A 1,153,433-nucleotide genomic window follows, 5' to 3' on the forward strand; every position below is an offset into this window, starting at 1 on the left:
AATAGCCAAAAGCTATCTGAATCTGGGGAAGGAAACAGAAATCCAGAACTGGGAGCCAGAGAGCCCCAACAAAATAAACCCAGTGAGGTCCACACAAACGCACATTGGAATTAAAATGGCAAAAAGTAGTGATACGGAGAATTTTAAAAGCAACAATAGAAAAGAAAAAGGGGAGTGCCCTGATGGTTCAGTCAGGCATCTGACACTTGATTTCAGCTCAGGTCATGATCTCAGTGGTTCATGCAATCAAGCCCCACATCAGGCTCTGTGCTGACAGCGAAGAGCCTGCCTGAGGTTCTCTCCACCCCTCCCCTTTCCCCACTCATGCATTTCCTCTTTCAAATAAATAAACTTTTAAGAAGAAAAGTAAAATAGTTACATACAAGGGAAACCCCAGAAGGCAATCAGCTGAGTTTTTAGCAGAAACTTTGCAGGCAGAAGGGAGTGGCATGATATATTCAGTGCTGAAAGAAAAAAACCTGCAAACAAGCATACTTTATCAAGCAAGGCTAATATTTAGAATAGAAGGAGAGCTAAATAGTTTTCCAAACAAAAGTTAAAGGAATTCATCACCATTAAACAAGCCTTACAAGACATATTACAGGGTACTCTGTTAATGGAAAGGAAAGACCATAAGCAGAAGTAAGGAAAGTAGGAAGCACAAAAGCAGTAAAATTAAATATATCTATATAAAAAATCAGTCAAGGGGTTCACAACATAAAAGGATGTAAAGTATGACACCATACACCTAAAATGTGGTATGGGGTAGGGAAGTAAAAGTTTAGTTCAAACTAGAGCGACCATCAACTTAATATAGACTGCTATATGCATAAGATGTTATATATAAACCTAATGGCAACCACAAATCAAAAATCAGTAATAGATTTGTAAAAAATAAAGAGAAAGGAATCCAAGTATATCACTAAAGAAATCCAGAAAACTGTGAGAGAAGAGAGCAAAAGAATAAAGGAACAGACAAGAACTACATAAAACAAGTAACAAAACTGCAGTAAGTGCATACCTACCCATAATTACTTTGGATGTAAATGGACTAAACACTCCAATCAAAAGACATAGGGTGACAGGATGGATGGATGGATGGATGGAAGGAAGGAAGGAAGGAAGGAGGGAAGGAAGGAAGAAGGAAAGAAAAGAAAGGAAGGAAGGAAGGAAGGAAGGAAGGAAGGAAGGAAGAAAGAAAGAAAGAAAAAAAAAAAGACAGAAAGAAAAGAAAAGAAAAAACAAAAGAATAAGACCCACCAGTATGCTGCTTATAAGAGACTCATTTCAGACCTAAAGACACATGCAGATTGAAAGTGAAGGGACGGAAATGCATTTATCATGCAAACGAAAGTGAAAAGAAAGCCAGGGTAGCAATACTTCTATCAGACAAAATAGACTTTAAAACAAAGACTGTAGTAAAAGACAAATAGGGACACTATATAATCATAAAGGGAACAATCCAACAAGAAGATAAAACAATTGTAAATACTTATGCACCCAACATGGAGTGCCCAAATATATAAAGCAGTTAATAACAGATGTAAAATGAGTAATCAATAGTAATACAAAATAATAGGGCATAACATCCAACTTAAATCATTCAAACAGAAAATCAATAAGGAAACAGTGGCTTTGAATGACACATGGGACCAGATGGATTCAACAGACATATTCAGAACATACCATCCTAAAACAATACACATTCTTTTCACATGCACATGGAACATTCTCCGGAATAGATGACATGTTAGGCCACAAAACAAGTCTCAACAAATTCAAAAAGACTGCAGTCACACCATGCATCTTTTCCAACTATAATTCTGTGAAACTAGAAATTAACCACAAGAAAGAACACAAATACATGGAACTTGAATAATATATTACTAAGCAATTAATGGGTCAACCAAGAAATTAAAGTGGAAATCCCAAAACACATGGGGACAAATGAAAATGGAAACACAATGGTCCAAAAGTCTTTGAGATGTAGCAAAAGTGGTTCTAAGAAGGATATATATAGCAATACAGTCCTGCCCCAAGAATTAGAAAAAAAAGCTCAACCTAACCTTACACTTAAAAGAGCTAGAAATAAAAAAGAAAGAAATAGAATCCAAAATCAGTAGAAGGAAAGAAATAATAAAGATTAGAGCAGAAATAATTGATATAGAAACTAAAAATAGAGACCAGATCAATGAAACCAAAAGATAGTTCTTTGAAAAGACCAACAAAATTAATAAACCTTGAGCCAGACTCATGAAAATGAAGAGAAAAGGGACTCAAACAAAATCAGAAATGAAAGAGGAGAAATAACAACTGACACCACAGAAATACAAAGAATTATAAGAGTATTATGAAAAATTATATGCCAACAAATTGGACAACCTAGAAGTGGATATATTCCTATCAAAATACAACCTACCAAAATTGAAGCAGGAAGAAATATAAAATTTGAATGGACCAATTACCAGCAGTGAAATTTAATTAGTAATTAAAAAAACAACAACAACAGCAACAGCAACAACAGTCCAGAACTGGATGGTTTCACAGGTGAATTCTACCAAACGTTTTAAAAAAATAATACCTATTTTTCTCAAAACTTTTCTAAACAATAGAAGGGAATGAAAGCCTCCAAATTCATTCTATGAGGACAACATTACCCTGGTATCAAAACCAGATAAAGACACTACCAAAAAAGAACTATAGGCCACTGTCTGTGATGAACACAGATGCAAAAATTCTCAACAAAATATTAGCAAACTGAATGAGTCCAACAACACCTTAAAAAAGTATTCACCACGATCAAGTTGAATTCATTTCTGGGATGAAACAGTGATTCAATTTTTGCAAATTAATCAACATGTTATATATCACATCAGTAAAATAAATGATAAACCATATAACCATACTAACATTATGATTTTAAAAAAGTGAAAAAAACTGAAAGCTTTTCCCCTAAGATCAGGAATGAGACAAGGATGTCCACTCTCACCACTTGTATTCAACAAAGTATTGGAAGTCCTAGCTACAGCCATCAGTCAACAAAAAGAAATAAAAGGGATCCAACTTGGTATGGAAGAAGTAAAACATTAACTATTTGTAAATGCCATGAAACTACATTTAGAAAATCTAAAGATTCCACCAAAAAAACTACTAGAACTGATAGATGAATTCAATAAGGTCAAAGGATATAAAATCAATACACAGAAATCCATTGTATTTCTATACACTAATAAGGAAGTAGCAGAAAGAAAAATAAGAAGTCAATCTCATTTACAATGGCACCACAAATAATAAGATACTAAGGAATAAACTTAACCAAAGGGGTGAAAGACGGGTACTTTGAAAACTGTAACATTGATGAAAGAAATTGAAGAGGACACAAATAAATGGAAAGATATTCCATCGTTGTGGATTGGAAGAACAAATGTTGTTAAAATGTCCATTCTACCCAAAGCAATATACAAATTTAATGCAATATATAACAAAATATCAGCAGCATTTTTCACAGAACTAGAACAAATAATCCGAAAATTTGTATGGAACCACAAAAGACCCCAAGTGGCCAAAGAAATCTTGGGGGAAAAGAACAAAACTGGAGGTATCACAATTCCAGACTTCAAGCTATATTACAAAGCTATAGCTATCAAAACGGTATGGTACTGGCACAAAAATAGACATATAGATCAATGGAACAGAGTAGAGAGCCCACAAATAAATCCATAATTATATGATCAAATAGTCTTTAACAAAAGAAGCAAGGATATGCAAAAGGGAAAAGACAGTCTATTTAATAAACAACTCTGGGAACCGTGGACAGCTACATATGAAAGGATGAAACTGGACCACTTTCTTCCATCATAGAAAAAATAAATGCAAAATGGATTAAAGACCTAAATGTAAGACCTGAGACCATAAAACTCTTAACAACAACAACAACAACAACAACAACATATAGCTAGTAAACACTTGCACCTTGGCCCAGTAATAGTTTTCTGGACTTGTGTCCTCAGGCAATGTAGATTAAAAACATAACCTAAATATGAGATCTGAAACCATAAAAATCCTAGAAGAGAGCACAGGTAGTAATTTATTTGACATCAGCAGTCACATTTTTCTAGATGTGTCTTTTAAAGCAAGAAAACAAAAGCAAAAATAAGTTGTTGGGACTATATCAAAATCAAAAGCTTCTATACAAGGAAACAATCAATGAAACAAAAAGACAACTTACTGAATGAGAGAAGATATTTGCAAATAGTATATCCAATAAGGAGTTAGTATCCAAAATATATAAATAACTTCTGCAACTCAATACCAAAAACCCCCAAATTATGCAATTAAAAATGAAAAGACATGAACAGACATTTCTCCCAAGAAGACACATACAAATGGCCAACAGATATATGAAAAGACCCTTACCATCACTCATCATCAGGGAAATGCAAATCAAACCACAATGAGATATCACCTCACACCTGTCAGAATGGCTAAAGTAAAAAACCCAAGAAACCACAAGTGTTGATGATGATGTGGAGTAAAAGGAACCCTCACACACTGTTGGTACGAATGCAAACTGGTGTAGCCACTATGGAAAACAATATGGAGGTTTCTAAAAAAAATAAAGATAGAATTATTTTATGACCCAATAATCCCACTACTGGGTATTTACCCAAAGACTACAAAAACACTAATTTGAAAAGATATATGTACCCCCTATGTTTATAGCAGCATTTTTTACAATAGCCAAGATATGGAAGCAGCCCAAATGTCCATTGATAGATGAATGGATAAAGAAGTGGTATATATACAACGGAATATTACTCAGCAATAAAAAAGAATGGAATCTTGTCATTTGCAAGACAATGGACTCTAGAATGGACCTAGAGTATAATGCTAAATGAAATAAACCAGTCAGAGAAAGACAATACCAGATGATTACACTCATATGCAAGATTTAAGAAACAAAACAAACCAGGGGGAAAAAAGACAAACAGAAAAACAGGTTCTTAAATATATGGAACAAACTTATGGTTACCAGAGAGGAGGTGGGTGGAAGGATGAATGAAATATGTGAAGGGGATTGAGCATACACTTATTGTGATGAGCACTGACTGATGTATAGGAACGCGAACACACACACACACACACACACACACACACACACACACAAATGATAAAGGGCCTAGAGAAAGAAGGGTAGGAGAGATGGAGACATGGTAAAAACAGGAAACACCCCTCCCCCACTGGCCCTGATGTGGGCCTGCAGTAGGAAGGGATATTACTGAGGGGCTCTTATGCAGACTCACCTGTCCTGGGGCACAGCAAAACAAAAACCAAACCAAAACAACAACAAACAGTGGTTTAGGGACCAGGGGATGATGATGGAGTAGGAGACCCCTGACTTCACCTGCTCCCATGGACATACTGAGGCAACAGCTACATATAACACAAGTCACAGTGAAAACAACATGAAGACTAGCATGGAAAAATCTTCCACAGCTAAAGATATAAAGAAGAAGCCACATCAGAAGGGTCAGAGGAGCAGAGAGGGTGGCTGAGAACCAAACCCCGGCACAGCAGCCCACAAGCATGAGGGATATTGCAGGCACATAGGTCCTCCCTGAGGGACAAGGGGAATCAAGCCCCACATTAGGCCGCCTCAGCCATGGGAACCTGCACTGGGCAGACAAAACCCCATGACATCTGGCTTTAAAAATCAGTGGGGCTTAACCCTGGGAGATACAGAGAGCTGTAGGAAACTGAGACTCTGCTCTTAAAATGCCAGGGTACTATTTCATTCATTCTAAGACCCAGAACAGAGGAAGCAGTTTGAAAATCATCTGGGTTATACATGAGGGAGATCTGTTGACTAATTTTATGGCAGGTGCTGAAAGAGCAAAAATTAGGAGATTTCTCTGGGAAGGGAAGTGCTGGTGGGTGCCATTGTTTTGTGCCCTCCTTCAGCCTAGTGAGCACTACTCAATCTGCCTTACAGATCCTCTCCAAGGAAGCGCCTGCCCTGTTACACCTGGTGGGCAGCCTCAGATGGGAGTGGCGTCACCCCAGAGCAAATACCACTTGCCACATCTGTCAGGCAGCCCCTGCTGGGTTGGCAAGTCTCCAAAGTAACTCCAGCCCTTGGGAGAGGGGGAGCCAGCCTCACCCAGCAACACACCGGCATCAGCTACAGCTAGACCTCTCAGCTGTAGCTGGGACAGCTGCACTGGGAACTAACCCCTCTGACCCACCAGCAAGCCCAAAGCACCTACAGCCAGGGATCTCAGCCAGCTACACTGGGGGCCAGCACGACCAACCACTACACCCAAGGAGGTTGTGGCCACTCATTGCAGCAGCAGAGTTGAAGGCCATCCCTCCCCACCAGCATACCCCCAGCAGCTACAGATTTGTCTCCCAGCTGACCACATTGGGTTGCAAGCTCCACCCTCTAGTATCCCTTCAGTAGTCACAGCTGGTCATCAGACAGCTGGGCTGAGGGCCAGCGCTTCCCACCAATGCACTGCAGCATACATGTCCCAGTTGCAACAAAAGGGCCCATGCGGCCCACACAGGAGGCACCCTGAGGCCATCTGGTTCTGATGATCAGGAAGAATTATGCTACTGGGTCCCACAGGACCCCTTCTTCATTAGACTATTGCTTTCAAGACCAAGAAAAGTAGCTTATCTACCTAATACATAGAAACAAATACAGAGAACCTGACAGAATGAAAAGACAGGGGCATATGTTCTAAATGAAAGAACAAGATAGAATCTGAGAAAAAATTAAGTGAAACAGCTATAAGCAATCACCTTAAAAGAGTTCAAAGTAATGGTCAGTAAGATTCTCATGAGACTTGAGAGAATAATGGATGAATTCAGTGAGAACTTCAAGAAAAGAGAAAATATAAAAAAGAACCAATCAGAGCTGAAACAAAACACACTAGAAATGAAGTGAAATGAAAAATACACTAGAGGGAATCAGCAGCAGCCTAGAGGATACAGAAGAAAAGAATCAGGGTCTTGGAGAAGAGGGTAGTGGAAAGCAACCAAGCTAAACAGCAAAAGGAAGAAAGAATTTAAAAAATAAGGATAGATTAAGGGATGACTAGAACATCAAGTGTACAAACATTCTCATTATTGGGGTTCCAGAAAGAGAAGAGAGAGAAAGGGGCAGAAAACTTATTTGAAGAAATAATGCCTGAAAGCTTCCCTAAGTTGGACAAGAAAATAGATATCCAGAACAAGGAATCAGAGAGAGCCCCAAATGAGATAACCCTAAGGAGGTCCACACCAAGATACGTAATAAAGTGTCAAAAATGAATGATAAGGAGAGAATCTTGAAAAGCAAATAGTTACATACAAGGTAAGCCCTATAAAGCTATCAGCTGATTTTTGAACAGAAACTTTGCAGGCCAGAAGAGAGCAGCATGATATAATCAAAGTGCTGAAAGGAAAAAACCCACAACAAAGAGTCCTGTACCCCGCAAGATTATCACTCAGAATTGAAAGAGAGATAAAGAGTTTCCCATACAGAGAGGACTGGCAGAAGATGGCGGCGTAGGAGGACGCTGGGCTCACCGCGCATCCTGCTGATCACTTAGATTCCACCTACACCTGCCTAAATAACCCAGAAAACCACCAGAAGACTAGCAGAACGGAGTCTCCAGAGCCAAGCACAGACGAGATGCCCACGGAAGAGGGTAGGAAGGGCGGCGAGGCGGTGCGCGCTGCACAGACTGGCGGGAGGGAGCCGGGCGGAGGGGCAGAGCCCCCGGGTCTGGCTTGCAAAAGCAGAGGGGCCGGGGGGCGACTGGGTGGCGCAGTCGGTTAAGCTTCCGACTTCAGCCAGGTCACGATCTCGCGGTCCGTGAGTTCGAGCCCCGTGTCGGGCTCTGGGCTGATGGCTCGGAGCCTGGAGCCTGTTTCCGATTCTGTGTCTCCCTCTCTCTCTGCCCCTCCCCCGTTCATGCTCTGTCTCTCTCTGTCCCAAAAATAAATAAAAAACGTTGAAAAAAAAATTAAAAAAAAAAAAAAAAAAAAAAGCAGAGGGGCCGGACAGAGTGTGTTCTGACAGCAAGCGGGACTTAGCATCTGGGAGGTCATAAGTTAACAGCTCTGCTCAGAAAGCGGGAAGGCTGGAGGACAAAGGGAGGGAGAGTTGCTGAGCCCCGGGACGACAGAGCTCAGCTTGGCGGGGAACAAAGGTGCTAGCCAGCGCCATCTCCCTCGCCCATCCCCCAGCCAAAATCCCAAAGGGAACCAGTTCCTGCCAGGGAACTTGGCTTGCACCGCGCAAACACCCAATGCTGTGCTTCTGCGGATCCATCCCTCCAGCGGGTCTGACTCCCTCCTGCTGCCACAGGGCCCCTCCTGAAGTAGATCACCTAAGGAGAAGCGAGCTAAGCCTGCCCCTCCTGCCCCCGTGCACCTTGCCTACCCACCCCAGCTAATACGCCAGATCCCCAGCACCACAAGCCTGGCAGTGTGCAAGTAGCCCAGACGGGCCACGTCACCCCACAGTGAATCCTGCCCCTAGGAGAGGGGAAGAGAAGGCACACACCAGTCTGACTGTGGCCCCAGCGGTGGGCTGGGGGCAGACATCAGGTATGACTGAAGCCCCGCCCACCAACTCCAGTTATACACCACAGCACAGGGGAAGTGCCCTGCAGGTCTGCACCACTCCAGGGACTATCCAAAATGACGAAACGGAAGAATTCCCCTCAAAAGAATCTCCAGGAAATAACAGCTAATGAACTGATCAAAACGGATTTAAATAATATAACAGAAAGTGAATTTAGAATAATAGTCATAAAATTAATCGCTGGGCTTGAAAACAGTGTAGAGGACAGCAGAGAATCTATTGCTACAGAGGTCAAGGGACTAAGGAATAGTCAGGAGGAGCTGAAAAACGCTTTAAACGAGATGGAAAATAAAATGGAAATGGCCACAGCTCGGATTGAAGAGGCAGAGGAGAGAATAGGTGAACTAGAAGATAAAATTATGGAAAAAGACAAAGCTGAGAAAAAGAGAGATAAAAAAAATCCAGGAGTATGAGGGGAAAATTAGAGAACTAAGTGATACACTAAAAAGAAATAATATACGCGTAATTGGTATCCCAGAGGAGGAAGAGAGAGGGAAAGGTGCTGAAGGGGTACTTGAAGAAATGATAGCTGAGAACTTCCCTGAACTGGGGAAGGAAAAAGGCATTGAAATCCAAGAGGCACAGAGAACTCCCTTCAGACGTAACTTGAATCGATCTTCTGCACAACATATCATAGTGAAACTGGCAAAATACAAGGATAAAGAGAAAATTCTGAAAGCAGCAAGGGATAAACGTGCCCTAACATATAAAGGGAGACCTATAAGACTCGTGACTGATCTCTCTTTTGAAACTTGGCAGGCCAGAAAGGATTGGCAGGAGATCTTCAATGTGTTGAAGAGAAAAAAATATGCAGCTGAGAATCCTTTATCCAGCAAGTCTGTCATTTAGAATAGAAGGAGAGATAAAGGTCTTCCCAAACAAACAAAAACTGAAGGAATTCATCACCAGTAAACCAGCCCTACAAGAGATCCTAAGGGGGATCCTGTGAGACAAAGTACCAGAGGCATCGCTACAAGTGTGAAACATACAGACATCACAATGACTCTAAACCCATATCTTTCTATAATAACACTGAATGTCAATGGACTAAATGCGCCAACCAAAAGACATAGGGAATCAGAATGGATAAAAAAAACAAGACCCATCTATTTGCTATCTACAAGAGACTCATTTTAGACCTGAGGACACCTTTAGATTGAGAGTGAGGGGATGGAGAACTATTTATCATGCTACTGGAAGCCAAAAGAAAGCTGGAGTAGCCATACTTATATCAGACAAACTAGACTTTAAATTAAAGGCTGTAACAAGAGATGAAGAAGGGCATTATATAATAATTACAGGGTCTATCCATCAGGAAGAGCTAACAATTATAAATGTCTATGCGCCGAATACCGGAGCCCCCAGATATATAAAACAGTTACTCATAAACATAAGCAACCTTATTGATAAGAATGTGGTAATTGCAGGGGACTTTAACACTCCACTTACAGAATTGGATAGATCATCTAGACACAAGGTCAATAAAGAAACAAGGGCCCTGAATGACACATTGGATCAGATGGACTTGACAGATATATTTAGAACTCTGAATCCCAAAGCAACAGAATATACTTTCTTCTCGAGTGCACATGGAACATTCTCCAAGATAGATCATATACTGGGTCACAAAACAGCCCTTCATAAGTATATAAGAATTGAAATTACACCATGCATACTTTCAGACCACAATGCTATGAAGCTTGAAATCAACCACAGGAAAAAGTCTAGAAAACCTCCAAAAGCATGGAGGTTAAAGAACACCCTACTAAAGAATGAGTGGGTCACCAGGCAATTAGAAAAGAAATTAAAAAATATATGGAAACAAACAAAAATGAAAATACAACAATCCAAACGCTTTGGGATGCAGCGAAGGCAGTCCTGAGAGGAAAATACATTGCAATCCAGGCCTATCTCAAGAAACAAGAAAAGTCCCAAATACAAAATCTGACAGCACACCTAAAGGAAATAGAAGCAGAACAGCAAAGGCAGCCTAAACCCAGCAGAAGAAGAGAAATAATAAAGATCAGAGCAGAAATAAACAATATAGAATCTAAAAAAACTGTAGAGCAGATCAACGAAACCAAGAGTTGGTTTTTTGAAAAAATAAACAAAATTGACAAACCTGTAGCCAGGCTTCTCAAAAAGAAAAGGGAGATGACCCAAATAGATAAAATCATGCATGAAAATGGAATTATTACAACCAATCCCTCAGAGATACAAGCAATTATCAGGGAATACTATGAAAAATTATATGCCAACAAATTGGACAACCTGGAAGAAATGGACAAATTCCTAAACACCCACACTCTTCCAAAACTCAATCAGGAGGAAATAGAAAGCTTGAACAGACCCATAGCCAGTGAAGAAATTGAATCGGTTATCAAAAATCTCCCAACAAATAAGAGTCCAGGACCAGATGGCTTCCCAGGGGAGTTCTATCAGACGTTTAAAGCAGAGATAATACCTATCCTTCTCAAGCTATTCCAAAAAATAGAAAGGGAAGGAAAACTTCCAGACTCATTCTATGAAGCCAGTATTACTTTGATTCCTAAACCAGACAGAGACCCAGTACAAAAAGGGAACTACAGGCCAATATCCCTGATGAATATGGATGCAAAAATTCTCAATAAGATACTAGCAAATTGAATTAAACAGCATATAAAAAGAATTATTCACCATGATCAAGTGGGATTCATTCCTGGGATGCAGGGCTGGTTCAACATTCGCAAATCGATCAACGTGATACATCACATTAATAAAAGAAAAGAGAAGAACCATATGATCCTGTCAATCGATGCAGAAAAGGCCTTTGACAAAATCCAGCACCCTTTCTTAATAAAAACCCTTGAGAAAGTCGGGATAGAAGGAACATACTTAAAGATCATAAAAGCCATTTATGAAAAGCCCACAGCTAACATCATCCTCAATGGGGAAAAACTGAGAGCTTTTTCCCTGAGATCAGGAACACGACACGGATGCCCACTCTCACCGCTGTTGTTTAACATAGTGTTGGAAGTGCTAGCATCAGCAATCAGACAACAAAAGGAAATCAAAGGCATCAAAATTGGCAAAGATGAAGTCAAGCTTTCACTTTTTGCAGATTCCATGATATTATACATGGAAAATCCGATAGACTCCACCAAAAGTCTGCTAGAACTGACACATGAATTCAGCAAAGTTGCAGGATACAAAATCAATGTACAGAAATCAATTGCATTCTTATACACTAACAATGAAGCAACAGAAAGACAAATAAATAAACTGATCTCATTCACAATTGCACCAAGAAGCATAAAATACCTAGGAATAAATCTAACCAAAGATGTAAAAGATGTATGCTGAAAATTATAGAAAGCTTATGAAGGTAATTGAAGAAGATATAAAGAAATGGAAAGACATTCCCTGCTCATGGATTGGAAGAATAAATATTGTCAAAATGTCAATACTACCCAAAGCTATCTACACATTCAATGCAATCCCAATCAAAATTGCACCAGCATTCCTCTCGAAACTAGAACAAGCAATCCTAAAATTCATATGGAACCACAAAAGGCCCCGAATAGCCAAAGTAATTTTGAAGAAGAAGACCAAAGCAGGAGGCATCACAATCCCAGACTTTAGCCTCTACTACAAAGCTGTCATCATCAAGACAGCATGGTATAGGCACAAAAACAGACACATAGACCAATGGAATAGAATAGAAACCCCAGAACTAGACCCACAAACGTATGGGCAACTAATCTTTGACAAAGCAGGAAAGAACGTCCAATGGAAAAAAGACAGTCTCTTTAACAAATGGTGCTGGGAGAACTGGACAGCAACATGCAGAAGGTTGAAACTAGACCACTTTCTCACACCATTCACAAAAATAAACTCAAAATGGATAAAGGACCTGAATGTGAGACAGGAAACCATCAATACCCTAGAGGAGAAAGCAAGAAAAGACCTCTCTGACCTCAGCCGTAGCAATCTCTTACTCGACACATCCCCAAAGGCAAGGGAATTAAAAGCAAAAATGAATTATTGGGACCTTATGAAGATAAAAAGCTTCTGCACAGCAAAGGAAAAACCAACAAAACTAAAAGGCAACCAACGGAATGGGAAAAGATATTTGCAAATGACATATCAGACGAAGGGCTAGTATCCAAAATCTATAAAGAGCTCACCAAACTCCACACCCGAAAAACAAATAACCCAGTGAAGAAATGGTCAGAAAACATGAATAGACACTTATCTAAAGAAGACATCCGGATGGCCAACAGGCACATGAAAAGATGCTCAACGTCGCTCCTTATCAGGGAAATACAAATCAAAACCACACTCAGATATCACCTCATGCCAGTCAGAGTGGCCAAAATGAACAAATTGGGAGACTATAGATGCTGGCGAGGATGTGGAGAAACGGGAACCCTCTTGCACTGTTGGTGGGAATGCAAATTGGTGCAGCCACTCTGGAAAACAGTGTGGAGGTTCCTCAGAAAATTAAAAATAGACCTACCCTATGACCCAGCAATAGCACTGCTAGGAATTTACCCAAGGGATACAGGAGTACTGATGCATAGGGGCACTTGTACCCCAATGTTTATAGCAGCACTCTCAACAATAGCCAAATTATGGAAAGAGCCTAAATGTCCAACAACTGATGAATGGATAAAGAAATTGTGGTTTATATACACAATGGAGTACTACATGGCAATGAGAAAGAATGAAATATGGCCCTTTGTAGCAACATGGATGGAACTGGAGAGTGTGATGCTAAATGAAATAAGCCATACAGAGAAAGTGAGATACCATATGGTTTCACTCTTATGTGGATCCTGAGAAACTTAACAGAAACCCATGGGGGATTGGAGGAAAAAAAAAAGAGGTTAGAGTGGAAGAGAGCCAAAGCATAAGAGACTCTTAAAAACTGAGAACAAACTGGGGGTTGGTGGGGGTGGGAGTGAGGGGAGGGTGGGTGATGGGTATTGAGGAGGGCACCTTTTGGGATAAGCACTGGTGTTGTATGGAAACCAATTTGACAATAAATTTCATATATTGAAAAAATTAAAATAAAATAAAATAAATAAAAAGTTTCCCATACAAACAAAGCAAAAGGAGTTCATCAGCATGAGCCCAGCTTCATAAAAATTTTTAAAGTCACTTATTTAAGCAGAAAATGAAAGGCCATAACTAGAAGTAAAAAATTATGAAAGGAAAATATTTCAGTTCTAAAAGCAAACACCATAAAGGTAGAAGGTCAATCATTTACAAAGCTGGTATGAAAGTTAAAAGATAAAAGCAGTAAAATCAATTAAATCTAAAAAATTAATTAAGGGATGCACCAAATGAAAACATGTAAAATAGGACATCATATACATTAAATGTGGAAAGGGAGGAGTAAAAATGTAAAGCTTTTAGAATGCATTTGAATTTAAGTAACCATCAACTTAATATAGACTGCTATGCACTCATAATGTTACATAGGAACCTCCGGTAACCACAAAACAAAATCTATACTAGATACAGACAAAAGAGGGAAAGAATTGAAGTATAACACTAAAGAATGTCGCTAATCACAAGGGCAGAAAGCAAGAGAAGCAGAAAGAAAAAGAGCTACAAAACAATCAGAAAACAAGTAACAAAATGACAATAAGTACTATACTTATCAATAGTTACTTTAAATGTAAGTAGCTTAAATGTTTCAATCAAAAGACATAGAGTGACCAAATGAATAAAAAGTGCCATTTTCATGCTATTTATAAGAGACTGACTTCAGACCTAAAGGCACATACAGACTCAAAGTGAAGGGATGGAAAAAAAAAACCCATATTTTATGGAAATGGAAGCAAAAAAATTAAAAAAGCTGGATAGCAATATTTTTATCAGACAAAATAGACTTTAATTTTTTTAACGTTTATTTATTTTTGAGAGAGACAGTGTGAGCAGGGGAGAGGCAGACAGAAAGGGAGACACAGAATCTGAAGTGGGCTCCAGGCTCTGAGCTGTCAGCAGAGAGCCTGATGCAGGGCTCAAACTCACCAACCGTGAGATCAAGACCTGAGCCAAAGTCGGATGCTTAACTGACTGAGCCACCCAAGCACCCCAGACAAAATAGACTTTAAAATAAATACTGTAATGAGAGATAAAGAAGGACATTACATGATGATAAAGGGATCAATCCCACAAAAGGATATAACAATTGTAATATTTATGCGCCCAACATGGAAGGACTTAATAATATAAAGCAAATAGTAACAGACATAAAGGGAGGAACTGACAGTAATGCAATAATAGTAAGGAATTTTAACATACCACTTACATCAACGGATAGATCATCCAGACATAAAATCAATGAGGAAACAGTGGCTTTAAATGATGCATTAGACCACCTAGACTTAGCAAATGTATGTTGAACATTCCACCCCAAACAGCAGAATACACATTCTTTTCAAATGCACATGGAACATTCTCCACAACAGATCACATTAGGCCAAAAAGCGAGTCTCAGTAAATTTAAGAAGACTGAAATCACATCAAGCATCTTTTCTGATCATACTGGTATAAAACTAGAAATCAATTATATGAAGGAAACTAGAAAAAACAAATACAAAGAGGCTAAACAACTTGCTATCAAATACAGTGGATCAACAAAGAAAACAAAGAGGAAATCAAAAAATACCTCAAAACAAATACAAATGGAAACACAACAGGTCAAAATCTTTCAGATGCAACAAAAACAGTTCTATAAGAGAAGTTTATAACAATACATGCTGCCCTCAAAAACAAGGATACTCAAACAACCTAACATTACACCTAAAAGAATTAGAAAGAAACAAAGAATAAAGCCCAAAGGTAATAGGAGATAGACATAATAAAGATCAGAATGGAAATAGAGACTATAAAAACAATAGAAACGATCAATGAAACCAAGATCTCGTCGTGTCAAAATAAACAAAACTGATAAACCTTTGGCCAGACTCATCAAGATAAAAAGAAAAAGGGGCGCCTGGGTGGCGCAGTCGGTTAAGCGTCCGACTTCAGCCAGGTCACGATCTCGCGGTCCGTGAGTTCGAGCCCCGCGTCAGGCTCTGGGCCGATGGCTCGGAGCCTGGAGCCTGTTTCCGATTCTGTGTCTCCCTCTCTCTCTGCCCCTCCCCCGTTCATGCTCTGTCTCTCTCTGTCCCAAAATAAATAAAAAACGTTGAAAAAAAAAAAAAAAATTTTAAGATAAAAAGAAAAAGCACTCAAAATCAGAAATGTAAGGGGAGAAGTTACAACTGACACCACAAAAGAGCAAAGGATTATAAGACTACTAAGAAAAATTATATGCCAATCAACTTATCAGAAGTGGATAAATTCCTAGAAACATACACTCTTTCAAACTGAATCAGGAATAGAGAACTTGAACAGACTGATTATTAGTAACAACAATGAATCATTAATCAAACAACTCCCAGGATGCCTGGGTAGCTCAGTCAGTTAAGCATAGGACTCTTGATCTCAGTTCAGGTCTTTGATCTCAGGGTTGTGAATGCAGTGCATATTGGGCTCTCCACTAGGTGTGAAGCCTACTTAAAAACAATGGACAAACAAACTCCCAGCAAACAAAAGTCCAGGACCAGATGACTTCACATGTGCATTCAACCAAATATATAAAGAAGAGTTAATGCCTATATTTCTCAAGCTACTCCAAAACATAGATGAGGAAGAAAAGCTTCCAGATTAATTCTATGAGGCCACAATTACCCAAATACTAAAATCACAAAGGACATTATAAAGAAAGAAAATTACAGGTTAATATCTTTGATGAACACTATTAAATGTAAAAATCCTGAAAAAAATATTAGCAAACAAAATTCAACATTATTTTAAAAGGATCATCCACCATGATCAGGTGTGATTTATTCCAGGGATTCAAGGGTGGGCCAATAACCATAAAATCAATCAACATAATATACCACATTAACAAAATGAAAGGTAAGTATCACATGGTCATCTAAAGAGATGCAGAAAAGGCATTTGACAAACTACAACGTCAATTCATGAAACTGTCAACGAAGTGGGTTTAGAGGAAATATATCACAACATAAGAAAGGCCATACATGGGGCACCTGGGTGGCTTACTTGGTTAAGTGTCCAACTTCAGCTCAGGGCATGATCTCACAGTTGGTGAGTTCAAGCCCCACGTCAGGCTCTGTGCTGACAGCTTGGAGCATGGAGCGTGCTTCGGATTCTGTGTCTCCCTCTCTCTCTGACACTCCCCTGCTCGTGCTCTCTCTTTAAATATGAATAAACATTTAAAAATTAAAAAAAAAGAAAGGCCACATATGACACACAACATCATACCCAATGATAAAAAACTGAAAGCGTTTTCTCTCAAATCAGGAGTAAACAAGGATGTCCACTCTTGCTACTTTTATTAAACATAAATACTGGAAGTCCTACCCACAAAAATCAAACAAGTAAAAGAAAAACCATCTACACTGGTAAGAAAAAAGTAAAACTTCATTATTTCCAAATGAAATTATACTATATGTAGAAAACCCTAAAGACTCCACCAAAACTTTGTAAGAACCAATAACGATATTGAGGATAAATTGCAGGACACAAAATCAATATACAGAAACCGGTTATATTTCTAATAACAAACTAGAAAAAGAGAAATTAAGAATATCTCATTTATAATTTCATCAAAAATAATATCTAGGATGAAATTTAACTAGGAAGATGAAAGAACTGTCCTCTGAAAGCTATAAGACACTCATGAAAGAAACTGAAGATGACACAAATGGAAAGATATACTATGCTCATGGATTGGAACAGTTAATATTGTTAATGTCTATACTACACAAAGCAATCTACAGATTCAATGCAATCTCTCTCAGAACACCAGTTTCACAACACTAGAACAAATTGTCATAAAGTTTGCATAGAACCACAAAGGGCCCCAAACAGTCAAAGAAATCTTAATAAAGCAGGAGGTATCACAATCCCAAATATCAAACTACAGTACGAAGTTACAGTAATCAAAATAGCATGGTACTGGCACAAAAATAGACATTTAGATCAATAGAACAGGATACAGAACCCAGAAACAAACCCACACTTATGATCAATCAATTTACAATAAAGGACAGAAGAATATACAATGTGGAACAAACAGTCACTTCAACAAATAGTGCTGGGAAAACTGGTTAAGCTACATGCAAAAGTATAAAACTGGACCACTTACCCTATACACAAAAATAAGCTCTAAATGGATTAAAGAACTAAATGTAAGACCCAAGACCATAAAACTCCTTTAAAAAACAGCCAGTAAAGTCTTGGATCTTCCCTCAGCAATAGTTTTCCAGATCTGTCTCCTCAGGCAAATGTAACAAAAGCAAAACAAAGAAACAGACTACTACAAACTACTGAGACTACCTGAAACCAAAAAGCTTTTTTATACAGTGAAGGTAACCATCAACAAAACACAAAGTCAACCTACAAAATCAAAGAAAATATTTGCAAATGATATAACCAGTAAGCGGTTAATATCCAGAAAATATAAACAATGGCTAGGACTCAGCACCAATAAAACAAACACTCCAGTTAAAAGATGGATAGGGGCACCTGGGTGGCTCAGTCGGTTGAGTATCTGACTCTTGATTTAGGCTCAGGTCATGATCCCAGGGTCATGGATTAAGCCCCACATCAGGCTCTGCACTAAGTGTGGAGACTGCTTAAGAGTCTCTCTCTCTCCTTCTGCCCCTCTCCCCTGCCTGTGTGCTCTGTCTCTAAAATAAAAAATAAATTAACGCATAAAAAATGGACAGAACTGAATAGACATTTTTCTAAGAAGACAGATGGCTAACATATGAAAAGGTGCTCATCATCACTAATCCATCAGTTAAATGCCAAGTGAAAAGCACAATGAAATATCACTTCACAGCAGTCAGAATGGTTAGTATCAAAAAAACAAAAAAAAATAATAAGTGTTGGCATTAATATGGACAAAAGATGACTCTTGTACATTGTTGGTGGTAATGTAAATTGGTGCAATTGATATGAAAAACAGTATGGAGCTTCTTCAACAAATTAAAAATAGAAATACCAAATGACCAACTATAAATACCACATCTTGGTATTTACCCGAAGGAAAGAAAAACACTAATTCAAAAGGATATATGCAGCCTATGTTTATTACAGGATTATTTCCAATAGCCAATATTTCAAATCAACCTAAGTGTTCATCAATAGGTGAATGGATAAAGAAGATGTGATACACATACACAGGAATATTACTCAGCCATAAAAAACAATAAAATCTTGCTATCTGCAACAACATGGATGGACCTAGAGAGTATCATGTTAAATGAAATAAGTCAGACTAAGAAAGACAAATGCCATATGATTTCAGTTATATGTGGAATCTAAAAAATAAACCAAACTAGAAACAGTTTCATAAATGCAAGAAGAACCTGGTGGTTGCCAGATGGGAGGGTAGTGGGAGGATAGGAGAAAAAGGTGAATGAAGTAAGATGTACAAACTTCCAGTTATAAAATAAATAAGTCACAGAGATGAAAAGTATAAAATAATGTAATAAACAATATTTTAATAACTTTCTATGGTGAACAGATGGTAACTACACTTATGTAAGTGAGCATTTTGTGTGTAGAGTTGTTAAATTACTGTGTTGTACACCTGAAACTGATATTGTATTTCAACTTTACTTCAATAAAGTAAAATAAGCCAGTCTATTTGAAGCAAATAAACTTGTAACATTTTTACATCTTTAAGTTCTCCATGATTTTTTCTAAAGAGATTAATTGGAGTGGGGGCACCTGGAGTGGTTCAGTTGGTTAAACGTCTGACTCTTGATTTCAGCTCAGATCATGATCTCATGGTTTGTGAGATTGAATCGTACATCATACTCTGTAATGACAGCATGGATCCTGCTTAGGATTCTCTCTCCCTGCTCTCTCTCTGCACCTCCCCTGCTCTCTCTCTTAAAAGAAGTAAATAAACATTAAAAAAGGGATTAGTTGGTTAGTTTCAAAGAATAACAGGGAATTAACTATTTGTTTTCAAAACTAGAAAATAAAGGGAAAGAATCATGCATTTATTATGCATTTCTTACATGAACTATACTACTGGATAGCCTACAGTAGAGGAGGGAAGGGTCTCTTTATAAACCTATTCCAATGAGTAAAAGAAAAAAACTGCAACTTCTAATGAATTGATGGATCTAGGACATGTGTATCAATGACTGCTCACATCTCAAAAAGAGAGACAAGAGATAGTATATTTCCTGGTGAGAAAACATAAAGCTGCCTTCAGTTTTGCCAAAGAGATCAAATGTGAGTTTGATCAAACCTTTGAATGTAGCTGCCAATTTCAGGAAATATCAAGGACACAAAAATACATCAAGTCACACCAAGAATATGAAACCAGAAAAACCCAGTCTGCCTGAAACTTTGTATGTCACTTGGCCTGAATTCTTCAACAGATAAGTTATCAGCAAATGAAAGGGATAGAAGAGGAGCCTATAAATTAAGAGGCATTTAAAAGAAATAATAAAGTTTTTTTAAATAGGCAAAGCTAAAATATAATGTTTAGGTAAGCATATTGGGACAATATTACTTTAAAAATATATTTAAAATAAAACCTAGTGGTTTGAAGGGCAACAGGACTGTTAGTGAAGAAAATCCATTAACCCTATGGCGTCCACCAAATGGGTGGGGGAACTTCTGGAACTCTCTCTAGGGTCAGAGGTGCCAGTGAGCACTTTTTTTTTTTTTTTCATTCCCCCTCTATCTTGATAGTACAGATGGGAGCAGAATCCAAGCACTTTAGCTGTCCTGCTAGGGCCACTTCAGTAAATCCCAGGCCCCTAACCCATACCAGCTCCATCCATCCCACCAAGGCTGGCCCAGAATGGTGCACTCTGGTATTCCCCTGGCCTGCACCCAACCCACCCATCCTGCCACATCTACTCCAACTCCAGGTGTCCTACCAGAGCAGTCCCAGGACAATGTACACAGGGACAACTTCAGCCCATGCCTGCTCCAGTGCCAGCACCAGCTATCCTGCCAGGACAACCCTGGTGTGGCATAGCGTGACCCTCACCAGACCCAGCTTTCCAGCCATGGTGGACAAGGTATGGCACACTCTGGACCTCTGCACCTGCTCTAGCCACCCTGCCAATGTGGCACCTGATGAAGTGCACCTTGGGACCCCTGGCCTATGCCCACTCATGCTACCGCCATCCCGTCATGTACACTCTGCCCCCAGTTGTCCCATCAAGGTGATTCTAGTGTAATGCACACCAACACCACCTGGCCCACACACGCTCCAGCCACAGCTGTCCTGACAAGTTGCCCCTGACAAAACAAGCCCAAGGAACTCCATGAGCTATACTGCTGTAACTCCAGTTGGCCTACCAAAGCTGACAGTCACATGCAGTCTACACAGAGAACATGACTCCCCAAGGCCACTCCTTCAAGATTGGGGGAGGTAGCTGTTTTACCTAATTTATAGAAAAAACACATAGAAAGTCAAACAAAATGAGTAGACAGCAGAGTGTATCCCAAGAGAAAGAAACAGATAAAATGCTAGAAAACATTTAAAAAACCTAAAGGAGATAAGTAATTTACCTGATAAAGCATTCAAAGTAAGAATCATAAAAATGCTTATCAAACTCAGGAGAAGAATGGAGGAGTACAGTGAGAACTTCAACAAAGAGAAAGAATAAGAAAGAACCAATGAAAGAGCGTAAATTCATGCAGCCAGTGTGGAAAACATTATGCACATTTCTTTAAAAATTAAGCATAGGAATGCCATATGATCCAGTCATTCCACAACTGGGTATTTACCCCAAAGGAATGAAAACACTAATTCAAAAAGATATATGCATTCCTATGTTTATTGCAGCATTATTTGCAATCGCCAAGAAATGCAAGCAAACCCACATGTTCATTGATAGATGAATGGATAAAGATGTGGTATATACACAATGAAATATTACTCAGCCATAAAAAAGAATTAGATCTTGCCATGTGCAAGAATATGGATGGACCTAGAGGGTATTATGCTAAGTTAAATAAGTCAGAGAAAGACAAATATGATTCCACTTATACATGGAATCTAAAAAAACAAACAAAAAATAGAAACAGACTCATAAATACAGAGAACAAATTTATGGCTGCCAGAGGGTTGGGGGATTGGGGAGGTTAGACAAAATGGATAAAAAGCAGTGGGAGGTGTAGGCTTCCAGGTACAGAGTGAGTAAGTCATGAGGATGAAAGGTACAGCAATAGTCAGTGGTATTGTAATAGTGTTATATGGTGGCAGAGGTAGCTACAGTTGTAAGCATAAGATATAGACTTGTTAAATTACTGTGTTGTACACCTAAAACATGTAACGTTGGGTGCCAATTACACTTTAATAAAAAAATAAAGAACCAGTCATAGCTGAAGAATACAATAACTAAAATGAAAAATGTACTACAGAGAATAAATGGCAGATTAGATGATAGAGAACAGATGGATGAGCCAAAAGACAAAATAGTAAAAATCACCCAATCACAGAGGCAAAATGAAAAAATAATTTTAAAATGAGGATAACTTAAAGGAATCTCTGAGAAAACATCAAATATACAAACATTCATATTATAGAGGTATAAAAAGAAGACAAAAGAGAAAATGGCAAAAAAAACTTATTTGAAGAAATACTGTCTGAAAACATCCTTTACCTGTGAAGGAAACAGACATCCAGGTCCAGGAAATACAGAGAGCCCCAAACAAGAGAAACCCCAAAATATCCATACCAAGACATATGATAAATAAAAATGGCAAAAATTAGAGAGAGACTCTTAAAAAGGCATCAGGACACAAAGAATCACATCCAAGAGAATCCCCATAAGACTGTCAGCTGATTTTTCATATGACACTTTGTAAGCCAGGAGTAAGTGGCAGGATATATTTAAATCACTGTACAGAAAAACTCAACCAAGAATACCCAGCAAAGTTTTCATTCAGGATTGAAGAAGTGATAGTTTCCCAAACAAGCAAAAACTGAAAGAGTTCATCACACTAAATGGCATTACAAAAAATGTTAAAGGGTCTTCTTTAAGAAAAAGGAAAAGGTATCACTAGAAATAAGAAAATATATGAAAAACTATCTCTGGTAAAGATAAACATATAATAAAGGCAGTGGGTCAATCACTTAAAAAAGCTAGTATGAAGGTTAAAAGGCAACAATAGTAAAATCAACAGTCACTACAATGAGTAGTTAAGGGAAATCTAAAATAAAAAGATGTGAAATATGATGTCAAAAACAAAAAGGTTTTCTCTGTGTATAGGTCAATGTGTATGCACCTCACAGTAAACACAAAACAAAAACATACAATAAATGTGCAAAAATGAAGAGAAAGAACCTAAACATAGCACTAAAGAAAATGGTCAAGTTTCAAGGGAAGAGACCAAAAGAACAAGAAAAGAATGGAGAAAAACTCTAAAAAACTATAGAATTAACAAAATGGCAATAAGTAAATGCCTATTAAAACTACCATAAATGTAAATGGCCTAATAACTCCAAAAGACATAGGGTGGCTAAATGGATGAAAAATAAGACATGTATATTTTGCCTATGAGAGATTCAATGTAGATCTAAAGACACATATAACCTGAAAATGAAGGGAAAGAAAAAAATATTTCGCAGACATAGAAACAAAAATAGAGCTGGAGTAGCAATACTCATATCAGACAAAATAGATTTTAAACAAAGATGGTAACAAGAGACAAAGAAGGACATTACATAATGATAAACAGATCAATCCAACAAAAAGGTATAACAATTGTAATATTTAGGCACCCAACATAGAAGCACTTAAGTATATAAAGCAAATATTAATAGATATAAAGGGGGGAACTGACAGGAATACAATAATTGTAGGGGATTTTAACACACCACCTACATCAATGGACAGATCATCCAGTGAGAAAGTAAGGAAACATTGACCTTAAATGACACATTAGAACACATTGATATAATAGGTATTTACAGAATATTTCATCAAAAACTGCACAAAACACATTATTTCCAGAGGCACATGGAACATTCCCCAGGATGGATCATATGTTAGTCTACCAAACAAATTTCTATAAATTCAAGAAGATTGAAATCAGTGCTCACTCTGGCAGCACATACACAAAGAAGAATGAAATCATATCAAGTATCTCCTCCAACCAAACAATATAAAACTAGAAATCAATTTTTTAAAAATTGGGAAAAACACAAACATTTGGAAACTACACAACATGTTACTACCCAACCAATAAGTCAATGAAGAAATCAAATGAAAATTTTATTTTTTATTTATTATTTTTTAAGTTTATTTACTTATTTTGAGAGAGAGAGAGAGAGCACAAGCAAGAGAGGGGCAGAGAGAGAAGGAAGGAGAGAATCCCAAGTAGTCTCTGCACCATCAGTGTGGAGCCTGATGTGGGGCTCGAACTCACGGACTGTGAGATCATGACCTGAGCCAAAACTAAGAGCCAAATGCTTAACCGATGGAGTCACCCAGGCATCCCTATTTTTTTCACTTTTAAGATTTAGTTAGTTAGTTGGTTTCAGGAGTAGAATTTAGTGATTCTTCATGTACATATAACACCCAGTGCTCATCAAACCAGTGCCCTCCTTACTACCCATCACCCATTTAGCCCATGACCCCCCCCACCACCACCTCTCCTCAACCCTCAGTTTGTTCTCTATCATTAAGAGTCTCTTATGGTCTGCTTTCCTCTTTTTTTCCCTTCCTATATGTTCATCTGCTTTGTTTCCTAAAATCCACACACAAGTGAACTCATATGTTGTCTTTCTCTGACTGACTTATTTCATTTAGCATTATATACTCTAGTTCCATCCATGTCATCGCAAATGGCAAGATTCCATTATTTTTAATGGCTGAGTAGTATTCTTTTGTGTATATACACCATATCTTCTTTATCTATTCATTGGTCAATGGACACTTGGGCTCTTTCCATAGTTTGGCTATTTGATAATGCTACTATAAACATCGGGTGTGTTTGTCTCTTCAAATCTGTATTTTTGTATCATTTGAGTAAATACGTAGTAGTGCAATTGTTGGGTCATAGGGTAATTCTATTTTTAACTTTTTGAGGAATTTCTATACTGTTTTCCAGAGTGTCAACATCAGTTTGCATTCCCACCAATATTTAAGTAGTTTCCCATTTCGCACTTGAGTGGCTCAGTCGGTTAAATATCTGACTCAGTGTCAGCTCAGGTCATGATCTCATGGTTCATGGGATTGAGCCCTGTGTCCTGGCTCTGTGCTGGCAGAGTGGAGCCTGCTTGGGATTCTCTCTCACTCTCTCTCTACTTCCCATCCTTGTACTCACTCTCTGTCAAAATGAATAAATATTTAAAACACGAAAATTAAAGAGGGTTCCCCTTTCTCTGCATCCTCTCCAACATCTGTGGTTTCCTGAGTTGTTTTTTCAGTCATTCTGATAGGCGTGAGGTGATATCTTATCATGGTTTTAATTTTGTATTTTCCTGATGAGTAATGTTGAGCATCTTTTCGTATATGTCTTCTGTTCCTTTCTTAACTGGATTATTTGTTTTTTGGGTATTCAGTTTGATAAGTTCTTTATAGATTTTGGATACTAACACTTTATCAGATATGCCATTTACTAATAGCCTCTTCCATCCTATAGGCTGCTTTTTGTTTTGTTGACTGTTTCCCTTGCTGTGCAGAAGCTTTTTATCTTAAGTCCCAATAGTCCATGTTTACTTTTGTTTCCCTTGTTTCCAGTGACGTGCCTAGTAAGAAGTTGATTTGGCCAACGCCAAAGAAGTTGTTGCCTGTGTTCTCCTCTAGGATTTTCATGATTTCTTGTCTCACATAGGTCTTTCATCCATTTTGAATTTATTTTGAGGTATGGTGTAAGAAAGTGGTCCAGTTTCATTCTTCTGCATGTTGCTGTCCAGTTTTCCCAACACCATTTGTTGAAGACACTGTCCTTTTTTCCTTTGGATATTATCTCCTGCTTTGTCAAAGATTAGTTGACCACATAGTTGTGGATCTATTTCTGGGTTTACTATTCTGTTCCACTGATCTATGTGTCTGTTTTTGTACCAGTACCATATTGTCTAAATAACAATAGCTTTGTAATATAATTTGAAATCTGGAATCGTGATGGCTCCAGCTTTGCTTTTCTTTTTCAGGATTGCTTTGGCTATTCAGGATCATTTGTGGTTACATGCAAATTTTAGGATTGTTTGTTCTAGCTCTGTGAAAAATGCTGGTGGTATTTTTATAGAGATTATTTTTTTTAAATTTTTTTTAACGTTTATTTATTTTTGAGACAGGGAGAGACAGAGCATGAACGGGGGAGGGTCAGAGAGAGAGGGAGACACAGAATCTGAAACAGGCTCCAGGCTCTGAGCTGTCAGCACAGAGACCGACGCGGGGCTCAAACTCACGGACTGTGAGATCATGACCTGAGCCGAAGTCAGATGCTTAACTGACTGAGCCACCCAGGCGCCCCTATAGAGATTACTTTAAATGTGTAGATTGCTTTGGGTAGTATAGACATTTTAACAATGTTCTTCCAAACCTTGAGCATGCAATTTTTTCCCATTTCTTTGTTCCCTCTTCAAATTTCTTTCATAAGTATTCTATAGTTTTCAGAGTATAGATCTTTTACCCTTTTGGTTAGGTGTATTCTTAGGTATCTTATTGTTTTTGGTGCAATTGTAAGTGGGATTGATTCCTTCTTTCTATGCTGTTTTATTATTGGTGTATAGAAATGCAACTGATTTCTGTACACTGATTTTATATCCTGCAACTTTGCTGAATTTGTGTATTAGTTCTAGCAATTTTTTTGGTGGAGTTTTGGGTTTTCTGCATAGGGTATCATGTTGTCTGCAAATAGTGAAAATTTGACTTCTTCCTTGCTGGTTTGGATGCCTTTTATTTCTTTTTATTATCTGATTGCTGAGGATAAGACTTCCTGTACTATGTTAAATTGTAATGATGAGAGTGGATATCACTGTCTTCTTCCTGACCATAAAGGAAAAGCTCTGTTTTTTCCCATTGAGGATTATATTAGCTGTGGGTCTTTAATATATGGCTTTTATGATGTTGAGGTATTCTCCATCTATACCTACTTTGTTGAGGGTTTTTATCAAGAAAGGATGCTGTATTTTGTCAAAAGCTTTTCTGCATCTATTGAGAGGATCATATGGTTCCTATTCTTTCTTTTATTAATGTGGTATATCACATTGGTTGATTTGTGAGTATTGAACCATCCCTAAATCCCACTTGATTGTGATGAATAATTTTTTTAATGTACTGTTAAATTCGATTTGTTAGTATCTTGTTGAGAATTTTTGCATCCATGTTCAGGAATATTAACCTGTAATTCTCCTTTTTAGTGGAGTCTCTGTCTGGTTTTGGAATCAAGGTAATGATGGCCTTGTAGAATGAGTTTGGAAGTTTTCCTTCCATTTCTATTTTTTGGAACAGTTTGAGAAGAATAGGTATTAACTCTTCTTTATTTTTTATTTTTATTTTTTTAGTATGAAATTTATTGTCAAATTGATTTCCATACAACACGCAGTGCCCATCCCAACAGGTGCCCTCCTCACTGCCCATCATCCACCCTCCCCTCCTCCCACCCCCCATCAACCCTCAGTTTATTCTCAGTTTTTAAGAGTCTCTTATGGTTTGCCTCTCTCACTAACTTCTTTTTTTCCCTCCCCTCCCCCATGGTCTTCTGTTAAGTTTCTCAGGATCCACATAAGAGTGAAAACATATGGCATCTGTCTTTCTCTGTATGACTTATTTCACTTAGCATAACATTCTCCAGTTCCATCCACGTTGCAACAAAAGGCCGTATTTCATTCTTTTCCATTGCCAACTAGTATTCCATTGTGTATATAAACCACAATTTCTTTATCCATTCATCAGTTGATGGACATTTAGGCGCTTCCCATGATTTGGCTATTGTTGAAAGTGCTGCTATAAACATTGGGGTACGAGTGCCCCTATCCATCAGCACTCCTGTATCCCTGGGGTAAACTTCTAGCAGTGCTCTTGCTGGGTCATAGGGTATCAATTTTTAATTTTTTGAGAAACTCCACACTGTTTTCCAGAGTGGCCGCACTAGTTTGCATTCCCACCAACAGTGCAAGAGGATTCCTGTTTCTCCACATCCTCGCCAGCATCTATGGTCTCCTGATTTGTTCATTTTAGCCACTCTGACTGGCATGAGGTGGTATCTCAGTGTGGTTTTGATTTGTATTTCCCTGATGAGAAGTGATGTTGAGCATATTTTCATGTGCCTGTTGTCCACCTGGATGTCTTCTTTAGAGAAGTGTCTATTCATGTTTTCTGCTCATTTCTTCACTGGATTATTTGTTTTTCGGGTGTGGAGTTTGGATTGGAAGAATAAATATTGTTAAAATGTCAATACTACCCAAAGCTATCTACACATTCAATGCAATCCCAATCAAAATTGCACAAGCATTCTTCTTGAAGCTGGAACAAGCAATCCTAAAATTTGTATGGAACCACAAAAGACCCTGAATAACTAAAGTAATATTGAAGAAGAAGACCAAAGCGGGAGGCATCACAATCCCAGACTTTAGCTTCTACTACAAAGCTGTACTCATTAAGACAGCATGGTATTGGCACAAAAACAGACACATAGACAAATGGAATAGAATAGAGACTCCAGAATTGGAGCCACAAAAGTATGGCCAACTAATCTTTGACAAAGCAGAAAAATATCTGATGGAAAAAAGACAGTCTCTTTAACAAATGGTGCTGCAAGAATGGGACAGCAACATGCAGAAGAGTAAAACTAGACCACTTTCTTACACCATTCACAAAAATAAACTGAAAGTTGATAAAGGACCTGAATGTGAGACAGGAAACCATCAAAACCCTAGAGGAGAAAGCAGGAAAAAAACTCTCTGACCTCATCCGCAGCAATTTCTTACTTGACACATCTCCAAAGGCAAGGGAATTAAAAGCAAAAAAATGAAATATTGGGACCTTATGAAGATAAAAAGCTTCTGCACTGCAAAGGAAACAATCAACAAAACTAAAAGGCAACCAACGGAATGGGAAAACATATTTGCAAATGACATATTGGACAAAGGGCTAGTATCCCAAATCTGTATTAACTCTTCTTTAAACATCTGGTAGAATTTCCCTGGCAAGGTATCTGGTCCTGGACTTTTGTTTGTTCAGAGATTTCTGATTACTGATTAACTTTCTTTGGTTATGGGTCTGTTCACATTTTCTATTTCTTCTTGTTTCAGTTTTGATAGTTTGTATGTTTCTAGGAATTTGTCCATTTCATCCAGATTGCCCAGTAGATTGGCATATAATTTTTCTTAATATTCTTTTATAATTTTATTTCCGTGGTATTAGTTGTGATCTCTCCCTCACTCATGATTTATTTGGGTCCTTCATTTTTTTCTTCTTGATAAGTCTGGCTAGAGGCTTATCAATTTTATTAATTCTTTCAAGGAAATAGTTCCTGATTTTATTGATCTGTTCTACTGTTTTTGTTTCCATATCATTTATTTCTGCTCTTTATTATTTCCCTTCTTTTACTGGCTTTAGGCTTTATTTGTTGTTTATTTTCTAGCTCCTTAAGGCATAAGGTTAGGTTGTTATATTTGAGACTTTTCTTGCTTCTTGAGGTATATCTGTATTGAAATATACTTCCCTCCTAGACTGCCTTTGCTTCATCCCAAAAGTTTTGGATTGTTGTGTTTTCATTTCCATTTGCTTCCATGTATTTTTTAAAAAATTTATCATCTAATTTTCTGGTTAACCCATTCATTATTTATTTGGTAGGATGTTCTTTAAACTCCACATATTTGTGGTCTTTCCAAATTTTTTCTTATGGTTGACTTCAAATTTTATAGCATTGCAGCCTGAAAATATGCATGGCATGATCTCAAATTTTTTGTACTTGTTGAGGACAGATTTGTAGCCTAGTATGTGATCCCTTCTGGAGAATGTTCCATGTGCACTCAAAAAGAATTTGTACTCTGCTGCTTTGGAATGAAATGTTCTGAATATATCTGTTAAGTCTATCTGGGCCAGTGTGTCATTCAAAGCCATTGTTTCTTTTTTTTTTTTTTTTTAAATTTTTTTTTCAACGTTTTTTATTTATTTTTTTTTGGGACAGAGAAAGACAGAGCATGAGCGGGGGAGGGTCAGAGAGAGGGAGACACAGAATCAGAAACAGGCTCCGAGCCATCAGCCCAGAGCCCGACGCGGGGCTCGAACTCACAGACCGCAAGATCGTGACCTGGCTGAAGTCGGACGCTTAACCGACTGCGCCACCCAGGCGCCCCAAAGCCATTGTTTCATTGTTGGTTTTCTGCTTAGATGATCTGTCCATTCCTGTAAGTGGGCTGTAAAGTCTACTACTATTATTGTATTATCATCAATGAGTTTCTTTATGTTTATTATTAATTGATTTATATATTTGGGAAATTACAAGTTGGGGGCATAACTATTTACAATTGTAAGATATTCTTTTTGGATAGACCTCCTTTATTATGATATAGTGCCCTTTTTCATCTCTTGTTACAGTGTTTGGATTAAAATCTAGTTTTTCTGATATAATGATGGTTACTCTGGCTTTTGTTTGATGTCCATTAGCATGATAGATGGTTCTCCATCTCCTTACTGTCAATCTGCAGGGGTCTTTAAGTCTAAAATGAGTCTCTTCTAGGCATACAGATGGGTCTTGCTTTTTTTTTTTTATCCATTCTGATACCCTTTATCTTATGACTGCAGCATTTAGTCCACTTACATTCAGAGTGATTATTGAAAGGTATGAATTTAGTGCCATTGTGTTACCTGTAAGGTTGGTGTTTCTGGTGATGCTCTCTGTTCCTTTCTAGCCTTTATTGCTTTCATTTGTTTTTTCATTCCTCAAAGAGTCCTCTTTAATATATATTACAGGGCTGGTTTAGTGGCCATGAACTCCTTTACTTTTTGTTTATCTGGGAAATTTTTTTCTCTCTACTCCTATTCTGAATGACAGTTTTGTGGGATAAAGTATTCTTGGCTGCCAATTTTTCCCATCTAGCACATTTTCCCTTGCTGCTTTCAGGAATCTTTCCTTGTCTGTGTATTTTGTGAATTTCACTATGATAGGTCTTGGTGATGGCTGGCTGTTGTTGAATTTAATGGGAGTTCTCTGTGCTTCTTGGATATTGATATCTGTTTCCCTCCCCAGATTAACAAAGTTTTCAGCTATAATTGGCTCAAATAAGCCTTCTGCTCCTTTCTCTTTCTCCTCTTCTTCTGTCACTCCTATGACACGAATGTTTTTTTTTTTTAATTTTTTTTTTCAACGTTTTTTATTTATTTTTGGGACAGAGAGAGACAGAGCATGAACGGGGGAGGGGCAGAGAGAGAGGGAGACACAGAATCGGAAACAGGCTCCAGGCTCCGAGCCATCAGCCCAGAGCCTGACGCGGGGCTCGAACTCACGGACCGCGAGATCGTGACCTGGCTGAAGTCGGACGCTCAACCGACTGCGCCACCCAGGCGCCCCTAATGTTTTATGCTTTAAGGAGTTGCTGAGGCCCCTAAGTCTACATTTGTGATCCAATACCTTTCTTTCCCTCTTTTTGTCTAGTGTCATTTTTTCCATAATTCTATCTTCTGTATCAGTGATTCATTTCTCTGCTTCATCCATACTAATTGTCATTGCATCCATTCAATTTTGCATCTCAGTTATAGCATTTTTTTATTTTGATCTGACTAATTTTTAGTTCTTTTACCTGCAATAAAGGATTCTTTAGTGTCTTCTATGCTTTTCTCAAGCCCAGCTAGTATCCTCTTGATTATTGTTTTAAATTCTGGTTCAGACATCTTATTTGTATCTATATTGATTATATCCCTGACTTCTTCCCATTCTTTCTTTGCTGTGAATTCCCCCATCTTGTCATTTTGTCTGGATCACAGTTTTAAATTTTTTTTTTCAACATTTTTTATTTTATTTTTGGGACAGAGAGAGACAGAGCATGAACGGGGGAGGGGCAGAGAGAGAGAGGGAGACACAGAATCAGAAACAGGCTCCAGGCTCCGAGCCATCAGCCCAGAGCCTGACGCGGGGCTCAAACTCACGGACCGCGAGATCGTGACCTGGCTGAAGTCGGACGCTTAACCGACTGCGCCACCCAGGCGCCCCTGGATCACAGTTTTTTTTTTGTGTGTGTGTGTGTGTGTGTGTTTGTGTGATTGTTAGGAAATCCTGTTGTATTCCTGCTCCTAATAGCTGTATTAAGAAAAAGCCCAGAAAAAAAAAAAAAAAGGAAGTTAGATCTGTTTTAGTCTGCTTGCTAAAATATTCTAGATCCCAGAAAGAAAAAGAAAAGAAAAGAAAGCTAGATCCTATTTCACCTAGAGCTGAAGTTTTGCAGCACTCTATAAATGATCAGTAGTCTTGGTGTGAGAAAGAGGTTTGTGCACTATTGGAGATGTACCTGTAGAATGCAAAGTGAACAGAGTTTGGTGCAAGCATCTTCAACTTCCACTGGGTGTCACTGTGTTGCTCACTGAAATCATCAGTGCTGAAGGATTGGGCTTGGCCCAGCTCTCCTCCCCAGAGTGGGGAGTTTGCACCTGCCACTCTTCAGGAAGTCCTCACAGAACAAACAATCACCATCTTGTGTCCCTGGCTTCTGCCAGATCCCTGCCTTCACCCTCCTTGCATTTGAGCTGTCTGCCTGCCATGCACAGGACAGTACTCCTATATTTTATCTCAGGCATGTAGCTAGGTTTAAAATCTCCAAATGCCAAATTTTAGTACCCACATAGATACAGACCGGTGCTGATCCTCTGGGGCAGGGTCTCCCTACACTATTGCCATTTGCCAGTCTGTCCCAGAAAAGCAGTCTCAGGACCCCACAGTGGTTAAAAGTCTATAGTAAAGTGCAGCACAAAGCCATTGCCAAGTTTTGCTGCCCTGAATCGGTGTCTTTGTTCCAATGCTAGGGAACAGGGATGTACCTTGGTGACACCAATTCTTTTTGTCCCTAGGGAGGCCATGCCACCACTCCCAAATGCACTCCAAGAAGGGGAACTGTTTCTCCCTGTGTGACCCAGGGGCTCCTCAGGCCATGCTGCCCACTCCTGGGTCTTCTAAAGAGAAAATTTAAAAAATTTCTTGAGACAAGTGAAAACACATAAAGAAGATGTATTATACATATATGCAGTGGAACATTATTCAGCCATAAAAAAGAATGAAATCTTGCCATTTGCAACAACATGTATAGAGCTAGAGAGCATAATGCTAATGGAAATAAGCCAGTCAGAGAAAGACAAATATGTTATGATCTCAGTCATATGTAGAATTTAAGAAACAAAACATGAGAAAAGGGGGAAAAATGAGGCAAGCCAAGAAATATACTCTTAGCTATAGAGAACAAAATGATGGTTACCAGGGGGTAGGTGGGCTAGGGGATGGCTAAAATAGGGGATGGGAATTAAAGAGTACACATATCATGATGAAATGTTAACCAAATAAAATTTAAAAAGGGAAAAAACTAGCACTGGCATTACTTATAATCAATGCAAATATTTTGATAAAAAATATGAAGCCCAATTTTAATCAATGTGGAATATATTTAGAAGTTCCTTAGTAGAGAAATATTAATGGAATTGATGGAATGATGAGGAGATATTCATGGCACAATTTCAAAGAAAGTTCTTGAGAATTAAATGAGATAATATATACACATATTTTAACACATAATAAATGTAATTTATGAAAAATATAAATATATTTGGCATTTTATAAGTTTACTGGAGCCCCCCCCCAAAACATATATTTGTTATTTTTCAAAAAAGAAAATGAAAACACAATTTCCCCAAATCTATGGGACAGAGGAAAAGCAATCCTAAGCGAGAAATTTATAGTGATACAGGACTAATTAAATAATGAAGAAAAATACCAAGTAAAAGAAAAATCCAACTTTACACTTAAGGAACTAGAAAAATAGAACAAAGCCCAAAGTTAATAGAAAGAAGGAAATAGTAAAGATCAGATTGGAAATAAATACAATAGAGACTAAAACAACAATAAAAAAGACCACTGAAACTAGGAACTGATTCTTAGAAAAGATAAAAAAAAATTGAAAAACCCTTTGTCAGACTCTTAAAAAAGAGCAAGAGCCCAAATAAATAAAAGTAGAAATGAAAGAGCAGATACAACTGATACCACAGAAATACCAAGAATCATAAAAGATTATCGAGAAGAATAGCATGCTAGCAAATTGGATCATCCAGAAGAAATGGATGGCTTCAAAAGTGAATTTCTAACAAACATTTAGAGTTAGTACCTATCCTCAAATTACAATTGACCCATGAATAATGTGAGGGTTGAGGGCGCCAAGCCCCTGACCAGCAAAAAAAATTTGTATATAACTTGTGACACTCTAAGAACTTAACCACTAATAGTCTACTATTGACTGGAAGCCTTATTGATAAAATAAACAGTCAAAATGTGTTTTATATGTTATATGAATTATATACCATATTCCTACAACAACACTAGAAAAAGGAGAATATCAAAATCTTAAGAGAAAATACATTTACTGTACAGTAGACTAGAAGGAAGCATCACACATACCCTTATCCCCACATGGTTAGGAAGGCTGGATCCTGGAGTGACACCCACTCCTTATTTCTCTAACCCAGGAATGAAGGAAATCTTTTTGCAAGCAAAGTCTAGGAGAAGGGCAGAGAATAGAGGAAGGCAGAGTACCTTTGCCCATCTCTCTAGGTAGGTCACTTACTCCACCTGACCCCCTTTGTGTGGTTCTAACACAGTTTCTGCTTGTGGAAATACTGGCAAGGAGGGAGTTGCCAGTTCCCCAGGGTATTAGCTCTCTGTTTCAAGGAACTTTCAGCACCAGTGACAGCAGCCCTTCCCTGGTCAGCTCTGTGTCTCAGGCTCCTTCCTTGTGCTATCTTAACCCCAACGTTCTCCTGGACCCCTTACCTTGGAGGCAAGCAGCTTATCATTTGTGGTCCTTGACCAACTTCAGCCAGTGACTGAGCTTGACACTTTGACTAGAATCCCACCTCAGAGCCAGTTGTTTTGCCTCTCTCAGTTCAAGACCTCAATTAACCAAGCTTTGCACAGGTGATACAAATGCCAACAGCAGGTGAGAAACCTCCCATTTCAATCTTCCCCACATCTTTCTTCCACCTCTTCCTTTCATGTCTAGTTACTTGACAACTTCTATCTTTTCAATCACAATATAAAATATGTATTAACAACAAAAATCCATATATAAGTGGATCCATGCAGTTTAAACCCATGTTGTTAAAGGGCCAACTGTTTTCCAAAAACTGAAGAGGAAGGAATGTTTCCAAACTCATTTTTACAATGTGAACATTATACAGATACCAAACCCAGACAAGGAGACATCACAAAAAATGAAAATTACAGGCCATATCTCTGATGAACATAAAGGCAAAAATCTTTAACAAAATATTAGCAAACCATATTCAACTATACATTAAAAGGATCATTATCAACTGTGATTTATTCCACAGATGCAAGGATAGCTTGACATTACCAAATAAATCAACAAGACTCACCACATTAACAAGATACAGGTTAAAAACTTGATCATCTCAAGTCATGCCCAGTTTGGGACTTTTATTCAAGTATTTCAAGTCCCAGCCAGAGCAATTAAACAACAAAAGGAAATAAAAGTCATCCAAATTGGAAAGGAAGAAGTAAACCCTTTACTATTGGCAGATGACAGGATACTATACATAGAAAACCCTAAAGACTCCACTAAAACTATTAGAATAAATGAATTCTGTACAGTTGCAAGATACAAAATTAAAAGAAATCAGTTGCCTTTCTATACACTAATAATGAGCTATCAGACAGAAATTAAGAAAACAATTCCATTTATACTTATATCAAAAAGAATAAAATATGTAAGAATAAATTTTATCAAGGAAGAAAAGATTTGTACTCTGAAATCTATAAGACAGTGATGAAAGAAATTGTAGACAAAATAAATAAATGAAAAGATGTTATATTTCATGGATTGTAAGAATTAATATTGTTAAAAAGTCCATATTACCAAAAGCAATCTACAGATTCAATGCAATCTCTATCAAAATACCAATGGTGTTTTTATTTTTATTTTTTTACAAAACAAGAACAAATAATCCTCAGATTTGTATGGAGCAATGAATGTCTGAATAGCCATAGGAATCTTGAGAAAGAGGAAAAGGGCTGGAGGTGTCATCACCCTGATTTCAAAACTGTATTACAAAAGCTATAGTAATCAAAACAGTATGGTATTGGCACAGAAACAGTCACATAGATTAATGGAATAGAATAGAGAAACTGGAAATACTCATACTGATATGGTCAATTAATCTGTAACAAAGGAGGCAAGAAAGTACAATGATGAAAACACAATCTCTTCAATAAATGGTGCTGGGAAAACTGAACAGTTATCTGCCAAAGAATAGAACTGGACCATTATCTTACACCATATACAAAATAAATTCAAAATGAATTAAAGACTCTGAATGTATGACTGAAACTATTAAATTCTTAGAAGAAAACAGGCAGTAAGCCATTTGTCCTCAGTCTTAGTATTTTTTTGAACCAGTCTCCTCAGGCAAGGGCAATAAAAGTTAAACAAATGAACTACACCAAGGTAAAAAGCTTTTGCACAGCAAAGGAGAAACCATCAACAAAACAAAAATTCAACCTACTGAATGGGAGATAATATTTGCAAATCATATACCCGATAAGGGGTAATATCCAAAATACATAAAGAATGGATATAACTCAATAGCTAAAAATTAAACAACCTGATTTAAAAAATGGGAAGAAGATTTAAACGGACATTTTCCCAAATATGGGAAAGGTCAACATATGGAAGGTCAATAGGCACATGAAAAGATGCTCAACATCACTAACCATCAGGAAAATCAAATCAAAGCCACAATGAGGTATCACCTCACACCTATGAGAATGACTAGTACCAAAACAACAAAAATACCAAGTGTTGGTGAGATTGTGAGAGAAAGGGAAGGTTTACACATTGTTGGTGTGAATATAAATTCGTGCAGCCAGTATGGAAAACAGTATGGAGGTTGGGGGTGGGCAAAATAGGTGAAGGTGATTAAGAGGTACGAACTTCCATTTATAATAGAAATAAGTTATGAGGATGTAATATACAGCATAGGCAATATAGTTAACAACATTGTAACATTCCAACTTTGTATGATGACAATAATTAGACTTACTGTGGGGATTTTATAATGTATAAAAATATCTAATTACTATGATATACAGCTGAAACTGATGAGATATTGTATGTCAATTGTACTTTAATTAAAAAAATAAATTTGCAAATCAATCCATCTACCCAGCACTCTTAATTCCCCTTATTCTGCTCCTTTTCTCTTTTCCCAAAGTAGGTATCACCTTCTAACACTCTTTAAAATGTACTTTATGTCTGGTATATAGTCTCTCATTCTGCTCCCCAAGGTTACAGATCTATTGTTTACTGATGTATTTAAACTCCCAGAATAGTGATCAAAATATTTTAGTATCTCAGCAAATACCAATTAAAGAATAAATGAATTCTTACGGAAAATCATGTAAAAAGCTATGAAACAACAGGAATAGTTCAGAGAAATCTGACCAAGAGAGCACCCTTCTGAAACTTTATCTATCTTCATTATTCAGCCTGACATGTCACCAATATTATGAATTTGACTTAAGTGATCTCATCTTTTAAAGTGAAAATACTATAGTAATGTGCTTAGAACTCAGTTACTGTTGCATTATTGTGAATTGATTTCGGTTCATCACTCTCTTTCAGTCTCTAATGGAGAACATCTTCCTGATGAGAACAAAAAGAGCAGAGAAAACTAGGACATTTTGGAACACAGACCACACTAGGTAGTGTGGAAATCCTGGCTTAGAGCCAGAGTGAGGTGGCTTAAGGCACCTTAATATGGCTCAGCCTGGAGAGATGAGAATGGTAATGCCACATTTACATATCAATGCTTAGTTCTATGATGATCTTTTCAAAATCCCTACAAAAAAAAAAATCTTGTTTAGATCACTGACTGCCTCCATTAAACTGATTACATCTGTTGGCCAAGTATAACCTAATTCCCAAAATGCGCCCAGCAGGAACTTGTTTAAAGGAGTAAATGGGAACAGGGATGGTCTTTTGGTTTCCTAGATCTCGCAATGCGACTTTTGCCAGGAAACTGAAAATGCTTATCAGATTTGCTTCATCTAGAAAGAATGGTTCTGTTTCCCTTGTAGGTCTCTATAGGCTGGTCCATCTGATGAACTATCCAGATTTACTGCCCAACATTGTGGCGCTTCCACAATTTATTTGGCCTCCATGAATAATGCCAGTATTACAGCAAACACAAACATCATTTTATGGCTATTTTATGATTGTTAGATTGTTGATGGTCAGGCTGTTTTCAGAGTCAACCCATCATCCCATAGTGTCCAGAGATTTCAGACCCATTCAAAGACCTGAACCAAACAACTTTGGGATAATGATGAAAGACTGTGTGGGGTTGGCATGAGCAGTGGTGCATTGAAGAGAGCTCATGCTTAAACATTTTTGGCCATTAAAGTTATTCATAATCTAGAGGGCTGCAGAAGCTTAATGAAGTCATTTTCCTCTCATTCTTCCTGAAAACCAAGTGACTTATTTATAGCATGATTTCAGACATTTGAGAAAACAAGGAAAAGAGAATACAATGAGAAACCTACGGACTCACAGGTCTTGTGTCCCTGTGAGCCAAATGGAGGGATGTTTTGACAGAAAAACTGGAAACTCCACAAAAGTACTCTTCTGACTTGAAAGTCTTCTACAATAATAATAGCTACTATTTACTGAACGCTCATTTCTTGCAAAGCACTATACACACAAGATTGCATTTAATCTTCATAATAGCTCCTAGAGATGTTATCTTTGTTATACAGATGAAAAAAACCAAGGTCCAGCTCACTGCATATCTACCCAGGTGGCCAAAATGAGGAGGGAGCAGAACCAGGGCCCCAAACAGCAGCTGAGCTAACACCCATGTTCTTCTTTACTTCACTATTTTGTCTTTGTCCAGAATGATGAAGGGGTATCCAGGTCTCTTGGCCCTGTTTTTAGAGAGAATGTCTCAAGAGATTTGTTTTATACCAGAAATTTTCCCTATTAGAGCTCGGTGCCACGTTTTAGAATGAGAAGTCCCTTCATCCTTGTCTTCTCACCAATCTCTAGGATTAAGAGTGGTGGGACTCAGCTTCTTCCTCCCACCTGGGTTGCCAGCTGCCCACAGAAAGCACACATTTTCTGGTGCTGAGTGCCATAAGCTACAAATGGTGAGGCCTGTGGATAAGATCTGGGGAGCAACATCACCAAGATGGTGACATGGACATTCCTGATGTTGCTCCCTGTCAACAAGAAGAACAACTAAGAACTATTTATGAACGAGACACCACCAAAAGGACCCTAGACCATGGGGGTGAGGCTATAGCACCTCTCTGTACCACAGAGACCAAGAGAGACTGAATTAGAAAGAATTAGAGAGGTGGCTACACAATGATGGCAGTGCTCATGCAGAGATGTTTTCCCTGAGCCTCTGGCTCCTCCAATGGGAAAGAGACAACTAGCACCCAGGAAGGCAGCCAACATCTCCCGACCCATAGCACTGTGAGTTACTATGTAGGAGCCCCTAGTCTGGTCTTGCCTCATGAGGGTTGCAGGGACTCAACCAGAATCTGGGGATCTGACTGTGACAAAGGAAAGGGACTTACAAAAACCAGTAGATGAATCTTGGGCACTGCAGTTACTAATTCTTAAGCCAACTAGTAATCCCAACCAGTAGCTTGCTTATTTGCAGAACCAAGTCAGTGGTGCATTCTGACGAGGGAACTCCATAAGGTGTAGATCTGCCTTTTTAAGGTCCTTAAATGAGGAGTTTTCCTGGTTCCAGAGCCCAGTTTGCCCATGCCAGACCAGGAGCTGAGTCATAGCTCCACCCACTGGGGAGAGTTATCCAGGCCCCATATGGCCAGAGAGGCTGGAGAGATCACCAGAAAGCTGTGTAGCCCCACATTGCTTGAGTCAAGAGGTGAGCAGGCAGAGCTGATCACTCCTAGAGTCAAGCCAGTACTGGGCATGGAGAGTTACCCTGGTGCACCCAGGCAGGGGAATAAATTCATAGCCTCAAATGAGCCTCTCCTGACAAGAAATCCTATCTGGGAAAAATTGGGACAGACCTGATATGGTCCCTCATCATCCTGCACAGACAAGGGAACTGAGACATAACCCCACCTGCTATGGAGTGTCTCCTGGTACCATGTGACCATAAAGACTGGAAAAAATACCTGGAAACTGTATAAGCCAGCAACATGCAAGCAGAGAGAGAGGCAGGCATAACTGATAATCTGCAGAGCAAAGCTCATGGCCTTGTTTGGCCAGAACACTTAACCCATAGTCAGCTTAAGTTAGAACAATGATCAAAGAGCTTTACTTATTTTAGAGCTGCTTCTCCCTCTGCTCTGACAGAGAAATTAATACCTGGCTCCATTCATTGCTGAATACAGCTTTCAGTCTGCCTGACTAGTGAACATAACCAGAGCATTTGGGAAGCTGTGTAGGACGTCTAACAGCCCTGATTACGGTGCACTTGAGCAGAGACACAGCTTGTGACTTTTCCCTACTGAAGAACAAAACTGGTGGCCTCACCTGACCAGAAAATTCAGTGCACATTCTTGCCCAATTCAGGTCCCTAAACAATAAGCCATGCAGGCTTTGGGTCCCATCAAGAGCAGGGAAGTGAATTCATGACCCCATCTATTACTAACTATAGAACTTGTTCCTGACTATCTAGTAAGCCTGACAAGTCACATAGAGGTGACTCAACAGAAATTTTCCAGGCCAGAAGAGAATGGGATGACATATTCATAGAAAGAAAAATTGTCAACTCAAAATTGCCTACTTGGTGAAACTGTACTTCGGAAATAAAGTAGGGGTAAAGGCTCTTTTGAGAAAACAAAATTTTCAAAAAAGTTTTTTTGAGACAAACAAAAATAAAAACACAACATATCAGGGGTGCCTGGGTGGCTCAGTCAGTTAAGCATCCGACTTCAGCTCAGGTCATGATCTCATGGTTCGTGGGTTCAAGCCCTGCATCAGGCTCTGTGCTGACAGCTTAGAGCCTGGAGCCTGCTTCAGATTCTGTGTCACCCTCTCTGTCTGCCCCTCCCCCACTTGCACTCTGTCTCCCTCTGTCTCAAAAATAAATAAACATTAAAAAAATTTAAAAAAACACACAAAAAAACACAACATATCAAATCTTATGGGATGCAGCAAAAGCAGTTCTAAAAAAATTCATAGCAATAAAGGCCTGCATTAAGAAGAAGGATCCTAAATAAACAACCTACCTCTCTACCTTAAGGAACTAGAAAAAGAACTAAGCCCAAAGTTAGCAGAAGAAAGGAAAAAAATAAAGACTAGAGTAGAAATAAATGAAATAATAGAAATATAATAAAGATTAACCAAACTAATATCTGGTTCCTTGGAAAGATAAACAAAATTGATAAACACTTAGATTAACCATGGAAAAAAGAGAGAAACCAAATCAATAACATTTATAAATGAATAATGAAGGAAACAACAGAAACCAGAGGGATAAAGATCATAAGAGGTTACTATGAACAACTCTCTGCCAACAAATTGGACAACTTAGTAGAAGTGGAAAAATTCTTGGAAAAATATAATGTATCAGGATTGAAACAAGAATAATTAGAAAATTTGAAGACATCAATTACTATTAAGGAGATTGAATCAATAATCAAAAAATCTCCTAACAAAGAAAAGCCCAGGACTAGATAGTTTCACTGGTGAATTTTCCCAAACATTAATGAAAAATTAACACCAACCCTTTTCAAACTCTTTCAAAAAATCTTAGAGAAGAGAACAGTCCTCAATTCATTTCACAAAGCTAGCATTGTCCTGATACCAAATCCAGATAAAGATACTATTAGAAAAGAAAATTACAGGGGCGCCTGGGTGGCGCAGTCGGTTAAGCGTCCGACTTCAGCCAGGTCACGATCTCGCGGTCCGTGGGTTCGAGCCCCGCGTCCGGCTCTGGGCTGATGGCTCGGAGCCTGGAGCCTGTTTCCGATTCTGTGTCTCCCTCTCTCTCTGCCCCTCCCCCGCCTCCCCCGTTCATGCTCTGTCTCTCTCTGTCCCAAAAATAAATAAAAAACATTAAAAAAAATAAAAAAAAAAAATTTAAGAAAAGAAAATTACAGGCCAATATCCTTGATGAATATAGATGCAAAAATTCTCAACAAACTACTAGAAAACTGAATTAGGCAGCATATTCAAAGGATTATTTAGTGTGATTAAGTGGGATTTCTCCCTGGATGTAAGAATGGTTCAACATATGTAGATTGTTCAATGTGATACATCATATTAATGGAATGAAAGAATTATATGATCATCTCCATAGATGCAGGAAAAACATTTGACAAAATTCAACATCTGTTCATGATAAAACACTTAACAAATTAGGCATAGAAGGAACATATCTCAACATAATAAAGGCCACATATGACAAGCCCATATCTAACGTCACACTCATTGGTGATAGTTTGAAAGGGTTTCCACTAAGATCAGGAACAAGGAAAGGGCGACCTCTGTCACCACTCCTATTCAACATAGTATTGTAAGTCCTAGCTTGAACATTAGGGAAAGAAAAAAAAGCATTAAAATTGAAAAGGAAGCAGTAAAATTGTTTCTATTTGCAGATGACATGATTTTATATGTAGAAAATCCTAAAGACTCAACCAAAAAACTGTTAGAACTTATCAACAAATTCAGTCATGTTGCAGGATACAAAATTAACATACAAAAATCAGCAGTGTTTCTATAACAGTAAGTTTTCTGAAAAAGAAATAAAGCAATCAATTTAATTTACAATAGCATCAAAACAGTAAAATATGGTTAAACCTTGGATTGTGAGTAACTTGTTCTGTGATTGTTCCACCAGATGAGCAAACATTTCTAATAAATTTTAACTTGATAAGTGACCAATGTCTTGCAATACAAGTAATACATGACACCAAATGTCACATAATCACAACTGAGCCAATGGTTCTTGAAATTCGCTTTGATATACAAATCCTTTGGATTACAAGCATGTTTCTGGAAGGAATTATGCTGCTATGCTGCTGGCAAACCAAGGTTTTAACTGTACGTAGGAATAATTTTAATCATGGAGGTGAAAGATCTCTACTCTGAAAACCACAAGATACCGGTGAAAGAAACTGAAGATGATACAAATAAGTGGAAAAGTATCTTGGGTTTGCAGTTTGGAAGAGTATTATTAAAATATCAACACTACTCAAAACCATATATAGATTCAACACAATGCCTATCAAAATTTAAATGGCATATTTTTTTATAGAAATTGAAAAAAATACACTTTAGTTTGGATGACATTTTAGGAAAATATTCCAAATAGCTAAACAAATTCTGAGAGATAAGAACAAAGTAAGAGGCATCACAATTACAGTTTCAAGTTATACTATAAAGCTATAGGAATTAAAGTATAGGAATTAAAGCAGACATCTAATAGGTCAACTAATATATGACAAAGGAGCCAAGGATATTCAATGGAGAAAACAATTTCTTTCATAAATGGTGCTGGAAAAAATGGATATTCACATGTAAAATCATGAAACTTGATTTTTATCTTACCACTCACAAAAACTGTCTACAACTGAATTAAAAACTTAAATGTAAGACCTCAAATGATGACATTCCTAGAAGGAAACAAAGGAAAAAAGTTCCTGGACATGGGTCTTTGTAACAATTTTTTGCAAATCGCACAGAAAGCTCAACCAGAAAAAAAGTAAATAATAAAATGGAATAATAAAAAATAATCAAACTAAAAAGCTCTGCATAGCAAAAGAAATGATCAACAAAGTGAAAAGACAACATACAGAACGGGAGAACATATTTGCAAGCCATATATCTGATAAAAGGTTAATATCCAAAATATGTAACTGACTCATATAACTAAATAGTGAAAAAAAAAGGCAAAGGGAAGGTGGATAAAAGTGGCAGAGTAGAAGGATCCTTAGCTCCTTAGGTCACCTCCTTGTATGAACACACCAAGGCTGTAATTACATACAGAGCAACTCTGAGAACAACGTAAAGACTAGAAGAATAGCTCTTCTGCAGCTAAAGATATAAAGAGTCACATTGAGAAGAATAAGAGGGGTACAGATTCAGTCTTCAGGACTCAGACTACCAGTACAGTAACCCATAAATGGGAGGAATATCACAGGTGTGAAGGTCCTCTCTGAGGAGTGATGATTTCAAGCCCCACAAAAGGCACACCTGCCCTGGTGTGTATCTACACCAGGAAGTTAAACCCCCTTAACATATGGTTTTGAAATTAATAGGCCTAACTCCAGTCTGGGGACCTACACCAGAAAAAGAAAACCCATAACATCTGGCTTTGACAATCAGTAGGGCTTAACTGCAGGAGAGCTGAAGGGCTATAGGAAACAGAGACCTCACCCTTGAGGAGCCTTTCCACAAGTTCACTCCTTCTGAGATCCAGCACAGAGACATCAGTTTGGAAAGCATCCAGCCAATACATGAAAGAGATCTATTAAGTAATTGAAAAGAATGTGTCAGAGAGGCAGGGATCTGTAGGAAATTTCTCTGGGAATGGAAATTCTGATGGGTGTCATTTTTTTACACTTCTTTTACTTGGTGGCCCAGCACTGGAAGGCACCATTACTAACACCCTCCATATACCTTACTAGCACCACTTGCCCATCCCTGGCATTTGCCTGTGGATTCTTCTAGTCCAACACATCTCCCCCAGCAGGCACCCCTTCAAAGCAGCTCCCACCCTCCTGTACTGGGCAGATGGCCTTGGCGTGGATTAAGTCCCTACCAAAGAGGCTCCTGCCTCAGGGGTATGCCAGCCCTGCCCACCAGCACACCTTCAATAGCCATAGCCAGCCACACTGATGGCTCACCTTGCCTACCAGTATACCTGCAAGAGAGCCAGCTGGGCCTCTCAGCCAGCTGCAGCAGGGGCTAGCTTCACCCATCAGTGTGCCCATAAGAATCACGGCCAGAACTCACAGCTAGCTGGGCTGGGGGCTGCTCCACCCACCAACATACTTGCAGCAGTCATGGCCCAGCCACACCCAGAAGGTGCACACAGTTCACACCTAGGACATCCCTGGAGTGCCTGGTTCTTGTGACCAGGGGAGATTGTGCTTCTGCATCACAGGACACAATCTATATAAGCCCACTCCTTCAAGATTGGGAGATGTAGCTGGTATACCTAATATATTGAAACATAGAGATTAAGACACAATGAAAAGGGGAAGGAATATATTCCAAATGAAAGAACAAGACAAAACCTCAGAAAAATAACTAAATGAAGTAGGGATAAGCAATCTACCTTATAAAGAGTTCAAAGTAATTCTCATAAAGATGCTCACTGAACTCAAGAGAAGAATGGATAAACATAGTAAGAACTTCAACAAACAAGTAGAAAATATGAAAAAGAACCAATCAGAGCATAAGAATACAATAACTGAAATGAAAAATACTCTAAAAAGAATCAACATCGGATTAACGAATGCAGAAAAATGGGTCAGCAAACTGGAAGATAGGTTAGTGAAAATCACCCAAGTTGAAAAGAAAAAAGAAAAATTTAAAAATGAAGGTAGTTTCAGGGACCTTTAGCACAAAATAAAGCATATAAATATTAGTAATAAAAGGGTCCCAGAAGGAGAAAAGAGAAAGGAACACAAAACATATTTGAAGAAATAATAGCTGGAAACATCTCTAACCTGGGGAAGGAAACAGACATCCAGGTCCAGGAAGTACAGAGAGCTACAAACAAGATGAACCCAATGAGGTTCACACCAAGAGAAATAATAATGAAAATCTCAAAAATAGGGGTGCTTGGGTGGCTCAGTCGGTTAGGCGTCCAACTCTTGGTTTTGTCTTATGGCATGATCTCATGGTTTGTGAGATTGAACCCTGCATCAGGCTTTATGCTGACAGCTTGGAGCCTGCTTCAGATTTTCTCTCTCTCTCTCTTTCTCTTTCTCTTTCTCCTACCCCCGCACCCCAATCACATTTTCTCTCAAAATAAATAAACTTTAAAAATAAATAAACTTTAAAAATAAAATAAAATGTCAAAGATAAAGACAGAATTGTAAAAGCAGCAAAAGAGAAGCAAATAATTACATACAAGGAAACACCCATAAGAGTATCAAATGATTCTTCAGCAGAAACTTTGCAGGCCAGAAGGGTGTGGCATGATACATTCAAAGTGCTGAAAGGAATAACATAAAACCCAGAAAACTATACCTGGAAAAGTTATCATTCAGAATTGAAGGAGAGATATTTTCCAGACAAATAGATGTTAAAGGAGTTCATCACCACTAAGCTGGCCTCACAAGAAGTGTTAAAAGAATTTCTTTAAGCAGGAAAAAAAGGCCATAATGAAAAGAAAATTATGAAAGAAAAAATTTCACTGGTAAAAAGCAAAGTTATAGTAAAGGTAGTTGATCAACCACTTACAAGGCTAGTATAAAGGTTAGATGACAAAAGTAGTAAAATCAGCTATATGTAAAATAATTAATTCAAAGACACACAAAATAAAGAGATATAAAATATGATGTCAAAACATAAAATGTGGGGTGGCATTCTAAAATAGTGTTTTAGAATGCATTTGCATTTCATAATTGACATAAAACAGACTGCTATATATGTAGGATATTATAAATGGACTTCATGGTTACTACAAACCAAACACTTATAATATATACACAAAACAATAAAGAGGAAAGAATTCACACATACATAGCACCAAAGGAAGCCATCATTTCACAAGGGAAGAGATCAAGAGAAGCAAGAAGGAACAGAGAAGAACTACAAAACAACCAGAAAACAATGAACAAAATGGCAATAAGTATATATCCATATATATACTCAATAATTATTTTAATTAATAATTAATTTAAATGTACGTGGACTAGACATATTTGCTGCCTACAAGAGACTCACTTTAGATTTAAAGACACATACAGACTGAAAGCAAAGGGATGGAAAAAGATATTTTATGCAAATGCAAACTAAAAAAGCTGGGGTAGTAACATTAGAGAAAATACATTTTAAAACAAAGATTGTAACAAGAGACAAAGAAGGATGATGAAGGGATCAATCCAACAAGAGGATGTAACAATTGTAAATATCTATGCAAGCAACATAAGAGTAGCTAAATACATAAAGCAAATATTAACAGACATAAAGGGAGAAATTTATAGTAATAGTAGGGAACTATAATACTTTATTTATATCAATGCATAGATCATCTATAATAGAAAGCCAATAAGAAACAGTGACCTTAAATAACACATTAGATCAGGTGGTCTTTAAGATACACACAGAACATTTTATTGGAAAATAGCATAATGCCCATTCTTTTCAAGTGCACATGGAACATTCTCAGGTCAGCTCAGATGTTAGGCCATAAAACATGTTTTAATTAACTTAAGAAGACTGAAATCCTGTCAACTATCTTTTATGACCCCACCCATATGAAAGTAGAAGTCAATTATAAGAAAAAAAAAACTGGAAAAAAACCACAAACATGTGGAAACCAAACAGCATGCTATTAAACAACCAATAGTCAATGAAGAGATCAAAGAGTGAATTAAAAATATACCTTGAGACAAATGAAAATGGAAAGCAACTTTTTGAGAATCTATAGGATGCAGCAAAAGCAGTTCTAAGAGGAAAGTTTATAGTGATACAGGCCACTTCAAGAAATAAGAACAATCTCGAACAATCTAAACTCACACCTAAAGGAACGAAAGAAATAAGAACAAGCGAAGTCCAAAGTTAGTACCGGGAAGGAAATAATAAAAATCAGAGCAGAAATAAATGAAATAAAGACTAAAACAACAATGGAAAAGATCAATGAAATAAGAAGCTGGTTTTCTGAAAAGAGAAACAAATTTGATAAGCTTTTAGCTAGATTCACGAGAGAGAGAGAGAGAGAGAGAGAGGTTGGGGGAGAGAGCTCAAATAAAATCAGAAACTAAACAGGAGAAATTACAACCAACAAAAATACAAAATGTTATGAGACCATATTGTTGTATGGCAACAAATTGGACAACCTAGAAGAAACGGAGAAATTCCTAAAAACATACCATTTTCCAAGACTGAATCATAAATAAATAGAATATTTGAGCAGACATTTCCAGTAATGGATTTGAGTCGATAATAAAAAAATTCTCAATAAACAAAAGTCCAGGGCCAGATGGCCTCAAAGGTGAATTGTACCAAACATTTAAAGAAGGATTAATACCTAACCTTTCCAAACCATTCCAAAAAATTGAAAAGGAAACAATGCTTCCAAATTCTAAGAGGTCAGCATAATCCTGATACAAAAACCAGACAAAGACACTACAAAAAAGAGGGAAAATTACAGGCCAATATTCTTGATGAATGTAGATGCAAAAATCCTCAATAAAATATTAGCAAACCAAATTCAACAATACATTAAAAAAATTATACCCCATGATCAAGTGGGATTTACTCCAGGGATGTCAGGATGGTTAAATATCCACAAATCAATCAACATGATACACATTAACAAAATAAAGGATATAAATCATATAAACATCTCAGCAGATGCACAGAAAGCATTTGACAGGATTCAGCACCCACTTATGATAAAAACTCAGCAAAGTGGGAATAAAGGGAATATACCTCAACATAATAAAGGCCATATATGAAAAACCCACAGATAGCATCATACTCAATAATGAAAAGCTATAATTTTATCCTCTAAGATCTGAAATAAGATAAGGATGCCCAGTCTTGCCACTTTTATTCAACATAGTACTGGAGGTTTGAGCCACAGCAATTAGATACAAAAAAAGAAGAAAAAAAAAATAAAAAAATAAAAAAGTCATTCAAACTGGTAAGGAGAAGTAAAACTGTCACTATTTGCACATGACATGATTCTATATATAGAAAATCCTGAAGCTCCCACCGAAAAAACTTTCACAACTAAAAAAATGAATTCAGTAAAGTTGCAGGATGCAAAGTTAATACACAGAAATCTGTTGCATTTCTATAAACTAATAACATACTAGCAGAAAGAGAAGTTAAGAAAAACAATTCTATTTACAACTACATCAAAAAGAATAAAATACTTAGGAATAAATTTAGCTGAAAGGTAAAAGTCCTGTACTCTGCAAAGTATAAAAGAGTGGTGAAATAAATTGAAGACAACACAAATAAATGGAAATATATATTATGTTCTTGAATTGGAAGAATTAATACTAAGATGTCCAGACTACTCAAAGCAATGTACAGATTCAATGCAAACTCTATCAAAATACCAAAGGCATTTTACACAGAACTAGAACAAATAATCCTAAAAATTGTATGGAGCTTCAAAAGACTCTGAATAGCTAAAGCAATCTTGAGAAAGAAGAAAAAAGCTGGAGGTATCACAACTCCATATTTCAAAGTATACTACAAAACTATAATAATCAACACAGTATGGTACTGGCACAAAAATAGACACGTGTATCAAAGGAACAGAATAGAGAGCCAGAAAGTAACCCACACTTATATGGTCAATTAATCCAGGACATAAGAGGCACAAATATAAATGGGAAAAAGACAGTCTCTTCAATAAATGGTTTTAGGATAACTGGATAGCTACATGCAAAAGAATGAAACTAGGTCACTTTCTTATGACATACATAAAAATAAACTCAAGATAAATTAAAGACCTAAATGTGAGACCTGGAACCAGAAGATTCCTAGACGAAAACATGGACAATACACGTTTGAACATTAGGAATATTTTTTTAGATCTATCTCCTCAGGTAACAGAGGCAAAAATAAACAACTGGGACTACATCAAACTAAAAAGCTTTGCAAGCAAAGGCAGCCATCAAGAAAACAAAAAGGCAATATATGATGGGAGATCATATGGGAGAAGATTTTTAAAATGATATATCCAGTAAGGGGTTAATATCCAAAAAATATAAACAACTCATACACCTTAATACCACAGGAAAAAAAATCCATCCAAATAATCTGATTAAAAAATAGGTAGAGGGCCTGAATAAACATTTTTCCAAAGAAGACATACAGATGGCCAACAAACACGATAAGATGCTCATTATCACTAATTAGCAGGGAAATGCAAATCAAAACCAAAATGAGATTATTACCTAACACCTATTTAAATGCCTAGTACAAAAAAGACAAAAAATATGTACTAGTGAACATGTGGAAAAAGGGAAGCCTTGTGCACTGTTGGGAATGTAAACTGGTGCAGCCACTGTGGAAAACAGTATAGAGGTTCCTTGAAAAATTAAAAATAGAAATACTCTATGATCCAGTAATTCTATGCGTATTTTTCTGGAAAAAAAATGAAAACAGTAATTTGCAAACGTATATGCACCACTATATTAATTGTAGCTTTATTTATAATAGCCAAGATATGAAAGCCACTGTCCATCAATAGATAAATGGATAAGAAAGATGTGGTGTGTATATACACAATGGAATAGGCCTCAGCCACAGTAAAGAATAAAATTTTACCCTTTGCAACAATGTGGATGGACCTAGATGGTATCATGCTAAGTGAAATAAGCCAGACGGGGAAAAACAAATATCTTATGATTTTGCTTATATGTACAATCTAAAAAACAAAACAAATGAACAAACAAAATGGATACAGACTCATAAATACAGAGAAAAATATGGTAGTTGCCAAGTGGGAGGGTGGGGGATGGGATGTACAAACTAGACAAAGGGGATTAAGAGGTACAAACTTCCAGTTATAAAATACACAAGTAGGGGCGCCTGGGTGGCGCAGTCGGTTAAGCGTCCGACTTCAGCCAGGTCACGATCTCGCGGTCCGTGAGTTCGAGCCCCGCGTCAGGCTCTGGGCTGATGGCTTGGAGCCTGGAGCCTGCTTCCGATTCTGTGTCTCCCTCTCTCTCTGCCCCTCCCCCGTTCATGCTCTGTCTCTCTGTCCCAAAAAAAAAAAAAAAAAAAAAAAACGTTGAAAAAAAAAAAAAAAGAAAGAAAAAAAAAATAAAATACACAAGTAACAGGGATTCTAAAGTACAGCATAGGGAATGTGTTCAACAACATCGTAATAACGTTGTATGGCGACAGATGGTAACTAGACTTATCTTGGTGATCATTACAGATATAGATATAGATATAGATATATAGATATAGATATAGATAGATATAACATATTATATATATAAACAATATATATATGACATAATATATAAACAATATATATGGCATAATATACATATATATTATGTTATATATAAACAATATATATATATAAACAATTCATTATGCTGTACACCTAAACTAAAATTATGTCAACTGTACTTCAGTTATTATCTAAGTGAAATAAATCAGTTGGAGAAAGACAAATACCATAGGATTTCACTTATATGTGGAATTTAAGAAACAAAACAAACATGGGGGATAAAAGAGAGGAAAACCAAGAACACCCTCTTAACTATAGAGAACACACTGATGGTTACCTGAGGGGGTGGTTGGGGGGTTGGGTGAAATAGGTGATGGGAAGTGGTGCCTGGGTGGCCCAGTTGGTTAAGTGTCCAGCTTCAGCTCAAGTTACGATCTCCCAGTTTATGAGCTCAAGCCCTGCATCAGTCTCTCTGTTGTCACTGCAAGGCCTGCTTTGGATCCTCTGTCTCCCTCTCCTTCTGCTCCCCCCAGTCCCACTGTTCTCTCCCTCTCTCAAAACTAAATAAACATTAAAAAAAAAAGGTGATGGAGATTAAGGAGTACACTTGTCATGATGAGCACTGGGTGTTATATGTAAGTATTGAATCACTGAATTCTATACCTGAAACTAATATTAATATTACACTGTATTAACTAACTGGAATTTAAAACTTAAAAAATTATTACTATAAATAAAAATAATAAAATAAATGTTTAAGGTGGACAAAATACCTAAAAAGACACTTTTCTAAAGAAGATGTATGAATGGCCACCAGGTACGTGGAAAAGTATTTAACTTCACTAGTCATTTGGGAAACACAAATCAAAACGACAACGAACCATCACCTCACACCTGTTAGAATGTCCCTCATCAAAAGACAAGAGAAAACAAGGGGAGCTTGGGTGTTCAGTCGGGTTAAGCTTCCGACTCTTGGTTTCCACTCAGGTCATGATCTCATGATTTTTAAGATCTGTGCTGACAGCACAGAACCTGCTTGGGATTCTCTCTCTGCCCCTCCCCCCTTATGCTCTCTTTCTCTCTCTCAAAATAAGTGAACAAACTTAAAAAAAAAAGACAAGAGATAACAAATGCTTGTGTGGAGGCATAAAAAGTGTACTTTTGTACACTGTTGGTGGAAATGTAAATTGGTGTAGCCCTTGTGAAAAACAGGTTCCTCAAAAAATTAAAAATAGAACTACCATATTATCCAGAAATTCTATTTCTGAAAATATATCCATAGGAAAGGAAAACATTAACTTGAGAAAATATCTACAACTGTATCTTCATAGCAGCATTATTTATGATAGCCAAAAGAGGGAAAAAACCTAAGTGTCCATCAGTGGATGAATCAAGAAGTTGTAGTGTATATATACAATGGAACATTAGCCATAATAAAGGAGGAAATCCTACCAGTTACAACAACATGGATGGAACTTGAAGGCATTATGCTAAGTCAAATAATTCAGACAGAGAAAGACAAGTACCATATGATCCCAGTATGTGTGGGATATAAAAAACAAAAAATAACCAAAGCCCCCAAGAACCAAACTCCTAGAAAAATACTAGGTTGGTTATTACCAGAGGCAAAGGGGTGGGAGGAAGGAGAACTGGAAGAAGGGGGTCAAAAGCTACAATCTTCTGGTTATAAGATAAATAAGTACCAGGGATGTAATGTACAACATGATGACTATAGCTGACGTTGTTGTAGGATATACAAGAAAGTTAAGACAGTAGATCCTAAGGGTTCTCATCACAAAGAGAAATTTTCTGTTCCTCTCTTTTTATTGCATCTATATGAGATGATACCAACAAAAACACTGCTGCTATCATTGTACAACATATGTAAGTCATTATGCTGTACAACTAGAACTTGTTGTAGGTCATTTTTCAATAAAACTGGGGCAAAGTTGAATGAATAAACAAAGTGTGTGATTGGTGGGGGACAAAGTGGTTCATATTAAAAATATTGAATTCACTGGGGTATATATCCTACTAACATAGAAGAGTAAGAAGAGGATGATTTTATTTTATTTTATTTTATTTTATTTTATTTTATTTTATTTTATTTTATTTTAGAGAGCGAGCACGCAAGCAGGGAAGAAGGGCAGAGGGACAGAGAGAGAAAATGTTAAGCAGACTCCACACGCAGCACTGAGCCCAACACGGGGCTCCATCCCATGACCCTGGGATCATGAAGTGAGCAAAAATCAAGAATCAGACGCTCAACTGACTGAGCCACCAGGTGCCCCACCCCCTTTTTAAAATAAAAATGTTTACTCTTCATCTATGATACACTATTCATGATCAGAAAGTTTCATCCAGCCTCCACATCAAGAAATTAATTTTTTTATAATGTTTACTTTGAAAGAGAGAGCACAAGCAGGGGAGGAGCAGAGAGAGAGGGAGACACAGAATCAGAAGCAGGCTCCCGGTTCCAAGCTGTCATCACAGAGCCTGACACGGAGGCTCAAACTCATAAACCATGAGATCATGATCTGAGCCGAAGTCAGACACTTAACCGACTGAGCCAAACAGGCACCCCTAGAAATCAATTCTTTTGTGTATTCCTAGAACTGCCTTTCTACTCTCATTTAGCAAATCTCCCTCACCATTCATCTCTGTGAGCTTTAAGGAAGAAAAGGCAAAGCATATGAGGCAAGGTCTCAGTTTGCTTCCTTCACAAAATGAACCAAATGTTTTGTCTTGTGAAGCAAGAACCCAATGAGTTGTCATTAGTTGGTAGCACTGATATGGGGATTAGGCGACTTCACATGGTCTCTAAGTGTTTTCAAAATGGGTTAATGTGAATGAACATTACATTTCTCTGTTACCAAATGCCTTCGGGGATGTGAAAATGAATAGTTTGGGTAAAAATTGGGAAAATATCTAAGATAAATGCTTCTCTTTGATTGAACAGGGACAGGATGTAAGAGCCCTAATGTGCTATAATTTGGAAGGGCTTCTGGAGAGGAGCCAGTTCCTTAAAAATTAAGTGTACGCTCAGCTTTTATGGTAAACTTTATAAGTACTTATGCCATTGGGTATCACAGAAGGAAAGTTGAATTACAAAGCCTATAAAACAACACATAAGCAAAAGAAAAAATAAAGAAGAAAAGTTTTCTCTTTATTTTTTTCTTGACCCATAAAATGCCCTAGGTCCATCTGAATGTTTCTTGAAGAATTTCTTTACTCCATATACTTCTCTTGGTACTACTTACATGGTATAAGCTGCTACACGATGCTTTTTTTACCACTAAAAACAAGTCATAAAAAACAATCTATAATGAAAACCACAAAAGCCCACAACCCAGAAATAAAGCATATATATTTCCAAGTATATTAATTTTTCTGATAAGTGAACACATAAATAGCACATTTTGAAACTCCATCAAATGCTCAAACTAACCACAGGATAGTGAAATGTTGTTCTTTAGTGAGGACATTAAACATTTTGTCTCTGACAATCCAATGGGGAACTTCATTCATTCCTATCTTATTCCTGCAATAGTAGCTTGGAACTAGATCTATGTATAACCTCGTCAATATATGTATATATTTTTTTGCTTATATTACAAAGTGTAGTCACTATTTTTACAATAACACCAAAGTGAGTGCCAGGAATCCTTGATGCTTAAAAGGAAATGAATATATAGAACACTAGGAAATATAGAATACCTAGCCAACTATGTTCTCCATTTAACTAAAATGAACGTAAAAGGTCAGGATTTTCAGTTTTGATTAAAAGAGTAGGAAAAGAGAAAACTCTAGACTGGACATACTCCACTGTTAACCAGCTTATCTGTTCAAGGTATCTTTCTGGAATTCCACATAAATGGAACTGAAGGTAGACATTGGCTTTCTCGCCCACAATCATAACTACCAACACAGAACTGGAGCGAACCTTGGATAGGATATAGATTCTCTGCATAGTCAGCAATCAAGTTTTCCCAAGCAAACTATGGGCTAAACTATACAAGTTTGTACCTAAGAAATATTGGTGAATAAAAGAAGCAATGGACAAACATACGATAGACTAATCTCTGTAAAGTATGGATTTTCTCATAGCGCTCGAAGATAATGGACAGGTCATAATACTCTGAAAGCTTAGACTCAGAAGATTCTGACTGATGTAATAAATTTGAGAAATTCTCTGTTCCAGTCATGTATGTTCACATCGGAAGAGGGCTGGATCCAGGGAGATGAAGCTTATTGCCTCCATCCCACATAGGTTGGGACCGACAGACCCAACCCTAGACTCAAATTTTAACTTTACCCCCAGGCTCATGCTCCTCCTCTGTGCCATGCTGCCTGCTCTTTACTGTGGCAGTCTTAACTATGTTATTCCTCCCATCCTATTGCAATGACTTGCTGGCTTTTTGTAAATGCTTACTTATTTGCATTAGTAAAGGGAATACCTCAATTATACAGTGTGTAACTGTACATCCTGTTAGCAGTGAGTCTTTCGGAGTCACTTGAACATTAGTACCTCATTAGTTTACATTTAACCTGCTATTTTTTTGTAGCTGACCACATGGTAAATTTTTCCTTCTTTTTCCAGCTTAGTGAGGTATAGGTGGCAAATAAAAATTGTATATATTTAAGGTGTGCAGCTTCATGTTTTGATGTACACAGTGAAATAATCAACACGGTAAACATTTTTATGGTGGCTTATAATTTCACAAAGTTCAACACCAAGGGAAATACTTTGTTAATGAGTATTATTGATTCCAAAATGATAGTGCTAAAGTAGCAAAAGAAGGAAACATTTTACTAGGCACATTTTAATATGGAAAAAGCGTTGATCTTTTTTTTCACTTGGAAGCTCAATTATGCCTGTTTAGCATATCATGTTTATAGTTAGGCAGTAGTTAATATGTTAGCATGTGTCAGCCATTATATTTCTGACAGAGAATTAAACACATATAAATGACACTTTAAAAAATGTTTATTTATTTTTGAAAGAGAGAGAGAGATACAGAGTGTGAGCAGGGGAGGGGAAGAAAGTGGGGGAGACAGAATCCAAAGCAGACTCCAGGACCTGAGCTGTCAGCACAGGGCCTGATGCAGGGCTCAAACTCACAAACCTTGAGATCATGACCTGAGCCAAAATTGGACACTCAACTGACTGAGCCATCCAGGTGCCCATATAAATGACACTTTAGGGAAGCTTTTATTTTATTTTATTTAAAAAAAAATTTTTTTAAATGTTTATTTATTTTTGAGACAGAGAGAGACAGAGCATGAATGGGGGAGGGTCACAGAGAGAGGGAGACACAGAATCTGAAACAGGCTCCAGGCTCCAAGCTGTCAGCACAGAGCCCGGCACGGGGCTTGAACCCACGGACCGTGAGATCATGACCTGAGCTGAAGTCGGACGCTTAACCGACCAAGCCACCCAGGCGCCCCTAGGGAAGCTTTTAAATCCTGCATTTATACTTATGTTAGGATCAAGAGAAAAGGCAAAGTGATGGACCTAAATATAAATACGCATGACTGGTAATGGAGTGATGTTCAGCTGCCTTTTTGGTATCAATGAAGCCAGTTGAACACATGTAGATATTATACACATTTTTTTTTTTTTTTAACATGGAAGCTATCTTTTTCCTCCAATGCATTCTGTTACCTATGGTCATTTTCATTAGTTGAGTGAGTAGGTTTCTTAAGCTGCTTTACCTTCAGTATTAGTTTGGTAGGAGTGTATAAACCACAAACTGATAGTTTAAGCAACATAAATACATTTCCTCACAGTTCTGGAGGCTGGAAGTCGTAGATGAAGGGGTCATCAATGTTGGTTCCTTTTGAGGACTGACGGGCAGATATAATATATATATATATAATTATATATTATATTATATTATATTATATTATATTAACTATTAATCTATATATCTATTAATTATATCTATTAATATTTATCATATTTGAAATTAAAAGTTTAAAAATAAATATTTAAGGGGCACCTGGGTGGCTCAGTAGGTTAAGAGTCCAACTTTGGCTCAGGTCATGATCTCGCAGTTCGTGGGTTTGAGCCCCATGTGGGGCCCTGTGCTGGAGCCTGGACCCTGCTTCAGATTCTGTGTCTCCTTCCCTCTCCACCCCTCCCCTGCTCATGCTCTATCTCTCTCTCTCTCTCTCAAAAATAAATAAACATTTAAAACAATTTAAAAACTAAAACTAAAAATAAGTATTTAAAAACAATGAATCCATTACATGTTACTATAAATAACATTTTTAGTGAAAGATGTTTAAAAACGTCTGTGAAAAATATTGCATTGCTTCACATCTTTGTAAATCTTTCTAAAGTTTGACAATAGAAGACAGCTAGATTCTCATGTCTGCTTTTGCATTTAATTTGTTGTGATAGTACATGTCATGTAACCTGTGGAATACCTCACTATATCCTCATGAGAAAATGAAAATGAAAAAGGCAAAAAAGCCTTAGGATTCTCATAAAAATAACTTTGATCTTGTAAAATCTTGAAAGTGTGTCAGAGACTCCTTCAGAGGCCCTGGACTAGACACTGAGACCCATTGCTGAGGACAAAATGGAAGACTGGGGTCCCAATGTGACCACATGGAACAAAGCCCTCTAACCCCATACACCCTAGACCACCTACCAATATACACCTTTGTGCAAGTGATAAATCTTCTACCTTAAGCCACTGTGCTTCGATCTCTGTGTAAGCAATCAAGCCAACATGCTAACTAAGACAATCATTTGAGAGGCATGTTGTTTTCCTTAAAACAGAGTTAGGAAGAAAGCGAGATTTCTTGTACCAAGTGTGAACTAAATGTGGGAAACAAATTGTAGACTTAGGAAATCTTCGCTTTCAAGATAAATGGGAGGAAGTGCGTCTCCTTATGGAGCTTACAGAGACTTCCAGGATTTCTGGGACTGTTTTACTTTGACCCACTTGGCTCAGTTATGACACTTGCTGGAGCCAGCAGGCAAATAAGCCAATGGAAGTTTTGTGGTAGGAAATTGGTCAGAGCAATATTCAGGGAGGTCAGTCTGAGGGCCCTAGGGCAAGTGGACTGGAAAGGAGATAGCCTAGCAAGAGGAGAGCCAGGCAGTCTATGGAAGGCTACCATAAGATTTGAGGATAATTAATGAACGGTCTGGATTAAGTCCACGGAGGAGGGTAGGAGGAACAGAGTACATTAAAAATATTAATTTCTGAATCTCTGTTACCTACACTGTAATAGTTACAAAGAACCATGGAACAGAGCACAACCCAACTGCCCATAGACTATTCCTTACATGGCTTGTTTTCAGCCTTGTCTGGACCATGCAGGAACATTAAGGGTCCTTTTAAGTCTTTTCCAAGACTGCCTAAAGCTAGACCTAGTATTTCTTTCTCCAGAGCCTGACCCCCTGCCTCAACCCATCTCCCCATGTTGAGCAACTCTAAAACAGAGGGCACATTTGGCCACATTGCACCTGTTGGCAGAGGATAAAGAGTGGCTCCCTTCAGGCTGTCTGCATTATAATTCCACCAAAAGATTCTGCCTCACAGTCCTGGGAAGGGAACAAGGGGGTCACCACCCTGGGTGGTGGTCCTTACCTGTATCCAGGATATCCTTGATGGTTCTTGGAACTTATCCTAGCTACCTTCTTCCTGAAAGCTGGAATGAAATACAAGAAAGATCGTGTGCCCAGCGATAGGAAGAATAACGATAGCTAACATACATAGTTTATAAATGTGCCAGGTATGCATTTATGTGTTTTAGATACATTAAGTTGTTTAATTCTTATAACAATTTAAGACAGGTACTAATATCATTCCCACATTACCGATGAAGAAACGGAGACACAGAATGTTAAATAGCTTGCCAAGGTCATATGTGTAATAACTGGAGAAACTTGCAGTTAAGCCAGGTCCTGTCTCCAAAAGCCTGCACCCTTAATCCGTATGTTGGTTTGCAACCGGCAGCCCCCTCGGGAGCTTCCTGGGTATAATGTGGAATGAGTCCCCATGTGCAGAGTGCAGGGAGCAGCCGAAGAAAGGCAGGTCACTTCAGGTTGGTAGGTGGCAGTTTTGATAAGCAAAGGAAACTTACATGAATGGATCCCCACACTCGCCTGCTAAATCTCAGAAGTTTTTAAAGAGGCCTTGACTGGCTTCATCACGTATACTGTGCAGGTGTTTTCAATACCATATCACTATCTTTAAGGTATGTCCTGGGAGCAGCCTCTGGGAACAGGAAAGGCAAGCAGAGTGCACAAGCACAAGTACAGGGGAGGGGGTGAAGCACTTTTAGCTCACAGGTCAACTGGTGGTCATTTCTTTTGATGAGCTTCCTCAACACCATAGCATTCTACCACCTCTAATACCGTGGTAAGGGTTCAAGCCTGAGTTGTGGAAAACAGCTGTTTCCAAGAGTAGGAGCAAAAGAGAAGGCTTGATATTATGTATCTATTCACAGTACCTGATACCCAAACAGAACTGGAGAAAAAATCAGTTTGATTCTTTCTGTGCCTTTATACCACACGCCTAAATTCATCAGGGTCCCATGTGCCAAGGGCAGAATGGAATGAAAAAACAAGTCTAAAGTGATGAGTCTGGAGTGCTGGACTATTGTTTTGAATCCACTCAGGAGCTTTTATTTATAACCTGCTGAAGAGCAGGGAGAAGTGTCCCCAGTTCTAGGTTGCTACTGGGCTTCTAATTATACATCATTTAAAGAAAAATCTGTCAGCAGGGCAGTATCTTGGTGCATTCACAGTCTTACCTGTGTTCTGAGAGGAAGCTGGCAAGATCCTCAACTCTCTCTTCGAGAGGGAGCTGATGGCCAGGGGAGTAGATTCTCCATGTTTAATCAGTAGATAGAGGAGAATTCGGCACAGCTGGTCAAGGGCCATCCATGTGTTTTCCTTTCAGAATGATTATGAGTTCCTATTTGCTGCATCCAAGCTTATGCCCTTGGCAACCAGGCCAATTTTGTACTTATTTTGAAAATATCAACTCAAATCTTACCAACTACACGATATCTTTTTCTCCTGCCATATGCAGAATCCCCTTCCTAGGGTTTTCATAGCACCTTGACCATAGCTTATGTACTAAACTGCATTGTAATTGGTTGTTTATATACTTGTTCTTCTATCAGATTATGAGCCTAAGACAAGGACTGTGCCTTACCCGTCTGTGGGCCTCTGCACTGAGTAGAGTGGCCTGACACACAGTAGGTCCTATGGTTGATGAGGAAAAACAAAAAGAGTGGCAACTGAGAATGAGAGGCAGATATTGGTGTTAACACCTTTGTAGTATAAGATGTTCTGAGAATAATGCTCCTATCCGCCCCCCCCCCCCCCCCCCGCAGATCTCCTTTCTGGGCTTGCTTCTGTATGTGACATTGTACAATAACCAAAGAGTTGTGAAAATGCAAATAGCATTGGGAAAATAATTAATTCTTCATCAGCCTATAGCTATCAGTATAGGATGGAATAAGTTTGAAAAGGTGAGTTTAGGAGTGGCTATTTGGTTAGGTGTCTGACTCTTAATTTTGGCTCATGGTCTCATGGTCATGCAATAGAGCTCTGTGTCAGGCTTCACGCTGAGTGTGGAGCCCGCTTAAGATTCTCTCTCTCCCCTCCCCTCCCCTGCTCGCTCACACGTGCTCTCTCTCTCTCTCTCAAAATAAATACACATTAAAACATAAAATAGAAAGGTGAATTTCATGGAAGAAAGAGACTGGGAAAGATCAGGATATGATGGTACCTATAATGGGTCATCCTAGACAGAAGGGAAAAAACCAGAGACATTGAGTGTCTCGGCTGGTAAGAGAAGGGGATGGGAGGATTTCAGAAACATTTCCTTACATCATAATTATCTCTAGAACTAGCCTAGAAGGAAAAATATGATTATTCTGCATATCCCCTTGATATATTTTGGAATCATGGTGCTTATTTCAGTATCAAGTTTATGTGTAGCTATCAGAGTTATATCAACTAGTCTAATTCTCTTGGCAATGTGGGACTCAATGAGCCAAACTGTTGAAGTATATAATTCAGTGATTTCAAGGCCAAAGCAAATGCTGCATATTTAGTGTTATTTTTTTTTTCCTGAATAAACTAATCAATCCACTGGATGAATCCATAGTTCCTTTTCACAGCCAAATCCCACATAACGTGATAATGATTTTCCAGCTCCCAGTGGTAGTTTAATCTGGAATTGGTTGTACTTTATGATTTGGGGGCTTATTAAGCATTTTAAGAGACCTCCACAACTGTATTAGCCCTGGAAAACAAACCACACTGAGCTGCTGTGAACTGTGGATGTGAGACTCATTTCTACAGGGATCCTAGTCTTCCCGCTCCTAACCGCCAACTCCCTTCCACCGTCATTTGCCTCTCCCCCCACCCCCTCCCCTGCTGCCTACCTTCAGGGTCATTTACTCTTCCAAAGCCACCTGCTCCTCCTTGCCTTTGAGTTCCCAGGTGCCAGCTCTCTAAGATTTGACCTTGGGAACTGCCAACACAGAGCTGGGATGGCTTTTCCCATCTGCAGCAAAAGCCATTTCAAAAAGCAGAGAGAGAGCTGGGCTTCTCATATTTTCCTTGCTGGATGTGTTTGTGGCTGCAAAAACCAATTACTGAAGCTCAGCTGTAAGAAATGAAATGTATTTAGTCACAGGTAAAGTTCATGAACACGTTATTAGCTGCAGAATGTGTGTGGTGGCATCTTTTACAAATGAATGCATATCCCAGATCCCGCTCCTTTTACAAATAAGCCATCTCCAGAGCAATATTGATGGCAAAAACAGAAGCAAGTCTAATGGCCTGGCAGCCTCAAAGCTGCTCAGAATAACGAGCTATGGCACATAGCACTTCATCTTCATCAGATTTTTCCCTCTGCTTGTTTAAAACATCTGAAATGCCCATATTCCCTTGGGATCAAAGAAGCTTGCAAGACCCTCAGGACAAACTCTTCTCTCCACACTTTTTGGGTTAACATTTGAAGCTGAGCTCCAGGAGAAATTGTTGCATAGAGAGAACTCAGAAGGCAGATGAAGGCACATATGGACGGCATTTTGGCTCTACCAGCACCATTTCTGAGAATGACTATGTCCTCCCTTCCAATTGGCCAAAAACCATTTGGGAAACAAAGAACCGACCAACAGATTTAGTCAGCTTGTTCTCACTACATACAAACTTTGGTGCAAATGAATCTTTAATTGAGAGAGCAATTTGCTTTTGATGATTTGTGTTTCTATAGAGACGTTAAACCTGGAAGACCACCCAGTATCAAATGTTATTCTAGGTGAAATGGAAAAGCTTTCTAAAACCACAGATCTGAAAGGACCTTGAAGAGGCCTGGAGAAGTCCGACTTGCTAGGCTGTTGGCTTATTGTTCAAACCATTAGATGAAAGGTATTTGTGTGGTTCACTTAGGTCTTTGATCCATGGCCTCTGCTGTACTTGGTTTTCCTTGGTTTCCCTCCCTACAGGGGGCAAGCTGACTTACCAGGCTAGGTGCTGGTTCCCACTGCCAGCTCTCTTATAACACCGCTGGGCAGCACCAGGTTAATCCTATATTATTTCTTAACTGCTTTTTTTAAACTCTCTTTTGTTCTTTACTTTCCATTTGGAGCCACGAAGGGGTAAAAAAAGAGTCTGAAGGAGATCTAAACTTGAAGAAGACAGAATTTGTTATGAAACCTTGCAAATGCTTGAGGAGACCTCTGTCCCGCTGAGCTCTTCTCACTTTCCACCAATGACCTGCTTTCTTTACTGGGAGGAAAGAAGTCCTCAGGTGTCTGTTTTCTTGATACTTTCTGGTTTCTTCAAAATTCCATCTTTATATGAATCCTCTTCTCTTTTTTTATGATCTCAGAGGGTGTCTGTTTTCCCAAGCTGATTAGCCAGCCTGAATTCATAAACCCATGCTCTCCTCTTCTTAGTGACTTTGCTCTTTTACATTTCCTCTTCCCTCAGCACCCTCCATTTCAACTTCTGCCTTGGCTCCCTTTTTCAGTTGCCTGCAGATATGCACACACCTGTGCCTGGAAGATTTCCTAAGCTATTCTGCTAATTTACTTTTGCTTTTCCCTACCAAGACCCTTGGCCAAATACCACCCAGTGTCTACCTCCAGTAATAGTAACACTAATAACAAGAAATTATAAATAACATCTGAGTGTCTACTCTGTGCCTACCCGGTGTTGAGCAATTTACATACACTTTTAGTCTCACAAAAATCCAATGAGGTAGCTATTATTATGATAATTATATCCATTTTAAAGATGGAGAAATGGAGGAAGAAAAGAGTTTATTTAGCAACTTTCACAAGATCACATAGTAAACCTGTGCCAGAGATAGCATTGAAATCCAGGGTGTCTGGTCTCAGCGCCCACAGTTTACAGCACTGTCTCATACTGTGTTTCTCTCTTTTCTGCAGTCAGCCCTCCCAGAATTCTGAACCCAGATGCAGGAAGTGTGTAGCCTCAAAAGATCTGAGTCCACTGACATTATCCATTTCTCATACTCATCTCCCTTTCCGAAGTATAGGATAGAGTTGATCTTTGGTACCCCTCTTCCTTCTCATCACTACCTCACCTTTGGCTCCAAAGCACCGTACGATTGTGGTTCTTGTCCATTCTCTCTGATCTTTCTTTCTGTCTTCTTTGCTAGCTCCATTTTCTTCTCTTAATAAATATGAGCACGGCCCAAGTTTCAGTCATTGAGACATGGATAGATGATCTCGCACCTCATGCCTTCAATTGTATCATCTGCCAACGATCTTAGTTTTCTAGTTCCAGCCCCATTGTCCCTGACTCTAGGCTTGGATTTCCCACTGCACAGTGAACTTTTCCACTAGATTACCTCACCTTCACTTCAAATTCAGTATGAGTTAATGCACATGAAATCATATTTTCCCCAGATTGCTAGAACGTTGTTCTCCTCTGTCCTTCATCTCTGCTTTAGTTCAGTGGTACTATTTAGTTGTCCAGTAACCTAGTTAAAGCATGGATGTCAATCTTGAAGCCTCCCTCATTGTCACCATTCAACATTATCTAACTAGAACTAGATTTTTCCAGTTCTTTCATGATTTTCACAACCTTCTTCCCTATTCCGTTCTCTCCACCCCCAGCACTGTAGTAGATGCCCTTATTAGCTAATGCTTGGCCTACAGCTTAAGTCAGTCTCTGACCTTCTTGCCACTTTTGCTGACCCCAATCTATATGGCTGGCTGCCAAAATGTCATCAGTCTAAAACATTACTTCCATCACGATATTACCCTGCTCATAAATCTGAAGGAGCTTCCTATGAGCAAAATCCAAACTCATTATCCTGGCATTTAATGCCCTCTCTAATCGGACCACAATTTATCTTTCTAGCTCTTTGTCCTCTATTCCAGGTGGGCTCTTGCCTACATCCAAACATTTTCAGCCCAATCTTGAGTCCATACTGTTGCTCTACCTTCTTGGGATGACATCCCCATTCTTCTCCACAGACTGCTTACCTTTCAGGATCTAGCTTCAGTTCTCACTTCTTCAATCAATATCTTATGACCACATCCACTAGAAATGATCTCCTTTGTCTGAATTCTATAGTAATGATCATCTACGCAGGCAATTTAGCACTTAGCATTTCCTGCCTATATTTTCATTTGATATGTATCCCCCCCCCAACTATATATATGTGTAAACACATTGAGCGGCTGTTAGAGTCTGAGCACTATACTAGGTGTTCTAAAGTCACCATATTTTAACAATAATCTTGAGAGGTATTTTATCTGTATTTTATAGGTCAGGCAATTGAACGTCTGAGAGGTTAATTGGCTAAAGATGCTGCTAACATGAACCCAAACGGAGATATTACCCAGGGAATGTGACTCTAGGGCGTATTCTTTTTCAGTTGTACCACATCATGTCCTTTCAACTGCCTTGAAGGCAACGATCCAATTTTATATCTCCCAGTCCACCCCATGGCATCCAGCACAACTCTGGAACATAGTGTTCTAAATGTTGCTATTGGAAAGATGTATTGCCAAAAAATAGCAATTTTGTAATATGAAAAGACATGAATAAAATTTGAAGGCAAATTATAAAATGGAGATTTTTATTGTCATACTAAAAATAAGAATTGCTATCAATTATATAGGGAGAAAACCTTAATTTTTTAAAATTTAAAGTTTACTTGGTTATTTATCAATCCATTTATATAAGTGGCTAAAAACATTAAAATTCAAAAATTTCAAAAGAGCCCTGTCTGGGTTGGGTTCTGTGGGAAAACAGACTCTTTTTCTTTTTAAAGTTTACCCATTTATTTTGAGATAGAAAAGCGGAAGGGCAGAGAGAAAGGGAGAGAGAATCCCAAGCAGACTTTGAACTTGTCAGCACAGAGACCAATGTGGGGCTCAAACCCACAAACCTTGAGATCATTATCTCAATCGAAACCAAAAATCAGATGTTCAACCAACTAAGCCACCCAGGCACCCCAGGAAACAGACTCTTAAATGGAGATTTAAGAAAGCAAGTTTATTGGGGAGAGCCCTGGTTGGCTGCATCAGTGGGAGAATGAAGGAAACCAGGTTGGGCAGAGGGAAAGCAGAATGCTGATGCAGATAACAGTGTTATCAGCTAATAGCAGATCAGCTCAGCTGAAAACACAATCCCGTGACCCATGAAGAGTCTTGGAGCTGAGATCTTGCTTTAGATTTGTCCTTCCTTGAGGTAAGGGGGTCAGTGTTTATAATTCCCTCTCCTCATCAGTTTCATTAACACAGGATGTCCTGGCCAGCTGAGGGCAATTTCCAGAGAGGGACTCAACTGAGAACCAGACATTTCTGGCAGATGCGGACATGAGAACCTTTGACACAAAGAGGAATGTGGTAGCACCTCACAGCATCCACTACAGATCTATAATGATATGTATAAAGATATTCCCATGTTTGCCAGGCATCAAGTTGCCTCCTACGGAGGTAACAAATGTTAATCACTTGCTTTTGTATCTTTCCAGAGATCTTTCATAATATTGAAGCAAACACAAATAGATATTATTTTCCTCCTTTTCACACAATTGGTAGCATACTATACATGTTGTTCTGCTTTTGCTCCTTTCACTTAAAATACCTTGGTTTTAAAAAAAAATACGTTGGTTTTCATTCATGCCATTTTTTAAAGGAAATTGCTGCTTCTTTTTTTTTTTTTAAGGCAGCATTTCATGTGGATGCATACTGATTTATTTAATCCATTCCCTATTGGTAAATACCTAGACTTGTTTCCAATCGCTTGTTATTACAAACACTGCTGTAATGAATAACCTTGTATTTGCCTCTCTCCATTCACATATGAGTATATACACACAATAAATTCCTAGAGGTAAGATTGCTAGTTCACAAGATTTGTAAACCTACAAGAGTGATGCATCTGGCCAAATTGTCTTCCATGGAGTGTAGCAATGTATGAGAATGCCTATTTCCTCACACCCTCATCAAAACAATGAATTATCAAATTCTTTAACCTTTGCATATTTGATAGGCAAAACAGTGGCATATAACCATAATTTAAGTTTGCATTTATTTAATTTTACAGCATTTATATGGCTCTTAGTATGTGCCAGACATTGTTATAGCATTTTATAAATATCAACATATTTAATACTCAAACTTCCCTAAGAGGTAGGTTCTTCTGTTGTACCCAATTTATTTATATGAAAACTGAGGCACATTGAAGTTAAATAACTTGTACAGGGTCATACCCATATTAGAGGTGGAACCCATATTAGAAATTTTGGCTCTAGAGTGCTTCTTTTATTACGAGTGAGGTTGAGCATCTTTTCATATGTTTAATTTAGATTTTTTCTGTAAATTCTCTCTTCATATCCTTTTTGTATATTTATTTTTAATTTTTTTAAATATTTATTTTTGAGAGAGAGAGAGAGAAACAAAGTGCAATTGGGGGAGGAGCAGAGAGAGAGGGAGCCACAGAATCCGAAGCAGGCTCCAGGCTCTGAGCTGTCAGCATAGAGCCTGACGTGGGGCTCAAACTCACAACAGCAAGATCATGACCTGAGCCAAAGTCAGCAACTTAACCGACTGAGCCATCCAGGCACCCCCTTGCTGTGTCTTTTAAAGTGGGGTTGAGTAAATAAATTATTCATCCCCAAATATGTAATAGCACAAAAACACTACAATCAGATCAAATAAAAATAGTTAATGGCTTAACACAATGTTTAAAATGCAAAGATATTTTTTGTGCTGTGTAAAATGTATTCTGATAAAGCCAGTTATCAAATAGATTGTGTAGCTTGATCCCCAAATCTACATACTTTTCCATATCTTTGTACCTTTATATCCATATAATAAAGCTATATAAACACTGGAAGATGTGTATAAAATATTAAAAGTTGCTACATATCCCTACATAGTAGTATGGTAGAGGGTTTTAATTTTCTTCTTGGTACTTTTCTATACATTTTTTAAGTTTTAACATTTACACATATTATTTTTGTAATCTCTAAAAAATGAGATTTTTTTTTTCTAAAAATGAAATAGAAAAAAAAAGCCGATTGACTATTTGGCACCAAAATCCTGGCAACAGTTAACAATAGGCCTCCTTATCACCTGTCATATTCATCCTGCATTCTGGCGGAGTTCTAGAAAGTATATAGTTTTCCTTGAGTAGAGTCCTCCAAACTTGGGCACCAGAAGGAACTCAATCCCTGTCCTCAATCTCTCCTGGGGACTTCCACCTGATTGTCTGGAACAGGGTGGAGGGTGTTCCTTTTCTAGGAGACCCATTTTCCCTCAGGCCCAGTGCTTATAGTTTCATTTTACCCAGGAGGTTTCTGCAGCTCCTCATTCCCAAGAATTCCCAGAATAGTTCCCAGAAGAACAAGATGTTCTTTTTCTTTCTTTCATTCCCTCACTAGTCTTTGTTTACTTGCGAGACAGGAACATTTTTTTGACTAAAAACCTGTCAATTTTGCTTTTCAACTCCTTCAATGGGTAATTTAACTGTCTCATTAGTTTTTTTATGCTTGAATTTTAAGAGAATTTCATGGAGTTTTTGTTGTCCTTTTACCAGTTGATGTGGAGACACAAGCTATCATTATAAAGCCTCTTAAGAAATTAAAACCATTTCTCTGAAACAATCTCTATAAAGAACTCCCAAGATTTGTGTTTTACATCTCAGGCAGGACCTTCTCTTTGATTAAATGCTTTATTTGTCAGCTTCTGAGGCTGAAATGAAGTTTGCTGGTGCTTTGGTTCTATTTCTAATTCCAATGGCATGAAAGCACTTGCAGTGTGTACTTTTTGTTTTTTGGTTTGATTTTTGCTTCTGTTTTGTGTTATTTTTATTATTGTTTCTACAGATGTGGCTATTTCCATAAAGGTTGGGCATAACCACCCAAGGAAAAGAATGGTCTACAAAAGAAACTAGACACAACAAAATGCAATCCCTCAAACCATTAATTTCAACTTCTCTCAGCATAATTTGGGGTTGAGGCGATATTCAGAGTAAAAACCTATAATTTTGTTCTAAGTGTAGTATACTCCTTCCTCCTGTTAAGCTTCTGTGTCCAATTCCCCAGCGAGTTCTTAGAGCAAGTGCTGTATTGATTAGGTTTTTATATCAAGTCTACTACTAGACTGAGATAAAACTGACCTAGCTGATAAAACCAAATACTTCCTTCTTTTTGTTTCAGAAACAGGGTCAATCCTAGGAGAAAAATTATCAAATGCATAGATTGTTACTCTCTCGTCTCTTATTTTGGTCCTCTCTTGGGGTCCCTGGCAATACACTCCAAGCATCGTGTTGCCTTGGAAGACCCCTAAACCAAACACTGCTGACAGGCTGCATTTTGTCTGGCAGATATATTTTGTGAGGCCTGTATGCAGTTAATAATTGGTAAATGTCATATCAAGACTCAAGTACCAGAATCTCTTGGAAGAATGAAAATTTTGGCCTATAGAACATAGAATCCTGCAGAAAAACAGGTTACCCCTTCTCTTTTTAAAAAGTTTTTGGGGCACCTGAGTGGCTTAGTCGGTTAAGCATCTGACTTCAGCTCAGGTCATGATCTCACAGTCCGTGATTTCAAGCCCCACGTCAGGCTCTGTGGCTGACAGCTCAGAGCCTGGAGCCTGCTTCGGATTCTGTGTCTCCCACTCTCTCTGCCCCTCCCCCACTCACATTCTGTCTCTCTCTCTTTGAAAAAAATAAACATTATAAAAAATTTAAAAAATTTTTATTTTTGATAAAATTGTATTTAGTGTATACAATGTGATATTTTGATACATGTATACATTGTGAAATGATTACCACATGGAGTTAATTAACATATCTATCATCTCCCATAGTCACCTTTTGTGTGTGTGGTGAGAACACTTGAAATCTACTGTCTTAGAAAATTTCAAGTATACATTATTATTAACTATAGACACTGTGCTGCACATTAGGTCTCCAGAACATATTCATCTTCTAAATGAAAGCTTGTACAGGATGGTACTGGCACAAGAACAGACACTCAGATCAATGGAACAGAATAGAAAACCCAGAAATGGACCCACAAATGTATGGCCAACTAATCTTTGACAAAGTAGGAAAGAATATCCAATGGAATAAAGACAGTCTCTTCAGCAAATGGTGCTGGGAAAACTGGACAGCAACATGCATAAAAACGAACTTGGACCACTTTCTTACACCGTACATAAAAATAAACTCTAAATGGATGAAAGACCTAAATGTAAGACAGGAAGCCATCAAAATCCTAGGGGAGAAAGAGGCATAAAACCTCTTTGACCTCAGCTGCAGCAACTTCTTTTTTTTTTAATTTTTTTTTCAACGTTTTTTATTATTTATTTTTGGGACAGAGAGAGACAGAGCATGAATGGGGGAGGGGCAGAGAGAGAGGGAGACACAGAATCGGAAACAGGCTCCAGGCTCCGAGCCATCAGCCCAGAGCCTGACGCGGGGCTCGAACTCACGGACCGCGAGATCGTGACCTGGCTGAAGTCGGACGCTTAACCGACTGCGCCACCCAGGTGCCCCTCAGCTGCAGCAACTTCTTACTCAACATGTCTCCAGAGGTAAGGGAAACAAAAGCAAAAATGAACTTTTGGGACCTCATCAAAATAAAAAGCTTCTGCACAGTGAAGCAAACAATCAGCAAAACTAAAAGGAAACCGATGATATGGGAAAGATATTTGCAAATGACATATCAGATACAGGGTTAGTATCCAAAAGTTATAAAGAACTTCTCAAACTCAACACCCAAAAAACGAATAATCCAGTGAAGAAATGGGCAAAAGACATGAATAGACACTTCTCCAAAGAAGACATCCATCCAAGTACTAACCAGGCCCGACCCTGCTTAGCTTCCGAGATCAGACGAGATCGGGCGCGTTCAGGGTGGTATGGCCGTAGACTCCAAAGAAGACATCCAGATGGCTAACAGACACATGAAAAAATGCTCAACATCACTCATCATCAGGGAAATACAAATCAAAAGCACAATGAGATACCACCTCACACCTGTCAGAATGGCTCACATTAACAACTCAGGCAGCAACAGATGTTGGCGAGGATGTGGAGAAAGAGAATCTCTTTTGCACTGCTGGTGGAAATGCAAACTGGTGCAGCCACTCTGGAAAACAGTATGGAGGTTCCTCAAAAAATTAAAAATAGAACTACTCTACAACCCAGCAATTGCACTACTAGGTATTTTCCCAAGGGATACAGGTGTGCTGTTTTGAAGGGACACATGCACCCCAGTGTTTATAGCAGCACTATCAACAATAGCCAAAGTATGGAAAGAGCCCAAATGTCCATCGATGGATTAATGGATAAAGAAGATGTGGTATATATACACAATGGAGTATTACTCAGTAATCAAAAAGATGAAATCTTGCCATTTGTAACTATGTGGATGGAAGTGGAGGGTGTTATGCTAAGCGAAATTAGTCAGAGAAAGACAAAAATCATATGATTTCACTCATATGAGTACTTTAAGATACAACTCAGATGAACATATGGGAAGGGAAGCAAAATAATATAGAAACAGGGAGGGGGACAAAACATAACAGACTCTTAAATATAGAGAACAGAGGGTTGCTGGAGGGGGTGGGGGTGGGGGATGGGCTAAATGGGTAAGGGGCACTAAGGAATCTACTCCTGAAATCATTGTTGCACTATATGCTAACTTGAATGTAAATTAAACAATAAATTAAAAAAAAAGAAAAACAGCAAAAATTGTTTAAAAAAAATAAATGAAAGCTTGTACTTTTTGATCAATATCACCAGTTTTCCTATTCTGCCTCTGTTACTAGGAGTTCAACTTTTTTTTTTTTTTTAAAGATTAAGACCATGTCATGTCTGCCTTTCTGTGTCTGGCTTATTTCACTTAGAACCTGTCCTCTATGTTCATCTACATTGTTGCAAATGAGACAATTTCCTTCTTTTTTTTAGGCTGAATAAGGGTCTATTGTATATTTTCTTCATTCATTTGTTGAGGGACTCTTAGGTTGTTTCCATATCTTGGTTTTGGTTTCTGGGAATAGTGCTGCAATGAATATGGGAGTGCAGATATCTCTTCAAGATCATAATTTCATTTCCCCCAGATATATACCCGGAAGTGGGATTGTTCAATCATACCGTAGTTCAATTTTTAATTTTTTAAAGTTTTCAAAAACTTCAGTGATGTTTTCCATAATGGCTGTATCAGTTTACATTTCCACCAAAAGTGCACAAGTGTTCCCTTTTCTCCACATCTTTTCAGGTTCTGGATAATAGCTATCCTAAAAGGTGTGATCTGAAACATCACTGTGGTTTTTATATGTATTTCGCTCATGATTGGTGATGTTAAGCGAATTTTTATAAACTGGTTGACCATTTATAAGTCCTCGAGTAAAATGTATATTCAAGTCCTTTGTTTATTTTTTAATCTGGTATTTGCTTTTGTGCTATCAAGTTGTATAAGTTACGTATTTTGGATTTTAACCCTTGTCAGATATATGATGTGCAAATCTTTTCTCCCATTCCATAGGCTTCCTTTTCATCTGTTCATTGTTTCCTTTGCTGAGCACTTTTTAGTTTGATATAGTCCCATTTACTTGTTTTTGCTATTGTGGCTTGTGCTTTTGGTATCAATTCCAAAAAATCATTGCAAGGCTAATGTTAAGGAATTTTCCCCCTGTTTTTTTTTTATGAGAATTATGGCTTCAGGAGTTATATTTAAGTCTTTAATCCATTTTGAGTTGATTTTTGTGCATGGTGTAACATAGTGGTCCAATTTCATTCTTTTGCGTGTAACTGTCCAGTTTCCCAACTGGACATTTATTGAAGACATTATCCTTTCCTCGTTATATATTCTTGGTGCCTTTGTTGAAAATTAGTTGACCATGTATGCTTATTTCTAGGCTCTTTGTTTGGTTCTGTTGATCTGTGTGTCTGCTTTTACGTCAGTCCTGTATTGTTTTGATTACTAGAGCTTTGTAATGTAGTTTGAAATCAGGAAGTGTAATGACTTCAGCTTTGTTCTTCTTTTCCAAGATTGCTTTAGGAATTTGGGGTCTTTTGTGGTTCCATATGGATTTTAGGATTGTTTATTTCTGTGGAAAATGCAACTGTATATAGTTCACTTTGAGTAGCATGGACATTTCAACAATATTAGTTCTTCTAACCCATAAACATGGGTTCTCTTTCCATTTGGTTGTGTCATCTTCAGTTTCTTTACATTTTAAATGTACAGATCTTCCCACCACCTTGGTTAAATTTATTCTTAAGTATTTTATTCTTTTTGATGCTATTGTATATAGGATTGTTTTTTTAAGGTATTTCACTGCTAATGTATAGAGTATAACTGATTTTTTATGTTGATTTTCTATCTTGCAACTTTATGGAATTCATTTATTAACAGTTTTGTTTATTTACTATTTATGAATAACAAATGTTACATTTATTAACATGTTTTAGCAGGGTTTTTTTGGTAGAATCTTTAGAGGATGCTATATATAAGTTCATATCATCTGCAAAGGGACAGTTTTACATATTCCTTTTTGATTAGAAAAACTTTTATTTCTTTATCTTGCCTAACTGCTATGACTAGGACTTTTAGTACAATGTTGAATAGGAGAGGGTACCCTTGTTTTGTTCCTGATGTTGAAAGAACACCTTTTAGCATTTCACCATTGACTAAGGTGTTAGTTGTTGGCTTGTCATAATGGTCATAATTATTTGAAGTCTTTTCTACTATACCCACTTAGTTGAGAATTTTTATGAGGAAAGGATGTTGTATTTTGCTAAATGCTTTTACTGCCTCTATTGAGATAATCATATGAATTTTATCTTTTATTCTATTGAGGTAGCATATCATATTTACGGATTTGCATATGTTGAACCATCTTTGCATCTCAAGGATAAATCCCACTCCATCATGGTATAGGGTCCTTTTTAATGTGCAGTTGAATTCAGTTTGCTGGTATTTTGCTGAGGATTTTTGCCTATATGTTCATCAGGGATATTGGCCTATAATTTTTTTCCTTGCAGTATCCTTCTCTGGCTTTGGTATCAGGGTAATGCTGGCTTTGTAAAATGAGTTTGGAAGTGTTCCCTCCTCTTAGATTTTTTTGGAGGAGTTTGAAAAGGATTGGTATTAATTTTTCCTTAGATGTTTGATAGAATTCCCCATGAAGTCATCTGGCCTGAACTTTTCTTTGCTGGGAGATTTTTGATTATTGATTCAATCTTTTTACATTGGTTTACAGTCAAAATATGTATTTCTTCATGATTCAGTGCTGGTAGCTTGTATGTTACTAGGAATTCATCCGTTTCTTTTAGGTTATCCAATATGTTGGTGTTTAATTTTTCATAGTAGTGATTCCTGATCCTTAGTATTTCTGTGCTATCAGTTGTAGTGTCACCTATTTTATTTCTGATATGAATCTGCTCTCCTTTTGTCATAGTCTTCATACTTAGTCTAGATAAAGGTTTATCATTTTTGTATCTTTTCAAAACCCAACTCTTTTACTGATATTTTACTATTGTCTTTCTAATCTCTATTTCATTTATTTCTGATTTTTGTTATTTCCTTCCTTCTACTAGCTTTTGGGCTTAGATTGTTCTTATTTTTCTAGTTCCTTAAGTTAGGTTGTTAATTTGAGATCTTTCTTTTTTCTTAATGTGAGCATTCATCACTATAAACTTCCCTTCTAGAACTGCTTTTGCTGTATCTTTTAAGTTTTGGTATGCTGTGTTTCCACATTTGTTTATCTCCAGATATTTTTAAATACCCCCTCTGATATCTTCTTTGACCCATTTGTTGTCCAGAAATGTATTGTTCAATCACCACATATTTGTGAATTTTCCATGTTTCTTCCCATTATTGATTTCTGATTTCATACCATTGTGGTGGGAAAAGATATGTGATATGATTTCAATTAATCTGCTTAAATTTATCATTATGATTATTTCTATAAGTTTATTTATTTATTTTGAGAGAGAGAGAGAGAGGTAGAGAGAGAAAGTGTGTGTGCTTGAGCAGAGGAGGGGCAGAGAGGGAAAGAGAGAGAGAGAGAGGGAGGGAGAGAGAATCCCAAGCAGAGCTCTATTGGGGAACTGTGAGATCATGACCTGAGTTGAAATCGAGGGTCAGATGCTTAACTCACTGAGCCACCATGCCCCAGTCTGCTTAAATTTGTAAGACTTGCTTTGCGGCCTAACATAAATGTTCCACGTACACTTGAAAAAAACATATATTCTGCTGCTGGTCTACAGGTATGTGCTGAGAAATCTGCTAATAGTCTTATGGGGGATTCTCTTTTATGTGATGAGCTTCTTTTGCTGCTTTCACATTCTCTCTTTGATTTTTGACAGTGTCATTATAATGTATCTCAGTGAGGTCTTCTTTGGGTTTCACCTGCTTGGAGACCTTTGTGCTTGATGTACCTGGCTGATGACATCTTTCCCTTGACTTGGGAAGTTCTTAGCCATTATTTTTTTTAAGCAAGCTATCTGCCCCATTCTCTCTCTCTTCTCCTTATGGGACTTCTATAATATGAACACTGTTTTGCTTGATTGTGTCCTATAAGTCATATAGGCTTTCTTCATTCCTTTTCATTGTTTTTCTGTTTTTCTCCTCTGACTGGATAATCTCAATCTCAAAGGACTGTTTTTGAGCTCATGGATTCTTTCTTCTGCTTGACTGGGTTTCCTACTGAAGCTCTCAGTTGCGTTAAGTTCACTCATTGTATTCTTCAGCTCCAAAATTTCTGTTTGGTTATTTTTTATGTTTTCTATCGACTTGTTGAACTTCTCATTTGTTCTTGTATTGTTTTCCTGAATTTGTTAAATTATTTATCCATGTTCTCTTGTAGCTCTCTGAGCTTCTTTAGAATAATGTTTGAATTCTTTGCTGGGTAGTTCGTGGATCTCCATTTTTTGTGGTTACTGGAAGTTGACTGTTTTCCTTTGGTGGTGTCATATTTTTCTGATTCTTCGTCATCTCTGTAGCCTTGCATAGAAGGGGGCACATTTGAAGAAGCAGTCACCTCTTCTAGATTTTATAATTCATTTTCATAAGGAAATATCTTCATTTGTGGGTAGGGGCATGCTGGAGCATGCTGTGGCCTCAGGTCTACTGGTGTGGGGCACCAAGTGTGGGGGCCTGTGGTTGGTCTGGATCTGGGGGGACATGGTGAACTGTTGGCTCAGGCAGTGGGGATCCATGATATCAATGACTGCAACCCTTGTTGGCAAGAGCTGCAGGGATACAAGAGCTCTTGGAGTTCCCAGTAGCACCTCCAGGCTTCATGGGAACCAGGGCAAGTAGTGGTGGTGGTCAGGGCTGGAGGCGTGCATATAATCAATTGTGGGAGCTGGCTGCAGGTGCTTGTGTGGTGGCAGGGTGGCACCAGGCACATGCATAGTGGCAAGGACAGTGGCTGGGGCTGATGCCAAGTGCAGATGCAGCAGGGCTCTAGGCTTTTGTTGTCTACTGATGAGGCTGCCAGACGAACCACAGGTGCAGGCATGGTGGTGGGGACCGATGACGGGAGTTGGGGCTAATGCATTACAGATGAAAGGCTTCAGAGTTTAGCTGCAGGCACCTGTGACCGTACAGGCTGGTGACAGGAGTCTGGGATGGCTCTGGGCAGCAGAGCAGGTGCACCATCCTAAACTGGCACTGTGCACACACACAGCCGCGGGAACTGTGGAGAGCTGTGGGTGGGGTGGCCATTGTTGGATCACAGGCATTGTCTGTCCAGCCTGGGGTTGGCTGGGGCAACTCTGGTCAGGGTGGAGAGCAAGGAGGAACTCAGGCAGCTGGAGTTTGCGAACACAAAAAGCGATGGGGCCTCCAGCAAGGGGTCTGCAGCAGCTGTGTCGGCCATTGGTTTCCTCTGTGGCAGTAGGTGCTGGGATCCTCTGCAGAGCAGTCTGCTGGGCTCTGTGATGGGGTCCTCAGTGATGAGAGCTGTAAGAGTCCACAGCATCCATGAGCGCTGTTGAGAATCTTGGTGGTGAAGGCTGCTGGGGTCCTCTGCAAAGCAGGCCACTGGGAACTGTGGTCGTTCCTACCAAGTGGTCAACATGGGTAGCCCATGCCCTTATTTGCTCCTAGCCATTTCGAGACGTCTCAGCTATGCCAATCTCTGGGTGGGGTAAGACTGAGGTGGGTCCTTTCTTGCAGTGTTTCAAATGCTGGGGAAGTGGTTGCTCACCCTACTTTTCTTTTTCTAGTGAGAGAAGTTCCCTCTCAGCTGAGCTATGTCAGCCTAGAGGATGGGCAGGTGTAGGCAAAATGAGATCATTTTTACCCCTTTTATGTGGTTACTCTCATTTGTTTTTTCCTCCACAGTGTTGTTGAAGCTCCTTAAGCGGACCCCTGAACTTCCCCAGAGCTATTTTCGTTTGTGGATAGCTAATTGTTGTTCCTTGTTGGGGGAACCAAGGTGGGGTCTCCTACTCCACCGTGTTGGTGATGTCACTAGAAGCTTTTCTCTTTAGGCAGAGCTCTCTGTTTTGCTACAGTCACCACTCCTTATCATTTTATACCTGTTCCCTCTATAGCACTCACTTATGCAACTTTCATTATTTCTCTTGTCATTTGAGTCTGTTTCCCTCCGTAAAGCAAAAAAAAAAAACAAACAACACACACACACACACACACACACCTCAAAAGAGCAAAAAACTGATGAAGACTTAACTTTAAGGTGTGGTTCTAAAAATTTAGCACATATCAAAATCCTCTAGAGAGTATGTTAAAGCACTGATGGCTGGGCTCAACCCCCATTTTGTAGGTCTAGGGCAGTGTCTGACAATTTACATTCCAATAAATTCTTAGATGATGCAGATACTGCTATTCTAGAGACCACACTTTGGGAACCACTGCTGTAAAGCATTACTTCTTGGTGCACCTGGGTGGCTCAGTCAGTTACGCGTCCAGCTTCGGCTCCAGTCATGATCTCATAGTTTGTGGGTTCGAGCCCCACACTGGGCTCTGCACTGACAGCTCAGAGCCTGTAGCCTGCTTTGGATTCTGTATCTCCCTCTCTCTCTGCCCCTCGCCCACTTGTGTGTTCTCTCTCTCTCTAAAATAAACAAACATAAAAATAAAGTATTACTTCTCTGAGGGTATCTATATTTTCATTCATTCATTTGTATATTCAATATTTATTACAAAGTACTTTATTCTATATTGACGATTCATCAGTGATCAAATATATATGGTCCTTATTTTGATACTCAGGCAAAATTTACAATTTTGTTCATTTGGGAGCACCTGGGTGGCTCAGTCAGAGTCAAGCTCACTCTTGATTTTGGCCCAGGTTATGTTACCAGAGTCGTGGGATTGTGCCCAGCATCAGGCTCCACACTGATAACACAGGGCCTGCTTGAGATTCTCTCTCTCTCTCTCTCTCTCTCTCTCCCTCTCTGCCCCACCCCTGCTCATTCTCTTTCTCTAAAATAAAAAAAATACTCATTTTGTACATAGATATATAATTACAGCTGTGAAGAGTATTCAGAATGGCTTCCTTAAGGAATGACATGAAGCGAATCTATAAAGGGAAAGTAGGACTTGGCCAGATGGGTTAAAGAGGAGAGAGGAGCTTTCTAGGTCATAGGAAGAGCACATGTGAAGCCAGGCAAAGCTGCCTCCCAGACCTAAATGAGGAGCCTCTGATGGGAGTTTCAGAGACTGTGGGAAATACTTCAGGTTGGGGCACTTCCCAGTCATCATTCCAAGGAACCAGGTGCCTATTCTGATGACTTCTGGGGCTGACTGTTTGCGAAACTGCAGAGTACAGAGCCAGGAGAGAGGGAGCCGTCAGCACTGGCAGTCTCACCCATCAGTTCTAATGAAGTGGGCTGCATGAAGGAGCAGTGGCAAAAGTTCTTTCGAAATCCTGTTCTGGGGGAAATCCCAGTGGCATGTTGGCAACTCATCCCAATTTCTCTCTACTCCAGTTTCTGGGCCTTGGAGCATTGCTAGGAAAAATGTAAAAAAAAAAAGATGCCAACTGCAAGATCAGATCATTAAAATTTCAGGCTCAGTTCACCTGGGCCTCTGCTCTGGCTCATCAGTCCTTTTCTTCTTCAGTGCATAAGCGGTCCATGATGCAGTCGTCCCTCAAACGTCCAGGTCTCATCCATGCCCTCTCACCTGTGGCTACTCACCTCTCATGTTATCTGGGGAATCCTCCTTCTGTGCCATCTGAAAGCATTTATTTTAATCTCTTTGGCTTATCACTCTTTCTCCCTATCCTCAGATGTCTAAATGTAAAAGCATTTGTTTTTGTTTGCCTTCTGTCTTTCCTTTTCTCTTTTTGCCAAAATCTATGAACAAGGATGCCTTCTATTAAAAATTTTTTTTTCTCGGGCACCTGGGTGGCTCAGTTCATTAAGCATCCCATTTGCGCTTAGGTCACGACCTAATAGTTTGTGGGTGCGAGCCCCGCGTCGGGCTCTGTGCTGACAGCTCAGAGCCTGGAGCCTGCTTCAGATTCTGTGTCTCCCTCTCTCTGCCTCTCCCCTGATCGCACTCTGTCTCTCTCTCTCAAAAATAAACATTTAAAAAATATTTTTCTATATTTCTTCTCAAGTGTCATCTACCTTTTTTTTTTCTATTTATACACATAAAATTCATTTGCAAATAGTAATATCTAATTCAGCTCTCCAAGCCTCTGCTTTTACTTTTTTCTTTGAGAAAGTGGAATGTTTTTGATGTTGGCAACCACTGTTGTCTCTTTTTAAGGCTGAATTGCTTTCTGCCTCTTCATTATTCTTTATGGATTGTCTTACATATTCATTTTCTAACATAGCAGTACTATAGAATGCTCCTTGAGGTTGCCTTTAGTTCTGAAATATTATGATTACAAGGAATTTGCTTCTCTTCCATATGAATTTTAATTGAATTCCCAGCTTTTAATAAATTAATTTTGGTTATTTTCATAGCATCATAAAAAAAAGAACATGCCTTTCACTTACATTTTATGACTTGTCTCCTACCTTGCAAATTAATTGCATCAATGCTACTAGCCAACTTCTTTTTATGTGATTTTATTCTGGCTTCTTAAAGTGGATATCTAAAAATATGCCCTTTCCTAAAAGTGTATCTTACACACTGATTTTAAGTATTTAACTTTGTTGGTTACTTTTGTTCCCATTTTTCTCAAGGTGGTGGAATCATTATACTATCTTTCTTACATGCAGAAAGCATAGCAGAGCTTCAAAAAACTTTCTTCTTACATATCTTTTGGGTTGTGCATGCATCTTGAAAATCCAATCTGTGTCCTTTCCAACTCATACCTTGCATTATCTTTCCAATACAGATCTCTTGGATCTTCCAGTATCTGATGGATAATCCAAAACTTTACCCAGCATCAAGCCCCCTAGGCTCTGCTTTTCCTAACATACCATTTGCAGGAGATGCAAATCTGTCTCTAGTTTACTTCCAATAAACTTTTCTGTCTCTCTTGTCAAATATGACATTTACCATTTTCTTTTTTATGGTCTGATAGCATTGGCAATTTTGAGTTTCCTTACCTTGTTTGTACTGTTTTTCCAATTGAGCCTATTTTTATTTATTTGGTTAAGTTTTCCTTTGGCCTCACTCACTTCTTTTAACTCCTTGGGTTCCAGACTCTCCTGATGAGGGTGCTATGTTATTCCTTTCTCCTGTATTTGAATTTCTTCTATAGTCTGCCTTATTATTTTCATTTTCTTTGATATCTTTCTCAATGCTCTTGCCTTTTCTTCTCCCCCTGTCCAATGATTCAAATGGAGAGGTGTCATTATGCTGTAATAACTTCTAATGCATTCACATAATTTTAAATTCTATTACTTATAATCTTTATGTTGAACATGTTTTAATTCATATTTCTTGAATTGTCAAAAACACACAAAAAACATAAAGATCTTTGACATTTGTCTATATAGGCTAAGGAATTCAGCAAATTTTAATTTCCCCTCATCTTTTCTTAAAAATTTTCTTAAAAATACATTCTAGTGTTACATTATCTGAACTTTCATTCAGATTATTTTCAAGTCACTAGTAATTTAGTACTGTGTCTTGATTTTTAAAATATGCAGTTATGTAGACATATTAAGACAATTATCTTATTTAATCCTTTGTTTAAACACTTTCCATGTTAGCTGTCCAGATTTTTCCAATCCTGAGTTCAATATTTTTATTCATCTCTAGATCAACTCAAGTAAACCTTTAATTTTATTGGAGAAGTCCAGTCAAAATATCTAGACATCTCTTATTGTTGACTTCTTGTAAGAAAGAGGACTTAAATATGAATGGATTTTTGAGGATAAAATTTTTTACTTTGAAAACTCTGCTAAGTGGAAAGAGTACAGATGTTCATCAATGTGGGATTAGTTAACTCTATAGTGGTCATCAATATAACAAAATATTATGACATTTTAAAAAAAATAAACAAAAAGCTCTCCATACAGAATATGAAAAGATCTCTAAGATTCATCCATCCACGGATGAATGGATAAACAAAATGTGGTATATACATATAATAGAATATTATTCAGCCTTAAAAGAAGGAAATTCTGACACATACTACAGCATGGATGAACCTTGAGGATGGTATGCTAAATGAAATAAGCCAGTCACAAAGAAACAATACTATGTGATTCTATTTATATGAGGTATCTAGAATAGTCAAATTCATAGAAACAGAAAGTAGAATGGTAGTTGCCTGGAACTAGAGGAAGGGGAAAGGAGGGGTTGTTGTTCAATGGGTACAGAGTTTTAATTTTGCAAGATGAAAATTTCTGGAGATTGGTGGCACGATAATGCAAATGTATGTAACCCTACTAAACTGTATACTTAGAAATTGACTAAGACAGTAAATGTTATATATATTTTTTTACCACAAGAAAAAATATGGTACAGAATATGAAAACTTTGAGGTTAAAAAATGAGTTAAAAATTTAGATGTATTTGTAATTGCTTGAATATGCACAAACAATATATAGTATACACAGGGATATGTCAATAGTAGTTGTAAGTGGATAGGTTTGGAACAGACAGATGTGACAAGCAGCATTAGGAAGGATATTTTAACTACATATTTTAAAAAATACTCTATTCTTCAACCATGAGAATGTATCACTGATTCATTAAAAACAAAACAAACCAAAACAGTAAGTAGACGATGTTGGCATTTATGGCCCCAAATCAATCTCCCACTTCCTAGTAGGAGAGCCTGTGTATCTAATGGGGAAAGAAGGCCCCTCTTGGAGGCCCCATTCTCAGTGTTCAAAATGTTTCTTTTACTGATAAAACTTGTTTCCTGGCTGTGGTGGGCAGAGTAACAGCTCTCTCAAAGATGTCCTCATCCGAATATCTGGAACCTGTGAATATGTTACTTTACATGGCAAGGGGGAAATTAAGGTTACTAATCAGTTGAGTTTCAGATAGGGAGGCCATTCTGGGTTATCTGGTGGGCTCAATATCATCACAAGGGCTCCTAAAAGGGGAGTTAGGAGAGGAAGTCAGAGTGATGTGATGTGAAAAAGACTCTATGTACTTTTGCTGGGTTTGAAGAAGGAGGAAGGAGGCAATAATCCAAGGATGCAGGGGGCCTCTAGAAGCTGGAACAGGCAAGGAGACAAATTCTTCTTTAGAATTTGCAGAAGAAATGCAGACTTTCCAACACCTTGATTTTAGCCCAACAAGACCTGGGTAGAACTTTTGACCTAAGGAAGTGTGAAGTAATCAATTTGTATTGTTTTACCTGCTAAGTTTGTGGTCATTTGTTACAGCACTAGTAGGATATCATGATTATGGAGTGGGCTGAGGAAGTGCTTGGGAACAAAATAATCAAACTCGAATAGTGTCTTTAAAAATCTAAGTGTTTCTGGGACACCTGGGTGCCTCAGTAGGTTGGACATCTGACTTTGGCTCAGGTCATGATCTTATGGTTCGTGAGTTCAAGCCCCGTGTCAGGCTCTGTGCTGACAGCTCAGAGCCTGGAGCCTGCTTCAGATTCTGTGCCTCCTCTCTCTGTTCCTCCCCCACCCATGCTCTCTCTCTCTCTCTCTCTCTCTCTCGAAATAAATAAAGATTAAAAAAAATTAAGAAAATCTAAGTGTTTCCTCATTTTCTGAATTAAATTTGGGTAAAGATGAAAAAGAAAAAAGTAAATCTTCATGGATATTGGCACGTCACCATCTAGTCTTTAATATTGGAGAGGATTAAAATCGGTGATTCTTACTTCGAAAGAAATCACTCTTACTTTGAAAGAATTTGAAAGTAACATATTTTTCTATTTTCCTAATTGTGGGACTCCTTTTTTCCTTCAACCATGAAATTTAAAAAAAACCCTATCATTACTCATCAGAAAATAGAAAATACAAAGGAACAAGAGCCACTCTTGAAATTAAATACAAATGAAGACATGCCTATGTAGGGACCACCCCCCCACCCACTGCAAATTTAGCTATTTTGGAGTTCTTCCTTGGTGTCTAGCACAAAGCTTTAAATCCAAAAACCACCATATCAAGTAGGAATAATTCGTATCCCCATTTTACAGGTGATAATCCCAAGATTAAAATAGTTGAATATTTTTTTTTCAAGTGGATCACTTTAAGTCTATGCCTGTTGACTCAAGAGCCCCCATTCTTAACCACCAAGGTTCCCTGTTCTCATGTCCTGCTTCAGTTCCTCCTGGCTCTTCTTCAGGAGCACTGTCCTTCATGTGTTGCTTCTGTATTGCCTGGCTGCTCCCTATGAAAGATTTCTTATCCATAGACTTCATGTTATCTTCTTCCCTCACATTTTGTCTTTCAAATCATTGATCCCTATTTTTCTGATATCACCTCTGCTCTTTACTACTTTCATTGTAGATTTTAATATGCTACTATACTTTTAGTGTCCTGGTGTGTGTGTGTGTGTGTGTGTGTGTGTGTGTGTTTTATATGTTTTAAGGCTGATCATTTCAAATAATTCTATATTTGAACTTATTTTCTCTATCATCTCTTGATTCATAGAAACACATAGGAAAACAAAAAGTACAGGCACACCTTGGTCATAGTGCAGATTAGTTCCAGACCACCCCAATAAAGTAAATATTGCAGTAAAGCAAGTCAAATAAAATTTTTGGCCTCCCAGTGCATATAAAAGTTATGTTTACACTTTACTGTAAGCTATTTTCCTTTCATGATTTCTCTGTAGCAGATGATGCTGTTTGATAGTATTTTACCCACTGTAGAACTTCTTTAAAAATTAGAGTCAGTGTTCTCAAATGCTGACCCTGCTTTATCAACTAAGTTTATGTAATATTCTGAGTCCTTTGTTGTAATTTCAACAGTCTTCACAGCATCTTCACCAGGAATAGTTTCCATGTCAAGAAATCACTTTCTTTGCTCCTTCCTTTGAAGTAACTCCTCATCTGTTCAAGTTTTATCATGAGATTGCAGCAATTCAGTCCATCCTCAGATTCCACTTTTAGTTCTAGTTCTTTTGCTATTTCCACCACATCTGCAGCTACTTCCTCCACTGAAGCCTTGAACCCCTCAAAGTTATCCATAGGGGTTGGAATCAACTTCTTCCAACTTTTTATCAATGTTGATATTTTGACCGTTTCTTGTGAATCATTCATCTTCTTAATGGTGAAGTTTTCCAGAAGGTTTTCAATTTACTTTGCCCAGATCCATCAGAGGAATCACCAGATAATCCAACTATATATGGCAGCTATAGCCTTATGAAATCTATTTCTTGAATAATAAAACTTGAATGTTGAGCTAATTACTTGATCCTTGGGCTGCAGAATGGATATTGTGTTAACAGGCATAAAAACCACATTAATCTCATTATCTCCATCAGAGTTCTTGGGTGACGAAGTATATTGTCAATGTGCAATAACGTTTTGAAAGGAATCTTCTTTTCTGAGCAGTAGTTCTCAATAGTAGGCTTAAAATATTCAGTAAACCATGCTGTAAAGAGATGTGCTGTCATCTAGGCTTTGTTGTGCCATTTATAGTACACAGGCAGAGTAGATTTAGCATAATTCTGAAGAGCCCTAGGATTTTCCAACTGGTAAGTGAGCATTGGCTTCAACTTAAAGTAACTAGCTGCATTAGCCCCTAACAAGAGAGTCAGCCTGTCTTTTGAAGATTTGAAACCAGGCCTTGGGGTGTCTGGGTGGCTCAGTCAGTTAAGCATCTGACTCTTTGCTTCAGCTCAGGTTATGATCTCATGGTTCATGGGTTTGAGCCCTGAGTTAGGCTCTGTGCTGGCAGGGTGGAGCCTGCTAGGGATTCTCTCTCTCTCCCTATCTTTCTGACCCTCTCCCCACTTATACTATCTTTCTCTCTCTCTCTCAAAACAAACAAACAAACAAACAAACAAACAAACAAACAAACTTAAAAATCAAAAAAAGAAACAAGGCCTTGACTTCTCTTCTTTAGTTATGACAGTCCTAGAAGCATCTTCTTCCAATAAAAGTCTGTTTAATACTTAAACGTCATAAAAGCCACTTATGAAAAGCCCACAGCTAATATCATCCTCAATGGGGAAAAACTGAGAGCTTTCCTCCTGAGATCAGGAACACGACAGGGATGTCCACTCTCACTGCTGTTGTTTCACATAGTGTTGGAAGTGCTAGCATCAGCAATCAGACAACAAAAGGAAATCAAAGGCATCAAAATTGGCAAAGATGAAGTTAAGCTTTCACTTTTTGCAGATTCCATGATGTTATACATGGAAAATCCGATAGACTCCACCTAAAGTCTGCTAGAACTGATACATGAATTCAGCAAAGTGGCAGGATACAAAATCAATGTACAGAAATCAGTTGCATTCTTATACACTAACAATGAAGCAACAGAAAGACAAATAAAGAAACTGATCCCATTCACAATTGCACCAAGAAGCATAAAATACCTAGGAATAAACCTAACCAAGGATGTAAAAGATCTGTAGGCTGAAAACTATAGAAAGTTTATGAAGGAAATTGAAGAAGATACAAAGAAATGGAAAAGCATTCAGTGCTCCTGGATTGGAAGAATAAATATTGTTAAAATGTCAATACTACCCAAAGCAATCTACACATTCAATGCAATCCCAATCAAAATTGCACCAGCATTCTTCTCGAAGCTAGAACAAGCAATCCTAAAATTTGTATGGAACCACAAAAGACCCCGAATAGCCAAAGTAATATTGAAGAAGAAGACCAAAGCAGGAGGCATCACAATCCCAGACTTTAGCCTCTACTACAAAGCTGTAATCATCAAGACAGCATGGTATTGGCACAAAAACAGACACATAGACCAATGAAGTAGAATAGAGACTCCAGAATTGGATCCACAAAAGTATGGCCAACTAATCTTTGACAAAGCAGGAAAGAATATCCAATGGAAAAAAGACAGTCTCTTCAACAAATGGTGCTGGGAGAGCTGGACAGCAACATGCAGAACAATGAAAGTAGACCACTTTCCTACACCATTCACAAAAATAAACTGAAAATGGATAAAGGACCTGAATGTGAGACAGGAAACCATCAAAACCCTAGAGGAGAAAGCAGGAAAAAACCTCTCTGACCTCATCTGCAGCAGTTTCTTACTTGACACATCTCCAAAGACAAGGGAATTAAAAGCAAAAATGCACTATTGGGGCCTCATCAAGATAAAAAGCTTCTGCACTGCACAGGAAACAATCAACAAAACTAAAAGGCAACCAACAGAATGGGAAAAGATGTTTGCAAATGACATATCGGACAAAGGGCTAGTATCCAAAATCTATAAAGAACTCACCAAACTCCACACCCGAAAAACAAATAATCCTGGGAAGAAATGGGCAGAAAACATGAATAGACACTTTTCTAAAGAAGTCATCCAGATGGCCAACAGGCACATGAAAAGATGCTCAACATCACTCCTCATCAGGGAAATACAAATCAAAACCACACTCAGATACCACCTCATGCCAGTCAGAGTGGCTAAAATTAACAAATCAGGAGACTATAGATGCTGGAGAGGATGTGGAGAAATGGAAACCCTCTTGCACTGTTGGTGGGAATGCAAACTGGTGCAGCTGCTCTGGAAAAGTGTGGAGGTTCCTCACAAAATTAAAAATAGATCTATCCTATGACCCAGAAATAGCACTGTTAGGAATTTACCCCAGGGATACAGGAGTGCTGATGCCTAGGGGCACTTGTACCCCAATGTTTATAGCAGCACTTTCAACAATTGCCAAATTATGGGGTGTGCCCAAATGTCCATCAACTGATGAACGGATAAAGAAATTGTGGTTAATATACACAATGGAATACTACGTGGCAATGAAAAAGAATGAAATATGGCCTTTTGTAGCAACGTGGATGGAACTGGAGGGTGTTATACTAAGTGAAATAAGTCATACAGAGAAAGACAGATACCGTATGTTTTCATTCTTATGTGGATCCTGAGAAACTTAACAGAAGACCAAGGGGGGAGGGGAAGCAAAAAAAAAGAGGTTAGAGAGGGAGAGAGCCAAAGCATAAGAGACTCTTAAAAACAGAATAAACTGAGGGTTGATGGGGGGGTAGGAGGGAGGGGAGGGTGGGTGATGGGCATTGAGGAGGGCACCTGTTGGGATGAGCACTGGTGTTGTATGGAAACCAATTTGAAAACACATTTCATATGAAAAAAAGAAAATCTGTTGTTTAGTGTAGCCAACTTCATTAATGATCGAGCTAGATTCCAGATAACTTGCTGCAGTTTCTGTATCTGCACTTGCTGCATCATCTTGCACCTTTATGTCATGGAGATGGCTTCTTTCCTTAAACCTTTTGAAGTGAGCTCTGCTAGACCTCTGCTGGACCTCTGCTTCCAACTTTTTTTCTGCAGCTTCCTTACTTCTCTCAGGCTTCAGAGAATTGAAGAAAATTAGGGCCTTGTTCTGGATTAGGCTTTGGCTTAAGAGAATGTGGTGGCTGATTTGATCTTCTATCCAGACCGCTAAATCTTTCTCCACATCAGCAGTAAGGCTGCTTTACTTTCTTATCGTTCATGTGTTCACTGGAACAGCACTTTTAATTTCCTTCAAGAACTTTTCCTTTTCATTCACAACTTGGTATGAGAGGCTTAGCTTTGGGCCTGTGACTGCTTTCAACATGCCTTCCTCACTAAGCTTAATCATTTCTAGCTTTTGATTTAAAGTGAGAGACTGGACACGTCCTTTCACTTGAACGCTTAGAGGTCATTGTAGGGTCATTGATTGGCCTAATTTCAACATTGTTGTGTCTCAGGGAATAGGGAGACCTGAGGAGAGGGGAATGCCCAGTGGCATTCAGAACACACAAAATATTTATCAATTAAGTTCACGGGTTTTTTTTTTTTTAATTTTTTTTAACGTTTATTTATTTTTGAGACAGAGAGAGACAGAGCATGAACGGGGGAGGGGCAGAGAGAGAGGGAGACACAGAATCGGAAGCAGGCTCCAGGCTCTGAGCCATCAGCCCAGAGCCCGACACGGGTCTCAAACTCACGGACCGTGAGATCGTGACCTGAGGTGAAGTCGGACGCTTAACCGACTGAGCCACCCAGGCGCCCTAGTTCACGGTCTTTTAAGGGTGTGGTTTGCGGTGCCTCCAAACCAATATGGTAGTAACATCACTGATCGCAGATCACCGTAGCAAATATAATAATAATGAAAAAGTTTGAAAAATTGTGAGAATTGCCAAAATGTGACACAGAGACATGAACTAAGCAAATGCTGTTGGAAAAGTGTCGCCAACAGGGTTGACTTGATCTATACAGGGTTGCCACAAACCTTCAATTTGTAAAAAAAAATAAAAATAAAAAAAAGCAATATCTGCAAAGCACAATAAAGCAAGGTATTTCCACAAGTGCTTTCTAATTTTTTTTGTTTTCTATGAAGTATTTCCCTTCCCCCCTTCCAATCCATGGCACCTTTTCACTTCTCTTGGGCTTTACATTCCCCAGAAGATAGCTCTATACGTACAATATGTTAGGAACTAATGGTTCCCTTACCTTCCACATGGAGCTTGCCGGGGCTGTCCAGGGCTGATTCTGACAAATGTGATCTAATGCAGCTCTCTTGAATGAAGGAAAGATTGTCTCCTGCTTCCTGTTCTTCGGATTCAGTGGAAAGCAATTCATTCTTTCATATTAGAAGATGTCTGCACATTTACTTTTGAATTTTCTCTGAAATTTCAAGCAGAAGCATGAGAAATACAATCCCCAGAGTGCATTACTCCTTGAAGCTTCCTGTTTATATGCCTTCCTGAAGCCTGATTGCATATGACAATGTCATCTACCTCCTGTCTGCTCTTACCATTTTCTCCTTGCACTAGAGGGTAGCTCTCGGTATATGGGAACAGAGGGATCACTGAGGTTCCTATGAATGTGCACATGTGTGTGTGCATGCTTTACTCTCTGGCTTAGGATTCACATCTTTGAGGTAAGGATCTATCCAGGACGAGAGGGGTGGGGAGGCGTCTCTCTCACTCCATCTTCTCTCCTGCCCCGTTCTCCTCATGGACACGCTGTTCTGTCTCACATGGTGCAGCATTTGCTTGGCACTGCTGTTTGTAACCACATGACCCCTTCTAGGCTTTGTCCAGTAGAAATTCCTCCCAGAGTGTTGGATGGTTGGTATTTATTTCTGATTTTCAGTGCTGCCACAACTCACTGTAACCTTTTGCTGTTACTACAGTGGGAAATAAGAGAAGGGCGAATTGGTACCACCATCACACCCCAGGAGTCAGCACCGTGAAGGTGTCTTTGCTGTATACATGCTTCTTGCTTCTGTCCTCAGCTGGAGCCCTCATCTCTGTGTACCACGCCTCCATCCATAGCTACTTGCTCTATTTTCCTTTACCTTCCTCTTCTTTACTTCTCTCCATTTGTCTTTGAACCTCACCTAAGCTATGTGCACTAACCAGTGCCGGGGACTTTGTGTGTTCAGTTAGGCAAACGTGTTCTGTCATTGCTGTCATCTTTCATTGCGAGCCTTTGAAACTGGCACTGGTTGCCTATCTCCCGTGTGGGGCCTTGAGCACTTTGCTTATATATAATCCCCTTTTATCCCAAAGGCTGCACAAGATGTTCTTCCCGGGAGGCTCTGCTGGGCCCTTTTCTCCATCCTAACATGTTTTTCCTGACTGTAGGTTATACTCAGATGATTTATTGAGCCTCATCTGTAATATGTCTTTGATTCCCTCACACTCACTGAGAATCGTCTGTGTCCCTAAATGAAAAGCACTTGGCAGGCAGTTAACCTTATCTTCCTTTGCCCCAGTTCTATTTCACGCTTGTATCAATGAAACCAACTCCTAAACTGTCTGTTACTCTTACTGACACCATGCCTATGTCACAATCTCTTCTTAACAAGTCATAGAACTATTGATCTTTAGGGTTGAAAAGGGTCTTAAAAGTAATTCAGTTATATATGATGACATGAGGACACAAAGTTATGATGCGAAACTATATATACAATGTGGCCTTCATGCATGTGTACGTATGTGTGCTGAATGTGTGTTCTGGGAAGGTATATATCACAATGTGAACAGGGGTGTCTCTGGGTAGCAGGATTACCGTTGCTTTTTATCTTTCTTACACTTACTTACAATTTTCAAATTTTTTTTAATAAGCAATACCAGATTATAGGAAACACTGGAGAATCACCTTAAAAATTCTGAGGGAAAAAATTTCAGATTCAAATTCTGTATCAGTGCAATTAATTATCAGTAGCCATCTAGAATAACAACATGTTAGAAATGAAAGTACTAAAAATTTAGCTTCAATTTGTCCTTTCCGGGAAGCTCAGTGGAATAAGCCAATGGAGTGGAAGACACGGATGCAAGAAACAAAACACCCAAACAAAAAAAAAAAAAAAAAAAAAGAGGAAAAGAAGAAAAAGTTTGAAAAAGTTCTTAGGATAGCAGACATACAGTCAGTCCTGGGAAGTAATCCCCTTAGGAAGGAACAGAGGCTGAGAGGGAGAGCTGATTTTTCCCTTTGGGAGAAATAAAGAAGAAATTAGCTCTGACATGTCCCTACATGTCAGTTATAAAGGATAGTGTTATTCACACATTCATTCCTTCAACACCTATTTATTAAGCACCTATTATGTGCCATTGCTATGCTTAAGTGTGGGGGACACAATAGTGAACACCCAAATCCTGTTTTTATGTAGCATAAGAAGAAAATGGCTATTATCTCCTTTAATTTCCCCCACAGCCCCATATATAAATGAACTCGTCACCCCATGTTATAAATAAGGAAGTAAAGTTCAGAGGGTTTGCATAATGTACGTGCTCAAGGCTGCCAATTAGCAAGTGCCAGAGCTAGGATTCAGTTATGGACTTGAAGCCTGTGCTTTCTTTGTTCCACTCTAAGTAAAAGCTTTTTCTTTAGGGGGAAAAAAATCTTTGCCAAGAAATTTGCTTCCTTAGAATTGTATACTTAGCAAAAATGGTGAGGAAAATAATTCTGAAGACTCTCCTGGCTGGCCATCTTGCGGACGATGTGTCTGGGCAAATCTGCACCTGATCGTCTGTGACAATCCGCTCCTGTACAGATGGACGCACAGCAGATGATGCTGCAGCCTGAATTAGTGCTGTGCTTCCCAAAATGTCTGCTCAGCATAACTGCAAATTGAAAATAAACTTGTAAACCATTGTCAGTGATGTAGCTCAAAGACTTTATGTGCTGAAGTGTCTTTAAAGCTGTTTTTCATTATAGTCTGCCCTTTTTCAATGGGCAGAATTCGTTTTCTCCCCTTTAACTGTGCTCAGTGAGGGGAAAACAGATCTTGAAAGCAAGACGTAGGTCTGATTTCCTGGTGCCGGATGTGAAATGCATCCTATTCTTGAAAGCTGGGATCATTTCTTTCTCTCCCCTCCCTACCCCCTCAAGGCTTCTCCCACAGCCTGTCATTCTCAGGCAAGCTACTCCAAGGTACTCAGACTCTGTATTCAGCCAGGAGATAGCTGCTGGGTGTAGACAGGAGAGTCCACGGTCACTGTGATGTGAGGTTTGGTATAAATTCCTAAGACAACCTCAGCTTTGGATGATACAGTGGTTTTAAGGGTTTGACTCTGAAACTGGGAATGCCTGGGTTCTAATCCTAGCACATCTCTAACTAGCTCTGTGAACTTTGATAAGCTACATAATGCCTCTATGCTTTGGCTTTCTGTGAAGTAGCAATATTATTGGTAGCCCCTTCTTTGTAGGATTTTGATGGGAACTAAGTGAGGGGATCTATGTAAAGCACTATAATAATGCCTGGCAAAAGGTGTGAGTGATTTGGGGTTTTAAGAAACGATTTCCTAGGGGCGCCTGGGTGGCGCAGTCGGTTGAGCGTCCGACTTCAGCTAGGTCACGATCTCGCGGTCTGTGAGTTCGAGCCCCGCGTCAGGCTCTGGGCTGATGGCTCGGAGCCTGGAGCCTGTTTCCGATTCTGTGTCTCCCTCTCTCTCTGCCCCTCCCCCATTCATGCTCTGTCTCTCTCTGTCCCAGAAATAAATAAAAAAAAAAAAAAAAAAGAAACGATTTCCTCACCAATGATTTCTTTTCACCATGCTTTCTTATCCCTAAAATAGCTTGCCCCAGGATTTCGAACATATGACTCCCTCCTAAACGCCAGTATGATCTGTTTACATGTAATTGGTTCTGGATTCAAAAAGCTATCTGTTTTCATTTCCAGTCTGTTCTCCCTGGTCAGATACTGTGTCCTGCCAGGGAGCAAGAATTCCTGTCCCCTCAAAGGTCTTCTAGCTGGACTGAGAATCAAATTGACATGAGACAGATTAACAGAGGAAAATCAAACTTAATAGCTTATGTACACGGAATCCACCCAGACATGGGATTTTCAAAGATGGGCAAAATGAGGTATATGTGTCATCCTGAACCAAGGAAGCAGGGACAGGGGGTTGGGACTTTGGAGGAAAGGAATGCATTTCCCGGGGCAACAAGGAGAGCAGATGTGTGGTAATCAGACTGTTGCCCTGGCATGCAGATGGGTCACTCAGATACAATTTATTTCTGCTAATCACCCTTATTCTGGGAAGGGCCCCCAATTTAGATTCTGCTCCATAGGTAAGGGAGGGGCAAAGGTTTCTCTTGAACTTTTAGGATCTTGATTGCCTTTGGCTCTGAATAGTCTTCATGCCAAAGGGGCACATCTTGGGGCAGCCTGCCCTGGCCCCTCATAGTCCCTTCAGGAAAAGTAGTTAGTTCAGATGCCTCACCTCTGATAGATTTCCTCTCCCTGCTAGTGTTAAATCCTTAGACCCAGATGCTTCTACACCATCTGAGGGTGAGCACCTTTCTTGGCCCACCACTGCTCTTCCTCCAGCACTTCACGGCACCTGCTAACTTGCAAGATCCGTGTCAAGGATTCTGGCAAGAATTGGTAACTTTTGCAAAATTTAACATCATTAAAAGGTTTGTAATGGCCAAACCAGATTTCAAAAAGGACAATACTTCCTCTTAAACCCAGAAAATGTAACTAGTGTCTGATATTACATGCAAAAACTCTTCCATATGCAGTTATTACCCCTTACCAAACCTCCTCCATGCTCTTCCTGGGCAAGCTCAAGTCCCTTGCGGTTCACTAACCAGCAATTAATTCAGAGACAAACCTGTGTCCAGCCTGCTATGAACCTCCAAAGACTCTGAAAACCAAAACCAACAAAACCTGTAAGGGAAAAGAAAGCCTACCCTTTCCTTACAGCTAGGAGCTCCTCCAGGATCTATCCTAGGTCTGTCTCTATTTCTCTCCATTTCTCTTTCGTCTCCTCTCCGCCCCTCACTGTACACACTCTGCATTGGTAGATATCTGGGAGGGGGTGGCCTCCACTCTCTCCTTATCTCTCTCCAAGGCACAGAACACTCATCTGATGACTGGCCCCCCCTTCAAAAGTAGGCACATCATTGCATGTTGAAAGGTCAGTTTATGGCTGTGCCTCTTTTCATTCATTTCTTCCTTTCTCCTGGCTTGAATACTACCGAATGATTCTCCATCATTCATGAGAAGAGGCCCTGCCACCTTGCTCGGTCTCTGCTCTCTGCGCAGCTGCCCTGATTGGCTACTCTGGGGTCTGCTGCTTCCAAGTGGACCTGGCTACCATCTGCTGTTCTCATGATTTTGCCTGCACTTCCCTTTCTCTTCACCGTGGTTAGTATGACCAGGACCCCGTGCCCACTTTGCAGACGGTAGAGACTTAGTCCTTATTCTTTGTCTCTCAGCTTCTCTCTTGCCTTTTTCTCTTTCTCACACCTAGTTGCTGGACTATGGCAGCTGCTATAGTTGGGCCTTGTCTGCTGAAGCAACAGGACTCAGGAACCAATGTCCTTTTAGAAAAATTGTTCCTTTTCTCTTTTCTTTCTTTCCTTCGTTTGATTGTCAACTCTACTTTTTACCACTGTCTCTTTCTCTCTCCATCTGGATCTGATGGATGTTTTTCAGTTGTATTTTCCATGAAGCAAATTGAAATTTATTAGCTTAGAAGAAGGTTGTAGCAGACTACTTTCATTTTTACTTCCTCAGACCCACTCATTCACCTCCTGGAGACAGTTACCCAGTTTAATTCTGGGAAGCTACCCTTTTCCCCAACCTCCATTCATGTCCTTTGGGTTGAGCCCCCATGCCCAGGAGCATGTGGCTCGGGTCTGAGTAGTCAAAGCATTCTTTTGTCCTGGCCACAGTGCTTGTTTCAGGGATCAGAAACTAATAATACTTTTCTTGGGACTGTTAGGAAATGTTCTTTTCCACTGGACTTGAGATGAGAGTACGTGACGTTGGAAACTTCTGGCAGCGATCTTCAATCACAAGGGGACAGGCTTCCTGAGAATGGAGACAACATGCAGGGATATGTTAAGCCATGGGTGGCATGATACCTGGAGACTGAGCTGTAGGACAAAGCATCCCTGAAGCCAGCTCCACCCTTGAATTTTTCATTCAAACCCAGTAAATTCTATTTTGTTAAATCCGTTTGAATGAGATCGTCTCTCACTTAAAATGGGAAGATGACAACTAAAGAGAGGGGGTTCAGTTCCAGACTCTCCCCTTCAGTTTGCCAGATTTGGGGCCCATCCCCAATTCATCATAAAATGAAGTGATTTCTTCAGCTATTATTCTTTGCACTTTTATCTTCCCCAGGATACCATTCAAAAGGCAGGTTTGGAGTGTTCTTGGATTTCCTAGTGGCATTATCTTATTCATCCCAGTTTGATAATTCTTAGATCCATATCCTCAGACCAGACGTTTTGCCCTTATATTTAAGTCAATGATCCATTTTACTTTTTCTATACAGTGTGAGGTAACAGTCTAAAATCATTTTGGGGGTGGCTGGGTGGCTTGGTTAAGCATCCAACTCTTAATTTTGGCTTGGGTCATGATCTTGTGGTTCATGAGTTCGAGCCCCACATTGGGCTCTGTGCTAACATTGAGGACCCTGTCTCCTTCTCTCTCTGCCCCTGCCCCCATTTGCACTCTCCCTTTTTCTCTCTCAAAAATAAATAAAATAAACATTAAAAAAAATAAAAAATCATTTTGTCACATGAGATTACCCTATTGTTGCAGATCATTGTTAAAAAGGCGTTTTTCCCCTACTGACTTGGCACCATTGTTGAACATCTATGGACCATAAGTGAAAGGATTTTTGAACCCTCAATTCCATTGATACATATTTCTATCCTTACACTAGTGCCACACCATCTTGACTTGTTTTGTAGTAGTTTTGGAATTGGGTAATGTAAGTTCTCCAGGCTTTTCCTTCAAAATTGTCTTGGCTATTCTGGGTTCTTTGCATTTCCATACAAATCTAGGATCAGGTTGTCAGATGAAAAAAAAAAAGCCTACTGAGATTTGGAATAATGAATTTTCTAATCCATGTACATGAAATGTCTTTCCATTATTCAGATTGTCTCTTTATCTGACTAATTCATTGTAGTTCTCAGGGTATAGAACTTGCACTTCTTTTGTTAAAATTATTCCTAAGTATTTCATTCTTTTTGATGCTACTGTAAATGAATTGTTTCCTAAATTCCGTTTCTGAGTTGTTCTAATCTTATGTCTTCTAAGCTCATTAAGAGAAGAAAAAATATTTATACAGGCCGCTAGTGGTTTTTATTTCTTTCTGTAGAATCTCTTTAACATCTGGTATCATTTCCTGTCATCCAGAAGGACTTTAGTATTCTTATAAAGCAAGACTGCTAACAACATACCTCGGTCTTTGTTTATCTAGGCATGTTTTTATTTTGTTTTCATTTTTGAAGGATAGTTTTGCTGGACATAGATTTATTCACTGAATTTTTAAAAAAAAAATTTGAATGTCATTGTACTACTTTCTGGTCTCCACTGTCTCAGATGAGAAGTCAGCCATTAATAACACACTGTTGTTCCAAGACCTCCGTGTTAAAGTTCTGGGTCATCTTGGGTCACACTATTCTCCCCAACTAGAACGGCAACTTCAGGCTAGCACAGCTACTGGCTGCCTTGGCAGAGCTGTTGCTGACCAATACTGATACCCTAACAGCATAAGGAAACCTGGGTTTCACTTTCTACTCCAAATCAAGCCAACCCCCTCCAGCAGTGAAGCTCTTCCTTTTCATGGCTAGCCTCACTGTGGCAAAAGTACCTCATTGACTGAGCTGGGGTGGGGGGAGGTGAGGAATGAATGGGAACCACCCCAGGCAGGGAAGAATCCCTATGCTCTTATATAAAGTTCTAGCAGCTTTTTAATAAATAAACATTCCTCAATTTGTTGTTTCTCTTTAGTCCACTTCCAGAGCCATGAAATGAATGTTTATGAACATTTGAGACAGTTTTTAAAGATTATTTATATTCAGGGAGAGAGAGAGAGAGAGAGAGAGAGAGAGAGAGAGAGAGAGATGGCATGTGAGTAGGGGAGAGGCAGAGAGAGAGGGAATCCCAAGCAGGGCTCCACATTGCCTGTGCAAAGCCTGATGTGGGGCTCGAACCCATGAACTGTGAAATCATGACCTGAGCTGAAATCACTCAGGAGCTGTGTCCAACACTTAACCGAGCCACCCAGGTGCCCCTTGAGCCAGTTTTATAGTTGTCTTTTAGGAAAGAGGATTTGCCAAACTCTTCACTTTACCACAGGCAGTTGTTGGGTGATTTGAACTGCTTTAATAATATCCACTTGTAAATATATTCACATCTTTTATTTTCTTTGACCATTTTTGAATCAATAGGAAATACCTGTTGGTCAAAGTCATTTTGTTGTGATTTTACAAGAGCTTTAAAATTTGGTACTCTTGGGGTGCCTACGTTGTTGGTTGAACATTGATTCTTGATTTTGGCTCAGGTCATGATCCTGGGGGTGTGGGATCAAGCCTCTCATTGGGCTCTGCACTGAGTATGGAGGCTGCTTAAGATTCTCTTTCTCTCTCTCTCTCTCTCTCTCCCTCTGCCTCTCTCCCTATTCTCTGTCTCTAAATTAAAAAACTAAAAAAGAATAAAAAATAAATAAAAGTTTGGTAATTCTCTGTAATCCACTTACCATGACACTCACCACGCTAAATAGAAAATTGCCCAATTAATGATCTTTAGCCATCACCAAACTGTAAGGTTCATTCTGGTAGGGACTGTATCTCTTTTGTTCATCAGCTATATTCCTAGGACATAGCACAATCTGATGTATTACAAGGTATTTAGACTTATTTTTAAATATTTGGTAATCAAATGAGTAAGTTTCCCCTACCCTTTTCTTTATCTCATGTAGGTGAGGTGGTGCTGCAGGAATAGGGAATGTTCCTGGAAGGAACATTCCAGGAAATGTAGGAAGCATTTTAAATAGAATTCTGTAGCTAAGTAATTACTCACTGGGGTCTTTGTTTAGGAAAGCAATGCTCTGCCCTCAAAATGAGTGATCATTTAGCTTATTAATATTTTATTTGGTGAACCCTACACTTGTTTTTGAAGGCACGTAGCAGGTTTTTATGGTTTTAGGAAGAAAATGTAATAGGATGGGAAAATTAGGACTTGGAATTTTGATTTGCTGCTGTCAATAACTGGTTGAATGTCATTCTCTTTGGTCCTCCATTTTTGCATTTAAATGTGAAAGTTGGACTATACTTTATTCATTTCCAAACATGGTTGAGCAGAGAGAATCACCCATTAAGATTGTCCCAATGTTACAAATTCCAGGATTGAGGGTGTGGTACCCTGTATCTTTAAAAGCTCCAATAGTGATGTTTTTGGGTTTTTTTGTGGTTTCTTTTGTTGTTGTTTGTTTGTTTTGTAGTTAGCTAGACTGGCAAATGGATGGCATTTGAGAACCACTGGACTAGATGAACTCAAAGGTTGCTTTCAGTTCAAAAACTTATTTTCTTCCATTCCTCTCAGCAAAAATGAAAGTCTCTTTGGAGTACGTACCCAGGGTCACCCAAAGCCTCTGTAGGGAGGGTAAGTCTTTGAAGATGTAGTTTATTCAGTCAGCAAAAGACAAGACAGGTTCTGGCTTGTTTTGGGGTAGTCATGCAAAACTTTGGTTGCATGTGAAATGGGAATTTTATAAAGGAAACTTACATCTTGTTGGCTGACTGACAGTTGATATAGGTAGAGAACTAACTGCTAATTATCTAATAAATGAGGCTGGAAGTGTATTTTGATCATTTTTTTCTTTCTGAACCTGCAAGTGAGTGAGTGTCTGCTACTGTCTCTTTCATTTCTCAGCCTTTAGGAAAGCAGCCCTTCCCAGCATGAGCTTATTTAAAATAAATTGAATAAGGCTTTGCATGTAAAGAGGGTGTGTTGGGCACTGTGAGCAAGTCTCTTCTTAACCTTTTCCACAGTCTGTTTTCCTGGAAATAATATTAAATAAACTTTGAGGAAAGTGTGACGGATAGCTGCCTAGACTAGTAAATGTTTTTGCTCAAACACAGGCATTTGATTCCTTTTTGTCTGTGAGATATAAAGATCTACCTAGGTCCCTAAGAGGAAAGTTAAGATCAATGTGATGGTTCTGAAATGTTAGTGCTCTCTGTGTTGCTAGAAGAGAATGCTCCCTTTAGATGCCAAAACCCAGTATTTGCAGAATTAGACTTTCAGCAGGCCAGCCTAAGTGTGTGTGGAATGACTGCTCCCACAGCACCAGCGATGCATTCTGTTCTCCAAGTAGAACCACAGGCTGTATTTCCCTGTCTATGGGTCCTAGTGAACTTGGTGCTCTTTCTGACAGGTAACAATTCTATTTTGGAATCGGAAAATAATAAATAATTTTAACGTGCAATTTCCAACCCCGTGATTTTGTCTTCTTGGAACAATGAACCACTTTGACAGAAATTTCTGGTAGTTTAGTAGACAGTTTGATTAAATTATAATATGTACCCTAGAAGAAATGTAATCTATCTAGTAAAAGTAGTGTATACAAAGAGTGGAACAACATATAAAATGTTTACAGCTTTAAGTAATAGAGACAAGATCGAAGATAGTATGGAAAATATTGATACTATGAAAAAATAGAAACAGGATAATTAGTTGAAGAGAATGTATAGAATAAATAATAACTGCATTAGAATAGTGGGATTTTTTTTTCTTTTTCATACTTTCAGTAAGGTGGTTTACAACAATGAGAGTATAACAACGGTTAATTAAAAATGAAAGCTAATTGAATGAAGATCATCTACTGGTCTGAGCACCTCTTCCTCTCTGACTTCCATTTCCCTACACAGTCCTTCAATCAAAAGGTAACAAAGGGAGGGAACAAGTGCTCCTGTATCAGAAAAAAGAGTTAGGGGGTTGAGTTGATTGCAAGCTTACTATGGGTCTGGCTGTCCCAAGCTCTGGTGATTTAGAGGTGATGAACCCACCAAGCACATTTAGACTATTAAGTATGAGAACATCTATATTACAAAGGATATTGACCAATTATATTGGCAAGGAGGAACTCTGACAAATGAATGCTGAAAACATTGATTCGCTTGCTCCATCATTCTTGTACTTAAGTGGTCATCTGTACCTATCCCAATCTCCACTGCCACTACATTGAATACCCTGTTATCACTATCTACTCTGCTTCAGAACCTTCAGTTATTCCTTATATTCTACAGCAGCCACTTTCTAATACCATCTTCAGCCAAATGAACTTTCGAGGCATTTTTATCTCTTCTGTCTTTGCTTATGCAATCCTGTCTATCTGGTGTGTCTGCCCTTTTCCCTGATTAGCTTTTACTTGTCTTACTTTATTCAGCTTATATGTCACCTGTTCTATAGCATTTACTACAAATTCTCCATAGAGTGATGTGCTTTCTCAAAGACTCTTTCAACATATTCATTTCATACCTGTTACATAAGTAATCACATTATATCATTAGGATTTACTTCCAATGTTTGTTTCCTTTGTACTCACACACTCAACTCATCTGAGAGAGGAGTCCTGCCTTATAAATTGTGGTATACCCCCACTTAATGATTTTTGACACAATAAATGCAATAAATATTTGCTGAGTGAAAAAACAACCATTTATCAGTTACTATGTGAATGAGTGACTGAATCAATGAACTCTCAACAATCATTTTCCAGAATAGTAGAATAGGAACCTCTGAAAATCTGCTCCTCCATGAAAGCAATGAGGTCATTGGAAAAAACTGTCAACTGTCAAAGTAAACTTTTTTAAAAAAATAATAAACTTTTTCAAAGCTCTGTAAATGAACTAAAGGCTTGCAAACAATCTGAGAGTTTATTTAAGAAATAGGACTGGATCTTTAAAGCAACAGTGAAATTTGTGGGGTTTTCATTTGCCAATTCCATCCACCTCTTCCTAGCTCTGCAGTTGTCTTGAAAAATAACATGTTTGCAGTTATGGTAGCTATGGAAACCAGCAGCTTAACAAGCCACCGGAAGAGGCATACTGGGTTTGGAATACTCCCCAAATATCCCATTACCAAGGAATTGTTACTATTTGACCTGACAGCTCACTGAAGAACTCCATTATCAGGGCTTGCTTTTATTGAACCTGATGCAGATTTCACTCTCTGAAAACAACCCTACCCAAAGAGTGTTTGTCAGATAAAACCAGTGGAAACTACTTAACATTACTGCTGCCTGAGGTAAAGTTACCAGTTGGGACTAACAAGAAACTGACCAAATTCTTAAGAGAAACCCTGTAGATTGAGATGTCCATAGCAGGCTTTGAAAAGTTCTGGCATATTCCTGAAGGTCTAAAAGGCCATGCACATACCAGATTATGGTGCCCAGAAATGACCTAAGAAGGCCTGATGGTCATAACTCTGGCTAGCTTGGAAGCTCTGTGCAAGCAGGAAGTGAAGGCTAAGGTGGAGTTGTACAGTGCTTGCCAGAGCTTTGAAAGCATGTCTCTCCCACTTCACACACAGAGCTCCTCTGCAAAGACTGGAAAACATATTGGTTCAAGGCATTTAAGGACATCTCAGTCCAATAACTAGCTGGCCACTAACCTTACTGATTAGAGACTTCAGTGGCCATACATGCTAAAGAATATAAACTATATAAATTTAGTCCATGAAATTCAGTAAACAAAGAAATAGTTTAACAACCACCACAACAAAGAGCAGTAACAATAGACCCTGGGGAGGGGACAAAAGTCGAATATCTAGAATTGGCCAATTGTATTATTTAAAATGTCCAGTTTCAACATAAAAAGAATATGCAAAGAAACAGGAAAGCATTTCCCATTTAGAAGAACAAAACAGTCAATTGAAACTGTTCCCAAGGATGCCATGTTGAACTTACTAGATAAAGACTTTAAACTAGCTATTATAAATACATTTAAAAAACTGAAAGACACTATATCTAAAAAAATAAACAAAAATATGAGTACAGGGCACCTGGGTGGCTCAGTTGGTTGGTTAAGTGCCTTGATTTAGGCTCAAGTCATGATCTTGTGGTTCATGAGACTGAGCCCCATGTCAGCCTCTGTGCTGACAACACAGAGCCTGCTTGGATTCTCTCTCTCTCTTTCTCTCTCTGCCCCTTCCCTACTCACACACTCTCTCTCTCAAAATAAATAAACATTTAAAAAATATATGGTAACAATGCTTCACCACATAGAGTATCAATAAAGAGAGAAATTATGAATAAGAACCAAATAGAAATTATTTAAGAGTACCTGAAATGTTTTCCAGGATAGGCTGTACACTTGGCTATAAAATAACAAATTACAATAAATTTAAAATAAATGAAATAATTCAAAACATTTATATTCAAAAATATATAAAGATGATTCAAAATAATACAAAACAATTCAGTTTAACTGGAAACCAATAGAAAGATACTGAAAATCTTCAAATATTTGAAAATAAAGTAATATTCTTTTAAATAATACAAAGCCAAAGAAAAATCACAAGCGATATTAAGAATATTTTGAAAAGAAAACAAAATCAAAACATATCAAAATGTGTGGGATATATCTAATTTAGTGATTTAAGAGAAATATATAACCCAAAGAAGCCTATATTAGAAAATAAGGAAGGTCAGGTGCCTGGGTGCCTCAGTGGGTTAAGCGTCGAACTTCGGGTCAGGTCATGATCTCACGGCATGTGAGTTTGAGCCCTGCTCAGGTCATGATCTTGCAATTCGTGGGTTCGAGCCCTGCACTGGGCTCTGTGCTAACAGCTCAGAGCCTAGAGCCTGCTTCGGATTCTGTGTCTCCCTCTCTCTCTGCCCCTCCCCCACTCACACGCTGTCTCTCTCTCTCAAAAATAAATAAAACATTAAAAAAATTTAAAAAAGGAAAAGAGGGTCTAAAATTAATAATCTGACTTCACAAAACCCCCCAAAACTTTAAAGAATGACAAAACAAAGCAAATAAAACTAAACAGTAAACAGAAGGATAGAAATAATACAGACCAGGGTGGAAACCAATGAAATAGGGAAATAAAAGCAATAAGGAAAAAATCAATGAAGCCAAACTTGGTTCCTTGTAAAGACCAATAAAATTGATGAGCTTTTATCTAGACTGAGAAAAACGAAAGAGAGGACACAAATTACCAAAATCAAGAATCAAAGAAGGGATACCACTACCAAAACAAAACAAAATTAAAAAGGATTATAGGAAAGAATATGAAAAATTTGTGCCAGAGTGGTATATCCATACAATAGAATACTTATTTAACCACAAAAGAATGTGCTACAACATGGGGGAACCTGGAAAACATCCTGCAAAATGAAAGAAGCCAAACACTAAAGACCACATACTTCATAACTGTATTTATGTGAAATGTCCATAATAGGTAAACCCACAGAAAAAGAAAATGGATTAGTGGTTTCCAGGGGCTGAAGGGAGAAGAATGGGAAGTGATTACTGATGGATATAGGGTCTCTTTCTGGAGTGATGCAATGTTCTGAAATTAAAGCAAATATTTTTCTAAATTTTTATTTTAGAGAGAGAGAGAGAGAGAGAGAATCCCAAACAGGCTCCACCATGCTCAGTGCAGAGCCCAATGTGGGGGGTTGATCCCATGACCTTGGAATCATGACCTGAGCTGAAATCAAGAGTTGGATGCTCAACCTACTGAGCCACCCAGATGCACCTGAAATATTCTGAAATTAGATAATGATCAACCTACAACTATGTGAATATGCTAAACGCCCTGAATTGTATACTTTAAAAGAACCAACTTTATTGTATGTGAATTATTTGTTAATAAGGAAAAAATTTACATGGTTAGAACAGAAAACTAATGGAGAAAATGAAATTCCCATACCCACACCCCACCAAAAAAAAAAAAATCCAGGGTTTTAATATGCTTCTCTCCAGTTCATTTTCTACAGAGTATTTCATATGGTTTAAACTGAGCTCAAGCCATGGTATTGCCCTCCTTAAAACTCTTTGAAGTTTTTCTAAGTGTGGTATGTGGCCAATTTGGGATTCTTAGGAACATAAGATTCCTAAAAAGATTTATTGCTAAAAATACAAATATTACTCTCTTTGCTAGAATAAAAATTCTCCTCTTTCAGTTCTTATACATGGTAAAATCTAAGAATTGCTGAGTTTGATTTCAATCTAAAAATCAGTAGTTTGTCTTATAGGGACTTGTAGGACTTGGTTCTCCTTCCCATTCCAGCATTATCTCTAATTCCACCTCCAGCTCACCATGTTCTATCCACATCATCTATCTTTCATTTTCTTGTATAGTTCATAGACAATTTATAAGCAAATGGGCATGGCTGTGTTCTAATTAAATTTTATTTATAAAAACAAGTGGTGGGCCATACTTTGCTGACGCCTGCTCTAATGAATAAAGATCTGATACTTCAAAAACGGGATAAAATATCTGATACTTTAAAAATGGTATAAAATTAATATCTGATACTTCAAAAACAGGGTATAAAATTAATAATTTTCTGAAAAGTGGCTGAAATCTCAGTCTTAAATATATCATTAGTTTGAAATTTGCCTCCTTTATTTTTTTTATTTATTTTTTTTTTAATTTTTTTTTTTCAACGTTTATTTATTTATTTTTGGGACAGAGAGAGACAGAGCATGAACGGGGGAGGGACAGAGAGAGAGGGAGACACAGAATCGGAAACAGGCTCCAGGCTCCGAGCCATCAGCCCAGAGCCTGACGCGGGGCTCGAACTCACGGACCGCGAGATGGTGACCTGGCTGAAGTCGGACGCTTAACCGACTGCGCCACCCAGGCGCCCCAAAATTTGCCTCCTTTAGAACATAAGCTTTGGAAGAGTAAAGATTGAGTTTATTTTGTTCAGTAGTATATTCCCAGCTCCTAGCATGGTGCTCAGTATATATTTGTTGAATTAATGAATGAGATAAAGAACACATACTATCAAAACTATTGTAGGAACTGGCTATAGAACTGTGAACAAGAGAAAACCAGGAAGTGTAATGGCAAAGGTTTTTTGTCTGATTTGTTTATTGCTATTTTCCCAGTGGTCAGAATGGTACATGGTACATAATAGGTGCTCAGTCAACATTTGTTAAATAAATGCATAACTGATTGAGTAAATGAATAAAGGTGGATGCAACCCCTGCCCTCATGGAATTCTTTTTGGGTGGGAGATAGAGATAGGTCAACGGGTAATTACCATGTATGATCATCAGGTTTAAAAAGACAGAAAGCAAATAGAATATAGCTCAGAGTTGGTAGAGAGGAGTGTCAGGGAAGGCTTCCAGCATAATGGGCTTCTGAACTGAGGATGAAAGATTAGGAGCAATTATCCAGGTGAATAGGTGGGAAAATGACAGAAGGAAGAGGGAGGAAGAGAGGTTCAAGCAGAAAGGATAACGAGAAAAGCCTAGAGGCAAGTGAGGGAATGTATGGAGTGTGGCCAGAGCACAGAATGGTGAGAGATAATGCTTGAGAGGAAAACAGGATCTGGTAAACCTTTGTAAAAAGGCATTTGGCCTTCATTCTGCAGCCATGGGGAGCCTTTGGATTGGGAGAAACTAACATGATCAGATCTGTGTTAGAAAGATTACATGTCATAGGATGAAGTTTATGGGAAAAAGAAAGGATGAAGGATCAGAATGATAATTATTTTCTAATACTTAAAGGAAGTCTAATGGCCTGTCCAGGAAGGGCATGGGTGGCCTTAGGAATGCATGAGCTCCCTGTATCTGGAGTTAAGTAAAGCAAAGGTGGATGAGCATCATCGGAACTGAAATTGGTTGAAGTAGGGCATAAAAGTCTCTTCTGACAACTTAGGTTTCATAATTTATGACTTTTCTCCTTAAAGGATGAAATCAATTAAGAGGAAAACTAAAATAAGGGAAAAATTAACTTTATTTTGAGTACTATTTGGGACGTTGGCATTTTCCTCAAGATAACAAAATTTTGTTAATTTAGTTATCTAGTAAGTGCTTACTAAGCCCCTTCTTTGTCTATTTTTGATGCTGAACATACAACGTGGACAAAGCAGTCTGCCTTCATGGAGACTATAAAGGGAGACATAGATCGGAATCAAATAAGGCTGGTTCCCAGATTTCTAATTTGAACAACTAGGGCTAATAAGTCCAATTACTGAGATGGGAAAATTGGAAATGGAGCAGATTTTGGGAGAAGATAAATAATGTCTGCAAAATCTAAGGTTGGTAATCATTGTTTTGATCCATTCTAAAGGAGCTCATCTGCTCTTAAAACATGAAGGGCAATAACCCAGAAAATCTTCCTCTTATACCAATGGAATGATATTAGGGAATATTTGTGACTTCAGCATTCTATTTGGTGAAACTCTTATTTAGAGAGACTGTATAGTATTATCAAATGCATTTCTGAAGGATTTTGTATTTTAGAAACCTTACAACTCTCATACCATGATTGCCCCTACCTGCATGCTTTGAGTTAAGAAAGGGTGATAAACAATATCAATGTGTAGCATTTGACGGGAGTCTTGAAGTTTGCGTAAAATGGAGGTGTGATATGGGGAGATCACACCAGACCATGGAGTAGATACCTTGATACAGAAGACTAAACAAGCCCTTGTTGAATGTTTCTGTGAAGTTTAATAAAGTTAAGTGAGAGATGCCTTCATCCTAGTTGGGCAATTGCTGAATAGTCTGGAGATTTTAAACCATGTCCAGTTGCCCATGCATAGCTGTGAACACAGATCGAACATGGCTGCTGACTCAGGATAGGGGGCAGGTTTGCTTGCTCAAAGCTCTTTAGCAAATTCTATTGCCCATTGTAAAATCTGCTTCTCTTAATTTCATAGAAATATATTTTAATATTACATTTTTAAAGCTATTTAGAGTTTTGTATCATCTTCCATTTGTTTGAAGGAAAGAAAGTATCAGCCCATAATGTAAATGAAACTTACTGGTTCTTAGTTGGGGTGGGGCTCAAACACAATTTACATTGCAGGGAGAATGGATTTAGTATTTGAGATACTCAAATATATAGACTACATATGCATTACTATGTTTCTTTTCTGGTTAGCAGACACTAATCAACCATGTTCTAATCCATTAAGTTTATTCATGAAAGAATAAAAATGCTGAGTCCATGGACCAGGTTATAAACAATGCTGGCTTAGTGATCATGGGATCACAAGTTCTTCCATAGTGAACTAGCTCCCACTAAAGCATCCAGGGATTAGGAATTCTAAGAAGCATTTTCTGATTTTGAATAACAAGGAAGCTTGAGCTTTGAAAATAATATTGGGCAATCCACTCCTAAAATGTATAAACACTTGGTACTAACATTGTGCCTGATTCCTGGTTAGCCTTCAAGAAAAATATATTGAGTTAATGGTTGAATGAATGAATATGCCTCCATGGACTTACACTGACATTCTATCATCTATTTAAGAGGAATAAAGCAAAATGATAGCTTACTCCACTGAAATTGATTTTATAGTTTATCAAAAACCTAATGTGAATGTTTTAATTTTGATTTTAAAGTTAGCTTTAAAGCTAAGGTTGCCTTAGGTCATACCTGCCTTCTAATATAGAGAAGAGTATCCAATGATCTCTTTCTCTGCTGAAAATATTAGGGATTTCACTTATTACTTAATCCATGTCTATGGAAATCCAAGCAAATCCAGTCTCTGGGATTCAGTTATAGCACATGTGCAAAATTTAAAGCAAAAGAATGTAGCATTTCTAGTATGGGCATGAGAACGAACTAAGAATAATTATAAAGCAAAAGTAAGTGAAGGAAAACAAACAAGCAAAAAATCAAGCTGATATACAAGAAAATGCGAATTGACAATCACCACCTTAGAGAAAACCTTGACTGACAACTGCCTCTTGGGGACTCCCCTTGTTTTAAACTTCTCTACCTAGAAAAAATTGGATGGAGAGTGGCTTGAAATCCATGACACTTAGATACTTTTCACAATGGCAAAAGCAAAGTAACATTGATCAACATAATCTGAAAACAGGTGACCTTTTCTTCATCTTCACGTCACCCTGAATTAGTACTTTCTGTTCTCTTACTTCCCGTCCTTCTGGCCCTTTGCTCACTGTCTCTTTCAAACATTCTCATTGTCCCTATTGCTGATACTTTTCCTTTGTTACTTGAGTCATTTTCTCCTCTCTCCATTTGCCTTGAAAATAAAAAATGGATGCACAAAACTTTATGAAGTGTGCTTTGTGTTCTTGGTGAAAAATATTTATTTTACTTGTGGCTACATATGATCTAGGTTACTTCTTTTATTTGATGTTTATTTTTGAGAGAGAGCAAGCAGGGGACAGGCAGAGAGAGATGGAGACTGAATGCGAAGCAGGCTCCTCGCTGTCAGGCCAAAGCCCAACACTGGGTTTTTAGGAGTTTTTATGAGTTTTAAACTGAAGACTGCACTAGAGATTTAAACCTCACCTTAATCCTTAATGAATGCTAGTATCTCTAGACTCTAGCCTGAATACTAGGGTCTTGATACAAGAGCATTGTCATTGCCTGAGAGCTTATCAGGAAATCGGAACTTTGGTTGTACACTGAACTACTAATCTGCATTTTAACAAGATTCCCAGGTAATTACTAGGCACATTACAACGTGAGAAGCATTGCTGTAGAGTGTATGTGTCCCTCATGCTGTTTTTCCTGCTCCAGGCTCCTGCTTTGCTCCCACAGCCATGCTGCTTATAGCTTGGATTGCCCGTAGGACTGAGGAGCATATTGTTATAAATGGCATGCTTTCCAAGTTAATTCAGATACTTCTGTCGATAAAGTTTGAAGAGAACCTGTGGTTGTGAAGTTATCTTTTCCTAAAGGAAATGTGGACTAGCAAATGTTGAAGAAACCAATAGAAAGGGAGCACAGGCAGATGCAGAAATAGAGCTCATCTGAGTGTGGTTTGAGACAAGTGTGGAGACAAATCCCCAAGTGCAGAGAGGGCTTGCCTTTTTAATGAGCTACCAAGTGATGGATGCCTCTCCAGAGGATCCTTTGCTTCCAAGAGGGAAAAAGTATAATTGAACTTATAGATTGTTCTTTCTACTTTACAGAAATGTGTGTGTGTGTGTGTGTGAGCTCTGAAGGATAGAAGCTTTGTTAAAAGTTCCTACTGAGCTGGGCTAGACTCTGAGTGAGTGGGGTTATAGATTTTTGACTCGCACCTTCTTATTAATATTCATTAGATTTGGATATTCTCAAATCAATGTGGTTTGTTTTTAAGTTACAGAAGCTTTTACCTGTCCTTTCACATTGTTTAAGATTTTTTTGGTCTTCTCTTCCTCTCCAGGCTTTTCCTTTTCTTTGTACTAAATTGTCATAATGGGTTATCTGAAGAACTTTCATATGCATTAGACATTATGCATGGTGACTACTGAATAAAATGCAAACCTCGTGTAAAATAGAAGTTTGGAACTTACTTGGCAGGTAAGTGAGTGCCAGGGGCTGGAGAAGGGGGCTGACTACAAAAGGGCAAGAGAATTTGGGAGGTGATGGAACTGCTCCATATCTGGCTGGTGGTGGTGGTTATCCAAATGTATCATTTGTCAAAACTCATAGAACTGTACACTTAAAAGGGGTGAATATCAAAGTGTGTAAATTATGACTCCAAGAAAGTGGTGGGTGGGGTGTTTTAATCTGAAAACAAATGAAAATAATTACACGGACTTCATTGGAGTGGGGCTAGGGGTGGGACTTGGGGTGCATGTTCTTACCTTCAGAGGCAGCATGCTGCACTGGTTACAGACACAGCCTTTACGGCCAGAGGGCCTGAGCTCACTCTGTAAGTTACACAATTGTCTGTTGCCTCAGTTTCTTAATCTGTCACTTGAGATAACAGTAACACTACCTCAGTGGGGTTACTGTTAGGACTTAAGAAGCCAGAGGGATGGGCACTGAAAATTTAAGGCTTTGCAATGGGAGAGAGTCTGGTGTTTTCTTTTCCCTCACCTCATGCTTGGTGAGGTCATCCTTGTCTCTACTGAAAAATAGTCTTCATCACAAAAGCCCCACAAGTAACACTGCCCAGCCTGCCGTATCAGGCAGCCACTGCTGAGTAAACGCTCTGGAATAAACCTCAGAGAGAGAATAAATCACCTTTCACGCCATCCTCCCCCCAGGTGAGGACTGAGGTCATTGCAAGAGGCATAACAAATAGTCGACATAATGTACCAAACTAATAGATTCTATAAGGAAAACTAAATGGAAAATTTTTCTTGAGTGCTGGGCACCTCTGGCTGAAGAGACAGTGGAGCCAGTGTTATTATAGATGTAGTTGAATCAATAATACTTTTTCATTCATTTCTTTTTCATTTCACAAAAATGCCTATTTTAACCAGCAAAGAAGTAAGGAGATATTATCAAGGGCAATTTTTCATGCTCACATGGATTATATTCTGGGACACATCGTTCTTCTAAATAGTCCCATTTTTTTTTTCCTCTCAGAAATGTATTCAGTTCTCTTCCAGCAGTGTGAATTTATCTGGAAAGCTTTGACAATCAATTAAGTAAATGAGAAAATAGAATGCTTGTAATTATGATAATCAAGCTATATGAAACCCACCCTCTTAGGTCTAATACCCACACATCTTTAAGCAATATATTAATTAAGCTTTGGATAATTGTTACAATTAGAATCAAGTTTTTATAATTTTTAAAAATCACCCAGAGATAAAAAGGAAATATTTAAAAAATATATGCAGCTGTCGGTTTTTAATGTAATTCATCCTCATGACTACATTGTCATTTCCCCGGCTGCATAGAAACAATTCCAGTATGCTTTATCGATGTGACTTTTCATTTACAATTGGAGGAAATGTGCATGTAACACCTTGGTCAGATGTCTTCTTGTTTCTGTAAGTCAGAGGTTGGCAAACTCTTCCTGTAAAGGACCAAGTATTTTAAGCTTGCCGGCTAAGAGGCAAAATCCAAGATATCTGTGAACTTGCTTAAGAAACAGATCTGGGGCGCCTGGGTGGCTCGGTGGGTTAAGCATCCGACTTCGGCTCAGGTCATGATCTCGTGGTCCGTGAGTTCGAGCCCCACGTCGGGCTCTGTGCTGATGGCTCAGAGCCTGGAGCCTGTTTCAGATTCTGTGTCTCCCTCTCTCTGACCCTCCCCCGTTCATGCTCTGTCTCTCTCTGTCTCAAAAATAAAATTAGAAAAACGTTAAAAAAAAATTAAAAAAAAAAAGAAACAGATCGCCACAGTTTCTGTACTAATGAAATTAAAATATAATAAAATAATAATTAAGTACATTTTTGGCAACACACATCTACTAATGAAAAGAGTAGAATTCTTACCCTTGGGAAACCATGTTGCTTAGTTTGGGGTGCAATGTGAGTATCTCCCCTCATCAAGTCTTTGCCAATATTCATCCTGAAACCACTCTCAGAGCCTTGGCAGCAGTCTGGCTGTGGTTCACACAGGGTAGTCGGCCAGCCCCTGAGCAGCGTTCTCAACGTTAATGGGCCTGAGAATGGCCTAACCGGCTTGTTAATATAGATTGCCGAGTCACACCCCCAGGTTTCTGGTAAGTTCCAAGAATTTGCATTTCTAACAAAGTCCACTTGGTACTGATGCTCCTGGTTAAGACCAGGCTTTTACAATATTGCTCTTGATGTTGCTCCTTTAAAAAAAGTCACGCCGAATACAAATCTATATGTTTTACGTTGTATTTTAGCTCACCTGATGGACTTAACTTTTTGAACTCTTGAGGTGCAGCAGCAGTAAATCCAGTTAAATTTCCATTAGAAAGTAAAGACCTATTTAAGTGAATTCAGGATTGATAATAAGAGGAACTTTTGTCTCTTAAATAGCTATTAGTCTCTTGTTTCCAAAGTCAGGCATCAGCAATCAGCATCTACTTGTCTGCCGTTAAGAATGCCTGAATAGCATTTTTCCAGTATGAGCAAACTTTTAAAATAGTATGCAATATTCCAAAAGATATATGTGGGTGACACATAAGAATGACAGTTTTATTTTGATTTAGTAGGTCCTAATTCACCAAGCATGTTATCAATATACTGCTCTCTGAATTATAATTTGTTGACATGTTCAACCTGTCAGAATTTAAAAGAGACTTTCCTGAGGCCTCCAAGGGTCAAGGGAGATCCCAGTTTCCTAAATCCTCGGGCAGCCCATAATCTCCGGACCAAACCGTCTCTAAGTTGGCTGCATTAGGCTCTTGGGATGAGCTCTGAATGATTTGAACTATTACCTATATTGAGGTCGCGGAGAAGGTTAATGATAAACAACAGGGCATCAGCTAATTTTAATGATCGCATCTCGCCAAAGAGGTTTTTTCCAGAAAAGAAGCACAGTGGAAAATATGTTCTCCTTCTGTTTATTTGTCCCAATGGTTTAAAAAAATCAGCTTTACGGAACCATAATCTTCCTCATGACAGATGGGCTTATACATTGGCATCGTGCTTTCAATCTACAGTTTACATTTCAAGAGGAAGTTGAAGAAACTGAATGTAAAGACATCTATTTTTCAGTGTTATAACATTGATACAAAAAATAGTATTCTGATTAGCAGCTTGATTGGCAACCCATGTAACCCTAAATAGTACTACAAACCTGGAGAGTGCACTTTTACAGACAAGTACGTTTGGCGAAATAGTATGTACAATTTTGACAAATAAATACATAAATAAACAATCATTCATATATAACGATATACCTAAATGTCAATTATCATCAACAAGCGTTTCTAGTAAATTACTTCTTTCATTCACAAGTTACTTTGTTGCTTATAAAAACTATCCTCACCTTTACAGAAGAAATGACAGAATCAATTCCCCCACTAAACCCACATATTAGGAAAGGTAGAAAATGAATCCCAGAAGCTTTATGTAAATGTTCCATTGTCTTTTGATAGAAGAGGTTTGACTGAAAAACTCCTTCCTCAGCTTCTCTGTAAAGAGTTTGTTTCCCCCATATCATCACACAAAGGGGTTTTGTTCTTCTGATTTTAATCCAAATCGAAAACGATGTTCATTTTTTTGATTCCGGTTATTTAAAAATACAATATTATATATCGAAACTGGCATTTGGTTCAATAGAAGAAGACCCAAAGCCACGCAAACTAACCAGCAAAGATAAAACTTTTTTTTCCAAAAATAAACTTAAAAAGGAAAAGAATACAGACATTAATTATTGATACCTTTTGTTATCCAATGCATAATGAACACAACAGGTAGGGGGACAGTCAGAAGGTTTTTATAAAAATTCTCTGAACGACTCCTGGTACAACATTGAAACATTATTTTATGTAAGAGAAATGATAATACATTAAAAAATGGCTTAAATAATTGAAACCATAATTTGGCCGGCACCATAAAATTAAGAAAAGTAGAAAATTAGAGCTTTTTCATGATCACTTGACTTAAACTTTTTTTTTTTTTTTGAACATTCAAAAAATGAAGGGCAATCATGCTTTCAGCTATTGAAACACTGGACAAATGGCTTTGCCTCACCGAGCTCCATGCAGAAGAAAATGTACATAACAAGCAGATTCTAGCTATACATACAGGGGAGAAGGGAAAAAATGCCTTTAAAATATATACATATGGTCTTTGATGAATATTTACATGTTTGTCACATGGGCACTACCTAGCATAAAAAAGTTAGGAAATAGTTCTTTAAGACATATGATTCTCTGATTTTTGCTCCTTTTAAAGATTAGGGCTCTATTTATAGTGGATACACACACACACACACACACACACACACACACACACACAGAGAAAACAATTCATAGATGTACGATGTTCGTAATGTGCAATTCCTTGACGCGAAGGTGGCTTGACTGAGCATAAGGTAAATGCAAAATGGTAGTATAAGACAGAGGCTTGATTCAGCTATGTGACTGAAACGCAAACCAAGCACAAAGTCATGAGACTTTTCCAATGACTGGAACTCACAGCAGTTGAGGGGTGAGGGTTAGAGAGGGGCTCACCTTGTGCTGATCCATCTCTCCCCAGTCTACCTAATGCTGTTTTCCAATCAAACTCGGCAGTCCAGCTGTTTGATGAAGATGTATTGAAGGACAGGAAGGCCTGTCTCATATTGCATTCTTTGGGGCTGGGGATAAAAGATCCAGTGTTTTCAAGAAATAGGCCATGACTTCCATTTGTTCATTGTGTTTACTTGTTTGCTATCAACTTCTAGGGGGGGCTTCCAAAGGTCAGGTTAAAAGAAAAGTTATATTCTTTCAGTTGCAGGGCTTTCTTTGAATGAAAACAAACAAACAAAAAGAAGTTTTCTAATGAATAGATGATGTGCAATGTGGGAGTTTGCTGAGTGCCTGTTCTTCTGATAGAGGGGGGCTAGCTTTACCGGTCACTCTTCAAAGTTCTTATTGAGAATTCAGATCACTGTTTCCTGAGATCCAAGTTGATGGGATAGAATACATTTTGCAAAGCATGTGATTCATTTATTGTAATACACTTCCAGCCAGAGGCTCCTCCCTGAAGAAACACAGCTGCCTTCACCTGCAGCACCCTGGGAAATCAAGGCAATGCACTGAAGTAAAAACTTGTTCATCGAAACCAGAAGAAATGGTAGAGAAATTGAAGCTTCTCCAAACACCTAAGATATCCAGGGAAAAGTCAAAAAATCTTAGAAGAACCAGATGCACAAACAGTTCATATTCGATCTTTCTTTTGGCAGATTTTACATTTAAGCTGATGTTACTACTACTGATTACAATGACCATCATTGTAATGAATTATTTTAGCATTTGGCATAACGCATGACACATTGCATTAGCACCTTGTAAACTAAGGATCTCAAGATTCTTAGCAAATGCAATTTGCTCTCACAGCACCTGTGAGGTAGGTGTTTTTTTCATCCATTTTATACATGAGCATACTGAAGCACAGCAAGGTTAAGACGCCTGCTCACATGACCCAACAAAGATGATGGTATCAACAGGAACTGATTCCAAGCTTCTCCACCCTTCCTTCCCGTGAACCTCAATCACAGAGCTTGGAGCTCCCAGAATGCCTCCCAACAGCATTGCTGCTGGAGGTGCTTGGATGTTTCAGATGTTAGAGTATTCCATCTATCACCTACAGAGCTAAATCATCCAATAACATTGGTACCCATTAAAAGATTCTCTCACATGCTTTGCAAATGTGTGGGCGTGGCATCTATACTATTGCTAAGTTTGCTTATGTTAATTTTAATGCATACATAAATTTGTATTTTCTCCATGTAATTTATTGTTTTTCTGCCCTCCTTCCAACTTATTTCTACACATGTGCCTGCCTCTGTCAGAAATTGTAAAATGCATTTAGCAACACTGTATGGAGGCAGGCAGGTAAGATTACATTTGGCAAAATCTCCTTGGAGGCACCAGGTAATGTTTGTTCTGAAAGGGAAAAAAAAAAAAAACCCCAAAAAAACCAAAAAAAACCCTCTTGTTTATTTTGTTAAGTAGCATTTTATATACATTCCACCCAATGACCAGGTTTAATCCTTGGATGAGCAGGCAGAGTTGTCTTCCAAACATACAGGATATTTGATTTTCAAGTTTAGATTTCCATTTATTTAACTGCAGCCTTCCTGCCAGGCCTAAGTTCATTTCTTGCTGGAACGGCAAACACTGTACATGTCCCATGGCAATATATGTAAAAATTCAATATAACAGCACACACAATGTTAATAATCACATCGAGCGTGTCTTCCTGACTGTGTATTATTTCTGAATTATTTCTGAAAAAGCGCTATTTACTTATTCATTTTTGCAGAGCTGATATGAAGACATTACAGTGAGTTTCAGTTTCCCAGAACCAGATTTTTATCTCAGATGCACAGTATGTAAATCCTAGCAGTTTTCAGGAAGTTGCTTTTTCAGATAAATGCAATGCCTTAGGACCTGAGAATGAAATCTGGCCCTTCAAACTCGTGTATTGTTTCTATGACCAGAGCCTGACATTTGTAAATTGGTAATCGAAGAAAGAAAGTAGGAGTGGGAAGAAAACCCTTTTTACAAAACCCCTTCGCCAGTTCATTTCCCTTGGTGACACCTGTTAAATACCAACACCCTAGGCCCCATTTCTTAAAAAAGAAAAGAAATGTATTTACATTGGTAAAAATCCTAACATCTGAGATGTTTCTTGCTTGACATGTCATTCCAGATTCTGTGCATTTCTTCCGGAGAGATCTGATGCACGGTGATAACTCGGCGATACCTACACAAACTATAGGCCATTTTCCAGTGATTGAAGCCACTGTTCTGGAAAGGATGTATGCCCAGTTTTCGAAGACACAGTCCCACATATACATCTTCAAGGTGAAGCAGCCTTGTGTGGAGTGAAGTCTTATAAATGAGTTCAGCCACATCAGCTGAAAAGATATAGCCAGTCCCCGAACAGAACGGTGGGTAGTTACTGTCAGGGTACAAATCCCTGGGCATATACCACTTACTGCGGACATCCCGGATTGGTCCTCCATTGATGACATAGCCAGTAAAATACCTTCTCCTTGGCTTGGTGGAGGGTTTTAGTAGTTTATAAATAAGGTTGTCCATGTTTACAAAAATGTCACTGTCTGTTTTCATGACATACTTGGCTTTTGAACAAAAAGTGGCCACCCATCTCATTCCCATTAATGTCTTAAGGGTAAGGTTATGGTAGGAGTCAATAAAGTCCTCCACAATAATGTCGTGGAAGATTTGGCTCTCTTGCTCCACCATCTGATTCAGAACAGGATCAGCATTCTTGCCCAGGAGGAAGAGAGTGGCTATCTTGATCCCTTTGAAGTTGTTCTCATCCCCCCACGTCTCTCGGATTGCCTGGCGGGCATCGAATTCTTTGTGGGTGGTGCTGATGAGGATAACAAGGAAAGGAATGTTCTTTTCACATTTGTTGGGTTCATTTATAAGAAATTCAAAAGAATGTGGGTTTATAGGTCGAGTTCTTATGTTGCCAAAGGTGAAGTTTTTCCTGGCGACTGTTAGGTGGCTGAATGGCTTGGAGCCAGTGTAGGAAGAAGTGGGACGAGTTATACTCAGATACCAGAGGGCACTGGCCCAGCACACGACTGTCAAAACATATAGACAGGACACCTTTGAAGCCATTGTCTTGAGAGCACGTCTATTCCAAATATTGAAGAATATGCCTTCTTGGCATTAGTTTCTTTTCATCTTGCAAAGGCAGCATATTACTAATAAATCTTAAAGTTCGATAGAGAAGCGTGAGTGCGGGATTGTCCATGGGTCTTCGTGACAGTCTGGCATCTCTGCATTCCCTCTACTTTCTTCCAAACTTGTTGGAAGGTTCCATCCCTCCCAAGTCTTCCTCTTAACTCTGCAAAATCAATAAAACACAGTTTTCATTAAGGTTTATTCAGTTACTTTACATCCCCACATAAACAGAATAAAGGTGTTAGAATTACCCATGGTGACTAAAATAAAAAACATAATCATTCATTTCCACCACTACTGAAAACTCCCCAACACAACCAGCCTCCTTTTTCTCCCCTTGATAGAAATTATTTATGTATATTTATACCCAATTAATAAATATTAGATTATAAACTCTAGAAGAATATGAAGTAAACTGAACATTAGTAATTAAAACGAGTTTTCCCTCGTCACAAGAGGACTTCTTTGCTGTTAAATACCTTTGTACACTAAAGGCTTCTTTCAAGCAGGAGAGTCTCACATAGGGCCTTGTATCTCTTTTCCATGTTTCCAAGTCTGAGCTTTCATTCACTTAATTCTGATGAAATAATCAGTTCTCAACATCTCTTTGCTTTCTGTAGCCCTGTGTTTGAAAATGTGCCCATCACCACTGGAAAATCTCTGCTAAAATGGTCTCTCTAGGCTCTGACTCACAAGTAATTCTTTACTTTTCCTCACTTTTCCCTAACTTTGGCTTTCACAAATGATAGTCCCTTATTATCAGTTTTCTAGGAGGCATCCTATGAAGAAGAGCCTTTTCTTCAGGCATGGACACCATCACCCAAGTGTCCTTTCAGACAGCTGGCAGCATGCATTTTGTAGTTGATCTAAATGGTATCACTTTTTGTGGTTTTCAACAATTCACCCTGATGTTCCCTTGATGAAATTACGTTGGCCCCTTTCAATTCTTTTTCTGTGGTTACACTTGTCAGTAAACATAGCAGGAGTATAATGAGAGACACAATTGAGCTTAGGGCCACAAATCCAATGAAGATGGACACAACACTTTAATTGGTGTTCAAATTAAAAAGTTGTCCTTCAGAATGCTACTCCTTTCTAGAACCCGAGTTGCTATCACACCAGGAAAACAATATATGCCAGGCTACAAAGTCTATTCATGTTAATAAAAACTGTCTCTTCCTTCCCAGTTAGAGCAAAACATGGTAGCCCTGGAAGACGGAGATAGCAGATAATGGATATCAATTTCAACAAAGTCTGCTTTGAAGAAAACTATGCACTTAAACATACAGACTGTGTTGAAAGGACTCAACTGTGATTATAGATGGAAAATCATGCTTCCACGCACAATATTCATAATGCAATGAAAAGAAGTGATGGGCAATAGCAGAGATAATACGCATCATCTTGCCAAAGCCAAGGGCTGACTGTGAATATATGATCCATATGAGACCAGCAATAACTCAGTGTGGTTACCATTCTAACTAAATGAATATTAGAATGGCGTCAAGCAGCATGACTCCAGGCATAATCACACCTTCGTCCAACCCGTAATAAGTACTCTCTAAATATAAGCTCCAGTATTCTTGGCTCCTGAAGGAAATGTCCACTCTAAGGTGCACCAGAGCTGATGAAAGGGATGTGATGTGCAGCAAGCTTTGATACTTTAAACAGTAAGCAAAAAGAAGGAAGAGAAACCAGCAGTAGAGTATAGAGAAGGGTTTCTCAACTTGGAATATACAGACATGGACTCCATTTGAATGCCAAAGGGATATGAGTGAGTCTCAAGATGGTAATCACAACCAAACTTTCTCCCTCATTATTCCAGGGCTTAGTATCCGATTCTTACAAGCCTACCGTGATCATCATACAGCCCTTGTCACTTTCCATACTTTCCTACTAAAGTGTGAGTCACCTATCACTAAGCTGGTATACCAAATATAGTCACTGGAAGAAGTTCCTCTCAAGTTCTTTTCTCGAGCCACTAATCACATGGGTGCATGTAAAGCATTGGGAAAACAGAAATAGAACCCATACTCCTCCTCAAGGAACTCATATTCCAGGAGGAAAGACTTCATGTAAATGATTAAAACAGAGGGATAAAGGGGCACCTGGGTGGCTCAGTCTGTTGAGTATCTGACTCTTGATTTTGGCTCAGGCCATGATCCCACGGTCATGGGATTGAGCCCTGCATCTGGCTCTGGGCTAAGGCTGTTTACGATTCTCTCTCTCTCAAAATAAATAAATAAACTTAAATAATAAAACAAAACAAAACAAAACAAAATAAAATAAAATACATGTAGTACACCAGGCATCAGGCTACGTGCTGTGCACTCCAAGGCCTGTATTGTATGGAGCTTAATTCCTTATGATGTTACAAGAGAGTTATTGCCTCCATTTTACAGTTGAGAGAATGGAAACTCAGAGATATTAAGTAGCTTACTCAAGATCACACAGCTAGTGAATGAATAATTGAGTAGTCATCTCGAGCTTCGAAAGGCCTGTTAGGACAACAGGCAAAATCTTGCACAGGAAAATGCAGGGTGGCAGGGAGCATCTCATGCTGCTATTCTTCCAGCAATCTGCACATTTATTTTCTTAGATGTATGTCCGCAGCTGGAATTTTTGCCTAGTTCATTCTGGTTTGCTACACACTGCATGACACCGATTCTATGAAGATTCTCGATCACCAAAAACTGATGTCTTGCAAAGAGTACATTAAGGCTGGGGGCAGGGAGAGAGAGTGGCTACTGTGGAAGAGGCTCAGACACACTTTGCTTTCCCCTTTCTCTGATGTCCTCAAACACACACATGTGCTCATACTCACACACTGCAAGAATTGCTCTTACTACTGACTTTTTTTCAGACACGAGAACAAAAGTAAGCGCAGCATTAGTTACATCTTGGTCACCAGTAAATGCAAATTATCACCAATAAAAACGGGATTGGAAATGGGCAAAAGAACCAGCCTAGGATCTGAAGAGCAGCCAAGGATAACGTGCACCTACAGCAAGGGGTGTTAAAAAACATCTTTTTTGCTTACAAGAAAACACATGTCTCCGGTGGCCAAACGAACACAAAAATATACCTCTGGAACAGATAGCAATATAAGGAAAGGTAAGAGAGAGTAGTAGCATGCTGCATTTAACTCTAAAGCATGATTTTATGCATGTTGATTGAAGTAGTTAGTGATGGGCCAGATGTCCACGTTTTACCCCTTGAGCAATCCTAACTTGCTGTGAGGCTTTCTGGGCCTCGGTAGCCTTAAGCTAAAATAAGGACAAAAATAAAATCTACATTATTTCCAAACACATTATACGTGTTAACGATCATCACCAATCCTTTGAGTTTCTGAGGGAAATGTTGTTACACAGGGAGATAGTATTATGACATAAAGAACAGGTTCTAGTGGTGAGGAGAGGATTATGTCAGTTTATCAGTTCATGATTTGGGGTCCAGGTCACACACGTCAATCGATTCTTCTCAACACAGGATTGCGATCAGTTTTTTGGTTTAGCAAATGCACTGTACAGATTTTCACTAGAGAATTCTGTTCTCTTCCTGGAAAACACGAAGGCAAAAGTCCACTAAAAAGCAAAGAAAACGTCAGCTGAAAAGTTCTAGAGAAAGGAGCTGAATGTCACAAAGAGGAATCCTCTGGGGGGTTCTTTTAGTTTCATGAGATTTAAAAAAGTCCTGTTTAACAGACGCGTTAATGTATTAAAATACAAAGTTGCATATAGAACATTTGTCATTCCTTTTAGCATTCCTACCACAACCACAGACACTGATGACACATTAACTTGTCATCCATTAAATACAAATCCCTCCAAATAACCTTCCTCTAGAACTCTTGAAAGATTTCTTCCCCAGGAGCCATCCTGTATCGCAGATTACCTCATTCACAAGACCCTTCAGGAGCTACCCACCTTCACCTTTCAGGAAGTTAATGGAGCAGAATTTTCAATTTAAGGAGCTCATGATTCTCCTAGAAATCACATTGGATAGTCTGTTATTTTGAGTAGTGTATTTTTAAAAAAGCCCCTAAGTTGCCAAAATTATTCTCTTGTATGGCCGGAAGTAAGTCCTGCAGCAAGTGGGCAGAATTTCTTGGGTGAATTGTGCATAATTTGGGTGTCAAGTTCGGTCACTCTCCATCATATTCAGACAGGTAGGAGTCAGCACTGATTCCCTACGCCCTGACTGTCACTGAAGGGGCATGCAGTCATTCCAGCTTCCCTGCACCCACGGGCAAGGCTGTCCAGGCCCCATCAACTCTCTGGTGTCTCAAGGAATATAATATCTCCATGTTCTGATTTCCCTTTGATTTTCAAGTCTACTTCATTTGTCCATGAGAAACGTGCGAAACACCTAATGCCAGGTGCGAAACACCTGATGCCTGCAGAGATGACAGGAACTGCTCTCCACTCTGGTAAGACAGATGGGGGCTTACTTTCTAGGAAACGGTGGCATACAATAAACGCATGATAAACGAATACAAAAATAGTTTCAGGTAGTGGCAACTGATGTAAATAAGTCAGGCAATGGGATAGAGACTGAGCAGAGGTGAGAGGGGAGCTACTTTAGATGAATCGGTCACTCTCTGAAGGGTGACATTTGAGCTGAGAATAGAAAGTCTTGTGCTCTTCAGTCTAGTCATTGAGTCTTTTACTAACTTTTCGGCTCTTTGCTTGGCTCTTTGGGATTAATGTTTCATTAGGAAACACTTTCTTTTTGGTTTTTGAAATCTGCTCTTCTCTTGTCTTTTGGATCTTCTTGGCTTCATGTTTCCCATTTGTGGCTTTTGCTCACTCTTGCAAATGCCCTCAGCTTCTAGAGATGGAGGTTATTGGTATTAGCAGGCTATATGTATTAGTTTGCTAAGGTGGCCATAACAAAGTACCAGAAGCTGGGTAAATTTATTGTTTCACAATTCTGAAGGCTATAAGTCTGAGAAGATATTGGCAGAGTTGTTCTTTGTGAGAGCTGTGAGGGAGAATCTGTTCCACGCTTTTCTCCTAACTTCTGGTGATTTGCTGGCAATTCTCTGGCACTCCTTGTTTATAGATGAATCACCTAGATCTCTGCCTTCATCTTTACACAGCATTTTCCCTTCTCTGTGTCCCAATTTACCCCTCAACCCCTTTTTAGGAGACCCGTCATATTAGATTAGGGCCCACACTAATGACCTCATTTTAATTTCATTACCTCTATAAAGACCCTATTTCCCAACAAGGTCACATTCTGAAGTATTGGGGGTTAGGAATTCACCATGTCTTTTTAGCGGGGAGGGACACAATTCCATCCACATCTACTTTCCTGGATGGCAACAAAATGAAATACTTTGCTCCCTAAGATTTCATTTCTTCACATTTTATGCTCTTGATTCGAGCAGGGAAATTATTGGGTTTTGGTAAACTAACTTTTAAAGGGTAAAAAAATGTGTAATTAGCATTCAAAGTAGAATGGAACATCAACATGCAAGGGGACACAAAGTTTGGCTTATTTTTAGATTAAAAAAAGCTAGTTCATTTATTTTGTAAGACCACATGAGGAATATGGCACAGATTTAAAAACAGTCCTGTGCTTCTGCCTTTTTTTCTTTCCCTTGAGGTATCCCCCACCTCCCCTGCAAAAAAAAAAATAAAATAAAATAAAAATTAACCCATAATTAGTTGGGAAAGTGAAGTCAGGGCTGTGACACCTTTCCCAAAAGGTTGGGGTCAAACAATTCTTGAGAAACTGACTTGTTTTCTGGAGAATAAGGACGATTCTCCTGTGTCACCTCCAACTACCAGCATTCCTATTATTCAGAAATGATTTTGAATATTCAGAGACCATATGGCACTACAAAAGTGGTTTTAACATTAAAATCCATGAAGTCATTTTAAAACATGGTACAAAAGATAAACCTGTTGAAAACAAATCAACCCAATTTTAACCAGTTAAAAGGGAGGGATAAAAGGAAGACAAAAATTCTAAAAAAAAAAAAAAAGATAACGAAAAGAGAAGGCAGGGAGAGAAAGGGCCAACCACTTGTGTTTATGAAAAGCTCCTGAAATGGATGAAAAGTTGGTGGTACCACACATCACCATCCTGGGGAGGGTAAAAGAGATTCTGCCTGAAAAATGTTTTGATCTCAAATGACTTTCCTCAGAGCTGGTGTATGAGCGAAATCAAAGAATCTTCATTCTATGGGGAAATCCAGGAACTCAGACCGCAACAGAACTAATTGATAAACGAGCCCCAAAGGCCAGAGATTCTACTCAGCTGCATTAATTTGGCGAATGGTTATCTTGATGCCCAACTCCCTCCCTTCCTCTCGCTCTTGTAATTATGCTCTAAATAAGCACAGGAGAGGAAGAAATAAAGCACTATTAACACTAGATAATGGTCCTTGAAGGAAGAATTTCATAAACCATTATGTTATACAGCTTGCTAACTTATTATCTCTCCAAATCACAGAGGGCTAGCTCTCTCTCCTAGCCTCTCTTTGAAGTCAGCCTCCTTGGCTGTGAAAGGCACTATACACACAGAAGTCGAAATCCCTGAATGCTCATAGAGGTAAACGGTCTGACTCCTCTGCCTCAGAAAGACAAAAAGCTAATTTGTTCCTTTAAAAAAATTTAATTATGAATCCTTTCAGAGACCCCATAATTGAACTCATCCAACAGAACGTTTGCAACAAGCAAGTGGCAGAAAGCAAAGAAAGGTAATATTCATCATGATTTGGCAGCTGAAATCCCTTCCCTCCCAAATCTGGAAGAGATTATTCGAACCTTTCTCCTTTCAGTTCACTATACCTTGAAATTTGTTGAAAAGGTCCTTATAAATCCTCGCACTCAGAAGAATGGGGCCAACTTGAAAGAGGAGTGGTCAGGATGAGGATGTTCATGTGTGGGCTTAGGGTTCTTGCTATTCTGAAAGCTACACTCTATTTCCTTGCAGAAAAAAGTGCACTTCAAATTAGAGAAGATTATAGCTTTCTTCGAATCAATGTGTTGCCCTAGTTCTAGAATTCAGAGAATTTTTAAACATCGCTACAATCCTCTCAGGGAAAAATGAAAATGAGGATGTCTCATTATTTTAAATAAATGCTTGGCTTCCTTTGCAGTGATGGATATGGTGCCTTGACTGCCTTATATGAGACACATTTTTAAAGATGGGCAGAGCCATCACTTATTTAATCATAGGAGCCTGGGAGCCTGGCAGTATGGATGGGCCTTGGGTAGGGCTTCTCCACTGGGAAAGAAACGCCATGATGTTTTATTACAGAGGTGGAAGAGGATGAGAGGAAAGACATCCTACTCATATAAACAGCAGCTGGGAGAATTTAAAAATGATGAGCTATGCGACACCAAAAAGAGTATTCATTTGCCCCATTATTTTAGGTAGGGGAAGCTGATATAAATGGATATTATTAGAAACCAGAAAGATGTTAGTGTATTGCTATCTAAAATTTACAAAGTCTAAGGAGATATTTCCTAGTCCATCACAGAGAGGTAATATTTTGGGTCATATTTCAGAGAATGACATTAGTACCATGAGGGAACTGATAACATCATACAGAAAAGACCTTGCAATTTTTATTTTCCGTTTGTTTCCTTTTTCTAACTCAAATGCCCCTTTACACAATATCAATTTATCAGAACACATAACAGGCAAAAATAATTTTTTTATTTTTTTTAATGTTTATTTATTTTTGAGAGAGAGAGAGAGAGAGAGAGAGACCGAGAGCAAGTGGAGGAGGGGCACAGACAGAGGGAGACACAGAATCCGAAGCAGGCTCCAGGCTCTGAGCTGTCAGCACAGAGCCCAACGCAGGGCTCAAACCCACAGACTGAGAGATCGTGACCTGAAAGCAGAAGTTGGATGCTTACAACTGACTGCGCCACCCAGGCGCTCCTAAGCAAAAATAATTTTGTGTAGCTGCTGTCAATAGAAATTATTTTGTAGGCAATCTTATGGCACTGGAAGATCTGGATTCAACTTCCAGATTTTTAGTAATCAGCTCTGGACTCTGTGCATCTCTCTACCTTTGTTTCCCCACCAATGAAATGAGAATAATGACATCCGGACATACTTTGCAAGGTCACTGTATGGATCAAATAAGATACTGGATTTGAAAATACTTTGTAAGCTAAATACTGCTACCAGAATGAAGAGTATTATCATTATTAATATAAACATGATAAACAAAAGACAAATCTTGAGGGTATCACCTATAAAATGTTTAATGAGCAATAATCAGTCAACTCATCTTGACTGGTGCAAAAGCAGTTTTCTTATTTGGCTGATACTCAAAAGGGGTGGGGGGAAAGCTCGGCAGTTGACTGTTCTCACAAGAAGTTTCAATTTCTTTTTTTTTTTTTTTTAAATTTTTTTTTCAACATTTTTTATTTATTTTTGGGACAGAGAGAGACAGAGCATGAACGGGGGAGGGGCAGAGAGAGAGGGAGACACAGAATCGGAAACAGGCTCCAGGCTCTGAGCCATCAGCCCAGAGCCTGACGCGGGGCTCGAACTCACGGACCGCGAGATCGTGACCTGGCTGAAGTCGGACGCTTAACCGACTGCGCCACCCAGGCGCCCCAAGAAGTTTCAATTTCATTTTATAATGTGAATATTAAGAGGTCCTATACTTCTGTGAAAAAAGGATACACAAGTTAGAGGAAATATTATGATTATTATTAGCACTAATGTGATAAAGAACTAGATTTTTTTTCAAATACAACTTTAGAATATCAAAAATCTACCAGATTTAAATAGCCCTCTGAGTAGCATGTACATAGTCATAATTAACATTCTATGTCCACTTGGACAGGCTCAAATGGCTATACCATGAGTATTTTAGAGATATTCAAGACAAAGCCAATTCACGATTTACCAGTTTTTCTTCACAGGCTTGTCAAGGTCGTAACAGAACTTATCCACAATGTAATATTACAAAGCATGTGATCATTTCATCACTCAACTTAAGGGACTTGGCAATTTTCAGCATCAGAGTTAGCTTTATGAATTGCTCTGGAGATGTACCCAAAGGAAAGCCTGGGTGACAATGAGTCCTGTTTGGCAGAGTAGCTTTTTAACCAAACCATTTTGTTTCTGAAATCTGTGATTCTGTGTATACTTTCTCAAGTTGGTACCTCCTGGCCAGTGAGGTGACAAATGCTGCCCTGGATTTCACCAATATCCTCAGTCACCTGTGTTGGTTCTTCACAGTCCTTACCTCCGCCAATCCCCAGTGTTGCTCCCCACAAGCTATTTACCAAACACTTGCTCAGCTTCCCCTCACCAGACACTATTTTGTGTTAGAGATTTCCCTTTCTACACATTCCCCTCTTTTCATAACTCCCTTTTTGCTAATGATTCTTATTTCCCCAATGGTTAGAGACCCAGCCTGCCAGTTTTCATCCTACTGGCACCTTGAACTCTTTACCACAATCCACCTTGCATAGCTCTTGAATCTGTTTGCAGCTACACTGGACTCTTCTCACTTGGATTCCATGGGCAGGGCTCAAGACATTAACCGCCGCCCCCCCCCCCCCCCCAAGGCCTCTGAGGTTCAACTCTCATTCTTGTGTCAGTTTACCATTCTCTCTTCCCCACTGCATCAGCTCTCCACAATCATTTGCAATCTTTATTCCTACTCCTGAGCCTTTAAATTTTGTGGGGCAAGATCTCATCGTCAAAGCGACTGAGACAATTTGGCCTCCTGGAGAAAGCACAGGATTGACAGTCAACAGAAGAAACCTCAAGTTGTAGTTTTGCCATAAAATTCTTGGGAAACATTTTCCTCCTTAAAAATTTCTCTTAGTTTCAAAATTGCATTAATTTTCACTGATCAGGAATTCCACACCAGTCCATGATTTCTCAACCCACTTGAAAGGCTCTTCACTGCACTATTTGGCATTTTCAGTCCTTCCATTACCATTGACTCTTTGTCTTTAGAAGGGCTTAGAAAAATGACGAGAATAACAATAACAAAACCTCTTGACCCTGGCATCACTTTCAATTATTGTCATATTTTTCTCTTTCATTTCATATCCAGAGCCCCCAAATAAGTGCTCTCTCACGCTTTTATGCATGAAAACTCTTTAAATCGTCACCCATTTAAAGTCTTGCAATCTATCTGCATGGTGCATAACGTCATTCTGAGTAAAGCCATAAGACCTTCCCTGACAGCTTAGTCACTCTGTTCTTCCAACTCTTGCCTAGGATTCCTCCTTCCTGCACTCTTATGCTTCTCTGCTCACATTTCTGGTGGTCTTTGTACTTTCCTCTTTCCCCCTCCTTTGCCTGCTCTACCCATTTTCCACACCATACTCAGCCCCACTTCCAGTCTCATTAGCATAGGGAACTCCCTCAGCAGTCAGCTCTCTAGCAGAGTTCACCGGAAACGTCGGTCAGAGACCAATGAACTTTATACATCCCTTTCCATTTTCATTGCGGTTCTCTCTCTCAGACCGGGTATAAATGTAAGATGATGCCAAAGTGGAGAGACATTTGCCTTCCTTCTGCTTTCTGCTTTTTCTTTTCCCTGTAGAAAATAGATTTCAGAGCATGTGTTTGAGTCCAATTTCTTTTTAAGCTAGGAAGTCTATATCGTAGACAAACTTAACAGGCATTGAGGACAAGTTTTGCTAATGACAACAAAAGGTAAAAAATGATTTTGTGCTTTTTGTACATGCTCTACACATGTGAGAGCTTTACTCTTCTTTATATTTGAGATGTCAGGCTGTTTCTGAAACTGTTAAAATGTTGTAAAGTCCATTCAAAGCATGTTTTTACTTGGTCCATTAGAGAGGAGTTTCCATGAAATTCTGAGACTATTTTTTTTTTGTTTAAAGACTGCATTTTAACAGTCATTTTTTTCCAGTAAGGCCTAGACAGATGGTACAGGTGACTTTTCTAAGAGATATCAAGCTATTTGCTTCCCCTTTCCTTTATTATGTTATTTGAAAACCATCAGACAGTTTGAGTTCTATAAAGGTAGAATTTAGGAAAGGTCTCTAAGTATAATTGGAAACAGGTCAGTTGTGGAAGGAAGTAGACATTTTGTTGTTGTTGTTAAAACACATGAAGCCATACAAATGTAAAACTATCAGAAATTAGAGGAAGAAAATCTCATTTGTCATTATTCTCTATCATAGCTCTTCAGTGAAAAGTGTAACCACTCCCTCATCTACAGCCTATAGAACAAGGACATGGAAGGGGCCTTCAGGAGGCTCTTGGGGAAAACGATTGACTTTTAAGGTGTGGGGCTGAGGGAAGAGGAAATAAATTAATATTCTGGATTGCCTAAAATAAAGTGTAACCATTTTTATGACTGGGTAGATTACCATAGGACTTCATTTTTCAAATTTGCTCAATTAAGATTATGACATTAATTATTTTAAAATAATATTTTAAATAATAGTTTGTATTTAATCAATACTATTTGCTAGGACTATATAAAATGCCTTACAAATAACTATTTGTACATATAATTGAGAGGACACACCATTGCTTCTCTGCCTCTACTCATAATATTCTCTATAACTTACATATAATCCTCTAATTATAATAACAATTATAATTGTTAGTAAGCATCCTTGTTCCTGTTTTACAAAACAGGAAACTGAGGCCCAAAGAGTAAGCAACTTGCTCCAGTGTCACAATTACTGAGTGATTAAACGTGGATGTGAACACGATCTCTTAAACTGGAATGTGTGGGTCTCTACACCATATCCTACATTTCACTTTTTAAAAAAAATTTTTTTTTTAACATTTATTTATTTTTGAGACAGAGAGAGAGCATGAACAGGGGAGGGTCAGAGAAAGAGGGAGACACAGAATCTGAAACAGGCTCCAGGCTCTGAGCTGTCATCACAGAGCCTGACGTGGGGCTCGAACCCACAGACCGTGAGATCATGACCTGAGCCGAAGTCGGACGCTTAACCGACTGAGCCACCCAGGCGCCCCTACATTTCACTTTTTACATGTAGTCAGATTAAAAATGTTTGTTTTCCCTATTTCCTTTAGTTATCCAGGGAATAATGTGAAGGTAGGGAAAATGAACTCACAGCTGCTGTGCCTCTCACCACCACTCAAGGCTCTTTCTGGCCCTGAGACCACTGGTTGCACAATGTAAATGCTGTCATTATTTTTAAAAATTTTTTTAATGTTTATTTATTTTTGAGAGAGAGAGAGAGAGCGTGAGCAGGGGAGGGGCAGATTGAGAGGGAGACACAGAATCCAAAGCAGGCTCCGGGCTCCAAACTGTCAGCACAGAGCCCGATGCGGAGCTCAAACTCACAGACCGTGAGATCATGACCGAAGTCAGACACCCAACCGATTGTGCCACCCAGGCACCCCCATTATTTTTAAATGAGAGCTTGAGAAAGGATAAAGGATTCATCTCCCTTCACAATATTAAGATATCTAGAAAATCAAACCAATAATGATGCTTAGAGCCCATGCAATTCTGGGTCAAAAGGAAACAGTTGCTCTTACGAGATATTTTAATAAAGCTTTGAACTACTACAGATGAACTACTCATCTCTACCATAATGACGCAATCATTTTATCTTGGGAAGAATGTAAGACTTGGCTCTGCCACTTACTAGCGACATGACTGTAGTCAAGTAAATTCTCCATTTATGGCAGATTTGGTAGTTTAGCTATTCTAATCTATTTCTATTCCAATTCCCCTTTAGCTTTTCTTCCAGGAAGTAGGCCAGTTGTAAAAGAAGCTGAAGTCCAAAAACTAAATTTCCCAGGTCCCTTTACAACTTGGATAAAGGCATATGACCTAGTTTCCACCAATCAGATGCCTCTGGGCAAGACATAGATGCAGGGGTCAGCAACACAATATGGCAGGTGCCTTCTGGTGATTTGGATTGACTGGAGAGTACATGAAGTGACAAAGGTGTCTATTCTCAAACTGCTGTGATAGAATTTCCATCCTCCAAATGTGACATCATAGGTGTGAGTAGAGGCAGTGGAAGCAATGATGTGCCTCCTAAAACAACTCTAAAAATTGTCAAGCACTGTTTGGGCTGTGCTGTTCATGGTCATGCTGTTCTGGCTGGTGAGTAACCTGACATGGGTCTTGTCCCCCCAGAGATTCCATGAACTACCTAATGCCCTTTGAAAAGTTCCTTTCTCTTTTACCTGTAAACTGGCTTCTGCTTTTTAAACTAAGGACCCCAAACCACATACCATTTTCTCTACTCTTTAAGTATAGAATGAAATGATGACATCTCACATTTGTCAGAATGGCTAAATTTAACAACTCAGGAATCAACAGATGTTGGTGAGGATGCAGAGAAAGGGGAACCCTTTTGCACTATTAGTGGGAATGCAAACTGGAGCAGCCACTTTGGAAAACAGTACAAAGGTTCCTCAAAAAATTAAAAATAGAATTACCCCTATGATTTAGCAATTATACTACTAGGTATTTATCCAAAGGACACAAAAATGCTGATTTGAAGGGGCACATGCTCCCCAATGATTACAACATTGCTATTGACAATAGCCAGATTATGGAAAGAGTTCAAATGTCCCTCAACTGATGAATGGATAAAGAAGATGTGGTATATAGGTGTATGTATGTGTATGTGTATGTATATACACATATATTTATATATACATATGTGTGTGTATATATATATATATATATATATATATATATATATATATATTTGGAATACTACTCCGTGATCAAGAAAAAAAAAAAAAAGAAATCTTTCCATTTGCAACAATGTGGATGGAACTAGAGTGTATTATGCTAAGTGAAATAAATTATTCAGAGAAAGACAAATACATGATTTCACTCATATGTGGAATTTAAGAAACACAACAGATGAACATAGGGCAAGGGAAGGAAAAGTAAGATAAAAACAGAGGGAGGCAAACCATAACAGACTCTTAAATGCTGAGAACAAACTGAGTGTTGCTGGAGGGGAGCTGGGTGCGGGATGGGCTAAATGGGTGATGGGCGTTAAGAAGGACACTTGTTGGAATGAGCACTGGGTGTTCTATGTAAGTGATGAATCACAGGGTTCTACTCCTGAAGCCAGTACTACACTGTATGTTAACTAACTTGAATTTAAATTTTAAAAGATGGAACGATGATAATCTAATTTTCAGGCTGGTTGTGAGGTACATGCATTGTAAGCTTTAAAATGGCATATAAATTTGCTATTTAAATTGCTGGATATTTAAGCATTGCTTGAGAGAGCTACCCACCACTATAAAATGAATGAATCCCTGCTATACTTATCTAGAAAAATGCTGTGTAGCATTGTCCATGTAAGGAGCCGCCTTTGAATTGCGGATCATATTTGAAAACCCTATTTTCTCTCTCCATGCTGTCTAAAAATGTATGGATGTGTGTTTTGGCTGGATGTCACATGGCCCTCTTGTGACCTTGCTTAGGGCAAGATGCCCTGGATGACAACTGCTTATCTCTTTCAGGAAACTCTGTGCACCTTTCTTCTAGGTGAATTCACTGAAAACCATGGAGTCTTCATTTAAAAATAGGCCACCATAAATACACTCTCAAAAATTACTGAAAATTCATTCATTTGGTTCTTTTTTTTGTGATGTGTTAATTTTACCTATATAATTACACATGGCACCATACATGTGTCTATTACTAAGTCTGAAGACGTGCTGATAACTCATTACTCTCTGTTCTTTTTTTAATTTGGGAGGATTACTGAAATGCTTTTGTTTGCATTTACTCATTCATTATATTTGACAATCCCCTGAGAAACGTTTACAAATGTTGGGGCGCCTGGGTGGCTCAGTCAGTTGAGCATCTGACTCTGGTTTTGGCTCAGGTCACGATCTCATGATTTCCTGGGTTTGAGCCCCGAGCCCGTGTTGGGCTCTGTGCTGGCAGCACACATCTTGCTTGGCCTCTCTCTCCCTCTCTCTCTGCCCCTTCCCCACTTGTGCTGTCTCTGTCTCTCTCTAAATAAATAAATAAATAAACTTAAAAAATGGAATAAGCCATAAATTTAAAAACATTTATAAATGTTATTAAATATTCATATTAAAATGCAAATTCACTACCTTTAAGAAGCTTTTGTTATATTAACCATAATCCATGTGGTAAGAAATAAGAAATAATTAGAGTTATGGTACTCTAACTGAAAATAGTTCATCCTTGATTTAGATGATTGGTTTACATTCATGGAAGACACAAATTTTGACTTGGATCTCAAATTTTAAAAATGAATAGAGAAATCTCAATAGGTGAAAACTTGGTTGTGGGGAAGAGACATTCAATGTTAAGAGAAAAGCATTTGCAAAGAAACAAAAGTGTTAAATTGATTTATTTGAGAATAGGGGGCCATCTGGGATGGTAGAGTGTTGGATTCATGATAGAATATAGTTGAAACTGAGTATGCAAAGGGAGTCATTGTTCATGAATTTATTTTTTTCTCCACCATACTTTCACCATTTCTTCATTTTCAATACAGTTCCATAATTTACCACTGATTGCATTTTGGGTTGATTGTTTCTTTATGTCATATGGAAAGACCCCTTAATCACTAGGCTGGTTTCCTCATTGCTTTTAACCATGTCCATTTGATAAACTGTCACCTCTATAAGGACAAAGATTTTCTCTGGCTGTATCACTACTTTTATTACTCTTATTATTACTTCTATCTTTATCACTGTACCTAAGTGTAATAGCATGGTGCAAGAAATACTGTAGCTGATGACTAAATAACTGTGGAGTAAATGGCTTCCAGATAAATAGCCATCAACAGTTATCTGTCATACAATAGTAGCCTTGTTGAGGGCTCTTGAGAGCTGAGATATCATACATAAGTGGACTGTATTCCAGAGCAAGCATTTGTGTGTTGTGCTAGAAAGATACACCAGAAGGTGTTTCGTAGTCTGAATATATGATATCTTCTCCCAAGCCTGGACCTTTTCACTATGCCATTCAAGGCAAATTTCTGCCTCTGATTTAATTCCTGAACTCATGATTTTGTTGTAATTGATTCTAGATTAAAAGTAACTTTTCTAGATAAAAGATAACATTTCTGGAAATGACAATAAACACACACACACACACACACACACACAGCCCAGCATTAATAAAAAAGAAATTCAGGAAACATAATATAGAATCTGAACTTTTTCTGGGGTGAATATTTTTCAAAATTTTTCACAAGTTGTCAACTGTCAAATCCTTGAATTATTCTTTCCTGAATGTCTTTCTGAACCATTTTTTAAAAATAAATTATCTGGCTTGCTGTTGTGGTGGGTCATTTGTGATTACATCCATCTTGTCCAGTTACAGCAGTAACATGTGTAAATTGGATCTCTAAGGAGTGATAACGTGATGCAAATAGTGCTTTTCACCTTGGGTTACCATAGCCACAGTCATTATTCGCAATAGCTACTGTACTGTGTTCTTCTGTGAAATCCCCTAACAAGACGCTCACCTCATGTCACTTCCAAGATACTGATAAGAGTATAAACATTGAAAAGTTTGGAGACAGCATAACTTCACTGCTAAAAATGCCCTTCCAGGAAATTATCTTCAGAGCTATTATTATGTTGGCTTTAGCATGCTTGGAAACTCTGTATAGTGGCCATATGTTGCCAGATTCAAGAGGAAAATATGTATTTTGGGTAATAGGAATGGGGGCAAAGTATAACCTCTAATATCTGAAAAGTTTTCAAGGCATGAAGTGAGTAACAATAATGAGCTCCTTGGTTCCTGGGCATCTGTCAGTCCCAGAAGACTAATAGAGAAGTGCCAATGCTTCTGTGTCCCTGGGGAGCTCTAGGGCATGGCTCCTGGGGCAATTGTCAGAAATCAAGATTATTATTTATCTTGCACTTGGAGCAGAGAGCTAAGCAAATAAGTAAATGCCCAATATGAGTAATGTATCTATGTGGTCTGAAAGAAGAAGTTTTTCAGTGTCGCCTCATCACCAGACTTCATCCCAATATCCTTATTACTTGGGATGTGAGATGCTAATGGGAAGAAAACACTGGATTAAATGAAGTTTTCAAGTTAATTTACAGCAGGACTGCTCAGAGCCCTTAATATGATGTATTCTTTTGAGGATCTCAAGACCGACATAAAATAGCTCACTGAATTTTGCTTTTACTAGAAGCTTCTTGGCAACACAGTTTGAGATGGACAGTTATTGGACAGTTAAGATGCTCCGTGACCTCCCTTTTGGGACTGTAAATGACTCTCATCACATTATTGTTACTGTATTTTTTGTTTCTTAAAAAAGGGATTTAAAGAAAGTCAGATTGGTCACAGCCTTCTGGTTACTTTATGGGGTGAACATAATCCTATTAGAGTATCTATTTAAAAAAATTATTATAAGCCTAGTACCTTATAACTCCTAATTTTCTAAACTTTTCTCTTTCTAACTGCATTTTATGGCTATATTGCTTTTGAGAAAGCTTTTGTTTTAGTAGTACTAATAAGATACAAAACAAAGATACGTACACAGGACAGAAAATTAAGACGATCAAAATAAACAAAAGGAAGAAAATAAAAATCACACATAATCCTATCAAGCAGATACAGGGACTGTTGACAAGCAGATACAGATCTTTTCTCTATTTGCATTTTATATTTTTTATTTATAAATAAATCATGTTATATGGACATTTTCATGTTGTTTTTTCCTTCTTAGCATCATCAACACCTTTGCCTGCCATTACCAATATTCTCATGACACTTTGTTTTCAATTACTACCATATTTTATTTATGTAATCATCCCTCCACTATTGCTTACTTAGTCTAACAGACTTCCTGCATTTCCTGAGTTTATTCTGTTAGCATCCTCAGAGACTCCAGGGATGTGAATATTAGAACAGATGACAGTGTTCTTGGTTCTGTAAGCCTTGTCCTAGAAACTTCATGTCTCAATTGCAGTGTCAGAGAACAAAGGCACCAACAGTGATCTGCTGCCTGGAGTCCCTGAAATCATACTCATGGTGCTGCTGACAGTCATAACTTCCCAACCTGGCTCATTAATCTGCAACTACAACTTACTCCCAGGCCACTAATATTTCAGAGGAACAATACAAGCAATCGAAACCTGTAATTTATGGGTCAAATCCACAGAACAGTCCTAAGTCAACCCTTCTGCTCTTGAGATGAGAACAGTATGGCATCTGAGAGCCTTTATGATGCCAGTATGAGACAGGTCCATTTTTTGTTTGAAATCTTCCAGATTATTTATCCTGCAGCTCATTCTGTAATCAACGCCCATATAACTCACATAGTACACAGTATCGTCAGCACAGTAGGGACAGTTATTAAGAGGGTGAAATCAGCAAATCCTGGTAGTCTGTTTGATGAGCCAACTCTGATGATGATTTGAGCTGACTGTCACGTATCGAGGATACCTATCTGGGCACTCGCCACAGAAGTTCTTCCAGGTCAGGTATGATGAGAGCTAGCCTGGTGGGCTGGATCTCCCTGGTCAAGTGGAGCTCTACTCCAGGAATACTATCTTATGAGGATGAGATCTCAGTTTCTTTCATCCTTGTTTCCCTTACTGTGAAGCGCCTTGAAGTAACACTTCATATAAAGGAAGTCAAGTTGGACTAGACATACCATGGGCTATCTCTATGTGTCAAATAATCACGAAAATTTGCAGCTACAAACTTTAGTGTTTTAATTGCCAAGAGTCTGGATTTCATCAGTAATTTTGAAAAAGCATTTGTTAAGGGACTTGTACCAGCGGGCAGTATTGTGAGGTGTTAAAAACGATAAAACTGCCATTTGCTAACTGTATCACTGTTCTGCACGCATTTCCTCAGAAGACAGGAACTGTGCCTACTTCAGATTCATGAAAATGAAATGAAATAAATATCAGGAAAGCACTCAATATCAGTCTGGGCACATATTCGTGCTCAGTAAATACTATTTTTAATTTTAATATTTGAAGAAAATCAGAAATGTATTTAAATATTTTAATGCATGTTATTATGAATTAGGATGCTATTATTAATGGTCTCTCTTATGTGCAGGCACTGTGTTAGCTCCCGGGGGTAGAAGGTTGACCATCATACTGTCCTCTAAGGAGCTGAAGTCCAGTATTGTCACCTGGAGTTTATTTACTTATTTACTTATTTATTTAAAAATTTTTAATGTTTATTTACTTTTGAGAGAGAGAGCGAGAGAGAGAGACAGAGTGTGAGTGGGGGAGGGGCAGAGAGAGAGGGAGACACAGAATCCGAAGCAGGTTCCAGGCTCCAAGCTGTCAGCACAGAGCCCGACGAGGAGTTCGACCTCACAAACTGTGAGAGCCAAAGTCGGGTGGTCAACCGACTGAGTCACCCAGGCGCCCCTGGAGTTTATTTTAATATAGCGTTGTAAGTGATGAAATAAATGGCATAAAGTGTGTATGAGATGTTGTGAAGCTGCACTGCTCAGTGTAGACAGATGTAGGGAATATTTGCTGGAGTCATGGTACAGGCAATGCAGTGTTACTTGCTGGGTATCAGCATGGGCTACGGAAATGTCATTGGTGCTCTCCTCCAAGGCTTTCCACTCGGGCTTAAATCTAAAGAAGTGGAGAGAACCCAAGTAAGTGTTTTTGTTTCAACCATTGGTTTTGATTGCCCTACAGAAGGTGTGATACAACAAGCCCCTAGTATTCCGTATACAAAGTAACTTTTGTAATAATACATACCTTTTTTAGATTAGTTCAAAGAATAAATTTTAATTCATTTTTTTTTCAGTTTTGTTAATATTTACGCCAAACCACATTCTATTCAAGTATTCAAAAACCTGGACCAAGTCAAAAGTTTCTGGTATTTAAGCAAAAATAAGCCAAAAAAAAAAAATCCAAGAGGCAATTATATTGAAAAAGAAACATACTACAGTAGTGAAAATTACTTAAATACATTAGCCTTCTATCCTTATTTCCCGTGGTTTACCATATTTTTTCTTCTCCCTGAGATATTCTCGTGGCAGCAAATAGAGAATCTCAAAATCTGTACTTACGGTAACCATTTGCGTTTTTTGTACTTTTGTCTGGGGCATTTTACTTTCTTAATTAGGAACATGGCTTGAGTGGCTGTGGGCTAAAAAACAGCCTGGTACTGCTTCTCATCCCCTGTTAGGGAAAGGGGGAGGCTGGAACAGGCCTTTGATGTCATTAGATGGCTGATACATTTCATTTGTACATTTTGCAGAAGGTGCTTGGGTAAGTGTGGCAATGCCACAGTGGTCACGCTTGCTATTTGGGGAACATGAAAGAGTATCCCTACAATCTTGGTATCTTTGAGGAATCTGCCAAACTGGAGGTTTAATGCCACTGTTTTGTTCCTCTCCTAAAGGCATAGAAAGGCACCTTCTCAAATTTTTAGTCTCCCTTCAGACATGAATGTGGCTCAATGTGGCTCAATGTGGCTCACAATGATCAAACGTCAGATGTGAATGAACCACAAAGCCAGCCTTCTTTCTGGCAGGTGAAGACCTGGGGTGTACGTATATTGTGTTCTAGCACTGGATGGAGGAGATTGCTCTGGATTAGCTTTTAAAGAAATTTTAAAAATATCTTTTTTTTTTTTTTAACAGCAATGTATTGGGAGAGAGGGTAACTATATTTGTGGTGAGCGTAGCATAATATATCAACTTGTTGAATCACTGTGTTGTATACCTGAAACTAATGTAACATTGTGGAGAAGCTTTTTAAATTTTTTTAAATGTTTATTTATTATTGAGACAGAGAGAGACAGAGTGCCGGCAGGGAGGTGGGTGTGTAGAGAGAGAGGGGGGACACAGAATTGAAAGCAGGCTCCAGGCTCCGAGCTGTCAGCACAGAGCCTGACACGAGGCTCAAACTCATGGACTTTGAGATCATGACCTTGAGGCAAAGTTGGTCGTTTAATGACTGAGCCACCCAGGCGCCGCTATGGAGTAGCTCTTAAAAAAAGTCTTTTCGAGGAGGCTCTAAGTATTACACAGGTACGTCTAACAAGTTGTCATTCTCAGTGAAGTGCACGGCAGCATGTAAGGCAGCAGAAGTTTCTTAGCTTGCCTAAAAAGGATTTCAATGCGTCTATAAACATGATTAGTTTAGAAGCCTCAGCACAACGTCTTACAAGGAGAAAGTCTGTAGAGTGATTAACCATTTGTGACCAAAGTAAAAGAACCAGGAGAATCTAAAGCTAGAATTTTGGTCTTTGATTCTATTAAGAGACTTGTTATCTTCTGGAGAAGAACCCACACTGTGCTTTCAAGGACAGACAAGCCAGGCTAGGTAAAGCTGGTCTTTCTCCAACTTCCCACAAAAGATGTGCACTAAGAAGACTATTATTCAGATGGGGCTGACTTTTTTACAAAGAAAAATCCAGGCTTTGTTTGGGTGCCATCCATGTTTTTACTTCAAGCTTAACTCTTCTATGGTTGACATAAATGTTGACAGAGAACACAGTTACATGCACTAAGCCTTCATGCAAAGATACAAAATGGAGGCTCCTTTTAGTCTGAGTGGATATAAAGATCCTATGACCCATGAGAATGCCATTGCTCTGACCTGATTCTCTTTTATTTTTGAATTCTGACCTGTGTTAGAGGGTGCTTTTGAAATGGACACTGGCACACCATATTTTGTCCAGTAAAGTTCTCTTTTTTGATAATAACCTACTCTACCATAGAATTCAACCCTTCATTGATATAGAAGTCCAACACTGCGCTTGCTTTTGTTAAGAACTCTGATTTCATCCTTACAGTCTAAATTTCAATATTAGAAGTGGTCTTAAGAGATAATTTAAGGCAATAATCTACCCCAGGGATAAATCAGAGCATTTTAGATATAGATATTTCTTAGGAGCTCTAGGAAGAGAATTTTTAGAATTTCCGTTGGGAATCTGTACTAGGATCTGATCATATTCACTTAAAGATGTCATTTTTCATGTATGGGCTAACTACGCCTGTAATTTCAGCAGCTATTTTCCAGTTTTACCCTGGGACTTGGTGGGAAATGGTCAGTTCAGTTCTCTTTTACGGTACTTAAGTGAGGATCGATCAGAAACTTACAGCTTTCATTTCCCTGGATTAAGACATGTCCATTTTAATGGTGGCACAAAAAAGTTTCTAGCCCACATAGTTATTATTCCATTCTTCCGGGGTCACTTTTCAATGAGCAACTCAGGAAATAGCTACGTTTGGCTATGGTTTTCACCTGGCCCATTGGTGCTGAAACACTGTCAAGATCTTTCTGATTTTGTTTAAAGAATTGAATTTCCCTGAGATCCTCACTGTATGATCTGCAAGGACCATTGGTGCCTCTATCTTTGTTTTTGTTAAATTAATTTTCTAGTCTGGGAGTTTTGAGCTCATAACCTCTGCAAGGAGACACCGCCATCTGCCACGTAGCTCAGCCTCTGAGCTGTGGGGCTTAGAGGAAGCTGTATTTCAAGGACAAGGAAGCCAAGGAGGGGAATTTATTTTCGCTTTTCACAGACAACAGTGGGAGTGATTCTAAACTCTGGTAGGAGACTGCGTTAGGTGCCAAACTGCTACTGTCATCTGCATAATGTGTAATCTAAGGTGTTGATTCATCTTAGATAGACAGGCACATTTAGTGAGGGGAGGCGAAATTACACATTGCCCCTCTGCCTGCCCCTTAAGAAACCAATCACATCCTTGTCTCCATCAACTCTACAGAGGCAGGGACCTTTCTGCTCCACTGAACTTGCTTCTTGTCTCTACTTAGCAAATTGACTGATGGCACTGGCTCTTCCCCTGCTGCTGCCTCTGACGCTGCTAAGTGCGGCTGCTCCCCCCACCCCTGCAAAGGAAAGAGACCATATAAATGTGACTGGCTGCGTTGGGGTGCAGTTTTTACTTTCTTTTTGTAAAATTGCATGCCATCCCTAAATAAGACTTACCCTTTGAAGACTGGAGGAACATAGTTTGGAAAGTAGCGTGCTATTAAATTCGAACCATTTGATGTTAATATAATTGCAGAGTAACTGATTTTAGTGTGCAATTTGTTGAAGGTAGCTGTTTGGCATAGAATTTAGGTTTTAGAGACTGGACATACAACTGCATGTTTAGGAAAGGCATCGAATGCCTTTGTTTTAACAAATGGAGCCTCTCATTTTAATAAAATTCCTAACATTAAATATTTAGTGTAACTTCTATTTTTAAATACACAGCGATCAGAAGGGAGACTCCCACAACTGACTTTTTGCAACATTGTCTTAACTTTGTCTCCTTTCCCATTGTACAGTAATGGTGTTGCTTAGTACATTCTCTGGGGGGACCGAGGGTAGGAGGTTTCTACATCCATCCTACTATAAACTTTTTATAAGTATTTATATGAACATTTGTTATAAACATCTTTTTTTTGTTTGTTCTCCACAACTTTATTGTATTTAAAAACATTTTTTTAGTATGAAATTTATTGTCAAATTGGTTTCCATACAACACCCAGTGCTCATCCCAACAGGTGCCCTCCTCAATGCCCATCACCCACTTTCCCCTCCTCCCACAACCCTATCAACCCTGTTTATTCTCAGTATTTAAGAGTCTCTTATGGTTATAAACATCTTATAAACATTTTATCTGATTCTCAAATAATCATCCTCCTTTTTAGCAATGAAGAAACTGAGGCCCAGACTATTTGAGATTTTCCCATTCTTTTTGGTCGAACCACATGAAATTGCCACTATGTAGCTTAAAAATGGTTGAACATCTGCAGCTTCATATGGCTCAACCCAACAGCTGTTCAAGAGAGCCAGGATTCAAACTCAAGTCAGCCAGGGTCAAAGTCAGCCTTCCCTCCATTATGCTGTGATGCTGCCTTATTTATTTATATTCTGTATTATTCCAAGAATATAGCCTTGTATGCATTACCTACTTACTCTATGTGTTAATAAAATATCTATTGATTGGCTTTTTAAAAATGGATTTTAAGGAAGTACCATAGAGCTATGTTTTGTAACCGGTTAGTAAAGTATTAGATATCAGTTTTTACTGCTATAAATGTGGGTAGTAGTAAAGGACTAGAAGATACTATGTCTTGAATCATTAATTCCTCTACTCTCTGCATATGGTACAAGTTTCCCAACTTCCAAACAGCATCCAAAGAGTGATGGGCTTCTCTTGGAACAGGTGAAATCCTGCATGTCTGGTCTCTCTTCTTCCTGTGTTTTCTCCTGCCAGCAAGGCTTAGCAATGTCACAGCTCTTAAGAAATGACTAAAAAAGCAATTAGATGATTTCCCTTCAAAATACCTCTCCCCTTTCTTTCTCACTCTATTACCATCTTCTTCCACACTTTAATGTCTTTCCCTCCAACACTTTCTCTCTTCTAGAGATAATATTCTAATTTTTTTGGCCACAGGTGTTTAGCTCAAATCCTTATACTGACCATTATAAGAACATGGCTGCACATTTTGGAAGAACCCAGGTGGTTTTCATACTGAGTATGTCCAAAAGATATGAATTTTGATTGCAAATCAATGACTGCACGATTTATAGTGTAATTACATAGTAATTACTCAATTTGCTTGTGAACACTGACTCCCCTCCGTGGGTTTTAAACAGATGTCACAGCAGATGCACTTCATTTAAAGGAGAATTTCTATTAACTGCCGCAGTGGTTGGGCTTATCATTGTCAGTGGTACTGAATTAAATCGGTAAGAAAGGGCACTGTTGAAAACTATTAGGGAATATGACTCAGACGGGAGAGGGACAGACAATGTTACACACGGGAGGGCTCCCAGTCTTTGAAGGGGATTGATGAACACTTGGCTTTGGGGTTATATGACAGTTATTGATAGTAATAACTGAGTTTTGTACCAAACTTTCTAGTGTGCAAATTTATTTCTCCTCATGTTTTCTCATGTGATTATCACTGGAGTCCAGGATTGAGGTATGAGTATCCTGAGGCTCAGAGGTCACCCAGATTCTTACCGGGGTGCGTGTGTGGGGGGGAGCCCAAACCAGTGCCCAGGCTGCTCTGCTCCCAAACCCACTTCTGTTTTCATCACACCATGCTGCCTCTTCAAGCAAAGAGTCAGTGCAGTCAACAAATCAATTAGACGGTTCCTGTGTTTTTAATCAAACTGACTGACCTTTTGATTTGCTAATTTAAAATCAAAGCAATTGAATCCCTTGTTTGCAAAAAATACAGACTAAGAAGCGCTTGTTTAGTTTTCCATCAAACTCTCGGTTTTGGTGGTGTGTATTTTCAAACAGCTACAGTTTGAAATCAACTTTTTGTGCAACACGGGAGACTGCCAGACATGCACCAGCTTGTTCAACTAAATCTATACAAAACCAGGATAATCACCACTAGTAGCATCCTCTTTAAATGTGTAGAACAATGTGCCCGTATTGATATTGACAGTTTAAAATTATGGGCAAGTTTGAAATCAAAGAATGTACAAACTCCTCAGTTGAAATCTTGATAGCATTTCACTGAAGCCTGGGAATAACTTGCATATATATATTGGGGAGAGAGAGAGAGAGAACAAGCAGGGCAGGGGCAGAGAGAGAGGGAGACAAGAGACAGAATCCCAAGCAGGCTCCACACTATCAGCACAGAGCCCGATGTGGGGCTCGAACCTGCAAACAGCAAGATCATGACCTGAGCCAAATTCAGGAGTCAGATGCTTAACCCACTGAGCTGTCCAGGCACCCTGCATATATTTTTTATTTTCCTTTCTGACCAACACATACATACATACATACATACATACATACATACATACATACACACACTTATTTATTAAAGTGACTTGATCCCTACTCCACTCCATTCCAGCTTCATCCAAATCTGGACAGTGGTATGTCTGGCCAACAGCCTGCTCACTACTGAGCCCTGCTCCCTGCTCTGTGAACAAAGGTCCAGCCTTAGTCAGGCTTGTCATTCAGGAGGCTGCTCTTGGGGCAAGAACTCCAGAGTACTTCCTTTTGCTTAGTCCTTGAGGGCATTTCCCTGGGGCAGGGCTTCCAGTGGTGATTGGTTAGAACAACAGAGAGAAATGATCTGGTTGTCTGTCAACAGGACTCCCACACAAATGTAGAGCTTGGCTGGAAAATCTGTTTTTTCACTTTCTTCCTGGTTCTCCTTCATAAAAAAAAAAAAAATCTTCAACGCTGTCTAGAGATTTCTTTTCCTTTTCCTTCCCTTTTGCCAGACTCTGCTATAGCCTGGGGCACTTTCACCTGCCTTTCCCATTTTGTCACCTGAAGGATCTGGCTGCCCAGCTGTGCTCTCTCCTTGTTCATTTCTCCATTCTCCTGCTTGGACTCTGTACCTCCCTTGGGAACACATACCCTCCTACAGCTTCTCTTTCCACCATTTCTGGTCTTCTCCTCTCACCTTCCTCCCACAACTCTGAGGACTGTCCTCCTAGACCTGCTCTTGGCTGGCAAGTCAGTGAGTCAAAGAGTCTCTGCTGGGAGAGCAGTGGCCCTGAGGCTGGTGGAGAAGGAAGCGGAGGGGGAGGAAAGGCAGCACATGAAACTTGAGGAGAATGGGGAAAGGGGAAGTCAGAAGCCCCTGCAGCCTGAAAATAAAACTAATAAGTGGGGTAAGACTTGGCTTTTCTGTTCTGCTCCAACTTAAAAAAAAAATTTTTTTAATGTTTATTTTTGAGAGAGAGAGAGCGAGCGAGCATGAGCAGGCAAGGGGCAGAGAGAGGGGAAGACACAGAATCCAAAGTAGGCTCCAGGCTCCGAGCTGTCAGCACAGAGCCTGACGCAGGGCTTGAACCCACAAACTGCAAGATCATGACCTGAGCTGAAGTTGGACGCTCAACCGACTGAGCCACCCAGGTGCCCCTGTTCTGCTCCAACTTTAATATAACACTTTGTATATCTATTACATTAGAAATCTAATATTTATATATATAAATAAATCTATACAATATTAGAAATATTTTAACTAATCAATCTAATATTAGAAATAATTTCTGCAAAATGTCTGAGATAGTGAAATATAAACACTCCATAAAAGTTGGTCATTACATGATTATTTTTTAAGACTTAACATGACTCAAATAAATGAATTGGGTTCAAACCATGGAGCAAAATCTAATTTCGATAAAAGCAGCACTGTGTCCTTGGTAAAAAAATTCTCTGTTATAATATACAGATTGTGGCAGTCAGTTGTGAGGGATGTCACAGGAAATTTATAATAATAGTCACCAAGTGCTGAAGTTTGTGTATGATTTTGGAGACAGGAGAGTGTAAACGAAGAGACTTAGATTCAACTTCTAGATGTGTATTAGTCTTGAAACATTCTGTAATCTCTATAGACCTCTCTTTCTTAGCCTGCAAAATGAAGATGCTACAGAAGCAATCGTTCACGGTTGCTCTTGGCTCAAATGGGATCATATACACAAAACTCATGGCACTGTGCTTAGCACACAGTAAACACTCAATAAAGGCTGTCCACTACTGGGTTTCAATTTAAAAAGGTAGAGCAGATTTGGGGCATCTGGGTGACTCCGTTAGTTGAGCATCTGGCTCTTGATTTTGGCTCAGGTCATGATCTCACCGTGAGTTATATGATCGCTGCCTATCATCTTTCTGGCTATTTCAAATGCCCATAGGTCCTTTTTCAACAGGGTTACATTAATTAATTTACATTGAAGTTCATCGTATCTTAGACTTATTTCACTAGGGCATGAGGGATATTTTATACTATTAGAAAACATATGAAAAGCCCTTTGTGGGATCTCAGGTAGATTTTATTAGGGAAGAAGGATTTGTTGACCCTTTCATATTATAGGGTATTTTCCAAATGCCTTATAACTATATGGTTTATGGTAATTCATTTGACCAACATCTATTGAGTACCCACTACTTTCCTGCTCTAGCCTAGATGTCAGGGAGCCAAAGCATTAGATCTGTCACAGTCTGGTGAGAAAGCATGGCGCCTTACCCACAGCTGAATAAATATTTGCCCAGGCAACTGGAAAATAAGTCCTTACTTAATCATACTTGCTGTTAGAGACCTAAGAACAAGCCAGCCTAGGAGGAAAGGTGGGGGAGCCACTACTCTGAGTTGCCACAGGTTTGCTGCCTGGAGAAGTCTTTACCGTGCTTAAAGATCTTTCTGTGCTGTCTCTCCAGGGCTCAGTAAAATTCACTGAGAATACCTGCCACAAAGCCCCAGGAGAGAGCACTATGATGTGGCCAACCTTCCTCTTGTTCTCTCTTTTCAACCTATGAATTGTGTAATATTCTGGTTTCCATTCTGGTCTGTTCAGTGACAGAGCCACAGGTCAGGAAGGACTTTGGTTATAGCACATCCAAGGCCATAAATAAACACAGCATTAGAAAAGCAAACTCTTGGACGCCAGCCATACAATGAAGGGAAACTGCCATATCTGTGGCCAGAGAGAGGGCAGGGTGAGTATCATTTGCAGAGCTCCCTGCTCCTCAGCCCTCCACTGCCCAAAGCCAGAGCTGCTTAGCATCATCTTGTTCATTCTGTTTCACCCGGGTGCCAGTCTAGGCTGGTCCAGTCCCCTGTAAGCACCTAAGGTTACAAGGCAAGTAAACAATGAGTTAGCATTCTAACTCAGGCCATCTGACTCTGGGGTTCACACTGTAAACCACAGTATAGGTCACATTCCCAGCACCTAGAAACAGTACTATTTCTGGTTTTCCTTTTATGTCTCTGTGATGGTTAATTTTATGGGTCAACTTGGCTGGGCCACAGTGTCCAGATATGTGGTCAAACATTATGCTGGATGTTCCTGTGAGGGTGTTTTAGATGAGATTTATATTTAAGCCAGGACTTTTGAGTAAAGCAGAGTTCTGTCCATAATGTGGTGGGGGTGGTGTGGGGTAGGGCTCCTCCAATTAGATGACAGTCTAAATAGAACAAAAGGTGGATCTTCCCCGAGGAAGAAGGAATTCTCCAGCAGACTGCTTTCAGACTTCATCTGCAATGCCTGCTATTCCTGGTTTTCCAGCAGAATGCCTTGGGACTCCAACTGTCATTCTTATCTGAGTCTCCATCCTGCTGGCCTCCCCTATCAGATTTCACACTCCCCAAGCCACCACAATCCTTAAAGTATAACTAGACACACACACACACACACACACACACACACACACACACACTCACACACACACTCCACTGGTTCTGTTTGTCTTGAGAACCCTGACTGACTAGTATAGTCTTCTTTGCTTATAAATTCCTTAAGCTAGGTTCTAGACCCTCTTTTCCTCTCAGGTCTAAGTTTTGCCTATTCTCTAAGCAAATTTTTCCTGCCCATGGTCTCAGGTATTATCCATATGCCAATAACTCTTGAATTTATACTCTAGCTCAGATGTGTCTATGGAACTCCAGACCCATATATCCAACTGTGTACATGGCATGTGTTCTTGGATCTCTGGGGAGCATCTGAATGTAGTGTGTACAAAGGTAAATTTGTGATCTTGCAACCCTGATCCTCTTCTAGGGTTCCTTATCTGTGTGAAATGTACCCACAACCCTGTGAAAGACCAGGAGCCATTCTTAACAGCACTCTCTCCCTTATCTCTGCACTTAATTGATCACCATGTCCTTCCCATGTCACTTTAGAAACTTCTTATATCTTTACTTCACTCTATCCCCACTACCACCACCTGACCTATCTGTGAGGATTTCTTGCTTTGGCTCGTACAGTAACTTTCCCAGTGGCCTGCATGCTCCTTTCTGTTGCCCTCCAATCATTTTTTCTTCATAGCCACAATGACCCTTCTAAAATCAAAGCTGATCATGTCATTCTGTGCCATGACGTGTTTGAAACCATTCAGTGACTTTCTACGGCACTTTAGGAAGAGGGTAAATTCTTAGCGTGACTACAAGATGGTTCCCGAGGCTCTGCATGATCTCATTCTGCAGTGTTTCTTCATTGCTCTCTGTATTCCAACTACTCTTACTTTTTTTTCAAGTCTTCCTCACATCACTGGTCCTATGCACATACTGTTTTCATTTTTAAAAAGGTGCAACATTATTCCTAACCTCTCAACTCTCATATCAGGAGTCACTTTGAAAGACAAGTTTTTTTTTTTTTTCTTAACGTTTATTCATTTTTGAGAGACAGCAAGAGACAGAGTGCAAGAGGGGAGGGGCAGAGAGAGGGAGACACAGAATTTGAAGCAGGCTCCAGGCTCTGAGCTGTCAGCACAGAGCCTGATGCAGGGCTTGAACCCACAGACCACGAGATCATGACCTGAGCTGAAGTCAGCCGCTTAACCTACTGAACCACGCAGGCGCCCCAGCCTTCCCTCATTCTTACCCAGATTTTTTTGTTGTACAATCTTATTTACCCCAACTAACACAAATAATAATAGCTGAGATTTATTGAGTGTTTACCAAGTTCAGGTGTCAAGCACAATGCTAAATATTTCACATTAATCATATTTAAATATTATATAAGTAAAAAATACAACAAAATCTGAGCAGTATGTAATATTACTCTTTTTCACAGATAAGAAGCCTGAGAACCTGGGTGGGAAGCAGAGTAAAGACTTAGTGGATATTTGGCTCTCCCACTGGACTGTGTACGGAGTGAGGTGAGGCCATATAAAATGTGTTTAATACCTACTTGTTGATCGAAATAATAATGGATATTTGAATGAATAATGAACTAGGATATATTTTAATATGGGAACTGAGTATCCCTTTAATTCTCCACTCTAGTCATCTATGAGATTATTTACAAAATTCTGGATAGTTGCTTATAAATGACAAAATGGTATCTCCGGTGTTAGAGATGTTTTAGAGTATCTTCCACTCTTCATTTTGATGATTATCTGCTCCATTTCCACATGAGGCAGCTATTCAGTTTAATTCTGCTCACAGTGAAGGGTTGTTTTTTTGTCCCAGTCCTTCTAGGGCTTATCAAATAGAGGGGGGTCACACACACCTAGCCTCATTCTTCCAAACATGAGCACACTGTGTTAGGTAAGCCCACATAGCTGCTATAATGAATAAACCCTAAATTTCCAAGTTTAGTACAACATATAGTTATTTTTTATTTGTGTCACAACCTAATAGGGGTGTTCCCACTTGGCCAGACAGCTTTCCACCTGGTTATTTAGGAGCCCAGGTTCCTTCCATCCCTGAAGGCCTCAGAGTTCCTCCTCTCACTCCAACAGCATCAGGGGAGAGTACGCATGGAGAAGGCACATGTACTTCCTACAAATCCTGGCCCCCAAATGAAGCATGTCATTTACACTCACACTCCATTGTGAGAAAGTCGTCATGTGGACATTCCCAGTTCTAAGAAAGGCAAGGAAATACTGTCTAGTTAGATGCCCAAGAAGAAAAGAGATAAAACATATTTGAGTGAGTCACCAACCATTTTTGCCCTAGCTCCCAACCCTATAAAACAGAGCAGAGACAGGCTTTAAGATTAGTACAAAGTACCCTGGAAGATGGTAAGATGGAGCTTTATTTGAATGGTGGATATCTTAAAGACCAGTGGAGGAGGGGATTTTGAGTCTTGAAGGAAAGGTAGGTCCTTGATAGAAAGAGATGCTAACAGGTATAACTGAGACCATGCCAAAAATGCTGTCAGAAGCCAGGATGGAGTAAGTGTATGAGAAAAATGTATGCCTGGGCCTTGGTCTATGTGTATATATCTCAGAATGATGTAGAAATTATTTTAATGATATCTTTTTCCTGGTTTTCCTGAACTCCTTCTATAAGTAATTAAAGAACAAACAGAATTACCCCCTCCACCGTATCTTATCCCTAATGTGAAGATATGAAATAATTAGAGGGTGTGCTGTGTAAGAACTTTAATGCCATCGAAAACTTCTATTTTTAAGACTGTGCTAATTATACGGGATGAGGCTGAACAAAAGGAAGATTTACAATTAGCAGAGCACAGTTTATTACAACCATCTCTGTTTAGAGGCTCTTCTGAACCTATATATGTAATAAATGAAGACTGATCTAGTGTTTACCTTCTAGAGGACAACTCTGGAGATCATAGAAATGCAAGGCTGGGCTACTTTGGATATGATAGTGGTGATGGTATAGGAAGACTTTTACACTCTAGTCTAAGTGGTAGAGAGGAAAGACAAGGGTTTTTAGAGGGGGAAGACCTCTGTTCCTTCCTTGGTCTGCCACTCATTGGCTGGGTGATCCTAACCTTTCTGGGCTATTTCTTCCACTGTATGGGGATAATACTACATATGAAAGCACTTAACACTGAGCCTGGACTACATTAAGGACCCAGTTTTTTTTTTAGATCCATTTCCCTTCCTTTCTTCTACTTTTCTTTTTCTTAAGCAGGATTTCATTCACCTCAATAAAAAATCCTTAAGACTTTAAGAACTGTACAAGAATGACTGTAATATCAGCTGGATGTATTTCCTCTAAATCTACCAAACTTCAATAAAGGCAGTTATAATATCTGTGGCTCTATCTGAGCAGTGTCAAGGATAAAGAAATACCTTAGTTGTCAAATCCAGGAGGGCTGACTCAGCTCTTCTTTTCTTCCAAAAAAGATAAACTGCATCTCATGCAATTTGCTTTTTGCTAGGGGGTTTTTGTTTTGTTTTCAAACAAGATCTTCAGTGCAAAAGACAATCTCTCATACATATACATAAAAGGAGCCATGATGAGTCCCATGAAAGTTTGGGCTTTTCCCTAGATTCTGTTGCCAGAATATTAGAAATTGATATGAAAAGCTGAAAGCTTAAAAATTGCACAGTATTACATATTATTCAATTGTGAAATGCTGTGGGCTTTCCATCCCAAGCCTCAGCTCAGCTATGAATGGCCTGTATACTTAAATGCATCTTCCTATTGACTGAAAGGATAGAGGCCCTCACTCCTGAGAAGGCATTAGGATTGCATTATCATATCAATAGCCCACATGCAAAGTTCTTGATAAAAACGATGATAATCCAGAGGCAAGAGATAAAATATGAGAGTTTGATTTGTGTAAACAAATCAAAAGCATTTAGAGTCAGCTACTTAATCTATCTCTAAGCATTGCCAGGAATATAAATATCAGAACAGCCTCAGAGTCAGAATAGGCAAGAGTTGAGAGAGTAGAAGGAACTCTAAAGATTATTTGCTACTTTTTTCTGATTTACTATAATCCACCCATATTGACCGCCTTTCAAGTCTGTGAACCAGCCAAGCTCAGAGCCTCTTGTCTTAAAGCCTCTACAAATTGTCTTTCTGCCTCTTCAGATATGTCTCTTGTAATAGTCTGGATTGTCTCTGTTAAGCTACATTAACAAAAAGCCTCCATATCTCAGTGGCTTAAGACAATAAAAGTTTGTTTGCTCATGCTGTAGGCTGTTCATCTCCAGTGTGGGTTGGCTGGGGGACTCTGTTCTTTGGTGTCACACAAGTTCCAGGTGAAGGGACCAACCACATCTTGGACCATATGCCCTGTCAGAATGCCATAGGGAAAGGGAGCTAGAGCAACATCAATTAGATGCTCCAGCACGGAAGAGACACATATCGTTTTAATGCATAATTGATTGGCCAGATCAAATCCCATGGCCCCACGGAATCTTGGGGAGAGCAAAGCGATGCAATCCTATCACAAACCTGCAAAGGGGAGGGACAGGGAACCGCTCTCCTGCCTCACACCTGCCCTGACTACCTGTATGAAGCAAGGTCGAGCTCTTCACTGTCTTAGCACCCCTTTCATTTTTCCAGAGTGCTCATCACGATTTGTAATTGCATTGTTTACTTATTTCCTGCTTTCACTTTAATCTTTTTTTTCCCCCACTGAATTATAAGATCCCTACAAGGAAGAACTACAACAGCAGGCTAATCCTATGAAACAGTTCCCCCAAACGGTCAATCTGCCTAATATATTTAAGTCCTGAATATATTTGTCTTCAGTTTGGAGAATCCTTATGGTGTCACAGTCATGTCCCTCAGTCTATGTCCTTTTTGGCTATGTGCTGATGCCTCTCCATTCCTCCTTATTAGAGGATCCTCTCCCCTAAATACCAGCAGGGCTAAGGCAAAGACAAACTGGGCATTCCTTCAAATGTTGGTTTGGAGCAAACTGGAAAACTATCAATTAAAACCTCACAGAAATCTCCAAAGATGGTAAAAACCAACATACCCAGTGCAAATTGCTGTAAACTTTGTAAATAATGAAAAGAAAGGAATTTGGCAAACCAGCATTTTGTCGAATTTGCCTTAGGCAAACAGATTTGCAGGGAACTAGCTCAAGGCTCCCCACCCCTACAGTGGTACCTCACTGTCAAACTGAGCCTGGTGTTTAGAAATCTGAAATAACATCACTTCTTGGCCTTATGGCTAAGATCAAGTATAGTAGTGTGAAATAACAGCCCATTTCATGGGCAAGGAAACTGTAGTTTGGAGAGATGAAGTTAGTGGCTCAAATCACAGAGGCGATAGTGGAAGAAATAAAAGTATGATTCAAGTCTCCTGGTGCCAATGGGGGCTTCTTTTCCTGAGTCATACTCCAGGAAGGCTGCAATCATTTCAATAAACTTAGCATGCTATTTAGGGCAAAAAGTTAGTGTATAAAGGAATATTCTGAGTATTTGTTGTGCGTTTTATCATTTTAAATAAAAAATATTTTAACAATCTATGTGTTCTTATAGATACTTTTTATAACTATTCTATCATTTTGTATAGAAAAAGACTATTATTTTCAAGTGAAATAAGAAATAATTGAAGCGCAATTGCCTGTGGGACAAGGTTATTTCAGCAAAGAAGTTTCAAGAATCAATTAACTATCGCCTTAGAGAGATGGATTTTTAAATAGGCATTGTCTCAGGTCACCTGAGGGATATATTTAGCTCCCGGATGTCTCATCCTAAAAGAGGCCATCACTAAAATCAGTCAAAGGTTTCGTAGGTGCTTGTAAATATGAATTTTTTAAAAAGGCCACTCTCTGTTTGGCTTTCATTTTTTTCTCCCCTATCATTCAGGAACAAGGGTTATTTTATGGCTTATGGCAAGGGTATTTTATATGTTATAGCAGGTAAACAGTAGTGAAAGGAAAAAAGGAAATGTCTCGCTTTCCTCATTAGTCCTTAGATGTTGATTTCTGATTTTATAGAATTGCTGTTAATTTCCCCAGTGACGGGCTGCATAACCAAACAGCGCCTTCTTCTCTTACCTGTTGGGCCAAAGCTTGCCGTGTACTTTTTCTCTTACTATAGGTGCAGGGCACAAAGCATGGTCTCAGCTTGTCTGATGAGGACAGTGGCTTGTGCCAGGAGAAGCTGCTGCTTATTAGCAAGCTGCAGGATCCTATGCAGATAACAAAAAGAGAGAAAATGTTAGGGACAATGGAGATTAATTCACCTCTGAGAAGTCAAAAAAAAAAAGACTTGTATTTAGGTTACAAGTACAATAGACAAGATGGCATGAAAGCACTGAATACAGGTTGATCAAATGAAAAAAAATAATGAATAAATGAACAAATGAAGGTCGGTACTGGTCCTAGGTTTGCAAACCCATATGCCTACAAGACCAGGTAAGCAGCATGAATGAGGGGCAGACAGGTGTGAGACAATAGGGAATGGTGGGCTGTGGACAGCACATGTCCCATCTTAAAGGGGGAGCCAGCACTCGCATCTAGCCGATGGTTTTCACTGATGGCATAAGGAAAACCACAGCTTCAGATTTTCAAAGGAAGACAGAAATAAGGATTTTCATGTGAAATCTCTTGTTTTATATTTCATAAATATAAATTAAACAAAACTTTGTGCAGGTCAAACGAGGTTAAAGCCAAAGCCTACCGGAGGGTCAGGGTTCGCTCATGGGTGGCCAGTTTTTACCTAAGATCGAATGCAACATCTTCAGTTTCCAAATGGAGAGAAAGTGAACGGTTCAGGGGGCAGAAGCTTCTTGGGCAAGGGCTCAGCTAGTGAGTGGCAGAACTGGGGCTTCTTATCACGAGTATCTTCCCTTTTACCTACAACCTTTCACTTCCACTTGGGACCACTCTGAGGTTGGCTGAATCTGATCAGATCTGTTTAAATGAAACATTGGAGGCTGCCTTCAGTTGATCTGAGCCTTGGGTCTCAAGATGCATTTATATAAAATCATAATAAGAGGCATAATTTTCTCTCCATTTATATTACGGAATGAGTTCTGGGTAAAGCTGGATGACTAAAATACGATGGTCCCTCATAGGAAATAAAACTCTGATTGCAGGTATTTGTTTGGGATGGTGTTTAAGCAGTGTGGCCAGATAGGAAGAATGGCAGTGCTGGAGTTATGGGCAGAGGCCTGAGGGGGCCGCAATGAATCCACTTGCCGGTTCCAGTTTCTGCTAACAGGTTGCTCTGTTTATACAAGAGGCAGTGCTATGTGATGGCTAAGTGTATGGGATGGGTTGAAATACTGACTCAGCTGCTCACTGGGACTTAAATTCTCTTAAATAGTGATAATGGTACCTGGATCATAGATTATACTGAGGTTTAAATGAATCGATACGCAGAAAATGCCTAGAATGGTATTAGCACTTAGTACATGTATGCTAGTATTTGTAAATGCATACGTGGTAGGGTCCTCTCCCTAAGGAGAGAAAAAGGAAAACAAAACAAAAACAAAACAAAACAAAACAAAGAAACCCTCAAGGCAACCTGGCTATATGCTATTACGTGACAACATCCATCACGACCTTGTAACATGAGACCACTTAACCTTGTAACATGAGACCACTTAACCAGACTACATGTTTGTGTGTTACCATATATGGCAGACAAAGAAATAGACAAGGTATAAAAAAAAAAACTATGCCACGTGGGGTTTGGGGCTCAGTTCTTCGGGTATGAACCCAATTGAGCAGTGCTGGCATGAATAAAGTCGCTTCTTGGAAAGACAAGCCTTGGTGTCACTACTCTCTGTGCGAAAATCCTGCTACAGTGCCAACATTTATTGAATGCCTAATATACCCTAACTTACTTACATTTATTATTTGTAAGCATCACCACATTCCTCTTCATTTTATATTATTACCTTTACTTTAATAATGAGATAACCATGACCTTGAGAGATGGTCTCTGGTCTAATATCACCCTGGCAGGTAGTAGAACCAGGTTTGAAACTAGGTCTACACAGCTTGGGTATTTTGTATAACCCACCTCTCCAGTGTTCAACTGAAGACTCTATTTAGATCTTTAAAGGGAGGTAAAGCCAACTTTGGTCAAACGCCAAATAATTACCAAGTCAAACACCAAAGCAAAGGAGTCCTAAAGCAAACAATTGAAAGCACTGCAATGCTTGATAATCTTCTGCCTTATATAAAAATGTACTGTTCTAGAATGCGAGTGCACCACATGACTGAGATTAAGACAGGAGAGTATGTGGCCAGTTTTTAATGTGTGCAAAGCCTCATGCTTATCTTTTAAAATGCTATGGTTCTTAATAGATTAATAATAATAAATCAGGGGGTGCCTGGCTGGCTCTGTCAGTAGAGCATGTGACTCTTGATCTTGGGATCATGAGTTCAAGCCCTACATTGTGGGTAGAGATTACATAAAGAAAATAAAAATAAATAAAATCTAAAAAAACTGTGATAAATCAAATTCCATGGAGGTAGCTTTTAGGAATTGAAACACATATTGTATATTAACATTGGGAAGATAACAACTGGATGATTTTATTTTAACATATTAAAGAAATTCCTCATTTTCACAAAATGAATATTTTCTATACAAAAAAGAATGGAATAAAACATAAACATTTGTTAAGGTCTATGAAGCATTCATATGAAGCATCTTATATAAAACATATTGAATGAAGAAAAGCAAGGAGTAAAGGAAACAAGCAATTATGGACTGCTAACATGAGCTGGATCCTATGCCAGATAACTTTGTATACAATTTAGCATCTACTGAATGAAAAATAACCAAACCAGGGCCAAAATCTGTGTGGAAAATGTATGTATGGCCAACTCAATTTTCCACAGGCAGATATTTCCATTTAAACATCTTAAATCTTACTTGGACATAACTCCTTGCCTTGACCACCCATTCTGTTTTGTTTTGTTTTTTTGACACGTACACAAAATATAACTATAATTAACTTTAGCCAAGCAAGGACAGGGAGGGATGGCGTCCTTCTAACCAAAGTATTAAATTATCATCAGTGCCAGGAAAATATAAACTAGGAAACATATAGATGCAAGTTTTCTCTACTTTAGGATGAACTTAATATATCCTAAGAGATAATATCTATTTTCAGCAATAATATAGAAAGCAGGAATGTACTGCACAAGACAGGATGAAAAATATAAGCCACTTTCTACCATCTGATTTCGAAAGTATAATTTTAGTATTCAAGTTTGAGGCATAGCAACCTTACAGAATAAAAAAGGCATCCACATCCAAATGTTGGTTTTGGAATACAAAACAGTATTTCAAAGTCAAATAGAAATTAATTTGTTCATTATATACTCTTTTGGATAATTGCCATTATTGCTATTTCTCCTTGGGCAGATAATTGAAAATTGGCTATATAAATTGTTGTGTTTTTCTGGGGAAATAGCCTAGACTCAAAATTTGTCACCCACATCTTAATCTAAGTTACAATTTTACCAGGATTAAAAATTATAGCTACTCCAGTGCATTATTCTATTACATCTCATTAACATCTTCCCTTCTTTTTAGCTTCATGTGACAGAAAAGAATTCCACCAGGGCCATATTTGAGGAATCACATTCATTTTGTGTGTCTCCACATGAGAGTTAGCTATGAAGTATTTTAGTGAAGAATAGGACAAATAAGATAGTAATAATATTTGGACATGAGATTTTTTTCTCCCCAGTTCTGCTTCAGCCTTCTTTGCAGCAACAAAGGGATTTGCACTCTGAATCTCTAATGTCAACATCTGGCCACATTTGATTCTGGTTTGTGTGTGGTCTGTCTGCAACCAAGGACTTGAATAAAGGCTGACAGAACAAAACAGAAAGTGCTGCTGAGTTGCCTATTTATTAACTTACCAAAGTAAGTTTTGTGATTCATTAGGAAATCAGGTGAAGGTAATACCTGACCTAATTAGTTAACAAATTTAGAAGACAGAACAGGGTTTTCACTTTGTAAGTTTCAATGATCATGAATGTAATTTTCCTTTTCTCTTCTCACAGCCTGAGTTCCTGGGAAACAGACTTTGAGACTCTGAGATATCCACGCAGCAAGTTTATTGGGGCATGTTCTTGGGAGTGACACCCAGGCCATGATGAGAGGAGAAGGAAGAAAGGGAGGGATAGGTTGAGCTGTGATGCAGTCACAAGGAGGCCTTAATGGACCCCAAGGCAGTGCTGGAGCAGGGATACACCTGTAGAGGTCAGTGTGTGCCACAGCCAGCTTGTATTGCTGTAACTTCTGCGGCTAGGTCTTCCGTATTCTACACAGGGTATTATTCTAATCCCAGGATTTCTAGCCCTGCTATGTTGTCAGGGATCTTTATTGTTGCCTTTTTGAAAGAGGCAACTGAGCTCTCTTGGAAACAGAATCAGCCCTATGCGATAAGACTCGGTGATATGACTGCCAAAGCCTAAGTGACAGAGTTATCAAAAGTAAGTACTGACGATGATCGGACAACATCCTGGAAAAAAATACTTAGAAAAAAATAAGCCAACTGAAATGATTTTGTTTCAAAGTACTTCCATTTCCTTGAATGTAAACATGGTCATTCATACCAATAAAGTAGAATGGTAATAATTGCAGCATGTCTTTGTTTAATGAAGTCATTAAATATTTATGGAGGCAGTTCAGGATGTATACTATAAGGAGGGAGAAGATTTTTAAGTGTATTAACCAAGCCACACAAAGAATTTCTGTTAAAATAATTCCGGTTTTTTAAAAAAGTTAATTCCTAGGAAAGATGAATTAAGCCAACTTCCATGTGCAAATACCAACATCTTTAGGAAACTCAGAGAGGTGGTGTTGAGAGACTTCACCGTTGGCTGGGGCAGCAGAAACTTTCAGGGGGACCATTCTGCACAAAGCTGCACATCTATCAAGGTTCTTTTTTCTTCTGAGTCCTTTACGCCTTAGAGAAAGGCACTAGAGAGACCCAAGATTTGACAAGCGGTGACAGATTGTACATAAACTTTTCTCAGCTTTGCTCTTTAACGTGCTACGCTAAATCTTGGCACGGCAGCAATTGTCAAACTCCACTTGGGCATCCAACTTAGAGAAAAACAGTAGACTTCACGTGGAGAAGAAGTTCTCCCAATTTTAGCACATGAGGCTAGAATTATGAAACTCAGTAAGAAAAGTGTGGATGATTCCAGAATTCAGTGATTAAAAAGTGACTGATATTGACTACATCTATTCCATTGTCTATCATGTTTCTGTAACAGGCATCAAAGCAGAGAGAAAGTGAGGTTTCCAAAAAATGTTCTTCCATGACATAAAATCACTGGGCACAAACTCCATCTGACGTGTCACAGCTTAGCCCAGAGCCTTGTACCTGGCAGGAACTCAGTCTCTCTCCACATTTAGATCTGAGATGAACTGATGAAATATAGCCATGGCCACATGTGGATTCTAGAATCAGCTTCTTAATTCCTCTCCTGTAATATCCACTGCTTCATTCAACAAAACTATGTTGAATATCTTCTATTATTAAGGTGTTCTACTAGGAGCTAGAAATATACAGAAGAACTCATATCCTTCCTGAGAAAGATACAATTCAGATAACAAAGTATAGTAATGGAAATACTGAAGTACAAAGGAGAGACACTGAACTGAGTGTGGCTGTGTGTGCACACACATGCACAGCACTTGGGGTGTAATCAAATGCATTTTTCTCTTGAATGAGGTGTTCAGAACACTGAAAAAAATTATTTGTTTTTATCTGAGAGATTGAGCATGTGAGTGGGGGAGAGGGGGAGAGGGGCAGAGGGAGGGAGACTGAGAGAGAGAGAGAGAGAGCGAGAGAGAGCGAGAGATTGAGGATCTTAAGCAGGCTCCACACTCAGCATAGAGCCCATTGCGGGGCTTGATCCTACAACCCTGGGATCATGACCTGAGTGGAAATGGAGTCCGACACTCAACTGACTGAGCCACCCAGGTGCCCCAGAGTACTAAAAATTAAGACCAATAGCTCTCCCTGTTCTGACTGAAAAATACAAATGCAATTAATGTTTCTGCCAATAAAACTGGAGATATTGTGAGGATAAAGGAGTTTAGCATGGAGCCCCAGATCATACAGCCTGTTTTTCCTGATTTTAAGTTGAAATACATGTGAGCTAGTCTTTCAACAGTTAAACGATATTTTTATTTTCCTTTTAAGAGCAATTCACATACTAGGTCCTGGTGATTTAAAGAAGAATGAAGAAAATCCAAGTTGTTTTCAAAGTCTTATTAAGTAAGAAATTCCAGGGGCACCTGGGTGGCTCAGTCGGTTAGGCATCCGATTTTGGCTCAGGCCAAGATCTTGCGGTTTGTGAATTTGAGCCCTGCATCGGGCTCTGTGCTGACAGCTCAGAGCCTGGAGCCTGCTTCGGATTCTGTGTCTTCCTCTTTCTCTGCCCCTCCTGTGCTCATGCTCTGTCTTTCTCTGTCTCTTAATAATAAACAAACGTTAAAAAAATTTAAGCAAGAAATTCCTATGAGCCTTTTAAAAGTTTGATATAATTTCATGACATTTTTCAGGAATAAAAATGTCCTAATTTATGTTCACTTATAAAAGTTTAGTCTGTATAAATGAGTTGCTTCACAAATGATTTTGGTACAACGTGAATTTACGCTGATAACAAGCAAACACAGAACAATGGAATCGATCATTATTTGTGTTTGGCTGTCCAACTTTGTAGCTACAGCTTTATCTCTGCCTTTATAGCTGCTGAAGTTGGTTCTGAAAATTAAGACCATTCCAAAGCATATGTGGAAAGAAATTCTGCAAAGCTTGCATATTGACTGAGTCAACTATTGCCTTGCTGGATTTCTCAGTTCGTGCTCCACATATCTTGAAAATACTGTTATTGTAAATCATGCCATGTGAGCTCGTGGAATTTGAACATGACTGCTGATTTTGAACATGACCTATTTGAACATGACTGTCTGCAGCCAGTTAGTTCCAGTGAGGATTCAGTGTGACCCATCTGTGGGCAGTTGCTTTCATTTTTTTTTTTTTCTATAGGCATTTTATTCTAAATCAGTCTTTTTAGGAATGGATATGGCATCTGTCACTAGAGATAATGGGTGAGAGAATAGGCCAGTGTTCGTACAAATACATCACCACCATTAAAAAAACAGCAAAACCAACAGTCTGAAATACATGCCCTATAGACAATTGGAGCAGCAGCGGCACCTCTTAATTCAAAGGGCAGCATCTTGAAATCTGGAAAGTGATCCTCCTTCTGACTTAAGAGGTTCCCCACCATACCCAAGCGCATTTGGTTCAGATGCCAACAACCATATTGACCAGTCAGAGGCATGATGGAGAACCTGCGGGAGCTTCTGCAGAGGGTGGGAGGTGGGGGAGGTGGGGACTTACAGAGAGGTCACCTTTGTCCTTAATGGCAATTTCTGTATTTCAAGGTCAGTGAGACTTGCCAGAATTGTGGCATGGTAAGCAATTGGTCCAGTTTGGGAGCAGTGCATCTTTTCTTCAAAAACATAAAGCACTTCTCTTACCCTAGGTTTGATGGGTACTTAGATGCACAAAGAAGAGGTACTCTGTTACTTCCAAATGGGGCATGCTTTCCTCAGTAGACCCTCCAAAGGAATGGGGAGTTAAAAAGCTGCTGTCAAAGTGTTTTCCACCCCGTGGCTAACTTACCCAGAAATCAGTTGAGAAATGTCCGGAACAGCTGGAACTCATGTTAGAAAACACAAGTCTTTGGGGTGCCTGCATGGCTCAGTCAGTTAAACACCTGACTCTTGATTTTGGCTCAGGTTATGATCTCATGGTTTGTGGGTTGGGGCCCTGCATCAGGTTCTGTGCTGGAAGTGCTGAGCCTCTGGGGATTCTCTCTCTCTCTCTCTCTCTCTTTCTCTCTGCTCCTCCTCCCTCTCAAAAATAAACAAACATTTAAAGAAAAAAAAAAAAACACAAGTCCTTTTATTTGGAAAACAAAGAAAGGTGAAGCTTATAGACTGAGTTCACAGGAAGACTAAATTTGAATATCAGACACTTAAGAAATGGGTTCATAACAGAAAGCTTACAATTTTGACTACAATTACACTACATGAATGCACTTTTATATCTTTATGCTGGTACTTTAATGCTATTTTTTTTTTCAAGTTTTGAGATCCAGAATGCCCTGCTCACTAAAGGTCCTGGAAACCACCTACACCTCACGCCCTCGACAGCAACATCACCTGGGCTGCTTACCATTCTTTGTTGCCTTAAACTTCTCTGATGTTTAGGCAGCCCACTCAGTCACTGAGAATAGGGTGGGCGAGCTACACCCTCATCACGTTTTCTTCTTGTGTTACTATTTTTGCCTGATTTCTTTTCAGGAGGAAGCTGTTGTACGCTTTAACTGGACAGATATGAGGAAAAGAAGCTCTTTTTCTCCCAAGATAACAATCAATGACCTTGGGCAATATGTGCAAAGCTCTCTGGAATTCTATTTAAAAAGTATCTGATAAACTGCCTTTGGGTCCATGTGTTGTTTTCTTTGTGTGGGGCAGGAAGTGGGACCTACTAAGCTTAGCCAGCTTAGCTGGATGTTACTTAAACTGTAGGCAGTGAACAAAGATGTGCTCTATAGTGCACGGATAGCTGGAATGATCAATTTTACAGTTGAAAGTTACATTAAACCTGATTCTGCCTATATTCATTAAACTTAGTGCAATAGTGGCCTCAAAGATATGGTACCTGATGCAGTCCATCTGTTGCTTCCCATCAAAACCTTCTTGGTCTGGCTCCTAAAAAACCAATCAGTTCCTTTTTTTATTTCAATGAAAAATAAAAAAGAAATTTTGAGAAAAGTCACAAATCAGGGCAACTGTGTGTGTACTCCTTGTAATATATTTCCCCTGGAAAGAAATGGTGATAAATACAAAAGGGCCTGAGAAATACACCTCTATTAAAGTAAAATACAACTCTTTCACTGGCTAAACGCATACCTAGAACTGCCCACTGCTCCACAGGATCGTGACACATTTGATGGAGTGAGGGTGTAAATGGGTCACTCAGAATGTCCTTTTTTTTTTTTTTTTTTTTTTAAAGGTATTCCTTGGGGGAGTTGTGGATAAATGGACTGAATGTTCTTTCATTTCTGAAGCCTCTGTGCAGGAAGTGAAAGAAGCGAACTACGCAGAGCAAAACCACCTGCTAAAGGTCAAAGAGATGGGCAAACTGTGGAAAGCCCCCGCGTGGAGGAGGCCCTGCCAGAGGCACAAGCAACTGCCCATCTTCTTCTCTTCCTTCCCTGGAAGATGCTGTACCTGAAATCATGTAGAATCAAACAATGCGTGTTCCAAAATCAATAGAGCTAAGTAGACTGTGAAATCTCTAGGATGATAAAACACCATACATGCCCACTCTATACCACCACCACAGCAACAGTTTTTATTTTTGTAAAGCAATTATCAACTTATGTATAAATGATTACAGTATTTGAGATCCAAGATCCGTGGAAAATCTGATGTTGCAATCAAAACGTAATTGAGCTATTTTGGAATAGAAAGCCTATTTGCTCTTCAAAACACATAAATATCTAAAAATTAAATGATGACCCATTTAGAACAGTGTTGCAATCTTTTAAGGGTTTACTTTAAATGAACTTCCCTGCTTGATGGAAAGTTTTTATAGTCTGATGCTGTTATTTCTCAACTGGGGCCGTGTGACTGTGTGTCTGTGTGGGGGGGGGCAGGGGTGGGCAGGGCAGGGGGGGTAGGTGGATGTGGTCAGCAGTGATGAATTAATTTCCCCATGTGATCTGATCCGAAAATCCATCTGCACACCAATCATTATTTGGAGCCTAAATAAATTTCATCTTGTACATGTAGGTATATCATTTTTTTCAAATGTGTATATATGCCTATGTGATAAGAAAAATGTGAATTCATTTTAAAGTGTTGTCAACTTCATTGCAGATTTCTGTTATAACTATTTTTCAATCCATGGATTATAAAAACATAGCAATTACCTATGGGAAACCACAGCACTTTAAATGTTAAGAAGGAGTTCTTCTTCCTGTATTAGATGCACTGCAGTAATGAATTTCAAGAGTTGCTAAAAAAATAGTTATAATAGGGACTTGCTAGAGATCTATAATGGGGATATGATAGATATAATTGAATTTTCAACTATGAATGAGTCCCATTAGAAGAATCATTAAACCATTTGGTTATATTAAGTTTAAATGTTTAGGCCTAACCCCAAAATAAAACAAGAAAACAATTAAAGCCATTACCTCTGGGGATACCAGTGGGATGATGGGAGCGGCCACTAATTTCTATTCTCTCTACCTCTCTATTGCTTATATTATTTACAAATAATATGAATTCAAATATTACTTTATGTTTTAAAAAATGATTAAAATAAAAACAACCACACAGTGATCTCATGTGATGAGATCAACAGTCTCTTTCGAGGCCAATGAGGTACTGGCTTCTGGGTGCCTCTCACATATCCATTCTTTTCCAGTAGGCTTGCCTTAGAAGGTGGAGCATTATTTCTCATTCTGTGTAACTTTGGAGGCTTCTCCCAATGTGACAATCATGTCCATCACATGTTAAAGCCCTAGGCTGGGCACCGGGCTGTACACTTTACATGAAGTCAGAGCTCACAGGGAGGACTATAGTGCAAGCTGTTATGTCCACATGTCCAAGTGTCTGGAGGCTATGGGACTACAGCAAACTCCCATCCAACTGTATCTTGTGGCACAACTGCCTATGGGTGCAGAGAGAAAAATGATTCTTGACTCCTGACACCAAACATGTGGGGACACCCCTGGAGCATTTATGAAATCCCACTTTGTCCTATACCAGGAGGACACTAGAGCTGATCCATACTGTGTTCTCACGATAACTCAATGAGAGCTGGCATTTGGTGTTAGGGATGCACAAGGGTCATGTGATATTTAATGCATTTATACTCAAAAAGCTGTAGCAAATTCCATGCAACGCTTGCTAATATGGTAAATTACTCTAAAATACTTTAAATTCTGTCCAAAAAAGTGCTGTCAAAATGAATTACCCCAGGTTAAGTATTGTCATGTTGTATTATGGCATGACATTCAGGTAGCTCATTGTAGCAAACAAAAACATTTATATCCTTTAGGGAGATGTCATGGAAAGCAGATGCACTGTTATTCTTTTCTAAGGGATGTAGTCCAATTTTAGTAATGCATATGTGAAGTGGATAAAACAAAACAAATATAAGACTCCAGGTTTTTTTTTTGTGTGTAAACTAGACCTTTAAATTTGAAGTATAGTTTGAGGGAAGTGAATTATTTAAATCTAAGGTTCACATTCTCTTTTCTGTTGCTCATGTCCCCAATGATTTTTCTTATTCATTTAAAGGGAGGACAAATAAGATGGGGTAATTTTTCTAATCGATGGCTTTTTAAATTTAGGACCAATATACACCAATTGGCTTTGTTTTCACTATTGCCCTTAAGGACTTAATCAGAGCCTCATGTCCTGAGCTTTGCAGTAGAGTGTTGAAAGTATGTGTGTGTGTGTGTGTGTGTGTGTGTGTGTGTGTGTAGACAGAGAGAGAGTTTTTATACTCTACTCTTCCATTCTTTCTATCATAAATCATATACATTATAAATATACATGATTAGATACAGAATAAGATTATTACATATATCATGATATATATATGATTATATAATCTAACCAAGAGCATGCATTGCCAAGGAGCCCATGCATCAACGCATTATTCATATGTTTGGCTATTTCACCTTTCACCCTTTGAATTTCTGCCATGTAGAAATGACTCATCATGAATATATTCAGCAAGTGGCTCTTTTGGAAGAGTTTTTCATGTATGGTTTTTTTTTTTATTTTTTTTTTTAATTTTTATTTTTTTTTCAACGTTTTTAATTTATTTTTGGGACAGAGAGAGACAGAGCATGAACGGGGGAGGGGCAGAGAGAGAGGGAGACACAGAATCGGAAACAGGCTCCAGGCTCCGAGCCATCAGCCCAGAGCCCGACGCGGGGCTCGAACTCACGGACCGCGAGATCGTGACCTGGCTGAAGTCGGACGCTTAACCGACTGCGCCACCCAGGCGCCCCCATGTATGGTTTTTAAATTCAGGTCCAGAGCATGTCTCCTTTCTGTGAATGCTTTCTCTAGACTCCAAACACGCAAGCTAAGTGGGTTGAGGGCTCCTAGATTAGGACATAAAAGCCGTCGGCCTAATTCTTCCTGGTCTGTGAGGACTCATCAGGGACAGGTCTCATTCACACAAATGCCCATCCCCAGACACAAAGACAAGGATCAATAGATTCCTTTGGTTCCTCACTGAAAGCCTCCCTTTTTTGAGGGAGGGAAAGATGAATTTAAATAGGGTTGAAGCCAAGTGGTTTACAGAAGGCTTCTCAATATTAAGGAATAATTCTAAAGTTTCAAAGATTTATGGTTAGGTAGGGAAGCTGAGTTGCAGATAATACTTTTAGTGTATTTACCACTTTCATTTTAGTTTGGGACTTATATTTGCCTATTTTTATGTTTCATGATTGTGCTTGGTCGAGAAAGTTTAGGGGGAGGGTTTGAATAGGGTGGGTGATGGTGGGTTGTAGGGGAGGACGGTACAGGTGGCAGTTTTCCCTTCCTAAATATTGGATTTAAAGGTTAAAAAAACAAAGACTCCAGAGGTTGTTTAACCATGGGATTCCAAATTTTAGAAGGCACCACATAAGAATGCTCACTGCTGACTGACTATCCTGGGAGCTGTGTGTATGTCCCATATTTTTCCTCCTGGGATCCCTGTCTCAATGATTTTATGTATATGAAATAAAGAGAAAACATTTAGTTGGACTGAAATAGAGCAAATAATGAAATGCTATCGTTCCCTCAGCATGATATTTTTATATTCATTCAACAAATGTCTAATGAGAATATATATATATATATATATACATGTCAGGCACTAATCTAGGTGCCTGGAAATACATCAGTGCATATAACTGATAGAAATCCCTCCTCTGGTGAAGCTTATGTTTTAGGGGGAGAATCTATGTATTATACCATGTGTGTATGTATGTGTGTGTGTGTGTGTGTGTGTGTATATATATATATACATATATATATTCATCATATATATATATATAATTCATCATATATATACAACATATATAATTCATCAATAGAATTAACTTATTCATTTATTGAAATCAGAAATTTTATTAAGACTAAGAACCTTTGTCTGTGGGTCTTGTACACATCTTATATTTCATAAAGTAATTAGATTGCCCTTTAACATTTGCTTTAAACTTTCCCCCTCATTTCTTAATAAGATTACATTGTACCACAGCTTGACAAGAGCAAGCACCAGGCATAAGGAATAAAACCACAAAGAACCATTTAGAGTGTTCTAGAAAGCATGACTTCTCAAAACTAAAATCAGCCTTAATGATTTGGTTTGAAACACTTTTTCAAACTCTCTCTTTGCATTTGATGGACAATCATTTTTAGCAAAAGTTAGTGAAGTAAAAAAAAATCTTAATACGTTACATTTATGTTTTTGGTTTCTGAAAATGATGGTTTGTTTCTAAGAGTTGATTTTGATACACTTCTTCAACATTGAGACAAATGCTTGGATGTAGGCTTCTTTTAATCTGATACTGACCATTCACAGATGAAATGACTAGAGTCAAAAGGCTGTATCAACCAGCATATTTAGGACATGGTATCTATGGCAACATAAATTAAAGTGCATTCATTGAAATCACAGGATTAGAAAGCACTGTGAAAAACTTACTCAGGAATACCACTGAATAGATGGAAACTTATTTGGCATTCAAAAATATTTATTGAAGCCCTACTATGGATCAGATATTGTACTATATATTGGAATGACTAAGTCATGGGTCATATTCTCAAGAAGCCAACAGCTAACAACGAAGTCAGAATTATAGACAATCCAAGTATAACTCAGTGTTATAATGATGGCATATTTAAGGTGATATGAAAACCTGCCAAAACTGTTCTCCAATTCATGGCCTCTCAAAAAGGTTCCTGCAATCTTCCTCATCCACTTACCTCACTAGAGAAAAACCTTTATTTTTACTAATTACTGCTTACTGTCTAGTGCAATCCACCATGTTCATTTTTGTTTTACACTGCTTTCAGATATCTAACTAGTATTTCCTTAGTGAAACCTTTGTTATATGTTACTTAAAAAAAATTTTTTTTTAAATGTTTATTTATTATTTTGAGAGAGAGACAGAACATGAACAGGGAAAGGGCATAGATAGAGGGAGACACAGAATCAGAAGCAGGCTCCAGGCTCCAAGCTGTCAGCACAGAGCCCGACACGGGGCTCGAACTCACGAACTGTGAGATCATGACCTGAGCCGAAGTCCAACGCTCAACCGACTGAGCCACCCAGGCGCATGTCCATGTTATGTGTTATTTTTTAAAGATATTTATTTATTTTTGTGAGAGTGCGTGCATGCCGTGCAGGCACGTGTGAGGGAGGGGCAGAGAGAGGGACACAGAGCATCAGAGGCGGTCCCTGTGCTGTCAGTGCAGGGCCTGAGGTGAGGCTCGAACTCACAAACTGTGAGATTATGACCTGAGCCACAGTTGGATGCTTAACCGACTGAGCCACCCAGGCACCCAACCTTTCATATGTTTTAAAATCAAAAAAATTATTATACCAAATTAAGATTTTAATTGTTGAATTTACTTGCAAACTATCTCTTTCCGACAAAGATTTCAGGGGCATAAAGCAGAAGATATAACTGTAAGGCAAATAAAAAAGAAATGGAAAAATTGACCTAAGTTATAAACAATCAGATAAATTAACCATAAGAGTTATTGTTACTAATAGTTGGAGGTCTCTTTTAGATTTGTCTTTGAGCTTCCTGGCAGCCAATGCAAAAATGAGAAATGTGACAAGTTGGTTACATAGTTTTTTAAAATATGAACGTAATAAACATGCCAGTTTATCAGGGGAGATAATGTTATTTTTGACATTAAAGTCTTTTACATGGAGAGGGGAGACTAAATATATAATGGCCACTATCCAAATGTTTAAACGTATTTCATATGACCAGTTAAAATCAAGTGCAATAAAAACAAAGGACAAATATTAAAGCACAATTCAGTGAAGGTAGTTCTAGATCGAAGCAGGTCATTATGATATGAACACATGACCCAGGATATGAATACATAGATAGATCAGTTACTCAACATTTTCCCTCAAATCACTCTTTCATCTGGCATTAGAAATATCTGCATAGCTGACAATTCAAGGTTAATTCTCTGGGGAAAAACAAACACACAAACACATTGGAGAGCTAGTTTTCTTTAATGCTAACTGATGGTGGATGGATTGTCTCTAAGCTTTGAAATTTCTATCAACTAGTGGTAGGACCGTTTGCTGTTAAAGATGAGAAAACAAAGCAGCATGGATCTCTGCTTGTTCAGAATGTGCGGAAGGCCCCATCCTAGCACAGAAACAAATGAAAGGAATCAGGAGTCTCCTTAGATACAGCATTGGATTGATTCTAAGTCTTGAATAAATATCCCAAATATTACCATAGGATAGAGAAGAAAGGGTTTTACGGAGGAGTTATTTTTAAGACAGATATAAAAGAACGAACTATTTTTGTTAATTCAGGCAAATAAAAGGGCAATTCTGCCAAAAAAAAGCAACGATGACTCTAACCAGGACAAGAGAAAGCAACACACATGCAAAAGTGAGTCGTTCTGAGGCGTTTTTTTCCCCTAATTAAAATTTCAAAGGGAGCACTGGTGTCATAATAGTCTCAGAATATTCTTCCCTGTAGCTTTCCACTCTAGAGCAATGTATCAAATTGTTTCTACCTTTCCTTATAATTTTGGATTCCAAGAATTTTTTAAATTAAACTTTTTATTCTGAGATCATTAAAGACAACATGCAGTCGTAACTTGTAATTGTTTTTTAATTCTCTTTATTATGTATCTGCTATGTAGGTTCTTGGGGAAAATACAAATCATAGTTTGCCAATAGAATTTTAATCTAAATAATCAAAAAGCCAAAGGCAAGCTGAGTTTAATAGTAGAAATCGACCGGGCTGTCCCAGTGCTGAGGCTGCCTGGGGACCGGGTTACCTCTCCCACTTCACCCATGTATTGGTCCTTGTTCAGGAGCCGTTGTCTGCAATCAGAAAGCAAGCGGGTACTTGAGGCTCTGAGATTTATTTTACATCAATCCAAATATAATTTCAAAGGTGGGAAAGGGAAGCCATTTCTTTCTTATCTTGATATCGGTAATTGGAGACCCGTGTGACTGTGTTGACCTTCCGTCCTCCATGGAGGCAGTGAGATGAAAGAAGGTGAGGAAGAGCCTAGTCTTTGATCATTTTGACTTTGTGGAATTGGGTGACCAGGATGAAAGTCAACAGTTTATCACATTAACGCATTCCAACTTAAACTTTTTAAAAGGGGGAAATAAAAAGGATTTGTTCAATAAACAGCTTGTTGGAAAAATAGCGACAATGAAGTTGACCTTCCTGTTACCGCAAAGGGGCTTTCCTAAGTGTCTTATGGATAAATTTCAAGGTTGAGGAAAATAACCAATACACGGCAAAGCTTTCTGTTTGTTTTTTTGTTTTTGTTTTTGTTTTTTTTTGTCTGGTGGATCATCTAAAGAAGGGCCAAAATCCAAAGCTATCAATTAAACTGGATGCCTGATAGATGAGGGAATTTTCACCATATAGTTTGTTTATTAAATGCTCTGGTTACTGTTATGCAAAACACAACAAAGGAGCTGGCGTTCCTACTACGGTTTTTTGCACAATGGCAAATCGACAGAAAGAATTTTATTCTTTTACATTATGAACTAAGGCAACGTGTTCCAGAGAGTGTGTTTCTTTATTAAAAACATCAAATTCAACCAGACTTATTTGAATAAGACATATATTCATTAGGCTCACTGTAAGGTTTTAGTTTATTCAGTGATAATAAAGCTGAAAAATAATTGAGTCAGACTAGTGTTAATCACTGAAGAACACATTTTTGTTTCAAACATTAGAAATATTTCTAAGCAATAAGAGACGGATCTCCAGAATGTGAGAAGGACTCAGAAGACTGGGGCTTTAAGCTGCAAAAAGTGCATAATATGCCTGTTGAGTCTCCTTCCTACTAAAACAGCTGGTGGTGGAGAATCTTCAAAATGTCACCTTTTTGGAAAATCCTGTTTGAAAAATGGGCTGGTTTTGAAGCAAAACAGTTTCAGGTTAGGAAGAGAGTGTGTTTGAAAGGAAAGGAGTCCGGGAGACTTATATAGAGATACATCTATATAGCCTGTGAAATCCTAACATTTGAAAGTAACATGAGTGAATATCCATTATTTGAATGTTTGTCTAGAATGTTTGTCTAGAATGTCTTTGAATGTGTGTCTAGAACTAGATACCATGCAGATCAAACATCAGGTTGGGGGATGAATTTTTCATTTCTAAAAATAAAAATGATGCAATACATCTACTTTATCCTCTGAGTCTGCAAAACATTGATCACTTTGGTTATTTATATTTGGGAAATTCTACTCACCACCTTACTTTTTTACAGTTTGTCTTTCGCCCACTAGACTGGAAGAAGCCAAACTAATCATTTTCCCTGTAGCAGACAAGGTTCGTTCCTACCTGGTCCTCATTGTTTTCTGCCTCTTCCTTAGAAACAGGATTTTGCTCTGGTCTGTACCCTTCCCGTGCTCCAGGAAGGGCAGACACCAGCCTGAGCTGAGTCATACTGACTTAAGCTACTTCATGGTGGCCTTGTTTCCTCTGTCCGTGGTTAAGTTAGGCAGGGGCATTTGCCTCAGTTCTGGTCATGAGACTTGAGAGATCTGCTGAGGGATTCTGGGGATGGCTTCCTTCACTCTGAGAGAGAGAGAGAGAGAGAGGCACTCAGTGCACAAGCTCCCTTTTTACGCCGTCACACGTTGGTATGGCCACAGGTGGTGCCTGCACGTATGAGCTAGCACTATATTGTGACCTTGAGCAAAAGGGACAGTGGAAAGATGGAAGGAAAGGGAACCTGAATTCTGATGGACTTGGTTAATCGACCAATCCTGGGCTTACCTGACTTACACAATTGTGGTTATTGGAGACAATAAATCCCCTGAAAGCACTTTAATTGATACATTTGTATCAGCTACATAAGTGAGTAGCCAGCTTCATTTCTTTCTCTTCCTCATCTTCCACTTCTGTCTATCTATCTATCTATCTATCTATCTATCTATCTATCTATCTATCTATCTATCATCTATCTATTTAAATTCTGTCCTCCTGTCTTGTTTTTGCTCCTGAATGTCTTTTTTGTGGGCTCTTAACAACAATTTCTAATTGACTTCATGTCTGCAGCCTTGGTCTCTGGACACATCCAGCAGACTGTAATCACCCTGCCCTTTCTAGAAGGGAAACTAAGTCACATTATTCTTCCACTTAACTTCTTTAATGTGTCTCACTGTTGGGAATGGTGACTATAAGTCTGTGTTTTCATATTTACAAGGTATTCTATATTCTGATTCTTGCCAAATTTTCTACCCTGAAATACTCCTTTTTAGGAGTATTCAACTGGTAGTAGTGTTCAACTGGCTCCTACTCCTCCTTCAAGACCTAGCTGAAAAGCACGAAGTCCCCTCTTCTGCTGGCCCTCTGGTCAATTGATCACTCCATCTCTGTGCCACCTCAGTATCCTGTAGGTGATTTTACTGATGCTTATCTTACAATCTTCTGTGTATTTGTCTGTAATCTGTCTTCTTCAATAAAACACAAACTCCTTGAAGCCAGGGGGTATGCCTTAGTTTTCTGAGTTTCTAATGCTCAATACAGGGATTTGTACATAGTAGGTATTTAATAAGTGTATTGTGATTGATTCTAGAAGGAGGTCTATGGTGCAAAGGTGGGAAATTCTAACTCAGCAGAGCTCAAATTTCAGTATAAGAAATGTATAGAGTGTCTCTGCGTCTTTTGTCGGTACCTTGGGCTAATAATGCCTATGTAATGATATGGTGTTGATCAATACTACAACCCATAAAAAAGATTAGAGTAAATTATTCTTGTTTTTCTCCTTCTTCTTCTTCTTCTTCTTCTTCTTCTTCTTCTTCTTCTTCTTCTTCTTCTTCCTCTTTGGTTTGTATTTGTTTTGGAAAATCATTCAGGAGGTAATGATAAATGGCTTCTCAGAAGTCATAAATTGCTAACTAATGATCAAAGCATGAATTGTTCAATAGTTCAATCCATAAAGAAGTAGTTACTGCTTGTCTATTGCATGCCAAGGTTTTAAAAATACCTTTTCTTTCTAGCAGCAGCTCAAATGACTGTCAATCTTTATGAATTCTTTTGAGAAATACATAAAATAAATACAAAATCTAATTCCAAAGGTCAAAAATGTAATTTTTATCCTCATTTACAAGAAGAAAATATAATTTTGGTTAAGGGTGTATCACTATGTTCATAAAAACATGGCAGCCTTGATCCCTGCTCACTTTATGTGGGGATATTTTACGGCTTTCTCTGTAATTTACAAAATGGATTCCTAGGCACATGTGTTCTGCATTAGAGTCCTGATCAAATGATTATATTGACTGCAAAGTCAAGTGGGGGAAATAAAATTCTATGGCCAAAATTCCTTCATGTTCATCCTTCAGAGACTGTCTGAGTAAACCCAAGCAAGCAGAAGGCAGTATATCAAAGCCAGATTTTGGATTTACAAGACTGCTCTGAATTTGGTATCTAATTGTGACTTGGAAAGCTGCTCAGACTTTTGGAGTCCAGTTTTCTTTCATATCTAAAAATGATCATAAAAATCACCTACATCAGGAATTTATTTCAGTGAGATAAAAAATGAGATAATGGCTCATGTGACACAACCAGAGAGGATGAACTATTGTTTAAGGCATGGTCTCCAGAGCAAGGCTGCCTGGATATGAATCCTACTACTATACACTCGCTGTGTGCCCTCTGTTGAATTCCTTACCCTCTCTGTGCTTTCATTTTCCTGCATGTAAGTGGGGATGATAATAATGCCTACCTAAAGGGTTGTCATAAGGATTAAATGTGCTAATGTTTGTAAAACACTTAGAGCACTGCCTGGCACCTAGGAAGTGCTAAGTAAGTGTTTGATAGATAAACAGTAATTTGTATTCATCTCCTGACACAGTTCCGGCAAATAAAAACCTAAAGTGGAGATCTCTGCATTTATGCCACGTCCACGTAAAAGGGCAACTCAAAGAAAATAATGTAATAATGTAACTAGGAGGAAAGGGAGGCACCTTGTTTAAGAACGTAATTAGGTCAATACCAATGGTAATTTCAAAGCTTTGGCTGGGTATTTTTGTAGTTAAGGGAACAGCCATTAAAGGTAAAAAAAAAAAATCACTATTTTATATCCTGATAGAACAACAATTGGCATGATTAGACAGGAAAGGAGGAAAAGAGGAAGGAGATAACCAGGATTTGCACAAGAACACGGACACAGACCCCATTCTGGGAGAGAGCTGGAGTCTTTCAGGCAGAGAAATGTTCAATTTCAAAGCCCTGCCTCTTGAGTCTGTGCTTGGGGAGTGTGTGGTTATATGGATCTGGGCTGTGCCAGGAATAGATACCATAGAACCAGAAAGTTTTCATTTGATTTAGTTGGTAGACCCTACTCCTCAGTTTTAGCATTCAGGTAATTTTTCTGACCTTCCAAATTCAGTTTATTCACTGAGAAAATAGGGACTTTGTTGCATTAATTATTGATAGAGCTATCAGTTTTAGTACCTGCTAGTATGTATATTTCTTGACTTAAACCTCATAGCAGCCCTGCATGATAGGTGCTGTTATATCCATGTGACAGACAAGGACATGGGGGTCAGATCACTCACTGATGGTAACAGTTAGAATGGGGCAGCCCCAGATTTCACTCCATGCTCATTCCAAAGTCTGTACTTTTTTCAATATTTCTTTTCTTTTTTTTTCACTATTTCTGATTGCATGTCCATGGCTGAATTTAGATAGTATGGGTATGACAGTCCTCTAGCTGGCCCAAATATGGACTGCCCAGGCCATAATTATGGCCTACGGTTACTTTATTTTAATCAAAATGTAAAACCTGATTCTCAGCCTTACGTGTACATTTGAATCATGCAGGGAGCTTAAAAGAAAAAAAAAAGGCATGTCTGAGACTAATCCTGAACCAATGAAATCAGTATCTCTGGGCCTGGAAATGGGCTCACATGTGCATTGTGCCCGGGCTTTTCAGGTATTTCTAATTGTAGCCCCGGCTGAGAACCACTCATTTACACAAAGAGATAAGTACGTGTCTAGGTTGTAGGTGAGAATCATGATCTTTAAGAAAGTAGAAAGGAGGTTTGAGAAAAAAATACTAGTAAATACTTCTATAGAATCAATAGGGAAGTTACAAAACAGTGCATCCTTGATATTTCAGTTATAAATATTCCATGTTCCTAAATGCCAGTCCATGCTAGTATGTGTGATAAAGGAACGAAGATACATTTATTGTATTTATTAGTGCCTGCCACTTAACTTACTTTAAGTTATCATTTAATTTACTAAAATACTTATAACATGGAGAGAAGTCCAAAAACAGAAGGAAGATTTTTCTGGCAACAATCTGAGGTCATATTATTAAATAAGCCCCCAAAGAGGTTAGTAAGAATGTGGCCAACACAGAAAATGAGTACATTAATTACCCAAACACCACTCCTTTTAAAGAGAATCAAATAGTGCTGTGGAGCTTAATTACCCTTTCCCCATTTATTACCATTTCATTTGATCCTTATAACATTCCCAGAAGGATGTGATGCTATTACTCCTGTGTGACAGGTGAGAATCCTGAGATTCTGTGTATGAACAACTCACCCAAAGTGGAACTAAAACCCAGGTTTCCTGGCTGCAAATTGTCCTCTTTCTACTACTTCCCACTAATGGGAATGATCTGGATTCAACGAATCCTTCATGATGTCAAAGCCGATCCAAATTCACAGAGTGAGAGGCAGACCTGCCATTTGCATCTGTGTTGATTTAATAGCTATAGTGATTCAGAAAAGCTGACTAGTGAGAATGATTGGAAATGAGCAGTGGAAATTGCTTTCAATGTAGCACCCATGAATCAATGGTTCTTGCTGATTTGAACAGTTGGAAAAAGTTTACTGATACGAAGTCGGAAAAGCAGTTGTAGAAAAGCCCTAAGGGTGAACAGAGCTTTGTCAATGTTCACAGAAGGCTTTTGACTTCTCATTTGACTTCATGAACAGTGAGCTGAGTGAAAAAGAATACCGCTCCCTAAAGCAGAACACCTCAGCAAGAAGGAATCTGGGGTTTGGCCACTGAGTTGATAAGGAAATCCTTACATAAATAATTGTGGATCCAAGCACTCCTGTTTAATGCTCAGCAAAGCATGACATTCAAGGATTTAATGTATTTTGTTCCAATTAGCTACTTGATTTACTCCAGCAATAGAAAATAAGATATTTCTAATAATATGACTTAGACCAGTGCATTACAGTGTCAGTCGCTAAAAATTATACTGTTTACTTAGAATTCAGAATTCACGTGTATCCTTAACTGCAACACAAACTGAGTGGACTGGCATGTGAACTCTTTCTAGAAAACCTAAGATGGGTCTTGTCCAAGGGGTTGCTGTATCACTGTCACCTGAAATCTGAAAACAAGGACGGAGGAGAAAAAAGGCTGCCCCTGGGACGATAACCCGGTACGTGAAGCTCTTTTTGTGATCTGCTTCTTAGTCGATTCTCTATTTCAGTCTGTGCATCTGGCTGTTCTCTCTCCGTGCTCTGCTCCTATGATTCTGACCATCTTCTCACAGGTTCCTCACTTGTGCTTCCACATCAGATCTGGCCTTCTGAGTCTGAATCCCCCATGTCTGGTTCTCAGTTATGGTATTCTTGACCTTGACTTGTATCTCCATTCAAATGGGGACCATTATTGAAAGCAAAGTTAGCACTTACTTTTAGGTAAGGACAATCACATATTGTTTAAGTGCACTGGCTTCTCTATGGCCACTTGATCTTGTGGTAGAAGTCAAAAGTACACACCAAATGAATGGGCAGACTAATATATACAGACGGTTTCAATGCTTTTTGAACTAGAGTAATACATGCCATATTTAAATACTGCATTTTAAGACATGTTTACTGTTTTGTGTTTAAGAAAAAAGCCAGCTGTGAGTCGCCTGGGTGGCTCAGTCGGTTAAGCGTCCGACTTCAGCTCAGGTCACGATCTCGCGGTCCGTGAGTTAGAGCCCCGCGTCGGGCTCTAGGCTGATGGCTCAGAGGCTGGAGACTGCTTCCGATTCTGTGTCTCCCTCTCTCTCTGCCCCTCCCCCGTTCATGCTCTGTCTCTCTCTGTCCCAAAAATAAATAAAAAAAGTTAAAAAAAATTAAAAAAAAAAGAAAAAAGCCAGCTTTAAAATACCATAACAATACAAAGTCCTCATTCCCTCTAGAGCACTAACTATATATAGGAGTGGTCTCTTCTGTTTTTATCATTGTTCAGATGTAGTTTTCGTTGTGTCATAATAATTTCGTCGTACTGTGCTTGGAATAGGGTGTGCTCTCCTTTAAATATAACGTTGTTTTACATACACTTTCTAAATATTTATATAGTGCAGATATTCATCATTTTTACTGCTACAGACTTTATCACCGTATTAAAGTTTAAAGTTTGTTTAATCACTCCCTAATTGTGGAGCATTTGTGGTGTTTCCAGTGATGTGCTATAACAAGGTAGTTGTAAACAACTTTGCAAAAGTAGGCCTAAAAGCTATTTTCTTTAGATAATTCCCCAGTATGAGGATACCAGCTCAAAGGGCATGATCATTTTATTTGGCTCTTGCAGTGCCAGAATGTGCTCTAAAAATAACGTACTAATTAACAGCGGCACTGCCAATGTAAGAAGGCATCGCTATCCCTTTTTATCTCTATGAATGTTTATATTGTCATGAAAACAGCGACACGGCCTCAGACTCTCCAAAAACAATAGGTGTGAACAACATTTTTTTGCAGTCAAGTGTGCGCACGGGACTCCTCAGAGGCACACACGTCTCCTTGTCGTTGGCCACTCATCTGCAGGCCCAGTAGCAGGGCCGCTGCGTGTGCTGAACGTTCGGTTTCGTGCCCTTAGCACCTTTTACCTGGCCTGCCGGAAGTCAGTGCTCTGCAGACAGCTTAGGGAACAGGAGCAGGGAGCAAGGGTTTGGAGTTTGAGAAGGAACTGGGCTAGGTAAAGTATGGGAATTCTCCCCAGACTCCCAGCTTCAAATGCCTCATGCCATGTACGTCATACTCATTTGTAACTACCACTGCCAGTTCCTTCCCAGATCCAGCCTCCTACTGCTGCCGCTGCAACTGTCATGCATATTTCTGCTTTAGGCAGTCTTAAGCCTCGGCTACGGCCAGAGGTTACTGGCCTGGAAAAACTGCTTTTAAATCTAATGATATGGGTGTTGTCCTTAAGACAAAGGAAGTTAATGACCACAGCAACTTTGCGGAATTCCACTTCACCTGACTGTAGGATTTGGCATTTGAAATCAAGATTAGCTAGAAGGGCACGTTGTCTCTTTGCCCTCTGTTCCTTCCTTCCCCAGATCCCTGGGGAGCCACGTGGACAGGAGGATCAAAGTTTCTTTCCCCTCTCCTCCAACCTATGCTAAGTAGTCACCTAGCTCTTCCTTATTATTTGCTTTAAAAGGCAGCAGCCCTGTCGGATAAGGGAAAAAAAAAAAAAAAAAAAGATCCCAACGAGCTTCACGATAAGAAAATGTGTGGAGAATGACTACACTTTTTTTTTTTTTTTTCTTGCAGATCTAGAAAAATAACTCCTACTCTGCCGGTAGAAGCATCACATAGTGACTCAGAGTCAGGTGTTAGGTGGAGGTGGGATGGGAATATAATGGCTCTTGCAGCTCACTTGGGCTCAAGGACATAATAATTGCATGGACTCTCAGCTCTACCATCCTCTTCCTCACCATCAGCACTTGTAGTTGACACAGAGATAAACAAGCAGATGTCCCCTGGCGGGCCACAAACATGGGCATTTTTTTTTCCTTCACATACTCCTGCAGAATTCGATAATTAAACCTCACTGAAAGGGGCATTGCATTTTTTGTACCCTCTTTCTTCTTTCGGATCACTTTTCCTTTTTTCGAGCTTTAGTTGTTTGGTATGAGATTGAGGGCCTAACAGAAGGCAGAAGTGGTAAGCTTAAAATTCTCAACCTTATTCCCCCACGAGGGCAGAACTGCAGCAGAAAGCCGGCTTTCTTGCTCTCTGCCAACCCACCCATAAACTAAACATCCCACCAGACTCTGCCTGTACATATGAGAAAATCCTCCAGTAGTCATATGCATCATACAGTCAGCAGCTGCATCTAGTATTTAACCTAAAATGTTTACTTCTTTCATATATTATTACTCTCTCTTTATTTTTACTATTAAGATAATTTCATGGCAATATTAACATAGCTTTCAAAGGGACTTTGATAGTAAATATAATTTTACTCATTCACTCAATTTTTAGGCAATTCCAGAATTTCAAAAATGATATTTAGATTTTTTTAATGTTTATTTATTTTTGAGACAGAGACAGACAGAGCATGAACAGGGGAGGGCCAGAGAGAGAGGGAGACACAGAATCTGAAACAGGCTCCAGGCTCTGAGCTGTCAGCACAGAGCCCGACGCAGGGCTCGAACTCACCGACTGTGAGATCATGACCTGAGCTGAAGTCGGACACTTAACTGACTGAACCACCCAGGTGCCCCTCAAAAATTATATTTAGAAAAAAAATACTTGCATACATTTCTACTGAGAATCTTAAAGTGCAAGCTCTATAAAATAATGTTCTTTCTAGGAGTTGAGAAGAATACGGAATAATCGAGATAATACACTACATTCATTTGGATGAACAGATCCCTTCATTGTGTTGTTGTATTTAAAAGTCTAGAGTTGATCATGTTTATTTATTTTTTTAAGAGTCGCATGCTCCACCCACTGAGCCAGCCAGGTGTCCCTAGAGTTGATCATGTTTAAAAGGATATTTGTAAGGTGAGATTCATATTACCAAAACAGGTTAACTATTTGGCTAGAATATCCAGTTGTGCCCCATCTTATCAGACAGATAAGATGCCACTTATCTTATCAGACTTATAAGATGCCACTTCTTGATGGGTACTTAGGAGATGCCATGTATTGCCTCTCCCAGAATCTTGTTGCTGGGTTTCAGACTTTCCCATCTCTATCCTTCCAGGCCCTTTTCAATGAGCCCAGCACACGCCCCCCAGACATGTGCAGTGATGTGAAATAACATCACGAGGGACACTTCATTCCTCTTCAGAGTTTCCCTTGGCCACCTTCATTGGTTTGCTCTGCTGTTGCTCTCTTAATGTCTCAGCTTCTCACTCAAGCCTGGAATCTGGGTTCATAGTCTCCACCCAAGCCCTGTATCATGTGGAAATAAACTAACACTGGGGTTTGAGCTGAAATCCTTTTGATTTTTCAGATGCTTTGTATCTTCCTCTTCCTCTTTGGTTCTTGAAGCTTTGTACACAGACATAATTTCCAGGGGAGTGATTGTGTGTCTTGGTAAATGGAACGTTGTACTCATTTGGGAAGACTGACTTCAAATAGGAACAGGAGACAAATCCCTAGCTTTGGGAAAGAGCTCGTAAAGAAACCAGGTTTGGTCCCTTTCAGTATATTCTGTTCATGACTATACAGTGATACCTCCTACATTCTCTCAGGCTGCTCGTCAGGTACAGTAACACCTGCAGAGCTGAAATCAACGTGGAGTCCTTCACTGAAACTTCAGCACGGACCACTTCTCTGACTTCAAATGGCATTTTGGTAGTGTCAGGAAACAATTCTGGGAGACAACTGTGCTTCCAAAATATAGCAATCTAGTCAATAAGTAGGGCTCTGTCAACAAAGTGTGCATCTGTGAGAGTATGTCAAAATGGACTAACAAAAAGATGTAAAAGAGTCCCTAGAAGCTTTAGGAGCAGAGTACTGGGTTGTTGGAACTGAATGCCTATTTGAAAGTGCTTGTCAACGGACAGCTGTGTAGATGTCATCATAATAGCTGCCTTCTCTTTGTTAGTGAGTTCTTAAATTTTAGTGGACCTTGCAGAATGCAAAATGACTTTCTTAGAGCATGATTACTATAGTTAATTGTTGAAGGCAGCACTCTTAACCTTTTCTATGCCAATATATACACCAAAAGTAATATTAGAGCAGCGCACTGGGGACAATGGTCAAAGCTGATCATTTGTGGAGATGACTGGACCAGGGATTCTGGACACTTTGAGCTCCATGAGCCACACTTAGGGCTCAGAATTCAGCATGTCAGCACACCAGCTTGAAGACTCTAATCTAAAACATTGTGTGCAATGCAATATGGTCCATAAGTATTTGTCATTCAAGATTCTGTTAGTCACAGAAAATCTGTGTTTGCAGAAACTGCTTTGAAATCTTGATTCACCGTCTTGGGGCACTGTCTTGAATATGGTGGAGGTATAACACAGCAAAGATAAAAAATAAACTCTTGTATTATGTTTTCTTGAATCTCTTTGAAACTTGCCTGAGATTTTTGATCCGTGCAGTGAGATAGACCTTGGTAGTTAGCAGTCAAATAATTTTCCTAACATTCACATTTTGATATAAATTTTTAAATGTTGAATTTTTTAGGACATGTGATATTTAGTGGAAGGGACTACATATGTGGTAAATCTTTTAATAGTTTCCCACAATTCTCTGAACAGATGGATAGCACTCTATCATTCAGTGATTACTCTGAAATTAATAACAGTTATGGGTTTGAGTGGTACTCTGAGAACAATACAATATGTGATGCTTCAGTTCTTACTGTTCTTTTTGATCGTTGTTTTCACAAACAGACATTCAGATTGGGCCCTGTCTCCTAAGCACTGAGCCACAGAACCCCTGTACGCATGAAATTACCAGTGTCTACAAATTAGCGAGAGGCAATAATAGCCCCTCAGAACATGCAAACCAAGAAGTTTATATTTCAACAGTCATTCTCAGTGTAGTAGCTATGATCAATAAATACCAATCAGTGAAAAGAATCCTTATTGATCAGGGATAACTGCATCAGAAAAACAGGAAATGACTGTGGATGTATTTTAAGCAAGTCAGAGACTTTCTACAATAGAAAGAAAATGCACCTATCATAGCAGGTATCTTAGAGAAATCTGTTGGTCTTTATATGTTTACCAGCCTGAAACAGTTCCAACTCTCTTCCTGATTAGAGTCTGCCATTCCCTTCTCATCATGCAGATCATTGAATTCAGATTATTTGCACACAGCAAGCAATTCCAAGTGGCTCCAAATGCCTTTCTTCTGCTATGTGTCTTGTTTTAAAAGCTTGAAAAAAATGTGTAGATGGAAACTGACGTTGGTGGTGAGAGAGAGGGAAAGAGAGAGACAGGGAGGGAAGAAGAGAGAGAGAGAGACAGAGAGAGAGAGAGATAGGAAAAGAGAATGAATGACCTGGACATGCTATCCAAATGCTTCACTTATGTCTGATATGAATGGATGAAAAAAGAGAATGAATGAAAAAGGCATTTCTGCTTGGTAAACCCCTCATAATGCTTGCAATCACCTGAAAGTTCAGAAAAGTAAATGTCAGAACTGGGATGTGGACAGGGGTCTTCCAATTCTAGGGTCAGGGCTTTTCCTCTAATCAATGTTAATTTCCATGGAGGGATGGTTGGGGGAAAGTGGTGTGGAATGTTCCCCACAAAACACTCCCTCCTCACGTGTTTCACATCTCACAATCCCTCACCATTCACATCTATGTTCACATCACAGAACTGACATAAATGCTCAAAGATGGAATAGAGAATATCTGGGTCTGGAGGTGCCAAGAGTCAGCACACAGGTTAGAAGAATCTCCGTGAAGGTTGAAGATCTTTCTAGATACCTGTAATTGCGTGTGTGTGTGTGTGTGTGTGTGTGTGCGCGCGTGTGCACAGTTACATAATTATCTATTTCTCTAGTTAATTTTCTGATAATCTTTTTGTATTCTGGTTTCTTTCCTTTTGACTACAGACTCCTGATGGGTAAGGGCTATGCTGATGGTATCTCTTGGGTCTTTTGACAGAACAAAAAGACTAGATTAGGCTACTTTCAGAGCCCTGTATGTACAAAAACACATTTCCTATTATTGCCTGATCTACATAAAGAGGTTGCTGGTCATGCAGAGTAATCAGTTGTGTAGGAATTGGTAATACACGCAATATTATTTCTTCATATATTTGGATATGGAGGCACCTGTTTAAGTTTCATAAGATTCCCATGAATACCATTTAATTAAAAAACCCCAGTGTTGCACAATCTTATTTGCAGTATAGATAGCAAGAAACTTGGGAAATCTTCAAAATATGCTATTTAAAAATTCCTTTTGTTATAACATTGCTTTTATAAGAGTTAAAAATCATGCACTGGAAGAGAAGTACTTCCTAAAAATTATAAAATTATAAAATAATTATAATTCCTAAAAATTAATAGTGTATCTCACTGTCTTCCTTTGAATTTGGTTATCTTCCTACTTTTGTATTTTGATAATCTTCTATTCCATGCCACTCATTTATATAAAGCTGGGGTTTCCTGAGATAATTAAAAATAATTATTTACTGATTGCTCAAGTTTACTATAGAAAATCCAGAAATTATAGGAAAGTGAAGAAAAGAAAAGAGTATCATCTATAGTTCAGGGATAACCACCATTACTGTTTTGAGCGGTTTGCCTTAGAGTCTGATTCCCATAAGCATAAGCACATACAGTTTTTGTTTCTCTTCCTGTTTCTTTCTCCGTCTGTGTGTATAATATGTGTGTGTCTGTATAGTTTCAAAACTACATTGGAGTTACACTTTTTACAATTTATGTTTTTTATATAACATGATATCATAAGCATTCCATAATTTTTGTAAACACATCTTATACTATATAAAGATATGCCATCATTTATATGTATTATAATTTAATTTCATAATGTGAACATTTAACTAGCCTAAAATTTTTGTTTCAAATAACAGTATAAATAATTTCCTTATTCATGAATCTTTGCACCTGTAGTTATCTTCCTTGTTATTTGGTTCTAGAACAGAGAGTATTGGGTAAAAAGGCAGAAAGACTTTTTAAAGAAGGTTAAATTACTATAAGTTGCACATGGGAATGATTATCTGAAGTAAACTCATCAGCATTAAACATTATCATTTAAAAATTATTGCTTCTGCTCTGAGAGGCAAATGATAATATCCTACCACTACTTTAATTTGCATTCCTTTGATTGTTAGTGAGTTTGATTTTTAATAGGTTTATTAATGTAATTAAGAAAACCCAGTTCATTAGCTTAAGTTTTAAGAATAAACACAGGGAAACTACAGAAGCCAATATTCAAAGGATTGTGTTTTCCACAGGTTCATATAGAAAGATAAAGGTCTTTGAATGACAACAGAAAGGGAAAATGGTTCTTCAATCTTACATGTTTTCAGTAATATTCTCATTTTGATATGGACTAGAGGTGCCTCCCCAGGTAAAATTATAAGAAACGGTGGGGACTTTGGCTCCTTAATCCATATTTATTCTAATGCTGACTAACAGTAAATCCTCAAATGATGATTATTACAGACTTGGAACATCCTGGGTCACATAGTTGATTTATGGCAACGCAGCATTATTGAAACAAATAGAAATTACCTTCTCAGTGACTGCATCATCATCTATTTAACAGCCATATGATGATTCATCAAACAAACAAGTAAACATTAGGTTATAAAAAGGCCCTGTAAGTTTGGGCATAAATAGTAGTCTTCCAAATACTTTGAAAAAGTGGGACGCCATTTCAATTGGAATGAAACATGGATCTTTACATTGAGCACTCAGAACAGCCAGCTATCAGTTTAACCTTTCAATTAACTCATTAGCAATACATCCAGGCTTGGAGCTGGGCCTCTTCTAGGTCAGAAGGATAAGTATCCTCCAGATTAGGAGATGGGCAGGAATGAATGACCACTTGGTTGATTATGGCTGCCCCCACATTGTTTTACTTAGGAGCCAGCTGGCAAGTATGTAAAATAGAGATGAGAAATCAGAAAACGTGTGACTGAATGTGGCTCCTACTGTCTTTGGAATTCTGTCCAGAAAAACAAGTACAGTACTTGAGCAGCCTATGTGTAGTAAGAAATCTGCCAAAAGAGCCTAGAATTATGTGCTCATTGACTTTGTAACATTAGCTTGGGGAAGGTAAGGTAGAATTTATGGGTCTGACCACTACCATACAGGCAATGTCTTGCTCTACTACAGTTCATTTCTTTCTCCATTTTTTACTTATCATTAGGCCTATTGGAGGCCCCAAACCTAACATGTCTGCTGCTTGTGACTTCTATTATTTTATGCATATTTTATGAGGTTCTTTGTAGAGGTGATCTAGTTTATTGAAAACCATTTATAAGTGCCAGTCATGGAGACATATCCATGAGCTATAAATTTAATATCATGAAAATGAATAGGAAATTCAAAGCAAAGGAATAGCAAAGGAAACTTGATGCTTGATGCTAACGCTTCCCTTAAAAAAAAATATATATATATATACACATACATATATCTAATATGTATATTTGTGTTTATAACTTTGAATATAACATGTACAGTGTCAAAAGTTGCTTCTAAATTATCTAGTTCTAAGATTCAGGGTAAGTTCTAAGATTCTAGTTCTAAGATTCAAAAATATTGCTTTAAGAGCTAAAATGTGTCAACAGATTAATCAATTGATCCATCCTAAAAACATTGGAGTTCATGTTTGCTGATAGACCCATTCATTCATTCATCAGCACAACAAAAATTTCTGATCCTCTTCTCAAAGTAATTCATTATACCATGGTGAATAAGATATTTTTCTTTCTCCCGGAAACACATAGAAATTTTTGATGTAAGTTATTTAGAAGCTTCAGATCTTCCCTGCCTAAGGAGTTATGGGAATGTTTTCTTTTGGCTGGGGAAATTCTGCATTTAGGAAATTAGGAAACATTTGGACAGCTCTATTAAATGATAATTACCTCTTGACAGGTATCCATAAAGTTTAATCAGCAACACTTTAGATGAGCCTGAGAAGAGTAACATACTTGGTATATTATGCATTTGACAGTGCTAAAATGTTTAGGAGATTAATAAGGAAACATAAAACTAGAGTGACCTTTAATCTTGTAATTGGGAACTGAAATACATATGTACCTAATCAAAAGGCCCTCTGCTGCATATCTAGAAGTTAGGAACATTACGGATTCACTGGGTGTCCAAAATACAGACTGCATGTTTTAGAGAGCACTTCTGTAAGTTGTAAGCAATGGAGATAAGGTGACAATGCTTAGCAGTTAAAAACAGGGCTTTCCAGTTTTATAGACTTGGGTTCAAATTCTGAGTCAGTCATTTATTAGTAGTGTGACCTGGCAGTGGATATTTAACCTAAACTTGCAATTTCTTTGTTTATAAAATCAGGAGAATAATAACACCCTCTTCATGGGGTTGTTACAAGAATTAAATTAGATAATATACAGAAAGCCTCAATGACACTGCCTGGCATGGAGCATATGCTTAATAATAATGGCAATATTGTTAGAAAAAATAGATAACCATGATTTTCTTTTCAGGTCACTTCTCAAAATAACCAATTTAAGAGCACTTCAATAGACTGTACTAGACTATGCTTCTAAACTAAGAAATTTGGGGGTTTACTTTGTAGCTTGTCAATGAAGCAACATGATTATGCAGTTGTCCAACTACTGTCTGGGACTAGGAACTCTTTTTGGTTCCCTCAGTCAGTTATTAATGAGCAAGTTCAAATAGAAATACCCTTTTACTTCAATAAAAATTTAAGATTAATAAAATGTAGCATAACTTTACATTTAGTAAGTTATTGATAATGATCTGATAAGCAAAACATGAACAGAACCATTTTTCCTCCAGCTTGCATTTAATTATTAATTAGCATATCGATTGCCAGGTTCTGATTCAGACTGCCTTGCCAAATTCTAATAGGTGTGAGAGGGGTTCCCCATGCAGACTACACTCTAGAATTATCCCTGTGCATCCTCCCCAGTCTAGCCCCTTTTCATTCCCTCTACTGTGTACAGGAGAACGGCAGTTTTAAGGAGAGAACCTGTTGAAACAGCCATGTTTGAAATCATTTCAGTCATCTTTGCTAACAATTCATGCACACATGAAAGAATATATTCAAACGGCAGATATGGAAGACATTGATTCACAGCATGAACCACCTGACTCTTTACAGAGTTCCCAATGTATGTCAGACTCCGTGAAGACACTTTCACATGATGTCACACTTCATCCCCACAAAAAAATCTTAGACTGCATTATTAGCCCATATTTTAAAGCCAGGAAACCCTGCCTGAAGAACCTAAGTAAAATGCCTGCCCAAAGTCGTGGAGCCAGCATGATGTGGAGCTGTAATGTGAACACAGAACTGATGGTGAAGCCTGTCCTTCCCGTGCTACACTACACTGAAGTAATCACTTCTCTGAGAGGATTGGTCAGTTCTTACTATGTATTTATTGAACACCCAGCTGCCGGCAAGGATAGGCTAGGGCAAGGCACAGTGCTGTCACTGTGAGATGTAGAGTGACTTCAAGGAGCAGACACTTTCTCTGATATCTTAAATCTTCCAGCCATTTAAATACTCAGAATTCATAGAATACTCAGTGACCTCATTAAGAGGGGGCACTGATGTAAAAAAGCTATAAAGCTTTTGGAGGAAAACGTAAGAGGGAATTTTTGTGACCTTGGGTTTGGCAAGAATTTCTTAGTAGTACCAGTAGCATGATTCATGAAGGAAAAAGGTGATAAATTGGACTTTATCAATATATGAATTTTGCCCTGAGAAAGACACTGCTAAAGGAATGAAAAGACCCACCACACACCAGGAGAAACTATCTGCAAACCACACATCTGAGGAATGACTAATATCAAGAATATCTAAAGAACTCTCAAAATGCAACACAATTCAATTAAAAAGTGAACAAAAGATTTGAATGGACGCTTTGCCAAACAGGATATACAAATGGCAGCTAAGTACACAAAAGAATACTCAATCTCACTAGTTTTTTTTTTTTTTTTTTTTTTTTTGAGAGAGAGAGACAGAGCATGAATGGGGGAGGGGCAGAGAGAGAGGGAGACACAGAATCGGAAGCAGGCTCCAGGCTCTGAGCCATCAGCCCAGAGCCCGACGTGGGGCTCGAACTCACGGACCGCGAGATCGTGACCTGAGCTGAAGTCGGACGCTTAACCGACTGAGACACCCAGGCGCCCCATCAATCTCACTAGTCTTTAAGAAAACGAAAATTAAACCCATAGTGAGCTATCACTATATACCTATTAGAATGGCTAAAAGAAACACTAAACAAAGCAAACAAATGAAACAAGCACAGAGGAGGATGTAGACCAACTGGAACTTTCCTGCATTGTTGGTGGGGACGTCAAATGGTAGAACCATAGTTTGGCTGTTTCTTACAAAGTTAAATATACACTTAGCATACGACCCAGAAATTCTACTTCTAGATATTTCAGATGAAATAAAAACCCATGTTCACAAAACACGCCAAATGTATTGCTAATATTTGCCCAAATCTGACAACAACCCCATGTCCTTCAGCTAAGGAATAGATAAACAAACCGTGGCACATTCCTATAATGAAATATTACTCAGCAATAAAAAAATAAATAATTGATAAATGTAGGCACATATATCAATATATATCATCTATAATGCATTTGGATGAATCTCAAATGCAATGTGCTAGGCAAAAGAAGACAGGCTCAAAATGCTGTGTACTGTATGGTTCCATTCATATAATATTCTGGCAATGACAAAATTATAGAGACAGAATAGCTCTATTCTCTGTTAAGGATGGGGGGAGAGTTTAACTAAAAAGGGGTAGCATAATGTTTTTTTTTTGATGAGTAGGATAATGGAACTATTTTACATCTTAATTGTGGTGGTTATATAACTTCATATTTGTCAAAACTGATAAAAATACAAACCAGAAAGTGAATCTTATTGTACATAAAATTTTTAAATATGGAAAATGAAAGTTCAAAATATCAAAAAAAAAGAAGGCACTGGGATTTAGTAATTCAGTAAAAGACGCTATTCTTGTCCCTACCTAGCTGTGGAGGAGAGTGGAAAGCACGGGGAAGGGCTAGGACTTGGCTGCAATCTTATTTCTTGCAGCAAACCACATCCTGTATGTTCCAGAATTTGTGCAGGCTAAAGTTACTGCTACAAAGTCTCAGAGTTCAGAGGCTTGTCTGTCATTGCTGGGACTGGGCTAGGATCCCCAGACAGGCTGAACTGCCTGCCCATGGGCCCCAGGTACCCCCAGGAATCCAACTAATTCAGTGCAATTTCAAATACATTTTTTTTCTACTGCCACCTAGCTCTGTAAAGGTGGGTTTAAGAGAAAATATTCTTGTATTACTTAATCCTATAAAAGTGAGAAAAGTAGGCAATCCTGGAAATACATTACCTGTCTACAATGACTAGGATCCCGTTAAGCAATAATTTCCTAAATGCAATAGCAAAGGTAACAAGATTCTAATTCACAATTTAGATATCAGTAAAAGCAAATAGGATCTGAAGGCACCTTGACTATTGTTAGGATCTTCCCACGATTGCTACCAAGCGCAGTCAAACCTTGTGATTTCCAAATGTCTGTCTTGTACTCCAGGCAACATCAAGTACATTTTAAAGTGGGGAAATTTTAGGTGTCAGGCTGAGTTGCTGGTGACAACACCAAGAACAGATGCATTTTTGTGAACTTGTCAGAGGCAAATATCTACTTTACACGCTAGGAATAACCTTTGTTTTTTCAACTGTCGAGAATCTAATATTTTAATTTATGTTCTGATATCTTTGAGAATAATTGTGTTCCTGTCATCAAAATAATTGCCTCCACTCCAAGTGGTATTTGTAACTGCATCATTTTTCCATATTGAGAAATCGGGAGTGCACATGCCACACAAGTGAACAGACTTTTGTTGGAAGGCGATAGCACAATACTAAGTGGGGACGTCTTGTTGCCCACCATTTTTCAGATCATGATGACTTTTAGTTTTTAAGGAGAAAAAAAAAAGGATTCCAGGGAAATGCAAATAAACCCAGTCCTGCTATTCAGAGTAGAGAAAGATTTTGGTTGTAGGGAAGCATGAAGTGAATATATGACTACAGTGTTTAGAAGTTGTTTCATAGGGGTGCCTAGGTGGCTCAGTCTGTTAAGTGTCTGACTTGGGCTCAGGTCATGATCTCATGGCTCCTGAGTTTGACACGAGCCCCACGTTGGGTTCTGTGCTGACAGCTTAGAGCCTGGAGCCTGCTCCGATTCTGTGTCACCATCTCTCTCTGCTCTCCCCCTCCCCCTGTGCTCTGCATCATTTAAATGTTTATTTATTTTTGAGAGAGAGGGGGAGAGAGAGGCAGAGAGAGAGGGAGACACTGAATTGAAAAGGCTCCTGGCTCTGAGCAATCAGCACAGCACCCGATGTGGGGCTCGGACTCACCAACCATGAGATCATGACCTGAGGTGAAGTCAGATGCTTAATTGACTGAGCCACCCATGCATTCCCCAAAAATAACCATTTTTAAAAAATTAAAAAAAGGAGTTTCTTCATATATTTACAGATGCCTTCCTAGTTAGAGTTGTAAAGATTTATTAACTTTTTGCATATAATTCTCCTTTATAGAAGATACTTTATAATGACCTTTACTTAATTACAGCTAAGGTTAACTAAATTGCTTGCTTTTCTTTTTCCTTCAACCTCGCAAGTTAACAAATATATGTGATTTTGCTACATGACTGAGCTTTCTATAGAAAGTTTTATTTCCAAGCTTTATCTCATTTCCTAGGAGTAATGCTACGAGACTCATGTCCTGTTGGTGCACCCACATCACTGAATTTTAAATGATTTCCTTGCCAATCGCAAATCCCTTCTTTGACACTGGTTCCAACTTTGATTCCCCATTGATGGGTTTGTCAAACCTATTCAAGTGTACCCTTGCTTCTTTGGATACAAATCAAGTAGGTAGAAAGATCTTTAGAGCATTATTAACCTAAGGGAGCTAAACCACTTTGTATCCAGCGTGTGTGTGTGTGTGTGTGTGTGTGTGTGTGTGTGTGTGTGTATGTGTGGGGGGGGCGTGGTTATTTAAAATACAGTGGAATGTTTAGGAGAATCCTACTCAATATGCCCCTCTTCACTCCATTGCACCTTACTGGGCAAAGGGGGCTGGAAAATGAGCTGGCAGACTGGTAACAGAAGTCAGCTTTTACTTGGTCACAAAGGTATTATTCATTTCTCATGTAACATGTTAATAAATGGCAACAGAGTCTGAATGCTCCTGGAAGATCCTTAGCCAGATTATGAGAAAGGTATCAAGGAGGTATAAACTTATAATGGTGCTACAAGATTTCAATAAACAACACATGTTAGTCTACAGTCAGTGTCCACGATTTATCGGTTCTGTCTTGACAGTGAAGAAAAGGCATCTTCTAAACTATATTATCTGAGTTTAAACTTATGGTTTAAGGCATTTTTAACTGTCTTTACTGTCTGGTCAAATTTGGTATCCTGTTACATTGTCATGAAAATGTATTTGCTCCTTATACAAATGGTATGTTTTTTATTTGATACAACAGAGGCAAGCCAAATAAGAAAAGAATAACATTCATTTGGCTAATAGGCAAATTCTAGTTATCAATCCATTTGTTTAGAAATAACACCTATTCTGAATTACCTTGGATCAAGAACAAGAGATTTATTGATCGTTTCTATTTTCCCACTAGGAACATGTCTTATGTTCCAACCAACCTTGACAGAGCTTATACCTAAGGGCTCTCCCACTTCCTTTTGAACTCACAAATTTGCCATACCTCCAAGCAGAACAAGAGGAGAGAAGATTCTCATTAAACTTTCTACCTGGGCTTCCGTTTCTCCTCAGTGTAACTGTTCTTTCACAAACACACACAAACAATGCTCAGCCGCTTAATAATTCCGTAATAAATCATGAATCATGAGGCAATCTAATTGCAGACAGGAATCTCCCTCACTGTGCTGGGTCTCCAGGCTGCATTTCTAGGTAAGCCACTTCACACAGTCACAATGCTTAAAGGGTGATATAAAACCAAATCTGATGACCTTGTAAGTGGGTAGGATCCCTGTTCCTTTCAAAATGCTCATGAGAAGTGTTTTCTGAAATGGGTCAAGGTTCTTGCCTCCACATTATCTGGTGATGGTTCACTAAAAGGCAGGGAGTGTCAGCAATACCCAGAGAGACCATACAGCTATATCATCAGCTTGCTTTATCTGGCCTTTGTAAAGCATGGACTATCAAGGTTTCTGTGATTCACCCTCAAACAGTCAGTCTATCAGCATAGACCAAGATCCAGGGTAGAAAACCATTACTCATTTTACTTATTTTCATGTTCTCATGCTCTAATAAATCTGGGGCTGAAGGAAAGCAATATGAGGAGTCTTTCCTCATTTGCATTCATTATTTGCTCTGTTATGTTTTGGGCCCTTTAGGTAATTTGGAATAAATCAGGAAATAATTATTTTTCTTTTTTTTTTTTTATCAGAAAGTATGTTTATCTAGGAATAGAATTATAAAACTCATTAAACTCTCAAAATGTGTTCACTTTACATATTTATAAAAGTGTATTCCAGATGCATAAACAAAAATGAATGTTTTTTTTCTGTATTTATGCCAACCTAAATTAGACCTTTATAAAACAATAACAAGGTAGGACTCCATTGGGGACTCACCCAGTCATGTCTTTGGGCTTCAATATGCATCTGCAGTAACCTTTGCCTGAGTATGCACCTCTTCCTCAGCTGTGCAGACTACTACCTTATATGCTTATATTATTAATAACTCTACTTACTGAAAAGTATGGACTAGGCCATATAATTGACAGGGAAAAGTGAGATGCCAACTTTGAAGGACTGTAATCTATTTAGGGTTAATTTTTTGAATGTGACGATGGGAGCTAATGCAGGTACCCTAGTGAGGATTATTTGGAATTCACTGACTTGAGTAGAGCAGAGCTTTGTAAAGGAAAGGGACACTTATGTTTAATGTAGGTTACAGTACAATTTGGAGCTCTTAAACCTAAAAAAAGAGAATGTTTTCATTGCAACAAATCTTGCTGTTGAAAACTGAGGTAATTTTATGTATAAGTGCAGGGTATCTCTTCCCACAACACTTAAAAATTGAGACCTTAATATGCCAGACCTTTTAAGCATAGAGTGATTTCATTTCCCAAAATATCTTCTATGCTTTCATGTAAATTACTCTTTTTTTAAGGAGGGGAGGAAGGGGCAGAGAGAGAGGGGGAGAGAGAGAATCCCAAGCAGGCTCTGCACTGTGAGTGCAGAGCCCAATGCAGGGCTCAAACTCACAAAATGTGAGATCATGACCTGAGCCAAGATCAAGAGTCCGACGCTTAACCAACTGAACCACCCAGACACCACATGTAAATTACTCTTGACTGAGTTTTATCCCCAACTATTGATCCTGTTTGAGAGCTCATTAGCACTAGGATTCTTTGTCTTTGAGGATATGTTTGCAGCTCATGTTTTCCTTTATTCTTTTGAAGACTATTTAGTACTTTCTTTAAGGTCTAGAGGCGACTCTAGTGCTCAAAAGTCTTTTATTTTTGAACACAAATATACTAGCTTCTATTTTCACACCTGAATAGATTACTAGAGGTCTCAAAATGACCCTGTTGGACATGGAGCAGGTTATTAAGAAGGAAAAACAGACCATAATTTGTTTCCTCTTTTGTCTCCACAGAATCCTGACCAGTGTAGGCTTGTTTTAAAATACGCAGCTGTTTGTTATACACATTCAAATGTGTTTATTTACCTTTTTACTGATGACTTTATTAAACCAAAGTTGTTCCTTTATTCTCTTCTAATCTCCATTTAAAATTTGTTTTTAATGTTTATTATTTTTGAGAGAGAGAGAGACAGAGAGAGAGACAGAGCAAGCAAGGAAGGGGCAGAGAGAGAGTGAAACACAGAATTGGAAGTAGGCTCCAGGCTCCGAGCTGTCAGGACAGAGCCAAAAGCAGGGCTCAAAGTCGCAGACGGTGAGATCATGACCTGAGCTGAAGTCAGCTGCCCAACCAACTGAGCCACCCAGGCACCCCTTCTAATCCCTATTTTAAAAAAGCCAACTAAATATTGAAAGAAAACATTAGTTTCCCCGATGTTTACTCTCATGAATATTTTCAGCATTTATTTTATATTTCAAGGCAGAATCTGCACAGTTATCCACTGATAGCATTTTCAGAATACCTAGTATCATTCTATATACAACCTAGGTACTTGACAAGTGTTCATTGTTTTAAATTGTTGTAACCATAAATGCAGCTTAATTCTTGTGAAACCTAGAGGTCACTTACAGAATCAGTATGACTACGAAGAAAAAATGCATTTTATTAACAGATGTAATTTTACTCTATGGCTAATGAGTTTCAGGTTAATTCACCCTCTGGGCAAGAGTGATAGCAATTGTTTTAAAATCACAACTTGAACAGAGTTCTTTCTGTGCTCTAAAGCAAGCATTTTTGGCAAAAGATTAGTTTTTACAGAAGAAAGAATTTTGCCTTTGGGATCGTATTGGTTTTCTCACTATTTCAACCTTAAGTTAGCTAAATTGAGCCACTTCTGAAATCCATCACATAAAACGTTCAACCTTAATTTTTCTCTAGCCTCTCAGGGAAAATTTGGTGGAGTTCTTTCTTTACAAAGGAGCCTGGACACATCCCAAACTCTAAGTGTGAAGGGGTGTCAGCTCAATCAGCACATAAATAAATAATTAAGCAAGAAGTAGCTGTCTTCTTAAATTTTACCTTTTCACTTCATTAGGTTATTTTGGGTCCAGACTTCCTTTGTGTTCACAAAATATTTTCTTTCTTCAAAAATGTCTTAAAACTTCCTCACGCACTTGGTTTACCTGAATGGCAGGAGTAGTGGTCTACTCCAGAGGAAAAAGGCCCCGTTTTCATTTTTTGTGTGTGTGTGTGAAATTTCTGGTTATTTTCTCAGCATTGTTATGGGGGATGGGCACGTTTCCTCTGAAAAGAGGATTGCAACTGCAAAGGAACCAGAGTAGAGGAGAAACTAGTTCAGTTCTCTTTTGAAATGCCACATTCTTGGTCTAGCAATCTGTATTTCATGCACTGGTAAGTACTGGTACGGTTTTAATAGATTCACATGAAAATATTTTTAAGTTTTTAATTTTCATTTGGATTAAGTATCAAGTGATGTGTCATTGTGCTAAGAACCAGAGAGAAGAAAATGAATCCATTTTGAATCCAAACAAAGAAGTTGAAAACTACTGGGTGGTGGTTATGAGGGCGTTCACTTTTTAATTACTTGTTTTACAGTACATATATATTTTATGTACTTTATGTTACTTTTTTTTTCTTTTTACTAGAAAAGGGAAAAAGAGAAGTAGGAATCTGATCATTTCCTTTTCAGATTTGGGCTTCCTCACTCCCTCAAAGTTCAAATTGATTCAGTTAACACTAATTGTGTGCCTACTATGTGTCCCAGGTGTTGTGACGGGGAGTCCTCAATGAACAAGAGGTAGATTGTTCAGAATGTGGATATTTAAGACATGAGAGTCTATAATATTTGACTTTGTTCTTAAATATGTGTAGATTGAATATCTTGGTTGAATGTACTCATAGGAGTAAGAGATTTTTTAACCTATGGAGATTTTAGGGGTGGGAGAGATTCAATTTCTTATCTCTGTTTCCAGATGTTGAACTCTGCTTTGGAACGACTAAACCTCTGAACAAAAACCCAGAAGGATGCTTATGAAATAGCAAGGGTTTCGCTTGCCCTGGCCAGTTACACATCTATGAAGGACTGATTCACTGCCCTGAGTTAACAAATAAGAGCTCTTTTAAACAATCTCTGTTCTTCTCACACTTCTGCTTCAGCTTATATATCTAGTAGATAAATAGGGAAAAAAGCCTTGCTTTAGAGTAGTGCCAAAACAACACCCCAGGAATGAATAAAATAAAAATAAAGACATATATAAAGAAGAGGAAATGCTTTGAAGGCACTGACTTGAAGTGCATTCTTCCAGGAATACCTGTCTAACCTGTGATTGTATTTCTAACTTTTATAAGTGTATTCTTTTTTTTTTTTTTTTGTATGTCATTTCCCAGAGGAGGGAACATGACGATGACAGTGGCAATGTTCTGGGGGAAATGGTGCTTTGTATTAATCCAGCATCATCATCTGAAAATCTATCTTTTGCTGTAGAAGAAAAAAACATTACTAAAATTCAAAGTTGAATTTTGTTTTCATTCCTGAAAACAGGTTCCACTATCACTAGGTGACCACTATTTCACACTATTTTGTATTACTTTTTAATCTGGAGAAGTTATCCAGAATCTTGGAACACTGCTGCCAAGAAATGCCCTCATGAGGAGATATTGTTCACAACGAGTTAGAGGTCAAATAGCCACACATAATATTGAATTATAAACCCCCCTACTGAGCTCCAAGTTCAAATATGCTGTATCCCAAACCCTGTCTCAAGTTCATGCAATAGTAAAAATATTAACACCGTAACATGAATGCCAAGACATGGGTGGCATCCTTATCCTCTTTTTCTTCTCTTTGCAGAACATTCAGTTATTATCACATATTTCTTAAGCATCCTGATGCACCAATGATAAGAAATTAGAGTCATACTTATTAGGCTGCCTAAGCAACTACTGGGGAAGCCAGAGGAATGCAAGGGTCAACTGCTATTCTTTAGAGGGGCCTATGTCTTAATACATTCAAAAGGTAAAATTAATCTGGTAATAAAAGATAATTTCCTTACATCTGAGAGGAATAGGATAACAACTAAAAAGAAGTTTAGCATTTCATTTTATCTCAGACCAAAAAGGGTGACTGTGAGGTTGTGGTCTGATTTTCAGCAGGTTGTGGTATGATTTTTGGCAGGTTGTGGTCTGATTTTTAGCAGGTCCTTTTTGTCATTTTAATGCATGACACGGTCCTTGATTATGTACTTGCTCAGCATGTTACAGGTAGTAGGTTGGCCTGATTATTACTGAGGACAATAGCTGCTGTGATATCCAGCTTTCTTCATTCATCAGAACAATTCACTCTCCCTTACCATGGTCCCTACACTCTCAGTGATTCGCAGAAGTGTCACTGTCATTGTAATTCCAGGCACGTTAATATTATAAATTGCGGCCTCCAGTCAAAACTTAGTTCCTTTTATTTAGTATGAAATGGGGTCTCTTACTTTAATCAGAAACTTAAACAAGTATAAATTTTCCCCCTCTGGTCTAAAACAATCCCATAGCAGAAACAAATTTTTGTGGTTATTATATGTGTTTAACTTTTCATGTGAAGTAAACTAAGCATGGCTGTATCCTTAAATGAACTCTCAAGTCCCTCTCTAATGACCTTCCTGGCTGTTAATTAATCTTTCAAACTAATACCGTGGGTTGAGACTCCAATGATGATAGAAAGACTTCGAGTGCTGTCATGTATTTTTCATACTTTGCTTTTCCCAGGAGTAAACTTAAGTAAACAAACCCTCAAAATGGTGTCTCAGCTACAATAGCATCCTTATAGGCCTAGATGAACATAAAATCAATGCCAATCTATAGAAATTCTATGCTTTCCCATTACAACAGGATATGTGTTTTGCAAGATAACAGAGTAGCTTATTACAGACATGGTGGCAATTGTCTCTTAGCACATGGGCCTGCCTCAGTCTTCCCCTACATGGTTGTCTTTGGCTTCCTTTCAGGATGGACCAAAAAGTGCAGCGGCTCAGGCCAGCACAGCAGGCCAAAGCTGTCACTGTGTTCTTGGGTTGTGGCCATGGCCCTGCCAACTTGCTCCAAACAACTAGTGCTCAATAGGAGCTTCCTGGCCTCCACTTCCTCCTTTTTTGCTTTCTATGGTACTTTATGGATTCTTTCATTTTAATATGTAGGTTGCATTAGAAAATATATGGCTATTCTTCAGTAAGGTCTCTCATGTATGCCAGGCTCTACGCTAAGTGATTTATGTATCATAATATCATGCAAGCAAAGAATTACTATACCTGCATTCCAGTTCTCCACAGAGCACTAGGCTGTGTGGCTACCGAGCTCATTTCTAGGGCATCTTTACTTCCCGGTATATTCTCAGTACAAAGCTGTACTTTAAAACAAGGAAACCGAAGCCTAGGGAAGTTAAGGTTACCCAGCTAGCAAAAACACCCCAAAACCAAAAACCAACCAAACAAAAAAACCCAAAGTATAATTTAAGCTTGTATCTAAAGCTCATGCTCTTATGCTTTCAACAATAGCCAAAGTATGCAAAGAGCTCAAATGTCCATCAACTGATGAATGGATAAAGAAGATGTGGTTTATATATACAATTGAATACTACTTGGCAAGGAGAAAGAATGAAATCCTGCCATTTGCAACAACATGGATGGAACTGGAGGGTATTATGCTAAGTGAAATAAGTCAGTCAGAGAAAGACAGATATCATGTATTTTCACTCATATGTGGAACTCGAGAAACCTCACAGAAGAACATGGGGGAAGGGAAGCGAAAAAAAACAGTTTCAAACAGAGAGGGAGGCAAACCATAAGAGACTCTTAAATACAGAGAACAAACTTAAGGTTGATGGGGGGTTTGGGGGAGGGGGAAAATGGGTGATGGGCATTGAGGAGGGCACTTGTTGGGATGAGCACTGGGTGTTGTATGTAAGTGATGAATCATGGGAATCTACTCCCAAAATTAAGAGAACACTGTATACACTGTATGTTAGCTAACTTGACAATAAATTGTATTTTAAAATAATTAAAAAAAATAAAGCTCATGCTCTTAGCCATTGTCATATGCTGCTGCTCTTAGTGGCTTCCATTCTGTCTTTTGCTACTAGTCTGTGTGCACCTTGAGAATGGGGGCAGGGTTTTAGTCAATCATTCTCTCCTTTGTGTTTGGCACAATGTTGGAATTTAGTGGTTATATTCATGCTTGTGCTCATCTTTTCAAAGAATCTATTATTTGTTATGCCTAAAGCAAAAGCTCAGTCCCCCAGAGCCAGTTGGTCATCTAGAAAACATTTTTGGAGAGCTTATTCATCTTTGCTGGAGAAAAGGTGCAACAAAGTTGAGGACCCATCATACCTAAAGCTTCTCTCTCTATAGAGTATCCACAAGTACACTGTGCTCAGGTGGACATGTTTTTTTGCAGGTAACAAATCTCTTTGGGCCACAGCTGACTAAGTTGGGGATCTGAATGTGGCCATCTCTGGACTGTGACCTATGAGAAAAATCAGTGTGAAAGCCTGTATAATAATTAAATGAATCAAATCCACTCCTTGAGAATTTGAATGTGAGACACACAGAGAAGGCACTAATACTGAGTTATACGTTAGAAAAATGCACCAAAGAGGTCAGGAGACAACAGATGAGGGCGTTGAAGTTTGGGTAGAGGGAAGAGGCAGGAGTGGAGGCAGCCAAGTCAGTGAGAAGGATGGGGTCTCTGTGTGACCCACCAGAGTTGTTGGAGTGTCCCCAGTGAAGACCAGGAAGCACTAGGTTGCAGACTGTTCAGCTTGCCTCCTGGGCTTCCGACCTTCCATTGTACCCCCATCACTGTCTCATAGCCTACTGCTGAGGCAGGGGTGGGGGGGTGGGGGGGACTAAAAAATGGTGAAAACACATGATCTCAATCTTTAAGGAGCTATGATCTAATGAGGCAGATGCAGATGTTCATAGGTGATTATAATCTAAGGCTAAATATGCTTGGATGGACTGGACTATATACCAAAGGGCTCTCTAAAAGGACCTCCTGGGACATTGTTACATGTTCTGATTACAGGCCTGTATGACAGAGCTGGGGATGGAGGGAAAGGAGAGAAAGGAAAGGATGGGACCTGGAAAGACTAAAAAAGCAAAAACCTGTTATAATTCTGTTCCCATTTGAATTTACATATTTCAGTAATTGCCTGCAGTGCTAAAAGAGAACCTACCCTTTTTATTAATACCATGTTTAATAAAAAACTATCTCTTAGTATATTTTGGGTGAGTTCAGTGCTCATCAGAGTTAGGGACAAATAGCAAATGAGCTATAGCACTGCACAATGAGGAGGGGCACTGTGCCAATGTCTTCAATCCTGGGCTGGGGAATTTGCTCCTCTTTCATCTGAATTATGAGCTGGCTTTATAATGTGCACTCTGGATGTCCCAACACTGGACCTGGCCCACATTTACAAAGTAAATAGGAAATCAAATCAAATCAACCACAGGCTGCGCTTTGGATATACAAGGCCTGGATAAGAAGGGGTCCTTCTCTCCTTTTCAGACTGTGGTCAGTCCAGTCCTAAAATTTTGAGGGAGAAGGCCATGACCTTCCAGAAACTTAACTGGTCATTCTTTTCCAGCCCATGACCAAGATACCTATACAATCGAGGTCACTGAAAGATAGCTTTGAGAAACAGTATATCTCGTCCCTCTACACTTCTAGGTCATAAGGGTTGTAGAGTTGGCCTATAGAGTAGTGATTCTATCTGGATAGGTAGACTAGGATGCTATTATACATAACCCATTATTACCCTGAACTAAATGGTCATGAAAGCAAATTATGTCCCTCAAGCTAATAACAGCTTACACTTTGTGAATGCTCATGGAGTGCCAGGCCCCTTGAAGACAGGTCTTCTTCTTTACCATTTCCACTGCGGTAGAGGGTGATAATAACTATTATTAGTCCCACATTACAGATGAGGAGAGGGATACTTGAGAAAATAGGTAACTTGTCCCAAACAATATGGCTGACAAGTGGCCAAGTGATGGGATTTTAACCCACTTATTTGGACCTGAGAGGTTGCTCTATTTTTGGTTTGAGACACTGCTTCCCAGCATTAGAAAGAGCACCTTACTCTCTTACAAAGAGAATGGAGTGAAACCAAAAAGTGTTTGCCTTCTGTAGTAAGTGCCAGGAAATATGCTGGTTCTTCTGGCTGATTTTGACTCAGGCCCTAAGATCCTCTTGGATATCTACATCATGTCTTTCTCTTTACACCTCTGGAATTCTCCTGCAGTGATTATGTTTTGTCATCTCTTCAGAGGTTCTCTGATTGGAACTCATCAACAGAGAGCAGTGATGTGAAATGATTTCTTCTGCCTCCCAAAGCTTAGCCATGCACTAGTTTAGTCCATAAGCAAAGCAATGCATATTTCAAATTCCATTCCCGGAGTAGCCACAGTCTGCAGTTTTATCCTGCTGAGCCAAATTAATTAGAGATGAATATCATAATAGAACAGCATTGATCGTAGCATATCACTAAGAAGTGTTGGTCTGTGTTAATTAACGTGATTTGCCATCAGCACTCAGTATATTTATATACAATCAGCATGGGTATTTGTCCACATAAACCAATACATTTTTCAGTAGTGGCAGAACTTACCTTAGAAATGGTCCATATGCTCAAATGCTTGTTCGCTTTACCTCTCCCTGACTCCTGCTTATCACACACATTGGTGGCCTAATTGCTCCTATATGACTGCTTCAAAACATAATGTGTAACCTTTGGAAAATCTGAATACTTGGAAGTGGAGAAATAAAAATTGTTGATATAAGTGTGAGAGGCATCTTGGGCGGCAGGCTAAGAGAAAATTTCTAGGCAAGTCCAGCCTGCCTATAATCTCCCTTTCTCCTTCAAAATCTGAATATTTCTCTTATGTTCAGGTAGGTCTAACACTATGCTACACTGTTTGCCAATTTGACAATTATAAGGCAAATGTTTCCTGGGAAGCTAGAGGGTTATAGGTCATTTATCTACTTAATCAAATTTGTTCAAATTTCTTTCTATTACATTTAGTGCAGAAATATTTATTTTAGGAAAGTGAGTTTTAGGTATAAATTTTGTAGCCCAGGGTCATTCTTGAATGCAGAAAAGAGATAAAATTCTTCGTCTCTTCCTCCTCTTCCAGAGAGCTTCATGGGGGCAGCCTCCCTCTGTGACTTAGCTGGGTAATTTAATCCATACCCAGCTTTAGCTATGCCATGGACTAAACAGCCTTCTGTGAACTGGCTTGAGCAGTTAAGCACTGCATTTAACATGGTTTTTAGAGGAAACTATACATTGAATGTTGAACATCTAAGTTACAAACCAACCACTGGAACAGAATCTATTTGAAATTGGGGACGGTCTGTGCCTGCCCCCAGGGCATATCTTGCCCCTCCACCCAGCAACACACTCATCAGACATGGACTATTCGAGTGTGGAAATGTACATCAAACCAGAAGGCTTATATGAAGCGCATGACTCCGTACACAAAGCCAAAACATCTGGATGAACTGTAGACTACGCTATCCAGATGTTTTAAAATAATTAGTAGGGCAGGCAATACATTTGTGTGATTGACATTTTTACCTTAAAAATTTTTTTTCTTATTGAGCAGCCCCAGTCTTTGTAAATGCAGTGTCACTCACTAAAATGTGCCTTTATTCTTGAGAAGCAGGGAGTGTTGAACTCAGTGGGGGCATTAAAGACTATGGGGGATTAGCTCCGGGTTGTCTTGTAAGATATGGACTTTGTGTGGATCAGGAAAAGGGGAGCAAGGTGAGCAGCCCGGCTATATATATTCCTTTTTATCCTTTCCCTCCGTTTTGGCACTCTACTCTGGATCGGCGGCTTGATCTCAGCTCTGATTTCAGCTATTTTAAGCCTCTTAACGTTCAGTCTTCTTTCTTATATGTGTCCTATGAAATCTGATTCAAAAGCAGGATGTACTCTTTACAGTTTTCCTCAAAATACGATCAAGGCCACAAGTATAGGAATGCATTGGATATTTAGTGTGAATGCTGATTCATGGGCCTTTTTGGCTCCTCTGACTCAGAGTCTCTGGAGACTATGTACTGATGTCTTTTAAATAAACTCTCTAGGTGACTCTGGTGCAGACTTATGAAAACTGCTGCCTTGTTCTGACTATTGTGTTCATGAAACTTTCACTCTTCAGTTTTATTAATCTATAGAATCTAGAAATCAAAGTGATATAGGCAAAGTTATAAATCTAAGTATCAGAGTTCTTCTAAAAATGTAATGTAAGCAATTTAGGAACTTGATAACATTTCATCATAGATACTTGCTCTAGAATCTATTCTTAAACGTGTTGGGCATTTTTCAATCTGAAAACTGATTTCCATAGAAGATCAATAGGGGAATATTTACACTGCCAATATGGTAACCATTTATTATTTGATTTTTACAAAATCCTTGCCTCTAAGCCATTGGCATTCAAAACAAATCATTCCTTCATTAGCCATAATGATACTTTATCGCCTTTGTTCTGAAGTATTCATTTTATTTCCATTATCCCTATTGTATGAAGCAGGCACAAAACTAGCAAACCCCAGTTTATCACAGTGCAAATTGAACAGAGAGACTAAATAAATGCAATCTGATGGGTTTCCCCCTCAGATTAGCAACCAGGAGAGTTCATCTTCTCTAAGAGCCCCCGAATTAGTCTTTGGGGAAGCAGTGTGAGTGAAGAAATGTCGAGAATATAGAGCTACAACTCTTCCAAAATCATCGATAAGCTAGTATATTGCTATTAAGCTAATTACCAGGTGAGTTGTTTGGCCTAAAGACAAACCGCCTGAGAAGTGAATTTTTTTCCACATTTTCATGGGAAGGACAGAAGGAGATTGTGGTAACACAGTGCATTTTAGAACCTTTGCAGGATGCTGGCTCAGTGGCACTCCTAGAAGTGAAAAAAGCTCCATGAAGGTGTTTTTAGTGTCTGAACTCAACTCTCTGCACGAAAAATGGAAGGAGGTTAAACAAGTGGCTTACGGACAAGGAATGTCAAAGTTGGACCCAGGTTTTACTTCTCAGCAGGGTGTAAGGTTGGGTTTCACCTGCTGGTCGATGATTCCCCTAGCCTAGCATGGTTTTAGACCAAGAGCCTGCACGCACTGAGGGACCTGGGACTTGCCAAGCAGTTTCTGTAGAGGCGCATGGCTTTGGGTATTCCTCTAGTCTGGACAAGTGTGAATGATCTTTGCTTTTACCTTAGGTTTCCTATTTTTTTCTCTTTACTTACAATGAGTGCCACTCACACTCCTGTTTCAAACTTGGGTGTCTAGTTGGATTTTGGCTCTCAGTTTCCAAGAAATAGCCCCTCTTTCCAACGCTCTACATGCAGTAGGACCTTCATCAACACTGATGGGCTGCCTGGCATATGATTATTTTCCAGAATTAGCCTTTTATGTATAGGTAGGTACATATTCTAACTTGGATCCAGACCCTACTTTTCACATGTAGATTCTGGGAGTCGAGGGTGCTGAATACAATGGGCACTGCCTGCATTTTAGCTGTCTCATCTCTCCTGGCTCACTGAGGAAGCATCTCAGTTCTGTTTATCTCAAATTCAGCAACTCTCCTGTCAAACAGTGGCTCCCCAATGAGGTTACCAAAAAGCCATGTGACTAAAGTGTCAGTCCTAGTGTTTCCAATTATTGTAAGGTGCTGAACTGAATCTTTTTTTTCTTTTTAAAGTTTTGTTCAAGAGATGTTAATTTCTTAGAACTCAAATGCACTTTCCTCTCAGGCAAATTTTTCTGGAGAAGCACTAACTGAGAAACTAAAGGGTGGCTATTATTCTCCATTGATGACAAAGCCTGCAGTTTATTAAAGAACAAACAGTGTATCTCTTTTTGGAAATAAGCCTACACAAATGGTATACAAAGTCATATGGGTCTCCCCATGACTATAAAAGCAATATGCTTTACATTTACACAGCCTTTACACGATTAATATCAAGCATTCTTCTTTACTTTCATTTGTAAGTACATTGAAATTCTTAGTATAAAAAGTAGAAATGTTTTATGAATGTTTAAAGATACACATAAAGGTTAAAAGTACTGCTCTCTTTATTTTTAAAAAATTCTACAATAAAATAACTCAACTTGAAAGGTCTACCGAACATAATACCTATTATGCTGTTCATTGTTTCCACTTCTCATCTTGAAAATACTCCCATTTTCAAGTAAAATTCTCACTGCATCTTTTAAAATCTTTTACAATGTAAAAGTTCTTTATGTGCAAAAAAAAAAAAAAAAGGTAGACGATATGACTTTCAGTAGCTAAGACTCTCATGGAAGAATGCAGTGTTAGGCCTTAGTGTCTGATTTTCCTGTGGAGGTATAAAGTAGACTTCATAAAGAAAGAATCCATTTCTGGGCCTTGTAGCTTTTGTCCAATGCGGGCATAATGCCTCTGGCCCTATGTCAGCAGCCACCAATTCTTGGGTCTTGACAATACCCTTCCTAAGCCTCTGCAGTGCTCTCTGCAGCCATCTACCTGATTTGTAGATCAGAAACTTGGTCACACACTCCTGTGGTGCCTTAATTAAATCTTACAATACCCCAGGAATTAGGTTGCCTGAGAAAAACTTGGGTGTCTAAGTTAGCTACTGAATCATACAAGTTTCCGTTTCCCTGAATGTCTCATCAATCATTCCTTGCTTTTTCCCTTACCTTTACCTCCACTGGCTGCCCCAACAGGTCTATCCCCACAACACAGATACCTTTTATCAGTGCAAAGTGGTGTCTACCAGACAGTCCAATATCCTTACTGGGACTGACTCTCTTCTAGTCTACTATCTACTAGCCTGGAGTACCATTATATTGATGACTCCTACTTCCTTAAGCTCTTGGATGGATTTTTATTTGGAATGGAAACATTGGCAAGAACTTCTCCCCAGCCCAGCTTCCCTCCTCTACTCCCATTTCAGCGTACCCCACCCCACGTTATTTTTATCTGGGAAAACATACTGGGTGGGTTTCACTGTCTGGTGTCTCTACCAGGTCTCAGATGGTCCTCTTTTGCCTTCTATTGAAGCACTTGTTGCCTCAGGCCCTGAAGGCCTTAAGTAAGGGTTTGCTGGTATTAGGACATATTTTAAATAACTTCTTAGTATCCACATGAACTCTAATAATTTGTATGGACAAGCAAAGCAAATTTATGTGGTTACTCAGATCCTCAAGGGGCTGGTACCTTATACTAAGGGTTAGCAAATTATGGCACACAGGCCAAATCTAATCCTGTTCCTTGTTTTTGTAAATACAGCTTTATTTGAACACAACCGTGATCATTGTTTATTAATTTACCTGTTTTCCTGCCATAATAGCAGAATTGAGTAGTTGTGACAGAGACTGTATAGCTCAAAAGCCAAAATATTTACTATCTGACCCTTTATAAAAATGTTTGCCAACCTCCACCTTATGCACATCCATTACTTCATCTCTCTGCTTGGATCCTAAATCGAGTTCTTCCAGTTACTCAGGTACCAACTTGGTTGAATTCCAAATTATTTTCACCAAAAGGGATAAAATCTCTTTTCAAATCAGTGGCATCCAACTAAAGACATTAGTATCTGTAGGGGGTAAAATTCCCCTGCAAAGCTAAGCTCAAAGGCTTCTAGAAGAAATTACTTAAAAAATGCAGCCTAGAGAGTAGCAAACTTGAGATAAATTATTAACAATTATTGCAGTCCAGTAGGAATTCAGAAATACTGGTGCTCTCTTTGCAGTTCATTTACTCTGACCACACCCTGCTGCTGGAGGAATTCAACCTCACTGTTTTGGAGAAAGAATTAGCATTGATTTTTCTACCGTTAAATAAAATATTACAAAGGCATGCTTATAAATGATTACATCACCAAGGCTTGCAAATAGACAAGATAAACATTTTTTTTTCTTAAGCTCATTTGCTAAATTGAACCTGAGAGAAAGAAAGCAAAATTTCTCATGTAAATCAAATGACATTTCGTTTCACAAAGTAGTCTTTCTACAAGGTTACACATAGGACTACTAAAATTTAAAATGGCTGAAGGAAAGGGTTTTACATTCTGTTGTGCCAAGTTTTATTTTTTTCTCTGCACTGATTAAAATAAAGGAGTTATCATGTCAGTGGGAAGAGCCCGTTACATTGCTTTTATCAAATGCAAGGAGGTATAAATACAAACTGTAAAGTAGAAGAGAAAAGATCATGACTCATTGTCTGACAGCAAAGCTATTAAACACAATCAAAGACTCAGAGTGAACTCACGTTACCTTTCAACACATTGCTAAAAAATCCTTTTTGCTATAAAACTAGCATAAAGTATCACAATCCTGCCACTGCTGTTGGAGAAACTTGGTTTCAGGCATTTAAAACAACTTCAAGACTGCGAAGGAAGAGGAGTTACTTACCATGGGATAAGTCACACTGCATTTAGTCTGGACACAAGGCCCGTCAAATCATAATCAATAAGTGATTAAAAGTTGATCTCTCAGGGCATTATATAAATTTCAGGACACTTATTGGTAATTAAAATAGTTTGTTGACTGAAGGCAGATTCACATATGTTAACGACAAAGTCAATGTTGCCTCTTACAAAACACAAGGACAATGATTTATTCTCAGGAAGTCCATTGGACTATGAGGTAAGGTACATGGTTCTATATTGAGAAGTGAAAATCCTGCCCATGGTGTAGGATTCCTGGACCTTGAATGAAAGGAACAGATGGGCAGGTGGATGTGACGTGTAGGTCCAAGAGAAGAGATGACAATCCACAAGAGCCCTAAGCGTTACCTGAAAAAGCCTACTTATTTTCTGCTTATCAGTCCTTTAAAGACATGTGTTCTCAAAATCCACTTGTTATAATTCATCAGTCTATGAAAACTGTTGTGAACCAAAGGACTTTTAGGAGTTCTGAGGGAAGCTTAATCATGACTATTTAAAAGCTGAAGCTAGGCTTCTAAGGCCAGCTGCTGGCAAGCCTTACGAAAATACATGTAATTTAGCTTGTCTGGCCTACCAGTGTTTTATTTATGCCCTCTGGACTCCAGGTTCTAGAGCACCAATTTCCACTTGACTCTCCATGTACACTCAGAATGGAGCCTGGAACACAATAGTTACTTAATAAATGCACATGGTCTAGGTGACCACAAGAATAATTCTCATCACCTTTTATTAAGCAATGTGAAAACACAAAGATAGAGATAGTGACTTGTCCAAGGAAGACTGGTTTTGGTTGCCAATATCCACTCAACTTCTGGCCCAATAAATTTGACCTCAAGCTTTCCTCCCATATCCTCCATAAAAGTAAGTCACAGACACTAACATTTATTGTAGGGTCCAAAGTGACTAAGTTATTATAGAATTCAGGCTTTACACCCTAATATCAATACCTGCCTCTGGCTCCTTTTAATTTGTTGTTCATTAAGTTTCTCCTTCTGAAATTCCGGATCATTTACTTCCACATACTGGTTCACTTTGAACCTTCCCTTAGCTATGGTACCTTCTGCTACTTTAGCTCAAAAGTCCCTGCTCTAGCATCTAGCACTTTGGCACTTCCTGACTGACCCCCAACCCTAATCTACTATGACAAGGAGAGAACCTGACCAGAAGGAATAATCTGGGGAAAAACTTCGACAGATATTTTAATTTCTGTTTCCTTCCTTGAAGCCTAGTGGATCTTTGAGAATTTTTAGCAAAGGTAGGTAGAGAGAACTCTTTTCTCAATGATAAATATCCAAAATTTTCTAGGTAACTCTCATCTTAATGGGTAACTGATGGCTTTTCTTGGGAAATCTGCATGAAAGGAATTGTCACCCCCAACTGCCAGTCTTTACAGCAATAGCTGAACAGGTTATTTATCACTAAAGGGTTTAGGATTATGTAACACTCTCCATATACCACACTGTGCTTCATCTGTACTTCCCAAAGAGCTCACATCACTGCTTACCTTGTGTTATATTTATTATTTTATTTCTTTCTTGCAGTACTTTGGTAGCTAACTGAGGACAGCTCTTTTGATTTTCTTACTCATTGTATTTCCCAGAACATCAGCAATGAACCTTGTACAGAAAGGACACTAGAAATGCCTACTTAACGTAAGACAAGAAAACAGAAGCATATGCAAACTTACCCAATTCTAGTTTGGTGAAATGAATAATTAACCATTGTATTGAAATGAGCTTCTTCAGAATGGCCAAAATGAACAAATCAGGAGACTATAGATGCTGGTGAGGATGTGGAGAAACGGGAACCCTCTTGCACTGTTGGTGGGAATGCAAATTGGTGCAGCCACTCTGGAAAACAGTGTGGAGGTTCCTCAAAAAATTAAAAATAGACTTACCCTATGACCCAGCAATAGCACTGCTAGGAATTTACCCAAGGGATACAGGAGTACTGATGAATAGGGGCACTTGTACCCCAATGTTTATAGCAGCACTCTCAACAATAGCCAAATTATGGAAAGAGCCGAAATGTCCATCAACTGACGAATGGATAAAGAAATTGTGGTTTATATACACAATGGAGTATGACAGGGGAATGAGAAAGAATGAAATATGGCCCTTTGTCGCAACATGGATGGAACTGGAGAGTGTGATGCTAAGTGAAATAAGCCATACAGAGAAAGACAGATACCATATGTGTTCACTCTTATGTGGATCCTGAGAAACTTAACAGAAACCCATGGGGGAGGGGAGGAAAAAAAAAAAGAGGTTAGAGTGGAAGAGAGCCAAAGCATAAGAGACTCTTAAAAACTGTGAACAAACTGAGGGTTGATGGGGGGTGGGAGGGAGGGGAGGGTGGGTGATGGGTATTGAAGAGGGCACCTTTTGGGATGAGCACTGGGTGTCGTATGGAAACCAATTTGACAATAAACTTCATATATTGAAAAAATAAAAAAAAAAGAAATGAGCTTCTTGATCAGTTTTTGTACCTAGTTTTAATAGTCATTATCAGACTTACATATGTATTCTAAACTCTTGTATAAGCAACAAATACATCTACTTCCCCTACATCTACCCACACTCCTTCATGCTTTTGATCACCTACAATTTAATTTCTGTTGATGCTTCCTACTTTCCACTATACTTGCCTAATGTGATGTTAAATGAAATTATGCAGGAAACTATGTCTCCTGCTTTAAGTTCATGTGAATATTTTTTTCTTAATTAAAAAAAATTATACTTGTTAAAAAGGAGGGGCAAAGCGGAAATTAGTTGAGTTTCTCTTAAGCCTCTTCAGCCTCTAGTTGTTTCTCTGCCTGCAATGGTCCTTCTACTGCTCTTTGGACATTCTATGACCCCATTCAGTCCCAAATCTCAAACTGAATCTCTCTAGTTCTCCTTACAAAATATGTTCTTAGTCTAGTTCTGCTGGAAAGATTCCAATATATGAATTAGTCATATGATGTTAATGAATGATAGCAGCTTAAGGCATTTCCTGGCCAGAGGGATTTGCATTTTGATAAGGGGCAATGCTCTAACCCAAAGGATAAAATTGCTAATGGTAGAACTTAAGTCTTCAGAGATGGCATCAAGGGGTCAGGAAGCCTTCCAACCGTATCATATTGGCTGCCAGCTTTAACAGTGCAGAGGACTTCCACTTTCACAATGCAGTAGCCCTTTATCACCATGAATAATCAAGAAATTATATTCTATGTAAGTCCCAAATGCTGACAATGGCAAATGCAGAACTCATTAAAAAGGGAAAAATGTCAACACAGTGGCTCCAAATAAGTTTTGGACTCGGTGGGAGGAAGAAGGGCAAGAAAGAAAGCAGGAAGGGAGAGAGAAAGGCAGGAAAGGAGAAAGACTGTCAAGATAGGGAATGATAGAAGTATTTCTTTAATCTGAATGTTACTGCAATATATTATAAGGGATCTAGAATGAGTGTATTTTTAACCCATTTCTGAAATCAAAATGTATGTATTAATCCAATTTTTTATGAAATAAAAAGGACTGATTTATAATCTGTGGGGAGGGGAATTCTTAAGAGACACAAGAGATTTAATGACCATTAAATGCAATATGTTAAAATTTAAAAACTAATGCAATATGTTAAAATTTAAAAACTAATTTCATAATTATAGCTCTGTATCTTAAGTTAGTGTATAAGAAGAACACTAATCTTGACAAACAGGTGTCTCAAGGCTATTTACCAAATTGTTATTAATTGAAGTGAATAACCAATTTGTCCTTGCTAAGAATGGTGAAAAAGGAGTCCTGTAGTCGTATATTTTTTAAGAAACTCAGTAAGAAATGCATTTGCTCAATAGCAGGAGAATTCAGCTGTATTTGTGGAACACATGACTTTTTGATCTTTTTGGAAAAAAAAATCACACACTCACAGAACATGGTGTTGGCCTTTCATTAGGTCATGCATACCCTCTTACAGATGTGTGTAAAAGTCAGGAGAGGGCTTGAGAGATGAACCCACAAGAAATAAATCAACAAAGGGAGTTTCCAAATGCATTACTGCACTGACTCTTAAGTTTCTTAACTAAACTTTGAAACTTTATAAAGATATCATTTTATTTCTTTTAAAAATAAAAATGAATGAAACAAGTGATAAGAGTTAAAATTTCTTCTAAAGTAAAAAATTCAGTTAATTGTACAGATTGAGTTTTAAAGAAATTCTAAAGCAAACAGAATAATAAGAATAATGGTTATTAATTTAAGTTACTTAGAAAAAACTGATCTGTCTCTTGAATCTTTGAAATGACTCTACCACTCCTTAAACTATCCTTTGCTTCTCTATTTCCATTCATAACCAATTTATGAGATTCAGCAGATTCAATGCAGATGAAGACTTAGATCTGATATAATTATGTACATGCAAGAAGATGAAGATTATTAGAGAGAATATAAGAGACATGGAGAATAATATCAGAATACTAATCACATATACATATATATATGTAGTCCAGTTAGAGAGACCAGAGATAATGGAGGTGATACAATAATTAAATTCAATATTTGGTTGAAAAATTTTCTGAACTGATGGAAAACATGGCTGCACACATAAAGGAAGCACACAATATGCCAACAAAATAAATTTTTATAAATATACACCTAGACAGAACCAGTGAAACTGAATATTAAAGATAAAGAGAAGATCTTTAACATAGCCAGAAGGAAAAGACAGAACAACTTTAAAGGCTAAAAATTTGACAGTGAGATTCTCAACAATATTAGAACCTGTAAGCCAATAGAATAAAATCTTCAAAGTGCTGAGAAAAATAATTTTCAATATAAATATAAAAACTACCTTTTAAGAATGAGGATAAAATAGGTGCATTTTCATTGAAAAAACAAACAAACAACAAAATAGAGTTTCTAATAATAGGTGATTATGAAGAGAATACTGAAGTTTTATACTTCTTAGAAGATGGCAAGTGATCTCAAAGAGAGAAATGCAAGGAGCAATGGTGAGAAGAAACTGTTTGATAAGCAGATATATCTAAATAAACATTGTTTCTATAAATAACCATAATCATCATTAATGTAGGGAATAAGAGAGAAAAGATAAACCATAAGGTGAAAGTTAGGAGAGAGACTAAGCAATAATCAACATTAAATATTTCAAGATCCTCATATAGTTTTAGGACAGGGTTAATATACTAATTAACATTAGAGTTTATTAAGTATGCATGGTAAAATTTTTAAGACAACCACTAAGATACTGTAAATAAAATAACTTCCAAACCAGTAGATGGAAAACAATGTAATAATAAAAACATATTCTCTGAGAATCCAAAATATAAGGGCTCAAAAGGGGGGGGGGGGAAGAGGCAGAGGAAAAGTGTCGAGAAAAATGATAAAAAGAAAAAGTTAAAGCATATTAGTAACTACAATACATGTAAATGATCTAAGATTGCTAATTAAAAATAAAAATTATTATATTAAATATGAAAACAAAACCAGCTTTGCTCTATGTATAAGAGGCATGTCTATTAAAAAACAGAAAATTTGAAAATAAACAGAGAAGTCATACCAGGTAAATATTAACCAAGAAAAGGCTGGAGAGTATAAAATATTCTTAAAGATAAAAAGTCATCGGAAATAGGAAGGGTTGTTAATTAATGATAAAAAGGGTCAGTGCACTACAGAGCTATCATAACAGTCATAAACTTGTATGTGTCTAATAAGATAACACACACATACACAAAGAAAAACTAGAACTACGGTTCTAGTTAGGGCAAGTTAGTGCTACAGTATTAGAACTACAAACAGAGGGGCACCTCTGTGGCTCAGTCGGTTAAGCATCCAACTTTGGTTCAGGTCATGATCTCCCGGTTGGTGAGTTCGTGAGTTTGTAAGTTTGTGAGTTTGAGCCCTGCATTGGGCTCCATGCTGACAGCTCGGAGCCTGGAGCCTGCTTTAGATTCTGTGTCTCCCTTTCTGTCTGCTCATCCCCCACTCACACTATCTCTCTCTATTACTCTCTCTCTCTCTCTCAAAAATAAACATCAATAAAAAAATTAAAAAAACTACAGAGAAATCTCTCATTGTAACAAAAGGTTTCAATGCAATCTTTTAAATTATTAATAGATAAAGCAGATAAGTATAATGGATTATAAAAGATTTGAACAATACAAATTACAAGCTTGATTTATTTATTTAAAAATTTATGTTTTTAAAGTTTTAAAATTCTAGTTAGTTAACATACAGTGTAATATTAGTTCCAGCTGTACAATGTAGTAATTCAGCACCTTCATACAACACTTGGTGACAAGACTGATTTATTGACCCCTGTATACAACTAGTGATATTTAATTTTTATCAAGAAATGTGGGGTATTAAAAAAAATTTGCACACTAAGCCGTTAGGCAAGTCTCAATGTTGAAAAGTCAATATACATAAACCATTTTTTTGTAAATACAGTTTAAAAAAATTAGAAGACAATATAGTCAAAAGATTAATAAAAATCTCCATGTAGTTGAAAATTAAACACACACACATATATGTGAATAACTCATAAATCAAGACATTTTAAATTAAAATTAAAATATTTAAAAGGAATAATAATGTTATATGGAAATAGTACTCAATAAAACTTTGCAATCTTATATAGTATGTCTAAGCCATTAAATTAAGAAGTTATGAAAAGAGAATAAGTTCTAAGAAAGCAGAATAACAAAGATAACAAAGGTGGGTTTTAAAAAAGTAAGCAAAAGTAAGAAACATTAAAATAGATGGTTAACAAAGTCAAAGTTTGTTTCTTTGAAAAACCATTAAAATAGACAAACCGGTGGCCAGATTGATTAAGAGAAAAAGAGAGAAGATGCAAATATATTCAGAGAAATTATGGCAATAATATGTAAATGTAGACAAAATTGACAGGAAACACATTTTTATCAAAACTGATTTAAAACTGAAAATTGCCAGGGAAATCTTGAAAAAGACAAAACTGGAGGTATCACTATATCAGACTTCAAGTTACTTTACAAAGCTGTGGTAATCAAAACAGTATGGCACTGGCACAAAAATAGACACACAGATTAATGGAACAGAATAGAAAACCTATAAATCAATCCACAACTATATGGTCAATTAATCTTTGACAAAGCAGGCAAGAATATGCAATGGGAAAAGGATAGTCTCTTCAACAAATGGTGTTGGGAAAACTGGACCACTACATGCAAAAGAATGAAACTGGACCCGTTTTTTACACCATATACAAACATTAATTCAAAATGGTTTGAGGACCTAAATGTGAACCCTGAAAGCATACAAATCCCACAAGAAAGCACAGGCAGTAACCTCTTTGACATCAGGGGTAATAACTTTGTTCTAGCTATGTCTCCTGAGGCAAGGGAAACAAAAACAAAAATAAGCTATTGGGACTACATCAAAATAAAAACCCAGCAAAAGAAACAACCAACAAAACTAAAAGACAACCTCCTGAATGGGAGAAAATACTTGCAAATGACATTTCTGATAAGGAATTAGTATCCAAAATATGTAAAAAATTTATACAACTCAATACCCAAAAAACAAATAATCCAATTAAGAATGGGCAGAAGACATGAACAGACATTTCTCCAAAGAAGACATACAGATGGCTAACAGACACATGAAAAGATCTCATTATCACTTACCGTCGGGGAAATGGATACCAAAACTACAATGAGATATCATCCCACACCTCTGAGAATGGCTAAAATAAAAAATACAAGAAAGGATGTGGAGAAAGAGGCACCCTCATGCATTGTTGGTGGGAATGCAAATTGGTGCAGCCACTGTGTAAAACAGTATTGAGGTTCCTCAAAAAGTTAAAAATAGAACTATCCTATGATCCAGCAATCACACTACTGGGTATTTCTTCCCAAAATACAAAAACACTAATTCAAAGGGACATATGCACCCCTATGTCTATAGCAGCATTACTTACAATAGTCAAACCATGGAAGTAGCCCAAGTATCCACTGATAGATGAGTGGATAAAGAAGGCGTGGTATATTTCGACAATGGAATATTATTCAGCCATAAAAAAGAATGAAATCTTTCCAATTGCAATGACATGGATGGAGCTACAGAGTATAATGCTAAATGAAATAAGCCAGAGAAAGACAAATACCATATGATTTAACTCACATGTAGAATTTGATTCCACTCATATGTAGAATTTAGAAAACAAAACAAATAAGCAAAGGGAAACAAAAAGAGAGAGAAAGAGGGAAAAAAAGCAAGAAACAGACTCTTACCTATAGAAAACAAACTCATGGTTATCAGAGGAGAGGTTGGTTGGAGGAGGAAGAGTTAAACTGGTGATGGGGATTAATGGGTACACTTCTCATGATGAGCACTGAGTAATGTGTAGAATTTGTTGAATCATATTGTACATCTAAAACTAATATAACGCTGTCTGTTAACTACACTGGAATTTTTTAAAAGTGCTTGTTTTGGCTCTTGGAAACAGAAATCTTAAGTTAAAACTGCATAAAAATCAAGGCTATTCCATCAACAAAACAGAAACACAACCTACTGAATGGTAGAAGATATCTGTAAATGATATATATGATAAAGGGTTAATATCCTAAATATATAAAAACATATACAACTCAACACCAAAAACCCCAAATAATCCCATTAAAAATGAGCAGAGAGCTTAAATAGACATTTATCAAAAGAAGTCATACTGATGGCAAACAGACACGTAGAAGATCTCAACACAGTCATCAAGGAGATGCAATACAAAACCACAATGAAATACTACCTCACTCCTATCAGAATGGCTAGAATCTAAAAGACAAGAAATCACAAGTGTTGGCAAGGATGTGGAGAAGAAAGAACCCTCATGCACTATTGCTGGCAATGTGAAACAGAACAGCCTCTGTGGAAAACAGTATAGAGGTTCCTTAAAAAATTAAAAATATTAAAAAAATTAATAATTAAACCATATAATCCAGTAATTCCACTATTGGGTATTTACTGAAAGAAAACAAAAAACGCTAATTTGAAAAGATATGTGCACCCCTATGTTTACTGCGGCATTATTTGCAATAGCCAAATTATGGAAGCAACCCAAGGTTTCACTAACAGATGAATGGATAAGATGTATTACTCACACGTGCACACACACACACATACACACACACACACACACACACAGGAATACTACTTAGCAATAACAAAAGGATGAGATCCTGCCATATGTGACAACATGAATGGACTTAGAGGGTTTATGCTAGGTGCAATAAGTCAAATACCATGTGATTTCATTTATATGGGGAATCTAACAAGCAAAACAAACAAAAGCCAGAAGCTGACCCATAAATTCAGAGAATAAACTGAGGGGTTTGGTTGCCAGAGGGGTAGGGGGTGGGAGGATTGACAAAATGGATGAAGGGGAGTGGAAGATACAAGCTTCCAGTTATGGAATGAACAACTCATGGGAACAAAAGGCACAGCATAGGGCATATAGTCAGTGCTAATGTAACTGCATTGTACAGTGACAGATGGCAGCTATACTTGTGGTGAGCATTGTATAACAAACAGACTTGTTAAGTCACCATGTTGTACCTCTGAGACTAATGTAACACTGTGTGCCAACTATTCTTTAATAAAAAATAAGTAAAATATAGAAAACTAAAAATGTTCTATAACTATAAAAACATTTCAACTGAAAACTGGACAAGAGAACAGGCATGTCTTAAAAGAGACATAATCATATACAAATATGTTGAAAATACTCAAGGGGTGCCTGGGTGGCTCACTCAGTTGAGTGTCTGACTTCGGCTCAGGTCATGATCTTGCGTTCATAGGTTTGAGCCCCGTGTTGGGCTTTGTGCTGACAGCTCAGAGTCTTGAGCCTGCTTCTGATTTCGTGTCTCCCTCTCTCTCTGTCCCTCCTCCCCTGTTTGTGTGCTCTCTCTCAAAAAATAAAATAAAACGTTAAAAAAATCTTTTAAAAATGCTCAATTTCATTTGTAATCAGGGAAATACAAACTAATACTAAAATGCTAGACATTTTGTTGTTTCCTTGTTTTGCAGAAAAAAGCTTGACTCTCCTGAATGCTACTGCTGCTGATGTGGTTCATACTGGCTAGTGTTTAAATTATTTTAACTGCTTTAGAAAAATATTGGCACTATTTTTTTTTTGTTTTTCTTTAATTTTTTTAACGTTTATTTTTTTAATTTATTTTACATACAATACTTTTATTTTAGGCATGCAAGAAAAGCGATTTCAGAATCTACTAATTTAAAGCAAGCAGCTGTATACAAATAACAAAAGAAGCAACATCTTGTTACAGCTCAGCACACAGCATCCAAAGCAAACAGGCATGAAACAATGCATATTCGGCATTAAAACCAGATGAATAACATATTGCAGGGTTGGGGGAGGGGCAGAGGACAAAAATGGAAATGAAAGACCAGTGTTTCCCAATGCTTTCAAGGTATAATGCTAAGTTTCTCATTTGATAGCCCATCCAGGTGCTTCAAATGTCATGCAGTACAGCGAGAATGGAAAGAACTGGTCTGCATACCTGCCTAATGGACACTTTCATAGGTCGTCTTTCGGTGGTAAACCTGTTTGAGCATCTTTTGAATTGGTTTATTTTTGAAAGACACAAACAGAGCTTGAGTGGGGGACGGGTAGAGAGAGAGAGGGTGACACAGAATCAGAAGCAGGCTCCAGGCTCCTAGCTGTCAGCACAGAACCCGACATGGGATTCAAACCCACGAACCATGAGATCATGACCTGAGCCAGAGTCGGACTCTTAACTGACCAAGCCATCCATGTGCCCCGTATTGGCACTATTTTGTAAAATTAAACCTCATTAACCTAACTTTCAGCAATTCCCTTCCTAGATATCCCTGACAAACTCTTGCTTTCATGCATCAGAAGTCATTGCCTGTAGTAACAAAAAAATTGGAATGTTCATTAGCAGAAGTATGGATAAATAAATGTGATACCTTCACACTTGTATATTAGACATTGATGGAAATGACTGAACTGTAGCTATAATGACAACTGTACAGTGATCCATTTAAAAAATATTCATAGAAAAAGCAAGTAATAAAGATTACTTGTAATATGTAACTTTTATAAAGCTAAAAACCAAGGGAACCAAGCAGTATATTGTTTAGGGATATAAACATGCTAAATATTTTTTTCTTTTTAAATGGTGAAGAGTGATAAAAAAATTCACTATAGTAGAGAATTCTGAGCAGGAAATGAAGGGCAGGTTAGAGGTAAAGCAAAGTACTTATGCAATGGTATTAGGATTATTTTAATTATTTAATTTGGATGGTAGTTTTATAGATATTAGTCATATTATTATTCATAACTTATATATTTAAAATATTTTTGAATGTTCAAATATTATATAATATAAAATCAAAACAGATTATAGCATTTCTATGGTCACACTTTTGGTTTCTTAATATTTACTAACGTTCCAAGTAATCAGCACGATGTTCTAGATGCAACTTCTGTTCACAAATTTAGGTCATCTTTCTGCAATGTTAGAACATATTTCTTTCTGTTCTAACCACATATCCTGCCACATATATTGCTGCTTTACTTTCCTTTAATAAATATATAGTTTCATATTCCTGTATCTTTTCTTAAACTGCTTCCTCGGCTTTCAATGCCTTCACTTTGTCCCCTGCTTGTACAAATCTTTCTCATCCGTCAGGATCTAGCTCCTCCTCATCTCCCCGTGAGGACTGACTTACCCACTTACCCAGTGTCACTTCTCCCACTCCATATTACCTATACCCACGTTGCAGTATAATCTGCATCCATCAAGTGGGAAATAGCCAAGCTGTAATGGTAAAGTAACTGTCACACTACCATGGAAAAAGACTACACTTAAAGCAATCTTGGAGCAAACATTCATCAGAAAGTGAGAGTACAAAGCACCGATAGAATACAAGGACAAGGACAGATTACAGCCAGAATGGGAGATGCACAGAACAGCATCAGGATTAAACTACTTTAGCAGGAACTTCTAGAATCATTCAGAGTCATTATAGTTTGTTCTCATAGCCACACCTGGCTGAGAGACATCATCAGTTTGTCAGTAAGTACAAACTGGAAGTATTTATCAGCTCTCCACTTCATAGCATTCATATATTGTGACATGTAATTTTCTTAAAATGCCATTATGTACCTTCATATAGTTTCAGTACGTTCCTGAGTTGCCTTCATACAGTAGTGAATTAAACACTCCCTGTTGCCAACATTATTATAGTTAGATAGCTTGACTCTATTACTGCAATCAAGAATTTGGTTCCCATCCATCTAAGAGCAGCATTCTTTAGAAACCTTATTTCTATAAGGGTGATTCATCAGTAGTCATTTAACCATGGCATACAAGGTTTGGGGGCCTGAAGACAGTGGGAGTGGTCCCCCTGGCAGAGAGGGCCTGCACTGACATTATTTGGAATCGAATAATGTATAATCTTACTTGTCCACATCTGTGATGGACCACTCTTACTGTGTCACCACCTCACCTTGGTATTTACTTTCTGTTTCTACTACCAGATTGTAACTTCTTTGAGGGTATGAAAGGGATGTTAGTTACCTTTGGATCACAAAACCTAACATTTAGTAGATTCTTAGATGTTTGTTGAAGAAAGGAATTTCATTCGTTAGGACGTATTTGGTGACAAGTACCCAAATACCCATTTACACTGATATTAACAATGAAGCAGATACAGTGACTCACAAGACAAACTTGGTTCAGTGACTCAACAATGTTGAGGTCAAACATGTTGAGGTCAATGTTGGGTCAAACACCCACTTTCTTTTTGCCTCTCCACCCTACCTTCTGGGGTGTCAGATCACCCCTACAGATACAAACTGGCTGCAAACAATTGCAGAGGCTACAGAAGTCCCTCCAGAAGTATCCTCACAAGAACAAGGAACCTTCTTTTCTCAGTCTTGTTCTCCATTCTCATTTTTCTGGCCTGGTCATAGGCTTAGTCTGGAATCAATGACTTCTAGAGCCAGGGGAGAAGAGAGATTCTCCCACAGACAGGAAAGAATATTCAATTAGTTTCCAGGTAAAGGGGGAAATGAAAATTGTGAGGCCATCACAGGGTCTGCGAAAAGAATACAATTGGTTGTACAGTGGGCTCTGAAGGTAGGTTTTGACTTGGAAAAGGGCTTATGATATTGGGTGAAACCTAAAAAAGGTCAAATATATATGAACCATTTCTAGAAAAATTTTTATTATTTATATGTTTGGCCATTTTTATTGCTAATGTTTTATTTATTACAGTATTTGCCTAAAGATGATCTTATCTGTATTGTGTTATTATCATTCAGAGAAGTAACCAGGAGATATTTCTACTCTGCAGTCTTTTAAAAAATTTTAATTAATTAATTTTAATTTATTTTTTATATTTACATCCAAGTTAGCTAGCATGCATATAGTGCAACAACGATGTCAGGAGTAGATTTCTTAATGCCCCTTACCCAATTAGCCCATCCCCCCTCCCACAAACCCTCCAGTAACCCTCTGTTTGTTCTCCATGTTTAAGAGTCTCTTATGTTTTGCTCCCTCCCTGTTTTTGCACTGTTTTTTAAAAATTTTTTTCAATGTTTATTTATTTTTTTTGAGAGAGAGAGAGAGACAGTGAGAGTGGGGGAGGGGCAGAGAGAGAGGGAGACACAGAATCTGAAGCAGGCTCCAGGCTCTCAGCTGCCAGCACAGAGCCCTGAGTGGGGCTTGAACTCAAGATCTGTGAGATCATGACCTGAGTTGAAGTTGGATACTTAATGGACTGAGCCACCCAGGTGCTCCTACTTTGCACTGTTTTTATTCCAATTTACTATATGGGCTATTCCTGCAATAAATTTGAAAAGTGTCTAAAAACATAATAAAGTTCAGGTGCCTGGGTGGCTCAATTAGTTAAGTGGCCAACACTTGGTTTTGGCTCAGATCATGATCTCAGGGTTCATGAGTTCATGTCTCACATCAGGCCCTGCACTGACAGTGCAGAGCCTGCTTAGAATTCTCTCTCTCCCTCTCAGCCTCTTCTCTCTCTCTCTCTCTCTCTCTCTCTCTCTCTTAAAATAAATAAATAAAAGTTAAAAAAAACATAAAGTTATTTATTATCATGCTTTAATAATACTGTATTACTTGCCACATTTGACTGTTTAAAAGTAAGTCCACAAAAGTTTTATTCAGTATTGTTTTGCATCCAAGTCAAGAATGACAAACAGGCCAAAGATATTTCACTATATGGTATTTTCACTGGTGTTCAAGAGCAGCATGTACTAACATTGTTGCAAAGAAATAGGCCAAAGAACCTTGAAAATTCTGTATTTATATATTAAAATATATGCTTCACTTTGTGGCATGAAATTAGAGAGACTGGATATACTATCCATCTTTACTGGTGTAAAAAGTGGACTTGTCAGAGAAGCTATTAAATGTGATCCATTTATCCTAATTTGAGAACTACCAAAAATATTGCTTTATAAGTTTCCCCAATAGAATTGCTTTTAATGTAGTGTGGATTATAATAAAAGAAGCTGTCTCGCCATTCATTCATCCCTTTATTTCACAAATATTTAATGAACTCTTACCTTGGGCTTATCTTTGGAATGAGAGGGAGCTTATAGTCTATTGACATGGAGGTAATAAACACATAATTATATGCTGTTAGAGGAGAAAATTACTATGGAGAAAATAAGGTAGGCTAGAGTCAGAAAAAAGGGAGAAAACGCTAAATACCAAGAAAATACGTGGTTGAAGAGAAAGTAGTTTTCTTACATTTTTCTAAACATGAAACACAAACCCATTTGAACCACAGTCTTTCCAACTGCAGCTTTCAGAAGAGTCCTTAGCTCACCTCACTGTGTTCCCTCATGTTTTCCTTCTTTGGACCAAGAAAGCTACCATATCTTATGGATAGCTCTCTGACTTTCTATTTTAAAGGATTAAATTTTCCATCACTACAAGCTCTCTTGTAAGTTATATCAGAGCTATATGTGATTCATAAATTTAGAAATTACAATTGCTTAGAAGAAAAATTAAAACAACAATTTAATTTAAAAATCTCTCCATTTGGTAGAGTACAATTTAGAATGATAGCTAATTTATCCTTCAACACACTTCCCCAATTGTTACAGCTTAGGCGGCAGAAATCAATCCAACCAAGGGCAAGAAAGGCAAGAGGAATGGAATCTGGACCGGAATTAGCCATTATGAAACTGAAAATTAGGGCAGGCTGAGCTTAGGGAGACATAATATTTCACATCTAATCATAAAGGAATGACTGCTTACAATATCGTCTTAAGAATTATACATCTATTATTTTTTTTTAATTTTTCATGTTTATTCATTTTTGAGCGAAAGAGAGAGAGTGTGTGAGTCAGGGTGGGGCAGAGAGGGAGACACAGAACTTGAAGCAGGCTCCAGGCTTTGTGCTGTCAGCAGAGAGCCCGACACAGGGTTCCAACCCACGAACCATGAGCCAAAGTCGGACATTTAACCGACTGAGCCACCCAGGCACACCAAGAGTTATACATTTCAATCCAAGAGCTTTCAGGGGAAACCTGGAAAGGTTTCAGGTTTAGAAGATATCAAGGATACAAGGAGTTCAAAGGCAATTGTTTCTTGATTTCAAATATAGGCTAGAGTTGGTCCCACAATGGAAAGTACACAAACAACAAGCCAATCAGAAGGGTGATTTTAACTTTTTTCTAAAACTTCTAGCTATTCTGAAAGGCTGAGAATCTGAAGGTATTATTTAAAATGTCTCTTCAGAGGTTTGAATTGTAACCCTGTCTGGAGAGGGATTCCAAACTAATTTTTTGTTTGTGTATCCATGCGTGTGTTTCACACAGAAGATATTAGGGGTCTTTGAGGTTGAAAGAAGAAAAAATATAAAAAGAACATCACTGTAGTGACTTCTTTAGGAAAATATCATTTGAGAAAAGCTAGAGATGAAACTGATCCCAGCTTCAGGATATTTGCTGAATGGCTTCTATCATTCTCATTGCGTTCATCATTAGGACTGATTTTGGAGGGGGCTTTTTAAAAAAAGTAATCTCTATACCCAACGTGGGGTCCTAACTCACCATCCTGAGATTAAGAGTCACTTGCTCCACTGACTGAGCCAGTCAGGCACCCCAAGACTGATTTTACTGATTTTTAAAAGTGAATTTGATCTTCTCAATTAATTTGAAATTTTCACTCATTAAACCACATCCATTTTAGTTGCATTTAATCAAAGAAGATTCCCTAGTATTTAGGAATGTTGCCTCTCTAACTTGTTGATACTATTTATATTCCCTAAAACTTGAAAGGAGTTTTGTTCTTTTCAAAGTATTTTCTTATGAGTTATCTCATTAGTTCTTGCATAGATTTTTTTTTATTGTGGCAAAAAAGCAAATACCATAAAATTTACCATTTTGCCATTTTTAAATGAACAGTTTAGCGGTGTTAAGTATATTCATATTGTTGTGCAATAGATCTCTAGAATTTTTCATCTTGTAAAACTGAAAGTCTCTGCCCATTGAATAACAACTCTCCCTTTCCTCCAACCCCCAGCCTCTGGCAACCACCATTCTGCTTTCTGTTTCTAAGAAACAGATGCCACATATGAATGGAATCATGTAATATTTGTTTTTTTGTCACTGGCTTATTTCACTTAGCATAATGACCTCAAGTTTCATCCATGTTGTGGATATGACAAGATTTCATTCTTTAAAAAACAAAAATGGAAAAATATTCCACTGTATATGTACCATGTTTTGTTTATCCATTCATCTGCCAGTGGACATTTAGATTGCTTTCACCTCTTAGCTATTGTGAATAATTGCATAGATTTTCTTACAGCCCTACCTATGTCATTTTATAACTCAGGTACAGGAGTTGAGAGCTGATGCTACTATCATTTTAGATTCTTGTCTCTATTCTTCTCTTTCTACTGGAGGCTACTTGTGATGAACAAAGGAAACATGGGATCTCAGGCTCAGAAAACTTAGCACATTGTTTAAGGGTTTGTAATCATGTGTTAATGTGTTAATTCATGATCCTCTAGCCTGGGAAAGGCATCCAGTTGAATCACCCTATATTTACATTTCCTTTCCAAAAGTCCTGCCAAGTGTTTTTCTAATCTATGCTAGAAATCACAAAGATTGGTTGAATCTGAGGCATAACTACCACCATTAGATTGCTCTAGTAGAAAATTCTTCCTCAGGCTAGACTGACATGCAGTTTCCATTGGTTCTACTCTGCTCTGGAGTGAATGTCTTTGTCCCCCACCAAATTTATATGTTGAAACACTATGAGATGGCATTAGCAAGTGGGGTTACTGGGAGGCAATTAGATCATTAGGATGAATGCCCATGATGAAACTAGTGTTCTTATAAGAAGAGTAAGAGAACCAGCCCTTTGTTCACTGTCTTGTGAGGATGTGAGGAGATGGCCAGCAGCAAACCATGAAGTGTGACCTCCCCAAAATACCAGTTATGCTGGTGCCTTGATCTTGGACTTCCCAGCCCCCAGAACCATGGGAAATAAATGTTTGTTCTTAAACCATCTAGTCTATGATATCTTGTTATAGCGGCCTGAAATGATTAAAATATACACCTTGGATTCATGAGTAATATATCATAGGGTCACAGGATGTTAAGGAACCTTGGAAATGTCTCTTCTGGGCCCCTCCATTCACAGACTCATTTCACTTCCTTAAGGGCAGGTCTTCAAATATCTGAACACAAGACCATATTAAGTCTTCTATTCTCCTGGGTAAGAATTTTTGGCTCCTAGGATCTTTTTTCAACTGAAATGGTCATGGGCCCTTTGTCCTTCAAGTTGCTCTTTTCTGAGCACCAATTGATCTGTATTTCTTTAAAACTTTAAGACCTAGAACTGAAAAATCACAGCCCTTCAATGCTGACAATGATCTATTAATCTACACATTTGAACATGATCATCTGACTAGTATGAATCCAACAAACACTGATAAGAGCTCAGGCTCTGTAGTCAGAAAACTTGAGTTTGAACCTGAGCTCTTTCTAGTTATGTGACCCAGGCAAATTAATCTCATTAAGCCATTGTTTTGTCTTTCATTTAGTAGAGATAACATAGTATCGACTCACATAACAGAATGCAAGTACTTAGCACAGTGCTTGGCACACAGTAAATATTCAATTAACATAAGTTCCTGTAAATCCATACTTTCCACCTATTCAAAATTGACACTGTGAGAGACAATGAGATCTAAAGAGTTAAAGGGGGAAACAATGACTGGAATAATATTTTTTAAAATCTGCATTGCTTAGGATAGTTATCAAAGGAAAGAGTAAGCATCATGAATTGTTTTAATCCTGTACAAGGGATTTATTAGAATGAGTTAATTGGTTTCATTCAGTTTGGAGCCATAACATCTGGAATTTATTCTAGCTGAGTGCACATACCCCTTTGAACTTATTAATCCAGTTCATCGGCAATCTGCTAATTCTGCATGAGCAACAGAATTAACTGGATGTGCTGACCCTGCAATTTTAAGACTAGTCCTACCTTGAACCCCCAGTTGCATTCTGACAAGGGAGTTCTACCTGTACTGCAGTGATGACAAAATGTTGAAGAGCACTCTCTAGACATGCTGAGTTATCTTTTGACATAACCCTTTCAGTACTTGGGCTCTATTGGCATGCTATCCACATTTTAACTTAAAAGAATTTTTATTTTTCTTGAATATGGCACTAAAATATATTTTTGAAGTTGAATTTCCATTTCAAATGTTTCAAGAGACATGGTTATACAGTGAAAAGCATGCAGATTTGGAGTTAGCAATGAGAGATCTGAAGTCAGTTGGTGATGGTTCAAATCCTGGAGCTTTTACCCACTAGCTCTGTGACTTGAACAAATTATTTCACCTATGCTATCCTTTTGGCTTTCATCAGTAAAATGGAAGTAGTAATATTACCTACTTCAGAGAGTTGCTGTAAATGAAATAACGTATATGAAATGCTTATACAGTACAAGGTCTGGCTCAATAAATGTTCCTTCTTGTTCTTCTTCATCGTCATCATAATCTGGATTCATAGGTCACATTACCATTTGCTAGGTGACCATTGGCAAGTTACTTAACTATCTGGCAGCTCCATTTTCTTACCTTTTTTAAAAGGTATAGCTTTAAGGAAGTACTTTATGATGTAAGTACTCATGGGATAATTATAAGGTTAAATAAGGTAATATATCTAAAGCACTTGGGATAGAGTAGAGGCTCAGTGAATCATCATGCATTATTTCCTTCCCTTTCTGTTCCCAACCCTTTCTTCATTCTTCACTAATATATATCTATATCTACATCTATTTGTATTTGTGGTAATGTATGTAGGAGAGATGTATTTGTTTTCTTGCTTTTGCATAACTTGCTTTAAGCCAGTGAAAATGTTTCTCAAATATTATGCTACATATTACCAAATATAAGCAGTCTCTGCTAAGATGGTGAGGATAGAAATAGGTAGAAATTCACACTCTCATCGCTCTTGCTCTGTGGATGGCCCATTGAGATGTTTAGCTGCTCTTGGGGCAAGAGGTCTCTAGACAGTCTATTGGAATTTCATCTGCCAAATGCTGGAGTTAGCAGAGACCAAGGAAATATATTAAAAAGGCATGGCTCCCAGAATTTATTGGCAAGTCCAAGGTAATAAAAAAAGCAAAATTTTATATAACCAGGGGCTTTTCATACTATCATTTTTCACCTTTGCCACATCCTCTCTAGCTGACCTAAGCTGTTTCTTAGTAAGGTTTTAGAAATCAGAAGGGGGATTTAATGCCTTGCTTGAGCACGCTTTCACTTGGCTCAGGCTGATTTATATTGAAGATTGTATTCTTTTCTCCAGAGATGGTTGGAATATTGTTGGAGTGATTGTTTAAAAATATAAAAGCCATGTGCAAACTCAGTTACTCGAAGAAAGAATGAGAAGATGATGGAGGCAGAAGAAGAAAGGGAAGAGAAATGAAATATTGAACATATTGAAAATGAGAAGGGGTAGAAAAGTGGCAATTATTAATGAGGTATTTGAAAATGGTTGAAAATCAAGCAAAGAAAGATAGAAAAACACATGAAATGAAATAGTTGGAAGAACTGAATATGCAAACACAACATGCTAAAAAGAAGTCAACTGGCTTTGAATACTTCTTTCTGTCCCCTCTTTATGTTGTCTGCTTGATTTAATAGAAAAGGGTCCAGGAATTATATTTGAGGAACTGGACTGTCAAAGAGATGAAAATTTTAAAAGAAGGCCTTTCGTAATTCATTCTCAGTTCTCGAAGATCCATGGTTTCGTACTTTTTAAAGAGTGACCATTGTGGCTGTTGGGACCGTCTGTACAACTTTCGTGCCCTCAGGAACAAATGGCTCATGATGCTGGTCTCCAGGCCAAGGACTCACATTGTGCATGGGACGCTCACTGATATAATTCACTTTTTGATGATGTCTGAATAATCTCTGAAAGTTTTCAACACATTCAGGCCATGCTGACAGCACCTGAAAAGTTACTATTGCCTTAGAGCAATAATGGCCTGGAAATTAACTTGGTGTTACAGTAGCATCCACAAGCAAAGAAACTTGTAACCTGGTAGGAAATAAGATCAAAGACCACTGCTACTTTGTTTTCTTTATATCCTGGCTTGGGTAACTAAGGACTGGATCAACATATGTTTACTTCTTCAGTGACTGGCTCTAGAAAGTACCACTGGGGAGTTTATTCTACAGACCATTCCCTGGACTCGTGTTTCTGAATCCTTGTAGCAAAATAATTTTTATAGACCCATACATATGACTCTCAGATTTCAGAAAACCAATGTGTTAAATGTTCTGCCTGTGCAAAGGGGGAGTGACATGTTGCTTAAAGAATTGAGCAGTCTGGTTCTTCTGTCTGACTCACTCTATCTTAAACTTATACTGCCTGCTTTTTACTTTCCTGGCCTTGCAAACTGAGTAATATTCATCAGGTTAAACCAAGAAAAGGCAAAATTCCTGGTGCTTTCAGGTGAATTTAGTCCAAGAACATCACCATGTCAATGGTCTCTGCCTAGTGCACTGGGGGAATGCAGGGGATTACAAGGTCTCATGGATCCTATCAATCACTGCAGAAGCTCTCCTCAAGACCATCAGAGACATGATGAAGCATCCCCATCAGCCATGTTTTTGGAAACCTGAGTCAAAGATTAATGGCTCTGAGGACTTAAGTTTAATAGAAGAATACTATTCCTGAGTTTTCATACTGACTCTATCAGCAACCAGATTTGCATTCTTGGCAAGTCATTTGAAATCTCTCTGAGACTCTGCTGCTAGTCTGCAAAATGGAGATAATATATCTTATAGGAATGTTGTGACAATCAAATTGTATTTGATTGAAATGGCTTTGGAAACTTGGGAACTATTTAAACAAATGAGGCACCAAGAGGTAGGTCACCATAATGGCTAAGAGCATACTGGAGCCAAACCGCCTGGATGAGAAACACCCAGATTGTCATTCATTTAACTGAATGTGTAGGTGCCCAGTGGCTCCCCTCAGTGCCCTTCTCCAGAGATCCTGCTGATATGAAAATCAGGTTCTCCTCCCACCGCCACCCAACAACTCTCCTAAAACTGTCCTCACAGGCTCACAGGTAAACCTCTGTATGATTAGATCCAGCAGACTCTTTTCAGTACAGCCCTGCCACTTACTGGTTGTGTGACCTCCCTTTGCTTTATTCTCTTTGGGTATAAAACAGAAATAAAAATAGTTTCCAATATTGGTAAGTACATGCCATTATACATTCCTCCAAACCCACAGAATACACAGCACCAAGAACGAACCCTAACGTAAACTATGGATTTAGGATTTTTCATTTAGGTGTCAATGCATGTTCATCCATTGCAACAAATGTGCTCACTCTGGTGGAGAATGTTGATAGTGGGGGCGGCTGTGCGTGTGTGAGGATAGAGTTTATGGGACATCTCTGTATTTTCTGCTCACTTCTGTTGTGAATCTAAAACTGCTTTAAGAAGAAAAGTCTGTGAAATGAAATGAATCATAACAGAATCATAACAGAATGTATTTCATAAGGCATTATGAGGACATAAGAAGGTAGCATATCTTAGGAGCCTGACCATCCCCAACACATAGTAAACACTCAAAAAGTGTTTGCGGCTGCGACAGCAGTTTCCATGAAACTCCCAGTGACTATTCTTCATTCCCTCTTTTCCTTTCATTTCATTATCTCCAACGTAGGGCCGTGATAGATTATTGTTATGTCAACAGACTACCAACACTACACGAATAAGAGTAATATCTTACATTTAAGAACATTTTGTTTAGTTCACACAAAAGAACTAATTCAACTGGTTCATTCATCTCCCTTTTATGTCTCTTTCCCCTACTCTGTTCAATTATGGGTTTCTCACCAAACCGACCCTTGTTTCAGTCCTATGAAGAAACCCTGGAACTTTCACTGGAGGCAGCCGTTCTGTTGAAGTTACAGCGACATCACCATCAGAGTCAGCAGTTTCCACCCCACTAGCTTATTTGCAGGTGAAGTTAAATCCTTGCCAATAGTAGATCTTACTGAATGTTGGCTTCACTGCTGTGGAAAAGCCTCACCAGGACTTAATTCTGGCCATCTGCTCAAAATTTAAAACTGTAATTGTCTCCAGGGAGCGCTGTGACTCCAAATAGGTTCAACTTCTAATTACTTCAGTACTACTCACAACTTTTACTGTTTTTTTTTTTTAATGCAGTGCCCCAAAATGAGAAGATTTGACAGAAAGTTTCACCATAACATTTTATAATATCAATAAAGCTCATACACATGTCCAATTTACAATTTTATGCCTCTTAATGTATTCTACTCTTTGCTATGTTGGCTGGGTGGGCTGAGTTTACAGAAATATTCAGATTATAAAATGTCTCTTCTAATTAAAGGCATTTTGCATTTGTTTTATCACAATGGCATCAGGTTTGACATCGAGCTTAGAGTTTTGTTCTTGGACACATTCATATAGAACAGTATTACATAAGTCACAATACTGTGTAGAAAACACTGCCCTTCCAAGTGGAAGTTTGCCAAGTAACTTCTGTGGGTGGATGAATGGGAAAACAGTATCTTGGGAAAAGACACTTGACAGTCCGGGCAAAGGGGCCTGGAAACAAATCCACTTACGTGTAGAGACCTATCAAGCACTGCTGTTCTGACTGTGAGGCATCAGTCCATGATCCAGTCCATAAGCAGAAAAGAAAGTGGAACAGAACGAAAGAGGAGACATTGAGATGGAAGGCCTTTGATTTAAAATCATGCTGTGGAAATGGGAGATGTCTATAGTGAAACAGACTGGCTTCCCTCATTCACAGGAGAGGGTGTCCTCAAACAGCCCTAGAAAAAAGGCAAATAAATTCTGGCATTTTGAAGGAGAAATCAGCAGGAGACAGAGCAGTAGTAATGTCGCAAAGCAGAAGGTGCTGGATTTACAACCTCACTTGGAACAACAATAGCAATACCAGGTGAAAAGTGAGGGATCCTGACTCCATGTGCTGAGAGAACTGTTCCCGTGCAGGAGAGAAGGGAATGGACGTTGGTGATCTTGGGGGTGCAGAAGTAATGGAGGTTCTGAAAACTGCATGTGTGGAGAAATAAGAGTCTGGCACACGTAGTTGGCGTTCTATATATACTTCAGAAATAATGAGTACTGGGTGTTGTATGGAAGTGTTGACTCACTAAATTGTACACCAGAAACTAACATTACACTGTATGTCAACTAACTGGAGTTTAAATAAAAACTTACAAAAAGAAATGAAAGAATAAATGAAACTGTGTATAGCATCAGTAGAAAAATACGAGCTAGCAATTATTGACTATTAAGTAGGTTCCTGTTTTTGTCAGCTTGTTTAATAATTTTACAGATAGAAAAACTGAGCTTCAGAGAGATTAAATACTTGCTCAGTTTAAGGAAGCTCGTCACTGGTGCAACTAAAATTCTAACCTAAGGTTGATTACAGAACCAGGCATTTTAATCCCTATGCTTTAGTGATTAAGAATGTGCTCAAAGGAACCATTTTTCCTGGGTTCAAGTCCCCACCTCACCACTCATTAGCTTGAGTGACTTACATAATCTCTTACAACTATTTCCTCATCTACAAAATGGGGATGATACTGATTACGATGGACTGTTTGTATACCTCCCTCCCCAAAATCATATGTTGAAGCCTTAATCCCCAATATGATGGTATTTGGAGCGAAGCCTCTGGGATATAATTAGTTTTAGATGAGGTCATTGGGGTAGAGTCCCAATGATAGGATTGGCATCCTTACAAGAAGAGGAAAGGACCTCTCCCTCTCCGCCATGTGAAAATACAGCTAGAAGACAGTTATCTGCGTGGGAAGAGGGCCCTCACCAGGAACCCACTCATACTGGCAGACTGATCTCAGACTTTCAGCCTCCAGAACGTGAGAAAGAAATTGTTTAAGTCACCCAGTCAATACTATTCTGTTACAGCAGTCAGAACTAAGATCCTAGTACTTTCTTTGTTATTTGTTAATTAATTGACACAGTTTTTGGAAAGTCCTGAGTATAGAGTATGGTGCATTGTATGTATTCAATAAACGTTAGCTATTAATACCTTTAGAGGCACCAGCTCCTGCTTCTGTATGTATTGCTTTTATATTAACAAGTACAAAATGACACAGTTTGACCAAAAGCTACAGTAGGAACATCTTTCTGGACACTGAGATTTATTCTCCTACCTGTTAAATAATAATACTTATATTTGCTATCCATAATATCTAGTGTGAAAACACATGGGAAGGCACTAGGGAGGCAGCACTGTGTGATATAGAAAGCATGATGTTTGGAGCCAGAAGACCAGCTTCAATCATCACTCTGTGAGTAGTTGTGTAGCCTTTGACAAATCAGTTATATCTTCAAGCCTCAATCTCTGCCTTGGTAAAAGAGTTCCAAACAATACCTCCTTCCCAGGAGATTATGGGTTTGAAAGTATTTTGTAAACTGTAAAGCACTGTACAAATATTAATTATTATGTTAACACAGGGTGAAGGTTTGAAAAAAGCAAGAAAACAACACATGACTGATGAAGTTTGAAGAGCTTTCTAATTTAGGAACTGCTGCATATACTATTAAGAACCGAGACACACTGTACTAAATTTAGTTTAAAACAAAGAAAAAATGAAATGTGATTCAGTCTTGAAAAAAGGTAACTTGGTATGCATGAAGAAAGGACTCTGAAAGAAATTCAGAGAAACCTAGAGAGCAGTATTGTGGCTGAGTGACCCAGTGGTTGTAGGAAGTCAGAAAATGGATTTGAACTTTTACAATGTCATGCAGCATTTAAAAGGGCAGTTCTATTTCAGGCTTTTATCAAGAGACAATGGGCTCCTTTCTTCCTTTTGAAGCCAGGACAGTGCTGGCCGAACACCCTTCTGGGCACTGCAGGTCATCTCTAAGGCCAGGATGCCTCATCCAACACACACACACACACACACACACACACACACACACACACACACCTTGAGTTTCTGTCTGTGAAGGAGGAGTGAACCTAACTGGAGGAGGAAAACCTTCGGAGGGTTTAGCCACCACCCACAACTCTGCATGTCAGTGGAATGTCCTTCAGCTCTTTTTGTGGTTTTCCCAAAGGGATTTTGTCCACTTTGCCTCTCTACATGATTCTTTTGGATGTGTTTAAACTTGACCTGAGTGTAAGTGTACAGAAAACAGGTAGGAAAGGACACTGAGAACACACTGGAAAGGATAGAGGGATGTGGTAATAGATAAAAATGAATCATAACATTTGGTAAGGCAATATGTTGAAGAATTAATCCAGACTTCATTTATTAAAGATTTTTTTAAAAAAGCCTTAAATGAGGGGTGCCTGGGTGGCGCAGTCGGTTAAGCGTCCGACTTCAGCCAGGTCACGATCTCGCGGTCTGTGAGTTCGAGCCCCGCGTCAGGCTCTGGGCTGATGGCTCGGAGCTTGGAGCCTGTTTCCAATTCTGTGTGTCTCCCTCTCTCTCTGCCCCTTCCCCGTTCATGCTCTGTCTCTCTCTGTCCCAAAAATAAAAAATAAAAACCGTTGAAAAAAAAAATTAAAAAAAAAAATAAAAAAGCCTTAAATGATAGGGGGAGAGGGAGAAATATACGGATTCTACAATTTTTACTCTCAGCAGAAGTTTCCATGGCTGGCCCCAGTGAGGTGTCTCTGTATACAATTCCAGGCTGTCGCTTTCCTCTATACTTAGGAATACAATGACTGAGCCAGTGCCTTCCATCTGTCCACGACTCTTCCCTAACATCATTCTTATGTTCACTATTTCCACCTGTCATTTTACAACAGAGAAATGGTAGTGGTAACTATGTTAGAGTTTGCATGAGATGAATCCTTTGGGTATATTAAGAAGTAGGCAACATCTGCCTTCCGCCATCCTTCATCATTTTTGTTAGTACCTGTCACCACCTGTCCTTTCAACAAGGTTATTGCCTAGTGATTCTTAGGTGGCCCTCTGAGCGGGCACAAATGACTTTCACTGACACTCACTCATGGTCCAGGCCTTCCCCTTTAATCTCTCCTCTCCCACTGTCACCACTGCCATGTCCCCTTCCTTGGGTCTTTCTAGTATGTTAAAACTAATGTGATAGATACATAGATAGATAGATAGATAGATAGATAGATAGATAGATAGATGTTAATGACCAATAATGACTTAAAGGACTACCTAATGAACTTATTCAAACAAAGAATACACTGGAAAGTTAAAATAAGGGTGAAGAAGAAAATAAATAAGAAATTGAAAAAAATGGTATTTTCTTAAAAAAAAATTTTTTTTAATGTTTATTTATATTTGAGGGAAAGAGACAGAGCTTGAGTGGGGAAGGAGCAGAGAAAAAGGGAGACACTGAATCCAAAGCAGGCTCCAGGTTCCAAGCTGTTAGCACTGAGCCTGACATGGGGCTTGAACTCATAAATCACAAGATCATGACCTGAGCTGAAGTCAGACGCTCAACTGACTGAGCCACCCAGGCGCCCCCAAATTGTCTTTTCGTTTGCATATTAAACAAGATATCTTCTTAATTCCCATTAAGATACTACTTTCTAGAATAAATGTTAAATATCTGAACTCCATTTCAGTACCAGGATATCTACTGCAAATCCCTATTAGAAAAACATCAGAAACAAACTAAATGTTTAATAAGAAGGGCTGATTGATACATTCATTCAATAAAATAATATGTAGCCATTGAAAATGATATTGTAAAAGAATATTTAATTATATGGAAATACCATGTCACCTTAAGTCTAAGCTATACATAGTTTGCTTTTTAAAATTCCTTAAATTGGGAAGTATCTCACAACCAATCTTGAAACAATCACTAAGCAGATGAGTGAGTTGTGACTTAAGATATTGCCTTCATGTGCACATGTGGCTATTTATAAAGATAAAGACTTCTGTTTATCCATATGTTGCCTCAGTTGAGTTATTTGTAATGGTAGGACCATCTATGTTGAATTTTAACTTAAGTTTGTACTTCTGATTGTCATTTTAACTGTCATTTTAATTGTCTTAAAATACATTTTGATACAGCTTTGACATGAAAAATATTGTGTATGCAAAAGATTGTGTCTGTCACATGCCAGACAATGCAATTAACACACTAGAAATAGCCAAATCTCTAGGAATAGATTACAGGATTTTAAAAGCCAGGAGATGCTAGTGTGACTGATTCATACATCATGAACGACTCTCACCCAGGCAACAACATATCAAAAGCTTCTGGCTGATGTTCAAGAGAAGCTGTTTAAGTTTCATCCATTTTTAATACAATTAAGCAAAAAACCCAAAACTGAATCTATCACTTCCCCCACACCCTCCCCCCAAATGCCTATGAGGCTTTTCCGGTCCTTTGATTTGCCTCATGATTTTGAAATCAACCCCAAAGATGGAAAGATGTCAAAATAAAGATCCTATGTTATGAGAAGTGACATGTTCCTAGGAAGCAATGCATAACTGTTTGTGGCCTATATGGCAAGCAAAAACTTATGACGATAAATGGTGTAGACTGCAATTTCATTTTTCCCTTTGGAGTGGTAATGTCTATAACTGTTATCCTATGCCTGTCCCACCACTTTATTTTAGAAGTAGATAACTTTTCTTTTTCTAGTTTCACAGGTCTACAGATGGAAAGAAAATTTGTCTCATGATGGAACATACCCAGACTTACAGATACTTGATTTATATGATGAGATTTAGGACTTACAAGCTAATAATATTTAGGTGAGAATTTTGGCTTCAGTTGATACTGTAATGGGTTAAGATTTGGAAGGATGATGGGATAGGATGTATTCTACATATGGGATGGATGTGAATCTTTGGGAACCAGAGGATGTATTTTGGTAGGCTAAAAAAATGCTACTCCTCCCCAAAGGTATATTTTCTTTCTAATCCCCAGAACCTGTAAATATTATCTTATATGGCAAACAATGTGATTAAATTAAGGAGAGTAGACATTTAGCCTGGATGATCTGAGTGTGCCCTAAATCTAATCACAAGTATGCTTATGAAAAAAGAGGTAGAGGTATGGCCATCAGATCTTTGACAAAGCAGGAAACAGTATCCGGGGAAAAAAGTCTCTTCAGCAAAAGGTGCTGGAAAAGTTGGACAGCGACATGCAGAAGAATGAAACTGGACCATTTTCTCACACCATATACAAAATAAATTCAAAATGGATGAAAGGCCTAAATGTGAGATAGGAAACCATCAAAATCCTAGAGGAGAAAACAGGCAACAACATCTTTGACCTTGGCTGCAGCAACTTCTAATTCAACATGTCTCTGGAGGCAAGGGAAACAAAAGCAAAAATGATCTATTGGGACCTCACCAAGATAAAAGCTTCTGCACAGCAAAGAAAACAATCAAAAAAACTAAAAGGCAACCAATGCAATGGGAGAAGACATTTGCAAATGACATATCAGATAAAATGTTAGTATCCAAAATCTATAAAGAACTTAACAGACTCAATACCCAAAAAACAAATAATCCAGTTAAGAAGTGAGAAGACATGAACAGACACTTTTCTAAAGAAGATATCCAGATGGCCAACAGACACATGAAGAGACGCTCAACATCATCAGAGAAATACAAATCAAAACCACAATCAGATACCACCTCACACCTGTCAGAATGGCTAAAATTAACAACTCAGGAAACAACAGATGTTGGCAAGGATGCAGAGAAAGGGGAACACTTTTGCACAGCTGGTGGGAATGCAATCTGGTGCACCCACTCTGGTAAACAGTATGGAGGTTCCTTAAAAAGTTAAAAACAGAACTACTCTACAACCCAGCAATTGTACCACTAGGTATTTACCCAAAGGATACAAAAATACTAATTTGAAGGGGCACATGCACCCCAATGTTTATAGCAGTGCTCTCAACAATAGCCAAATTATGAAAAGATCCTAAATGTCCATCAACTGATGAGTGGATAAAGAAGAGGTGGTGTGTACACACACACACACACACACACACACACACACACACACTGGAATATCACTCAGCCATCAAAGAGAATGTCATCTTACCATTTGCAACAACGTGAATGGAACTAAAGTGTATTATGCTAAGTGAAATAAGTCAGAGAAAGACAAATACAATATGATTGCACTCATATGTTGAATTTTAGAAACAAAATGGATGAACATAGGGGAAGGGAAGAAAAAATAAGATGAAAAACAGAGAGGGAGGCAAACCACAAGAGACTCTTATATACAGAGAACAAACCAAGAGTTCCTGGAGGGGAGCTGGGTGGGGGGATGGGCAAAACGGGTGATAGGCATTAAGGAGGACACTTGTTGGGATGAAAACTGGGTGTTATATGTAAGAGATGAATCACTCGATTCTACTCCTGAAATCAACAGTACACTGTATGTTGAATTGAATTTAACTTGAATTGAAATTAATTAAATAAATTAAAAAAAAAGAAAGAGGTAGAGGGAATTTTGAGCTAGGCACACACTCTTACAGTGGAGAAGGCATTATGAAGATGGATGCAGAAACCAAAGTGATGTAGCCAAATCCAAGGATCAACTGCAGCCACAAGCTAGAAGAATCAAGGAACAGTTTCAGCCTAGAACCTCAGGAGAAAGTGCAGTCTTGCCAAAAACCTTGAGTTTAGACTTCTGGCCTCCAGATCTGAGAGGTAATAAGTTTCTGTTGTTTTAACTATCAATCTGCAGCAATTTGTTTCAGCAGCCCCAGAAAACTAATGCAGAAGACAGGGACATATAATAGTATGGTATGGCGTGATGAGGACTGATAAAGTAGAAGAAAAGGTTAAAAATACAGTGTAGTGTACTGCTATTTTAACTTAAAAGTAGCAGATATAAATAGATGAATAAAAAATAAAGAGATATCTAGAAGATAGTATGTCTTAGTCTGTTTGGGCTACCATAACAAACTACTATAGAATGGGTGGCTTTTTTTCCTCACAGTTCTGGAAAGTCTGAAATCTGGGTGACAGCATGATTGGGTTGTGGTGAGAGCTCTCTTCCTGGCTTGCAGCCTTCTTACCATGTCCTCACATAGTGAATACAAAGAGAGAGAGAGAGAGAGAGAGAGAGAGAGTTCTGACCTTTCTTCCTCTTCTTACAAAAACACCTATCCCATTAGGAAGGCGTTACTATCATGACCTCATTTAAACATAATTACCTCCGAAAGGCCCCACCTCCTAATACCATCACATTGGGAATTAGTGCTTCATCATATGAATTTTGGGGAAACACAAACATTTAGTCCATGACACCATATATAGCATGGTATTTCTGGAAACTGAGAGTTTAGGTGATATTTAATCATATGCTTTTATATGTATTTAATGGGATACAAATATTTAACCAATTGTTGATATGAAAAGCATTCTTCCCCTTGAATTGATCATGTGACCCATTTAGGGTAGGAAATATAATACTCTTCAGCAAAGAACATGGGTAATTCTCTTAGTTTACAGTGAATAAAGAAGAAAATATTTAATTGTCTTTAGGAAAGGGAAACATTTTTTTCCATTGTCAGTGATGATAACTCTGGTTTTAACAGATTTTCAAATACTTTAAAAGAGTCCAAAAATAAATAATGATAAGAGTATGGGACTTTGATGGAAGGGATTAAAGGGATGGAAATATGAATAGACGGGGGGCTAAGGAAGAGGGGTAAAGGGAGAGGGAGCCTGGCAAGTGGTATGATAATGGCCATTGCCAGGGCACAACACTGAACCCAGTGTGCTAAAAGTGTGGCCAGTGCTTATAAAGGGGCACTATTTTAGGATCCCAGGGGCATTTTGGTTCAGGTATAGATACCAGGCTATATGATAATTGGGTAGGTACTTTACCACAGGAGTGGGAGCCATGTCTGGCAGATGCCAAAAGTTCCAACTCCTCCAACCATCCAGCAACCTTAGGACACCCTCAGGTATTTGAAGAGTAAAGAAGCCTTTTGGGTACTGGCGTGGTGAAGACAACCACTGACTGTTGTACTTAACAGTGAAAATAAAGTCCTCAACCTGGGATAGAGGATGCTTCTTTTCACATTTTTTTATAGTGGAAATACTTTTAAAAATAGAAAAACAGCACAAAAAAGAAAATAAAAGCCTTATAAAATGAAGTAAAAGAAGATTTATATATCTATCGAAACCGTTTGTTGAATATTTAAAAAAAAGAAGGAGGAAAACTCTTCAGTGGTGTCATATCATGGGTTAAAAAAACTGGCTGACTGGTTAAGTGAGCGCTTGGCCCAGAGTTAGTTCTCTGAGCCCTAGGACTGTGGAATCAGAAGAAGCTGAAGATTAAGTGAAACTAAAAAATGAACTCTAAAAGTGTGAACAAAAGCTGATGGAGATAATCACATCTAGCTCCCAAAGGATAAAGCTTAAATCCGTCACTCACAAAACTTTCCTTCATGGGGCTCTGTGGTGTTAATGGTATCTCTTTCTAAGCTCAAAGAAAGTATAGATGCCTTGTGCTGGTCAATGAGCTTCTGGCCTGGAACAAAACACTCCGATTTAATTGCCTGTTACCTGGTAGAGAGGAAGGGATTAGATGTTTATGATGACATAGCTTTGTACCTTCACTCAATCAGTTGGTTTGTAAAGAGCATAAATTTCCCCTATCCTTAGTCAAGGGTGAATGAGCATGTGACCTAGAAATGATAAAGTACCTAAATCAAAGAGATATTAAAGGCCAGATGCCAAATGTTGCTTACATATAAATAAAAATGAATTTAAGGATGCCTGAGGTTCTTTTAGACTCCTTCTGCAAGGCAGAATGCTCTGAGTGCAGAATCAGATAGTCCTAAGGTTCAAACTACCTCTACTAAATACTGTTTGTGCCAAACTGCATACGGTAGTAACTTCTCTGAGTCTTTGTTCTCTTGACTGTAAATTGGGGGATAATGATATCTATCTCATGGGGATGTTGTGAATGTTAATTAGACAAAGTATCTATGAAGTATTTAATCCAGTGCCTTATGTAAATCCAGTTACTCTTGTTCTTTGATGCTATATCACCAATGTGAGTGTTGTCACTTTGCAAGTCTCTAAGGGTGAGATGCTTCTGGGCAAGGGAGGTTTTCCTGTCATCCTTAAATCATTCTTACTGCTTACTCTTAAGGTGAGTCTTGGCCATTGCTCTGTCTCAGGCAGGGCAACATGCCTGGATCAATGGAGGCTGAGCTAGTAGCAGAGGCAAGTGGGCAGATCCCGACAAACATAAGGCTATCAAAAAGAGGGAGATGAACATGTAGGGTGTAACACTGACAATAAATAATCATAGCAAGTCTCACAAAGAAGCTTAGCGTTCCAAAAATACTTGGAAGCAGGGCAGAACTAAGCTGGCAAAGCAGGCTGAAATATAATGCCCTGAGATGAGCACTGTGGATAGCTCCAAGGGAAGCCATTTCTTCTTGCTTGAAAAGGAGGCAACTCAGGATTATTCAAACCATTTTTATGAAGAAGCCAAAATCTCTCTGCCTTAAAAACCAAGGTCTATTAAGGCATTTTTGATCCCCAACACCAGAGGAAAGTTTTATCCATTTGATATTTCTAAATATAGGTCAGCAATAGCATAATGTCTGGATAGAACTGTTCAGAACTGGTTCTCCCTGTAGAGGAAAGAAGATATGACATGATGCAAATTGGTTTGACTTAGGGTTGCTCCTCATTCTCAGAGATCCTGAATTAATTCATGGTTCTTTCAGGAAGGTCTGTGCTTCCTTTAACACTAATACCAGGTTGGAGTTTAGGGTTAGTGGTGGGACAAGTGTAGAATATTTCAACTCTGTGAGGTCACGAGTGTGTAAAGGGCTCCCAGGTGTATAGTTCTAGGGCAATTATTTATTCCTGCCCATTAGACAGTCTAGCCATACTACTGTTCAGAGGCCATAAAGGGGTGAATATAAATTCCACTCTTTTTGTGTACCCTTGGGAAAGTTATTTGGTCCTTCTTCGTGTCTGTTTTCTTATCTGAAAGATGAAGAAATTGAACTATAATATCTTAGGGGAAGATAAGTTCCTTATAAAAGATAAAATAATTTGCAGTATTTGGTTTAAAATTATTAGTTCAGAGAATCCAGAGACATAAAATATATCCAGGAGGAAAGAGAAAATAGCTGTAAAAGTATGTAGAATTGAGACTCAGCCAAGCACTCTGTGGCCACAAAAAATGAAGGGGATAAAAAAACCATAAGTGTTTGGTTTTAAAATACCATTGTGTCTTAGAACTGGAACAAGGGTGGATTCGCTTCTTAGACTTCCAGGAATTGGTAGAAATACAGGCTTTGCTTAATGGTTTTGAATTGACAGCTGTCTTCCAAGTTTCAAGGCCCATCGATAACACAATGTAGGGCTTTATAATGTCCGAAGTGTCTAAAGGGCAGTGGACCAGAATACAGGAGAGAGCTGCAGGCTAAAATGACCGTTTTGAGACATACAGGCTTTGCATTATAGGAATCCCTCTAATAAAGCAATGTTTTTCTAATGGGCTTTTATGTTTTCTTGGAAAAAGGAGTCTCATTGTCATTTCTGAATTATGAAACTGGGGCTCCTCGGTTGTCATGTTCTTCAAGTACTGGGCAGAATAAAGCCTTGTATTTTCTGGAACTGCAATTCTCCAAGTGTTGTTCTTGGTCTCCTGTATGTCTCTGCTACCACTTTCAGAGAATATAATATCCTCCCCTTTCCAACTACATATCCCCATGAGGCCTGTTTTCTTCTTACACTTCAACCAGAATAATGGATCACAACAGACAGACTGCAAAGCAGATATGAGAACCCAGACAGTAATGAGATTTGCAAGAAATGCAAAAACAGTCCTATTCTTCTTAATAATTTGTTTTGAAAAATGTAGTTATTGTCTTTAAAAAAGATTCTATTTATTTTTAATACATAATGACTTCATTGCACCTTAAAATTCATTAAACAAAAATGTAAATCTCCCAGTTTTAATTTCAAATATGGCAAATACTGATAAATATAACCCATATAATAGAAAGTTCTTTGGGAGTCTTCAGTAATTCTTATGAATGTAAAGAGATCAGAATATTTATTTGCCAATTGTGGTTGCAAAGGTATCAGAATTCAAGTTCTTCTGAATAGTCTCTTAAAAATAGGGTAATAGCAAAAACTTGGTTTCTGAGTTTATATGAGATGTTAAGTTGTCTGGGAAATATAGAGGCTGCCCTCAGGGTATTTAGATTATTTACTCAGGTTGACTGTGGCCTGACACATGTGAAGTCACCCCTTCATGGCTTTGAGTCTCTCCACTTTGGACTGGCTTTCAGCGTGACAGATAATACTAATTGGCATGACCTTAGTCACTTACATTTCAGCCTTTAGAATAATCCAGTGATGAAAGAAAGTGTCCTGCAACTAGGCATAATTGAACTGATTGAAGAAAATCTTAGGATAAATGCAAGGAAAATCTCTCTATTGATGTTGGTGAGAAATGATTCCATTTTAAAACATTCTCTCTTGGTAACTGGTTGAAGTTTCATCACTTAGATAATATCAGATGCAAAATATCTCTCAGTATTTTACTGGAGTGGAGTTTAGAGAAAAGAGCAAACAATTTACCTTTTGGATCAAAAAGATTTATGACTGTGGGTGAACCTCAGTAAACTAGGCTAATGAAAATAAAGTCCAAAAAAATACATGAAAATAAATTTAGAATGAAAATACTTTCAAATAAAAAATTAAAAGATGAGATTTTAATGTTTTGAAATATATGTGATATTTCTGGCTAATAACAGAATGAAATTTTAAAAAATACCTATAGTATTGAACCTACTTTAAAGAAAGCAAAACTATTGTTTTGTGGTTTTGAACCGGTCATTTAGTCTCTTAATTTTTTTACATCTACTGAATAAGGAGAATGCATCAATGATCACTAGCTGTAACATTCATTTATAAGTAGGCCATAAACCGAGTAGGTTTCCTAAGCATATTTTTGCTCTCTCAGGTAGTAAAACATGTCATCTGCTGTTTTATAATTTTTTCTGTTTACCCTATACACTATTTTTACTATAAAGTTCAAAGACAAAATTCAACACAACCTTAGATCAATTATGACAAAACAGTGAATGTTGACATAAGTTCAATGACGTTTTATAAACCTCAAGACCTTCATAGAAAATTATGGTATTTCAGGCAAGAGTAGAATTTTCACCCTTAAAGAATTTAGGTATCTCAATAAGATAACTTTGGATTCACTTGATTATTGAGTATTGTTTTTCCTTTACATGTTTTGCCAGATGGTGGTAGTGGGGTAGAGAGAGAGGTGAAGGGAAATAATAATCCTTGGGCCAGTTCATTGCTTATTTCTTTGGTTCATTGATATTTGTGTCACTTGATTTCGGACTTTCAGTTTTCACCACTTCTAAGTTTTATCCAATTTTAAACAGCTTTTTCCTAAAGTTTATGATCCCAAGGCAGTGGAATAAAAATCTTATCAAAGACCATGCTAATTCAAAGTCATCAGTTTATAGCTTGTCTGCCATGCTACTGCATTGTAAGAAACCAATTATTATGTAAAATTCTGGCTTCAGTGGCTTTAAGAATATGCAGAAGTCATGAACTCTGCGTGATTACAAAAAACTTGAATCTTCATTAAAGAACATAGAAAGTTAATTAAAAGCTAATTAAAAGGAATGAGGATTTTTAAATATCTGATATCCTCTACTTATTCAATACATCTAGAAAGTTGGAAACTGTTGTCAATGTCAGGTAAAAGACACTAAAGTCTTTCTCTTGGGGTAATTTCAGCCTCTTTACTTTGAGAAGGGTCCAGTGTTTTTGTTATGTAATCTACTCATGTATCAAAAGGAAGAAGGAATATTCAATCTTTAATGTATAGCAAAGATTCACAGCATTTGTGCCGGGAATTCTCTAATACAAGTGGAATTTATATTTACATTATGGTACATTATACTGTAGCCTATGTCAAAGCCTATAGTTATTATACAAAGATTCTGAGTAAACAAGTCCTGGAACTACAATTAACATTTGAGAAGAGCAATTAGTTGGCTCCTTTATCCTTTTTACACAATACTGATTTCTTTTCTAACAAAAGTACCAAAGAAAGAATACCCCAGCAAAACATTCATGAAGACAATCAAAATGAATAAAAAATACAGAATTTATCATCAGAGAAAGATTGGTGGCACATAAGCCTACCCACAAAGAGGTCAGAAATTGAAAAGAAAATAATAAGACTAATATGGCAAATGCCAGTCCCTGCCTGCTCTTTATACTACAGGGCTGGATTTCTTTTTTTTTTTTTTTTTTTTTTTTTTAAATTTTTTTTTTTTTTTTCAACGTTTATTTATTTTTGGGACAGAGAGAGACAGAGCATGAACGGGGGAGGGACAGAGAGAGAGGGAGACACAGAATCGGAAGCAGGCTCCAGGCTCTGAGCCATCAGCCCAGAGCCTGACGCGGGGCTCGAACTCACAGACCGTGAGATCGTGACCTGGCTGAAGTCGGACGCTTAACCGACTGCGCCACCCAGGCGCCCCAGGGCTGGATTTCATCTGTTTACAGGACCAGCCCTGCCCAGATTTAGAGCCATCAATGCTTGACGGCTAATGTGTATGTGGAGCCCTGGGCAGCTAGGAGTCTTGGGATGTGTCAACCTCAGCTGGATCCCTGAGAATGTACCTTGACTTCCTGTTCTGTCCTGGTTAGGACCTTTCCTGTTTTGAAACCTTGCCTTGAGCTCTGGCACTCTGAAGAACTTTTATTTAATTTTCTCCTCCCTTCTCCATTTTAAGGTCTGATTTTTGTCCTACCAATTCCTAGTTGCTGCCTTGATAATTTTTCCAATAGGCTGCTCATCCAGAAAACACATACTGTTCTACTTCTTTTAAGCTATATCTGTTCTCTGACAGGGAAAATCTTCTAATTTTTTTGCTGCTATTCCTGCTCCTGTCCTTGTCTGTCAACAAAAGTAATTTCTATAATGGAGAATGACCAAAGGCAGTTCAGACCATGTGATAGACAAACTCTCCCCTTTGTGCATTGCTTTAGCTGCTCACAAATTGTTTGCCTATTCCCTGCGTTAACTACATGCAGACCTGCTAAATTCTTTCCTGTTGTCCTTAGTTCCTCTTCAACTAGGAGCTATGATCAGATACCAAAACTTTCTGGTTGCATTAAATAAATTGTCTGTAACTGTGTATTTGCTCTAGCACATAAACTAAATTGTCTGTAACAGAGTGTATTTTCAATGATGAATAACACCTGCACGGCATTTCTAGTTGAAATGAGAGAGAGAGGAGGAGAGGAAGAGAGGGAGAGAAGGAAAGAGAGAGAGGATGCCCAACAATAAAGACAGCAAAATACAAATAGAAAGTTAATCCTACAGGATAGGATGGCTTATGTCAAGTCCTCAATACATCCTCCAAGTGGATGATGCACCCCTTGCTCCTCTTCTCTAGGTAACTTTTAGAAAAATATATTTATTCTCAGTGCATAAAGGACAGGAATCTGCCAGTCAGGACGCCCCATGTAATATATTCAGTCAAGAATTAATCAAGCCAAAAGTGCAAGAATGGTAATAAGGAGGGTAAATGTGCAGCAGAAGATTTCTCTAGGAGAAAATTTAAATAATGTCACTCTAATGCATCATTTCCAAAAAACCAAACTCTGATTTCAACTGCATTTCATATACTTACTGGATAAGTGAACAAGAAAGCAAATTAGTGAATGGATGGGGTAAAAGCCAAGAATTCCCGGAAATTCCATGTCTTATCCCTGGTATTCCTTCTTGGTGACTATGTAACTGTTTGGCAGCTTTTTTTTTTTTCTGAACTCCCTAACTGGGATCCACTTCATGGATGCCTAGCAAGTTGAATGATCCTAATACTTTAATGCAAGAGGTATCTATTGACTGTCTATTGGTGATTGAGTTTGGTACCATTTATAGTAATCTGAATAGAAATTAAGAACAATTTCCAGTGTCCAGACATTTGGAATAATGTAGATGGAGCATTCAGATAGTTAAATGCTTACTTCCTATCCAGATATTTTAGTTGGTATGTCCATAACATACTTTTTACCACCAAAGTCCAAGTAAGTGAGTAAATTAATAAAATAGCCAATATAAAACCACAAAAATAAACAAGAACAAACAAAAAAACCCCAATTTTACTACAAAAACCAATTTCTAAATAGCAAATGTTGAGATAAAATGAGTACCATTTTTATCAAAATGATCTTTCCTGCTATATCCCCAGAGTTGCATTACCAAGAAAACCTATTTTAAAAACTCACATTTTAACCACAATATAAGATGGAAAGGGAAATAGGGAGCTAGAATTATAGACACGGAATAACGTTGTTTTTAATGCACAAGTTTCAATAATGCAGTTGTATTGATGGTTATATCGTTGGGCAGATGAAGCACAGAAGTAAAGCTCACTTTGCTCAAGAGCAGTGGGCTGCTTCTTCCCAATCACTAAGGAAACCAAGCCAGAGTTCTTACACTTTCTTATCATCTTTATCACCCATTGCTCTGATAAAAAAAAAAAAAAGCTTCTCAAACAAAGCAGTGTCAAGTGAATAACAAAATTCTTCTGTAGGTAAGAGGTCTAGGATTCTGCTATAACAGATGACAATCACAGAAATGAATCCTATTTTCTCTAGATTTGATAAGTGTATGGTAAATTATATTACATAAACTTGAATGCAAAAAAAGTACCTGTGATCATTTAATGTTTATTGTTACTGTTACGGCACATTAATAACAAATTCACTGAATCTGTCTGTACATCAAACATATTATTTGATAAAATTAATAACCAAAGTAGCAACACTTATTTATATATCATTTAAAAACATCTCAAAACCAACACATGCGCGCGCGCGCACACACACACACACACACACACACACACACGAGAAGAAAACATAAAGAATGACTAAAATCAAGTTAAATTATAGTCTGGTAGCCTGGGATAATTTTCAAACTCTGTCTGAGTAGGAGGGCTTTGGTAGTCATATTGATTACCTGACCTTGATTGCTGTAACTAATGCTACTATTTTTAAAGTTCTTTTGTGTATTGATAATTAATAGGCTACTGGGATGACACTGCATTCCACACGTTATATAATTTAGTTTATACTGTCAACTGGAAGCTAGAATTCTTGTTTACTTATCCTCCATTTAAATTTCAGTGATTGCAAAAACGAACACTGACATTCTAAAACATTTGTTAAGAATACATTCACCATATGCAGAAAGACATGAACATATTTTTATTACACCTTTGTCCTGGAGACCAAAGAACATATTTAATTGCTTCATGAGTCATGAGGAAGAAGAGAGGAAACTGTGGATTTATTACTTTTTTGTTGTCACTGATGAACAGCTGTGAATAAATCTTATTTAAGAACTGTTAATTCACATCTGACATAACTCTTGCAAGAAAAGAATACTTAAGTCTTGTTCAGGAAATTGTTTTCCTGTCCCTGACCTCTATGATTTGGTCACAGCTTGATGTATAGTTTTGTTTCCTGCACTCCTCCCTTGTGTACTCTATAATCCAAACAAATACATGTACCTTGCATTTATTATGTGTCCCTTTACCTGGGCTTTCTGTTGAAAAGACCTCCCCACAATTGGGCAAACTCATTTAAAAACAATAATAGATCATACAAAAAGGAGGAAATATAATTATTACTTAACACAGTAATTGAAGAATGGAAATGAAAGGATAAATAAAATACCATTTTTACCTATTACATTTCAGAGAGACAGATGGTTAGATGTACCTATGTTGGTGAAGTTGAGGTGAATCCGAAACCCTCTTATATGGCAGAGAAATAATTATTTTACCTTTGCAAAAGTAACTTGATATAATAAGAGCTATACAAAATTTTCAGAAGCAAAGATCTGAAAATCCCACTTTTATAAATTTATCCTAAGAAACCAAAAGAGGAGAAAAAAAATCTTACCTGTAAAGATGTCTACTTCCAATGTCATTTTTGATATTGAAAAGAACTTGAATGTCAAATAATAGTGTAAATATTAATTAAATAATGGTAAAGCTACCTGATAGAATATTATGTTGCAACCCCAAAGTGATAATTATGAGGGTGGTTATGGCAACAAAGGAAAAAAATCTTTGATAATTTAAAAAGTTTTAAAAAAGTATACATACAATATGGATATTTATATATAAAATATGTACACATGGGCAACATCTTGAGAGACATATAACTCATAATAGTATTAGGATGATGGAATTATGTGTGTCTTCAAATGTATTTTTCAAACACTGTAACATTCTCATGTCATTTTATGATAATAATTAGAATTCATTTTTAACCTCTTCCAAGAACACTTTCATAACACCTTATTTACATCTTATTTTTGGAATATATATATGTTCTTGCATTATAATGATCAGTTTGTAACTTATAATAAGTTAATAAGCTGCTAGAGTTTGGTCCTAGGGTTTGTAAATGGACATTGAGTATCATTAATAGTAAGTATTGTGACAAAAACTTGTGTATGTATTTACTCATTTGTATATTCTGCCTAGAAGGGGTAATAACTGCTATGTGTACACCTGCAAAATGCGTGAGTCCTCCTCCAATGACTAATTATTACCCAATATTTTCATATGGACATGCTCTATTCAAAATGGTCACTAATTTCACCTCTTGATGTGGTATTTTTTTCCCCTATAAACAGCAAAGAAATTATTCATTGCAGTTTTTTAAAACAAATATGACTTTGAACACAGTATTTTCCTAAATCTCTGCTACTAGAGATGGGGTGACTACCAACAGGAAGCAACACTTTTTCCTAGAGTTTGAAATGGAGACAACACTACTCCTCAACTCATGGAATCCTCATGGCTCAAAGAAATGCATATTCAGTATGATCTCAATGAATAGGCTCTGAAAAACAAAAGGGAAAGGGCCTTGTTTCAAGTCCAAGTTTTCCCAAGTAAGCACAGAGTTATCCAATTTGCTAGAGACTTAGTCTAACATGGCTAGCAAATTTGTTTTAAGGCATCTTTAAATTAAAAAGAATTATAAACAATGACTAAGTGCTCAGGTATGTAAGGCTGATTCAACATTGGAAAATCAATGGCTGTCATTCATATCAAGAGTCAAAGAAAGAAAAATCATATGATCATACCAATAGATTTTATATATTGGGTAAAATCCAACACCCATTCATAATAAAAACTCAGGAAATTACTGAGGGAAACTTCTTCAGCTTGATAAAGAATATCAAAATATCTACAGCTAACATCTTGGTTAATGGTGAGAAACTTGAAGGTTTTTCTCTAAGATCAGGTGCAAAACAAAGATACCCCTCTCATCACTCCTTTTCAACATCGTACTGGAAGTTATAGCTAATGCAGGAAGACAAAAAGAAAAGAGTATATATATCTGAAAGGAAGAAATAAAATTGTCTTTTTTTTCCTGCAGATGACATGATTATCTATAAAGAAAATCTGAAAAAAATTGACAAAAAAACACCCTAGAACTAATAAGTGATTATAACAAAGTTGCAGGATGTGAGGTTACTCTACAAAATCAATTGTTTCTTAAACACCAACAATGAACAAGTGGAATTTGAAACTAAAAACACTATACTATGTACATTGGCACCAGAAAAATGAAATTCTTATGTATAAATATAACAAAATATGTACAATATCTATATGAGGAAACTATAATACTTTGATGAACAAAATCTAAGAACTAAATAAATGAAGAGATATTCCATGTTCGTGGATAGAAACACAAAATTGCAAGATATCAGTTCTTCCCTATTTGATCTGTACATGCTGTGCAATCTCAATAAAAATCCCAGCAACTTATTCTGGTGGTATCAATAAAGTGATTCTAAAGTTTATATGGAAAGGCAAAAGACCCAGAAGAAACAATGCAATATTGAAGGGAATAACACAATTGGAGGCCTGACACTTCCCAACTTCAAGACTTACTATAAAGCGACAGTGATCAAAACAGTGTGATATTAGCAGATGAATAGACAAATGGATCATGGAACATAATAGAGAGCCCCCAAATAGACCCACATATATATAGTCAACTGATTTTTGAGAAAAATCACAGGTGCTCACAGACACACTGCCTACAAGTCCCTATGTGATATTATTGTAAAGACAGAGGGGAACTAAGGAGGGCTTCACACAGGGTCACCACAATCTGGTCTACACTCAGAAGATTTCTGCCATTTTGGGATGAGTGGAAGTAAGGAGAACAGCTGGGAGGCCACTGTCTTAGCCCAGGTGACAGATGATGTTTTTGCTTCGGGAGGCTGATCTCCGAGGAGTTGGGAAAAGAGTGGATGGATTTGCCATGTGTTTTAAAGACAGATTCATTGGGGCTTGCTGGTTTATTTGATGGGATGAGGGGTAAAAGGAAGAGACGATTCAAGGATGATCTTGTTAAACAGACTTAAAAAAATCAGCAAAAGTACCCCTAACTTTCCCAAACTAATGGGAAACAGGAGGCTGGACTTGAAGAACTTCCAGTGAAGTGATATTTGGATTGCAATAGGTATATGCATTTCTATGAGACATTAATGCCCCACAAAGTTGGTCTGTGGTCTGCTGAGGACCCACAGATAAAGCTCTGAGCAGTACAGCCAATTCTGAAAGGCAGCTGGGGAGAGCTCCTACTGGAAACTCCGCTGTGGTTCTCCACCCTGGGGGAGCTTGGCTGCATAAGCCAAAGTCAGGCTGCTTCCAGTCTAAAATGTCTGTGCTGTAAAACCCTGCTGGGTCTATTCCCGGGATTTTGGATGTAGAAGCCATACGCAATAAGTAAGTTACGGTAATAAAGATACTTGGGCTGTTTTTTATTGTTTCATTCCTACACTTAATTCTAGATTCAAAAAAAAATTGCTTGTTTTGGTTTAGTATTTATAGTCCTTCTGAAGTGATAGCATGTATAGTTCTTTTTGCTTGAATATTCTGTCTACCCTTTGCCCCGAGACAAAACTATACCTTTTTTCTTTTTCTAACATTTATTTTATTTATTTTTTTTTAATTTTTTTTTCAATGTTTTTAATTTATTTTTGGGACAGAGAGACACAGAGCATGAACGGGGGAGGGGCAGAGAGAGAGGGAGACACAGAATTGGAAACAGGCTCCAGGCTCCGAGCTGTCAGCACAGAGCCCGATGCGGGGCTCGAACTCACAGACGCGAGATCGTGACCTGGCTGAAGTCGGCCGCTTAACCGACTGCGCCACCCAGGCGCCCCTCTAACATTTATTTTTGAGAGACAGAGAGAGACAGAGCAGGAGCAGGGGAGGGGCAGAGAGAGAAGGAGACACAGAATCCAAGGCAGGCTCCAGGCTCTGAGCTGTCAGCACAGAGTCTGATGTGGGGCTTGACCTGAGATCATGACCTGAGCCGAAGCTGGACGCTTAACCGACTGAGCCACCCAGGTGCCCAAAACTTTCTTTAGAGGTACATAAGCCCTAGTTGGAATGCTTCCCTTTATTCTAATAAGCTTTTTTTTTTCTTGTAGGATCAACTCCCCTGCGTGGAAAATACATTAATATTACCTATACCTATGGTATTCTGATTTAAGGGCTGAAATAAATTCACTCTGTTTTTCCCCCTAACATCTATTTGTCATTACTGAGCATGTGGTATGGGTCACATACTGCATTGTGGTAAGTGATTTTCACATATGATCTTATTTAATCCTCACAACAAGAAGTGGCTGGTGTGTTTATCCCATTTTGCAAATGAGTTAATTGAACCTTGGCATGTGGTAGAACACGGATTTCAGGCCAGTTCTGCCAGACTCCTTGGCCCAGGCTCTTCCTCAGCAAGAAAGGCTCTCCCAGCTGTTCCCAGTCGCCTCCTGCTGTGCACCCATCGCCCTGCCTTTTCTGCTACCTGCTGCTGGGGTCTTTCTGAATTTTTCAAATCATTCGTAACTCTCCCCCACTCAAATTTTCTATCAAAGCTATCTCTCCTCAAACAAATATTAACACAATTTTAGCGTACACAAAACACCAGTGACTTCTTGAGCCCTCTGGCACCATTTAGAAGAGGGTTTACGCTCCACCTGTGGCCTTTGTGAAAGGTTTGTTTCCCCAGCCACCTGTCCTTCCCTCTCTTTCTCACCTTATCCAAAATTCAGCAGAAGTCCACAGGGCACAGAGCTCAGAATGTATTATCTGGTTATTAGTTTTTAATTTTCCTTGGAAAGTCTGAAGTGCTCCTGCAGACGCTGGGTTACATCTGGCTGTTCTCCTTCCTGCCTTTGGCACCACACTGCTCTGGGCTGAGGCCAGCTCCTGGCAAGAACTCCTCCTTTTGTTTTTCAAGCACACATTACCAAGTACTTTGCCCTGTTGGTTAGCAGGCTCCTTGGCTGGCTTGCTTTGTCTGCTTTTTGGTCTCTGGGTCACAGCAGGGCATGAGGGGGTCAGAGCAAAAGAACCAGAAAAACATTTATCTTGAGATCCACAGGTCCCTGAATGCACAAGCTTTCCTAAATAGCAGTGTTACATAAATATTTCCTTTATGTTCACATACCTGAATGTAGGAGAAAATATATTTTAAAGCAAAACAGACAGGAAGCTTTGCTGCCTTCTAAGGGGGTAGAGGGAAGTACAGGTGTCCCCTGCTGTTCACAAGTCTGCGTTACACCACTTTGCTTTTAGGAAAGACTTCCATTAGTACCTGTTTTTGCGAACTGAAAGAAATCCAAAGAGGATTGTTGCTTTTTTTTTTTTTTAAGATGAAAAGCGAAAGCCTCGGTCAGCATTTGTTTTGCAGTGAGTGGTTACAGAGTCCGCGTGCACCCTGAGCAGCGAGTGGCTCCGCCAAGCTCCTTCTTTGGGAACCACACTCAGCATCCTAGCATCAAGCCACTCTAGCTCTGAATTGTGTCTGTGAGCACCTGTGATTTTTCTCAATTTATTCTGTGCATCTGTTAGCAAGATGTGTTCTAAGGTATGAGATAAGCCTAAGAGAGGTTATTTTTTGGGTCTGGGAATGCTCATATTTTTTCCCCTATAAATTAATGAAGATTGCTTCTTTATACTGTTTGGGTTCATATCAAGGTGTTCATGGGAACACTATTTTTGGACAGCAGGGGAAACCTGTATTGTTTTCATTACTCTGGAAAGAAACCTCTCTCTCTTTCCTTTCCTCTCACAGACATTTACGAGCGAAGGAGAAATGAGAAATGGGGCACATCAGTGAACTTTGTGTGTATAATAGAGGACTAAAGATGAGCTTGGGGTTGGAGGCTGGAGGGAGTTGCCTCGTTCTGCATGAAGCAATGAGATGATTATATATTTTGTTTTGCTTTGGAAGAGAGAGCCAGGCCATGTGGGGAGGAAGATCTAGGTTGGAGGAGCTGACATTTGAAGAGAATGTGTAAAGGGTAACTTGTAATTTCTCTTGTGATGTTCTCCCCTTCTATCTCCTCACACTTTTAGTATAATCTTACTGTGGGCTTCATTTTGTATCATGTTTGGTTTGATTTGCTTTGCTCTTTTGTGACAATCCAGGAAAGGAGGGCTGCTATATGTAAGTGAGATAGAGTACAGAGCAGGGGCACTATGTGTGGGGTGGTGAGAAAATTCACAAACTTGACAAATGTAGGAGACATGGGAATATAAAAAGAGAGGTGACTACGAACAATGTAAGCCATCGTCTCCTCCACCAGAATTCCTGGCATGATTGGAAAGAATGTGAAGCCCTGACTAAACATGATGTTTGAACCAACTGCACTTAGATCTCAACAGATGGGGTGCCTCAGCTGATACCTAGAGGCCATGAACCAATGAAACTGTTACTTTAAATGTATAATGCAGATTTCATTGATTCTTGTCCATATTTGTGATGGCCCTCCTGAAGATGCCTATATCCCAATACCTGGAACCTGTAGATATGTCAGGTAAGATGGCCAAGGAGATTTAAGGCTGCAGGTGCAATTAAGTTTGCTAATGAGCTTGCCTTAAAATAGGGAGATTATCCTGGATTCTCTGGGTGGACCCAATGTAATCACAAGGGTCCTTAAATATGGAGGAGGGAAGCAGAAGTAAGTGTCAAGGTGATGCTGAGAAGGAATCCACACCCTTTCTGGTTTTCAAAATGGCAAAAGGGAGGCATGAGCCAAGGAATGTGGGAAGCCTCTAGAAGATGGAAAAGCTGGGAAATGGATTATCCCCTGGAGCTTCCATAAAGCAACTCAGCCCTACCAACATTCTGATTTTAGCCTAGTGAGACTTGGATTGGATTTCTAACCTACCAAAAGGTGAGATAAATTTGTTGTTTTCAGCCACTAAGTTTGTTATGGTAGCAAAAGTATACCTATTTCAGTTATCTATTGCCACATAATAAACCCCCTGAATGTAGTAACTTAAACAACAATAATCATTTATTTTGCTTGTGAATCTGCAATTTGGCCAGGGTTCCATAGGGCAGTTTGTCTCACTTGGGTATCCCATCAAGTTGGTACCTCTTTTGAGGGGTGGAGAGTCTACTTTTGAAGATGGCTCACTCCCATGGCTGAATAAGTATTAGCTGTTAGCTGGCAGTTCACTCAGAGCTCAGCTGGGGCTGAGGGCTTAGGAACTCATTCCCTTCCCACATGTGTTGCCACACAAGCTGTTTGGGCTTCCTCAGAGTGTGATGCAAGATCAAGCATTCCAAGGAAACAAGGAAGAAGAACAAGGCAGAAGTGCATGACATTTTTCATGATTTAGCTTGGGAAGTGACATAATTTCTCTTCTGCCATACTCTATTTGCCTGATGTGACTCAAGGGGAAAGGACACAGATTCACCTTGTGTCATGGTGTGGCAAGATTCTAGTAGTGGATGTGAGATGGGAAGACATTAGGGAAGCCATCTCTGAGAGACACAATCTGCAGCACTCAATGCGAGATCTCAGCCTTGTGTGCACTAGCTCCCAAGATTATTTCTGGAAGATTGCAGCATGTTTCCCATGTATGTTTAAAAATAAGATTTGTATTTACTATCCGATATATGCAGTTTTATTCTCCTTCTCTTGCTTCCAACCCTTGTTTCTCAGCAGGGCTATGCCTTCTGGATAACGGATGGTTTTTTTGGTATTCCCACTGTGCTATCACTCTTGAGGAGCCATATGCATATGTTAGGCTGTAACAAAAGAGGAATGTCAGCTTTTGGTCTCTCTGACTTTGGTGTTCCAAATGAAACACTATTCTTTTTTTTTTTTTTTTTTAAACAGCTTACTTGTTTTAAAAGTTTATTTATTTATTTTGAGACAGACAGAGACAGCACAAGTGGGGTAAGGGCAGAGAAAGAGAGAAGGAGACAGAGAATCCCAAGCTGACAACATGGAGCCTGCTGTGGGGCTCTAACTCAGGAAACCCTGACATCATGACCTGAGTTGAAACCAAGAGTCAGACACTTAACCAACTAAGCCACCCAGGTGCCCCTGGATCACTAGTCTTAACATAAAGCTCCTCAGTCCCTTATGCAAATGCAATGTAGCAAGACAAGACCCAATTAAACTCAGAAGTAGTGTTAAGCTTGTACTCACAGTAACAGAATTCAGATTTAAATAGCCTTTGGAAACTTGCATTACTCAAGGTACATGATCCTATATAGTCTTAGCTGATTGGCGATTACAAAGATTAAAGTCTCTTCTGCCTTCTTTACCTCAATATCCTTATTTATGTCTTTCCTATCTGGAAGCCTAAGTTTGATTGAGTTATAGATAAAATAGGTAAAATGACAGCTGTTACAATTTCTATCCTCTGCTTTTTTATGTTAAATATATGGACATCCCACTTTTTATAATTGCCCCCTTCTTTTGGGCCTTTTCCTTTTTCAAACAAGGGCTTACAAAATTTTTGCCTCAATCCCAAATGATTTCAGCCCCCATGACTGTAAGAGATGACTAATGAAAGGGTCCTCTAACCTGTAGTTAGTGCCGTCTAATAGATATTTTGCGATGATGAAAGGACTCTATATGTGAGCTATCTGAAATGGTAGCCACTAGCCACATGTGGCTATTAGGTATTTGAAATGTGACTAATGTGACTGAGCAATTGAATTTTTCATTTAATTTTATTTCATTTAAAGGTAAATAGGTATATGCGGTACTATATTGGATAGTATGACTAAACGATGGCATCCTAGTGAGAATTCCAGGTCCTCTGTTTCGGAAAGCTCCCTCAAGGCTAAGGTAGGAAGGTTGAAGAAATCAGAGCCCCAGTAAGATTTAGGAGCATGTAAGCCTTTTTATATATTGTTATAATTCTAGCTGTGCCACTGAGGAGTTCAACTAGACTCTGGTTTTATCCCTGAGTGGTTTTATTTTATAAGATTAGCTTCATTCACCAAAGACACAACAATGCCAATTATCTTGTGGCCATGCATATCATGGCTGCTTTTACTAGAAAGAACATCCCGATTCTTCTTGCAGAGCTCCCCAAATATTGCTCTAACATTGGCAAAGTCTGCCTCAGGCCAACATCACCTTTCTCCCAATTCTTCCACTATCATAAATAGCTCAGCAGAGTCCAAAAGAAGAGTTCCTCAGGGCTTAAAGCTGAGACAAATTTTTATTTTGGGTCAATTATAACTACCAACAAATCAGCTACTGCAACCATAATGCTGTGTTACAAATCATTTTAAAAAACGCAGTGGCTCGCAACACAAACAGGTTGTCTGGGTTCAGCTGATCTAGGCTAAGGATAGCTGTGTTTGCCAGCAGGCTATAGGATAGTTCAGGTCTATTCTAGGTATTTCAGGACATTGTTTCTCATAGAGAGAAAGCTCAGCCTTGCAAACACATTGCAAATTTTTGCTCAGATTATATAGGCTAACATCCCGTTGGACAAAACAAGTCACACAGCCAAGACAAGAGTCAAAAATAGATTCTCTCTCTCTCTCTTTCTCTCCCCCCCCCTCCCCCCGACACATACACTTTTCTGGTAACAAAAATCAATGCTAACAATGATAACAAAATCAATGCTTTTAAAAAGCCCTTTTTATACCCAGAAAGGCAATGCTTTGACTCTTCTCTTTTTTAATTCCATCTTTGGGAAAGTTCTTTTAAATCACATTTTTTTTTATGGCAGATATATCAGCAAATTTAGTTATCTGGAAACTAGTTTCCTAATTGTGCCTTCAATAACTTATTTGATAGTCTAAATGAGGTGTGATAGAGGAATTAGTCTCAGTGCATCCATTTTGTTACCTTTTCTCTTTTTCTTAAAGCCTTTGGTGTTCATTTATTTAAAAGCAAACCCACTAATTTAGCATCCAATCTCTCTAGAGCTATCCCACATGGAGCTCAATGGCATCCAAGATAATTTCAGCTTAGTCTAAACTGTTCAAAATTTTTAGAAAACAAATCTTCAGTATTAATGACATATTATTACTTTTAAAAAGTAGGTTAGAGAAAAAGATAGAATGATATTATTTATATAAATAAATATTTGTGTTTACATGTGCTTAGAAGAGATCAGGAAGGCTAAGTTACCTCTGGGGAGAGGTGGCAATGTCTCATTTTCATCTCATGCTTTGGATACTATTGTGTTATTATTCAGCAAGCAAGTAGTATTTTTATGACAAATAGTGGTTAAAAATAAAAACCATATCATTATACTTCAAATATTTTGACAGGCTGTCATAGTTGGCAGGATAGAAAGAAGCTTCATATATTTACTATCTAAAAGTTTCTAATTTTGAGTTACCTTTTCAGAGAAGGAGACAAGGAGAGGTGGGTGCTTTTGAGGGGTCAGTTAAATTCGGTCAGGGTTCAGTAGGCAATTGCATTTTGTGTTGCTCTAGTTCCATTTTTTTCTTCAGTGTTTGATTTCTAAATATCTCATGCTCTAAAATGATCTGTCCTTGCAACCATTTTTACGCATTCCAGATTGAGCTCAGCTTCCCTTTAAAGAGAAAGCACTTAGAGAAAAAGTGACCAAGAGTTTCTGTTTTCTTAGGAAAGCTCTGTGGTCTCTGTAGCATCATTTTGTGTCATCTTAAAATGAATTGTAGCCAGGCAACAAACGTCATCTATCCTAACAGCAAAAGCTTCCTTTTGCATTGTTCAAGCATTCCTGTTTTTACCTTAAAATAATTTCCATCCTTCAGTAGCAGCTCTCTAGCAGAATAAATGACAAAAACACAAATTTCCCAGGACAAGGCTCCTCCTGGGGCACTTTAACATGTGTCAACATTTCATAAATCAAATTCATGACCATTCATGGAAGTTGGTCCCCCTACTCTGGCCATTTCTGGGTATCTAATGGTGAGGACAGAGGTCCGGCAGTTAGAGCAAACTGATTTTTGAGTTTGAAACCTGGCTGTTTCCATTACTATGTTGTATAACCTCTGGCAAGTCACAATTGCTTTACTATGCTTCTTTTGTAGATCTTCCTTATGTCATTACAGAATATATATGTGATTGAGTAAAAAGGGGCAAAGAATCCCTTGCTTTTGACACAAAAATCCCTTTAAAACTGGAATTAGAAGACAATAAATCATGTAACATTGTTTCAATTTTATTATAATGTACTTCAGGGAATGAATTTGATTTTCTAAAATATTTCAACAGGAATAGCATCATTTTTCACTTTCCAGGGTTCTAGCTATATTGAATTACACATCATCACATAATGTTACCGAACTTTATTTTCATATTATATATTATCCCTCTGAAATCAATATCTGGAACATTTAATTCCTGTAAATGGGAATCTGCTTATTAAAAATGCATAGAATGTAAAACAAACTGATGACTATTTCATCTATATTGTGCAATACCTTCCTCTGCCCTTCAACATATATGCACATTATTTTAATCACACTCTCCTAGAAATTGAAGATGGAAGAATATTGCCTCATTGAGTAGAACATTTCTCAGAAAAAATAATAAAATGCAAAGACAATATACAATATTTGGTGGATAAAGGCATGAAACTGACTTAAGCTCCACAAGTGAAATATTTTCTCTTCTGCCCATAGTTGCTGGTGAGTGACCAAGAAAGATTTTGGGCTTTTGGTATGTTGGGGCAGTAAGTGGACTAAGAGTTCCTCAGGAAGCCATCAAGGGGGAGCTTCTGGGAAAAAGAGGACTGTATCACAAAGAGATTCTTTTTTTAAATTGTTAAAAATGTTTTTATTTTATTTTAATTTATTTATTTTTATTTATTTTGTGGGGGGAGGGGCAGAGAGAGAGAGGGAGACACAGAATCTGAAGCAGGCTCGTCTCTGACCTGTCAGCACAGAGCCCAACGCAGGGCTCAAACTCACCAATGGTGAGATCATGACCTGAGGTGAAGTGGGATGTTCAATTGACTGAGCCTTTCAGGCACTCTAAAACATTTTTATTTATTTTGAGAGAAAGAAAGTGAGGGGGTGCAAGAGAGTGTGTGAGTCAGGGAGGGGCAAAGAGAGGGAGAGAGAGAATCCCAAGCAGGTTCTGCACTGTCATTGCAGAGCCCCATGCGGGGCTTGAACTCATAAACCATGAGATCATGACCTAAGCTGAAATCAAGAGTTGGACACTTAACCAACAGAGCCACCCAGGTGTCTCTTGCACAGGGATTCTTAAAAGCCACTGCTATGGAGTTTAGTTCAAAGAATCACGGGTCCTAATATTTTGAATGTATATTATTTATTCTGCAAAGGACTCCAAAAGTTCTCACTTCCTTTAGAACTCAGTCGTAACTCAGGCTGGTAGCTGACACACCAAATTTTAGCGGACATAATTAAAATGGATGAGAAATTATCACAGGTGTTAGGTCTAAATGCAATGCAACCAAAGCACCAACGCTGTCCATAAAGGACTCGAAAGAGGCTTGATATGGTGTGTTGATGCCTGCCAAATAGCATCTGTCCTCACAATGCCTGGCTGAAGAACTTGATGTCAAATTAAAAGTGTAGCTGAATTTTAGTCAAAGAAACAGATAGCCTTGTATACTGCATGTTATTTGTAATTATCAAAACCCACAGATTTATATTCTAATTAATTTTTGATCCTGAACATCTGCTTTGGCAAGAAACCGAGGAACATAAGTCTTAAGATCTTAAAACTCTTTTCAATTTAACAACCCTTGGGGAAAAAAAATCAAGTTCATGACATAATTTATTTTTATTGTTATGAAACCCAGCGTTCATTTCTCTTAGAAAGGAAACTATAGAAAGCTGCTAATTTTCTTAAGGAAGGTGTTGCTGGCTTTGGCTACTATATGTATCAGTGCTTTGTCTCTGTTCATATGCTGCTGCAATGGAAACCTTCAATTAGTAACTCAACCACACTGGGCTCCTTCTCACTCACCTTCTGTCTCTGGTAGCCACACCTCTCATCCTCCCACGAGCAAGGGTGAGGTATTAGTGCTTTAGCATTGCTACCTCCATGCCCCCTCACCCCCAGATACTTCTGAATTTCCATCTAGCTCCAGTCTTGTGAGAATTCATTACACTAGTGGGACCTTGCCAACTGGTATGACGCTTGCTCACTCCTCTCCCTAATGGCGGTACTCTGTGTTGTTTGTTTTGTTTTTTGCCATCTATAAAATAAAGACAACAACAGTGCTTATCTCATAAGGTTTCCAGGAATATTAAGTTCATATAAGTGCAAGGCACAGACCATGGTACATGGTAAACACTCAGGAAGTTATTACAATTATGAAGGTGGGCGTTAGCATTTGATTCTGAGAAAGAACCATCTGTTGGGTCAGAGTGCTACAGGGTGTTCTGCATTTACAGCTGCTTTTCTGAATTCTTTTTACTACTTCAGTCATTGTACCTTCTAAAATTTATAATCTTCTCAAAAAAGGATTATGTCAAAATGAGCAGTTAGACAACAAACAATGAGTGAGGTTAATTGTCTTACATGACATGTGGAATAAAAAAAGTTTTCAGTGTGTATTTACCAATCAAGAATGTTCTCACTGGAAAACAAACAGATAAACATAACCTATGTGACTACAAATGTCACACTTTCTTGCAGATATTTTATTCTGCAAATAAAGGGGTTCCTCTTTATTTCTATCCCTACCCATGGGTGAACCCCTGGTATATCAGTGCTAACCTAGGCCAGGCTTGGTTTCTGATCTACCTGAAGACCACTGTCCTTTGGGACTCTGGTGAGAATCCAACATGCTTTTTGAACCCATGAGTTAGGACAGGGAACAAGTGTATCATTAATTTATTCCCTGTGTTTCTCTTTGAAAAGATACATTTTTATGACCTAAATAAATTCTAGAAACTTATCCATTAAGAATTAGATGTTAAATCTTAAGAAAATACATATTTTTTCCCAAGCACATCAGTTCCCAAAGTTGTTATTTCAAAAAGAGATCATATCTTTTACATGGGTGACAATAAAGACATACTTTTCCTTTTCAATGAAGAGGAGTTATTTTTTTCTAGGTTACTTCTGTAGTGATGCCAAACTAGGAAAAAAAAAAAAACTAAATGATCAAAACAACTGACCTTTCCCCTAGTAATGTTTATGTTGACCAATGTAAGATTTGATAAAATAGATAGCAATAAGTCTATATTAAACTCTAATAAATGTTTAAAATACATTGGCTCACAATCTTGCCTAGGTTAAGTGTACTGAATGTTCCTTAATATTTTATTGGTTATCAAGATGCTATAGTGACTAAAAGTAACTTTTTGTGAAATTCAATCTTACTTTTAAAGATTTAGACATAGAAATCTTAAATATGCTCTTGTGAGGGTATATTTGAGAAATGTCCTTAATTTTTGCAAAAGTTCCCTATTCAACTTTTTTAGTCATTTACACTCCACCTAAAAGCAGAGTGGATCATATTCTGGTTAATTGTGGTTTTAGTTAACAGAATTTTTAAAAATTAGGAATAAAAACAACAACAACCAAATACCTATGTTGTGCTCTCCCTGGCAGCAACTTTAGTAAGGCAGTATTATATAAACGATGCTTACAGATTTATCCTTATACATGTATGATTCTGTTAAGCAGTCATTTTTTAAAAATTGTGTGAGAAACAAAATAAAATAAATTATTATCTTAATACTATTATAAACATAGTGAATGTTTATATGTAAGAGAGAAAAAATCCAAATCTTTGCAAATTCACAATAACTTTATGGTATGTTTTTTCCCCCATACCTGAAAATGTTAGGGATCCCCTTCAGTTCTTGGTGATTCTTTTTTTTTTAATTTTTTTTAACGTTTATTTATTTTTGAGACAGAGAGAGACAGAGCATGAATGGGGAGGGTCAGAGAGAGAGGGAGACACAGAATCCGAAGTAGGCTCCAGGCTCCCAGCTGTCAGCACAGGGGCCCTATGCGGGGCTCGAACTCACGGACCGCGAGATCGTGACCTGAGCCGAAGTCGGCGCTCAACCGACTGAGCCACCCAGGCTCCCTTCTTGGTGATTCTTTAAATACACAAAGAAATTGTGGTTTATATATACAATGGAATACTACTTGGCAATGAGAAAGAATGAAATATGGCCTTTTGTTGCAACGTGGATGGAACTGGAGAGTGTGGTGCTAAGTGAAATAAGTCATACAGAGAAAGACAGATACCATGTTTTCACTCTTATGTGGATCCTGAGAAACTCAACAGAATACCATGGGGGAGGGGAAGGGAAAAAAAAATTTAGAGAGGGAGGGAGCCAAACCATAAGAGACTCTTAAAAACTGAGAATAAACTGAGGGTTGATGGGGGGTGGGAGGGAGGGGAAAGTGGGTGATGGGCATTGAGGAAGCACCTGTTGGGGTGAGCACTGGGTGTTGTATGGAAACCAATTTGACAATAAATTTCATATTAAAAAATTAGTTTAAAGTTATGAAGAATAATTTTTTTAAGATTTCTTTACTCTCCATTTTCATTCTGAAAATTAAAAAAATGGATTTCCCTTTGGGGTTGGAAATTCCACAAACAATATCCTCGGAAGACTTATTGTATATTCAAAGATAAGTGGAGAGGGAAATACAAATCAAAACCACACTCAGATATCACCTCACGCCAGTCAGAGTGGCCAAAATGAACAAATCAGGAGACTATAGATGCTGGAGAGGATGTGGAGAAACGGGAACCCTCTTGCACTGTTGGTGGGAATGCAAACTGGTGCAGCCACTCTGGAAAACAGTGTGGAGGTTCCTCAGAAAATTAAAAATAGACCTACCCTATGACCCAGCAATAGCACTGCTAGGAATTTATCCAAGGGATACAGGAATACTGATGCATAGGGGCACTTGTACCCCAATGTTTATAGCAGCACTCTCAACAATAGCCAAATTATGGAAAGAGCCTAAATGTCCATCAACTGATGAATGGATAAAGAAATTGTGGTTTATATACACAATGGAATACTACGTGGCAATGAGAAAGAATGAAATGTGGCCTTTTGTAGCAACGTGGATGGAACTGGAGAGTGTGATGCTAAGTGAAATAAGCCATACAGAGAAAGACAGATACCATATGGTTTCACTCTTATGTGGATCCTGAGAAACTTAACAGAAACCCATGGGGGAGGGGAAGGAAAAAAAAAAAAGGAGGTTAGAGTGGGAGAGAGCCAAAGCATAAGAGACTGTTAAAAACTGAGAACAAACTGAGGGTTGATGGGGGTTGGGAGGGAGGGGAGGGTGGGTGATGGGTATTGAGGAGGGCACCTTTTGGGATGAGCACTGGGTGTTGTATGGAAACCAATTTGACAGTAAATTTCATATATTAAAATAAATAAATAAATAAATAAATAAATAAATAAATAAATAAAAAATAATTTAAAAAAACAAACAAAGATAACTGGAGAAAAATATAACCATAATGAATAAACTCAAACTCCAACATCAGACCATGTTAGGGGCCTACAGGGTCAAAACTGCAAATGCTAAACCTCCAAAGGCCAAAAGATTTATTAAACAACAGTATTTTCTTTGTTTTGTTAGTTACTTTATTGAGAATAACCATTCTTTGACATTTACATTTCAACAAAGTTTTCTTGGAGGGGTTTACCCTTGAATAAACTTGTCAAAGTCCTACCCTTCATACAACTTTCAGAAGCACTAAAATAATAGCCGTTTTACATTTTACTTATCTTTCTTTCTTAATCAGGAATGACGACTTGGTCCAGAGGAAAAAGCCCAGCAGACTGGGAGGCGGTGAACTCAGTGGTTTAGTTCCTGCCTTGGCCTGGATTGAGTCCCTTGACTTTGAAATGCTGAAGTAATTTCTAAAATGAAGTTCTTACAGGGACATAATCTCTAATGCCCCATTTTTAAAAATATCTTTTTTTAATCTAAATCCATTTACACACTAATGGATTGCAGAATAGGAAGCAGATGACCTTAAAATAAATGCTTTAAAAATCACTTTCTATTTTTTTCTCACTGACTTTATTTTTCAGAGCATTTGTGAACCTGAAAGCGTTGCTTAATGAACCATAAATAAAATTCAAACCACAAAATTTTGAGTTGCTTATAAACAAAATATCCACAACGACCAAGATGTTTCAAAATACTTTCCTTATTTTCATAAAAACTACCAATTTACAGAACCATATGCTAAGTAATGTAACTAAATCCCTATAAAACTGTGAAGCTTTCTAAGACCAGCCCAGGAACCACAGAAGAGGAATAAACATGATCTTTTAGAAAAAAAAATCAATTATTAAGTACAATCATGACAATATCCAGAAAGGAAATATATTTTGTTTTTAAAAATTTTTTGTAATGTTTATTTTTGAGAGAAAGAGAGACAGAGCACAAGTGGGGAAGGAGCATAGAGGGAGGGAGACATAGAATCTGAAGCAGGCTCCAGGCTCTGAGCTAACAGCATAGAACCCAACGTGGGGGTTAAACTCACTAGCCGTGAGATCATGACCTGAGCTGAAGTCAGACACTTAACCAACTGAGCTGTCCAGGTGCCCCAGAAATATATTTTCAATGCTACACAATTTAAACATTTCAAGGCTTTTCCACAGAAGACAAAGTAAGGCTGATGGTACAACCTGGTTCTGAAGTACATGTATTAATACAGATAGGTGAAATACCGAATTAAAGTGGCCAAGTGGTGTCTTCCTAATGACCACCAAGCTAACTTCTAATTGGAGTGTGTGTGTGTGTGTGTGTGTGTGTGTGTGTGTGTGTGTGTTTGCAGGGGAGGGAGTTGTTTGTTTTTCAGTGCCAATCTAATCAATGCCTTGACTTATCTCCTTCTTGAACCAGGCTCTCCCAGGAAACATGTCGGGCACCTACCTCTGATACTCTTTTTACTTTCTAAACAAGTACCTACCTCTATTATAACATCTCTAAATTCCTTGGTGACAGGAATTACATCTCAATTTTAATGACAAATAGAACCAACTTGACAATAAATTATATTATATTAAAAAAACATGACAGGGGCGCCTGGGTGGCTCAGTCGGTTAAGCGGCCGACTTCGGCTCAGGTCACGATCTCGCGGTCCGTGAGTTCGAGCCCCGCGTCGGGCTCTGTGCTGACAGCTCAGAGCCTGGAGCCTGTTTCAGATTCTGTGTCTCCCTCTCTCTCTGCCCCTCCCCTGTTCATGCTCTGTCTCTCTCTGTCTCAAAAATAAATAAACGTTAAAAAAAATTTTTTTTTTAAATAAAAAAACATGACAAATAGAACCTTTGTTAACCAGACAAGGAGATCAAATAGGACTCAGTGAGAAACCCACTGTAAGGAATAGCCAATTTGTTGTGTTATTCAGAAAAATCTGTCAGGGGACTCAGTGCATTTCTCAAATAAGAAACCAGGGACAGTGGGTTGCCTCACTGAGCAGGACCACAAATGTGATTGCATGCAGCCATCACATTTAAGTGCACACAACCATCCTAGCCCAGTGTGGAGCTCTGGTGTTAGGGTGGAACAGTTAGTTGGTCCTTCACAATTGCATTCAAGGCACAGTTTGCTTCCCTCAGCTGACTGATTCTTTGTTTACTCATTTCTATGAATCCTTTGATCATGAATATGATGACTATATGTAAACTTTGAAAATGGGCATGTAATTGTCAACTAATTTCATAATATGCTCATTTCCATTCAATATGTTCAATTTGATTTCATCCAGGGCAATTTTTAGAATCTCTCCCATCTGAGTCACTCAATTAAGGCAATATCTATTATGAAAGCAATGCATGGAACACCACCAGCAGCACCAATTGCTCAATATTATGAAGCCCTTACTGTATTCAACATGCACCATACAAAGTAATTTATGTGCATTATCTCATCTAATCTTTGTAATAACCCCATGTATTAGGAGTCACTATACCTGATTTTGTAGATTACAAAACAGAGGCCCAGAGATCTTAAGTAATTCCCCACAGTTAACTCAGATTAAGTAATCATTGTTGTGAAGATTTCTCATCTCTTGATCAAAGAGATGGACAAGTCTTCCTGAAAAGTGTTAATGGCAATAAAAGCCTGCTATACAACATTGTTTTTACTTATGTTCCCATTTATTTCATGGTTTCGTGGTTTCTCAGCATTAAATGAAAACCTATAACGTGGATGATATTCTTGTCTCTTGATCCTAGGTTATTCAACATTGACCTTGATTGTGAAATAGTTTGACTATTTTATTATGTGTGGGATCGGGCAATGTGGGGAACATCTATAGAACAAAAATATCACCTGGTTTCTGTTCATAGTTGAAAAGACAAACACATAGGAAACAGTGGACAATCTGTTTGATAGCACGGAACTGATCGCTCTATGTGTGAATCCTAATGTAAGGCTGAGGCACTTGGCAAGTTTTAATAAAGGAAGTAGTGCAACATAATCACCATAGTAACCATCATATATTGAGCACCTACTGCATGTCAGATGCTATGATAGGTGGGTTTTTTTTTCATAATTGAAGTCTTTTCATTTTATGTACAGTGAGTTAGCATTAAGGTAGGTATCTTGGATATCTGCCGTTAATGTAGGGAACTTGGATGCCCCATTCAAGGAGGCTTACTTAATCCATCTTAATGGAGCCTATGTTCTTGGTGCACTGATGGAAACACTGGCGGTACAAATTGAGGCTATATTTCTGGATCAGTCCATGCCAGTTTGAGTTGGCCTGGCAAGAAGGAGAGCCTGGCCAAATTTACTCCGATGGCTCCAGTAGAATTGCTGGTGACTCATCTTACTTTCAGGGATGCAATGAGGCAAAAAGTGTGATAGGTATTTTATATGCACAGTCTTCTCACCAGCCTTGACAGGTATATACCATTTTTCACATTAACCAGTGAGACTAAGAAAGTTTAAATCATTTGCCTAAGGTAATACAACTAGTGAGACGCAGGGCTGGGATTTGAATGTTGCTCTGTCCCACTCCATAATATGTTAGGTTTTTGAAATATGTAAACAAAAGTGTGGCAAAGATAACTTTTTATTCCCGGTGTCCATTTTCTCCTTCTTTAGGAATAGAGAGAAACTTCAAATTGTAGTTGAGCACATGGATACCAGTTAAATTCTACTTTCCATCATCTCTTTGCAATAAAATGTGGCCATGTGCCTGTAGTTTAGTCAGTGGGACATGAGCTAAGGGATGTGTGTAATTTCTTAAAAGAATAACTACACAACCTTCATTTCCCCTGCATCCCTTCCCTCAGCTGGAATGTGGATGGGATGGTGGGAGCTAGGGAAGCCATCTCAAGTCCTGAGATGAAAACTGCATGTGGAGAATGGGGGGAGGAAGAGAGGTTCCCAGCACCACTGGCCTTGCAATATCAGCCCTGGAATCATTATGTTTTGTCTTATGTAAGAAAGAAGTGGCTTTTGGGGCACCTGGGTGGCTCAGTCGGTTGAGTGTCTGACTTCTGCTCAGGTTGTGATCTTCCAGTTTGTGGGTTTGAGTCCTGCATCAAGCTCTGTGAGGACAGCTCAGAGCCTGGAGCCTGCTTTGGATTCTGTGTCTCCCTCTCTCTCTGCCCCTCCCCTGCTTGTGCTCTGTCTCTGTCTCTCTCAAAAATAAACATTAAAATAATTTTAAAAAAGAAATAGCTTTTTAAAAAAATAGCTTGTTTAAATCACTTGTCATCTCATATTTAATACTATAGGGACCTCTATCTGAAAGAGTTCATCAAGTGGGGCAATCAAGAATAAGAGGCAAAGCAGTGATAAACATAAGGATGTTGGAAAAAAAAAATTAAAGCCAAGAGTGCACTGATAAACAGAAAAAGATATTCTTTGATGCATAAGGGGTCAGGTTATGAAAGGATTTCCTTGGTGGGGCTAAGGATGTACATTTGAGTACACAAGAGCAATTGAAAGACTTTTGAGCAGGGGCTTGTATATTTATTAACCCACCAACTCCCATGCAAATACATGTTGATTATCAATTCTGTGTGATATAACAAAAACTTTTCCTCAAAGATTAACCCATGGTTAAAGATAACCAATAATTAATAATTTGGGGAATAACTAGTAACAGATAGCCAGGAAACAGGAATGAAAGTTAGGAGATTATTTAATAATCTAGATACAAATTCTATCTACTTGGGGGGGGGGTACCGATATACACATTAGAAGCTTTCACCACAGAGTGAATTCAATTCAAGAATAAGAAAGAAGATGACATATTATTGGAGTGTAAAAACGACTCTGACTTGGATAATAAGAAAACATTCTAGAAGAAACAATGCCTAATTTGATACCTACAGAATGAGCAGGAGCAAATCAGCTGAGGAGAGAAGAGTTATATGGAAAAGGATTAAAAAAATTTTTTTAACGTTTATTTATTGTTGAGAGACAGAGAGAGATAGAGAATGAGCAGGGGAGGAACAGACAGACAGGGAGACAAAGAATCCAAAGCAGGCTCCAGGCTCTGAGCTGTCAGCTCAGAGCCCATGCGGGGCTCGATCCCATGAACCATGGGGTCATGACCTGAGCCGAAGTCAGTTACTTAACCAGCTGAGCCACCCAGGCGCCCCTGGAAGAGGATGTTTTGAGTGGAGGTCATGTGAGACATCTTGGCTCATTCTGAGATCAAAAGCAAGTCAGTAGAGTCAGAATATAGAAAGTGTTGGATGACACTTGAAGAGCTTTCAGATGAAGTTCTGTGAATAGAGAAATTTAGGAAGAGAGAAGGAGAAAACTAAGGTCCAATTCTTCAGCAATAAAAGTACTGGTTAGCAAGACAGAGAGGAATAGATGAATGTGGCTGTATTCGTTTGTTTTTTTGCCATTCTTCTCATTAAAAGGTACAGCCTGTGGCCCCTTACCTTGAATCTGATGACTTGCTTTTACCAATAGAATGTGGTGGAAATGTCACTGGACAATTTTCAGACCTAGACCTTGGAAGGTCTTATTGCTTCCATTTTTGTCATCTCAGAGGCCTACTCCACCAAGCCTGATACCCTGATGGAAAGAAAGGCTCAGCCAACCTTAACTAGTTCCAGTCATCACAGATAAGATAACCAGTTCCAGACATCACATCCAGAGATGTGAATGAGGCTGATTTGGATGTTCCAGTCTCAGCTGAGTTCCTGGTAAACACAGCTGTATAACATATCCTAGCCAACATCACATGGAAAAAAAAATCATCTAGTTAGACCAGATAACTGATAGCATTGTGAGAAAGAATTGCTATGTTGTTTTAAGCCTCTGTGTTGGTTTGTTATATAGCAGTAGCTAACTGATACAGTGGAAGAAACTAAAATCTAGGAGGTGAAGAGGTAAATCAGAATCATGTAGTCTTGTGGAAGCAGAGGAAAAAGACTATTTCAACTAGGGTACAATCTATAGTGTCGAATGTGGGAAAGAATCAGACAGCAACTCACATTAAGAAATTATAGGCATTATCTGTAATGCCAATGACAAAGTGAAATATCTAAACTTGTCATTACTGTAGTCAGTTAATAAAAGGGCACTTTCTTTTTTTGGCCTACTGAATTTACCATCACTTTGAAAATTCCTTTCTCCCAAATTATAGTACCGTTTTCAAAAAGGAACACAGATAGAGCATCCTATAGCATACAGTCTTTTTCTTTATTTGCCACTCTTCATAAAGCTGGATGAAGCTTAAAGTTCTATTGATTTCCTTATCTGTTCAAGGCTGCTCAGGTTCACTCATAGCCTTCCACGAGGGTCTTAAACAAGAAATAAGCCCAACGGTCTGTGCCTTTTAAGTATCAGGTTTCTGCTTCCTATACTTACAGACCATCATGCTCATTAGCATCTGGTGCAACATCTACTAATACCTCTTTGTTTGTTTGTTTCCATCTCCCACTGATTTCAAGTTGGTATTCAACTGTGAGTCTGGTACTTAAAAAAAAAGCCCCTTGAAACTACTGAGATTAGATAAGCATTTACCCATCCTCTCTACAGGGTTTTGCACCAGGACCTTGGGCACTCTTGTGTTGTGAATCTCATTTGGCTTACCAAGATCTTAATGCGCCCACTGAGAGCCCCAGACAATTCAATCACAAGTTCAGCAACCCCTTACGCTGCTTTTGCTTCCTTAAGGGCTATAATTTCCCTTATCATGCTGTCAGTCTGCAGTATTGCAGACTTCCTTCCTTTTCTTGGCTCATCAAACTGGTTGGAAATTGGCCTGAATTGCATATGTAAGGAAACTGGAAGAAGAGCCCGTATCATCGGTTTTCTCTTTGATTACCCATGGGCTATGATGTCTTTACTGAGTTCAGATAGCAGAGCCCAATTATCTAAAAAACTAAGATACTATTTTCTTTTAGTATCATTTATTTATAGCTATGTTATCAACTAGATGACACTTGGCATTTGATTTTTATGATTTGAGGTAATTTTAAAACTCTTGAACAGTTCTATTATTTTTAAGTTTTTACTAATCAGAAATGTATCCAATCCCATTAAAGTGAAAATATCTGTTTAAGTGCAAAGACATAAAATTTAAACTACAGGGCACTTATAAAGCTTGTACCAACTGCGTTAATAATAAGCACACTTTGGTTCTCAAATCGTCTCATTGGGAAGAAAAAAGAGGGAATTGTGCTGAGTCCTAAAATTTTTAAAAATGAGTATGCATGCTCTTTTTATTATAAAGTAATACATACTTATACATACTACCATTATGAAAATTATGCCATATGGATATGATGCAAGGTGGACTCTAAGTTTGTGGTTTAGTAAGTTACTCCAGAGACCATGGAACAGAAAAGGTCACGGACCAAAATAAGATGCTCGAGTCACTTAGACCATTAAGTCATTTTAAATACTTAGCAAGAAGAGAGAGGCAAGAGATGTGAGAGGAAAAGGGAAAGTAGAGTAGGAATCTTCTGCCTGAATTCTGGATTATGTAATGATATAAATACCATCTTTCTCCTGCTGATGCTGATGTGGTTATGAGGAGCACAGGTGATGTTTGAGCAAAAGGGCTTGGCAGATGGAAGGTGCCTACACCAACACACACATTTTATAACAGAGGCCAGTACACCTGGCCATAGTTAAAGGTTGCCAATTAACCTGATGAGCAGTAACAGGCTTTGTCAGAATGTATGTCATCCGAAGGTGGACGACTTAATACACCTGAATGTTGAGCGCCCCATCTAACTCATGTACATTTACCATATGATGCATATTAGATACTTAGTACACACATGCTTTACTTACTTGATCCATAGCCAGCTTGTCTCATACGTAACTAACATCTACATCCATGGAACACGCCTATTCTGCAAGCTACTTGCTTATTCCTTCTCTTTACCTAACACGGTTTATGAATTTTGCCTATGCCTTATAAGACACTAAGTTATTCATTATGCTTAACATATCCATCCCATTTTCTTGTCTTCCAAAGCAGATTTAAATATTCTCAAGTACAGGAAACACATATCACTCATTTATTCAGCAAATGTATATTGAAAATGTACTATATTCTAGGCAAAATTCAAGTGGTGGTGATACAGCAGAGAACAAAGACACAAAACCTTCTAATAAATTTTGAGTGGTTAAAACTTTTTATTCACAGTGATGCATGATATAATTTAAAATTTAAAATTTTTCTTGTAATGATCTTTATTTTGTTTGTATTAATTTTTACTAAATGTGGAAAAATACAAGTAAGCCTATAATTATATTTTGAGCACATTTGAAAACATAGTGATTACACACTTAAAAGAAAATGTAACTTTTCAAAATAACCTGTAGGCAATATAGGAAAATGTAACACTTGCGGAAGGATGTTTAGCTGTGATTAGAAAAAAAAAAGAAAAAAAGAAAAGAAAAAGTCCTCATCCCACATGGGAGGGATTAAATGGGCCATTCAAAGCCAGTTTAGATTCAATACACTTTGGAACAGAAGGGATAAGGATACAAATATAAAGGTAAGATCTGATTAGCTCTGAAGAAGAAACAAAATGAAACAGCAACATTATCTTAAACCACTGTGAGGGCTTTAAGATTTTAGAATTTCGCTGCAACTACTTTAAAAGACACTACCACAGAAGGCTATGTATTTGGGAGTTTAAATGTCAATTTTCTACATTCAGGTGTTCTGGTATTTTGTGCTATTTTAAAGAACTGAAATACTTATATTTTTGTTGGTATTGTTATTGTTATTTCAGATCTTTTTAAAAAATCTGAAATTTGAATCCTTTCTATCTTACATTTCAACCAGTTTAAAAAATTTTCATATAAACAAGGTGCATCTGCTTAGAAAGCATTCTTCCATATGTAAATAATTTCCAAAAGAAAGAGAACAATGAAAATTGACAGAGCAAAGCTTCAACTGCACAAACAATTCCTACTTTAGTTCAAAGACTTTCTGAAAAGTAGAATACCCATCTGTAAGTGATAAAACTAAAAGAAGATAAATTGGTAATATATTCTTTGAAACACAAATTTAAACTTTCACTCAATAAAAACATTTCAGCTCTTGCAAATAACAAAAAGTTGTTTTAAAAAGTCTTCAAAGGTATTAAATAATGCACAAATTGTTTGAAAACTAAAGAGTCAAAGGAACATATCTGGAGTTGGTTTATAATTATGTCCTCATTTTCCCCAAAACCAAGGCTCCAAAAAAACTTTTTTTGTAAGAGCTAAAAAATATGCACAAAGAATACATAAAAAATACACTCAAAACCCTGCAATGACATCATTAATACCCTTTGTCTTTTTAAGGATTTTACCTTTTGAAAAATAAATATTATTTTACTTTCTTTTTAAAAATTATTGGTTGAATTTATTTCATTTTTACACTGGGAATAGTTTGTTATTTCTGTTCATTTTATTGTAATTACTCTTGCTTAGTAATTATTTTCACTGGAATGTTAAGGTATGGCTATCAGTCATATTTTATAGTTCATTTTTTGATGTTTTATAATATTTATACATTTTCATATTTTAAGTGTATTAAATACTTACTTTTACAGTTTTTAATTCTAAACACTTTTATTTATTTTTATTTATTTATTTATTTTAGAGAGAAAGAGAACAAGCAGGGGAGAGGGGCAGAGAGAGAGAGAGAGAGAGAGAGAGAGAGAGAGAGAGAGAGAGAGAGAGAATCTCAAGCAGGCTCAGCTCAGCATGGAGCCCAACACAGGGCTCAATCCCACAACCCTAGGATCATGACATGAGCTGAAATCAAGAGTTGGACGTTCAACTACCTGAGCCACCCAGGCACCCCCTAAACACTTTTAAATGCAGTTTTGTCATTTTTCTCTTGTATTGCATCATTGTGTATGTATTGCTCAAATCATAGTTAACAGTCTTGATATTTCCAAATCTCCAAATTTGAGGTTGATACTAATACACAAACAGATAAATGTAGCTTTTAGGATGTTTGTATGAGAAGATAATCAAGAAATTTAAGTGTTCTAAAGTTTTAATTTTCATTGGCTTATTCCTAAACTCATCTTTCCCCACAGCTGTTCAGCAACCTTATGCTTCCAATTGTTGAGAACAAAAATCATGGCATTGTCCTTGAAGTTCCTTCCCTCTTGCTATACAATCATCAGTAGCAAATCCTGTCGAATGCACCTTCAAAACATTTTCAGAAACAGAGCACTTTATCATCTTCTCTGCAGATGCCCTGGTCTAAGGTCTCCATCATCTCATTCTGGATTACTCTGGCATCCCTATAGCATCCAGGATGATCCTCCTAAATTTCAGGTCCAAACACATCACTCCTTTGAGCCAGACTTTCCTAGAGCTCCCCATACCTTTTCGAGTCCAGATGTCCTTACAAAATTAGTCCTCACTCCTTTCTGAACACTCAAGAGGGACGGGGAAGTCTACTGCATTTATTCATGTTTTTGTTTATGATGTTCTTTCTTCCTGATGCTTCCAAACTCCTCCTTTTATCATTCCTTTTCTGTTTAGAGAACTTCCTATAACCATTCTGTTAAGGCAGGTCTGTTGTTGACAGGTTTTCTGTTTTGCCTCATCTGAGAATGTCTTGATTTCCCCTTCCTTCCTGAAGGATATTTTTGCTGGATATAGGATTCTGGGTTGATCTTTTCTTTCAGTACTTTAAAAATGCTGTACCACTTACTTCTGGCCTCCATGTTTTCTGATAAGTCCACTGTTACTCAAATTGCTTCCCCCCTATAAATAAAGTGTTTCTCTCTGGCTTTTAAATTGTTTTTTTTTTTTTTTTTGGTCTTTATTTAAGAAAAAAATTTTTAATGTTTATTTATTTTTGAGATAGAGACAGAGCATGAACGGGGGAGGGTCAGAGAGAAAAGGAGACACAGAATCTGAAACAGGCTCCAGGCTCTGAGCTGTCAGCACAGAGCCCGACGTGGCGCTTGAACTCACAAACCGTGAGATCATGACCTGAGCAGAAGTCGGAAGCTTACCTGACTGAGCCACCCAGGCGCCCCTGGTCTTTATTTTTGAAAAGTTCGACTATGATGTTTTTTGGTATAGATTTCTTTAAGCTTATATTATTTGGGATTTGGTCAACTTCTTAAATCTATACATTTATGGTATTTTTATTTGTTTTTTGTCAAATTTGGGAAATTTCTGGCCATTGTTTCTCCTAATACTTTTCCAGTACTGCCTCTTTCTCTTCTCCTTCTGGGACTCTGAAGATATGGGCATTAGATCTTTTGTATTAGTCCTATAGGTCCCTGAGGCTTTGTTCATTTTTATATTTTTAGTCCTCTTCCTCTATTCAGAATGAGTAATTACTATTATTCCATTTTTTGGCTTATTGATTTTTTTCTCCTCTGTCCCTCTGTTCTATTGCTAAGTCCATCTACTGAGGTTTTCTAATTTCAGTTATTTTACTTTTTAGTTCTAAAATAAACAATTTTCCATTTGGTTCTTCTTTATATTTTCTAATTCCTTGCTGAGACTATTTTTTTCCATTATTTTTAAGTGTGTTCATAATTGCTTATTGAAGCATTTTTGCAATGGCTGTGTTAAAACCTCTGGCAGCAAATTCTAACATTGTCAAATCTGTTTTGACATCTATTGATTGTCTTTTTAAATTCTGTTTGATATCTCCTGGTCCGACAATGGCCCTTAGCTAGAGGTGCTTTTATTATGTCTTTTTTTCCATATAAGGGAATGGAAGCTCAGATGGGCCCCAGAACATAGCATTCAAAATGGGGCTGGGAGCTGAAACCAGAATCCAACTATGTATGATCCCAAAGCCAGGCTCTCAAGCTCTCAAATTACAGACAAATATGTGTAGTGTGATTGTATTTTTATAAGAAAAAAATGTACAGCTAGATATGGATTTCTAGCATAGAAAATAAAACTTAAGAATAGATTTCAAAATCTTAGCTGGTATTTTTAATGAACATAATATATAGATGATTTCCCTTTTTGTTTTTCTGTGTTTTAAATTATCTGCAACAATCTCAGCTTAATCACCTATCCATTTTATGATTTTGAAAAGCTCTGAATATCTTGCATATTTGTTGAAACTAATTGAAAGTTGTGTTTTTGATGTTTTGTTTCTCATATGAATAGTCACAAATTATGTGCTCTAAAAAAAGTCAATTAAATGTTAAAAAATATATAATTACTCTTTACTTTTAAACTCTTATTTGCAGGAAGTAGATTTAACACAGTTTTGTTAAGGGAGAAATTTTGTTTTCTGTTTATTTTCCTCATATTCTTTAATGTCCATTTCATCTATAGTCAAAGTAATTTAGAACTTAAATCAGATTATCTTCAAACCAGCATTTTTTTGGTAGTGAAAATAATTAAATATATTCCATGGTCCCCCCATTCCCTCACCCTCTTCTTTCCTCTTCTACAGTCAGTATTTAAAGTAGCAACAGAAACCTTTGGAATGATAATATATTTTTTTCTAATAGACTTGAATGACATGGTATATTTTCACATCGTGTTGCCATGACTACCAAACCCTTCAGCTCATCTTCATTTAAATATGTTCACTGTTAAATTAGACATGTAGCTTAAGCAATTTAGGATGTTCCACAATTTTTGTTTAAAACATTGGTTATATGCTAAGTCTCAAGTTCACTCTTTCAGTGAGAATAATGCTAGCATGTTGCTGGCTATAGAACATCTATTCTGCTTCACAATTCTTCCAAAGGCTGTTACAAAGAAAAAGCCAACACTTGTCTAGAAGAGATTTTCAAGTTTCAAATTCAAAGGAATTTGCACTCAGGTACAGAGCAAAATTTATGAATGTTGTGAAATAAGTCAGAAAAGCGTTTCCTAAATTCTAACATGTCTGGGTTGACATTGAGACTTCTTAAGCATACCCACAAGCCCACAGCAGAATACTGAAAAACCTTCAAATGACAACAAAGGTCTCTTCTTGGCTGATTTAGAAATGTCTGTCTAGATACAGACCCCTTTAGTCCCTCTCTCTGTGTGAAGGTGTGATTGTTGCACATTGCAGGGAATTCACACGGACTTGCTATTCAGGGGTGAACTTTGCAGAGAAAGAAGCAGTGGCCATAAAAGAATAGTCAGCATCCAAAAGTTTAAACTTGGCCACCTCTTTTCAAGCCTTGCATACTAGAGAATGAAGATATGAATTTAGTCTGTATGTGTTTGTGTGTGTGTGTACGTGTTTGTGTGTGTGTGTGTGCAGGCATGTCAGGGTAAGCATAATTTTGCACACACTAGACTGCTTAAATCCTGTTTTTTAAAACCTGACTAGCTTTGAGGAAGACTTTAATGTTATTCAAATACAAATCTTTCCAATCGAAAACAAAACCAAAATATTTGTTCTACTTAAAAAAGATTTTTTTTAATGTTTGTTCATTTTTGAGAGACACAGAGAGACAGAATGTGAGCAGGGGAGGGGCAGAGAGAGACAGATACAGAATCTGAAGCAGGCTCCAGGTTTTGAGCTGTCAACACAGAGCCTGATGCGGGGCTGGAACCCACGAATCGTGAGATTCTGACCTGAGCCGAAGCTGGATGGTCAACCGACTGAGCCACCCAGGTGCCCATGTTTTTTTACTTTTTTTTTTTCCAAAATCTTTAAATAAGTAACAATATAACAAAGAGAAATAAATTGGTTTGATCCTGATACTCTTAGACTTCATCTTTAAAATGATACTTCTTTAAATTTTACAGATTTAAAGTGCAACAAATATCTCAATTCTTCTAATGTCTACTCAGAAATTCACATAAATTACTAAGAACTACTAAATTTTCTAAGATCATATTTCATTTTCTACTAAAAATCTATTAAGATGAGCTTTTGCCTAGGTGAAACTATAAGATCAAATTCTAAACTATAAAACTATAATGCTCAATAAATAACTGTGGATAAATGTATTGGAAAGGATGACAGTCAGTATATTTTTATTAGTAAACCTAATTCTCCATAAAGTATTAAGGTTTTTATTAAAATGAGCTGTTCATAAATCCTAATGCACTGTCTAATCTTCCTACCTGCAGTGTCTCTCAAAATGGAATACTAAAAATAATTAACAAGTCAAAACAGGGAAGGAATTCTAATAATCCTTCATTTTGAATTCCAGGATCACTGACTGACAGTCACTACTTATTGCAAATGACCCCTGGTCTTATTTTGGTTTTCAGTAAATCAAACCAATAATAAATAAATTAAAAGTGACCTTTTCATTTAAGTGAAGCAGGTGGAGTAAAATATTTAACAGGTTTAAGGAAGCAAACAAAAGTGTGTGAACTTAGTTGGTTTAAATTTCCCTGAGACAGTCCTTATCTACTTAGCCCTTTCTTCTGAGGAGAAAAATTAGCTTAAAGAGTAGGGTTACTGACATGTGACTACATTGCTTTAGAATTTTCCAATGGTGTTCCACTGCCCAAAGAATAAAACCCAAATTCTTTCCCTTGGCCCCCACCTCTCCCTCTGATTCATATTCTTCCTCTTGTGCATCATTTTCTATGTTCTAACCTCAGCAGCCTATTTCCATTCCTTAAATATATCAAGTTCATTCCTGCCTCAGGGCCTTTGCATCTGCTTAGGATAGTAATCCTCGTTATCTTCATAGCTCTCAAACCAAATGATACCTTTTAGGTCTTTCCTAAGCTTCACTGTTAAAAGTAGCCCTCTCCGATGCCTTGAAAATTATTTTAATAATTTATTTATTTACCTATGTGTTTGTTTTCTGTCTAACTAGAATAATGGATAAACTTATTTTAGAACCATGCCTAGAACCACATCTGACACATATTATGTGCTCAATAATATATACAGACTGAATGATCCTCAGGTTATTTCAAAGGTAGGTTCTGTGACAGTGTAATTTTATCTAAGAACTAACATTTGCATAATCATTTTGCAACTTACCAAAATTTCCATGTACAATATCTGATTATATTCTTAGACCTTTATAAAATCTGAAGAAATTAAGGTAAGATGATATTGTTCTTTCTACAGTTTAGAAACTGTATGAGCCACATCGTGACTCCTATCCGGATTTAAGTGGTATGGTTGATGTTGATATCATGTACTTCACTGTCACTTTTCCATTCTTCATGAGCCCCAGGTGGCTGGGATTAAATGATGGGACAGCAACACATGTAACGCATATGGCCATGTGGACTGTGAACCAACCTACCCACATTTGGCATCAGTGCTACCTGATCTGACCACCAAGCTGTTGCTATCACCAGTAGGCACAAAGTCACCATTTCTTCCTTCCAATATTAATTCTGCTTAGAATAAAGGAAAATAAACGCTATGTGCTTAAAGCCATTGGATCTTCATTAGTGTTACAAAACTGGGTCATGGAAACTTCTATCCCTAGGAGAACAATCTAGCATTATAATCAGAGGAATAAGTATTTTGCCTGAAATATGAAGATATTTTTTTGGATTCCTGGAATCTTTGGGCTAGAAATTAACTTTTATAGGTGACAAAAATAAGGAATGGAGAGGAAAAAGTGATCTGTAAAAGATCACTTAGCTACTTAGTGGTTGAGCCAGGACTGAGTCCAGATTGCTGCCCTTCCAGTCTATACGATTTATGCCTTTTTTGAAATTATATCAGACACTGGGTAATTTTGCAGGGCTTGAAAGTATGGGAACAAGGAGAACAAGATAAAAATGTAAGTAATCTGTAGGCTGTGATGATACCCAGTGATTTTTATTGAACAAATACACACATACCATTGATTTACTGGACAAATGTTTATTCCATGCCTATTTTATTGTAGGTTCTATTCTAGACACTAGGGATATAATGGAGAACATGATAGCATTTCTCTCTTCAAGAGCTCATGGTCAAATGGGGAGACTAACCAATACTAAATGTGTAATTTTGACACACAGTGTTAGGTGCTATGATAAACACCAGCATTTGGGAACAGAGAGATGTGGCAACTAACCCAGATGGTGACCAGCTGGGAAGAGCTCCTGATGCATACTTTTCCCAGACTAAGATCTAAAGGATGAGAAAGAAATGTTTGTGTGAAGAGGGAAAATGTTTCAGGTAGAGAGGAACATGCATGTCAAAGTGCATGCCTTAATGTATCTTCTCATCCATGATGACCAGAACACAAAAAACAAAATAGCATTTATTCTTATTTTTTTGTGAAAAACGGTACTTCAATACCTGATTGCCTCATATGTGTTTTTATTTGGACTATCACCTTATAAAAGATTCATCACCCTGGCAAAGTGGGTTATAGTGAGATCCCATCGGCTGAAAGTGCAGAGGGGCAGGTCTTTATGAACTTTGAAGAAGGCCAGGTTCACATTTATCTAGATCACTTATACCTTCCTCAGAAAATCTTTGGTGTAATTTTAAAGTCTTTGGTGTGATTTAAAATAAACATATTAAGGTGGCACTTACTTATTCTTCGGCCAACTGCCTTGAAGCATTTAGGCTCTAGGTCTTTGTAAATTAATAACCCAGAAAATTAAAAGCAGGTGAATTGTTTTTCTTTTTTTTTTTTTTTAACGTTTTATTTATTTTTGAGACAGAGAGAGACAGAGCATGAACAGGGGAGGGTCAGAGAGAGGGGGAGACACAGAATCTGAAACAGGCTCCAGGCTCTGAGCTGTCAGCACAGAGCCCGACGCGGGGCTCGAACTCACGGACCGTGAGATCGTGACCTGAGCTGAAGTTGGATGCTTAACCGACAAGCCACCCAGGCGCCCCAACGAATTGTTTTTCTAAAAATCTACATGTTTAGAACTATCTTCACAATAATTATAGAAGTCATAAATTAGAATTTCCTTCTCTAAGGATAATCAGAAATAGATGTTAATCAAAACAAAAGCTGAATACTCTTTCTTTCAATCTTTGTCCAATTTATGCACTCATTTCAGGTATCTGCCAAAATGTCACATGTTTCTAGTTTTACCGAATCAAGCAGAATGATTTTGAGTATGCATTTGCTTCTTTCCTTCATTGAAAAGTAACTATGGAGAGCCATCCATTTCCTAAGTACTCTTCTAGGTACTAGGAACACAGTCACATTCCTATCCGCAAGGAATTTACAGAAAGAGGGAGAGACTGGAGGGAGTGTAGAAATAGAGGAGCTGCCAGTAAGAACAGCAGGAAAGAGGGTGTCTGTGCCATAGTGGGCTGGATCCTGTACACTCTGCAACCCAGAACTATGGAATCAGAATCTTGGGAGGTTTGGCCTTGACAATTTACATTAACAACAATAACAACAACAACAACAACAATGACAACAACAACAACAACTCTTCAAGTTATTCCCAAACACATTCAAGTTTGAGAACCTTTGCTTTGGCAATGTGAGGTCACTGAAGAGTTTTAAGCAAACAAGTAGGGTGAGGGGTTAAGTGTTTTAGGAGGAGTACGTTGGTATCTGTATGGGGAGGGAGGCAGGGTATTTTAATTTTGCAATGCGAACTGGACCATTTTGATAATATGGCATCAAATATGGGAGGAAGTGTGGGGTTATGCACAGAGATGAAATAACATTTAGGACTTGGATGAAGAATTAGTTTCACATGTTACTTAATCATTAGTTGAAAGTTAGTATTTTTATTTATTTTGTCTTTTTGTGAAAGCATATTTCCATTTGATCCAAATGCCTTAGTTAAAATATCAGGTAACAAAGGTGACAATGATTTGGAGCTAGGCAAGCACAGAAACAGGGAGGGTGCAATAATCTAAGCAAGAGATAAAGAAGATGAAAAATGGTGCTAGGAACAGGGTGTCATAGAACAACAGCAGAAGAATTAAAGGACTTGGCTCCCAATTGGATGGAAAAGACAAGAAGCAAATAGCTGTGACCTAAAAAAAATCATTATTTTGTAATTATTGGATAAGGAACTGAGTCGATATGATTTACCTTAATGAGATCGCTTTATGGAAGTGCTTCAGTGGAAAGCAGGCCAAAGAAAGCACAGCTTAGCTTTATCCTTCACTGTTCTGAAAACAGCCGCCCTGATGACAGGGTTTGTGCATCATCATCTTGGATTTAAGCTTTGCTATTCTGCTTTGGGCTTTTGCACACTGTGCTGCAATGCTGTGCCTGTGCGCCCGCCTCTCGCATCGCACTATAAGTGCCTCAGTAGCAGGGTCCATGCTCTTCTACTGCTACAGTGACCTGCACCCTGGAGACCCTCCATACTTGGTTTTAAAATATACAAACTGATGAACTGTGGCACTGATTGTAAGTAGCATTTTCTGCCTTAGAATAACTTCCAGAGAACCCTTAGCGCATGCCTCTACTCTTCAACAAGCCCACACTGTCCTCTGGCGGTATTCCCATCCTGGAAAATCCAAATGAAAGGTGTTCCAGGAAGTCACACAGAGAGTTAGGGTTCTACATACCTATCAGGGAATAGCTTGAGTCTGAGAACTCCTGCGTGAACTGTAGCAGATGGCTTTCCAGATGTTTTTCCTGGTTAACAGCTGTCATCAGTTTGACTTTGGAGAAATGACCGGGGCTTTTCCATGGCTGTTCAGATTAAATTCTACAAAACTTTTATATAAAAGAGTGAAAGTACTGCTACTTGTAAAGATCACACTTAGTTGCTTAATAGAATTTTTTTTTAAAAACTGGAATTTTTAAAGCTTTGGATTTGCTTTCAAGACTTTAGTTGCTAACATTCTCCAATTCAAGACAATTCTAGAAGGGTAGAGGCGAGTGGGAGATGATTCAGTCCAGGCCCTACATTATAAATGAGGAAACGCAGACCTACCCAAGCTGGGTGACATGTGTAAAGTCTGTGGCTCACTTGTGCAGAGGTTTAAAATCCAGTACTTGTGGGAGTTTTCTTAATGTACAAGAATTCTGCCTTAGGTTTATTTTGATTAAGTGCTTATTTTACTCTCCCACTTATACCTATTGTCCTTTTTTTCTTAAATTCCTTCTATTTCTTTGGTGCCCATCTCTCTTTCCTCCATGATTTGTGATTAATAAAGTTCAGTCGAATGGAGTGACCCTAATATAAGACAGCAAATATTATTACTGGTTATTTGATGAACACCAAGTCCATATCTATGTAAATCAATTATGTTTATGGTAGATAATGAAATTGAGAAAGAAAATTCTATGGTCTAATGAAAATGTCTATTTAGTGGGTCTGATCATGAGTTAGTGAAAAGTTTACCTGTTAATATATTGGGGCACCTGGGTAGCTCAGCTGGTTAAGCATCCAGCTCTTGACTTTAGCTCAGGTCATGATCTCATGGTCATAAGATTGAGCCCCATGTCACACCGAGTGTAGAACCTGCTTGGGATTCTCTCCCTCTCTCTGTCCTTCCCCACTGGTTTTCTCTCTCTCTGTCTCTCAAAGTAAATAAACATTAAAAAAATAAATGTTAATGGTATCATGCTAAGCCTTTCACATATATCCTTGTATTTTTTTATTTTAATTTTTTTTCAATATATGAAATTTATTGTCAAATTGGTTTCCATACAACACCCAGTGCTCATCCCAAAAGGTGCCCTCAATACCTATCACCCACCCTCCCCTACCTCCCACCCCCCATCAACCCTCAGTTTGTTCTCAGTTTTTAACAGTCTCTTATGCTTTGGCTCTCTCCCACTCTAACCTCTTTTTTTTTTCCTTCCCATCCCCCATGGGTTTCTGTTAAGTTTCTCAGGATCCACATAAGAGTGAAACCATATGGTATCTGTCTTTTCTCTGTATGACTTATTTCACTTAGCATAACACTCTCCAGTTCCATCCACGTTGCTACAAAGGCCACATTTCATTCTTTCTCATTGCCACGTAGTACTCCATTGTGTATATAAACCACAATTTTTATCCATTCATCAGTTGATGGACATTTAGGCTCTTTCCATAATTTGGCTATTGTTGAGAGTGCTGCTATAAACATTGGGGTACAAGTGCCCCTATGCATCAGTACTCCTATATCCCTTGGATAAATTCCTAGCAGTGCTATTGCTGTGTCATAGGGTAGGTCTATTTTTAATTTTCTTAGGAACTTCCACACTGTTTTCCAGAGTGGCTGCACCAGTTTGCATTCCCACCAACAGTGCAAGAGGGTTCCCGTTTCTCCACATCCTCTCCAGCATCTATAGTCTCCTGATTTGTTCATTTTGGCCACCCTGACTGGCGTGAGGTGATATCTGAGTGTGGTTTTGATTTGTATTTCCCTGATGAGGAGCGACATTGAGCCTGTTGGCCAATCCAGATGTCTTCTCTAGAGAAGTGTCTATTCATGTTTCCTGCCCATTTCTTCACTGGGTTATTTGTTTTTCGGGTGTGGAGTTTGGTGAGCTCTTTATAGATTTTGGATACTAGCCCTTTGTCCGATATGTAATTTGCAAATATCTTTTCCCATTCCGTTGGTTGCCTTTTAGTTTTGTTGGTTGTTTCCTTTGCTGTGCAGAAGCTTTTTATCTTCATAAGGTCCCAGTAGTTCATTTTTGCTTTTAATTCCCTTGCCTTTGGGGATGTGTCAAGTAAGAAATTGCTACGGCTGAGGTCAGAGAGGTCTTTTCCTGCTTTCTCCTCTAGGGTTTTGACGGTTTCCTGTCTCACATTCAGGTCCTTTATCCATTTTGAGTTTATTTTTGTGAATGGTGTGAGAAAGTGGTCTAGTTTCAATCTTCTGCATGTTGCTGTCCAGTTCTCCCAGCACCATTTGTTAAAGAGACTGTCTTTTTTCCATTGGATGTTCTTTCCTGCTTTGTCAAAGATTAGTTGCCCATACGTTTGTGGGTCTAGTTCTGGGGTTTCTATTCTATTCCATTGGTCTATGTGTCTGTTTTTGTGCCTATACCATGCTGTCTTGATGATTACAGCTTTGTAGTAGAGGCTCAAGTCTGGGATTGTGATGCCTCCTGCTTTGGTCTTCTTCTTCAAAATTACTTTGGCTATTCGGGGCCTTTTGTGGTTCCATATGAATTTTAGGATTGCTTGTTCTAGTGTCAAGAACAATGCTGGTGCAATTTTGATTGGCATTGCATTGAATGTGTAGAGAGCTTTGGGTAGTATTGACATTTTGACAATATTTATTCTTCCAATGCATGAGCAGGGAATGTCTTTCTATTTCTTTGTATCTTCTTCAATTACCTTCATAAGCTTTGTATAGTTTTCGGCATACAGATCTTTTACATCTTTGGTTAGATTTATCCCTGGGTATTTTATGCTTCTTGGCACAATTGTGAATGGGATCAGTTTCTTTGTCTTTCTGCTGCTTCATTATTAGTGTATAAAAATGCAACTGATTTCTGTACATTGATTTTGTATCCTGCAACTTTGTTAAATTCATGTATCAGTTCTAGCAGACTTCTGGTGGAGTCTATCGGATTCTCCATTTATAATATCATGTCATCTTCAAAAAGTGAAAGCTTGACTTCATCTTTGCCAATTTTGATGCCTTTGATTTCGTTTTGTTGTCTGATTGCTGATGCCAGAACTTCCAACACTATGGTCAACAACAGCGGTGAGAGTGGGCATCCCTGTCGTGTTCCTGATCTCAGGGAAAAAGCTCTCAGTTTTTCCCCATTGAGGATGATGTTAGCTGTAGGCTTTTCATAAATGGCTTTGATGATCTTTAAGTATGTTCCTTCTATCCCGACTTTCTCAAGGGTTTTTATTAAGAAAGTTGCTGAATTTTGTCAAAGGCCTTTTCTGCATCGATTGACAGGATCATATGGTCCTTACTTTTCTTTTATTAATGTGATGCATCACGTTGATTGATTTGCGAATGTTGAACCAGCCCTGCATCCCAGGAATGAATCCCACTTGATCATGGTGAATAATTCTTTTTATATGCTGTTGAATTCGATTTGCTAGTATCTTATTGAGAATTTTTGCATCCATATTCATCAGGGATATTGGCCTGTAGTTCTCTTTTTTTACTGGGTCTCTGTCTGGTTTAGGAATCAAAGTAATACTGGCTTCATAGAATGAGTCTGGAAGTTTTCCTTCCCTTTCTATTTCTTGGAATAGCTTGAGAAGGATAGGTATTATCTCTGCTTTAAACGTCTGGTAGAACTCCCCTGGGAAGCCATCTGGTCCTGGACTCTTATTTGTTGGGAGATTTTTGATGACTGATTCAATTTCTTCGTTGGTATGGGTCTGTTCAAGCTTTCTATTTCCTCCTCATTGAGTTTTGGAAGAATGTGGGTGTTTAGGAATTTGTCCATTTCTTCCAGGTTGTCCAGTTTGTTGGCATATAATTTTTCATAGTATTCCCTGATAATTGCTTGTATCTCTGAGGGATTGGTTCTAATAATCCCCTTTTCATTCATGATTTTATCTATTTGGGTCATCTCCCTTTTCTTTTTGAGAAGCCTGGCTAGAGGTTTGCCAATTTTGTTTATTTTTTCGAAAAACCAACTCTTGGTTTCGTTGATCTGCTCTACAGTTTTTTTTAGATTCTATATTGCTTATTTCTTCTCTGCTCTTTATTATTTCTCTTCTGCTGGGTTTAGGCTGTCTTTGATGTTCTGCTTCTATTTCCTTTAGGTGTGCTGTCAGATTTTATATCTGGGATTTTTCTTGTTTCTTGAGATAGGCCTGGGTTGCAATGTATTTTCCTCTCAGGACCGCCTTCGCTGCATCCCAAAGCGTTTGGATTGTTGTATTTTCATTTTCGTTTGTTTCCATATATTTTTAAATTTCTTCTCTAATTGCCTGGTGACCCACTCATTCTTTAGTAGGGTGTTCTTTAACCTCCATGCTTTTGGAGGTTTTCCAGACTTTTTCCTGTGGCTGATTTCAAGCTTCATAACATTGTGGTCTGAAAGTATGCATGGTATGATTTCAATTCTTGTATACTTATGAAGGGCTGTTTTGTGACCAAGTATGTGATCTATCTTGGAGCATGTTCCATGTGCACTCAAGACGAAAGTATATTCTGTTGCTTTGGGATGCAGAGTTCTAAATATATCTGTCAAGTCCATCTGATCCAATGTATCATTCAGGGCCCTTGTTTCTTTATTGACCGTGTGTCTAGATGATCTATCCATTTCTGTAAGTGGAGTGTTAAAGTCCCCTGCAATGACCACATTCTTATCAATAAGGTTGCTTATGTTTGTGAGTAATTGTTTTATATATTTGGGGGCCCCTGTATTCAGCACATAGACATTTATAATTGTTAGCTCTTCCTGATGGATAGACCCTGTGATTATTATATAATGCCCTCCTTCATCTCCTGTTACAGCCTTTAATTTCAAGTCTAGTTTGTCTGATATAAGTATGGCTACTCCAGCTTTCTTTTGACTTCCAGTAGCATGATAAATAGTTCTCCATCCCCTCACTCTCAATCTGAAGGTGTCGTTAGGTCTAAAATGAGTCTCTTGTAGACAGCAAATAGATGGATCTTGTTTTTTTATCCATTCTGATACCCTATGTCTTTTGGTTGGCACATTTAGTCCATTGACATTCAGTGTTATTATAGAAAGATATGGTTTTAGAGTCATTGTGATGTCTGTAGGTTTCATGCTTGTAGCAATGTCTCTGGTACTTTGTCTCACAGGATCCCCCTTAGGATCTCTTATAGGGCTGGTTTAGTGGTGACGAATTCCTTCAGTTTTTGTTTGTTTGGGAAGACCTTTGTCTCTCCTTCTATTCTAAATGACAGACTTGCTGGATAAAGGATTCTCGGCTGCATATTTTTTCTCTTCATCACATTGAATATCTCCTGCCATTCCTTTCTGGCCTGCCAAGTTTCAGAAGAGAGATCGGTCACAACTCTTATAGGTCTCCCTTTATATGTTAGAGCACATTTAACCCTAGCTGCTTTCAGAATTTTTTCTTTATCCTTGTATTTTGCCAGTTTCACTATGATATGTCGTGCAGAAGATCGATTCAAGTTACGTCTGAAGGGAGTTCTCTGTGCCTCTTGGATTTCAATACCTTTTTCCTTCCCCAGATCAGGGAAGTTCTCAGCTATTATGTCTTCAAGTACACCTTCAGCACCTTTCCCTCCCTCTTCCTCCTCTGGAATACCAATTATGCGTATATTATTTCTCTTTAGTGCATCACTTAGTTCTCTAATTTTCCCCTCATACTCCTGGATTTTTTTATCTCTCTTTTTCTCAGCTTCTTCTTTTTCCATAATTTTATCTTCTAGTTCACCTATTCTCTCCTCTGCCTCTTCAATCCGAGCCGTAGTTGTCTCCATTTTATTTTGCAGCTCGTTGATAGCCTTTTTTAGCTCCTCCTGGCTGTTCCTTAGTCCCTTGATCTCTGTAGCAAGAGATTCTCTGCTGTCCTTTATACTGTTTTCAAGCCCAGCGATTAATTTTGTGACTATTATTCTAAATTCACTTTCTGTTATATTGTTTAAATAATTTTTGATCAGTTCATTAGCTGTTGTTATTACCTGTATGTTTTTCTGAGGGGAATTCTTCCATTTCGTCATTTTGGATAGTCCCTGGAGTGGTGCGGGACTGTGGGGTATTTCCCCTGTGCTGTCTTGAATAACTTGCCTTAGTGGGTGGGGCCGCAGTCAGACCTGATGTCTGTTCCCAGCCCACCGCTGGGGCCACAGTCAGACTGGTGTGTGCCTTCTCTTCCCCTCTCCTAAGGGCGGGATTCACTGTGGGGTGGCGTGGCCCATCTGGGCTACTTGCACACTGCCAGGCTTGTGGTGCTGGGGATCTGGCGTATTAGCTGGGGCAGATCGGCAAGGTGCACAGGGGTGGGAAGGGCAGGCTCAGCTTGCTTTTCCCTCGGAGATCTCCTTTGGGAGGGGCCCTGTGACACCGGGAGGGAGTCAGACCCGCTGGAGGGATGGATCCGCAGAAGCACGGTTTGCGCGGTGCAAGCAAGTTCCCTGGCAGGAACTGGTTCCCTTTGGGATTTTGGCTGGGGGATGGGTGAGGGAGATGGCGCTGGCGAGCGCCTTTGTTCCCCGCCAAACTGACCTCTATAGTCCGGGGCTCAACAACTCTCCTTCCCGTTGTCCTCCAGCCCTCCTGTTCTCCGAGCAGAGCTGTTAGCTTATAAACTTCCAGGTGTCAAGTCCCGCTTGCTGTCGGAACACACTCCGTCCGGCCCCTCGCTTTTGCAAGCCAGACTTGGGGGCTCTGCTTGGCTGGCAGGCCGCCTTTCTGCCCCGGCTCCCTCCTGCCAGTCCGTGGAGCGCGCACCGCCTCGCCGCCCTTCCTACCCTCTTCCGTGGGCCTCTCATCTACACTTGCCTCCGGAGAATCTGTTCTGCTAGTCTTCTTGCAATTTTCTGGGTTATTTAGGCAGGTGTGGGTGGAATCTAAGTGATCCTTAGGACGAGGTGAGCTCAGTGTCCTCCTATGCCGCCATCTTCCCAGAAGCCTATATTCCTTGTGTTTAGTCTTTACAGTGAACATATGAGATAAGTAAGATCATCTTCACTACACACCTTAATAAACTAATGCTCAGAAATATTAAATAACTTGCTGAGCTCGCACTCCTACAAAGTCACCGAGCTTGGCTGATAACCTGGAACCACATCCCCTTTATGGAAACTCCTGTGAAGCCCCTGAACTGGCATGTGAGTCTTCTCTTAGGGGATGAACAACATTCATGGAGAGTGAGAAGTTTGTGAGGAGATTCACAATGGAAATGGTTTCACAGACTGCGTCATTAAAACAAAGACAGGGAAAACTCATTTGACTCAAACCCTCGGCTTTATCCAGCAGTAAATGCCAGTGTAAAACATATTTTTGGGATGATGGGAACACCCTGCATTTGGTGGCTGCAATTTCACTCCTTGAAAGCAAAACATTATGGTTGGAGTTAAGGTCACCATGTGGCCTTCTCCCGAGCTGTGCGCTTGCCACGGCATGGTCATATCCACCTCTTCTCCTCATTTGTATTCCATTCCCTACCCAATCTCATTTCTGGTTATACAGGGCTCTCTCCTTAAGTCATAGCCTTTGTTGTCATGTTTTATGCCTTCAGGTTTAACAACAACAGCAACAACCTCGCAATTATACATTTTAAAATTAATTATCTAGCCTTAGAATTTTTTAGATGACTGAATACATTCATAGAAAAAAAAAGCACTTTGTTTCTACATTAGATCAGATTTCTGAAAATACGTGAAACTTTGTATTGTATTTCATTTAACTTTGTATATTTTATTTTAATGGAAGTATTATGAGAAACACCTCTCAATGCTTTCAGTTCATAGAAAGAAGTAGCTGTGCACCAATACTCAGGGAAGATATGAGAAATGTCTCCAAGTCTGCATTCACGCTCTGCCCCTGACATTTTTGATGGCCTCAATTCAGACAAATCCTTTAACCTCTTGATATGTCTATTTCACTCACTAAAAATCATATGAATCATAAATAACTAGTTCTTTCAGAATCTGTGAACTTAGACAATATTGGAAAAATATTTAAACTACATAAAAACATGTAAGATAAAAATGGAGGGAATAGGCTCTTAATTCCCCACCCTCCTTAAAAAAAAATCCTCATCCAGTGACCTGAATGCTTTGGAAACCTGGTTATTTAGAAATTAAATCATTAGAAAGGTAGCCTTCCCATGTGCTGCCATGCATCATGCAAACCACGAGCAGGTTTGGATGTGTGCTTATGAATGCGTGCAAGGCACTATCACCGCTAAAACCCCACCTTCACCCCACCTGCCTCTCTCTCTCTCACTGTGTTTTGAAATCTTTTTTCTGAATATTATCACAAAACATCTGAACAGACCAACTTGTGAATAACTTTTTGTTTATCAGCTTCCTTAACTGAAGAAACAGAAATACAGTCTTCCTGAAGTTTTTACAATATGGCAACTCTAAATCACTGATGCTTATTTATAAATCTGTTCCCTGCACCAAAAAAGGCTTAGCTTTTTATATATTTTTCATTCAGAAAATATTTATGTAAAATTAATCCTTCATTAAAAGTATGTATTTGTAATGAATTACCAGAGTGAGAAAAGAAAGCAATTAACATTTAGAAAATGCCAGGTCCAAGGTTTCACCAAAGAACAGTGGGGAAAAAGAAAAGGGTAATTTAGACATTGATGTGGTTTATTAAGTAGAAAGAACTCATATGTTCATGAATTAGCAAGACCAATCTCAGATAATACATTCTATCAATAAAAGGAAACTAAAAAATAAATATATATTGCTTGCCACAAGGTAAGTGACAAAGGATACTCCGTCGAATAGAAAGTTGAGATACTTACATTTAAAAAGCAGCCTCTCCCCCAAGATAAATATGGAAGTTAAAAACAACTAACATTTACTGAGCATATTACTGAGCCACTCACTGAGTTAAGCATTTTCAAGATGTTGAGCTAGGGACAACTATAATCCAGTTTTACAGGTGAGAGATGATGGGTAACTTTGTTCAGTGTCCTCTAGCTAGTAAACGGCAGAACCAGAGGCTGCCAGATCCTGAGACCCATGGCTGTAACTACAGGAAGCTCTGAAATCTCAAGATCTGGAAAACTCTTAAAGAATTCTACCAAGGCTGAATTAAGATGTGTTGGGAAGAAGGAATGTAATTGCCTCAGTAGGTAGGTAGAAGAATAAGTATAAAAAAAGGTTGAAATGTTTGAAATTACACACAATTGATAAAAAATTTAAAAATGAGTGTTTGGAAAAATAGAAATATAATCATTTCTATGAATATATATCTCTATAAATATATTTTAATGAACTCCTATGAGTAAAAGTGTTCAAAAGGTACAAACTTGCACTTACAAAATAAATAAGCCATGGGGATATACAGCATGGTGTCTGTAGTTAACATGGCTATGTTGTATATTTGAAATCTGTTGAGAGAGTAGATCTTAAAAGTTCTCATCACAAGAAGAAAATTATAACTAAGTGTGGTTGTGGTGATGGATGTTAACCAGGCTTATTGTCATGATCACTTCACAATACATACATATATTGAATCATTACATTGTACACCTGAAACTAATACAATGTCATATGTCAATTATATCTCAATAAAAATAAATTTAAAAAAAGATATAGACAGCCCCTCCCCCAAAAGAAACATATTAATTCCTTATTTTAGGATAGGATAAAACCCATTTATTTTATTTTTTATTTTAGAGAGAGAGAGAGAGGGAGAGCTCGAGTAGGGGAGAGGGGCAGAGGAGAGAAAGAATTTTAACCACAGAGCCCAACATGGGGCTGGATTCCACAACCCTGGGATTGTGACCTGAGCTGAAATCAAGAGTCAGATGCTTAACTGGCAGAGCCACCCAGGGACCCCCAGAAAAAACCTATTTAATATAGCAACACAAAAGCTACATAGTAACTGAAACATACCTCTATTTAATAAAGATGTTTAATGTATTAACATAAAGTTTGTGGGGCACCTGGGTGGCTCAGTCGGTTAAGTGCCTGACTTCAGCAGAGGTCATGATCTCACCGTTCGTGAGTTCGAGCCCCACGTCAGGCTCTGTGCTGACAGCTCAGAACCTGGAGCCTGCTTGGGATTCTGTATCTCTCTCTCTCTCTCTCTGCTCTTCCCCTGCTCACATCCTGTGTGTCTCTCAAAAATAAATAAAGGTTAAAAAAAATTAAAAAAAACCCCATAAAGTTTGCTCAACAAACAATTATTAATCTGTTTACTGAATTACTTTTCAACATTTTCAATTTCTATTACCATTTGAGCTGCATGCTGCTGCACTGTGAGCTAACATTGTTAGTTTTTCTTTGAATGTTTATTGATTTTGGAGAGTGTGCATGTGGGGGGAGGGGCATAGAGAGAGAGGGGATAGAGAGAATCCCAAGCAGGCTCCACACTGTTAGCACAGAGCCTGACTTGGGGATTGATCTCACGAGTTGTGAGATCATGACCTGACCCGAAATCAAGAGTCAGATGCTTCTGAGCCATCCTGGTGCCCCTAACACTGTTAGTTTTATCATTTATATGAAAGTGGGGAAAAAGAGAAATTGTTCTAGGAAGCGCAATAAATATTTCATGAATTTTTGAGCTAAAGTCTCTCACAGGGAGAGTAAATTCATTTTGATTCTTTCAACAGTATATTTTGAGGTTTATTGAGTGTGCGGTACAAGAGGATGAGTAAGATGTGACTGACGGTTCAGGGAGTTCCCAGTGTAGAACAAGACATCAAATGTAAGAAAAATAAATAAAAAGGTGTGATAATCCGATCAAGCTAACTCCCTAAATTCAGATTGTGGTGCCTCTGCTTCCTAGTCACAAACAACCTTGGGAAAGTTGTTTAGTTTTTTTTTTTTTTGGGGGGGGCTCAGTTTCTTCATATGTAAAATGGGACTCTATTAATACCAGTATGATCAGGTGATAATGAAGGAGACTTGTGTTAAAACAGAAGAGGGGTTAGAAAAGCCCCTGGTATATGACAAGCAATCAGTCGATGGCAGCTGCCATTATTAAACACGTGATGGGTGGCGGAACAGAGTGGGGTGGGAACACAAAGGAAGAAGAATTGATTAGCTTTCTGTGTGATGGAAATATCTCAGGGAGATGAGAGCCGATAGGACATGGGTGGGCATCTACCTGGCTGACTGACAACAAGAGGTGTCTAGGGGAAGAGGAGCAGTGAAAACAAAGAAAGGTACAAAGGCGGGAGGCATCTGGAGGTATTTAGTGAACTGCCCCTCACAGAGTATCATTAGATGCTTTCGTGTGAGGGTGTCCATAGTAAGGGAGGTCTTTGGGGTCACGCTAACTGCCACGAATTCTGTGGGTCGGTGCCTTCCAGGGTTCCCAAAGCCCTATGATGGCAGGTTCTGTGGGACTGCCTCAGACACTACTAAGGAGAGGCTGGGATGGCCACAGTGCCTGGCCCCTCCCCAGTTCTAAACCAGAGCAGAACTGCTTTTATCTCTTTCACACATTGTGTTTCCATGTAAGATTTTTTATTTGAAGAAAAGGATCTGCTCCATAAAAATTACTTGAATTAAAAATTTTTTAAAATGCTTACTTATTTTTGAGAGAGAGAGAAAAAGAGAGAGAGAGTGTGGGCAAGGGAGGGGTAGAGAGGGAGACACAGAATCTGAAGCAGACTCCAGGCTCTGAGCTGTCAGCACAGAGCCCGACGTGGGGCTCGAACACCTGAGATCATGACCTGAGCCAAGGTCAGATGCCTAACCAAGGTCAGAGCCACCCAGGTGTCCCAGAAACTATTTGAATTAAAAAAAAAACCCTCAAATTTCTGATTAAGGGAGAAATATGTTGAGATTTGAATTTTGGAATAACTTTGGGAATACTTATTTAGTTATTTAGCAAAGACTATATAGCACTTAATATGTAACCAGAAACTCTTCTCAATATTTTACAGATATTAATTGATGGAGATTGGGGAGGAGGATGTGAAAAATATAAGACAAGGGCTTCTCCAACAACTCAGCACCTTTAGCACTGAGAGCCCTCATGTATTCACTTAAAAAAAAATTATCAGTACTTTTTGCTTCTTTCGAACTTTACATTTTTTTTCTTCACATAGTTGTGAGAACAAACTTTTAAAGAATTTGGGGCTAAAATTTTTTTTACTACTTTGCACGTTGGACTTATTAGGAATTATTCTGATAGACAGGAACTCAGAATAGGCATAATTTAGGCTTTCCCAGGATTGGGGCGGGGCAGAAGTGGTAATGATCACATGCCCTGCTGAGAACTAGGCATAGCTCTCAACAGCATCGGTACCACTCCTCGGAGGGTGTTTTGAGTATCTCTGCAGATGGTTTTGGTTGCCACAAAAACAGAGAGGGTGCTGCTGGTATTTAGTGGGCAGAGGCCAGGGATGCTAGGTACCCTCCAATGTACAGAGTAGTTCCCCATCCTACATGGCTTTCCTACATGCATGAAGGTAAAACACCTGGGTATAAGTACAGAAGCCTGCAACCTAACACTTTTACACAAGGTGGAACACATAGCATTTTTGGCATGGTTTTCATATATACTGAATTTATCAGGAATGGTACTAGCGTGTGTATGGAGGAAAGACTGTATTTTGTTCAGGTTTTTTATTTGCCGGGAGTTGTTCACTGTTTTGGAAAATAACATCACAAGGCAGTAACACTGCTCTTGGCATTTGAGTTTCCAATACACTCACCTGTATCAGTTAGCCTTTGTAGCTGTCACACTCACCATGAGTCTATGGTGAGTCTACCTCGGGAAAGATGCAAGTGTTTGATTACTTCATTATGTCACCTACTGACGTTGTGCTTCAGGGCATTTATATATTTTTCCTTTATGTCTAGGGCATTGTATTTGTTTCTTTGAGATAGTCTGTGCAGGGAGGTTATATTGAAATTTCTTTGAGGCAAATAAAGATGTCTCGTAAAATATTTGCTATAAAAACGGAGCTTGGAGTATGACAGGGTTGAGAGTCAATGTGTCAAAATAGCACAAAAGCAGTTTCCAACCATTCAGTTTCTCGTATACTACAGTGGATGGGGAATCAATTTCATTTCTTGATTTGACTTTAACTTTTCCAAGCGGAGGCCATTTTTATTCACACGCTGTGGAAAATGGAGGATGATAAAGCACTCCAAAAGCAAGACGACTTTTGTGTGCATGCCACACAAGGGTCCAGTCATTAGTGGTGCTGGGGGTGGTTCATCTGGCAGGCCCACATCACGGTCCTGGGAAAGATGCTTGAGGTTGTTGTATGTCTGTGATTTGGGAAAATATACTTCCAGCATCAGGTGCCAGGCTAGCTGCTTGTCTTGACATGCAGTCAAAAGTAATTCAGGAGGTGATTCTAACTCTGCCTTTTTTGTACTGGAGACGAGTGGTTCTTAATAATTTGTTAATATAGGGGCCCCTGGGTGGCTCAGTCGGTTTTCATCTGACTTCCGCTCAGGTCATGATCTCACAGTCCATGAATTCAAGCCCCATGTTGGGCTCTGTACCGACAGCTCATAGTCTGGAGCCTTCTTCAGATTCTGTGTCTCCCTCTCTCTCTGCCCCTCCCCCACTTACCCTCTGTCTCTCTCTCAAAAATGAATAAACATTAACAAAAATTTTTTCATCTATTTTGTATACATATAACAAAAATGCAACTATTCATTCTGTGTCAAATTTCCTAGCATGTAAAAATAATCAAAATACAAATTCTTTGAAAAAATTATCATTTCTTAAAAAAAAAAGACAAATTTTGATTTCCTTCTCTGGTCTTTCATCTCTTTGGCCTAATATTTTCATCAAATTGTGCCAGTTTATCAATAATGCATTTGTCAGCATATGATTTACATCTGTCCAAAGCAAGATGTTGTAGACTTTTTTGAGTTAACCTGGGTCTATATACTTTTGAACAAACTCAACTCAGCATGGACTATTTGGTTACTTCATGGACTTGTTTTTATTTGACAAGAGCTTCTCTAGCGGTTGCATCAAAATATTTTTCAGTCCAGATGCCTCAAGCTCACTAACTGATCATTTTATGTTACAAGTACATTTCTAAGTATTAATCTTTTGTTTCCATAAAATAAGTTGGAATACATATTAAAATGTTTTCCAAGGAAATGAGGAAAAGATATATATCTGTAATGGGATAGGAAGCAGAGGGAGGGAAAGATAGAAACCATGCTTTCTAATCACTAAACCTTCCATTCACAAACTAAGATAAATTCTTGTTTTATAACTCTACTGGGTATTTCTGAACAGCCTGTTGGCAGGGACCATCTTAACAACAAGTAAAAATATTTGATTCACAGTTCTAGAGGCCCTGAATATGACTGTCAATTTCCTTCCTCTTTTAATACTATTATTAGTTGTATCTAATATATACTAAATTCTGGTAATTGGTGGTTCATGTAGATCCTGAGGCCACTTACATTGCTATTTACTGCAGTTGTGCCTTTAATTAAAACAATAATTTCCATGAATAGATAGAACAGCAAAGCTTAATTCAGGACTAGTTAATGTCTAACTTCCAATTTACTTGTTAGGATTAATCGTGCATGGCAAATGTGACAATAACCAGTCATTAGTTTTTAATTTTTGCTCAGCAGTGTGATAAGGGGGACATATTTTCTGGTTATTCAGAGGTCCTTAGAAATAGTTCATATCAAAAAGCTTTCTTAGATAACTAACTAGATCATAATATCTAATTATTCTAAATATCTAACTAGATAATTCTGAAGTAGATAATTCTCGTGACTCTTAAGGATTCTAATTGGACAATTTCGTATCTTGAAAAACATATTTGTTAGACCCCTTTATGGGCTCTTAATATAAGGATTTTTATCTTGATTTTATAAATATATATTTTGAAAATATTCACCATGAGCAAGATAGTGTACAAGGTGCCAGTCTTGTTCAACAGTATCCCTAGTGCTGGGCTTATTGGGAATAATGGGAATGAAATCTGATGAATAGCAGTTACTCTTTCTAAGGATTACACAATCTGCTAAGTATCACCCCAGTCTCCTATAAGAATTAGTAACAGTTTCTCTTATTTCAGAACCTAATTATTTTCTGTCTAGAATAACACTTTTTCTATCTTTCAATTTTCTTTATATCCCACCTTAACAAATACAGCGCCTTAGTTTACCATTTATGGCTCACAGTGAGATAACCCAAAGCCTGCTTTTTCATTCATTTTCCTCTTCCCTTCTCATGCTCTAAGCCATCACCCAGTCTGTGAAGCATTTTCTGAGGTCTTGTATTACAAAGGGATCTTGTTCCCCTTGATGCTCCAGATATTCTCCCATGCTTCTTTACAGGAATCACCACATTTGATCTAGTTTTCTAATTGTTTATGTATGTGTATTTCCCAACTCTAACTGTTACGTTTCGGAGGGCTGGGCTTCTTTTATTGTGTACCTTTATTAAACCAGATACCTACACACACACACACACACACACACACACACACACACACACACACAGAGGTAGCCCATTCTCAATAGTACCCATTTGTCTTTGACAACACTTTCTGAGAAATTTTAGGTTAAAAATTTTCAGATGTATTATTTAGTTTGGAATATTTTCATAAAATATCAACAATGCCAACATGTTTTTTAAACTATCATATCTTCAGAAAGCTTTAGGATTTATACTTTAGAGTTTGAAATGCAAAAATGTGAGGACATGCCAAAGAAAACATGACATTTATATAGGCATGATTAAATTAGTAGACATCACTGGTCTCTTATGTACCAACAGCTTCCAAAATTCCACCGCGAAATTCAGTCACATTCACTTAATGACATTTACGTCATGTGTTCTGATTGGTTAGTACCTACAGCTTTCCGGTTGTTAAGTATTTTGAATACAGCCACATATATATCAATTCTTGCTTTAGTGTCAAGTCACAGGGTCTCTTTTCCCACTACAATGGTTGAGTGTATTATTGGGCAATACAGAGAAGCTATGACCCAGTTTTCTCTATAGGGTTAACTGAGTTAAAGCAGCTTATAGTGACTCCAACACCAAGGTATTTCCTGAAAAAAAACCCTCTCAGTTGAATAATTAGGAAGAGCACTGAAGAGAATGTGCTCATAGAGAAGTTGAACATTGTGTAGTTCTGAGAAAATGAAAGTTGTAGGAATGTATTTGTTTTGGGGCCATTACCTATGTAACTGTCATTCTTTTAAGAAGGTGGTTCTGAAATGTGTATAATTTCCTTTCAAATACTGTATAAAAATGAAAATAACATTTAATAAGACAGAAGCCCCTCCTTTGAAAAGAAATGTTACATTTATACCATTTTTACAATGGAATAGAAATGTACTTACAGTTGTCATAAACCTTCTCCTCTAAATTTGCATTCATCTTTACATGGAGAGTTTTCAATACAAAAACATTCAGGGATATTTTTTAGGTAGGCTCCACGCCCAATGTGAGGCTTGAACATACAACCCTGAAATCAAGAGTCATAGGCTCCACCAACTGAGCCAGCCAGGTGCCTCAAACATTTAGAGAATTTTAAAAACATAATTTTTTGACATTATCTCAAATAGTTTTTGAAATATTTGTTTCCTTCACATAATAAACAACATATGGCCTTTACTTTTGAAGACAATGAGGATATATATAGTTTTGTTCTAAAGTCATTATTTGGAAAAAATCTTTAATACTTAAGAAATTGTAGAGAAATTTGGAATACAATGCGATAGTACATTTTGTGCCAACTTGACTAAACAACAGCATGTCCAGAGATTTGATCAAACATTATTCTGGTGTCTCTGTGAGGGTATTTTTGAATGAGAATAGCACTTTAATCTTTAGACTGGGTAAAGAAGATTGCCTCCCTAATGTGGGTGGCCCTCATCCAGTCAGTTGAAGACCTGAATAGAATAAAAAAGGCCAACCCTCCCTCAAGTAAGAGGGAACGCCTTCTGACCCATGGTTTGAGCTTGGACACTGATTTTTTCCTGCTTTTGGATTTGAACTGAAACATTGACTCTTCTTGGGGTGCAATCCTGCTGGCTTTCTATCTGGAACTTAAACCATCAGCTCTCCTGGGCTTCGCTTTTGCTGACTGCAGATCTTGGGACTTCTTAGCTTCCATAATTGCATAAGCCAATTCCTTAAAATAAACTTCTTTATAAACATAAATATATTCACTATATATGTATGTGAAATCCTGTTGGTAGTGTTTCTCTAGAGAACCTTGACTAATGGACACTATATAAATTAGAATTTGGAACCACTGACAGAAAGTCCCTTGAGTCACTATCTAACTTATGTTTAAAAAAATCATTTGATTATATATACCCTACATATATCATTCCTAAATGAAATAGATTAGTTATCTTCTCCTAGTGTGTTTTCCAATAAATAAAATATTTATAGCAATAAATGTTAGATCCATCCCTTTTTCCTCAACCGGATTCAATTCAAATGATAATCATCTAATCATCGGCATTTCTCCACAGAAATATGATGACTTAAAAAACATTTAATACATTTCATATTTCAAAATGAGAAATTCTTTGAATTATAAATTATTCCTCTCCATGGCTGATTGCTATCTTTTAGGGTAATAAGGATTAAAAACAGACCACATCAAATGTAATTTGAAACTCCATTCTTCAAAAACACTGAGTATCAAGAAATCTTGAAACTTCTTGGTTTTTGCATTCATATTTTGAAAATCATTTTGATTTTCATATCTATTATTTATTTTTATAATACAGATTTCAGAATCATACATATATATCAACTGCCTTTATTAGGCTTTTGTGATATAATAGGAGATCATGTAGTAAAAAATCTTTGTCTTCACTGAATTTTGATTTTTTTTCTTGGGAGGAGTGGAGAATACAAACCAAAACAAAAAGTACTTAATATATTAGAAAAACACATGTTATGGGGAAAAAATAAAGGGAAGGAGGAGAAGGAGAAGGGCAGTGGGATGGGGAAGGTCATGACATATCAAGTTTAAATAGTCTGAAGAAACCTCCCTGAAAAGGTGATATTAAAACAGACTTAACGGAAATGAGGAAGTGATACATATCTATATATAATAAAGATATTTACACGTATATATATTTCCTTAGAAAAGCACTGCCGGCACTAGAGCTGATGATTTCAGAAAACTGAGAAGGCCAATGTAACTGGAGTGGAGCGACCAAGGTGGAGAGGAAGAGATGAAACCAGAGAGATGGGACCTTGCAGACCATTCAAAAGTCTTTAGCTTTTACTCCTAAGTAAGATGAGGAGCCACTGCAGTGCTTTGCACAAAGTATTTACATGATCTCCATGATGGTTAATAGGATCACTATGTTACAGGGGAGAGAATAAACTTTAAGGGGCAAGATGGAAGCAAGGAGACTAGGAAATGGACTATTGCAACATTTCATGTGAGAGAGGATGCCATTCCATGTTGGTTCCATGTGAGCATTGATTGCTTGCAGATGATGACATACTTGGCTTTTCACACTATAGCAGTAGGACCAGGACTCTCTCTGGCAAATTCTTAGAGAATTTTTTCTGTATATGCAAAATGAATGCAGTTTTTGTTTTGATATATTTTTGAAAACTAATCACGGCTCTGATAGCGAAGTACTTAATTACTAAAGAATACTAAGAATAAGGCCATTTATATACAAAAAAATGTACTTCTGGGGAAGTACTTGGGTGACAAATACTTTCATGTGGATGGGAGCAAAGCACTGATGGGGTAGGAGTAGTGTTATTATAATAACATTTTTAGTTGAATTATACTATAATTTGTTATTTTCTTTATGTCTTTTCTTTTTAAACTTACAATTTTTATGCCTTTTAAAAATATATAGGATCAGAAGAGTGTACAATGAATAACACTGACCCTGTGTGCTTTTGGCTGTTTCCTCACACATCTGAAAGTTTTAGTTTTTCCCTCACAGAAATTGTGTGACAGGGAGAGAAGCAAATGCCATCATCCTCCCTGTCTTCAAACCCACCCCCAACACTAAATTATCTCGCAGTGTAGCTTCATGTTGCAATATTGAGTCCCTAAGCTGAAAGCATCGGTTTTACTGATTATATAATAACTTCTGGCTAATCAATTCATCCTTTGGTTTTATATTTAATCATCATAATTACATGGGTGAGAACTAGTTCTGGAAATATCTGACCTTATCCTTCCAAGGCATCTCTAGCTGAAAAAAGAGCACTTTAGAACAATGGTTCTCAAGTGGGTCAATTTTATGTCCCAGGGAACCTTTGGAATGTCGGGAGACATTTTTGATTGTTACTTTTGTACAGAAGGTACTTGTAGCACCTCGTGGCTAAGAATTCTGCCAAACATCCTACATACAGATCACTGGACAGCTCTTGTCGACATAGTCCCAAATGTCAGTAGTAGTTAGACTGAAAAACCCTGCTGGAGTACAACAGCTTAGAAGCACTTGAATGGGGTGGATGGCATTCCAAGCAGACAGAACTTTTCGTTGGTTTGAAGAAATCAGACTGTACAGATTGGCCCTCCTGGGGCTAGAGGGAGTTAACGCACCACCAAAACAGTCTTTTCCATAGAGTAACTCAAGCAGCAGTTTGGCACTTGCCATAGTGTATTATAGAGATTGCTTTGGGGTTTAATGAAACACAAAGAGCTATAAAAGCATCTCCAATAAAATACTAGTGAGATTTCACACATTGGAATTGAGGGATAAGAGGGTGATGGCATGGCTTCCCAGATTTAAAGGAATATTTTCCCACTTATTCAATTAATTTCTTTTGTAGCCTAATGGTGATGGTAGATGTCCATCCTGCATTGAGGATTTAAGCTCCATTGCCTGATGAAGAAAATCCAGAGATTTATAGCTTATCTTTCTTTTCCCTCCTGTTGATCAAACATACATCTGAAGACTACAAATTGCATTAACAAAGACAAACTATCAGGAACAATTCTTCATAGGCTATTTATCAAATCTGTAAATGTGATGGAGCAATCCAGGAAATTCTCCCTCATTACGTTATTTCATCAACTGTCAGCTGCACATATTTTCACTTTTTAACCTTTCTGAAACAAGGTTTACTTTACAATGCAAGGCGTTGTGCAGTCACTGTCAGCCAGGTAGCAGTTATGCTTCAGTTATGTAAAAATCTTCTGATAAGATAATGTCACCATCAGTGTATCCCTTATTCAATAAAATAAGGGTGGATTCCTAGAAGTCTACTAACAGAGGCGTAGCCAACACCTTCTGGCCACAGGGAAACTCACATGCATAATAAAAAGAGGATCCAGACTCTCACAAATTGTATTTTGAAAGATTCTTCATACCTATTAATTCACACAGTTCCTTCATAAATTATTCTAGAAAGAGCATGCAAGCAATTAGAATATGGGAAGTACTCAGGCCTCTGAGACCCAAAAAGCCAGATCACAATAACAGAATCTTTTCTCAAGATACCTTTGGAATTGTAGAGAACAGCAAGCTTGTTCCTTCTACTGAATCTCACTTGAATGTATCTGAACTTTATTAACATTGTTCCCTGACCTACTGGACTGTTTCTGGTTCTTTAAAACACAGGCCAGGTACACTTGGACACTCCATGGTACCCGCCATTATTCCCATTTCCATACAGTAGAGAACCATACAAGTAAGAGATAAAACAGAACAGCTAGAGACAGTTTCCTGCAATAACTTCCAAGGTTTGCACCTTTGTTATGACTTAGGGACAGCTATAAGAAGAGCTCTAAATGCTCAAGTGACAAAATCCACCTTTCACACATGCTGCATAAACTTCAGATTTCTCTGCTGAAGAGCATTGCTATGTTTATGAAATGTCACTTAGCTTACAAATAGGAGGACCTCCTATTTGCAGATGGGCCAATGTTATGGAGGGCAATTGAATGCCAAAGACTTTTTCCAAAAAATAACTTTGTTGGGAAAGACCAGACTCAGAGCAAGACAAACAGACTTCCTGAAACTGGGATAAAAATTGGAATTGGGTGCCACTCACTTCTGGAATTGAGGAACCATCACTGCTACTCATCATTCATAAGCAAGAGCAGCTGAGACTTTGGTTCCAGGGTAGGACTGAGTTCTTTTCTCCACTGAAGAAAGAAGAGAGGAGATTATCTCTCTCTGAAATGCCCAAAGACTAAACTATCAGTGAAATGGTAGGGATATCAGCTCATTAGTGTCTCCCTGTAAAAGAGCAATCCACAGAAGCAATCCACATCAGACTACAGAAATATTTTCCAACTGGAGTGGTTAAAATGCTCTCTTCAGAAATGGTCCTCTGCCTTTACCATAGGCTGGGAACAGAGCAAAAAGACAGAACTCAGCACAAGTGCATTTTTCAGGATTTGTATCGCTGCCCTACAGTCCACTGAAAACATTATTTTGCTTTACATTTTCCTCGCATCTGTATAATTATGCAAATGTCCAAGGAACCAAGGTCTTCTAGATAGTGTTGAAGAAATAATAAGTAAAATAAGTATTTTACAATTGGTACAAGAAAATTTCTAATATGCAAAGTGTCAATTTTTAGTTTCCCTTATGGTTTATTCTGATAAAATTTCAATACCTTTAATCTAATATGACTTCAATATTGAAGTTTTTGTCTGATTAGTCACTTGCCCAAAGCCTTCTCTGTCTACTTATACATATTAAACTACCCTGTAGTACTTGCATTGCAACTTTGAGCCAAAGAAAAACAGAACAACTGTTGACAGTGGCCAAAAATTAAAATATTAAAAAAGTAAATTCCAAACCAAAAAACATTTGGAACTAGTCTAGGATGCTTTTCTAATTAAAGTTCTTACACCATTTCCACAATTTCAACTATTTAAATATACCTCTTGTCCTCATCTCAGATTTGGTTCTTTTGTTCTTCTAAATCACAATCAATTTCTAAATCATAGAATTACAGATTTTTCAAAATGAAACTTAGTGAGCAATTGAATAGTGATAAAAAATAAAATAAGAAAAATGACAAGTGATTCCTATATCTATAAGTCTGGGAGGAAATTTGGAAAACTAATTTAAAAAGTGAATTAGAATATTTTGCTCCTTAGTAGCACTTTTATAATATCAAATATTCATAGAGTTGGATGGACTTTCAGGATCATCTAGTTCAAACTCTGGCCAGACACAGGAATCTACACAGCAGCAATTGAGGTTTTATTTAAGTGCCTCAAATCTTCTCTCTACTACTCTGTAGATGACTTTGCTTCATACTTCATAGAGATAAATGGATACCAGGCAGAAATGCCTTGTCTAATTTTTTTTAAAGCTTATTTATTTATTTTGAGAGAGAGAGAGAGAGAGGGAGAGAGCGCGTGCATGAGTCGGGGAAGGGCCAGGAGAGAGGAAAGAATCCCAAGCAGGCTCTGTGCTGTCAGTGCAAGCCCGATGCAGGGTTCAATCTCACAAACTGTGGGATTGGGACTTGAGCTGAATGAACTCAAGAGTCTGTTTAACTGACTGAGCTACCCAGGAGCTCCAGGAATGCCTTATCTTCTTAAGATGGAGTAGATCAGTCTATTCATACACTTTGACAGTGATATGTTGGCAAATGTTTAACAAACATTAGTCCGTGAAAAATAAAAGCCTTTATTTGTATTATATGCTGATTACCATGGTGTAAATATTAATGTCAGGTCCTATTTACACAAGTGAATCAAGTTTGTGTGCTGGTAGGGGAAACACAGTGTATGCATGGATCATGAAAATACTTTAACTGATTACTTGAGGGAATCATATCAGTTTGAATTAATAAAATACATGCTCACTTATTCTACACTCATATAAAGTATACCACATTAACTTAAATTGCTGTCTATTGGTAAATGTCTTGACCACTAATGTTAAGGAAGGGTTCAAAAATCTTGATATCTTTCCTTGGTTATGAGTCTTGGTAAGTGAATTATAAAACATTTGTCCATATTTCATGTATATTTTCACACTCTAGACAAAATCTAACTGATAAAATTTTTACATGAATGCTACGTAGATGGGCTTTCTTAAACATTTTGGCAAAAGATGACAACATAACTCATAAAGTTGATCCCTGCTCCTTTGTGGCTGTGAACACACACTGGCTTGCATCTTTCAGCATTAATATTGTACCTCACAGGCTGCTGTGCAGGCTTCCCACCCTAGTCTACCCTTCACATTTTAGTGACCCTTAAGATTTCTTCCTTGGGCTCTCTCCTTTTTTCTCTCTGCACACTCTCCCCTGTTGATCTCAGTCAGTCCTGATGTTTCAAGGATCAAAAGTTGACAGTTCTCCCAGATTACTCTCCAGCCCAAAGGCCTCTCTTGAGCTTTAAAATTTGCAAACTCAATTGTCCATTAGACATCTCTATTTGAATAACTAAACTAGGTACCAAACTGAACAATTTTCCTCCAGGTCTGCATAAGCATACCTCTATCTGCCAATGTTGTCTATCTCCATCCAGCTGAAAAATAATTTTCCCCTATGAGAGACCTTTATCATACTCATTCTGAGTTGCCTCTTATCCTTCCCCTCATGAGAGGGTGCGCTCCATCCTCTTCACTGTGGCATCCCCAGCACCCAGCACTGTACTTTACAAATACATTTTCTCCATTAGTATTCGTTAAAACCTATTTTTCTCTAAGGTACTAGGGAAAAGATCTATGGATTTTTTAGGCTTCCAGCCCTGTCTAAAATCCAGACACTACATTTCTTAGATAAGTGCCAAAATTGAGTATTTATTAAGTGAGTGTGGTCAAATTCTGTATAGATTATACACTATAATCAGTTTTCCCATTGCTGCACCAATAATAAGCTTTAGGACGGCTAATCCAGTATAAGTCACAACTTTCAAATATGCCAGTTCAATGCCTGAATGCCTTGTCATTATTCTCATTTTTGATGCCTTTTTCTTTCCAATTACATGCTTGAAGCACAACACACTGAAGTACAATTCTTCTTCCTTAATATCATAGTGGTTTAAATTTAGATTCTTTAGAATTTTAAGGGAAATGCATATAGAAAAGGATTGAAAAAGCTGTTAATACTTCACAAGAAAATTCAACTCTGCTAAGTGCAATTCTAAAAGAAAAAAAGTCAGACCCTGAAAATTTCTCTATTCAACAATGAGCTTTATACTTATATTCGTAGTGGTTACTTTGCTTGCTTTTGCTCTTTGTCTAAGGTCTCCATGGACCCACTGTGTGATTAGACCTAAGTGATGAGCTACAGGCAAAACCTTTGAACAACTGACTTCTCAAGTTCAAACTGGGCTCCACTATAACCTGGAGAGGACACCATTTGAATGGGGAAATTATGGGCAGGAGGAAGAGTATTAAGTGGTTTGCCAGTCTGAAGATCTCTACTGTTTTAGAAAATCTAACATTCTTCCCTCACATAAGTCTAGAAGGTGTCTATGGGATGGGAATAGAGGGCGACGGCAGGGTTATTTAAGTCTGCTAGACTGTCATTGTAACATCTAAACATACAGTGAAACTCGCAGTCTGTGTTAGCGAGGGCCAGGAGCTGCAGAGTTGCTGTTCCTATGTAGGGAATCTTTCTGAAGTGAGTAATGAACTTACATGAATGAAAATGTTAATGGTATGTGAGCGTGGATATTTATACATTCAGACATTTTTATTACTTTGCTGACATTTGATCAGATATTTAGAAGTCTTTGGAGTGACTAACTCACAAACCTACATTGTCAATTTTCACAAGTACTAGACAATATAAAGTCAGTCTTAATAACAGCTTTGACAGGATTTAATAAAGCACACAAAGAAAACTTGTAATTTGCACACACTAATTTACACATATGTATAACTGAGAAATGATTTTGGAAGATGTTAGCCTCCCATCTGTACCACACAGAGAAAAAAATGGGAAAAAAATGACTTACCAACTGTCAATAAACAATTTTAAATGCATTTTCATGTTCTCATCCCAAAATAAAATTTTCAGTGCCTAAAATATATTTTCTGAGCTCCCTTGCTAAGGTGGTATTTTGTTTCCATGTGATTCTATAATTTCTATACCTGTGTCACAATATGTTGATTTCCAGGACCTAAATTATTATTTTTTAAGACTGCATAATCAGATTTAGTCAGTGTAGTTTGTGGCTGAGAAACAAGAGAGTAATTGGCCATTTGGTCAAATGTATGGATAGTTCTTCAGTTTTACTTTTCTTCTGAATTTTTGAAAGTTCAACTTCTTGCATTGAGATCGTAATTTCTACTCTTCTGAGAATCTCTCTCTCTCTCTCTCTCTATATATATATATATATATATATACACATATATATACATATATATGTATAGATATAGATAGATAGATATATCTAAGCAGATATATCTATATAGCTATATCTATCTATCTATCTATCTATCTATCTATCTATCTATCTACCTACCTATATCTAGTGGACTTAGAGAACCCTGCTGTCATCCTTTATTCCCATTACATAGACACATTCTAGATTTATGTGAGGGGAGAATGTTAGATTTTATATATAATACATATGTGTAAGCAAGACCTGAGCTGAGATCAAGAGTCAGACATTTAACCCACTGAGCTACCCAGGCACCTCTCTCCTGAGTTATTTATGAAATCATGATGCACACCAGCCTGCCTTATGCTTGAATGTTGAGATTTCTAGATTACAGAGTTAAGTAGTCTTTGTTAACTTTCTTGCTTGTTTTAAGCTCTAACATATAGTCAATCATTTGGTAGCATTCAAATGTCTCATTGAGTATGGTACAAGTTTTTTAGGATTAAGTAGTTTGAATAAGATATTAATGTAAATCTCTGGGTAAGAAGTATAGTTCCAGATTAATATGACAGGATACTGTTTCTAAGAATATGAATCAATTTCCTTTGCCAATATTTGTTCATGGAATTTGCTATTCTACTATGGAGGCCTTTTTATCTTCCCCAGACAAGTAGAGGCACTAATTACTAATTTAGTGGGGAGTTACTTGGGGTTGAAGGAATATGAAAGGTATCATTACAGGACCTGAGAGTACAAAAATAACACAGTCATAAGTTAAAAAAGAAAAACAAGTTGGTCTAGGTAGATGAGAGATGATGTAAACTTGCAGAATAAATTTTTAGCTCCCTCTTCTAACTCATTCCTGGACTGGAAGAGGTGGGAAGTAGAAAGACTAAAAAAGATTTCATAGGTCAGACCTCACAGTTCAGCCTGAACAGCCAGCAGCAGGCTGTCAACAGAGCAGAAGCTGGTAATAAGGAGCTGTATGGTTTGTTCTTCCAGTTCTATTTGATGAGGTTAATACAGCCAGTATTGTTATTGAGTATTTCTTAAATGCCACCTAGCCTACATTAGTTATGAGTATCGATCCATTTACTCCTCACAAGAATCCTATAATAAGTACAATTATTATTAATTCTACTTTATGAAAAGGGAAACAGAGGCACAAAAGGTGAAATGTCTAGGATCACACAACCAGTAAGTGCTGAGGCCAGGATGTCAACCTGCCAGAGACCATATTCCTCACCACCACTTACTACCCATCCAAGTAACCAACCTGTGTATCACCTGTTTATTGTCCAGCAGGAGTGCAACCCAAGAACTTGCCCATGAACTCTACAGACAGATGACCAAGTCTTAAGTTGTATCTACTGTGTGTAGATAGCTCTATTTCAGTGGCTGGGGAAAATCACTCATAATCCTCCAAGAATGCATGGCAGGGACCCTGGATAGCTAGAAGGGGTGACGAATGGGTAGGGACGGACTAGATGGAACCAACTGATGAACTCCCACGAGGGCAATGGCAGTAGTGGCACACATAACTTTTGGCTACTCAAATAGTTTTGATACTTTCATTTGGGTAGTTTCAAGGAGACTCAAGCATATTGAACACTGCATGCAAGCTTTGCTCAGCTACTGCGGACACCTATTAGAAGAGGCTGAGCCTGTCAATCTCCTGTGAATCACCTGGTAGAGCATGTGAGACACTGGGGAGGGAAGCTGAGCCCACTGACTTCTAAAGCCTTTGTTTTTCAGAAGCTTGATAATTCTGTAATTCCAGAGAGATATTGCTGCTCTTTCTGTAGTTTCTATCTTTTAATGTTGGCAACTCAAACAGGTTCTGGGATGCTGGAGTAAAGCTACTTATTAAAAAATAATTAACAGTGAGATCACCATGAGCGAGGATGGGTTTTAACAAAAGAGCTCATGGAATTTTCAGAGTATTAAAATTGCTATATGTGAGCCTGAAAACTAAAATCAGCAACAATGAATAGGAAATGAGGCACAATGGTTAATGTCCACATCGGCCACAGTTGACTGTCTGCTGTTTTGAATCCTAATATTTTTTAGACTTATTTGTATTCAATACTTTTCAGGACATAAATACACACATAGTCACACAGATGAAATGACTGCATTTTATTTTTGAAGCGTAGCAGAGGAGTCTTCTTCATATACGTCTACTATTGTTAACATTTAATATATATGAACATTTAAAAAAGTCCCATTTGTAGGTATTCCCTTCAATACCTAGAGAAGGCATGCTCCACAAATCCTTAGCATGTGCAGATACCCAGCTATTAATGAAGGTGAGGTGGTTTCCCATTTTCTACACACAGACACATATACATGCACATTGAGAAATACTCATGTTCGTACACAGTTAAATCCATAAAGTACTGCATTTTTCTTATGATTTGACTTTTCAAGTAAAAAAAAAAATGTATGAGAATGTGGCATAAAGTGATGAAAGAGAAACATCAATAGTATTAAATTGTATTGAGTGCCCACCATGTGTACAAGGTATGACAGTCACTGGGGACAAAGATGAATGAGATGTGGGTCTGATTCCAAAGAGCTTCTGGTATGGAGGGGACAGAGGTAGGAGAAGTGAAGGAGACAGGTAAATATAAGTAGTGTGTGATATGGGCATCATCAGGTGTACCACATTTAGGCACAAATAAGACATGTCAAAGGCCTCTGTAAGGCAGGCATCCACATATGACATATGATATGAGACTCTTAACAGCAAAAGACCTGTTGGAACTTTAAGAGGAGTATCAAGGGATTCATTTGTGATGAGTGAATACATGCTTCAAAATAAAAGTAGTGGCCATATAGTGAATGCCTACTTTATATTCATTTTCTCTAATTCTCACAATCTTGGAAGGTTGTTTTACAGGTGAAATAATCTAAGCTTCAGGGAGTTTCAGTGACTTACACAATGTCACAGCAGGAGAGTGGCAGAGCTGGGATTCAATGCTAGGTCTCGCCACAATTTCACACCAATAAAGCAAGAATGAACTTGTTCAGCCTTGGCTCTGCTGATGTTCTTTTCTGTAGCCAGGGACACTCTTTTCCCAGGGTGTCTGTTCTGAGATTGGCTGCTTCCTCATTTCTGTACTTTGAGTTGTTGGTACATTATCTCACACTTGGCTGTGGAGATTGTGTTGGGTAAAGACTGCATCAATGGCTTCCCGGTTTTGCTTCCCCCCAATATGCTCAGCAAAGTGTTGGCTTCCTACTTTCCTTGTTAACCCCTGGTGTGGCTCTTGTTGGTTTGGTTGATCCTGCAGCCTTCAGTCTATTGTAAGCATTCAGCACTCTCTGCTGGATCAGTGATGTGGGGCGTGCTGGGGCAAAGGGAAGAGATTTATTCTAGTCCCTTTGGCAAGAAGAATTGCTTCTTTGTTGAGGTTAGAGTTGCAAACAGATGCCCCTTTGTACAGTGTCATGATACTTCCTGGGTAACACCATTAAATGTTTCCTGGGCAGCAGAAGCTCTGGGGTCATTGCTGAATTACCATTTAACTTCCACTGGTATGTGAGCCTCCAACTGTTTTGTTCAACTGCACTACTGAACTCTGCACGTGATAAAAGTAGGATTCTCATGAACTGGATCTTTGACAAAAGGAATCATGCCCTGAATCTTTGACAAGACAAACCTGTTTTGTTCAAACTATGTACTAGATGTCCCACATAATATATGCATCACACATAGTAGGTGTTCAATAAATGCTCATTGAGTAACGAACTTGGAGAAGCAGCTGGTGTTTTCTGTGTGTGTTGTGTGTGTGTGTGTGTGTGTGTGTGTGTGTGTTTCTGCAGTGTTCCTTTTCTCCCTGGAGAAGCATAATTATGTTAACTACCCACACTAAAAGATAATTCAGGTGATCAGATAATATGAGGTAATAGTTACATAGAGAAAGCAATAAATATATAGGTTAGATCAGAAGACATTTTGGGGTGTGGGTAATACTATCCTGACTAAATGCTACATCAGAGTGGCTAATAATCACAAATAAAGTGGCTATTTTATCCTTTCTTTTCTCTTACACACACACGCACACACACAATCTGTTTTCTGCTCTTCTAGTAATATGTTTGAATATGCATAGAAAGCTGATACACAATTTCTAGGAGAAGCAAAATGACAAGAGGACCAGAACAATTGTACTATGAGTTCCCTAAGCAAAAGGATAAAATATTAAGAGTATTCTTTTTAGAATCTCTGGACAACTTACCTTTATAAAAAATAGATCTAGAAAGGCTTTGAGAGGTCAAACCTAACAGCTGTTTGTTTTCCTTAGGAATTGTTTCAAAACATAGGAACGTATAATGAAGGGCAATTTATTGTATGGAAGGGAGAGATATTTTCTTGCCTCATTTAGTTTTGGTAAAGAAGCTGGCTTAACTCTAGTTAATGTGTTTCCATTTAGATTTACTTTCAAAAGGGGAACATCTTTCCTCTGGCCTTCAGCTTTATTTAACCTCTGGAGATGGAAGGAAAAATTAAATGTGATTAAGGAAAGTAAGAGATCCAAGAAACACAGAAACTACCAAATTGGCTTAAGGAGAAATAGAAAATCTGAACAGACCTATAACAAATAAAGAGATTGAATCAGTAATAAAAAATCTCCCAAGAAAAAAAGCCCAGGATCAGATGCCTTCCTGGTGAATACCAGATGAATGTAAAATTAGTGTGGCTTAAAGATGAGGGAGAATATTTCATATGGTAAAGGGGCTTATATTGTATCCTAAGGAATGGGTAGGCATTGGTCACAGATGAGATGAGTAGAGTCATTACTTGCAAGTAAGGAACAGAATGAAATGGACACAGCAGGAAGGATAGAGATAGTGACAACTTTGTTCAGTGTAATAGTTTATGTTGTACAGGAAATTGATAATGGATATGTAGGTTAGGGCCAAACAAATGAAGTTCTTAAATGGTGATGTGAAGAGTTTGGACATTATCCTAGATGGGATCAATTAGAAGATTGTGGGCAAGGCTATGATATTACAAAAGGAGATTTTTAGAAGATACATTTAATTGCATTCATGATGAATTAAAAACATGGCAGAACATAATAGATGACTGGTTAGGAGGTTCTGATGGTGATTCAGGCAAGATTATCATAGGAAAAGGATGATTACACTGAGATTGAAAGAAAACAATTATATGGACATGAAACTTATGGCCAATAACTTATAAAAGGTGAATTAGAGTTGAAAAACTATTAGATGATTCCAAGGTTTATAAGATGAAAAACTAGAAGGACAGTGGAAACACTATCAAAAATGGAGTGACTAGGGCAAAAAACCAGATTTGGGGCATGAACAATGAATGCAACTGGACATTCAGAGTTTGAGATCCTAGGAGCATATCAGGGTGGAAATTTCCTATAAGGCAAATATCCAGGACAGGATCTAGAGAGAAAATCCAGGTTAGGGGATATAGATTTGAAAATCATTGCTTGACCACTTCTAGTAGTCTCCCAAAGGGTTTCAGAGAGCTCTAGATAAGTGACGTAAATAGTACTTTAAATCATTATTTAATGGGGGATCTCTTCACCTTTCCTCTTGCATTTGTGTATTCCAGCCAGAATGAAGAAACAGAGATGTGCTATGAGATACAGAGGAGTGCTCCCATAGAGTACCACCCCACAAGTAAGTTGCTTCTTCTGAATGATTCTCCTCCTGGGCTCCCCTTCTTTCCTGTTCATGCCCAACTCAGCTCAGTTCTGAGGATTTGATGGGGGTGGGGGGAGTCTTCTGTGTAAGATTGTGCTTGGTGCTATAAGAAACATGAGTCATGTAGGAAATATAAACTCAAATGTATACAGTCTAGTTGAATTTTCAGGAAAATTTATGTGTAAATACGTTTGTGGTCTCTGCTTGCCCCATTATTCAAGCTGTGTGGGGTGCCTTCATGTAGAACATTGCCACTTCCTCTCTGAGATGTATGTCGAGTGCAGTTGAGAAGGTCCATGTCCAATTGTAAGCTGGCTTATCTGGCAGGGGCCTTGAGGAAAATATATTCTATTAAAGGTAGTTTCCTAGTATAAAATGTGAGATAAGGGTACTAAGTGTCAAAAGCAAACACAGTAAGACCAACTAAACTAAGACACATGAGCTTCACACTTAGGCTTTCAAAGAGGAGATCTCTAGAAAATTTCTCAAGACCCAATGGCACAACAATGCCTAATGAGTGAATCAAGAGAAGACAAAAATCAATTTTTTATATTAAGCTCCTACCAATTTTGAAAAAAAGCCCATACAAATCTGTTAATAAAGTTCACCACCTTTCACAATTCACTGTCAGAAAAGTGTTACGTTCAGCTAACAAATGATCACTGACCAGCCTAAAACTATTCCTTTCTTTCCTCGCCATTTTATTTTTCTTCTCACAAGGCTGAGTGGGTCCTCAGTCACCCTCAGTTAATGAATGGCCACAAGAACTCTGCCAATTCAGATTTGTTTGCTGAATGAATTTTTACAAGTATCTGATTTTCCACTGCTGTGGCTGTGAGTTTAATTGGATCATGTGTTGGTGGATCAGGATGAATTGGGAAGTAAAGCAAAAACAAAAACAGAAAACAGGGACTCACAAAAAGGTAGCTTCAGCTGGGTCAGCAGCTATACTGGAGGGATCAGACAAAGTGAAAGGGAGGTGGTCAGAGGCTAGGATGGGAGATGGGGATGGGGTGGGGAATGGCATAATAGTAAAATAGTGCCCTCTTGCTCCCCATACCCAGGGAAGAGCTCCTTTCTGAGTAGGAAGACATAGATTCAGGAAAAGGTAGGAGATACCTCATGTCCTGCCCATGAGAGACGAAAGAGTCTAAAGCAAGGACGCCCTTTATTTCTTTACCCAACCTGCCTGGTCCACTTAAAACTACTTGCAGGCCTGTGGTGACTCTTGTTGAGGATATGGTCGCTTCTCACAATTTATCCTTGGGAAATTTAATTCACTGTACCAAACTATTTCCTTTCATCAAGCCTCAGGTGCATTTCTGTAATAGGAAGGAGTCAAAAGAGATAATCTCTAAGCTTTCTTCCAACTTTAACATTCCATGGCTTTGGAGAAGGTACAGAAAACTATTTGCTAAGAAGGGAATTCAGGCAGATGTAATTTACCCACAAGTCATTTCTGCATTTTCATTTATAGTTTTTGAAGCCAATCTCCTGAGGGTAAATCACACAGATATTTCACAACTGCTACAAGCCCCCAATTATAATTTTTTTACTGGTAGTGGCCGAGAGTTTAGAACAAGTACAAACACTTCTAAAACCACTGAAGCATTATGAAACTTGTTGACATCTTAGTTCTCAGTGTAGCAGTGCCTGTTATTGCTGATAATGTCCACAGCTTTCCCCTTCTGAGCTCATAATTTGATAGTTAAATACTATATCTTGTCTTCATCATCCTGCTTCTCCAAAAGCTGTGACTTTTTAGAGAAGAATGTATGCAAAACATTGCCAAGAATTTTAAACATTATGTTTCATTATAGTAATTTCTTTCTTCCTTACTTCCTCCCTCCCTCCCTCTCTCCCTCTTTCCTCCTTTCTTCCTCTCTCTTCCTCTCTTTCTCCCTCCCCGTCCTCCCATCCCTTCCCCTTCCCTTCCCTTTCCTTCTTTCAGTATTCCTAGAAAAGATCTGGAAGAGCCATGAAAAATCAATCAGGGTGATGAGCATTCAGTGGTCATTCCTGCAGGCAGCCTTTCCTAAACAGCAATGGATGGCTGAGTCCAATTCAAGTCAGCCCCTTAAACCTTACCTGCTTTGATAGGAGTTTTGGTTAACGATAACAAGAGGAAGGGATTAGAGTGGAAGATAAAGAAAGCTGTTGGCCTAGTGCTCTCTGTAATTCTGTACTCAGAATAAATGAGAAACATATTGGAAAATATTCTGAAAGTGAAGTTTCAAAATTTCTACAGTAAATATTCACTTGCAATTGAGCATTTTGGGCGAACATGGCTATGAGTCTGAATGGTGCGAAAGCTTAGATAATAAAGTCAATATGGTAAATTCTAGAAAGAAGGTTCCTGTGTGGAAGTGCAAGAGAAAATTTATTAGGAATATATTAGAAGAAAAGCCAGAAAAATGTTTTTTAAGATCAGCTCAATAGGTGATCCTGAATGATATATCTTTTAGTTACTTGGGGTACAGGATCTTCAGAAAATGATATAAGTCAAATCAATGGTGGTGCTCCTTTTAAGGCTTCTAGAAAATAGTACCCCTTTTATTTAACCAGATAATAAGAGTTTTATTGTTTATTTTCTACCAATAATAACTTATTTTCTCATCTAAACATCTCAATTGAACTCCTTCATACACATTCTTACTTTAGATCTGACTTTCTGACTTTTGACCATTCACTCCAAAATTGGCGTTCCAACGGCTGCCTACTTCTGCCAGTATCAAAACACAAAATCAACATGTTTACACATTACAACATGAATCACAAAATAATTATGTGATTCAAGAGGCTGTAGTGTCACTCAACCTCATTTGTTACACCAAATCTGGAGAACACCTGAGTTAAGTGGCCCAGGGGAGTGTCCTCAGATGGGGGGAATAAGAGAGAAAATGGTAGCCATTTTTACATTGTTTTGCATGGTATTTATTGATCCAGGAAACAAACACAAAATTCTGAATATAATGACTTGGAAACAAAAAACAATACAAAATAATTATTGCTAACAGTTCTAAACACCATCTTCAGAACTGTGAACCTTGGATTCTAGTGGTTATTTTGTGCTTTTTCATCTTGCTTTACACTTCAGTTTTAGGTTGTATTGTGCTCCTCTCTTCTTCCCACACAGATAAACCCACCCAAATTACAGTCATTGACAGTTGTGTATACATGAAAGGAGATGAAGGTAATGACAAGACAATTCAAAAAAACTGCTTCAGTCTTCCAGTTCACTTTGCAAAAGGACTATACCCATAGATAACTTCTATCATAACACAGACCAGTCTGCACAGGGCACCTGAAGTTGTCAGGGTATATAAATATATTGCCAGTTACTCACACCGTATACACTTGTAAATAGACAAAGTTCAATTCAGATGAACCTCATGAAAGGAGAATGTGTTATATTAGGAAGAGTTAGGTACCTGTGGGGGATATCTTCCATTTAGCACAATGACTGTGGGGAATAGGGTTATGGCATGTTTGTGTAAGATATGAGTAATTTGGCATCATTGCCTTTTTTCTTCCTTTCTCTTTTTCTGTCATCAGTTGCCTATGTCAGCATTCCAAACTCAGGTTTCAGTATGATCACTCCAATTCTCCATAGGCAACTTTAATTTCACACTTTTTCTTTTCTTGCCTCCACTACTTTACAAGAGAAGTCATGCCAGCGTACCTCCCTGGCCAGGAATGACAATAGATGAGCAATGTTATAAACCATGGGTATCATAGATTTTGACCTAATCCCAATTGTATTGCATACCACTTACAAATGTGATTGGTGACAGCAGAAATAAAGAGGTAATTCACTAATAACATTTGAGTCATCAACAAACAGTAAAGGATAAGCTTTGCATTTCTCATTCTTGATGTAGATAAATAATTTCCCCTTAAATCTCAAAGATAGATTTGATGTACTTTGGTTTTATATTTTGTTTGTAAATGAGAATTTTAGAAATGGTATGTACATAAAGCTTACTAGCTGAAAAGCTTACTAGCTTACTAGGTTATTTTCATATAACCTAACCCATTCCATGGTTTATAAGATATCTTTAAAATATACTGTAAGTAAGCTGCAGCTCTAACCAACTTCTTCACAAGGGAAAGTTCCTTATATCCTTACATATAACTATATCCTTAGATTCTTATGTGGAGAAATGATGTGGGATGAGCCCTTTGACAGCACTCATTTGCTTATTCATTTTACACAGTAATAGCATTCATTCATTTATATGTTTTCTTACCTATTTATTGCATGCCTAATATGAACCAATGTTTTAGTTGCTGGGCATATCATAGGAGCAAAAAATATGAAGCCCCTCTTCCTGTGGAGCTTCTATTCTTGAGGAAAGAGACAGATAACAACCACCACCACAACCATTACAGTGGCAAACAGCTCAACAAATCAAGATATAGTACGTAAGAAGACAAATAAAACAGGGAGAGTGAGCACAATGTGATGAGTGCCATTTCAGATCAGGTGTCAGGGACAGCAGAGACCTGAATGAAGGTCTCATCAGGAAGGACAAATTTGAGAGTCACTGAAGGAAGGTTTATCTTCTGATGGGCTACATTTACACCACACGAATCTAACAAGGCAATCAGAAAATAATATTAAATCAACCATTTGGTCTAATAAACACAATCTAAGAAGTGATCTGTCCTCTGAATCTGAATTTTTCATTCTTTATACCAGCTGTTTTTAATGGTACATGAATACAAAATAAGATATAGTCTTAGATTCACCAGTTCTCAGGGCAAAATAAAATCCCTGGGTACAGCTTCTGATGGTGAATCATCTTTGGTGATTATCACTCTTTTCTTATTCTGGAATTTTGGCAGCAAGTGATAAATCCAGGCAGTAGTTGGAAGCAGTGATTGCTGTCTCCCCGAGTGTGCAGTGAGTAAGTAGCTGTCACATGCCAGCAGGGATATCAGCAAACTAGATGGTGCTCACAGCAATCAGTCAACCAACAGAGATGCATTGAGTGATTTGAACTTAAAAAAATAAATCATTCTGCTGCTTTATGGAGAATGGACTCTCTGGAGAAAGAGTCAAAATGGGAAAACAGATGTGTGAAGGGCATCAGGAGTTCAAGTTGGAGCTGCCTGATACGTATGTTGAGAAGGCACATGGGTTGTGCATGCCTAGGGTTTAGGGACAAAATGTCAGGGATAAAGATACAAATGTTACAGTCATGAGACTGTAGACAGCCTCTAAAGCCATGGACCAGACACGATTACAATGGAGAGAAGTACCCAGTAAAGATAAGGAGGCCCAGTACCAAGCTCTGGAGCATTCTGATATTTGCAGGTCTCACAAGGAAAGGAAGCCAGGAAAGAAAACCAAGGCCAGGCACACTACAGGGAAGCCTGGAGAGTGTGACTTGAGGAAAGGCAAACCAAGGGAAGAGAATGTTTCAAAAAGGGAATGCCCCTCTGTGTCAAATGATGCTGCAAAATGACTAGTAATTGTAGTAGAGTAATAATTTAACACTACTGGTAATAGTAGTAATGATAATAGCTAATGTGCTTGTACCCTTATTATTTGTCAAATATTATTTTAAGTGTTTGCACGGATTATCCCATACAATCCTCACAATATTCCATACAATCCATCCTCATGTGGATCATCTCATACAATTGTACGTGGTGAATACAGGTACTGTCATAATTTTACAGATGAGGAGACTGTGAAACAGAATATCAGTAACAGGCTACTTCGTCATGTAATCTGATTACTTGATTTAGGAAGATAGAGACAGTTGATAGTCTTAAATGGACCTGTTTCTGTAAAGCAGTGTAGGCTCTGGGCTGACTGGAGTGGTTTGAAGAGCAAAGGGGAGTGACAAAGTAGAGAGAGTGGATATGCACACACACACCATTAGTGTGTCTAGCACCTAAAATATTCAATAGTTGGCGGCTATTATCAAATAGTGCTGACAATATTTTATTGCAGTTATTCTTTCAGATAACTGTCTTTGCTGCTGAACTATGAGTACTCTTTGAGGGCACACCTTGTATTTTTTTACCTCTGTATTTCAGCCCTTACTCCAGTTTCTCTCATCAGTTGAGTGTTCAATTAGTGTTGAGTAGGGTTAGAATAAGGAAGAAGTTAATGGAGGAAATTCATTTTGGAATGGCTTTATAGAGAGGTAGTAAATCAAGTATAGTATCAGCAAAGATGCTCAGACCATTTTGAGTTCAACATACAAAATTTTGTGAAACGTTAGGGCAATAATTTATCCAAAATGTTCATTTACAGGATGATAGGTCTGTCTAGATCAGAGGTCCAAAGCTCAAAAGCCTAGGGCGATCAGGCTCCAATGGAAGTGAGTACATTGAGCCAGTTGTAAGCTTTGGAATAAGAAGACTGGGGCACATTGGAGAAAAGCCAGAAATCTAAAATTTTTATATGAAATTTTGTAATGCTGACATCTAATTCAATTAAAAAAATTTTTTTAAATGTTTATTTATTTTTGAAAGAGAGACAGAGCATGAGCAGGGGAAGAGGGGAGAGAGACACACACACAGAATCTTAAACAGGCTCCAGGCTCCGAGCTGTCAGCACAGAGCCCGACACGGGGCTCGAACTCACACACGGCAAGATCATGGCCTGAGCGGAAGTTGGACACTTAAACGACCGAGCCACTCAGGCGCCCCTCAATTTTTTGATAATACCGTTTGGTGTAAAAACAAAAGACATCTGTGGGATGCAACTGGTCCAAGGGGCACTAATTTGACTTCTGGTCTGCACAAGGTCAATCCCACTAGTCAAGAGAGTTGATTTGGGGGAGGGGGAAGGCAGAAATTGATCAAACTTACAGTAAAAAAGCGAATTAAAGAATTTTTTGACATAGTGTATCAGATTTTTAGATAGCATGACAGCTGATAGCTTAAAAATAAGAACCACAGAAGAAAAAATATATTTCAAGGTCTTTAATGAGAGTAGAAAGAGAAGCATAGGTAACCTGCCATAATTAGTATTTAAAGCAGATCTGCCTGAAGAATTGTGTTATCCAAGGAAAATCCAGATGCATGGGGATGGCTCTAAGGATCACTATATGGTGTACAGTGTATTATATCTCTCTCCCAGTTTTGGTGATAGGCTGAGGCAGCATTCAGAGACGTGGAGGGTGTGAGGTCGACTTTAACTAAGGGAAAAAATGTCTTCCACAGTCAGGTACATATTTTGTAACCTCTCGGTACTCTCCACAGCATACTGCTTAGATCAAAAGATTGTATCTACAGAGATATGTGGAACATTATATTCTACAAAACTATTGCCTGTACAATGCTGACAAATAATATTCTAATCTATCATTTAGTCTTAAATGATTTTTTTAGGCAAATCAAATCACACTGTCTCCTAGGTAACCTCATAAGAAGTTTTCTTTCATTTTCTTTCACACATCACACCACTTCTCCTAATGGGATCTTAGGGGTTTGGCACCAAGAGAATGTGGAACTAAAGTGCTATATGCAGGGGCCAGCTAATTCTTCAATGATGTGGACGTCAACTAAATTACTTCTTTTGATCAACAGGACAGCAGAGTGCTTTGTTGTCTGAATCCATAGAATGATACATCATTCATACAGAGACAGACCAAAGAAAGATTATGTAACCTAAAAAATTCTTTAAAAAGGCAGTACTGGATTTTTAAAGTATATTGGTACATCAGAATAAATTAGTGGGAAGCTGACTAACCATAATACTGTCTATCTTATCCCTCTATCTATCTAAGTCTATAGTAACTGTCTATCTTATCCCTCTATCTATCTAAGTCTATAGTAATTGCTTAGTAGATAGTTCCCGGATTGAACTGAGCAATCACAGTACTTGAGCAAATAAACATGGAATGTCAGTTTACTCACAATTTTTTTTTTTTTTTTTTTTACAAATAAACAATGTTTGAACAAGTTACCCAAAAGAACAGGCTATCTTTCTTTTTTTTTTTTTTTTTATTTTTTTATTTTTTTATTTTTTTATTTTTATTTATTTATTTATTTATTTTTATTTATTTTTGGGACAGAGAGAGACAGAGCATGAACGGGGGAGGGGCAGAGAGAGAAGGAGACACAGAATCGGAAACAGGCTCCAGGCTCTGAGCCATCAGCCCAGAGCCCGACGCGGGGCTCGAACTCACGGACCGCGAGATCGTGACCTGGCTGAAGTCGGACGCTTAACCGACTGCGCCACCCAGGCGCCCCCTTTTTTTTATTTTTAAAAAAATTTTTTTTAATGTTTTTTATTTATTTTTGGGACAGAGAGAGACAGAGCATGAACGGGCGGGAGAGGGGCAGAGAGAGAGGGAGACACAGAATCGGAAACAGGCTCCAGGCTCCGAGCCATCAGCCCAGAGCCTGACGCGGGGCTCGAACTCACGGACCGCGAGATCGTGACCTGGCTGAAGTCGGACGCTTAACCGACTGCGCCACCCAGGCGCCCCCAGGCTATCTTTCTTTAATGTGTTTCTGTTTTGACTGAATAATCTATACAAGTTTCTTACCTGATATTTAAAAATAAGTTAGTTCAATAAGCCTCAAATTTTAAATTAAAAATGAAAATTGATTACTTAAAATACAGCTCAAATCATAGATACACCTAGTATAATACTGTGGAAAGAATACACTTTGCAACATGACATTCCTTAGGTCTAATATTATATACAATGACCCATCAAGGTTTACAATATGTAACTTTGTATCTTACCTCCCCCAAAGAAAATATATGTCCTGGAAGAGAGAATCATACAGACTTCTTATTTGGGTTCCTGTGGCTACTTCTTGCATCTAATCATTTTTAAGCCTATATAAAACATGTCTAAATTAGAAATTTAAGCTTGTAAGAATATTATCTAAGGATACCTCCTTGCTCACACCACAGGCAGGCCAACAGAAAATAAAACTATAACAACAGAACGTTAGAACAGACTTATTAGGCCAGGAAATCAAGGGCCGAAAAGTAGCATGCCTAAGTTTCTACAGCTAATCAATAGGAGGGCTGCAAGTAGAATCCTAGATTGATGTTCCTTTACTTTATTAATGGACTGTTTTACAATTAAAAGCATGATATTCAAGGAAGACTTGAGAACTATAAAGAAGATTCTAATTTCATTTTTAAATTTGTTATGGATATTAGCCCAACCATTTTCTAAATGGAGGCACAAACATATACAATCATAAACCTTAATGGATCCAGTATTAATGTCAGATTATAGATCAAAAAAGCAAATGTTTAAGATCTTACATCACTATTATTTTGGAAGATGACTGAATTATTCTACACAAAACTCTCACAACCAGTACATGCCTTTGAGCCATGCAAGTATGGGTCTCCTGCTTTTTTTTCCTTCTCTGACTTATGAGGCTTCACACACAAATATCATTGCTTGGTACAGTGAAACATGAAACAAGATAGCTGCTGACTATGGAAAGCCAAAGAGCATGGCAGCTTGATTTAAGTGAGATCATTTAAAAATCAGTTTGCTTTAGGGGCACCTGGGTGGCTCAGTCGGTTAAGCGGCCAACTTCGGCTCAGGTCATGATCTCGCAGTCTGTGAGTTCGAGCCCCGCATCGGGCTCTGTGCTGACAGCTCAGAGCCTGGAGCCTGTTTCAGATTCTGTGTCTCCTTCTCTCTGACCCTCCCCCGTTCATGCTCTGTCTCTCTCTGTCTCAAAAATAAATAAACGTTAAAAAAAAATTAAAAAAAAAATCAGTTTGCTTTAAGTTCATAAAATGTCATTTCATTAAACTGTTATCATGTATGAAATATCACAGCCATGCCAATGCTGTTTTATTTTTATAGTGAAGATATAAAATGTCCCTTTATTATATAGTAGCACAAAGCACATTTTATATACATTTTGTTGAAATATTTATGAAATGATAGCTCCCCAAGCTTAATTTTGAAATTTACTAAATAAAATCTGAGGGGTTGGTCTCTCCATGTATCCACTTCAACAGCGTACGTACAGATCTGGAATTTACAGATATACTATTTACTACTCTTATTCTGTATCCAAAGCAGTATTATATAGTGTCCAGTACATGATAAATACTTGTCACAGGTTGATAAAGGAAGCAGTCTGCCTGATTCTGACTTTCTGCTTGGCTACTCTTGCTGAGATTATTGGCCCAATGACTATGGCTAGAGATTGTAGAGAAGGAGATATAGAGTAGGCACGCAAACCAGAAACAAATCAGAGGTGGAGGCATCTGACTGCTTTGTGCCCCAGTGTGGTGGTGGTAGTGGCCGGGGCCTTCTGGGTATTTACTGGTGACAGAAGAAGCCCTATAGTGTTTCAGTCTCCTACAAATTTTAGGCCCTTCTATGCCACTCAAGCACTGTATGCACCAGAAACTAGAAACAGGACAAGCAACAGACGTCCTTCTTGATTCATTATGTGAGTGGGTGTCTGATTATCCTTCCCATGTAATTCCTACAGGCAGGGGGAATAGCCAAAACACTAACAAGCTCAAATAGCCTGAGCATTAACCAATCAGGGTGGGAGAGAAGAGCCTTAGTAGCATCCTGCTGAATATCCACATTACCACAGTGAATGGTTTCAGTTTGGTGGGAAGAGGGTCCTCTCTGCTTTCCAAATGAGCTGGACTAAGCCTCTGTATTCCACTGCTCCAGAGGTGCCTGCTGCTGCCCTGTCACGCTCAGAACAGACGAAGAACGAGTGATGGAAAGTTAATATTGCCTTGAGAGTCTTAACCTTTTCAGCTGCTGACAAAGCGGCTCGCGGTCTGCCTGTTACTGCATCGCTCGGTTCAATTTCTTTTTTAATCATTTTGGGAAAGAAGAGGTAGGTGAGGAGTAGGGGCATGAAAGGCTTAAGAATACTTATAGTTAGGGGCGCCTGGGTGGCTCAGTCAGTTGAGAATCTGACTTCGGCTCAGGTCATGATCTCGCAGTCTATGGGTTTGAGCTCCACGTCGGGCTCTGTGCTGACAGCTCAGAGCCTGGGGCCTGTTTTGGATTCTGTGTCTCCCTCTCTATCTTCCCTTCCCCTGCTCACACTCTGTCTCTTCCTCTCTCAAAAATAAATAAACATTAAAAAAAATACTTGTAGTTATCCACACTCTAAACAAACTGAAGTTCAACTTAGGCAAGAAAATATATCCCGAGAGTAATTGTACAAGTTACATTTTAACAGTGAAAATGACCATTCAAACAATCTGTATTTTTTTCAGGCAATTTGTAGAAAATAAAGAGCAAGTATTTGGATATTTCTTCTATTCAGATAAATGACAAGTTTGCAGTGCCAACAGTTTTTCTTCTTCAGGTCTTTGCATCCTGATTAAACCCTCATTTTCTTTATCGTCAAATAGCTATCTCCAGCTGGTAAACTGCACGGGAGCACTGGTTTCAGAATACGGTACCCAGACACATTCATGGGAAGATTTTAATTCAGAGAAACACTATTTCTGTTAAATAGCTAATAATAACTATTTAAAAATTTTTGTCTGTTACTTTATTTAAACATAAAAAAATGAAGTTAAATCAATATATGACTATGGTAAAAATTCAAACAATATTGAAAAAAAGAAAATGGAAAGAACATCTCCTTTTCTTTACCCCCAATTACAGTTCTCTTCTGTAAAACAAATTATGGTTTACAGTTTCTTATTTATTCTTCCAGAATAAGGAAAAAAAATGGAAAGAAGGACGAAAGGAGGAGAGGAGGAAGAAATAAGAACAATGCATACAGTGGGATTATTCAGTGTACTCCTTAGCATTTGGCTTTGTTTTATAGTATACTTTGGAATCCCTTCCCTATTTAGATCATTTTTCAGAAGTTTTTATTATGGGAATTTTCAAATACACAGCAAAATATGAAGTTGGGTACAATAAGCCCTGATACACCCCCATCAATTAAAATTGTTAACATTTTACCCAATTTGTTTATTTCATCTTTTAATCATTTGTCTTTATTTCTTTGCTGAATCATTTCAGAGTAAACTGCAGATATCATGGTACTTCATTCCCAACTACTTCAGGACTTATCACTTAAAACAAAGAAAGAATAGGGGTGACTGGGTGACTCAGTTGGTTGAGCGTCCAACTTCATCTCAGGTCATGGTCTCACAGTTCATGAGTTTGAGCCCTGTGTGAGGCTTTGTGCTGACAGCTCAGAGACTGGAGCCTGCTTAGGACCCTGTGTCTCCTTCTCTCTCTGTCCCTCCCTAGCTTGCGTTCTGTCTCTGTCTGTCTCTCTCTCTTTTTCAAAAATAAATAAACATTAAAAAAAATAAAAACAAACATTATCCCATACATTTTTGTACCTAACAAAACCAACAATAATTCTCAAATATTATCTGAATCCAGTGACTACTAAAATATCTCCAATTATTTCCCAAGTATCATTACTAGATATGTTTTCTAACTTGTATTTAATTAAGAATCATACTTTGAATGTGGATACCAAATCTTGTCAATTTCTTATAATCTAGAACAATGCTCCACTCTGCATTTAAAAAAGTTAGACTGACTCTATGAAAAGATGAAAATTGTTCGGTTGTTTCCTCAGGGTGTTACTTGTTCCTCTATTCACTCACCTTTTTCATCAGCTAGCCAATATACTTATAGTTCATGAATGGCAAGAAGTGCATTTTATGCATTTAATCTCATTGAATCCTCAAAACAAAGCTAAGACATTAATACTATTACTACATCTATTTTGCTGATAAGAAAATGGAAGTCGGAGAGATTAACTCAATTCTCTAAGGTCACATATCATTTGTGTTTTCCTCCCTGTTCTTTGTATGTGTCTCACATAGTTTTGTCTAGTATTATATCATTTAGAGTTGAAAAGACTTAATTTTATAAAGAAAAAAAAGGCCCAGAGAGACCAGTTGTGTGATAGGCCTAGTCATGTAATTATTTAGTATGTAATTTTCAAATGTTAAAAGCATTTAATGAGTCGGTGTCACTGTGGAAGGTCAGCTGGATCTTCACATGGTGGCATTACATTTGTAAATCTGCCAAGGTACAGAGCAGTGTTTATAAAGTGTGATATGCAAGGTAATGTTAGGCCCATGCATAAGTAATTTTTATTTTTGCAGTTATTTATTTTTATGTATTTTAGAGAAATACTGTAACTAGTACACAAAACTTATATATTATTCGTTAGCTTGAGGCTCAGTTAAAAATAAAGGTGAGTTAACTTAAAGTAAATTTAAAGAGAAATGTTAGGACAATAATGGGACAGAGAGCATATAGTTAGGGCAAAAACATCATGATGATGGAGGGGAATGACTCCAAAGAGGAGCTCTGTCTTTTAGGGTGAGGTAATATTATCCTAATTCATGTATAAAATCAGAGTGCAAATGTATCAATCTATAATGAGAAATAAAATAGTTGTGTGTGCTGAAATGCTCATCTATGTAGCAAATACGTTATCTGCCTGTAGGCAGAACCCAAAATTAAAACAAAGAAAGTTATTTAAATCATTCTTAGGTTTAACAACTTCAGGTCAAATATGCCAAGTTTATCCATCTTCAGAACAGTGGTGGCCTTGACAATGGGACCTATTGAAGCTCCACTGTCCAAAATTTCCTATCTCTTAGAGGTTACAAGGTGACCAATTCTCTCTTCTAGCTGATTAGATATGTTCACATTCAATATAGTTACTAGAAAGCCATGTCTGGAAGGGTGTTTTGCCTTTCAAAGGAATCATTAAATATCTCTGCTCCAACCCATCACTTTTTTGGATATACAATGTAACTCAGAGGTTATACTTACTTCTCTTACATCTAATTATGGTAGGCTCCAAATACTAACAGTTGGTGCTAGTGATCTTACCCTAGACTGTTGGCATGTCCCCTTACTCTGTGCGTTTTCTCCTATACTACTTAGCAGGAAGTAATTTTCTCAGAACAAAGAACATTTCTCACCCTAAGGAATCTGAAACCTATAAAATCCCTCGCATGAGATTAGCATCTCACTCTGAACACATTTGTAGTAAGTAAAATATGTAATAAGTAAAATATATCCTCTTACTGCTTGTAGTTAATACAATGAAGATGTAGGCATGGTAATTTGCTACCAAAGTCCCACAGAGCTTAAACAATTTGCTCCTGGCTATCTTTCCTTCCTCTACTTTTTTTGTTACATTTACCTAATTCGGTAATAGAGATAAGGGGAGGATTTTGAGCGAATTCTTATCACTATATTCATTCAAAGGATCTAAAAATGAGGGTTGTTAAATCCACTACCGAGTTCGTCTATTTTTACCTTTTTAGGTAAATGCTGCTGGTTGCTGTGGATTCAGATGAAACCTGGAGACCAGGTACATTCATCTTCAAAGGTTAGCCACATATCCACCTATGTTCAGGTTAGGGATTAGAGATACATTTGGAGTTTTGATTGAATGGTACAGCAAGCCAAATTTCCAAATAAGACTATAGAAGCAACTATCTCAATTCTGCCCCCCAAGAGTTTACTCTCACAGGCTTGAAGCTAAATCAATATATGTGTTGACATACCAAGGGCCACCTCCACTAAAAGAGTTTTGGTTTATTGTCTCCAATTCACAACAGGATATCATATTAGGAAAATTATTTGGGATAAAAAGCGCAGTGCATACTGTTAAGAGAATACAAGGGCAAGCTGCAAAACTGAAAGAAAACATTTACAAAGCACATATATTATAAAAGATTGCTTGCTAGATAGAATATGTACAGAACTATCAAATCCCGATAATGAGAAAACAATCATCCTCAGTTTTAAAAAGGAGATGAGCAAACAAATTGAATAGAAACTTCACCAAAGAATACATGCAGATGGAAAATAAGCACATGAAAAGTTATTCAAAATTGTCAGGAATTAGAGGAATACAGATTCAATGCACAAGATCTCACCACACCTGTTAGCATGTCTCAGTTAAAAATTTTGACCAGACCAACTGCTGCAAGAATGCAGAGCAACTAGGATTTTCATGCAGTGCTGGTGGTGGGAATACAAAACGGTACAGCCGCATCAGAAAATGGTTTGTCGTTTATTTAAGGAGTTGAGCATACACTTATCAGGGGACCCAGCTATTCCACTTCCAGATATTTATCCAAGAGAAATGAAGACATACATCCACACAAAATCCGTACACAAATGTTTCTAGTAGCTTTATTCATAATTGACCTAAACTGGAAACAATTCAAATGTCATGAACTGGTGAAGGGATAAACAAATTGTGGTACCTTCACACAATGGTGTACCACTCAGCACTGAAAAGGATAAACTGCTGATATGTAGCACCATGGATAAATCTCAAGTGCATGATGCTAGAAGAAAGAAGCCAGTCTCGAAAGGCTACATACTATATGAAATTCCATTTTCATAGTCCTTTGTGAAAAAGGTAAAATTATAGGGAAAGAAATCAGTTAGTGGTTGTTTGGACAGTGCAATGAAGGAGAGGAGGAGACTGATGATAAAAGAATATGATAGAACTTTTGGGGTGGTGGAAATATTCTATATCTTGATTGTGATGATAGTATAGGTTTGTCAAAACTCATAGAAGTATACATTAAAAAGGGCAAACAGTATCATATGCAAAGTATGCCTTAAAAATACCTGACAAACACAAACACAAAACAACAGATGGATATACTTGCATTATTGAGGCCTGAGCCTTACTGATCCCAAACCATAACTAGACCAACAGCATCTGTCATTTCTGGCCTGAGATTTTATTGTTTTCTGGCCAATGGAAGGGCTATTGTTTAATGTTAGGAAAGGAATTAAGAGAGCATTATTAACATTTAAGGTTCTTTTCTTTGTCAAATGGATGAAAACTGAGGATGTCCTATTAATTAAACAAATGTCTACTGAGGACATACTATGTTCCAGGCTCTGCTGTAACATTAGTTGGCAGAATGAAACTGCAGACAAAAATCTCTGCTCTTTTTGACAGAGATTATTAGAGAAGACAAAAATAAATGATAACCTAGATAAAATATATCTTATGTCAGATGGTCATAAGTTTGATGGAGGAAACAGAAAAAGCAGAGAACAAGGTAGTGAGAGCCAGTGGTATGGAGGTAGGTGGGTATGGTAAAGTTCTATCATGAAATCATTAAATATACGTGTGTCCTGTATTATACTGGGCACAGAAGATAAAATGATGAGGAAAATAGATAGTCTTTGGCTTCCTGGAGCATTCGTCTAGTGGAGGAGAGACATTAATTAAATAGCTATATAAACATGAAAACATACACTGCAATAATTGCTTTATATTTTGAAGAAAATTGTATGAAGGGTTCTATAATCAAACAAGTTTGAGAATGTTGTATACCATATGCAACCCTTTCTACTCCTCCCTTATTAATATATTAACATATTAGGAAACCCAAGAGTCTCCACAGTGACTATAAACATGTTTAATTGAATATTTTCCAAATGTGTCTGTCTGTGGAATAATTTGTCTACTAGTATCTCATATAATGTTCTATTGAAAGAGACCATGGGGACGTGCCTGGGTGATTCAGTAGGTTGGGTGTCTGAATCTTGATTTTGGCTGAGGTCATGATCTCATGATCAACTGAGCCCAGTGTTGGGCTCTGCACTGAGTGTGGAGCTTCCTTGGGATTCTCTCTCTTTCCCCCGCCCTCTCTCTCTCTCTCCCCCTCCCCCACTTGACCTCTCTCAAAATAAATAAATAAACATTAAAAAAGGAAGAGACACAGGAATAAATATTCATAGTATATTTTTTTCAATTATTCTTTCTTCATTAAATGGATATTAGCAGAAAGATAAAAAGGTAAGCCAAAACCACCAAGGAGAAAAAAAATACACTTTTGTTCGATATTTCTCGGTTTTTTGGTCTTTGAATAAGAGAATGAATCAGGAACTGAAAAGAACTGTGTGCTTTCTCCAGATCTATTTCTCAGAATCTGCCGGTTTGGCAACAGTTTCAACTTCCAAATGTAATATTCACACACCAAACTTCTTGACATAGAACCATAAAGAAATACTGACTTTTACTTAAATGATTTGCTATGGTGGTATATTGCAGGATGGAACAAATGAGTTAATGTACTGATACTGTTGAATGCAAACATTCATTATTGTGAGATAAAGAAGATTTAAATACCCACCAAGGGAAGGTAGGAAAAAATCCATGTAGGATTGGATTAGAATTAGAACTACCATTATAAATTTAAAATCAAAAAAATTCTTGGTACAGCTAGGGGCTACTATGCCACACAAAAATACAGTATTTACTAAAATATTTCTTATTCTACTCGTGACCAACTTTATGCGTCTTTTCAAATTACCTTCTTTTTTTTCTTTTTCCTAACTCTATTGCCGTGGTTTCGGTTGAGCTCAAAAGTGTTCCCTTAAAAGTGAAATTGTTTTGGAGGTTTCAGCAACCACTGTCATGGCTTAGATTTTGAAATTTCTGAAGTGAAAAAAAAGAAGGATAAAGGAGAGACTAGACGTTGATTTTTCTGTCATCTGGATGGTTTCTAATTTATATGACCTAGCTTCAAGCAAAAAACAAACATTACAAATATCTCTATCCTCATTGATTTCTACAGCCTGCCTTAATTTGTCACATCCAGAGATAATTCTGAAGTCAATAGGCAGTCATTACATAAGATAGAGAAATTAAATGGGAGAAGAAGACAAAACCAGTTTCCAAAGATTAAAAAGAAGAAAATTAATTACAAGCAAAGTGCAGAGAAACTATAGTTTGGAATGAATCATGTCATACAGCTAATTAAAACACTAAAGCTCTCCTTTGACATAGAAAATAGATAGGTGTTAGTGGATTTTTCCTTCTGAATGTGCAAATACAAATCAGTATGTGGGTTGGTTGGGTTTAATGTTTAATACCCAATTTCTTCCTCTGATATTTCAGCTTTTTGTGTTTTTATTTTACTGATCAAATAACCATATTATATAACAGATATTTGCTTTGTAGTGCTCCAGTAAATACTGATTTTGGTTAAAAAAAGTTTTAGGCTAGGGGTACCTGGGTGGTTCAGTTGATTGAGTGTCCAGCTTTGGCTCAGGTTGTGATCTCACAGTTCGTGAGTTCAAGCCCACCATTGGGCTTGCTATTGTCAGCTCAGAGCCTGCTTTGGATCCTCTGTCCCCTCTCTCTGCCCCTCCCCCACTTTTGCTTTCTCAAAAATAAATAAAACTTGAAAAAACATTAAAAAAAAGCCTTAGCCTATTATATAGTATTTGAAAGCACTTCAAATAAAGGAATAACAAAGCTACTACAAAAGGAGTAAACTGATGAAGGTCAGAATGATTGTGGCTAGGTCTCTATTGCCTCAAAGGTTAGCTATCCACTTTTATTTCTATGGCATTTTGTGGCCTTTAAAGTTGCAGACTGGTCTATACTTAAAAACAAAGTACATGACTTGGATTTTAAATTGTTTGAAAGAAAAAGATGGAAGGTTTTATACTTTTCTATTTTACTTTCACTTCAGCGTGCAGTACTCCAAAATTTTTCCGAAGTTCCAGGCACCTCCATGACAAGTTATTTGTAGAAAATAAAATAAAATCTATATTCCTCATGATGCATGCCTGAGATTTATTCTTCAATTAGGCTTGGCCCTCTATTCCTTATGGAATGAAATTTGGCCCAACGGAACAGTAAATACTTTAAGTTGATAGAAAATCACTAGCTGGTTGATCAGTTGGGACTGACCAATCTGTAGACAGCTATTCAGTAATTTTTTTAATGAAATAGGTAATTATAGGCTATTTCCTACTAATAAATATTAAATGTTCCCCATGAACATTCTTCATAAGGTTTAATGCAAATAGCAAACTAAAGCAAACAGGACTCTGAAAGAACAAATAAACTAAAGAAACAGAAAACTACCTCTGAACCACTAACTAAAACAATTCCTCCAAATCCCTTTTCCAACATGGCAAACTAAGGAGCTAACTCCGCCTATTTAAAGCCATGCTTGAAAACAGATTGGAAGATAGTAAATTTCGTGAACGTAAATTTAAATTTTAGGATTAGATGGACCTGAAGCCAAATCCAGCTCTTATTTAATAGTTGTTTGACCTTGAGCAAGGTACTCAAACTCAATTTTCTCACAAATAAAATGAAGATCATGTCTACATCAGAAGGTTGTTTTGAACATTGAATAAAATAATACATAAGATGTTTAGCACAGTGCTGACATCGAAGATAGTTTTTTTTTTTAATTTTCATTTTAATTATAATGACTATGAATGTTCAGTTGCAGTTTCCTTTCTGGTTCTGCACTGCACTGTGCTGTGTCTTGGGAAGACTATAAGGAAACATATTAAAGACGGTTGAAGGTCCAGATCTTGCTTTTGAGGAATTCCAACATAAATGAGAGTGGGAAGGTAGTAATGGTCAGGGGTCAAAGACTAGAATTTCATTCATAAGTCTTTCTAGAAGATGTAGGTGAATGAGCATACATCTATCCTCAGCCTACCTGTCAACACTGTCTCCCATTATTCTATTCATTTTAACATTTTATTGGTAGGCCTCACTGTTCCTAGAAAACTCTCTAACCATAGTAGGTTCTATGAGTTTGCTTAGAACAGGTTTCTTTGTTTGGAATATTGTTACCCCACTGTATCTTGACCTGTCTAAATTCCTCATAATACTTCCCAATACTATTGTAGAGTATCCATTTTTACCTCGTTGGTGTTCACGCAGCAGTTAATATCAGGACTGGGACACTGCTCTATGTTATAGTTACTTGTATGCCTGTTTTATCTTCCTAAAGTGTTATGAGTTACTAGATTCCATCCCCAATGCCCAGCAGAAGTTTCCTGTTACACAAGAGTCACTGCTGGCATTCAATGATTTATGTTCAATTAATCAGAAACAACTTTGTATTTTCAAAGCAAATAGCTATGTTACTTCAGCAGAATGAATGTTAACTATATATATAAGAATATATTTGAGAAGAATCAGAAGATTATCTTACTCTTGACTGCTTTATCTTGAGTTCACCATAATAGTTCATGCTCTGTAGTTGTATTTTGTAACTAATATAATGGACGATTTATTATTTTGTTTTGGATCAGCTTAATATTGATTGCCTTAGGTTCTATCAATGGCCAGATACCTTAGAATATCACAATGGTACCACTGTTTAATGTAGTGCTCTTGTATGTTATGTATGTGTATATGTATATACATGTATATATTTATTTATTTATTTTCCAGAGAGAGAGAGAGAGAGAGAGAGAGAGAGAGAGAGAAAGAGAAAGAGAAAGAGAAAGAAAGGGTTCATGCATGTGAGTGAGCAGGGGAAGGGCAGAGGGAGAGAGAAAGAAAATCTTAAGCAGGCCTCATGCTCAGTGTGGAGCCTGGGGCTCATTCTCACAACTGTGAGATTACGACCTTAAGCAAAATTAAAATTCAGATGCTTAACCACTGTGCCACCCAGATGCCCCAGTGCTCTTGTATATTTTAACATTGAATATTAAGCTTACGAAAGAAAAAATTGCTTTCATTCAATGAATTTAAGATAGTATCAATTGTAAGGTGAATGAATCCCTTTTTGGATATATTAAAATGTGCAAATATGTGGATCATAATTACGATGAAGTATGATACAATAAACTCCTTAATGGTAGTACATATTAGGATGCTTTTGGTTGCAAGTTATAGAAGATTCAAATCAAAATTACTTAAACACAGATAACAATTAACTGCGGATAACAAAATTTCCTCTGTAGGTTCCGTTAAGTGGCTTAGCAGTGACATCACATCCCCAGGTTTTAACATATTTCCTCGGGGCAATAGCTTTTATCCTAATGCTTGAGCTGCTACAACTGCAAGAGAGCTTACACATCTGGCACCACTGGGTCACTTAGACCCACATTCAGAGACATGTTGTTTTCTGTATATCTCTTTTTATCAGTGGAAAATCCTTCTCAGAAGTTACCCTAGTAGACTTCTCCCCATGGTTCTTTGGGCAGTGTTGAATCACATGACTTTTCCCAAGTCAGTCCCTGGTAGAGGGGATGAAATGACAATCTTTGGCTAAAGTGGTTCCTGTTCTAATTTTCTGGTGCTGATGCTAAGATTGTGGTTTTTTGAGAACATGGATGTGAGAATAGCACACACATCGTAGTGAGCTGCTGCTAACAAGAACAAAGAAGGTATCTATTTGAGTCGGTACCCAATGTATCCATGGCAATGTTTATGCTTCCACTTTATGCTTCTAAAGCCAGTTTGCTCATTATTTTCAATGGCTGAGTACTAATATTCCATTGTATATACATATCACCTCTTCCTTATCCATTCATCAGTCAATAGACATTTGGGCTCTTTCTATAATTTGGCTATTGTTGATAATACTGCTATAAACATCAGGTGCATGTGTCACTTAGGATCAGTATTTTTGTATCCTTTGTGTAAATACCTAGTAGTGCAATTGCTGGGTCATAGGGTAGTCCTATTTTTAACTTTTTGAGGAGCCTCCAAACTGTTTTTCAGAGTGGCTGCACCAAGTTTGCATTCGCATCAACAGTGTAAGACAGTTCTGCATTCTCTGCATCTGTACCAACACCTGTTGCTTTTTGTGTTGTTAATGCTACAGGTATGAGGTGATATCTCATCATGGTTTTGATTTTGTATTTCCCTGACGACGAGTGATGTTGAATATCTTTTCATATGTATGCTATGAAATTGGATGTCTTTGGAAAGGTGTCTATTCATGTCTTCTACGCATTTATTAACTGGATCACTTATTTTTTGGGTGTTGAGTTGGATAAGTTCTTTATAGATTTTGGATACTAAATATCAGATATGTCATTTGCAAATATCTCCTCCCATTCTGTCGGTTGTCTTTTAGTTTTGTTGATTGTTTCCTTCACTGTGCAGAATTTTTTTATTTTGATGAAGTTCCAACAGTTCATTTTTTACTTTTGTTTCCTTTGCCCCTGAAGACATGTCTAATAATAACTTGCTATAGCCGAGGTCAAAGATGTTGCTGCCCATTTTTTCCTCTAGGATTTTGATGGTTTCCTGTCTCATACTTAGGTCCTTCATCCATTTGAATTTATTTTGTGTATGGTGTAAGAAAGTGGTCCAGTTTCATTTTTCTGCATGTTGCTGCCCTGTTTTCCCAACACCATTGGTTAAGAAGACTGTCTTTTTTTCCATTGGATATTCTTTTCTGCTTTGTTGAAGATTAGTTGACCATATAGTTGTGGGTCCATTTCTGGATTTTCTATTCTGCTCCATTGATTTATGTGTCTGTTTTTGTGCCCAAACCATACTGTCTTGGTCACTACAGCTTTGAAATACAATCCGAAGTCTGGAATTATGATACCTCAAGCATTTGTTTTGTTTTTCAAGATTGCTTTGGCTATTCAGGGTCTTTTGTGTTTCCATACAAATTTTAGGATTGTTTGTTCTAGCTCTGTGAAGAATGCTGGTGTTATTTTGATAGGGACTGCATTAAATGTGTAGAATGCTTTGGGTAGTATAAACATTTTAACAATATTTGTTCTTGCAGTCCATAAGAATGGGATGTTTTCCATTTATTTGTATCATCTTCAATTTCTTTCATAAATGTTCTGTATAGTTTTCGGAGTATAGATCTTTTACGTCTTCGGTTAGGTTTATTCCTAGGTCTCTTATGGCTTTTGGTACAATTGTAAATGGGAATAATTCCTTGATTTCTCTTTCTGCTGCTTCATTACAGGTATATAGAAATGCAATAGATTTCTGTATTTTGATTTTGTATCCTGCAATATTACTGAATTTGTGCATCAGTTCTAGCAATTTTTTTAATGGAGTGTTTAGGGTTTTCTACATAGAGTATTATGTTGTCTTTGAATAGGAAAAGTTTGACTTTTTCCTTGATGATTTGTATCCCTTTTATATCTTTTTGTCCTCTGATTGCTGAGGCTAGGACTTCAGTACTATGTTAAATAACAATGGTGAGAGTGAACATCACTGTCCTGTTCCTGACCATAGAGGAAATGCTCTCAGTTTTTTCTCATTGAGGATGGTAGCAGCTGTGATTTTTTCTTAGATGGCCTTTATGATGTTCAGATATTTTCCCTCTATTCATGCTTTGTTGAGGGTTCTTATAAAAAATGGATGCTGTACTTTGTCAAATGCTTTTTCTCCATCTTGAGAGGATCATATGGTTCTTACCCTTCCTTTTATTAATGTGGTGTATCACGTTGATTGATTTGCAAATATTGAACCATCCTGCAGCCTAGGAGTAAATCTCACTTGATCATGGTGAATTATTCTTTTAATGTACTGTTGGATTTGATTTGCTGGTATTTTGTTGAGAATTTTTGAATCCATGTTCATCATGGATATTGGCCTGTAATTCTTCTTTTGAGTGGGGTCTTTGTCTTGTTTTGGAATCAAAGTAATGTTGGCCTTATAGAATGAGATTGGAGATTTTCCTTATATTTCTATTTTTTGAACAGTTTGGGAAGAATAGGTATTAATTCTTCTTTAAATGTTTGGTAGAATTCCCCTGGGAAACCATCTGGCCCTGGACTTTTGCTTGTTGGGATATTTTTGATTACTGATTCAATTTCTTTGCTAGTTATCTGTCTGTTCAAGTTTTCTATTTTTTCCTGTTTTTGTTTTGGTAGTTTATGTGTTTCTAGTAATTTATCCATTTCTTCTAGATTGTCCAGTTCAATGTTCTCTTATAATTGTTTGCATTTCTTTGCTGTTGGCTGTGATCTCTCCTCTCTCATACATGATTTTATTTATTTGGGTCCTTACTCATTTCTTTTTGATTAGTCTGGTTTGGGGTTTATTAATTTTATTAATTAATCTTTTCAAGAATCAGCTCCTGTTTTCATTTGATCTGTTTTATTGTTTTTTTCTGCTTGTTTCTATATCATTTATTTCTGCTCTTATCTTTATTATTTTTCTCTTCAGCTGATTTTAGGCTTCATTTGTTGCCCTTTTTCTACCTCTGTTAGGTGTAAGGTTATGTTCTTTATTTGAGATTTTTCTTGCTTCTTGAAGTAGGCCTGTATTACTATATACTTCTGGCCTGTATTGCTTTTGCTGCATCTCAAAGGTTTTGGATCACTGTATTTTCATTATCATTTGTTTCCAAGTATTTTTTCTTATTTTTCCTTTAATTTCCTGGTTAACTCACTCATTCTTTAATAGGAAGTTCTTTAACTTCCATGTACTTGTGGTCTTTCCAAATTTTTTCTTATGGTTGACTTCAAGTTTCATAGTGTTGTGTCTGGAAAATATGGATGGTATTATTTCAATCTTTTTGTAATTATTAAGGCCTGATTTATGACCCAGTGTGTGATCTATTCTAGAGGATGGCTCATGTGCTCATGTGCACTCAAAAAGAATGTGTATTCTCTGCTTTAGGATGAAATGTTCTGAATACATCTGTTCAGTTCATCTGGTCCAGTGTGTCATTCAAAGCCATTGTTTCCTTTTTGTTTTTCTGCTTAGATGATCTGTTCATTGTTGTAAGTGGGGTGTTAAAGTCCGCAACTATTATTGTACTATTATCAATGAGTCTCTTTATGTTTGTTATTGTTTTATATATTTGGGTTCTCCCAAGTTGAGTGCATAAATATTTACAATTGTTAGATCTTGTTTTATAGACCTCTTTATTATGATATAGTGTCCTTCTTCATCTCTGGTTACAGTCTTTGGCTTAAAATCTAGTTTGTCTGATGTAAGTATGGTTACTCCAGCTGTCTTTTGATGTCCATTAGCATGACAAATAGTTCTCCATCCCCTCACTTTCAATCTACAGGTGTCTTTAGGTCTAAAAAGAGTCTCTGGTAGGCAGCATACACATGGGTCTTGTGTTTTTGGGTTTCTTTTTAATCCATTCTGACACCCTGTGTCTTTGATTAGAGTTAGTCCATTTACATTCAGAGTGATTATTGATAGATAAGAATTTAGTGCCATTGTGTTACTTGTTAAGTTGTTTCCGGAGATTTTCTTTCTTTCTAATCATTGTTGCTTTTGGTCTCTTTCAGTCCCTTTTAATATTTCTTACAGGCCTGGTTAAGTGGACATTGAACTCCTTTAGTTTTTGTTTGTTTGGGAAACTCATTATCTCTCCTTCTATTCTGAATGACAGCCTTGCTGGATAGAGTATTCTTGGCTGCAAAATTTTCCCATTCAGCATGTTGAATATATCATGGCACTCCCTTCTATCCTGCCAAGTTTTTGTGGAGAGATCTGCTGTTGACTTTGTCTTCCCTTGAAAATTAGGGACTTCTTTTCTCTTGCTGCTTTTGGATTTTTTCTTTATATTTTGCAAATTTATCTATAATATGTCTTGGTGTTGGCTTGCTTTTATTGATTTTGATGGGAGTTCTTTGTCTCCTGGAGTTGGATGTCTCTTTCCTTCCCCAGATTAGGGAAGTTTGAAGTTTTCAGCTATAATTTCCTCCAATAAACCTTCTTCCCCATTTTCTCTCTCTTTTTCTAGGACTCCTATGATACAAATGATATTATGCTTTATGGAGTCAGTGAGTTCCCTAAGTTTCTATCTGTGATCCACTATTTTTCTTTCCTTCTTCTTTTCAGCTTCATTATTTTCCATAATTTTATCTTCTATATCACTTAGTTGTTCACTGCTTCTTCCACCCTTGTGGCTATTAGATTCAATCAGTTTTGCAACTCAGTTATAGCATTTTTTAAAATTTCGGCCTGACTAGTTTTTATGTCTCTTATCTCTGGGGTAAGGGACTCCCTGGTATATTCTATATTTTTCTCAAGTCCAGCTAATATCCTTATGATTGTTGCTTTAAATTCTGGATCAAGAATATTACTTATATCTGTTTTGATTAGGCCTCTGGCTGTGACCTTTCTTGTTCTTTCTTTTAGAATGAATTCCTCTGTCTTTGAATTTTGTCTAGGTCTCTGTCTTCTTCTTTGTGTTAGGAAAGGCTGTTATGTTTCCTCCTCCTGAGACTAATGGCTTTATAAAGAGGAGATCTTATACTGTCCAGGGCCTGGAACTTCAGGAAGTGTCTCTGATGCATGCTACGTGCACTCTGCTGCTGTGTTTTGGCTGCTCTTTCTCTCAGGTCACTACTCTATAGAGTTTTTCCTTGACTAGAGTGGGGTGTGTTTGGATCTTGGCCAGAGTGTGGTGAGTTTTAACTAGGTGTGCTCTGGTCTGCGTGTTAAAAGAGATCTGATGCTATTTCCTCTAGAGCTAAAGCTTTGTAGCAGACATAGTGTATGCAGGAGGGGTGCTGTTTGTGCTGGTCTTCTGGGGGAGAGGCCTGCTGCTCTGGTTCCCAGGCACTGTTGCCCTAGAAAAGCAGCACCTGCAGAGAGCAAGGGAGCCAGGCTTGGTGTAAGCAGTTAAGGCCACCATTGTTGGTGCTGTGCTGGCCAGCTTATTCTGAGGGGTAGGGAGATAAATGGTGCCAGCCCCCTCCCCCATCCTGGAGAGGGGAGTTCTCATCCACCGCTGTCAGGGAAGCCCTCCTAGAAGAGTGAACAATCTCCGCTCATGTGTCCCAGGCATCCCTCAGATCCCTGCCTTCACCCTGACTGTTTCCAGGTTGTTTGCCCACCCAACAGTGCAGTGCACCTGTGCTCAATCCCAGGCTGGCCAGCTGACTTTTAAAACTCCAAATTTTAGGGAGCTGGCATGGCATGGACCCATGCTTGTCCTCTAGGGGAAGGTTTGATTGTGCTGGGAATGATGCAGGTTTGTCCCAGAAGGGTAGTCATTCCAAAGCACAGGGGAGTAGATTTTGGAATAAAGCACGGCTAAGAGACAATGTCCAGGTTAGCTGCCCTCAGCCAATGTCTGTGCACCTATGCTGAGGGACAGGGGATGATAATGGTGCCTACCAGCTCTTTTGTCCCCAGACAGACAATGCCACCTCTCCCAGAATAGCTCCAAGGAGGGGAACTGTCTCTCCCAGTGTGTTCCAGGGGATCCTCAGATCATGCCCTCTGCTCCTGGGCTATCTGCCCTACTTCTCCACAGGAGCACCACAGTGCCCCCAGGGTTCCACACTGGCCATGCTGAACACCTCTACAACTCTGGTCTTTGAGCCCTGTTGGTTGTAAAACCCCATGAAAATTAGCCCCTCTCATGTTCCCAGTCAATATCTTTGGGGAAGTGTTTTCCTTGTGTGATTTCCCCCTGTGCCCCTCTCTCTCGTCTCTCTCTGTGACCAGGGCTCCCTCCCCTCTACAGCATCTGTGACCCTTTTCTCCCCCAAATTACATCTCTGTACCTCCTATATTCATGTTGCGGCCTCTTCTCTCCTATAGTTGTGCATTTTGTTCTGTCAGTTCTCAGATCAATTTCTTGGGTATTCAGAACGATTTGATATTTACCCAGCTGTGCTTGAGGGAAGAAGCGAGCCCAGGGTCCTCCTACTACTCTACCATCTTACCTCCCTCTCCGGCCCTGTCTAGTAGTTATTTTAAATGGGAGAGACTTTTTTTTCATTCTTTTTGCTACTGATATTGTGAATAACATATATAGGGAGACCCTGAATTTTTGTGTAATCGAGTATAGCCAACTTGTTTTATAAATTGTTTCATTAAGTATTTATTTGCTGATATACTTAGGTTTTCCTCCGTGGACATTCATATCACCTATAAGTAATAATAATCTTGGCAATTTTGCCCCTTCTTTTCTAATACTCATACTTTTATCTATTATATTGTTTAATTTCATTTTCTAAAACTTTCAGAAAAATAATGAATGCTAATAGTGTTAGTGGGGTCTTGGTCTTATCTTCACCTTAGAAGAACATGACTTCAATATCTCCTTGTTTCTCAGTTTCTGGTAGATTATAATTTCAAGAAAAAAATACTTTTATTTCTAGTTTACTAAGAAATTTCTTGGCAATAAAAGTTGATGTTTTTACAATTACCTTAAAATATCCTTGATGATGTAAATTCCTAGAAACATATAACCTACCAAAACTGAATCAGGAAGAAATAGAAAATTTAAACAGATACATTAGCAATAACGAAATTGAATCAGTAATAATAAAAACAAACAAAACCCTTGTTCAGGACCAGACAACTTCCCTAGCAAATTCTATCAAACACTTAAAGAAGAGTTAATACCTACTCTTCTCAAACTATTCCAAAATATACAAGAGGAAGGAAAACTTCCAAATTCATTCTATGAGACCAGTATCACCCTGATCCCAAAAGCACACAAAGACACCACAAAAAAAGACAACTATAGGTCAATATCTCTCATGAATATGGATGCAAAAATCCTCAACAAAATATTAGCAAACTGAATCCAACAATATATTTAAAAAATCACACACTACAATTGAGTGGGATTTATTCCTGGGATTCAATGGTGGTTCAATATTTACAAAACAATCAATGACATCATGTCAATAAGGGAAAGGATAAAAACCATCTGATCACCTCATTAGATGCAGAAAAAACATTGGACAAAGCACAACATCAATTTATGATAAAAACCCTCTGCAAAGTAGGTCTAGGGGGGAACATACCTCAACATAATAAAGGTCTTATAAAAAAAAAGCCAACATAATACTTCATGGTGAAAAACTAAGGGCTTTTCCCCTAAAGTCAGGAATAAGACAAGGATGTGTACTCTCACCATTTTATTCAAAATAGTGCCAGAAGTCCTAGCCATAGCAATTAGACAACATAAAGAAATACAAAGCATCCAAATTGGTAAGGAAGAGATAAAGTTCTATTTGCAGATGACATGATACTGTATTGAGAAAACCTTAAAGATTCCACCAAAAAACTACTAGAACTGATAAAAGACTTCAGTAAGGTCCCAGAATACAAAATCAATGTACAGAAACCTATTGCATTCTGTATACTAGTAATAAAGCAGCAGAAATCGAAATTAAGAAAACAATCCCATTTACATTACACCAAAAACAATAAGATACCTAGGAATAAGTTAAACTCAAAGAGGTAAAAGGCCTGTACTCTGAAAATTATAAAACACTGATGAAAGAAGTTCAAGATGATGTAAGGAAATGGAAAGTCATTCTATACTCATGGGTTTGCAGAACAAATATTGTTAAAATGTCTATATTACTCAAAGCAATCTATGGATTTAATGCAATCCCTATCAAAAAGGCAACAATATTTTTCACAGAACCAGAATATAGAATCCTAAAATTTTTATGGAAGACCTCAAATACTCTGAAAATTACTCTGAAAATTACTCTGAAATATACTCTGAAAATTATAAAACACTGACGAAAGAAGTTCAAGATGATGTAAGAAAATGGAAAGTCATTCTATACTCATGGGTTTGCATAACAAATATTGTTAAAATGTCTATATTACTCAAAGCAATCTATGGATTTAATGCAATCCCTATCAAAAAGGCAACAATATTTTTCACAGAACCAGAATATAGAATCCTAAAATTTTTATGGAAGACCTCAAGTAGCCAAGACAATCTTGAAAAAGAAAAACAAAACTGGCAATTTCACACTTCCAGATTTCAAGTTATATTACAAAGTGGCAGTAATGAAAACAGTACGGTACAGGCATAAAACTAGGCACATTGATCAATGGAATAGAATAGAAAACCGAGAAATAAACACACAGTTATATGGTCAATTAATTATATGGTCAATTAATCTCCAAAAAAGGAGGAATGGATATACAATGGGAAAAAAATAGTCTCTTAAACATATGGTGTTGGAAAAACTGGACAGCTACATGCAAAAGAATGGAACTGAACTACTTTCTTTTACCATAAACAAACACAAACACAAAGTGTATTAAAGATTTAAATGTGAAACCTTAAACCATAAAAATCCTTGAAGATAGCACTGCAGTAATGCCTCTGATGTTAGCTGCAGCAGTATTTTTCTAGATAGGTCTCCTGAGGCAAGAGAAATAAAGCAAAAATAAAACTATTGACACTACAACAAAATAAAAAAGTTTCTGCACAGTGAAGGAAACAATCAACAAACTAAAAGGCAACCTACTGAATGGGACAAGATATTTGCAAATGACATATACATTGAAGTGTTAGAATCTAAAATATATAAAGAACTGATGCAACTCAACACCCAAAAAACAAATAATCCAATTTAAAAATGGACAGAAGACATGTATAGCCATTTCTTCAAAGAGGACATGCAGATGGCCAACAGACACATGAAAAGATGCTCAACATCAATCATCATCAAGGAAATGCAAATCAAAACTAAAATGAGATCACCTCATACCTGTCAGAAAGGCTAAACTCAAAACCATAAGAAACAGCAAGTGTTGGCAAGGATGTGGAGTAAGGCAAACTCTCTTGCACTGTTTGTAGGAATTCAAACTGGTGGAGCCACTCTGGAAAACAGTATGGGGGTTTCTTAAAAAATTAAAAATAGAACTACTCTATGATCCAGTAATCACGTTGGATATTTCCCCCAAAGTACAAAAAACATAGTTGAAAGGGACATATACACCCCTATCTTTATTGAAGCATTATTTACAATAGCCAAACTATGGAAGCAGCCCATATCCATCCATAGATGAATGGATAAAGATGGCATAGCATACACGCATACAGACACACACACACCAAAACCCCCCCCCCAAAAAAACCCAAAAAAACCCCCACACACGATGGAATATTATTCAGTCATAAAAAAGGATGAAATCTTGCCATTTGCAACAACATGGATAGAGCTACAGAGTATAATGCTAAGGGAAAAGAGTCAGTCAGAGAAAGACAAATACCATATGATCTCATTTATATGTGGAATTCAGAAACAAAATCAATGAGCAAAGGAAAAGAGAGACAGAGAGAGAAAGAAACCAAGAAACATATTCTTAACTCTAAAGAACAGACTGGTTGCCACCAGAGAGGAGGTGGGTGGGAGGATGGGTGAAATAGGGGATGAGGATTAAAGAGTACACTTATCATGATAAAAAAAATAAAATTTAAAAAAAATTAAAAAGTAGAACATGAAACATATGAGAAGTAAAAAAAAAAAATTCTTTAAAAACCCTTAATGTTTATTTTTAAATTCTTGTAAGACCTTTTTTATATAGTAAATACTTTAAAAAGCAAAAAGTATAGATGAGTTTTGCAATATCTTGACCTATTTTTATTGTGCCCCCCACAAGATAAAGCACGGCAAGAAATTAGTGAATTGCCAAATACTAGCTATCAAATCTGGGCTTCCCTTCCAACATATCTGAACAGACATCCTCAGAGGAAAAGAGTTTAAGAATGTTTTAAAAACATTTTTCCCTATAGACGTAACATGTATTCATTGTTTTTTAATTACAAATTTAAAAAAGACAAAAGAAAAACAAAAGTGCATATGATCAAAAACAGAAGATAATTACTAATATATTTTTGATATTTGTTTTTTATATATTTTCTTTCCTCTAATATGTGTACAAAATACACATGTGTATTAAAATAGAGTTATAATTTTATATCTTGATTTTAAAATAGGATTAAAAATAGCAGTTATATAGAAAGTACAAAAAGAAGGTCTAGGATTGTCCAAGTTAGTAAATCTTCATAAATTTCCCATGATCCACTGTGAGAGTCTGGCATTATTATCAATACTCATGCTATTCCTTAATGCAAGTAGGATTTTAAAAATTTCCCCATTGTAAAATATTGCAAAATGTCTGAAAAATAGCAAAAATTATCTAATATTTTTAAAAAGCAAAGAAAATGCTGTTTAAATTTTGACTATCAGTCTACAAGACATAAGAAAGTTGGATCACTTATCTCAGGCAAAGCAACTATAGAGCCCAGTGGATTCAATGTGTTACTGGGAATTACAACATAGAAGATTATCAGAGAACTGATTAGCTTGCATTGTGGAATTCTATGCTGATCCACAATTCAAAAGCACAGTGATCAAGCTGTAGTAGGAAGCACACCTCACCACTACAAGAACAAAAAAAGGCCCCAATGATGTCTGTTAAAACCATTTGACTCATGGTTTCAGGCAAAGATTTTAAAAGGTTAATGTCTCATTTACTGCAAACATATTACCACAGGGAATAAAATATTGAATTTTTAGGTCCACTATTCATAAATTAACTGTCCAATGATAAAAGAAACAAACTAGATCTTTCAAAGAAATTGGTAATTTTCTTAACTGCCCTTTAACAATGAAAGATGGATTTGCATACGGCTTAAGAATGAAGTAAGTTAATTCCTTTGTTTATCCACAGGCTATCACCAACCCCCTAAAAAGTCCCACTGTTAATGATTATATATAAAGACATTTTTATCAGGCTTCTCCCAGTTATGTCAGGAACTAAAACAATTCATCAAGAGGCCACTCGTTCCCTTTTTCAAATTAAACAATCTGTTAGATATTCTTTTCCATCAGAGAAGAAATATGATGGATTCTAGTTCCCAGACTGTAAATGGTTTTTGAGTCTTCTTGGCTGAAATGTTTCTGCTTAAACTTTGAAAAAACTTTCACAAGGCAAAGTCATCCTTAAGGTTAAAACAGATGTGCTGCAGGAGCATAAGACCACTGCAGCCATGGCATAGGAGAGGGAATTAGCAGCTGGATACTAGATGCTCATTTTAGAAACCACGAGTTTCAAACATTAAAAGATTAGGCTTTACTAGGTAAAGAAAATTGCCTCATGGTGAACTGCACGTCTGTGAAGCTGTCGTTAAACTCATTTCCACAAGGCTTTAGCTTGTTTGACTGAGATGGAACTGTGTGACCCAAGGGCACTCCACTACCTTCAAATTTGCTTGGTATGCTGAAATTCTCACAGAACTCCTTCTTGCTGAGCACTGCACCCTTAACCATGTCTTAACTACAACTCCCTGGCAATGTCTATTTACACCATAAATAGTCTTTATACATATATATTTGTACCAGCTATCATGCCAGGGTGTTAATGCAAAAATGACTTTGTAACACTTTCATAAGTGAAACTCCAACATGCAGCCTGGATTTGGCCAGAAGGAGAATTCTGAGAAAATGAAAGAAAATGATGAAGGGCCAGAAAGGACAGCTTTGCTATAATTTAACAGGAATATAATGTTGTATCATTAAAAAGCCCAGTTTTTAAAAACAAACATATTTGGAGACACTGTACATATGCCTAGGATTATTCTATATAGGCACTGAAGTAATTAAGTTCTTATATGGCAAACTAATCAACATAAAAATTAATCAAAAGCTTGAGGTCTCAATAGGTTTTATGTTTTTTGTTTTACCCCAAATGAACCAGGAAGGGAATTTCCTAAAAACTTCTGCCCTAAGGTTGGCTCTATGACCCTGACATCTTAAAATTCACTTGGCTTGGGGCGCCTGGGTGGCGCAGTCGGTTAAGCGTCCGACTTCAGCCAGGTCACGATCTCGCGGTCCGTGAGTTCGAGCCCCGCGTCAGGCTCTGGGCTGATGGCTCAGAGCCTGGAGCCTGTTTCCGATTCTGTGTCTCCCTCTCTCTCTGACCCTCCCCCGTTCATGCTCTGTCTCTCTCTGTCTCAAAAATAAATAAAAAACGTTGAAAAAAATTAAAAAAAAAATTCACTTGGCTTGTGACAGATTTTGATCCCTAGGTTCTGTCTTGGAATCAGGTGTGTTTTCCTCCTTGGTCCTCCCCTTAGTCACAGACACTTTTTCAAACACAGAGGTCTGCTCTGTTGCCTATATTTTGAGGTCTGGGCTGGTTTGGAATTAAACTTGTTAAAGAGGCAAACCTTTTGGAATGATTACCACTACCAGGTATGGTTCTCACTTCCCACCTGAAATAATACTATTACAAGAAACCTTGTGGTTATCGGTATTTCCCTATGGCCTGAAAATTCCTTCTTTGGGAGGGGAGTTTGTCAGTCCCAGAGGGATATGTATTGACACCTTTGGATAGTGATAGTGTACAATTTGGAGCTGGTACAGGTACACACTTTTGACCATGAAATGGTAAATCTTTCCCTGGAGCAGAAATCCTGGAAGAGATGTAGAGATAGGCTTTCTATAAGGAGCATGCATTTTCCTGTATGCACAGGAGAAGGCTCATTACAGCCCATCAAAAAGACAAGTCCATTGATTTTACATATAGTTGAATTCCTCATTATCTATATGCTCTGCCTACTTTTAACAAACCAAGTAATATGTCAACCCTTATGTGGTTGAATCTTTCCATGTAAATAAAATACATCCATAGAAACAGGATCAATAGGTCAGTCTTTCTCATATGTAACCCTTATCCCAAAACATGAGATAACATTAAAAGATAGTACTGTCTTCTTATTTTTCTCTTATCCTCTTTAAGTATAACCTCTTCTTCCTCTCAGAAAAATACCATAGCTCTAGTAATAAATACCCATATTTTGCAAAAGTTTAGCATCCCCCCTTTTTATAAAATAGTTCTCATCTATCTTTAAATTGTCATTTCTCCTTCTCTTTTACCTTCACTATTTTGCTTGGCTTGTAGTATTTATTTCTCTACCACTGGCAAAGGTGGTACCAGTCAGCCTCCAATGTCTTCTTTCCATGCCTACTTCTCCATTATTTCCCTGGCTTATTCTCCTTGCACTGATTCCATTGTGGTAAACATTATGGTTACTCACTCAACATTTATTCCATTCCTTTTCTGTGGGGAAGCAAAAGTACAATGAAGGAATTATCTTATTGTGATCAGTCTTTGGGCTTTTCCATCCTCTTTGGCAGTAATTAGTTCAAGAACATCATGTGACAAGAATTAGAACAAATAGTACTAAAATGTGTATGAAACCACAAAAGAACCCAAATAGCCTAAGCAGTCTTGAGAAAGAAGAACAGAACTGGAGGTAACACAATTCCAGATTTCAAGATACACTACAAACCTGTAGTAACCAAAACAGTATGATACTGGCACAAAAACAGACACATAGATCAATGTTACATAATAGAAAACTCAGAAATAAACCCACAGTGATATGGTCAATTAATCATCAAAAAAGGAGGCAAGAATATGCAATGGGAAAAAGTATATTCAACAAATTGTATTGGAAAAACTGGACAGCTACATGCAAAAGATTAAAACTGGGCCATTTTCTTACAGCATACACAAAAATAAACTCAAAATGGATTAAGAACCTAAATGTGATAGCTGAAACCATAAAAATCCTAGAAAAGAGCACAGTAATTTCTCTGACATTGGCTGTAACAAATCTTTCTAGATATGTCTCCTCAAGCAAGGGAAACAAAAGCAAAAATAAATAATTGGGACTATATCAAAATTAAAAGCTTTGGTACAGTGGTAGAAACCACCATCAACAAAACAGAAAAGCAACCTACTGAATAGGAGAAGATATTTGCAAATGATAATTCTGAAAAGGGATTAATATCCAAAATATATAAAGAATTTATACAACTCAACACTAATTATAATACTATGATTAAAAAAATGAACAGAAAACCTGAATAGACATTTTTTCTAGAGAAGACATACAGATGGCCAACAGACACATGAAAAGATGATCAACACCGCTGATCCTCTGGGAAAAGGGCAGTTCTTAATTTCAGGATTATGGTCCCTTAAATCTACTTTTATCATAGTTATGGGTTGTGTTCAGAATATGTAACATCTTTGGGGCCATTAGGGCTACTTCAATTTCAGTATTTTGGGATTAAGACCATTTCTTGCCTATGGATCTGAGCCCTGTCTAAAATTCTTAAAGGCTTTACATTAAAAGATAGTAATTTTCAGACCATTTGATTAAGATGTACCTTTATTCAACTAGTTATCTTTCCTATCTCTATTTTTCTATGTATGTATTATAATTACACACACACACACACACACACACACACACACACACACACACACACACTACCTAACTAATACAAAACTCTGAAGGTAATCAGACATGTCATCCCCAAATAAGTCACTTCGTCATATTATTTTGAGCTGTGGGTTACTGAGAATTACCAAATGCATAAAAGGCTCTCTGACCTCTCCCTTTTTACCTAAAAACAGGGCACAAATTTTCTCTGAAAAAGATGCCTTCCCTGTGTCAGGAAAACATTTTTATCACCAGAGATGGGGAGTTGATACCAAGAGGAAGCTGTACAAACAAACCTACTAAAATAACCCTTATTTTCCATTATTTCCCTCATATATTTCCTAATCACTTTTCCACAATTTACTGCCTCAGCCAAATCCCTTTTTCCTTTGTCTTGCCACATCTCCACAATTCTTTGTTAAAATGGTAAATAAACTCTCAGGCCTACCTGCTTCTTTGGGTCTTCATTTCTTATATATGAAGGCCTTTGTGTTCACATAAAAATATTAACAAATTAAATTTGCAAGTTTTTCTCCTGTCAATCTGTATTTTATCAGTCTAAATAGCAGGTCCAGTCATGGAACCTTAGAAGGCAGAGGAAAAAAAATCTTTCCTCTACCAAACGTCTGTTTACCAAAACAATGGCTCTTTGTAAATCTTATAACTCTAATGTCAAATTAATTTAAGTCTCAACAAATAATAAACTATGTTACAGGCCAAATATGCCAGCGAGAGAGAGAGAGATATTATGAAAGAAACAACTTTAATGCCTCTCAAGGGGGAAAATAACTTCCTAAATCCCTATTTACAAAGCAACTTTCTCCCCTCTTAGTTATCCATTTACATTTGTTTAATTCTGATTGATGAAAAGCCAGTGCTGTTAGCTTCTCTTTCTTTTGTCTCAGGTAGCAGGTAATCATAATATTAACAATTTATATATTTTGCTACACCTTATTTAATTTACATGGGCAGTTAGACATATCAGCATGTTGGAATGCCTTCTTTTCATAATTTTGTCTATGGGAACACTGTTGCATAAATCGTCTGCACTAGAGGTAGCCATGGGTGAAATGGCCTTTCTTATTAAATGTCACAAGATTTAATGTCACAGTATAATTGGGATGGAAGGATAATTGCGCTAAGCTCAACATGTCTTTTTCTGCTAACACATTATTAATCCACAGGAGTGTTAAAATATGTTTAATAAAGGCCCCATTCACATGGAAATTGTTGGCACTTGCTAAAAATTACACTATTTCATTGCTCAGCCCTAAGAATTTCTAGTGGAATTCACAGCAAGTCTGATTTTCAAGTGACATTATAATAGAAGTCCACACTAAAAAAATTCAACATTTGTCCTGAAAGTATATTTTTTAAAGGATTAAAAATGGTCTTGTACTTGAAGCACTAATGCAATCTAGTATTACACTGGCAGGGCCATAGTTCATGTTTAACAAGTGCTTTGAAAGAAGATCTGTTTGGATATGTTCTTAGCTTTGTTACTTTCTCCTGCACCCCCTTCCCCCCCACACCTAGGCACACAGCAAACTTACATTGCTAAGTACTAGCCTCCTTTGCAGTAAGGTAGGGTCATATAACTAGCTCTAATGACTGTGGGCAGAAGCCATGAAAACCCGCTCCACAATTCTGGATGGTCTCTTATTCTCTGTACATAAAATAGAAGACCCAGGACAAGACTTTAAAACCTGATGCTTGCTGAATATCCCATAGTGACCTATGAGTGAGAAAAAAAATTATACTGCTACATTTCTGAAAATGTACGAGTGATTGCAATGTAGTTAGACAATCCTCTTTCTTCATTTCTTCTTTCTTTCCATATATTTTTTCATTTATCTAAGGGTAAAATTTACCTACTGAAGAAAGAAGGGAAAAATCATCTTCTAATACTCTATATTTTCTTATTGTTCAGTCAATGACAAACTACTTAACTTTGTTGGGCTTCACATTCCCAATCATTAACTCAAGGATATATACTCATAAATTAATAATGTACAATCATTTTTGTAGGCAAACCCCTGTTTCCATACCTTCGTGTATTGAGGGTGTATGTACCCTCAATGATACAACCTAGATGAGAATTTTTATTGTTTTTAATGGAGTTTATGATAAAAGAGTCTGTATCCTTGTTCTGGAGTCTATTCTGGCATTTATAGTGCCATTCTTGGTGAAATTTACTTGTAAAAGAGTCTAACCACCCACATTTGCATTTGCCTTACTTTCAATAGAGCATAATTCTTCCTATCAGTGAGAATACTTTGTTTTCCTCAATCTTTTCTTTTCTAAGCTAAACTAAATCACACTGGCCTTTTAATCTTTTCTTACAAATGAGTCTCAAAACTTCAAGCAGTTTCAACTTTTCTATATCTCTCTTTCATAAGCCACAGCCACATAATTGATCTGTTTGGTAGAAAAGTAAACTGAAGCAGAAAAGAAATCCATACACCCAGCTGTTTATGCAGACAAAACTACTTTTGACTGCATGTTCCTTTTTCTTTTTTTTCAAGTAGTTTTTATAGCCTTAAAGAATAGAATCTGGAACTCAAGACAGAATACTCAAGGAAAATTGTAATAAATGAACTTAAAGGAATAATTTTTATGGGTTTAAAGTGTTAGATGTCTAGGCATATTTTATAGTACAATCCATTTGGATTTAATTTAGTTATAATAATAGTTATTTTCATTTCAGCTAGGCATGTTCCCCATAGGTTTCTATCTATTAAGTATATTTGATCAGGCCACAACTGGACATGATTGAAAAACTTAGAGGCATATTTGCCCTAATCTATCTTTGTGACTATTTAAGTGGTAAGAATTCAACACACCCTTTTTTTTTTTTGAAGAACCATGAGAAACAAAGTGAGCTAGTATAGAAAATCATACCATGGAAATTTTTAGACACTTTAATTAACTTAGCTTTATCGGCTTAAAAAATCTTAATAATTTTAAGATAATAGGAATGGGGGAGGGAATTCAACCAACAGTTTGGGATCCACTAAGACAGCAATATAACTTACCTAATAAATGCATAAGCAATTGTCATTGCTATACTTCTTCTCTATGGCTTACTGGAGCTTTAGAGACAGATACACTTGGATCAAAATTCTACTTCCTTCTTTTATTAACTCTGTAATTTAATATCTCTGATCAAATTTCTTACCTGAAAAACTGACAATAATGATATTTAATCTGCTCTGTGGTTCTGAGATTTATATAAGATATGAGGGATATGGCAGTTACCAGAGTGCCTGGAATATAGTAGGTGATTGTGGTGAACTATCTTTACTATTCTAACCATCTAAAAATGGAATCTGTTTCTTGCCACCTTGAATATGAGCCTTTTCTGAGACCTGCTTTGATCAAAAGAATGCAGCCAAAACATTGCTATATAACTTCCAAAGCTGGGCCTTAAGAAACATTCACCTTTCACTCTCATGCTGGGAATGCCTCTTCTTTGAACACAGTCACCATGCCATGAGAAGCCCAAGTCACATTCAAAGGCCATGTGGAGGAGACCCAAGGCACTTGAGTTGACAGTCTCCTGTCAGCTAATGGTCAGCAAGTACCAAGCACCAACCATGTGAGTGAGCCTTCTTGGAAGCTCCAGGCCAGTCAAACCTCCAGAGAACTGCAGCCCTAGCCAACACTACATGGAAAAGGATAATCATCCAGCTATGCCGAGTCAACCCACAGACTCTTGAGATAATAGTTTTTTCTTAAGCCACAAAATTAATTTTTAAAAAGATTTTTTAAATGTTTATTTTTGACTTCTCCAAAGAAGACATCCAGATGGCCAACTGACACATGAAAAAATGCTCAACATCACTCATCATTAGGGAAATACAAATCAAAACCACAATGAGATAGCACCTCACACCTGTCAGAATGGCTAACATTAACAATTCAGGCAACAACAGATGTTGGCGAGGATGCAGAGAAAGAGGATCTCTTTTGCATTGTTGGTGGCAATGCAAGCTGGTGCAGCCACTCTGGAAAACAACATGGATTTTCCTCAAAAAACTAAAAATAGAACTACCCTATGACCTAACAATTGCACCACTAGGCATTTATCCAAGGGATACAGGTGTGCTGTTTCTTTTTTTTTTCTTTTTTTTTCTTTTGTTTTTTTGACAGGTGTGCTGTTTCGAAGGGACACATGGACCCCCATGTATATAGCAGCACTATCAACAATAGCCAAAGTATGGAAAGAGCCCAAATGTCCATCGATGGATGAATGGATCAAGAAGATGTGGTATATATATATATATATATATATATATATACACACACACACACACACACATACATACAATGGAGTATTACTTGGCAATCAAAAAGAATGAAATCTTGCCATTTGCAATTACGTGGATGGAACTGGAGGGTATTATGCTAAGTGAAATTAGTCACTCAGAGAAAGAAAAAAATCATATGACTTCACTCATATGAAGACTTTAAGAGACAAAACAGGTGAACATAAGGGAAGTGAAACAAAAAATAAAAACAGGGAGGGGGACAAAACAGAAGAGACTCATAAATATGGAGAACAAACTGAGGGTTACGGGAGGGGTTGTGGGAGGGGGATGGGCTAAATGGGTAAGGGGCACTAAGGAATCTACTCCTGAAATCATTGTTGCACTATATGCTAACTAATTTGGATGTAAATTAAAAAAATAAATAAATAAAACAAGTTAAAAAAATAAAGAAATTTGAAGTTCAACAAATGAAATGCTTAGATATAAATCTAACAAATATGTACATTTGATGTTTGTATTTGTTTTCCTAGGGGTGCCATATTAAAGCATCACAAATCAAGTGGCTTAAAAAAATGTTTATTTTTGAGAGAGTGCAAGCAGGGGAGGGGCAGAGAGAGGGGGACAGAGGATCCAAAGTGGGCTCTGTGCTGACAGGCTGACAGCAGTGAGCCCGATGTAGGACTCAAACTCACGTACGGCAAGATCATGACTTGAGCTGAAGTCATACACTCAACCAACTGAGCCACCCAAGTTCCTCAAGCCACAAAATTCTAAATTAAGCCACTAAGTTCTTAAGTTTTGGATAGTTTGTTACTTAGCAATAGATAGCCAAAACAGTGCTCAGTAAGTGGAGCAATTATTATTATTTTCCCCAATGACGAGGGAAAATAGCATACACTAGTATTTCTTTTCTTTACTTGAAGACTTTAGGGTTCAATACATCCTGTACCGCCACTCAATGTGTGAATCCTCTCATTATATCACACACATGTGAGTTCTTAAATGACTATAAATCATAGGGCAGAGAATATGCTTGTTCTAAAATCCAGGATCACAGCCTGTTTAAAGGGTGCAGCTCTCAAAGACTCACTCATTGTTCTTTGCCTATGGCCTTCCAAGATTTACATTCTGTTTGCCCCCTCCCCTGTTCCTTGTCTCATTTATCTTTGTGAACATCACAGACCTAACACCTAACTTGCCTATCTGCCCCCATTCCCTACCTTTATAGACTTTCTGTACTTTCCTTATAGTAGTTTATAAGTTTCTCCCTATGCTTACTATCTCTCTCCCGCCCCCACTCTTGACCTTGACTAGTTATCTCCCTAGAGCTATTACATCTAATGGATACTACTTTTAGATTTCCAGTCTCAGCCTTTCTTGTCCTACGCGGAATCATTGTTACTATGCCCAGTGAAGCACTAGACATAGTATTATCTTAATTGTAGGTATATAAATGCACAATGTCTTCTTTCCCCAGGACACAAATGAATGAAAATTATAGTAATCTACAAAACAAAATGGTTATGTGATTCTAGGTAAATTTCCTAATAGAGGTGACAGTATCAAAATACAGAACTGCATATTCAGTGACAAGTCATATTCTTTGCTTTTGATATATAACCAAGCTCGTCCCTTGAGAGTTTTTGCTTCCAGGGGAGCAAATTCTTGCCATCTCTGGTGCAATTTGTAATTCAGTATAATAACATGGGGGCAGCTGAGCAATTATTATGACAAGCTTGGCATCAGTACATTAAAGTTGCCCTGTTTTGGGGAGCTACCTTTCCTTTACCAAAAGAAGCCACAACCAGTTTAGGAACAGAGGACTTATTGTGTATGTGCAATGTAAAGAAAAAGGTTATTGTAAATTATAATGACTTACGATTTCAGTATGAACAATACATTCTGTTCAGGAAATTTCCTCTTAAACATAGTAATTATTTTAATTATTTCTTTTCTGGCAATTTTTCCATTGAAATGTTCTCATTGTGTTGTTTTAATTGAGATAACTCAATTAAGCCATAGAAATTTGAAATTATTCAAAATTGCAGCAGTTTTCATTCTATGTGGATTAAAAAAAGTTTTTTCTTATAAAGTTTGAAGAAATGTTTTACACGTTTAGTCCTCAGCTATGTGTTTCTCGGCTGCCGCAATCTACCTCCATCTATATGGTAGGAGTCTTTCATATTTCCCAAGAATAGATCTCCTGGTGAGGACAATTCAGACTGCAAGGAAAGCAGGATTCAAGTTGAGATCCAGAAAGCCAATGAAGATCACATTTGGGAGCATCTGAGTGTCAAATATGGACCTGAACAAGGAGGCAAAGAAAGCAATTCTAAAAACTTGTTAATAGCATAGATAGAAATATTTAGATGACTAGCTTGTACGGATCACAGGTGTGATGAAAGGAGCTGTCTAATGAGGTTCCTTTCATCTTTACATTTGTGTAGTTATGCTCAATTTACAAAGAACTTCCACATCCTTTATCTCATTCAGTTCTTACAACAAACACATGATGGAGGCCAGAATAGTAATGTTTTTCCCCTTTTCACCTATGAGAAACTGAGGTTCCAAAAAGATTGCTAACTTTCCTAATATTATTAATTTCATTAGGAGGCAATCCAAAACAGCTAATAAGACAGAGCTGTCATTATCTGTGTCCTCTGACTCCTGGCTTGAGTCCTTAACTGTATCATTCTGTGGCTCAAATTCTGAGACACATAAAATTGTGAGTGGTGATAGACAAAGTTTAAAAATCACACAAAAGATCACATTTGCACAGTGCTAAGGAAGAACTAGAATTGGTTATCTTAATAGAATATATGTTCAGTAAATATTTATTAAAATCTTGACATATGCACTGAAAACTATACCTGTTTTCTGCAGGAGGAAAGCTAAAGAAGCTTTCCACACAGGATATCTATCAACAGTACCACTTCATTTGCTCACGCTAATTATTGACTAATGTGGTGACCTCCCTCATGTAAATGTGTTGCACAGACAAACAAGAATGAGTCTTGCTAAAGGAATATTATTCAAGAGGTGCTGTTTATCTTATGTGCTCTACTTTGTGGAGTTCTCATTTGGGACCGCCCCACCCAGATGAGTCACCTCTAACAATACATTTTTTTTTAAAACTCACGATTTTGTGAAGACAACATAAAAATGAACAAATGATTACTCTGGGTTGCGAATTAAAGGGTTAAATATAGTTTGCATCTACAACAAACTGTAGGTAACATGTCTGTAGTCAGAGTAAAATATTCTCTGGAAATTGTGGAAACCTGTAGAGAAATGTACTCAAAAGAAAGATTTCTCATCAAGACTAGTATTAGTATTATACTTTTATCCCAGATCATTGATCTACTTTTCTGCTGGTTACAAGCCTAGACTAATCTATAGTAGAAAGCCATTACCTTATATACAGGCCTTTAACACAAATGGCAGATTATCCGGAAATTATTTGTTTCTAAGTTTGCGGTTATTTGAAAATAGAGTCTTAGCCATATTTCTAAAGTGGTTTTCTTTCCATAAATATGCTTTACAAATTGCCCGTGATTAGTTGCTGATTACTCTGGAACTCTCCATTTGTGTGGCACTGCAGCTCAGTCTCTCTTTATACTCTTTGCTGGGAGCTCATTTAGTTCTGAAAATGCTAGTCGTAGCCTCTGTAAACTGCTGTTTTTCCAATCAGCCTGCTATCCTTTACTCCGCTGCTTCATGGTCGTAAGGCAAGGATTTTCATAGTTCCTGGCTATTTTCAAGAAAGTGGAGTAACTTTCAGATCACTCTGTGATAAAACATAATCTGCCCCAATTGCAGATACTCTATGTCAATGTTATTTATTTATTTATTTATTTATTTATTATTTATTTATTTATTTATTTATTTATTTAATGTTTCAAGCTTTTATTTAAATTTTAGCTAGCTAACATATAGTGTAATATTGTTTTTAGGAGTAGAATTTAGTGATTCAACACTTTACATATAACACTCAGTGCTTATCCCAATAAGTGTCCTCCTTAACAGCCATCATCCATTTAGCCCACCGCCCCACCCACCTCCCCTCGAGCAACCCTCAGCTTGTTCTCTATAGTTAAGAGTCTCTTATGATTGGCCTCCCTCTCTTTTTTCCCCCTTCCCCTAAGTTCATCTGCTTCTTTCTTAAATTCCACATATCAATGAAATCATATGGTATTCGGCTATCTCTGACTGACTTGTTTTGCTTAGCATAATACACTCTAGCTCCATCCATGTCATTGCAGATAGCAAGATTTCATTCTTTTACATAGCCAAGCAATATTCCAGTGTGTGTGTGTGTGTGTGTGTGTGTGTGTGTGTGTGTGCCATTTATCAGTTGATAGATACTTGGGCTCTTTCCATAATTTGACTATTGTTGATATTGCTGCCATAAACATTGGAGTGCATGCGCCCCCTTGAATTAGTATTTTAGCATCCTTTGGGTAAACACCTATTAGTGCAATTGTTGGATCATAGGGTAGTTCTATTTTTAACTTTTGAAGAACCCCCTTTTGTTTTCCAAATTGGCTGCACCAGTTTGCATTTGCACCAACAATGTAAGAGGGTACTTCTTTCTTCACATCCTCACCAACACTTGTTGCTTCCTGTGTTAATTTTAGCCATTCTGACAGATGTGAGGTGGTATATCATTGTAGTTTTGATTTGTATTTCCCTGATGATGAGTGACATTGAGCATCTTTTCATGTGTCTGTTTGCCATGTAGATGTCTTCTTTGGAAAAGTGTCTATTCATGTCTCCTACCCATTTCTTAACTGGATTATTTTTTGGGCGTGGTGAGTTTGATAAGTTCTTTATAGATTTTGGATACTAACCCTTTACCAGATATGACATTTGAAAATATCATCTCCTATTCCAAAGGTTGCCTTTTAGTTTTATTTATTGTTTCCTTCACCATACAGAGGCTTTTTATCTTGATGAAATCCCAATAGTCATTTTTGCTTTTGTTTCCCTTGCCTCCAGAGACATGTCTAGTAAGAAGTTGCTATGGCCACAGTCAAAGAGGTTGCTGCCTGTGTTCTCCTCTAGGATTTTGATGGTTTCCTGTCTCACATTTAGGTCTTTAATCCATTTGGAGTTTATTTACTGGTTAAGGAGATTTTGTTCCCATTTGTTATTCTTTCCTGCTTTGTTGAAGATTAGTTGACCATACAGTTGTGGGTCATTTCTAAGTTTTCTATTCTGTTCCATTGATCTATGTGCCTCTTTTTGTGCCAGTACCATACTGTCTTGATCACTACAGCTTTGTAATATAACTTGAAGTCTGGAATTGTGATGCCTCCAGCTCTGTTTTCTTTTTCAACATTACTTTAGCTATTCAGGGTCTTTTGTGTTGCCATATAAATTTTAGAATTGCTTGTTCTAGTTCTGTGAAACATGCTGGTGTTATTTTGATAGGGATTGCATTAAATGTGTAGACTGTTTTGGTTTGTATAGACATTTTAACAATATTTTTTCTTCCAGTCCAAAAACATGGGATGTTTTTCCATTTCTTTGTGTCATTTTCAATTTCCTTCACAAATATTCTATAGTTCTCAGAGTATGTATCTTTTACCTCTTTGGTTAGGTTTATTCCTAGGTATCTTATGGGTTTTGGTGTGATTATAAATGGGATCGGTCCCTTGATTTCTCATTCTGCTGCTTCATTATTAGTGTATAGAAATGCAAGAGATTCCTATATGTTAATTTTGTATCCTATGACTTTGCCAAATTTGTATGTCAGTTCTAGCAATTTTTTTGTGTAGTCTTTAGGGTTTTCTACATAGATTATCCTGTTATCTGTGAATAATGAATGTTTGACTTCTTCCTTGAAATGCTGGATGCCTTTTATTTCTTTTTGTTGTCTGATTGTGGGAGCTAAGACTTCCAGTACTATGTTAAATAATAATGGTGAGAGTGGATATCTGTCTTGTTCCTGACCACATTGGAAAAGCTATTTTTCCCCACTGAGGATAATATTAATCATGGGTCTTTCATATATGGCCTTTTTGATGTTGAGGCATATTCCCTCTATCCATACTTTTTGAGGGTTTTTATCAAGAATGGATGCTATGTTTTGTCAAATGCTTTTTTTGCCATCTGTTGAGGGGATTATATGGTTCTTATCCTTTCTTATTATGCCAATGTTTTTAAAATTGTGGTTACAGACCTACAGATCCTGAAACCTGCATAAAATATGAATCCATGATTGAGATTTTGTTTATAAGTGGTAACTGAGTTTTTATATAAGACATATTTCTTATTAGGATCATGATATTAAAAACTTCGAAAATTACTCTTCTATGTTATTTAATGTATAATTGTAAGTATCCAACTATTTCCAGATATTTGAGATTTTACTCTTAAGCTTTTCATGCTCACTGTTGGGTATATTTACATTGAAGTGAATAGTTGAAACAATTACTTAAGAGTTGTGAAGAACATTATTTTATTTGGTGTCACTGGTCAAAGACTTCTTAATTTGGGCAGCCTGGTATGTGAGAAGAATCCAGGCTTTTGAGCTGGATGGCCTTTAGCTTCTAATCTGTTTCTACATTTGCTTAGCTGCAGTCCTTGGGTAAGTCACTTAATTTCTTTGAGTGCCAGTTCCCTCACCTGCAATACTGAGATAATATTTATCTCACATATTTGTTTTAAGGATTAGAGAGATGCATGTAAAGCACTTAACAAAGTAACAAAAAACACATAGAAAGTGCTCAGCATATGAATACTATAATTCTAACAGTGGAAAATTGGTTTATAAGAAATATAAAAGAAAGTTATGGAGATATTAGAGCAGTTTCAAGTTAATGTGACTACAGCGATAGATTTTAAAAATCTGAAATACATAGGGAATTCCAATAGTTAAATCTGGAATTGAAATAAAAAAGGTAATTAATGCTCTTTATGACCTAAAAGTCAAGTATAAAGAAAGATCTAGTTGTCCTCCACAGAGGTCAAAACAACATAATCTGAGAGTAAGAGAATCAACTTATGTATAAAAATAAATTAATTTAAAAACTTAAGAATGGCTAAATAATGCAGCAATTCCACTCCTAGGTATATAAATACTCAAGAAAAATGGAAATGGAAGTTAATACAAAAACTTGTACATGAGTGTTTACAGAAGCATTATTGATAATAGCCCCAAAGTAGAAACAATACTTTTTGAATGAATAAAGGGTTAGATAAATAAAATGTGGTGTATTTATATAACCAAATATTATTCAGCTATAAACAGGAATGAAATACTGATACATGCTATTTATGAACCTGGATGAACCTTGAAAGCATTATGCTAAGTAAAAGAAATCAATCACAAAAGAACACATGTTATGTGGTTCCATATTTATGAAATGTCCAGAATAGGCAAATCAGTGGAGATAAAAATTAGATTAGTGACTGCTTAGGGGTGGGGAGATGGCGGGGGGGATTTAGGTATAACTGTGAAAGAATATAGGTATATTTTTGAAATCGTGAAAATGGTTGAAATTTAATTATGGTTAGTTGTACAACTCTGAATATATTATAAACTATTGAATTGTACCCTCCAAGTGAGTAAATTATATGACTTGTGTATTTTAATAAAGTTGTTATAAAAATACTGGGTAAACATTGGGAAAAGCTATAAAAACGATGAATCCTTAATACTTTATGGGGCTGGCCTCTTGCAATAACACAGTGGCCATGGAGTTGTAAGTGGGGGTAATGACTCACTCTGGGATGCTGCCATGGTAAGTATTTCTTATCTTTTTGCCAAGTTTTGTCCTACTTTGGTTTTAGAACACTTCACTCTTGATCATAGTTGTAGGATTTTCCTCCTTTAAGGATTTTTATTATTCTGAACTGGCTCTCTCAATACAGAGGAGAAATAAATAATGCATCAAGGAACACAAAAGCAGATTGGTAATGTATAACATCAAATGCTTGCAAAAGCATGCATCATATGGAGACACATTCCTGCTACATACAGATAAAAATGAGATAGATGCCCTATTTTTTTTTTTTTTGCTTATTGCTGTCTTTTTCCATATCTATAATTAATGATCAACAACCAAGTGTTTAATACCCTGGATACAACTAACTTTCCCACAGAAATAACCTGTCAGAAATGGGAAAAAATACATGTGCAGTTGGTAGTGCATCTGAATTGTTCAATTCTGTAGCAATAGCAATTTTAGCCATAAAGCAGTGTACATTGTGATAAAGGATCTGAGTTTAGTTTATATTTATCTAAAGTTAGGAATATATAAAATGTAAAATGAAATGTTCTACTACAAACTGACACATAGTTTGGTGATACACAACAAAACTATTTAATTTGGGGATATTCTTATGACATGTGGGAAAAAACACCCACAAAATCACAGCTTTCTCTAACACATGCATCTCGAAAAATTGCCTGTCTCTTGCCACCTATGCAATGTGAAGTCTAATTTCTAACAAAGCTTGTAATGGGCTCTTAAATGTGCTGTACAGATGGAGATTTTGATAATATCATTGAAAACCAAAAGCAGAAATGTGATCTGTCTGTTTTTTGGATTTGTTATCTTCATAAAATGGAATCTCATTATTTTTCACTTCTTTGATTATTTTATCTTCTATTATAGATGAGTTATACTCCAGACTCTAAAAGTCACACAAAACATAATGAGAAAGAATGAAATCCTATTCATCATAAAATATTATTAGTTATAATAATTTCTGAATCACAGAGAACTGAATATTTTGCATCTAATAACCAGTACCAAATACAAATGCACATACAGGCAACTTGGGGGAATAGTGAGGACTGTGAATGGAGGAACCCTAATTGCACCTGCTCTGTGTGGCTTACCTTGAGCCAGTAATCACTCTTTGAGCCTCAGTCTTCCCATTTGTAAAGAAAAGATGGCCTCTTATCTGTATAACATTTTTTAAAGCTATAGCCGACTATGATTCTTTGATATGGCACTGGATAGTCTTAAAGACTGATAAAGAATAGAACGCATGTCCTCTACCATATTTTTTTTTAATATATGAAATTAACTGTCAAATTGGTTTCCATACAACACCCAGTGCTCATCCCAAAAGGTGCCCTCCTCAATACCCATCACCCACCCTACCCTCCCTCCCAACCCCCATCAACCCTCAGTTTGTTCTCAGTTTTTAACAGTCTCTTATGCTTTGGCTCTCTCCCACTCTAACCTCCTTTTTTTTTTTTTTCTTCCCCTCCCCCATGGGTTTCTGTTACGTTTCTCAGGATCCACATAAGAGTGAAACCATATGGTATCTGTCTTTCTCTGTATGGCTTATTTCACTTAGCATCACACTCTCCAGTTCCATCCACGTTGCTACAAAAGGCCATATTTCATTCTTTCTCATTGCCACGTATTCCATTAGTGTATATAAACTAAATAGTAGTATTCCATTGTGTATATAAACCACAATTTCTTTATCCATCCATCAGTTGATGGACATTTAGGCTCTTTCCATAATTTGGCTATTGTTGAGAGTGCTGCTATAAACATTGGGGTACAAGTGCCCCTATGCATCAGTACTCCTGTATCCCTTGGATAAATTCCTAGCAGTGCTCTTGCTGGGTCATAGGGTAGGTCTATTTTTAATTTTCTGAGGAACCTCCACACTGCTTTCCAGAGCGGCTGCACCAATTTGCATTCCCACCAAAAGTGCAAGAGGGTTCCCGTTTCTCCACATCCTCTCCAGCATCTATAGTCTCCTGATTTGTTCATTTTGGCCACTCTGACTGGCGTGAGGTGATATCTGAGAGTGGTTTTGATTTGTATTTCCCTGATAAGGAGCGACGTTGAACATCTTTACCTCTACCATATTTTAATTAAGCTACCTTTATAACAAATAGAGTTTATCTGCTAAGAGTTTTAAGCAATTATAATTTTAAGCCAATAAAAATGGAAATATTAAAGCCAGTTCAGATATTGTTGCAAGGATGCCTATTATGTATGTAATAAATACCTAAAGCTAATAAAAGAAACTATTCTGCAAGACACTAATAATGGACACACCATCGGAGAATGTGTTAAGGAAAAACAGTTTACTTTAGTTCTTCGGAATAGACTATGTCAATTATACTTAAGCTTGTATGTGATTCTCTGGTATATAATTTTGCCAAATATTGCTTTTGAAATTTTTTAGGGGTAGAATTTTCTCTCTCCATTTTATGAATACTGTTCTTTATTAGTGATAAAATGTAAATCCTGCATAAACCTGATACATGAGGCAATTTACATTGAATCTTTTTGCCAGTCATATTGGCTGTGTCTCCCTAACTTTGAAGAACTAAAAGTTTATTTAGATAATTTCTTGAAATATTAAAGCAAATAAATATATTCTATAATATATAATATGTAAATTAAAATACATATATATAAAATGTATGTATCTATAGCTATATCTATATCTATATATAGGGAGAGAGATGGAGTGAGAGAGAGGGAAAGTCAGAACTGAGCATTTGAACATAAAGGTAAATTACATTAATTGATTTATTTGGCTATCTATTTCAACTTTGTTCCATTTTCAATAATGAAATAAATGCAATCCCATTGTTAGTCTACATCCAAAGGATAACTGTTAGAATTGTCTAGTTTCTGTCAGCAGCTCTCAGTAAACAGGCCTATCTTAGATGCTAACTTCTTACCACTACCTACTCTCTCATATAAGTATCAAGAAATCTGATGGAAGAAAAAAAAAATCTGACGAGATTTCAGTTTCTGAACATAGTTTGGGGATGAGCCTAAAACTCATTTGGGGAGAGCCAAAGTTGTTCTTAATATTCAAAGATGGCATCATTGGACTTTCATTTTTATAGGTTATTTCCCCCAGCAGCAGAAAAGTGACCTCAACATGTATCTACAAAATGGACACCTAGTTTCAGAATCAAGTTTTTCTCCTGAATAAAACTATAGTACACCAGGGCTCTAGCTTCAATAATACGTTATTCTAAAACAGTAACAGGCAACACGTGGTAATGGGTTTGCAAACTAGAGCTGATTCAGGGAAGGCAGGTGATATGGCAATATATGGAAACCCCACAGCTCCTTCATTTCCCTGAGATGGAACCAGAACTTCTCCTTTAGTTGGCCATACTATTTCATAGTGATTTTACACCTTTACACATTCTGCCCTTTAATGGTAGCTATAGCAATGGAGAGAGAACTAGAAGGATATTAATGGCCCATTAAAACATGACGATAGACACACATTACCGGCATTAGTGGATGATACACTGGAATAATAGTCACTAAATCTGGAGTTTCACTCTGCCCCTATCTGCATACCCCTGGATAAGTCATATGTTCTCTAATTTTTACTTTCATTATCCTTAAAATAAGGATTTAGATGAACTCTCAAGTGCCTGCCATTGACCAATTGGACATTTGCATAAGTTTTTATAGCTTGCAAAACATTTCTACAAATCTTATGCCATTCAATCCACACTACTCTGTTGGTTATTTATGTCATTTCCATTTTATAAATAATGACATTGAGGCCTCCCCACAAAAAAACTTGTAATAAATGTGTTATCCAAGTTCCCTTTAAAATTATTCAATTGCTGTGGGCATTAATATGGTCATCTTAATGCATATTACTTAAGTGTATTATGGTTTTCTACAATATTCCTGTTTTGTATTTTTGTATTATATATTAGAGGGAAAAAACTAAAGGGCAGAAAAATTAGGTAGATCTCAAAAATAATAACAAAAATTCTATTATTTATTGAAAATTTACTATGTGATATATACTATACTAAGTGTTGCATATGGGTTATTTATAATTCAACCAGCCTTCAAGTGTATAGTAATATTATCCTTGTTTTGCAGATGAAAAGAATGAGACTTGGAATATAAGTACATCTCAATGGTTACGCAACTAGTAAATGGTGGAGCCATCTTTGGAACTTAGATAAAAATCACTCCAAAGATGGTTTTCTCTCAACTATAGCACACTGCCTCTCTCTTTCAATAACATGAGCAAGTATGGGATACCTGGGTGGCTTGATTGGTTGATCTTCTGACTTTGGCTCAGGTCATGATCTCACAGTTTGTGAGTTCGAGCCCTGCATTGGGCTCTCTACTATCACCTCAGACCCTGTTTCAGATCCTCTGGCCCTCTCTCTCTGAACCTCTCTCTCCCCCATTCATGTTCCCTCTCTCTCTCTCTTAAAAATAAAATAAGCATTAAAAAAAGAACAAGTATGTAAAAATTCAAATATATATACAGCCCAGTGTTAAATCTAATAGGCACAGTTAAATTAGGCACTTAACATCCTATGCACTTCCTATTATAACTGGTATCCTCAGCAAATGACCTGTCATTCTCTGAGTTTAGGTTGTTTTCATTCCATTCCCCTCAATAGAGGCTCTGCCTGAAAGTCTAAATATGATGAACACATTCACAAGATATCGATATTCTTTTAAGCTAAAAGGAAAAAAAAATAATTTCCCTCCTCAAGAGACCAAACTGCAAATGCACAAATGAATTAGCCATTACCAAGTGACGTATGTTACACTGCTGAAGGAGACCAGGGACTCCTCCACAATTATCTCTTCCAGGAGGGCTCCTAGGACCATTTCTTTCTCTTAGCAAAAATAGCAGTATTAAAATGTAAGAAAATAAAGTCAGAAGAATTCCAAAGCTTAAATAGCTTTGGAATGAATGAGAATAACTGTTACATGCATATACCAAAACAGAAAGAGACAACATAGCCCTCTCAATCTCTCTCACTTGGTCTTTTGATATTTTAAGACCGAGAAACAATTTTCATTTTTATTCTACCAAGATACATAAGCTTACATTTCAATTCACGTAACTATTGAGTTGTGTGCTAGTTACATTTTAGTGGGATTAATGTTAGAAATTCTGTTTCTTAAGTGATTAATCGTTTTCCCTTTCCCTCATCCTGAAGTCATCAGTGAAAGACATTGGTCAGTGCTAAGGAGTTTCCATGGTGTTTTGAGTTTGGTACTCAGTGATTTTCCAGTTTAATTTTTACATGTAAAGCAGAATAAAGAGCAGAATATTTTTATAAATCACACACACACACACGGATGAAGGCACAATATTTTAAAATTTCTTGGACAATCTGAAGGCCTTACTTACCTGTGATTTAATAGTATCATCTTTGCTCTGATAGTGTTTAATTCTAAAAAGAATAAACTGGCAAAACAGACTAAGGAGACAACATGTGATGTAGGTGGGTGTTCTAGAGCAGACAGCTACAGTGTGACTTATTTTTGTACATTTTTACTCTATAACCCCTAGCTTTATGACCCATTTCAGCTCCCTAGTGTTACTCTTTCACTGTCATCTCCATCAGGACTTTTTCTCTGGCCCCCGCTACACATGGGCACCCTGTCCTATCTCCCTGCTCTGCTTCTATCTTCCAACCTGCTGCACTGTCTCTTGTATGCCTGCCTTCCAGCTCCACCATTAACGTTGAGAGTAAGTAGCTGCCTATACCTTTGTCTGTTATCTAAGTTTTTCATACAAATTTCTCATGCAGGGCTGTGAAGGCAGATGAGATTAAGTGGCCACTTGATTTCAGGAAGCTTGAGAACCACTCTGGAAAAAAATGTCCTGATATGGCAACAAATCAGGTTCTATGATATACATCAAATCATACTTTGATCATGCCACATATCAGGAAACATATGCATTATTTTACTATGCAGTCATGGCATTTTAGTCAACCAATTAATCCAGAATATTATTTATAATGACAAAGTCCTGATTGAAAAATAAATTTATGGAAATACGTGATATGCATCCAGTAAAAGCAAATAATCTATGATTTATTGAGCAAGATGTACTAAAGACTTGCTTTGCATCCACTTGTCTAATGCCACCAACGTGGGAAGCAGCAAAGTCTATGGATTTGACATTTATACCATATAGCCTCTGAAAGCAAAACCTGAATGTTTTATTTCAGTTATCCTGAAACATAAGCACTATGCCATGGACTTTGTGGGTGGTACTGTACTTCAGCACCAGCTTTCTAAACATTAACAATTTTAATTTCACATAAACTTCAAATAATGTGAGTGACATTTGGGTCATATGGCTTTTTTAAATAGTTTGGTGCCAGGAAATTTGTAAAACTGTATTCAATGTAGCCAATAATGAGTCACTTTGCATGGTCTAGAACAACGGTTCTTAACCTTTAGAGTCACGAATTTCTTTGAGAATCTACTGAAACCTATTTACTTATACTTTCAAGTCATTTCAAAACAGGATAAGGTGGCTACAATTATAAACACAATGCGAAAGATTTTTAAAAATAATCAAGTTAGGCAATGGAGACAAAGAGGATATAAGAATGGGAAGAATGATGCAGTTCAGATTAGGGTTGAAGTACAAAACGTGCACTTCTGTAGATTTGTTGGAGGTGGACCCAAGTTTTGTTGCTGAGTTTCTCATTACTCAGAGCATTATGACTTTCAATGCTAATGAAATAAAAATGAAACCTCTCTACTTTGTGCTATTAGAAAACTGCCTGTGTTTTATTGTATCTGTAATAAAAATTTAAAGTAGGTTACAATGATTTTTCAAAAAATAATATATAACTTTAATGCAATCCAATAAAAATCCCAGTGAGTGGTACTAGTGTCAAGAGAGGAAGACAGATTAATGGAATGAAATAAAAATTTAGAAAGAGATCCAATTATATCAGAACTATGTGATAAAAGTGGGATATTAAATTTGTGGGCAAAGTGTAGATTATTTAACAAACAGTACAAGAATAAGTAGCTAGTTAGTTTAAAATAAGAAATTTTTTGATCCCTACCTTATACTTTGTAACAAAATACATTTTAAGTTAAATTTTGAAATAAAATCATAAAACACTTATAAGTAATATGCACTTTTATTAAAAGGAAGGCTGTCCTAAGCATGACAATGAAGGCCAAAATCCTAAAGGTCTGATAAGTCTAATCACTTACAAATTTGAAACTTCTATATATCAAAAACATAAAAAAGAAACAATTTTAGAAATTTAGAAAAATATTTAGAAAATGTTTATATGTATATACCTGGATTCATATGTAGATACATATAAATGGATCTATCTATCATCTATATATCTAACAAGACAGCAATAGAAAGTGAGCTTACAAATTAGTAAGAATAACCTGAATAGCATAATAGGAAAAAAATAGCATAAAGAAACAATTCTTCCCCAAAGAAATTCAAATGTCAATAAACAATGGAAACATTCAACTACCATAGTAATCAAATGAAGGCAAATAAAATATTGAGATGCCAATGAATCTGATAAAGATTGAAAAATAACAAGCTTTTAAGTATGGATCTTGGAAACTGGTGCTGTTACATGCTGTTGTGGGGAGTGTAAATTGTGTCAAAATTTCAAGAAAGCAATTTAACAGTATGTATCAGAAGTCTAAAATGGGGTATGTGGGTGGCTCAGTCAGTCAAGCCACCGACTCTTGATACTGGCTCAGGTCATGATCTCAGTTAGTGAAATCGAGCCCTGTGTGGGGCTCTGCACTGAGAGAGTACATACAGCCTGCTTGGAATTCTCTCCCTCCCTCTCTCTCTGACCCTCCCCTGCTCATGCTCTCAAACTCTCTCTCTCTCTCTAAATAAATAAACATTAAAAAATAAAAAATCTGAAATAGCATTTGTTCTAGCATGTCTTTGAGCATTTAATACACATAATACTGGCCAATTATACAAATATGTGTGGAATCTATAATAGTATCTTCTTTTCCTGTTGGTTTCATCAACATAAAGGTTAATATTTGTTAGTAAAAGGAGATAGGAAACATATACCACAATGTTAGTGGTAATTATGGATTTTTGAGATCTCAGTTAATTTAAATTAGTTTTCTATTTGTGTGCCCATATGTTTTGACTAGAAGCCCCAATTTGGAAACAAGAGGCATACTTCTCTGGGTCCGGTCCAGAGATGGTTATTTTCAGAAGCACAGTGGGGTTCCTGAGCACATTTAATATGCGGCAGTTAAGAAGAGCAAAGTGTGTTTAAAGAGGTGCAATGACTTCCTCAGGATCAGTGAGCAAATTCTCATCAGTGCCAGTTAATTTCTGGTCCTCAAATATTTAACAGTGTACTACACTTTCATCTAATGAGCCTTTGTGATACAACACAGCAGCTATTTGGCTGACTCCACAATGGGACCTGAAGTTTGTTTCCAAAGGACAGTAAAAGAATTAGTTAAGATTCCCTCTTCAATTATATTCACAAGGTTATAAACTTTTTCTAAGATAACATAAATATATTGCAGTCCTAGACTGGAGAATTTGCAAATAGATTAATTAATGGTAAGCAGTTCAATATTAGTTACATAAATTTAGGACTGATTTTAATGATATAATTCAAATAGTCTTGTGAAGAAAATACAAATTCAGCAAGAACAGACTTTGTGTCCCATAGCTTCTGAAGTAAAGCAAATTTCGTTTTAATTAAGAAAAAGCCAACATTCTATAGAAAATGCTTTAGATTCTGGAAGCACATTGGAAGCTTTCTTTTTCTACTGCACTATGCTAGGCCCACTACACAATCAAGATGCAGCATTAGGTAGATTTTATCTATCTATCTATCTATCTATCTATCTATCCATCCATCCATCCATTTATTTAAAAAAACGTTTTTTTAATGTTTATTCATTTTTGAGAGACAGAGAGACACAGGGCGTGAGCGGGGAAGGGGCAGAGAGAGAGGGAGACACATAATCTGAAGCAGGCTCCATGCGGGACTTGAACTCACAAACGGTGAGATCATGACCTGAGCCGAAGTTGGATGCTTAACCAACTGAGCTACCTAGGCACCTCAGATTTTAAAATATAGGTTGGGAGCTCCTACACATAGTGTGTGATGCCTTGTAAACATTCTGTGCAACTTAGTTATCTAATTCATAAAATAAAGATAATAATAGGAAGTCCATATGGGTTCTACTAAGACTAAATAAGTAAATGAGCATATTTAATAAGTAGCATGTAAGAAGAACAAACCATGTTTTAAAACGTTACAACAAACAGTAAATCTCCAATAAATAAACTATCAACACAATGACAATATGTTTTATAAATTATAAATTAAACCTACTGAATTTTTTTTTTAATGTTTATTTATTTTTGAAGGAGAGAGAGAGCATGAGCGGGGAAAGAGCAGAGAGAGACAGGGAGACACATAATCCGAAGGAGGCTCCAGACTGTCAGCACAGAGCCCGATGTGTGGCTGGAACTCACGAAGCGTGACATCATGACCTGAGCCAAAGTCAGACACTTAACCTACTGAGCTACCCAGGTGCCCCAAACATACTGAATGTTTAATATTGTCTGGACATAGCAAATTTTCCAGGCAGGCAGTAAAATATTTTGAAGAAAAATAACATGGATAGAAATATAACAGCTGGGGTTGCATACCACATAATGACGATCAATTAAGTGATACAAATAATAATTGAATAGAAGTCAAAGGCAAGACTAGTAATTAGACTTTTTAGAGAAGGTGGGGTTAAAATAAGCCATAGAAATAAAAGTAGGATTCAGTTTTCTGGAAAAAAGGTAGGAGTTTGAGATGTTTAACTAAAACTTGTAGCTGAAACAAAATTTTAGCATCCAATTTTGTATATTATTTCTTTTTCTGACTCTTCTTTGTCCTCCTCTATGGGAATCTATTTGTAATATAAATTGTTTTTTGCTGCTGACTAGGCAGATTCTGTGTTACCCTTCTTAAAAAAAAACTTGAGAAAAATTTTAAACACACACACAAGTAGAAGAATCATTTAATGAAATCCCATCTTAACTCAACTTCAAACTGGTTATCAATACTCTGATTTTCTTATTCCATGTAATGGATTAATTAGCATATAACTTCAAACACGGGGATCTTGGTTATCACCAACTGTAAATGTGTAGTTGAGGTAACTATGAAAATATGGCTTTTTTAAAATTATTGTGCAGGATGCCCCAAAGGAGCCTTCTGGACATTGCAAATTGCTTCCTGGAATAACGAAGGATTAAAGGATTTTGTTCAAAACAGTCTCCCATAAGTTTAATAACTCTTGTAAGCAAACTTTTTAAAACTTGAAGAATAGCATAAATACAGAAAAATGCACATATCAAAAGTATACAGCTTTACTGGTAAATACTCCAAGTGACTATGCCTGTGTAAGTATCATCCACTTCAAGAAATAGTCTATAACTTGGATATTTCCCTTATGCTATCCTAAGCATTATTTCCCTTGAAGAGTAACCACTATTTTCACCTTTCACCACACATCAGTCTGTCTGTTTTTGAGTTCATATCTATCTATCTATCTATCTATCTATCTATCTATCTATCTATCATTCATTCTTGTGCCTGCTTAATGTGAACAACACTATGTTCAAGACAAGCACCCATATTATCTTTATTATTACGTATTCCTCTACAGTGTGAACATACCAAAATTTATTTATCTACTTTATTATTGATGGATATTTGAGTTGTTTCCAATTTTTAAAAATATTATACATAATGCTTTTATAACTTCTCACATCTGTCTTCTGGAACTTATTCATTGCTATTGGGTAAAAACCTGGGAGTAGAATTATTGATCATACTGATGAATATTCAGTTTTGGTAGATTTGGCAAAACAGGTTTTCCAAAGTGGATACACAAATTATATTCCCACTAGTAGTGTATAAGTGTGCACCTTTCTCCAAATCCTCAGATTTGTCTTTTTCTTAAATTTTAGCCATATTCTGGTAGGTGTAATGAGATGAACATGTGTATTAACCATTTAGATAGCTCTTTTGTGAAGTGCTTAGTCAAATTGGTTGCCAATGTTTTAAAGGAGGTTTTGTCTAACTGATTTATAGGACCAACTAAGCTCTTTGAGACATGAATTCTCTGTCCATCCTGAAATGGGCCCTGAACTCTAATTTTAGTTTGCGTACAACCATGACACTACCAAGAGCTATGCTCAGTCTTTGAGCTTAGTTATTAGCAAATGCCCCAATTGGCGAAGAGCTTATGTCTCTCTTTTCTTTTCCTAGGAAATCCTGCATCATTGCTACTCTTAATTCTAATTTTCGTCTCCCTCAGCCTTATGAAGCTGCTGAAAGCTCTAGGTCACCACATTCTGTTTGGCTTCTCAGCCCACGTCACTTAAGGAAGGGTAAATATTTTGAACTGAAAGGCAATAAAAAATTCCAAGTTCTCTTGAATGCATTTCCCTTCTCCGTAGGATCTTACAGATCCCACTGGCTACCTTGGTTGCCCTCCAATAATGCAGAGGGCTTGGTATTTTTTTATTATCATTATTCTGCTATTGTACGTCTTTTTAGAGAGATGGTTAGTTTGATATAAGTTATTCTGTCATGGCTGAGAGCTGACTCTAGATGTGGAATTTATAATCTGGATTTGTTTTTTAAATTTAAGCAGAATTTTGTGAGTGTGAAAGAATTTGGCAAGAGTCGGGGGTGCAGAAAATCCAAGATTTTTTATCGGATTCTTAAAAATATATGACATAAAAAAATCTATTACTGCTGTAGTTCCTAAGAGCCCACAAGAGGCTAAAAAATATTGGGGTTTGGCACGAGGTAGGTAAAAATAAGAAATGCTGCTGTGGATATTTGAAGTGTCTCATCAAGACCTTACAAATTAAATATATATGATCCATACTGTAGGGGTAGAAAAATTTCCTTTTTTTATTCTAGGTTCTTTGGCTGGTCTAATAATTAAACTGATATAAGACAAGAGAAAATCAAATACATGTTGTATATATGAGAGCCCCATAAAATATGAGATACAAAAAGTAGCCAGGAGATTGAGGCTTATATGACATCCTAAGCCACAGTGGAAAGGGATGGGAGTCTGGGGATCCAAAGAGGAGGAAGGCCATTCATGGGAAGGCAGAGGAAATTTTTGGAAAACAAAGGTGCCCTGTTATTTTGATAAATTTCTTACGTTAAAAAAAAAAAAAGCTATCTCTAGTAATAGCTCTCTTCCCAAGTCAGACCCCTTCTCCAGCTGTGTGAGGGGTAGGGTGGGGGGCAGGGATGTAAAGTGTTTTTCCTGAATCTGCTGAGTTTTTATTATATTTAGGTCAAAATAATCTTTATGCCAAAGAGTCATATTTTGGGGTAACAAAATCTACTCCCTTTCAGTACTAAAGGAGTTCGGAGTATGCCACCCCAAAGTATGCCACTCTGACATAAGGGTTATTTTGAGCTGAATGCAACTGCAAAGAAGCAGACAGCATACACAAAAAACTCTCTGCCCTCCCTCTCTCTACCAGGAAGAGCAGGATGATTCTTAATCACCAAAGACAACTGTAGACTCAGCCTACAGAAGGCACCAGAATAATCAACATAACATACCTTACTAACTAGCTGTTATCTTCCATTAGTTTCCTCACATATTTACCTTCTCACAGTTTACGACCCCTAAGAGCCTAAACCCCTTTTCCTTCGCCTCATAATTTCTCTAAAAAATGTATGGTTCTTTGTTCCTATATTATACAAGCTCCTGGTTCTAATCACCCTTTGGAGAGCCTCATCACTGAGTTCTCCCACACGCATGTGTGATACATGTGTTAATAGACTATGTTTGATTTTCTCTTGTTAATCTGTCTTTCATCACTGTATTCTGAAGCCCCAGCCACTGAACCTAAGAGAAGTAGGGGAATATTTTGCTCCCATAAACTGGCAACCCAGATGAGATACCTGGAAAATTCCACTTACCCCAGAGGCTCCAGTAAATCTTAGGGCAACTGATCAAGGAAGCAAAGAATTCTTACCAAAATCAGTCTTTCCGATTAATGTCTGTAGGGTCCAGTCAAGAAAGTATGGTAAACATTTCTCCTTTCCAAATTAAACTTAACAGGAAAAAACATCTGTGTGAACTATGTTGGGTATGTGGTATTTTGGCCATTTGCTATCGCTCCATTTCTCTCTCGGGTAGCTACAATTTCCCTTTGTCTCTGTCTTTTGTGTCATTTGTCACCAGGGGGAGAATCATAGGGTAAAACACAAGCAGAAATCCTATAAGCCTGTTGTTTGAGCTGGCCTCACAGCCCAGTCACTTTATAGTTCTCACCAGACCAAAGTCTGTTTGGATGACAAACTTTGTTGTGGGTCATCAATTTAAAAAAACAATATGGAGTCTCCTTCTGACTTGTTTTGTGTCTTGAGAAGTTGGCTTGAATCCAGTGGATGTGGACTCTCCCTGATCTCTCTGCTTCCTGGGAGATATAGGTTGTCAGGCCTGTACCTGCAGATGACCATCTATCAAGATGAGGACCCAAGACACGTCCCTACTGTCTGTGCCAGCTCTCAGGAATTTGTTCAAACAAAGGGTCTCATCCCATAAGGGCCTTTATCATCTTTTTCCCTTCATTGCCTTGTCAGTGTTGGGAAACCTCCTGCCTAAATAGCCTACCAAGTATAATAGATTAATGGCTCTGTGATTGGAGGCATCTCATTTTTGTGGGAGACCTAAGTTTTCTTACTGTCTGAGACAGTGAAGTCTTTGCTTTCTTTTATTATCTTTGGAAGTGACCTTTTTGGATCATGGGGACTATGTGATCTGTACCGAGTCCAGGGATGCCTCTTGCATCCATGTAAGCATTTACTCTAAGCCTGGAAAGTTGCCTGTGGGTCTCTCCTTGAAAAGGCTTTCTGGTTTGTGCTGCAATTAGATTGGGTATACCTTTGGAGATCCTACCTTTTGAAGGCCTGATGATAGATCTTCAGTTTGGAAAAATACATTTGGAAAATGTCTAAGATTTTTAGAGAGCTCTCATCAAAAACAAATGGTACCTATTGGAAGATCAGATTAAACATTAAAAAAAAGGGTGGGATGGCGGGGGGGGGGGGGTGGGGGGGGTGGGGGGAGAAACAGGAGAATTCATTTCCTTGCCCTTAACAAGATTAGAAGGTGGAGTTTAGATTTAGAACAAAAACATTGAACATTGCAAAAGGCACTCAGGCAGTTGTGAGATAAGTAAATACTGATAGCCAGGAAATAGCTTTAGCACAGGTCCTGGGAACACACAGTAAGCCTGTGTTTACTGTCTTACTCTATAACTAGACTCCAACAACTTCAGATCTTCTCATACAAAACTCTTGGCAAATATATTTTGGATCTCCCACCAAAAAGAATTCACTGGACTGTCTATACTTAAGAAAAATAAAAGATTCAATAGCAATTGTCCTATATTTCTGATAATAAGCAAATATGCTCCTGAACTCCTTCTTAGAACCTTTTGCTTGAAACATTACTAGTTTAATAAGACTCTGTTCTCCTTGTAACAGGACACCATTGAAAACATTGGTTATATTACCAAGGCTTTGACTGGAATTTCATATTTAAGAATTCTTTGCATAGAATCAGATATGACCAAACAGATTTAATAAAGTAAGATTTACTTTACAGAGTCACTGCTTACAAGGTCTCTTGAAAAAAACCAGTGTGGTAGCTGACTTACAGGGTTCCTGGACTTATAGGTGAGTTAAGAAAGGTCAGTTCCTAGCAGGCTCAAGAAGAGAGAAATATACTAAATCTATAGGTATTAAATTTTTTCATGTCATATAATTTATTTCTATAGAATTAAATCTAATCTGTCAGTGTTTAGTGATAGTTTCATAGGTACATCCATAGGTTACTTCTTGGCTTGACCTCCTAGTATCAAGAGGCATTTATTTATTTATTTATTTTTAAATTTTTTTTTTTAACATTTATTTATTTTTGAGACAGAGAGAGACAGAGCATGAACGGGGGAGGGGCAGAGAGAGAGGGAGACACAGAATCCGAAGCAGGGTCCAGGCTCTGAGCCATCAGCCCAGAGCCCGACGCGGGGCTCGAACTCACGGACCATGAGATCATGACCTGAGCTGAAGTCGGACGCTCAACCGACTTAGCCACCCAGGCGCCCCTCAAGAGGCATTTAAAAGTCTAGTCTGAGATTCCTTATTAAAAGTTCCAATAAAGGAAAACAGTATGGAGGTTCCTTAAAACATTAAAAACAGCGGGGCGCCTGGGTGGCTCAGCTGGTTAGGCAACTGACTTTGGCTCAGGTCATGATCTCACAGTTGGTGAGTTTGAGCCCCGTGTTGGGCTCTGTGCTGACAGCTCAGAGCCTGGAGCTTACTTCAGATTCTGTGTCTTCCCCTCTCTCTACCCCTCCCCTGCTCATGCTCTGTGTCTCTCTGTCTCTCAATAATAAATAAACGTTAAAAAAATATTTTTTTAATTAAAAATAGAACTACCCTATGATCCAGTAATCACAGTCTGGGTATTTACTCAAAGAATACAAAAACACTAATTTAAAAGGATGTATGTAGTCCTATATTTATTATAGCATTATTTACAAAAGCCAAATTATGGAAGTAGCCCTAGTGTCCACTGATGGATGAGTGGATAAAGAAGAAGTATATATCTCTATCTCTATATCTGTCTATGCACACACACACACACACACACACACACACACACACACACAAAATGGAATAATATTCAGCCATCAAAAAGAATAAAATCCTGCCATTTGCAACAACATAGATGGAACTAGAGGAAAGTAAAGGAAATAAGTCAATTAGAGACAAATACCATATGATTTCATTCATGTGGAATTTAAGAAACAAAACAACTGAGAAAAGGGGGAAAAAAAGAGACAAACCAAGAAACAGACCCTTAACTATAAAAAGCAAACAGATATTTATGAGAGGGGAGGTGGGTAAGGGGATGGGGTGAAATAGGCCCAGTGAAATGGGTGATGGCGATTAAAGAGTTTTACTGGTGATGAGCACAGAGTAATGTACAGAATTGCTCAATCACTATATTGTGCATCTGAAACTAATATAACACTGTATGTTAACTATGCTGGAATTAAAATAATAAACTTAATAAAAAAATTTTCATTATAAAAAAGTTCCAGTAGAGCAAACTTAAACAAAAGAGCCTATCTGACCAGTCACTATTCTTGCTGTACTTTTGTAAATAACCAGGCCAAGTTTAACTTGACCAGGCTCATACTGTGAACAAATTAGTCTTACTTTGGTTATCTTTAATAGAAATTGGGGATGGGGGCACCTGAGTGGCTCAGTCGGTTCAACGTCTGACTTCAGCTCAGGTCATGATCTCACAACTCTGGCTCAGGTCATGGTCTCATGGCTTGTGAGTTCAAGCCCTACATCGGATTCTGTGCTGACAGCTCAGAGCCTGGAGCCTGCTTCGGATTGTATGTCTCTCTCTCTCTCTCTCTCTCTCTCTCTCTCTCTCTGCCCCTTCCCTGCTCACACTCTCTCTCCTTCTCAAAAATAAATAAACATTAAAAAAAAAGAAATAGGGGGTAATTGTAGGGAAAATTCTATGTTTCAGTGAAAAATTATAACCTACCCTTATGTATGTTCAGTATCTTTGAACTATTTCCATCTCTTTGTAAATTGGATCTTATATCTTTGTGCATTTTGTCAGTAATTAAGGTTTCCAATTTATCTCTTACCCTCTTGGCTTGGTGTCACTGAGAACTAAAACCCAACTGCCCAGATCCTTATCTGAAAATGCCCTGCAAGCTGAAGCTGGATGCTTCCCTGCTCCACTCTGAAAAATAACTGTGACTGTGACACTGATGTATACGCCATCGGCAGAGACACCCAAACTACAAAACAGAAAATTCATCGGATTGCCACTGTTTATTCTCACTCTATCATCTAAGTATGTTTCAAGCCCAACATCTAGAAATCTTGATTCCCTGTCTTCTGGATTAAAAAACTGGGTTTATAGTTTGTTCTAACCATTAAACTTTGTTTTCCTTTTGTTTCCGCAGAAATGCCCCTCATTAAATGTCTGAATGCTCAACCATATAGGGGTCCCTTTAAGGGGGTGCCCTCTTTCCACCTGCACCACTGCCTCTAGAAATGAGACACAATTGTTTATCTAGACAGACCTATTCTCAGGATTGAGAGACTGATTCAATAAGATACAGAGCAATGTACTTAGGTTTGTTCTTTCCTGCTTTTTCAAATCTATGTTTTTCTCCTCCTTTACAGATCTCTAATCTTACAACTTCTAATTCAGATCTTCCACCCTAGCTACCAACATGACTTTTAATGTACAAAACTTAAATTTTCAAATGGGGGAGAGAAGAGGCTCAGAGTATTCTACCCCAAAACATGTCACTCTGACAGGAGGATGATTTTGAGCTAAAGGCAACTAACAAGCAACACACACACACACACACACACACTCTGTCCTCTCCCTCTCTACCAGAAAGGGAAGGATGATTCTCAATCAAGAAAGACACTCTAGACTCTTATTAGCACAGAGACAGCTCTGAGAGGAATCTCCATAACAAACCTTACTAAAACAACCCTTATCTTCCGTTAGTTTCCCTATACATTTATCTTCCCACAGTTTACCACTACTAAGAGCCTAAATTCTTTTCCTTTGTCTTGTCACTTCTCTAAAACGTTATTCTTTGTTAGATGTTATATAAACCCCAAGATCTAACCACCCCGTTGGCTTACTCATCACTTAATTCTTCCACGTGTGCACATGTTAAGAAGATTCTGCTTTTCTTTTGTTAATCTTGTTTTTATAAGTCTAACTTCCAGAACTTCAGTTGGAGAACCTCATAGGATAGAGGGAGAATGTTTTTCCTCCCCTACAATACTAAACACAGTATCTCAAGTATACTGATAACAAGTTTGATAACACTGAGATGTCACAGATGATGTTCACACTATCTGGAAAAAAGCACAGTAGTTTGAAGTACTGATACATTAAGATGGATATAGAAAATAGATTAAGGTAACAAATATAATATTTGTAAATATATACTGGTGCTGCAATTTACCCTTTCAAAACATTCTTTCCTGGGGTGCTTGAGTGGCTCAGTCCATTGAGGGTCCAACACTTGATCGCAGCTCACATCATGATCTCACAGTCAGTTCGAGCCCCACGTCAGGCTTGGCATTGACAGTGCAGGGCCCGCTTGGGATTCTCTCTCTCTCTGCCCCTCCCCTGGTTGTATGCTCTCTCTCTCAAAGTAAATAAATTAATTAAAAAAACAAAACAAAACAAAAAAACAATTTTTCTGCCTTCTGACATCCCAGAGAAGGGATGCTATTTGATGCTTTTAACAAAAATAATGACCTTGACAAGCAAGAGGGAGAGAGAGCAGGGAGAGACAGGAAAAGGAAGATGAACAAAGAGAATAGATTTCTTAAATTTCTTTAACATATGAACAAGAATATCTAATCATGAAAGTGATAGATCATAGAATTTCTCCCTTAATGTAGAGAAGATACTCCTTTTGGAACTACATTATGAAGTCTGCAGTCATATGGTAGGAGAAAGAAATGGCTTGGGGAAATAAAATAAAAGCCTGCCCCTCGCCATTTGAGGGATAGCAAAAAAAAAAAAAAAAAAAAAAAAAAAAAAAGTAATAACGATGGTAGAGTGTCAGAATCCTGAGCCCAAATCTTGCTTCTTTAGCTGAAGCTACAAGTGTGTCACAGATGTTTCAGGCAGCACTGAGAGCAGAGGAATTCTTATCTCTCTCCCTAATGGTGCCCTGAGGAAAGGACGTAAGTGTGGAGTAAACTTTCGAATAGGGAGCTGCCACAACCAAGTCGCTAGGGTCTTATGGAATGGCCAGGCATAGAGTGAACTCTAGCCTCACGGTTCTTTCAGTGCCCACATGGCAGAGCCAGTGGGCCACTGTGGTGAAAGTTCAACATGAGTATGAGACAGAGCTTGCCGGGATCCCTGGGCCTTGATATAGATAAGAGAGGTTAGGGCATGGATGTACCATGCTCTGAGTTCTGTATGAAGTCCCTGTAAAATGCCCAGAGATGGGTCTGTGTGGGCCATTTGTTTGTAGCCTCCTTGTGGCGGAACAAACCGAGGATCAGCAGGGTGCCTGCAGGACCCCTCCTTGCCAATGTACTAGATCTCCTAACCCTCTAATAAATAGCCCAAGTACCATCTTAGGAAAGGTCAAAATAACAAAGAGAGAAAATGGTGAAACTAAATAAGTTTTTTGAAGAAGCAGTTACAGAGAAACTAAATTATTGACTCAGATTATGTTTGGGCTAACTTTAGTACGTCTCTACTTTCTACTCCTCACTGTGTGGAAGCTGGTGAAAGAGATAAGGGCTCTTTTACAGAACAATGGCACTATATTTCATGGTACATCTGAATATACAGTGAGTAAATCTATGATGCCACGGCAGCATTAGCTGAAAAACCAGTTGCATAATACTTATTACTACCGCTTGGACAAGAGTGTATTGAGTCTGTAAACATACGGCGGCCAACAGCACTGCTTTCAGGACCATTTCAATTTCTTTAATTTATTTTTTATTTTTTGTGGGGTAATTTTGGAGAGAATGAAATCCTCATGTTGGCTAAAAGAAGAGGAATCTAGCTGGATTCCAAAATAATTAAACTGATCAACTGGTTCGAAGATACTAACAGCTGCTGTTTTAATCGCTAATGAGATAGTTCATATAATCTGGGAGATGGACCACAAAACGTGGGCTTGGTTTTCCTTTCACTTTCAATGGGTTCACTAGAGAGGAGCTATCCTTCTGTCTTAGTACTGTTACTCTGCAGGCTGCTGATAACCTGTGACAGAGAGGGAGCATCACTGTATCACCAAGACATGTATACACAGACGAGGAAGCACATTGAGTTTGATGGCTGTTAACAAACACAAACATACAACAGACCTAAGAAATTATTTCTGGGCCCTCTGATTTGCAGGACTCACCTGACCACTGACAGGCAAATACATAAATAGGAAGACAATTCATACATAGGAAGGGTAGCTACCTTCTGGAAATATTTGGAGTGTGCTCCTCAAACAAAATGGTTTTATGGTTTTTCAAAAGCCTCTCTGTTCCTGAAATTAATGTTCTGATTCAATGGACATTGCGTTGGTGTTATAATACAGTTCTCTGTCATTACTTTGTTATTGATGAATTTCACTTGATGTATTTGCATGACTGGCACAGGAGGCTTGGTGGGACTGGAATCATAAAGGGCCTGGTTCATAAGAGCTATGAGGTACAATGATGTCCAAATGTGTCCACTTTGAAAGCAACAGACAATGCAGCAGAGGTAGTTAGTCTGTTTCAGGTGTATTCAAGGCAAGTATATTTTCCAGTGGCTTAAAAATCTCAAGGAAGAATAAGGGAATGATTATAAATTGTTGACTAAGTTAATAATAAAACAGTCCATTGGAGAAGTATGATTCTAATGATTACTAGCAATTTATTCTAGCATTTCCAAGGCATAATTTCTTTAAACATTTTCTATGTACCTCTACTACAGCATATAATATATGATATTGAAACTGCTTATTTACATTGTTGTTTCCATAGGTAAATGTAGGCATGTTTTGGACAGGGACAGCTTTTAAAGTCTCATTAAGATGCTCTTTGGTATTCAATCAATGCTATTGAATGATAACATATGACACTTTATTAGAATGAAAAACATCTAAGTTGAATCAAACTGAAATACTGTTGAATAATTTTAAGAGTTTATTAAGATAAAAAAGTTTGGGGATAAATAGAATATAGTATTTCTTAGCTTGAGCTCAGAATGGAGTTAATGGAGAAGGGTACAGTTTATAAATTATAAAGATTGAAGAGGCCATTCTGATCTCATTTTTTTAATCGGATATAAAATAATACAAACTGCAGTGAACATATTTCAGTGTCCCCATAGATCTTCCTCTATAGTCCCTTGGAGCCTCTTCCCTCATTTTGCCCCATCATTACAAAGCTAGAAGGCTCCTAGAAGGGAAGACCCCTTAGTCTACCTTCATCTGGGACACTATTGTATTCTCCAAACAATACTACAGAGATTTGATGAAAAAAAGAAAAAATCCAATGTCTCCCCAACCCCAGCCTGAATGTTAGGAAGTAAATTTTTTTTATCAGTTGAAGTGAAACTAACATAATTGAAAAACAAGGAAATTTGCAAAAAACATACTAATGTGGTGATGTAGAGACAGGCCCAACAAAGAATAGTTTGTATTTCTATAGGATGGTTGGGTAGGGAGGCTGCAGGGGTTAATGTCTTCTTGAGAAGTTAGATACAGTTTGTCACTAGGGCTACTATGACTTTCTCCTCAGGGTCCCAAAGCTGGGGAACAGTGGAAGGAAAGAGAGGGGGTGGAGTCTGGCCTTTGTTCAAAGACAGAGAGAAGGAAAGAAGGACGGAACAGGGCAATGCCCAGTTGGATAAGAGAAGTCAGGGGAAGGAGAGTGTGGGGGATTAATAGGCTACTTGTAACAAGTGGGTTTTATTTATTTATTTAAAAAAATTTTTTTAAATGTTTATTCATTTTTTGATAGAGACAGAGCGTGAGTGGGGGAGGGGCAGAGAGAGAGGGAGACACAGAATTCAAAGCAGGTTCCAGGCTCTGAACTGACAGCACAGAGCCTGACGTGGGGCTCGAACTCACAGACTGTGAGATTGTGACCTGAGCTGAAGTCGGATGCCTAACCGAATGAGCCACCCAGGCGTCCCCAAGTGCGTTTTATTTTAAAGGAGCTAATGCAAAATATGTTTCCAAAAGACTTTGTGTCTCAATTTCATCATCTGAAAAGATTACACATTTTAGTGTCATGCTTAATCTAAGTGAAAACAGAAGCCTATTTTAAAAGTCATCCTTTCATGAGCCCACCCATGACTTACCTCTTGTCTGACAGCAGAAGACACATTACAGTACTGAGGACCAACATCAAACTCTCTTAAGTTTATTCAACACTGTTTTCCCAAATTGTGAGGATGTTGTGAAGGTGATTGAAATTTATCAAGTACTAGTCTATTCCTCGCAACAGCCTAAATTTGGTTAAAAAAAAATTGAACTTCACTATTTTTCAATCACCTATATAAAGGCTAGGTACTTGAAAGGAAAAAAATATATATATACATATTTAAGAAATCCCCTAACCTCTGCCCTTCAGGAGTTGGTTTTCCACAGCGTGTTATGGAAAGGCTAGGAAATTGAAAGACAGAGATATTGCCCTGTATGAGGGGGAGAGAGACAAAGAAAGCAATAAACAACAATTATGATAAAACAGGATAAGTACTATGATAAAAGAAGCCCAAGGTACTGGGCATCAAGGAAGAATAGCTGCCAATTAAGCTAAACTCTTTTTTTGCTCAGCAGTGTATCAAAACGCCAGTTACTACAGCTTATGTAAAAAGCTTCCTATTTTTGAGGGCTTGAACGCAAAGGTTATCCACACTTACTGAATGTCAGAATCCCCTGAGGACATTTTGAAAATATTCCTATGCCCAGACTGTTCAAACTAGGCAGAAATCGAGAGATTTCTAGAAATTTAATTGTTCTTGGATGCAGACAGAGCATCAGCATTTAAAGGAGAAAAAAAAATCCCCCAACTAACCCCCAACTGACCCCTAGCTGATTCTGCTGTGCAGTTAAGGTTCAGAACCACTTCCTTCTCCAGGTTTTTCTAGTTATTATGCCAAATTTTAAAAGAGAATGGTTGAGGGCTAGAGTTGCTTCCTATAAAATTTCATTTTAAGAGAGGAAAGATTGAAGAGAGGGTCCTAAAACCAAAATTGGGGTCATGAGGTTAAACAAATGCAGCATTGGACATGTAACATTAACAGAGAAAGGCAACATCATGTTGCAACGAAATTCATTCTCTGAAGACTTATGAGCAGGCAAAGAAAGTCATTGAGCAATGTAAAAAATGATTTAAGCCCCACCAATGCCATTCTATCTGGGGGCAAGCTCTGTCAAAGACTATTTAGTGCTTCACCCTACTGCCACGAACTTCTCACCATCTGTTCCTTTTGTATGTTCCTCTCTCTCTGCTGAAAGGAAATGCTTCCCACTATATTATTAGGTTTCCCATTATACACATCCCGTACTGTGGCTTGAATATCAGAGTTTTGCAAGTAGCAAGCAACATATTTGCCCTCCAAATGTCCTCACAACTTTCAGTACTTGTTAATTTCCACAGCATCACTGATTTTCAACTTCCGGGACTTCCCTGAAACATGGGGAAACGAGAGAAAAGATTGTACTAAAGCTCATGAACATACCTTCATTCCAACCCAGGCTATTTTTGTTTCTTCACCTCTATCAGGACACCTGTTATGATTTTAAGAGAAAGTTGCGCTGTTTTCCGGAGAAAATACATTTATTACAGAAGCTGAAGATATCTGTGCTTAATTTTTAGAAGTGAGTTTTCTTTCCCACAAAAAAACTACAAGGAAAAATTTGTTTGACTATATTCATGCAAGTGGGGAAAATCCTGCCCTAATGTTTATTTAGACGTCATTCTGGTAGCACTTTAAAATTCAATTTCTCCTTAAAGAAGTAACACTAACAGACAGAACGTAGGTCTGGGGAGCCTGTAGTGCGGACACAATCTATAGCCAGCATTGCATTTTGGTTTGTTGTTGGATAGACTTAGAATTTCTCATTAACCACATTTCCACATCTGTAATTGGGAAAATTTTTATTTTTATTACACTGAGATGATTTGGGTATGTTCTTCCTGACACAGAGCTAGGCTAGATGATAGGATGGCTCCTTCCATAACTCAGTGCTGTGCTTTACAAGCATACAAGGCTGATTGCTCACATGCCAATATAATGCCGAGAACTCATAAGCATAAAAAACAAGAAAATGTATTCACTAACATTTCTGTTGCTTAAAATTTATGGTAGATAATAAATCTCTGAATAAAATTATGTGGGATAGAAAAAACATTTGAATGCTTCATTTATGCAGGGTTTTTATATACTCATTTTCAAAGGACAATTTGAAAAATTAAGTGTCTAATAGGGTTATAGGGGCAGATTTTTTTTTGTTGTTGTTCACTAGGAAACATCTTGTTTGACTTCTCTTAACATTTTTCAGTAAATTACTATGGGGATTCTAAATTAATTTTACTAATTAAGAATGTTCTTGAATAAAGTAACCTTAGCCTGCTGCTTGTTATTTCTTCCAAAACATTTCAAGACCTGTAGGAAATTCATTTCAATGTCTATAATCCCTGAAGCCATATTTCATATGAAAAAACATTCCCACATTACATACAAATCAGAAATATGATTGAACTAAAAGAAGTACAAGTGAGTCAGGAAAATAAATATGCTCACTATTACTGGTTTGACAAAGTATATACTATGTGGTCAATTAAAAACAATTAATTAAAAGCAATGTCTTACCGCTCCACCATTCTTAAACTTCAGAACATTACCCATCACTTTATACAGATGTTGATGATCAAAATAAAAATAAACGTGTTGGCTTTTAATTAATTGATATGCCATTACTAATCTAGACTCATCTTTCCATTTTATAGATGAGTATTCTGAGACACCAAAAAGGAACCCCACACAAGCAGGGTAGGAGTAGGGGAGAGAGAGAGATTGAGAATCCCAAGCCGGCTCCATGCTGTCAGGGTAGAGCCCAACACAGGGCTCAATCCCATGAATCGTGAGATCATGACCTGAGCTGAAATCTAAGAGTTTGATGCTCAACTGGCTGAGCCACCCAAGTGCCCAGGTGCCCTAAGAAGGAACTTTTTCAATGTAACTGAAATCCTGTTAGTATCAGTATTAGAATTATAGTCCCTTGGTTTCAACTGAAGTGTCTTCCCATAACCTGGGTCCTTCTAAGTACCAGGCATTTATTAAATATCATGGTGGGGTAAGTAGGGTGCACAAGGTGGTGAAAGAATTCGACATCATACTAAGACAGAGGAGGAAATTCAATAATTGCCTTTGAGGTTATTAATGTTTCATATTCACTGATACCAAAGAGCCATTAGTTTCACAAGCTGTTTATATGACCAAGTGGTTGGCTGTTTAAGAAGAGAGTGCTTAGTATATGAGGAGATGAGGGGAAAAGGAGAGAGCAGACACCAACATGGTGAAAGTCCCCACATACATTAAGTCTGGTGCTCCTGGGGACCTGGGATAATGGTACATGGAAAAATCAAAAGTAGGATTTTTGTTCTTGCTGTTCTCACCAGTAACTTCTCTGTACAAACTGTATGATTTGGAGTTTAAGGATAGGTACCATTCATTAGACAGTAAGGGAATTTTTATTTGTGGGGTTTATTAAAAGTCTAGGAATTTAGAGATAATTGTATATGGTTGACTGGTTGACAAGGCAACTGAAAAACAGATATACAGATGTATTTCATATGTATCCTAGAAATTAAAAATGTGAAACTCCTATTTTTAAAACATTTGGGAAGCCATTAAAGCCAAGTTATAATAATGATAATAATAATGAATTATTCTATTGGTTCACCCTCCTTTGTTCTTTGTACGTGGGAGATATATGGATAATCTGCAATGAGTGAGATAATTGAGTAAGCCTACAGATGGCCTATATAAAACTTCAATTAAGAGGTGACTTGGAGAGACAGGCATTGTTAGTTTTATAAAAGTGTATTTCAGAAAGGCTTTCCACAGTATCTCTCATGACACTTCATACACAAGATAGGGATGTGTGCGCAGAATGATAATCTGGTTAAGCAGATGCAAAGCTGGTTGAACTACTGTATGAAGAGTGTGAGATTAGTGGATCAGTTTCACCCTGGCAAGGAGGCCCCTGTTGGTGTGCCAAAGAGCTCTGTACTCAGCCATGTCTTGCCGAAAATTATTGTGAATGACTTGTATGAAGATATAAATAAAATCCTGTCATATTCGCAGATCTCATAGAGCTAAAAACTATAAAACAGCATCAGGGTCCTAAAGCAAACTGACAGGCTGGAGTGAAGGGCTGAAAATAACAATAGGGAATTGGTGTTCTGAGAGAGTCCGTATCTAGACTTAAGACAAAATTTTACAGTTAGCATTTGACCATCTAATCCCAATATAAAATGAAAAAGACAGTAATAATAGTGACAACTTCTATTTCAGTCCTAACTATGGGCTGGAACTCTTGCATGTGTTTACCTGTACATTTGATCCTTACAACAGGGCTACGAAATAGTTGTCATTCACATTTTACAGATGAGGAAACAAAAGCAAAGAAGTAAAGCTACTTTCTGTAAGTCATGGAACTAGTAAGTAGAGAGGAGGTGAGGATGGAGAGCTCTGGCCATCTAACTCAAGAAGTACTGTGTCATAAATTCTGCCCTGAGGTTTCAAAAACCAAATACAGAAGCACAGGTTGCTAGGGGAGACACTGCTCAACAGTCCATCAGTGAAAAATTTCTGTGAGAGTTCAACATGAGGCATCAGTGTTGCCAGAATGGCTAATGGCATCTTTAGCAGCATTTGTGCAGAAATTTCTCTAGATCAAGAGAAATAACATTCTAGTTTTTCCATATGGTGGTGTCCCTGCTTCTAATTCATTCATCATCTAATTTTATGCTCTCTACACTTTCTGCATTTATATTGACACTGATAAAGCTACTTGACTCATTAACAAAGAAACAATAACATAAAACAAAATACAGCACAATTTGAGCTCAAAACACAAAATTTTAAGAAAATTTGAGCAATTATTCAATGAATCAGGTTGGTGAATATAGGAATATAAATTAAAAAGTGAAATTGAAGCCTGTGCTTCATTCATTTTCCTGTCCATTCATTTTTCAATCATATTAATGTACAAGTACCACATAGTCATTTGGATCGACTGGGTAATCTGGGATGACCATCATGTTCCCCAAATAACCAGAACTTCTTTTTTTTTTTTTTTAATGCTTGCTTGCTTGCTTATATATTTATTTATTTATTTATTTATTTATTTACTTTTTGAGAGATAGCAAGAACAAGCGGGGGGAGGTGCAGACAGATGGGGGGCACAGAGGATCTGAAGCAGGCTCTGCACTGATGACAGAGAGCCAACGTGGGATTCAAACTCACAAACCATGAGATCATGACCTGAACCAAAGTCAGACACTCAACCAACTGAGCCACCAAGGCACCTCTAACCAGGCCTTCTTTTAACATTCATTTCATTTGGTCATATAGTCCCTATTTTTTTTATATTTATTTTTAGTTGAATGCTATTGGTTCAATTATGCTAGGAAAAAGGGAACCAGACCTACACTTAGTTGGCTTCAATCTACTCTAATTATTCCAGATTAACAATTTTATCAGATTTTAGATTTGAATTTTAAATTCAGGACTGGATTTCTAAATTGTCTATGATGTACTTTTTAAAGATACTTTTTAAATGCTAAAAATGCCCTTGTAGACCCTTTATACAATATTACTCAGTACACAGCTTATATTTTATGGTATCAAATTTGAAATTTGTGTGCTTTCTCTAATATCCTAAGGACTGATGGAAACTTGGATTCTGTAAACAAAATAATTTTGGAAGGTTCTGGAAGCAAAGTAAAATTGCAGGTTCAACCCTTTTGGCAAGAAAGGTCTACTATAGTACATTTTACTACTCTTTTATATATCTTCATCTTTCTAAACTAATGACAAATTATTTACTCAATAGACAAAGAAAACTTGGACATAGAGTTAGATTACTCATAGCATGCAGAGAAGCCTCACCTCTTGAATTGTAACCTCACGATGTTTACCTTCAGTATTTTCTCCCCTCTGAGAAGCCAATAGTCATTTTCAATATACTTGCACATTTTTGGAACTGGTTATTTTTGAAGCCCATTCATTTATATAATGAACTTCAGAAACTATACATTCAGTAAAAAAAAAAATTAAGTACAATAGTCTATTTTTAATCATGAAGACAATACTAATTATAATTCTCCAGATAAACATATATAATTATAGTAATTACAATTCAACAATAACTCACTGGTACTTACTATTATAAACTCATAAACTATTATTCAGCACCCTATAAAATTCAAAATCTAATTGAAAGTGCTAGTTTAGCATAATTCCCACAAGCCATCATTCTTTAATATTCTGGAATGAATGAGGTTTTGGTTGAGCTATTAATTGATACTGACAAGCAATAACCACCGGAATGAAACTGCAATTATGAGTGGCAATTAATCACATTTGCTGTCATCTCTGGTGTCAAACAAAATTCAATAATATTCTAAATAGTTTTAAAAAGTTTATACCTTTTATGTTTCAATTCACTTAATGGAAACCAAAAGCTGTTTCCTGGGACAATCAAATGATACCTACAGTGTATTTATGTAAAATATGGATACTGCATTTTTTTAGTTTAAAAAGGTTTTGTTTTTCTTCTAAAATTATTTTCAGGATAAATCTGTGTTTTTGCCGACCTGCATTATCTCAGCAAATCTTTTTGACTCATAGATCACCTTTGGACCTGGCAGAAATTGTACATGTAGAGAAACTCTTGGGAGCAGGAACTTTTGGCAAGCATCATTAAGGAATTGAGATAATTTGAGAGGGATCTTTTAGAAGTTTCAATTGATCAATGTCTCTTTGAATGGGGACAAGGAGGCAGCAGGATTTAATTTCTTTTCCCTCATTATTTCTAATGAACAGGTCAACTAATGATGTCCTTCTCTCTAACCTAAGGCATCCATATACCAGCATCACTCACCCCAACCTGGTCTGTTCAAATGTCACTGGAGGGCTCCTTATGGCACCAATGCTGTGACCTTAGGCCTGAATCATAGCAATGTATTTGTTGTAAACCAAGCAAGGTCACTGCGTAGATGATCACTTCCAGGGCAGTATTTACAACAAAAGATTCAATCCCAGATAAACGAAGCACTTTGGGCAAAGTGGAGGTTGTGACCTCAATAGGCAGGTGTCTGTCTACCAGATTTTCAAGCAGATACACAGGCTTACTTAAATATTCATGAATCCCAATTTTTGTTTGGTTAGTGAGACATGCCTACAAAGAAAAAGTCTTGTTTCATTTTACATGCTTACAGTTTGTGGCAAGTTTAATGCACTGAGATAGTTAATCCTCAATAAACTAAGAAAAGAAATAAAGCATCTGTTCACTCTAAGCTCCAAATCTGAAAAATGTTTTCTGGAAGGGTCTTCCATAAAGCTGAAAATGCCAACAACTTAAAAATAAAAAAAGGATTTATGTGCTATAATTAAAAACTTGAATAGATGGAGCAAAGTTACTTATTTAGAAATATTTCTAAATGCATAGCATTTATGTATGTTTCAAGGAATGTTGTTAAAATGAAGGGACTTACTAGCAAGCAGACACTTAAAGAACATTATACTAATTGCCTACACTTATTAATAATGTAAACAGAATGACCTTCATTTTAATTATTCTGTTTTTTTCCTTTACTTCTGTTTCTACTAATTGCATTTATGTTCGTTATTGACTTATAATAATATTAAGAGGTAGTGGTCAAGACTTAGGTTCCATGCAGTTTGAGAGCTGCATCAATACAATATGACCTTTTTTTCCTTGTTATTTATGGTTCTGACACAGCTAGGTTATGGCATCTTTTTGTTTCTTTCAAGAATTATTGAAGTTCTACTCTGATTTTGGATTTTTCTCTTTCTCTTCCCCCTTTTCTTCTGTTGTTTTCATAACTGTAATTTTATAAAATTTCCAGTGTCTATAAAATTTCAAGTTACTCAGTTAGCAGGTCAATTATTTTCAGGTGTCTGAAGCTGTATGTTTTAGCTAACTCAGGTTGGCAGATATACTACAAAAAATAACTTGCTTAATTCAGAAGTACAGCAGGAATAGTCCTGAAATTCTTATGGTTGGTTAGAATTACAGTTTGCTCTTAATCCTTGAAAAGTTCAGGTTAAAAAATATTATTGTGTGCAACTTTGGGATCTGAACTGAACCCTAATCTGAGTACATGCTCAGAGCTCATATGCTTCTAGAAGAAACTTTGCAGCAAATTTCTGTGTAAGGTGCTCTGGGTAAGATCCAAGTGAGATTTCTCTTCTTTCCCAGTTAAGTACCAATCCGCTCTTTGTCTGCCTGGTGCCCTTCAATCAGAAACACAGAACATTCAGAATAGAATCTCCTATTTGCTCTCTCCAGACTTATTAAATGTCTGGATGCCAAAAGTAATATTTAATAAAGAGAGTTAAGGGGAATCCTGTTCCTACATGGCATGAGCTCCAGTATTGTGTCAATACATGACTGGAAAGGTGCAGAGCACATCGAAACAACATGAGATTCTCCCACTATAGAATCACCGATACAGAATTATACTTTCAGGTTAATGCAGAGCAATTATACAGCAGCTACAGGAAATATTATGCAAAGAATTCTTCTATGTTTTCTGTTGACGTTCCTATCTACTATGTTATTTAATGTCTCCTGCAAGTCTCCTATCCCCCCCATAGTGCATTTCTTTTACAGTGTGATACCGAGGAGAAATGTGTCTCTTGAAGAAATAGAATGCTTCCTTTCACCAGAATGAGAATTACGTAACTTAACAGTTTCCAAAATAGTTTTAAAAGACATTATTGTGGAGGATGTTATTACATACGAAAAGTGAAAGTCTATGCCTGTGAAACTAAATTTGTTTAACAATTGAACCAAGATTCAAAAATTGAACAGGTTTCTTTTTAACTGTAGGATGTCCTCAAGACTTTGATTTGCTAATGTGTACTGTGAGTTTCTAAAAGGGAGATTTAACAGCCACATTTCCCAGCTCACTGAAAGATATAACCCTTGTTTTCAGAATGCTATTAAAATCTCTCCACATAATTAAAGAACTAAAGAAAAATCTAAAGAATACAGTTTTGAATACAAGGATAAAATTTTTTGCATTCCTTTTGACTTAACTGCCGAGAAGCACAAAGCTACCACTCAGAGTATCCAAAATGCCTCTTTAGTTAATATAATCCCTCCATCACATTAAAAATTATAACGCTTTTATCATTATCCACTACAACATCTTGGAAGCAGTAAAGTATAAATGCATGAAACTTTAAAAACACTTATAGCATTATTGAAAACACTGCAAGAAACATGAATAGTGATGGCAGTTTTCAAATATCAGTTTGCTCAGCACTGTCACTATCATTTCACTTTATTTCAAATATGAAATGTCAAGAATGATCCCTTTATTCAAGTAATACACAGAGCTTAATACATCCTTGAGATGGCCTTGGATTATCAAAACCAAATAAAAATTCCATGCATAATAAAAGACAACTCCTATATTTAAATCAAAGGATTACATTCATTTGAACACTATTTGAAAAATAATCAGGTATTATTATCTACAGTCTTGCAGATTAATTCTATTTCTTATTTTCTTAGGTTGTAAAATACAGTTTCCTAATCATCGAAGCCACTGTCTTAATATCAATTTAATGAAGCTACACTCTTCATTTTCAAAAAAAAAAAAAAATCAGATCTTATTCAGGGAAGGGAACGTCATTCCCCTTTAATTCAGCTTCTTTACAAGTACTCTTTCAAGTCTGTGTCCACATAAATCACCAAAGAGCTTGTTAAAAATGCAGATTCTCTGAGTCATTTCCCAGAAATTCTGATGCAGTAAGACTGCATGAGTCCTGGAATCTCCACAGTTAACAAGTACCCCAAGTGATTCAGATGGTGAACTCTGGTCCAATATTCAAAAATTGCTTTTGAAGAGCATGTTGCCATGAGAGACCAATTTTAGTTGTACTTAAACTCAATTTCCTTCCAACTCCTAGATGGCAGAGCCACTAGCACTATTTGTAAAGGACTTAAAGGTCACTCAGGACTTCAGCAAAGCAATGCCCACCCTTCCTTGCTTCATAAGCCCTTCTAACTCCTTAAGCAGTACACTTTGTTCAGCCTGGACATGTGGGTTCGAGACCCAGTAATGCTTTTCACTAGTTATAGGGGCCAATTAGTAAACCCATAACTTTACTAAACGATATGTCATTCAAATTGTAGATTAGATTACATCATTTGGTTTCAAAGTTTTGTGAAATCAGTAAACCTTAGTTTTTCTTTTTCATTTTCTCTCCATATTATTTTATCTAATCCATATGTTTTCAAAATGAGCTCTAAGGGCACTTTTTCTGATAAACCGACTTGTCTTTTTCAAAATACCATACATTGTCTGCATTCTCTTTCAGAGATAAGACATTAAAAATGTTAAAATTCCAGAGCACTGTGACTTTATCTGGAACTCAGTATTACTCCTCTTGACTCCAGCTGGATTCAAGAATGACTTACTAAATCCATTGGGCCAAAAAGGTTTAAGCCCTGAAGCAGCAGCAGCAGCAGCAACAACAACAACAACAACAACAAGAACACAGCAACAACAAAAGTGATCAAATGTATTGAGAGTCCCCCCACCGCACTTTTTCTTGAACTGGCAAAATAATTGAATGCAGGTGCAACCTCATACTTTGCAAAAGATGTTGACTGAATATAAAACTCCTGTGAAAGTGACATCAGCATATAGGTTTGAGTCTTCCTTTCTGAGGATAAAATTTCAATACACACTCTTCTTGGTCTCCAGTGAAGCCAGCGATTTATATTTATGTGGAACAGAAAAGTACATAATGCTCATTTGTTTTGGGTGAGTTAAAGAAAGCAACACATGCCCTTTGTCTTCTACACCAGCTATGAAGCAAAAACAGCAAACATCTGTTGCCTGTAGGATAGAGTGTTGTCCACGATCACCTTATCAGTGCAGGGCTATGGCTACAACACGGGCTTCTCTGCTCTTCTCTTCTGCCCTCCAAACAAAACAAAACAAACAAAACAACCCAACAAACAAAACAGGGGCTGCCTTGTGTCCTGCCAAGTATTGGTTTGTTCTTGATATCCAAGATACTACGTTTCTCTCTTTTATTGAAACTTTCATTAACAAACAATTTAGATATTAAATAATATATAACAAATCTGAAATTTCAATCAGGTAGAGTAACTTCTATTCTGTAGCCAAGTATTTTACACTTGATCTTAGCCAAAAGGTCGAGAAGCGATAGTAGCCAAGTATTTTATTACTTAGCATTAAGATGATATGGTCTTAGTTGAGAAGATAAAAATATCCGTAACTTTTTATGAGAAAAGGTGAAATGCTTTGCAACAAAGAATGCTTGTCGATCAATATTTGTAATTCATAACAGCATATAAAATAAGATGCTTAAAATGTTTTCGATCACATAATCCATCCCCAAACTCACTTCACAATTTACTTTGGTATACAAATAGAATAGAAAAAAAGGGAAAAAAACAAAACCCAGTTGTGTGTATTGTATAGATAGCTAGCTTGTATCACCAGTAATTATGGAAGTAGTTACAGAGTATTATTCTACAATGTAGAGTGGTCTGTATTTTATAGCCAAATGGCTTATTTTAAGGGATGAGCTCTGGAATTATAGAGATGCAGAACTGAACACTGGCCTAACCCAAGGGTACATTACCTTTCTCCAAGCCTTTCACCCCCACTAAGCTTCACCTATGAAACTAGCACAATATTACCTGGAGGAGCCTTGTACACAGTAAGGAGTAAATCAGTTTTTTCACCAGAGAACAATGCTTCCTAAGTGGCATCGTGAAGAGATGCATACCTATCTTATCCATTTCTCATTGTAATTGCAGTATAGGAAAATGTCCCAGCTAAGGGCATCATTCACAAGTGAAGATGAGGAGGATAGCCTACTCACTGTTTCTGCAATGCTTTGATGAATATTCCCTCACTGTCTTCTCTCCAGACTTCAATAAAGCAGTGAGATTTTTGAGTTTAAATATTTTGATCATAATAAAACCGCTTTTATTGAAATAAAGAAAAGTTTTAAAGACTGGAATTTATAAAAAATTCTAAGACCTCCTAATGCTACTTTAATCTCCCTGTGGCATCCTTATATTACATTTTTAATACTTCCCTTGCATGCTTGACAATAATTATTTCTGAAAAATTATGCATTCCCACTATTGTGCACTATAGATAGATAAATTTATAAGTAGAGCTTTTTCACATTAAAGAACTTTAAGTGCTTTCTTCAGTTCTTACAAGAGTGTTTAGCCTCTTCTATTCCAATGTCTCATTTGTGCTAAATTTTAAGCATCGTGATTGAACCAGTATTCTTTTAATCTAACCTGAGTAGGTGAATACTCCATAATTATGATTTAAAATATATTCTAGATAATGTTACTGAATCCTTTCTTATGAAGAGATCTTTCTTGTCATTACTTGTCCCTCAGATTACCAATGAAGATGTAAAAGCTTTTTTTGTGTTACAATTATAAAAAGGGTGATTTACAAATAATCGGTATTTAGCCTTGATCCCTTCCACACTGTCCCTAAGACCCATGGAGTAATCCCTGGAGATTCCATCCTGTTGAAATAGTTCATATTTGACTGATGTCAATAGCTGGAGAATGGCTCAACATGCATTCAAAGAGTCTGGTATTTCATTATCGTCATGGAGTCATTGTGCATGGTGTTATAATCAAAATCCATTCAGACTCAGATGATTATTCAATACACTTTCGAAGGATTCCTTTCTCCTTTCCTCCTTAGTACATTCTCGAAGGAAATAGGATATATCAACACACCATATGGCAAGTGGAATCAGTCAGAGCACCACATTGTATCTTCTATCATATGCTATTTCACAATATGACATGCTCAAGTTCTTTTCTGATGAACACTGTAACTCCTAATATAGATTTGGCAATAGCACTTGCTTCTTCCCCTTTCATAGTCATCCCTGTCATTGCTATTAGCTTATTTTTATGTCTGAATAAAAGCCTGTGTTTCTTCCTGAAATGCAGCTTTTTTATAACAGTGTATAAAAGTAAAATGTAAGCAAAAAGATGAAATAGCTCCAGATGTGGTAATTCAGTGACAAGTAGTTGAGCTATACACGGGTAAGAAAAAAAAATGCCCATAAAAGATTGAATTTTACTTTATCCTAGAAACATACTATAGTGGAAACAACAGGGACTTTGCAGTTCTTTCTCAGCTTATGACTCATTGTGTGACCTGGGAGAGGGAGTGGGGGCAGTTAGTTCTGAAATTCGAGAGATAAGAACATTCACTCCATGACACTGCAGTGAAATTTATGCGAGATAACGTGTGTAAAAGTCCCAGAGCCCAGTGCCATGGCACAGAATTTAAGTGCACTACATCCAGTAGCTGTCTTGTTCTTATGCCTTCTATACCCCTTAATGCTTTCCTGAGATTTCTCAGATAGATCAGATGTAAACTCTGAATTTGAAAACTGAAGCTTATACATAGGTCCTTTATGCACTGTCATGGGATAGTTCAGTTAGCTGAAATATAAGTCTATCATTAGAATATGAGTTTATATATCATTCAGCATGTTATTTATCATCATGCAACTACCTATTTTAAGGTGGAAGACTCAGAAGATAGGCCTCAGGCTTCCTACCTTATGTTTCCGTGTCCACACGATGTAATTATTTAATAAAAGTTATATGATGAGTTGCATGATATCTTCTATGGTGACATGTAAAGAAATATTATGAAAGAACACAAAGAATTAGCTCAGTTGGCTAAAGGTACTAAGTACCGTATAAGTAATTCAAAAGATAATTTGACTTAGGTAATCTTCAAGGAAATAAACAAAAAGTCTTATATGAAAGATTTTCTAGGAGCTTTATGGATTAGCAATGAGAATCAAGTGTGAAATCTAAATTTCTAAAATATTATATATTCTCATTTCATACACTCATTTTCTTCACACCAGCCTTATAATCGAAGGGGAGGGAAAAGAACAAAACTAAGGGTATGTATATTGAGGAGGTAGACAGTAGGCAGATTATTTGCATACTATTGGTTCCTAAGAGTACTGGTTTTGAAACAATCCTTAGTGTTACCTTGATCTGTTTTCAGTCATCTAACTCTTGGTTCATCCAGCCACTATTTACTGAGTGATCCTTCAGTGAGCTGGCACCTGGCCAGGTGCTTCTCTGTGTGAAGATATTGTCTTTCTTCCCAATCACTCCTAGAGACTCATTATGGACAGGGGGCCAGGTTCAAATTATTTAACAACTTGTACAATGTAGGAAATGATAACTCAGAAAGGATATTTCTTAGGCATTTACATGCCTAAGTTAAGTTTACAGTTAAGACTGCTACTAAATGCTTATATATATTATTGACATGTATTCCCTTAACCATCACAATGTAAGTACTACTCTTATTCACATTTCAAACATGAGAAAACTGAGACTTAGAAATATCACTTGCTCAGAGTCATATTATTTGCAGGTAGGAGGGCCAGAATTAGAATCTAGGCCAGTGACAATCAGAGGTCATGCTCCTAATAAACACAGATCCCACGGAAGAAAATCTGTACTATCATGAGTCATGGTACAGCTTTTGCCTGATGGATGCCCTTATTTTTTGACATTTTTCCTGCACAGTTGTTGACTAAATGTACCATATAATTATGCCTCTCATATCTGTCCTTTTACCTTCTTTTCAATCACTAGGAAAAGTGATTGCAAAATTTGTTTTCTGAATTTCAGAAAATTGCATCAGCTTAAGTGTTCAGAAAAAAATGCTTTGATGATTAAGAGCCTCATATCCATAGTTATAGTTCCAAAATTATAAGTTTCAATTGGGCCTGAGAAAAAGATCTGGTTTATATTACTAAGAAAAAGAAACCATGGCAGGGAATTAGAGCGATTTAGGACTAAGAAAGATCGACACCCTTGTTTTGTCCAGCCTTATCATTCTACCGATGAGGGTGGACGGCACCGAGAGTCCTTGATTATTCCCAGGTCCCACTGTTAGCAGAGCTGAAAGTGGAATGTAGACAAAAGATTCTATGTGTTCTCTTGGAGGTACAAAAATAAAAGCAAAAATTGACCAGTACTCAAGGGTCCCCTACATCCAAGTTCTGCCCCTAAATGGCAATGCTGTCTTTGGGTAGTCATTTATGCTTTCTGGGTCTCAAGTTTCCTAATGTTAAAAGAAAGTTTTCTTATTTTTTGTAATTTTTTTTGGTTTGTTTAAAACTCTGACATCATCCTGAGTTTCATTACAGTACGGTCAACTTGGTTGTGTCAGACAGACGCTGTTATTATCCACTCATGTTTCAGCCTACCGCCATTCTAATTCTAAACGCAAATACTGCCCTCGTTTGCTCTTTTGATACAAATAGATTTTATGCTAAGATTTACATTTTGTTTTGGATTTGGTTATCTTGGAAGCCTTTAAAAAATATCTACTGAAATAGTTTAAAAATTCTTCCCTGTATAGGAATTAAATATTTTAATAATGATGATACAATAAATATTTGATGATATGTTTTGGTCACATAATCAGGGATAAAATAGTACACCCCTGAAGATGTTTAACAACACATCCAAGTACTGAAGGCTTGATTACGATTGCTTTTAAAGTAGAAGAAATGAAGACAAAGGTGGCCAGTGGAGAAATTCAAGGACTTGAGGCACATTTAAAAAACAACAAAATGTGACATACCATACAACTGAAAACCAACTGAAACTATCTTGCCTAGAAATCCAGGCCATTTTAATACACTTTGCCATTTTAACTGGCTTGGACCCCCAAAAAATATTTCAGTAAGGGCTCATTAGTGTCCTTATAGAAGGCCAAAAAGTCAACTAGAATAAGGGGACTTAGAAACACATTCCAAATTCCACTAAAATGCAACTTCGGTTTTGAAGAATTTTTTTTTATCACAGGTGGACTATTTATAATATCGGTCCTAGGGTGGAAAGAGTGTTAGTAATAATAATAATGATAATAATAAACAACACACACTTATATTGTGCTTACTATGTGGTACTGCTCTAAAATATATATAAATACATTAAATTTCATTTTGTACACTTATTTTACTGTGTATCTGCTTATAATAATCCTGAGTAGTTTACAAGTTTTAAAAAAGCCATTTTACTTTTGTATTCTAAATAAGCAGTTTTGTTTATTTTCATTAAAACTGATAAATGCAAGGTTATACATTTCTGGGTCTCTTAAATGTTTATATGAAAATATCTTTGTCTAAACTGCTTTGCTTGCTATGTAACCTAGAATCTAGTAATATAAGAACTATAAAGGGGAAATTGGTAATCATGTATTCAAGGAATCATCAGTACAAATACAACAACAACATTTATGACTGAGATAATGCAGTCGAAGATGTCAAAGACTTTCAAGGTCATCCAGCTAGTTAGGGGTAAAGTCAGATCCAGTTCTCTTTGCTTCCAGCACTGAGAATTTTCCACTATAAGCAAAACCCATGTAGCTACAAACTCCTGGCAGTAAATAGCAATAAAGGTAAAGTTATAACAAGAAAAAACAGGCTTCTTACAATAAGTCTTTAAAACCTTAGGACATGACAGAAATGTTCCACAGTCTATCTAAAATACTGGGGAAAAGAGGGGCGCCTGGGTGGTTCATCAGTTAAGTGTCCGACTTTGGCTCAGGTCATGATCTCATGGTTTGTGGGTTCGAGCCCCACGTCGGGCTCTGTGCTGACAGCTCAGGGCCTGGAACCTGCTTTGGATTCTGTGTCTCCCTCCCTTTCTGCCCCTCTCCTGCTCACACTCTGTTCTCTCTCAAAAATAAATAAACATTAAAAAAATTTAAAAAAACCAAAGTGAAATACTGGGGAAAAGACAGTAATTTCAAATAAAATAGCAAAATTTTATTTTTTATTAAAAAAATTTTTTTAGCGTTTATTTATTTTTGAGACAGAGAGAGACAGAGCATGAATGGGGGAGGGTCAGAGAGAGGGAGACACAGAATCTGAAACAGGCTCCAGGCTCTGAGCTGTCAGCACAGAGCCCGACGTGGGGCTCAAACTCACGGACCGCGAGATCATGACCTGAGCCGAAGTCGGCCGCTTAACCGACTGAGCCACCCAGGCGCCCCTAAAATAGCAAAATTTTAATATAAGGATGCAGCTTGGGGACTTAAGAACCTTTCTCCAGCATCCCTTCCAGTGTGTTCCCAGACCTGCACACTGGGGAGGCATAGAACTACTGTTGCATCCACACGACTCCTGAAACAGAATGCTACGGGCACCAGTGACAGTTGCAACAAAGTTTATTACAATGAGAGGCAAGGCTGACTGATTGGGACCAACACTCTTGATAAAAGTGTGGCCCCGAACAGCCGGGGTACAGAGTTTTTAAAGTTGATCACATCGTATTATCATTATCTGGGAACAGAACAGAGAAACAGTTCCCAGATGAGTTAGAAACAGTTGCCAGATGAGTCAGAAACAGTTATCGAATGAGGTGATTATTTTAGACTTTCTGCCGCTAAGTTGCAACCAGTGGATCTCCTTGACCTTGTCTCTGATGCTCTTTCTTTGAGCTTTTGTTTCCTTCATTGGTAAAGCCTGATTCACAAGAGTATGAAGTATGATTTACAAGAGTAAAAGCAAGGCTGTTATCTTTTGACCTTCAGGGTCAGAAGGTTGTTCTTTCAACCTTCAACCTTGTTCTTTCAACGTTGTTCTTTCAAGGTTATCTTTCAAGCTAAGCGTTAGCCCTACACTACAATTTGACCCTTACACTACTTCTCATATATCTGCTTTAGTCTGGCCCAAGTCCCCTCTGATCTTAGTAGGGCCACTGTTAGCTCATACGGTGTCTTGAATGAATTTAGAAAAAAGAACCCTCTCTGCATGGTTGAATTAGAAAAAGATACCTCATCTGGGTGATCGGCAGCCTGTCAGGAACAAGATGACTTTGTGCCAAAAAAAATGTTCCCTCTTCCAGGAGAATGCAGATGTCCCCAGAGCACACTGCATAGAGAGCCAACCAATGCCTCTTCTTCATCTCTTCCTGTTTTTTTTTGGCAGAGCACTTCTGTGCAACACGCAAACTACACAACTCTATGTGGTGATCTTGCTTTTGGATCTGCTGCCTCATGAATTCCCCTGGAGATTAGAAGGCAATGTCATGGTTGTAGAGCCCTCCACTGAGCACCTATTAACACTTAAGTTGCCTTCTCTCTAGTGTGAGAATGTGTTTTTCTACCTCTTGTTCAAAGGCAACATCTCCACCAATACCTTCTATCTCATCTCCTCCTCACTCAAATAGCATATTTTTGCTTATTTATCTTCACCTTCTTCTGTATCGTGACTCCTTTTGTGTTTGTAATTATTCTAGCTAGCTGATCACCAAAACTCTCTTTTCCTCCTGGGCACACACATGAGCCACATTTCCCAGCCTTCCTTATGGTCAGGGGTGCTTTTTGACTAAGATCTGGTGAATGGGCAGATGAATGAAAACAAACAACTAACATGTGGATCTAGCATACAATTCCTGTACAATCCACAATGTTCTCCATCCATTCTCAAGTAAAGAAGATCCAGGAGAGGTCTGTAGGCCTTGGGAGATAGTATAGTCATTATATCAAAGAAACATGAGTCCCTAAATAACTGTAGAATGGACCACTCATGCCAACATTTACTGGGCTATAACAGAAGTGAATACGTTTTTTGGGTTAATTAACTGAAATCTGGCAGTTGTTTTTTACAGTAAGCCACCAAAGCCCTCTGCAAAATATGCCACTTTCCAACATTTGCCAGGCTCTACTGAGGAATCAGACAATCATCAGAGGCAGCTATCCTTTCTGTGGTATAGGAAATTCAATGACATCATGCTTTCTCACTCTACTCTCAAAGACATCAAGCCTTCAGGATAGTGACAAGTAACTCCAGCTTATCCAAACTTGTGAGAATATCATGCAATTTCTACCCTTCCATGCAGATATTGTAGAAATCACTCAGCATTTGGGTGCGACATACCTTCTCTATGATTGTAAAAGGACAAATGGAGTTTGGTTGTTCTTAGTCATACCACCCACAGGCTATTCTTGAAAGAAAAATAAGTTTCCAGAGACTGCATTTCAGATCACAAAATCCAGTATGTATGCTTTAAACTCTATGACTTTCCCTCCAAGTACCCAGGCTGTCATTTAAAGGATAATAAATGTAGTTAATTTTTTTGAAGATGTATGCACCACACAAAACTACCTCATTATCTGAGATTAACTTGCATATTCTAATTCTTTTCTCCCACTCCCTTAGAAGACAGTAATGCATAGAGATGACCAGGATGTTTACCTTTGAGATTAGAACAACATGTTATAATCAATTTCAAGTTGGTGGTAACATAAGTAGATTCACAACAAAGTAGAAAATGGAAGGAAATAGTACTAATCATCAAAGACCAGAGTAGAAATTGAGACCTGAACACCAAAAATCTTAAAAAATATTATGGGGATTATATCAAATTGCAAGATAGGTCTGGCATAGCTGTTCATCAGAGCAAAAATTAAGAGCATAGAGTATTTTTGAAGTCTTTTTTCCTTGTAACAACTTTTGCTTTAGAATAACCTAATACAAACACTAAAGAGGAAAGTGAAATGATGAGATTTTAACAGTAATAATATTTGAGGCTAAAATTAGGTTAGGAGAAAGAGGCAAGTTTCCGTAAGGTTTTTACATCATACAGATTCATATTCTCTGGCTATATAAAATATTCACTGATTGATACTTAGTTCTGCTGTGAGGTCCAGAAAACCATTTGAACACCCAGACCACCCGATGCTAAGAAACAGAGGCTCAGTGATGAAATGGCATCACGGGCAGGGAGAGAAGCTGTCTTCCACCTTCCAGTGGCAACCCCACAGGTGAGTGTGGAAGTATGCTTGTAATGTATAGTTAAGTCACTTCTGCTCTTGTCCCCAGGGATATAGCTGAGAATAGAACATAGCAAGGGAGAGGGATAATTATTTGCTAGTATGAAGGAATTATCTATCAGTGATAATGGTTAGCTCCTAAATGGCAGGGACACCATCGAAGTATGCCACACTGAGTGAAAAACATGAAATTATTTGTGACTTTAAGGCAGCAGGGTGTGGTGTAAAGTCTGTGTTCTGAAGGTCAGGGTTTGGTTTTGGTTCTATCTCACCTAAGATGAGCATTTTAGGAAGGTTATTGTGCAGGGTATGAACTTCTTTGATTCTGCTTCCTTTTCTGGAAAACAGGGCTTCTAATATCTGCCTCTAATATCTTGTAAGGTACACACATAAACACACACATATGTTGCTGGTTTTAACTATTATAAATAACTACATTGATAACAAACATCAATAATTCATGTAATATAGTTCTCTAAGTATTTACTGAGAGGCTTATGGGATTTCGGTATTAAGTTAGAAACCATAAGTGATTCTAAGAAGTTGTTGGACCTTCGTCTCAAGGAGATTACAATTATTTGGGGAGTCAAGATATACTCAGGAAGCAATAAATATTAATACAAAATCATACGTTATTAAGAGTGAATGTGAGTTTTAGGTGATGAATAATACAAATGAGAGGTAGGCCTTGAACTGGGGGAAATATATTTCTGAACAGGAGATACTAAATATTAGTTAAGAAGCAAAAGATAAAAAAGGAGCCCATTCAAGTTAAGAACTTTAATTGGAAATTTAGTTGGATAGGATTTAGTTTGCCACATGTGACAGAAGTTAAGAGTAATTTCTGATTTCAGCCAGAAATTTACCTCCTTCTCTCCCTCTCCCTCTCCCTCTCCCTCTCCCTCTCCCTCTCCCTCTCCCTCTCCCTCTCCCCACTTCCCTCATCCATTCCCCACATGTCTGAATAAAAAATCTAAGGCTGGTATGGCACCTTCTCAGAGTCAGACTTCAGGGTCTTTCTGTCTTGATGCATCCACTCCCATCACTGAAGCTGCTAGAACTGCAGTCATAGATCTTCATTACAGGCAGCTGGAAGGAAGGGAGGGGGAAGAAGGGCCCACTTCACTTCTTTTAAGAAGACATTCTAGATACAAACTATATGTCCATTCACTTCTCATTTTCAGAACTCAGGTCTGTGGCCATATTGAGACACAGAGCTTCTGGAAACTGGATTCTAAGCATTTATTAGAGAAAAAAAGAATGGGCATGGGTGGCAGAGCTGGGGGTGGGGGTGGGTAGAGAGTACGGGCGGTGAGTCTCTGGTAGGCTTGGTTTCTGTTTTCTTTTTCCTCCTCTAGTCAGAAAACTAACACATGCCCCTAGAAGAGAGTGGGAAGAGAGGAAGCAGATCTGCAGTCCCCTTCTGGTGCTCTCGCGAACTAGGTAAGATTGGTGCATCTCTCCCCACTTCCTTTATCAGCTGTAAAAGGAGAGTGAGGTTTCTTAACTCATCTGAAACTCTCTAATTTTGTCATGGGTAAAATCAGACTGATGGAGCTGGACCCAGTGACTTTACAAAATGGGAAATATTCAAGAGTTTAACACTTAAAAGATTAAGTTAGATCACTGAACTAGAAAAAGGTTTATAGTCCCAGAGTCATGAAGGAAGGGGTTTCCTTCTGCAGTGATTTTGGTCCTGATATACAGAGCCAATGGAAATTCTCATTTAGACGTTGTTGATTTGATGCTTCATGAGCCTCAGCAAGCACAAAATTTCATGCAGCAAAGTCTGTTGGCCAGTGGCCTGAGGAAAGCAGGGAAAGAAGTTAGAGAATCTTAATTCCTGTCCTGGCTTGGTCACTCACTATCTCTGGGACTTGCAACCACTCACTTAGCTTCTTTGGGTCTCAGTTTTACTAATGCAAAATTTTTGTAGGTATCCCAAGCAAATAATGTAAAGACCCAGAGATCTCTCTCCCTCCTATTCAGTGATTTGATGAAGATGTTAATGTACAGATGTACCAGTTAAGTTGGCCACGTGGAAAATAAAATTACTACCAAATAATCAGGTGAAACATGTGGCTGCTTCCCAAGTGGAAGGTTCCAGGAATAGTAGTAGCAGCAGCAAAAGCAAGATGGCATCTGGAGCAGAGCAACTCTGTATGGCATTGGGAAGACCAGGGATGTGCAGCAGTGATGTGATTGATACAGCTAAGAGCCCCTACTTTCTGAGCTAGTGAAAGGTCATTTCCAGTAGCCCATGTGCCCAGTTTATGGAGGCTGAGTAGCAGAATCCAGAATGTGATGTGGAATGCTGGGTAGTGGCCAAGGGCCATGATGGGGGTGGGGGAAGGAACATGAAGAATGTGGATGTATCTTGACCTTGACGAGGTTTGGCTCAATGCAGAAACAATGGTGAAATGACATTTGTTTTCTGGTGCTAAGAATGCTTCATATTCCTCCAGGTTGGTGTTTTGAGAGATACTTAATGGTACCACAGGGGGAATGTGGGTGCCAGGAAAAGTGTAAGGTCAAAAAGAATTATAGCAGTGATGTGGAAAGAGATGCTCTATATTAAGCAGGAATCTAACTTGTAAATTGGTGGTACATTTGGATGCTAGACTTATATGAGAGCTGAATCAGAAACTCCTTTTTCAATTCATTTGTGTAGTGAAGGATTAACTTTTTAAGCCAAAGAGATGTCTGGCCATTGCCCTCTGCTACTAGGAGGTGATCTCTGGGCCCTGGGAATATGCTGCCTGATAGGACTGTCTTTGTTTGCCTGTGAGTTTTGATCACCAAACTGTTTAACAACATGAAATATGATGGAGCTTAGAAACCATCATGTCAGTTTGACCTTGGAGGAACTAGAAACTAAAAGTATTATCCCTAATTTCCAGGATGCGTTGAAACTAGAGATCAGCCATGTAGGCACTATGTGATTGAGCCCCAACAGAAACTATGGACACCAAAGGCTACAGTGAGCTTCCCTAGTTGACCATACCCTGAGTTATTGAGTCTCAATGTTGAGTCCCGCATCATAGTTGGGAGAAAGTAATGCCCTCATTTACCACAAAGGAGAAGATGAGAGTGCTTTGACCCCTCCCTGGCTCTGCTATGTGTCTCTTCCTTTTGGTGGCTTTAATTTGTATCCTCTTACTATAACAGAACTATAATTTAACTGCAGCATTTTTTGACTTCTATAAGTTATTCTAGTGAATTATTGAACCCAGGGAAGTCGACAGGGAATCCAATTTTGTAGCCAGCTGGTCTGGATAAAGTGAGGGTGGCGCTGAAGTTCTCTCAGTTTGTGGCTGTGTCTGACATGAGAGCAGTCTTGTGGAGGACTGTGAGAGAAGGGCTGTGGGAGGACTGTGCCCTCAGACTTGCTGTTTGCCAAACTCATTGCAATTGGTGTCATGTTTTCTGTCAATTTGGCAATCTGTGGCCTGTACCCTTAACCTTGAGTTTGAATAACTCTGGGTACCCCTTCCTTTTTTGGGAGGAGGTAAATCTCCTTCTTTTTTTGGGTCTGTTGGATCCTTCTGATTGACACTGTTAGTTGGCCATTCAAAATCCATTGTCTTTTTTCTTGATATTTTTAAGGGCAGCCAATGTACTTATTGAGGCCAGGTACTGCATTAAATTTGGTCAAAGTCAACCATAACAATTCTGTTTTCTCTATCCCTTTAATGTATGAGTTTCCATGTGACCCAGTTCTAACCACTGAGCCCTAAAAAGATTTCTGCTGGGGGTGCATGTATTCTGGGAAAGTTTTTGCCTTTCTGATAAGAGGATGCATATAGCTTTTCACCTGTTGCTGGTTTGTCTGCCTTGAATGTGATATAATGCCTAGGTGTGTGTGTGGGGGGGAGGGGGGACCATAAGTCTATACAAACCTATAAGATTAGGAGAGTTGGATTGAGCCTGGAGCACTAACGGTATTTTTGAGCCACTAGCCTTCAGCTGCATATTTCAGGACTTCTGGCTATGTAAGAAAAATAAACTTGTATTTGTTTGCAGCCTGTATATATCTGCTTCTCTGTGGTTTGTAGCCAAATGTACTTGTAATAGGTACAAGCCCCACCCCGAGAAAGCAGAAAGAGGAAGCACCATGTTCAAAGTCATATGTGCACTAAGACTGAGCCCTATTCTCCTAAATCCTGTGCCAACACCTTCCTCAATACTCCTTTTTTCTCCTGTTTTGTCCCTTATCTCATAAATAATAATGAGCTTAATATTCTACATACTACTCTGTGTAGTGACTGAAATAACCTTCTAGTTAGAGAAAGTTACTTGAAGTAATAAAGCTCAATGTTCCATTACTAGACCCTTAAAACAGTAGATTGAATAATCAATATGTCTTTCTTATAACTTATAGTTTCTTATATTTTTTTGAGAGAGAGAGAGAGAGGGAGGGAGAGAGGCAGAGACAGAGAGAGAGAGAGAGAGAGAGAGAGAGAGAGAATCCCAAGCAGGCTCCATGTTCAGCACAGAGCCCGATGCATGGCTCCATCTCACAACTCTGGGATTGTGACCTGAGCCAAAATCAAGAATTGGATCCACAACCAACTAGCCACCTAGGCACCCTTACTTTCTTGCTGTTTTAATACATCATTTCTCTTGACTTTTACCAACTCCCCTCTCATCATCCCCAGTGACTTCATACGTGGTGCATAACCATGTCATATCCATTCATATTAAAAATACTTTATCCCATCCACCAAAGCATTAGTACTTTTAAAGAACTTCAAAAAGTTTTTGAATCTCATCTTAGCTGACTGAAAGCATCTATATAGTCCTTGTTTCAAAATAAATTTATTTCTTGCTTGGTTTAAAATAAATATTAAATTCATTGTTTTTCTAAGTAATTATTAAGTAGACTTCTTCAAACATGTTGTTTATTTACAAAAACCAGCACCCCAGTTCTAGAGGATAAATCCATAAATAAAAATTTCTCTCTTATTGACCCAGCTGAGAGCATAATTAGTATATATTTTCCTTCCAAAATGTCTGAGCGAAATAACAGCTAATAAATCAATCATGTCTAGTCCCTCTAATCTCTTAATATTAATGTTTAATTAGGAAACCTCCTATGAGACTATTTCCAGTGGGAAAATATGTTTTCACAGGGAGAACTTTAAGCTCCCTCTTCAAAATGTTCTACTCTGGAGTATTTTTTTTTAATGTAGAGTGTGAAAATTAAGACGGCACACATATAAAAATGTCACTCTCAGTTTTAGAATCTACCTGACTTTCTTTCCTTTAATCTTACAAAACAAAAAGCCTTAATACCAAATCATACACATATCTCTAGAATACTATAGTACTAAGAAGACTATATATCTACAGTCTATCCTATAACCCATGCATTTTAAAAACAAGATAGAGGAGCAGAATTCCACTTTGTAGAGTTGCTTTTCCATCAACACCCTGGTAACATCTTTGAGAATAGAGTATGTTTATACAAGTAGACCAGCGATTACTACAGTCATTTCACATACTCTGCTATTCCTTTGTAAAAGCATTCTGCTGAATTTATATCTCATTTTATGGCATAAAAACAACTAAAGGCTTCTAAATCACTATATATAGTTTTGTCCATAAGGAAGAAACTGTGCCACTGCTTTTCCCTTCTTCCAAATATGGAGATTTTCAGGTGGAAAAGATAGACCCTGACTTGCCCACATTTTAACAGAACAAGCATATAGCAAAACCACCATCTGGGTTCCCCATCACAGTTCTATGTTTTGTAGGATACCTCACAGCAGAATCACTTCTTAAGGCTTATTTTAAATCTTTAACATTATCTTAGAAAATTGAATACAACTGAGTTACATTGTTGAAAACACAAAAAGAATACAGATAAATTATGAAAGGGCAGATCCTTTCCTTTTTTTTTTTTTATCAGAGCAGGCAGAAAAATTATCTTACATCGTTTATACGCGATGACAAATGAAATATATTTGTCTCAAATTTTAAAGGGGTAGAGAGACAAATGTAAAAACTTACAGTAAAAGCACTACAAAGCAGCTAACAGTTTGGATTTATTTAAACCTTGGTTCAGAAGAATTTATAAAAAAGCATTTCATGTGTCTTCAAAATATCCTTCCAAGTTCAGTGTCAGTATTAATATTGCCATTAAAAAAAATGGAGCTCAAGTAGCTCCTTCTGGGACATCAGTCAGCAAACAGCAGATTCAAGACCCAAAACCTTGTGTTGTGACCTCTAAACCCAATTTAATTTCCACTAGATGATTTGTCTTTTAAGGTAATAGGTCATATTAAAGAGATTAACCACTATGGAAATTCAAAGCATAGGTTAATTAGGAATAACGAGTTACATAATTTTGCCTTATGAAGCCACTGTTAGAAGTTTGGTGAGTTGGAAAACATTCATGGAGGATGATATAATCATCACATGTAAAAATCTAATAGGCCCTCAATAAATGTGCGGAACTATTGCAGTCATTGTAGAAAAATCTGTGTGTAGGGATAAAAAGGAAGTAGAGAACTCAGGTCATTTCTAAATAGTTCTGACTTTTTCCAGATATCAAAACTGAAATTTCCAGATTACTCTAAAAACACTCGAGTTACCTCAAACCTTCATCTACTTCACAATAGTTTAAATCCTTTGTGAGGCATTTTCAAATACCTCTGGGAAAGAGGTGAAATGGGAAAAAGCCACCCACAATACTTTTCCAACTTCAGGTTACTGAAAAAGTGGTTTTAGTCCTCATCTGATAATTGCTTATATATAACCTGGTTGCTATAAAATAAATTAGTATTTAGAGATAAGGAGAGGAATAGAAATGAAAGAAACATGAGTTGAGCAAGCTCTAGCATCTTTAATCAAAATAACTCAGGAAGGCTAAAAAGTCTATCCTCCTGATCATATAATCAGAGTAAAATCAGAAAGGGGAATACAGCTTTTTCCTACCTTAAAGGGAAGAATGCAGAGTAAGAATGCAAAATGAGCAGCCTGTTTGAAAACCAAGGCCACAGAATTTATTCTTTACTAAAAAAGCATATGCATGAAGAGTTTATTTAAAAAATAAGAACAAGCCATTAATTACAAAAATGTTACCATTTGGCAAGAACAAATAATTTTCAGAATTTTACCCAAACAAAGCATAACTAATGCTTTTATTTGGGGTTATTTTAATGACTGATTTGCATGTGCCAAGACTGAAGAGTGATCATTTCAATGATTTATTATTAATAATCCATTGCTGCCATTTGGTTGGTAACCTTGTTTGAATGAAATCACTCCATATTCCCAATATCTCTGCCTCCTCTTTCTCAAGGTTTGAGAAAGAAAATAATTTAATTTTTCAGAAATAGATGTAATGGGGAGTAAAATAAAATCTAAAGGTAGATGTAATGGTACTTTAGAAATGATAGACATGTGAGGTAAAACACACTTCTCCGCCAAAGACAGCCAAAGACATAAAGACAATAAAATAACCAAAGAAACCAGAGAAGTTAGTTTAACACCAATTGGCATCTCTAAAATGTAATAGAAAGTCAGCATCTGATATTTGGCATAATATAGATTAAAAAGGCACAATCCATAGTTTCAGTACTTAAAAGGAAACCAATGAACATTAGGGTAATTAGCAGAAAGAATGCTCAAGCACCAAGTAGCCTAGAGCAGCACCTCTCAAACATTAACAGGCATATGAATCATCTAGAGATTTTGTTAAAATATGGATTCTGATTCAATAGGTCTGAGGTGGGGCCCGAAATGTTTGTGTCTCCAACAAGCTTCCAAGAGAGAAGGATGCTGCTGGTTTGGAAACCCTTTTGAGTAGCAGGGCACTATTACATGGAGTAGGAACATGTGCAGGCATTTTTTTGGTCCATTAGTTGAACGAGTTAACCCAGAGCTGAGGCAATCTGGGCAACTTCTGGCCTAAACAGTTCTCTTACTGTTATCATCCGAGGTGGACCACCACTAGACAAGAATAAAGTCAACAGGATTCTCTTGGAAACAGAAAAGATGACTAGTGTTCTGCCAAATACAAGACTGGGGAAATGACCATTTTGTAGGTAGTTTAGACTCATTTGTTTCAGGGGATTCAACTTGTTCCTAATAAATAAAATCTGAGTCATATTCCATATACCCTTTCTCCTTTAAGGAACAGGGATGTCTTTTAACAGTTGGAAGAAGGGAAATTCATGATTAATTTAAATATAATCCAATATTTGGAAAACAGAAGAATTAGAGGATTTCCAAAAAGCTGTTTGAATTTAATTTAAAATTATATCTGATAATTTCCTATTTTTATTAGTATTTTGTGTAAACCAAATTATATTATCTTTGCTTCAGCTTACCTTCTGATCAATAAAGTAAAAAACAGAACAAAGGCTGGTTTTGGTTAACTATGAATAGAGTTATATGAGAAGAGAATGGGTATAGTTCTGCAGGTGACTTCACTATAATTCAATTTCTGCATGTTTATATGACCTACAGTTTATGCTATAATGTCAAGGAATAATCAGCACTATCCTCCTGTCTTTTCACAAAATATATCAGTGCCATAAATCATATCAGGTTGAGGTTCAAAATACATCACTTTGTTTAAAGAGGGTAACCTGTATTTGCGAAGTAATGTATTGTTGCGGTTTATTTGGGATAATGAATAATTTTTGTCTAACCTTTGCTTGAAGTATATACCTGCACCAATCTGGGAAATTACAAATATTTGCATATTTGGAATTTTTTTTTTTTGTCCTTGGCGGTCTCATTTGTCTGCTTTGTATTACAGTACAAAAGTGTGGTTTTTTTTTTTTTTTTCATTGATAAAGGTAACTTTGGTCTAGTCTAAACCTTGTTTAAATAGAAAAAGAAATGAGTATACTCTACCTAAGCTCTTCTTAGGAATTCCAATCATGTTTATACTATTGGGGAAAGAATAGAGGCTGCCATAATTTATGTGAGCTTAAGGAGATTAACCTACTTTTACTTTTGTTACTCTTATTGGACTGCTTTCATTTGTCATTAATTTTTGGCACAGCGTCTTTAACAATTAACCAACAATAACAACAAAAAACACCCAAACAGCATATTTATCTTTTTACCATTTTTACATTAACAATTATATATATACACATACATCTATATATGTATATACATAATTAGATCTGTCACCTTTAGAATATTTTTAACAATAATAAGGCAATGATTTGGAGTACAAGAAACATCTGTCACATAGACTTTAAGGTACAATTAGGCCTGATGAATAAACTATTTTTTCTTTAGTCTAATATCAGTTGTATTATCTATCAGTGCTCTAGAAGCAGGTATAGATTTTTCATGAAAGTCAAGAAACCTCGGGTAAGAATTTTTAAGAAGTCCCTGCTAAAAATCTCTTTACTGTCATATTTAGTTCAGCAATTTCTGTGATTTACATAATGTTCTAAAATACTATTTGGGTTATACAAGGATGAACTGAATTTATTTTCTTTTTTCATTTTTTCATGTTGGTGAGCATAGTAAACCTAGTTAGGAGAATAATCAAAGCTGCCTTCTGGGAACAGTGTGATAAGATCACTGCTCTACCCAGGGTGACTTAAGGGAAGGTGCTCACTAACGTGTTAGTCTTAAGCAGTCAGCTCTGTTAGGAGCAAAAGAGAGACAGCACTTACTTACAAACCCGAAAGTGATACCCTTCCTACATTCTCACCAATGCTGCAGGTTTTAGGTTCCCAACCATCCTACTATTTGCAAGACTTTCAAAAAACATATATGTTTTCATGACATATATATATATATTTTTTTTTTTTTACACACATATAAACACAAAGCATACATATCCACATACATGTGGATATACACACTTTAAAAATGTACACATCTGTGTATGTATGTATACTCATGCATACATCTGTATGGTTTACTCGGCTACACCAAGTCTTCTGGTTTACAGTTTTTTTTAAGTCTTTTGTTTGCTAGTTCTCTAGTATCCAGACACAGCATAGATCTTAGTGTATGAGTCAATATGACATGGATCAGAGGAGGCATTTGCAAAGGCAAGAAACTGGGAGCACAGCAGACTTTAGAACAAGCATCCAGGAATTCCAAGAAAAAGTTTGGAAAGGGCTTCCAACTGCTAGACATCATGGATTTTGGGTTACTTTGGACCACCAATAGGAGCAGAAGGAGGGGAACAGCTTAGATAGGTGGCAAGAAACAGTCAGAAATGTCTTGAGGTGGAATTGCGATTTGCTGCTGCTTGTGCAGGAGGGGCCTGGAGAGGGAAGGAGGAGTTCAGAGAACTGGTGTTTTGGCTTCAACCATTGGGTGGATCCATGTTCTATTTGTAGAAATAGGAGCAAGGGCAATTGAAGGAAGAATATATATATGTGTATATATATATATATATATATACACATATATATATATATAATTAACTACCATCTCTTTAGATTTGAAGTCCTTTTTTGATTGTGTCCCTTCCTACTATATCTTCATTCAGTTCTCTCAGAGACAGACTGCAGATATAGATATTATGATTTTTCCCCCTATCTTCTTGATCATTACATCAACCTTCAGTTACTTGCATCAGGGATCTGGGACTTTTTTCGGGCTTTTAGAAATCTAAGTTTAGCAAGAAGTAGGCAGATCAAATTTACCTTCCAAAACACAGTGTTAGAGTGTTGAGGTAAAAGGGCAAGCTAAAACTTCCATTTTTGTCTGCAACTTTACTGGGTCAGTTTCCAGTTCCTTAGTCCTTGTGTTACGGTGGCAGGGAGGAAGGGCCTGGGCATATTGGTTCCTAAAGGACCCTTAACTCTCCTGGAGTCTTCTGGGGACAAATCCTACATAAAAGTACCAGAGATGTTTTGTTTTCCTTGTACATTTTCCTTTCTCTTTTGTCTCCTCTCAACACACAAACACATCCTTATCTCTAAAACAGAATTGCTTTCTTGAAGGCTGAAGGCATAGGGAGGCAGGAAGGGAAGGGTATTCAAATACAAGGTAGAAGACTTTATAGAGCAATGATGAATGACATGTGTGTGTAGGTTTGTGTGTGTGCATGTTTCTTTTTGCACATTACTTTAAGACAAATAAATGTTTTGCAATCTGCTTTATAAAAAGAAATTATGTCTTTTTATTTTTTATTTGTTAATTTTTTAATGTTTATTTATTTTTCGAGAGACTGCATGTGAGGAAGGGGCAGAGAGAGGGAGACACAGAATCCAAAGCAGGCTCCAGGCTCTGAGCTGTCAGCACAGGAGCCTGACATGGGGCTCAAACTCATGGAGTGTGAGATCATAACCTGAGCTGAAGTCAGATACTCAACCAACTGAGCCACCCAGGTGCCCCGAAATTATGTCTTTTTAAATGACAAATATGTCAGTTGATTTGATGCCATTTAAGAATTTTTTGATTATTATTACATCACTATTCCTCTTATCCCCTTTCTCCTTCCTCCCTTCCCTAATTTCTTTATTTCCTCTTATCTCTTTCTTCTTTCTTCTCTTCCCTTCCTCCCCCTTCCTTGCTTCCTTTCTCCCTCCCCTACCACCCCCACTCTTTCTTTGTTTCTTTGTTTCTATGTTTCTATGTTTCTTTCTTTCTCTTTCTTTCTTCCTGACATTTTAGAAAATGTGTATCTGGAATGAATTGTTATATCTAATTGTAATATTGTTATACTGAATGAAGGCATTTTTAAAACTAGACTTTTTGGGGCGCCTGGGTGGCTCAGTCGGTTAAGCGTCCAACTTCAGCCAGGTCATGATCTTGCGGTCCGTGAGTTCGAGCCCCGCGTCAGGCTCTGGGCTGATGGCTCGGAGCCTGGAGCCTGTTTCCGATTCTGTGTCTCCCTCTCTCTCTGCCCCTCCCCCGTTCATGCTCTCTCTCTGTCTCAAAAATAAATAAAACGTTAAAAAAAAAAATTAAAAAAAAAACAACTAGACTTTTTGACCTTGTATATTACTTAAACGCAAAATACAATTTGACTTATAAAGTCTTTTATGCCTATATTCTATATAATAATAAAAGTTGCCTAATAGAAGTGACATAAACAGCATATTTTTTAATATAGAAGAAAAATTACCTAATCTAATTGCTGTAAAAATGTAATTTTTGCCAACCATTTATTCCTGAGAAGTAACATAGCATTGGTTACACAGAAGGGATGAAAGCAATGGCTCTCCTTCACATCCTCATTTTATTTGTATATTTTGTCTTTGACTTCTTCCCAGACTAAACAAATTCGAAGGATAGAGCCACTTCTTTCTATAAGAATGGGCAAGTAAAATGTTCCAGCACTAAATTAATTCAGTCAACTGACCAAACTCAATTTTCTCTGAAATTCAGCATCCCTTCCTCTAATGTTTTCCTGAAATTACATTGCAGGTCGCATGTCACAGCTCCGAAGACCAGATGGCCATGATTTTCCCATAGGGGGCTGCTGCACTGTGTCGGGTATAAATTAGAGAACTCAAGGAAGCACCATTTTCATCAAATTCCTAGAGATGCACAGAATTCAACTTGTGCAGCCATGTTCTGTGGCCTTACCAATTCATCCCTACCATAAATAGAACAACAACAAAAAACAACTATAATTCTGATTTCCTGTTTTGATTCTTTCCACCCTCTGGTTACTTATTCTATGAGAATAGGATAATCTTTTCCCCCCCTTGTTCCTTTGTTTCTTTGATGATGTAGGCAATAGGACCTATGATAAAATAGGATGGTTTTGTGAAAGGTCATGGTCCTTGGAATCAGACTTGGGTTTGAATCTGGCTCTGCCAGCTGCTACCTTTGTAATCACAAGTGTCTATGCTCCTCTGAGTTTCTTCTTTTGTAAAATGAGGATAACAAAACCTCCTCAGAACCATTGTAGGTGTTAAGTGTACACAGTGCCTAACACAGAGTATCATAAATCCTTAGTAAATACTGATTTCCTCCTCCCTCACAGTTGCCAGTCTAGATTTGATTACTAAAACTGTAGGAAAATGAAGCACTAATAATATGCCACAAATTACCCCAAGATCACCCAATTTAACTGCAGCTGTGTCCCCAAAATATAAATATTGGACATACATATATATTTTCTCTTTGTGTTTGTGGTCATAGGTGACTTGACAGAGATACTAGGGTCCTTAGGGTAGCTCGTGAGTCAGCTCAATTACCATCTTGGGGTTTCTCTTGGACCATTCCCTATAATATACATTCTATTTGTATCTTCTCAATTTATAACAAGATGTTTAATTTTACCATAGTTTATAAAGGCTTTCTTAAAAATTAAAAACGTATAACTACATAAGTATTTCTAAATAATATAATATCTAAAAACAAAGCAAATCCTAAATAAATTCCTTTCTATACTCTAATCCTCCAAAATTTCATTATCTTACTCTCTTTTACTCTTTCCTCCAAGAATATAATCTCTTTACTTGAAAAACAGCACTAAGCATACACAGTTTACATATAAACATTAACACACTTTGAGCATGAATGTTATTTTTATTTTTCCCCTTTTCCAAAAAGGAAGATAAGTAAATGAATGAGAAATGTATGTGTGTGTTTGTAAGTATAGGTAAGAACACTGTAAATTAAGAAAATATATAAAAGTGTGGACAAAGAACCATGCTTTACTTGATTTGAAACAACACACACACACACAAAATTATCCTATAAAAGAAATTTAAGTAGCTCAGTATTGCCTATAAATAAAATGATTCATGATATTTTATTTAGAACCTGTTTGGATAGGGCATAAAAAAGGATATTTTCTAAGCCATTATGTGGTACATGGACTTTAACATTTCTTTACTATTCTGTAGTGTTAAGGTAAACTGACTAGCAGAGAAATGAAATGGACCATGAACTAGTTAGTCTTGTTCTGACTGCAGAAACTATTTACTGAAGAATGTAAATACTAGGACCCAAATAGTATATTGACATATTATATGAAAAAATCCCCAAAGAAGAAACACAAATGGCTAATAAATATGAGAAAATGTTCAATTTCAGTAGCAAACAAACTATTCAAATTAAAATAACAATGATATTCAATTAGCAATTTAAAATAAAATGATGATGGGGGCACCTCGGTGGCTAGTTCCAACTTCGGCTCAGGTCATGATCTTGAGGTTCGTGAGTTCGAGCCCCACGTTGGGCTCTGTGCTGACAGCTCAGAGCCTGGAGCCTGCTTTGGATTCTGTGTCTCCCTTTCTCTCTGCCCCTCCCTTGCTCACACACACACACACACACACTCTGTCTCTCTAAAAAATAAATAAAAATATTTTAAATTTTTTTAATAAAATAAAATTATGATAAATGCACAAGACCAAAACTGATAAGAAGACAAGTTTTTAGAACATTTGCCCCACATTCTTCTTTATAGAAAGAATTTATCCCAAAAAGGTAATATAAAAGTTTTGTGCAAGGAAGTATAACACTGAATGTTAGAAGTAACCAAAGTATTCACAATAAGTAAATGGCTAAGTAAATTAACAAACCTTAATAAATTATAAGATATTATTGTGTGATCATGAAAATGAGGCACTTGTAAGAATAGGCATATACTGTAATAGTAATTAAAATTATGGTACATAATTATAGAGTATAATTAATATTATACTCTCATTAATATATTAAAGTATATGTAGGAGAAAGAGAGGAAGCACGAAAATATTCATAATGGTCGTATCTAGATAGTAGCATTTTTTGTGAAGACAAATTTTTTTAGAGCAACATATATTATTCTTATTTTAGTGCATTTTTATTTATTGGAAGTAAGCCATTCACTATTTAAAGAAAAAATAATTTCATTAGACTTTCCTATCCTGGAAATATGCCTTTGTGACTGGCTTTAATAATGCAGTCCCTATTCTCACTGTTAGCTTAAATCTTCATATCTGATGTCTGGTCATTTATTTGGGTTAGTCTTAACACATTATAGAAAAATAAAAATAAAATGGCCGAATTATAAAGAGGTTCCACCCTTTCCTTAATCTTCTTCAAGGTAACAAACATAGAAAGTGAGCATCAATTTCCAGACATGACCTTTCTTTCTGCTTGGACCCCCTTCATTTACTCTGCCATCTCCATCCCAGTTCACCCCCAAAACATTTGTGTTGAGCACCTCATAAGCCAAATAGAAGAGCTATTATTTAAAACTTTAACACGACATTGAGACTATTATTTTGACATGCAAAACGTTGGGATTTTTATTTTGAAGTTAGTGCAGTTCATTTACTATATGGACTGTTGATGTCTGTATTTTTAGTAAGAGAAGGAAATAAAGTATGTAAGCAAACAACAAAAATAATTAAATGAATAAAAACATGTTATAAAAACCCTGAAGTACTTGAAGTATCTAAAAATTCTTGTTCACATACGATTAAATCGGCAGCATTTGAGCATTAGCGTTTCCTAGTATGTACACCTATACTGAATACGCAGGCTAATCTGCTTAAGCATTTTGTAAGCAGAATTAATTTTCTATTTTCCCACAAGATCGCCCAAAAAAAGAGCTTAAACCTTTGTGATCAAATCTGATGTGACTTAAATAATAGATGTTCAATTGAAAGAATAATTAAATATTGGAAAAGGTTTCCCATCAAGGTTGTAAAGCTCTGAAAGAGTAGTAAAAATAAGACAAGCATTCAGTAAAGATGGATGGTTGCCTGAGTGCTATGCAGGCAGGAGGGTGGTCGGTGATTCAGATGAGCTTTTGGGTTTTCCTATATCCTTGATTCTTACAATTCTAGTATACCTGTTTCCCAGTCTCACTTAAAATGAACCTTAAATATCAAAGAAAATGGATCAGTCGACTAAAAAAATGGAAACTTTTTTTAAGGAATTATTGTAGCAGCATGTAATCCATTTGTATAGAGGTCACTTACGCTTTCATTCTTTCCTTCAGAAGATGCTTAATAGGCACCTTTGTGTATCAAGCACTAATCTAGGAGCTGGGAAATCATAGAAATCCTATGTCCTCATAAAACATACATTCTAGCCAAGCAAACAGCAAAAAGAGATAAACAAAAATTCATAATATATCAGGTACTGTGAAGTATAACAAACAAAAATAAACCCAGATAACAGACAGAGAGAGACATGAGTACCACTGTAGTTAGCACTGGCCAGTGGTGGTAGTACCTATTTGAGAGGGGGATATGTGAGCAGAGACCGTAATAAAATGTGAGGGAGCAGGCTATACAAATATCTGAAGGAAGACAGTTCTAAGCAGAAAGAGCAGCAAAATCAATGTCACAGAGACTAGATCGGCTTCATGTTAGGACAGAATGGGCAAGGGAGACTGGTAGCAGAAGTAAGGAGGGGTTAGATCAAATAAAGTGTCATGGGGCACAGTAAAGATTTTAGATATCATTTTGAATGGGATTCCACTAGAGAGCTGAGAGAAGTAGAGAGACATAATCTGCTTTGTGATTTAAAAGAATTGCTTCTGTCATTGTATGAAGACTTGGGAGTTAGGGTGGACACAGTGAGACCTTGTAAGAGGCTATTGAAATAATTCTGGTGATAAATAAAATGGTGACTCATACCAGAGTAGTAGCAACAAAGTGTAATGAGAAGTGCGTGGATTCTAGATATATCTTAAGGTATAGCCAAGAGAATTTATCAAAAGATCAGATTAGAAAAAAGGAAGGCATTAGGGATGATTCCAAGTGTTCGACCTTGAGCTACTAAGATGGGGGAAGCTATTGGTGATGTCCATTTGGAAGAGAGATCATGAGTTAAGTTTTGAATCATGAGCTGAGTCTGAGTCTTCTTTAAGGTGTCAAGGAAGTAAATGTTAAGGATATATCATCTGTGGAGGTTTGGGCTAGAAGTATTAATTTGGGAGTTGCCAGTGTATAGATAGTATTTTAAGATATGTGAAAAGAAAATTACCTATCAAGTAAGTGCAGACCTAGATGGAATCAAAGGTTTACCCTTGAAATATGCCAGCATTTAGAATTAGGGAGATAAGGAAAAACTAGTAATAAGAATGAAGATGGAACAGCTTGGGAAAGAGGAGGAAAACTGGGAGGCTGTATGTGCTGGAGGCTAGGTAAAGGATTGGTTTGATAAGGATCAAATGATCAATGTGCCAAATCCTGTTGACAGGTCAAGTAGGATGAAAACTGAGCAATGATAGGGGTTTCAATGAGGTGGAGACCACTGGAGACATTGATTAAAGCAGTTTCCATGGAGGGTAGGAAAGAAAATACAACTGAAATAAGATCAAGACATAAAGGCAGATAACAGAGAAGGTAGACAATTCTTTGGAAGAGTTTCACTGTAAAAGGGTCAGGGAAGAGAGAAGCAGATTTAGAGTCATGAGCACAAAGCTGGAAAACAGGAGACTCCTTAGGAATCCTAGAGATCTATGTTCAGAAAATAATACAAAACATAACAAAAGCTATTCCAATAATTACCACCTTTTTTGATGGAATAGTTTCTCTTTGTACTCTGCCATTATTGTGCAGACCTGCATTAATGAAAGAATTAACAACAAAAAGAACTGCTTAAAGTATGCAGGTTTATTTCATGTAAGAGTACTTAGTCAAGGACATTTGATATGTGAAAAAAGCTCAGGCATAGAGAGAATAAGTGACTTGTCTAATGGCACACAACTATAAACAGTAGAATTTCATGTAGGTTGTCTGGCTATAGAGCATACACTCTTGACATTAATCAATATTGTCTCTGAGGAGTAAACATGGGCCCTCCTCAACTGATGATAGAAAGTGCTGTGAAGAACGAGAACAGAACAAGGTGAGAGTGAATAAAGGGAGGAGGAGAGGCTCCCCTCATAGCGTAGCCAGAGACTCCAGAGGCACAAAACAGATCTAAGGATAAAAAGGAGCCAAAATAAGGAGTGGCCTGAGGGTAGAGTTCTCCAGATGGAAGAAATGCAAATGCAAAGCCCTACCACAGGAAAAAGTTGACGTTTTCTTCGAAGAGAGTGAGGCCAGCTCAAGTGAGAGTGGAAGAATGGGGTTAGAGAGACAGGCAAGGGCTGGCTCATGTCTGGCTCACGGCCCACAGCAAGAAGGGTGGCTGCCATTCCAAGCACAGGTGAAAGATTATGTTTACTTCTTTGTGCTGGCTACTGAAAAGCTGAAAACAAAATGTGTGGCTCATCTCTCCATGGTACACAGTATTTTACAATATGCTTTTTCTTTTTCTATCCTCCTGACTTAATCGTCCCCTTCATACTCATCCGATTTCCTCTTTAACTGAAGATCAAAAAAGAACAACAATTTCTTGAATTCCTTTCTTTTTAAACACAATTCTGGGAATAACTTAACACACACACACAGAAGTCTTTAAAAATATTCTTTTTCTGGTTAGAATGGGCAGACTTTAGGTTCTAAATTTGGTATTGCCAATACACAGCAGCAAATCCTAAAAACCACTTGACCTTGTAATGTCTCCATTTCTTCAATTATTAGAAATGAAAAGCACAAAAATGTTGTAAGGGGATAGGATGGGGTTTTAAATGAAAACAATCTTTTAAATTATATACAAATGAACAGTATTGCAATTATTATTGTGCTATAAAGCATCATGTAATATGGTCAAATCGATTTTGTTTGGATGAATACACCTGCAGTTTGGAAATAAAGTTCTATTATTTATGGTTTTGTGAAAAGGAAGTCAATTAGTTTAACAGTCAAACTCATCTGAATAAATGAATATTTTATAACTAAATGACAAAATATGATCTTTAGTTTTAGTCTGCAAAAGTGATCATAAATTTATTAGCCTTTTTCTACTCTCATAAAGTGAGGTTGTAAATAAATAAATGGGGAGACTTATTTATATCAAGTATAATGGATGAAGATTTAATATCCTTAATATAAAGAAAATGGATTAAAATGAACCAAATACTAAAGTTCTAGTAGGAAAAAGTGAGAAAGTGAGAAAATATATAATAGATTCTTTCAAGATCATAACATTGACAGCATTGTGAGATGGGCAACTTCAAAAGCCATTAGTATGGCTGCAAATTGAAATTTTCAGAAAAATAAAATCTTGTAGTCTATATCAAAGGACATAAATATTTCATACAATTGACCATGGCACTTTCACATTTAGGAATTTCTTCCAAAAAAAAAAAAAACAGAAATAGAAAAGTAGAAAGAATATAAATATGACATTACAGGATATGATTAAATAAATTATGATAAATTCATAAACTATAATAAAATCCAAACATTATGGAAATACTTAGAGAAATGTGCTCTATTTACCATCAATTAGAAATTTATAATATAATAAAGAACATCCAAATGTATATTCAAAGAAAAAATTTTGGAAAGAACTACAACAAAATATTAACATGGCTCTGTGTAGGTGGTAGAAATATTGGTAATTGGTACTACATTCTCTTTATTTTACTTTCTAAAATATTAACAAGTACCATAAATTATTTTTATAATGAGTAAGAAAGAAGAGTATATATAGTTAAAAATCATGAAATAACACAAAGCAGCCAAAATATTTGAAGTTTCAAGGCCTTAACCGGCCACACTGAATTCCATCATTTGGAGGAGCCCTAAAGATAAAAATGCAAATGTCTTCATGTTCACATGCATGTGTCTGAGTTCTTGGGTACTTGTGCCTATGAGACACACATGCACACATTGTGTGTGACACAATGGCACATGGTGACACAAGACATATTTATAGGTACTTAAATGAAGAAAATAGGCTTAATTATTTTTTACAAGCATGAATATCTCAACTTTTGTTTACTAACTTTGTCTAATAATCTAATACAGGGGTTGGTAAACTACAGCCCATGGGCTAAGTCCGGTTGGTGTATTGTCTATGCCTGCTTTTGCACTGCAACGACAGAGTTGATTCATTGTGACAAAGACTTTATAACCTGCAAAACTCGAAGTATTTACTATCTGGCCCTTCACAGAAAATGTTTTCTAACTCCTGGTATAACAGTCCACAGATCCATTATTTATCCTCTTAAGTAAAAGTTGATATTAAATTAACTGAAAAATATTTTTGAGATGATTTACATTGCATGCCCGTTAGAATAAAGTCACAAATTGTTATAAGAACATAATAAATGTTTGTATGATAATATTACGTTTAAAAAGCTAATATAAAATTGTGTATATTACAGGATCAAAAGATAACAATAACCCTATGAATAGAAAGATTAAATAAAATACATCAAAAAATTAAGAGAGGTAATTTTGAGAGGTAAGAATAGAAGTGATTTCCTTCTCTTTTTTTCTAAGTTTAGGGTATTTTTCTCAAATATGTCATAATGAATATACTTTGCTTTTACCATGGAGGAAATGTTAAGTGAATTCATTATAAAAATAGAATTGGAGACAGAGCATCAAAACATCTATTTTCCACCAAACCCATAAGTTTAAAAAGGAAGGTTGATTTTTAGAAAAACAATAGGCTAAAAAATGGAAAAGCTGAATATTAAATAATTAGTTTAGAGAACTAAATGAACTAAGAGAACATGCTAGCTAGTTGGCTTTTTTGCCTTTTTGTTTTGTTTTGTTTTTGCTAGCTAGTTTTATTATCAGGATTTATTCTTGAGGGGAAATAGAGAAATTGTCTATACTGGAACCATTAAGGACTCTACTGTGTAAGTTCATGTTTAAAAAAGTCAAGGGGAAGAAAGAATAGATGGATAATTCATGATCAGCAATTAACCTTCTAATTATTTGTCTATGATTCACAGTTCAGTATTTAGGTCTTAAATGGATACTTGACAGAAGCATAGTTTTGTTGCTTAAGGTAAAAAAGCTTCTACACTTCATGTAAAGAAGTAGGGATTTCCTTATTTTGCATAAACTAAGTTTAAAATCTATTATAGTTGGGGCGCCTGGGTGGCGCAGTCGGTTAAGCGTCCGACTTCAGCCAGGTCACGATCTCGCGGTCCGTGAGTTCGAGCCCCGCGTCAGGCTCTGGGCTGATGGCTCGGAGCCTGGAGCCTGTTTCCGATTCTGTGTCTCCCTCTTTCTCTGCCCCTCCCCCGTTCATGCTCTGTCTCTCTCTGTCCAAAAATAAATAAAAAACGTTGAAAAAAATTAAAAAAAAAAAAATCTATTATAGTTATGAGAATGCTAACCATAGAAGATATATCTGTAATACATATTAAGATACTTGTCAAACAAGAAGTCTCCCACTGGGTCACCACAGCTCAGTCCTGTTTTAATAAAAATTCAGTGCCATAACAGGTGTAGGACCTGGGTTATAAAGTATAGTAACTGCACTATGTGATTGAGGAGCAACTAATTTGCAGAAGATGCTGTGGTTGGCCCTGAGAATTAAGTAATTATGTGTAGAAGAAAATTTTACAAATGAAGACTGTCAGATGTTTTCCCTGTAGAAATGAAACTATCTCCTTACATGCTTTGAGTTAGGTTGGTTATAATGTTGGTGGAAGGTTTTTTTAAAATAGTTTTGCAGTAACTTACACTCTTACTAGGATATATTCTGCTAAGAAAAGAGCCAGTAAACAACAAAATACAAATCAGGCAAATACCAGTTCTCATGTATGTAAGTGAGATTTTTGGACACATATATGAAAATATAAGATTTGGGTACACAAAAGAGGTGGTAACACTTTTTTTTATTATTTGGTTTGAAAAAATCTTATTATATGCTCATCCATTCAGAGGATTGTGTATAAACTTATCCTCCCAGTAGAAAAAAAATAAGTCAAGTTAAAAAAACGTTTTATCCAGAAGGTATAAAAGATTGATATATTTATCTTCATATAATACAAACATTTGCATGGATTAGTACATATATATATGTATGTGTATAAATATAAATACACACACACACATACAAATACAGTCCAATGACAAACTGGAAACATATTTACAACTCACATCATGGATCAAAGGCTAATTTCCTTAGTGTAAGAAGTAATTACAAATTTATAAAAATTAGTAATAACTCAATTTTCAAATGCATGAAGAATATAATAAGTACTCAAAAGAAAAGCAAAATCAAATGTTTCTTAAACATATGAAAACATATATTTTCCTGGCTTATATATAAGCCTTATATATATATATCCTGGCTTATATAAAAAATGCAACTTAGAACTACCAAAAAATTGTACTTGCTAAGTTTCTCACATGGATATAGGTTAATAATTCTAAAAATGTTTTACATATACACTGGGGTTGAGCAAATAAGTAAACAGATGGTGGATAGCGAGGGCCAGAATAATCACACTGTCAGAGAGGGAAGTTATAGATAAATAAGAAAAGAAGATTTGAATGAACCCTTCACTGCCAGATTGGAATTGGAGACATGAACACAGACGCATGTTTACCTTAACATATGTACAGAGATATAGATAAGGAAATAATCACATATATACATATATATGTGTACATACATACATATACACATACATAGACACACATACATATATTACTTAATTTGGTCCAGTGAGAGGGCCTTGAATCGCTAACACTAGCAGCAACAAATATACTCTGACTAGACTTCATTATTAGATAGTACCCTCCATCGAAGGAAATGGAGAAATGATGGTTTCGAGGCCGGGGCAAGGAAAATACAAGATGATCCTGGAGCATCTTGTATTAGAAAATAAGGATGTGCTCAGCTAACAAAAGGTTTAGGCTATGTCAGAGGGACATAGGAGCCAACCTGAAAAAAGCCCCAATGGTTAAATTTGGAAATTTTTGAGTAAAAAAAAAATAATACTTTAGTGTTAGATTGATTATATCCTAAGATGTGAAACATACATGAGTCCATAATGATACAGATAAATGACTAAATAAATGAATGAGGAGCAAAAGACAAATGTGCTATCATTGCAATGCTTCTGTAAATTTAAAATTATTTCAAAATAATATGCTTATTTGAAAATGTTAATAAGGAATATTTAATAAGTGGGAAATGTTCTTAATATTTTGCTAAATAAAACGTAGACTGAAAAACTTGGTAATACAATTCCAATACAGCAAGCAACAAGGAAAATACGCTGAAACAAATCATAGCAAAATATGAATTCCTTTCTCTAATGCTGACAAATGTCAAACCATTGATAATCCAGAGTTGTTCAGTGTCTGAAGAAACAGGCAATGTCATAGAGATGTGTGGAGGTGGAAGTACAATTGACATAAGGTGTCATGGTGGACAATTTGGCGACATTTGCCAATTGAAAATGCACCTACTAGTTTACCTAGGAATTCTCCTAATAATGTATCCTTTGTATATATTTTTACATATGGGAAATAGCATATGAACATGAAAATTCACTGCAGCATTTTTGGTAATATCCAATGTTTGCAAATAGCCTTGATGTCTATCAGTATAGACTAAAATATACACACCCAATAGAATGCTACATAGCTGTTTAAAAATGACATCATTTTATACTTACTGATATAAAAAGTCCTCCAAAATACATTGTCTAAGGGAACAAATGCAAGGTGCTGCTGGTGTGTCTATTTTGGCTTGATATACACACATTCCTGTGGGAAATTGCTGAAAAGTATTTGTCCTCTGGAAGAACTGGCTGATGGAGTATCGAGAAGGATGGGCAAGGACTTTCTCTGTACACTATTTTGTACTTAACTTTCAAAAAATGTTCGTGAATTAGCCACTCTAAAAACTGAAAACTCAACATAATCTCTCTAAAAATGCAATTTTTTTTTATTACATCCTGCTAACAAGTTAAACAATTAATATGGGATGTACTCGGAATGATGCACAAGAAACTTCTAACAGTGGTTGTTCTTGAGTAGAATTGAATGACTAGAGGATAAGAGTGAGCCTTTTTATAATTGGTGTGATTTGAAGTATTGATCCAAAATATATCTTTGACTACAAGATTATAATTCCCAGGGCGCCTGGGTGGCTCAGTTAAGCATCCTTCAGCTCAGGTCATGATCTCACGGTTTGTGAATTTGAACCCCGCATCAGGCTTTGTGCTGACAGCTCAGCCTGGAGCCTGCTTCAGGTGCTGTGTCTCCCTCCCTCTCTGGTTCCTCCCCTGCTGGCACACTGTCTCTCTCTCTGTCTGTCTCTCTTTCTCTCTCTCTCTCAAAAATAAATAAAGATCTAATAATTTTTTTTATTCCTATTATAGAAATCAGTCTTTGGACATTAAGATGTTTTTTTCTAAAAGTCTAAAACAATCTCAGTTTTAATAGCATGGAACTATGAATGAGATTAAATTCGGATAGGATTCAGGCTGGGGGAGGGGAACAGGCTGGGGGAGGGGAACAGAAGAGGTGTGGTGTCTGAGTGCTCACAGGATGGTAGGGGCTTTTGATAGGGAGTCAGGAGTATTCAATAGCATGTAAGAGGAGGAAGGGCCAAGGGAAGAACGAACATGAACATTCCAAGTTACCATTAAGCTCTGGGCTAATCCTATATTGATAATCTCCCTCAAATACTTATGGAGTTCTTCCTACTTGAAAGTACTTTCCTGCTTTATAGTACTTTCACTATACATACTGTGGGGAATGTAGAAGCACACATCAAGACCTCCAGTGAACTCTATTCTTTAATCTGAAAAGCATTGGAAAACATTTAAAATCTCACACTAATAACAATTGATGGAAACATTCCATTTTGAATTCAGAGAGATCAGGTAAGGCTTAATCCTTTTTTTTTTTTTGTACTCTTTTCCTACTTCTGATTCTAAAAATATGTTTTCATTTGAAAGAAATGCTAAAAAATTTCTAATTGGCAAAATATTTTAATTTGAGAATGTAATACACAAGAAACACTGGGGAACTGGGTAATCTTTCTTCCTTGATCAAATATATCTTTGGATAGTGAAAGATCACCCCAACACTGAAATTTTCATGAACATCTTGGGGTGTGACTATGAACAATAGAGACATCTGGAAGGTTTGTGAATCTGCTAATTACGTACTTTTAACGGAGTATGCTTTTCATCACAAGCGAGCAAAACTAGGGATAGAGGCAAACCTCTTCTGAGGTTGAGAAATGTGATTGACTAACTCTGATAAGAATTTGTACATGTAGTTTGCCCTCTCAAAGAATCTTAATAGATTTTTCAGACCTATCCTCCAAGAGGCTGAGTATTTTCAAATACTCTACTCTTTAGTAAAAATACCAACAAAAGTTCGTCTCATAAAAGTTAGGTTGCTGCTTCCTTTCTAGAAATCTTATGGCAGAAGTCACATTACAGTCTCTCAATTTTGTGGTACAATGGCCATGTTAATAATACTTAATATATCTGGGTCAACATTTAAATAATTTTCTCTTTTAAAACTCTCATACATATATCTGATCTATAATTTATCTATATTCATCAATTTACAAAAAACTAATATTGCTTTGTGGGTAGAATAGATCTTTCTAAGTAATACCTCCATGTTTTTGGTGCAATGAAATAAATATACATGAATTACATATCTTTTAAAACATAAATTGGCCTAAAAATAAAGGACATAGGAAGCAGATTCTAGGAATTACACAAAATTGTAGCAATTAATGATTTTAAAATTGAAACAGTAGATGTGGTAGGACTGTGAAGAATTGAGCACCCTTTTATTCTGATGGTGGTAGGATCAACTGGGGTAATTTAGGGGGAAGAGAAGAAATTTGGCAATCTGTGATAAAAGACTTGAAAATATTCAAACCATTTATCCAATAACCTCAGTCCTAAGACTATCTAAAGAACCAATGTAGACTCTCTCATCTACATTGGCCAGATTTATAAACAAAAATGTTCACTAAAGCATTATTTCAAATAACGAAAAAATATGAACAATGATAAATCCTAAGGTTGGGTAATAGTTAAAATTACAGTATATAATTTAAGCCCTAAGTCATTAAAGCCCTATATAGTGATTAAAGTAGTGTTTTTGAAAAATGACTGATAGGAAAGTGGGGGAAAAAACCAGGCTATAGTTTGCATCTATATTTCATTCTATTTTTCATATTGATACTTTTTTTGCATAAAAGAAAAAGAAACATAAAAGGAAATAATTGTGTTTACTGGCTGGGATTATGAATACATCATATATCCATTTTATTTGAAATTTTACATATTTTCCAAATTCCCTAGAGTGACCACATATTTCTGTTAAAATAAAGCTATTGATTTTTAACTTAAAAATCAAATAATTGAAGGCTAATTTAATATATTCATAACAAGCCTAAAATGAGGTTAGGTTTTTCAATTTTACTGTTAATATCCCAACAGCTGGCTAATATGCAGAAAACATATGGCACATATAAAATGTACTCACAATATCCATGTTGATTAGCTAAGATTTGCCATATCAGAAACAAACAAGGTAAAATAACATTTAATATAAGTGCTCATCTCAGTATATGTATCTAATAAAAATATAAATATTTTCCAAGTTGGTATTACTCAGTTCGAGAGAACATATATAGCAATTAAGGAATAAGTCTTAATAATTGCTCTAGCAGGGGGCCATTTCTCAATTATTCTTTGCATTCTGCAGTTCTAATCTGTGCTCAGAATTCCCACTGATGCTAAGTGATTTCCAATTGTGCAGAGCTAAGGGAGAAATCAACTAAGTCCATACTCCACTTAAGTGTCCACTTAAATGCTGATATGTAGACTTATATAAAATGATGATGCTATTGTCCAGTTGACAAACTGCATGCTCTAAATTATTTTAACTTTTTCTACCTTATTTTTTTTACCCAAGGAGAAAATCTTGCTTTACAACTCATATCCTGGGTTCTGTTTCATAAGAATTCCACTGGGGATCAAAATTATGGCCTTTGAATAGCTTTCTTCCATATAAGACTAATTGCCTTATATGGGAATCAAACCTGCAATTTTAATCTCATTAGCACCATATTCTAACCAATTTAGCTGACTCCTATTTACTTATTCAAAAACCAGCAAATGGAAAATCATTTTCTTAAGCTTAATGTAAATTCACACTACTCATTTTATTCTTCCCAGCAAAAGGCTTATAATAATGAAAGATATTGAATTTACTAGACCCTTTCACATGCAGTTTGGAGTCTTACAAGAAATACAGGTACAAACTGATTTAAAGAATAACTGAATGAGCAAAGAAAAATCTTTGGGAAATTAGGGTAAAATGTGACAGAGATGAAGCGAGTAACTACTGAATATTGAATATTTGCTCTATCTAGGTAACAGAAAGCAAATGATTGGTAAGAATTCAGCAGTCAGTAACTGATACCGACAGCAACTTGTGTTTTTACAATGTTTTATCCCTGTTTGAGAGCTGGGTGTCTGTTATATTCAGATGAAAATCCAGAACAAAATCTCATGATTTACATCCAATCAATCAATTTCTTACTTTTCATTTGTTAGGATTTCCCAGTGTTTCGTAGTATGATGCACTTGAAGGAAAATAGTTAATGCCTGATTTTTCTCTTCTTACAGCCATAACCTTTCTCCCTGCCCCAGGAACTTCTCTTTTCATGCAAAGTCACTTAGGATCAAAATTCTATTGATGAAAGCACATTGAATCCTCTGACCAGTAAACCCCATGGCAAGGAGAGTTCGCAGATACTTGGATCAAATTAGATTATATTGTTTTAATAAAACAGTTTCTATAGACTTGAGTGTCACACAATCAGAGGTATGCTTCATAAAATTAAAGATAACGATTTTCTTCTAAAACTGTTTGGGACTAAGCAATAGACTAACATTTTGAAATGCCTGTTTTGCTTATGTAAATCCAGCATGGAGGAGTCTGTAGAATTATTCATAAATTCCTGTCAAGGAATGTAAAAGTGGATAATGATGGTAAATGGAAGAAGTTTATGTCCACTACAGAGCCAGTTTAAAGTTTCATTTTTAGTTGCCTGGTGACTGTTAAATCTTTAGAGAAATTTCCAGTTCACCTTAATTAAATTAGATAATGTAATTCATGGGTTGTTTCTGGACCACTGCTCTTCTCACTATAACGGAAATCAATGAAAAAGTAAGAGGCTTACTTATAAAACAGAAAATAAAAAGTGCATATAAAACTTCAGAAGAGCACTTCTTGATTATATGGGCAGTACACCCACTGGCTAGAACTGGTTAACAGTAGTATCATGTTAGTATAAAATTTGCTGTATTTTTAACTCTTTCCAGACCGAAAACGGTTTTCCTTTGAGAAGATTTTCTTGTAACTCCTATAAAGAAACAGCATTTCCTTTAGAAAATACAAAAGCTTGCTCAGTAGGTGACCTGTTGCTGTTACTAATCTGTTATCTCTGAAGGGAAAGGTAGCTTCTATATATTGTATAATCTTATTTCCCTTTAAATGTGCAGTAAAAACATTGATATCATCTCAATGCAGAAAGTGATGGCATCATGTTTAAGCAAAGGGAAGAAAATTCATTTGAGGAGAATTTTTTATTTTTTTCCGTTTTGTCTACAAACATACCATCCTTCACATACCTGATCTCATCTTTGTCTCTGTTTCACAAAGACAAATGTTCAATTATTTATCAAGCACTTAATATATATTGGCCTCTGTCCTGTTCATGGTACATAGATTTTAAAATATCTAAAACAACAAATTTCTGTCTTCAAACTATTTATGATCTTGTAGTGTTGATAGTCAAGAAGGTTAAATTTTATATGTTTAACTAAATATGGGGACATCTGACTGGCTCACTCAGTAAAGCATGTAACTCTTGATCTCAGAGTCATGAATTTGAGCCCTAAATTGGGTGTAGAGATTACTAAAAAAGTAAATTTTAATAAGTAAGTAAGTGGATGGCATCTATGACAAACAGGTAACCCATATGAGGAATGGTCACAAGATTGAAAAATGAAATAAATCTTGAAGAACAAAAGAAAGTTATAGAGATAGACAAAGGAGCACTCTGAGTATGATCAGATCATTGTGGCTGCAGTATAACGTGTTTGTACATGGGCTTGGTAACGCTGTTATAAGAAAAATGTTTTAAAAAGTAACAGTGGGGCACCTGAGTGTTTCAGTTGGTTCAACGTCCAACTTCGGCTCAGGTCATGATCTCACAGTTCATGGGTTTGAGTCTCACATCGGGATCCACACTGTCAGGTAGAGAGCCTGCTTGGGATTCTCACTCTCTCTTCTCTCTGACCCTCCCCCACTCACACTTTCTCTCTCGCTCTCTCAAAATAAATAAATAAACTTTAAAAAAAAGTAACAGCAACAACAAAATAATAATAGCTAAAGTTATATAGTTTCTACTTCATGCCAGTCACTGTTCTAAGCAGTTTACATATGTTAACTCATTTCAACCTCTTCAACAATAATGCCTTCTTCATTAACAGTACTATTATTTCCAACATTTCACAAATGAGAAAACAGAGGCCCACAGAGATTAAATGACTTGCCAAAGGTGACCCAGCTACCTAATTACAGATTAAGAATTTAAGCTTATTCTGATACTTTGGTCAGAATTCAAGATTAGAGTGATCAGCCTGGCCTTGTATGTCACAGGAAAGTTTAACATTAATTCTGAAGGTACTATGGAAGCACTGAAAAATTATAAGCAAAAAAAATTTTAAAAATCAAATTTATGTCTTAGAGAACTTTCATACGCAGAAATATTGAGGATGGTGTAGAAAGTAGCAAGACACCACGAAGGCAATCATTAAAGAAGTTCTTGTATCAGTCCAAACAAGAAATAAGGGCCTGCCAGAAGAAAGAAGGTTGACAACAAATGTCCCTTGGAGATAGAAAAAAATTACATTGGATTTTTTTCAGCATAATTAAACAGAATCTTCTACCTCTGTATAGTATCACAGCAACTAAATAGGGTGGTCATAATAGGATGAAAGGGAAAAACCATAAATGGGCAAATATGATTTAAATTAATGGTTAATAGAAGATAAAATCCATTCTGCCTAACTTTGCTTCAGAATAGGAATTACTAGAATATGTTAAACACATATATAGGCAGACGTGGGAAATTTATGTAGTTTGTCTTGTGACCTAGTAAAGTTGGTTTTTAAAAGTCACTTGTTGACTAGAATGTCCTTTTTTTAAAATTTTTATTAATTTATTTTGAGAGAGAGAGCAAGTGAGAGAGAGCGAGAGCGAGAGCGAGAGAGAGAGAGAGAGAGAGAGAGAGAGAGAAAGCAGCAAGCAGGCTCCTCGCTATTAGCTTGGAGCCTGACACTAGGCTCAATCTCCCGAACCATGAGATTATGACCTGAGCTGATATCAAGAGTCAGATGCTTAACTGACTGAGCCACCCAGGCATCCCACGACTAGAAAATTCTTTAACCATACAGCATAAAAATTATTTTATAATAAAAAAAATCTTGATTCCCAAGAAAGGTTGAGCAGATTCACGAGATAAATACGTCCTAAAGAACATCTGAAATCTAAAGCAAATACACCATGCATTTTAGAAGAAAATTTTGAGGTAAACTTGCTTTATGAGGGCTTAATTTCCCTAGAAAAATAAAGTAATTGAAGGTAGTAAGATCGAAAACAAAGATAATATCAATATTCCATCCTAATGAACAAGAATGGAGATGGCTTTGTATCCAGTACAAAGCCAATGAAGAGCTGCACATCATCCTTGAGGCATTAACCTGTTGGCAGAGGCACTTTTCAGCATTTTGATTTATGCTTCACTATAAGCAGATGAGTGCTCAGCTAATGCTTCATCAGTAGGACTGTGTTAACTAACCCTAGTCAGTGGCACGTGGCTAAGGATTCCTTTGTAAACTCCAACATGAAAACGAAGACAATCTGAAGAGAGCACCTTCTCCATGTCAACTGTGTCTCTTTTAAGATGCCTGATTGGCCTTAAACATACTAAAGGAAATAATAACATTTGAAGTAGATATGTACATCAAATCCATAGGTATCTAGCTAAATCTAGTTATCTTCTTACCTCCAGAGGAAAATCTCTTTTGTATCTCTGGGTTTTCCCAGCTATATTAGATTAACTCAAGCTGAAGACAATTTTTTTTCTCCTCAGTATTATTTTGGGTATTAAATGCAATATCATTAAAAGTGATAATTTGTAAAATGACTATACCAAAAATGGTAAATCCGTTACGAAATTATCAGAATATTCATACTCACTTTTAAAAATAAACTTTTGGTGTATTTTAAAGTTTATAAATCACAATGATGATAATGATAGCAAGATGATGATTATTAAAAAATTATAGCAGTTTGCATATGTGACCAGGCTACTCATTCATCCTTCACCTTTTCTTCACAAGGGTAAAGAAACTACCTCATGAAGTAGATATGATTATTATACCAATGTTATGGATGAAAAGACAGTGGCTTGTAAAGTTTCAGTAATTTACCCACATTTGCACAAGTAGGAGCCAGGATTTAGCTGCTTTTAAAAAGTTTACATCCGGGGTGGCTGGGTGGCTCAGTCGGTTGAGTATCCAACTCTTGATTTCAGCTCAGGTCATGATCCCAAGTGCTTGGAATCAAGCCCTGTGTGGGGCTCTCTGCAGGGCATGGAGCCTGCTCGGGATTCTCCCTCTCTCTTTCTTTCTCTCTCTCCCTCCCTCCCTCTGTCTCTCTTCCCTGCTCGCATACTCCCTCTCTCTCTCAAAATAATAATAAAAATGAATAATTGAATAAAATAAAATTAAAAGTCTACATTATTAGTCACTATTCTATACAGTTTACATAATTTGACTACAAGTAACAAAAAATAATACTAGATCAAAATTTACCACATAAAATAACAGACACTCTGCTTTCCAGTTATCATTATTATAACTCAGTCTCTAACTCATTTACACTCGGCTCTGTGAAGCTGGTGCTGGGACTCTGAATTTTATTTCTCCTTTCCCCCATGGCTTCCAATTAGATTCTTTCAATAGGTCACATTAAAGAGAGATTGGAAGGCAGAAAGAAAAGAGAAAAAACAGTCCTTGTTCTTGTTTACTACAGGGAACTGTTACTGGTCGACAATCCTCTAATGTTCAAAAATAAATATTTTTTAAAACTGCCATAAGTTTGCTCATTTGGTTCCAAATATTTATTTTTCTTTTACAAAAACATATAATTGGTATTCTTTCTAAAATGTAGTAAAATCTCTTTAAAAAGTAGCTAGTAAAATACATATCAATTTTGAAAAATTTCTCAAACTTTAAAATAAACCATATACAGTAGGGAAACACAGGTATATTATTTTATAGCAGCAGTAGAAATAAGAGTGGAGCAAAAACTGTACATTTGTAAGCTGACGATACCTTTTTATTCTTTTTTTTTTTATAAAACACTGAACTGTATGATAGACATTTCCAATATACGCAAAGATAAAAAAGAATATTATAATAAGCCTATATATTACAGATAATTCAGTTTTAATAACAGCTTGTTGATGTTCAAGTTTCCACAATGTCTCAAAATGTCTCCTGCAGTTGATTTGTTCAAATTAAAACCCAAGGGTGGAGGGGATGGGCTACATGGATGATGGACATTAAGGAGCACACTTGTTGGGATGAGCACTGGGTGTTATATGTCAGTGATTAATCACTGGGTTCTATAACTGAAACCAATACTACACTGTATGTTAACTAACGAGTTTAAATAGATTTTAAAAAAATGAAAATTAAAAAAAGGAAAAAAATTAAAACTCAAATATGGCTTACCCTTGCATTTGTAACTAACTACTCCACCTTTCATTTTCCCCTTTCTGTACCAGGCAATAGAAAGTACTACTTGAAATAGAAGTTGTGATAGAAAAATTTCAATTTTTACCTTTAAATATGATGAAAAAACCAGGTCATTTATCCTTTAAATTTTCTGCTATTTTATATATGGCTGATTACTTCTTCAGGTGTCATTTATCTTGTTCCTGAATCCCCTAAATTTTCTGTGAATTGGTAGTTAGATCTGTAGGTTTGAAAAGATCCCACATTATTTATTTACTTACTTCTAGATAGTCTGTGAATTCTTTCAAACATTTAAAGAAATAATAGGAATTGTACACAATTTTTTCCCACTGAATATAAATATACTTAAAAATTATGCAAGTATATATATTTATATAAATAACACACACAGATTTCTATGGATATAAAATGCAACTTTGTGGGAAGGCTGGGTGGTTCAGTCAGTTAAGCGCCTGACTCTTGGTTTCAGCTCAGGTCATGATCTCCTACTTTCATGAGTTCAAACCCCACATTGGGCTCTGTGCTGGCAGTGTGGAGCCTGCTTGAGATTCACTCTCTCCATCTCTCTCTGCCCCTCCCCCACTGATGCTTTCTCTGTCTCTCTCAAAATAAATAAATAAACTTAAAAAAATTAAAATACAACTTTGCATCTATAATCCTCTATATGCATAAAATATTATTTAAGTTTATATAATAAATATAATTAAACCAAAGTGGGTTTATTCCAGGAATATTTTTGGTTTAACATTTGAAAATTATTTCATGCATTTTACCAGAGTGATGGAATAAAGAAGAAAAGCAATGAATTCTCAATGAATATATAAAAATTTTGATAAAATTCAAAATTTATTCATGATAACAATTCATAGAACACTAGGAATATAAAGGATACCCTATAACCAATAAAAATTTTCTAGACAAGTATCTGTAGAAACATCATATTTAATAGTTGAAATATTAAAATCTTTTCACCTAATACTGGGAATGAGAAAAGGATTCTTGTTGTCTTAGCTTCTATTTCCAACTGCACTTTTAATTCAAAGTATGTCATTCATTTAACAACTTGCCCTCTATCCTGCTTCATTTGTCTTCATGGTACCTATCATTTGCTTACATATCTTATGTTTATTTTTGTATCTCTGTCTTGTCAAAATGTGAGCTCAACCATAGAAGGGACTTTGTCTTTTGTGTTTAGCACTGTATCTTTTTGGTGTACAATGATGGGTTCTCAATAAGAAATACATTTTGCATGAGTAAAGGTAGTAAGTTAAAAAATGTTCATTTTGGGGATGCCTGGGTGACTCAGTTGGAGGGGGATCTGACTCTTGATTCCGGCTCAGGTCATGATCTCATGGTTCAGATCGAGCCTGCACTGGGTTCTGCGATTACTGTCTAGAGCCTGCTTGGGATTCTCACTCTCCCACTCTGTCTGCACCTCCCCTGATTGTGTTCTCTGTCTTTCTCTCTCTCGAAATAAATACACTTAAAAAATGTTCATTTTATTAACATTCAAGTCTATCTTATTAGTTGTCTTATGTTTTTCATGTCATTCATTGTTCCCTTCTTTTCAAATAACTTTTTTCCTCAACATATAATTTATGTAGAAAATTAAGAAAGTACAGAAGAGTTGAAAAAGGAAAACCTACCATTCAGCAATAATTGTTTCCTAACATTTAGGTGACTCTCTAAATTAAAAAACAAATATGCAAAAATATTTTTTGCCTATCTAAAATCATGTAGATCCTTAATCTATTGCAGTTTTTATTTTCCATATATTTGTTCATTATTTTTAATAAATGAATGAATATAATAATTAACTACATTCTATCATGTGTTGTTTTTAATGTCTTATTAAAATAACACTATAGGGGCACCTGGGTGGCTCAGTTGGTTAAGCGTCTGACTTCAGCTCAGGTCACGATCTCGCGGTCCGTGAGTTCGAACCCCGCGTCGGGCTCTGGGCTGATGGCTCAGAGCCTGGAGCCTGCTTCCGATTCTGTGTCTCCCTCTCTCTCTGCCCCTCCCCCGTTCATGCTCTGTCTCTCTCTGTCTCAAAAATAAATAAAACGTTAAAAAAATTAAAAAATAAGTAAGTAAAAAAGTAAAATAACACTATAATAAATATTCTGTAATTCCATGATTATCACACACAGTACATTACTAAAACTAAATTTCTGAATATTATTTATTTTTTAGTAGTTAAGGCAGTCACATGGTTCAACATTTAGAAAATACAAAGTGTATTCAGCAAAAAGACTGTCTCTCATTTTTTCATTTTAACAATCTCCCCTCTCCTCCAGAGTCATAAGAATGATCAGCCTATTGTATGTTCTTCCTGATATATTCTTTTCACATATATGTAGATCTACCCATATTCCTTTTTATTACATTTATACAGATGGCAGCATATCCTGCACACTGATCTGTCTCTTGCTTGTTCACTTCATATATTTGGAGATCTCTATATATCAGTATATAGAGAAATATATACTCCTTTTTATGGCTATATGCATTATGTTGCATAGTAACATTTAATAAATGTATTGTTAGTAAATTAATATTTACAATTTAACAATTCTACATTTAGTAAATGTACCTTTAATTTATTTATTTTTGTTAAATTAAGCATATTTCATTTTTATTTTTTTTATACTCATCTATTTTTGACAGAGAGGGAGAGACAGAGCATGAGCAGGGGAGGGGCAGAGAGAGAATGAGACACAGAATCCAAAGCAGGCTCCAGGCTCTGAGCTGTCAGCCACAGAGCCCAACGCGGCGCTCAGACCCATGAACTGTGAGATCATGACCTGAGCTGAAGTTGGATGCTCAACCAACTGAGCCACCCAGGCACCCTATTGTACCTTAATTTAATTAACCATCCAGCTATCAATGGAAATTGAAGTAACCTATTCCTTTCTGATAAGCGATTTTCTTCCTATATGTTTTTTAATTTTTTTAACATTTATTTATTTTTTGAGAGACAGAAAGAGACAGAGCTGAGCAAGGAGGGGCAGAGAGAGAGGGAGCACAGAATACAAAGCAGGTTGCATGCTCTGAGCTGTCAGCAGAGTCCGATGTGGGGCTTGAATTCACAAACTGCGAGATCAGGAACCTGAGCCGAAGTCTGACACTTAACTGACTGAGCCACTCAGGCTCCCCTCTATATTTTTCTTTATCAACAGTTTAAAAGAAAAGAGGTATCTGTATAGTCCTGTAATAGTCCTATAATTTGCCTCTGCATGAAAAGCAATCATAGTGAAAACAGAAAAAAAAATTGACCTTTAAATTTGAGATGATTTGAGATCCTAAAAACTAGCTAGTGCTTACCTTCACAGTTGACATATAGTCACTTACAATATCTAATATTGAGCTACTTATAACTAATAGTAGGATATGGATTCTAGGCTAGACTTTAATCCATTCTAATTCAATGTTCTACACCATCTCAGGAAATGATTATCACTAAGTAAATAAGGCCAGCTAAACAACACCAGGCACTCAATCTGTGGGCTTGGCACAAAATTAAGAAACTTCATTATGATTCAAGTATAGCTTTTAAATTCTGAGACTATTTTAACTTCTTCATGATTGCTGGCAATTAATCTGTTATGGAATTGTACCCACTGCGTATTAATCCAGGGAGCCAGAAAGTTCCTGATGATGAAGATTCAGTAGTTCTTTTGCTTGGTGGTTATTGATAACTCTGCTCTTTTTCATCAACCCAGCAGCATGCATTTACTGAACGCTGAATATGGGAAAAGCACCCTGACCTCAAAGATTTAAAGAAAAACCATCCTAGAATATAGGACAGCTATGGAAATGGAATCTATGTACAAAATAATGAAAACAAAGTGCACTTGAAATGTTAACACAAAGAAGCCAATTCAGTTTTGGGTTACCAACCAGAAGGGCATCCAGGAATATAGAATGTTATTAGAGAGTTTGTATGATTTCTAAATTGGAATTCAGATAAAAAAAGTACTCTGGAGTGGAGTGGTCAGTGATGATATTATGAGGATCAAGTAGGCTTTTGAAGAATAGAAATTGGGAGGGGGCACTTTACATGGAGGAAATTTCTTGGAAGTGAGATAACTTAGGGTGCCATTAGGGGAAAAGTAAATGAACTACTTTGGCCAAAGCACAGACTGTGTGTCACGAAATAAAGGGGAACGTGCTAGAAGCGTAGGTTGGAGATCACATTTACTATAAAGAGTTTTTATAGCCAAGCTACTGTATTTTGACATTATCACATAAAATACAGCAGCTATTGGAAGCTTTAAATAATCTAACATATTAAAACTTAGCAGTAAGCTTTTTTACTTTTTGCAAGTATTCAGGAACCAGCAGTAGCCCAGGTATTAGTCAGGTGAAAGGAAACTTCATGGCAGGTAGATACTCTGCAGATCTTGAAGTATACACACCCATAAATTTTTCACAAATAATCGCTCATGAACACTCATCAGATCTGTTCACTCCTTTAAATACTTATGTAATAGTTGAGTTAATCCACGAGGTTGGGGAGGAAGAAGGATTGTGAAGAAAAATTTAAGAAGTTTTAGTGGACAGTATGTCAAAAATCTTAACTTTAAAAATATCTGAAAATATATGTTATAAAGCAGTAATTAAAATCTTATTCAATTACATTTATAGTCCTTTGGTTTTGTCCATTTTTGTTCAGGAAATATCTTAATGAATATATCCCTCGAACATTCAGATTGCTTTTTCCAGGATGTTCCCCTTCCCTTTAACTAACTTACTCCTGGATTTTCATGACCCTTTTATGGTAAGACATTCTCTTATATGCACTCACCTCCTGTTCTTTCCTTTGCAGTATTTCTCATAATTGCATCTGTGGATAGATGGGTGAAATGCGTTGTTCAGTGTGGATCTCTACTACTAAATTGGAAGCTTTCACCACCTTGTTCACTGCCTAACATAAAAGAGACTTTTTAGTAAATGTTCCTTGAATGAATGAATGAATGAATGAATGAACCATCTATAGTCCACTGTCTTTTGCATCTATTATAAGAAAAATGGAATGTACAAGTGATATAAGACAAGTTTATTTTACTAGGATGCTTAAAACTTCAAAGGATTTAACACTTTAAGAATTTAGAGAGGAAATGAGACTCTAGAGCCTTGCTATAAATGTCATATGTAATTCATTTATGTACTCATCTCAAACTCAACACTACTTTGAAGGCTAAATTCCAACAAATAAGCAAGTACTTCAAGGTAAAGTCCAAGGTATGTAATTACTGCAAGAGTAGCACACTAGTGGCTCAACCTTACTGACATTCTTTTGCTGCTGTAGATGAGTGAATTAATATTTTGGAGAGTTGTCTTTAGGAGCAAAAGATTTCCAAATTTGGAATAGATCTAATCAATCTTATATTTACATTACAACTAAGAGGCAACTATAAACTGTTTCATACATGTTTAAAACATTGATTTTGTTTTGTAAATAAAAGGTATTGGTGTTTTTTATTTTAATTTATTGCTTAAAAGTTTGAACTTCAAGGTAAAATCAAGAAATTATTTTTAGTGTATTTAAAAGCTTATTATGGAAAAACAAAACTTGAGATTTGAAAACTAGAAATAGTTATTAGCTGCATTATGTATTAATTTTACTAAACTATGATAGAAATTACAACTTAAAGTAAAATCAATGTAAATATTTTTGAATTTTGAGTTAATAAATATTGTATTTGCTTTCATTTATACATAACAGATATATTATCAGAAAAAAATCAGCCTAAATATCCACTTTAAGAGGTTTTCTACTGTTGTAAACTCAAAGCCCATTTCATTTACTTCTATGACATAATATCTTATAAAATTATTTAAAAGGACAATAATTTTATAATCACTGCATTTTAATTTATTAAAATATGTTATAAAGTTGTTTACCTCAACGGCTACTTAAATGTCATTTTTTAAAGGGTGTCCTATTATTCTACTTTAGGAATTTATAACTAATAGTTTCACTATTCCAGATAGTATGATAGACCTATCATCAGTAAAGAATTGTGGTTCAAACAATCAACTATTATTAAAGAGCCTATAATTACCTCACTGGGATCAATCTTCCTATGAATCATTCTTTGCAAGATTTTTCTACTCTTACCCCAGGAATAAGTTAGAATCAGCAAGTGAATTGAAAATTCCAATAACATTAGTCAAGGGATTGTCAGTCATATTCATTTTAAGACCCATGTAGTAGCAATGTATTAAAGAATTACTGATGCTCACAAAAATGAAGCTGTGAACAAACACTCTGGCTTTTATAACAAGCATAAAATGGGCATGTTTTGCTCCTCCTAAGTTAAGTTCTGTCTGGGGTCCTAGTGTGGAACAGAACTCAAATGCTTGCAGTTACTCTCATGATGAATATAGCCAGATCCTCCAGATATGGTCAAACCAAGAGAAGATGCCACAACTCATAAAACAAATATAGAGGAAAGGAATTTTCTCCAAAGATCCCATCAATGGCACAACATGGGAACTTTGTCTGATGAGCTATCATTTAGAGTAAGGAAATAAAACTGGGCATATTGAAGCCATCTTTTAGAAATGCCACTAAAGAAGGTCAATTTGCAATTTTCTGGTCATTATTTAACTAGCATTTTAACAATTTGTAAAGAATTGTTCTTGCCTACTATTCTGTGCAACTGATGGTTTGGTAATAAAACAATCAAATTCTCAATCTGTTAAATTAAGATTGACAGAGGCTGCAAATGCCTTTGCAAAACTGCATCTTCAGTCCTGAGAGTTCATACAAGCTTTTAACAGGGACTATTAAATTGTTCCTGTGAGGCTACTGTGACATTAAGTGGATGTTTTTCCCAGAAAAATTCAGATGCAAGAAGTTGAAATGATGTTTCCAAAGCAACAAAAGCCATTGGTAGTGTCAAACCATAAGCTTGAAAGATTATCAAATATCTTCCTCTACTTGGAACTCAAATTCTTCCCTCTGAGCTTGTTTTTGTACCTGTCTTTTAGACTATTTCTTATACACACACACACACACACACACACACACACACACACACACACGTTCTTTTCTTGCCTCTTCTTTCTCTCTCTCTCTTTCTTTCTTTCTTTCTTTCTTTCTTTCTTTCTTTCTTTCTTTCTTTCTTTCTTTCTTTCTTTTCTCACTCTCTCTCTCTCCCTCCCTCCCTCTCTCTTTCTCCCCCTCCCCCCACCTTACTCCTTTCCCACCATCCCCAAGATTTTACTTAAACTACTCTAGTAGTAGGGCAGATAAGTGAATTTAACTAAGGTATCTCCAGGTTCCAAGCCAGTCATGCATTCTCACTTGGTTCACTTATTTTTCCACCCAAATTGTTCTTGTGCTGCTCTTTGCAGGGGAAGGGAAAACATAATTTCTTTCATCTTTTAATATAGAGTTTTGAGATGTTTATTTTATTTTCCCTACTACTTCTGTGAAAATTAAAAACAAATGGAGATTAACCTTGACAATCCTTTGGTCAGACAAAACCAGTTAGTCATACAAGCAAAGCCTAATTTATCTTATTTCATAAGACTAACTTGACCTGGGTCATTTCTTGCTTATTCCTCTGGAAATCATAAGCAAAACTTAAACTGTTTCTCAAGGTTGATATGAAGTAACCACTGACCAATTCCCTATCATTTAAGAAAATTCTACTATTATAACCAATCATTGTGAAGAATAAGCAGTCGCTGCTTTCTCACTACATAAATTGCTTTATAACAATATTCCCCTGAGCCTCGTTCCACATTTTGGTCTGTGGGGCTGCCAGTTTGCAAATTATCTTCTTGGTGTGTGCACAATAAACTTGTACAAATGACGACTTTGGTGGTTCACTGGTTTTACTTCTATTATTTCTAAACTTTTGGCATGCCATGGCATCAGACATAGGATCCAAAGAAGATGCCTAAAGACTCCAAGGCCTATAAACAAACAGGTGCTGTACCTACAGAGCTTGCTGAGCTCACTGCTTTCTTACTAACCCTGGTTTTGAGAATAAATCTCTCTTGGATCCCAGTACTGCTCTCTTTGCCTTTTGAGCTCTCTGACTTTATTGTGCATATCCATATTTTGCTTAATAAAGCTTCTTTGTCCTATTCTTTTCAAAAGGAGGAAAAAATACATGATTCCCTGTGTTTTGGAACAATTGTTAGAAAACAAGACCCCTTGTAGTTAAGATGACTTAGGGAATCTTAAGGCAGAGATGGGTTCAACCTGGTCTATGGTCCAGGATCTTGTGTGTTTTTGGAAAATGTAGGAGCTTTGGGAACTGTAGTAGCCATGTTGGAGAAACTTTAACTTAGATAAGTGCACCTTAAGTGGCATCCTCAAAAAAGAGGATTCCAAACTTCTTAGAGGCAATGGAGTGCATTCTTTGATTGGTATTTAAAAGCTTCTAATAGACAAAATTACTTTGAAAATAGCTTTAAAAGGATCCTTGCAGCGTGCAAATAAAAAGTCTTCAGTAAAATCTCTTTGGCCATCTGAGCAGGTAACCGTAACTTAGGCCACCTGATGTATGTTGTAAATATGTGATATTTTTCAAACTCTGGATATTGCCAAAACTAATTTGTAAGGAGATCAATTTAATTGGCTTAAAGAAAAACAAGCACTTATAAAAATTAAGTACTCCTAAAATTCCCAGAAATACAGAAACTAACCCAAACATTTTTCAAGTGTAAATGATCTGGGATAATCTTTGACAAATAAAAGCTAGTTTAAGTTTGTGGTCTAATAAAAACGGGAATGTCTTGAGAGTTGTAAATATTAAATGTAATGCAAACATACAACTTTTTCTACCTAGTTTTACTAATCCAATAAGCTCAGGGTATCTCTAGTTCTTCAAAATTGGTCAACAAGAAAAGTTACTTAATGTAACAGTTAGCTGTTCAATGTCTAACCCAAACATAACTGTTAAAACCAATTAATTTAAATAAATGCAAATAAAATAAAAGTTGATACTAAGTTAAACTAAATAATGAATATTCATTGAATACCTAAATAATTTCCAAGTAAGATAAACATTAAATAATAAACATAAGTTCATCTTTTGGCTTTTTAATTTTTAGAGAGACAACAGATATTTGGGTCTATTAATAAACATGTTTTGTGCCACACCGAAAAATTTACTATGAGGAAGAATATACTTTTAGAAATTATGAAATGTAATTATAAATTTGCCAGTCCACATCTGCTTACTTCTTAGTTTTCACTAGGCATTAAGGATTCTAGGAGATTAGAATTTTAATTAATATATGTAATTAAAACTACTAGAAGTAATAAGGATAAAAGAAAATGACTGAATATGAAAAGTGGGTAAGGAAAATAGAATTTTGGAGGGGTAAGAAAAGATATGAAGGACATGGAATGTTTTTGGTTTTTTGTAAAGGACAAAAGAAAGTAATTTTGTCCTAAAGTAATATAATTGTTCCAGAATAAGAAAAGATAGGACAACAGCTGAATGGATACAGAAAATTGTAGGTTTGTGAAAAAGAAATCTTCAGAAAGGAATTTTATATGTAGTCAAGCTAAGATTGGAATACATTTATGTTAACAAGGTAAAAAAAAAAAAAAAAAGAAGGGGGTACTTTTAAAATCAAAAGAATACTGGTGCAAAATTATAATTTGCTTCTCTCCTTTAAAATGACAAAGTTTGTTTTAGATCATCAGTTGATCTTAATAAGAAATTATAAACAAAGATTTTTCTTTACCTTTAATGTATTCTGCCTAGGAAACAAAGATTCTGTGTCTTATGAAAATAATTCCCTGTGCTTCATGTTGTCTTTGTCAGGTCCTGGTTTTCTTAAAGAAAAACCCAGAATCTTCTCCATTAATGGAGTTAAATTCAATAGTTGTACATACTAGTTGTATAACCATGTAACTTTGTATTTGCCTCTGACATCTTTTAAGTTCACTTTTGAGTTGAATGGATAATGAAGTGTTGTATCACAGAGACTTATGATCCTATTTGATCAAGTATTTTAAATCTTTTGACATTAAAAAAAATCTTTTGACATTTAAACCTCCTCAAATCATATCTGAATGAAATTTAAAAAAAGAAAAGTTAGTTTATTTAAACTTGATATATTAAATTTCATGGGGAACATTGTCAAATAACAAGTAATGTTTAACCTTCTTAGATCATATTTATATGGGACATATATCATTAAAATAAGTAAGTTAAATCTTTATATAAATTCCTTAAAAATTGATATGTTATTAGTCATAATCCCAGCTATTACCTTAAAATATTGTAAATCACACACACACACAAAACAAACTTACTTGTCAACATTGTGCGTGTGTGTGTGTGTGTGTGTGTGTGTGTGTGTGAACTCTCACCAGATCTTTAACCATGGCTCTTTAACCATGGCTCTTTTGTCACTCACAAGTTTTTGTTATAGTTGATTCTTTGAATTCAAAGACAAACCCTTGGCTTGGCTTCCTAGCCTTGAAAGGCTTTTGAAAGTCTAATCTGAGATACCCTATGAAAAGGTCCAGCAAAGCACATTTAGAAGAACTATATGGGGGCACCTGGGTGGCTCAGTTGGTTAAGCATCTGACTTCAGCTCAGGACATGATCTCACAGTCGGGCTCTGTGCTGACAGCTCGGAGCCTGGAGCCTGCTTCAGATTGTGTGTCTCCCTCTCTCTGACCCTCCACTGTTCATGCTCTTTCTCTGTCTCAAGAATAAATAAACATTAAAAAAATTTTTTAAAAGAACTATATGGTTTGGACATCTGTTGGCTCAGTCTGTTAAGCATCTGACTCTTGATTTCAGCTCAGGTCATGATCTCACAGTCTTATGGTCATGAAGTTGAGCCCCACAGCAGGCTCTGCACTGGGTGTGCAGTCTGCTTGGGATTCTCTCTCTCCCTTGCTCTCTGTCCCCACCCTTCTTCTCAAAATAAATAAATAAACTTTAAAAAAACCAAAGAACTATATGGCCAATCACTGTTCTTGCTACACTTTTGTAAATAACCAGGCCAAGTTTATTGAAATCAGAATTAGTTTGCAAACAAATTAGTCTTAGTGTGGTTATCTTTGAAGGAAATGGGGATGATTATAGAGAGAAAAATTATATTTCAGTAATACATTTTTGTGGGTATCAGATCCTAGTGCTGTTAATGTTTTTGAGGTTTTGTTTTCTACCCATAAACTGGATTGGGTCCTGAATTCTTTTAGTTTCCTCTAATATTTGGCTAGAATTTTTCAAACTAACATTTCCAGTTTTCTCCCATTCTTAAGATTTGGAATCACTATGAAACTAAAACTGTCTTTTTCTTGAAGTCATGCAAGCTAAAGCTGGACAACTTGATATAAACTCCTGAGAAATCACCGCTCCAGTGGATGTGTGGACCATCTTCATGCCTGTTGCTATGTGGACACTCAGATCATCAGACACATTCACACTGCAAACCAGGAAAATCTGTCAGATTGTCCCTGCTTGCTCTCACTGTATCTGAGGATGCTTTAGAATCCCGTATACGGAAATCTCAACTGGCTGGTTCCCAAACTCAGAAACTTATAAATTGTTCAAATTATTAAGCTGTGTTTCTTTTCTGTTTCCATAAAAACACCTCTCATTAAATTACCTGATTGTTCATCTCATATATTCCACCTAATTTAGGTGGAAGCTCACCCACAACACCATCTCCTAAAATTAAGCATCCTCAATATTCATCCTGTCCTAAGTAAGCATAAGGATGTTTGCTAATACATCACGTTGTGCCTACGTAAATAACTTAAATTATAACCTACTTGAAACACTTAACTGGTTAAATCTTGGCTCATGAGAAGCTGTCCTCCAGTGAATTTTTTAATCCTTGGCTATCTTTCTTCTTATAGTCACCATATAGACCTCTCTAGTGCACTGTATTACCTTGAGGGTCTTAAAAGCCTGTTGTCAGTCAATCACATGCCAAATGGTGTTCATCAGGATCAGACAACTAGATCAAATCAACAATAATCACACAAATGATGAATCCAGTGGTTACAAGGCCTTCTGGCCTGATGAATGCAAACACTGACATGTGATTCTTCAGTCTGACTACATCAATGGTAGTAACCAAAATACTGCTATGCTGCTTAGTCATATTCTTAGCCTGCTGAGAGAATAACCAAAAGTGGGATTTATTATAATCAAAACAACAGATGAACCTTGAAGATTTCCTGGGCAGCCAAAACCAGTTCAGTCACATATGCAAAGCTTTATTTAGCTTATTTCGAAAGATGAACTTGACCTGGATCATTTCCTCCTTCTGCCTCTGGAAATCATAAGCAAATTTTAAACTATTTCTCAAGGTAGATATCGAGGTAACCACTGACGAATTCCTTATTGTTTAAGAAAATTCTAACATTATAACTAATCACTGTCAAGAATAAACAGTCACTGCTTTCTCACTATATGAATTGCTTTATAACAATACGCTCCTGAGCCTCATTCCACACTTTGCTTTGCAGGCTTCCAGTTTGCAAAGTTTTTGGTGTGTGCACAATAAACTTGTACTAATTACTACTTTGGTAATTCATTGGTTTTACTTCTGTTATTTCTGAACTTTTGACACTCTGTTTCTACAAAGCACATGTCTTAAGTATTTGGGGATATTACAGGATTAAAAAAACCTATGCATACTTCTGTGCTTGTAAAAATTAAGAATTCTGTTATTGATGCAATTACAATAACTAATTCAAATAAAAAGCTTTAGGAAAACTTTTACTTCTAAGTAACTACTTCTAGTGTTGCCAGATTTGCAGTCAAATATAGCAATTCAACTCTTTTCCTCTTAACAAAATATGCCAATTTTTTCTTCAGTAAAGATTTCATTTTATTGCAAAATCCTTGAGTCTCATAATACCAAATGTACTAGATTACTATTTTACTACTACTCTGACTGATGTTTTTCTCTTTCCAGAAATGAAACCAATAGTGCTATCTTTTAAAAAATCATTTCTGAGACAATGCCTTCAAGGACAAAGTGGTGATTTTTATCACAGAATATAAAATCTAGACTTTAAGATTTTTCTCATGTGAAACACAATGGAAGTACCAAACAGTCCACAGTAAAAGCAATATGCAGCTAGTGTAGTTACATTTTTTTGTTTGCTAACCAATTTAGCCAAATTAATTGTGGAGTTGAGAAAGAAAAAGGCAGGTTAATTAGAAGCAATGAGAATCTCATCATGTTGCAATTATGGGAACTACACAGTTCCTTTACTATAAATTGCCAGCAAAAAGAAAATATATTTAACAATGCAACTACCAGGGTGCGTGGGTGACTCAGTTGTTAAGCATCAGACTCTTGATCTTGGCTCAGGTTATGATCTCAGGGTTGGTGGGATCGAGCCCTGCATAGAGCTCCATGCTGATAGTGCAGAGCTTGCTTGGGATTCTCTCTGCCCCACCCCCCTCACGCAGGTGCATGTGTGCTCATGTTCTCTCTCAAAATAAATAAATAAACATTTAAAAAAATGCAACTATGGGGTGGGGGTGGGGTGCTTGATGGCCCATTTAAGAGTCTGCCTTTGGCTCAGGTCATGATCTCATGGTTCATGAGTTTGAGCCCCACAGCAGGCTCAGTGCTGACAGCTCAGAACCTGGAGCCTGTTAAGGATTCTGTGTCTCCCTCTCTCTGTTCCTCCCCACTAATGCTCTGTCTCTCTCTCTCTCTCAAAAATAAATAAAAAACATTAAAAAAATAAAAAAATAAAATAAAATAAAAATAAAATGTAAATATGGGGCACCTGGGTGGCTCAGACTGTTGGGCATCTGACTTGATTTCATGTCAGGGCATGATCTCATGGTTCATGAGATGGAGTCCTGAGTGGGGCCCTGCACTTACCATGCAGAGCCTGCTTGGGATTTTCTCTCTTCCTCTCTCTCTCTCCTCTTCTCTGCTCACATGCTCTCTCTCAAAATAAATAAACATTAAGAGAATAAAATGTGGGGCGCCTGGGTGGCTCAGTCGGTTGGGCATCCGACTTCGGCTCAGGTCACGATCTCTCGGTCTGTGAGTTCAAGCCCCGCATCAGGCTCTGTGATGACAGCTCAGAGCGTGGAGCCTGTTTCAGATTCTGTGTCTCCCTCTCTCTCTGACCCTCCCCCGTTCATGCTCTGTCTCTCTCTGTCTCAAAAATAAATAAACGTTAAAAAAAAATTAAAAAAAAAAAGAAAATAAAATGTGAATACACATGGGAGAAGTAACACACTGATTTAAATTCATAGGAAGTTATAAAAGACTGTGAAAGTGGATCCTTTCCTGAGCAGGATCCTGTTTTAATAGGGGGAGAATGATGGGAATCTAGAAGGAAGAGGCAAGAAGAGAATAAGGGCAAAGAGACTGACCTTAAATATGAATCTGATCTCCAGAAATTTCCTTACCATCAATCCTGAAATTCCAAATAATCTCCATGACCTATCACATCAATTTTAACATACTTTCCCTATTTGTTTTCTGGAATGAAAAGTCTATCCCTTTTCTTATATTTAGATGTTTTTCCAGTCTTTAAATGGCTAATATCCTACTGCTTTCAAAGCCCTTTTTTTCTGATAGATTCACTACATAACACAAAAAAGATGTTTTAAAAAGTGAATTCTAGGTCATAGCACAAGAAGCAGGAAGCATGGTTGAATGTACCAATTTTATAAATCCCTGACTTCTATACGTTTTGTTATTGACATTCTAATAGAAGTATATTGAGTCATTATTTATTGTGATGGTTTATTTTTTGTTTTTTTTAAAATGTTTTTAATTATTTATTTATTTTGAGAGAGAGAATGAGCCAGGAAGGAGCAGAGATAGAGAGGGAGAGACATAATCCCATGCAGGTTCCACATTGTCAGTGTGTAGCCCTAGGCAGGCCTTGAACTCACAAACCCATGAGATCATGACCTGAGCCAAAATCAAGAGTCAGACGCTTAACTGAGCGCTATTTATTTATTGCTATGTTTTTTGTTGTTGTTATTTTCGTTTTGTTTTTTGAAAAACTGTTTTAATGTTTATTTATTTTTGAAAGAATGAGAGAGAGCACAAGTCAGGCAGAAGCATAGAGAAGGGGACAGAGGATCCAAAGCAGGCTCTGTGCTGAGCCCCACGTGGGGCTCAAACTCATGAACTGTGAGATCATGACTGGGCTGAAGTTTGATGCTCAACCAATTGAGCCACCCAGGTTATTTATTGCTATGTTTTAATTTGTATGAACTTTAAGGGAGATATTTTGCTACCAAATAATGACAGGTTCCACTCTTAACTCTAGGATAACCATATGTTTCTGCAAGCCTTTTGAAACCAGAACAACACCATGTGCTAGAAAAAGACTTAAGTTGATACATTAATAAAATACAAGCTTTGGTGATGACCTGAAGAAAACTATACTTCAGGCCAGAGAATTTTTTTTTATGCTTATTTATTTATTTTGAGAGGTGGGGAGGGGAATTAGAAAGCATGTGAGTGGGGGAAGGGGCAGGGAGAGAGAGAGAGGGAGAAGAGGGAGGGAGAAAATCCCAAGTAGGTTCCATGCTGTCAGCGAAGAGTCTGACAAGGGGTTCAATCCCACAAACCGTGAGATCATGACCGGAGCTGAAATCAAGAGTCCAACGCTTAATGGACTGAGCCACCCAGGTGCCCCAGTCCAGAGAATTTCTGCAAACTGATCAATACTGCAACATTACCCAACTCCAGTATGTGGAAACTTCTTTAACATGTCAATATTGTGCCTTGTGCCTTGTTAAAAATCAGAACAGAAGGGAAGAGCAAAGGGATAAAGAGAAGTTGCATACATCCTCAATTTGAAGCCTAACACATTTCATTTTACTCTCTCAAAGTTGTCAACACTTTTTATCAAAGATAGATTTCAAAACATTATTAAAATATCTTTAATGGATTGTTGATAATCAACCTGTCTAGGATACTACTCATTCTTAACAGCACAGATTTTCCATTGTTCTTGGTATAGCAACATGACTAGATGAGCATTTCATAAAACTGTGCTCTCAATCAACTGAAACTGCTCTCTCTTGGGTCATCAATGGCCTTCATAACCCCAACACCTCTTTTCTCAACCCCACTGTTTTTTTTGTTTCTGTAATCTGTATTCTCCCTTAATCTTTTTACAACATTTGGCATCTGGGAGTCTCCTTTTCTTAGCCAAGCCCTCTTTAATCAGCTATAAGGAACAAATGAGATTCTGGCTTCTCTTTGACTTCTATGTCCTTTATTTTCTCCCACTGACTTTAACTGTGGGCATGGCCCAAGGCTGACTCCTTAATTCACTCTTCTATTTCTTTTGTCCTTTTGAAATGTAATCCAATTTGGCCTGAAGCAGCACTGCAGACCAAGAAGATTCTTTCCTGCAGCAAAATCCCCCATTTCAGTAGTTGGTAATTGGTACAATTGAGCATCTTGCCAACGGATATAGATTTTAAATTCAAAATGTGGCTATTAGCAGCACATCCCCACTTTAGGGTCTTTGCCCTTCCTTTTCCTTCTGCCTGAAAGGCTCTTCCCTCAGGATACTGCTTCACTCACCTTCCTCAAACCTTTGCTCCTTCTCAGTGAGGCTTCTTCCCCTGACTATCCTATGTAATATTACAAACTGCTGCCCCTACCCCCTTCACTCTGCTCAGATTTTTATTTTTCTATAACATTTAAAATTTCCAATGATATGTAATAATATACATTACTTATTATATGTATTAGTTATTGCTCCTTATGCTTGTTTTCCAGATAGAATATATGCTCCATTTTGTTCACTGATGTCCCAGTGGCCTAGAACAGTGATTGGCACTTAGTAGGTGATCAATCAGTATCACTCTAATTGAGCTGAAAAACTTTGCTCTTATCTTCTACTTTCTTTTTCTTTTCACTGCCAACAGCCTAGTCCAGGTTTCCTCTTGTGGTAATTAGCTAATTAGCATGCTAATTGCATTTCCTGTTCCTCCTCTCTTTAATCCATCTTCTTTACTGTTGGCTGATTTTCTTCTTCAAAACCCACATTTATCTTCTCATTATCATTTTCAGAAACCTTCACTATAAGGCCAAGTCAAAATTCCTTATTCTGGAACTTGACACCCTGCTTAGTATGACTACCAATCATGTTCGGCCTCACTTATGCCGTTCCTTGGTCCACTCGAGTCAAGCTGCTATTGGCATTTTTTCTTTAAGAAGTATTTGTTGACCTCCTACTCTTGGGTCCTATGTGGCATAAAACTAATTTACTATCAGTTTAGGCAACACAAGTTAGAAGAATGTGAGTGTAAACAATGGCATTTGTATTAAAGAAGAAATTGAGTCTACAGAAGAAAGACATTTGGCAGATTTAGGTATATGTGGTCCCCATCACTGAAATGCCTCTCACCTCTACCTTTCATGTTTGGCGGGGGTGGGGAGGGAATCATATCTATTTGTAAAGGTTCAAGTTCAACTTACTCTGTGACTGATTCTCTGTCTTTTAGAAGTCATAATTCATTTTTTTAAATTTTTAATATTTATTTATTTATTTGAGACACAGAGAGAGAGAGAGAGAGAGAGAGAGAGCGCAAGCTGAGAGGGGCAGAGGGAGAGAGAGAGGGAGAGAGAGAGGGAGAGAGAGCAAGCTGAGAGGGGCAGAGGGAGAGAGAGAGGGAGAGGGAGAGGGAGAGAGGGAGAGAGAGAGGGAGAGAGAGGGAGAGAGAGAGGGAGAGAGAGAGGGAGAGAGGGAGAGAGAGAGAGAGAGAGAGAGAGAGAGAGAGAGAGAGAGAGAGAGAGAAAGAGAGAGAGAAATCCCAAGCAGGCTCCACACTGTTAGTGAGGAGCCCTATGCGGGGTTCAAACCCATGAACTATGAAATCACAACCTGAGCTGAAACAAAGGGTCACTCAACTGACTGAGCCACCTAGGTACACCCATAATTCCTTTTAATAAACATAAATAATAAATATTTTGTCTTTCCATAATATACTGATATGCCTTTCCCCCACCTGAAAAAGAATGATTTATAGACTCCACATGCCTTCCCATCCCAATGTACTGAAAACCTCTTCAACCAGGAGGCACCCCTTGCCCCAGAACCAGGATCCAACTTGGGAAGAAAGGCCTGGAAAGGGATCTGGGCCTCAAGGGAAAGGTTGGAGGGCTTACACTTTGGACTGGTGAAAGAGCTGGCATCCCCAAATGGGCCCACTGTGTTACTGACATGTCTAAGTGTTTCACTGTGTCATCACCCCTCATCCTAACATGAGGGTTACTAAGATGAGGATAATTTCTGCAGCGTTTACTCTACCTTTGCCACCAATGCTTATGAGCTTCTTGTTCAAGAAGGCCCTCCCAGGTAATCCTCCTCGTGTTATTCTTCCCCTTGTCTTAACTTCTACTTTATTTACTATGTTATATACATTACACATTCTAGACTTTTACATTATTTTTTACTTATATTTTTTGTCATATATTGATTATTGCAGAAATTCTTGGAGGCATAAAACTGTCTTCCCCACAACAGTGGTTGACAACATTTGATAATTAATAAGGCTATCAATACAGCATTTGAAAAATTCAGATCTGCAGAAACTGAATCACTTGTCTAGATTCTAAGAAATTGATATTTTCAAAAAGTCCCCCAAATGATTCCATTAATCAGCCAGATGTGGGTATCACTGCTAGAGCTTAATGGTAACATAATCTCAAAATACCTTTTTACTTAAAAATTATTTATTTATTTATTTGTTTGTTTGTTTGTTTATGGTTAAATATTTATTTGGGGGAGGGGATACTACACTTCTATCCAACTAGAGAAATATTTTCATAGTCCAGGGATTGTTTATGTTTTTGTCATTTATCAAGCCATGAATTCATAGAGAATGGGTTCCAGCAGCTCAGACTCCTTTCCTTTCCATTGGTTCTTACAAAGTGTGCCTCTCTGGAAGGAGCAGGTTAGGACTTCAATTGAACCCAAGTGTCTTTCTCCTTGGCTTCCTCTTTTTCTAATCATTTTCCTTCACACACTTCAGGAAGCTATCCATACTCTTAGAGTGCTTAATACTCTCAATATGTACATTAATTCTCTTGGCAAGAGTCTTGTCCTTAACTTGTTGTTTACAACAATGACAACAGCACTATGGGTGACAATGTAGATTCTCCCAGTCTTGGCATGGTAACATCCATGGGGGGTTCCTTTTTAAACAGTGCCATTCCCCTGACGTCTACAGTATCATCTTTCTTGTAGATTGGCATGTATGTGGCCAAAGGAATCACTCCATGTTTTCTAAAAGGGCTTAGAGAACATACAGAGGGTGCCTCTCCTCTCCCCTTTGCAGCAGTCATTTCAGCAAATTACTGGCAGATGGTGAGCCCAGCCAAAAGGAAAAAAAAAATTACTAACTATTAAAAATTCATGACCAAAGGCTTCTGAGTCCAGATTTTATTGATCCACTTCATCTAGGTGTTAGATTCTAGCATCTGATTTTGTGAATACCATATAATATCTAAGAAAAGATTTAGAATTCAAGATACCTGTAATTTTACCACATATACATATGTATTTTATGGGAAACAGTCATATCAACTCTCATTTTTCTTTTGATACAACATTGTTAGATACTTCCTGTAACATCATTCTTTAAAGCAGTGAAAATATTACATTGGGACAGTGATACTAAGTAACTCAATCATTCCCCCACTTTGGGACTCTTGGGTATTTATTATTCCCCTTATAATTATAAATATTGTAACTCATACCTTTGAAATAACTCATTCATTAGTGATGTGATTACACTATATTTTATTTAGAAAATATTCATTCCATTTACTAAATACACATTTCAGTCTTTTCTAAACTTTCTAATCTTAAACACAATTTTTGTGCTCGTGTCTCCAGTTAGTTTGTTTTCTCACTTTCAAACTTAGCACAATCTTCCTTCAACTACACCATTGTAAGAGGCCATGAAGTTAATCTTGTTGGCACATTCTCTTGGTTCCTATATTTGGGCTGGTCTCCCTATCACTTTATTCTCAGGGGGTACTTTTTAACATCAACCACACTACAGGGAGGAAAACTGTAAATGGTACAGATCAGTGTTCTTTAAAGCATGGCTTACAGGTCCTTGTAATAGAATAAACTGGGGTACTCATTAAAAGTGAAAAATCACTGATCCTTCAAATTTCTCAGATATTGAGGTGAGGGGCTTAAGAGAATGAAATTTACATAAAAACTCAAGGTAATTTTTATGTATACTGATGTTTAGAAAACCAGGCTTCCATATAATATGATATCAATGAATTTGCAACCTAGAATTAAAGTACAGTCCAACTTAAAGTATATCCTAGATTTAAGATACATTTTATTCTATTTCTCTATAAAATTTATATATATATATATAATCTGTGATCACTAATACAAAACAATTCCCCTACCCCTCTCCCCCATCTCTCCTCCACTAGAGTGCATCGTTTTTAGAAAGAACATGTCTACTTTATCTTTGCATTTTTGTTACCATTGAGATTGTGTTTTACACATAGAAACTGCTCATGTATATTAGTTGTTTTATTTTTTAGCCAAACCCATGCTTTGTTTAATAGCTTAGTCTTGAACATTACACAGGATTATTTACATCATTTAAAGTGATTTCCCTCTTTTTTCCCTTAAATTATAATGCTTGCCTTGTGTCTTTAGGACTTTGTTAATTGATTTCTATAGTATGTGATGGATAGCCATCTATATAACAACATCATACATGTTCACTAAAATTCTACTATGTGTCAGGTGACAAAGACTCTCTCCTGGACCAAATCTGTGTCAGGGTCCTCTGAATCCTCTTCTCAACTGAGCTCTGACCTTGGGTTCTCTCTTTGACCTGTTTAGTGGAATTTTAGCAAGAATTCTGCTATCAGTTCAGTGAAAATACTCTTCCCTTGGTATCTGATTATCCTTGATATTAGATCAAATTTCTCATTCTCCACATTCCATATCTTATCATCCTGGCCTGCCTTCAGTAAGAATCCTGTTGAGTCAGTCTAAGGAGAATTCCCCTAGCCTGGTACTTTTCCATCCCCTGATCCCTACCCTGATCCTTGGCTAAAATTTCTACTTATCCATGTTGTATTGGGGATTGAGGTCCATCTCTCTCCCCTTTGGAAAAACTCCACTCCCATAGTCTCTCTTGAATAAAGTCTTCCTTACGATCTTTAATAAAGTGTCATGAAAATTTTTTCTTTAACACAGGCATTGTGCTATGTTTTTTTTATTTATTTATTTATTTATTTATTTATTTATTTATTTATTTATTTATTTTTTACGTTTATTTATTTTTGAGATAGAGACAGAGCATGAATGGGGGAGGGTCAGAGAGAGGGAGGCACAGAATCCAAAACAGGCTCCAGGCTCTGAGCTGTCAGCACAGAGCCCGATGCGGGGCTCAAACTCACGGACCGCGAGATCATGACCTGAGCCGAAGTCGGCCGCCCAACCGACTGAGCCACCCAGGCGCCCCTGTGCTATGTTTTAAAGATAGAATTATGAGAGAAGTAGTCCTTATGCTTGAGAAAGTAGTCCTTTAGAATGGAAGTTTATCACATCAAGCATACTTACAAAGCAATATAATCAAATCTAAAGGAGAAACATGCACCAAGCATACAGAAAAATTACTACAACTTGAAAGGGCAATAAAGAATTCCTTCCTATAGATATATCTACATTGCTGAATTTAACTGAATACAAAAATTAGGAATGCCTAATTAGAAACAGCTTACCATTGTCAGAGAGTTGGCTTTAAATAACATCGAGCATGGTCTGTTCTAATATCAGGATCTATAGAATACTCATATTTCATTTTTAGAAACTATCTTTGATCTACTCTTCATATTTTCATTTTAAGGGTGTATTATTAGAAAAGTCTTTGCCTATTACTCCTTCTTTGTATAACAGAGAATAGTAGGTATACAGAGACACACATAAATATACACTTAGGTGTATACACATACTTCTCTCATAAAAATGTACTGTCACAGTCAATGTTACCAGGGGAAAACCCATTTTCTTAATAATTTTCCTTGTCAAGTAAATACTGAAGAAATTTCTAGTGGCTAAGTGTTCAGAGTATTCTGGGCAGTTATGATCTTGTGTAACTAATTGTGTTAAAAATCTAAGACAACGAGAAAACACTACTCACTTATTAGAATAGCTAAAATTCAAAACATTGACAACCCCAAATTCTGGTAAGGATGTAAAGCAACAGGCATTCTCATCATTTTGAATGCACAATGATATAGCCAGACAGTATGGAGATTTCTTACAGAACTCAAGTTACTCATACCACATGGTCCACTAATCACACTCCTTGACATATACCCAAATGAGTTGAAAACTTATGTCCATGCAAACGTCTGTGCAGAGAAATGTTAAGAGCAGTTTTTTTCATAACTATCAAACTTAGAAGAAACCTAGAGGTTCTTCTGGAAGCAAATGGATAGACAAACTATGGTATATTTCATACAATGGAATATTATTCAGCAATAAAAAATGAGCTATCCACCCACAAAAAGACATGAAGGAAACTTAAAAGCTAAGTGAGATATTACTAAGTGAAAGAAGCCAGTCTGAAAGCCTATCTTCTGTATGATTCTGACATTCTTGAAAAGGCAAAATTCCGGAGGTAGGAGAACGATCAGAGGTTGCCAGGGTGTGAGGGGAGGGAAAGCACATGAAATTTTTAGGGTGGTCAAAATACTCTGTATTTTCTGTATAATGCAGTGTCCAGTACTGTATGGGATACTATATGGCACAGTAACAATGGAAATATGTCATTACACATTTTTCAAAACCAAAGAACGTACAATACAAAGAGTGAACTCATACGTAATGGATTTTAATAATAATGTACCTACCAATACTAGTTCATTAATCATAACAAGTGCACAATGCTTATACAAGATGTTAAGAATTATGTGTGTTTTGGGGTAGGATACATAGGAACTCTCCATAGCTTTCAATTAATTTGGCTGTAAACCTAAAACTCTAAAAAAAAGTTGTTTACCAATTTTTTTTTTTTTAAAGCAAGACCCAATACACCAAGGTTATAATACCAAAATAAACCAAATCAAAACAAGACAAAAATCCTGGTAAGGTAAGACAACTTCTAGAATTGTGACCAAAGGCTATTTTATGCCAGTCTTTCACAGTGATACCACTGGACACCCTGTTGTCATTTATTCTTGAGATAATAATTATGTTGATACCTGTGATGATACTGGAATAAGGCACAGAAGAAATACCAGAGAGTATCCAGGTCCCATTAGCCTGAAACCTATAATTCTGCAGTATTCAGTCTGGGTTTGAATCAGGCCCCAAAACTGATGAACACATAATCATTTTTTAAATGACTACTAAGACAACTAACAGGACTTACCCAGACTAGATTGAATATTGAAATGAGGCATAAGCTATACACATCTCAGAATCTTGGGGAAACTTGTGACTCTTAGGGCAGATTTTATCTTATGTAAACCTCCCCAGAGCTCTAGGACAACAAGGAGCCTTGCCAGAATTGAAATGTACCTGTGGATTCTCTAGGAGAGAGCTTCTTTATCATTGTACTAACAGAAAGAAGGAGAAAATATTTTAGGTTCATTTTTTTTTACACAAAATCAGGGATACTGGTCAAGTTTTAGGTCAAATTACCTTCATGTGAAAATTTGGGATCCAAAGTATCCTATTTTTTTTTTTTTTCCTCTAAGAAAAACTCCTCTAAATCCAGACTCCAAGCACCTGGATGCCTACAAAGCTGGGGATATTTAGCACTTTCAAAAAGGAAAACTTCTATTGTTCCCCAGCAGAGCTCCCCCAGATAATGGTTTATAGATGTCCTAAGATTCAAATTCTTCAGCTATGGAGTTGCTCTGGATCTGATTATTGGTGTGAGTTGTCTCTGGTAGTAAGCAGTCTCTGCGGTGTATCACAAGAATATTATTCTCTTCTACATAGGCATGCTAAGAAAAAGGCTGAGAAGCAGCTCACAAGAGAATCTTTGCTAAAGATGTTTTCATCTAAAATGGCCAGATTGGTGTTTTGCAATTCCCATTGTTTCTACATATCATCCTGTTTCAAACATAAGGATAATACCTGCCAAGGAATTATTTCTCAACATACTTCACATGAAAGGTATAAGGCTTAAGCTACTACAAAGCTAAAATCAAATTCAGAGCATCCTCATACTTCTGATAATACTGCCCAATTTTACATCACAGTTTCATTAATTTTCAAGCACTACAAAACCAAATGAAGGAATCGGCTCTTACCCTATAATGAAAACCTCTGCACTTGGTCTCAGGGTAAAGCACTGGGGTCTTCACATAATCCCTCCACTCCGGGACTGAGCAGTTCTTGAAGCGTCTCTACCAGCTCTGAGGGGCAAGAGAAATATATAAATAACCTTGGTGCACTTCAGCTAACATTAACACTCTTTTCTGAGTTCACATTCTCTTTTGCCATTTCATGATTGCCACATATCTTGCATCCAACCATCTTGCACAAAATAATCAGCATTTACAGAATATTTAACTTGGACAAGGAATTTACTTGCTTTCAATCATTTATAATCTCCCCCACATCCATCTTCGAATGGCATCTTTCTCTGTTATAACATCATATTAACTATTTTTCATGACTATTTACTTCCTTTCCCTAGATCACAATTTGATTCTTTGGTCTCATTAGTAATAGCAAATGCTTCTGCAAGAAAAGTTAAAAATTGTTAGGCTTAGCCAGTCCTGTCTGTGGCTTTGCTAAGACTGTTTTATTGCTCTGCTCTGCTATGAAATAAACTAACACATTTTGGTCCCTAATCTCCTATGCCTAATTTTTTTCTGACCTAAAAATCTCTACCAGAGCCCTAAGTACCCCATCGAGTCTATAATAATACTGACCTGAGCCAGTGAAAAAGTGTGCTCTGCCAGCATGTTCTATAAGATAGCCTTCCATCACCACAAAGTTTCAGACATTCTTTTTTGGAACTAGCAAAGAAAATAAGCCGGCTCTGGCAGTTGATCATGGACTGCTCTAATTCGATGAATCCATTTTCTGCCGGCTTTACTTGGCAAGCCTCTTTCCACTGCCTGCAAACTGACTACAGTTCTTTGCAAACCTCCTTTGCAGCTCTACCCCAAACACCACCCTCTACACCACAAAGAATTATATGTTACTGAAAATACATTTTAAAGGAGACTTTTAGTGGAAATATCTAATTTTGGAGCTCCTTCTTAACCTCTCCAACTTGTTACACATACGTTGTTTACCCACAGAACTGTTTCGAGGATAAGCGAAACCAATGGTGCAGTGCTGTGTAAAGCTCAGAGAAGTCAGGAAGGCGGGCTGCCTTCCCAGTTCTAAAATATGCCCCTCTTGATCGGCTTGATTTGTCCAATGATCTATGGAGGCACACAGTACAATGATATTAGTTTGATGGTACTTCTGAACTCTACTTCTGGGAATCCTATTCTGTATACCTTTGAAATTCTTCACAGCAAATGATTAGAGAGTGGGAAGGTAGGACAATAAATCCTCCAAGGAGAGGCATACAGCAGTTTTTTTTAAATAACACAGCCCTTCCTTATTAATCTTATTACAGACAAAAAAAGTACATACTTTATTTGGTTATGATTATACTTATATGAAGCTCTAGAACAGGCACACACACACACACACACGAGGCTATGGTGATCATTAGAACACTGGTTGTGAGAGATTAACTGGAAAATGGCATGAGGGAACTTTCTGGGATAATGGAAGAATTCTGTCTTGATGGGGTTAGTGATTATATAAATAGACACAATTGAAAAACCTCTATGGCTCTATGCTCATAAAGCCTACATTTTATTGTAAGTAAATACCATAATAAAAAATGAAAAACAAAGGGACTCAAAGAGACCTCTCAGTTTTGGGATGATTTTCAATCACCTAGTCTTTATGAAGAAGTCTTTACCGCCTTCCTGGCCAGTGAAAAACAATTCTTCATTCTTCCATTTAGGTATCCACTTAACAAAGATTTATTAAGCACGAATATATCCAGAGTTAACACAGTGGCAGTGTGCTAGAAAAAATAATGGTTAGCAAAAGAGACACAGCCTCTATTATGGAGCTTAGGGCCTGTTGGGGGAAAATAGACAATTAAAACGGACAAAAACAAAGAGTTATGGTTGTAGCTTTGAGAGAAGGACCATATTTTAACTAAGGGCTTGCATCAAAACAGAATGAACTATTTTATGCTAAACCCCAAGCTAAGCTAAGCTGAAAATATTGGTGCTCACTGAGTCATTAAAAGCTGTTAGAGTGATCAGGCTAAAGCAAACTAAATGATGTTTTTCTATTAAACCAAGCCTAAATATTCTCTAAATCTACTGAATCAAAACATCAAAATACTTTTCATGTCAAATTTCATTTGGACATTGAAGTCTTTTTGTAAAACAGAATTTAGGTCTTCCATACCCTAGGGCAACTTATAGATACAGCTGTCCATGAGGATAACATGGTGTTAAATGACCCTCTTTCCCATGAGCAAATCCCAGCTGGGAAGACAGGTGCATCTACTTCTGGTGACGGCTGCCAACAAGGGATTTGCAGGCTTTCCCAACAACAAGCACTATGCATACGCACAATAAATCCAAGCTTGTGACAGGGACAGTATTTGATACACAAACAAAGTATAACCATGAATGGACCAGCATTCCAATATAAAGTACTTTTAGGTAAATACATCTCCCTCACCATCACCCCAACACACTTTTAAATGAAGTCTCTCTATGGGCAATCTAATGTTTAAAGTATGTGAAAATATTCCTTTGTCTAACTGGTATAAAAATCATCTTTCTCTTTTTCATGGCTTTCTAACCTATTTGTCCAAAGTTCTTTCCAAAATGGGAGAAGTCATTTACAAGATCAGAAAGATGAAAAAATATAATTTAAAAACAAATAAATAAAACATGAACCACATAATTATTGAATTTCCAAGCCTGTTAAGGAGGACTATGCTGTGGTTTATTTTGTGAAGCTGTCTACAAGAAAACCACCATGAGTTTTTAAAGATTGCTCTATGAGAAACCTCATAGTGAGACACTAGAAATAGTGAGTAATTCAAAAATTGGCCTCGGAATGAGAAGTGTACTTTAAACCAAGGCCGTGATGGATAATGAATGTTTTGTATTTAATCAAGCATGCATCCACAACATTGCCTCTCACTGATTTCTACTGTCCTTCCCAGTCTCTGACCAGACAATTTAGGATTTGGGTTGCATTCTACTGGAAGGGCCACAAATGGCCACTAAAACTCAAAAGTAACTGGAACTCTTAACTCTCTCAAAAATGACAACTATCCCACGTATCCACAGAAAATACTGTGAGCTTGTACTTCAAACTGTGGAATGACATTTTTACTACTTTCTAACTCTGGTCAGTGACAAATTCAAAAGAAATCCTCTATTGCTAATTAGGAATTATGGTTCCTGTTTGTGTAGGCTTAACACATTAAATATTTAAGAAATGTAAACATTTTGACCAAGTAGTACATTTTATTAAATCCCATGTTTTGTTTTTTATTCCCCAAAGAGCTGATGATTATAATAATTAACACAACGGAATATTTTCTTGTAATTTTTCCTTCTACTTTTCTAATTTTTACCCTACCAATCTGACTTTAGTTTGGTCTGCATTCTTTCTTCCTGCCAATGTAAATATCAGCTCCCTGGGTTCCCAGTTCTTTAGTCATTCTTTGATAGTCACTGGTATTTTAAGAAATACTTTAAGGAAAAAACGTGGTGTTGAGTTTGTGATATTTGAAGAACCTTATAAAAACTGGCACTTAAAGCTTTCTCAATCTCAATCCATTAGATACATAATTGTGGTGCAAAGTTCTAGATGATTTCTAATGGTTTTTGTATTGTCACAGCTTCCTTCCCCACTCTCAAAGAGATGTCACATCATGACATTCAGCCTGCAGGCTTTGTATCCCATAAGACAAGGCTTCCCATGTGTCCTTAGAGCAAATTCTAAGCAGCTCCAAATTTAATGGATTTATTAAGTACTAAAATCTATATAACAGCACTGAAACATTTAGAATTAGTGATTAGGACTCAATTTTTCTAGAGGTTCAATTGTAGGAAATGGCTTTATTACATATGCATTCCTTAGGTAAGTTCAAAGGTATATATTACCTCCTAGTATATGCCAGTCACTATGCAAGTCACTAGGGGTATATGAATCAAACACGGCTTTTCCTCTAAAGTAATTCATAGCTTAGCAATTGATGTAAGAAGATGTAAACATATAAAAAGATAATTTAATCTCATTTGGCAAGTGCTATGACAAATGCATACACAGGGCTCTGAAAAAAAATAAAAAGTAAGTTGGGCACTCAGTTTCCCAGGTGAGGTGGGAAGGACTAGGATGTGTTCCATAAATATTGACTGAGCTAATTTTGGGACAACATGTGTCATTTAAGTCCTTAAGATATTTTCCTAATTACTAATGCAGATCTCATTAAATATACATTTGGTTTTGCCCTGTTTTTCATCTAATAATCTTTTCTTTAATTTTTAACATGGGGTTAGTTCAGGCAGAATTTTCTTATAAAATACATATATCTATAGGCTTATTATGATATTTAATGAAATAATATATATATAATACTTAATGCAATACCTGGTATTTGGTAACTGCCCAATTGCCCTCGAAAGAAAGCAAAAAGGAAGGAAGGAAGGAAGGAAGGAAGGAAGGAAGGAAGGAAGGAAGGAAGGAAGGAAGGAAGAAGGAGGGAAGGAAGGAGGAGGGAGGGAGGAAGGAGGAAGGAAGGAAGGAAGGAAGGAAGGAAGGAAGGAAGGAAGGAAGGAAGGAAGGAAGGAAGGAAGAAGCAAGGAAGGAAGGAAGGAGGGAAGGAGGGAGGGAAGGAAGGAAGGAAAGAAGAGAAAAAGAGAAAGCTCTATCATTCTTATTGAAGATTTGGCTTATCGTTAAAACTCCGCCTTTGGGCACAATTTCCACATGTAAAAGATTTGGGATTAGTTATCATAATTCTTCTTCCCTTAGAAGTCACTGAATTCATGCAAACAGCTGCTTAGTGTTTATATTTGAAGGGAGAGCTACAAATTCCTTTAAGACTAAAGGCTCATGATGGGGCACTCATTCATAGCTAGAAGTCATTTCTCAAGAGGAAGAGCTGAGCTGAGAAGATTTCCAAGGTTTCCACAGAGATAGGTTCTGTACAGTCTTCATATTCCTCTTAAACATACTGGATGGACAAATTGTGAAAGACTGGAATGGACCAAAAGAAGACTGAGTATCTTTAATGGAAAGGAGACATTATCTAGCACATATTTCTTGGCTATCTAATTCTTTTGGAGGGCAATTTTAGCTATTTTACAGAGCTGCAAACTATACATTACTGATAACAATTAAAATAATACTTATCCAAAGACCTGCAAATTCCTCTTAATGGAGAAAAAATTGATTTCTCTCTCTATTCCAACCCTAGGGGAAAAGGCCAGCTTTATATCTATTTGGAGATTAATTTCAACATTCCTGACTTGACCATGTATGTGCGGTATTCTGAATACCCTACTGAGCCAGGTGATAACATTTTATTAGTTCCTCATTAATAACTAAGTGAAATATTTTAAAAAATTTTTTCACACTTGTATAATAATTTTGAGTTTGCCCTTGTAAAAATTTTCCTTTAATTTTTTTTTTATGTTTGTGTTTTGATTTCCCACAGTAATTCAAAAAATAATCCAAGTGGTTTCTGGGTCTTCTAGACCACTATTTTAACAGCAACATATTCTCCAGTGAACCCAGCATTCATATTTGTAAATACAATGGCACCAGGAAGTTGTAATAAAAACAGAGCTAGAAAAAAAGCCAGTGATGACACTGTACGAAGAGAGTTTCCACAAACAAAACATGAGAAGGATGGTCACTATACTGCACACCATGCTGCCATACTGGATAAGAATCTTCTATGTAGCAAGCCAATGCCATATTCACATAGTGAACAAATATTTCATTTTAATAAAACATTTCCTGCTACATTAAAAACCAATATTGTGAAATTGAAATTCTCACATTTGTAGATTTGTATTTTATTTGTTGTTATGTTTTGTAAGAGGTATAAGCATAAGGTATTTATGCCTGGTTTTAGGTTTGCATATTTTTAAGTAACAATGTAATAAACGTGATTTAATACTGGGGCTCAAAGAGAAGATTTTTGTCCTTGTTTGTGCTTTTCCCTTAAAAAGACTCTCTATATTATGCAAGTTTAATAAGAACTGACCTACCTACAAGATTGTGGAAAATGTATATTTTAAATTTCGCACTTGTGGATATTTAGTGTCTAAAAGATAAAGCTCTGGTGTCCTGAAAGAGTTAATTTACTGAAATCTCATGATCATCCTTAATTAATCCTGACTTCCCACCAGATCATGTACTAAAAGAAAAAAGAAGGCTTAAAATAAATGTCATTGTTAAAAACAAACAAATAAAAAACAAAAAAACCCAACCAGTCCTAGTGGAACTGTGAAATCTCCCTTGTATAGCTGTAAAATACCATTCAACTCCTCAGATTTTGATATACTATTAATTTCGATTTAGCAATAATAGAATCTGACTATGAGATTATTTTACTTGCTAGTAAAGAACTATAAAGAGAGATGAATTTATGCTGCATCCAATTTTAAATCCAAGAAGAAAGGAAATATATCAAATTTCTGTTGTATAAACTGATGGAGTCATTTTCTAGTCTTCTAAAAACCAGTTGCATCTTGAGAAATGATAGCTATTGGTGGACAGTAAGTTGTAATTATTAACAAAAAGCACGTTTCTTTCTGATACTATTTATTTACAAGGTTCTTCTTTTTTAGAAATCAGCCTTAAAACTGTGTTCCTCGGGTTAACTCTTTTGGGGATCTAACAGTACTCTCTGTGGTGATGGAGAATGAAATGCCAGATATGGTTTACTTTACCACCAGACAGAACATGTGAAGATTCTAGGTGTGGCTTTGAACGTCTTGGAAAGATAAGGTTTCGGAGATTACACAGTGTGAGATGTAAGCTTGAGGATTTTTGATGTCTATTTGTTGGCTGAGAAATTCTTAGCATTTAATAGATCAGGGACATTTCCATTGTTCTTTTTCACTTATTTATCCCTAGTTCCTGGCATATGGTAGGCATTCAATATATAAATTAATGATGTTTATAGCTAGAAGTATTAAACCAAGATAGTATGCTCATGTTAAAATATTGTTTTAAATGTTTATTTATTTTGAGAGAGAGAGAGAGAGCACAAGCAAGCATGAGGGAAGGGCAAGAGAGAGAGGGAGAGAGAGAATCCCAAGCAGGCTCCACACTGTCAGCACAGAGCCTGATGCGGGGCTTGATCTCCCAAATTGTGAGATCGTGACCTGAGTCAAAATCAAGAGTCTTATTATGCTTGACCAACTGAGACACCGAGGTGCCCCAAAAAGATTTTTAAAAACAGAGTCAGTGATAACATGTGCAGCTCAAAAACATTATATATGTTATACATATTAACATGTTAATATATGTAATATGTAATATATATATATATATAAATATATATATATATATATATATATTGCACATAACTAAAACACACACATATATATGGCACATTTGTTGTTTTGATTTTCTTTTACCTTATGGAGCTGGGCAAACATAGATAAATATATAGTATACTTATTACTTTATTTCACTGTGGATTTCTTTCTGTAGTAGGTATTTTGCTATTAAACTAAGTATTGAGTTTTTTCAATTTCTTTTAGTTCTATTTTTCTACTATATTTAAGTGGCAAAGAGTACTTTTCTCTATCCCTCAGGATATGGTTGATTCAGAGAGAACAAAGAATCACATTTTTGGCCTTTGAGCAATTAATTTGACCTTTGTAAGTAAACGTGCAGACAATGGTCTTTAAAACCAAGGCTTTGAATTGCAAGTACCAGCAGCTTTAAAATAAAAAAAAAAAAAATCCAAAAGATTGGATTTAAATATCAAGAGCCAAATCCTGGAGCAAGGGTTCAGGCCTTGGAGAAAGTGTAAGAAAATGAAGTGATGCCATTGGAGCAGTTTTCCTATAAAACAGGTGATAAAAAAATCCTTTTTGGACTAGAAAAGGAGAGATAGAGAAAGGAGAATAAAAAGAGTATAGGTGGCCTTATTCCCTGAAACTATGTTGGGATTGAAATTCTAGGGTTGGGTGACAGAAATTCCCCCAAATATTTAGTAACTCTTGCATGCTGACTCCCCCACATCTACTCTGGAACTTGAGAAGAAAATAACCTTGGCAGTTACCCTTCACCAAACCAGCTGACTGCAGTAGGTAGAAGTGTCAGCTAGGCAGATCTAGATAAAGAGAAGGCCTGAGATGGACCCCAATCCTATCCAAGCTTTCTTTAGCTCTCATAAGGTAGGGAGGAAATAAAAGAAATTTTCAAGACCATGACTGAGGAACAAATGAGAGTTAAAAGTTGGGAATCAGTGAGCCTAGAATGTTACTCTAGCTTGATGTGAGGGGATTCCATAGCTAAACAAAATTTGCAGGATGGACATCTCTAGCTAGGGGTCAGGTGGAGGACGCTGCTAAATTGTAGAGGACCACAAAGTCAGCAAAAGCCAAACAGAGTCTGGGTGTTCAATGGCAGAACCCTATGGTCCCACAGAACAACTTCCATGTTTTCAATGCCTACATCACAGAAGTCAAATGACAACCAAGACTGCAGAAAACAGAAAGGCAACCACAGATCAGATATCCTGATTCTAGGACAAGACAAAAGAACTCAATGGGAAGAAGGCAGGGGGGTAGAAAAAAGTGGTGATACAAAACCCTGAAGTGAACCAAAAGTCAATGAATTTGAGAAAAGAGGTGCAAGTTACCTTCCACTGGCAAGATCAGAGTTTCTGCTAACAATCAAAAAAGGACCAGAGAGGTGACTTACATTTACTTAGTAGTAGATAAATAAAAGTTGTTTTCTTCTACACACTTGAATCTGTGACTTGTTATATCTTCTCAGTCATATATATTTTTAAAACAAAAGCTAATCAGTTTACTTTTCAATCCTACAAATGCATAGCAGACCACATTTAAATGTGGAGGCTCAGTATTAGGTATAATTTTTGACATAAAATATATATGAATATTTGTGAATAGGTAACTGAAGAATAAATTAATCATGGCCAATACACATCTGGATAACACTTAGTTGGTACTACATTTTAGCCTATATCACCTTACTGAATCCTCACCTATATAGTAATATCATTATTCTTATTTAACAGAGTAAGAAGTAGGAAATTTTGGTTTATAAGGAGTTAGATGATCTGCCCAGTGTCTCAGAGCTAGTTAATAGTGCACCTAGGACTTAAAGGTGTGCAATACAAAATACTGCAATGCTGAATCTTAATTTAAAAAGTTGTTCTTGAGCATTTGTGACAATTTTGGAAAGCTGGTTCCACACTACCCTTTGCTTTAATTTGTTGTTTACAGTTTTTATTTTCACGCCCCCGCTTGGCATCATAGCATTGTAGATCTGGAGCAGGGACGCTTTATAGATCACCTTGTTCAGTCCCCTATTTAACAATTGGTGAAACTGACTCAAAAGCACAGAGCAAACCAGTAGCTCTTCCTAAAGGAAAACCCCTCTTGCTCTCCTCTTTCCCTTTTTTTTTTCTTTTTTCTTCATCCATTTTAATAATTAAAGGAGTTGGAAAGGAGAAGGGTAGTGGTATTTAGGATTATAAAGGATTGGGAACATGAGATCAGTCAATGAAGGTTGAAGTTAGAATTGGTAAAGCAAACTCCTTTACATAAATATAGTATTATAAACAATATCTGAAACTATGCTTTTAAAGAGCTTGCTAAATCTATCTGTTGTAAAGAAATTCCTTATAATGGCATGAACCCTACTATTTTGGACTTCTAAGCTTTTTCTTGCAAAGCAGATTTTTACTATTCTGAAGATCTATGTTGTATATATTTTAATATTCTAGGCCAACTTACATAATACCCAAAATGTAACAAAATACCAATTGTATTTGAAATAAATAGATCTTACAAATTCCATTCACACACTGTTAGTATTTTCTAGTCTGTCATTCAAAATGTGTTTTTGTTGTTTACTTTTCAATCAGCTTCCTGAAAAGGCAAGGGTGGACAAATAGAGGTACTCAAAATTGATGATTCAATGGACTGTACGTGAGGAGAAACAATACCTTTAAAATGTTGAATAGTGTTCACAAGTATCCATTCTTTAAAGTTACTAGACACCAAAGTACATTGACAAATGGGACTAATAGTTTCTCTGCAGTGGTCATCACAGAGGAATCGGTAATGCACTCTATTATTTTGTTAGACATGCACTTCTAGTGACATTATAGTGCCCATAAAATGGTCTGATAACTTACAATCAGGATAAAACTAAAGTAACATATTATAGACTTCATAAAAATGTTTCTTGGGAACTTACTCTCACATTATTGCAGGATCTCACTGCATCATCCTTCCTTCTTGGGTCTAATCATCTCATTTCATTTTTCATATGATCCTTAAACTGTTGTTACAACTATTTTTCATGTAAAGACTCAAGTACCATTATTATATATGGTCAATCATTGCTTGGCCTGCAGCATCAAATGCAGCCAGGCCAAGGAGGCAGGCACAATAGGGACAACCTACGAGTAGGTCACATAAAGTCAAGGATGTCATTTTGTCCTGCACCTGTAGTCCTACTTGCTGACACAACTTTTTAAGCACCTTTAATTTATGTCCTTCTTTCCCTTTTTCCAAAAGGGTAAACTGTCAACCTCCTTCCCATGGACAGGGTTTAAATCAGCCCAACATTCAAAAGCACATATGTCATAAGTGGGAGAAATCTTAAACATAAAAAGCATTTGCCAGTGCCTTAGCTTTTGCTCCTCCTTTTGAGTTATGCATTAGGATTCTTTGATGAGTCCTAAAGCTTGAATAATTAATGAAAACATGGATCTGATCAAACAGTTTGAAAGTAATTGGCCAATCTGCTCCTTTTATCTTCGGCAGTCAGAATTATTTACGGAACTACAATACTTACTTAAGAGAGGCTTTCTGAAAATTCAGAACAAAGTCTTTTCTCTGCTTTTCTTTTCTTCACATTTGGTCATCTCTCTTTCTCTTTTTTCTTTTTCTTCCTTGCCTTCTCTTCCTTAATTTCCTTCTTTTTTAATAATTCCATTTCATCAATTAACATGAAATATGGATTATAGGCAACTTTGCTCAAAAAATTAAGGAGACCATTATCTCCATGAGAGTATAGAAGTTGGAATTTCAAAATTTTAATTTGAATGGGGTACATATATTTTTATATGAGGGAGTCAATTTTTTCACAGAATGTTTTTTAAGATACTACAGCCCTAAAACAGTTCACAGAACTTCAAAACTGTCCATACTACTCCCCCCCTTAAAGGAAAAACCCAAAAAGCTTCAAGGTTTAACAGGACAAGAAGGATTGGACTGTGTATCTTTCAGCATCAGTTACTTTTACAAAGGTGCAGGCCCTAGAATTGAAATGTATTTGAGGCCACAACCTGTGGGCAAGATATGATATTTTCTGAACTCCAGACCATAAACACAGTACATACTTACTTATAACTATGCCCACTGTCATTAGAAACGTGCTCAATACTTTTAGCTCTGCTGACTCTGGCTGTGCCTCCTCAAGACAGATCCCTAGAGCTACTAACTTGAATTGTAAGCACCCCCCTCCCCCAATAGAAGCAAGCCAACTGTATACATGTCAATATTCCTTCTGATTTATTTACTATCATGAGTTGGTAAGGTTTAAATTCTGTTCCCTCAGAGTTCATATGTTGAAGTCCTAACTCTCAGCATTTCAGAATCTAATCTTACTGGAAAATAGGATTGTTGCCCATGTAATTAGTTAAAATGAGAACACCCTGGGCTAGGGTGGGCCCTTAATCCAATATGATTATCAAATGGGAAAATTTAGACACAGACACACACAGGGAGAACACCATGCAAAGATGAAGCAGAGACCAGGGTGATGAAGCAGCAGCCAAGGAATGAGAAATTGCCAGCAAATCTGCAGAAGCTAAAAGGGAGGCATGGAACAGGTTCTTCTTCACAGTTTTCCAAAGGAACCAGCCCCGTTAACAGTTTGATGTCAGACTTCTCACCTCAAGAACCGAGAACACAACAAATTTCTGTTGTTTGAGCCACCTAATTTGTGGCTCAAACACTTTGTTATGGCAGCCCAAGCAATTTAATACAGTTGTTAAATAAGATGATATATAAAATCTGATGTGATGTTTACAAAACATTGCATGTATATTTATTTGTGATTATGAGGAGATAAAATTTTCCATCTTCCAGTAATTATATCTGAATTGGCAATTCAAAACTTTTAGAATCACTTTAGAATCACATTTATGTACTCCCTTTGGAGAGCAAACCTCATGATGAATAATTTATATTTTAACATCTGGGTCAAAATCACATTAAATTTTTGGAGTCTACCAAACAGTGAAAATAAGGAACTACAATTTAGCTTCAAGAACTGACTGAAATACTGTTGACGGCTATTTCAACTTGGGCCACATATTTATAGCTGAGATTACTGCAGGAGTAGATCCAGGTGTGATGTGGCCTGCATGTTATACAACTTTGGGATCCCTATTTAAGAAGACAAGATTACAAGTTAAATATTAGATTCATATGGAATGAGCCCATGTAAGTGATAGGCCCTGAAGCTTAGTCTTGATTAACTTCACCTGAAATCCACCTCTGGTAATAAAAAAATGACAACAGAGCCCAGAAAGATTACAACCAGTTTCACAGGGATGAAGGGATATCAACAGAATTTTGCTAGCCTATAGTTGTGAAACAGAAGTACAAACACAGGGGAAGGATAGACAATGTGCTGAGACATACTGCAAATGTCCTGGACAGATTAATCCAGTCTAATTTTATGCCAGCATTTCTCTACAAGCAACTTCACTGTATAGACAATGAGTAAGACTGTGCCAATGAGAAGTCAGACCAATTAGCTGGCCACTTTGGCAGTTTAATGCTCACAGTAAGTCAAAATAGCTCCTGAAGTATGAACCAAATGGCTGATTAGAAATTTTCCATACTCCAGTGGTGTATCCCATAGACAAGCTTCATAGACTTACATCTCCATTCTGTTACATTCCCTTTCTCTCTACACAATATTCAGTACGAAGCTTTTTACAATCACCTCAAGAACCTATGCTATGGTATGTGTTTATGTCCCTGTCCGTATCCTTGCTCTCTGTCTTCTCAGTAAATGTCTTCTTACCTTTCTGCATCCAATGTTGTTTAGCCCTAGACCTTAGAATAATGGGTTGAGCACACATTTCCTTACATTACTCTCTATTACTCCTGGATAGTTATGTTCTTGACCCCATATATGTGATATATAGTCTAAGAAGAGCCACAGTTTTAGAAGTCTCTACTTTTCTGTCCTATTTACAATAGCAACCTCTATTCATATTCCTACTAAATTATCTCCAACCTTCTCCTCCAGTTATGATTCACTCAGGACTTCTTTCTTCCTTCTCTTGACTTGTATAATTAAATACTGTAACTGATTAGCCAAAGGCAGAACCTTTCTAGAAGAACAGTGGGGAGACAGAAAATTAAAAAAACAAATAAACCAACAAACCACCTTTACCTCCAGGTGGAAGGGAAAGATGGGGAACATTCCATGTTGGTTGAGAAATACATTGTTCCTTCTCTTTTCAAAACTCAAATACTCTCAGAAACCCCAGGAAAAATCCCCTAATGACCCACAGCCCCCTCTCTCACTATTAATTCATTATTCCTCCTTCCTTTTTTTTTTAACCTCTGTAACATATCATACTTAGGAAAATATATTGAAAAAAAATTTAAGTCTATTTCTGCCAAAGAGTGTAAACTTCTGAAATCAGGGGCTCTAATGTTCTCAATGCTTAGCAGAGTGATAGGCACATAATACATTCTCAGGTAATGTTTGTAAGAAAGTAAAATATCTTTACAGTTTATTCCCTATGTATCTTTTCCTTGGGATCATGTTTCTTTACAACAGGATAACTGGAAATGTTGCATGCTATCTTTTAGAGTGAATGGCATATAGCAGTTACTCAATAAATGCCTATTGGCTAAAAAAATGGATTTATAAGATTTGGGTTTGTGAATAATTAACCTCTGCAAATAGACTTTCTGGTCTGAGGTAGCACTCATTGCAGATTTCTAAATGCAGAATGTGCCTGACATAGATTTCTTAATAGAAAATGGCTTAACTATCCTTCTTTTTTTTTTTTTTTACAAAAATTAGGAAGGACATTTAGACCTCCCTCACATATATATGGCAATTTGTCACAAAAAAAAAAAAACAAATGGAAATATTGACATCACAGCAAGTGGTTGCCATTTTTCACCATGTTTCCCTTAACATTTGACAACTCTGTTGCTTTGATGTTGCCAGATAAAGACTATATACTTCGGTTACAAAAATGAAGAGTGAGGAAGAGCAAACAGTGGGCAGAGAGAAGAAAAAGGCAAAGGCTTTGAAATAGGAGGTGCTTTGAAAATTTAGAGAAGAGTAAGGATACCCAACTATTTCCTAGAATATAGACAAGGTTTGGTGGACGGGGGTAAATTTGTATAGGATCATACAGGCTATGATAAGAAGTTTGAACTTTATCCTAAAGTTTAATGGGAAGTCATTGAAAGTTTACTAGAGTGTGAGTCATCAAGCTGAGTCCACTGGAACGAAGGGACAGAGGCCAAAGTGAGATTGGATTTTTTGGAAACACTGGATTAGACCCATGAGTTGGAGGGGTGCCAAGTTGGAGGGGTGCCGAAATGGAGGGGTCCAATATACTTGGGGGCAACAGTCTTTGAGAGAGATTCTTGTTCACTCATGTTAGTATCTCCCACCTCCACTTTTACTCCATACCCTTCCAAAATCTGATAGAGCAGGATTGAGTAACTAGAAAATGTGTATGTATGAATTCTGACTTGAAGTCCCATGGCAGCATCTTATCAGCATCAATATATAAAGATTGCCTAATTTGTATATCCTGAAAATCTACAGCCAGATGTGCAGGAATAGCAGAGTCAAATATGCACTAATTATATTTATACACTGAAAACATACTAAAACACTAAACACACTGAAATTAGGTAGTTAGTATATAGCCAATCATAGAAAGGAAACAAACAGCAAAACCACTAGGAGAACCAATTATAAAAAAGAGTTCCCGACCATGGAGTACAGGAACCCTGAGCTTTCATACTCTCCTTACACTTTGTCTTACTACACTTCATACCATCCTTCTGCTCTTCTAATGGCTGGCTGAAGGCTCTGGGACTCTCTCTGAGAGTCAACTGCATATTAACCACAGGCCTGCCCTAGATAGCCTCCATGAAACAAAGACCATCCATAGCTTTATGGTGACTAATGAACCATGTAAGGCACCTACCAAGAGTTTAAAGTACTGTGAACTTTTACCTGCTTCGAAAAGAGTAGGTATGGTGCAAATATTAATAGGAACATTAATTCTAAATATATTGAGTAATACTACACTGGGTAGTCTTTTATAATGCTGAATAATTCTATACATGATTGGGAAAGACTACCTCTGGTCAGTTTCTGTGTGCCACCTTGAAGCCAGTTCACTGTAGCTGTTAGACACCCTATAGTTTAGATAGTAGTCTATCCAAACTCTGTATCAGCTGGATTTCCCCAGAGCTCATTAGCTTTTGACAGGGCTGCCAAAATCTCAGTTTCTACATCTGCTCTCTTAAATCTTCAACTCCAAAACCCATCTTTCATTTTCAATGGGAGTAATTTAGAAGATGAGGTTTGATATATTGATTTTTTTTTCCTTCTCAGCTAACTTTGAAGGGATGAAACTACTCCATCTATGAAAGAATAATTTGTATATAGGAATACGTCTTTACACCAAGGCTTAGATCTATTCATGTGGCATAAATGAACCAAATGTTGATTTTTATTTTCAAAATGCACAGATATTTAACATGTGCTAATTAATTAGCAGGACCTGTTCGGAAATAACAGTTCCCACAGGCTTTTTCAGGAAAGAAACCTGAACAAGAAAGGGTCTCTTCGTTTTGTTTATTCAACATTCTGCTTATCTATTTTTAGCAGATTCTTCTTCAGTTTTCCCCACTGGACAGGATCAAGGAACTGAAACTACATTATAATGAATCTCTTCAATCAGACTGCTCTTTCCTACCTATATAAAGGATAACAAAATATCAAGCTGCCAAAAGCCACAAAGCCTATTTTCTATGTAGAATAATGAATCCTTAGGGCAGAGATTCTGAATGCTCCCATACAATAGCTAAATGAAATTGATCACGTTATATGGAAAAACAGGTACATATTTTATTTTTAATTTTACATTTCCTCAATGCTTTTCAAATTCTTTAAATAGAAATAAGCTCCTAGAAACTGGTCTACCATATCTCACAAAGTAAAACAAAAGACAGGTGAATATAACCTTATGTAATACAGTAAAGACTTCAACTTGGGCTGAATGGAACATGATATTGGGTAGTCAGTAGTATAGGAGTGGACTGTAGACATGGGGGGAGGGTAGCCTAAACTCATAAAGTGAGTTACAGTCTCTCTCCTGCTCCTTCTGTTTCCAACTGCAATTTAGATAACATTAAAAAAAATGGAATATTTAATAGCTTAATAATTAATACTCCATGAAGTATTATTTAAAAGTCAAACCTTTACAACTTTCAATAAATTGCAATGGATTACAAATATATCTACATATTATTTACATTTTAAAGTGAAGATGGCCCAGGGGCGCCTGGATGGCTCTGTTGGTTAAGCAACAGACTCTTGATTTCTGATCAGGTCATGATCTCAAGGTTTGTGAGTTCAAGCTCTACATCGTCTCTGCCCTGACAGTGTAGAACCTGCTTGGGATTCTCTCTCTCCTTGTTCCCTTGTTCTCTCTCTCTCTCAAAATAAACAAATAAGATATACATACATACATACATACATACATACATACATACATACATAAAACAAGGATGCCGAGACTAAAATCTATTTCTCAATAAAACAAAAGGAGAGAACATATTCTATTTCTACTTATTTTTTAATTGCTAGAATCCAGAAAAATGAGTTAACCAATTTTTACTATGTCTTGGAATGATCTGACAGCAGAAAATGATCAGTGGGTCCATTCTCAGGGATGACTATGTCAGTGAACCTAGTGGACCTTCTTGGTATTGTGAAACTAATGGTATCAAATAAACTCCCTTTGGGGTAGAGCAAGGGGTCAAATAGACAGACATTGGGTTTGAAGATGGAACTGAGCCCTTCATTCTGGAACTCATGAATATACATCAGGGTTATGATTGAGAGGAAGCCCACTGTGATAGGAGTTTATTTTTGAAAGTGGACAAAATGAATGTCCAGAAAACAATACTGATTTAAATCTTGAGAATCAACACTGTGGGAAGACAGTCTTTTGTTGCAAATCCCACATAAATAATTTTATATAATTTGCTATTAATAAGGAAATAGGGAATACCTGACGATTTGTATAAGTTTTGGAATATAAAAGGCTAGTCACATTTTAATGCTAACATAGTTTTTTCTTACCTACTATGAACTTTTAACGGTCATACATATTAATTAAAATCATGTGTTGATACCTAAAAACATGAACAATAATTAGAAACTGCTTTCGGAGAGCCTGGGTGGCTCAGTCAGTTAAGCGTCCGACTTCAGCTTAGGTCATGTTCTCGCAGTCCGGGAGTTCAAGCCCCGTGTCGGGCTCTGTGCTGACAGCTCAGAGCTTGGAGCCTGTTTCAGATTCTGTGTCTCCCTCTCTCTCTGACTCTCCCCCATTCATGCTCTGTCTCTCTCTGTCTCAAAAATAAATAAACATTAAAAAAAAAAAAAAAAGAAAAGAAAAGCAAAAGAAACTGCTTTCCAGTGTAGTTTGATGTTTCTAGGAAGACAACTACAATTTGACAGTATGTTATCAGTGTCTTTGCTTTATGTAGATAATATTTTTAACTGTTTTGTTTTATCATGATTGTGAGTATCTATAGCAATTCAAGATGTTATTTTATTAAGATTCAGAATGTGTTCTTATCCTGGACACATTTGTTTGCATGTACTGCTTAACGCTTAAGTGCACCTGTGTACTGGTTTATACAGGCTAGTGCAAAAGAAGAAAACCATTTAAATTCTAAACATGAAATCTCTATAGTTCAAATTTTGTTTGTTTTCCCAAGATTTTATGTACTAAATATATCCTAAATACACTATACATAAATTTATAATAAATATAAATACATATTAATATTTATTTAATAAATATATATTAAATGTTTAGGCACTATTATAAATATTTTAGAAGCATTAACTTATATAGCCCTCAAAGTAATCCCCTAAGAGAGATAATTATCCCAATTTCACAGATGAGAAATGGAAGCACAGAAAAGTTAACCCAAAGTTACTTGGCCAGCAAGTGGTAGGTGTGGGAGACTGGGTCCACTGTCCACAATTTTAACAATGCCTCCAGGCTGCTTCTCAGATACTGCTAAGTAGCTTGTCTTGCAGATTTGGCTTCTACAATTCTCTTAACTGTAGAATGAGTGTTTCAGGCTATTTCAAGAATAGCAGCACCATACTTACTCATTCTACAACTAAGAGGATTGTACCTCCACATATCACTCCTTATCTCTTTCTTCCCAACAGGTCATCATTATTCTGACTTGTAACAACAGTGAGTAGTTTAACTGTTCCTCAACTTTATGTATGGGTTTATATATCTGTCTACCTATCATCTATCTATTTATCTTTGGTTGCTACAGTATTCTCTTCATTGTTATTCCCATTCCAATGCATGAATACATCTATTCCAATATGTGAACACACAACATTAAAAAAAAATCCATGCTGGGGCTCCTGGGTGGCTCAGTCCGTTGAGCATGCAACTTCGGCTCAGGTCATGATCTCGCAGTTCGTGAGTTCAAGCCCCGCATCAGGGTCTGTACTGACAGCTCAGAGGCTGGAGCCTGCTTCAGATTCTGTGTCTCCCTCTCTCTCTGCCCCTCCCCCACTCACATTCTGTCTCTCTCTCCTTCAAAAATAAACATTAAAAGTAAATAAATAAAAATAAATCCATGTTACCATTGATGAATATTTGGGTTGTTTCCAAATAATTTAGATGCAACAAATAATACAAATATGAACTGTTCTAGTTTCCTAGGGCTACTGTAATGAACTGTTCAAAACTGGGTGGCATAAAACAAACATTTATCATCACACAGTTTTGCAGGCAATCAGTAAGGCCATGCTCCTGAAATGTGCGAGGCAATCTTTTGTTGCCTCTTCCTAGCTTCTGGTAGTTTGTGAGCAATCTTTGGTGTTCGTTGGCTGATGCATCACTTCGGTCACATGGCTATCTTCTTGTGTGTATTCACATTGTCTTCCTCCTGTACACATCTGTCTCTGTGCCCAAATTTCCTTTACATAAGAATACCAGTCATATTGGATTAAGCCCACCCTATTGACCTCACTTTCATTTGACTATCCGTGCAAAGATTCTACTTCCAAATAAAGTCACATTTGGAGGTAGTAGGGGTTAGGAATTCAACATTTCTTTTTGAAATCCTAACAAAACTTTTGAACATATCATATGTCTCTTTCTTTTTAAGGTTTTTAAATTTATTTTGAGAGAGAAAGACAGAGCAGGGGAGGGGCAGAGAGATCAGGGGAGGGGCAGAGAGGGAGAGAATCCCAAGCAGCAGAGAGCCCCACATGGGGGTCCAATCCACAAAATGTGAGATTATGACTTGAGTTAAAGTCAAGAGCCAGATGCTTAACTGAACGAGCCACCCAGATATCATATATATCTTTGATATATATATATCAAAAGATATCATATGTCTTTTGATATATATGTCAAAATATATGTATTTGGTGACCATTTGTTCAAATCTACCACAATGTTATAAAGAAATACATTTTTTTTTTAAATGTTTGCTTCAGGTGCAGAGACCTTGCTAAATTTACTTTCTACTCTAATAACTTTTCTGTAGAATCTCTTATATTATTTTCATCTACAACTTGTCACCTTTTTTTCTAATCTGCTCACATTCATTCCTTTTCACTTTATTCACTGGACAGTTTCTATAGTACAATATTGGATAGAAGTGGCTATATGTATCCTTGCCACTATATTAAGTGAGGTAAATATTAAGCATCTCATCATTAAATATAATGTCATAAATATTTTGTCAGACTGGGAAATCTTTCTCATTACTAGTTTAACAGCTTTACTTTTTTTAACTGTGAAGAAATGATTTTGATCAAATTCCTTTTCTATATTAGTGGAGATGAATATGTCTTTTCTTGTTTTATTTTGTAAGTTATATTGATTTAATTTTTAAATCTTGTGCCATTGGAATAAGCCCAACTTTATCATTTGTGTTATCCTTTTTATGTATTATGGAACTTGGTTTTCTAATACTTTGGGTAAGAGTTTTTGCATTTATGTTATAAGAGAGAATAGTCTGTAATTATCTTTTCTTTTAAGGTCTCTGTCAGATTCTGATGAGATTTGATTACAAAACCATCTTATAGTCTATACTCAAAAGTAATTTATATTGAAAATTGTTTAGCATAGACCTGATGTCATAAAATCTCTTTTCTATAACATTATAGTACCTTAACTTGTGAAAATCAGTAGTCTACAGAATCTTCCCAGATAGGCATCATTCCAGAAAGCTAGGCTCTTTCGCAATTTCATGGCCCTTGAATCCCTCACTGAATAATAAACGACATCACTATTTGTCCCTCTCAACCCCTTTACTGATATTTATATATCTTCCAAGCACTTATCACCAATTAACCCATTATATGTATATTTGTTTAGATGTTTATTAAATGTTTATTTTCCTCCACTAGATTATAAAATGCATGAGGTAGGGTCTTTTGTTTACCGTTATAAGGGTACATGTTATGCCTTAATAAGTGTCTAGCACAAACTAGATAAATTTGTGGAATAAATACATTATACTATATACTCTAGATGGTCTATACATACGTATACTGTATCAAGTTTATACAGTAGATGCTGAATTAATTTGCTTAATTGCTTTTTTGCTAGTTGTGGAAAACAATTTTGACAAAATACAAATGCTACACAAAATAGCATTTTGAGTTAAAAGCCACTTTATTCATCTCCTTATTATCTTTATCTTTGAATGGTCTTCTGCCCCCATCCTTTACAAGAAACACAACCCTGCCAAGTCAGATGTCATCATGTCAAAACTCTGGCTGACAGGACAAAACAAAGACTCACCAGCCAACATTTTATAATATAGTGTTTATGAACTTGCAGGAATAATAACTCAAAGAAATAAAGCAGTCTTCTTTTTGAGAGTCTTTTAAAAAAATTAATGTTTATTTATTTTTGAGAGAGAGACGGACAGATAACAATCGGGGGAGGAGTGGAGAGAGAAAGAGAGAGAGAGAGTGAGAGAGAGAGAGAGAGAGAGAGAGAGAGAGAGAGAGAGAGAGAATCCAAGGCAGGCCCCAGGCTCTGAGCTGTCAGCACAGAGCCTGTTGCAGGGCTTGAACCCATGAACTGCGAGATCATAACTTGAGCCAAAGTTGGATGCTTAACTGACTGAGCCACCCAGGCGCCCCATTCTTTCGAGAAACTTAATATGACATTTTTGTTTTTTACTGTTTGCTCTGCTAGGTAATATTATAACTCAACATGGTTGCTGAGGACTATTTAGGAGTTATCAAAAACAATGTCTGAGAGAGGCCATACATTAAGTAGTAAGCCAAGAGAATACCAGGGCTTCTGTACTTTTCATTTTCTTCCCAGGGGAAAAAAGAATAGTTGTAGATTAGCTCAGATAAAGATAGATAATATTAACGAGGGCTTGAGTGGGTCAGTGGGCTTTATACTCCTTTCCTTGCTAAGCATGCCTCAATTTTCTCTTAATTCTGCCTTTTCACTGCAGAAGGCATTCCCTATCCCTACTGGTCATTAGATTGACTAAAGGGAATTATAGATGAGTTTAAAACCATCCAGAGGCCTAATGTCACAGCTCAGTGTTAGTTTTTAATATGAAGGACCATGATAGCAGTTAATAATTATATAAAAAAGGTACACATAGGGGCGCGTGGGTGGCGCAGTCGGTTAAGCGTCCGACTTCAGCCAGGTCACGATCTTGCGGTCCGTGAGTTCGAGCCCCGCGTCAGGCTCTGGGCCAATGGCTCGGAGCCTGGAGCCTGTTTCCGATTCTGTGTCTCCCTCTCTCTCTGCCCCTCCCCCGTTCATGCTCTGTCTCTCTCTGTCCCAAAAATAAAAAATAAATAAATAAATAAATAAAAAAAAAAGGTACACATAGACTACTAAGACCAAGTTAATAGTTTTTTTTTTTTTTTTTAATTTTTAGGGGTGCCTGAGTGGCTCAGTCATTAAAGCCTTTGACTCTTGGTTTTGGCTCAAGTCATGATCTCACAGTTTGTAAGATCGAGCCCTGTGTTGGGCTCTGCACTGACAGCACGGAACCTGCTTGGGATTCTTTCTCTCCCTCTCTCTCTCTGCCCTTCCCCTGCTCATGCATGTGTGCTTTTCTCAAAAAAAAAAAAAAAAAATTTTTTTTAAACCATCCTACTTAAGATATTTCTAAATAACATGAATATTGTTTTTAATGTTTATTTATTTCTGAGAGAGAAGGAGAGACAGAGCTCAAGAGGGGAAGGGCCAGAGAGAGGGAGACACAGAATCCAAAGCAGGCTCCAAGCTCTGAGGTGTCAGCACAGAGCCCGACACGTGGCTTGAACCCACAAACCGTAAGACCATGACCTGAGCCGAAGTTGGACGCTCAACCGACTGAGCCACCCAGGCTCCCCTAACATGCATAATTTTAATACATGCTGCATATATCCATATATGATTATCAAATTCATTGTTTCCTCTTTTGATATCTTAGCATCTTCTTTCTTTTCTTAAAAAAAAAAAAACAAACCCACAGTTCCTTGAACACATTAACAAAACTAGAGTGTAAGTAACATTTCATTTTGAGGAATTCAAGTTTTCCTGAAATACAAATTTTCTTTGACTTATGATGGGGTTACATCCCAAAAAACCCACTAAGTAGGAAATATCCTAAATCAGGGTGCCTGGGTGGCTCACTCAGTTAAGCAACAACGTTTTATTTTGGCCCAGGTCATGATCTCAAGGGTTTGTGAGTTTGAGCCCCATGTTGGGCTCTGTGCGGACAGCGTGGAGTCTGCTTGGAATTCTCTCTCTTCCTCTCTCTCTGCCCCTCCCCTGCTCACAGGTGTGGATGCACTCCCTGTCTCTCTCTTAAATAAACATTTTTTTAAAAAATAAATATTCTAAATCGAAATGCATATCATTAGCCAGGGAAAAGATCACAATTCAAAATTCAAAGTACAGTTTCCACTGAATGTGTATCATTTTTGCACTATCATAATGTCAAAAAACTGTGTCAAACTATATTAAGCTGGGACCGTCTGTATTTCAGTCTGACTATAAGAGATGGGGTTGCATTTATAGGAATGTGAGGCTTTCTGAAGATGACACACTGAGGTGTGACTGAGAGCAACGTGTTTTCTTGCCTTGAAGCAAAAAACCTATGACTGACTTTAGAAGCAGCAGATGATTTCTGCAGGCAATGTCATTGAGCTTTTTTTTTTTTTTTTTTTTTTTTAAAGAAAGGTTATTGTGAGAAAGGCCCTTGGAGATGGAAAGAAATAACCTCAGTGAAAGGAGGGAGAAAAATCCAGTCAACATCTTCATTGAATTGTCAACTTTCCCTTTAGGTAATATGAAATTATTTTTTATCACCTGCCACTATTCTCTTTTATACTGTAATCTCAATTACTGGGCAATGTCTTAGATAATTAAAAATAATGTATATTTGCTCTTTGGAGTTCTTTTTGAAGCACATTTGAATAGACAGATCTTTGATCTTGTTATGAACAAATACTTTATCCCACATCAAAAACATACACAAACCCAAAGTTCAAGAGACTGATTTTTCTTAAATACCTTCCCCTTTCTTAATACTTGACTGTTTCTTAAATATTTTTCTCTTCATATTCCAGAATGGAAAGAAAATCTTAGATTCATACAAAGGACAAAAATAGAGTAGTTAGCAGGTACCTCCTAAATAACTGTGGCAATATGTTGTCTGGAAATTACTAAGTATATATCTACTTACCTACCTACCTACCATCTATCTATCTATCTATGCTTATAAGACCCTCCCTATGAAAAACTGCAATACTTTGAAATAGTATCTTATTTATGTCAACACATAAAGAATTGAACAAAATGGACCACAATGCCAATACAAATTTGAAAAATGTTCTTGTGATCAATTATGCTATGAATAATACATGAATGAAAAGCAAAGTGTTGACTTTACGTTATATCATTGTAATTTCCATTTATTTCACTCAGCACCTCATGTCTATTGGATCATCTATTTCCTGCAATGATCCCGAGTCAATATTTCCATTCATATCCATGTCAGAGATTTGGAAGTGGGGCTTAGGAAAAATTAGGTAACTTAAGGTCACCCAACCAATAAGAAAAGCTGAGCTTCTAATTTAAGATTATCTGACTTCAGCCCCTACTGCTCTCAGGCAGTGTTGCCCTACTCTATTTTATATCGGATGAGTTCTGATTCTACTGAACAGATAAGTACTGGACACTATTAGAACTCAAAATATATTTTTCCAGAAATATACATTTTATCCAGAAAGAGGCTGGATTGTATTTTTTTTCTTATTTGGAATGTCATAGAACTTTCAAATGACCAAATAAAATCTTTGACAGGAAACAATAATTTTAACTTCTTACAAGTAAAAAAATAGTCCATTCTAAATAATATAAAGAAGACTGATGACTTAATTGAGGCCCCAAACTTGCATTTCTGTTGTCTTTATTTTCAGGTTATCTCCTTTAAGAAATAGCTGAAGCAGTGGAATAGTGCATATGATTATCACCCTGATCCTTTAGGATTTCCAAATCATTATTTTAAATAAAAAGATATCCTTTAAAAAAAAAATCACACAGGACTCTTGGTTTTGGTTATTAGTATTGAATTCCTCATATAAATCATTTAAGCAGACTGTGTTTCAGAAAGCCTCTTTTAGTTGGACTTTTCTTAGAAATTAAAGACTAGAGATGGAATACTTAAGTTTCTTGGACCTGAGTAAGGCAGAGCCTTGAAAGGATGGCCCAACCCAAAGCTCAGCTTGCCTTAGCTCCTGCAGGTCCTCTGGGTTAAGCCTTACAAAAGACGTGAACTGTGGTTCTAAAATGTCACATCTAATCTTCCTGCTTCCTGTCTTCCCAGTAAATTTTTAATGAATGACCATAAGTGTCTTGTTTTGTTTTTACTTTCTAAGGAGCTCAAATCACATTGAGTTTATTCTCATATTTCCTCATGTATTTGGTCTCACACTTGCCATTTTCACATCATTTACTGGGTTACACTTAGAGAACTTCCAAAACTCTAAATTCCATTTGTACAAAATCTTAAAAGCACTGAACTCCATCAGTGTTGGGATTTTTGTCGGTAGACTTCTGAAACATGCTGCTATCACTTGATCATATCTGTATGTGAGATGGTAGAGAGAATGATTATGGGTGCAGATTTTAGACCCAAACTTCCTGGATGCTGGCCTTAAATTACATGATCAGGAGATAATCTTCTTTCTACTACCTAAAGTTTGTGGTAAGAATTATATGAATAATCCATGTAAATTACTTAGAATAGTGCTAGCATTATTAAACACTAAGTAATTATACTAATATATTATTAATATTATTAGGGGGAGCTGACTGTGTAGGCTCATGTACAGAACCTTACACTTCTTTCTAATAGACTTTAAAAGGCATTGAATACTACTATGTTCCTGATGCTGGTAGAGGTTAGAGAGGACAAAAATAAAGCAAAATATTCTGTTGTTATAGATCTTAAAATTTAATGAAGGTAAGATGTTATTGAGAGAACAATAGCTTTCTAATTTTGCCACAAAAAAATATGTATAATAGATATCAGAAAAATAAAAAGTAAATAAAATGGAGCAAGTCATTAAGAATGATTTTGCAAAGAAGATAGGACTTAAGTTGTGCCTTGAGGGAAAGGCTTATGATGTTTTCCAGCAGCTTGAGTGGAAATTAAACATCATTCATAAATAAATTTGCATTCATTTTATTATTAACATGCTCAAAAAACTCTGAGGAAAAGTGCCAGAGAAAAAAATTATATGGCAATTATCTTGTTGTTATATTTGAAATTTTGTTCCCTGCATAAGGTACTTCCTTTGATACCTTCTCATGAAATATTAGAGACAATATGTAGGCAGAATGGATTTCATTAGTTATTTGTTTTTCTTTTTTTTAATATTTATTTATATTTGAGAGAAAGAGAGCATGTGAGCAGGAGAGGGACAAAGAGAGAGAGGGAGAGAGAAAATCCCAAGCAGGCAAAAATCCCAAGCAGGCTCTGCACTGTCAGCAGTGAGCCCGATGCAGGGTTCAAACTCATGAACCATGAGATCATGACCTGAGCCAAAGTCAGACACTTAACTGAGCCACCCAGGTGCCCTTGTTTATTTTTCTTAACATATCATTATGTGCTAAAGCTTATTGTGAGAAAAGCTTCTATTGAAGGAATCCTTTGAATGGTAAACATGATCCAGTCAACTGCACTTAAATTATTATTATTCCTGTCTCCTCATTGAAGTTAATGACACAAAATTATACCAATCTTTGGATATCAGATGGTTTTCAACTCCTCTCTTCCCTTCAGTGCCCAAATCCAATTCATCAGGTATATTAGTTTGAAGATGGATACGGGTGCCAATTTTTAGGGATAAAATAATATGATTATGGAAAAGAGGAGTGGATGGAAATCAGATTTCCTTATTTTAATAGAGAAGTTTAGGTAGTCCAGAGACAGGATAAAGGTTTTGAAATGGCTTATTACATTGGCCATTTTCCCTCAACATTTGAGTCAGCAGAAAGCATGGGGAATGGCCTAAGCCACTAGCTCTGAAACTTTCTGGCACAGTCTACTTGTATTTGAGCTGGCTTCTACCAGCTCACAAGAGCTGATTATTAACTTTTTGGGAACACTGTGAAACAGTTGTTAAAGATGGCCATTATTAAACATTAAATTATATAATTTAAAATCAAATGCTTAAAAATAAAGGCAATAAATGCTCAAAACCTAACAATTTCTAATTATTACATTTTACTATATGCTTGAGGCTATTTATACTTATTTTTAGGGTTGAAATACATTACAGTGGCATGCATTGTGCATCCACAGACAAGTGGAGCCACACTGGTAGCCTGACATCTGCTATGGGGCAGTGGAGAGGTATAATATTTACACTATGCAACTGACAACCTATAAGCCACAGCAATTTGCCCCCAGACACCTAGTTGCTAAATGTCTTATATCACAACCTAGTAGCACACATGTATTTACACATGCAGATATCCATTTGAATAAAAATTTCACACTGCTGCACTCTATTTTCTACTATTTTATTCTCTCTACTAAATCTAATATATTTTTTTAAAAAATTGGTCATGATTAAATAAAGCAACTTCTATAATCACCTTTAAGGAGCACAATCCAAAGTATGAAAAATCAACCACTCAAATAAAAATGTATCTCATTTAACATATACTCCAAGAAATGACATTTTACAACTTTAATAATTGACTACACATAATGCTTTTTAAATTGTTCCCTATCAAATAAGTATACTTTATATGCTTTGTGTGTGGTTGACTTTATGGCTGTATCTATAATGCACTTCACATCTCTTCAATTAATTAGTAGCTGTGTAGTTTGATGCTTTGACTCCAGCTCTAGATAAGCTTCTGATTAGTCAAAAACAGTGGTTCTCAAGTTTTAGTGTGTACAGACTCTTCTGGAGGGCTCAATAAAATACAGATTGCTGGGTACTCCCTCAGAGCTTCAAATTTGTTGGTCTAGAATGAGGCCCTAGAAATTACATTTCTACAAATTCTCTGGTGATACTGACCCTGCTAGTTAGGGGACCACACTTTGAGAAGCAGTGGACTAAGTTACTCAAGGTAACCCCAGTGCTCAGTGATTCATTCAAGATGGGCAGCTGACACCAGGGTCATTCCCCTGGTGATAAAGATTTGCCCAAGAAATAGGTGAATAATCGATTTCAGACCAAAGACATGTAAGGGCAGGTTTGATGATGGCTCCTGGGATAGCAACTTCAATTATGGGCCAAATTTTGAAAGCCACTCTGTCTGCCTTTGATCTGCTTATAAATGTGGAACAAATTTATAAAGCATTTTATAAAGAGACTGATGATGAAACCAACACACAGAGGAGGCAGAGCTACAGAACAGAGAAATGAACTTGCTTCCTGAACCACCTGTGAATTTATTCAGTTAATAGACACCCCTCCAGAACTCTCAATATTTAAGCTGATTTGAATTGAATTTTCTTTTCTTTATAGTGAAAACCATCTTAACTAATATACTTATATCCTTGATGAAGCAAAGTATTTAAAAATCCCTAGAAATATACCTGAAGTCATTATGCCTTTTATAATAATCTCTATGAACTGAGATATTGCTGTGGGGACCCTTCATAAGTGGATGTAAAACTGACATTTTGTCTTGTCACCATCAAAAGTGTGCACATCAGGAATTCCATCAGGAATCTGCATTTTGCATTCCAAGAAAAAAAAAAGTCAGTTGAGTAAGTGAAGTTTCTCAAATAAATGAAAACACAAGTATTACATATTCTAACAAAACAACTTAACCCTGAATTTTGCAATGCTGATTTCTTAAGATATGCCCTGTCCTTTGCAGATATGATATTCATTTGAGGGGGAAAATGCTACTTTCCAACCATAAACAGACTGGACATAAAATTGGTAACCTTAGACATTTTGTGAGTTTTTTTTCCATTGGACTTCTATTTGATGACTCAGTCCTTCTGAAGTCTGATTCTCTTCCAGTGGTTTACTACCGAAATGTCTTCTTTCTTTCACAAAAATGTTTCTGTCTCTTAGCCTTCCTTTCATTTATTTACATTTTCTAGACTAGGGGTTAGCAAACTATAGCCCATAGCTCAAATACAGAGCTTTCTCCCACTCTGTACCTTGCCTTTTCACTTTCCTTGTGGTGCATTTTGTTGAACCATTTTAATATGGTCCTATTTATCTTTTTTTTATTCTTTAATTATTGGTACTTTTTGATTCCTATTTAAGAAATCCTTGCCTACTCTATGAAGATTTTTTTTAATGTTTTCTTCTGCAAGTTTTATTGTTTTATTTACCAGATATTGCTGAATTTATACCAGATGTAATCTGAAATTATCTATGGTTGATTTACATGCATGGTATGAATTCGAGGTGAGATTCATTTCACAATTTATTGAAAAGACCAAATTTTCTCTATTATACTGTCTGGTCTCTCTGTCATAAATCAGGTGATCATAGATGTTTGGCTGGACCACAGTTTTAAGGGAATGTGACATGTGGTATTCTATGATTCTACAGATATTAAGAGTATACCATTTAGAGTGATCCATTAAGAATAAAGAACTGAATTCTGCTTTAAGAAGAAGGAGCAGTGGCATTTTTACTCTGCTTTCTTAAGGCCCACCAAAATGAACAAATACATGTATTTTATACAAATAAAAAAAATAAGGAACTTGCCTCATCTTCCAAATGATATTATGTATGTTTTTTCTAAATTTACTGAAACTTGCATATAAATCTGGGAAAACACTGAAAGCTAACCTTGATTCAGTTAGAATTTTCCCTAAAGGTTAATGTTATCATTCTGAGAGGTCTAATATATGAGCATATGTTTTAGATGTTCTCAATCTAGGGGATTAATAGGGTATAGAAAAACTATGGAATGTACCATGCATGGAAACCCATGGGGGATGTTTCAATTTGCAAATGTTGAACTTAGATACATTAAATTCTTGCATGGTGTTAATAAATTGAAATAAGGGATTGGTATTTTGAAACATGTTCTCCAAAGGGAGATTTCTCTGACTTGTTGTTCTTTGTTTGGTTTTAGAGAGGTAGAAACTGCAGGCCTCTGTATGTGCTTCTGGATCCTCGGGGGTGGGTGCTAAAAACTATCATTTAAATACTCTGATTTTCTTATATGAAAACCTGGTATTACAGTACTAACTGCCATCTCACTTTATTTTTTTAAATTTTCTTTAATGTTTATTTTTGAGAGAGGGACAGAGTACGAACAGGGGAGGGGCAGAGAGAGAGAGAGACACAGAATCTGAAGTAGAACCTAGTCTCTGAGCTGTTAGCAACAAGAACCTGACATAGGGCTCAAACTCATGAATCCAAGCCGATCATGACCCGAGCCGAAGTGGGACTCTCAACCCACTGAGCCACCCTAGCGTCCTGCAACTGCCATCTAAAGAGATGTTCTGAGTAGCAAATGAGGTAACAGGGCTTTTGTTTATTACTATAAAATCCTATTCAAAGGGGTTATTATTTCTAACATTGCTTTCCTCTCTTTGCATATTCAGTTTTCCAGGAGAACAAGGTTGACACTTAAATAAGCAGATGGTATTTACATGATGCCTAAGTCTGAACCACATCTCTCTGCTGTATGAATTGCGTTTGAGAAATTGGTTTGGTTTCTGAACTTTTAAGGTGTTTTTCCTTCCATATAGCTCCCTAACTGCCTTTTTGTTTCTTTTGTTTCTTTTTTTTTTTTTCTTTGTGCAATGATGATGTTGATTTTAGGTCTTCCACAGCGTAGCAGGTAATGGAAAGACCTTGGGGAGGGCTGGGATGGATGTAGCTATATGTGACAGTCAATTTGATGTGTCAACTTGACTGGGTCATGGGGTGCCCAGATATTTGGCTAAACATTATTTCTGGGTGTGTCTGTGAGAATATTTCCAGGTGAAATTAGCATTTGAATCTGGACTGAGTAAAGCAGATTGCTCTCCCTGATACCGGTGGGCATCATTCAATCCACTGAGAACCTGAGTAGAACAACATGGTGGAGGAAGGGAGAAATCCCTTCCTCAGCTTGACTGCTTGAGCTGTGCTGTTAAGTCTTCTGCCTTCTGACTGGGACTTATGGCCTCTTCTCTCCTGCTTTTCAGGTCCTCAGAAATGGACTGAACTACCCCACTGCCTTTCCTGGATCTTTTGCTTGAAGATAGATCACGGGACTTTTCAGCCTCCATAATCATCACATGAGCCAATTTCTTAATATACATATCTTTACTCTGTTAAAAACAACAAATGTAACATACATATAGAGAATACCTGCCACTCTCCAGGCCAGATTCAGGCTTCACCCCACTTTCTGAGGATCTAAGTATTTTAGTTTTGTTGATTTTGATGGGTTTCAAGATAGGGGAGCAAAATAAGAATCCCATCACTCCATCATACGTGTGTACTATTGGCTCTGTTCTCTGGGGAAAACTGATTAATACACTATCCATTTCTGGGCTCTATTGCCATATGTTATGGCTTCTTTAGAAAGTCAGGACTGGTATCTCAAGCCAAGTTAATATTCCACTAGCAGATTCTTGGCTTTGTCTGTGATTTACACACATACACACCCACACATAATATTCCTGTTATTACTATATAACAGTGGTTCATCTGCAATTGTGTGTCAAGTATATACAAATATATCACATAGATAAAAAATCTTAGGTAATTTTGGATAAGTATCTGGTATGGATAAGTAAAACTCCAAACATGCAAGATTCTAGTCTAGACTATTTTTATTTTTAAAAATCTGTAATTTGTATGCCAAACAAGTAGAAGCTGAAGCTCATTTAAAGTCAAGGTAAATTACAGCTGTTACTTCACCTGATATATCAGTCCTATCATTCTGACAGAGAGGAAAATTCAATTAGTCTGACAGAACTTCACAAAGAAATTCTGATTACTACCTCTTTCCTTTTATATGTCTTCAAAATGATACGTTGTTAAAACTTCCATTGAGTTTGGGGCGCCTGGGTGGCGCAGTCGGTTAAGCGTCCGACTTCAGCCAGGTCACGATCTCGCGCTCCGTGAGTTCGAGCCCCGCGTCAGGCTCTGGGCTGATGGCTCGGAGCCTGGAGCCTGTTTCCGATTCTGTGTCTCCCTCTCTCTCTGCCCCTCCCCCGTTCATGCTATGTCTCTCTCTGTCCCAAAAATAAATTAAAAAAACGTTGAAAAAAAAATTAAAAAAAAAAAAAAAACTTCCATTGAGTTTAATGGTAGTAAAAGTTTACCCCCTCCCAAAAAGAATAATTCTTGGTCAGCCATTTTCCCACTTAAAATAAAAAGTCAAATGCTCCACCAGCACTTGTCCAGTGCTCAGGTTGAAGTGCCTTTGTAAGAACATGCCTTTGTACATATCATTTCAGTTTTATGTTAAACACTTTTTCTAAATGACAGAAAAATGTAGTACTGTTCTATGACCCTAAACTAAAATACATTCTACTCAATCTCATTTCAGTTTTGTCTTCAAATATTACAGCTATTGCATCAACTTGGTGAAAATTAGCAGAATATATACTATGCATTTCATGTATTCATCTAATTGATTCTGAACAAAAGATTTAGGAAATACAAAGTCAGCAGGTGTGTGTCAAAGAAGAAACCCAAAAAGTGGGAAATATAACAGAAAATACATGTCATATACAAAGAAAATCCACCCTAAGGCATGAACTATGAAGTGAACCATGGAGGTGATGTTGAAATGTCCACTTTTAATCAAGAGGACTAAGAATTTTGGGGAGCTGGAAATACATGATTCAGTAAACAGAAATAAACAAAGTATAAGTCTTGCGTGAGCTAATACTAAAAATATGTTTCCAAGAATGAAGAAGAATACCAGAGGTGGGATAGTCTGCCTTCGTATACAGACAGTGGGAACTCAGAATGCAAGAATATAGGAAATGAAGAAGGGCACCAAAGGGGTCTACCTGTACACTACACCCTCTCAGGTGTATCCTTTCGTGAAAGGATACCTAACAGACTTGATGAGGTTAGCCCCTTGGTTATTTAACCCCTTCTTTTGTGATTTCTACTTCCTCAGGTGAACTACCAACTTCATATTGGCTCCCCATGTAGACATCTCTTCAGGAAGGAGCATGGTGATCAATTGACATTGGCATCTGATCTATTTTGCAATGTAAATCAACGGTCCTCAATGTGGCTGAATATCAGAATCACCTGCGAAGTTTTAACTATGGATGTCACTACCACTGCAGACCGATTAAATCAGAATTCTCTGGAATTGGGGTCAATTCTGTATATATTGACAATCTATATGTGAATCTCACAGTACTCAGGGTTAAGAACCAGGGCAATCATTAAGCTGGTAATTTGGCTTATACATCAGCCTCTTATCTCTTTGGTTGTTGTGTGTTGTCTTTCCATGATCAAATTCTGTGAATTGACAAAATTGAGATTTTGGATTTGTGAAGCTGAAGCCCAGTCTCGACACCTTGTGCTACTCAGGGTATTTTTCTGAATCAGCAGCATTGGCATTATCTGGGAGCTCTTCAAGAAATTTAGAATCTCAGGGAAAACCCAGAACCTACTGAATCTGAACTTAGTTGATTCTTTTTTCCCATTTAAGTTTGAAGAGCGCTGTGCTTTAATGTTTCTCAAAGTACAATTCTTATATCTGCATCTCTAAATAATACTAAAAGTGTGCATTTCTGAGCCCCACCCAGACTGAACACAATGAGCCCCTGACTCCACAGGTAGGCAGCTTTCCACTGTGACTACTTTATCACCTCTCTCTCTTTCATCATCAATTAATATTTCAAATACTCCTGAGAGATGCAGATAGCCATGATTATGCCTTGTTTACAAAATATGAACTATTTTAAAATTAATCATCTAGTCCAAAAATACTAGAAGAGTGGCAATTCTTTCTTTGATAAATCTATGCTGTTATTCAGTCACTTAGAAACCAGCATGGCAATAAAAGTAGTTACTAAAAAGGAATAGGAATAATATTTTTAAAAAATATTTTACATTTAAAAAAATTGTCATTGAGTTATGGTTATTCATGCAGCTGGCAGAGGCTCTATTTAGAAGAAAATAAACCATCCAGCATTCATGTGGAATTGGTCATTCTACCACAGCATTCTGAATAATGTATGAAGGATCCAGGGAAGATTAATTTGAATGAAAGAATATTCTGAATAACTTTCACTTTTTAACTCACATCAAAATCGAAAACAATATTACTGCTAAATCATTCATTCATTTTTGTTTTCATTCTGAAGGTTGCATGGCTGGGAGTCTCTCCCAGGAAGAGTGACTTATTTTAGAAATTACCCAGTGCACATTTGTTTTTCTTTCTTCTTTAATAGATAACAAGTCCCTAAATGGTCATGTTTTTGTAGAGCAAGGGAATAAAAGATCCTTCTGTTATTTAAGGGAAAAGTTTAAGGTGGAAAATACCTGCTTATCAATAAGAGTCCATGATCCTGATCCATTAAATACCTCAGAAAGGAAGAGCTACCACTTGGGAATGATTTGAAAACAAGCTTTGCAGATACGATTGCCTCCAAACACAACTGCTTGATAACAGAATAACTGTGTTTAGGATGCTATGCTATGACCGTTTTCCAGTAGAATTCCCACCTTAAATCATATCTTTAATGCTTACTTGTTTTAACAAGTTATAAGATGCAGATATGAGGAGGAGTCATTGCCATTATTTGCTAGTAGTAGCAAAAGAACATTGATTCTTTCCCCTTCTACACCCTGGCAATCTCCTTTGTTTGAGTAGGAGGAAAGCATCTGACTGAATGTTTTGATCTAGAATTCAGGAAGCAAAGGCAATGCAGCTGATATTCTTCCTGAGTATTTCTGCTTCTGAATGTGTTATCTTGGCAGATTTTCAATGTATCTCCTCAGTAAAAGTTAACAAATGTGAGAAGGAGAAGTCATAAATAACAAAACATCTTACTTCTACTATCTGCAAGTAAAATAGTTCAGAGAACTGGATATCAGAATCGCAACTGTTTCAAATGATTATTCTGTAAATATTACAAGACATCTTACATTAATATAAAGAGGTACCTGCTGTTTAATAATCAGATATCTAAATCCAATAATCTGAGTTATTAAAACCCGAAGGGCATCTGTATATTTTTGTTCTTTCCAAATTCCACTAAAATGTTACAATATAAATAAAAGTAAGAATAAATCCAGTATACTAATGATGAATGAGAAAGAATGCCTATCAAATCAAATATTGGAGAAATTCTGAAAAATAACATATTTATGTTATAAGATTGGTGGAAAAGCCAAGCAAAATTTAAGAAATCACAATAGTTTAAAAAACAGAACTGCTAAAAAGTGAGTGTTTTAAGAAGACCTTTGTTACAAATATAAGATGAAGCAGTAGGAACTGGGGGCAATCAGTGGACCCATTAATAAAAAGGCTGTACAAATCTGTTTAATTCCCCTGCTCTCAGAATTGTTGGCTTCAGAGTTCAAACCAGCTAAAAAATGAAAGAACAGGGGCACCTGGGTGGCGCAGTCGGTTAAGCGTCTGACTTCAGCCAGGTCACGATCTCGCGGTCCGTGAGTTCGAGCCCCGCGTCAGGCTCTGGGCTGATGGCTCGGAGCCTGGAGCCTGTTTCCGATTCTGTGTCTCCCTCTCTCTCTGCCCCTCCCCCGTTCATGCTCTGTCTCTCTCTGTCCCAAAAATAAATAAAAAATGTTGAAAAAAAAATTAAAAAAAAAAAAAAAGAACAGCCAGCTCTCTGTTTTAACAATGGAACAATCTGCCACCAGAGTCATACTCTGGGTGCCAGAAACTAAGTCAAAAATGGAGTCATGCTCCAGGCAACTTTTAGATTTCTTCATGAATGGTGAAATTCAACTAGGCAGAGCATTTCATACTAGAATCCATTTGACCAAATACTTTCCATCCAAAGCATGACAGCCAGGGATTCTCTAATCATAATACATGTACTATCCTAGGCCTCTAGAGATAAATAAGCCCAGCCTAGCAACTAGAAAAGGTCTACCTACATTCCATCCTTTATAATAACAATGACCAAACATATCCAATTAGAATTCTCAAAAAGTAATCGTGATCATCGTTTTTAAAGAATCAACAAGAAGACTGAATAAAATAATTGCTAAGGCTGGAAGGGAATAGAGAAAAAGAGCAAATGAAAAGATTAAGTTAGGGACAGGGAAAGGTGAAAGAAGAGATTGTCAGAACACAACGTAAAAGGAAAGGCAAAAATTTGAGAGAAAAGCTATGAGATATGGAGAACTGATTTAAGATGTCCGATAACCAGCAAAATGGCCATTCCAGAGAGAGACAACAGAGAAAATGGAGACGAAATAATCAAAGAAAATATAAAGGCCAATATTAAAAAAAAAGAAAACACATAGACCAACAAAATTAAGAACTGAAAAAAGAAAAAAATCATTAAAACCATACAGAAAAATGTTCTTTCCATAAGCAAAAAAAAAAAAAATCTTATGTTACACTTTTAAAAAAATGTTTACTTATTTATTTTTGAGAGAGAGAGCGAGCAAGAGTGAGCACAAGCAGAGGACAGGCAGAGAGAGAGAGGGAGACACAGAATCTGAAACTGGCTTCAGGCTGTAAGCTGTCAGCACAGAGCCTCACATGGGGCTCGAGCTCATAAACTGTGAGATCATGAGCTGAGCTGAAGTAGGCCACTTAAGGGACTGAGCCAACCAGGCGCCCCTATGATTTTAATCTAAAACATGAAATTTTAGAAAAAAAACAGCAGTATCTCTAAGATATGAGGAATGAGGAATGCAAACTTCAAATCTTATGACCAGTATTTTGAATTCATTTTTATATTCATAATGTACTTAAAACCTCAAAATATTATGATTCATGGGCATTTAATAGTTTTTCTTGCTGATATCTGTCAAAATAACAAAACAAAACAAAAATACAAGACATAAAAGACAGGTAACCTAAGATATAAGGAAAACATTTATTTAATTCCAAATAATTATTTATATTGTACCTGTGAAATATACTGTTTTTATTACATAAGGATTCATAACGCAAATACATAGTATAATATACCGCAATTAAAATTATGAACAATTGCTACAAAATGTGAAAGTAAATAGAGAGGAAAAATAAATACCTAAAAAAATTAGTAAATGTTTGCTCATTCACAGGAGAGGTTACTGATTAGATGTGTTCACTGATAGCAAAATATATGTTTAAATATGTCTATTAAAAATTTAAGGGAAGCCCATGTCAGGCTCTGCAATGAGAGTGGAGCCTGCTTAAGATTCTCTCTCTCTTTCCCTCTGCCCCTCTCCTCCATTTGCATTCTCTCTCTCTCTCTCAAATTCTATTTTTTAATTTAAAAACTTAAGGGTAGTTTTTGCTACTAGGGAAATAAACTAGAATAAGATGGCAGAAATAATACCAAAAGATATCTGTAATTTTAAATACTAATTCTCAGATTAGGCAAAGCGTGTGTATATGCAAACCCAACAGCCTACAAAATAACATAAATTTGAAAATAAGGTAATATAAAATAACATATTAGGAAAACATTAATAGAAAACAAGCAGAGTTTATAACATTGATGTAAAAATTAGGATTGAAAAAAATTAAAGTGGTCTAAGATAAAATAAATAACAGAAACCTTTTGGGTCAAACAATATAGCTTTAAAATATAGAAAGAAAAACTTGTTAGTGTAGAAGAAACTTGACAAAACAACAATCACACTGAATTTCACACTACTATCTCAGGTATCAGAAAATAAAAGCAAAACCTATTCAGGATGTAAAGGATTTAAATAAGAAAATGAACAATGTTGATACATATATGTATATACATATGCATGTAACATAATGTGCATACAAATTATATACAATGTATAATGTATGTATAATATATATGTATTATAGTATATATGTATATTTATATATTATGTATGTAAATATATAAAATGTACGTGGCATATTCAAAGGGCAGAATAAAAAAGCAAAATACGGCAATTGTTTTTCATGACTGCTTCTGAAAATTCACTCTTGAGGGCAAGTCTTTTTTTGTCCTTGGATAAAATCTCAGGCAAATCCCATCTCTCATTTGTTCAATTTTAGATAATACAAAGTCCTTCTGTGTGCTCTAGATGGAAACATTTCAAGGAGAAAGATGGGCATAGTTACTTCTACTCTGTTGCCCCATTTGAAGCCAGCCACTCTCTCTCTACCCACACCAGTTCACTGGAATGCCAATACTCTTTGAAGCTGGAAAGGTTGTAGAGATTAATAAGGAGCAGAGAATAGCTCCTTAAATGAAAAAAGTTGTAAGCTGGATTCAGTTCTCTCTTAGCTTGGTATATGTTATATGCCGACTTGTACTTTTCAGTGTGCTTTGTGGGTTCCATGAAGGATATTCATTGGTTGGAATCTCTTGCTGAAATTTTTGATGTAGTTTCCAGGGGGCTGATGATGATGACACCCCCAACCCCATCACCACCATTGCACATTTTGGTTCTCAACAGTCTGAGCCCATGAGAAAATCTCTTTTGGAATTTTACCAAAACTCCAGGTTGTACTCTTAGGAATAATACTAGTAAGAGAATCCCACACAACTCTCTGTGCATACCTCCACAGGAAACATGTATTTTTATGTCTTTGAGAAAGCGATTATTCTCAAAATCACAGCCTTCTACTGGGCTTCTGTAAGAAACTTCCATTTCTTGTCCTTTGGTTCTTTCAGGCATCTGAATGATCTCTTTGAAACTTCCCTCAATCTATTTGAGGTTAAGGTTAGAGAAAGAGCACTTCCCTTCCCCTGTCATGTTGAATGTGGGGATATGCCATAGCATTTCAACAACTTTTTACAAAGACATTTTCTCTCCAATCTCCTTTCATCTTCTCTATCCTCTTTTACAATTGACCAGTTAGCCAAAAGTTGAAAACCTCCTATGCAAGGTATATGCAAATAGTCTCATAACTTATTTTAGAACATGGGAGAAATTGTCACCTATTGTTTTCTACTTTGTCACTTTGGCTTCACTAGAAACTACTACTAACACCCCATTAAACATCCTGTTTCACAGTGAACTGGATTAGGGACAACAGGTCTACTCTTGCAGACTATAATTTTCCAATGTCTATTAAGAATCAGACATCAGCAATAAAGATGTGAATTTCTCAGCTCAGGTCATGGAAATCATTTCCCATTGAGAGTGAAGGCAGTCTGGGACTCAATGGTGGCATCAGTACTCTTGGAGAAGAAATAGCTAAGCATTTGGGGATTTAGCTGTGGCTGAGGAATGTGTGACACTAGGAAAATCTCCATTACCTCCATCATTTCAAGTGATAAAGAAGAAAGGCAAAAGCTAGTTGAACAGATGGACTAGACCTACTTCCAAGCCTTAAAATGTTACTTGGGTAGTGAGTTCACAAGTAATGTGTGGTTCTCTAGGTTCAAGGTCAGAAGATAAAATTGGCCTTACTCTGTGAGTATCTCCCTGCTTTTGAGAACATCATATATATGAATGGGGACATAAATTTTAAAACTAATCTAGACAGTGATTTACCCCCCCCCCCCTACAATTGCAGAAGTATCAGATCCAAAATTGGAAAATTTGTGCCTTCTGCTTCTGGCAGAATGTCCTACCCACACAGGCAGCTTAACTTAAGGACAATTCATACAGGACTCATTGGAATTAGTGTTCATAGACTTTTGTGCTTAAGTAGGGAATATATTTGCAATTGCTGAAACACCTCACCTTTTAGGTCCAATTTATCCCACTCAAAATCAGAAGGCATGAATGAATGCTCACTTATCACTATAGGAGTTAGTGACTTCAGGGAAGGTTTCCAGAACCCCTTGATGTGGAAAGTGCTCCACCTAGTGGGAGTTCAGATATCCAGAACCTTCTATCCCTCAAGAGAGACCCTCAATAAAAGATTAAATGAAAGTCTACTAAATATCCTGGGGATACATTCCCCAAGAGAAAAGAACATATACAATGTTTCTCCATAATGCCACCAGGACCATGCCATTGTTTCCCTCCATTTTTAATATTAGGGAACACATCTCAGCTGCCTTTTATTTCTTTATTGCCTTTTATTTCTTTATAGTATGAATGATGAAGACTATATATCCAGAAACCAGTGTGCTGCTAACCTCAGGGACAGATTTCAAGAACAATACTTCCAAATATCAATGGAGTAGTTAGCCTACAGTACTGAAGCAGAGAGTATGTTCCTGAATTGGAGACTGCAAGGTCAAAGCAAAATGGATGATTAGAAGCCCCAACGTATCTCTCATATTAGGGTGTTAAAGATTTTACCTGTATGCAAACAGAAAGATGAGAGTGGGTTACATTCATTAACCAAATATTTATTGAGTAAATGCAGTGTTCTAGGACCTGGGGATATAGCAATGTAGTTTGTATTCCAGTGAAAGGAGACAGACAATACACAAATATATTAAATAAATAACAAATAAATATATAGATAACATAAAAACATATAGTGTTCTATGTGATGATTAAGAGCAATGAATACAATTAAATCAGCATAAAGGGATAGGTAGGTGTTAGCAAAGGTTAGACAGGTTGGCAAAGGAAGGACTCCTAAATAACACATTAGTAGAGACCTGGAAGTAATGAGAGCATGTCCTATAACATGTCTGGGGAAGAGTGTAGCAGGGAGGGAGTGAACAGTAAAACACCTAGGGCGAGACTATACTTCGCAGGTGGAAGGAAGGGCAAGGGGGCCAGTGTGAGTACAGCAGTTAGCAAAAGGAGAAACGAAGTAGGAGAAGTCAGAGGAGACGTCAGGGGCCAGATGGTGTAAGTCATTACAGGCCTTGTTAGGCACTTTGAATTTTATTTTGAGTGAGATGAAGGTTTTGAGCAGAGAAGTGACATTATATAAGTCATTTTCAAAAGGATTCTTCTGACCATGTAGAGTACAGAGGGTCAAATGTTGGACAGGGAGATTAGTTAAGTGTTACCGTAGGAGTCAAGATGAGACGTTACAGTGGTTTGGATTAAGGGAGCCTGTGTGTGAGACTATGTGTGTGTGAGGAAGAGATGGAGAAAGAGACCAAAATGGAAAGACAGAGCAATTCATACCCATCCAACAAAGATGACCTATTCTTTTCCAAATAATTATGAGACATTTATAAAAATAAATCATTTAGTAAGGTATCAACTCAAACTCAATCAATTCCAAAAAGTAAAATGCAAACAGGCAACATTCTTCAATCACAATGAAATTACACTAAATATTAACTGTGACAGACTAGACAACAAATCTAACCCACCAGAAATATTTTAAAGTCTCAGTATAACTTTTAGTTTATTATCTAACAGTCTTTATTAAACTAGAATCCATGGGACACCTGGGTGGCTCAGTCAGTTTAGTGTCCAACTTCAGCTCAGGTCATGATCTCATGATCTCATGGTTCATGAGTTTGAGCCCTGGGTCGAGCTCTGTGCTGACAACTCAGAGCCTGGAGCCTGCTTCAGATTCTGTATCTCCCTCTCTCTCAGCCCCTCCCCCCACTCACACTCTGTCTCTCTTTCTCAAAAATAAACATTAAAAATTTTTTTTTATAAAAAATAAACTAGAATCCATGTGGCTAGCCCCTTTTTTTGCCCAGGTATAGAATAAGAATGTAAAACTAGGAGGCTTACATTTCTAGGATATATGTTTTATAATTTTTCTCCCAAGTCCAGGGCTTATGATTTCTCCCCATACCCTGTCTTTCAGCAGTATTTAAAAAATTATACATCTCTCTCTCTCTCTCTCTCTCTCTCTCTTTTGGAAACTGTATGTTTTTAAAGTGCCTATCTCTCAGTAAAGTCTTTCCTACATTCTTTCCTATTTTACATGTTACTAGAATTCAGAGTTTTCTTGTGCACACCAAGGCTAGAGCTTAACTAAAGGTCCTGCCACAGTGATTAGAGAAAGGGGGCTGCTCTCCCATGTGAATCTGCTAATGTTTTTTAAAGGACAAATTATCAATGGAGGCTGTTCCACAAGGATTTCCGACATAGAGTTTTTCTACCATGTGTTCTTTGGTGTGAATAAAACTGAGCTCTTTAGCTGACATCTTCTCCACATTCATTATATTTATATAGTTTATCACCCTGTGTTAATTCTCTGGTGTCTGCGTACATGCACACTCTGAAAGAAGGTTCTTCCACATTCATTTACATGGTGTCTCTCCAGTATGACATTTCTGATGCTAAGGATACAGTATAAATTGAAGGCTTTCCTATAGAGACTTTATGGTTTCCCTCCATGAGTATGAATTCACTTATGGTGCTTGAAGAATGAATGGCTACTGAGGCTCTCTCACATTGATTACAAACATAGGTTTTTTTTCTCCCATGTGAGTTCTTTTTCCAGAAGAAGGAATCTTACTGGGGGAGACCATGTATTTCATGCTGCAGAAGCAATTTAGTGAAGTTAACACTGGAAATCTATTACTCATAGAGCATCACTTGCAGAACATGTGAGGATTCATACTTCATAAAAGACTCTCGGTGTCACAAATGAAGGGATATCTTTAATGATCACTCATTTCTTAGCCAACATCAACAATCTCACATGAGGATATATCAGTTCTAAAGTAAAAGGGTAAAAAGCACAGAGTTCACATCAGAATATTCATACTGGGAAGATAATAAATGGCTCTTCAGAGTCCGAGGGGGATGATGGTAGAGTCAGAGGATCCTGAACTCACCTCATCCCATTGATACACTATTGCAACTGACTCTGAAAACTGGCAGAATAGATCTTCCACAACCAGACATAGAGGAAAGGCCACATCAAAAGGGGGGGTAAGGGCAAAGATGTGGTCGGGAACCAAACCACAGGGTAACTAATCACAAATGGAAGGGCCATTGTAAGCACAGAGGAGAAAGATCAGACTCCACACAATGCTCCTCAGCCCTAGGAACCTGCACTGGGAAGACAAGTCCCTATAATGTCTGAAACTAAATCCCCACTCTTAAAGAGACAGCATGCTAAATAACTTGGCTGAAGACACAGCACAGAAGCAGCAATCTGAAAAGCACCTGGGAAATACTATAAGGAGATCTATTGATTAATCTTACTTTTTAGGCTGGAGGGGCAGGGATCTGCAAGAAACTTCTCTGGGAACAAAAATGCTGGTGGGTGCCATTTTTCTTGCCCTCCCTCATCCTAGATAGCCAGATGCTGTGGGAGCTAGTTCTGACATGCTGTATCTACCATGTTAGTATGTCCTTCCCCAGCATTCTCCTGTAAATCTGCCCCTTTCAAACCACCTGCCAGGACAGGCACCCTTCTGAAGTTGCTCTTTCCCAAGCACACCTGGCAGGCAGCCCCTGACAGGACCAGTGGCCCACCAAAGTAACTCCTGCCCTGAACAGGGAGGGAGATAACCTCACACACCAGTGTTCTGGCATTTCCTGCAGCCAGGCCTCTTAGCTGGATGTGCAGTGAGCAAGTGCTGCCCTTTGGTATGCTTGTAGCTGTCACAGACACTAACTGCAGACAGAAAGGCTGGGTGTTGGCCTCAACCACAAGCAAGCCTATGGTGGCTACAGCCATGCCTCTCAACAGCATGGGAACAAACCCTTCCCAGTGTACCAAAGCAGGTAGTGGGTTATTACAGCCAGCTGGTCTAAAGGCCAACCCCACCCACCAGTGTGCCCACAGCAATCATGGCTCAGCCACAACAGTAGGGCATATGCAGCCCACACAGGGAACACTTCTGGAGTGCCTGGTTCTGGTGATCAGTGGCATTACATTACTGGGCACAACAGAATCTCTTCTACATAAGGCCAGTACTTTCAAGACCAGGAGAAATAGCTGATCTATCTAATACATAGAAACAAACACAGAGAGCTAGACAAAATGAGGAAACAGAGAAATATGTCCCAAATAAAAGAATATGAGAAAAAAATGAAACGGAGAAAAACAATATACCTGATACACAGTTCCAAGTAATGGTCTCTCAGATACTCATCGTACTTAAGAAAAGAGTGTGAATTAGGGGTGCCTGGGTGTCTCAGTCGGTTAAGCGTCCGACTTCAACTCAGGTCATGATCTCATGGTTCGTGAGTTCAAGCCCTGTGTTGGGCTCTATGCTGACTGCTCAGAGCCTGGAGCCTGCTTCAGATTCTGTGTCTCCCCCTCTCCTGCTCACACTCTGCCTCTTTTTCTCAAAATAAATAAATGTTAAATTAAAAAAAAAAGAATGAATTAATTCAGTGGCTTCAACAAAAAGACAGAAAATATAAAAAATAACCAGTTGGGGGCACCTGGGTGGCTCAGTCAGTTAAGCGTCCAACTTTGGCTCAGGTCATTATCTCATGGCTCTTGAGCTCGAGCCCCTCATCGGGATCTCTGCTGTCAGCACAGAGCCCACTTGGGATCCTCTGTCTTCCTCTCTCTCTCCCCCTCCCCCACTCATGCAGCTGTCTCTTCCTCTCTTTCTCAAAAACAAATAAACATTAAAAAAAATAACCAGTTGGAGCTGAAGAATACAATATATGAAATGAAAAATACACTAGAGGGAATCAGTAGCAGATTAAAGGATGCAGAAAAATGGATCAGTGATCTGGAATACAGGGTAGTAGAAAGCACCCAAGTTGCACAGCAAAAAGAAAAAAGAATAGCTTAAAAGACCTCTGCAGTATCAAGCATAATAACGCTCACATTATAGGTATCCCAGAAAAAGATACAAAGAAGGAAGCAAAACTTATTTAAAGAAATAATGGCTGAAAACTTCCCTAATCTGGGGAAGGAAAGAGACATCAAGGTCCAGAAACACAGACAGCCCCAAGCAAAATGAACCCAAGGAGGTCCACAGCAATAATAATTAAAATAGCAATAATTAATAATAAAGAGATAACCTTAAAAGCATCAAGAGAAAATAGTCATATACAAAGGAAACATCACAAAGCTATCAGCTGATTTTTTAGCAGAAACTTCACAGGCCAGAAGGGAGTGGCACTATTTATTCAAAGTATTAAAAGGGAAAAGGACCTTACAACCAAGAATACTCCACTCACAAGTTTATCATTCAGAATTGAAGGAGAGCTAAAGAGCTTCCCAAACAAAAGTTCATCACCACTAAACCAGCTTTACCAGAAATGTTAATGATACTTCTTTAAGTGGGAAGAAAAAGCCATAACTAGAAGAAAATTATGAAAGGAAAAAAGCTTCACTGCTAAAAGCAAACTTATACTAAAGATAGATTAGTCACTTATAAAGGTAGTATGGAAGTTAAACACTAAAGTAGTAAAATCAATTGTATCCACAAAAATTAGTAAAGGGATACATAAAAAGATGTAAAAATATGACTTCAAATACATAAACCATGGAATGGTACTAAAAACTTAGTGCTTTTAGAATGTGTTTGAACTTAAGTGACCATTCACTTATTATAGACTGCTATACACATAGGTTATTATATATGAAACCAATGGTAACCACAAACAAAAAAATAATAGATACACAAAAAAATAAAGAGAAATCCAAGCACAACATTAATGAAGGCCATCAAACCACAGGTAAGAGAGCAAGAAGAAAGGGACACAGAAGAACAAAAATAACCTGAAAACAATTAACAAAATGGCAATAAGTACATACTTATCAATAATTACTTCAAACGCAAATGGATTACATGCTACAAAAAAAGATATAGGGTGACTGAATGGATAAGAGAGAGAGAGAGAGAGAGAGAGAGACACTTATATATATGCTCCCTAAAAGAGACTCACTTCAGACCTAAAGACACATACAGACTGAAAGTGAAGGGATGGAAAAAGATGTTCCATGCATGCAAATGAAAGAAAAAAAAAACCAAAAACAAAGCAAGATAGGAAAAAAAAAGCCAGGATAGAAATACTTATATGAGACAAAATGGACTTTATTTTATTTTTTTAGATTATTTTTTTAATTTTTAAAATTTTATTTTAGAAAGAGAGAGCACATAAGTGGGGGAGAGCACAGAGAAGGAGAGAGAGTGACAGAAAAAGAGGGAGTGAAAGAAAGAGAGAGACAGAAAGAGAGAATCTTAAGCAGGCTCCATGCTCAGTGCAGAGTCTGACATGAGACTCAATCTCAGGAACCTGGGATCATGACTTAAGTCAAAATCAAGAGTCACACACTCAACTGACTAAGCCACCAGGTGCCCCCCAAATAGATTTTAAGACAAATACTGGAGCAAGAGACAAAGAATGGCATTACGTATGACAAAGGGATCAATCCAACAAGAGGATATAACAATTGTACCAATCTACACAACCAACATAGAAGCACTAAATACATAAAGCAAATGTAAACAAATATAAAGGAGAAATTAACAGTAGTACAAAAGTAGTTGGGCACTTTAACACCTCACTTACATCAATGACTAGGTTGTCCACACAGAAAATCAACAAGGTAACAATGGCTTTGGATGACACATTAGATCATATGGACTTAACAGATATATACAGAATATTCCATCTCCAAACAACAGAATATACATTCTTTTCAATTGCACATGGAACAATCTCCAGGATAGGTCACATGTTAGGTCACAAAACAAGTCTCAATAAATTTAAGGAGATTGAAATCATATCAAACATATTTTTAGATCACAACTGTACAAAACGAGAAATCAATTACAAGAAAAAAATTGGAAGAAACACAGACATGTGGAGGCTAAACAACCAAAAGTTAACAAAGAAATTAAAGAGGAAATCAAAACAAAATGGAGACAAATGAAAATGGAAACACAACAGCCTAAAATTTTGGGATGCAGCAAAAGCAGTTCTAAGATGGAAATTTTTAAAAATACAAGCCTACCTCAAGAAACAAGAAAAATCTCAAATACCTACTTTAAATTTATACCTAAAACTAACTAGAAAAACAAGGACAAACAAAACTCAGAGTTAGTAGAAGAAAAAAAAATAAAGATTAGAGTAAAAATATATAAAATAGAGACTAAAAAAAAAACCAGAAAAAAATAATGAAGCCATGAGCTGATTATTTGAAAAGATAAACAAAATGAAAAAAAATCTCTAGCTAAACTCATTTAAAAAATAAAAGAGAGGGGCGCCTGGGTGGCGCAGTCGGTTGAGCGTCCGACTTCAGCCAGGTCACGATCTCGCGGTCCATGGGTTCCAGCCCCGCATCGGGCTCTGGGCTGATGGCTCAGAGCCTGGAGCCTGTTTCCGATTCTGTGTCTCCCTCTCTCTCTGCCCCTCCCCTGTTCATGCTATGTCTCTCTCTGTCCCAAAAATAAATAAAAAACGTTGAAAAAAAAAAAATAAAAGAGAGAAAGAGAGAAGACTCAAAGTCAGGAATAAAGGAGTAGAAATAACAACTGACATTACAGGTATACAAACAACTTTAAGAGGATATTACAAAAAATTATATACCAACAAACTGGACAACTTAGAAAAAACTGATAAATTCCTAGAACACACAATCTTCCAAAACTGAATCAGAAAGAAACAGAAAATCTGATTAGACAAATTACTAGTAATGGAATTGAATCAGTAATCAAAAATCTCCCAACAAACAAAAGTCCAAGACCAGATAGCTTCACAGTAAATTCTACCAAACATTTAAAAAAGAGTTAAAACTTATTCTTTTTAAACTATTGCAAAAAAAAAAAAAAAGAAGAAGAAGAAGAAGAGGAAGGAAAATTTCTAAATCCATTCTATGAGGCCAGCATTACCTTGATATCAAAAGCAGACAAAGGCACTACAAAAAAGAAAACTATAAGACAATGACCCTGATAAACAGATACAAAAATCTGCACCAAAACATTAGCAAACCAAATTCAATAGTACATTAAAAGGATCATTCACCACAATCAAGTGGGACTTATTCCAGGGATATAAGGATGGTTCAATGTTCACAAATCAATGTAAGAACATCATGTTAACAAGAAGGATGATGAAAAACATATGATCATCTCAATGAATGTGGAAAAAGCATTTGACAAAATATATCTGTTTATGATAAAAACTCTTAACAAAGTGAGGTTAGAGGGAACATACTTCAGTATAATAAAGGTCATATATGTTAAACCTATAGCTTACAACATACTCAGTGGTGAAAAACTAAGAGCTTTTTCCCTAAGATCATGAACAAGACAAGGGTATCCATTCTCACTACTTATATTCAACATAGTACTGGAAGTGTTAGCTACAGCAATCAAACAAGAAATAAAAGGCATCTAAATTGGTAAGGAAGAAGTAAAGTTTTCACTATTTGCAGATGATGTGATACTACATATATATATATATATATATATATATATATATATATATATATATATATACATAGAAAGCCCTAAAGTCTCCACCAAAATTATTAGAACTAATAAATGAATTTGGTAAAGTTGTATGATACAAAATCTGTTGTTTTTGGGGTACCTAGGTGGGTCAGTCGGTTGAGCATCTGACTTCGGCTCAGGTCATGATCTCACAGTTCATGAGTTCGGGCCCTGCATCGGGCTCTGTGCTGACAGCTCAAAGCCTGGAGACTGCTTGGGATTCTGTGTCTCCCTCTCTCTGTGCCCCTCCCCCACACACGCTCTGTCTCTCTCTGCCTCTCAAAAATAAAGAAAACTAATAAAAAAATTTTTTTTAATAAAAAAAAATTAAAAAACCAAAATCTGTTGTTTTTGAGCAGCAGAAAGAGAAATTAAGAAAAAAATTCAATTTACAATTATACCAACAAAAAAATAAAATATTTAGAAATAAATGTAACCAGGAGATGAAAAACCTATATTCTAAAAACTATAAGATACTCATGGGAGAAACTGAAGATGACACAAATAAATGGAAAGTTATACTGTGCTCACAGATCCGAATAATTAAAATTCTTAAAATGTCCATACTAACCAAAAGGAATCCCTACGGAAATACCAATTTCATTTTTCACAGAATTAGAACAAAAAAATCTTAAAATTTGTACAGAACCACAAAAGACCCTGAAGAGCCAGAGCAATCTTCACAAAAGAAAACATAGCTGGAGGTATCACAATCCCAGATTTCAAACTATACTACAGAGCTATAATAATCAAAACAGTATGGTACTGGCACAAAAACAGACACATAATCAACAGAACAGGATGGAAAGCCCAGAAATAAACCCATGCTTATATGGTCAATTAATCTATGACAAAGGAGGCAAGAATTACAATGAGAAAAAGACAGTTTCTTCAACAAATGGTGCTGGAAAAACTGGACATCTATATGTGAAAGAATGAAACTGGACTGCTTGCTTTCTTACACCAGAGGCAAGAATAAACTCAAAATGGATTAAACACCTAAATGTGAGATGTGAACTCCTAAAAGAAAACCTAGGCGGTAATCCCTTGGATATGAGCCTTGGCAACATATTTATGGACATGGCTCCTCAAGGCAAGGGAAACAAAGGAAAAATAAACTACTGGAACTAACCCAAACAAAAACTCATACTTTTGCCAAATGACTTATTATTGGAAAAAAATGTAGGATAAAGATAGGTATTCTTGGAAATATTGAGTCCAGAATTTAGTAAAGTGGTAAACAACTAAATAAATCCTCTTCAGTATATTTGTACTTGTGATGAATATTAAGCAAAGTTTTTGAAAAAAAACTTTTTAAAAAGTATATATGTCTTAAAATTGCTTTTATTTTGTTAAACTTTGCTTTCTAATTACCCACTTTAAGCATGAAGGAGAAATGTGTTGACTATCCACTACAAAAGAAAAGATCAGTTTAAAAGGTTTTATTGAAATCATCTAGGATTACAGACTCAGACATTATGTACTTTTGATTTTAAATATCAGTCACGACATTTTCATTCTACTTGGTAAGGTAGATTTGTAATTTTAAGAGTTAATCCTTTTTCGGGGCGCCTGGGTGGCGCAGTCGGTTAAGCGTCCGACTTCAGCCAGGTCACGATCTCGCGGTCTGTGAGTTCGAGCCCCGCATCAGGCTCTGGGCTGATGGCTCGGAGCCTGGAGCCTGTTTCCGATTCTGTGTCTCCCTCTCTCTCTGCCCCTCCCCCGTTCATGCTCTGTCTCTCTCTGTCCCAAAAATAAATTAAAAAACGTTGAAAAAAAAAATTAAAAAAAAAAAAAAAGAGTTAATCCTTTTTCATTGCCAGTTCTATACCACAACATTTCCAGTTTGAGATTCTTTATTTTCACAAATTTTGTTGTTTGTTTGCATTTCAGGAAAGGTACATGGATGGTACATTTTCTAATCTCATGGACAAATAAATTAGCTAAATTTAGAGTTTTAAATCATAGTGTTTTCCCTCCAACAATATAGGATGGAGAAATAACTATTTCCTCAACAAATAAGTTATAAGGAAAAAAAAATGGGAGAGGACATTTATAGCTTAAATTACACTTTAGAGACTAAACCAAAAATTTGTGAATGTATTTGGGATCCTGATTTGAACAAACCAAAAGTAAATATATAAAATTGGGGAAGATTTATACACTTATTGGCTATTAAATGATATTATAAAGGTATTTTTTTAGATATGGTAATGATTTATTATTATTCAGTTTTTTTAAAAAAGAATACTTATAATTTAGAGATATGTAATGATGTATTCATGATCAAAGTGATACAATGTCTTAGAATTGCTTCCAAGATTGGGGTATGGGGGAATGGGTGGAGATATAGAAGAAACCAGATTGGCATGAGTTGATAAATGTGGAGCTGGGGGGGAGAGTATATAAGGTTTATGATACAAGTTTCCCCATGTTTGTATATATTAGAAAATTTCCATAATGGAACAAGAAAGAAAAAAAAGCCTAGTTATTGTTTACTCTTTTCTACAACTGTAGAAGACAGATCTGAGTATACTGTTGCCCTGGCAAGAAAAGTGTTATTTATTCACTATTTCTTGCCGGAATGCTTGTCGGATTCCTTTTGCTTAAATTTCAATAGTATTACCATGTCTTATTCTTTTAAAACGATTTCTATAAATTTTGTTAACTATCAAATTACATCTTTAGCTATGGAATATCTTCTACTATGTGTTTTAGTATCATTTAAAAATTTTTTTAATTTATTTATTTTGAGAGAGAGAGAGAAGGGAATGTGGGAGAGGGGCAGAGAGAGAGAGAGAGGAGAAAGAATCCCAAGCAGGCTCTCCTCTGTCAGCACCAAGCCCAACTCAGGGCTCTATCCCATGAACTGCTGAGATCATGACCTAAGGTAAAATCAAGAGTTGGATGCTGAACCAACTGAGCCACCCAAGTGCCCCAGTATCATTTTTAGTATGTTCTGATTTCTTCAGCAATTCTATGCTGTTTTCCACACCACTCATCTTTTTTCTGTTCAGTTAAATGTTTGTTGTTTTTATTATTATCATCCACATTCTGAGATCTATAGCACTGATTCAGCTGCCTGTTGTATAGTTCCTGTTCCTAATTGGTTTTTTTTTTTTTTAATTTTTTTTCAACGTTTTTTATTTATTTTTGGGACAGAGAGAGACAGAGCATGAACGGGGGAGGGGCAGAGAGAGAGGGAGACACAGAATCGGAAACAGGCTCCAGGCTCCAATCCATCAGCCCAGAGCCTGACGCGGGGCTGGAACTCACGGACCGCGAGATCGTGACCTGGCTGAAGTCGGACGCTTAACCGACTGCGCCACCCAGGCGCCCTCTAATTGGTTTTTAAAACATTTTAAAATTCTTCTATAACTTCATAACCTAATCCCTTATGTTACTGATCTCTCTTCAAACACCTGCTTGCCTCTCTCTTCTTTCACCTTTTATCTCTTGGCTTGTATAGTCCATGTTTTCCTCCTTTGTCAAAAAGACAAAGCAAACAGAATCTGAAATTTCTTACCGTATATATAAAATCTTTTTCAAGAATATGTTTCTGGATGCTGATAGCATCTTTATTCATAATTGCACAAACCTGGAAGCAACCAAGAATGCCTTTCCATAGGTGAATGGATAAACTGTGGTACAACCAGACAATAAAGTATTATCCAGCTCTAAAACTAAATGAGCTATCAAGCCACAAAAATACATGGAGGAAATTTAAATGTATATTAGTAATTGAAAGAAGCCAATCTGAAAAGACTACAAACTATATGGTTCCAACTTTATGACATTCCAGAAAAGGCAAAACTATGGAGACAGTAAAAGATCATTTGTTGGAGAGTTCCGGAAGATGGCGGCGTAGGAGGACGCTGGGCTCACCGCGCGTCCTGCTGATCACTTAGATTCCACCTACACCTGCCTTAAGAACCCAGAAAACCGCCAGAGGATTAGCAGAACGGAGTCTCCGGAGCCAAGCGCAGACGAGAGGCCCACGGAAGAGGGTAGGAAGGGCGGCGAGGCGGTGCGCGCTCCACGGACTGGCGGGAGGGAGCCGGGGCGGAGGGGCGGCTCGCCGGCCAAGCAGAGCCCCCGAGTCGGGCTGGCAAAAGCGGAGGGGCCGGACGGACTGTGTTCCGACAGCAAGCGCGACTTAGCGTCTGGGAGGTCATAAGTTAACAGCTCTGCTCAGAAAGCGGGAAGGCTGGAGGACAAAGGGAGGGAGAGCTGCTGAGCCCCCGGACGGCAGAGCTCAGCTTGGCGGGGAACAAAGGCGCTCGCCAGCACCATCTCCCCCGCCCATCCCCCAGCCAGAATCCCAAAGGGAACCAGTTCCTGCCAGGGAACTTGCTCGCTCCACGCAAACACCCAACTCTGTGCTTCTGCGGAGCCAAACCTCCGGCAGCGGATCTGACTCCCTCCCGCTGCCACAGGGGCCCTCCTGAAGTGGATCACCTAAGGAGAAGCGAGCTAAGCCTGCCCCTCCTGCCCCCGTGCACCTTGCCTACCCACCCCAGCTAATACGCCAGATCCCCAGCACCACAAGCCTGGCAGTGTGCAAGTAGCCCAGACGGGCCACGCCACCCCACAGTGAATCCTGCCCCTAGGAGAGGGGAAGAGAAGGCACACACCAGTCTGACTGTGGCCCCAGCGGTGGGCTGGGGGCAGACATCAGGTCGGACTGCGGCCCCGCCCACCAACTCCAGTTATACACCACAGCACGGGGGAAGTGCCCTGCAGGTCCTCACCACTCCAGGGACTATCCAAAATGACCAAACGGAAGAATTCCCCTCAGAAGAATCTCCAGGAAATAACAACAGCTAATGAACTGATCAAAAAGGATTTAAATAATATAACAGAAAGTGAATTTAGAATAATAGTCATAAAATTAATCGCTGGGCTTGAAAACAGTATACAGGACAGCAGAGAATCTCTTGCCACAGAGATCAAGGGACTAAGGAACAGTCACGAGGAGCTGAAAAACGCTTTAAACGAAATGCAAAACAAAATGGAAACCACGACGGCTCGGATTGAAGAGGAAGAGGAGAGAATAGGTGAACTAGAAGATAAAGTTATGGAGAAAGAGGAAGCTGAAAGAAAGAGAGATAAAAAAATCCAGGAGTATGAGGGGAAAATTAGAGAACTAAGTGATACACTAAAAAGAAATAATATATGCATAATTGGTATTCCAGAGGAGGAAGAGAGAGGGAAAGGTGCTGAAGGGGTACTTGAAGAAATTATAGCTGAGAACTTCCCTGAACTGGGGAAGGAAAAAGGCATTGAAATCCAAGAGGCACAGAGAACTCCCTTCAGACGTAACTTGAATCGATCTTCTGCACGACATATCATAGTGAAACTGGCAAAATACAAGGATAAAGAGAAAATTCTGAAAGCAGCAAGGGATAAACGTGCCCTCACATATGAAGGGAGACCTATAAGACTCGTGACTGATCTCTCCTTTGAAACTTGGCAGGCCAGAAAGGCTTGGCACGATATCTTCAGTGTGCCAAACAGAAAAAATATGCAGCCGAGAATCCTTTATCCAGCAAGTCTGTCATTTAGAATAGAAGGAGAGATAAAGGTCTTCCCAAACAACCAAAAACTGAAGGAATTTGTCACCACGAAACCAGCCCTACAAGAGATCCTAAGGGGGATCCTGTGAGACAAAGTACCAGAGACATCACTACAAGCATAAAACATACAGACATCACAATGACTCTAAACCCATATCTTTCTATAATAACACTGAATGTAAATGGATTAAATGCACCAACCAAAAGACATAGGGTATCAGAATGGATAAAAAACCAAGACCCATCTATTTGCTGTCTACAAGAGACTCATTTTAGATCTGAGGACACCTTTAGATTGAGAGTGAGGGGATGGAGAACTATTTATCATGCTACTGGAAGCCAAAAGAAAGCTGGAGTAGCCATACTTATATCAGACAAACTAGACTTTAAATTAAAGGCTGTAACAAGAGATGAAGAAGGGCATTCTATAATAATTACAGGGTCTATCCATCAGGAAGAGCTAACAATTATAAATGTCTATGCGCCAAATACCGGAGCCCCCAGATATATAAAACAATTACTCATAAACATAAGCAACCTTATTGATAAGAATGTGGTCATTGCAGGGGACTTTAACACCCCACTTACAGAAATGGATAGATCATCTAGACACACGGTCAATAAAGAAACAAGGGCCCTGAATGATACATTGGATCAGACGGACTTGACAGATATATTTAGAACTCTGCATCCCAAAGCAACGGAATATACTTTCTTCTCGAGTGCACATGGAACATTCTCCAAGATAGATCATATACTGGGTCACAAAACAGCCCTTCATAAGTTTACAAGAATTGAAATTATACCATGCATACTTTCAGACCACAATGCTATGAAGCTTGAAATCAACCACAGGAAAAAGTCTGGAAAACCTCCAAAAGCATGGAGGTTAAAGAACACCCTACTAACGAATGAGTGGGTCAACCAGGCAATTAGAGAAGAAATTAAAAAATATATGGAAACAAATGAAAATGAAAATACAACAATCCAAACGCTTTGGGATGCAGCGAAGACAGTCCTGAGAGGAAAATACATTGCAATCCAGGCCTATCTCAAGAAACAAGAAAAATCCCAAATACAAAATCTGACAGCACACCTAAAGGAAATAGAAGCAGAACAGCAAAGGCAGCCTAAACCCAGCAGAAAAAGAGAAATAATAAAGATCAGAGCAGAAATAAACAATATAGAATCTAAAAAAACTGTAGAGCAGATCAACGAAACCAAGAGTTGGTTTTTTGAAAAAATAAACAAAATTGACAAACCTCTAGCCAGGCTTCTCAAAAAGAAAAGGGAGATGACCCAAATAGATAAAATCATGAATGAAAATGGAATTATTACAACCAATCCCTCAGAGATACAAACAATTATCAGGGAATACTATGAAAAATTATATGCCAACAAATTGGACAACCTGGAAGAAATGGACAAATTCCTAAACACCCACACTCTTCCAAAACTCAATCAGGAGGAAATAGAAAGCTTGAACAGACCCATCACCAGCGAAGAAATTGAATCGGTTATCAAAAATCTCCCAACAAATAAGAGTCCAGGACCAGATGGCTTCCCAGGGGAGTTCTCCCAGACGTTTAAAGCAGAGATAATATCTATCCTTCTCAAGCTATTCCAAGAAATAGAAAGGGAAGGAAAACTTCCAGACTCATTCTATGAAGCCAGTATTACTTTGATTCCTAAACCAGACAGAGACCCAGTAAAAAAAGAGAACTACAGGCCAATATCCCTGATGAATATGGATGCAAAAATTCTCAATAAGATACTAGCAAATCGAATTCAACGGCATATAAAAAGAATTATTCACCATGATCAAGTGGGATTCATTCCTGGGATGTAGGGCTGGTTCAACATTCGCAAATCGATCAACGTGATACATCACATTAACAACAAAAAAGAGAAGAACCATATGATCCTGTCAATCGATGCAGAAAAGGCCTTTGACAAAATCCAGCACCCTTTCTTAATAAAAACCCTTGAGAAAGTCGGGATAGAAGGAACATACTTAAAGATCATAAAAGCCATTTATGAAAAGCCCACAGCTAACATCATCCTCAACGGGGAAAAACTGAGAGCTTTTTCCCTGAGATCAGGAACATGACAGGGATGCCCACTCTCACCGCTGTTGTTTAACATAGTGCTGGAAATTCTAGCATCAGCAATCAGACAACAAAAGGAAATCAAAGGCATCAAAATTGGCAAAGATGAAGTCAAGCTTTCGCTTTTTGCAGATGACATGATATTATACATGGAAAATCCGATAGACTCCACCAAAAGTCTGCTAGAACTGATACATGAATTCAGCAAAGTTGCAGGATACAAAATCAATGTACAGAAATCAGTTGCATTCTTATACACTAACAAGGAAGCAACAGAAAGACAAATAAAGAAACTGATCCCATTCACAATTGCACCAAGAAGCATAAAATACCTAGGGATAAATCTAACCAAAGATGTAAAAGATCTGTATGCTGAAAACCATAGAAAGCTTATGCAGGTAATTGAAGAAGATATAAAGAAATGGAAAGACATTCCCTGCTCATGGATTGGAAGAATAAATATTGTCAAAATGTCAATACTACCCAAAGCTATCTACACATTCAATGCAATCCCAATCAAAATTGCACCAGCATTCTTCTCGAAACTAGAACAAGCAATCCTAAAATTCATATGGAACCACAAAAGGCCCCGAATAGCCAAAGTAATTTTGAAGAAGAAGACCAAAGCAGGAGGCATCACAATCCCAGACTTTAGCCTCTACTACAAAGCTGTCATCATCAAGACAGCATGGTATTGGCATAAAAACAGACACATAGACCAATGGAATAGAATAGAAACCCCAGAACTAGACCCACAAACGTATGGCCAACTCATCTTTGACAAAGCAGGAAAGAACATCCAATGGAAAAAAGACAGTCTCTTTAACAAATGGTGCTGGGAGAACTGGACAGCAACATGCAGAAGATTGAAACTAGACCACTTTCTCACACCATTCACAAAAATAAACTCAAAATGGATAAAGGACCTGAATGTGAGACAGGAAACCATCAAAACCTTAGAGGAGAAAGCAGGAAAAGACCTCTCTGACCTCAGCCGTAGCAATCTCTTACTCGGCACATCCCCAAAGGCAAGGGAATTAAAAGCAAAAGTGAATTACTGGGACCTTATGAAGATAAAAAGCTTCTGCACAGCAAAGGAAACAACCAACAAAACTAAAAGGCAACCAACGGAATGGGAAAAGATATTTGCAAATGACACATCGGACAAAGGGCTAGTATCCAAAATCTATAAAGAGCTCATCAAACTCCACACCCAAAAAACAAATAACCCAGTGAAGAAATGGGCAGAAAACATGAATAGACACTTCTCTAAAGAAGACATCCGGATGGCCAACAGGCACATGAAAAGATGTTCAACGTCGCTCCTTATCAGGGAAATACAAATCAAAACCACACTCAGATACCACCTCATGCCAGTCAGAGTGGCCAAAATGAAGAAATCAGGAGACTATGGATGCTGGAGAGGATGTGGAGAAACAGGAACCCTCTTGCACTGTTGGTGGGAATGCAAATTGGTGCAGCCACTCTGGAAAGCAGTGTGGAGGTTCCTCAGAAAATTAAAAATAGACCTACCCTATGACCCAGCAATAGCACTGCTAGGAATTTATCCAAGGGATACAGGAGTACTGATGCCTAGGGGCACTTGTACCCCAATGTTTATAGCAGCACTCTCAACAATAGCCAAATTATGGAAAGAGCCTAAATGTCCATCAACTGATGAATGGATAAAGAAATTGTGGTTTATATACACAATGGAATACTACGTGGCAATGAGAAAAAATGAAATATGGCCTTTTGTAGCAACGTGGATGGAACTGGAGAGTGTGATGCTAAGTGAAATAAGCCATACAGAGAAAGACAGATACCATATGGTTTTACTCTTATGTGGATCCTGAGAAACGTAACAGAAACCCATGGGGGAGGGGAAGGGAAAAAAAAAAAAAAAGAGGTTAGAGTGGAAGAGAGCCAAAGCATAAGAGACTGTTAAAAACTGAGAACAAACTGAGGGTTGATGGGGGGTGGGAGGGAGGGCAGGGTGGGTGATGGGTATTGAGGAGGGCACCTTTTGGTATGAGCACTGGGTGTTGTATGGAAACCAATTTGACAGTAAATTTCATATATTAAAAAATAAAAAAAAATAATAAATAAATAAATAAATAATAAATTTAAAAAAAAAGATCATTTGTTGCCAGGAGATGCAGGGGTGTGGGGAGAAATGAATAGGCAGAGCACAGAGGATTTTTTTTTTTTCAACGTTTTTTATTTATTTTTGGGACAGAGAGAGACAGAGCATGAACGGGGGAGGGGCAGAGAGAAAGGGAGACACAGAATCGGAAACAGGCTCCAGGCTCCGAGCCATCAGCCCAGAGCCTGACGCGGGGCTCGAACTCACGGACCGCGAGATCGTGACCTGGCTGAAGTCGGACGCTTAACCGACTGCGCCACCCAGGCGCCCCAGAGCACAGAGGATTTTTAAGGCAGTGGAAATACTCTGTGATATCATAATGATGGATGCATGTTATTCGTTATACATTTCTCCAAACCCACAGAATGTACAACACTAAGAGTAAATTATAATGTAAACTATGGTCTTCGGGTGATAATGATGTGTCACTGTAGGTTCATTGAATGTCACGAATATCAAACTGGTGGGGAGTGTTATTAATGGGGGGGAGACTATGTATGTGCGGAAGCAGGTGGTATATGGGAAATTTCTATACTTTCTGCTCAATTTTGCTGCCCTAAAAAATAAAGTCTATTTCTTAAAATTTTTTCCCCTCTGCATCTTGAATGCTTTGTGTTCAATTTTATTATAAAATCTTTTCATAGGCCTCTCTTTGAATTTCTTTATTTTTCAAAGATGGCAAGGCCACCTATGTCTATTATTTGCCATGAAAACAGGGCAAGAGGATTCTTCTTAGGCCTCCTCATTTTCCATTTGCATGCTGTCAGAGGAATTCTTTCAAAACTGGAGGACATGCTGCTAATGGGCTGACAGTGTGTAAGAGGACTGGGGCCACTAAGGGTGTGAATGATCTCAGCAGGCTAACTCCATCTCTGCATGCTTTCTCCTCGGTTTTTATTTTTTATTTAAAAAAATTAAGTTTATTTATTTATTTTGAAAGAGGTCACAAGCAGGGGAGGGGCAGAGAGAGAGAATGAGAGAGGGAATTCCAAACAGGCTCCATGTTGAAGGGCCTGACAGAACTCGAACCCACAAACTGTGCAATTGTGACCTGAGCCAAAACCAAGAGTCTGATGCTTAATGGACTGAGCCACCCCAGCACCACTCTCCTGTTTTTAAAGACACCTCTGGGTCAGTAGCTAAATTTGGTGAGACCCAGCCTTCTTTCAGGTGCACCAATAGTCTTATTTCTTTGGACCAATCTTACTAACTTTCCAGCCAACAAAGCCTCCCACTCAGTATCAGGCTACCACTATTTCAGATCAACAGCTCCTAAAGCCCTAATACAGTTTTATCTTGGAAGTGACTGGAATGTTCCCTCAACTCACTGCAATCATTGTTACTGCAGCCTTTCTGTTCCTTTCACCTTTCTGAGTTTCCAGCTTCAGTGCCATTATGACATATGACCTATGGGATCCATGTAATTCAATAGAGCCCTACATAGGGTTTGCCTGGTCAGTTCCTCATTTTATTTCTCCAAATCCAGTAAGGGTTATGTTCTCCAGGATATCAACTGCAAAAATTCCTATAAGAAAAATCCTTCTCTTCGGAGCCAGTGATTTACAAATAGATTCTTCTTTATTCATGCCCCACTCACGCTGATTGCAGCAAAATGTATTTTAAGTTAGTGGCAGGTTTATGGGTTTCCTTAAACCTTAGTTTCCAGCATTGTTCCAGATTTCCCCCTATTTTTATATTTTCTAGATATTTTTCATAGAATGGAAGGGGATACTACACTCGCCAAAAATTCTCAAGCAATCACCTTTTCCAGAAAGAATAGCCACATTTTAGATGATAATTTTAGGTGCTCTGAAAAAGCAGTATTTTTTTTACCCATCTTTTCTTAACAGGTGTGCCTGAAACTGCTTTTGACTGATCTGAATGCAAACACCTCTATCACCACAAACAGTAAGTTGCTACTGATGTGCTTTTATTATCTCAAAGTAAGAGAAGTCTCAATAGACAATTAAACATCATATTCAACTATTGTCAGGACAAAGAATTAAGGGCTAGTATTCTAAAAGCAAAAAAAAAAAATCTCTATTTGAGGGAGATGTCCTATAACACTTAATTATCTACTAAACATCATATCTTATAGAAGGTCAACCCACATAGCTACTCAGGGATGCATTTTTGCAACTTAATCAGTCTTGCTGAATTCATAAGGAATTTATATTACTTGAAAATTAAAAGTCTCATGGGTCTTTTAACGAAAAGTTTCTATGTTAGGTGACTGGTAATACTCCTTTGAAATTTTGCCAGGTCAAAGTTATTAGAGCAATGTTCCACGGAAAAGAATTTGAGGGCCTTTATTTTTCTATTTGTGTTGTTTTCTGAGGAAAATGTTTACCCTGACTGTGTACTCCCTCACCTTCTTCTTTGTGAAGGTGGGATGATTATCTCTTCAAGTGCAATTCTTTTTTTCATTTTCCTTTTAGATCATTAATTATACCATCCACTCAATTGACTATCAAAGCACATGGGTTTTCCCTAAGTAGTAGTGTAAAGAACATGACAGTTTCATGCCAAAGAATTCTCTGTTGTCCAAATATTATCAACACTGCTGCCGTAAGAAATAACTTGGAAGGTTGCCTAAAGGATAAGCAGTTCATTAATTCCTCCTAATATCCTAAATTTACCCTTGCATTAGTTAGACCATCAAAAAGCTGCACACTTACACTACATTCTCTCAGATCTTCATTGAAGTGCTTTTTCTGAATTACAGTTTGGGGATATGCCATCACTTTGCTCCCAGGAAAACAGTATTAACAACAACAGTGATAATGTTGATGCTGATATTATTTTCCCTGTGACTGGTACTCCCACAGTCTTCCCCTAGCACCTCTAGGTCTTTATCTAGTTGGCATCAACTCAATCTTTCCATTTGCTAGATCAAAAACTTTGGGGCCATCAATGCCTCCTCTTTTCCTTTGATATCCCACATGTAATCCTTCATCACATTTTGTTGCCTCTAATCTCAAAAAAAAATCCAGATGATGACCAGTTTTCACCTCCTCCACTGCTACCATCATGAAGCAAGCTATGATTACTGCTCACCTGAATAAACCCAGAAGCCTCCTGACAGAGGAATCAGGTGGCCTCATTAAAATGCAAGTGAGATCACATCACTCTTCTGCTCTAATTCTAGTAGCCCCCTCACATGCAGAAAGCAAGAAGGTATTTACAAGGTCTTACTGGGTCTGGCCCCTCATCAGCTCCCTGGCCTCATCTTCTGTTACTCTCTTCCTCTTTCCTTTGCTTCAGCCAAACTAGTCCCCTTGTTATTCCTTAAACACTTATGAACAGCTATTCTGCTCCCTCTGTCTGGCATGCCTTCCTTCACATAAACTCATGCCTTCTCGCTAACCCATTAGGAGAGGGCTCTACCAGCAACCTTATTTAAAACTGAAACCATCCACACTTACCTTTAACACTATTTGCCCTCATTCCTGTTTTTCCCCTGTATTTATGGTCTCCTACCATGCTATGCATTTTACTTAAGTATTTTGATTGTTGTCTGCCTCCTCCTAGTTTAATTCAAACTCTTAGCAGGCAGGGATTTTGATCTGTTTTCTTCATTGCTGCATCCTCAGTGTCTAGAATGGTGCCTTGCATACAGTAAACATTCAAATAAATATGTGTTGAATAAGTGATTATGAAGAAGAATGACAATATTAGAAACATAAGTTGCCTCTTTGTACTGGACAGACAACATCTTTACAGGAATTATTTAGGCTCACAGTCTTATAAACTGGGTGCTTTTGTTCTCCATCAGAGGAAACTGAGGCCTTCCATAGGAAATACTTAACTGAGGTCACACAGATGGCAGTGGCAGAGCTGAAATCCAAACCAAGTCTCTTCCTCCCCTAAGTCTCCACTTTCTCAACCACAACATTGGACTTACTTTCATCAGAAATGCAATGACATTTGATTGTGTGTGTGTGTTATTTTATGTAGACGGCACTCTTCACTATTTGAGACAGTTTCTCTGTTATGTAGATGGAAGAAATTTCAGGTCTCAAGGATGGACAAGCTATGTTGGCTCATTCTTCATCTTTTGGACTCTATGAAATGTCTAAATGTTTATGTTTCCATTTGGGTTCTTGACTAGGAAACTCAGAAATTTAGAGCTAAGGTTTAGCATGCAATGTTGGGTGCTAATCTTAACCTTGGATTTATTCTATTTTCTAAAATCCCCATTCTCATACACATTCCAATTTCCCTTGTTATGTACTTTACCTTTTATAGTATACAGTATTTGTATAAACTCCCCAAATGCATTTCAGAATGAGATGGCATGGAGATAGATACATATATTTATAAATTAAAGAATTATGTTCTTGCACCAAATTGCTTTAGCCTCTTATACAACTACCTATTCTTTAGTTGTCCTTTAGTACTATGTTTTTAGCTTTGTATTGTAGGTGAGATACTAAAAGGAGCAGCCATGAAACAAAAATAGCATGCAAGTATTTCTTGCTTCTGTTTCCCATATGCCTATACCCTTAAAAAAATTGCAAAGGGGTTTGTGGAAGAGGGAAAGAGAAGGAAGAATGCTCTTGAGAGTGAAGAATGTGGGGGATGAGGGAAAGCAGAGGAAGGCCAATGAAACCAAGAACAACAGAGATGGGTCCTGTCCCTGACATTTTTGCAAACCTGAGTTTGTGGACCTATATATACATAAGCTGCTTCAAGCTCCTTTTGGAACCGTCATAGTCCAAACTAACCAATCAACCCAACAAAAAATAAATACAGAAACCAAAAAGAAAACATGCAAAAAAAGTGATATGAATGAAAGATAAAGAATTCAGAGTTAGAATGATATTATGTTCAAGGTTTGAAGTATAATCTTTAAATGATATTCAAATGATCTTTCTATTGAATATCCTGAAGGCTGAATTAAAATCTGTTCTATCAAATTTCTCTTTCCTGCAAGATGCATTATACATCTTAATGCAGTTGTGAGGAACAACCAATAATTTAATGTGAAGTACTTTATTAGTCTAAGTCCTTGGTAAATAGTGGTTACTATTATTAATTATGCATTTTCAGTTCTGTACTCTGAATTTTGAAACATGATCTTCATGCCTTATTTCCCTTCATTTGTTTTCTTTCTTTCTTTTTTTTTTTTTAGCTTTAAAAAGTGGTTACAGCACATGGGGAACTGAATAATAATGATCACATCATGTTCTCAGTTCATGTGCATTTTACTACCATTAAAGTAGTCAAGAAAATATTGGTCGCTTATATGTGTAGAACAAACACAACTTGCAAACTCATTACAACCTTTTGAGTGTCTTTCCAGCTCTACTTCCAGAATAATTCTGGGGTGCTATGTTTGCAATCTGGACCACTTCTATTAAGCAGGAAGTGCATATTCCCTGAATGGAGGGTCACAGATAAAATCTGCTTTTCCCATTGCTGCTATCAGGATAATCTGCCTTTGGTCCTGGAGCTCTTGTAGAGATGTGAGATCAGAAAACGTAGTTACTATGGTGCTCTCCACTTCCTGGTGCCCATAATTCTCTTTAAAGAAAAGTAAGATCCACTGTAGAAGACAGTGGATCTTAATTCCAAAATATCCCATAAGATTTCCAGCTTGCAAAATATACTGGAAAAAATAGGGTCTCAGGCAGTTTACAGTGTCATTGTAAAATTTATTTTCTTTAGATCGCTGAATTTAAAGATTAATAAATGTTCTGTAAAGGCTTTTATAAGAACTTACAAAGTACTTAAAGTTTTAGGCCTAAACTCTCTTACTTATTTATAGAAACTCTAGAGGAGCTATTGCAGTGAAAACTGGCATTTTTGTTTATAGTTTCCATGGTATGTGCCTTTTACAAATGTTAACATTTATAATGTCATATTATATATTTTGTGAGATTCAAAAAAAGTCAAAATTCCACTAAAAAAGAAAAAGCTAAATTCTTCAGGTTAAGGTCAATCTGTACGTAGCCTCATAAATTTTTGATAAAATTTTCACTTTTAAGAAGTTGTTAAGAAGGAAGATTGTAGGGTCTAATCTCAGTCTAATCTAATCTTAGGTTCTTAGTTTAATTGGCTTTCAAAAACTTCTGCATCAATCTCAATCTTTCATCAAAACCTCCACCTGAACCCCCTCTGCATAAAAAGACTAATGATTCATTTTGCGCACAATTTAGCTCACATCAGGGTCAGTTAATACTATTAAGCCATGGTTTCATCTTATTCACTCTACTGCAGCTAGACTACGGAGGGGGAAAGTTAGAAAAAATGTATTATGACATGAATAGCCAATGGCCTGAAGGAGAAGAAACCTGAAACCAGACCAGGATGGAGGAATGAGCATTTTCCCCTTAACTGTCTTGACTGGAGAGAAATTTAGAGAAAAAACACTGCAGTATTAGAGAGAAACCAGACTGGCATTTCTGGCCTCTAACACTGAGATTTACCTACACTTAGCCAATTCCCTTTGGTCACAGTGGCTTCATCTGGATCATGACATAAAGGGTTGGACTACTTGACAGTTGACATTAATATTTTATGATTCCAATAATGACTTGATAAGTATAATATTGGTTATCAGAAGAAAATTATTAGAGACCTGTTGTTAGAGATATATTGTAGTTAACAATACCATATTGTATATTTGAAAGTTGCTAAGAGGTAAGATCTTAAAAGTTCTTATCGGACACAAAAAATTGTAACTACGTGAGGTGAAGGATGCTTCAACTAAACTTACTGTGGCAAACATTTTGTAACATATACATATATCAAATCATTATGTTGCATACCTGAAACTTGTACAATGTTGTGTGTCAATTTTATCTCAATAAGGTTGAGGAAAAATGTTACTTTTGCCAGTAGCTTCTTGCACAAGAAGTTTATGATCAATATACTGTCCAACTGTTTTAATGGTAGATATAAATTGAATTTCTACCTGTTTTACTTTTTTATTGTGAAATATATTTATAGCAGAGTATACAAACCTTCATAGAGAGTTTAATCAATATTATTATAACAATCAATCAGGTCAGGAAGTGGAACATCATTACAACCAGATACACTCCCCAGGTCATGCAAATTTTTCTAACCATAGCTCTCTCTTTCTCATAGAGATAACCACTCTCCTGACTTTAGAGCACTAATTTCCTTACCTTAATCATGTTACCCCTATTTACTTTACCTAAACAACATAGTTTTGTTTCGCCTATCTTTGAGCTTTGTACAAATGGAATTGCATTTTGTGTTCCTTTGCGATTTTCAGTTTTAATCAATATAATGTTTGGAAATTTTATTTTAATTGATGTATAATATTCTTTCATATGACCATACCATGGTTTTTTTATCCATTTCACTAGTGAAGAACATTTAGGTTGAATCCACTTCGGGGCTATATTAAAGAATACTACTATGAACATAATGCATATTTATTGTGCTGCACATAGCCATACATTTCTCTTGGAGATATATATAGATATGTATATAGATAAGAGTGGAATTCAGTGTCACAGGAGATGCATATCCTCACCTTAACTGGATAATGCTATACCATTTGGCAAAGTTGTTTTGCCAGTTTACATAATTATCAGCAGTGCATGAGCATTCCTGATAGTTTTGTCACTAATTGTGTAAGTTTGTGTTAATTATACTCATTCACTCATCCATCCATCATTCATTCAATAATTTTTAACATTTTCTATGTCCCAGTGAGTGTGCTAGGCACTGGGAACATGAAAATGAATACAACGGACACAATGACGCTATGTCCACTCTAAACTGAAATAATGATAAACAAATCCTGAGCACCCCTCAGGATTCAGATTTCCATCAGCACTCCAGTGGGTCAACAAACTATGACTATGATTTTTCAGGAAAAACAGCAGTTCAAGTTGCTTCCCTTCTATTCTATTGGTTTGATATGTGCATCTTATTTGAGGACTACTGTTCTTGCACATCACAAGAAATTATTCCTGTATTGTTGCTTTGAGGTTATAGGTTACATGTCTTAGCTTGACAAATTACTGATGGAATGAAGAAAAGGTGTCTCAAAGCAGCAACAAATGGTATATTATGCTTCATGTCGGAATAATATCTAATCAGTTCAGTTTTTAAATAGGAACTCTTTTATTTCATTTAAATTCAATGGACACACTTTTCTGAGTGCCTCTGTTTTTGCATATGCATCTACTGTGCTCATAATTACAAAATTAGTGCATTTAAATCATGTACAAAGTCACTGAATCATTATAGCTTTGGTACTCAGATACAAATGTACATTTGTGTGCATAAATGTAGAATGAAAAGAAAAAAAGAAACCGAGAAAATGTGGCATTGAATATCAAGTAAAAGACTGCACAGCACAGCAATTCTCTTATTCCCACACTAATTTGCCAGAGGAGTTAATTCTGGTGACCCAAGTTTGGCAGTGGTCCACACAGCATGCAATTGGAGAATTATATGTCATCTGTAGAAGTATGAAAAAGCAATTTTTCTCAACTATACTACTTTATGCTATTCCTAATCCTTTAAACATAAATGCTTCTTTTAAAAATAGGTGTGTTTTTTTTCCTTTGGTGAGATTCATTTTTTAATAATCTTTGGTGGACATTTAAACCTCTACAGAATCTCTTAATTATTTAATGCAACTTGTCACTGCATTACTTCAAAAAAAAACATGAAAAAAGTATGAATCACATACAAAACAACAACCAAAGCAGTTGTAGCCTTCCCATATAGCTTAATGTATAAGTGTCAACGGCCAACAGAACGTGTGAAGCTCACGGTTTTGGATTCGCACTCAATACAGGACACAAACAGTAGGGTTCTGTCTGTCATGGACAAATAAAGACCGCAGACTTTGTGAAGTGCTTATCACTGAGAGCAGTTTGCCAGTACTGTTTACAGTCACAAATACAAATTATTTACCGCAGCATATTAAGTAATAGGGTAGATTTATAGTAGCAGGAGAGGCTGATAAAACCACTGGCAAGATGCAGCTTGTAGAAATAAACAAATTAACCAGAAGGAGCAGCTGGGGAAAGAACTGCAGGCATATGTGTGTGCATTTGGTTAAAATGCAATGTTGACTTCAAAATGATGAAAAAGAATTCTCTTCCTTCTCCTATGCTCACCCTAAGGCACAGAATCTAAACAGGATACTTTCAAATTTCATTGTCTGTCTACTGCTGGAAATCAGGTGTAGTATATGTAAGCCTTCTACTATTGCTGTTAGTCTGCGATCTTTCATAACAACCCCTTTGGCTATAAAAGGCAAAGGCTGTTACAAGAGTGTGTATTTTCATTGTCAGCTACAGAAAAATGAGCAGGGAATGAGAGCCCTAGGACTTACAGACTTGCCTCAATCTAAATATGGCTTGCAAACTATTTTTGCTCTATCATTTTGGAAATCACTACACACACACACATGCACACACATTACTGTAGAGAACACTTCTGAAAGTTTCAAGTTAAAAAAAAAAAGGCTCTTCCTTGGGTTACATAATTTTAATTATGTCTTCCTTCTGGCATTTTAGCAGGTGGCATTTCAGTGATCAATGAAGCTGTGGCATCTGCGCTTCCTTGTATATTATGCTAGTCTGCCAGTCCACTGATCTAGAATTACATTATTGTCACCATCATTTTTAGATGCCTATAAAAACCAGGTCTTCTGGCACCTTTCCTCATTTTTTAGCACGAGTTATCCCGGATTCCCTTATATTTTATTCTTAAAAAAACATTTTTGTCCCCCAATTCTTTTTCTTTGCCTCTTTTGGCATCATTTAAGATCCTTACATTTATGTCATGTGCGGCAGTCAAGACACATTGGAATAGACATGCCAAAACAAAAACAGTTAACCTAATCAGGCACTTAATAAATTGTAGTTGAATGACTAGATACCAAATGTGTCTGGGAAATATGGCATCTGGACATTTCAAATCACTTCCATCCTGCATAAAGACACTTTGTATATACCTTTGGCTTTGGTGTAGTGTTTAAAACATGTCATGTATACCACCTCATCTGATCTTCACAGTATTCTTATAAAGTAGGCAGGAAAGACATTCATTCAATGTTTATTGAATATCTCTTATGTGCCAGGCACCATTTTTGGCACTAGGAATAGCGAAATAAATAAAGGAAACTTCTCTGTTTTAAGGAAGAGGGATAGTGTTCTAGAGGCTATCATTGCCCATCTGTAAATGTGGAAACATAAGTTCAAAAAAGTAAAAGTTAACCGTGGTAAAATGCTGGTTCCCAGGTTACTCATAACACTTCTTCAGATTGGTGCTGATTGCTTCAAAAAATGATGATGACAAACTCTGAATGGAAATAATTCGGTTAATCTGAATGGAGATCCTCAACTTGGACTCGACAATATAGCATGTGAACTTTTAAAAGACTATTTAAAGGATTTAAAAATTTTAACTGCACTGGGGAGAAATACTTTTGTTATATGTATCAGATTTATTGCATAAACTGCTTCTGGTAAGTTATAAGCAGAAAGCAAATAAATTCTTTCTCACTAAGTCCCCTTCAGTCAATCGCTATAATATCTTTCTTCCTTTCTTCTTTGTATAGTTGTTTCTGGTATTTCAAAGATTAGCCCAGTTTAATGTAATCACTCATTCAGGTGAAAATTTCTCTTTCTCCTGGCTGAAGCCTGGACTCAATACCCCCATATGAACCGGGGCTACAGTCAACTTCTTTACTCCCCACCTCTGGCTCTTTTAGGCTTCTCCCCCATTCACAGTGCTTCCTCTTGATTCCTCAGGTATGAGTGGGGAGACAAAGAAGAAGAAAAAAGAAGATAGGTCTCACTTGACTGGTACAGGTATAACCTAATATTGGGACCCTATGGATTTGGTTATTCAAATGCTGTTTCTTTTTTTCCTTCTGGGATGCTTCTGAGGGATTTCAGACTCCTGTTGCTGGAGGTCTTCTAGCTGCAATCCTCTGACATGGGCAAGTCTCTTCTGGTTGATGAGTCTGTCTTTCCTCTGTCCTGTTTTGTCCTTTGTCCACTGCAAGACAACCTAAGCCTGGCTCTCTTCTGTAGAATCCACATCAGGTTCATGGAAAAAATGTGCTTTTGCCCTGCCAAGCTCTGGAAGGAGAGGCCATTCCTAGAGTGCTGCTCTTAGCTCTGCTCTCAGAGCTGACCTGCCTTGCCCGCCTGCCAGCCACTGACCTTTACACTTTTATAAGCATGAATCAGATACCCATAACCTCATCCCCCAATTTCTAGGAGACTCAAGTGAAGAATGCCCAAGGTTCCTCTGGAATTCTCCCTTACTTGGCATGAAGTGAAGGAGAAAGAACCCTCTTCCTCTGCACTGAAGATAGGAAATGCAACAACATCACATCTAGCTTGTCTCAGAAGAAATCCTGACTATCACACTTCATCAACCCATAGCCAAATTGAGGTTGTGTTGGTTGGCTCGAACTGCCATTATAAAATATCACAGATAAACTGGTTTAAACAACAAGCATTCATTTCTCACAATTCTAGAGGCTAGGAAGTGTAAGATCAAGGTATCAGCAGTTTGGGCTCTATTTATTTATTTATTTATTTATTTATTTTTATTATTATTATTATTATTATTTTTGAAAGCAGTTTCCACACCCAATGTGGGGCTTGAACTCAAGACCGTAAGATTAAAGGTCGCATGCTCTACCAACTGAGCCAGCTGGGCACCCCCAGATTTGGTTCTTGGTGAGAGCCTTCTTCCTGGCTTACAGATGGCTGCCCCCTTGCTGCATCCTCACAGGAAGAGGGGTGAGGTGGGAAGAAGAAAGGAAGGAAGAAAAAGAAAGAACATACTACTTTCTTGTCTCCTATGTCACTAATCCCATCATGAACGCTCCACCTTTATAATCTAATTACTGCCCAGAAGTTTGATCTCCAAATACCATCACACTGAGCTTAGGGCTTCAATGTATGAATTTTGGGGGAACGCAATTCAGCCCGTATCAGAGGCTGATGTGCCAAAACTCATCAAACCACCTTTTGGTCACCCCTTTTGAAGAACGGCATGTAAAATTTAGAAACTCAATTTATGATGGAGGTATTTAGACTCATTTTTATCAGTTTTGTGAATTCCTCTGACATGCTGAGATAGGAAGAATATTTGAGCACCCTTTTAAATATATGAATGCTTGAAAAACTAACCTTGATTTCATTTATAGAGATTTGTCTTTTCTTTTAAATACTAATATTTGTCTCCTGTTTGCATTTGCTTTATTGTTTTATATTTCCCATATTTTTCACATATATAAAAATCATTTAGTTCTAGAATAAATGACCTGTCCAATAGAACTTTTGGTGATGATGGAAAATGCTGCTCTGTCCAATATGGTAGCCAATATCTATCTTTGACTGTTGAGTACATGCAATGTAGCTAATGCAATTAAAGATTGGAATTTATAATTCTATTTAATTTAATGAAAATTTTCATTAATTTTTTAATTAAATTAAATTTTCATTTAAATTAAATAAAATTAGAAAGTTAATTAAATTTAAATAGCCACATACATTTAGGATCTACCATATCAGATAGTACAGTACCAAATTACTAAAATTTTGATCTCTACTTCTTTTTCCTTATATAGTAGTATCCAGAACGATGTCCTACTTATAGTACATTATATTATTCTACTCAGAATACTGAATGACTATTATTTCATCATTTCACATTAGCCAAAATTAGCACTTAAATATGTCTAGTTTGTGATATTAGAAAAAGCCACTTCCATTCAATAATATCCCAATACCAAACGATGTCCCTTTCTATTTGCTACCACAACTATGCCTATGCTTTTTCTATATCATGCAATAAAGTGATTTTGGAAGGTAGGACTTAACAGTGTGCATTCTTTATTCTTCAAAGCAGCAGCTTTAGAGCAATGACTACATATGTTCTGAGACTGAGTACTACCAGAACAAGGATACAATGGTTCGTATGGTTTCCAAGGTCAATCATCATGGAAAAGATGGATTGCAACAGCCATCTCAGGCATCAGGTAATTTACAGCTATTACAAAACACTCTGGCTTATGGATCTTTCCTTGCTTTGTTGAAATGTACAATGTCTTTATACAAACAAAACCATACTACCTTTGATAACTGCACTTTATATTGAACCAGCTACTACTTCCGAAACTTACTAGGAGCCCCACATTACCCTTAGTTAACCTAGCAAATTTTCAGTATTTTTGCTTATTATTTTTTGTAGTTACCATTTGCTAGTTTGCCAAAACATACAGGTTCTATCCATTGTTCACCAGTTTAAGTAGAATATCACTGACACCAAGCTTCAGTGAGTATGCCATAGGCATAATTCCAAGATTTTGTTGGCTACTAATTCTGTCCTTTGAAACAATTGGTGGCACAGAAGTAATACTGATGCCAATGCATAGAGGTCATATGTGAATTCTGAATCATTTATACATTTCCAACAGCCCTTTAAACTACTGCAGAAAACTTCCATTTGTTCTAGAACTTCATTTTGGAGTTATGCTCTAAAAGATGGAGGGAAATCAGATATCAATTTTCTGGGACTACTCTTGTAGGAGAAAACCCATCAAGTTTATATTTCATAGGCTTTTAAATCTTCAGAACAAATTTTAAAGAAAAAAATATGTTTTGATCGACACCAACTATTCTGATTATAGTAGTGGTTTTAGTCCACATTTGTAACTTCATATAATGTAGTATTATTGGTATCTATTGGGAAATAACATTATTATCAGACATGTTGGTTTTGACACAATCAGGTCCATGGGACTGTTTCAAACTAAAGATGGTGAATAAAGCCAACAGCCACTGAAAATAGTAAACACCATTATCAATGTGTATTGTCAGAGTTGAAGAGGCCATCAGATACATCTTGGTGCATTAAAGCACTATAACTCAGGTACGATTTAAATTCTTCATTCTTTGAGTATGAATGATGATATGAATAAAGACATTTTGTCCTAACTTCCCCCTAAAGACCATCCTTGCTGCTTTATCGTGTATCAGTCTTTTACATTTTCCAAAATCCTATGGTACTTCTTGCTATTACCTGATTTGGCAATTTAATGCATTCTAGTATCCACCTCTCATATACATATTGTGTTTATGAACAGAGGAAAGGCCTCAAACATTTTCTATATTTTTCACAACACCTAGTATGACTCTAGGAATAGAATGCATCTAATAAATGTTTGTTTATTTGTAGTAACTATAATGTCAACCATTTGGGGGGAGGAGAAACTAGATTTAAATATTGCTATATTTTACCAGTAGTGATTAAGCACTAATACCTCATTTACTCAGGTAAGGTGCTCTGCGTCTTACATAAGTTTGCAATTGTCTTTTTTGTGTGATCATATTTGAAAGCAGAGTAGCTCCCAAACGGTTAATTTCTGGGGCTTATTAGTTCTTTATTCGATAAAACTATGAATTTCCTTTTCTTTTAGATATTTTTTCAGAGCCGTAGTTAAGCTTTTTTTTCCCCATTTCTTTGTAGTATCTCTAAACCAGAGGGCACAGAGTCTCTTTCCTAATTATTTTTTTTTCTGGAAACGTTAAGAAAGTTGTTTAACAAACAGAACCATCTCATTCCCACAGGGAAACACTAACCAGAGGCAAACAAAGCACCCAGTGGTGAGGTGGTATCTATGCTACTTATCAAAAGCAAACACACACTCCTCTACAATGGAGTGAGAACCACCACAGCAACTTCACCCCTCAGTCAAGCATTGTGCATCTGTTCACTCAGATGGGTGGAAAAGAAAGAGGAAGAAAGAAAGAAATTGGGAAAATCATTTCAGCTGTGATCTTTGGTAAACTAGCAGTCCTATTTATGAGGAAAAGTCAGGGAACCAATATTAATTACAAACTCTATTCCACCATTGCCTTTAGCATAGTTGGGAAGCTCTGGAATATTAATTATTTAAGGTATTGGAAGACAATGGAAAATGTTCGGATGTTACTGAAGCAACTGGCTTCTCTTCTGGTAAGTTTCTTTCAACACCATATAAAAAACATGACCTCTTCTTTTTCATCATCTTTTTCTCATACTCATGTCTCACACCCCTACCTTTGCTTCTCCCAGTGTATTGAGGACATTAGACTTTGCAACAAGCTGTTTTCCCCAGGTAAGTCATTGTATTTTTAAATGTTTGTTTGTTTGTTTACCTATTTATTTAATTTATTTTTAATATGAAATTTACTGTCAAATTGGTTTCCATACAACACCCAGTGCTCATCCCAAAAGATGCTCTCGTCAATACCCATCACCCACCCTCCACTCCCTCCCACCCCCCATCAACCCTCAGTTTGTTCTGTTTTTAAGAGTCTCTTATGCTTTGGCTCTCTCCCTCTCTAACCTCTTTTTTTTTTTCTTCCCCTCCCCAGTGGACTTCTGTTAAGTTTCTCAGGATCCACATAAGAGTGAAAACATATGGTATCTGTCTTTCTCTGTATGTCATTGTTTTTAAACCCACACCCAAGAAGAGAAAGTGAAAGAAAGTAGTAGTCAGAAAGTTAATTCACAGTTACCTGGAGATCTGAACTTTCCAGAAGTGCTTAAAAATCACGGGGACTGAGAGCTATGTTCCACTTTGGGAGTCAGTGGCACAATGGAAATAAATATAAGCGATTTCCAAAATTGCTTTCAATCAAAGCAGCATAAAGTGGACTACAAGACAGAGGTTCAAAATGGAAATAAGTCACATGCAAATTCTAAGTGAATATTAAAATATTGCCAAATCTGTCATTTTCAAGAGCTAAGAAACTCTTTTAAATTGAAGAACACAATATGACTTTTGCAACACAAAAGATAGTGCTTAACATCGTAAATGCATTACTACTGTTGCAATACATTGAACTAATTATGCCATGAAATTCATATTGTACAACTACTGGATCAAGATCTGCACGATGTTTATTGTAGCATCCAAGTCACCAGTGCAATAGGAAAACTGTTATTTTTAACAAAAACTATTAGCATTTGTTTGAGTAGTTAATACTTTCAACAACCATGATACTTTGTGATTTATTGGGCCTAATGTGTTAAGTAAAATCATGAAACTATTATTCCTGAGGTCACCTCAATGATAGGCCAATGAGTCCTTGAAATTTCCAGGATAACCCTAATAATACTACATAGCTTCCTTCAACTACTTCTTAAGAGAGCACAGTTCTTGACTTGGCAATTAACTGACCATGTAAATTTGGCCAAGTGACATAACTCTGAGATGCAGTTTCTAATCTACATAAGAGGGGATAAGACATATCTTTCTCATTGAGTTGTTACAAAATTAAATGAGATAATGCATATAAGACTCAATAAACGTTAAGTCTCAATAAACACTCAATAAAGATGGACTTCTTCCTCACTTAAAAAGTACTAAATGTATATTTGAAAAACATCTGCTAAAAAATTAAAACGAAAGATTGGACTGTGCATATACCTGAGGGAATATACCTCATACTCCTCATACCTGCGGCTGCCAAGATTGTTATGCAATATTTGTGAGAGTCTGGTGAAAGATGAAAGCATATGTGAATGGATCCATGGCACTGTCAACTTATTAGTGGAATTAAAAGAAGTTGTTGATTGATGGTTTTCAACAGCGATTACAGCAGCCATTACCCTAGGTTCATAAGAGTGAGTATGCATTCATTTCAAATGTAATGAATCTTTAACATATCTTATGTCTTTAAGATTTCACAGTTCATATAAATGGCTTTTATGGAGAAAGTCCACTTTATTTTTCTGCATTGAGATCTAAGATTTGGCATCTTTAATTTACTGTGGATCTTACAGAAAGCACTGAACCAAGAAGAGGACACATGGTTAATTATGTGTCACTTTAGGAGAAATGTAACACACAATGAACAAAAATGACTTTCATAAAGTGTATATTATATTCTAATTGGTTACTTGCACCTTACAAATTAAAGATAATTAGCAAAAAGATATTTTTGCATCACAGAGCTGTTATGTCACTTGGCCAGAATTATACAGTCAGTCAACTACCAAGTCAAGATTTAAGCTCAAGTCTTCTTGATTCAAAATTGCTATTCATTCTATTTTCTGTGTCCTCTAAAGAATTTGTAAGAAGAAATGGGTGGTATTGAGGGTTTTCATGAAAATTGCTAGAATTATATTGAATTAATTAGTTAATTAATTCAATTAATACTGAATTAAGATTGGGCAAAAAATAGTCTTTATTGTCTGTATTTGCTATAAGAAAGGCAAGGCTGCTCTGTGAAAACTTGAATCTCTCCCTTTGCCTTTAGTTCCCTTATTTAGTGAATAAGTTTTACATTTAACCTATATCAGGGGGTATTGTGAAATTAATTTGTAGAGCCAATTTGAAAAATTCATGTTAATAAAAATATTTTAAAGCATGTACAACCTATCAGAATAGATATTGGCAATACACAATAAAAACAGAATGAATAACAACTTTGTATATTATCTATCAATAAAATCTTTACCTATTCCAATTAAAAAAATTTATTTAATGTTTATTTATTTTTTGAGAGAGACAGAGTGTGAGTGGGGGAGGGGCAGAGAGGGAGACAGAATCCGAAGCAGGTTCCAGGTTCTGAGCTGTCAGCACAGAGCCCCATGTGGGGCTCAAACTGACAAACGCGAGATCATGACCTGAGCTGAAGTCAGACGCTTAATTGACTTTCCTACTCTATCAGATTATCCATTCAGATTTTTTTAAATTAAAAGAAACATAAAAAGTAAAACCATTTTAATTTTTAGTAATTTTTCTTTTCTTTGTTGCTTTTTTGATTTGTTTCAGTTGAAACTATTTCCAAATATTAAAATAACTTATTATGCTTGGAAAATCTAGAGCTTGGTTAAAGAAATATAAAAGATTGATTGTTGAGACATTCCTATTACAAGTTTTATACCTGAATGCTCTTCAATCATTCTGAGAACCACTCCCTGCTGGAAGTGTGCTGCAATAAATACCTGAATAAAAATGATCGTGGTAATGCACTAGGACAGAGGAGTAAACTAACGACCTAAAAGAAATACGTCAAACTTTTTTAAAAAAGGACTACAAAATTGGGGCGCCTGGGTGGCTCAGTCGGTTAAGCGTCCAACTTCGGCTCAGGTCATGATCTTGCAGTTGGTGAGTTTAGCTCTGTGTGACAGCTTGGAGCCTGGAGCCTCTTCAGATTCTGTGTGTGTGTGTGTGTGTGTGTGTGTGTGTGTCTCTTTCTCTCTCTCTCTCTCTCTCTCTCTGCCCCTCCCCTGCTTGCACTCTGTCTCTCTGTCAAAAATAAATAAACATTTTTTTTAAAAAAAAGGACTACAAAATAGATTTGTGACCATTAACATTTTTGATTATCAGCCACAATAAAAATACATCTCACATCTTGATCAAAAACGCACATACATTAAATCACCAACCAGTACTTTCCCTCAGCTACAAAAGTGTTCCTCTTATTAGAAGAAAGATATTGATATATTAAATACAACAATAAGGGTCAATAAACTGAGTATAGTTCTTAAATTTATGGCAACTACAATAATAAAGTTAGAATGAGTGTTTTTATGTTTTATTATTTATTTATTTATATTTAAATTCAAGTTAAATTCAAGACTACACAATGTAGGCTTGGCTTCAGGAGTAGAATCCAGTGATTCACCTCTTACATATGACACCCAGTGCTCATCCCAAAAAGTGCCTTCCTTAATGCCCATCACCCATTTAGCCCATTGTGCCCACCTACCCTCCAGCAACCCTCATTTTGTTCTCTGTATTTAAGAGTCTTTTATGGTTTGCCTCCCTCTCTGTTTTTATCTTATTTTTCTTTCCCTTCCCCATGTTATCTGTTGTGTTTCTCAAATTCCAGATATAAGTGAAATCATATTATACCTGCCTTTCTTTGACTTATTTCGCTTAGCATAAATCCCTCTAATTCCAACCACATTGTTGCAAATGGCAAGATTTCATTTTTTTTTTCATTGCCAAGGAGTATTCCATTGTGTGTGTGTGTATGTGTGTGTGTGTATACCACATCTTCCCATTCATGGACTTTTGGGTTCTTTCCATAATTTAGCTATTGTTGATAGTGCTGCTACAAATATTGGGTGCATGTGGCCCTTCAAGTCAGCATTTTTGTATCCATTGGGTAAATGTCTAGTAGTGTAATTTCTGGATCATAGGATAGTTCTATTTTTAATTTTTTGAGGAATCTCCATACTGTTTTCCAGAGTGGCTGTACTAGTTTACATAGAATTCATAATTTTTAAACCATCAGGAAAAAAAAACCTTCAGCTATTCTAAGAAAGCAAAAGTGAATAAAAATGAAACAAAATGATATATAAAATTGAAATTATGGACAAGAAGACAAAGCTAAGTACTAATAAAATAGCAATTACAATATATTTACATAACATAAAACTAAAAGACATAGAAACTATGAGATGAATTGTATACAAAAAGATACATCAGGCACATATGAACCCAAAGAAAGCTCCAGTAATACTAACATTTGGAAGCACAGAACTTTAGGCAAAAAAAAAAGTAATAATAATAATAGAGTACAAAGAAAGATGTCATATTTTAAAAATGAGGAATAGATGGAGAAGATACATTTATCATAAAGACACATGTATCCAACAATAAATCTTTAAAATACATAAAGGATTAACTGACAAAACAAGAAGTGATAAATAAAAAATTTGCATTAAATATTTTGTCATACCCCTTTCAGAAAACATAAACCATGCAAAAACAAAAACAAAAACATAGTTATACAGTAAACCTCAACAACAAAAACCTTTATAACCACTGCTAGGTTTGAGTTATCAATCATATATGAAATTCTGCCTCTCAAATCAGAATAAACAATCTGTTTAAGTATACATAAACATTTACAAAATTGGCCATTTATTAGGTCAAAAGATTCTCACAGTAAATTTCAAAGGATCCACACAATGCCGACTATATTCTACCATTTTTCTTCCATTCTCATTTATTCGCTCCCCTCCTTCTCTCTCTCTCTCTCTCTCTCTCTCTCTCTCTCTCTCTCTCTCTCTGGCTCTGTCCCTCAGTCCTTTACACTATCTGTAAGTTTCACTGTGGTTCAACCTACATACATATAGAAAAGTGCACAAATTGTAACTGCACACTCAATTAATGTTCACAAAGTGAACAGATCAGAATAGCCAGTATTACCAGAATCCAAAAAGCTCATTACTTATCTTCTTCTAGATGTTATCCTTCTACAAGGCTATCCTGATTTCTAATACAATAGATGGAATCATATAATATATACTCTTTTTTGTTTGATGTCTGTTGTTCATCATTATGCTGTGAGTTCCACCCAGTTTGCAGATTTCTTATGTTTTATTTTCTTCTCATATTTTCAGGTATTCAAATATATTGCAATATATTTATGGACATCTGAGTTCTTAAAGGTATTTTCAGTTCTAGAGCTTCCACAAAATATTTGGTGAGGAAATGTACACTTTTTTTGCGGGGGGTTCTATGTTAGGTATGGAATTACTAGGTTATAAGGTATACGTATGTTAAACTTGAGTAAATAACAGCAAACAATTTTCCAAAGCGCTTGCATCAATTTGCATACTATTTCTCAATGTATGAGGGTTTTAATTGCTTTGCATCCTTGCCTACACTTGTTATGGTTTTTCTTTTTTTTTTTAAGTAGCCATTTGGTGAGTATGTATGATATTATGTTACAAATTCAATTTTTGTTTCTATAATGAAGTTGAACATATTTTCATATTTCTATTGATCATTTATATATACTCTTTAACAAAGTGCTTGTCCAAGACTTTTGCTCATTTCTACATTCAATTGTCTATGTTTTGAGTATTAATTTGTAGAACTTCTTTACATATTCTAGATACAAGGCCTTTGCTAGATAATAATACTGCAAATATGTTCTCCAATTCCATGGCTGGGTTTTTCCACTACTTGGTATCATTTGATGCACAGAAATTTCTAGTTAAAATGTGACTTTGTTTACTTCTTTTTATTTTTCTTCATTTTTTTTCTACATGGTTAGTGCTATTTATATGCTATTTAAGTAATCTTTGCCAGCACCATTTCATGAAAAGATTCCCTTATGATTTTTTTAAAAAGCTTATTGTTTTGCCTTTCACATTTATTTCTACAATCCATCTGGAATTGTTTTTTGTTTTGTTTTGGTTGGTTTTTTGTTTTGTTTTGTTTTGTTTTGTTTTTGTTTAATGCATAAAGTATAGTCAATATACCTCTATTATTTTAAGAATTTACCTTTTCTAAAAGTGGGTCATAACTTTAAATATTACCTTCAGTTTTGAAGCAGATACTGAATGGTACCACCAATATTAAATAACTTTTAAAATAGCTTAAACCTAGGAATGATCTTATAAAATTCAGTGTTCTTTCAACAATGGCATGGTGAAGTGTTTTGGACTAGAAATCAGGTGATATTTCATCTACCACAGCTGTCAAAATGGAAGCAAATCAGTTTCTGGACATCATCCTTCTCAGCCACAACATGTGTGGCTTTTGATCCAGGTCCCTACCTAAGATCTTTCCTTCCAATTATAACCTTTCCCCTTCTTGAACATCTTTATGCCATCTTGCTTGCTTAAAGGCAAGAAATTGCACTGGGTACTCATTTTAATGATGACTTTAAAATATTTCAATTATGTTAAAACTTAACAAACTGTAAGTATTTCCCCAAATACCATCCATCCTTACACAACAGCTGCTTTATTTTCCAATATTTCTTTCTACTTTTTCTTTCTAATTATTTATCTATACATGTCTACATACTTCATTTATTCAATCACAGTTTTTTAATACAACTCTACTATTTAAATCCTTAGAGTGTGCAATTCACCATTGCTGTCTCAAGCTTCTCTGGATAATAGTCATATTTGTTCACTTCATGATCTTTATGGGAAAGTTCAATGTAAATCACAGCCAAAAGTGAAATAAGGTTTAAAAAAAAATGGGACTGAATCAAACTACACAATACATTTAATATATTACTTTTCATATAAAAAGGGAAGGCATGAGGAATCTAATGATTAAGTAATTTTATAGCTTCAAATACACATACACATAAAATAAAATCCTTTGATAATGCAACAAAGACAATCAGATTTTCTTTATCTTGATTTCATCCTGTCTTTAACATGAACTTGCAGATGATTTCCTTATAAGGAATAATACCTCCCCAGCTTCTGACCCATTCTGACCCAATAATAATACCCCAGGAAACTAGGCTCATTATTAAAAAAACAATTACTATAAAAAGAGTACTATTTGGAAAATAATGATTACACTGTAATAGTTAAAATTAACAACCCTCAGAAATTCAATATCCTTTAAGCATTCCTAACATAATAAATTGGATATATAGGATTAGTAGTCATTTTAAGTGATAGTAATTATTTAGTAACACTCATATAGAATAAAATATTTGCTCCTGATAACAACTGAAAGCTACCTTATACTTCTAGATATTTAAATAACTGCATTGGTAAACTGCACCTATAAGAAATCTCAAGAGTTCTTATTCCATAAAAATTATTGTAGTAATATGATGCTTCCTTATCATGGCTAAAATGACACAGTCATGTAATACAGTCACTCAAACGGTCATCTTTCCTGTGTAAGGAGAACAAGTGTGTCATTACTATTACTGGGGACAAAATGATTAAAACATTGACTTATTGACATTCAAGGGTTTTTTTTCCTCTGCTTATAACAGCTAAAATGAGTTTATAAATTACCTGTGTGTGTTACACACATGGTTTGAAAGCTGCTCTTTAGCTGCCACAACCCAGTGGAAATAAAAGGACAGCAATTAAACAAGCATCCTAATTATCATAAACTCTGAGGAATATGTGAACAGAGTGCCAGGAGGCATTCATTCATTTTCATGCCAGAATGTGCTTTATTTAAGCATAGTACAAATCACCAAAGCATTTGAAATCTATGCTAAGGTAAGACATTCTTGTAAATGGAGATGTCTTTGAGCAAACTACCCTGAGTGAAGAATGACTATGCCATCTAACATCAATTTTCACTGTGAAAAAAAGACTTACATTATAGTGAACATATTCATACTGACTGTGATGCATCTTCACAATTTCAAAATAATTAGTCAAGCTGGGCATATCAGCCAAAAACTACTAGGCAAACAAGTTGTATTAAACAGTGAAGAAACAAAACAATAAAACAGAACAACCTGTTAATTAACTGAAATTTTCTCTAGTTTAATACTTGAATAATCACTAATCGCAAAGTAGTCTATTTTATTTTTTGTCAACTCTGAAAAAATGCTTTCTTACATTGCCCCGAAACCTTTTATGTATATCCATCTGTCCTTTCCTCTTGAGACCAAGGGGAAAAAAAAGAATGTATTTGATTTTCATGAACAGACCTTAGCCTTTACATATTTAAAAAATAAATCATGTCCTCCCCTTACATTCTCCTCTTCCCGGGATAATAGTCAACTATTCCACATCAACCTGGTTTTAGGTTCTTTTTGACTGAGCTGTATCCCTTATGAATATGTCCAGTCTGTCCATAATGGTGTGCAATATTCCAGTTAGACCATTCCAGTACAGATTAAGAAGGGTTTCTATGTGTTGGCTCTAGCTATTCTTCATATAGCCATCATCAGATTATGTTGGCCACATCATAATATTGAGCACATCACTCTCTGGCCTCTACTGACTCAAACAAAGCTACATTTGTGCAAATCTGAGTCATTTTTTTAACATGCTCTATTTAGCCACATCGTGCTCATTATTCAGAGGCAAATGTAATAGGTGGAATGTCTTCCCATTATTCCATATTATGCTTGTTAGAATATTTTTCATGTTCATTGCAGTATCAGAACTGCATTGCTAAGTGCTTCCCAATACCTTCAACTTATCTTCCAAAGTCTCATGCCATGGAAATGTGACTAACTTTGGTGTAGAGGCCACTTTTAGGCAATAGGCTTGAGCAATGGAAACTTGAGTAAGGTAAAAGGGCCCACAGTGACCACTGGACTGAATGCAAACAGACTCCTTAGGTGACCCACCTCACAATACCCACTGGCACCAGCTGTCCAATGGGCTACTTACAACCAGGCACAGGCACCAAAAAAAAAGAAAATTCCATACATTCCCATACCTCCTCACTTACCCCCTTAACTACAGCCCCCTATTATGGCCTTCTGGCAGTCTTACCTTTGCCTTCAGGGCCCGCTGCTCCCTTGCAATGTAATCAATAAATTTCTATCTCCTTTGTTCTGCCTTGGGTGATTTCTTCCATTGCCTGTGCCACAAGCTTCCACAGGATCAGGTCGCCCCACATTTGAACTTCAGAAATCTGACTTTATGACCCCTGTCTGCTGGTCAACTTAAACATCATGATAACTTCCACTTTTCACAAGGGTCTGGTCACTTCCAGTGGCATAATGACTAAGAGCAGAGCTCTCATACCAGATGGCCTTATTTTTAATTCAGTTTCTGCTGCTTATTAGTTGTGAGGAGTTAAACTCCTGATGTCTTCTTTCTTTGTCTGTACAATGAAAATGATAACAATATCTGCCACATAGTTTGTGAGGATTCATTTGATTAAAATATAATTAGTTACTAAGAAAGCTTCTAGTTCATAGTAAGTCTTAGGTGATAACCCATTAATTTGCAACCCATTTGTTGTATGTAGCCCATTGGTCAGCTAGGGCTTATGGATATTTTGAGGTGAGTCACCTAATGGGCCTGTTTGTGTTCAGGCCCAGTGGTCACTGTGGGCCCTTTTACCTTACTCACGTTTCCATTGCAACCCATTTGTGGGACTCATCCAGAATAGTGATCCTATTATGTATTCTGTCAGACAATAGTTTTTCAGAAATTATTATACTTATGAATCACTTTCCTTAAATGCATATTTTCATGTCCCATCTGATTTGTTAGTTCTTTTGGCATTTTTATTTAAAGTAGGACATATAGGCACATAAGACAAATGGGAGAAATACTTGTTACACTTCCGAATTTTTAAGTTGGTGATTTTCTATTATTCATAAAGATAAAAATCAAGTATGGTTCCTTATGAACTTTTTCTAGAAATTAAAATCATTTTACCCTATTAATGATAAAATTAATTAGTCAGCATTTTTAACAATTCCTTCCATTTACCTCCCCTAATGAAATTACTTATATGTATTTTTATTATTTAACTCCTAACTAATTCCTACTCAAATTTATGCTGTTGGAATTTCTCAAAAGTCAATATATTTTTAACTTCCACTCAGAACTTTTTGCTTCCAAATTAGTGGCTTTCTCAAGCCATTTATTGCAACAACTCATTCATTTCCATTTAATTCATTGCTTTTAATGAGATTCTACTCCAGTTATGAAATTCAAGCCTAAATAATCTTCCTCAGTTCACAGAGTTTTCCGAAGTCATTCAAATTTGTCCTCAACACTGTGTCTTAATAAGTATTAACCCATGCATAACACACTATTAAAATGTGACTTTTCCCTACTCAGTTTTGGTTAAGGTATGAAGGCCATAGGTGATGCTGGCAAAGAGAATTCTGAGTGATCATCCTGACTGCTGAAATTTGAGAGGAGGATTGATTTGAAGAGAACTAGCCTAGTAGTCCATCCCCTGAGGCAGAAAGGCCAAGGAGGTGTTATCTTCTAACCTCAAGCAAAAACAACAGTGAATTCTAAGGAATCACTCAGAAAATTAGATATGCATACCCTGCAGTTATGGATGCAGTGGATAGTGAGAAGGTCATTGTTGAAAGAATTCAGCTAATGAAGGCAGGCTGTTAGGCAAGAGGACCCCAATGGTAAGAGCTTGTACTGAAGTTGGGGGCTCAGGAGAATCCTGGCAAAGGAGATAATGCCCATCCCAAAGCAGTTGCAGAGAGAAGGACTCAAGAATCCATGAGAATAGACGATTCTTCACAAAATTCACCGAAGTCCCCATGAGAGAGTCAGTTTTACACATTTGCTAAATCAGAGAATATAACGTAATCCTTCCCATGCTTTCTTCTAACTCCAGTTGGTCTGAAAATAGGTTATCCTGATGAGAAAAGAGGAAGAAGAAAAAATGGAAGACTAATTTTAAGTGAAGTTTAAAATTCTTTATATTATCTGGACCAAGCAATGTTAATTATTTAATCAAGATTCTTGGTAATTTAAAGTAACTCTTAGATTGGCCTGGGCTTCTTCAGTGGTAGGAACATATTGTCCCTCATCAAACAGATTTAAGGGGACAGTGGAAGACAAAAATAATGGTGATTTCTAACTATATTCCATGAGACTTGCCTACTCAAACTGATTATATATGTATGCATGAAAAAAAAAAACTACTTAAAAAATAGACTGAAGCAAAATAAAATTCTCACTCTATATTAGTCATTGGCAAGTCTGCTAGAAGTCCTAGCTATTGGATTGAGTATAAGAATTTCCTATTTAATTCAGGTCTATGAAAGTTTAGGTTGCACTTTCTGTTTCCTGACTGAGATGGCAATCTTTTGGGATAGATTTCCTACACAAAGCCAGATTTTCTAGTAGGCTCTTCATCCAATTAAGCTATTGAAAATGTGCATCCTGTTCAGTTCAATATGGCCAAATTGCTACACAAGTTTCCCTCCAGGCCTTTCCAAATCCCACTGAATTGACAGTGAAGATGCATAAAGAAGAGTATAAATCTACAACAGCAAAGAAAACAGAATTGAAAGGGAGATCTTTAGTGAATGAGTTTATAACAAATTTCTGAAAATGGTGTATCTCCAGGGTCTAGTAAGGGTACAGGAACCCATAGTGCCCCTGTCCTCATCCCTAGTTTAAAAAGCCTAATAAAGATTCAGCTAAAAACTCAAAAGTGAAAAGATATGCTGCTAATGGATACAACATAATGGTAAAATTTATATCACAATGTAAAAGGAGACAGGACATGCAAACAAAATATAGAAATAAAGTCTTCATAGAAGAGATCAAATATCTCACTAAAAAGATTTGAAGAAAAAGACAGAAGAAACAGAGGGTAAGAAATTTCCCAAAATGTGACCCTCCAAAATTACATAGCATTGAAGAAAGTAAATTGAAATAGCTCACCTACTTGCAAGCACAATAGATGAGGCAGGTCCTATTCTAATACATATTTATGAAATTTCACAACTCCAAGGAGAAAGAGAACTTACAAAGACTTAGACTTACAAAGACTAAAAATTAGATCTCCTATAATAGAGTAAGAATCATTTTGGTATGACTTCTGATGAGCACAAATAAGTGTTAGATAATATGGCATGTGCAAATTTTAAGGGAAAATGATTTTGGATAGATAATCTTATGTCTAGTGAAGTTATTTACCAAGGATAAAGTTACCATAGAGAGAAGTTCTAATATGCAATTATCAAACATTTATTTCTTTGCTCTTCATTTCCTGATTTTGAGAAGCTAACTTGAGTATATATTTTAGCAAAATGAGGTTCAAACAAGATAGAATAATGTATAAAATCCCAGGATACAGTGCCTCTAACACAGAAGAACATCTAAGAGAAGTCTCATAATGACAAGTGTAAAGCATGCCTAGAAAGGAAATAATTCACTGTAGAGCAGAAGATCAAGGACTATGGGAGGGATCTCACTGGGAGAAAAGAGAATCCCTATATAATGTAATTGGAAAAACAAATTTGAAGAATAAAAAAAATATGTTGCTTCTATAAACCAGTAAAAACAAAGGCAATAAAAAATCTCAGGAAAATTAAAAGCAAAATGACAAATGTTAAAATACAAAATAATTATATCACAACTCTAAACAACTGAAAGTAAAAGAAAATAGAATGAAGAAGAAAGGGAAAGAGAATGAATATGAACCATCTGGACTTGATGCTAGAAATATGTACTTTCAAGTGACATAGGTTTTATCACATTATACCGATCTATCTTGCTTCATTTATACCTTAGAGAGGAAAAAAAAGTGTCTAAACTTTGTTTTATCCAATTCATTTATACTTATTTTATAAATAAACAACTATTCTGACTTCCAAGAAACAGGAAACATTTCATACATTCTAAGGGACACTGGTTACTTGTTTTAAAGATGATTCCTGATGAGTGGCTTTTGACTCCATTACTACTATGTCCTATTCCTGCTGGCCCATGTGTTTCTAGACTCTCAGAGAGCTGTGGCTGATTGTGTTCTGTTATACACCGAATGAAACCACCTAATGAAAATTCTGCCCTGTCATAACTGTAAAACTGCTTTTGGCAGTCATGGCCATAGCAAGTTTGCCACATCTAGAGTTGCTCAAACTGCTGGGAGCTATGAACCCTATTGATTGATAGCAGTCAGTAAAGTCTTAGTTTATGAAGGTCTAGGTTGGCAGATGTTACCTTGACATTAGATATACTGGTTTTAGAACAGGATCCCTAAAGACAGAGCTCCAGCAGGGAAATGCAACACCTATTACAGGATACAGGTTGTTGTGGATGAAAACTCAGCTTTCTTTGTTTTGTATTCACTATTGGTATAACTCCCTATATATAGTAGGCACCTAAGATATGCTTAAACAAAGAGGGGTAGGGATAAATTAGTGATTGAGGAAATAATATTCTGACCAGTTGGTTTAGTCAGACATATAACCTTACTGAACATTTCTCTCGTGAATACCATTAGTAGGTATTCCTCACATGAGTGCTTAATACTTCAAAATGTAAACTGAAGTTTACTTTTCATAAGACTTTAAAGTGCAACAATTGTTTTGTCCTCCATTTCACCATTCTCCCAAATCCATATAAAATAAATGTAAGACTTATACCTGGCACACATTAAACACTCAGTAAAGATTAGCTGTTAACTATTATCATTGTTTAAGAGTTAGAAAATAGAAATAGAAATAAAGATTAAGGTAGAGATAGGTATACCACTAGCAATAGAGGAAAGAAGGAGAAAGGGAGAGAGAAGAAAGGGACTGGAAAGGCAAAATCAAATCAAATACATTTCTCATTACCTAAAAATTTAGAATTGCTAAGCCTGGAATAAGCCTGTGAAGATCTAAAACTTTTGGTCATTCCTTGGAACCAAATCCATTCAATTTGCATAACTAGTAACTTTTAACGTGAACTGACTTTGATTGTCTCCTCAAAGACTGAACCATAAACTTTGTTCAAGTTACTGAATAAAGCACACTATTTATAGTTATATATCAGTGAATTCGATTTCAAGTACAATTATTATTTTCTATGGGCAATACAGATAAATTACTCCACAACACTCAAGGTACAAGAAATAACATATTACTTTGCTTTTGTGCAAATCAAATCTAGGAATGAAGCCATACAACTAGACTAACAGTAAGTCTAATATCTTCCTGGATTCTTTCTTAGATTGTGGCAGAACCTACAATTACACTGCCTGGAAAATGGGGGAGAGGATATTCTGCTCATTGATCTGCTGTCTTAAATTGGTGAAAATATTCTTGGAATATAGTCTAGGTTCTTTCCACCCATGGAACAAAATCTAGAACATGAGAACACAGAAGCATGTAGGGGAAAACAAGTTTGCATCCTTTAAGTGATAAATCTAAAATATCAAGAGAAGACAGCAAAATATTTCTTAATAACTCACTTGTTACATGTGCAATATGAAACATTTGAGTAGAAAATGATCACTGCCCACCCCCCCACCCCCACCCCCCTGCCACCAGTTCCTTCCCATTCCCTTTCTTAAGTGTCCAAGAGTGTTTGCATTGAAGGCTGGTCAAGACAATTAGGGAGCCAGTGAGAATAAGATGTTCCAAGAGATTTCAAAATATTATTAATGACATCTCAATACAGTGCCTTCTGAATTCAGAGGTGAAGGTTTTACCCTCACTTCAATAACTTGAGAATCATTTAAAAAGTTTTTTCATAGTTGCCCCAGAGAATGTGCTCAGCATTTTAGATTCTACTTCGACTTGTACTCTTAGGTAGTAAAAGGAAGGAAGGCTAAAAAAAGACAAAAAGGACATAAGCGACGTAAGAAGTGGAAAGCAAGGAATGGAAGGACAAAGTAGGAAGGAAAAGAAGAGAAAAAGGGAGAGAGGGAGGAAAACAGCAAGGAGGGAAAAAATATAGGAAGGAAGGAAGGAAGGAAGGAAGGAAGGAAGGAAGGAAGGAAGGAAGGAAGGAAGGAAGTTCAATTTAAATAAAAGATGATTAATGATACAACAACCAGATTTCACATAGGATTGTAACAAACACAAATCCTATTCTAAATATCATATTGCCATTTATAAAGGATACAATTTCAAAGTCTTTTAGGAAGTCTCGGATTTGAAGACTTGGCAGATTCTGATTAAGATTGTTTTTATTCAAACTTTACTTTGGCTTCAGACCATTAGCAAATATGAAGCCTCTTTATTTGAAAAAGTCCTATAAAATCATTGTAGTAATGGCCCTAAAGATGTTGAGGACTTTGCTCATTGAATTACAACATGCCATTTTTATCAGGGCCTTACGAAGAAATTTCTCCAGTTTGCAATAACAAGTTGTACTTTATCTTTTTTTCCATATATACTAAAACATGTAAGTAATGATATTACTTTTTTATGCTACATTTTAGAAAGGTCACAGCCATACCTGTGACTCTTCATGGGCATGTCCTGAATCTTGTGTACACCCAGGTTTTATACATCTCAGCAAGCTTTTTCTTGTGTCTTTATGCATTGTCTCAAAGAAATAGTGTCTTATTGCAAATACAATATCACTAAGGTAAAGTTAATTTATATCACACATATAATTTAAAAATCACAACTAAGTATAATTTGTATATGTTTCTTTCCAGAATGTTTAAAATAAAAACCAAAACATGCAAAGATAAATATGGCTTCTACACATAACACACACAGCTTATATGCATATATAATATATAAGATATATCCCCCCTCATCCCAACATTTGCTTTTTGATTAAAAGGATAGATTTTATCCAGAAAATGTTTCAATCTAGAGCAACTTATTTTTTTTGAAATTTTTAGGTAACAAAGGTTTTAGACCACCTAATGTAATAAATTCTTTGTTCCTCCAAATACTCATTTCATTCCAACACATACAGTACAGCAAAACAAACAAACAAAATGTGTTGCAGAATAAAATTTATAATGATATACTGGCTTTTAGCATGACTAATCTTAAAATGAAGAAACTTTTGGATTCATAATAATCAACTCTGTTTCCATTTAACTGTTTTCCATGAGAAATTCAAATCAAATTATGCTAAACAGCAATTAGTTATAAAGTCTTCAGAGGAATTATTTGGTTTTATTTTCAGTAAAAGCCAAGACTTCATAAAAGCCATTAATTAGTGTATCTTTTGTCTCAGCAGGGAAACTAAGAATTGAAGCCCTTGAACTTCATTTAACCTTCAAAAGTGTCTCTGCAGGTCCAACTTGAAATGCTATGGAGGAGTGGGGGTCGGTGACAAAGGAGAGAAAATATCTAGGAAAACCAAAATAAAAATGTTTTTAATGCAGTTTTTTGGACACTAGTTAAAGCATCCCTGCCAAATTGTAAAATTCCTCTTCTTTATTACCCAGTAATGTGTGCAGCAGACATTTCAGACTTTGACTTCATCTCCAACTCCCACTCCCATTACATAATTTTATTTTTATATTTGTTTGATTTTTTTCAAGAAGTATGAATTAAATATTCAAGGAATTTTCAGTTTTGTACCAGAACTCATCTTTATAAAGCAGTTTCATATGGACCCTCAGTATTAGTTCCTTTTGCTATTGTAAGAAATTACCACACACTTAGTGGCTTAAAAACAACTGAATTTATTATCTTTGAATTCTGGAGGTCAAAGGTCTGAAATCAGTTTCACTGAGCTAAAATTAAAGCTGTCCACAGGGCTGCATTCTTTCTGGAGGCTCTAGGGAGGAATTGGTTTCTTTGTCTTTTCCAGATTCTTACTGTCACTTGTATTCTTTGGCTTGTAGCCATTTCCTCCATCTTCAAAACATATTATTCTAACCTCTGCCTCCATCATCATATCACTTTCCCTACTAACTCTGACTCCTCCTGTGTCCCTGTTATATGGACATTTGTGATTACATCAGGCTACTCAGATAATCTAGGATAATCTCCCAGTCTCAAAATATTTAACTTGAGTACTTTTAAAGGTTCCTTTTTGCCCTATGAAGTAACCATCACAAGTTTCAGGGATGAAGACAAGGACATAACTGTCATTATTCAGCCTACTATACCCATCCTCTTGTCCCCAAAGATTCACATCTATCCCACATGCAAAATACATTAACTCTTTGTCAGTATCCCACAGAGTCTAAATAATTACAACATCAACTCAAAGTAAAAAATCTCACCTAAATACCAGCAGCTCAAACGTCTTCATCTAAATAATCTAAATCAGGTACGGATGACACTCTAGGTATGAGCCATTCTGGGGCAAAACTCCTCTCTATCTGCAGACTTGTGAAATTAGAGAATAAATGATCTGCTCCAAAAATACAATAGTGAAGTAGCATAGGAAAATAGTTGTAGACATTCCCATTCCAAAGGAAGAAAGTGGAAGGGAGACAGGAATCACTGGTACTAAGCAATGTCAAATCCGACTGGGTAAACTCCATTAGGCTCCAATGCCTGGGAATTACCCTCTGTGGTTTACAGTTCTGCCCTCAGAGACCTTACTCCACCCCATAAACCACTTTATTCCTGATTTCCACGGTCAATGAGTAGAGAGTATTTGGTGGCAAATATCTATTTTCAAGGTTAGAAGGAAAATATCTATTTTGCCTAGCACTTAGTAACGAAATGAAACAATAATGATTTTTTTAAATGTATAATGTATAAGTGTCCCCACACAAATTGCTCCTAGCAAAAAGTCTGCTTTAAAGTGTACCCAAAATAAAAAAAGAGAGGGAAAGACCCTTGTTTCAGTAGGGCTGCATTAAAGCTGCAGTATCAAAACATAAGGTACACATCTACTAGAGTAATATGTTAAAAAATTCTGCTACAGTTATCTATACCATTTCAGAAATACAGCAGAGTAAACCTTGTGTAATGAAACATTTTGTTAGGGCAGTTGTGTTTCTGAGCTAAATGCAATGATTACTTTGGGATAATCTAGCTTCTGTGATGACAGAGAAAATTTAGAACTGCCAAACCTCTTCTGCATAAGATATAGAAAACAAAATATATCTGACTTAAAACTATGAATTTTAAATTAGTAGATGAACTAGTTAGTTCTAAATTTTTTTCTGACCCCAATTTTTGCTGGATACAACTTCATTGGAAATCTTTATAATTCACAACATTCATTGTTACAAGGTACACACTAAGGCAACAATTTATTTTGATATTTACTTTGGATTAACTTCACGGCTAAAATTGAATATGAAGAATGGTTTATTTGTTTCAGATAAGAATTCTAACCAGAACAAAGTTGTGGTGTCTCTGAAATGTGACCCATCTCTAATTCTAATTCAACAGGCTAGCTCCAATAATGGAGGGGGAAATTTGGCCATATGACATAGGTAGAGCAATAAGTTATAAAAATTAAATTATTATAATGAAATATAATGATAAGGGACAGTACTGTTCACTCTATATCCAATTTAGAATAAATTAGAACAAAGTCAGACAAGTGGATCAGGGCTCTAAAGCATGAGGCATGTTCTGGTCTATTTATTACCTTAAACTCCCTCCCTATGTAATGAGTATTAAGAGGTGACATATGTAGGCCTGAAGTTGAAAAAAATACCACATTATGTTGAAAGATTTTGTCGAAATGACCTCCAAATTGTTACACAGTGGATTTGTGTCTCACTGAAAGCAGGGCATCTTTACTGAGCGAGACAGAATAATCTAATTTCAAAAAGATAAATGTAAGAAGTTGAATTATTTTCATAATCATATATCTTTTTAAAAAGTCTTATACAGTAGCATTATTTTTAAGAAAAGAAGATTGACCTTTGATTGTTTTGTTTCCTGCTATGTCTTTGCTTCGTGATGTGTTTCTGTCAGGAGAGAAACATGTAGCAGATCCCTGCTACCTTTAATGCCGTTTTCCAACCCCAGATCCCTGCTCTCAGCACCCATAATCTCTCTGTTCTTTAACATCTTGGTGTTGCCCAGGTCTGCTTTAATAAACCTTGGTGCTTACAAGGATTTCTACCAGGTCCACATATGGTTATAAAACAAACAAAACACAAAAACCACCACTAACAGAAATATTTATTAATGGTTCACTTTCAGCTCAAAAATGTATAGCTTTTTCAGAAGTGTTCATTCTAAAGGAGAGTGTGTTATGATATATCCACCAATATCATATGGGTTATAAATTGCTTCTGGCATGGCTGATTTTTGTTGAATTCATATAAAAAATAATACATCAAGTCAAATAAATATACCAAAATGCTGCTTGTTATCTTTAAATTTTAATGTTCTTTTGTGCTATTTTCTGTTGTTTTCAAAAAAACAAAAAACAAAAACCAAAAACCTAAAGTTAAGACAGAGTAGCTACTTAAAAATATTTATTGACCAAGTAATTTTAATTATGTCTCACTTGATTTTCAATATGATTCAACTTTAAAACACCTCAGTATAGGTTTCAAAAATTAGTATCTATAATAATTCTGTTAATTACAATCTTTCCTACCACAGATAATACTGAAGTCATGACAGTTGAAACTGTATTGTTTTTACCCTGAGCTGAAAATCTAAATCGCCTGAAGCAGTTTGAAATATAATGGATTACACTGTTGTGTCCAATGGGTTTACATCCTAAAGGAGAGCCGAAAGAAGCAAATCAGTAGGTTGAAAAAAAGACCATCTTATGTGGGGGATTTTGGCAGGGCAGGGGGAGATGTAGCCTTTTTTCAGATTCTTTCATATTCCCAACCCTTTTGTCCTTGAGACAAAGCTTCCTAAATCAGAATTGTTAAAATTTTTAGAGAAGGAATTTGAAAGGACAACTTCAACTTCGCTGAACAGTGAAGAGAGATTTCTGGTCTAGTTTACTTGTAGGCCCAAAGGGGAGAAGAGAAGAATAAGGTCACAGGAAAGTAATAACAGTGGTCTGCCTGGATAGTTAGTTCAAATGCCACAGAAGAATATCACGTGCATAAAAGTGATGAAGAATATGGAGTTCTACAGAGACCAAAAAGTCAAGTCAGATAAGTTGTAGGATACAGTCAATATTTAGTTACTTTTAAAATGTATGCACTTGCTAATCAGATTCACCCTCACCTTATTCAAAGTGGGATAGTAGTTAAGTTTACATATTCAACAGGTTTTTACTTCAGGATTTCATTGTCCTAGGCTCTGTTTAGGTGCCAGATATCACAAGTTGAGACAAAGTAGATAACATGCCTTTCTTAGAAAAGTTACAGTCCACTTACAGTAGGGTAGGAAAAAAAACCCTAAAATTGAAGGGGTAACAGGGATTCTAAATTCTCATAGACAAAGAGCCAAAAGACATAAATGGTAGTTGGGAGGAGAATGCAGAAAAACAGGAAACTTTGAAAACTCACATTTGCCATAAAAATCTATTAGATCATGGGGTGCCTGGGTAGCTCAGTGGGTTAAGCAGCTGACTCTTGGATTCGGCTCAGGTCATGATCTCACGGTTTGTGAGTTTGAGCCCCACATTGGGCTCCACGCTGACAGCACAGAGCCTGCCTGGGAATCTCTCTCCCTCTCTCACTGCCTCTCTGCCTCTATCCCTCTCTCTCTTAAAATAAATAAATAAACTTAAAAAAAACAAACTATTAGATCAGGTTAATCCAGACTGAGCCTTAGCAAAATTACACCTATCTAACAAAAGCTATCACTGAAGCAACCCCAGTGGCTGGAAGAGCATTCATTATTCTTTCATCAGTTATTCCCATGATTCACACAAGTGTTCTTCATCAGCTGATTTATTAGGCCAAACATTCAATATTATAAGGTAATTCCAACTCTTATCAAATCAGTGGAACTGTTATGTAAAGCTTTCTGAATAATAAGTGAGCTATAATAAAGAAACAAAAACAAGTTCAGGGAGCTCACAGAGTTAAAGAAGGATCATAATACAGTAACCATGGAACTATAAATAAAATTGGCACATAAATGTACTGTTATCCAGTTCACTCACTCATCTGCATAGTATTGCTGTGTTCTGAGGAGACATAACTTCTACGATACAATAAAACTACTTAGTCATGCTGATGATAGTGGATAATAGGACAGAGAGTATAATCTCCATCTCTGGGAGGCCATCAACTAGATTCCTTCATAAAATATCCATATCCCTCTCCCTTCAATAATCTGAGGTGACAGAAAGGAGAAATTTTGTCTAAGAGTGCATTTTGTAGTATATTTCAGAATAAATATAGACCTTTTTCATCCTCCCATATATAGAGTCATTTAAAATGAGAATGATGATTGGGGCGCCTGGGTGGTGCAGTCGGTTAAGCGTCCGACTTCAGCCAGGTCACGATCTCGCGGTCCGTGAGTTCGAGCCCCGCGTCAGGCTCTGGGCTGATGGCTCGGAGCCTGGAGCCTGTTTCCGATTCTGTGTCTCCCTCTCTCTCTGCCCCTCCCCCGTTCATGCTCTGTCTCTTTCTGTCCCAAAAATAAATAAAAAAACGTTGAAAAAAAATAAAATAAAAAAATAAAATGAGAATGATGATCAAGATTTATATGCTGAAAAGTACAGAATGCTTATGAAAGAAACTGAAGATGACACAAAGAAATTAAAAAAAAAAAAACATTCCATGCTCATGGACTGAAAGAACAAATACTGTTAAAATGTCAATACTACCCAAAGCATTCTACACATTTAGTGTAATCCCTTTCAAAATAAGACCAGCATTCTTCACAGAGTTAGAACAAACAATTCTAAAACTTGTATGGAACCACAAAAGACCCCCAATAGCTAAAGTCATGCTGGACAAGAAAACCAAAGCTGGAAGCATCACAATTTCAGACTTCAAGCTATATTACATGGTATTGGCAACTGGCACAAGAACAGACACATAGATCAGTGGAACAGAATAGAGAACCCAGAAACGGACCCACAGATATATGGCTACCTAATTTGCAACAAGCAGGAAAGACTATCCAATGGAAAAAAGACAGTCTAGGGGCGCATGGGTGGCTCAGTTGGTTAAGCTGCTGACTTCGGCTGAGGTCATGATCTTGTGGTTCATGGGTTCGAGTCCCGTGTCGGGCTCTGTGCTGACAGCTCAGAGCCTGGACCCTGCTTGGGATTCAGTGTGTCTCTCTCTGCTCCTCTCCTGTTTGTGCTCTGTCTCTCAAAAATAAACATCAAAAAAAAAAAAAAGAGAAAAGATAGTTGCCAGCAAATGGTGTTGCAAAAACTGGACAGCAACATGTAGAAATGAAACTGGACCACTTTCTTATATCATACACAAAAATAATTTCAAAATGGATTAAAGACCAAAACATAAGACAGGAAACCGTCAAAATCCTAGAGGAGAAAACACATAGCAATCTCTTTGACCTTGGCAGCAGCAACTTCTTTTTGTTGTTGTTTTTTAATGTTTATTTTTGAGAGAGAGAGCGTGAGAGTATGTGCATGCATGCTAGTGGGTGCTCAACACCCAAAAACAACTAACCAGTGAATAAATGGGCAGAAGACATGAATAGACACTTTTCGAAAGAAGACATCCAGATGGCTAACAGACACATGAAAAGATGCTCAACATCATTCATCATCAGGAAAATGCAATTCAAAACCATAATGAAATGCCACCTCACACCTGACAGAATGGTTAAAAGTAACAACTCAGAAAACAACAAAAGTTGGCAAGGATGCAGAGAAAGGGAACACTTTTGCCTTGTTGGTAGAAATGCAAACTATGCAGCCACTCTGGAGAACAGCATGGAGGTTCCTCAAAAAACTAAAAATAGATCTATCCTGGAACCCAGGAATTATACTAGTATTATACTAGTAGGTATTTATCCAAAGGATACAAAAATGCTGATTCAAAGGTTCACATGCAACCCAATGTTTATTTTAATTTATTTTTTTTTTAATTTTTTTTTTCAACGTTTTTTTTATTTATTTTTGGGACAGAGAGAGACAGAGCATGAACGGGGGAGGGGCAGAGAGAGAGGGAGACACAGAATCGGAAACAGGCTCCAGGCTCCGAGCCATCAGCCCAGAGCCTGACGCGGGGCTCGAACTCACGGACCGCGAGATCGTGACCTGGCTGAAGTCGGACGCTTAACCGACTGCGCCACCCAGGCGCCCCCAACCCAATGTTTATAGCAGCACTATCAACAATGGCCAAACTATGGGAAGAGCCCAAATGTCCATCGACTGATGAAGATAAAAGAAGAGGTGGTATACACACACACACACGGACAATGGAAAATTACTTGGCGATCAAAAAGAATGAAAACCTGCCATATGTAACAATGTGGATGGAACTAGAGTATATTATGCTAAGCAAAATAAGTCAGTCAGAGAAAGACAAATATATGCTTTGACTCATGTGGCATTTAAGAAACAAAACAGATGAACATAGAGGAAGGGAAGGAAAAGATAAAATAAGATGAAAACAGAAAGGGAGGCAAACCCTAGGGTTTGAACAAAATGAAAGTTGCTGGAGGGGAGGTGGGTGGGAGGATGGGGTAAATGGGTGATGGGCATTAAGGAGAGCACTTGTTGGGATAAGCTCTGAAAGTTATAAAAATGGAATGAATCACTAAATTCTATTCCTGAAATCAATACTACACTATATGTTAACTAACTTGAATTTAAATTTAAAAACATCTTAGGGAAAAAAAGAAAAATAAATAAAATGAGAACGATGATTAGGAAGTAACATAATTAAAAAATAAATAAGGCGCATCTGGGTGGCTCAGTCGGTTAAGCGTCCAACTTTGGTTCAGGTCATGATCTCACAGTTCCTGAGTTCAAGCCCCGCATCAGGCTCTGTGCTGACAGCTCAGAGCCTGGAGCCTGTTTCAGATTCTGTGTCCCCCTCTCTGTGCCCCTCCCCCACTCATGCTCTGTCTCTCTCTCAAAATAAACATTTAAAAAAATTTTTTTAAATAAATAAAAAGACTTCAGATGTTCTCTACATTATGGTTGTTAAAGCAGGAGGGCCAATGAATGTGTTGAATTAAAAAACCAATAAGCAAGTAGATTGACTCACTCATTCATTTAGATATTTACTAAATGCTTTCTCCACTTCAGACACAGATTCCTCCCTCATAGAAATCAATATCATGGTCCACATCCTAACAGGGAATACATTAAATACATAGTTACAAGTGTCATGAGTGACACTGAAAAAAGATCTTAAATATGGAAGATTTCTGCATGGTTCTGGGTAGGGAGGCTGAGGGATAGAGGGAAAGAACATAATCAGAATTTCCAGAAAAATATGGGGATGAAGAGAAGGTAGTGGTATGTTTAGTTTGATAAAGCTCCAAAGGTGATGCACTCCAACTGAAAACCTCTGGTTGGAGCCTACATAAAATTTGAGAGCTTTAAAAAGAACCTTCTGGGGCGCCAGGGTGGCTCAGTCGGTTAAGCGTCCGACTTCGGCTCAGGTTGTGATCTCGCAGTCCGTGAGTTGGAGCCCCACGTCAGGCTCTGTGCTGACAGCTCAGAGCCTGGAGCCTGTTTCAGATTCTGTGTCTCCCTCTCTCTCTGCCCCTCCCCCATTCATGCTCTGTCTCAAAAATAAATAAAGGTTAAAAAAATTAAAAAAAAATAAAGAGAACCTTCTTCCAACTATACTTGGTGTTCTATCTCCATTAGCGAAGAGGAAAGTAAGAAAGGAAAGAAGTAAATTATTTTGGTAGGTGACAATAAGTTAATTTTCTTGGTGTACCATTACTGGCTATTTCTGGAAGTGGCAAGATCAGGATCATATTCCCTGGGAGCAACTCCTGATCAGCTACTGCCTCATTTCTTCTGTATCTTTGTAGCTCCCCATACCTGAATCAACCATCTAGCCCCACCTGCACACCAGTCTAGCTCCAGTACCCACAATAAATACTAGCTGGAGCAGCAGAATTTGAAAAGCCTTCATCTTACCTTCTACTGGGACTTGGAGGCTATCAATGGACTAGTCTGGGACCTACGTAGCTGATATTATACCCTATTTCTTCCACAATGGCTCAGTGTGTAGATCTGGGCTTCTGCCTTAATATGACTGGTGTCCCCTTCAGAATGGAGCTATTTCCAGAACCTCTTCTCTTGTTCTCTTGCTAACTCACCTGGCCATTGCCTTTTTCTAGGTGGCTGGACTTTGCTTTTCATGCCTCTGATCTCTGCTTAGGGTCCTTATGTAAATAAGCAAATTTCCTACAACCACCACATAATTCCAGCTTTCCCATTTCTGGGCCTTATTCATGCATTTCCCATTCATGCAGAATTTCCCATTCTAGACTTTCCCATTTCTGGGCCTTATTCATGCATGAGATATTGATGTTGCCCCCTATTATGCCTTGAAGTACTTGCTGGACGTCACTCAAGGTAGTATCAGCAAGGTGATTAATTCTCACAATTTACAGCAGACACTCTTGGTGGTTCTTCTTTTTATTTTTAGGGTAGTTGCTTCCTAAAGGCATGACTGTTATTAAAACTGACGCTGAGGGGCACCTGGGTGGCTCAGTCGGTTAAGCATCCAACTTTAGCTCAGGTCATTATCTCATGGTCTGTGGGTTTGAGCCCTGCATCAGGCTCTGTGCTGACAGCTCAGAGCCTGGAGCCTGCTTTAGGTTCTGTGTCTCCCTCTCTCTCTGCCCCTCCCCCACTCATGCTCTGTCTCTCTCTGTCTCAAAAGTAAATAAACATTAAAAAAAAGTTAAAAACTGACTTTGAAATAATAAAATGGCACCAAGTCACTGAAAATCACCTGGGTTCCACCAGTGGTTGTTCATTGACATTTTTTTCCTCTGCTTTCTGCTGAATAAAACTCCTAAGGTCTATACATCTGAATTTGTTCTCTGACTTACAAATAGAACTAGAATGCTTAACAGACAAAATCTCAAATTCCTCGTATTCAATGCTTATGTGCTAGGAAAAAATAATTTAAGACTTGTCTTCACCATCAAAAATATTCACGGGCACACCAGAATCACAGAATTAAGTCTATGACAAGATGTTCTTATATAATATATTGGCTCTCTCTGTAACCAGATTGTGACTTCTTCCTGCCAGCCAAAAAGCTGATATATTCTTGGAAATGTCTCCTACAGAATTTTTTTTTTTAAGATAATTTACACTCTAGGAAATTATTTTGTCCACAAAAGAAATAGATACATTCCCCCTTAGAGGACAAGACCCCACCCCCCATCTTTCGCTTGTATTTACAGACATCAAATTTGCCAAATAGCAGTGTATGGTCAGATTAGAGAGATGGCTCTCCCTGTTTCTATGGGAAGTATTGCTATTGTATTCTTATTATAGAAAAGAAGTTCTCAAGACTGGCTGCACATTAAATCACCTGCAGAGTTTTTAACAAATCCTTGTAATACCTATGCATCACCCACCAAGGACTGATTTGAATGACCTAGGAGGGGCGCAGGCAGTGGGATTTTTTTTTCCAAAGCTCCCCTCAGGCAATTTTACTGTGACCCAGCATTGGGAACCATGGCTACAGCGTCAGTTTGTCTCTGTCTTCCCTTGTTATTGAGCACTGGAATCCTGGGTACCTTTACAAAATATTGATCTCAGGTATTTTCACTTTCTAACTCCCAAGTATTACCTTCAAGTCTGGCTAGATCAGGCACAATAAACTTGAATGAGGCCCAGAGGAGAATCAGCTGCAGGGTGACCATCCTTCTACTCTTAGACCCCAGAAGCCTTCCTGGAGGTTTCCTCAGTCTCTCTCTGTCTAATGCTTTGGAACAGATGGATTGTCTTAACCAAAATTTTGCTATTTTTAATTTGTTTGATAATTTAAGACAAGATTCTCTCCACATGCTGCACAGAAGCCTTCAGTGGGTCTCACGGCAATCTTAAATCCTACCAAGTACAGATTATTCCCCCCTCCTCAGTGAATTACCTAACACCAACTCCATCCTCCCTTTATTTTGTCATATCTATTTATCTCATCATCTTGCATCCCCCAATAAATGCAGGATTTAGTATTCTAATGCCTCAGGAACTATCCTCCATCTAAAATGTTCCATTTAATGTTGGTGACAGAAGAGCTATTTTTCTGTCCAATGTCACCTGCTATTCAAAAATATTCAATATTTGTTTCATATTTTTATTCAAGTTTTGCTTTTTAGGAAATGTCATTAGTAACATAATAGGTAACATCTCATTAAATTACATATGTTCCTTTCAAATGTGCTTTAATGCTACCACAAAATAAAGACTGAAGTTTGAAATGCAATGCTCTATATTCTGCCAGCTGGAGAAAATAAGGCAGGATTAGCCTTTTGCGGGGAGGGTTGGCAGTGGAGATTTACATTATTATTTTGTTTTCCTTTTTCAAATAAAATGTCCACAGTATTATATGGCTTAGAGTTATTTGACCTAAATTGAATGTATGCAAATCAACACATTCTATGACTTAACTAGTAAATAGGTGTATTTAAAAATGACATGTGAAAAAAAAAAAACAACTCTGAAATGTGCAAGTTTAGTAACAACTTAAATTGAAGCAGCCTCGCTTTGGAAGTTTTTAAGATAAGCCCAATTGTTGCCAAAGTAAGGAGATCACATTGAGTTAAATGGTTTGTTGTTTTTTTTTTTCTAACATCATAATTTCCCTTTGTAATGCTTCTTAGTCTTTTTTTTTGACTAGAGGGAGAGATTCAACTAATTTCTACATTCTGCCATAGAATGTATAGTAGAGAAATCCCCATGAGATTTCATGTGATGAGATAACATATCACCTCCTCTACAGGGCCCTATCCAGATCCAATTTTACAATTTTGAAGTTTCATTATATTACTCTACTTAATTAATATAACATCTGATTTTATTAGATTTTTCCCAACTGACAAAATCAAATGGTTCCTTTAATGGGATAATAAAGCTAATTTAATTTTACATGTATTTTTCCATTTATTTTAGCAGTTATAAGTCCAAGAGTAGGAATGGCATGTTGTTGTTCAAAATGTTAATGAGGATAACAGCAGCCCATTATATCTCTTAATATCCTCTCCCAGCAAAAGTCATAATTACAGTAAAGGAAAATGCATTCCACTGGCAGTTTGGACTCTCGTGTTCCAACAACGGTTTCCAAGGCAAGGTGCTTCCTTTCACTTGCCCTTGATTTCCTCACCTGTGAAATGGGATGATTATACCACCAGCGGTTATAACTGTGGAGCCCCAAGGGAATCAAGGAAGTCACTCAAGGCCCAGAGGAAATGGGAGGCAGTTATACAGGCCTCACTTCACTCAAGTGATCTCCTGTTTCATCTATTTTTACAGTCAGTCTACCTTTATTAGGGGGGGAAAAAAGGTTTCAGTTTCCAAAACTAGTTTGAAATACCATTAAAATAAAGATTGGCCAAGGTCCTGTTTAATTCCAGAAGTGGAAGAACATTTTATTATAGGATCTAAACTCCTAGGTCATGTGTCCTAAGCCTCTGACTGGAAATTTGAATTTGCATATCAGACAGTGATATTGTATTGGATTTTGATATAAGAGGATGAAAAGTTAAGGCTGTGTAAGGCTAGTAACATGGTTTGAGACCATCACCCCCATTTATAATCCAGTATAAGTACATCAGAATTACTTAAAAAGCTTTTGGGAAAAAAAAAATTCAATATCTGGCAACATCCCAGGTATACTGAGTTAGAACTGGGGGAAATGAGAGATGGCTCTCATGGTATATATTTAGAAACTTTTCCCCAAGTTATTCTGCTGCTCATCCTCAATTAAGAACCACTATTTATACTATTGTTTTATGTGTTTTCACTCCTTAGTTTTCTATTTGATTTCCCACCATAAAATAATGCCATTATTTGCAGTAATTTAATTAACTAGTTTAGGGAAGCAGAATTTTCATTTTACACTAAGGAACTTTCTTCATAAAGAGTGAGCAGTGCAATCTTACACAAAATGGCCTGTCCAGGCATCCAGAGAGCTTTCAAAATCTAGCTGAACTTTACTAGCATCTTCTAAGGAACAAGAGTGTTAGGTTTCTGCTGGTGAAAAGATAACTGGACTTCCCACTGTGCATCTATTTCAATTCCAGTCTATGTCAATTAGCAGAAGCCACTAACGGCTTAGAGTCTCCTTGTAGGGGACCAACCCATTTTGACTTAACAGCTGCATTATGCAAGACAAAATAAGAAAGGGGAGAACTAAGAAACTGGTTATTTTTGCTTTACCTGGAACATGTCCCCCAAGAATATAAACAGTCCTCCTTCCAATTATTTCTGTGTTTGCAGGATGGAAAAGTTGGGAGATGGGTTAATAGAACTCTTAAAGGTCACCTTCCAAGAAACCTGAGATTATGCTGCAAAACAGAATGCTACTGCGATCAACAAGTTGTCTTGGATAGATTTCCAAACCTGTGCTAGTGGTATCCATCAAAACAACTATTTTGATGAAAGGAAAGCTACAGTTGTGCTGTATCTTTATTTCAACCCCAATTATGCTATTTCCTAGTATTGTGGCCATTGGAATCTTCCACAGTCCCTCTACCATGAGAAAGGTAGAGTACGGGCAGCATCTTAAGGGATGAGTTGGAAGTTGATAGGTAGAGAAGAGGAAAGAGCATTTGGGACAGCATGGATGAACAGAGGGGCAGTAAAGGTGGCTCCTTTTTGAGAAGAATGGCAAGGAAGCAGTGACTTAAAGTTTTCTCTGAAGTCTCAGTGGTCCCAAGTTGGGGACCTGCTTCCTAGCTTGTACTGAGTTTCCTCAAGCCTTAATTTTCTCCTCCACATCACCACTATGCTTGACTGTGGTGAAGACAAATTGAGAAGACTCTGGTTGGTTCTCAGCACAGTGTGTGGCCCATGGTAAGTTGTTACTGTGGTGGTGGTGGTAGTGGTGGGAATGATGATGATGAGATTGGGAGTATCAATATCAATGCTGATGATTTGGAGGAAGCCGGGGCTGAGAAGCTAAAAAGGGGACCAACCACCTCTTGTGGGGAACTTTTGGGCCAGATAAAGAAGATTTGGCTTTTAGTCCCCAGAAACTGGTAAAATGGAGGTTTCGTACATGCGTGGGAGGTGTGAAGCACAGCGGATGGCTTGGATGAGAGAAAGGAAAGGCCAGTTGCTGAGAGCAATGCAGAGCGGAGGCCATGGCAATAGTGCAGTGAAGAGATGTGGAGGGCTGGCCCTAGAGCAGCAGCAGTGTGCATGGAGAGAGGAGATGATAGCACAGACACGGAAAGCAGCAAGTGACTGACAGCACATGGGAGGGAAGTGAGACAGATCAGAGGTCTCTGGGTTGGGCAGCTGACTGGATAATGATTTCTGACAGGTAAATCAGGCAATATTGGAGCGTGTCTGCACAATGAGTGGGTGGACATCAACAAAGGGTTTCAAAAATAAGAGTCTAGAATTTAAATTCCCAAGCTTCCTGCAGGATCCCCCAAGCATTCCCTGAGAGAGCATGTGTGTTCACATGTTAGTTTATCCGAGGAAAACTGCAATGTGCCCATAAACAAGGTTTATCAAGCACATATCTGTACTATTCAGGGAGGAAGATGCTTTTGAGAACAGTTCTGAGTCATTAAGGATCCAGAAGAGATCATCAGGTAGTGCCATTTTATTAACACAGTGTGTTGTTCTAGCTTTCAAACTCTTCCAAATTCATTATCTGAGGCAAGCTCTGCCTTTGTTGCTCTGTTGCTACTATTTTAAAACTAAAATGGAAAGGTTTCCTTGAGTTCAAATAACTGGTTACTGAGGGAGCTGGTGCTCTTTACATGAATCCACATTGTTTCTAACCATAGCTATATATTTAACATCTATGTAAAGGTGTATGTATAAATATTTCACATTGTAAATGTAGGACACCTAATTTAAAGTGTTAGAGTAATGCTATAATACATTTTTAAGCACACAATAAAAAATTTTAGCCATAAAATATAAAACTTTAACTATAAAACTGAAACCTGAGAGAAGGTACATTAGAAAAATGTGTAGAAAAACTTTGCCAGTGTAAATGACTAAAGGTTTACACTGCAAAGGGCCATGAAGTGTTTGGCTCCCCAGTACTGAAGCTGCCACCAGCAGAAGAGAACTATGGACATTATAACCACCCAGACAGGATATCTGAATACTCATTCATGTATTTAAAAAAAATCACTGTGCATTTACAATGTATTTCATACTATAGTATGTGCTAGCGTTTTGGAGCTGAAAAACTTGATCCCTGATCCCAGTCCAGTGGAAGAGTCAGAAAAGTACACAAGAAATTATTGCATGGTATTATTGCAATACCATGTGTTACATGTTATAAAGGAGGAAATCCAGAGGAATGGTTCCTAACGCAGGCTCTAGAGCTAGGGCAGGCCTGCAGAGGAAGTGACCTGAGTCTGAAGGATGTGTAGGAATTAACCAGGATAAAAGCTGGGCAAGTATATTATTAAACAGTGGGAACTATCAAAGCCTGCTTCCCATTCTTTGAAGACTTCCTACTTCCTGGACAGATCTCTGAATTGAACCCCTCATATTGACTTACTTTGGGATACCTTTCTTGAACAGCTGTTCCTCCTATGATTAGAAATTACTCAGAATTAAACCATAGTTTCTCCTGTCCTCTGGTGGCAAACCGTGGTAAAGAGGTTACCAAGTGAATTCTGGTCTAAATAAGGCACTGCACATAGAATTACAAAGTGCTAGAGCTGGAAGCAAATTGAATCTAACCTTTTTAGTGTAATATATAAGCAACCTAGGAATGTAGATGATGTTTATAAATGAGGTATAGAGTACAGCATCTAAGATTAAAGTAGATGCAATCCTACCTGATGACTTATTAAAAGTAATATCTGGCAGACACACAAACTCAGACATGACTTGCCCCCTGCCTCTCCACCTGCAAAGAAGGTTGGCTAGGTTTCCATACCCCATATTCATCCAATTTGATTTCTAGGTATATATTTCACTGCAGTTTCTTTTCCCTATTGTATTTCTAACAGTGATTGTTTTTTAAAACTACTGATTTCCATTCTAAGGTAAAACCCCAATTAGCTCTTGAATGATCCTCCTGGAGAAGTTCTTGATAAATATAGGAAGGAATGGAAGGGAGGAAGAAAGGAAAGAAGGGAAGGACAGAGGGAAAGAGGGAGGAAGAGAGAGGCAGGGACCCAGCTCAAATATAATTTTTAACCATAAGCAACATCCTTAATAAAAGAAAAAAGTAATGGAGAGGTAGTAAAGAGGTTAAGAAAGTGTTCATTACAATTGTTTAGGGAAGAAAAGGAAGGGAGAAAAGACTCATGCAGAGGACTGAAAGGAAATGAGAAGAGCTTTAATGCCAAAATTATGATTAGACCAGTTCTAAATAATAGTAATGAAGTTCTGTCATGTGAGAGAAAAATGTTTAATGGTGGAATCACTGACATTATATAAGTGTGACAGTGTGACTTAAAGGCAACTTGTTAAGTCTGTAAACGGAGATAGGAGGAAATGGCATCCTGCAACTAAAATGAATAGCTTCAATTTAAGCCCAGTAAGTTATTCCTGCCACTGTTGTTACAACAAGCCACCTTTGGCTCACACCATCAACCTCCAATAAAACACAGTTGGCAGCACTGGTTACTGAGGTAATAGGCTATGCCTAACATATTTGATCCAAATTTAAAAGGATCCTGCTGTCTACATCATCAGAGTAAGAAAGATAAATTGATAAAAATGGTAGGTAAATAAACCATTAAATGAGATGTTGGTTGCCAATTCTGCAGCCTCAACACCACAAAGGCTTTTACGTGATCCTTGAAACAATAGTCCCTCTCTAGCTAACAGCTGGCATTACTCACTCCCTGTAGGTTCCTGTTGTATAATGCCTAATATATGTCTGGAAAGTTGGCAATGATAAATCAGATTTTCATAGTACAAATTCAGCACAGTTTATGTAAGCTTCTCTCAGACCTGGAGTCAGAAGTATAACACATCAAGTGAGTATCAGCACATGGGTTCTCAGCTCTGACTGCATGCTATAATTGCCAAAAACTTTCAAATAGTACTGATATCCTCAGGACCCTCCCCCCAATGATTCTGGTCAAGGATGCAACCTGAGCACTGGTATTTTTAAAGGCTCCTAAGTGATTCTAATATGCAACCAGCATTGAAAATCATTGGCTAAGATATGTGTAATAAATCAGAGTATAATTTGGAAAAAAATTACATTAAAACAAAAGCATTTAAAAATCAACCCTTGAATACTAATTTGATCATTTTGCTTCCTCAAACCATGATTACATTAATCTACTTCTTTTATGAAGTGTCTGTTCAAGTTTTTTGCCCCCCTTTTTTATGTGCCTGTTTGTTTTTCTTGGTGATTGATAGAAATTATCTATATATTCTGGACACCAGTCATTTCTTTGATATATGTATTGAGTTCTTTGTCTGATATATGTATTAAGAATATTTTTCTACCAGCCTGTAGCTTGCTTTTTCATTTTTTTCTTAAGGGTGTCTTTCAAAGAGCAGGTGGAGTCCAATTTATTTATTTATTTTTAAATGTTGATTTCTTATTTGAGAGAGAGAGAGAGAGAGCGCATGAGCTGGGGAGGGGCAGAGAGAGAGAGGGGGACAGAGGATCTGAAGTGGGCTCTGTGGTAAGAGCAGAGAGCCTAATGCAGGCTCGAACTTGTTAACTGCGAGATCATGACTTGAGCCGAAGGTTGACACCCAACTGACTGAGCCACCCAGGCATCCCTAGTTCAGTTTATTAATTATTTCTTGTATGGTTTGTGCTTTGTGTCCTATATATCCCAAATATTTTTTTTTTATTTTTTAATATTTATTTTGGAGAGGGAGAGAGAAAGAGAGAGCGTGTGTGTGCACAAGAGGGGAAGGGGGCAGAGAGAGAGGGAGACACAGAATCCGAAGCAGGCTCCAGGCTCTGAGCTGTCAGCACATCTCTAATGAGAAATTCCAGAATATAGCAAAAATATTATTTATTTCTTCTATTAAAGGTTCAGAATTAAGCCAAAAGAATTTGTGAAAAGCAATTATTTCTCCTTAAAATACATGTAATTTAGCAATTCATAATTTCTAACCTCCTTTTCAGTTTCCTAATTTATGAAGTGAAAGGATTGGATTAAATAATCTCTAAGAATTCACCCAACCACAATAGCCTATTAATTCCAAATTATGCTATTACCTTCTTCAGATAAGGTGTTAAATGTTTTACCTAAAGATTGAATAAATTTTGCCTGCCAATAATCTTAATTAAATCTATTTTTGAAAGTTTTTAAAATATTTCACAAGAACATTTTAGGCAATTTTGGACTTTATCATTATATATGGGGGTAGAATGTTAGTATTATCTATTTAATCACATTGCTACTAAAAGCCAAACAACATCTTCAATATCTAAATGTTGCCCTTTTAGAAATATAGACTATTTAGTACAGAAACATATTTATTAAATTTTGAAAAATATTAAAGATACATGACTTACTGAGACTAAAGAATTTTATGACATATTATGCTACCATTCAATAAATATTTTTGAGCACATACTATATACAAGGCACCAAAGATAGAGCAGCGAACAAAAATATACAAAAAGCCCTCACAGAGCAAATATTCCTGTCATGTAAATGAGATTGAACAAGACTAGTGAATTAGCTCAGTCTTGATTCGCAGTAGAAATTTGCAAAGTCCTTTCCATTAATTTCTATTTGTGTGTGTGTGTGTGTGTGTGTGTGTGTGTGTGTGCTATCTCTATGACATTACTGCAGACTCAATGATGAGGGTATTCAGTACACAAAAGTGAAATTTTGAAATTTATGGTGATGATACAATTTCATTATTGCTTCATGAAATTGGTTAATTAGGTATTTTCTTTCAAAAAATAATAAACACTACAAAGAGAGAGCCCAACCCAAATAAATAGAATATGATGAATGATATCTACCTATGCTTTCTACTCCCTAACTCCACCTCAGTGCCCCTCAACCGCATGTAGCCACCTTTTAATTCCTCTGGTAGACTAATCTTCCCATCTTAGAAGCACCAAAACAGCCTGAGTGGTTGTATGCTCTACTGGAGGGCCAGCTGTATCTTCTTCATTTTCTTCCCACAGGGCCAGGCCAGCATGGGACTGGCACAGAGTATGTGTTTAGTTTATGTTTGCTGAATGAAGGTATTACAGGAACTCATGGTTCTGTCATTCAGTCTCTGCAGACGTTGCCATGAGATATAATATATGCCTCTGCAAGAAATATGCTTAAAAAATGAACAATCATGTGCATAGGCTCAGCAATTAAATGCATACAATCTTGGCCTTTTAAGAGACTGGGATCTAAACTAAACTGTGTATATATAGTAATGAGGTGTTCTCATAATCATTGTATATTAAAATCTCATAATGAAAGCAATGGGAAGGCACTAACATTTGTATAGCAATCGAAACCTTGGTTTTGTAAAAAAAAAAAAAAAAAAAAAACTAACACTAACCTGCTTTGCATTTAATTACAGTTAATTTCAACCATCGCTGCATCCATTATTAAAGCAACAACAACAACAACAACAACAACAACAACATAAAACCCATAGAGGATTACCAAGTCTCAGTAATGGAACTAAATCATCTGGTCTCTTTTGTTAATTAAACTTATACAATAAAAAAAAAAATTTAGCATCTTCCAAAAATAAAGAAATAAAATTTAAAAACTATTATGAAGGATATTTCTATTTGCACTAAGGTAAATTTCACTTTGATCCAGTGTGATGATGCTAAGAAACTCTGAAACTTGGTTTTTATTTAATTATAATCACTATTATACTTAATATCACATATTCCTTTCCTTGTTAGCTACAACAGTCTTGAAGCTAAAAGCAATCCTATTCCAGACCTACAAAATTACCCTAGCCTCATTTCCTCCATTTAATGTACTCCAGTCTATGCTTGGATGGCTAAAACAAAATTGAGTAATACTATCACTACCTTTGTAAAGTATATATTTTTACTCAACTGTTTCACAGCTCAGCTGATTCGGTAGTGAGCAGATGTATAATATTTTCCAATCCCTAGTTTACTCAATGCAATACTTCAAACTTTAATCTTGTCTGTTATTCAAAATAAAACATCTATGCTCCCTACCATCATTCCCTAAAAGGCCTCTTCATCTTTTCCACAACTAGTAAATATAAAATATTGCAAACACTATCACTCTTAGCAACTTTTGATTTGATTTCCCCATACAGTGGTTCAAAGTCATAGAATATTCTACTCTTCCCTCCTTCCCACTATTCTGAGTATGGAGATAGTAAGAGGCAAGGCCTCCAAAACATCAGCACCAGCACCAACCAAAATATCAACACACACAAGTACCATTCTATGCAAAGCTAAGCACATACAAAACCAGTCTGATCTCTCTCCTGTTCAAAGATACTGAGTACACACACATGCATAGACACACACACACACACACACACACACACACACACACACACACAATATGAGTTGTATCTATCCAATACAAAAAGATCTTATTACTTAGTGTTGAAAAAGTAAATTTTGTAATTAAACAAGTCAAGATACTTCCTTATAAATAATTGTTGTACTGACTAAATTCCTCATTTTTTTAAATGTTTATTTATTTTTGAGAGAGAGAGAGAGAGACAGAGCATGAGCAGGGGAGGGGCAGAGAGAAAGGGAGACAGAGTCTGAAGCAGGCTCCAGGCTCTGAGCTGTCAGCACAGAGCCTGACATGGGGCTTGAACTCACAAACCATGAGATCATGACCTGAGCTGAAGTCGAATGCTTAACCCGACTGAGCCACCGAGGTGTCCCTAAATTCCTCATTCCTCATTGGCTGCTTTTTACATACCTTCTACTATGTTAAGAATACTGATGGGGCTGGGGAAAGCAATAAGTAATGGGCATACTAAAATACTGCAGCATTTTTCATTGGGGCTGAGGGGATGCCTGCATTCCTAAGATTCAAAAGAGCACGGATTCACAACAGGACTATCAATAGTGAGGCAAGACAGTAAGGATAATATTTATTTGAACATACACAAGGTTAAATTTAGAGACTTAATTGTGAATCATATAACGTCTTAATTAACACTTCCTAATCAGATGTTTCAGGTAAACGTGATTCCTCTCAGCAAGCTGCTTAAATAGCGAGTCACGGAAGTGCCAGACCTTTGCAGAAATGGAGAACGAGGGTTGTCTGAACCAAGTGCAGCAGGTACTGGCTGGGACTTTTATTTTACTGACATTATTTCTGCATAACCATGAAGTAACCGCAGCCATCTTAGCTAATCTTGCCATCTCAGGAACCAGGTAAAGAGAATAGGGCGCGTGGAAATCATGGTGTAGGGAGAAGGGGGATTCAAGGCCTCAAAAGTTGAAATACAACCCTCAAGATTTATTCATGTTTCAGCACAAATAATGACTCAACAGAATTTTATTTTTCTTAATAGATTCTAGACCTAAACTATGCATGCCTTACATTGTAAAATGTAAGGGAAAGCAGTAAGGGAAAAAGCAGTAAGGGAAAAAAATAGGGATAAAACTTCAAGACACCCAAGGATGAAACTAGTGTGAACCTGAGCACTGTGGTCATACACTCCAGAAGACAATGTTTCCCTGAAATTAGTTTTTTCTTGGCTCCCACTGAACTGCTTCCAGAATCTTCACATTTTCTGGTATAGATGACTTGAGATGAAGGCATCATACTCTCTCATTCTTAGAAAAAAAAAGTGTTCCTTATAGCTATTTGGTCCTCTTGCTTTTTAGTCTGGCTGCTAAAGGAAGGAGCATTCAGAGAAGAGTGCTACAGTTTAGTGTTAACAGAGAATTCTTTTTCCTGCTCGCAAGACTGGTGGAAGAATAAACGGCAAAATTCTTGCTTTGCAGTCGTTATATTTGATTTGCTATGTCTTGAAACACTCCAGAGATTCTTATTTATGATTTAAAGAATGACTAGACCACTGTAAGGGGATGTTAGCAAGGGAGACATTGCATTTGATAAATATCCCATGAAGGTGGCTAGTCTTGCTCAGGGGAGAGTTGGGTGGATTTTTATTCAGTTGGCAAATAAATGTTCAAATTCTTGATCAAACTCCTTCATGACCAGATTATATGTTTGACGGGAAAGAACTTCATTGCCTTTCCCAGATGTAAAGTTGATAACAATAGTTGATTCTTCAATTCTTAATAAAACTGCAGGTTCCTCTTGCTGAATAGAGCCACATACAATAACACACAAACCTACATCTCATGTCTAAGATATCTTATTAGCTTATTCTTCAAAAACATGTCCTTTATAAAATATAAATGATTTCTCTAAGGTAGAACAGTAATATGAATGAGAGATTATTTTCTTGGCTCTATATCCAGTAGAGAATGCTGAAAAATGTTGGACACTCTCCCAAAGAAGATCCAAAACTAAGCAATAGGTAATCCATCACACCCTCATTGAAAAGATCTAGTTGAAGGCAGATTACCAAACTGCTAACAGGAAAAAAAACCAAAAAACAAAAAACAGTTAAGATATATTATTTTGGGATCCTTTTCAAATTACAGTGGATTCTTTTATCTGGCTCATTACAGGAAATAAATGATATTTCCTATTAACTAAAATTTCTTTTTGTAAATACCTGACTTGGAAATCTTTTTAAATATGCATAATATGTCTTTGTTCTTCTTAAGCAGAATGTTCTAAACTCTATGTAATGTAATAGTCACTTATATCAGTGGCCCCCAGTGGACCACACCTCCCATTATTTACCCACTAGCACTATGTAGTCTCCTCCCTAGAATCTGGACTAGCGCCGTGACTGGCTTCAAGCAGCAGAATGTGGCAAATGTGAAACTGTGTCAGTTCCAGGCCTAAGAGTTAAGAAGGTCTGGCAGCTTCTGCTTTTGTGCTCTAGAGGTAGTTGGATTCTTTAGGAGAAGTCCAATTACCCTGAGCCTCAGGGAAAGCCCACAATGAGGAGGATCTGAAATCCCTGGCCAGCAGCCCCAGCCGAGCTTCCAGGCAATAGCCAAAACCAACTTGCCAGACATATAAGTGAACTGCCTTATAAGGGGCTCTTCCCCAGTTGGATTGAGCCAGCTGTTGTCCCATAGAACAGAGATGAGGAGCTGCCCCCTAGAGTCATGCCCAAACTACAGACATAGAAGCAAATAAATGATTGCTGTCATTCTAAGCCACTGTGTTTTGGGATAGCAGACAACTAAAACACTGCAGTCGATCTTTTCTTAATGACTCATGGTCACGATAGTTTTTGAAGAGCACAACAAGCAGATATCAGAAGATCTGGATTCTTATTCTAGGTCTACCTCTTATGGTCTGGTTGCTTGGCTATTCATATTCTCAATTTCCACATGTATAAATCCTGACCAGCCCATAGGATTATTGTACAAAGTGAGTGACAAACACATCACAGTACTTTCAAAACTATTCCATACATCTGAATCTATTCACTGTTAGCATGTTACCCTTAAGTCTCCATTCTAACTTCTTATCTATTATAATCTACATAAAAGTAAAATTTTGGAGCCAAAGAGGTAGCTTTTTTTTAAATTTTTTGCATCCGTATACTTGATTTTGTACATGATTCAACTTGATGAGCCACTGGTGCCAGCAACTGGTACACTTTCTAAATAAGGTGTTGCTACACGTGTACACAGAGTGGGTCTCTTTACATTTTAGAGAAGCAATTACAAATTGTTTCAAAATTATTAGTATCTCAAAAATGCTTCTCAAACTTTATATTTTGTCTTTGGGAAGACATTTCCCAATATTGTTCGCTGCAAGCAATTCTGCTCTTTCTTCTGATGCTTTCCAAAAGGAACATGGGAATCTTCCATATGTGTAGCCTTTGGCCAGTCATTTAATCATTCTCAGATTCAGTTCCATTCTACATCAATTAAGAATAACTATTTCTTCCTTGCTGTTTTGTGTAAGTACTTACTGTTACAGGCGCTACAAAGGCATTCAGTAAGTGGTAGTCAATAATTATCATTATTATCACCCTGTTTCTTTTGTGTACCATATGAGTAGGTATGCCTCATTTTTATGATTTAGAGATTTTAGGGCAATCTGTTTTTATATCTCTGAGGAAATAAAATCAGAGGTTCAAACACTGGGAAAAGAGACAGATTTTCTTCTGTCCCCAAAAATCTGGCAAAAGGGATTTTATTTGTGTATTTGTGTGTGTGTGTGTGTCTCATACTATGAATATGAGCTCCCTACGGAAAGACATATGATCTTCGTGTATCTTCTGTTCAGCATCTTGCAAACTAGGGGTGATTAAGAACAATATCATCATGACAGCAGCAGCAGCAACAACAATAAGAACAGATATGTAAGAGCCCGTGTCTCTGATCCTTTCACAGTGGAATACACTCTTCATATTTTAGTGAGAATAAATGAAACATAACGTGAAGTCTTATGCCTTGTTTTTGAAGCCAGATTTCCTGGCAGCTTTACCAAATGCTTCAAACTGAAAGGGCAGGAAGAACACAATTCTTTCTGATCTTTTCCCACTTCAAGACTGTTCTCAGACTTCAGTTCCTAATCTATGAGGGGAGGTGTACAGAGATCCTAGATGCCAGTCTCTGGTTCTAACTCCTCAACTGTAATTCATTCTCTGAAGCCCCAGCAACTACCTGTAGTCAAAAAAGTCCAAAGCTGTTCTGGAGTCTGTTATTGAGCTAATATCAAAATCCAGAGATAGTATAATATTCATCAAAAAGCAAGTTCATACAGCCCACATTTTGTTGTTGTTGTTACATTTCAAGCATTTAGAGTCCAAGGAAAATTTTTCACTTACCAACGAGGCACTTTAACATTTTTTTTAAGTTTATTTATTTATTTATTTATTTTGAGAGAGACAGAGACAGAAACAGTGGGCGGGAGACAGGGGCAGAGAGAAAGGGGGAGAGAGAATCCCAAACAGGCTCTGCACTGTCAGCACCAATGAGGCACTTTTATTTTTTTTATTTTTTTTATTTTTATTTTTATTTTTGGGACAGAGAGAGACAGAGCATGAACGGGGGAGGGGCAGAGAGAGAGGGAGACACAGAATCGGAAACATGCTCCAGGCTCCGAGCCATCAGCCCAGAGCCCGACGCGGGGCTCGAACTCACAGACCGCGAGATCGTGACCTGGCTGAAGTCGGACGCTTAACCGACTGCGCCACCCAGGCGCCCCGAGGCACTTTTAAATCAAAGTACCTTAAGGCCATCTAGACTGTCCATCAAAATAATACCCTGTATTCCCAGAAATAACAGTGGGTTTTAAAAGGATCTCATGCATTTTCCAATTCCACCTCATTTAGCAATATACATGGCATATAAGCTGGAGGGGACAGAGTAAAGAAAATGAAGATATGAGCTATATCAATACTTACGCCAAACATAAAGCACAAATTCTGTGCAAGTGTATGTGTGTATATAAAATCAGTAAGAGAACACCCATCTATGAATGGTGCAGTCGTCAGGCCCGTGTGTAAACCATACCTCTGCCTCACTCCTAGTCACCTTGGTGAAAATGTGCAGAATGGAAGAAGGGCCACCAGTGGAGTTGAGTTGATATGCCTTCATTTTTCACAGCAGGCAAAATGATGGATTGACTCAGTGTTTACTCTTCCTTTACACAAAATGGTGGTAGGAACTTCTGCTGTGTACTGGATACTAAGATGTTGGGAGTCAGAGATGGAAATCCTGCCCGCAAAAACTAAAAACATACAAACATACAAACAAACAAGAGTCAAGTCAAAAAAAAACCCCAAAACCTGACAGTAATAAGTGCATGGGACACAGAGGATGGGAAGAAAAGTTACGGAGTGTGTGGGTAGAGAAAATGTACTTTAATTTGGTTCCACAAATGTTTATGAAGTTCCTTTTGTGAGCCAGGCAATAAATATGACCCAGGAGAGAAGGTAGGTCACCTCTTGCAACATAATAGAAAGTGGAGTAGGAATACATCCAACTTTAGATGGACTTGAAGGTTTAACAGGTAAGGTGTGAGAGAGAAGCAGGGGCGGCTGAAAACCTAAGAAACTGTATGACCAATGTTGTCTATTTTTTGGGCGTGTGTGTGAATCTGGAGAAAAGGCCATCCTCTAACAGCAGAGAACACAGAGACAGGGCTTGAGGGAAGAAAAGAAAATGAAGCAAGTATGCAAATGCATGAGTTAAGAATGAGTAAAATCTGAAGGCTCAGCCTACGTTCAGAGGCAGGTGTCAAAAGTCACTGTGAATGCTGCCTTCTTGTGAGTGGGAACTCTGCTTGATTCATCTTGCCAGGACAAGTATACATCTAGAACTCTGTATACAGTATGCATTTTTCTCAGAGCATTAACTGTTTTATTGAAAAAGAGTGAAAAGGAGAAGAAAGTGAATAAAAAGAAAAAAAATTAAGATCTAGAGAGCACTCTGAAGGGTGAGATCAGGAGACTGATAAAGAAGCCCAGCAGAATGAGGAGGCCATGGCAGGGAGAGACAAAGGAGGTGGGAGAAAGGACAGGGACATGAATGCACGAAACTGGAGAAAAAAAAATGAATATGTGAATGAGTAAATGAGGCAATGAATCAAAAAAAGACTCTTGTACTGAGATCTGGGGGAAGATGCTCATTTTAAAAAAGGAATGCTGGAAAATGGGGGAACAAAGGACAGAGGATAATGAAGTGGAAATGAAAGAGAACATCCCGGAGTGATCAGAAGTAAACGTGTGCGGAAAGGCAGACGTGAAGGAAAGGAGAAAAAAGAATAAAGGCAAGCACGGAAAAAGAGGTGCAAATATATATATATTTCATGGCACTAATTACATTTTATTCATATTCTTATATGTTACTACTTCTTTCTCGGTCCATTGTCTAAAAAAGACTTCTTTAAAGTCAAAAGTGGAAAAGCGGTTGTTTATTTGGAGGATTTACAATATATAGCTTCAAACAGTGAAATATGTATTTCTTTTTTAAAAAATCTTGGCAACAGTGACAGGTAATTTTCTTAGAATCTAAAACTCTGATTTGGGACAGAGAAGGTTTTAGAATGATAAACAAAGGGAGGGAGAAAAACAAGGAAACAGGATAAGTGTTGATTGGTGCTGGTTGTCAGCATGTTGACAAGAAGGAAACAGATGAGTAGTCACCAAGAATGCTAAGCAGTAAGACGCTCTGACAAAGGAAAAGCAGAGAGATTTTTTTTTTTTCTTTTGATTCGTCCTTTTGGTTTTTGTTTGTGGATCACAATCCGCATTGGGTGCGGCATTGCAACTGCCAGTACTCTGCCTAACACCTGACTTTTAGCTCTGTTCCTGCCTCTTGTGGTTTCCACTCTACCGTGCATTGTCAGTTTTTGCTGGATCACTTGATTTTTTTCCTTAATGAAGAATTCTGTCTGTATCGTTTAGAAGAGATGATTCGTTGAGAATTTTCTTGCTTCTATGGTACAAAGGTCATATAATCCCCACATTAAGTGACAGCTCCATTTATGCAGATCAGTAGTTCTCAAACTTAAATACGCATCAGGATCCCCAAGCCTCACCTGCAGTTTGTGATTCAGCAGGTCTGTAGCAAGGCCCAGGAGTCTGCATTTCTAAGAAGCTGCAAGATAATCCTGATGCTGCTGGTCTGGGAGCCACACTTTGGGAACCACTGAGTTAGATCATTCCTACTAAAAAAGATTTTCTCAAAAGACTTCCTCCTATATCTAGAATGACAGCAAGTGAACTTAAGGCCCTTTGATTAGCAACAATGTTCTCTACTCCTATCATTAATTTAAAGGAATGCTTAAAATACTCCTCACCACTATTAGGAGACAAATAATGGCTTAGTACATACCTATTTGTGTCTGGCAGAATATAACAGTTCCTAGTTCTGTTCCTAAGTATAAATTCTGTACACCAAAGTATGCAAATATCAACATTTTGCACTTCATAACACATTTCCTCATATGCAACCCTCTAATATTCCTGTGGATTTTAGCTTAAATAAAAGGAGAAAACTTTTTTTTAAATTTTTTTTTAACGTTTATTTATTTTTGAGACAGAGAGAGACAGAGCATGAATGGGGGAGGGTCAGAGAGAGCGGGAGACACAGAATTGGAAGCAGGCTCCAGGCTCTGAGCCATCAGCCCAGAGCCCGACGCGGGGCTCGAACTCACGGACCACAAAATCATGACCTGAGCCGAAGTCGGCCGCTTAACTGACTGAGCCACCCAGGCGTCCCAAAAGGAGAAAACTTTTAGATACAAACCATTGTCTGAAAATTTTTAATTCTTATTTTGTTATCAATAATTATAAGAAAAGCAGAAATAAATGGAGAAGGCATAAACCTTCATGGAAATTTGAAAGATAATTTTGAGTGCTTCTTTATGCCAGTAGTTGATTATTATTATAATTCATTTCAAGATGTAAGGCTCTATTTTTACCTAGTGACATATTAACACGAATACTACTTCTTATGCTTTCCTGTTCTGGTGAGAGTTTTTACCTTTTACTTCTCTTCTTTACCACTGTAATGTTTTCTGGATTTAACAAGGCAAATATTACAAAAGACAAAAATCACATGAACCAGTAAATATATTTCTTGAGATGGATTTAGCCAAACTCTTTGTGGAGTATGCGCAAGTGGTATTCCTAAATGGGCAAAAAGAGAGTGCTTATAAGTGTTCAAACTTAGGCCACATTTTTCCCACTGTCGGTTATCAGGAAACACTATTCACAGTCAATAGCTTAGTTGTTGCCTTAGCCAGTACTGTGATGTTCTTCAAATGTGGTCTGTAGATCTTCTGCATCAGAATCACCCAGGATATGTATAAACAATGTATATGTATTCTGTGTCAGGAATGAACATTTTTAAACTGTACCTGAAAGTCTGCACCCTAAAATTTCAGAATCACTGAAGTTGTGAGTAATGGCAGAGAAGATTTACTTCTCTGCAGAAGTGAGCAGTGGGTACTGAAGAAGGGAGCAGTATGCTCCTAGTATTTTGTATTTGGGGAGGGTGTTAAATAGATTCAACAGATTAAGGTTTTGCCTTCACATATTCTAAAATCTGTTAGGGTTGACCCAAGATGCACTTAAAGATGACATTCATGTGTGGCGCCTGGGTGGCTCAGTTGGTTAAGCATCTGACGTCAGCCCAGGTCATCATCTCGCCATTGCTGAGCCTGAACCCTGCTTTGGGCTCTGTGCTGGCAGCTCAGAGCCAGGAGCCTGCTTCAGATTCTGTGTCTCCCTCTCTCTCTCTGCCCCTCCCCCGCTCACGCTCTGTCTCTCTCCCTCTTTCTCAAAAATAAATAAAACATTAAAAAAATTTTTTAAAGATGACATTAATAGCATTAACGACAGAACTCATTGAGCTACTTTATTTCATTTACAAGGAAGATATTCTTAGTAGATCTCTGCATATACAGTATGAATTATAATTATATGCTTGTTGCTAAAACAACTATTCCCTTAGATAGTTAATAAGAACTACAGTGTCTAACTTAATAGAAATTAGCAACCCATATAAGTAAAATTTATTAAAATCCTGTCACACTATGATGTTACTAATCCAGATATCGAATCAAAGTAAAGGATTGTTAATGTATGATCTAGTAAGTAAAAGGTTTGACAATTTCAAATTGAGCCCTTTATACAATTCTCAAATTATTAGTGAAAAGAAGTTTACCAACATGCTCTACAAAGTTGGTTAGTTTTTCTTACCTTTAATGATAATTAGAAAACTGTAATGAAAAATTCTGCATATATTGTCTCCAAAAACAAAACAAAACAAAACAAAACAAAACAAAATCCACCAGGTAGAATGTGCCTGAGGTTTTGCCATTATGCCAGCTTAATTTGCCTATGTGCTTCAAATGAACAGTCTATGAAAATAAGTCCTAAACTTCAATGCCATTCATTAAAATCACCCAGAACCTTTCTTCCCTTATTCTTTTTTTTTTTTTAAATTGTACTTGCTCCTTGTACATGCTTCTATCTCTAAGATTTGGGGTTTATGAACTTATCTTGGTTCCCCTGCCTTGACTTTGGCTCTTTATAAAGTATGGTTCAAACTAAATATCTGACCATCTTAGCTCTGGTTCCTAGCATTCATCCAAGTGATCAGGACAGCTATAGATTTTGCTCCATCCTTTGCAAAAAAAACAAAAATAAAAAACAAAAAAAAGTACGTAATAATTTTGATATCAAATAAGTGGGCTTTTTAAAAACAGACATCTACATTTTAAATCTTTTTTCAAAACACCCATATTTTGAAGATTTAACCAAATAAAAATTTATCATGAATATAAAATGCTCTTAGTTTGATATCCAGTGATGTCTACAAATCTTAAAAATCTATCCCGGATTCAAATTAGTTAATAGTTTTACCTATCATTGATATTGCAGTTTAAAAAGAGGGATGTGCAATGTTTTATTACAAAGCTATGAACTGTGTCCAAACAGATATAAGGAAATATTGAAATAGGTTCCATGTAGGAGAATGTATGGCTTTTATTTTCCAAATAGCAACTTCAATAAATTAAAGTGCTCAATATTGTACCAGCCGGGTGTCAGAAATGAATAGTGAACCTGTCAGCAGAAATGTTTTCAATTTCTTAAGCACCATCCTGGTCCCTGACAGAATTGATTGGCTTTTTGACACAAAGTTATAGTGGCAGAGATTAAAAAAAGAAGAAAATTCTTCTTTAACAAACTACCGCAGTGACAAACTGTATCCAAATGTGATTCAATACACCAAATGGTCTCGTTTAGAGTGAAGCTAAGATAAATACCAGCACTATTATATTTTGGCACTTTAAATAATAATAGCAACAGTAATAATAATAACACTGAAGTGAATTTCCAAAAGAAAAATGTGTTTAAAAGTTAATTAAATATTTGGGAATTTTTTTGGCCACACATTTTTCTCCTGGATTTGCAACATTAATTAAACATTTTGTACCTATTCTACTTCAAAAATGCTTCTATCATAACAGAAATGCAAGTTAATTGAAGAAATTTGGAAAATACAAAGAATTCTCAAGATAAATATTAAAGTAGTATATTAAATATAAATATGGTTGTATAATTATTATAGTTTTTATATAACTTATCTGCAAAGTTCCAGAAAGCACTAGAAGTGCAGTTCTGTATACATACGTACTCACAGGTATATATTTATGATCATACATATGTATAGAGGCACACAACTTGAACTAGAAAGATTATTTGCAACAGTCATATTAAACCTAAGTTTAATGATGTATCCACTTTGTTGTTGTTTTGTATTTTTATGATTTCCTTACTTACATTTAAATCATGAAACCATTTTAGAGTTATTTGTTGTGTGACTATAAGTGAACTGAAATGCCAACCTAATAATGCTAGACTCATGTAAGTTATTATTTGGAAACTAGCAATAAGTTGCTGTCTAAACATATGTATTTAATAAATATATATGACTATGTAAACTTTATTAGATCCAACCTTTAGCAATTACTTTAGAACCAAGCCTAAGCAAATCTTAGAAAAGTCTAAAATTAGAGAACATATTAACTAAAATTATATTTTTTTGATGATCAAAAATTTCTCATTTTACAAAAAGATTCAAATCCAGCTTTCTTTAAATATAAGACTCCCAATAGTATGCAGTATTTGTTTATTATACCACTACTTATTCAGTGTTGCAGACAAAGGAATTTAAAATTAGAATAACATAAGTAACAGATGTAATTTAGTATAATTATATTAATATATTTTTATCTATGAAAAATAACACACCTATGCTATGGTTTCAAGACAATGATACTTTAAAAAGTCAAATACAAAAGAAAAAAAGTCAAATACATCACCCTAATCTAAATCCTCATCCATCTTTCATTCTCCAAATTTTGGCTACAGAAATGTGTACTGAGGGTCTATTTCATTTTCATCCATTGGCATAGTATGAAAAAAAGTAACAATAGGTACTGAGATATGTGCACAGTATCTCCCTTTCAGACACTACTGTTCATAATGTATTATAAAAGAGGTATTGCCTTTACCACCAAATCCAGAGCAATTCCTGCAGCAAACAGGGGAGAGAAGTTAAGAGTAACTTTCTTGCTGGAGGAGATTTAACCAATCTCGGGCTTCACACTCCACTAGTTTGCTTAGTTTCTCATTTTTCCTTGGAAAACTTGATATATTCAGTTTCTATAAACATTGCTGTGGCACACCTGGAAACACTGTACTGTATGAATCATTCTCAGTACCTTTCTGCCACATTGAAAACAAAAATATTCTCCCACTTATACAACCCTCAGATGCATGTCTCAGTGTATTACCATGAATTATTCTTCTGGAAGAAAAGGAAAGCTGTGAATGTTCATTTTTCTACATTTTATTACATGAAAAGTATCCATCATTAGTATCTGGGATCTAGTACAAATGTTCAAACATTGCACTCATTTGAAACTCAATGGTTGAGGAAATCATTTGGTCTAAAAAACACAAAAGACTAAAAACACCTCATTATAAGGAAGAAATCTTTTTAAATTTCAGAAATAAAAAGAAACAGGGGGGCCTGGGTAGCTCAGTCAGTTGAGTATCTGACTTCAGCTCAGTTGTGATCCCAGGGTCATGGAATCAAACCGTGTGTCAGGCTCTGTGCTGAGCATGGAATCTACTTAAGATTGTCTCTCTCTCTCTCTCTCTCTCTCTCTCTCTCTCTCTCTCTCTCTCTCTCCCTCCCTCCCTCCCTCCCTCTCCCTCTCCCTCTCCCTCTGTCCCTCTCCCCGACTCATGTGTGCTCTCTCTCTCAAAATAAATAAATAAGTAAATATTAAAAAAGAAATATAAAAAAGACAGGGACTAGTTTTAATAAATATTTTTCATGAAAGATAAATTCCAAGCTAACAATAAATCTAGGACTGTATATACAACGGCATCATGTCCAAATATCACATATAGCTCAGATTACTTGAAATCAAAAGATTGATATTTCTAGATGATATTCTTTATTTATTGACTTTACAAAGTTGTTAAATATAATACATATGTGTTTGCCCGTTATTTGTCAAATCCAACTTTGTAAGTTCTGGTCACTCAGCAGTGTCCCATGAGAGAGCATTGAGTTCACTCAGCCCTCACTTGTTCACCCATGTAATGCAATTTTCATCAATTCGGTTTCCACTTTTAGATTAACTGTAATTTGCAAATTTCTGGTAAGGCTCTGATAGCCTTCAAAAGTCATTGAAAATTCATATGTACATCTAAAAATAAAGCTCTTATGATAACTACTCAGTGAAACCTTTTTATGGGGCTCTCTTTATTAGATAGTAAGAATAAAAAACATGGATACACATATGTAAATGAATAAGCATAACTGACTATAAGTGCTATGTCACTGAAATTTCTAGACTTTAAATTTTACGAGTAAATGCAATTTCAATTAAAAAGACAAAATTTAATCAAAAGTCACTGTTGTCAACTTGCCTTCTAACATCATCATTGTATAAAGTAAATGGTATGATAACATCAATAAAAGCATAAAAGGAAAGCATAAACTTTAAAAAAAAAGTCATTGAGATAGTCACCTACAAGGTTAAAATGAAAATTCATCATCATCCTGAAATGTATTTTGAAAAGAAAGCAGGCAAAGAAACATGTTTATTGACCACTTTCTCTGTAACAATTTCCTCTATTCTCCTATATTTTTTATTTAAAACCCACATGCATTCAGCTCTTGTTGACCCAGCACTGATAGATGTAGCAAGACTTTATTGAGAAGATAAGACTTGAAGTTAGCCATGGAGAATGCAAGGAATTAAGACATTTTAGAAAAAGGAAAAGAGAAAGGTACTGAATGAGCAAAAGCATGGTGACTCCGCATGCCATGTTCTAGTGAACCAATTTGCTAGGAATCAGTGGTTGCTATAATGTCATTATGAGAAATAAAGATGGAAAAATAAGTTAGAATTAGACTGGGCAGGCAGATAGTAAGTGTGGTAGAGGCAATTGAAGATAATTGAAGGATTGTGAAGCAGGGAATAACCTTCATGGAATATCAAGACAGACTAAATCCCCATTAATGGGTTCTTAATAAATGGAATAGTAGGTTATAAAGGTGTTAGCCTAAATAGCGCAAAGGAAGTAGAACAAAAAGGACAGTACAAAAGAGTTAACAAAGGAAAAAACTCTACTTGTATTACTACGAGAGGGAAGGAAATATGAAGATTTGGCAGTAACTTGAAGAGGCTTTAGCTATTTCAGAGAGAGGATGCCACTATGGTTTGATCATAAGTCAGGAAAAGATGTTTATAAAACTGAGAGCTATTATACAACTTGGCATCTTGGACAGGGCATTGCTGTGGAATGTGCCTATCTGGAAAAGAGCTGACATGCAGGTGACCTGTAGGAGCTTCCTCATGACTGTTTGCATCCTAACACAGTATGCCAAGATGGTAGTATCTCTCCAGAAAAAGGGAAAACCATATTTGTATCCACATATTATGCTTTTATGAATTTAATTAGCTCTGTAAGATTTCACCGTTACGTGCTGTACCATGTTAATGATTATATCATCCTTAATTATCACAAGAAATAAAAGGAGGCTTAACATTCCATCATTCAAAACCGCAACACTAAATTTCTCCCCCAAACCTCTAGGAAGTGTCAGATAAACAACAGAGACAGCACCCATTAGGCACATAGTAGATATTCCAAATGACTCAGCCAGTCACAACACAGTAAGAAAACAGGGAACTGGAAAATCATGAAAATCTCCTAAACTGATATTATTCCAATATGATTTCAGAATTTACATGTTTTTTAATTTATTTTTAAGTGGGGGTGGGAGGGGCAGCGAGAGAGGGAGACAGAGGATATGAAGCAGGCTCCAGGCTCTGAGCTGACCACAGAGAGCCCGATGTGGGGCTCAAATTCACAAACTATGAAATCATGACCTGAGCTGAAGTCAGATGCTTAACAGACTGAGCCATCCAGGCACCCCTGATTTCAGAATTTAAAATAGATCCATACTGTAAACTGTTTATTGGATGTACTCAGATTTTACAATGATACAAGCTATGGTAATAAAAAAAATTACCCTTCATGATGCTTCTATTAGCTGACCTGTTTATATAAGTTGAATTCATAAGACACCCCAAGACCTTAGAAAATATCCTACCTAGCAACATTCGAGCAATGGTATAAAAAAAGCGAAACACCACAAAACAGCCATTTGTCCACCTGAAAATGTGATCACTGGGGGAAAAAAACAACAACAGTATTAAGCTTCAACTTCAAGCAATATTTGAGAGACCTGTGAAGCAGTTTAGTCACAGGTCATCTAATTTGCAGTATGACTTCAGTTTCAGTGGACACTGTTGAACAAATTGTTGTCTCTACACTGGGAACTTTTATCAATAATCTTGCACTTAAAATACATGGCCTCAAGACCTCAAATCACCAATCCAAAATTAAATTCTAAGAAATAACTGTTTCCCAGTCATCTCATATACCATCAGTCTTCTACCCCAATTGGGAGAGGAAATAAAGGAGGAGGAACTACTTCTACTTCTATTAACATTTGAGTGAAATCATAGCCTCTGAAGGAAATCCATTTATTGTCATAGCTTGATCAAATTAATAAACCAATGAAAATCTGACACTTATTTTTTAAAAATTTTTTTTAACGTTTATTTATTTTTGAGACAGAGAGAGACAGAGCATGAATGGGGGAGGGGCAGAGAGAGAGGGAGACACAGAATCTGAAACAGGCTCCAGGCTCTGAGCTGTCAGCACAGAGCCCGACGCGGGGCTCGAACTCGCGGACTGTGAGATCATGACCTGAGCCGAAGTCGGACGCTCAACCGACCAAGCCACCCAGGCGCCCCGAAAATCTGACACTTATGATACCGAGAAACAATCTGTTATTTCTAGTTCCTCACCTTAACTTTTCCCCACAGGGCTTCTTTTTTCAATCTCTATTATTGATAAACACTTGGCACCCAAAATTCACACTGGGTTTATTATTTACAGTATTATGCCTCATTGTCAAAATATTATAATTATTGTTGTTATCCTAGGATTCATTCTCCCAGAAAATGGGAGATGTCTGCTCAATAGTGGTTTTCCTTTTGAGACAGCGGGGTTATCCATCACTTTCAGACATTCTTTTGGACTGTCTATGCCAGGTTATTGAGTGTGACCACTGGTGTTAATCATTCCTTTAGTCCTTCCTCTTCTAGGTACAGTTTGTACATTTCCTGAACTATCTCACATACTCCCAGTCTACTTACATAGACAAACTCTAGAGCCATGTCTGTGACAAACAGAGAAACAAACTACTCATATATTTCTTAATAAATGATAATGTACAGAAGCAAATAGCAATGGACTTTGAAAATAATTCAAAAGGAACCTTCTTGTTTCACAGTATTGACAGATTCTGCTAGTCACTGCTAGTCATAGCTATTATTACATAACCATATAGGCTGATTAGCTGTGTTAATGGTGGAAATCCAGTAGAGTGGTTGTTATATGTGTCTTTGTACCCACATTAGTAAACATAAGTAACACTTTTCAACAATGGAGGGAGGCATGGAAAGTAAGGGAGAAAGGAAAGTGGGTCATTTCATATTCTCAAAGTTTTCAATACCCTTGACCTCCATCTTACTTTCTCTTACCAGCATATTACTCATTAAACATGCAAAATCCAGAAATATAAAGATATTCCTGAATACTAAGCAAACTTTCCATCTTGACCGTTCCTCCACACACACTTGTGTACTTTATTTGATTTGTCACACCAAATCTCTTTTCACAAAGCCAAGTCTACTTTCCAAGGCAAAATTGCTTTTTATTGTTCATGCCATAAATAAGAATTAATGCAAAACTACAAAGGTTGATTTTTACTGTCAAGGAACATATTTCATTTTTGCTCTAAAAGGAACTACATAAATATCGTCTTTATCTATGACAACATGGAGACCTAACAGCCGGTACAAAAACACCTCCAGTATGACAATAAAACTTAAAATGATATTGTTTCACTAAGTGGTCAGGTTATGCCCCAGGATAGAATATAACATGAGCACAGTCAAGGTTAAAAGGCAGGTAAGTGCCACTCAGGGAAGAGACCGGTGCATGCTTTGAGATCCCTGAGAACAGACAACACGCACACCAGGCTCAAGTGGCACGGTGTTTATTTCTAGCAAGAGAAGAGAGTACACAAGATCCAGCTCCTTGCAATGTGCTGGCCCCCCACAGCCGGCTTCACTCTGCAGCCAATGTGGGCAGTGCGGCTGCACGCACCCCACTTTGGCTACAGCAGAAGAACCCCAACCCTGACCGAGTGGGTTCTGAAATACAAAAAGAGCTAGGGGCATGGCCAAGGGCCATAGTAGCATATAGAGACATGCAATTCTAAGAAAAGTTTGCCTGTGCCAGATACAGAAGGAACAGAGATATGTATATTGTCTGTGCTCTGAGCTCCCTGCCTGCGATGTGATTCATGTGTTTGCCTGCGTGTCCTTTACTGAACACAAGGTTCTTCTTGGGAACACAGAGGAGGTGTCCAGCTGCACTTGGATCCTGCCCACACTGATATAAACCATTAAAAAAAAAAGACTACAAACAAGTATTATAATCAATTATAATACTTATATTTTATAAACAATTTAGAGATTAAAAGTCCCTTTGCTTATATAATCATAGCTGATCTTCTCAACAACCCACAGAATAGGCTGGCTATGTTCAATAATCCTCATTTTCAAATGAAGAATAAACTGTAATTTAATGAGATTTAGGAATCTACCAAAACGCCCACTGTAAATGAGTGCTGGAATTACTTAACGTTATGATTCTGGTCAATTTGGGATGCGTTTAATGTCTTTTCTACTACCGTGGTTTACTAAAGGTTTAAAAGATTGGATATGATAATGCTTTGCTATCTCTGTGAAAATGCTGATTAGTCCTTATTGGCAATTATAACGATAAAGATACATTTAAAGTTTGCATTGATACTAGACCTTTTATTTAAAGCATTTTATGACTGGAATTGTATTTTTGTATTTAATTTGTGGAATATATTGATTGGAATTAGGTTTTAATTGTAAACTTTAGTTCTTCAATATATAGAGAGACATGAAAGGAGTTTGAAAGATAAACTGTTACAGATATGGATATGCTCCATTAACAATTAATATAAGAAGTTGTTACAGGCTGGGTCTTTATAGAACACTAAATACATAGTTATCTATCTCATCACTTACCATTAAGTATGATATTTCAATACCTATATCATGAACTGAAAACTTTGAATTATGACCAGTTCAACAAATATGTATGGTGTGAATATTAGAAGTAAAGCCCTCTGTTCACCGAATGCAGGGACACAAGGATTAATCAAGAATGATCCCACTTTCAAGGAGCTTTTAATATAATAAGAAAGATGAGATATTGGTAATATAATTATATTACAATGCAGAAAGATACAGATCATAAAACCTCTATAGAAAAATAACACTGGGGGTGAGAGGAAAAGCAATATTTTTATTAAGGGAATCTGGGAGGGCTTCCTGGAATAAGATTTTGAGAAAAATCTTTTAGAAGGAACAAAATGTGAATATGCTGAGTGGGACAGAAATACTTCATATCCTGGGTGAATAAAATACAGTTTGTGAAGCCAGAAAGTGGAGTTCAGCCTATGTATTTAGAAGTGCCTTCATAAAATAAAAGTTCAGAACAGAAGAAACCAGTTCACAGAAGTCTTTGAATGATGGGTGCATAAGCTTGCATTTAGGTAATTAATATAGTTAAACATACCAGGTTCTATCAATTGTTTCAGTTTTCTGGCAAATCATAAGCACTAAGATCTTCATCAATAAAATTTGTCTTATTCAGTTCTATCTATGCATGAATATATTCTATGAAATTAAAGGTAGTAGTGTCCATTAAAAAATATAAAGAAATAAACTTATTACCAAAACTTTGCCTCAATGCAACCTCGTTTAACTTAATATATAGGAACAATATAAAAATTATTGAAAAGGCATCAGAAAAAAATTGGCTAAATGTATGGATGAATGCCAATATGACTCAATTGTACTGAAATTTTTGTCTTAAAAAATCAATCATTATTTCTAATAATATGAGTTAATCTTTTCTGAATATATAGGTCAGGTGTTACACAAAATTTGGGTTTACATACACTACCTTTGATCATCATAGCAGCTCTGTAATTTGGGAATTGCTAATACTACTTTATAGATGAAACTAAGATTCAGAAATGCCCAAGGTCACATAGTAAAATAAGTTTTGGGTCTGAGATGGTTACTCAGGTCAGTTGGGCAAGCTGCAAAACTAGTGTCACTTACTTTTAGCACTTTAAACACCAACCTAGTATTGTAAATGTTTATTTATGTATTTTGAAAGAGAGAGGGAGAGGGTAAGAGAGGGAGAGAGAAAGTGTGTATGTGAGTGGGGGAGGAGCAGAGAAAAAGGGAGAGAGAATCCCAAGCAAGCTCCATGCTGACAGTGCATATGCAGGGCTTGATCTCATGAACCCAACTCTGAGATCATCACCTGAGCCAAAATCAAGAGTTGGACATTTAACCAACTGAGCCACTCAGGTGCCCCAAGACCAACCTAATATCTCTAAAGGTAAACCTGGATCTCTGATGATATTAATACATTTGGGTTTCCCAGATACTAACTCAACTTTTTCCAGGATAAAAAATAAGAGAATTATTTTCTATTTTCTTCCTGATCACAGAAATAAATGATATTTTTACGGAAAAGCAGCAAGCCCAGTGGATACTAAAAGACAAGACAGAATTACTGATTCTGTAGGAATGCATTCTATTCACACTTTTATATAAACTCTACTGGCACTAATACTGATGTTTAAAAATGTCAAGTCGATTTCAAGTATAATCAGTTCGTGTGAATCCCAAGTCACATACAGCTTGAAGGGTTACACAAAACACATAAAATTTAATTTCCCTATGTTAAAACACATACACCTACTGATGCAGAACATCAAATGCAATTCCAAGAAACCAGTTGGGAAGATGATCTGATAATCAGAGGGATAACACTCGTGAAAAGACCCCTTGGCAAAAGACATTTCTCATGGAACTGAATTTGCTCTAGGGATTTCCAATGGTCATTAAGGTAAGAGAGCTTCACATAATATCACCCAATCAGGACCACCCTGCTCCTTTGGGCTCCTAAGTCTATTAGCTATGGTATCTGGAGGTGGGGGCCTTTGGGAGCTGATTAGGTTATAAGGGTAGATCCCGAATAAATGGGATTCCTGCCCTGATAGGAAGAAACTCCAGAGAGCTCTCTCCCTCTCTTCCACCTTGTGAGGACGCAGCATTTTGGTTTTGGGTTCCCTAGACTCCAGAATTGTAAGAAATAAATTTCTATTGTTCGTTAGCCATTCAATCCATGGTATTTTTGTTTATAGCTGTCCAAATGGACTACGACATTAGGACAAACTACAATCAGGATGGCTACATTGTTTAAATTGCAACTGGAGGCTCTCCAAGGATTTTGACTTAACTACTTACTCCTGCTTGTGATTTAAATATGGAAGACATCCCTGACCAGCATTTTTATTCCAAAACTTGAATAACAAGCCTCTTGTCTATAATACATTTTCTTACAACAGAGGACAGATTTAAAATTTTATTTTAGGTAACTTAAAGATTTCATTTTAAATGGTCTCAAGGTTTCAGGAAAGGTCTTTTGGTTAAATCCTAAGGCATGATGAAAAATTTGTACCTTTAAAATTATGTTACATTACTACTTTTTTATTAAAATTGACAACTACCTTATTACTGAAGTTAATGTAAATATTTCACTGAACTTAAACTTCATATCATAGCTTAGTCTTTTCAGGTCCTTCCAAGTAAAATACTGAAGTTTTTATTCCTTTTCATATGTGATTTTTGAGGTAACCTCTAAAGTACTTTAATAAATCTTTAACTTACCATACATTCGTTGTAATCAATTTTCATAGGATATTTCTATATCTCCCACTGAGGTTTCACTAAAGTGCTCACAGTTAATCTAGTAAGATTTTATTCCACTTAAAAGAAAATATTAATTCCACCTAACACAGATGAAGAATGACCCAGAAGTGTTTCACTTAATATCAGAGCCTATTTTTTTAGACTTGTTATCTAGAGGATCAAAACATTTCTTTATTTTTTTCTGTTTAGCATGCTGCTAAATACCTAGTAGATTAACCTCCCCAAGGAGAGTTTGTCAATTGTCATTTCTTTCACTTACCCACAGACCCAAGTTTAATTTAATTTCAGAGTATCTTTGATTAGTATGAGGAGGAAGAAAAAAACACGTTGATTACAAGCACATGATCAAAATAGAATACTAGTGCAATAAGATGTGAAATGAATTTAAATGATACAAAATAGTTCCTCAATTATGCCACTTTTCTTGTCCCTTCTCTTCACTTTTGGGAGTGAAGATGAGTTTTTTGGGGCAGTAAGTGGACAAGTTTTTTTCTTTTTTGTTCAGCTTTCTTGAACTATAATTGACACCTAACTATAAATTTAAACAGGCAACACTGTACAGCATGTTGATCTGATACATTTTAAACTGCAAAATCATTACCAGACAAGGTTCTTTTTGACATCTAGGAGCAAACTGTGGCTCAAGAGCTCATCTTATTTTTATAGGTTAAATCCTTATTATTTATTTCAATTACATCATCATATTTTCTTTTTTTTTTTTTTAATTTTTTTTCCAACGTTTTTTATTTATTTCTGGGACAGAGAGAGACAGAGCATGAACGGGGGAGGGGCAGAGAGAGAGGGAGACACAGAATCGGAAACAGGCTCCAGGCTCCGAGCCGTCAGCCCAGAGCCTGACGCGGGGCTCGAACTCACGGACCGCGAGATCGTGACCTGGCTGAAGTCGGACGCTCAACCGACTGCGCCACCCAGGCGCCCCTCAATTACATCATATTTTCTACCTGTGACATTCTTATTTATTTATTCATCATATTCATCGATTGTAATTTACATATTATTTTTCTAATGATTTTTTAAAATTAAGAAAGAGATGAAAATAATTGTGGCAGACATTAGAAACTGACCACCCAAAGCCATCAAATCTTCTCCCTCGTCTTCCTCTACTATAGAGGCAAGATTTAGAAATGTGATCCAGTTCTGGCAGGGCTATGTCACTAAAACTTATGGGGTATGTGTGAGGGGAGGGCTTGGGCAATTGCTTCTTAAAGTATATCCTCTTTTATCCTTCCCTATTTAGCTTCTTGCATCTTCCCCTTTCTAATCCAACCTGTGAAAGAGAACTGAAACCCAAAGACAGAGAAGTTATCTTGCCATCATAATGGTGACCACATATACTCATAATACCAAACTTTTTTTCTCTCTCTCCTTTCATCACTAATAGAGCATATTGGAATTAAACCAAAATTAGGGCTCTTGGTTAATGTGATAACTGACAAACTCTCATAGGGTATATAAACCATTAACATACATTGACGAAGAGCAGAACACCATGCTAAGTAGTAGAAGGGAAAAATAAATGGCTGCTCAGGAGACAGAAGGAGCCTGGTTCCTTTGAATATCATTGAGCTATCCTGCGAGTCCTAGACCGCTTAAAATGAGTTAATGTTTATTTCAGGCACTGTGGACTATTTTTCTAATGTTTGGAGCTGTAGACATTCCCTCAGTGTTTCAAATTGCCAAATTCAAAAGAAAAAAAAATTCAAACTGATGAATTACGTTTATTTACCATTGACTGTATCACTTAACTGCTTTAAATAAAAATCCCCCTAAACTAGGTTTCAACACCGGAAATCATACTTTACACGTTTGCAAAAACATGGATATAAAGCAAGTTTGTCTTTTACTCCTTTCCTGGGTACTGACTTCATTTTTCACTCAACCTCCTTCACACTTAAAAATGTTATGATGCAAACATTTTTTAAAAAGATCTAAAAAAAAAAATGTATAGCTGGGGTGCCTGGGTGCCTCAGGCAGTTAAGCATCTGACTTTTGATTTTGGCTCAGGTCATGATCTCTTGGTTTGTGGGTCCAAGCCCTGCATCAGGCTCTGCACGGACAGCATGGAGCTGGTTGGGATTCTCTCTCTCCCTCTTTCTCTCCCTTGCTTGTGCACTCTTTCTCTCTCTCTCTCTCTCTCTCTCTCTTAAAATAAATGAATAAACTTAAAAAAAAAAGAAACAATGAATAAATCCCGCATGCCCTCCTGAAGGGAGGACATATTTTGGACCATCGCAAGTTTATTTGCTTTTGTTTTTCTTCTCTGAGAAAATTCTAAGAACCCAGAAGCATAATTTTCAAGATAATGAAAAAGAAAGCAGTGAAAGCAGGTGTTAAGTACTATGACAATGGACACAGAAAGTGGTGTCTCATGATCAGTCAAACCCTTTATCAGGCTATCTACAGCTGGAACTGGAATTACAGTTAAAGAAATAGGAAACTGAAAAAGGGGATTACAGTGTGAAGAAAACAAACCAAAAAAGAACTAAATAGCCAGAGAATGTGACGTGACATGACTCAATTCCAGCATATTTTAGAAGCTTTTTCCCTACTGATAAACTCAACTCTTATTAGGAAATATTGACTCCAAGACCTTTATCTCTTCTTAGACATTTTCATGATACATCTTTTTTTGTTAATATTTCTTTCATATCATTCACATTAATTCTCTTGGAGACTTAGATTTTTTTAAACCTTATAATTATTTTGTGTAAGTTAACTTATTTATTTTTGAGAGACAGAAGGACAGAGAGAGAGAAAGAGAGCACGAGCTGGGCAGGGGTACAGAAAAAGGGGCAGAGAAAATCCCAAACAAGCCCCATACTGTCAGCACAGAGCCTGATATGGGGCTCAATCTCATAAATCATGAGATCATGACCAGAGCTGAAACCAAGACTTAACCGACTGAGTCACCAAAACCTTACAACTCTTTATTGCTTAAAGCAGTATCTTTCAGATGTTTTCAAAAAATTTATCACTCTATTTTTTTTGTGCTATTTTGTCTATTGTCTGTTTCTTTTCATGGGCAATATCACGGTGCTATTTTTGATTTCCATGTCCAGTAACTTTTATTTGAATGGTACACACAGTGTACTGAAAAAAAAAAAAAAAGGTAGAGGCACCAGATAATGATATCTTCAACTAAACAAGTTTTATTCTTTCTTCTGCTGGGAATACAGTGAAATGACAACCTTAATCCAGTCCTGGAGAGAGTGATGTGAAGGGGAGTGGTTACTTTGGTAAGATCCAGTTACCTCTGGTTTCCTTTGTTCTTACAGGATAGTCTTTCAAGACTGCTTGGAAATCTTTGTGAATCTTTGTCTCTTCCACATTAAAAAAAACTGCAAAAAATCTCATCTTTTTGTAAGACTTTTATGACTTAGCTGTTTAACTCCTGCCTTGCACAGCTTCAGATTTCGACAAATATCTTGAGGGAGACTGCATGTTGTTTTGAGGTTCCTTAAGTTCCTGCTCCATTGTCAAAAGCAGTGTGTGTGTGTGTGTGTGTGTGTGTGTGTGTGTGTGTGTGTGTGTTTCTGTTCCACAGCAGTGGTTTCCCCTTGAGGATAACCCTCAGATTAAAAAGGCTGAGATCTGGGGCGCCTGGGTGGCGCAGTCGGTTGAGCGTCCGACTTCAGCCGGGTCACGATCTCGCGGTCCGTGAGTTCGAGTCCCGCGTCGGGCTCTGGGCTGATGGCTCGGAGCCTGGAGCCTGTTTCCGATTCTGTGTCTCCCTCTCTCTCTGCCCCTCCCCCGTTCATGCTCTGTCTCTCTCTGTCCCAAAAATAAATAAAAAATGTTGAAAAAAAAAATAAATAAAAAAGGCTGAGATCAGCAAAGCCAACGTGCCACTCCCTCAAGTGCTTTCAACTTTCACCTGGTGTTCTCGTGCACATCTCCTTGCCTCCACCCTGTATTTCCCAAATACACACAAATACAAGGAACTCATGATGGTTTTAAAAAGTTTTTGCTCAAAGTTTGTGCAGCTTCAGAATTCGGTAAATGTCAGAGGTGGAAACTGTACATGCGTTTCTCAAGCTCCAGTTTTGCTATTCCAGCCGAATGAGGTTGTAAAAAGTTCTGCTACATTCTTCATTTCTAGCAGTGACCTTCTGTCTGAACCTCACCCGTATTTGCAATCTGTAGCCTCTGTGTAGATCCAGGAATACCCTTAGGGACTATTGCAGAGGTCCACACCTCACTTTTGAAATGTTCTCCCTGTCTTCAATTTTATTCCTTTTAGTTCTCATTGTTTCCATTGCTCTCTAATGTCTTTAAATACATACTTTTTGTAATTAATTGGCTTTTCTGTTTGTTTTGGTGAGAATTTTGGCCTACTATAAACTATTTTATCCTTCCAGGAAATATCCTGTTGTTTTGAATTTCCATTATGGAATTGAAACCCTCATTTGCTTATAGAGTATTTTAAGACTAGCAACACACAAGGAATAATGTATCAAACACCAGTTTATCCTCCACGCAGTTTAAGATGTAAATGTTTGTTGGGGTGCTTGGGTGGCTCAGTTGGTTAAGCATCCAACTTTGGCTCAGGTCATGACCTTGCCTTTCATAAGTTTGAGTCCCACGTTGGGCCCTGTGCCGACAGCTCAGAGCCTGAAGCCTGCTTCAGATTCTGTGTCTCCTTCTCTCTCTGACCCTCCCAGCTCACACTCTGTCTCTGTCTCTCTCAGAAAAATAAATAAATTATAAAATAATTTGAAAATTTTTTTAAAGATGTAAATGTTTTCAATTCAACCCTCTTCCCAACTTAATAAATTATTGCAAGTACAACAGAAGGTTCATGTATATAATTCTTCCCCAAAATTATTCATTAACATGAATTTAATATTTATCATTCTTTTTTAAAGTTTATTTATTTATTTTGAGAGAAGAATGAATGGAGGAGGGGCAGGGAGAGGGAGACAGAGAGAGAATCCCACGCAGGCTCCACACCCTCACCATGGAACCCACTGCAGGGCTCTAACTCATGAACTGTGAGATCATGACCTGAGCTGATGTCAGACACTTAACTGACTAAGCCAGCCAGGTGCCCCTAATATTTATCAGTCTTATACACATCTTTGTGACTTTTGTTTACACCCACACACAACCACATCCACATGCTCCCAAACCCCCACACAGATACATTCAAATTCACAATTAGTATTTTTGTTTCTTCCTAAATTTTATATAGTTGGTATCATACATTGATTTACCTTGCGCAACTTGCTTTTTAAAAATTCAATATTCTTGGAGTGCTTGGGTGGCTCAGTCAGTTAAGCATCCTACTCTTGATCTTGCTGAGGTTGTGATCTCACAGTTCATGGGTTCAAGCCCTGTGTCAGGTTCTGCACCAACAGCAAGGAGCCTGCCTAGGATCCTGTCTCCCTCTCTTTTAGCCCCTCCCTGCTCTTGCTCTCTCTCTCTCAAAATAAATAAGCATTAAAAAAATTCAACATTCTTATTTTGAAATTTAATTGTGTTCATACATGTAGTTTCTGCTATACACTTTCACTAAGCATTTGAAATTTTTTGTTCTTTTGCCACTGCAGTCAATACAGATACGAATATCTTTATGCAGTTTATCCTTTCACATATGTGAGAATTTCTCTGCAGTTGATACCTAAAAGGATATTTTCTGGGACAAATGTTATGTACATCTTCAACTGGACAAACTGCTCTCTAAGATGACACTATTAATTTAAATGCCATCCACATTTTATAGGAGTTTTTGTTCCTCTCCATCCTCACTTAAACATAGATTAGTCTTTATAGTTTTGTCAATTTGATGGCATGAACAGGTATCGTTTTGCTACTTTTTACATTTATATTTTCTTATTTATTGAAAGAATTTTTATATATGCTCAATATTAATGCTTTTGTAAAAATGGTTATTTACTTTTGAGAGAGAGCGAGAGAGCACAAGTTGGGGGAGGGTCAGAGAGAGAGAGGGGGACCGAGGATCCAAAGCAGGCTCTGTGTTGAAAGCAGGGAGCCCGATGCAGGGCTCTAAACTCACAAACCCCAAGTTCATGACCTGAGCCTAAATTGGATGCTCACTGATTGAGCCACCCAGGCATCCCAGTGCTTTCTTGATTATATGTACTGCAAAATCTTTTCTCAGTCTATTGGGATGGGGTGGGGGGGGGTGGCTCTTACACTTTGCTTATTGGGTCTTTTAAAGTACAGACATTTAAAACTTAAATGTATTCACTTAAATCCTTACTTTACACATTTTGGGTCTTAATCCATCTATATCTGAAACAGGTATGAAGTAACTATCCAATTTTACTTTTCCATACATGGAGTCAATGCAATCAGCATTCCTTCATTGATTCACAATGCTACCTTGATCAGCTACTAAGTTTTTAGGTATGCATGTGTTACTTTGTGCATATCTATTCAATTCCATTCATATTTGGTCTCCCACAGTATATTTGTTTTCAAAATTAGCTGCCTAAAACATTAGTTGCCCATTGTTGGCATTTTGCTTCTTTGTATAAATTTTTAGTATTAGTTTTCTTAATCTAGGTAGGTAAGGCTCTGCTCCATAAGCAAAAGAAATCACCACAAAATTTTAGTGGCTTAAAAAAAAAAAGTGGATCTCCTCCAAGTGATGAATCAGGGATCTAGGCTACTTCATCTATGGCCATCTCAGGCGCTTCAAGGCCACCTAGATGCATATAATTTTCTCTCATGTTCCATTGGCTAGTCCTAATCACCTGGCTAAAGTAACTGTATGGAAAGCCGGGAAATGTAGAGTGCACAGTTTCTGCTATATATATAAACATTTATGCAAACCTATTATAATTTTAATTCTATGTTACTGAATTCATAAATTTTAAGATAATTGATTTTTTTAAATTAAAGTGTTAATTATTTAGAGCAGTTTTAGGTACCCAGCAAAATTGAGGGAAAAGTACAGAGATTTCTTATATACTCACTGCCCCCACACATGCATAGCTTCCCTCACAAATAATGAACCCTATCAACGTCCCCTACCAGAGTAGTACATTTGTTACAGTTAATAAGCCCATACTGACATACCATAATCATCCAAAATCCATAGTTTACATTATAGTTCATTCTTGGTGTTATACATTCTATGGGTTTGCACAAATGTATAACATTTATCAATCATTATTGTATTTACAGGATATGCTCACTGCTCTAAAAATCCTTTGTGCTCTATCAGATATAAGATCTGTGTCTAGATTAATTTTTTTGCCTATGGATGTCTAGTTGTTCCAGCATCATTTGTTGAAAAGATTATGTTTGCTCCATTGTGTTGCCTTTGCTTTTTGTTGTCAAAGATCAGTTGACTATATTTATGTGGGCTTATTTTAGGGCTAATTTGTTTCATTGACCTATTTGTCTACTTTTGCTAAAATCACACTGTCTTGATTTCTGTAGCTTTGTAGTAAGTCTCCAAGTCAGGTAGTGTCAGTCCTCTAACTTTATTCTTCTTCAATATTATATTGACTATTCTAGGTATTTTTGCCTCTCCATATAAATTTCAGAAACAGCTGTTGATATCCACAAAATATCTTGCTGGTATTCCGATTGCAAATGCACTGAATATATAGATCAAGTTTGACAGAGCTGAATCTTTGCAATATTGAATCTTTCTATCCATGGACATGGATGGATTATCTCTCCATTTATCTAGTTCTTCTTCAATTTCATTCATCAGCATTTTGGAAGTTTCCTCATCTATGAAACTATTCCTCACATATTTTGTTATAGATATGCCTAAGAATTTCATTTTGGGGATGCTAATGTAAATGATACTGTGTTTTTAATTTCAAATTTCACTTGCTCATTGCTGGTATATAGGAAAGCAACTGACTTTTGTATGTTAATCTTGTATTATGCAACCTTCCTATTAGCATTTACTAGTTCCAGGAAATTTTGTTGCCAATTATTCAGATTTTTTTTACATAATTATGTTATCTACAAGTACAATTTTATATCTTCCTTCCCATCTGTACACTTTTTGTTTCCTTTTCTTGTCTTATTGCATTAGCTAGAACTTCCAATATCATGTTGAAAAAAAGAGGTGAAAGGAAACATAATTGTTATCTTTACATTACTGAATATTTATGCTTATAAATGCAGTATGTATACTCTAATTTATTTAGATTCTCTTTAGAAAACATCCCACTTAGAGAAATGGAATTGGCTACAATGCAATAGAGCCACGTGAGAGTAGAATGACTTAATTTTGCACATTGATGCATTTCCTCCATGAACTTTGATAATCTATCTAGTATCTGGCTAGCTCTGTGTGTCAAGACTAAAAACTAAGATGACAAAATGCCTATTACTCTAGCTTACCCTTTTGATGATTACTATATACTTTCACCTGTGATCTAAGAAATGATAGATTCTATCTGCTCTGTATAACCACATAGGCCTTATTAGTTTTTTCCTAAAATGAAAAAATAAGTCACTTCCTTCAAAAGTATCTTGAAAATATGCAATTTTATCACATGTCTATCATTTTCAGCGTTTCTCTTATTCACACAGGAAAATGCAACAAGAGTTGCTAGACCCACTGTCTGCTTAGATTTCAGAGTAAAAGGAGGGTAGTATGCACTTGAGATGCCTCCTCTAATTGGTTTCTGGGAATCCAGAGAATTGGCCCAATGAGGGTAATAACATTGATTATTCTTTATTAGTAGTAACTTGAGAAAATAAATGCATATGAAATATTGCTTCCTAAACAGACTACTTTTCATGCTTTTTACATAGTAAGTGCTAAAAAGCCATTAAATAGAAAGGCATATTTAGTTATATGGCTGTAAGTACCTAAAGTTCAGAATTTAAATAGATATCCCATGCAGCAACTGTGCACCAACAAATTGTCTCTAGAAATAAAGGACTCAAAGAGACAGCATTTGAAACTAAAGGAGGTGGATTCTCTGTTGTTTTTTAAATTGTTAGGATGGCAGTCAGCAAATGAATACTCAAGTCTTTTTCAGCAGCCTGAAAGAATTAATTATATACCCCAAATACTAAAGTTATTGCTAGAAAATAAATTATACAGGAAATCCAGCTGGTCAGATACTTCTACACAAAGCAAATGTATTTTGGGAAAAGTTTTGTTGTGGTGTGTGTGCGTGTATGCATGTGTGCATATGTATAGGGTGTGAGTGCGTGTGTGTGTGTGTGCTTGAGGGGTGTAATAAAGAAATGGATGACAGATGGTTACTCTCCAGAAATAATTTTATATACTCCAAACCTCACAGCATATTACCTATATTCCCTGACAAGCACCTGTATTATAGAAAGCCACAAAAGTGACATCCTTTGACTGTCTTGTAGTGGAGTATATTTTTCAGTGAAAATTAAAGGAAAAATTCACCTCTAACTATAGTTTTGAACTTGCCCTCATGTAACACTTCAACATTTTGATCCTGCTTTAACCAGCCCTAGCTCCTCTACTTCCTTATCCTACCATGGAAAAGGGGCAGGGAAGCAAGGAGAGAGGTAAACCTTGAAAAGCTAGAGAAGAATTATGGAAGTTCTGTAGTTCCCACCTAGCCCTACAGGATGAGGAAGAGATTTCCAGGTAGATTCTATGCTCAATCATGGCTATAAGGTGAGTTACAATCACCTGGGCCAAATTCAGCACAAATTTCAAGATATGGACCCTTGAGGGAAAAGATTTAGAACTTTTCAAATTATTGTAGGATACTTATTAAGAAAAAACTAAAATTACTACATAACCTGTATCTACAAGTTTAGAGACTTTATGGTACACTGGTAAAGAGCTTAAAAAAACAAGAATTACTAACAGGCATGTATATTTTAAAGGAGATAAAGAGTGGACCTAGGAAACAAAGACATCTAACTTCTACACCTGTAAAAAGAACTAGAACGAATACAGTGCCAAACACCTAGAAAAGCATGAAATGCAGAAAAATCATCGCCTGCCTTGCTAGACTAATCCAACCCACTTTTATGTAAGAATGCCCCAGAGGACCTAACGCTGTGCTCATGGTACACCAGCAGCAACACCTTTCAGAGATTAATTTGAATGCCAACTAATTATCTAGTCAGATCAGCACCTTTGTTGATGACCATTAGAGCGAGTGCCTTCTGAAAGGCACTTTTCTTTTCTTTCTGGGTAAACCCTAAATGACTCACGAAGCATGAATCACAATGCCCACCCTTTGAAAGTGGGGGAAAATATATATGATTTTTAAGAACTCCACTTCATGATGTTTACTGTAACAGTGATCTTTGATGGCTTGAAACAGTAGGATCCTGGTTGATGTGTAAAAACTGACTTCAATCTGTGAGCCACTGTAGGCATAAATTCATGGAAATAGAGTAAACTTTATCAGGTTTTTCTCTGGGGTTCCCACCAACACAATATTAGCAAACAGTCCACTGTCTAGTGAATATAATTGAGGCAAGGAAAAGCAAGCAATAACATATACAAAATGTTTAGGTTTGTTGTTTGTTTTAAGAAAAGCTTTAAATTGTCTCCCAACAATGTAGTCACCAGTAAATTAACAAATAAGTTAGAATTTATTACCATTTGGCTAAAATCCCAAATTTCCATAGGTCCTTAATTTCTCATCTCTGAAATGAAGGTGTTAAATTATTAGATGATCTCTAAAAATCAATGCAGCACTATAACCCTATGGTTCTTGAAGATATACTGGAATTCTGTTTCCCATTATGCCTACCTATTAAAATTGTAAGTAACTATAGCCTAAGTAGATAATGTCTCTCAGTAGTTATTTCTAAGATGTTGAGCTGGAGAAGGCAGATAGTATAGTAAAAGTGATTATCTTTATACAAATAAGACTTCTTATTTGTTCATTATTAAATGAATAGATGACCCCAAAAATACCTGTGGTCCTTAGAAAGACAAGTAAGTCAATTCACTTTTTTAGAATACAATAAGTTGTGCTGCTATATTTTTTTCTTTTTCTTTTTCTTTTGAGAAGGTTTTAGAGAAAACAAACCAAGGACTAAGACCTAAAGAGAAGTAATTTAGACTTTTAAAGAGAATGGATCTTCACCTAGAAGCCCAGCCATATACACAAAGCCAAAAGTTATACCTAAGGTTGAAATACAAAAGAGGAAGAAAGCCTGAATGTCCCAGCAAAAAACAATAGCAGCAGAGCTTCAGCAGCAAATCTGAGAAATAAAGTTAAGGACATGAATGGACAAATACTTAAAAAATAAAGAAAATTACAGAATACAATCACCTGGAACTTATGAGAAAACAGACCTAAGAAAACTTTTGCCACAAAGAAAATCAATCCCATATCTGTAACATACTTCTTAAGAGATGATTCCAGGAACAGTCTGTGCAAATAAACCTTTGCTTATGCTAAAGTATTCCCAATTGTTAAAATATCTCTATATTCACCTTATTCGCCATATTTCATCTACTTTCGTAAATAAAACTTAAAACTCCTCATGAATAATGACACCCTAAAATACTATCCTTTTCCTGAAGGAAGAGAAATTATACTATCATCTTTCACTTAAGGATTGCAAACTTCTTTTTATTGCTGATTTCACCTTCCTCTTCCTTCAAAAAATATCCTAGTAACAGTACAGAATATGTTTCAGTATCATTACACATAGCATATATATAGTCCCAAACATCTTTGGTTCAAAGCTGGTTTCAGAGGGAATTACAAACCTAAATGAATCAGCTCATGACCTCTTTTAAAACTAACTTCGGAAATGACTGCTTCATGCTTCATCAACTGTCTTTAACATAATGAATTATAAAGCATGGTTAAATCACCTTGCAGGGACTATTTAAAAGTGAATAGAGTCCCTTTACTTTCCAACTTATTATTTCTCTTTGAGGAAGATTAGGAGAAGATACCAGATGGTTAGCTGTCCATCCATACTAATCTTAAAGGCAGTCAAATGTCCAATGATCCATACTACATTAAGTTCTTTTGTGCATAGTGTGTAAGTCATTTTTCAGGGTCACTAGTAGACTAATCATAGTAAGTAGGTAAAATACTTGTTGAATTTCACTGTATTATGTTTATTATCCAATATAAATAGGGTCATATGCTAAACTGTATCCAATTATAATATAATAATTGATACTAACTGACATTAGTAATAAAATAAAAATCAGCACCTGAATAAAAGTTTTAGTAAGAAAATGAGACAAAAGTGCAATGCTCTCACATTACAAAGATTAAAAAAAAAAAACACCTCCTTAAATCTAAATAGCAAGATTCCTCAGTGCCACCAAACACAACCCAGAGAAGAGAAGTTGCTTTTAAGTCTTTTAAATATGTCCTTATCCTTGCATTCCCAGTAACTTCACCAGAGTTTGGGCTAACCTAGTTAAGTTCTCTGAAATATTGGTAATCATGTAAATCATTTATCTTTGAACTATCTAACTCTCAACCTAGTGCCTTCTACAAACCACCAACCAATTATTTCTCATGACATTGTCCAGTTCTGAATCCTGGGTTGCATATACTGATACCAACAGAATACACCCATAGATCCAAAGCATTCCTTTGAAGAATCATTTTGGGTTATGAGATTTCTATGTAGGCAGAAAGAAATTCATAACCCAGTTTCAGTAAAGTGTCAGCCACTAACTAGCTATCTGAGCTTGAGGAAGGCACATTAGGTCAATCTAACATTAACCTTCAGATTGCAAAATTCTGTATCTGTGTAGTACTTTGGCAGGCAGAAAGCAGTTAGAGATCTGAGGACTTATTCTTAAACAGACTTTTGACCAATTCCCTTGGTTTTAGCCCTGCTTTTTAAAATTTTTTTTCCCATTTTATTTATTTTAGAGAGAGAACACGAGTTGGGGAGAGGGGCAGAGGGAAAAAGAGAGAGAATCTTAAACGGGCTTCACTCAGCACAGAGCCAGATGCGGTGCTCAGTCCCAGGAACATGACCCTGGGATCATGACCTGAGCCGAAATCAAGAGTCCGATGCTCAACTGACTAAGCCAACTAGGCACCCCTAGCCCTGCTTCCAAGCATACCTCTCAGCACCAATTGAAGCTTTGTGGAGATCTAGGAAGTGAGTTATGTAGTCTCCTGGCCTTCTGTACAATTACCCTGGGATTTAACTTTTTTAATACTGCTAGGTTAGCTATCACCTGTCCATCTATATTTTGGTTTCCAAGATTATGTTGCTGTTGTCTCCTCTTCTGTTTTCTGTCCTTGTGGGTTCATATCTTTTAAAAAAGTTACCCTTATTATCATTTTAACAGAATTTCAGAAAAAAAGTGAAATAAAATGCACATGTCCAATTTGACATCATTACTCAAAATTAAATTTTCTTAAACTTATTTCAGAAAAGGTATGCTGTGAGGGCTAATTTCAGCAGACCTGTAATTGGCCTGAGCTGTGTTACTAAAATAAGTGTACCTGCACAACAATGACATTGGGTTAAGGCATGAAATGTACTGATTAATAATGTTGCTTTATAACCACAGGTCCAAAGAGTTTGGAGGAGGTTTCTAATAGCTTGTCAGTATTGTTTATTGGTAACAGTGAGATGGATGATTTGCATTTGGTCTCCAGGAAACTCTTACAGGGTCTGCTGTTGGGGCTGGTTATGTCACATAAATCTGTCCACATGAGCAACAGAGCTAACTGGGCTGAGATTCCATTTGTGGTTCTTGGTTCTAAGGAATCTTGTGCACGTGTCCATGGTTTCTGATCTGGGAGGGAAACTGTATTCAGTGTGGTCTTTCTTAAAGAGGACAGTTAGAGCTGGCACCTGTTTTTTCCTAAACCCTTGCTGTGATACAGCCCTTGGATGTGACGCTTTTCCTTCATTAAATGCTGTTCCTATATTTCATCATTTTTCCTGCAATAAACTGTAGATTTGTATGCATTGTTATTTTGGATCCTGTGACTCTTAAGCAGCCTAACCCTATTTAACTGTCCCTATTAGTGCAAGAGGTCAACATATAATTTTACATTTTCATAATATTGCTTCAGTAATTTCTGCACAACAATTTAGGATGTTATATTTACTAGATGAAAATCATACTTGCTGGCTTCAGGTCCTAATAAAATAAAATTCTCAAGTATGAGTAAATCAAAACATGCCATTAATTAGCCTCAAAACAAACACAAACTTAAGAAACAAAAAACAAAACAAAACAAATAAAAGCTACCACCGCAGGCAGCAAAGTTACATGCATTTTCGGTGCCATGTAGACAAGCTATATAATTGATTGCTTATAATTATCACCCTAAAGTCTATCATCTATTATGAAGTAATGCACCTTGTACTGTGAACTTAATGTCATGAACTAAAGCATTCAGAATATCTAGAGACTTCCATAGATACAGATTTTCCATCAATATACCTGGAAATTTTTAACCAAACTACTATTGTTAATTTTAGCTGTTAAGTTAATAATAAAAAAGAAAAAGAATCATAGTGAGGTAAGTCTAGCCCATAACCATAGGGATTTCAAAACCCATAATGATAATTTGAATTACATTTTGAATCAAGGTTAGTGTTCACTCTGAAAAAGGCTACTAGTGCATTTCTAGCCTGAACAGGGTAGCCAAATCATACACTTGCTGAAACACTAATCAATCACAGTTACATATGAGCCACGAAGCAATAAGCCACAATGGAGATTACTGGTGGCCTGGATTGCTTCTATCAAGTGGGAACATTGGTAAGCAAGACATTATCATTGGTCATATTTCAAAAAGGAATAAGGCAACTGAGTTAAAGTTAAATTCTGGACTCACAGTACAACTTCGGAGCAAAAGGTCTGAGATGTCATAGGCAAAGGACAAGTACAATTTCTCATATAAAGAAAAGAGAACGCTACAGTTGTTGAACATCTATCAAATGTGAAGCATTGAGCCAAGAGTTTTATACACAAAACCTGATGAGAAACATATAATTATTCCCATGTCATGGATGAGAAAACTAAGGCTCAGTTGTATGAATTGGAAAATATTGAGCTTAAGTAATTGGCTGATATTCCCAATGCTTGAAATGTCATCAGCAGAACACAGATGTACATCGTTACAACGCGTCACAGTCTCTCCTGAAAGCAGCTCGATTACTCTCCATCCTCTGTCCATACATGCTCACAGTTAATACTCCCCTCTGCATGTTCTAAGTTAAATGTGGCTATCTATCTTCCTCAGTTATTGAGTTTCTTAATAATCTGACATTTTACCAAAGTATCCATTCATTTTATCATACATTAAAGAAACAGTTTCTGAGCGCCAACCTATTCAAAGTGATAGAACACAGGCAGTTGTATGTACAAATAGGAATACAGAGGCCCTAACCATGGAATTTTCCACAAGAGAAACCAACTTGCACTTAGGATATACTTTATACCCTAAAATGGATCTTTCATATAGCCAACATATATGCCACACAATGTTTTACACCTTATTTACTCATACTCTTAAGTTTTCTCTCCTTTGCTAAATTATGACCTTTATAACTTCAGCTGATGAACAAGTATTTCAAGCTATTGAACAGTAGGACTACCTGCCTGTCTGCTTTGCATGGCTGTGCCCTCACATAAAATACATTTTTGTCTGTATAACAAGGATTGTTTGAGCAATCATAATAATGTTTTATTGCACTCTGCCTTTATTTTATAAAAAATGACCAGAAAATAGAAAATGAAGGCATTGTTTTAGAGATAATACAATTGAGACAAAATGAAAATGATTAGTCATGCCAAAAGTGATGAATCCTATGCTGATTGGCTCTGTTTTCAATTGTGAGGGGAAAATAGCACAATCCAAAATCATGAAAAAGAACTACCAGACTGCTATCACTGAAGATTTTGTCTGAAAGCCTCCATTTAGTGATAGAGAAAATAAATAAGCATTTTAAATTACAAGCTTAAAAAATAAAGGTTCAAAAGCTCACCCATAATTTGGATTCAGAGAGAGCTTTACAGTCCGACAGAGCTATAGCTATACAGTTTTATAGGCTCTTATACCAAGAAAAGAAAATTTGGAGTTCACTTTTATTTTGACACATTCCTCAAGGAAGTTGATGAACCATTCCCCCCATACCAACACTTTTTGGGGTCCCAGACCCATTTTCAGTGGGAGAGAGAGGGTTCTCCCCCCACCCCTCCCTCCACACACAACACCAGGCAATTCTCAGATACCGTACTGGTGTCCCAAGAATTCAGTCCACTTCTGACACTATCTACCAGGAGATAACACCAGGTTCCACAGGTTAAGGGATCAGTCCTACAAGAATGCCCCCACCCCCACTTCAGATGCCAGACCCAAGCCTCAGACTATTACCAATGTTTCTGACCCACTGGCTACATACATCAGAGGTTCCCAGGACATCCTCCTTAGGTTTTTTTTAATTTGCTAGAGTGGCTCACAGAACTCAAGGAAACATGTTTTAGCTATTTATTAAAGGATATGATAAAGGATATGAATCAACAGACAAACAAAGAGATACACAGGCAACGTATGGGGAAAGAGGGTGCTTCCTACTCCCCTGCACCTCCCCCTGCACCTTCCTACATCCCCCTACCTAGTCCTCCTGCACCTCCCTGCACCTCTGCTCCCTGAATCCAGTCCTTTTAGGTTTGTGGGGTTTTTTGTTTTTTTGTTTTTTTAAAGGGAGGAAGAGAGAGAGGGAGGGGGAGAGAGAGCTACACGTGCAAGTGGGGGAGGGGCAAAGGAAGAGAAAAAGAGAAGAGCATCTTAAGCAGGCTCCACACCCAGGGGCTCAGAACCGGACACAACTGTGATATGATGACCTGAGCCCAAATGAAGAGTCAGAGGCCTAACCAACTGAGCCACTCAGGTGCCCCCCTTTTAGGTTCTTAGGGAGACTTTACTGCATAGTCATGATTGACTAAGTTAGTTATTGCCTCCTGGAGGATTCAACCTCCAGCCCCTTTCCTCTCCCTAGATATAGCAGGTGGGACTGAAAGTTCTAACCCACTAATCACAAGGTTGGTCCTCCAGGCAATCAGCCCCCAACCCTTGGGTGGGGTCTGAAAGTTACCTTCCTTAGTTACAAAACACCCATGTCACCTTTATGGTTCTGAAACATTTTTCAGGAACTATGAAAACTATATATATATATATATGTATATATATATGTATATATATACAGATGTATCTACATATATATACAGATGTATCTACATATATATACAGATGTATCTACATATATATACATATGTATATATATACAGATGTATATACATATATATACATCTGTATATATATATACAGATGTATATACATATATATATACGTATATATATACATACACACATACATATACATGCACATACATATATATACATATTTCTTATAAATCATTACACTGAGCCATCAAATAAGCAGCAGAATCTCTTACTCTTCCCTTGCAAAAGCATCAAATACTTCTCAATATCAGATAAGTTATTTGAGTTTTCCTAAATGTCATTCAAGTAAGCTGTGAAATTATCTAGTAAGTTATAGGAAAAATATTGCACATTCATGCATTTAGAGAAGTAGAACAGGTAAACTATTCCATTAGACATAAATTTCTCTATATTTAGGGCTTAATCTGGTTTTCAGTTTTTAAAAATGTTACAAACCATACAGCATAAAAATTCAGTATTTATATAATAATTACAGATTTTTATCTTTTTAAGTTTCTGGGAATTGAATCTTATTTGGGAGATTCTACTGTTTTTCTTTCAGATATTCAACTATCAAATACATTTTCAGGAATGCTTTTACTGGAAGGAAGGGGACACCTTATATCAGGCTAATCCCTTTAAAATATGTTGGGGAAGAACTTTTCATAGAAAGTAGGTTATAATTTCATAATAAGTATTTCTCCTTGTAGAAATTAAGCAATACATTTAACTATTAAATTGATTTGTTTAGATGTTCAAAATAACCAGATTCTAACTTTCTGCAAATATATGCCTTTTATCACATAGGTAATAGAAAGGAAAAAGTCTCACATTTAGTACCTCACTATAACTAGGACATTGGCTGGATTCTTAGACCCATTCACAAGTTAATATTTTAAAAATTAGAATTCCCTGCCTCAGAAATAGTTCATCTCTCAAATGAAATATCCCTACAATTTTTCCCACTCCATATTAGTGTTCTTTTTTATTAAAAACCTTATAAATATTGTATAGCACATATTTTTGAACTTGTTAAGTATATTAAGTTATCCCCAAATAGCTAAATCGAATGGGATTTATTATAGGTTTTTGTTACACTGGAGCCTTTGAAAGACATGCCCAGTTCTTTATGGAATGTTTTATGCAACCATCTCTTTTTAAGACAAAATATCTCAGGATACAGACTGTACTTCTGCTCATTGGTAGGGTGGAGAGATGGTTAATAATTAGACTTAGACATTTTTCCTTAGCACAAAATAAATTTAATTTTAAATCATTCAATTCAATGTTTGAAAAATAAGAAGTAACAATTTCCTTGCTATTTTATTCTGAAAGTGTGTTTTTTATTGTTTTCAAGTCTAGTACAATAAAAGAGCTAATAGCTTTGCATGCCAATCCTCTCAGAGAAAATGCAATCTTGTAAAATGGCATTTTATCATCCTTTAACAATGTAAATGCTTGCCACAAAAATAGGGAAAAAGAAAAAAAAATCACCATGTCCTTAGAAGCACAAGGACATAATTTTAGTTTATCCATTTTTGGTCTGTTATTTTTTCAACCTTCTGCCACCTAGTCACTATTAATGTGCATATAAAAGCTGTAAAATTGTCTGTTATATTACAGGAAAAATATAGTACAGTGATGCACTTAAATTACTTTGAATGCCAGATTTTGAGTCAGATGCTCTAGGTAAGACATGGCAGAGAAAGAAAGAAAGAAAGAAAGAAAGAAAGAAAGAAAGAAAGAAAGAAAGAAAGAAAGAAAGAAAGAAAGAAAGAAAGAAAGAAAGAAAGAGGAAGCAGAGAGAGGAGGAAAGAAAGAAAGAAAAAAGAAAGAAAGAAAGAACAAAAGAACGAGCAAAGAACGAGAAATTGTCCTGATTCTCTGAGGTACTTATAGACCACTCAGCCATGGGAAAGTGTCTGGTTATGAGGTAGATTATTAAATATTAGTACAATGAAGAATGATTAAGCAAATTAAAATATCACTTTGTCATGTAAAGAATTGACAATAGAAGAGAAGCTACAAAAGAAACAGATTGAGCAACCAAATCCTATGAAGAAAACCAGGATACTGTAGTGTCTTAAATATCACAGAAGAGTTTCTGAATAAGAAAGGAATGGCCAAAGTTATTGGATGATGCCGAGATTTCAAGCAAGAAATGGATCAAGTGCCTTGTATACTAGCCCCTTGAATGTTAATGGTACCCTCATTGAAAGGTCTTCTTTAAGTGAGTGGTAACTACAAAAGTTGGATTATAATTGGTTGAAAGGTACAAAGAGGTTGGGAAAATAGACCCAAGTTTACATTGGCATTTGACATGTTTATAAGTGGAAGGAGAGAGAAAGGTGTAACTGTTAAAATGGGAAATAGGAAACACAGGCACTGTGTTTCTGTTATTGTTCTAAAGATAGAAAATCTTTAAACATATGAGAGGCATCAATAGAGAGAGATAAAATTCCTGATAAAATATGAAAGCAAAATCTTGACAGCAAAGTGGAAGGATGCTTCCTCCACCCTGACCTTGTTAAATGATCAATGCCTTGGTGGAAATGCAGGTATCTCAGTAAAAGTGATATCTGGATATTGAAGATCTTCTGCTCCTAACTTTGATTTTCTCTGTGCAATGATAGGAAATGTTAAAGGTGAAAATGGTGGGAACATGGGATTCAAAGTATATAGGCAGGGCGCCTGGGTGGCTAAGTTAGTTAAGCGTCTGCCTTAGGCTCAGGTCATGATCTCCCAGTTCATGGGTCTGAGCCCTGCGTTGGGCTCTGTGCTGACAGCTTGGTGCATGGAACCTGCTTTGCATTCTGTGTCCCCTTCTCTTCCTGCCTCTGCCCTGCTCTCTCTCTCTCAAAAATAAGTAAACATTAAAAAAAAAAAGAATACAAAGAGAAAAAATAGACATCATATATAGTAAATATCTAGCTTCATGGTGTAATACAGTTAATCTAATAGTCTGTATGCTACAATCAGTAACTTTATATATGCTGAGACATTTTTTTTCAAGACTATTTTCAGAGATTTATTTTCTATAAAAGAATTGTAAGTACTAACTTTTCAGCATTTATTCACTTCAATAAATATCCTTTTTTCTTTAACTTTATACAGAAAACTTTATAACTCTATAACTTTTCTTTAACTTTTTACATTAATAGATTTTGAGGATCACATTATCATATGCTAACCAACACAGAAAATCTCATATAAAAATAATGCATGACAAATAAAAAATAATTTAGGAATAAATTTAATGAAGGAAATGTTAGATCTAATCCTAAAATTTGTATGTAATCGCAAAAGACTTTGATAGCTAAAGCAATCCTAAGAAAGAACAGAGGTAGAGACATCACCCTTCCTGATTTCAAACTGTACTACAAAGCTATGTAAAGCAGTATGGTACTAGTATAAAAGTAGACATATAGACTAATGGAACAGAATTGAGAGCCCAGAAATAAACTCCACATATAAAGACAACTAATATTTGACAAGGGACCCCACAATATTCAATGGGAACATACAGTCTCTTCAATAAATGATACTGGGAACACTGGATAACCATATACAGAAAAAATGAAATTGGACTCCTAACTTACTACTCAAAATGAATCAAACTTAAATGAGAAGCTGGAAACCATAAAACTCCTAGAAGAAAACATAGGAAAACAGTTCTTTGGCATAGTTCTTTGGCAATAATTTTTTGGATATGATGCCAAAAATACAAACAACAAAGACAACAATAAGGACCACATCAAACTAAAAATCTTCTGCACATCATAAGAAACAATCAAACTAATGAAAAGACAATCTATGGAATTAGAGAAAATATTTGCAAACCATATATCTGATAAGGGACTAATATCCAAAATATATTAGAAACAAATATAAATCAATAACAACAACAACAACAATCTGATTTAAAAATGGGCAGAGGAATTAAATAGAATTTTCCAAAGACGAAATACAGATAGATGGCCAACAGATGCATGAAAAAGTATTCAACATCACTAATTTTAGGGAAATGCAAATCAAAACTATAATAAGATGCCATCTCACACCTATTACCATGGCTATAATCAAAAAGAAATAAAAAGTGTCTGCAAGAAAGTGGGGGGGAAAAGCAATCCTTGTGCACTGTTGGTGGGAATACAAATTGGTGCAGTCACTATGGAAAACAGTATGGAGTTTCCCCCCAAAATTAAAAATAGAACTACCATATGATCCCGCAATCTCACTTCTGGGTATATAACCAAAGGAAATGAAAACAGGATATCAAAGAGGTATCTTCACTCCCATGTTTATTGTAGTATTATTCGTAATGGTCAGGATGTGGAACCAACCTAAGTGTCTATCTATAGATGAATGGATAAAGATGTGGTAAATGTAGATGCGCGCACACACACACACACACACACACACACACAGGAATCTTCTTATCTTGCCACGAGAAAGAAGAAAATCCTGCCATTTGTGATAATATGGATGGCCCTTGAAGGCACTGTGCTAAGTGAAATCAGAGAAAGATGAATAATGTTTGATATCACTTATATCCAGAATCTGAAAAAAAAGTCAAATTCATAGAAACAGAAAGTAGAATGGTGGGTACCAGGACTTGATGGGTGAAGACAATGGAGAGATGTTGGTCAAAGTGTATAAACTTCCAGCTAGAAAATGAGTAACTTCTGAGACTCTAATGTACAGCATTGTGATTATAGATCACAATAACCACAATACTGTGATTATAGGTCACAATACTGTGTTCTATACTGGAAATTTGCTGAGAGTGACATGGTGAAGGTGTTAGCTAACATTCTGGTGGTAATCATACTGCAAGACAGAAGTGTATCAAATCACACAATGCACACCTTAAATTTATACAATGTTACACATCAATTCCACTTCAATGAACTTGGAAAGAAAAAAGAGTGATCAAGTGAGTTAGAAGACAAGCCACAGACCAGGAGAAAGTATTAGCAAAAGACACATCTGATAAGGGACAGTTGCCCAGAATATACAAAGAACTCTTATAGCTCAACAATAAGAAAACAAATAACCTAGGGGTGCCTGAGTGGCTCAGTCGGTTAAGCGTCCGACTTCGGCTCAGGTCATGATCTCACAGTTCCTGAGTTTGAGCCCCATGTCAGGCTCTAGGCTGACAGCTCAGTCTGGAGCCTGCTTCAGATTCTGTGTCTCCCTCTGTCTGCCCCTCTGCTGCTTGCACTCTGTCTCTTGCATTGTCTCAAAAATAAATAAACATTAAAAACAAGTTTTTAAAAGAAAACAAATAATCTGATTAAAAAATTGGCCAAAGACCTTAACAGACACTCCACCAAACAAGACACACAAATTGCAAAAAGGTACATGAAAAGATATTTCATGTGATACGTCATCAGGGAAATGCAAATTAAAACAACAGTGAGATACCACTATATACCTATTAGAATGGCCAAAATCCAGAACACTGATACCAAATGTTGGTGAAGATGAGCAACATGAACTCTCACTCACTGCTGATGAAAATGCAAAATGCCACTTCAGAAAACAGTCTGCTGGTATGTTACAAAACTAGACATGTCTTACCATATGATCAGACAATCACAGTCCTTGGTATTTAACCCAAGGAGTTGAAAACTTATGTCCATAGAAAAACCTGTACAGATGTTTATAGCAGCTCTGTTCATAACTGTCATAACTTGGAACAAGCCAAGATGTCCTTTTCCTTTGGTGGGTGAATGAATAAAGTGTGGTACATCCACAACGAAATATTTTTCAGTGCTAAAAAGAAATGCACTCACAAGCCATGAAAACACATGGAGGAAACTTAAATACATACTACTAAGTGAAAGAAGCCAATCTGAAGAAGGTTATGTACTGTATGGTTTCAACTATGTCATTCCAGAAAAAAACTATAGAGACAAAAAAAATAAAAAGAAAGATCAGTGGTTGCAGGAAGAGGGGTCACAGAGATGAATAGGCAGAGGACAGAGGAGTTTGGTGACAGTGAAAATATCCTATATAATATTAAAATGAAGGGTTTATGTCATTATGCATTTGTCCAAACCCATAGAACGTACAATACCAAGAATGAACCATAATGTAAACTATGGATTTTGGATGACTATCATGTGTCAGTGTAGGTTTATCCCTAGTTTGAAAAAATGTACCATTTTGGTGAGTGATGTTGATAATTGGGGAAGGCTATGCATCTGTGGGGGCATGGATTATATGGGAAACATGTTTACCATCCTCTCAATTTTGTTATAAACCTAAAACTGCTCTAAAAAAATAAAGTCTTTTAAAAAAGTGACATGAAGGCCTTGGCTTAATTTTTTTCTTCTATTTTAGCTTTTTCTGTATTTTAATACATACTAGCTTTTTGACTTTAGTTCATTTTTCTTTTCAACCTTTTCAACGTTTTTTATTTATTTTTGGGACAGAGAGAGACAGAGCATGAACGGGGGAGGGGCAGAGAGAGAGGGAGACACAGAATCGGAAACAGGCTCCAGGCTCCGAGCCATCAGCCCAGAGCCTGACGCGGGGCTCGAACTCACGGACCGCGAGATCGTGACCTGGCTGAAGTCGGACGCTTAACCGACTGCGCCACCCAGGCGCCCCTCTTTTCAATCTTTTAAATGATTTCCTTTTTGCCCTGATTACCAAACTATGTTAAAAATGTGACTTTATCTTTTTCATTGCTTAGGATATTCGAGAGTAAGGGTTCTGTTTTATGGTGATTGGTAGATTTAAACTTGGATGTCTTCCTTTTAACCTAAAAAGCAGATGTTAGATGAACATTTTTCTTCAAGAGCCATTATACTGCTACAATGCCCACTTCTGAATTGCTTCATTCCATTTATCCAATTAAATGTTTTCAATTGATTTTTTAAAAACATGTTGTTTTCTAAAAATATAGCTACATCATATCAGTTTATAATCTATACAGGAAACATTACCTAAAGTGCCTTGAAAATGCTTTTATACTCATGTGTTGGGGTGAAGACATTCTGAAGAGAGGAAAGTGGATTTCACTCCTAAACATAAGCATGGCAATGTCCAGCTTTAGCATAAACCTGAAAACCTAGGTCTGGAGCAACAGAGACAGTCTTAAAAAATAACCCAGTATGTCATAAATAAATATATAAATAAAACCAGAATTTATATAAGTTTAAATAAATAAACCAAAATTGCATAAATGGGGAAGTACTTAAAAGATTCATAATACCAGAACATTCTTCAACCTCATTATAAAAGGCAAGTTTTATTGTGTTTCAAAAAGAAAAGCCAAAGGGTGCAAATTTTCAGTTATAAGATAAATAAGGTTCTAAGGTACAGCATGGTGACTAGTTAATAACACCATATTGTACACTTGAAATTTGCTGAAAGCAGATCTTAAGTGTTCTCACCACACACACACACACACACACACACACACACACAAATATACACACACACACAAAAGGTATCAATGTGAGGATGTAAAGTGATAGATGTGTTAATTAACTTGATGGTGGTAATCATTTTGCAATGTTTACATATATTAAATAGCAAGCAATATAGAACAGTGATTAATCATACCAACATACGATTATACTAGATCTGGATTCAAATCATAACTTGATCACTTCCAAGGTATGGAATAGAAAGTATGCAAGTAACCAAGTCACTTAACTACAGTGTTTTCATCTGAAAACAGAGCTAATGTATCTACCACCCAGCCTATTGGGATCAACTACATAGCTTTACCAGAGTCCTAAGCACAGAGCCTTGGCACACAGGAAACATGGGGTGCCACTAGTCGTGATTATTAATCATCAAAAGACTTTCCTTTGTATATGATTAAGTAACTATACTTGATGAATTACAAACATCATATGTACTATGACTTGGTATGTCCCTCTTTTAAATGACAAGGAGATAAGCTTCTTTGTTTGAACTAAAGAGAATGTGCTCTTTTTTTTGTCCCTTGTGTCAAAAAAGTAATTAGGCCAGTGGTGTGTTATTCTTGTAAGAGAATTCTTAGAAAGTTCAACATAAGTCATAGAGACCCTCTATGCTTTTCTATTTTCTCATTACCATGGCCACTGTGGAAAAGAATTATTATCACTTGCATCTTTGCACAGGTATCTAATAACTGAAAACAATTTTGCTTTTGCTGCTTTTGTGCATAAGTACCATCTCCAGACCATCAGGTGAGAAGACACCTAGGCTTCCTGGAAAGAAACTTCATCTCCCAGAGAAGAAAATTACAAAAAGTAAACTACATTCAGGAAAAAAATGGAAGGTTTAGAAAGCCCTCCTAAAAGTTTAGCAGTGTTTGCATGCAGCCCTACCAATTGTAGAAATGAGATCAAGGGCATGGAGATTATGGCAGCTTCACCCCTAATGTGCTCAAGACAGACATCATGAGCAAAAAGAGGTCAGCCTTCACTTTGCCCACACTATTATTATTCCTCACAAAGAGTCCTAAAACCCATCACAAAGCAAGGCAAGGGCATCTAACACTGGATTTTCTAATGCCAGTCTGACCCACCTCTGGTAGTCATCCTTCACAGCTATAAATAGAAGTGGCTCAAGCTCCTCTGAGAGCAAAGGTGGCAAAAAAGGTGTTCTTCACAGCGAATGGCACCCTGCAGGCTATGACAGGCTAGACCCTCCGGGCTGCCCAGGGACCCATTGTCCTGTCTGCAGCTGCTTTCTGGGGCCAATTTTCGGCTTGTCAGAGGGACTTTTCTCAGCCTCTGTGCACACCAGAATCTACCTGCCACGGTGGCACAGCACATCCCCCAGGGAGGCTGGAGGAAAGCCCAGGGACCGCAGGGAATCCAGGAAGCTGGAGAAGGAATTTTTTTCCTCTCTTTAAACAAGGAGTGTGGTTGACTTGCATTTCCGAAACAAAATTGGATAATTAAGGTCAACGAATGTTAAATTAAATAATGATAAAAATCTTACTGAACATTTTAAAAAATAACATAACCTTTTATAGGAAATAACTGCAGAGACACCATTGGATTTTTTTCTCCCCACCCTTCCCAAACTTCAAATTTCTTAATAGGATAAGGGCCTAGTTGGAGAGAGCAGACTAATGGTAGAAACCTGATTCACTCATGGGTCCCATAACACAAGTAATCAGGAAATCTATTTTGTATGTAGATTTGCTTGGGCAAATGTCTGCTATTATTTGGGTTTTAGCAGGATTTTTTAAATGTAAACATCAGAATATTAAAATCACAAAAGAAACATACAGGATAATAATTTTAGTATTAAATATAACTAAACTGATTTTGAGTATATTTGCAACATTTTATCAAGTTTCTTTCAGCTTCTAATGATGGATTTAGGTTTTCACGTTGGAATGGAGTCTAATTCACAAGGTGAAAACTCATCTTCCAGAAATTCTGAAAGGTTTCCCTTTTTTAAGTGAAATAATCTCAGAATTTAAATTCTGCAATTTGTTTAGAAAAAATCCTATCGTTCTTATACACAAGCAGCAGCAACCATTTACATTAAAATCATAAGATGTATTGATTTATTTTACTATAATTGCTGTGACAAACATTATTCTTAATTATCTGATTTTTGATTTTTTAAGGGAATTTGTTAATATGCTGGATTGTAAGTATGAAATCTATATCCACCCCAAATTGTGGTGATGTTCCTCAAGGAGAACATAATGCTTTCTTTTGGAAATTCAAATAAGAGGGTAGGTTTCTTTTTTATGGTTTCATAGAGTATACCAGATCATCTTGGTCAGAGTGCTCAGGAGGCTTACATACTTTTAAATGTGTCTTCAAGTCACCCCCAGCAACATTGTGACTGTACTGTATTAGAAGAGTTAAAGCACCCTAGCTTTTTCTTCTCCATAATGTCCAGGCACTGGAGGCAGGCTGAGTTCTATTAGCAAATGCTTCCCTCTAAAGCTGAATTTGCCCACTCATTTGTCTGTTCAACTGCTATCCCAGGTAGCTGAGCTGATTATCCGGACTCTCTAACATGTCTGCAATGTTCATTTATGTTTTGATCAATACTGGAATAGCCCACACGTTTCAGTCTATCCTCTGACACAAACACATTATTTATGAAGCCCTCTAAATGCTTATATTGCTTCACAGTGAAATAATTAGGACTGATCTCTTTGTTTATTCCTCTCATCCTAAGACATCCTCCACAGTCAATCCTCAGTGGCCTGGGGAAATGGAATAGTTCTATCACCAAGTCTCAGAGGAATGATGTAAACTAGGAATTGGTAGAACAACCAAATAAACAAAAAACTTGACTAGTATATCCCTTCAGTACCTGTGCTATAAATTTTCCCTTGTTCGTGTCTACAGAATTTTGCAGAAGGTACTTCTGTTAGTTTGGATTCCCCCGGAATTAGACCTGTGAGGAGAGTTTGAGCGGTAGTAGTGTATTTGGGAGCTGATGTCAGAAAGCACTAATAAGGGAGTGCCAAAGTGAGATAAAGATGGGGGAGGGGAGTCAATAAAGGATATATAGGGGAGTAGGTTACTGCTTTAGGCAACTGTCTTGCTAGGGAATGCTAGGAGACAGCACAGAATATACCTCAGACTTACCCTACCTCGGAAACAGGAAGCTGTGAACTTACCTCCGACTTCAATATATTATTCACTGAGATGTTCCTGAGTACAGTAACCTCTGGGCATGCTCAGTCTGCCCTGCAAGGGGTCTGAAAGCCCTCAGGTGGAAAGTGATAAGACTTGCAGCAATGGCATGTGCCAGCATGGCCAATGCTGAGTGACTTATGGGCAGAAATCAAATAAAGGGCAGATACCACTCTTCTTTACATAGCAAGTGTGATGTCAAAATATTTTAAGTCATATTTTAAAGGATTTAGCAAGATGGCTGTTTATGTGATAATTGTTTTCCAATTGCCTATGATGGGCCAGAAAGCATTGCGTTATGCAAAAATTCTGTGGCAAAAGTTTTTGCACATCTAATACCCATCCCCACTTAGTTTTTGCTATTGTTATACATTTTCACACTTAGGTGTGCATAAAGCATTCCTTACCATTTCCTCCCAGAAAGAGAAAAATTCTAAAGAGCTGGTATAGAGTCTTTTGCGCTAAATACCCTAGCTCTCCCACCCTCCCTTCCATCTCTATCAGTTCTCACATTCTTGGTAAAAGCACAACTGTACTAGAAATTCAGGATTTTTTTTTTTGTTTTATTTTCAAGGCCTGGTTACATGAGAAAGAAAATCCTGGTCAATTGTAGTATATTTATTCTCATCCTATTAGGAATTATGGACTAGGTACTGAAAAACACTTGTGGTTTATTAATAGGTAAAAAAATAGATTAGTAAATATGATACAGTACATAGAAATGCTTCAAAACATACCCTCTCGTTTATCAAGCCAAGTGAAACCTTTTCCTTACCATATGGAAATAAAACTATCATTACATTTTTAAAATATCTTCTCTCATCATAAACTTTGGAAGTAAATAGAAAGGCTGTGAAGTCAAGTCTGCAAGGAGTTAATTCTGCTCAACTCACTGAGCTAAAATGGGATTATGTTTGGCAATGGAAGGATGGTGGGGGGGGAGAAAGACATTTTAAATTTCATGGCAATTATAAAGTATTATGTTAGTCTGCACTTTCAAGATACAAGTATCTCCTTTTATCCTCATAAAACTTTTCTGAGGTAAAGTGCTGTTTCTTTCCATTTTTTAGATAGAAAATTCAGTGATTATTGAAGATCTCCCTGCCAGCCACCACACCCCACCAACCGCCCACCAAAAAAAAAAAAGGGACCAGAATGTAGGGGATGATGAAGGTAGCTACTATTGTTCACTCTACCTCTGTTACAGAAAACCAAATATTATGCCATAGGCCACGGGGTAATACACTCTCAAAGAATCCCATCTATGACTGAAAAAGCCCAGTGTTTCTCGTTGACATGTAACAGAACATAACAAGTCTATATTAAAAAATCCTCACTTCATTTTGTATCTGGGTTAGCAACTATTCTAGGATCCTCTTCATAGTAGGTAGATTTATACTTAGTCACTATATTAAAGAGACTTTTAAACATGAGTTGACATGCAGCAAAAAGCATGGTTTATTATTCTGAAGCTTATATTTTATTATGTAGAACAAGCTCTCCATTTTTAAAAGGTTAATATTTCAATTAAGTCTCAAGACTCAATGGATATATATCACTAACACCACTTTAACAGAGTTCTTACTAAATATGCATGATTTATTTTAATAATGTTGAAGAGAGAGAATTTAGTAAGTATTCCTGTTCTGGAGATACTTTGCAATCTAATGGACACATTGAACTGAATCATGAAACAGTTCTCTAATTAGAAATAGTCAAGGGGCGCCTGGGTGGTTCAGTCGGTTGAGCGTCCGACTTCGGCTCAGGTCATGATCTCACAGTCCGTGAGTTCGAGCCCCATATCGAGCTCTGTGCTGATGGCTCAGAGCCTGGAGCCTGCTTCCGATTCTGTGTCTCCCTCTCTCTCTGCCCCTTCCCTGCTCATGCTCTGTCTCTCTCTGTCTCAAAAATAAATAAAAACATTAAGAAAAAAAAATTTTTTTAAAACAAATAGTCAATATGTAACAACTCATTTATGTAAATTTAAAGAAGTTTTATTATAAGATGATATATCCGTATAATTTATGCAAAACATCTCTTATAACCTTTATTTATGAGAAAAAGAAGGTCCCAAATCTTGAAGGGTTTTAAAATATAAAATAGAAGCATTATTTTAATCCATATAAATGCACCAAAACATTTCAGCAGCCTAAGTTAACAGTGTTATCACAGGAAAAAAAAAATGTGTCCATATAAAAATGTGTCATATTTGCAGGCAAGCCAAGACAAAACAGGTATTTTTAATAAAAATGACAATGTATATGTCAAGTATATCTCAATAAAAAATAAAATAAAAATGACAATTTAAAATGATAAATAAATCCCTATTAGGAGTTCTGAATATTTTTAAAACAAAAAAAAAAATCTATAGTTTGATTCTACACAATTAATTTGATAAAACCACAAATGATACATCAACTCCTGGCACAAATTGTGTCCTTACTAGAAGAGCTAGTGAACATATATGACCAGAGGGACACTTGTTAAAGAACACACTGACAACATACCAATTAGCTTGTAATGTTCATACAAGTGAAAGTAAAATTGTATATGTTAGTCACAGTGACAGACTTGAGTCTGGTGCTGGTAGGAAGCCAGGTTAAATTATTAGGGCAAAGACATCATTTAAACAATTTTCTTTCCGCTTCCCAAAGGACTCTTAGATTCTTCAGCATCTAGGCCAATTTTTCCAAAACTTCTTCTTAATTTTTTTTTCTCTTCCACATTTTAAATATGACAACCAATGCCAAGCAATGCCAAGTATAAATGCCAAGCAGCATTTATATTTATTAAATAGGAAGTATTTTAAATACTCACTGCTAAGCTCAGTTCAAAAGCACATCAGGCTAATATTGTTAACAATTTTTTTGTGAAAGATTAGGACCCTCCAATCTCCCGATCAGCGATGCTCATAATAGGATATGATCTTACTGAGGATTTTAACCTAATGACAAAGCCACACTATTTTTAGTGGGTGCAGCATAAGAGATACTCTTTGCATACTTCAGAACTTCAGATATGTAATCAAAAGATAGAAGGGCACTTTTATTTCATCAAAGGAAAGCATGGACAAAGAAAATCTCAGGGACTACAAGTAACCTGGGCTTTGACAAGCCTGAAAAAGAAGAATATTTTTTGTTAAGTATATTAACTTTTTGTGTATCTATCAAATACACAATTATTTCAATTGTCACATAACAATTATCAACAAATGAATTATTTTCTCAAAAACTGAGGGAAATAAGAGTGGACACCACCTTTCACAGAAAGTCCCAAATCTGAGAAACTAAACAGATGACCATACAGGAAGGGAAGGAAAAATAAGATACAAACAGAGAGGGAGGCGAACCATAAGAGATTCTTAAAAACAAAGAACAAATTGAGGGTTGATGGGGGCAGGGGGTTGGGGGATGGGGAATACAGGTGATGGGCACTAAGGAGAGCACTTGTTGGGATGAGCACTAGGTATTGTATGTAAGTGATGAATCATGGCAGTCTACTCCTAAAGCTATGTTGGCTAAGTTGACAATAAATAAATTAGAAAAAAATGCAAAATATAAAAAAGAAAGAAAAAAGAAAGAAAGAAAGAAAAGAAAAAAGAAAATCCCAAATCAAGAAATTCTATATGACAGCATCCAAATGCTGGAGTAAACAAATAATTGTATCTCTCCCTGCCTTAACCAGGGCAAAAATATAAAATTAAATTAAATTAAAATTTAAAAAGTTAAAAAAAGCAACAAACTGAATACTTTGCATTGGAGGGGTACTTTATCTGACATCTTAATTAGAGTTATCAGAGGACCAGAGTTCTTAGAGTCCTTTTGGATTGGGAGATCCAGCCTGGATTGAGACTCTAAAAATATCCTTAATCTTTCTATATACAGACATCTATTTATGTTTAAATTAAACTTATTACATTAAATCATTTAACATGTTGATCATAGCCAAGGACAGTCTGTCCTTGTAAGATTATTTAAATCACACTGGGTAATTTACTGAAAGATGGTGTGGAAATTGAGATATGGACTTCAAAATATGCCCTATGCCTTTCTCTATAAGAAGCAGAGAATACGCAGACAAAAATATATAGCAAGTTATCATGAGGGAGAGTTAGTTTAGTGAGATCTACATAGGAAATGGCAAAAGTGATGCTATACTGGCTTTTTCATGAATGAGAAGGAAAATCAAGGACACAATAAATCCAAAATGTTGCAGCATTTAGCAAGTAAAGTACTCTACCAGATCATCATGTTGAGACATTGCTTCACATCATTGAGTATACTTTGAGGGAGTGAGAAAGACAAATTCTATTTGTCTATCTGTCTATATGCCAGACAAATGGAATAAAACTAAAATTGAACTATAGTAATAGTCTAATGGTACATTTCTATATCTGTTCTTTGTAGTACTTTTAAACTAATCTATGTATGCATAGTATATATGAATGAAATCTTATGTTTTATCACAAAGAATTTTTCCAGTTTTATTGAAGTATAATTGACACATACCCTTGTATAAATTCAAGGTACAACATGTTGATTTGATATATGTGCATATTGCAAAATACAGTTACCACAATAAGTTAACACTTTTATCACCTTACATGATCACTTTGGAGGGGGTGAGAACATATAAGATCTAATCTCTTAGTATCTTTCAAGTATATAATATGGTATTATTAAGTAGAGTAGGTACATATATCCCCAGAATTTAGTCATCTTATAATAGGAAATTTATACCTTTGACCAACATCTCCCCATTTTCTCCACCCCGGCCACTGGCAACCACCATTCTACTTCCTGTTTTTATGAGTTCAGCTTTATAGAATCCACATATAAGTAATATCACATAGCATTTGTCTTTCTCTACCTTATTTCACTCAGCATAATGCCCTCAAGGTCCATCCATGTTGTTGCAAAAGGCAGGATTTCCTCCTTTTTCATGGCCTGATAGACCTGTGTCGATAGATAAATACATAGATAGATAGATAGATAGATAGATAGATAGATAGATAGATAATAGACACATTTTCTTTATCCGTTCACGTATTTATGGACACTTACATTGTTCCCATGTTTTGGTTATTTTAAATAGTGCTGGAATGAACATGGGAGTGCAGACATCTCTTTGATGCCATGTTCCCATTTCCTTCAGCTATATCCCCAGAAGTGGGATTGCTGGATTATAGTATAGTTCTATTTTTAGTCCTTTGGAGAACCACCATACTGTTTCCCACAGTGGCTATACCAATTTACATTCCCATCAACAGTCCACAAGGGTTCCTTTTTCTCCAAATCCTCACCAACAGTTGTGATTCTTATCTTTTTGATGACAGCTATTCTAACAAGTGCGTGGTATTATTTCATTGTGGTTTTGATTTGCATTTTCCTCATGATTATATCACAAATAATTTTTAAATATTAATACTGGTGTGATATTTCTTTCAGATGGATAGATGTGTAATTCTTATAATTAGCTATGCCTAAATTGATGTGCTATCTTTAAAAAAGCCATCAATATCTGCACATGAATCAGTGAGTAGTGGTAACTTTCTCTTTCAAAAAAAGAATATTTGGGGGGGGGAAGATATTCCTTTGTAAATTCTACATTGTTACATTTTTTAACACAGTCCAAAAAACTTTGAGACTGACATCATTTAATCAATTTACAGTTTATGTTATTACCAAAATACTGTTATGACTTGACCATCTTATCTTTTCTATTTATTCTGATTGTACTATAATTATTTGCCATTTTTATTTTTTGGTCTCCTTTTAGAGTGAATGTTTAGTTAGCATTTCATTTTTCCTCCAGTATTATGCAATTTTTATTCTCCCAGATTTATGCTAGAAATTATAGCACACATCCTCAACGTATCAAAGTCGTATGTCCTTCTTCAGACAGTTCAAGGACCAAAAAGGCCAATTTAACTCCACTTAATTTCCCCTTGACTCAGATAATTTTTTGGTGCGTATTGTAATTCTCTCAATTCAATTTATTCAACTTCATTATTGTTTTATAATGCCAAATTTCATTTAAATTTATGTACACACTTTTCATCCTTTTTTGGTCTTTATTGTTTCCTGTACCTGTGGGATCATTTTTTCTCATACACAAAGTAACTTTTTCAGTTGTTTGCTGGTGATGAAGTCAGGTTTTGTTTGGCAATTTTTTTCTTTTCTTTTTTCCATTTTATTATGTTCTGTTGTTTTAACAATATTTCCATTGAGCATAAATTTATAGATAAGCGGTTATTTTCATTCATTATACTGACTATAATATTTCACTATTTTCTGGCTTCCACTGGTGTTGTAGATGTTCTAATCTAATTTATGAAGGAAAGCTGTGTTTTTCCTCTTGTACTTTATAATTTTATAATTTTATTGTGATGTGTCTAAGCACGATCTATTTTTTAAAATTACTTGGGACTCTTTGGACTCCTTAAATCTTTGGACTAAAATTTTTAGTCAGTTCTGGAAATTTTTCAGGCATCATATCATCAAATATTGCTTCTGCTTCCTTCTTTTCTTTCCTTCTAAGCTCCATTAAAAATTTGGAAGGCCCTCCCACTGTTCTCTTACCCTCCTTTCTTTACCTTCATCTGACAATGATGATTGCTTCTACTGCCTTAACTTTCAACTTGGTAAGTCCCTCTTCTTTTATATCCAGTTGAGCAAATTCTCAGTTTCAGTTACTGTATTTTCAATTCATAATTTCAGTATGATTCTTTATCAATTCTGCTATGTCACCTTTGCATAGGTAACAATTCAGAAGTTCTGACATACGTTTTACAAAAATGTATGAGAGACCTACAAGCCATAGAGAGTCATAACTTTGAGCTGCCTCATTTGTTTCTCTTTTATCTTTTCCATGTATAGTTTTTAGTTGTCATGACTCCTTAATCTCCTTTAATTCAGAACATTTCCACATCTTTTGTCTTTTATGACACTGATATATTTGAGCAACAGTCTGGCTCTCCCTCTTTTAAATAGAATGACCTCATTAAGCTTTATCTGTTGTTTCCCAATGATGTAAGTTATACATTCTGAACCATAATACTACATAAATGATATTTTCTCCCTCTCAACACATTATATCAGGAGGTACATGCTGACCATTGGCCCTTCATTGACAATGCCAATTTTGATGACTTGGTCAATGTGTATCTGATTAGAATGTATACTGAATATCATATGTGAAAATTATTCACTAAAACATTTTAAGCCTAAGATGATATTTCCCTCAGAGAGGATTTTCATTTTCTTCTGACAGACAATCAAGATGCTAGCCAGCTTGAACCACCTTAATCTGATTTCAAGGTTTGTGGTTTTCCAGGCCACCCATATAATGTGCAGGTGGGTTGCAACTGATGCAAAGACAAGTTTGCTTCCAAAAAAACTTATTCCTAAAGTTCAGATTTTTATAAGTTCAGTCCCAAGGGGAGGATGATTAGCTAGTGAATCTCCCTGTGGAGGTTCTTGGATTCTACCCAGACCCACAAGATCACTGAAATTGCAACTCAGTCTCTCAGACATTTTCTTTTGATGATAAAAATATACTCAAATGGTAGACACATAGCTGTCCTCTCCCAGATTTCAGCACTATAACCCATTGTTATTTTTAAGAATGTTTTCATTTTCTTTTAAATTTCATGCAATTTGTGTTGGTGATGGAAAGGGTGGTTCAAATTAATGTGTGTATCATCGTTGAAAGCTATGTTTAACAGAAAATGATCTGCCCATTGTTATCTAACGGCCATTGGGCAATTTTTCCATTCATCCAAATGATAATGAAGTTTGTTCTGTTAACCTGGACTCTAAACACTTCTTCTCACAAAAAGTAACCCAAAAATTCAGAGTGGTAGCTTCCAAGAAATCCAGAAAGCTGAAGTTCATTTGCAGTAAGTCCCCTTCCATAGAGGGATTCAAAAGAAGTGGATATAATTTCTTTTTGTATCCTCAACAACTTTGGTTAGGGTCATGATCAGCCCTTATATGTAGTTCCAGAGAACAAATGTGAGGCAGCACTCTCTTCTGATCACATTAATTCAGTCACATGACCCAAATTGTGACCTTTGCTAGAGTTATGAGGAAAAGAGACTCGCTCCTTTTCTGGCATCTTTAATTTGGAAAGTGCCAGTTGTGGTGTGAGGAGGTGGGAGTGTGAGGTATGAGAAAGAGAGAGAACCTGCCTGAGAATCAAACTACACAGATGTTAGCCATAATACAAAGATGTAGGATTATAGAATACCTTCGTATCCTTGGCTGAAACCTTAATCCTGATAAAACCGAATTTATTCCTTGGGTCACTCAGTTAAAGAAGCCAAGAAATTCTTCTAAGTTATTTTGAATTGGAATTCTGTCTTGCAACTTAGAGTCCAGACTGATTAGAAAGTTTTAAAATCCCTGGGTGCCTGGGTGGCTCAGTCAGGTGAGCATACAGCTTTTGACATCAGCTTGGGTCCTGCCTGATCTTACAGTCATGACGTTAAGCCCCACATTCAGGCTCTACGCTGACAGCTGATGGCATGGAGCCTACCTGGGATTCTTTCCCTCTGTTCCCTCCCCCACTCATACTCTCTCTCTCTATCAAAATAAATAAACATTAAAAAAATAAGGATAAAATCTATGTACACAATTCAATTCTGTATGTAAGCACAGAGCAGGTCTCCACTCTGAACTTGCAGATCAGTGAGCCAAAGGAAGAGAAGAAGGCATATAAAATGGTATATTGTAGAGTAGAAATTAAATCTAAAGAGAAGAAAGGGTGGAAATGCTAACAGCATATTTAATTTTCACATACCTAAATCCTTTAGTGTTTTTATTATTGATAAGCTGCCTTAGGAAAAATAAAATGCACATACATGGTAAATGTACAATACTGTTCCCCACTGAGTCCACAGCACCTTGGTTTTTGTCATTATTCTTATGTAACACGCAGAATAAAAAGTGAGACATTAGCAAACAAGAAAGTTCATTTTCAGAAGTGCTTGAACACAGCTGAGGCGTTTCTAGCCCATGTTTCCAAGGCTACAATTATCTGCCTCGTGGGTCTCTGAAATAGCCTCTCTATGGTTTCCCTACCAGGCTTTTTCCCCCTATTGTCAATTCTACACCTGGCAGCCAGAAACCTATCAACCCATCTTCCCAGTCAAAACTCTCTTACTGTTCACATGTCAAACTCCATAATCCTTTCCATAGCTTACAAAGGGCTCATTCTCCAGCTCTGCCTACCTCTCCAATCTCACCTCCTACCATTCTTCCTTACTCATTCCTTCCAGTAGCACTAAGTTGACCAAAGTGTCTCTGATCTACCAGGCTCATTCCTTTTCAAGCCCCTCTGCCTGCAGGATTCTTCACCAGACACAACATGGCATGGTCCTACTTTTAATTCAGGTCTCTGCTCAACATCACATCTTCTGAAAAACCTTTCTTACCCACCCTACCTAAAAGCTATAGCTCATTCTTCCAAAAGTCTCTATGCCCTTCCTCTGCTTTTGTTTTTATTCATAGCACACTACCTGATGTGTCATTATATTCCTTATATGATTGTTGCTTCTCTCCTCCTGCCCTGTCCTGTTCCCTCTCCCTGTCCTATGACTCCCCACCCCAACTAAAAAGAAAATCCCATGAGGAGAGAGGCTTTGTTTATACACTGCTGCATTCTCACTCAGTAGAACAGTACCTGGCACATAATAGGGACTAAATAAACTATAGTTGAATACGTAACTATAATTGAGGTTAAATATTTTTAAATTATTTTCTATTAACCTAGGCCAAAGACACACACACACACACACACACACACACACACTCTACAAGGAAGATACTGGTTCACCAGTGCAAATAGAAGTTGTTCAGTGAAAATAATGCATCCCATTGAAAAAAATTAAATCATAAACAATGCTGCACATTGCTAAAACAGTTTGCTTTTGATGTCTACATAGAAAATCTTGTACATATTCTTGTTTACTATTTTTGTGGTATGTATTTGACATTCCTGTTAAAACTAACACTTATTGCATACATATGATATCCAAATATTCATTAACCCATTTATTATTAGTTTATTTGAACTGCAGTTCCTGCTGGTTTTGAACACTTCAGCATTTGCTGAAAAACAAAATTTTAATAAAACTTATAAACAGAAAAAGTATCTAGATACTTTTTTCTATTTATGGCACACCTATTTCAAAAATGAAAGTGAAAATACAATATTAACTTAGATATATATGCATTTTCCAAATTAAATTTTTCAAAATCATCAACTTAAATTTTTTTACAAGTCATTTTTTATCTTTTCACTCTTCATTGTTAATGAATTGGGCTCTTGGAATTATAATGTGATTTGAAAGGCATAAGAGAATATAGATGTTGAATATTTTCTAACTCATTTAGATGACTGAGATTAAAAAACAGTCTACATAATTTTTAAGAGGAAGTCAATGTAACTATGAACACTAGGACATTTACTTGTGTGTACAACATACACTAATTCTGCCACACATAAAAAGTGGTTCAGGAATACAAAGTAATACTAAAGAAGTGGGTATATAATTCTAAGATACATAAACTCTAAATTTTCATCTTTCCTGTGTTCATATATTATCTATTTCTTCATTCTCAGAAATTCTGAACTCTTGCTATTTTGGGGGGATCCTATAGTACATTAATTTAGTTTTGAGCTAGCACTGGATGTATAAGAAGCAACCAGAAAGAAAGCAAAGCAAATGAGAGGAAAGAAAAAGTGAGTAATAATGATTAATGCTGAATCTAACCTTCCTATTCTGGAGCATCTAGGATCAAATATAGACCAGGTTACATTTTTTAAAATTTATTTATTAATTCACATCCAAGTTAGTTAGCATATGGTGCAACAATGATTTCAGGAGTAGATTCCTTAATGCCCTTCACCCATTCACACCATCCCCCTTCCCACAACCCCTCCAGCACCCCTCTGTTTGTTCTCTATATTTGAGAGTCTTTTATGTTTTGTCCCCCTCCCTGTTTTTAAATTATTTTTCTTCCCTTCCCTTATGTTCATCTGTTTTGTATATTGAAGTCCTCATATGAGTGAAGTCATATATTTGTCTTTCTCTAATTTTTCTTAGCATAATACCCTACAGTTCCATCCATGTAGCTGCAAATGGCAAGATTTCATTCTTTTTGATTGCCAAGTAATACTCCATTATATATACACCACATCTTCTTTATCCATTCATCCGTCAGTAGACATTTGGGCTCTTTCCATACTTTGGCTATTGTCACTAGTGCTGCTATAAAAACTGGGGTGCATGTGCCCCTTCAAAACAGCACACCTGTATCCCTTGGAAAAATACCTAGTAGTGTAATTGCTGGGTCATAGGGTAGCTCTATTTTTAATTTTTTGAGGAGCCTCCATATTGTTTTCCAGAGTGGCTGCACCAGTTTGCATTCCCACCAGCAGTGCAAAAGAGATCCTCTTTCTCTGCATCCTCGCCAACATCTGTTGCTGCCTGAGTTGTTAATGCTAGCCATTCTGACAGGTGTGAGGTGGTATCTCGTTGTGCTTTTGATTTGTATTTCCCTGATGATGAGTGATGTTGAGCATTTTTTCATGTGTCTGTTAGCCATGTAGATGTCTTCTTTGGAGAAGTGTCTATTCATGTCTTTTGCCCATTTCTTCGCTGTATTATTCATTTTTTGGGTGTTGAGTTTGATAAGTTCTTTATAGATTTTGGATACTAACCCTTTATCTGATATGTTGTTTGCAAATATCTTCTCCCATTCTGTCGGTTGCCTTTTAGTTTTGCTGACTGTTTCCTTCGCTGTGCAGAAATATTTTATTTTGATGAGAACCCAATAGTTCATTTTTGCTTTTGTTTCCCTTGCCTCTGGAGATGTGTTGAGTAAGAAGTTGCTGGGGTGAAGGTCAAAAAGGTTCTTGCCTGCTCTCTCTCTAGGATTTTGATGGCTTCCTGTCTTGCATTTAAGTCTTTCATCCATTTTGAGTTTATTTTTGTGTATGGTGTAAGAAAGTAGACCAGGTTACATTTAATAGTCTTCAATCATAAGTTATGGGAAGTCGGTTTCTTGAAATACAATATTAATGTATTTAGTTTAAAAAAAATCATGATTGTGATTCATGGCCCCTTAGATGTTAAGCTAGGCCCTGCTGAGTAAATTACTTTTGCAACTGGTAAAGCTACAGATATAAATATGACAATTAATATGACACTAAAAGAACGAAGGAACAAGGCTTCAGGTGTAAGCCCTCAGTTCAAACAGGAGTTAATCATCGAGTTTATGAATACTGAAATCATGCTTTAGATATTTTGGGGTATATTTTAGGATTTAATATACATGAAGATGATCAGCCATCATAAATATTTGCCAAGCCACTGATGGTATAATGTATTTCTCAAATCCTATCTGAGTTATAGGGGAAAATTTAGTATAGGATGTCATTTTCCCATCACCAACTAAAAATGGAAAATAAATGATCACCTTAAAATGAGGCTTTAAAAAAGATCTAATAGTAGCAATGCACTCAACTCCTCACTCTCCTCCTCTCCTCCCCCCCCCCCACCAAAAGCTTTGCTCAGCAGCCAGATCTCTTACTTTCATTTTTAAACTGGAGGGAAACTTATTGGAGGATTTTCAAATTTTATTTTATTTATATTTTAAAAATGTTTATTTTTTGAGAGAGAGCATGATCAGGGGAGGAGCAGAGAGAAAGGGGGACAGAGATCCAGAGTGGGCTCTGTACAGATAGCAGAGAGCCCAATGTGGGGCTTGAACTCATGAACCATGAGATTATGACCTGACCCAAAATAGGATGCTTAACTGACTGAGCCACCCAGGCGCCCCGCTGATTTGATTTTAAAATATCCCTTATTTCATTTCCCAATTTTAAACTGAAATATGGAATAAAACAGCATAGTAAACTACATGAATAAGACAGAAATTATAGCCAAGGTAAGAGGAAAATGGAGGTGTTTTTCCATTAGACTACACTGTGCCTGTTCACCTGAAATCTCCTTTCTAATGGTATAGATACACATATACATATTCATATATACATATATATGCATATGTGTGTGCATGTGTATGTGTGTGTATATTTTTTGTAAGTTTTTTTTTTATTTATTTGAGGTCAGGGGGGAAGCAGAGAGGGAGGGAGAGAGAATCCCAAGCAGGCTCCACACTGTCAGTGCAGGGCCATGCATGGGGCTTGAACTCACAAACCATGAGATCATGACCTGAGCCGAAACCAAGAGTCAGATGTAGCCGAATGAGCCACCCAGGTACCTGTGTATTTTAAATTTCACTTCCTTTACTGGGTTTGTTCAGCAGAGGGGGAAAAGATGAAAATTCAATCAGTCTATAAAAAGCCAATAAACAAAAACCATACACTTTTTGTTGAGGATCTGATGTTGAACTCTTAGCTCTATCAAAAACTCATTTTTGAGGCTTATTACCTAACCTATATCTTTTTCTCGGTTTCAACTTATAAAATAGAAATGTTAATGACATATGCCTCCTAAATAGTTTTGCTAAGTATTTTTTAATAGTTTTCTTTAAAAAAAAAATTAATGTTCATTTTTGAGAGAGAGAGAGAGAGAGAGAGAGAGAGAGACAGAGCACAAGCAGGGGAGGATCAGAGAGAGAGGGAGACACAGAATCAGAAGCAGTGTCCTGGCTCTGAGCTGTCAGCACAGAGCCCAAGACGGGGCTCAGACCCACAAACCGTGAGCTCATGACCTGAGCTGAAGTTGGAGGCTTAACTGACTGAACCACCCAGGTGTGGCTTAGTTTCACTAAGTATTAGTTCATATCATGCCTGTAAAATGATTAGCAATTCTCTAACACATAGTAACATTCCCCTTTTATTTACTGTTACTATTATTCTCAATAAAAAGTTCAACGAGACAGGAACTATTGTCCTATTTACTATAATGATATTTTAACTTTATTTGCAAACCTTCTTATGCCATCCCTACTCCTTTAAAAAAAAAAAAAAGCTTGCTTATTTATTTATTTATTTATTTATTTATTTATTTATTTATTTTGAGAGAGAGGGAGAGAGAAGTGCAGAGCCCTATGTGGGTCTCTAACTCACAAACCATAAGATCATGACCTGAGCAGAAATCAAGAGTCTATGCTTAACTGACTGAGCCACCCAGGCACCTTGTCTTCCCTCCTAAGTATGGGCTGGACATTTATCTATAAATGTAACTTTAAATGAATATGTTTTTAGAGCTTGAAAAGCTGTTGAAGGTCTTTTTAATAAAGATACTTACAACTTCAAGCTATCAACGGACGTTGGTGGGAAATTTGGAATAGCTGGTGTTACGGAATAGCTGGATCACTGGTGGAGAAACCAAGTGGCACTCAGAGATCTTGGTGGATCGGAGTTTTATTTTACATGGGCGGGCTCAGAGGAGATCCTTTTCCAGAGACCTGAGTCCTGAGCACAAGCATGGGGGACAATTTATTGCCTTTTACTTCCGCATTACGCATTAGTAGTAATTTAGCGTGCAAGGCAAGCAGGGCAGGAAGATGAACCCAGAAGAAGTCTCTAAGCTAGGAACTAGAGCTTAAGTTAGTCCCATCAGCCATCTTATGGTGCATAACTTTACTTATTTTCCCAACATTCCCCCCTTTGATGCCTTTTTAAAAATCTTTTTTAGCAGGCATCACCCTTTAGCTCTAGGGGTTGGTACCCTCGGAAGGCTAAGATGCATGTTGCAGTTTCCAGGTAATGTTGAGGCACCTGGTTAGGGTTTGTATAATGTCCGCCACAAATGCAGGTCCGTTGTCACTGTGTATGGTTAAGGGCAGACCAAACTGAGGCACGATTTCCCATGGAAGAGCTTTGGCCACCTCACGACTTTGTTCTGTCCTGGTCGGGAAGGCTTCCACCCATCCTGAATATGTGCAGATTATTACAAGGAGGTACCTGAATCCTTTGCCTGGTTGTGTATCTGTTAAGTCCCCCTCCAAGTCTTCGAAAGGGGTGGGTTTCTGGTAATTGTCAGATCGGGTTTAGGGAGGATGTGGTTTGCATATTTAGAGATCCATCCCGTTTTCCAGTTGTTTAAATAATCATATGCCCATGGGGTCTTATTACTATCCCCACAGAATAACAAGCACTGAAGATTGTGTATACATGAAATACTGTGACAATTTTTCTGAAGTTTACCTCAAGTTGTCTAGTTTAGGCAAACAAACATTTAAAGACAATCAGAACTAGAATTTAACATCCATAACGGTGTATTGTTGAAACATAGTTTTTCTCTCTAAAATCCCCCCTTTCCAGAGGTATCCAAATTGAGACCAGTGCATTTGTAGAACAAGTCCAGTCTTAACAAACCTGGCCTAATTATTTATATAAGCTCAGCAAGAATAGCCGTTGATCATGAGGATCTTTTAAAGTTTGCTTTGCCGGAACCTTTTATAAGGAATCTCCAGGTTGAACTTTTAGTAATCTCCCCAGGCCAGAAGCCAAGCCAAATACTTGCCATCAGACAGACCTGCAATACCTGTAGAACTGGGTGAATTCCTCTTCACGAGGTCCCCAAGATATCCTGAGGTTCCTGCACATGCCAGGAAGTGACCTTCTTTACACACCTGGGGAGGCTGCTGGGAACTCTGTAAGCAAGGTATCAAGCCAACATTTCCAAGGGGCTTTATGGCTTCATGTTTCATAAAGCCAACCTTAGTTCCTTAAAGCTGTCTGGGAGTGAAATCTCTGAGTTTGACTAGGAAAAGACAATGAAAGGGATGATCTTGGTAGTGATAAGGCTGAAGTGTACAGTAGAGGGAGGTTCCAGAACTTAGAAGCAAAACAGAATGGATTCTTTAAAATTTGACCCAGTCTCAGATGATAGTCCTGGCTGGCCATGGATGGGGCATCGTACAAAGCAAGTCCTTTAGAAAGCACTTCTTTCCACTGTGACTTCAAAACGATCCCATTACTCATTGGTGCACCATCTCAGAAAATAATGTCTTTGTTATGAAGAAATTCAAAATCAGTTCACTTGACAGGAAATATAAGTAGATAGAACTGTAAAACAGTGCTTCAAACATGATATGACACTCTTCTCTTTGCAGTCTCCTTGAAATCAACTGTGAGCTTAATACTTTGAAGATAATGTGATAATCAACTGGGCAAAGATAACAAGATAGTCCAGGATATAAAATGCACTTCAGTAAAGAGAGATAATGTCGCCACATTCATTTTCCAAAAAGCTAGTGGGGGAAAAACACACTTCACATTTTTCCTTCCTGCTTCATTTCAACTTAAATTAACTCCTAAGTTTAAAAAAAAAAAAGTATTTTTTCTCATTATATTTTAGTGATTTGCTCTTTCTCAAAGATATACAACTGTCATGGGCAATCTTATCTAGTGTCCATCTATTCCATGGGGTATGCCTATATGCAAGATATATTTGCTATGTTGTTAACTTTCCCTGTGTATATTTTAATGAAATATGTAGAATTTAATAAGGAATTAGGAGATAGTCTGACTTGGCTTAGCATGTTTGAAAGGAGAAAGATCAGCATGATAGAAGCTTAGTGAGCAGAGGGGAGAATGTTAGGAGATTAAGTCTAAGTCCTGAACGCAATAGGCAAGTTCAGGACTGTTCAAAATATTTGAATTTTTCTCCCAAAGAGAAAAAAATATCCATCACAAGGAATGAGACTGAAAGGAAGTTTAGTGATTAAGATGTCTTTTGATGTACAGAAAGGAGTAAGAGAACACTCCTAAAAACAACATGCATTGCATTGCACACTCTAGGATGAACTCACCTGTATAAGAAAGACAAAAAATCTCACATCACTGAATAGTGGCAAAGAAGTTAACCATCAAAAGCTTTGATTTATATTCAGTGCAAAATATCAAAGACAAAAGGGAAAATCTAATTATGTTTTTCATTTTTTTAAATTTAAAATGTTGTAAAATATTCTAGAAAACTGGGGATGAAAAGATAGGGAAGGAATCACCTATTTTCCCACCATTTGATAACACATTTATAATTTCAGTGTCCATATGTGTAGGTTTTATATAGCTATAATAGGACTCATACGTAATTCTGTACCATTTTCCCCAAGAAACATGATAGCATATGTATTTTTATTTTATTATAAGCCTCAATTCTACTTTTAATGGCTGTATGTTACCCTCAATTGGACATGCCTAAGTGTATTATTGGCCATTTGTGTTGCTTCTGATTTTATATTTTACATAATATATCTATCAACATCTTCAAACATAAGACCTTTCCCATATTTTGTACTATTTCCTTAGGATAGGATCCCAGAAGGAATATTAATGGATCAGACAGTATGAATATTTTTGTAGTTTTTTCCCCCTAAATGCTGCCAAATCGCTTTTCAAAAGGGCTGTGCCAATTTTAATTGCAACGAACAGTTTCTGAAAGCACCAGATTCACTGCATCCTTGCCAACATGGGACATGATTATTTTTAATATTGTCATTTAGTAGATGAATAGGAAGTGCTCACATTGCTCATATAATTTATTAGTCTAGAAGACCAGAGATAGGAAAAGAGAATGCCTGACATTAAGGAACAATTTGACAAAATCTCCCCATTTTAAGGGGCTCTCTTTGTGATCACGACAGTTATGCACATGCTAGATCACCAAACAAGATGAGTTCCTGATAAACTGCATACCTCCAGAGCATGCTGATAGAGAAGTGTAAACCCGGGTGGGAGTGTCTAGGGAAATGTTATGAATTGATGTCTTTGGTTCAGGCTAATTCAGCATTATTAATCATGCAACTGAAGACAAGAAAAGCAATATAATTAAATGTGAAAACAAACAAACATACATTTTTCAAAGTAAACAAACACACATATGTCTAAAACCAGTGACTCCACTTCTAGGTCCTATAGACTCTCATACCTGTGAAATAATGTGTACAAGATTACTCATGACAGCAATGGTTGTGTTAGCCAAAACATTTGAGAAAATAAAATTTTCCATCAGGAGGGAAATGTTAAATAATAAATAAATTATAGTACTTTTGACAAATGTAATACCATAGAGTTTAAAGAATGAATGAGGAAACTCTACGTATCTACTTCGACAGTCCTCCAAGATTATTGAGTTTAAAAAGTAGGAAGCAAAGCATGTATATAAAATGTTACCATCTGTATAAAAATTGAGAAAAAAAGGAAAAAAGTTTAAAAGTTTAGTGTTTGCATGCACTTGGCAATCTCTGAAAAGATACTAAGAAACAAATGAGGGTGGTTACCTATTTGGGGTGATGAGGACTGGGTGTACAGGGCAAGGATGGGAGAGAGAGAGAATTTTTACTGTGTATTTTTTGAACCATGTGTATATTATCCATTCAAAAATTAGATATATCATTTAACAAAAGAAGATAACAACAAAATTGGCCCTATCTTATACGCTGGGATGGAACTAGCTATCAGATTGCACATTCCCATGAACCACAAGGCAGTGACTATTAGAGGGAACAAATGATCAGCCAATTCTTCTTCCTCTTCTGTTCTTTTCAAATAATTGCATTATTTGTTCAAGTATAATTCATGAGATCATCAAAGTCATTCTGTACAGAGCTCAGCCAATAATGCCAAAGTAAACTACTATCCCAAAATGTATTGTAATAACAATGCACTTAGGCTTTTAAGAAAATTCCACCCACTGCCATATCTAGACCCCTTTGTTCTTCAGCACTTATTATTTCTGAGCTGTAGGTATGAACCAAAAAGAAAAAAAAATCAAAATATTCAGCTATATTTGCTTTCTGATTTATATATGGAAGCATGGTTTTCTGTCTTATTGTAATGATATTTAACAGAATCTTTCATGGTACTTAATAAATAACTGGAGCAGCCTATAATTTATCTTAAGCTATAATAGCTCATATTGTCTCAATTTAAGCACAAGTTAATGAGGATTAGCAGAATAACTGATGAGATACACACACATATCAATACATGTAATCACTTTTATTCTGTTTTTAACTTGCTATGCCAATAAGAATTTTTCATTTGACCTGTAAAATGCAAATACATTTTCAATTCTATTACAGAGATAAAGATTTGAGAAGCAAAGTCCAAAATGACTCCTGACTATCAAAGTAGGAAACCTAGCCAAATTTCACTTATAGTAACAAACAATGTGGAAAAAGGAATATTGTACAATTAGCTCCTTTCCTTTCAAAATTAAATATACCAGTCCAATGTTTTGCTTCCAACATAGTTGTATGGACACCCAAAGCCACTATCATTCCTCTAATTATTCTTTTGTTTGTTTTAGTGTAGATTTTTGTGTGATTAGTAAAGCAGTGCCTGCTCCTGGCAAAAAATATTTTTCTATACTTAAAAGTAAAATTCCCATAATCCCAGTATTCCCCCAAAACAAATGTTCATATCTTATTTAAGCCTTTTTATATATGCAAATGTCAGTTCTTCCTTCATAATATTACATTCTGTATTTTTCACTTATTTCATCAACATTTTCTAAACTTATTTTCAATATCTTTCAATATCATGATTATATACCATAATTGAATCACTCTATTATTGGCCAAATAGATTCTTTTTTTCTATTAAACTACTACAAATGGCATTTTAATGAAACCGTGTATTTCTGATTAATTACATGGAATTAATTCCTAGAAGTGATATTACTAAAACAAAGGAAACATTTTTAAGGCTTTGGATACACACAGTGGAAATCTGTTTGTTTTGTTTTGTTTTTAGTTTTACCTGTCCAGAGTCCTTTTTCCCTTCTGCTGGTAAGAGTGCCTTGATTTTCCTTTGAATGTGTTCTTGATAGGACTGCCCAGTGATTCACTGACTAAAGTGTAGGCATAAAACCTAAGCTAGGTCATATTTCTCATTCCAGGAATCTGGTTCTGGAGCAAACTGATACATTGACAGAAAAGGACTGATGCTCATTTATCCCAGTGATGGTACCTAGCAAAGATTTCATCACCTTCTCTTGTGATTTCTGTAGCTACTCTGTTTCCTCTCCTTTGATTCTGTAAGCTACCAAATACCTTCCTTTGGGGTGGATCTTATTTAAGTTAGCCATAATTAATTTCTGTAGTATGCAACAGAAGAATTCTATAAACACCAATGAAGAGTCTTACCAGAAATTTAGGAGAAACAGGTTTTGTTAAATGAGCCAAACTTCACTTGTAATCTTTGCTACTTTGATGAGCTAAAAAGTACTATCATTTAAAAATTTGTTCCTTTACTTTTGAAGTTAAAATTTTAGATGCTTATTAACCTTATATATTTCTGTTTTATAAATTATGATTTGTCCTTTTTTCTACTGGTATACTTATAATTTTTAGTAGCCAATAACTATGCCTATTGCTCCCCAAATATGGTCAAGGCACTAGGGAAAATGATGAACATAAATCTCTCTTTTCAAGAAGTTTTCAGGTGATAAAGGGAATAGATATAAGCCAGGAATCACAATATTTTGAGGTAAGTCCTCTAACAAGAAAACACCAAAAGGTTTTTTAACAGTGAATATGAAACTGTTATTAGCAATATGTGTTCAAAATATTTTCTTGGTTTATTTTTGGCTTCTGACTTGAAACTGTTAAATTTTACAAGGTCATATCTTTATATTTGTCCCATTATATTTGTGTTTGTGAAGTTTTTATTTTCTTCTAACTTGATTCAGAATTTCTTTATAGTAACCCTTCACTTCATCTGTCACTTATTCTGGAATGTTGTGTGAGATAGGGAGTGTATATTTTTCACATTCCATTATTCCGTTTGCTATTCCATAGGAACTTTAGAATCTCTAAATCTTACAATAATCTCTTTGGCTTTTAATTTGGATTATCTAGATATGTGAATGTCTATATATGTGTATACATGTATGTAATACTATTATCATTTTACAGACACAGAAACTAAAGTAGTGATGGGCTAGGCTATGGTAGGAACTCACCAGCACTCTGGTACAGACAAATGTAGAGTAGAGTCTATTAGATCATATTCCCTATTCATAATGAATTGGGTACATTTAGTGTAATTTTTCTTGTCTAATAGCATTTACATTATAACTAATTGTTTACAACCAAACTATTTCTGGCCATTGTTTTTGACTGCTAAGTGCTAAGGGCCCTGGGGAAAATCACCCACACATTTTATTGTCCTGTAAAGAACTGATTCAGCCCTGATGTAATCTATGTATGTCATGAAAAAACTTCATACTCAAAGACCAAACAAAATGCTAAGTGCAATAACTAACTCAAAACCAAGTGTCTCTTCACACCACTGTGGAAGCTGTTTTCTGATGGAGTCTGGCAGGAGGGGTTTTTTTTCTTCTTGAGTGAGGAAAGTACTAATTCTTTAAAGTCCTCTCACTATCCATACAAGCTCCCCTTTCCGCCTGCTTTTTTGTTTGTATTTTGTTTTGTTTTGTTTTGTTTTACGCTAACTTAGAGCAGTAGCTCTTAAGCTTTTCTTAACATTTTTTCCTTACTATGGAACATTCGAGAATGCAAAAAGCTTGCAAACAATTTTGGCATTTCTTAGAGTCCCTAAAGCTCACCTGTTGATCCCTTTGAGGCCCACAGACCTTTGGAAATAAAAAAAAAAAATCCTATGCTAGAGACATAAATATTTAAAAGGAATTCCATAGACACAACAGCTGAATAAAGTACAAATATTTTACATGCAAACTTACCTCTAGCCCTATAAATCTTAGATGACATCTCTAAATGCAATCCAATTTATCATTTTCTTGATCCCAACATAATATTAATATAATGCAGTATTATGTCAGATATTAAAACATTTAGATGTACAAATTGGTAGGTACAGTCATTCTTAACATTACTATTTTACAAAATACAGAGCTGTTTAATGGGCAACTGACATGGAGTGAATGAACTTACACACCTAGGAGTTGACAAGGGGTGTTTCTAGATCTGGCTCTACTTTCAACTGACTTTAGGCAATTATCAACTTCCGGGAGTACAGTTCTTCCTTATACCTAGTGGAGGTTGGACTGATGACCTGGATTCTTCCCAGGTCTAAATATCTGATTCTTGCTTAGCTCTCACCCAACATTTTTATAATCACCCAGAACTGGCTTGTGTGCAAGGTATGATAACTGCTGGTTGGTTTCCTTGCCTTTTTTTTTTTTTAATTTTTTTTAACGTTTTTTATTTATTTTTGAGACAGAGAGAGACAGAGCATGAACGGGGGAGGGGCAGAGAGAGAGGGAGACACAGAATCGGAAGCAGGCTCCAGGCTCTGAGCCATCAGCCCAGAGCCCGACGCGGGGCTCGAACTCAGGGACCGCGAGATCGTGACCCGAGCCGAAGTCGGCTGCTCAACCGACTGAGCCACCCAGGCGCCCCTCCTTGCCTTTTTAAAATGAGTTTTGCATTTGGGCCAGAACAGAGCAAAACCAGGCAAAAAAGGTAAAGGTGTGGGCTGGTAATATATACGTTCTTAAATCTAGATAAATAAAACATTGAGATAGTATTATCAGGAGACTTTTTCCCATCTCCTAAAATTGGATTGTTAACAGCAATCTTGAAGATTTTTCTTAAATGGTGAAAATCCACTCAGAAATGACTGTTAGTACTGTGTCAGCACTAATATCTTGTCATAATAGAACTTGTGACTAAGTTGGCATTAGTTCATTATATAGTATGGTTTCTTGGGCATACAATTTCAGCCTTTCTCCAATATGAAAAAATTGTTCATGAACCAATTTTTGAAAGTCAAGCTAGATTCTTGACTTTCTATATATGAGGGTCAAAACAAAAATAGCAAGTCTTTAGAGATGTAACCTCAAGGCTCTAAAGAAAATAACTACATGGAAAGCACAAAAAGTGAAACTGGAATTATAGCTGCACACTGTTTTATGCATAATAGAACTTGGGAAAATATCACAAAGTTTCATCTATAATTGGGCTGATTGGATGACCACATTGATTTTGAATTAAAGACAAACTTATTTTGAAATTTTTGAAGTATTTTGCCATTTCTTATTGGAGAATCAGATTATGAGTCTTTTTTCTGATGCAAATACATTAGGGAAACTTTGACCTCAGATGCTAGGATTTTTTATCAACTTTCACAGAGGTACATGAATATGTCACTCTCAATTTGGAAGAAGTTTTCTCATTAAAATTATGCTTTGGGATCTTTCCTTACTACTTCTAATTCACTCATCTCCTTTAAATGAGGTTATGTAGATTTGATCTTGGGTACTTAGCAAATGTCTTTTAAGATGTTGTTAATTTGAAATAAATTTGTTAAAGAATGTTTCCCATTTTAGTTCCTCTGAAAAATATAATTTGATTTTAAAGAATTTTTAAAGGACAGATAATTCTGTCATTTCATTGCTTAACCATCTTTGAACCCCTCTCTTACCTTTAACCTTCCTCATATAGTGCTGTTATTGTTCGGATCTATCAACTCAGGAGTAACATGTATTAGATTATCACCACTATTACTTTCCAGTTCTTAGATTAATTCGAGTATATTTGTGTAGGTGTGGGGGTAGGTGTGTATTAATTGGAAAGAAAATAAGATGTGAAGAGACTGGACCATGGGGTGGAGATTTAGAAAAAAATAGATCAGTAGGACAGAGAAATATTCCTCAAGCTTTTTTACTTATTATATTTTTTGTTTATGATCTATTTCACTCCAGTAAAATACAAGCTTCATGAAGGCAAGGGTCTTTGTCTGATTTATTTTCTAATATAGTCAAAGCAACTAGAACAGTGTCTTGCACCTAGTAGGAACACAGTACAATTTGTTAAGTTTTAAGTGAATAAACCAGTTTCATAATTAGGATGAACTTTTGTCTTATAAAGTACCTTTTTCATCATTCAGGTTCAGTTGGTTAATTTGTTTCTAATGCAAGGTGGTTACATTCCTCCTGAGAGTGGTTCCAGTATACGTGTATGTGTGTGTGTGTGTGTGTGTGCGTGCGTGTGTGCGTGTGTGTGTGTGAGAGAGAGAGAGAGATAATGCAGTGAATTTCTGATAAACTAATTGGCTGAGATATTTAATTCCCCAAAATATGTTAGTTTTCAATAGAAAACAGTAATTTCATTACTGAAATGAAAACAAATTATTAATAAAATTAAATAAACCTCACTATCTTACCTAATAATGTAGAAACTCTAATCATGACTCTTTTGGACAAATCAAATATGTTTATTTAATAAGATCATGGTGTTTTTGCATTGCTATTTATAGTAAATGGGATCTTTTTAGAAAAGTTATGCAGTGTTGAAATTAAAATCTGGCACAGGTCAAAAAGTGAATTTACTGGCCTAGAGTCTTGACAAGTTGACATTTACCTAAGTTACTAAAATCCATGTGAAAAAGATGGCAGTCTGAGCTCATGGGCTGCCCTGCAGCAAAACAAGTCAAAACTGAAGTGAATTTGCAGAAGTGGCAGAACCTGAATCGCTTGTATAAACTAAGTGGCCAGCACTATTACCTCCTGTAAGCCTCTCCCCCACCACACAAGCATCTCACATCATTTCTGCTTTCAGTCAAACACAGACCCTACTGCTTCATCCTAATATTTATGTTCTTTGATATATTTCTCGGCATTGGATTACATTTTCCCCTCATGGTTTAAAAAATGTATTTAATTATTTGGGGGGGGGGAATGTCCCCAAATAAAAGTGCCCCTGGTTAAAAACACACATGCACTCCTTAAAAATGAGTACAAAAGCTCTGTTTCTGTTTAAAGACTTGTGGCTTACCCCAATACGTAATGCAGTGAATTTACAAGATGTTACTTGACAGCAATGTGAAAAACCACCTTCTCAGCTAAGTAGTTAAAATTTTCCTTAAAAGTTCTACTTTTATTACTGGTAACTTGGCTTTGATTTATCTTATTTTAAAATTATTAATAATTCATAATGCATTTTAATCCTCTCTCCCCCATATCAACCCACAGGGGAAAACAGTTCTACCACCTCATAGCATTGCATAAATGAAACACAAAGCTAAAATCAACTCCTTAATGTGCTTAAGAATCTTAATAAAGTCCTGAGAGTTACAACAACTAAAATATTGCAACTTTGAAATAATCACCTGGCAGCAGGTAGATTTGTGTTGAAACACAACAACCACAAGCTATACACTCTTGAATTATATCAGAAAACTCGTCTTTTAAACCACATGTGATGACTACTAAGGAGAAAATATTTACTACGAATTTTCTACTAACCCAAATGTAATGTATAAGTGTGTTCAACTACAGGTATTAAAAATTCCATTTGCAGTTCAGGAATTAAGTGATGAAAAATGTGGAACCATCTTCGGACACAAAACTAACATCACGGTTAGTTCACCAGTAAGTCATTCACCCTCTACACAATAATTTACATTACGAAATTGGATGAAAATGGAATCTTTACAATTAAAAACGTGAAGAGTGCTGACATTTTGGACAGCTCCCTCCTGATTTGCGTACAGTATTTCTAATTAGGTATCTTACTTTAGTTTTCTCTGCTTTACCAAATCAGAAATGAGCCCGACCAAAGTGGTTTCTGCTGTTTGGGTTGGGGTTTTATTTTTGTTGTGTTGTTGTGTTGTGTTTGGGGGCGACAGATTCTGCCAGTGAAAGAGATTAAGGAGCTACATAACAGGGAAAGTGCTGTTCTCAGTTCAAGATCCGGCTCCCTGTATTGAGCCAATTTATGTGTTTCCAAAGATTCTAGCTGGCAAGCTGGGAGCTGCCCTCTCCACTTCCATCTCCCGCTGCAACCCCATCGCCTCTGTAAAGGACCACAGCCTCTCTCCATCTGCGTCAGCATGGGGACAGTTCCTTAGTGCCGAGATATTTCAGGAACTTTCCCTAGTAGAGACTCCTACCGAGACACAGGCCACATACAAAACAATCGCTAAGACTAAGTTTGTGCGTCCTGAAGAGGGATGGAGAAACCACTACACCGAGCTACGGAGATTCGGACTTAGCCCAGCAGCACCAAACATTTACAGCAGCGCATGAAATCCGCCTTTTACGGAAAGGTTCGCAGCGAGGGTCCAACTCCCAATGGCTTTACAAAAAATAAATAAAAATAATTTAATATAAAACAAAAGCAGCGTCGGCACTGGAGGAAGCTGGGTACGTAAACCTAGTTACACTTCGTGGTCAACGTGCTCTAGGTCGGGTTGCCCAAATCGCAGCCGGCCGGAACTTTCTCGGAGAACCGAGCCGCCCGCAGTCCGCAGCTGCCCCGGGTGCTGCAGGCCGCCGGGTCCCGACCCCGGAAGGTAGCCGGGCCAAGGCAGCCCCGGGAGGCAATGGCTCCACCTGGACGCGCATTCGAGCCCCGCCCCGCCCCGCTCCGGCGGCGCAGCGGGGTCGCGGACACCCGTGCCCCAAGCCGGCGCCGGCCAGAAGCAGCCTCTGACGGCCCCTCAAAGCGGGACTCTCTCCACCCCCAAATCTGCGCTCCCGAAAAGTGTAGCGAGCTTCCCACAAGGAGCGCCAGACAAAAAGCCGCCACTCCCCAAGCCTAGTTGCATCCCCCCTTTTCTTTGGTCCTTTTCTTGAGCGAGGCGGACTCAGGGTTACTTTCCCCTCCCCTCCGGGCCCTTTTGAAGTCCCCGGCGCAAAGTGGGACTTTGGGGAGCCTCGGTGAATGCGCCTTGTCCCCTGGCGCGCCGGAACACAGCTCCCTCTTTTCATTAAGGCAGTAAAGTTCAATTTGCCCGGCTCTTTGCGAGCCATCGTGGACTTCCCCGTGCGTTCCGCGTGCTCTCCCTCCCGCTGAGCAGGGAGGCAAACCTATTCACTCCATCCCAGCCTCATTCCCTGAAGGACGCGGGTTCACGTCAGGGGACACCCACCGCGCTCCCTGCCAAGTGCCCCAAGGCGCGCGCCCACACACGTATGGACACACACAATGCCATCCCCGCGCTATCAAAGTGTGTCCGCGCCGAGGGGAGAACGCACGAACAGGAGTGGCACCGGCGCGGGCTTCAGCCTAGCCGTGCGTCCGGACTCGCTGTCCGGGTCCCAAACACCCTTGCCAGGATGCCCCGGGCACCACGAGCCTCGCAAGCCCCAAAGACAACACCGGCGGTCCCGGGGACGCGCGGGCGCCGCCGTGCCGGATCTTACCCGAGGGGCGCGAGGTCTCCCGCCGCTTGGCTGGCCCGCGGGCCACAGGGACGCTGCAGCCGAGGTCCCGGAGATGCTGCTGCTCCGCTGCCGCTGCCCGGATCCCCGGTGCCAGCATCACTTCTCCGCCGCCTCCGCCTCCTCGTGCTCTGTTCTCTCGGCCGCCCCTCCCCGGCGGCCGCCTGCAGGACCGGCAGCGCCGGCGGCGCGGCGGGGTGGGCAGCAGCGGAGGCGGCGGCGGCGGCGGCGGCGCCCGCACGAGCTCGCCCAGCTGCACCAGCTCGAGCAGCCGCGGCGGCAGCCGGAGCACCCAAGCCCGGCTGCGCTTCCCCGGCGAAGGCTCTGGCCTCGGCGACTGACAACGCCCGGCAGCCAATCGCTGCCTCGCCCCGCGCGGCGGGGGGAGACCAATCAGAGCGGAAGGCCCAAGGTTTTCCTCCGCCTTTGCTCAGCAGGCTTGTTTCCGGGAGCGGCGGCGTCGCTGCTGGGGTTTGGGATGGGGGAGGCGCGCGAGCGGCGCGGGGTGGGGGACTCCTGGCTTGGGAGCCCTAGGTGCTGCGAGACGGCCGGGCCCGCCCAGGTGGGCCTGGGGCGTTTTCGGACTGCCGGGAGCCCGTGATTTGGCCGCAAAGGGCGCCCCGGGGTGACTCTGTCCCCAGAGCCTCGGCCCGGACGTACAGCGTCTTGGCAGCCCCGTGTAGCGGTCGTGGGACCCAAGTACGCCCCGCGTTGCGGGAGAACGGATCCCTGGAGGTGGTCGCCGCCTTGAAGGAATCACGCGAACAGTCACCAGACAGCGCCCCCGTCCTTCTCCCTTTGGCAGCTTTGGTAGCAGGAGAGTGGTACTCGTGAGCCTCCGAACCGCTCCAAATAGTAATCAGCCCAGAAGTGTGCCTGAGCTATACAAGAGGCGCAGGGAGAAATGTTCTCAAAGTTGTAGGTAGAGTGGACCTTCCCGATCTTCCCTCCAAATAAACTCTCCCACCTTCCCACCATTCAACAAAACACCTGGAGAAGCAATGCAAAAAAGAGTTTAAAAAGGCAACCTAGCTGGTTTGCCTTTTTTTTTTTTTCTTTTTCTTTGGAGAATCACACACGAATGATACAATATGTATGTGTGTGAGTGACACAAACACCAGATAAATGATGTCATTTAGGTTTAGCAAGGCAAGAAAAAGAAAACGGACGTGGCAAAATCTTTTTTCTCACCACTCTTTCACAAAAACTGTGGTGGTCTTTCTTTGTGGAGTGTTTAAGTCCCTTCTGTGCAAATACATCGGAATCGTCCATGTTGCAGTAAAAAAACCAAAACAAAACAAAAAAGGAAGTTCTACATGAAGACTTGAATAGGTGTGGGTCTTTCCTCAAGTGAACTTTTCTTACTCCTCTCTTACAAGGTTGTCATGAAGGTCAAAAACCAAGTGCATGAATCAGCTACATGACTGTCTGACAAATAGTTGGACTCAGTATGTATTAGCTACGCTGCTGTTGTTTCTAATTATATTTTAAGTGATTTTTTTGCAATAATCACTCCTTTCTTCATTTACCTTCCTTTTAAGATAACTCCATGCATCCTGTGATTCCCAAAATAAACCCTGCCTAAATTTTTATGAGAAGGAAAATTTGATTGCAGAGGTATGTATTGCCATCTTTTAGTATACTGAAAATGTATGCATATCAGAACTATTTTTCCCAGTTTTCTTGTGCGCCTTCCCCCCCGCCCCGCTCCACCTTCAGTCATTAAGCCAGTCTAATCTGGGAGCTAGACCATTTCTTCTTAAGGAACCAACTGTGCTAAAACAGGTATTGATGTTTATTTTTTAGGCTAAACCAAGAAATATGTACTACATCACAGTGAGTTTTTAATCTAGAGAATGTTTTTAGTTGTTATTGTTTAGTTTTTTTTAAATAATTATTTGTTATCATTTATTTTTGTTATTATTATTGTGTAACTAAAACTCAACACCCCCATCAACCACACGAGGTAGTCAATAACACAATGGAGTTGAAGTCTGGAAGAAAAAGAAAAAAAAAAAAATAAATGTTTTGTTCAAACTTCATGTGGAAAAGAGAGTTGGTATTTGCAAAATGCAGAAATATTAAAACTGAAATATTAAAATTAGAAAATTGTAATGGCAGTTAAGAAATATCTCTGATAGAAGGTGAGTTTAGAATTATGTTCAATCAAAAGACTAGTCTTGACCAAAGAATATTAAATATTAAGATGTTACCAAACTTTAGAACATTGTGTGCTACTTAGAAACCCTGAGATGTGCATATACAAATATTTGCATAACTTTTGTAGCCACTTCTCTGTACCCTGACACCTATACTATTTTTCAAGTATATTATTTTTTCATGTTATCTGGTATTGTGCAGTGTTAATCCTAAAAATATACAGGCCCTGCATTCCATATTCTTTAGTGATTAAGATCATCAAATGACTATATTACAGAAGCAAAAAAGTTAAAATCAGTAACATGCATACAGACATAAAGGTACTATCTCATAATGCTATGAATAATAGCAATATTCATTGCTATGAATATAGTGCGATGAATAAGCAGCTCTCAGCAAAACAAACCTGCACACTTAACAATTTACTAACAGTGGAAAACATGAAATATTTCAAATCTATACAGAAGAAAAATTAAGAAAAAAATTTAAAGTAGCTAAAAGAATCCCTGCTGATGATGGTTTATGCATTCCTATGAATTTCAGGAGATGTGTTGGATAGAAAGTCTAATGTTATTTAATTATATGACCATTTTATTATCTAATTATGTTGAATTAAATAAATTATATTTACTTTTTTTTTTTTTTGCCTACTTATATATGTCTGTTTTTCTCCTCATGCAGTGAGAGAACTCACTTATCTTGTTAGTGGAGGAAGAAATTTGGGCACTCCGTAAATCAATAACCACTTACCTATTCTTTATATACATAAAATAATTTCATATTAATTCATGCAAAAATCTATATCAAAAAATAGAAACTGAATACTTCATTGGAGTAGTTCTGACAAAAGCTAAATCTAGCAGGCAGAAAACTGGATGAAAAGGAAAGAAATCGGCCTAGTTTCAGATCTGGTTATGACTAGGTGATTGCAGGTCGGTCACTGAAACTTTCACAGAATTCCATATCTGTAGAATAGAGATTAACAACAAAATCAAATGTATAGCTGCCTTTCCCAGATGTGAGGATTGATTTATAATTGAAACTTCAAGCCACAATGTGGCTTGCTTCAGAAAAGCCCTTCCCAAAAGGTAGAGCACTGAACTTTAATGATGTAATTACCCTCTCTCCAATGGAGCTTACTTTAATTCTCACGATGGCCTATTCATCATGGATATGTGATACCTATTTCTACAGAGAAACATATTAAGTTCCAAAAAGGTTATTTTACCAATTTTGTGATAAATTGACTATCAGGTACATTCATTTATTTGTTGATGTTGTCCAAGAGGAATGTTTTTCCCATGGTTCCTTCACTATGCCACTTCCAATATGGTTGAAATGTGCAAGTTTAAAGGCTGGTACCTTAATTTAAATGAAGGACGACCCATCATTTAATATTGGATGTCAACTGAGCCTGGGATAAAGCTATTTCCCCAAATAATATAATCAATTAGAGAACTTTTAAACCACATAAAGTCTCTTTTCATATTTAAAATTCTAAACCATCTATAGCAATGGATATTGCCCATACTTATGTTAAAAGATGACTATTTAAATATTTTGTGTTAAAAGACTAAAACAAAATCAAGATTCAAAAACCCCAGAATGGATTGGATTCTATTTAGTTCATCACAACTAGTACAGTTTTTAAAAATATAAATATACTTTATACTAGGACCAGTTTTCTCTCTCTCTCTCTCTCTCTCTCTCTCTCTCTCTCACACACACACACACACACACACACACACACACACACACACACATAAATAGAATAAGGTCATTCATCAAAATTTTATAGGGAACAAAGACTCCAAACCAAACAAATGTTCAGATTCCTAACCCAATACTTTTCCAACCATATGATACCTTTCTCCTGAGATTTGGGAGATGTCGATAGAGAGGGTGTCACTGAAACTGAGAGAATGTAAAAGATATTCAAGGATAAAATGTAGACAGATCAACAAGCCTAGGAGACCATTAGTAATTAAGAGAAAGTAAGGATTTTGGGGGGTGGGGGGGGAGGGATGGTGGCAAAATTTAATCTGAAATCCAGGAAGACAATAAAAAGTAATTTGTATTGTAGAATCCAAGGAAAGATAAGTTTGTTAAAAGACTGAAAGTTGAATTATATCAACTTAACTATAAGTATTGACAAGAGATCATGGATTAATTGAGATCCTGGTTTCTTTTGAAAAGACAGTTATGATAGGGGCATTAGGATGAAAACCATTGGCTCCACACAGAAAGAGTAGTCCAGTGGGTGTATTTTTATATTTTAGGAAAAAGTTATGCTATTTTAAGTTCAGTATTTTGAAATAGAAGTAGAGTCGATTTATACAGAAGGCTACATAAAGAACTGCAGTGGGCAAAGTCTTAAATTATTATTATTATTACTAAAACAAATCATCTGCAGATATGCAATCCTTTAATGAGTATGTATGTTGTAGAAATCAAGCCATTATCAAAATTGAAGAAAAGATATTTATTTAAATACCCTATAGATTCCATCTTTTTCAATTTTTATGATGTTGAAGTACGCTATTTGCTTGAATAAGAGAATCCAACCTCTTTTAATAAAGAGTTTCTTTTTTCCCTGTTAATCACTAAAGAGCAGCTGTATATTATATTGGTCCATTGTGCAGTAGAAAAATGGAAAGGAAACATGTGCGTGTGTGTAAGTACGTGGGGGCTGTGTGGTAGGAGCAGTAGGAGCTGGGAAAAATAAGGAGAGGAGTAGAGTTTTCAAGTCATTTGTGTGGCAGTTCTCCATGGTTTCATTAATCAATGCTTCTTTCAGAATCCACTTAAAGCAGAGGACACTAAAAAAATTAATTTAAAAAATTAATTACTTCTACATTACCACAACAAAATGCTGTTTAGATGTCTAGCATAGTGCTAGGAGCTGAATAAATATTTGCTCAAGAAAAAAAAATGGGGGTACCTGGGTGGCTCAGTCGGTTAAGCGCCCGACTTCAGCTCAGGTCATGATCTCACAGTCTGTGAGTTCGAGCCCCGCCTCGGGCTCTGTGCTGACAGCTCAGAGCCTGGAGCCTGTTTCAGATTCTGTGTCTCCCTCTGTCTCTGACCCTCCCCCGTTCATGCTCTGTCTCTCTCTGTCTCAAAAATAAACGTTAAAAAAAGAAAAAAAGTGTATAAATGTTGCATGGGGATTTTGGGGGGAGAAGCGGGTGGGGGTTGCTGCTAACAGCTAAAACCCACTGGTAACGTTTAACATCCTTCTCATAACTGTGACTATTTTTAAGTTTAACATGTAATTTTATTTTCCAGGGTTCCCAGGGCTTCTGGTCAGATTACACAATAGAATGTGTCCTCTCCTTACACTGAATTTCCATTTTCCCTTAGCATCCAGACCCCTCACCCAGTCAGGCTTTTAACTAAAATTCTCCAGGTGTTTTAAGGTGATTAGGAAGTGTGTCTGGAGAAGGTTCCTATCTGGCTGGGAGGAAAGTGTTAATAAAAGGTCAAAGCCCAGTTCCTAGGGACTGTGGCTGCTGAAGCTAATAGCATGAATCATCATTAGCTTTTACTGATGCCAAGTCATGCAAGTCTGTGAAGTTCATACAGAAAGAGAAATTTGGATCAATAGGACTTTATGCTACCATGCAGCTTGATAATTACTTTCGAGAAATTAAGTTTGTAAAGCTTTTTTTTCTTTCTTAAAAAATGATTCTTTGTTCTGAAAGCCTGCCTTAGTCTTTGTACCTATAGTGCAAGATAAAGAGAAAGTGTTTTTCCTTTAGCTATCCTTTTTTTTTCTCTCTCTCCATGTTTCATGACTACGGAAGTTGGCTGCATGCATACTTTATATTCAGTAACCTTTGGTGTGTGTTTAACAGTGGGATAATATCTCATAACACGATTGATACTTTAAATCCACTCCTCTGAATGTCTGCCTACAACACTAAGTCACAAGCATATTTCAATATTTTCTTTGCAATCTGCTAGTATACTGGCTTACCTGGCGATTCTGGGGCAGGTGGGCTGTGTTGTTTAGTTGGTAAGTGAAGCATGCAAGCCATTGCTACTTCTGTTTTATTGCATGTTGATTACACTGAGACCAGTGAGCACAATGGAACACTTTTACATTCACAGGAAAAAATATAATAGACTTCCCCATTTCAGTGTCAAAAGCCTTATATAAAAATACCCAAGAAAATACTTTTTGCCCTTGCTATGTCAAGAATTTTTGGAGCTTTAATATGAATCAAGGGGTTGAGAGCATGTGTTTATGAGCTTAACGCCACAGAATGTAAGTTCCTTTCCATGTGGACTCAGTCCTACCCATTTGCCTTTAGCTTCTAGCAGAAAGGACTTCTACATGTGATTAGAGAAAGTGGAAGTAAATTTTAATGATTGAAAACCCTAATTTCCTTATTAGCATTAATTTAATCATAAGTAGAACTCCGGTTTCACATTTCAAAATTTTCTTAAAATTAGTTTACATAAACTAGAATATTAGAAATCTTATAGTCTAGATTTTTATGTCACAGTCCTTTCTAAAATACTTATAGCTCTATTCTTCTATAGACAATTTGTCTCACCCCCAAAATGTGAATTGCTAACAGTTTATGTGAGTGTCTATGAATAAAAAATCCATTTAATTTAAAAAACTTATAATAATAGTGGCTTCTATTTTTGTATCCTTCAGTACTTTGATTGAGATTTTATGTGTATGCCCTATATTCATTTTTCCCTTCATTATACTCACCAGTTAGACATATACAGTACTTGACTTGAGGACTTCATTCTTAGAGAAGCAATTCTCATTATTATCAAGGACTTTCTAATTGAGACATTAATTATAAATATTTATAACAAGGACATTGCAAAACATGGCTGTACAGGGTAAGATAAGTCAGATTCCCAACATGATACATTTGTAACACCTCTATCAGCCTTTAGGTACTCTAGAAATGTTAAATAAGAATTAATGTTAATATATATAAGAAAGATGACAACATATTTTATTTTGCTTGTATTTAACTATCTCCCCCACTGCCTTCTGGGTGGGCAAATCTCATAAAGCCACTGACCTGTGATTTTTAAGTCTGTAGTATAAATCTCCTTGAATAAATCCAGTGCTAAACCACATGCAATCTTAATCCTCTCTAACAGCACCACAGGGTTACATCCTCTGGTCAAGTATACCAAGATATTGTAACAGGACAACCTATTAGATGTTACATAAAGTTTCAAGCAGTTGTAACAACTTGGAAATCCCTTAACAGAACATTAAATCAAGTACTGTAATGTAACGAATTAGTGTCTTTTTAGTCTTTGAAAAAAAATGTTATTTCTGAGAATTAAACAGGAGACCCTGTAATCTAAAAGCAACAGATCGAATCTGAGCTGGAAGATAATTTCCAACAGCTGGTATTGGCACTAGACCATAGATCCTCTTGGTTGGGCTTTAACTTCTGGGGGAAGCACATCATGATTTTCTCAAGAGTAATAGGATAATTGCATGAAGCACAGTTTTAGATCAGCTAAAAGAAGAAAAGAAAGACCAAAATATGTGCATGTATCTTTTTTTGTTTGACTTTTAATGAGAAACTAATGAAAAGTAGCCACAAAGTCATTCATCTGTATGTCTATATTCACTGGAAAGGAGTGGCTAGTATATAAAGACATAAACGCAAGTAAGAGATTTTATGGGGTTTTCTGGACATTAAGTAATAGTAGTACTACGAGACATGTACTAGTTTGGGTGATCAATGGAAGGTGTGTTTAACAAAAGGATGGTTTGGATCCTTTTGGAAAACTCAACCACAAAACCTCAACCATTCCACACATGTTTTAATTTATGTCAAATGGGTAATGGCAGGGAAGTCTACAGTGTTTTACTTTCTAAGAAATAGAATGAAGTAATTAAGAATGGGGATTTTAGGGACACAACAACTATTTTTTAACAGTGAGTTGAAATTCCAGGTCTACTCTTATGAGATGTGTGACCTAGGCAAGTTACTTATATCTCTGTGCCTTAGTTTCCTCACTTGTGTAAAAGAGATAATAGTAATATCTAGTTTTTAGAGGGACTTTGAAATTTACATGGGATAATAGACTCTAAGTGTTTAGTTTAGTATCTGGAAAATAATGGCTCAATATTTATTAGTTATATAGATAATTATCATTATTATTAATTAAATCCCCAACAAAGCAGCATTATCATAAAATTATCACAAAATTGAGGTGGTTGACTTGCCTCAACTTCCATCCATTCTTTAAAAGACTGACCTAGTCCTACAGTTTTTGCTCATACTTTTCCTACTAAAGCAGATATGTTACCTCATTGCAAGGAATTTCAGGAACCATTTCAATTTCTTTCTTTTTTTTACTATGGGAAGTCTTCAGTAAGGTATTTGTTAGGGTAGCTATACTGCAACAGATAAATTCCAATATATCAATGGCTTACTATAACAGAAATTTATTTCTCACTCATTCTTGTCCTGTTGGTTTAGGGAAGCAGAGAAACAAAGGGATTTGCTCCAGAAAGTCATTCAGTGTCTTTCATCTTTAACACAGAATTTTCAAAAGCCATGTATGATTCTGGGAATCAACATACAGATGAAAGATGGAATATGAGACAAGAAAGGCTATTCAGGTGTATCATGTGTCATTTCCATTGACATTGGCCAAAACTCAATGACATTGCCACACCAATTGCAAGAGAGTCTGGGAATGGCAGTCCAACTGGGCACCCAGAGGAAAAAGAAATGCTTTTAGTATACAGCTCATCAGTTTCTCCCACAGGTTTCCCTTCTTTAGTTTTACTCAACCCTCACTATGGTCGGGAAGATAAACTAATTCCCAACCAGATAGTGCATCTGCCTCAAAACCAAGATATATGTGTGCTGCATGTTCTCATCAACTAGTTATCTACCACCCCCAAATCCAGTGAACAATGGCACACTTAAAAACTACCTTCTTAGAAATGAGAATAATGGGAGATACTGCAAAGACACTAGTCCATAGCAATGAAGAACACTTTACTGTAGGCTTTGTGAAAGCCCGTATATTACAATGGCTAAAATCCAAAAATAGCTGGTAAGAACATGGTTCTCATTCATTCCTGGTGGGAACATGGAATGATTCAACCACTTTGGAAGACAGTTTGGCAAGTTTCTTACAAGGGTAAACATTGCTATGCTTTGTTAGGTGGTATGGTAAACCACACCATCAACAGGCTCCTAGGAATCTACCCAACTGATTTGAAAAGTCATGCTCACACAAAATGTGTATGCCCACATACAAATGTTGGTAGTAACTTTATTTATAATCACGAAAATTGAAAGCAACCAAGAGGGCCTTCAATTGGTAAGTGAATAAGCAGACTGTAGTAATCCATATAATGGAATATTATTCAGTGAGGAAAAGTAAAAATATTTGAGCTATCAAGATAAACAAAGACATGGATGAATCTTAAATACATAGTGCCAAGTGAAAGAAGTCAGTCTGCCAAGGTTACATACTGTGTTATTCCGTTTGTATGATATTTGAGAAAAGAACAAATGATAGAGATATTAAGCAGATAGGTAAGGGGTTGCTGGAGGTTCAAGGTGAGGGGTGCAGAATAGGTGAAGTACAGGGAACTTTTTAGGTTGGTAAAACTATTTTTTTAACAGTACAATGGTGGATGTGTGGCAAAATGCTTTTAAACTCATAAAACTTTTTTAAAGTTTTTATTAAATTCCAGTTAGTTAACATGAAATATAATATTAGTTTCAGGTGTACAATAGAGTGATTCGACACTTCCATACAACACCTGGTGCTCATCACAACAAGTGCACTTCTATCCTCATCACCTATTTAACCCATCCTCCCACCCATCTCCCCTCTGGCAACCATCGGTTTGTTCTCTATAAAAACTCATAGAACTTTATAGCAGAAAGAGCAAACCTTAGTGTATGAAACTAAAAAGAAATCATTTAGGGGGGATGATGAATCCTGAGATGAAAGTTATATAACTCTACACCTGGAAATAGCAAATATTATCTCTCGATTATGAAATTGCATTGACTTTTTAAAGAAAGTTATTTTAATTATATCAAAATGGGGGGGATGGGCACCATTATACAATTCTAAATCTTGTGTGAAGCATTTCTTGATTTATACAATATCTACTATTCAAAATTCTGGGTTGTGGAGACTTCTGCCAACCCCACTGTTACTGAAGTATGGCACCTTGAACACCTTGCTCACCAAGACCAACACACTCAAAGTTAGCTTCCACAGCTGGAAGTACTGCACACCTCGCTCATTTCTGTCTACAGCTTCAAAAATTACAAACCAGGAAATGGTCCTCTTCCTACAAGTTGCCAGTTCTTGCCACCTGAAGCCATTGTCGCTTATCTACCAAGTAAATTCTTACGAGGCTTCTAGCTTGCTTTTGCTGCATAGCAGCAAATGGCTGTTGCCAAGGTCATCCACGTTTTCCTTGGCACCTGAGCTGCTGGGTGCCTCCCTGCTCTGATCCGCCTGGACTGCCCAGCAGTTCTGGCAGGGAGGATCCTCACTCAGTTCTAAATGTCCTCTTAGCTTAGTGTATAGAATTCATTTGATTTCTCTTTTATGTTGCTCTTATCTCTTAAAAATGATGCGGATGTTTGGGTTGGAACATTAGAATACACAGCTACTCTAGTGAAGGATTTGAAGTTTCAGAATTGTTCAGCACATCGTTAAGACCAAAACCTTTTTTGGTAATTCTGCCATTTTTTATGAGTGCTTTTTTAGAAAACTATCAAGAAAAAATATTGCCTTATTGCTGCACCTACATCCTTTTTCTTGTATTTGTTTTGTTTTGAAATCATTATGAATACTACCATTGGCGTTTCCATCAATAAAATTTAGAAAAGGAGATATGAAGGAGCAGATACCAGTTTTTCAAAAGCACAAAAGGCAATCTGTACAATATTCCATTTTCTGTGTCTCCTGATGAGCACTAAGCACCTTCTCATTCTTTCATTTCCAAACACTTTTTGAGCAGATAAGTCTAGTACTATCAATATCCTCAGGCTAGAAGTCAAGCTAGAAACCCACTGTGGACCTTCTCTGGTTTTCATACATGTTTTCTCTGGTCATTCAGTGTTTTAAAACAATTTAAAATGCTAACCCCAATATTTGGGAGATTTAATATAAAAATTCAAATTTCTGGCTTATCTGTTTTTTTAAAGAGGACTCTGTCAATACTGTGTCCACATTCTCCAAAACAATAGTAGTCTTATACTGAGAAGAAGTTGCCCCTTCTGATAAATGAGGAACACTCCAGTCTGCTACAGGCTCCCTTTCTTCCCTTGTCATGGAAGGTGAGTGTCAGTTACTACTTATGACTGAGCTTCCATTCTGAAATCAATCCTGATCATATATAGAAGTCCTGCTTGATTTCATGGGCATTTGTGTTTGCTACCCCTTTTTGTGCATTTTTAGACCTATAGGAGAGAGACAAGCAGAGTACCAAGTCTACACCAGTGGCTATTTCCTGTGCCTAGGTCACTCTGTGCTTCAGTCCTAAATCCAAAATTTGGAAGGAGCAGAAATGCGTTCAACTTATGCAGTTTCATTCAAAATGAGGAATATACTTAGGAAAAAGGGAACGATGGATCAACATCTAAATTACCTTTTATTTATTTTTTGTGTGTCAAATATAAAATGTCTGGTGAATCCAGGAATTTTTCCGTATTTATTTTTTTTATTCACAAGGAAAACTTACAGAGTAGTGGAAAGAACACTAGGTTTATAGTTAGAAAAAAAAGCAAGTGGTATTCACTAGCTGTGTGTCTTGGGGCAACCCACTAAACTCTTATGAACACATGCATACACTTATCTATAAAATGAATATAATAGCTCCCCTATCTTTCACAGGGTTATGAAGGCTCAGGTATGATTATGAATGTGAAAATGCCTTAAAAAACATGAAGCTCTTAATGTAAGGGATTATTTTAATGAAAAATAGACTCTCAAATGTTAATGAATGAATGAAATTCAGGCATTTAGCTACCTTTTATTGCCTTTTGACTATCTGAGTTGGCCAGAATAATGTCCTCCCCAAAGACAAACACATTATCCTCAGCCCCCCTAACTATGTTGCATGGGTAATAGGACTTTGCACATGTAAGATATTGAGACGGTGTAATTATCTTGTATTGTTACTATGCTGACACACATGAGTCAAAGATTGTATGAGGCTTCTAGAAGCTGGAAAAGGCAAGAAAGGAGATTCTATCCTAGTGTCAGTAGTGCCACTCTGTCCTGTGAATATCTCCATCTAAGGACTTCTGACCTCTAGCAATGTAAAATTATAAATTTGTGTTGTTATAAGCCACTAAGCTTGTGGTTATTTGTTAGAACAGCAATGGAAAACTAATACAACTTCATAACATTCATGGTCTACACATAAAAATGAAAGGGAAACATGCCACAAGCAATATCGTATTTCCTGTATTGTTTGGAAATTTGATTACTCTTGTCTTAATCCTGGTCCCACATGCCTTGGGCACCTTTACCTCAGCACAGTTATTCTTTATCTGATTATCCTATTCCAATTTTCATAATCAACATCATATTCCTGTCATTATTCCCCCTCTCCAATATCTTATCTAACTCTCCTCTTCTTGTATCTAAATATTTCCCCCAAATATTGTTTCTTATTTTGTTAGAGTGAAAACAGAGCAGAAATCTCAGAAAGCCCTTGGGTTGTACTTATTCTTTTTGACTTATGTTACTTGTTGAGCATTTATTTTCATGCTTCTGTTTTATTTGGTTTTGGCTGTTTATTAATTTGTTAGCATCAAGCATCTTAAATCCTGGGCTCATAGGTACTATGTACAAAATTCAATCATTTATTTTGAAAACTAAACATATTTTCATGCTCATGCACAATCCTGATATTTTCAATTCATCAGTCCTTATATATTCTGCTTAGGCAATTTCATCCATATCCATATCCATTTTGTGTAGATGAATCCCAAGTCAGTGCCTCTGGTCTAGCTTTTACCTGCTTATATTCTTATAATTGAGAATACAGACATGATAAAGACACATTTCCCCAGCTTCAAGATATTTGACAATTTGCCGTATTTCCATGCATGAAGGCAATAAGAAGTGTAGAGGACAAGCACCTTAGTCAGTCAAGGTGGTGAGAAGAATGCTTTCAAAATGATATGATGCTTGAATTGATCTTAAGAGACACATACGAGATATGAGTTAACCCAGAGTCCCAGAGACAGCAAAAGGAGAACAGAGAGAGAGAGAGAGAGAGAGAGAAGACATAGAGATAAAGAAATAGAGAAGGAAATTAAAGATGATCACGAGTTTGTTGAATTCAGTCTGAGGCCATCCCACTCAATTAACATATTACAATAGGTGGATATACAAACATACACAAAAGGGGAATGCTTGTGGAGAACTTCAACCTGCTGTATTTTATGTCTCTGTGGAAGAGCAAACAATTAAAAACAAGGAGCCAGAGCTCAAGAGGAAGGTCCAGCCTCTAGAGCTAGGGACATAGCGCTGGGATTATCCACACAAGGTGAACATGCAGAATGTATAATGACAGAAGGCAAGAGGGCTAAAAAGAAAAGTCTAAATTCCGGAGACAGACGTGAAGCTGCACATGGAAAAGGCAGAGAATGAACCACTAGAGAGTTCAAGAGAACCAGGAGAGATGTGTATCAGCAAAGCTAAGGTCAAAGATGGCTTCAAGGGGGTATAGTAAACAGTGTCAGATACTGCAGCAAAATGAAGTGAATTGATCCAGGCTATTTCAGTGCTACTTTGAAATAACCAGCTTTGGGAAGAATTTCAGGGTCCACAGATGGGGGACGAAGTCAGTGAACCCTGCATGAAGGAAAGATCTCCAACATTAAAGAGGAGGTAAAGCCAAATACCAGGAAAGGCACCAAGGTTCCAAATGTCAAGGGAAGAATGAAAAACATCACCCCATCCAGGAAGGTCAATAAAGGGTATGAAAATACAGGTATTGAGCCAGGAGGACAAAGAAAAGAACTGATAGGACCTGGAAACAGAGCAGTATCGAAGCTTCAAGAATCAAAGACAGATTGAAAGTGGTCTTTAGGCTCCATTATGAGGATGTCACTAGTGAGAGTCGCGTGATTCCAGTTTATAGTTGGCAGAGCTCTGTATGAAAAATAAGGGGGAAAAACTGCAACTAGAAAAATACGCTTTCAGGAAACTCCATTATGAAAAAGAGGAGACACAATGTAGGTAATGGAGGATGCATCATTAGAAAGTGTGGTTTTCCTTTAAGATAGAAGTGATCAGAACATGGGAAAATGGACAGATAGAAGTCCTCGGAAACAGGAAGTATGATTGATGGAGCAAGATCCCTGAAGAGGCAGGAGGATGAAATCCAGAAGAAAGGAAAAAAGTTCAACAATAATTTAGCTTCTGAGATTTTTGATATTGGGGAAAGAAGAAAAAGAGAAACTTGCATTTCCTGTATATTGTCCATAATAATGATGAAATTAAGTAACATTTAAAAGTGTAGTATGGGAGACTTGTTGCAGCATTTAGAGAAGTTTATACACAACACATTTTACACCTATAGATACAGAGCAACACATTTTTCAAAAGTCTAAGCTCATTTGGTATGACAGATCAACAGTTTATTTTTAAAATCAGCTTTGAAAAAGTCAACTCTATAATAAGGTGACACCTGAGTCTATTAATTATATATCCTATTTAGTGCATCATAAGTCACTGGTTTATTTGATGGGGAAAAATAAACAACTCCTCTTTAATAGGAAGAATTTGTTCCTTTGTGTTCCCTAAATTCTTTCAATCTATTACTCAGAGTAGGTGCTAGTAATTTCATATCCAACAGAATTGAATTAACTTGTTAGTTAATATGTTCAAGGTGTATTTCAACAATTAGAATTCAAGTAGGCTTTAGCAAACACCTGTGTCTGATTAGGCATCTAAGCCAGGTTTCTCTATAAATATAATTGCATTTCAATACTTGAAAGAAAAAAATAATTTATCCATTTATATGTTAACATTATCTATATTCTGCTCCATGCACCCAGGCTCTAAGAGACCGCTTTCTCGTTCTCTTAACAAGAACAGAATATGAATCATCTTTTGACACACAAGAAGCCCATCATGGAAGGTAAAGGCCATACCTGCCAAAGTATTCCCAGATTTTTGTATCTATAAGCTTATAGAGGCACCAGATTTGAATAATTGCAAGAAAAATACAGGGGAACACACAAAACATACAGAGAAAACTATAGGGCTAAATTCAGTTGTCTTAGATGGCCAAGGAGTATCCATCCTTGAAGGAGGAAGGGACAGAGCCAGTTGGTGGTAACTGTGGTAACATGTTGTGTGATCCATGGGTGCGTCATACAACATTGCCTGCCTCCAAAAATGTGGAATTTCTCATAATCTACTCCAGCAAAAAGGCAGAGGTCACAGCTAATGCAAAGCAGTAGATACTGCCAATGCCAAACCATTTGTGTTTGGATTTAGAAGGCTTTTTGCCCAGCACATTTATCTAAAAATGCTAATGATCGACTTTTGGAAATTGTCCCCCTTTCCCTCAGAATCTGGAGCTAGAGCTATCTCTTTGCCAACCATTCTCTATTGTCTCCATTTTTCTGCTTTCCGCATTCTTGTAGGTTTAGCAGCAATTCTCCAGTCTCCAGCATGGCATCTTGCAAATCTCCTGCAAGTGACTCAGAATAGTAACCAAGTCAGTCTTATCCCCAGGGCTCTCACTGGGGCTATCTTGGCTTGTTCTAAGTTCTCAGAGCTGAGTCATTATTGTAGACTCTCTCCTACCACGTGTCTCCCACCTGGGCAGATTTTTCTGCCCTTTCTATGGTTGGGGGCTGCTTTGAACTCTCAGGTCTTCCAAGGACTCACGTTTGATTGAAACCTCCCAGCCTGCATTCTTACCCTCAAGTTCTGTGCTGTGAAGTGCCTGCCTACTTGGTCTCTGCCTGATGCTAACTCCTGAGTGTGAGTGCTGCTGGCCTTTTGGGATATCCTTGAACAAATTGCTGAACCTCCCAGATATTGTCTACATGTTTGCTTTAACTTAGATTCATTAACACATATAAAAATACCTATGGGGGATTTCTAAATGAAAAGCTTAAACCATACAAGTATAAATTTTGAAGAATAATATTCAGTAAAAAGGTACTGAAAAACAGGTGGTCTGAAAGTGTCTGAAAGTCTGGATTTCCATTGTGGCAGTGGTTCAATTACATGCATATTCTAATTTTCTTCCTGGGCCTGAAATTGGCTCTATTTCTCAGGCTTCCTTACAGGTAGGTGTGGCCATGCCACTGAGTTCTGGACCATGACAGATAGGAAAAGTGAAGTACCTCACTGCTAGGTATGGCCCACTGGTGAACCTCATTCTCTTCTCACTCTCTGCCCATCATTTGAGGGGATTCCAGGGCCTCAGAGGAAGACAGAACCATCATTTTTGAAGGACTTTATGGAGGAGAGTCCTCACCAACCCACTATGGATTATGATATAGCAAGAATTAAAATTTTCTTGTCTTAAACCACTGAGATTTCAGGGGTTATCTGTTACACCTAGAGTTACTACTACCAATGCATTACATCTACTTTCTTTGCTTCTGAGGTTTCAGTGCTAGAATCTGAACTAATCTGTTTACCTATCCTCATTGATGAAGCTCCAGTTATGCTGCTATGCCCTTTACTTTCCTGCATCTATTCATTACCACCTTCATTTAAATGAAAAAATAAAAAACAAAAACAGAAACAAACACAAAAATCAAAACATCCTTTTAAGATGTTTCTTTGGATAATTTTCTCCCTTATTACTCCCCATATATCTCTACTTCTCAAATCTCCCAGATTAATTTAGGCACACTAATTTTTGGCCAGTGTCCCCATGGCCTCTCACAACTTACTATAATCTGCCATTTTCTAAATGGGTAACCTTGGGAAAATAGTTAAACCTCAAGACATAAATTCTTTGCCTAGAGATGATGACATCTCAGAAATGTGTTGTCAAGCCAAATGAACATCAGTTACCTCGATTACAAAATCATGATACTAAGAGGTATTTCATCTGTTTTAAAATGTCTCAAATGGATGTTAACAGATCTTTATTTTGAAAAACCTGAACTTTGGCAAAATGTAGGCATTCTTTATAAGTTTTTTCCTTCCTTTTTTCTTATCCCCTTACCCTCTATTATTAGCTATGTTTGGGGATGAGGGACTGAAGATGTTTCTGCCAAGTGCTGTCATTTGCTGCCTACAGGAACTTATGCCATTCACTCATTCATTCATTTATCAAGTACTCATCGAGTACTCATCCTATGCTAATGTAAGGAAGACAGAAACAGGATGCCTTAACTAATGAAAAAAAGCTGGAAAAACTGGTGGGGGGCGGGAGGGGCGGTATAAATGGCTGCATACCCTGAGGGCAGGAGAGAGATGAAAGGATGAAAGGGAGGACCTTCCGGGGGAGTCTTCAGCTGGATCTTGTCGAAGATTGCCATTGAAAGTTGAAGCAGACAAAATCCGTATGCCATTTGTGCTACAACTCTCTTCCTCCTGCCTTGGAATAAAAATATCAGTGGAAATTATTCGGTAAATGTGGCCATTATGTTTTACTTCTGCTGATATTGAAGTTCGTTCTTATTCCCCGAGGACACAGGTAAAGGTGGAAGCAAGGCAGTGGTCTGGGTAGGTTGGAGATGCCAGCCTGGAATTTAATATTTTCTGTAGGCAATCTCTTCATGGGTAATTGAAAGTGGGCTCTTTGAAATGCTAGTGATTTAATACTTTTCTTATGAATTAAAAAATAGGCACATGCTCTTCCTTTATTCTTTATAAAGTAGCCATTTAAACATCTTCCAGTGTTGGAAGTATTTCTAGCTTAAATATTTCAGAACTTTGAAAATTAAAAGGCTTAGTATTTAGGGCAAATACTCTCTGTCCTGTTTCACATAACTAGGGCTGAACCTTTAATGTCCTGACATTTTCTGGCACCGGGACAAGTGCTGCCATGTTTTACAGCCACACGGAGAGTGAGGTAATCACTAGCAGCAGAGGCATTGATGTCTTTCTCTAAGTTATTCACAGTATTCAGGTCCCACATGTGCTGATTCCTACCTGACATCTCCTCTCTGCCACATTCAATTGCTTTTGTTAATTTCATTGATTTAAAAAGAGCAGTTCTGCTTTCTGCTTGCCTTTAAGGTAGGCAGGAGGATTGATGTATTTCTTTCACTTCCATTCCCTGCGGTTGATGACATTTTCAATAAATAATCTTATTTTTTTGTTTCCTACTTTGCATTATAAATGTCTTTGGAATGTATGGGCATAGGTACCTGGTCGTACTCATGGTATAATATACATGCAAGCATGTGTGTGTGACTGTGTGCAAACATACATATACACATAGATATGTATATGTATACACATATACTCACACAGAAAAAATATGTGTGTATACATTATGACTATGCATCTTCAGTATAATACAGTCATAGGTGGATTACTTACTCATACTTATATTTATATGTATATATGTGAACATTTCATGTATATATTTTTACACACACAATGAAGTGTTGGGAAGCCAGAAAGATGTGGAAAACCATATCTAATGAGCTATTTGGTCAGTTAGGACTAATTTCAGTCCCTGTCTCAGTACTTAAAAGCTGGGTAACTTGGTAAACTCAGTCAAGTAACTTAACTCCCTAATCCACAGGTTCTTCACCTGGGATAATAAAACCATATCTCATATTGTACCCATGGGGTATTTGGGACCGTTAAATGAGATCAAGGGCCACGGTGTTCACCCTCGCGGTGATCTTGGAACACAGCAAAAGATGAACGTTACCTGCCATTAGTTTATATTGTTTTTGTACAGACATGTGTAGCCATTCTCTAATTAATGGCAATTGGTTCCCTGCTTATCTGTAATTTCTGGTTAAATAATGCCTAATCCAGAGCTCTTTTTTTTCTTGTTGTTGTTAATTCTTGTTAAAAACCTTCCCAAGCCAATGAACGCTACAGATTATCTAAATTTGTTAAAATGATCAATATGTTAAATTTCTAAATATACTGAAATTATGTTTCATGTGCAAAAATTAATAAATTTTATTTTTTTTCAGCCAAATCATGAGTAGGACCTTAATTAAGCAATGGATGTTTCATTTGGTTCTAGAACATATACATGTGTATGCACACACGTAAGTGTACATATATGTAGAAGATATATGCATATATGTATAAACAGTATAATCATATACAATGATAAATGAAAAAGCATAAAAATAAACCAGAAAATAAAAATTAAATGCATGATAGCACAATCACAATACTTTCACAAAGACTACTTGGGTGGAGGAAAGGGTATGCGACTTCTTTATTATGTCTTTGGGTCACAATACTTAAACATGTGATCTTGGTTTTAACTATCCAACCTTAACGTCCTACGCAAATTATTGTGCAGAAAAGTTTAACTTCTAATGTTTGAGAAAATGTACATTTTAAGGCCAATAGAGATTCTTGTCTATGTATTTGTACATGTGTACTTATATGAATGAATTTGTCTGTCCTTAGGTACTGGATTAATTTTGTCAATCTTTAATAAATATGTTTTCCTGTAACATCTGCTGAACCCTATTTGTAATAATGAAAGCTACCCATTCATTCAGCCATTTTTCTAGACATACACCCAAGGGTGTCATTGGCATCTAGATATGCAATTTGGGAGCACAACTGCAGTCTCTTGAAAGTATTGTTTTTACATGTTATATAAACATGGTCTGTGGTGGATACTTTGCATATAATCCAAAAATCACTCCAGAAGATATCCTTATCAATATTTATTTATTATTTTTTTAACGTTTATTTATTTTTGAGACAGAGAGAGACAGAGCTTGAATGGGGGAGGGTCAGAGAGAGAGGGAGACACAGAATCTGAAACAGGCTCCGGGCTCTGAGCTGTCAGCACAGAGCCCGACGCAGGGGATCATGACCTGAGCCGAAGTCAGACACTTAACCAACTGAGCCACCCAGGCGCCCCCCTTATCAATTTTTATATGTTACTCCATGTACAGTGACTCAAATTTTAGATTTATATGGTGATTGGCTCTTTCAACAAAATTTACCAAATGCCTACCATATGTCAAACTTCTTGCTGGGAATTGGGAAAACATGGGGAGTAAAATCAGACCCAGTGCCTGTCTTTGTAAAGCTTCCAGTCAGTATGGGGGGTGATGTGGGATAGAGTGCCATGGGCACCAATCAGATAACAAAAACACGTACAATTGTAAATGTGATATGTGTAAGGAACAAAAGATGAGAGAAATATTTAAGTAGTAAAGGTCAACAGGATTTGGGGAAAGATTTTAATTGGGAATGGGTGAAAGAAATAAGGATATAAAATATACTCTTAGTTTTCTGGTTTTAGTAGCTGGATGGATAATGGTGTCTGAGATATGAATTGCTAGAAGAGTGCCAAGTTTGAGGTTGGAAATGAGGAGTGAGTAATGCTCTGATTTGGAGGTGTTGGATTTAAGGTACCATTTAAATGTCCAAGAGAAACTATCAGGTAGTTGTATGTATGATTCTAGCTTCAGAGGAGAGCTAGATATACATTTGGGAGTCTTCGGTATTATGAAGATAATTGAAGCCTTGGGCGTGTATAAAATTACTAGGAATAGTATAGATGAAGAAATAAAAGAGATTAGCAAACATTTTGAGAAACTGTAAATGGTTATAGGAAATTATGTAAATGGATGTGCATTTGTTCATAAGCACTATATCAACAACCACAGATCAATGCAGGTATTAACAAAATTCAGAGGAATAAAATGCATAATATGAACATTACAACTTATAACATAAATGCTATCCATTTGATAATAAATATTTATCCAACTAATGTTGTTATTAACTTATGACAAATATGTATTCAGAGTTGATGATTTTGATGGCATTAAAATTGAACATGTTGGCTTTCTAAAAACAGACTGAACAGCATTGAAAATTGCTGATATTGGTGTTTTCATAATTTGAACATTAACTATTAAACACATACACACTAACATTCACACATACAAACATAGAAACTTAGAGTATGAAATGTAGAAATTAAGACTTAAAAGAAATCAATTAATGAACTAGGGCATAGCATTTAATACATTTTTTCATTATTTGTTCTCAGATATTGATGGCATTGTGTCTTATATATCATCTCTGTTACTAAATCATTGAAATTTTTATTGAACAATAAATATTTTAGGTTGGATAGAGTTCAGGAAATAGTAAATTAATTTGAAATTCACTTTTAATCAATTTGTTTGATAAAATTTCTATATGGGCAAATAAAGATGATGGAAAGATGTGTTCAACAGAAATATCCTTTAATCAGTCTTTCTCCTAGAGGGAATGGTTTAATGGGGATGAAAGGAACATCATGATAATTAATAAATAAACATCTGCCACCATCTTATAAAACATGCAGTAAGTTACAGGGTGGACACAGTAGTGGTCATTACCAATTACTGTGTCTTTGAATGTTTTAAATCATCGTATATCAAAAACAATGTTAAGTTAAAATGATAATGAGATGGATGGATCCAAGCACAGCTGGACACCTTCCCTTTGTTCCTGAAAAGAACCTGTGCTTCGTAAGGACATGCTGGCAACCTCACAAATCACGTTGCATGCAAAGAGCTCAGAGCAAAACCAGTACGTACCTCCCTGTTCCCTCTGTATCTGGCAAATGTAAACTTTTCCTGTAACTCCTTGGCTAAAGTGCATAAATGGCTCTTGGGCCTTCCACAGGCTTTCTGTACTTTAGACTCCATGAGGTCAGGGTTGGGGTCCATCTGCATCATGAAGTAGGGTGCCCACAGCCAACATTTCTACATTGCCTGTGGAGTGGATCCACCAGGCTTGGAGGACCAACACATTAGAAGGGGCTGGATTTTTAAAAAAATGTTTATTTACTTATTTTGAGAGAGTCAGAGAGCATGAGCTGGAAAGGAGCAGAGAGAGAGGGAGAGAGAGAGAATCCCAAGCAGGCTCCACACTGTCAGATCAGCACCCCATGTGGGGCTTGATCTCATACAAGGGATTTTATCCTTCTATGGAGCTCAACAACTTTTACAATTAAATTATATTTAGGCTTTAATTGCTGATTAACACTTCCAGATTTTTGTTAATTTTCCCCCCAGAGTGATAGGGGTTAGCAATGGGTACTCAATTCAATTTTCTTTAAAAAAATTTTTTTTAACATTTGTTTATTTTTGAGACAGAGAGAGACAGAGCATGAACGGGGGAGGGGCAGAGAGAGAGGGAGACACAGAATCGGAAGCAGGCTCCAGGCTCTGAGCCATCAGCCCAGAGCCCGATGCGGGGCTCGAACTCACGGACCGCGAGATCGTGACCTGAGCTGAAGTCGGACGCTCAACCAGCTGAGCCACCCAGGCACCCCTCAATTCAATTTTCATTGTAATTGCTATTTCTTCTACAAGTCTCAAATATTTGACACACACGGCACCAGCTATGCATTTGCTTCAATGTAGGCATCCTAGTTTATGACAGCTGAGAATTTTAACAACTGCACAGCCATCTTATGCCCATTGTCAGCCAGGTAGCAAATAGTTCAGTTCTAAAATATACCAGTATCTGCTTTCTTAGGCCACTCCCAAGAGTCCAGCTTGTCCAGGTTGCGTTCTCAAAGATGTAGATTCTGAGACAGAGATTAATGTGAAGGAGGTTTTTCAGGGTGTGCTCTTGGTATCAAAGGAAAGGAAGGGATACAAAAAAAGCAGGGTTGGATATAAGAGAAGTTGATGGTGATCGTGTCTCCGTGGAGGCCTTAGCCAACCCTACAGGGATATTTGACACTGGTGTGACCCTTCTGAGTTCTGCTGAGTTTTCTTTCACTGATCACTTATTGAGCACAGTCCATGTGGGGGTTAGTGCTATCTTTAGCTAAAGCAATCCTGGTAGGGGGCTGAAAGTTGAGGGTTTTCTGTGGGCAGCGCTTCTGGTATCTGGGGAAGTAACTCTTTTGTTCCTGAAGGAGGATCTTGACTGTGCATCATAGAGTTTACAAACACATAATTACATCTAAGTAAATTGTGACTATGGCAAAATGAATACAATTTAGCTGTTAAACCGGAAATTTTTCACCTATTTATTTACTATTATTTTGAAGTCTTCCAATTTAAGAGAACTCTTTGTGGCTATATAGTTCCTGTATTGATACCCTTCTGCATCCATAAGTATCAACTGTGATTAATTTTTTTTGAATGCCCCTTTTATAGTCTGAGAGATGATATGGGAGATGCCATGATTTATCCTTTTTTTAAAAAAAAATTTTTTAACGTTTATTTATTTTTGAGACAGAGAGAGAGAAAGCACGAATGGGGGAGGGGCAGAGAGAGAGGGAGACACAGAATCTGAAGCAGGCTCCAGGCTCCGAGCTGTCAGCACAGCCTGACGCGGGGCTCGAACTCACGGACCGCGAGATCATGACCTGAGCTGAAGTCGGACGCTTAACCGACTGAGCCACCCAGGCGCCCCTATCCTTTTTTTTTTTAAATCACCCTGCCAACTAATACCAAGGGCTCCATATTTGTTGAGTTGTTGTTGACTGGATGATACCACAGTGTTTGTCAGGCTTTCTACCCATTAATTTACTTTCTACAAAAAGGTAATATAGCAAAAGATGATGACCATACTGTAGATATTCTACTACTATTAATTTTCCTCTACCACCTAATTTGCATATAAATACCTAAAGCTTAAAAATTTCTCACAGTATTTTAGGGGAAAACATCCACAGTAAATGGACCTTGTTAAATAGATTAAATTAGCCTTTCCAAAGGACTCTATCAAAGCTGAGATTAAATCACTTTTAGATTATCTAAAAATATTTTTTGTTTTCTATTAATTTCCGGGGGATTGAGGCTCTGTACTGATCAGCACCTCTCATATGCTCTCAAAGCTCTTATTTTGAATCTGAGTATTATGTCCATGGCCTATTTCTGATCTCCATGTAAATTCGATTTTTATAAAATAAGATTTCACATTACTGTTAATACCTGCAGATTTCTGAACTTTTACATTAGATTTGGAAATCACCCTTGGTTCTCAATAGCATTTCCAGATAGAGAGAAAAAAAAAGCATTTCACTTCTTTTTCACTTCCACATCTGTGATAATCTTTCTCTAAGTTCATTTTCTTGGCAATGGGAAAATTTTCTACTCCTCAATTGGATAGTCACCAGTAGTCAGTAACTATCAGAAGAGAGCAGAGAACATATTCTTTTTTCTGTCTTTCAGGTCCTTAAAAAATTAATGTGCCTTTAGAAATTACTCTAGAGATGTTCATAGAAAATTGCCAGATGTACATGTTGGTTGCACATTTGGGAATAGGTGCATTCTGTAGTTTTACTGCACTGTGGGAAAACCATTGTTCTAATCCAAGAAATGTGCTGCCCAAAGCCCCATATCTGTCACAAGGATTGATTGTGTGGAAGCTGCAAAAGACAATTCAGCACAATTTTCTGGGGGATAAAACATTTTTACAAGATTCATTGGAAGGCCCAGGCTCAAATAAATATTGCAAAGCCCCTTACATGCCAAGCTCTGCCATTACATAGCCTCCTCTGGTAAAGCATTTGGTCTATCATGGGCCTATCTTTACTCCTTTGGAAAAGAATTATCTTCCTGGAAATATTATTTTTATAGCATAAATATAGATATGACATAGTTCTGTAATATAATCCCAAGTGAAAAATAATTGAGAAGTTGTTTCATAATATTAATAGGCATATGTTTAAAAAAAGAATCCTAAAAGTATAATGTGGTTTCTTGCTGTTATGGGCTGAATTGTGCCCTCCTAGAATTAATATGTTTAAGTACTAACCCCTAGAATCTCAGAATAGGACTATACTTGGAGATAGTCTTTAAAGAACTAAAATAAAATGAGGTCACTAAGGTGAACCCTAATCTAAATGACTAGTGTCCTTATAAGAGGAAGAACTTTGGACTCAGACCCATACAAAGGGAAGACCATGTGCAGAGAGAAGATGGCCATCTGAAAGTCAAGTAGATAGGCTTCAGAAGAAACTGACTTGCCAACTTGATCTTGGACTTCCTGAATTATGAGAAGACAACTTTATTTTGCTTAAGCCACTCAATGTGTGTATTTTGTTATGGCAGCCCTAAAAAAAAAGTAAGTCTTTGATATCTGTTGACAACATACTAGCAATATTTGTTATACTTTCTAAGAAAAAGTAGTTTTCAAAATTACATTCTTTTCATACTTAATAGAAAGTCAGTGGTTTGTGTTTATGGAGAATAGGGGATAAGACCTGTTTTTGCATATGAACACTCCAAATTAATGTGAAGCCAGTCATTTACATTGATGTTATTTTTTCCTCTAAGCATCACTAAATGTATTTGGAAAAAGTCAAAATCAGCAGAAAATTCAGAAGACAAATTTTCCAAAGTTTGTTTTTACAATGGAAAAACTTAATATCCATCCAATAGGGTAAAAAAAACCCTGACAAAATGTAGTAGTAATATGATTTGTATATTTGTTGATTACATATGGTAAGCAATAAAAATGCAATGTGCATAATTTATTTAAGTAACTTCTAAAATCTTTGTCATTCAGTTGATTTCTAAGAATGGACTCCACATTATTTTGAAGAAAAATTGATATTTTTCATTAAATGTTTATAGACATTCCATGATAGTTTAATATAGGCAATTATTTTAAAAAAACATAATCATCATATCTTTAAAAATACAGAGCAAACAAGAGAATGAAATTTTATATTTTCTGATAATACTGTGGCTTTGATTTAGTATTTTATTTTTTCCAGGATTTTGTGTGTGTGTGTGTGTGTGTGTGTGTGTGTGTGTGTGTTAAATACCTCCTGCTCCTGAAAAGACAGTTTCCAAATTATGCAAAACATATATACTTAAAATCTCAATATATTTGGAAAAAAGTTACGCAAGTATTTTGGTTCGCATCTCAGGTGATTTAATTTTATTTCAGCAGAAATTATAGAGAAGGTATAAGAATTATAATAAATACCAGCAGCACAGAATCTCGCCAGTGATGTTATCTGGCATGTTGAAAACAGAGATATACTTAAGTGCCATTTGACAGGAACACAGAGCCATATTGTTTCATCTTTTCATTACATTCAGAATAAAAGTAGATTCAAACCGATTATGGCAAACACTGTATAGCTTAATGCAAGGAAAATTCCATTGTGATAGACATGAAATTTCTGAACATCAAATTTACAAGTTCAACAGAAGGTTATCGAAGTCTATTTCAGACATCAGTGTGTCTCAGACTTGAGTGTGAACTGCAAGTGGGCAGAGATGTTTTACTCAGTGTCACTGTAGCACCTATTCCTTTTAATTTGCTCTTCCACGGTGAGTTGTTCAGACTGGACCTCCACTCTGGGAAATGAAGGCTTAGCTGCACATGCACTGCTTGGAGCATCACAACCTGTATTCCCATTAACGTGGGCTGTTACTATTGCTTCACCATGCCCACATTTGATGCCCTTCTCAAATTCTCTCAAATACAAGCATGGCATATTTTTAATTTGATCTACAGATTCCATTAAGTCACGTTCGAAAATGTTCTCATTCTTTTTGGAAAAAGCGGCGATCTTCACAGGGTTAGAAAAAAGGAAGTGTAGATTTTTGTTATTTGCATGGTTTCCTTTGGTGTTTAAGATATTTGTATCAGAAGAGGCTAAGGATCTTTCCTCCTTTACTATTAACCTGCCACTGAGACCCAGTTTGGGGGCAGACTGCACGGGACTGCCAGCAGTAGCTCTGTCAGCCTGTTTCCCGAGAGCCATGGCTAGAATATTCCTTGAGTACACCTTCTCAGATTCAAATATACCAAGTAACTCTGAGATTCTAGATGCATTTTCTAAATTTTCAATTTGAAATTCACTTGTGGTATAGTTTGCTTCCCTTGACAATGGTAATAGATTAGGAAATTCTAAAATAGATGTCTTCTGCCTGCAATTACTCAGACACGAGACTGCTACATAATTGTTATTATTATTCTTATTCAAATTCTCTTTACAATTTTCTGGCACCACCTCATCATCAGTGTTAGCAACCTGTAAAACTTCTGCACCATCAGGTTCATTAGTTTCTTCATTTTTCCCCTTCCGAGCACTCTGCACAACCACATTATTGTTGTCATTAAGATCCATTTCACTTTTCCTTTTATTCTTTGTATCTTCAGCCTCATTCAGCTTATCTTGCACATTCTTATTTCCTTCCTTCTTCTCATCTTTTCCTGCTTCGTACATGTCCATGTCTTTGATTCCTGTAACATCCTCTTTTTGACACATATGGATGGACTGCAGATATGGCTGCAGGAAAGAAACATTATCTTGCTCCTGCCCTTTATTTTCCAGAGCTTTAACGGGTTCTATTCGTGATTCACTTTTAAATTCAGAGGATGTAGGGACTGTCATTTCTGGTGGCCATTTAGGTTTACTCATTTTGAACTCTTCCTCAAGGGGGAAGGTCTTCGTAGGCATCTCCCTGGAAGGGGGCCAAATGATTTTTAATTTTCCCCTCTCCCTGAATTTTTTCAAATCATCTCTTTGTCCTCTACTGTTACTATCATCTAACTGTTTATTAAGATCTCCAAGTAAGGCAGTGTTTTCCACACTACTTTTACACATATTTGTGGCTTCATTAGGAATAAAATCCACTGAGCTGCTTTGATTTTTGTAATTCCATCGATCTTTATGCTGTTTGTGTCCAAAACCTTCATCATAATTTCCTTTAGATTTGAAAAGCTGGTTAAAGTGAGGTTTACAATATATTTGTCCATGAAGTGATGCATAATTTCCCAAACTGCCGAAAAGAAAAAAAAAAAAAAAGAAAAAAAATGTTTAACATTCCATATATATATACTGTAAATTCATAGGGAATTAGGAAATTAATTATTTCAAGAATGAGTCAGAGATTCAGTACAATTAATTTACTGGCAATAGGAATGTACTTATTAATTGAACGTTCTTGTTAGATAATGGTTACTGCTAACATTCAACATGATACATGTCTTATTTAGAATTTCATGTTTAGTATTTAGAATTTAATGTTGTATGTCAAGTATTGGTATAATAGCTATTATAGTATAATACATATATGGATATAGATGGTGTAAAATGATAAGACTAAACCTTTGTTAATTCAGTGGTTTTTGCGGGGGCTGCAGTTTTCAATGAATCCTGAAGAGTACACACACACACACAAATCAACCATTTAAATTTCCTTGTTAACTAGATTTTGAATGTATTGGAAAGGTTGCCTATGCAATTGTTTATTTGGCCTCTTTGGGGAGATCAACAAATAGAGTGCCTGTTAAAATTAAAATCAAATTTAGTCAGAGGCATCATTTTTTTTTAGTTATCACTGAGTCTCCACATAAATACAGATACACGAATTAGATACCAAAACTTAAAGCCCATGGATAAAGTTTATAACAAAACTAAGTGATAGGTGCTCTGGTGGCTCAGTCAGTTAAGTGTCTGACTGTTGATGTTAGCTCAGGTTGTGATCTCATGGTTGTGAGATCAAGCCCCGCATTGGGCTCCACGCCAAACATGGAGTCTGCTTGGGATCCTCTCCCTCTCCCTCTCTCCCTGCTCCTCCCCACTCATGCTCTCTCTTTCTCAAAATAAACAAATAGATAAACATTAAAAAAAAAACAGCAACAAAAGTAAGTGACAAGGTATCCTCACCAAACCCAAAATATAAGGAGGTAAAAACAAACCAAAAACTCTAAGACTAGCCTGAGAGTCGCATCTGTATGAATGACAGCAGAAGAAGCAAGGAAGGTGTCTAAAAAAAACAGAAAATATAAAACCACAAAATAGTCAGCCAGTATTTTCTGGAAAGTATCACATGCCAATCAGAGAATAGCAGCTGAAACTGGGTGGGGTTTTACCTTCTTCATTGGCCAGTGAGTGCAAGGGCCCTGAAGCAGGGAAGTCTGCCAGAGAAGTTAAAACTCTCAAAATTGACCAACTGAGATCCCCTTTTAGGATAACACTTTATACTGAAAACAAAAATATGGGAATTGAATCAAAACGTAATGGATAATGATGACAGAAATGAAAGAGAAGGTCCTGACTAACATGGGGGAGATGAATCAAGGCAGGAAATCCCAGAATTCAAGTCATTGTGGTTTTTTGGACAGTGTATGAAAACTGGAATTGGTAGTACTGTGAAATTGGGAAAACCATCCTAAACATTGCCTTCTTCTAAGATTTGGGAAAACTAATGCCATGTGAAAATGAGCCACAGAAAAGTATTAAGGCCAAATATCATACAGATTTATTATAAGAAATGAAAGAGTAAAGAGAATTTTTCATATCACTACAGACAATGAAAACATGCTAGAAAAACATGTTCTCAACATCAAAATTTTAAAAATGAGTGAAAAGACATTAAAACATGATAAAAAGGCTTGAAAGTTTAGAATGAATTGTAATTAGAAAAATGTCATAAATGAGGTGTGAGAAATCAGGGGAAAATCACAAATAAAAGAAAAAATCAGTAATAGAAACTAAACTAAAAGAAATTAAGAGCATATAAACACAATAGAAAATATTTTAAGACGAGAAATAGGAGAATAAGAGGATGAAAACTTACAACCAGAAATTTAAAAAAGATGATTTGAGAGAAGAACAATTAATAAAGACAGGCACAAAATATCCATGTAGGTATAACAGAAGTTTCTGAAGAAGAAAATAAAGTAATGTGATAGGTTAAATGCTAAAAAGCTATAGTTTAAGGAAACTTTCCTCAGATAAAAAGGTATGAAACTATGTATTGAAAGAGGCACACTAGGTAACTGAGACTATTTGACCCAGAATGACCAACATCAAGAAATATCCTAGTGAAATCACTGGACTTTAAATAAAAAGAGAAAAAAATCCTTTGTGTTTATCTAAAAAGAAAAGAAAAGCATATGATTTATAAGAGAAAAAATTAGATTATTATCAGTCATTTCCAACACTTTACGCCAAAAGAAAATGGAATAATGCATTTAAAATATTCAGTGAAAGAAAGTGTAAGTCAATGATTTTTCTTTCAGCAAGACTGACTTTCCATTATCAAGATCACAGAACAGCCTTTCTGAGGGATCTACTAGAAAATAAGCTTGCATAACTAAAATAGCTACAGAAGTATCAACATAAACATCTGTTGCAAGCATTATATACATATAAATATAAAACTTATAAACTAAAGATGAAATGATGGCAATGAGGGAGGTGGTGCGATATGTAATGGCTGCTTAATATGACACTGAAGACATAACACAATTAAAAAAGAATGGAATGCAGATGAATGGGGAGCAAATGCCATTTAAGTTTTCATAATCAAATTAGGGGTGCTGATAGTTTTGCTATTCCAAAACTGTTGTTCAAATGAATATGGGATACTCTTTTTTTTAATGTTTTATTTATTTTTGAGAGACCATGAGCGGGGCAGGGGCTGAGAGAGAGGGGACAGAGGACCCCAAGCGGGCTCTGTGCTGACAGCAGTGAGCCTGATGCCGGCTCAAACTCTCAAACCATGAGATCATGACCTGAGCCGAAATCAAGAGTTGGCTGCTTAACCGACTGAACCACCCACGTGCCCCGAATATGGGATATTCTAATTCTTTCCTCTCCTTTGTCTTTGAGAACCGGAAGTCTTGAAGTGAAAGCGAGGAGGCAGATGTGGAATAGAAAAGAGGCTAAGGCAAAAGCAATGCAGTTTTGAATTCAATTTGAGATATTCCTACAAATTCATGATTTATTTTTCTTTATATATAAACATCTACTAGCTCTTAACACTAAGAAAGCTTCAAAATAGTAACCAACCCAGTAGAAAGAGCATTGAGATTATAATCTTAAAATGCCATTTCTCACAAATAAAAAGTAAAAAGGAAATGACTGATCCTGGGTCTGGAGGAAGTAAGTGTATCAAAGGGGTATGGAACATCTAGTCCTACCAGATAATGAGAAAACTATCAGAGAGTACTTAGGTCTTGCCAAAAGGACTGAAGAGAGAACCTGAAGAGGTCAGGGATAGAATGATTTGAGCTTCAGAAATGATAATAACTGCATCTGATTAAAACCAATCAAACATATGTAAGTCTATGAGTTTATAAATATATCATGAATATTTTAAAATTCGTTACCTCTTAGGAGATAAGGAACCATTTCATTACATTGTTAAATAAGTAACTGATACATTGGCAAAACAGGTAAACAAAGGGAAAAAGTTATGTATTTATTCTGCCTTTCCTTCACCAACTGTACCACCAAGTGACCACATAGTAGATGAGGGGAAGAATCACCTGTAAAAGTAGTCAAACTAATAATGAAAAAGAAAGAACAAAATGAGAATATGAACATTTTGTAAATATCAATTAATGCATATAGGTATTAAGATTTCATTTTTGCCATGATTGCAAAACCAGACACGAGCAGACACTATGTGCTTACTATATTCTTGCCAACACTCCCTATGTTCTTGAAAAAGGTATCAAATCTTAGTTTAAATCAGAATCTAGATTCAGCTGACAGTTTTTCAGAAACACAGGGGAGAAAGGAGTATGTGAACTACATGATAAGTGAGCAATCAGCAAATCCAGACTGGATAATTCTACAGGTCAAATATTCCAGGTTCTTCGCAAATAAATTGTAAGAAATGAAAGAAATGGATAGAAAACCCTATAGATTTAAAAGATGTAAAAGACATATCAAAGTTTTAAAAAATGAATACAACTAAAGTATAATATCCAAGAAAGCATATTTGGATTAAAAAAACTATAAAAATGCAAGGAAGAAACTATTAAAAAGAATACTATTTACTCAGAGAGAGAGAACTGGTTGTGTTTGGGTGAGGCACATGGAAGGAGCTTCTGGAACCACTGGCAATGTTTATTTATTGACCTTGGTACTAGTTAGAAAGCGTTCACTTTATAATAATTTATTAAATCATACATTTGATTTGTTTTTTTCTATATTTGTGGCTTTTGGTATAATGACTTTTAAAAAATATTAGTCACTGGGGGCACCTGGGTGGCTCAGTCTGTTAAGCATCCGACTTTGGCTCATGTCATAATCTCATGGTTTGTAAGTTTGAGTCTTGTGTCAGGCTCTATGCTGACAGCTCAGAGCCTGGAGCCTGCTTCAGATTCTGTGTCTCCCTCTCTCTCTCTCTGCCCCACCCCACACTCACGCTCTGTCTCTCTCTGTCTCTCAAAAAAAAAAAAAAATACACACTAAAAAAATTTTAAAAATATCAGTCATCAAATATTTTTCAGTCCTTATTAAATGTCAGGGCTTTACTAGGTGTGAGAGTCAAACATTAACACATTTCCTACAGCTGGAAAGCAGTTACATTAGATTGTGTTAAGAATGAGGCAAGCACTGGGATGCTCCGGGAGCACATAGGAGGGACACTTGAATCCATATGTGGGGATCAAAGCAGGCTTTTTCAAAGACATAAAGTCTCAGTTGAGGTCTGAAGAATGAGTGGATGTTAGCCTGGTGAAGAGCTGGAGAGGGGGCATGGGAAAACTCCTACAAGAAGTGGAAATAACATTTGGGACCAACTAGATATGAGAGAGAAAGATAATGATTTTGAGGAACTGAAATTCAGATTTCATGAAAAGTAACATGCAATGGGAGGAAGGGGTGTTGGGAAAGGAGTAGGGTAAGATTCTGAATTGCCTGTTAATTCATAGTAAGACGCTAATTTTACTTTGACAGAGGTAACCATCATATGTTTTAAACAGATTTGCATTTTAGAAAGATCATTTTCACTACATCATGGAGCATGTACTGGGGCAAGTTGTTGGTGGTAATGGAGGTAAGAGATAATGGGGGCAGGGAGGCTAATTTGCTAGAAAGACTGTTGCATTAGTACAGGTGAGAGACGACAGGTGGAAGATGCCTGGGCTGTGGGGATGGAGGAAAATGTACAGCTCAAGAGGCATTTATGGGATACCAGTTACAGGACTCAGTTATTGCTTGGGCATAGGGAATGAAGAAGAGGAAGGACTGAAAGGTAACTTCATGTTTCAGTCATTGAGTTAGTGTTAATGTCATTTATTGAGAGACTATCATACAGACCAGAAGTCAAGGAAGGAATTTCAGAAGACAGAAAAAATAATGGGGCATATTGAATTTGGTGTACAAGTGAGAAATCTAATTAGAGATGAATGCTAGTCATTGAGATATAAGCATCTGATAGAGGAGAGAACTGGGCTACTGTACAGATTTCAGAGTTATTCTACATGGATGATGATTAAAGTCATGGAAGTGGATGCAGTAAACTATATATATAAAGAATATAAACAGAAGAATAAATGGCCATAACAGAATCCTAAGAAACTCTAACATTTCAGTAATGGACAGAAAAGAGTCACCCACATAGGAGTCTGAGAAGGAACACCCAGAAGGTAGGATGAAACTATTATACTCTGGCGTCATGGAAACCAAAGAAAAAGAACATTGCAGTAAAGGGTGTTTGACATTGTCAGTTTAAGTCAGGAAAGATATAGCCTGATACACACTGGATTTGGCAAAATAATTACAATTTCAGCATCTCAGACTATAGCCACACCAAATGCCACATTCGTTAAAATGCATTTGTTACTGTATTGATACGGTGCTTCTGTTGCAACAGACAGGAACAAACAAAACAAAAAACAAAAGACAAAAAAGACCTAGTATATCTTACCTGACACTGACAATACTCTACATTCTTATTTTTTCTTCTTTTATTTAGACACAATACCCAGACATAGGTATACTCTAGCCCATCACCTAATTTTGTATATGAAGTTTTACTGGAATACAACTGGGCCCATTAGTTTACAGCCACACTTGTTCATTTAGTTAACTGTGGATGCTTTTCCACTCAACTGGAAAGTTGAGTAGTGACAGAAATAGTATGGCCTATAAAATTGAAAATATTTACTATCTGGCCCTTTACAGAACAAGTTTTCTGACTCATGATCTTGAATCTAGACTTAAGGGGTGCCTGGATGGTTCAGTCTGTAGAAGATGCAATTCTTGATCTCAGGGTCTTGAGTTCAAGTCCCATGTGGGGCACAGAGCTTACTTAAAATAAAATAAGGTTGGGGGTTCCTGGGTGCTTCAGTTGGTTATGTGTCCAACTCTTAATTTGGCTCATGTCATGATCTCATAGTTTGTGAGATTGAGCCCCCACGTTGGGCTCTGTGCTGCACAGAGCCTTCTTGGGATTCTCTCTCCCTCTCTGCCTCACTTTATCTGTCTCAAAAATAGATAAATAAGGGGCGCCTGGGTGGTTCAGTCAGTTAAGCATCTGACTTTGGCTCAGGTCATGATCTCACAGTTTGTGGGTTCAAGCCCTGCGTTGTTGTGCTCTTTGCTGTCAGTGTAGAAACTCTCTTTGGGTCCTCTGTCTCTATTTCTCTTTGCTCATCCTCCGCTTTCTCTCTCTCTCTCTCTCTCAAAAATAAATAAACATTAATTTTGTTTTTTTTTAATGAGGCACCTGGGTGGCTCAGTTGGTTAAGCGACCTACTCTTGGTTTTGGCTCAGGTCACAATCTCACAGGTTTGTGGGTTCAAGCCCTGCATTGGGCTCTGTGCTGACAATGCAGAGCCTGCTTGGTATTCTCTCTCTCTCTGTCTCTCTCTCTGCCCTTCCCCTGCTTGTGTTCTCTCTCTTTCAAAAAAAAATAAACTTAAAAACATTTTTAATAAATATATTTTCAAATAAAATATAATAAGATTGAAAGTAGAATCCAGACTTCCGACTCAGGTGGTAACTCAAAAATGCCTATTTGTACAGAATTTCTTGATTTTTCTCATCTGTGTGATCTCCAGGTTTAGACAAAAGGAACCTTTCTGGATTTGATTAAGAAAGCAATATTTCAAAAGGGAAAAGGTCACCGCCATCCTGAGAAAAAAGAACCCAACAACACCCCCTTTTGTAGTTGTGTTAACTGATGACAGCGAGATCTAGAAAACGTTGTATCTTCTAAAGACATGATGCTATAAGTATATTGTAGGCTCCTCCAGCATTTGTGCCACAGACCTCAAGACATTTTACCTCAGTTTACTGTTGCAGTGGTGGCATCGGAAGCAGGATTTATGAAAACTCTGCTTGTCCGCTACTAGGCACTCCATTGGATAAACAGTCTTTTGACAAAGTGTACATATTGCCTTGTCTTGGAGCAGCAGCTTCTAAAAATAAAAATTTACCAAAGGTTATATGATGCTGTCTTCAATCACACTGCAAAACCAAAACAAATAACAGTATATTGACTAGCCATGCAGTTAAAGTAAAAGCTCTTAAGACTCCTGTCCTAACAGCGCTTCTGTGGAAACTATCCTACCATCAGGTTTGAGGTTCTGGAACATCAATGCCCAACATTTTCACATTTTAAAACATCCTGGAGAGAGTTCTCCAGAGTGCCTACATAGCTCTTAAAGCTGAGGATATTGTATTTGTTTAAATAATTTCCTTGATGACTTCGTGTTGGCTCTGTGACACCGTTTCCTAACTTTAATACAGCAAGACTCCTGAATATGTTGAGACGTTCAGGGCCATTTCTCCTCAATCTAAATGGCTTTAGATTGTAGGGCTTTTGGGATTCTCACGTTTGCCTTTTACATGCTCCCTACCTCTTCCCTGGCTATATCATCCCTGTGGCCCCCTGCTGCAGTGCTCAGGTGGATGCCAGCTCCTGTGAATCACAGTAGTGCTTAGACAGTGGTTCAAAACTGACATAGAACTTTCACCTCAGTACTGTTTTGATCCTCCCTACAATCCCATGAGACAAACTAAGCTTTCATATAAGTTATATATAAAGGCATATATGCTCAGGGTTCCTTTTACAAGTAAGTGTGTATTTTAGAGCCTCAATGTTCAATTTGAGCTAGTAAGAGATCTCCTTTGTTTATTTGGTAGGACACATATTTCTATATTTAACACCGGGTGGGTTTTTTTTTCCTTTTTGTCTTTTCTACATGCTTTTAGCTATCTTAACAGAAACTGAGCATTTGAAGTTAATTGGACAGCTTTGCTTGATTACGCCAGAAGCAAGCACATTAAGAAGTCATATTAATCTGATAAACTAGACACATATGTTGCAAATATGATAGAGGGATAATTATTGGTTTCAGCAGTTTTTATTTTTAAACTTCCTATTCCTTTCAATCTGTTTAAAAGAATGGACTACGTTAATGGTGCACATTAATTATGTCAAATCTTTTTATTGTAAAGCCTCATTAATTGTAAAACGTAGCGAAATAAAAAGAAATAAAGTGTTTTCTGATGTTAAAAAATATGTACTAACTCCATGTGTTTTGAATTTCCCTCCTTCTAAATATAGTCAAATTTTTAAAATGTATTGTCCATGTTCATGTGTGAATGAGGCCAAGTGAACTATCATTTGGAGTTTAAGAAAGGTGAAATGAAATTAGTTATAGAATAAAAATAGTGCCATTAGAAAACACTAACTCATCCAATTTAATAACAATAATTCTATATACAAAAGGTCTAATTCCATATGTGTATTTTCATCAAAGATATCAATCAGTACAAATCATGAAAGCACACATGAAGGGTATAAATTGTTTCTTGGGTTATTAGCAGGCTGTGTTGAATTCAAACACAACACCACTCAAATCTGGCAGTTAAAAATATGTCAATAGTAGGCCAATAGATATTACCTCATATTGTCTTAAACAAGTGGATAAAATACTAACTTTTAATGAAAATATAAATAATGTGCTATGTGTGTACCGTTATTAATAAATACACTGTTACATATAATTGTCAATGCTATCACAGCAACAATGATTGTATCTGCTGTTCTACCTCGTCTTATTTACCTTGACAAATACACGTCTCAATCAATCTATGTTGTTATTCTCACACAGTGCAGATGAATCCTGTGTTAGATGCTTTTGTGAAAAGAAAGCAGTAAGAGCCAGCGAGCATTGTAAAGAGAAGGAGATCCTCCACCAGGGAAAGCTGTTAGTTTTTGGTTATTGCCAAGCACCCTTCTAACTGCAAGCCATCCTAGCTATGGGACATGTGCCTTTAAGCGGGTTAATCTTCACACTCTGCACACTCTCATTTACCACTGATAAATGCAGAGTCCTCGTGGAAGGTGGTTCTCATCTCAGTGGCAGAAGCATCTGAGGTTGCACAGCCCAGGCTTTTGAAAACGCTTTCACTCTCCTGCCATGCCTTCTGAAAATTCCTCCTGAGTTCTTTAGGTGAATCAGAAATATCTAAAATATGGCCAGCGATGACATCTTCATAGGTTGGCGGGGCATGCTTGAAGTCAAAGCCAGATTTGCCAGCTTCTGAGCTATGTGATGAAGAGACCGTCATCCTCGACCCAACAACTTGGCCCTCAAATGCATCCACACCTGAGAAATGTTCACTTAGCGTCCTTGTTTCAGAGCGGACGCTGGGCTGCTTGACAGAGATTTTTTCTTGCAGCTCTCTAGGACGGTTGCAAGAAAAGCCTGTAAAACTCGTATTTTCTAGAGATGTTAATCCAAATTCCTCCTTACAAAACGAATGACTTTCTTGTTTAATATTATGGTTTGTTTCTCCATTGGTATAAACTCTTCTATTTGACTTTGCTTCAAAAGCTGGACCATCTTCAAATTCCCTGAACCATCTGTTTATTTCATTTTCATGGTCACTCACGAAATTTTCAGCCATTTGGACAGTTTGGTTGGCGGCTTCAAACCTCTGTGTGTGCTCTGAGCGGCGGGGCCCTTCGACCTTGCGGATGATTTCCACCGCGTCAAAACTTTCAGTGTCCGGCAGGAGGCGCTGCGCGGAATTCCCAGCGTCTTTGTGAAAGTAAGTCGCCCTTTTCTCCACTTGCCTAACTTCCTCTTGAGCTTCCATGGATCCTCTGAAGGAACCACTATCTACATGGTTTACACTTATAGGTATTGTGATTGTGGGTGGAGAGTCCCTACCACGGGTTTCTATCTTAATTTGACGACGAAGTGTTGCAGGAGACGCGATGATCTCAGACCTTTTCTCCACAATCGGAACCGGGGTTCCTGATGTGCACGGGACGCCTCCTCTGGACAGCTTTGCAGTGGTGTCTTTGAGTTTGACAAGCTGCTCAGAGCGACTCCTGGGCGGAGGAGGGGACGCATCTGCTCTGCCAACTCTAGATGTTTGTGCCATGGGAGTTCTTGGCGATGGTTCAGCAAAACTGTCCTTTTTAGGGGACTGAGAGAGCTCATCCTTAGTAGAGGTTTCTGTTCGCCGGGCAGTAGACTCGATTGTTATAAAAGTTGGTGACGGTGGGCGTGTTTTTAAGGAGGGAGGAGAGATCTTGCTATTATCTAATTTAATTTCCTGATGGGTTTTCACATGATTGTGAGCAGTTGCTTCATGGTGAGTTGCTACTTGGCAGTGTTCTGTTTTTTCTACAATCGTATTTTCTTGCTGTTCACTAACATTAGGCATTTTAGGTAACGTTTCGTTAAGGCTGGTGGGTTTATGCCTCTGCTTTCCTGCTTTGGAGGATATCACGGCTGTTTGAATTATATCCTCACAGGACATAAGCATTTCCTCTGCTTGAGTTTTAATATGCGTTATTTCTTCTTTGATTTTTTCTATGTTATTTTCCATAGCAATGCAAACTCCATATTGTCTTTTTTCTTCACTTAATAGCCATACTGGAATAATATTTAACAGTGTCTGAAATGTTTTAAGGCCATTTTTATCTGGCTCTGCTTCAAACTGTTTTACCCTAGACAAAATCTGTTGTAGTTCTTCACGTTTTCTCAAGAATTCCAATATATTTATAGCACATTTTCCATCATCCTGCTGGGATTCTTTCACAGAGGAAAATAAAGATTTGTTCTGTGTAATCTCTTGCTTTGAATCTTTAGTATTAGAAAAGACTTGCTTCTGTTGTATGCCCTTGACTCCAAGACATTTTTCTTCCTGCAGCTTATTATACGGCTCGGGCAATTTTTTATGTTCAACTTGACTTTCAGAAGTCTGTATTTGTGTTTGCTGAAAATTCTGTGTCTGTGAATCAAGATGTACATCAGTAACCTCTTGCTTGACTACCTTCTGTGCCGATTTATTCAGATGTTCTTGTTTTCTTTCAACTGTTAGTCTCTCTTCCTTTGGACCAGTCATTGATGCTTCCTGCTTTGTTCTTTCGTTTCCTGGAAGTTTCCCGCCCTCAGATGCTCTATATTCTCTTTGCTTCTCATGAACTATATTGAGTTTATTTTCATGGCTTTTCCCTGTGGGTTCTGTAGGCAATTTGATTGTTACCCTTTTCTCCTTCTTAGGTAATTGACAATATTTTTCAGCTACAGATTGCTTATTACTATAGTCAGTGCTTGCTTCAGTTTTCTCAGTTTTCTGGTACTGTCGTTTGCTAATGGTTTGAACATCAACTTCAGATTGCTTTTTATGGCTTTCATAGATGTGGTCTGTTTCATTTAATTTGTGATCTGCAGTTGGAAGCTTGGTACTCTTAACTGTGAAACTTGGGGAAACTGGTTTTCTTTGGGGCAAGTGCAACTGCTCCTCCACATACTTCTGTTGTGCTTGTTGTGTCTTACATTCCTGGTGACTCTGTTTAATTTCACAAGCTGATATAGATTGTAGCGTGTCCCTCGAGCTCTGTAAAACTTCCTTTTCCATGGTATCTTTGTCTTCTGAGGCTGGTAGAGTACGTTGGCGCCCCTCGGCAGCAACCGTCACCGCTGGTGTTGTGGAAGGCGGGTTATCCGTGCCCACTCCTAGTACTTGAGAATGACTTTGAGAGTCCATTCCAGGTAGGGGAACCACCTCATTTGTTTTTTGTAACAGCACTTCCTTTTTCAGCTCTGACATATTTTGATTTGGGCTTTCTGTTTTGACTATCTTGTAGCAAGAACTCTCATGTTTCTGTTTTTCAAGCTCTTCTCTTTGTTGTCTATACTTTTCTTCAGCAATCATTAAAGGTGTCTTAAATTTTCTCATATAAGGTTTTGGACTTTGTTGTCCTGAGCCTGCTGAGAATGAATGCGACTTTACCAGAGGTGCTATTGTGTTTTCCTTGGGTTGTGAAGTTTCTGGAACTGTCTGTGAGAGAGATCTTTTAGAGTCCATAGATAATTGTTTGCTTTCATCAAGATTCCTAGATAAGTTCTGCTTCATTTCTGTGTGTTCACTGCTAGTCACCATTATTACTTTTTTCTGATCCTTCGAGGAAGTGGCTTTACATTCCATATCTGGTGGGGAATTTTCCAATTCACCTCTTGGGGAACCATGATTCTTTTTATCTTCCATCTGTTTGAAAAATTTGGGTTTGGGGAATGTGGGAGGTGGCAAAATTACTCCCGATTTTCCTGTTAGGACTTTAGCCTGAGAATGAGTTTGCTGCGAACTTGAGGCTTCTTCTTGGGAATATTGTATGATTGCTCCACTTCGCTTTTCTTGAACAGAGGAGGGAAGGAGATGCGATGGTTTAAGAGATGGGGTTGGAGGAGGGGGAGGTGGCGGAAACATTGACAGACATTCAGATTTCTCATCTTCTGGTGGTGGAGGAAGAGGGAGGCCTGGGAAACTTTCAAATTCAGCCTTTATCATCTCTGTGGACAGTGAGGGAGGAAAAACGTTTTTTTCAGGCAACATCATTAAAGGAGGTGGAGGAGGAAGAGGAAATTCAATTTCGGACGATGCATTGGAAGGTGGAGCAGGAGGTGGAGATGGAGGTGGAAGAGAACACTCACTTTCTTTTAAATTATTTTCAGGGTTAAAGCTGATTGAATTAAAGGACATTTCCATTGCCCTTTTTAAGTCTGTGGAAGTATTTGTCCTCATTAGAAAGTCCTGACTCTTCAGATGAACATCAGCCTGCTTTTTGTCACTTGCCTTAAATTTACTGTGGCTTTTTGGGGAGACTTTTACTTCTGTTGTATTTGATATATCTTGATCTATAGGCAAAATTGGCTGAGGGTTCATGTTCTTCTTCCTTATACCTTTACTAGAACATTGTATTTCTTGCTTTAACGAAGTTTGCTTCTGAAAGTCCTCTGAAACTTCGCAAGTTTCCACAACTGTCTTGTTGACTAGACTCTGGGTTGGACTGGGCTTAGGGCTTTGTTTATCTGTTGATATTTTAGTCTGTTTGGTATTTTTTGGACTCTTTATAGAGAAAGACTCAATCTTCTGGTGGTCATTTCTCAGTTCGCAAGTTTGAGTCTGTTGCCTTCCAATTGTTTTATCAACAGATTGGGTAGAGTTCAAGACCGCATCCTTCTTCTGTTCTCTCACTGTCTTTGATTCCTTAGTTTTTAGATTTTCCTGAGCTGACACAGTTGAAGTCAATTGTCTGCTCATATGTTCATCACCAAAATGCTGCTCTGCTGTGGTATCCATCCAGACACCCATTTTGTCCCCTGATTCCAACACATTTTTACTAGCTTTGTGGTGTGAATTAGATAGTCTTCTAAGGTTTTTCTCAAGAGCATCGTTGTTTTGTTCACGATCTATGACAATCTTTATGGTGCCTTTTGGGGCTTTTGGAAGATTAAGTTCAGTTCTTTCTTCTATTAAATTCCCATGACAAGATTTGCCTGTAGTTTGATTGGGAGTATCTGTTCCCCCTTGCCACCTGGATACTGGTTCAAAAGGTGCTGGTCTTGGCTGAAGAACACTTTTTTTGTCCCTCTGTTCAGCCACCTGATGAATCTTTGTTTTCTGCTCTTCTGAAGAACCTACCATCACCGCCTTCACATCTTCTTTCATTACACTTTTCTTATCCACCTCTTTAAAAGCTCTCTGTGCTTTTTTCAGATTCCTTAATGACATTTCAAGGTCATCTCGGATAAGCTCCTTTTTCAGGATTTCTGTCCTTGTGTTTGCAGTCTTTTCAAGGCATTCAATAGCTTTCTCAATATCATCAGGGATGACACTGGGTTGTTTAGATTCTTTCCATTGGTGGCTTGATTCCTTACACTTGAATGTGGCCAGCATGTCACTTTTTATAATTTCTTCTGTTTTAGCTACTGTTTTCTGACTTATGGCCTGGTTGAGGGAATTTAGGGTTGATTTCAAATCACCTTTTATAATTTCTTCTTTGGGTGTCTTGCAAAATGTAGTCTGAGGCTCTGTCATAAAAACCTTAACTGTATTCTGCACATCTCCTGGGATGATGTCAGTTTCGTTAATAGTACGTTCAACCCGAGATTGCCTTTTCTTCAGTAACAGTTTTGTGCCCTCCACATCACCACCAATTATTTCTTCCTCTCTTTCTTGTTTCCCAGCTGTTAGTGTTTCATTTGACCCTGTCTGGAGTTGCTTAAGATAATCCAAAGCTCCAATTTCTATGCATGTTGTGAAAAACTGAACATTTCCCCTCTCAGAGGCATCAATTTTAGCCCTTTCAGATATTTTATTGTTTGATATGGAAGATAGCAAACTATGAATGGTACGTTTCACATCACCCCCTATTACTTCTTCACGCTCAATTGTGTCACCAGTGTTTTCATGAAGAAGACAATAGATAGTCATGTTAATATCTCCTTTTTCATCTTCTTGAATTAAAATGCCTTTCTTTACAGATCTTTCCTCAGAGAACAGGTTTTTTATTGCTTGTTGTACATCACCGCTCACTATTTCTTCTTTTTCAGCATGAAATTCTGTTGATCTGTTTAATAATTGAGTTTTGGTCAAATTAACATTTCCCTTCTCTTCTTCACTAACCAAAATCTCCCTTTTTGTACAGTCTCGTTTGGAGAGTAGGTTCACCATTATATTTCTGAGATCAACCCTAATAATTTCTTCTTTCTGTATCTCAGGAGAGGCTTGATTCATTAGCTTGTATTTTGCCATTCGAACATCCCCAACTTCATCAGCTTCAATGATGATTCCAGGAGCCTCAATAACTTTTTGAGAATAGAGTTCTTCCAACGTTTCCTTAATGCTCTTGCCAATAATTTCTACCTTCTCTACCCTACTTTCATTAAATTCATGAAGGGGTGTAGTTTCAAAGAGCCATGTAGTTGTTTTGACATCAGAAGGAGGGATTTCTTCCTTGATGATTTTTGTGGTGCTTTCATCTGCTTCCTTAATAGAGTCCAAAGTCTGATTTTCAAAAAGCCATACTGCCTGCTTAACATCACCTTTCTGTATATCTTCCTGGGTGACGGTTTTGATATTTTCATATTCTGACCCTTCTCCTCTCAGTTCATCTATAGTGTGCGTTTCAAACAGCCAAGTAGATGTTTTAACATTGCCCTTTTGTATTTCATTGACACTTACTGTTCTTATATATGTATTCTTATCAAAATTTTCAGATTCAAAAAGTTGTTTACTTGTTTTTACATCTCCACCTTGAATATAGTCTACAGTGGACACGGTATCACGTGATTCTTCTGAAATCTGATCCAATGGCTGGGTTTCAAATCTGTATCTGACAGAACTAACATCTCCCTTCTGAATGTCTTCTTGTGTGACAGATTTAATAACATACACAGTCTCTGACTGATTAATTGAGTCTAATGGTTTTGTTTCAAAAAGCCACCTCGTTCCTCGTACATCTCCATGAATCACCTCTTCCTTTTTAACTGTTGTCACTTCATGATAATACCCTTCTCGGTCTTGAATTGCATAGAGTGGCTGGGTTTCAAAGAGCATTCTATAGCTTTTTACGTCACCCTTTATTACTTCTTCAGCAATTGTTTTCTTGGTACTGATACAGTCAGATTCTTCTTTAATCTCATCTAAAGAAAAAGTCTCAAAAATAAAACACCCCTTCCTTACATCCCCACCTTGTATGTCTGTCACTGTCTTAACTAATTCATCACCTTCTTGGCTCTCTTTTATCATATCAATTGGCTGGTTTTCAAAAAGCCACCTACAATTTAAAACATTGCCTTTCTGAATATCTTCAGTCTTTAGGGCTTTGATCTTTTTCAAAACTTCCTCTGAACTGGAACTTATAGAATCTAAGGACTGATTTTCAAACTTATGCCTCATGCTGGAGACATCTCCGGCTTGGATATCCATTTCCATGGCCTTGATTTCTTTTCCTTCTTCTCCTTGTATGCTGTCCAAATTTTCTGTCTCAAAAAGAAAACATGCTGTACGAACATCCCCACCTTGGATCTCCTCCTGTTTTACAGTTTGCAATTTGACTGTTGCTTCAGAGTCATCTTTTATGGTATCAAGAGGCTTAGTTTCAAAGAGCCAAGTGCAGGCTTTGACATCTCCTTTACGAATTTCTTCACAGTCACTCATTAATGAAACTTTTTCATAAAGAGACTCCATTGGTTGGGTTTCAAAAAGCCATCTACAAGTTTTGACATCCCCTTTAACAATATCTGTAGCTTGTTCAGTTTTACTTTCTACTTCTTCCATATTACTAAAATATTTAATTGAATCAAGAGGTTGAGTTTCAAATAGCCACTTAGCAGACTTCACATTTCCAGTCTGTATTTCTTGAGCAGATATTCCTCTAATTATCTGGAATTTATGAATGCTTTCATCAAACTGGTCAATGGGCCTTGTTTCAAAGAGCCACCTACAACTCCGTACATCACCTCTTAGGATTTCTTCTTGTTGGACTGTCTTTACTTGATGATATTTTCCAAGGTGATCTTGAATGGCGTATAGTGGTGTTGTTTCAAAGAGTGATTTATTTAACTCTACAGCACCTCTCGTGACTCCTTCCACCTGTATTTTATGTGATGCATCAAATTTAATTAAATTGTTCGATTCAAAGATATGTGTGTAATTCTTTACATCACCTCTGTCAACTTCTTCAAGTTTCACTGTTCGTATGTACTCTTTTTTATCTTCTCTAATGTCTTCCAGAGGTTGGGTTTCGAAAACCCATTTTTGGTGTCTAACATCCCCCTTTTCTTCTTCAGAGGCAGTAATTTTTTGAAGTTTTCCTACATCAGGGCTATCTTTTAAAGCCTCTATTGGAAGTGTTTCAAATAGATGCTTAGTAGTTTGTACATCACCCCCTATTATCTCTTCAGATCTTAGAGGATCTGCATCAGAAACTTCTTTTAGAATGTCTAATGGCTGTGTTTCAAACATCCAACACTTTCTGGAGACATCTGTACCTATTATTGTTTCCTTTTCAGTGATGACCTCTTTTGAGTCTTCTTTGATTTTCTCCAAAGGTTGAGTTTCAAATAACCACTTTGCCCTACTCACCCCACCTTTGACATTTTCTTCCATGGATATTCCTCGGACAACTTTAATTTCTGTGATATCCTTGTTAATTGTGTCCAAGGGCTGTGTTTCAAACATCCAACGTGCTGTTCTCACATCTCCCTTTTCAACATCTTCTCTGTGAACAGTTTTAATTTCTAGCATTTGACCTAAACCATCCCTAATAACATATAATGGTTGAGTTTCAAAACATTTTATACTTCTCTTCACATTTCCTTTAATCTCTTTGAGTTCAGACCTGAGTTGCAGAAGGTGAACTTCATCCACTGAATGAAGCTGTCCAAGCTGATCCAGATGTTGAGTTTCAAACATATACCTCACAGTCTTGACATCCCCACCGGTGATGTCCTTTATGGTGGTTACCGTTGATTCTTCTTGACCTAGGTGCATTTTATTCATTGAGTCTAATGGCTTTGTTTCAAACATCCACCGGGCTGTGCGGACATCTCCTCTGGCTAGTTCAGGAATTTTCTCAGCATTTTCTTCCATGCCAGAAGAATGATCACCCAGTGCATCTATGGGTTGGGTTTCAAACATCCATGTTGTATATTTCACATCACCACCAGCAATGATTTCTTGATCAGCAATGCCCCCGTTGATGTTATCTTCACCTGGAGAGCCGTTGTTGATGGAATCTAATGGCTGATTCTCAAAGATCCATCTCATGGACTGCACCTCCCCCTTCAGAATTTCATCCCACTCCAAGTGTTCTCTTTCTGAGTTCAGAGCTTTTTGAGAACTGTCATTTGTATTTTCAAAAACATACCGGGCTTGTTGCACATCTGCTAAAACTGAGCTCCCTGGGTTCACTTGACTAGAGACAATTTCAGAAACCTCACTGATATAATGTTTTTCTAAGTTTTTTCTTAACTCAGGATGGATGTGTTTATATAAACGGTTTAATTCGTACAAATTTCTTTGCTTAGAATATAATTCTTTGGGTACTGGTAGTGTTCTAGGAGGGTTGGGGAATTCAGGGGACTGGGAAAATGCTGTCGCATCTATTGGAGCTTGAAATATTTCAGGTGGGGGAGGAGGAAATTCTTCTGTCTTTCCCGTAGGAGTGGCATTAACTTGTGCTAGAGCTGAGGAAGTGGCACTGTGGGTGCCATGTTTTGTGGTTGATGTTTCCTTCCTCTGGCTGGTCGAAGTGCAAGAAGTAGAAGAGGGACCCACAACTGATGATGGTTTTAAACTCTCTTCATATTCACTTTCAATCTTGAAGGGAAAGAAAGTCAAATCTTATAAAAATGGGTGTAGTGGTGAAGATTTCCTAGGCACTGTCCCTTACCTGTCCACCTGCTATGATATCTCCTTTGGAAATAGCAGAAGACAGACTCTTTTTAAAGACCTACTTAGAAGCAATATTCAGTTTTGTTACTATCTTTCCTATAATTCATTTGTGCTTTTAGGGTTCTATTCCCCATTCAATATATCAACAAGTCAGTATTTTAACATTTACACATAATCTTGATTTTTCTTCCTCCTTTACTTAATATACTGTGCTGAGTAATCTGGAGGGATAACAGTAAAAGTCTTAAAGTACTTTTGAGAATTATTTTGTTTTCCTTGGAATTTTAAGCAGAGTATCTGACATTTAAAATTGACTTTATTATTTTATCTAATGCTAGTTATTAAACTTTAGAGCATATATAATTTTTTCTTCCCTATTTTTTTTTTAGTGAGAAAAGTTTTAACTCTACTGCTTTTCTCATGTAGAATAATATTCTCCTTATGGGGGGAAAAAGGTAATGGCTCCAGATTTAGTTGAAAAACCACATAAAACATTCAATAATTTGAAAATGCTATGCATTTACATCTGGTTTTACACTTAATATGTTTCCATATAGAGATATTGTTTTACCTTAATCTGCTTGGCTGGGGTCATCTCTTTCTCAGAATAAAGGACCTTTTCCTGGGCAGACTTTTCAAATTGCTCTTTTAAAAACTTTGTTGAAACCTTTGGAATCTCTTCATCCTCAGGTGTATCAATGACTGCAAACAGAAAAGAATACCAGGGATGTTATGTAACTAATAAACATGATGTTTGAGAAGGAAGCTTCTCACAATATATGTTAAATGAAAAGGTTCAAGGTACAAATATATGCATATGGCACCATTTCATTATGTAAGTTAGTGTCAAGAAATATAGGGAGAACAATGGTGGTGGTTCTCTCTAGACGAGAAGTCGTAATTGAAGGAACTGTTATTTTAATTGTATATATTTTTCAAGTTTTCTACAAGCATGTTTTACTTTCATGGTTAGGAAAAAATAATATAAGTTATAAAACAAGAAAAGCACACAAGAAGGACAGAAAAGGAATACCTGCTTCCTTTGCAAAACCAAAATAAAGCCAAAATACAGACAGACTCAAGTAATGATTGGGTCACAATTGGCTTAAATCTTCCCTTTTAGCTCTTCAAGGCAACAAAACTTCTCATTCCCCTCTTATGGGCAAGACAGCCTGTACCTGTCTTATGCAAACTCGTACAGATTTGTCTATAGTTTAATTTCATGTATGTAGGTTGAAAACTGAATTTAGAAGTGTTAAAATCTGTTATTAAAAGTAATACAATCTAGATAACATTTCTGTTCTTAGGGAACTTGATAAACATTAAGTTTTACTGTAGGTGCCTGAGGCAAAAAGCAATTCAGAGATGACTGGCGTATCACCTTCTAGGCTGTTAGGATGAATTCATAAGACTGATGGGCAGTGAACTATTTTAGAAGCTTATTGCATCTGTTACCATAGGCAGAGCCTAATTATGTATAGAAATACTACTTTGTCTCCTTTGGGACTGTGAGTCATAGTTATTAAATGTACTTAGTGGGAGGGATTATGCTTTGGAAGTCCTCCATTCAAACCCAGACACATGAGTAGGAGAAAGGCGTACTGGGGTCAAATAATACCAGATTCTCACCTGTTTCTTGAACACATTGATGGAACTGAGAAGCTTGGTTTATTTCTTCAGTGTGCTTTTCAAGATGAGAGGCCTGTGTTTAAAGATAATTTTAAATAAATAAATGTTTTTAAGAAGTCAGTTATTTTAGTACTGCATATATATTCTTCATTTCACAGTGATTTTCTTTCAAGAGTCAGTGCACTTTGAGAGATGCTAACTAAACTTCTGTCCCTTAATTAATTAATTTTTAATTTGAGAGAGAGGGAGAGAGAGCAAGCAGGGGGGAGGGACAGAGGAGAGAGAGAGAGAGAGAGAGAGAGAGAGAGAGAATATCTTAAGCAGGGTCACATTCAGCATGACCCCATGATCCTGGGAGCCAAAATCAAGAGTCAAATCTTGAGCCAAAATCAAGAGTCAGATGCTTAACCAACTGAACTACCCAGGTGCCCCTCTATCCCTTGTTTTAATGCATGGGCCCATGGTATAACAGAACATGTATAAATTAACAACTAAAGTGCACTTAAAATTTTAGCATGATCATTTTATTTTTCAAAGAACATCAGTGCCAAAATGGGGAAATAGATGCTGATGTATATTGGTATTAAATACATAAAGGACATTAAAAGCAATTGTTTACAATGAGGTTAGAATTTCCACACAGTTTTGGAAATGGGAAAGTATTGTGTTTCTAAGTAGTTACCATTTCTGTTTCAAGAACGTCACTTTTGTGTGCTTTGGAGGCTGCTTGTTCATTTCTTTCCATTTCCTGGCTGCTTCTTGAAATGTCCACTTGGCTGCTGTGGATCATCTCCTGAAAGGAAATGAATGAAGAAATACACCATGTTTTAATAAAAGTTTGAAAATGTTAACTTTTTTTTTTATTGATGCAATTTTAGTGACAGTCTTCTGAAAAAAATTAAAGTTCCTCAGTGTATTAGTTTTCTTGGCTACTGTTACAAATTATTACAAACTTAGTGATTGGTTTATAACGGCACAAACTTAATATATTTTACAGTTCTATAGGTCAGAATCCCTGAATGGATATCACTGGGGGTGGTGACAGGTGTTAGAAAGTATGCATTCCTTTCTGCAGGCTCTAGGGGAGAATCTATTCCCCTGCCTTTTGCAGTTTTAGATAGCGTGCTTATTTTCCTTGGCTCACGGCCCTGTTCCTCTATCAGGCTCAGGGTTTCTCACACTTCCATTCCTGATTCTCTCTTCCAATCCCCTGTTCCACCTTGTGATTACATTGAGCCAATTTGGGTAATCCAGGACTCTCTCCCTGTCAAAAGGTCAGCTGATTAGCAGCTGTAATTTTGTTTGCAATCTTAATTCTCCTTTGCCATGTAACTTAATATATTCACAGATTCTGCAGATTAGGACATGGGTATCTTCAAGAGCCATTATTCTGCTTACTACCCTTAGTAAGCTATAATATGAGAAAGATGAACCTCAAAATGAAAATGCAAATCCTTATGGAAAACAAATGTATTTTGTTGTTTATCAGCCAACTTTTCAGAAAGACTTTTCAGCCAAACTTTTTACAGAAAGACATTCTAGTCTCCAAGTTTGTCATCTAGTTTGATGACACATCCAGAGTTCAAATGAAGAATATAACCATTAAATGTAACCAACATAAACAGACCATATTATGCTAGTATGTATGTCTCTCTCCATGCATGGGGCAACTTTTGATTTTGGTTAAGTTATCACAGGTGACCCTGGCTGAATCGGATACTTTGATGCTCCTATTAATTTTGGTGATCCAGCCCTGTTGTTACTATAGAATGTGATCTGACATAAGTATATGATTGATTGATTGACATGATGAGTCATTTGGCATATTGCTAAAAATCTTAACTTCAAAAAATAAGGATATGAAGAGATTCTAAGAACACATGAATTTGAACTTGTTTGAAGTTGGAAGTTCACTTTTATCTTGATATCTACATGACCATCAAATACTGTTTTTGAGGTCTAATTTTTAAAAATTTGTCTTTGTAGAAAATAGTCAGGTGAGCCAAGGTCCATTATTATTCATCAAATATGAGCACTAATTTTTTTTACACAAAGTTAAATAGTTTTGAGCAGTCAAATTCTAATCCTTTAGACTAAAAATAAGTTTATAATTAATGAGAACTTAACTTATTTCTTTTGTTTTTGTTTTTTTGCTAGTGGACTTTTTCCCTCTAAGGCTATTTGGTATACAGGGTAAATGTTCTGATTAACAAAGCAGCAATCAGACATCTGCCTAGAGATATATAGCATGATCCAATCTTATTTTACTTTTCTAGGAAGGAGAATTAAGAAAAAAAGTTTGGATATTCTTAAGGAAAGTTTACTTAATGAATGAATGACTAAAATCACAAAATTCTATTAACAAATTGATTTCATTCAACACTCTATTTGCCAGAGAATGTCCTAGAAATGAGATGGAACAACAAACAAATCATGTACTTTACTTTCTCAAGAGGGAGTATAGAAAATAAATAATCCATATCCTTTCCTTTAAGTTCAAATAATCAAAATTTGATTTAATAGGAAGCTTTGCATAATTAAGTTTTATTTAAGGAGATCAATAACACTGGGCTGTAGGGAAAAATAACAATCATTGAAGGCTGCAAAGAGAAAAAATGCATGGTCTTTTCATGATCATTGTTTACAACTGTGACAAGCATTTCCATCTATGAAGATATAATGGAAATATTCTTTTTTTAAGTTTATTGATTTATTTTGAGAGAGGGAGGGAGAGAGAGAGAAAGCAGGATAGGGGGAGATAGAGAATCCCAAGCATGCACTTCACTGTCAATGCAGAGCCCAATGTGGGGCTGGAACTGAAACCGCAAGATTATGACCTGAGCTGAAGTTGGGCGCTTAGCCAACTGAGCCATCCAGGTGCTCCTAAAGGAAATATTCTATGGCTTTCTTATGATACAGATTAAACAGACAATGAAAAAGCAAAGGACAGTGGGAACCTGAACAGTACCAAGATCCTTACTGAAGGGCACCATGATCCATTACTATAGAATCATGTCTCTGCTTAGTTCCAGGTGAGAAGCTACGGACCAGAGACATGCTTATTGGTGTTTTAAAATTGGAATTAGTTAATACCTACAAAAATCAAAATTTCTGCCTGCTTTTGAAAACTTTGAAGATCCAGCAACACTGGGTTCACATTTCAACATGGGAGTTACTTGCTGGAACAAAGTAAGTAGTGGTCAACCTTTTTAGTTGGGACATGTACTTTTGAGTTGGTCACTGTTCACATTATTCACTAATAAGTGACACCAAGTTGACATTAAAACAAGAACAACAACAACAACAACAAGAACAACAACAACAACGACAACCCTGCCTGGAACCTATAGAAATTTTAGCTTCTTATACTTGCTGCTAATCATCAGGTTGAATGAGTAGAGTTGGTGATTTGAATCTGTATGTTAAGACAAATGCAAGCACTGGGAGTAAAAAACAGTAAATAAATGTAATTTTGAAATATTTTGAAAGTTACCATTTTCTGGGCACTTTATACTTAATGTGTATCTACTTGAGTAAAAACAATCCATGCCTATCATATCTAAGTATGTTTTCTTGTAGGAGATGACACAACATAAAGAGTACAAGGGTACATAAATTTTGTTTAGAGCTGGAAGTTTCTACTTATGTGCTATTACTAAATAGAACTGTAATTGCTACATTAGTTTGGTATGTTACTGTCCATATATCAATTTTACTGCCCCCAGGTTGCTATAATTTATATCCAATCTATCTTAAAATATGCCAAGATTTTATTTCTATCATTACTGTGTTTCATATTTTGCAGCTAGTTAAGTTTGGATTTTAAATATGCCTTCCATTCTTCTCAGTTGCTGTGTCTACAAAGTACAGGGTTAGGTAAAATGATGGATCATCATGATGCTCAGGAGAAATCAAATTACACAAATAAAGTGTAATAAAGAATTCTGGCAAGAACACCATACATAAATTCACACAAAACAATTAATAAAATTTGTTCCTGAATATTAAATTCAAATATAGCTCAGGCTGCAAGAGACAAAAATGCAGTTGTTCACAGATGGATTAACCAGGAATCAGAAATGGGGACTTTGTACTAACTCCCTCCTCTACTGGGTATGTCATAATATTGGGTAAGTCACTAAATTACACTTAATTTTTTTTCATTTCATCCCTCCATTTATAGAAAAAGGAATGATACATGTCTTCTAATACTGGAATCTAAAGAAGAGAATGTGGCACAACCACAAAATAATATGATGTTTGCATAGCTCATACCAATCTGATGTTGGCTCACATATTAGACAAGTATCTTACAAAAAGCTACCCTTGATATATATACTTCTTCTAAGGAGATTTCTCCAGCACAGGAAAGACATCACATCCTGCCTACCCAACTTACTATCATTATAGGAAAAAACGTCGTACATTTGTACCAATAAAAATTCAAACTCAGGAGCCTGGGTGGCTCGGGCAGTTAAGCCTCTGACTTCGGCTCAGGTCATGATCTTATGGCTCATGGGTTTGAGTTGCATGTTGGGCTCTGTGCTGACAGCTCAGAGCCTAGAGGCTGCTTCAGGTTCTGTCTCCCTGTCTCTCTGCCCCTCCCCTGCTGTGCTCCCTCTCTCAAAAATAAATACACATTTAAAAAAATTTAAAAATTCAAACTCATTCTAGCGCAATGAGTAAAGAAAGAGTAGGACCAACTTTTTTATGGTGACTCATTATTATTGTGACTTTTAGGAGTATACTCAATAAAACAAAATGTGATGAAAGTTTGGCAAAATAGTGCATAGTAACTGCCTCACTATGGTGGGAAAAAAAGTTCATGCTCAATGCCAATAGTTTAGCTATTTTACCCACCACTAATCTCATTTTTAATAAATCTAGAAATAGTTATGATTTTTTAATGCTATTTGTATCTTTGTCAAACAGACATAATACCAAAAATGTGCTATTTATGTTAGCAAAAATGTCAATGGATTCAAGGTTTGAAAGAATAATCAGTTCTTCCTTTTAAGTGATGAGCATAACAATTTCTAGTTGATATATTTTGTTTCTCTAGATTTGGATATATTCAAATTCAGATGTGTTTCTTCTGCCATGAGTTTTTCTTTTTTTTTTTTTTATAAAAATTTGCTTTAAAAATTTACAATATAAAATTTGATTTCCCTAGGGTTTGAGCTTCAGGTTAAGGCTTTTCTACATTCACTATACAGTTTTGAAATCACGACTCAAAAATTATTTTCTGTTTGAAAACTTCTACAGAGAGTTACGTATTCCTGCTTCTTTTTTTTGTTGTATTTCCATCCTCTCTGTAGATATCTTTATTATCTGCCTATCACATTTTATAGCCATTATTTTATAATATGAATCTCTCCTTTAACTAAACCCCTGTATCCTCAAATCTCAATGTTTAGCATCTGGCAGACAGTAGATGATCCCTCCCCCCTTGCCCTGAAATATCAAGGAGTAAGTGCATAGGCAAATAGTCATATTTTTTTCCAAGAGTGTGAAAATTTTATAATTTTAAATCTAGTTTAAAAATTGAGATTCTAAACTTTTTCCACATAATCCTCTGATTTTATTTTTTAGTATTTTGGCTGACAGTCTTTGATACTGAACATTTCATAATTGGTGGAATTACCGAAGCTGATGTGTATAACAATAACATGTCAATCACTTTACAAAGTGTTCTCAGAAAGAGGCCCCTTGGTAACACTGCAAGTGATCAGAACATTTATGGATGAACATGGCAGTGCTGTGATGCCATAAGGAGCACTTGGCATCTTAGGAGGAGAAGCCTGTACCAAGAAAACAAAGAACGCACAAAGGCAACAAACATACAGAAAGGGAAAGAACTTTTAAAAACAGAAAAATATATTCTCAGATAGCCTTTTTATAAAAGGATCTTCATGGTGCTAAATAGACTAGTTTGTATGTGTGGATGGATGGATGGACGGACGGATGTATTTATTTTTAGTGAATTAGTATTCACTGAGTTGATGAAATTGGAGTGTTGTCAGGCATCATCTAGAAACAATACATTGAGCAGAATTACTATGACATGAAGAAAGCAAGCTGAGATATTTATGATCGATGAAAGACAATACTCTATCCTAATGCAAAATATTAAAAAAATCTTTTAAGATAAGGTAGTGACTTTTTCCTTGGAAATCATTGCATCCCTAAGCATGTTTGATTTTATATAGCTTCACCTATGCATTTATTCAACTAACAGCCCTTGAGTACCAATGATCTCCATCACATTGTGCTAGGCATTGTCAGCATTGTTTTAATAAAAGTTTCTATAATTATATCTCAGTGTACTTAAATGTCTATCAATCATCTATCCATCTATCGCTGTATCTGTACAATATATAAAAATATATTCATATATTAGAGTAAAAAGTCTCAGCTTGAAATTCTCTTGAGGCAAGGTTTGTAATATATACAGGTGCATGAATTATGTAGTTTTATTACACAAATATCTGGGAGAAGTATTATCATTCAATTAATTTCACCTTTTTTTCAATGAGAATAATTATGCTTTTGTCTTATTTAGCTACCAAGAGCAAAACCTAACTTTTTAAATAAAAAAACACTTAAAAGTAGAAATATTTGACTTCAAAAAGAGGTTTCTGAATAAGCAATGCCAGCTTTGACTGCAAGAACTCTGACTGCCTCTTCTTTCCAAAAATATTATTTATAGGGCCATATTCCTGTTTCCAAAAATGCTGAAGATTCATAAAAAGGACATATAAAAGATACACTCTCAACTGGGCCATCAAACATATTAGTTATATAAATAACAGTATTTATTTGATAAACTCAAAAAGCAGGATACATATAAACATTCAATTTACTGTAAAGGATGCCCTCTAGAAGTTTTATGTAGATGTATGTTAAAGATATATGTACGTATACAATATTTCAGATCAACATAGACATAAAGCATCTTAAAACCAAAGAAGCACTAGGATATAAATAAACACAAAAGTATGATAAAAGAGGCTAAATCTTAGAGTCTCAAGGAACAATGAAATTATAAATTAAAAAACTTGCAAAAAGAATGAAAATATTTTAGAGAAAAAAGAAAACCAGAGGTTACATGTATCTGTTAATTAATGCAAACCAAAATAAAGAAACAGAAGAATTCTACCTCTTCACTACCAACCCTCCCTCAACAATATCCAAGAGATTTATAAGCCCTGCCAATTTTATGTTTAATGATCTCTTGAGTCCATGCCCTCTTTAGCCTAAACTTTTGACCCACTTAAGTTCCTTATATTTAATCTATTTCAGTAGTCTCCCAACTTTTCTTCTTCCATCTAAACTTGACCCCCTTTATTTCAGTCTTAGTTAGCCAGAAACATCTTTCATCAGTGCATATCTATTCATTTTACTCTCCTATTTAAGTTTCTTCAATGGCTCTTGATTGTCTTAGAAAAATGTAACAGTTCTTTAACATAACTTAGAATTTCTTTATTATCTGGGCTTCGCCTGCATCTCCAACTTCACGCCTCAGTTATGCCTCACTGTATTCACAAATATATCATACTCTTTTTACCTTTTGTGTAAGATCTTCCTTTTGCCTAGAATGCAATTCTATATTCATGAAAAAATTATTTCAAATCTCAGCAGGAGCATTCTCTGTTCTCACATGTCCTCCTTGACCATCTTTCATTCAGAGTAATTTCTGTCACCTCCTGTGTCCCAACAAACCTCATTTATATTTTCTATCACAGAATAATTGCACTTTAATTTTTGTTATATGTCTATTTCTCTGATATAGTGAGCTCCTTGAGGGCAAAATAATATACTCATCATTGAATTTTTGTGCCTGACATATGGTGGGTGCTTAATGACTATGAGCTGAATAAAACATATATATATATGTATATGTATATATATATATATATATATATATATACACACACACACACACACACACACACACACACACACACACACACACACATGGCACAGACTCCAGAGTCATTCTTCTTGAGTTAGGACCACGTTTGCTCACTTTCTTTGGGCAAGTTAGTTAGATCTTCAGTGTGTCCATTTCTTGTCCTCTTCCCCCTACCCCCAAATACAAAGGACTAATAAGGGAATAATAACAGTGCCTGTCTCATAAGGTTATTGTGAGGAGGAAGTAGGTTAATATATGTGAACACCTGGCTCATGAGTGCTACATTAGTGTGTGCTATATTTACCTAACAGACATTCATTGAACACTTACTTTGTGTCAGCTATTTACACAGTAAACAAGGCAAAAAAAAAAAAGTATGGGATGAAAGTAGGTTGTCTATGGCTTTTCTGTGAATTTTACCATCGAACTTCACCATGAATTTTTGATTACAGAACAAAGCCCAGAAACTAAAGAAGAAACAAGTTCTAATACATACATTTGTTTTTTTTTCCCCACCAGAGAAATAGTGGATTTGGGTGGTTTATTAAAAGAGAAATAAGCAAAAAGTGCCTGTGCATATTATGACTCTGCCAAATCATTCTGGCTGCTAGGACATGGAAATACTCTACAGAGACATGGCCAGAGACTGCCTTTGTGATCACCTATTCAGTTTTTCTATGGTTCATCTTCATGAACTGATACCCAGTGAAGAGTCAGTTCATAGTGATTTCATCTACAATTACTCATTTCTTACTACACTTAACTCTTTCCTAAAAGTCCTGTTGTATGACTCTCATGTAGACAATAAATTAAGAAATGTTAATATTTGTAGATTACATATCTTTTCATCTCATCACAACTCTCAGTTTCAACCATCAGAGTCTGACTGATTGAAACAGGAAAGGTAATTTGGTAAAGAGACATTGGGTAGCAGAAGTGGGGAGTGGAATTTATAGAATTTCCAAGATATCCAAAAATAAGACTTGGAGATTTTATAGATGGTAACAGAGCTGAGTAATGCTGCAGAACCGTCTGGTGAATGCACCCATGCTGCTGACACTGAACACCAGACACGTTCATTGCCAAAGCTATCAATACTATATAATGGATGCTGCTTCGAGAATAGTTATTTCTTGAAATTGGATGTAGCTGATCTCCTGCCACCAGCCATAATTAAAATTAATTCCAACACAGTCCCTGCTTCTGATGTCATTTCATTACTTCTTTATGCAAAGTCTCAGTTGGAGTATCTGATTGGCGCAGTCTAGTTCATAGGTCCCAGAATCCGGCAAGTCTAGGAGAATAAGTGTATGGTATTTGCAGCTTCTCTAGTGGAGGCCGCTTCTGCCTCATTGGGTAGAGGAGTTCCCAAGTATAGAAGGAATTTCAGATGTCAAAAAGAATGAAAAGTGCCCATTACCTCTGCTAAAAAAGGTATTATTTATGAACACTGAGGTCTTCTTAACCAAATGTAAACCAGTTAAAAACACAAGTATAGGTATTTACTTTTGACAACAGATAACACAGAAAACACTATTTATGTCTTATAATGGAATAGAATTGGGCCTGTTTCTTGGCAATGTATGTTCCATATGACATTACAAGTACATGTAGGATGACTTTGAGACAGTACAATTTGCCTGCTAAGAGGTCATAAAGAGTTCATGGTATACAAACCTGCCTCCTTCTTTTACTATCTCTCTGAGTCTCTATGGCCATCAGTCTTGCTCATTGGGAGTAATGACATTTCAAATTTTTATGTAAATTCCAAATAAAAGGAAGAAGCCCAATAAAACAGATTTGGCTCTGATGCAAGCATTTCTGTTTGCATTTCTGTGCAAACAAAGCAGTGTAATTCTTATTTTTTTAAATGTTTATTTATTTTGAGAGAGAGAGAGAGAGAGAGAGAGAGAGAGTGTGCAAAAGTGGGGGAGGGGCAGAGAGAGAGAGAGAGAGAGAGAGAGAGAGAGAGAGAAAGAGAGAATCCTAAGCAGGCTCTGCCTGACATGGGGCTTCACTTTCAAGACAAAATCCAGAGTTGGACACTAACTAACGGAGCTACCCAGGTGCCCCAAAGTCGTTTAATTATTAATTATGGTTACAAATGAATTATTCTGATCATTTGGGTTTTCTTCAAAATAAGGAAAAATGGGGAAAAATAAAAGGATAACTAGTTGCAATTTCACTGGTAAATATATCTACTAGCAATATGGGGAATGGAAAGAGATTGAAGTGGCAGATAGGAATATTACATTATGGCTGGTGTTTGTCATCAATTCAAGTGACAAATCAGGTAAATAAGTCACAACTAATTTCAGACTCACTTAGAAGCCTCATTTGTAGTCTGCCCGGACAGAGAGTGGGGAACCACAGTAGGAGATAGATATGAAGGGCTACCATTGATTGAGTGTTGTACACAAAGGAAATGTGCAAGGCTCTTCACACTTGTATAATATCTAAGTCATTTAAAATTCTACCATTCCTAATTCTACATGATGATTACACATGAATGTAATAAAAGAGATTGAAGGAAGAACGCTACGCAAAATTTTAAAGACAATAAACATATACCATGAATATAGTGTTTTTGTAAGAATTTCATCAGCCAGCTATTTTTAACCAATGTTTTTAACACCTAAAAGCAGTAAGTGATGTATTCAACTCGCTTATATTATGTGCTTAGAGTGCGTTTGAAGTAGGGATAAGAAGAAAGGAGAGGCATTATCTTCAACCAGTTAACTATGCTGAAGAACTGCACAATTCTGAGATGCCTTCAAAGAATCCAAAAATTAATAATCAACTGCAGTAATTTGTATTGTGCATTAATTCTTAAAAAAAAACCACAGGGTCTTTCACTAAAATATACTTCCTTTTCGCTACTATAGCAGGTAACTACACATTTTCCTTTCTTTTAGGGTTGGTGATTCAGTGAACCATCTTTTCTATTAGTATAATGTTGGTCATCAAGTGCCAAGACTCAACAAATAAAAAAATCAATGCCAGAAGTTTGAGGGGTCTCAAAATTGAAAAGAGGTTCTTATTAAAAAGGGCCACAGACTATTTGCTTTAGGTATATGCTTAAGTAGTTTCATTTTACATAAAAAATATCAACAACTAATAAAAATTGAGCCACTTAACTCCTATAGATTTATAGAAAAAAAATCGGATGAAATGAAATTTAAGGACATACTCTTTGATCTGTAATGGATTTCCTCCCAATTAAACTTATCAATACCAGTGCACTGCAAAGGACAGAAAACCTACCTACTTGCTGGAGGCTCATAACTGCAGATTAGGTTTGTTCTATAAGGATGGATCAGGGCAGATGAGACGCAAACAGTCATTGATAAAAAGGAATGACAGGTCTTTAAAACATTTCAAGTATAGTGGTCTATGAAATACTGGAAGATAAATACTTGACCACATATCTCAAGATTATAAGAAGAGAGATTATACTGAGTGTAAGTGCCAAACACAGAGCCATGATTATTAAATGATTTAACAAGCATTTTGTGAGAAATGATACTGTCTGTCTCACCACTCTTTAGAGGAACAAATCAACATAATTACATTTGGTTCTAATATAGAAAAAGTAGTTTTGTGTGTGTCTATAAGTTTCTCATGGATAACTTTTTTACACTCCCTCCTCCCCACAAATTATTGCTACTTTTGTCTATTTTCTCTACTCAGATGGTATACTTTGTCAATATCATAATTCCCTCCACAGTAATGAAAAAGGCCCAGAAAAATAAGGACATTGGAGGAAAAGGAGTTGAGGGGAAAAAAGGGAAAATTCCTGTGTTTGATCCTCCAAAAGAAAAAAACAAAGACAATATAATTTGGGGGGACTGTTGTTATTTTTAGAATAATAGCACAAAATATTTATGATAAAGTCCCACAAACTGAACCCCAGCCTAAAGTACTGACTTCATCAAAGTTCCTCCAAATCTCCCCCAAATATTTCTAAACATCGTGTGATATGATGAATTTTAGTATTCAATGTTTCCAATTTGTACTCTGAAGACAATGAATTTCAAAAGCCGTAGCAGGATAATGTCTTTAGCACTCCTGGTATTTCCACCAGGGTAAAGAAGATAGTTTGAGCGCTTGGCTCCCCCTGTTGGTATCAATCTGGTGGCTGGTATATAATGCGCCCTGTCCTCCTGGTTGGGTCAGAAATGAAGTAGCCTCAGCTGATTCCTAAAGAGATGCATCCATGGTAGATGACTATGGACAGAGAGGGATAAAGAATAAGCACACAAAAAAAAGGCTGTTAGAATAAGATGTAATCTTACTCCAAGTGCTGTGATCTTGAGATCTGCATGGAAGCTAGAAAAAATAAATTTCCCAAGCAATATCCCAGATAGTACCTCTGCAAGAGCATGGTACTCAGAACAGAATGTTTTAATGTCTCTTCCTTTTCTCAGGCTTGTATTTTCCCAGTTTTTTTTTTTTGGTGGGGGTTATGATAATTTGTAATTTTCAAACTAATAAATGAACATGCAAAAGAATAGACAAGCTTGACTCAATCTAATCACTTTCAAAGATTCCTGAGGATGGGTTTATTTTGAGAAATATTAGACCCAGAAGTAGAAAGAGCTAATAATACCTTATGCCAAGTGCTTACAGAAAGCACCCATTTTCATACAAGTGACTATGTGGAAAAAACATTTTGCAGCTTCTACAAAGTTCTACAAGCGTGATGGTTCTATAATGTTAAAGTTTTCTTTTGTTATAATTTTCCTTGCTCCTCAAAAAATAGCAAAATCTATGAACTTAAAATTCTGTAGCTTGCCATTCTAACAATTTAAAAATAAAGCAAATTTAACTAGTACAATATATTGTTTCTATATTTGAGAATTCTGTTAAGTGTAATTATACAAAGAGTACATTTCTATTTTTAAACTAATATGAGACTTCAAATTGAAGGAGGGGCCACATAACTGCATTCCTTCTTCCAGCTTTCCCTCCCTGTCCACCACCTCCCATACAAGACAACATAAAATTCCTCTGTGTCAACATGTCTGTGTTTTACATCTTCATCAACATCACATACTTTTGGGGATCACTGGGAACATGAAACTCTGGGCTGTGATTTTGTGTTTTGTGGGCAAGGGGCCAGGTGACACTCCCTCAACAACCCTGGGCCCCGAGATAAGAACAATACCACTCCTTTTCCCTAAAGCAATCCCAATTCATTTTACTTGAAAGGAGTGAAGGGTGTATCTGTAAGTGCACTTGTCTTCTGCAAATGAAATTGAAAATGGGTTCTATAAGAACAAATAGCTTTACAGAAACAGAAAACCCACAGAACCATTAAGAAGAAGAGGAGCTGTGGAAATGGTACTCCAATAATAGGGGTAAACACTGCTCCTACAAATTCTATTTTGGAGAATGAGTAAGATGAATCGTAGAAAGAAAAGCAACCAAGTCAGGATTTTTTTAAAGCACTTGAATCTGTACTTGCAACTCAGTCTTACTTATGGGTTTTTTTACTCACCACTGAGGCTCTGACAGCCTGAGAAGTAGTGCCAGGGCCCCCTCCGTATGATAAAATTGCTAAACCCCTCCACGTCGCCAGGGGGATTAGCTCATTTAGTTATTAACAGCGTAATAAAGGATCCCAGGCTGAATGCATGTACTGGACAGATGCGCTATTTCACCAAGAAGACAGTTTCCACAAAGGACCCAGGCAAACATTTTGCCAATGTCTTCACAGTGTGGGAGTAGAATGAGCTTCCCTTTATAATGATGCACTTCCGTGTCCTGCAATACTGCCACAGGGGAGGGAGAAGTGAATCCCTCTCTGTGCTACAAGGAGAACTCATAGACCAACAGATTCTGCAGAAAGAGGCTGAAATTGGAAGTTGCAAAGGGACCATGACTAAGACTTTATGGTCATGCCTCAGCACAGTTAGCAATTGCCATCAACTTCATTTGGGGACAGCAGAGGTTGAGAGTTATAGTGTGTGGCTCCAAAGTAATGCAATTCATGTCAGTAGATCACAAAAACAATAGTCTTATTGTACTTTATGGGCACTCCTTGTGTCTTCAGGAAAGAACACACATTGGTTTAGTTTTGTAAGGAGCCAAACTGACTTTGAGTAGGTTCACTGCATTATTTAACACAGTTTATCACTTTATAATTAAATCCTGTGTCTTTCAGAAAATAATATTTGTATAGAAATAGCAAAGGCACAAACTGAAGAGATATTAGGTGTACAGATTGCATATAATCCTGTAAAATTAAAATTTTCTGATAAAAGATGACAGTAATGAATTAAGTCTCAGTTTTAATTAATTATTGGTACATTAATGTGGTGTAAGCTAATAAATTCATTCATTTTATTTTAAGTTTTGATATATCTTTCCATAGTTCATTTATATCATTAAATTATTTAGGTTATTTTAAATATTCAAATATATCTTTGTATATACACAAATAATGGCATTTCAATATTCTCTGCCATTAACGAAGGAGCTAATGGGACTTGGCGGTATCAGTAAATTGGTTGTTTGGCTGACATTTATTATATTCACCATGATTTCCTTCAACCCTTGCTTTCTCTTTCTCCACAGTCCCTGCTCTGTTCTTTGACTTGAGATGTAGGCATCTCAAGAGAAATGTCAATATAAATAGGAGGGTCCTGCTATCAGATTGCAGAAGAGTGAGGTGGGCAAAGAAGAAGCCTCCGATGAGAAACAAAGAGGGGAGTAGTCATCTCTGGGATAACAAATCCTGGCCCAGGTTTGTACTACCATGTTCTTTGCTGCACATCAGATTCACCCAGGGTGGGTGGGTGTGCCTGGGTGGCTCAGTCAATTAAGCATTTGACTCTTGGTTTCAGCTCAGGTGATGATCTCATGGTTCATGAGTTTGAGCTCCACATCAGGCTCCGTGCTGACAGTGCGGAGCCTGATTGGGATTCTCTCTCTTGTCTTTCTCTCTGCCCCTTCCGTGCTCTCTCTCTTTCTCTCTCTCTCTCTTTCAAAATAAATAAAATTAAAAAAAAAAAAAAAAGAAAGAATCACTTTTAGAACTATACCATTCCCTGATCCCTGACCACACACCAGAACAATTTAATCAGAATTACCTGGGCTGCCTGGGGAGTTCCAGTGTACTAACCTTACTGAGGTGACTTAGGTAACCTGAGTTCCCTCAGAGGTTCCATGGCCCAGCCTAATAGCGAGAATGATGTGATTCTAAATCCTTATCTAGTCAGAGAAGAGGTAGGAGGAAACAAGGGCTCTGAAAAGATGCCCTGCTTCTGGTTCTGGGTGATGTAGAAACCAGTAGACAGAGGACTCATTGAAACCCACCACCACTACATCCCTGTTCCCCCAAAGAGGGAAGCCGGGGATAGTAGCGGCTTCATAAGGAGTGTGGGATGCACTTCTGGACAAGTCACGCTCATATAGGCCTTATGGAAGCAGGGTTGGTTGGAGCCTGTAGGAAAAGCCTTTCTTTCTTTCATCCTGAGAAATACAAATTCTTCTGGAGTTTAGTTTGTGTTTTTGCTTTTGTTTTCATTAGAGTTGGTGCAAGCAGTACTCACTGCAGTTAATTTACTTTGCGACTTGAGCAAGAATTTTTTTTTTACAAAATATAATTCTTTTTTCTTCGATTTCTGAGGAAAAAACAATGGGATTCCCCCAAGACATGGGTAGGAAGAGAAGAGACGCAGATGGAGACGGAGTTAATGGGAAGGCCACCAGTGGCAAGGTGGCAAGGCAGCAGAGGCCAGGGCACAGGTGCGAAAAGCAGTAATAAAACGGGCAATCTTGAGCATAACAGAGAGGGTTTTGAATGCAAAAGTAGAGGTAAAAAAATCCATTTATGAAGTATGCATTCCAAACCCACAAGTGGATCAGAGATTGAATTCCTACTTCTTGCTGAATTGAAAAGGAAACTGAGTAATTAGTGTAGAGCAAAGCTGGTTTGCTGTATGGTGTCAGGAATTGGAATGTTTTGGTTAATAAAGTACTCCAGTGAACTGAATTCTGCATAAACCAGCTTGTGCGGGTCTGGCTGCTAGTGGGTTACAGACCTCACTTGGTTGAGGCCCTTATTTTATTGTTTGCTTTATTTAGCAAACACTCAGTCTTCTGATTCTGAGTCAGCATTCAAAAATTAATCTCATTGTGCTCTTTTCATTATCAAAGCTCACTCAGCACTAGGCCCTGAGAAAGAGTTGTAGAAGATAGTTTAAATGGTTTGCCTGTGGGAAATTTATGTGTATTGGTTGGCCTATTTGGAGAAAGGTCAGGATGATTCCCTGGCTGGTGTCAAAGGGAAAGAAACAGTTTTCTGGCAAATAGGAGCCCTTATTTCTTAGTATTTGTAGATCTTAGCACTGTATCGTGAAACAAACAAACAAACAAACAAACAAACAAACAAACAACTACTTGCTATACTTCCTTCATTCAGACAATTGGAGGAGTGTTTCAAGTGCACAAACCAGAAAATGTCACACAGTAGGCTCCACCCCTTCCAAATATTTCCCTCTCCCTTCCACACATTAGCTAGAACAAGCTGAGAAATCACAGCCCTCGTGGAAGCAGAACAACTCAACACGGCCCCCACTCTTTCTCCTTTCCTCATTTATTCAAGCAGGATAGTCTTTTTGTTTGTTTGTCTTTCCCGATTCAATTCGTATATTAATTATATTTTCCTCTCAGTACATCGTGTCACAATACCGCGAATAAAGCAGTCTTCCAAAGCAAATGTTGTGTTCTTCATTTGCTCCCATTTGAAACACAGGCTTTATTCATAATGGCAACCCAGGCTGCAGCGGACCTGTGCAACATACGCTCTACACATACTCCTCTCCTCGCTCTCCCGGACATCCCCTCCTCTTGTCGTTTCCTATAGTGGGGGTTAAGCACTTTTCCTCAAAAGGAGACCTGCTATTACAATTTTTAAAATATGCACTAAAGTTACTGACTACTCCAGAGCAACATATGCCCAAAGCATTCAGAGGGATGTTAATTTTAAACTAATCTTTAATTACTATTAATGAGCTCCTGGGAAATGATTCTGTCTCCAAGGGCCAAATAACTGAAGAAAAAAAAAAAAAAAAAGCTGAGGCGTGTGAGGTGTGAGGCAAAGAACAATGTCATTCTCCTTTGTCTCTTTACATGCACATAAAATGTTTACGAATCATATTCTCCTTTGAGAATAATTACCACTTGATTATGCTTTCTGGGCTTTAGTGGCAATACTGCTGATGATAATAGCTGATGTTTATTGAACGATTCATATATGCCAGACATTTTAGGAAGGATTTTACAAGGACCAACTTATTTTATTCTTAAAACACACCTGTTACTTCATCCTCATTTTATAGAAGAGATCAGATGTCTAACTCTGAGGATGATAACGTGGGCTGTCTCGCTCTAGAACCAGCAGGCTGAAGCATTACTCAAGCTTTCTCAGTTTAAGTGAGATTACTTTAAGTTGTAATGGTTATTTAAAAAATAGCATACCCAATTAAAAGACAATATAAGACATGCTTTTGATCACAACCTTATGTGTTGATAGAGATCTAGGTTAGGTTGGTACTGATGATAGAAATCCATGACCTTGAAAAATTATTACGTGGCAGAAAGCTAAAGGTAGTTTTAAAGCACTTATATGAGAAATGCTTTGCAATGTGGACATTTTGCTGATAAAAAATATGTTTAGTCTGCTAGAAAATAATTATGGGTCACCTTTAAAGAGTCTAAAACACACAGATGTCAGATTATATCTGTCACAAGCTGTCAAAAATGTTTTCTGTCAGCCTAAAACTGTCTAGGGATTGTTCCAAATCCACATAATTTTACCGAGTGCTAATGTTTATGTTAGGATATTTGAAACAGCAGATATATGTAGAAAGACACACACTGTGTTGCAGCTTTCTCCTGTCCACATGAGACTTGGCCATAGGGAGCAAAGGTCAGGAATACTTCACACTCTTGACATGGATTTTAGTGCAGCCATTTTCACATAAAAGCAATTACCTAAGCACTGTATTGCACCGATTACTTCCAAAATTTTTGGAGCTCCATCTGCTCCTTCCTACTTAAGCCACTTAGAAAACAAAACTGAAGCAAACCAAGCAACCCCAGAAAAGTAAAGGCTTCCAGGACTTCAAAATTAATAAGCACAGAGTTACTCAGTACTGCATAAGTATAGGGGACAGAAAACAAAGAAGAAATTCATATGAGAAGATGAAGGCCAAACCTTGAGTGTGAAAATATGTCACAAAAGGGGATGTCTTAGACTGCTAATAGGTCCAAGGTTTATTTGGGGGGCAGATGGGAATGTTGTAAAATTAGACTGCGGTGATAATGCACAGCTTTGTAAATATACTAAATAGCCATTGAATTGTACACACAAAGTGGGTGAATTTTATGGTATGCAAACTGTATTTCAATAAAGCTGTTAAAAAAGGGGAAAAAAAGAAGAAAAAGAAAGTCCTGAAAAGACAGAAACCACAGAATGGGCAAGTGAAAATGAACTCAGAAAGAGATGATGGCAGTTTCACACCAAAAACACATGTATTCTAATACCTTCTCCAGCATATTTCAAGTCACCCTTTTAAGAATATGGGAATGGGGGCGCCTGGGTGGCTCAGTCGGTTGAGTGTCCGACTTCAGCTCAGGTCATGATCTCATAGCTTGTGAGTTCGAGCCCCATGTCAGGCTCTGGGATGACAGCTCAGAGCCTGGAGCCTGCTTAGGATTCTGTGTGTGTCTCTCTCTCTGCCCCTAACCTACTCACATTCTATCTCTGTCTCTCCCAAAAATAAATAAACATTAAAAAAAATTAAAAAAAAAAAGAATATGGGAATGGATTACATAAAGTTTCCCCAACACATTCTTTTGAGAAGCTGAACCCTTGTCCCATGCTTCCTTCACTCAGCGGGTCTGATTGTCCAGAGTGGCTCCCTTTTCTAATTTACATAAGGATACTCCATAGGCTAGCAGTGATGCTACTAATTTAAACAGGTAGAACCATAAAGCATGACAAATCTAGCATATCTAAATATGACATTATCTCAAATTTTAAATGTCTGGCAGAAATGAATGTTCCTATATTTTATACCTCCTTTTTTTCTATTTCAAAACCCCATTTAAATTTTTTTAATTTATTTATTTTTGACAGAGGGAGGGAGAGAGAGAGAGAGTGAGAGAGAGATAGAGAGAATGAGCAGGGGAGGGGCAGAGAGAGAGGAGACACAGAATCTGAAGCAGGCTCCAGGCTCTGAACTGTCAGCACAGAGCCCCATGTGGGGCTTGAACCCATGAATCATGAAATTCTGACCTGAGGCAAAGTTGGACACTCAACCGACGGAGACACCCAGGTGCCTCCAGAACCCCTTTTGAATAAAGGGTGGTTGATAAAATAGTCTGATCAATCAGCAGACAGAAGGGATCTTTAATTTGAGAGACACTTTAATTTTCTAAACTTGTTTAGCCCCTTTGCTGATTTCTCAGACAAATGGTTACCAAATAGCTAAGTACCCTGAAACATCTGATTTCAGTACATTAGAAAGGAAAAAGGCAGATTGAACTTAATTATTACACCTTATAGGATTACTAATTGTGACCCTGACTACTGTCAGAAATCCAAAACAAATGTTCTTTCTTTTAACTCTAATCAAACTTAATTTTCAAATTAATATTAATTTTTACATGCTAAAAATTTTTTTTTTTTTTTTTGGCCAGGGACAGATTTTGCAGAGAGATAAATGTCAAGTACTTTCAACAAGCAAAGATTGAAAACATCTGGGTGGACAACAGCTTAGGTAAAACCGAATCAACAATCTGCCTCTACCTGTGAATGTCCTCTATCCCTGCTGATAAGAGAAACAGGTTTTAGAATGCATTTGATGGCTTTAAAAGTTTAAGTGAGTATCTAATACATGATTTTTCTACATTTTCCTCTCTCTAATCAAAATTGACATGTATCTCAAATTTCTTTTTTTAATATGAAATTTATTGTCAAATTGGTTTCCATACAACACCCAGTGCTCATCCCAACAGGTGCCCTCCTCAATGCCCATCACCCACTTTCCCCGCCCTCCCACCCCCCATCAACCCTCAGTTTATTCTCAGTTTTTAAGAGTCTCTTATGGTTTGGCTCCCTCCCTCTCTAACTTTTTTTTCCCTTCCCCTCCCCCATGGTCTTCTGTTAAGTTTCTCAGGATCCACATAATAAGGATTATAAATTATTTCATTTTCTGAGGTACGGATGACTTTTTTCTTTCATCCTCCTACAGACTTGCATACATTTCAATAAAAGACATTTACTCATTTATTCTAACATGTTTCCTTTATGTTATTTATATTACGTAGCATTATGACCTAGGTGTAGTCATTCCTCATGGAATTATTGGGGATAATTAGCATGTCTCAAAGTAGATAATGAAACTGAAGTTCAGAGAGGTCACGATAGGCCCAGAGTCCTGCAGATATTCAGCCTTTTAGTGTACGTTTTTTATTAGACTCACATGCATTAATATTTCATGTGCTAGAGCCCAGACTACAGTTTATAATAATAGATTACATTTGCAAGGAGCTTGTGTGTGTGTGTGTGTGTGTGTGTGTGTGTGTGTATCTATATATCCATAAAACATTTATATGTTGCTGCTGTTTGGTTTTGCTTTTACCCAGTATCCACGTATTCTCCCTTGATAACTGAATGCTGAGAACTTCCATTTAGGTAAACAGGTACAGAGGCTTCCACCAATCACCATCCCCTGGCTATAGCAATTAGTTCTAGGAAAAGCATGAGTGTTCATTTCGAGCCAATTAGATGCAGTAAGATTTGTTCCTGAAACTTCTGGGAAAAGGATCTTACTTTTTCTCTGCATCTTTTTTACTATTATCTGAGGGAAATCTGGGTGAGAATGAAGCTAACTCAGAGGAGGTGAGGTTAAAAAAAAAAAAAGAAATATAATCAAGGTGATACACTGTGTAGTGCTTACAGTGGGCCAGGCACAGTCTTAAACACTTTACAAATATAATTCATCTAATCCTCTTAACAGACTTATGAGGTAGGTACATTTATAATCTTGACATTATAATCAAGGAACTTGCCTAATGTTATGCAACTAATAGATGAGGGAGTAAGGATTTGGACCCACTCTTAGCTACTATGCTATGGACATACGTTGGGCCCTTACATTAATGGTAAGGAAATACATACTTAACAATGGGTTCTCAAGAAAAAAAAGAGAGAAAAGAAGAAAGAGAGAATGAAAGACTGTATACCCCTAATTTGTTGCATTTGCCAATTTCTCTAGTATAAATATTCTCAGTATGGCTGATTTGAAGCTATTTACGTGATCTCATCTGGTTTGCAACATTCCTAAAAATTTAATAACCAGAGAGTTGGTGCAAGCCAGCTGCTCTAGTAAGCTACCAGAGCTGACACCAAATCTCCCTTCCACAAGACTGCATTTTTGTGAATCTGTGATGTTCCTTTTGGTGTATGCCACTTTGGGTTGGGCTTTGTGTCTCTTGCAATATGAAGGAGTCCTATCTGATTTCAAGTTTCACGGATACTGAAATACTTTCACGGAAGCTGCTCTTTGTCATATGAGACCTCCACAGTAACCTCATGAGATGGACAAATCACTCATCAGTTGTCCCATCTTAATTGATCAGAAACTGAGAGTTGAGAGGTGATGAATTTCATTTGTGTAGCACGGACTACATAATTTGCCAGAACTGGTATAAAATGAGAATGCCAGAATTGGGTCCCTTGTTCAAAAATTATTAAGAATTTCAAGATGATGACAGCAGAACGTTAAGCTAAGTGCAGGGGCCTTCTGAGAATGGGGCCCTGAGTAATCACTTAGGGCCATGCCCCATGAAGGTGGCTGTAGGTCTGTGTCACTTAGCTGGTCTGGCAGCCTCTAAACTGAGATCTTTAAGTCCCATAGCCCTTACACTCAATCACAATATTTCCCTGCAAAATAAAGGATCTGTACATAATTCATTTCTATGTGGAATTTGTTACTTAAGTTGTTAATTATAACTACACCTTGTATCGTTGATCAGTTTCAAGTAAACACACAATTGACTCACTTAAAGACTCCTATGTTGCAATGCCTATATATTGGACCACAAGTATATCCAATCTTAATTTCTTATTTACATTTTGTTTCTATTAGGCAAAGTTAAAATAAATTGTACCATAAATTTATTGAGCTATTTAGACTGCACATTTTTTTTTTTACTTTTCAGACAGAGCCAGAAAAAGAAAACAAATACTATTTTACATATCAGATTTTTAATCATTCTATTGTTATATTCCCCCCTACCTCTTCCACCCTCCCCCACACACATATGATACACACACAATTGCCTTCATTTTGAAAACTTAGGTAACTCCAAATATCCTAGGGATTTTTCTTCAAACAAACAAACAAACAAACAAACAAAAAACAACCTTTTATCTTCCACCACAAAATTTTAGAAGTTACTCTCTTCCTCGTGGAAAACATGGACCTAAATACGGCTGTTCACAGTGCAATTACTGTTTTTCAAAGTGCTGAGCTAAGTCTAATGGGTTTTATTACTGGGATTCTCCCATTCAAAAATCATCATAACCCATGACAATATTTGGTGATATATGACAATGGAGGAATGAAATGGGAAAAAAAATCTTTTATAGCAGATAAAATGTAGAAGTTGCATTATGCAGTTTTATATAACATCTGGGTTCTACTACTCAATTCTTGATGATTTTAAGGAAAACAGAAAACTCATCACAATAATCAGCTAAATAATGCTTCAAATTTAATCTGTCCAAACAACCAGCAGATAGTTTATCATGAATTATAACCTAGAAGCAGAGGCTCAATGTAAACATTTGCTCTCAACATTTCTATTTACCTGTTGACTAACCCAGGAAACATTAGAAGCTGAGAAGAAAAATATTCCAGCATGGTGCCCTAGAAAAATGCTCCAAGTAAGGAAATCAGTACAGTGGTATGCTTTAAAGATGATTTTCTGAAGCATTTTAAAATTACAATATTTGTTAATGAGTAATGAAAATAAATGTGCCACTAAAGAGGGGGCTTTCTACATTGGCCGTGGAAGAGAGGACTTCAACCCTATGTGATTTATCCATTACCTGTAGTAGTATTACCTGCTCAGATCTTTTCTGGTGCTGGTATTGGTACTGAGACAAGGTATTATAAGAAGAAGCAATTTTGTCCTTCTCAAATTGTTTCTTCACTCTGGCCAAACCACCAGGCACCGTGCACATTCCGGATTCCTCCATCATCTAAGATGATTTAAGAAAAGGGAAGATTCAGTTTTAGATCTGCTCAAGATGGGATTTGCAAGCTATTATTTTTTATCGCTGACAATTATTGATGGGTGGTATATTAAAAAATATAACAATACACAGTTATTTCAGTAGGCCCTTATAGAAAACTTTAATAAAAATAATCTCTCCGTGTTGTTTTCTCATTTATCAGTCTTTTGATAAAGTCAGAGGGAACTTAAAAATATTGAGTTAATTCTCCTCAACTCAGATAGATTTTGATATCTGGAGATTAAACCTGTAGAATGTATTTCTCTAATAATACTCAGACTAGTAGAAATTAGAACAATGGATTCAATTTTAACCCACAGTAAGGTTGTCATTAAAATCCTAAACATCTACATAGGCAACACATTATTCAGAATATTTAAAACATTTGACTCATTCCAAAATGTATTTAAATCACTAAACACGAACAAAATAATTTTCTCTTATACAAAAATGTCAATATCAGTAATAATAACAACTACTTAATATTAGTGCTGAGTGATTTCTATGTGTTTGCATATATCTTGTCATTTGATGTTTCTCCAACTCCTGTGAGATATGGGCATTTAGCCTCATTTCAAAATGAGGAAATTGATATTTGGGGAAGTAAGACAACTTGTTAAGTTCTTATAGCTGGGGTGTGTGTAGGAGCTGAAATCTGAACCCCTATCTGTCTGTTTTAATGACTGCTGTTTGTCTTAATCACTAGTAGTAAAGGGCAGGCAGAAAAACAATTCCTCCGGGACTGGCATACCCCAGGACTCAGCTTTTAGTATTGTGTGAGAATCAGAGGGTTTAACGTCAGAAAAATTCTATCATTGACATTTTGCAGAATAGAAAGCCTAATTCAATAGGCATCATTTGGAACAACTTGAAAAACACTGAGGAGCCTTGTCAGATCTCATGCCCCTGTGGGAAGTGTAGAAACTTAAGGGCTTTGGTTTTGATGATTCAACACACTCCTCAGCCTAGCAGGCACTCTAACCCAGATGGGATGATAACTCTCAAGCAAACAGGCCCCATGCCAACCAGCCCTCCTCTAGGAAGCTTGGAGGGCTGCTTAAAACTGGGAAGAGATTCAGCAACCCTTTAAACTACAGGGAGGTCTCCTGAGGTCTGGCCCAGTCCTGACATAACCTTGAAGCCTTGAGACCTGAAAGTAACTGGATACCTGTGAGCTGAGGCTCCCATAACATGGACTGTGGACTCCAGGGATCCTGGAATCTCTACCCAAATATGTAGTTTCTCAAACTGATACTAAAAATACAACTATTATCGTGGGTTTTCCTAAATTCCAAAATATTGGAGAGTGAGTTAGTACTCAGGATTATCTGAATTACTAGCAATTTCAAGTGGTTGCTTTAGCAAGTTCATAACCTTGCCCTAATTCTGTGAACTATCCAATATTTAAGAATATGCATATTTGCTGTATGGAAAGAAGGATAAAAATGTATATTTATATGTTTTAGATATATATTCTATCAAATTCTGCAACAAACTTCAAATATAAATCCCCGCCAGTTACAGCCATTTGATACATGTTAAGGTCATGAGAAAGTATGGCATCTATTTTGAAATTTAAGATAAAGAAGGGAAAGGGTGATTTAAGGCCACGATATTTCTTGTACCTTTCCCCGTTGCCATTTAATGTACATAAATGGCCTTCCTTGATTGATCAGACATAGATAATATAAGAGCATTAAATTATGGAAATTAAGGCAATTATTGTTAAGAAAAAGCCCACTCTTTCCAACAACTATAAACAATGTCCAAATCGTGTGCAAATTAATCTAATAAGCCTCAGTAATTATGTTAATGACTGAATACTTTCCTAGTAAGTGCATTTTCACAAAAATATCAGTTCTGATACTGAACGTGTTGCTTCTCATGTACGAAATGGATTCAAAACCCCCAAATACACCCATTCCTTTCCTTTCACATTGCGCTTTGGAATCAGACCATGTTACATGTGCAAAAATGCATGCAGTTGGTTATTTTTGCCAGGAGTACTACTATTATACAGTCTTGTTGCCACTCACCCACCTAAGTGAGGAAGTCCGTTGAGCTGTAGTTCAGTGGTGGTGATATGGTTTCTTTATTCAGCTCAGCTTGTAAATGAAGGTTTACATATGTGAGATGGCAGGACCTGCTCAAGGAGCGGTCTGTGGTCACGAGCTAGAGTGATGTTTCCTTGCTCAGGTGGAGAGAGCATCCCTGTGCCTTTGCCTTGTTTGGCCCCATGCACTGTACATTTCAACTAACCCGTGTTATTGTCAATGACCACATAACTTAGATTGTTTGTATTAAACATTTTTATGTTGATCCTTATTCAATGTTTCTCAATCTCAGACTCAAATAAGATTTGAAATCTAATGGGTATGCCCATAATAATTAAGCCATTTTATTGACAAACTGATTTAAATACCTAACACAGAACCTAATTAAGTTATTTTAATAATAAAGTAATTTAGCTACCTAACACTTACCTAGGTGAATACATTACACAATCATCTATTTTCTTTGCGAAGAACTGGCCTTGGGTTCTAGGGTATAGTAGAAATAACATAATTGGGGAATTGGACAAATAGTAATTCTAATCCCGGTTCTGACACTTAAAACCTTAGACCAGAGTTTGTGAACCTCGGTTTTATTTCTTATAAACTGGGAAAACAATGTATTTTCCACATATTTCTTGTGAGTGCTAAAAAAGATAAAGGAAGTAAAACTGCATAGCACAGAATCTGGCATTTTAATTCATTGCTTAGCAAATGTTACCTCTCCCTTCTCTTCTAGGGTGCTTCTGCACACCATTGCCTTTCCATGGGCATGACTTTTATTTAGGTTCAACCAAATGCCATCTGGCTGAGGCTAGGATCATCAAAAACTGATCTCAATGTGACTGAAATATAATGGATTCAGTTTGGGGCTGAATCAGAGACTTCCAGATTATGCACATAAACTAATGGGTTTTTTGTGTAGACAGAAATGTTGTTAATGGCAGTTTCCATGATTTTTTTTTTTTTGGACAGAGAGCAGGGGAGGGGCAGAAGAAGAGGGAGAGAGAGAATTTTAAGCAGGCTCCATGCCCAGTGCAGAGCCCAGTGCAGGGCTCAATCTCACAACCCTGAGATCATGACCTGAGCCAAAACAAGCAGAGAAGTGTTATTAAATTATTTATATGTAGGCTACCTTCATAATAGCATTAACATTTTTTTTGTGTGTTTGTATTAAATAGTGGGATAATTTAGTTTTCTTAGTGCCCGATTTAAATATTCTGTTTTTTAGCACAGTATAAATACAAATTTGTCTTATGGTGTATTCTCCCAGTGCCTGTAAGATAAAAGTCTTCCAAAATAAAAAAAAATGTTTACTAAATAACCCTTCTCTCACTAGGTACTTTCAAAATCAGTCTGTTTCCCCAAGAATCTTTTCTCCAATTTAGAACACTAATTTGTAGTAAAGTTCCCTAATGATCCAGCAGGGGGTGCTATCTAAGAGGACTGGCAGGAGGCACTGGAGTGATACTATTTATTTTGGAAGAGATCTAGCTACTTCTGTGATTTCTGTACATTCATTCAAAATCCGTGCTGCATCTAAAATGGATTTTAATGACTATGTAAAAACTTAAATGTCATTTAGAATTACAATATTGTTAATGAGTTTGGCACAGTCAGCCTTGTCTCTAAATAATTTGTAAAGAAGAATGTTAAGAGTAGCTATTTTAGAACGCCACCCTTCTTGGCTATTCTTTCTCTCTCTTTCTCTTTTGGTTAAATGAACAACTTTGCTAATTTGGAGATTATAATTATAAAAGAGTAACCTTATATTCCATTAAGCTATAAAGCTGCTACTAATAAAATGACTCATCAAACCCTGTGGATTGAAGGCCACAGATGATAGAACCCAACAAATTCTTTTGAATATGACTTTATTATGCTTTGGCTCTAAAATTGGTGGTCCTACTGAATCCTGCTGTTTCCTATAATCATAATTGGTTTAGCAGAGTGCCTACATTGCTAATCTCCCTCATTTCTATGTTGATTAAGCTACTCCTAATGGATTTAGTGCATACAGAGAAATGAGAAAAGCAAAAAAAAATTTATACTGCCAGTGAATTTAAATGAACTATACATGAGACCAAGGAGGGTGGCATGCAGACCCACATTATTAAAATTTGAAATTAATTCCCAACCTTCCTGAGGAGAATAGCTATAGGTTAAATGATAATGATGGCAATAATAACACATTTATACTCTGCCTTATGGCTTACACGTAAATTATCTCTTTGACTTCTCTCTAAGATCCTCTGTGGTAGATGGCTATTCCCATTTTTCAGTTAAGGAAACTGAAGCTCAGGGAGGGGTTAAGATAGTAGCCCAAATTCACACAGCTAGTAAGTAGCAGCACTGAAGCTTCAATTCACATCCTTGCCTTTGATTCACACTATGTGCTTTCTCTGCTTTATCCCACCACCCAGTGGTATTCTTGCATTAGAGTAAGGAGAGTGTGCGAAGGGCAGACAAAAAGCACATTGCCTAATGCAAAACCACCAGGAGCAGCTTACATTGGCAGAGAAGCTGCGGCAGTCACCCCTGGAAACAGCAGCCTGGTACCTCGCCATCCGCTCCTTCAAGGACACCACCTCCTGGAGGTCTGACACACCTTCGCTCTGTGCAGCACTGTCTTCTGCAAACCCACTGGCAGGCTTATTAGGGCCAACGGTCACTGCAAACAAATGTAGCACGCTCAGATAGGTGTTTCAGGCTTTGAAAAGAAAATACCATCACCTTATGAACAGTAAAGGCATTTAAAATATCTGCTCTCATAAAGCAGACTGCATCATTTCACAACACTGTATTTGCAATGTTCCACAGTCTCCCTCTTTTCTTCAGGCTTTCAAGCAAAGCTACAAAATGCCTCTACAGAAGCATATGCTTATGAGAACATCAAACAAAAATATTGTCTCTCCTCCTACTCCTGTGATTATTCTGATGAAAGACAGTGATTTATTAAGAGCTTCATGATGTTAATAATGAACATTCCTGAGGCACCGTGGGTTGAATTTAGGTTAAATGCAGTAAGAGCATTTTCTCATTTGCTTCTCTTGTTTAACAACCTCATGAGGTAGGTGCTATTATTTTCTAAAATTTATAGATAAGAAAATGGAGAGTCACAGTGGTTAAAAAACTTTCCCATGATCACACAATTACTTAGAGGCAGATGTGATGGGTGGACCAAATCTTTAGAATGTCTAAAAATTGCTCTTTGCTTGTCTCCCCACCCCTAACACTCAGGAGATGGATCTAGCCAAAATAAGCGATTGCCATGAGAATTATAGACTGTGGATTTATTTCCTTTATTCATAGAGACCTGTAATACATGAGAAAGAAATAATAGTACTTTAGAAAAAGCTTTGTCAGTCACCCATTTCAGATGGCCTGATATTTCCCCATTTAAGCCATCTACTTGACAAAAATACAGGGTAACAGGAATTACATATTTGGAAACAGAGCAAAAGACTGATTGCATGATCACAGAATAACAGTTGTTAGAAACAGAAAGGTCCTAAATATCATATAGTCTTACCTAATCTAACAAGCTCCTTTTTGGCATAGGAAAACATGTCTAAATGTTTCCTTATGTGAAAGGAAGACAAGGGCCCTCCGTGGTTATGTGATTCTCCACGGTTTTTTAGTTATATGTGCCAGAGCTGGTCTCAAAATTAGATTTTCGTATTTAATCTAGTGTTCTTTGTTTGATGGTTTACTATTCACTGTTAAAGAACTCTAATTCCAAAATCATTGCAAGGGTTTTTTCTGGGACCAATCAGTGTATATATACGTACACATATATACACATGCATATGCATGGATGCATATATATTCATTACTCATTCATGCACCTCCTGCCTTTCATCTTAGGGCTGGTATTTTCTGGAGCTTGTAGAACAGGGCTCATTGGTATACTTTATTTGGATTGGTTTGATTTCATCACTGTAGACCATGGCCCAAACAATCCCAGGTAACAGATAACCAAGCTGTTTCTTTTCTTTTCTATTCTTCATACCTCCTCCCCCAGCTCCCACATTGAACCATCTTATAGAATCCTTTTGGTTAAGGTTTATGTATACAATAGCAGTTGAGAGCAACCTATGTGATCAGAAAAAATTAAAAATCATTTGTGTTTTGGCTCCCTGAGTATCTGGTTTTCCACAGAGACTTCTTACTCAAATAAACATTTTCATATATTTCAGTTAAAATTGTAAATATGTTTTACTTAAAATGCTTTCAAAAATACAAAATATACAGGAATACAAAGTTGTGATTATGAATGCTATGATTGTACAACACTGATTTGTTCATAACAAATGTCAGTTAGTTTTGAAATTCACCTGTCATTCAAAACCTCACATTCATACAAAAGTACATTCCTTCAGTTGATTCCGATAAGAAGACATTCTCCCATACCACATGATAAAGAAAATACATCTCTATTTTCCCCTGTGGATTATCTATCTGCACAGATGAATTCAGTTTATATTCAACTGTACTATTACTTTGTTGTGAATGATTACTATATAGATTTTATTGAACATGACTCCCTAAAGTTTTTCCACATTAACACCCAAATTTCATTTTGTGTATTATTCATAAAAGATGTCATTCTTTTATTTATCTTAACAGAAAGTCACAGTTTATTTTTGCTAAAATTTACAGATGGTACTTTTCAAATATTTGAGTTTTATCATTTTTCATCCTACTGCGAAATGCCCAAGACTAATGGTCAGGAAATCAGTGACCTGATTATTAAGAAATTTGTATTCCATTGCCTTATGGCCTTTCATTTGGATCACAGACAAGACACTACATTTTAATCTCTCCATTTCTCCTTCCTGTCTGTAACTTTGCCCACACAGGTAGTCATGGAGTAGAAAACTTACTTGAGTTAACAAACCGTGTCCATATTGTTTCCTAACCTTCTAAGTTAATACCTATCAATTTCTTCATCTGAAAAACAAGGTGATGCTTCCTGCCCAGTGTACTATAAGGCAGTGTATCCGTCTGCTCCTATCTTGAAACTGATGACACTGGATGTAACTTTTTAAGGTTGAAAAGACAGCTTCTTTCCTAGGGATAAGTGAGGAAAAAAACAGGGACATTTGTCCCCTGATCTCCTACTGTGCTATTTCAGAAGGCTTGAATGCAATTGAGATTGGAGAACAGTGTAAAATGAGTTTAGGGAACCTTTAAAGAGAGAGGTGACAAAGAAGAACAAATAAAGATGCTCTTGTCACAAAACACCTATGGAAAAATAGGGGGAAATTTGCATACCTGTAAGTATGTAAATCAGACTATGTAAGAACATGCCATAAGGCTAAAGTGGTCTGTGAAAAAGGAAGGGAAAAAACAAACTCTTCAAATGACTATTTCTGTTAGAAGTCATTATAAATACTAAGATCACAAAATCATTGTACTAGAAGTGACTTGTCTCTGGGGCTTAGTGGTAATTCATTGTGCAGATGAGTATGAAAATCCAAAGAAGTTCAGTGAATTCTCCCAAATCTCCAGAGTTAATGGCATAGCTGGACATAGACTCCATTGCACCCTAAATATTGAATGTTTTCTTTTGTTTGCTGATGAGAAAATAATTGCTAATCTACCCCAAATGTTCATTCTTTGCATAATAGAATAAATCCTATAAAGCAGAAAGAACATATAATAAGTAAGCACTTTGGAAGAAAACAAAACACAAAAAATTATGAGGTGTTACCATGAAAACTATAACACAACAAGGATAAGAATGTCTTTTATAAGAATTCTGAGGTTCTTAGGAAAAATACTTATGTTATTATTTTTTGTAATATACTACAGATAGATCCACTTTCTATTTTCTTAAATCACGAGACTTAAATCATGTGACTACAGATCTATTTTCTCGCTCTCCAAACATGCGCTTTTCCTCTGCAGTTTTTAAAAACAAAGTGACTAAATCAATCAACCAATAAAATTTGCCCAGTTACAGAACTTGTTATGTCTTCTTGAATTCTACTTTATATGGTAAGTCCGTGTTTAAAGCACTAAAAAAAAAGCAAAGTAGTACAATAGAAGATAGAATGCTCTTCCTTTCTTGACCAATTATTCACATGCCTGTAGTCGGTCACAGAAGGATGACCATGCATCCTTGGCATCCTATGCATCCTGTGTTTCCTTGGAGCAAAATAATAGCTTTAAGAAGTCAGATGTAGAAAACAATGAGAAATAGTCAATGTAATTAATACACTCTTGGATTTTCTTCTAATTTCACAGCTTCTATTATTAGGGAAAGAATTCTTAGAAATATGCACAGGCTAGTATTAACAGACATTTCAAAAGGGCCATTGTTACACTTATAATAAACCATTCTTCTAACCAGCTGTTCAGGAAATTTTAAATTTGGAATTCTGTGGTTTATAAAAGGATATGCTCGCTCTTACAACATTAACAAATAACAAATCTATCTTCATTTCCCATTAAACAAATAATTGTCTAAAATCTGAAGTAACAAGTTATATATATAAACCTAAAATCTTCAAAGAGTAAGAACTTGGAGATAAAGGTCAATGGTTTGATACATAGTGCTGGGATCAGTGTGTTGCTCAAAAATATGGTCAAAGTCAGAAAAATGTCTATTCAGAAATACCCAATGTGGCACAGTTCTCAAAGCCAAGTGCTTTGTCATGATCTTATTTCTAAAGCAAGATTCCATCTCAGCACATTTTCTAAATGTAATATTTCTTCTTCCTGCAAAATATGAGAGGTACATTCCTAAACTGTAGTGGTGGATCAAGTTTTATGGAAAGGATGACCATGTTATGATACTATAATGGATATAATTGGATAAAGGATAGATATAAACACCAGATGGTTCAAAACTGGCTTGCACAAATACCGTTTAAATTTTTGTGAGTCACCTTATTTCTTTTCCCTTTTGCCTACCCAATGTGGGTTACGTGGAAGTCTGTAGAATAAAGTTTAAGATACTTTGACCTCTGTATTTCACTGACAGACCAGTTGCTGGTGTTATGAGACTCATATTAGCTGTGTCTGATTTATAGGAGGCACCTGGCTGAGGTAAAATGAGAAGAAAAGAAAGCTGTCAGAGATGAGGAAAGAACCAGAGGTATTAAAGTGTTTAGAAGAATTAAAACACACACTGAAGGCAGTAAATAGAATAATATATGCTATAGCAATGTGAAAGGAGATGCCAGAGAAGAGAGAGCAAAATCCAAACCTTACAATTACAGCATTGCAGTGAGAGGCTGGGGGAGTAAGCAGAACATATCATATATATTTGAGGAAAAATTGCTGAAAATAAAAATTTGGGCATAGATTTAAATTATTTACCATAATCCAGAAATAAAATTAAGTTTAAAGCACCAATATAACAATAAATCCTTGTAAAACTTGAAATGTTTTACAAGGAGAGAGAAAAGTTCTACAATTATCTAGACGTGAAGAGTTTCTGTGATGAAAAAACAAAATTCAGACATCCTTAGATGCCCCCTTTATAAAACTAAACACTAAAATCAATTAGAAAATTGGATACTGGTTACTGAAATTTTAGTTCTGTGAGCTCAAGTCTATATGAGTCCACTTTGTTTTTATTTATTTATTTATTTATTTATTTATTTATTTATATATGAAATTTACTGTCAAATTGGTTTCCATATATATGAGTCCACTTTGGTACTCATGTGAGACATCAACACAAAGTCAAACACAGTCCATGTGACAAAAGTCAGTCAGAAAGAAAGGGTTTTACCATATAATACCTAAACAAGAAGGTAGAAATAAGATCAGATATAACAGTCATGAAAATAAACACAGGTCAAACGCCATACCAAAAGACAAACAAATAAATCCAACCATATGCCGCTCACAGGAAATAAACCTAAAACAAGACACAACATTTAAAAAGAAAATATTGGGCAAAAATGTAACAGGCAAATATAAAATGAAGAACAGTCATCATGGCTATATTCCTTTCGTGCAAAATAACATTAAAGACAAAGTGTACTAAATGAGATAGAGGGCCATTCAACAGATAGAAGATACTAATCCCACTGTGAAGCTGTAACCCTGTAGGCCTCTACATGCTGACTAGCATAGTACAACAACATATAAACACCATCAGTAATAAGAAAAAGGAGAGCTTTATGGGAATCTAATTGCTGTGGGTGACATTCACATATCTCCCTCCATCTTTGCCATATGAAATTTCAAAAGGAAATGATTTGCATTATATAATTAAGAAGGCTTATTTTAATATATTTACTCATTATCTTTAAACAACTATTGGTTATCTACAGTAAGCATATGATACATTCACAATGCACCTTTCAATCTAGTTGGAAAGAAAGGCAGGAAATTATAACCCAAGAGTTAATAGGTTTGTACCAGCTAAGTTGGGAGCCTCTCCCGTAGGCTCGGTGTATACACCACTCGGGTGTATCAATAAGCAGCTGTCAGGGCAAGCATCCTCAGAAGGGGGACATCTGCCCTGAAACATGAAGGAGCTGGCCATGTGACTATGTGGAAGAACAAAAGGGAGGAGACAGCAGCATTACCAATGAATCATGTTGGGGAAACTGGGTAATGATTTTGTGGAAAGCATCAAACAGTTCCTCATGTCACAGCATGTTACAGAGTATTAGATGGAGTTAAGAGTTAGATGGTTTTTAAAAATGATAAAAAATCTTTAGAGAAGTAGCAAATGATTTCAGTTGGACTTTCTAAGCACAAAAAATTTAAAGTAAAAAATTTTTTAGTGGCTCAGTCGGTTAGGCGTCTGACTCTTGATTTAGCTCAGGTCACCAACTCATGGTTTGTGGGATCAAGCCCCCATGGGGCTCTGCACTGACAACGTGAAGCCTGCTTGGGATTCTCTCCCTCTCTCTCTGACCCTCCCTGGCTTCCACACGCTCTTTCTCTCTCAAAATAAGTAAATAAACAAAAAAATCTTTTAAACAAAAATAATTATAAGACAAAAGGAAAAGTGGAGGGGCAATTGTAATAAATAAGCTAAAGTATTACTTTTTCAATAAAGTACACTGACAAGTCAGAAATAAAATTGTAGACATGATTGAAAATAAAGGCCTCAAAAGAATGATTCACAAATAAAAAATGATAGCAAATATGTATGAAATGGTTTCTACGTGTCAGACATTAATCCATTTAGTGCTCTCAACCACTCTATGAGGTAGAGACTATTTTTATTTTTTATCTCCGTTTTTCAGATAAGGAAACAGAGACACAGGAAGCTTGCAAAACTTGCTCAAGATAGGTGGCTGGTGAATTTCAGAGCTGGAAGGGGAAGCCAGGCAGTCTGGCTCTAGGTTCTGTGACTTTACAATCTGTGCTACTTCTCAAGAAATATACGTGTCCAAAAACCAAACCCAAACACTCACCTTCCCAGTAAACAGATGAAGCGAACTTCAAACAACAAGGAGACTGTTCTGTCATGAACTGACTCCTATTGCATATATAATAAAAACATATAGAAACTAGTCCCAGAGAGCTAACCCAGTATATAATTATGACTCAAAGAAATTCCAAGTTTTAATAGTAATTTGAACTCTTAAGCAAATAAACAAGAAGATAATTTTTTTTTCTTTGCAATTTTCTAAAGCCAATCCAATAAATCTTTATTTAGTCCAAACTAAGAGCCAGGAAGAAAGTGAGCTGGTGGGCCACAAAGAAGCCCACAAAGCTGGTACAAACACAGATATCAGCTTCAATAAGGCAAACACACTTTCAGTGATGCATCAGTAGGCTTCCTGCTGTATTTTGGATGCGTTATAAAGAAGTCAACTCTTTAGTACTTGGAAAATTGATTTAGAACTAAATTGGGAGAGTGATGAACTAACTTCTATCAAATCTAAACATATGATCTATAATCCAGCTCAGACTCGTGTACAGGATATCATACTGATGGACACAGCACAGGCTCACAGCCATTAGCATGAATAAGTTTTCTGTAATTCTCAATATTTGCATATCCCTCAGCTAATAATAAAATTCATCTCTTTTAAACATTCATATTGCTGCTGCCAAGTCAAATTTGTAATCAATTTGAGTTTTATATATTTTACCCTCATTTGAATATTATAAAACCAAGAAGTAGATGGAGAATAAAATGAAAGAGCAAATATACAGCACAATCTTGCATTAATTTATAGTTCTTAAAAAAATACATGGAGAGGAAGGGCAAGGAGTAAAATGAGTGAAAGTGTGTGCCATGACAGCACAAAAACTGTACTGTGGCATCCATCCAGTATATGAGCAGAGTGAACCAGATTCCATTTTTAAAACTAGCCTCCGTATGGTCCTATTCCCTCCAAATGCACTGTGTTGTTGTGTATACACTTGTCACCTTCCCCCAAATTTTTCATTCATTCGAGTTCATTTGATTACCATGCTTTATACATTAACAAAAACAGATAATCTCTCAGGGTAAGAAAAAGAATTAGTTCTTGCCTCCTTACTAACCCTTCCACCCTTCCCTAACCAGTACTCTCCCAGTTCACCAGATACTGTACATCCAGTTGCCTGTGAGAGGAAGAAGACAAGATTCAGCAATGTTGTAAAGCAAAATATTGGTCCTCCAACAATGTTCACATACTAATCCCCAGAATCTGTGAATGTGTTATTCTACATGGCAAAGGGGACTTTGTAGATGTGATTCAGTTAAGAGTTTTGAGATGGGGAGATTATCCTGGATTATCCAGATGGGTTCCACATAGTCCCAAGGGTTCTCATAAGTTAAAGAGAGAGGCAGGAAAGTCAGTCAGAAAGGAAAGGTGATGACAGAAGCAGAGGTAGGGTTGAGAGAGAGAGGTTGAGGGGGGCAGTGCAGATTGTACATTACTGGCTTTGAAAGCAGAAGACATGAGTTAATGAATGTCGGCAGCTTCTAGAGGCTGGAAAAGGCAAGAAAACAGATCCCCCCAACCCCCTGGACCTTTTGGGAGGAGCTTGCCCCAGCCAACACCTTCACTTTGGCCCAGTGAAACCCATTTTGGATTTTGGAGCTCCAGAACAATAATATAACAAATTTGTGCCATTGTAAATTACTACTTTTGTGGTAATTTGTTACAGCAGCAATAGGAAGCTAATGCAAGCATCCACTCTACATGTACATACACCTGTCCATGTCAGAATTTACTATATGGTAGATTCTTTCTAAACATCTTTATTTATTTATTTATTTATTTATTTATTTATTTATTATTATTATTATTATTTTTTTTTAATTTGAGAGAGAGAGAGAGAGCGAGCGCACATGAATGGGGGAGAGTGCAGAGGGAGAGAGAGAATCCCAAGCAGGCTCCACGCTCAGTGTGGAGCCCAACGCAGGGCTCAATCCCACACCCCTGGAATCATGACCTGAGCTAAATCAAGAGTCAGATGCTCAACCAACTGAGCCACCCAGGCACCCCAGTAGATCCTTTTTTAGTCATATTTTAGTTCCAGGTCCCCCAAATCACACAGATTTATATACACAAACCACCTTGTGACAGAAACATCTTGGAAGTTATTCTTCATGCCCCAAAGAAGAAATGCCCATCTACTTATAGATAAGACTAAGTTTAAATGTCCATTTAGATTTTAATCTCTCTGAGTAAAAGAACTGCCCTTTCTAATTGTAGTAATGTATTATCATATAGACTTGTCCTGTTTTGTGCAGCTCCTAGCGTCTCACATGAAGTACTTCTGGTACTAAAGCAGTTAAGAACAAATAGAATTTAGTCAGAAATTAGATAATTATTAGTACAGTAATATTGCCAGTTTTGGGTATATTTGGACATTTAATCATATTGCTATTAAATATTTCAAATTAATTGCTTAGTGTAGTTAAAGAATTGCCCAGTTAAAAAATCAATAATTGAATAAAATGACTTAAATTTCTTTGAAATGGTCAAATAAATTAGAACCATTAAATGCCTATCAATGGTGCATAGTTTTACAACTTATGTCTCATGTTAGACATTTCCCTAGCATAATCAAACGTATATTGCATTATAACAATGATAACTGCCTGTTAATGAGTATTGATTATGTGTTAAGCATTTTGCACGTATTCTTATACACCTACATTTTACATCTAATTCTTACAGCGACCATATCTGATCGGTGGTATTATTTCCATTCAATTGATGAAGAAAGTAACATTTAAAAGATAAAATCATCTAGTAAGTGGCTGAGCCTGGAATTGAGTTCAAGTATTTCTGAACTACCTGGTCAATTCTACACAGTCTCTCATGTAAATGTTTTTAATTAAAATATAACATTTTATTATAAAATACATTTTAATTAAGGCTATGAATCCTTTCTGCTTCCTAAACATCTATACACAAACCCTTTCTAAACATTTATTTTAGTGCATGTAGGGATAAGTCAAGGGGAAACCAATAAAGTTGAATTTCTATGACTCTAATTGGTTCTTTTTTCATCCTTATAAGCTTGAGTTTAGAATTAGAAATCGAAGTAAATTCCTCAATTATATTTCTTTGGTCACTACAGAGATCAAACTTGAGATGGGGTTAGGTATCGATCCACACAAGCAGGGAAATGACAGACTTGACTACAAGGGAAGAGAAATGCAAAGCAAGGGCCACTGCTCTAATTTTCTCTTGATCAATTCTGCTCCAGGGCATGGCAGGTGGTGTCCTGCTTCCACCACAGTGTCCTCTTGTTTGAATCTGCATCCCAAGTATACAATAAAAGTATCTGATAAACTCTCTTCCTAAGGCTTTAGTCATGCGTTTAGTAAACATCTACCACTCATCTACCATGAGCCAAGCACAGTGCTCAAGGCTGGGCATGACCTAATCACCATTATATTCAGTCCTGCTCTACTTGAAGACAGAAGAAAAGAAAAAAACCAGAGAGCTTCTCAGGAAATACAGTATTCTAAGAAGTGTTGATTTGGCCTTAACTCTAAAAACAGCAATACAACAGGTTGCATCATTTCAACATGCTGACTTCTGAATAAAACCAGCTCCCAGATGGCTCAGCCTGCTAAGGAAGCTGGCTTGACTGAAGACACACCAAATGTAGTTCTCTTTAGGTGGGGAATCTTGAGGAACTTGGTGGCACACACTCCACATCCCCACCCCCAAAACCATATTTGTTTATATGGAGATGATATAAGATGGATCAAGCTCAATCCTATTTGATGGGGTTAAAGAGCCACTTATAGCCCACCACAGGCTCAATTTCCCTTTAGATTTCCCCCACTTAACCTGGGCAGTGAGTAGCTCCCTCCACTGTGCTCTCCCACCACTTAAAAATTACACTTCGATTTGCATGACATTACATTTTAGTGTATCTTTCAAGTTCCTCTGCCTGCCATATCCCCGCCCACCCTCCCACCTCCCACTGGGCTTCTGTCACCTTCCACCAACATGCAAGTTCCCCCAGCACAGGACAGAGCTAAGTTAATTTTGTAAACCTGTTTTACTCCAGGTTCTGTCTTGGGGTCTTATCCATCAGGAGGCAGACCCACAAACAGATCAACCATCCACTCTGGACCCAGGAGGCCCAATATTATTCTATCTCTGACATTCACTTTTGACTTTAAGCAAATTGCTTAACTTTTCTAAGCCTCTTTCTTCTTCCCTCTATCATGGGAATGATAACAGAACCTAGTGATTCCCTGTGAGGACTGAAGGAGATCTTATAAAGTAGTTTACATAGTATCTTGCACACAGTAAATAATAAATGGTCACTAGCTGCCAGTCACCCTAGGTGTTATTATATCTCCTGCATGTAATTATGCAGGTAATCTGAGCTGATACAAGTCTAAGAATAATAAAAGTTATGAAATTTCCCAAGGATCAAAGCTATAAGGAGAAAGGATAGGACTTGACTCTGATCCACCTGAGTCTAAAGCCTTCTGTAAGGATATTCCATTCCTCTTTATAAACCTGGTATCTACCATGTTTCCTGAAACAAAGAGAGCACAGTAAATCATGAAGGAATGGACCTACACGATGAGATTCAAGCAAAGAAGATGGCATAGCCCTACTCATATGGCCACAGGCATGGAGAAAATATGTAAAGGAGAAGAAATTACTAACTCAATGAATATGATATTCAAACTGTATCTTGACACTAGCTCATGAACTGGTTCACCAGCAAGCAACAAGGCAGTCCTCTGAAAACGTAAAGCTCATGAAAACCACCCTTGTATACAGATCAACTGTTTCCTCCCAAAAAAACATTCCCCACATTTTTCCCTCTTCTACGTAATTTAGGTAAAGTCATGAAACCATCAGTCAGTTATTTAACATTTTTCATTTCCCTATGCAACTTCTGAGTGGTTTGCATGGTGCAGTGAGCCATGGTCTGGACCAGCCAGGTGGTGAGGATGCAGCCACTCCCTGAGTCTCTGCTGCCCTGTGGCTGCCTGCTACAGGCAAGAAGGGTCTTGGATTTTTCTCACCTGTGATCCATTACACTGTTGCTCTGCTAGGTAACTTTGCCTTGCTATGTACCTCTACTAAATACCTCTACTAAGTACCTTTATTTAGGTGTTAAGTAATCCCTAAATAGAGGTGTTGCTATATTCATTTAATCTGAATGTAGGTATTCTTCCTACTTGAGTATTCCTTTTATTTAAATTGAATTCCATCCTTTTCTTCCGAAAGTCTCTATTGCAGAAAATCCCCAAATTTCATGTCATTCTACATTATTCCATGTCTGCTTGAGTTGCTACCTTTTTGATACAACTTTTCCTCACTATTTTCTAAAGTACTCCTTTTTTATTCCCACTGCTTCATTACTGCTTTTCCTTTTCACAAACTCCCTGTGATTACCCATCTCCAAATCTCCTTTACGTGTGGCACGTTTACTAGTGGGCAGTACCTTTGTGAAGAGAATATCTTCCATCTTCTTTCTGGTTGTTTTGTTTGTTTGTTTGTTTGTTTTAGTTAGGCTAGAACTTGAAAAATGGCAAGCAAATGTAATCACTTCTTAACCACAGAGAGATAGTCATCAAAGTCAGTCTGTGATTAGCAGCAAATGTGTGTGCCTCTGAAAGGCAATGCAGGAACAGACTAGTTAACATGTCCATCAGCACCTCTAAAACTGTCAGGACCTCCAGATTACACAAAGTGACTTCATTCTGAGGTCAGAGCAATTTGTTGGTAGATGGAGATGAGTCATGCATACTAGCTTAGAATCTGTCTTCCCTAAAATGGTCCACTTTTTTCTCTCATTGGTTTTGTAAAAATCCATATGAAGCTAGTTCATGTATACTGAACTGTTTTGTTGAGTTCCAAGTATGTTGAGGGCACTCAGCAGGTCAAAAAACAAGCCACAGTAATATAATGGAGATGCTGAAACTTTACTAATTTGCAGCTTTGAGAAACATCCCGTGGTGTGCCCATCTTTAAGTGGTTTGTTTGTAGGAGGCAGAGGTAGGGAAGTTAATTACTTCCCGACTATGATTTTAAATCATTTCTGTGCTAGTTGCATTCTGGAACAGCCAGAGGTTTCTGGATCTGTTTTTAGGAATTCCCCGATACTTCGCCCTCTTTCTAACTCTCACCTCTCTTCTAAGGTTAGCATGTGACAAAGGATATTAAAAGAAAGCCCAAATCATCAAATTCTGACTCTCACTAATTTAGACAACTGATGCTGTGGCAGCTTTTCTCCTACTAATCATCCTTTTCCTTTGAGTAATAAAATATATTTAAGCCTTTGTCTTACAGAAATTTAGTCTCCAAATTTACACCAAATCTTTTCAATGACCTTAAAGAAGTCTTTGTTTAAAAGTGCTTTCTCTGCCTAAGTCTACAAACTACAGTATCCTTTGAAATGTTATTTTTTCTTTTAAAACTAATGGCCGATAGGCTTGATCAAAAAAGGGAAACCACACTAATTCTACGTACTTTCTTTACTGAACATTATTTGGAAAAGCTAAGCAGTCGAGGGAAAAGAGAAAATGCTTCAATAATGTAACATACTGCTTGGTGAATAACTGACTCCTCTGGAAATAAATTCTGTCTTTCAGAGCAGTGATGTTCTTAGAAAAATTCCACTTTCTAAGAAAATGAATACTTTCAAAACGATGTGGGCTTTAATCATTTAACCTTGGGTAAGATGACAAAAATGCTAATGTTCAGCAGAAATGTTATGAATCTGGGGCACCTGGGTGGCTCAGTAGGTTAAGTGTGCAACTTCGGCTCAGGTCATCATCTCACAACTTGAGTTTGAGACTCACATCAGGCTCTGTGCTGACAGCTCAGAGCCTGGAGCCTGCTTTGGATTCTGTGTCTCTCTCTCTGCCCATCCCCCACTTGTGCTCTGTCTCTCTCTCTCAAAAATAAACATTAAAAAAAAAGAAATGTTATGAATCCATGTTTTTCTTACAAAAGCTGTAGGTTCTACTAATGTGCTCTAAATTGAAAGGTAATTTGCCTCTTGTTCAAATGTTTGTATCTTAACAACTACTTTCTCATTACTGTCCCTATAATTGTAGGGGGCGCTAAAAATGCTCTATATATTTTGAACAGTCTTTTAAATATAGAACAGGGATGTTCATAAAGAGTAATAATTTTAATCTATCAAAACTTTGAATCAGTCGGGTCCTGGGTTATTCTGTCACCAACAATTAACGTGCCCTACATGCCCTTTGCATATAAATGTGGACTGTAACTTCAAAAGAAAAAGATGATGTCAGTTTCCGAATGATATGCAGGTACTAGGGACAGTCCAAAGAGGGGAAGTAATTTAATAGTCTGCCCTGCTTAAGATACACATGAAGTACATAGTTAGTCAGTCTCATCATCCCTTAATTTATTTATACTTATTTATCTTTAAAAATTTGGCATTGGCATTTGTTTCTTTTCCCTTAGAGTCAAAACCTAATCCTCTAAGTGCACCATAAGTGGAGGAACTCAATTTGTGCTGCTTATTTCACTCTTGTTTTTAAAGGGTGAAGTGTAAAAATCACTCTTTAAATGTTATCCAGATTAAAACTTGCTCTTTTCTATGCACATTAAAACAGTAACAACAACAACAAAAAAAGACAGTAACATCTGTGAACAACAAAGAATTTAATTAAAACTTGCAAACAAAAGATTTCCTAGGCCAATGGTATTTTAGATCAAGTGTAAGAGAAGGTGAGAGGTGGGAAGTTGGGGGGAGTGAATTGTAAGAAGCAATTTTAAAATTGTATATTGGGCCTCATTGTAAAATTCCATATGAAGCTTTAAATTGGATTAAGTTCCCCAGACTATTTCTTTTAGACACCAAAAGTCTTGGGCAGATGGACAAGTCATTTCAGCTTAGTGTGACCTGCCACTGTATTAGGACACCTCACCTGATAGGGAAGAACTCAGACTGTAAACTTAAGCAACTCCTTGTTTGTCAGCAATTGCTATTTTAAAAATTTTAGACATGTAACCACAACTGCAGGCCATCAACCACTGGCCAGGAGCTCAGCACTGGTTTCCATCTCTTAAGTCTTTTGTTTGCCTGCATAACTGTATCTACCATGATTTCAGTCAAAGTCTCTCTTAGCTTCATCAGTTTACAAAATGGCCATCACAAAGTGGCCAGAAATGCTCTTTATGTGCCCTTATTTGGGAGTAGGAGGAGTCTAAAGCATTTCTAAGAATGATCTGCTCGTGCTTCCCGTAATGATGAGTGGCAGAGCCTTTCCTAACATTCTTGCAGAAGTGGTTATTGCATTTTTATTATTATTTGGAACTAAAATTCCTAGATTCCCAAGACATAAATGGACAGTCGAGATGAAAACAGCTAACTGTTTGTTTTAACGTTTGACATCACAACGTATACACAGTGGATGACCATTAAGCATTTATCAAATGAATTTGTCTTGAAATAATAGTGCAAGATCCAGTGCCCATCTTTCGATAGTTCCTGTTGACAGATTTTGTTACTTTCTCTCTTTTACTTCTTTTTAAAGAGTAGAAAACAAGTTCCCAATTCTGCAACAGAAGATATTTAAGCAGCCTGGAGATGTGAAAGTTGGGATTACAGCTTCCAGGAGGGAACAAAAATAAACTTCTTGCCTGTGAACCCGTGAGTCTCCCACAATGAAATCCAGCTCATCACCAAAACTGCTCCTCAGGACACCGCATGAACAAGTGAAAATTAGAACTGCACAAGAATGTTTGCTTGGAAAGTAAAACCAGTCAACTTTGGGCTTTCTGCCAAATTCAATTTCTGCCAGGAATTCTTCTGTTATTACATATCTGCAGAAAGCAATTAGAAAAATATTATAGCTAAAAAATTCCAGATATATTTATGTCTCCATCGCAGTTCAGTCCAGAAGAAAAGAACTAGCCTTCTCAGGCCAGAGGGCTAAGAGCAGGATTACAGACAGAACACGCAGACACTGACGCACACTCACATTTTTCCTTGGAGGAACATCTAATCACAAGTGGTATCCTATTTGCTTTCTGAGATCTAGGAGAAGGACCTCAGTAGGTATTCAGGGTGCCCCAGTGCACTTCTGAGATGGAAGGTTGCCAAGAAAAGCAGATGTGACAGAAAGCCCTACGTCTCATTCACCAGCAGTGCAGGGCCTAAGGAAAATGTCATAAACCTCACCAAGCCTGACACTTGCCATTACAGAAAGTATCTCAGAAGGAGGAATTAAAAATGTTGATGCTTTGCAGCACGCTCTGCCTTATTCTTTATAAACTGAGCATGGAGCGGTGAGTAGCTTAGACCAGACACATCTGCTCTATCATTTTCAGTCTCCTGAAAAATTCCTGACACCCAACCATATCTAGTTTCCTGGGCTCCATCCCCAGTCTTCTGTTTTTGTCTCACCACACACACTCCATCAGCTCTCGGCTTCATCTCTGTTACACCCAGGGCATATCTCTGGTGACTATCTAAGCCCTAATTTTATGTTGTTAAGCATTTTAAAATTCAACATAGCCCTTTTCTAAAAAGCATTAGTCACAAACCTGTTTCTATCCTCAAATTTTCCAGATGTATATTAGAATAGAGAACATCTGGGGTTCTCGGGAATAATGGTAAATGTGATAAGGAGTCAATATTTATATATTATATATTATGTATTATATATTATATAATGAGAGAGGCATCCTGGGAATGGGAGTACAAATAATACATCAGGGGAAAATGTTGAATTGGCTTCTGGTGAGATAAATTTAGCTCAAGAATGTGGGAACAAATGAAACAGAGAGGGGTCAATGAAAACTCTACTGTTGCAGCTGACAATGGGGCCCCAGTTGAGTGGGCATCAGGTCTAAAGCATGTTTCTTTAAGCTCTTAGACCTATCCCTGAAGCCTGGATTCAGGAGCCCTTAACTCCAGGTATCCAACACTCCTGAGTTGTTCCTGGCCTCAGTTTGAAATGCAGGCATGATGTCCACCACAGGCTCCAATCCCACCTTGTTTCTAGTCCTCCTTACTTCTGACCTTGCCATTTCTTTTCCTATTTATAGCTTAGCTACATCCCTCAAATCTGATGCATTGCACCTTTCATTGGCTCGTGATCTTTTGCTTTCTTTTCAGCTATTGGATTCTTGTTGGCCTTTGCTGCTTCAGAGTCCCTTTGTAAACAGTCTGGTCCCTACAGCCCCATCTTTCAGTGCCTTCCCCCTCAGTGAGTGTTCTCCTTCCATCTTTACTCAGACACTGCAAGTGGATCCAAGTTATAGAGAGATGAGGCAAAGAAAAGTAGAGAAGCTGAGGGGCAGGATGTGTTGAAGATAGGAAGATTATGCTGAGGGCCAAGATCAGTTTTAGTTGAAAACAGAGAAAACTGTGGTCTAAGAGAATACTTTGAGAGTCCAAGAACTAAGTCAAAGTAATGAAAAGGTCCAGTAAGTGGCTGTGAGCAGCTCTATCAGAAAGGAGACAGAGTCATTAGGGTTGAGGTAGTTGAAGAGTTCGATTTCTTGAAGTAATGTGATGTTGACATCAAGAACAATAGGAAGGTTATTAGTTTCAAGTGTTGGAATTATTATAATAGAAAGAGGGCACTTAATAGCTTTCTACAACTCCAGAGAAGACAGAAATTTAATTTGAGCTGAAAAGTGCATCTCTGAAAGGTAAGGATGACTTTAACAACAGAACAACCTATTAAATCAGGTAGATGATTTTCTCTCTGAAACAGTTTTTAGTGTGGTGTTTTTCTGAATGTTCAGCATCTAGGAAAACTTGGTACCGTATTTTCTTATCTTGCTCTCTGGGAAAGAGATAATGGTTATGTTATACTAGCCTCATATATTAAATAATAATAACAAAAACAACAGTAACAGCAAAGGCTTATACAACACTTACCATGTACCAGGCACTATTGTAGTCATTTTACAAATATTAATTTATTTAATCCTTAAAACAACCCTATGAAATAGATATTAATAGTGTCTCTATTTTCAGATGAGGAAATAAGCACAAAGCTATTAAATAATTTGCCCAAAGCCACCCAGATGGTAAGTATAAGAGCCAGAATTCAAACCCAGGCAGTCTGGTTCCAAGGTCTGTGTTCAGCTAATTAGGGTTCACCTGACAGCATTTTCTGATTTCCCAATAAAGTGTTATCTGGGGTTCATTTGGAACCTCTTTTGGCCCTCAGAGATGGTGTTTTTGTGATTCTGGTAAACTGAGGGCACTGCATACATCTTAAGGATAATATACTAAAGAATATATTCCAGAGGTCTTTAATGGAAATGAGATTAAAAAAGAAGGAAGAGGAAAGGCAAAGAGAGAGAAGATATTGCATCACTTGAGAAATCTTTCTGATTTCAAGAACTATTCAGATTGATTAAAATGTAAAGATGATATCAAAAATGAAGTTTTACATATCAGCTCCTGGAACTTTTAACATAAATCTATCCAGGGGAGAAGAATCCTGTAGAAAATGTTTATGTTTATTATTATTATTGTTGTTGTTGTTGTCGTCGTAAGGATGTTTGACACTTTCTTGATACAAATGTTTACAAAATTTTGTGTCAGGTTCAATGTTATGCAAAGAGTAAAAAGAAATGTCATTTTGGATGATATTGTGGTTATTGGTTCTTGTCTGAAGACTACTCTTTATTTGAACATCCAAATGCACTTCAAGAATATGAAAGAAATGGAAGACAATATGGAGACACCAGTAACACCACACTTTATAAAAAATAATATATAGAGATAAATATGAGCATAATAGAACATACTGGAAAGAAATGGTAATAACGTACTATAATGACACAGTCAAGAAACTGGGGCCAGTTGGGTTGAAATGGTGAGGTAAATGAAAAGAGGCGAACACTGAAGCCTGAGGTAATTTATTGCTTCTATTTAAAGGGTGGACTATTAGAAAGTATAAATAGTAGTTTGGGGTTGATAACTGCAATAGCCGGACTAGATCTTTTCAGGAAAAAAAATGTAACTTAAATACAAATACATGCCTTCCTTTCATATTTCATTTCTCTGATATTTTACAGAGGCAAAGTTGGGGCTGTTGTCCAGTTCTGGATGACAGATGGATGATGATGCATCCTGAAATTATTCCCACTCCAGAATGAGTCAGTGACTGAAGCAGGAATGTACTAATACAGTTACATTCCTAAAAATATATGATTTTGAGTGCTTTGGGACTCAGAGGGCTAGCATAGTTTCTCCTGAAGAAGGTGGGGCTGTAATGAGGTTCTGTTCCCACTCTGAGCATCTGGAAGGGTTCATAGGACAGAAGGAACTAAGCTGGCTGCTGATGGCCGTCACTTGCTCCTTTAGCATCCCTACCTCTAGCCCCTGTATTCTACCTGAAAACTGCTGCTGGGCTTTACCCTCAATAGCAAACCAGCAGACTTCCTCCCTGTAGCAGGGAAATATCTTGGGATCCAACAGAAGCAGAGGCAGTGAATTTTATAAAGAGCTTGTAGCTGTAATTGACAACCTTTAATCACGTGAAAAAACTCACTTTATTCTTGTCCCTTCCCAGAAATATTCCAACTTAGCAGTACAACCCTTGTGTGGAGAGTCAAAAATTCTAACTTAAAAAACAGATACATTAAAAGGTGACCCTTAGCTTTACAAAAAGTTTTTTCATTGTCTCCTTCAAGCTTTTATTTACCATTCCCTATGAACCTCGAATTATTTGACAAAAAGGCTTCCTGGCTAGATAAGGTAAAGCTGAGTTCTTATTATGACAGTACTGACTAAAAACAAACAAACAAAATTACCAGAAACAACATAGACAGTGATAAAGCACCTAGGAGGTTATAATGTAATTCATCGGGAAATGGGACTCTACTTATCAAAATGTAACATACATAGCTAAAAAAAACCCAGCCACTTTATAATGTGAATTCTACCTCCGTTTTATTTCAATGCAATTAACTTCCTATGAATTAAAAATTACATTAAATGATAATCAAACATTAGTTTATGTTAAGTCACATTCATTGAACTTTAAATGAAGAACACTGAGAACATGTTTGGAAATCATTTATAATGCTGGATTTTGCTTGTAAAATTAATGGTGATATGAATTTTTTTTTAGGTCTTCAATGTTGGTAACTACCACGTTAACACATTTAGAAATACACATGCTGATCTACTCAGATTCTTTAGGAAGATGCTATTGGATCTTGTACAAACAGAGATATTTCCCAAAATAGATTCTTTTAATATTATATTTATCTTAAATCATGTGTATGTCTAGAGCAATTTGGCAATTACTTACTTTTGAACCGCCAGATATATCTAAAGTGTTCAATTCACCAGGCAGCAGGATATATCCTGCATACAATTATAAGAATGTAGAAGACAGATCTACTTGAAGGTCTGCCAAAAAGAGCAGTGAAAAATCATGTGCCAATGACAAGACAGTGGGGGTGGGGGAAGAGTTCTTCTAACACAGAGGATGAGCAAACTTAAATGCTTAGTAAAATTAAAAAATAAAGCCATCATCATATTTTGAATTTTAACTAAATATGTGGACTAGGTCTCCTTTTACACAATTTTGCATAATTTTCTGAGAACAGGAAATGCAAAATAAAAAGCAACAAAAACCTACTGTTGGAAAAAAAGGACTTTATCAAGGTATACCTGGAAAGATATCCCACGTCATGGGGGTGGAGTGGGATTGGGTTGATGTTAATGGCATAAAGCTTTGTGGAATGACATACAGCATGAAATAAAAGTCAAAAGGGTTGGTTTCTAGTTCTCTGTGCTTAAGAAGAGTTTACTAATTAATGTTCCTTTGCCTCAGTTTTCTTATCTAGAACTTAAAAGTGTTAAACCAAATAGTCACTGAAGTTCTTTGTGTCCTCTGTGTAATAAATTCATTTTATTCTTGACAATATTTTAAGAAGTACAGCTACTCTACCAGGAATTTGGATTATCTACTGTACTGCTCACTGGCAGATTATTTTTAAGCCATCATTTAGGCTCATAAAGAGTCATTAAATATAGCTACACCATCATCTGTTGTATCTAAAGAGATACAAGTAATCATTGCATTTGCTGACTTTCAGTGTTTTCAAGAAAATAAAATCTTTGCTTTTTTCCTTGTCTAATTGTTGTCCTTTGTGCTTTTACTGATTATACTGTACAAATAAAAAATACTCAGGTTAGTTAAATTTACAAGTGATGGATTCCAATGATTAGGAAAGTATATAGGATAAAAGTTTTACTCTGGAGTTCATAGGTAGCATTTCAAAGGAAAAGAGATTTTGTAGACATATGTGACATAATGAAAAATAAATGTTTAGTCTTTGTCCCTGGCTTCTAGCACACAGATCCTACAACTCTTGGAATCTCTTGGTTGGCAGTGTCTTTGGTATGCTAATGAGATGATTCTGGGTCTTCTGTGGGGGTTGGGGGAAAGTAGAAATGAGTTCTGGATAGGAGCTGATTGCCAGAAAAACAACCTAGTGATTAGAGAGTTGGAACATTCAACCCCACTTCCCACCTTTGAGAAGGGGAGAAGGGCTAGAAATCGAATTTAATAACCAATAGCCAATTATTTAGTTAATCATCCTACACAATGGCATCTTAATAAAATCCCTAAACAACAGGGTTTGGTGAGCTTCCAAGTGTGTGAATGTGTTGATAGGTATGGAGCCCAGAGAGAGTGTGGTGTTCTATGCCACTGTCTGCTGCCCCACTTTGCCCTACGCATCACTTCTGTTTGGCTGTTCCTGGGTTAGTGGAGAAAGTGGGGGGCAATCTGGGGTCTGCTCTAACTCTGCAAGTTAGTACGAAAACTGATTTAAATTGTATACTGAGTTGGTTTTAGAGAATTGGAGAATTGGTTGGTGTCAGAAAACACCACATATTTGTTGTCAGGAAAAAAACCAATACAATATCTACACAGTCCTATAAAGACCATGCATCTGTATGGAATAAATCAGTGTTCTGCAAAAGTCGTTTCTGAATCAGAACAAGCTGAAGTTACCCACCACTCTGCAAGGGATGAGCCTGTAATTTGAATGAGGAAGTATCTGTTTCAGAAGCAAAACAAACAATAAACAAATTACAACTTAATTAAGTTTCAAAGTGTAACTTTTGAATGCTTTCAGATAGGAGGTGGGAAGCAAATAAAAAGGACCATGTCATGTCAATTAAGTTCTGTCCCCCACAGATTGTTCAATCAAAGTTTTGGCATTACAATGCCAGGAACTTATTAAGTGTCTGCCCTGCTCTATAAATTACTGAATCTAGACATGACTCCCAGCTAGGAAACAGGTCTTACAAAATGGTCTTAGTGTCCAGAGTTGTGTATCTGTATGAGGGAAAGACAGAGAGAGAGAGGAGAGGAAATTGTTCCCAGTACCAAGCTTACTAGGAGAGTCTAACCCCAAATCATCTCATCATAAGTTATATTTTACCAAACAAGTAAAAAGAATACTGATGTGCATAAGTTGTTCGATTGTGGTAAATATGAGAGACAGAGCAGGGGAGCTGACTGAATAGTGACAGCTATCAGTGGTAGACAACTGTAAATGATCTATGAAATTTGTGGGCTTTTTACCAAAAATAAACCAGAGGAAAGGCAACCAACCCTTTCTTCCTCTGTAATTATAGAAGACTTGAGGCCTGGGATGACATTTTTGCATGAACATCTTTTGAAGCAAAGCTCTCTCTGTTCATTGGAGAATGAATGCCTACTTTTAATTTTCAGGTTGGTGAAGGAGGCTATATCTTAAAGATGCCCAACATCAGATGAAAGCAGAAACATTTAGTCCAAACTCTGGACTACAGTTTTCCCAAATGGCTGGCACTCTGCCAAATTTGCAGACATCCAAAATGCTGACTTTCAAAAATGGGACTTGTTGTTCATTTACATGTTAATACTAAGAAGGCCAAATACTCAAAGATGAGGCAGAGAAGTAGAGGAATATTTAAGCATAGAACTCAAGACTTCCTCATTTCTGATCCAATATTTTTGCCACTCAATGGTGATATCTTTAAAACTCCAGGGAGTTCCTGGGTGGCTCAGGTGGTAAGTGTCCGATTCGGCTCAGGTCATGATCTCACAGTTTGTGAGTTCGAGTCCCACATTGGGCTCTTTGCTGTTAGTACAGAACCTGCTTCAGAGCCTCTGTTCCCCTCTCTCTGCCCCTCTCCAGCCTGCAACCTCTCTCTCTCAAAAATAAACATTAAAAAAACCCCACTCAAAACAGGTGCTCTTTCATATTAAAAATCATGGCTTTGAATGTAGCTGAGGTAAATATTTTACTCCTTTGGCATTCTGCACATGAAATTTTCAAATAATTTAAACAACCTACAGCTCGTCAGTGACCAAATGGAGCTCTGGTAAAAATAAATATCTTTCAGTTCAGCACCAGCTGGCTATATTTAAACCCTGTATTATGTAATCTTAAAGTGTCCTTGCTTGTAGTTGGTGTCTTAAGATATTCTGTTATAATGCCTGTCCCAAATCACTTCAGTCTCTAACATCTAAACACTTAAGGCGCAACAGGACCAAATTAAAGTGTTCACAGGCAATCGAAGACAGAAAAAATCCATCTGAAACAGTATATAGGCCATGATGCCTTTAAAGTAAAATCTCAGTCTTCTCTCTTTAAGTTTGTAGTTACTATAATTAGGGTTGGCAGATCCAACTGGCAGTGCTTTCCTTAATTCTGCAAAACATCGAAGAACCTGATTCTTTAATCCTTACTCCTAGTAATACTCCCAAAGGAGATGAGACTAGCTGGGGCATGAAGTACAAAATCAAACTAACGCTGGAGAAAGAATAATTTTCAACCCATTCCTCTGAGCAAGCTGCAACAGTCGAAGATATTTTAAATTCTCCCTTCCCCTCACCAAATTCCAAGAAATACAGTTTATATTTTTTGGTATATTCATTGTGTATTTTACTAATTTATAGTCATAGAAGATACACTAATTTTTTCAGTTTTCTTTTTTAGCTATAAATTATAGTTTTCACTCATGACTTTTTAGTTTCAAGTTTGGCTCATTATTCCTCAACACTACATATGAAACATGCTAACTCTCTGGCAGAGAGTAATATATGAAGCCTTAAATTTAGCATTATAAAGTAATGTTAAATATTGTCATAAAAACAAAATACAACTGAATATTTTCTTTTATAACAAGTTCAATTTGACCTGTGGTCTTCACTGATCTGTAACATATTCCAACCCAGGAAGTGGGTATGTATCAACGACTATATTGCACATACCTTTGGTAATAGACTTAACCCCGAGTTCGTGAAAATGTCATATATCTTCACAGACGAGTTTCCTCCGTTGTTTCACATACAGCAAATTTCCCAGTCCCCTGAAAGCGGTCGGTGGAGTGGAGGCCGGCTCCACTGAAGGGTCTATCAAGCAAGTAGATGGGACGGCTGAATTTATTTTAGCCCCGTGTCTAAAGGATGCAACTTGGCACCTATTTTTAGGAACTGAGCTCTGTCTAGGTGGGGCCTGAGTCAACTACTCTTTTCAGAAGTGTGTCTCTGAGGGCACTCTGGATCGCAGTGTCCTCGGTAATGTATGCATGGTTTTAACACATGTGCAGTCAATCAAACCCCCTTCCGCAGCCAAGGCCATCAAGCCGATTCTCAACTTTGAAACAAAGCCTAAACAATAATCAGCACCAATGAGGAAAAGGAGGGACTAAAGGCCTTCAATTACTCCCATTGGTTTAAATAATTTTAATCTTTCAAGAGGCAAGAATATGAAAATAAACCATGTAGAAAAAGTTCCAGTGTATTCTGGTGGAATTAGTGTCCTCGGGAAGAGGAAGCATTACTTTTATTTAGAAAAATGTTCTTCGATATGGAAAGTGTTTGCCTTTTGAGGTCTCATATGCAAGGCAAAACACTATTGTAGTGTTTGTATAAATAAAGAAAGTGCTCTTTTGGTTAAAAAAGTGAGGAAAGAAGGGGTAAGAAGACATTCTAGCTTAAAATCACTTGGCATGAGGAAGAACAGTCAGGGGAAGGAGTCACCTCACATGCTCCTGAGATAATAATATTGAATGTCCTTTGCTGCCGCCTTACTTACTCAGCATGACCTGATCTGAAAGAAAGTAGAAGTCACCAAGCATTGCTGTTTGGCTCCATAATGCCAATACCTAATACTTCCTAAGTAAATATAAAATAACTAGCTTCCCCTCTCTTCTATTATTTTCCTAGTGCAGTGTTAAGTGGGATATTAATGGCATCACAGCAAACCCAAAAAGAGAGGACGTTTCCCTTTGACTTAAGGAAAACACTTATATACTGTTTATTTTGTACAAAATGTTTACAAGTGAGCTATTTCTCATATTATTTACTAAGAAAAACCAGTATATACATTTTTCCATGTGCAATATTGATTTCTATTAAAAGTCAAGGAGTGATATCCCAGCTAATTAACTCTAAGAAAAGCCTTCTAAAATGGTATCCCTGTATGCTCCACAAGATCCTTCAGGGCCAGGAGCCAGTACAGTCCAATTATTTTAGAGTTGTGCTGTCCAGTACGGTAGCCATTAGACGCATGTGGCCATTTAAATTTTAATTGATTAAAATTAAATAAAATTTAAAATTCAGCTTCTCATTGTGGCATTTTTAAAATGTTTATTTATTTATTTTGAGAGAGAGAGAGTGCAGGGGAGGGGCAGAGAGAGAGAGAGAGAGAGAGAATCCTATGCAGGCTCAGCACTGTCAATGCAGAGCCCGATGCAGAGCCTGAACCCACAAATGGCAAGATCACGATCTGAGCCGAAATCAAATCAAGAGTCGGAAGCTGAGCTGTCTGAGCCACCCAAGCACCCTCACACTAGCCACATTTTAAGTACTCAGTTGCCATATGTGGTTAGTGACTGTGCATTAGTACCGATACAGCACATTTCCATTATTACAGAAAATCCTACAGACAATGCTGATTTAGAACACGGGATTTCAACACAGCTTTGGTGTTCACCAAACTCTTGACCTGGCAAGTTTCCTATGTTGTATAAGCTTCACTTCACTTATCTGTGATTCAACATGACTAAGTTTATTTACTTTAAATGGTTGCTGTGGAGATTAAATAACATATATAAAATATTTACCTCAGTCTAAATCTAGGACAAAATATTTATTTTAAAGTGATTATTATTACTTTATCTCACTATATACTTAAAATGGCACTAGATCTAAAATCACAATAGTTCGACTTAAGTTATGAGGATATGGATCCTCCAATGTGTATACAGTCAACTTTACTCTTATATTTGCATATAGATGCTAGTGATGCTTATGGTGGTTTTATTCTTTCCAAATGCTGTTAATTCCGCAAAGACGTGACTTACAGCTTCCTCATTTTCCCTCCTTATTTCCAAACTACCTGCTTTCTCATTCCACTGAGTGACGTATTTTTTTCAATTGTTCTTTATATTTCACTTAAGATATTTCTTCAAATTTCCTCTTTTAATCCTTTCAGCAAAGGAATATATTTGATTTAAATGCACGCACATAAATAAAATTATTTTTTCATATTTTTCTCATTATAATTTTTTAAGGCTTATAATCATCCCAAAACACAATGATTATACATTGTTAAAAGAAAAAAAATAATGGATAAGAAAAGAACTTGGTGGAACATCATAAAATAGTTGGTAATGGAATAAGAGCAATAAATGTCAGATCTGGGGGTGCATGGGTGGCTCAGTAAGTTCATTGTCCGACTCGTGATCTTGGCTCTGGTCATGATCTCACGGGTTATGGGATCAAACCCCACATCAGGCTCTGTGCTGACAGCTCTGAGCCTCCTTGGGATTCTCTCTCTCCCTCTCTCTCTCTGCCCCTCCCCTGCTTGCATGTGTGGTCTCTCTCTCTTCCTCAAAATAAATAAATTGAAAAAAAGATCTATAGTAACATGCATAAATTAATTAACCTAAGATCAAGCAAAAATTTGCAGTTACAGAACTAAGTAGCTATCATGCAATTTGGTTTATTCATTTTAGTCATGAAGACAATGAAAATATAAGCACTTAGATTCATTTTTTTAAATGTTTTTAATGTTTATTTATTTTTGAGACAGAGAGAGACAGAGCATGAACAGGGGGAGGGTCAGAGAGAGAGGGAGACACAGAAGCCAAAGCAGGCTTCAGGCTCTGAGCTGTCAGCACAGAGCCCGATGTGGGGCTCGAACTCGTGAACCGCAAGATCATGACCTGAGCCCAAGTCGGACACCCAACCGACTGAGCCACCCAGGTGCCCCTAAGCACTTAGATTCTAGTTATTATTTTAGTTGTTTCAGACACTGATTTTAATTCTTTGATAGCAATCTAATCAATTATTATGAAATTACTATGAAAGTAAGATGGATGAACATGTGGGTAGACAGATGAACAAATGGGGACAAACAGGGATGATGAGATAGATATATAGGTAGATAGATGAGATGTAGATAGACAGGTAGAAAGATTCATAAGGTGATTCCTTGTCTCATAAATCTTAAAAAGTTGAAGTGGAAAATTTTCCTGCCTCTCCAATACACAAACACAATTTAAATTATCTTCACACTGCCTAGATACCTATACCTATTAAAACCTGTGTTATACTCAACTGAAACCTACATAAGAATGTTGCTTCTAGTGAGATGGAGTAATTAGCATAAGACCAGTGCCCCCACTGAGAACAATTTAAAAAGCTGGATCAATTACAAAAAAAATATGTATATGTGTAAGGCATCAGGAATCAGCCAAACAATAAGAACCAGAGGGAGTACAATTCAAGAAAGGCAAGAACCTTTCAAATGTGAGCTGTAGGAGGCTACCCCTGGAGGTTATTTGATGATTCTGGATGCAGCTAGAGGCTCAGAATCCATGCTCAGCCCAGGAAAAGCACTGCTGCTGGGGGGCAGGAAAACACAACTTTTGGCAGTCACACCGGACTGGAATGACAAAACTGGAGAGTAGTGGGACCTCAAATTCAGTTTTCTCCCCAAGACATTTGCTAAGTTCCAACATTTCACAAGATAGAAGTTACCATCATAAGCCCAAATACAGAGAAGTAAAGTGGAATAGCCTACATTTTCATGATACTTTGGAAACAAGATCTTCTAAAACAAGACAGTTGAAAGTCCTCAAAGGAAAGAAGAAATGACTCTAAATAATCTGCAATAACTTCTTTGTCCCTGGAAGTGCTTAATAGCATGGACTTAGCTAGAGATGGAATGAGGATCCTGTTTCCACCCTAGAAGACAGGAGACAGATGAAACAGAAAAGATTTTGGAACCTGATCAGGCTTCGGGTGATAAAATTGGTGGCTTGACTACACTCAAACACTGCCAGTCTCCCCCTCAAGATATTTATCAAATTTTGAAGCTTCACAGGGTGTGAGGCTAAATATCCAGGCTGAAGACTTTTGAAAAGTAGAACAAATATAGGATGTGACAGATTCTCAATGAAATCCTAAATTAAGGTAGTCAGCCCCTTTTCCCCCTCCACTCTGTCTACCAAGCAGAGGAAAGGCTGAACCTCTCAGATGAAAATAATATCATCTGGAACTTTTTCATCTTTGTTTTTGAAAACACAATGACTGATTTTCAATTAAAAAAAAATACTAGGCATGTGAAAAGACAGAACATTGCCACCAGTACCCGAGAGAACAAACCAGGGAAAAGATGTTGTAGCTATTTGAGTTAGCAGATAAGAACTTTAAAATAATAATGACAGACATATTTCAGAAACTATAGGAAATAACGTACAAAGTATATGAAGAGGTGGAAAATTTTATAATAAGATTTAAATTACAAAATAATATAGAAATGGCCATTCTGGAATTTAAAAATACAATTAAGAGAAATTAATAACTCAGTGGAAAGTTTAACAGATTGGAGGCAGCAAATGACAAGATTAGTAATCTAAAAGACAGATGGGTAAAGGAACAGAAAGCTTTGGTTTGTATATTTTATATTGAAAACAAAAAGTGCTTACTAGATTTTCTACAGCAATATGAGATTGTTGGGTCATACAGCTACAGTCCCTTAAAATCTAAGTCTTTTTTCTTTTTTGCATATGTTAGTGATAAACCACATCTACAGTTTCTTGTATTTTTTAGTTTATGCCTAAGTGGATGGCAATAGTGCCACTCCCTTATCTCTGCTTGCTTCTGTCATCCAGTACAGTTGTCTCTTTATAGTTGCAATATATGTCTTATCTAAGTCTATGATAAAGGATATTGAACAGAAGAGAGCCACTAATATATAAAGTCATACTACTACTAAAGACCTTCCTCTCAGGGGAAACTCATATGTGAGTTTAGGTCGACTTATATTTCTGCATTTTCAGGTATTCTTGATACCCTGAAATAAGATATATCTGGTTAAGGGATTTCAAAATTCTATGTGCTCATCACTCATGTTGAATTTGTTCCCCTTTCTACTTTTGCTGGTACTACCATCTGTGGCTGAAAGCCTATTCTCTTTGACATAAAAAAAAGACAATCATCTAGGAATTCATTCAGTTCACTTTCTTTTCTTGTTCGTTAATATTAAAGTTTTCCAAGGAAAGCTTGTGAATCTTTCTTTTTCCTTTAATTCTCCCTTAACAATAACATCTACATTTAATGAAGGAATTCTGCCAGGAACTTAAGTAGGTGATTTACATTTATTTTCTTTTATGGTCACAGCAACCCCAAGATATTGGTGTTATCTCTATTTCACATAAGGAAATTGAGGATGAGTGAAGTTTGGTAACTCCTCCAAAGATTAAAGTTAAGAATCAGCAAAAGTGGGGACTGGACTCAATTCTGTTGATTCTAAATATCTGGATTATTTGGGATATGTTATTTATCCTGACCTTAATCTAAAAGTTCTATCCAATCACTATTATGTATGTTGGATGGTATACTTTAAATCACCTCTTTCACATACTAATAAATACTGTGATTAGGCATAGGGTAGGTCTGCAGTGGACCTCGGGTAGGCTCTGGCAAGGCCTTCACTGTGCATGGTAGCAAAGTGAACTATGAGTGGACACTCTAGAGACCAGAAGAATGGGTGAGTGAAGGCTTTAAAGTTGGGACAACTCTACTTCAGTAATCTGAGATGTAATCCCCAGATAAATGGGGGGGGGTCAATCTAAGATTTTTAGAATTGAAGAACAAAAATACTGGAATTTTTAGAGTTAAAGAAATATATATATATATAAATATATATATATTTATATTAATATATATATATTTATATATATATATATTTCAAATTGTGCATTATTATCTAAGACCATCAGTTAGGGTTGAGCAATCTGCTTTGGATACTGTTGGTGACATGCCCCATTCAGTTGTCATGAAAACGGAATTAGGGTATTAGTAACTGAATTGTAGCTGAATTTAATTAACTGTAATTTTCACCTGTTCAATTTTAATCCTCTTAAAATTACGTCATTAAGGACCCATGAATAAGGCCTTTAGGCATGTATGACTCATATTTAAATCATATCTCATAGTCTTATGTAGGGTGATCATATGATTTATCATGCAAACCAGGGTGCTTTTGAGAGTGGAGCACTATTAATAATCATGCTAGCACAACAGCACAATCTGGGACAGTTCAGGGAAGACACAGACATGGAATCACCCAACAATAAGCCATATGTGGGCTCTCTTGACTCACCACTGGAGTACACATGCAGGGAGATTTCTAGTGACCTGGCTTTCAGCATAAAAGGGAAAAAAGTTTTTTCCTAGGTATTTTGGCATGTGGATCACTGTTATCTTTTAAATATAATTTAGATTAAACAGAGACTGGAATGAATTACAGAACTCCAGGGAATCTATAAAATTTGATTCAGAAAAAAAAAGGATGTTATAGTTAGGGAACTACCTGGTTAAAAAATGATAGGATACCAGATATTTCTGATAGACTTCTTATTAATTTTTAATTAAAATAGTAAAAAAGAAAAAGCACAAAATAGTATGAATTGCTAATAATGAGAGAGAGTATTTGTAAGTTTTTGTGTTTGTGTAAGACAGAAGATGAACACAAAAAGAAAATGAAGAGGAAGGAAGGAAAAGGAGGAGAAAGGGAGGGGGGATAATACGCTGAAGTTTTTACAGAATTTTTAATATTGGTTATCATTGAGAATGAACATGACTCTCAGTTTTGGATGACACATTGCATAGAGCCCCCTCTGAATCAGAAGGACACATAGATTTCCCAAATAAGAGAGAATGACTTTGACTCATGTTGCTCTGACCAAAACTATGAGTTCTTCCCTCAGTACCATGTGAGAGATCTTCTGGACCAACCCAAGCTATATAGTCCTAACTCATCTCCACTCCTACCCCTCTTGGTATGTATCTAGATATGTACCACGTGTCTCAAAATAGAAGGGAGAAGATGAAGTGGGTCCTCAGGTTCTTGAGGAGCACTTTAGAAAGTACATGGTGGAACTTCGTATTATTTTTCACACTTTGTGCTATACAGAAAAAAGTTTACACATTGTTATCTGACAACCTGTTAGTCTTGTAAGGTATGGGGTAGAAATTCCAACCACTACTCAGCAAGTTTGGATAGGACCAAAAATTAAAGAGTTCAGACACAGTTCAGAAGAAAAAAAGTTTAAAAAAAAGGAAGAAATTATAAGGGCCAAGTGTTGTGGTGGTAGAAAAAATGTTGCCTGATCTATCTGAAAGAAATACCAAGCTTGAATCAATCTTAACACAATGCAAGTAAAATTAGTAGGTCAAGATATCATAAAGAGGCCCTGCTGGGGGATAATAAGGGGCACTGACCTGATGAGGTAAACTGATAACACAGCTTTTAAAATTAGTTCATTTTTGAAATGGCTGAAGAATTTATGTGTTATATTCTTGATGTGCTCAAAAAGATTCAGGAGGAGAAGCTTCTACAAAGCTGTTACAGGGTGTTATTAAAGAAAGAATAGGATTAAACAAAAGAATGGGGAAAAAATGAAGGCTAAAATAGGTTGCAAAAATGCAAAATTTAAGATAAAAGTTAAAATAGCATTTGAGAGAATAAAGAGCACTTATGAAAAAAATAAATTCAATCATTGAAGTGGAGAAAGACTTGAGAAATATTCTTGTATTCAGGAGCAAAATCAAAAGATGAAAAATGATGACCTAGATAATGATGGATATGAAGGACAGAGACATGATCAAAGGAACGTAACTGTTTCAAAGGAAGAAGGGGAAAAATAGCAAGGACATATACAATTAAACCTAAAAAGTTTTCAAGCTGAAGAAGGATCTGAGAGGACAAAAACCAAAGGCTCATGAAGACACCTGGATATGCCCTTATAAATTTTGGAATTTTAAAGATAAAAATAACAATTGAGAAAAAGACAAGCTAGTCTCAAAGTTCTTCACCAAGACATTACATACTGTGATAGAGTAGATAATTGTGTATAAGGTGTTTTGCTTTTGTTTTTATGATGGACATAAATCTGAATGAAGAATTCTCCTCATAGACGAGATTCTGTTGTTTATGTATGAGGGAAATAGAGATATTTTCCAAATTATAAAAAAAATTCTGAGATAAAGGAAATACTTAATATTATCCTCACTGGGGAAGAAACTAAGACATATCTGCAAGCCTCCAAAGATGATTCAAAGTTAAGAATAGAAGAATAGAAAATTTATTGTATAAAAGTACTTATTATTTGAATTAAAACCAAACAAATATTGTAAATGCAGTTACAAAACTGAATATAATTGCAAAAAAAATCTTTGAAAAAATGTATATAGGAAAGAATATATTTTTATATTTGTGACATTTATCTTAAGAATGTAATAATTCAGGGTTCTAAGCACAGATTAAAATAGATTCTGTAAATATCAAAAGTGAAGGGGCACCTGGGTGGCTCAGTTGGTTAAGTGGCCAACTTTGGCTTAGGTCATGATCTCACTGTTTGTGAGTTCAAGTCCTGCAACAGGCTCTGTGCTGACAGCTCAGAGCCTGGAGCCTGCTTCAGATTCTGTGTCTCCCCCTCTCTCTGCTCCTCCCCTGCTTGTGCTCTGTCTCTGCCTCTCAAAAATAAATAAACATTAAAAAAATTTAAAAAAAGAAAGTGAAGAGAAGCAAGGGAAATAAAATTGAGTTGAATTTTTTTTTTGAGTTTGAGGAACTTAAACATTCATGCATTCATTTGTTGAGTGAATAAGTCGTCAAATATTTATGGAACACTTGTATGTCAAGTTCTGTGCTAGATATAGTGTTAATAAGATAAACAAAACATCCATGGGCCAAAGTAAATATACAAATACATATAAAGTAGGATATGTTTATGGAGGAGAAATCAATGGTACGAAAAAGAAAAGTAAACACTTTAATTTGAGTGGTCAGGGTAAGCACCTTAAGGTGTTGACCAAGTTTTAAATTTCATCAGAAGAATAAATACAAATAGAAAAACAAAAGAATGAGGTGAAAAAAAAAACTTGATAAATGAATATGGCATACTAGCTCCAACAAAAATTACAATTTACAAAGATATATTAATTCAAATGCAGTAAAATTAGCATTAAAATCAACATCCCTTTTATTAGAATAAAAATAACCATTCTGAATCAAACAACGTAGCTCAGTAAGTGTAACAAAAAGGAAGATATTTCCTGAACAGAATTTGGAAACTCAACTAAATAATTGGGGAAAAAATTATTTCAAAGTCTCACCTTCTAATTCAAAATATATTCCAAACCAATAAAACACTTAAGTGTAAATGCAATAAATAACAACAAGAAATAGAAGTAGGTATTTTTTCAAGGTTATATATAGTCAACATTTCACACAGCATAAGATTAATCATAAAATAAACCCTTTCTCCTAGCTCAGACACACAATGCTTTTTCATACACACAATAGACTGCTGTTAAAATTTTCATGTATTCTGAAATGTTCTCTGTATATAAAAGCATACATATGTGTTTATAATATGCATAAATACATGCTATATATAAAATGATATGCTTTTCATTTTTATACAAATAGAATTATATACCCAATATCCACATTTGTTTTGTTTTGTTTTTTTACTTAAGATGCAAATCTATTTCCATAACCAAAGCAAATAAAGTCATTCACCATAATTAAAAATTAAAAAAATTAAAGTTATTTATCATTTCAATAACTGAAGAAACATACTTAACAATAGTCAATACCCATTCATGACCTACAGAACTCTGAGTTAATAAATGGGTATTGTTTTAAGCTGCTATGTTTGCGGTAATTTGTTGTCCAACTACCAAGTACAAAAGTTTGATTTGTGAAAGTCTCTAATTCATTTTAAGAAAAGCAGTTTATTCCTTTCTATCTAGGTAGTATTCCATTGCACGAATGTGCTACCATTTGCTTATCCATTAAGCTGTTGAGGAACATTTGGGTTATTTCCAGTGTGGGCTGGCTATTCTGAATAAAGTAGCTAAGAACATTTGTGTACAAAAAAATAAATAAATAAATAAATAAAGGGAAATTTTTTAAATTTCACAAATAGCACATACGGATAAACCTATAGGTAATAGCACATTTAATGACAAAAAAGCTATTGCTCTGTCTGTATTAGGAATGATATGGGGGCACCTGGCTGGCTCAGTTGGTAGAGCATGTACTCTTGATGGCAGGGTCATGAGTTCAATTCCCACATTGGGTGCAGAGCTTACTCAAACAAACAAACAAAAAAAACCCCAAAGGTGTCTCCTCTTTTATTTTGGCATCATACTGGAGAGTCTTACCAGTGTAATAGGACAATAAAAATAAACATGAGACAATGATCAGAAAGGAAGAAGTACAACTATCATCATTCACAGATCACAAGACTATATATTTGAAAAACTCAAAAAATTACTGTAACTATAGAAGCATAATCAAATACCACAACGCATCTAGAATATAGAATACCACAACACATTTAGTAGAGCACGTTTTTAAAAATGAATATTTCTATATGCTTATATGCATGTACATGCATAGAGCAAAAAACTAGGAGGAAATACCTGTTTCACTCTAAGTAGGAATATCAGTCATTTTTTTTTTAACTTTCTCTGTCTCCTAAAAATCAAATACTGGATTTATAACAAGAATAAAGCAATGAACCCTCTTTAAATTTTTTCAAATACATACTGTCATTTGCCATCAGACAATACATATTTACAAGTATATGAACTTTTGTGGCCAGATATTTTTATGTCTTATTTTTCTGTTGTCTATATACATAAGAAACAACTCAGTTTTTTTAATAGATTTATTAATCCCCTCTCCCCAAAACCCAAAAATGTTATTCTACTATTTTCTAGTATTGTATAGGTTGGAGAAATATGGGATATTGTGGCTATTTGACACAAAATTTTTTCTGAGCTTATCATCTAAGTTTATGTTTCAGAAGCACAGTCCATAGCTGATTACCTTGCCCCAAAGTGGGAAATCATGTACTTACACAAACAACATTCCTTGTGCGTCTACTAGGCACTGAGTAGGCAAGCACAACTTGCCCTGCACTTGATTAACTTACAGTTGTTTATTGATTCAAAGAACTTGGAAACCAACGTCTTACAGAGCTGCTTTAAAATAGTTCACTCCAATTATAAATATATCTTATGGAAGTTTTATAGAAGGCATGTTCCCTAGCTGGCAAATAAAATCTGTGTTCTAAATTTCCCATTGAAACTAGTGCCATTTTGAGTGCTATGCAGCATCCTTTTCATGTAATATTCCAGGTAATACCCACAACATGCCCAAGAAATACTATTATTACCTTTATTGTATTAAAAAGTAGAAAACTAAAGGCTATAGTAGTTAAGTAACCTTCTTAAGGTTGCACAATTTTTAATGTGCCAAATACATGATTTAACTTGTGCTTAATTTGCCCATCACCAAATTACATTTTCAACAATTTTATCACATGAGTCTGCATGTGAAAAAGCATACTCTCCTATGTGCACAAATTACAGCTGTGTTTGATGATTCTAAGTATTTCAAAATTAAGTAATATATTCATTCAATAAGTATTTTGAATATATCCTCCATGTATAGAGCACATATTGATACATAATTGTGAAAAGACAAATCATAACACTGTGTATAACATGTCAGAATCATCATATAGATTAAGTAGAGGTTGTACATTTGAGGGAGGGGTTGCATTTGAGGGAACATCAGAAGAAGACATTCTGGGATCATTTTATCTGTCACTCAAATGCCAGTGGTTCAGAACACCAATCTTCCTTTAAGCCATTCAGCATTTTCTATTTTGTAGAATCCTGTACTTCATAAAGTGATTACATAGGGGGACATCAAAGAGGTGAACAATTTTCCACTGACTACTTTCTCTTATTGAAATAGCTGTTCACATATCTAGAGCTGAGGTTTCTATTATACTGTCTATCCAGTCCTGATTAACTATAGCTTGACTTGTCTTCTTATTATTCATGTCCAGAGTATGTATGTTGGGCATAGAAGACATATCAAATCTATTGCTGTGAGGAAGTAAACAATTATAAATATATAAATTAGTGGTATAAAAACCATAAGCAATAATACCCAGCTGATCTAAAAAAGGAAGCTTGAGCTGAATCAAATGACAGTACATGGTCGAAACATTCCTCTCACAGCAAGAAGTGTCAGGCATAGGAGCTTCCTTCAGGAATTGCTGTAAATTGATTTACAAATATGACAGCAGAAAAAGAGAGGTCATATCATCTCTACAATCATCTGACAGCTTACTAACACATAAACAATACAGAAAATATCTTGCCAGATTCAAGAGCTAATCCTATTGAAATCCAGTTCAAAATTGAATTTTAATACTATATTTAAATGATTCTTTTGTCCCTAGTAATCCCAGAGCCACCCAGGCACCCAATTTTCTTCCTTTACTCCCACAGTTTATAATTGCCTATTTGTTATGGGATTACGTATTTACTGTCTGCCTTCTCCACCAGAATGGAAATCCCATATGGGCAAGAACCATGTTTTTGTTCACCATGGTGTAGCTGATGCCTGGTACCCACTAGTTATTACATGAATTGGTTGTTTGAATAAATGAATAGTGATTTTGTAGCTCTATTAGCATTTATGTCAATATTTTTGTATACATATCTCTCTTCTCCTAAAGAGGAGCTCCTCGAAAGCAAGATTATAGTCTTGTATTTGTGTCTTCTGAGTCTAGTCTAAAGAGATACTCAACCAAAAAGCTGCACAACTAAGGAAACAATCAACAAAACTAAAAGGCAGCCTATGGGATGGGAGAAGATATGTGCAAATGACATATCAGATACAGGGTGAGTATCCAAAATCTATACAGAACTTATCAAATTTAACACCCAAAAAACAAAAAATCCAGTGAAGAAATGGGCAGAAGACATGAATAGACACTTTTCCAGAGAAGACATCCAGATGGCCCAACAGACACATGAAAAGATGTTTAATATCACTCATCATCAGGGAAGTACAAATCAAAACTACAATAAGATATCACCTCTCATGTTTCAGACTGGCTAAAATTAACAACACAGGAAACAACAGATGTTGGTGAGAATGTGGAGAAAGGGGAACCCTCTTACACTGCTGGTGGGAATGGAAACTGGTGCAACCACTCTGGAAAACAGTATGGAGATTTCTCAAAAATTCCTCAAAAAGTTAAAAATAGAACTACTCTATTTTGATATATATTTGATGAATACAATATATATGTATACACATAATCATGAATACTTGGGGCACCTGGGTGGCTTAGTCGGTTGATCATCTGGCTCTTGAATTTGGCTCAGGTCATGATCCCAGGATCATGGGATCGAACCCTGTGTCAGGCTCTGTGCCAAGCGTGGAGTCTGCTTAAGATTCTCTGTCTCCCCCCTCCTCTGCCCCTCTCCCCAGCTCTCTCTCTCTGTCTAAATAAAACAAAGAGAGAGAGAAAAAAAAAGAAAGAAGAAAAAAGGAATGTATAATTGAAATTTGTAACAACATGGATGGAACTAGAGTGTATTATGCTAAGTGAAATAAGTCAGCCAGAGAAAGCCAAATACCATATGATTTCACTCACAGCTGTAATTTAAGAAACAAAACAGATGAACATAGGGGAAGAGAAAAAAAAAACAGAGGGAGGCAAACTGTAAGGGACTCTTAACTATAGAGAACAAACTGAGGTTTGATGGAGGGAGTCGGGTGGGGGGAATGGGCTAAATGGGTTGGGCATTAAGGAGGGCACTTGTCAAGGAGCGCCTGGGTGGCTCAGTTGGTTGGGCATCTGACTTCGGCTCAGGTCATGATCTCATGGTTCGTGAGTTTGGGCCCCGCGTCACAGCTCAGAGCCCGAAGCCTGTTTCACATTCTGCGTCTCCCTCTGTCTCTGCCCCTCCCCCACTCACACTGTCTCTCTCAAAAATAAATAAACATTAAAAAAAATTTTAAAAAAAAGGACGGCACTTGTCATGAGCTCTGGGTGTTATATGTAAGTGATTAATCATTAAATTCTACTCTTGAAACAAATATTATACTATATGTATAGAATAGAATTTAAATAAAACTAGAATTTAAATAAAAATTTAAATAAAAATTGAAAAAAGTGATATTCAACTATTTAGTGCTAAGTGAATTAATTCCACCCAGATGCTGCAACATTGTTTCACTGACACAAACACTCCAGCATAAAATGGGAGTGTCCTCAAATGAATATAATGGAGAAAGAGGGAGGATCCCAGGACTTACTTGAGAATAGTTTTTCCTATTTCTGTCTAAAGAAATTTTTTGTTCATTTGAATTTTTACATTACTTTTTCATGTTTATGTGCCTTATATTGTTAGTTATTTCCATGTTGACTGGCCTGTATCCAAAACTTGAAACTTTGATCCCACTCCAGCCAACTCCAGCCTCTCTCCAAAAACAGGATAGATCTTGGTACAGATGAGATGCTAGAATTCAGTGGCATTTCCCTTAGCAAACAAAAATCCAAGATGATACTGTTTACCAGACTAGATCAGAGTGCAAAGAAAGCACTTGGAAAGTTTATTAAAATGCACTGATATGCAGACAGTCTAAATCAATGAGAGTAAGCTACATTTTTGCTTTATACTGTAGGTTGCACAGAGAAATCTAAATTTTAGTAATCCTGCTAGGAGGGTGATTTGAGAAACTCTGGACCATATCATAAGACTGAAGAGTTCAAAGACGATGTTTTATGCATCCTTGCATTGTCAGTGCCTATGCCTGACACATAATTGGTGTTTACATTCTCCCTCAAAATATAGATGTCTATGCTCCCTAGAGAATCTGGTTTTGGTGACATATTTTCTTTTGTTAAACTTTTTCTACCTCAGAATTCATTTTCTAGTGTTTCTTATCCTATGCTTTGGCTTGGCCTCAATAGAAATTCAGTCTATTGGCTTATATTTAATAAGAGTCTTCTTTATGCCATTAGCAACTTCCAATATCACTTAACATATCTGAATTGTTTATTAAGAAGCCAGCTGAAACACAAAAAAATTAGACAAAGTCCTATAGCCACTGGGACCCAATCCAAGTTGCTTAGTGATAAATGAATAAACATTGAATCCACTCATTTACAAATAAATAAAGAATCTAGATTTTGTCCTTCAGATTACTCAGTCATAAATTGAGTTGTGTTCAAAAATAAATTTTATTTCAAGCTATATGATTTTTTATTACCTCTCCTAAAATACTTTATTCACTATTGTTTTAAAATGAGAAATCTCTAAAAATCTGCCACAAAACTGAACAGAAATTGAAACAACGGTGGTCTCTAAAAATAAGTGGAGGGGTGCCTGGGTGTCTGAGTCAGTTAAGCATCCAACTTTGGCTCAGGTCATGATGTCATGGTTCGTGAGTTGGAGCCCTGTTTGGGTGAGCTCGAGCCCTGCCTGTGTGGGATTCTCTCTCCCTCTCTCTCTGCTCCTCACTCATTCATGCCCTTTCTCTCTCTCAAAAATAAAAGTAAAAATATGTGGAGTAAAACAACAAAAGGCCAGTTTCACTGCCCAAATGAACATATTTTAATATGATAGTTTTTGTTTATGTTGCCATTATAAAATATAAACTTAACTTTTTTACAGGTTTTTATAGTTCTTAAGCACCTATGTATGTGGACTATAAAAATTTTAGTATCATAGTACTATAGAAATTTTATATCTTAATTTTCTTCATCAGAAAGTTGCCACACTCTTAAGGATTTTTCTTTTTAAAAAAATTATGTTAGTGGGGCACCCCACTAACTCTTGGTTTTGGCTCAGGTCATAAACTCCCAGCTTCATGGGTTCGAGCCCCACATCAGGCTCAGTGCTGACAGTGTGGAGCCTGCTTGGAATTCTCTCTCTCCCCCACCTCTCTCTCTGCCCCTCCCCCACTCGTGCGCAAGCTCTCTCTCTCTCAAAAATAAACTTAAAAAACTATTTTAGAATACATGAACAATGTTTTCTTGCTGTAAAACATCATAATAGCACAACAATCTAATTACATTTTACAAAGCTTTTTATGTGGTACCAACTGAACTATCCCATTTTTATCAATTCTGTGTAATATTTTGTGGTATGGGTAAACCATAATTTATTTAATCATTCCCCTATTGATAGACATGTAGGTTGTATCTATTTTCTCTCTTTTTTAATTAAAAAAATTTTAATTAAGTTTATTTATTTATTTTGAGAAAGAGAGAGAGAGACAGACAGACAGACAGAATGAGTGGGGGAGGGGCAGAGAAAGAGGAGACAGAATCTCAGGCAGGCTCCTGTGCTGCCAGTGCAGAGCCTGGAACAGGGCTTGAATTTGTGAGATCATGACTTGAGCTGAAACCAAGAGTCAGATGCTTAACCAACTGAGCCACCCAGGCACTCCCAATTTTTCTCTTATAAAATCAGTACTTCAATAAATTTCCCCCATCATTGATCGTTATAGTCATGCTCAGTGTTTCTTTTACATAAATAGATAAAAGTTGACATAGAATTTTTTGGTTGACATTTTGAATTTTAATTAACACCATTAAATTGTCTCTCCAAGAGATGATACCATTTCTGTACTATTACCAACAACATATGAGAGGGTCTATTTCTTTCTTTTTTAATGTTCATTTATTTATTTTGAGAGAGAGCATGCCTGAACATATATGCAAGTATATAGGGGGTATGGGTAGAGAGTGCGAGAGAGAGAATCCCAAGCAGGCTCCTCGCTGTCAGTGCAGAGCCTGACTTGGGCTTTATCTCATGAAACCTGAGATCATGACCTGATCTGAAATCAAGAGCTAGAAGCCCAATCAACTAAGCCACCCAGGCGCCGTGAGAGGGTCTATTTCTTTATATATCGTAAAATGCAAATTGTTACACAACTTTTTTTCTTCATTTTGATGAAAAATAGGATCCTTAATTATTATGTTAATTTTATTTTCTTATTTGTAGTGCTCTTCACACTTTCAAATGATTATTATCCATTTATAGTTTTGCTTTTGTTCACACGCTTTGCCCAATTTGAAATTTAGTTGTCTCTTCTTTGGTAGATGCTTCCTATCCTGGAATTAATGTTTCGTTGGTTATATATGCTAAAGTATTTTCTAATATATTGTTCATAGAACAGAAGTATTTTTATGATATTGATCTCATATTTTCTCTTGCTGGTTTCTGTTTTTAGTGTTCCTTATGAATACCTTTCTCTCTCTGAAAGTATAAATATATACTTCTATAATTTTCCTAGAATTTTGAGTTTTATGTTTGGCACTTTACAAAATCTGGAAAAGATTTTGTGTATAATGAAACACAGGATTTATTTATTTATTTATTTTGACAGACTATTATCCAAGTACTAGTTTACTATAAATCTTTCTTTCTTTCTTTCTTTCTTTCTTTCTTTCTTTCTTTCTTTCTTTCTTTCTTTCTTTCTTTCTTTTTCTTTCTTTCTTTCTTTCTTTCTTTCCTTCCTTCCTTCCTTCCTTCCTTCCTTCCTTCCTTCCTTCCTTCCTTCCTTCCTTCCTTCTTCTTTCTTTCTTTCTTTCTTTCTTTCTTTCTTTCTTTCTTTCTTTCTTTCTTTCTTTCTTTCTTTCTTTCTTTCTTTCTTTTTTGAGAGAGAGAGCATGAGTGAGCAAGGGGCAGAGAGAGAGAGAGAGAGACGGAGAATCCCACAAGGGGCAAAGAGAAAGGGAGAGAGAAAGAATCCTGAAATGGGGCTTGAGCTCACAAATCATGAGACCATGACCTGAGCAGAAGTCAGATGCTTACCAGACTGAATCACCCAGGTGCCCCTAGTCTATACATTTTCAACTAACTTAAATGCTATATGTTTTACAAACTAAATTCCATAGGTTACAGAGTTCCCTTTCTGGAATCTCCAATTCATACCTGATATCTATGTAAGTATAGTCCTGCTTTATTATACTTGCTGGCTCTTATGTAACCTTATTTCTTATCTATTTGTGATTTTGATTGTAAGCTCATGTTCACTGGAACTTTCTCTTTGGGATTTTATTGAGGCCCCAGTTGAAGTTATATGCCTCCAGAGAGGATTTATATTTTGCTTCTACTAGTCATTTACCAACTTGGATCCACTATAAGTTAACATTAAATGTTAATATTTGTAATATAAATAAAAGTAATGAACCAAATGTTCTGATACCATCTCCCACAGTGCAGTATGTCAGCATTAGGAATGGAGAATAAAGAAATTTAATCAGTGAGTCAAAAGTATTGTGACCTGATGGTATAAAATAGTCGGAGGTGCTGTATTGAATTCTTCTCTGATGTATATGAAAAGTAATGTTCTAACCAAGTCCCCAGAGAATGATTATATATACACTAATAATCTGGAAGTATCTAGAATGTTAAGTGCTGAAATATTATAACAAATAAACTATTAACAGAATGAGTTTGGTAAGAATGGATTTTTTTTTTTTTTTTACAACTGGTCCTTTGTCTTAGGCAATACAAAGTTTTTGGTAGTCTTTAAGATTCCTGAGACCCTCTGGCTAGGACTTTGTGTACTCTTCTAATTGAGGCGTCGTATAGTATTTCATCAATTTGGAAGTTGCAAATAAAGAATCCTAACTGTGACATGCAGAATTTATTCATAGAATATTATTTTAGCCCCATCCCCATATTTATAGATGTGGATAAAAAGTCAAATATAGAAACATGTAGCTCTTCACAAAGAGGAAGTTTCATGTGCTATTATTATTTGTGTTTCACATTTATTATTAATAGGTTGTTATTCTTATAATTCATCATGGACACTATATATTTTAAAGGGCATGTGGAGCTGCATTAATCAGAATTAAGAAGTTATGATTATAAGTATACTTAATTTTGATTTCAAGTAAATAAGGTATTTTTAATATTAAATATCCATAAAAATTATACAGAGAAAATGCACATTTTTTTTTAATTTTTTTTTAATGTTTTTTATTTATTTTTGGGACAGACAGAGACAGAGCATGAACGGGGGAGGGGCAGAGAGAGAGGGAGACACAGAATCGGAAACAGGCTCCAGGCTCCGAGCCATCAGCCCAGAGCCCGACGCGGGGCTCGAACTCACGGACCGCGAGATCGTGACCTGGCTGAAGTCGGACGCTTAACCGACTGCGCCACCCAGGCGCCCCAAAAAATGCACATTTTTAATAAAAGTATTTGGCTCAAAACCTAAAAATACAAAAATATTACAAATTTCATCTACCTTGAGAATTGGATTTAAAAAAATTGTTAATTAGACAATACACTTAGTGGTATTTCCCCCTCTTCCCATATCTGGGGATATCTAGAGCAGAGGATTGCCCCTAGAATGTTAATTTTCTATCATGGTGAAAAATAGCCAAATATTTCATTCCTTCAGTTTTGTAAACATTGTTACAACATGTCAGTGAACATTTTAATCAACTCTGAAAGAATAAAACTCAAGTGTTCCCTTTTCATATAAACCTGACATCTTTCTTAATCTGGCAGCTGAGTGTAACTAATCTGAATTGTTTTACTCCCAGTTTAGAATCTAGAAGTTTCTTTTATCCCATCTCATGGAGATATTGAATTGAATTTATTCAATTTTTTATTGAATTTATTGACATTTATTGAATTGCTAAGCATCAAACATATGAAAGCACTCCTATTCCCCCTACCCCACCCCAGATTCCTTCCTTTCAATGCCTCCTCATGATTTTGCTAGATCTACCTGTAATTTTGACCCTTCCTTCTCAGTAAATATTTGCTGAATTTATGGATGTTGTTACTGCTTCTACTCTGTGTTTGTTTCTGACACCAAAAAACAGCTCTTTCATATTCTAGCTACCTCTCAAAATCTTCATAGAACTGCTTTATTCTTTTTTTCATTCTCTTCTTGCATTTCTTCCTCCATTCCTGTTTCTGTCTCTCTGTCCCTTTCACTTCCTTCCTTCTCTCTTCCTCTCTCTCTCTCTCTCACTCTTGCTTCCTTATTTCCTTCTTCCCTTTCCATCAAAATCATTGCCTCAAAGTAATGTGTTCTCTTAGTCACGTGCTAATCCTTAGTGACAGGGTGTTTTATCCTTAAACTCAGCTAGGATTGCATCACCAACACCTGTCATTAAACTTGTCCAGTATGGACCTACTGCATTCGTGAACCTCTAACGTTGTCTTTATTTTGGAACACTGGTGGTCATATGAGCTGTGCCAACCTGGATAAACACATTGAATCATAAACTCAGTTTAAGATGCAGGGTTCTTGTGTTTCACCTTTGTACTAACATTCTAATTTCAAACCTATTAGGTAATTCTCAAGTCCCTTGCCCTAGAATAACCAATTCTTTGTTTGGCTCCCATGTATAGACTCCCAGCTCTTCAGCCAGCCCTGTCATTCTCCCTGAACTCCTTGCCTCCTGTCTGGGTCTGTCCTCTGGAGACAGAATAGAGCAATAAATATGCCCCAAATGTGCAAGGCACATATTGAGGAACAAAAGGAGGAATAGTTTCATAACTTGGCATTGGAGACAGTGGTAAGGTATCAGGGGTTTATTGATGTATATCTTTCCTCTGCTTCAAGGAACTGCATAGAAACTAGCGATACAGTTGTTCCAATTATGAGGAAGAAGATCACCTAGGGAGGATTCTGCCCCAAATTTTCCCGAATATATTTGTCTTGAGCACATCAAAAATATGGCTCTGTGTGCTTTTAGGAATGAAGGAAAAGGGAAAATACTTTATGTAAGTCTTAGTTTAAAAGTCACATTTTTGTTGTGTCTGATCATGGCTATTCTAATTGAAAATGCAAACCTCCACCATGCCCCACCCTATCACAGTCTGTAGTTTCTATGGTACTTATTACTTTCTGGTGAGTAATTTACTTCTGAACTATTTTTATTGTTCATGGTGTGTTTCTGTCTGTTATAGTACAAGCTACACAAGACCAGAGCTTTTCTTATTTTTTCTCTTTTTTTTTTTTGTCTGTTTTATTCTTTGATGTCCCCAAGCACTTAGACTAGTACCTGGCAGACTTAGGCACTCGATAAATATTTACTGAATGAATAAATGGACAAATAAAAATACCACATCAAAAATATTCTCTATGAATAGATATACATTCTGATTCTATAATCAGAATATTTAAAAAATAACAGTTCTTTCCAGTTGCAAGGAAGGAAAATGAATGAATGAGTTTCAAGAGGGACATTTATATTTGTTGCTCTCTTTCTTTGATGGCATCGTGCTTTAAAATTAAGTATGACCATACATAAGCTCAAAATGAGTTCCTGGGATTTTTATTATTAATCAACAGAAATTTTCCAGCTTTCCAAGGTGCTGATTTATAGCTTCCATGTGAAAGACCTCATGAATAGACCTTTCATTACAATTTCCTCAGAATAGCAAACTCCCAGCTGCCCCTTCCAGTAGAACCCATGATTTAACTCTGGAATTTGTTTTGACTCACTGACTATAAAAGCAACTAACAGGAACATGTGGGAGTCATTGTAAACTGCAGGTAAAACCCACTTTAAGAGAGAGAAACACCCCAAACTGAGTAAACAGATGAAACATATTATAGCATATCATATCAATCAATCATATCATATCATATGACAAAAGGATTCTTCACTTTGTAAAGGGCATTACCTCAGAATTATTTTAAACTCTACTTCACTGACAACATTTCTACTAATGAAAAGTCTCCTATGTGAATGAAAATAACATGGCTTGTTTTACAGAAGATTGCCTGGGGCATGAAGGAAGGTATGGATGGGTAAGGAAGCAAGTCTGGAAGCAGAAGACTGGGTTGGGAGTCTTGGGTCCATGGTGGTGTTTGTCCAGAGACTAAGTCTAAAGCCTGTTGTCTGAGTCTCATTAGAAAAAACAATCAGTCAGAGCTGAACAAGTGGTGCTGATGGCCTTCACCAGGGTGGCTTTGTGACTAAATGTCTGATTTATTTACAGGTTTTCAAACAAAGCTCCTTTTTATTAAAGGAACAGTTCTGTTAATTTTAAAGTATCCACTTACTGCATTTCATTTAACTGTGTTGACTTTAGGTATTAAGAAAATGGTGTGCTTCCTCACCTGTAAGGATTCATATTCCCAAGAAAATTAAGCCCTACAAAAGATGTTATGGAGGGGCGCCTGGGTGGCCCAGTCGGTTGAGCGACTGACTTCGGCTCAGGTCATGATCTCATGGCTTTTGAGTTTGAGCCCCGCATGGGGCTCTGTGCTGACAGCTCAGAGCCTGGAGCCTGCTTCGAATTCTGTGTCTCCCTCTCTCTCTGCCCCTCCCTGCTCATGTTCTGTCTCTCTCTCTCTGTCAAAAATAAATAAACATTTTTTAAAAAAAGATGTTATGGAAAACTGCATAGATATATCTGTTCCTATGATAGTAGCATTGTTTTTCAATATGCTGAAAAGGGAACACAGGCGAAACTATTTTTTTCTTTATCACTAGGAAACACCATAGAAAGGAGACTATCACCACCTCTTGAAGGCAATCTTTTTAATATGTGGATTATTGCTACTAATTTGTTTATTTTACAAACATGGATTATCTTTACACCAATTCACATACATTTTAATTAAGATAAATTTGCAGAGAAAGGTTAACTTAAAATGAACAACCAGCATCTGAACTTCTTCCTATGAAAAGGGTAGATAAATTATTTGGAGAAATGACATCTGCTAAATTTGGGCTGTCCAAAATGGTGACTATTTACAGTTAAATTAATTAGGATTCAATAAAATTAACAAGTTGCTTAGTTGCACTGGCTATTTTTCAAGTGCTTAACAGCCACCAGTGGTTAGTGGCTAGTGCTCAGCACATTGGGCATATGGAACACTTTTATAATACAGAAAATATTTCTCTAAAATGTGTGATTTTAAATGAAAAAAATAAGATATATAAACAACAATAGTTCACACACAAATACATATACTGCACATCCATCAGTATTTCAGAAACATTAATAGCTGAAAAGATCCCACTACTCACAGAGTAGTAGAAAATTAAAACTAAACAAAACAAAACAGGACCCTCAGTTTGATATGTAAAATCTACCAAGGAAGATGAATGGCTATTACAAGAATAAAGAATGAATCTGCTTTAATGGAATAGAATAAAAAGAGAAAACAGCAGGTAATTTCTATAGTTTATTACAAAAGCCTTGAAAGAATGACTTTAATGTATATTTTATCTGTCAGCATTTTACATGTTGATGGCTAAGAAGATTAATATTAAACTTATGATTTAGGTAATAAAAGTGAAAAGTAGGTAATTGTCCCATTAAAACATTTAGACTTGATGAACATTAACCAATCACCTATTCTATGTGAAGCATCCTTTGATTCAGAATTTTTCTGCAGAAAAAATAAATTTTTACTTTACATACAGGTGGATCAAACCTAAGTAGATCAAACCATGTAAATCAGTATCTAAGACTCCCAATAATCACTTTTCAGTTTAACTGGTTTTTAGATATCTAAAGGAAATTTCACAGACATTTTATATCACTGTGGTACCATTAATCAAAACCATTTATATTAATTTATTTTTTCTCTTGTATCTATTACATCACCCAGATTTGTCAAATTCTGGATTTTTCATGCTTGACATTTGATTTCAAATGAGCCAAGTCTTCCTTAGCATCATTGGAACAGCTAACAATTAGAATACATCCCAGAGAAAGTGTGAATGGAATGCACCAACATGCACATGAAGCACTGTGATTTATTTGACACAAATATATTGGTAAAGAAAGTGTAGAAAGAAATCTGGGGGAATCCCAGTGCCTTTCTGTGCAGATACCCAGGACCTGCAGCTGAGGATAAGGGGAAGGAACTAATCCACAGCCATTGCTATTCTTGAGTCCTGAGATGCATCCTTTGATCAATTTATGTGGATTTTACTAAACTCTAGGAAGGCAGGACATTGGTTAGCTACACTGTAATGACTTTTTTAAGTTTCATTTTAAGATTCTACTGTTTATGAAAGAGCTCTAAATAAATATTGCCTTCAAGTATGAAACTCTTGAGGCTCCTTAAGATGTTTAGTATTTGAGGCCATCACAATCACTCGTATAATCACATACTCTGACATATTTGTTACCACATTTTATTCAGATGCACAAGTTTGTCTTCTTGGAATAAATTCTCTTTGCAATAGAAGAGCAACATCGATACACTTTTTAGTTGTGTAGGTTTTGTCAAGCTTATTATAAAGCCTGTCGAAGCTAACTGTCTGCATTCAAAGGGTTCATAATCGTCCCATCTAAGGTAGAAATTTTGGGCACCATGGAAGAATTAACAGGATCCCATAATGAAAGAAATTTCTTTCTTTTACAAGTAGTGACACATAGAAATATAGTTCTTGTGCCTTGTACAGATAAAAGTAAAGTTAGCTGCTGTGTTCATCCCTAGCACAGTACTCACAACCTGTGTTTTTCAGGTTAGCTCTTGATACTTTCAACATACTGGGAAATTTAAATTTGAGGTCACTCTTAAATTTAAGTCATATCTTGATACTCAATAATGATTACCTTCCAGAATATCTTTTTAAGTGTGTAAAATAAAGAGGCTTTGAAAATCTCTGCATGAGAACCTAAGAAAACACAGGACAGAAGCGAGGCAGGTTGAGTGAAGGTTTTTGCCTCATGTAACACCGGTCAGTTTGCCAACCTCATATGTGCCTCCCTATGGTAAGATCTCGGCATCATCCGAACATAAATCATCCCTAAAAATTCCCTTTTCTGGCCTCTGCTAATCTAATTCTTTTGCATTCAGCCGAGTGCTCCTAAAGTTTAATCACAAGCCTGAAATACATGGAATAAATTCCTTAAGATTGATACTAATCATATGAGGATATCGACTGGGCATACAAAAATGAACTGCAAATGAAAACTAGAAATTGAGATCCCAAATTACCTGTATTTAGAAATCCATGTCCATCCAGTTCATCATTAGCAAACTCCCCTTTATTCTTCCCACACTCACCTCCCACTCCAAATTACAATACTTAACCAATTGGAATCAGAATGGGCTGAATCATATGTAAATTATCCAGAGGGGCCTAGCTTAAAGTTTCTTAAATTTTAATGTGCACATGAATCATCTGAGGATCTTGTTAAAATGCAGATTATTGTTTGATAGGGCTGGTGTGGGGCCCAAAGTTCTGCATTTCTTTTTTTTTTTTTTAATTTTTTTTTTAACGTTTATTTATTTTTTTTGGGACAGAGAGAGACAGAGCATGAACGGGGTAGGGGCAGAGAGAGAGGGAGACACAGAATCGGAAGCAGGCTCCAGGCTCCGAGCCATCAGCCCAGAGCCTGACGCGGGGCTCGAACACACGGACCGTGAGATCGTGACCTGAGCTGAAGTCGGATGCTTAACCGACTGAGCCACCCAGGCGCCCCCAAAGTTCTGCATTTCTAATATGCCTTCAGATGATGCTGATACTCTGATTCACAGAGGACACTTTGAATAGCAAAGTTTTTTTTTTTTTTAAGTTTATTTATTTTGAAAGAGAGAGAGAGAGAGGGAGAGAGAGAGAAAGCACACAACCACAGGGGAAGGGCAGACAGAGAGAAAAATTCCCAAGCAGACTCTGCACAGTCAGCACAGAGACTGACTTAGGACTCAATCTCACTTACAGTGAGATCATGACCTGAGCCGAAATCAAGAGTAGGACACTTAACTGACTGCCACCCAGGCATCCTAATAGCAAGGTTTTAAAGGAGAGCATTATTGGCGTTCCCAAATTATGAACTGCCTATTTTATTCCACACTGCTGATGTTGACTGGAAACTTGACAGTTATGTATATATATATGTGTATGCACACACACACACACACACACACACACACACACACACACGTGAAATGACATTCTAAAAGCTATACTAATCATGATCTTTAACAAATATCACAAATAGTATAATATGCATTACTTGGCTAAAATGGAAAAATCCAGAATGTCACTAATCAGAAATGATAAATGGTATCTGTATTTTCCAATAAATTATTTATACTTTGCACTTCTGTCATAGTTGAAAATTATATTAATAGTGCAATTTCTAACATATGAGCTATTAACTTTTTAATGACATTTGTAAAACATTAATCAAATTTATGAGGTTTTCTCCTAAATTATAACACTCTCATGTCACTTTGTATTCCAAATTCATTAAGCACATTTAGTTTAATTGCCTGAAAAAAGAGATACTGAAGGCATTTTTATTTTTCTTTAATTTTGCCACTGACAGTAACTTATATTTTATCCTTTTATTATCCCACAGACAGAGACACAAATATGTTTCCTTTCTTTCACAAAAGGAAAAGTCAGATGATGGTCAAATGCATTGTTCAAAAAGCCTAATACTGAAAATGCTTTTTGTACTGGTTTAAAATCAATTAAATCTATTTAGTTTTAAAAATTAAAGCAAATAGAGATAGAAGCATTTAATTATACTACCATTTTTCCTAAATTGTGTTTCTTGAGCTATATTCTCTCATTTTTTTCTTATTTATTTTTAAAACGAAGCTTTTATATATTCTTATTAACACTTAGGTTGTACAATATATGATCCCAAGTAATCACATCAAAATATTGTGCTAACCTTCCAAGATGTGGCTGTGACTGCTTTCAGGTGACATCTTGTCAAAAGATGTTTCCTCGCCTTTCTTGTCTGAATCATTCACAGAATCATTGGACTGGCTCCCAGGGTGACTCTTAAATTTTGGTGAACATAAACTTCTCTCAATTTCCACTTCCTGTTAGAAGACATTAAAGGGATACATGTTAAAAGCTATCAGTGGGAAACAGATGTGGTTTTCAGGGGGTTTAGAAGGCAATGATGAGAGAGGAGGGGTGTTCCTATGAGTGATGTTTTCTAATATGCTCCGGGTAAAATTTTGATAACTTAGCCAAGAACTGCAAACATAGATCTGACACATAGTTTACTTTCCTGCCACTAGTTCCACTTCTGAATTAGCTTTCCTTTCATGTGGCTTTTTTTTTTCTCTCATAAAAGACAGAAAGTGGAAATAAGGGTCACAATACAATGTAATATATGTTAATAGATGCAACTTCCTAAGACATGAGAAATGTCCATGAGGGACTTCAAAAAAATAGCAAAATATTGACATTATATGCTTAAGATAGAAGGAAATGAGCTTTTTTTAATGTCATACTCACCCTGTAATGATAATCTTAGTAATTACAGAGCTCCCAAATTACCAACCCATTTAGCCACCATATAGTAAGTACAGTTTGGCAATTCATAAAGATTGTGAAATTACTTCTTTGAGATAGTAATTTAACATCAAAGAGAGAAACATTTCACAAAGGAAAAAGGATAAAGTGTATTTCAAATACAGGAAGCTAGTGTTCCTTATTTTATGGATTAAGTAATATAATATAAAACAAACCAAGTCAATCAGACCATTTTGCATAAAAAATGGTAAAAAGCTAATAAATGATCCAAGACAGCTCAAGAAGCAAAAGTATATAGATAGATAGATAGATAGATAGATAGATATCTATATATATAGATATATGTATATATATATATATATCAAGTAATATACTGAAAATTGTCTCAATATCTACTCATAAGTTTTATATTTTTGTATATGAAGTTATATTTTTTAAAAAATTTTAACATTTATTCATTTTTTGAGAGTGAATGAGACAGTGTGAGTTGGGGAGGGGCAGAGAGAGTGGGAGACACAGAATCAGAAGCAGGCTCTAGGTTCTGAGCTGTCAGCACAGAGCCCAATGAGGGGCTTGAACTCAATGGACTGGACCGCGAGATCATGACCTGAGCTGATGTCAGATGCTTAACTGACTGAGCCACCCAGGCGCCCCGAAGTTATATTTTCTAAACAGCAGCAATTCAAATAATGATGTGCTGAATTGCTCCTCACTTTTTTTACTTTTAAAATACACTGAAAGAATAAGTTTGAGAAACAGCTAAAAACTCTAGAACATTTCTTAGAGTCGATACATTTTCTATGTCTATGATATGAATGAAAAGGCAAGGGTTTTGGAAAGAACCTCTTAGCATGCTTATGTTTTTTTCATTTTCATACCCACTTACATATATATTATCAAATCAAATATATATATCAATGTATAATTAGACAATAGTGGTATGCATTTAATCATCTCATCTTCAAATACCTCCCAAATATATGATGCATACTATCTTCATTACTGTGAACCTAAACTGGAACTAAAAACATTCACAGGAGAAAAACAGGGAAAAAGGAGTCTCCTTTATTTCAGGGCATTGCCCTTAACATTTGTGCTTTCAACTATTATAAAAAACCCAAAGGTTCATAACTGTAGTGATGTTTATGCTGTTGAAACACAATTGCAGACATGCATGGCATGAGTATGAGCTCTAAGCTTAGCTAGTGAACATGCAGAGTCCTCACCTAGTTCATTCTGGTATCCTCTCCTGCTGTCATGTAAAGTGATTGCTAAGAAATGGTTACAGTATCCATCTGCTTTTGTTTTAGCAATTTAACCCAACTCCTAGCATTAGCAAAAATAAAATAAGATAAATAAAGAGAAAATGAAGATACCTAAAAGTAGTGACTCCTGTTCAGAAAATTTTTGTTTTGACAAAAGATGGAATGCTAAATATAGTCCATGGACTCGACTGATGACATGAAAAGATCACCTTTCTGTTTCATACAGAAATATAGATTTTGATGAAGTGGTTGAAGCAAATATCTCAGCCAGTGATGACGCTAACTTCTGCTATATTGGTATTCTCAACTTCAAATTCACAAACACCAAGAGTGCATCATATACTGAGGTGGTAAAAGACCCCAGAGCCAGTCAACACATGAATGCAGTAGACCTGTTCCTAAGCCTCGACCTTCAAATCCAAGCGATTCTGTGGCAAGTTCCTTAGAATAAGTTCCTTCTGTCAAGTGGTAAGGAGGGGTCTGTGTAGGGACATAAAAGATCTTCTTAGACGAGGTTGAATTGAGCTGTCTCTAATCACAGCAGTGATCTGCTTTAATCTTTTTAATCTGTTTTATGCACTGTTTCCACAAAGGATTTACTTTGAGTAAAAATCTACAGGCTTAAACAAATACAAAAACCATCCTTTTAGAGTTAAAATATGTAGCAGTTAATGATGGAAAACTTATATTTAAGCCTCCCCTTCACTGTTTATTAAGCTGTGTGGCCTTGTTCTCGTTACTTGATGTATCTAAGTTTTCTCATATGTTATGAAAAGAGTTTAGTCACTAAATGTCTAACATGGTAGCTTCCAGTCTAGTGAGGGAGACAAAGAGTAATACAGCACATAAATCATTGTAAATATGCAACTACACACAGGTCAGAAAAGAAAGACATATAAACGTTGAGTGCCTCAAATGGGGGAACCAAACTACTGAGCAAGGTCTTGCAAAACTCCCCTGGAGAAAAGATCTTCAGCTGATATTTGAAGGAAAAATGGGGCTTAACTGAGTGAAGAACTTTTCAGGTGGAGAGAACAACATATGCAAATGCTCTACATTGGGAGGTAGTTCAGTGGATAGAAATGGGGCTGAAGCATGGAGCCTGAAAGAGAACAAGATGCTGGATGACTTGTAGGAGTAGGTAGAAGCTAGAATACGAAGGATCTGGAGGGCCATATTAACTATTGTGGTCTTAGTCAAATAGGGAATTACTGAAAAATTTTACACAAGTGTATAAGTATATGTATGTGTATACGTGTGTGCATATGCACACATGACATAATCAAGCCTGCAGTGTGAAAATCTCAATCTACCTCTGGAGCAGTTTTTCTCAACACTGGCATCATTGATATTTTGAACCAAATAATTCTTTGTTATGGGGGCCTATTCTATGCATTGTAGGATGTTTAACAGCATTCCTTGTTTCTACCCACTAGATGCCAATAGCACTGCCCCCCATAGTCATGACAATCAAAAGTGTGTTCAGATATTGCCAAATCTTGTGCAGAGAGCAAAGTCACCCCTGGTTGAGAGCACACTGTTCTAGAGTAGGCTAGACTGAAGGAAGGTCAAACTATACATGGGAAGATCAGTGAGAAGCCTATAATAGTGTTCCAGGCAAGCAATGCCCATTCTGGTCAGAGTGGTGATGGAAATAGAAAGGAGTGAACTAAGTTTAAGGCCCTGATGCAAAACTGACAAGTCAGGTAATGGATTGAATCTAAGGCGAGAGAAAGAGAGAGAGAGAGAGAGAGAGAGAGAGCAAATATTTAATTTTTCCTTCTGACAAATACATGAAAGGGATTGCAGTACCACTAAACAATGTCAGAGCACATCGTTGGGATAAAAGACAGATCATGATTTGGGCATCTACATGTCCAAAAGCATCTGGATAAGTAGCCTTGAAGCTTAGAGGAGAAGTCCTAACTGAACAAGCAAGTTGTGAGTCACCTGTCTTTTAGTGGTAATTGAAACACAAACAATGGATATGAATAAACTTGCTTCAATTGTGATAAGAAACAAATCCGGAACCAAGCTCTGAAAAGTTCTGACACTTAATTTTGCGGTAGAGGAGCAGAAGCAGACAAGAAGAAAGAAAAAAATCAGAAGGAAAGGATATCTGTAACAATATTGAACTCTTACTGAGTATAAATTAGGTAAGGACTTAAATATGTCCTTTGAGTTTAACAACATGGATATAAACTGTTGAGCAAAATGGTTTTGGTGGAAGTGAAAAGGTTGGAAGGCAGATTGTAGTGGTGAGGGATTGACTGGGAGACAGTGAGTGCACATAACTTCTTGAATAATTTAGTGTTAAAGTGGAGGCAAGAAATAGAGCAATAACTTCAAAGACATATTTTGTGTAGTTTAGTTTCAAAGGGAGAGACTGCATATGCTGAAAAGCCAACTGGAAGGATTTAGTGAGATGGAGAGGTTGGCTTTACAGAAGAGAGACAGAAAAATAATGATGTAAAATTCCTAAGAGGGGAAAGAAGATGGAACACAAAGCATAGATAGAAACATAACCCAAAGATAGAGAACATAAGGCATTCCTGTTGTCACTGAGGTGAAGGAAGGTGACATTAATATAGATATTGACAGTCTGTATGCTTGGCAGCTTCAAGATAAGTACATTCCAGTCTGATAAGATGTAAGAACTGAGGAAAGTGGGAGGGGTACTTGAAAGGAATGAAGAAAGTTTAATTTCATTGCTGTGGGGAATGGGGAAGTGAAATGAGCAGAGCACTGGGAATGCATTAATGCAGCACTGGGAATCCATTTAGGGTTGGTGATGCAAAAGTTACAGGGCTACCCATACACCTGTGGAGTGACTTTGTTTGAAAATCCTCCACAGTTCTACTTCCGGCGATGAGAAAGTAGAGAACTGACTTCAGCCAAGTACAGGTTTTGTGGGGAAAAAATAAAATGTGTGTTGCAGGGTAGGCTAAGGTGCATATGGGAGGGCAGAAACAAGACAATGTAGGTTACTGTTAAGACAATTCAGAAAATGACTGGGAATGATACACCAAGGAATGTAAGATGGATTAAAAGGGAAGAAAGTAAAGTGTGTGGATTGGAAGACAGATAAAGGATCAATAGACTAGAATCTTGGTGAATTTAAAGACTGCTTATACTGTGAATACTTGGCAAAGCAAACTGGAAAGAGAGGAGACTGAGATGTTTGTTTTAGTGATTTGAGAAGTAGAACAATTGCAATTACTGTGGCCACTGAAATGGAAGCAGAGAGGGTAGAGGAGAAAATCAGGAAACAGGAGAGAACCTAAGAACTGAGAGGCTAGGATGGTGTCTCAGGATAATGGCAGGAAAGACTATGTGTCCACTCTTCTGGTAAACAAGTGAAACTTAACTGAAGTTTAACAAGTAACAGTGATGAAGGGGGAAAAGGGAGAACACCTGACTGGCCTGAGTCTCAAATCAGCTGAGTTTTAAACCCGAGAATGGGAAAGAAATGGATAGAAAGGACAATGGCCTCAATTTACATGAGGAGGATTCAGGGATAGTGGTGTTTTCCGAGGATAGCCATGTTTCTTTTAAAGCAAGAAGAAGAATTTTGGAGAAGAATTTGAGGGTACAGAGGAGATTGCTGACTGTAGAGAAGTAATGCCGGAAGCACTGATGGAATCTCTGTCTTCAATAATATCTAAACCAATAAACTCTCTCAAAGTCTATAATCTTTTCTAGCTTTAAGACACTTTGGAACCAGGGAAATACGGAAAACTTAAGCTTAAAAGAAAATGAGATTATTCTTCTTTGTTATTTATGTACACTACTTTCTTTAATATAATGTGTAATTATAATCTTAGAAGATCTATATATTTTTTATAATTAGAGACTTGGAAAATGCCAACCTTTACTCACAAGCTAACATTTACTTCACAAGAGATCATGGAGCTATGTAGGATCATCTAAAGTGTTCAGAACATCCTACCAGGTATTTCAAAAGAAAGTGGTTTGCCTTACCTTATATATTTTTTTGTCTTAGTATGGATCCATGAGTGAAGAGGTCATTGAAGAGGAGGGGGGAGTAAATGATGAGCATGGATTAATAAAATGAAAATGTTTGGACTTGCCTTTATTTAAAATGCTGAGCTAACTCATGCAAATTCCCAGACTCAGTGGGTTCTTGTCTTTAGAGAAATAAAAATGTTGAAATAGGCAAACATAGGAAGTTTTAAGCCAAAATAAAGAGAAGGGAAGAAATAAAGGGAAATTACCAAAATACAAGATATAGGAAAAGAGATCTCATAATGAATTCTGCTGTATTGAGAGAAAAGAAGGACCCCAATCGTGGCTTGAACAATTCATGAATAAACAATCTTCTTGTTCACTCATGCCTTTTGAGTATTATATTCCCTTTTTCCCAGCTCCTTTCCTTGAAGACTTTACTTCCCCATTCTTTGTACTAAACATATCCTTTGCTTCATAAGCCAACTCAGTGAAGCCTCCTCTATTAAGCTCTTTCAGCCATTTCATTCTATACTAATCTTTCATTCATTCAAAATATTTTTAATATTCAATATGTCTCAACCACTGTTCTGGGCACTGTGAATACAAATTAAGGTGCAGGTTGGGTCCTCAAAAGGCTCATCATCTGGTGGTTGAGAAAGATACACCAATTGAGCCATATAGTACACAAATGAGTGTCTAATAATAAGGAAACATAGGCATCCTGGACATAAAGAAAGAGGATTTCTGGAGGGTATGGTCAGACAAAGCTTCCTGAATCAGAGCTGAATCATGGGCTGGAGTTGAACTCCATCCTCTAGGTAACAGGAAACCTTGAAAGTGATGACAAGATTAGATTTATACTTTAGATGGATATATTTGTCAGCTATATGAACAATATATACTAATGAGATAAGATGGCAACATTGTACAGAGTGAATGTAGTAAGGAGTTTATTAAAATTTCCAACTGAGAGACAGAACAAGCCTACAATAGAATATTGATAAAGGGAGTAGAGAGAGAGAAAGCACACTAAAAACGTATGTGGGCATAAAATTAGTAATTTTTAGGATAAACTAATTTGTAGGAGGAGTGGAAAAACTCCAGCATAACTCACAGATATTCTAATTTGATGGCTCTATGAAGTTAATAAAATAAGATGAATCTCTTCCCCGAACCAATCAGTGCCTCCCAGAGGCAAAGGCTAATTTCAGGCTCCCTTCTGGACTCATCACAAGGAGCAAGGTGATCTAGGAGGGATCTGGGACATCAAACATACGCCACACCCTCAGTTTGGAGGTGATACTACTCTGGATGGAAGCCACAGGGAGCGTCTCACAAACATATAGTCCTCTGTTCCTCCCAGTATACATTTCCCACAGAAAGTGAAACTGAATTTTTCCACAGAAATATTGATAAAGAACAACAGAGTTATCTTGGTTTAAAAATGATGCCAGGGTTTCATTGTTGAAGGTCTGGTAGTGAATGAAGTTTTTGACACGTTAAATATGAGTTTTACATGAGACATCCAGATGAAGATACCCAGGAGGAAGTTAGATTTTTCAAAAGAGAGGTCTGTGCTGGAATGAAAGATTTAGGACTCATTAGCAAGAAGGTGATAGTTGCAATAGTAAGAGTCTATTATATTATCCAATTAGAGTATGTAAAATAAGTGCAGATAGCTGAGAAAAGAAGCTCAGTGGCACTGAAGGGACAGGCAAAGGAAGAACATCTGAGGAGACAATGGAGGAGGAACAGTCAGCAAAGCACGGCCACTTGCAGCCCACATGGTGCCTCTGTGTGAATTAGTAAAGAGATGTCTCTTCCTCAAGACACTTTACTTCGTCAGAAAATTGTCACACTATACTGATTTTGTTAGACAGGAATATGTTACTGCCACCTGCTGGGGAACTGTTCTAATAGATATGCCACTGTACCTTATTTTTGATACGCACCTCTTTCCTTTAGATGTGTGACCCTGAGTAGCTTACAATCTGTACAACTACATATGTATACTCTTCAAGGAAAAGTAAAAGCCATTAATGTCATGGATGTAGGACATTTTAAGTACAGCAGAGTGTTTAGAGAAAAATAACCAATGGAAAATATTCTCTGGTTTGGGCAATTACGTAGATGTCCTTCAATTACCATAGAAAGAAAACTATATAAGGTAGTTGGTTTAGGAAGGACTGATAATGAACAGAGACAATGACATAAATTCCTATCTTAATCCTGAAGAATTTGAATAATAATAATAATTATAATAATGGCAAAACAACAACAGCTAGAGAGCATTGGACACTCATTACATATTAGGCACTGTTTTAAGCACTTTGCATATATTTCATGCATGTAATCATCATTTCAACTCTATGAAAAGGTCCTATTATACCCATTTTAAAGATGATGAAGCTCAGGCTCGTAGGAGGGGATGGACAAGGGCACAGAAGGTGAGGGTAATATGGAGATGTGTAGGGAGTGGAAAGGAGATCACTGCTTTGAGCCTCAATTGTCTTTCTCATCTCTGAAGAAAGCTCATGATGAGCTATGTGAGGAAAAGCAAAGGGTAGTTTTCTCATAAGACCAAATTTTGGATTCAGAAGGGCAGAGTTCAATGTGAAGCTCCTCAATTTAATAATAAAGTTACCTTGGCCATCTCTTAACATCCTGAACCTCAGGTTCCTTGTCAGAAAAATGAAGACAACTACTGTCTACCCTAGTTTTATAGTACTTTTACAGGGATTGCTGTAAAGCAACAAGAGTAATCCTCACCCACATGCTCATGTGCAAAGTCACTTTCCACTCTCTTGTCAAGAAGTAGTCTATTTCTCTACTTCTTTGAGTCATGATGGTCCTTGTGGTGACTTTCCCCAGTGAATACAGCAGGTATGCTTACAACAGACTACCATGGAGTAAAAGCCGTGGAGAATGGGATGAGATGGGATGGGATGGGATGAGATGAGATGAGGAGAGGAGAGGAGAGGAAAGGAGGAGAGGAGAGGAGAGGAGAGGAGAGGAGAGGAGAGGAGAGGACAGGGGGCAACACATGCAGATATGCAAATAAAGAATCCCTGCACCAGCTTTCAGCCAAGTCTCTTGGACTGCTCCCTTTCAGAAATCATGACTATGTTTTGAGAAGCTCAAACCACATGGAGAGATCATTTATGGGTGCTCCATTCTATAGCCCCAACTGATTCCCCGGGTCAAAGGAGCATCAGCTACCTGTAGCATGAGTAAGCCATCTTGGCTGTTCATTACTGTAGAGCCTGCAGGTAACTATGGCCCTAGCCCACATTAGATGGAAACTTCACGAAAGGTTCCCAGTAAGAAGTGCCCAGTTGAGTCAAGTCAACTCACACAAACAGGAGAAATAAAATAGATTCTACTAGGTCACCAAATTTTGGGAGTGGTTTGATATATATATCTCCAGAAAATATTATCCTCACACACTGTATATCCTATTTTTCAGCCTCTCTGGCCCTTAGTTTTCTACTCAGACATAAGAAAACTGGAGAAAAAAATATTCCTTGAAGAAATCATAAAGCCTAGCATTTCTTGAATGTTACTTTGTGGCAAGTGCTCTGCTTTATATATATCCTTTTAATTTAATACTTCTAACAATGCCATGAGGAAGTACCTCTACTTTATAGTGAAGACACTAAGGTTAGAGGGCTTAGTGACTTGCCCAACACCACACAGTAGGAAATGATAAACCTAGGTCTCAGATGCTGGCCTGACTCTAAGTTGATATTTTTCATTGCCACATCAACCTGTCTTCCTAGTGTCTGACTGATTGACTGATTGATTGATTGATTGATTATAGTTTGTCCTGGAAACTGAAATAATATGGGTTAGAACTGGATGACAGGTGAAATATCAACTCCCTAACAGCTATAAGTGTGTCTTCTTCCTCCTCATATCTCTCAGCATTATGCTTTATACAGAGTGGGCATTTAAGAAACATGGAGGTGAATTTTCAAAATCTCATGACATTTTACATTTGCATAGCACCAAGGAATGGAAGCAAAAGAAACAAGAAAAAACAGTAATTAGGTGGGGAGATCCTAATGATCAACATGATTACACTCCAGGCACATGTCACCTAACAAGGGACAAATGAAACCACGTGGTTTTGTATCACTGTAACCACCGTTGATAAAGAATTCTAATGTTGGGTTTATCAGCTGGGTCACTGAACTGCCTGATTTCCCAGTAACTTCTCAATAAATTGGCATTTAGAACCTTTTAACATGGTTCCACCAGGTCCCACAGGTGTGCTGGACCATCCCTCTGTGGCTGTTCTCAAACAGCATCTGGTGTTTCCTGAATCATCCCTGCACTTCCTGCTCCTCCTGTGTTCATATGTATTTGTCTAAAGAGCACTCTCCAATGACCACACTTGCCATATTTTTCTATAGAAACTGCAACTGTCTTCACATGAGGTTCAAGAGCCACTTTCTTTAGGAAGCTTTCCCCTAATGCCACAGCTAAAAGTAGTCAATCCCTCCCATGACAGAACTCCTCAAGCACTTGCAGTCTCCTTAGTGCCTTTTTCCATTCTGCTTTGTATGCTAGTCATTTCTGACACATCTTGGTTTTCCCATCACACTGTTAGCTCATTAAGGACATGCTTTATTCATCTTTATAGCCCACATGGTATCTAATACATTGCTCTCCTTGAACATTGCAGATACTTACTAAATGTTTGTTGAATGGACTCAAATAACTTGGATTTTATGGTCACATAAAGCATTCAGAAGAAAATACAATCTAAAAATGTACAAAGATGGTGACGACATGTCTCATAGAGCAAAAGGGGCATACAAAAAGAAAACGGGCTAACTCCCTTGGGTAGAGAGAGAAAACAAAATTTGTACTCTATGCATAACAAACCAAAACTTTACTGCCAATACTTTTAAATATTCCTAGATAGAACTCAGCCCCTAAAATGTACATTAATTTTACCATAATTTTTAAAACTTTAAATAATTACAAAAAATCCACGATACATAAGAGAAATAATAGGAGTACTAAAATTATTTTCTATAAGCAATAAAATATACATTTTTCTAAAGTATTATAAAACAATTCCCTTTTTTTTGTTTGAGAGAGAGTGCAAAAGCAGGGGAGAGGGGCAGAGGGAGAGAGAGAAAGAGAAAAAGGGAGAGAGAGAGAGAGAGAGAGAGAGAGAGAGAGAGAGAGAGAGAGAGAGAGAATCTTAAGCAGGCTCCACTCTTAGCACAGAGCCTGATGTGGGGCTTGATCTCACAACCCTAGGATCATGACCTAAGTCAAAATTAAGAGTCAGATGCTCAACTAACTAAGGCACCCAGGCACCCCAACAATTCCTTTTTAAAAAAATGGTTCATCAGTTCTCATGATATTTCTATTACTCCTTCCAGGATGTGTTTAAATATTAAATAAAAAATATATAGAAGCTATCAGGTAAGAGAATGCATCAATAAGTTTTATGATTTTTCAAATTGCTTTTATCAGTCCTTATTGACTGTATGGCCATAAAATCAACACTATACGTATCACTCCTATAGGCACTCTCTTCCCAAGTAGTTCTACAGTTTCCTGTTCTACTCCTGTGCACTCAGCATATCCAGCCCCATTAATTAATTCATTTCACTTGCGATTGTAAGTAGCTGAATTGTGTGTCCCTCCCTAAATTTATAATTGAAGCTCTAATACCAGATACCTCAGAATGTGACTGGATTTGGAAACAGGGCCTTTAATGAAGTGATTAAGTTAAAACAAGGCCAATTCAGCAGGCCTAATCCAAACTGACTGGTGTCCTCATTAGAAGAGGAAATTTAGACACACTAAGAGATACCAGAGTTGCATATGCACAGAGGATTGACCATGTGAGAAGGTAGTAAGCCAGTGGCCATCTCTAGGCCAAGGAGAGAGGCCTCAGAGGAAACCAACCATGTTGGCACATTGATCTTGGACTTGCAGCCAGAACTGTGAGAAAATAAACCAATAGATTTATTTAACTGGTTGTGTCTCTTCAGCCAGATTGAACCCCTTATTAACTACTACTGATTCCGTACCACCCTTACTTGGATGAATTTAACAAAACCACAATCAAATAAGTTGCAAACTCATAACTTTTGAGTGCGTATTTATCCCACCATGTTTACTCTGCATTGGGTTTAAGGCTCACATGTGATACCAGCTTTGCAAGTCCTGGGTTCTGAAACAAAGCTTCAGGCAAAGGTTTCCTAGCTATTTTACAACTTCCCGATCAAAGTGAGATACAGTCTTACAACGCTGGATTTTTGAAATATGTTCCCACTGTGACTCTGCCTGCAATCTAGTCAACTTTATTAAATGTTGACAGATTTTTAGGTCCTCAGGTGAAATGAATACAAGGTCTATCTGGCCTTTGACAAGCTTGCACAAATTAAGGCACAAAGTCCCATAGAATTTCCTAGCATAAAGACCTAAAACAAAAACTATAAATGCACAAATAGCATTGACCATCAGGGTCACTCCATGTTTTATTTTGTGTTACATTTGATTTCATTTAATTCTAGATTTACCATTTAAGGCTATTCTTCACCGCAATTTTTGTTCCAGAATGATACAAAGATACCCTGAATTTTATCACTCTGGCATATTATCCCTAAACCTGAGATGTCACTAAAATATTTCCTCCCCCATCATTTCTTCCAAAGAAGTCCTAAAATGGACACCACGGCCCTCAGGAACAAGGCTACATCTCCTCTTTCACCTTTCCCTCTTAGGAAAGGGGGCTAGGGATGGAGAAGCCATGCATCAGGAAATGTTCTCAAAATAAAAGACAGTTTCTTGAGTTTCTGTAGATTGTCTAGTGTCTGTAGATTGTCTAGGCACCAATCAATCCTAACCATGTTATCAAAGAATTTGATAGATATATTCATTCAAAAAAGAACCGTTTGCTCACAAACACAGCTTGTGGGCAGCTATGTGGCTGTAGACTTAGGAGAGTTCAGTCACAGGAACCTCTGGTGTCCACACAGGCAGAATGAGCGCTTTCAAATGATGCTCTCTGTTACCTGTGTCATGCCAGAGGGGCCAGTAAGCCTGGACATCCAAGCCAACACTGTCACACAAACTTTTCTTCTGGGACTGGACACAATGTCACTCTTAACTGTGGGTAGTCCCTCAACCTTCTCTGCAAAATGAGCTTGTTCCTCCTCGCTTCTAGAATGTGCAGCTGGGTTAAAACAATTCAGCACATGTTCACCTTCTGGGTGCAAAGCCTTGACTTGTGCCCTATCTGGTTAGTTAGATATCGTTTATCCCTACTTTCTAGGTGGAGGGTATTAAACGCAGAGACATCATAATTGGAGTTCTGGTTCAATACCTCATTTTTGGTTTGGTCCAAAATTATAACTTATATGTCCTAACTTTTAAAAGAAAATATTCTGCATATATGCATACATCATTATTTAATATTCTTGGAAGAAAGACTCCGGAGAGCAGAAATGCTCATTCAAGTCTCATGTGCATGTTCCCTAATTTCTTTAGATTAACTGATCTCATTTAGAACCTGGACATGTACATGATAATTTTGCTATTTGCTCCTGACCTAACAGAAAGAATGTTGCAAAACTGAAAGAGTTATGTTTCCAAGTTCACTGAAGTTTCCCCATGTACAAAAATAAAACATGTTGCTATTTGAGCTTTGAGTGGCGGAGCACACCATTATGTTCTTTTGTTTCTCACCTCCTCAGAGACCATGTTCATCTGATTTGCTGTGTGCCAGAAAAAGCCTGTGTCATTTTAAGCTTGGGGAGAACTGAACACAAATTCCCCATGAGATGCAGATTTTTACTGCTATGTACTCTTATTTTCATGCTGGTATCACATTTAGGTAGTTAATTTTCCATATAAAGCAGAAATAATGCCTTCTTTCTCTTCTCAGTCAAGAATAAAACTCTGCAACTTGCGCTACTCACTCCCATTTTCTTAAATAGGGCCCTAAAGTATTTTATGATTATCTTTATTAGTTGGAGACGATATCTAGGCTTAAAATAATTCTAATGAAAAGAAAACTTCTATTAAAATATTCTAACTAGTTTCAATTGACCATATTACTGGCAATGGGAAAATCCCTAATGGCTAAACCTTTTAAAGCTAATCTGCTTTAACACATTTTAAAACTGATGTGCCATTTGAGATTTAGGTGTTAGCATGCAAAGTGTTTTATTTTCCTATTCTTACATTCATTTGATATTTCATTTCCCCTTAACTTTTTGAAAATGAGATAACCCAATGATATTCCCTAGAGTTGCATGAATGAGTTAAAAACAAATTTCTATATTCAAATTATCATACTAAAAATATGCAAAAGAATAAAGTGAAAAAAATGTGTATTTGTGCGGATGGTAATCTAACAATTCTTAGACTGAATCAGTTATGTTTATACCTGAGGAGTAGAAAGTTCTTAATAGGCAGAACATTTACATAATTGTGCTGAGTTGGGGTGACATAGTGGAAAATGGCTGGAAACCAGTCAGACCTGGGTTTAAATCTCAAGTTCACCACTTTCCAGCTTAGTGAACTTGAAAAATTACTTCAATTCTATAAGCTTCCATTTCTTCATCTGTAAAATTGTGATAATATCACCCACTTTGGAGTGATACTAAATATGACATTTTGTAGAGTAGGCATTCAACACCTGGTAGCTACTCCACAGATTTTTCAATATAAAATTGTAACAATCATCAGTGAAATGCTAAGAAGGAAACTAAATTTTCCAAATTCAAAGAGACACTTAAAAGATTTCTTGAGGAGTGTATTTGATTTCTGGCTGTGAAACCTCTTTTAGACACTAAATTGAATATTCAAGAAAAATATGATCCTCATAAGGTATAAATATTTCTATTCATGGGCTAATTATGCCACGGTGAGATTTTGTTAAGAGCCTGAGATACATGTTCTTGTGAAACTTTTGGCAGTCCATGTTTTATAGAAGACAGAGTCTTCTAATTATCAAAAAAGATGGGTTTCCATCTTCTTTCATCTCTTATGAGCTACGGGAACTTACATACATCATAAACTCTCTTTAACTCTTTTTCTTTACTATAAAAAAAGGGCAATGATAATCATTACCTGCTGTAGTAATAATGAGAATAATCACTTAAAACAATGCCTGTAAAATGCCTTACATGCCTTGGAGGAAGCTCTCATTCAAAGTTAGAATTGTCCTGAATCAAGGCATAGAAATTTTGTGACTTGTGAAGGTATTGCACACTCTAAAATAGTTATTTGCTGTTCTTAGGAAACATAACACTCAACACCATGGAGGAACAGATGGCAGAGAAAGCTTTCTGAAGTCCTATCCTCCTAGGGGACTGTGCTCTCTGCTAGAAATAACAATGTTATTGGAGCTCTAGGAAGCCAGATATGGCCCCTGAGAGAAAGAGTTCATGGAGTGGCACTGAAGAAGTACAGAAAAGACCTCATCTTTTCTAAAGCTTTTCCTGAGAGAGTTCCCATTTCTGCATTACTGGACTACAGATGGTCACAAAATATCAAGGGAAATCAGCCCCACGGCATTTGAGGTAAAGCTGTTTAAAGGCTCAGTAAAAAGTGGAAAGCACACTAGCACTCAATGATTTCTCATTTCTTAGAAACTCATTTTTTAAATTCCCATGAACAACACAACAAGCTATTTTAAATATAGTAGCACAGAAGGGGAGGCTCTAAGTGGATTATCCATATCACATCTTTATGATGCTGAAAGGGAACAGAATTCTCTTATAGGCCAATTAGATCAGCACTTTGCATGCGTGACAGACTGATGTTTAACATTTACAGCAATGTGGGAGAGCAGCAGAAACAAAATCGTCCTATAAATAAACTGCTGAACTTTAGCATGTGCCATGTTAAGAAATTTTCAATCTTCTTAACTCTGAACTTGTGTGCTTTGAATTGTAATGATTTCTGTAGACTTTGCAACAATTATGGGCATCATAACCATCATACATTTGTTCATTTGACAAATATTATTAAGCACCTATCAAATGCCAAAACTTTGTCAAATGCTGAGATTTTACAAAGATGAACAGTCAAGAGCTTGCCTTTCAAGAACTTCTAGTCTGGCAGAAGCGGCTACAGGCTGGTGTGACGGTTCTCAGCGGTGGTGAGTCACGACATTGTCCTCAAGTGCTGAACTCTGCAACTGGGCCAATATACTCCCTCTTCATTTTGTATCATGGTAATCCTCACAGTATTTTATTCTTGTTTTTCAGCACTTCAGAGTATTATCTTAATTGAGAAAGAGTTCAAGTCCAAACACTGCAGCAGAAAACCACAGGTTTTACTTAGGAGAAAGAATCATTGTTATGACTACCATCCATCATGTGCATTTAGAAATTAGGCCATGGAGACTACTTAGTCTCACATCAAGAGTTGAAACAATCATTTTTCAGTGGGTTTTTGCTCTCAAAACTGGTACTTGTTTAAGAAATCACATTTGTGGGGCACCTGGCTGGTTAATATTGACCTATAGAGTATGTGACTGTTAATTTCAGGATTGTGAGTTCAAGCCCCACATTGGGCATGGAACTTACTTAAAATAAGATAAAAAATCATTAAATAAAAAAAAGAAAAAAGAAACTACATTTGTAAATGGAGAACACCTCAGAGGCTAAGTTAAATGGAGTAAATTTAACAACTAATATTCTATAAAGACCATTAAATGGTCTTTAACCATGTTTTTTCTGTCCATGCACATAAGGAAACAACAAAGAGAGGTGAATCTATTTAACCCAATTAAAATTTTGCCCCATTTCAAAGAAATTGTATCTGCTTTCTTACTGAGTTGAAATAAAACAGGCATCATTTTTTCTTCCAAATCTATGAACTTACATCTATAGTCCACCCTTGCTCATTTTCTGTACAGCAAGAGCTATCATCCTTTTCTCTAAGGCTAATTCTTTCACCTATGCCCCTATTAGCACACCTTCTGACACTGTTATCATCTCTTGCTTTATCTGGGGCCCCATTCTGCACAGATTAAATCAGAATCCTTCATTGTGGGGCCAGGGTTTAAGTACTTTTTAAAACTTTCCCAGGAGATTCCAATGTGCACCCAGGGTGAGAACACTATCCTCTTGTTAACATGGGCACCTTACTCAATAGTTATCCAGCATTTCTAATGTATCTTGTCAGAAAAATTATTTAAAAGGCCAAATCAGTGGGTGGCACATTGCAATTTCACATAGTGATTGTCTTGGGGCATGTATTTAATCCACCTCATATATTTACTACTCACCAAAAATCCAAGGGCCAAGATTTAGAGAAGATACACCTTAATGTGTATATTTTTGTCAGAGATGCAAATAATTTCTGGCTGGTAGAACTGATAACCCCAGTGATTTATGGCCTGCTGACATCAACAAGTTTTACATCTAACCGAGTAATCTTATCCTAATATATTTTTGTTACAATGCTTATAAATATCTTAGCTTCTCAGATGATGCAGGAAAAGGTACTAATATCTCATTGGTGCCTTCATTAATTAATAAATTATATAAAAACTCTGACTTTATATTTTCTTTTGTTCTGATTTTACCTGTTTCAAAATTATATTTTAAATACTTACAACTTTTTTCTGGTTTTTAGATTCTTCCTAAAGAACGTTCCAAGATGCCAATGTTTATTGAATGTTAAAAATTAAGTAACAAAAACAAAATTGTCTCCTAGTTCCCTTTTAGGAGCTCCCTATCTTCTTCCTCTGCAAAAACCCTTGAAATAATCATTTACTACCACTGCCTTCCTTTCATGACTTCTCACTTGCCCCTCCACCCATCCCAATCCAGCTTCTGCTTCTACTGATTCACTGCATTGATGTTGCCATGGTGTCATTCTCATCAGTAGCCTCTTTGCTGTTTAAATCAATAGACATGTCTCAGTCTTTAACTCACTTAACACTCTAGGATCCTTCCTCCTCTTGAAATTATCTCCTTCCCTGGGCTTTTGTGACACCACACTCTTGATTTTCCTCCTATCTCTCTGGCCACTCACTCTGTCTGCTTTCTTTCTCATTCTGTCAAAGTCCTCTTCTCTCTAAATACATAGGTAATCTCATCTTCATGAGTTCCATTTATATATTTGTAAGTCCCTATTGACCCTATTGACATCAGAAGGATAAGAAAGGAATGCTATGTGTTCATCTCTCCCCACATAATATGATGGTTTAAATTAAAGGGATTAACTCCTTCAAATTCATGAAAGATCCAACTCACCTAACATGAAATACATAATTTTCATAAGCCTGTAACTATTAAGGAAATTGAATTTGTAATTTAACCCCCACAAAGAAATATCCAAACACAAAATAGTTTAACTAGAGAATTCTAGTGGATCTTTCCAGAAAAATTAGCACAAATTATAAAGAATCTCTTCTAGAAAATAAAAGAGCGGGGCATTTCCCAATTCATTTTATGAAGCTAGTATCACAGTGATATCAAAAGGTAGTATCAAAGTAAAGCAAAACAACTACAGACCAACATCACTCATAAATATAGGAACAAAAATTCTTAACAAAATATTAACAAAAAGAATTCATCATATATAGAAGAATTTTATATCACAAACAAGGGGGATTTATTACAGGGATGCAAGGGTGGTTCAATATTCTAAAAATCAATCTATGAAATCTGCCATATTAATAGATGATAGAAGAAAACTCATAATCATATTATTTAATGCAGAAAAGTTTATGACAAAATTAAGGATGAATTCATGATTAAAAATCTCCAAAGAAGCTCCATGAAGAACCTAGAGCTAACATGATACTTAATCGTGAACAAAACAATGATGCCCACTCTCACCAGTTTGACTCAAGATAGTACTGGAAGTTATAGCCAGTACAAAAGAAAAATAAAGAAAATAGAAGAATAGACATCGTAAAAGAAAAAAATAAAACTGTTGCTATTTGCAGATGACATGGATGTCTGCATAGACAATCCCAAATCATCCACAAAAAAACTATCTAGAATTAAAAAGTGAGTTCAGCAATGTTACAGGATATAAGATGTGCGCGCGCACGCGCGCGCACACACACACACACACACACACACACACAAATACTGAATTTCTTTACATTAACAATGAACATTTGGACAATAAAATTAAAAATAGAATAATATTGATAACTGTACAAAAAAGAAATATTTAGGTATAAATATAACAAACCTCATACAGGACTTAGATACTAAAAACTACAAAAACACTGATGAAAGAAATAAAAGAAGATCTAAATAAATGGAGAAGCATATTATGTTCAAGATTTAGAAGACTTGGCAACGATGCCAATTCTGCTTAAATTAATATACAAGTTTAACAAATTCCTATAAAAAAGAGTAATTTGTTGTAATATATAGACAAGATTATTCTAAAATATATATGGAAATCAACAAAACTAAAAGGCAACTGATGGAGAAGATGCTTGCAAATGGTGTATCTGATAAAGTGTTAGTATCCAAAATCTATAAATAATTTATCAAACTCAACACCCAAAAAACAAATAATCCAGTTAAGATATGGACAAAGATATGAATAGACATTTTTCCAAAGAAGACAACTAGATGGCCAAAAGACACATCAAAAGATGCTCAACATTACTTATCGTCAGGGAAATACAAATCAAAATGAGAATGAGATACTACCTCACACCTGTCAGGATGGCTGGAGGTTCCTCAAAATGCTAAAAATAGAACTATTTTATGACCCAGCAACTGCACTACGAGGTATTTACCCAAAGGATACAAAAATATTGATTTGAAGGGACACATGCACCCCAATGTTTAGAGCAGCATTATCAACAATAGCTAAATTATGTAAAGAGCTCAAGTGTCCATCAACTGATGAAGGGATAAAGAAGATGTATGTGTACACACACACACACACACACGAATATTACTTAGCCATCAAAAAGAATGGGATCTTGTCATTTGCAATGACATGGATGGAGCTTGAGTATATGATGCTAACCAAAACAAGTCAGTCAGAGAAAGCCAAATACCATATGATTTCACTCATATGTGGAATTTAAGAAACAAAACAGATGAACATAGGGAAAGGCGGGGGTGGGGTGGGGAGAAACAGAGGTAGGCAAACCATAAGAGTCTCTTAACTATAGAGAACAAACTGACGGTTGATGAAGGGAGGTGGGCAGGGGATGGGCTAAATGGGTAGTGGGCATTAAGGAGTGCACTTGTTGTCATGAGCACTTTGTGTTATATGCAAGTGATGAATCACTGAATTATACTCCGGAAACCACTATTATATACTATACGTTAACTAATTAGAATTTAAATAAGATATAGAAACAAAACAAAAAATTATAATATATATGGAGATCAATGAAACTAAAATGGCTAAAACTGTGCTGTAAAAAAAAAAAGAAAAGAATAAAGTGGGAGGAAGAAACTGACCTGATTTTAAGAAACGTTATATAGCTATAGTAAACAAGGCAGACACATAGATTTATGAAACAGAATATAGAACCTAGACAAAAACCCATGAAAATATGCCCAACTAATTTTTGGCAATGGTACAAAAGAAATTCAATGGAGGAAGCATAGCTTTTTAGGTTTTTTCAACAATTATTGAAGCAACTGTACATCCATAGGCAAAAACCAACAAACAATAACAAACCTCAAGGTAAACCTCACATCTTACATAAAAATTAAATCAAAATGGATCATAGACTTAAATGCAAAATTTAAAAACGATAAAACTTTCAGGAATTAAATATATGAGAAATTCTTCAAGATCTAGAATTAGGTGAAGAGTTCCTAGATTTGATGTCAAAATAATAAAAAAAGAAACATTGATAAGTCAGATTACATCAATATTAAAAATTTTGGCTCAGCTGGGGCGCCTGGGTGGCGCAGTCGGTTAAGCGTCCGACTTCAGCCAGGTCACGATCTCGCGGTCCGTGAGTTCGAGCCCCGCGTCAGGCTCTGGGCTGATGGCTCGGAGCCTGGAGCCTGTTTCCGATTCTGTGTCTCCCTCTCTCTCTGCCCCTCCCCCGTTCATGCTCTGTCTCTCTCTGTCCCAAAATAAATAAAAAATGTTGAAAAAAAAAAAAAAATTTTGGCTCAGCTAAAGACTTTGTTAAGACAGCAATGGACTGAGAAAATATTTGCAAAGCACATGCCAAGTGACTGGTATCCAACATATAAAGAACTCTTAAAATTCAGTAGCAAAAATAAAACCAAAAAAATCCAAATTCAATTAGAAAATGGGCAAAAGGGGTGCCTGGGTGGCTCAGTCAGTTGAGTGTGTAACTCTTGATTTTTGCTCAGGTCATGATCCCAGGGTTGTGGGACTGAAACCCTGTCGGGCTCTGTGCAGAGTGTGGAGCCTGCTAAGATTCTCTGTCTCTCTCTCTGCCCCTCTCCCCTGCTCGCTCTCTCTCTCTCTCTCTCTCTCTCTGAAAAGAAAAAAAAAAACAAGGAAAGAAAAGAAAATGAGCAAAAGTCACAAAGAGATATTTCACTTCATAAAATCTACAGATGGCAATAAACACATGAAAAGATGTTCAGCATCATTAGCCATCAGGGAAATGAAACTAAAACTCAGTAACTATTACAGCTCACTATCAGAATGGCTAAAATAAAAATAGTGTTAACAGCAAAAGAGCAGGCAAGGATGTGGAGAAACTGGATCATTTAAACATTGTTATTGAAAATGTAAAATGTACAGGCATTCTCGAAAACATTTGGCAGTTTTTAAAAAAACTATACATGCACCTACCATACAACCCAACATTTGCCCTTTCGGGCATTTGTCCTAGAAAAATTAAACTTCATGTTCTCACATGAACCTGTACATGAATGGTCATAGCAGCTGTATTTGTAGTAGCCCAAAACTACAATCAATGTACATCCTTTTATTCATGAATAGCTAACTGGTAGATCCATATCATGGAATACTTTTCAGCAATAAAAAGGAACAAACTATTTACACATATATTCAACAACTTGGATGGATCACCAAAAGGTTATGCTGAATGAAAAAAGCCAATTCTAAAAGGTTACAAACTGCATGATTCTATTTAATTTTTTTTTTTTTTTTAACATTTTTTAATTTATTTTTGGGACAGACAGAGACAGAGCATGAACGGGGGAGGGGCAGAGAGAGAGGGAGACACAGAATCGGAAACAGGCTCCAGGCTCCGAGCCATCAGCCCAGAGCCTGATGCGGGGCTCGAACTCACGGACCGCGAGATCGTGACCTGGCTGAAGTCGGACGCTTAACCGACTGCGCCACCCAGGCGCCCCTGCATGATTCTATTTATAGACCATTACTGAAATGACAAGATTATGGAAATAGAGAACAGATCAGTATTAGTCAAGGGCTGAGGAGGCGGTGGGGCTAGGGTAGAAATAGGTGTAACTATGACAGGGAATAGGAAGGATCTATGCGGTGAAGGTGATATTCTGTATCTTGTATCAATGGGAATATCCTGGTTGAGATATTGTACCAGAGTTTTTGCAAGATGTCATTCTTGGGAGAAATGGGGTAAGGGGTACATAGGATCTCTATTACTTCTTACAATCTACCATTATCTTAAAATAAGTTTGATTAAAAAATAAATTCACTAGTTCGGTAATTAGTTATTACTTAAATGTAGATTTTGCTAAGAGCCTGTTTCTTGGTTTGTCTCCCTCTCTTTTCCCTTTGCTCATTTGTTTTGCTTTTTTTTTTAATTTTTTTTTAACGTTTATTTTATTTTTGAGACAGAGAGAGACAGAGCATGAACGGGGAAGGGGCAGAGAGAGAGGGAGACACAGAATTGGAAACAGGCTCCGGGCTCCGAGCCATCAGCCCAGAGCCTGACGCGGGGCTCGAACTCACGGACCGTGAGATGGTGACCTGAGCTGAAGTCGGACGCTTAGCCGACTGAGCCACCCAGGCGCCCCTGTTTTGCTTCTTAAATTCCACATGTGAATGAAATAATATGGTATATGTATTTGTTTTTCTCTGACTTATCTCACTTAGCATAATACTCTCTATATTCATCCATGTCATTGCAAATGGCAAGATTTCATTCTTTTTAATGACTGAGAAATGTTCCACTGTGTGTCTGTGTGTGAATATATATATATATTCACACGGGATATATATATATATATATCGTTGATAATGCTGCTATAAATATCTTCTATAAATATCTGGGTGCATGTATCCCTTTGAATTAGAATTTTTGTATCCTTTGGGTAAATGCCTAGTAGTGAAATTGCTGGATCATAGGGTAGTTGCATATTTAACTTAAAATTTTTTTTAATGTTTATTTATTTTTGAGAGAAAGAGAGAGAGACAGAGACAGAGACAGAGACAGAGAGAGAGGCAGACACAGAATCCGAAGCAGGCTCCAGGCTCTGAGCTGTCAGCACAGAGCCCAACAAGGGGCTCAAACCCACCAACCACAAGATCATGACCTGAGTCAAAGTCAAACACTTAACAGACTGAGGCACCCAGGTACCCCTCTGTTTTTAACTTTTGAAGACCTCCATGCTGTTTTCCACAGCGGATGCACCAGTTTGCATTCCCACCAACAGTGCAAGAGGGGTCCTCTTTCTCCACATCCTCACTGATACTTGTTTTTTCTTGTGTTAATTTTAACCATTCTGACAGTGTTAGGTGATATCTTATTGTAGTTTTGATTTGTATTTCTGTAATGATGAATGATGTTGAGCATCTTTTCATATATCTTTTGGCTATCTAGATGTCGTCTTTGGAAAAATGTTCATGTTTTCTGTCCAATTTTTAATTAGATTATTAATTTTGGGGGGTGTTGAGTTTTAGAAGTTCTTTATACATTTTGTGTTCTTTATTTTAGAAGTTCTTTATACATAAAAGTTTACATACATACACTTTTATTAGCTATGTAATTTGCAAATATCTTCTCCCATTCTAGGTTGCCTTTTAGTTTTTTTAAATTATCTCCTTCACTCTGAAGAAGGTTTTTAGTTTGATATAGTCCCAATAGGTTATTTTTGCTTTTATTTCCTTTGCATCAGGAGACATACCTAGAAAGAGGCTGCTGTGGCCAACGTCAAAGAGGTTACTGCTTGTGTTATCCTCTAGGATTTAAGGTTTCAAATTTCACATTTAAGTCTTTAATCCATTTTGAATTTATTTTTGTTCTTGGTGTAAGAACGTGGCCCAGTTTCATTCTTTCGCATGTAGCCATCCAGTGTTCCCAACACCATTTGTTAAAGACACTACCTTTTTCCCATTGGATATTCATTCCTGCATTGTCAAAGATTAATTGACTATATAGTTGTGGGTTTATTTCTGAGTTTTCTATTCTGTGCCATTGATCAACATATCTATTTTTGTGCCTATACCATACTATATTGATCACGACAACTTTGTAATGCAACTTGAAGTCCAGAATTGTGATGCCTCCAGCTTTGCTTTTCCTTTCCAAGATTGTTTTGGCTCTTCAAGGTTTTTTTTGGTTCCATACAAATTTTAGGATTGTTTGTTCTAGCTCTGTGAAAAATGCTGGTGGTATTTTGATAGGGATTGCATTAAATGTGTAGATTGCTTTGGGTAATATAGACATTTTAACAATATTTATTCTTCCAGTCCATGAGCATGGAATATTTTTCCATTTCCTTGTGTCATCTTCAATTTCTTTCATCAATGTTTTATAGTTTTCAGAGTATAAATCTTTTGCCTGTTGGTTAGGTTTAATTTCTAGGTATTTTATGATTCTCGGGCAATTGTAAATGGATTGATTCCTTAATTTCTCTTTTTCCTTCTTCATTATTGGTGTGTAGAAATGCAACATATTTCTGTACATTGATTTTGTATCCTGTGACTTTCCTGAATTTGTGTGTCAGTTCTAGCAGTTTTTGGGTGAAGTCTTTCAGGTTTTCTGTATAGAGTATCATGTCATCTTCAAATAGTGAAAGTTTGACTTCTTCCTTGCATCTTTGGATGCACTTTATTTCTTTTTGTCATCTGATTGCTGTGGCTAGGACTTCTAGTACTATGTTAAATAATAGTGGTGAGAGTGGACGTCCCTGTCTTGTTCTTGATCATAGGGGAAGCACTCTGTTTCTCCCCATTGAGGATGATATTAGCTGTGGGTTTTTCATATATGACCTTTGTTATGTTGAGGTATGTTCTAATCTTACTTTGTTGAGGGTTTTTATCATGAATGGATGTCCTACTTTGTCAAATGCTTTTCTGCATCTGCATTCAGTGAAAGGATCATATGGTTCCTATCCTTTCTTTCATTTATGTGGTGTATCACATTGATTGATTTGTGAATATTGAACCACCCTTGCATACTAGAAGTAAATCCTACTTGATCATGGTAAATGATTCTTTTAATGTATTGTTGGATTTGATTTCCTAGTATTTTATTGAGAACTTCTGCATCCATGTTCATCAGGGATATTGGCTTGTAGTTCTCTTTTTTAATAGAGTCTTTATCTGGTTTTGGCATCAAGGTAATGCTGACCTCATAGAATGAATTTTAAAGTTTTCTTTCCATTTATATATTTTTTGGAATAGTTTGAGAAGAGTAGGTATTAACTCTTCTCTAAATCAGAGGGGAGGTGCGTGGGAGAGGGGTACAATTGTTGATGGGGATTAAGTAGTGTACTTGTTCTGATGAGCACATAGTGTTGTGTGGAATGTTGAATCACTATATTGTACACCTGAAACTAACATTACACTGTATATTAATTAACTGTAACTTAAATAAAAACTTAAAAAAAAACAGTAATGATAAATTTGAAGTAACACTTGTATGGATCATGCAGCAGTATTGCTGATCAAATATATTTCTTTAATTAAAGTAATTTAAATTTAAAAAGTGTAGATTTTGCTATTCAAATATATTAACAGTTAATTCATGGATCAATTTAACAATATAATTTTGTTGAGGAAGTTGGTGCTCTTTTTAGTAAACATTTATGTTGGATGATTTTATCATTTGGACTAGTGACTGAAATGAGCTAAAAGATATGTACAGAATAAGGGTAATTGAATGTTATTATAAATAGGTATTGTGAGTGATCAAGAAGCAAATTCAAAGTAGCCATGATGATATAAATTCACCATTATTATGGCTGTGGGTCAACTGACTTGATTCATACATATGTCTAACACTACTACTAACAGCAAAAATTCAATTCAAGTAGGAAGAAATAAAATAAGCAACACTAAAAGCTGCAAAATACAATATTTACCAGCAGTTACTTATATGGCAACTACGATTACTGAGAATTCAGAAAGGCACAGAAAAACAAGTAAATATTTCTAAGAAGCCAAGAAATGTCACTAAGTTCAAACAATGAAGCACAAGCATTTGATTCAGGTCATTACTTTATTCATTTAATTTTACTTCAGAAAAAAAATTCAAATAGCTTGGTTGTTTGATGTGTTAGAAGTGGAAAATTAGAATCTGTAAGAGTACATAAATGTAAATTGAGAATATTCTGCAAGGATAGTGGTTATATGGGGGGGAAGGATCAAATTATTATGTAGCGTTGGTAAAAGTGTGAAGAGGAATTTATAATTTTTATTCTATATGTGTTGGTATTTTTTAACTTTTTTCCAGTATGATTTTTTCCCACTAATTTTAAAATGAATAAAGTGGAAAATAAAAATGAAACATGAAAAATACTCAGATAAGTCTTAATGCAAAAAGATGATTATTCTAAGCAAGTAAAAATACTAAAACTTTTCATGAGAAAAACCATGAGAAAAAAAGACAATAATATCTTGTTAAGAATTAATCCTAGAAGAGCATCAGTTCATATCAACTGGTGTGCTGCTAGCTTAGCTTTGTTCTCACACAAAACCCAAATGAACATTTTGTGAGAGAAATTCTAACGGAGCCCTAACAATAACTATAACATGGAAGCCCTCACTAGGAGTGTCAGCTGACTCCCTTTTCCACAAGGAGAATACGGAGTAGGACAGTAAAACAATAATTTGTGCTGGTAATAATGCAGTAGCTTAACAGTCTAGTGATAAGAGTGGCTACATTTAAAATTAGTTACAGTTTGGCCTTGGCATTAAAAATTTTTTTTCTATAAAGTGAAGTCATAAGCATGAGTTTGTACAAGGCTGGGCAAAGACATAGCTAGTGTTTGATATCATTTAGCTAAAGTGTTTTCTGACAAATGAATTTCTCTATTTCCTTAGGAATAACCACTTTATGGAAGGTTTCTGAAGAACCAAAATATAAAGAGTAATCTGTTTTTCTACTCTGTAATAACATCTGGTCAAATAACAGCTTTCTTGTAGCCCAGAGCATTCTGTAATATTGGCTAAATCTGTTTGCTGGCTTTGGGCAACATAAATTCCTGGAAGCAATGGTGACTTCCTAAATCTCGAGATTTGTTGGAAAAGCCTGTTTGGGTAAGAAATATAGAAAGATTTTACTGTGCAAATCCAGAAGAATCCAATACCATAGAGCAACAGCAAAGAAAAAAATAAAATAAAAGCTAAAGCAAGTTTTGTCTGTGATAGACCATTGTCCTCCTCAGATGGCATAGCTAATGATTTTCAGTTTGGAAAAGAAAAAAAAAGCCAATTCTCCAAATACTGTGCCAAATAAGATATAATTCTTTCTTTGAAAGTGATAATAAAAAGTTAATCTGGTAGATTACAGTTGGCAAAATCCAAAGGGTTTTATTCTTTTTATTTATAGGAATTAATCTTTTGTCTGACAGGCCAGTTATAAAAATATATATATTTTACTAACATGGCTTAAGAGGTAAAGAATAAGACCTAAATCTCAAAAGGAAAAAATCATTCACTTAGAAACTAAATAGTGGTAGAACAAAAAATCTACAAAGTCTGCTATATCCTATAGAGAGACAGGAATTGGGATGGGGGAAATGTGACAGTAGGCAGCAAGTTCAAATGCAGACGCAGTGTGTAATGAAAACTGAGTTGATAGTCTCTTCAGCTTTCTGATCTTTGTGAAGATAATTTTTAATGGAGCTTAGAGAGGATATATTACAATTTTATTCTATCTTTAAAAAGGTATTGTCACCATTTTAAATGTTAGATTTACAATGAAACTCTTCTTAGTGATATATCTAGGTTCAAGATAGAGTAAGCGTGGTTTTCATACATTGCATGTTTTCAAGCTTTAACCATAATTCATAGTTGTCTTGAAACCAATTGCTTCTCTATAATGTTTACTTGTATGTTAAGTTGTTTATGGGCATGCCAGTATACATACTTTTGCAGTTATTTTTGACAGAAAGGGATTGACACATAGCCATGTTAAGGTCCGTAAAGATGGCCAGTGAAAAAGGATGAGCTCAATCTCCAAAGAATCCTTTGCTTTAGGATTCTGATTATTTCATTCTAACACCTACATTTTGTAATGCCCCTCCATGTCTCACAACTCTGTTTCCACACACTCTAGTTTTCTCCCTGTAAATTGGTGTCCTAGCTAATCCAATCAAACAGTTATTACCAAGGTTCATCAAACTTTCCATGACTTCCCTACTGAACAATTAAACCCTTCAGCTGAGACCATTAATGAGTACTAGGGCAACCTGGACACAGACTGAAATTCATCTTGACCAGATAAGCATTCATTTTTAACTTCCAGAAATGCTGATAACCAACCCCTCTACTTGTGTCCTGCAAGCACACGGACTCCCTTAATTCCCACTCTTCTCCCCTACAATAACTCAAGTTTAGAAGGCAGTGCATTGTGGAGGTTTAATAAATGGTTTTTGGATAGGTGGATGGATGGATGAATGAATGAATGGTTGGATGTGTTATATTCTACATAACCATATTTTGAGAACTCTTGAATTGTGTCACTTTATTGACTCTTTTTTTAAATTGAAATTCCCTGAGCACCTCATAAAAAATTTTGAATGGTACAGAAAAGTGATGATTAAAATTTAACTCTCCCTTCTACCACAAGAACCCAGAAACTAGTCACAAATAACTTTCTACTCATAGTCAAGGCATACAAAAATGTGTATGTACATACGTAGATAATTTTGCCATATTTTATAAATGAGATTGTACTCTTCACACAGTCCTATACCTTAATTTTTAACAGTAAATCTTGTAAATTATTTATATCACCACATATAGACCTTCTTCATTCTTTTTTCACAACTACATAGTATTCCAATATATGAAATACATGGTAGGTTTTGAACTATGCTTGTAGAATTAGAATACAGGGAAGAAATGACTAAGGTAAATCTCAGGTTTGCAAAATTCCAAACTCAAAGTATTTAATAGGTTTTTTTCTTGGTCTCCAAGTGACCTTGAAGTGACTTCAAGTGAGCATCTGAGTAAAGATATTAGAAAAAAAAAGAATAAAGAACAATAGTGAAAACAAAAAAGAAAGTAGGACAAAAAGATCCTTTTTTATTTGAACCTTTAAGAAACCAACTTCCGTTTTATTTTCTCTGTAACTTATTTTTCTTATAGGGAATGAGGAGATGTGTTAAAACATGACTCTATCAAGGACACGGGAGCAGGGAATTACTAATGATGGAAGGAGTGAGGGGGGAGGTAGAGGTCTGAAGATCAAAGTAGCTCACACAGACCTGACCAGAGGGAGCTCTTTGATTTCACATCAACCAGTATTTCCTGAGTGATTATTGCAGGCAAGATGCTTACTTGCTTTTAATCTGGGAAGACAAATGACAATTTGGCACAACATATGCTCTGTCCCAGGTGAGTGATTATACACTGTAATTGCTAAAGGAGTCTGCTGAAAATATTAACATTACATGTAGCTTTCTTCTTAGGCCAAGGGAAAGTACTATAGATTTTAGCGGTCTGCGTCTGGGGGGAGAGTTTGGTGCTACTACTAAATGGGAGAGCATCTCTCCAGAATAATAATCTAGACAGGCTAGCATATGGCATATGATTCAATAATTTCCATAAAACTGTTACATTATTTATCATTCACATAAATCCTGAACTTAAGAGATTTTATGCCCCTTGATAAAATAGGAAATTTGAAAAAATTCCAAAGAAGTAAATGTTTCTTAAAGAACTTGTTACCAATTAACCATGCTAGCCATAACCAGAAGCCCGTGCACAATATTTCATAAATTATATATGTTTCTAAACAGCAGTATCATATTTGATTTTGCAATTTTTTCTCCTATTTGACAAAATGGTATAGTGGAAAAAGCATGGTTTGGGGGATCAGATAGGCCTGGGTTCATATCTCAATTCAACTATTCACTGGTTGAGTCATTTCTGTGAAGTTTTTCCTGATCTCAGTTTTCAGTATTGTTGTGAGGAGTAAATTAGGTCATATGTACAAGAGTTTTGTTGAGCTACAAAAATAAAACATACATATGAATTGATATATAGATATTAATACATGTAAATTTATATGTAATTATCAAATACATATTTTACATATATTACATAAATTATTTATATTTTATATTAATATAACTAATTAAATGTATTACATCATTATTTATAAGAATTTAAATTAAAAAACTGTGGTACAAGTTAATGCTAGGCTACCATAGAATGAGAAATTAATTTTCACTTTTAGAACTATTTGCACAGATATATTTTGCTTTAGCATCCATTGTACAATCAATTTATTATTAGAGATTAATAAAACATTTAATTTTGATCACTTTTCTAGGCACTATATCAGATTTTTAAAACAAAATTGTTGTTATACAATTTTTATACTGAAATTATTTTTCACTATTCTTCAAGTAGTGGGTCTTCTCCTTCCAGATAGTATCTGTAATTTGCTTAAATCTCTCTCTACAACTCACAAATAATCATCAACATAACAATCATTCTACAACTATATATTTTTATTAAAGCCAGCGCTGCATAAACACAATGTGACCATACCATTGGCATATTTAATTGTGTAATTGGTACATGATGTAGTCAACAAGTCAAAAACGTGTGATGATTGGCAAGAATTATTACAGTGCCTAAGAAATGCTGCTTGATTGGGAATGTTTTTTTAGATTCAAGATGGAAACTAAATTCAGAATGCAATCTAGAGACAGATCACAGTAAACCACAATGCCACACAGAAGAAAATACTTTCCTCAAAAAGTATATTACTTGGTGGAATGTCTTTTATAAAACTGTTTTGTTTTCAGGGTTACTATTGTGCAGTTCTGTGTAATTAAGATTAGAATGTGCTTGAGACAAAAAGTGCAATTGATAAGGTCTTTCTTCAAGCATGAAAATACCACGTGCAGATGGAGAAATTGAGAAAATACTGCTATTGTTATTGAAACAATGATACTAAAAAGTAAAAATATCATGATATTATAGGGCATGAACTATGTGGTACTCAAGAGAAAAGAATGTACAAACAAAGTGAGGAAATGAAAAGTGACATGCAGAATAGGCTATGACAGGGATGTTCTAATCCAGAATTTACTTCCAATGATGGTAGACTAATTAGCTGAAAAGCTGGACAAATATTTAAAAGTTGTTAGAAGGCATTGGAAGGCTTTAAAAATAGTTTAGATTTATAGAGTCAAGATCCAAAAGAAGGGAACCCAGAAAGATGAGCAATACCTTTGGGGCTCCCTGTCTTCTAGAGTTAGTCGCTGATACCAAGGAAGGTGGCAGAGAGACAAAGAGGTTAAACAGGGCTGCTGGAAAACTCTGGAAGCCAGAGTAACAAATAATGTGGGCTTGGAGTTCCCCAAGGAGGGATAATCTAGTAAATATCCCAGGTTTTAAGATTGAACCCTGAGGTACTACAAGCTAAAAGGTGAATAAACTGAGAACTGACTAAGGCTAAAAAGGAAAAATAATCTGTTTTGGATTATCTCAATCCCTGATTGGATTGTGATGAGCTGGGATGTCTAGTATCCATAGTATCCTTCCAGATGTAATTGTTAATTGTTTCCAGAGGAAGAAAAAAAACTTCAGTAATTGTAGTCTACAAGTTTTCATATGCAATGTCTAAACTAAGTTATAAATAACCAGGAACATGAGAACGTAAAGCCACAAAACGAAAAGAGCAATAGACAATAGAAGCAGGAAACTTCGAGTTATCAGATACAGAATTTACACTATAATTTAATATAGTCAAGTAAAAAAGAAAAGACAAGTTGAAGAATTTCAAGAGAAAAACATATATTTTTAAAAAGAGCCTAATGGAAATTCCAGAAGAAGAAAAATAAATTACCTAAACTCAAGAATTTAATGTAATAGTTTAAGTGATATCAGAGTTATTAGAGTTGAAGAGGGAATTAATTAGTGGACAAAAAATCAGGAAAAGTATATGCATTTAAATACTAATAAAAGCAAGGATGCCAAAATACAGACAAGAGCATAAGAGACATAGGGGATACTGTAAAAAGATGTATTTTAAATATAAGTGGAGTCTCAGAAGGGGATGGGAGAAGGAAGCAAAGCAAACCGACTGAAAATTTCCTCAGCTTCTAACAACATCAATTTACAGATACAAAAATTTCCATGAATCCACGAATTATAAGTATAAGGAAAATTACTCCGAGAAAACATAAAAAGATGACTGAAAGTCAAAGACAAAGTAAAAGCATTTTGGATCATATTCAAAGAGCAACAATGAGATTGTTAGTTAACTTCTCAACAGAAAGTGTTCCAGCCAACCAGCGATGGCATGATATCTAGAGTTACAGTCATTTCATTTCAGCATACTAAAGATATTATGTCATATCTGGCAAAATATCCTTCCAATATGAAGGTGAAATAAAGACATTTTCAAACAAATAGAAATAGAGAACATATATTACCACCAGTCACAGATCAAACACAATACCATAAAGTGTTTTTTTTTAGACAGATGGCAAGTGATCCCGGATAGAAGTTTGGAGATCCAAAAAGCAATGTTTGAAAAATATCTGAGTGATATTAATTGCTTAAAATAAAAATAGTAACGTGTCATAGAGTTTAGATATATAGAGAATTCATATCATAACAATAGCATATCAATTGGGAATGGGTCAAATGGAATTAAAGTATTCTAAAATCTTTTCATTGCCTTAGAAGAGATAAAACTACTAATTCATATTAGATATGGACAAGAATGTAGATTACAGTCAGGAGACCTATTTTCAAAGTGCTCTAAGGAGCTCCCAAGACTTTTCAATGGGTCCATAAAGACAATATTATTTTCATAACAATTATTTTTATAATAAGACATTATTTGCCATTTTTACTGAGCTGGCATTTGATCTGATTGTGTAGAAACCATGGTGACTAAAACTACTGGCTTCTTAGTCCAAATCAATACAATAATGCCAAACTCTACTAGTTTTTATTGTACTTTTCTTTGCTAGGTGTCAGATATTATTTTTCCCTGCAAAGGTCCAGATAGGAAATGTTTTAGACTTTTTGCTGTCTCTGTCTCAATTACTAAACTCTGCAGCTGAAGAGCAAAGTCATCAGCAGATGATATTTAAATACATTGGCATGGCTGTATTCCAACAAAATGTTGTTTTTTAAAAAGTAGCTGTGGGTTAGGTTTTACCTGTGGACGACAGTCTGCTATCTCTGTTCTATGACACTCTGTAGTAAAAACAACACACATACATACAAGTTTACTTAAGAATATCCTTCATGAAGCAGCAGAAATTATCGATTTTATTAAAGTTTGACATTTGAGTACACATCTTTTTAGTATTTTTGTGGCATAATGGGAAGTAAGCATAAAGCATTTTGCCTGCATGCTGAAGTAGGATGATTGTCTGGAGAAAAAATATTTAAGCGATTTTATCTTTGTGAGATGAACTAATTGTTTCTTTGTGGAATACCATTGCTGCTTGAAAAAGACAATTAATGGGTGAGCTATAGTTATTTAGATTTTGAAATTTGATAGAATAGTCAATGAGACATGAAGGGAAATCTAATAATGAGTTTTGGTTTTGGGGAAAAAACCTTTGCTATCAAAAAAGACCCCCTAATTGTTGCTCTTCCTCCACTGGACATTATTCTTACTGCATGTAATGCCCAGAACCGTGACAACCATCTGGTAAGGTAGAAAGTAGTTTACCTGAGGACAAAGCCAATAGCATCCTAAGTGACATACTGCCAGTACACCGAGTTGACAGAATTGAAGCACAAAGGTAACTACTCTATTTTTATCAGGTCATTAATTTATCCATTTATTTACCAAGCATTTATTGAATGCTAAATGCAGGGGAGAAATGGCAGAATCCCTCACCTCCTAGAAATTCTAATATGAAGGACAGAGAATGAATTATAATTAGATGCATGAGGAGAATTCAGAGTGCTATGGAATTGTGACCTAGTCTGGGGTGAAGTGAATGCTTTTCTGAGAGAATGTAAAGTGTAAACAAAACCTGAATGAGGAGAAAGAATTTACTAGATGAAGGATGGGAAAGGGTTTCCAAAAAGGAAACCAATGCACTTACAGTCTAAAAGAACAGGGAACACATACTGGGAAGTTAAGGGAAGCCAATATGCCTAGAGCAAAGAACAAGGAATGACAGTCATAGAGGCTGGAGGAGTGATTGGTTACCCTGCAATCTTGGAATGTTACAGACCTAATTAGAGATTTTGAGCTTTACACCAAAAGATACACAGATTTATTGGTGGTTTAAAGCTGGACTTTACATGTTCAGATTAGAATTTTAAAAAGATCTTTCTGGAGAGGAGCTAAGATGGCAGTCTAGTAGAAAAGGACTCTTTAAGGGAAAAGGAAAGATCAACAGTGACAAAGACAAGAACGGAAGAGAGAAAATCTGCAGAAACAATGACAAAACAAAAGTTATAATGCAATTATAAAGTTGTACAAACTACACATCTATCAATAATTACTCTGAATATAAATGGACCAAATGCTCCAATCAAAAGACACAGGGTGTCAGAATGGATAAAAAAACAAGACCCATCTATATGCTGACTACAAGAGACTCAGTTTAGATCTAAAGATATCTGCAGACTGAAAGTATGGGGATGGACAAACATTTACCAGGCAAATGGATGCGAAAAGAAACCTGGAATAGCAATTCTTATATTGGAAAAACTAGACTTTAAATCAAAGACTGTAACAAGAGATGAAGAAGGGTACTGTATCATAATAAAGGGGACAATCCAACAAGAAGATCTAACAATTGTAAATTTTTATGCACCAAACATGAAATACCCAAATATATAAAACAATAACAAACATAAAGGAACTCATTGATAATAAAATAATAGTAGGAGATTTAACCCCCTACTTACATCTATAAGATATCAGGATATCTAAATAGAAAATCAACAAGGAAACAATGGCTGTGAATGACAAACTGAACCAGGTAGACTTGACAGATATATTCAGAACATTCCATCCTAAAACAGTAGAAAATACTCCTTTCAAGGGTACGAGGGACATTCTCCAGAAAAGATCACCTACTAGGTCACAAATCAGGCCTCAACAAGTATAAAATATTGAGGTCATACCATGCATAGTTTCTGACCACAATGCTATGAAATTTGCAGTCAACAATAAGAAAAAATTTGGAAAGACCACAAATACATAGAGATTAAACAATATGCTACTAAAGAATGAATGGGTCAACCAAGAAATGAAAAGAAGAAATAAAAAAAAAATACAATGAAAGAGATGGCAATGAAAATACACCAGTCCCAAACAATTGCAGCAAAAGCAGTCCTAAGAGAGAAGTCTATAGCAATACAGGCCTACCTCAAGAAGCAAGGGAAATAAATACACAACCTAATCTTACACCTAAAGGAGCTAGAAAAAGAATAAAAAACAAAGAAGCCTAAGGTCAGCAGAAGGAAGGAAATAATAAAGATCAAAGCAGAAATAAATGATATAGAAGCTAAAAAAACAAAACAATAGATCAATGAATGAAATCAAGAGTTGATTCTTTGAAAAAAAATTAATAAAATTGATAAACCTCTCACCAGACTTATCAAAAAGAAAAGGGAAAGGACCCAAATAAATAAATAAATTAAATAAAATTCAAGTGAGAGAGGAGAAATAACAACCAACATCACAGAAATACAAATAATTATAAAAGGATATTATGAAAAACTATATGCCAACAAATTGGACAACCTAGAAGAAATGGAAAATTTCCTAAAAACCTAGACACTACCAAAACTGAAACCTATAAACTACCAAAACTGAAAAAGGAACAAACAGAAAACTTAAGCAGACTGATAATGTTCATATTACCCAAAGCAAACTACACATTTAATGCAATCCCTATCAAAATACCACCAGCATTTTTCACAGAGCTAGAACAAATAATCCTAAAATTTGTATGGAACCAAAAAAAGACCCCAAATACCCAAAACCATCTTGAAAAAGAAAACCAAAGCTGGAGGCATCACAATCCCAGACTTCAAGTTATATTACAAAGCGGTAGTGATCAAGGCAGTATGGTACAGGCACAAAAATAGACACATAGAGCAATAGAACAGAATAATAAACCCAAAAGTTAATCCAGAACTATAGTGTCGATTAATCTTTGACAAAGCAGGAAAGAATATCCAATGGGAAAAAGACAGTGTCTTCAACAAATGGTGTTGGGAAAAATCAACCACAACATGCAAAAGAATGAAACTGGACCACTTTCTTACACCAAGCACATAATTAAATTCAAAATGAATTAAGGATCTAAATGTGAGACTTGAAACCATAACAATCCTAGAGAAGAACACAAGTAGTAACCTATTAGACATCAGTTATAGCAACTTCTTTCTAGGTATGTCTCCTGAGGCAAGGGAAATCAAAGCAAAAATAAACTATCGAGACTACATCAAAATGAAGTTTCTGCACAGCAGAGGAAACAATCAACCAAAGTAAAAAGCAACCTATGAAATTGGAGAAGATATTAGCAAATGATATATCTGATAAAGGGTTAGTATTGAAGTATATTTAAAAAGCTTGTAAAACTCCACACCCAACAATCAAATAATTCAGTTAAAAAATGGGCAGAAGACATTTTTCCAAAGAAGACATCCAGATGACTAACAAACACATTAAAATGTGCTCAACATCGCTGATCATCAGGGCAATATAAATCAAAACCACAATAAAATACCACATCACACCTGTCAGAATGTCCGAAATTAACAACACAAGAAATAACCAGTATTGTCAAGGATGCAGAGAAAGGAGAACCCTGTTACACTGCTGGAATGAATGGAAACTGGTGCAGCCACTCTGGAAAACAGAATAGTTTCATTAAACAGTTAAATATAGAACTTCTCTATGATCCAGCAATTACATTACTAGGTATTTACACAAAGAATACATATACACTAATTCAAAGGAATATATGCACCTCAATAATAATAGAATTAACAACAATAGTGAAATAACGGGAAGAGCCCAAGGGTCCGTCAACTGATGAAGGATAAAGAAGATGTGGTATGTATAGACACACACACACACACACACACACAGGCACACTGGAATATTACTCAGTTATAAAAAAGAATGAAATCTTACTAATTGCAACAACATGGATGGAGTTAGAGAGTATTATGTCAAGCAACAAATCAATCATATAAAGTGAAATACCATATGATTTCACTCATATGTGGACTTTAAGAAACAAAACACAAAACCATAGGTGGAAAAAAGAGAGAGGAAAATCAAGAAATGGCTGTTGACTATAAACAAAACACTAATGGTTACAAAGGGAGATAGGTGGGGGGATGGGTTAAATAGGTGACAGGGATTTAAGAGTGCACCTGTTTTTTTGTGCACAGGGTATTGTATGTAAGTGTTGAATCACTAAATTGTACACTTGAAACCAATATTCTACTGTATGTTAACTCACTAGAATGTGGATAAAAACTTAAAAAATAGAAGGAACAATTGAATATCAATTTAAAGAGTATTTAGAGCACAAAGCCCTCTTTACTTGGGTTCAGTGGATGGTTGCCATGTTTATTCTCACACAAACAGAAGTTGGAGGTTTTAGTTGTTGGAGAGTCCTCTGAACTGCAGGTTGGGAAGCACAAAACCTAACCTTAAACCTAACCTTAATCCTAAGCCTAAAACGAATTCTACTAACCAGGGATACCTAAACTCTACCTCTAGCCCTAACTCTAACCCTAAACCTAACTTCTGGAAAGGTCTTTGAATTGCAGGATAGGAGAAACATACCCTCCCCCTCCCCTAACCCTAGCTCTAGACCTAATCCTAACCCAAACCTAGCCTTAACCCCTAAAACTAACCACAAATCCCCAACTCTAACCCCAAGTGTTACCCCAACATGAAACTTATCCTTCTAGAGAAGATTCTGAACTGAAGGATCATAGGCAAAACACCCACACCATGGCCTTACCTTAACCCTAAACCTAACTTTTATTCAAGCCCTAAAATGAACCCTAATTCAAGAGCTGAGGAAAAACAAAAAGCACATTTGGTATATATATACATAATGGAATATTACTCAGTCAGAAAAAAAGAATTTTTGTAATTTCCAATGGCACGGATATAGGGAGAAAGTATTATTCTAAGTGAATATCTAATTCTAATCCAAACAATAACCCTAACTCCTAACAAGTAATCTCTAAACCTAACCCTAAACCAAACCATTACATGAACCCTAAACTTATCCCTCTGGAAAGGTCTCTAACTGGAGGATAATGGCATATACACTAGCCCTAACATTAACCCTAACTCTTATCCTGGCCCTAAACCAAACCCTAATGCTACATGTGAGGGAAAAAAGATGATTTGGTATATATACAATGGAATATTACCCAGCCATAAAAAGAATGAAATCTTACTATTTGCAAAGACATTCATGGAGCTAGAAAGTATTATTCTAAGCAAAATAAGTCAGTCACAGAAAGACAATTATCATGTGGTTCCACTCATTTGTGGAATTTAAGAAATAAATGAGCAAATGGAAAATAAAAGAGAGTCAAACCAAGAAACAGTCTTAACTATAGAGAACACACTGATGGTTACCAGAAGGGAGGTGGGTGGAGGGGATGGGTCACACAGGTGATGGGGTTAAGGAGTACACTTGTGATGAGCACTGGATGTTTTCTGCAAGTGTTGTAGCACTATATTCCAAACAAGTATGCAATATTACACTGTTTGTTAACTAACTGGAATTAAAATAAAAACTTAAGGGGCGCCTGGGTGGCTCAGTTGGTTAAGCGTCTGACTTCGGCTCAGGTCATGATGTCGCGGTCCGTGAGTTCGAGCCCCGCATGCGGCTCTGTGCTGACTGCTCAGAGCCTGGAGCCTGTTTCAGATTCTGTGTCTCCCTCTCTCTCTGACCCTCCCCCGTTCATGCTCTGTCTCTCTCTGTCTCAAAAGTAAATAAATGTTAAAAAAAATTTTTTTAAACTTAACAAAAACCAAGATCTTTCTAGCCAAGTGTAGAAAATGGATCTGAACTGGCATCCAGGACCTCAGTAGAAAGGCATACTGCCTCAGAGAAAGGAAGTGCCTTTCACTACTCTACGGTTGGTGGTGTTGAAACATGGAAACGCAAGCTAGTCAGAGATTCAGTGAATGGGTGAACATGAGGTTTGAGCAAACACCTGCAGGATGCCTAAGAGATGGTGGGATAATGAAGAGTAGGAATTTGTGACAGACTTCCTCTCTTGGAGTTGAGGCAGGAGGGGCCATATGCCAAATGTAAAACAAGGCCTGGGTCAAAATTTCTACAATTTTTGTCTAATTTCATAATTTGTTTGATATTTCTATATATCTCAGATTTTGCCCATCTAAATTTCTTATTATTTTCAAAGGAGAAGTTGTAAGGTCCCTATTGCCGGAAATGTAATAGTGCCCAGTGAAATATTTTACATGACTTATGCACTTATAGCCATTTATGTGGTTAGATTTAATTAAAACACATGGTTAAATTGGTGTAATTGCATGATTCCACTACTTCTAAATTCATTTCTCACAGAAAATACCAAACTTGATAGCCCTCGAGTATCTTTAAGAAATTAAAAGGAAATCGTATAACAAAACCCAGCTATTCCTTGACCTCATTGAACTATTTTCATAATAGAAGACAATTTCTTATTGAAAGCAACCATGTAATATATATTTTCATTCTTTCTAATGGAAAGGAATGAAGCATCTTTGGTTCTTTTGGAAGCTATAACAGTATTAAGTGATCTAAGTTATATGTAGTTATTTCATTTAGAAATATAAATATATGCATACATTTTAAAAGTAGACTTAAAACAATTCTTCCAGGGGCACCTGGGTGGCTCAGTTGGTTGAGGGTTGACTTAAGCTCAGGTCATGATCTCGTGGCTGACATGTTCGAGCCCCACGTTGGGCTCTGTGCTGATAGCTTGGAGCCTGGAGCCTGCTTTGGATTCTGTGTATCCCTCTCTCTCTGCCCCTCCCCCACTTGTGCTCTGTCTCTCTCTGTCTCACAAATAAATATAGAACATTAAAAAAAATTTTAAAAACCCAATTCTTCCATTATTTCTTGGTCAAATCTGATTAAATTGAATATTATATACCCAGATCAGAAAGTTATTATATACTGTTGTTCCAAAAACTTCATGGTTTCAATATCTAATATTTTGGAAATTATGAAATATTTCCTTAGTGCAATCTTAAATGTCACATTTAGTAAACTTTTGTATAAATTTGGGTTAAGTAAAAAAACTGCAATCATGGAAATAGCTACATTTCTCTCCAGAAATGGTTCTTTTCATTTAGGGAAGTGTTCCTTTGGAATCCCATTTTTTTCCCTCTAAGATTTTATTTAAATTCAAGTTAGTTAACATAAAGTGTAGTATTGGTTTCAGGAATAGAATTTAGTGATTCATCACTTACATACAACACCCAGTGCTCATCACAAGTAGAATCGTAACTTACAGAGAGAAATGCTCTTATTCTAGAACTCTGAAGCGCAAACTAATATTCACACAGTAAACTAATTCGTGAGTTAATTCATTTAGTCAAAAATATATATTTGTTTTCAAACCCCTCAAATGAGATGGATGTTTCCACCTCTCTTCCTTCTATCTCTTTGCTCTGCTTAATTCTCCAGAGGATAAGTGGGACTGACTTTACTTCTGGACATTCCTTACCATAATAAGGCTCTTCGCGTTCATCATCCTACCTTATTGCACATGTTATCCTTGGAATCTTGCCCTTTGGCACCCCTGGCATTAATTTCTGCTAACTCTCCTTGGAAGTCCATCATTATAGGGGCTACTGTAGTAGCATCAGCAAAAGTTCTGGGCCAATGCAACTTAAGTGTCATGTTTTATCTCTAGAATTTTACTTCATTTGAAGATTTATTCTGAAATTTCTTGCTACCTAGTCAGTAGTCAGTTCCTTCAAATGCTCATGGAAAAATTCTTACTTCTGTCTTCCTGTATCTTTTATTTAATGTTTGTTTATTTTTGAGAGAGAGAGAGAGAGAGAGAGAGAAAGAGAGAGAGAGAGAGATCGAGCTTACATGGGGGGGGAGGGGCAGAGGGAGAGGGAGACACAGGATCTGAAGCAGGCTCCAGGCTCTGAGCTGTCGCACAGAGCCTGATGCGGGGCTTGAACTCACGAACTGTGAGATCATGACCTGAGCCGAAGTCAGATGCTCAACCAACAGAGCCACCCAGGTGCCCCATGTCTGCCTGTATCTTTATTTCAAAGTTAGTCTAAATAACTAGGGTCACCATTGCAGCAAACAATACCTTAGTCAAAATCAAATCAGTTTTTGACTTTTTTTTTTTTTAATGCTACTCCTCGGGTCCAAGTCACTAGAATATCTTGCCTGGATTATTTCAATACCTCCTTATTGGTCACTGTTTTTATTGTTCTTAGACACCAACAGTCTATTTTCAACAGGACAACCAAAATAACTTGCAAAAAACTTAAAACTTATAGTGTTACTTCTCTGCTCAAAACCTTCCACAGCTTCCCATTTCACTCTGGGTTAACAGCCAGACCCTTAAAAGCAGCCTAAAGGTCTTTTCTCTGACACTCTTGACATGCCCTTGCCTTGGGGCCTTACTACTTGTTGTGCTGTGCATTTGAACCACCGTTTCCCTAGGTTTCCATATAACTTGCTTCTGCATGGCTTTCGGATATTTACTCAGATGCATTTCAGTGACTTGGCTGCACTATTTAAAATCACCTTCCCCTCTTCTCTGCAGTTGCTGTGCCCTTACAATTTGTTATTCTTTTTCTCTAGCACTTAGGGCAGACTGTGTATTTATTTATTTTATGTTCTCTCATCTAAAAATCATCTGCAAAATGGAGAAAACTTTGCTTTTTTTTTTTTTTAACTCTTCCATCTTCAGAGTCTAAACTGGCACCTGCCACATAACAGCGTTCAATAATTATTTTTTTGAATAATTAATTATAGACACCCACAAAGCATGATAATTAGTATAATATCAGAGAAGCATACCCTTCCATTAAAATGACTGTAACAGTAGTTTTTAAATGTAATCTGACAAAGTTCACCTATTTCATTCATTGTCACAAAGATTCTCATTCGTTAAATAATTGCTTTTCTTTCCCCCAAAGTAATGCAGAAAAACAAAGCAAAAAGAAATAAATTATCAGGGTAGCTGTTACCTTAAAATGAAAAAAAATTTTTTTTAGTATCTCTTCTCTACAAAATGAATATATCTGTACATTCAGTGCTTACGAACACAGTGAATCCTCCTCCGTCTCAAAAATAATTTTCACAGCTTGAACAAGTAATCAATTTACCTAGAATGAAGCCTAACAAATTACTGCTAAAAAGCAAAGAGAGACTATTTCTAAAGCTTAAAAACTGTAATTAAGAAAGAAGATATTGTCCTTGTTTATCTTTAACAAAATCTCTTCCTTCTGCAGTCTGCATTCATTTTTCTGTGTATTAACTGTCTTTTATTTCTTGATTCATTTTGCAAGTTCATCTTTTCCTCTTCTATGGATTTTGTCTTGCGTGTAATAGACAATGTTTTCTGAACATTCATCATGTATTTTATAACAGTTTACTCACTTCCCTCTGTTGTGTTATTTTAACTTCAACAGTAACTGAAATACTTTCAGCTTGACGTGTCAGCATTAAAATAAAAGATTGAGTATACTCTAAGGCAGAAATTGCCTGGATGCCATATAAATCGCTTCTAAATTTCTTTGGAAATGTTACCTTAACTTTCACCTATCTTTTGAACACCTAATAATTTAAGACCATTTGCGTTTCAGAAAAATAGAAGCTAGAGAAGTGAGCCACCATTTTCTATCATAATTAGTACACATCTGTCGCTCACTCTCATGATACCATCCTCCACATGTTATGAAGATTATACTCCAGGAACCCATTCTTCCTTAAAGAGAACTCCAATAAAGAACTGCCTGTTGTGTGGTATTGGTGAAGTGAATACTCATTAGACCTTGTTGAAAGACAAGTCTTACTAAAAGAGACAAGAGCATTCTTAAATCTCTTCTAAAATATAGGTTCTGGATGTAAATGATGTTTTAAAAAATGGACAGAGAAAAATGAAACCTGAAACTCAGAGACACTAAGAAGCAAACTTTTAAGACTCTAATAAAATTGTCTCTTGTTTAAGAAATGATGACAATCCCTAGATGGAGCAGCTGTAAAACTGTTAAAAATGATGTGCCTCAGTGTGAGTAAATTGTCATTCCAGATGTAGGGGAAAAGGCTAGATTGTAAAAAACAAATAACTCTCCAAATCTTTTCTTGATATTGTTTGCCTAGGTTGGAAAGTCTACTAAATAGGCAATAGTCATTTTTTATGCCACTTTTTAAATGTTTGTTTTATCTTTGAGAGGGAGAGAATGTGAGTGGGGGAGGGGCAGAGAGAGGCGGGGACCGAGGATCCGAAGAGGGCCCTGCACTGACAGCAGTGAGATGGATGTGGGACTCTAACTCATGAACTATGAGATCATGACCTGAGCTGAAGTCTGACGTTCAGCTGACTGAGCCACCTTTTTATGTAACATTTTAAAACACTCCTCCCTCCCTCCCTTCTTTTCTTCCTTCCTTCCCATCTGTGTTCTGTTTTTTGTTCCTTCCTTCTTTTGGGGGGGGGGGGACAAAGATATAGTACCACCAAGGACCAGATAGTGTTCTAGGTGCTCTGGATACAAAAATGATTAACAGGATTTATACTGAGTAAATACACACACACATTGTAAATATTAAAGCTGGGAGCAAACCTGAAGATAAGTCATCCAATCCCCATTTTTCAGGTGATGATTTTGAGCTTCTTAAAATTAAATATCTGAGATCAGTCTTCTAATTAAATGGGAAAAATGTAGGGCTAGAAACTAAGATTTCTGAGCTGGCCCAGTTTATTTTCTCCTAAAGCATGCTGACTTTCAGGGAGAAGGAACAGGCAAATAAAGTTTAAAGTAAGGAAAAAACTTTTAAAAATGCTAAGCTGAACTATACTATCAAAAACTTAAACTTGCTTTGACATTCAAAGATGAAGTTCTAAATCTAAGATGTTTACTATTTAAGTTTGTATATGTTTTTCCTGCTTAACATAAAGGGCACTCTTTAATTTCAGAAATAAGTGGAAAACTGGTCCCAGTAGTTAGAGCCACATATACACAAAAGTGTTCCATACTTACTAGAACACAGACTTTTTGACTGATACATTCTAGAAAACTCATTTTTTAATTTAATTTATCTATTTGTTCCTCACTGAAGCCTCTAATTTCACCAGTAGGTTTAGACAGGTAGACATTTGCTACAAAAGAAGGATTGAATCTAAATGAGGCACTAAATAATGAATGTGATGACACTGATATCTGGTTGCCAGGCCTTGAAAGCTCAAAACTTTAAAGACTGAAATAAAGTTAGGTGGCAGATCTTGTGAAATTGGTGGAAAGGATGCAGTATATTATTGGACATATCAAAAAGCTACTATAAGCTTTTCTTTAAAAAAAACCCCAGGAATATGGATCTTATATAGATAAAAATTTATTTGCTTAATAATGTTTTCACTATTTAATGAAGGACAAAACAAGTAGTTATTTATATTATAAAGGAATTTATTCCCATTTTAAAAAATGGATGTCTTCTTTAAGGCATTTAAGTATTGTTTTAGTGAGTAATTGTTAGAGTAAATGTTGGACAGGAAAAACCTAAAGATCAACTTTCACAGATAACTGAAGATGATTCAGAGAAAAAGATAAACCATTTTTGAATTAATAATTCAAAGCTAGGAGATTCAATTAATGATCATTTGAAATGTGTTTAAATGAACTGTTGTAGGCACCTGGGTGGCTCAGTCAGTTAAGTGTTTGGCCCGCTCAGGTCATGATATCACCGTTCATAGGTTCTGACCCTGCGTCGGGCTATGTGGTGACAGCTCAGAGCCTGGAGCCTACTTTGGATTCTGTGTCTCCTTCTCACTCTGCTCCTCCCCCACTGGAACTCTGTCTCTCTCTCTCTCTAAAATAAACATTAAAAAATAATAAATAAATGAATTGTTGTAATGATCTTCAATTCCTCTTTAAAATTATTTTGGCTTACTCAATGAATCATGGTTTTTGAAATTTTAAAAATCTTTTTATTTTTTGTTAAGCAATAGAGTAAGACTGGAATAAAACACAATGTTTTAGATTGGAAAATGCACAATGTTTAAAAATCCATATTTAAAATTCTGCTATAAAATATTGGAAATACATGTTATGCAGAGTATGTAGCCCCCATTCTTGTCTGATTTACAAGGCTAGGGAAGTCTCTTTTGACCCCTCATATGTTTCCTATCTGCTTTGTAGGATGGAAAAAATTTAACCTAAGCATCAAGTTCTTATATAAACCATGATGTTGACAATGTAAATATTGATTGTAAAAGTGACCCAATAATAAATCAGGTTAGTGTGTAAGTCCGATAAATACTCCTTTGAGGGAAGCTTTTAATTTGGGAGAACATATAGTTCAAATGAAGTATTTAATGAGTGTCTAGCACTCTACTTGGGTTGAGGATACAGAATAATATGTAACTCGTCTATATATGCTGAATAATAGGACATAGGTATTGTCATATTAAAGAAGTATAATCAGTGCTGTGACAAAGGGAGTCAGAATACAAGAGGATCCTACAGCACAGTGATCTGACCTAATCATGTTTATGCAAAACATACGAAGTCATTGTTTTCTATGTACATTTTCCCATAAAATAACACGTATGTAAACAATCATCTGAGAGGGGAAATATTAGTTTGTATAAATAGGAATAATATGTATGCATATATATATATATATATATATATATATATATATGTATTTACACATACACAGAAACACTCATACCACACATACATGCACACAGATCTGTATACATATACCTGTATATGTATGTAAATACACACACACACACACACACACCCATATATAGGTGTAATGGAAGGATGCTCTGTACATGTACATATACACACCTATATATATATATCCATATATATGTATATTATCTATTTAAAAATATTTGCCCCATTGTGTTACTATATTAAATAACCATTATTTTAAATACTTTATTATATGTGTGGCATATAATAGTTCACTGCCAAGTTCCTGTTAATTGAGTATGATGCCTCACATATATTTGTGAGCAAAGTGTCTCATCAAACGTGATGTTGATAGTGACCAGATGTATTCCCTGTCTGGGCTCTTGATTCACCTGTGTACCTATGCCCACTGAGAATAGCTGATGCTATGTTTTCTCATGGAAAATATGCCACACGTAGCAGATACTGACATCAGCAATGTGCTGCATTCTCAGGAGCTCCCTTTTCAGCAGAAGTATAGTTAATAACACTCTCCTTTCTTTTTATTTCTCATGTTTTTGTTGTGCTGCCTTACACAGTTTAACAGCTTTTTTTTTTCCCTTGCAGATAAGAATAGGTGAGAAAATGAGCCAGAAGAGAAATGTGGGTGACAGACCCCACCCTATATTTAGAATCTCCTTTCCCTTCAGAAAATTATGCCTTTAACATGAGACAAAGCTTCTCTTAATAAATTTGTTCCCAGAAGTTATTTTAGTCCTAAACAAAATAGGCTTCTGACAATAATCCTCTCTAGTTCTCAAGCATGCTTGCTCAGATATGTTGGAACTACAGCAGTATATATACTTAAGGCTTCTCTTGCAATTCTTACATTTGTGGCTTATATTATTTCCTAATGGTGGACACCTTCTGGTCTGGATAGTTTCGGGACAATGTTTCTGTTTTATTAACTTGAAGCCTTTCTAGAAAAAAAAAGTTGCTTAGCTTAATAGTCAAAATTAATTTATATTCTGTTAACCCAATCTAACACTTTAAATCACATTTGTTAATACTACTTTAATTTGCCTCTTTCCCTAATAAATCATTATTGTGACTTTCTATGTCATGGTAGAGAGCTAATAACCCATATGTTAAATGCAAAGGCTTTGGAATTCAGACAAAATTTGGTAAAACCCTCAATCTGGAACTTGCTAGATGTTTGATCTTGGACAAACTAGTGAATTTTTCCAAGCCTCAGTTAGAAAATGAGAGTGATAGAGGTATTCACCTCATAATGTTGCTATGAATTTTAAATGAGATATAATCTGGACAAATGCTCAGTGCAGTGATGCCAATATAGTAAATTTCCAGGAAGCAATAGTTATTGCTATTGCATATTGTTTCTTTAAGATATTTTCCCCTTCTGAATCAATTTAATAAGAGGGCATCAAGATGAATTTGTTTTTTAAGGAAAAATGTCAAAATCATGGTATGGATAAAATAACTTTTTGTGAACTTAGTTTGCTCCAGCTTAAGTCTTTAAAAGTCTTAATGGCAGACTTTCCACCAGTAGACATATTGTCTGTCCCTATAATAAAAACTCATAAAAGAAAGGAACAGATAAAAATGATGATAAGAAAGGCTATTTTTATTGAGTGATAAGAAATGGCCATCTGGGGTCCTATGGACATTTTAAAGAACAATGTATCTGAATTCAAACTCCAAACATTATTCAGTCATTAAATTCAGAATATGTCAAAGATAAAGATTTCAATTTCACTAGTCTTTTCAGTTACTAAAATTCATTTAGATATCAGATTTTCTGTTTATGTGGTTCTATGTGGCTAACCTGAAGGTCAGTCAGTGAGATAAAAATTTGATGTTTTCACCAGGAAAAAAAACTAGCTAATAAAAGACTTATCTGAAACTGAACCTTCCTAGATTAGGAAGTCATAGAAAGAAAGGCCAAAGGGTGTCAAAGCACTAAATAAAGGCTACTCAACTAAGATCAATCATCAAATATTTATTGGGTTCCTTCTATGTGTAAAGCTCTGAGCTATGGGACATCAGGGGGATCTAAATATAAGCAAGAATCCGTCTCTAACATTGAGAAACATACAACTATAGAGAGGAGTTAAGTAGATTGACTTCAACAGGCAAAGATCCAGAGAGGTTAGGTTAAGGAATTCCAGTCAAGAATATCGACAGAATATATGGAGCATTTCAGCAGGTTAGGACTGAATTATTACATACATGCAGGCATGTGGTCAATATGTAGAGATATGATTGGAATATAGGTTGAAGACAGATTGTGTAAGGCCCAAGCTGATGCTTTTTTGCTTGAATATTAAACCATCTTAAATTTCTTTGCTCCCAACAACATAGGGTAGCTCATAGCAAGGCAGCACTCCTTCCTAGAAAAGCTAGGAAAGCCAAATAAAATACAGTAACCAACTGTTTGAAGGAAGTGGAGAATTATAGAAGCAATATAAAATAGAGGGACTAAGATGACAAAGAGGGAGCCAACCTAGAGAACTCCATACCAGGGATATATTCCAATTCTGGGAATGGGCAGGAAACTGAAAATCCAGATTGAAGCTTGGTGGGAATCCTTGGGGAAGGTGAAGGTGGAGTGGAGGGTCGGTGGTTGACACGAGATGTGTGGGAGGCTTTAAGCATAGGGCCATTTTTGTCTTCGGGATATTTTCCAACTATTGAGACGCATATGGTAGGAAATTAAAAATTTGAGCAAAGAGCCTCTGGAAAGCAGAGTGGAATGTTAGAATTCTGACAAGATGGTGATTAGAGTGTAGGACAGAGTACAGTGAGGGATTTGCAGATTACACCATGTTCTTAATGAAAAATGCTGAAGGGTCATGGTTACAGCACAGGTAGACAGAACATTATCAGACTGTTGAGCAGCTTAAATTCAGCACAGTCCCTACTTATATTAAGGTGATCAACCACCATTCTATGTAAAAGGGAGGCTCTACAATGGAAGATAAGACTCCTTAGAATAAGGCGATAAAATAATATTTTACAACAATGGTATTCAATGCCAAAATGGTCTACAAACACTTGTTAGATTTTAATCACAACTTCTACATAAGATAAAGACTTTTTCCTCTATACATATTCAAGATTAGATTTTTAAATATCTATTTAAGGTATTATGGATATTGGTAGAAGATCATGGTTGTGAAGTTACATTATTTAATCTATTGAAGGTGACGGTTATGCATTACATGAATGTGTAGTTATGGACACATAACTTTTGAACATTATTATTTACTTATTAGTCTATAATGACCTTTAATAGTCTTCTGTGCAAGTATAGATTTAGTCATTTCAAAAATGCCTATTATTATTTGGCTGACTGTGTATCAAAGAATGATAAAAGAGGTATTGTTTTCTCAGTACTATTCTGAGGTCACACAAGGTATTCACAAGTAAGTTTCAACCACATTGCTTACTAGTGTCCAGTTTAAAAATTTGTTTACAAAATATGATTTGCTGCCCAAATATATATTCTATAGAATTTTTTCATATATATTTTTCTAAGAAATAGTAATAAACCCCCCCCGATTCCTATTTTGTTCAACCCTACCTTTACCTTTGACCTTGATCTAAACTCTCTTCTTGAAAAAAAGTCTAATCTTGATAGCAATCTGTTACTTAATTGCCTCCTCATTTCCTGCCTCCCCTTTAACTCTGTTCTTAGAATGATGTTTCTATTTGTACCACTGGCATCCTATTTTCTAGTTCATAGTTAGTTTCCATCTCTTAGAGTCCAGCCTTTGAAGATTTCAGAGTATTGAACTAGTGCCAATCAGCACAGGCTTGGAAAACTATGGCCACTGAGACAAATCTGTTGTGGGCAGCTTTTATACAGCCCACAAACTAAAGTGTTTTTCTTTTGTAAGAGGTTGTTACCAAAAATAGAGGGGAAAAAAAGAAAAAATATGAGACAGAGACTGTATGTGGCCTTCAAAACCTAAAATAATTTCTATCCCTTTCTCTAGAGCTTCTATAATTATTAAACACACTGTCACTCAATTAAATAAAATTATTCTTATAATAGAAAGGACCACATGACTGAAAACCAAGAGAGAAAATAAACAATTGGAATAGATATAAAAGTGACTCAGATACTGGTGTTACCTGAGGGACATTTTGAAATCACTATGATTAATATGGTCAAGAAGTTAGAAAAAACGATGGAAACATAGAAAGTGAGCTGGAGATTTTCATCAGAGAAGAAATCTAAAGGAAATTCTACAGGTGAAAATCTCAATCAAGAAAATTTTTGGTAAATAACATACAAAGGCAGGATTACTGAAGTGTAATACAGGATACCAGAAAATATGCTTATTGAATCATAAAGAGCAAAAAGGGAAAAATGTAGAAAGGTGTTTAAGACATGTAGAGCATAATTAATATAATTAAATTAACTTGGAGTCTCACACTGAGTAATGAGAATGAGCAGAAGCAAACTTCAAGAAAGAATAGTTGAGACTTTTTCAAAACTTAGGAAAGGAGTGGAGCTGTAGAAACACATAAAAAGAGAGTTCCAGAGATGGGCAGAAAGGGTCTCTCAAGTCTTTGGCTGAGTTATGACATGTACATGAATAAAGAAAATTAAAAAGTACATAAGGCCTGAGAAAGAACCCTTAGAAAAGAATAAGAAAAACAAGTTACAGACATTAAAACAACAATTATAAATATCTTCATAGCTTCAAAATATTTATTGTAAATATATTTTTAAGAAGGTAGAGGAAAAACATGAGCACATGAAGTGGAAGAAAAACTGGAAATAGGTATAGAAATACAACATATGAAATTAAATAGGTTAAAAATAGATATAAAAATACAACACATGAAATAAAAATACACTGGCTATAGGCGTCAGGGTAGCTCAGTTAGCTGAGCATCTGACTCTTGATTTCAGGTTAGAAATCAAGCTGAGTGTGGAGCGTACTTGGGATTCTCTCTCTCTCTCTCTCTCTCTCTCTCTCTCTCTCTCTCTCTCTCTCTGTCTCTCTCTCTCTCCCTCTGCTCCTCTCCCCAGCTTGCATGCCCTTTCTCTCTTTAAAATCATAAAAACAATACACTGGTTGGGATTAACAGCAAGTTAAACATAGCAGAATAACAGATCAGTAAACTTGAAGACATAGTAATAAAAAATATTGAAAATAAAGCATGCAGAAAAAAAAGACCAAAATTAAATAAACAGGCCATCAGGGAACTGAGAGATATTATCAACTGATCAAAGATACATGTTAATTGAAGTCACAGGAAAGAACATAGAGAAGGGAGGCAAACATATATTTGAAGAAATAGTAACTGAGAAATGTCCAAATTTGTGAAAATTATTATGTCATAGATTCAATTCAAGAAGTTCAGTGACTCTTAGAAGAATAAATGTAATAAAACTATCCCAAAGTATACCTTAATCAAACTGTTTAAAACTTAGAGTAAGTAAAGGAAAAAAGCCACAGGTAAAAAGACACATTATTTATAGAGATCACAGATAAGAATTATCACAGATTTTTCATCAGAAACTATGCATATAAAAAGGAGAATGGAAGGACATCATTAATATCCTGAAAGAAAACAAACAACACACACACACACACACACACACACACACACACACACACACTGTTGGCCCTGAATTTTTCAGTAAAAATTCTTTCAGAAATGGAGAAAAATAAAAATTTTCGAGCCAAACAAAAGCTGGGAAAATGTATCCCTGGAAACATGAATGACAAAAATTGTTACAGAAAATTCTTCAGACAAAAAAAAATAACACAGACATTTGAATATACCCAAAGAAATAAAATGAGTCAGAAAGAGTAAAATATAGGTGTATGTAAAATTTTTTCCCTTTAATTTAATTAATTTATTTTTATTTTTATCTTTAACTTTAATTTTGTTTTGAGAGAGAGAGAGAGCACTGGGGAGGGGCAAAAGGAGAGAGAGTATCTTAAGCAGGCTCCACGCCCAGGACGGAGCCTGACACAGGGCTTGGTCTCATGATCAGGAGATCATGACCTGAGCTGAAATCAAGGGTTGGACACTTAACTGAAGTAACTATTCAAGTGCCTCAATTTTTTTTTTAGAAGTTAATGTATATGACATTAGATTTGGCACTGATTTCTGGGAGATGACACCAAAGCACAGACAACAAAAGGTAAATTGAACATCATCAGAAATTAAACTACATCAGAATAAAAACTTCTGTGAATAAAAGGACACAATCAACAGAGTGAAAAGGTAACCCACAGAATGGGAGAAAACATTCAGAAATCATTTATCTGATAAGGGATTAATATCCAGTATATATATGGAACTCCTAAAACTCAACAACAAAAAATAAACAACCCAATCAAAAATGGGCAAAATACTTCTTTCTCAAAGGAAATATTAAAATGGACAATAAGCACATGAAAAGATGTTCAACATCACTAATCATTAGGAAAATCTAAATCAAAACCACAATGAGATATCAACTTATACCCATTAGATTGGCTACTACAATTTTTTTAATGTTTATTTATTTTCATGAGAGAGAGACAGAATCTAAAGCAGGCTCCAGGCTCTGAGCTGTCAGCACAGAGCCAACGTGGGGCTTGGACTCACAAACTGTATGATCATGACCTGAGCTGAAGTCAGATGCTTAACTGACTGAGCCACCCAGGTGCCCCTAGATTGGCTATTATAAAAACAAAACAAAACAAAACAAAACAAAATTATAAGTGTTGGCAAGGATGTGGAAAACTGGAACAGTCGTGCACTGTGGATGGGAATATAAAATGGTGTAGCTGCTATGGAAAACAGTTTAGTTATTCCTTAAAAATTTTTTAAATATAATCACCATATAATCCAGCAACCCCCACCTGGTATTTACTGTCCCGAAATTAAGGGTCTCTAACAGATATTTGGACACCTAAGTTCATAACAGTGTTATTCAGTGTAGTCAAAAGGTAGAGGCAACCCAAATGACTATCAACAGATGAAAGAATAAACAAAATGTGGTTTATGCATACAATGAAATATTTTCCAGCCTTAAATGGAAAGGAGATTCTGACACATGGTACAACATTGATAACTCTTGAGAACATCATGCTAACCAAAAGAAGCCAGTCACAAAAAGACAAATACTCTATGATACTACTTACATGAGGTATCTAGAACAGTTAAATTCATAGATATAGAAAATAGAATGGTGGTTGCTGGTACCCAGGAAAGAGTTGGAGGATTTATTGTTTAATGGGTACAGAGTTTTCGTTTTGTAAGATAAAAATGTTCTGGAGATTGGTTGCATGATAATGTGAATGTACTTAATACTACTAAACTGTATACTTAAAAAATGGCTATGATGATAAATTTGATGTTATGTGCATTATACCACAATTAAAAATCAAATTAATGAGTGTGGTAAGAGTGATGGTGTTTAAGGATACAAACTTGCATTGAATAGTAAATAAGCCAGAGATCTAATACACAGTATATTATAGATAATAATATTGTGCTATAATTATGTAATGTGACAGATATCACTATATCAGAAATCATATTACAATATATAAATCAAAGTAACAAGCTGTGCACCTTAAACTTACACAATGTTACACATCACATTTATTCAATAAAAGAAATTGAAAAAAATTAAATTAAAATATCACTTACTGTTCAAAGCAAAAATAATGTATTTGGAGTTTAGATTATATGTAGAGGTAATATGCATAACAATCACACAGAAGACAGGAGGAAGGGAATAAAAGCATACTGCTATATGGTTCTTATGCTACATATAATGTGGTAGAATTGTTTGAATGTGTGGTAAGTGTGATAAGTTGGAGATATATATTATAAATAAGAGAGCAACCACTATAAATTAAAGTTAGCAAATGTGGAACTAAAATAGAATCTTTAAAAAAGGCAAGGGGAAAAAAATACCTAAAGAGTAAATTAAAAAATTGAAAGAAATAAGTTGATCATATATTTAAATATAACCATATCAATAATTACATTAAATGTAAATTGTCTAGATATTGTATTTAAAAGGCAAAATGTCAGATTGAATTCAAAAAGCAAGACCCTATGATATATTTTCTACAATAAGCCCACTTAAAATAGATACATAGATTATAAGTGGAATAATGGTGAAATATAAACTTAGAAAATACAAATTCTAAAAGAGCTAAAGACGCTATATTAATATCAAAGTCAATTTTAAAATAAAGAATATTACTAGGAATAAAGTGATACATTTTATAAGTAAAGGTATATGCCTATTCATGGAGTTTAAAAATACATGAAACAAAAACTGATAGAACTGAAAGAAGAAACAGATAAATAATATCAGACACAAACACATCATACAGTTATATTGGGGAGTTCAACATACATCTTTCTGTAACTGATAGAACAAGTAGAAGATTGATAAGAATATAAATACTTGGATAACAATATCAACCGACTTGACCAAACTGACCTTTGTAGTGCATTCTATCCCAAATTAGAAGAATACAAATTCCTATCAAGTGTATATACAACATTCTCCAAGATAGTCTATATAATGGATCATTAACCAAGTTTCAACAAATATAAAAGGATTGAAGTTATATGAAATATAGCCTTTGAACATAAACTGGAGATCAATAACAAAAATATTTTTGAAAAAGACTCACATATTTGGAAATTACCAACTTTTAGATAAAGAAGAATTCACAAGAAGAATTAGAAAATATTCTGAAGTCTGAAAATAACAATATTTGAAGGATGTTGCTAAAGAAGTTCTTGGAGGGAAACAGAGTAAATAACACACACTAGAAAATAAGAAATGTCTCATTCAATGTTAGAAGCTTTTACCCAGAAACTAGAAAATAGAAGATAAAATTAAACTTATACAAAATTACAAAATAACAAAAACCAAGAATGAATAAAATGAAAACCAGAAAATTGATAAAAATTAATAAATCCCAAAACTGGTTCTTTGAAAAGATCAATAAAGTTGATAAACTTCGGTCCAAACTGATGAAGAAAAAAAAAAGAGGGAAAACACCAATCATTAATATCAGAAGGAAAGGGAGATTTCACTCTTTTAGGCACTAAACGCATAACACAGGATTTTTATAAGTGACCTTAGGCCCACAAACTCAATGGGTTAGATGAAATGTGTGATTCGATAACAAAATGTCACTAACTACAAAACTCACCCAAGAGGAAAAGATGACCTGAATAACCTTATATCTATTAAACATATAGGCATCATAGTAAAAACTTCTCAACAGAGAAAACTTGAGGCCCAGGCATCTTCACTAGTGAACTCCACCTAACATTTGAGCAGAAATATCAATTTTACACAATGATCTTTAGAAACAGAAAAGGCAATAATCCCTATTTTTTGATGGCTATGTTATCTGTTACCAAAACCAGAAAATAATGTAACAAGAATACTGTATTATAACAGTCCTCATGAACAGGAAAACAAATAAATAAAACTCCTTAACAAAATTTTAGCAAATGAATTCCAGAAAAATATGAAAAGAATAATACAACATGACTAACAGATTTACTAAAGCGATGCTAAGTTGATTTAACAGAGTAGTGTGCTGTTATATGTGTAACGGCAGGATCTAGAGGGAGGGAAAAAGAAAAACCAGTTTGCACCATTTGACAATTTCCCTGGTGTAATTCTCACTATGGTCAACTTCCTTCTAACATTGCTGTTCATTTTACTAAATGCAGAGTTCAAAAAGGTGTGCACTCTCAGCATACCATTGGTTTAACATTTAAAAATCAAATAGGGGAAGGAGGAAAAGAAAAAGAGAGGGAGGCAAACCACAAGAGACTCTTAACTATAGAGAACAAAATGAGGGTTGCTGGAGGTGGGTAGATGGGACTTCATGTAATAAGAACAAGGACATGTCAAGGAGAACTAAGACACTCTAGCAGGATGCTCTGCTGAATGCAGCCATGTAAGTGACCCCAGGCTAGGCCATTTGGATCAGAAGATCTGACCAGTCAACCCCAGAATCACGAGAAATAACAAATTGCTGTTCTAAGCCACTAAATTTTGGGGTGTTTTGTTATGCAGCAATAAATAACTGAAACAAACACAAAGGGAAGCCCTGTCCTTAGACAAATTAGACTACTCACACTTCCCATAAATTCTTTTTCATTTTGCTCATGTTTTTACTTCCTTCTGGAGTGTGCCTATTGAAATCCTATACATCCTTCAAGATGTTGAGATATTAAGTATTAAGCAAAGTGATAAAGGTAGCCTGTATTTCTACTATGTTTTGGCTTATCTTTCTTTACTTCTCACCAAGCAGAAAATCCCCCAGGATTTATGGTTATCTCTATTTCCATTAGCCAGCTGGAACTACAATATCGTATCATTATTTTACACCCAAGTGATTGTAAACTGTCGACATGCTAAGAAAACTGCTACTGTAGATGACTAAAGCTGTTTAGGAGTCCATTTTCTTCTTCAGCTATCTGGCTGAAGAAGAATAGGTGGAAAATGGACCCAATGATAATAATTACAGCAATCATTTTTTGAATGCATGCTGCACTGTGTTAAGCCCTTTACCTATGTAATCCAGGTATTCCAACTCTCAGCATTCTGTGGTTCCTGAAGGTGATCATCATCTAAAAGCTACCGTGTTATTCTCCTGTTCTGGCTCCACTTACTTATGCCTCTGCTCACAAATCCACTTGGTGACATCTCACAGTGTTATTTCCCATCATGAAAATTCCAGTCCACACTAAGATTGCAATCTACTTATGTTCCCAAAATTTAGGACTCCGTGGTTTGAGATCAAGAGGATGGCTGGGAAAAACAGCCTCCTACACAACTCTTTCCCATGCTTATTATCTGGGTCCTGAGACAGGTCAGTTTGTACAGAGAGTCTCCTAGATGATAAAAGTAATAATAATAATAATAGTATTAATAATTGGCCAAGTAATTTACTTCTTAAAAAATATTTATTTTTGAGAGAGAGCGAAAAAGAGAGAGAGGGTACATAAGCAGGGGCGGGGCGGAAAGACAGGAAGAGAGAATCCCAAGTAGGCTCCACACTCTCAGCACACAGCCCAACACGGACTTGATCCCATGAACTGTGAGATCATAACCTGAGCTGAAATCAAAAGTTGGACACTTAACCAACTAAGCCACCCGGTAGCCCCTAGCACTTTAATTTTTTTAACCACGGTTTCATTTAATGCATCCAGTACTTTGATGAACTGTACCAGTATCATCACTAATTCAGATAGTAATGAAGAATTAGAAGGGTTATACTGCCCAAGGTTAAATAAGTTTCCAAGAAATTACATCAGATTTTTCTGTCACTCCTGTAATCACTGGAGCACAAATTCAGTTCAAGGAGTTTGATGGGTGCCCTATTCCATTCCATTTGCTCACCCAAGTTTGATTGCCGGCAGGCAATTTCAACCCATCCACAATTCTACCGCTTCAGTTTTGTAACCAAAGTTCCTTTGTAAGAGAATAAAAACAAATATGGAGGAAAGGAGGATATGGAAGAGCTGTATCCAACTTAGCCAAAAAGTGGCCCATCACATCTGCATTCTCTTGCTATTCTAGATGAATAAATACAATGTATAGGATTGTTAGCCTTGTTTGTATTTGACAGTTGAGGAAAATAACACTTAGCAGTGTTAAGCAATCTGTCCAAGCTCACAAAGATATCATGTGATTTTGAGCAGAGTAATTAGGGGTGGAGTGTGAACTCATAATCAGTCTGTCATAATATCTCCTGGAGAAGGCTTTAGGGAAAGGGAAATATAATGAAACAGTTTACATAAACTAGAAATTTCTAATATTTATTCTAAATAAAATCGCACATTTCTTGGCATTTGAACAAAGGGACTTTCAATAACTAGAGTTATGTCTTGAGACTTTCAATATGCAGACAGATAACATGCAGAAATGGACAAGCAACCACTTAATCAATCAGCAGAAGTGTATCCATAAAAGCAAAGGCAATTTTACATTTATGTTCCAACAATGGTTTTATAATTTCAGGTTTCTAGCAGGAAACGAGAGGAATGCCCTCTCATTTTCCCTCAGTGACTGAGAAGCCCATGCCCAGCACCAAATGCTGTATATACTCAGCTTCCTCAGAAAACACCACCCTAGCTGCTGCTTACTTTTCATATTAAAATACTCATCCAGGTGAGGTTTGTGCTCTAGGACAACTGGCTTAATTTTTATTGTATACTTATTAAGGGACATTTTAACTTTTCAAAATGAAAACTAGTGAGAATGGAAATAAATTAAGATGAAATAGAAGGTATTTACCAAGGCTAATATATTTATGAAGAAAGACTATGGTATACCTCCTAATTATGAAATTAGGTTTTATTTAAGTTGGCTAATGTTAATGCATTTCATATAAAATTGAATCCTAGAGCATACAGTTCAAGGTAGCAGATAAAACTTTATTCGATCCCTCTAAAAATACCATCAATGAAGATAGAGAAGATGGTTGAAACCTAGATTGAGATCAGGTTGTAATATTTAGATTATAGCAATCAACCCTTTTAAAAATGTTTATTAAAAGCATTCCTTCTTTTCCCAACATATTCTTTCATATACAAGGCTAGTATTGTAAATCTGTTCATTTAGTTGGGTTTCTTAATATTGGGTAAAATAAGCATATTCAGAGATGAGGCTACATTATCATTTCATAGACTTGGCCTGGAGGGATACAATGGACAGAATGTTTGTTCCCTCCCAAAATTCATCAGCTGAAATCCTAACTCCCAGTGTGATGATACTAGGAGATGGGGCCTTTGGGAAGTGGTCGGGTCTTGAAAGTTGAGTCCTACTGAATCAGATTAATGCTCTTATAACCCTAACCCTAACCCTAACCCAAGAAAACCAGAGAGTTTTCTTGCCCTCTTTCCACCATGTGGGAATACAAGTAGTTGGCAATTTGAAACCAGAAGAGGGTTCTCATTAGAACTTGACACTGTTGACACCCTGTTTCTGACTTCTACCTCCAGGAATGTGTGGAATAAATTTCTGTTGCTTGTAAGCCACCTAGTTTATGGTCCTTTGATATAGCATCCCAAACTAAGACAAGACATATGTTTTAGAATCATTGGTGAGAAAGGCTTATATTTCTGGTAGTCTCCAGCAAATGACACATATATTCTCTCATATTTATTTCTATAGCATAGAATTTGTAGATTATAATTTAATTAGATGAAGTGATCTACTCAATATTCTTGATGAAAAATACCTTCTTGTAAGGGATTGCCTCCTTCACTAACCTACACACATAAAGCCTCATAGTTTTAGCACTGGAAGGATAATTGCTAACTGGTGATAAGCAGTTGGACTGAGTTACTCCACATCTGTTGTCCTTGAATTGTATTTTCTCTACCCTTACTTGGTCCATTTAGTCCCCAGATATACACTGCCATTTTTTGTTTTTTGTTTTTTTTTTACAATTCTTATTCAAGCATGGGCACAGAATTTTACTCTTTGTTGTCCTTAGCATGGTTTAAAAAGAAAGGAATTTTCAACATTTTTACAAAATACTAAGGTACATTAAAAAAGACATAAAAATAGGATCCTGGGAAGATGGCAGTGTAGGAGGACCCTGGGCTCACCGCCCATCCTGCTGATCACTTAGATTCCACCTACACCTGCCTAAATAACCTAGAAAACCGCCAGAAGACTAGCAGAACGGAGTCTCCAGAGCCAAGCACAGACAAGAGGCCCACGGAAGAGGATAGGAAGGGCGGCGAGGCAGTGCGCACTCCACGGACTGGCGGGAGGGAGCCTGGGCAGAGGGATGGCCCGCCGGCCAAGGAGAGCCCCCGAGTCTGGCTTGCAAAAGCGGAGGGGCCAGGGGCCGGACGGGGTGTGTCCGACAGCAAGCGGGACTTGACATCTGGAAGGTTATAAGCTAACAGCTCTGCTCAGAGAACGGGAGGGCTGGAGGACAACGGGAGGGAGAGTTGTCGAGCCCCGAATGACAGAGCTCAGTGTGGCGGGGAACAAAGGCGCTCGCCAGCGCCATCTCCCTCACCCATCCCCCAGCCAAAATCCCAAAGGGAACCAGTTCCTGCCAGGGAACTTGCTTGCACCACGCAAACACCCAACGCTGCGTTTCTGTGGATCCATCCCTCCAGTGGTCTGACTTCCTCCCGGTGCCTCAGGGCCCCTCCCGAAGTGGATCTCCGAAGGAAAAGTGAGCTGAGCCTGCCCCTCCTGCCCCTGTGCACCTTGCCGATTCACCCCAGCTAATACACCAGATCCCCAGCACCACAAGCCTGGCAGAGTGCAAGTAGCCCAGATGGGCCACGCCACCCCACAGTAAATCCCACCCCTAGGAGAGGGGAAGAGAAGGCACACACCAGTCTGACTGTGGCCCCAGCGGTGGACTGGGAGCAGACATCAGGTCTGACTGCGGCCCCGCCCACCAATGCAAGTTATTCAAGACAGCACAGGGGAAGTGCCACTCCAGGGACTATCCAAAATGACTAAACGGAAGAATTCCCCTCAGAAAAACGTCCAGGAAATAACAACAGCTAACGAACTGATCAAAAATGATTTAAACACTATAACAGAAAGTGAATTTAGAATAATAGTCATAAAATTAATCGCTGGGCTTGAAAACAGTATAAAGGACAGCAGAGAATCTCTTGCCACAGATATCAAGGGACTAAGGAACAGCCAGGAGGAGCTAAAAAATGCTATCAATGAGCTGCAAAATAAAATGGAGACAACTACGGCTCAGATTGAAGAGGCAGAGGAGAGAATAGGTGAACTAGAAGATAAAATAATGGAAAGAGAAGAAGCTGAGAAAAAGAGAGATAAAAAAAATCCAGGAGTGTGAGGGGAAAATTAGAGAACTAAGTGATGCACTAAAGAGAAATGATCTACGCATTATTGGTATTCCAGAGGAGGAAGAGAGAGGGAAAGGTGCTGAAGGTGTACTTGAAGAAATAATAGCTGAGAACATCCCAGATCTGGGGAAGGGAAAAAGGCATTGAAATCCAAGAGGCACAGAGAACTCCCTTCAGACGTAACTTGAATCGATCTTCTGCACAACATATCATAATGAAACTGGCAAAATATAAGGATAAAGAGAAAATTCTGAAAGCAGCTAGAGATAAATGTGCTCTAACATATAAAGGGAGACCTATACGATTCGTGACTGATCTCTCTACTGAAACCTGGCAGGCCAGAAAGGAATGGCAGGAGATCTTCAATGTGATGAACAGAAAAAATGTGCAGCCGAGAATCCTTTATCCAGCAAGTCTGTCATTTAGAATAGAAGGAGATATAAGGTCTTCCCAAACAAACAAAAACTGAAGGAATTCGTCACCATTAAACCAGCCCTACAAGAGATCCTAAAGGGGATCCTGTGAGACAAAGTACCAGAGACATCGCTAAAAGCATGAAACCTACGGACATCACAATGACTCTAAACCCATATCTTTCTATAATAACATTGAATGTCAATGGACTAAATGTGCCAACCAAAAGACACAGGGTATCAGAATGGATAAAAAAACAAGACCCATCTATTTGCTGTCTACAAGAGACTCATTTTAGATCTGACGACACCTTTAGATTGAAAGTGAGGGGATGGAGAACTATTTATCATGCTACTGGAAGCCAAAAGAAAGCTGGAGTAGCCATACTTATATCAGACAAACTAGACTTTAAATTAAAGGCTGTAACAAGAGATGAAGAAGGGCATTATATAATAATCACAGGGTCTATCCATCAGGAAGAGCTAACAATTATAAATGTCTATGTGCCGAATACTGGAGCCCCCAAATATATAAAACAATTACTCACAAACATAAGCAACCATATTGATAAGAATGTGGTAATTGCAGGGGACTTTAACACTCCACTTACAGAAATGGATAGATCATCTAGACACATGGTCAATAAAGAAACAAGGGCCCTGAATGATACATTGGATCAGATGGACTTGACAGATATATTTAGAACTCTGCATCCCAAAGTGACAGAATATACTTTCTTCTCGAGAGCACATGGAACATTCTCCAAGATAGATCACATACTGGGTCACAAAACAGCCCTTCATAAGTTTACAAGAATTGAAATTATACCATGCATACTTTCAGACCACAATGCTATGAAGCTTGAAATCAACCACAGGAAAAAGTCTGGAAAACCTCCAAAAGCATGGAGGTTAAAGAACACCCTACTAACGAATGAGTGGGTCAACCAGGCAATTAGAGAAGAAATTAAAAAATATATGGAAACAAACGAAAATGAAAATACAACAATCCAAACGCTTTGGGATGCAGTGAAGGCAGTCCTGAGAGGAAAATACATTGCAATCCAGGCCTATCTCAAGAAACAAGAAAAATCCCAAATACAAAATCTAACAGCACACCTAAAGGAAATAGAAGCAGAACAGCAAAGGCAGCCTAAACCCAGCAGAAGAAGAGAAATCATAAAGATCAGAGCAGAAATAAACAATATAGAATCTAAAAAAACTGTAGAGCAGATCAACGAAACCAAGAGTTGGTTTTTTGAAAAAATAAACAAAATTGACAAACCTCTAGCCAGGCTTCTCAAAAAGAAAAGGGAGATGACCCAAATAGATAAAATCATGAATGAAAATGGAATTATTACAACCAATCCCTCAGAGATACAAGCAATTATCAGGGAATACTATGAAAAATTATATGCCCACAAACTGGACAAACTGGAAGAAATGGGAAAATTCCTAAACACCCACACCCTTCCAAAACTCAATCAGGAAGAAAGAGAAAGCTTGAACAGACCCATAACCAGCGAAGAAATTGAATCAGTCATCAAAAATCTCCTAACAAATAAGAGTCCAGGACCAGATGGCTTCCCAAGGGAGTTCTACCAGACGTTTAAAGCAGAGATAATACCTATCCTTCTCAAGCTATTCCAAAAAATAGAAAGGGAAGGAAAACTTCCAGACTCATTCTATGAAGCCAGTATTACTTTGTTTCCTAAACCAGACAGAGACCCATTAAAAAAAGAGAACTACAGGCCAATATCCCTGATGAATATGGATGCAAAAATTCTCAATAAGATACTAGCAAATCGAATTCAACAGCATATAAAAAGAATTATTCACCATGATCAAGTGGGATTCATTCCTGGGATGCAGGGCTGGTTCAACATTCGCAAATCAATCAATGTGATATATTATATAAATAAAAGAAAAGATAAGAACCATATGATCCTGTCAATCGATGCAGAAAAGGCCTTTGACAAAATTCAGCAAACTTTCTTAATAAAAACCCTCGAGAAAGTCAGGATAGAAGGAACATACTTAAAGATCATAAAAGCCCTTTATGAGAAGCCCACAGCTAACATCATCCTCAATGGGGAAAAACTGAGAGCTTTTTCCCTGAGATCAGGAACACGACAGGGATGCCCACTCTCACCGCTGTTGTTTAACATAGTGTTGGAAGTTCTAGCATCAGCAATCAGACAACAAAATGAAATCAAAAGCATCAAAATTGGGAAAGATGAAGTCAAGCTTTCACTTTGCAGATGACATGATATTATACATGGAAAATCCATTAGACTCCACCAGGAGTCTGCTAGAAATGATACATGAATTTAACAAAGTTGCAGGATACAAAGTCAATGTACAGAAATCAGTTGCATTCTTATACACTAATAATGAAGCAACAGAAAGACAAATAAAGAAACTGGTCCCATTCACAATTGCACCAAGAAACATAAAATACCTGGGAATAAATCTAACCAAAGATGTAAAAGATCTGTATGCTGAAAACTATAGAAAGCTTATGAAGGTAATTGAAGAAGATATAAAGAAATGGAAAAACTTTCCATACTCATGGATTGGAAGAAGAAATATTGTCAAAATGTCAATACTACCCAAAGCTATCTACACATTCAATGCAATCCCAATCAAAATTGCACCAGCATTCTTCTCAAAACTAGAATAAGCAATCCTAAAGTTTGTATGGAACCACAAAAGCCCCGAACAGCCAAAGTAATTTTGAAGAAGAAGACCAAAGCAGGAGGCATCACAATCCCAGACTTGAGCCTCTACTACAAAGCTGTCATCATCAAGACAGCATGGTATTGGCACAAAAACAGACACATAGACCAATGGAATAGAATAGAAACCCCAGAACTAGACCCACAAACGTATGGCCAGCTCATCTTTGACAAAGCAGGAAAGAACATCCAATGGAAAAAAGACAGTCTCTTTAACAAATGGTGCTGGGACAACTGGACAGCAACATGCAGAAGATTGAAACTAGACCACTTTCTCACACCATTCACAAAAATAAACTCAAAATGGATAAAGGACCTGAATGTGAGACAGGAAATCATCAAAACCCTAGAGGAGAAAGCAGGAAAAGACCTCTCTGACCTTTAACCGCAGCATTTTCTTACTTGACACATCCCCAAAGGCAAGGGAATTAAAAGCAAAAATGAACTACTGGAAACTTATGAAGATAAAAAGCTTCTGCACAGCAAAGGAAACAACCAACAAAACTAAAAGGCAACCAACGGAATGGGAAAAGATATTTGCAAATGACATATCGGACAAAGGGCTAGTATCCAAGATCTATAAAGAGCTCACCAAACTCCACACCCAAAAAACAAATAACCCAGTGAAGAAATGGGCAGAAAACATGAATAGACACTTCTCTAAAGAAGACATCCGCATGGCCAACAGGCACATGAAAAGATGCTCAACGTCGCTCCTCATCAGGGAAATACAAATCAAAACCACACTCAGATATCACCTCACGCCAGTCAGAGTGGCCAAAATGAACAAATTGGGAGACTATAGATGCTGGAGAGGATGTGGAGAAACGGGAACCCTCTTGCACTTTTGGTGGGAATGCAAATTGGTGCAGCCACTCTGGAAAACTGTGGAGGTTCCTCAGAAAATTAAAAAATAGATCTACCCTATGACCCAGAAATAGCACTGCTAGGAATTTACCCAAGGGATACAGGAGTACTGATGCATAGGGGCACTTGTACCCCAATGTTTATAGCAGCACTCTCAACCATAGCTAAATTATGGAAAGAGCCTAAATGTCCATCAACTGATGAATCGATAAAAAAAAAATGTGGTTTATATACACAATGGAGTAGTACGTGGCGATGAGAAAGAATGAAATATGGCCCTTTGTAGCAACATGGATGGAACTGGAGAGTGTGATGCTAAGTGAAATAAGCCATACAGAGAAAGACAGATACCATATGGTTTCACTCTTATGTGGATCCTGAGAAACTTAACAGAAACCCATAGGGGAGGGGAAGGGAAAAAAGAGGTTAGAGTGGGAGACAGCCAAAGCATAAGAGACTCTTAAAAACTGAGAACAAACTGAGGATTGATGGGGGGTGGGAGGGAGGGGTGGGTGGGTTATGGGTATTGAGGAGGGCACCTTTTGGGATGAGCACTGGGTGTTGTATGGAAACCAATTTGACAATAAACTTCATATATTGAAAAAAAAGACATGAAAATAGAAAGTATCTTAAGCTTAGATGGGTTTCTGATTCTACCATAACTAGTTCAGTTTACCACAGATGGATGAGTCAGTACAACTGAGCTCAGATATTAAAAGAACCCTACAGCTAGCTCAGATTGAAATTCTGATCCATAGAATTGTGAGCTAAATAATTGTTTTTTTAAAACCAAGTTTTGAAATGTTTTTGTTTATATAACAAAAAGTAACTGTATCATTGTTCAGTTATTTTAATTCATAATGTAAATTCAAATATCAGTATCATCTTTTAAGTTCTATAAGCACATAGAGCAGACACAGAGGCTGGCCGACAGACAGACAGACAGACAGACACACACACACACACAGACACACACACACACACACACACACACACACACACACACACAGGAGGGACAAAGAGTGACTGAGAGAGAGAGAGAGAGAGAGAGAATCATTGACAAAGATAATTTTCAGTTGGGCCTGGAAAATCACATATACTATCTTGCCAGTAATTCAAGAATGGCAAGTCAATAGTAATATAAAACATAATCCTGATAGAGAAGGGGAGCAGGGAAGGGAGACACAGAATCCGAAGCAGGCACCAGGCTCTGAGCTTTCAGCACAGAGCCTGATGTGGGGCTCAAACTCACAAACCACGAAATCATGATCTGAGTCTAAGTGAGACACTCAGCCGACTGAGCCACCCAGGCGCCCCTAGAGACTTGTTTTTAATACCTTATAACTATTTTTGCTAAAGCATTAAACAACGATGTTAAGTGCCTTCTACCAAAGAATAGATTATTAACTATCAAAACCTGCAAAGCATCTATTGTAGTTGGTATAGAAAATCAACACCGTTGAAACAGAGATGCATAAGGATATTTTTCTGTGCATTTTGCATTTTTTAGTTGAATCTTTTTTTTTTTTTTTAATTTTTTTTTTTTTAACGTTTATTTATTTTTGAGACAGAGAGAGACACAGCATGAACGGGGGAGGGGCAGAGAGAGAGGGAGACACAGAATCGGAAACAGGCTCCAGGCTCTGAGCCATCAGCCCAGAGCCTGACGCGGGGCTCGAACTCACGGACCGCGAGATCGTGACCTGGCTGAAGTCGGACGCTTAACCGACTGCGCCACCCAGGCGCCCCTAGTTGAATCTTTTTAATGTTTATTTCTTTTTGAGAAAGAGAGAGCACAAGTTGGGGAGGGATAGAGAGAGAGGGAGACAGGATCCAAAGCAGGCTCTGCACTGACAGCAGAGAGCTCGAAGTGGGGCTCAAACTCAGGCACAGCGAGACCATGACCTCACTTGAAGTTGGACACTTAAGCGACTGCACCACTAGGCACCCCTTAGCTAAAATTGTGATAAAAACTATAATGGTAAAATTTTTGAAGGCGATCAATGCAAAATGTTATGTTGGCTATCTGGTCAAATATTAAGAGGTCATGCCATTACTGAATTTTAGTCTGTCAACTTTACTGGTGGAAACTACTACAACTATATTCTCAATATCTTTAGGAGAATTTCAAGTGCAAATACAAGGTAATTCTTGAACTATTATGGAGATAATTTCCCTGATATATTATTTCACTTAGCTATTCAAAATGTCACAATTTTTACTGTCTCTTTGCTCAGCTTACTTCTTACCAAGAACATTTGACTCTCCTTCATTGTTATTATCATGAACATGTACTGAACAATGTGCTTTTGTTGTTTGATCTCTTGAGAAATAAGAGGGATGGAAGATGTCAAAGGTCAGTAATTATAAGATTCAAATTAAATGTTCAATGACACTATTATTATAAAGAATTACTTAGGGTAAAACATGATAAATTATCAAAATTTGTATGAAATACTACTACAATGAAACAAGAAAATGTTTTGGTACAAAACTGTTGCTTCTTGTTGCTTTGCATATAATCGTGGGATTTATATAAAAGGACAGATTTTAACACTTGGTTTTCTGATCCATGGAAGGCATCATACCACTTTTTATACTCACACCATAGTTGGTTCTGTGCATGACGCTTACATAGACAGACTAATAAAATAATCTATTGGGCCCTGTCCTCCTAAGGATTGGATTTTTAAGAACATACCAACAAGGAAAGACTCAAGCTAAAACATAATTGGACATCATATTTTGTCAAACTAATATAAAATAAGCTTATGTCAAACATGTAACATGTATATGTATATGTGAATACATACACACATACATCTAAATATAGGCATGCAAGTAAATAACCACCAGTGTTTTTAATCTTTTAATGTGCTCCATATTATATTGGAGACTTAGATTCTCTTGGTTATATCTGTAGAGTAAAGGGCATACTTTGGAAAAAAATTTAGAAAATAAAATACAGAATTTATGCATTTGCATGAAAAAACAGTGATAATATGAACACAATAATGATTGATGGGGACAAGAGATAGAAGAATGGGTGAGGGAGAATACCACTAGAGTAGAAACATCATGAGAAGCATCTTCTTGAACCACTGATAAATTGCCCTGCCTGGCCTGGTGTTCCACATAGGAACTCAATGTTTAAATATAAGGACCAATGCATTAACAGAAGAAAGCTTGGTTTTATTTTTGGACACCTAGACCAACATGTAATTTAATAAGCTAGCATTAAAAGGATAATTTTATACTAGATCTTTTAAGAAGGCTAGCTCCACTCAACATTGTATCTCTGGTAATCAGGTTATTTGGGTGTCAGAGCAGAAATAATGATTTTGTCTTTTGGGCCTCAGAAAAAAATGAGACTAATGTTTCCACTGTCAATTATTTAAAAACAAATGGCATTTGATCAGAGAGTTTATTTTGTTGTATAGTGGTGTATGTGTCTTTTTTGTATATGTCCCAATTTATTCTTTTTTTTTAATGTTTATTTATTTTTGAGAGAGAGAGGCAGACTGCAAGCAGGAGGAGGGGCAGAGAGAGAGGAAGACACAGAATAAGAAGCAGGCTCCAGGCTCTGAGCTGTCAGCACAGAGCCCGACGCGGGGCTCGAATCCACGGACTGTGAGATCATGACCTGAGCTGAAGCCAGTCGCTTAACCAACTGAGCCACCCAGGCACTCCTGTCCCAATTTATTCTAATTTATTTCCAGCCCTACTATCCACAAATAAATAAATCACCATTTTACAAAATAAAAAGGACTTTTAGGTAGATTCATGGAAGAAAATCATAGGTATTTTATACTAAATATGGTCTTATAGACTAACTGGTTCAAGTTAATCCTTTTATATTATGGATAGGATCAGATGCTGAGTGAACCACTTACATCATACGGTGAATTAATGGTATAAAAGCTATCTTCATTCCTACCTATCATGGGTATCATGCTCTTAGGGCAAGGCAATGCATTAAATAAAATGAAGTATCATTAACTGATAGATTTTAATTGGATTAGATAACAATTTAGGCACCATCTCTCCTTTGCTTAAAAATTGTCCATATAAATTTCTATATGATAATAATAATTTAATCTGAAATAAACTCTAAATATTGGCAATTTTGTTATAGAGTATAAGGAGCAGTCACTTGGGCTTCCATTTTCTTATTTATATAAAAGAAAAAAATAGCATTTACTCTCCAAGGCCATTTTCATGATGAAATCTATTATCATACTGTACTGCAAATTTTTTTCCTACTAGAAGGCAATGTCCTTGAGGGTAGGGTTTATGTTCTATTTTTTTGAAGTGCCTTTATATCATTAGCTTATGTTAGTCATTCTAGTTTTCAATTCTTAGTAATAAAATAACAAACCCAAAGTTTTCATCTTTAAGAGAAAATCAAATTGATGAAATCATATTCATAGTAATTTTTATGAAGTCAAATTCATGGTAAGAAGCTACAAGGGCAATTTTTCAAGAAATAGATGTTCACTTGATATTCAAACTTAATGTCACCATTTGCTTACTAAGGGCAAATTCACAGAGAAAGACTGTATAACTCACTTAAAGATTCATATGGTCATCACTGAAAATTTCTTCAAAGGTGCTTGCCAAAGTTTCTTAAGTAGACCACTTTTTGCATTAAAGTATTTTATTATGAAATATTTGGACAAAATAGGTAAAAATGGATCATAATATACCATGCCCATAATAATATAACACCATGATTTATCACAAACTAACATTTTGCTATATTGTCTTAGGGTTTTTAAGAATGGATATGTTGTCTTAAAATGGATACATTTCAAAAATATTAAGTGAAAGAAGAAAGTTGTAAAAGGATATGTAAACTATAATATATATATATATATATATATATATATATGCCTCAAAACCCCACAATAATATCATTGATCATATTTAATTGATTTAACTGTGCATTCATTCGTTGAAAGTTGTTTTTTTTTTTAGGGTCCATTACATTCAAGTTACTTTTATAACGTGGACAATGCAAAACACATAACCCAGGTTGTCTGTTACCAAAGAACTTACAATAAATTAATGTAGGTGACACAAACACTATTAATGGTAAGGAAATTTAGAAGAAAAATACATGCATAAAGACACAAATAAGTATCTCACAGTTTTAGGATCTGATGGATTGTTTCTGGCTAGTGTGAGATAAAGAAGGCTTCATGAAATTCTCACACTACCTGGTAGAAGAGGTGAGATTTTTGTCTGGGTTTTAAAGGAAGTCTGGGAAGTGCACATATGAGGAGGAAAGACAATGACCAGTATGAAATATGGTTTTGAGAGAAGAAGGCATTAGATGCTTTCCATGAACAGAGAGGAGTCTGGGTTTAATTGGTGCCTGGAGTGCCTGAAGAGGAATTGTCAGAGTTTAGAAAAACAAAAGAACTGTGTATGCATTAGGGAAGTTTAAATTACAGGATAGAATGCTTGAATGCATTACAATAGACAGTAGAGCATCATTTCGGTGGTTCTGTGCATCTTCCCCACTGTCCAACAAGGCAGCTAGAGCAATTATACAATATTGGCAGACACTCAATGTTTATATTGATATATAGAGTCAGTCTTAAACCACTTTTCCCACTCACATCTTCTTCTGTTTCACCTCTGCTTAATCCTTTTGGTTCCACTAATAACTTGATTTTACCAGATTCTAACTTTTGGTTCAATTCTCTCCGTTTCCCTAAGTTTTCTCTTCGGTGGTATGATGTTTGAGAAAAACTCTAGGAGTTTTCGTCCCTTAGACTGCTCTCTCCAGCACTCCCTGCTTGGTGCCATCAGGTCCAGGGTGTATCTTCCATTCCAACAACTCTATGCCAAAGTACCACTTCATTGGTTTCACTTGGATAAAGAAATAGATAAGCAATGGAGCTAACTATATTTATATTGCTTACATTTTCTTTTTTTTTTTTAAATTTTTTTTCAACGTTTTTTATTTATTTTTGGGACAGAGAGAGACAGAGCATGAACGGGGGAGGGGCAGAGAGAGAGGGAGATACAGAATCGGAAACAGGCTCCAGGCTCCCAGCCATCGGCCCAGAGCCTGACGCGGGGCTCGAACTCACGGACCGCGAGATCGTGACCTGGCTGAAGTCGGACGCTTAACCGACTGCGCCACCCAGGCGCCCCATATATTGCTTACATTTTCAAATGTGTGTTAATTAGAGCTCTTGTTTCACAGATATCATATGACCATCATGTAAATCTGATAACCAACTAGTTTGGAGAGACTTTACATTTAGATTGAATCACTGCTAAAATCCCATCTATATCACCGGACCATGCTTTGTCATATGTAACAGCTGAAGGGTAGCTTGTACTTCAAAATGACAGCTCAGGTTTGTGGCAATTACTCCATCACTAGTCACATTAGGAACAATAAGAAAGCAAAAAATCAAGTAAATTGGCAACTGGCTTTCAAAGCAAATAGTAAACTAGTCTGCATAGTTAAGACAGATGCTGCTAAAATTTCAAATATCGAAGTGGAAAAAAGTTCCATCTAACTAGAATGTGTGGCACCTCAGCTAGCATCCAAAGCTAATTCCTGAAATAGTTTCTTACAAATCAAAGCCTGAGGGAATGTGGAATCTTAAATCCTTCATCTTGTAAATAGCAGCCATAGCAGAAACAAAACAAAGACTACTATGTTCATCATGGGCTCCCAGAAGCAAACTGTCTACCACATAGTTTCCATTACTACTTTTACTTTGTCTCATACTATCATTTTTCATTTGTCTTCTTTAACGTTTATTTATTTTTGAGACAGAGAGAGAGACAGAGTATGAATGGGGGAGGGTCAGAGAGAGAGGGAGACACAGAATCTGAAACAGGCTCCAGGCTCTGAGCTGTCAGCACAGAGCCCGACGTGGGGCTCAAACTCATTGGCCGCAAGATCATGACCTGAGCCGAAGTCGGACGCTCAACCAACTGAGCCACTCAGGCACCCCCATTTGTCTTCTAATTCTGGTTTCCTCTTCCTTAAAATGAATTGGTACTTGAAAAGAATTAGTGTTTCCCAAAAAGTGTCCAGCAAAAATACCAGATATAAAGTAAAAGGTAATTCATTCTAATTTTCTTTATTATGGATGTGAAAAGATTAATTCCTGGGCTAAATATTTCCAGTAGATGGGCACAGAAGATATAAATTTAAGATTCATGAAAGGGTTTTAACAGATTGTGAACTGAGGAAAGGGTAAGTTAAACCATGCATTTTTTAATTATGTGATTTTTCTGTGTAGTCTCCATTATTTGTAAAATACATCTATGAAACAAACAATAAGTAGTTAAGAAATATAAACTATGGCATTCTGTCCTATTAACATTTTATTTTTTAAAACACAAGCAAAGCAAATCTAATATTGTTCTTCAGCTAAATATAATGTTGTTTTCATTTTCTAAGTAAACAAAATACAAAATTTTAAAATAAAAAATATATAATATAATATAATATATCAAAAGACACTTCAATTCTGCCCAAGATGGCAAAGCTTGCACCAGACCAATAATGACACTAAGAACAAGTAACAGAGACCAAGAAAACATAAGTCTGTTCGAAGACATCTTAGACTCAGACATCCAAACAGCCAGAAATAGAGAAATAAATGGGACAGAGAGAGAGAGAGAATGAGAGAGAGAGAGAGAGAGAGACAGAGGGAGACAGAGAGACAGAGAGAGAAAGAGAGAGAGAGAGAAGTGTGTGTATGTGTGTGTGTGTGGGGGGGAGAGATTTAGAAAGTAACTAAGGTAAGCTCAAATTTGCTTGCTAATTTTCCCTTCCATTCATTTGCCTACTTTTAGTTTAAATTAGGCAGCCAAGGAGCTGAACAGAAGGAAGCAGCTAAGAGGCTGAGAGACCAGTAGGACTTGCAGTAATCTCAGAATTCTGGGCAGGAAAAAAAATAGAACTCATGGATATGAAAGCAGCCAGAATTTCATGCAAACATCATGAAGGAAAAGGGTACTCATACAGAAATAAGACTCTTTTCCAGTTTGCATATCAATATAGAGAAGTAGAATATAATCTGAAGTACAGAAAATAAAAATAAATTGCAGAAAAAGTCATAAGAGATATATTGATCACAGTAAATATGCATTTACTTAGATAAGTGAGGCCCATCATGGAGGATAGAGGGAATGGATTAGAAATAATATTAGAAAGAAACTGGTAAGAATTTTACCAACTACTGATTGAAGAAATTCTAGACCCTCAACTGATATTAATGCAAAGAAAACCATATCTAGGAATATCAGAGTAAAAATATTTTTTAAAAAAGGCAAAGATTTAAAATAAGGTAGAAAAAGGAAAGATAAATTCTAAAGGATCATCATTAGGTTGGTTGCTGATGTCTCAAAAGAACAATGGAAACCAGATGTCAATGGAATGCTGTCTTTAATGTGATAAGAGAAAATAATTGCTTCTCTAAAACTCAATATACAGGGAAAACATTATTTAATACTAAAAGCAGTTGAAAAATACCTCCAAACACCCTTCCTTCCCCCAACCCAAATTCTAAGGATTTGTCACCATCTATCAAAACCAAAAGCAATACTAAGAAGAATTCTTTAGGAAGAAGAAAAACTGGTGTGGACAGAAATATGAGAATGCAGGAAAGTAGAAAGAGAAGAAAAAAGGTTAATATTTGAGGGAAAAAATATTACATGATTACACCAATAAAAATAGTGACTTGTGGGGTATAAAAAACATTTTAAAAACATATTAAAATAACAAATACTTCATAAATAGAAGTCTATTCCAGGAATTACCTGGTAACTTAGCATTCAAATAAAAATCAGGGGCACCTGGGTGGCTCAGTAGGTTAAGTGTCTGACTTTGGCCTCAGGTCATGATCTTGTGGTTTGTGAGTTCAAGCTCCGCTTTGGGCTCTGTGCTGACAGCTGGGAGCCTGGAGCCTGCTTCAGATTCTGTGTCTCCCTCTCTCTCTGTCCCTTCCCCACTTGTGCTCTGTCTCTCTCTGTCTCTCAAAAATGAATAAATGTAAAAAAAAATTTTAAATCAATGAAGTTGACTAAATTAATAATTTAAAACGGAAAATTATGTGATAAAATGTCAACCCCCATTTATGGTAAAAAGTCTTTTAACAAGAATCGAATGACAACATAGCATAAAGTAATCATAAGTATTTAGCAAAAACCTATAGCAAACATCACACTTAATGGTGAAATATTTAAAGCCTTCCCTCCTGAGATAAGGCATGAGATAAGAATGCAGTTATAATTACTTCTTTACAATGTTGTACTAGAGGTTCTAGCCAATGCCTTAAGGCAAGAAAAAAATGTATAGGATGGAGAAAAAAAGAGAACTGTAATTTTTCATAGACAACAATTGTATATGTAGAAAAAATTTTAAAAATCTACAGACTAATTTGAATTTAGCAAGTTGTGGGGATATGCAAAATATATACCCCAAATCAATATATTACATGATAACAATTTCCAAAAGAATTACAGAAGGCAATTTAAATAAACTTATCCTTGACAATAACATTAAAAACATCATATACCTAGCAATAATTCTACCAAAAGATGTGGAAGACAGAGAAAATTTCATAGAAATATTGCAAAAAAATTAAAGATGACCCAAATGAAAGAAGATATGTATACCATGTTTGCAATATGGAAGATTCAATATTATAAAGATACATATTCTCACCAAATTGCTATAGATCAAATGCAATACCCAAAACACTCTGAGCAGGATGTGTTTGTGTGTGTGTGTGTGTGTGTGTGTGTGTGTGTGTAAGATGGAGAGAGACAGGGAAAATATTTTTCTTTTACAATCACTACATATGGAGGCATTTTGTTATACCACAAGAGATAACTAATATGGCAAACTAATTTAAATTTTACCACCTAATACTGGTGTGAATACTGGGAAAATCATGTAAATTCTCTAATCTTGCATTCTCTATAACATAAGATATCTAAAGTCTCCTTCAGATCTAAAAACAATGCATGGGTTTTAGATAAATGTTTCAAAAGTTGAGGCATTATTCAGTTGAATTAATGGTCCTTATGTATTGCTGAGACATATTTCTCTCTAAGCTTTCTTTTAATTTTTTTTTAAATTTTAGGGAGAAGGGAGAGGGGGAAGGGGGAAAAATCTTAAGCAGGCTCCCCACTCAGAGCAGAGCTGCATGCGGGGCTTGATCCAATAATCCTGGGATCATGACCTGAGCTGAAACTGAGCGTCAGTCACTCAACTGACTGAGCCACCCAGGCAACTCTAAGTTTTTTTTTTAAACATCTTAAACTGAATGGCTTTTTAAAAAATCATTTAATGTTTATTTATTTTTGATAGACTGAGTGTGAATGGGTAGGGGCAGAGAGAGAGGGAGACAGAATCTGAAGCAGGCTCCAGGGTCTGAGCTGTTAGCACAGAGCCTGACACGGGACTCGAACTCACAAACTGTGAGATCATGACCCGAGCTGAAGTAGGAGGTTTAACCAACTGAGCCACCCAGGCACCCCAAACTGAATGTTGTTGTAAGCAGGTAAGTCATATAAGAAGTTTTTCTATTTCAATACCTACTCGTGTATGTTTCTATAGTTTTCATTCTTAGCGATAAAGCAAGGTCATCAGTGTTTTAAGTGTTCTATATTCAAAGTAAATATATTGCACAGCATAGTGTCTTCACTGAAATGATTCAAGGATTTATTTTAAAATATAATGTATTTATTATAATCATCAAGGTTTTCCTTTGTTTCATCTATTTCCCAACCAGTGTGGCTTACAAAAAAAAAAAAAAAATCTCTCCCCGCTAAACTCACAGTATTTATTAAAATATGGACCATTCAAGTGGGCATTTTCCATATTCTGTCTTGTTTAAGTCTTCAGATCTTTATGTCTTGCCTCAAACTGTATGATCTTTGAACAAAAAATTGAATGATCTTTGAGAGTAAAGTCCAAATTCTATATGACTTTGTATCTTTCATAACACCTAGGTAAGTGTTAACATACATAGAAGCTGCTCAATAAAAATACTTAATGATAAATTACTTTTTCATTAATGCTTAGAATCTTTCAAAGCTTATTATTAGTAGGAGTACTGGCTTCACAATTTAATTTACATTTGCCCTATTAAAATCATCACTAGATGAGAGCTAATTACATATATATTTTGGTTATAAGGAGATAGTATGAAGGTGTTTGTATCACTAGCTATAACAAAAAAAATTCCACTTCCGGAACTTGTATTAATCAGAGCTCAAGATCTGCTAATTTTGTAATTAAAAAAGGGCAGGTTAATGTCTTTCATAAATTTTAGTATTCACAGTCATAATATTAAGCAATACTATAGATCTGAATCTATTATGGTAAAATAATACCAAGATGGGTTCGGTTAGGTTACGTAGGGATAGGAAAATTAAACTAACTTAAAAAAAACTATTAAATAAAAGAACACTTCTAGTCATAATGGATTTTTAAGTTCGTATTTATTCATTCCTCTAAATTCGCTCTGCCTCATTGACTTCATTACTGAACCTTGTAGGAGTAATCATATTCACAATGATTCAAAAGTGCTTTTGCATGGCTATAGACTTATCAGAATAAATGCTTGGCCAATCAGAGCTGACATTAACCATAAAAAAAGTGGTGAATGCCACTGTCAGCTCTGTTTTGTAATTAATACCAATGTCTAAAATTTTGTTGAATCTTTCATTAGTTGTATTAGTTTGTTTATTAATTCTATTGATATTTTAGGTAGACATACATATCATCAGGGAATGAATTTTTCATTTCCTTTCTAATTTTTACCTTTCTAATTTACTTTTCTTTCTTTATAATAATATTGTTCTAAATCTGTAATACTATGTTCAATAGTAGTTGAGCTGTAGAGGTCCTTATTTTTTCCTGCTGTTACAGGAATTTCATTAATATGTTTTCACTAAGTATTGAGCTTCTTCATTAATTAGAAAATTTCTTTCTGTTTAAAATTTGCTGACTTTAAAAAATATTAAATAGGGGCACCAGGGTGGCTCAATAGGTTAAGCATCCAATTCTTGAATTCAGCTCAGGTCATGATCTCACAATTTTCAAGATAAAGCCCTGCTTTGGGCTGTGTGCTGACAGCGTGGAGCCTGGTTGGAATTCTGTCTCTCCCTCTCTCTCTGCCTCTCACCTGCTTGCATGTTCTCTCTCTCTCTAATAAATAAACTTCAAAAAGTATTAAATAGATGTTAAACATCACACAATTCTTTCAAAAATGTATTGAGAAAATCATGTGATTATCTTCTTTCAGTTTTTTTCATTGCTACACATAGCAACTCATTTTATAGAACATACCACACTTTATCATTCACTTACTAAAAAAATATTTGGATTGTTTCTATTGTTACTATTACAGAGGGTGCTGTTGTTAGCATGGATGTATATCTTTGGGGGCGGGGCATGTGTGAGAGTTTTTAGTGCATATTTACCTGTATGTGAAATTATTTGGTTACAAGTTAGGAGTCTCTTCAAACTAAATATATAGTATCAAATTGTTATCCAATATGTTATTACAACTTAAAATTAGCAGCTACCCAAGCATACAAATTAGAATATAATGTAAATGTGTAAACTTTTTTTTTTTGTAGCTCCCATCATCTGCAGGAAAAAGTACAAATAATCAGTATAATGTTGTACAAGGTCTTTCTCCCCGAGTCTACCAACCTTGGCTTTCACTATCTCTACTCCTCCCTATCCCATGTTCTTGCCAAGCCACATTTTTTGTGGAATCTTTTATATTGCTATCTTCCTGGAATCCCCTTCCCTCAACCATCTAGCTATAGGAATGAGTTTTCTTTAACTTCTTCTACATAGACATGATTGTTCTTTTCTATGCAATTTCCTTTTGATTTTGCTTCATAATTATTTGCTTCCTTGACCTCGTTGCCTCTTACACCTGAATTTTGAGTTTCTACATCTTTCTACACAAAGAAAAAACATCTTTGTGTGTTCCTTACAATGACTTGCAGTGTCTGGCATATAGCAAATAACACTGCTGAATAAATGAGCAGATAATTGAATAAATGAATGGGTGAACATAAGAAAATTATGAGGCTTTATAAACAAGGACAGGAAAACCACTGAAACAAGTGTATTTTTCTCACAAAGGTTAGGACTTGCCAAAGTTAAATTTATTGTTGCTCTTTAGAATTGTCTTTATTTTGTAACAAGCCCTTCATCTGTTGAGTTTAGGTGCACACATGTGTGTGTATATCTTCCAAATCAGGTTTTTGTCAAGATCAAATCAAATAACACAGTGAATATTTCTAGGAAAAGTATTATATAAAAGTCATTCAAGGAATTACTATTTTTATACTGAAAATAAGTTTTGTAGGAAAATTTGGTGTGTTCAACTATTTTGATTTCATTATGAATAGAAATTTGATCAAACATGTCAGTACATTTTGTTTTGTTTTGTTTTGTGTTTCAGTGATTCGATTAAAACAAGCGGCTCCACATAGATTTATTCTGTGTACATACAACTACATACACAATTCTTAAATCCCTATCAATACTTTAATATTCTGAGTTTTACAACCAGACTAATCAAAGTTTCCAAGATCATGAGGATCATGATGATCATGTCACTAACAATTATCTAAAAATCATTAAGATTACATTTTAGGTCATTAGTATGAATATAATGAAGATGCTTATTTAAAAAATTAAATAATAAATATTAGCATTAATTATTCTAGGTTTACTATTGTACTATAGAAAATGAAAGAAAAGCAAGAAAGGGGTTTTTCTCATTAATTTTATGTCCTATTTTAATAATGAAAATTAAAAAAAAATTAAAAACGAGGATTGTTCTAAATAGAATTTCTGGCTAAGAGCTCAATCTTAATATATAGGATAATTCTTACATCCAATATTCATGGACTTTAATGGCCATTTAATGGACTATAATCTTATGGATACTGATTGGAACAAGATATAAATAAAGTATGTTACAAAAAGTTTGTATTTACACAATAAGTAAGGCATACTTTACTGATTTTTATGGCTTCTTTGAGCTTCATTGACAATTGAGGAGATAATGTAAACGAGAAAATTGCTAAATTTATTCCTATTATAAACAGTAGCAACTTTGAACTATACAGATAGCAAAGCAAGAAATTAAAATTTTCCACTTAAAAATTCTTGCAACTCTAGGCGCACCTAGGTGGCTGTTGCTTAAGCAACCAACTCTTGATTTCAGATCAGGTCATAATTTCATGATTTGTAAGATTGAGCACCATGTTGGGCCCTGTGCTGACAGCATGAGGCCTGCTTGGGATTCTCTCTCTCCCACTCTCTCTGCTCTTCACCAGTTCATGCTCATGCTCTCTCTCTCAAAAATAAATATTTACAAAAATAAAAAATAGGGGAACCTGGGTGGCTCAGTCAGTTAAGCATCTGATTCTTGGTTTTGGTTTAGGTCATGATCTTACAGTATTTGAGTTCGATCCCCACATCAGGCTCTGTGCTGACAGTGCAGAGCCTGCTTGGGATTCTCTTTTCTCTCTCTCCCTGAACCTCCCTGCTCACTCTCTCTGTCTCTCTGTCAAAATTAAATAAACTTAAAAATAAATTTAAAAAAATAAATAACAATTCTTACAACTCCAAAGGAAAACACTGTCAAACATTACTTAGCCAATGTCAATTATTTGAGATTTATTAAATAAAGTAAAAATATTTGTATTGAAAACACTTGTATACACAAACTGACACCCTTTGGCAAATCGCTCTTTTCTGTAAATATTACCAAACATTAAATTTCATCCACTTGCTATTTTAATTTATTTTACTTTTGTTAATTTTCTACTTTAAAAAAAGATAATTCTGATTGAAGAAAATTTTAAAATATAGAAAAATTTTATGAAAAAAATAAAGATCATCAATGATCTCAAGATTTAGAAATAATGATGCTTGCTTTTTTGATGTAATTGCAAATTTGGCTTGTTGCCAACATTATAGATTTGCATTTTCATAGAGTTAAGATAATTTTCTACATACAACCTTATATACCTTGATTCTTTGTTTTTATTTTTTTAAATGTTTATTTATTTATTTTGATAGATATATAGAGAGAACATGAGCAGGGAAGGGGCAGAGAGAGAGAGAGAGAGACAGACAGACACAGACAGAGAGAGAATCCCAAGCAGGCTTCACAGAGTCCAACATGGGGCTCAAACTCATGAACTATGAGATCATGACCTGCATCAAAATCAAGAGGCAGAAGCTTAACCGACTGAGCCACCCAAGTGCCCCTTGCTTTCTTATTTAATGTTTATAACATTTTCTTATGTCACTGGTTATGTGATAAATAATATATTGTAGTTTTAGGTTTTTCATCTATAATTATAGTTAGTAGGTCATATGCATGTTGTAAGAAATAAATGAGATATTGCAAATAGCACTTAATAAAATTCCTGGCATAAATATTATAATAAGTTAAATAAAGAACTTCCCTATTGTCAGACATTTGTGATTAAAAATGTTTGATATTTTAATAAAACTAGTGAATAGGTTTTACCATAATGTATAATATGCTTATAGAATCAATGTAAGAAAGAAAAAATAAAATGTTTTTTAAAGTATCAAATCACTTTCCAGAAAAGGTATACAAGGTTATTCTCATACCATCAGTGTGTGTGAGACTTCATTTTACTGTACATTTGCCATCATTTTTAATCCGTTAGACAAATATTACAGGAAAAAGAACTTGCAATTTTTTTTTAACTTGCAGTTATTTGACCACTAGTAAAATTTGGAGTTTTTTCAAATTGGATGGTCATAAGTTCTTTTTTTCAAGATTTATCTGTTTATGTTTTTTATACGTGTCCCTAGAGGAATATCTGACCCCTGAGTGGTGGGAATATGGTGTGGTTAAGAATCCAATGACTAAAACCAATATATGTTTGTACAACTCCAGCTCTGTCACTTACTAATTAAATGATTGTGTATGTGTGTGTGTGTGTGTGTTTAACATTTTCAGACCCCTGTTTTCTTACCTATAAGAATGGACACATAATATTGTGTGACTGATATGCTATAGGGAAATTAAATAAATTAATAACCAGAATAATATCCAGCAATATGCACTCAACAAATACAAGGTAGTAGTGATTAAACACTTATATCTTTCATTTGCAAAACTTATTTTCAGGTTATCTGCCTTTAAATTTTTTATAATATTGATTATTCACTCTATTTGGAAAGTTTTGATGTTTCATAGTTTTTGGTATTGTCTCAGGAATCCAAACACTGCTACCACCATAAGTTTATATTACTGTATTACTTATATTACTATAAGAATATTCCACCTTGGGGACACCTGGGCAGCTCAGTCGGTTAAGTGACTGATTTCAGCTCAGGTCATGATCTCACTGGCTTGTGAGTTCGAGCCCCACATCAGGCTCTTTGTTGTTAACTTGGAGCCTGGAGCCTGCTTCAGATTCTGTGTCTCCTTCTCTCTCTGTCCCTCCTCCGCTCATACTATATCTCAAAAATAAATAAACATTTAAAAAAAAAGAAAAGAATATTCCACCTTAACATTTGTGTGTGTATGTGTATGTGTATGTGTATGTGTATGGTCTAGGAGAAAAAATTAAAGGTTTATATTAAAATCTTGCCTATGGGATTTTACAGCTGCTTTGAAAAGTTCTCCATGCACTACAAACTGCTGTGGTGTTCATTAACATATTAGATGACAATAAGTTATTAACCTTTCATTTTTATCCTATATTTTGGGCCTTTTATTCTGTAGGGATAATAACTTTCAAAATTAAAAGGGAACAATATGATGAAGCAAAATAAATCTAAAAATAATTAAGAAAGTTGATATCAATTTTACAGATTTTTCATATAATTAATTAATCATTCTTACAACAGCAATTCTTTAAATAAAAATTTCCTTTGGATAAATACCTAGTAGCACAATTGCTGGATCATAGGGTAGATCTATTTTTAACTTTTTGAGGAACCTCCATATTGTTTTCAAGAGTGGCTGTACCAGTTTGCGTTCCCACCAAGTGCGAAAGTGTTTGTCTTTTCATCCAGATCCTTGCCAATACCTGTTGTTTCCTGAATTGTTAATTTTAGCTATTCTACAGGTGTGAGGTTGTATCTCATTGTGTTTTTTTGATTTCTATTTCCCTGATGATGAGTGGCATTGAGTATCTTTTCATGTTAGCTATCTGGATGTCTTCTTTGGAAAAGTGTCTGTTCATGTCTTTTGTCCATTTCTTCACTGGATTATTTGTTTTTTGGGGTGTTGAGTTTGATAAGTTCTTTATAGATTTATTTAATGTTTATTTATTTTTGAGAGAGAGAGAAACAGAGCATGAGCAGGGGAGGGAGAGAGAGAGAGGGAGACACAGAATCTGAAACAGGCTCCAGGCTCTGAGCTGTCAGCACAGAGCCTGACGCAGGGCTTGGACCCGCCAACTGTGAGATCATGACCTGAGCAGAAGTTGGATGCTTAACTGACTGAACCACTCAGACACCCGAGTTCTTCATAGATTTTGAATACTAACCCTTTATCAGATACGTCATTTGAAAATATCTACTCCCATTCTATTGGCTGCCTTTTAGTTTTGTTAAAATTGCACTAGTAGTTATTTATCCAAAGGATACAAAAATGCTGATTCGAAGGGGCACATGCACTCCGATGTTTATACCAGCACTATCAACAATAGTCAAATTATAGAAAGAGCCCATATGTCCATCAACTGATGAATGGATAAAGAATATGTGTGTGTATATATACACATATATACACACCCACACACACAATGGAACACACACACACACACACACACACACACACACACACATGATGGAATATTACTAACTAGGTGATCAAAAAGAATGAAATCTTCCCATTTGCAACAATGTGGAAGGAACTAGAATGTATTATGCTAAGCGAAATAAATCCAAGAAAGACAAATATCATATGATTTCACTCATATGTGGAATTTAAAAAGCACCACAGATGAACACAGGGGAAGGGAAGAAAAAATAAGGTAAAAACAGAGAGGGGCACAAACCATATGAGCCTCTTACAGAGAACTGAGCTTTGCTGAAAGGGTGTTGGGTGGGGGATGGGCAAAATGGGTGATGGGCATTAAGAAGGGCACTTGTTAGGATGAGCACTGTGTGTTATATGTAAGTGAAGAATCACTAAATTCTACTCCTGAAACCATAATTACACTGTATGTTAACTAACTTGGATTTAAATAAATAAATAAATAAATAACAATATATATAAATAAACAAAACACAGGCAGACAAAAAAATAAAGAAAATATTTTCCAACAAATTTTAGATACCAGCAATTAAAAAAAAAAGGGTATGGAGCTTGAAAGTAATACTACAAAAGTAAGAGGTTTAATTAAGTTAAATATTATTAATAATAAATTTTTAAGTACCACAATATAATAAAAATAGTACCATCCATTGGGAGCAGAGATATCAGAATGTATAATAAGTAAATAGTTATACCACCATAGAACTTTTCCTGAAAGAATTATTGAAGTCATTGACAAAACAAGTATATTGCAAATAGAGCAATAAAACACAACATTCAAACTTCTTTTGCAGGGAGATGATTCATTCAAACAATATCTTGTGAGTAATCACACTATAAGACACATCTGAAAGCACAGCTTCTCTGGAATTATGGGTGTCACAATGATTTTATGTAAGAATCATCTAGGAAGTTTGAGAAGCATGCAAAGCAGACTTGCTCACAATTAAAAATAATAATCCTCCTAAGTGTTTCTAACATGCAGCCAGGGGTAGGAACCAGGGCTCTGGAAAAATTAGAGGGTGAGTTGGAGACATGTTCACTTGGGCCACCTATGTCAACAAAAGAATCCAAGAAATAAGGGAGCCTGGGTGGCTTAATTGGTAAGCATTCAATTCTTGATTTCAGCTCAGGTCATGATCTCACAGTTCGTGAGTTCAAGCTCTGAGTCAGGCTCTGCACTGACAGTGTGGAGCCTGCTTGGGATATTCTCTCTCTCTCTCTCTCTCTCTCTCTCTCTCTCTCTCTCTCTCTGAGTCAGGATCTGCACTGACAGTGTGGAGCCTGCTTGGGATTCTCTCTCTCTCTCTCTCTCTCTCTCTCTCTCTCTCTCTCTGCCCCTCCCCAATTTGCATAACTCTCTTTCAAAAATAAATAAATAAACTTAAGTGAAAAAAAAATAATCCAAGAAATAGACTTTGAAGACCACTGGAAGAACAGATTGGTTCTACTTGATAATAAATAAATAAATAAATAAATAAATAAATATTCTTAAATAAGTAATATTTTAATAAAATAAGTTCAGAAATAAACATAAATCATGTGTCTTAGTTCTTTGAGCAGAAGAGGGTGTAATGATATTGAAAATATCAGACAAAGATAAAACAAGTAACTATGAAATAGTAAAGAAAGCCACCTGATACTGAGAAAAATTTCTTCATTTGAGGAAGTTAGGAAGGGATAGAAGCCACCAATGAATTTGCAATTTGTAATGTTTAGTATGAAACACCTGGAGTTACACATTGCTGAGCTGCCTTGATTCCTACTCTCAAGGAATCATAAAACAGAACTTTCCAGTTAGAATACACATACACAATTTATATAAAACATGGTGTTTATATATTATGTAACATTTTGTATATATAATGTACTCTACATACCTACTTATACACACATGTAAGTTCATTTTGAAAAGATTAAACAACGATCTGTGGCCTTTGGTGAGGGTAACCTGTTGACAGGTTATTATGTATCTTTCATTATTATTTAAAAGCTATATTTAAATATGATGTGAACATATTTTTAGCCACTATTTAAGTAATTAAAAAATTAGTTAATGAACTTTTGCCTGATAGATGCCATAAAAGTGAAGATTTCAGTGTTGATTTTTAGGATCACTCCACATTCTTTCTTCCGGGGTTTCTCTTTTCACTTTTACTTTTGGCTGAATATAGTCTGTGTGAAAACTGAAACAAATGGTTTAATATAGATGGCAAAAATTTTATCAGTGGACATACTTTGATTATAGTCTGGATTATGCCTCAAAGAATGAATGATATTAGTATCTATTCCCTAAAAGCTAATAATGCATTTTGTGTGAGCCACACAATAAATGTCTTGAAAACTAGAAAATAAAAATACAAGCTTTAAAATAATCATCTTGCAACATATAGAAGCACTTAGACTGGGAATACAAATGACCGCTATAAAATGTATCTAATTTTTATGTATTAATAAAAATGTGATATTTTTCTCAGATGGGAAAAGTATAATAACTTTATGAATTCATAACCCCTGAAGTATATAACTCATTTCCTGATATTTTTGCCAAATGCCTTATTAATAAAAATTCAAGGTTATGGAAATCTTTTTAGAATTAAATTTGCTTTAATCAATGTAAAAATCTTCTGACCACAATGCCACTTCCAGTTAAAAAAAAAAAATGAATACAAACATTGCAAATCTGAGTTTAATTCAAGACTGAAGGTCTTAACCCTGGCTGGCTAATTGGGCATGTTTGACATTTGCATTATTGCCTTGTTCTTTTTCACTTTGAACTTCTTCTTTAATGAAGACAAAATTCTTGACAACCACACTGCCCCAGAGATTAGATTTGTAGCAAAGAGGTCAAGTCTCTCTATATTTATATATCTCCTAAATTCTCATCCTTTTTTTTAACATTATCTATTCCTTACCCTCTTCATGGTAACTTATTTCACCTGCTAACCTTTGTCATTCAGGGTATCATTGAGGTCACTATTTCTTGGAATCAGAGTGTATATTTTATGAGTTTAAAATACAAGTTTTTTTTTTTAAGGTTTCCTCTCAGATGTTGATAGCAGCGGGGACTGAATGGTGCCTTGAAGAGTCATCTTTTTCTTAAATTACTTCAAAGTTTTAAGCCTCTAAACCATCTCAGGAAGTTGAAAACATTTCATTGTTGACAGAGAGATTTGAGAGTTTCCTTGGTACTTTGTCTTCATCACTGTGGTATTCTGTTTTTTCAACATCTCACCTAAGTAGACCTCCTTTGGTCTCTTGTGCATGCAATTATTCATTCAGCAAATACTTGTTTAGCATTTACCACATCCTAAGAACTGTGCTAGACAGTAAGACTGCAAAGATTAGAAAAGAAAAAAAAAATCCCTGCCTTCCAGGTGCTCATATCAAAGATCAAAGCAAGCAGACTTTGGTGTACATTGGAATCCTGGGGATATTTTAAAGTTTTTGCATGTTATAAGGAAACAGAGAAAGGGAAGGGAAGTGAGAAGCAAAATTTCCCCAGTGGAAATAGACACTAAGCCAAATTTTGAACTACTGGTAAATGTCAGCAAGTGGTGGGGAATGGTGCTTCAAGTCTCTGCGGGCCCAGAAAATGCACGGCTCATGTCTTCTGCTGCAGGGATCATAGTTGACAGCCCCAGATGGACTCATGATTCTGTTTATATAGAAGTCACACTTCTCTTGGCCTACTCAAAGCCCAGAATTGAGAGCCGTGGGGAACTTGTTCTGGACTGTTCCTTGGCTCCTCTTGGCCTGATGCAGCTTTCTCAGAATTGTGTCAAAGACTGAGAAACTTCCTTCCAAGTCCTCCTTCCTGCCTCCTCTCTTTTCTCAGGGCAGACCTCTTATCATGTCCTGAATGGTTGCTCTCTCATATCTTTTTTCTCTCCTTTACCTCTCATATTTGTTGCCCTCAAAATATCTCTTTCATGACTAATCTTGTTTTGGAAAGTGCTTGGAAAACCTGAAAGTGGTCCAAGGAAAATAAGGTTTGGGGATTGGATCACTTGTTGCATGGCAAGTGAAGAACACACCATCTTCAGTGGTATTTGGGTATCGTTAGCTTCACAAATGTGGTGCCCTAATTGCTGAGGATTTCACTGAAGGTAACTTGGGAAAATGTCCTGTTACAGGCAAAGCCCCATGAATGTGCAAAGATACAGACATTTACAAAATATGGAGGTAACAATCCTACTAGGACCTCAGAGTTGATTGGTTATTGCTACACCAAATTGGTCTCTTACTCAGGGATAATGAGAAACTGAGGAATATTAGCAAGCAGTAACAGACCAGTGTGAGGGTTAGAGGTTCTCTTTGGAAGGTTACAAAGAATGTTTTGTCTATTGCAGTGGAATGGGACCCAGCTGGGGCAATAACTCATGATTTGAAATTTTGTTTATTTATTTATTTATTTTTGAGAGAGAGAGAGAGAGAGAGAGAGAGAGAGAGAGAGAGAGAGCATGAACATGAGCAGGGGAGGGGAAGAGAGAGAGGGACAGAGAAAGGATCCCCTGCAGGCTCTGCAGGTCAGTACGGAGCCCGATGTGGGGCTCGAACTCACAAACTATAAGACCATGACCTGAGCTGAAATCAAGAGTCAGGCGTTTAACCAACTGGGCCACCCAGCTCTCCCCTCATGACTTGATATTTAGATTCATAGAGCTCCATAGATGTCCAAATGTTTAGACAAAGCATGTCCTTTATGCTGAATTCAAAGCTCTGGTTAGGATGGGCTGGGGACAGCTGGATAAATGCCTCGGAGGATGTTGGCACTGATAAATCCTCTGAAATATCAGAATTTCCAAAAGATGCTCTCTTCTTCCTAGTAAGAGGCAAGACATCTGCTGTGTTAGAAGACGCTATAGAGGCTTCTCCCCATAAAAGCAACAACTTTGAGTAACATCCTTACTCCAAGTAAGAATATGTGGGTTTTGATCCTAGTTTTTCCGCTTATGTGATTGTAGGAATTTTGTTGAAGCTATATGTCTTAGTTCTTTCATCTGTAAAATGGGGATGAAATGGGCCTACATCCCACAGGGTAGTAACTATATATAACTGTCATGTTACAAAGAAAGACTGACTCTAGAATATTTATTACAGCTCAAAGTGGGGGGATCCTTTACTGATTTATATTGACTGACTAGCAATAACATGGACTTTAAAAATTACTGCAAAGATCTTCACACTATGTCTAATAAACTACACAACTGTCATGGGCATCAATCGAAAGGAAAAGAGAAAATTATTCAGATTTCTGTCTATATTGAGTTTAGTTTATGAAGTGGTATCTGGTGGGCTCCTTATGCCCAACTTACATGTGGACTAAGGAGGGTCCTGTGAAAGAATTCATTTTCAGAGGAAAAGAAGCCAAGTGCGCTGGGCTTAAAACTGTATGAATGTTTTAGTCTTCAAAGGAGACTGGCAGATGTATGTGCAAAATTATGGTTGAACTGGACAATCTACACAAGTGGGTGAGATTATGAGGCAATAAAGTAAGCTCTATTGCTGTAGTATTAAAGAGCAGGAGGTTTAGAGTGATGGCTGAATCCAGCTCCACTACTTATAAGCCATATAATATTGAGCAAATGACTTAATGTCTGTAAGTCTCCTGTTCTTAACAATAAAATAAGGCTAAATATTTGGCACAGAAAATGGCACACAATAAATAGCTAAACAATGTTAGTTATTATTATTATGTCATTCAGTCTGCTCAACATTTCATGGGTCCTTTTATTTTGAAGATATTTCTCTCTTTGGCTTTGGGAAATTAACTTTTATAATGTTCTTCCCTTTGTTTCACTGTTTACTTTTTTGACCTTCTGTTAGTCTGATGTTCTATTAAATTGTTCTGTGTTTCATCTTTCCTTTTATATTTTCTACCTCTTTCTATTTTTGCTCTTTGCTCTGAAAATTTGATTCCATCAAATTTTATCCTCCAGTCCTTTCACAGGTTTTCAAAATATATAATCATATTTCAAATTTCTAAGAGTTTTATTTTTCTGTGATCTTTCCTTTTTATAGAATCATATTGTTGTTTTGTAGAAGCAATATATTCTTGATTTTCTCTGGTGTTATATCTAGATCTTTTCAATAGCTAGCTAGCTAGCTTGCTAGCTATTGACATATTTCCTGAAACATGTTTTTTTTTTTTCCTCAGTTTAGATGGTTTTCATTTATTTTGGCCTTTTTTCATTCTATAGGTTTTCCTCAGATGTCTAGTGATCCTTGACAATCCCTTTTGTTTTTGCTAGTGTGCATGGGTCGGCCTCTTCCCTGAAAAGCAAAGCCTGAATGAACTAGCAGTGGACAAGAAATGGTAAATCAATTTAAAGAGAGAGAGAGAGAGAGAGAGAGAGAGAGAGAGAGAGAGAGAGAGAGAGAGAATGAAAAGAGTTATTGTTTCTATGTAAATCTCAACAACAGATAATTACTAAAAATCATTACTGCTGGATTAATTGTAAGCAGGGTGATGATAAAACTGCGTAAATGCTGAACTTCTAGAATGATTTGCATTGAGTCTATTTCATGAGTGTCTTAAGTTCTCATACCCCTTTAAGAAAATTGTTACTAGCTATTTGGTCAATAACTTAGAGTATGGTAGGGTAAGATTAGTGAGTGTATACTCAAAGAAAAACCTTGTACTTAAGTGAAAAGATGGTCTAAATGTACATTTGTGAGTTTAAAGCTAAAATGAAATATTTAAATATCCAGGTATCATTTCTGGGATTTCTGACTATAAGTAACTTTTTGATCTACTGACTAAAAACTAATACCATCACAGTATTAGTGTGTGCTAAAATGGCAGACAGATTTGTCTTTAACAACTATCAAAAAGAATAGTGTTGTAGTTATTATATTTATCTATATTTTCACATGTGTACTCTTTATATTATTTTAGAGCTTCTTGTATAATCAGTGTATTTAGTATAAGCTTTCTAATATGAGGAAGAGCTTTTCTATACAAAGAGAAATCCACTAACCAGATATATCATTATCACCTGGAAGCTTGTTAGAAATGTAGACTTTAAGCCCCTCCCACACCTACTGAATTAGAATCTTCATTTTAACAAGGTCCCCAGGCTATTCTTATGCTCATTAAAGTCTGAACCAGCAGATAGGAAAGAGAATCAAATTGAGAGTCATTATTCCTCATTCTAGAACTGGTTGTTCCTTTTGATATGTTTCATGTTGAAAATCATGCTTCAAAATCTTGGAAGCTTTGGAATAACATATTCATAAAAAAAGTTAAGGGAAGAACACTGAGCAGCATTTCATTTCATATATTTGCATGAAAATCCATGTACTTGAGAACAGACATGCACTGGAAAACTCATAAAAATAAAGGCAAAGAGAAAATAACTGGCATGGTCATAAGAAATGACAAAACTGAATCAGAGATAAGATTTAGTAATGGCAGACATTTTAACTAGGCAGACAGTTTCTGGATGATTCAGTGTAAAAGCAGAATGGCTGATAAATTTTTCACTTTAATTGATGGCATTGTCGATTTTACCACTGAGAAGGAACAAGTGACAAGAAGTTTTACTACTGTTGTCCCAATTTTTACCATCATGGAAGAGCCAACTGATGAATTGGGAATAATAGGATGTTGGAGAAACAGTTAACTGTTTTAGTCTGTGATAACAAGGGAAATCAAAGCGTAGCCAGACTGACAGGCTAGATTAGGGGAAGTAAATTAGAAAAAAAAATTTTTTTGAAAGAATGCTGGATAAGATCCCTTAGACTGAGTCTCTAAAAGAAAAGTGATCAGAAAAGAAGCACTCCAAAAAGAATTCACTTGTAATTCCAATGGAGAAAAGAGAAACATAGTTGAAAGAACCACTGGAGCCAAACAGTAAGCTCTTCAAGGACATGGACATAGATGAGGGTTGCCTGGGTGGCTCAATCGGTTAAACATCAGACTCTTGGTTTCGGCTCAGGTCACGATCTCATGATTCCTTAGTTTGAGCCCCGCATGGTGCTTCATGTTGGCAGTGCAGAGCCTGCCTGGGATTCTCTCTCTCTCTCCCTCTTTCTCTGCCCCCCACCCCCATTTGCTCGCTCTCTCTCTCAAAATAAATAATAAACTTAAAAAAAAGAGAGAGAGAAACACAGAGATGAGAAGATATGAAGAATGGATACATGGATTAGTTACTTCAGAATAATGACAGGAAAGTTCAAATCTAGAAAGATGTAGGCCCCTAAGTGTCAACTGTATTGTGGTGATTGTCGTATGATCTTATCCATGAGAAGAAGCCAGATTGCTCAACTCTTACTTTCTCTCTTTTTACTTGCATTATAATTCTTTGCTCACATTTTCTCTCTCACTAAACTGAGGGCAGAAACCAACTCTGATTCATTTTATATTACCAGAATATAGTAGAAAGTAAAAACTCATTAAAGGAGAAACTTGTTCAACTCTGTTAAATGAATGAAAAGAAGAATAAACATCAGAGTTTACAACTGCTATTATAAAAGGGAAATTATCCCTTCGGGCCCCTGGGTGGCTCAGTTGGTTGAAAGTCTGACTCTTGATTTCAGCTCAGGTCATGATCAAGCCCCATGTCGGGCTTGGCACAGAGCATGCTTGGGATTTTCTATCTCTCCCTCTCTCTCTGACTTACCCCTGTTTAGGTTCTCTCTCTCTCTCTCTCTCTCTCTCTCTCTCTCTTAAAATAAATAAACTTAAAAAAAGAGACATTATCTCTTAAAATATTATTATATGTATTTTTAAAAACTGTTATGATGATGACTAATCTTATTAGAATTTTGTAAAATTCTAAATAAGGTAAAAAGGAATTTCTCCTGAACTCAGAGAGGAGGAACGTTAAGTACACTATTCTGGTCTTGATTAAATAGATCCAAAGTGATTGAGAAAACATGAAGAGAATAAGACTCCAAATTGTCATTTTTCCATGCATTTTGCTCATATTTGAATAGATAGTACTTAACACAATTAAAATATCAGAATATACCACATTATTAATTGTGTGCTTCTTTAATTTCATGTTAATTATGTTTAGTTTTCAGTTTTCCAATCATACATGTAAACAACTTACTGTTTACTTTTGCTTGTTTGTGTGGTATAAATAGAATCCACATTATGCTTCAATTTCTACCCTCTTCCCTTCCACAGCTACCCACTTCCCATTAGCTTCTTCTGAAACCTTCCACAGCTTCTCTATGTATTGCCACAAGAATATGAATCTACGTTTTTATTCCTTTTCCCTCTTTTTATACAAGTAGTAGCATGGTATACATAATCACTTCCAACTTGTATTTTGGTAATCTTTCTGCATACATATACAGAGAGATTTCTTTTCTGTTTCCACTTTTTATTATGGAAACTTTCAAAACAAATATAGGTAGAAAGAATAGTATAACCAAGTTCCAGCACTAATTATCAGGATTCTGCCACTCTTGCTTCATTTATTCCCCATTTCTATTTTTTCTTGGAGTATTTTAAAACAGATACCACTTATTTTATTTCAACAATGAATACTTTGGCATATATCTCTAATAGATAAGAGTACTTACTTAACTGCATAACCACAGTGCTATTATCACATTTGGCTAAAACACTAATACCCCACTTACAAAATCAAAAACTCAGATTGTGTTCAAGTCCCTCCCCATCTTTGCTCAGTATCCATTTTTACAATTGGTTTATTTTGAATACCTATTCCAACAAGTCTGTAGATTGCATTTTGTTAATAGATCTCCAAGTCTCTTTTAAACTACAACATTTCTCTCTCCCTGACCTCTCTCTTTCCCTCCTATTTGTTTTTTTAATTTAAGGAACGTTGTCTTGTAGAATTTCCCATATTCAGATTTAGTTGTTTCCATATTCAGATTTGATTGACTGTATCTTCCTGGTATTTAACATGGTCTTCTTCCTACTCTGTTTCTTGTAAAGGAATACTTAGAACTAGAGGCTTTATCAGGTGCTTTATTAGATTGAAGTGAAATTACTTACAAGCATCCTTCATAAGTGATTCTGTCTTCTTCCTAATGCATCTCAGCAGGATGCACATATCATGGGATAGTTAAACTTGTTGTAATTAATCAGTACATTTAGGTGGTATCAGCCTGCTTCACTCAGTATAAAATTCCCCTTCAAGGCTCCCCTAATACTTTTAGCTGCCATTGATGATTGTTGTGCAGGTCCATTATCTCATAAGGATTGCAAATTGGTAATGTTATAATTCGATCGTTCTTCTTTCTTTAGTTTGTGGTAATTTTTTGATAAAGAACTTTTACTCACTGACTTTTGGGGTACTGTGAAATACCTACAGGAAAGACAGGGTATTTATCATATTTTAGGAATAATGATTGGTGTTCCAGCATCCTGTAATAGTGACTGATGGAGTATATTTTTTTGTCATCTTAAACTCATGAATTTTTATATATTTAATATATTTTAATTTTCTGTAATCATAATTCCTCTGAAGCTTTAATTGCCTTGTATTTCATCATTCAATTATATTGCCTTTTTTTTTGACATATGCATACCATTCTGTTGTATGGATACACCATAATTTATTTAACTAGCCCTCTATTGGTGAGCATCTAGATTATTTATGATCTTTGGCTATAAATTGTAATATTATAACAAATAACCTTATATAAGTTGTTTCACATATGTATGAATATATGTTAGGATAAATTCCCAAAAGTAAAATTGGTCAAGTGATATATACATTTAAAATTTTGTACTGTCCTAGCCACAGCAATCAGACAACAAAAAGAGATAAAAGCATCCAAATTGGTAAGAAAGAAGTAAAACATTCATTATTTGCAGATGACATGATATCACATAGAGAAAAACTGAAAAAATCTACCAAAAAAACTATTAGAACTGATAAATGAATTCAGTAAAGTCACGGGATACAAAATCAATGTGTGGAAATCTGTTACATTTCTATATGCTAATAATGAAGCAGCAAAAAGAGAAATTAAGAAAACAATCCCATTTATAATTGCATCAAATAATAAGATACCTAGGAATAAACCTAACCAATGAGATGGAAGATCTATACTCTGAAAAATGTAAAACACTGATGAAAGAAATTGAAGATGACACACACAAAAAAATGGAAAGACATTCCATGCTTATGGATTAGAAAAACAAATATTGCTAAAATGTCTATACTATCCAAAGCAATCTATACATTTAATGCAATCTGTATCAAAACACCAACAGCATTTTTCACAGAACTAGAATAAACAATCCTAAAATTTACATGGAACCACAAAGGATCTGGAATAGCCAGAGCAATTTTGAAAAAGAAAAACAAAGCTGGAAGCATCACAATTCCAGACTTCAAGTTACATGACAAAGTTGTAGTAATCAAAGTAGTATAGTATTAGACACATAGATCAATGGCACAGAATAGAAAGCCCAGAAATAAACCCACAACTATATAGTCAATTAATCTTTGGCAAAGCAGGAAAAAATATCCAATGGGAAAGATGGTTTCTTCAACAAATGGTGTTGGGAAAACTGGACAGCAATATGCAAAAGAATGAAACTGGATCACTTTCTTACACCACGCGCGCACACACACACACACACAGCTCAAATGGGTTAAAGGCCTAATGTGAGACTTGAAACCATAAAAATCCAAGAGGAGAACACAGGCAATAATTTCTCTGACATTGGCTGTAGCAACATTTTTCTAGATATGTCTCCTAAGGCAAGAGAAATAAAAGCAAAAATAAACTATTGAGACTACATCAAAATAAAAAGCTCCTGCACCACAAAGGACATAATCAACCAAGCTAAAAGGCAACATACTGAATTGTAAAATATACTAGCAAATGACATACTTGATAAAGGGTTAGTATCCAAAATCTATAAAGAACTTATATAACTCGACACCCCAAAAATAAATAATACACTCAAAAACTGGGAAGAATACATAAACAGATATTTCTCCAAAGAAGACATCCAGATGCCAATAGACACATGAACAGACTCTCAACATCACTTATCAGGAAAATGCAAATCAAAATTACAATAAGATACTACCTCACACCTGTCAGAATGTCTAAAATCAAGAACACAACAAAAAACCTGATGTGGAGAAAAAGGAATCCTCTTGAATTGTTTGTGGGAATGCAAAATGGTTCAGCTACTGTGGAAAACAGTATGGAGGTTCTTCAAAAAGTTAAAAATAGGAACACCTGGATGACTTAGTCAAAAGAACATGGGACTCTTGATTTGGGGTTCATGAGTTCAAGCCCCACACTGGGTGTAGAGATTGCTTAAATAGATGAACAAAAAAACTTTAAAAAAGTTAAAATCCAGTGCAATCCAGTAACTGCACTACAGGGGATTTACCACCCCTCCCAAAAAAAAAACACACACAAAAGACTAATTCAAAGGGATACATGCTCCCTTATTATGTTTATAGCAGAATTATTTACAATTAATTATATATATGTATATATATATATATATATATATATATATATATATATATATATCACATGTATGATGGAATATTATTCAGCCATAAAAAGAATGAAATCTTGCCATTTGCAATGACATGGATGGAGGTAGAGAGTATATTACTAAGCGAAATAAATATGTCAGAGAAAGACAAATTCAGGATTTCACTTTATGTAGAATTTAAGAAACAAAACAAATCAGCAAAAAAAAAAAGGGGGGGGGAGGGGCAGAGAGAAGCCAAGAAATAGACTCTTGATAACAGATTCGATCTCCTTGCTGGTTATGGCTATTCAAATTTTCTACCTCTTCCTGCTTGAGTTTTGGTAGTGTGTGAGTGTCTAGGAATTTGTTTATTTCTTCCAGACTGTCCAGTTTTTTGGCATATAATTTTACATGGTATTCTCTTATAATTGTTTGTGTTTCTGTGGTGCTGGTTGTGATCTCTCCTCTTTCATTTGTGATTTTATCTATTTAGGTCCTCTCTCTTTTTGTTTTGAGAAATCTGGCTGGGGGTATCAATTTTGTTTATTTTTTCAAAAAACTAGCTCTCTTAGATTCATTGATCTGTTCTACTGTTTCTGTTTTGCTTTTGGGTTCTATATCATTTATTTCTGTTCTAATCTTTATTATTTCCCTTCTTCTGATGGCTTTGGGCTTTATTTGCTGCTCCTTTTCTAGCTCCTTTAGGTGTAAGGTTAGGTTGTGTATTTGGGACCTCTCCTGCTTATTGAGATAGGCCTGAATTGCCGTGTACTTTTCTCTTAGGACTACCTTTGCTGCATCCCAAAGGGCTTGGACTATTGTGTTTTCATTTTCATTTGCTACCATGTATTTTAAAATTTCTTCGTTAATTTCCTGCCTGATCCATTCATTATTTAGTACAATGTTCTTTAAACTCCATGTATTGGGGGGCTTTGCAAGTTTCTCTTGTGGATGATTTCAAATTTCATAGCACTGTGATCTGAAAATATGCATGGTATGATCTTCATCCTTTTATATTTGTTGAGAGCTTATTTGTGACCCAGTATGTAATCTATTTAGGAGAATGTACTGTGTGCACTTGAGAATTATGTGTGTTCTGTTGCTTCAGGATGAAAAGTTCTGAATACATCTGTTAAGTCCATCTGGTCCAGTGTGTTGTTCAGAGCCATTGTTTCCTTACTGATTTTCTGCCTAGATGATCTGTCCATTGTTGTAAGTAGAGTATTAAAGTCCCCTACAATCACGGTATTGTACTCTATGGATTTGTTTATGTTTATGATTAATTGATTCATATATTTGGGTGTTCATCCATATTTATAATATGGGGGCATAAATATTTACAATTATTAGCTCTTCTTGATGGATAGACCCCTTAATTATGATATAAAGCCCTTCTTCATCTCTTGTTACAGTCTTTGTTTTAAAATCTACTTTGTCTGATATTAATTATGGCTACGTTGGCTTTCTTTTCACATCCAGTAGCATGATAGATAGTTCTCCATCCCCTCATTTTCAATCTGAAGGTTTCCTCAGGTCTAATATGAGTCTCTTGTAGGCAGCAAATAGATGGATCTTATTTTTTTAATCCATTCTGAGACCCTATGTCTTTTGATTGGGGGATTTAGTCCATTTACATTCAGAGTGATTACTGAACAATAAGGATTTAGTGTCACTGTGTTATCTGTGCTTGTGGTGATGACTCTGGTCCTTTGTAGCTTTTGCAGCATTCCACTCACAGAGTCCCCCTTAGGATCTCCTGCAGGGCTGGTTTAGTGGTCAGGAACTCCAGTTTTTGTTTGTCTTGGAAAGCCTTTATCTCTCTTATTCTGAATGACAGCCATGCTGGATAAAAGATTCTTGGCTGCTTATTTTTCCTATTCATCACATTGAATATTTCTTGCCTTCTTCTGGAATTCCTATTATACAGATATTATTTCATTTCATTGAATCAGTTAGGTCTCTAATTCTCCCCTCATGGTCTAGTAATTTCCTTCCTCTCTTTTTCTCAGCTTCATCATTTTCCATAATTGTATCTTTTATTTCACTTATCTCTCCTCTGCTTCTTCCATCCTTGCTGTCACTGCATCTAGTTTATTTTGCATCTCATTTACAACATTTCTTAATTCATTGTGAATATTTCTTAGGTCCTTGATTTATGTAGTGAGTTTCTCGGCTGTCTTCTATGCTTTTCTCAAGCCCAGTTATTAGTCTTATGACTATTATTCTAAATTCTTGTTCAGATATATTGTTTATATAAGTTTTGAGCAATTCTCTGGCTGTCATTTCTTCCTGGAATTTTTGAGGAAAATTCTTCCATTTCTTAATTTAGGCTAGGTTTCTGTCTTTATGTGTTTTAATAGCTTGTGTCCTGCACCTGTGAGTACTACTGTATTAAAAAGGGCTCATATGCTGTTAAGGGCCTGGCACTTCAAGAAGTGTTTTTGGAGTGTGCTGTGTGCTTTTGTTGTGTCATTGGTTGCTTTATCTCACTGCTTGTAGTGGTGGAATGGACCTTCCACCAGGTGTGCTTTGATATGTTCATTCAAGTAACCATACAAAACTGCAGGACAGTTGTCTGGGGACTGGCAGCTGTGCTGGTCTGGAGGAGAGGCCGTCTGGTTCCCTCCATCCCACTCTGGTGGATAAGCTGTTGCCAGGCACAGAGGGGTGGGGTTTGGTGTAAGTGTGTCCTGCCTCCACTCGGGGCTGCTTCCCTGTTCCCTAAAGCCCTATCATGTTGGTGTTGGGGAGAAAAATGGTGATGCCTCAATCTCTCCTCTCCTCCCTGGACCAGGTGTCTCAAGCCATGCTGCCCAGGCAGCCCTGACAGAGTAGAACTGATGGGCAGTTTGTCCTCTTCCATAGGATCTCCTAGGTACTCTGCTTTGATTCAAACCTGATGTCTTAAAAGATCCTGCTTCATGCAGACCTGGTTCTGGTGTAGCACCAGTCTGCCCAGCCAACAAAGGGCCTGGCTGGTGCCTACAGGGCACTACAAAAAGACCCCTGGCTGGTGCCTACAGGGTCTTTTTTCTCAGTGAGGGCAATAAACCCTCTTCCCACAGTACTTGAGGGAAGGGACTGTTGTCTCCCAGTGCGCTCCTGAGATACTGACCGTGTCCCGGGGCTGGCTCCCTCCCCTCCAGGCACACACACATGGGACAGCTCCAGTCCAGAGAAAGTCACACGACCCTGAAGAGTCCAATCTTCCACTCCTAAGGCCGTTTGCAGTGTCAAAACTGGCTCTCTCCATATTTTTTATTCCCTAGTCTGTGGTCCAGAGTGGTTTTTCTGTTGTCCAAACAAAATCTCACACTTCCACAGACTCTCTTTATCTTCCTTTTGTCTCTCCATATAAGGGATACCTACTCTGTGCCTATATCCCCCATTTTATCTCTCCCAATTTGCAAACATACACCCTTGTCCCACCAAGCTGTCTCTTTCCACCTGTGGAAATTTTTCTGTCACTCCACAACCTGTATTCCTGGGTATTCCAAGGGTTCTGATATCAATCCAGATGTGTTTGAGGGACAAAGGAAATTCTGGTCCCCCTAATTCTCTGCCATCTTAACTACTCCTCAAAAACTATGTGAACTTTAGAATCAATTTATTTAGTTATGAAGAAGTTACTGTTTTACAGTAAGTAAATTTTTAAATTAACTTAATAAATTGATATCTTTACCATGTACAGTCTTCCTTTCCAAAGTGCATCACCTATCCCTTTTAGAAGAAGTGTTTTTGCTGAGATGTACTACTGCTAGGCCATATCAGTATTCTCCATGGCTTTTCATTTACCCCCCATAGGACTTCTGATTAGTCTTGGCTAATGTTGGCAGTTTTTAATGTATTGGAGGCTTCAATTACATGTGTCTTCCACTTCTACACAAGATCAAAATTAAGTTTTATTTTTTATTTTTCTTGTTGCATTTGGATGATTCCAAGAACAATAGAGAGTATTGACTAATACTACCAATTTATACCACAATTCTACCAATTACCATTATTAACCTCTCTGAGAAATTGTGAAATGAGCATAAAGAGAAGAAAATGAGGAAATAGTATGTCACAAATTTTAAAGGGTCTGATATTTGACTTACTCATAAACTGGTAAGTTAGCCTGCCATAGTGTTAATGCATGGTGCCAGAAGACATGAACTTCCTGGGTCAGAGAAAAAAACTATTACTCATAGCAAAAGGTATATACAGATGCATGTTCATATCAGTTTCTTGAGCCTCATTTACAACAAGGGTGGTGCACTGTGTGCACAAGAGAGTTATGTTACACAAGAGGACACTGAGTCTAAGAAACTCACTACTTTATAGTACCAGTAAGCAAGCCTGCTCTTTGTCCAGAAGAAGACATTACTTCATCCTTAAAAGTCACTTGCTGCAAACATAATCCTGAGAAATTACCTAAGTAAAATCAGTTAGGACCCTACATTCTTACATACATAGCCAGATATGCAGGAGATATACAGGAGAGATCTATGGAGGAGTGTATCTCAACAATGCCATTCTGATATTCAAAATTTGAAGGAAGCAAATTCTGTTAAAAGCCAAAATATGTAAACACTGCCATCCTAGATAAAGATACATATTGTATTACTAAAATATCTTTTGTGAGCACTGAAATAAAAAAAAAAAGATTACTGAAGAAATGAGTACACTAAGATAAGCTATGTGTAGTTAAGAGCTTCTTCTCAGAGTTTTATCTTTTGCAGAGCAAAGAAATTTGGCAGGCATAATATATTTGTATTTTAGAAGATTTCCTTATGAAAAATTGAAACAGTATATAATGGTAGATTTGTACCTGACTTAATAAAAATAAGATTATAAAAAAAAGGATATTGCTTAATTAGACAATTTAACTGTAAATTGTTCAAACTGTGAGAAGAGAGAGGTTAATTGTGAGCATACCTCTTACCAACAAAAGCTTTTTTTCCCTTTAGTTACATTATAAATAGTATCTAAAATGGGATCGCAGAGGGGCGCCTGGGTGGCTCAGTCGGTTACGCATCTGACTTCAGCTTAGGGCGTGATCTCGTGGTCTGTGAGTTCGAGCCTCGCATCGGGCTCTGTGCTGACAGCGCAGACCCAGGAACCTGTTTCAGATTCTGTGTCTCCCTCTCTCTCTCTGACCCTCCCCCATTCATGCTCTGTCTGTCTCTGTCTCAAAAATAAATAAACGTTAAAAAAATTTAAAAAAATAAAAATAAAAAAATAAAATGGGATAGCAGAAATACCATTGTATTATAACAGTATTTTATGACTTTATTATAAATTCATAAAATCACATCTTGCTATTATAATTTTAGCCAACACATTTTAAGAGTAATATGAAGCATAGACAGAAAATAGAAACCAGTTTAGAATTTTCATATGAAAACACTTGAAGGAACTAAGCATACTTAGTCAATGAAGAGAATAATAGATCTATTTAGGAAGAAAAATTAAGGTTATTCTTTTGGTCACTGAGGATTGAGCTTGGGTCTATAAGTAAAAGATAATGGGCTGAGAAGTTTGAATTCAACATAAAGAAAAAAAATCTAGCAACATGCCCCATGATGGGAATGGCATTTGAGATAAACTAAATTCAATCCAAGGATGGTTCCTGGCTTTGTGGGTCCTAAAGTTTTTTGCAATCTGGGGGGCTGTCTTTAAGAAAATAAGCAGAAATACATAACTGGAATATAAAAGGTACAGAAGTAAATATTTATTTAGAAAAAGAAAATGTCCAAGAGTACATATTTTCAAAAGATGTCAAATGCCACAAATATTGTAAAATCCAAAAACTTATCTAATATTTTAATCAGTTAAGTTTCTGAGATAATATTCTTCTATATTCTTCTATAATATTTCCTCCCCATATTTTTGACTATATACTCTGCATCTTTTTGGATAATAACCTTATTATTCTGTTAGGTATTAGAAAGATAACAGTTTCTTATTCAGGGACACGTAGGTGGCTCTGTTTGTTGAGTGTCCAACTCTTGGTGTCAGCTTAGGTCATTGATCTCACGGTTCATGGGTTTGAGCCCTGCACCACGCTCTGCATGGAGCCTGCTTGGGATTCTCTCTCCCTCTCTCTTTCTGCAACTCTCTCTTTCTCTCTCTCTCAAAATAAACTTAAAAAATATGTTTATTTCACCTTCATTTCTCATTAGTAGTAATGCTATCTTTTTTTCTAACTCAGATTTCTTAATCTGTTACTATATAATTTCTAATCTCATTTTAGCTCCTAGTCTTGAGTACAGTTTCCAGGTGGATCTTTAACTTAGGTTAAAAAAAAACAAAACAGCCTTTGTGTGTATGTGTGTGTATGTGTGTGTGTGTGTAATTAGGTGCATCTTATACTAACATAGAAATTATTGCCAACATCTTTGAAGAATCAAAATATCCACAAATTAAAGGAAGTGTTATTTTTCATACAATATTGCAGCTCATTTTAGGTGACATTGTTTTAGGTCATGTTCTTTGGTGCATTACATCTAATTGTTTTAATTCTGTAATCCATGAAAGTCTTGTTTAATGTTCCTATGGATCGTCTTATTACTTTTCTAGATTACTTTAGTGAAATATGAACAGTTTTAAAGAAAACATGTCAAAGAAGAATGGAAAAGATTAGAGTATGAGAAGGATGAGAAAGGGAAAGCCCATAAGACAAATCCTTACGGTGGTCAGAATATTATTCAAAGGAGGAAAAGTATTACAAACAGAAAGAAATTTACTGATGAGATAGAATTTTAGCAGTGCTTTCAATTCACCCAAAGGATTTTTAATCCAGCTACTGACAGAAAAGCTGTATGCATTTTTCTGGGACGCTTGGTCTCCTTTGCACCCAAAGGAGTGTACATACTCACTTTTGACTGTGAATAACACAGCATCACTTTCCACCTCAGAAGGGGCTGTCTTGTGCTAGTTCAACATCCCAGGGTAATATCATACAGTACAGCTTAAAAGCAGAAATGATACAAACACATGCTTTCTTTTTTTTTTTTTAATTAATTAATTTATTTATTTTTTAATATATGAAATTTACTGTCAAATTGGTTTCCATACAACACCCAGTGCTCATCCCAAAAGGTGCCCTCCTCAATACCCATCACCCACCCTGCCCTCCCTCCCACCCCCCATCAACCCTCAGTTTGTTCTCAGTTTTTAACAGTCTCTTATGCTTTGGCTCTCTCCCACTCTAACCTCTTTTTTTTTTTTTTCCCTTCCCCTCCCCCATGGGTTTCTGTTACGTTTCTCAGGATCCACATAAGAGTGAAACCATATGGTATCTGTCTTTCTCTGTATGGCTTATTTCACTTAGCATCACACTCTCCAGTTCCATCCACGTTGCTACAAAAGGCCATATTTCATTTTTTCTCATTGCCACGTAGTATTCCATTGTGTATATAAACCACAATTTCTTTATCCATTCATCAGTTGATGGACATTTAGGCTCTTTCCATAATTTGGCTATTGTTGAGAGTGCTGCTATAAACATTGGGGTACAAGTGCCCCTATGCATCAGTACTCCTGTATCCCTTGGATAAATTCCTAGCAGTGCTATTGCTGGGTCATAGGGTAGGTCTATTTTTAATTTTCTGAGGAACCTCCACACTGCTTTCCAGAGCGGCTGCACCAATTTGCATTCCCACCAACAGTGCAAGAGGGTTCCCGTCTCTCCACATCCTCTCCAGCATCTATAGTCTCCTGATTTCTTCATTTTGGCCACTCTGACTGGCGCAAACACATGCTTTCTATAGAAGACTATGCCTCATCTGTGAATAAGTGACAAGGGTCTTTAAAAAAAAAACATAATACTGCAGCAGTTTCATGTACAAGATTGTAGCTTAGTTTTCCTACTTGGGCAATTATAGAATTTTTTCCCTGCTTTTTGTCAAAGAATTTGGATCTTCCATACCCGTGTTCTTTTTTTCATGGTATTGTGTGTTCCTTTGTCATCCACACTGTTCTTTATGAGTAACAGGGAAAAAAAAATCTTGACATTTTCTAACATAATTTATACATAGTTTGTGGAAAACAAAAGTAGCAAGATTCTTAGCATTTTTATTTCCAGGTATATTACAAACACCTCCTCAAAATGTTTCTTTTTTGAGACTCCTTTTCAAACACATCACCCTGATGGATTCACTCATTCATTCATTCATTCAAAAGCAGCATCAAACATCTAAAATATAGCAAGCATAGCATTAAGGTTCTGGAATACAGTGAGAAATAGAACTAACATAGTACATAGCCTCATTAAATTTACATTTTTTAAATGTTTTTATTTATTTTTGAAAGAAAGTGAGAGTGTGAGTTGGGGAAGGGAGAGAGAGACGGGAACAGAGGATCTGAAGTGGGCTCTGTGCTGAGAGCAGAGAGTCTGATGTGGAGCTTAGACTCAAGAACCGTGAAATCATGACCTGAGCCAAAGTCAGACGCTCAACAGACTGAGCCACCCAGGTGCCCCATGAATTATACATTCTTAAGGTAAGACTGATGTTATGGGCAGAATTGTGCCCTCCCCCAACTCATATATTGAAAGCCTAACTTCCAGTATCTCAGAACATTACTATATTTGGAGACAGGGCCATTAGAGCAGTGATTAAGTTAAAATGAGTCCATCAGGGGTGCATTAATTTTAATCTGACTGGTGTCCTTAGAAGAAGAGAAAATTTGGAGACACAAAGAGACCCCAGGATTGTGTACACACAGAGGAAAGACCATTTGAAAACACAGTGAGAAGGTGACCATTTACAAGCTAAGCAGAGGGTCTCAGAATAAACCAAACCTGCCAATACCTTCATCTTGGACTTCTAGCTGCCAGAATTATGAGAAAATAAATTTCTGTCTTTTAAGCCACTCGGTCTGTGGCATTTTGTTATGATAGCTCTAGAAAACTAATAGAACCACTCTTAAACCATCACATAAATACTTCTAAAGTTACAACTGAGACAAGAGTTATGGTTCTGATGTGGCATGAAGCAGACTAGATTTGGAGCAACACCACCACCCTCGTACACACACTAAACTCAAAGCCAGAGGGATGTTAAGAATTTTAAAGCTGATTCTAGTCTTGGCTCAGCAAACAGTTGTGTAATTAGTCAGGTCTTTCAGTAAAAAAGATATTTCCTGGCAAACATAACACTCAGCCAGTCCTTTGGAGAAGCTCTTTTTTTGCCTTTTTCCCCTTGTCAAAGAATTTAAATTCATCCCACCCTATGCTACCCTCTGGGTAAACTAATGGCAGCTACTACTGAGTAGCTGAGTAGCAGCTACTACTCCTACTGAGTAATATCTATAACTAGAAGTTACTTATGGGGTCATTCATTTCACAACCTTCTTAACTGTACTTCGAATAATCCCTAAATCTTTATAATTGTTCTAGAAATGCTTAATTATTCTAAGTGATTCTCAGTTGTCCAAAACAATTCTCAACATTCCCATCACACACGAATTCACCAGTGACTCTCATTTCTTTGTATCTTTTTTCCTTCATCTATGCATGACAGACTTGAGAACCAAGGTACAACCTCAAAAGTTTCCTCCAGCTGGACTATCCCATGATTCTCCACTGGTAGTGAATTCACTGACAAACAAAATGAAAGAGAGGACTTATGCCTTAGGTTAACCTACCCTGAAAAAGAATGCTAAAGAACTCACTTGTTTCTTCTGAAGAGTTCAGTGGGAAGAATATATGTATTATACTCAGGATGGAAAGTAATGTACTTTCTTATAATGTTATATACTCAGTAAAATTGGAAGAGCTCCAAATTTAGTTCTAAATTGTTATCTTCAAGTGTATCACACCAAAGAGTTAAGATAAAAATATTTCCCTCCATGGTAATTTTTATTTTAAAGTTGTATTTTAGTTGCTTTCTTTTTTGAATATGTCGTCTCTTGCCAACAGTTATTTGGATTATCTGCTACATAAAAATCTCATAGATGCCAGAGAACATAATAAGAGTCACTTCAATTCATTGGAAAACACACTGGTACATTTACCAGGTGTTAGTTATAAAAGGAGATTATACACGAGAGCTAATGTCAGGAACTTCAGTTCTACTTCTGTGAGAATCTACATATTTTATTCTAGATAATGGATATTTTTCTTTTACAAATTGCACTGTATTTCTATCCAGTTTGAGGCTTAATATCTTGCAATTATAAAATGTTTTAGCTACATTTACATGTAGAAGATCAAATTCACTAATAGAATGTCTTGAAAATAGCTGTTATTTAAAACCTATTATTATTGTGTATCTGCCTGACCTCTCTCAGGTGTGGTGCAGGGGACCAGTCCCAACCACCCAACCGGGTTCCCCTGCGCACACAGGTGATATATGCCTTGGCAGTGATCTGTGGGTCTCCACGGTGTGGTCCTTCACTGCGCTTGGCTCGCTGTCGCTTGATTTTGCTTTTAGATTGTTTTCAGTTTTTTTATTTGTTTGTTTTGTTATGTTTTTTGTTTGTTTGTTTCTTTTATTTGTGTTTGCATAGTTTTGTCTCCTGTTTGTCTGTCTATTTTCCTTTGCAGAGCTACTTCAAGAAACAAATCAAAGCACCTGGTGGAGGGTCCAAAACATAACTACCAGTAGGGAAACAAAATAACCAAAGCCACAACAACAGAGATAAAGTAACACTCTCCAGAAAACACTTCTTGAAGGCCCAGGCCCTGGACAGTGTACAACACCCTTTTAATATAGCAGTGCTCACAGGTGCAGAGCACATAACAAGCTTTTAAAACTCATAAGGGACAGGAAACTAAACAAAATGACAAAACAGAAGTTATCTTCAAAAGAAATTCCACGAAGAAGTGACAGTTAAAGAATTGATCAAAACAGATTTAAGCAATATAACTGAACAAGAATTTAGAATAATAGTCATAAAATTAATTGCTGGACTTGAGAAAAGCATAGAGGACAGCAGAGAATTTATTGCAACAGAGATCAAATGACTAAAAAATAGTCATGATGAATTAAAATATGCTATAAATGAGGTGCAAAATAAAATGGAGGTGGCTACAGTGCAGATTGAAGAGGCAGAAGGGAGAATAGGTGAATTAGAAGATAAAATTATGGAAAAAGAGGAAGCTGAGAAAAAGACAAATAAAGAATATCCAGGAGTACGAGGGAAGAATTAGGCAACTAAGTGATTCAATCAAACAGAACAATATCGGTATCGTAGTAATTCCTGAATGAAGAAGAGAGAGAGAAAGGAAATGAAGGAACGGATCGGAGAACTTCCCTGATCTGGGGAAGGAAACAAGCATTGAAATCTAAAAGGCACAAAGAACTCCCTTCAGAAGTAACTTGAATTAATCTTCTGCATGACATATCATAGTGAAACTGACAAAATACAAGGATAAAGAGAGAATTCTGAAAGCAGCTAGGGACAAACAGGCCTTAACCTACAAGGGTAGACACATAAGGGTAGTAGCAGACCAATCCACTGAAACTCGGCAGGCCAGAAGGGAGTGGCAGGAAGTGTTCAATGTGCTAAATAGGAAAAATAAACAGCCAAGAATCTTTTATCCAGCAAGGCTGTCATTCAGAATATAATGAGAGATAAAGCCTTTCCCAGACAAACAAAAATTGGAGTTTCTGACCACTAAACCAGCCCTGCAGGAGATCCTAAGGGAGACTCTGTGAGTGGAATGCTGCAAAGACTACAAAGGACCAGAGACATCACCACAAGCATAAACGCTACAGATAACACAATGACAATAAATCCTTATTGTTCAGTAATCACTCTGAATGTAAATGGACTAAATGCCCCAATCAAAAGACATAGGGTATCAGAATGGATTAAAAAAAAATAAGATCCATTATTTGCTATGGACAAGAGACTCATTTTAGACCTGAGGACACTTTCAGATTGAAAGTGAGGGGATGGAGAACTATCTATCATGCTACTGGAAGTCAAAAGAAAGCTGGAGTAGCCATACTTATATCAGACAAACTAGACTTTAAATTAAAGGCTGTAACAAGAGATGAAGAAGGGCATTATATAATAATTACAGGGTCTATATATCAGGAAGAGCTAACAATTATAAATGTCTATGTGCCGAATACGGGAGCTCCAAATACATAAAACAATTACTCACAAACATAAGCAACCTTATTGATAAGAATGTGGTAATTGCAGGGGACTTTAATACCCCACTTACAACAATGGATAGATCATCTAGACACAGAATCAGTAAAGAAACAAGGGCCCTGAATAATACATTGGAACAGATGGACTTGACAGATATATTTAGAACTTTGCATCCCAAATCAACAGAATATACTTTCTTCTCGAGTGCACATGGAACATTCTCCAAGATAGATCACATATTGGGTCACAAAACAGCCCTTCATAAGTATACAAGAATTGAGATCATACCATGCACACTTTCAGACCACAATGCTATGAAGCTTGAAATCAATCACAGGAAAAAGTCTGGAAAACCTCCAAAAGCATGGAGGTTAAGGACACCTTACTAAAGAATGAATAGGGTGACCAGGCAATTAGAGAAGAAATTAAAAAATATATGGAAACAAATGAAAATGAAAATACAACAATCCAAACGCTTTGGGATGCAGCGAAGGCAGTCCTGAGAGGAAAATATACTGCAATCCACGCCTATCTCAAGAAACGAGAAAAATCCCCAATACAAAATCTAACAGCACACTTAAAGGAAATGGAAGCAGAACAGCAAAGACACCCCAAACCCAGCAGAAAAAGAGAAATAATAAAGATCAGAGCAGAAATAAACAATATAGAATCTAAAAAAAACTGTAGAGCAGATCAATGAAACCAAGAGTTGTTTTTTTGAAAAAATAAACAAAATTGATAAACCTCTAGCCAGGCTTCTCAAAAAGAAAAGGGAGATGACTCACATAGATAAAACCATGAATGAAAGTGGGATTATTACAACCAATCCCTCAGAAATACAGCAATTATCAGGGAATACTGTGAAAAATTATAAGACAACAAACTGGACAACCTGGAAGAAATGGACAAATTCCTAAACACTCACACGCTTCCAAAACTCAAACAGGAAGAAATAGAAAACTTGAACAGACCCGTAACCAGTGAAGAAATTGAATCAGTTATCAAAAATCTTGCAACAAATAAGAGTCCAGAACCAGATGGCTTCCCTGGGTAATTCTACCAGACATTTAATGCAGAGATAATACCTATCCTTCTCAAGCTGTTCCAAAGAAATAGAAACAGAAGGGAAACTTCCAGACTCATTCTATGAAGCCAGCATTATTTTGATTCCTAAACCAGACAGAGACCCAGCAGAAAAAGAGAACTACAGGCCAATATTCTTGATGAATATGGAGGCAAAAATTCTCAGTAAGATAATAGCAAATTGAATTCAACAGCATATACAAAGAATTATTCACCATGATCAAGTGGGATTCATTCCTGGGCTGCAGGGCTGGTTCAACATTCATTCGCAAATCAATCAATGTGATACATCACATAAATTAAAGAAAAGATAAGAACCATATGATCCTGTCAATCAATGCAGAAAAAGCATTTGACAAAATTCAGCAAACTTTCTTAATAAAAACCCTCAAGAAAGTCGGGATAGAAGGAACATACTTAAACATTATAGGAAGGCATTTATGAAAAGCCACAGCTAATATCATCCTCAATGGGGAAAAACTGAGAGCTGTCCCCCTGAGATCAGGAACACAACAGGGATGTCCACTCTCACCGGTGTTGTTTAACATAGTGTTGGAAGTTCTAGCATCAGCAATCAGACTACAGAAGGAAATCAAAGGCATCAAAATTGGCAAAGATGAAGTCAAGCTTTCATTCTTTGCAGATGACATGATATTATACATGGAAAACCCAATAGACTCCACCAAAAGTCTACTAGAACTGATACATGAATTTAGCAAAGCTGCAGGATACAAAATCAATGTAAAGAAATCAGTTGCATTCTTATACACTAATAATGAAGCAACAGAAAGACAAATAAAGAAACTGATCCCATTCACAATTGCACCAAGAAGCATAAAATACTTAGGAATAAACCTAACCAAAGATGTAAAAGATCTGTATGCTGAAAACCACAGAAAGCTTATGAAGGAAACTGAAGAAGATACAAAGAAATGGAAAAACATTCCATGCTCATGGATTGGAAGAATAAATATTGTCAAAATGTTAACACTACCCAAAGCAATCTACACATTTGATGCAATCCCAATCAAAATTGCACCAGCATTCTTCTCGAAGCTAGAACAAACAATCCTAAAATTTGTATGGAACCACAAAAGACCCTGAATAGCCACCATAATGTTGAAAAAGAAAACCAAAGTGGGAGGCATCACAATCCCAGACTTTAGCCTCTACTACAAAGCTGTAATCATCAAGACAGCATGGTACTGGCACAAAAACAGACACATAGACCAATGGAATACAAGAGAAACCCCAGAACTAGACCCACAAACGTATGGCCAACTCATCTTTGACAAAGCAGGAAAGAACATCCAATGGAAAAAAGACAGTCTCTTTAACAAATGGTGCTGGGAGAACTGGACAGCAACATGCAGAAGGTGTAAACTAGACCACTTTCTCACACCATTCACAAAAATAAACTCAAAATGGATAAAGGACCTGAATGTGAGACAGGAAATCATCAAAACCCTAGAGGAGAAAGCAGGCAACAGCCTCTTTAACCTCAGCTGCAGCAACTTCTTACTCGACACATCTCAAAGGCAAGGGAATTAGAAGCAAAAATGAGCTATTGGGACCTCATCAAGATAGCTTCTGCATTGCAAAGGAAACAGTCAACAAAACTAAAAGACAATGTACATAATGGGAAAAGATATTTGCAAATGACATATCAGATAAAGGGTTAGTATCCAAAACCTATAAAAACTCACCAAACTCCACACCTGAAAAAACATGTAATCCAGTGAAGAAATGGGCAGAAGACATGAATAGACACTTTTCCAAAGAAGACATCCAGAGGGCCAACAGACACATGAAACGATGCTCAACGTCGCTCCTCATCAGGGAAATACAAATCAAAAACACACTGAGATATCACCTAATGCCAGTCAGAGTAGCTAAAATGAACAAATCAGCAGACTATAGATGCTCGCAAGGATGTGGAGAAGCAGGAACCCTCTTGCACTGTTGGTGGGAATGCAAACTGGTACAGCCGCTCTGGAAAACAGTGTGGAGATTCCTCAAAAAATATGTACCCCAATGTTTATAGCAGCACTTTCAACAATAGCCAAATTATGGACAGAGCCTAAATATCCATCAATTGACGAATGGATAAAGAAGACGTGGTTTATATATACAATGGAATACTACTTGGCAGTGAGAAAGAATGAAATCTGGCCATTTGCAGCAACATGGATGGAACAGGGAGGTATTCTGCTAAGTTATATAAGTCAGTCAGAGAAAGAGAGATACCATATATTTTCATTCATAGGTGGATCTTGAGAAATTTAATAGAAGACCATGGGGGAGGGGAAGGGGAAAAATAGTTACAGAGAGGGAGGGAGGCAAACCATAGTAGACTCTCGGATACTGAGAACAAACTGAGGGTTGATGGGGGGTGGGGAAGAGGGGAAAGTGGCTAATGGGCACTGAGGAGGGCACTTGGTGGAATGAGCACTGGGTGTTGTATGGTATTGGCATGGTATTGGCACAAAAACAGACACATAGACCAATGGAATACAATAGAAACCCCAGAACTAGACCCACAAACATATGGCCAACTCATCTTTGACAAAGCAGGAAAGAACATCCAATGGAAAAAAGACAGTCTCTTTAACAAATGGTGTTGGGAAACTGGACAGCAACATGCAGAAGGTGTAAACTAGACCACTTTCTCACACCATTCACAAAAATAAACTCAAAATGGATAAAGGACCTGAATGTGAGACAGGAAACCATCAAAACCCTAGAGGAGAAAGCAGGAAAAGACCTCTCTGACCTCAGCCGTAGCAATTTCTTACTTGACACATCCCCAAAGGCAAGGGAATTAAAATCAAAAATGAACTACTGGGACCTTATGAAGATAAAAAGCTTCTGCACAGCAAAGGAAACAACCAACAAAACTAAAAGGCAACCAACAGAATGGGAAAAGATATTTGCAAATGACATATCAGACCTAGGGCTAGTATCCAAAATCTAGCTCACCAAACTCCACACCCGAAAAACAAATAACCCAGTGAAGAAATGGGCAGAAAACATGAATAGACACTTCTCTAAAGAAGACATCCGCATGGCCAACAGGCACATGAAAAGATGTTCAACGTCGCTCCTCATCAGGAAAATACAAATCAAAACCACACTCAGATATCACCTCACGCCGGTCAGAGTGGCCAAAATGAACAAATCAGGAGACTATAGATGCTGGAGAGGATGTGGAGAAATGGGAACCCTCTTGCACTGTTGGTGGGAATGCAAACTGGTGCAGCCACTCTGGAAAACAGTGTGGAGGTCCCTCAAAAAATTAAAAATAGACCTACCCTATGACCCAGCAATAACACTGCTAGGAATTTACCCAAGGGATACAGGAGTACTGATGCATAGGGGCACTTGTACCCCAATGTTTATAGCAGCACTCTCAACAATAGCCAAATTATGGAAAGAGCCTAAATGCCCATCAACTGATGAATGGATAAAAAAAAAATTGTGGTTTATATACATAATGGAGTAGTACGTGGTGATGAGAAAGAATGAAATATGGCCCTTTGTAGCAACATGGATGGAACTGGAGAGTATGATGCTAAGTGAAATAAGCCATACAGAGAAAGACAGATACCATATGTTTTCACTCTTATGTGGATCCTGAGAAACTTAACAGAAACCCATGGGGGGAGGGGAAGGAAAAAAAAAGAGGTTAGAGTGGGAGAGAGCCAAAGCATAAGAGACTCTTAAACTGAGAACAAACTGAGGGTTGATGTGGGGTGGGAGGGAGGGGAGGGTGGGTGATGAGTATTGAGGAGGGCACCTTTTGGGACGAGCACTGGTGTTGTATGGAAACCAATTTGACAATAAATTTCATATATTGAAAAAAAAAGAATATGTGAGAAAAAAACCAATTTGTCAATAAATTATATTAAAAAATAAAAATTAATAAAAATAAATTTTAAATAATAAAATAATAAAACATTATTATTACTATTATTATTATTATTATTATTACTATTATTTTGAAGTCAAATAGCTCTACCACTGTTACTATGATGAACCCAGGGAAGGTACTAAACTTCTCTTGTCCTCAGATTCCACATCTACACATCTCTTAGGGCTAAATGAAAATCAATGGACATATGTACATAAATGCAGCTCAAAAAGGTGACTGGTACATACTATTCAATTAATAAGTGATGGTGGTCTCTGACTTCTTATATTGCTCAAAATATCCTCATAGACAAAAGAGTTTTGGTTTTCCTTATAATGCTTCAGAAACAAAAATATCTCACAGACTTTTATTTTTTTATATAACCTTTGAAATGGAGAGATTTAACAGCTTTAGTAAAATGAAGATCATAGAAATTATTTCCTGCCCTGACTAGAAAATCATTATTAAAAACCTTCTAACAACAAAAAGGGACATCATCATTTAGGTACTTCTATCCCAGTAATCAAATGTTTTGCAATTTACTTGATTTCAGTTTTCCAGTGAAATGAAACTGTTAACCAAAACACAATTTATTAACACAATGTCCAAAAAATGTACTTAAATATATTTTTGTAATTTTTATTTTTAATTGTATTATCAACTGGAGTTATTGGCTTAAATACAAATTTCATTATTTTATTTACCACCTAAAAACCTCTGACAGGTTTCCATTACCTCGAGGATAAAAATCAACGCTTAGAAACTCTTCTACAGTCCTTTTTCTGATGTCATTCTAAGTCACTTTCTTTAGGAGCAAACTCTTCAACTCCTCTAAGACAATCACTTAATAGATACCCAACCATACCCAATTACATCCTGTTCCCAAATCTTTCATACTTCTTCAGCCTTCATTAAATTGAACTTATGCTCTCTGTATCTAGAATACTGCCTTTCTGCACAAATACTTGAAGGACAAACTGTATTGCACACTTTTAACAATTAGTCCAAATGTCACCTCCCCTTTGAAGTGTCCTGACTGCCCCCTCTGAAACCATTTTTTTTAGTTGCCTCTGCACTTCCCACTATTCCTTTAGCACTTTTCAGTTATTTCTTTACAGAACTTAATTCATCATTTTACACTTAGGTTTTTATATTCCTATATTCTATCTTAGTTAAGGGAATTCTTGAAGGGAAACGGTCTGATTTTTCATCATTTCTCTCTACCTAGGCCAGTCCTCTCCAAGTGTTTGTTGACTGAAAAGATGAGATTCATTTGTATGTTATGTTCACCTGCAACTAATGAATATTACATATATTTTTGATTTTTAAATTATATCCCTATTTTCCTCTCTTTCTAATAGAGACATTTTACTGTCTCTTGGTATTTCTACTTTAAAACTATTTATTTATTTTATGAATTATTCAATAGGAGAAACATAAGAAATAATGGTTTTGAGAAATATGTAAATACGACTAGTGACTTTTCTTTTTCAGATTTCATAAGCTACAGGGTTAATAAGCCATGAGCATTTGACAGTCCAAGCATCAAATGGGAAGCACATGTCTTGAAATACATTAACAACACATTACTGCATTTGAATATTTAAAGACTGTTTACCAGATAAAGATAACATTATTATCTTTTGTTTTACTGATACAATCCATTAATTAATTTTTCATTCATTCAACAAATATTTAGTGAAAATTACTATATGCAAGACTTAAGATCTCATGCTCAGGGAAATATTTTTTATTCTCAAAGATAGATGTGTATATAAATAAGCCATTGATAAAAGCCATTGATAAAAGTTCAAAGGAAGGAAAGATAATTCCTTTTTAGAAACAGAGACGAAAACTTTTGAGTTGTACCTTAAAACATTAACAGTATCTGGACATGTTATGATAGAAAATTATTAAACCTTTAACTTTTTGTATTTGTCCTTTTTAAATTCTAGGTGAAGAAAAGTGCATAGATATTTAAAAACTACATAATCACTTTAGATATACTTAAATAACAATAAGAATAACATCATGACCGACATCATGATGATAATAGCTATTAGCATACTTGAGGTTGAGTCAAGGTCTAACTGATTTGTCTAATGATGGATTATCAAAACCAGATGTTTTTTAAAGTTTATTTATTTTGAGACAGAGACAGTGTGAGCAGGGAAGGGGCAGAAAAAGAGAGAGAGAATCCCAAGCAGTTTCTGCTCTGTAAGCACAGAGCCCAATGTGGGGCTGGAACCCATGCCACCTTGAGATCATGAGCTGAGCCAAAACTGAGACTCTAACTCTTAAGTGACTGAGCTACCCAGATGCCCCTTAAACTAGATTTTTAACACATTTAAACACATTTAATACCCAGGCTTGTGACTCTCCTTTCTAGTTGGGGCTATTTATTTTTATCTAGATATCTTATATAACTGGAATCTGACAAAAATCACTGGAAAATAATATTGTCATATAGTCATCCAATGATATTTGGGCCACATTCAACCTAAAAAAAGGCATGTAACTTATAATTGGGAATTATTTGCATTGCTCCCTAAAAAATCTGTTATTTTGTAAAGAATTAGAGTATTACTTTAGTGAAGTAATAATTTTTCAAATAATATTTCAAGTGAAAATATTTTAAATATAATAGTTGCAATTAAAGAATAAATTTTACTATTATTGATTGACATAAAAGTTAAAATGAACTAAGAATGTCAATTAAAGTGCTGCATAACATTTTAGGGATATCAAAAGAATTGGACATATTCTCCACTGATTTCTCATTTAGGATTCTTTTAGCTAACATTACATTTGGGGAATTATTAAGTTCCAAGAAGAAGATAATTCTCACAAATATAATAAATCAAGCAGAGTAAACATATGGATACCTGAAAATGAAAAAAATATGTTTCTATATGAGGGACACTTAAACACTCTGGGTTTTGCAGGATACAGTCCATTTCTATTTTACTTGACTAATAACAGTCTATTTTCAATAGAAAAACTTTTTATTTGTAAAATAAATAGTAATAATTAAGTGACCACTAGATTATGGCATTATTCCCAATATCATATATTTCCATAGTTTTATAGTTTGTGTTACACAAATAATGATAATTCTATGTTCAGAGCATAAGATTTACTGCGTGTGTAGAAATAGATTGAGAATATTGCTTATTATAGACGTCATTGAATTGAAACAAGGTAACTGTTTGTTAAATATAATCCGTGGGGCAACCAGGTGGCTCAGTCAGTTAAATGTCCATTTATTGATATTAGCTCAGGTCATGATCTCCCGGTAGAGAGATGGATCTCTGCAACAGGCTTAGCACTGGGCATGGAGCCTGCTTAAGATTCTTTCTCCCTCTCCCTCTGCCCCTCCCCTGCCCATACTGTCTCATAAGTTAATCAATTAATTAATTTAAAAAATGAGTAAGTAGGTAAGTAAAATCTCCAATCCTTATCCCAGTTACTAGAATTTTTCTGAGTAAATGAAATTTCCTTTCATTGTGTCTTTCCAGAAGTTATTCAGGAAGATGAAGTACAGGTGTGTGTTCATGGGGGATACAGGCTATTATGTTTGGGAAAGGGTTATGGAGTTAATACAGTTATCGTTGATATTCTTTTGGCATTTATAGTGCTTTGTTGGAGGTATTTACCCAGTAGGCATAGAAAACAATGTGTAAGGTATTTGTAAAACTAAGACATCCACCCCACAAAAATATTATTTCATTCAATAAAGAATTTTTAAGAAAATATTGAAATAATAATGACAGAAAACAATTAGAACTTGTCTAGACTCTCTTATACCCATTTCATTTTTTACTATTTCTGTTATTTGAATAAATATGGGGCTGAAATAATAATTTTTGAGTCCTAGATTATCAAAGACCATTAGAATTATGTTAAAGGACATAGTAAAAGATGAGGATGTTCCCACTTTGGTCTAATTTTGAGACAATCGTAACTTAATTAAAGAAAGTAACTGCAAATGACTGAAACACATGTGTTTAAATTCACAAGTCCTTTATGGTACTAAAACAATAAAAAACAGGGCGCCAGGGTGACTCAGTCGATTGAGCATCTGACTTCAGCTCAGATCATGATCTCACGGCTTATGAGTTCAAGCCCCACCTTGGGCTCTCTGCTGACAGCTCAGAGCCTGGAGCCTGCTTTGGATTGTGTCTCCAACTCTCTCTGCCCCTTCCCCACTCATGCTCTGTCTCTCTCTCAAAAATAAATAAAAATTGAATAAATAAAAATAAAAGCAGAAACAAACAAACAAAAAACTACTAGTGAGCTTATTAGTTGTTGCCACAAAAAGATTGCATAAAACCACACACAAAGTTAGTGGCATAAAATGATTATTTATTCTTTCTTGCTAATATCCAGGCTGGAGGAGGTTAATCTAGGTTGGGCTTAGTTCTAAGTTTCAGGTTCACATCTTTCTCAGCTTCCTTGATGGGTAGGCTTCTTAGGAAATGTTCTTCTCATGATAAAGACAAATATACAAAAGAAAGTCAAACCACCTAAATGTATTTCATGCCTCTGCTTATTTCATATTTGCTAATATTATATTGGCTAAAAGAAATCACATAGTTGGATTCAAAGTCAAGGGGTTACAGAATACACGTTGCTTTTATTGAGAGAATCTGCAAAGTCACATAGCAAAAAGCATGAGGAAGAAAAACAGAAGACAATAACAAATTGGAGCCAATAATTTTATCTGTTGTACTCAAAATTGTAGGATGCTAATAACATTTTTTTTGAAAAACAGAAAATGAAAAGAAAGAACAAAGTTTTATTCAGCTTCCTTATAGAAATTATACTTCTGGGTAAAAAATAGCTAAGAGGATGTATCTCTTTATACTTAATTTTCAACTCCTAAAGAATTCATAATCTGAACATCCCTGGTCATTGACATAACAAAAAGAGATATATGTTTCTCTTCTTGGAAAAAAAAACAAAACAAAACATAGCACTTATGAAGTGATCTTGGCCATAAAACAAACAAATAAAAATAATCAAACTCTACTGACCAACCTTTAGACCCAACTACTAATTTAAAGAACATTCCAAAGTCAGAGGAGCTTAGAGAAACAACTGGACAAGTTACAGCTAGGGAAACTCTGCAGGGATGTTGTCTAAGTTTATTCAACAAATAATTTTAAAAGAGAGATGAGAAGTGTCTTATGAAACCCACTAAATAATCACAATATGTGGACTTTTTTTTTAATCTTGAATCAACAAGAAATGGAAATTTCTTTTTTTTTTCTGAAAAAGGGCAAATTAGCAATGGCACAAAAGCAATACTTCCAATATCATCATGATGTTTCTCTAATATGTTCTCTAATATTCTCCAGCAAATATTATTTTTAATTTTCAATAACTGGAGTACTTTCATAATTATGACATGAAATCCACTGGGCAACTTAAGTTTTACACTATTATCAGGGTTGGGTTTTTTGTAATCACACATTTCAAATGGGAATTAATTTCCCCAGATATTTGCTTACTTTATATCAAACATTCTATTTTAGGTTAATGTAAAATCATTTATAGCTCTACTTGAAATATCTATATACCGAATATTTTGTCTTAAAATTAATTTCCTTCCGGCTACCAGGAAGGAAATAACAATTTTAAGAACAGTACTAAATTCTAAGAAAATAGTCACCTTTCCACATAGAATCACAGAATGCCTTGAAATGCCCTGAATTTTCAGTTGCCTATGTTTAGAAAAATAAAAAATATATATATTTATATATATATAAATAAAAAAATATATATCTATATTATATATAATATAGAAAAATAAAATATATATATTTATATATATAAATAAAATATATGTATAATATATATATATATATATATAATAGATATATATATATTGATAACATAATTATCCCTTACTGAAGTTTATGAAATGCTTTCTGTTTCCCTATAAGATTACAGATTTGAAATTACATCATTTAAGTGAGAATAAAATCTGGGGTAACTAACAGTCCAAAACACTGGATTAGATAAATATTGAAGTGGCCCTTGAGTGAACTAAGTAGGTCTTCCAACCTCAAATTTACAAATAGATTTATATATAAGAACTTGCATATACATTGTCTATACATTGGTAATAGTGTCTGCTTTTGGCCACAATTAAAAGGAGCCAGTACCAAACACAGCCATTTATGGGTTAGTATTCTTCATTTTCCTTTTTAAAACTTTTGTTCATTTCTTAAATTACAGAGTTTAATTTTAATCTAATTTTAATTTTGTGACATATTTTATTTATTCTTGTCAATTCTTTTTTTTTTTAATAATTAGCTTTTGCTCTGCTTATTATATTTCTGTTTGTATTTCCTAGATTTTTTTGGAAAAAAGTCTGTTTTTATTCCATACATTATTTAACATCATTTTTGTGAAAACATTTACATATTAATACATATGTTATATATAATTATTACTTCATTTTCTTCTTCAAAAATAACTAAATTCCACCTGTCTTTATCTGAAAATTAATTAGTATCCATTTTTTTCTTGCTTCCCAAATTTTATTCTTTTTATAATATGATGTGTTTAAAATTATTTGTTATTTTACATTAATTTGTGTTATCTTTAAATAACTATGTATTTGACTATGTTTGAAGCTATATTTATAATTTTCTAATTCCATGCTTAATATAAGTGTTGATACTGACATCACTTCTTTATGTTAGGCCTGCTAGCCTAGAGAAGTTCCGTAAGTGGTCTTGATGAGGGACCAGAAGCCAAGCTGAGGGCCAAGCACAAGCTAGCGCCCACCCCCCCCCCCCCCCCCCCCCCGCCGCCTTCCCAGGTTGGATATGTGTGACATTCCTTAGGCACTTCTTGTTGCCCAAGGACAAAGGAAAGGACAGAAAACAAATGGTTAAATTGATAGAGTCTCCATCAGTTTACAAATATTTTAGTAAATTATAAGAAAAAGGCAATTTTATCAATAGCCTGATCTCCAGAAACCTATAGACTCAGTTTCCTGGAGCCAGTAGTATCACCCTTCCCTCCATAGTGATGTGAGAAACAAAGGCAAGTAGGAAATGGAAAGTAAAATTAAATTGCCTTATAACCTGCAGCCATGGACAAATACTTGAGGCAAATACAGAGTATAACATTTCTCCAGAAACTCCCTACTGTCTTAATGTTAATGTTTTGCTAGAGGGAAAAAACAAATTTAGTCTGATAATAGTTAGGCTTTCAGTAATCTGTGAGTCTTTAGCATATGAAAGCCTCTTTGGAAACTTCCCTGTTGGCTTTACCTCCCCCCAATCCATGGTATATAACCAGTTACCTGTCACAACCCCATACAACTCTTTTTGCCCATGGGTCCTGGCCTCATGCTTTCATAAAATCACCTTTTTGCACCAAAGATGTCTCAAGAATTCTTTCTTGGCCATCAGCTCCGGAACCCATGAACCCCACCATCACCCTGAAACCTCATCAGTTTCTCCTCTAAGGATACAAAGTTTTGTAGTTTCTAGATACACTGTACTTTAAAATGTATTTCTGCTCTGTTCTCTGTGAATGACAACTTAGCTGAGTATAAAAATCTTGGGTCTCAAGTTTTTTACCTCAAATTACTATACATTTTCCCTTCTGTGTTTCAGAGAATTCTGAGGCCAACTTGATTTTTCTTTCTTTTTTTTTTCTAGTTGCTTGTTTTTATACCTGTATGAATGGTGGAGTGGCCTTAGTGATTTGGACACTGACCCCTCACATTCTTCTGATTTGGAAGGAATTCTACCTATTATGAGTTACGGGAGACAAGTATCCATGTCCCTTTGTGGAAGCTGTATATCCAGATTGTTCCTTTTTCTTTTCCTTGACAGGTACAATCCCTGCCTATTTTCCAAGATGGGTTCTGCAGCATTTTTACAAATTCTACAAACTATATGACAGCCTTCAAAAACCCTAAGCTTTTTCTCTCAGCCAGAGAGCATTTGTGTTGGATACAACTAAGAGACTAAAATATTGAGAATTTTTTTCCTTTTCCTTTATATATATATTTGTGTTGAATATATATGCAAACACTATATATATATATACATGTAAACATTATTTATTTTTGTTTTCAGATGCATCCTCCAAAATTGAGGTTTCTAAAGGTATAGCTATCTTATAGAAATAGGGCATTGCATCCTCCACCTCTGGCTTAAACTGGCTTAGAGATCTCTTAGTATTAAAGACTCAGAGATATTTGCTAACTCTGAGATCTTGTTTTCCAAATGAAGTATACATCATGCAAGGCATGATCATGACTAGCCCTTATGGAGTAAATTCACCTTTGTATGTTTTTCCTCTTCTTTAAGTGAAGCCATTCTCCAAAGTGCCAAACACAATGTAACACATTTTTTTATACTTCAAAAGTAATAATCTTCTATATTTTGTCCAATGTTACCAGATTCAAAGCAACAAATAACTTCAATGCACTCAGGATGGCTTATAAGAGGGCAGTTGCTATATTTTGACCTACACAAGACCATGGCCCACTGCCAGACACAGGTAGGGTGATGATAGACTGTTTTTTTTTTCCCCAGGAGTCTCTATGCCTGCCAACTTTCTCTCATATTAACGGCATCCTCTTTGACTCTCAAAAATGATCCCATTAGATGATGCATTGGAGTGCAGAGCCTGTACGCACAGTGTCCAAGCCCAGTTTCACAAGGCAGTCAATAATAGCATCACCAAAAATAAGCAATTCCCAGAGACAGTGTTCCTTTAGAGCTTCTATCATCACACCAGCCAACTAAATCTCCCACTGCCACAAATACTGTATTCAGTATTAGTTTCTGCAATCAGCATTGGTTTCTGACCAACTGGTACTTTTTTAATCAAGAAGTCAATTGAATTATCAAAAAAAAAAAAAACCTTCCCCTTTTCAGGGAAAAATCCATTATAAACCATTATAATGGCCACTAGGTTCCCTGCTCATTAGTGTTTTCTGGTTCCTGACTTTATTGTCCTGTGACCAAAAAGATTTACAGTAACAAAAATTATTTAAATTGAACTTTCTCAGCAAGCCTCATAAATCACTCCTTGCCCCAACTGTAGCTATTATAGGGGAGCAAATTTTGCCACTACAAGATATGTCTCTTTGGCATATTCATTATTCTAAGCTGGCTATTTTTAAGAAACAGACACAAGAGAAGCTCTGAAAACCAAGCAGAAATCACCCTTTTGTAAAGACATTTACTCCTATAAAGGAAATCTCCATTTGTAAGGCTGTCTCCCTTAGTGCCTGGAAGGGACTAATAACTCTAAATCTCCAGAAACAGTTATCAGTAGAGAGGCAGCGACTTCAATCTACATAACAATCTTTCCCTTGTTTACTTTTCTTGGTAACCTCCTATAACTGACTCCCTAAATCAACATTTTCTTTTGTTGTTATCTGGGGATGGTATTTAACATGATGGTTTATGTTATTTCAGTGAGTTACTCTGTTTTCCTGGGTGTCTCCCATGTATACAAAAGGAATACATGTTATCAAATTTTGATTTTCTACTATTAATCTGTCTAATGTCAATTTAATTCTGAGACCAAGAAGAAGAAACTTGAAGGGCAGAGAAACATTTTTTTTCTCCCCAACACTACTGATACTTCAAGTTCAGTGTTGTACAAGGGGTCTGAGATTTTGCTGACATGCTTCTATTATAACAGAGATCAAATAAGTGATTTGTAAGTTGATCATGTACTTCTACAATGTGATGTAATCTACTGTGTATTAAAGAGAAATGCTTGAAATTTGGGGATATTTATATGACTATCTTCCTTAGTTTAGAGGAGAGACTGGAATTTCCCCCTATATGTACATATTCTGGATTAATTATGTTGTAGTTGTGGAGGTGGGGGTGGGTAGAGATGCATTTTGAAGGCAGTATGTATTCATAAGCCGCATTAATTTTAAGATACTTTAAATGTTTAAAACTTACAATTAAATGTTTTCACAACACTTTTCTGTGTCTAACTCCTAACAATTTGTAAAGCATATGACTTTTCCTGCCTGAGCAAGCAAATATAGCACTTGAGTGGGACTCATATATATTTAGAGTAGCTATTGCAAAACTGTTATGTCCAGAGTTTAGTAAAATAATCCATAGGCGCAGCACCTGAGTGGCTCAGTGGGTTAAGCCTCCAACTTCCGCTCAGGTCATGATCTCGCAGTCGTGGGTTTGAGCCCTGTGTGGGGCTCTGTGCTGACAGCTCAGAGCCTGGAGACTGCTTTGGATTCTGTGTGTGTCTCTCTCTGACCCTTCCCTGCTTACATTCTGTCTCTCTCAAAAATAAATAAACATTAAAAACATTTAAAAAACATAAATAAATAAAAATAAAATAAAATAATCCATAGGCTTTTACTTTGAGCTTGTAATGAAAAGTAGCTATTATTTATTTATTTATTCATTCATTCATTCATTCATTCATTTATTTTTGGTGTGTATGTGAATATGTGCATGTATAGGTTTAGTTATGTACTTTTTATACCATGACATCAGTTAAAAATAAATACTTATTTAAAAATCTAGAATAGATGCCTATTTTCTCATTCACTGAAATGTAAAAATTTCAAAATGAATTTTGAATAAAAAATTAGAGATTTTAAAGTTTGTTTTCTAAAAATTAACTATCTTCATATTTTAAGTTAATTCTACAGGATAGAGTTTATTTATTTTTTAGTTTCTTTTTTTTTAATATATGAAATTTATTGTCAAATTGGTTTCCATACAACACCCAGTGCTCATCCCAAAAGATGCCCTCTTCAATACCCATCACCTGCCCTCCCCTCCCTCCCACCCCCCATCAACCCTCAGTTTGTTCTCAGTTTTTAAGAGTCTCTTATGCTTTGGCTCTTTCCCACTCTAACCTCTTTTTTTTTCCTTCCCCTCCCCCATGGGTTTCTGTTAAGTTCCTCAGGATCCACATAACAGTGAAAACATATGGTATCTATCACCTCACGCCAAAGTGGCCAAAATGAACAAATCAGGATAGAGTTTAGAGTCCATGCACTTGATGTGTATGATGAAGGAATTATAAAGAATGCATTAAGCTACTGATGAACTTCAAATGAAACACATTTTCTCTCTCTCTATTTCTTAAGCTGAAACTCTTTTATATGACCCACAGAAATCAACATCTAAATCAAAGTTTTCCAATAACTTGTGGTTAACTGAATTTCACAAAGAAATTCACGTTGTGTAAAGTCAAAACATGCATTTTTGCAAAAGTTACCTCAAATGTCATTTCTGAGTAATTTACATTTAAAGAGGGACAAAGAGGGGTGCCTAGGTGGCTCAGTCGGTTAAGCGTGTGACTTCGGCTCAGGTCATGATCTTACAGTCTGTGGGTTCAGGCCCCATGTTGGGTTGTGTGCTGACAGCTCAGAACCTGGAACCTGCTTCAGATTCTGTGTCTCCCCCTCTCTCTGCCCCTCCCCTGCTCACACTCTGTCTCTCTTTCAAAAACAAACATTAAAAATTTTTTAAAAAGAATGTGGCAAAGAATAATAGGCATTTTGGAAAACTTAGAAACTATTCAAAATCCTGTGAAAATAACTTCTCATATTCTTAAGACCTATCAGTGCTAAATGTATTCTGATCATCACCAAAGATGTAGGGATGATCCTATATTTAGGTTAAGCAGACATTCTCTTCCTCAGTACAAGAAAAGCAAGGCAAACTTACTTTTATTCATTTTTCTGTCATATCTAGGAATTTAAATTTAGTTATATTTTTAAAATTTAATTATATTTTTACTTAAGGCCTCCACATTAAGGTAAATGTTATTTAGAAAGAATAAATACTACTCCTTTTTGAAGTAATTTAATTAGCATTTTGGGAATAAGGGAAGGCAAGGTTAATTTTGAAATGGAGATGAAGGCTAGAATTGCATCAATTTGAGAGGTGAATCTGTGTGTGTGTGTGTGTGTGTGTGTGTGTGTGTGCATACACATACAGGTAGGTGCTCACGCACTTTTCTGTGAATTGGTGTGATGGTTAGAAGGGGTGACAAACTGAGAATAACACATCATTTTGGTTTGGGCTGACTATAATCTTACTGCATTACACTAGATACCTGGAATTCTGAAATACACTAAAATGTACGCCCTAAGGGACATTTTGGAATACTGCTTAGGTTGACAAGTTTGAGGAGTTTGTAACCTGGGCTTGGTTTACTCTTTCCTTATTTGAATCATTTTCTTTCTTTAAGTTATTGGTTGTATAAAACAGAATAGATTTTAATTTTTTAAGCTTTATTGTGGTATAATTGACAAATAAAAAGTATATATTTCAAGTATACAATGTCATTATTTGATATATGTATACATTTTGAAGTGGTTACCACAATTAAGCTAACAAATGCATCCATCACCTCACATAGTTACCATTTATCTTCTTTTCTCCTAGATCATTCACTCATTCACTTATGTCTCTGTCAAATGGTTCCTGCATTTCTACTATGCACCAGGAACTCTCCTAATAAATGAGGATATGGAAATAAAAAGATTTAGCCCTTGAATAAAACTCAAGGAGTTTACCACTTAGTGGGGGAGCCTGAGACATGAAGTAATTATTGTGATCTCTTAATCATTTTGTCCAAGGTGCATATAAAAAGTTAAAAAGTGGGGAGGAGGGTGGGAAGAAAGAGGGAAGGTAAGATATCAAGGGGATTAGTTATTAGAGGGTGATGAGTTAAAAAGTAAAAGATGATTCAAGTTAGGCTGGAGAAGACAGGGAAAAACAAACCTCAGGATGGTGTAAACATGTGGTCTGAGACAGGAAGTGTCATTTGATGGCTTGGCAAGAGGGCTAAAGAAATCTTCTTCAAGGAAACAGTCAAGGACAAAGAATTTTCTTAAATTCTCAATCAGGTACAAATTTCATATATGCCTAAAGGGTCAATAATATGGTATACCTGCTAAGAAATTTATATTTGAAAATCGCTTTCATAATAAAACTATGGCAATCGTTTTTATCACCTTTTTAAAATCTCCACATTATAAGAGAGAAACTGAATAATCTTGCTCTAATTTTATAAGTGACTCAGAAGAGATTTTTGTCATTTTCTTTAACGTTAACAGCAATAGAACAAATATTATCAGGAATCTGGTAGATGATGTGATAAATTTCACAGAAAAAAGGTTTTTATTGATCATGCATCTTTAAAGCTGCATCACGATTGATTATCAACTCTAATTGTTCTGGCCAAGATTTCTTAAGAATATATCCAGCAATTTTGAGAGGCAGCACTTTGTAGTAAAGCACCACTTAGAGCACTGATGTTTTTGCCTTAAAAATTAAATAAAACTCAACCAACAAGCTATATATCAAATGGCCATTTCTATTATTGTACATATACTAGCCATTTCCTAGAACCAATCAATAGACTTATGTTTAAAAAAACTTAAAGGCATTCATTTTTCTCATTTCTAATTTTTAATTTTATACACTAATTTACAGACTTAGAAAAAAGTTGCAAATATAGTATAAAATTCCTGCAAACCCTTCAACCAGTTTTTTTCTGATGACAGTATCATTTATATAACCATAGCACATGATTGAAACCAGGAAATTATTACTTTAGAAAATTCACTGTTGCCCCCTTACAATCTATTCTTTTTTTTTTTAATGCTTATTTATTTTTGAGAGACAGAGAGAGACAGAGTGAGTGGGGGAAGGGCAGAGAGAGAGGGAGACACAGAATCTGAAGCAGGATCCAGGCTCTGAGCTCTCAGCACAGAGCCGGACACAGGGTTCAAACTCATGAATGTTGAGATCATGACCTGAGCCAAAGTTGATGCTCAACCAACTGAGCCACCTAGGCATCCCACAATCTATTCTTATCCTACAAAGGCAAGAATATTTCTGTTTTTTTTTTTAAGTTGCTCATATTGTCCTATGTTTGGACATACTCCTTCATATGGAACTCTACATCCTTTATATATTCCTCCATTATTTTTTGAGTACTTCCTTACTTTCTGGCATATAAAAATGTTCCAGAAACAAGTTGTATTTTCCCTTCTCAACCCTTGAATGCGAACATTTCTACAAGGAGCCCTGATCCCTTTAATTGGACAATGGGTTTTGTAAGTCAATATATGGGTGCTAGTATAAGGCATACTTTGAAATCTTTTATAAAGTTTTGTCATATTTAAAATGTATTATATCATTCACTGATAAGGTTGCCATTACTCAATGATGCTATGAACAGCCTAACCTTAATGAACACACCATTAATACCGTTTTCTTAATATTCACCCCCAGATTATTTCATTGTGTGTATAGATGTTGGCAATCCAAGACTTGTATGCAGAGATGTCTTGTGGGTCGTTGTTGGTGGCTGCCAGGCTGCGTGCTGTTGTTTTGGTCTTCCTGTTACAGCGTAGACAATCTTCCTATTGTTGCCATCCACCTTCCCCTAGTCTTTAAAATCAAGATTGGTTTATCTTTGGGTTTTTTCCCTTAACTTTCTCCATACTAAGTCCAACCTCTTAGGCAGACACTGTACTTGGATTACATCCTGACTACTCAGAACTAAGATAAAGGTGACTCAGATTAGCTTAACCTTGCCTTGTGGGGATCTCTATTAAACTGTTTTGGTTTTGTTTTTCCTTCTCTCTGTTCCGGTTAAAGCTCCTGAATCCTCAGAATTGCTGATATGGGCTAGATGTTGAGAAGAAAGCAATGGATCTAAACATGGTCATACTAGGTTGAATACCACTGACATCTACCCTCCATTCAGATTTTCAAGTTTTATTTGATGCCTAATGAGACTGACTGTTAACTCAGTGAATGACAACCTTGGTGACAGAGTGAAGTAACACATTTCAGGAAGCATGTAACGTATTTTGAATAATATAATTCCTGTAAAATCCTCAAAATGTATAAAACTAACTCTAGACAATCCTACTTATTGTTCAGTATGTGAAAAGAAAGGTCAGAATCTGAACAGAACATATTTATGGTGTAAAGTCTCTGGCATAACCTCTTTTATCTAAATGTGCGCTTTATGACACTACTTCGCTGTAGAGGAAAGTTAAACTAATTGAATACAAAGAATTACATTTTCGGCATGTACCTACCAATCCTGGATAAGTGACTGACAACAAAATGAATGTCATGCAACTTGTAAATATTTCATATTATTTCAGCTGAAATGAGCATTGATGTATTTTAAGCACACCTGAAAGAACTACAAATATTTTACAAAAATCCTCTATCAGGTGGCAACATCAGTCACACAGGGATTTTGAGAGACTGACTGTTGATCAAGGTCTGAAGACACTAGGAGAACATTTTCAAAACCAGAGTCAGTTAGAATGCCACAGTGTGGGAGGAATCTCAAAGCACTCCTTTAGCCATTCCAAAGTGAATAAAAGAACCTAGTAAATGTACATATGAAGCTGTGTCTCGTATTCTCAAAACCTCTCCTATCAGCTACAGACATTGTCAAAGCAGCTTGGTGGCATGTAGGACATGCGTTCTTTCCTGTCTTCTCCTGCCCTTAGAGGAGAGATGGGTGTGGGCTTCCCACCCTCCATCAGTGCACTTCTCCCAATGTAGAGCCCTGCTCTGCCAATCTTGGCCATGTTTCTTCTCCTTCCACATGACTAGATCACTTGATCTTAAAAATAGGGGGCTCCGCTCTGGTGAGGACTGAACGCTGAGAGTATCATTACTGTTCTCACAGGTCAGTGATGAGAAATTTCTAACATCACTCCACATCCAGGCCAATACTAACAGTAATTGTTAGAAAGATCTTTAGGTAATTAAAGTAATCATGCAATTAAAAATAGCACTCATAAATAAAACATTTTGGCAATGTTAGCCAGTGAGTAAAAAAACAACTAAATGTCTGAGCATGGTTGCAAGTTCTTGCAACTGTATACATTTATTTTTTCTTATCTCTCTTTCTCTCTCTCTGGCCTGCCTGTTAGCTGGGGTCACTTAGCTGTACTTGTAATTGCTTTAATTGCTATTCTAATTGATTTCCATTTTTAATGAAGATAAAGGAGGAAAAATAATTGTAGCATGTGTTCAGTATTAATCCAACCACTATTAAGGACCAAACTTTGTGCATGATGTTGTAGAAACAAAGAATTATAGAACATATCCAGCAATAGGAGTTCTGAAGGGTACATGGCACATTAGCAGACAATTACAACTCGATGATAAGCAGTGAATTAGAATAAGTGAAATTATGATTTCAAAGAGAAAGTGAAGGGGCACCTGGGTGACTCAGTCGGTTAGGTGTCTGACTTCAGCTCAGGTCATGATCTCACAGTTCATGACCTCAAGCCCCACACTGAGCACTGTGCTGACAGCTCAGATAGAGCCTGTTTCAGATTCTGTGTCTCCCTCTCTCTCTGCCCTCCCCTGCTCGTGCTCTGTCTCCCTCTAAAAATAAATAAACATTTTAAAAAAGGAGAGAGAGAGAAAGTGAAGTTTGAGTTTAATCTTATAATGTAAATAGTTTTCCAGCCTATAAGCACAAGCACATGAGTAACTTAGCCTCAGCCTAAATGTCTCAGCTCAGTGTCATAACTCCTATCTGAGTCTTGATAAACACAGAACAATATTTTGCTTTGTTTAAAAAATAATTCCGTAACACATCATCTTCAGTATCCTCTGAATTGTTTTAAATACAGCACATTAATTTTTTTTTTATTTTTTTTTCAACGTTTTTTATTTATTTTTTTGGGACAGAGAGAGACAGAGCATGAACGGGGGAGGGGCAGAGAGAGAGGGAGACACAGAATCGGAAACAGGCTCCAGGCTCCGAGCCATCAGCCCAGAGCCTGACGCGGGGCTCGAACTCACGGACCGCGAGATGGTGACCTGGCTGAAGTCGGACGCTTAACCGACTGCGCCACCCAGGCGCCCCTAAATACAGCACATTTAAAAAATGTTTCTGGTGCTCAAAGTACTAAAAAAAACTTAGGATAATATCTGTCAAATGAAATTTTCTTCTATAAACTTGTATTTATGATCCCTATATTTTATCTTATAGTGTCTTATACTTTAATAAGATTGGCTAAGTGGAGAAATGGGGTAGTAGGTAGAGGGAGACCTGTAATTTTAAGGGCTGTGTTTGTTAGTTTCTTTTTGGAAGAGATGTGATAACATTTAAATATTGATACAACTGGTAGAGATCGAGGATAGGGACTTCTTTGGTCATAATTAACACTGGAGTACCCTCCTACCATATACAATTATAAACACATATAAAATATATAATCAATAAAATCAATTACAAGTATTCTACAACATGTGGCATAATGCTACACTATCTGTGAAAAGGAAATTCATGAGATGAATCCAATGTCCTCTCTGGCATAATGTAAATTGGCATTTAGTAGAAGGGATAGAAACCTGGGTTTGTTTCACATTTTAATGGCTGTTAGTGAGAAGGAAAATACCAGTCTTTGCCATGCAGGAAGACTAAATCTCCAAAGGAAAATTTACAGTCTTGTTGACTTGAAAACTATAGGATAGCCACTGGAAGGGAAATAGGAAGATGATACAGCTGTTGGAATTAGCAATAATTTTAAAGCAGCTATTTTATCTGTGTTCAAAAAACCAAAACAAAGTAACCTTGTAAATAATGAAATGAGAGTATATGCAAACTAAAATCTTGAGGGAGGAATGAAGAGTCACAGAAATGGTATACAGTGGGGAGATTTATATTTATATTTATATTTATATTCATATTTATATTATTTATATCTATATTTATATTTATATTTATTTATATCTATCTATCTAATTTTCTTTCCTTAATTTCCCTACAAGGAAGATTACTGTTAAAAAAAAGAAAACAACGCTGTAAAGCGGGGGCTGTGACATGTAGAAACTGAAGGTGAAACAACAACAGCACAGGGATGGGAGGTCATATGTGGGGTTACATCATCATAAAGCTCTTATATTTGCAAGGTGTGACATGTGAAGTGTAAGTGTCAGGTACCAAGTGGACAGTGGAAGGCGGTACGATATCAGTTCCAAATATAATGTGACAATTTTAAGTTTTCGCCAGTTAGGGCTGCTATAACAAAGTGCCACAGACAGAGTGGCTTATAAAGAATATAAATTTATTTCTCACAGTTCTGGAAACTGCAAATCTGAGATCAGGTGCCAACACAGTTGGGTTCTGGTGAGAGAGCTCTTTTCTGGGTTGCAGACCATCAATTTGTTGTTGTATCCTTACATGACAGAAAGAGCTGGCTAGCTCTCTGATTCTTTCTCATAAGGGCACTTGATCTCATTCATGAGGTCCCATGCTTGTGACCTAATTACCTCCCACCGACCCCCACCTCTAAATGCCTTCACATTGGGGTTAGAATTTCATCACATGAATTTGGAGGGAGGCACAAACATTTGGTCTATTGCAAAGGTACATCTTATAACTTCTCCAGCAAACACTAAATACATATTCAAAAAATCCACTGAGAAAAAACCTAATAATAGAAAACATGTATTATTACCTTCCCCTCCCCAAAGAGGCATAAAAGTAGCAGCTAATTAAGTGAGATGTAAAATAGATAAATTTAAGCTAATAACACAGAATGTGAGAGTGGAAGAAATGCCACACAGCTGGAGAAGTTGGCTTTAGATAAAATAGACTTATCTTTGTATCCTTTAAAAGGAAAACCGTAATGAGATAAGAACAATAATGGCACCAGGGCATTGATTTGTCTTTTGTGATAGAAAATACCTCATTATTACAGATATGGGCCCAGTGGGATTGGGAGGTACTTATATATTTAGATGAAGTAAGGAGGTCATTTTTTTTTTTTTTGAGAGAGAGAGAGAAGGAGAGAGACACACAGAGAGCACTTGTGCACGTGTGAGCTGGGGAGGGGCAGAGGGAGAGGGAGAGAGAGAATCGTAAGAGCCTGATGTGGAGCTTGAACTCACGACCCTGAGATCATGACCTGAGTTAAAATCAAGAGTCAGACACCTAACCAACTGTGGCACCCAGGCAGCCCAAAGTGAAGTCATTTTTAACCCAAACAGTTATAAATTGGAGATCAAAAACAAAGGTAGTTTATATATGATGATTTAGGAAAATCTTTTATCTTCAGCAATGTCTTCATCATTATAAAGTGGGGCTTTCAAAGCAACAACTGGATTATATCAGAAAGTCAAGAAAAGTTTTTCTCTCAGGAGAGGTTAAGGACTGTGGTTTGCCTGCTAAAGAGAAAATAATAGATCTCTTAATAATTGCTTATATTATTTGAGATGTTATAAAACCAAACTATTGGCCACTTTTCCTTTCCATTTCTAAGAGAAATAATCATAAATTACTAGGCTTATATTGTATCCAGAGACTTCATTTAGCCATTAGAATGTTTTTCTTCAAGTTCCCATTCCAAATATTGAAGATGATTACCAAAGAATATCTGTGTTGGGATATTTAAGGTTCTGTCTGTAATAGATACTTTTGAGTATTGAAATGCATAGATATTAAGTGTATAATTCACAGAGTTTTAATAAATACACAGCCCTATGCAACCACCAGTTACGATTTAGGACATCTCTACATTTCTATCACTTTAGAAAATTCACTGTTGCCCCCTTATAATCTATTCTCATCCTACAAAGGCAACAACTGTTCTGATTTCTTTTTTTTTTAATGCTTATTTATTTATTTTGAGAGACAGCATGCTAGCAGGAGAGGAACAAAGAGAGAGAGAGAGTGAGATTCCCAAGCAGGCTGTGCACTGTCAGCACAGAGCCTGACATGAGATTGAACTCATGAACCAGGAGATCATAACCTGAGTTGAAATCAAGAGTCCAAGGCTTAACTGACTGAGCCACCCAGGCACCCCTACAGTTCTGATTTCTAACACTATAGCTTTATTTTGTGTATCCTTAAACTTTATATGAACATTCATTATTTTTTATCTTCCTCCCTTTGGTTAGCATGTTATATGATTTATTCATGTTGTTGTGTGCATTAATACTTTGTTTATTTTTATTGCTGAGTAACATTCAATTATGTGGATATACCACAATTTATTTATCCATTCTCTTATTGATGGATACGTGGGTTATTCCCAGTGTGGGACTTTTTTTTTTTTTTTAATTTTTTTTTTTTAACATTTATTTATTTTTGAGACAAAGAGAGACAGAGCATGAATGGGGGAGAGTCAGAGAGAGAGGGAGACACAGAATCTGAAACAGGCTCCAGGCTCTGAGCTGTCAGCACAGAGCCCGACGCGGGGCTCGAACTCACATACCGCGAGATCGTGACCTGAGCCGAAGTCGGACGCTTAACCGACTGAGCCACCCAGGCGCCCCAGTGTGGGACTTTTTTGAATAAAGCTGCCATTAACATCTTTGTGGTCATATGTTTTCACTTATCTTAATACCTGGAAGTGAAATTCCCATTTGATAGTGCAAATATATGGTTAACTTTATGTATGTAAATGACTAAGTTGCTATACATCCCCATCAACATTTAGTAATAAACTAAAATATTAATTTTAGTTATTCTAGTAAGTATATAGTGGTATGTCAATATTTTGGTATCTCATAGTTTTAATTTGGACTTCCCTGATTGATAATATTGAACATATTTTTATAAGTATGTGTTCAAATCTTTGACAAACTTTTGACCAAGTTGTTTATATTTTAATTATTGATTAATGAAAGTCCTTTTTATATTCTTTATGTAAGTCTTATGTCAGCTTCATGTGTTTGTGTCTGCTGTTTTACTTTTATTCCACCTACACCAAGGTGGAGGGGGAAAACACTGGACTTAATCAAAATTAAGAACTTTTGCTTTTCAAAAGACATGAAGGAAGAAAAAAGCAAGCTACAGACTAAGGAAAATATCAGCAAGTCACTCGCCTGAGAAAAGATAGGTATCAAGAATATATGAAGAACTTGATTGGAGATCCAACCTGGTAGAGAAGTAGGGGGACCAGAAGTTTCTTTGTCCCTCAAACACAGCAGTGTTGAGGCCAAAGGACTATGAATTCCAAAAGTCTGCAGAGTGACAGAGATGTCTCCAGGGGCCCACAGGGACAACCTGATGGTCCATAGGCCTAATTCAAAGAATAAATCAAAGTACACCTGGTGGAGATCCAAAACATCACCAAGACTAGGGAGATAAAGCAACCAGAGTCACAACAACACAGAGCAAGTAATACACTCCAAAAGCACCTTCTGAAGGGCCAGGCCCTGTACAGTGTATGACCCCTCTTTAATATAGTAGTGCTCACAGGTACAGGACACATAACATGTTCTTAAAACACTTAAGGGACAGAAAAATAGTCAACATGATGAAAGGGGAGAATTCTCCTCAAAAGAAATTCCAGGAAGAAACGACAGCTAAAGAATTGATCAAAACAGATATAAACAATATGTCTGATCAAGAATTTAGAATAATAGTCATAAGATAAATCATTGGGCTTCGAAAAATCACAGAAGACAGCAGAGAATCTATCGCTGCAGAGATCAAGGAACTAAGAAATAGTCATGATGAATTAAGACGTGTTGTAAATAAGGTGGAAAATAAACCAGATGCAGTGATATCAAGGATGGAGGAAGCAGAGGGGACAATAAGTAATATGGAAGACAAAATTATGGAAAACAATGAAGCTGAGAAAAAGAGAGATGAGATAATACTATACCATGAGGGAAGAATTAGAGAACTAAGTGATTCAATGAAATGTAATAATGTCTATATGATAGGAGTTCCAGAAGAAGAAGAAGAGAGAGAAAAGGGACAGAAGGTTTACCTGAACAAATTATAGCTGAGACTTCCCTAATCTAGGGAAGGAGGCAGACATCCAAATCCAGGAGGCACAGAGAACTCCCTTCAAATTTAACAAGAATAGGTCTTCTCCATGGCATATCATAGTGAAACTGGCAAAATACAAAGATACAGAGAGAATTCTGAAAAAAAAAAAACTAGGGACAAATTAGCCTTAACCTACAAGGGTAGACACATAAGGGTAGAAGCAGACCTGTCCACTGAAACTTGACAGGTCAGATGGGAGTGGCAGGAAATATTCAATGTGCTGAATAGGAAAAAAAATATGCAGCCAAGAATCCTTTACCCAGCAAGGCTGTCATTCAGAGTAGAAGGAGAGGTAAAGGCTTTTCCACACAAACAAAAACTGAAGGAGTTCATGATCACTAAACCAGCCATGCAAGACATCCTAAGGGGAACTCTGGAAGTGGAACGCTGCAAAGACTGCAAGGTACCAGAGACATCACCACAATCATGAAACATACAGATAACACAATGACACTAAATCCATACCCTTTCAATAATAACTTTAATGTAAATGGACTAAATGCTCCAGTCAAAAGAATAGGGCATCAGAATGGATTAAAAAACAAGATAAATCTATATGCTGTCTACAAGAGACCCATTTTAGACTTGAGGACACCTTCAGATTGAAAGTGAGGGGATGTAGAACCAATTATCATGTTACTGGATATCAAAAGAAAGCTGGGGTAGCCATACTAGAATCAGAAAAATTATATTTTAAACTAAAGGCTATAACAATTGATGAAGGGCATTATATCATAATTACAGGATCTATCCATCAAGAAAGCTAACAATTGTAAATACTTATGCCCCAAACTTGATAGCACCCAAATATATAAATCAACTAATCACAAACTTAGGCAAACTTATTGGTAAGAATAGAATAATTGCAGGGAACTTTAATATTCCACTTACAACAATGGACATATCATCTAGGCAGAAAATAAATAAAGAAACAATGGCCTTGACGATAAACTGGACCAGATGGACTGGACATATATTTTCTGAACTCTTCACCCAAAAGCAGCAGAATACACATTCTTCTTGAGTGCACATGGAACATTCTCCAAGATAGATCACATATGGGTCACAAGACAGCTCTCAATATACAGAGAAGAATTGAGGTCATACCATGCATATTTTCAGATCACAATGCTACGAAAATTGAAATCAACCAGAAGAAAAAGTTTGGAAAACTTCCAAATGCATGGAGAGAATATCTACTAAAGAATGAATGGGTCAACCAGTCAATTAATTAAGAAATTAAAAAATATATGGAAGCAAATGAAAATGAAAACACAACAGTCCAAAACCTTGGGGATGCAGCAAAGGCAGTCCTGAGGGGAAAATACATTGCAATATAGGACTATCTCAAGAAACAAACAAAAAAATCCAAAATACAAAACCTAATGACTAAACAAAAGGAACTAGAAACAGAACAGCAAAGAAACCCCAAAGCCAGCAGAAGAAGAGAAATAATAAAGAGTAGAACAGAAATAAACAATATAGAATACAAAATAAAAGAACAGAACAGATCAATGAATATAAGAGCTGTTTTTAAAAAAAAAAAATAAAATTGATAAAACCCTAGCCAGACATCTCAAAAAGAAAAGAGAGAGAACCCAACTAGATAAAATCATTAATGAAAGAGGGAGATCACAATGAACACCACAGAAATACAAACAATTTTTAGAGAATATTATGAAAAATTATATGGCAACAAACTGGACAACCTAGGTGAAAATGACAAATTCCTAGACACCCACACACTACCAAAACTGAAACAGGAAGAAAGAAAATTTGAATAGACCCATAATCAGTGAAGAAATTGAAAGACTTATCAAAAATCTCCAACAAATAAGAGTCCTTGGCCAGATGGCTTCCCAGAGGAAACCTACCAGACATTTAAAGTAGAGTTAATACCTATCCTCAAGCTGTTCCAAAAAATAGAAAGGGAAGGAAAAATTCCAGACTCATTCTATGAAGCTAGTAATACCTTGATTCCCAAACCAGACAGAGACCCCACAAAAAAAGGAGAATTACAGGCCAATATCCCTGATGAATATGGATGCAAACATTTTCAATAAGATACTAGCAAATTGAATTCAACAGCATGTAAAAAGAATTGTTCACCATGATCAAGTAGGATTCATTCCTGGGCTGCAGGGCTGGTTCAATATTTGCAAATCAATCAATGTGAACATCACATTAATAAAGGAAGGGATGAGAACCATATGATCCTGTCAATAGATGCAGAAAAAGAATTTGACAAAATACAGCATCCTTTCTCAATAAAAACCCTCAAGAAAGTAGGGATAGAAGGATCATACCTAAACATCATAAAAGCCATATATGAAAATCCCACAGCTAATACCATCCTCAATGGGGAAAAACTGAGAGCTGTCCCCCTGAGATCAGGAACACGGCAGGAATGTCCACTTTCATCACTGTCATTTAACATAGTGTTGGAAGTCCTAGCATCAGCAATCAGACAACAAAATGAAATAAAAGGCATCAAAATTGGCAAAGAAGTCACACTTTCACTTTTTGCAGATGACATGATACTGTATATGGAAAACCTGAAAGATTCCACCAAAAGGCTGCTAGAACTGATACATGAATTCAGTAAAGTCACAGGATACAAAATCAATGTACAAGAAATCACTTGCATTTCTATACACCAATAATGAAGCAATGGAAAGAGAAATCAAGAAAGCAATCCCATTTACAATTGCACCAAGAACCGTAAAATACTGAGGAATAAACTTAACCAAAGAAGTAAAGGATCTATATGCTGAAAATTATAGAAAACTTATGAATGAAATTGAAGAAGACACAAAGAAATGGGAAAACATTCAATGCTCATGGATTGGAAGAATAAATATTGTTAAAATATCAATACGACCCAAAGCAATCTACGCATTCAATGCAATCCCAGTCAAAATTGCACTAGGATTCTTCTCAAAGCTAGAACAAACAATCCTAAAATTTGAATGGAACCACAAAAGACCTTGAATAGCCAGAGTAATGTTGAAAAAGAAAACCAAAGTGGGAGGCATTACAATCCCAGACTTTAGCCTCTACTACAAAGCTGTAATCATCAAAACAGTATGGTATTGGCACAAAAACAGACACATAGACCAATGGAATAGAATAGAAAACCCAGAATTGGACCCACAAATGTATGGCCAACTAATCTTTGACAAAGCAGAAAAGAATATCCAATGGAAAAAAGTCTCTTTAGCAAATGGTGGTGGGAGAACTGGACAGCAACATGCAGAAGAATGAATCTAGACCACTTTCTTACACCATTCACAAAAGTAAACTCAAAATGGATGGAGGACCTGAATGTGAGACAGGAAACCATCAAAACTCTAGAGAAGAAAACAGGCAACAACTCTTTGACCTCAGCTGCAGCAAATTCTTGCTGGATGTGTCTCCAAAGGCAAGGAAATTAAAAGCAAAAATGAACTATTTGGACCTCATCAAGACAAAAAGCTTCTGCACTGAAATGGAAATAATTAACAAAACGAAAAGGCAACAGACAGAATGGGAAAAGATATTTGCATACGACATCGGATAAAGGGCTAGTATCCAAAACTATAAAGAACTCACCAAATTCCACACCTGAAAAACAAATAATCCAGTGAGGAAATGGGCAGAAGACATGAATAGACACTTTTCCAAAGAAGACATTCAGAGGGCCAACAAACACATGAAACGATGCTCAGCGTCACTCCTCATCAGGGAAATACAAATCAAAACCACACTGAGATACCACCTCACGTCGGTCAGAGCAGCTTACTTTAACGACCCAGGAAACAAACGATGCTGGCGAGGATGTGGAGAAATGGGAGCCCTCTTGCACTGTTGGTGGGAATGCAAACTGGTGCAGCTGCTCTGGAAAACAGTGTGAAGTTTCCTCAAAAAATTAAAAATACAACTACCCTACGACCCAGGAATAGCACTACTAGGAATTTATCCAAAGGATACAGGAGTGCTAATTCAAAGGGGCACTTGTACCCCAGTGTTCATAGCAGCACTTTCAACAATAGCCAAATTATGGACAGAGCCCAATTGTCCATCAACTGATGAATGGGTATAGAACATGTGGTTGATATATACAATGGAATACTACTTGGCAATAAGAATGAAATCATGCCACTTGCAGCAAGCAGATGGAACTGGAGGGTATAATGCTAAGCGAAATAAGTCAGTCAGAAAGGCAGGTATATGTTTTCACTCATATGTAGATCTTGAGGAACTCAACAGGAGACCACGGTGAAAAAAATAGTTACAAACAGGGAGGGAGGCAAACCATATGAGACTCTTAAATACAAAGAACAAACTGAGGGTTGATGGGGGGTTGGGGAAGAGGGGAAAATGGGTGATGGGCATTGAGATGAGCACTTGTTGGGATGAGCACTGGGCGTTGTATGTAAGTGATGAATCACGGGAATCTACCCCAAAATGCAGAGCACACTGTACACACTGTATGTTAGTCAATTTGACAATAAATTATATTTAAAAAAATAAAAAAAAAGAATATACAAAGAAATCTCAAAATTCAATAAGAAAACAACTTAATTTAAAAATAGGAAAATGACTTGGACAAATATTTCATCAAAGAAAATATACTAATGCTAAACAAGAACATGAAAAGTTGTTTAACATCGTTAATCATCAGGGAAGCTAGACACTATGTAATCCTACTACCCACCTTTTAGAATGTTTAAGATTAAAAAGACTCACTGTACCAAGTATCGGCAAGGCTGTGGAGGAACTGGAATTCTTATGCACTGTTGGTGAGAATGTAAAATGGTATAATTACCTTGGAAAATAGTTTGATGTTCCTTGAAAACAAACACCTAATTATGATCGAAGTATTCTATTCTCATTTCACCCAAAAGGGGTGAAAGATTATGTCCATACAGAAACTTCTACATAAATATTCATAGCAACTTTGTTTGTAATAGTAAAAAAACTGGAAAATAAATAAATTGTGGTCTATCCATATGATGGAATACTAGTCAACAATAGAAAGGAATGAATTATTACTATAAGCAACAACATGGATACATCTCAAAACAATTATGCTGAATGAAAGAAAAAGAGTACATTCTGTATGATTCCATTTATATATAACTCTAGAAAATGCAAACATATAGTGACAACAAGCTATATGTGGTTGCATGGGGTGACAGAATGGAGAACTGTATTGCAGGCAGGTGGGAAAGATCACAAGGGATCAGTTTACACAACCACAGACACACATGCACACTTCCAAACTGATCAAATCATACACTTTAACTTAATGTGCTAATTGTGTATCATCCAGTTGCCCAATTGCATGGCAAAAAGCAATAAAACTACAAGATTATCCTGGTTTTGTAAAATAAAGGCTCCCTCTTCCTCTATTTTCTAAAATTGCTTGTATAAAATTTTCTTTTTTAAATGTTTGGTAGAATTCACAAATCAAAGCATCTCAGCTTAAAGTTTTATTTACAGAAAATATTTTTTAATGTTTTATTTATTTTTGAGAGAGAGAGAGAGAGAGAAGGAGGGAGGGAGAGAGAGGAAGATAAAGTGGGTGAGGGGCAGAGAGGAAGACAGAGGATCCGAAGAGGGCTCTGCACTGACAGCAGAGAGCCTGATGTGGGGCTTGAATTCACCAACCATGAGATTATGACCTAAGCTGAAGTCGGACCAGTTAACCCACTGAGCCATCCAGGTGCCCCTGGAAAGGGTTTTTAATACAAACAAAATTCTACGTATATAATAGATATGGAATGATTCATGTATTTTTTATTCTTTTGAATGTTTTGGTAACTTAGGTATGTAAGTAATTTGTCATTTTATCAAAATTATCAAATTTGTTAATGAAATATTTCTCATGATACTGCCACTGTCCTTTAAATATTGTAGGACTTATGTCTGTCATTGTTGATATTGTGTATTCTTTCCTTTTCTTCTTGGTCAATCTCAAGTTTCATAAACTTTATTAATATTTTCTAAAGAACATTTTTTTTCTGTTTGAAAGTTTTCCCTTTCATTGGTATCTATTCTAGTTGTAGAATTTCCTACCTGCTACTTTCTTTTATTTTAATTTGTGCATTTTATCCTAGCTTTTTAGGGTGGTATATCAGAGAATTTACTTTCAATGTTTGTTCTCTTCTAACACATGAATTTAAAGCCTATAGTAGTCTCTAAAAACTATATTATTTATCTCACAATTTTTCATATGCATGTTTCTGTTTTCATTCAGTTTGAAATAATTTATATTTTCTCTTGTGACTTCTTTGATATATGTTATTCAGAGGTATGTGGCTTAATTTCTCAAAATTTGGCATTACTTTGGCATTCTCGATTGCATTGTTTTCTAACTTAAATAAGCATTGTCACATGAACATGTTTATTGGATTTCAATTTTGAAAGTTATTTAGATTTACATTTTGCCTCACTACATGGTATATCTTGGAAAACATACCACATGCACTCCTTAAGAAGGTTTATTCTGTGGTTAATGTATTATTCCACAAATGTCAATTAGGTTAAGTTGCTCATCAGTGCTGTTTAATATTCTTATATACTAATTTTTTCCTATGTTTCTATCAATTTCTGAGAAAAATGTGTTAAAATCTGTGACCGTTGTGGATCTTTTTCTTCGTTTACTTCTCAGTCTCTCCTTCATATATTAGGTACATGTATATATTTATGGTTTTTATGACTTAATCATGCATTGATCTTTAATCATTATGAAATTACACTTTTGATCTCTAGAAACACTTCTTTTCTTAAAGTCCTGTCTGATATTAATAGAGTCATACCAGCTTTCTTGTGTCTAATGTTTGCATGGTAAATCTTTTAGTACTTATACTTTCAACCTATGTTGTTTTCTATTTTTTAAGATATGATTCAATTGGACAGTACAATATACTGTTAGAGTTTGTTTTTTTATTTATCTATTTTGACTTCCTGTTGTTTGGGATGCTTAGGTCATTTATACTTGTTATTACTGATAGGTTTGAATTTAGGTATACCCTATTTGCAGTATTTTTATATTTGGCCAATCTGTTCCTCTGTTCTTATTATTCCTATACTGCTTTATTTTTACACAATCAATTTTTAGACAGTATGTTTTAATTCTTCTTAGCTCTACCACTTTACTACTTTCTATTAGTAATAGTGCTACTGCTTACAATATTTATCCTTATCAAAGTCTATTATACAACATTGTGTAAAACGTAGGAAGTCTGGACAGCATAATGTCATATTTATGTATATAATTTCATATATATACATTTTCAAACCCACATTATAAGGTTTTATTTGCTTAAACTATTTGCTTAGTTTATTATTTTTAAAGAAAAGAAAAAGAAAAATTAAGTGTCCTACATTTAATCCACATGCTATCATTTCTAATGTTCTTCTTTCCTCTCTAGAACTCTAGAACAGAGTTTCCTCTCGGTATTTTTCTTCATCCTGAAGTACTTCCCTTGTTATTTCTTCAGTAGGAATCTGCCGCAGATTCTGCTCTTGAAACCAGTAAGATTGAAGAATTTCACTTGCATCTAGCTAACTTGTGCTAGCAGACCAGCGAGTGATCTCAGGGTAAAAGCCGTATGAACGCAGATTGCCCTCAGCACATATTTTCTCAGTGAAAAAATGCCTTCCAGTTTCTTTTTAAAAAATTCTTTAATGTTTATTTATTTTTGGGAGAGAGAGAGAGAGACAGACAGACAGAGCATGAGCAGGGGAGGGGTAGAGAGAGAGGGAGACACAGAATGCAAAGCAGGCTCCAGGTTCGAAGCTGTGTGCACAGAGCCCAATGCGGGGCTCGAACTCATGAACCATGAGATCATGATCTGAACCGAATTTGGACACTCAACTGACTAGCCACCCAGGCGCCCCACTATCTTCCAGTTTCTGCCTACATTTGTTGCTCTGATAGCCCTTTACATAGTTGTCTTTCATAATTTATCCTGAGTTCCTAAGTTTTATCTGGGATAGATTCGTTTGCTACAAGACACTAGCTAGGTCTCCTTCCCTTGCTCAATTTTAGTTTTATGTTTACAAACTTATATTAAAGTTCATATTAAATAGTGTTATATTTATGTATTATATTAAATAGTGTTATATTTATATAACACTATAGGCTTCTGGATTACAAATAAACTTTACCTATAAATATAACCACAACATAATGGATAATTAATGGAATCATCTCTCTGTATATAAAAATATATTTTCTAGAGTATTTATTAAGAAATGCACATGTAGTTACAATTCATCTTCACTTAAATGTCCACAAATTATAGGACAAATTATTTTCTCTCTCTCAGTCTTTGCTTCTTCTCTTTAAGGGTTTTAGACAAAATGATTTCATGTCTGACAGCCTAAGTTTTGATGCACTGTGGTATTTTCATGTTTTCTTTCCGATCCCATCCATGGAAAGTAACTGAGATACTGTATCATTAGGAACAAGATTTGTCTTCCATGATTCAAATGACCTAAAATACCACTCCCTAATCTTTAATGGAAAATTATTAGGATGTGGATTCTGTTCTGTTTTTTTCTGGTGGGGACTGAGATTCTGTAGTGCTCTGAAGTGCCCACATGAGATTCAAACTACTGGTCGACGGAATGCACTTTGGTGAGAATCTACAGCAGAAAGTAGCACTGCACACATTTTGGATCTTTTAGCCAGAGATACCTGGGTTTGCACCCTGCCCTGTGACTTTGTAGCCATGTGACTTGGGGCAAATTTACTATCTTATCTTTATATACTCATCTGGAAAGATGAAATAATCACACCTACCTAGTAAAACTGTTGCCACACTTATATCTTCAATATTTGTAAGGATTTAGAACAAAGCCCAAAGTTAAAAAACAGTAACAAAAGCTCTTACTAGTTGAAAAGAAAATCTTGTTATGCTTAGAGAAAATATATTTCCCAAGATTCTTTTTCTTTTCTTTTTTTTAATGCTTATTTATTTTTTAGGGAGAGAGAGAGAGAGAGACAAAACACAAGCAGGAGAGGGAAAGAGAGGGAGACAGAATCCAAAGCAGGCTCTAGGCTCTGAGCTGTCAGCACAGAGTCTGAGGCAGGGCTTGAACTCACAAGCCGTGAGATCATGACCTGAGCTGAAGTTGGATCTTAACCTACTGAGCCACCCAGTCACCCCTCAAGATTTTCTAAGGAAACATCACATTTCCATTTAAGCATTTACTTCTTACTTAATACTTCTTTCTTAAAATACTCTATTCCCTGTCAAATTCATAAGTCATGTCTCTCTTTTCTAAAGAAATTTCTCTTTTGTGAAACTATGGCAAACTTACAGAAAAGGAAAATGGCCTACAAAAACCAAGTGGTGTGATATGAGGCCAGATTCACTTGGCCTTTTAAAGAATTTGCTAGGAAAATGTAAGCTAAGACAAACAAACAAAGTTGTGCAGAGCCTTTTGGAACATGAAATGTGCTTTCAAAATTCACATCATGTCAGACAAATCAATGATAAATTTAGAAAGCATTATTAAGATATCTGGAACATGAAATATTTGATTATAAAAATTGCCACTCTTCTTTTGACAAGTCCCCTTTTAGTCTGGAATTTATCCCTCCCCCCTTATCGCTAGTTACACTTAAGGCTGGATGACAATAAAGTGGAATAAAGATTAAAACGGTTCCCTGGAGACAGCTGTTCCTATTCTTCCCCTTCACAATAAGGGTGCCAGACTTGCATATGCAAAAACTTCTAACTGTATACATTCTTTATGCTCTCTCTCAGGGAATACCTGTTTGCTTTCATAGTTAAATAAAGTTTCAAGATACCTTCATTTTACTACAATCTGTATTTTTTATTCAGTTACATTTTATGGGAGTGAGTTGCAGAATATGAACTATGTTTTAATGCACACTATTCAGTGCCCCACCAAAAGCATTTTTTCCCTCTTTCTTCCTCAACAGAATCTTTTCTTCAGCAAATGGTGAAATAACAAGTATAGGTTCTGATTAGTTTAAGCCAATATGTAGCTGTGGCTGCTTCCCCGTTGGCATCACTGAGTTGCTGATTATTCATATGCACATGAAGATCATTCTACCTGACATGTAGTACATTAAAAAAAAAGTGTTGTAGAAGTCAGTTTCAGTGGCTATAACAATATATCCTAGAGAGGGAGGCTGAAACAGCAAACATTTATTTCTCACAGTTCTGGAAGCTGGGAAGTCCAAGATCAAGGTTTTGGCAGATTCAGTGTCTGGTAAGAACCTTCTTCCTCATTTGGAGACAGGAGCCTTCTTCCTGCATTCTCAGATGGCACAGAAAGAGACTCTTCCTCTTCTTTTAAGCACACTAATTCCATCAGGGGGGCTCTAACCCTCCTGCCCTCATCTAAACCTAATCACCTGTCAAAAGCCCCACCCACTTCCAAATACCATCATTGCATTGGGGTATAGGGTTTCAATATATGAATACTGGGTAAATGCATTCAGTCCATATCATGTGTCCTGTAGTTTTATATACATTTACACTATATATTTCTCTGTTACTTATATTTAAAAGTGGCAAATACTCAGTGAATACATCACCCAAGTTGTTAACTACTTTTGCAATACTATGTATGCCATGGTGTTTAAATACCACCCCCTTCTGAGTCTGATAATTAAAAATGATTCTCCTAAGGATATCCAAAATAGCTACAAAATATTTTTCATTAAGTCTTCTAACATAGTCATATGTTCAGTCTTATAGGTCAATGTCTGATTTTGTAGAATGACTTAGAGAAGCTATGCAAAATGGCCACCTTGAAAGAGTCATGATATTAATATGGTCTTATACATTTAAAGGGGATTAATTATGTGTAGCAAATATTTTTTTTCATTTACTACCTCATAAATCGCAAGCTTGTGGAAGACAGTAGGTGACTAGGAAGTGTAAGATATCAGAAGTAATGAATGCCTTGATGAAACAAAATATTTGCATTTTAAAAATCTCCCCAAATTAAAATCATCAGAGCCCAATAAATTACTAAATTGACACCTTGATTTTTTCTCTCTTCAAACCATCTCCTAGAAGCCATTGGATTTTTCATATTAGTTTCATTTATTCAACATTTAGCAAGCTCCTACAATGAATCGGGCAGTGTATTAGGTTCTAAAGCACAGTTAGCAACATCATCCACAGTTCCTGCTCTGACATAGCATATATTCCAGGAGAAGAAAGAGACTGATTGAAACTATAAAACAATAAAGTAAAATTACAATTGTGTTAGATGATAAGAGGTAGAGATTTACTATTAAGAGAACATGTCATGTGGAAAAATAATCTTAGCAGAACTTACTTCCCTCATGTTCCCCTTAGTTCCTTGCTCTTTCAGGCCACTGAATTTAGATGGCCGTGGCATTGCCCCAAAACTTATATTAAATGATCTATCTTCTCCCTGAAATCTAGGATGGAACTTTACCATATACTTGTATATGTATTTGGTTCTATTTCTAGACTTTGTATTCAGCTTAACTTCTCCATTATAAACTGTTTCATTATGAAGGCCTTATAATACTTTAATAGTATATTTATTTTAAAATACGAACTTCAGAAACAGTTTTACAAACTATCAGAGGAAAACACTGTTGATATTTTTATTGGGATCACTTTTAGTTTATATGTTAGGTTGAGATAGTTGACCTCTTCCCCAAATTAAATATTCCTATCTAAGATCATGATCTATCTTTTCACTTCTTCATGTCTTCTATTAGTTCCTCAGGTGCGTATTCATTCATTGAGAATATAACCAATGTGTTCTCCTAGAAGTTCAATAAAGTCTACAAGTGAGAATAGTTCACTGTGTTATTTCAGAAAAGAGTGACTAGAGAATGAAATACTAAGTCCAATCTGTCATGTTATTACTCTGTCAATTACCAACATCCAACTGACTTCAACTGAAAAAGGAGCAACAACAAAACCCCCCAAAAATGCAAGAAGAATTTTCTTGCTACAAACTGACATCACTTAAAATGTATGTAATAATCAGGTAAAATTATAGTGATTTCCATATTTAAGCAAGAAGTAAAAGAAATGCATATTATAGCCTATTCCTAAAAGGTAAACCAAATCATTTTAAATTATTCACGTCTCCCTCATCAAGACTTTTTCAGACCCTAAAGGCAGTTATCAAAAAGGAAGGGTGAAAAAGTTTAACGTAGAATAATGTATCTGTATAAGTATGCACAGGGCTTTATGTGCTTTTCCCAACACGAGTTCCTCAAATCTGCCATTTACACGACTCCCATAATATTAAGGTTCCATGAACATAAGGTATCCATGAACATTTCATATTATGTGGGTAAAATGTATCCCTCCCAGTCACTTAGAACCAAAAATGAAAAGAAAAATGATCCAAACGCTAACAGTTCATGAAACTGACCTACAGATTTTTTTTAATCTTTGCTTTTAATTTGCTGTCCTGAATGTGTACAAATGTTTCTTGGAGGAGGTTTTAAGGGTACAGAGGAAGTTGCTGCTTATTTAAACAATTTTAACAAAGGACTAACCTTTTACATTTAACATTTGTTCCTTTCATTTGCTTTCTGGAAGCAGTTCATACTTTTTCTTTTTTCTCCCCAAGGACATTGCATAATGAACATACACAAGATTACTTAAATGAATGGTTTTAATGAGTTCTTTGAATAGATTCTTTAAAAAGCAAGTATGAAATTGCTTTCCCAGTTGGGAAACTTTAAAATATTTTTAGAAAATTCATATATAAAGCCTTAAAATTCTAACCATTTTTAAAGGAACAATAATTGAAGGGTTTTTTTTGTAATATGATTTATTTTCACTTATACCACGGAAGATATTACAAAACCCAGTAGGATTTTTGAATTATTTTAATGGATTATCTCATTTCATATTCATAATAGTTATTTGTTAAATGTAAAGTCTGCAGCTCTTTTATACTACTTTCACTTTTTACACCACTTTTCAACTTTTTTCTGTAGTTGGTCAATATTGGCTGGACATAAATTCACCGTAGTGAACATTGTGCTGTGACCTCAACCCCTCTGCATTTTTGTTCAAATTGTTATAATCTTGAGATTGGGCAAAATTGATCTCCTCCTCTTGTACTGTAATTGTTTCAGAAGTTGGCATATACCTCATTTGGTCTAATTAAAGTGATGTTCAAACTTCTGCTCAATGATTTTATTCAATTCAGGAGCTGAATGGGAATGAAGAAAAGTGTAGGCCCAGGATCTTGTGAACATTTATGCCACCATGAGCACTAAGGATAAAGTAGACACAGGGAGCAGGGTGCAGTTGAGAGAATTACAGAAAAGAAGAATCAAAACTTGGTAAAACTCTTCCTGACACTTGCTGTAGCCTCAAGCTTTACTGTTATGTGAGGGAATAAATTCCTTTTATTATTTAAACTGCTTTGCAGCTAAGAGTATGGAATCCAAAAGTGACATAAACTGCCTTGGGCAAATATCATTGCCTTAATTTTGAAATTATTTATCTATTTGAAAGCATAAATTGTTTAATTGCCTCTGCTTGGATTCAAATAAACTGCTCAGATAGCTCAAACTCTTAAAGCTGACATTTAAAAAATTAAAACCTCTTGTTAATAACTAAAAGTTATATGTTGATCAGTCTTATGCTATCATCGTAACACCATGTGTGCTGTTTCTGTCAAAAATATTTGCACGTGCTATTGTACTAGCTCCCATAAAAAATTAGAAAATATTAAAATCAAATTTCTCATCTTTAAATGTTAGCTGTCTAGCATGATATACACATACTTTTGAAAACAGAGAACACTTAGTACAAAGGAATATGGTGACAAAATAGACCAGTTTCCAGATTATTTCCTCTTATGTAAAAAGGCTTTGCAACATGACTGATATGTTTCCTTCCAGCTTTAATGTCCTGATTTTATGGCAAATGAAATAGGGGCTTGAGGGGAAAGTGGTTGAGGCATGCAGCATATGGAGATCATCAGGAGAGCTGGAATCCTCTTGTCCTTTATAAATTGGTTTATTGTTTTTCTACTTTATGTTCTTAAAGGACAGATTCTGTGCCTGTTTTCTGTATGGTTTTCACAAAATATTATTTGATGATAATATTTAATATTTTTGTGATCAGATATTCTTTGTTAAGTGTCTATGTATCTAGTTATATATATAAAAGAACATGGGTTTGATGTTAAGGTTTTGAAAAACCCGGAAACCAAAAGGTTCAGAAATGCAAAGCTTTTCTCAAATTGGGAGGAAGCTTACAGCATGTTTTCCACATTGTGCCTCTTTTGGAGGCAATTCCTCTGTTGGTAAAAGACTTGTTAGCTCCTAAGAAGCTCATTCTACTTTCATATAATTTTTATGGTTAGTACCTCTATCTACATATCTAGTTAATGTATATTCCTTGGGGTTCTAGAAATGCATCTAACATACTGCTGTGACTGTAGCTAAATATATTCTTTTGGAAAAATCTGCTATACTCAATCATCAGATTGTGCTTATTTCTGTCAGACTTTCTTAAAACATGCAATCATTTACATAAAAGTGCAATGGCTTATGACCAAACAAGAATTTCACCAGTATAGATTTAGTGACTTAAAAATCACCATTGCCTTTTTTAAATCATGTAAATGAAATTTTTCCTACTTAATTTTTATAATTATGTGGGACATGACTAAAATGGTAAAACTATTCTTTTTGTAAATGAAATGTTCCACAGATTATAGTCACAGTCCTAGTAAGAACATGAAATGTGGTTATTAGTAGAAAATTTCATGTTTAAACATGCTTGTGTGGAACCATAAGACTGCTGTTCCCTTTGCATAGGATAAAGGGGTCTCCCTTTACCATGTCTTTCTTCATATCAGCTTTCTGAACATGTAATACCCAAAGTGTGAAAGAAAGCAGTAAAAGCATTCCTTCAGAGAAGGCTCAAGTACTTTGTGCTGAAAAACAGGATCAATATCTGAATCAGTATGAATTAGAAATATATCATTTGTTCTTTATGGGCTTTACATGTAACAAGTGGTTCATCAAAGATGCTTAGAATTAATTTCATGTGATTTGGGAAATGTCAGCTTCCCAACTAAAAAAGACTTCGAAAATGTGAAAGTTATCTGTTCTTCCTTAACGTGGAGAAGTAAGTTTGACTCTTAAAAGTGGCTCTTCTAAAAAAACTTGCTACAGGGTTTCTGCAAACATTTTATTTATTTTTAATGGTTCCTTTCTTTTTTAAATGTTTCTTTACTTATTTTTGAGACAGAGAGAATGTGAACATGGGAAAGGTAAAGAGAGAGAGAGAACCCCAAGGAGGCTTCTTGCCCAGCATGGATCCCAGTGTAGGGCTCAATTCCACAAACAGTGAGATCATAAACTCAGCCAAAATCAAGAGATGCTCAATTGACTGAGCCACTCAGGTGCCTCAATTTTTAACTGTTTGTTAAACAGGATGATGAAATGAGTTATTTTCTTCCCAACACCCTATTTATCAGGATTCTGTTAACTAAGGCAAGGCAATGGAAAGTAGCATTTTGTATAACTCAAAGCAGGAAAGGAGAGAGCCATATAGCACAGTAACATATTGAGTATAAGTAAATTTTCTCAAACTTTGGAGTACATACAAATTGTCCAAGGACTTGGTCAAAAAGCAGAATCAGAGTTAGTACATTTGAGATGTGCCCAAGATTCTAGCAGGATTCTAGGTTTGGACTAGACTGGTAGTCCAAACACCATACACTAAGTGGCCAGGTGCTAGACTATATGCTAACTAGAGTATCAACAAACTGTAGGTTGACTTTGTTTTCAAGTGGTCTGATTATCTGTAATTTATTCTGATATTAGAACATTATGAGAGCCTTTACTCTCTTCTATCACCCACCTTCATGATCCAAAGCTACGTAGGTCCCTTTATAGTAGCAGAATCAGATGGAGCAAATAAAGACTGATAACTCATTCGAGAGGTAGGATAAACGTGGAGTCAACTATAAAATAGAGGTAAAGGAAAGGATTAAAGGTACCAAAAAGTCAAACGTGGGGAGTGAAGGGGAACAAAAAAGTAAAAGGGGCATAACATCCTGGGCAGAGATCCCTAAGGTACAACATGACCTCTGCTGTCTGATATCTGAATGTATGGCCAGAACATACACCTTGAGATTAAAGAATTAATGCACCACATTTATGAGTGGATCTTAAGGTCAAGGATACAGCCCTGTACCTCTGCTATGCTATATAAATTACTTGTCAGTAAAGGACTAGAAGAACAAGTCTCACCAACTGAGAGAAGGATCTTTCTCTTACAAAATGTACCTTGTCTCTCTTGCTTAAGTATCATACTCCTGCAGTTATGCCCATTTTGAAATGCCCTTCATAAAAAACTCCAATCTGCAAATACCAAATTTTAATAAATCAGATCTTCAATCCATTCACCTGTGATGCTGTTAAACAGTGCTTGTAGTATTGAAAATAATGCAATTTCTGGGGACAAAGTAGCATTTTATACAAATCTATTACTGAGTATTCATGAAGTCTTGTATTATTTTTTATTTTTACTGTTCATATTTTATAGAAATCCTAACCTGTTCATTTATGCATGTGTGAAATTATAAAGGTAAATAAACCACTTGAGTACAAGTGAGAGACATTTATTTTTTTAATGTTTTATTTATTTTTGAGAGAGTGAGAACATGAGCAGAGAGGGGCAGAGAGAGGAGAACAGAAGGATCCAAAGCAGGCTCTGTGCTGACAGGCTGACAGCAGCAAACTGGATGTGGGACTCAAACCCTTGAGCCACGAGATCATGACCTGAGGCAAAGTCAGAGGCTCACCTGGCTAAGCCACCCAGGTGCCTCCAAGTGAGTGACATTTAATGACAAGCAAGGATCGGGCATATTGTGGTACAATCACTGTGCAATAATAAGTTAGTATACAATAGAAGGTACTATTGCTCCCTCTCTTTCTAGATTGGTAGATGGATAGATAGATCTATATATACTATCAATAATATGTGGTGAATGACCAACGTATCTCCTGACCTGCATCACAAACATCAACACAGATAAATATATAGACACAGATATATATATAGAGAGAGATCTACATCTATCTATACATATTTATCTATATTTATATCCTATATCTCTACCTATTATCTATTGTCTGTCTATCTATCTTTCTGTCTATCTGTCTAAAGTAGTGATGTGGGTGATGCAGGTCAGGAGGTGTGTTAGTCACTCACCAATTATTACTGAGGACCTGAATAGACATTCTTCCAAAGAAGACACAGAGATGGCCAACAGATACATGAAAAGATTTTCAACATCACTAATCATCAGGGAAATGCAAATCAGAACCACAATGAGATATGACCTCACACCTGTCAGAATGGCTGATATTAAAAAGACAAGAAATAACATGTTGGCAAGGATGTAGAAAAAAGGGAACCCCATGCCGTTTGTGGGAATATAAAATAGTACAGCCATTGTGGAAAACAATAGAGAGATTCCTCAAAAAAAATTAAAGGAAGAAATACAATATCAATATAGTACTTCCACTCTGGGTATTTACCCAAAGAAAATGAAAACACTAATTTGAAAAAATATAGGTACCTTTATGTTTTTTGCAGCAATTATACACAATAATTAAAATATGGAAGCAGTGCAAGTGTCTATAAATAGATGAATGGAGAAAGAAGATGTGCCCCCACCACAGACACACTAGAATATTAGTCAGCTGTAAAAAGGATGAAACCTTGCCATTTGTGCAACATGGGTAAACCTAGAAGGTAGTATGCTAAGTGAAATAAGTCACAGAGAAAGAAAATTACATACGATTTTACTTATATAGGGAATCTAAAAAACAAAGCAAACTAAACCAACCAATCAAACAGAAACAGATGCATAAATATAGAAAATAAACTGGTGGTTGCCAGAGGGGAGGAAGATGCGGAGGATGGTCAAAATTAGGTGAAGGGGATTAACAGGTACAAACCTCCAGTTATAAAATAAGTCACGGAAATGAAAAGTACAGCATAGGGGATACAGTCAATCAAATTGTAATAAGATTGACTGGTGACAGATGGTGACTACACCTACCATGGTGACCAGTGAGTAATATATAGAATTGTTGAATCACTATGTTGTACACCTGGAACTAATATAATATTATATGTCAACTATATTCTAATAAAAAGTAAATAGCAGGCTCTTTTAAAAAATTGTTTAGTAAGTTAGACTACCTTCTCCCATAAATTACTGACTTTGGATCATCCCTTTGATAAATTAATTAACTTTAACAAAGTATGCCTTTATTGTATCACCATTTTTCTTTATCAAGTCCAAGAAAAATCTTTGCATTACTTCTGAGATGATTTTTAGCTTTTCAAACAAGTCTGGAATAAATTTTGAACACATGATTATAATCAATTGCTTTAAGAGTTTCCTGTTATAGATTTATAAGATATTATTTCTGACTCCCCAAATAATTTAAGATTCCATATTTTTTAAAAAAATTTTAATGTTTTTATTTATTTTTGAGAGAGAGATAGAGCAAGATCAGGGTAGGGGCAGAGAGAGAGGGAGACACAGAATCCGAAGCAAGCTCCAGTCTCTGAGCTGACAGCAGAAAGCCAGATGTGAGGCTCAAACATGTGAACCAGGAGATCATGACCTGAGCTGAAGTCGGATGCTCAACCGACTGAGCCACCCAGGTGCCCCTAAGATCCCATATTTTAAAAAACAGTGTTAATGAGGTAAATCTGCCCTGAGTTCATCCTATAGCAATACAGTGTTACCCTCCTATAAGCTTTTGTACGGACCTCGACTGTTTTATAGATACAGTTTCTGTGGTTTTGCTCACACAGTTCCCTAGATCTAAATGGATTTTCCATCCCACTTTTGCAGGCTTAGAACATCCTTAGTCTCTAAGGCACAGTCCAAATTCTATGTCTTCCAAGAAATCTCCTTTAAACCTACAAATACTTGATTTTCAACAATGGCAATTCATAACGCTTAGACAATCTATGGAAATATGTGAATATTTTAACTTTTTAAGTCTTTACAAGATTGGTGGGTGCCAAGAGCTAAAGATTCTAAGCATAATATTATTCTGCCCAAGATGCTGATAGCATCCCCATAGGGAAACTGACAAAAATATCTCATCCTTCTTTTTTTTTTTATTTTTTATTTAAAAAAATTTTTTTTAACGTTTATTTATTTTTGACACAGAGAGACAGAGCATGAACGGGGGAGGGTCAGAGAGAGGGAGACACAGAATCTGAAACGGGCTCCAGGCTCTGAGCTGTCAGCACAGAGCCCGACGTGGGGCTCGAACTCACGGACCGCGAGATCATGACCTGAGCCGAAGTCGGCCGCTCAACCGACTGAGCCACCCAGGTGCCCCTCTCATCCTTCTTAAAATTTCTATTGCCCTTCATTGACCCCTTTTCAGCCTCTGGTCACCCTTTAGGTACATATTCCAATCCTTCTACTGTATGAAAGATTCCCTGACTAACTCCTGCATTTATGACTGATTCATCCTTATCATTCCCACCAGGCAAGGGTTCAATGAATGTCTTTTTTGAAAAAGTAGATGATTGTATGTATTTTAATGTGTTCCATTAGCCATAGAATATTCACATTTGTTAACTAATCAAAAAAAAAAAAGTAGTTAATGGTAGACATTTCAGGTATGCTAAATTAGAGTTCTGCTCCATGGGAGAAAAACAGAGAAGATACTTTTAGAGAGATGAGGAAAGAAGATGACCATCTGGAGCACTATAAATAGAAATTTCCAGGTGGGTACAATGTCCGCTGTCCAATCCCTTACTTCTTAAGCTTGTCCAGTAAACTTCTCATCACTATTCCCAACAAAATAGGAAAAATAGCAAAAATAGGAAAGTATTCCCAACAAAATAGGAAAAAAGGAAATACGTTTGATCAAGATTATTGTTACACTTCCTTATTGTACACAGCATATTTTGTTTTGTTCTCTAAATAGAATACAAAATAAGTAAACAGATATATTAGCTCTTTGAAGGCCAATTCAGTTGTATCTGAAGTTATTCTTATTTGACTTTTTTCTTTTTTTAAAGTAACTGATAATATAAACCTGTAGCGATTAAAACAATTTACCTCATTTTTCTTTTTATAGGTTTATTTATTTATTTTGAGGGAGAGAGAGAGGGTGAGGGAGGGGCGGAGAGAGAGAGGGAGCTGTCAGTGCAGAGCCCAACATGGGCTCAAACTCATAAACTGTGAGATCAAGACGTGAGCTGAAGTCAAGAGTTGGAGGCTCAACTGTTTAAGCACGCCTCGGATTGATTAAGAATTTAAAGCAACCCCATGGCCCTGAAATTTACTGGACATCAATTCTGAAGTCTTCCAGAAATGTTCTGAGGCTTTAATTTGATACCATCCTAACGAATTTATTTTTTTTTAATTTTTTTTATTTTTGACGTTTATTTATTTTTGAGACAGAGGGAGACACAGAATCGGAAGCAGGCTCCAGGCTCTGAGCCATCAGCCCAGAGTCCGACGCGGGGCTCGAACTCACGGACCGCAAGACTCGTGACCTGAGCTGAAGTCGGATGCTTAACCGACTGAGCCACCCAGGCGCCTCACCATCCTAATGAATTTAGATGAGGCATGTTTCACTACTCTCTGGAATAGCTCCTTTTAATGCTGGGCAGGTCACTTTCTGTCCAAGGGAAGAAACAAGCTCTAAATGATAATACAATATAACACATTCATTGTTTTTAATGGTGCTGATCCTCTCACACAGAAGTGAGGTTAACTTTGCTCTCTGCAAAATATTCTGCTCTTATTTGCAAGTTTGCCAGCAAATCCGTAGGATACCGTACAGAGCCCCAGAGTGGGGGCCTGTGCAGTGGTACTTTATATTAATAGCCCTCTTCATATTCATGTTAATTAAGCCAGTATAGCAATCTGATGCAATGACGGTACTTAAACTGAGCTTTCTAACAACAATACTATGCCTCAAAGGGCACAAGTCAGTGTCCTGCCAGTGAGTTTAATCCATGCCTAGAGAAGTTAAAGGTCAGGTTACAATGTGCCCATAAGTGCTTCAAAGTAGGAAGCTCGAATTAAACCCAATTCTAGTCTCTCTAATAAAGTCTTATAAAAGCTCTTCACTTGACTTTCATTATCGAGTATCTCACAAATATTAAATATGCTCAAGTCTGTCTTCATTGATCCCAATTCTCTGATGTATAGGCATGTGCACACTACCTGAGTCTCAGAGTAACCTATGATCCCATACTAAGTTTATCCCCAGTAATACATGCTGTTTTTAATCTGAGACTCATAAGAAGGTTTAGAGTGAATCTTTATAAACTTGTCCTCTTTAGAGCAGTGTAAAGATTCAAAACTATCTTTCCAAGATTCCTTACAGTTTTGAAAACATCCTGTAATACAATCATCAAAACAGAGGGTTGCAAAAGTGGGTCCACGCTGATCTTGGTGGGGGACCTAGGATCCTTGGTTTTGAAACATTCACATGCCCCTTTCATAAGTACAACTGTTCTCACTAAATGACACGTTCACATATCCCACCTTTTCTTCCTTCCCTACACTTTTCCTCTTGTTCTGCTACTTGCTCTGTGAGTTCTAGATAAAACAAATTTTATTGTCAGCCTTTTCTTTTTCTCTCGTCATTCAGCTGACACATCTCCTTTCCACCAACAGCTCAATCTTCCAAGGTTGCCATTTCCCTAACAACAACCCCATTTTTAGTGCAGTGTTCTCACACGGTATAGACATTCTGCAGAACAAAATGAATTTTTTTTGTTAATAACCTCATTTTTTAAACAGTAAGGCTAGCTACACCAAAACATTCTCAAATTACAGACCATGAGACATGAAACTGGCAGGGTAAAAATAAATGAAGCGTGATTATAATTGTGATTTAAAATTATTTTTAATTTACTCAATTATGCTTTCCTATTTTCCTAAACCTCAGCTACAATTCATCTCCATTTCCTTAAAGTGATTGTGTTTATCAGTTCCACTAGGTCAGCTTTGTGTTTAATAGACCTTGTTTGGAATCACAAAGACAGTCCCAGGAATTGCATCCTGTGAAATAGAAGATGTTTAACCTCGGAGCCTCATTCTCTTCAGTGCAATAATTTGTGGGCAAACTATCAAAAGCACAATAAGGGTGTCAAAGTCCAACCCCAAGGAATGAACTGCAAGGAAATGAGCCCTCCTACATAGAAACTTGAGGGCAGTCAGGAAGATTTCTGCATCCCAAAGCATACCTAATCATCGTAAATAGTGTTTAAAAAACTGCCAGCATCTCTCCATAACTTGTTGCCTGTGCACTGTTTTCCTTGCTTTTCGATTTTCCGTCCAGATTGAAGGAAATATTTCATCACTTTCCGTTTCCCTGGCGTTTCCAAAAGCAGACACATACTGTAAGTATACAGCTTCTGAGAAGCAATTAGAGTTAATGGGATTAAAAATCTAATCACACTACTGCTCTTGGCTTGTATCTGCAGAACAGCATAGTAAAGCCTAGCATTGCAAATGCACAAAAATGAATTATTACACCAGTCCGGGGAAGGTCTCCATAGCCCTTGTTCTATTGGGCTCTCTCATGGGGCAACTTTCATGGTTTGATCAGGGAAAATTGCTCAGATTTATTTCTTACAACAGGGACATTTGCACTTTCTTGCTTTTTAAGTGGTTTGATGTATGTTAAAGACAGTGAGAAAAGAAACAGGGGTACGACCAGCACAAAAATACATTAAAAAAATAGCTTCCGGAGTGACGACAATCACCACAGAGACTCCCTGCTTTCTTTTGGGAATGTTTCTACTTTAAGAAGTTGAAAGAAGCAGAGATGTTCCTGCCAAAGCATTACGGAAAGTGGATCAGTCACTGTAAAAGGCAGAGGGGCCTGTGCTGGAGTCTTCCTGACCCTCTGTGACAAAGAGCTGATTGGAATAGATGTTCTCTAAAATACTTTTTGCCATTGAAATTCCGTGAACATTTGATGTGAATGAAAGGCTGGTAATACATTTAGCGTGAAGATAATTTAATTTTTAAGATACCAGGACAAGAAGATATACACTGAAAGAGAAAGACATGACAAGAAGCAACTCCAGCATAGAAAGATGGATGGCTTACTCTTGACGCTCTTCGATCCAATGAAATAAAAATTAATAATAATAAGAGTAACGATATTTCTAACACTTATTGAGCACTTCAACTGCATGGAACTATCCTGGGCATTTTCTATATATTCTCATTTAATTTCACAACTCTGAGGCAGGCAGCTACTATTAATTTTTTTTTCTTTTTTTTCTTTTTTTTGAGCAGAGAGAAATTAAGGCATGAGATTATTTAGTAAGTCACCAAGGTAACACACTGCAGTGCTGGGGCCAGGACTAGAATGCAGGCAGTATGGCTCTAGACTTCAGCTGTTAATTACTATGTATAAGTGAGAATATTTGCTTAAAAATCACCAGCCTGATTTTGTTCATGTGGGGAGAACTCTTGAATGCTCTTCGTAAACAGTTAAAAACCTATTCACAAAGAAAAATGATACCTGTCCTAGGTTTCTCTTTCTATTAAATCTGACTTTTCCTTGTGCCATTGAGTCAGCTTAATTATTGCTATATATGTATCTAATTGATACAATTTTTCAAGCATTTTTAATGACCACCCCCCACAACCATCTGTGTGCATCTAGCCACCTTACCCATAATCAGCAGGTCTTGTCTGTGTATGCATTCCTTGGGAACACCCAGACAATTGAAATTCATCATTATTTTAATCTCAGAAGAACACAATTTGGAAAGTCTCTTATATTTCAAGTGCAAATATAAACAACTCTTAGATTCCAAGATAGCCAATCATATTGAATTCTTAAGATTTTCCCCTCTTTATTAGTTTGCAATTATACTCAACTATCATCAACACTCAGCAAGTGGCTAGCAATCACATCCAGAGAATGATATATCAGAGGAAGTTCCTAACAGTTTCAAAAGGAAATGATCTGTAGGTAATGCAGAATTTTTTTATTGTATCCATATCTTATAGAAGCTTAGGTTATAAAGTCAAGGATTAATGTGAAAATCAGCTAATAAAAAAATATCCCAAAAGAGAACCAAATCACTCATATAGGCTTGTCTGTATGGTTTGTTTAAAAGAGTGATCTCTTGATAGGGTCTACATATTTAGTGTTTTATCCATGCAGGAATAGACTACAGTTTCTTCTGCTCAGCATAACATTCAACACTTAACTTACATTTAGGAATCATATTATATAAAACAAAAAAAGAAAAAAAGAAAAGAAAAAAAGTCATACCCACCTCCCGCATCCTTGTAAACTGTGTGTAAATTTGCAAGCACAAAATATACACTTTATGCAGCATCTATTAAGTCCATAAAAACAAAAATAATTGTTAGTGTTAAGCCCTAGGTTAGTCCACTTATTGAATCACAAATGTAAATTAATGCATATTTGCCTAGGGAAATAGTATGAAATGAAACTTTTCACGTTCTAGCAAATAAAATAACATAAAAATGGAATAAAATGATATTTTTAATCTTGAATGTTGATGTTCGAAGAAAATTATTTTAACCAAAGGACCAAGAAAAGGTAGATATAAATTTTGGGAGGAACATTTTTCTACATTTTTTCCCTTGTTCAACTTTAATAAAGAATGACTTTTCCAAATTGACAATTTTATTAAGAACATAAAATGTTAATATCTTTTGAACACCATTAAGGGAAATCTCTAAATAAAGGGAAAAATCAACAATAAATATGGTACTCAACAAAATGAAAATATGTGTGATTAATGATACCTATCTTTGATCAAATATTATACAATATTCCAGCACAAGGCTTTTAAAGTTGGGTAACATTGTATAAAAACTTTGTAATAAAGTGAACTGCAAAATGCTTAAAGTGCAAAGACCGTGAGTTACCTATTCAATTCTATTCTAACCTTCTTTTTCTTAATTAACAGAACTCCAATTTCTAAAGAGAAACAGTATAACTATATTCAAAATAAATAAATATTTGCTGGTCTGCTATGCAGCCAGAGCTGGTCATGTGATACATTTCTGGTCATTGTGATGAAAGCAGAAGTCAATAGAAGGATATTCCAGAGAAGCTCTTTTAAAACATGATGGAGGGGCACCTGGGTGGCGCAGTCGGTTAAGCGTCCGACTTCAGCCAGGTCACGATCTTGCGGTCCGTGAGTTCGAGCCCCGCGTCAGGCTCTGGGCTGATGGCTTGGAGCCTGGAGCCTGTTTCCGATTCTGTGTCTCCCTCTCTCTCTGCCCCTCCCCCGTTCATGCTCTGTCTCTCTCTGTCCCAAAAATAAATAAAAAAAAAAAACGTTGAAAAAAAAAATTTTAAAACATGATGGAATCTGTTTGTATACATTCTGTCCTTGGCCTTTCCTTTTCTTCCTACAGTATCATACTACACATAGAGCAGCCATCTTGAAACCATGAAACAACATATAAGAAAAAAAGCTACCTGGTAAGGATAGCTGTCTGTAAAGCTAGGTACCTCATAACTATCTATCTTGGACTTCTTTTTTGTGTGGAAACACACACACACACACACACACACAAAACTGAAAACAACTGGTATGTTTAAACCGCTCTTTCTCAAGCTTTCTTGGGAATTGTTACTTGAATCTGAATGAAATCTACAACTACATTATAAATTCTATGAAACAAAGATTACAAATACACACACACACACACACACACACACTCCACAATGCAGACAGTCCTTGCTTTGCACAGTCTCGATATGTATATATTTTAGTTATTATAATTTAAATGTTCAGAAATATTTCACAATATTGAAAGTGCAGTGGATAAGATCCTGGAAGGTGATTTAGATTTCCCACTTAGAAAAATGAGGATGACAATTTACTAAAGCATAGAAAAGAGGATCATCATGTATCATAAGTTATATTGATATGAAGAAGGCAATCAATACTCAATCTCTTCTTGGTAAGTTTTTAATCTTTCTGTCTCCATGGATTTGCCTTTTCTGGACATTTTACGCAAATGGAATTGCACAATGTGTGGTATCTTATGTTTGCCTTCTTTAATTTAGCATAGTGGTTTTGAGCTATCCATGTTGTAGCATGTATCAGTAATTCATTGGCTTTTTATTGCCAAATAATGTTCCATTGTCTGTATGTACCATGTTTGTTTTTCAATTTACCAACTGACAGACATTATTTGTTTCCAATTTTTGCTTCTTATGAATAATGCCATTAAGAGGTGGGAAGGGGGGGAGAGAGAATTTTAAGCAGCCTCTGCGCTCAGTGTACAGCCTGACACAGGGCTCAATCCCATGACCCTGGATTCGTGACCTGAGCTGAAATCAGGAGTAGGATGCTCACCGACTGAGCCACCCAGGGGACCTTGAATACAGGTTTTTTGAGGAGGTAGCACACAAGACGCAGTAATTCTGAGTGTTCACCCTCAGAACCTATACTAGTTTCAGAGCTACTTACTTTCCAAAGGAAAGGCCAGACTAATAAAATCTGAAAGTGACGATTGTAATCTGTTATTGCTGCTTTAATTTGGTCAAATCCAAAAATTCAGGCATGTTTATATGCCTGAGAACATTATAGGAGTACCCAGAAAACTACATCTCCAAGGGATCTTCTAGTTTCCTGCTGATATGGTACTGAATTTTCTCTTGAAGAGGCAATAGCATTAGCCTAGGCTCTGCAAGTGTCAATTTGATGTGCACTGTGCATTTGCCATTGAGAGTATGCAACACATTTCATATCTGCATGACATTACAATAATATGGGCTAAGGGTGCCCTTGCTGCTGGCAGACCCAGTAGGATAATTTAAGAAACAAAATAAAGTTAGTCCCTACAACATCATGCATGTGTTGCTTGACATATCTTCATCAACATCTGCAATAATAATAATGTTTGTGAAAACACTTCAACCATTTTAAAACTGAATGACGCTACCCACATATATACAATAAAACTGAGGTAGCCATGATGAAATTAGAAACTTTCTTGATCATTTATTACTACAATCTGCACTGAGTGTGAAGGTAGTTGAGAGCACAAAATTATAGTCCTTTATAACAGTTACTGAAACACTGCTATTGCCTAAAATTCAAGTTTTATTTGAAATAAGACTCTAGAACCAAATTCATGGGCAGTCTGAATAAAAACACACGGCAAAGTTGAATATAAATTTCTCTTCTACATTTTAAAATATGATGGACTGATCCAAGTTGTTATAGCAAAAAACTAAACCTTTAGAAGACTAATAACAATTTATTATTTAAGAATTCATGTGGGAGTATGAATATTAATCACCAAAGAGAATTGGTGTTCATGGTGATAAAAAGCTACTCTCTAGATGTGGAGAGGTATGAAATTTGTATAATTCTGGACATGTTTGTCCTAATTGCAAAAATCCCAGAGGAATGGATTTTCTTATGTCTCCGCAGGGTATTCCTTAAATCTATTACTTTATGAAGTTAAATACTGTCATATAAAAACCTCAGCAGTTCAGATATTACCTAAATTAAAATGTGTTATCATGTGAATTTTGTTCATTTTAAAGAGAGTCAACATTAACAGTGTAAAGAAGTTTGGTATGAAAGAGCTTAAAAAGATAAAGGATTGGCAGGAAATAGAAACTTGGTAAATGATTTAGTCTTTTGGTATAACAATGAATTATAAACTGCAAATAATCTTTAACTATTTTTGAAAATTAGGCCTCCATAAAATTAGGTCTGGAAGCCCATATCCTCAATACTATAGGTCCTACTTTAAAAACAGCTTAGGTTCAAGCCTTCATTTTTCCATGTCAGGGGCAAAAATGAACAAACTGAGAAGTTTAACTTCTCACACCAGCCCATGGGTACCAAAAACATGTTTCAGTTCAAGTTCTAGAGAACATAATCAGCATTTCTGTTTTTATAGGTGACATCATTTCATAAAAGCACTTTTTCAGACACCAGTGTCTCTCCTACACCTCTGTCTTTATGAAGAAGGAGAAAGACTAAGGGACAACCTGAGGCTTGGCACAGTCTGAGGGCAGAGGTAGGAAAGGGATAGATGTGGTCTCTTATTGCTGCAGTGCCCAAGGACTGGGAAGCACATGCTGGGATGATTCAGCTACAGCAGAATATTCACTGCCCTGGCTTCAAAAATACAGTCGGAGTGAGAATCTTTTTACTAAGTAATCCTTAGTAATGACCTCAATGACAACAAAGGCAGTGCCTTCCATCTCTTTATTTCTTCACTCAATCCTTACAACAGTCTGAGGGGGTAGAAAGCATTCACTCCATTTTATAAATAATAATAGCTAAACTCTATTATGTGCTGTGCTATTTTATCTGCATATATGGATGCCCACAATTTCTCCCATTCTTACATAAGCATGACATTCCTCTCATCAAGAGGCCAAGTCTATTTCGCTTTCCCTCAGTGACTTGTATTTACCAATTGGATGCAAGCAGAAGTGAAGCTAGGCCAGTTCAGGCTCAGGCCTTCTGCTTTTACTCTCTTGGAACCCAGCTGTCCTATTGTTGGGAAGTCCAGGGTATCTTGCAAGAAAGACATCATGTGGAAAAGAAGGGTAAGATATCACATGAGGGAAGGAATATGAAGAGTCGGACAAGCCATGTGATCGTCAGTACCAATACCATAGACGTGTGAGAGAGGACTTCCGGGACCTTCCAGCACAGCTCATCACCAGCTTGAATGCAGCTGCATGAGTGATCCCAGACGATGTATGTAGAGTATAAGAACTGCCCATCTAACCTTAGGACCATAAAAAATGCTAAATCATTTTATGCCATTAAATTTTGGGGTAGTTTTGTTATGCAGCAATAGAAAACTGATAAATGTGCTTACACATTTGAAGGTTCCTGTATTAATTCATTGAACCCACACAAGTTAATGGAACGGGCAATGTTACTGTCTTCATGTTATGGATGAGGAAACTGAAGAGCACAAAGATGAAATGACTTTCCTAATGTCACACTGCCTAAGTGGTGGGGCCAGAGTCCAAAGCATGATCTTATGATCATGTCCTGCCTCTGTGAGAAAAGTGAGGCTCAGGAAAATGAAGTAGCTCACTGTGGGATCAGATGTCAAGTCTATGAATGCCAAAGAATGTGGGCTTCTGGGGTGTGACAAGCAGTTCAGTGTAGCTGAAGCTTAGAATTCGTAAGTAAAATTCACAGAAGATGAGAGTAGAAAAGTAGGTTGGAACTCCGTTGTGAAAGGTCCATTCATCCTACTTTCACCTCTGGTCCAATGATTCCTAAACCTTAGTCAGTGATAATATTTGCCCAATCCATGACAAATGACAAAAAAGTCAAAAAGCATAATATAATCATATATGACATGTTCATTTTAACCCCTTAGAGGAACTTTCTCTTCATTCGTAATAATGTTCTTCCTAATTAAAAACATACACTTTATTTTGTAAAATAATGGAGAAAACAGAGTTGTAGTTGTTAATGAAATGTAAAAATCTAGAAGCCACCACTACAGACAGGGAACTCTGGATGGTAACATAATTTTTTTAAAGAATCAAGCTTAATTAATTAGGACATTATGAATGCTTAAATATGTCGATATTTGTGCTTAAAATGGTTTGTGTAGTAATAGTAACTCACAATTTTTCCATTCTCTACTCTTTTCTTTTCCTTATATCCCTGTTTATTCAGGCCTTTTTGGAGAGTGTTTGGGACCAAAGTAAAGAGAGCCAAAAAAACCCTAAGTATCATTTTTAGCTCTTCCTAGCATCCCTGGTTATTCCAAGAGTGCTGCTGAGTGTATACAATTAATTGCTCATTTATTATTCAAGTGACTTTTTAAGGAGGCAGCTTTGTATTATCTATACATTTTGATAATTATTGATACCCCTGGTCTTGAAAATGATTGAACAGCTTCCTCCATATACAACAAGAAGATACAATATTACGGCTCTAAAACGCCTTAGGAAATCATTCCAAACTGAACTAAACAAAAAGAATGGTGGCAACAAGCTTTTATTTCAGCACTCAGTTTTAATTTATGAAATTCAATGATGGGCAGTAATTTAGAGAAATTGCTTGTAGTGTAAAGCATGCTTTTTCTATCTTCAAATCAGTTGAAAAAATATTTTAATACAATTTAGATTTTATTCTACAATAGCTCCCTGTAATTATGCTTTCACTAATTAAGGCTTTTATAGTTTGGGTTTAATTCAGCCTTCAACCTATTTTCCATCATTTTTTATCTGTGAGCTGTCAAAAGTAACAACTGTACTCTCATTTTTCCTTGTGTAAAAGTCAGAAACGACTCCCAAGACCTCACCACAATTAAATACACAAATGGGAAGGCAGATATTATAATGGGAAACAAATTAGTTTTTGCCTCAGTGACAACAAGTACTTGAGATTCTATGAAGATTCTTCAAATAGCAAAACAACCAGGGAGGGCACTTCAGTTGCTGAATAAACAAATACTACAAGCAGATATTCTAATCAAGAACATTGCCAAATGCTACCTTTAGCATTTGGCTTGTATTTCTAATTTAAATTATTCAATGTGGAGTAATACCTGGAAATTTTAAGGGACTGCTAGCCATCACGTTTGTAAACTATTTGTATTTAATTAACTACCATTTGTGCTGATGACATATCCTTATATCCAAATATGAAGTCTGATGTTCAGTTTCTACTGCTTAAAAGACATTAAGTTGGAAAAGATGAGTAAAGTGAAAAAGAAAAAAAAAAGCATGAATTTGAGACTGAGACATCCAGATTTTTAAAGTATAAATGTTAAATGAAGTAATATTAAGTTTTAAGGTCAATGAAGAAACTATAGAAATATCATTGTTACAAACACAATGCATGACATATATTTATATGAAATTCAGTGAACTTTACATATGTTAGTGCATTGGTTCTGGAACCAATCTTACATAATCCTTTGATTGACCAATTCTAGGATTGGTCCTAGAATCATGGATATACTTATCCTACTTGTAGCAATGTTAATCATCCTTGCTGACAGACTAACATGAACACAACTACAAATAAATTTAACCAATTGGAATCATGATTCATAAAATTTAAGAGCATTAAGTGCAATGTGGTACTTACATAGAGAAATGAAACCAAGGTAATGATAGAATGTCTAGAAAAAAGTGAGAGAAAAAAAAAGAAAAGAAAAACTCCCCAAAGTTGTAATTCCTGAAGCCCACCTTGTAACTGAGATGAAAAAGACCAAAATGAAGCCAACCTTGAAATGTCAACCTTGATGGGTTATTTGCCACATGCAAGGTTCCTTGAATTCCTATAACACTATAAGGTAAATTTCATGATTACTTTCCTCATTTTAAGGATTAGGAAACAAAGGCACAGGGAATTTAAGTAAGTTGCTTAAGTACACAGAGGTAGTGGGAGGAAGATAGATTTTGAACCAAAGCAGTTTGATCCAAAGCCTGTAATCTCACTATATTCTGTAAAATAATAATGCATTTAAAAATTGTAATTAAAGCAAACTAATAAGTCTTTGATTTGTTAATATCATGCTAGGACACGTGCTAAAAACCTGCTTAACTCTCATCTAACTCTCTTGGAGGATGTAATTCTGTTTTACTAACAAAGGCCCAGGTGTTTTACATGCCTGTACAGTCAGAGGTTAATCTGCAAAGAAAAAAACAAACAAACAAACAAACAAACAAAAAACAAACTGACAGGTATGATTTTAGAGGCGAAGGACTGATAGAAAAGATAACTCCAAAAGTTTTACTTTTATTCCGTAGCAGGAAAACCAGTTTTGTATTTAACAATCTTACCTTGGTATTTCTTTCCTTACTGGCTAAATAAAACTGCTTTTCGAATACTCTTGGAACCAGTTCTCTTGTCTTTTTGTTGGTTTCCTAATTAATTAATTAATTAGATGAATCTTTGACATGTGATCACTATCCATTTTTCTTTTTAAATTTTTTCCCCCAACTTTCTCTTGGCAGGTTAGAGTATGGAAAGTTTGAAATAAAGAGGCATCATGGTGTAGTAGTAAAAGTATACGGATATCAGAATTAGAAAAACCACAGAACAAGTACTGATAAGGCAAACATGTAGCCTTTCTGGGCGTCAGTATCATTATCTATGAAATGAGGATAATAATTCTTAGCACATAAGAATTATTGAAAGGATTATCAAGAATAACATTCCTGAGGTAACAAAACTGAGCCTGGCTCATCCTCTCTAAAATTCTTAACTCTCACTTTTTAAAGCTGAGATAGTCAGTAGAACATTACAGTGTTTTGCCACTACACAATAGTCTTTTAAACATCATTTAAATAAGCATTTGTTGCAGGGGGCGGGGGAGGGGTGGATTTGGAAAAGATCTGAAAAGGCTAAAAATAACAGGAAAGTAACCAAAATGAACATAAATGTCAAAATTAAATAATATGATAAAAATTAAAATATTTTTCTCTTTCTTTTCGAAGATAGATTTTGTTTTCAAGTATCTGAAGATATTTGATATCAAAGCAAAAATGCTCTATAGTTTACATTTGAAGAAGTACCTGAATAAATGAGTTCATATTCCAAAATTGTCTTCCTAAGGATTGCTTTTAAACTGTGATGTTCGAAACCTGTTTTAGACCTTGATGAAAGCATAATTTTTTCCCTTGGAAAATTTATAAATGCTGCCCATAAATCCCAGGTTAAGAACCTCTGTTATAAAGGAACTATGAAAAATGAGGTGATCATCATTGCCAAAAGTCAGGAAATGCTTTAGATGTCACCTACTTTATAATTAAAATTAATGTGATACAAGCATTTGACATTTTGCTTTGAAATATATCCATTCCTCATCTATACCTACTTGGTGATAGATTCTTTTTTTAATAAAGAACTGTAAAATATTTGAAACAGACCAAGGGAAACAGGCATTAGCATACCCGTCCAGGCTACCAGATTCCATGGGGATACTGTGCTTTCATTTCTTTTGGGGCTACTTTACAACTTTATGTTTTAGGTAAGTGACAGCACTGAAAGTTAAATTTCCCCACAGAGATCTATCTAAATTGTGTTCAGTGGAATCTGGTAATTGTTCTCTGAATATTGACCAATTTTGTAATTTTGCATGTATTTGTAAATTAATGTAAGCACTTTTTATCTATTAATATGTTGTTCTTTGAATTCTTCTTTGCACTGGTTTTAACACTTTATTGATTTCCCTCTTTAATTAATGAGTTAAATAAAATCTTTGGCACATATTCCTTTTATATTTAAATGAAAATCATGATTTTTACCCTTTCTGGAAAATCATCCCCTATCAATCTATCTCAATATTTATGAGTTTGTATATTTATAAAATCTTCCCAAATCATTGGCCAAAGTGATCTTCTATGAAGATGGGCCACATATCACTTCATATCACTCCACATATCACTCCTGTCTACCTGGTTTTATTCATAACTCCACAGAGATGTAGAAGCCTAAGTTAAAATAGGAGCCATTCAGGCTACACATAAAACCTCTGCTATAATCAGGGTAATAAAGCATCACAGTGTAAGGAAAAGGAGATTCTCCTTGTCTAAGTGAACTATGGACAAGGATGAAGAAAATGGATGATTTGTTTGGTTAGTGGCCTAAGGACGAAGTGCTCTTAGAAGTTACATTCAAAAACTAAGGACAAGTCCTCATTTTCTTTTTTTTTTTTAAATTTTTTAATGTGCATTTATTTTTGAGAGAGGGAGAGAGAGAGAGAGAGAGAGAGAGAGAGAGAGAGAGGTAGAGAGAGAGGTAGAGAGAGAGAGAGAGAGAGGGAACGGGGGAGGGACAGACAGAGAGGGAGACATAGATTCCAAACCAGGCTCCAGGCTCTGTCAACACAGAGCCCAATGTGGGGCTCAAACCCATGAACCATGAGATCATGACCTGAGCAGAAGTTGGATACTTAACCAACTGAGCCACCCAGGCGCCCCAGTCCACATTTTCAATTTAAGGTTTTACTTAAACAGTACAGACCATTCTAAGTTTAACCACAATAATCAAGAAACTTTGTTCTTAGTTCAAAATTTTTCATTTAAAAGCCCCACAAATATATTTAATAGTTCTAGAAATCATAATCACCATTTTTATACCCTGTGAGCACAGAATGAAGAGTTTCTCATTTGTGGGAGATTTGACAGAAATCTTAGATAACCATAATTTGTTTGTTTCTTTGATTGTTTTTAGTTCGTTTATTTATTTTTGAGAGAGAAAGAGTGTATGTGTGAGAGAGAACAGGGAAGGGGCAAAGAGAAGAAGACAGAGAATTCTAAGTAGGTTCTGTGGGGCAGAGCCTGACTTGGGGCTTGAACCCATGACCTGAGCTGAAATCAAGAGTCCAATGCTTGTCTGACTGACCCACCCAGGTGCTCCAGAAGAAAGGCTTCCCTGAGTAGGAATTGAACATGGCCACAGCAGTGAGAATGATGAATCCTAATCACTAGCCTACCAGGGACATCGAACCAAAGTTTAAACAGCTCCATTTGTTTTAAAGTATTGTGGACTAAGGCAGCAAGTGAAATCCACTGGGTGGTGGCAACATACACTTTTTTTCTGATTCCTTTGGGTACTTTGGTCCTCTAAGAGTTACATTAGTGGAGTCCTGACGAGGCTTTTGGAGAACTTAGTCCTCTTTATACCAAACCTACTAAAATCCACTTGTATATAAGTTGAGTTGGGTTACAGTTATGTCTCCAATATGTCACTTGTATAAACATTTAATTAGATATTTACATATTTTGGCTTTCTTAGATTTTTTCCCAGCCAATTTTTCTTTTCAATCTCTTAGAACTTTTCATGGGCCTTAAAAAGCTCTTAGATCCTAAACCATGTAAATAGAATAACTAATTCTTAAAATGTCCTCTAATGGATTTTGAAATCCATGTAAGACAGAGTCCTATTTTTATGCTTTCTTAGAAACAACAACATTCACGGAATAAAAACAGAGCAAAACCACTTGCCTTTTGCAAGTGGGAACTAGGGGGGAATACAGAAATGTTTGCTTTTTGTCTGTCCAGCAGGCTGTCCAATTCTCCTGCCTTGGATAATTGCTTTACTCCAAGTTATGGAAGGGAGTGGATGACCCAGGTCCAAACACTTTTACCTCCTGGGGAAAATAACTTGAGCCTGCTGGAGGTCAGGGCCTTTGTTAGACTGAAAGGCCAGTATGAGTAAGAGGGGATATGATGAACATAATGACAGAAGCAGAGACAGGCAGAGTTGACTGGATGAACCACGGGAGACCTGCTATCAAGACTTTGGGGGCAGTTCCCACAACATTTCCAGGGAGCTACTTCAGGAACCAGCAGCATTTGCATTTGAGTCACTCTGGTCTGATGACTCAGTGTATATTCTCCGTGGCCCAGAGGCATGTGATCAAATCTCAGTTCTGCTGCTTTTTAATGGCTGCATAATATTTGTGTGTGTGTGTGTGTGTGTGTGTGTGTGTGTGTACCACATCTTCCTTATTTATTCTTCTATTGATGAACAGTTAGGTAGCTTCCATATCTTAGCTATTGTAGATAATACTGCAATAAACATAGCAGTGCATATAGTTTTTCAAATTTGTGTTTCATTTTCTTTGGGTAAATACCCAGTAGTCAAATTATTGGATCATATGGTATTTCTATTTAAAAATTTTTGAGGAACCTCCATACTATTTTCTATAGTAGCTATGCCAATTTACATTTTCACCCATAGTATGAGAAGGTTCTTTTTTCTCCATATCCTCACCAACACTTTTTATTTCTTATCATTTTGATTTTAGCCATTCTAACTTGTGTAAGGTGATACCTCACTGTGGTTTGATTTGCATTTTCCTGATGATGAGTGATGCCGAGCATCTTATTTAATGTGTCTGTTGACTATCTGTAGATCTTCTTCGGAAAAATGTCTATTCAGGTCCTCTGACCATTTTTTCAATCATATTGTATGTTTTGTTGGTATCGAGTTGTAGAAGTTTTTGACATTGGATATGAACCCCTTATAGAATATATCATTTGAAAATATTGTCCCATTTTAGCAAATGGTCTCTATGTCTTATTGATGGTTTCCTTTCCTGTGCAAATGCTTTTTATTTGATGTAGTACCAATAGTTTATTTTTGCTTTTGTTTCTCCTACTTTAGAAAGCATATCTAGTGTTAATACTATTCTTGATCCCGGTTATATAAACAAATACACTGTTTTTCTTTAGCTAGTTTGAGTTAGGCTCCTGTAATTTGCAATTGACATAGCCATGGTTATTAAAGGCACCTCTTGGTCCCTCCTCTGCTATGACATGGATATTAACTCCCACTACCTCTCCTGAAAGGCATCTGTTTATGAAAAGGAATGCAACATAATGACTTTCTCAGATTTCAGAATGGCTATGGTGCTGTCAGCTCTCATCACTGGCTGAGACATGAAGTATTCTTTTTACAAATTCCTAAATGGCCACCTCAAATTGACTTCTCCCAGGTAACTTATAAATAGGAGATACAACTATTTGCTTTGAAGATCTGAACAAATACATAAAAAATCAATTGTTTTTTTATGTTTTGAAGGAAATATGGATGGACTAATGACAGCTTTTAAAAATACATGTACTTTGGGGCACCTGGGTGGCTCAGTCGGTTAAGCGGCCGACTTCGGCTCAGGTCATGATCTCGCGCGGTCCGTGAGTTCGAGCCCGCATCGGGCTCTGTGCCGACAGCTCAGAGCCTGGAGCCTGTTTCGGATTCTGTGTCTCCCTCTCTCTGACCCTCCCCCGTTCATGCTCTGTCTCTCTCTGTCTCAAAAATAAATAAACGTTTAAAAAAAAATTTTTTTAAAAAAATAAAAATACATGTACTTTAAATAATATAATCATGAATAGTACCCATTGATAGGAACTCAGAGAGAGGAAACAAAAGCACACTGAAATCAGTAAACTGGAAGATTCCAGTAAATAAAATTTAAGGATTAAAATGTGGCTTAAAAAAAATCATTTAATTTCATGCCAACCTTAATTGTACCAATTATTCATTTTTTGGTTGGAAAAAAATTCAGAGGGTCAAAGAGAAAAGGCTGCCATTATCCATATTTCACTGTTCATTATTTGCCATTTTACCCAATTATATGCATCAAGGCATTTAGTGTGTAAGATTCCTGTTCAGGAATATTTCTACACTGGAAATATTTGAACTGGACATGAAATCAGACCCCATATGGAACAGGAGTCTGTACTCTAGAGGAAATAACCTTGAGAGACAAGCCCAGACTAAACATCATGGCAATGACCCAGCTTATCTCTTGGAGTACCAGGAGAAGGGTGAAAAGAGAGACTCAAATAAAAAACCTTCAAAAATTCTAATTTGAATTGCTTCCACATAGGACATACATCATTTTGATAGGCCTGGAGAGGGCCAGTCATATGCCTTCCACTAGTCAGTCACTGTGACATAGGACAATCACACTTTTTCTTGGCCAGATTGAGTCACCTGCCCCACTCCAGAGGTAGGGTGGTATTCCTCACACCTTAACATGAACTGAAATAGAAGGATGTTGTTTGCAATAAGAAGTGTATATAAGGACAGATGGTCACATGATGAAGACAACCTCTAAAGGCACACTACTGTAAAGAATCAATATTTTGCCTGATCCTATGAAGGCAATAATATTTCCAAGTAGGCTTTAAAATGAGACTAAAAGAATCATCTAATCGGAGCAAGGACAGAGTAAAGAGAGCAGGACCATTTCATGACAGTCTCCAAAAGTGTTTCACCTTTGAGTGCTCGATCTTTTAAATATTTTATGTACTGAGTTACTATATTTAAAATTAAAAATAAATTATGTATCATTTGAATTATCTTTCTTTTACCTTTTAAAATAAATTAGGAGAAATTGATGCAAATATATCTGAATTACATTAGTAGTCCTATGGTAAAGATCTGTAGTTGGAATATTTTTGTGACTTTTTCTCCTGTGAATTCTGAAAATGTTTTCATTCTGAATAACAAAGAAAGCAAATTTCTCATCGAAATATTTAATTTAAAATATTTAATTAAAATATTAACAGAACATCACTTAAAAATACTTAATTTTTCTATTTCAAATTTAATACAAGCATGATTTAAGTTAATTCATCTTTCCTTAGAGATTATTCCTAATGATTCACATATATTTTGATGTTTTCATTACTAACACTAGAGATGCTATTTGAAAATTTCAATTTAATTGGTACTATTTTGATGTTAATTGTTTTTAATACTTATGTCAGCAATTTGGTTGATATTCTAGGGCTTCACATTCAAAACAGTCCCTCTTCAAGGCATTTATTTTCCATTTAAAAAAACACCTGACATCGATACATCTTTTCTAATGAGAGATTGTGAAAAGCAGAACTTTTCAATGAAAACGCTTATTTTGAAAGTAATGATTCTAACATTTCCGGCCTCCTCTTAGGAATTGTTTGTCAGTCCCAGTTTATGAAATATGCATAATCACAATGGTCTTTAAATAATACATAGAATTTGATGCTCGTGGCTGGATTGCACAATATTTTTATGGAAAGATCATAACGAACAATCTTAGACTTGGCAGCTTATTTGAGCTCTGGCTCTACCACTTACTAGGTGCATGTCCCTGGACTGACTACGATTGCAAAGGACCTCATTTTGGTCACATGTAAGATGGAAAGAATAATATTAGGCAACACATTTTTATGCCTACTGAAGATTTTCATAAAAATAAAGTGAGACAATATCTGTGAAAGCATGCTTTATATCTTCAAGGTCTATACAGATTGAAGGCTCTATTGTTGCAGGGATCTTTGCATGACCCTTGAAGTTATGCTTGTCCTAGAATTCCAAAATGCAACAGGGCCAAAAGGTTTTTGAAGCCTGAATTGGGGCATGATAGTTTCACGTAGAATGGAAATGAAAGGAAAAGGGATTTGGCTTTGCCACCTCCATGGGGCTTTTTGGCAACTTCAGAAGCTTTGCTAAGGAATGAGTGCTTATAACAATTTTGTAGCACTGGTTGCCTCATTTACTGACAAAGGAACAGCAAGCTGAGGAAGGTAACAGAGAGTGACTACACGGATAGTGACTACAGAAGAGAATATATATAATTTTTTTCTGGAGAATTTCAGAACTAACTTGGAGGAACTTGAAAGGTTGGAAATTCACAGAGAGAACAAAGAGTACAAGAGAAATATATTGTATTACTGTTCCTTTATTGTATCTTTATCACAAGGTTAGTGCCACGTAATTAGTGGTCTTCTAGCAAAGATTGGTATCAAAAGCTAAATATATTTGACAAAATTCTCTGCTCAAAGAGAGATACATAATTGACCTGAAATAACCTAAACTAATGTATTTTCATTATTTTCTATTTCATAGAATATTTGTTCTATTGATCATTTATTTTTCAAATAGTTTTATATTGGGATATACGATATACATGCAGAATATTTTTGAAAACATAGGCATAAACAATAACATAAAAATCTCTCAAAAATTATAATAAAGACTCAGAAGTATTGTTAGCATTTTTATACTATTCTTTCTGGTCCATCTATCTTTCTAGTAATCTGTACTTGTGTCATTTATCTATTTATCTATTGGCTTATTAATCAATTTTGTATAGCTAAAATATATTTTAATTTTTTTTTACATTTATTTATTTTTGATAGACAGAGAGAGACAGAGCACAAGTGGGGGAGGGGCAGAGAGAGAAGGAGACACAGAATCGGAAGCAGGCTCCAGGCTCTGAGCTGTCAGCACAGAGCCTGACGCGAGGCTCGAACTCACAAACCGTGAGATGATGACCTGAGCTAAAGTCAGATGCTTAACCAACTGAGCCACCCAGGCGCCCCTAGCTAAAATATATTTTAGATGTGATTTTTTGATACTGCATTTCCTTCTTATAATATTATTTAATCACCATTTTCTAACATCATAGACTCATTTCCTGAAAAGAATAGTTGCTGATGCCCCCAATTAGATATTTGTTAACACTTCACTTACATCAATAGATAGATCGCTCAGACAGAAAGTCAATAAGGAAATATCAGCCTTAAATAACACACCAGACCAGATAAACTTAGCATATACTTCTATAATATTCCATCCAAAAGCAAGAGAAATACACATTCTTCTCAAGTGCACATGGAATATATTCTGAGATAGATCATATGTTAGGCCATAATAAATTTAAGAGAAATGAAATCATATTAACTACAGATATGACCACAATAGTACAAAGCTAGAAATTAATTACATGAGGAAAACTGGAAAATTCTCAAATATGTGGAGATTTAACAATATGCTACTAAACAACCAATGAATACAAGAATTAAAAGAGAAATAAAAAATACCTTGAGAAAAATTAAAATGGGAATGTAATGTAACAAAATTTACAGGATGCAGTAAAAGCAGTCCTAAGAAGGAAGTTCATAGTTAACAATTCCTAACTCAAGAAACAAGATAGTCCTCAAGCTAATGTAATGCCTCAAAGAATAGGAAAATAAGAACAAATGAATCCCAAAGACAGTAGAAAGAAAGAAATAATAAAGATTAGAGCAGAAATAAATGAAATAGGGACTAAAAATACAATTCACCAATGAAGCCATCTGGTTCTGGATTTTTGTTTGTTGGGAGAAAAGCCAGACTCTTATGTAATGTAACATAATCATGGTAGTGAAATCTTTCATTTTTGCCATATCTTATTGATTAGAAGCAAATCACAAGTCCTGCCCTTACTCAAGGGCTTAAATACTAGAAGGCAGAGATTTCTGCAAAACAAGAAATTAAGGAGTCAATGCCATTTGCAATGCACCAAAAACAAAGAGATACCCAGGAATAAATCTAACCAAAGAGGTAACAGATCTTTACTCTGAAAACTACAGAACATTTATGAAAGATATTGAAGGGGACACAAAGAAATGGAAAAGCATTCCATGCTCATGGACTGACAGAACACGCATTGTTAAATGTTTATATTACCCAAAGCAATCTACATATTTAATGCAATCCCCATTAAAATACCATCAGCATTTTTCACAGAGCTAGAACAAACAATCCTAAAATTTGTATGGAACCACAAAAGACCCTGAAGAGCCAAAGCAATCCTAAAAAAGAAAAACAAAGCTAGAGGATCACAATTACAGATTTTAAGGTATATTATAAAGCTGTAGTCATTAAGACAGTATGATACTGCAGAAAAACAGACATATAGATCAATGGAACAGAATAGAAAACCCAGAGATAGACACACAACTATATGGTCAACTAATTTTTGACAGAGCAGGAAAGAATAACCAATGGAAAAAAGACAGTCTTGGATTGCCTGAGTGGCTCAGTAAGTTGAGAGTCTGACTCCTGATTTCAGCTCAGGTTGTGATCCCAGGGTCATGGGATTGAGCCCTGCATCGGTCTCCATGCTGAGCAAGGAGCCTGCTTGGGATTCTCTCTCACTCTGCCTCTGTCCCTCTCTCCAACTCACATATTCTCTCTAAAATTAAAAAAAAAAGACAGTCTCTTCAACAAACGGTGTTGGGAATACTGGATAGCAACAGGCTGAAGAATGAAACTGGATCACTTTCTTACACCATATACAAAAATCAATTCAAAATGGATGAATGACCTAACTGTGAAACAGGAAACTATCAAAATCCTAGAGGAGAAAACAGGCAACAACCTCTTTGACATCAGTCAGAGCATCTTCTTAAGACATGTCTCTGGAGGCAAGGAAACAAAAGATAAAGGAACTATCAGACTTTAAAAATAAAAAAGCTTCTGGACAGTGAAATAAACAATCAATGAAACTCAAAGGCAGCCTATGAAAGGTAGAAGGTATTTGCAAATGACATAACTGATAAAGGATTAGTATCCAAAATCTATAAAGACCTTATGAAACTCAACACCCAAAAAAACACAAATAACCTAGTTAAAAAATGGCAGAACATATGAACAGACATTTTTTTTTCTAAAAAAGACATCTAGATGGCTAACAGACACATGAAAAGATGCTCAACATCACTCATCATCAGGAAAATACAAATCAAAACTATGGTGAGATACCACCTCACACCTGTCAAAATGGCTAAAATTAACAACACAAGAAACAACAGATATTGGCGAGGATGTGGAGAAAGGGGAACCTTCTTCCACTGTTGGTGAGAATGCAAACTGGTGTAGCCACTCTGGAGAATAATATGGTGGTTTCTCAAAAAGTTAAAAATAGAACTACCCTATGATCCAGCAATTTCACTAATAGGTATTTACCCAAATGATACAGAAATAAAGATTCGAAGGGAGTACATGCAGCCCAATGTTTATAGCTGCATTATCAACAATAACCAAACTATTCAGAGAGCCCAAATGTCCATCAACTGATGAATGGACAATGAATATGTGGTGTGTGTGTGTGTATGTATGTGTATATATATATATATATATATATATATATATATATATATATATATCACTCAGCAATCAAAAAGAATTAAATTAGGCTATTTGCAACAGTGTGGATCAACCTAAAGTGTATTTTGCTAAGTGAAATGGTCAGAGAAACACAAATACCATATAATTTCACTCCTATGTGGAATTTAAGAAACAAAACAAAAAGGGGCGCCTGGGTGACTCAGTTGGTTAAACGTCCGACTTCGGCTCGGGTCACGATCTCACGGCTTGTGAGTTTGAGCCCCATGTCCGGCTCTGTGCTGACAGCTCAGAGCCTGGAGCCTCTTCAGATTCTGTGTCTTTCTCTCTCTCTCTGCCCCTCCCCTGCTCACACTCTGTCTTTTTTTTCAAAAATAAACGAACATTTAAAAAAAAAGGTTTTTTTTTAAAGAAACAAAACAATGGGGCGCCTGGGTGGCGCAGTCGGTTAAGCGTCCGACTTCAGCCAGGTCACGATCTCGCGGTCCGTGAGTTCGAGCCCCGCGTCAGGCTCTGGGCTGATGGCTCGGAGCCTGGAGCCTGTTTCCGATTCTGTGTCTCCCTCTCTCTCTGCCCCTCCCCCATTCATGCTCTGTCTCTCTCTGTCCCAAAAAATAAATAAAAAACATTGAAAAAAAAATTAAAAAAAAAAAAAGAAACAAAACAAATGAACAGTGGGAAAAAAAGAGGGAAACAAACCATGAGAAACTCTTAAAGATAGAGAACAAACTGAGGGTTGATGGAAGAAGGTATGTGGGGGATGACCTAGATGGGTGATGGGTATTAAGAAGGGCAAATGTTATGGTGAGCCCTGGGTGTTGTATGTAAGTGATGAATCACTGAATTCTATGCCTGAAACCAATTTTGCACTGTATTTTAACTAATAGAATTTAAATAAAATTTTGAAAAAAATAGAAACAAATAGAAATTGAAAAAAATAAAAGTAGCAAGAGAAAATAGTTATATACGAAGGAAATCCCATAAGGCTAATGACTGAGTTTTCAGCAGAAACATTGCAGGCCAGAAGGGACTAGCGTGATATATTAAAAGTGCTGAAAGAAGAAAAAAAAAAATGCAACCAAGAATACTCTGTACAACAGGGCTATCATTCAGAATAGGAGAGATAACGAGTTACCCAAACAAAAGTTAAAAGAACTCATCACCAATACACCAGCTTTACAAGAGACGTTAAATGGGACTCTTTGGGTGGAAAGATAAGACCATAAGGAGCACGAAAAGTAGGAAGTACAGAAGTAGTAAAACTAAGGATATTTCTAAAAAATCATTCAAGGGATTCACAAAATAAAAGGATGTAAAGTATGACACCATACACTTAAAACGTAGTGGCGCAGAGGGAGAAGAATAAAATTTTAGTGCTTTTAGAATGGGTTGATACTTAAGAAACCATTAACTTAATATAGACTGCTATATGCATAAGACACTATGTGTAAACCTAATGGTAACCACAAATAAGAAAACAGTAATATATATGCAAAAAAAATAAATGAAATGGAATCCAAGTATATCACTACTTGGATAAGCCAGCAATGAGAGAGGAGAGCAAGAGAAGAAACAATAGAGTTGAACTACAGAAATAACCATAAAACAAGTAACAAAATGGCAATAAGTACATATCTATCAACAATTACTTTGAATGTAAATGGACTAAGTGCTCCAATCAAAAGACATGGTGTGATAGAATGGATCAAAAGCAAGACACATATGTATGCTGCCTACTAGAGACTCATTTCAGACTAAGTCACATGCAGATTGAAAGGGAAGGTATAGAAAAGTATGTATCATGAAAATGGAAGTGAATAGAAAGCTGGGGTAGCAATACTTGTATCGAACAAAATAAACTTTAAAACATAGTGTGTAAAAAGAGACAAAGAAAAATACTATATAATCATATAGGGAATACTCCAACAAGAAGATATAATAATTGTAAACATTTATGCACCCAACATGAAAGCACCCAAATACATAAAACAGCTAAAAACAGATAGTAATACAATAATAGTAGGGGATTTTAACACCCTATTTATGTCAATAGATCATCCAAACAGAAAATTAACAAGGAAATAGTGGCTTTGAATGACACATTGGACCAGATGAATCTAATAGATATATTTAAAACATTCCATTCTAAAACAATGGAATACACATTCTTTTCAAGTACACATAGATCCTTCTCCAGAATAAATCATATGTCAGGCCACAAAAGAAGTCTCAGCAAATTAAAAAATATTGCAGTCATGCAATGTATCATTTCTGACCACAATGCTATGAAATTAGAAATCAACCACAAGAGGGGCATCTGAGTGACTCAGTTGATTAAGCCTCCAACTTTGGCTCAGGTCATGATCTCACGGTTCATGGGTTTGAGCCCTGTGTCAGGCTCTGTGCTGACAGCTTGGAGCCTACTTCAGATTTTGTGTCGCCTTTTCTCTCTGCCCCTCCCCCACTCGTAATCTGTCTCTCTCTCTCTCAAAAATAAATAAACATTAAAAAAAATTAAAAAAAGAGAAATCAATCACAAGAAAATATCTGGAAAGACCACAGATACGTGGAGGTTAAATAACATGCTACCAAACAATGAATGAATCAACCAAGAAATCAAAAACTACATGGAGACAAATGAAAATGAAATGATAACAATCTAAAATCTTTGGGATGCAGCAAAAGTGGTTCTAAGAGGGAAGTTTATAGCAATACAGACATACCTCAAGAAACAAGAAAAATCTCAAATAAACAATTTAGGTGACACTTAAAGGATCTAGAAAAAGACCAGTGAAAGCCCAAAACCAGTAGAAGGAAGGAAATAATAAAGATGAGAGGATGAAAAAATTGGAGAGGATAAAAAAAAATAAAGATGGAGGACAAAAAATGGAATAGATCAATGAAACTAGGAGCTGGTTCTTTGCAAAGATCAACAAAATTGATAAACCTTTAGCTAGACTTATGAAAATAAAAAAGAGAAAGAGAAGATATAAATAAAATCAGAAATTAAAGTGGAGAGATAACTGATGCCACAGAAATACAAAAGATTGTAAGAGCAACCAACTGGACAACCTAGAAGAATTGGATAAATTCCTAGAAACATTTAATTTTCCAAAAGTGAAGCGGGAAGAAATAGAAAACTTGAACAGACTGATTACCAGCAATAAAATCAAATCAGTTAATGAAAAACTCTCAAAAGAAAGACCAAAACCAGATGGCTTCACAGGTAAATCCTACCAGACATTTAAAGAAGAGTTAATATCTATTCTTCTCAAACTATTCCATAAAATAGAAGAGGAAGGAAAGCTTCCACATTCATTCTATGAGCCCTGCATTAAGATATGAACAGACATTTCTCTAGAGAAGACATACAGATGCCTAATAGACCCATGGAAAGATGCTCAACATCACTAATCATCACAGAAGTGCAAATTGAAACAATGAGATATCATCTCACACCTGTCACAATGGCTAAAATAAAAAAAACACAAGAATGTTGTTGGTGTTGGTGAGGATATGGAGAAAAAGGAACCCTTAGGCACTATTGGTAGGAATGTAAACTGATGCAGCCACTGTGGAAAACATTATGTAATTTCCTCAATAAATTGAAAAACAATTACCATATGATCCACTAATTCCATTACTAAGTATTTAGCCAAAGGAAAAAAAAACACAAATTTAAAAATATATATGTACCCCTACGCTTAGTGCAGTATTATTTACAATAGCCTAATTATTGAAGCTATCCAAGTGTCTGTCGACAGATGAGTGGGAAAGGGAATGTGTATATATACCCACATACAAGATGGGGTATTACTCAGCCATTAAAGCAGAATGACATCTTGCCATTTTCAACAGCATGAATGAATCTAGAGGGCATTATGCTAAGTGAAATAAGTCAGAGAAAGACAAATATTATATGATTTCACTCATGTGGAATTTAAGAAATGAAACAAAGAAAAAAAAGAGACAAACCGAAAAACAGACTCTTATCATAGAGAACAAACTGATGGTTACCAAGACGAGAAGGGGGCTGGGGAATGTGTGAAATAGATGAAAAGGATTAAGAGTACACTTACTGTGACAAGCAATGAGTAGTGTATAAAACTGATGAATCACTATATTGTATACCTGAAACTAATGTAACACTGTACATTAATTATACTGGAATTAAGGACTTAAGATTTAAAAATAAAATTAAAAATAAGAAGTAAATAACTAGAGATGTTTTATATTAAACAATTGAAAAATTCAATATTTTAAGTATCAGTTCTCCCTAAATTGGTATATAGTTTTAATGTATATTATTTAAAATCCCAGAAGAGGTGTATGTGTGTATATGCTAACAAAATGATACTATAAACTTAAATAAACACACAAAAAATATTAGTATAGTCAAGACAATTTTGAAGAAGATGATGAACTAAGTTGAGTAAGGTTACCAGGTTCTCTATTTATTATAAATTACAATAATGAAGATAGTGTGATATTGGTGTATGGATAAACAAATAGACAAAAGGAATGGAAAAGTGAGTCAAAAAAATAGATACACATATAGAGGGTAACTTTGTACTATGATACTTCAGTGTGTGTTAGGGTCAGAAATGGCCCTTTCAACTCATGATGCTGCAGCAAACAGATATCCATGGGGAAAAGAAGTCTTGATGTCTACCTCATACCATATTCAAAAAAATAATTCAAATTGAACCATGGATGCAAAAGTGAAAATAATGAAGCTTCTAGAAGAAAATATAGGAATATCATCGTAACAGTAGAGTAATCAAATATTTCGGAAACAGAATAAATTAAGCATTTATAGATGAAACTTCACTAAAATAAAGTACTTTTGGTGAGTAAAAGACACAAGAATTCAAACATGCAAAAAACAAACAGAAAGATGGTAATCTGACAAATGGCTTGTCTAGCATACATGAAAAAAATCCTACATAGCAAGAAAAATACAAAAGAAGTAACCAATTTAAAATGATAGGAAGAAGACCTAAGCCAACAAAGTATACAAAGCATATAAAATAAAATAAGATATTCATATGGCAAATAAACATTGACAAGTTGGTCAACATCATTGCAGTCACCAGGGAACTACAAATAAAACCACAATTAGAGGACTATACATCTACCAGAATGATTAACATTAATAAAACTGACAGACATAAATAATGGCAAGAATACTGAATAACTAAAGCTCTCATATATTGATAGTGGAAATATAAATTAGTTCAATCACTTTGGAGAACTATTTGGCTAAATCTACTAAAGATAAATATAAGCCAGCAATTGTGCCAGCATTTCCACTCCTATCCAAGAGAAATAATGCATATATCTACAAAATTCATGTGTAAAAACATTCATAGCAGTTTTAATAAAAAACTTAGTCAAAAAGTAAAAACAACTCAAATGTATACCAACAGGAGAATGCACAAACAAATTGCACAATACTTATACAACAGAATACAACGCAGCCATAAAAACATACAAACTATTACTATATGCAGCAGCATGGACAAAACTTGGAAAATTTTGTAGAGGGAAAAAAGCAGACACAAAAGAATATATACTGTATAATTCCATTTATATAAAGTTTAAGAACATGGAAATCCAATATATTTAGATAGAAATCAGAAAAAATCATTAACTCTGGGGAGGGTGTTCTGAACTGCTAAGGAGCATGAGGGAAGCTCTTGAGGTGAAATCTTGGTCTGAGAGATGCTTAAATGGGTGAATGGAAACATACGCACGCAAAAATCAACCAAGATGTATACCTGAAATGTGTATACTTTACTGTACACAGATTAACCACATAAAGATAAACACACACACCAATGGTAAAACCTTGTGCATTCATGTCTGTCTCCAAATCTCACTGCATTACAATTACAAGTACCAGGACCTTTACTTAGTCTTCAAATTAGTATCTAAACTTATTTGACCTGAACTAGTCCCATTTCTTTGTTCAAAAAATTTTTTTTCATCATTCTACTGTTTCTAAACTTTTAGCTAGTGAACATTTAAGCAAAGCCAGACCATAAACTCACTGAATTTATGACATGGTATTATGACTTGCCTTTCCCTCCCTGGCAAAGAAGCATTGCATCATATTTTGATCTGCACTGTGCCCTACTACTTAAATCCATTCTGGCTTCTGGGATTAGCAATCATTTTGTCCATTCTTTCTACTTAAAACCCCCTAATTTGAAGTCTTAGAATATAGGTAACCAGTACAAAGTAACCCAGTATTCTGCCCTTAAAAGATTTACTAATATCCACAACTCATTCTGACTTGTCTCTTTTTGAACAGTAAGGTTCTGAGATAATACAACTTTGTTTATAATGTCTGGAGTGGAAGAAAGGAGAACAGCAGTAGTTTAAGAAAAGCAGAAGAGTTTCTACAGCGATGTTAGGGGGATCATCACTTTAGAGATACGGACACTAACATTTGGAAGTTAAAATGAATTACTAATATCATCAGGAAGTTATATTAATAGTAGTCAAAAAAGTGTATGTATATACCATTTTCCATGTTTCTAAATAAAAAAAATTATACAAACAACAATACACACAAGGTTACCTTCATGCAATCAGGTATCTTCATCTCAAAATTATTTCAATATTGGCATATATCAATAATTAAATTACTCCTTCAACAATTTATTGCACACCTATTATGTACCTTCCACAAACTAACTGAAATATATGCTATAAGTAGAAAACCAGGACATTTGCAGTTGACTTCCATTCTCAGTAGAAATATAGTATTAGCAAGGACAATAAAAAAGAAAAGCTCTTTTGTAATCAATACCCTTTTTCAGGAGGGTTGCTTATTACAAGTGTGAGGGAGGAAGGGAATCTAGCCAAATACCAGATTCAAGACTAGTGGTAAATGATGTGTTTTGTGTTGTGGTCAGATTGCCCATACTTTGGAAATATGCCCTATGAGAAACTGTTTGGTGCCATTATGCATCAAATAAATGGAGTCACCTAATATTAAACATAATCTAGATCTTACCTGTATTGCAGATGCATCATCCAGATATGGAAAATATCCATTAGCAGCACACACAAAAAATAGGCTCTAGCATAACAGCTTGGAAACAATATTCTGAAGAATGAAGAACTTGGATCTAAAGGAAAATACACGTCAGTGGTTCTCAATCTTAGCTATACATTGTTATCACTTGGGCATTATTAAATTGCAATAATTCTCCATATCCCAACAACTAATTATTATAATTAAGTTTGATCTTGAGTGAGGACTAGATATTTCTGTATATTTAAAATTATTTTCTATGCCAGCCCTGAGAATCATTTATTCATGTGAAAAAAATGAATACAAATATTTAAAGTAACTAAAGAAGTCATCTGAAGGAAGAAACCAAATGTGAGAAGAAAAGAAACAATGACGTACATCTTCAAATATGTCTAAAACACCATTTCATTCTAGAAATCAGTATGAACAGCACAAGAAATCAAATAACAAATATGTAATGATAAATTTTGGTTTAAAGCAGCTGTCGATCTAAAAAGAGAAGCAAATACGGGCTAATTGAAGTTTTTGACTAGTTTTTCAAAGGTACCTTAGAAAGTCAAATTTAGATTTCTGAGATAATCTTTGCATGTCAGAATTCTTATCAATGTAACTGGATGTTTGAAGACAGCAAATAAACAGGCAAGGATCTCCCAAATGCTATATTGGTAAGAACCATAGCTCTTACTTCTCAAGAAGATATATTCTAGTAGAAAATATGTATTATTTAGTCTAATTATAGACTTACAGAGCAGTGGTTCTCAACTGTTAGCACACATCAGAATGACCTGGAGGGTTTGTTAAAACAGATTGCTTATCCCTCCCCAGACTTCCTGATTTAGTAAGTCTTGCACAGGATCCTCCCAACTTTGTATTTCTAGTAAGTTCACATTTGATGCTGACACTGGTTCTCTTTAAGAATCATTGGTGCAGAGAATTTACAAAGGCCTTATGGTGATCTCTAGTATTTGAGAACTGGAGAAACTTTCTCCAATGTCTGTTACACTGAATACTGGAAATTCTAAGGAACTTCCATTATTCTAATTCCATAATTCTAAGGAACTTGTGGTAAGATAATAAAATAGTCCAAGGGTGAGTCCCTCATGGACATTTGCTTCATGCTGATCATCCAGAGAAGCCCTCCTTCATGAATAGCTCTACTGACCGTAACCATTTTGGGCTAGAAGATGAGAGGTGAGGAATGTTCACTACCATTCTATTCCACCAGTTGTTTCTATTTCTTGTGTAAATAGGATGTATGAGTTAAACCCTTTGGGGAAATAAGTTTTCAAAAGGCCATTTTAATTCCATGAGGGAATTGGGACCAAGGGCATCCAAGTTTTTAAATGACAGCAGTGGTCTTGGATTTTCTCTCACAGTGATTTTCCCTTCTCTGGGACAGGCTCCACATTAGGGGAATGGATTCTTGATAGCCATGTTCTTATTTGACTTTCCTCCTAGCCACATTTGATTAGTCCTGCAGTAGACATTTAATCAAAGTCAGACCAGGAGACATTTTCTAGATTTTTGAGGGAAATTATGAGTCAGTATTTCTTGGTGGGAGATATAAAATGTAAAACTCAGCTGCTGAGCGAAGGAGGTTGTGTTTCCCAGCATGATCATGATGAATGGGATAGATGTCATATTCACCAGCATGTGGTGGAAGATGGTTCACACTGATACAGAATTGAACTAATATTACTGGGAAGGAAAAATATATGGGTAGAAAAGGAGCGAAAATGAGAGAGAAAGAGTCCTAGCAGAGTTCAGTGTTCTATTTAGAGTAGTTCATGATGTTCAACTGAATACCTTGCCATACTATTAGCTGATGGTTTAACTTTTCGCTGTGTACCAATTTGCTTAGTTTTTTTGAATTAGTTGTTATTACTTGCAATTTAATTTGAGAGTCTTTTCTTGCTATTAAGCTTAAGTCAAGAGGATGCTACTTGAAAAAAGACAGCCATTGAAGTTAAAGCTCTTACAGACAGTGAAAAGAAGAAAGGTAACAGGTAAATGGAGTAGTAGATGTCTATTCCTCTTTCCTCTACCTATGATAAAGCCTATGGGTGAGTGTAAGATGTGTGAGGGAAAATCCAACAGCAGAAGGCTCATTCTTGATCCATGTTTAAAGATTTCAGAGAATACTTTTGGGTACAACTTGATGCACATCAAACAAGATAAGGAGTAGAACATATCGTCATGGACAGAAGGCTTTGGCTAGCACTCCTGAACTTCCCTTAGTTCCAATGGGATATAAATACTTAGTCAAAAGCCGACGGAATTACCATGTGGCTACTATAATGAGAAAAACATCACCCTTTCACAGATAGTGGAGTTCTGGCCCTAGAGCCTGGATGAAAGAGACTCAGGTATCTGTGATCAACACAATCTGAGGGGGAAAGTGGGCTCAAGAAAAGAGATATGGCTACTGCTTCCCTTGAGCATTATTTCAGCCAAAAGTATGAAGTGCAAAGTGATCAAGCATAGTATATGGCATCAGAGGCCAGTAGGCCACCTGCAATCAGGGAAAATTGGACTATTTTCCTGGAGAACAGAGAAGCAAGCACGATAAATTTCTCTGCTCCCTCTAGAGCAGACACAATCTTGAAAAGAAGTTGAGAAGGGAATTGGAGGATTAAAAAATGAGAGGACAGAGTACGAATTCTTACATTATCAGAGCAGGATATGTATTTTTTTTTTAATTTTTTTTAACGTTTATTTATTTTTGAGACAGGGAGAGACAGCATGAATGGGGGAGGATCAGAGAGAGGGAGACACAGAATCTGAAACAGGTTCCAGGCTCTGAGCTGTCAGCACAGAGCCCGACGCGAGGCTCAATCTCACGGACTACGAGATCATGACCTGAGCTGAAGTCGGACGCCCAACCGACTGAGCCACCCAGGCGCCCAGAGCAGGATATGTTTTAACAAACGGGTCTAAAATTAAGTTCTCTCACCTTTAGTCTACTTCCCTTCCCAATAACCAGTAGATAGGGATTTGGGATAAAGACTACATCAGTTATAGAGATTTAAAGAAGATACATTTTTTTTTTTGTATATCTGAATGTAAAGTGACCAGAAATCTAATTGTTGTTGTTCTGTCCCTAATTTGCTGGCTTATGATAAGCTCTTCATGATCTTTAGCATTGTTTACTTTGAAACACAGATTGTTATGATAATCCAATGAATCCTTTTATGTAAGGCTCAATCTCTTCTGGATAAATTATCAGTTTCATTAGCTTCCTCTTCTCTCTTTCACTTTGAAGGTATTAAGTGTATAGAAAAGGATGTGTCTTACAAAATCTCCTGTCAGAGCAAAATCCTTAGGCACAGTTATGCCTTGGCTACTGGTCACTGGGTCAGTTCCCCTGACCACCGGGGGTTGGTGTAATACAAATTCATGTCCTTCTCAAGAGCTCAGTGGTGCTTGTAGCCGATGACAGTTGAGTATGTCTCCTTATACTTCCCTCTGTGACTTTCATGCCACATTTTTGCATTCCAAATTTTCTTCTTTCCATCCTCACTCGGGTCTGAGGAATGGCCAACTTTTCTTTAACTTCTATTTTATACACTTCTACTCTATAACAATAAACCAATGGCTTTTCTGCTATAAGAGAAGGAATATTTTCTCTGTAATATGAGAGAACTCTGCAGTAATTCTTCTAGACTTAGACCTTGATATACTAAAGGCAGAGCCAAAAATTTTTTTCTATAAATTCTCTTTAATAGTTTCATTTTTGCATGTCAGAACTGGATTTTTAAAAAGCCTTCATTTAACATGCTTTAAAATTTCTGATTTCCTCTATAGCTAGATGAAAGCTAAGGTTCAGCTAGTAAAAATATATTAGAAAAGATAAAAGCAAAAAGCACATTTATGGTTTGAAATGTGATCTTTATCATTATGGTAGGCAAAATAATGTACTCTAAGACCATGTGTTAATCCCTAGAACCTGTGAAAATGGCACAGGTGAATCAGGCTGCATGACAGAGGGGAATCAAGGGTGCAGATGGAATTAAGGTTGCTAATCAGATGACCTTAAAATAGACAGACTATCCTGGATAACCTGGGTTGTCCCGATGTAAGAAGAGTTCTTAGAATTGGAAAGGTGGGCAGAAGAGGAGGTCACAGTGATGCTATGTGAAAAAGACTCAACCCATTGTTGCTGGCTTTAAGGATGAAGGAAAGGACCTTGAGCCCAGGAACATGATCCACTTCTAGAGACTAAGAAAGGGAAAGAAACTCTCTTAGAGCCTCCAACAAGTAATGTAGCATGCCAACACTTTGATTTTATCCCAATAAGACTCATGTAAGACTTCTGACCTGTAGAACTATAAGATAATAATTTCTTTATTGTTTAAGCCACTAATTTTAGGGGAGTTTGTTATAGCAGCAATTAGAAACTAATACCATTATTTAAATTGGAAATTGGCTTGAAAACCTAACATGATGCTCATCTTAACTCCTAGTTGCCATTTCTTTTCCCTGTTGTTACCACTCTGATCATTTCCATAATTATTACTTGTAAGCCTTAGATTTAAAGTCTTTAGCAGTGAAAAGAAACAAAAAAATAAAATATTAGTTTTTCTATTTGAAAATAACTCTAGGAAAATAACAGAGTAGGAACACATTTCAAACTAATGGCAAACATGAATCTTTTAAAATTATATTCTCGACTGTGAGCCATGCTCCACTTTGCCTCCTATTGCCAGGAACAACTGAGAGTTAACTATTTAAAATGAACCATGTTCTCAAGGTTTTGAGCTATTGTTGACTATATTATGACTGGTGCACTCTGCTGGGTCAGTGGACAGCTGCTGTTTTATTTATTTGTAGACTCCTGTGCTACATTTTATGCATGAAAAACATTGTGCAAGGCTGAGGTTTCCTCTGCTCTGTAGTCTGTCCACTGAGTAAATTCTTGGACAATGAGATTGTATTTCTTTGGCAGGAAGTAAACATTCAAGATAACTCATGTCAGGAAAAAATTCTGCACAAAGCTTGAATAGTGAAATGATGTCGACTGAAAATGTGACTGTTCTGTCATATGTAACACTAGTGTTAATGTGGATCTAGAAGAAAAAGAGTTACCACTAAGGAAGAAGATTTTGTTATGTAAGGCAGATTGACAGGATGTTTGCTATAAAAGCAAAGATTATTACTGTTGGTCTCTTGCTCCTTTTTTTAAATGTTTATTTATTTTTGAGAGAGGGAGAGAGAGAGAGAGAAGCTCAAGAGGGGAAGGGCCAGAGAGAGAGGGAGACACAGAATTTGAAGCAGGCTCCAGGCTCTGAGCTGTCAGCACAGAGCCCAATGTGGGGCTTGAACTCACAGACCGTGAGATCATGACCTGAGCTGAAGTCAGATGCTTAACTGACTGAGCCACCCAGGCGCCCCTGTTGCTCCTTTTGAATGCCACAGTAAAACACACTCTAGTGCTCAAAGACTCTTTAAAAAAATTTTTTTAATGCTTATTTATTTTTGAAGAGAGAGAGAGAGAGAGAGAGAGAGAGAGAGAGAGAGAGAGAGAGAGGAGCTCGAGAGGGGAAGGGCCAGAGAGAGAGGGAGACAGAATCTGAAGCAGGCTCCAAGCTGTCAGCACAGAACCCCACGTGGGGCTCCAACTCAGGAACCGTGAGATAGTGACCTGAAGAGAAGTCGGACACTCAACCGTCTGAGCCATCCAGATGCCCCTCAAAGACTCTTTTTAATAGCAATGATGAAAAATGATAGGCAGCAGCAGATTGGAATCGTAGCTATTCTATTCTATTCTATTCTATTCTATTCTATTCTATTCTATTCTATTCTATTTATTTATTAATGTTTATTTTTGACAGAGAGGGAGAGAGACAGACCATGAGCAGGGGAGGGGCAGAGAGAGAGGGAGACACCAATCTTAAGCAGGCTCCAGGCTCTGAGCTGTCAGCATACAGCCTGACATGGGACTCAAATTCACAGACTGTGAGACCATGACCTGAGCCAAAGTTTGACGCTTAACTCACTGAGCCATACACACACCATGATAGATTATTTTTTGTTGTCATAATAACGGATGAAGGTAGGTAGGGCAGGAAAAACCCTTTATAAAGAAATTTGAGAACTATTTGTCGATATGAAATGAGCAAATACATAACCCCCAAATAAATGGATATTAGAAGAGTGCTTCAGAAAACCAAATAAGCTCAGGTAATTGTCCTTCAGATTTTATATATGTAATTGTCAAAGGCACAGGATTGTTTCAAAGTGTATTGGTTCATTCAACAAACATCAACTGCATGCTTTCCCTGTACCTTTCACCCTGCTAGCCACTGGGACACCATGTTAAATGTTGACATGTTCTCTCCCCATGAGAACATTGGGGGAGGTATTAGACATATACATAAATATTTTTGGTGCGAATATCAGGAAATGTATTTATTTAAAAATAGCCAGTTGTAGAAAGTTAGTTGGTTATTGTACTTGGAACAGTTATTAAATCCCAATAGATGAGAAATTTAAATTATGCTAGAAACTAAAAGCAATATAAATTTGGTGTCCTTTTTGATGGCAATTTCCAGAACATACCTAAAAATAGAAAAGGTAATATTCCTGAGTGCATGTCTGATCATCTAGTAATTACAGAAGCTTGAAGAATGTGTAATCTAAAAAAGTAAAATTCTAACTTAGAAACAGACTTAAATCGCTCAGTGAAAACTGTATAAACCTTTTATACTAAAGCGTTAAATGCCTAATATCAAGCTGTCCCTCAGATGTTTCACAGAATAATACTGAATGTAGGCTGACAGCTGTCTAACTGCAGAGTTAATAAGATTTTTGATAAATATAGCTACTACCTATTATATGTGAAAGTACAGTCTATACTCCCTTTAATATAGAGAAAAATACATGTAGTAGAGCTGGCCTAACACAAGGTATTGAGGAACAGAAAAGAGGAGTTTTATATACAACTATATATACAACTATTGTCGTTGTAATAATACTTAATATTAAAAAAAAGACTAAAAACTTCATTTTCTGATCAAGAGGTAAAATATAAACTATTTTTGCCTTTGTTTTAAGGATAAAATAAATCAATGTTTAAATGTTAGCTCTATGGAATCCTCAATAATTTCTGAATTTATATGATTCATTTAAATTTAAATCAAACAGTGATCTTATTCTCTCATCACTCTTCAACTTGGCATCATAAATCACAATTAAGATCTAAAGTGATCTACAGGGGCGCCTGGGTGGCTTGGTCGGTTAAGCGTCCGACTTCAGCTCAGGTCATGATCTCACGGTTCATGAGTTCAAGCCCCGCATCAGGCTCTGTGCTGACAGCTCAGAGTCTGAAGCCTGTTTCAGATTCTGTGTCTCCCTCTCTCTCTGCCCCTCCCCTGTTCATACTCTGTCTCTCTCTCAAAAATAAATAAACATTAAAAAATAAAATAAAATAAAATAAAGTGATCTACAGATTCAATGAAATCTCTATCAAAATTTCAATGGCATGTTTGACAGAAATAAAACCTAAAATTTGTATGGAACCACAAAAAACTGCAAATAACAAAAACAATCTTGAGAAAGAAGAACAAAACTGGAGGCATCACACTTCCTGAGTTTAAACTATACTATAAAAGGGGTGCCTGAGTGGCTTGAGTGTCCGACTAAAAGTGGTTGAGTGTCCGACTTCGGCTCAGGTCATGATCTCACAGTTCCTGAGTTTAAGCCCTGCATCGGGCTCTGTGCTGATGGCTCAGAGCCTGGAGTCTGCTTCAGATTCTGGGTCTCCATCTTTTTCTGCCCCTCTTCCACTTATGCTCTGTCTCTCTCTCTCTCAAAAAATAAACATTAAAAAAATTAAAAAAAACTATATTATAAAGCTATGGTAACCAAAATAGTATGGTACTAGCATAAAAACAGACATATAGATTAATGGAACAGAGTAAAAAGCCCAGAAATAATCTCATGCATACATAGTCAATTAATTTTTGGCAAAGAAGTCAAGAATATACATTGGGAAAAGGAGAGTATTGGGAAATAAATAGTGTTGGGAAAATTGGATTGCCTTGTGTAAAAGAAAAAAACTGGACCCCTATCTTACATCATACATAAAAATCAACTCAAATGGGATTAAAGACTTGAATGTAAAGCCTGAAACCATAAAACACCTTGAAGGATACCTAGGGAGTAAACTCCTTGGCATTGGTTTTGCAATGATTTTTTGGGTTTGACACCAAAAGCAAAGGCAACAAAAGCAAAATTAAACAAGTGGGGCCTCATGAAACTAAAAAGCTTCCCTGCAAAGGAAACCATAAACAAAATGAAAAGTCAACCTACTGAGTGGGAGAAAATATTTTCAAACCATACATTTAATTAGGGTTAATATTTAAAATATACAAGGAACTCACACAATTCAATAGCAAAAAAAAAAAAAACAAAAAACAAAAAAAAAACAAAAAAACAAAAAAACAATAAAAACACAAACAAGGAATTTGAATAGACTTCTTTCCAAAGAAGACATACAAATGGCCAACAAATACAAGAAAAGGTGCTCAACATCACTAATCATTAGAAATCATCAGAAAAATGCAAATCAAAACCACAATGAAATATCAACTTATATATGGTAGAATGAGTATTATCAAAAATACAAGAGATAACCAATGCTATCAAGGATATGGAGAAAAGTGAACTCTTATACTGTGCTGGCAGAAATATAAACAAGTACAGCCCCTGTGGACAACAGCATGGAGGTTCCTCAAGAAATTAAAACTAGAATTACTATATGATCCAGCAATTCCAATTCTGGGTATATGTCCAAAGGAAGTAAAACCATTATTTTGAAGACATATCTGTACTATCATCCTCATTGATTGCATCATTATTCACAATGGCCAAGGTATGGAAACAATCTAAGTGGCCATCAATGGATAAACAAAACAAGAAAATATGTCGTGTGTGTGTGTGTGTGTGTATGTGTGTGTGTGTGTGTGTGATAAAATTATTTACCTTTAAAAGAAGGAAGTCATCTGTGGCAACATGGATGAATTTTGAGGGCATTATGCTAAGTGAAATATGCCAGACAGAAACAGACAAATACTCCATGATATCACATATATGTGAAATCTTAAAAAACAACAATACCATCAACAAAACAAAACAACCTCACAGAAACAGTAAAAAGTGGTTGCCAAGGCTGGGGTTGGAGAAAATAAGGAGAGACTAGTAAAAGAGTACAAGTTTTCAGTTATAAAATGAATAAAGTCTGATGATCTAACATTTGACACGTTGACTGTAGTTGATAACAGTGTATTGCATAATTGAAATTTGCTGAGAGAACTTAAGTGCTCTCTCACACACATAAAGGGTAAATATGTAAGGTGATGAATGTGTTAATTAACTTGATGGGGGGAATCCTTTCACAATATATACATATATCGGGGCGCCTGGGTGGCGCAGTCGGTTAAGCGTCCGACTTCAGCCAGGTCACGATCTCGCGGTCCGGGAGTTCGAGCCCCGCGTCAGGCTCTGGGCTGATGGCTCGGAGCCTGGAGCCTGTTTCCTATTCTGTGTCTCCCTCTCTCTCTGCCCCTCCCCCATTCAAGCTCTGTCTCTCTCTGTCCCAAAAATAAATAAAAAACGTTGAAAAAAAAAAAAAAAAAAAACAATATATACATATATCAAATCAAGGTGTACACTTTAAATATTTTAAAGTTTTGTTTGTAAATTATACTTCAGCAAAACTGGAAAAAAATGTGTTTTGGAACTGGATGCTGAGAAACAGTATTGGATGTGTGTGGGCTGGCTGGTTGGAGTGGGTTGGAGGAAAGGTTATGTTCTGTTATTTGGAATCCTATGAAAAGGGTTCTAGCAGCAGAAAACACTTAGGAAGCCTCTTATCCTTCAACCCTGGTCCTTAACCTGCATGTAATGATAGAGAAAATAATTGTCTTGGGAAGGAAGGGGCTGTGCGCAAGCATAATCAGTCAAAAACAAAACTAAAAATTAGTCTGTGTGTGTTTGTGATTGGAGTTGTAATTGAAAATAATTAAAAAAAAATAGTAGTAAAAAAACACGAAAATGACACATTTGATATCTATCTATGCAAATAAAGCTGCTCCAAGGCCTTGGTTTTGAAGCCAGAAAAAGCAAAGCCTCACAAAGGACATATTATGTCAGCACCACAGGGTACTAACAGTTCTGAAAAGTATGAACTGCACTCAAGAAAGATAATAAAAATGCTGGATGGAACCCACAGTTGTCAAATCCTCTACCTTCCTAGCCCACGTACTTACTGCAACACTTGGACAAAAAACAGTCAATGATATCTGTCTCTGTCATAGTTGCTGTCACTCCTGAGTGGGTCTACTAATGTATTCCTGATATATCTACAACAAAAGGAGAGCATAAAACCACAAAACAACAATTTTTAAAATATCTACAAAGGAAGATACTCAAATATATTGGCTGACCTACCCAGCACAGCTTTCTTAATTAATGACAACCTCTTTTGGAGGGAGGGATGGTTTTGGAGCATCTGTCTTTCCTTAGTCAGGACGTGCTGAGTCATATCATGCCCTTGTCATGCATAGGTTTGGCCTTGACCCTTCCTAAATCACTCAGGAATATCTCAACCTCACCTCCTACTGCTAAGTTGTGTCCTGAGCCCTCAAGATTAGACACAGCCTGTCATTTCCCACAGTAACAAATGGAAAATAGTCTGTGTTGCTTCAAAGGGCAAAACCTTGCTCAAAATGTGGATGTTCCAATAAGATACATTCTACTCAACGTGAGGATTAACCTTCTAAGAAAGAGAGCCATCTGACAATAGAAAAAACTGTTTTGCAGAAGCATGAACTCTTGAAACTGGAAGTATTTAAAGGAAAGCTGGGCTGCCATCTGCCTGGGATATAGGATGGATTCCAACCTTGGAGGGAGCTTGACTCAATGACATCTCCCTCCCTCAATGAGGGCAGTTTTCTCCTTTAAGATTCTTACCATTCTATGTCAGTCACTTTAATTGCCATATCTTTATGGAAATGGATTGTCTCTGGTTTCTAATGATTAGCTATTTTGGAACCACATTTGCTAGTTAAAGTCCATATAATCTTCTCATGCTGGGAGAAGACTTATTAGTGCTATTCAAGTTGGAACTGGAATAATTTCTTTAGAGGAATTTATACTTTTTAATTTCTACATTTGGAAATGCATCTCTCAGTAGAAAATGATGAATGGGAAAGATCTCATTAGATATATTCTATTGAAGCATTTTCTGAGCAATATGCCAAAAAACTCCAGGGAGAACTCTGGGAAAATATGCTGCTTTGGAGAAGGTGTTTATGGTAAACTGATTTTAACTTTGCAGTTACTTTTACCTTTCAAGCATTAAAAAGCATTTGGTATAGATTTATTTTTGCTTATACAGCATCTATACTCTAGCTACCATTTCTAAGTTATTATTAGTGGCATTACAAGAAAATAGGATCTGTGCTTCTTAGTGCTTTCTTCCTTCATTTCTATCCCCTCATTCTCTTTGAAATGATAGGAATATTACCTACTTTTCTTTTAGCAGCAAAGAAACTCAGATGCTGAACGTTCTTGGGGACCAAAACGTTGGCTTTATTCACTGATGAGGAATAAGAAAGAAAATATGATGATATGGCACAACTATACCTATAAATGTTTCATTTAGAGTATTAGAAACCATTTCAACTTAGGTATACATATTATAAATCTTTTTTCCTTTCTCCAAGAAAAGAAAGGAAAAGAAAGGAATAGAAAAGAAAAGAATAGAAAAGAAAAAAAAAAAGAAAAAAACTAGTTTTCTAGTTGGCTTATTTTTAATTGTGTATGTGGTGGGATGCAGTATATATTTATTATTTATTCTGAGTCTTGCATCTGTTGAGTTTATTATCTTCTGTTTTATGAGGCAATCTTGAAATATTAGGGAAAAGGGGAATTTTGACATTAGCATAAGATAAAACTTTTTGCTGGCCAAAAATATCCTTCAATTCCTTGGTGGCATATACAAAAAGAACCTCAATACCTAAGAGTCTTTATACGCTCATCACTGAATTTTTGATGTACAGCTGAAAAGATGCAGAATGTATTTTCAGACTTTTATTTATGGCTGAAATATTTTATAATTTAAAAAGAGTAGATAATAACTGATTATTACTTACATTTTCTAGAGTAGAAAACGGGTCAAACAACAATCACAATACATTCTGAAGGAGCTTCCTGAGCTGGTGGTGACCATGGGTTAGGTGTAGGTGAGCATCATGAGGTAGGCTCTACCATGAGTCTATGTAACACAGAGATGCACACACCTTCTAACTGCATATTCAGGCCACTGTCTACTAATGCACCAGAAAAATGGAGTAAATATGAATCATGAGGCAGTTTACCCTTTGGGAGGCTGGCAGACATAGCTTGATGTCAAAGTAACATCAGACTAAAAAAAGTTCAATAAAAGAGTAATAATCCTTTTCTATCTATTTATTGCACAATTTCACTAGTGTTATCTATTAGGCATAAAGAGTGTAAGATAGGATGTCCAACCTAAAGAAGCTGGCTCATAGCCAGTAACAAAAGTGCTTAGGCTGGAATGACCATATGTAAGGGACAGAGGACATCAGATTATCAAACCCCTGCCATAAAATGAGCAGAAGGAATACAATTATTGGCAGTGTAGGCTAGAAAGTTGCTATAAGGTTACCTTTGAGCTGAGTCGTAAGGATGGACTGCTAATGCAGATGACCTGGATGGTAGACAGTGAAAGAGCCAGCTCTTTTTAACAACAGTTCTTTATCCACCCATTTCCAAGATACTTAATTAAAACCCACCATGTGCTTGGCACTCTGTTAAAAACCATGGAGGAAAAGAAAAGAAAGAGACCAAAGAACCTGCCTATAGACCTAAAAGGGGCCCAAGACAACACCACTGGAGAAATGTCTGCATGAAACCAAAAGCTAGAAGGAAGGAGACTTTTAAAATGTTTTTATTAAATAATAAAACCCAACAAACTTGCTTGAGAAGCTTCTTTTGGGTCATATGTAGGCTTACAACTGGTCCCAGTAGCATGCTCAGCATTCACTGCAACTAAATCCCTGTAAGTAGATTCATGTTGCACTGTCTTCTCTATCCTTGGCACTGTGGCTTGGATAGGTTCTAACAATACAGTGCCTCTAAGCATTTAGGGGCAAAATGAAAAAGAGAAAGGCATTCTCCACCTGAGGCATTTGTATGAAGTGGGAAGGCAGAGAAATAGACTGGAGTAAGCAGGAGGAACTCCAGAACACTTAGAAGCTACTCAGAGAATTTCAGATGGAGAAAGTGGAGCCCTATAGACTAGCAACTAGAGCATACTGCCGAATAGAAATTTCTTTGATGATGGAAATGCTTTGTACCGTGCTGTCTGATACAGTAGCTGCTAGCCACATGTAGCTATTAAGAACTTGAAATATGGCTATTGTGATGAAATGAATTTTTAATTTAATTTAACTTTAATTAAAATTTAAAGTAACCACATGTGGCCTGTGACCCCATAATTGATAATGCAGCACTATAAAACAGAATGCATATACATAACATATGTAAGTATATGATATGGTACATGGGTCCACAGCTGTAGGAATTAGAGTGTCTGTGATTGTGTTACTGGGATCAAACCTCAACAAAAGGGGTTTACTTTAGAAAGACTAAGATACCAAAAAGGAAGGTCTTTGGTTCCTTGGGCCCAATTCCAATGTGTGTGTGGTTTCCCACATCCACAAGCAACTTCTGGGACACTGGCTGGGTATCCTATAAGTCAACTCAATTCTTACACTATATATCTAGAGACAGCATCAGATCCCACAGGTTAAGGGTTCAGTCTACAAGACTGCCACCTCCTCCCCCCAACCCCCATTTCAGATGCCAATCATAAGACAAGGTTGCTACCTGTACTTCTGACTGGCTATAAATCAGAGGTTCCCATGACCCTCTCCTTTCTTTGGTTCAATTAATTTGTTAGAACAGCTCACAGGACACAAAGAAAGATTTTACTTACTAGAGTACTGGTTTATTATAAAAGGATATAACTCAGGAACAGCCAGACGGAAGAGATACATAGGGCAAGGAATGTGGGAAGGTACATAAAGCTTCCATGCACCAACCAAAGGCTCTCTGAATCCCTTACTTTTGGGTTTGTATGGAGGTTTCATTACATAATCATGATTGGTTAAATCACTGGCCACTGGTAACTGATTCCACCTCTAGACCCTCCCCCTAAATTGGTATGGGAGTATTTAAACTTCTAACCCTCTAATCACATGATTGGCTCCCCCACCAACCACCTCCCAACCTGAGATTACCTAAGGGCTTTCCAAAAAGTCACTTCATTGATATAACAAAAGCTATCTTTATCATTCTTCTCATAGGAAATCCCAAGGGTTTTAAGAGATTTGTGCCCCAGGGTCAAAGATCAAATGCATACTTCTTATTATAAATCACAGTATCACAGAAGGTATGGTAATAACTCAGGTATGAAGTAATAAGAGATAGGTGGTAAATGAAAAGTGAAAAGAGAAATTGAGAAATGAGGGGGGGGGGGTAGAAGGCAGATGAGCAAGATCAATTAAACTACCAGAGAGGGCTCTCCATCATTGCACACAAGGTGTTGCCATTGTAAATATATGGGCTTTGGGTAAGAAGTTGATTTGCGTGGAGGATAATGATCTCAGGTTTAGGCATTCTGAAGTAGTTGAAGAATGTGTAGGCAGAAGTTCTCAGAACAAGTTGAAAGTTTGCAAACAAAATTTAGGTAAAAGAGTAAAATTTGGGATAAATAAGGTGGTGTTACCTACATAGAGTCAAAAATAGATACCACAGAAATAGCAGACTGAATTTCAGTGACTGTAGTAGGAAGAAATTCACAGGATTAAAAAGAAGCATTCAAAACAGAAAAAGCAGATTACAGTCTTGTTTATTAAATTCAATTGTTTTTGCTCAGTCTTGAGCTTCTATTTCACTCCTCTCTGATTGCCTCTCTGCTGCTAGAGCAGCTTTTAGGTTTCAAAAATTCTCAGGGTTAAACTTTTTCTCTAGATTTTGATTGGGTCAACTGGAGAATTAATTTTGCCTTCTAATGAGTATTAAACTTCAAAGTTTTTTTTTTCTCTTTAAAAAAAGTATTTCTCCCTCTCTTTTCCTTCAAATATATCTAAATATCTTTATTTGGGTCAAATTATACTATATTAATCTCTGCTTCCACTCCCAGTCTCTAAAAGAAGAAAGAAATAAGTTAAATATAACACTTATCCTTCCTACCAAATAAGCCACCATGATTGTTTTCACTTCTTTGTAAAGCTCCTTGTTAATGTGGAAGTTATTTTGCACACAGTTAAATGTTCATTAAAGTAGAAAATTCTAGCTTACTCTAAACCCATTAACAAAATAGGCATAATACAAAACTAACTCTTCAACATTTAAAACTAAGTCTTCTGAGTTAGATTCCTTTTTGAACTACTTTACAGAAAGACCTTAGACAAAAGCCTCTATTTTCTTATCTGTATAATGGTGGTGTTGACATAGCTTTCACTAATAGGGTAGTTATGAAAATTAAGAGAAAATGTATTTAAAGTATTTAGTACATTCCAGGCACACAATGGACATTCAATAACTTTTTAGTGTATTTATTCAAAATATATATTTTATTTATGCTATAGTTTATCAAAAGCAAAATGACATTATTTTATGTACCTGTAAGAAAGGGGGGAATCCTGACAAACTATGAAATACCAATGATAATAAGAAGCATGCTAAATTCAAAGATGTTAACAAATCTGAAAAAGTATGTATCTTAGAATTTAGAATATATGGTTTGTGGCATGCAAAGTTAAAGAGATTCTGTGATTTCTATGACTGTGAGATCCTGTATGAAAATGGACAACTTGAATCCAGACAGCACTCAGAAGTAGCATTTAAACATTTTTTAAATGTTTATTTATTTTTGGGAGAGAGACAGAGTGTGAGTTGGGGAGGGACAGAGAGAGAAGGAGACACAGAAATTGAAGCAGGCTCCAGGCTCTGAGCTGTAAACACAGAGCCCAACGTGGGGCTTGAACCCACGAATTGAGAGATCATGACTTGAGTCGAAGTTGGATGCTTAACCAACTGAGCCAGCCAGGCGCCCCCAGAGTAGTATTTTAATGTTGGGGATTCTGGGTTGAGATAACTTGGGTTGAAATCCCTGTTCTATTCCGTACCAGTGGTGTACCTTTGGAGTCATTTAATCTCTCCACCCTTTAGCTGTAAAGTAAGAATTATGGTAGTTCTTACATCCTTCCATAGTTGTATTAAACGGCAGCAATGCCTGTGGAGCCCTTAGCACAATACCTGGCTGGCACCCAGTGCTCAATTATACTACTTGCTTACCATTAGCAGCAGCATGGAGCCTCTTGCTCCAGTGGCCCCAGGGCAGACCAACATTAGGCTGAGGGGAGGCATTCAGGGATAACCTCAGAAATGAATAGGCACCCAAAAAGACTACAGCTATAAACCAAAAAGTAGAATTGAAACATGTCTCAGAAAAAAACACAATTGTTATTCCTTGATAAATAAATATTTTTAGAGACATTGACACATATATCCCACAACTTCTCAACTTTACTTTTAAACATGAAATATTTTAAAAAGCCCCTGTGTGTGTGCGTGTGTGTGTGCGCACGTGTGTGTGTGAGAGAGAGAGAGAGAGAGAAGGAGAATATTTGTGGAACTCCTGGTTTTTGGTTTTTATTTTTCATAGCTTGAATTTCTTTTCCTATGGGAATTTCAAATATATTTTTCAAGACACAAGGAAAAAATTACTCCTAACTTTTAAAAATAAAGGTAAATGGAGAGGCCCCAGGGTGGCTCAGTTAGTTAAACATCTGACTCTTGATTTCAGCTCAGGTCATGATCTCAAAGTTCATGAGTTCAAGCCCTGCATGGGGCTCTGTGCTGGAGCCTACTTGGAATTCTCTCTCTCTCCCTCTCTTCTGCCTCTTCCCCACTCATGCTCGCTCGCTCGCTCGCTCTCTCTCTCAAAATAAATAAATAAACTTTTAAAAATAAAGGCAAATGGAAAAGAGATTAGATCTTAAATTATAAAATCATCTTGATCAGAAATGGAAATATTTTATAACATCTTTATCATTAATAAAAAATTCTGACATCTAATCAAGGTTGACATCAGAACATTTTGATTAATTTAAATGTAAACTCCTGACATGTTTTCACAAATGGGGGAAGGGGAAGAGAACTGCATGCATTATGATGCATTACCATGCTTGAGAGCAATTTGTCTCATGGCATCCGATAAATGACTTACATTGACATAAAACAAGTTAGTACACTATTAAGTACCATAAATCATCATATTTGGTAGCTGGTATAGATGAGAAACATAAATGGAGCTTGAATTTGTTTAAGGTGTTTGGAACTCACTGCATCCACTCACCACTACACATTAAACAGACAAAGAAATATCTTTCCAAATAAGAAAATTTGTTAACTATTTGGTTTCCATACACAATATAGTGAGTGCTAAGCAGGTGCTAAAATAAGGATATGGTTGCATGTCTACAAGTTGGTTGATGTCTAGGAAGAGGGTACTAGGACGGCTGTACCAATTGTTAGAGCCACATCCACTCTGAATTGTCAGGGTCTATACTTCACCCCATGCTAAATATCCTGTGCTTCAACTCTGACAAAAGTTTCCAGATTTCCAAGTTCAGGTGAAGGACTTTGTTTGAGAAATGAAAAAGGGAAATTACATTAAAGAAGGCATTACTATATCAATCCTGGTGCTCGGTTCACAGTGAGGAAGACCAGAAAGGAGAGCCTAGGGAGTTAAGGAAGTTAGCCATCAAAAGGTCTAACCCAGGGGCGCCTGGGTGGCTCGGTCAGTTAAGCGTCTGACTTCGGCTCAGGTCATGATCTCACGGTCCGTGAGTTCGAGCCCCGCGTCGGGCTCTGTGCTGACAGCTCAGAGCCTGGAGCCTGTTTCAGATTCTGTGTCTCCCTCTCTCTCTGCTCCTCCCCTGTTCATGCTCTGTCTCTCTCTGTCTCAAAAATAAATAAACGTTAAAAAAAAAAATTAAAAAAAAAAAAAAGGTCTAACCCAAAGCAGAAGGAAAATACATACATACATACATACATACATACATACATACTTCCTAAGCAACTGGGAAATTCATCAAAAGACTACAGCCCCTGAAAAGAGGGTTAGCATTTCGAAGGGGTTCATAATGTATTATAGAGATTGAAGCTTGCTGTCAAATCAGCATCAAAAGGGTAACAGAGAGCTATAGCTCCTGAAGTTTGAGTTTGAGACAATAGCTAATCGGAGTTCCTTGAACTTGAAGCAGTGATTTGGAAAGACTGCAAGTCAAGACAAAACTAAAGGTCTAAACAACTTCCTGAAAATGTGAAATTCAATGAGTGGAAATGGGATATAAATTTAATGCAGACCTAACTGTAAGGCTGTCCATATATATACTCAGCTTCTGAACTACTACTGATTAGGCTTCCCAAATTCTCCTTGCTAAGAAAATAATTAATTGTAGAGATCCTGAAATTATAGGCAGAGAGAAATGGCTGGTAACGTTTAACGTTTTAGAAGTATAGGGGTGTGAAGCTAAGGATCACATTCTACAAAGTGATATGAGTCATAATCTGTTAGGTTTGGAAAAATTCAAACAAAAGAGACCATGATCCTCCATTCTACAGTGCTAGCAAGGCCTCAACAAAGATCAGTATATTTAACTTTTTTATTTTGAAATAACTTGAGATTTACTGAAATGTTGCAATACTACAGAGAATTCCCATATAACAATTGTCCAGTTTCCTTTAATCTTAATATCTTAAGCACTGTACAATTTTGAAACCAGGAAATAAACAGACCTTATTAGAATTTTTCCTACTTTCCCACTAATGCCCTCTTTTGTGGTCCAATTTTCAGTGAAAGAGTCCACCCTCACCTCTGTTGTCATGTCTGTTAGGTCACCTCCATTCCGTGGCAGTTGCTCAGTATTTTTCCAACACGGCCTTACCACTTTTGAAGAGTCATGGCCAGGTGTTTTATAGAATTCTCTCTATTTGGATTTATCTGATGTTTCATCATGATTAAATTGAGATTACATAATTTTTGGCAAGGATACCACAGGGCTGATGTTTTGAACTTAACAATATATATCACATCAGGAGGTAGATGATATCGAGATGTAGTGCTATTGATGGTGATACTAACTTTGATCACTTAGTTAAGTTGGTCTCTTCCAGGTTTCCCCACAGCAAATGGAAGTTTATTTCTCAGGGTGTTGTCGAAGGAATTCCTATGTTGACTTACTTCAGGAAAACCTTTGGATTGCTGGTGGACTTTCAGTCACTGGAACTTCATCTCTCTCACCCTTGGTGGGGTCAAAGCGCTGAATAAAGCCCAAAATTCTCCCTATTTAATCATCTTTCTCAATGCATTTTAGCAATTTCTTTTCTTTATTTCCTTCTTTAGCTTTTCCTTATGGTGAGAGGATTCTCCAAAAGAACCCGGTTGAGTATGAAAATCAGCAATGGGAGGACATGGAAGGGGAAAAAGAGTCATACATGGGATTCCTTGAATGAATTCAGTCAGTAAGTAGAAATGTTGGGTAAACATCTGGGGAAGATAGGACGAGTAAAAAAAGTGGGTTTACAACAGAGGCAGCAGGGCTGGCATCAGTGTTCCTACAACAAAGGGTGAAAACTCTCACTAGTTTTCCAAGTAAAATGTCAAAGAATGTCAATCCATGAACTGACAGCAATTTTCCCAGTTGAAGGTGAGTCAATATTGCTTACAATCTTTCTGTGGTTACTGGCACTATACTCTTTAACAATGTCATATTGTGACTGCCTATATCACTGTGAGACATGAATGAGGTGAGATGGCAGTTTCCTCTGGAAGTCTTTAAGGCCATGCAAAAACGTGTTCAGTTGGGAGTTTACCATCTGACCACAGAACTGTGCCCCCACCCCCCCCCCCCAAGCTAACATAAAGCACTGGACAGGAGGCACTAAAATTAAAAAAAAAAAAAAAACATAAATGGATGAAAAAACTCTAACAACAAACAAAGAGCACTTATATTAGAAAGAAAAAACAACAACAAATTACACCACTAAGAAAACCTGTATAAAATGAGACATTCCTGCCCTTGTGGTGTCTTTGTTCTTTGTGTATGTGAATGTGGATACAATAAACACTTTTATAATATGTAAGCTTCATCTCTCTTGAATTTGGATTTGGAGTCCCTAAGTGGCAGTGACTTTTTCTATTAACTGGAAAGGGCAATGAAGGTGGCAATGTATCTCTGTTTAGGGTTTTAATAAAGCTTGGAAAACTATAATTTAACAGATTGTAGCCCCTTGTCTCATCATCTCAAAATGGGGTTATAACTCATGTTGGAAAGTTTCATTAGCATTTACTCCACTGAATATTCAATGAAAGCCCTTCTAAGTGGGGTCTTTGCAAAAGACTAAGGTGTTGTCAGATGCGAAATAAAAACTTCTTTGCCCGAGCACCTTTCCATTTTTATAAACCATAGAGTGTAAGCCTCTACCTTTATAGGTGAGGAAACAGAAGTCATTGAGATGAAATATTTTCCCCAAAGGCATGTACTAAGTTGCAGAAATGATACCAGAGAAGACAAAATAGAAGAAATACCCATTTGGTGCTACATTGGTGCAATTTCTTAAATTTTATTTGGTGCTACCTCTTAAATACGTCTTCTCCTTCAGGTGCTATATAACTTTATCTTCACAAAAATCCTGTGCTGTATTAATTTCCTCATTTTATAGATGTGAAAATCAAGGATTAATGAGGTAAAATAACTCACTCAATTTTATATGATGAAGAAGTGGCCGAGCCCAAGGCTTTCAACTGATGCTTTGTCACCAAATATTATGTTCTTATACTATATGCAAAAATGAAAATTATTATTCTTTATATTTCTCTAATAAAAAAATAATTACCTCTCTAATTAAAGTATTTACTTCAGCTCTACAAAAAACTACTTGCCTGTTTTTCGGGTAAAGAAAAAATATTTTATTTCATCAAATTTTCCCCCCCAGGGGAAAAAAATACTTAGCTCTCTATTTTTTAGTTTGGTGGACAGATTTTTCAGCAATAATTTTCAAGATTGTAATAACCTCTGTCCTGCTAAAAGCCTTTACAAAATACATCATGCTTGGCAGAGATTACTTCAGAAACCTCAGATGAGAGGAGGGCAGGAGATGGAGAGTCAGAAGGCTGTGACACGTAACTGTCTGAAAAGAAACTTTCTTGCTCTGAGATTAGAGGTAAACTAAGCCCATAGTTCCCACATGCCTGGGTTTAGGGAGCAAATGTAACTTTAAGCATCTAATGGAATGACTGTGTAGTAGCAGCCAAACTGCAATTGTTGATTCACCTGTACTTTTAAAAATCTGATTTTATGCAGAACTCAAAGTAGGAGATGACAAACTGGTCATTAAATGAAAAACCAGAGGCTTTGATCCTTGGAGGGAATGAAAATAACATACTCTGGAAACTATACCATATTTAATTATTTATATCCTGTTTAATCATTGATGCCCATGTAGGTCCACATTCCCTTAGCCTTGTGTCTTCATATTCTCCTGCAAACCTTCAATTATACAATAGATTGAATCCATGCATTATGAGACAGCACAACTAAAATATAGTGCGTATTTCCTTTTCTTTTGATTGAGTCCAGCTCATGTTTGAATGGTCTGTTTTCAACCTAGGGCTTAAGTAAAAGGGAGAAACAGTCTCTCTTTGGGCATGAGGTAAATTCAACCTGATAGCACAAGTGAGTGTGGTTTTTGAGAAAGATCACAACTGTGCATTAGAAATGTAGATGAGTCTTGTGTACGACCCAGCAATTGCACTATTAGGCATTTATCCATGGGATACAGGTGTGCTGTTTTGAAGGGACACATGTACCCCCATGTTTATAGCAGCACTATCAACAATAGCCAAAGTATGGAAAGAGCCCAAATGTCCATTGGTGGATGAATGGATAAAGAAGATGTGGCATGTATATATATACACACATACACACACACACACACACACACAATGGAGTATTACTCGGCAATCAAAAAGAATGAAATCTTGCCATTTGCAACTATGTGGATGGAACTGGAGGGTACTATGCTAAATGAAATTAGTCAGAGAAAGACAAAAATTATATGAGGACTTTAAGAGACAAAACAGATGAACATAAGGGAAGGGAAGCAAAGATAATATGAAAACAGGGAGGGGGACAAAACATCAGAGACTTTTAAATATGGAGGACAAACAGGGTTACTGGAGGGGGTGTGGGGGGGGATGGGCTAAATGGGTAAGAGGCATTAAGGAATCTACTCCTGAAATCATCGTTGCACTATAGCTAACTAATTTGGATGTAAATTTTAAAAAATAAATAAAATTAAAAAAAGAAATGTAGATGAGTTATTTAAGTAATCTATTTTGAAAATCAAATAATTTGACATTTTGTGTCTAAAAACATGAATGAAAAATGGCAAAATGAATTAATTGAATCAAGAAGCTCCTAATTTACTGTGGGGTCATAGTGAAGGCTGAAGCGATCCTTTAAGGGAGCTTATTCAGTTGTCTTACAGTCCCAGTGCTGTGGACAGCAACTGGGAGCTTGAAAGAAAGAAGGAGGAACTTATACCATCTTGCTATGCTCCAAGTTAGTCTAAATACTACTCTTATTCAGCACTGACTAGATGGAGTTTAGTGGATTTTATTTTAAAAATGCACATATATTCCATATAAAGTACATTAGCCACAGAAGTAACATGAATTGAAATGAGTGTCTCCTGTAAACTTTGTTTTAAAAATTGTTTTTAATGTTTTTATTTACTTTTGAGACAGAGACAGACAGAGGGTGAGCAGGGGAGGGGCAGAGAGAGAGGGAGACACAGAATCTGAAGCAGGTTCCAGGCTCTGAGCTGTTAGCACAGAGCCCGACACTGGGCTCGAACTCACAGACCGTGAGATCATGACCTGAGCTGAAGTCAGACGCTTAACCTGACTGAGCCACCCAGGCACCCCTAAACCTTTTGTTTTTATTTGTGCCTTCATAATATTCTCTCTCTCTCTCTCTCTCTCTCTCTCTCTCTCTCTCTCTCCCTCCCTCCCTCCCTCCCTCCCTCCCTCCCTCCCTCTCTCCTTTGCCAAACTCCCCCTTCTTCTGGTAAATTCACCCTTTTAAGTGAGTATGTGTTGCCTATCAAATACAGATCATCCGAAACTAGGATTTGTTCATGTTCTTGATTACTTAATAATATAAGCATTCATATCATCAACTACAAATAGAAGGAAGTCAAAGATCTGATTCTGAAATACAGAAATATGTTCATCATGTAAGAACAGAAGAAAAGTCCAAAATCACATACTACACAACCATTCTTTTTTTTTTTTTTTTTTTAATTTTATTTATTTTTGGGACAGAGAGAGACAGAGCATGAACGGGGGAGGGGCAGAGAGAGAGGGAGACACAGAATCCGAAACAGGCTCCAGGCTCCGAGCTCCGAGCCATCAGCCCAGAGCCTGACGCGGGGCTCGAACTCACGGACCGCGAGATCGTGACCTGGCTGAAGTCGGACGCTTAACCGACTGCGCCACCCAGGCGCCCCTACACAACCATTCTTTAACAATATTTGAAGACTCTGTAAAATACCTGTATTAGTTTCTTATTGCTGCTGTAACATACTACCACAGTGTTGTGTTGTCTTAAAACAACACAAATTAATTATGGTTTTGGAGATCAGAGTCTGAAATTAGTTTTACTGTGCTAAAGTCAAGGTGTCTGACTTTAGGAGGGAAAGGCCTACATTCCTTTTGGATGCTATGGTGGGCATCGCTTCTTGGCCTTTGGGCTAAGATCAAGTGTGGATGCTATAGGGGAAAGCTGGTTCCCCTGCCTTTTCCAGTTTCTAGAGGTTGCTCACATTCCTTGAGTTACATCCCTGCACTCCTCCTACCCGTCCTCTGACATCACATCTCTTTCTCTGACTCTCTAACGTTCCTGCCTCCCTCTTTTATTTTTTTTTTATTTTATTTTTTTTTTTATTTTTTAATATATGGAATTTACTGTCAAATTAGTTTCCATACAACACCCAGTGCTCATCCCAAAAGGTGCCCTCCTCAATACCCATCACCCACCCTGCCCTCCCTCCCACCCCCCATCAACCCTCAGTTTGTTCTCAGTTTTTAACAGTCTCTTATGCTTTGGCTCTCTCCCACTCTAACCTCTTTTTTTTTTTTTTTTCCCTTCCCCTCCCCCATGGGTTTCTGTTACGTTTCTCAGGATCCACATAAGAGTGAAACCATATGGTATCTGTCTTTCTCTGTATGGCTTATTTCACTTAGCATCACACTCTCCAGTTCCATCCACGTTGCTACAAAAGGCCATATTTCATTCTTTCTCATTGCCACGTAGTATTCCATTGTGTATATAAACCACAATTTCTTTATCCATTCATCAGTTGATGGACATTTAGGCTCTTTCCATAATTTGGCGATTGTTGAGAGTGCTGCTATAAACATTGGGGTACAAGTGCCCCTATGCATCAGTACTCCTGTATCCCTTGGGTAAATTCCTAGCAGTGCTATTGCTGGGTCATAGGGTAGGTCTATTTTTAATTTTTTGAGGAACCTCCACACTGCTTTCCAGAGCGGCTGCACCAATTTGCATTCCCACCAACAGTGCAAGAGGGTTCCCGTCTCTCCACATCCTCTCCAGCATCTATAGTCTCCTGATTTCTTCATTTTGGCCACTCTGACTGGCGTGAGGTGGTATCTGAGTGTGGTTTTGATTTGTATTTCCCTGATGAGGAGCGACGTTGAACATCTTTTCATGTGCCTGTTGGCCATCCGGATGTCTTCTTTAGAGAAGTGTCTATTCATGTTTTCTGCCCATTTCTTCACTGGGTTATTTGTTTTTCGGGTGTGGAGTTTGATGAGCTCTTTATAGATTTTGGATACTAGCCCTTTGTCCGATGTGTCATTTGCAAATATCTTTTCCCATTCCGTTGGTTGCCTTTTAGTTTTGTTGGTTGTTTCCTTTGCTGTGCAGAAGCTTTTTATCTTCATAAGGTCCCAGTAATTCACTTTTGCTTTTAATTCCCTTGCCTTTGGGGATGTGCCGAGTAAGAGATTGCTACGGCTGAGGTCAGAGAGGTCTTTTCCTGCTTTCTCCTCTAAGGTTTTGATGGTTTCCTGTCTCACATTCAGGTCCTTTATCCATTTTGAGTTTATTTTTGTGAATGGTGTGAGCAAGTGGTCTAGTTTCAACCTTCTGCATGTTGCTGTCCAGTTCTCCCAGCACCATTTGTTAAAGAGACTGTCTTTTTTCCATTGGATGTTCTTTCCTGCTTTGTCAAAAATGAGTTGGCCATACGTTTGTGGGTCTAGTTCTGGGGTTTCTATTCGATTCCATTGGTCTATGTGTCTGTTTTTATGCCAATACCATGCTGTCTTGATGATGACAGCTTTGTAGTAGAGGCTAAAGTCTGGGATTGTGATGCCTCCTGCTTTGGTCTTCTTCTTCAAAATTACTTTGGCTATTCGGGGCCTTTTGTGGTTCCATATGAATTTTAGGATGGCTTGTTCTAGTTTCGAGAAGAATGCTGGTGCAATTTTGATTGGGATTGCATTGAATGTGTAGATAGCTTTGGGTAGTATTGACATTTTGACAATATTTATTCTTCCAATCCATGAGCAGGGAATGTCTTTCCATTTCTTTATATCTTCTTCAATTACCTGCATAAGCTTTCTATAGTTTTCAGCATACAGATCTTTTACATCTTTGGTTAGATTTATTCCTAGGTATTTTATGCTTCTTGGTGCAATTGTGAATGGGATCAGTTTCTTTATTTGTCTTTCTGTTGCTTCATTGTTAGTGTATAAGAATGCAACTGATTTCTGTACATTGATTTTGTATCCGGCAACTTTGCTGAATTCATGTATCAGTTCTAGCAGACTTTTGGTGGAGTCTATCGGATTTTCCATGTATAATATCATGTCATCTGCAAAAAGCGAAAGCTTGACTTCATCTTTGCCAATTTTGATGCCTTTGATTTCCTTTTGTTGTCTGATTGCTGATGCTAGAACTTCCAGCACTATATTAAACAGCAGCGGTGAGAGTGGGCATCCCTGTCGTGTTCCTGATCTCAGGGAAAAAGCTCTCAGTTTTTCCCCATTGAGGATGATGTTAGCTGTGGGCTTTTCATAAATGGCTTTTATGATCTTTAAGTATGTTCCTTCTATCCCGACTTTCTCCAGGGTTTTTATTAAGAAAGGGTGCTGGATTTTGTCAAAGGCCTTTTCTGCATCGATTGACAGGATCATATGGTTCTTTTCTTTTTTTTTGTTAATGTGATGTATCACGTTGATTGATTTGCGAATGTTGAACCAGCCCTGCATCCCAGGAATGAATCCCACTTGATCATGGTGAATAATTCTTTTTATATGCTGTTGAATTCGATTTGCTAGTATCTTATTGAGAATTTTTGCATCCATATTCATCAGGGATATTGGCCTGTAGTTCTCTTTTTTTACTGGGTCTCTGTCTGGTTTAGGAATCAAAGTAATACTGGCTTCATAGAATGAGTCTGGAAGTTTTCCTTCCCTCTCTATTTCTTGGAATAGCTTGAGAAGGATAGGTATTATCTCTGCTTTAAACGTCTGGTAGAACTCCCCTGGGAAGCCATCTGGTCCTGGACTCTTATTTGTTGGGAGATTTTTGATAACCGATTCAATTTCTTCGCTGGTTATGGGTCTGTTCAAGCTTTCTATTTCCTCCTGATTGAGTTTTGGAAGAGTGTGGGTGTTTAGGAATTTGTCCATTTCTTCCAGGTTGTCCAATTTGTTGGCATATAATTTTTCATAGTATTCCCTGATAATTGTTTGTATCTCTGAGGGATTGGTTGTAATAATTCCATTGTCATTCATGATTTTATCTATTTGGGTCATCTCCCTTTTCTTTTTGAGAAGCCTGGCTAGAGGTTTGTCAATTTTGTTTATTTTTTCAAAAAACCAACTCTTGGTTTCGTTGATCTGCTCTACAGTTTTTTTAGATTCTATATGGTTTATTTCTGCTCTGATCTTTATGATTTCTCTTCTTCTGCTGGGTTTAGGCTGCCTTTGCTGTTCTGCTTCTATTTCCTTTAGGTGTGCTGTTAGATTTTGTATTTGGGATTTTTCTTGTTTCTTGAGATAGGCCTGGATTGCAATGTATTTTCCTCTCAGGACTGCCTTCGCTGCGTCCCAAAGCGTTTGGATTGTTGTATTTTCATTTTCGTTTGTTTCCATATATTTTTTAATTTCTTCTCTAATTGCCTGGTTGACCCACTCATTCGTTAGTAGGGTGTTCTTTAACCTCCATGCTTTTGGAGGTTTTCCAGACTTTTTCCTGTGGTTGATTTCAAGCTTCATAGCATTGTGGTCTGAAAGTATGCATGGTATAATTTCAATTCTTGTAAACTTATGAAGGGCTGTTTTGTGACCCAGTATATGATCTATCTTGGAGAATGTTCCATGTGCACTCGAGAAGAAAGTATATTCTGTTGCTTTGGGATGCAGAGTTCTAAATATATCTGTCAAGTCCATCTGATCCAATGTATCATTCAGGGCCCTTGTTTCTTTATTGACTGTGTGTCTAGATGATCTATCCATTTCTGTAAGTGGTGTGTTAAAGTCCCCTGCAATGACCACATTCTTATCAATAAGGTTGCTTATGTTTATGAGTAACTGTTTTATATATCTGGGGGCTCCGGTATTTGGCGCATAGACATTTATAATTGTTAGCTCTTCCTGATGGATAGACCCTGTAATTATTATAGAATGCCCTTCTTCATCTCTTGTTACAGCCTTTAATTTAAAGTCTAGTTTGTCTGATATAAGTATGGCTACTCCAGCTTTCTTTTGGCTTCCAGTAGCATGATAAATAGTTCTCCATCCCCTCACTCTCAATCTAAAGGTGTCCTCAGATCTAAAATGAGTCTCTTGTAGACAGCAAATAGATGGGTCTTGTTTTTTTATCCATTCTGATACCCTATGTCTTTTGGTTGGCGCATTTAATCCATTTACATTCAGTGTTATTATAGAAAGATACGGGTTTAGAGTCATTGTGATGTCTGTATGTTTTATGCTTGTAGTGATGTCTCTGGTACTTTGTCTCACAGGATCCCCCTTAGGATCTCTTGTAGGGCTGGTTTCATGGTGACAAATTCCTTCAGTTTTTGTTTGTTTGGGAAGACCTTTATCTCTCCTTCTATTCTAAATGACAGACTTGCTGGATAAAGGATTCTCGGCTGCATATTTTTTCTGTTTAGCACACTGAAGATATCGTGCCAAGCCTTTCTGGCCTGCCAAGTTTCAAAGGAGAGATCAGTCACGAGTCTTATAGGTCTCCCTTTATATGTGAGGGCACGTTTATCCCTTGCTGCTTTCAGAATTTTCTCTTTATCCTTGTATTTTGCCAGTTTCACTATGATATGTCGTGCAGAAGATCGATTCAAGTTACGTCTGAAGGGAGTTCTCTGTGCCTCTTGGATTTCAATGCCTTTTTCCTTCCCCAGTTCAGGGAAGTTCTCAACTATAATTTCTTCAAGTACCCCTTCAGCACCTTTCCCTCTCTCTTCCTCCTCTGGGATACCAATTATGCGTATATTATTTCTTTTTAGTGTATCACTTAGTTCTCTAATTTTCCCCTCATACTCCTGGATTTTTTTTATCTCTCTTTCTTTCAGCTTCCTCTTTCTCCATAACTTTATCTTCTAGTTCACCTATTCTCTCCTCTGCCTCTTCAATCCGAGCCGTCGTGGTTTCCATTTTGTTTTGCATTTCATTTAAAGCGTTTTTCAGCTCCTCGTGACTGTTCCTTAGTCCCTTGATCTCTGTGGCAAGAGATTCTCTGCTGTCCTGTATACTGTTTTCAAGCCCAGCGATTAATTTTATGACTATTATTCTAAATTCACTTTCTGTTATATTATTTAAATCCTTTTTGATCAGTTCATTAGCTGTTGTTATTTCCTGGAGATTCTTCTGAGGGGAATTCTTCCGTTTGGTCATTTTGGACAGTCCCTGGAGCACTGAGGACCCGCAGGGCACTTCCCCCGTGCTGTGGTGTATAACTGGAGTTGGTGGGCGGGGCCGCAGTCCGACCTGATGTCTGCCCCCAGCCCACCGCTGGGGCCACAGTCAGACTGGTGTGTGCCTTCTCTTCCCCTCTCCTAGGGGCGGGATTCACTGTGGGGTGGTGTGGCCCGTCTGGTCTACTTGCACACTGCCAGGCTTGTGGTGCTGGGGAGCTGGCGTATTAGCTGGGGTGGGTAGGCAAGGTGCACGGGGGCGGGAGGGGCAGGCTTAGCTCGCTTCTCCTTAGGTGATCCACTTCAGGAGGGGCCCTGTGGCAGCGGGAGGGAGTCAGATCCGCTGCCGGAGGTTTGGCTCCGCAGAAGCACAGAGTTGGGTGTTTGCGTGGAGCGAGCAAGTTCCCTGGCAGGAACTGGTTCTCTTTGGGATTTTGGCTGGGGGATGGGCGGGGGAGATGGTGCTGGCGAGCGCCTTTGTTCCCCGCCAAGCTGAGCTCTGCCGTCCGGGGGCTCAGCAGCTCTCCCTCCCTTTGTCCTCCAGCCTTCCCGCTTTCTGAGCAGAGCTGTTAACTTCTGACCTCCCAGACGCTAAGTCGCGCTTGCTGTCGGAACACAGTCCGTCCGGCCCCTCCGCTTTTGCCAGCCCGACTTGGGGGCTCCGCTTGGCCGGCGAGCCGCCCCTTCGCCCCGGCTCCCTCCCGCCAGTCCGTGGAGCGCGCACCGCCTCGCCGCCCTTCCTACCCTCTTCCGTGGGCCTCTCGTCTGCGCTTGGCTCCGGAGACTCCGTTCTGCTAATCCTCTGGCGGTTTTCTGGGTTCTTTAGGCAGGTGTAGGTGGAATCTAAGTGATCAGCAGGACGCGCGGTGAGCCCAGCGTCCTCCTACGCCGCCATCTTCCCAGGAACCCCCCTGCCTCCCTCTTTTAAAGATACTGTTTACACTTGGGGTAATTCAGAAAAACCCTTCTATCTCAAATCCCTTAACTTAATCACATTTTTAGGGGCGCCTGGGTGGCGCAGTCGGTTAAGCGTCCGACTTCAGCCAGGTCACGATCTCGCGGTCCGTGAGTTCGAGCCCCGCGTCAGCCTCTGTGCTGACAGCTCAGAGCCTGGAGCCTGCTTCCGATTCTGTGTCTCCCTCTCTCTGCCCCTCCCCCGTTCATGCTCTGTCTGTCTCTCTCTGTCCCAAAAATAAATAAAAAACGTTAAAAAAAAATTAATCACATTTTCAAAGCCCCTTTTGCCATGTCGGGTAACATAGTCACAGGTTCTGGGGCTTAAGAGATGTGGACATCTTTGGGTGGCCAGCATTCTGCCTTTCACGATAACTATCATCAGTCTAGTTGATTGAGTCTAAAACAAAAAGGCATGAGTTCTGTCTATGCACAGTTGTCAACATGGATCTTTTTATGTCAGACTCTCCTCCTAAAGTTTGCATTAAATCATGCTATAGTAAAACATCCTGATTCTTGAGTGTATTTAAGTAAACTTGCCAGTGGTAGACTGTCTGCAAAGTGGCTATAATTATTTCTCTCCTGTATCCATTTACCTCTGCAAATGTGACTTTGCAATTCCTCCCATCAAGCCTATTTTAGCACGTTATTAATCTGGTTTGTTTTGTGACTATTTTGACAAATAGAATATAGAGAAGTGATGTATAAGTTCTGAGCATTGGCCTCCAGAGGCCTCATGCAGTTCTAATTTCTTTCTTGAAACTCCTGTGGCATGTACATAAATCTGAACAACCCACTGAAGGAGCTGAGACCACATGGGGCAGAGCTGAGTTGTCCTAGCTCTGTAGCCATTCTGGAAAAGTCAGACCCCAGCTGACCTGGAAGCTGACCATAGATGCAGGAGTGAGACCAGAAAAAACTGGATGAACTTCCTAGCTCACCAGAAACTTGTAAGCAATAATGAATGCTTCTTGTTTAAAGCTGCTAATGTTGGGGTGGTTCGTTACGTAGTAAATGCTAACTGATACATTGTCTTATATAATACCGATTTATTTTTTAGTATTGAAAGTGGGTATGCCATTCTCTCCAAGATTTAAAATCTTAAGATTCTCATAGTTCTTCAAAACTCTTTTCAAATCATATTCTATATCATTTATTTGGGATAATGCCTATGTGAATTTTGTGTGAATTACAGTCTGTCTTATGAGCATAAAAACCTTCAGTTTAAAAATTTATTCTAAGTTACCTTTACAGGGTGTTTTAGAAACGATAACAAAAGATTATGTCTCTCTTTAGAAATTATAAAATGTCAGGAGACAAAATTATTTTAAAGAGTTCTCATCAATTTTCCACTGCAATCATATTAAGATAAATTGTGTTTTTTTAAAGCTCTGGAATTCACTGAATATTTTGAGGAGGGGTGATATAATCTTTCTCTAATGAGCTTTAACACTTATAGAAAATAATATTGACTCTTGCAGTTTCTTTTCTCAATTAACAGTTTTCAAAAAAATCCTTAAATGAACATTTTTTTAATAAATACAAACATACCTCAGAGATATTGCTGGCTTGGTTCCAGAACATTGTGACCCAATGAGTATTCCAACAAAGCAAATCAAATGATTTTTTTGTTCCCCAGTGCACATAAAAGTTATAATTACACCATAATGTAGTCTTTTAAGTGTGCAATAGCATTATGTCTTAAAAAATAACTTAATTAAAAATTAATACCTTAATTAAAAAATACTTTATTGCTAAAATACACTCACCATCGTATCAGTTTTCAGCAAGTCATAATCACTGACAACAGATCACCATAACAGATATAATAATAATAATGGAAAAGTTTGCAATATTTCAAACATTACCAAAATGTGACATAGAGACATGAAATGAGCAAATGCTGTTGGAAAAATGGTGCTGACAGACTTGTTTAATGTAGGGCTGCCATCAACCTTCAATGTGTAAAAAAATGCAGTCTCTGCAAAGTGCAATAAAGTGAACCTCAATAAAATGAGCTATGTGTGAAAAGACATACTTCTATTTTTTTGCTGAAAATGCTTTAAACAGATATGTGTGTGTGTATACCATAATTTAAAAATCTACAATTATACAATGAACTTCAATAATTTTATATTTTTTTTCTAAACAAATGCCTATTGCTAAAGAGTTTCCTGGGGTGCCTGGGTGGCTCGGTCAATTGAGCATTCAACTTCAGCTCAGGTCATAATCTCAGTTTGTGAATTCAAACCCCACATCAGGCTCACTGCTGTCAGCACAGAGCCTGCTTCAGATCCTCTGACCCCGCTCTCTCTCTTATTCTGTTCATCCCCTCTCTTTCTCTCAAAAACAAAATAAACATTAAAAAAAAATAGTTTCCTTCTACAGCAACATCAAAATGCAATTTATTGTTTATTATTGTTGAGATGATTTGCCAGGTTTTGAGAACTTTATCTGAAATGATTTTCTGTCCTTGATTTTAATATCATAAATATTGAATACCTTTCCCCACATCACCAACATCTCAATAGAGAGTCTCCATAAATATAAGTATCATAGTTATAAAGTAACTAAAGTATGTTTACATATCCATACAAATAAATATTACCTCATTACTTTATAATAATAACAAAGTGCTGATATGAAAAGGAAGAAAAAGATCTATAGAAACAAAGGGTTAAGTTGCATAGAATTACTATGCTTTGGTGTGAACTATCCAATTTCAAATTAAGTTGAGCTAGGATTCTTTTCACATGCATAATAACACAGCAAAATAGTTCATTAGAAGAAAGGAAGTTAATTCCTCACTGGGTTCTCATTTTTCTTTTCCTTCTTTCTTTCTCCTTGTTCTAGAAGTCATATGAAATTTACATAGGTTTTTGTAAACACTCCTAATACTCATTTATGTAAACCAATTCTAAAAATCAGGTGTATCTGCTGTGGATGAGAAATGTCTAAATGCACAATACATACTTCATACATTTAAAGAAAAAAACATTTCATTACCTGGTACCATAGAATACCTAGAATACAGTGTACTAAACATGCTGACCAAATCTCATTTTTACTACCTAAATATTGGCTTAATATATCTATTTCTTTCCATAATCATTTTATGGGAACTAGATCCAAAGTCACGTTCCACACCAATAGTAGTAATCCAATATGTCAGAGCCCCTTATTAATGATTCATTTCTACTATTCTAATATTCATTTCTATTCATTGTACTCTTACATTTAAACAGCTACCCCTACTCCAGATAAGGATAAGTTATATTACATAATTTAGAAGGATTAATTTTTTTACTTTTGGCCATTTCTTTTGTCAATTATCTTCAGTAAATGTCCAAAATTGTTAACACTAAAGTCAACAGATATTAAATAGAAATCCTTTTCTATAGCTTTGCTTTCCTTAATTTATGAAGATAAAAAATAAATGACATTGTAAATATTTATGTTAAGTATAATCTAATACCTAGACATCCAATTGAGAGATATTATACGACTACAAACAAAAGGATTGTGCTTGTATAATAAAGAGGGAAAGGAAGTTCTCAAATTAGGGATTAGCAGGTAGTTGCATTTTTTGAGAAGCAAATTCATTCATAAATATAACTTCATAGTCCTTATTCTCATTAAATCAAGTTGAGTTACTTGAGATAGAAAAATAGTCTCATTGTAAATAATAAATATGTCCCAATAGGGAAACTCGAGACAAGAGACAAGTATTAGGGAAATAATTTATTTTGAAAAATTTTCTATTTCTGTGAATCTTATGAAAGCTAGTTATCCATTAAGAAGAATAGGACTGTACCTTCCTGATAAGTGTCACTAGATTAAAAAAAAATTAACAAAGCAAGGAGTTTGCTTCCCACTGGAAAACCTCAGATCATTTATTAATTCTTTATTAAATTAAATTATTATCTCTTATGTAGGGGCCCTAATGGGTGCAATAAATTCAAGCAATTCTAATTTAAACAGTTGTTTTTAATTGAAAACAGAAGTATAAATGTGGTCTTCATTAATAATGTTGCTAATCCTGTTTCCTGCATTTGATTAAAAGTCGCCTTTAGCTAATAGACATATTTTACATGTGACATTATAGTACACCAAAATCACTGAAGCACGATCATCATCTACCACAAAATATTTCAGACTCTGTGCCTAGTAGTTTAAATATATTATCAATAATCCTCACGAGATCCCTGTAAAGCAGATTAAGACATCTGCATTCTCAAGGTTAAGTGTCATGCAGCTCTAGAAGTAAATGGCAGGTTTTAGGTTGAAATCTAGTTCACTGTGGTTCCATTTCACTATCATTATGGATAAATCCTCACTGAGCTCTAGCTAAACATAGCACCATTTGTTAAATGTTTGAAGCGCAAAGCCCTAAGGAATTGTCCCTACCTCAAAGGAACTCGCAACCTAGTTATGGAAACAAGGCATGTACAAAAAGAAACAGCCTATCAGAGCTGTTTTTGCAGGAGTAAAAGGAAATTGAGTCCCCACTTGAATAGACCATAGAAGAAGTCAAGGATAGAGGATGCCACATTTCACACTGTATATTACACAGCTGCCTTAGGACATTTGTCTAGAGTATAGGTGAGGGGAAAACACGCACACCCAGAAGCAACCAAAAAACATCACGTGCTTAAAAATAAGCGGCAGGTGAAGCTAGTTGCCTAGCTTGTCAACTGGAAATTTCAACTCTCAATCCTTACCTTTTGGCAATATTCTGCTGGTCTAGCTGGTCTGTTTCCACTCCTGGGAGCCTCAAACACGCTTCTCAGCTCATCAAGGGCAATAGAGAAGCGCTCGATCCTGCGCCGACCAGTCAAGGAATCCTCTTTTAGCACTTCAGGTGGGCGATATTCCCTGGAGTTGTCACTCTCGTCCTCACGCTCTGAGTTCAACATCTCCTCTCCTACACTGAGGGGCATGCCAGGGGCGTCTGGAGGTCCAGGTGCTGACACTCCCTCTACTTTGGGGTCAAGCAATTTGCTTTCTCGAGGCTGGAAGAGCCTGCAACGACTACCCCCAGGGCAACACTCACTTTTGTGGTACTCGCTGGATTCCCACTTCTGCCTCAGGAGGTTCAGGGAGCCCTTCTGTATCGGGAACATGGACGGCTCCAGGTTGTCCTGCAATATCAAAAGTGTCTTTTGTCAAAGATGCGGTCAGGTGTGTGAAGCATTTTCAAAATACCTGGAGTGCTAGCTCTTGGGGTTGGTGTTACAGTATAGAAATCCAGCTTTGCTATGTAATGTCTGGCTCTTGACCCTACAAAGTATGCCAGTTAACTTAGAATTAGATTATGGAGACGACTGGTTTGTACAGCCATGGACATTTAAAAGTAGAGACAAAAACCAAGACGAAGCGATTTTTCCCCCTTTCTTTCTTTATAAAATCACCCACCAATTATTTACTATGTAAAACTCAGACAACGTTCATTCATTGTTTAGTATATTCTGAGAAAAAGCAATTTAGCAAGTCTAATATGAAATTAAAAGGTTCATAACAATTCAGGACTTCTTTTGAAATGACTGGTTTCTGCAAATGTCTTACTTCACAAGGAATAGACTAATTGCTAACAGCTATTAAGTTCCTGCTATATGGCAAATCCTTTGATAAAAAACTTTATATGAATCTCATTTTAATCCTAACATCATCAGAATGAGTTAGTTGCTACTATGATTATTATCTTCCAGGAAAGGAAACTGAAAAGTACTTTGCCCAGGGTTCTCAGTGACAGAGTCTGGACTTGAAATGCATCTTTGTGACTCCAGAACCTGCCCTCTTAGCCACTGCAGACTAATGCCTCTTTTGTAATTTTAGCATCCAATTCAAATCTTATTGTGAAATTGATGAGAACTTCACCTTGTTTTAGAGTTTTGTGGTGAAGAGGAAAAAAAAAATCAAATGGCAAAATGTATCCTTGCCAGAAACAAACCCACACATCCAAACACAAATCATAGACAGCAAGAGTTACACGCTAGCATAAATTTTTGCCATAGAAATGGCTACTTTCTATTCTAACCCAGAGATTCTACACTACAAACTTGGGGCTTTAATAAATAAATTTTGGAATGAACGAACGAATGAATGAATAAATTAATTAATTAATTTTGCTCTTGAGGGATGATGAATTTTTCTGCAAAAGTATTTGCACAGTGTGTATGATAAACAATCTCACTTAGATTAAGGCCTGGAAGTATCTCAAAAGGTCACCTAATACAACGGGTCTCCAGACTTCTTTGACCGCAAACCCCATTGTAAGACACATTCTATGTATTGGGACTCAGCTCGCATAGTACATAAATAAATAAGAAAAACATTTTTGGTTTCACTAAATACTGTCTTTTATTATGTGAATTGTCTGGTGATGTTTTCCACTCTGATAGCCTTCACTTAAAAAAAGAAATGCTACCCGCTAAATTGATTTAATGGTCTACTAATGGGTCATGGACTGTTGGTGTGCTCCACTTACGGCAGGAGTTCAAACTTGGGTTGGGTTTTACTAACAGTGAGGCCTTACAAAAGCTTAATTTCTAAAATGGATTTATAAACATCATGGCTTTATTCTGAAAAATACATTAGATAATGCATATAAAACTTCCAGGGTGTATTAGAAACCCACCCATAGCTCTTAATTACACTCTGTGCTCCATCTCTTGCTAAAACATCATTTGAATCAGTCACATATTCATGCTACACATAAGCTTCCTAGATAGGAGTGCTTGGAAGAAGGATGAGAGTATTTTAAGTCACAAATCCATAGACTGAACAGACTGGAAATTTTGGCTTTAATAATATTGCTAATTAATAAGTTTGGATTAGTCACTTATTATAGAAAATCTCAAAAAACAGTAGCACCCAGCAAGACCTGAATATCTGTTTGGGAAACTGATTAGCATATGCTGAGAATCTAATCAACATATGCTGGAAATGTCTGTGACTCATGTGTAAATGGACTTAAGAAAAGATTTTATTAACAAGGGAATGACTGAGACATTGTCACAGCTGGTAATAGTGACCTCATGAGGTTATTTAATGAAAGAATTATTCCTCAGCCAAACTTGCAGAGTTAGGAACAGAAATGTAGGAGGAAGAAAAATTGCAAAGTAGCGGAGGAAAACCATTTTTTTGTTCTCCTACAGAAAAAAAAATCCTAATCTTTAAAACTGATTTGGAACTTCTGATTCTACATAAAGACGAATAGACACACTTTTCTCTATTCTTCCTATTAAATATGGCTAAAACCCTTGGAAATTATATATAAAGCAAATGTAAGAGACAGATTGCCTAGGTACTCTGAGATTTGAGGAGCAATATGGTAATGAACTCTTTCAGTCTTATGTAGCCAAAACTTGTTGCTGGAAGACTAACCCAAAGACTTCTAATGGGAACAAAGAAACTTCCCCAAGGAAAGCCTTCTCTCTAGCCAAAGAAACAGGAAATGGGGCAACTTAGCATAACAGGAAATTTTGGACCATGATTGCCATCCTCCAGGTAAATACTGAACTATTTTTGCTCAAGATATGTGTGAGGTTTTTTCCCCCCACATCAACTAATTCTCCAACTCTCTGGCCTCTAACTAGGTGTCCTATGATTAACTAATTGGCATTAGCACAGATTCCAAAGATTAGGATCTCAGTCCCATAAGGCTGTCCCCACTTCAGAGACCAGTCAAGTCACAGGTTGCCACCTGTACTTCTGACCAACTGGCTATCAGTTGAGGGTTCCCATGATCCCTCTTACTCAGGTTGGATAATTTGTTAAAACGACTCACAGAACTTAGGATGACACTTTACTTATATTTACCTGTTCATTACAAGGGATACAACTCAGGAACAGCTAAATGGATGTGATGCACATGGTAAAGTATGAACTGGGTGGTGCAGAACCTCCATGCCCTCTCGGCATCCTGGTGTGTTCACCACCTCAGAAGCTCTGGGTTGTTTAGGGGATTTTATGGAAGCTTCATTATAGCGATGATTGATTAAATCATTGGCTGTTGGTGATTAGCTCAACATCCAGCTCCTTTCCCCTCCTCAGAGATCAGGGGTGGGGCTAAAAGTTCTAACTCTCTAACCATGTTTTCATTTTTCTGGTGAACAATCCCCATCATGAAGCTATTTAGGACCCTAGCTATCAGTCATCTCATTAGCATACAGAAGATATTCTTACCCTCCAGAGGTTCCAAGAGTTTTGGGAGATGTGTGCAAGATCATTATATATTTATCACAAACACCATGAAAAATGCCACCATTGCTCCTTGTTGTCCCCTCTCCCTCCTACCACAGTGATGGTATCAGAGAAGACTGAGTGGAGAGCAAGGGTCTTCATCCCTACTCAATGATAACAAGATCTCCAAGATGTCAGTGAAGGCTAGGTGAGGATCACGTAGTTCTGCACCATCTGGAGGTAATGAGATGTTTCTCCTTCTCCCCTTTCCTGCTCACATCAGAAGACATGGAGTTGGCAGCTAAAACTTTCACCATCATCCACTGTTAGTGAAGTTTCTCTTCCAACGGTGGTGTCAGAGGAGCCCATGAAAAGACCAATAACACTGGGGGTTGGGGATGGGAGGTAGTTCTCTCCATCCCTGAAAGTCAGGGTGATATTAATGAAATCCCACTTCACCTAACAGTAATGGAACATTCCTCTCCTGGGAGTCAAAGGAGACTAACTGGGTAAATTGGAATTCTACTCCCACTTGAAAATAATAAAGCTTCTTCTCCTTCATCTTCTGAAATAGATATAAGTTCCAAATTTTATAACAGAATCACCCAAATGTCCAGGATATAATTGAAAATCACAGGTCCTCCCTCTTTCTTTTTCTCTCTCTGCCCCTTGCTCACTTGTGCCTCCCCCTCAAAAAAGAAAAAAGAAAAGAAAAGAACAGAACAGAAAGGAAAAGAAAAGAAAAGAAAAGAAAAGAAAAGAAAAGAAAAGAAAAGAAAAGAAAAGAAAAGAAAAGAAAAGAAAAGAAAATGACCGGTCATACTAAGAGCCAGGAAAACCTAACTTGAGGAGAAAAACAATCAGTAGACACCAATACTGAGATGACTCAGATATTTGGAATCCTCTGAAAGAATTATGATGACTGAAAGTAGTCATCATAAAATTGCATCGATGAGTAATTGCAAACATGCTTGAAATTCTTTTAACAATGGAAAATTCTTAGCAAACAGAAGATATAAAGGATAATCAAATAGAAATTTCACAATTGAGATATCAATAATCAAAATAAAAAATTCACCAATAAAAAAATTCACTAATGGTCTCAGAATAATGGAAAGGACAAAAGAAAAAGATTGATAAATCTGAGGATAGAATGTTAGAAATTACCCAATGTAGGGGCACCTGGGTGGCTCAGTCAATTGAGCGTCCAACTTCAGCTCAGGTCATGATTTCATGATTTGTGAGTTCAAGCCCACATGGGGCTCAGTGCTGTCAATGCAGAGACCACTTCGAATCCTCTGTCCCCCTCTCTCTGTCCCTCCCCTGCTTGCGTGCTTGTTCTCTCTCTCAAAATAAATAAACATTAAAAAAAAAGAAATTGCCCACTGTAAACAACAAAGAAAATATAGTGAAAGAAAGAAAAAAATATAGAACCTTAAGGACCAGAGATCATAAGGACCAAAGATCTAACATTCATATCACTGAGGTCTCAGAAGAGGAGAAAGATGGTGGTGCTGAAAACTAGTCAAAGAGATCATGCTTGGAAATTCCCAAAATTTGGCAAAAGACATGCACCTATGGATTAAAAAAGTTGAGCTAACCCCCAAGACACATCAAAATCCAATTTCAGAAAACAAAATTAAAAAAAAAAAAAGTCTTGCAGGCAGTAAGAAAGAAATCACCTCTCACCTTAGGGGGAAAAACAATTTAAATGACAATGGATATTTTGTCAGAAATCATGGAGGTAAGGAGGAAATGACACAATATTTTTCAAAGGCTATAAGAAAATAACTGTTGGGGGCACATGTGTGGCTGAGTCAGTTGAGCATCAGACTCTTGATTTTGACTCAGGTCATGATCTCATGGCTCCTGATGGAGCTCCGCCTTGGGCTTTGTGCTGACAGCATGGAACCTGCTTGGGATTCTCTCTCTCTGCCCCTCCCCTGCTCACACTTTCGCACTCTCTCTCAAATAAACAAACAAAAAAAAAGAGAAAATAATTGTCACTCCATATTTTATTTCTACAGAAATTATCCTTCTAGGGATGAAAGAAAAATGAAGACATTCAGCTGAAGAAAAACTAAAAGAATTCATTGCCACCAAATTTACCCTAAAAGCATAGTTAAAAGAATTCTTGAAACAAAGGAAACTATAAAAGAAAGAATTTTGGAACATCAAGAATGAAGAGAGAACAATAAAAAGAGAAGAATCATGGATAAATACATTAGACTTTCTCCTCTTAAAATTCCTAAACTGTGGTTGATTGTTGAAGCAAAAAGTTCAACATTGTCCGCTATGGTTCTCAGTGCATGTAGTGGAGTTATTTAAAAACAGTTATACTGGGGCGCCTGGGTGGCGCAGTCGGTTAAGCGTCCGACTTCAGCCAGGTCACGATCTCGCGGTCCGTGAGTTCGAGCCCCGCGTCGGGCTCTGGGCTGATGGCTCGGAGCCTGGAGCCTGTTTCCGATTCTGTGTCTCCCTCTCTCTCTGCCCCTCCCCCGTTCATGCTCTGTCTCTCTCTGTCCCAAAAATAAATTAAAAACGTTGAAAAAAAAAAATTTTAAAAACAGTTATACTATAAATTAGGGAGGGTAAAGGAATAAAAGATAAAGTTTCTATACTTCAACTGGCAAAATGCTGACACCAAGAGACTGTGACAAGTTATACATATATAATGTGATATTTTAGAAATCACTAAAAAAAAATAAATCATGTTAAAAAAATAGATAAATCAAAATGTATTTTAAGAAATATTCAAGTAACTCACAGAAGTTAGAGAAAAGGAAACAAACAAAGAGAACAAATATAAAACAAACTAAAATGACAGGGTTAAGCCCTATAATATCAATTATTACATGAAATGTAAATATCTAAAATACTGATATTTTATATTATATTAATACTGATATTTAATACTGATAGAGATTGCAGAGAACATAAAAAACATTATCCACATACTTATGAAAGAGTATTATGCTGAGTGAAAAAAATCTCAGAAGGTCACATACTGTATGACTGCCTTTGCATAACATCTTTGAAATGACAAATTATAGATGTGCAGAACAGGTTAGTGGTTGCCAGTGTTGTAAATGTGGAGGGCAAGATAGGTATGACTACAAAGAGGTAGCCTAAGAGAGATATTTGAGGCGTGAGGTCGGGTTGAAAAAGTTCTGATCTCTATTACAACTATGATAAAAGTGTAACAACCTACACGTGATAAAATGGCATAAGACTATAATACACATTGTGTCGATGTCAATTTCCTATGTCTGATAATATACTATGCACTCATGTAAGATGTAACAATTGAAGGAACCTAAGCAGTCTTCACTAGCTCTCGCTGCACAGTGTTGGCAACTTCTTGTGAATCTAGAATTATTTAAAAATAAAACATTAATGGGGCACCTGGGTGTCTCAGTTGGTTAAGTCTCCAGCTCTTGATTTTAGCTCAGGTCACGGTCTCACGGTTCATGAGATGGAGCCCTGTGTCAGGCTCTGCTCTGATAGCTCAGAGCCTGCTCAGGATTCTGTCTCCCTCTCTCCCTGCCCCTCCCATGCTTGTTCTCTCTCTCCCTCTCAAAATAAATAAATAAAATTTAAAAATATATATATAAGTAAATAAAAATAAAATGTTCAAAACCAAACAGACAAGTGATTTGAAGTCACTCCTTTGGGTTTTATTCTACTTAGAGAGCACAGTGAGAAACATAGACGGTAATACCAGCATTCACGTGCAGTGACATGGGGTGGTAAGTCCCTCTGCTGCACTGGCCACCATTATGAATGGTTAAGGGACATCTTTGTGTCAGTTGTCAATTTATTGCTGCTCAGCTCCCCCCGTGTACTTTTCAATATATGTTCCATGATAAAATACTGAATTCCTTCAAGTATTTCTCCTTTAAAGTGCGTACAATGTTTAGCTTTCTCAGTAGAGGGCGCTGGAGGGTCAGTGCAGGAGGAAGAGGCTCTCTGCAATATCCTGTGAGAGTAGGGTGTCAGGGGTTTTATGATATGAGAACATCCAGTCAGTGGAGCCTGTCCAGCCACAGGGATAGAATGCCACCCCTCTACGATCTTACGACCTTAGTCTGGGGATAATCCTTCCATAGCCCGCTCAACATGGAAACAAATCTTACAGCTGTCAGTGACCTGGAGGCTATCACAGAAAGCAGCTGTTGACTCTGCAAGCTCCTGAGCAACCCACATGCAGCCTGCGTGTGGCCCAGGAGATCAACACAGATCTGCTGCTCCCTCTGCCAGTCCCTACAATAGCTCATGTGCTCTGAATGCCTCTTGACAAGATAAGGGCTATGACTCCCAGCGCATGGCCTTCCTGCTAGTTGCTGATCACCTTTTCATTGTGCACCCTGGGGGGTGGCCTATTGCTTGTCTAGAAACTCTGCGAGCATCTGCAGCCTGGCTATACCAGCAAGCTGGTTAGCTAGGCTCGGGCTGAACCACACCTTCTCCAACCCAAGTCTGAATCCTTTGTAAATCTGTCCTTCCTTGGTTATTCTTCCTCAGACCTAGGGTACCATAAATTGTGTTTTTATATATTATGGTTACACTTTTATTGTAGATGTTAATCATTTATATTAAATTTCTCCTGTTTAGACTGTTGTGTGGTTTCTATTTCCTGATTGGACCCACATGGCTATAATACTCTTGTTTAATAAGAGATGCTTACTATCTAATTTCAACAGCAGGTCATAAGGTTACATGTTTTTAGTATTTTTTTTTTTAATTTTTTTTTCAACGTTTTTTATTTATTTTTGGGACAGAGAGAGACAGAGCATGAACAGGGGAGGTGCAGAGAGAGGGAGACACAGAATCAGAAACAGGCTCCAGGCTCCGAGCCATCAGCCCAGAGCCTGACGCGGGGCTCAAACTCACGGACCGCGAGATCGTGACCTGGCTGAAGTCGGACGCTTAACCGACTGCGCCACCCAGGCGCCCCTGTTTTTAGTATTTTAATGTAGTGCATGCCCCTGTTCCCCTTATTACCAACTGTGCTGGTGTGTGATGTGTGGTTGGTAATAACTCTTCTTCCCATAGTCCCTCGGGAATGACAACCAACGTGACAGAGGACAGCATTTACTGAAAAGTGTCCCACTGAACTCTAGTCTTCCACGATGTTCTTCAGAAAACATTACAGCAAGAATTATCTAGACAAACAAAATTTAAAAACATAATATTCATCCCATAATATCCAAGCCCAAGTAATTGTTGTTCTAAACTTATTTAATGAGAGAATCTTTTATCATAAATTGCTCTTAATATGTTCAGGTGTTGTCTTCCATCAAAGTCATTTTGATAAATGTTAACATAAAGCAAAAATCATTGTAATAGGCAAGTCTCAGAGTCCTTCTTAGTATATATATAGCAGTAAAAATTGATTATTCAACTCAGTCATGAATTTGACATGTCTTTAAAAAGTATTTAATAATTATATTTAACAAATAATATTTTCATATTTTTATTAGAACATGGACTTGAATCTGTGAAAGACCACATGATAAGCTGAAACATTTATACATAATATGAGAAGACCTTCCCAGCCTTTGGAGAATTGCATAGTAAGTAAAAATCTGGATATATATGAACTAAGGAAGATAACTGGATATTTTATACAACAAGGGTCATTTAATTAAAAAACAAAACAAAACCAAAAACAGCTGAGAAGAAATAAAGATCCCAAGGAGCTACACAGGTGATCTCACTGTGACTGTGCTGCAGACGTTACCAATGGGTTGATGCATCTTCTTTCACACTCAATGAGACAGACTTTAATTCATGTAGGATTTACTTCCATTCCCAGACCCCAAGGCCTGCCCACCATATTATCTAGCAACACAGGGGAGCAGTGCTCAGGAACAACGTGAAGTTCAGGAATTCTGGACTTTGGTTGTCTCTGTCCAGTGGTTCTCCTCTAGGTTAGGATATCACTACATTGAATCATTGAGACTGAGGTAGGATAAAACTGAAAAATGTCCATAGAAACTACAGGATTAACCAATGACCTAAAAAAAAAAAAAAGCATCAGGGCGGAATAAAACCACTGTTGGCATTTCCACAGAAATGCACGCTGTTTTCAACTGTCACAGATGACTCAGAAAATGTTTTGGTTTCACCTAAGTATGTGACTCTGCATTTTTCCTTGCTGAGGGGATGGTTTTGGAATTTAAGGGATTTTCTCTTTTTTTAATGTTTATTTTATTATTTTTTAGGGAGGATTAAGAGGCAGAGAGAGAGGGAAACAGAGGATCTAAAGTGATCTCTGTGCTGACAGTGGAGAGCCTGATGGGAGGCTCAAACCCACAAGCAGGGAGATCATGACCTGAGCCAAAGTCTGACGCTCAACTGAGTCACCCAGGCTCCTAAAGGGACTTTCAAACAAGACTCCCCTCCATCATTCTCTCTCTCTAGGACTTACTTCCTCTGCCCTTTCAGTTTCATGCAGTTCCTATTTCCTGTCCTGCCACAGGACCTTTGGAAATACCCTCCCTTATGCCTCAGTATTCTTCCCTCTCCTGGGCTGGTACCTCCTAATGCTAATGACTCACTCGGAGAAGCACTCCTGACTTACCAAAGATGTTAGAGCTTACTATTTAGTAAATACCCAAGGTGATTTTGAAGAAGGTGATCTGAAACCCATTCTTGGAGAAACATTATTAAAGAGAACCAATGTTCTCATGGACAGACAGAAATACAATCTGTCAAGATTTTGTATATGCATATGAACTGATATTCACATTAGGATTCCAGGCCCTTTAGTTCATGTTGCTGCCAGGTGATCTGCTAGCTTCTGTGAAAATAGTATCAGGTGTGTAGAAGGAAACATTTTTCAGATGGGAAAGAAAAGCTTTATCAAAAACTAAGTTGCCAATGTATTAAAAACTGGATTCTCACAAAACTTCTTACAAGTTGTGATCTCTGTAATTCTAAGAATTTCCTCTTGCCTTCATTATTGTAGCAGTGGGTTTATCTCTAATTATGATAATAATATAAGGTTTGTGGCCCATTTCATAAAATGACAAGAACAACGATTTTACCTGTCAAGCACACCAATGTGCTCAAAGAAAAATTAAGTCTTTGAGCAACTCTTGGTGCGAAGAAAAATTACCAAATGCTTTTCTGTTCTACTGAAATTCCCTTAAGTCAAATCTTAAACAAGCTTAGTAAATAGTCTCATTGGTTGATTTATTAAGACTTCTTGTAAATCATAACTCTTGTTTCTTGTATTTGAAGACATGTTTTGGTACACTTTTCTACTAAGAGTGTTTCAAGTTTAAAACAGAGTGATTTATCAATTTGAAACACATCCCCAAATAGAAGAAATAGGATTAGTACAGATGACAGCAAGTGGAAAATTTTAAACAACCTGATATATGGCAAGGGTGACAAAAGTGCTGACACTTTCAACCTACAGTTCCAAAAAGGGAAATTTATCCAGAAGTAAAAAATTTAATAGAAGGCATTCTTTATATGCAAATACCCCTGCAGCATTTTTATAGTCATTAAAAGAAAAGGAAAACCCTAAAATTCAACGCAAGAGGAATGCCTTATTACATTATAGTATAGCCACGTAAAGTTAGGTAGCCATTGGAACTAGTAAATATGGAGTACACATAGAAATATTAAAATAAATTTATAATATTAAGCAAAGAAATGCACAGTAGGTAATGTATTGCATTATTTCAAAATACATGCATGGGTTTAAGAACTATGGGTTCTTAACTATGGGTTTTAAAAAATGAAAACAATAGTGTTTACGTATTGGGATTTGAGGCAACTGGCTTTTCTACACTTTCAAAGAGAAAAATAAATACTGTCTTTGGCGGCATGAGTTTAAACTGTTTACCACCTTTCATGGAAGGAAGGAAATAATGCCTTTCACAACAATTATGGTTGTATTTGTAATATTTTTAAATTTCTCATTCGTTACTCTAATATTTATAGCATCAAATTCCAATATTCTCAGTTTTCCCTAAGCAGAGAATGACCATTGAAGGTAATTTAAGCCCAAGAGTCAGTTTACTGCAGTCATCTTTGTTTTAAATTACAGCACTACCAAACCCTCCCCCAGAATCAGCATGTGATCCCTCCTTTTCCCCTCCGGTGGTTTTTGTATATATGTTTATATGAATACATACACATAATGAAGGTATACATATATACATTTATGATATAATACCTGAGCCCAACCACAAGTGATGTCATTTTTTTCATTTTACTTATTTTTGAGAGACAGAATGCAAGAGGGGGAGGGGCAGAGAGAGACACACACAGAATCTGAAGCTGATATTCACTTTTATTGCTTCCTTTGCTCTAAACTCAAGCAACTAGCCATAAGTTATTTCAGAAAAGAATACAAATTCAGCTCCAAGACTTGAGAAGACTCCTCAACATATTTCCTGTAAGGACCTGGATGGAAAGCCTTTTGCCAGATGCAGGCAGGTGGAATTCTTCAGGGGCTTCTGTAATGCTGTTTCACACTTATCTGATCATTTACTATTTATCTTGAAGTTCTGAAAGCATGGCATGCTGCAGAGGGTCTTGCATGCATGACAAGGCTGCTTTGTACAATTATTTTGGCTATAAATAAATTTATCTTTGTGTGTGAAAAATCACCTAATGCCTGTCTCCATGTTCATTATGTCATTGGTTTCTATATTTTCTCTCTTTTCCCAACACCCACCGTCCTCTTAAATATTGCATCTCAGAGATGAGAGCATCTCCTGAAAGTCCTTTAAACGGGACTATAATAACAACAACAACTATTACAAAAACTCAGATACAATTTAGCAATTTTAATACCAACTAAAGTTAGGAAATTTTTTTGTTAATCAAAACTTAGGCTCTACCAATTTATGAATAAAAGAGACATCAGAGTGCAATAAAAATGTATTGTGGAGGAGAAGTGCTTTAGTGGGCTTCTCATCTTTGGTAACTACAGCTATATGCCTGGAGGGGAAAAATATTTGGAAATAGAATGCTAGCCTCCTTTAAAACAGTAGCTAATGATCCCAACCAGATGACAGAACAAAAAAAGATTGTGGGGTATATCAGCGTCTGCAAGCTGCAGTTTCAAACTACAAAACAAAAGGTTTCCAAGAACCTGCCAAATTTGTGTTGTCACTCAGCCAGATTCTCTGCCAAGGAAATCCTTAGTCTCACAACTATAGAAAGCAAGTTAAGGTTAGGGAAATGACCAAACTAGCACCTTCCGAAAAATATCCCGTGTTAAATTTATAACACTAATATTGGTGTGGGTTAATTTATTTTTCTGTTTTGGTTACTTTTTCAATTATCAAACATTTAGTATTTTTGTTGTGATTGAAAATTATTGGCAGACAACAATCATTTTTTTTTTCAGAGGAAAATAAATCCTAAAGGTAATGACTAAAAATGTTTGTCAAATAAAAAGTAATTGATCTTTTTTGAGAGGGAAATTTTAATTAGTTTTGGCAGACAGTTGCTATCTTACCTGATAAGAATGTGAAAGAAAGGAGTTAAGAGTTTCAAAGGGATGGCATTTTCAGTATTAAAAACAAACAAAAAAACCAAAACTAAAGCTTTAATATAAATGTTGCCAATTCCATTAATTTTTCTGGCTATCCTAACTTCATCAAAATAGATTTTCAATTAGTTTTCCTTCTGAAAATGTACCTAAAATTAGCACATTACTTAATTTGCCATTAATAAGATGCATGCATAATTCATACACATAAAGAAAAAGATAAGAATAATGCATTTGTTTATTTTTCTTTCTTTTATCTCCTCATCCACATTTATTAAGCAAACTGGCAAAGCATCTTGCTAAGACAAGTATTAAAAGAAGTTATGAGGTTGTATATTTGCAATAAGCTTATCTTACCGCCATGTCCTTTTCTGTCAAGTTCCTGTCCTGTGCCTCGGCTACCACAGTTACATGTCCATTAAAGGAAAACACAAATTTAACAGTTCTTTAACTCACTGATCTCATCTAACTAATGAACATCAAGCATGATGGACATACGTTGCTAGATAGCAGTTACAAGACACCAAATCTCTCATAGCTAGCTCTGGGAGCTACATTATTTAGTAAGTCATGGAAGACAGAAGTGCACTTTCGACCATAACCCCTGCTTGTGCTGAGTACTCAGCTTACAAGGTTTACCAGGTAAAGGTTGATTGAAGCAGCCTTTGTTTGCAAATTCTATAGAACAACAACAACAACAACAACAAAAAGCATGCTCAAAAGATTGATCTTGCAGCATGCTAGGAAACTGTCTGTACGGTGTGGATAATGAGTATTTAATAAAAGAAGATATTCATTAAGTGTTATTTATGGTTTATCCCAAGCAGGCTGGGTACCAGACAATACCTGTTACTTAGACAATACAAAGCCAATGTTCTGTCACACAGGCAAGTTTCTTCCATTCTCATATACAGAAGACATCTGGAAGAAAACAATCATCCAAAACTTGCTCTTGTGAGGTTTAACATAAGAATGCCAATGCTAATAATACAAAGAAGAACAAAATTTTAGAGTTTACCACAGGAAGCTGATGAGGAATTAAAGGTAAGTCCTGCTTTCAAGGATTTATAGTCTGGTCAAAGCACTGCTTTCTACCTTTACTGTGCACCGACATCACCTGAGATGCTGTTAACGCTGTAGATTCCCAAGGCCCTGATTGGGGAGATTCAATAGGTCTGGAATGTGGCCTGGGAATCTGTCTCCTTATAAGCACCACAAGTGATTCTGATACCTGAAGCCCATGAACCCCAAATTTAAAGAACACCCTGCTACATCAACAGAAACATCAATGACCTGGAGAAGACACAATAGCATTAATTAATTCAGTACATGTGTAGAGATAGCTTACGATGGGAGAGGTACCATGTTAAGTACTTATAGCATCTTTATACAAACAACTTGTAAAAACAGAAAATAACAAGAGTTAGTGAGGCTATGGAGACATTGGAACCCTTGTATATTGCCGGAGGTATGTGAAATGGCGCAGCTGTTCTGAAAGACAATATGGTGTTTCCTCAAAAAATGAAATATACAACTACCATGTGATCCAACAACTCCACTTCGGGGTACAGACCCGAGAGAACTGAAAGCAGGAACTCAAACAGGTATCTGTGAACCTGTGTTCATAGCAGCACACCCACAACAGTCAAAAGGTGGAAGCAGTCCAAGTGTCCATCAATGAATGAAAGGATAAACAAAATGGGGTATATACACTCAATGGGGTATATCATTCAGCCTTAAAAGGGAAAGTAATATTGGCACATGCCATTACATGGATGACACCTGAGTACATTACACTAAGCAAAACAAGTCAGTCACAAAAGGACACATATTGCATGATTTGACTGATGTGAAGTACTTAGAATAGTCCAATTCGTAGAGACAGAATATTGAATATTGAGTATTTGTTACCAGAGGTGGAGAGGAGAGGAGAATGGAGAGTTAGTGTTTAAGGGGCACATAGTTTCAGTTTGGGAAGATGAAAGAGTTCTAGTGATGGATGGCGGTGATGCCTGCATAATAATGTGAATGCGTTTAATGCCCCCAAACGGCACACTTAAAGATGGCTGAAGTGATATATTGTATACTTATATTTTAATACGGTAAAAAAATCCAAAACAAAGTCACTGAAAATCATGCAAACAGTAATCAGGAAGTGTAGAAAGTACACTCAAAATTGCCTGTTGTGATAAAATAAATTAAAATAAGCTTTGTCAAAGTAATTTTGAAGAAGAAGACCAAAGCAGGAGGCATCACAATCCCAGACTTGAGCCTCTACTACAAAGCTGTAATCATCAAGACAGCATGGTATTGGCACAAAAACAGACACATAGACCAATGGAATAGAATAGAAACCCCAGAACTAGACTCACAAACGTATGGCCAACTCATCTTTGACAAAGCAGGAAAGAACATCCAATGGAAAAAAGACAGTCTCTTTAACAAATGGTGCTGGGAGAACTGGACAGCAACATGCAGAAGGTTGAAACTAGACCACTTTCTCATACCATTCACAAAAATAAACTCAAAATGGATAAAGGACCTGAATGTGAGACAGGAAACCATCAAAACCCTAGAGGAGAAAGCAGGAAAAGACCTCTCTGACCTCAGCCGTAGCAATTTCTTACTGGACACATCCCCAAAGGCAAGGGAATTAAAAGCAAAAATGAACTACTAGGACCTTATGAAGATAAAAAGCTTCTGCACAGCAAAGGAAACAACCAACAAAACTAAAAGGCAACCAACGGAATGGGAAAAGATATTTGCAAATGACATATCGGACAAAGGGCTAGTATCCAAGATCTATAAAGAGCTCACCAAACTCCACACCCAAAAAACAAATAACCCAGTGAAGAAATGGGCAGAAAACATGAATAGACACTTCTCTAAAGAAGACATCCAGATGGCCAACAGGCACATAAAAAGATGCTCAACGTCGCTCCTCATCAGGGAAATACAAATCAAAACCACACTCAGATATCACCTCACGCCAGTCAGAGTGGCCAAAATGAACAAATCAGGAGACTATAGATGCTGGCGAGGATGTGGAGAAACGGGAACCCTCTTGCACTGTTGGTGGGAATGCAAATTGGTGCAGCCACTCTGGAAAGCAGTGTGGAGGTTCCTCAGAAAATTAAAAATAGACCTGCCCTATGACCCAGCAATAGCACTGCTGGGAATTTACCCAAGGGATACAGGAGTACTGATGCATAGGGGCACTTGTACCCCAATGTTTATAGCAGCACTCTCAACAATAGCCAAATTATGGAAAGAGCCGAAATGTCCATCAACTGATGAATGGATAAAGAAATTGTGGTTTATATGCACAATGGAGTACTACAGGGCAATGAGAAAGAACAAAATATGGCCCTTTGTAGCAACGTGGATGGAACTGGAGAGTGTGATGCTAAGTGAAATAAGCCATACAGAGAAAGACAGATACCATATGTTTTCACTCTTATGTGGATCCTGAGAAACTTAACAGAAGTCCATGGGGGAGGGGAAGGAAAAAAAAAAAAAGAGGTTAGAGTGGGAGAGAGCCAAAGCATAAGAGACTCTCAAAAACTGAGAACAAACTGAGGGTTGATGGGGGGTGGGAAGGAAGGGGAGGGTGGGTGAGGGGTATTGAGGAGGGCACCTTTTGGGATGAGCACTGGGTGTTGTATGGAAACCAATTTGACAATAAATTTCATACATTGAAAAAAATTAAAAAAAATAAAAAATAAATAAAAAAATAAAAAATAATAAAATAATAAAATCGGCTTCGTGGTAAGGAGAATTTTTGTATGGGGTGTTGAAAGCTGAGGGACACAATCCCTAGCATTTCTACCATCCTGACAACCACATTCCAACACAAACACCCACAAGCCCAGGGGACATGGAAACTTGGTAATTCATGATATAATACAAATATTAGCCCATCTCAGACATGTAGAATCAGATATTGCTTAAATTTTGTAAGTAAGGAGGCAAATATATATACAAATATATATATGTATATATATAAGGAACTCAGGCAAGCAAACAACAAAATCAAAATCATCTTATTCAGTAAGTAAAGAGACAAAGAACATTGCAGTAGGATGGATGTGGTGATAATACAGACATGCTGTGTATGGAGCGGTAGCAAAAAACAGGGACTCAGCACTTAGAGACTGTTGCCTTACATTTTCCTATTCAGCCACCACATGGCCTTAAATCTCAGTTTCCTTAGGGATAAAGTGTAACTCATAATGCTTTCCTTGACCTGAGACCGCTGTACAGATCATTTCTATGAAAGAATATATGGAACTTCAAAAGTTTTACAAAATATCAGAATAATGTCCTTACATGGCACCAGACTTTCAAAAGAGATTTCTTTTAAGTGCTACATTAAAACTACTCAAATCATGTTTGTAATTTTCCTCAAAGTTTGCCAATCAGTTTTGAATTTACAAAATCAATTTTGAATATTTTGTGAAGACAAATTATCTGTTAAGGAAGGATTTGATTTTTAGATACAGTCAGTCCACTTTTAAGGGTTAAAATGGGATTAGGTGGTTGATTATGTTTTCAGAAATCTCTCAGAGATGCTGACATGAAAGCCAGCTGTCCAGAGTGGCAAATGCACATCTGAAGATACTCAGTTGTCACTTGGTCTCTCAGGGTCTTGGTTTCTTTATACTTACATAAATTGCATCGTCCTTTCAGAGTTTTGGGTTCAAAGAATATGCCCTAGTCTATTCCCTGAATGACATGGCAATAGTAGAAAGCTTATTAATTCTTCACCTTCACATTTTCAAGAAACCCTCAGCCTGAGAGGTGAGTCCAAATACTGTAGATCCCACTTTGGAAAGTGGTGATGAGGGTCCATAATCAAGTGTTCCTGATATAAGTCATAAAATATCCATAATCAAGCATCCTTGATGGCTACTCAGGATAAGACTGCAGTCAGTCCTTGGGCAAAAGATGTACTTTCAGGAGAGTGAATCTCATCTTTTCCTGTGTTCAAAGCTGTCCACAATGGTTTGGTCCAGAACTCAGTGACAGGCACAGAGTCCTCTGCTCTGGTCCAATGCTATGGAAGCTCATGTCCATTTGCAGCAATATTTTGGAAGAAAGTCATTCCCAAGAATTATCTTCCCTAGACCATGGTCCCCAGAACTCTGTTTATACACAGAGCCACTTCCCACAGCAAAACCCAGCCTACAAGTGTTGGGCAAGGATCGGTTTCAGCAAGATTATCTCCAAAATTTCCTTTCCCCCAGGGACTGCCTATATTTAGAGGTATACCAGTTTTTCCTAAAAAAAAAAAAAAAAAATCAAAACATCAATGGGACTACTCAACTTGAATTCCAGATTCTATCGGCACAGCTCTTAGACATTCTCAAGGTTCTTACCTCCTGAGGGAGGGTAATCTCAATGAGCTCTTTACCTACACTATGATGAACATGACCACTTCTCTAGCTAAGGAGAAAGACAGGTGGCAGGACACCCCTCTAGTAAGATTTTCCATGACTTACTCAATAAAACAGAGGCAATAGCAATAATTTACAAAATGTGGGACACTCAAAGGGACCTGTGTGTCCTGTGGAGGTGCCTGGGAGACCTGCAGAAGGCAACAATGGTGAAGACATTAGCCTCTGCATAATAAGACAGAACTGCATGTCAGTAAAGAAGCAAGAGTCACAGGCCACCTGGGTGGCTCAGTTGGTTAAATGTCTGATTTCAGGGGCGCCTGGGTGGCGCAGTCGGTTAAGCGTCCGACTTCAGCCAGGTCACGATCTCGCGGTCCGTGAGTTCGAGCCCCGCGTCAGGCTCTGGGCTGATGGCTCGGAGCCTGGAGCCTGTTTCCGATTCTGTGTCTCCCTCTCTCTCTGCCCCTCCCCCGTTCATGCTCTGTCTCTCTCTGTCCCAAAAATAAATAAAAACCGTTGAAAAAAAAAATTTTAAATGTCTGATTTCAGTTCGTGAGTTCGAGCCAGGCATCAGGCTCTCTGCTGTCAGCACAGAGCCTGCTTCAGATTCCTGTCTCCTTCTCTATGACCCCTCTCCCACTCATGCCTGCTCGCTCTCTCTCTCTCTCAAAAAAAAAAAAACTTTAAAAAGAAGAAGAGTTGTAGCAAATGATCGGGCCCTTCAGGTTTTGCTGAGCAAACACAAAAACTTCTTTCAAGTATATTTTATTAAACCTTTTTTAGTCCTTTTGAAAACTGCTAACTTAGAAGTGTAAGTATATAGGCTAAAGTCTGGGATTGTGATGCCTCCTGCTTTGGTCTTCTTCTTCAAAATTACTTTGGCTATTCAGGACCTTTTGTGGTTCCATATGAATTTTAGGATTGCTTGTTCTAGTTTCGAGAAGAATGCTGGTGCAATTTTGATTGGGATTGCATTGTATGTGTAGACAGCTTTGGGTAGTATTGACATTTTGACAATATTTATTCTTCCAATCCATGAGCACGGAATGTCTTTCCATTTCTTTATATCTTCTTCAATTACCTGCATAAGCTTTCTATAGTTTTCAGCATACAGATCTTTTACATCTTTGGTTAGATTTATTCCTAGGTATTTTATGCTTCTTGGTGCAATTGTGAATGGGATCAGTTTCTTTATTTGTCTTTCTGTTGCTTCCTTGTTAGTGTATAAGAATGCAACTGATTTCTGTACATTGATTTTGTATCCTGAAACTTTGCTGAATTCACGTATCAGTTCTAGCAGACTTTTGGTGGAGTCTATCGGATTTTCCATGTATAATATCATGTCATCTGCAAAAAGCGAAAGCTTGACTTCATCTTTGCCAATTTTGATGCCTTTGATTTCCTTTTGTTGTCTGATTGCTGAAGCTAGAACTTCCAGCACTATGTTAAACAACACGGGTGAGAGTAGGCATCCCTGTCGTGTTCCTGATCTCAGGGAAAAAGCTCTCAGTTTTTCCCCATTGAGGATGATATTAGCTGTGGGCTTTTCATAAATGGCTTTTATGATCTTTAAGTATGTTCCTTCTATCCCGACTTTCTCCAGGGTTTTTATTAAGAAAGGGTGCTGGATTTTGTCAAAGGCCTTTTCTGCATCGATTGACAGGATCATATGGTTCTTCTCTTTTCTTTTGTTAATGTGATGTATCACGTTGATCGATTTGCGAATGTTGAACCAGCCCTGCATCCCAGGAATGAATCCCACTTGATCATGGTGAATAATTCTTTTTATATGCTGTTGAATTCGATTTGTTAGTATCTTATTGAGAATTTTTGCATCCATATTCATCAGGGATATTGGCCTGTAGTTCTCTTTTTTTTACTGGGTCTCTGTCTGGTTTAGGAATCAAAGTAATACTGGCTTCATAGAATGAGTCTGGAAGTTTTCCTTCCCTTTCTATTTCTTGGAATAGCTTGAGAAGGATAGGTATTATCTCTGCTTTAAACGTCTGGTAGAACTCCCCTGGGAAGCCATCTGGTCCTGGACTCTTATTTGTTGGGAGATTTTTGATAATCAATTCAATTTCTTCGTTGGTGATGGGTCTGTTCAAGCTTTCTATTTCCTCCTGATTGAGTTTTGGAAGAGTGTGGATGTTTAGGAATTTGTCCATTTCTTCCAGGTTGTCCAATTTGTTGGCATATAATTTTTCATAGTATTCCCTGATAATTGTTTGTATCTCTGAGGGATTGGTTGTAATAATTCCATTGTCATTCATGATTTTATCTATTTGGGTCATCTCCCTTTTCTTTTTGAGAAGCCTGGCTAGAGGTTTGTCAATTTTGTTTATTTTTTCAAAAAACCAACTCTTGGTTTCGTTGATCTGCTCTACAGTTTTTTTAGATTCTATATGGTTTATTTCTGCTCTGATCTTTATTATTTCTCTTCTTCTGCTGGGTTTAGGCTGCCTTTGCTGTTCTGCTTCTATTTCCTTTAGGTGTGCTGTTAGATTTTGTATTTGGGATTTTTCTTGTTTCTTGAGATAGGCCTGGATTGCAATGTATTTTCCTCTCAGGACTGCCTTCGCTGCGTCCCAAAGCGTTTGGATTGTTGTATTTTCATTTTCATTTGTTTCCATCTATTTTTTAATTTCTTCTCTAATTGCCTGGTTGACCCACTCATTCGTTAGTAGGGTGTTCTTTAACCTCCATGCTTTTGGAGGTTTTCCAGATTTTCCTGTGGGTTTTTTTTTTTTTTTTTTAAATTTATTTATTTATTTATTTATTTAATATATGAAATTTACTGTCAAATTGGTTTCCTTACAACACCCAGTGCTCATCCCAAAAGGTGCCCTCCTCAATACCCATCACCCACCCTGCCCTCCCTCCCACCCCCCATCAACCCTCAGTTTGTTCTCAGTTTTTAACAGTCTCTTATGCTTTGGCTCTCTCCCACTCTAACCTCTTTTTTTTTTTTTCCCTTCCCCTCCCCCATGGGTTTCTGTTACGTTTCTCAGGATCCACATAAGAGTGAAACCATATGGTATCTGTCTTTCTCTGTATGGCTTATTTCACTTAGCATCACACTCTCCAGTTCCATCCACGTTGCTACAAAAGGCCATATTTCATTCTTTCTCATTGCCACGTAGTATTCCATTGTGTATATAAACCACAATTTCTTTGGGGCGCCTGGGTGGCGTAGTCGGTTAAGCGTCCGACTTCAGCCAGGTCACGATCTCGCGGTCTGTGAGTTCGAGCCCCGCATCAGGCTCTGGGCTGATGGCTCGGAGCCTGGAGCCTGTTTCCGATTCTGTGTCTCCCTCTCTCTCTGCCCCTCCCCTGTTCATGCTCTGTCTCTCTCTGTCCCAAAAATAAATAAAAAACGTTGAAAAAAAATTAAAAAAAAAAAAAAAAAAAAAAAAAAAAACCACAATTTCTTTATCCATTCATCAGTTGATGGACATTTAGGCTCTTTCCATAATTTGGCGATTGTTGAGAGTGCTGCTATAAACATTGGGGTACAAGTGCCCCTATGCATCAGTACTCCTGTATCCCTTGGATAAATTCCTAGCAGTGCTATTGCTGGGTCATAGGGTAGGTCTATTTTTAATTTTCTGAGGAACCTCCACACTGCTTTCCAGAGCGGCTGCACCAATTTGCATTCCCACCAACAGTGCAAGAGGGTTCCCGTCTCTCCAAATCCTCTCCAGCATCTATAGTCTCCTGATTTCTTCATTTTGGCCACTCTGACTGGCGTGAGGTGGTATCTGAGTGTGGTTTTGATTTGTATTTCCCTGATGAGGAGCGACGTTGAGCATCTTTTCATGTGCCTGTTGGCCATCCGGATGTCTTCTTTAGAGAAGTGTCTATTCATGTTTTCTGCCCATTTCTTCACTGGGTTATTTGTTTTTCGGGTGTGGAGTTTGATGAGCTCTTTATAGATTTTGGATACTAGCCCTTTGTCCGATGTGTCATTTGCAAATATCTTTTCCCATTCCGTTGGTTGCCTTTTAGTTTTGTTGGTTGTTTCCTTTGCTGTGCAGAAGCTTTTTATCTTCATAAGGTCCCAGTAATTCACTTTTGCTTTTAATTCCCTTGCCTTTGGGGATGTGCCGAGTAAGAGATTGCTACGGCTGAGGTCAGAGAGGTCTTTTCCTGCTTTCTCCTCTAAGGTTTTGATGGTTTCCTGTCTCACATTCAGGTCCTTTATCCATTTTGAGTTTATTTTTGTGAATGGTGTGAGCAAGTGGTCTAGTTTCAACCTTCTGCATGTTGCTGTCCAGTTCTCCCAGCACCATTTGTTAAAGAGACTGTCTTTTTTCCATTGGATGTTCTTTCCTGCTTTGTCAAAAATGAGTTGGCCATACGTTTGTGGGTCTAGTTCTGGGGTTTCTATTCGATTCCATTGGTCTATGTGTCTGTTTTTATGCCAATACCATGCTGTCTTGATGATGACAGCTTTGTAGTAGAGGCTAAAGTCTGGGATTGTGATGCCTCCTGCTTTGGTCTTCTTCTTCAAAATTACTTTGGCTATTCGGGGCCTTTTGTGGTTCCATATGAATTTTAGGATTGCTTGTTCTAGTTTCGAGAAGAATGCTGGTGCAATTTTGATTGGGATTGCATTGAATGTGTAGATAGCTTTGGGTAGTATTGACATTTTGACAATATTTATTCTTCCAATCCATGAGCAGGGAATGTCTTTCCATTTCTTTATATCTTCTTCAATTACCTGCATAAGCTTTCTATAGTTTTCAGCATACAGATCTTTTACATCTTTGGTTAGATTTATTCCTAGGTATTTTATGCTTCTTGGTGCAATTGTGAATGGGATCAGTTTCTTTATTTGTCTTTCTGTTGCTTCATTGTTAGTGTATAAGAATGCAACTGATTTCTGTACATTGATTTTGTATCCGGCAACTTTGCTGAATTCATGTATCAGTTCTAGCAGACTTTTGGTGGAGTCTATCGGATTTTCCATGTATAATATCATGTCATCTGCAAAAAGCGAAAGCTTGACTTCATCTTTGCCAATTTTGATGCCTTTGATTTCCTTTTGTTGTCTGATTGCTGATGCTAGAACTTCCAGCACTATATTAAACAGCAGCGGTGAGAGTGGGCATTCCTGTCGTGTTCCTGATCTCAGGGAAAAAGCTCTCAGTTTTTCCCCATTGAGGATGATGTTAGCTGTGGGCTTTTCATAAATGGCTTTTATGATCTTTAAGTATGTTCCTTCTATCCCGACTTTCTCCAGGGTTTTTATTAAGAAAGGGTGCTGGATTTTGTCAAAGGCCTTTTCTGCATCGATTGACAGGATCATATGGTTCTTCTCTTTTTTTTTGTTAATTTGATGTATCACGTTGATCGATTTGCGAATGTTGAACCAGCCCTGCATCCCAGGAATGAATCCCACTTGATCATGGTGAATAATTCTTTTTATATGCTGTTGAATTCGATTTGCTAGTATCTTATTGAGAATTTTTGCATCCATATTCATCAGAGATATTGGCCTGTAGTTCTCTTTTTTTACTGGGTCTCTGTCTGGTTTAGGAATCAAAGTAATACTGGCTTCATAGAATGAGTCTGGAAGTTTTCCTTCCCTTTCTATTTCTTGGAATAGCTTGAGAAGGATAGGTATTATCTCTGCTTTAAACGTCTGGTAGAACTCCCCTGGGAAGCCATCTGGTCCTGGACTCTTATTTGTTGGGAGATTTTTGATAACCGATTCAATTTCTTCGCTGGTTATGGGTCTGTTCAAGCTTTCTATTTCCTCCTGATTGAGTTTTGGAAGAGTGTGGGTGTTTAGGAATTTGTCCATTTCTTCCAGGTTGTCCAATTTGTTGGCATATAATTTTTCATAGTATTCCCTGATAATTGTTTGTATCTCTGAGGGATTGGTTGTAATAATTCCATTGTCATTCATGATTTTATCTATTTGGGTCATCTCCCTTTTCTTTTTGAGAAGCCTGGCTAGAGGTTTGTCAATTTTGTTTATTTTTTCAAAAAACCAACTCTTGGTTTCGTTGATCTGCTCTACAGTTTTTTTAGATTCTATATGGTTTATTTCTGCTCTGATCTTTATGATTTCTCTTCTTCTGCTGGGTTTAGGCTGCCTTTGCTGTTCTGCTTCTATTTCCTTTAGGTGTGCTGTTAGATTTTGTATTTGGGATTTTTCTTGTTTCTTGAGATAGGCCTGGATTGCAATGTATTTTCCTCTCAGGACTGCCTTCGCTGCGTCCCAAAGCGTTTGGATTGTTGTATTTTCATTTTCGTTTGTTTCCATATATTTTTTAATTTCTTCTCTAATTGCCTGGTTGACCCACTCATTCGTTAGTAGGGTGTTCTTTAACCTCCATGCTTTTGGAGGTTTTCCAGACTTTTTCCTGTGGTTGATTTCAAGCTTCATAGCATTGTGGTCTGAAAGTATGCATGGTATAATTTCAATTCTTGTAAACTTATGAAGGGCTGTTTTGTGACCCAGTATATGATCTATCTTGGAGAATGTTCCATGTGCACTCGAGAAGAAAGTATATTCTGTTGCTTTGGGATGCAGAGTTCTAAATATATCTGTCAAGTCCATCTGATCCAATGTATCATTCAGGGCCCTTGTTTCTTTATTGACTGTGTGTCTAGATGATCTATCCATTTCTGTAAGTGGGGTGTTAAAGTCCCCTGCAATGACCACATTCTTATCAATAAGGTTGCTTATGTTTATGAGTAACTGTTTTATATATCTGGGGGCTCCGGTATTTGGCGCATAGACATTTATAATTGTTAGCTCTTCCTGATGGATAGACCCTGTAATTATTATATAATGCCCTTCTTCATCTCTTGTTACAGCCTTTAATTTAAAGTCTAGTTTGTCTGATATAAGTATGGCTACTCCAGCTTTCTTTTGGCTTCCAGTAGCATGATAAATAGTTCTCCATCCCCTCACTCTCAATCTAAAGGTGTCCTCAGATCTAAAATGAGTCTCTTGTAGACAGCAAATAGATGGGTCTTGTTTTTTTATCCATTCTGATACCCTATGTCTTTTGGTTGGCGCATTTAATCCATTTACATTCAGTGTTATTATAGAAAGATACGGGTTTAGAGTCATTGTGATGTCTGTATGTTTTATGCTTGTAGTGATGTCTCTGGTACTTTGTCTCACAGGATCCCCCTTAGGATCTCTTGTAGGGCTGGTTTCATGGTGACAAATTCCTTCAGTTTTTGTTTGTTTGGGAAGACCTTTATCTCTCCTTCTATTCTAAATGACAGACTTGCTGGATAAAGGATTCTCGGCTGCATATTTTTTCTGTTTAGCACACTGAAGATATCGTGCCAAGCCTTTCTGGCCTGCCAAGTTTCAAAGGAGAGATCAGTCACGAGTCTTATAGGTCTCCCTTTATATGTGAGGGCACGTTTATCCCTTGCTGCTTTCAGAATTTTCTCTTTATCCTTGTATTTTGCCAGTTTCACTATGATATGTCGTGCAGAAGATCGATTCAAGTTACGTCTGAAGGGAGTTCTCTGTGCCTCTTGGATTTCAATGCCTTTTTCCTTCCCCAGTTCAGGGAAGTTCTCAACTATAATTTCTTCAAGTACCCCTTCAGCACCTTTCCCTCTCTCTTCCTCCTCTGGGATACCAATTATGCGTATATTATTTCTTTTTAGTGTATCACTTAGTTCTCTAATTTTCCCCTCATACTCCTGGATTTTTTTATCTCTCTTTCTTTCAGCTTCCTCTTTCTCCATAACTTTATCTTCTAGTTCACCTATTCTCTCCTCTGCCTCTTCAATCCGAGCCGTGGTGGTTTCCATTTTGTTTTGCATTTCGTTTAAAGCGTTTTTCAGCTCCTCGTGACTGTTCCTTAGTCCCTTGATCTCTGTAGCAAGAGATTCTCTGCTGTCCTGTATACTGTTTTCAAGCCCAGCGATTAATTTTATGACTATTATTCTAAATTCACTTTCTGTTATATTATTTAAATCCTTTTTGATCAGTTCATTAGCTGTTGTTATTTCCTGGAGATTCTTCTGAGGGGAATTCTTCCGTTTGGTCATTTTGGACAGTCCCTGGAGTGGTGAGGACCCGCAGGGCACTTCCCCCGTGCTGTGGTGTATAACTGGAGTTGGTGGGCGGGGCCGCAGTCCGACCTGATGTCTGCCCCCAGCCCACCGCTGGGGCCACAGTCAGACTGGTGTGTGCCTTCTCTTCCCCTCTCCTAGGGGCGGGATTCACTGTGGGGTGGTGTGGCCCGTCTGGTCTACTTGCACACTGCCAGGCTTCTGGTGCTGGGGAGCTGGCGTATTAGCTGGGGTGGGTAGGCAAGGTGCACGGGGGCGGGAGGGGCCGGCTTAGCTCGCTTCTCCTTAGGTGATCCGCTTCAGGAGGGGCCCTGTGGCAGCGGGAGGGAGTCAGATCCGCTGCCGGAGGTTTGGCTCCACAGAAGCACAGAGTTGGGTGTTTGCGCGGAGCGAGCAAGTTCCCTGGCAGGAACTGGTTCTCTTTGGGATTTTGGCTGGGGGATGGGCGGGGGAGATGGCGCTGGCGAGCGCCTTTGTTCCCGGACAAGCTGAGCTCTGCCGTCCGGGGGCTCAGCAGCTCTCCCTCCCTTTGTCCTCCAGCCTTCCTGCTTTCTGAGCAGAGCTGTTAACTTCTGACCTCCCAGACGCTAAGTCGCGCTTGCTGTCGGAACACAGTCCGTCCGGCCCCTCCGCTTTTGCCAGCCCGACTCGGGGGCTCTGCTTGGCCGGCGAGCCGCCCCTCCGCCCCGGCTCCCTCCCGCCAGTCCGTGGAGCGCGCACCGCCTCGCCGCCCTTCCTACCCTCTTCCGTGGGCCTCTCGTCTGCGCTTGGCTCCGGAGACTCCGTTCTGCTAATCCTCTGGCGGTTTTCTGGGTTCTTTAGGCAGGTGTAGGTGGAATCTAAGTGATCAGCAGGACGCGCGGTGAGCCCAGCGTCCTCCTATGCCGCCATCTTCCCCAAAGCTCCTCAATGTTTATTTTCTCCTGTGGTTAATTTCAAGCTTCATAGCATTGTGGTCTGAAAGTATGCATGGTATAATTTCAATTCTTGTAAACTTATGAAGGGCTGTTTTGTGACCCAGTATATGATCTATCTTGGAGAATGTTCCATGTGCACTCGAGAAGAAAGTATATTCTGTTGCTTTGGAATGCAGAGTTCTAAATATATCTGTCAAGTCCATCTGATCCAATGTATCATTCAGGGCCCTTGTTTCTTTATTGACTGTGTGTCTAGATGATCTATCCATTTCTGTAAGTGGGGTGTTAAAGTCCCCTGCAATGACCACATTCTTATCAATAAGGTTGCTTATGTTTATGAGTAATTGTTTTATATATCTGGGGGCTCCGGTATTTGGCGCATAGACATTTATAATTGTTAGCTCTTCCTGATGGATAGACCCTGTAATTATTATAGAATGCCCTTCTTCATCTCTTGTTACAGCCTTTAATTTAAAGTCTAGTTTGTCTGATATAAGTATGGCTACTCCAGCTTTCTTTTGGCCTCCAGTAGCATGATAAATAGTTCTCCATCCCCTCACTCTCAATCTAAAGGTGTCCTCAGATCTAAAATGAGTCTCTTGTAGACAGCAAATAGATGGGTCTTGTTTTTTTATCCATTCTGATAGCCTATGTCTTTTGGTTGGCGCATTTAATCCATTTACATTGAGTGTTATTATAGAAAGATACGGGTTTAGAGTCATTGTGATGTCTGTATGTTTTATGCTTGTAGTGATGTCTCTGGTACTTTGTCTCACAGGATCCCCCTTAGGATCTCTTGTAGGGCTGGTTTCGTGGTGACAAATTCCTTCAGTTTTTGTTTGTTTGGGAAGACCTTTATCTCTCCTTCTATTCTAAATGACAGAATTGCTGGATAAAGGATTCTTGGCTGCATGTTTTTTCTGTTTAGCACACTGAAGATATCGTGCCAAGCCTTTCTGGCCTGCCAAGTTTCAAAAGAGAGATCAGTCACGAGTCTTATAGGTCTCCCTTTATATGTGAGGGCACGTTTATCCCTTGCTGCTTTCAGAATTTTCTCTTTATCCTTGTATTTTGCCAGTTTCACTGTGATGTCGTGCAGAAGATCAATTCAAGTTACGTCTGAAGGGAGTTCTCTGTGCCTCTTGGATTTCAATGCCTTTTTCTTTCCCCAGTTCAGGGAAGTTCTCAGCTATAATTTCTTCAAGTACCCCTTCAGCACCTTTCCCTCTCTCTTCCTCCTCTGGGATACCAATTATGCGTAGATCATTTCTCTTTAGTGCATCACTTAGTTCTCTAATTTTCCCCTCACACTCCTGGATTTTTTTTATCTCTCTTTTTCTCAGCTTCTTCTCTTTCCATTATTTTATCTTCTAGTTCACCTATTCTCTCCTCTGCCTCTTCAATCTGAGCTGTCGTCGTTTCCATTTTGTTTTGCATTTCGTTTAAAGCGCTTTTCAGCTCCTCATGACTGTTCCTTAGTCCCTTGATCTCTGTGGCAAGAGATTCTCTGCTGTCCTGTATACTGTTTTCAAGCCCAGCGATTAATTTTATGACTATTATTCTAAATTCACTTTCTGTTATATTATTTAAATCCTTTTTGATCAGTTCATTAGCTGTTGTTATTTCCTGGAGATTCTTCTGAGGGGAATTCTTCCGTTTGGTCATTTTGGATAGTCCCTGGAGCGGTGAGGACCTGCAGGGCACTTCCCCCGTGCTGTGGTGTATAACTGGAGTTGGTGGGCGGGGCCGCAGTCCGACCTGATGTCTGCCCCCAGCCCACCGCTGGGGCCACAGTCAGACTGGTGAGTGCCTTCTCTTCCCCTCTCCTAGGGGAGGGATTCACTGTGGGGTGGCGTGGCCCGTCTGGGCTACTTGCACACTGCCAGGCTTGTGGTGCTGGGGAGCTGGCGTATTAGCTGGGGTGGGTAGGCAAGGTGCACGGGGGCGGGAGGGGCAGGCTTAGCTCGCTTCTCCTTAGGTGATCCACTTCAGGAGGGGCCCTGTGGCAGCGGGAGGGAGTCAGATCCGCTGCCGGAGGTTTGGCTCCGCAGAAGCACAGAGTTGGGTGTTTGCGCGGAGCGAGCAAGTTCCCTGGCAGGAACTGGTTCTCTTTGGGATTTTGGCTGGGGGATGGGCGGGGGAGATGGTGCTGGCGAGCGCCTTTGTTCCCCGCCAAGCTGAGCTCTGCCGTCCGGGGGCTCAGCAGCTCTCCCTCCCTTTGTCCTCCAGCCTTCCCGCTTTCTGAGCAGAGCTGTTAACTTATGACCTCCCAGACGCTAAGTCGCGCTTGCTGTCGGAACACAGTCCGTCCGGCCCCTCCGCTTTTGCCAGCCAGACTCGGGGACTCTGCTTGGCCGGCGAGCCGCCCTTCCGCCCCGGCTCCCTCCTGCCAGTCCGTGGAGCGCGCACCGCCTCGCAGCCCTTCCTACCCTCTTCCGTGGGCCTCTCGTCTGCGCTTGGCTCTGGAGACTCCGTTCTGCTAATCCTCTGGCGGTTTTCTGGGTTCTTAAGGCAGGTGTAGGTGGAATCTAAGTGATCAGCAGGACGCGCAGCGAGCCCAGCGTCCTCCTATGCCGCCGTCTTCCGGAACTCTCCTCTAGAAGTGTAAGTAAAGTAAACGTTCTGTAGTGAGTATCCTGAGATCCTGTCTATCCCACCTGGGTTTTGCCAGCCCTTTCCTCCCACAACTTCTCTTAGAGAAGTTGAAAATCTGTTATGTTTGGAGTGTAGTGGTCTTCAGCCTCTGGCTGATGAGCATTCTACTCTTTCTGCCACAATTCAAACCTTAGTAAACAATAAAGTCTTATTTTGAGTCTCGTGTTTATTTTTTGTTCCCAAACAGTATAGTCAGGGTGCTTAGAATTGAGGCCCATGCCTAACAAAAGCTCTCTCAATTAGAAGCAATGTTTTTAACCATTTTATGTTTAAGGAATATATACATGAATTAATTTAAAAAAATTGTATTATGACTAAAATTGTATTTGGGAATCACTGTACTTCTTAACATGTGGGAACCTATGGGCATTCCACATGATTAAAAATTACAGAAATTTCCACCTCAGCGGCTTAAACAGAAAAACATATAATGGTAGTTTCACATACAACTGAATTCAGAAATCGTCCAGGATAGGTTACACCGCCAGGCTTTCTTTATCATCCTTAGCATGTGGCTTCCATACTTAAGTTTACAAAAAAGCTGCCACACTTCTAGAAAATTACACCCATGTTCTAAGAAGAAAGAAAGTGGAAGGGCCAAAAGCTTTCTTTTCATGTTGATGATGATGATGATGATGATGATGATGATGATGATGATTTTATTTTCGTTTCCTCCACAGAAACCTCTGACTACCTCTCAGTGGCCAGTCCTGTGTCCCACACCCAATTTCATCTGCAAGGGAATCTGGGAGATCAGGCTTTTTTCTTGGGCACATAGTCACCTCAAAAAAAAATTGTGCTTCTCTTAGTAAGAAAGATAAATAATTGTGTAGTCCTGAACCAGTGTCTGTCACCATGTTAGTACAAATGCATCTATGATGCTATATTCTATCCTTTTATATGTTATCTAAAAGAAATAGAAAACAAAATAGTGTCCTATACAGAAGTAACTAAACAGATGTTTGTTTGTGAAGGAACTCTATGAAAGAGATAATGTTTTCTTAGGAAGATCTTAACTTTTTGTTAAAAAAAATTAACATTTATTTATTTTTAAGTTACAAAGAGAGACAGAGCATGAGTGGGGAAGGGGCAGAGAGAGAGGGAGACACAAAATCTGATGCAAGTTCCAGGCTCAGAGCTGTCAGCACAGAGCCTGATGCAGGGCTCAAACTCATGGACCGCAAGATCACAAACTGAGCTGAAGTCAGATGCTCAACTGACTGAGCCACCCAGTCACCCCAAAGATATTAACTGTTTTCTAGATGCTCCAGTTTTCTAGATGTTCCCTCCTGGCTGCCTAGGGACCTGCTGCATCACTCCAAATAATCTTGTCCTCCTGGGTACCCGGGTAGACAGACTGAGTTCCAGAAAATTTTTCTATGCTGTACGCGCCCCATCAGAACAAGAGTCTACTCATTATTTTGGAACCAATAAGCTAATCTGTTGCAGATGAATTAATGGGTGCTATTGAGTTAGGTATTATCATTTTTTTCCTGCAGATTTCTGTAAATATGTTTTTAACTCAAAGATTGTGAATTTGAAACTGGGTGTAACATTTGTGAGCTATATGATTGAAATACACATTAAACATCACTGAACCTTGGGCTCCATGTGTATAAAAATGAACAGAATATCTAACTCAAAATCATTTGTGAGAGTTTGGAACATGTGGCATTATTATGTAGTGATCAGGTACACAAAATCCATATTCAGATCAACCAGCTTCAAATTCCTGCTCAAGCACCAGTATTTATGACATTAGATGCATTATTTAAATATCTAAGCATTAGTGTCCACTTAAATACTGGGATGATAATAATATCTCCCAGGAGAACTCTTGTGAGATGAATAAAGTAAATGAAATCATGTTATTAAACATTTAATGTAGGGGTGCCTGGGTGGCTCAGTCGGTTAAGCATCTGACTTCTGCTCAGGTCATGATCTCACGACCCACAAAGGGCTCTGTGAGTTCGAGCCCCACAAAGGGCTCTGTGATGACAGCACAGAGCCTGGAGCCTGTTTCGGATTCTGTGTCATCCTCTCTCTCTGCCCCTCCCCTTCTCCCTCCCTCTCAAAAATAATACATAAATATTTTTTAAAAATTAAAAAAAAAATTAATGTAGTGCCTGGCATGGAGTAAATGTTCAGTGCATGGTAGTTTTATTAGTAGTATGTAAGTGTAATGATTGGCATTCAAAAAGTGTGTAAAAATTAATAGTTACCTTCTACAAACTATAGAGGACCATAGATTTTGAGGTAATTTATTTATTTTAAGCCAGATATTATATTACTCAAGTTTATTAAAAGTCTTTCTCCTCAGAGATTGTAATCACAAAGTCTAATTAACCATGTGACATTTATTTGGTCTTTTTAATAGATGTTATTCCAGTCTGGAGATTTTCATATATAATTGTTACAATGATATATTATTCAGGACATTGTTGCCACTTTCATATATAATTGTTACAATGATATATTATTCAGGATTACATATATATATATATATATATATATATATATATATACACACACACACACACACACACACACACACACACACACACACATTAATCCAATGGCAGAAAATACATTGTAGTGTAGGGGCACCTGGGTGACTCAGTAGGTTAAGTTTCCAACTCTTGACTTCAGTCAGGTCATGATCTCATGGTTCATGAGATTGAGCCCGTAATGGATTCTGCACTGACAGCACAGAGCCTGCTTGCTCTCTTTCCCTCTCTCTGACTCTCCCTTGTTCATGCTCACCTCTCTCTCTCAAAATAAATAAAAAAAATATTTTTTAAAAAAGAAATACATTGCAGTATAGTATTTTAAATCTTACATGTTTAACCAATGAATTTTCCTACATAAAAAGGACTATAAATTATACAAACCGATGCAATTAGCTAGTTTTCAAATGGTAAGTTTCTTGAGACTTATTTGAAAGCTTAAAATATAGGGTAGCTCTGATATGTAGAAAAGATAAAGTGTATGATATAAAGATTTTATTGTAAGACAAATTTTATAAACTGGTTACATTCTAAACTTCAAGTTCTGATGACTGAAAAGACAATTTGCCAAAGTCAATGAAGAACAATTAACTACTCAACAGCTTTTCATTTAAAAAGGACTTGTGGATTCAACTATATTGTAAAGACTAGATGCATTACTTACATTAGCGTTTCTTTTTCTACCCTGGGAAGAGTAAAAAATAAAAAAAATAAAAAAAACTAAAAATGATCAGACCTGTCATCATCATTACTTAGTTGGAAACATACTGAAACATATCATCAAAAAATCAGTTTGCAAGCACCTAGAAAATGATGGGTACTGGGTAAAATCTGCTTGACACTGTAAAAAAACAAATCCTGTTGAATCAACTTAATAGCCATCTATGACACAGGAACAAAAATGATAGGTGCAGAGAACTTGATAGACAAAATACATCCTGGCTTTGGTCAGCATGTAGAGATAGTTGTATATAATATATAGAAAAAGATACAATTTGGGTATCCCTTCATCTTTTTAAGCTCTTATTAACCACTGCTTAATATATCTGGAAATGATACTCAATTGGAGTATTGATAGGTGAATTAACTAGTTAGATATAAAGATGATGAAGTCCAAGACTAAACTGTGACAGGGCTGATTTTTTTTTATCTTTATTTATTTTTGAGAGAGACACTCATGAGCAGAGCATGAGCAGAGGAGGAACAGAGAGAGAAGGAGACACAGAATCCAAAGCAGGCTCCAGGCTCTAAGCTGTCAGCACAGAGCCTGACACAGGGCTCGAACCCATGAACTGCAAGATCATGACCTGAGCCGAAGTCGGATGCTTAACCGACTGAGCCACCCAGGCACCCCAAGGCTGATTCTGATAGTTTTCTTAATTAAAAAAAGAGTTAGAAGGTATTAGTAGAATTAAAACCAAGTAGGAATCACTCTCATTTTGTGGCTTCTTTTTAAAAAGTCATGCCTTTTGTAACACCACCATGCTTCTCCTCTTGACTTCATTCACGTCTTTGATAAATTATAAAGGTCAAGCTAAAGATTCACAACTGGAAAGGGTATACAGAATGATAATGTCCATGTAATGATGGAATGGGATCATTCTCTGAGCTTCTAGACTTTGGAAGCCCAGGAGAGTAGGTTAATGGCATGGAACCTTATGTGTCACTGAATCACTGCTTCTGCCCAATGGGGGATCCATTTTTACATGTGACCCCAAGAATTTCTTTCCACAAAATGAGTTGAATGCATCCCTCTCATCTCCAAAGACTCAAGACATTTAACAAAAACAGCACGCTCAAACTAGAGAACAAGTCCTACTTTTGTGAAGCATTAGAAGTTCCTAAGCAGAAAGTCAGATATCCTGAGTATGAATTAAAATATCAAACTGCTTGATAAAATTAACGTGAATTTTGATAAATATTAATTCTAAAGTGAATTTTGAAGAATCATTTTAGCAGATATTTGGAAACAGCGTTAAAGGACCTGATTTCAGTACCTTATCATCCCAGCCTAGACAATTTAAGTTCCTAAGAGTGGGAGACAGATAAACACAGAAAGGCTTGAAAGAGTAGTGTACACTAGACCAACAACAGGGTATTTCCTTAGACACAAACTTGAAAGTAATTTTCATCTTATAGACCGACTCTAATTTATAGTGGCCAAACTTACCTTAAAGAATGGTATGATCACAAAATGAACCAGAAGTACACTAACTATTTGATATGATGGGGTGGGTGACTTTGCCCTCTTTCCATAATGAGAAAGTTTATATCAGAGCCTAACTATACTATTTATATTTGACTATACAATAAATCCAGAGGGTGTAATCATTCTTGAATATCAGTTTATTCATTCTCAACTAGGCATTTGTGTCTTCATTAGGACTGGAAGACTTTCTTCAGGTATCATTGTACATATCTGATCTGTGTAAACCAACCTGGATGCTGAAGTCCAGATTCTAATGTGCAGAATGGGCAACCAGGATCTTCTAGAGAACTGTGTTTTCACAAGGCTTATTTTGGTTGGGCTGTGATAACTCATCTCATTTAAACAATTATTTAATTCCTGAACTTCTCCTATATCTATGAATGGACACTTCAGACTGGGTTGGAACATTATTAAAGATTCACTTTTCTTCATTCATTCACTTGACACAAACCAACTGATATTTAGTTACGTGTTGGAAAAGTTATCAGATATTAGATTAAACTCATGCTACCTTTGTCCAGGATCTTATAGTCTGCTGAGAGATTCCAATGAAGTAATCTTTAATTCATTGACATAAACTCAAAGTGCTCTGGCAGTGGTGCTACAGAAGTACAGAGGGGAGCCTGGATGGTTCGGTTGGTTATGCATCCAACTTTGGCTCAGGTCATGATCTCACAGTTTGTGAGTTCAAGCCCCACACTGGGCTCTACTCTTACAGCTGAGAGTCTGGAGCCTGCTTCAGACTCTGTGTCTCCCTCTTTCTGCCCTTCCCCCACTCTCTTTTTCTCTATCTCTTAAAAATAAACATTAAAAAAAAAGAAGCAGCACAGAAAGGGTGATTTGCATTAGCTCTGATTTTAAAATTTATTTCTTGCATTAACTCCACTGAGCATGTTCTAAGCCTCAGGGCCATAAAGAACAAGTCTAATCCTTCTTCCATATGAGAAACTTTAAAAATTTGAAGAAAATTCTATTAGGTCCCCTAAATCATCTTCTATCCAATCAACCATCCCAAAATGTATCTTACTAGAAATGTGCTTAATTCTCCCAAACATCTCAGCTATAACCTATCATCTATAATCAGAATTAATCATGCAATCTCTTATCATTTTGGTAGATAAGTCTTTTAGTAGACTGAGAAATCTTAAAAGAAAGTTAATAATTTGATTCATTTGTGGTCTCCTGAACATTTTATTTTGCACAGGGCTAAAATCAATAGATTATAATTGAACATAAAGGAAACAATTTCAACATCTAGAAAACAAATATAGAATATCAGGGACTTTTTATAAGTATAAAGGATTAAGCGGCTATTAAGATTCTTAGAGATATACAACATACTGAAGTCTTAGGAATTCCTTTTTTTGAAAATGCCTTGTTTTTCACTAGAGTCCTTTTCTGGCTAACTGTAAAGTATACTGTAACATAAAGAAATGATATTCAAAATATTTAACAATATCACATTCCTTAGTATTGGAGCAAGATCCTGCCTGCATTTCAGAAAGGTGTGCAAGTCTCAGGGAGATCCAGAGGGTATTTAAAAACAATTTCAAAATTATTTCAATCTTGAAAAAAGTTATTGAGGCAATAAATAGTGCACAGTGGCTAAATATCAGTCTTTGAAACACAGACTTTTAGCATGAGAAGTTTTAATGGAAACCCTGTAATCAAGTGCCCTCTTTATCCTGGTCATGAGAGGGCAAATGGCCTGTTCAGATTCACAGAACAGGAACAACCCTGGTGTGTCCCTCAGCTTACCTAAACTTTAGACAGATTTCTTAATTGACTTTACATCCCTAATCTTTCATTTCTTAAGGGCATTTATTTTGGAAAACTTGTGATTATAAATTATCTCTCTGTCCCTTTGACACATGGATCTTCTTCCAGACTCGTGCCGGTTTTACAACCCAGGAATGTTGGTTTCTCAAGGACCTGGAAGCCATCCCTTTAAAATGGAATCATCAAAAAAAAGATAGTGCCCATTTCTCCCATTCTCTGTGGGAGGGTAGTAGCCTAAATTCAATAATTGCTTATTGGTAAACATAGATGGTCTCGTAACATTGACCAGCCTCTCCACTAATGTCCTCTTCTACTTTTCAGCTAGCTCATACCTCTGCCTAAAACTCTCCCATCTTTGGTCTCAGTGGAAATAAGCCCAATCTCTCTCTTATATTGCAAAGGTCTTGAATATAATTTTCCTTAATTGTCAAACTTTTCCAGTGCAGTGTTTCTTTGAGAGAACCCTTCTCTTCAAAATCTTGACCTCTTTCCATGACAACATACTCCTTCCAGTTGGTAGCTGGAGTTACCACATAAACAATAGGGGAAAGAAAGATCGTCACCACTATCCTGGTCTACTGTAATATAAATAATGCTCCATGGACACTCTTTTTTAGAATCTTGATGTCAAACTTTAGTGTGCCTAAGAATGCTTTTAGGACAATGTAGATTTCTAAGTTCCGATTCAGTAGATCTGAGATGGGACCAAAAATATGTATTTTAATATGCATCAAATGATCCCTGCCCTATGAAGTCTGCTTTAGATTATAAGTTTGATAAGGAAAGGAGCCATTTCTTTTTTTTTTAATGTTTATTTAATTTTGAGAGAGAGATGGTGGAGGGGCAGAGAGAGACATGGGGGACACAGGATCTGAAATGGGCTCTGGGCTGACAGCAGACAGCCTGATGTGGGGTGGAACTCAAGAACCGTGAGATCATGACCTGAGCTGAAGTCAGACACTTAACCAATTAAGCTACCCAGACACCCCACTAAAGGGTCATTTCTATCTTCCTTACCATTATATCCCTAGTATAGCACCTAGCATTCCAATATTTATTTGTTGGTAGATGATTGTTTTGCTTCAATCTTTTCCAATACATATATATATATATATATATATATATATATATATATATATATATATATATACTTTCCTTCATGGAAATGTTATGCTAAGGGCCAGCATTTTCATACATTTGTAAATGCTTCAAGAAATTTTTTTTCGTAGAAACAATAAATGCCCTAATAACATTAGTACCTTGTTTCAAATGCATTTGCAGGTAAGTTTAGCTCATATTTTCCCATTAGATCCTCATAGCAATCCTTTTAAGGAAACATATTATCTTCCCATTTTACAGATGAGAACACTTAATTTCAGAAAAAGTTAAAGATTTACAATTATAACACAAATAACAGATGACAGACAAGAATAGGGCACAGTTCTTTTAACTCTTAATATACGTCATGGAGAAAGCTTGGCAAAGAACTCTTTTAAATTTTGTATTCTATTACTCTAAACAGAGCTATGAATGTTTAAAAATCAAGAACATGTATTTTAGGTGATTTATTAATAGGATCAGATATTGTATCTTAATCTTTAAAATGACGGTTATAAATTTAAAATTAAAATTTTAATTTAAAATTAAAATTTAAATTTAAATTAAAATTTTAATTTAAAATTTAAATTTTAATTTAAAATTTAAAATTTTAATTTAAAATTTAAAATTATATTGAAAAGAGACTTTGCTTAAATTTATTTAGTGTGCTTTCCTAGGTTTTCCAATATCCTTGGAAGTGTGACTCCTATTTTTTTAAATTTTATTTGTATTGCTATCTCCTTGTTATCTTTTAAACCAGATATCAAGGAGAAAAAAATACGAAGAAACCAACTTTCCATTGTCCTATGTAGTGTAAAAAAGTTCTAAGACTTAAAAAAAATACACAGTTGAATCTAACTGATGGTGTAGGTTGAATAAAGTAAAAAAAAAAAAATCTACTTTCTTCTAGTTAAGAATCTAAAAGATTTTTGGAAGCAAATTATACTTTATTGCTCCTTTGGTACCATAGGTTCATTGGCAATTTTTTTCTCGATGAATACACTTAACAACAACTTCATTTTCTAATAACTACCATGTTATGTTGTACAAAATTTGTTTAGACACTCAAAGTTGATCTATAAAGTAGTTCGGTATTTTAGTGGAGGAGAGGATATTGGGGGTGTACATGACACTTTGATTTTGTTAACTCTTTAAAAAATATTTTTTTAATATTTACTACTTAATTTTGAGAGAGAGAGTATGAGAAGGGGAGGGGCAGAGAGAGAGGGAGACACAGAATTCGAAGCAGTCTCCAGGCTCCAAGCTGGTAGCACAGAGCCCGACGCGGGGCTCATACCCACCAACTGTGAGATCATGACTTGAGCTGAAGTCGGACGGTCAACCAACTGAGCCACCCAGGCGGCCCTTATTTTGTTAACTCTTAATCAGAGAATAGTTAAATATATTTCTAAGATTCCAACATAAATATTCTGTGGAGGGCTTAGATATCTTCCCTATCTATTCCTGAATATAGCCAAATTATTTATAAAACATTTTTGCATAATTTCCAAGCTTATGAATATTACACTTAACATAGTTGAAATATGTGCAAACATAGGCCTCAACAACAACATGAAAGCTATATGAAGGGGTGTCAATTCCTCACCAAACTGCAACCAAGGGCAATCTTCTCAGCATCTTTGTGATATCAAATATAGTGAGATTTTATTTTACTAATAAAATGTTCCCTTTGTGTGCTCATTGTATCAAATATGCTGACATCTGATTCTAAAAATATCTTCTCATTTTTTTCTTCTCATGTCATTTCTAGCGAAGCTCAACTGAAAAAAGTAATATAGTTCCCTGTCTACAGCTACTTGGGCTTTTTCTCATTAGCCCTCCGTCACTTGGATTTCAGCCTTGCCACATTACTGAGTTGATGCTCACACAAATTCAAACTAATCTCTATATTATAGTATTCTATGGACACTTTATAATCTTTATCTCATTGAAACTCACAGTTCTTACATTTTTTCTACTTCTTTGCTTTTCTTAAAACCATGAGAACTGTTTTGCTGTAAAACCTAATTGCTTTTATTTTGAAAATCATTTTGAAAACTGATCTGTAAATTACCAAGCATTTGAATCATTCACACTAATTACTAAGCAGTACAATATATCTATGCTTAAAATAAACGTATTAACAAATAGTTCCGATGTGAAGAACAGAGTACTATCTACTAATTTCTCTGAAAATTCTTTGTATTGGAAGGGTTAACATCTGGTTGGCATAGCTTTGTGATAGATCAGCATTCCCTCAAACACCCCCGGCAATCATCTGGCTGTGGGGGATCTGGCCTAGGACTAGCTGCTCAGTGCAAAGTCTGCTCACATCACCGCCCTGTCCCTAAGCCCTTTCTGTGGTCATACTGTCTCAGGGTTGGCCTGCCTGGGTATCACTAACATCACAGAGAGCAAGCTCAGCCCACAACAGGAAAAGAGTCTGTGCAGACTTCTGGAATGAAAGGAGAAGCAACTCAAACACAATAGGATGGAAGCAACACACAGAGGAGACTCCCTTGAAGTGCCAGGTTCTGGTGAACAGGAGCAGTGCACCACAGGGCACTACAGGATCTCTTCTTCATAAAGCCACTAATTTTAAGAGCTGAAGACATAGCTGACGTTCCTAACACAGAGAAACAGACGCAGAGAAGAGGACAAAATGAAGAGACAAAGGAAAATGTCCCAAATGAAAGAACAGGACAAAATCACAGCAGGATATCTAAGTGAAAGAGAAATAAGTAATAAGTCTGATATATAATTTAAAGTTATGATCATAAAGATACTGGGTTTCAGAAAAGGGCAGAAGACAGTAGTGATACCCTTGGCAAAGAGATAAAAACTAACGTATCAGAGATGACGAACTTAATAAATGAAATTAAAAATACAATAGATGGAGCTGCGCCTGGGTGGCTCCGTTGGTTAAGCATCCAACTTCTGCTCAGGTCATGATCTCATAGTTCATGAGTTCGAGCCCCGTGTAGGGCTCTGTGCCCATAGCTGAGAGCCTGGAGCCTGCTTCAGATTCTGTGTGCCCCCACTCTTTCTGCCCCATCCCCACTCATGCTCTGTCTCTGTCTTAAAAATAAATAAAACATTAAAAAAATACAATAGATGGAATAAATAGTAGAGAACAGGAAGCAGAGGAACATATCAGTGACATAGAGGATAGAGTAATGGAGAGCAACCAAGCTGAACAGGAGAGAGACAAGTAAGTATTGCATAATGAGAAAAGACAGAGAACTCAGTGACTCCATCAAGCATAATAACATTTGCATTACAGGGATCCCAGAAGGAGAAGAGAGAAAAAAGTGGCAGAAAATGTATTTGTAGAAATAATAGCTAAGAACTTCTCAGATCTGGGGAGGGAAACAGATTCAGATTCAGGAGGCAGAGAACTCCCCCAACAAATTGAACCCAAGGAGGTTCACACCAAGACATATAGTAATTAAAATGGAAAAAAAATAGTGACCAAGATAGAATTTTAAATGTTTTAAGGGTAAAGAAGATAGTTACATGCAAAAGAAACCCCATAAGGCCATGAACTGAGAGGCAGGTGGCATGATGTATTCAAAGTGCTGAAAGGGAAAAATAGGTGGCCAAGAATAGTTTATCCAATGAGGCTATCATTCAGAATAAAAGGAGAGATAAAGAGCTTCCCAGACAAATAAAAGTTAAAACAATTCATGACCATCTAACCCAGGCTTACAAGAAATGTTATGGGGGACTCTGTGAGTGGAAAGCATAAACCATAAGTAACAGTAAGAAAAATAGGATGTATAAAAGCAAAAAAAAAAGTTTACCTATAAAAATAGGTCAAGAAAGACACAAAATAAAAGTACATAAAAGTGACATGAGGGGCGCCTGGGTGGCGCAGTCGGTTAAGCGTCCGACTTCAGCCAGGTCACGATCTCGCGGTCCGTGAGTTCGAGCCCCGCGTCAGGCTCTGGGCTGATGGCTCGGAGCCTGGAGCCTGTTTCCGATTCTGTGTCTCCCTCTCTCTCTGCCCCTCCCCTGTTCATGCTCTGTCTCTCTCTGTCCCAAAAATAAATAAAAAACGTTGAAAAAAATTAAAAAAAAAAAAAAAAAGTGACATGAAATACCTGAAACATGGAGGGGAGAGGAGTAAAGATTGAGTTCAAAATTAAGAGACCAACAGCTCCTATGCAAAAGATGTTATATATAAACCAAATGGTAATCACAAATCAAAAGAAAAAGTAATAGATATGCAAAAAAATAGAGATTAAGGAATCTAAGTATATCACTAAAGAAACCAGCAAATAATGAGAGAAAGAGAAGAATAAGAGAAAAGCTACAAAACAACCACAGAACAAGAAACACAATGGAAATAAATACACCTCTATCAATAATTACTTTGAATGTAAATGGAATGGACTAAATGTTCCAATCAAAAGACATAGGGTGATGGAATGGATAAAAAACAAAAACAAAAACAAAAACTCATCTATATGCTGCCTATAAGAGACTCATTTCAGACCTAAAAACACCTGCAGATTGAAAAGGAGAGGATGGAAAAAGATTTATCATGCACATGATGTCAAAAGAAAGCCAGAGTAGCAATAGTTAAATCAGACAAATTAGACTTTATAGCAAAGTCTGTAAAAACAGACAAGGACACTGTATAATCATAAAGGAGACAATCCAACAAGAAGATACAACATGTGTAAATATATATGGACCCAACATGAAAGCACCCAAATACGTAACACACTTAATAACAAACATAAAGAAACTAATTGACAGTCATGCAATAATAGTAAGGGACTTCAATACTTCCCTTACATTGATGGACACATTAAACAGAAAATAAACAAAGAAACAGTGGCTTTAAATGACACACTGGAACAGATGGATTTAACAAATATATTCAGAACATTCTAGCCTAAAACAGCAGAATACACGTTCTTTTCAAGTGTACGTGGAACCTTCTCCAGTATAGATAACATAGGAGGCAACAAAACAAGACTTAAAAAATTCAAAAATATCTTACTCATGCCATGCATCTTTTCTAATGACAACACTATGAAATTAGATATCAACCACAAGCAAAAACCTGGAAAGTCCATAAATACATGCAGGTTACATAACATGCTACTAAACAATGAATGGGTCAACTAGAAAATCAAAGAAAAAATTTAAAAAGTACATGGAAACAAATGAAAATGAAAACAACTGTCCAAAACATTTGGGATACAGCAAAAGTATTTCTAAAAGGGAAGTTTCTAGAAATACAGGTCCACCTCAAGGAGCAAGAAAAATTGCAAATAAAAAAACTAACCTTAGAGCTAAAGGAGCTAGAAAAAGAACAACAAACAAAACCCAAAACCAGCAGAAGGAAGTAAATAATAAAGTTTAGAGCAGAAATAAATGATATAGAAATTATAAGAAAAGAAAAATCAATAGAACCAGGAGATGACTCTTTGAAAAGATCAACAAAATTGATAAACTTTTACCCAGACTCATAAGAAACAAACAAACAAACAAACAAAAACAGGAAAAAAAAGAGACAGAGGACTGAAACAAATAAAACCAGAAATGAAAGAGGAGAAATAACCAACAGAAATACAAACCTAAGAGAATACGATGAAAAACTATATGCAAGCAAACCAGACAACCTAGAAGAAATGTACAAATTCCTAGAGACATATAATCTACCTAAACTGAAGCAGGAATAGAAAATTTGAATAGACAAATTATCAGAGATTGAATCAGTAATCAAAAAATTTTCAAACAACAAAAGTCCAGGACCAGAAGACTATTTAAAGAAGAGTTAAGGGGCTCCTAGGTGGCTCATTTGTTTGAGCATCAGACTCTTAATTTCAGCTCAGATCATGATCCCAGGGTGGTGGTATCAAGCCCCACATTGGGCTCCACACTGAGCATGGAGCCTGCTTAAGATTCATTCATTCTTTCTTTTCTTTTCTTTCTTCTCCTTCCTTCCTTCCTTCCTTCCTTCCTTCCTTCCTTCCTTCCTTCCTTCCTTCCTTCCTTCTTCTCTCTCTCCCCGTTTTCCCCTCTCTCCCCCTCTCTCTTTCCTTCTCCCTCTCCCTCTCACTCCCTCTCCCTCTGCCTCCTCCCCCACTCACATCCACTCTCTCTAAAATTAAAAAAAGGGGGGCAGAAGGCATGAATAGACATTTCTCCAAAGAAAACATCCAGATGGCTGACACATGAAAAGATGCTCAACATCACTCATCACCAGGGAATTGCAAAATCAAAACTACAATGAGATATCACATCACACCTCTCAGAATGGCTAAAACAAACAAACAAACAAACAAACAAACAAACAAACAAACAAACAAACCCAAGAAACAATAGTGTTGCTGAGGATGTGGAGAAAAAGGAACCCGATCATACTATTGGTGGGAAAACAAACTGGTGCAGCCACTCTGGAAAACAGTATGGACGTTCCTCAAAAACTTAAAAATAGAACTATCTTATGATCCAGCAATCACACTAGTGGGTGGGTATTTACCCCAAAAATATAAAAACATTAATTCAAAGGTATGCATGCATCCCTATGTTTATAGCAACATTACTTACAATAGCCAAATTATGGAAGTAGCCCAAGTGTCTCTCAGTAGATGAATGGATAAATAAGGTATATTGGATATAGATGGATGGATAAAGAAGGGAGTATTATTCAGCCATAAAAAAGAATGAAATCTTACCATTTGCAATGACATAGATGGAGGTAGAGAGTATCATGCGAAATGAAATAAATCAGAGACAAATATCATAGGATTCCATGCATAAGTGGAATTTAAGAAACAAACAAAATAAATAAGCAAAGGTAAAAAAAGAGAAATACACACACAAACCAAGAAACAGATTCTTAACTACAGATAACAAACTGATGGTTACCAGAGGGGAGGTGGGTGGGGGGATGGGTGAAATAGGTGGTGGGGATTAAGGAGTGTACTAGTGGAGAGTACTGGATGATGTATGGAATTATTTAATCACTATGTTATACACCTGAAACTAATATACTGTATGTTAACTACACTAGGATTAATTTTTTTAATTAAAAAACTATTTTAAATAGCAACTATCAGACTTTTTTTTTTCCAATTTCAGTATGCACTGGATGAGGTTTGTCAATAAATACTGTACATGTTTAATGTGAAAATATGCAATTAAAATATATATGTAAACAACATTAAAACCCACTACCCACAAATTGCCCAATCTTTAAAAAATGCGCTCTCATATTCTTTTCTATGCCCTTGGCATTTACCTATAAAATCATTATGCTTTGTACATATTTAGAATATAGAGCAAACATGAATAAGGAATTAAATGACTCAGTCCTATTCTGGAGAAGTCATCTTCTGCCCTAGAGGCTCCCCCTATCAGTCTTAGGTTTATTATAGAATCTTGAACTTTCCAGGGGAACTGGGAAGTTGAAACTGGAAGGGTTCAGGAGTTGGGGTATAAAAGAATACCAACAATTTTGGCCAAAACTTACACCTTAATTTTTTAAAGGAGTTATATTCATCAGAATCTGATTTTCTGAAATTAATAACATTAAGGAAATAATTTAAAGAAAAAAGAAATCATAAATCATAATGTGTTCTATTTTCCAAAGTAATATGTTTGAAGATTTTTTCCTCCGTTGTTAATAGACATTGAAGTTACTCCCTTCCAAGTTACTTTGTCATAACTTGCCAATTCATTAAGCTTCCCTGAATTTATGGCCATCTGCTGTTCTATTTTTGCTCGAGCAGAAGAATGCAAAAAAGCATTAAACTACATGGTGATTCATTTTACACCTTACTCAAGACTGGCAGTTTCACAATTAAAATGAAATTGTTATCTCGGTAGATGGAATGATGGTCAATGAAGCATCACTCCATCTTCTGTTGACTCTGGAAGATCTGAAATTAACCTTACTAGAGCTGCATGATTTGGCCAACCATGAAGTATTGCTTGAGAAAATTGGGGCTCTACTTTTTTCTCCTATTAATAAGAAAGGAAAAGAACTGAAAACAAAATAAGACAATGGAAAGAGGAAATGAAAGAAACAATCTTTTATCACAGTCTGTATAGTGATGCCTACATTCCAAACTTAAATTCAACAGGTGCTTTGTTCCAAATAAAGTGCAAAGATATCAGGAGAAACAGCACAGTCTTAATAATACTTCTGCCTGAAGGTATGCATAAAGGAAACCAGACAAAATGCATAAGTCCTTTGGGCTCCCAAGACAGAGATGATAAGACTATGACCATGAAACACCAACATTATAGCTCACAATATTAACTGAGACATGCTCTAAAGTTCATTATCCACAAAAGTAATAACTAGTTCTTCAGAGACCCTGCCTGGAGAAGGAAATATATCAGACCAACAGGTGTGAAGTTCCTGCAGTTAAGAAGTCTGAAAGCTATCTGTGACTAAGTGGAAAAAATCATAAAAAGGAAGCATACAGACTTAACCTGTTTCTTTCTTCTCACTTGCCTGTTCCTTACTCTATGAAATCTAACACATATCTAGGCTGTTGGACTAAAGTAGAAATCATACAGCTGAAAACCCTTCTGCTATAAGTGATATTCCCCAAGCTATTCTTTATCTTTAGTCCCTTCTCTCACCTCTCACCTTCTACATCAACTTTTTAACCTTTGCCTCCTTGCTGTCAATGCAGCTCATCTGTTGTTCAGGGCTTCAACCATTGAAACAGATACATCTGCAGCCTTAATTTATTCATCAAAACAGTGACTTCAGATTTCTCTTTCCACTGGAACTTTCCATGTAGAATGGCTCATTTGGTCTTCCTCACCATAACAGTTCCTTCTCCACTCTGCTACCCCCATAATTGCCAAGAGAATTCTCCTTCTAATTTCACATTTTTAACACCATTGAGTCATTTTTTATTTTTCTTTCTTTCTTTTTTCTTATTCTTTTCTCTCTCTCTTTTTCCTTCTTTTGAGAAAGAGAAAGAGTGTGAGAACAGGGTAGAGGGGCGGAGGGAGAGAGAGAACCCCAAACAGATTCCATGCTTAGCACAGAGCCCAATGTGGGACTCAATCTCATGACCCAAGGATCATGACCTGAGCCAAAATCGAGAGTCAGTTGCTAAACCGACTGGGCCACCCAGGTGCCCCAACATTGTTGCATCTTTCTAAACTTTCTCTATTACTATCTAAATCCTTATTATTTCATGCATAGATTCACCCAGTTGACCCACCCAAACTTCCATGATTCATATTTTCCTTCTACTATCGGAAACATATGTCTTAGAACATTCTTTGGCATTAATTCTCCATGTAAAAGCCATTAGTGCTCCTTTTGGACTCACGGCATAAGATATCGACTCCTCAGTCTATCAAAGCTCTGGACGAATGTTACTAAAAAAAAAAAAAAATTCCCTGGGGCACCTGGGTGGCTCAATCAATTAAGTGCCCAACTCTTGGCTTTAGCTCAGCTCATGATCTCATGGTTTGTGAGTTCGAGCTCCACATTGGGCTCTGTGTTGATAGCTCAGAGCCTGCTTGGGATTCTGTTTCCCTCTCTCTCTGCTCCTCCGCCACTTCTTCTTTATCTCTCAAAATAAATAAAAATAAACCTTAACAAAAAATTTTAAAAATTCCCACAACATTCCACATCATCAATTAAATCTTTTTTTAAATCTTCCACCATATGAGCAAGAAAGTGGAGGTGTATTAGTATTATTGCCAAAACAAATTACCATAACTTTGTGGCTTAAAATGACAGAAATTTATTTATTTTACAGTCTGCAAACCTCAAGTGCAAACTGGACTTTAGAGCGCTAAAAGCCAAATGCAGCAGGACTGCTCCCCCTTGCAGTTTCTCAGGGAAAATCTGTTTCCTTGACTTGCCTAGTTTCTAGAGCTATTTTCCTTGCGTTCCTCCATCTTCAAGACCAGAAACCCATCTTCAAATCTCTCTCTTCTCCATCTTCATTTTGCCTTATTCTCTCTGGTAAGTCTCCTTGTGCTTCCCTCTTATGATACTTATGATTGCATTTAGGGCCCACCTAGGTATCCTAGAAAAATCTTTCCATCTGAAGAATATTGATTACATTGGCAAAGTTCCACATAAGGTAACATTAACAAATTCTGGGAATTAGGACAAGAGTATGTTTAGAGACCATTATTCAGCCTACCATAGCAGATAATGGTCTCTGTACTATTTTAAAGGCAAATTGCATGTGTATTGTACAAGTTCACCTACCTCACCCTTATCCAAGCCTTTCTCTCTATCAATTGGCAATATGGTTCATTTTTCTGGGCAAAAATCATGTAACATTTTATATAACAAATATTACATAGTATCTACCGTTCAAATGAATTCATTCATTAGGCACTATGTGGGATATAAATATGCAGTCCCACCCTTTAAAAGCAAACATTTTACTGAAGAAACAAACAGGTGTTGAATAAATACCAGAGGGAAGAAGTTATTTATAGTCACCATCTCCATTTACTCACCTTCATTTTTTTTCTTTAATCTTCTCTTAACATTCCACCAATACTGCTCTTGCCAAAGACCGCAATGACACCTATGTCAAGCTAAGTCCATATGACCACTTTTGTGGTTTTATTTTACTTAATTTTTCAACAGCACTCAAGAATGTCCCCTTTCTGGAATGTCTTCTATCTGGAAGGCATTAGTATTAATATTAATATTAGTATTAGTATTAGAGAGTTCTCCAGAGAAACAGAATATAATTGGGTCTATATATGGACATTGGTTCTGTATGCACATACACAGAGATTATATATATATATATATATATATATATATATATATATATATATATATATGTGTGTGTGTGTGTGTGTGTATACATATATATACATATATATATGTCTATATACTATTTATGCATATATAGTGTGTGTATATATGCCATCACGTTTGGTAATACATTTTCTAGGAATTTGTTGGGCACTACCATATTGTTCTCTAATTTAAAAAAATCTCTATTATATATGCAAATCTAATATGGAGCTAATTCTAATATGTGGAGGGGAGTAATTTCTCCCACACCAACAAGTAATTCTCTGACACCAGCTGTGTGCCCTACAATTCAAATCAACTCTGAAACTATCTACCCAGTGTCAGATTCCACAGGTTAAGGAATCAGCCCTACAAGATTGCTCCCTCAAGATACACACACTTCCGACATCAACTGCAGGCTATGGACCATTGCTGCTGATGACTGGCTATAGATTGTAGGTTCCAACAACTCCCTCCTTGAACTTCAGACAACAGTCACAAGTCCAGATTGTTACCTACACTTCTGACCATCTAGTTATAAGTCAGAGGTTTGCATGTTATCTGTCCACCAATTTGATTAATTTTCAAGAGTGGCTCACAGAACTCAGGTACATTTTACTCAAATTACCAGTTTATTATAGAAAATATAATTCAGGTCCAGCCATATGGAAGAGATGCATAGGGCAAAGTAGCAGAAAAGGGCAAGGAGCTTCTATACTCTATACACTATCTGATATCACACCTCTCCCCCAAATTCCACTTGTTAACCAACCTGGAAACTCTCCGAACCCCATACTTTTGGGTTTTCATGCAGGTTTCATTACATATGTATGACTGATGAAGTCACTGGCATTGGAAATCCACATCCCTCCCTTTCCAGAAGGTCTTGGGGTGGAACTTGAAGTTCCTTCCTCTAATCACATGGTTGGTCCTCCTGACAACCAACCCTTATTCTTAGGTGAGTTCCAAAAGTCACCCAACAAAACATAAGAGACACCTTTAAGCTCTTATTTAGGAAATTCCAAGATTTTTGGGAACTGTGAGCCAGGAAACCTGGACGAGAACCAAATATATGTCCCTTATAGATGACAGCATCACAGTAATTTTATTCTTTTTCATTGGTAATATTATCTAGTTCTAACAACTCCATGTTATTCTTTTCTAGACTTGATAGAAGGCTATTTTTAAATATTTATTGTCTCTATCCTTCCACTTTATTTGCTTTTGTCTTCTTTTCAAAAATTTATATCAGAAAGAAATATCTTCATCTTTTTACTTTCAATTTTTATGTGCTCTCATACTCTAGAGATGTTGCTTAAATACTATTTTGTTACCTATTGCTGCTGTAATAAATTGCCACAAACTTAGTAGCTAACCCAACACAAATTTATTATCTTAGCTCTAGAAGTCAGAAGTTCTAAAATCAAGGTATTAGCTGCATTCCTTTGGAAAGCTTTGGTGAAGATTTTTTTTTTTTTTTTTTTTTTTTTACTTTGTCTAGCTTCTAGAGGCTGCCTAAATTATTTGGTTGTGGTCCATTCTTCCATCTTCAAAGCCATTAGTGTAGCATCCTCAATTTTTTCTCTTTCTCTTCTCACCTCTGCTTCTTTTGTCATGTCTCCTTCCCCATAATGCATTTCATCCATTCCCCTAACCACCTCTCCTCTGGTAAATATCAGTTTGTTCTCTACAGTTGAGTCTGTTTCTTAGTTTCTGTGTGTTTTTCTCTATTCTTTTCCTTTGCTTGTTTTGTTTCTTAAGTTCCACATGAGTGAAATCATAGGGGATTTGTCTTTCTCTGACTTATTTCATGTAGTATTATCCTCTCTAGCTCCATCCATGTCATTGCAAATGGCAAGATTTCATTATTTATTATATATATTTTAAAGATATCATTTTTATGAACAAATAATATTCCACTGTATTCCACTACTACACCTTCTTTATCCATTCATCTACTGAGAGACACCTGGGCTGCCTCCATAATTTAGCTATTGTAAGTAATGCTGCTATAAACACAGGGGTGTGTGTAACCCTCTAAATTAGTGTTTTTGTATTTTTTGGGTAAATACCCAATAGTGTGATTACTGGATTATAGGATAGTTCTATTTTTAACTGACAACATTTTTTTAATGTTTATTTATTTTTGAGAGAGAGAGAGAGAGAGAGAGAGAGAGAGAGAGAGAGAGAGAGAAAAAGTGGGTGAGAAGCAGAGAGAGAGAGAGAGGGAGACACAATTTGAAGCAGGCTCCAGGTTCTGAGCTGTCAACACAATGCCTGACCTGACTCGGGGCATGAACCCATGAACAGTGAGATCATGACCTGATTGAGCCACACAGGTGCTCCTCAATGTTTAACTTTTTGAGAAACCTCCATACTATTTTCCACAGTGGCTGCACCAGTTTGCATTCCCACCAGTAGTGTAAGAGGGTTCCTTTTTCTTCACATCCTTGCCAATACCCTTTGTTTCTTGTTTTTGATTTCAGCATTCTGACAGGTGAGAGGTAATCTCTCATTGTAGTTTTGATTTGCAATTCCCTGTAATGAGTGATAGTGATATTGAGCATCTTTTCACGTGTCTGTTGGACATCTGGATGTCTTTGGAGAAATATCTGTTTATGTCTTCCCCCCTGTTTTAATTGGATTATTCATTTTTTAGGTGTAAGGTTTTATAAATTTATTATATGTTTTGGGTACTAACCCTTTATCAGATATGTAATTTGCAAATATCTTCTCCCATTCAGTAGGTTGCTTTTTGGGTTCGTTGATTTTTAACTTTACAGAATCTTTTTTTTTGCTTCAATCCCAATAGGTTATGTTTGCTTTTATTTCCCTTGCCTCAGGAGACCTACCTAGAAAAAATGTTGCTAAAGTTGATGTCAGAGACATTACTGTCTAGGCTCTCTTCTAGGATTTTTATGGTGTCAAGTCTCAAATTTAGGCCTTTAATCCATTTTGAGTTTATTTTTGTGTGCAGTGTGAGAAAGTTCCATTCTTTTGCATGTAACTGTCCAGTTTTCCCAATGCCATTTGTTGAAGAGACTGTCTTTTTCTCATTGGAAATTCTTGCTCTCCCAAAAATTTCTTGACCACATAATTGTGGGTGTATTTCTGAGTTTTGTATTCTGTTCCATTGAGCTAGGTGTCTGTTTTTGTGTATTATACTGTTTTGATTACTATAGCTTTGTAATATAACTTGAAATCTGGAATTATGATACCTCCAGGTTTTTCTTTTTCAAAATTGTTTTGGGTATCCGAGGTCTTTTGTGGTTACATATAAATTTGGGAAGTTTTGATCTTATTCTGTGAAAAATGCTATTGGCATTTTGATAAAGATTGCCTTCAATCTGTAGATTGCTTTGAGCAGTATAGACATTTTAACAGCATTTGTTCTTCCAATCCATGAGCATGGGATGTCTTTCCATTTCTTTGTTTTTCTTCAATTTCTTTCAGTAATGTTTTATAGTTCTCAGAGTACAGGTCTGTTACCTCTTTGGTTAGGTTTATTCCTAGGTATGTTATTACTTTTGGTGCAATTACAAATGGGATTTTCTTAATTTCTCTTCTTCCTGATTCATATTGGTGTATAGAAATGCAACAGATTTCTGCACCCTGATTTTGTATCCTGTGACTTTATTGAATTCATTGATCAGTTCTAGTAGCTTTTGGTGGAGTCTTCCGGGTTTTCTCTAGATAGGATTATGTCTTCTGCAAATAGTGAAAGTTTTACTTCTTGCTAACCAATTTAGATGCCTTTTATTTCTTTTCATTGGCCAATTGCTGTGGTTAAAACTTCCACTACTACGTTGAATAAAAGTGATGAGAGTGGACATCCTGGTCTTGCTCCTGACTGTAGATGAAGCTCTCAGGTTTCCCCTATTGAGTATGATGTTCACTGTGGGTCTTTATTATGGCCCATATATGGCCTTTATTATGCTGAGGTATGTTCTCTCTAAACCTACTTTGTTGTTAGCTTTCATCATGAATGGATGTTGTACTTTGTCAAATGCTTTTTCTGCATCTATTGAGATGATCATATGGTTTTTATCCTTTCTCTTATTGATGTATCACATTGATTTGTAAGTACTGAAACACCCTTGCATTCTGGAAATAAATCCCACTTGATCATGGTGGATGAATATATCAGTATCATTAACTTACTCAATTTTCATGTTCCTCGTGCCATGTAAATTAGTGTATTCATAGGTCTGGGGATTAAAACTTGAACATTTTTAGGGGGAGGGGACATTATTCTGGCTACCACACCAAATACAGCTGATTTTTAAAAAAATCAATGTGACAATCTTCATCTTTAACTGTTTTTCTCCAGTTAGAGAAACTTTATAAATCGGTTCTCATATCTATCACCTTGCATTTATTCTCTTCCTGCTTCTATTTCTTTCTTTTCTCCTCTTGTACGTTAAATTTTGTTATTTTCTTATTCCATTTGTTATCTATTATATTGGGGTTTATGGATTTATATCCACATAATGGATATATATTATATATCTCTTACATCTGATATCTCATATCAGAAAGAGAAGGATTTTCAGTATAAGAACTGGGGTCACCTGGGTGTCTCAGTTGGTTAAGATTCCTGACTTCAGCTCAAGTCATGATCTCATGGTTCATGAGTTTAAGCCCAGCATCAGGCTCTGTGCTGACAGCTCAGAGCCTGGAGCCTGCTTCAGATTCTGTTTCTCCCTCTCTCTCTGTCCCTCCCCCACTTGCACGCACATGTGCGCGCTCTCTCTCTCTCTCTCTAAAATAAACATAAAAAAATAAAAAGAAGAAAAGAACTAGCGAATCACTTAAGGAAAAACAGAAGCACCATGTTGTTAGAACTAAATGGAAATATCAATATGAAGCACACATCTAAAGAAAACCAACTGCTTATTTTTACCTCTGTAAACTAATAAGAACACTGTTACCCCAGCAACATGAACCCAATATACAACCCAAGCTCCTCAATTATGATTTCTAATACAATTCTCAAATCAAAGTATCCAAGGTGCTTTTGAGTAATAGAATTTTCATGTCCATGTCAGTAAAGATACAAGTAAAGATAGGATACATTAGTCTGCCCGAAAGAAAGCAAGATTTCATTGCTTAATAGCATAATTTCAAGAGGACACAGGAATCCTAATCAACTAATAAAGGCACTGAATTAAATTTAGTTTTCCTATATAGATCTATTTCTAGTAGGCACATCTGTGCAGTTTACTTTGTCTTAGACTCATTCATAACTCATCCTGCATAGCTATAGAAGTATTTACTTGATGTATGATTTGTTGCAGTTTATTTCAAACTCAAGGTGTTATCATTTCAAAAGATGACAGTTATATTTTTCAAAAGTGACATTTTTAGGTGTTGATATTTAGATTCTTGTACAGTAGTTGAAATCACATCTATTGGTCTACTTCATGAGATGTAGGGAAAAGAAAAACAATAGCAATTTAATTTCTGTAGCCCCGTATAAGTGTTTCATTTAGCCACCATCTGGTTTATCTGCCATGGTTAATTCATGGTTATATGCATGAGATTCATATGTATGACTTCAGGCTGGCAAAACAATTCTATCTTCTACTCTCAGTTTCAAACAATATTAACATCTACATGTTTTCACATATTCAATTAAATTTTAACTTTCTAAAATCTTGTTCTGGTATATTATTTTATTAATCTTCCCCACTTTAATAAGCTTAAAGTCACTTTCTTTTTTATAAAACATAATATCTCCTTGCCATCTTAATATATTTTGTTTTGCATTATCATGCCAAGATTTGCGAATGTATACATTCAATTTCTGTTAGCATTATCACTTAGTATCATTCAATTCTTTCTTTGTTTCAGGACGATTTGGAGGAAGATATCTAGTATCTTAGAATCCACATTATTGCTCAATTAGTATACATACAAAAAAGTTATTTGAAAAGTTGTCTGAGGTCCTCTCACATCTCAAAATTCTGAATATATAAAACTGGAATTTGTTTTCATTATATGAAGTCTAATGCAGAATTCCAATAGATGCATTACTAAAATACCATATGAATTTAAATTTCTTAGTCAACTAAAAAATATTAGAAAATATACACAGACCTTATCGAGAACAAAATAATTTACTAAAGTATTATCACAAAAATGTGTAAGACTTATATCTTGAAACTTTCCTAAATATTTCAAATACAAATTTTTCTATAGAATCATAAAAAAATTAGCTCATCTGGTTCATTAAAAGATTAATAGAAAACACTAGACTTTATAATTGTTACCCAGTTTAATAACCACACTTTCTATTTTAATTACTACATTCTCACTTACTTTTCTATAAAAGTTTAGCTGTTAATTTCAGTGAACAAATCAAAATTACTCAGAAGAATGCCATGCCACCAACTAACAATTTGGTTTATAGTAACTGCATTTATCAGTATAGAATAAAACTACAAAATTATTTTTTATTATTAAATATAATTTATTGTCAAATTGGTTTCCATATGCTCATCCCAACAGGTACCCTCCTTAATGCCCATCACCCACTTTCCTCTCTCCCCCCATCCCCCATTAACCCTCAGTTTGTTCTCTGTATTTAAGAGTCTTTTGTGGTTTGCTTCCTTCCCTCTCTGTAACTTTTTTCCCCCTTCCCCTCCCCCATGGTCTTCTGTTAAGTTTCTCAGGATCCACATATGAGTGAAAACATATGGTATCTTTCTCTGCCTGACTTATATCACTTAGCACAATACCCTCCAGTTCCATCCACATTGCTGCAAATAGCCAGATTTCATTTTTTCTCATTGCCAAGTAGTATTCCTTTGTATACATAAACCACATCTTCTTTACCCATTCATCAGTTGACGGACATTTAGGCTCTTTCTATAATGTGGCTATTGTTGAAAGTGCTGCTATAAACATTGGGGTACATGTGCCCCTATGAATCAGCACTCTTGTATCCTTTGGGTAAATTCCTAGCAGTGCTATTCCTGGGTCATAGGGTAGATCTATTTTTAATTTTTTGAGGAACCTCCATACTGTTTTCCAGAGTGGCTGCACCAGTTTGCATTCCCACCAACAGTGCAAGAGGGTTCCCGTTTCTCCACATCCTCGACAGCATCTATAGTGTCCTGATTTGTTCACTTTAGCCACTCTGATCGGTGTGAGGTGGTATCTCAGTGCGGTTTTGGTTTGTATTTCCCTGATGAGAAGTGACGTTGAGCACCTTTTCATGTGTCTGTTGGCCATCTGGATGTCTTCTTTAGAAAAGTGTCTATTCATGTCTTCTGCCCATTTCTTCACTGAATTACTTGTTTTTTGGATGTGGAGTTTGGTGAGTTCTTTATAGATTTTGGATACTAGCCCTTTATCCGATATGTCATTTGCAAATATCTTTTCCCATTCTGCCCATTGCCTTTTAGTTTTGTTTTTTTCCTTTGCAGTGCAGAAGCTTTTTATCTTGATGAAGTCCCAATAGTTCATTTTTGCTTTTAATCCTCTTGGCTTTGAAGATGTGTCAAGTAAGAAATTGCTGCAACTGAGGTCAAAGAGGTTTTCTCCCGCTTTCTCCTCTAGGGTTTTGATGGTTTCCTGTCTCACATTCGGGTCCTTCATCCGTTTTGAGTTTATTTTTGTGAATGGTGTAAGAAAGTGGTCTAGTTTCATTCTTCTGCATGTTGCTGTCCAGTTCTCCCAGCACCATTTGTTAAAGAGACTGTCTTTTTTCCATTGGATGTTCTTTCCTGCTTTGTCAAAGATTAGTTGGCCATACGTTTGTGGGTCTAGTTCTGGGGTTTCTATTCTATTCCATTGGTCTATGTGTCTGTTTTTGTGCCAATACCATATTGTCTTGATGATTACAGCTTTGTAGTAGAGGTTAAAGTCTGGGATTGTGATGCCTCCCACTTTGGTTTTCTTCTTCAATATTACTTTGCCTATTTGGGGACTTTTGCGGTTCCATACAAATTTTAGGATTGCTTGTTCTAGCTTCGAGAAGAATGCTGGTGCAATTTTGATTGGGATTGCATTGAATGCGTAGATTGCTTTGGGTAGTATTGACATTTTAACAATATTTATTCTTTTAATCCATGAGCATGAAATGTTTTTCCATTTCTTTGTATCTTCTTCAATATCCTTCATAAGCTTTCTATAGTTTTCAGCATACAGATCTTTTACATCTTTGGTTATGTTTATTCCTAGGTACTTTATGATTCTTGGTGCAATTATGAATGGGATCAGTTTATTTCTCTTTGTGTTGCTTCATTATTGATGTATAAAAATGCAACCGATTTCTGTACATTAAAATTGTACCCTGCAACTTTGCTGAATTCACGTATCAGTTCCAAAATCATTTTCTTAAATTGAACATCACATTTATGTTTTAGAATACTTTACCTCTTTTCTTAAAACTTCAAATTTTCCTCTTTAAATCTTTAAAAAGATCCTTATTTTTAAGAAAAAAATTGGCTAGCACTGAAATTACTAATTTTTCAAGATATCTAGACTTAGGCAACTAAGACTCTTACTTCATACCTGTGTTTTATTATGAATACATGAGTGGAATTCATTTATGAGCTCAACACCAGGGAAAAAGAAAGAATTACTGGTTTACAAATAGGTAACTTCTAGAATTTTTAGTTACGTTGTTCCTTGTAGCTAGGAATGTACACTGCAGCAAATTATTCAGATCCCAGGGTTTTTTTTTTCTTTTTTATCTTTTTATGATAAAATCAGTATTTACAATAAAGTATTTTAAGTTTTTATTTGTAGGTCCCATCCCAAATAATCATTTTTGAGATGCTAAGATATATAAATATATTTCAAGATCTATTAAGTTTATATAAAATGTGGTTGTATGAGTTATAGTAACTAGAGTTCCTTTTCAAAGGAACAGATCTTTTATCTCCAAAACAAAGATTATCCAACATGTAAAAACAGAGTTGTGTAAAGATATCTGTAAAGATACTCATATTGAAATCTCAGCATCTACTCAATGTTTCTTGATAGACTAGGTTCCTAATTTCCAGTATGTGTCCTCTGCCATATCATCTTGTGTCTTTTCCAGGCTTACTCTGAATATGGAATTATTTATTTTGATCAATTCCAATTACTTGAAGGTCTTGTCCTTAATAGCTAAATGTTCTCCTGGGTGCTCTGAATCCCTTATTTTAGAGACTGTGTATCACAAGGCTCAAGGTCTTTAGTGATGGTGCCTCTAAGGCTCAGTCTTACCTAGGCCAATCCTTGGGATCTACAGTTCCTGGCACTCACAGCAGGAATTCCAGAAGCATATAGAAATTTGAGACAAATGTGTACTTAGGTAACTCCATGGATAGAGGAAGAGGAGGAACTTGACCATCTAAAAGATTATTGTCTCCTGATAGGAGGAGAGACCAATACAGAGTTTCAGAAGCTCCTAGTCAGATATAGCAATGATGAATGGTCAGGAGAGTTTTTACACATACATAAAAATGCTACTCCTCTAGTTTTATGTCAACATTTTTAATGTAGTTTTGTGATTTTTTTCTCAGCATCTGAGTGGCAAAACTCATTTTCCACACATACCATTTAGCCAATTGTCTAGAAAGGATTTCTACAACATCTCAGGATTTCTTAGATATCTTAGGATATCATGGTTCCTGGAATCATCAAGAGGAAACAATAATTTTGAATTAACTCTGTTATATCAGAGATGGAACTTTACAGACTGGGAACCATAAATCTTTACTATTTTCTGAATAGAAGTAGAATTTTCCTTCTGTTCTTGGAACAAGGAAAGACTTATGGTGGATTGATCTAGACTTGAGAGAAAAACAGGCACTTGATAATTTCATAGCATCTTATAGTGAAAATAAAGAAGTGCAGAGGTATGTATGACACAGAAGTTAAACAAAGATTCAGTTATGATTCCTAACTAAAACGAAAATGTCCTTTGAACTTAAACAGTTTGGGGCCATGGCCTATAAGTCACTGTCAGACAGTGGAGGGCAGGCAAGGAAGAGGAGTCAAATGAAAAATATCAATGATTTATCCACATGTGATTATCATCTTGCTGATTCATTCTACCATTTTTGAGTTCCATGTCAAGTTAATATTAAACCATTACTAAATGATAAAGACTAGATTGTTGCCAAAAATAAAACCATACATTAAGAATTTAAAATGAGGCTGTCATTAATTTTTTAAAAATGTAATGCAGAAAAGATACAATACAGAAAGAAATGATTGTATTAGTTATCTACTGCTATATAATGATATCACCATAAACTTAGCAACTTAACACAGTTTATGATATCTCAGTTTCTGTAAACATGGTTTAGCTGAATTGTCTGTTGTGGGGTCTCACAAAGCTACAATCAACGTATCAGTTGGGCTGCTGGTGCTAAGCACTGTGGTAGGTAGTAGAGATACAAATATGAAAAAGCTGCACACAAACCATTCTGTGGATTTTATAACATAATGGGAAAGTTTCACTCATGGATAGGTGATGTCAATATGTCTGTTACCTAGGATATACAAGAGCTGAGATTTGGTGATTGGATGTGAAAGGCAAGTTAAAGGGGCCAGTCAAGAAAGACACTTGGGTTTTGACTTAAGCTTGTGTGGCTTGTATCCCATGCACTGAGGTTTAAGACACAGGAGTAAGAACTGTCAACAATTCACCCATAAATATACTTTCCTAAAATGAGATAATTGCATTTTATTAATTCCACATAGTCTGTTTTCCATTACACATTTACATACAAATAAATATGTACAGACATTGTAAATATCTCCACTAAAGAAAGATCTCATTTCCTCTAGCTTATCCTTAATTAGTAATGTCATTCCCCTGACATGGCTGATTGAACCAAGAGTAGCTATCCAACCCCAGAGGAACCAATCCATAAACTAATCTGAATTAATCAGATTCCCTTTTGAGAATATGAACTAAGATACTCAGAAACCTAATAAGTTGCCAGCTGAGGTAATGGTAGATCATTAGAATAAAGGTCCATGAACTCCTACAGCTGAGCTCCCTGGAGCTTCATGTTTTCCAGACTTGCTGAAATCCAGTTGCTCTATTTTCTTTAAATTTTAAAAATACTTTTAAATAAATCTCTTTATCTTGGGCTAAATTAAGTAGGTTTTTATTATCTTCAAATATTTTTTCCTGCCTAAAACATTTTAAAGATTGTTTATGTGTACTGAAAACTCAAGGAGCAAATCTTTAAAATTTGTTTAAAAAATTTTTTATCTTTAAATTATATATTTAAAAATCATACACGAGATGAGTACAAAGATCTCTACATGTGATATCATTTATTAAATAATTAAGCTCTAACAATTGCATACCATTTATAGATAAAGGAAATTTTTATCAAATTTCACTTTCTTCAAGATGTTTTATACAAAATAATACTGAGGTTCTTCATTTCATTATGTTCTTATTGCAGATTTGTCACCATTCTTTTGTTCCTTGCCCAGCCATTCTTTCCCTCAGAATTATCAATATTATGTGTATACTTGTAGGCTTAGAAGATTGTAAACAGCCTGAGAAGAATGCCAGCAACATACATCTGCACCAAAAATGTCATTTATCTGAATTTCAATCTTAAGTGTGTATCTTGTATTTTTGTTTAATAAACCTGTAAACCTCAACATGGAAGAAATATGGAGTTTGTAGTAATAGGTTTCTGAAATGGAGTAGTAAAAAAGAATCCAGAGATGAATCCAGAGATTGTTTGGAATGCACAGGAGAAGTGGGTATGGACGCATTAGGAACTTAAAGATAAGAATGCACATCTTAGCATTTGCTATGAGAAATGGCAACCAGGGCACAAGGACTAAGTCTTAGGATCCATGCCAGTCTTAGGATCCATGCCAGGTGAGTTGCTTCTACCTGAATTTAAAAACAGAAAAGCCATCTAGATTAAGAAACCATATTTGCTATGTCTGATTTTTTTTTCTTTAATGGGTCTTTTGTATATTCCAATATTTTCACTAACGATGTGATTTGTATGTCTTGGTTTCCAGTCTTATTGCAGAATCCCAAAGGAAGAGTCTTGAGGTTCTTTTGTAGTCCCAGAGCACCTACTGTAAGAGTTTAATTAATACTTGGTTTTTTGATTATTGTTTGGTATTACTTTCATACAGAAAAAAGTGTGTCCTATTAAATGTGGAAGAAACCACATCTTTTCACAGAACATAAGGGAAGCAATACCATTATAATCATGTATGATTCCTACTGAAAAATCAAAGAACAAATCTTGGAGGAGTTATGTGACTGAATTATGAACATGGTATTTCAAACTATGGGGTGACACTGAAAAGGCCAAGAATATCTATTTTTTATCTTTCCCTTTCCTTGGGGCTTATACAAAATTAAGGTGATTCTTTATCCGTCAAACATGATGTATCTGTTACTTGAACAATACTGAGATTTTAGGGAATGCCCTAGAAAACTGTATGTACAATATATGTATATCTTTGTATCTAATTAAGATAATAAGGTCTGGAAATGAGTCACTTATAAAACCCTACATTGACCCAAAATTCTTTTTTTCTACAAAATATAGTCTTCTTTATTTAGGACCTATTTATGGACACATTCTGCCTTCCAGGCACTGTGCTAGGAAGAGATCTACTGTGGGAGACAAAACACAAGCCTGACTTCAAGGAGCTTACAATCTTACACATACATTTGTAATATGTTTAAAATACAAGATACAAAACAATCTTTGTGGAAAGTGTTTTAAATGACTTGTGCCAAATTACTGACTCCATTTCTTCTGGCATTTTTATGATGGACTAAGGTGTCCCAGAATAAGCAAATCACCTCCCTCCCCTTTAAACACACATTTTCTTGTTTGCTGCACTTATATCAACAATTAAGAAGGTATTGGACTTAAATATTTTAAAGTATGAATATACCGTGAAAAGTTTAAATCTAGTGATAACTAATTTCATAATTAAGGATCTGATTACTTCCTCAGTAGTGAAAATGTTACTTTCACTAAGGCAGATGTGCAGGAAGACCTATGAAAAAGTGGTTTGGAGTAGATGAGACTGGATAAGACATTTTCCAATGTGCTCCCTCACCAGGTAACTTTGTTCAGTGAGAGAGTACAGACAGAACTTGGATTGGCACATTAAAGAACTGACCCACCAGATTAACAGATATGAATTGCTGTTGAAAATCATCTTTGCCATGTGAAAGATACTAGAAATCAAAAACACCAGTAAGCGTAAATTCAAATGGAGCATATGGTATTAGAATTTCTCTAAACATCACAATTTTCTCCCAGTTTTGCATTGCTTGAGGTCATTTTCATCAATTAAAACAGTTTTCAGTTTACATTCAAACATAGATATTGAATACACTAAAATTGCTTTTCTCCCCTCCCCATTATTCGTAGTATCAAGAGACTTGAGAAGATCTTAAAATCTTTGAGTTTTAGGTCAAATCCCCGGCACTTTACTTCTGAGACAGGTTAATTTGTCTCTCTTCCCCTTCTGAACCATCTTCAAAAAGTAGATGCTGACAATATGATTTACAACTTCAGCCCTACATAAATCCTTCACTCTGAACTGTTTCCTTCATTTGAAACATTCTCTTTATCTGCAATATTTTTTTCTGAATCATTTAAACTACACCTGCTATCCTGACCCCCTTCTACAAAGGAATCTACTTCATTTTGTTTTCAATTTTACACTACAGAAACAAAAGTTCCCAATTTTAAAAAAAGTCTGTTCATTCATACATAATAAATTTGCCCCCAGAAAGCTTCATTTTACAATGTCAGCTTGAAAGTCTTTCCTGGCTGCTATTTCAGTCAATAAAATGATAACTAGAAACACATTGTTCAGAACATCTCCTAGAGTTAAAAATCACAAATTCGAAAACTCCAACTAAATTTCACCTGTCCAACATGCTTTACATATTTTTAGTTGCTGAAGAACTACACTAGCCAAAAGAATGAATTATTTCTAAATCAGGAAAGGGAATAGTGAACCCATGTTGAAAAAAAAAAAAAAGCTTCTTAAGAGGTTTCTTAGCTCTTAGTGAAATACAGCACTTGAAAACAACGCTCTATGAAACAACTTTATTCGTTTTTTTTTTTTTCCTTTTCACCAAAATACCAGTCATTGGTATAACTTCACACCAGAAGACTTAACTTATATTAAACCCTATGGGGATAAACATGCATTGAATTTCCAGGATCACTGCTCTGGTTTTTTTTTTTTTTTTTTTTTTAATTTTTTTTTTTTCAACGTTTTTTATTTATTTTTGGGACAGAGAGAGACAGAGCATGAACGGGGGAGGGGCAGAGAGAGAGGGAGACACAGAATGGGAAACAGGCTCCAGGCTCCGAGCCATCAGCCCAGAGCCTGACGCGGGGCTCGAACTCACGGACCGCGAGATCGTGACCTGGCTGAAGTCGGACGCTTAACCGACTGCGCCACCCAGGCGCCCCTCTGGTTTTTAATTCTTGCTCACATGAGCTAGCATGCTTAGGTTTGCTATTTCTCCTTCCTAGGAAACAGAAAATTGATATAAATGATGTTTTTTCTCCTGTTTCTCCAAATAATTTCTACTGTTTATAACAAATTATACAAGCACCTTGTGATTCTTTTCCAAATTCTAAATTCGTAAAGAAACATTATACTTCAATTAATTACTGAAGCCACATGCAGTGTATATATAAATATGTACTGTTTGCCAGTTTTGTTTGTAGTTTGGTTCCTTGACAATGCCTAAGACCTTAGGCTGAAAACCAAAATAGAGAAAAACAAATGCCAGAATTGTCAGTCTGTCTAATGTCCCTACTAGCTTGTGTGGTCTCTTTATAGTTGACACTTCTAACCTTAGTTGAATCATGTAAACCACATCTGCTCTCCTAACCACTCTTTTACATTTATTTGCTGTGAAGTTCTCATTTTGCTTACTAATAAGCTGTGCACTCCAAGTCTTGTACCTTAATCGAATGCCAGCCTTCCTCCTTCAGGTCACAATTCTGAGTATGTGTAATTCCTCTCAAGTACAGTGACTGATTTTTGGTACTATACTAAGAATCATGAATGAATTTGGTTGAAGGAATTATTCAAGTTGTTTTGTTCCTTTGTTATTTTCTAATTTATAAAATGGGAGAAACAGGCAAGATTAGGTCGAAAAACTAGTGAAGCCTTAGGGTAAATTCCATCCACAGACACTTGATATGTGCCATATATTTTTTCCTAATGCTAATTTTTACAGCTTAAAGTAAGGAAACTTTCTTCACGTTATCATAAAACCTATCTACTCTATCCTCTCACACCAAGTTCACTTCACACATTTACAGCCTGCCTGGTCCCTGTAGGCATCTACATTTGCAACTCTGAGCTAGAAGAGGTCTAAGGTTCCATACAGCCATAGGAAGGCAATAAACTGAAGGAGTTTTTTTTTTCTACAGTATATTCAATTCCATTACTGATTCGTTATTAAACAGTGGACCATGAAACCAAGATATTAGGACATTAAATGTGGACAAACAATATAAGTACCATTAGCCTACAGGGAAAGCAATGAATGATCTCATTTAATTTGTGGAGAGTTGGATAGCAGAAATTCTGCAAATGAAATTAAGTGCTATGCCTCATTTAATGAGCTCAGAGCTCTCCAAGGGGAGATCTGAGTTCCAGTATACAGCAAATAACAGCCAGTGTCTTTAATTTAGCTGTAATTTTGAAATGGTTAGTTGGCAAAAGATATTGAGAAGAAGGATGTAAATGATCCAACCCTGCAGGATGCTGAGAAGTGCCCATGTCAATGAAGCTCTTAAAGTTTTCAAATGAAATAAAAATATGCTAGATTTTTATTTGTACTGTCCATTGATCAAATAATTTCCAGTTTTCAAACTCATTCCCACACTCCCTCCAAAGAATCTGTATCTAAATTTTGGTGAGATTCTTTTTTTTTTTTTTCAACGTTTTTTAATTTATTTTTGGGACAGAGAGAGACAGAGCATGAACGGGGGAGGGGCAGAGACAGAGGGAGACACAGAATCGGAAACAGGCTCCAGGCTCCGAGCCATCAGCCCAGAGCCTGACGCGGGGCTCGAACTCACATCACAGACCGCGAGATCGTGACCTGGCTGAAGTCGGACACTTAACCGACTGCGCCACCCAGGCGCCCCATTTGGTGAGATTCTTAATCAGACCTTTACTCTCAACAGGTTCAATGATCATTTTTTTTTACAACTAAATCATTATTTGACACTTTCTGCTCTACCACCACTTGGGCACATTTTCTGATTTCCGTGAATCATAAATTCTGGAACACACTGAGGTATCTGCCACTTTCACTCAGCTTATTTTGAAAATCTATTTTAAAAATGTGCACAGGTGAAGGAAGGTTGCGATGTAGAGGTTGTGCATGAAACAAAGTGAAGACAGAACAAGGTTCTGCAGGTGAAAAATGTAGTATACGGCACACATCATTCAGAGTAATTACCCTCCATCTAATAAAACTATAATAGATAGCAGATGTTTCATTTTGTACAGACTTTTTATTAAAGTCATCTAAAAGTTTCTTCAAATGTTTTGTTAATCTATAATTTAAGACATGGGAACTAACTCAACCCTAGAGCAGCAGAGATTTTTCTCATTTCTTGTTTTTAAGAATTTGTCAAGAAATAACCTTGTTTTCATCCACTACTCAGCTCTAGTTTATTGGATAGAGCACTAAGTGCAGAAACAGAAAATTTGATTTGGAATCCTAAGTCAATAGCTTAACATTTTCTTTAAAAAAAATCCCTTAACCAGCACTGGGTGTTGTATGGAAACAAATTTGACAATAAATTTCATATTTAATAAAATAAAATAAAATAAAATAAAATAAAATAAAATAAAATAAAATAAAATAAAATAAAATATCCCTTAACCTTAATGATCACCCATTTTCACATCAGGTCAATGGGGATAAAAGTACCTACCCCAGGGGCGCCTGGGTGGCGCAGTCGGTTAAGCGTCCGACTTCAGCCAGGTCACGATCTCGCGGTCCGTGAGTTCGAGCCCCGCGTCAGGCTCTGGGCCGATGGCTCGGAGCCTGGAGCCTGCTTCCGATTCTGTGTCTCCCTCTCTCTCTGCCCCTCCCCCGTTCATGCTCTGTCTCTCTCTGTCCCAAAAATAAATAAAAAAAAAAAAAACGTTGAAAAAAAAAAAAAAAAAAAAAAAAAAAAGTACCTACCCCATCAAGTCATTAAAGAACTCTGAAGTAACACATATGAAGAATTTTATAAATGATTGATCATGATTTTAGGTATTAGGTACTGAAGCTATTATTTTCTGCTAGAAATTGAGATTTAGCAACTGTTTAAATGACACGATTCTGTGTTAACTGGCCTCATTCATATTGGTTCAAATAGTCTAATTATAATAAGGCAAGAACTAAAGTTATTCTGCTAGGTTCAAATAACTATGAGATAACTTCTCTAGACAGGCTGATGGTGGGACCATTTCAAGGTGTTCTAGTAACCTCATAGTATCGAATTTTGAAAGAAATGGTAAATGATCCAAAAGTTCACTTTTAAAACAAATGGATTAACAGTATCTTGATAAAAATTTTCTGTATGCAATTACAAGATAAACTTTTTCAAAAAGCTTGACAAGACAACAAAGTAAAATGATATAAATCATTCAGCCCTCCTAGAAAATCCCTAACAGCATGTTTTTAATTTAAATATTAATCCACATACAATGAATTGCACAGATCTAAAGTATGGAATTTAATTAGATTTCAAAATGCATATAACTATGTATCCCACATCTTATAAAAACAGAATATTTCCATTTCCATTACTTCAGAAAGTTCCCCATGCATTACAGTCAACATTCCCATATACAACCACAGTCACTAGTCTTATTACAATAGATGATTTTACTTATTTGAACTTTATAAAAATGGAACCATTAAATACGTACTTTTTTGTGTCTAGCTTTTTCTGCTTAACAAAATGTTTTAGTGTTTCACCAATGTAGTTTTTATAAACCAGTTGTTTATTCTTTTTTTATTATTACTTAGTAGTGTTCTACTGACAGGTTAAATGGACATTTATAGTGTTTCCAGTTTGGGGACAGTAAAAATAAAGCTGTGTTTTTAAAAATTAATTAATTAATTTATTTATTGAGAGCACATGCACAGAGGAAGGGCAGAGGGGGTGGGAGAGAGAGTCTCAAGCAAGCTCCATGTCCAGTCTGCAGCCCAACTTGGTGCTTGATCCCATGACCCTGGGATCATGACCTGAGCTGAAATTAAAGGTTGGACACTTAACCGACTGAGCCACCCAGGTGCCCCTAAAACTGTGTTTTAACGGACATATATTTCATATAATTATCAGATACGCTCATACTTCATTTTAAAAGAAATTGCCAAAATAGTGTTCAAAATAGTTGCAGTATTTTACACCTCTACCATTGGTGAATGTTTCAGATGCTCTGTACTTCATCAGGATTTTAAAATCTTAGATATTTTTAATTTTAGTACATGTGATATAATATCTCCTTTTGGTTTTAATTTGATGCTTACTGATGATGGTTTTGAACACATTTTTATATGAACATTTTTATGTTGAACATATTTTATAGGATTATTTAGCCATTGTGATACATCATAGGAAATGTGTCCCTTTATTAGAGACTTACTGCATAATCATTCAATTATTTATATAACAAATATATGGAGAACTTACTATATGCCAAGAATAATTCTAAAAGCTGAAATGCAATAAGATGTACACAATTTTCTCATGAAAATCCAGCAAGGGAGGGAGACAATAATAAGTGATTTATTCATTATGATTGTGATGAGCCATTGAAGCAGTACAGCACTGTAAGAGGGTAAGTAATAAGGTCTGAAACTGGCCTATGAGCATGATGTGGTTAGGAAAGACTTTGCCCCCCAAAATGTGCTTTCAAAAACATCTCATTAACTCACGTTTAAGATAATATTTCTTGAATTTGGCACTTATTAGCTGGGTGATTTTGGCTAAGTTACACAAATACTCTAGGTTCAAATTCCTTTGTTTACAAAACAGATAATAACTTTTTTTTGACAGAGATAATGTAATGATTAAAAAAGCAAGTATGTAAATCATTGGCCAATACTAACTATTGTCTACTTATGTGCCCAAAACATAACTGTTGTCTACTCCTGGAATCAGATCTTTAGATTTTAAGATATTGTTACTGTGATTTATGTGAATTTTAAAGATAAATATTTACTAGATGTTTGTAATTTATATTCCTCAGAATGGACAGAATAGAGGTACATTTGTGTGTGTGTGTGTGTGTGTGTGTGTGTGTGTGTGCATATGTAAGTGTGCATGCACATGGGGGTGGCTTTTGCTTTAGAGTAGAAAAGGATGATAAAGTGTAATCTTATACAAATTTGGGAGTAGTAAATGAGTTATTAAATAGCAATAAGGAGAAACTTGGTTCAACAGTTAGCATAAAGACCTAGTTAACCCTGATATATATGTATTTCATATGTTAGTCAGGTTTCACTGACATACAAATATGGAGTCACTATGGACAGATGATTCTCAAGAAATTATGAGAACATCTGAGAGGAGCAAAAGATCATTTCTTCACTTAAGGAATACCATTAAACAATTTTCCAACAAGCTGACCTCCATGGATAAGAGAGTGCCTTGAGAGACGTTTGTTTATTTGTTTGTTTGTTTGTTTTAAATAATCACAACCCTCTAGGATTCTCAAGTTATAGGAAAAATAGGGAAAACTATTTTCTCTGGGATCAGTCTTTATGCCTAAAAGAACACTCAAGGCTATCTTTTAGATTAGAAAGACTTACTATAATTATTTCTAATAATAAATAAACACTAGTTCAGTACAATCAACTAGAACAAATAGTATTTACTTAAGGTAAAATTGGTAGTGTTGTGGGAAATGGGAAAATATATTTCTTCCAGTTGGAAAGAGTCATCATTCACATTTATGAACATAATATATAGGGCTAGGTGAAATTATATATGTGTTATAGCTACTAACTGGGAAAGTAGATATTCCAGTGTCTACTCCTTATGATTTTTAGAAGGCATTTACAGTTATTAATTATGAAATATTTTCCATGGATTCTTAGATATGCCTACCTAGCATTAACTTTTATCAACATCAAATATCCTTCTTGATCACTGGTAAAATAAATTTTATCTTCAAGGTTACTTTATTTGATATTAACATAGCCCACTGTTTTTCTTATGCTGTTTGCATGGTATATCTATTTTCATCTTTTTATTTCAACCTGTCTTAATCTTTAAAGTACATTTCATATAGACAACATATATTTAGGTCTTGCTTTTCATCATTTTTATCTTCATATTTCTATAACCATACCACCTCTCCATTTTGTACTATTGGTTTCACATATTTTACATCTACATATATTAAAAACCCTACAATCCAATGTTATACTTTTTTTCATTAGGCAATAGCATCCTGTTTTATCATTAAAAAAAATCACTACTTCCACTTATTTTACTTAACCACTAGATATAATTTTAAAATAAATTTTCTGCTTCTCCTTTAAAAAATTTGATAGGGACTTTTTCTTTTTACTTTTTTTTTGCAAATTTTTATTTAAATTCTGATTAGTTAACATATATTGTAATATTGGTTTCAGGAGTAGAATTTGATGATTCATCACTTACATATAATACCCAGTGCTCATCATAACAAGTACCCTCCTTAATACCCATCACCCAATTAGCCCATCCCCCATCCACCTCCCAGCATCAACCTTAAGTTTGTTCTTCATTGTTGAGTCTCTCATGGTTTACTTCCCTCTTTTTTTCTTACCCATATGTTCATCTATTTTGTTTCTTAAATTCCACATATGAGTGAAATCATATGGTACTTGTCTTTCTCTCACTGACTTATTTTGCTTGGCATAATACACTCTAGCTCCATCCATGTCGTTGCAAATAGCAAGATTTCATTTTTGATGGCTGAGTAATATTCCATTTTGTATGTATGTATATATATATGTATATGTGTGTGTGTGTATATATATATGTGTGTATGTATATATATATATATATCATATATATATACATACACACATATATATATGTGTATATATATATATATGATATATATATATGATAAATGTAACATATATATAACATCTTCATTATACATTGATCAGTCCATGGACATTTGGGCTCTTTCCAGAATTTGGCTATTGTTGATAATGTTGCTATTAACACTGAGGTACACTGACCCCTTTCAATCTGTATTTCTGTACACTTTGGGTAATACCTGGTAATGCAATTGCTTGATAGTAGGGTAGTTCTATTTGTAACTTTTACAGTAACCTCCATGCTGTTTTCCAAAATGACTGCACCAAGTTTGCATTCCCACCAACAGTGTAAGAGGGTTCCCCTTTCTCCACATTCTCGCCAACATCTATTGTTTCTGAGTTGTTAATTTTAGCCATTCTGGCAGGTGTGAGGTGTTACCCCATTGCAGTTTTGATTTGTATTTCCCTGATGATGATTTATGTTGAACATCTTTTCATGTGTCTGTTAGCCATCTGGATGTCTTCTTTAGAAAAATGTCTATTCATGTCTTCTACCCATTTCTTAATTGGGTGTTTGTTTTTTGGGTGTTGAGTTTTATAATTGACTTTATCTTTTTAAAGAGTTTGCAGGGGGAATTCTTTTGTTTGTAGTCCTCTTCCCTTATTAAACAGATCCTTCAACCTTGGATGAAGTCGAAGGATCAAGAATGATAAACTCTGTATTACGATCCTCCTTGTTATCAGTATGGAAATGCTGTTAGTGCACCAAACCTGTATGTCTGACTCCTTTCACACTTTGCATTTCTTTCTTTCTCATAACTCTGATCAAAATTATATGAAACAGACCTCTGTTGATACCATAGTCTCCACAGAAATATCTGAATTCTAGTGTGAGTGCAACTTTAACTCCATACGAGACCCTCATATATATACACAGACACCCACCCAGATTTTACTCTTCTGTTTTTCTTATGGGTCTAGCTCTTCTCTTTCAGGATTTTTAATTTTCTCATATAACTATTTATTATCAGAGTTATGGAGATAAAAGTTGAAAAGAGTGAAGCATCTTAGTCTCTGCTTTCCTGGCATGAATTATCTTCAATTTTTCCTAATACCCATATTAATTGTTTAGTTGAAAGGTAGAAAAAAAGATGAAAAACAATTTAATGGCTAAATTTCCTAAGATACTAAATTCAGTCTTTAAGCTCAGGGAGGCATAATTTATCCTGTACCAATAATATGATATTCAAGTGCAAAGTCTTCCTATAATTTATGTTTATTTCTGTCCTAGATTCACTTTAAGTGCACAGATAAGAATGAAAATTGCATGACCTTTCTCTAATTATCTACAAGGAGATTAAAGGTCTATAAAATAAGGTATAATGGCATCTTCCAGATTGACATGGTTATAAATTCTAGAAATCTTTTCCAATAGCTCAGCTTTTGCCTACCAATAGTTAATTTTATCTGCAGAATTCTTTATTATACACTATCTTCCTTGACAATCACATTTATTCACTACTAGGGTATCCATATGCTGATGACTACCAAATCTTTATCTCAAGCCTTGATGTCTCTTTAGAGTATTAACTGGCTATATGACATTTTCACTTGCTTTTACGTATCCTATAGGTACCTTAATTATAGATTCAAAACTGAATATATCATCTTCTCTGCCATATCTACTTCTATTATTATTATCTTTATTTCAGGGCGTTGAACCATGGAGCCATCCAATCTTTTAAGTCAGAGTTCTTTAAGTTATGTTTGATTCTCTCCTTTCCTTAATCTCCTACTTTGATAAGACAGTATTAGTCCTATCAATATTAATTCCTAGTTGGAGTAGCTGGTTCTGTCTACCTACTTTCAAATTTTTACCCTAGTGAAAATCACCATCTTCTTTCACTTAGATATTATTATATCATTTTAAAAGTTATATTTTATCTACCAATAAAATCTAATCTCACGTGTTCTAATCTACACTCCATAACACAGCCAGAAAATTTTCTAAGACATAATTTTGTCCTGCTTCCTTACACCAATCAATTCTTTCATTTACTCTTGGTATGCTAACAAGGTTCCCTATGTGAGTCTTAACTCACTTCACACTCCACTTTGATGACACTTTGCAGAAATACTATTCAGGATTATATTGTCTATGACTTTGGTCCTTTTGCAGGTGTTCCAACAAAGACAAATTCTATAATTTTTTCCTCATTCTCCATACTTCACCATTCCCACATAAGATCTACCATAAGACCTATATTTTCATCCACTTAAGAAAACGTCATCTCCTCACTGCCATCACTATAGTCAATATACCTCTCTATTACAGACCTTGGTTATCTGGGTCTTCCTTCCTCCCATTCCTTGGGGCAAGGAAGAATGAATTATTTACCTTGGGATGCTCCAGGCACTATACAAGGTCTAGCACAAGTAGGATTTCAGTAAAAGAGTTGTTGAATAGATGAGTAAACATGTATTGCTTATTTTTCCACCTACACTTTGTTTCTTGCTTTCTTCCTAAATCATTAGGGATAATTTCCTACCCCTTCCCAATTTTTTGTTATTATTACTTTATTTATTTATTTATTTATTTATTTATTTATTTATTTATTTATTTATTTATTTTAGTGTTTATTTATTTTTGAGAGAGAGAACAAGAAAGATAGAAGAGACAGACAGACACGGAGGGCAAAGAGACAGGGAGACACAGAATCCAAAGCAGTCTCCAGGCTCTGAGCTGACAGCACAGAGCCTGACACAGGGCTCAAACCCACCAACAGTGACATAATGACCTGAGCCGAAGTGGACACTTGACTGAGCCACCCAGGCACCCTTCACTTCCCAGTTTTATAGGCTCATATTCTAATGCTTATTCCAGACAGATTTTAGAGAAAATTACTTTGAAACTAAATCTGTAGCCTATTTGAAGAAAAGAAGGATAGGAAGAGGAAAGGATAAAATGAAGAAAGGAAAAACTTCCCGGGACCTCTCATATCTTGTTCTTTACATGGCTCTGGAGGAATTCAGCTCATGGAAAGAGTAGCAACATGGAACTTTCACTCCCTCAGATTCATTACCCTGTTTTGTGTGTCCTTTCCTAGAGTGACACTCATTTTGTATATATATAGTCTCATTTCACATTGCCTCACTCCTCTGAGCACTTCACCACTGTCTCTAAACTTTTTGATAGTTTTACAAGTCTCTCAAATCTCCATATACCAAAGTTGACAATTTTCTGACTGCAGTTTTCACTGATAATGCTTTATGTTAAAATAGATACACTTTCGAGGAAACTGAAGTATAAATTTAGATTCATAAACTTGATTCCAAAAGTATTATATTCTTTGTGGAAATAGCATTGGTAAACATTTTAACCCTCTGTGCTATATGCACTACTTAGATATACAATAAACTGAAAAATAAGTGAGTGGCTCCAAAGATATTTAATAAATGGTTCCAGTTTGTGAACTTCCAGATTGTTCTAGGCATGATTATGAGCATTTTGAATTTGTAAGGGATGCTGAGTGCTGAACCCAAGGGGGAAAAGACAGAGTAGCTTCTGAGGAGAGCTGAAACTAGCCAAATCCCTTCTTCTAGTGGAGATTAAACCAACAAATTGTGTTACTTGGAATTATGGCTGGAAAGGGAAATTTCTAAGTTTTAGAGATTCAAAATCAGAAGTATATGCAGAGGAGAGGTGAATGGTAAGAACTGTTAATTAATTAAAAGGAGATTTCAAACTTGCTGCTTAAAATCAAAATTCAAGGTGTCAGAAACAGTTACAAAGTGGGGAAATTAAAATCAAGAAGGACAAGTACAAGAAGAATTGGTGTCAAGTTAACCTCAAGTTAGGATAATTGTCTGTAGTTTGGTATCTATAGTTACCTCAAGTGTGTCAGTTATGATATTTATGAGGATAAAACATTCACACTTGAAGACAGGAGAAAAGATAAACAGAGATTTGTAGTCCCTCATTCTTTATTACTCTTCAGGCCTGGGCCATTTTTTAGGAAATAGAAAAATACAGCTAGGCCTGGAAGGAAAAGTCTGTGATTAACAATAATAAAATATAGACTTCATACTTCTGAGGTTATTTTTTATTTTATTTATTTAAAATTTTTTAATGTTTAGAGAGAGAGAGAGAGAGAGAGAGAGAGCGCACGAGCAGGGGAGGGGCAGAGAGAGAGAGGGAGACACAGAATCCAAAGCAGGCTCCAGACCCTGACCTGACAGCACAGAGCCCAATGCTGGGCTCGAACCCACCAACAGTGAGATCATGACCTGAGCCAAAGTTATATGCTTAACCGACTGAGCCACCCAGGTGCCCCTCAGGCTTTTTAGATTAAATCTTTTAACATTCTGAGAAACAGAATGCCAAGATCTTACCTGATAGAACACTAGTCCACCAAACTCATTCTTGTAGTGGCTGTTCAAAGTGACTTCAATCCAATTATGTCAACCCAGGCCACACAATTGAAGAGGAAAGATTTCATAATTTTAAATACTTTCAAGGTGTTCCAGCACCTTTCATAAAGTGTTAAAAACTTTTCTTTTTTGTGACCCTGCATAGACAGGTTTCAAGCATTACCACATAAGTACTGATGACTATTTATATAAAGCAGCCTGGAGCCAGAAACACATGGAAACCTTAAGCAAATTGATATCAAGTAGGGTTTCATTTCTTATAAAATCATAGTTTTGGGATTTGGGAAATATTAGATAATAAAGGTTTTTGAAGCAAGTTAAAACCTTTGAATTTGTGAAGAAGTGAATTTTATATAATCAGTGGGTTAAGTTTATGTACCATTTTGACAATGGGACAAAGGGGAGTTCTTAGAATAATAAGACCAAGAGACAAGTGTAGGATTAGAATGAGCCAATGCCATATGCCAAAAAGGGAATTAGCACAGAAGAAATGCAATTTCACAGGATTTGTAGAAAAGCTTTCCCATCAGCAATCAAAGGTCTACTGTGGGAGGAACTTGCTATGTCACATGCCTGTGACAGCTGCTGTAGAAGCACAGCAAATTTATGGAGTTTTCCTTTAGGAAGAAAAAAGATAAAAAGCAGATTTTAAAAAGCCATACAGACAAACTATAGCCCAGAAGCTTTGGTTTGAAAGGCATCATTTCATCCCGGACAATACTGTGTAATTGGACATAACCCAGATGAAGTGCTCTGATCTCAGACCTGCCACTAATGAGTTGTACAACCTCAGACAAGTCTCTTGACAGCTCTGTGTCTCAGCATTCACATTTGTAAAAGGAGGGGGTTGAGTTAGATGATTGTTGCAGTTCCTTCTCCCTCTGTGATTCAGTGAAATGCTAAAAGATCTAGTGAGAAACTTTATTTTATATTTCAAACTGCCTCTAACTCTGTACATATACAAACCAAATAAGCCATGATTTAGATAATATAATAGAGATGTCATTTTATCATGATACTTTGTCAGCTTTAGTCCCCAAACTGTATATAATATAAGCTAGAATGTACTTGAAAAGTAACAAGGCCTGTACTGCGTTCAGCTGTCAACACAAGCTGCATATTGGTTGACAGAGCCATCTTTTCTATTTTGGATGAGAAAATTTGACTGGGTCTTAAAAGAAATATATTACAAGGTCAAGAAAAGGCAGAGTACATTATTATTCTAAATATGCCTTAAAACATGGTGACAATGATACTATTTATTCTTTTAATGTTTTTTATTTATTTTGAGGGTGGAAAGGAAGAAAGGGAGGGAGGGAGGGGAGAGGGAGAGAGAGAGAGACAGAGACAGAGACAGAGAGAGAATCCCAAGCAGGCTCTGCACTGTTAGCACAGAGCCCTACGCTGGGCTTGATCCCATGAAGTGAACTGTGATATCAGGACCTGAGGTGAAATCAAGTCAGATACTTAAATCCACTGTGCCACCAGGTGCCCCACAATGCTATTATTTCTAACAAAATGTTTAATATATGCCTTAAAACATTTCTGAAAGGGTAGCTCACATTTGCTAATTTTGGCAATTTTGCAGGACAAAGACCCATGCTTTGCTGAACTATCAGCGACAATAAAATTAAGGATGAGAAGCATTATAGGAAGAAAGAATATGGGGTAGATTCATCTTTGGTTATTCACTTACTAAATACGTTGTGCCAAAAACAATGCTGTGGGAAAGTTGTCTGCCTAACAGAATGTGTTTAAAAGCATGTAGGTGCCTTAACCGAAAATAATGGAAAACAATAGTGTAGTGAAATGAAAAATTACACACCTGTACAAGTCCCCAACCTTCATTTGCATCATTTATCAAAATAAAACACGGTAACTTCAGTTTGCCAAGAAAAATTGAGTGTTGCTTCAGTGCTTTGTTTCCCCCCATTGAAAAATATTGGGCTACTTACAAACAATGCTTCTTTTTGTTAATGCAAAACTACACAAATCTGTATCCCTAGGAAGACAAAATGTTTCACTACGGTGAGTGGCAAACATTCCCAGATTTAGTACAAAAGCAAACACAGAGTAGCAGCCTGTCCTGCAGAAAGCCACACAAACAAGTCAGGTATGAGAAGCAGCTAAGAGTGCCTATTTCCTACTTTTATTCCATTTCCTCACATCGTGCAATGTAAAGAGCCAATTACCCAAGTGCTTTATGAAGACTATATAAGTGCCCTAATTGGATGGTCTAGTTATCTGAGGAATTCTGAGTTCACTGTTGTCTAGGTTCAGATAAAGAAAGGGAATGAGGAGTCATCAGATAGTAAAACCAAAAACGAATAAAAAACAATTTTATACAGACAAAAATAATAAAAACTCTCACCAACTAACTTCAGGTACCCCTGTTTAGGGAGCAGCTGAGTCACAAAACTAAACACAGAATTTGAACCAAAAAAAAAAAAAAAAAACCACTTGTAACCATAAAAGAAAAGATGTGATAAGAGTGATTCCTCACAGAGTATCCAAGTAGATTTCTCTCTGTAATTCAACACGTTTCAAATGACAGGACTTGCATTGTATTCCTTAGGGCATGAATCCACCAACACGGAGATCTCATTACAGCATCACAAAATGTTTTCTGATATCCAATTCCGCCCCCTCTTTTTTTAAAGCTCCCTGGACTACCTTAAATATACCTGCTCTTCCACTGGAGTTCAGGTTTCCCTGGAGCCAGGGTTATTCTAAGAGTTACCTGATGCTCTCCTCTATGCCTCTTGCTCCCTTGACCTTACCCCTCCCTCTATGCTGCTCAGGCTGCAACTGACCATGTCAGATGCAAATTTGTTTTCCTGGGTTCCTTTCTTGTTTTACTGTCCTTAGTTGCCCCCCTCCCCAAGTCTCTTCTCTCTTTAAAAAAAAACACTTTAGGGTATCCTTTACCTCTTCTCCTCCATGCTTTTCATATTGTTACTGACTATATGCTTTCTTTACAATCTGTGAGGAATGATGAATCAAATTTCCCCTCAACTTTGACCATACCAAACTGTAGTTCTGAATTTTAATCTGTTGATCTTTCCATTAAAAAAGAAAGCTCTAAGAATCTCAAGTTTGACAGTAATTCACTTTCCAAATGCATGGTTAGGAATAAAAGATGGAAAGAAAACAAAATGATACTGAATTTTTTTCAATAGTCAATTTTTTTGTCTTATTTTTAGGTGCAATTATTAGGACCAAGTATTAGTGGACTTAAATGACTTGGAGATGAAAGATTTATTTTCCATTGTTTTGTGAGCTTTTTAAAAATCTGACCCAGCTCACAAGCAATCATTCTAATAACTGCCTGCTCTGAGAAACACAGTGTGAGGATGTTTTAAAGAGGTATTTGACCTGAACACAAAATTCCAATGCCTTCCCTAACTTTCCAGAAATATACTATTTGCATCTTTCCTTATAAGGTGTAAGTTTTCTATAGACAATACAAAATTATATTAACTCCTCAATCACTCAATATCTCTTATAGGTAAGGAAACTACTATTCACTATTTTCCTCCATCTTTTGTCTGTCAGGTGCTTGGTTAAAAGCTTTAACATGTTCAATAATCATCACACATCCTGCAACAGAAATGCCATATCCCCATTTTCACACATGAGAAAACTAAAGCTGCAAGAGGTATATTTAGTTGCCCAAAGTCACATCAAGAGTGTGTAACAGAAAGTACTGTTAGGTGGCAACTAATAAAGATCATCTTGAATCAAAGTATTTGTCAAAGACCAAGACTTTGAGTTTTAACGATGTATATCATTAAGTGTAAGAAGTATGGCTATTATTCAAAGACCTAGTCGAATTCTGCTTCCTTTCTTCTTCTATATCAACTAGATAATAGGTATATATCTTTATTCTTCTCTGTTACCAACCATATAAGTTATCTGGAGGATTCAATAATTTGTGAGACTTCCATCTTTTGGTTATGTTCAGATAGTTTCAGAGTCTTCTTTAGCTTAAGAATCAATATTATGAAAGATCCTTTTCCTCTACTGATTAAAAAGACAAATTGGATTAGATTGTTATCCACTGACATTGGTTCAACAGTTTATGACATGTTCTCTTAAGTTAAAAGAACTACTTCAGTCTAAGAAACATTTTTTCATTTCTTCACAATTGAGGACTCTATTCCAATAATTTTATTGAGTTCAACTCACTAGCTGAATAAGGAAGAATTTCCTTTTTTCTGGCTTCCTAATTACCATCTGACTGTTTTCCTATTCATTTATGTGCATGTTTTTGCATATGACACTTGTCCTTTGCAAATTACTTTTGCATATCACCAGGTATGAAAGAGATATGCATTCCCAAATAATTTGTACATTTTGTAAAAGTAAAAATTTACTCTTTAGAAAGGATTCTTATATAATGTAACTTATTAAATAATTGTAAAGTAATTGCTTCAAATAATTCTAAAAACACATAGTTTGGCAGAATAAACTGACTGTTAAACATCCTTGGAAAGGACTGCTACAGCGGCTATTAGTTTTGGTTTGCTTTGCTTTACAAAAGAGATGCCTTTGGAAGAAATTTAAAACAGATTTTGAAAACTATATATGAAAGTGCACACACACACATATTCAATTTCTAAAATTTTAAATACAATGAGTGGAATTGATAATGAATTTTTCACTTCAAATATAAGCATTAGAGATAATGCACCCAATGCCTATTAAAATCTATAAATGCTTGCACCAAAAAGAATACAATAAATAAAAGTAAACTTAACCAAAGAGGTAAAAGATCTTATTCCAAAAACTATAAAACATGGATAAAAGAAATCGACGGGGACACAAACAAATGGAAAGATATTCCATGCTCATGGACTGGAAGAATTAATATTGTTAAAATATCCATACTACCGAAAGCAATCTATAGATTCAATGGAATCCCCACCAAAATATCAATAGCTTCACAAAACTAGAACAAATAATACTAAAATCTGTATGGAACCACAAAAGACCCTGAATAGCCAAAGTAATCCTAAGAAAGAACAAAGCTGGAGGTATCACAATCCCAGATTTCAAGATATATTACAAAGCTATAGTAATCAAAATTGTATGTTACTGGCACAAAAATAAACATACAGATCAATGGGACATAATTAAAACCCCCAAACTAAATCCATGATTATATGGTCAGTGAATCTATGACAAAGGAGGCGAGAATATACAATGGGAAAAAGACAGTCTTTTCAATAAATGGTGCTGGGAAAAATGTACATCTACATGCAAAGAATGAAACTGGACCACTTTCTTACAGGACACACAAAATTCATCTCAAAATGGATTAATGATCTAATGTGGGACCTGACACCATAAGAATTCTGGATTCTAGATATGTCTCCTGAAGCAAGGGAAACAAAAGCAAAAGTAACTATTGGGACAACATTAAAACAAAATGCTTCTGCACAGCAAATAAAACCATCAACAAAATAAAACAAACAAACAAAAAATAACCTACTGAATGGAGGACATTTGCAAATGATATATAAGAAAATTATGGAATTCACACAAACAATTCGATTAAAAAATGTGCAGAGGACCTGAAGACATACAGATGGCCAAGAGACACATGCAAATATGCTTAACATCAGTCATCAGGGAAATGCAAATCAAAACTACAATGAGATACCACTTCACACCTGTTGGAATGCTAAAATCAAAATGACAAGAAATAACAAGTGTTGGCAAGAATGTGGACAAAGTGGAACCCTAGTGCACTGTTGGTAGGAATGTAAATTTATATAGCCACTGTGGAAAACAGTATTCATCTTCCTCAAAAATTTAAAAATGGAAATACCATATGATACAATAATTCTACTATTGGGTATTTACCCAAAGAAAATGAAAACATTAATCTGAAAGATATATGTACCCCTATGTTTATTGTAGCATTATTTACAACAGCTAAGATATAGAAGCAACCTAAGTGAGCATCAATAGAAGAGATGAAGAAAATATCTGTACACACACACACACACACACACACACACAGGAATACTATAGGGTCATAAAAAATAATAAGATTGTGTCATTTGAATGAACATTATAGACCTAGAGGGTATAATGCTAAGTGAAAAAGTCAGACTGGAGAAACACAACATTAGGATTCCGCTCATAATTGGAATGCAAAGCAAAATTAATACACAAAAAGCAGAATCGGACATACAAACACAAAGAACAAACTGATGGTTGCCACAGGGAAGGCAAGTTGGGGGCTGGGCAAAATGAGTGAAGGGAGAGGGAGATACAGGCTTCCAGTTATGGAATAAGTAAGTCACAGGAAGAAAAGACACAGTATAAGAAATACAGTCAATGATACTGTAATAGTATGAATATAGCATAACATAACCTTGTCAAATCACTAAATTGTACACCTGAAACTAATGTTGCAATGTGTGTCAACTATACTAAAAAAATTATCTAAAAATGTTATTTATAATAGTTATATTGAAAGTCTAGGGTAATTTTTAAATTTTTTGGTTTAAGTAATACTGAGTTCTGAATTGAAATTCATATTTCCTTTTCATAGAAATATATAGCTCTTGTTCCTTGGCTGTTTCTGAGGTCAGAACAAGTGAACTAAGAGTTAGTGCAATGAAATTTAGCATTGAAATAAAAGGCAAAGTAAAAAAAAAAATGGAAATTGCCATCATTACGTTATGTTCAATTAATCAAGGCAATTTCGTTGAACATATATATTTCTATTAATTATAATACTTTTAGAGACCACGACCATGAGCATTTTAACAGTTCTAAATTTTGCAGATATTTTGGTATAGATCATTGTAACATAGACCCATTTATTTGAAGTAATTCCAGTCTTTTATTCACAAAGAAATCAAAGAAATTTTTGTTTAACTTTTTCTTGGGAAATTGGTATCATTTTAACTCTGCTATGGGAATGGAAAGACCTACAGAGACAGACAACTACTCTTTTGTTTTTAAATATCATTTTGTATTTTTGACTGGAAGAGCTGACCATTTCCCACAAATGTATTTTAAATGTTTAAAATAATTATTTGGAAAAGGCTATAAAGATGACACCAAAAATTTCAGCAAAAATGTTAACTTTTTTTTGTAGTTTGAGAAAATGTGTATTTTAAAATCTGAATTTTTAAAGTAGATATAACAGACAATTTAAGTAACAACCTTCATGTTTTTCCTTTTTAACACAGGTGAGGGGTATTTATTGGCATTGAATTACAAAATGTTAACTTCATTAAAAATGCAATTACCTCTTTGGTTAGATTTATTCCAAGGTACTTTATGATTTTTGGTGCAATTGTAAATGGGATCAATTCTTTGATTTCTCTCTCTGTTGCTTCATTATTGGTGTATAGGAATGCAACCAATTTCTGTGCATTGATTTTGTATCCTGTGACTTTGCTGAATTCATTAAGAGGTGAAAAATCTACACACTGAAAACTATAGAAAGCTTATGAAGGAAATTGAGGAAGGCACACAAAAAATGAAAAAAATATTTCATGCTCCTGGATTGGAAGAACAAATATTGTTAAAATGTTGATACTACCCAAAGCAATCTACATATTCAATGCAATCCCTATCAAAATAACATCAGCATTCTTCACAGAGCTAGAACAAACAATCCTAAAATTTGTATGGAAACAGAAAAGACCCCGAATAGCCAAAGCAGTCTTGAAAAAGAAAACCAACGCAGGAGGCATCACAATCCTGGATTTCAAGCTGTATTACAAACCTGTAATCATCAAGACAGTATGGTACTGGCACAAAAACAGACATTCAGATCAATGGAACAGAATAGAGAACCTAGAAAGAGACCCACAAATGTATGGTGAACTAATCTTTGACAAAGCAGGAAAGAATGAATATTCAATGGAATAAAGACAGTCTCTTCAGCAAGTGGTGCTGGGAAAACTGGACAGCGATATGCAGACAAATGAACCTGGACCTCTTCTTACAACATACACAAAAACAAATTCAAAATGGATGAAAGAGCTAAACACAAGACAGGAAACCATCAAATCCTAGAGGAGAAAGCAGGCAAAAAACTTCTTTGACCTCGGCCACAGAAACTTCTTACTCAACACGTCTCCAGAGGCAAGGGAAACAAAAGCAAAAATGAACTACTGGGACCTCATCAAAATAAAAAGCTTCTGTACAGCAAAGGAAACAATCAGAAAAACTAAAAGCCAACTGATGGAATGGGAGGAGATATTTGCAAATGATATATCAGATAAAGGGTTAGTATCCAAAATCTATAAAGAACTTATCAAACTCAACACCCAAAAAACAAACAATCCCATGAAGAAATGGGCAAAAGACATGCATTGGAACTTCTCCAAAGAAGACATCCAGACGGCAAACAGACACATGAAAACATGCTCAACATCACTCATCATCAGGGAAATACAAATCAAAACCACAATGGATACCACACCTCACACCTGTCAGAATGACTAACATTAACAATTCAGGCAACAACAGATGTTGGCGAGGATGCGGAGAAAGGGGATCTCTTTTGCACTGCTGGTGGGAATGCAAACTGGTGTAGCCACTCTGGAAAACAGTATGAAGTTTCCCCCCAAAATTAAAAACTACCCTAAGACCCAGCAATTGCACTACTAGGCATTTATCCAAAGGATACAGGTGTGCTGTTTCGAAGGGACACATGCACCCCCATGTTTATAGCAGCACTATTGACAATAGCCAAAGTATGGAAAGAGCCCAAGTGTCCATCGATGGATGAATGGATAAGGAATATGTGGTGTATATATATATACAACGGAGTATTACTCGGCAATCTGAAATCTTGCCATTTGCAACTACGTGGATGGAGCTAGAGGGTATTATGCTAAGCAAAACTAGTCAGTCAGAGAAAGACAAAAATCATATGACTTCAATCATATGAGGACTTTAAGATACAAAACAGATGAACATAAGGGAAAAGAAGCAAAAATAATATAAAAACAGGGAGGGGGACAAAACATCAGAGACTCTTAAATAGGGAGAACATACAGGGTTACTGGAGGGGTTGTGGGTGGGGGATGGGCTAAATGGGTAGGGGGCATTAAGGAATCTACTCCTGAAATCATTGTTGTACTTTATGCTAACTTGGATTTAAATTTTAAAAAATAATTAAAAATAAATAAATAAATGAAAAAGGAAAAATAATTAACGTAAGTTCTGCCAGACATTTTCAGGACATATATAATAGGTCTTTGTATGAGGCTGCCATTTTTTTTTCAAAAATAAAAGCATATTTTTAGGTAATGATATATAATGGACATTTTGTATGTGTGTGTAAAAAAATAAATTTTTTAACTGCAATTAAAAAAACGTGAAACAAAAAATAAAATAAAGGTACATTATAACTTTAAATTATTTAAATTTTATTTAAATAAAATACAGGTACAATAGACAATAAATGTCTATTGACATTTTGGATGTATGGCTCATATAAGCAAAAATTTTAAATTTTTCTTTGCGAATTTTTAAAAAGCTGTACTAACTTTTAACCATTTTAGTAGTTTCTCTTACTATTTTCATAATTACATAGAAATTACATAGAAATATTACATATTTCTCTTGGAGTTTTAGACATATAATTACATTATATGAAAATAATAACTTTTCTACCTTTGTATATTTATAGTATTTTTTCTCACATTTATTGCATTGCCTAATATTTATAGTCTAGGTAATTTTAATTTTCATGAGAAATCTTTGGTCCTGATTTTAATAAGAATAATTGATATTTTTACTCTTAACAATGTACTGGTATTTGTTTCAGGAAATCTGTAACCATAATCCTAAATCTCACCCTAAACCTGATACTAATTCTTAGCTTAAACTTCAATTATGTTCAGAAGCTTTCTATCTAATTCTAGTTTTGCAAGAGCTTCTTATTTGTTTTTAAATGAGGAGTACATCTTATGTATTATCTTGAAAAAAAATTTTAATTAAAAAATTTTTGGAGAATTTGTAAGCCATTTAATTTCAGTTCACTCTCACCTTTGATAGAACAGCTATATCTGGACCTTCCATTTATCCAACCTTAGAATGAATTCTCCTTGCCACTTTTCTACTTTTCATGAGCCCTGTTTCTTTCAATGTACACTGATTTTATTCCACAGAGAAACAACTTATAAAAGTGGATAGGTTCCCAGACTAGGTGACAGAATACTACTTTGCCAGTGATTCAATGATGTAACTAGATTACTAATAGTATGATTTCAGCTCTTTACTGTAGTTAGAACTCATAAATTTAAGCTCTAGACAGATCCCAGCTGTTCTCTTGGCACATGTGAGTGTTAGCAATATGGAGGGTCAATAGATTTCTAACATTTCTTAGATCTCAGCAGGATTTAAAATTAATAATGCCTGTTTTCTAACCAGTCACCAAAGCTATAGCTGTCCAGCCTGCCAAGCGGGCCTATGTCATTCCTGGTCCCATGGGTCTGAGAGCTTCCCTAATGCTTTCAGCATACTGATATACTACAGAATCTGTCCATCTGCCAACACTTCTCATCAACACTGCCCTCATGCTTGCCACTATCAGCTCTAGCTTAGACAAATGCTATCGTATTTCCACTCTTGACCTTTTAATATCCCTTCTATCCATTTCCGTACAGTAACCTGAAGAATATCAATAAAACATACGTCGGATCACATCACTTTCCCTCTCAAAACTTCAAATGGTTTTTACTTGCATAGAGGATGAAATGTAACATTTTACTATGTTCTACAAGGTCCTTTAGGACTGACCTACCTTACTATCCTTGCTTCATAAAACTCTTATTCACAACACTGGAGCCTGTCTGCACTTCCTTGATTCCTGACAACCTTGCCAGCCTTTTTCTAACTCAGGAGCTGCTGACCCTGCTATTCTCTTCACGTGGGAGGCCCTTTTCCCTACTCACTGTCTAGATAATTCCATCTCTAGGTCTCAGTTGCAATGACACTTTCTTAAAGAAATCTTCCCTCATACCTTAAGCTAAAGTCCTACCACCTACTATAGTATCTCTGAGCACACAATTATTTTCTTTTCCTATTACATATAATTGCATATTTCTAATAATTCCCTTCTATAAAATCATATGTGTTCTTTTTCTTCTCTCTGTATTTACAGGATCTATGCACACAAAGGTATGGTATTCAATATATCTTGTCAAAATTAGTGAATAATAAGTAAATTAATAGATGAAATAAATGTTTCATTAGACCAAAACATTTGTCTATTGTCTCTATTTGACAACTCTTTTTAGTCATCATCCACAAAAGGTGTGTGCCATATTAAACACCTTACACCGTTTTACTTCCCCATTCCCTACCCTGCTCTTTGTCTCAAATCCAGTCCCAAAGAAAATTTACTCTTAGCTTACTACTTTGGACTCCCGACCATATTTGAGACAACAGTGCCACACATCCACCAGCCTTTTAAGTTCATGGTCTACTGAATTTCTCACATCTGCCTTTACCTCCATTCAACCAAGATCCAGAGATACCTACTTAACAATGACTTTTGTTACCAGCCTATATTTTGAGTACATATTATTATATTAATGATCTCGGTCTTGCTTTCCTCAGTAATTCTTCATATCCTTTTATAGATACCTTACTCTACATAGAAGTTAAAGTGTTTAAAAAATTCTTACATGTATAATATCATGGAGTTTTTAAAGGTAGTGAAGTATTTTACCCAGTGTTTCCACCTCTAAAATGTATGGCAGCTATGTCATCCTGAGGAGATAATCATTCCTTCAAATTTAAAATGTTCTCGTTTAGTGATCCAATTAGAAAATCCTAATGACATACCAGGACCTGTACACAGAAGACTAACATTAGTAAGAGGAACAAAATGTAAAGCACTGAATTTTACCTGGTCTTCATAAAAAGAATTAGCAAGAATAAAATTTAAGAAACAGGTAGGGTTTGGAAGGTAGGCTGTGTATTCTTGACACTATATGAATTGATTTTTTTCCCTCTACAGGACTTTTCTCTTTGAAAATGGTGACATAGATCATGCTTAGAATAGACCACATAATCCAGATTTTACTGAGTCAGCCAAAAAGCCAGACAAAAGCATTTACCTTGCTTAAAAATCACTAACTCCTTTCTTTCTTTTCAATCAACTTCTAGGATGAAAATGTTATATTTTAATTTAAATGAATACAGAGAACCATCTGCTATAGAGGATCTAGGTGACTCACCGGTCCAGACACCTGGCACATCAAGAGAAAATAGGAGGATAGATTCAATGACAATAGTCCAATCCACATCAAATATTTCCTAAATTATATACGATGCCATATTCTAAACAAATTTCACTAATTATTTCTTTCTTCACAGGTTTACCCAGATAAGCATTTATAACTTTCTTTGGTCCCTATGTATTTTCTCAGGAATCTATTGTCTCATGCAGATCTCATTCTCCCTGTTTCCTAATATACTTTAATCAGCTGATACATAATACATAACAGATGGACATTACATATATTAAGACACATATATGTTATATATACACATAATGTTAAAATACAATGTACAGAAAAAATTCAGGATTTCTAATCTTTTAACAGTTCCTTTGTTACCTTTCTGTTACGTTTGAAAAACTACATCAACATCTTTATGAACATATATTCCTGTTATAAAAGCTATAAATCAGAAGTAGCTGAGATAATCTAGAATAATCATAGAGTATAAATCTATGGTATGTAGATAACAATAATCTAGAATTACAGTATACTCTTAGAGTAAATAAGTTCAACATCTGTGTATATGACAATTAGCTCTTGGTTCTGATGGTGACATTGATGACTAGGTCATTCTCCTGAAACATACCTTTGAATTGCATGCACTCTGAGGGCAGGGAGCAGTGGCAGGTCTCTCAGTTGGTAACTGATACAAGCGGACCTCATAACATATGCATTTCCACAGGGCTTTGTTGTTCTCTACTTGCGTATCTAGTGAACTCTAGTGAAGTGATGTCTTTGTCTCTTGGTGAGAGACAGTCCTTAAGAAAAATTGGTCAGTAGTGCTACTTGTGGAAATGAGAAAGCAAAGAGGCTTAAAGTAGTGATTGTTCTTACCAGAAAACGGAAATTTGGAAGAAAGCTAAGAATATAATTTTAAATTTGTGACTTAAATGTAATTCAATCTTTTTAATTTTTCTTGAACATCAATTCCATGCCATGGACTGTTCAAGTTAAAAGAGATATAATGATGACCAAAATGGACTTGTAAGCTGACCACGTGGAGCATAGAGTGTAGCAATGAACTGTATGCTTCAAAATGGTGTGTGGGAATGTGTGTGTATGTGTGTGTGTGTGTGTGTGTGTGTGTGTGTGTATGTATATGCACATTTACATAGATACAGACATTACTTATTTCAACAGGGCATCATTTGTACAACTTTTACTATTTGTCATATACTTTCTAACACTTGATAAATCTAATTTGTTTAATCCTTCTTCAATCTCTCAAGGTAGGTTCTATCTTCATATTCATTTTCCAGATAAAGAAAATGAGCAGTATGGCTGTGCAACTTGTTAAAGATCACATAATAAGTGGTAAAGCCACGCTGTGAATCTTAGCAATCGGGATTTAACCATTTCCTCTTCCCTCTCAGAAAAATGAGAAAAGGCTAAAAGTGGAAATGTTTAAAGCCATGGCTCCAAACATGGAGAGCAAAAGTGTTAGATAAAATGGAAAAGATAATCAACTCTTTTCATAAAGATATGAAAAAGAAAAAATGTTATTCAATTGAATACTGATTCACATAAAATTTTTTGCTATGAAACTGGGGGAAAGGCAGTAGTTCTGTAACTGATTGGCTTTATGGTAAATAAAGTTTTCTCTGAAAATGTTAAGAACAAATTTTATAAGTTAAAGTTACAGATTGGATCACTTCTGTTGACCATGTTATTACAGAAATGTTTCCTCTCAAGCTGAACAAGAATATGGAGGAGAACATTTATAAGCTAAAGAATGTATATGGAACAGACAACATAGGCTTTTGATGGAAGAAAATGACTTCATAAACCTGCACTTCCAAAGAAGAGGAAACATGAAACATGAGCAAGCAGGAGCTGATTGGCTATCCTACTTCATGGCAATGCTGCACAATCAGTGATTGAGCCTGGCTGCCTCTGTTTTTATAAACCCTACAAAGGAAGAAGAAAAAGAACCTCTGACATAAATGTTAGCTATTTAATAAATGTTTGGGTCATGGTTCAACTCTTTATGGAGTTGCATAACCCCCTTGAGAAAACAAATCTTTTCTTCCCCAGAAACTTGGATCATCATGAAGAACATCCTGGACCTTACACAAAGTCTGCTGTTTTTGTATCTGAATATTCATTTTATATAACTTTCTTTGATATTATTGTATCCCTCATCTTTCCAATGATTGTATTATAAATTATTTCACAGTATATGAGACATGTTGTATATTTACTTAAACAGAAAAATCAGATAGATGAACATTAATATGAGCTCATGCTATAGAGAGTAAAAATTTGATGACTGTGTAATGACCACTAACATGAAAATAAGAGCAAAACGTCAGAAATGGTGAATAATTCCATTAAGAGCACTCAAGAGGGGCGTCTGGGTGGCTCAGTTGGTTGAGCGTCCGACTTCGGCTCAGGTCATGATCTCACCGTTCATGGGTTCAAGCCCTGCATCAGGCTCTGTGCTGACAGCTTAGAGCCTGGAGCCTGTTTCAGATTGTGTGTCTCCCTCTCTCTCTGCCCCTCCTCCACTCATGCTCTGTCTCCCTCTGTCTCAAAAATAAATAAACATTAAAAAAAATTAAAAAGAGCACTCAAGAAGGAGGAAATTGTGAATCTCTTCCAGATGACTTATTTCCACAGAAAACAAAGTGAAGCTTATTGTGTTTCACATAAAATAGGTGGCCAACATGGCCAAATTGAGGTGGAAAGCCTGCTTGATGAGATTTACAGCAATAATATAGCTCCCATTTATTGCTTTATATTTGTGTATCAGTCAGGGATTAGCCAGAACAATAAAAGCTATTCTACATATTTTGACCAAAAGTTGTCACTACAAATTTTTAATTGAAGTATAATGTGCATCTGTAAGATATACATAGCATAGTTTTATAGTTCAATGATTTTTTTTAGTATAAACTTACCCATGTCACAAGACCCGTATTTAAAAATAGAACATTATCAGTACATCAAAAGCCCACACCATGGTCTATTTCTGTCACTTCTTTACCTAAGGATATCTATATAAGATTTCAAGAGTAATTGGAAGAGTTGAGAAACAAAAGTCATTGAGGCCACTTCTAGCCTTCAGGAAATCTGTAAATATAGAGAACAGAGGGATGTCACCATAAATAACCTCAGCTTTTTGCAGCGCTAAATTGGGTGCCTTGAAACGAAATCTGGTGTGCCACTTGCCGTTGTCCAAACCTCTACCAACAGTTGCCACAAGAAAATAATGGCTTCTTTTCTGCCTTCCAAATATTTTGACACTGACTTTCACTGGCTGAAAATTTCTTCAAGAGAATCTTAGAAGTGTAATATTGACAGCAATTGCTGTGGCTGATAGAAAAGCTTAGAAAGGTAGAGATGGTACTGAACATGAACTGAAAATTTCTGATCTAGTTTGTTCTGCCAGTTTACCTTCTGAGCTTCCGTACACACACTTCTGTGTGTATCTAAATTACCACATCACAACATGGTGCAATCATTCATCCTACAAATGGGGATAAAAAATGGGAAAAATAACTTTCATAAATAATTTCATCCATTTTTAGCTGGTACTTATTTCTTGATCAGTCACCATCATCCGATGATATCATGTAACTTAAATACCAATATAACACCTTTTATAAACTATTGAAGGAAAGAAGGAGAGAGATGATAGATAGATGATCAGTGATAGATATATATGTTTAGCTGCTGCAGTTCTTGTTTTTGTAAATAACCAATGCCACTATAAACACCTTACAAATGGTTTCTTTCTTCCACTACCCCTTCTGTGTCATTTCCCTCAGTAAGAATACAGCTAATTAATGATTCTCACTTGTTGGGTGAACGAAATCTTCATTCATCAAGGTCTGAGATGCCTGTGCCTCTCTTGTATGAGATTGCTATAGTTATCCACTAAAAATTCTACTAGAAATAGGTGTCTGAAAGAATCCCTTGATTCTAGACATACTCTTCCTTGTCCCTGTTGTATGGCAGGAACCATATTTCCCCTTGATGGTTGGGATTCATCATCGCAGGCAGTACACTGGTCTCTGCTATTTGTTCAGGATCAGAAGATGCTTAATGTGGCTAGATGGAAGCCTCAATTTCCAATTCAACTTGGTGATAGCTGTCTCTCCCATAAAAGCACAGCTCACTTGGAAACTAAATTTCACAACCAACCAAATCCAAAGAGGTATATATACAAAAACCACAAATTATCCTTTTTACTTCCCCACTGTGTCCAGGACACATGCTTTCTTCTGGCCATGGGATAAATGCCTTCATATGTTTATCAGGGCATATATTAAAATTCACCAGCACCACCACACAAGCCTTAAGGCTTTGTCATTGCTCAGCTTTGTCATAAGTGAATATACAGTAACCATTTCACCATTCCTCAGGTTCTATTGTTTCTGCATGATGAGTACATGGTAAGATCAATGAATCCCATGGCTGTGAGTACCTTACTTATCTCACTTATTTTGCTTTTCAAATTATAACCAATCTAAATCAAAGTCATAGCAAATTATTTTGAAGAAATTGACAAGTTGATTCTAAAATATATATGCACATGAAAAGAATCTAGTACAGCCAAACCATTTTTTTTAAAGAACAAATTTGTGGGGCGCCAGGATGGCTCAGTCAGTTAAGCATCCAACTTCAGCTCAGGTCATGATCTCGTGGTCTGTGAGTTTGAGTCCTGCTTTGGACTCTGTGGTGACAGCTCAGACCTATTGCCTGCTTCAGATTCTGTGTCTCCCTGTGTCTCTGCTCCTCCCCCACTCACGCTCTGTCTTTCTCTCTCTCAAAAATGAATAAATGTTAAAAAAAATAAAAAAAGAACAAATTTGTATTACAAAACTCACTATAAAACTATAGTAATTAAGATAGTGTGGTTTTGACAAAAACACATATAGATTAACGAAAAAAGAAAATTCAGAAATAGGGGACAAATATTTTCAATTAAAGATGCTAGAACAATTGGATATTCATGTGAAAAAGAAGTGAATTCTACTCCTTATCTCTAAACATAAACAATAACTTAAGATAAATAGTTCTAACATGAAAGCTATCATTATAAAATTTATTTTATATAAGAAACATGAGATCTTTGCAAACCTTGAATAGGTAAAAACAAAATTCTTAGATACAAAGCAAAAACAATAAAAAGATAAAACTAGCATCATAAAAATTAAAAACTTTGTTCTCTGAAAGACAACATGACTAAAACAAGAATGCAAGCCATAGACTGGGAGAAAATATAGGCAAAACACATATCTGTCAATGAAACTCCATCCACAACATACAAAAAACTCATATCCAATTTTTAAAATAGGCAAATGAATAGACACTTCACCGAATATATAAGAATAGCCAAAAAGCACATGAAAAGATGCTCATTGTCATTTGTCATTAGGGGATTAATTAACAACATGACAAAACATTATTTCATATCCACTAGAATGGCTAATATTAAAAATACTGACAAAATCAATAGTTGATGAAAATTTGTAACTGGATCTTGCCTTGCCTTATATGTGGAAGTGTAACAATGGCACCACTACTCTTTTGGAAAAAGTTTTGGCAGTTTCTTATAAACTAAACATGCTCTTATTTTTAACAATTTAGCAATACCAAGTCTCTGTATTACACCAAAGAACTAAAAACTTATCTATAAAATGCACAAAAATGTTCATTTCAGTTTCAATCATAAGAGCCCAAACCACTGGAAACAACCTAATTATTTGTCAGGGAATGTATAAACAAATTGCGGAATATCTATACAATGGAATCCTACTCAGCGACATAAACTAATGAAATACTGACACATTTCACAATGTGGATGGATCTCAAAACACCAATTATGCTAAATGTAAAGAGCAAGAAGCAAAAGACAATATACTGTATTGTTCCATTTATATGCAACTCTAGAAAAGGCAAATGTAACATACAGTCATACAAGGCAGAACAGGGTTTACCTAGAGCCAGGGTAGAGTGTGGGGTTTGGAAAAGACAAGAGGGGGTCTTTGGGAATGATGGAAGTGGTCTTGATGTTAATTGTGGTAGTGGCTAAAAAGGCATATGCATTTGTCTGAACTCATTTAAATTGTACATTTAAAATGTGTTTTGTGGTATATAAACTAATACTTAACATAGTTGATTTTTAAAAAAATTGGTTCTTGATCACAAGCAATATTTGAACTATAGTATTATGTAGTGTAGTATACATGATGAGATTTAACTTGATGGTGGACAAGGACTTCAGGAAGTCCATGAATGTGGTACTGGTAGAAGCACCGTGGGAAGGAGAGTCAAATACTATTGAGAATAAGTATCCAGGAGATTGGGAAAAGAAGGAGAAGCAGAGAGATTCAAAACTACACGTTATCTTATAAGAACTGAATTTGTGATGCTGCTTAAGAGCCTATCATTTACAAAAAGCCCTACATCCCTCATTTTTTCCCCAATGTCTGAATTTTGGTGATGTCTTTGCTGAGGGCCACAAAAATATTTGAAGGGACTTTCTCCATTGTTGTAAACTGATTTCATCCTATTAAACAAAACACGTACTCATCATTGTCATACATAAAGTGCATCTTATTGCCCAAACAGCATAGCTTCATTTGTTACCATCACTTATATTTGACTGATTCAGTTAAGCTGTAAATTAACGTTCATAAGGAAAAAATAATTGTCACATGGTGTGGAATTTTAGTAAAAAATTAATAGTTTTTTAAACGCATTTATTACTATGGGAATTATCAAAGGCAACAAATGTCACTTAAAATTGTCCATTACATTTTACTGAATGTTGAGGGGAAGTTATGCTAAAATTGCATTATTGATTTGGGAATTCACAAATATATTGGTATGTATCTCATGTGAATATAATGGGTGGTCTCTTATACTTTGACATTCAGTCACACTACAGTGAAAAATTTCATCCAAACATTACTTTTTGCCTCCACAGCTTGAGGCGAATCCATGCAAACTGATTCTGTATTCAGTCACTTCCAATTTTCACTGACATCCCTATAAAGCATATTTTGTTCTCTTTATTTCTTCATTAAGCAATACCTTATTTTCTACTCAAGAATCACATGAAGTTTCACTACTTTGTTTGTGAACCATATTTTATACTCATGTTTATTTTAATGTTGGAATATGGTAACCCATAAAGAAATGTAATAACAAGGGAGCTTGAAAAGGAATTAAAAGGCATGTTTATATATGATGTGTCTAAATTCTGTTATCAGATTCATATCACAAGGTAATTTTTCCAAACTAAAATAATATCTATCAAGCAATTTAGAATATAAAATATTAGAGTTGGAGATGATTTCATAAATGAACTATTCTACTTGCTCAGGAAAGTTAGGACTGGAGGAATTAAATAATCTATAAAAGCTTGTGCTGTTTTAAGGACTGAAACTTTGATTTAACTCAATGCCAGTTTTCCACTCAAAATTTGCATATAAACATATTGAAAATGGGGAGTAAATATAAAGTAAATTCACAAAATCCTGTCAACACATCTAATTAGGATATAAACATTTACTTCCATGCATCTTTTGCAATGCCTAAGTGGCTTTTTCTAGGCTTTTAATGGTCTTTAGGCTCACATATATCCATCTTTTTATTGTAGACTACACTTTTTAAGCGAAGGCCATTTTTTTTTTTTTAATTTTTTTTTTCAACGTTTTTTATTTATTTTTGGGACAGAGAGAGACAGAGCATGAACGGGGGAGGGGCAGAGAGAGAGGGAGACACAGAATCGGAAACAGGCTCCAGGCTCCGAGCCATCAGCCCAGAGCCCGACGCGGGGCTCGAACTCACGGACCGCGAGATCGTGACCTGGCTGAAGTCGGACGCTTAACCGACTGCGCCACCCAGGCGCCCCGCAAAGGCCATTTTTAAATACACTTTTAGATTAAAAAGAGAAAGAGAAAGAGAAAATAGTACAGACGGAATCCATATACCCTTATACCTAGTCTCTGCTATTATGAACATCTTATATTAATACGGCATACTTGTTATAGTTAATGAACCAATATTGGTTCAATATAGTTAATGAACCAGATTATTATTAACTAAAGTACACAGTTTATTCAAATTTCCATAATTTTTACCAGTGTCCTTTTTGTATTCCAGGATTTCACCCAGGATATCACATATATGTGTCGTGTCTCCTTGGACCCCTCTTGGCTATGACACTTTCTCAGATTTTCCTTATTTCTGATGACCTTAACAGTTTTGAGATGTACTAGTCAGGTACTGTAGAATGTCTCTCAACTGGTGTTTGTCTGGTGTTTTTCTCATAATTAGACTAGAGTTTTGAGGAAAAATATCAGAGAGGTAAAAGCACATTTTCATCACATCTTATCAAGATTACAAGCAATCAATATGACTTATGACTGTTGATGTTGACCTTGATCCTTTGGCTGAGGTAATGCTTTACAGAATTCTTTACTTCTAAAGTTACTCCTCCCCCCCCCCCTTTTTATACTACCTTTTTTGGAAAGAAGTTACTATATACAACCATACTGAAGGACTAGAGAGTTATGCTCCCCCTCCTCCTTTAGGTCAAATTATCTGCATAAATTATTTGGAATTCTGTGTAGGATATTTGTCTCTTCTCTTCCATTTATTAATTTATTCTGTAATTAATTTTTTAATTGTTTAAGTTTATTTATTTTGAGAGAGAAAGAGACAGCACAGGTAGGGGAGAGGCAGAGAGAGAGGGAGAGAATCCCAAGCAGGCTCCTTGCTGCCAGCACAAAGCCTGACATGGGGCTCGAACTCATGAAACTATGAGATCATGACCTGAGCCAAAACCAAGAGTCAGATGCTTAACCGACTGAGCCACCCAGGCACCCTTCAATAATTCATTTATTAAGTATGGTCTCATATTCATTATGTACATTGGGTTTTTATTCAACATTATTTAGTTGCTCAATATGTTTTACATATGGCCATTAGAACCATTTTTTTTGTTGGTTTTTATACCCCTTTGACTACCCCTATTAGTGAGAGTTTTTTCTTTTTTAACACAAAATGCTCCAAGCTCATTTCTAATTTCCCTGCCCAACTGCTAGAGTCAGCCAGTTCTCCAAGGAGCTCTAGTTCCTTTTCTTGGAGAATAGTGTAATAAACCAATATGTGGGTGTCAGTTGAGCCCAAAGGTGTATTTGAAATCATGGGTTCAGCGCATTTTGTCCTGCTACGATGATATTTGTGTAGTGAAAATATATTATGAACGATAATCAGTAGTGTTTTTTAATAATATTTTGCTCTGCCTAAAATGAAGATTTCTCCTTATATATTCTGAGAGATGATACTCACCATCTCATTTTATATGGAAGCGGTGTATTAGATGTATCAAGAGCAGTATTGTGATTCCCCAGTGATTTACTCCCCTGTTGTCTTAATAACTCTTTGCTCACTTGAGTTTTTCAAATGTTCCTTTCACTTTCAGGACCCACATACTTGACAAACAGAATATAAGGAAAGGTCAATAGCCTCTTACCTAACTGAGGTCAGGCCCTTGGGTACTCAATTGAAGAGGAAGCACCAACTCTATAGCTTTTATATCTTCTTCTAGATAGCTAGAATATTTTCATCTAAAAATACATTTTCTGATTTTGTAAAATTTATCCTCATCAGAAAGATTTTAAGAAAGAGCAAATGAGTTTTCTGTGAGAAGAAAGAGAGGCTGAGAAAAGGGCACACTATACCCTAAGTTTCAGGGAAGGTTGTAATATATGCCAAAAGCAGAACAGTAGAAATTTCTACTCCCAGGTGTGAACTATAGAAATTATGTGAAAATGCTGGATTGTGTGTCTATATTTGTGCCAGTACCATACTGTTTTGATCACTACAGCTTTGTAACATAACTTGAAGTCTGGAATTGTGATGCCTCCAGGTTTGTTTTTCCTTTTCAAGGTTGTGTTGGCTATTTAGGGTCTTTTGTGGTTCATACAAAATTTAGGATTGTGTATTCTAGCTCGGTGAAAACGCTGACAGTATTTTGATAGGCTTTGCATTAAATGTATAGATTGCTTTGGGTAGTATCGACATTTTAACAACATTTGTTCTTCCAATCCATGAGTATGCAATGTTTTTCCATTTGTTTGTGTCATCTTAAACTTCTTTACCAATGTTTTATAGTTTTTAGAGTACGGGTCTTTCACCAATTTGGTTAGGTTTATTCATATCTACCTTACTGTTTTTAGTACAATTATAAAGGGGAATGATTCCTCAATTTCTCTTTCTCTTGAAAGAGTATGCAGAAATGCAAAAAGATTTCTGTACATTGATTTTATATCCTGTGACTTTACTGAATTCATTTATCATTTCTAGCAGTTTTTTAAAATGTTTATTTATTTTTGAGAGAGAGAGAGAGAGGGCAGGGGAGAGAGAGAGCATGAGTGGGGAAGGGGCAGAGAGAGAGGCAGACACAGAATCCAAAGCAGGCCCCAGTCTCTGAGCTGTCAGCACAGAGCCTGACATGGGGCTTGAACTCATGGACAGTGAGATCATGACCTGAGCCAAAGTCAGACACATTTCTAGTAGTTTTTTGGTAGAATCTTTTGGGTTTCCTCTATACAGCATCATATCATTTGCAACCAGTGAAAGTTGTGACTTCGTTGCTAATTTGGATGCCTTTTATTTATGTTGTCTGATTACTGTGGCTAGGACTTAGTACTATGTTAAATAACAGTGGTGAGAGTGGACATCCCAGTCTTGTTTGTGATTATAGAGGAAAACCTCTCAATTTTTCTCCCCTAGGGATGATATCAGCTGTAAGTTTTTCATAGAAGACCTTTATTATGTCAAGGTATGTTCCCTTCAAACCTACTTTATTGAGGGTTTTTATCACGAATGGACACTGTACTTTGTGAAGTGCTTTTCTGCATCTATTGAAATGATCATAAGGCTCTTATCCTTTCTTTTATTAATATGATGTATCATATTGATTGATTTGTGAATATTTAATTAATTTTCCAACTTAGGAATAAATCACACTTGATCTTGGTGAATGATTTTGTGAAATGTATTGTTGGATTTGTGTTGCTAGTATTTTACTGAGAATTTTTGCATCCATGTTCATCAGGGATATTGGCCTGTAGTTCTCTTTTTAGTGGAGTCTTTATCTGTGTTTGGTACGAGGGTAATGTTGTCCTTATAGAATGAATTTGGAAGTTTTCCTTCCTTTTCTATTTTTTGGAGTAGTTTGAAAAGAATAGGTATTAACCTTTTAAATGTTTGATAGACACATAGATCAATGGTACAGAATAGAAACTCAGAAATGAACCCACACTTATATGATCAATTAATATTTGAAAAAGCAGGAAAGAATATCCATTCAACAAATGGTGCTGGGAAAACTGAACAGCAACTTCCAAAAAAATGAAACTGGACCATTTTCTTAAACCATACGCAAAAATAAATTCAAGACAGATTAAATATCTACATGTGAGACCTGAAAGCCTAAAAATACTAGAGAAGAACATAGGCAGTAATCTCTTTGACCTCTTTCTAGATATGTCTATGGAAGCATGGGAAACAAAAGCAAAAATAAAAAGTTTCCATCAAAATAAAAAGTTTCTGCATGGCAAAGTATACAATCAACAAAACTAAAAGACAACCTACTGAATGGGAGAAGATATTTGCAAATGACATACCTGATAAAGGGTTAGTATCCAAAATGTATAAAGAATTTGGGGCACCTGGATGGCTCAGTTTGTTAAGCACCTGCCTTTGGCTTAGGTCATGATCTCACATTCGTGAGTCTGAGCCCCAGGTTGGGCTCTCTTCTGTCAATGCAAGGCCTGCTTTGGATGCTCTGCCCCCCCGCCCCTCTGCCCCTACCCCACTTATACTCTCTCTCTCTTTAAAACAAATAAACTCAAAAAATATAAAGAACTTATCAAACTCAACACTCAAAAACCCAAATAATCCAATTTTAAAATGGGCAAAAGAGGGGTGCCTAGGTGGCTCAGTCGGTTAAGTGTCCAACTTCAGCTCAGTTCATGATCTTGCAGTCTATGAGTTCAAGCCCCACGTCAGGCACCGTGCTGATACCTCAGAGCCTGAAGCCTGCTTTGGTTTCTGTGTCTCCCTCTCTCTCTCTGCCCTCCCCTGCAGGCACTGTGTCTCTCTCTCTCAAAAGTAAACAGACATTTTAAAAAATGGACAGAAGACATGAATAGCCATTTTTTCCAAAGAACTCATCCAGATAGCCAATAGACACGTGAAAAGATCACTGATCATTGGGAAAATACAAATCATAACAACAATGAGATGTCATCTTACACCTGTAGGAATGGTTAAAATCAAAAACACAAGAAACAACAGGTGTTGGCGAGAATGTGGAGAAAGGGGAACCCCCCACTACTGATAGGAATGCAAACTGGGTACAGCCACGCTGGAAAACAGTAGAGAGGTTCTTCAAACAGTTAAAAATAGAACTACTCTGTGAACCACCAATTGCACTACTAAGTATTTACCCATAATACTAATTTAAAGTCATAGATGCACCTCTTAATGCATGTTTATAGCAGCATTATCTACAATAGCCAAATTATGGAAACAGACCTAGTGTCAATCGACTGATGAATGGATCAAGAAGATGTGGTACATATACAATGGAAATAACTCAGTAATAAAAAAAGAATGAAATCTTGCTATTTGAAACAACATGGATGGAAGCTAGAGTGTATTACACTAAGCAAAACAAGTCAATCAGAGAAAGACAAATACAAAATGATTTCATTCATATATGGAATTTAAGAAACAAAACAAACGAGCAGAAAAAAAGAAAAGGGCAAACCAAGAAACAGACTTTTAACTATAGAGAACTGATGGTTACCAGAGGGGAGGAATTTGGGGGAATGGGTTAAATAGGTGATGGAGATTAAGGAGTGTACTAACCAGTGATGAGTACTGGTTGTTGTACGGACAAAGTGTTGAATCACTATTTTGTACACCTGAAACTAATATTATGCTGTGTTTTAACTGGAATTTAAATAAAAACCAAAAAAATTTAAATAGAGTGGTAGATTACTAATTTTTCTCTGGAGATTTCCTACTTGAAGAATGAAAATAACAAAAGAAATCTCTAATGAGAGCTTACAATGAACTTTCACAATACTGGAGCTACAGATATTTTCATCTTTACTATAAAAAGGTGAATAGCATTCAATCTTAAAATATTTGTTCTTGGGTGTCTAGCTGGCTCCATCCAGTTGGTGAAGCACACAACTCCTGATCTCAGGGCTGTGAGTTCAAGCCCTGTGTTAGACACAGAGATTACTTTTAAAAAAGTTATATAAAAATATTTGTTTTTCCTTCATGCCTATGTGAAATTATTCATGTTTGTAATTTATTCAATGTATTATCCTGGACTTTCATCCCTCGTTTACATGCTAAATCTGTTCAATGCTCTTAAAAGAGATGATAGCTATAAAAACAGAGTTCCAGGGGCACCTGGGTAGCTCAGTGGGTTGAGCATCCGACTCCTGCTCAGGTCATGACTCGCGGTTGACGAGTTCCAGCCCTGCTTCGGGCTCTGTGCTGACAGCTCAGAGCCTGGAGCCTGCTTTGGATTCTGTGTCTCCCTCTCTCTCTGCCCTTCCCCCACTCATGCTCTGTCTCTGTCTCAAAAATTAATAAAACATTAAAAAATTTATTACAAATCAGAGTTCCAACACAGGTATGCCAGTTTTGTTCTTTTAGGCTAAAGGAGTATAGGAAAAATACTAATGTGAAATTTTATTTTTAATTTAATTTATGATACATAGGTTTTCAGATGGTATTTCTAAGTGCCAACTTAAATGCTATAGGTATTTTAAATATAGTAGAATACCAATTTCATTTTCAGGAATTTAATTCCTAAAAAGAGATAATATCCATAGTGTAATTATTTACTTAATTCTATGCATATGTATGTATATGTATGTCTACTTACCTATCTATTCATTTATCATCTATCATTTAACTACTATATATATATATATCCACTTGCAGTCTAAATTTAATTCTTTGTTTAACCATCCCCTAAAATACAATTGACTAGGATATTTTATGCTTTCAATAACCCTGATGTTATCACAGGCTACAGTTACTTAATAGGATAAACAAATTTCTCCAAAAAAATTTTTTTTACCAAGTCAATTCTGAGATATAGTATAGTCCACTTCTGACTTTTTCAATATTGACTTGGTTGTCCTAGCCAGTAACTACCTATAATTTTATCTTAGTATCTTCAATCTGATATCAGAGAATTGATCTAGGTTATGTTTGAATCTCTTAGAGTACTAGCATTCTATGAATGGGCTTAGTTCTTTGAGTCTATTCTCTCCATGAACAGAATCAATCAAAAGGAAAAATTATCCTTTAACAAAAAATTACCTCATGTCTTTCCCATTCATACAATATTTCAATTGCAATTTTCTTCACTATAGGGTATAAACAGGCATGACCAAGAATAAGAACCAACTGAAAAATCATGCCTTTCAAATGAAAGGTTTAGGTTTTTCCCTTGGTACATGGAACAATTTAGGCAAAAGTTATTTTTGTAAGGAAAAAATGATTCTCTCCTTTGCCTAAGTTTATTCCATTCATGTATTCTGGATGTCCTTAATATTTTAGAAGCAATCAATAGCAGATGATATCTCTTAGATCCTTTACTCAAGAGAACCAACTTTATCTTCATTTTATGCAGAGTCAATGCTCTATTTAACTCTAAATTATTTATTATGTACCATTTGGGATGTAGAGGAAGCTGTGTTTTAGAAAATGAGGGTCATGTAAAATAAATTAATTCTAAATTATTATTCATGTTTGTCTCACATAGGCTTGGATTTACTCTGAAGTACCACAGAGCAGCAAATAAGAACAAAGTGCTTCCTTGGAGTAAAATTTCTAAGCAGATTTCTGGGGCGCCTGGGTGGTTCAGTAGATTGAGTGTCTGACTCTTGGTTTCAGCTTAGGTCATGATCTCGCAGTTCATGGGTTTGAGTCCTGTATCAGCCTCTGTGCTGACAACAGGGAGCTTAGGATTCTCTCTCTCCCTCCTTCTCTGTCCCTCCTGATGTCTCTCTTTCTCTTTCTCTCTCTCTCAAAAATAAACTTGAAAAATGGAAAAAAAAATTCTAAGCAGATTTCTGAACCTGAGAGACAAGAGTGTGACTACACTAACCTCTGTTGTTTGTGGGTGCACCTAGAATCCAAGAATTATAATGAATCAAAGTAGAACAGAACACTAAGTATATTCTGATTGTGATCATGAAAACCTAAATGGTGCTTGGAACATAGCAGACACTCAAAACATTTTTGAGTAAATGAATGCACACAAAATGAATAAATGATTGAATCGCTTCATCTTCCTTGGTTAAAAATTGCTTTGTGATGTTACCGCTTTTGATAGATGTAAGACATATTAATATCTATAAGAAATTCAAAGCTTCATTATTGTGATTGCTATTTTGTTTGGTAGTAGTTGTGTTCTTAAGTACATTGGCAAAATGCTTTGAACTTCCTTGAGGCAATGTGCTATATAGTCATACGCTTTAATTATAAAACCATCTCTTTAGCAAAACAATTATTTTCTTAGAATTTCTCTGAAACTGCAAAACTTCCTCTAGAATTTTCATTCTGCATTCTGTAATCAAAGTTATAGAAATAATGTATGCCAGAGGAGGTCATGATTAGAATCTTGCTGTTTTCAAGGCACCCATGGATTATATAGCCTACTGACTACAGAAAGCAAGCAGGAAGTCCTCTCTTGCAAAAATTGAGAATTTGATTCAGTTACAATGTAACAACATTTAAAAAGAAACAATCCTGGGGCCTCTGGGTGGCTCAGACAACCATCTGACTATTGATTTCCACTCAGGTCACCATCTCACCATTAATGAGATCAAGCCCCACATTGGAGTCTGTGCTGACAGCATGGAGCCTGCTTTGGATTCTCTCCCCTCCTCTCTCCCTCCCTCCTATTCTCTCTCTCCCCACCACCTGTCCCAAGATAAATAAACATAAAAAAAATAAGAAGACACAATCTTCATCAAACTGTCCATAATATACAAACTAAAAAGTCAGCATTATTACACAAAGTCTCTAAACTAGAGACTTACTTGGATTTCACCAGTTTTTACACTGATGTCCCCTTTCTCTCCCAGGATTCATTCCAAGATACAAATTGCATTTTGTCATTATCTAGAATCTTCCAGCCTGTTATTGTTTTCTGGTTTTTATAACCTTGAATGTTCTGAAGAGCACTGGTTAGATATTTTGTAAAATGTCTTTCATTTGAATGTATCTTTTAGTTTCTCCTGATTAGAACAGAGTAATTGGTTTGGGAGAAGAACACCACAGAAGTGAAGGGTTTTTCTCACCACATCAGAGAGTATCAGATGCTAATGTGACTTTTCTCTGGTGATGTTAACCTTGAGAACTCAGCTAAGGTGCTATCTGTCAAGGTTACCCACTATACACTTATTATTTTTCTCTTGCCACACTTTCTTCTTTGGAAGTTAATCACTAAGTCTAGCTCACACTCACAGAGAAGAAAATCAATTTCCTCCTCTTTGAAGGGGTATATAAATATATACTATATTCATATTTATATATTTTAAATTCTTCTATAAGGAACATGTATCTCCTCCCCATTTATACCTATCCATTCATTTATTTATCTCACTATGTACTGATCAATATTTGTTGTATTCTTACAGTGATTTCAATATTATCATAGTTTATTTTGTTGAGTGCTTCCTTAATTTCTGTCACTACAAGGTGGATCCAGACTCATCTTATATTTTCCTTGACCCAATCCTAGAAGCAGTAATTCTACCCAAGAGCTCTGTTTTCTTTTATTAGAGAACGATATGTACAAATCAAAAACTGGGTTCTGGGTATGCACATTCTTACTGGGTATCACTGATTCTAGCCCAAGAGAACTGGATATAGGCATAATGTACACAAGAAAATTTTCAGAAAGGAAAATAGAGTCATTGTTAGTAAAAAAAAAAAAAATCCAATTTATAACAATAATAACCAGCATAGAAGTTTGATTTTATATTTTCAAATGGTTAACTTCTTGGTCATATTGCTCCATGGTTTTTTACTTAATATAAAAATGATGTTCAAATCTCCAGCCTTGACGTCTACAGTGAGATTCAGACTCACTTATGTAGCTATTTCATTATCAAAAAAAAATCACTTTTTATGGTTCTTATTCATCTCAAAAGTAGCTGGTTAAAAAAAAAATTCATTATGTACCAACAACCCTATGCTCTTCACTAATGGCATTCAAGACAGAAATATGAAATTTGGGGTGCCTGGGTGGCTCTCTTGATTTCAGCTCAGGTTGTGATCTCACATTTCATGAGTTTGGGCACCACATTGGGCTCCATGTGGAAAGCATGGATGCTACTTGGGATTCTCTGTCTCCCTCTTGTCTCTCCCTCTCTCTCAAAAATAAACTAATAATAATAAAATAAAATCCATATCCCCATCTCCTTTTCAAACCTTTATATGTATTTACTTACCAAGTTCTCAGAGTTTATCCATTAAATATTTTTAATGTATATATGATTTTCTATTCTTGTACTTGGTCCACATCTTTCCCATTTCCTCCAGTGACAATTGCAATAATGCCCCCCTCAACACTGCCACCACCACCAACTAGTCTCCCGTCATCTAGACTTGAAACCTTTAAATATCCCCTTCACACTGTGGCTACAGTGATTACTATAAGCCAAAGGCGTAACTTTGAGAATCCTCTGCCATAATTATTTCATAGCTCCCGTCCCTTCCCCATTAGGCCATCATTGTCACAATTGGGCACAAACATTTGGCACAAAAGATCTTTAGTTACTCAGCCCTTCCTACTTTTCTAGTGCCATCCCCCCAATGCCTTTTGTTTTATCCTTTATATTCTGGCAGTATACATTTTTCCCAAATGCATTATCTGTTTTATGCTTATATAAATTGGTTAATGGAAAAACACTCTTCCTATCTTTCTTCATCTTGGTCTATGTTTATCAGACTTGAGTTTAATGCCCGTATCATTTCCCCCCAGAAACCTTCTTCAAGTCCCTAGATTGGAAAAATATCCTTCCTTCTGGGCTCCCCTAGCTGTCAGACCATGCATCTATCATAGCAATTACAATGTTTTATTAAAATGATCTGATCAGGGGCGCCTGGGTGGCTCAGTCAGTTGAGCATCCGATTTCGGCTCAGGCCATGATCTCATTGTTTGTGGGTTCAAGCCCCGTGTCGGGCTCTGTGCTGACAGCTCAGAGCCTGGAGCCTGCTTCAGATTCTGTGTCTCCTCCTCTCTCTGACCCTCCCATGCTAGTGTTTTGTCTCTCTCAATAATAAATAAACGTTAAGAAAAATTTTTTTTAAATGATCAGATCATGTGTCTGCTTCCCTTACCAAACTATGAGCTCCCTTAGGGTAGAGGACATGTTCCTATTCTTCATCTTTATAACCTTAGTTCCTGGCATAGCCCTTACCCATTAAGGGCATTCAGCAAGTGTTTACACAAATTGAGGAAAGGGAATAATCTAATTTCAAATCCACTTTTTGATCCTTAAACCTTACTATTCCCCTTATGCCATTTTCATCGTCTATCAGTAAGATTATATTAGGTGATTTGTTAAATAGAAAAATATTATTGAAATAATTATAGAAAATGTACAGTGCTTCACTGCTTGATATAATACCTTTCCATTGGTTTATAACAAGCAGTCACCCATTATGTTCAGTAGGATGACGATAGCTGAGATTTTCATAAATATAAAAAAGAGATTAGGGCTTCAGTCATTCATTTTCAACCCATGTAACTTTGACCACATCACTTATTCATTTTTTACAGCTGATGGGACTGAAGATTTTTCCTGAGTATTGATCGAAATAAATATAGTTAACCCTTTAACAACACAAAGGTAAGGGGTGCTGACCCCCATTCAGTTGAAAATCTGTATATAACTTTAGCCTCACTCAACTAATAGCCTACTGTGGACCAAAAGCCTTACCAATAACATAAATAGTCAATTAACACATATTAGGTATGTTACATGTATTACATACTACATTCTTATAATAAAGTAAGCTAGAGAAAAATGTTCATAAAATCATAGGGAAGAGAAAAAAACATTAAGTACTGTACAAAATCAGCGTATTTGTGGACCCATACAGTTCATACCAGTGTTGTTCAAGGGACTTGAGAAAGTCCAATAGAAACTATGTTTTTCATTGGTAAAAGAAGTGGTTATTTTTATTATTAGTATTGAGTAATGTCTTATTTCAGCTGAAGTATAACGGTACCTGTCATAACTTCCTAAAGAAAATGAATACTATGCAAATTAATCTTTCTGGAGAAAGCCATCACCTCTTTTAGGGAAGTGCTGTGAGAATCTCAAAAGACTATTTGGGTTCTGTTTTATTTTGTTTTGCTTTTTGGCAGGGTCTTAGAGATTCTTTGTGGGGATTCACTGAAAGAAAATATTCTATGGTTGAAATTATCATAGCACAGTTCCTTGTAGACTTTTAACCACTTACATTTTCTGTAAATTATATAGTACATTCTTTTAGGAACCCCAAATGCTTTAGAGCACTTAGATTTTAATGGTACTAACATAAATTTACATAAGTTGAAATGACCTGAAGTATAATGATATAATATCTTTAATCATACTTGAATAAATGACTCCAAATGTGGTAATAGTTAAAATGCATAGAACATGTATTATGGTAAACACTTCATATTGTTTCAATTTAAGCTTAAATTAACCTTTGGGAATTTCTATTGTTCCTCTCCTATCAACGTGAAAACTAAGTCTGAGAGAGATCAAGTAACTTGACGTTAGTCATATAGACAGTGAATAATGGTGGCATCCGGAATTTAATCTGTCTCCAGAGCCCATGTACTCAAATAACTATTTTTGGGGCTCTGCTGGATGTCAAGAATACAAGTTCAAATTATTGCAAAGAGTGAGGGGAGGGATGGGTGGGTCTTTATTCTTGAATATCTATTAAAGTTACTACATTGAAACTTCCAGGGAAGATGGCAGAGTAGTAGGATTCTCAGCTCACCTTGCTCCACAGATACAACTAGATAACACATCCATATCAATGTAAATAACCAAGAAACGACCTGAAGACTGGCAGAACAGGCTCTACACAGCTAAATGTAGAGAAAAGTCCACATAAAAGAGGATTGGAAGGGGGAGAGGTATGGATGGGGGATAAATGAAACTGTAGTATTGTCTACTGGAGGGAAAAACACCACAGATGCAGAGAGGGGAAAGAGAGACTCACACCAGGAACACCAGGCATGAGAGATCCATACTGGGGTGAGAAATCCCCATATTTGGCTTTGAAAACAAGAGACACTCAACTTCAAGAGTTCTTATCATCAGTGGAGCTTACCACTTGGAACTTTAAAAATCGGTAGACTCAGCTCTGAAAGAGCTGAGGGCACTAGGAAACTGAGTCCTGACCCTTAATGAGACAGCACAATAAACAGCCCCAATGAGATACAGCATATAGTTTGAAAAATACCTGGGGTATACGGGAGGGAGATTGTTTACTAATTTCAGAGGGTGTACTGGAGGGGGAAAGATCTTTGTGAGTCTCACCTAAGAACAAAAGAGCTGGCAATCACCATTTCCCTCCCCTGCCCCAGCCTAAATACATAAATACCTGTGGGAACCAGTGCAGATCCAAAGCTCTCCATTTAACTTGCTAACAGCACACCTCACCTCTATGAACTTACATGCATTTGCCCCCTCCGACCCTGTGGGCCTCCACAGGAGTTTTCCCAGACAGCAGCAGGCCCCCTCCCACAGCAAGCAGCATAGACCTTGCTAACACCACATGCCTCATGTTCTCCTGCAAACCTGCACACTCCAATACATCCTTGGCCAGAGTCTATCTAAAGGTGTGCCACATCCTGATAGTGGGCCAGCAGCCCTGACAGGGGCCAGCACCACACCAAAGTAATTCTTGTCCCAAGGAGAGAGGAAGATAATCACACTCATCTGTCCCACTGCAGTATCAGCAATGAGCTGGGGCAGACATCAGGTCTAACTATAGACCCCAATCACCAATGAGAGCTTCTCAGAGACTAAAACAAAAAAAATGCCTACAGTTCCATGCTACAACATGACGTGACACAAGTGAAGGTGTGTCAACTGAAGGTGGCTCCAGACTAACCCAATAACACCACAGGGACCAAACTCTGCCCACAACCGGCAGACAACTACATTGAAGGAAAAAGTGGTTTGACCACAAGAGTAGGGTGCACACAACACACACAGGAGACACTTCTAAAGCACCAGGTTCTGGTAAATGGGGGACATTGCACAGCAGGACACTATAGGACCTCTCTTTCATAAGGCCACCACTTTCAAGAGCAGGAGATACTGCTGACTTTCCTATCACATAGAAGCAGACACAGAGAGTTACACAAAATGGATATATCCCAAATTAAAGAACAGGACAAAATCACAGCAAAAGTGCTTTAGAAAATGGATATAAGTAATATTTCTGATAAATAATTTATAGAAATGGTCAAAGATACTCACTGGATATCAGAAAAGAGCAGAGAACCTCAATGAGACCCTCAACAAAGAGAGAGAAAACATAAAAAAAAGAACCAATCAGAGATGAAGAACTCAGTAAGTGAAATTAAAAATACATTAGATGGGGGTGCCTGGGTAACTCAGTCAGTTAAGCATCCATCTCTTGATTTCGGCTCAGGTCATGATCTTGCAGTTTGTGGGGTTGAGCTCTGAATTAGGCTCCATGTTAAAAGTGTGGAGCCTGCTTGGTCCTCTCTCTCCCTGTCTGCCCCTCCCTTGCTCATGCTCTCTTTCTCTCTGTCTCTCAAACTAAATCAAAATTAAAAAAAATACCTTAGATGGAATAAATAGTAGAATGGAGGAAGCAGAAGAATCGATCAGCCACTGGCAGGACAGAGTAATGGAAAGTAATCAAGCTGAACAGGAGAGAGAAAAATAATAATAAATCAAAATAGACTAAGGGAACTCAGCGACACCATCAAGTGTAATAATATTTGCATCAAAGGGAGAACACAAGAAAAAGAGGGAAAATGTATTTGAAGAAATAGCTAAAAATTAACTGAATCTGGGGAAGGAAACAGAAATCCAGATCTAGAAAGCACAGAGAGCCCCCAACAAAATCAACTGAAGGAAGCCCACACCAAGAAGCATAGTAATTAAAATGGAAAAGAATAGTGATAGAGAATTTTAAAAGCAGCAAGAAGAAACAAAACAAAACAGTTACTCGTGAGTGAAACTGCCTAAGGCTATCAGCTGATTTTTCAGCAGAAACTTTGTAGGCAAGAAAAGAGGGCCATGATATAATAAAAGTGCAGAAAGAAAAAGAAAAGAAAAGAAAAACTGCAACCCAAATTCTCTATCCAGCAAGGCCAAAGAGTTTCCCAGACAAACAAACATTAAGGAATTCATCGCTACTAAACAAGTCTTGCAATAAATGTTAAAGGGTATTCTGTGAGTGGAAAGGAAAGACCATAAGCAGGAGTAAGAAAGTAGGAACCACAAAAGCAGTAAAATTATGTACATCTATAAAAATAAATCAAAAACATGGGAGGGGGGCAGAAGAGCGGTAAAGAATGAGTTCAAACTTAAGTGAAAATCCACTTAATATACATTGCTATATGAATAAGATGTTATAAATAAAACTAATGGTAACTACAGATCAAAAATTAATAGTAGATATGCAAAAAATAAAGAGAAAGTAATCCAAGTATGTCACTAAAGAAATCTAGCAAACTGTGATAAAAGAGAGCAACAGAAGAAAGGAACAAAGAACTATAAACATAAGGATAAAACAAATAACAAAATGCCAATAAATACATATTTGTCAATAATTACTTTGAATGTAAATGACTAAATGCTCCAATAAAGAGACATAAGATGATGGGGCACCTGGGTGGTTCAGTCAGCTAAGCGTCTGACTTCAACTAAGGTCATGATCTCATGGTTAGTGGGTTTGAGCCCCATGTCAGGCTCTGTGCTGACAACTCAGAGCCTGAAGCTTGATTCAGAGTCTGTGTCTCCTTCTCTCTCTGCCCCTCCTCCACTCACATTCTGTTTCTCTCTCTTTCACTCTCTCTCAAAATTAAATGAACATTTAAAAAATAAAAGAGACATATGATGACAGAATGGATTAAAAAAAAAAAAAAGATCCAGCTGTATATACTGCCTACAAGAGACTCATTTCAGTACTAAAGACAAATCTGATCAAAACTGAACAGATGAAAAAACATTTATCAAACAATGGAAGTTAAAAAAAAAGCCAGGGTATCAATACTTATATTGGACAAAACACACTTTAAAACAGACTGTAACAGGAGACAAAGAAAGACACTATATAATAATAAAGGCAATATTCCAACAAAAATATATGACAATTGTAAATATTTATGCATCCTAAATGGGAGTACCCAAATACATAAAACACCTAATAACAAATATAAATGAAGTAATTAACATTAATGCAATAATAGTACGAGAGTTTAACACCCCACTTTTATCAATGGATAGATCATCCAGATGAAAGTCAACAATGAGATAGTACTGGATGAGATGGATGTAACAGATATACTCAGAAAATCCCATCCTAAAACAGCAGAAAATGCATTATTTTCAAATGGACATGGAACCTTACCCAGAAGTGATCATGTGTTAGACCACAAAACAAGTCTCAAGAAATTCAATACAATGCAATCATACAATGTATCTTTCCCTACCACAGAGATATAAAACTAGAAAACAAACATGGGAAAAAATCTGGAAAGAATACAAATATATGGAGGTTAAATAACATGCTTGGCTGAATGGATCAGCCAAGAAATCAAAGAAAAAATTTAAAAAAATACATGGAGACAAAGGAAAATGAAAACGCAAGTCCAAAATCTTTGGATGCAGCAAAATCTATTATAAGAGGGAAGTTTATAGCAGTACAGGCATATATTAAAAAGGCAGAAAATTCTCAAATAAATAACCTAATCTTACATCTTGTTGAGCTACAAAAAGGACAAACCAAACCCAAAACCAGTAGAAGGAAATAATAAAGATTAGAGAAAAATAAAACAGACTTAAAAAAGAGAGAAAGATCAATGAAGCCAGCAGCTGATCTTTTGAAAAGATCACCAAAATTAATAAACCTTTAGTCAGATATGAAAGAGAAAGAGAGAGAAACATTCAAAGAAAATCAGAAATGAAAGAGGAGAGACACAGAAATACAAAGGATTTTAAGAGAACATTATGAAAAACTGTATGTCAACAAATTGGAAAACCTAGAAGGAATGGATAAATTCCTAGAAACAAATAACCCCCCAAAACTGAATCAGGAAGAAATAGAAAATTCCAACACACCAATTATCAGCAATGAAATTGAAATAGTAATCAAAAAACTCCCAACAAACAAAAGTCCAGGACCACATGGCTTCACAGGTGAATTTCACCAAACTTTTAAAAGAGAGTTAATATCTATTTTTCTTAAATTATTCCAAAACATAGAAGAGGAAGAAAAACTTCCAAATTCATTAAGTAGTCCATGGTTACCCAGATACCAAAAGCCCATAAAGACACCACAAAAAAAGACCTACAGGCCAATATCTGCAGAACACAGATAAAAAAATTCTCAACAAAATATTGATAACCCCAATTCAATATTACAAAAATCATTCACCACAATCAGGTGGGATTTATTCCAAGATACAAGTTCAATATTTGCAAATCAACCAATGTGATGCATCACATCAACAAGAGATAGGAAAAGAAACATACGATCATCTCAACAGATGCAGAAAAATCATTTGACAAGGTAGAACTGCCAGTCATGACAAAAACACTCAACAAAATAGGTTTAGAAGGAACAGCTAACATCATACACAATGATGAAAACTGAAAGCATTTCCTTTAAGATCATAAACAAGACAAGGATGACCACTCTCACCACTTTTATGCAAAATAGTACTGGAAGTCCTAGCCACAGCACTCAGATAAGAAAAAGAAATAAAAGGCATCTGGATTGGTAAGAAAGTAGGAAAATTTTCATGATTTGCAGATCACATGACACCGCATAGAGAAAACCCTAAGACTCCACCAAAAATATGCTAGAACTGATAAATGAATTCTGTAAGGTCACAGGATATAAAACTAATGTACAGAAATCGGTTGCATATCTATACACTAGTAGTAATGAGGTAGCTGAAAGAGAAATTAAGAAAACAATCTCCTTTACAATTGTACCAAAAATAATAAAATATCTAGGAATAGCTTAACCAAGCAGATGGAAGATCTATACTCTGAAAGCCATAAAACACTGATGAAAGAAATTGAAGGTGACACAAAGAAATGAAAAGACATTCATTCCATGCCCATAGATTTAAAGAACAAATGTTGTTAGAATTTCTGTTCTACCCAAAGCAATGAACAGATTGAGTGCAATCCCTATCAAAATACCATAGCATTTTTCACAAACTAGAACAAATAATCCTAAAATTTGTATGGAACCACAAAAGATCCTGAATAACCTAAACAATTCTGAAAAAGAAGAACAAAACTGAAGGTGCTCCAATCTCAGATATCAAAATATATAACAAAACTGTAGTAATCCAAACAGTATGGTACTAGCACAAAAATAGACACATAGATTAATAGAACAGAATAGAAAGCCCAGAAATAAACCCATGACTATATGGTCAATTATCTTTGACAAAGCAAAAAAGAATATCCGGTGGGAAAAAGACAGTCACATCAACAAATGGCTTTGGGAAAATTGGACAGCTACATGCAACAGAATGAAACTGGACCACTTTCTCACATAACATACAAAAATAAACTCAAAATGGATTAAAGGCATAAATGTGAGACCCTGAAACCATAAAAATCCTATAAAAGAGCACAGGCAATAATGTTTCTGACATTGGCCACAGCAAACATTTTTCTAGATATATCTCCTGAGGCAAGGGAAACAAAGGCAAAAATAAACTATTGGTTCTGTAACAAAATAAAAAGCTTCTGCACAACAAAAGAAACAGTCAACAAAACTAAAAGACAACAGATAGAATGGGAGAAGATATTTGCAAATGACATACCAAATAAAGGGTTAGTGTCCAAAATACATAAAGAACTGATATAATTCAACACACACACACACACACACACACACACAAAAGAATCCATTTAAAAATTGAGAAGATAAGAACAGACATATCTCCAGAGAAGACAAATGGTCAACAGACACATGAAAACTTGCTCAACATCACTCATCATCAGGGAAATACAAATCAAAATGACAATGAGATATCAACTGACACCTGTCAGAATGGCTAACATCAAAAATACAAGGAACAACAAGTGTTGGTGAAGCTGTGGAGAAAAAGAAACCCTCATTTACTGTTGGTGGGAATGCAAAATGGTACAGTCACTATGGAAAACAGTATGGAGTTTCTTCAAAAAATAAAAAATGGAATTACCATATGAGCCTGTATTCCACTACTGGGTGTTTAACAAAAAATATGAAAACAATAATTTGAAAAGATATATGCATCCCTATGTTTATTGCAGCATTTTTTACAGTAGCCAAATTATGGAAAGAACCCATGTGTCCACTGATAGATGGATAAAAAAGATGTATTATATATATAATATATATATACAAAATCTATAATATATATAGATGTGTTATATACATATAATTATCCATAAAAATAATATTTGTCAGCCATAAAAATAAAATCTTGCCATTTGCAAAAACATGGAAAGTGCTACAGAGTGTAATGTTAAGTGAAATAAATCATTCAAAGACAAACATCATATGATTTCACTCATACATGAAACTTAAGGAAAAAACCCCAAATGAACAAAGGACAAAAGGTGGGGGGGGGGGCAAACCAAGAAACACTCTTAACCATAGAAAGCAAACTGGTAGTTAACAGAGGGGAGGTGGGCGGAGGTGGAGGGGAATGGGTTAAATAGATGACGGGGATTAAGGAGTGCTCTTGTTGTGATGAGCACCAGGTGATGTATGGAAGTGTTGAATCACTATATTGTACACCTGAAACTAATATTACACTGTATGTTGCCTATACTTGAATTAAAATGGTAATAAAGTAATTAAATTACTTCCTTATGGGCAGTTTCCTAGTGTTTTGTTGACATTGAAATAGAACACATTTATTTTGCATGTGATTACTGTATTAACATGAAACTACCTGGAGACTGTACTTCCCTTTGCTTCCTCGAAACTTTAATGTCCACTTGCACTTCAATCCTAGAAGATCATAAGTATCAAATTCTCCTAAAGTTGCACCCAGCTGGAAAATATGTACTTTATGAGGATGATAACATTATTTAACAGCACTATATTCTCAGTTATGTGTCTCATAGGACTATAACTTTGAGACCTATAGTACACTAGATGTATAATATTGTAAAAGTTGTCTTCCATAGAAATTTCTAAACAATACCCTTGATTTATTGATGTTATGAAAAGAGAATACTCACATCCCCATCAATTTGATGACTAAAACATTAATTATAACCAAAATATGAACAAAGTCTATGTTAAAAAATTGTGATTATGTAATTATCAATCAATATATAATCTAACTCAGTGTAAGACAAAAAAAAATGTAAGATTTGTAGGCTCTGAAAATTCTCTAGTGAACCATTTAAAAATTGAAGCATGAAGACACTATAGATCCCCAGGGGAAATTCACAGGAAGAGGACAGTGAAAAAATAAGATAAAAAAGTGAACTTAAAAATATTCTTCATAGTTACCGTTGGACAAAATGTATTTTTAAATTGCAAGAAATTATCACAGCTAATCTAAATAATGAACAGGTAAATGCCATCTTTTATCATTCACATGTTCTTTTTTCCAAGTGGTGACAGATCATCTTCTCTTAAAGCAGTATGTGATTATATACACTGATATCACTGTTCTCTTACAAAGGAAGACAAACAACAAGAAAGATATAACTCCTACTAAATTTTGGTGACAATTGGATTCTGAAGAATAACTGTCTATCCTATTTTTTCTTAAAAATCACATTTCAAATTGGTGAAATTAATTCTATTTATAGAAAGGGGAATGGTGTTATCGAATGTGGCCCCTACAGATGATGAGTGACTTCTAATACAACATTTTATGGCAGAACCCAGAGCAAACCAAAGTGGTACTTGGTCCCACGTTGGTAAGTGGGGAGAAAAAGTCTTTATGATAGGTCAGGGAGGCCAAACAACATAGTTCTATTTATCATAGAGCAATGTGACCGTTATGTACATAGCCAATCAAGATAATTCTGCTAATTAGATATTAGAATTTAATCTAGTGATTGGGCTAGTCAGCTAATCTGCAGAATAAGCATGGACAGAAGGTATGAACTCATTCAATAGATTTGCTTCATGCTTCATCTATAGGCCATGAGAGATGCAGTGCTTATCTCAAGCAGCAAGAGGGGCCCTGCCAAGCTCCTTCAAGGGAACCACACTTAGCATCTAAGCAACAAGCAGCCATAGTTTTAAACCATGCCTGTGAAGATCTGTGGTTTATCTTGATTTATTTTGTGTAACCATTAGCAGGATATTCCTAAGGTACAAGAACAGCTTAAGACAGGTCATTTTCTGGGTCTGAGAACACTCAAAAACTTTCTGTATCAATTAATAGTAATTGCTTCTTTTCTTTTGCCATTTCAGTTTACAAAAGGTTTCACAGGAACGTACTACTTTCAGAAAGCAAGAGAAACCTGTATTATAAGTGATTGTTTCATGGATTTCTGTGTGCTCTTGAAGTCTACTGAGATGAAAGATCTCACAGTAAGTTTCAAACAGAAATTAAGTTTAATGTTCAAAACCATTATATATTATATTATAGTAAGAAAGACATCATAAATCCAAGACAGCACAGAGGGCATTACCTTTCAAAGGAAGTTTTTATGCTTGCTTTTGTTTGTTTGTTTTTGTTTTTTGGTCTTATGGGGGAAAAAAGAAACAAAAAACTTAATTTTGGGGAACAATTTGTAAAATGGTTTCCAGCGGTAATTACATATTAAGATCTAGTTTACCCCAGCTTTAGCTTTCCTTTTATAGTTGATTACCTAATTACTCTCATCATTAGATTTGAGAAACTTGAGAATAAACCAGAATCAACTGAAATAAATCTGAGTTAAGAAAAACAGGATAGAGGATCCTGGGAAGATGGCGGCGTAGGAGGACGCTGGGCTCATCGCGCGTCCTGCTGATCACTTAGATTCCACCTACACCTGCCTAAATAACCCAGAAAACCACCAGAAGACTAGCAGAACGGAGTCTCCACAGCCAAGCGCAGACGAGAGGCCCAAGGAAGAGGGTAGGAAGGGCGATGAGGCGGTGCACCTCCACGGACTGGCGGGAGGGAGGGAGCCGGGGCGGAGGGGCGGCCTGCCGGCCAAGCAGAGCCCCCGAGTCTGGCTTGCAAAAGCGGGGGGGGGGGGGGCGCCTGACAGAGTGTGTTCCAACAGCAAGCGGGACTTGATCTCTGGAAGGTTATAAGCTAACAGCTCTGCTCAGAGAACAGGAGGGCTGGAGGACAACTGGAGGGAGAGTTGTTGAGCTCCGGACTACAGAGCTCAGTTTGGCGGGGAACAAAGGTGCTCACCAGCGCCATTTCCCTCACCCATCTCCCAGCCAAAATCCCAAAGGGAACCAGTTCCTGCCAGGGAACTTGCTTGCTCCGTGCAAACACCCAATGCTGTGCTCCTGGGGATCCATCCCTCCAGCGGTCTGACTCCCTCCCGGTGCCACAGGGCCCATCCCGAAGCGGATCACCAAAGGAAAAGCAAGCTGAGCCTACCCCTCCCGTCCCTGTGCACCTTGCCCATCCACCCCAGCTAATACGCCAGATCCCCAGCACCACAAGCCTGGCAGAGTGCAAGTAGCCCATACGGGCCACACCACCCCACAGTGAAGAGAGGGGAAGAGAAGGCACACAGCAGTCTGACTGTGGCCCCAGCGGTAGGCTGGGGGCAGACATCAGGTCTGACTGCGGCCCCGCCCACCAATGCAAGTTATTCAAGACAGCACAAGGGAACTGCCCCACAGTCCCGCACCACTCCAGGGACTATCCAAAATGACCAAACGGAAGAATTCCCCTCAGAAAAACATCCAGGAAATAACAACAGCTAACGAACTGATCAAAAATGATTTAAACAATATAACAGAAAGTGAATTTCGAATAATAGTCACAAAATTAATCGCTGGGGTTGAAAACAGTATAAAGGACAGCAGAGAATCTCTTGCTACAGAGATCAAGGGACTAAGGAACAGCCAGGAGGAGCTAAAAAATGCTATCAATGAGTTGCAAAATAAAATGGAGACAACTACGGCACGGATTGAAGAGGCAGAGGAGAGAATAGGTGAACGAGAAGATAAAACTATGGAAAAAGAAGAAGCTGAGAAAAAGATAAAAAAAAATCTTGGAGTATGAGGGGAAAATTAGAGAACTAAGTGATGCACCAAAGAGAAATAATATACGCATAACTGGTATCCCAGAGGAGGAAGAGAGAGGGAAAGGTACTGAAGGTGTACTTGAGGAAATAATAGCTGAGAAATTCCTGGAGCTGGGAAGGAAAAAGGCATTGAAATCCAAGGACACAGAGAACTCCCTTCAGACGTAACTTGAATCGATCTTCTGTACTACATATCATAGTGAAACTGGCAAAATACAAGGATAAAGAGAAAATTCTGAAAGCAGCTAGAGATAAACGTGATCTAACATATAAAGGGAGACCTATAAGACTCGTGACCCATCTCTCTACTAAAACGTGGCAGGCCAGAAAGGAATGGCAGGAGATCTTCAATGTGATGAAGAGAAAAAAATATGCAGCCGAGAATCCTTTATCCAGCAAGTCTGTCATTTAGAATAGAAGGAGAGATAAAGGTCTTCCCAAACAAACAAAAACTGAAGGAATTCGTCACCACTAAACCAGCCCTACAAGAGATCCTAAGGGGATCCTGTGAGACAAAGTACCAGAGACATTGCTACAAGCATGAAACCTACGGACATCACAATGACTCTAAAACCATATCTTTCTATAATAACACTGAGTGTCAATGGACTAAATGCGCCAACCAAAAGACACAGGGTATCAGAATGGATAAAAAAACAAGACCCATCTATTTGCTGTCTACAAGAGACTAATTTAAACCTGAGGACACCTTCCAATTGAGAGTGAGGGGATGGAGAACTATTTATCATGCCACTGGAAGTCAAAAGAAAGTTGGAGTAGCCATACTTATATCAGACAAACTAGACTTTAAATTAAAGGCTGTAACAAGACATGAAGAAGGGCATTATATAATAATCACAGGGTCTATCCATCAGGAAGAGCTAACAATTATAAATGTCTATGCGCCGAATACAGGAGCCCACAAATATATAAAACAATTACTCACAAACATAAGCAACCTTATTGATAAGAATGTGGTCATTGCAGGGGACTTTAACACTCCACTTACAGAAATGGATAGATCATCTAGACACACGGTCAATAAAGAAACAAGGGCCCTGAATGATACATTGGATCACATGGACTTGACAGACAGATTTAGAACTCTGCATCCCAAAGCAACAGAATATACTTTCTTCTCGAGAGCACATGGAACATTCTCCAAGATAGATCACATACTGGGTCACAAAACAGCCCTTCATAAGTTTACAAGAATTGAAATCATACCATGCATACTTTTAGACCACAATGCTATGAAGCTTGAAATCAACCACAGGAAAAAGTCTGAAAAACCTCCAAAACCATGGAGGTTAAAGAACACCCTACTAAAGAATGAGTGGGTCAACCAGGCAATTAGAGAAGAAATTAAAAAATAGATGGAAACAAATGAAAATGAAAATACAACAATCCAAACGCTCTGGGATGCAGCAAAGGCAGTCCTGAGAGGAAAATACATTGCAATCCAGGCCTATCTCAAGAAACAAGAAAAATCCCAAATACAAAATCTAACAGCACACCTAAAGGAAATAGAAGCAGAACAGCAAAGACAGCCTAAACCCAGCAGAAGAAGAGAAATAATAAAGATCAGAGCAAAAATAAACAATATAGAATCTAAAAAAACTGTAGAGCAGATCAACGAAACCAAGAGTTGGTTTTTTGAAAAAATAAACAAAATTGACAAACCTCTAGCCAGGCTTCTCAAAAAGAAAAGGGAGACGACCCAAATAGATAAAATCATGAATGAAAATGGAATTATTACAACCAATCCCTCAGAGATACAAGCAATTATCAGGGAATACAATGAAAAATTATATGCCAACAAACTGGACAACCTGGAAGAAATGGACAAATTCCTAAATACCCACACGCTTCCAAAACTCAATCAGGAAGAAATAGAAAGCTTGAACAGACCCATAACCAGCGAAGAAATTGAATCAGTCATCAAAAATCTCCCAACAAATAAGAGTCCAGGACCAGATGGCTTCCCAGGGGAGTTCTACCAGGCGTTGAAAGCAGAGATAATACCTATCCTTCTCAAGCTATGCCAAAAAATAGGGAAGGAAAACTTCCAGATTCATTCTATGAAGCCAGTATTACTTTGATTCCTAAACCAGACAGAGACCCATTAAAAAAAGAGAACAACAGGCCAATATCCCTGATGTATATGGATGCAAAAATTCTCAATAAGATACTAGCAAATCGAATTGAACAGCATATACAAAGAATTATTCACCATGATCAAGTGGGATTCATTCCTGGGATGCAGGGCTCGTTCAACATTCGCAAATCAATCAACGTGATACATCACATTAATAAAAGAAAAGATAAGGACCATATGATCCTGTCAATAGATGCAGAAAAGGCCTTTGACAAAATCCAGCACCCTTTCTTAATAAAAACCCTCGAGAAAGTCGGGATAGAAGGAACATACTTAAAGATCATAAAAGCCATTTATGAAAAGCCCACAGCTAACATCATCCTCAATGGGGAAAAACTGAGAGCTTTTTCCCTGAGATCAGGAACACGACAGGGATGTCCACTCTCACCGCTGTTGTTTAACATAGTGTTGGAAGTGCTAGCATCAGCAACCAGACAACAAAAGGAAATCAAAGGCATCAAAATTGGGAAAGATGAGGTTAAGCTTTCACTTTTTGCAGATGACATATTATACATGGAAAATCCAATAGACTCCACCAGAAGTCTGCTAGAACTAATACATGAATGTAGCAAAGTTGCAGGATACAAAATCAATGTACAGAAATCAGTTGCATTCTTAAACACTAATAATGAAGTAACAGAAAGACAAATAAAGAAACTGGTCCCATTCACAATTGCACCAAGAAGCATAAAATACCTAGGAATAAATCTAACCAAAGATGTAAAAGATCTGTATGCTGAAAACTGTAGAAAGCTTGTGAAGGAAATTGAAGAAGACATAAAGAAATGGAAAAATATTCCATGCTCATGGATTGGAAGAATAAATATTGTCAAAATGTCAATACTACCAAAAGCTGTCTACACATTCAATGCAATCCCAATCAAAATTGCACCAGCATTCTTCTCGAAACTAGAACAAGCAATCCTAAAGTTTGTATGGAACCACAAAAGCCCCGAATAGCCAAACTAATTTTGAAGAAGAAGACCAAAGCAGGAGGCATCACAATCCCAGACTTTAGCCTCTACTACAAAGCTGGCATCATCAAGACAGCATGGTATTGGCACAAAAACAGACACATAGACCAATGGAATAGAATAGAAACCCCAGAACCAGACCCACAAACGTATGGCCAACTCATCTTTGACAAAGCAGGAAAGAATATCCAATGGAAAAAAGACAGTCTCTTTAACAAATGGTGCTGGGAGAACTGGACAGCAACATGCAGAAGGTTGAAACTAGACCACTTTCTCACACCATTCACAAAAAAAAAAAACTCAAAATGGATAAAGGACCTGAATGTGAGACAGGAAACCATCAAAACCTTAGAGGAGAAAGCAGGAAAAGACCTCTCTGACCTCAGCCATAGCAATTTCTTACTTGACACATCCCCAACGGAAAGGGAATTAAAAGCAAAAATGAATTACTGGAACCTTATGAAGATAAAAAGCTTCTGCACAGCAAAGGAAACAACAACAAAAGGAAAAGGCAACCAACGAAATGGGAAAAGATATTTGCAAATGACATATCGGACCTAGGGCTAGTATCCAAAATCTATAAAGAGCTCACCAAACACCACACCCGAAAAACAAATAACCCAGTGAAGAAATGGGCAGAAAACATGAATAGACACTTCTCTAAAGAAGACATCCGGGTGGCCAACAGGCACATGAAAAGATGTTCAACGTCGCTCCTCATCAGGGAAATACAAATCAAAACCACACTCAGATATCACCTCACGCCAGTCAGAGTGGCCAAAATGAACAAATCAGGAGACTATAGATGCTGGCGAGGATGTGGAGAAACGGGAACCCTCTTGCACTGTTGGTGGGAATGAAAATTGGTGCAGCCACTCTGGAAAACTGTGGAGGTTCCTCAGAAAATTAAAAATAGATCTACCCTATGACCCTGCAATAGCACTGCTAGGAATTTACCCAAGGGATACAGGAGTACTGATGCACAGGAGCACTTGTACCCCAATGTTTATAGCACCACTCTCAACAATAGCCAAATTATGGAAAGAGCCTAAATGTCCATCAACTGATGAATGGATAAAGAAATTGTGGTTTATATACACAATGGAGTACTACAGGGCAATGAGAAAGAATGAAATATGGCCCTTTGTAGCAACATGGATGGAACTGGAGAGTGTGATGCTAAGTGAAATAAGCCATACAGAGAAAGATAGATACCATATGTTTTCACTCTTATGTGGATCCTGAGAAACTTAACAGAAACCCATGGGGGAGGGGAAGGGGAAAAAAAAGAGGTAGAGTGGAAGAGAGCCAAAGCAAAAGAGACTCTTAAAAACTGAGAACAAACTGAGGGTTGATGGGGGGTGGGAGGGAGGGGAGGGTAGGGGATGGGTATTGAGGAGGGCACCTTTTGGGATGAGCACTGGGTGTTGTATGGAAACCAATTTGACAATAAACTTCATATATTGAAAAAGAAAAAAGAAAATAGGATAGATACAGTGGCAGTTGGGACCCAGGGGATAACAGATAGAGACAGCTGGTAAGAGTGGTGTATGTAATCAAAAAAGAGATTAAGATTAATTAGAGAATAATTGCAAGGAAATTCACCTGTAATATAACAAATCACCAGCACACAGTAAAAAGCAGTCATTTCTAGGATACTCATATTTATAACTCATTCAGCCCAAACCAATCCCAGAATATAGCCAGTCTAGGGTTGGATCTGAGTGGAACACAGGTTAACATAGGTAGTTATAAGAAAGTCAGATACTAGTAGGTCATAAAGAAAAACAGTCTGAACTCATTACAGGGTTCTAAACTTATGGAGAATTTTCTTTCAGTGGAACTTCTAGATATTTGCAGTATAATGGGAGTGAACTTAATATCAAGAATTGTCTTATAATGTGCCAATCATGAGTGATATGTACTGTACATTACTAAATTCTTTGAAAATCAGTACTCTGAGCGGCATACACGAAAGCTTTGTAGAAATCAGGATATCGTGATTAATTTTATGTGTCAACTTGACTGGGCCACTGAGCGCCAAGATGTTTGGTCAAACACTATTCTGGGTGTTTCTGTAAGGGTGTTTTTAGATGAGTTTAACATTTAAACTAATACACTAAATAAAAGCAGATTGCCCTTCCTAATATAGGTGGGCACCATCCAATCAATTGAAAGCCTGAACAGAACATAAAAGCTGACCTTTCCCCAAATAAAAGAGAATTCCTCCTGCCCAACTGCCTTCACACTAGGACATTGTTTCTTTATGCCTTCAGATTCAAACTGAAATGTCTTTCTAGGTCTCAAGACTGCTGGCCTTTAGACCAAAACTATATCATCAGTTCTCCTGGTTCTCAGGCCTTCAGACTCAGACTGGAATTACCATTGGCTCCCCTGGGTTTCCAGCTTGTTTATCATGTTACTCAATTCCTATGATAAATCCCTTTCTATTTATATATAATTTTATTTATTCTCTCTGTGGAAAACCCTAATACAGAGAATAACAGTTAACCAGAATATATGACCCTGTTAGGTAGCTGTGTGCTAATTTTAAAAAAAGATAAAAGTTACAAACAATTCTTAGAAATACAGTGGCTTCCCTGGATGTGAGAGTTTGTCAGATTTCCTCATAATTTCGATGACATTGACAGTTTTGAGGAGTTTTGGTCAGGTATATTGTAGGATGTTCCCATACTGAAATTTGTCTTACATGCTTCTTCTGATAAGACTGCAGTTATGGGTTCGGGGGAGGCAGACCACAGAAGCCAAGAATCATTCTCATCACATCATAGTAAGAGTACACACTATCAATAAAATTTGTTGATATTGACCTTGATCATTTTGCTGAGGTAATGTTTGTTAAAATTCTCTACTGTGAAGTTACTCCTTCCCCATTTCCATACTGTACTCTTTGCAAGGAAGTCACTATTTGCAACCAACACTTAAGGAATAGGGATTTATACTCCCCCCCCCCCTCCTTCAGGGTGTAGTATCTACATAAATTATTGGGAATTTTCTGCATGGAATATTTGTCTCTTTTCCCCCATTTAGTCAGTCATTTATATCAGTAAGCATTCACAGTTATTTATATTATTATTTTTAAAGTTATAGTGTTTATCAAGTTAAATTTCTAAAACTAGCAAGATAAAATATGAGTTGTTAGGACGCAGATCACACCCTAGGGAATATTTACCTGGTAATCCCAATGACACCACAAGCTAAATGATTCCCAGTGTTTCCCTTTTGCATACTTTCTTCATTTCCACCTTTGTCCAAGGCATCTCATTTCTCATGGCCCACCATTGTGTGGCTAGTGAGGGAATGGTCTTCTGAGACTTCAATCACAGAATCTTCCATAGACACTTTGGCCATCCTTGCCAGCAGTCACACTGTCCAGGTCTCCAACATGGTCTCTTAAACTTTTGGCCCACTGTGTTTTTGGATAGAGAATTAAAGTGAGGACATACACTGGTATAGCCTTGAGTACTGTGTCTAAACTAATGGATGTGGAATCCGTGTTCACCTTCTGTCAATCCTGTAATGGTTCCTGATCTCTAGCAGTCCCACTTTCATTCTGCATGAAGTGGATGGTGCCCTCCACTGGGCACTGGCCCTTCAGCATGCACACGGCCTTCATCTCCGTGACTCCAAAGGATGTACTTCAGTTCAGGCTCCCAGGGCTGTGGAGGATGGCACAGAAGTCGCCAGCCTCCACGGATATTTATTTTATAATTTGGATAATAATCCAATACCACTTAATTTATTTTGCTACCTTGTGACTTTTTTTTGTGTGTTATTTGCTTGTTCTTAGCATTTCCTTAATTTCTGGTACTACAAGATGCTCCAGGCCCTTCTTGTAAGGTTTTCTTGCCTCAGTTCTAAAATCAGTAATTTCACCCAGGAAATTCTTGGTGCTATTAAATGCTATTTTATCTGATATTAATAGTGCTAGTCCTAGATTCTTTATGGTAAGGAGGGGAGAGGTGGTGGCATGGGATTTTATTGGTACCAATATGGTACCAATTTCTTTTATTTTCTATGTTTTAAGTTTCACCCTTTCTAGGGTCATTATATGTTTTAAGTTTCACCCTTTCTAGGGTCATTAGGTTTAAGTGTATCTAATGAAAATAAAAATTAGGTAGATTTGTCTAATCTAATTGTAGAGTGTTTCTTTACCAGATGAAAATAATCAACTTTTATGGGTACATTTATTTTTATATCTTCACTTACCTGTAATTTTAATTTGCATTAATTGATATCTCCTTCTATATTTCATTATTTTCACTGAAGTAAAGTAAATTTCTCTATTTCCTTTTCCCTACTCCTTTTGTAGATACTATATTTAAAGTTTTAGTGGTTACCCTCAAATCGTTCACAGGTATACTTGTATTAATGAAGTCTATAATAAATAACGCTCTCATCTTTCTACATAATTAAAGAACATTAGCATAAATCATTTAGGTTTAATATTTCTATTTTCCACTTTTCATATTATGTTCTCTTATATTTAAATTTTATTTATTTTCAAAATTTGGGTTGGATTGGCAGTAATTTCTTGTTCTTTTAAAAACTGGGGGCATGCTAGTAGTGACCGCCTTGACAATAACAACCACAAATCCTATTCAAACCATAATTTGAGAATTTATGGATTGAAGAGGAAGGGTTTGAATTAAGGTTTGAAGTACTGTAGATTGGAATGGAAGAAAAAATTTAAAGCACATACATGCACATACATGTATCATGAATATGAAAAAGTCCACTCACTGGAAAGATGCAACCAGTTTGAATAATCATCCACCATATTACTAGCAAGTGAAGAATTTGTTCCCTTAAATGTAATAATCAAAACTATCATTCATGCTATCTTTATCTTAATATCAATCATTCTGCCAAAGAAATAAATAGGTGTGATTTATTTTTTTGAAGGACTAAAACTAAAGTGGATCTCAAGATGATGTAAACTATTTCTACAGATACAGAAGATGTTTAGTTGTACATGGGGAAAATGTACACCTTTGGCATAGGAAAATTTGAAATTCTTCCCTTTTGAAAGACACAGGTGCCTGATAGCTTGTTACCAGCTCTTTAGAAACAATCAGAGGAATGGGAGAAAAATAAAACTATAGAAGTGAAAAAAGAGTATGAGAATTACATAATGCTGCCAACCAGCCTTAAATTTTCAGCTTGGCAAACAACTTGATTATTAACTAAGGTTAGCAGAAACGAAAAACATATTTGAAGACTCAAGTCAGGAAGATAAATATGTTATATCCATCTGGCAGGCAAGCAGTGTTTTCCCGTGGAATAGGGGAACCATCTCTAGAGAGAAGATTGGGTTTAGTCAGAGTTATATAACCCAACTGCAGAGATTTAAAGAGAAGGAAATAGAATTGAGAAAATCTCTCTGCAATTATTTTACAGGCCACTAATTTTAATCTCATATTGGAAAAGTTTATTCAAAAAAATAAATTTAAAAAATGACAGGAAAAACAAGCACAAATTTTAACAATACCTTTTGTGGTGAACAGACTACCTATGATCTTACAACCACATCTTTGTGTAATTCCTGTATGGTGGGCCAGTACCTATGGCTTGCTTCTAACCAAATGGATGCAAAAACGTAATGAGTGTTGCAATCTTTGTGCCACTATCTCTATCTCCATCTTTCCCTAGCTTAGAAGAAGCAAGCTGCCATAAATCATACAGTTGCAAGGCAATGAAAACAACTTGAGAGAGCTTAGAAGCAGACTGCCCCACTCGAGTCTCAATATGGGAACCCTGCACTGGCTAACACCTTGACTGCAGTCTTGCAGAGAACCTCACTAAGCCATGTGTATACTCCTGAGCCATGAAAACCATAAGATAGTAAGTATATTTGTTGAAAGCTTCCATGTCTGTGGTAATTTTGTTATTTAGCAATATAAAAATAATAAACCTACTTACATAACTTACATTAAGTTATTTATTTGTTTATTCATTCAGTACATGCTTAGGCACTGGGCTGAGTCCAGTGCTAAACCAAGGTTTCAGCTTAATAGGTCAGACTCTCACTATGTTGTGCAATAATTTGGGGGAAATACAGGATTCTGTTGGAGTTACAGAAGGCTTTCTGGAGGAAAAAGGATATCTATATAAAATTTGAAGTATAAATTTTCTAGGTGAAAAGAATATGAAATGAAGAATGTTTCAGAAAGAGACAATTCATGCAATTCTCAGGATGACACTGAAAATAGATCAGCCTAGCAGTTTAGATGTGTGTGTGTGTGTGTGTGTGTGTGTGTGTGTGTGTGTTTAGCAGAGGTGGGAGGCAGCAAAAGACCAAAAAAAGAAGTACATGTATGTGGGTTTTTTCTTGTAAATCATGTTAGAGTTTGGGCTGTATCCTAATAAACTGCTATTTTCCTTTAGGTGTGTGTAGCTATTTTCTCTTCACTTATTAAAGTTTCTGGATTTGAAAGAGCAATTTGTGTGTGTGTGTGTGTGTGTGTGTGTGTGTGTGTGTGTGTGTGTGTGTATTATCATTCTGGCCTCAGTTCACTCCATCTCCAACTTTCTTATATGAAGTAAATACCGTGATAGAGGTTGGAGTAAATGATGAAGACAGCATTGCAGAACTTGCCTCTAATATCAGGGCTATTTGGTACAGCCATGTAAGCTTAAATATTAAGAACTCCAGAAGATTTCAGTCACATAGAGCAATGTTTTTCAAACACCAGTATGCATAAGAATTACCCAGAGATCTTTTTTAAAGTGCAGGTTCCAATTCAGTAAGTCTGGGAAGGGCCTCAGATTCTGAATTTCTAACAGGATCTCAGGTGATGGTGATGCTGCCTGTCTAAAGAGCACCTTGCAATAACAGAAATAAATCATAATGTAAATTGTAATTTACATATAACATAAATCATAAAGAGTCCTCTGGACATGGTTAGTGACATGGCTTACTACTAGAGCAGCTGGAGCCTCATGACTCAGAAATCTCAGGTGAGGTTAGAGCGATGTGATAAAACTCAATTAATTATGAAGATTTTTTAAATATGAAAGGATGTCTTTGAGCTCTTTTGAATAAAAAGTTTTATCATGCCCAATTCCACTTCCTTAGGTAATGTACTGTGATTAAAATAGAGTTTAAGGCTTTGTATTTCTTATCTGTTCAGTATTGAGCCACTACCAGCCCTGAAATCCCAAGCAGAGCTCTGTGACGGGAAAATCCAGACTCATTTTCCCACTGTCTTATGGCCTTATTCTCTATTAAGGCTAGCTTGATGAATGAAAGTATCACTCAACAAATCATCGTGATACTTCTTGGCAAAGCTTGGTTTCACTAGAGAGTGTTCTGAGGTGTAAATCTGCATACAGGAAATTCATTGGAAAGTGCTATTGAGATCGACAGCTGTGGGGGTGTAAAGACAACACGACTGAGGTAAGGAAAAGGTTTGGCTGGGATGCAGTCACAACAGAGGCCTCAGCTGATGCCTTGGGGAGGTATGGCACTGAGATGGTCCCAAAGGGTTGCTTCAAATTGAGGCAAAAGGGCCAGCTTGTTATACGCCCACATAAAATAGTCATTGTATTTAGACAGCCGCAGGAGAAGGGGCATGTTATTAGGTGATGCAGCACTTTTCCACCCAGAACAAACATCAGGAGGGAATACTCAGCTGCCAGCCATCAGCAGTCAACATTACCAGCACCAGGGGAAAAAGATACTCTGTTCCTGAAGCAGGGGTTATATAAACTTCACAAGGGAGCATCTACTATGACCCCTTCCATAAATAACTTGTGTTTTAAGAGCCTAAAATGCCTTAACACAAGAACGCAAGAAAGCAAGTAATGCAGACACTTCATGCTCTATTATAGTAGTTTAAGGTATGCAAGTTTCTCATACCATCCGGGTCAATGCTTCTAAACCTACCTTAGTGAGAGACCAGGGTTTTTCCCCCCTGTTATTTCAAATTTGTCATAAACAGATACATAGTCTTATCACACATGCCCAGAACACAGCTTGCACCAGGGGAGTTGAACAGCATCTGAAATATACCCTATATAACTCTTCAACCAGATATGTACACTAATCGCAAACTTAAGTGTAAAGTTTGTAAAACTTTACATTTGTAAAACTTTACATTTTTGTATTTATCAGTGACTTGAACAATTTCACTGAGGAGCACTGGTTTTGTATGCTATTCAGATGCACACTGCAGTTTGTGAAACCCTGTTTTAGGTAGTCACCTGGTTCTTGTCTTTAAAGGAGTCAAAAAACAATCTAAAGAACAACCACCATAAAACTACAGCAATACCATCGATTACTGTTCTGCCTAGGAAAATAGATATGTAAGATCTTTCTCATTTCTTACCTCGGTTTTAAGGCTCAAGTGAATTGAAGTTCCCTTGCTTTTAAGTCCAAGCTTTTTTCTAGGTTATTTTAACCTCAATCTCTATCAGGAGAGGACATGTGTCAGTCAATGCCCCTGTTTCATGCAGGTAATATTCCTTTAGCTGCTTTTAAATTTTTAGTCCCTTTCATACTTACAGGACATTTCAGACCCACACTATGTTGTTTCTGAATCAAACACTGACAGAAAAGGTCTGTTTTCAAAGCTTATTCCTGCTGAATTTGAGTCAGTCTCCTGTCACGGTGTCATTCTAAAGTTTAAGCTGCTCTGAGTTCAAAAAATGTGAAAAAAAGAGCTAGACAGGATCCTTATATGTGTAGTGCAGCTCCTATCAGGTCTTCTGAATACCAGAACTGCTTTGACAATCCACTTGGACTTGAGCTGAGAGGCAATATTGTTCTTACATGCTGGGAAGCAGGTGCCTACTGTAGGCAGAACTTCTTATAAGGTACAGCTTTTACTTTTACCATTAGATTCCAAAAATAGTATGTCCTTTATTGACATTCTTCTACTGCCTCCTATCCACAAACACAAAGAAAATACAATTCCATTTCTGCTTTGAACTCTGATCATCATAATAACTAAAGCAGTGCTTCCATAATAACTAACTCAATGACCTTGGAAATATAACCTTCTAGATTAGGAAAAAAAGATTCCTGGAAATTCCCACCCTGTCAAAACCTAGACCAGGGGGGATGGCTTCTGATGGAAAATAAGTAATATGTCCACCTTGATAACAAATAGGGATCCCCTAAATTGGGAGGGGAGTAGCAGTAGGCTTGCACTATATATGTAAGATGGTTAAACATATTCTTATATCATGAACTAATGATCATTATTATTGTGGCTTCTTAAACATTTAAATAGATTTTAATTTTTTTACATAACTTATTGACAGATTGGTTCCATACAACACCCAGTGCTCATCCCAACAAGTGTCCATCAATGCCCATCACCCACTTTCCCCTCCCCCAACCCCATCAACCCTCAGTTTGTTCTCTGTATCCAAGAGTCTCTTATGGTTTGCCTCCCTCCCTCTCCGTAACTTTTTGCCCCCTTCCCTTCCTCCATGGTTTTCTGTTAAATTTTTCAAGATCCACATATGAGTGAAAACATATGGTATCTGTCTTTCTCTGACTGACTTATTTCACTTAGCATAATACCTTCCAGTTCCATCCACATTGCTGCAAATGGCCAGATTTCATTCTTTCTCATTGCCAACTAGTATTCCATTCTATATATAAACCACATCTTCTTCATGCATTCATCAATTGATGGACATTTAGGCTCTTTCCACAATTTGGCTATTGTTGAAAGTGCTGCTATAAACTTTGGGGTACATGTGCCCCTATGCATCAGCATTCCTGTATCCCTTGGGTAAATTCCTAGTAGTGCTATTGCTGGGTCATAGGATAGTTCTATTTTTAATTTTTTGAGGAACCTCCACACTCTTTTCCAGAGCTACCGCACCAGTTTGCATTCCACCAATAGTGCAAGAGGGTTCCCGATGAACAGAATTTAATCTTGAAAAAAAAAAAGGTGTTACAAATCAACTAAAAAAATTTGATTTCAAAAATTTGATCTCAAGTTATATCATTATAATCACTGTACAAGCTTTTACCATGTGCCAATTACTATTCAAAGTGTTTAAAATTTAACTCATCTAAGCTTCCTAATAAACCTATGATATAGGTAGATATAGACACAATTAGCATGTATATTATAAAACACGCATATATATCACATTAGAAAAAAGTGTTACTGAGAACTATATTGATTTCCTATTTTAAAAACTTAGATGATTAAGCTATTCAGCATTAAAATAAGAATTGCCTTATATTGAGGAAACTTGAAAGAAAAAGGAGTATCTTTTAAGCCAATGTCACAGTGTAAGATGCACTGATGGCATTTGCTATGGCTTCAGCACCAGCCAAACAGCAACATATGATGAATTTTGTTCAAATTCTACACATACACGGTCATAGGCTTTCTTTTTTAAATTTTTTTTTACTGTTTATTTATTTTTGAGACAGAGCTAGAGACAGTGTAAGTGGGAGAGGGGCAGAGAGGCAGACACAGAATCCGAAGCAGGCTCCAGGCTCTGAGCTGTTAGCACAGAGCCTGTTGTGGGACTTGAACTCACAAACAGTGAGATCATGACCTGAGCCAAAGTCAGATGCTTAGCCAACTGAGCCACCCGGGCTCCCCCAGTCTTAGGCTTTCTAAGGAAAAACATCTTTAAGTTGCATGCTGTGAGCTTCTCACTGTAACTTTCAGAAATGCTTGGAAAATTTTAGCAAACCAATGTTATAAGTTTTTTTTTAAGTTGATTAAAGAAATATTCACTTTAATTTCTAGAATACATAACCATACTATTGGAATTACTGATATAGATTTTTTCATTGCATATATAGACCAAGGTAAAAAATAACAGGTATCTGAAGTGTAGAGGAGAGAATATAATGACCCCTTTTTGACCTCTCCTTTCATTCTTCTCTCTTTGGTCTCCTCTACTTCTGTCCTATATCTAAGTACTTCCCAATAAATCCACCCGTAAGAACTCAATTTCAGACTTTAGAGAGCAGTGTACAGCTTCATTCTATAGTGATCAAAAATGAGCAAGGTAGAGCTTCATTTTCAATCCACTTGACCTAATTTTTTTCCAGATTTATAGTGTCAAAGTATTTCTGGAATCACACTCCGATGCTGAAACTCCAGGGCTGATACAGTTCTTTTTTCTTCTTATGCATGCTCAGCACCATCTGAAGAAGCAGGGATCCTGATGTGCTTCCCTCAGGAACACCACAGTTACTGCAACTAACCTTATGGAGAAGCCTCAGATTCAAGACTGAATTGAACTGAAGCACCATCCACTGGAAGGCGATTGAGTTATATCACTGCACAGAATTCTTTATCAGAAAAATATGATAAGACAAGGAATAAAAAATCTAATTGCTTCTATATTTACTTCAAAGATTGCACCTGACACTCCTACTCATCTTTAGAGATGTGCAATAGAAAGGCAGTAAAATATAGCAGTGATTTTCAGACTGAAAACCACTTCTAGAAATGGATTTACTTGGCTATGTTGTTACATGTGGCTCTACTGGCTGAATGGATTTGCTGATTTAATTATGATTTGTTTCCCTGATCAATCAATGGATGTTTATTAATCTTTAGGCTAGTCAAGGTACTCTGATGAATACAAAAGCCAATAAAATGGAACTATAATACCATTATTATTAGGTGCTAAATTACATGGTAGGTGTGTAAAGCACAAGAGAATAAAGAAATTATATATGTAATGATGAATTCATTGAGGAATTAGTATTTGGGTTAGTCCTTAGAAACAACAGTTTATTAAACAAAGGTAAAGGGAAGAGAGAGGTATAAGAATATTGAACAAGTTACAGAATCAAATATTTGTGAACTAAAATCTAAACTTCTAATTCTAAAATCAGAAGATTTTCATATTCTAAAATTTAAAAATTCTGAATCTCAAATTGGGAGTTATGCTCCCTCTAGCTGAAAAATATGAGAGACTGAGTTAAATAAAGTTTGTACATATCACGATGTCCATTTGAGACCCTTTAGAAAACTTTTATTAAACATCTACATTGTTATATATGTATGTATTTGAGTATGGCGTGTCCATGCATGTAGGGAGGGAGAGAAATTCATTTGAACATACCCATAGATAAATTGTTCTTAGATCGAGAATAAAAACAAAGTACACGGAAGTTTATATATATGATTGTATAATATAAATTTTTTACATACACGCACATATACATGTTTGTATATATAGAAACATGTTTCAGGAAAAATAAAAAAAACCCAGCAAACCTAAAACCCTGATAATGCCATTATTTTCGGGAAGAGATACTAGTAACCATAGGAATGGAATAATAGACTTCCAATTTTATACTCTTTTGCACTATTTGCTTTTGGTGATATGTTCATATATTGCTTTATAATTAAAAACCTAGTATAAAATTAGATACTAACATTTGCACAACAAAAACATACAAAAATATGTTGATTTTAAAGATCACATGATATGCACTTTAAGGTATAAGTGGAAATCATTTTAAGTTAATTTCCTTGCAATTTGAAAATGATCCAGTCATCAGAGTTCCAAAATGATCTAGCTGAGAATCTTCCTCATCCCTGTTTAATTCTTCCTTCTCTGGGAACATTTGCCACATAGCTATGACTGATGGCAATGCAACTTCTACACTTCAGTAGGAAGGAATGATTTCCATTTGCTTTCTCTTATGATTATGAGCTCCTGGAGAGTTACAAACTGCAGAATGAAGGGGCAGTATTCTGTCTGACAGGAGTTAGTAGGAATAAGCTGTCATTCTTTAGAAGGAATTCAGTAAATATTTCTTTAAAGCAGCTTCTCTAATAACTTACACAGTGGTGGAAAGCAACATGATACCTCAACTTATTGCTACCCTTCAACCAAGTGACAATAAGTCTGACAGTTAAAGATAGGCCTCCCTGACTAGACCAGAGAATTAAAGAAATTGTTCATTGATTTCCTCTATTCTATTCTACAGAAGGCTTGAACTCCCTATTTATATATATCATCTGGAGACCATTCAATGTGCAAAAGCATTTTGATAAATTTTAAGTTTATAAATATTACTTTACTTTCAAGTATCCTTTTCATTTTCTCCCTCCACCATAATACTGGACAATGTGAATATTTTCTTTGAGGTTAAAGCAAGTTATAAATTTATGGGACTGACCAGTGCCCAGAAATTGGGACATCTTTCATAAAAGTCAAACTCAAGGAGAGAGATCAACAAATTAAAATTGTGAAATATGACCTGAATGATGCAAATTATAATAAATTACAGTTGGACTTACATAAAAGGACAATATAAACTATTTGAAAGGATGGCTCATTTTCCCAATTTTCATCAAAATAAAATAAAAGCCTGTAGACATTTAACTTCCTTCTCTTAATTATAAGGGACTGGAGTAAAAAACGTATAACATATTCTGTCATTCTGATCTGAGCAAATATAAGGAATTGATTCCCCTGCTTCTAATTATTGGTTGAAATAATTAACACTATACAGAAAACCATAGTAATTTACTTCACTACATACAGTCAGCATCATCCTACTTTTCAGATTTCACTTGTTTGGCAGGCTTTGTTTTTGGCAGCTTTGAGATCAGGGAAGAGAGTTAAAAGCATTTCAAACTGCCATAAGATTGAATGAATTCTGTGCCAAAAAAAAAATGACCAACTGTCTTAGTGCAACTTGTCCAAAGTTGCACTTGAAGAGAAAAATGTACTAATTCTGAAAAAGAAAAGTAATGGAAAAATGTAAGCAGTGAAGTTCCTTTACCAGTAATGCTACCTTCTGCAGTCAGCTATGTGTGCTTTGAAAATAAGTCATCAGTTTTTCTATTATCTCCAAGTGTTTTTTGTTATTAAATGAAGGACAAACCACAATTTATAAAACCATGTGATTCAGTTTTTCCTTTTTTTTTGAAGAACATAATTAAACATTCTTTAAAAATACTTATTGTACAACAACAAACTAATAATCTAATTTAAAAATGGACAGAAGATCTATTTGAATATGTTCCCAAAGAAGACATACAGATGGTCAACAGACACATGAAAAGATGCTTGACATTATTAATCATCAGGGAAATTCAAATTAACACCACAATGAGATATCACCTTACACCTGTCAGAATGGCTAGAGTCCAAAATATATGAAATAACAAGTGTTGGTGAGGGGATGTGGAGAAAGAGAAACCCCCGTGTATTGTTGGTGGGAATGTAAATTGTGGCAGCACTGTGGAAAACCTTAAGGAGGTTCCTTAAATAATTAAAAGTAAAAAACTGTATGATCCAGTAAATCCACTATGAAGCATTTACCCAAAGAAAACAAAAATGTAAAATCAAAAAGATATATGTGCCCCTATGTTTACTACACTGTGGAAAACCTTAAGGAGGTTCCTTAAATAATTAAAAGTAAAAAACTGTATGATCCAGTAAATCCACTATGAAGCATTTACCCAAAGAAAACAAAAATGTAAAATCAAAAAGATATATGTGCCCCTATGTTTACTACAGCAGTATTCACAATCGCCAAGATACGAAAACAACCCAAGTGTCTGACACACACATTAGAATATTACTCAGTCATAAAAAGGATGAGATTTTTGTCATTTGCAAGAACATGGGTGCACCTAGATGATATTATATAAAGTGAAATAAATCAAAGCAAGGCAAATGTCATATGACTTCACTTATATGTGGAATCTAAAAGAATAAAACAAATGAATAAACAAAAGCAGAAACAGACCCATAAATACAGAGAAAAAACTTACAGTTGCCAGAGAAAAGGATAATAGTTGGTATGGACAAAATTGGTGAAGGGAGGTGGGAGATACAGCTTCTAGATACAGAATGATTAAGTCATGGACATAAAAGGTGCAGCATAAGGAATATAATCAATGATATTATAATAGTGCTGTATGGTGAAAGGTGGGAGCTACACTTGTGGTGAGCATAGAATACTGTATAGATTTATAGAATCATTATGTTGTACACCCGAAACTAATACAACATTGTATGTCAACTATAGTTCAGTAAAAATAGTTACTGTTTTATAAATAATGCTGATCACTTAAAATTATCTATCAGAGGCATGTTTCCAGGTAGAAGGCATTACAGCATATGAAACTGTGTTAAGTTCGTACGTGTCAAAGGTTAACAAACTCTTCTGAAAATTCTCAAAGTAATGAGCCTAAACTTGAGCCAATTCAGCTCTATTTTACAACCATCCATCCACTTTTGCACTCATTGCAGTTATTCACACTACCCACAGAAAACCCACTCTTTAAAGAGTGATATTATATCTCTCTGGGTTTTTTTTTTTTTTTTGTGACATAAACTTCAGAAAATCTGAACAATCCTTCTTTTTCCCTTAGATGAAAATTTAATTTGGGGGAACCTCAAATAATTCAAAAGTGGTCAAATCAGTTTCACTCAAACTTTTAAAAGAAAGAAGAAAGGACCCTTTTCACAGAGGCATAGAAAGATTTTGTTCAAAAGCACATTTGTATTTAATGTTATAAACAGTGCAGGGTAGAAGCAATAGTGTAACATAGCACAGGTTTCCTGATGTTATCTTTTGGATACATAAGTACTACTTTCCTGTTGATTTGAGAGATTTATAGATAGATACACTAATGACATAGACATTGATCAGTTAGTGGAGAAAAAGCCAGCTCAAATGAGTGAACTTGCATCCCAGACAGTTCAGTTTGTTTTTCTTTTTCTCTTTCTTTTTAAGCAAAAGCAGTAAACAGATGCCCCTAGAAAGTTATTGGGAATTTATTTTCAGGTTTACAGATGAAAAATGGGCACATCACTACATACCAATGGTAAATACTGTAGTGTCCTTGCATTAAAATACAAAGATTACATTATGGACACAATGCAGGAACTCACTCTATAAGGTTAGAATAAGAAGGAGTGGCCTAGATCAACTAATCTGTAACCTTCATTGCAGGATGAGGAAATCCCAGTCCTAAGAGGTAAAGGAAACTGCCCGTGCCACACAGAGGCAGTCAGTGCTAAACCTGGCCAGAGAGTCAGAATTTCTAATCATTGTACCATCTCTCTTTCCACTTTGTGTAATGCTAATAGCTGGTTTTCAAAGATTGAAAATGTCAAGGCACAAATACAACAGAAGTACACTTACGGCTCATGCAACAGATCTGGGTGGATGCACCCTGTCAGAGAAAGGTCTCTCATTAACAAAATTATTCTGGTACCCAGGCTGCCTACAGCTCTGAGGCTTTTTAATACACAGCTCCCAATGTTGCCTGGGAAAGTTGTCTTCGTAATTGGTTAGAGGAAGAAAGTAGCATGTAGGAGAACACTGGAGAGGAAAGTTTGGGGAAACATAGAGAGAAAAGACCATCATTACTTTTGATAGCATTTTACTGGCTTGCACCTAGTCCCTTGACAACAAGAGAGGCTCAGGAATGTAGTTTATTTGCCTATGAGAAAAATAAAGCAAATTTTGGTGAATATCTAGTAGTCTTTAGTTCATGGTACATGACATTACTCTGCCTGGATAATTTATAAAAGCCATCTTGCTTACCACCTCTGAGTTCTTTAAATCAAAGAGATAACTGAGTAAATAAACATCTAGTATTTAAATGTAAATAAACATCTAGTAATTTCTACCAATACATTTTGCTACTTTATGGTATGTGGTCCTAATCTGTCAGAGTGTCTTAGTAAAGGCACTCCGCATCCCAGCACTGAAATCTCTGTCAAAATGATTTTGGGTGGATGCTCCATTGTCATCTTCTCCAATGGTCAAATCACTGGCGATATCACTAAGAGAGGTCTCTCCTGCGTGCACAGTTTGGATGCAGGAGTTCACTCTCCTATTCTGTGCTGACCTTCACATCTATCTCTGCTTTCAGTTTAACACACAGGTGCTAGGAAGATGTTACGTCCACTTTAAAAATGAATTAACGATTTTATTCAGAGTGGACATCTATTTATTGTGTGTACATTTTACGAATGTGAAAATATACATTGGAGAATCATTTGATGCAGGATCACAGAGGCAATTCATTTGAAATTCAAAAATAAAAGCTTCTCTGTGAATGCGTTTTTAAGTCATGTTTTACTTATTTATTTAGTTTATATTTTATGTATTGATTTTTAAGTAAGCTCCATGCACAATGTGAGGCTTGAACTCACAACCCTGAGATTGAGAGTTGCATGCTCTACTGCCTGAGCCAGCCAGGCACCCCTGTGAATGGTCAATTTATGTAGACAAAATGGATAAACTCTTTAATATTTATATATTAGGACACATAGTTTAAAAACACATATATAATTTTCATATGCTATGGCTTTCATTCCATTCAGAAAACCAGGCCATTTCTTTTGTCTAGTAAAAAGAAGACAAAGCAAAGAAATAAAGGCTTAGTTTTGAATTTTTAAATTCTAGAACAATTAAAAGCACTCAAATCCTAGGCAAAAGATTTGGAAGAACCACACACAGTAAAAAAACGATTATCATGTGGAGAGTATAAACTAAATCCCCTATCTGAAGCAAGGGGAGGAGGAGGAAAAGGCACCATGGAGGTCCCTGAGGAGGGACTCTGGACTCTGCTCCCAGGTCAAGCACAAAAGAAAGGCTAAAGTGAAAAATACAGACAATAGTAAATAACTTGTCTATGCTTTTCATTTTAGTCTTTCTATTTGGGGTCTTTCCTCATTGTTTTAATTGGCTTTTTCTTATTAATCTGTAGTTCTTTTTTTCTTTCTTTCACTTTCATTGAGATATAATTAACAAACAGTATTGGATAAGTGTATAACACAGTAACTTGACTTACATATATTGCAAAAAGGATACCACTGTAAGTTTAATGTCTGTTAACTCATATAGATGCCAAAAAATTTTTTCTTTCCCCTTGTGATGAAGACTTTTAAAATCTACCCTCTTAGCAACTTTTAAATATACCATACAGCAGTGTTAACTGTTAGAAAATTGTCATTTGTACATTATATCCCCACTTCTTATATAATAAATGGAAGTTTGTACCTTTAAACACCTTCATTCAGTATAGAATTTTTTATATGTTGTATGTATATTCTTAAAATATATTGTGTGTATATTTTTGTGTATATATGCTTATATAGTTTGTATATATAAATATATTTATTTATATATTGTATGTAATATATACATGTTATAGATTTTTATATATTTTGGATAAGATTCTTTGTCAGATATATGTATTGTGACTATTTTCCCCTATCTATAGCTGATCTCTTTACTCAAAATGTTGTCTTTTGATGAAAAGAGTCTCATAATTTTAATGAGGTCCAAATTTATTTTTATTTTATGACCAGTGTTTTTTTCTATCCTGTTTAAGAAATAACTTCTTCCGGGGCGCCTGGCTGGCGCAGTCAGTTAAGCGTCCGACTTCAGCCAGGTCACGATCTCGCGGTGCGTGAGTTCGAGCCCCGCGTCAGGCTCTGGGCTGATGGCTCGGAGCCTGGAGCCTGTTTCCGATTCTGTGTCTCCCTCTCTCTCTGCCCCTCCCCCGTTCATGCTCTGTCTCTCTCTGTCCCAAAAATAAAAATAAAATAAAAAGTTGAAAAAAAAAATTAAAAAAAAAAAAAAAAAGAAATAACTTCTTTCAACATAATAAAGGCCAAATATGAAAAACCCACAGCTAACATCTTACTTAATGGTGAAAAACTGAGGGCTTTTCCCCTAAGATCAGTAATAAGACAAGGATGTCCACTCTCACCACTTTTATTCAACATAATACTGGAAGTCCCAGCAACATCAATCAGACAAACAAAGGCACTCTCATTGGTAAGAAAGAAGGAAAACTTTCACTGTTTGTAGATGATATGATACTATATGTATGGAAAACCCAAAGGATTTCACCAAAAAAAAAAAAAAATACTGGAACTGATAAATGAACTCAGTAAAGTAGCAAGATACAAAATCAATGTGCAGAAATCTGCTGCATTTGTATACACTATTAAGTATCAGAAATAGAAATTAAGAAAACAATCCCATTTTCAACTGTACCAAAAATAATAAAAGACCTAGGAATAAACTTAACCAAGGAGGTGGAAAATCTATATGCTGAAAACTAAAATATTGATGACAGAAACTGAAGAAAACACACATACATGGATTTGTTCATGGATTGGGAGAACAAATATTGTTAAACTGTCCATATTACCCAAAGCAATCTATGGAATTAATGCAATCCCTATCAAAATACCAATGCATTTTCACAGAACTCGAATAAATAATACTAAAATTTGTGTGGAACCACAAAACATCCAAAAGAGTCAAAGCAATCTTGAAAAAGAATAACAAACCTGGAGGTCTCAATCCCAGATTTCAAGATATATATAAAGCTGCAGTATCAAAACAGTATGGTACTGACACAAAAACAGACACACAGATCAATGACGCAGAATAAAGAGTCCAGAAATAAACTTACAATTATATAATCAATTAATCTACTACAAAGGAGGCAAGAATATGCAATGGAAAAAGCCCCTTCTACAAATGGTGTTGAGAAAACTGGACATCTACAAGCAAAAGAATGAAACTGGACCACTTTCTAACACCATACATAAGGGGATTAAAAGTATACTTATCCTAATGAGCACTGAGTAATGTATAGAATTGTTGAATCACTACAATGTACACCTGAAACTGTAACACTGTATGATAAAAAGATATATACCTTCTTTTCTCAAGGTTATGAAGACATTTTCTTAAGTTTTCTTTTCCTTTTATTTAAGTAGACTCCATACCAAATGTGGGGCTTGAACTCACGGCCCTGAGATCAAGAGTCATGTGCTCTACTGACTGAGCCAGCCAACCACACCTCTCTGTTTTTTTAGAATGTTATTATCTTTCAAATAGTAGTTGATCTACTCAAATAAATTTTTGTATAGTGTGAGGAAAGGATTAATGCTTATTGTTTTCTAGGTAGATACTCACTTGACACTTTAGGGGTCTTTTTACCGTTAATAAAAAGAGCATTCCTTCTACACTGAATTGAGTCACTAAACTTCTGTGTAGCTGTGTGTATGGAAGTCCCCTTTTAGACTGTCTTGTTTTATTCTGCTTACACCAATATCATTTTAAATTACTGCAATTTTATAGGAAGTCTTGCAATTTAGCAGGGCAAGTCCTCTATCTCCTTTCTTTTTCTCTCCCTTCTCTCCCTCCTCCTTCAAGATTGTCTTAGCTATTCTACATATATTTCTGTATAAAAGTATTCCATGATAAATGTCCCCTTATTTCCCACCTAAAATCCCAGATAAATTTTAGGCTAAACTTGCCAATTTCAACAAGAACCCTGTGATTTCTTTTTTTTTTTTTTTTATGATTTCAGGAATAGAATTTAATGATTCATCACTTACATATAACACCCAGTGCTCATCCCAACAAGTGTCCTCCTTAATGCCCCTTGCCCATTTAGTCCATCTCTCCACCCATCATCCTGTCAGCAACCCTCAGTTTGTTCTCTGCATTTAAGTCTTTTATGGTTATGTTATGGTTATATTAAGTCTCTTATGTCTCCCTCTGTTTTTATATTATTTTTGCTTTCCTTCCCTTATGTTTATCTATTTTGTATTATCTTAAGTTCCACATGAGTGAAATCATGTGATATTTGTCCTATTCGGACTTATTTCACTTAGCATAATACACACTAGTTCCATCCATGTTTTTGCAAATGGCAAGATTTCATTCTTTTTGATCGCTGAGTAATAATCCATTTTGTGTGTGTGTGTGTGTGTGTGTACACATCACATCTTCTTTATCCATTCATCAGTCGATGGACATTTAGGCTCTTTCCATACTTTGACTATTGTCAATAGTGCTGCTATAAACATTGGGTGCATGTACCCCTTTGAATCAGCACTCCTGTATCCTTTGGATAAATACTTAGTAGTGTAATTACTGGGTCATAGGGTAGCTCTATTTTTTAATTTTTTGAGGAACCTCCATACTGTTTTCCAGAGTGACTGCACCATTTTGCATTCCCACCAGCAGTGCAAAAGGAGAACCCTGTGATTCTGATTGCAATCACACCTTCTCCTGAAACCCGAAGTCTGGTAAGTCTGCTCTTTTGTCTTGAAGGACAAATTGAGTCCCTATCTGAGGTAGGAAACTCTTTCAAATGGGACTTTGTTTCTTAAGCACCAGGAAACAATGAGAAATAGGGCTCTGCAATTAAGGAGCTCTGAGTACAGGGCCCCGTGATGTCCCAAGGAAGAATCTGGCTCTGATCTGGGGACTCCAAATTTCCAACTGTCATGCGAGCTCCATTTAACTCCCAAATCTCACAGGTCTCTCCTTATTTCCAGTAGTCTCTTGAAGCACAAACTTTAGTCTATACCCAGATCTGACAAATAGCCACAGGGTAGAAAATGGCCAGCAATCATCTGCTCACCTCAGAAAGACTCTTTCAGAATTAGAGATCATCATTTTTCCCACAACACTCATATTTTTAAAAAGTATTTTTGTGATATACCTAGACTTTTTTACTTTTATAGCAGGAACACTGGCTTGATGAAATCTACTTCTTTCAAGTAAAAAATAGATGATCATTTCTATATGTATTCTTCTCTTTAATTTTATTTTAGAGACAGAGAGAGAGCACATGAGCCGGAATGGGGGGGGGGGCAGGGGCAGAGAGAGAGAGAGAGAGGGAGAGAGAGAGAGGGAGGGAGAGGGAAGGAGGGAGGGAGACAGAGAGAGAATCCCAAGCAGACTCCATGCTCAGTGCAGAGCCTGATGCAGACCCTGGGATCTGCATCCCAAGACCCTGGGATCATGACCTGAGCCAAAAATCAAGAGTTGGTCGTTCAGCCATCTGAGTCACCCAGGTCCCCCTCTATGTGTATTTTTGTGGAAAATATGCTATCTTGAAAAATATCCCTGTTTTATCCTCATTTCCCACCCCTATACATATGACATTAGGTTAATTCACCTCACTGGGAAAGGAAAACCGCTCCCTCAGCCACCAGGAACACCTAACATTATATAAATAATAAACTGTGGGTAAGAAGATACTTCAAATTGATTTAAAGCATGTTTTTGATCCCCAACTGAGAAAGATATTTGAGATAGGAATTGAGTTATAGAAAAGCATAAAACTATATTTCTTGTTAACTTGAAATTTTTGGAATATAGGTACTTATTACTTAAAAGTTTGGGACCAATTTGAGTCAAATTTTAAAACAAAAACTTTGAAAATCTGTCAGAACCGTATTTCTTCCTTTTAAGAGAATGCCCTTAGAAAGCTCTTTCAGAGATTTAGATGAATAGGGGACAGAACATCAGCTATATACAAATAAATATTTGCATATACTTAATTTGTGGATCAGATTATGATTTTATTACTGAGAATATATGAGAATAACACATAGCAAAACTCAATTAGCTAATAAGCATGCCCCAGGCACAACAAAAATAAATAATAAAGTGAGGACCCTACATGAGTTAGGTTTGAGGCCAATCTCTGGGTGAGAAACAGATGATCATGCTTTGAACCCATACCCCTGACTCTCAAGTGTAGCCTCAATATTTCTCATAAAAATTTACCTATACTTCAGAAGTCTGATTTATATAGTGCCCAGCTAGACATATGAGAAATAAAGAGGTATTTTATAGAACTCACAGAATAATGTTTAATAAATATTAAAGGGCCTAGTAGACCTTAGACATTGTTCTATTTAATCTTTGAAAAATAAGAACAGTATTTAATGTTTAGGCCCTGATATAGCTGGTTCATAGGTTGGATTAAGAGACTAGAGAAACATACATGAGAGGCAAAATTATAATTTAACAGTATGCCAAAGCAGTACATGATATTGATAGTTGAAATTTTTATTATTCCTTTGTACTATCAGACTATTACTAGAAGACTATGGCTATACTGGCTTTCATCTCCTGGAAACCATAGCCATTATGAGGGCTCTGTTTTCCCAATAATTTTGTGGTAAATTATCAAGATAAATATCTACATAGGCTTATCATAGAAAATGGTGAGTTTAAGTAGATTCTCTTGAATCTACTGTTTTATGTGTGGGTGTGTTTATGCTCTTAAAATCATTTCCAGAGGTTCTAAGTCATTTAAATTTTTTTCCTTCTTATTATTTTTTAGGTCCATTTCATTGGTGAGCAGGTCTGTGGAGCACCTCAATCTGTCATGTTGCAAGTGAAACTCTGAACATCCTCTATTTTTTAAAACTTATTAACTATGGGCTCTTCTTAATTTAGAAAAAAAAGGACACTGTGGAGCTCATTTCTTCAGTTATTACAAGCAAAGGAATTAAAGATTAATATTTCCTATTGAATGGAGATATTTTTTGGTCATTTTCCAGTAGTAGCTGTTCTTTCTCTAGATAAATGTACTTTATATATCCCTTCTTGGCTTTAGCTCAGGACACAGCTGATAAAGAAATGGTGATAAGGCAGTCAGTGAAAGCCAACACTCTATGCTTCCCCTTGATTCATAATTTTTTAAGTAACAAAATAAAATTTCCCTGGAATAATTTCTATTTTACACATCAGGCACATCAAGACATGTTGTCAATTCCCATTTTTTAATTACTTGTCTAATTGGTTTTCATTTTAAATCCTACCATAAACCTCCTTCATGCCACCTGCTTATTCACAGTAGAGTGGGAAGGGAGTGGAGAGTAAAACGGAACAAGAAGAAATTATGACTCAAATAAGTTCTTTTTAATTTTAGGCACTCAAGAATATGCTGCATATAACAATGCTGCCTTCACTACTGGAGGGCATGAAATCGTGTAATCAATAGATAGTGTGAGCTCTTTGTTATCTACATCAGTTTGTGTTTTACATATGAAATTCTAGACCCACAGGCACCAAACTTACCCAATTTAAGTGTCTCTGATATGCTCAAATACCATAGGTTCTATAGGTTCTAGTCTACTTTGTAAACTAAGGACTTGGGATACACTTTTCTAAATCAGAATTCCACACAGTGTGATTTTCTCTCTACTTGTCACAGAATACCCAGAAGTATTTATTTAAAATGCCAATTCCAGTTCCTATTCAAGCCACTATCTTTAGAGACTAAGAACAAGTTACTATCTTTAGAGACTAATGATGCATTTTTAACAAGCCCTCTAAGTGATTTCAACGCACACTAAAGTTTGAGAGCCAGTCACTCTGTACTGGCTGTTTTATGTGAGGGGCTCAATGACATGCTTTGCTGGAGGAGCCAATGCTGCATGACAGAAAGAATGTTGGGATGGACATTAGGAAAGGATGCTCCGCCACTCAGGATCTGATGACCTCTGAGTGGCTTATTCTTTCTGAGCACTGTATCTTCACTTACAAATGGGAGCATCTCAGTTAACTACTTTTTTTTAAGTTTCACTTATTTATTTTTGAGAGAGTGAGAGATAGAAGGGTAGAGAGAGAGAGGACAGAGACAGACAAAGAATCCCAAGTAGGCTCCATGCCACCAGCCCAGAACCAACAAGGGCTCCATCTCACAAACTGTGTGGTCATGATCTGAGCTGAAATCAAGAGTTGGATGCTCAACCAAATGAGTCACTCAGGCAACCCTATCAGTTCACTGCTTAGGCTAATGTAGATATCAGGCAATATAGATCAATTAGGTAAAACCACTTTGCAAAATGGGGCACTCTTTACAAACAAAGAAAAACTAAGGTAGAGGTTTTTGTTGTTGTTGTTGTTTTAAGCTTTTATTTAAACCCAGTTAATGTATAGTGCAGTATTAGATTCTAGTGTACATTATAGTGGTTCAACACTTCCATACAATACCCAGTGCTCATCACAACAAGTGTACTCCTTAATCCCCATCACTTATTTCACCCATTTTCCCCACCCATGTCCCTTCTGGTGATCATCAGTTTGCTCTCTATAGTTAAAAGTCTGATTCCTGGTTTGCCTCTCTCTCTCTCTATTTCTTTCCATTGCACATTTGTTTTGTTTCTTAAATTCCACACATGAATGAAATCATACGGTAGTTGTCTTTCTCTGGCTTATTTCACGTAGCATCATACTCTCTAGCTCCATCCATGTCATTGAGAATGGCAAGATTTTGTTCTTTTTATGGCTGAGTAATATTCTGTTGTGTATATACACCACATCTTCTTTATCTGCTCATCAACCGATGGACGCTTGGGCTGTTTCCAAAATTTGGCTATTGTATATAATGTTGTTTTAAACATTGAGGTGCATGCACCCCTTTCTGTATTTTTTGGGTAAATACCTAGCAGTATGATTGCTAGATCATAGGGTAGTTCTAATTTTAACTTTTCGAGGAAACTCCATACTGTTTTCCAGACTGGCTGCACCAATTTACATTCCCACCAGAAGTGTAAGAAGGTTCCATTTTCCCCACATACATAAAGATTTTCTTTTATCTTCACGATGACTAAGATCTATTTTACAAATGTTACTAGTATGGAAAGCAAAAAATATATATTTTAGAAAATTATAGTTACAGAAGGAAAAGGATGTATGAGAAAGCCCGTTTTCAGTTCAACGAGTGATTCAGAAGCTTGAAAATGTTGCACATACATCAAAATATGTCCGAAGCTTACATTTTGATAGGCACCTTAAATAAATTTGGTGAGTCAGAATAAATTATGGGTGCCATGCAATGATTAATAATGAGGATATTAATTATATTCTTGTATTTTGGTACCTACATTTAGTCCCCAAAGAATAGAATAACTGTCACAGCTAACCATATTTATCAAAGTGACACCAAAGTCACAATGTATGGATTTACTTTTCACCTACTGAAACTTACAGACTTTGATTAAGTCATGTGATAATACATGCAGGACATCCTGGAACTACTGTATATCAAAAGGACAACTCTGCGGACAGCTTCCCCTTGAAATGTCTGCAAGTGACCAAATTCCAGAGAGCATATGTCTGAGAATGGCACCAATGACATACTGTTAATGGATGAATCACTTATCTGCCAAAAGTCCTCCACCTCTCTACTAACGTTCTCTTGCTATGCAAAGTCACTGATTATTTCTATTCAAGGATAAAGGGACATTTACATTAGCTAGAGTTTTCCATATACAACATCTAAAGCCCAGGTTAAGAACAATCAATCTAGAAATTTACAGGGAAAACCATCATCATGACCATAATGTTGGGGGTGGGGGGGGTGGGGGGGGGTGGGGGGGTGGGCAGGGGTGAGGTGGGCCTAGTGTGTATTTTTAGTAATATAGCTAGAACAAATGTGTCAAGTTTCATGCAACCATAATCTTGTTTCTTCTACGTATGTTTCTTGATGCATCTAATTTAATCACATTGTTGTGAATATGACATTTAAAATAGAATTATAGGGGTGCCTGGGTGGCTCAGTCGGTTAGGCGTCCGACTTCGGCTCAGGTCATGATCTCACGGTCTGTGAGTTCGAGCCCCGCGTCAGGCTCTGAGCTGTCAGCACAGACTGTTTCAGATTCTGTGTCTCCCTCTCTCTCTGCCCCTCCCCTGTTCACGCTCTGTCTCCCTCTGTCTCAAAAATAAATAAACGTTAAAAAAAAAAATTAAAAAAAAAAATAGAATTATAGTTAGAAAGAGACCATTGAAATAATCTACCTAAAAGAATCAAACTCAAATCTCTGTAGAAATATCAGCTAAGGAGCGATGTTGAGCATCTTTTCATGTGCCTGTTGGCCATCCAGATGTCTTCTTTAGAGAAGTGTCTATTCATGTTTTCTGCCCATTTCTTCACTGTGTTATTTGTTTTTTTGGGTGTGGAGTTTGGTGAGCTCTTTATAGATTTTGGATACCAGCCCTTTGTCCGATATGTCATCAGGGAAATACAAATCAAAACCACACTCAGATATCACCTCACGCCAGTCAGAGTGGCCAAAATGAACAAGTCAGAAGACTATGGATGCTTGAGAGGATGTGGAGAAACGGGAACCCTCTTGCACTGTTGGTGGGAATGTAAATTGGTGAAGGCACTCTGGAAAACAGTGTGGAGGTTCCTCAAAAAATTAAAAATAGACCTACCCTATGACCCAGCAATAGCACTGCTAGGAATTTACCCAAGGGATACAGGAGTGCTGATGCATAGGGGCACTTGTACCCCAATGTTTATAGCAGCACTCTCAACAATAGCCAAATTATGGAAAGAGCCTAAATGTCCATCAACTGAAAAATCGATAAAGAAATTTTGGTTTATATGCACAATGGAATACTACGTTGCAATGAGAAAGAATGAAATATGGCCTTTTGTAGCAACGTGGATGGAACTGGAGAGTGTTATGCTAAGTGAAATAAGTCTACAGATAAAGACGGATACCATATGTTTTCACTCTTATGTGGATCCTGAGAAACTTAACAGAAGTCCATGGGGGAGGGGAAGAAAAAAAAAGAGGTTAGAGAGGGAGAGAGTCAAAACATAAGAGACTCTTAAAAACTGAGAACTGAGGGTTGATGAGGGTTGAGGGTGATGGGTATTGAAGAGGGCACCTTTTGGGATGAGCACTGGGTGTTGTATGGAAACCAATTTGACAATAAACTTCATATATTGAAAAAAAAAAGAAATGTCAGCTAAGGTAAGTAGATAACAGACTGATGGTTTCTGCACAGAAACATCTGGATTCACATGCAAGAGAAACAGATTTTTTTTTTCCTCTCAACTCTGATTCAACCCATCCTCTCTTTTCTGAGTGAGGAAGAAAACAGACCCATGAAAGTCATACAGCTTTTTGGTAGCAGGGCCCAAATTACAAATGCATTCAGTTTAGGTTTGATTTACAATCAAAGCTAAGCCCATGTTAACACACCTGTGATATTTTATATATTTCCTAATCCAAATTTGCAAGCGAGAAGATTTATACATTTTATTTTAAAGCATCCAATTTATGACTTTCATTCATTTAGATGTCTTGGCAGCATAATTCTGAATATCCTAAAGTTCTCTGAATGCTTTATTTACATCAGTAATTTATATAATACTTAATTTTTTCTTATTTTAACTGTGCTTCTCATGACATACTATATTTTATGTCTGTAACTACATTCCCTCATAATAAGTATATATCTACATACTTGCATAGACACTTAAATTGTTTTCTGATAACATCTAGGGCCTAAGTGGCCAATGGATAAATTTTATACACAGCCTACTTTTCTAAAAGGTTAGCCAGTGAATTTATTTCTTCAGCATCGTGATACTAAAAGGATTATTAACCAACTAAATTGTGAGATTTTATTTAAATGAATTCTTGAACAGCAAGTAGGAATCCAGATGGCTGGTATATTTAATAGGCAATATGGGAAAAGAAAGTAGGTGGGATAGCTACCTCAAAAAAATATTAAACAACGTTTAAAGCTTTTTGACGTACTGGCAATACTGCTTGGATATTGCAAAATGCTTTTATGTGTTAAATACCACTAACAAATGAGTAAAACTCATAAGCATATGTTCTCACCTTTAAACAGGGGACATAACACACATAAATGCAAGGTCCTAAATAAATTACAAATTTATATCCAGATGTTATAAGGGTAGATCAAAATATGTTCTCAAAAAGCTAATAGCCAGCTCATTAAGGACACAGTCACCTTCTGCTCTTCTATTAGTTTCATTGTTGGTGAACAACACAGAACACAGATATTGTGGAGAAAGCAGACACAAGGTAAAGAGGAAAATTTTAAACGGAAAGGAAAGTGGGTAATTTGAGAACTTACTCCCAATGACTTCAGTCTATATATTAAATATCAAAAAGTAAAAATGTACATTTATTAAACCATGACCAAAGCCAGTATTTTATAAAGAGGTTGAAATATCTTCTTTTCAGAAACATTTATTGCAGTTGATATTTAGTCCTTAATATTCATGTTTATTTAAAGTACACATCCCTTGGGGCGCCTGGGTGGCGCAGTCGGTTAAGCGTCCGACTTCAGCCAGGTCACGATCTCGCGGTGCGTGAGTTCGAGCCCCGCGTCAGGCTCTGGGCTGATGGCTCGGAGCCTGGAGCCTGTTTCCGATTCTGTGTCTCCCTCTCTCTCTGCCCCTCCCCCGTTCATGCTCTGTCTCTCTCTGTCCCAAAAATAAAAATAAAAAACGTTGAAAAAAAAAAAATTAAAGTACACATGCCTTTTAAAAGTTTATATTTCTAGAGAAGAATTAACAGATCTTCATGAGCAATGAAATAAAGGGAAGAAAGGAGAAGGAGATGTTGATTTCATGGAGTGTCAGTGCCAGTGGAAATATTGGGTCAGTGGCTTGAATTCAAGAATGATTTGGAGGGAAGCTATGGCTAGAGGTTGCTACTACTCTGAAAATGACAGTTAAGACAATGGGGGTAAACAGGTAACTAAGGAAGAAAATGTACAAAGAAAGGAGAACTAAAGCTCCATCTTTGTCTAAGTTTTGGACTCAGAATAGAGGACCTGGAAAATGAGAAAGAATCATGGCACTAAGAGTCAAGAAAATTAGAAGGATAATGCTGTTTTATCAAAGCCACAAAATAGTTTGATTTAAAGAGGAGCTAGAAATGCAAACAGGATGAACTACCCATGCTCCTGAATGGCAGTTTCCTCACCTACTGAGATAGAGGACAGAAATGTCCACAAGTTGCTTCCAGCTCCAAGTAAAATTCTGTCAGTTGGCAATTAGATGGTTGTCTGCTTTAGAGCAATTTCAGGGGACTGAGGGAAATGAAATACAGACTTCAAGGACTTATTTATTATTTTTAATTTTAATTTTTTTTTTTTGCAAATAGCAAAAAATATATTTTTATTTTTAATCTTTTTTTAAAGTTTCAAATTTTTGGGGCGCCTGGGTGGCTCAGTCGGTAAAAGCGGCCGACTTTGGCTCAGGTCATGATCTCGCGGTCCGTGAGTTCGAGCCCCACGTTGGGCTCTGTGCTGACAGCTCAGAGCCTGGAGCCTGTTTCAGATTCTGTGTCTCCCTCTCTCTGATCCTCCCCCGTTCATACTCTGTCTCTCTCTGTCTCAAAAATACATAAACGTTAAAAAAAAAAAGTTTCAAATTTTTATTTAAATTCTAGTTATTTAACATAGAACATAGTATTAGTTTAAGGAATAGAATTTAGTGATTCATCACTTACATATACTACCCAGTGCTCATCACAAGTGTCCTCCTTAATGCCCATCACCCATTTAACCCATCCCCCTGCCCACCTCCCCTCCAGAAACCCTCAGATTGTTCTCTACAGTTAGGAGTCTCTTTCAAGGGCTTATTTAAAAAGTGGGTGGTTGGGCAATGGTTAATCTCTGACAGAATCAACTTTGCCAAAGACTTTAAAATATTCTTGGCATATAAAATGTTACAAATATTTGCAGATACTTAATCTGCAGACGTGGCTATTCCAGATATAATTATAGCTATCTTTTTATTTAAAAAAAGTTGTTATCCTTAGAGAAAACTTTAAGGATAAAGTGTTACTATTAATCATTAAGACATACCTGAAACCAGTTTTGAACTTAATATTAACTGGGAAAGGCCAGTGAAGACATAAAGAATGAGCTAAAACTTTAGCAACAAAATCATCCATGTTAAGTAGGAAAAGGCACAATCACATCTTTCTAGGCAAGAAAGCCCTACCTCTGCTTTCAGTAGATGGTGACCACACTTACAATTTAAAACAGAAATACTTAAATACCAACTAACAGAAAGTATTTGGGGTAATACTAATAAAAGGACAGTATTACTTGTGCCAAACTATTAAGAGAGATAAAGAAGAAATGAACCCACCAAGAAGATGTAACATTTATGGACTTGCATGCACTAATAAGTTTCCCAGAAAGAGATAAAACCATACACTGATCAAATAACAAAGAGGAAAAAAAAACTATACTGACAGTGGGTGAATGTAACATACTTGTATCAGAAACTGATAAATACTCAAACTTAATACACATATAAGTGTACAAGAACAATTAATTGATTATATGTGAGATATACTCATATATCTATATGTACAGAACCCTATATCTTAACGAGAGAAAATATGTATTTTAAGACATATGGAGTAGAACATATGAAAATTTTATCAGGTTCTTGGTCTCAAAAGAATTTTTTAAAAAAATTCTCATGTTTGACTCCATTCTGAGACTAAATGAAACATAATTTCCTTACAGTTACATGTATTTATGTGACTGAGTTCTTGCAAATAAAATGGAGTACAAGTAATGAGTACAACTTCTGTATCCCTTGTTATAAAGGAGTTATTTACCTTACATTCACCTCCTTTCTTCTTTCCCAGAAGGTGAACTTCAAATAGAAATCGACTAGCTTTCACTCTGCAGACAGGGAAAGCACCTAGGAGAGAGGAGAACAACTAAGAAGGAAGAAGCTTGGTTACCTGAACAACCTTATGGCGCAGAGCTGTCCTACTGGCCTGGACCAGGCAGACTATTAGGTGAGAAGAAATGCATTCTATGCTATTGAAGTCACTCTATCTCTGTTACAGCAACTTAGAATTGATGCTAAAAATATGTTTCAAAGGATTTAAAATCTCTGGGAAGCTGTAGATCCTTTCCAGTTAATTCAGAGATGTCTATGTAGGATTTCAACCACATTGGTATTATAAAAGAGCCCATACTCTCTCATTAATGCATGCACTCCATTGCCAGCAAGTTGATGTGAGGACTATCTACATCCTTTTATGCACACTACATTGTTCTCTATTTGCAGCTCTTCCACGATTCAAGATAGCACTCAAATGTGTAATGAGAAAACCATTGTTTCAAACAAAGGCTAACATTTTGTAAATCATAAAAATTATGTGTATATAACAATAAAACTGCCAAAAGGATCAGAGATTCTACAAAGCATTTAAATTAGTAGAGAGTTTTGTGCATTTCTACCTTAAATAGATTAAGGTTAAGAGTTTTCTTGAGTAGAGAGATAATGAACTTCAACGTAGGCTTATAAAAAAATATTGGCTACAGTCATGGGGATGTAATGTACAGCAAGGTGACTATAGTTAATAGCATATTGGAAAGTTGCTATAACAGTGTATCTTAAAAGTCCTCATCACAAGAAAAAAAAATTGTAACTGTATATGGTGACAGAGGTTACCCAGACTTATTCTGATCATTTTTCAATATTTACAAATACTGAATCATTATGTTGTACACTTGAAGCTAATATAATATTATATGCCAACTATACCTCAATTTAAAAAAAGGGCTGAATACACACCTTGGCAAGTATGTGTTGGCTTTTGAGCATCAACTATGTGTTTGGCAGTGTGCTTTGTATCATATGCTTGAATCGAAATAATAATATCCATGTGTTTAATTGATTTTGTTTTTCATTTTATCTTTAAACAAAAAAGTCCCTCTGAAGAAATTATTGTTACATATACTTATCAGATGAGAATACTCTGACATAAGGAGGTTAAATCATTGGCTAGAAGTCACAATTGTGGAGTAGCTGTGTAATATGAACAAAGATCTCTCAAACCACTAGAATGTTTATCAAGAAATTGAAATACCCCTGAAGACTAGAAATAATCTTTGTAAATTTTCAAACATTTTTTTCTTGTGTAAAAATTATGACAAAGATTTTATTTGTCTAAGTACTGGGGTTTAGATATCCCACTTGTGAGAAACTTATAATGCTTGAGTTGACTTCCCGGTTCTGCTGCAGACTAGCTCTGTGACCTGCAGCATATTTTCTTATATATAAAATAGAAATATTAATTTTTAGTGGAGTTAAATAAAATACAGACAAGCATTTATTTCATTTTACTTAATGTAAATTTGAAACATAAATTTAAACAGAATTATCAATCTTTCAGTAATTCAAATATTTGTAAATTTATCATTCATCAAATATTAATCAAATGTTGAATTTAATAATTAGGAAATATTTAACAATGTATTTTTGGTGACATTTTGGCAAGCACTTTTTATTACATTAAGTCAAAAAATTATAATCTACTTATCAATATTTGTTAGCCCTTTCCTTTTTTACCTATGCAATTACCACATTCCTTTTCCCTGACCCCTTTAAAAGAAATATTTCTGATGAATGGATAAAGAAGATATGGTTTATATACACATGGAATACTACTTGGAAATGAGAAAGAATGAAATCTGGCCATTTGCAGCAACATGGATGGAACTGGAAGGTATTATGCTAAGTGAAATATGTCAGAGAAAGACAGATACCATATATTTTCATTCATAGGTGGATCTTGAGAAACTTAACAGAAGACCATGGGGGAGGGGAAGGGGAAAAAAAAGTTACAGAGAGTGAGGGAGGGAGGCAAACCATAAGAGACTCTTGGATACTGAGAAAAAAACTGAGGGTTGATGGGGGTGGGGAAGAGGGGAAAGTGGCTAATGGGCATTGAGGAGGGCACTTGTTGGGATGAGCACTGGGTGTTGCATGGAAAACAATTTGACAATAAATTATATTTTAAAAAATGAAAAGAAAAAAAGAAATATTTCTTTATAAATATATGTAGAGCATTCAGGAAAAATTTGTCATAAAATTACTTGTCAAATAATGTTATATTTCAAAATGGTGGTGCTAGGCGCACTGATAAATAAAAGACAAGGAAGGGATTAATTATCCACAAGAAGCTTGCAACCTTTTATGGGAAGAAAAAAGTGATATAGCATAAATAATATATATACAAGAACTATGAAATTTGGGAGCAGAGTATATAAAACAAATATAAATTCAGAGAAAGAGGTGATCAATGGAGGTTGGAGGTCTTCTCTGAACCAGGGAAGACATGAGGAATTGGCTCATCACCATCTGATTTATTATGCTTATTGAAGTGTTCCTTTAGAAGAGACTGTCATTATCTACTTGTGTTGTAAGACCATCATTTAGTACGCCAAACCACATTTCAAAATAATCAGCATATAATATAAACTTCATAGGACCTATATTTTGGCCTTATGTCCTACTTTATTATAGATTTGAAATTCTTCCCAAATAAATTATTCTATTACTATATTATGTACCAGTCAAAGTCAAGGTAGGAAAACGGAAACCAAAGTAGTTATTTTTTTTAAAAAATGTTACACATGGAATTAGTGAAGCTGATATTAAAAAGTCAAGGGGACAAAAAATACTGAGATGAAAAGAGGTAATAGTTGCAAGAAGTAGCTAATATAATTAAGGCTCAGAGACCAAAAGGAAGAGGTAGATAATCAGAAGGTAGCAGTTTGGAGGAACTAGAACCAAAGATCTAGAACCAAAGCCTCTGAGGAGCACACACTATAGGGCTAATGTTACTATCTCTGGAGCCTGAAAGAAGACCCTTGTGCAGCTGGACCCAGACTCTGAGGGCGGGAGGCCAGCTGGTTGATGCTGGCTTTGCTGCCAAGGCTGCTTCTGAGAGTAAAGAAGCTGAGAACGAGAACCAACTGTGGTTGCCCAAGGTGAAGGGCAATGCTGGAGCAATGCCAACAAAACAGCACTCCAAAAAGAAGGGGAAATCCCTCTCTCCCTTCCTATCTTCTGCACTCACTCCAGTGTCCCTGCTGACAGAACCTAAAGGGGAACCAGTTGGCAAAGAAAGCATGTGGTTGGCAGAGTACCAGCCTCGGCATCCAAATGCCAAGTTTGGAGGGTGAGCTCATAGCTGAGAAACAACTTAATAAAAGTAACATAGTTATGTTCTAAGATGATGAATAAAATGTAAACATTTCATAATAAATCTACCATTTTACTCTGAAACTGAAATCCTTTCCACATATTTTTATTGTACTGCACTTAGCTTTTATTATTGCTAAGTGTGTATCTCTCAGTGGGAAAGAGAGAAAAAAATTTTGAAAGGTGAGTGAATGTAATATAATAAGCACCAACTATTTAAAGACTATCACTGAAGGGAAGAAAATATTTTACTTTCATTACAATTGTGTTTAGTGCAAGCAAAATTTTAACAGACAAATTAATGTAGATGAGAAGGAATCAGAGACTAAGGGGTATCTGTATGTGTGCTAATGAATCACTACCACACACCGAACGAGAGAGAGAGAGACTAAGAGAAGACTAAGTGGTGAATGACGACACTAATGAGCGGCAGCTGTGTAACATTTTTCATGATTTTCCTGCCTTTGTACATGAAGCAAATCCCTGGCTGTAATCAAGGTATTGTCTGGATTGGAATCATTTTATGGCTCTAGCAGGGTAGATGTGCTTTCAAACTCAGCCTTTTATGTATTAGGAAGGGCTCAGATCCTTACTGGCCATTGGCCAGAAACTTAAGTTCCTAAGTGGGCATTCCTTAGTGCAGCTGTGAAATAATAAGCAATATACACACAGGTTCTGACTCCTGGTTCTTCAGACACAAGCTCTTAAAGCCTTTGAAAATAGAATTGCTAGGAGAGTCTTTTGTTCTAACATTTAGTCTTTGACCCTAGTTCCTGACACAGAATTCCTAAGATCTTTGTAATTAACCTTAGTGATAGGGACATCTGACCCTAACCTCCTAAATCCCTTGAATTTCCCGGGTGATAAAAGTGGTTTTTGTTCTGAAGAGGTGGCTCTTCGCGAACTTCTGGATGGGACCTGAGCATCACAAAGACAAATCCATGTAGAAGTTTGGGACTTTCAGTGCCACCTCCCCATTCTCAGGAATGGAGAGAGGGGTTGGAAATGAAGTTAATAATCCACCATGCCTACATGATGAAACCTTCATAATACCCTCAATAGTGTGGGGTTCAGGGAGCTTCTACAACCCAACTCCACATGAACCAAAGCTGCTGCACTAGACACACTTCAAGACCTCAACCTATGTATTTATCTGCATCCTTCATCACATCGTTTATTATATAATAAACTGATACATGTAAGTAAGTTTCTCACTGAGTTCTGTGGGCTAGTCTAGGAAATGATCAAATCCAAGAAAGGGGTCATGGGACCTTAGATTTGTAACCAAGTGAGACAGAAGTTGTGGGTAATCTGGGGCCTACTACTCAGATTGGCATGTGAAGTGAGTTGGAGGAAGTGGGTGGGTGGAAGTACAGGTTAGTTTGTGGAACAGTCTTTAACCTGTAGGGTCTGTGCAAATTTCAGTTAAGGGTCAGAAATGAACTGAATTGTAGGACACTGAGGTGGTATTGCAAAACATTGCTTAGTGTGGGAAACTACCTTATCCCCTCCCCCGCAAAAAACAAAACAAAACAAAACAACCCACTTATGGTGTCAGAAATGCTGGGAGTGAGGTAGTAGTGGAGGGGTAAGAGAGAAATACCAAAGGAGTGTTTTTTTCCTATATAGTAGCTCAGAGTATAGCACAGAGTGTCAGAGAAATCTCCTGAGATGCATGCCAGTCTTTCTGTAACCTCAGCTCAGAAATAACAACCCATCACTTCTACTGCATTCTATTCTCTCCAAGTAAATTCACTAAGTCCAACCCATGATGAAGGAAAAAGGATTATACAGGACCATGAATACCAGAAGTCAGTGATCATTGGCGATCATGATATAGTAGGCTACAGAGCCTTCAATACTGAAAACAACAGTCTGCGTTCTGTGTTCTGACAAAATCATATAAAAAGGGTTGACGTCAAATTTGTGAAGACTTTCGAATCCTCTATTTGAAATATTTTTGCAATAGGCCTAACAGTATTATACACTTAAATAAGGTAATATATCAAATCAGGAACAAACACAAGTGAACGCCTTAGAGCTATTTTCAATTGCATAATGATTCTTCCCCCAAAACTATAGTTCTGTGTGCATATAGTGATTGATTTGGTAGATCAATATTGTTATCTCTGTGACAATAATGACCATTTTGTGATCTTTAGGGATTTTCCCCCAGAGTGCAAGTTGGCTGCCACAACTCCAGGCATCACACGTTAATTCAAGACAAAAAGAAATGAGAAGAGATGGCACAAGCAAGCACTCTTCTCCTCTCCTGGAAACAGGAAATCTGAGACGCTCTCTAGCAGATTCTGATTACAGTGTTCCTCCAGGGACCAAATAAAAGAGACTGGAGAGAACACTGACAGGTTTAGACTGATCACGATGTGACCCCTACGGCTGGAAAAAAAAGGGGGGGGGGGGAGAGTGCACTCTATCTGTTGAAAATTCAGGTCTTAGCAGACCAGATGGTTTGAAAAGGCTTTTGGATATATAACGAACAATCTGCCATACTTAGAACCATGATACCAAGTGACTTCCCCTGTCTTGCATATTTTAAATTTAAAGAAACTGTTAGTATTCTAATTTATTTCTACCTTCTATTTTATCATATTAAATTATTAGCTGCAGAAAATAAATGAAGCCAGATAAAGTCAGATAAATCAGGAGCCTTACGGCAATAAACTTTAGCTTTAATTTTTGAGTTAATTTGTCTTACTTTTAGACAAAAACATGTTAGAACAATACAAAATCATAACAGCTTTATACATGAGATGTTAATAGCAAAACTTTTTTTTTTAAATAAAGAAATCTTAACTTTCTAAAAAAGTTTATCTGGTATATTGTTCCAATCCTTTTTTCTTTAAAAAGTCTGCACTTAATATTTTAAAGTCTTCTTTAATTTTAGATGATGAGGACTATAATGTTGTTGTTTCATTATGTGCTTTAAAACCGTGTGTTAGTGCTTAAGATTAATACATCTATAATAAGGAATTTAGACTTTTTAAAACTTAAAATTGGCATTGTACAATTACAACAGATTGTTAAATTCAAAAATGGCAAAAACTACATTCAGAAACCTATCAAATGATAAAGATTATATTTCAAATTCATGGTCACAACATTCATGGTTTAATAAATTGTATTAGGATAATTTGATAGTCATATTTTACACAAAAGAAAATATTTACATAGGAAATATGGAGAAATAAAAAACAACAGGAGAAAACACGAGAGCATCTCTTGAAGTTATGAAATAAAAAAATTTAAAGACTAGAAAGATGGATAAATAAAACTATATATAAATCAAGCATTCTACATTGCAACACAACTATTTAATATAGGAAATATTCCTCTAACAATTAAAAAACTGGTTAAGAAAAAGTAGAAAATATGCAGAAGACATCAGCATAGCCTATGCAGAGAAAATTCAAGTAGTCTATAAGTATCTCAAAAAAATGGTCTACCTCATTCATAAAAAAGATAATGAAAAATACCATTCTCTCCCATAAAATTGGCAAAGAACAAAATGATTAAAAATAAAACACTAAAATGTATATGAATGCGTTGTGGTCTGTAAACTCATTAATAACTTTCAGAAAACACTTAAGAAACTAATAATGACTGCAACTAGTGAGGGGAAAATTATTGGAAACATTGTTGCTACAGGGCTTTTTGTGTTATTTGTAATTTGAACCGAAATAACCTATTCCCATTTAAAAAATTAAAATATTTAAAATTTAAAGACTACTCCAAAAATTTGTGACCAACTGCAGTATAATTGAAAATCTACCACTATCATGTACTTACATAAAATATTATCTAACAACTCTGTTTCTCATTCACATCAGACCAAAGGCCAACCTTCAACTGTCAGAGAGTTTTCTGATTATTGGAGACCTGTTCTGTCTGCCTGTGTTATAGACCAGAAGTACCTACAAGTTAGCACCCTGTAGGAACAGTACCTAACCAATGACTGACAGAATTGGGTATATAAATAAGCTTGACCATCCCTTGGATGGGATATCTGAGACATGTGCCCTATGCTGGCTCACAGAGTTTCTCCAATGGGCTTAAAATCAAATCATATGATGGAAATTTTTTGGGATTTGACCCAAACAGGTCCAAAGTGCACAGGTAAGTTTCAACAATAAAGTGGCCAAGGAACTCAAGTGATAAATCCATATTTTTCTGGTCTTCATATCCATAGATCTCCTTCAGGTCATACCTGTTAGGGAGTTTCCTATGACCAGTTGAGCAAGAAATAAAATTACCAAGGTCTTGTGCATGATGGGTTGCCTCCTTATATTGGAGTGAATAAAAAATAGGTTGCTGCTAAAATCTATCTATGTCAGAAATATATCTGAAATAAAACAATGAGAAAAAATCCTCTCTGTTAGTCAAAAGTGTGAGCTATAAACCTGATTATTGACTTAGAATAGGGGGAGAAGTGGATGGAAATATGGAGGGCCGTATTTGGGCTAAAAGTATTCAGTGACTTGGCTAGTTGGTCAAGGCCCTGGAAGTGTAAGTTGGAAAATGAGAGAAAAATGTTTGGGGAACTAAGCTTATGGATGGAATTATGAGAGTGGGCACAAAGTGTGCAAATTTTGTACTGTTCCTTAGTGTCCACTAGAGACATCCACCTCCAACACAGAGGAAACATAACAATCAGATAGAGAGGGTCCTGTGAAAAGCAGTAAACCTCTTCCTCAGCCCCCCATCCCTATGTTGTGTGATAGGCCTACGATGAGCCCAAAAGGGTAGGAATGGACACTGGGCATGGGCCCCAAAGCATACGTTTCTTCTCAATCGTAACACATTAGGACAGGGTCCAAGTGTCTTTGATAGGATAATAAATAATGAGTCATGGGAGAATTCCACATATCAATAAACTTTCTTTTCTATAGCCTTTATTCTGTACCCTTTAATATCCTATCCTACTTTGCTCCCACATCAGGCTGGCACTTCCCAGTTCCTATTGATATCTATTAATTGATCCTTAAGATCTTTGGTAAAACAGACAAAAACTCATTCCCTTAACAGTAATAATTTTTTGCCAGTAACATACTGGTAGCTCACCCTTGTTATGACTTAAAAACGAGAGGATAAAGAAGATGCAGTATTTATACACAATGTACTGTTCTCAGCTATAAAAAAAAAAAATGAGATCTTTCCATTTGCAACAACATGGATGGACCTACAGGGTATTCTGCTAAGTGAAATGAGTCAGACAAATACCACATGATTTCACTTGTATCTGGAAACTAAAAAACAAAACAAATGAATAAGTAAACAAACAAAAAGCACAAAGAGACCCATAAATACAGAGAACAAATTGATGGTTGCTAGAGGAGAGGAGAGGGGAGGAGAGTGGGCAAAATGGGTCAAGAGGAGTAGGAGACATAGGCTTCCAGATATGGAATGAATAAGTGATGGCGATACAGTCTTGGGAATACTGTCAATAGTATTGTAATAGTGTTGTAAGGTTACAGATGATAATTGCACTTGTAGTGAGTATACAACATATAAACTTGTCCAATCGTTATGTTGTACAACTGAAACTAATGTAACATTTTGTGTCAACTGCACTTCAACAAAAAGTAAAAATATAGAAGCATTGAGAAAAATAATCCTTTGATCAAAGAAAAAGTTCATCAGAAAGCAGAAAATATTCTCCAGAAAATGAAAATAAAAACAAAGACTGAAAAATCTATGGGATGTAGTTAAAGCACAACTTATAGAGATATTTGTAACTTTAGATACCTATATTTGAAAGGCAAGGTTTATAATAAATTATCAAAGTTTAAGAAGCTACTTAAGAAGCTACATTAAAAAGAAAAAACTACATCCAAAGTAGGAATAACAAACATGCGGAGAAATCAATAAATACAAAGTAAATGTTAGAATTAAGAGAAGTAAAAATCTGGTTCTCTAGAAAGATTAATAAAATTGATAAGCAGTTAGGCAAGGTTAATCAAGAAATAAGGTAAAAACACAAAATACCAATAACAGGAATAAAAAAAGTGTTATCACTAGAACCTACAATTAAAAAAGATTACTATAAACAGCATATGCCAATACTCTTGAAAACTTAAATGAAAAGAATAATTCCTTATTGCGGTGCCTGGTTGGCTCAGTTGGTTAAGAGTCTGACTTTTGATTTTGGCTTAGGTCATGATCTCATAGTTCATGGGACTGAGCCCTGAATAGGGTTCTGTGGTGTCAGAGCCTGCTTGGGATTCTCTTCCACTCTCTCTCTGCCTCTTCCCTACTTGCTCTCTCTCTCTCTCTCTCAAAATAAATAAACTTAAATAAGCTATTAAAACTGACTCAAAATAAAATAGATCATCAAAATTGCATTCTATCAATAAAAATAATCCAATTCATAATTAAAAGCCCAACCTCAACAAAAGAGATTTGCATTGGTAAATTTGTCAGACATTAAGGAAAAAATAGCACCAATCTTACAAAACCCCGTTTACAAAACTGACAAGAGGGGGATACTTTCCAAGTTACTGTATGATGCCAGTACAATCCTGACCCCAAAATCTGATCAAGACATTATAAGAAAACTACAGACCAATAGCCCTGATAGACATATGGGCAAAATATTAGAAAATCAAATACAGAACCATATGATGGGAAAATACATTGTGATCAACTAGGAATTCTCATAGGAATGAAAAATTAAGTGAAAATCAATAATGTAATTTACCACATTAAAAGAATAAAGGTGAAAACTCATGATCAGCTTAATACTTAAAGAGAAATCCTCTGACAAAATTCAACATTCATGCATTAAAAGAAAGTTCTCAGCACACTTGGAAAATGAGAGAATTTCCTTAATTTGACAGGGCAGCTATAAAAAACCTACAGCTGATATGATACTCAGTGGTAAAACTGAATGATTATTCTGTAAGATCAGGATCTACATAAGGTTGTCCACTCCAACTTCTTATAGGTATTGTACTGAGGGCTTTAGGCAGTGAAATACAGCAACAATAATGGGAAAGAGGAATAAAGCTGTCTTCATTCAGAGAGAGCAACTTGTTTACATAGAAAGTCCTAAGGAAGCTACAAGAAAAATTCTAGAATAAGTAAAATTAGCATGATGACAGGATATGGAGCCAAAATACAATAATTTATTACATTTCTTTATACTAGGAAATTGAAATTTTATTTTTTAATATTTTGGGAGAGAGAGAGACAGAGAAAGAGAGAGAGAACGCACGTGCGTGCATGCCAGTAAGCCAGGGAAGAGCAAAGAGAGAAGGGGTGAGAGAGAATCCCCACGGTCAGTGCAGAACCCGGCAAGGGCTCAATCCCATGAACCATGACATCACGGTGAGCCAAAATGAAGAGACAAACACTTAGCTGACTGAGGCACTCAAGTACCCCAGGAAACTGAAATCTTAAAATGATACTATTTACAATAGTATCATAAAAATACGACATTGCCAGGACTAGACTTAATAAAAGATATATAAGATTCTGAGTCTAAAAGCACAAAATATTACTGACAGAAATTAGAGACAATTTAAATAAATAGATAACTATACCACATTCATAAACTAAAAGATTCAATATTATTAAGAAGTTTACTTTCCCCAAGCTCATCTATAGATGAATTATAACATCAATCATAGGCCACTCTAAAGAGTTACTCACTTCAGGAGAACTGGGAAGATGGTGGAGTATGAGGACGCTGGGCTCACCGTCCTGCTGATCACTTAGATTCCACCCCCATCGGCCTAAATAATCCAGAAAACTAGCAGAACAGATTCTCTGGAGCCAAGTATAGACAAGAGGCCCACAGAAGAGGGTAGGAAGGGCTGAGAGGCGGTGTGTGCTACACGGACTGGCGGGAGGGAGCTGGGGGGTGGAGGGGCAGCCCGCCTGGCAAGGCAGAGCCCCCGACTCTGGCTTGCAAAAGCAGAGGGGCTGGACGGAGGGTGTTCTGACAGCCAGAGGGATGTAACATCTGGAATATTATAAACCAACAGCTCTACTCGGAGAGCAGAGAGCGGAAGGGCTAAAGGACAACAGGAGGGAGAGTTACTGAGCACCGGAGGACAGAGCTCAGCTTGGCAAGAACAAAGGCGCTGGGAAACGCCATCTCCCTCATCCATCCCCCAGCCAAAATCCCAAAGGGAACCAGTTCCCCTCAGGGAACTTGCTTGCACTGTAAAAACACCCAATGCTGTACTTCTGTGGATCCATCCCTCCGACGGGTCTGCCTCCTTCCCGGTGGTGCAGGGCCCCTCCAGAAGAAGACCGTGGAAGGCAAAGCCAGCTGAGCCTGCCCCTCCCGCCCCTGTGCACCTTGCGGATCCACCCCGGCTAATACGCCAGATCCCATGGAAGCAGAACAAGCCTGGCAGTGTGCAAGTAGCCCAGACAGGGCCCACACCACTCCACAGTAAGTACTGCCCCTGGGAGAGGGGGAGATAAAGTACACACTAGTCTGACTGTGGCCCCAGCACTGGGCTGGGGGCAGACATCAGGTCTGACTGTGGCCCCGCCCACCAACGCAGGTTACTCCAGACAACACAGGGGAAGAGGCCTGCAGTTCCCCACCACTCCAGGGACTATCCAAAATGACGAAAAGGAAGAATTATCCTCAAAAGAAACTCCAGGAGGTAGCGACAGCTAACGAACTGATCAAAAATGATTTAAGCAATATAACAGAAAATGAATTTAAAATAATAGTCATAATATTAATCACTGGGCTTGAAAAAGGTATAGAGGACAGCAGAGAATCTATTGCTAGAGATCAAGGGACTAAGAAACTGTCAGGAGGAACTAAAAAATGCGATAAATGAGCTGCAAAATAAAATGGAGGCAACCATAGCTCAGATTGAAGAGGCAGAGGAGAGAATAGGTGAATTAGAAGATAAAATTATGGAAAAAGAGGAAGCTGAGAAAAAGAGAGATAAAAAAAATCCAGGAATATGGAGAGAATTAGAGAACTAAGTGATGTGATAAAACATAATAATATACACATTTTGGGATTCCAGAGGAGGAAGAGAGAGAAAGGGGCTGAGGTGTACTTGAAGAAATCATAGGTGAGAACTTCCCTGATCTGGAGAAGGAAAAAGGCATTGAAACCCAAGAGGCACAGAGAACTCCCTTCAGACGTAACTTGAAACAACTTCTGCATGACATATAATGAAACTGGCAAAATACAAGGATAAAAAGAAAATTCTGAAAGCAGCTAGGGATAAACAGACTCTAACATACAAAGAGAGACTGATAAGACTAGTGACGGATCTATCTACTGAAACTTGGCAGGCCAGAAAGGAATGGCAGGAAATCTTAAATGTGATGAACAGAAAAAATATGCAGCCAAGAATCCTTTATCCAGCAAGTCTGTCATTTAGAATAGAAGGAGAGATAAAGGTCTTCCCAAACAAACAAAAACTGAAGGAATTCATCACCACTAAATCAGCTGTACAAGAGATCCTAAGGGGGATCCTGTGAGACAAAGTACCAGAGACATCGCTACAAGCATGAAACCTACAGACATCACAATGACTCTAAACCCGTATCTTTTTATAATAACACTGAATGTAAATGGACTAAATGCTCCAACCAAAAGACATAGGGTATCAGAATGGATAAAAAAACAAGACCCATCTATTTGCTGTCTACAAGAGACTCATTTTAGACCTGACGACACCTTTAGATTGAATATGAGGGGATGGAGAACTATCTATCATGCTACTGGAAGTCAAAAGAAAGCTGGAGTAGCCATACTTATATCAGACAAACTAGACTTTAAATTAAAGGCTGTAACAAGACATGAAGAAGGGCATTATATAATAATCACAGGTCTATCCATCAGGAAGAGCTAACAATTATAAATGTCTATGCGCCGAATACAGGAGCCCACAAATAATAAAACAATTACTCACAAACATAAGCAACCTTATTGATAAGAATGTGGTCATTGCAGGGGACTTTAACACTCCACTTACAGAAATGGATAGATCATCTAGACACATGGTCAATAAAGAAACAAGGGCCCTGAATGATACATTGGATCACATGGACTTGACAGATAGATTTAGAACTCTGCATCCCAAAGCAACAGAATATACTTTCTTCTCGAGTGCACATGGAACATTCTCCAAGACAGATCACATACTGGGTCACAAAACAGCCGTTCATAAGTATACAAGAATTGAGATCATACCATGCATACTTTCAGACCACAATGCTATGAAGCTTGGAATCAACCACAGGAAAAAGTCTGAAAAACCTCCAACAGCATGGAGGTTAAAGAACACCCTACTAAAGAATGAGTGGGTCAACCAGGCAATTAGAGAAGAAATTAAAAAATAGATGGAAACAAATGAAAATGAAAATACAACAATCCAAATGCTCTGGGATGCAGCAAAGGCAGTCCTGAAAGGAAAATACATTGCAATCCAGGCCTATCTCAAGAAACAAGAAATATCCCAAATGCAAAATCTAACAGCACACCTAAAGGAAATAGAAGCAGAATAACAAAGACACCCCAAACCCACCAGAAGAAGAGAAATAATAAAGATCAGAGCAGAAATAAACAATATAGAATCTAAAAACACTGTAGAGCAGATCAATGAAACCAAGAGTTGGTTTTTTGAAAAAAAATAAACAAAATTGATAAACCTCTAGCCAGGCTTCTCAAAAAGAAAAAGGAGATGATCCAAATAGATAAAATCATGAATGAAAATGGAATTATTACAACCAATCCCTCAGAGATACAAGCAATTATCAGGGAATACTATGAAAAATTATATGCCATCAAATTGGACAACCTGGAAGAAATGGACAAATTCCTAAACACCCACATACTTCCAAAACTCAATCAGGAGGAAATAGAAAGCTTGAGCAGACCCATGACCAGAGAAGAAATTGAATGAGTTATCAAAAACCTCCCAACAAATAAGACTCCAGGACGAGATGGCTTCCCAGGGGAGTTCTACCAGACGTTTAAAGCAGAGATAATACCTATCCTTCCCAAGCTATTCCAAAAAGTAGAAAGGGAAGGAAAACTTCCAGACTTATTCTATGAAGCCAGCATTACTTTGATTCCTAAACCCAACAGAGACCCATTAAAAAAAGAGAACTACAGGCCAATATCCCTGATGAATATGGATGCAAAAATTCTCAATAAGAGAATCAAACTCAACAGCATGTAAAAAGAATTATTCACCATGATCAAGTGGGATTCATTCCTGGGCTGCTTCAACATTCGCAAATCAATCAATGTGATACATCACATTAATAAAAGAAAAGATAAGAACCATATGATCCTGTCAATTGATGCAGAAAAAAACATTTGGCAAAATTCAGCAATCTTTCCTAATAAAAACCCTCAAGAAAGTCGGGATAGAAGGAACATACTTAAACATCATAGAAGCCATTTATGAAAACCCACAGCTAATATCATCGTCAATGGGGAAAAACTGAGAGCTTTCTCCCTGAGATCAAGAACATGACAGGGATGTCCACTCTCACTGCTATTGTTTAACATAGTGTTGAAAGTTCTAGCATCAGCAATCAGACAAGAAAAGTAAATCAAAAGCATCAAAATTGGAAAAGACGAAGTCAAGCTTTCACTTTTTGCAGATGACATGATATTATACATGGAAAATCCGATAGACTCTACCAGAAGTCTGCTAGAACTGATACATGAATTCAGCAAAGTTGCAGGATACAAAATCAATGTACAG

At 36.8% G+C, this 1,153,433-nt stretch overlaps 3 protein-coding genes and 2 pseudogenes across 5 annotated transcripts; all 5 read right to left on the reverse strand.

Annotated features, from left to right (window-relative positions):
• Positions 1-111,653: 111,653 nt before the first annotated feature.
• Positions 111,654-116,635, reverse strand: B3GALT1 (beta-1,3-galactosyltransferase 1). The gene is made up of 2 exons (XM_058714965.1): positions 115,419-116,635; positions 111,654-114,702 (listed from the first exon to the last, which is right to left on the reverse strand). The coding sequence occupies exon 1, from the start codon at positions 116,410-116,412 to the stop codon at positions 115,432-115,434; it is 981 nt and encodes a 326-aa protein (XP_058570948.1). The 5' UTR covers positions 116,413-116,635; the 3' UTR covers positions 111,654-114,702; positions 115,419-115,431.
• On the reverse strand, positions 116,531-643,150 carry LOC131490451 (transcription initiation factor TFIID subunit 4-like). Its single transcript, XM_058692827.1, has 5 exons — positions 643,070-643,150; positions 642,523-642,759; positions 641,861-642,408; positions 151,568-151,701; positions 116,531-116,641 (listed from the first exon to the last, which is right to left on the reverse strand). The coding sequence occupies exons 1-4, from the start codon at positions 643,148-643,150 to the stop codon at positions 151,605-151,607; spliced, it is 963 nt and encodes a 320-aa protein (XP_058548810.1). The 3' UTR covers positions 116,531-116,641; positions 151,568-151,604.
• Positions 263,209-265,381, reverse strand: LOC131503518 (small ribosomal subunit protein uS14-like; annotated as a pseudogene).
• Positions 643,151-668,060: 24,910 nt separating the features above from the next.
• On the reverse strand, positions 668,061-742,368 carry XIRP2 (xin actin binding repeat containing 2). Of its 3 annotated transcripts, none has more exons than XM_058714975.1 (9): positions 742,175-742,368; positions 718,093-718,204; positions 713,312-713,449; positions 690,934-691,044; positions 690,252-690,324; positions 689,194-689,324; positions 679,238-688,547; positions 677,199-677,332; positions 669,812-669,945 (listed from the first exon to the last, which is right to left on the reverse strand). In XM_058714975.1, the coding sequence occupies exons 3-8, from the start codon at positions 713,447-713,449 to the stop codon at positions 677,238-677,240; spliced, it is 9,858 nt and encodes a 3,285-aa protein (XP_058570958.1). In that variant the 5' UTR covers positions 718,093-718,204; positions 742,175-742,368; the 3' UTR covers positions 669,812-669,945; positions 677,199-677,237. The 3 variants fall into 3 exon arrangements, with proteins under 3 accessions (XP_058570966.1, XP_058570958.1, XP_058570956.1); XM_058714973.1 differs by having other exon boundaries at positions 718,044-718,204; XM_058714983.1 differs by lacking the exons at positions 679,238-688,547; positions 742,175-742,368 and having other exon boundaries at positions 668,061-669,945; positions 718,044-718,204.
• Positions 742,369-1,110,319: 367,951 nt separating this feature from the next.
• On the reverse strand, positions 1,110,320-1,110,767 carry LOC131492992 (superoxide dismutase [Cu-Zn]-like; annotated as a pseudogene).
• Positions 1,110,768-1,153,433: the final 42,666 nt, after the last annotated feature.

This window comes from Neofelis nebulosa, chromosome 2 (assembly GCF_028018385.1).
Source record: "Neofelis nebulosa isolate mNeoNeb1 chromosome 2, mNeoNeb1.pri, whole genome shotgun sequence".
Lineage (NCBI taxonomy): Eukaryota > Metazoa > Chordata > Mammalia > Carnivora > Felidae > Neofelis > Neofelis nebulosa.

Bases quoted from the DNA above. Each gene is read 5' to 3' on its own strand.
- B3GALT1 (XM_058714965.1), bottom strand. From the start codon at position 116,412: ATGGCTTCAAAGGTGTCCTGTCTATATGTTTTGACAGTCGTGTGCTGG.
- LOC131490451 (XM_058692827.1), bottom strand. From the start codon at position 643,150: ATGGACGATTCCGATGTATTTGCACAGAAGGGACTTAAACACTCCACA. The intron at 642,760-643,069 runs GTGAGAAAAAAG...CCTCTTGTATAG, and splicing joins ACAGTTTTTGTGAAAGAGTG to CTCAGGCACACTTCTGGGCT. The intron at 151,702-641,860 runs GTAAGATCCGGC...TTATCTGCATAG, and splicing joins GGAGACCTCGCGCCCCTCGG to GATCCTGCAGCTTGCTAATA.
- XIRP2 (XM_058714973.1), bottom strand. From the start codon at position 718,100: ATGGCGAGGTACCAGGCTGCTGTTTCCAGGGGTGACTGCCGCAGCTTC. The intron at 690,325-690,933 runs GTAACTACTTAG...CTTTAAACACAG, and splicing joins ACGTTCTTGAAACAGAAATG to GCCTCTCATCTTGAAAAGCA. The intron at 689,325-690,251 runs GTGAGAATCTGG...TTCTGTTTGCAG, and splicing joins TCAATGTGTTCAAGAAACAG to TCATTGATACACCTGAGGAT.